We start from the raw sequence: 1,153,433 nt of genomic DNA, 5'->3' as shown, positions 1-1,153,433 counted from the left end.
CTTCCCTTGTTTGCATTTTTAGCATGAGAGATGGTCAGAGCTTATATCAGAAAGATAATTCCAAGGTTCCTTCCCATTTTCATCTACCATCTTCTGGGATATAGTTGGCATAGAAAGATGGCAATGTGTATGTGACTGTACAAAAATATATTTCTGGAGTATTTCCATTTGCCTTTCTATATCCATTCTTTACTCCTCTCAACTCTGGGAGCTGACCTTTACTGACTGTGTCTACAAATTCCCTTACCTTTTCTGACTAGGTTTGTTCATAGGCTGCATGAACAGTGAATCAGAGGTTGGAGAAAAGGTTCTGTACAATTATCCAACTGGCTCCCTCCCTGTGGGTTACAACAGGTAAGATGCCTATCTACAGAAGTCCACAGGTCCAGTAGGTTGACCTCTAGGATGCTGGAAGTTACCTCCAGTTACTCAGCAAGGTTGTGTTAATTGCTCCTTCTGGATTGGTGTTGGTTCCGTGCAATTGCTAGTCCCATAGTGTTTTATTACCTCTCATCGGTTTCCCTTAATCCAGTAAATAGTCTCTTAAACATTCAGTAAAGAAATGCCTCTTTACTGAAGTTTCCAGCTGGAGAATGCCCTTTCTTTCCTACAGGGCTCTGACTGATACAGTAACTGTCTGACTAGCAACACATAGTTGATATTTAGCAGCCAGTTGAAAGGCTGCAAATAGACTGTGTGCTTAATCTCTTTTCATAAACTACAAATGCTTAAAAAGTTATTTATGATCAATGCAAAAGTGTCATATATTTAATACTATTTGGAAGACATTTCCAGGTGCATAATGCCAATCCACAATTCAATCCCTCCTGGCAAACGATGTTATAAATAAGAGGGAGAGAGTTTAAATTAGTGCTCTCTAGACTCAGAGTTAGGGGTTAAGAGCACTACACATCGAATTGAAATCTCCAGTTCCATAAAAAGTGCCAAGCATTCTCTTAATGTAACTTTTGGAATACTATTGACTGAGTGAAATTTTGAGGTCTCAGAAGTTGAACATTCACATGGCCATCGTAAGTGCCCTGTCTGACATGTCTCTGCTTAGTCAACATGTCTGCATTTAATTACCACCATGAGTAAATTTATCTCCAGCCCTACTTGCACTACATGGATATATGTTTTAAAAATCATTTTGCTTATTAATGCATATTAATACATAGTCTTAAGGTGCACATATTGCAAAATAAAATAAGCTATGGGTGACATGACAACTCTCCCACTTACTAGCTGTCTCACAAAGTTAATCTCTCTAAACCTCAGCGTTCTGAAATTAAAGAGGATGATAACAATTTTTACATCATGGATTCTTGTAAGATACAAACGAATTAGTAAATCTAAGTGTTTAGCACAGTAACTCATAAAAAGCACTAAGTGAATGGTGACTATCCTGTTATGTGTCTCTCTTTTCCTAGTGATAAACTGTTATGTAACAATTTATTACATAACAGAGAGTGGCACATTTTCTTCTGTGGCCAGCAGCTTCCAGGCTACCATGTCTGTTCCCACAGTCACTGTATTTATTTCTGGGAATGGCATTCCAGCTGAGAGTTCAGAAACTGTAGAATAGGAAGCAACTTTAGACATGAGGTAGTCCAACCTGCTCAATTTAATGATGAGAAATCCAGGACCCAGATGAGTAAAATGGCCTATGGGCTTACTGATGCAGCAGCCACGCAGGAGCTGGCAGCAGCGCTTCCATTTCCCGTGTAGTTACCCTGTTCACCACACAGTGGAGATGCCTTCAGAAATGGTTTCTGAGAGCATAGCTTCTGCCCTGAGTCCCAGATCTCTCTTTGGATCACACTGCTTGGTCTTTCATGCCTATGGCCCAGTGAAGTTTCCAATCCTGTTCTCACCACCACCACCACCACCACGACAACCACGAACTCAAACTGGACATTATAACATTATAAGACAGGTGCTAAGAGCTCTGCTTACAACTCTCCAAGATGCAAGCTCAAGTCAGAGCTCCTAATTTAGGCATAAATTAACTGGAAGACATTTTGAAATAAATAATTTTCTCCTGCCTTCAGGGCAAAGAAATCAGATGCATGAAGGGTAAAGACCCTGGTCAAAATCACCAGACACAAAAGGTCATATATTGTGTGATTCGCTTTATATGGAATATCCAGAAAAAGTACATCTAGAGACATGGAAAATAGAGTAGTGATTGTTAGGCTGGAGGAAGGGTAAATGGGCACTGATTTTGCGTTTGGAGTGAGGAAAATGTGGAACTAGATAAAGGTGATGGCTTTGTATATAAAGATACGGAATGTCTCTGAATTGTATACTTTAAAATTATTAATTTTATGTTATGTGAACTTGATTTCAATTTTTAAAAATCACATTAATACAATTATATTATTGCTTGCCAATGATATACAGTGTCAGACAATCACCTAGTCTGAGAATTCTTATACACTGATTGCTTTTGTCTTCTCTTCTAGTCTGTGCCCACTTACAATTTTATTTTTACAAAGCTGTGCTCAAAAATCTTTGCAGCTTTGCTGAAAGTTTCTTCAAGGAGTCAATTTTTTTCTTTCTGTAAATGATTCCTTCAAGATACCAAGTGTTTCATTCAACTGATATATTGAGGAGAGATGTTGATCCATAATTTTCTTTTCTTGCCATATCCCTCTCTGGTTTAGTTACCACGATTATGCTGCTTTAGTAAAATAAGTTGGGGATTCCTTTTTCTCTATTTTCTGAAAGAGTTTATAGAAGACTTATATTACTTTTTTCTACTATATTTTTGTAGAATATACCAGTACAGCAATTTGGACCTGGAATTTTATTTCTTGGAAAAGTTTTTATTATTAATTCAACCTCTTTAATAAATGCAGATTTTCTGTTAAACAGATCAGTATTTGCTTTTACTTCTTTTCTCAGTTTTACTAACATAACTTTGTTAGCATTCTTATTCATTTTGAAAAATTTTACTAATTTTCTTATTATTTCTTCTTGATTCATGGATTATTTATAAACATGCTATTTAATTTCTAATTACTTTAGGATTTTTCCAGGGTTTTTTTTTTTTTTTTTTTTTTTTTTTTTTTTTTTTTTTTGCTATTGACTTCTATTTTAACTGTGCTGTGGTCAGAAAATAAACTTGTATTATTACAGTCTTATATAAGCTAGATAATACTATCAAAATCAGGAAGGTAATACTGACATACTGCTACCATTGAATACTCAGGGCCAATTTTCAACTGTTCCAGTAATACCTTTACAGAATGAGGACTCAGTTCAGAAACAATCATTACATTATTTTTGATCATTTTTTTTAAGTCTGCTTCAGTCTGGAAAAGTTTCTCAAAATTTCCTTGATTTTCATGAGCTTGACACTTTTGGCATTTGCAGGCCAATTATTTTGTAGAATGTCCCCTGGTTTGGACCCATCTGATGCTTGTTCCTCATTACATTTGGGTGCTATGTCTTTGGCAGGAGTATCAGAGGTAGTGCTGTGTTCTTGTTGCTTCCTATCAGAGAGTGCACACGATCATTTTTTTCCTTCTCCCATGATGTTCACTTTGATCACTTGTTTAGGACCCTGTCTGCCAGGTGACATTACTCTTTCCAATTTGTAATTAATATGTATTTGTGAGAAGTTACTTTGAAACTATATAATATGCTATTCTTCACCAAACTTTTTATTGATTCACTAATTGATTTACATCCTTATGGTCTCATGGTTTCTTGTTTAATTCAATGAGTTAGAATCTACTACTGACTATATTTATTTTCACAGTCAAATTATCCCTGCTCAGACCAGTAAGAGCTTTTGCAGTTTTTGACAGGTTCTGTCTTTCTCTCTCTCTCTCTCACTCTCTCTCTCTCTTTTATTGTCATTGAGCTTATGCATTCTTTGACATTTTATTACTTTTCGGCACAACAAGATATCTCAGGCTTGTGTCGTACTTTTCCTGATTCAGCCCCGAAATTGACCATTCTTTTAGGAAGCCCTAATTCCTTTTAGAGGAAAATGGTAGTTGGAAGACAAGATTTAGGCTCTAGTTCTGCTAATCAGTATTGGATGATTGCTGCTCCCAATCCCACTCAGTAGATAAGACTGGAAAATATATATGTATATACAAACACATATTTACATCTACATTTATTTCTATATTTATTATAAACCATGAGCTCACATTAAAACCTTAATTCCAATCCAACACTCTAGAATTCATCCCAGATTTTCCACTTTCTGAACTTCCCATCAGCTTAGTGAGATCTCCATGATCTGCTTGGACCCTATAACCCCCGCTTTGGTCCAAAAACTGCTTCCAGACAAAAGAGTAGAGTGATTGTTGACTCACTTAGGTAGGTGTTTCTTCTTTCTTAGGGATCATGGTCCTGTGTGGCCTATGTCTAATGTCTGAAAGGGTTGCTTTATGTACCTGATGTGGTTTCATTTTAGTTTACAGCAGGAGGGTGGATTCACAATCACATACTCCCTCATTGCTGGATAGGAAACAATATCGCATTAAATGTTCACAGCACTCATGTTAATATATCAAACACAGCTCACACAGACTGTTACAACAATCCAGGCAATAAATCTATGACATCTGTAGTTGACAAAGCACAGAGGAAGAGATCTGAAGACAGCCACACCTATGTCAACGTTACTTTTTTCTACTGTGTGACCTTAGGCAATATACACAGCACATTTGGTCTCAATTTCTTCATCTCTAAAGTGGGGGGTTTGGGAGAAGACTAAAGGATGTAATGTATGTGAATCACCACTGGAGAACAATACACAGAGGTCTTCAATATGGGGAAGTTTATTCCTCAAATACTTCTGACATTTATTAAAATTTATTTTGAAAGAATAAAGTTTTTTCAAAAAAATATACTGAAATTCCTCCACAAACATTTTTCTCACGACTTTTATAACTTCAAATTTTCACTCTATTAAAAAAGAAAATTATTTTATAAATTGAACATCAGCATTTATCTTGTCAACCACCACTGAAAAGTCAGAGTATCTGGGGGTAGAATATGTTAGCTTTTAAATGGTGTGCAGATACAGTTTGGTTCAACTTTGAATAGAAAGTTAAAATACTTCAATCACCCAAATCTGCAAGATACATTCAAAAGTCAGGCATCAGCCAGGTGTGGTAGCTCACGCCTGTAATCCCAGCACTTTGGGAGGCCGAGTCAGGTGGATCGCTTGAGGTCAGGAGTTTGAGACCAGCCTGGCCAACATGATGAAACGCTGTCTCTACTAAAAATACAAAAATTAGCCAGATGTGGTGGTGCCCATCTGTAATCCCAGCTACTCGAGAGGCTGAGGCATGAGAACCTGGGAAGTGGATGTTGCAGTGAGCTGAGATCGCACCACTACACTCCAGCCTGGGCGACTCCATCTCAAAAAAAAGAAGTCAGTCAAGATGTCTTTTACCAAGTGAGAACTAAACAGTCACTGCACTTGTTTTTGGTACTTGTGTTTGATACAGCTGGTTACTTGTTACTATTCTTCACAGCTGAACTTTGAAAAGATGTTGAATATATAGCATTTCCAACTTTGGAAATTGTTTTCCCACCTCTCTGGAAATAAAGTCCTTTATATAAAAATTTTAATAGGCTTGTATGTAAAACAGTAAGTTTTGTTATGCAATACCCAGTGTATGTGTGGATATGTATGGGTGTGTGTGTGTGTGTGTGTGTGTGTGTATATATATATATGTTCAGTATATGCATACACACATATATATGTAACTTTTTCCAGGATTTTTTTTTTAGTACTTAAGGCTTCTCCTCCTCCTTCTCTTCCTCCTCCTTCACCCAGGGCTTTATTTTTCCCTCCTTTCTCCCTCCTTCCATTGTCTTCCCTCCTTCCTTCTCTCCTTTCTTTCTTCTTTGCTTCCTCCACATATATTCATTAAGCTCCTCTTATGTGCCAAGAATATTAGGGACTTGATGTACACGATAAATTAGAAACCACTCCTGAGCCCAGAGTGTCAGGGGTAATGACAAAATGTAAAGTTGGAGCACAGATCAAGGGCAGCCAACCCAATTTGTGGAATCAGGTGAGGCTCTTCAAAAAATGTAAGCCCTGATGTAAATCCTTCCTCTGCCCCATCTACTTTTTTTCAGTTCTGGAAAACTCCTAGCCATTATCACTTTGAACATTGCCTGTACCCCGTTCTCCTACCATTCACCTTTGGCACTTCTACTAATGCTTATGTTTAACATTTTAATTTATTCATCTTATAACTTCTTTTTCATATTTCCTATTTCTTTTTTCCACTATTTTGCGTTCTGAGTGAGTTCCTCAAATCTAGTTTCTAATTCACAAATGCTTTCTTCAGCTGGGTCTAGCCTACCATTTATCTATTAATTAGTTTAAGTTTCAATGATCATACTTCAACTATCATATTTCTACTTTTAGAACTATTATGTTCTTAATAAATCCAATTGTGCTTTTCCCCAATATCCTGAATGTATTTCATACATCCCATTTATTTCTCTATATCTTTGATTACTTAAAATATTTATTTGAAAAATTCCTTTCATATAATTCAACAGTCTGTCCATTCTGCACGTGAATGGTCACAGCTGTTCTGTGTTTTGAACCTCTACTGGTGGTGAATTTTTTAATATTATTTGACTGAGCTCATTTCTAGCAGAAGTTATGGAAATGCTTCCTGTGCTTGCAAAATTTGGTGAGTTTTATTGGTTCCATGCTAGTTTCGACATTGGCTTCTCAGCCAAGTCCCTGCCCTGGAAAGTAGTGTGTATCCATGCCCCACCCACAGTCTTAGGTCCTCTGCCTGTTTATCACAGTTCAGTACGGTGATCTGGCATCCAACTGTGCCCAAGAATTGCTACTAATGAATACAGTTAATTTACTCATAATTCATGAACTGCACAGTTCCTTGAAAGCTCCACTATTTAGGGAGTCCAATGCCAACTTCCTAACACCTTGTAGGTGTTGGGAGACCAGCCTATAACATATACCACCAAGGACTACTTGGCATCCATTTTCATTCATCAAAAATGGCTTTGAGTTTTCTCTTTGCATCAGACTCCTAATTTGTTCCTGTTCTTTCATTTGAACTTATCTAAGATGTAATATTTTAACATCTATTTTGTCCAGTGTTTCTCTGCGTATAGACCTAGGCAGGGCAGAGGAATGGAGTGACAGTTTCCGTATCTGCTCAGCCCACAATGTTGCCTCTATAATTATGAAGCAGAGTCTTAAAGGTTGAGAAGGATGTGCATATACTGTGCTAACTCCACATTCACTCCAACTATAAGGATTTTACCCCTTACGGAATTCCCGTGTACTGTGTCAGTTTTTGTTCACTTAATGACAAACTTCCTTGAATTCATGTAACTAGTTATCCATACTCCATATTCACCCACATTGGTTTTACCTCAGGAAATGATGACTGGATACAAGAGAAATAGGATTTTGAATGGATGCTGGGCTTAATTCCCAGGTCATGGGATGATCTGTGCAGCAATCCACATGGCACACATTTACCCATGTAACAGACCTGCACATGTAACCATGACCTTAAAATTAAAGTTGAAGAAAAAAGATTTACACCTAAGTTTAAGGAGAGAGAGAGAAAAAAACAACAACAACAACAACAAAAAAAAAAACAAGGATTTTGTACCTTAACAAAATGTGTGATCTGAACATGGAGGGGCATACCTAGAGTTAGCAACCTGCGATGTCTCCACTGTGCTGGATTGTCAAGAGAAGGATGTTGTAGTGAGGGTCAAGAGGTGTATGAGTTGCAAACGGATTCCAGGAAATGATGCCCTAACACCTCTCTCACCCTCTCTGTTAGCTTCCTCTCATTTTTTTCATTTAGCAATCATTCCCTAATCACTGTATATGAAATTATACATTGTTCATCTATATACTGTGTTATGGGATGAGGTATATAATAATCCACAGGGCAGGGGTGTTAAAGGTTGTGAGGTACAGATGACCCATCCATGAGGTGACAACACAGCAGAAGCTCTGAGGCCACATATGCCCAGATATAACTTTGGATCTTAGAACACGTGTCAAGGGCCTAGGAAAAGCTGCCCTTTGCATGTGTAACTCTACATTACCCAGCATTTAGGCCAGTTTCAATTCCAGATATATTCTAATAGTGATAAACTACTAGATACTGTCTAATTTGATCCTTACCACAATCCCATCAGGAAAGAATTATGCATGTTGTATGAGTCTTATATTTTTCATTCAACAAACATTAATTCCATTCCCTCTGTGTGACACGCCCTATTCCAGGCAGAGAGTTTGCAGCTGGTCAGACAGAAAAGTTTAAGTAAGTTTTCCACAGGCTACACTGCCATCAGGCACCTGTCTGAATGTAAATCAAGATCTCTAACTACTAAAATGCAAACCACTACCCAGTACTTCCTTCCAAATGTTGCAAATAAACTTTTATAATTGTGGTATTGTTATTTTCTTTCTCTTTCTTTCTTCTTTGTTTCTTTCTCTCTCTCCTTTCTTTCTTTCTTTCTTCTTTTTCTTCTTTCTCTCTCTCACCTTCCTTCCTTCCTTCCTTCCTTCCTTCCTTCCTTCCTTCCTTCCTTCCTTCCTTCCTTCTCTCTCTCTCTCTCTCTCATTCTTTCTTTTCTTTTCTTTTTTTATTTTTTGACATGGTCTTACTCTGTTGCCCAGGCTGGAGTGTAGTGGTGCAATCATGGTTCACTGCAGATTTGGCCTCTCTGGCTTAAGTAATCCTCCCACCTCAGCCTCCCAAGTAGATGGGATTATAGGTGCATGCCACCATTACTAGATATTATATATATATATATATATGGAGAGAGAGAGAGAGAGAGAGATGGAGTCTTATGTTGTCCAGGCTGCTTTAGAACTCCTGGGCTCAAGTGATCCTCCTACCTCCATCTCCCAAAGTGCTGAGATTACAGGCATGAGCCACCCTGCCTAGCCAGTATTATGATCGATGTTTTTTTTCTCTGTTTTCCATTTTCCTTCCTCCTAGTCATGTCCTGTCCTAGGGCTGCTTCTCTTCATGAAGGGACTAAGTCAGGTACTGGCTTAAATTTTCAACAGAAATTTAAAATGTTGCAATAAAATAAATCCAGTGAAATCCTAAGTATGACACTATATATTAAAAAAATTCAGACAAAATAAAAACTCAAAAGATTTATAGCTTAATATTATCTAATGCCCTTTTTTCTAAAGACTTCTAAATTCTTCTTTCTTTTCTTCTTTTTGCTTTTTTTTCTCAGTGTTCAGGTGTGTACTTTATTTTATCTCTAAAAAGGAAGTGGCTTAATGTTCAACTTCTTGTTCTTTTCTTTTCTAGTTGTTCGCATCTATTTTTTGCGTTGCTTTCCAAGTTAAATCTTCACTTTTTTTTTCACTGTTAGCCTCTTCCCATCCTTCAAATGGTTTCTTTATAGTTCTTTAGTTTTTAAAACTCTTTCTTCACAGACAACTTGCCTTTTTTCTAAAATGTTTTGAAGATTTTCCTGTGGTACAGGAACTAAGACATAAGGGAAACCTTGAAAACTTATGTTTCAGTCATTTACAAAAGCTTCCTGCTGTACTGAAAAGGAAAAAAAAAAACATTAAAGATATTTTGTTTCTGATTTCAGCTTATGTTGACACACTGTTCTAGGAAGAAAACAGAACATTTCTGCTCATCAATGTTTTGCAGTAAGAACTTGTGACCCCTAATTGTCAATATATCCTGCAGGACGGCAGGTTTTGTGCCTTAACAGAGGCCACGTCAGTCTGCCCTCTGCCCAAATAGCCCTCTTCCCATCACTTGGATGACATTGGGTAGGGCATTGACACTGAGTAGAGTACTGTCTAACTCATGGTTCACCTCTTAGAATGGAAGGATAACACATTTAGTTGTTGCTAATGCCTTGGAACGAATGTGTTTATTGGATGTCTCTTTTGGGGCTACTTCAAAAAGGCCACTGACAAGAATGGGAGGAGACTAAATGGGTCATGTTGGGGGAGTAAAGGGTGAGGTGAAGGATCCATGAAAGCGCCATACATGTGGATTCCCTGGGAGAGCCCATGAGGACCCTGGTACCTGGAGAGTGGAGTGGGCAAGAAATAAACGGGCAATTCTGAAAGGAGAGTGGTAGCCTGAACAGAAACTTCCAAACTGGAATCAAGGATTGGGAGAAAGCTTAATATGGGGATCTCCAGAGACTGAATTTGCAGAACAAGAGAAGCGGCACAGGGGCTGCCGTTGGTAATCATTCTAACCTTGGTCACCCAGTTAATGTGCTATAGCTTCTGGGGATACACGTGTCGTAACTGCCACCAAACAGTGAGGTTTTCCTTGAGTGATGAAAAGAAAAATGCATTCACTACCTCAATTCAGTACACAAAGGCCCCTCTCAGTACCAAGGATAGTTTTACAGGGTTTTAATGTCTTCCTGAGCTTTCTGAGGAGGGAAAGGAAGCACGTCACAAGCTTTGCTGAGGCTTTAAGATTAATGTGACTGGGTGCTGTGGCTCATGCCTGTAATCCCAGCACTTTGGGAGGCCTAGGCAGGTGGATCACCTGAGGTCAGGAGCTCAAGACCAGCCTGCCCAACATGGTGAAACCCCATCTCTACTAAAAATACAAAAATTAACCAGGTTTGGTATCGGGTGCCTGTAATCTCAGCTACTTGGGAGGCTGAGGCAGGAGAATCTCTGGAACCCGGGAGGTGGAGGTTGCATGAGCCAAGGTCATGCCACTGCACTCCAGCCTGGGGAACAGAGCGAGACTCCATCTCAAAAAAATATATATTAATGTACAAGAAGTAAAATACGTGGTAAAAAAATAAGCTGTCCATATTCAATACTTTTAAAAGCAAACTTTGCATATTGTGCTTTTAATTCATTCATGACAAAAAAGCTCCACCAAGCTTCCAATCAGCACTGGCAAACATTGCATCAACACTCCCCCTCCTTTATTCCAGACAGATATTACACGTTGGCCACAGTCTCTTACACAGCTGAAATCTTTATTATCTTATATGTCAATGCTGTGCTGCAGGAAGCCATGAAAAATTAATTGGGACTGGCATCTCAGGTGGAGCTTGTGTGAACCTGGTAACTTAATCCCTGCCATGTACTAGGAGAACCCAGGTTATGTAAAATCATGCCATTACATAAGGTTGTCTTTTCTGTCCTGGTCACTGGCCACTTTGCCTTCCTCCCATGTTGCTCACACACTTAAATATTCAGGGCTTTTCTGTGTTCTCAAGGCCACACTCCTCAACCAAATAAGAAAGAACTCACATGATTCTGTTCATTTATTGACTAATTATAGAAAACTATAGATAGTTTTTAAAGGGGTCAGTTGGTGGTATTGTCAATGTTTCCTTCCTCCCAAATGTTTCTTTGATTTTCCTAAGGATGAATTAGCTGCCCTGCTTCCAAGCATAACAAGAAATGTAAGTGCATTTCTACTGAAAGTAGATCTCCCTCTCACAGTGTCCAGCATTATGGGATCTCTGTTAATCACTGTTTATATGTGAGCCTTTAGAGAATGGACACAATGTCAGTTTCGGCTGGGATAAATTTTTTTATTCCTTATTCAATTTTCTTACCCAAAAGATTTTCCATCTGAATCACTTTTACCTGGTTTGTTTGACAGGCAGGTGGATCCACTTATTGAGATTCCAACTCAAGTTCATTTGGAGAAAAACTAGAGACTGCACATTTTGAAACAGAAATTCTCCAGGACCCGATCCTGGAATCTTCCATGTCTCTCTCGGGTCTAGAAAGCATACCTGCTTTCACTGATTCTGATAGAGGCCTCTGCTGATTTTCAAAAGGGTCATATGAGAATTCTGAGAGTTCTGTATGACTTAAGATGCCTCTTGGGAGAATGAGCAAGACTAGGAGATGGACCCTTTCCCCATGCTGTGCTTGTAGGGTTACCTGACAACAAATGTTTGCTCCCTACCTCTCAAAATACCATGCACTTTTCTGACTCAGCCTTGAGTCACACTACTGAAGGTGGCAGGCTATGCCACCCCCAAATATGCCACTTTCACATAAGGCACTTGAAAAAGCCAAAGGCACTTGAAAAAGAGCAGATTCAAGAAGATTAGGTGTATTCTAATCTTCCCCTTCTTTTCCCTGAAGGTAGGAGATAAAAACTGCCACGTGGAAGATGGCCTTCCTGTGCCAAGAGAAAAGAAACATTCTTCCATGGGGAGTCACAGCTGAGATAATTCTGTATAAACAGACCTTGTTAAAAGAATTATCCCCCTTTGGTCTCCCCACAAAATTTAGTTACTTTTCCACCATTGCCTCTTTATAACATCAGGTAAACTCTGCTCTTTTTTTTCATCTTCATTTTCTCATGAGGGCTCCCACGTCATAAATTTATATGCTTTTCTCTTGTTAATCTATCTTATGTCAATTTAATTCTCAAGCCCAGCCAAAACCCTAGAAGGGCAGAGGTAGAGTTTTGGCTGCACTGCACTGTTGATTCCAACACACACACACACACACACACACACACACACACACACACACAGAGAGAGAGAGAGAGAGAGAGAGAGAGAGAGAGAGAGAGAGAGAGAAACTCTCTTCCTATTCTGTGCCAGGGAAATTCTGACATCCCCTCAGACTCAAAGTTCCCACACTAGCCAAAAATGCACCCTCTGTCTTGATTCCGGTTTGCATTCATTCTGTCTTATATTGTTAATTACTGTTTGGTGGAAAGCATGTGACTCCCAACTTCCCTTCTTGAATCCTGGTATAAATTTAAATTTCCAGCTTCCTGCTAATAATGCCCCTACCCTTGTGACCTGCAGGCGCCCCATCCCACAGAGCTCTGGGAGGATAGGACTGAAAAATCCATGGTTTCTTTCTCAGCCCGGCACCTTGCCCCTTGTAGGTATTCAGTTAAAATCTGCCAACAGACTCAGTGCCCACCTGGTCCAAAGGGAAGGAAAAAGTTCATGCAGCAAATATATCTTTTCTGACTTTGAAAATATTGATGACAGTGGAGATTAAAATCCTACCAAGGCTGCTGCAGAATCAATGACACATGAGGTGACCAGGCATGGTGGCTCATGACTGTAATCCCAGCACTTTGGGAGGCCAAGGTGGGTGGATCCCCTGAAGCTAGGAGTTCAAAACCAGCCGGGCTAATGTGAAACTCCATCTCTACTAAAAATACAAAAAATTAGCTGAGTGTGGTGGCACATGCCTGTAATCCCAGCTGTTCAGGAGGCAGAGACAGGAAACTCATCTGAGCCCAGAAGATGGAGGTTGTAGTGAGCAGAGATGTGGAGATCATGCCACTACACTCTAGCCTAGGCGACAGAGTGAGACTCCGTCTCAAAAAAAAAAAAAAAAAGACACATGAAGCTTTACCAGAAGACTTCAGTATGTCCTCCAGTGCGTAATTCATTTGTTCAACAATTTTTACTGGGCAGGCATTCTAATAGATGGTGAGGATATCACAATAAATAAGGCAAACAAAATCTCTACCCTATGGTAGAGATTTTGAAATCTCAAATCATTAAGTTTTAGGAAAATTCGATGACAAAAAGAAAGTCTTATAATGTTACTGTGTCCAGATAATGTAAGTTTTTACACATTACTATTTCAATTTCATTCAATTTTTTATAAACTTTCAGTTTTTCAAACATGTAATCATATTAGTGCTAAGTATAAAAAATTTTTTCTTAATTCCTATGTAAATTTAAGTGTATTTAAGCTTTCCTTTTCTCTTTTTTTTTTTTTTTGAGATGGAGTTACACTCTTGTTGCTCAGGCTGGAGTGCAATGGCACGATCTCAGCTCACCGCAACCTCCGCCTCCCAGGGTTCAATCAATTCTCCTGCCTCAGCCACCTCAAGTAGCTAGAATTACAGGCATGCACCACCACACCCAGTTAATTGTGTACTTTTAGTAGAGACGGGGTTTCTCCATTTTGGACAGGCTGGTCTTGAACTCTCAACCTCAGGTGATGCGCTCGCCTCAGCCTCCCAAAGTGCTGAGATTGCAGGCAAGAGCCACTGCGCTCAGCCGTATTTAAGCTTTTCTATCTGAGCTTTGGAAAGTCCAGTTGAGATGGCTGTTTCTGAAATCCAAAAATTTTGCTTCATGGTTTTCAATCAATTCAGTAACATGGAATATTTTCACTTTCTTCCTTAGGTAAGCACCAAACTTTAAAAACAAAAGACACTCACTATAAGTGTGCTACGGTGTTATAATGGCTATGAGGTCACTAAGAGATAGCAATTTTTCAGCTTGTTATAATCTTAGGGGACTATTGTATACGCAGTCTATCGTTGACTAAAATATTATTATGTAGTATATGACTATACTTTTAAGATCTTATGACAAATCCACATTAAAAGAAAAAATAAGATAAATGAAAAGAAAGGTTTATCATTTCTTGTACCATATGGAGCTATATACTAACTGACACGTATATGGTTCACAGTAGGCCTTTCTTTGGGGTTTTAGAATGAATGAGAGTCCATTTGGTCCAGAAGTTTATAAAAGTCACAAAAATTATTATTTGTGTTAGGATTAATAAGAATGTATTTCTACCAGCTGAATATTTGATTGGCATTACATTTATCTACTTATCACTCTAAATAAATAAACAAATCTATACACTCGCATTTTTTTAATTTTAAACGCTCCCTCCCTCAAAAAGAAAATAAAAAAGAGAGAGAGAGAGAATTTCCAAAAAAGATAAAGGCAGGTTTAGTGAAGCAGAGTGAAAAAGTGTTAGTGTCCTGCCATCCTGTGGTTAGGAACAGTACTACAGCATTGTCTTAGAAATTTCCACCTAAGACTCAGAAATGCAGTTAGCTTCATCAATAAATTAACTTTAAAAAGAACTCAGAACATAAGGAAGCATTCTAAAGGATCTACAAAGTTATTTCATCCTAAAATGTAAAAACTTCCTGGTTGAGTTGGGTCCCTGAAAGAAAATGTTGTCATTATATGTACAGTGTTTTAAATGTTGATTGTTTTTGACAGATACTCAAGCAGTTAACAGATATTATGAATGACAAATTAACATCTCAATAAGCTAAAGCTTTTATATTTTAATAAACAGACAATCCTGTCAGACCAAGCAGAAAAAAATATGATTTTAATATTCTAAGCATAGCACTGATCTTTAACTAAACAGGTGAGTTTGATGCTTTGAAAAGACTAGCAAGTATCTGGAGGACACAGGAATAGCTCCTGGGCTTGAAGGGGAGTAAAGCCTCTTATTACTCCAGTCTTCCACCCTCCACCTCAGCCTAACTTAGTCTAGAGGCACATAGTAGGTTTTTATTTTATAATGCAGATTTTGTGCTAGGGTCCCACATTTCATTAAGCCTGTAAAATAAAATATCTATCAAATAGTGAAGGACCAGAATTGTCATTCTAAATTTAGTTGAATACTGTTTCACTCCCCATACCTTTCCCAAATCTAGTAAGATGCCACCTTCAGTGCCAAGCAATTACAAAGGCCCCCAGCAGCTACCACCAGTAAACAGTGCGAAAAATTATGAGCAACCATCTACAACAATCTTCATATTCCCACCTGCACCATTAGAGAAGTAACAGCTTAGTAAAACTTCCTGACATCTTGTTCCAAGAACCATCAAACGTTGGATATTTGGAAGTATCTGCAGTTTGTTTTCATCCACCTTTCAAGTAGGCCACAGCTTGGCAATATGTACATTTATAAATCTAGCTGTTGAACTTAATGGACAAATAAAAGGTTATTTAAAATTTATATCAAATTATTGTTCAGGTCAAATTGTAATAAAGATCAGTCTGTGATTTCATCGTGCACGCATTTGCTTATCCCACTTTTATGGTCTCTTTAGGACTCTTCTAGGCTTCTTCCTTCCCTCTTCTCTAGTTTTGCTTTCTGCTTTTATCTGTAGCTCTTCTTCCCACTTTCCCCTCTGGGCATCTTTTGCTTCAACTCTCTATTACAATCGGACTTATGTCCTCTGTAACACACTGAGTAAAAATAAAAGATTCCAACGTGAGGCTTAGGTAAGTTTGCCACAGGTTGGCAGAGGTCAGCTCACATGTTCAGTCTGCTTTCCCTCTGTATTTGTTTTGTGGTGGGAACAGGCAAGTTGTATCACTTAATCTGAACTTTTAAAGCTAAATTGTCAAACTGGTTTACTGAAGGCAAGGGTCTTGAGAAGATTTACATGCAGAGATTAGAAGTAACCTTGGGGAAACCAGCTTTTTAAAGTTTCAACTCAGAATGACTGCAAACATTGATTTAAGGGCTGATAAAAGAATGATAGGAAGTGACAAGAGAGAGGAAGGTAGAAAGAGAAGGAAGGAAGAAAGGGAGGGAGGGAGGAAAAGAGGGAGGGAAAGAGGGAGGGAAAGAGGGAGGGAAAGAGGGAGGGAAAGAGGGAGAGAGAGAGGTAAGGACAGAGGATGGAAGGGAGTAAAGGAAGAAAGGAAGGAAAGAAAGGAAGAGCTAAGCCTCAGTACAAAAATGCTAATAGCTCATTGAGTCTTTAGGTTATGCTCTGAATTTAGTATCTCATCCTCTAATCATGCCCAACACTGAGACTCCCATTTTTCACACAGCAATGTGAGTCTTTATTGAGCACACACCATGTGTGTTCTGAGCATTTTACATATAACCGTTTAATCTTGACAATGACCCTGTGAGATAAGTACTAATTTGATCTCCATTTCACAAATAAGAAACCTGAATTACAAGACAGGTGAAAGAACTTGCTAGAAAGCGAGGGTTTGAAACTTGGCAAACAGCTGCCTGTGAGGAAACAAGCCCCAGATATTACATAGCGCGCCACAAGAAGACACCCATAAGAAGACGGGCCAGGATGTGAATACAGACCTCCCTGTTGTTCCAGCAGCACCCTGTGCTATGGGCACACTGCCCAAATGCTATGGCTTTGGTGACCCTTTCTGCCTTACATCCCTGCTCTTACTCCTCTTTGACTTCTATTCTTTCTCAGTCTTTCTTTCTTTCACATCTTGACTTTCTCTTTTCTCTTCCTGTTTCTAGATGCTTTTCTGTATTTACTAAGGTAGTATCCTTTCTTCCCTTTTCCTTCAACCTGAAAACCATGACAAGCAGGAATAGTGAAATGCAGTAGTTAAGTGTACGTAGGCCTGAGTTTGACCCCTGCTTCACTGTTCTTCTGCTGTGGGACTTTGAGCAAGGTACTTAATCTTAAATCTCAGGTTCCCCATTTGCAAACTAAAACACTAGGACAAACCTCATGAGGTTAATCTGAAGGTTAAAATACATAGCCCCTGTAAATAGCCTTTTATAATATCTGGCTTATAGCAGGAATGCCTGTCAGCGCCACCACCTCCTCCACTGCCTCCTCCTCCTCCTGTCATCGTCATCGTCGTCGTTATTAAATGTTATTCATTTAAAAATTATTTTTGAGTATAAAAGTCAAAATGCCTTTCTCATTAAAATTTTCCTTCTTCCTTTTAGATGGCAAATTGCTCAAGGGAGGCAACCTCTCTTTTTGAATGCCACAGATTAACAAAAGTTAAATAGTTGCTATTATAATCCAATCTCTGTCTCTAGTGTAAAGTTGGTGAAGTCTAAATTTAGAACAAATTGTTACATTAAAAGTCAATTCCACAGTGAGGACAAGGGATATATTGCTTTTTGCTTTAAAGTGAGGCATGAGCGGAAGAGGGATGGATTTAAGAGGCATCCTGCTGCCAAAGGGCTTGGTGCTTGTTAAGGACACCAAGGCTGCAGGACCCAGCGAGGGTGGACCTCAAGAGGCAGAGTGATATGTCCCCTACGGCTGACCTTCAGTTACCCACTGCCTCTCAACCAACTGTTGCTTTCCCTAAAACAATCTGCCACTTGGACCTCTCCAAAGAATTGAGAAAATTGAAGGCCGCATGAATTCAACTTCTGAAAAAGCATTTCCACTCAGCCAAGGAGCGAGTGAACAGAGTTTAGGGAGATAACAGTAGTTGCTCACAATAAAACTGTCTTAATCAATACAGATAATTCTCATTTTCAAAAAAATAAACACATTATGTTCTTAACTTGGTTTAGTAAATATAAGCACAAGTTTAAATATTAAATTCCATTAATATCTGTGTTAACAGACTTAAAAGAAACTTTGATTTCTAATTTCCCAGCCACACTATACTTCTGGTTTGTAAATTTCCTATCCTAAGCATACAGGAATTTGCCCAAATATGAGGAAACTGTTTCCATTTTCTGCTGTGTTCCGAGTATCTCCCTCTTAGTGCCATGTTCACACTGCCCTATTCCCTACACCCCTTCTTTACATTTAAGGATTGAAAAACAGAATAAGCAGATGTTCAGTTAGTCCACTGCTTGGAACACAGTTCACATATCATAATATTTAATGAACGCTGCATCCTCCTAAAGCGGATATTTAACTCAATAACTATACAAATGGCATGCACGTGTGTCTGTCCCTTCCTTCAAATCCATGAAAAAGAAAGTCATTCTGGTAAAATATCCAAACTGCCTGTAAAAACATCCTCAGACTTGCTGTGTAAATCTCTGATGGGAAGGACAGGCGAACCCTGGAGGCTTTATTGCCGTTGTTGCTTAAATCATACTGCTACCATTCCCCGGAGATACCTGATGGTACGTTACGAATTCGGTGTTCATGTTCCCCGGGACATTTCTGCAATACTATTTTTGAATAACAGTAATTTTTGAGTTTTTACCAACTTGACTTCAAAATACCATCACGAATCATTCACACGTCTTAGCCTTACTTATGCTTTTGGTATTTTTCATGAAAAGCTAGCACACGTTGCCTTTAGCAAAATGATAATGATCACAGAAATTATTTTGATCAGAAAACTGATTCGCATGGGGTAAGGGTCTCCTGGTCCATCCAGACTCACACTGGTTAGGTTAGTCAATTCTGTATTAGGTTAACAATTTACTTGCCTGCTCTGAAAATCAGTCACATTCTTCTAATCAGCCTCCACTGTTTGGATAAAGTATATCAAAACAAATCTAGAAATATTGGTTCCAAGACAATGCACCAAAATTGCTCCTTGTTCTTAATAAAGAAATCTTCTGAGCTCACGAGCGACAAGGTCTTCTAATCAGTATTCCCTCTTCTTTCTGCCAGGCTTATCTCATGTCAAAAGGAGATATTTTGAAAGAATCATTCAATATATAGACCCAAGGGACTCTCTGGGGTGGGGAATAAGGGTGGGGCTAGCAGATACAGAGCTGCCATGTCTGTTTTTAATCTGCAGCTGCTCCTGCTGATGAGTTGAACTGAGGAAGGGAATCCTGCCTAAGGGTGGAGCTGCCCTGGCTGACGCCCATCTGCCTGGCACACAGTTCATGAATGCATTTTACAGCACACCATCTGCATCTTTGAGCTCCCTAATATGTGAGAATTTCACTGTGACCTTCCAGCTCTACTGCATACATTATTTTAGCTCACATCTAGTACCCTGAGTCCTCTAACTCCTACACTGGATCCTGCTTCTCTGGAAACACCAGGTTCCAAATTGGACCAACCAGGGCTACTACAAACTCCCTGTATATTTGACCCTGCTAATTTAGGATTTTCATCTATCAGAAAGCAAATGGTTTCAAGGTTGACTCATCAAGTAAATTAGGTAGCAGTTAAAGTTGATCCCTGAGTTGTAGATAAGTCTCTTGAGGCCTTTCCAAAAAAAGAAAAATGTAGCAGAATGTTTAAAATGTAGCTTGTGCTCAATAAATACATATTAAATGCACAAGAACCATAATGATTTTAAATCCCCAACAGAATTAAAAAGTCCCTTTTAATGTTCACTTGGAAAAGGCTTTTAAAGTAATGTAAGAGCCTCAGTACACACCACAAAAAACTCAGTGCTGTGTAGCTGGGGGAACAGAAATTATCATAGGCCCCCAAATCTTTGGCACTATATATATATACACACACTATATATATATATGTGTGTGTGTGTATATATGGTTTCTAAATTTCCTATCCTAAGCATACTGGATATATACACATATGCACATATATAGTGTGTATATATGTATATATAGTGTATATATACACACAATAGCACATAGAGCATATATATAGCATATATACTATATATGCATATATGTGCTATATATATGCTATACATATGCTACATATATGCTATATATGCTCTATGTGCTATATATATATGCTATATATATATACACGCTATTGGGGAGAAACAGGAAGATACAATTTGCCAGAGTTTATTCTTTCTCCAAAATGGATGTGTAGAGAAGTAACTGAGCTTCCAGTGTCATTTATTCTGGTTTCTTGAAGTCTGTATAATGTGTGTCCACATACAACAGAAGGAGGGAACCTCAGCATCATCGCAGAATTTTGTTGGTTGGGAAAAAGAAATGGGAGACAGAGGAGCAGTCACTCTGAATAACTGAATGAAGGTTTAGAGCCATTGTGAAATTTTTGAATGGGGCTTATAGAATTTTGTTAAATCTAAGCCATGACTTTGGCATCAAACAACCAATAAATAACAGTGCCTCCCTTTGCCACCTTTCTGCACAGTGCAGGCTCTGCCTCCTGCTGACCCTGGCTTTTGCCTCATCCAGCCCTGCAGTTCCTCCATTGCCTCCTAGTCTTGTGAGCCATTAGTCTTTCCAACTATACTCAGTTTCTTTGCTGACGATCAGCTGTGTAACTTAGGGAAATTGTTCATCACTCTGAAGTTCAGCTTCCATATCTCTAAAACAGGGATAATATAACATCTACATCAGAGGGATTGTGAGAATCACTTTACTCCATGGAGTAAAGAACCCCTGTAGTGCCATACATAAGCACCTTTGAATCCTACATCTCTTTTGTCTATGGTTGCTGACAATCACAGGGAAAAACCCACCCTCTGTTTTCTCTGCTCCTGCTCACATTGTCTACACTTAGGAAGATCAGCACCCCAGCTTCTCAAACTTCTCCAGAGGCCTTCCTCTAATAGCAAAAGAGATTTGAACAGATACCCACAACCTCCCAGAGATGGTTGTGGTTATCATTCAAAACAGTTTAGTGGGCCATGCTCGGTGGCTCATGCCTGCAAGCCCAACAATTTGAGAGGTTGAGATGGGAGGATCACTTGAGCCTAGGAGTCCAAGACCAGCCCGGGCAACCATATTAGTCTGTTCTCACGCTGCTAATAAAGATATACCTGAGACTGGGTAATTTATAAAGGAAAGAGGTTTAATAGACTCACAGTTCCACATGGCTGGGAGGCCTCACAATCATGGTGGAAGCAAATGAGGAGCAAAGTCATGTCTTACGTGGCAGCAGGCAAGAGAGCTTGTGCAGGGAACTCTCATTTATAAACCCATTAGCTCTCATAAGACTTATTCACTACCACAAGAACAGAATGGGGGAAACAGCTCCCATGATTCAATTATCTCCTACCTGGTCCTGCCCTTGACACGTGGAGATCATTATAATTCAATGTGAGATTTGGGTAGGGACACAGTCAAATCATATCAGCAACATAGTGAGAACTTGTTTGTACTAAAAATAAAGCAAAAAAACCTAGCTGGGTGTAGTGATGTGTGCCTATAGGCCCAGCTACTGGGGAGTCTGAGGTTGGAAGATTGCTAGAGCCCAGGAGTTAAAGGTCATAGTGAGTTATGATTGCACCGTTGCACTCCAGCCTGTGTGACAGAGTGATTCCCTGTCCCCATCTCTAAAAAAGGAACGAAAAACAGAAAAGAAAAGAACAAAAAAAGGCTTACCACAGTATTTACTTGAAGTTTTCCATTTACCTTAAAAATTTTATACTGATTTTCATCCTATCCTTCTATATTAAAATAATTTTTAAAATATTGCTGTAAGCAATTACAATTTCATTGCAAATGTTCCAAGTAAAATTGACACTAGAGGAAGATGTGTTGTGTTCCATGGTCACATGTATCCTAGGCACAATGTCCACAGACCCGAGGGTGTGGAAACCTGGATTTGGACAGCATGGCCTAACGGATTGTTCTATTACAGACTTGTGATATGCAGCCTCACCCTGGCTGTCATTCGGATCCACAATCTTTTCATTCATTTAATATTGACTTTCTGCCGTATTATTCAGCAATATTATATTGAACATTTCCCCTCTTCAAATTCTAATCTCACTTGTATTTTCTTCACTGAAATAGATACCATCTGAAATCCTTCAACTCTAATTTCAAAAGCTAGCAAATCAACACTTAATCCCACCTTTTCCCTTTCTCTTCTAATTCCATGACTGTACCCCTCCTCTGTTACAAATTTAACTTTCCTTGAGCTCTCCTGCCTCATCTGAACTTGTGTCTCTGTCCCCCTCTTTTCTTTGTATTTTTAGTTTATTCTCCTAATTGAACCCTTCTTTCTAGCCAGTGCCCCCTGTAACCTAGCTAAGCTTACCCAATACTCAGCCTGCTAGCCAAGCATCTTGTCTTTTACTTATTAGGATTCCTAGATTTCCGCTAAGACTTGAAGTATGTACACAATGAATTATGAAAAGGATTCACCACCCGCGGAGAGCAGGCAACTTCAACTTTAGCTCTAAAGTCAGTAACTGCTTTTCAATTTGCACCATAAAAACAACACCCAAATGTATAAGAACTGTAAAGCTTTAGCTTTAACTGATAGCAGGTTCAAATATGGATAAAATTCCATTTGTCTTAAATGTCTTTATTAGGAAGTTTGAGGCAACAGCAAATCTTCACATAAACATTATTGAAGAAAAAAATTTTAATTACTAATTTCTGCATTCCAATAAATAACTCCTTGTCAAAATTGGAAAACTGATGTTCTGTGTTCTTAAACCAGGATCATTTGCCACAAAGAACAAAGTGGCATCTTGCAACAAGTCATTTTAAATAAGGCTGGAAGGCATCTGTGTGTTTCCTTTTTCAGAGTGTATTCATCAGTAAGGTACTAGCCTAAGATAAACCAGCACCATGGAGCCCTGAAATCACCATGGCTAAGTGGAAGGTGGCTTTGAGGTGTTTTGGCTAAGTACCAAGTAGGACTCAGAAATCTGAGCAGCAGTAGAACTGGGTCAAAGCCTAAGAACCTCTCTAAAATATCCACTTGCTGATCTGCTATCATTAACTACACTCTCTTGAGAATGAAATTTGAAAAGGAAAGTAGCTGAATCCAAAGGTCTTTTGTGAAGTCTAATTGGAATATAGGTTTTGAATATAAATTCCTAAAAGACACAGGAAAGTATGTTGGGGGGTAGTGGGGGAGCAGGGGCAACATTCTAACTGGTTTACATAATAAAAATCAAAGAGACTGGTAATTAGTATGCACATTTATTTGACATTCTTTAATAACCTTTGCTCTGCTTCACTTTTGTAAAGGACTATTCAGCATTTTCCCAGACTTATAGTTTGGCCCAGATATTAGAAATAAGCAGCTAATAGAGACCGGGTATACAGAAGAGAATAACAGGAAATGCATACAACTAGATAAATTTGTGGTCTGTAGCCTGAGTCTCAGCACTAAAAGGTCAGTGGGTTATACTCAAGGACACTCAAGAACTCCCCCTGCCATTTCTTGCAAACATAGACACCCACTATATTATGCCAACTGAGGAAAGAATATTAAAAGACAAATTTGTGACCTACGTTAATTCACACATTTCCTCAAAAGAAGGGTTGTGTGTTATTTTAAGATCCATTACTGGGCTGCCAGTGACAATTATTCAGCCCCGTATTAGTAAAACTGAGTGAAATGCTGTGAAGGAGTTATTATTTTCTGAAATTGTCTTGATAAAAAAGAAAAAAATGGTAACATTTCAGATATCTTGGACTCATTCTATTTAAAGTTCAAAATATGAGTGCATTGGTTTCCTATGGCTGTTCTGACTGACGCAGGAATAATACAGGGTGGTCACAGGAGAAAAGAAAATTCCAGGCAGCAGTTTCCCATGACTAAGCAAAAGGAAACCGTTGAAATAGCTGCATAAGCGAGGGGCTGATAAGACCCTGAAGAACAAAGGTGTGGGCCAAGCTGGCTAGACCGACTGGACCCAACATGGTGCTGAATTTGACCTAGGTTTCACCTAGGACTTCATTACATGCTCATTACCATGCTAAATCACACATCTTTCCAGGGCCATGACAGTTCTGGAAACACCCACACTTGGTATAAAAAAATGGGTGGTACTACAGTTCCAAGAAGTCTTAATGCTTTTCCAGGAATCTTCATGAATATTCTACCCACTGGTTAAAGAAACCCATAAAAGCAGAAACCCCAAACCCTCTGGCACAACTCACTCTCATGAGTGCACCAGCACTCCCCTTTCTTGAGTGTGTACTCTTTGCTCTGCAATAGATCTCTATACTTTCACTATTTTCTGACTCATCCTTGAATAACTTCTTGTAATGGTATCAAGAGTCGGGACACCAGCTGGGGTCAAAGTCCCACTGGCATTTGGGGCCCTCCCGCAGCCCACTGGCATCATTACAAATTAACACAAATGTAGTGCTTAAAACAATACACATTTATGTTCTTACGATTCTGAATGTTAGAAGTCTGAAATTAGTTTCACTGGGTTAAAGTCAAAGTGTTGACAGGTTACCCTCCCTCTGGAGGCCCCTGGGAGAATCCCTTTCCTTGCCTTTTCCAGTTTTCAAAGCTGCATTCCTTACATTCCTCAGCTCAGGGCCTGTTCTTTCCTTTTCAGATACAGTAGCATAGCCTCTTGAAATCGCTGCTTCCATCACATTGCCTACTCCTCTGCAGTCAGAGCTCCCTCTGCCTTCTCTTGTAAGGACACTTGGAATTACATTTAGTATCCACCCAGATAATTCAGGATAATCTTTCTCATCCTCGAATCCTTAATCACATCTGCAAAGTCCCTTTTGCCATATAAGGTAACATTCACAGGTTTTCAGAATGAGGACATGAACATAAATGGCCATTATTCAGGCTACCACAATGAGTGTCCATATGGTTGTTTGATTTAAATCCTATAATGTGAGCCAGAAGAAAGAAGGCGCAGTGTGGTGGCTAGATCCTTATCCCCGCTGATGCTAAGACCCATCTTGTCACTGTCCATTGTGCAAGCCTGGAACTATTCAAGTTCCTACACAAAACAAGTTCAGACCCAAATCTCTGTGACTCCAGATCCGCAGCTTTGTAAAAGGGCAAGCCAGCTAGATCACGCTGACAAAAACAGAGACAATCATCCTGGGCTGGTGATTAGAAATCAGGAGGCATATTTGTAGCACATTCCAAGTGGGCATAATTCTCTGCCGTCTCATAAAAGCCCTTGAACCCAGAGCTAAACTGCAGTCAATAGCACTACTGAGGGAAAAAATAATATTAATGAAATGATAAGGATAGCTGGAAGGGGTGGGAGGACATTTTGCAGAAAACCTGTAAATACTCTCCTAAAAGAAGTAGGTTAGATGGTATTGAATCTTGAGATGTCTGAACTGGGCAGTGACAGCGATTAAGTTGGCATTATAGATGGCAATAATAATTCCCTGAACAGGCTGAATAGGAACATTTTAAATACTAACACACCTAAGCCTGAATTCCAGCTCTGCCACTCACCGCTGGGTTACATTAGGCAAGTTACTTTCTGAGCCTTAGATTTCTTACCTTATAGCAAGATAAAATAAAATTATTTCTTAGGATTATGGTAAGGTAACAGGAGATCATATATTATCTGAGTGCCTGGAACACATGGCTGTTCATGTAGCTCTAAGTACAAGGGCAGTGGTAGGTGATGGAGAAGGAGTATGATGTGGAGCTAACGAAACAGCTTAAGGGCATCCAGCTATAGGCAGTGATTATAAACCTCCACCTCCGTTGCCACACTGCCAGGCATATTGGTTGTCTTGCCCTGGTTTACTGCTGTGTATGGCACAATGGTCACCTAAAGAGTTACTAAGGTTCAAGTGTAGCAAGGTCCCATGCTATCTTCCCTGCACACGTGAGTCTGTGGCATCACAGCCAATGCTGTGTATTTCCGGACTTATTGTGTCTCTGACTTAATTGGCTTTAGCATAGGGGTGCAAGCTGCAGTTTGTAGCAACACATTGAAGACTTCATTAATACTCAATATTGACTTACTGACTTGCCTCATATTGACATCAAGATGCCTGCTTATTTGCAGTCTGCTGCCACAATCATCATGGAGATTTCCCGTCAAGGCGTTTGCCACCATTAGCCCTCTTCTTCTGACTGCTTGTTGTCTGTACTTCCTGGAGGCTTTAGTCATGTATCAGCCCTACTCATTTCAAGATCACACAAAAAGGGGCGCCTTTTATAGACACTATGAACTAATCACATAAAGTAATACTATTGGTAAACTGACCAGACATCATATGGGGAACATCTTTGGGTCTTTGCTACTTTTTACTGATGGTTGCACAAGAGTTTTCCTGGATCCAAAAGGCATGATTCCCCACCCACTCCCTTTTTTCCTAATCAATAGCTGTTCAGCACTCAAGGTCCAAACACTGTTCTCTAGATACTAATTCTAATTTCTCTGGGAAAATGGCAGATAAGGACTAACTTCTAGGGAACATGTACTATTATTTATTTGTTTAAACCCTGCAATTACTTTTTCTTTCATTTCTGAAAGGTTTTAAAACTGCTTATGAATTAAGTCAAAATGAAATGAGAATATGAGAGAACATTTAAAGGAAGAAACAGAGTAGGTGTTCAGGCACGAGTTTGACGGATTATAGCTTTGGGGCAATACTCTTGGCTCTAAGTTTTCCAGATGCCTAGAGTAAAAAGGGAAACACATTAAGATTTTAAAAAGGAAAGCATACATATTAGCATACAAAACTATTTTTACAACTAAACTTAAGTAGAAATTTATTATAACGGCCTTTATTATAGCATGTCAGTATATTAACAACAGCTTTGCAAAACAGAAAGTCTTATTTAAAAATAACATTTTCATATCAACATTCTGAAGGCATAGAGATATAGATTTAACTCTAAATCAATGAATGTCTTTTTTTTAAGGACCATATATCAGTTTGCCAGAACAGCCATAACAAACTAGATTGCTTAAACAATAGAAATGTATTGTTAGAAATCCAAGATCAAGGTGTCAGCAGGATTGTTTTTTTCTGAAGATTATAAGAGAGAATCTGCTCCATGTCACCCTCTGAGCTTCTGGTGTTTTGCTGGCAATCTGGGGTTCCTTGGCTTGTAGATGCATCACTCTGAACTCTGCCTTCATGCTCACATGGCATTCTCCCTGTATGTATGTCCCTGTGTCCAAATGTCCCCTTTTAATGACACTAGTCATATTATTTTAGGAGCCCACCTTACTCCAGTGTAACATCATGTTTACTTAACTAATTACATCTGTAATGACCCTATTTCCAAATAAGATCACATTCTGAGGTACTGGGAGTTAGGACTTCAACATATGAATTTGGGCGAGGCAGGGGTGGGGCACAGTTCAACCTCTAACAGATTCAGATGAGGTAGGATAAATATTTTACTTGCAAATGAGCTGTCCCAACACAGACACAGACCTGTAGCACTTAAATAGACTACAGCACTGCACAATGTCTTAAGCAAACTTTGGACAAGTCCTAGGTCATGGTTAATTCCTATCTATGTGTGTGCAGCAAGTCTTTGCTGTTGACGACTTAGGAATGAGATTCTAACTACAAGGGACGCTCTGAATTATTTTTCCAGGAGTAATGATTAAGTAGATACATCCATACCCACTCCATTAAAACTTCACCTCAATACTCCAAGATCGTTCCAAGCTTCTCTGACTTACTGGATCTTACCAGATGTCCTAAAAACATGCCAGTAGAATAAATGAAAGAATAGGACCACATCTATGTGCAGCAATTATCACTCGCAGGGAAAGTAGCTTCCTTTCATGATCTACTGACATTAACTTCATATAAAATATAGGCTTATTATTATAGTAAAATAAAGATATGCAGTCCCTCTGTGGATTATAGAATTTGAAGAGGGCCACATATTTCCTCTCCAAATGTGAGAATTAGAAAACCAAAACACAAAACAAACAAAAACACCCCCCACCCCAATGTCTGACTTCTGAGACATTTCTAAAACTAGAATACAGGTACCAGGTAATAAATAACAACCAGGTAATAAGCAAATAACCAGGTAGTGGGTAGACAGATAAAACAGAAAAAAAAAAAAATCCTCATGATGAAGTACTCAATGTCCTGTGTAACACTACATTACAGTGATTAAAACCAAGGTTGATGCCAGGTTTTAACATTATTATTCCCACACTGCTGCCACTATCATAGACATAACAAGCGTCATATCAACATAACATTCTATTTTTCTTGTTAAAAAGATCTATCTTTTAAATAATCTATTCAGAGGAAGCTACGTATTCTCTCTGCTATTCGATTTTTAGCATAGTTCCAGGTACATATTAAATGCCAATATTTTCCAGGAATAATTATTGTGAGTAAATTTACTTTTTCTGAAGAAAAGAAAAACCCTGCAATTCAATGCTAATTGATAAAGTGGCTGTGTTCCACATGTTATTGGTTGAGAAATATAGGGGGTAGATGTTCATATTCAAATTATTAATTAAAACCTTTTTTTGGAACATTTCTAACATCAATCAAACTCAAAGCATCTGAAGGATTCTTGTTAACGCTAAAAACCAGACAAAAATTGATGCTAAGAAACCAAATCTTGACAGAATTCTTTACTAGTAACAAGGGAATATGCTATTCTGATTCATTATGGTAATATATTACTCTTTAACCAAATGAACAGTAAACAACTCATAGAAATACTAAATGAGAAAATTACACGGATGCTAGAATGATATATAGAAAAAATTGTAAATGTTTTATGTATTTATACATCGGGTAGTTTGTTATAATAAGGCAACATTTTCCCTGAGGTGCTAGAGACGTAATACCCTGACAATGTATCTCTAAAAGAATTTTAGATATAAGCATGAAACAAAGATAGGTTTGGTTAGAAAACTCTATGCATCACAGTTTTTATTTAAAATAAAGCATTTTAGTGGCTCGCCCTTGTAATCCCAGCACTTTGGGAGGCCAAAGCAGGCAGATTGCTTAAGCCCAGGAGTCCAAGACAGGCCTGGGCAACGTGGTGAAACCCTGTCTCTACAAAAAATTAGCACCAGGCATGGTGGTGTGTGCCTATAGTCCCAGCTACTATGGGAGGCTGAGGTGGGAGATCACCTGAGCCTGGGAAGTCGAAGCTGTTGTGAGTCATGATCATACCACTGCACCCCAGCCTGGGCAACAGAGACCATGTCTCAAAAATAATAATTAATAAAATAAAGTATTTTAATGTGATATTTATTCCCTTCTCTTATTATAGTAACTTGTCTGGAAAGAGGCTCTGTACCCAGCCTTAATTTGGGTTGACAGTTTGCAATGTTAAACCTTGACGTGTGGTCTGAAGATAGTGATGAACACAGTATACAGAATATTGACTTTTCCTTATTTGAGTGGAATCTTCTGAGTTTCACAAAAAGCGTAATTTATTTACTTCATTCTGATTACCAATTTTGAAGTAATATATTATTTTATTCAAAATCCAAATTATTAAAGTTGACAGGAGCCAGAACAAAAGAGAGTCCTAAAGCTTTTCTTTAATGAGTCATTCTTTATCATTGAAAATTCCTCAACTTGAAATATTTGAAACTTAATATGTTTTTCATGTCTCTGATCCAATACTTTGTTGTACGGAGATGGCTTTAAATCAATGGTTAGTCCTATGGGTCTGGTGAAGAATTGAAGAAAAAAGTGATAGGGCAATGATAGAGTAGGATAAGAACAGACAAGAAGAGAGAAAATGAGATATTTAGAAATAAGGATGATGACAAGATCGAAAAAATTTTTGAAGTGTTCAGGATATAATTAACTAAAAACATAAATGTATATGGGTCAAAACTGGGTTCTTCTACTCACAAGATTTGAACTTTAAAAATGTTGAAAGAAAGTGAATTCCTTTGGCCCAATTTATTTCAAAGTATGTTCTCCAGTCAGCAATAGGATATCCATTGGAACTCCTTGGAAAAAAAGTACAGACCACTTTAGATAAACATAATCCACTAATACTTCATCCTCTTTCATCCTAGACCCTCTCACTGGGAAGAGGTATTTGAGATGGGGAAAATAATATTAAAAAGTTTTGGAGCCTCACAATTAAAAAATGTTTATGAAAAGAAAGTTCAGAAGTGTTTTTAAAAATATTGTGGACTCTAAAACTCACCAAAAATTATGGAATCCTTATTAGCATCAAGTAGTTATACCACAATGGCAGAGTTGAGAGCTCATTGAACTTAGGTTGTTAAAACTGTGAGAATTTTCTTTTAGAATTATACTGGAATTAATTAAAATATAAGAAACAATTGCTCAGCATAAAGTCAATGAGTAGCAAAAATAAGTGAAATACATTGGAAGAATTTAATGAAATATTTCCCTGGCCATGGCAGAAAAGCAATCATCAGCCTTGCTTGGTGAAACACCCTGGTTGATCCATGTAATGTTAACATCAGATACAAGTGCACACCTAGGCAATCAAGCAAAGGCAAGGCAGAATATTTCATACCTCATTTTAAAATAAGCTGGATCTTAGGGGAGGCAGCAGTGTGGATTCCAATGTACACTGGTGGAAGCATCAGGGGATCTGCATTTAGACGCTTGACCATTTAAGAGTTAATTATACAAATTTGGACAGCTCATTTAACCCGGGCAAAGTAAGAACAAAACTAGAACCTTCCTTTTCAACTCACAGGATTTCTATAAGGATTAAATGACCCCAAATAAAGAGTAATATAAATTACACAGCTCTGAAAATTTTAGTGGTTACTATTGCTAAAATAAATATTTGTTAGAATTCACTTTCAAAAGAGCTTTGATATTTTTCACCTTCCCATGTAATCCTATTGTTGTGTATAAAACATGGGTTTAATTGATTCAAGTTTGTGGTCAATTAACTTTTCAAAATTCTACCTTAATAAAATGCTGAATCACAGTGCAAACATTTCAAATCAGTGCCCCTTAATACAATCATTCCTAACACAGAGCACATATTTCCATTTTCTTCAGCACTTTAAATTGAGTGCTGCTGTCCCTTTGAGAATGCAATGCCAACATCCTAATTTATTTTCAATTAGTGGTTAATTTGCTTTAAAAGGCATGTTATCAACACTTCCTAGTCCTGAGAGTTTCCTGGATAGGACAAGAGTATTGGGAACCCAACTCATTTTCCTTTTGTGAAACATTAATAGGTCACACAAAATCACAGCCTACTGAGTAAACTTTCAGAGACACACAAGGTTGCCAAAACCTCAGCATCCTTCTGTGGCAGCTCACTCGCTGATCATTTTTTCCTCAGCCTTCTACAGGACAGGTAACAAAAGTCATCTGCTTAGAAACAGTATGTTAGATAAGATAGTCCCCCCAAATATAGTATAAATAATAACTTTCCTATATGACAACAATATCAAAGTAATAACATTTTTTGTAAAAAACAAAAACAAAAACTTCACTTACCAGAAATCCTCTTTATAAAATAAAAATCTAGGAATAAACTCTAAAACTTTCTCAAATAACACTGTAAAAATCTCAGATTTCTGGTGTAACATAATATATTCTTGAATCAGAAAACTCACTATAGTAAAATGTCAAATTGATTCAAAGCTTTAGTTAGAGAGTAAATACTCCAGTATACTTAAGAAATTTTTTAAAGAATAATAAAACAGGAGCTGTCTTCCTGAATTTAACAATGTAAAATAATGCTACAGACATTTAAAAATCTGGCCCTGGTATTAGAATAGATAAACATATCAATGGAACAGAATAGAGAGGCCAAAAATAAACTCAGATATATATGGGAAGTCATCTATAACAAAGGTGGGACTTCAAAGCAAAGTTTGGACAACTAGGCCATATAGGGAACAACCCCAATCATTTAAAAAACAAATTTCATATGTATGAAATATCTAAATTTAATATAATAATAGATAATATATGTGTAAATATAAACACACGTATAACTATATCAGAAAATATAGGTGAATATTTGTATAATCTTGAAGAGAAAATGGCCTTTGCAAGTATGACCTAGAACTCAGAAGACACATAGGAAATATTTGGTTTGCTGATTTGATTACACACAGTAATGTAAATTTTCTTGCAGTAAAAGGCAGTTCAAAGCTGAACTACATGACTCACAGTCAAAAGTTGACAGAAAATATTGAGCTCCTCCTATAAATCAAGAACTAAGGCAAAAAACCTAGTAGAAAAATGAGTGAAAGTTATCGGCAAACAATTTATTGAAGAATATCAATGGCCAATTGACATTGTTTTATTAAAATTATTGTACTGAGTTCTGAGAATGTAAATATGTATTTTTTCTCTATAAAAATTGTTCCAGAAGTTCTGAAAAATATACATTTTAAAGTTTGACTGTTAATGATCAGGAAGTGTTCTATTAAAAAAAACAAAAGAACTGATAAGAATTTGCTTGTGTAGTCTTTTTCTCTCATTTTTCACAAATAGATATTCTATTTATCACTATTGCTTTTTTCACTTAATTTTATAGCCACATACACACAATTTTAGATTAAAAGAAAGTGACAAACAGAATGTATATTAGGAAATTAGTAACTATCTCTAGATAGTCAGATTATGGCTGATTGTTTTCTTTTTGTTTATCTGTGTTTTCTAGATTCCTTATATTTTGCACTAAAAAAGATTTTAAGGGTATAATTTTTAAAAAATGAATCAGTTCAACTATTCTTTAAAAAATTACTCCTGAGACTTCACTTCAAACAAATCAGATAACTAAGAAGAAAAGATAAACTCACTAATATATAAATGCAACATGATTCATATATACATGGTCCTCCAATCAATCATTTGTATATTTAATTGGAACAAATTATCGACATTTCCTATGATAATTCTAAAAATATAAGCCTTAGGATGTTTACTTCATCATGTAAAAACGATTTAAAGGCAAGTGAAGATATCTTGGTTTTTTTTTAATACTTTAAGTTCTAGGGTACATGTGCACAATGTGCAGGTTTGTTACATATGTATACATGTGCCATGTTGGTGTGCTGCACCCATTAACTCGTCATTTACATTAGGTATATCTCCTAATACTATCCCGCCCCTCTCCCCCCTCCCCACAATAGGACCTGGTGTGTGGTGCTCCCCTTCCTGTGTCCAAGTGATCGCATTGTTCAATTCCCACCTATGAGTGAGAACATGCGGTATTTGGTTTTCTGTTCTTGCGATTGTTTGCTGAGAATGATGGTTTCCAGCTGCATCCATGTCCCTACAAAGGACACGAACTCATCCTTTTTTATGGCTGCATAGTACTCCATGATGTGTATTGCCACATTTTCTTAATCCAGTATGTCACTGATGGACATTTGGGTTGATTCCAAGTCTTTGCTATTGTGAATAGTGCCGCAATAAACATACGTGTGCATGTGTCTTTATAGCAGCATGACTTAAAATCCTTTGGATATATCTCCAGTAATGGAATGGCCAGGTCGAATGGTATTTCTAGTTCTAGATCCTTGAGGAATCACCACACTGTTTTCCACACTGGCTGAACTAGTTCACATTCCCACCAACAGTGTAAAAGTGTTCCTATTTCTCCACATCCTCTCTAGCACCTGTTGTTTCCTGATTTTTAAATGACTGTCATTCTAACTGGTGTGAGATGGTATCTCATTGTGGTTTTGATTTGCATTTCTCTGATGGTAAGTGATGATGAGCATTTTTTCATGTGTCTGTTGGCTGTATGAATGTCTTCTTTTGAGAAGTGTCTGTTCATATCCTTTGCCCACTTTTTGATGGGGTTGTTTGTTTTTTCCTTGTAAATTTGATTGAGTTCTTTATAGGTTCTGGATATTAGCCCTTTATCAGATGAGTAGATTGCGAAATTTTCTCCCATTCTATAGGTTGCCTGTTCACTCTGATGGTAGTTTCTTTTGCTGTGCAGAAGCTCTTTGGTTTAATTAGATCTCATTTGTCAATTTTGGCTTTTGTTGCTGTTGCTTTTGGTGTTTTAGACATGAAGTCCTTGCCCATGCCTATGTCCTGAATGGTATTCCTAAGTTTTCTTCTAGAGTTTTTATGGTTTTAGGTCTAACATTTAAGTCTCTAATCCATCTTGAATTAATTTTCGTATAAGGAGTAAGTAAAGGATCCAGTTTCAGCTTTCTACTTATGGCTAGCCAATATTCCCGCACCATTTATTAAATAGGGAATCCTTTCCCCATTTTCTTGTTTCTCTCAGGTTTGTCAAAGATCAGATGGCTGTAGATGTGTGGTATTATTTCTGAGGACTCTGTTCTGTTCCATTGGTCTATGTCTCTGTTTTGGTACCAGTATCATGCTGTTTTGGTTACTGTAGCCTTGTAGTATAATTTGAAGTCAGGTAGCGTGATGCCTCCAGCTTTGTTCTTTTGGCTTAGGATTGTCTTGGCAATGCGGGCTCTTTTTTGGTTCCATATGACCTTTAAAGCAGTTTTTTCTAATTCTGTGAAGAAAGTCACTGGTAGCTTAATGGGGATGGCATTGAAGCTATAAATTACCTTGGGCAGTATGGCCATTTTCACAATATTGATTCTTCCTATCCATGAGCATGGTATGTTCTTCCATTTGTTTGTGTTGTCTTTTATTTCACTGAGCAGTGGTTTGTAGTTCTCCTTGAAGAGGTCCTTTACATCCCTTGTAAGTTGGATTCCTAGGTATTTTATTCTCTTTGAAGCTATTGTGAATGGGAGTTCAATCATGATTTGGCTCTCTGTTTGCCTGTTACTGGTGGATAAGAATGCTTGTGATTTTTGCACATTGATTTTGTATCCTGAGACTTTGCTGAAGTTTCTTATCAGCTTAAGGAGATTTTGGGCTGAGACAATGGGGTTTTCCAAATATACAATCATGTCATCTGCAAACAGGGACAATTTGACTTCTTCTTTTCCTGAGTACCCTTTATTTCTTTCTCTTGCCTGATTGCCCTAGCCAGAACTTCCAACACTATGTTGAATAAGAGTGGTGAGAGAGGGCATCCCTGTCTTGTGCCAGTTTTCAAAGGGAATGCTTCCAGTTTTTGCCCATTCAGTATGATATTGGCTGTGGATTTATCATAAATAGCTCTTATTATTTTGAGATACGTTCCATCAATACCGAATTTATTGAGAGTTTTTAGCACGAAGGGCTGTTGAATTTTGTCAAAGGCCTTTTCTGCATCTATTGAGATAATCATGTGGTTTTTGTCTTTGGTTCTGTTTATATGCTGGATTACATTTATTGATTTGTGTATGTTGAACCAGCCTTGTATCCCAGGGATGAAGCCCACTTGATCATGGTGGATAAACTTTTTGATGTGCTACTGGATCTGGTTTGCTAGTATTTTATTGAGGATTTTTGCATCGATGTTCACCAGGGATATTGGTCTAAAATTCTCTTTTTTTGTTGTCTCTCTGTCAGGCTTTGGTATCAGGATGATGTTGGCCTCGTAAAATGAGTTAGGGAGGATTCCCTCTTTTTCTGTTGATTGGAATAGTTTCAGAAGGAATGGTACCAACTCCTCCTTGTACCTCTGGTAGAATTCAGCTGTGAATCCGTCTGGTCCTGGACTTTTTTTGGTTGGTAGGCTATTAATTATTGCCTCAATTTCAGAGCCTGCTATTATTCTATTCAGGGATTCAACTTCTTCGTGGTTTAGTCTTGGGAGAGTGTAAGTGTCCAGGAAATTATCCATTTCTTCTAGATTTTCTAGTTTATTTGCGTAGAGATGTTTATAGTATTCTCTGATGGTAGTTTGTATTTCTGTGGGGTCGGTGGTGATATCCCCTTTATCATTTTTTATTGCATCTATTTGATTCTTCTCTCTTTTCTTCTTTATTAGTCTTGCTAATGGTCTATCAATTTTGTTGATCTTTTCAAAAAACCAACTCCTGGATTCATTGATTTTTTGGAGGGTTTTTTGTGTCTCTATCTCCTTCAGTTCTGCTCTGATCTTAGTTATTTCTTGCCTTCTGCTAGCTTTTGAATGTGTTTGCTCTTGCTTCTCTAGTTCTTTTAATTGTGATGTTAGGGTGTCAATTTTAGATCTTTCCTGCTTTCTCTTGTGGGCATTTAGTGCTATAAATTTCCCTCTACACACTGCTTTAAATGTGTCCCAAAGATTCTGGTATGTTGTATCTTTGTTCTCATTGGTTTCAAAAAACATCTTTATTTCTGCCTTCATTTCATTATGTATCCAGTAGTCATTCAGGAGCAGGTTGTTCAGTTTCCATGTAGTTGAGCGGTTTTGATTGAGTTTCTTAGTCCTGAGTTCTAGTTTGATTGCACTGTGGTCTGAGAGACAGTTTGTTATAATTTCTGTTCTTTTACATGTGCTGAGGAGTGCTTTACTTCCAACTATGTGGTCAATTTTGGATAATTGTGATGTGGTGCTGAGAAGAATGTCTATTCTGTTGATTTGCGGTGGAGAGTTCTGTAGATGTCTATTAGGTCTACTGAAGATATCTTTATGTCAGAATTTCACAGTTAAGGCCGGGCACGGTGACTCAAGCCTATAATTCCCGCACTTTGGGAGGTCAAGGTAAGTAGATCACCTGAGGTCAGGGTTTCAAGACCAGCCTGGGCAACATAGTGAAACCTGGTCTCTACTAAAAATACAAACATTAGCCGAGCATGGTGGTACATGCTTGTAATCCCAGCTATCTGGGAGGCTGAGGCAGAAGAATCTGTAACCTGTAATCCCAGCTATTTGGGAAGCTGAGGTGGAGGTGGCAATGAGCTGAGATCACACTATTGCACTCCAGCCTGGGTTACAGAGTGAGACTCTCTCTTAACCAAAAAAAAGAAAAAAGAATTTCACAGTTAAATTTACAGCTAGTTAAATGAGTTTTTCCCACTTATTAAAATATTTCAAAGAAAGCTTTGTTCACTAAGAAATTGATAAACAATTTAAGGCATGATCTTGCAAGAACATTAAAGTCAGTAATAGCCCTACAAACAACAGAAAAATTATTGTAAAAATATAGCTTGAAGATGATGCCTATTTTTAAATGATCTGTCTATTTTGTTTAAGTTAGCACTGGCGAAAGAGGGGCAGAGCAAATCTGTAACTCAGGTCCACAAAAGAAATATTATACACAACAGAAATGTAAATAAAATGCTTTTCAAATCAACTAACAGGAATAAAACATAAATCTGAATTCACGATCCAGAAAAGTGGCTGAAGAGTGGCTATAATATACACTGTCTTGCAATTAAATAAAGTCAAAGTCTTATTTGAATTAGGACATAAACAAAACAGAATTTCAAGTAATTCAGCAATGTTTTTCCCTTCATAGTCAAATACAATTCTGCTGACAGCATAATTTCTAGCATCTGTACCCTGGAGTCAAGTGAATATAAAGATGGAGAAAATGCATTTTCTTATTTAGGAAAAAAGAGATTCGAAATTTAGGGGAAAAAAACCTAGGGCTTTCCCAAATTAGAGGACATTTGTATTAAAAGACGGATTGTAGATCAAGGCTCAAAAATCCTGTAGAATCTTGTCTCATCTAAAATCCACTTGGCCCATCTCTTCTCACGCTCCAAGTGCTTTTGCTTGTTCTCTGCTTAGTAGCACTTCTCATCTGGCCGCTGGATCAACACATACTTTGCTGACACTGCTTAAAGGACCAAGATTAATTTTCTATAAAGTGTAGGTAGATGGAGAAAAACCAGAAGGATTCACAGGACTAGTCTGTCATTCTAACAAACAGAAAAGCCAGAAAAAAGGAAGAGAAGGGAAAAGGAAAAAGGAAGGAAGAATGAAGAAATTGATATAGGAATTAAAAAGAAATTATTCAGGCAGATAGTGTAAGGAAGTCCTTGGTAAGGTTTCCCTTTTAATGAAAAGCAGTTCCAAACTCGTTTCTTTTCTCACAAAGAGCAGCCTGTAAAATCGAGCTGCAGACCTAGATAAGCAAGCTGAAAGTTTGCACAGGTGAATGCTGGAAGTTGTGCCAACAGGAAAGGGGCCACCTGGGAACCAGGCATGTTCAAAATGACAGCTCCATCTTTCCTTTTCCTTGCCAACCACGTGCGCAGTAGAGAGCAGAAAACATGGCTGCAGGTCAGGAAAGACTCCATTTTCATCATGATTAGGGTGGGGCTGACAGCTTCCACGTGTGCTGTGTAAATGTCACGACTGGTCCAACCAATCTCTGGGCCCCATGTAACTCAGACACCGCCTCCTCAAGCCTGTCTATAAAACCTGTGCACTCCGCCACAGGCCGGAAGATCCACTTGGGCACCTCTCTCTCTGCAGGAGAGAGAGCTATTTTCCTTTCTTTTTCTTTTGCCTATTAAACCTCCCCTCCTGAACCCGCTTCTTGGTGTGTCCGCGTACTTGATTTCTTCGGCATGAGAGGACAAACCTACGGTATTTACCCCAAATGAGGCTGCTTCAAAATCATTAAGTGAAGATATCAAAGCATCTAATTAACAGTCTACAAAGCTTAAACCAGTTGATGAGGGAGAGTGTGCGAGAGTGTGCAGTACCATGTAAGGGGCAGAGAAGCTTCCCCAATCCGTGAGTAGGTAGGCTTCAGTCATGCACCATTATTTATCCACCTAGATGTGGGTCCAGGGAATTGAGTCCAGACAGGCCCATCTGCAAAAATGTGAGGTGAGTGTTACAAATGTAGGGTTGGAAGACAGACATCTGAGCATGTGATGTGATAAATGATAAAGGAAAGGAGATTACAGGATGCCACGGAACACGTAGCAGAGGCAACTCATTTAAACTAGGGGGAAGGAAAATATTTTAGCTGAGACTGAAAGCGTGGGAAGGAGTTAGGCAAAGCAGGGAAAGGGTGTTTTCTCTGAGAAAAAGGAAATGGAATCTGTAAATGCCCAAAGGCAAGAAATGTGTTAAAGAATTAGTGAAAGTTGTCTTGGAGGAGAGTACTGGAGACCAACCAGGTAGGATTGGACCATCGGGATACTGGAAGGTCTTGTAGGCCGTATCAGGGACAATGGGAGCCACAGACAGTGTAAGCAAATAACTTGAAAAAATGAAACTCACTTAATGACTGGCACTATATATAATTTTACTTCTAAACTAGAAGCAATTAAGAAAATTTAGACTAGAGGACAATTAAGAGTTTTGCAAGGCCCCAAGGACATTTTTATGGCTTTTAGTCATCATTATACTTTACTGGAGATGAACCCAGCACATCCTACAAATGACCTTTTAGCTTTATCACCTGATATATGTACTATGATTTAGCTGTTTCTTATGGAAATCTTTATTTTTCTCTTTTTTTTTTAAGTTCTGGTTATTTGGACTACTGGTTGGTTGGATCACGAATAAATGCTTGTTATATTTTAGAAATGTTAGAAGTGTAACTCTCAAATTTATAAGAATTCCTAATATTTTATAATTCCAAAGATCTATAAACTGGTGTACTCCAGACCATTTTTGATCACATATTTCATCAACAAAATGTTTTTGAGCTGTACCTTATATGTATATCATAGTAATAGTACATAATTTCAAATATAAATTATGTATTATTATGCACATTATTAAAAATTTATGTATATTTTAAAATATATACAAAAGTAGGAAATAAAAAACAATGAGAAAAAAAAACAGAAACTGAAGTTCTAATAGAGGAAATAGAACCCTCCCAAGAGGCTATGTTGTGGGCCACTCTGGAAACCATATGAAATATTTTACTAAGTGATTCCTGATTTTTTTTAATATAGATAACAAGTTCTACATATGGGATATTTTATTTCTGATTTGAAGAAATATTATATTATGCATGGAGCATTCCTAATTCTTAATTTATAGGCACACCTTATCAGGTACTTAATCAACAGGTTCTCAACTATTTTCATTACAAAAAATATTCCAACCACAAGAATCACTGAGATCACCATTTACTCTTGAATGGATTCATCATGTTACGTCACCACGTTCTGGACAAGGAATTTCAAACATGTACAGTTGTATGGCCTTCTCGAAGCCTTATGTTTCTTACTGCAAGGAACAGAGAAGAACAGATAGATTTAGTATTTAAAAATTAACCCTAAAGGCCTCAGTAAAAGAAAAATAAAGAGGGTAAGAAGAAAAAAAATGTGTAGTAAAAAGGACCATCATTTAAACCTCTCCATAAGCTTCCTAAATAAAAGAAATAGTTCAGTATTATCTTTTCTTTATTGAGTAACTGCCTTTAAACATACCACTGAATATTCTGCTGTAGTGGACAGACCATGGTTCAGGTCTGTCCGGTTTTGACCCAGCTCTGCCACTTACTGTGTGATATTAGGCGAGTTACCTAACCCAAGTCTTTTATTCTTTATTTATAAAAAGGATTATAGCAGCATCTACCTCCTAGGATTGCTGGGTGTATTACATTAAATAATATATGTGAGGTGCTTAGCACAGTGTCTGGGCTACTGTAAGTACTCAATAAACCAGCATAATTGTTCAAATAAGTAAAAGGATATGTGAAACATAACATTGCCTTTTCTGATAAAGAGCCCAGGGTTAATGTGAATTATAAACACTTTTTTAAAAAATCTTGTTCTTACAGAATTTTTGTCTCCCTTGGTGATCACAGTGTCCTTTCAAATGTCTGTCTGAATCAATGCCATTTTTTTAGATTAAAAGGTACAGATAGGAGGCTATCAAACTTGCTCTGCAAATCAGCAGAGTCCTGAGGGCCAAGGGGATGGATGAGATAAAAGTAATTAAATTACCAAATGTAGTGGCTTCTAGCGGCAGTTTTAGCTTATGCCAGGCAGACTGCCCAAGGCTGAACAAGCCTTGAGAGTGAGTGGGTAAATGAGGTGGAAACTTCAGTTCCCAAATATGGGAGCCAGCAGCTACAATATAGTTATTAGGAGACAAAGGAGAAACAGTTTCAAGGAGGAAGAAGGCTGGAAAAGTACAATGTGCGTGCTCACGTACTTCTTTCCTAAATCTAGTATTTACCTGTACATATACTGTGCTAGTCATTCTCACAAGCTATCTTTCTCCTCATATTTTACAGATGAAGCAACCAAGGTTTAGATACAATAAACTGCTCACCCAAGATTATATAAAGAAAGCAAAAATTGCAGTCAGAAGTGGCATTTGTTGGTTGTAGTAACAGTTATCATAATCTGTGCCATGGACATCAGAAAGGCCAAGTGTGAAGGAGCTAAACCAAGGAGAAACTGTTTTTTAAGTGGGAGGTTTAAGACATACCAGTTGACAGACAGAGGCATGTTTGCATTGATAAGTCACTAGAGTAAAGAGGTAAAAATCCTAAGAGATTTCACGTGGCTGATTGATTGCTACAGAAACAACTTCCTTGGTATCTGATGGTTATAAGCTTAATGATTCTTGCTTTGGTTCCATGAATGAATTGGCATCATTATGGAGAACTGAGGAAATGCAGACTTTTGAGGCAGGGAAACATTTCATTTAGCTCATATACATGATAAAAAGAAACAGATTGTGTAATTACTACACATCTGTGATCACATTTTTTAAAATAGAGCTCTTCCTGAATAATTAATCACATCTTTTGATTCAGGCCTTGGTAGTTTTTAATAAATTTTAAATATTTATGCCTTGTTGCCAACTATTTAATTGCTTACCAACTGCACAATATACAGTCACTTTGGGAGAGGAATAAAGAGGCTGATAAATAAAAATGGTGCTATCCACAGGCTGAAATTTTTTAACCTCACCTGTAATTAAAGTACCCAAGAACTTTTCAGAGCTACCTTTCAGAAGTGTTTTCAGATTTTATACAGTCTTCTTCAAAGAGTTCTGCTCCTGTAATGTTGTTGAAATATATTTGGACACCTAAAGCGTGTGCCATAGAGACTGCTTTTCTCCTAGGAACATTATGCCTGTAATTAGTAGATATTATCAGGAAGATGATAGAATTTAAGTTTATGCATTGGGACCCATGCAGTACAGAAACCCTGGCAACCAATGACCAACCAGTCCGGATTCATTCAGCTTTTGCTACTAAAAAAATTCTTAGTAAGCTAGACACAAAAGGACAAATATTGTATGATTCCATTTACATGAGGTCCCTAGAATAGGCAAATTCACAGAGACAGAGTTAGTATAGTGATTACCAGGGTCCAGGGAAGAGAGAAACAAAGATTTGTTTAATGAGTACATTGTTTCAATTTGGGATGCAAAAATGTTCTGAAGATGGATGATGGTGATGATTTCACAACAATGTAAATATACTTACTGTCTCTTAGCTGTACACTTAAATGGTTAAAATTGTAAGTTTCATGTTGTTTATATTTTGCCACAATAAAAATATTTTAAGCAATAACAACACCAATAGTATTCACTAGTTTTGACTGCCGTGCTATATGATATGCTAAGTGCTTTTCATGAATTTTGTTATTTAACCCCTAAGTAAGCACTGCAGAGAACGTGATATAAAAGCTTAAGTCACCTGCTTAAGCTTCACACAGGTAGAAAATGGCAGAGTAGGCTTTGGACCTAAGTTTATTTGCAAAGCCCACACTCTATCTTTATCATTATATGTTTAGGATTTTATAGAACTTTTTAAAGTTTAGATGAAACTTTGATTTATTTATTTTTTCATATCAAATCAAGAACAATGTTTAAATAAATAAAATCACCAAGCATCAATGTTTTAATGCCAACAAGTGGCCTTACTGTCAGCTGATCTTTTTCTCTTCTTAAACTCTCCTTCATCTATGGAACCTCAAACATACAACAAAGGCAACTCCAGGCTTAGTATCCTTTTCTCTGGTAGTCAGTTGTAATTTTGACAATAAGAGGGAGGAAGAGAAAAGTGAATTCACTCCGTTTCCCTAGCTGTCCTCCACTATTGGTTTCAGATCATGATGCCACTTATAAGCACCTGATTGCCTCTTTTTCAATTTGGGCCAGTTCACTCCTCCTTAGACAATCTTATGGGACCCTGCTCCCAGAAAATCACCATATTGATGCCAACCTTAACGCGGACCCCGGATTGGCATAGCACACTACAGCCCAGAACTTCTGGCTTAAGCCATCCTCTCACCTCCACTTCCTGAGGGCCTCTTGTATGATTTCTAGAATGGACTTCTGTTAGTTTGTTTTTACCCCATGTCACACCCTGCTTCACAAACTGTCACTTCCTGTCCCATGGGTAGTCCCACCAGGGGCCCTTACCTCCTTGATAGGCAAGTGACCCCAAGAGACAGAATCATTTTGAAGGAGTAGATGCTGACTCTGCTGCCACTTAGAGAGAGCTTGCTTGAAAAGAAGCCAGTACCTAGATCACCAGAGCTGAGAGATGCAGAGAGTCCTGCTGATGTTGTCTGATAATGTCTGACCCTTGTTCCAGGAATGGCTGGCATGTAATGGGTGTCCAATTATATTTTATTTGAAATAACATGTCATCAGACCACTTTATCAGAACTCCAAGATCTTGATATCTGAAATGAGGCCTTAAGTACAATCTTTTCTCATTTCATTTCTTCTGTTAATTTACTCAATGAATATTTTATATCACTGAATTTTGTTCTTATGACACAAGAACATAAACAAGTAATGATATTCTGGTAAATGCAGTGTCAGAAACATAGAGTATTACAGGAGCACAAAGGAAGCACCTGAACCCTTGTGGGAGGAGCATTGCAGGCTGAGGATGGAAGGTGCAGGCCCCAGTAGGGTTGTGCTTGGTGGTTTAGGAACATCAAGGAGGCCAGCTGGCCTGTCTCCTTTGCTGCCCAACTTTGACTTTCTCCTCCTGTTAAGGTGGCTAACGAGGTAATGTGATGAGGCCTATTTTTATCAAGCTTATCTTTATCCTTTCTTCCTTTAGGTCTCTTTCACCCCTACTGTTATGAGTACCTATGAGTAGAGTACCATGACTCTAAACCGCCAGTCCTAATCTCTGCACATGACTCCAAGCAAGAATTTCCAATTGCTTTCACTAACTCTCCTCTTGGGTCTCTCCCTGGTTCCTGCAGATCTACATGCTCCCCAATGAATTCACATCCTCTCCACCTCACAGCACATTCATTCACCTCATCTTCCTGGTAATATTTTCCCTGATAATGGCTCATTTTATTATTAGGTCCATGAGGTTTACAAGCTCAGAGTCACCTTCTTTGCTTCCCCCTGCCTTATATTTCATATGTAATCGGGTATTCAGACGAGATCACCAATAGTCAAAGCTCCCTAAATAGTCCCTAGCAAGTCACTAAACTAGATCAGATGTATGTAAGTGGGCAATCATTCTCTGGCTATTGCAATCAAGAGGAAATGAATTTTTCCTCTTTGATTTATCTGCAACATGTTTTATCTTTACCTGGAAACTTCTATTGAGAAAAAATGTGGAAAACCACAAACCACACACTTTCAGATGAACTTCCATGATGAATGCATTGTGAAAAAAAATCATTTTAAACACAATGAAAACACTTGAGTGTAAGTGTTCATGCATCACTACAATCTCATTTAAGCCAATCTGGATTACCAGCTGGGTTCCCCTGAGCTGTTCCTGTGGTGTCAGAAATCCTGAACTATTTTGTATTTCTTCATTAATGGTACTAAGTAATATATAGTCTCCAACACCACTTCAGTGCTATTCCAGGGCTCCTGAACAACACAAATCATTCCTTATCAAGACAGTATACATATTCTTTCCATCATATTTTTTTAAACTTGCAAATATCATTTCTTTAGAAAATGTTCCCTTATTAACCTCATTCACCCTTGTGTACTTCAGCATTTAAGCCTAAATATTTGCCAATTCTGATAACTGGGAAGTAGGCAGTTCATAGGAACAGTAACAACAACAACAAAAAAAGTATCAATAACAATTAAATGAATTCAATTTTAATGATGTAAAGACTTCATTTTAACTCTAGTTAGGATATATGTTGTCTAATAAGGAGTTAAGAATAACTGACATGCAGCATAACAAAATATCAATGGAAAAAATAGTCTTTGCACTCAAACCATTTTTCATATGTAATACTTGGACAAAAAGTAAAATAAAGTAGAATTATACAAGGTGTAAAAGTTATCCCTTGTCAGAGGATTGCTGAATCTGAAATTTTATTTTAATGTTAGCTAAAAATTAGAAAATATATTTAATATATTTATTTCTAAATGTTTTCTTTGCTCTAGGGTGTGTGCTTGTCAAACTTTTTTGCTTCACAGCACATGTAGAAAACCATCATCTTTGTATAGCACTCTGGTCTAAGTAGATGAAGCTTCTCACTGATATAAGAAGAGACCTGGGATGCTGGGCTCCAGGTCCTGTCCAGCAACGTCAAAGGCTGAGGGGATCAGTACCTGGGTATACCTGTAGCACATTCATGGCTGAGAAGGTCTAGTCTAGAAAGTGGGAAGGCATATTGCATAGTGGTCCTAAGCTCAGTTCTAGAATCAAACTAAAGGACTTCCCAGTCACTAGAGCTCACTGCCCTTCAGTTGCTTCATCCATAAAGGTCTAATAAAGTCCACCTCATATGGTTAGGTTATTCCTGTTAAGTGCCTGGACAGTTGGAGCTCAAAAAACGTGACCTATGGCATTGTTCCAAACCCTGGGATAATTCCAAAAGACTACGAGTAAGCCAGATCAGCTGCAGTGGAACAGAAAGGCACACAGCTTCCCAGGAGATGAGTGGGCCGATCAGGAAAGAAAATGCTACGTAGTTACTGTGGAAATCTCCGTGCCTTCTCTTAAGAGCAATGTCACAACTAAACTAGATTGTGGCATTTATTTTTCCAAAGAATAACTCCAGACATTAACAAAGTATAACTCAATGGGCAAACAACCAATTTACAGGATTCACAACACAGATCCTTATTTCAGAAATAACTCTATGTTCTACACTAAAAAAAAAAAAAAAAAAAAAATCATTTAAACTATTTTTTTTATTTTGACCATACCAGCATATAAACCTAAGATAACATGGGCTTTGCAATACAACAAGTTAATATGAAAATTTTGTAAGTTTGAATGTAAATTTAATGAAGTCAAGAGGTAATTTTACTTATGAAAGGAGCTATAACATGAAATAAACAAAGTACTTGTTAATATGAAAAGAGTGTTAATACTTAAATATTTTTAGATAGAGTTTAATTCTCAAAGTTTTCCATCTCTACCTTGTATGTGTAATTAGCATCATTTAGTCAATTCGCATGTTCTATGATGGGGACAAAATTAATTAGTACTTTACTTACCACTAGATAAAATTAGAACATAAAATCAATATCTGAAATCTGTGGAGAATTAATTTCGCGTTTTCTGTGTTTTCACCTATAGAAAATTTGCTTCAAAGAAATTTCTTTGCAAAATTAAAAAATAATTCTACTCTAGAATAATATAAATCTCAAGAAGCATAAAAAAGAAGAAAACTCAAGATGGACACATTTTCAACATTAATTTATCAAGGTAGCTGGGCAAAAATACTAGGATACATTTATTGTCATTATTTCTAGTGACAGGAATAAGTTCATATATCTGAAGCAAGAGATATCACATGACATGCTCAGTAGAATTTATCCAAATATGCTTTGACTGGGTCCCAAACATTTCAGTGACTTTTTGTTTGTTTGTTTTATATTGGCTGGATTGTCAGTATACCTTCCCAGTTATATATCTAATGACGGTAATAATATGCAGCTCATTTATGCACATTTTCCCCTGGAAACATAAGTGCATTTTTTTTCATTTTGATTTTTTTGTTTTTGTTTTTTTGAGACTGAGTCTTGCTCTGTTGCCCAGGCTGGAATGCAGCGGCATGATCTTGGCTCACTGCAACCTCTGCCTCAAGGGTTCAAGCAAGCCTCAGCCTCCCAAATAGCTGGAATTACAGGTGCCTGCCATCATGCCTGGCTAATTTTTGTATTTTTAGTAGAGACGGGGGTTTCACCATGTTAGCCAGGCTGGTCTCGAACTCCTGATTTCTGGTAATCCGCCCACCTTGACCTCCCAAAGTCCTGGGATTGCAAGCATGAGCCACCATGCCCAGCCCGTTTTTTTGCAATGTTAATAAAAATTTAGAGGCAACAAGCCATGGTAATTAGAAAAATGTATTTTGAAGTTTAGGAAAATCAAGAATTTATTTTTAATTGAGTAGTGTTAAGCCAATCACATAATTTTCTTTCTACTAAATTATTTCTATAATCAGAGGACAAAAATATCTCTTATTACAAAGGCAAAGAGCCAGTATTTATTCATTTATATAATCTATTTGAATTATTACTATGAGTCATTTAAACATACTTAGAAATCATCTTGATAAATATAATATTTATGACTCTTTGGAACCCATTTAATTAATATGAATTTTTAGTTCCATAAAGAATGCTTGCAGTTTTAAAATACTGTTTTAGGGGATGATATTTTCAGGGTAATTGATGTATTTTCTCATCATTTCTAAAAATCTGTGTCTATACATCTAAAATAAACTCCTCTCCTTTTTGTGAAATATAAAATTATCTAACATAAAAGTAGATTTTTAAACATAAACACTGGAACTACTGAAAGTACAAGTACAATTTCTAAATCCTAATGACCATATTCATTATACTGAATTCTATAATAACACTCTTTAATAAATTCATTTTAAAAATTCAGAAAGTTTCTATCAAATTCACAAGAAATGAAATGTTTTTGTTTTCAGTAATCCAGAAAAAGTAAGATCCTTGGTATAGCATAAGTGTGAGTATTAAATTATATCCCCTGGCATTTACATAACACATTAAAAGTGAAAAATGATTAATGTCAACACTTTTAAATATGTATTAAATCCAATAAAGTAAGCAAATAATATTAATATTTGAACTGTAAAAATTAATAATAATTTTACTATTTCACAAGTCAACAAATGTATAATATATCTTCTAGGTACCAGGCATTGTACTAGGTGCTGCCATATGGTAATGACTGAGACAGAAAACAAGACAAATGCTTCCGAGAGGGCAAGGATGTTGAAGCAAGAGAATTGAGTGTACCTTAGTAGGCATCTCTAAAGCTCCATAAAACATTCTATTTCCATGTATCTGCTTCAGCTGAACGCTAATCGGAGTCCCTGTTCTATTCCAGAAAAGAGAAGGAAAGCAATTGTGCATAGGCTAAACAGAGAAAGGAATAGAGATTGGCTTCTTCTTTTGCTCTGTGAAATGGTAAGTAGTATCGAGTAACCCAATATACTACTAGTGATTTCACTGTTAAAATTTTGAATTTTAGAAATTAGAATAATATGCAACAGTACATTCTTCAAAACAGATAAAGTAGGAAATATTGTAAAGTTGTAAATATAGCCTAGAAATTAATTTAGAACAAAAGACTTCTTTACAATTTGATTTCCAAATAAAATTATAGCAGACCTTGTTTCTTTGAACTTGACAATAAATAATGTGATTTTAAAGGTCATCTTGTTTCTAAAATATATTGTGCACTGAAAAAAAAATTAAAGATAATAATAGTGTATATAGCACAGTCCCATTATAGTCAGTGAGGCAAATGCATACAAACATATGTTTATATACTTGCACAGAAAGAGAAAAAACTCCAAAGTGTTTTACACAAACTGTTAGCTATGAATTACCTATACCTGCAAAAAAAGATGACTGTTAAAATACCCATTACAATGATAATTTAAAATATTACACAGACCTAAGAAAGAGCATAATACTAAATAAAATGGAATATAAAATGTAATAAACACATGTTTCTACATTAGACAGTATGTATAGAATAACAGATGAGAATAAATTAAGTATTTTAGGGAGGTGGAATGAAGGTTTGGATTTTCAAGTTAAAAATTTAAAATTTATCCATGCGCCTTCATTCTGGTAATAGCATGTTGTATTTAATTTTTCCCATTTTAAACCTCTGATTTTTATTTAAACTTTTCAAAAGATAATTTTTTTTCTAAATGCTATTTATTGATATTACTTTTTAAATATAATATATTCTATGTACACTAGGTCTCATTCTAGACTTTCTCTTCTGTTCCATTAGTCTAACTGTTTCTTCTGATTTCCATGATTTATACACATTAAATTTTGGTACAGGAAGTCCTTCTTTATAATTTTCTTTTCAAAGTTTTGCTGGCCATTTTCACAAATTTTTATTGCAGATGATCCTTGCATCATTTTGTTAATTAAAAAACAAGAACAATGCTTTGGAATATTTATTGTAAGGAAACTACATTGATAGGATAAGTTGAAAGAACTCAATATGTGATGTGACTCAACTGGCCTCTCTCACCTCACAATAAGGGCACAGTCCTGCTTACTCATTCCCAGCTAAAAGTTAGAACTGACATTTAAATATAAAACAAATATATAACAAGCTCTGTAAGAAAAGCAGTAGGGCATTTTTCTTTCTTTTTTATTCTAAGGGGGTGATATGAAATACAGTAAATCATAATAAACAAGGTAGTTCTAATTTGATTACAAAATTTTAAAATGCTTTATCAAGGGTTGATAGGTGCAGCAAACCACCATGGCGCATGTATATCTATGTAACAAAACTGCATATTCTGCACGTGTATCCCAGAACTTAAAGCAAAATTAAAAAAAAAAAAAATGCTTTATCAATTCAGAGGTTAAACAACCTCAAATTAAATCAACTCATTTGTCAGAAGTACGAAGCCAAGAAATTCAATGTACTCAAGTGTTATTAAATGGTAACAGCTGCACCTAAACAAGCTAATTCTTAACTTATTAGTCAAGAGTAACTGACACTCAAAAAAGACATAACTGTAATTCTGTTGTTGTTGTTTGTTTGTTTTGAGATGGAGTCTCGCTCTGTCACCCAGGCTGGAGTACAGTGATGTGATCTCGGCTCACTGCAACCTCTGCCTCCCAGGTTCAAGCAATTCTCCATCCTCAGCCTCCCAAGTAACTGGGACCACAGGTGCGTGCTACTCCATCCAGATAATTTTTGTATTTTTCGTAGAGAACAGGTCTCATCATGTTGGCCAGGCTGGTCTCAAACTCCTGACCTCAGGTGATCCACCCGCCTCAGCTCCCAAAGTGCTGTGATTACAGGCGTGAGTCACCGTGCCTGGCCACATAATTGTAAATTATTTGGTCTCTTAAACCTTAGTGAAAATATTTGAGTCTCTTTTGTCACTGAATGCTCCTCCATACACTGTGCCCTGCAGAAATGGTCATTAATTCTGTCACTTACAGAAAGCAAAGCAGTGAGAAAAGAAATTCACATTTCTCAAGTGTCTGTAATGGATGGCTTAGGTCTTCTGCATATGTTATCATCATTTCATAACTTTTGGTGGTGGGGGGAAATGTAGCACAAAAATTGTGATCCAAAACCAAATCAAGTTTCACTTCTCTGACATCAGAGTTAACTCATTGAGTACTTTAATTCAGAACCTTAGGTTAAAGGACTAGTAAAAGCAGTTCCTATATACACTTCAATCTTTCCATAGTATTACAAATAAAATTGTTTCTTTTGATCTGTTTGAATAAATCCCATGTTGTTTCTAATTGTGTCTATCAAATCAATAAGTACAAAAGGTTTGTAAGCTAAATTCAAAGAATTCCATTGATAACATCTGCTCCTAAATGTTCAGCACACATTTTAACCCTGAAAGCATATTATGAATATATGCATCTCCAGAACTTTATCATTTCTTAAGCTTGAAGCTAATGCTAGAGCAAAAATTATCTTATATCTGACCTAATGTACAGCCAGGAGATATGACAAGGCTTGCAACTATTCCTTAGGAATAATTTTCCTTTCTTTTCAATTACTTCTTATAAGTGTCTCTGCATTTTTAAAGAAGATTCTGCTTTTTTTGCTGAGTAGAAAGTGTATCTACTTTGACAAGTAGCAAACTTTTCTATCACTAACTAAACTAAATACCCTAAAATTCATTTTTCTTTATTTCAATGGCAAAGATTTAAAACTAAAGGATTGTGGCACACACACACACACATACACACACCATATATATACCATAAGTCTCAAACTATTCATTATCATTAGATATGCAATTTTCTGGAAATTAATATTTTTGTTGTTGTTGTTTGAGATGGAGTCTTGCTCTGTTACCTAGGCTGGAGTGCAGTGGCAGCAATCTAGGCTCGCTGCAACCTCCGCCTCCCGGGTTCAAGTGATTCTCCTGCCTCAGCCTCCGGAGTAGGTGGGACTACAGGCGCATGATACCACTCCCGACTGATTTTTTGTATTTATAGTAGAGATGGAGTCTCACTGTGTTAACCAGGATAATCTTGATCTTCTGATCTCGTGATCCTCCTGCCCTGGCCTCCCAAAGTGCTGGGATTACAGGCGTGAGCCACCGTGCCCAGCCGGAACTTAATATTTTTAAAGAATTCAGCTTTAATCAAATTCTATGAAGTTTAAGTGGTTGTGGAGTAAAGTTTTCAATAAATTAGGAAATTCTAAAGGTGCTCGGGAGCCTCCCGTGTCACCAAGGCAACATAGGCTGGATGCTGTTCTGTCACTGCTTCTGCTGGCCTCCTGTTACCACTGAGTTGACTAGCATAGAAAGACAGAATGGGGCAATGATACACTGAAATGCTCTGCCACTAACTTTCTCTTACCCTAGGAAAAATCCTTTTTTCAACATGAAAAATCTGAACTAGATAATCTTTATTACTTTCAGGTTTAAAACATGTTTTTCTAAAATTAAACTAATTTTAAAATAAATTTCACTGGAATATGAATGTTGAGGGTAGAGAACACAGAATGAGTTTTCCCAAAGTCCTGCAGTTCTCCAGGAAGGGTATCAGATATGTTTCATCATATGAATCTTTTGATATTCTTATTTAGGAAATCAAAGAATAAAATGTTAACAAAGCATCCTAAGATTGATTAGAGTTGGGATTATATTTAACCCCAGGGACAAATCAGTTACTTGGTCTAGAGAGCCATGATTCTGCTAAAAAGATAGTTGAAAACTAAAACAAAATTTAGACTGGAATGGACCTTAGGTAAAGGATCTCAGCCTCCACACTGTAAATATGTGGAAATTTTTTACCTGCACAAAATTATGTAGCTAACTGGCAAGAGTAAGAATTAAAATGCATTATGTTTCTTAACTCCCAGACAAATGCTATATTTACTTGTATAGTATCAGTATCTTGTGATGTAGGCTAAGGATATCTCTAATTAACGAGTTACAACACACTAATATAAATTATAGAAGGCTTCTCTCTCTCAGTATTTAAGTAGGCTTCAGTCACTCCTATCTTAACTGAAAAGCCCTTCCTCTGCAGTTTTCCAGTCTCACACTCTTACTAGGCATCAGAATTAGCTGGGGCTCTTACATAAAAGTCAATGCCCAGGCCTTACGTGGAAAGGTTATGATTAATTGATGGTAATGGCCAGGTATGGGCTATTTATTTTTAAAAGTTCTCCAGGTGACTTTAATATGAGAGAACTACAGTCTTACCTCTTCATCTTTTCCTACTCCTCAGCTACTGCTTTCTCCTCTTTAACTCAGTCTGACTTTCCAACACTTACAATGACATAATTAATAACTATATTAAAAACTTCAAAAGAGGTATGAAATTTACAGTAAAGGGTAAAGAAGTGCAAGTCTCTTTGAAAAGCAGGCCCCTTTCTAACAAGCCTCAATGTTTATATTGTATTCTTTCACTGCCACTGCTAAACTTATCCAGAGTGGTCTACATTTTCCCATCTCCCCTCTCCCATTCGCAACTCAGCACTGTGGCAAGACGTCTATGTTCCCAGGTTGCCTGTAATTACTGCCAGCAAGCTACTAATGACTGCTTAAATTGTCAAACTCAATCAATGTTTTTAAGCTAACACATTTGGCCTCTCTGTAGTATTTAACAGCGTCCTGTTTCTCAACACTTTCTGCTTCCTCTTAGCTGTTTTTTGTTTGTTTGTTTGTTTGAGATGGAGTCTGGCACTGTCCCCCAGGCTGGAGTGCAGTGGCGCCATCTCGGCTCGCTGCAAGCTCCGCCTCCCGGGGGTTCACTCCATTCTCCTGCCTCGGCCTCCCGAGTAGCTGGAACTATAGGCCCCCGCCACCATGCCCAGCTAATTTTTTGTATTTTTAGTAGAGACTGGGTTTCACCATGTTAGCCAGGATGGTCTCGATCTGCTGACCTCATGATCCGCCTGCCTCAGCCTCCCAAAGTGCTGGGATTACAGGCGTGAGCCACCGCGACTGGCTGCTGTTTTTTTATCTGACTCCTTTGTGGGACTCTCATGCCTGGCCCTAGTCTTAGTCACCATTTCTTCTCACTTGGTACCAAATCCACACCAAACGCTTGATATATCACCTATGGATGTTGATAAATTTTCAAACCTCTGTCTCCAGCCTCTATCTCTTCTTGAGTTTCAGCTCCATAAGTCCACTTATCCAGTGTCTCTTGATTTCCATGGCACACAGGCATTTCAAATAAAATATTTTCTCCTCTGCCTCCAAATTGCTCATAGTTACATCACCATCTGCTATAGTTTGAATGTGTGTCCCATCCAAAACTCATGTTGAAATTTCATTGCCATTGTAACAGTATTAAGAGGTGGGAAATTTAACAGATGATTTGGTAGAATTAATGCTGTTACAAAAGGACAGGTTAAACCCCTTTTTGTCTCTTGGTCCTTCTGCCTTTTGCTGAGTAACCAGGCTTTCTCCTCTCCAGAGTCTGCAAAGCATCGTTTTGGATGAAGAGAACGGCCTCACCAGACACCAAATCTGCCAACCTTGACCTTAGACCCCAGCCTTCAGAACCATGAGCCAATAAATTTCTGATCTTTATAAATTACGCAGTCTCAGGTATTCTGATATAGCAGCACAAAACAGACTAAGACACCACCCATTCCAAAAACTGAGGAGCCATCACATCTTCTTCCCTCTTTTGATACCCTTCATCCTATCCTTGCCTAATTTATTTTCTTTATACTAATGGCTCTCAAATATAACTGCTCCCTATATTTGTTGTCATGTCCTATTTCTGGCCTTCATTATTTCTTCTGCAGTCAGTCTTCAGACTGGTACTTTTGACCCTCTTCAATTTCTCCAAACTTCTATGAGTGTGATTTAAAATGTAGACCCAACTGTCACTTTAATATCACCTCATCCATACATATAAAACCCACACTCGTCTGGGCCTGGTGGCTCAGCCTGTAATCCCAGCACTTTGGGAGGCCGAGGTGGGTGGATCACGAGGTCAAGAAATCGAGACCATCCTGGCTAACATGGTGAAACCCCGTCTCTACTAAAAATACAAAAGAAAAAATTAGCCGGGTGTGGTGGCGGGCGCTTGTAGTCCCAGCTACTCAGGAGGCTGAGGCAGGAGAATGGCGTGACCTCGGGAGGCAGAGCTTGCAGTGAACCCAGATTGTGCCACTGCACTCCAGCCTGGGCAACAGAGCGAGACTCCATCTCAAATAAATAAATTAATTAATTAATTTAATTTAATTAAAATAAAAACCCATACTTGTTAATTCTTAATATTTTACATTACTCTATTTATATACATGTTGTAACATGCAGACATACACACACACACCCCCATATGCAAATCTCCAGCCTCATTTCTATAACCCCCTCTAGCCCTCTATATTCTAGCTGTTCTGAACTACTTGCCAATCTCTCCTGTGCTTTTGTTTTTAAAACACCCTTCCTCCTCTTTTCCCCTGGGACAATTTGTGTTTTTTCTTCCAAATTCAAATCAGCAATCACTAGCTGGAGCATACCTTCCAACTCTGTTTCAACCCCTCCCACCCCCAGTGCCCTCTGTCCCTACCACCGAAACTGCCTTTGCAAAAATTATAACACAAATTATGACAGTAAAATTATGACAATCTAACCAACTCCATCCTGTCTTTGACCTCCAAACTGGGTCGTTCCTGGGTGTGGGCCAAGCTAGCTAGGAGAAAAATTTAGATTATAGTTTAAATAATAATAGCGCCTCCCAAAACTAAACCACCTTTATAAAACTAATAAACATTTACTAGATTTAAAAAAAGGACCTAAATTCTGCTAAAATATAGGCACAGTTAAACAATTACCCATCATTATTCTAAAAGTCACAAAATTTACAACTTCCTCAATTACTTCTGTAAATATCATCACTATTATAAAACTGAAGACTGGCCCTCTGAGATGTCTTTACAGGCTTTTGCATTTTTGACGACCAGATGTCCCTACCTGAATCTGTGATTCTGACTCAATTGGTCCTGTGAATCCCACCCAGAAGTGAACTCAATGCAGAAAGCCCATTTTCCATACCTCTATGATTACATCCCTAACCAATCAGCATTCTCTATTCTCTAGCTCCTGCCCAGCAAACTATCTTTGAAAAACCCTAGCCTCCACATTTTCAGGGAGGCTGGTTTGAGTAATAACTCCAGTTTCCTGTTTAGCTGGGTCTATGTGTATTGAGCTCTTTCTCTATTGCAGTTCTCCTGTCTTGATAAATTGGCTTCATCTCAGCAGAGGACAAGAGAAACCCTTTGGGTAGTTACAGATTTGGGAGCTCATCTGGGATAGTTGTTGCAGGCATCTGCCTGCAGTTTGGCAGCCCCTCACTGGTGATGGGTCTGGAGGTCAGCCCAAATGGCCACCTCAATCTATTGGACTAAGGGCTATCTCTGGCACTGCAGCTACCAGCAAATTGCTATTGACCCATAGTGGATGGATCTAATCGCAATAGAGAAATATTGGTGAGTATTCCAGACACTGTCAATACCCCCTTACTTCTCTTGATCTGTTGGCCTCTCTGAGGCATTTATTATTTTTTTCCTCCATTTTTCCCATCACAGGGACTGTCTGGCTCTATAGCCTATCATGGGGACTGCTTGGGTCTCCCTAGATTGTAGGAAGAGTTTTGCTTTGGGGATATTTCTCCCCAAATGTATGGAGAATAGGGGACCTGTTTGGAGGAATATTTTTCTTGTTTGGAATCTGGTTTGGAAGGTCTTGTGTCTTTAATTTGTTGTCTGCGTTTATGTAGAGGAGATTGCTGAAGGAATTGCTGATTGAAGTCTAGCAGCCTCTCATAGTTTATCTGGTATGTCACATTCGGTGAGCCCTGAAGGAACTGTTAGCAGGAGCTCAACAGGTCTAACTCAGGGTGATCCTCTGCCCTTCCATCTTGCCCAGAGACCACTTGTTGAAATTCCTGGTCAGAAATCATCTGACCCCACTTTGAGTAGATCAAGGATGACAAGGTCCAATAGGAGCAACTTTGAGGCTTCCCAGGTCAATACTCAGGTGCTGAGTGAGGTGACTGGTGTGTGTTTTGTTATGTGTATTTTGTTCCAGTCAGAATAAGAGATGTTCATTCAGCTCCCCCATGAAAATTGAGAGGCTTTTGCCTATGGTTCCATGAAGTGGAGAAGGATGACTTTCTTTTGTAATGCAGCTTGGTCCCTCTTATCTATGGCACAGCAAACATGGTCACCAAAGTCACTCACAGAAAGCGAAACTGGAAACCTGTCAAACTGGCAAAAGGATAAGAATGGCTTAACAGGCAGGCTTCTGGCCTCTATCTGAGCAAACCAGTTAGCTGAATGAATTGGTAAGAAACATGTCTCCTCTGCAAGGTTTTAATAGGAAACAAGATTTGTGAGACTAGACACAGGCTGTAGCAAATCTGGTATATATTGTGCCATAAATTTGTCTGTGTTGTTCTATTGTGGAGAGGGGTACCATAGGATAGAATGTGGGCCTTAGACCCCTATAAACCCATTGTTCGAACCCCCTGAAGACTGATCAGTTACAAACTTTGCTGCACATCCCTGAAACAAAATCATGAGGTTTCCCTCTTGTCTTATGTCCTTAAAAACTTGACTTTGTGACCAGATGCAGGCACTCTCTCTTGGTCTCTGCCATTTGAAGGGAAAGAATTTTCGGGTTCATGTCATGGCTAGCCTTAAGAATTCTCTTGAGCAGTTAAAATCCTTTACAAGCTTAAAAATGACACCACTCTAGACTCCTTCTGGGAGAGCAATGACAATTGTCCCATGCTGTAGCTCAGTAGCTAAGGCATTGCCCTTTCACAATGGTGGCCTGAGCTCAATTCCCAGATTAGGGAATGAGTCCTTTCCAGTTTAAAAATTGTGGGACTTTTGCCATTTATTAGTTTTTCTTCCATGTACAGCTTTTGATATGCTGTCTTAAATTTTTCTTTCCCTGAGCTACCTTAAGGGTGATTTTAGATCATGTAAAGCTTACCTGCCATCTCTTTGGAGACACCTCATGTGTCCATGGTTAAGTCATAGCCTTAGTTAAGGATTATTAATTTTATTTGGGAGGTTACCTTTGGTAAAAAATTCAAAAGCTAACAATATCCACTGTTTTTTCCTGCTGAAATCTGGTAATAAGAAATTTTTTAAAGGATTGTTTTTTTGAAACCTATGTAGTTAAAATTGATTTAATTTGGACTATATGGGTACAGATATTGTTTTAAGGCGCTTGCTCTCCCACTGTAAAAACTTCTCCGTCAACTGAATTCTGTTTCTCATTTACTCCTCTTTGTCCCTCCTTCCACTGTATCTATTCTCTTTGACTTTTGGGGGCACCAGGATTACTCTGCATTATGAGAAAATTTAACCTTAATGTATAATAGCTAGATAGGAGATACACTTTTTTAAATGACTGATATCACTTGCTTCCAGTGAACGATGATCACCACAGGGTTGTACGTCTTTCTTTGTATGTTTAGATAAGGAAAGCATGCTTATAAACACCTAGAAGGTACAGAATGGAAGATGGGGTGATTATAGCATAGGCCGATTGGCGTTGGTTTGCCAAGCAGCCAGGAGAAATGTCCTTTCAATGAGATACACTGTGGAATCATTGCACTGTCTTGTCTTGTAGTATTTCCCTCTTTTGGGGACCCAGGATTTGGTGTAAAAATGAGATCCTTGATCTTGGGGATCTGTTTTGCCTTCCTGCTGTGCCTACTTATTGGACCCTAAAAACTGCATGCTTTCCTGGCCCAGTTGCCTAAAAGACTCCACCCTAAAAGCCAATAATCCAATCAAGAAACAGATCTTTAAAAATTCTCCCTGTGTAAGGTGGAGGTTCCAGTGAGCTGAGATCACGCCACTGCACTCCGGCCTGGGTGACAGAGCAAGCCTCTGTCTCAAAAAAAAAAAAAAAAAAAAAACCTCCCTGTGTAGGAGTGTCTGTTTTTCCTGGTCATCTTGACTAAACTTTTATCCACACCATTTTCCCTTGGTTTAAATAAAATATAAATTCTCTATTTAGTTTCACCTAAAAATTATCCATTTAAAAACAGAAATTTAGAATTGCCTGGCTGACAATTATTTAGGTCAGAGAATAGATAATCAAGAGACTAATGGTCTGAGGTCAAAAAGGAAAACTTAAAAACTGACAAATAAAGAATCTTATCACAATTAGCCAGACACAGTACAGTGGTGTGCACCTGTACTCCCAGCTACTTGGGAGGCTGAGGTGGGAGGATTGCTTGAGCTCAGAAGGTCAAGGCTGCAATAAGCCATGATTATGCTAGTGCACTCCAGCCTGGACAACAGAGACATTGTCTCAATAATAATTATAATAATAATAATAATCATCATCATCATCATCTTATCCCCCCACCAGATCTGCTTGTCTATTTATATATGCTGAGTATACATTTTGTTACCAAAATACATAAAAGAACTATAATTAATTGGCTTTAACAAAATTCTGTATATAAGCAAGTTGGCCAAAATTAAAAGGACATTACTTAGTTTTTCCATAAATTAAAATATTAAAATAAGAGTATACTGATGCAGAGCCAGAATCTAGGTCCATCTGTTAAATAACAGTTTCCTTAGAGCACTGATCTGCCCTTTAATAAAAAATTAGAAAGGATTATAAAAAGACTTATAAAAATTATACTCCATAGTCAAACTAATTAAAACTGGACATATTTATTTATAAAATGTTATTAAAATTGAGTTTAACATTAAGAATATACTAATGCAAAATTAAAATTTGGCTTTCTCTTTTAAATAAGATTTTCATAATATTAAGAAATAAATTTTATTTGTCATTTAAATACAGGGGAGAGAGAAAAGACAGATTCAGTTGGCTTCATGCTATCTGTATTGGTCTTAACAAGTTAAGACTCCTCTCTATTAACAAGTAAAGATTTTTGCCTTTTTGAAATTTTAAATTATCATTTTGGCTAAGTAAATGACTTACAATGACCTAGAATTCTGTTTTGTGCTATCAAGTGTTAAACCTTTGATATTTGACAAACATTCCAAAATCAAATTCTGATTTAAGTATTTTTTTGACCTCATTAACTTTTAAATATTAGGTCCCCTGAAGTCCAAAAGAGACATATTTGACTGATTTGGTATACTAAAATCATACAGAAAGCATTGTCAAATATAAAATGGTATTCAACTGTTTTGGCTACAGTCAATAAATGTGTTATTAATATGTGTTCCAAAATTATATACATTTCCTATAATTCTGATATGTCTGAGTATGTGTTATAAATAATAATTACTATATGGTTATGTACCATAAAAATGACCATGCTTCCTTTTCAGTTGCAACTTTAACTGTGGCTGTCCTGACTTTTGTTTTCCACAGATAACTGTCTTGTTTTGATCCTTTTCAAAAGGCGGTTTAAAACCAGCTATAAGATGCTAATGGGTGCTGTTGGATGCAGGTTTCTGATAATTGTAGAGACTGTGCCATTAAAACAAAAAACAAACAAACAAACCAACAAAAAAAAAACCTTCCAGGACTGTCATAGAGAGCTAGTGTGCTCATGAGGACTCCTGGTCCAATATTGAGCAAAACAGCAATTGCATGGACTGAATTAATAAAAGACCAACATCAGGTGCAGTGGCTCACATCTGTAATCACAGCACTTTGAGAGACTGAGGCAGGAGGAATGCTTGAGCCCAAGAGTTTGAGACCAGCCTGGAACTTAGGGAGGCTCTGTCTCTTAAGAAAACAAAACAAAACAAAAAAGACAAATAATATTTATGACATTTTGTTTAACATATTGCTAATTCTTTTGTTTTGCAGTCTAGAAAACTTTTTTCTTTTAAGCTATTTACAGGGTATACTCATGGGAGTAAAAGTTAAAACATATTTCTTTCTATCTTATTTCTCCAGAATTTAAAAACTATTTGTAAGCATATACTTAACTTATAACAGTATAGTTACATGCATAATTTCAATAAAAATCTGTTTTCTTTTATGATAAGACACCATTGGTTATTTTACCAAGGCTTTAACTAGAATGGCATGCTTTCAAATATAAACAGACTGCTTTAAGGAATCAAACTGACTTACAGAGCTGATAAAAGCCACTTGAAAAAATTAACTTAATACCTTGTCTACCTAGTCCCTATACAGGGTTTCTGACCTATGATGTAAAAAAAAAAAAAAAAAAAATCACTTTCTGATAGGCCTGGGAGCCTCAAGTTATCTTGGGACCTGGAGAAAAGAAAAATTATCCAATTCATACAGGTATTTATAGGCACAGATAAATCCATGGCTGGCTCAAGGCTTTAAACTTTCAAATCTGCAATTCCTTATTTTGAAAAATTCCAGCAAAGCCAATGTTTAGAAAGCCTATATGGCAAATAATTGTTCTTGCTGTACTTTATGTAAATAATCAGGCCAAGTATAAAAAAACTTAGACTTATTTTGCAAATAAATTTGTCCTACTATGATTTGTCATTAATAAAATAGAAATGAGAGAAAAAATTATGTTTCAAATAAAAAAACCTATAATACATCTGTTTTTAGGTTCTAGTCTTGGCCACTGTTTTGGGGTTTTTATTATTTTCTGCAATTTGGACCAAATCTTGAATTCTTTCCAGGCTACAAGCTACAAGTCCCTAAACTTAATGTTTTCAAATTTTTCTTCCATTTCTCTTTTTTTCTTTTTGAGAAAGAGTCTCGCGCTGTCGCCCAGGCTGGAGTGCAGTGGCGCGATCTCGGCTCACTGCAAGTTCCGCCTCCTGGGTTCACACCATTCTCCTGCCTCAGCCTCCCTAGTAGCTGGGACTACAGGCACCTGCCACCACGCCCAACTAAATTTTTGTATTTTTTTTTTAGTAGAGATGGGGTTTCACCATGTTAGCCAGGATGGTCTCGATCTCCTGACCTCATGATCTGCCTGCCTCGGCCTCCCAAAGTGCTAGGTTGCTACTTTTCCCTAAGACCTTGAAAGCTAGAACTTACTCCTTGTAATACAGGCAAGAAAATCACGTCAGATCAGATTGCCACACCTTTTTCCTCTGTAACTAAAAATGCTTTGAGTCTAATATCTGGATAAATTGTGCCCAACATTACCTTTGTTTTCCTTTTATTTCTATAAAAATGCCTTTTATTAAAAACATTTGCCTTCAACAACCCATCTACAACCTACAGGCCTAGTCCATCTACAACCTCCTGAAATGAGACACAGTTGTTTAACTGATCTAGTCACAGAACTAAAAATTGACTATAAAAGATATGGTGTATTTAAATTTACTCTTTCCTGTTTATCCCAATTTGTCTTTTTAACAACCTCTGACCCTAATCTCTATTAGCAAACCCATATCTGATTGGCTCTCAGGGCTATTCATCAGGATCTCTCAGGGCTTCAGATGAATTCTACAAGAACTCCTGCAGTCAGAACTTTTGCTTGTTATATTAGGCATGCAGACAGCTGCAAAGCAGTTTCATTTCTCTTACCCTGGGACTAACCCCTATCTCAACGAAGCCCCCGTCAGCAGGAAGTTGGAGCAGTCATTGGCTTTTTTCCATCTCTGACTGGTTTGGCTGTGTCCTCACCCAAATCTCATCTTGAATTGAAGATCTCATAATTCCCACATGTCGTGGGAGGGAGCTGGTGGGAGGTAACTTAATCATGGGGGTAGGTCTTCCCCATGCTCATGATAGTGAATAAGTCTCACAAAATCTGATGGTTTTATAAAGGGGAGTCCCCCTGCACATGCTCTCTTGCCTGCCACCATGTAAGACATGACTTCGCTCCTCATTTGCCTTCCACCACGATTTTGAGGTCTCTTCAGTCATGCAGAACTGAGAGTCTATTAAATATCTTTTATAAATTACCCAGTTTCAGGTATGTTTCTATTAGCAGTGTGAAAACAGACTAATAGAGTAAATTGGTAGCGAGAGTGGCGCACTGATGTCAAGATACCCAAAAATGTGGATGCAACTTTGGAACTAGCAGGCAGAGCTTCAAACAGTTAAGAAGGCTCAGAAGAAGACAGAAAGATGTGGGAAAGTTTGGAACTTCCTAGAGACTTGTTGAATGGCTTTGACCAAAATGCTGATAGTAATATGGACAATAAAGTCCAGGGTGGGGCAGTGTCAGATGGAGATAAGTAACTTGTTGGGAACTGGAACAAAGGTGACTCTTGCTATGTTTTAGCAAAGAGACTGGTGGCATTTTGCCCCTGTGCTAGAGATTTGTGGAGCTTTGAACTTCAGAGAGATGATTTAGGGCCTCTGGCAGAAGAAATTTCTAAGCAGCAAAGCATTCAAGAGGTGACTTGGATGCTATTAAAGACATCCAGTTTTTTGTATTCAAAAAGAATATGGTTTGGAATTGGAACTTATGTTTAAAAGAGAAGCAGAGCATAAAAGTTTGAAAAATGTGCATCCTGATGATGCAACAGAAAAAACCATTTTCTTTTAAAAAATTCAAGCCAGCGGAAGAAGTGTGCATAAGTACCAAGAAGCTAAATATTAATCGCCAAGACAATGGGGAAAATGTCTCCAGGGCATGTCAGAGGTCTTCACGGCAGCCCCTCCCATCATAGGCCTGGAGGCCTAGGAGGAAAAAATGGTTTTGTGGGCTGGACCCAGGGCCTTGTTGCTTTGTGCAGTTTCAGCACTTACTGCCCTGCATCCCAGCTGTGGCTAAAAGAGGCCAATATACAGCTCTGGCTGTGGCTTCAGATGGTGCAAGCCCCAAGCCCTGACAGCTTCCACATGGTGTTGAGCATGCAGATGCACAGAAGTCAAGAATTGAGATTTGGGGATCTCCACTTAAGATTTCAGAGGATGTATGGAAATGCCTGGATGTCCAGGCAGAAGCCCTGATGAAGAACCTCTGCTAGGGCAGTGCAGAAGGGAAATGTAGGGTGGAAACCCCCACACTGAGTCACCACTGGGGCACTGCCTAGTGGAGCTGTGAGGAGAGGGCCATTGTCTTCCAGACCCCAGAAGGGTGGATCCACTGAAAGCTTGTACCAGGCGTCTGAAAATCCATAGATACTCAATGCCAGCCTGTGAAAACAGCCAGGAGGTCGGGCTGTACCCTGCAAAACCACAGGGATGGAGCTTCCCAAGACCATGGGAACCCACCTCTTGCATCAGTATGACCTAGATGTGAGACATGGAGTCAAAGGAAATCATTTTGGAGCTTTAAGATTTGACTGGCCCACTGAATTTTGAACTTGTATGGGGCCTGTCCTTTGTTCTGGCCAATTTCTCCCAATTGGAACAGATGTATTTATCCCATATCTGTATACCCCATTGTATTTAGGATGTAACTAACTTGCTTTTGATTTTACAGGTTTATAGTCAGAAGGGACTTGTCTCAGATGAGATTTTGGACTGTGAGCTTTTAAGTAATGAGTTAAGACTTTGAGGGACCATTGGGATGGCATGATTGGTTTTGAAATGTGAGGACGTGAGATTTGGGAGGGGTCAGAGGTGGAATTATATGGTTTGCCTATGTCTCCACCCAAATCTCATCTTGAATTGTAGCTCCCATAATTTCCATGTACTGTGGGATGGGGGTAATTGAATCATGGGGGCGGGTCTTTCCTGTGCTATACTCGTGATGGTAAATAAGTCTCACACGATCTGATGGTTTTATAAAAGGGAGTTCTCTTGCACACGATCTCTTGACTGCCACTATGTAAGACATGACTTTGCTCCTCATTTGCCTTCTGCCACGATTGTGAGGCCTCCCTCGTCATGTGGAACTGAGAGTCAGTTAAACCTCTTTCCTTTATAAATTATCCAGTCTTGGGTGTATCTTTATTAGCATGAGAACAGACTAATAGAATATCCAAAGCTCACACCTTAAGAATAAGGTATGGCAAAACCCAAAAGGGAGGACAGAAACTATCTTTGCAAAAATTATAACAACTTATGTCAACTTTCATAACAGTAAAAGAGATCCAATCTAACCAACTCCAACTTGCCTCTAACCTCCAAATTGTCCTTGGTCATTCCTGGGTATGGCCAAGCTAACTTTGGAAAAAAACATTTAGCTTATAGTTCAAATAATAATCGCCCTTCCCAAAACTAAACCACCTTTATAAAACTAATAAATGTCCACCAAGTTAAAAAAAAAAATGAGAGGGTCCTAAATTCTCCTAAAACATAGGCATAAACAAATATCCACCATTATTCTGGAGGTCACAAGATTTACAACTTCCTCAATTACTTCTGTAAATAACATCACTATTATAAACAGAACACTGGCCTTTTGAGATGTCTTTTTAGGCTTTTGCTCTTCTGACAACAGGATGGCCCCACCTGAGCCTGTAACTTTTGACTTATCTAGTTCTCTGACCCCCACCCAAAAGCGGACTCCATGCACAGGGCCATTTTCCGTACCCCTACGATAGCATCCCCAACCCGTCAGCAACACTTACTTCCTAGCCCCTGCTTGCCAAACTATCTTTTAAAAACCCTAGTGTCCAAATTTTCAGGGAGGCTAATTTGCGTAATAATAAAACTCCAGTCTCCCATTTAGCCAGCTCTATGTGTATTGAACTCTTTATTACAATTCTCCTGTCTTAATCAGCTCTATCTGGGCAGTGGGCAAGAAAAATACACTGAGTAGTTACACCACAGCTCCTATTTCTACCTTATTCTTCTGCTTTTACAGTAGAAACCGTCATCATAGACCTGGTTGGCCACATTTTAATGTAATTGTGTCTTCACTTTTCTACCTTCCCCACTAACTGAGAATCCCTCTAGTGTTATTTCTATTTCTGTAACCCCAAAGCCTAACAAATGCTTGATATCTAGCCTATTTTCTCCATTTGCTCAAAAAATGACTACGTGGAAATTCAGAAAATTTAAATCTTACTTTCTCACTAATAATATATGGGAATATACAGATAACCAAAAAATTGACATAAAAAAAATCACAAGAATTCGATAAACTTAACCTTAATTGTTTATGAAGGAAATAACTTGGATAACTCAAAGGTATGAATCAAATGAGTCTAAGTTATGTGTTAGCTGAACAACTTTTTAAAGGTGCTGGTGGAGGTGGTAGTCAACTGAGGAAAAACTCACTAGACTGAAAATCCATTTGTTTACACCACCCTGAAAAAAGTTCCTACTTGCATGACTTTTACCTTTTGCCTCAATTCTTCTTAATCCTTTTTTGGTCAGAGACCCCCTTGAGTACCATGAACTTTATAGTTCCTACCTGCAAAAACCAGAAACAAGGTAAAAAACGTTAAGAAAATTTCCCCAACCAGCCCCACATGCAATGATTTAAGTACTCCTTTCACCACTCAGTTTGTGCTATAGTAATTTTTACATTGATATTTTACCCTGTAAGTATCGTATTGTTGTTATTTTTGTTATATTTGTTGTCTCTCTACCTTCATTGTGTGCTCTGTAAAGACAGGAGCCAGGTAACTTTTAATACTCTGTCCTACTTTAGCCCATATGTCATCTGCTAAATACTCAGATACTGAAAGAGCTTCTCAATGCCTAAGAACAAGCTGGTGCCAGGTAATAATAGCTAATGCTTACTGTGTACTTGCTACCTACCAAGTGTTACTCTCAACACATAACTGTATTAAACTCTGTAATTTTGACAATCACCTCCATGAGCTAAGCTAGGCTACCATCATCCAGGTGAGGCAACTGAAACACAGAAGTAACTTCTTAACTTCTCAAGATCATGTATCCAAGAAACAGTGGCCCTGGTGTTTGAATACTAGTAGCTGGCCTTAAGAAAGGACACTCTTCAATTCTCTACTACATCACTTCAAGTACTTGGGCAGAACAACTATCAGCTGGGATGTTTTAAGAAGAGAATGACTTCTAACATGCCAGTGAAAGAAATACAGGCCCATTTTGCTCTTAAAAATAATTGATTTTTTCCCTTCCTTTTTGGCTTTATTATCTTCCCCCTCTCTCCTCTTCATTCTATCCCCATCAAATCCCTGAACCCAGCTTTCCACCCCCACCAGAGAAATCCATCTTAAACTAGTTTTCCTTCCATATTTTTATCCATACTAATACTATATGAGGAGATGCAGATATTCACATGCATACAAAGCACACATACCAAGGAAGAAAGGGCATTTTCTTCAAAATGCAATATTTTTACAGCTTTCTGCATCTTCTTTCACAAAACAATACTTCCTGGAAACGTCTCTAACTCACTGGAATACATCTAGTTCATCCTTTCTGATAGCTACTCAATCTTCCTTGTGTGGATCTATCACAATGTATTCATAAGAGAAGGGCTGAAAACAAAGTTCACTTTGTTTCCAGTTGTTTGACACTAAGAACAAAGCTGCAATTAATATAAGACATCAGAAATGTCAGTGGTGGAACATGAAGCAGGCAGGCTGAGTTTCTTGGAGGAAGCTTCTCTGTCTCTGGTCTTCCTGAATTCTCTTCTCAGGCAGCAGGGAACACTCCCTCCTTCTCGGCCATTTGTTGGGGGTCAGGAAGGGAGAAGTGACATATTTTGGTGGGGACAATATCAAACTTCTCTTCAGAAGTTCAAATTTGAAAGCCAAAGAGATCTTCAAGATCTGCTCTCCAGTCTTTTCCCCTGGCACTTGCCAGCCCATGTATGAGAAAATCCTGTCCTGGTTTTCTCTGCCAAGACCCCCACCAGAGAGCAAGGCCTTATATGCACTCAGCACCAAGTGGAGGGAAGGAAAAACCCAGGTTCTATGTTCCCAGAACCTATTCCAAATCCATCTAATAATTTAATGCTCTGCTACGAAAACTACTTGAAATGCTCATTCCAAACAAAGCTGTTCTATTGTATAAAGTAGAAATGTGATGATACAAAACCAGCTAATTTACTTAAAATCAGAGTAATTAACTGGAAAGAAAAAAAAAAAAAAACTAGTGGAAAATAACTCAGTTCCTGCCTTGCCTGCCAAGGTCAACTTAGGACAGGACTATAAGAGCTAGAGCATGAAACAGGCCAAAATCACTTTACTGAAAATGGCTTGACAATCAACAAAGACAGAACCAAAGAGTTCCCTCTTAGCTTCTCCTACTTTGTGGTGGTCATGAATTTTATGTCTCCTAGGATAAACGTACTTACATTGAAGCATACCACTCAAATTGTACTCTAAAATTTTTGTAATTTTGGAATTATTATTTTTTTGTTCAATACATACTCTATTCACTCTTTCTTACTGAACTTCACTGAATATTTTAGGATTTTTGAGTCTTTCATCTAGCAGGTGACCTTATAGAACACTAAGTCACATTTAAGACAGTGATATCAGTTAGCAGTTTGGATAATCAACTTGGTTGAAACTTGGCAGAGTGCTTAAATATAAATTTACTATATACATATGTCTTGTTTAATATCACCATGCATATAATGCTACCCCATAAATGTTAAATATTTAACTTATAATACAGTATACCACTAATACATACTTTCCCCACACTCCTGATGCTAATAGGCACTGTCAACCAAGAAGAGCAAGCATGGCAGACAGTATCGTACAACCTTGAATAACAAGCACACCACAATGTCAAAATGCTTATCGTCATGACGAATGCTCCTCTACACCACCTGGGTGAAAGTAGTCTGCAACATGTAGCTACGTCTTGTGGCCCATTTTATAAACTAGCAAATAATTTTGGTCCAAAATGGCTAACAAAAGGTGTACAACGGTATTGGAGCTTCTACAAATAGACAAGGACAAATATTGTTCTTGGTGCTAAGATGAAAATGTTATGGCAAATGGAATGCGGCTTTTGGAAACAGTCATGGAAATAGGGTAGAGATCAACAGAAAATTAAATTGGTTAAAGTCCTTTGACATTATGAAAAGCATCGTAAATATTGCCACTAGCTGGGATGAACGAATAACAATTGTTTGGCAGGTGGCATTTCATGACTTAAAGATGTAGAAAAAAACTGGAGTGAGTGCCAATTTAAGATGTCAGAACCATTTCTCCTTAGGGCTTCTTCCAGAATCATAACCACCCCATGGAGCGTCAATTATCAACATTCTCATTTTTAGGAGCACATCCTTCCTATCCCCTGAAACACTGCTTCTCATGGGTCAGGTCTCTACATCCATTAAAATATAAAGACAAAGAAAGAAAAGCGAGAAGTAAAATATTACCTTTTATTTTCTCAGGCACACAAGTGATTTGGATACCAATTATCAAGACATTTTACTGATTTCCCTTTAGAATCATCTATTTTAAATCTTCAGCCACCTTAGAAAATAGTTTGCAGCAATCACTTTGCAATTCATAAGTATCAGGTTAGAATTAAGTTGTGGAGTAAGTTAACAGTTTATGTTCAATATGTGAGGTTATTTGAACTCCTGAGTTTTAAATGTCCTGTAGAACAGTGATTCCTCTCCCTTCTAATGGCTTTTCAGATTAAAGCAATGACTTTAAAAAATTATATACTAAATACTTGATTACAACAGAAATTGGCCAATCTAAAAATCAGATAGTGTTATACTGAACATCATTCTGATATAGTGAGTAGCCTCTGGCTGAAACAAAATTCCACCACCAAGGCCATCAACTAGGTTAGTACTGTTTTTCCTGGGGTCTATGTAAAACTCTCCTTTTCTCTGCAAATGCTGCTTGGCTATGAACAGCATGGGTTTACCTGCACCAACCTGGCACACACCTAGCGACTTTCTCAAGCATTCTAAAGATGTCCCTAGAGACAATAAATATTGACATATGTAAGTCACAGCACCTTTCTCAAGAACAGTCCAAATCAGCAGTGCACATTCACACACAGGAATGCTGGGGATATACTTGTACTTGCACCACTTAATTACAACAAGGGGAAATAAGAGTAACTAATGAACTTAATAGCTTCATAAGAAGAAAAATGTTTTATAGTAATACACTTGACCCTATCAGGCAAAAGCCACCTAAAAGGATTTGTAACTGGTTACAAAGTGCATCAAGGGAGAGAATGGCTGGCTCTGAATAAACCCAGTCACTTCTGAACATAAAATACACATTCTAATGACAGAGAGTTGGTAATATTATTTTCACAAACCAAACAGTACAAATTTCAAGTTATTTCACAAATCAGATGATCAAATAAAAATGGACATGAATATACTTAGTAAATTAGTATATACACTTTTAAAAGGTGCTATTGTAAAATAACCTACATGACAAAATTTGGCAAAGAGTAAACAAAATCATTAACAATAAACCAAAAAATATGTAAAACTTAAGAAAACGCCCAAAGAATTAAAAAAGAACACATCTTTCAAAAGATTCAGAAATTATATACCATTTTTAAGTGTGCATTAAGCAACTTTATACTGCACTTTAACAGTCTGAGAAATTTGACATTTCTATAAATATACATGACTGGAGACATTTTATAAGTATATATGACTGACAGCAATATTTGGACAACATAAAAGTACCCTATAGATGTTGTTGCTGCCATAAATCCGGGATACAGGATTAAAAATGGAGTAAATAAGGCATGGCAATGCTTTGCACGATTTATTGTGAATGCAACCTGAAAACCCAGCAACCAAATTCACCCAGCAGGTAGCAGGACTGTAAGGGACTACTGTTTACTTGGATGCTGGAAATGCTGAAGAAAAGAAAAACCACAGCCATAGATTGGTATTTTAGAAACAGTCAATCCATACTATTTTAAGAAAAAAATGGATGATTTATTATATAAAATTAAGATTGGCAGAATACAGAAAAATTATTTCTTTTACCTTTACATATCTATTATAAGTACCAAGCAAAGTGTAACAATTAGAACTCATTACAAACTATCAAAAAGTATTCATTTGGTGAAATTATTCAAGTCACAAATGCTAAGTAAATAAATGCACTTCCAAATATGTGAAGTGTAAAACAAGTATGAAAATAGTGATCTTAAATAATGATTCTTTTCACAAAAACTAACCAACAAACAAGAAGCACACGAAAAAGACTGTCAGGTTAGACAGAAAAAAATAAATCAAATGTATTGTTGGTTGGGATTGTTAAACTAAAATCATTAAAAACCAGCAACTAGGATTCAAAAGAAAGTAAGAAAAAAGAAAAAGAAATGAGTAGTTAGGACTCAAAAAAGAATAAGGGTATTCCAATACTGTATCTATTTTCCTACTATTAACAAGAAAGGAGGATTTGGAGGCCAATTATGTCCTGTAGACCCAGGTGCTCTCAAAGTATTTGCACTGAAGTCTTCTTGGTATGGACATATAAATGAACTTTACTGTTAGTCAAAGGTGAGAAAACTTACACATTATAAAGGAAAGGAAAGCAATTACACCTGATAGGGAAAAAAGATCACCCATTAAAATGAACAAATTCATCTCTAGCATAAGACTAAAATAATCTGCTTCCAAATAATTCCTTTGTACTTTAGTAGATGAGGACAAAGCTTTTACCATGATGAAAAGGCAAATGGGAGGTCTCTGATAAGTTGGAATCGTCATAGCAATAAAAGAGATACCTACCAGAAAATTTGCATTAATAGCTATAATCTCATTTGTTAAAAAAAACTCATTAAGTTTATAATTAAACTATTTTTAAAATAAAATAAATGAATAATATATATGTAATATGAATCATATGCCAAATTATATTCTATAGTCGTAAGTGCTATTAATAAATACATTTGATTCATGCTACAAGAGAAAGAATTGAGACAATTTCACATTTCAGAATTCCTGAGTCTTATCAGAGAAAAACAAGTACCGAAAAAACAAAGAAAATAAACTTACTTAAAGTAGGGCAAATAACACAAATTTGGGCATTAACTTAATATCATATTTATAGTTTTAAAGCTGAAGACTATGGGAACAATATATATGTACTTCATGAAATTATAAACATGTTTTTAAAGCTTGGTTTTTAAAAAAGGCGTTTTGATCAAACAAGGCCACCTGAGTGACATCTTCAATGATGGTAAGCCCACCATTTTAAACGAATAATATTTTTATTTAAAAGCCTAATTATTAATATAAAAAGGAAAAAAGTTTATTTTAACAAAATGTTTTAGTAAGATTGCAATGGGACAGCCCTTTGATGAAAAATCTAAGGAGGGTAAAGCCAATGTAAATGAATTAGAACAAGAGTTCTAATTTTGAGTCACTACCCACTAAATAATTTCCCTTTTGCTTTGCATATTACACAGTGAAAATAAACAGTTATCTTAAGAGCACTTCAGTCCCACAAGGTAGGATTTAAGCTTTGTGAATAGGTGTAAATGGCCCTGTAACAACATGATGCCTGCAAAAATACATTCCACTGAAAATTAATGTCTGTTCTCTAACTAGTAAGGAAATGAGAAGCTAAGTGGTCCCACTTAAACAATAAAACAAAACAAAACAAAACCCACTGTTTATCCTTTCTGGAAAGACTACCAAAGCAAAGAACATCCAATAATATTACACATTTAAAACTGCATACTTTTACTCATCTTTACAAGTAGGAAATATGCATACAAATAACTCATGGGCTTTATAAATAAAGACACTAATCAGAAATAATATTTGGGTTATTTCTCTGTTCGTAAATACCCAGAAATAAAACAATTAAAAAACACTAAAGTGCAGACCTATAGGCCAATACAGGCATGATAAAGAGGTGCAGCCAAATTTGCATCTACATTTACACTTACATATCCAGAAAATGATTCTAGCTTTAAAAAAAAAAATTGTGCAATTTAAAAACGAGTCAGTTTTGTTTGTGCCGTAATACAATTAGAACTTGTCTCTGCCCACTAGTGAAGTGACTGCTAGACCTTAGACAGCACACTAGGCTCTTGACAATCACATATCTCATTAGAATCATACAACATTGATTCCACCTCCAGAAAATGTTAGGGTCCTCTTGTTGTAGAATGAAGAGCCACTGGTATTTGGTTGATTGCCTTTAACCAGAGAGGACTTCAGTTCCATTTCACAAGCTACAATAGCTGCATTCAATTCCACTTGAGCTCGATGAACTACATAAAACATGAGGCCTATACTTATAATAATCTGTGAATAAAAATAAAACATTACAGTTATCAATATTTTATACAGAAAAAAAGATAAATCCAATAAATATTTGGTTTAGAAATGCTTCAAACCGGGTGCTTCTCAAAGATGGTAGGTAAAAGGCTATACATTTTTAAATAGTTTGCATACAGTTATTGTTTATTCTTTCCTTTGCTGCTTCTCCTGGGAGTGGAGGACCGAAGTCTACAGGTAACCATGACACGGTATTAGGAAAACACACATTCCTTTTGGTTCACTTGATACAAGCCAAACCTGTCTCTTTGTACCAAAAAGCTTTCTTCAAGGAATAAAAAATGTCTACAACAGAGGTAACAGCTGGCTAAACTTTGTTGGTATAATTAATGTATTATACTTTTGCATGACTATAAATGTCCATAGGTATTTCTAAGCCAACTTAGTGAGAAGCACTACCATTTACAATGAACTATCTGGTGCAGACAAAATTAAAAGTATTATGGACCACTTAAAAAAATGAAATGCCAATAAACTTCCAAAGAAATTAACAAGAGATTGTGAACAAGAAACTGCCTATACTTAGGAAAAAACAAAATCAGAGGAAAATACGATGATTATTTTAAAATGTTAGTCAAAGGGATACTAGAAAAAATAATCACACCGATCAAATTGAAAGTTAGGTTTCTAGTCTTAGCTTAGCTACTCACTAGTGATGTGATTTAGGGAAGCTTCAGTTTCTCATTGTCTTATAGGAAGCTATGGTCCCTCTGTACATTTTTCCTTTTTCCTCTTTTGAGATGGAGTCTCGCTCTGTCGCCCGGGCTGGAGTGCAGTGGCACAATCTCAACTCACTGCAACCTCCACCTCATGGGTTCAAGCGATTCTCCTGTCTCAGCCTCCTGAGTAGCTGGGATTACATGTATGCTTCCCATGCCCAGTTAATTTTTGTATTCTCAGTAGAGACGGGGTTTTACCATGTTGGCCAGGCTGGTCTCGAACGCCTGACCTCGTGATCTGCCGGCCTCGGCCTCCCAAAGTGCTGGGATTACAGGGGTAAGCCACAGCACCTAGCCCACTTTAACATTCTATGTACAATTCCTCAGAATGTCTAAGCAGTGTACATTTTCTAAATGAGTTTTATTCCAAAGTTCATTTATAAATCAGTTCTTTAGGAGTTGGAGCAAATACAGCAGGTGTTATTTAATGTCCCAGCAAGTTTACAAAGGCTGCTGTAACCAAAAGTGATGCTGAAATATAATACAATTTCAATGAAATCTACCCATAATTATAACATAAGCTTTATGGGGAAAGTATTTTAAATCCAAGTGCTGAGGGTGGTTGGGGAAGAGAAAATAGAAGCAGAGCATACTTGGGGTATGGTAAATGTGAGAGGGGAGGAACTTGGAACTTGCGCTAGGGGGTGCCATTAAATGAGTACCCATCACTCAGTAAAATTGTAAATAAGTTAGGCATCTTAAAGCTGGGTCTTTAAATTCTGTAATTGCTTTCTGTTAATTCTCTTAAAAGAAACAAGATATATTTACTGAAAACTCCTACGTTTGCTACATATCAATAAAGGGAAACACCATTTAAAGAGATGAAGAAAATATTGGGGGGGGTGCGTTGTGAATTAAATGCTACGTTCTGTTTTAGACATGCTGAATTCGAGGTGCCTGTTAGATATCCAAAAAAGTTCACGGATGTCAGGGAATGGGTCTGAAGCTATAGAAAGAGGACTGAGCTAAAGACAGTGCTGGGGAGTAGGATGAGGGTGGGGGGAGGATCTTTACCCAAATGCACATCTCAGCAACCATCAGAGTAATTGGATTTGCTGTTAAAGAAAAAAGTTTTCAGAGTAGGACTAGAAAACTTAAGCTAGAATCTTCAAAAACACAGATATAAGGGGTGAAAGGAAGAAGTTAAGCATAAGCCAGGCAAGTGGGAAAAAAAGTTAAGACACTGGTATCAAACAAACTAAGGGAAGAGTGTTTTAATAATGAAGACACTGTCAAGAGTCTTAGACTGCTAACAGGTCAAGCTAGATGAGAACTGGAAAGTGCATCTCATTTAGAAAAGGTTACTGACAGCCTTAAAAAGAGCAGTTTGAGGGAAGGAAGTGGCAGGGCCACAGATAGCAAGGGTGAAATGGTTGTATCTTTAAGTGGGACTTTCCCAGCTGCACTTCTGATCCCAGGGCCTGATGATTTGGACTATCCCCCAACAAGCCCTCCCCATCTTCCTTAGCCAAGTGAAGTGTTAAAAGCATTTAGAAAATGGAAACAGAAGGTATAGTCAATTTTTTTAAAAGTTTTCTTATTAAAATGAAATCAAAGAATCAAACACAGGCAGAAGGTCATGCGTCACACAGAAAGACAGGCATCTCTTAATGCTAACTGGAAAGCAGGCTAAGCAGGGGCGGGAACATAAGAAGTTAACAGATTTCTTATATGAAAATTCAGGGGTTTCTCAGTTGAAGGCTTCTGATTTTTCTGTTAAGCAAGAGAGGTAATCTGTTGACAATAAAGAGGGAAGCAAGTGAAGGAGTCAAATTGTGAGGAGAAGTGAAGATAGTTTAAAATAATTAACTATTTCAAGACAACAGCAGGGGAGTGAGAAGACAAAGGAGAGAGATGGGATGTGGGGTAGTGTTGAGAAACTAGGTGAAGATTTGCAACCATGAGTTAAATATCAATCCGTTTGGTTACATGACTTCCCCAAAAGAATAGGGGCAAAGCAGATAAAACTTGGATGGTTTCGGTTGGTAGGTACATAGAAAAATAACAGGCATGGAAGAGTAACTAAATAGACCACAGAATCTAAGCTGGATTTCAGTACAGGTTGAGAATCCCTAATCCAGAAATTCCAAATCTCAAAGGCTCCAACCAAAAGTTTTTGAGCACTAACAAGACACTCAAAGAAAATGCTCATTCGAACACTTTAGATTCCAGACATTTGGATTAGGGATACTCAACAGGTAAGCATAATGTAAATATATTAAAAATCTGAGGAAATTCAAAATCTAAAACATTTCTGGCCCCAAGCATTTAGGATAAGGGATAATCAAACTATACAAGAAATGGTTGTGGCTTCCTATGAACAGTTATTTTGTACTGCTTTATTTTAGGCTGGCAGCCATAAAACTCAGAGGCAAATTTGTGGCTCATTTCTAGAAAATATGAGGAATCTCATGAATATACTTATTCTGCTAGCTTTAACCTAAGCTATCTTCTTATTCTTTTGTATATATTTTGTAAGCTGCATTAAATGCCTCCTGATACAAATTAAGCTGTAACTAATATCAATTAAATCAAGCAAGCGTAAACATGTCTTCACTTCTTTTCATAAATCCCTAGGCTAAGAAATATGTGATTTCCCCACTGTTTTGTATTCTAAGCTTAAATCTGCCAGCTTAACCAAAGGGTGAGAAATCACTAAATAAAAGAAGATTCTATAGTTTAAAAAGTACCATGAACTTCATTGACTATGGTTGAATAATTTACTGAGACACATAAAAAGTTTTAAATAGTAAAAGTTATCTCCAAGCTATTAACAATGAGGGATTCTAATTACTCAAATGTAAAGTCAAAGGGAAAAAATGTTTCAAATAGATTACTTATTTTCAGGAAACTAAAAAAAAAATATGCTTAACTTCATACTAAAAAAGTCTGAGAACGTGATACACATTAATTTTACAGTACTGTAGGATGATCATAAATGATACACTGTGCTATAGATATAATGCATAGAAAGTTTAACTTTGTATGATTAGCGTGCTGTATTAATATAAATAAACCAACTGTAACATAAACATTTAACTTAGATTCAGATTATCTAAAGAAAATATAGCTCTGGGGAAAAAAGTAAAGAAAAAAACTGACTCTACATATCAAACATACTACAAAATTTTTCTTAAAGCAAGTACTTTTATTGATAAGCTTTATTTGGGCAATATTTCAATGTAAATATTCATGGTTTTACTTTATGTACTAAACTTGTACCTCGTAAGCACAAAGAAAATTAACTCTGGCTTTATTTTATCATAGTATTTTAAACACAATAGAGTCTCAAAAACTTGAGAATAATGCCACCAAAATAAAATCTGTAATATGGTACCATATACTCAGTAACAGTTAAAACTAATAAGTTAAAAGACCAGTAAGTCTGGAGGACCATCTCATTAGTATTATTTGCTTAGAGGAGTATAGTGTTGTCCCATGTATCTGTGGGGTATCAGTTCCTGGATCCCCCCAGATTTCAAAATCTGCATATACTCAAATCCCTTACATAAAATGGCATGGTAGCTGCATATAACTTTTGCATATCCGTCCATATGCTTTAAATGATTTCTACATTACTTATAATACCTAATATGATGTAAATGCTATGTAGTTATTGCAATACATTGCTTTTTTGTGCTATTTTTTGTTATATTGTTATTTTTAATTTTTTTCCCAAATATTTTTAATCTGTAGTTGGCTGAATCCATGAATGTGGAACCAATGGATACAGAGGTCTGACTATATTCTACTGGTTTTGAGCATGATCTCTAGAACCAACCACCTTGGTTCAAATCCTGGCTCCACCACTTATTAGTGGGGACTTTAAACAAGTTACTATCTAATGGTGTCTTTGTGAACCAGTTCTTGTGGATCAGAGATAGGGGGCTTGATTTACAGCACTTGCCATTTCCCATGGTGTAAATATTCCCATCATGGGCAATTTCAAACTATCAATGTGATGTCACTGAATGCAGATTTGGGAAGAGATGTATAATAAATAACCAGCTCAAGATAATAAACATCTGTACCTCCTAGGGTTTTCGTAGGGACTAAATGGGCTTAAATATGTGGCATATAAAGCATGGAATAAAGGTTAACTATCATCATCATCTCACTAGTTCATGAAAAATTACGATTTTCTATTTTGTTAAATCTCAGGAATAAAATCAATCACAAATAAATTTTTAACTATTTCTGCATGCAAATTTAAAGGCTCTAAAGAAATTTGCCTACATGGCAGTATTTTCCTCTTTCATCAACCTCTTATGTAAAATTTTATGTGCCCCAAACTATATTACAATTTGCATGGTAATAATAATCCATTACACAAGTCTTATTTGGACTTGTAATAGAAAACCTTAGACATTTTTATGAGGTAATACTTTTTAAAACAAATCTTTTGTTTCACATCAAATTGTACTAGAAAGAAATTTACATTGTCAACATAATACTTTAAAAAATGCAAACAGGTGAGTTTCAATAATTTGAATATAAAGTAACAAGATAAACACTCAACTCTGCCCAATCTTACTAAAATTATTTTCAGGCACATTTCACACAAAGTCAAAATACAGTATTTGATTTGTGATGACTCTGAAAATAATCACTACAAAAATAATCTTACTTTTGTCATTCTTTTTGCCTCTTTAAGAGGATTTTTCTGTATCAATTCAGTTCTGCACACTTGCATATATCCACACAATTAAAAAATTTTAATGTTGTCAAAATATGAGGTAGTACCAAAAGAACTAAGAAAAAAAAATCTAAAATGGAAAAACCCTCCTATTATTTTCAATGAAATCTCTCAAATCAGCAATGCCATACCAAAAGAAAAAGAGAGAAAAAAAAGAGACAACCCTTGGCCTTAAACTCACCTGTAAACAAAAAACAAAATATCCACTAACACTCTGTTCTGCAATGACATCTTCCATTGTCCGCAGGGTGGTACCCAAGTAAGAATTCAGAAGCTGGGTAGGAAGCAGTCCAACCGAAGATGCCATCAGATAGTTGGGTAATGAGAGATCAGTAATCTAGAAGAGTAGATTAAAGGGAATGATTCATTACCAAGTAAAATCTCAATTCAACATAAAAAAATGTGTGTATATGTCTAACTAGTGGTATTTCCTTGGGAAGGAGCTGACATCTTTACAACAGTATCCTGAATTTACAAAATGATTATAAAGAGAATACATGCAGAATGTAGAATATTTAGAATGAAATAAAAGTAAATTTTAATATTCTATTATACTACCATCAAAAGATAACATTTGTGACTTTTTCTTTCATGTAAATAAAATCCACACGTAGATAACTTTGTAAAAACAGTTTTGTAAGTCTTCCTCATATCATTAAATATTCTTCAAAAGCATTCTTAAATAGCAGTGTGGTCGCTGGGCTTTGAAGCCAGACAACCCTAGAATGGCATTCTGGTGCTGAGAATTCAATAAGCTACTCTGTCTCTAAATCTCTGTTTTGTTTTGTTTGGAGACAGAATCTCGCTCTGTCGCCCGGGGTTGAGTGTAGTGGTGCGACCTGGGTTCACTGCAACCTCCGCCACCTGGGTTCAAGAAATTTTTCTGCCTCAGCCTCCCAAGTAGCTGGGCCTACAGGCGCACGCCGCCACACTGCTACCTCTTTTTTTTTTTTTTTTTTTTTTTTTTTTTTTTTTTGAGACACAGTCTTGCTCTGGAGTGCAGCGGCCCGATTTCAGCTCACTGCAAGCTCCTCCTGAGTAGCTGGGACTACAGGCGCCCGCCACCACGCCCGGCTAATTTTTTGTATTTTTAGTAGAGATGCGGTTTCACCATGTTAGCCAGCGTGGTCTCAATCTCCTAACATCGTGATCCCCCTGCCTCGGCCTCCTAAAGTACTGGGATTACAGGCGTAAGTCACCGCGCCCGGCCGTACTTTTTTGTATTTTAGTAGAGACAGGGTTTCACCGTGTTGCCCAGGCTGGTCTTGAATTCCTAAGCTCAGGCAATTCGCCCACCTCAGTTTCCCAAAGTGCTAACTATCAGTTTTTTCATTTGTAAAATGAAATTCATCACCAGCTTAGATGGCTGTTAGGATCAGAAATATTTCTAAAGTATCTAGGAAATACCTGGCATATGACTGACACTCAAAAAAGGTGAAAATTATCATTATTATGCAATTATACTACCATTGTCTGAATGTAGCATGATTTAACCGCTCCTACTGTAGAATATTTACATTGCTTCATTTTTTGTATATATGGAATTACATTTATTTTTGGCTATTAAAAAATTCTAAAATTATGATAACGTCTTTTGGATATTAACCTCTGTGTTAGGCAACATCTAAAATATTCCTAATGACCTGATCTCCTGGTATTCATGTCCTTGTGTGATCCCTTCCCCTAGAGTGTGGGCTGGACTTCGTGCTTACTTCTAGCAAACAGGCAAGAGCAGAAGTGAGGAGATGACACTTCCAAAATTAGGTTACAAAAAGAATAGGACTTCCACTTTTTCCTCAACCAAGTAAGCTGCCATGCTCTAAGTAGTTCCCATGGAGAGACGCACGTGGCAAGGAACTGATGTGTTCAGTCAATAGCTAGCAAAAATAGCCTGGAAAAATAGCCAGTCAATAGCCCGGAAGTGAATCCTGCCCCAGTCAAGCCTTAAGATGACTGCAGCCCTGGCCAAAACCTTGACTGCAGCATTGTGAGGGATCCTGAGTCAGATGCACCCAGCTAGTTGCAGAGGAATCCCTGACCCAGAGAAATTGTGAGACAATAAATGATTGTTTTAAGCTACTAAGTTTTGATCTGATATACAGCAATACATGACATATGTATCTTAACTCTGGTAGGATAGATCACTAGAATTATTGGTTCAAATAGTAAAAAACTTAATTTTCCAAAATGTTCACAATGATTCAACACACCTGTCAGTATGTGATACATGAACGCATCCATTGTCATACTGTTACCAACTGTAAATATTAAATTTTAATCTTTATTTCGATAGGAGTAAAAACGATGTTTCATCATTATTTAATCTGTACTATTTTAACTTATATTGGCACATTTTCTATATACGTTTTTTATTCACATTTCCTTATGGGTTTATTTGTTCACATTTGCTCTTTTTTATTGGGATATTAAGTGTTTTTCTTATTTGTAAGAACTATTTATATAGTGAGGGCAACCTGTTGTCTATTATATGTGGCATATAGTTTTTGCTAAAGTGTCCTTTATCTCTTAATTTTATGTTTTGACATACAAATGTTTTTAAATTTTTACATAATAAAATATTATCTATTTTGTCCTCTTATTTTTCCAATGCATTTAGCTTTGGAAAGTGTTTTAAGAGTCTATTGTTGATTTCTACCTATATATTTCTTCTGATTATGTTTTTCTTTTTAGCATTCACCACTTATTCCTTCCGGAATTTACTCAAATTCGAGGTGAGGATATAGCCTGATCCCTCCCCTTTCCCAATAGCCAATTTTCCCAGCATTAGATACTAAATAATCAATAACTTCTCCATTGACTTATTATGTTTACTTTAGTAGAAATAAAAGTTATTTCATATAAAAAGGGCTTATTTGGAGCTCTAAAACTGTCCATTTATATTTAAAATCTTGTATAGAACTAAAACATTGGTGTCTCAAATCTTGTACTGAAACTAAATTGTAATAAAGACTACCAGTTAATACCTGGCAAGGAATTTCCCATTCTATTCAAACTTCTTCATTATGTTTCTTTTAAAAATGGCCATAACTGTTCTCAGCCATATTTATTCTTGCAGATCATTCTATCACTCAAAAAAAAAGAGTAAATTTTATACTGGGATTAAGGCAAATCTGCAAATTAATCTGGATAGACCTGAAATCTCTACCATATTAGGTATTCTTATCCAGAAATTTTTCTATAATTACTCAAAATCTTCTTTTATACCTCTTACTAAAGTTTGGTCACTTTATTCACGTATCCCATGCATTTCTTATTAGTTTATTTCTAAGCATTTCATGTTATTATTGTTACCACTACTATTGATTTTCAAAGTAACTTTTCCACACCCCCATCTGAGTATTACTGGTATATAAGAAAGCTACTGGCCACTTTATTAAACCTTTTTACTAATTTTAAAATCTGATATTTTAAACAGCTATAGGTGACTCTACAACTATTAATACAACCTAATCTAAAAATCATTTCATATTTTCAATAAAACTACATTCAACTCTATTAATAGATAATGAACTGGAGATGTATTACTGCTGATTTAGAAAGAATATTACAGTGACTGGTTGTTAACAATCCACCTTATCGATCACTGACTCAATAACTACTAATGCAAGATGCTCCAAGAGGTGCTTGGAAGAGATAAAAAGACACAGTGCCTACCACTGATGGATTTACACACTGACAAGTAAACATAAACTACCTGAGAAATAGGCAGAATGGGGAGCACTGAGAAGGACTACATGCTGAGCATTAAAGAATAAAGGATGAAAATTAATTGTAGAAGTGGAGGCCAAAGGGTAACTTTTTGGGAAAAGAGGGATTCAAGGCAGACACTGAAAGCCTAGTATGAGTTCGGCAAGCAAAGATAGATAGGATGAGGAAGGCAGGTGTTCCAAGAAGAGAATGAACAAAAGATGAACAGCTGCTTCCAAATTATTTTATTTATTTATTTTTTTATTTTATTTTATTTTTTTAATTTTTTTGAGACAGAATCTCGCTCTGTCGCCCATGCTACAGTGCAATGGCAGGGAAAGTACAGAATGTACTCATAAAGTTGGCAGCACAGCTAGGATTGTCTATAGGGCACACACAAAGAAATCGTGTAAAATAAAGACAGGAAAACTAGATGGGGTGATACATGTTGGGGCCTTAGATAAAAGAGGAAGGAGCCTATACTCAGAGGGAAGGTACCAGGGAGTCTAGTCAAAGAATGATGTGAATGGAGCTAAGCTGAGCAAGGTTCCTTCTTCAATTTAGAGCACTTATAGGAGCAGAGAACTTTCTTTAGAATAAACATGTCAGATATAGAAAGTAAGAACATACGACAAAAATGAATGTTATAAAAATTACATTGCAGTTAATAACAAAACATTCCATATTATGGAAGTTATCTTTAAAATAAATATTTCAGTTCAGAAATTTCAGAATGCAACACTTCTGGCCACAACCTTTACCTTTAAATGTAATGAAGTTTCTCTAAATAGAACACATAATTGACATTCACAGATGACATCAATAATATTCAAATGGGTAATTTAAGAACAGATTTCATAAATCTGAAACAACTCTATCACTCAACTCAACAAGACCATCACCCATGCATAAACTGCATAAATTGAAGTTTATCAAATCTTTCATGACCAAACCTTACCCTTGGGAAAAAGTGTTATTATACATACATATAATTTTAGTTAATAATCGTAAATATTTTTGCTGGAGTGTTCAATGCTTTAACCAATGGAGCAACACAGTAACATACATGTACACAGGTTTTAAACTACTAAGAACTTTATTAAAGATGAACAGCTTCTTCCAAAATATTTTATTTTATTAATTTATTTTGAGACAGAGTCTCGCTCTGTCGCCCAGGCTGGAGTGCAATGGCACGATCTTGTTCTCACTGCAACCTCCGCCTCCCAGGTTCAAGCAATTCTCCTGCCTCAGCCTCCTGAGTAGCTGGATTACAAGCGTGCACCACCACACCTGGCTAATTTTTGTATTTTTAGTAGAGACAGGGTTTCACCATGTTGGTCAGGCTGGTCTTGAACTCCTGCCCTTGTGATCCGCCCACCTCAGCCTCCCAAAGTGCTGGGATTACAGGCGTGAGCCACTGCGCCCGGCCTATTTTAATACAGCATTTCCTATAAGCAAAAATTTTACTCAGAATTTCCATCTAGCTCAGTCTTTGACAAACATATTTGGAATACTTGTTTTCAAAAGGAGATGCATCCAGCCTTCTCTCCGCAGTCTTCAAGCATCAAAGTTCTAAAATTTTGTCTCCTTGTTTTACTTTGTAGAAAGACATTAAACATGAGCCTAGATCAATACCATTGGAATTCTTGCCTGCAAGTACCCCAGCATTTTAGCTCAGGATTTGTATTCCAAATCAAAGAACCCCTAGATTTCTCTACCTAGGATATCAATGCTATCTTGCTAGTTAGTTTCTGTGATGAGATACCACAGCGAGAGTTTAAGGGATGGCAAACACCACCTGACTGCTATCCTCTCATGTTTTAAAAACTCTAGAAGCACTATAAAAGTATATATCCTTTATTCCCAGAGGTACATGATGTACTTGAAGATGTGATTCACTTAACATGGGGTTAACATGTAGAACATCATTTCACCACTATACCAAATAGATCCTGAAAACAAAGAAGTATTCCATCTGGGAGGGGAAAAATAAATGAGAGGAAAAAAAAAAAAACTGTAATTCTGAAGAGCAAGAGCTGATTCACCTCTGAACATGGCATTTTTGGAGCTGACAACAGAGAACCTCCGTCTTTAGATCTATCACTAGGACATTCACTGAAGCTGGGGCTGTGGTCGGTCCTCTTAGGCAAAGCACCAAGCACAGCTCTCAGGAAACCTGACCCAGCTCTTCTGCTTTCTAAGATTATAGCTGTTTACACAATGGTTTTACCACTTTAATTTAACCCACCAAGAAACTTTGTTTTTACATAGACTATCCTGGCATGGATGTAATAAAGAATATAAAGGTGACCTGTATTCAGAAGACCTCAAATTTTATGTGCAGCTCTGTGAATCTAGCATTCATTTTGGCAAATTATACCTTCCTGTACAGACGTGTTGCTTGGTATTTGGGATGCTGCTTATTAACAAAATTACTGTTAAAATATTATAAATTCCAATTAAAATATATTAAATTACATTATATAGGAAAAAATCATGAATCACTATAGAAAAAAATCATGAATCCCTAAGACTGTTAAGAAAGGATTGGTCAAGAGAAATTAAAATGACCAGTTTGGTCTTTTCATCTAATTAATATTTACTGATAAAGTATTTTACTGTATATATCCCCAAAATACTTCCTACTAATATTTCAGAAAAATTGGGGAAGAGATGGCCGGGCACAGTGAGTGGCTCCGCCTGTAATCCAAGCACTTTGGGAGGCCGAGGCGGGCGGATCACGAGGTCAGGAGATCGAGACCATCCTGGCTAACAGAGTGAAACCCCGTCTGTACTAAAAAATAAAAAAAAATTAGCCAGGCGTGGTGGCAGGCGCCTGTAGTCCCAGCTACTCGGGAGGCTGAGGCAGGAGAATGGCGTGAACGCGGGAGGCGGAGCTTGCAGTGAGCCGAGATCGCTCCACTGCATTCATAAATGGCAACTATTTTTCACTCTCAGAAAATCAAAAGTTTAAAAATCAGTTTAAAGAAAAACGTTAACTGCATATTCTCTTTCCTTTGCTCCTCAAAATACCTCTTCATCTTTGCTGTGTTCCCAAACTCAGCGGCCATAGCTGGAAACCTCGTCAGTCAGGCACACAGCTAATTCCTCATTTCCCACATCCAATATCTACTACCTCTTGTCAACCGCACCTTCTCTGGGGAAATCTATCCACCGTCTGGGCCTATTCCTAATTTAGTCTCCTCTCCGGTCCTGACACACAGACTACCCCACTCACTACCTATGCTAACTCCTGCAGAAATCTTTTTAAAAAGGGAGAATAATCCTGCTTAAACTCCCTCCTACTGCCATGAGGTTCTTCACAGCACAAAGTGCTTCATGATCTGGCCTCTGAGCATTTCACACATCCTGTCACACTATGTCCCAGTCACATCAAAATTGTCTCAGTTCCTACAACACTACTTGCTCCCCTTTCCCTCTGGGCCGTTCTACATTGTTCCTTCTGGGGAGTACAACAAGCACATCCTTCTTTCCACTCCATTTACTCCAAAAAGTCCTACACTGTCTTTCACTACTCAGTCATCAATTACTCTAGGAAACCTTCCCAGATGCCACAAGCCTTTTAAGTGCTTTCAAGTGCTCTGACAGAAACTATACTTCCCTGTCCCCTTTGCACTGGAGAACAACTGAAGGTTTTGCCATTTGTTTGCCCCTCAGTCCTTTCCCAAACTATAAATTCTGTGAGGAAAGGGATCTGCCTGTCTTGGTCCTCATTGTGTCCCTAGATCTTAACAAATGCCTACTATATATTAGGTGCTAAATATATGTTTATTGGAGGTTGGATGTATCAACACCAACAATGTTTTATTTATAAACATGGAAACCTAGAGTAGTTGCCAGTTTATAAACAAGTTGGAATGCAAAGTCCATTTTTAATTGGATTTTCAGAAATTAAGAACATTCTGCCAAGCACACAGAAAAAATGTTATAAATGAAAATTAACTTATTTTCAGCAAAACTTACACCATGATTTACCTAGAATGCTATTTCTCCACTGGAATGCTACCACCTCAAGGGAGAGACTTTATTTTATTCACGGCTACACCTCCAGCATTTAAAAGAGCAGCAGGCACATGCTAGGCACCTACCAATTATTTACTGAATGACTACTAAAAATATTTCCAGAAACCTCCAAGGTGAACCTAATGTCAAGGCTAAGACCCTCTTGTTAGGGTCTCTCAAGCAACCCTGAGAGTACTGAAAAAAGTCTTGCTACTGGAGAAAAAAAAAAAAAAAAAACAAAAAACAAGGCCATAGCAGTGCTGAGACCCTACCCTAATAGCTAGAGAGGGCTTCAGAGTAAAGAGATTTCTACTGACAGAAATGGTTAGGTCAATGTCTGTCTACGACACAGAAGCATCTTCATCTATGCAAGCTTCTTCAAGAGTTCACTGTCCCTAAATTAGGAACTGCTTTTAATGGCTCCCAAATATCTTAGGGAGGGGTCACCAATTTATCTGACAATTTGGTTTAACCACCCTTCCACCCTCCCACCCCCATACACACAGAGGTCTTGAATCTTCCCCCAAGGGGGGAAAAATGTGTCTCTTATTGTACATAATTTCTGGAACACAAGTTGAAAAGATTTTCTTCATAAAATCTGACATACTATAGGTTTATTGTTTGTACTAAAAAAATGTATCATATGCCTTCTATATATATCTAAGGCCCAGTTCTAAGCAGGAATAAAAAAGATACAAAGATAGAAAACTACAGCTGACTATGCAATCATTAAAAGTCATGTTGCAATACATGTAATGACAAGATGTTCATTACATCAAGTAAAAGAAGGTCACAAAAATCATTAACTCAATATTATATTAAAAATACATATCAATAAAATGCAAAAGAGAAAAATAAACACTAAAATGCTAAGGACTTTTTTCTTTGTACTTGCTATACTTTTCAAAGGTTTTACAATGAATACATATAGACAGAAAAAACAAATATTGTTAAAATACGTTTTAATAACCTCTTTGCTTTTAAACAAATTTTTTTAAATCTAGAAAGGGTTAATAAAACATACTGTATATACATTAATATAACAGGCTAGAGATATAGATTAGTGAATTATAAGCCTACATATGACACAAAAAAACGCAGAAGCTGATGAGATAACTAAAGACACACAAAGAGGGGAAAACAGTTTCAAGGAAATAAAGGTCAGCTGCATTCAGTGGTATTGTGAGGTCTCAGGATGTGTACTGAGATGACATTACACAACTTGGTCATCCTATCTGACCCTTAAGGGCCAGCCTCCAACTCTTTCAAAACACAGACTGCATCTGCCTTTCTATTTTGCCTGAACTGTACCACTGGCAGCAAATCATTACACTTTACTAGTAAGAAGAAATCATCATTACATACACTGATACAGTGACAAGTATTACGACTATCATATCTTTATCTGAATCTATGGCTATATCTACAGCACAGAATAAGAATTTAAGAAAATAAGAAAACATTACAGAATAAGAACTTAAGAAAATGAGAAAATGTTTATTTTTATAACACACACTATCACTAAACTGTTAAAAAATAAAATGTAATGTTACATTGTTGCTCAGAACACTTGTCTTTTTAAAAGCAAACTCTGACCTAATCTATACCCTCTCATTTTGCAAATAAGGAAAACTGGAGGCCAGAATCATTAAATGACTTCACCAGGGCTACAAAGGAGCTAAGACAGAACCAGAAGACCCCACAGCATAAGCCAAGATACTATACTGTATTTGTGGTCTTAGAGTCATTTGCCAAAAACTTTTCTTTAGTTGTAATAAATTTCAGTTCAAATATAAACTAAATTACTAAAAGTAATTTATCTTCTTGATAACTCAATGCAAACTCTAGGAAAACTTGAAAAACAGTTATATCTGCTTAAAGTTATAATGACATCCTTCACTATTATTATTTCAGTCAGTACCAGTTTCACAGCTCCCTGGCTCCCTCCAAAACAAAGAATCTATTTGTTGCTTCAAACCTATGGTGGGCTCACATAAATAACCAAGTAATTGGTGGTTTGGTAACAAACAATTCTATAAAGCAGTTCACTAAGAAGTGAGCCACAGTGATGGGTAAGGTCTTGCACTTTTAAATTTACTAATTTCTATTTTATTTGCATTTTACACACAATACCCATTGATTGCTTTTGTTTAAAAATTTTTTCTGTTAAATAAAAATATAAGATATATGTGAGAAATTAAGGGCCTCTTCCTACAGTTGCAGGGGCTCAGGCTTGGTAGCTGTTTTGTTGCTGTGACTCTAAGGCAGAATAAGTTGGCAAACTTTTTCCATGAAGCACCAGATAGTACACAGTTCAGGCTCTGTAAGCAGTAGGGTCTGTAGTAACTAGTCAATTTGCCATTTTGGATTAAAAGGATACACACATAGCATACACATAAGTGAGCACAGCTGTATTCCAATAACACCATTTACAGATGCTGAAATTTGAATTTCATATAATTCTCATGTACATGAAATATTCTTGTGGTATTTTTTCCAACTATTTAAAAATGGAAGAATTATTCTTAGCTTGTATGCCATAAAAAATTGGGCTGTGGTTTTCTGACCCCTGCTCTAACATCTGGGATGATACCTAAGTCAACTGTATAGAACCTTCCCCAGTCCTCCATAATGTCCGATATTCAAGGTGCGCTAGGACAAATATTCTACAACTGGAATCAGGATGTGTCTGGGAAATCCAGCTCTTCTTGGACCAACACTAGTACCCTGAGTAAGTTAATGACTGTAAACATTTACTAACTGTGTAATCTTGGGCAAGTTATTTCACCACTGTGCCTCAACTGCCTCAGCTATATGATGAGGATCATGGCTGAAATGAACAGTAAATAAGTTATGAGTGCATGATTAAACAGTGCCTAGCAATTAGTTAAGTACAATATAGGTATTTGTTAAATTTTTTTTAAAAGTAGCTCAGTTTCAGTATCCTCATTTTGGAATGCAGAGGATGGTGAGAAAGAAATAGCAAATAATGAGCAAACTATATATTTTATCACAGCTCTGCAGCATGTATTATTAAACACATCTCACAACAGAAAGTATGGCTCAAAAGAGTAACTATAACTACTTCAAGATGACACTGTAAATGTTGGAACCAATCTGATTTCAAGTTTCTAGTATGCATGGGAGAAGGGGAAAAAAATGGTTCAGAGGAGATAAGCAAGGGAAAGCGCCTTTCCTTCTTCCATATATTATCCTTTACAATCAGCTCCTGCTTCTAAAATGTGAATACAACTACCTCCACCACTACAAATAATAATAACACTTAACAATTACTGGGAAGTGACTATGAGCCAGACAAAATACTTAATGCCTTCACAGTATCAGCTTTTTTAAGCCTCATAACTCTACTTCATTTTACAGATGAGGAAATGGAGAAGGCCAGATGGCACGGACTAATTCAGGATCATCTATTTCCAAAGCCTAGGCCTCTCATGACCACTACACCTAACTTCTTTGAGGTAAGCCCAGATGAATTTCTCTAATTATGGGCACCAAAAAAAAAAAAAAAAAATGAGTTTTAACTGGAATTTGTTTTTTTTTTTTTTTAAAAAAAGGATGATTTCAAAGATAAGGAGGGATGTAGCAAACACAAGAAATATGCCTAGAAAGGGGGCAGCTATGGTCAGCAGGAGGGGTATGAGGTAGAGAGGGTATATGAGGAGGCAGAATGGAGTTCTAGAAGGCAGAAAGGAAAGTCAGACTAAAACTAACATCAGCCTTAACTAAGCTTTCTTTTCTTTCACATATCCTGGGTGAATTCAGTAAACTGTTCTAGTTGAAAGGACTACTTCTGTAAGCAGGCAGTTCAGGACAATAGGTATAAACAGGACATAACAGACCATATCCAGTGGCTTCAGAGCCCACCCTGCTATGGCTATGAGTAAAAACTTTACAGTAAGATGCACCATATCAGCTGATCCTGAGTTCAAACCCTAGCTCACCCACTTGGTAGGTGGGTGACTGAAGAAGTTCCTGGATGGTTGAGCTTCTGTTTCTTTCTCAGTGAAATGGTGACAATAATACCTATTACAAGAGACCATTTTTCTTTTTTTTCCCCTTCTTTTTTATGGATCACACAATGCTAAATTCAGAGTTGTCCCTTGTCAAGCTCAGTTTCAACTACATGATTACCTTAAATTATTACCAAGTACAAAATACAACTTCTTAGTCACATACTTAATATGTAACAGACATAATCAAAAGAAAAGCCTACCTTATTGTCAATCAGTAAATACATAATGAGCCCTTACTATTTACCCATGACTATATCCGGCATTAAATATATATTGAAGAAATGAAGAGGTGGTGGGTTGAGACCCTACCATCAGACCATGGTTCAAAGTCTGACTCCACCATTAGTTTAGTACCTTGGTGACCTTGGGTCATAACAACAGAAACGACAAAAGCTAACACGTGTTTGTTAAGCCAGGCTCTGTTGCATGTATTCATCTCATGTAATCTTCTCAATAATCCTATGGAAGTAGGTATCATTACTTTCCTTATTTTACAAATAAGAAATTGAAGCACAGAGAGAATAAACAACTTGCCCAAAGTCACTAGACTCTAAGCAGACAGCAGGAATCCACAGCACCAGCCCTGTGCTCCTAACTAGTAGACACTAGTCTATAATATGTGCATAATCAACTTCTGCAGGGCTGGTTTAAGGATCAGAAATATGTGGAAAGAGCCTAGGATAGTAGTTGGCATGCAGTAGGTGGACAAGAAAAGGCCCAAGGATACATGCTATACTGAAACACAAACTAACAATCAATCTATTCAGGTTCCTTAGCCTAACCTTCTTTCAAAGTTCTGGGATAGTTTATTTATTATTACCCAAGACTGGATCAAAGTTCAAGTTTATATTTCATACTATAGGAGGGTATGAAAAAGAAATTTAAGACTATACCAAACTACTGCTAACACTAAACTTCATCTCTACAGAAAACCGCTTATCTGTTTCCACTGCCTCTACCAAATACCATTATAGTCATTGCTGCTGTTGCTTGGAATCAAGAGGTTTGCAAAAGGCATTTAAAAGAAAAGAAAAAAGGGAAAGATTTTAATTTCATCACAAAGAGGTAGATTGGTTAGAATTATTCCTAATTCAAAACAAAATGAGAAAGTTTCCAGAGACTAACAATGATTTACTTTTTGAAACAATGCATCAGAATCACTTAAAATACATCAATTCCTATGGTTTTGAGTGCAATTATCTTTTTACTTCAGTACAGTTTTCTTTAAGTCTAGCTGAAGGGTTGAGTTCCTGGGAATCTACATAAACGCTTGGTAGTTTAGAATAATTGAATTTGGGGAACACGGTAATCTACTTTTTTAAGTCCTTCACTTTATAAAAGAGAAAAGTGAAGCCAGACAGGGTCAGTAATTTGATCCAAAGTCACAAAGTTTGTAGACCAGATTCCTTTCTTCCAGTAAAATGATCTCTTCACTAGCAGTGTTTCTATCCTAAATCAGTTGCATGGAGATGCACACTAGCTATAAAAACCTGGGCAAGCAAAACATATGAACACAAGCACAGAAAAGTCTATAATGGTGCATATATTGAAGAAAAATAAACGCTAATTGAGCAAAAGGTTATCTGTTCTGTTTTATTCACCGCCCTGCGATTTCGAAATGAAGTTCCTCCAAAGAAAGATAAACAGTAGCATTTTCTCCTTTACATCGCATTAAAGCACAATTACTTGAAGAAGAAAAAGCCCATTACAAATATAGGAAACTCCAAAAATCGGAGTCTGCAACTAGCTCCTCCACTGTTTACTGAAACACTTCCTTCGGTCCATGTTGCTAAAAACTTGAATCAAAACCCTGGATGTATTTATGCAAGCAAGAGAGAAAGCTAAAAACGTGAAGCTTTCCTCCCTAAATGTTGCCAAAGCTGCTACAAAAGATGACAAGTATTAAAGATGTGCATTTCCATTCATGTCCCTGCATGCCCACTGTTAAGAGGGCTTTTCATTTTTAATTACGTTCCCATCCCGAAAAGGAACATTAGTTTTTTATCTAACAAACTGTCTTTCGAGACTCCGCGTTAGGTATGTTTTATGTGTGTGACAGATTTCCCAGGGTGCGATGGAAAGTAATTGTAACTCCTGCCCTCAATGTCACTTCTCTGCTGGTGTTTATCTGCTAGAGCGCCCTCCTAGGGCCGCCACAAGACCGCTCAAAAACAGACTTGGAGAGGGATAGGCCAGCGGGACCCTACTTACCGAAAACACTGCATTCTGAAGCCCAAAAGGTATGGGGGTCAGTCTGGCCAGCGCCACCACTTTCAGGCCGCTTCCTCCCTCCACGACGCGAATAACGGCGCTCAGCTTGTCGCTGCTCTGGATCCTGGCGGCCACCCAGGCAGTGAGCAACCGCTTGCAGACCACATGGGCGATGAAGGTGCCGATGAGGACGCCCACCACCATCAGACCCATGCCCAGCACGAAGCCGTACAGGTAGCCAGCGGCCACGTTGAGCACGATGTAGCCCCAGCCGCAGGGGAAGGAGACCACGATGAAGCCCACGACGAAAAGCAGGACCCCTAGCAGCGAGTCAAGGCTCTCCACCCACAGCAGGAGGTGCTGAAGGTAGCGGCGGACCAGGGCCAGGGAAGCGAAGCACAGGGCGGCCAGCACGCAGACCAGCACGAGGCTCCGGCACCAACAGGTGCTGCTGAGGCAGCAGCAGCGCCAGTTTCTCACCTCGGCCACGCCGACCACCACGCCGCCGCCGCCGCTCCCGGGGCAGCCCGCCAAGGCCCCGCCCGGCTCCGGCAGCTCCGAAGCCGCTGGCGGACCGTGGCGCTCCAGATAGGCGCCGAGCAGGGCGCCCGAGGCCGCCGCCGCTGCCGCCGCCGCGCTCGCCCCGCCCCCTCGGGGAAGGCGGTCCGCCAGGCCGTCCCCGCCCGCACCCCGCGGCAGGGCCCAGCGGGCAGGCAGCTCTGCAAGGCCCGGGAGGGCCGCGTGCTGCAGCAGCCGGGGCAGCGCCTGGAGCAGGATCCCGCCCGGGCTCCGCATGCCACAGCCCGGCGCGGGCCCTCAGCCGACTAGCCCCTCCGCCGCGGCGCCTGTTAGGCAGCTGCCCTTCATGGCGCCCGGTTCGCCCGGCCTCGACTCCCTGCGTCCGCTCAGGGGGTGGGAGACAGCCCGGACAAGGGCGCCGAATCAGCGGAGGAGCGACGGCCGGGCGGAGTGAGGAAACTCCCGCCCCAGCGCCCACGGAGCCCACTCCGGCGGTGCCCGCCCCTTGTCGGCCAGAGGGGCGGGGCCGCGGGCGCTCGGGGCGGAGCGGGCTGTGTTCTGGCCCCGCCCCCGTGACGCCTGCCCGCCAGGCTGCAGGGGTCGCGGGGCGTCTGCGTGGGCCAGCGGAGGCCCAGGGCTGCTGAGAGCAACTGCTGGGAGGGCAGGAGCTCTGGGGAGGGCGGGGCGACTGGCAGGGGCGCGCTCCCCGACTTCCCACAGGCGCGCGCATGCCTGCGTGTCAGGGCGCGCGCTCCCCTTCTCGGACAGAGGCGACCCCAGTCCGTGAGCTGCTTGGATCCTCGCCCGTTCCCTCCTGGTCGTTTCCGCAGTAACCTCTTATCGGAGCGGGCATCTGTGAGTGGCGCTCACATCCGCCGCTACCCTGTCGAATTGGGGAAAGCGTTCTTGTCCTGTTCTGAGGAGGGTTTTGCTATTGTCCTTGGCCCTATTCTCCCTGTCTCAGACTTACCTCCCAGGTAGCGAGGTCACCCTGTGGGTTTCATATGGCTTGGTCCTTTAGGAGCTGGAAAAATTAGGTATAAAGTCCCCCCACCCCCTTGACAGAACGCCCCTTTTGACTCCAGAGGTCCTTTATCGAGTGCCAGGCATTGGTCTAGGGGCTTTTGAAAGATTCACTGAAGGACATTTCTTGCAGCTTCTCAAACTCATTCGCTGGTTTCTTTTCCTCTTTTTGCCTGTTTAAAGTTAGTGTTCCCCAGGTCCTCTTGCCTTCTTCCTTTTTAGAGTTCCCTGAGCCATCTCATCCAGGCCCACAGCTTTGATCCTGCCGTGCCCCCCATAAGCAGTGACCCCTAAGTCAATGTCTCTGCCCACACTTCCCAGCTTGTGGTCCGGCCTGTGGACACATCCAGACGGAATTCCTGCAGGCAGCTCAAACTCAGCAGAGCTTGGTAGATAGATGATCAACCTGGGCTCTGGTGCAAATCACGTTTAGTAACTGGTCAAACCGTCAGTCCCTGAATCTCATTGTTTCTTTTTAAATTGCAAAATGAAGATAATGGTACAATTTGCTTCGTAAGAGTGTTGTGAGGATTAAACAAAATAGTAAAGTAAGGTGATTAGCACTATGCCTGAAATTAGTCTTCAGTAAATGTTAACCATGTGATTGTATCCCTCATTAAAAGTGTGATCCCCCATAGACCGACTCTTCCTTCTGGGTTTGATATCTCAGTGGATGACCTTCCACCCAGTTGCCTGCCAAATAATGGCTCAGGACACCTTAGGTCCTTGCTGATCAGGCTCCTTCTTGCTCCTCCATGCCATTCCCTTCTATCCACCCTGGTTGGACTGAGTCAGAGTCCCTACTAGATGCCAGGCAAGTGCTGCATCCTTCAACTCCTTTTTCCAAGCCTTGTGACTCACACGGAGGAGCAGCTCTTACTGCTCCCACAGCATTTACCTAAAGTTTTACTTTGGTAAAACAGTATCAAGGAGGGGTGGTGCTAAACCATTCATGGGAACTCCACCTCCATGATCCAATCACCTCCCATCAGGCCTCTCCTCCAACAATGGGGATTACATACAGTTTGACATGAGATTTGGGCAGGGACACAAATCCAAACCATGTCAGTCCTACACTACCTTCCCATCACCATCACCATCACCCTCAATGTGGTCTTTCCTTTCCTTTCCCAGGCTACTTTCCATATGGCCATTATCACGTTTGTCCCATTGTATTGTAATTTTTTGTTTACATCACTGTCTCTCTCTTTAGGCTTTGAGTTTCTTCTGATGGGCCCTTTACTTATTAAATCTAAGGAGCACTGAGCCCTCTTTAAATGTTTATTGAATACACAAATGATTGCCGTTTGTAGGGGGAAAGTGAAGGCAGGAAAACCAGACAAAATTGCATAGGCAAGAAGCTGTCAGGATCCATGAAGTAGGATAATGGTCCTGGTGTTGGTTGAATGGGGATAAGTTTAAAGAGGAGCTGGGCAACTGATTTGTTTTCAGAAGAGAGGGAGGGGTCAAGGATAACACCTGGATTTCTTATTTGAAGTAATAGATAATGGGGCCATTGACCAAGAAAGCGACTACAAGTCTGTAGGAAAGATAGGGTTCACTCTTGATACATGAGACTTGAGGTGTCTCAAGTCTCATCCAAATGTGCTATTCCAGTAGGTGGTTGAAAATATAGATATGGAATTAAATGGGGCATCTCTCCTAGAAATTTTGACCTGGGTGTATAGGCAGCAATTAAGACCATGGTTATGAATCAGTGCATGGTGATAGGTGTGTCAAATATTTCCTGTCTGGTTTTCCTGCCTTCATTTCCCCCCTACAAACGGCAATCATTTGTGTATTCAACAAACATTTAAAGAGGGCTCATTGCTCCTTAGATTAAATAAGTAATGGGCCCATCTTGAAGAAACGCAAATATTTCCTGTTCTCTTTCAGGAATATAGCAGGATTGCATGCCCTGGCCTCCCTGTGATGGGGTTGAACTACATGACATGTTCTCCCAATTAATTGTGAACATAACATTTAATTGTTGATGCAAGACGTTCCAGAACTCTTTTTCTCTTTGCCATGGCAATCATCAGTGTTCCAGAGAGCATATGCACTATCAGTCTTGGTATTGGAGGGAAGATGATTCAGAACAGAGTCCCAGTCACATCATGAAGGACATGTAAACCTTGGTTGTTTTAAGCCACTGAGATTTGAGTTTTGTTACCAGCGCCGATCTTTGTCATCCTGGCTAATGTGCATAAGAAGAAGAGGTTTAAGGAGGAAAACTTGGGAACACCAATGTGCTTGTTAGACTCTTTTGCTTGTAAGAAAGAGAAACTCAGGAGACTACTTTAATTAAAAGAAGGAGCAGCAGGGCACGGTGGCTCAAGCCTGTAATCCCAGCACTTTGGGAGGCCAAGACAGGCGGATCACGTGGTCAGGAGATCGAGACCATCCTGGCTAACACGGTGAAACCCCGTCTCTACTAAAAAATACAAAAAAAACTAGCCGGGCGAGGTGGCGGGCGCCTGTAGTCCCAGCTACTTGGGAGGCTGAGGCAGGAGAATGGGGTAAACCCGGGAGGCAGAGCTTGCAATGAGCCGAGATTTGGCCACTGCACTCCAGCCTGGGTGACAGAGCGAGACTCTGTCTCAAAAAAAGAAAAAAAAAAAAAAAGGAGCAAGTGTTTATATGGGTATATGAGTAGCTATTAGGAGCCCAGGCATAAGCTACTCTCTTATTTCTTTCTCATTATGTCTCTGCTTTTTGCTACCTCTTTAATCTATTCTCATAGTACCAACTGGCTGATTAATCCACTTCTTATCCTCTAGTCTGTATTTCAGAAGAATGTAAGCCAGTTCAGAGTTCTTAGCTGTAAGTCGCTTCATGGGCTGCTAGCCAACCTGAAAATGAGCTGCTCTTGGGTCAGGTGCTCATCCTTCTCTAAACAGTGTCACTCCTACCTGAAACATCATTCAGCTTTCCTGGGTATGGGACCTCTGGGAGGGCAGTGCAAGCTGTAGTGGGATATTTCTACTCTCATCCCACTACAATTTATTTTTCACAGAATTGTGAAAGGTTATATTTTACAGTTGGACATCAGATGTGTCTTAATCCACATCTACCAGCCCACCACAACCAGCCTAAAACCCTTATATTGCATTCAGGAAAGACCCAACTGCCTGCCTGGCCTACAAAGCCCTTTATGATCTAGCCTCTGCCTGACATTCCTACCTCACCTCCTGCCACCCTCCTTCTCACATGTTCCAGCCACCCAGGCCTCCTGTGTCTCCCTTGGATGAGTCAAGCTGGTTTCCTCCTCGGGACATTTGCGCTGTGCCCTTGCCAATCTTTCTTGTTTGAACACGCTGCCCTTGACTCTGAGAAAGCCTGGTCTCCTCCTTCTTGTTCATTTTAAGCTCTCCTGTCATCTCCTCAGAGATGACTTTCCTGATTACCCTCATCTAAAGGACTGCCCTCTCTACATCGGGTTACTGGTATCCCTTATTTTCTTCATAGCATTTATCATCACCTGAAATTGCCTTGTTTATTCCTTTCTGTCTGTCTTCCTTAAGCAGAATGAAATACCATGAAAGTACATATCATTCCTGTCTTGTGAACCCCTGTACTCTGATTCCCTAGAATAGTCCCTGTCACACTAAATATTTTTTAAGTGAAGGAAAGGGCAGTGGGCAGTGTGCTCAAGTGCTGGTTGTTCTCTGGTGTCCTCTTCCCAGGTTCAGTGTCTACCCTTCCCTGGCTTGCTGTGTGTCTCAGGAGGTTGGCCTCTAGAGACGGTGTCACTCAGACTCCACTGGGCTCTGGATTTCCAGTTAGGCTTGACCAGTGAGAGGCACCAGCAGAATACTGGAGGATAGTACAAGTGAGAAGTGGTCAGGGCATTTATCACTTCCCAATTGATTTTCACTATGGTTTTGGCAGTGGTTCAATTTTGTGAACAAAGTTCTTATTTACCAAGTTTCCAACTCTTTCCCAGCTCTAGTTATGGTTTTCGGATGCTTTGTCATCCCTTTTAATACTTCCTTGATTAGACTCTATTTACAGTTGCTTTTGTTGCCTGCAGAGACTCTCACTGACACAGCAGGGGCAGGTCAGAGGCTGACAAGCGCAGTACAACCATCACTTGAGTTCATACAACTCACCCATAGCCACACAGAGAAAGTGGTAGAAGCAGATTTCAAATGTAAATTCAGGGAGTATGAGGAGATCTACAGAAACTGTTAGAAGTCCGAGGAAGAGAGAATGTTAAGACGTTAAGATGGAAAGATGGAATGTTAAGATGGCTTGTCAAGTGTGATTGGAGTCCCTTTTTCTTCTGGGTTTGGTGGCCTGCTGTTCTCTGATGCTCATTAAAATCTTTAATTAAAGGGTATTTTAGAGTCCTGGGCTCAAAATTAAAATTTGATTTATTTTGTAATAGGGCTCCAGAAGCCTTTAATTCTCTATTTTATTTTATTTCTAAAAGAAAAAGATTGGGCACTACTAAGATTGGACACTGCTGACCTAAGATAAAGACCCAAGATGAGAGAAGGACCAATGAGTGTCTCTTAGATATTTCTTTTAAAGGTAGCCACTAGGGCCTTAGGGAAAGTACTTTCAGGAATAGGCAAATTGCACCAGTTTGAGAGTGAATGGAAGGTAACTACAAAAGAGTGAGTTTAGATAGCACTTTTAATGATTTTGGATGCAAAGGAAGAAAAGGGTGATAGCTAGAAGGTAATACAGGGTGAGGAAGATGGGGACATTCTAACTGAAGGATTCCAGTGTGTTTATAGATTGAAGTAAAGAAGGCTGGAGAGAAGAGAGCATTTAAGTAAGAGAAGAGAGGAAATGTTATGAAGCCAGGTTGTAAAGGAGATGAAAGAGGATGTGGTTAAGATATTAGGGGAAGAATTAGATGCAGGGGAGAGACAGTGCTTCCTCTGAGATTCAAAGGAAAGATGTAGAGATGAATGCAAATTTTCCACTGCTTATTTCTAATTGTAACAGATTCTGCCATTTCAGGATTTATTTTAATGTAGTTGGGGAGCGGCAGGTAGTTTTTCTCTCCCTTTTAATAGCCTGGGGCTTCATTTCTGTGATTTTTCCTGATCAAAAATGAGAACCAATCTATCTCCTCAGCTCTTCAGGTGTCAATTATACAATAAGCAAATTTTTCCAGGCTGCCTGTTATAGACTTGCCACTATACTTCTGACTTAGATGTGGTACTTTGTTAGTATCTGTGAGGACTGAAAATGAGATAGAAGAGAAAAATCCAATCAAGCATCAAGTAATCACATTTAAATGGAAAATGGGAAGATACTATAAAAAATGAATTCAATGGTACATCACTCTCCAAACTCTAAATTTGCTATTTTATAATTATGAATTTCCATGTACTGTGCAACATTAGCTTCAGTTAAAGTGCACCCATAACGTTAAATGTGTTTTGATATGTGGTTGTTGAAGCTAACTCTTAAAATTAGTTTGCTGTGATTTATTGTTATTCATGCAAGTGGTTATCAAATACAACTGGAGTCCCCTTTTCTTCTGGGTTTGGTGGCCTGCTGTGTTTTTGCTTTTCTCTGGCTCCCATTAAAATCTTTAATTAAGGGAGATTTTAGAGTTCTGGGCTCAAAATTATAATTTGGTTTATTTTGTAATAGGGCTCCAGAAGGCTTGACTCATTTATTTTATTTTGTTTTTTATTTTTGAGACAGGGTCTTGCTCTCTCACCCTGGCTGGAATGCAGTGGCATGTGCATGACTCACTGCAGCCTCCACCTCCTGGCTTAAGTGATCCTCCCACCTCAGCCTCCTGAGTGGCTGGGACTATAGATGTATGCCACCCCGCCTGGCTAATTTTTGTATTTTTTATACAGATGGTGTTATGCCATGTTGCCCAAGCTTCTTTAGAACTCCTGGGCTCAAGCAATACACCTGCCTCGACCTCCCAAAGTGCTGAGTTTCCAGGTGTGAGCCGCAGTGGCTAACCAGAAGCTTTGAATTCTTCATGAAACTCTGAAGCACATAAACACATAAGCCAGGTATCCCTCAGTGAATAACTCCTGCAGCAAAAGGAGGTGAAAGTATAAGTGCATTGCATCAAATGGTGGCTTCAGGAGAACAATGCTGTTCTTCAACAGGCTCTTCAGCTAGCAAGGCAAATAGTCTGTAGACCCTTTTTGGTGCATTTTACAGAAGACAAGTGCCTTTTTTTCTGACTTGCTTAAGATCTGTAATTTAAATAAATACATTTGAACCCTGTATGAAATTGCTCTTCACTGTTAGCAACTAATTCTTCCTGAATGAGGTGTATGCAGCTTATTTCTTCAAGAAGAGTATATTGAGGGTATATACTTTGCTAGACTCTTTTGAGAATATAAAGGTGAATTAAAGGCATTTCCTGCCTTCAGGGAGTACAATCCAATTGTGGAGAAAAGACCAATAACTCCATTACAAAGCCTGTGCGGTGCATGCATCAGAGTGGTGTTGAAAGGTTTAGGATGGCAAGGGAAAGCACAATGACCCCAGATGGGGTGGCCATTTCTAAATAGTGCTCCTAGTTCTATTCCTCAGATGTGTTAACTAGACACTTGAAACTGAAGGTGTCCTTGATACTCTGAGCTAATGGTGAAAATAAGCAATCTTGGACAACTATCCCATGCAAGGTTACAGTTGTAGTGGGAAATGCTGCAATCTCATCCGTCTTGATCTGCTAGCCTCATGTGCACACACTTGCCCATGCTTCACCAAGTATGCACTGCCCTGAGGAATCTCTCCAGTCTCCCTCTCACACTGCTCCTCACTACATATTTGGCCCAAAGAAGTGAGTCTTGGTGAAGGCAACATATAAAGATTAGTAGAGAAAGGGGAAGCCCCAACTCATATTAGCTAAGTAATTGTTTAGCTAATTACCACTCCCAGCCAGAAAATGAAAAATTATAGGTTAACTTTGCAGATGTGACTTCCAGTTCAGAAGAGTCAGAATATTTGGTATTTCCAGTTTCCATTAGTCTCAATTTCATGGGAAATAGTATTTCAGAATTCCAAAAAGAAAACTGTTGTTCATTTATAACAGTGAATGAAAATGCCAAATCTTACTGTTATTATACTTATCATACCATACAGGTTGATATACACACAAAGTACTTCTCAGTCTAGCCACTACACTAATTAACACCATATAGGATATTAAGAAGAAAAACTAGTATAAACTATCCACTTTAAATTTTTGTTTAAAAATGTAAGAAAAAGCAAAATTCAGAATATTCTACTACCAATGAACCTTTGTTTACTAGTATAGAAAATATGATTAGAAACTTATATTGATTACTTTCACAGAATAAATTCATTACTTTTTAGCCACACATACCCAGAATAATGTCTTTCAAGATTTATTAAATATGTATGGTTTTTTAACTCTTCTCATTAATCAAGACTTAAATAAAATCTATGATTGGAGAAAATTTTAAGAATTTGAACTTGAATCTGGATTTACATCAAGATTATTTGTTTCATTTATAAGATATGAGTTAGGGAGGAAAGATCTACTCTGTGGAACTCTAGGCTTAATGTGACTGACCTAATCTTTTTACAACCTTCTCTCCCAAACCTGTGCTCTCAGTTGAAGAGGAAGAAGAGGGGAAACTTCATCTTCAGTTGAAAAAAAGGAGTGAAAAACAAAGCACAGAAAGAGAGGGGCTTGCCTGCTAAGCCAGCAAATAAGCTTTTACTCAAAAATGTCTTGTTGGGCATCTACTGTGATCTCAGCATTTTAAAGGATACTTTGGAGGTGTGCCCTCAAGAATCCATCTTTCAGTGTGAGAAGGCCTAAACAACTGCACCACAAACTGTTAATTACAGTGACAGCACTGTCAGAAGGAATAGCTAAATCTGCCTGGGAGTCAGAGAAGGTTTTGCAGCCATGATGATATTTGAGCTGCGTGTTGAAGGGTAAGTATACAGTTATTTATATCTTACTCATTTCAAAAGGATTTAAGCTGTCTCCGGGTTTTGAGCAGACAGTGGGAGAGTAGAATAGCCTTTCAGGCACAGAAAGTGCCAAAGCACAGAAGTGCGAAAAGGTGCAATGTGCTTGGGAAGTGGCAAGCTGTTCTGAGGACACATGCATAGAATGCACCTCTATGTACTCTGGGGGAAGCCAGGCAAATAATATCAACAAATATGCCATCCTCTAACAGTGGTTTGCAGACTTGAGCATGCATCAAAATTCCCAGGAGAGCTTTTCAAAGAACTGTTTACTGGGCCTCATTCCCAGAGTTTTTAATTCTGCTGGTGTGTGGCCTTGGAAAGCAAGAATTTGCATTTTTCACAAATTCCCAAGTGATACTGGTGCAGCTGGTCTTGGGACCATACTTTAAGAACCATTCAGGGAAGGAAACACTTGGTAGATTATGTCACATGTCCAAGAGACAGAGTAAATAGACTGCAACCCATTTATGGAAAGATGAAATAAACTTGAGAATGTCTAAAGCATAACAAGATTACTTGGAATGATGGCATATGGGGAATAAGAGAAAGGGAAGGAGTCCAGGATGTTAAAATTATGTTCCATAATATAAATGAAATACTATAGTGTTTACGAATTCAAAGAATCTTATTCCACCAACAAACCGTACTGTTGCAGGAAGTCAGGGACCCCGAACGGAGGGACTGGCTAAAGCCGTGGCAGAAGAACATAAATTGTGAAGATTTCATGGACGTTTATCAGTTCCCCAAATTAATACTTTTACAATTTCTTACACCTGTCTTTACTGTAATCTCTGAACATAAATTGTGAAGATTTCATGGACACGTATCACTTCCCCAGTGAATATCCTTGTGATTTCCTATGCCTGTCTTTAATCTCTTAATCCCATCATCTTCTTTGTAAGCTGAGGAGGATGAATGTCGCCTCAGGACCCTGTGATTGTATCAACTGCAGAAATTGTTTGTAGAGCATGTGTGTTTGAACAATGTGAAATCTGGGCATCTTAAAAAAGAACAGGATAACAGCGATGTTCAAGGAACAAGAGAGGTAACTTTGAACTGGCTGCCAGTGAGCCAGACAGAACAGAGCTATATTCCTCCTCTTTCATAAGCAAATTGGAGAAATATCGCTGAATTCTTTTTCTCAGCAAGGAACATCCCTGAGAAAGAGAATGCACCCTGAAGGTGGGCTTATAGACGGCCCCTTTTTAAGGCGTCCCGTCTTTTCTAGTCGAAGCCGAAGGGATGAAATAAGCTCCGGTCTCCTATAGTGCTCCCAGGCTTATCAGGTGGACAGAAATTCCCACCTAATAAATTTTGGTCAGACAAGTTATCTGCTCTCAAACTCTGTTTCCTGATAAGATGTTATCAATGACAATGCGTGCCCGAAACTTCATTAGCAATTTTAATTTCACCTCATCCGGTGGTCCTGTGATCTCGCCCTGCCTCCATTTGCTTTGTGATATTTTATTACCTTGTGAAGTATGTGATCTCTGTGAGCCACACCCTATTCGTGCACTCCCTCCCCTTTTGAAAATCACTAATAAAACCTTGCTGGTTTTACGGCTCGGGGAACATCATGGATCCTGCTGACATGTGATGTCTCCCCCGGACACCCAGCTTTAAATTTCTCTCTCGTGCTCTTTCCCTTTATTTCTCAACCCAGTCGAGACACTTGGGAAATAGAAAAGAACCCATGTTAAACATTGGGAGCGGGTTCTCCCGATACCATACAAAGTTTTAGATCATTTTCTTGCCAGTGTCATGAGTTAGGTCTTTACAGCTAGATAAAGAGATGGCCCAGTCATGGTCATTCAGCAGTCATACCTCAAAAATGTGTAACATGAAGTCCACTCAGATAGGAGCAAACCTTCCTAAGGAATCTTCTAGGGGTGCTGAACCCACTTCCAGTGGTTGCAGTACTCATTGCACCCACTCTTAGTATCAGAACCTTGGCTGTAAGTCACTTGTGGTGTTTCAGCAAAAGAAACTTAACAGAGTAGACAGACAACCTACAAAATAGGAGAAAATATTTGCAAACTATGCATCTGACAAATGTCTAATATCCAGGATCTGTATGGAACTTAAACAAATTTTCGAGCAAAAAGTAAACAACACCATTAAATAATAAGCAATGGCCATGAACACTTCTCAAAAAAAGACATACATGTGGCCAAAAAGCATATGAAGAAATGTTCACTATTATTAATCACTAGAGAAATGGTAATCAAAACCACAATGGGATACCACCTCACATCAATTAGAATGGCCATTACTAAAAAGTCAAAAAGTAACGGATACTGGCAAGGTTGTGGAGAAAAGAGAGGGAGGAGTGTAAATTAGTTCAGCCATTGTAGAAATAAGTGTTGTGATTCCTCAGATAACTCAAAACAGAATTACCATTCAACCTAGCAATCTCATTATTGGGTATATATCCAAAGGAATATAAATTGTTCTGCCACAAAGACACATGCATGCATATATTCATTGCAGCACTATTCACAAATAGCAAAGACAGGAAATCAATCTGAATACCCATCAATGGTAGACTTGATAAATAAAATGTGGTATATGTGCACCATGAAATACTATATAGCCATGAAAAAGAATGAGATAATGTTCTTTGCAACCACATGGATGGAGCTGGAGGCCATTATCCTGAGGGAACTAACGCAGGAACAGAAAACCAAAATACCTCATGTTCTCACTTATAAGCGAGAGCTAAACAATAAGAACACATGGACGCAAAGAAGGGAAAGCAGACACCGGTACCTACTTAGGGTAGAGGGTTGCAGAAGGGAGAGGATCAGAAAAAATACCTATTGGGTACTATGCTTATTATCTGGGTGACTAAATAATCTGTACACCAAAGTTCCATGACACACAGTTTACCCATATGACAAATCTGCACATGTACCCTTGAACCTAAAATAAAAGTTAAAATAAAATTGTGGTGTTTCTAGCCTCAGTGTACTTCAGTAAGTGTAGGATCCCTGTCCCCTGACCTCCAGTACATAAGAGACTTCGTAACAACTATAAAAAATTGATAAATTGAGACTGGTAGAAGCCATAAAATGGAAAGATAAATATATTTGAGTAAGTTGATACCAATTATATTAAACACTTACATGAAAGCTTTGAAATTAACTTCCAGTTTCTCTGTCTAGCAACTATGGAGCCCTTAGCCAAGAATACTTAAGGAATAGTCTCTGTTCTGATCTCTCCTCCTTTGAATGTTTTTATTCTTCGGGTGCCTTGGTTCTGATGACACTCTTCTTGAATTATATGATGTTCTTGACTCTTGCAGGGCTGTTGAAATAATCAAATCTTTATTAAGTACAAATGCTTATTTATCTTTTTGCAGATTTTGAATTTTCGCATCAATATAATTTCTGCCAGTAGTATATCCAAAGCGGTTGCTTTCCTTAATCCTCGTTGCTAAATATTTATAACTCATTAGCCTTTCTGTTTTTACAGCCCATGAACCCTCTGCATCTCTTGGATTGGACTACAGCCTTTGTGGTATGCCCTTGGTTAAGACTGCATAGGGGATGGAAGGAAAGTATGGAGTGGGTGGGAGTAAGATAGGTGTTACATTTTACTCCTTTTGACTGGCAGAATAACTTTCATATGGGGTTTAAACTGAAAAAAGACTGGTGCAGTGGGTCACGCCTGTAATCCCAGCACTTTGGGAGGCTGAGGTGGGTGGATCACTCGAGGTCAGGAGTTCGAGACCAGCCTGGCCAACATGGTGAAACCCAGTCTCTAGTAAAAATACAAAAAATAGCCAGGCGTAGTGGGGGGCCCCTGTAATCCAGCTACTCGGGAAGCTGAGGCAGGGAGAATAGATTGAACCCAGGAGGTGGAGTTTGCAGTGTGCCGAGATCATGCCTCTGTACTCCAGCCTGGGTGACAGAGTGAGACTCCATCTAAAAAAATAATAATAATAAATTGAAAAAAAAATTCTTCCCTTGGACAGAAATTTTACCCTTTCTTTATGGCAACATTTAACAGTCTTTGGCTGCAGCCTTTCAGGAATTTCTCTGATTCACCATTTTGTGCTCACAAATCATATGGGAAACAAAAACTTGCAGAATACATTTCCACAGTATTGGGGTAAGAGGGGATTAATAAATTATACCTCCTCACCACTTAGGTTTTGAACTGTTGAGAGAGACATGGGTCAGTCAAATGAAGGTGAAAACTTTAACAATATTCCTGATAGAGCTGATGGAGAATGGACCGTAGAATGAGAGCCAAATAATAACTCTCTGCTGCCAGTAGGAACTTTGGAATAGCCCAGTAGCTGGAAGATTTGAGTGTAGAGCAGACAGACTAACCTAGGCCAATCACTGTGACCCATTTACCAGGTAATTAATCCAACCACCACAGAGAGCAAGAAGCCACGAGAAATACTTCCTCATGGAAAGCAAAGGATAAGTTTTGTAAGACGTATATTTTATAAGGGAGTTTTAAAGACAGTAATTTAAAAAATGGCTAGGTACAGTGGCTCACACCTGTAATCCCAGAACTTTGGGCAGCCAAGGCAGGAGGATCACTTGAGACCAGGAGTTTGAGACCAGCCTGGACAGCAGAGTGAGACCCCATCTCTGCAAAATACGTTTTTAAAAAAGAAAATAACAATGACTAACACTAACTGTGTCTAACAATGACTTCTAAACTGTAGAAAAATTGTTTCTTCCCTCAAAGGTAGTAAATGTCAAACACAATAAGGAATTTTAAAAATTCAAGAAAGTTAATATTTATTTTTCCATCTGTGAATGAAGATGATGATTAATTACATGCGTATCTTGTGTTGACTCCACTAAAAGCCTGTTTAATTTTTTAAAAGGTACCGTTAGGAGGGTTAAGGTTTTCTAACATTGTCACACACTAGTTCTTCTTCCATCTGTCCTCCAGTTTGCATAGTGGTAGAGTTAAAGCTGGATGCATGGCCACCCAGCTAGAAATACAATTGTTATTTTTACTTGCAACTAGAAGTAGCCACATGAATAAGTTCTCTCCAGTGGAATGGTAACATAAGAGTGATGTGTGCAACTCTAACTTCATTTATTTGTTTTTTGGGGTTTTTTGTGAGACACAGTCTCACTCTGTTGCCCAGACTGGAGTGCAGTGGCACAATCACAGCTCATTGCCTCCTCATCCTTCCAGGCTCAAGCAATTCTCCCACCTCAGCCTCCCAAATAGCTAGGACTACAGTGCATGCTACTATACCCAGTTATTTTTTGTATGTTTTGTAGAGGCGGGTTTTTGCCATGTTTCCTAGGCTGGTCTTGAACACCCGGGCTCAAGTGATCCTCCCACTCGGCCTCCCAAAGTGCTGGGGTTATAGGCGTGAGCTGCTGTGCCCAGCCAAACTTTACTTGTTTAAAATGAGATGAGTTGTTGTTCCCCACTTTCATTCCCCCTCTGAGTTGAAATGCCAACATGGCAGAGACCCAAGGCACCAGGGACCCTTTGTGACCTAACAGAGCAGAGCCACTCTAACCGCTTAGCCTGGCCAGACTGTGAGATGAGAAATAAACTCCTACCTTATTTAGGCCACTATATGTTTAGTGTCTTTTTTTCTGTTTGTTTTCGTATCAGCTTAACATATTATTTAACACAAATATGTATGCCCCATTTAAAAGGTATTTTTAAAAATATTCAATAGAAAGATATCTGTACAATTAGCAACTGTGGTGGATTCGATAATAGACCCCAAATGATATGCCTACTCAGAACCTGTGAATGTGAATTTATTTGGAAGTATAGTCTTTGCAGATACAGTGAAGGTAAGGATCGCCAGATGATATCATCTGGGATTAACCAGGTGAGCCCTAAATCCAATGGCACATGTCTTCGTAAGAGACAGAAAAGAAAAACAGAAGAGAAGAAAACCACATGAAGGCAGAGGCAGAGATGGAAGTGAGGCATCTGAAGCCTAGGGACACCTGGTATCTGCAGGAGCTGGAAAAGGCAAGGAAGGATTCTCCCCTAGAGCTTTTATAGAGAGCATAGCACAGCTGACAATTTGGTTTTAGACTTCTGGCCTCCAAAGTGTGAGAAAATAAGTTTCTGTTGTTTTTAAGCCACATACATAGTTTGTGGTGATGTCTTATGGCAGCTCCAGGAAACTAGAACAGCTACCTAATAAAATTTGATCGTGAAGATGGAGAAACTGGACATGGAGAAATAAAAAGAATAATTTCTTGTATTGTTGTGAAATGCTGAGAGAAGCACAGAGCACTATTTACATTAGTTTTATATACTGGCTCATTCATTCATGACTTTTTTTTTAAATGATCTGAAATGCCTCAACTGCTGAAAGGTGCAGGGCATATAAAATGAACCACAGGTCATATATAAAATGAACCACAGGGAAGATCCACCTGCAGATCCTCCAATGGCAGGCACAAGTACCACTACTGAGGGAGCATCCAGTGGGTGGCCACCAAGTGCCCAAAGGTGTGCCTAGGCGTGGAGCTGAGAAATCTCTTTAGCCCCAAGTTCTCTGCATGGGAATGAGGATAGTGGGTACTCTAGGTTCCTGGAGATCTGCCTAGGTATGGGGTGGACAGGGCCCCTCTGCACCCAGATCTCTGCACAGGAAAGGTAGATCAGCTCATGTAGCTGAACTAGGTGAGCTGTTGTTCCAAATACTTGAAGATCTGCCTGGACGTGAAGCAGAGAGGGTCCCTCTGCACCCAGATCTTTGCCCAGGAAGGGTGGGGTGGCTCAGGTTGTCAATCCAGGTGAGCAGATGCTTTGAATGCCTGGAGATATGCTGTGCATGGAGTGGAGAGGTCCTGACTGCACCACAATCTATATATAGGCATAGTGGAGCAGCTCAGGCTGCTGATCCAGGTGAGGGGTGCTCTGAATACCTGGAGAGACCTGCCTGTGTATGGAGCAGAGAGGGACCTGCTACACCATGTTTATGTCCCATGCTACACCATGTCCATGTCCATGAAGGGTCAGGCAGCTTAGGCTGCTGGTCCAGGCAGGTGGGTGCTCTGAGTGCCTGGATTTCTGCCTAGGAGTGGAATATAGAAGACCTTGCTGCACCATGATCACTGGGGAGCAGGCTGGGGCACCCAGCAAGGACACACGCAGACTGATTCCAGGTCACCAAGCTGGCCCTAGCTGCAAGTCTTGCCACCCAGGAGAAACTCTAGCTGTAGCAGCTCTCTCCTGCCCCACCTTTGTGATAGGAGAGAGCACAATTCCAGTGCCTACTGCTGAGGCACTTCCCAAATTGTGGCTATGTAATTCCCTACCCCACTCCAGGGCAGGTGCTCCAATCTCTTGGCAGAGACTAAAATGCTTCCACAGCCAGGCTACCAGGTTGACAAAGAATGGCTGACTTTGTACGCATCTGGATTAAAAATGGCATCCTGCTTTAGGTCCTGGGTCTGGGAAAATGCCTGCAGCTTTTCCTGATGTCTTTCCCTCACAGTGTCTCCAAGCCTTTCCCCAAGTTAATTCAGAGCTTGGGATAAACAAAGTGCTCTCCATTGGCCTGAGTTTCTTGGATCCCCAGTGGAAAGGTGAATCACAGAGGAAGGCTTTCTGCCTCTTTCACATACTGGGGCTTCACTCACTTTTAGTAGCCAGATGCTATCACAGGAGCTGTTTGCCCACATTCTCCTCCCTGGGATCTGGGGTGTCTTTCACAATTCCAGTGTATTCCCATTTTTCTTCCTGAATTGAAGTTCACAGAATTGATCTTTAGGCACTATCTTGTTATTTCTAAGTTGCTGAGGCATGCTAAAAGCCTCTGATCTTGGAGGGCAAAAACTGCTTTCTAACTTTCTATAATAAAATCTAATAGATATTTATGTTCGTTTATTTGCAATTTAAGGTGTCAACATTATCCTACAAATGTAAATCGGTGGAAGGAGATAGCTGTGGGGTCTCTAATGCCTGTCCTCCAGGGAAGACAGCTGGGTTTACAGTTGTCTTCCCCAGGATCAGTTAGAGAATCTGGAGAATCCCATTAATCCCTTTTAAGGAATCCTTATCTAGGTGGGGATACCTGTGTAGGGGAAAGGTAGTGTTGAAGAGTCTTCTTGCATCTTACCAATGCATGACGCACATAAGCACCAAGGAGCCAGCGTTGTGCATATTTTACTTAATCCAAATTCATTGTAAATGAGAAATATTTAAAATGATATTTAGAAACTATTGTCCAATGGAAGAGAAAAATCAAATGGGATCACTGACATACTCAATTTTACCTTAAGTTAAAAAGAAAAGGTGATAAAATTATATTTTTGTTTAAGTACCTAGGTATCCACTATGATTTTAGAATGCCACATGGTGGTTATCAATTTATTAGACAGAGGCTTGAAATGTATTTGTATACATTTGCAGATGCATATAATTTTAATGAATTATCTTTTTGTCATGAAATTCTGTGTGTAGCTTACCTCAGCAGTATTGCTTTTTGGTAATATATTATTTGATAAATCTTTGGAAAAGTTAACATGAAATCCATTGTTGTTCTAGTCAAGCATCCAGAAAGCACTTTATTTTAAGCATGATTCAGGTGGTAGAAAGAATAAAATCAGTTTTGTGTTGGTGTTGCTGCTTTTTCACTCTGAAAAATATTTTTGTTGTGTTAAAGCCATTTTGCTTCTCGAAGTGAATCTTCTTTTGTGTATTTACAGTAAGGTTTCTTATGGGCATTTTCAAATAAAATACATAAGTGGAGACATATTAAACCAGTAATTCTGCTTTCCAGGTGTTCAGTTTCAACTTCTAAACACAAAGAAAAATGTCAAATAGGACTTAGAATAAAGTTGCACTAGGTTTTTAAGACTTGCAACATTCACTTATGGAACTACTCATATTTTAAGACAAATAGAAAAATGTTCCTCCTGGTGAAATGTTTGCTATTATATGATACATAGTTAAATCAATGAGAAATAAGGGCAAAAATAGACAAATACTAAACAAAAGCTTCGTTGTGCAAATATACTCAGAAAACCCTTGAAAAACATACCTCCTAGTTGTAAATATTACAGCTAAGTTTACACGAAATGTCTATTAAAGCCAGTGGGAGTCATGCATTCATACATTTCTGGCTAGTATAAGAGTGTTTAATAATCACTAAAGCCTTATATAAAGGTCTATATGATTCCTTGTCTTAATTATTTTAAGTAGCAGTTCCTGTTTCAATGTCCAACTTTTCTGCTGATTTAATGTTTTGAAACACCAATTTCTAAAAATAAGGGGATAATCACTATTTCAGTTGTAAATTAGTAGGTATCACATTTGCTTTTGTAAACTTGATTTGCAATTGTTGTTTAAGCATTTACATATTAGCATAACAACACATAACCTCGTATTATGTTTTGCTAATGACTATGTAGACATTTTATCTGTGATAGGGCTAATGCCTGTCATGGATCAACCCACTAGTAACTTGTGCTTATTTAAATCTGGTTTTAGCCTAATGGTTTGCTTCTCTCACTTTGAGGGGCTGTTAAAGAGCAAAAATAATTTAGAAGTTAAAAATTTTGTATTACTTTTCGGAAATAGAAAAAAACATGTTATAAAGAATAAACTAAAGCAGTTTGAGCACAACAGATTTGATGAAGGCCATCTGCATTTGCTGCCTCCGTAATCTGCCTTCCTTAACCTATTTATCTGCAGATGCTGTAGAAGAACCTCTTCTTGCAAGATCATTCATTCGTGCCTTGAGACAGTATGACTCAAGCTGACTTTTTTTTTTCCCAAGGAGTTTTTAAGTAAGTAAATGAATACACCAGTCAGGAGATGGAAGAGAAGTCCAGCCTGGAGATGCAAATATAGAAGGTACCAGTATTTTAGTAGTTGGTAAAACCAAGGCAGTGTATGAGATTATCTAGGAAAAAGATTATCTATCAGTTTTCTAAAGCCCATGCCTTTTTTGAATAAACAGAACACCTTTTTCCCCACCCCATCGTCATTGAGAATCTTAGCCTTAACATCCACCTAGTTCCAGCTTTGTTTTTGTGTTCTACATTATAAAACCAACATTTTTGGCTGCATTTTCAAATTACTATAACATTTAATATGCCTTTTCAGACTATATATATGATACCCTTGATGAATAAGAAGAGCAGCCAGCTGAGCATGGGAACTCTACAAAGGGAACAGCTGTGACTGACCTAGTCATCTCACAGGGTGGCTAAGAGCAGCAAACCATATAGCTACCATATAAGTCTTTGGGACTCAGTATATAAAAGCCAGAATTTACACAATACTCTTGCTAAAAACAGATAATATCTATTTTTAAGAATGTGTGCAAAAGGAAATTTTTATGTTAGCACTTGCTTTTGGAAAGTCTAGCATGGTATATTACCGCAATTAGTAGTTCTATTCATTGCAAAATTTCAACCACATAGCTGCGAAGTAACTCAGGGTAGATATATTTTGTTACCAGCGTTCAAACCATTCTCTTCTCTCTTAATATTTAATAGTTCACTAATTCTAAATTTAGCAAGTCAAATGGAACAGCTCATGAACAGTGTAGGTAGTAGTATGGGTATCCTTTGTTCATTGTGGGCAGTGTTGGGTTCACTGTCAAGATTTTGTTGAAATCCATGGACTGGTTTGTAAATATATAATTGCTCTGTATATTATGCTGTTTACAGTGAATGTCAAGTCCTTTACTGACACCAATATCAGTAAAATATATTCTGCAAACAAAAACAGTATTTTTTACTTTTAAATCAATAGTTCATGTGTACATTGTTTAGAAATTTCAGGGAGATTGGGTTACTATTTAATATGTTTTATCAGAGTACTAAGAGTATCTCGAAACTTGTCTTAACTAAGTCTCCTCCCCAATACCTCTGAGAGGTGTATTCTCACAAAGCAAATGATTCAAAGGAGAAAATAACCAAGCAACAACATAATAAATAAATAAATAAATAAAAATAAAAACTTTATTAGTTAGGAATTTAGCTTCAAGCCACTCTACAAAGCTCTAGTAAGCTTGGCTGAGTACATGAAAGGCTTCTTTTTCCTGGCTCATTAGGCCTGAACAGCCTCAAGCAAAGGCAGGCTCTTAGGATGCTCTCTCTTCACTTTTTTTTTCTTTTCTTAGATTCCAGTGGGCACTAATGGAAACGGAGAGAAAGACAAACAAGAGGTCCCTGTTAGCTCCCTGCGTACTGCAGAAGTGGTGTAGGCTGTGCTCCGAACTTAGAGAGAAGGAAAAGAGGACAAGCCCTCTATCCCCAGATTCCCTCCCAGCCCTGTTCTGCCAGTCAGCTGATTGGAAACAAGAGAGAAGGGAGGCCTGTGGTGACCTCTTGACACCAGGGGAAAACCTGACCCTAGAAAAATCAGCTCGATCAATATCATGTGATCTTACCAAGGCAAGTGACCCTACTCCCTAAACTGGTGGAAAGGGTGTGAATGTCAACTAGAGTTCTATACTTTAAAAACAACCAAAATATTGCAAATTTTGAGTATCTTTCCTAAAGAAAGCAACATATTGTAATCTTGTTTTCTGTTAGATAAATCTCTGTTAAAAAGAAGCTTTGTTGAGACTCTCAAGTCTCTAAAAAATAACTCAGCCATCTTTTGATTCCTTGGGGACCCATGAAAAAGTCTGAGCACACACGCATTCTTTACAATGAGTCTCTGGCACGAAACCAGAGCCCTAGTGAGTGAGGCTGAGTCATGGCATTCCGCAAAGCCTCCTTTTGTGCCACTGGCCTAAAGCCTAGATGAAAAGAAAGCAAAGAGGCTCCTTTGACTCCACTGCCCTAGGCCTACGCCCTAATTGTTGCTTTCAGAGTCTTGTAACTTCAGCAGTAAGAAGGGGGAAAGTCAACTTTAAGAAAAAAAGTGCCAAGGGTGAAAGATCAGTTCTCCTTCATAACGTTGAACTGATCTTACCTGTGTTACCCAGTTGTGAGCCATTGGTGTGCATGTTTGAGTGAGTGTGTGTGTTGGGGGGAAAGGGAGCATTTGAATATGAAAACTGTGTGAAAAGGCACACTCTATAAGAGGCAAAGAACAGCAAATCCCACAGAATGCTAAAGGTGCCAAAGGTAGAGCTTGTCTGCAAATCTCTTGGAAACCTTCAGTCAACAGGTGACTGGGTCAGCTTCTAAATTGTATCTTCCCTTGGCTCTCTGGCCTTCTCCCACTGAGATAATCATCATGTTGTATTATTCTTCAACAGCCATCATTTTCCTAGACTGGAAGCTCCCCGAGAGCCAAGATATGTCTGTCTTGTTCTCCAGCACTTACTAGGCACTCAATAGATTTTGTTTTTCCTGTTGAATGGCATTTAATCTACACTTGACTATAACCTTTATTCAGAACACTATTGGGGAAGGTATTTAGGGGAGGGCTTCTTCATGTCTCCTAAAGCATACAGTCTTTAACCAAGATTAACTCTGGAAGTATTATAATTTAAATAACTGATTAAGTTAGGAAAACTAAACTCATACGCACACACACAGACACAATTTTAATTTGTTAGCCACTCAGACTAGGTTTTGTGTGTCTATAGCCCCATGAACCATCCTCTTTTTGTATGCTCACTTGTAATTTCATTATGAAAATTTTTGTTTCAGCTAGGTTGTAAACCACAGGAGTACAGTAGACTGTGTCTTTTTTGTTTACTGCTGGATTCCTTGGGCCTAACACCTGGCCTAGCATATATTAGATATTCAATAGGTATTCACCGAATAAATGAATGAAATACTCAGCAATCCCTTTTTACAGACAAATCAGTAATCTCTTTTTGTCAGTTGCTCATTTGATCACTTCCAGGTTTTCATTAAAAGACCATTAAAGGTCTAATGTGTATGCTAACTATTGAAGTTACGGCAGCTATTCATGATCAGTTATGTCTATGCTTCAATAACTCTTATATTTCATTAGAAAGACAAGGAAAAATAAATTGTTACATTACTATATCAGAAATTAATTTTACAAGATATCTGAAACTCAACTCTGAAATACATCTAATTTTTTGACATTATAAAATGGTGCATACATCTCTATATACAATATATGATACATCTATATAAATCTGGACAGTATAATACAGTTTTTACTGCATCAAAACTTTTCAATAAAGTTACATATAAGTAAAAGTTTAAACTATAGGCCAAATTTATTTTTGTATTTACACATGGTCACAAATAACTCTTGGTGCACAATGGTATTTCTATTCTAGACAATCCCCACAGTTCCACTTATGTAAGGTACCTTGCAAAAAAGATCTTTTCAGTATTTAATCTAAATACAGATATCAAAACTGATTCTTCATTTTTTGAATTACTGAATTTTCAACAGATGATACCTTATGTTTAATCAAAAGAGATAAATAGGACTGGAAAAGTCAATTATAAAAGTAGTTGCTGCTTGCTAGTCTTACACAAATTTTTATATTCCTTTAAAGTGGAAACTTGAGACAGCAGAAGATAGTGATAAATTCTTACTTACAATGTGTGTGCTTTTTTTTAAAAAAAAAAAAAAAACAAATTTATGTATCATTTTTATGGTAGATGCCTTTTAATTAACATTGTCAAATTTTAAGGCACTCAGTATTAAAAGGAATCCAGAAAGATGTTCATTCTGAGAAAAAAAAATGGTAATTTAAATACAGTATTTCTATTGAATCCCGGAAAGTTCAACTTTGCTCAATTCATAAACATTTAAACATGATTTATTTCCATAATAGGAACAGCTATACGGAGGAGGAATGACAAGTAGAAGAGGGGAAAAGGGAAAATATAAACAAAAATAAATAGTACATTTCACACAGAAGCAGAGGAACAGAAAGTGAAATCTGAGATGTGAGTAAAGTACTCTTGTTACACCATGTTAACCACTTAGGCTGTAACATTCAGCATGTGACACAATTTCCTGAGACTTTTGAAGTGGTAATACTAAGTATATGATTAAGTATAGTATTCTTAACCTTGACCCCGGAAGCTCCAGGAGCTTTCATTCATTATTTATTCATGGAGCTCAGACTATACTACTCTGGAGGTACAGAGATGACTATTTGCCTTTGAGGGATATACAACCAATTAGAGAAGACAGACAAATAATCAGAGGATGCTAATATAGTTTCATATGTACTATAATACTGGAAATGCTATTTTTTGTGGCAAAACATGCTAAGAAAAGAGTCCAAAAACTCTTTCTCAGGATTTCATGTGTCAGATGTTAAAGTGGCATTGTACAGCTATATTTTTTAAACTGGCATTAGTTGCACTTAAAATAAGCATTTCATAGCAATAATATTCAATATTATTTTATAGTTCCCTATATAATAAGTGAATACTATTTTAATCATATATTATTTCGAGTCAGTGTGCAACTTTTTCCCACAGTTAATATGGGACCATCTAATTTCATAATTGATATATTAGAGCAAATTCAGCAGAGTGGGAAGGAATGAATTTGACATTTAATTCCTTGCTTCAGAATATAGTAAAATGGTAACACCTTTGAAGTGGCCCCCAACTTTTTCTGAGTTTGGGGTTCTGTGAATGTATTTGGTTCTGTGAGAGTTGCAACAGTGTTGCTGGAGGGAACTATAGCACTAAATACCATTTTGACACCTTTGTTTATATGGGTGATCATAGTGACAGCTTTTGATATAAAATCAGGAAAAACTCTGGATACTTCAAAGGAATCACTCCACCATTTAAATTAGTATTTCCACTGAGCAAGGATTCTATGCAAAGGTTACTCCAAGTAGTGTCATGAGGAGGATGCAATAAAGAGAGGTCCTATTGGCTGATTTGTTTCATTAAGTATACATTAGGATTACCCACTCAAAAACACTAATCACAGTTTGGGCAAACATCCTCTCCCTCCTCTGAAGAAGTTTAAGACTGAACTGAAAGGTAATTCTACCAGAACTCTGAAGACAGTGTTGTGTAAAATATTCCCAGTGAAAATAAATTAGTGGAGAAAAATCTTAAAGAGAGGGCAAAATGTACACAGCAGAAATTACCGAGAGCAGAGATACATTAGAAGGAACAGAGATACAGCAGGAAGGGTTGGTGAAGGGATTAGCTTGAGACCAAAAGAAACTGAAAGGTGAAGAACTGGGGATTTTAGAAATGCACTGATAACCAGTTTGGCTTGATTTCAGTCACATATTTGATTTCTTCATTCTTACTCTTAGGAGTATGCCTAAGAACATGCTGCACTGTCTCTGCTCCTTCACCCAAACCATCTCAAGAGAGGTGGAACCAATGATATATGTAGTAAATTTGATTAGAATAAGAGTATCCTTGGCTGAGCTTCAGCCATAGTTCCTTTTAGGAGCATTATTTCCTGCAGAGAGCAAATGTTCTATTGCTCCTCCAAGGACAAGCTCTTTCTCCCATATAAGAAGACTTGTTTGGGTCCAATGCTGCCCTGAACTTGGTTAAATCTTCTGTATTCTGAGATTTGGCATTATCAAATTCCTGTGGCTAACAGACATAAAGCTATATTCTCTAACCTGGTCTCTATTATTAATAAAAATGTTATGCTAGTTTCTGTCTGTTATTCTTTTGTTTCTCAATGAGATCAGTATTGGATGGGAGAAAGGACTGTTATCTCACGTGCCAATTAATTATTTACTCATCAAGTATAGCATTCATTACATGAGTGTGGCAGACTGCTAGTAGGCCCCCCAAATCTGCCTTTCCATTCTTAATAATACAAGGATATCCAGCTAGAGACCGTATTTCCAGTTCCCCTTGCACAAAATGTGACCATAGAGCTTAGTATCACCATGGAAAATGATCAGAAGCAATGAGTGCAACTTCTACCTCACTTGCTTCAAAGGAAGTTACTTTCTCTTGTCTTCCTGTGAACTAGACCTTAGGAATGGCTTCAAGTTAATTTGACTATTCAGAGGAGGACTGAGTCCCAGGAGTTAGTAGAACAGCATTGTGGAGGGAATCTGAGTTGCTGAATGTCCTTAGAGAGTAGACTTGGCCCACTATGCTTCCCTGCACTGTTACATATAAGTGAAATAAACATTTGTCTCATTTCCATTGTGTAGTTGGGGCTCTTTCTTAAAGAAGCTTAGTGTTTACCCTAAAACCCAGGATCAAGTTGATTTGGCCTTAAATAATCACTATTATAAGATGTAGAGAGGTAGATTGAATTTATCATATGAATGTCGTTAGCTACAAATTAGCCCTATGGTGTATAGCTACTATTACTTCTTAGAGAAATGAGTGGCATAATTTTAATATAAATAATATAACAACCATTAGTACATTATTAATACATCCCAAGAATGGGACAAGAAGCTCCTTGGTTATGCTTGTATCTGTAAGAAAGGTAGCTTAAGTAAACATAGGCTTGCTCTAATTCTTTTGAACCAGTTAATTTTCAGTTACATCAAGAAAGTTTAATTGATAAAATCCTTCAGGGCTTTCAGGTAGAGAGGACAGCAAGCATAAAGGTTCTAAGCCAGGAATGAACTTGGCATGTGTGAGAGTCAAAAAGAGCAGTGTACCTGGTACATGATGGATAAAGAAGAGTTGTAAGGAATGAATTTAGGCAGATTGGCAGGGACCAGATCGGACAAGTCCTTGAAAACCAGGATAAGAAATTTGGATTTTATTCTAGGCATGATGGGAAGCCATTGGAAAACTTTAAGCAACTAGATGGCATTAGCAGGTCTCTTCTTTTTTTTGTTGTTTTTTTGTTTTTTTTTTTTAAAAAGCACCCTATCAAAAATGGACACATACACACACACAAAAGGCAGGAAAACTGGTTAGTGTAGTAACTTAGGCAACAGAAGACGGTGACTTGGGTAATGGTTCAGCCCTTTGGGAACACTAAACAATAATATATCAAAGATTTTATTTCATCTGGCACTCATTAGGCAGAACATTCCTTCACTCCCAAGCTCCAGTACTGCTCCTGGCTGCTTCTTCCAACATGCCTTTGTTGTCAAAGAGTGAATGTCTTGGCTCAGCTCAGCAACCCCAAACAGAGGCCTGGAGTGCAGCTGCTTGCTTATGGAAATATGGTCCACAAAATGGATGTCTAGATTGCAGTTAATCAAATCAAACACCAGCTAGCACTTTTTGTTTGGTGCTTCCAAAGCAAGTTGCTGCCAAGTCCAGTCATCATTCTAAACCATTTTTAAAAGAGGCTTCTGCAGCTGCCTGGCTCTGGTGAGGCTTCTAATGGTAAGGCTATAGACAGATCACAGATTCTGATATTATTTCATCCAATGTGCTGAAAAAAGAAGAAAATAACAAAATTGGCAAGTGATAGGTGTAGAAATGAGGTACCAGGAAATTGAAGCAAATCATGATCCAAAGAGTATACTTAGAATGGACAGTAGATGCTTGTGTTTTCCTTGAAAATGTAGTCTGTCTGGAAAGGTGAGACATATCAAAGTTGGGACTTTCAGGTAATAGGTGGATTCAAACATTTTCTGATTAACAATTGATTGAGTTTATCTAAGACTTGGAATCATTAGAAGACAGTGTCTGGGTTAAATAAGGGGTTATGGAGACCAAGGTTTTTGTTATGCAGATGAAGCCTCCAGGTAGCAGGCTTCAGAGAGAATAAATTGTAAATATTTCTTTTCTTATCTTTTTTTTTTTTTTGAGAGGGAGTCTCGCTCTGTCGCCCAGGCTGGAGTGCGGTGGCGCGATCTCTGCTCACTGCAAGCTCCGCCTCCCGTGTTCACGCCATTCTCCTGCCTCAGCCTCCCGAGTAGCTGGGACTACAGGCGCCCGCCAACTCGCCCGGCTAGTTTTTTGTATTTTTTAGTAGAGACGGGGTTTCACCGGGTTAGCCAGGATGGTCTCGATTTCCTGACCTCGTGATCCGCCCGTCTCGGCCTCCCAAAGTGCTGGGATTACAGGCTTGAGCCACCGCGCCCGGCCGATAAGGTACTAGACTTTTAGTTAATTCTCTCCTGGACAGGAAAAAGACCTGGAGAGAGAACGGGATTCTCTAGAGAATGTAGATTTTTTCCACAACAGACAGCTTTGCAAGACCATTTCAAAATATCTCAAAGAAATATATTTTGTGGTAAAATACTTTGATTTCTTTCAGGGCCTGCTGTCTGTCATACTGGTATTTTATTGTTACAAATAGCCTGTTTTGTCAGTCTTAATGTTGCTGTTGCAATGTTAATCCTGGTCAGCTGTGCCTGAATTCCAACGAAAGGAAGATATAATGAGACATGTCCAACCATCTATACCCATTGTGGCCTGAAATAGTTTCAGGTTTACTTTCGATTATCCTTGACTGAGAGGAGAGATCCATTCAATTTGTTGCAGGGCTTAGAATTTTATTTTTGCTTTACAAAGGTACAGAGATTTCCCATATACTCCCATCCTTAAATGTGCATAGCCTGTTCATTATCAATATCCCACACCAGACTGGTACATTTGTTACCATCAATGAACATACATTGACACATCATCATAACCCAAACTTCACAGTCTAGGTTAGGGTTCATTCTTGGGTTTGCACAAATATATAATATCATGTATCTATCACTATAATATGATTTTCACTGCCCTAAAAAGCCTCTGTGCTCTGCTTGTTCCTCTATCCCTTCCCCCAGCATCTGGCAACCACTGATCTTTTTTCTGTCTTCATAGTTTTGTTGGAATCATACCATAGCCTTTCCAGATTGGCTTATTTCACTTAGTGACATGCATTTAAGTTTCCTCCATGTCTTTTCATGAGTTGATAACTCATTTCTTTTTAGTGCTGAATAATATTCCATTGTCTGGATGTACCACAGTTTATTTATTCATTACTTTACTGAAGAACATATTGCTAGGTTATATGGTAAGAGTAATTGACATGTAATTTTGTTGGATGGCTAGTACATAGCCTGCTGCAGTATACTACAACAAATTATCAAAAAATGAATAGTTAGGTGTATCCACTAAGGGTACAACAAGAAAGTATATTCATGCATAACAAGAGGAGAAAGTTAGGATAGATATAAAGCATGGAAGGATATGGAATCTCCTCCATGAAAAACAAAGGGAAGAGAGAAGAACAGGCAGTTACCTCCTGGGTTTTATTCTTAAGCTTTGAATCATCTACATGAGATTGATTCTAAATGTCTTCCTCACCTGTACAGTTTGAGTGATGGGCCAGGTTTTCTTTTATCTGAATAACCACTGTGAGATGGCAGTAGGGGCTCCATGTGGCAAGGTGGCCCAATAGAGAGAAGGCAAAGTGCAGGGGAAGGAAAGTAGCTTTATATTGAAGGAAAGGCAAGAATGAAAAATGTCTTGGCCAACCTCAAAATGGACCCTCAATTAAAGTGTATTCCAGCATTTGTCTTTTATAAATAATATGTTTAAATAAGCACAGCACTTTGGAGAAGGTATCAGCTAAAGCGTACTTACTTTACCTAGGCAGAGCTGGCTCCAAGAACAGCTTATTTCCTTTATCGGAGTTTGTTGTTATTAACACAGTTGAGGAGTTGGGCAATTATTGCTTATTTTATTTATTTTATGCAAAAGTGCTTCTTTTGCTTGACTCATCTCATTAACTTAATTATCTACTAGTTAAGTATCTTTCAAATGGAAACATGTTTATGCTGAGTATTTTTAAATGGATAATGTAGTGTGTCAGGAGATGGGTTTGGTAAAAGTAGAAAAAAAAAGTTGAGGCTCAGCCTTTCATGAGAATGCAAAGAATCACATTTTTTTCCCTCCAGTTTCTGATTTTGTTAAAAAGAAGGAAAGAAGTTTCAGTCAAATTTGAATCAAACTTAGAAGAACTCTGTTTAGACACAGTATATTAGTCCATTCTCACACTGCTATAAAGTGTAGCAGTACGAGCCGCAGACAAGAACCCCTCAGACACCGAGTTGTGGGAGGAAAGGGCTTTGTTCAGCTGGGGGCATTGGCAAAGTCACGTCTCCAAAAACCAAGCTCCCTGAGTGAGCAATTCCTATCCCTTTTAAGGGCTTACAATTCTAAGGGGGTCTGCGTGAGAGGGTTGTGATCGATTGAGCAAGCAGTGGGTACATGACTGGAAGCTGCATGCACCAGTAATCAGAATGGAACAGAACAGGACAGGAATTTTCACAGTGCTTTTCCATACAATGTCTGGAATCTACAGATAACATAACCAGTTAGGTCAGGGGTCGATCTTTAACTACAAGGCCTGGAATGCAGCACTGGGCTGTTTGACTGCTGATTTCATTTCTGTCTTTTCTTTAACTCCTACTTTTTCTTGGAGGCAGAAATTGGGCATAAGACAATATGAGGGGTGGTCTCCTCCCTTAAAAGAACTACCCAAGTTCTTTATATGACTCACAGTTCTTCAGGCTATACAGGAAGCATGGCTGGGAGGCCTCAGGAAACTTACAATCATGGTGAGGCAGGAATATAAGGCTGGGTCTAGAGGCAGGGAACATAAGGCTGATTCACACTTCAGCAATGACAGGAAATATCCTCTCTACAGGGTGTAGGCGAAGTAAATGACTTTGTAACTTTACTTTATCCTCTTCATTTACATAGGGTGTACCCCAAGTAACCAATAGAATCCTCTGGAGGGTATTTAAACTCCCGCAAAATCAGTAATGGATCCCTTAAGCCCCTATGCTTGGGCCTGCTCCCACACTGTGGAGTGTACTTTCATTTTCAATAAATCCCTTCCTTCCTTGCTTGCTTGCTTTGTGCGTTTTGTCCAATTTTTTCCTTTCTGCCCCATAGTTTACTGTCTAATGGCAAAGTGGAATAGTGTTGCATGTATCCAGGTTTTTACTGTTGTTCTAGCAGGGAGCCTGGTTAATGTGTGATACTCTCCTTTGGTACTGCTTTGGTCCCAGTGCTCTTTGGAGGCTGGGGAGGCTTGACCTTTAAAAATCAAACTGCCATGGCGACTGCTTTACCCGAAATTTTGGTTCACAACCTTCATTGGATTATCTGTTGGGGCAAAGTAAAACCAGCAAGCCTGTATTGCTATCTCATGGTTAAGGTTCCAAGCTATTGGATCTTTGTTTATGTGTGTGTATGCATGTCTAGATGTGTTTATTTTTATATACCTTATTGTTATATGTTGTGTCTACCAAAATTGGCTTATAAGTAAAAGAGTGCTCATAAGTAAATAATTCTAAGCAATTTTCAAGTTCACGTGACTTAAAGTATAACTTTACTAAACAAGCTAGCTTTACAATTATTGGTGGAATAAAACTAGAAATATCTTCAGAATTGCCAGCATACATTTTGTCTAAATCTTATGTTTGTCTTTGCTAGATATTTTAGAATGTCAGTGTTAATTCAAGCTGGGAGCTGCTTGGGGTGAGCCTGCCTCCCATTCTATTGAAAGTCTCACTGAGATAAATGCATATCTGATTGCTTCCTTTGGAAAGGCTAATCAGAAACTCAGAAGAATGCCACCATTTGTCTCCTACTTACCTGTGATCTGAAAGCTCCCAAATCCCCTCCCCGGTTCGAGTTTTCCCACCTTTCGGGATCAAACCAATGTCCATTTTACATATGTTGATTGATGTCTCATGTCTCCCTTGTTAAAAGTAAAAAATTGGGTACAGTGAATGGGATAAATGTTTTATGTAAACTTTTTGTGTAAATTAAAATCTTTAAGTTATTTTTGATGCTCGTTTAATATCTAGATCATTTCCAATTAAAAAGGGTTATGATATGGGGAAATATGTTTCTAAAATTGTGGAGTTGTTCTTATCCATAAATGCCCATATCTGATAGTTCAGGATTTCTTGCTTTTTAGGGTTACACTAAAGTTTTAGGTTGCTGAGGATAAAATTCTACTTAACACATAATTCTGTATACAAAATGTGCCAGAAAGGATTGTTATTAGTGGAAAAAAAAATTTTGTCTAATTCAGAAGTTATCTAAAAGTTAGTTCAAATTACATATTTCAAAAAGTTATTTATGAAACAATGTAGTAAGGAATCATTAAGTAAGGGAGAAAAATGTGGAAAAGTTTAAATAATAAAATATTCTTTAAAACCTGATAGAGAATTGGAGACACTTGGCTAATTAACATTTTCATAAAGCTCTTAGTCTTGATTAAAGTAAAGTAAGAAGCTCTGTAAATAAATGCATTGACAGTTTGGCAATTCTTTTTTTTTTTTTTTAAATATAGGTAAGCATGAAGCAGGATTTAGTGTGGAGCCAAATTTCACATACATGCTTGCATTGCTTCACACTATGTTTACTGTTTTGCATGGATAGTGCTGGCACTGGAGTACTTACTGATCATGTACCTAAAGTGGACTTCTTGATTGAACAGAACATATAATAATATTGTTGAACTTAAAGATATTAAATTGTGTATCAGGAATAAAATATTCATTATGTTGGTTTTCTGGGGCCCTAGGTAACACTGTAGCCTCCAGGTAAAATTAAGTAGGAAAATTTAGGGTTGGTTTCCTGTTTGTTTTTACTTCTAGTTTTCACTTATTTGTTCTTTATTCTCCCTTGGCTTTGCTTGTATATGCATTTACATATAACCATGATGTTTTTTAGATCCTAGTGGAAGACTTTTATTTGGTTCTGTGAATACTTATTTTGTTTCCTATGCCTTTCTAGCAAGTCATCATTCATTCCATTTATCTGGAATTCCTAGGCTACCTTTGTCAGGCCTGCAGAAATTGATAGAGCACACCAGCCTTTTTTTTTTTTTTGAGACAGAATCTCACTCTGTCACCCAGGCTGGAGTGCATTGATGTGATCTTGGCTCACTGCAAACTCCATCTCCAGGTTCAAGCAATTCTCCTGCCTCAGCCTCCTGAGAAGCTGGGATTACAGGTGCCCACCATCAAACCCAGATAATTTTTTTGTATATTTAGTAGAGATGGGGTTTCACTATGTTGGTCAGGCTGGCCTCAAACTCCTGACCTCAAGTGATCCACCCACCTTGGCCTCCCAAAGTGCTGGGATTACAGGCGTGAGGCACTGCACCTGGCCCATACCAGCCTTTTAACCTTAAACTAACTTTTTGGGTTTTAGGTTTCTTGATACTTTAAGCCTGTTGAGTATACTCTTATAAATAGAATTTGAGTCATATTTCTCTCTCTGCCTAATTTCTCCAAAATGTGTAAACCCTTTGTAAATATTCTTAATTCATGGCAATGTGTTTGTTTGCATACAGTCAAGCAGGGTCACTAGGGCCGCTTGGAGAGAGAGAACCCAGAAACCTGGCATGCTGGCAAAAGGGTAGAATTTCTTACCAGTCAGTCTCTGGCCTCTTTCTGTGCAAACTGGTTAAATATAAAGTAAAAGTTACTGTTTATTACCTCTGTAAAGTTTTAAGTTAATTTGTTTAATAATTTAAAAAATCAAATATTTTATCAGAAAAGTGAAAAACATAATGACTTTTATTTAGTTCATGTGATGTGAGTAATCTTTGGGAAATTAAGACAGTTTTAAAGATTACCGGTAAAGTACAAATGTCTTCGAAATGTAAACATGTGGTCTAAATTGTGTTCAAATATTAGGTTTGCTAAATGCTTTAAGGACATAAGCTGCTTCTTTGGCTTTTGAAAATTGTTTAACTTACCTGCTTTCCAGCTAGGTAAGACCCGGGGACACGTGGAGCTGGCAACACCCGCAGCTATGCTGGAAATAGTCAAACCTTATCAGAACATAACTTACCAGGTTTTGTTAGAATTTGCCATTAAAACATGCAAATTAGACTACTAGAAACAGTTTTACATACAAGGTGTGTAAGAACAGAACATAGGTTTTTTTGTAAGAGGTTATAAAAGGGTTTTACTTCTTTAAAATTTCTTAGTCATCATTTTGGCAAAATAAATAATTTATGGCAATCTGGAATTCCAAAATCAAACTTCAGTTTTAAAATTGTCTTTCCTGGCCAGGTACGGTGGCTCACGCCTGTAATCCCAGCACTTTGGGAGACTGAGACAGGTGGATCACCTGAAAATCACCTGAGGTCAGCAGTTCATGACCAGCCTGGCCAACATGGTGAAACCCTGTCTCTACTAAAAATTCAAAAAATTAGCCGGGAGTGGTGGCAGGCAACTGCAATCCCAGCTACTTGGGAGGCTGAGGCAGGAGAATGCTTGAACCCAGGAGGCGGAGACTGCTGTAAGCCGAGATCATTGCACTCCAGCCTGGGCAACAAGAGCAAAACTCCGTCCAAAAAAAAAAAAAAAAAAATTTGTCTTTCCTAATGCCTGGCTTTGTGGATGGATCAGAGGGCCCCTGAAAACATCCAGAAAGGAAGTAAACAGGGTTATTTGACATTTTTCGGTACATGGGATTGCCAAAATGATGTTCAATCTTCTTTAGGTTATGTTTTTGTGAATAATACTAATATATGTTCCAAAATTATATGGGATTTCTAAAATTCTAATGTCTAAGTATATGCTATGTATTATAATTATGGTTATTATGTTAAGTTATTGTAAACCACAGAAATAACCAAATTTCCTTGTTAGTGCTATGCACCTAATTTGGAAAAACAATTGGTATCCAAGAGGATATAAGTCTAATGTTAATTAAGCATGGACTCATGGAGAACCAGGATGGCTACCTTGTCCTTCCTGAGTCCTTAAAGCTTTAATTATCAAAAGTTCTGCATTCCATGACTCCTCATCGAAAAGATAAAATAATCCAAATTGAATACATTAGTGTAGTGACTTACAAATTACTAAAATAGTTTATAACAGTGTTTGATCCCATATTCTTGGAAACAACAATTAAAGCTTCAGGTACATTTGGTCACCTGGTTGGCCAATTAAAAATTTTATAAAGGGATTTCATTCCATTGTTATTTTCAATGCATATTTTCTGGTTGTATAAAAGCTTTGCTATGCAAGAGGGCTGATATTATAACAGTAGATTATTATGCTACAGTGTATTTTCACCAGGTAAAGAAAGCTTTTTATGGTTTGGATCTTCTGGAAACATCAAAGAAAAACTGTCCTTGCCATCCACATGACAACAAAATTTCAGGACCATGAGCTTTGAGTTCATAATCTCATAACTGAGAAAGGTACCTCCATGCTCTTGAAACCGTACCCCCATTGGAACCCTTAAGGTAAAACTAACCAGGGAAATTTTTCCCAAGAAGAAGATGGCATCCTCGATGTGAACAGCTTTTCCCAAGTTCACAAATTAATACTTCTACCATCATGAAACTCTTATCTTTGAATATTTTCTCTTGCTTATGCCTCTATGAACAATAGAAGTGAAAAGGGGGTCTTTTATGTGCACTTATGGGGTGTACTTTGATTTGTAAAGGAGTTTGCAACCAGCCTTATATATGGATAAACTTATACTTTGATAAATAAAAGATGAAGGCCCAATATAGGTAGGAAACTTTAAAGGTACATATGTTGCATCATAATCAGTTAAAAACAAAACATTAGTTAACTCCTCTTGACCCACATCATGGGTTAAGAAGAGCATTGCCAGGAGGCCTTTGCTCTTCTAGAAGGGCGTCATTTGTTAGGGCCTTTTTCCATGTTTTAAAGTAAAAGAAATAATGATTCCCTCATGATAGGCTTTATAGCAAATTCTACTGTAAAGGCTATAGTTACACAACAGAATTTAAATTCTCGCGTGAAAGTTATGTTAGGATTGGCTGAACAAAGAAGTATCTGTGCAGCTGCTGGCACTTGTGGCCTATGGAGAAATACATCAAATGAAGATTATAGAAATTCGATTGTAGCGGATTAATGAAGAAACTGCTTAGTTAAGTCATTTTTTGATCTATTTGATTTTAGGAGATTTGGTTTATGAATACCTTGGGTAAGGCGCATACTCCAAACTCTTGGTATTATCCTCCCAATAGTCATAATAATAGTCTCCCTGGTGCACTGTATTCTCTCAAAGGTTTTAAATGCTTGCATGCAGCCATCTCTAGAATGTCATATGGTCTCTCTTCAACTGGAATGACAGGACCTGAAAGAAATGTGCAAACATGAGGACACTGTAACCTATGAATGGTGTGCTGAGATGGGAAACCAAAAATGATGGTAACTGAGAGCGGCACTAAGGCCCTAAGTTTTGGTCACAATCTCATCTAAGTGAGAACCTAACCAAAAGGGGAAATTTTTTAAACAAAATTATGGGAGGCCATTATTTTGGACTGAGCTCATGCACTAGGCCGCAACAGAACAAACCAAACTAAAATGGAGTCGTTTGTGCTAAGACTTTAAGGAAACACATAGATCCCAGAACACACCACAAATCGGGTTTCATTTTTCTTCTGCAAATCTCTATAATAAGTATTCCTGACAGCATACGTATCCACCCCCTGAAGTTCCCATTAAATCTTTTAACCAAGTTCATTTTTTTTTTTTTTTTTTTTGGCCTAGAGACCATCAAGCTTCAGACCATCATGCAACAAGGGCTCCAGCCAGTTCCAGATGAAGACACCACCCCGGGCCATCAAGGAGCTTCCCTGCCTCCACTAGACAGAGCAGAGTGAGAGTTCCGTGATCCCCAATAGGTAGGGGCTACGCCCTAAGCCAGCATGAAGCAATTACAGAAAAAAAGACCATTGGTTCCTCTGCCTCCCAATGGGGATCACATCTTTCAGTGGGGAGATGAGGCAGAAAAATAAGGTCTGGAGGCAGGGAATTCAAGCCCGATTCACACGTCAGCTATGACAGAAACTATCCTCTCCATAGGGTATAGGCCAAGTAAATGACTTTGTAACTTTACTCCTCATTTTCTTAGGGTGCACCCCAAGAAACCAATGGAATCCTCTAGAGCGTATTTAAATTCCCCAAAATTCTGTAATGGGGCCCTTGAGCCCTTATGCTCAGGCCCACTCCCACACTGTGGAGTGTACTTTCATTTTCAATAAATCCCTCATTTCTTCCTTGCTTTGTTTGTGCATTTTGTCCAATTCTTTGTTCAAGACGCCAAGAACCTGGACACCCTCCACCATGGCAGACCAGGAGAGAGAAAAGAGAGTGAGGGGAGAAGTGCCACACACTTTCAAACAACCAGATCTCCTGAGAACTCACCCACTATTATGAAAACAGCAAGGGGGAAGTCCGCCCCCATGATTCAGTGACCTCCTACCAGACCTCTCCTCCAATACATGAGGATTATGATTCGAGATGAGACGTGGGTGGGAACACAGAGCCAAACTATATCACACAGTAATCTCAACAAAAGCTTCCAAAAGTTACTTTTGAACATCAGAGATGTAGGATATAGGATTCTCTCTCTGTCTTGGCAAGTTTAATAAAAGTAGATTGACTATAAGATATTGTTAATCAAAGTAATTGACTGTAAGATTCACTGTAAGCTTACAACTGCGCAGAAAGAGTAGCTTTTGAATAAAGATCAGTTATAGATTAAAAACTTGAAAACAACTTATTCTGCACAACAATGCAAGTGCCTAAATTTTGACCTGCAAAATAATAAATAACAGCAGGAAGCTCTACTTGAGGCCAGCTTTAGTTTAATGGAGGACAGTGGCCCTAAAACAAATACACAGCAAAGTAAATAGGGTGAAAAGCAAAGGTTGTTCTGGAACAAAATAACAGGGGATATTGAGGCATAGGCAATTCCCTCCCTCTCTCCTACCCTCCTTCCCAGTCATCCCACTAGAACAGGAACCTTAAAAAATGGAAGAGAGGGGCCTGGTGCAGTGGCTTACACCTGTAATCCTAGCACTTTGGGAGGCCAAGGCAGGTGGATCCCCTAAGGTCAGGAGTTCAAGACCAGCCTGGCCAACAGGGTGAAACCCTGTCTCTACTAAAAATAAAAAATTAGCTGGATGTGGTGGCATATGCCTGTAATCCCAGCTACTCTGTAGGCTGAGGCAGGAGATTCACTTGAACCTGGGAGGTGGAGGCTGCAGTGAGCCGAGATTGCACTACTGCACTCCAACATGGGCGACAAAGCGAGGCTCCCTCTAAAAAAAAAAAAATTAATTAATTAAAAAGGAAGAGAGACTGAGATCCTGCTATTACAGGAATTAGGGCTTTTAAATCAACTCATCTGGATTTAGAAGGTATAGAAAAGGTTGACATGCTTATTGTTTATTTTTAAACTTAAATTCACTTAGAGTCTTACTACAAGAAATGTAACTACTTCATAATAATATCATTTAATGTTTCGATGAACAAATAAACAATACATCTTACTCTTGTAAGATACTTACAATATATAGACACTTTTTATTTTTGCATTTATTGAATATAAACTCTCATATTTTACTATTTTCATCTGTTACTACATACTAAGGAATTCTCAATATTCCTACAGTTATCCTTTTATTTTAAAAGAGCACATAATATTCTATAATACTTAAGTGGTATAATTTATTAAAACCATTACCTAATGACAGACATTCATATTTGTTTTCATTTGGGGGATAGGAGAGAGAGATTAGTGTAGAGCTAGTATATGTAAGCTTTTGCTTCTATTTAATTATTTGCCTTAAGTTTGTTTTACTTTGAAGTTGAACTGACTGTGGTTGCAGATGGTTGGCTTACTTCCATTCCCCACATTCAGTTGACTATAAAGGAACAGTTGACTTTTTAAAATGAAAACAAAACTTTGAGTCTCAATTTGAACAATAACAAAATTCTCTTTAATCAAAAGTTAAACAAAAAAGTGGAGAATTTGAGAAAAGGGCTGCACCAAGATTTTTTTATTGTATTTTTAAGCAAACCTTTAATATTTTAAGATTGCATATTAATTTTAATATTGTATTTTTAAGCAAACTTTTGGAATATTTTTAGATTTCATAAAAAACTTGTGAAGATAGTATAGAGAGTTCCCATATATTCCCTATTGTTAACATATTATGTTAGTATGGCATACTAACTAATGAACCAATAATAATACATTACTAGTCTATAGTTTATTCAGATTTCCTTCCTTATAGAGTATTTGTTTTAACCATTGTGACAGCTGTCTTTGTACAATAGGTATTCGTATATAAAATATTGATTTCGTTTTTTTTTTTAGATGGAGTCTCGCTCTGTTGCCCAGGCTGGAGTGCAGTGGTGCAATCTTGGCTCACTGCAACCTTTGCTTCCTAGGTTCAAGCGATTGTCCTGCCTCAGCCTCCCAAGTAGCTGGGACTACAGATGTCTGCCATCACAACAGGCTAATTTTTGTATTTTTAGTAGAGATGGCATTTTATCATGTTGGCCAGTCTGGTCTCAAAGTCCTGACCTCAAGTGATCCACCCACCTTAGCCTCCCAAAGTGCTGAGATTACAAGCGTGAGCCACCATGCCTGGCTGAAATACTGATTTCTAAAAATCAATTTATACTGGTACAAATGGACTCTGTGAATTAACCTAGAAGACTTAATGGGAAAAGAGCTTATAGAAAATCCTTTCTAACCCACCACACAGGTATGTCTAGGCAGGGTCTTCCAGATAGAAAAGAGGAAAGCCAACATCTTTTCTTTCCAATTCTTTGTTCTCACCCTTCTTCCACTGGTCCCCAAGGCAGGGAATTGCAATGGATGGGCATTCTCTGTTAGGATACGGTGAGAAACAATGGTAATCTAGTTTTGGTGGTATGGCAAAATCAATACATATTTCTTAAATGAGTGAGTGAATGAATAATGAATGAATGAAAGCGTGTCCTAGGTGGTGAATCCTGGAGTAGAGTATATCTTGCATGAGTCAAGGTAAGGAACTATATAATTTACCCTCATCTTTACCTTAACAAGATTATTCAGGGTAAACTTCTGGAAGAAATACATTTTGTGCAATTTCTAGTTTTGACTAGGAATAGAGAGACTAACTTAAATGACACAAAAGAGGAAATGATTCGTCATGAACAACACGAAAAAAAGTCATAGTGAAGGAGATAGAGAAAGGAAAAGAGGCCTGAACATTCCTTTGACTTGATTAAATTAAGTGCTGCTTTTTTTTTAATTTAATCAAATGGAAATGGAAGGAGATTGATTACCTATTGTTTGGGTAGGTTATTTGAGTGAGGTGCTAAAAGCAATAAAGACTCATCTAAATTCAGTGGGAGGAGATGATGCAGTCCTTGTTGAATCTTTTTTTCATTTGGCTGCAGCTTTTTGTGCTGATCAGGATGTAGAGAGCGACCCAAGTCAGGAAGTAAGGAACAGAAGAGGCTTCATTAATCCACAGCCAGGACAAATGATTGACCATAGTTACAATGTGGAAGGAAGCATTTGTGAAGCTATTCCAGGGAAAGAGGCAGCCTCGTCATTTGAAAGCCATTTTGAATAAAAAACAAATAACAACGTAATTATTTCTCTTCCTGACTTCTCGGATTCTTTTTATTTTCTTTTTCTTTCTTTTCATTATTTGTCAGAATTAGATACTAATTCTTGCTGAATATTTATGAGGCCTATGAAATTTTAAATGTGAATGTTGGTAAGTTTCATTTATTTCATCCAGGGGTCAGTAACACAGAAAGTCCAAACTTACACTTCTTTAACTTCAAATTGCATTAATGTATTGGAGTACACAAAGGCAGACAATTCTTTTTAGTTTCATTTTGCTTAAGTTAACAGTGAGGTTTATATTCTCACAAAACACAATACAGGCAATCAAGAGGAAGTCTGAGTAGGAGCTTCAGAATTTAGGATTTTAGGGGAAAACCTTGAAAATTTGAAACAATAGAGCTAAGAATTGAGAGCCTAACAAAAACATGAATACAAAATAGTTTTAAAATTAGAATCTTATCCCATTAATAGTTACTTTCCAAATATAAATCCTACTGGGTAACTTTAACTCCAAAAAGTAAATAGGTTCAATAGATGTAAAGTAACAAAGGTTAAAATAGTACAGGACCAGGCTATAATTGTTAAGTCATGGTAATAACTGTGGAGGTACTTATGATTAAGGAGATTAATAGCCAATACTTATAAAAAAGTCTAGGTGACCTGACACTGAATTTCTAATTTAGATTACCAGTTACCCTTGAGGGACTTTCAACTGTGTACCAGTTTAACTTTTGCAATTTTGATAAATGAACATGGATTATTTAGAAAAAGATTAAAACCAATAAAATGATAAACACTGAGAAGTTTGCTTGCTAATATGTCTTTAAATTAAGGTGGCTTATCTGAGCTATATAAATCTTGAATGACCCTATTTTGGAAATTGGTTTGAGACCATAACATAGTCCAAGATTTTTTATTAGAGATTCAAGTGTTCTTTACACTAAAGGAAAATTAATTGAAAATTTAAACGGAAGAATGGCATGATCCCCCTTTGAGCAATACAATTCTAAGTTGCTTATAATGCTGTTTCTCACTCAGCACTCATTCTGTAGGCTGCCTGCCCTTCTCACACACAGATACAACTCTGAAGTTGTTAGTGGGGATCACCAACAGAGGGGAGAGTTCGATCCCATAGCACATAGCAACACTTCCTAGGAATTCTCTATTAATGCCTCTCTCTTTCTCCATGATTCCACTTTCTATGGAAGTTATTGTATATCTTTCTTCCCTCTTCCAGAAAAATCCTTTAGCTGTGCCAATAAAATTCCTCCCACTGTCTTTCCCCACTTTACTGTACAAAGCTTCAAATGTGCTTGTATACCACAATTAGCTACACAAAACCGAAACAAAACATCACCAAATCAAACCTATAGCAACTTATTCATCCCTCTAAGCATATCATTAAGGAGGCTTAATTTATGCCATCAAATAATATCTAAAAAATAAACTAGCTGAAAGTAACTTTTTTAAATGTAAGAGGCAAGGTGAAGCATTCCATTTCCTGATCCTAGTCCCTTGCTGTAACTGCTATTTCTTTCCTCATGATATTCATTTCACTCTCAAGGTTTATCCTTCATGGGTGTACACAAGGTCACATACCAGTCTCTCTGCGACATTTTTTTAATATGGGAAAATATTAAGCCACCAGCTGACTCATTTATCCAAGAAGCATTTTTAACAGGTGCTGTGGAAAAATGACCTAAATTTATAGGTCAGAGTTTCAAGAGCTAGTTTAACTGAGTCAGTCTGTGCACATGCCAGCCTTTTTCTTGTTATTATTATTTTAAATGTTTATTCAGCTGACGGTAAGAAGATACTTCAGTAACAGCTGTTAATGGAATCAGAGCCTGCTTTGGAGAAAGCTGTGGTATATAGAGTTTTTGGAAATGAGTGAAAAGGAAGTCATCTAGTTTCATAGTGGGGCCAGTTGATCTGATACCCCAGGAACCATTACAAATATAGTGTACAGTCTTTAAGTCCAGGAGTGAGAGTGAGAGAGAGAGTGTGTGTGTGTGTGTGTGTGTAGGGGATTCAGATGCTTCACTATCTTCCTCTCTGCCATTACTGCAGAGCATTTGCATACTTAGGTGATGAACAATGGAGGCATAGTAAAGCGACATCAAATCATATCAAATGCAAAATAGAGTTCAACTGTGATTAATGGGTATGTTAAGATGTGAAGTTGTTTGTCTTTTGTTTTAACTTCTCTGAAGACAAATGAATTGATGAAATAATATATTGTACTTAAAAGTTATTATAGGTGCATCACTGTTCACAACAGAAAACTATGACTTTTAATTAACACCATAATACCTGGAAAAATTGTTCTAGCCCTGATGGTTTAAGATTCGCATCTATAACGAAACCCAACTCCTGCTAGACTGTAGGCACAGTGAGGCCAAGAACTAAATCGCCATGTTTACCATAGCGTAGTGCCTGGGATGCAACAGGCACCACAATAAATGTTTGCTGAATAAGTAGTAATTTGGGGTTACATTGTAGATCTGATCTTTCCTGATCTGAAGAACCTTATAATGGCATAATGATGATGATGATCATAAGTAATCGCTATGATTTACCAAGTCCTTCTTTGTGCCTGGGACTGGAACTGTAAGTTTTTACACATATTATTTCACATTTCATATTCTCCTAGGGAATATTATTACCAACATTTTACAGATGACCAAACTGAGTTCTACTGTTCCCACTAAACCCACCCAGAGCAGTCTGACATTAAAACCTGATCTTTTTACTGCACGTCTTTGGGCAAACACATTCTATATATACACTGTGAACACAGAACTAAGTTAAGGACAGGGGACTGAATGTAATATACACTCTTAGCTGTTAAGGAAATCATTAAAGGCAAATTAAAATACTGGATATATTGCAAGGCCAATTTGCCAGATGATTGGTACAGAAAACCAGTGCTACAATTTTAAATAAGAAGAGATTGCTGTGTCCCAAGGAGCTCACAAAATGCTTCATGAGGGAAACGAAGTTGTACTGGACATTGAAACATGAATAGAATTTGAATAGGAAGACGAGGGGAAGGATGTGAACTAAGCTAAGAAGCAGGAACACACAATGGATGTTTAGAGAACAGCGGGGAGACTAATGTGGCTGAGGCTGGCTTAGGGAACAGCTCTCATTTAGGAAAGTGTTCCAAAATACATTGTTGGGACACCAGTAGTGGGTAGCTCACATGTCCAGATAAGAAGTTTGGAATGTGTCCATGACAATCAAGAAATTTTGAGATAATATTTTATTGAAAGCAATTATTGTGCTTTCCATTTAAAAATATTTTATCTCTGTTAACTTTTTGGTTATCTTCATCCAAGTCTTATTTCCTTGAATATGTTATGTAAATTGGGATTATTTTCTATAAACAGTTTGAAATGGAATACATCAAAATTAAAATTGAGTCTATATCCCAGCAGCAGAAGTGTTTCTTGTTGCAGCAAGGTGTGCAGGCCAGATGACAGTGCTGGAGGCACACAAGTACACAAATAAACTAGGCTCGTGGCTTGCCATTGTGTGTGTCTGTGAATACTCTCCAATAGTGGCTTCCGAGATTGCATTCTCAGAATCCCTGGGACCCTGAGTCATTTCTCAAGGTCTGCTGCAGGGAAGAGGTGGAGCTGGTCAGGGAGCTGAGAGCCTCCGTCCTTCTTCAACCACTGCAACTCCTCTTCTCAACATTCAGTAAGTTGGGGGTTACACATACATTTTTATTTGAAGAATAAATTCTGCTAATGAAATTCACTTGAAAATGTCTGCTCCTTGACAAACATAGACACTCATCGCATGGTCTGGAGCAGGAATATCATGTTTTGGATCAGTGAGCTTGCACTCTTTACAGATGAAAATACCATGTTTGTGCTTAATGCTTTCAGTTGTCCTTTGCCATCCTTATAACTTTATGCTTTTTTTTTTAACATATTGCATTTTAAAAATATTACATTTCCCTTTGTGATTTGTTTCATAATCTTTCTGTTCCAATTTATCATTTTTTTTCCAAAGGAATTTAACAATCATTTTTAGGTTTCCCAATCTTTATCCTCACTTGTCAACACATACATCTCCAAAATTGTGTTTTACAATGACGATGAATGGTTTTGGCACTTTCATACAGATTGGACCCTTGAGGAAAGTCCAGAGCAGTGGGTTTTCCTTGGTCCACTTTATCAGGATTACTAAATCAGCCCTTCTGGCGGTGGGACCCAGGAATCTGTATTTCAAGCAAGTTTTCTATGGTTGAAAGACATGGGTGTGGGGGCACAGGTACACATTAAGAAGACCCTACACAGTCTAGGCATGAAGTGATAGGGTCTGAATAAAAGTGGTGATCGTGGTATAAAAATGGACAGATGTAATCTGTTTCAAGGCAAGAGTTTGACCGTATTTGTTTTGAGTATTTGTTTCTATTGAGTTTGAGTTTAGGGGGTTGGTAAAAAGCTATACCACTAATAAAAATATCGACTTGAGGAAGACTATTTTCCCTTCTGGGGAAAACAATTAATTTATTTGTAACATGTCAAAATTAACAAAATGCCAAAATTTCCAATAACAATTATCTATAAAGTAGACAGATACATGTAATTGGGCTCAGGTGAGAGAAGGCTATGAGCAAAAGATGCTCAGGAGTTAAAGCATGAGCCGTGGGAGTGACAATACATCCATCTTTGTCACTTACAGGCTACAGCTTTTTGAGTGACCTCAAGCAGATAACCTAATTTCTCTAAGCCTTAGTTTTGTTGCAGGCTTGGAAATGGGAGGTGGATACAATGATTGTCCACCAAGAGAGGACTGTAAAGCTGTCAGATTGGATTACGTCTCCTATGGGGAGTTGATAAGAATAAAAAGCAGAGGATAATGGGCTGAGTCTTGAGGAGCTACTACATTCAGAGGATGCTAGAAAGAAGAGGAAGTAGCATGGGAGTTGGAGAAAGTGCCGTTAGAAAAACAAATCTAGCTCTCTAGGTTCCTTATATCTCTCAGTCCATAAGCTGTGGTTGGACAGTGATTCCCATTCCGTTTTTATTAGCAGCAGGACTCTTTCTTTAAACGCATTCCATGGAAAAAGTCTGGAGATGCCCTGGCTGAAGTAAGAATGAGGGCCTTCCAAGGTGAACCTCCAGACATCTCCCTGGGCTTGAACCTCAGGTTGTAGGATATTTGCAGCTGGGAGGCCAATACTCCTTCTCTCTATGAAGTTGCAAACTGAACCTAGTATACCTAAAAGTCCAGAAGAAACCTTATCTTAGTTATGTGAAGATATCAGCCAAGTACTGACCAGGGGGCTTGAAGAAGGCAGGTTTTGAAGTCACATGTTTGTCTCTGCATGAAAGTGTTACTGTCACCGATACCTACTTTACTGTAACCTTCCAGCAGTCAAGAAGTGAATTCTACTTAAGTACATTACTATCTTTCTCATTCTAAACTATTGTGGATATTTGTGTTATTTAATTTAAAGTAGTTATTATTCTTAGCTCACTAGACAGTTGATAATAAAAGCTGGGAAGAGAAATGCAAGGAGAGCAGGTGATTATGGAGAGGAATGCAGGAAGTTCATGAGAATTTATGTTTTATGACCCATTATCTCTTTTCCCCCTTATCTACTGCCTTGCAGATGAATTCGGAATTTGTCTAATGTATGTTTTAAGTATCTGTCAACATGATTTCTATAGCTATTGTAGCATTAACCTTGATTATTCCTTTGCCTCTGTACAGATACTAGTGTTCCAAATTCTACTTAATAAACACTGTCCTCTGTTGAGAAAGATAACAATGCAACCAATTAATTTCCCTTTTAAGACTGATTCTGGCTTTTATATTCTGGTCTTTGGGGGACTGAAATTAGACCACAAATTACTTTAATGAAGAACAAAAAGTTCTGCCAGGCAATAGCAACTTCCTGTAACTTTTTGAGATTTAGGGATCATGTTGCAGAGCTAATACACAAGTTCAAAGCTTTTCCTGGAAAAGTGGATCCATCTATAACTTGTGGTACTTGCAGAGTAATTTGCCTAAATCATCAAGTTGTGGTTCTCAAATTTTTGTGTGAACAGCAAACACTCACACTACTAACTAAAACGGAAATTCCCAGATTCAGCCTCTGATATGTTGAGTTCAGTCGGTATGGGATAGGGACCAAGACTCTGCTTCTCAAAGAACTACTCCAAGTGACTCTGATACAGATTGTCCATGGGTCACACTTTGAGAAATGCTGGTGTGTAGAGTAGGTTCACATCAAGGAAATATTTTCAGAGAAGCACTTTGATAGGGATCACTGGAGTGGATAAATCATGGAGAATTTCCACTTCACCCAGCACCCTGTGTTTACATAGGTGCAGAGCTGCATGATGCCTGGTAGTGAGCTGGTGTGAGTAAGGTAATTTTACTTAAACCTGGGGATGAGGAAGTAAATAATCAGCAATATCATGGTCCTACCATAGTTATTCAGGCAATCCTATCATTGATGTTTTGGTCATTCCATAGGCTTCTCAGATGGTATCTTAATTAACTTTCAGAAGACACACTTGCTTGTCCTTGAGTTCTGTAAGCCTTTAAACAAATGAATAATAAGCGCTGCAAATCCACCTGTTTAGAAATTACCTTGATAATCAAGTTTCATACTTTAATTATAGAAGATTCTTTTCATTATCTGTTCTTTCCTCAATGTATTATCACATATTTTGACTCTCCCTTCTAAAAATTCTGAAAAAAAACCATAATCAAGTTACTTAAATTTGTATCAGTTTTCTGAATTGCAAAAGAGTTGCTCTTGTAATATACACACAAATATAAATTTATTCATGAAAACATTTCTTTTAAAGGGAATTGTGTAAAGAGAACATTATTATCCCACTGGTGCCAGCAATAACTAAGTAAGAGGGAAAGTTTACCTTCTTTTCTGTTGATCTTTGCTAGTAGCTCTAACTACTAGTTGTTAAGACATGCAGTGAAGTATTTCTGGAAGTGCACCAGGGGGTCTGGCTTCAGCATTTCCCAACCATAGGACCTTAGTAATTCGTTTACTCAGTAAATTGCTTACTACTTTCTACCATTTCCTCCTATATATATATATATTCAATACATTTTATTTTATACCCACTATGTGTGCCATCTGAGTGTGCTGAGGACACACTGATAGCCCTTTGAAAGGGCAGTGATGGTGGTGAAGATGGAGAGAAGTAGATAGAGGCATTGTGTCATCTAAACTTCAAATAAGACTAATGCATGCAAATATTATTTCAAGATATAAGGTGCTATACAAATGTAAATTATTAATATTTTGTTTCTCACTCCCTATCCTTGTCTTCCCATGTAATTCAAGTGTCCTGAGGTATTTATTCACAGGGCTTTATAGATATATATCTACATTGACCACTTCATTAAACACTGTATATATAAAGATTAGAAATAACCTAAATAACTATCTAGACAGAACTGATGAAATAAATTATGGTACTTCTATATACAGGAATACCTAATGGTAACAATGACAAGAAGTAACCTCACTGAGCACTTACTGGATCCCAGAGGTGACGCCAAACTTCACTTACACATTAAGTTGCCTAAGTATTATAACACCCCTATGAGGAGAAATAATTATTATTGATGTTTCACAGACAAGAGAACTGAAGAACAGAGAGGGTAAATAATTTGCCCAATATTTCAAAGCTAATAAGTGATGAAACTAAAATTTGAACCCAGGCAGTTTGGTTCTTAGTCTCTGCACTTAATGCTAGTCTTTTTCACAGTTAGAATGAGTAAAGCAATTCTGTAGGTATGGAAAGGAACACTCTCCAGGATATATTGTAAAGTGAAGAATAGCTCCCATTTCCTAAAGGAAAGAAGGAAAAAAGGAAGGAAGGAAAGAAGAGAAGAAAAAGAAAAGGAAATATTAAGAGAAAACATGCATGCATGTGCATAGAATATCTCTAGAAGGGTACCCAAGGAAATGATAGCAATGGTTGCCTTCTAGGAGGGTCTCTGGATAGCTGGAGAACAGGATGAAAGAGTTAGCATTCACTACAAGCCTCCCTGTGTCTTTTGATTTTTGAAACTTGTGCATGTATTATCATTTCAAAAGTAAATAGATTTTTAAAAAGTAAAGACTTCATAGTAAATCTTTGTAAAGCAAATAATAACCTTGCAACATATATCTTATTTCCTAGGATATACTCTGCAATCAGGGATTTACATTTTGGGTGCCTAGAGGACCTCAGCTTCAGGATAATGACTTCAAGTGATTTCCTTATATGTTGCTCCATGACCTATATCAGCATGCACCTAATGAAATAAGAAACACTCAAAGGAATTGGCCTCAGTCAGCCTGCTCATGACTGTGTTACAATACAGGCCCCTGGCAGCCCAATTCAGGCTAGCCCAGAAGGGCCTCTATCTGGAGCCTTTCAGCTCAGACCAGTACATAAAGGTTTAAAGCCTGGTAGACCAAAGAGTGACAGGCACATGAAATGTGTCTAATACATATTTTTTGAATGATAAACCAAAAAGAGCAAAAAAGAACAAAAGAAAAAAATGTAACTATACAAATTTATGTGCTCCACATTTGTACAATGGTGAGATAGATTTTTTACCTGTGTTTAATAAACTGGCTCTAAGTTCACTATGAAACAAGTTCTCAGAATGGCTCATTAAGCAAGAGTCATTAGCTTCAAAGTCATCGATGATACAAAAAGTTCTGTTTAATGTATCTTTTACCCCATGGGTGGGTAGGTGGAGGTGGGCATGGGAACAGGATATTAGCTTTTTCATCATAACTCGCACCATTTATCCAGTACATAAAAATCTTTGAAAATGATAAAGGCAAAACATCATGTTCTACTAATAGAATTTTAACTTTAAATAGAGACTTCTAGGAGCTGAAGTTAAAATAGGAAACTTTGGCGATTTAAATTTCAGCATTAATTTGGCTACCTGGCAAGAAAAGGCACTAAAGTTTTTAACACATCAGAGGATGGTAAACACAGGATATGCCCAGTCTGGATTCAAGCGTTTAAAGGTGTGAGACCCCAAGTTAAATTCCTGGTCCTAAGGAATGGCTACTTAAATCAGAAGGATATTTACTTTTAAACACCAAAAAAATGTATATAAATTGTATTATTGTTCCCAATTTTTCTCTTTCCTCCCTAAAATAAAATTGTAATCCTGTGACTTGCCATGTGACTTGCAGTAGCATCTTCTCTATGGGAGGAATACACTCAATTCCACTTATATCAGGTTTGACTACATGACTTGTTTTAGTCAGTGAAATGTGACTAGAAGAAACACACAGGATATCTGAGCAGAAGTTTTAAGTGCTATTGTGTTGTTCTGCCATAGTTCTCTTTTATGTTTGCCCCTAGAGTGACACATACCAAAGAAAATCTGCTCCTTCAGCCTGGATTCTGGAATAAAGGACATATCTGGAGCAGACTCTGAGACAATCTTTAGTTGATTTTTAACATAAGCAAGAAATAAATCTTTGTTGTTATAGGCACTAAGGCTTATAACAAAGTTTGTTACTGCAGTATAACCTACTGAAAGCTGACTAATAAAAAGTGATAACTTGAACAGCCATGCTTGCTACAGGAAAACATGAAATGAGAAAAAAGATTGGAGAAAAACATTCTTGTGTCAGCAGCCCCGCTCCCTCAGGCTGAGTGAACAACGAGCCTGGCAGTGGGCTCAGCCTCTGATGCAGCCTGCCCAGGTCAGTGATAGGTGGGTGACTGACATAAGCAACTCAGCTCTAGGTTGGGCCGCTCTCTGCCCTAGGCCTCTGGGTTTGCATACATAAAGACATAGGGCTCAGAATATGCGTTTGACTATCCGTGTGATATAGTCATCAAAGCTGCTATGAGAAAATATTTGAATCTCAGGACCATTGTATAGGGGAAGTAAATGCATAAAAGCAGAATATTCATGTTCTTGGAAGGCTTCACAGGCAGCACTTTCTCAGCATCAAGTGGGGATTGCCCACTCTTGTCAAAGTGATGGGACCTCAGATTTTAGAAACCAGTAGGATTTTGACATACATCAAAGAACATTTTGTAAAGGGCTGGATAGTAAATAGTTTAGGCTTTGCAAGACATACCATCTCTGTCACAGTGATTTGACTCTACCATTGTACTGTGAAAGCAGTCATTAACTACATGTGTTGAATCATCTCATCGTGGCTATGTTCCAATGAAACTTTTTTTTTTTTTTTTTTTTACAAAAACAGGTGACTGACCAGGTTTGGCTTGCAGACCATGTGTTGTTGATTCTTGATCTAGTGAAAAAGAAAATGGAACTTTCTTGCACCAACAATATCATAGTCAGCAATTCCATGTCAGTTAATGGAAAGTTGTTGTACACACTTCATTTAGAGAACCTTGAAGTAAGCATGCTCACTCAAGGAGCCATCATTACCATAAGTGGCATTACCCTGGGGAACTATTTGGAAAGTTTAACAGCAAACATTATATCATCAAATCCATGAAGAGTCCAGATATCTTAGCATGGGTGATTCACAAACCTAGTGCAGTTTGAGGACCCCCTAGAGAAGCGCCAACCAATGAGAGTACATGAAACATGCAGCGGCAACCATGAATACAGATTCTGAGAGCACAGAAAATACAAAAGTTGAGAAGTGAGTGTCTATAGAAATTCATTATTCTGCCTTGTATCACTGTGGAATGTGCTCACTTAGTCCACACTTGGTTTGTCAGAAAGAACTTTAGCTCGTAGTACATGTCAGGAGAGTAATTATGAGTTGATTTAGGAAGGGAACACTGGAACATAGAGTTATTTGCTGTATCTTGGCTTTTTAAAAATTTTACCAGGGGAGAAATATTTTTATGTCCCAAGAAAGGCTTTTTGCTTATTAGACAAGAAATGAGTTTAAATATTTGGTACTCTTTCCCCCAAAGTCCAAAACACTTAAACATAAGTTTCTTGGGAGTTTTGGTATTTAAGTTTGTTGCAATCATGGATTGAACATTCTCCTTGGCTTTTTTTGCAAATCATGCTACTCTCAGAGGGTCAGAGTAGTGTCCTACAGCCTTGCTCTGTCACCGAAGCTGGAGTGCAGTTGTGTTATCACAGCTTATAGCAACCTTGAATTCCTGGCCTCAAGCAATCCTCCCACCCCGGCCTACCAAAGTACTGTGATTACATGGTGAGCCACAGTGCTTGGCAGAGTTCTTAAACTAGGGAGCTTCTAGCTTTTGAAAACTGCAGACTGATGGGCTTTAGAAATTCTATTAATTCTGGGGTTTGGCTCCTTAATATGTACTTTAACCAATACTGCAAGGATTGTGGTACAGTGGTCATCGAAGCATGTGGCAACAAACACAAGGACACCCATCCCTTGGAACCAAATACAGGGCACTGGTGGAGTCTCCTTCCTTACTGTGCTACTGCTGCAGCTCTGGGGAAAAATCTTACCTGTCAAGGCTGAAGTTCAGGTTCTAAAAACATCACAGCCACAGCGCATAGTGCATATACTCCTCGTTTATTGATTGGATTTTATTATTTTCTACTGACCAGATAATTTAAATTTAAGAGTAGTGTTTTTAATTATGTGTGTATAACAAGTAACACAACCCATATTTATTTCATTTTAGTTTCTGAATATAAAATAGGGCATATTTTTCCTAACATATGTTGCAATCAAACCAAAGATTGTTGTCGTTTCAGAGGAAATGCAAGTACCTCATGAGAAAAAAGTTATTTGCTAATGTTATATTTTTGTCCAAGTTTTTATTTCATATGAAAAATAATTTTACCAAAAGCATAGAAATAAAACATGGATCCTGCTGCCTTTCTTATGTTTTTAATTTCTAATGTTACATCTTTGTTAGTATGACCCCTGAGTAGAGCAAGAATAATGACTTTGTATAATGGATATAATAGTATAAATTTGAAGATATACAGAAAAGATATGACCTGGGAGTCATATAATTCAGAGAAAATTACATCCAAACTAACAATAGTTTCTACATAAATAAGAAATCTGCATATAACACAATAAATTGAAGAGTAATTTGTAGTTAATTAGTGATACTTTGGGCAATTTATATAGAAGTTATATGTCTTGTATAGAAATGTAAAATCCACTATGACACTTACACATGAAGGCATAGCAAAACCATCAGGAGACTTCGAATCAGATAGGTATTAGTCTGATAGTGATTTTGCTAATCACTGTCTATGTGACCTTTTCTCAGGTCAGCTGAACTTTCTGAACTTCATCCTCCTCCTTTGTAAAGTAGAAAGAAAAATATCCATTTCATAAAGTTATTATAAAAATTAAATGAGGCAATGTTTATAAAATATTAACATCACAGTGCTGAGAAAATTCAATTCCTTTACAAAATTTGACAACATTCCTGAACCCTGAAGAGGAATATGTTTTTTGTTTCCTTATGAGGAAATAATAATTTTTTTTAACTTTTATTTTGAGTTCAGGGATACAGTGCGGGTCTGTTATATAGGTAAAGTCGTATCATGGGAGTTTGTTGTGATGGATTATTGTGTCACCCAGGTATAAGCATAGCACCTGTTAATTATCTTTGCTGAACCTCTCCCCCCTACCACCTTCCACCCTCTGGTAGGTCCCAGCGTCTGTTATTTCCTTCTTTGTGTTCATGAGTTCTCATCATTTAGCTCCCACTTACAAGTGGGAACAAGAGGTATTTGGTTTTCTGTTACTCTGTTAGTTTGCTAAGAGCAATGGCCTCTAAATGTTTCTGCAAAGGACATGATGCTGTTCTTTTTATGGCTGCATAGTATTCCATGGTGTATGTGTACTGCATTTTCTTTATCCAGTCTACCATTGATGGGTATTCAGGTTGATTTCATGTCTTTGCTATGTGAATAGTGCTGCAATGAACATACATTTGCATGTGTCATTACAGTAGAATGATTTATATTCCTTTGGCTACACACCCAGTAATGGGATTGCTGAGTCAAATGATAGTTGTTTTTAGCTCTTCAAGGAATCACCAAACTGTTTTCCACAATGGTTGAACTAATTTACACTCTCACCAACAGTGGATAAGCATTCCTTGTTCTCCACAACCTTGCCAGCATCTGTTATTTTTTGGCATTTTAGTAATAGCCATTCTGACTGATGTGAGATGGTATCTCACTGTGGTTTTGATTGGCATTTCTCTAATGATCAATGATGTTGAGCTTTCTTTCGTAATGGCCACATGTATGTTGTGTTTTGGAAAATGTCTGTTCCTATCCTTTGCCCACGTTTTTGCTTTTTTTTTTTTTTTTTTTTTTTTTTTTTTGAGACAAAGCCTCACTCTGTCGCTCAGGCTGGAGGGCAGTGGTGTGATCTCGGCTCACTCAAACCTCTGCCTCCCGGATTCAAGTGATTCTCCTGTCTCAGCCTCCCAAGTAGCTGGGACTACAGGCACAAGCCACCACACCCAGCTAATTTTTGTATTTTTAGTAGAGACGGGGTTTCACCATGTTGGCCAGGCTGGTCTCAAACTCCTGATCTTGTGATCCTCCTGCCTCGGCCTCCGAAAGTGCTGGGATTACAGGCGTGAGCCACCAACCCCGGCCTGCTCACTTTTAAATGGGGTTGTTTTTTGCTTATAAATTTGTTTAAGTTCCTTAAAAGTAATGGATATTAGATCTTTGTCAGATGCATAGTTTGTGAATATTTTCTCCCATTCTGTAGGTTCTGTTTACTCTGTTGATAGTTTCTTTTGCTGTGCAGAAGGTCTTTAGTTTAACTAGATTCCTTTTGTCAATTTTCGCTTTTGTTGCAATAGCTTTTGATGTCTTCATCACGAAATCTTTGCCTGTTTCTATGTCCAGAATGGTATTGCCTAGATTGTGTTTCAGGGTTTTTATAGATTGGGTTTTACATTTAAGTCTGTAACCTATCTTGAGTTGATTTTTGTACATGATGTAAGGAAGAGGTACGGTTTCAGTCTTCTGCATGTGGCTAGTCATTTATCACAGCACAATTTATTAAATAAGGAGTCATTTCCCCATTGCTTGTTTTTGTCAGCTTTGTCAAAGATCAGATAGTTGTAGGTGTGTGACTTTATTTCTGGGCTCCTAATTCCGTTTCATTGGTCTATGTGTCTGTTTTTGTACCAGTATAATGCTGTTGTGATTACTGTAGCCCGGTAGTATAGTTTGAAGTCTGGTAGCATGATGCCTCCAATTTTGTTCTTTTAGCTTAGAACTGCCTTGGCTATTTGGGCTCTTTTTTTGTTCCATATGAATTTTAAAATAGTTTTTTATAGTTTGTAAAGAATGTCATTGATAGTTTGATAGGAAGAGCACAGAATTTATAAATTGCTTTGGGCAGTATTCTCATTTTAATGATATTGATTCTTCCTATCCATGAGCATGTAATATTTTCCCCTTGGATTCATTTCTGATTTCTTTGAGCAGTGTTTTGTAGTTCTCCTTGTAAAGATCTTTCACTTCCCTGGTTAGCTGTATTCCTAGGTATTTTATACTTTTTGTGGCAATTGTGAATGGGATTGCATTCCTGATATGTTGCTCATCTTGACTGTTGGTGTATAGGATGATAGTGAATTTTGTACTTTGATTTTGTATTCTGAGACATTGCTGAAGTTGTTTCTCAGCTTAAGGAGCTTTTGGGCTGAGACCATAGGGTTTTCTAGATGTGTAGGATCATGTCATTTGTAAACAGGGATAACGTGACTTCCTCTCTTCATATTTGGATGCCCTTTATTTCTTTCTCTTGCACAGTTGCTCTTGCCAGGACTTCCAATACTATGTTGCATAGGAGTGGTGAGAAAGGGCATCCATGTTTTGTGCAGGTTTTCAAAGGGAACCCTTCTACCTTTTGCCTATTCAGTTTGATGTTGGCTGTGGTTTGATTTTGTCAAAGATGATTCATTACTTTGAGGTATGGTCGTTCGATACCTAGTTTCTTGACAGTTTTTAACATGAATTTTATCAAAAGCCTTTTCTGCATCTATTGAATCATGTGGTTTTTGTTTTTAGTTTTTATGTGATGGATCACATTTATTTATTTTCATATGGGACGTTGCATCCCAGGCATAAAGCCCACTTGATTATGATGGATAAGCTTTTTGATGTGCTGCTAGATTTGGTTTGCCAATATTTTGTTAGAGACTTTTACATCAATGTTTATCAAGGATATTGACTTGAAGTTTTCTTTTTTTTTTAGTGTGACTCTGCAAGATTTTAGTATCAGGATAATGTTGGCTTCATAGAGTGAGTTAGAGAAGGGTGCTCCTCCCCAGTTTTTTGGAATAGTTTCAGTAGGAATGGTATCAGCTCTTATTTGTACATCTGGTAGAATTTTGCTGGGAATCCATCTGGTCCTGGGCTTTTTTGGGTTAGTAGGCTATTACTGATTCAATTTCAGAGCTCATTATTTGTCTGTTCAAGGAATCAATTTCTTCTTGGAGCAGTCTTGGGAGGGTGTATGTACTCAGGAATGTACTCATTTCTTTTAGATTTTCTAGTTCGTGTGCACAGAGGTGTTCAAAATATTCTCTGATGGTTATTTGTATTTCTGCGGAGTCAGTGATAATATCCCCTTTATCATTTCTAATTTTATTTATTTTGGTGCTCTCTGTTCTCTATTAGTTATTAGTTTAGCCAGTGGTCTATTTTTTATTAATTTTTTCAAAAATCTAACTCTTGAATTTGATGGTATTTTGAATTTTTTTTCTGTGACTCAATCTCCTTTAGTTTGGCTCAAATTTTGATTATTTCTTGTCTTTTGCCAGCTTTGGGGTTGTTCTCTTTGTTCTCTAGTTGTTTTAGTTGTGATGTTGCGTCGTTAAGATATTTCTAAATTTTAATGTAGGCATTTAGTGCTAAAAGTTTCCCTCTTAACACTGCCTTAGCTGTATCCCAGGGATTCCAGTATGTTGTATCTTTGTTCTCATTAGTTTCAAAGAGCTTCTTGAATTCTGCCTTAATTTCATTATTTACCCAAAAGTCAGTCAGGAGTATGTTATTCAATTTACATGTAATTGTATTATTTTGAGCAATTTTCTTAGTCTTGATTTCTAATTCTATTGCACTGTGGTCTGAGAGAGTAGTTGTTATAATTTCAGTTTTTTTGCGTTTGTTGAGAAGTGTTTTATTTCCAATTATATAGTTGATTATAGTGTATGTGTCATGTGGTTAGGAGAAGAATGTATATCCTGTTGTTTCAGTTCTATAAATGTCTATCAGGTCCATTTGATTCAGTGAAGATTTCAGGTCCTGAATATATTTGTTAATTTTCTTCCTTGATGATCTGTCTAACACTGTCAGTGGGGTGTTGAAACCTCCCACTATTATTGTGTGAAGTCTAAGTCTCTTTGAAGATGATACAGTTTTGATCTGTGTTCCCACCAAATCTCATGTTGAGCTGTAGTCTCCAGTATTTGCAGGTGGGGCCTGGTAAGAGGTGATTGGATCATGGGGGCAGATTTCTTATGAATGTTTTAGCAACATCCTCTTGGTGTTGCTCTCATGATAATGAGTTCTTATGACATCTGGTTGTTAAAAAATGTGCAGCACCTCCCCTCACTCTCTCTTGCTCTTGCTAATGGCATGTGAAATGCCTCACTTTCCCATTGCCTTCTACCATGATTAGAAGCTTCCTAAGGCCTCCTGAGAAGCATAAGCCACTATGCTTCCTGTACAGCCAGTGGAACCATGAACCAATTAAACCTCTTTTTGTTATAAATTACTCAGTCTCAAGTATTTCTTTATAGCAGTCTGAGAACAGACTAATACAGAAAATTGGAACTGAGGGGTGGGGCATTGCTGTGAGGGTACCTGAAGATGTTGAAGTGACTTTAGAATTGTGTAATGGGCAGACATTGGAAAAGTTTGGAGAGCTCAGAAGAAGACCAGAAGATAAGGGAAAATTTGGAACTTCCTAGAGACTGGTTGACTAGTTATGACCAAAATGGTGGTAGTGATATGGACAGTGAAGGCCAGGCTGACGAGGTCTCAGATGAAAATAGGCACTTACTGGAAACTGGAGTAAGTGTCACTTTTGTTAGGTCTTAGCAAAGAGCTTGGCTGCGTTATGCCCCTGCCTAGGGATCTATGGAATTGGGAACCTGTGAGTGATGTTTTGGGGTATCTGGTAGAAGAAATTTCTAAGCAGTAAAGCATTCAAGATGTAGTCTGGCTGCTTCTGACAACCTATGCTCATATGTATGAACAAAGAAATGACCTAATGTTGGAACTTATACGTAAAAGGGGAAGCAGAGCATAAAAGTTCATAAAATTTGCAATCTGGCCATGTGCTAGAAAAGAAAAGCCCATTTTTCAGGGGAGGAATTCAAGCAGGATGCATAAATTTGCATAAGTAAAGAGAAGTCAATTGATAAAAGCCAACAGAATGGGAAAAACCACCTACTCAAGCCTCAGTAATGACAGACGCCCCTCCCCTCACCAAGCTTGAGCATCCCAGGTTGACTTCAGACTGCTGTGCAGGCAGCCAGAATTTCAAGCCAGTGAATCTTAGCTTGTTGGGCTCCGTAGGAGTGGGATCTACCGAGCAAGACCACTCTGCTCCCGGGCTTCAGCCCTCTTTCCAGGGGAGTGAATGGTTCTGCTTCGCTGGTGTTCCAGGTGCCCCTAGGGTATGAAAAAAACCTCCTGCAACTAGCTGGGAGTCTGCCCAAATGGTCGCCCAGTTTTGCGCTTGAAACTCAGGGCCCTGGTAGGATAGGCACCCAAGGGAATCTCCTAGTCTGCGAGTTGTGAAGACCGTGAGAAAAACGTGGTATTGGGGCCAGATAACACTGTCCCTCAAGGCACAGTCCCTCATGGCAGCTTCCCTTGGCTAGGGGAGGAAGTTCCCCAACCCCTTGCACTTCCTGGGTGAGGCGATGCCCCACCCTGCTTCTGCTCATCCTCTGCGGGCTGCACTCACTGTCTAACCAATCCCGGTGAGATGAACGGGGTACCTCAGTTGGAAATGCAGCAATCACCCGCCTTCTGCGTTGGTCTCACTGGGAGCTGCAAACCAGAACTGTTCCTATTCGTCCATCTTGCCTGGGACCTTTTTGTGTTTTCTTTAAAGACTCATCTTTAATTTGCTCAGCTTTCACGAATTCTGGAAACAAAAAATATATCCCATTTAGAGTCCTGCAACATAAGCCCAATCTAAGCACATTATTGTTTTGTTTTTTATAACTACTATGTGTTCATTGTAGAATAATTAAAACATACAAACTAAAAAGAAAGAATAAAAGCTATCTATTAAATCTACAAATCAGAGATAATCATTGGTTACATTTTGTATAAAAATGTCTTTGAGACATTTTTGATATGTATTTATACATAAAAACCCTTTAGTCACTCTGAAATAACCATCTCTCTCAATCAACTGTACTTATATAATATAGGCATTATCTTTAGTTGTTTGCATATACAATAATTCATTTCACAAATCTATATTTTTAAGTATTTAGATTATTCCACTATTTTTATTATTAAAATGCTGCAATTATAATCCCATGTATATAAAACTATTTCCTTCGTTCAAATTCTTGTATATAGAATTTTTGCCTGAATGCAAGCACGTTTAAAATCCATCATAAATTTCCATATAGAACTTAATTCTCATTTCTCCACTAGAGGCTTGTTTCTTTCTCTGCTTCTAAAACATCACCTGTATACATGCGAACTCACTGTAGCTACCTTCGCAGACATGCAGCCCATAAACCTTCTTACTGTTAATGTTTCACTAACATCCAACCTCCAATTCTATCAAGGTGTTTTTTCTTTTAAACAATTGTAATTGTCCTAAAATAAAGTTTTTTTCTGTAACTCATTATTTATTCAGACACTAATTGAGATTCTAATATGAGCAAAACATTATTGAAAGTAAAGAGAAATTTAGTAACTCTTCACCCTCAGTCATGACTTACATGATTAGAACAAGAATATAATGTTGGATGTTGGCAGGGTTCCTATGAGGTGGATTTGCTCCTTTGAATATCACTGTAGTCTCTGAACTAAATCCCCATCGTGGTCTCGGTTCTGGATACTACCCTGTGTTGGACATCATGTTCTTTCTCCCTAGACTTTCCCCACTACTTGGTTCTAGCAGTTTTCATCGTGGCAGCTCCCAGAGATGCCCTACCTTGCCTAGCCCTCTGGCTGGCTTAGTCCCATTTTGAGCTGGCTTTTACTTCTTAATCCAGACCATTGTTTCACACTGAGAGATCTGCCATATATCTATATACATACTCCTTGGCTACATGGAACTTAGTTTTTATATTTCTATGCTAAGAATTGAAGTCCCAAGCTCTGGTGCAAATTCACACCTTCATTTATTCTTTCAGTATGTATTTACTGGATACCTACACTGTGCTTAGTGCCGGGTGAACAGCAAAGCAAGGAGAGAAACAGATATGGCTCCTATCCTTATAGAGCATGCAGCCTTCAAGGGAAGGGATTCTAGCACCTCTCATTGCAGCACTTCTCCCAGGCATTTGTTAACAGAGATACAGATGTATCTATCATGCAATGTCAAATGTCATGAAGGGTATAAGCATATGTAACTGAAGAAGTATAGGCATTCAGGAGGGAGATCTCTTCTGAATTGCAGATATCAACAGAGAATCTGATAATGATATGAAAGTTGATCTAGAATAGGTCAGATTCTTATTGTTAGGGTAGGAAAAAAAATTTTCATTATCTTTCTAAGCAGTATTGATGAGAAAAACAAAATAAGAACATCTTTTCTAATTTTACCACTTTCTGGTCATCAATCCTTATTGGCCTGGCTTTGTCATCTGTAAGTTGGGTGAATGACACTGCCCTGACATTCCACTGCAGATCTGTGAGGTCAAACCAAGATAATGTAATTGGATATATTTTTAAATTGTGCAGCGATCTACAAGCATAAGGAACATTTAAACATTCAGCATTAGCATTTTGGGTGTCAAGATATCAAATCCTAATTAATAATTCTACCTGAAACTCATTTAAAGAAAATTCATCATAAGAAAATACAAAATACTTTCAGTGTAAGTTGAGCTATTATTTTGGCAAGTGATCTTTCAAGTTAGATTGAAATTTTATGGAGGAATTTCATAAATTATATTACTAATTGCAGTAACTCTCATTAATGTATTAAGTACTCTGATAAATACCTTACATCAGTGGTCCCCAACCTTTTTGGCACCACAGGCCAGTTTTGTGGAAGACAATTTTTCCACAGGTGGGGGCTGTGTAGGGGGGAGGTTTTGGGGTGAAACTGTTCCAACTCAGAAAATCGGGCATTAGTTAGTTTCTCTTAAGGAGCATGCAATCCAGATCCCTCACATCACAATAGGGTTCATGGTCTTATGAGAATCTAATGGTGGCCTGACAGATGAGGCTCAAGTAGCATTGCTCCCTCACCCTCTGCTCATCTTCTACTGTGCGGCCTGGGTCCTAACAGGCCTGATTACCTGTTCGCAGACTGGTTACCAGTTCACGGCCTTGGGGTTGGGGACCCCAGGCTTACATGTATTATCTCATTAAATTGTCATCACAACACAGTTAAATAGAAACCACAGTCTTTTTAATCCCAGCACTTTGGGAGGCCGAGGCGGGCGGATCACAAGGTCAGGAGATCGAGACCACGGTGAAACCCCGTCTCTACTAAAAATACAAAAAATTAGCCGGGCGCGGTTGTGGGCGCCTGTAGTCCCAGCTACTCGGGAGGCTGAGGCAGGAGAATGGCGTGAACCCGGGAGGCGGAGCTTGCAGTGAGCCGAGATTGCGCCATTGCACTCCAGCCTGGGCGACAGAGCGAGACTCCGTCTCAAAAAAAAAAAAAAAAAAAAAAAAAAAAAAAAAAGAAACCACAGTCTTTTTATTTTACAGACAAGTAAAATAAAATTTTTTTTATTTTAAAGAATTCTCTAAGAGAATTAGAGAATTCGTGTGACTTGCCCAATGTCACATGATTGTTAAGTGATATAACAAGGATTTAAACACAAAATTCTAAAACTCAGCAACCTATAACCACAAAAGTATATTATAAATAGTACTCCATCAAATAATTTATTTTTCAACTTTTAGAAGCTACTGTAATGATAATGGTGGTGATAGTTGTAAAGTTAGAAGTTGAGTTGACTAGACTACAACGTTGAGGCTTAGAAAAGCTAGAGAGGTAACCCGAGGTCACACATTACTTTCATAATCTATTAATGTGTCACAGACTTTTGCTTGAGACTTGAAACAGTAGTTTTATTTTGCTCACATTTTTGGTGGCCAGGAATTCAGGAAGGGCCTGCCTGGGTGTCTGTCTCTAATTCACATGGTATCAGCTAAGGCAACTGGGGCTGGGGGAACCACTTTCAAGAAGGCTTCTTTACGACACATTCAGCACCCCAGTTTCCTTTACCTCTCTTGTTCTCCACAAGGTGTCTCATCCTCCAAGGTTTGTCCACATGGCATGGGCTTCTCATGGCACGGGCTTCTCACAGCATGGTGATCTCAGAGTATTTGTACTCCTTAGATGGGGACCGGCATCCATAAGGCACAAAGCACATATGCCAGGCCACTGAAGGGCAATAGCCCAAACTGGCAGGGCATCACTGCCACTATGTTCTATTGATTAGAGCAGTTACAGTGCCTGCCCAGATTCAGGAGCTGGAGACATGGACATTGGGGGGATTGTGGAAAACTCACATCACAAAAGAAAATGTAGGATAGGAGTTTCTATTAGAGCTACCTTTGAGAAATACAATCTACCACACAGATTCAATTAATGGCTGAGGTCAAGTATCTAATACCAAGGATTAAATTCTTCATTTTTGCATTATACTGAAACTTAGATAGCCTAGCAGGACAATGATTAATGGACCTATTTTTAAAAATTCAGCATGACATCAACATATGCCACTGCTGATAAGTTGACATTCACATTTCCATCATGCTTCTTCAGAAGATGACAGTTTCTGTTCCGCTGAGTACACTGAATTATCTACTTTTGCCTATAATCCTTGCATTCATGTCATGGCTCCACCCTTTTAAAGGCATAAGCCCAGTGGATTCAGGACTTCAGCAGATAAGATAGGTACAATTCAGGGGTCAGAGGCTACCTAGAAATGGCATTGTTTTTAATTTTTAGGATATACTCCATTCTTCAGCATTCTGGGGCTTAGTCATTGCCAAAATCTGCTTTTGAAAGCAGGGTTTTTTATAGAACAAATTCTCTGCCACATGATTAAAGTTATACAGTGAACCCTTGAGGATTAATTTAAATGAACCCTAGTGAAAAATATAATAACACTTACAAGCTTAACAAGATAAGAAGTTTGAACTGAACAAGAAAAAAAGATTAGATTTTAGTATACCGTTTTTAAAATTCTTCTTATATTTAAACAATTTTAATTTTAATTTTAGATTCAGGGAGTGCATGTGCAGTTTTGTTACAAGGGTATATTGCGTGATGCTCAGGTTTGAGCTTCAGTTGATCCTATCATCCAGATAGTAAACATAGTATCCAATAGGAATTTTTGCAGCTCTTGCCCCTTTTCCTCTCTCCATCCTCACCAACATGTTATCTTTTGGCTTTTTAATGATGGCCATTCTGACTGATGTGGGATGGTATCTCATTGTGGTTTTGATCTGCATCTCTCTGATGATTAGTGATATTGACCATTTTTTCACATGTTTATTGGACACTTGTATGTCTTCTTTGGGGGTTATTAGTTTTGTTCTTGACTTGTTTAAGTTCCTTGTACATTCTGGATATTAGCACTTTGTTGGATGTATAGTTTGCAAATATTTCCTCTCATTCTGTAGGTTATCTGTTTATTCTTTTGCTGTGCAGAAGCTCTTCAGTTTAATTAGGTTCCACTTGTCAAGTTTTGTTTTTGTTGCAATTGCTTTTAAAGACTTAGTCATAAATTCTTTGCCAAGGCTGATGTCCAGAATAGTGTTTCCTAGGTTTTCTCCTAGGATTTTTATAGTGTGAGGTTTTATATTTTAGTCTTTTATATTTCTTGAGTTAATTTTTATATATAGTGAGGGATGAGGGTACAGTTTCACCCTTTTGCATATGATTAGCCAGTTCCCCAGCATCATTTATTGAGTAGGCAGTCCTTTCCCCATTGCTTATTTTTGTTAATTTTGTCAAAGATCAGTTAGTTGTAGGTGTGCAGCTTTATTTCTGGATTCTCTGTTCTGTTCCATTGGTCCGTGTGTCTATTTTTGTACCAGTACCATGCTGTTTTGGTTACCGTAGCCTTGAAATATACTTGAAGTCAGGTAATGTGATGTTGTGGTTTTGTTCATTTTGATTAGGATTGCTTTGGCTATTTGGGCTCTTTTTTGATTCCATATGAATTTTAGAAATTTTTTTCTAATTCTGTGAAAAACGACGTTGGTAATTTGATAGAGATAGCATTGAATCTGTATCCTGTGGATTTACTTAATTCATTTATTAACTCCCACAGTTGTTTTGTAGATGCCTTTGGATCTTCTAAATTGACTATCATTTCATCTTAAAATAAAGACCTTTTTATTTATTTCTTTTCCATATATATATATTTTTTCTTGCCTTATTTCATGGTTAGTTCTTGTTGTACAGGTTAGTAGAATGTTGAATACAAGTGGTAAGAATTCAGGGGTAAAATGTTCAGTCTTTACCATTAAATATACTGTTAGCTGAAAATTTTTGTAGATGCCCTTGGTCAGATTGATAAACTTTCTTTTCATTGTAGTTTTCTGAGATTTAAAACAATCATAAATAGGTATTGAATTATGTCCAGTGATTTTTTGGATCTAGTTAAATGACCATATAATTTTTGTTTTGTTCTGTTAATGTGGTGAATTACAATGTTTAACTTTACAACATGAGACCAATCCTGGGATAAAAAATCCTTAGTCTTGAAGGGGTAAACTTTTTTTATATTTCTTGATTTGATTTGCTAATATTTTATGATTCAGGGATTATTTATAAATGTGCCAGTTGATTGCTAAATATTTGGAACTTCTTGTTTTTTTGTTAGTTTTTCAGTTTTTTCTTCTGTATTTAGAAGCTCTATTATTAATTTGTATGCACATAATAAACTTGGCATTTAAAAAAAATACATGGCCAGATAGTAAAAAATTTAGATTTTAGGGGTCATACTGGCTCTGTCACAACCCACATCTGTCTTTGTAGCTCTAAAGTAGACAAAAACAATATGTAATCAAATAAGGATGGCTGCATTCATAAAACATCATTTGAAAAAGAAACAGGGGCCAGGTGTGGTGGCTCACGCCTCTAATCCCAGCACTTTGGGAGGTTGAGGTGGGTGGATCATGAGGTCATGAGATCAAGACCATCCTAGCTAACACAGTGAAACCCCATTTCTACTAAAAATACAAAAAATTAGCTGGGCGTGGTGGTGGGCACCTGTAGTCCCAGCTACTCAGGAGACTGAGGTGGGAGAATGGTGTGAACCCAGGAGGCAGAGCTTGCAGTGAGCCAAGATCAGGCCACTGCACCTCCAGCCTGGGCAACAGAGCAAGACTCTGTCTCAAAAAAAAAAAAAAAAAAAAAAAAAAAAAAAAAGCAGACAAAAAACAAACAAAAAGAAAGAAACAGGTACAAAAATTAACTCAAGATGGATTAAGGATATAAATGTAAAACCTAGAACCATAAAAACCCTAGAAGAAAACTTAGGCAATACCATTCAAGACACAGGCATGGGCAAAGACTTGGTGAGTAAATCACCAAAAGCAATGGCAGCAAAAGCCAAAATAGACAAATGGGATCTAATTCAACTAAAGAGCTTCTGCACAGCAAAAGACACTACCATCAGAGTGAACGGGCAACCTACAGAATGGGAGAAAATTTTTCTATCTACCCTTCTGACAAAGGCCTAATATCCAGATTCTACAAGGAACTTAAACAAATTTATAAGATAAAAACACACAACCTCATCAAAAAAGTGAGCGAACGATATGAACAGACATTTCTCAAAAGAAGACATTTATGTGGCCAACAAACATACGAAAAAAAGCTCATTGTAACTGGTCATTAGAAAAATACAAACCAAAACCACAATGAGATAGCATCTCATGCCAGTTAGAATGGCGGTCATTGAAAAGTCTGGAAACAACAGATGCTAGAGAGGATGTGGAGAAATAGGAACCCTTTTACACTGTTGGTGGGAGTATAAATTAGTTCAACTATTGTGGAAGACAGTGTGGCGATTCCTCAAGGATCTAGCACTAGAAATGCCATTAGATATAGCAGTCCCATTACTGGGTATATACTCAGGGATTATAAATTATCCTACTATAAAGACACATGCACGCATATGTTTATTGGGGCACTATTTATAATAGCAAAGACTTGGAACCAACCCAAATGCCCATCAATGATAGACTGGATAAAGAAAATGTGGCACATATACACTATGGAATATTATACAACCATAAAAAAGAATGTGTTCATATCCTTTGCGGGGACATGGATGAAACTAGAAACCATCATTTTCAGCAAACTAACACAGGAACAGAAAACCAAACACTGCATGTTCTCACTCATAAGTGGGAGTTCAACAATGAGAACACATGGACTCAGGAAGGGGAACATCACACACCAGGGCCTGTCAGGGTGTTGAGGGGAAAGGGAGGGAGAGCATTAGGACAAACCCCTAATGCATGCAGCACTTAAAACCTAGATGACAGGTTGATGAGTGCAGCAAACCACCATGTCACATGTATACCTATGTAAGAAACCTGCACATTCTGCACATGTTTCCCAGAACTTAAAGTAAAATATAAAAAAAGAAAAAAACAGGTAGCAGGCCAGATTTAGCTCACAGACTGCATTTGCTCATTCTTGAAATAGAATTGATATGTCTTTTTAATGAGTACGCTTTTTTGTCGTGATGTAATGATGATGTCTCTGGTGGTACTTCTTTTCTTGACATCTACATTGTCTTATTAATATAAATACTTCTTTCTCATTCTTACTATTTTCATCATATTTTTTCTTTTAATGTATTTATGTCTTTATATGTAATGCATTTTTTTCAAAATAGCATAGAGTTGGGCATTGCTTTTTTTCCACTCTAATACTCTCTGCTTTTTATTTTTTTATTTATTTTATTTTATTTTATTTTTTTTGTTTATTTATTTATTTATTTTTAAATTATACTTTAAGTTCTAGGGTACATGTGCATAACGTGCAGGTTTGTTACAAATGTATACTTGTGCCAAGTTGGTGTGCTGCACCCATCAACACGTCAGCACCCATCAACTCGTCATTTACATCAGGTATAACTCCCAATGCAATCCCTCCCCCCTCCCCCCTCCCCGTGATAGGCCCCGGTGTGTGATGTTCCCCTTCCTGAGTCCAAGTGATCTCATTGTTCACTTCCCACCTATGAGTGAGAACATGCGGTGTTTGGTTTTCTGTTCTTGCAATAGTTTGCTGAGAATGTTGGTTTCCAGCTGCATCCATGTCCCTACAAAGGAGACAAACTCATCCTTTTTTATGGCTGCATAGTATTCCATGGTGTATATGTGCCACATTTTCTTAATCCAGTCTGTCACTGATGGACATTTGGGTTGATTCCAAGTCTTTGCTATTGTGAATAGTGCCACAATGATTTATAATCCTTTGGGTATATACCCAGTAATGGGATGGCTGGGTCATATGGTACTTCTAGTTCTAGATCCTTGAGGAATCACCATACTGTTTTCCATAATGGTTGAACTGGATTACAATCCCACCAACAGTGTAAAAGTGTTCCTATTTCTCCACATCCTCTCCAGCACCTGTTGTTTCCTGACTTTTTAATGATTGCCATTCTAACTGGTGTGAGATGGTATCTCATTGTGGTTTTGATTTGCATTTCTCTGATGGCCAGTGATGCTGAGCATTTTTTCATGTATCTGTTTGCTGTATGAATGTCTTCTTTTGAGAAATGTCTATTCATATCCTTTGCCCACTTTTTGATGGGGTTGTTTGTTTTTTTCTTGTAAATTTGTTTGAGTTCTTTGTAGGTTCTGGATATTAGCCCTTTGTCTGATGAGTAGATTGCAAAAATTTTCTCCCATTCTGTAGGTTGCCTGTTCACTCTGATGGTAGTTTCTTTGGCTGTGCAGAAGCTCTTTAGTTGAATTAGATCCCATTTGTCAATTTTGGCTTTTGTTGCCATTGCTTTTGGTGTTTTAGACATGAAGTCCTTGCCCAGGCCTATGTCCTGAATGGTATTACCTAGGTTTTCTTCTAGGGTTTTTATGGTATTAGGTCTAACATTTAAGTCTCTAATCCATCTTGAATTAATTTTCGTATAAGGAGTAAGGAAAGGATCCAGTTTCATCTTTCTACTTATGGCTAGCCAATTATCCCAGCACCATTTATTAAATAGGGAATCCTTTCCCCATTTCTTGTTTTTCTCAGATTTATCAAAGATTAGATGGCTGTAGATGTGTGGTATTATTTCTGAGGACTCTGTTTTGTTCCATTGGTCTATATCTCTGTTTTGGTACCAGTACCATGCTGTTTTGGTTACTGTAGCCTTGTAGGATAGTTTGAAGTCAGGTAGCGTGATGCCTCCAGCTTTGTTCTTTTGACTTAGGATTGTCTTGGAGATGCGGGCTCTTTTTATTACTCTCTGCTTTTTAATTGGAGTATCTAGTTCATTGCCTTTTATATGATTATCAGTATGGTTGGGTTCAAAACAATCATTTTGCTTCTTGTTTCCTATTTGTTCTATCTTTTCTTGAGACTCCACTATTTCTTTCCAATTCTTTTTGACTAGTCAATTTTTTATATATTTCATTTTATCTTCTCTTTTAAATTTTTATCTGTAATTCTTTTATTTTTAGTGATTTCCTTAGTTATTATAATATGTATCCTTAACTTATCACAGTCTATTTTAAATTAATATTACAGCACTTCCTTATAATGTAAGAATCTTCTAAACTATACTTTGATTTATACACTTGCTGTACTTTGTGCTATTATTGTCATACATTTGACTTTTACAGATAATTTAAACCACATAATAAATTGTTATTATTTATGATTTAAACAATCTGTGTTTGTGTCTGAAATGTCACTATCTGGATGATCTGAGCATCTGTTATATTGTCTATTGTTTTCCTTGGTTTCCATCCCATAGTTTTGTCTCCCCATGTGCCTGATCTTTTAAATTTCATGCCAGTTGTTGGTATTTGAAGAAGTATAGAGGTAATTTGAAGTCTAAAGTAAAGTTATCTTCATCTCAAATAATATTTGCATTTGTTTCTGGCAGATACGTTGGAACAAAAGCAATACCAGCTTACCTTAATCCACTCAGGAATTGAAGTGATTCAAAATTGAATGTCAGTCCTTGTGAGGGCTGGACTACATCAGTTTACCCTCAGTCCTTAGGTAGAGGTCTTCTCCTAAAATTTGGAGATTTGTAGGGCCCTCCCTCTCCTTGGAAGCCTCTACATTCTTGTTTGCACCCTCCTAAGCTCACAATGCTGTTGGAAGCTCAGTTTAGCTTCTCAACCTCCAAAACTTCTCTTGTAGAATTAGTTACTACCTCTGCAGAAAAGTAGTCCAAATATCAGGCTTGCCTTTCTGGGTTTTCTTCTCTGTGCTTTTGTTCCAGGTATTCATTTCTTCCTTTGTAGCTCACCAATATTCTCATATTTTTAAAAACAATTTTTATCAAACTTTTCTAGTTGTTCTTAGCAGTAGAATTGGTTCAGATCAACTAGTTGACTAAGCTGAATACATTTTTTCATAATTCCTAAATTTGTTTATGTATCTCCTCAGGATTATATTTATAATTAATTTTTTATCTGGATGGGTTTTTAGTAATATTACTTATGAAAAACTTTCTTATTGTGAATTATGATACATTTAGAAAAACTCATATAAAATCTAGACACAACTAATTATTATAAAACGAATATTCAATGTAACTACCACAAAGGTCAAGACTTTTAATTTTAAGCAAAAATTATCTGACTTAAGAAAGTTTCTAGATACTCTCCAACAAGAATGGTTGTTGCAGTGGAATATAGCAATGTTAATTACAATGATAGGCACATAGAAACTAAAGAGTACGAGTGCTACTTACAAAGAAATGAGAACTTTGTCTCAATAAATTTTATCAATTCCAAGTAGAATGTACATTTCTCAGAGTGGGAGTAAAATAGGAATATTCAGAAACCAGTTCACTGACCAAGGTTTAAAATAAACGCACATCACGGATAATTCAAAGTAGTGGGAAATGGATTATGTTGTTCACAACACTTTTCTCACCAGGATTAGGATATAAAGGGTTGAATCTCACAATCTGGAGCATTTCCATTTGTGAATAGTAATTAAATTTTATTCATTAATTACATATACTTTAAAAGTTAATGTTTCTTACAAATCACACAAATATAGAAAGGATAAATTGATGATACTATCTGGTACAAAAGAAAATAATGGTAGAAAATAAAACAAGCTAAGGTTAGTACACCAAAATCTTTATCATAAGTTTATGTAGTATTTTTAGAGGTGAGCTACACATTTGACTCTGAATTTCTTTTAGTGACAAAGCAAAGAGGGAAAAACAATCAGTTTCAAGATTCACAGTACTACAAACGATTGTTTGAAGATTCACAAACAAGCCAATTGTTTAGGAGATGCACAGCTGTTCCTGGTACTGGTATCTGAGAAAAATTTCTGCTATGGACCTTATCCCGAAGCTACTTAGATGAATATTCAAATTAGAATGGACTGATTTATTTTTGACCAAGAACTTGGGAGCTCTTTCTCCTGAATTGACATTATTAATTAATCTCCATGTTATGCTCCCTTCCATCGGGGACAGAAGGTGTATTAGTCTAAAGCAATGGCTTGCTAGATCACAGTTTAGAAGCTAGAAAAAGTTAAGTAAGTAGGAGGTAGGAAAAAGATATTTGTCTTAATCATCTTTAGTGACTCACCCGACTTAATGGTTTCAATATGCTCACATATCTCCTTTACAATTTTGAATTTAAGACACATTAGATGTGACACAGAAAATAAGTTGCTAAAATGGACTGGACAATCACATGAATATGAGTAAACTAGTTGTGAATATGAATAAGAAAGATACTAAAGACATGTCCAATCAATACAGAGTTAAATTAGAGGAGAATTTATACCTCATCTAGAGGGCTGAGATAAATGTTTTCCTCTGCCACTTCCCTGCAAACAGCGGCTCTACTAAATGGTATTTTATTTCAGTGAACTATTTTAAAGTAGAAACAAGGAGAATCAATGTGAAAAGGGTGTACTATGGTTTTGAAGAGTTATGACTTTCCAAAATCCATGTCAAATTAAGGTGTAAACATAACATAAAGTCACCTCTGGGACCCAGTAAGTGCTCAATAAGGAAATTCTAGGACTAAAACTATATTCTATTACATTAAAAATTACTGGCTGGCTTAACAGTAGGGTACAGAGGAAAGAGTCCATAAACTACTAGAAATTATCCAATCAGAAGAATAAAGAGAGAAAGTTTGAGAAAATATCAGCATTGCCTCAGAGACATGTGGGAAAATATCTAAAGTTCTATTATATGTGAAATAGTTCTAGAATTAAAGGAGAGAAATGCTAGAGCATAAAAGTTATTTGACAAAATAATGCCCAAGTTAGTTCTGCTTCTCATTAGGATCTAGAAAGTCACAAGAGAACATGGCTCCCATTGTAACAATGGGTAAAATCTACAAAATCATAATTTTTCTTGCTTACTATCACTGTTACACTATAGCTCTGAGCTGTCCGTGCTATTACTGAATCAAATATAACCAAAATTTTGTGGGTTACACTGAAGCAACTTTTGTGAAAGGGGTAAAATCATCCCCATTCCTGTAGAAGGGATCTTTGCCATAGAAACTCTGACACTAGAATTTCTTCAGGCACAGTAGCTGTCCATAGGGCTGACTGTTGTCCTATCAGGGTGGTTGGGAAATAGCAGATAAACTGTTACAGCTCAATCTCCTCTGTTTTAATCTTCAGGAGTTGGGAAATTGGGCATATCTTTGTTGTTAAGTACATCAAGAAAATTAAATAATTCTTTGGATCTAGCTGTAATAACAATTATACCCAATATTTATTAAGCACTTACAATGTACCAGGCACTATTTTAAATTCTTTTAGTTGTTATTATACTCAATCCTCCTAATAAATCCTTTAGGTAGTTACAATTAATCATTCCCCTTCACATATAAAGAAACTCAGCCCCTGAGAGGATGGATGAGGATCTTTCCCAAGGTCACAGTGTTAGTAAATGATGATGCTAGTATTAGAACTTGGGACCTCTTTCTCCTGAATTAACATTATTAATTAATCTCTATGTTATGCTCCCTTCCATCGGGGACAGAAGGTGTATTAGTCTACAGCAATGTCTTACTAGATCACAGTTTAGAAACTAGAAAAAGTTAAGTAACTAAGAGGTAGGAAAAAGATATTTGTCTTAATCATCTTTAGTGACTCACCCTACTTTAATGGTTTCAATATGCTAACATATCTCCTGTACGATTTTGATTTTAAAAAGCACTATAGACATATTTAACTTACTGAGCATTTGTGTTTAGTTATACCTTACTGTTCCTACCCACTAATCATATGAATTGTTAAAATATTAGTCATTCTCTATAATAGTTTATAAAAATAAAAGTTTTTATTTTAAAAATTCTATTATGATAACCAGTTTTCATCAAGAAAAATATGTTATCAACCTAAAAGGCTCAGAAAATTGGCATAACTATCATCATTGTCATTTCAGTAGTTTAAAAAATCATACCCTATTCAGGTAAACACTGCTTTATTATTTGATGTCTTTTAATAGAAAATAAACTATGACATGAATAAAAACTAAAATAGAAACCTCAGCCTTGCTTTAAGGGACAAAAAAATCAAGTAACTAGGGTCTCATTTCTCCTTTCTCTTTTTTTCCCTCTGAAGTTCTTCCAATTTTCTGCCTAAACAGACTCTGCCTCCATGTGTTGTATATCCTCAATACTTGCATTGGGTCCTCTCACAGGGCTGCAAAAGTACTCAAGTCCACTGAGTAGGTTGGTGGGTTGTTCAGTCAATTTGGCATTAACATCTGAAAGTACTTGTGTGCATGGCCCCATTTCTGCCCAGCTGCTGGGCTTGTCTGTATAAAATAAGGCTAAGTCAGTAGTTATGGAAGGTCCACTAAAGCTACTCACTCACCTTTGAGACACATGAGAGCTCCCTTCAATCAGAATTGAAATCAAAGAATATGATGATTAAAAAAGAGTTAAAATCCGGAGAAGGAAACTGGGATCATTGTTCTGTAAGACGTTTCTGAGCCCCTCAATCAAAGGAAGAGTCCTTCTGGTTATTATCATAGCAAATGCAAGTGGAAAAAAATAATTGGCAATCTAGTATAATAATATTATTCAGGTTGAGGAAATATTTAAAAATAATTCATTGAATTATGAAGCAGACATATTGTCTTTGCAATTAGAAATGTTTAACTCTCAGGAATTAACACTGTAGATTTGGTAATGTGGTGTCTTTAACATTTCTTTCTTTGGGTGGTATAATTTTGTAGGCATAGAAGGAAACTCAGTAGAGAATAGCAACATCGAAAAAGAACAGAAGAAATGTTAGTGAAAGATTTGGGGATTTGGGTGTTGGTGTTTTTAAGTGCAAAACAGAATTAGCTTTGTATCATTCCATCCTTAGCATCCTTAGATGTGGTCATCAAAGCATTCCATCAAAGGGGGAAGAACTATTATATATTTATATGAATATATACTACATAGAAATAAATTCATATTTCTCGAGTTATATTTACATAATTATGTATTATATATACATATTTATATTTCTAGAGCTCAGTAATTCTGAATTTTTAAAATCACCTTTAGTTTTTGAAGATGTATATATTTTCATAGTCCAATATTCAATAGTCACCAAAATGATTCCTTCTTCCTGTCCCCCAGACACCAGATCCTGCCTTCAGATATTACCAATTGTTTATGTATGCTTGCAGAGCATTCTGTGCATGTTTTACTACATATATAAACTTATATTTTCATTTTTTATCAAATGGTAGCATGTTACATGCATTATTCTGTGTCTTTGGAGTTTTTTAACGTTATTAGTTTATGTTGTACATATATATATATTCATTGCCTAAAGAGATTTCTTATTCTTTTTTATAACTGCATGTGGGAGAGTACCAATTTAACAAGTCCCTTACTCAGCTTCTGCTAATGTAGCCATGTGGGAATATAGGCCCAATGTAGCCAAATCACAATTTTCTAAAGGATGCCAATGCTTAAAGATTTTATGCTAAATCTTCCATATTTTAAAAGAGGATACTAATTTTTAACGATTTTAGAAAACTATGCAAACATATAGTCTATACACTATAAATTACATCAGCAAGTTAAATCTGACTAGTGGGCCACCCACAGTCCACTTTTTAAAAAATCTCTGGTAGCGAAATTGGAACAGTCAACAGATGAAGAAGCATATATGTGACATCCATTCAATTTATAGGAATGTTGACATTAACTTATTGATCTTCTTTCATAAAAATATTTTAAAATTTTTGATCTTTTCTTTGAACCAAAACATGCCATTTAAGGCTAAAGGACTTACAAAATTGGGCCAACAAGAAGAAATACATACAGACTGTGATTCTTTCAATAAGGTGATACTCTGGTAGCATATGTAATAAAAGTTAGGTTTTTCTTATTTTTTCAAATATTTTAATTTTTATTTCTTAGCTTTACTTCCATAAAATTACATATATATGCTTTAAAAGATAAAATAGTTCTGCAAGTTTTATAATATTAAATAGGCTATTTCACATCCCACTCCTACAGATAGTCAGTTCATATTCACAGGAAGCAACTGTTTTCACTTCTTTTAGCTATTTTTTTTTCTAGTATTTGCCTCTTTTTTTTTTTTTTTTTTTTTTTTTTTTTTTGAGACAGAGTCTTGCTCTGTCGTCCAGGCTGGAGTGCAGTGGCGCGATCTCGGCTCGCTGCAAGCTCCGTCTCCCGGGTTCACGCCATTCTCCTGCCTCAGCCTCCTGAGTAGCTGGGACCACAGGTGCCCGCCACCACACCCGGCTAATTTTTTGTATTTTTAGTAGAGACGGGGTTTCACCGTGTTAGCCAAGATGGTCTCGATCTCCTGACCTTGTGATCCGCCCGCCTCAGCCTCCCAAAGTGCTGGGATTACAGACGTGAGCCGCCGCACCCGGCCTCATTTTTCTTTAAAAAATGCTTATGAGAGAGAGGAAAGATGGCTGACTAGATGCAGCCACATGGAACAGCTGTCACTGAGGGACCCTGAAGACTGGTGGACTCCTAACAGATCTTCAGGGGGAGCCCCCTGAGAGTGGATGGAGGGAAGAAACAGAAGCTGGGTTGAAAGGAGAGGAAGCTAGGAGCCCTGCTTGGGGCTACTGTGCACTGGGACTTGTTCTGGCCCCCAGCAACTGGTGAGTTGAACTGGAAAGGGGCAACCCACTCTAACCAGGGGCCTCTGGAATCCTGACAGGAGGAGACCCCTCAATCACCAGGGACACACAAGTTAGCAAGGAGAGCTGCTTAAAGAAGTGATAGGGACAGCAAGCCAGCTGATGTGGAGCCCAGAGAGTTTGCTGCGGGAGTGTCTGCAGCAGAGCATGACCAGGGAAGCCCATCAGCCCAGGCTTGACTTGCCCCCATAGCCGACTTTAACCCTAGGGGAACTGTGGGACCTGAACTCTGTAGGGCAGTCTTGCCCATCAGACAGGAAGGACCAGTCCAACTTGAGCACCCCTTGGCCAGCTGGTCTCTCCTGGGGGCCCAGACTGGCCACACTTGCTTGCAGGGCACACTTAGGTGACCTGGTGTTCTGCATCATAGTTCCCGCCCTGGCAGACCTGCCTAACCAGCTGAGAACTCCAACGGGACGGCCCCTACAACCACGCACCTGTCTACTTGCTTCCTCCCAACACTGCGGTCTCCCTCAGGCCCACAGCAACCCCCCACATTGCTTTGCTGGTGCATTTGGGCATGGGTGGGTTTTGCCTTCTTTGCCCTACTAGCACTCTGTGTGCACTCTGCCTTCCCACTGCATGAGAGTACACTCCATCCCTCTTTCACCCATTGGACCCCCATTGCAGTCAGAGCCATGGCAGGCACAGAGCCAGCCAGCCCACTTCCACCAGCACCCCACCCTTGCACCAACACTGCCACAGGAGTGAAGCTAGGCACAGAAAACAGTGGACCCTCCCCAATCGTGAACATTCACCCATACCTGCAGCCCACAGAGAACACACACAGACATGACCCTGCCAGGGCCCCACCCCTGTGCTAACACCACCACCCCAATGAAGGTGTGCATAGTCACTGTCACTCACTGGCAGGGACACCCCAATCCCCCAAGCTGTGCTGCCTCTGTCCTGTGGTGAACATGGGCACAAAGGCAAGCATCCTGGCACCCACTAGCACCCTACTGCAGCTGATGATCATACACCCCACCATGCTGCTGCTGCTGCTGCTGGGACATATGAATGAGGGTGCACCCTGCTGCCACTGTGTTATGAAATGCTTTGGCTGACACCATCTGTTGAAGTGTAATGACCAGTGGTCTGGGAACATCTCGTCCCCACCCTCTCCACCCTTCAGTGCAGTGGATTCCTAACCTCAAGGAGCTAGAGAACAAAGTTGGAGACCAATACAAGTTTCCCATAATTAGACCACAAAGTTCAGGACTGGAAGCTGAGCATTGCCCCCCTAAAATCTTCCAGAAATGAAGCCAGTTGGCTGAATTCACCTTTTACCACAAATACTCAGGATCATCAAATAGGATAAAAGGGAAAAGAAAAAACCCATTCAGAGGTCAGCAACTTCAAAGATTGAAGAAACACCAGCCCATAAAAATGAGAAAAACCAAAGCAAGAAATCTGACAATTCAAAAAGCCAGAGTCCTTTCTTCCAAATGACTGTGCCACCTCTCCAGCAAGGGTTCTGAACTGAGCTGAGATAGCTGAAATAACAGAAATATAATTCAGATTATGGATAATAATGAAGATCATTGAGATGCAGGAGTACATTGAAATCCAAGGAAGTTAAGAATCACAATAAAATGATAAAGGAGGTGACAGACAAAATAGCCAGTAAAGAAAAGAACATAACTGACCTGATAGAGCCAAAAAACATGCTTCAAAATTTTCATAATGCAATCACAAGCATTAATAGCAGAATAGACCAAGCTGAGGAAAGAATCTCAGAGCTTGAAGACTGGATTTCTGAAATAAGGTAGTCAGACAAGAAAAGAGAAAAAGAATGAAAAGGAATGAAGAAAGCCTCCAAGAAATATGAGATTATGTAGAGAGACCAAATCTATGACTTACTGGTGTCCCTGAAAGAGATGGGGAGAATGTAACTTGGGAAACATATTTCAGAATATCATCTGTGAGAATTTTCCCAACCTAGCTAGAGAGGCCAACATTCAAAATCAGGAAATGCAGAGAACCCCAGTAAGATACTTCACAAGAAGATCATCCCAAAGACACATAATCTTCAGATTCACCAAGGATGAAATGAAAGAATAAATGTTAAAAGCAACTACAGAGAAAGGTCACGTCACCTACAAAGGGAAGCCCATCATTCTAACAGCAGATCTCTCAGCAGAAACCTTAAAGGCAGGAGAGATTGGTGGCCAATATTCAAGACTCTTAAGAAAAGAAATTCCAACCCAGAGTTTCATAACTGGCCAAACTAAACCTCATAAGCAAAGGTGGAATAAGATCCTTTTCAGACAAGCAAATGCTGAGGGAATTCATCACCACCAGGCCTGCCTTGCAAGAGCTCCGAAAGGAAGCACTAAATAAGGAAAGGAAAGACTGTTATCAGACACTACAAAAACATGAATAAATACACAGACCAGTGACACAAAATACTCTTCAGCAAATGCAGAAGAAATGAAATCATAACGACCACTCTCTTGGACTACAGCACAATAAAATTAGAAGTCAAGACTAAGAAATTCACCTCAAGCCATACAATTACCTGGAAATCAAATAACCTGCTCCTGAATGACTTTTGCATGAATAATGAAATTAAGGCAGAAATAAAGATTATGTGTGAAACTAGCCAGAACAAAATACCACATACCAGAATCTCTGCGACACAGCTAAGGCAGTGTTAAGAGGGAATTTGTAGCACTAAATATCCACATCAAAAAGTTAGAAAGATCTCAATTCAACATTGTAACATCACAACTAAAAAACTAGCAAACCCAGAGCAAACTAACCCCAAAGCTAGCTAGCAGAAGACAAGAAATAACTAAAATCAGAGCTGAAGTGAAGGAGATTTAGACACACACACACACACACACACACACTCAAAAGATCAATGAATGCAGTTGTTGGTTTTTGGAAAAATTTAATAAAATAGGTAAACCACTAGCTAGACTAATGAAGAAAAGAGAGAAGATAAAAATAAAAACAATTAGAAATGACAAAGGAGATATTACCAATGACTCCACAGAAATACACATAACCATCAGAGACTACTATGAACACCTCTATCCCCATAAAATAGAAAATCTAGATGAAATGGATAAATTCCTAGATACACACAGCCTTTCGAGACTAACCCAGGAAGAAATTGAATCCCTTCATAGACCAATAATGAGTTCTAAAATTGAATCAGTAATAAATGATGTACCAACCGAAAGAAACTCAGAACCAGATGGATTCACAGCAGAATGCTACTAGATGTACAAAGAAGAGCTGGTACCATTCCTACTGAAACTGTTCCCAAAAATTAAGAAGGAGGGACTCCTCCTTAACTTATTCTTTGAGGAAAACATCATCCTGATACCAAAATCTGTCAGACACACTCACACACACACATACACACAAAAAAGCTTCAGGTCAATAGACAACATACTTGATGAACATTGATACAAAAGTCCTCAACAAAATACTAGTAAACCAAATCCAGCAACACCTCAAAAAGCATATGTACCATAATCAAGTAGACTTTATCCCTGGGATGCAAGGTTGGTTTAATATACACTAATCAATAAATGTGATTCATCACATAAAAGGAACTAAAGAGAACAACCACATGATTATCTAAATATGACCAGCCCACAGACAACATCGCACAGAATGGGCAAAAACTGGAAGATTTCCCCTTGAAAACCAGCACAAGACAAGGACTCCCTCTTATACCACTCTTGTTCAACATAGTATTGGAAGTTCTCGTCAGAACAATCAGGCAAGAGAAGGAAATAAATGCCATCCAAATAGAAAGAGAAGAAGTCAAATTATCTCTGTTTGCAAATGACATGATCGTATATCTAGAAAGCCCCATAACTCAGCCCAAAAGCCCCTTAAGCTGAGAAACAACTTCAGGAAAATCTCAATATACAAAATCAATGCACAAAAATTGATAGCATTCCTATACACCAACAACAGTCAATCCAAGAGCCAAATCAGGAAAGCAATCCCATTCACAATAGCCTCATAAAGAATAAAATACTAGGAATACAGCTAACCAGGGAGGTGAATGATCTCTATAGGGAGAAATACAAAATGCTTCTTAAATAAATTAAAGATGAATCAAACAAAGGGAAAAATATTGCATGCTCATGGATAGAAAGAATAGCTTTAAAATGAGAATGCTGCCCAAAGCAATTGATACATTCAGTGCTATTTCTTTCAAACTATCAATGGCATTCTTTACAGAACTAGAAAAAAACTTTTGAAATTCATATGGAACCAAAAAAGAGCACAAATAGCTAAGACAATCCTAAGCTAAAATAACAAAGCTGGAGATATCATGCTATTCAACTTCAAACTGTACTACAGGGCTACCATATCCAAAACAACATGGTGCTAGTACAAAAAGAGACACATAAACAAATGGAACAGACTAGAAAGTCCCAAAATAAGGCTGCACACCTACGACTATCTGATCTTCAACAAAGTCAGCAAAAACAAGCAATGAGGAAAGGACTCCCTATTTAATAAAGGATGCTGGGATAACTGGCTAGCCATATGCAGAAGATTGAAACTGCACCCCCTTCTTATATCATACACAAAAATCAAATCAGCATGGATTAAACACCTAAATGTAAAACCCTAGAAGACGACCTAGGCAATACCATTCAGGACATAGGAATGGCCAAAGATATCATGAGGAAGACACCAAAACAATTGCAACAAAAGCAAAAATTGACAAATGGGATTTAATTAAACTAAAGAACTTCTGCACAGCAAAATAAACTATAAACAGAGTAAACAGACAACCTACAGAATAGGAGAAAGTATTTGCACACTATGCATCTGACAAAGGTCTAATATCCAGTATCCATAAGGAACTTAAATTTATAAGGAAAAAACAAACAACCCTATTAAAATGTGGGCAAAAGACATGAACAGACACTTTCAAAAGGAGACATGCATGCAGCCAACAAGTATATGAAAAAGAGTTCAACATGGCTGATCATTAGAGAAATGAACATGTAAACCATGATGAGATACCATCTCACACCAGTAAGAATGGCTATTATTTAAAAGTCAAAAAATAACAAGTGCTGGCAAAGTTGTGGAGAAAAAGAAACACTTTTACACTGCTTGTAAGAGTGTAAATTAGTTCAACCATTGTGGAAAGCAGTGAGGTGATTCCTCAAAGAGCTAAAAATGGAACTACCATTTGACTCAGCAATCCCATTACTGGGTATATACCCAAAGGAATATAAATCATTCTACCATAAAGAAACATGCATGCATATGTACAGTAAAGCACTATTCACATAGTAAAAACATAGAATCAACCTAACTGCCCATCAGTGGTAGACTAGATAAAGAACATGTGGTACATATACACCATGGAATACTATGCAGCCATAAAAAGGACAAGATTATGTCTTTTGCAGGAACATAGATGGAACTGGAAGCCATTATTCTTAGCAAGCTAACACAGGAACAAAAAAACAAATACCACATGTTTTCACTTATAACTGGAGCTAAATTATGAGAACACATGGACATATAGCAGGGAGCAATAGATACCAGGGCTGACAGAAGATGAAAGGTGGGAGGAGGGAGAGTTTCAGCAAAAATAACAAATGGGTACCAGGCTTAATACTTGGGTGACAAAATAGTCTGTACAAACCCCTCCCCATGACACAAGTTTACCTATATAACAAACCTGCACATGTACCCCTGAACTTAAAAGTTAAAAAATTAAAATAAGAAAAATAAGTTAAAAAGAAATATTGCATGCAAAAATAAAAATAAAAAATTCTTATACTAATATTTCTTGATTTTCTAAATTTTAATACTTATTGGTTTCCTTTTCTGAGATATTATAATTTAGCTAAACTTATGCTTCCTTATCCCCAATCTCTCAAGTTATAAATCATAATTTTTAGTAAGATTGCAATTTGATGTTTGCTTTATCACAGCTAAACCATGTAGTGTACTGTAATTGCATATTCTTTCTTATATTACTGTTTTTTCTTCTCAGGAGATTTTTTTTTCCCCTGTTATTTACAAAGTATCATTAGTTTGTCCCCAAGCACTCCACCTCTCAATGCAGTCAAAACTTCCTTTTTCTACAAACTTCTTCCTTGTCTATGAATTTCTTCCTCTTTCTTCCCTGACTCTCTTGCTCTCTCTCTGTCTTAACAATCTCTCTTCAGCCCTCACAACCCCTCCCTCTGATGAAATGGTTGTTCTCTGGCTTGTTGCTGTCTCCTCATGGGCTCCTGCTTCTCCTTCAGCCTTGGAATTCTCCTATGTCCTGAATGTGTCATAAGACAACAGAAGGTATCACAGGCAAGAGAGAGCAAGAGAGGACCTAATTGTCTTTTATAACTATTCACTTACAATAATGAACCAACTATATTAATTTATTCATGAAGGTTTTGCCCTTATGACCTAATGACCTCTTAAAGGTCTCACCTCTCAACATTGTTGCATTGAGAATTAAACTGCCAACACTTGAACTTTGTGGGACACATTCGAACCACAGTACAGTACAAGGAACATCAAGTTTTTGATGACTTAATTATTGAATTAGGGTTATGTAGAGAAATGGAACCAGCTGGAAGTCTGTATAGATAGAGAGAAAGACATTTATTTTAAGAAATTGACTTGTGTTATATAGAAATTGGCAAGTCCAGAATGTGCAAGGTAGCCTGACAGTCTGGAGACCCAGGAAGGAGCCAACGTTTTAGTTCAATTCCAAAGTCTGGATGGCTGATTGGCTGTGAGCTGCAGGGATACAAATTATGTCATCACTCAGATAGTGAGCATAGTAGCCAAAACTTAGTTTTTCAGCCTTTGCTCCCCTCTTTTCCTTCTCACTCTGTTAGTCTCCAGTGTCCATTGCTGCCCTCCTTACATCCATGAATACCCAATGTTTAGCTCCCACTTGTAAGTGAGAACATGTGATATTTGGTTTTCTGTTCTTGCATTAATTTGCTTAGGGTAATAGCCTCTAGCTCTATCCATGTTGCTGCAAGGACATAATATTTTTTATCATAACTTCATAGTTTTTCCATGGTCCTCATATACTACATTCTCTTTATCCGATGCACTGTTATTGGGCACCTAGGTTGACTCTGTGTTTTTGCAATCGTGAACAGTGCTACAGTGAACATACAAGTGCATGTGTCTTTTTGGTCGAACCATTTATTTTACTTTGAGTATATACTCAGTAGTGGGATTGCTGGATTGAATGATAGTTCTGTTTTAAGTTCTTGGAGAAATTTCCAAATGGCTATCCACAGGGGCTGAACTAATCTATATTTCCATCAACTGTGTATGAACATTCCCTTTTCTCTGCCACCTTGTCAATATCTGTTATTTTTTGACTTTTTAGTAATAGCCATTCTGACTGGCGAGATGGTATCTCATTGAGGTTTTGATTTGCATTTCTGAGATGGTTAGTAATGTGGAGCATTCTTTCATGTGTTTGCTGGCCATATATGTGTGTTCTTTTGAAAAGTGTCTGTTCATGTCCTTTGCCCACTTTTTGATGGGCTTGTTTGTTTTTTTCTTGTAAATTTATTTAAGTTCCTTGTAAATTCTGGATATTAGCCCTTTGTCAGAAAGATAGATTGCAAAAATTTTCTTCCATTCTGTAGATTGCCTGTTCACTGATGAGAGTTTCTTCTGCTGTACAAGAGCTCTTCAGTTAAATTAGATCCCATTTGTCAATTTTTGTTTTTTGTTGTGATTGCTTTTGGCAATTTCATCGTAGAATCTTTGTCCATGCTTTTGTCTTGAATGGTATTGCTTAGATTTTCTTCTAGGGTTTTTACGGTTTGGGGTTTTACATTTCAGAGTTTAATCCGTCTTGAGTTAATTTTTGTATAAGGCATAAGGAAGGGGTCCAGTTTCCATTTTCTGCATATGACTAGCCAGGTTTCCCAGCTCCATTTATTAAATAGGGAATCCTTTCCCCATTGCTTGTTTTTGTCAGGTTTGTCAAAGATAAGGTGGTGATCAATATGCAGTCTTATTTCTGATGTCTCTGTTCTGTTCCACTGGTCTGTATGTCTGTTTTGGTACCAAACATGCTGTTTTGGTTACTGTAGCCTTGTAATGTAGTTTAGAGTCAGGTATTCAGATACCTCCAGCCTCGTTCCTTTTGCTTAGGATTATCTTGGCTATGCAGGCTCTTTTTGGTTCCATATGAATTTTAAAGTAGTTTTTTTCTAATTCTGTGAAGAATGTCAATGGCAGTTTGATGAGAATAGCATTGAATCTACAAATTACTTTGGACAGTATGACCATTTTCATGATATTGATTCTTCCTATCCATGAGGATGGAATGTTTTTCCACTTTTTGTGTCCTCTTTTATTTCCTTGAGTAGTGGTTTATAGTTATCCTTGAAGACGTCCTTCACATCCTAGCTATATTCCTAGGTATTTTATTCTATTTGTAGCATTTGTGAATGGGAATTCATTCATGATTTAGCTCTCTGCTTGTCTGTTATTGGTGTATAGGAATACTTGTGACTTTTGCACATTGATTTTGTATCCTGAGACTGTACTGAAGTTGCTTATCAGCTTAAGGAGCCTTTGGGCTGATATGATGGGGTTTTCTACATATAGGATCATGTTGTCTGCCAAAAGAGACAATTTGACTTCCTCTCCTCCTATTTGAATATGCTTTATTTGTTTCTCTTGCCTGATTGCCCTGTCCAGAACTTTCAATACTATGCTGAATAGGCAAGGTGAGAGAGGGCATCCTTGTCTTATTTTTTCAGGAAATGCTTCCAGCTTTTGCCCATTTAGTATGATGTTGGCTGTGTGTTTGTCATAAGTAGCTCTTATTATTTTGAGATGTGTTCCATCAATACCTAGTTTATTGAGAGTTTTTAACATGAAGGGATGTTAAATTTTATCAAAGGTCTTCTCTGCATTTATTGGGATAATCTTGTGGTTTTTGTCATTGGTTCTGGTTATGTGATGGATTATGTTTATTGATTTGCATATGTTGAATCAATCTTGCATCCCAGGGATGAAGCCAACTTGATTGTGGTGGATAAGCTTTTTGATGTGCTGCTGGATTCAGTTTCCCAGTACTTTATTGAGGATTTTTCCATTGACGTTCATCAGGGATATTGGCCTGAAGTTTTCTTTTTTTGTTGTGTCTCTGCCAGGTTTTGTTATCAGAATGATACTGGCCTCAGAGTCAAGGAGAATCCCTCCTTTTCAATTGTTTAGATTAGTTTCAGAAGGAATGGTACCAGCTCTTCTTTGTACCTCTGGTAGAATTCTGCTATGAATCCGTCTGGGCTTTTTGTGGTTGATAGACTATTTATTACTGCCTCAATTTCAGAACTTGTTATTGGTCTACTCAAGGATTTGACTTCTTCCTGGATTAGTCTTGGGAGGGTGTATGTGTCCAGGAATTTTCCATTTCTTGTAGATTTTCTAGTTTATTTGGATAGAGGTATTTATAATATTCTTTTATCATAGTTTGTATTTCTGTGGGGTCAGTGGCGGTATCCCCTTTATCATTTTTTATTGTGTCTATTTGATTCTTCTCTCTTTTCTTCTTTATTAGTCATTCATTGATATTTTGAAGGGTTTTTCTTGTCTCTGTCTCCTTCAATTTCACTCTGATCTTCGTTATTTCTTGTGTCCTGCCAGCTTTTGGATTTGTTTGCTCTTGCATCCCTAGTTCTTTTAGTTGTGATATTGGGGTGTCGATTTGAGATCTTTCTAACTCTCTGATGTGGGCATTCAGTTCTATAAATTTCCCTCTAAACACTGTTTTAGCTGCATCCCAAAGATTCTGGTATGTTGTTTCTTTGTTCTCTTGGTTTCAAATAAATTTTTTATTTCTGCCTTAATTTCATTATTTATCCAGGAGTCATTCAGGAGCAGGTTGTTCAATTTCCATGTAGTTGTGTGGTTTTGAGTGAGTTTCCAAATCTTGAGTTCTAATTTGATTGCACTGTGGTCTGAGAGATTGTTTGTTATGATTTCAGTTATTTTCCATTTGCTGAGGAGTGTTTTACTTCCAATTATGTGGTCGATTTTAGAGCAAGTACCATGTGGCACTCAGGAGAATGTATATTCCGTTTTTTTGGGCTGGAGAGTTCTGTAGATATCTATTAGGTCCACTTGATCCAGAGCTGAGCTCAAGTCCTAAATATACTTGTTAATTTTCAGTCTTGTTGATCTGGCTAATATTGACAGTGGGGTGTTAAAGTCTCCAACTATTATTGTGTAGGAGTCTAATTCTCTTTGTAGGTTGCTAAGAACTTGTTTTATGAATCTGGGTACTCCTCTATTGGGTGCATATATATTTAGGATAGTTAGCTCTTCTCATTGCAGTGATCCCTTTACCATTATGTAATGCCCTTCTTTGTATTTTTTGATCTTAGTTGGTTTAAAGTCTGTTTTGTCAATAACTAGGATGGCAGCCCACTTTTTTCTGCTTTCCATTTGCTTGGTAAGTTTTCCTCTGTTCCTTTATTTTGAACCTATGTGTGTCTTTGCACATGAGATGGGTCTCTTGAATACAGCACACCAATGGGTCTTGACTCTATCCAATTTGCCAGTCTATGTCTTTTAATTGGGGAATTTAGCCCATTTACATTTAAGGTTAATATTGTTATGTGTGAATTTGATCCTGTCATCATGACGCTAGTTAGTTATGTTGCACACTAGTTGATCAAGTTTCTCCATAGTGTCATTGGTCTTTGTCTTTTCTTGTGTTTTTGCAGTGGCTGCTACCAGTTTTTCCTTTCCATATTTAGTGCTACTTTCAGGAGCTCTTTCAAGGCAGGTCTGGTGGTGACGAATTCCCTTGGCATTTGCTTGTTTGAAAAAGATTCCATTTCTTCTTCCTTTATGAAACTTTCTTTGGCCAGATATGAAATTCTGGGTTGACAATCTTTTCTTTAGGAATGTTGAATATTGTCCCCCACTTTTATCTGTCTTATAGGGTTTCTGCTGAGGGATCCTCTGTTAGTGTGACAGGCTTCCCCTTGTAGGTTACCTGGCCTTTCTCTCTGGCTGCCCTTAACATTTTTTCCTTCATTTCAACCTTGGAAAATCTGAAGATTGTGTGTCTTGGGGTTTATCTTCTTGTTGAGTATCTTAGTGTAGTTCTCTGTATTTCCTGAATTTGAATATTGGCCTGTCTTGTTAGATTGGGGAAGTTTCTCTGGATGATATCCTGAAGTGTGTTTTCCAATTTGGTTTCATTCTCCCCATCTCTTTCAGGTACTCCAATTAGTTGTAGGTTCAGTCTTTATATATAGTCCCATAGTTCTTGGAGGTTTTGTTCATCCCTCTTCATTCTCTTTCCTGTAATTTTGTCTGCCTGCCTTATTTCAGCAACAGAGTCTTCAATATCTGATATTATTTATTCTGCTTGATTGATTTGGCTATTGATACCTGTGTATGCCTTATGAAGTTCTCATGTTGTGTTTTTCAGCTCCATCAGATCATTTATGTTCCTTTCTAAACTGGTTATTCTAGTTAGCAGCTCCTGTAACCTTTTATCATGGTTCTTAGCTTCCTTGCATTGGGTTAGAACATCCTCCTTTACCTCAGCGAAGTTTGTTATTACCCACCCTCTGAAGTCTACTTCCATCAATTTGTCCATCTCATCTTCTGTCCAGTTCTGTGCCCTTGCTGGAGAGGTGTTACCGTCACTTGGAGAAGAAGGGGCACTCTGGCCTTTTGGGTTTTCAGTGTTTTTTTTTTAAATGATTCTGTCTCTTCTTAATGAGTTTGTCTAGTTTCAGTCTTTGAGGCTGCCAACCCTTGGATGAGCTCCCTAGGGGAAGGGCAACAGCCAACATTGCAGCTGCTAGCTACGTAAGACACTAAGCCCCCCAGGGGGGACGGCCAGCAGCCATCACTATGCCTCCAGGCCATGCTTTTCCCCTGCCGCAGCCAGGGAGGCTGGACAGTTTGGTCTCAAGAGGTATCATGGATCATCTTCTCTCAAGAGCACACTGGCTGTGGTAGAACGTGGCCAGATTGCCTCTTCAGGCCAGACCCTGATTATCCGTCCTCACTGAGTGGGGCCTACTTGCCTTCTCATTTGGAGTTTCTTTTCTTTGAGAATGATAAAAACTAGGCCCTCAATCTCTCCTAGTTTGTAAGAACTCTGCTAAGAAGTGTGCTGTTAGCCTGATGAAGTACCGTTTGTATGTGAGCTGACCTTTTTTTCTAGATGACTTTAATAATTTTTTCTCAACCATTTCCCTTAGATACTCTAGTAACTGTATGCCTTGATGTTTTTCATTTTCTGTAGTATCTGGCATGTGTTCTCTGTATTTCTTGCATCTGGATATCTATGTCTCCACCAAGATTAGGGAAATTTTCTTGAATTATTCCCTCAAGTGTGATTTCCAGATTGTTTACATTTTATCCTTCTCTCTCAGGAATGCCAATAATTTGTAGGTATGATTACTTTATATAACCCCATATTTCTTGGAGACTTTGTTTCTTTTTTAAAATTCTTTTTTTTCTTTATTTTTGTCTGACCGAATTAGTTCAAAAGACTGATCTTTAAGCTCTGAAATTCTTCTGCTTGGTCTAGTCTACTGATAAAACTTTCAATTGCATTTTAAAATTCTTTTGATTTTGGAGGGGGGTCAGGGGGATGGAGTCTTGCTCTATTGCCAGACTGGAGTGCAGTGGCATGATTTTGGCTCACTGCAACCTCTGTCTCCTGGGTTCAAACGATTCTCCTGTCTCAGCCTCCTGAGTAGCTGGGACTACAGGGGCACACCACCACACCCAGCTAATTTTTGTATTTTTAGTAGAGACAAGGTTTCAGCATGTTGACCAGGATGGTCTGGATCTGCCCACCTCGGCCTCCCAAAGTGCTGGGATTACAGGCATGAGCCACCATGCCCGGCCTAAACTTCTTTAAGTGAGTGTTTCTGTTCTATAGCTCTGATTGATTTATTTTAAGATGTTTACCTCTTCCTTTGTTTCTTGGATTCCTTTACAGGTTTCTTTGTGATGATTTTCAACCTTATCTTGAATGTCATTTAAGTTTCCTTGCAATCCATAATTTGAATTCCCCATCTGTCATCTCTGTGCCTCCACTTTGGCTAGAGATCACCTCTGGAGAGCTAGAGTGAGCCTTTGGTGGTGCTACAACACTCAGAGTTTTCATGGTGGCAGAATTCTTATGCTGGTTCCTTCTCATCTGGAAAGACTTGTATTGGGTTGTGTCTTTTGTCTTTGCTTCTGTAATCCCATGCACTTCTCTCAGCACATTTTTTATTGGGCTGTGTCATTTAAGCTACAAGCTAGTAGATGGTGTTTTCAGTTAAGAGTCAGCTGCTGCATTAGCAACTGTGTGTGACTTGATTTTTGTTTACTGTGAGGTGCTCTGTTGTTTCAGGTGATTGGCTAGATAGTAGAATGCCCGTGTCCTAAGCTTCCTATTCCATGAAGGTGGCAGGACACAGCTGGGCAGAGCTGGTGCCCCTGGTTTACCCATGAATATTCCAATGGTAAGCACAAGTACCAGTCCTCAAGAGGGTGCTTGGGAGGAGCTACTGGTGAAGTGTGCTGATATCTCTGCAGACGGAGTGAGAAGGCTGCCCCAGCACCCCATCCTAGATAGGCAGGAGCACAATCTATTTCCCTATCACATCCTGTTTTCCAGGGCTCGTGACTCCTAGTTCAGATGCACACTGTAGTCTATCTCCAGGCTGCATTGTGGTTGAGAGCCATGCAGAATGCCTATTTAGTGACTCTCCATGGGAGTCATTTCAGGGTATAACCTCGTTACTCAACCTGATATAGCTTTAAGGCTCACATGTTCTCCAGTGTGGCAGTATTGCTGCTTCTTGTAAAGAGAAGACTCCAGTGAGGGTCATGACAGGTAAACACTTGTATTAATTAAGCCATGTTTAGTTGGAAGTTCAGTCAGTTCTCAGACAGTCTTACCATCTCTGTAGGCTGTTAAGCAGTAGAAAATCTCCACATGTAGGAACCATGGAGAAAAAGCTGAGAATGGCAAGGCTAGCACAAAGTTGATGGTTTGGTTGCGAGGATTGATTGATCTTTTTGGCTAAACCTAGGGTTGAGTATGTTGGAAACTGAAAGGCAGAATGTGAGTATAACCAACAGAAAATTAATTGCACCAACCTGATTGGGAGGAGAAAGGGAACACAGAGTCAGTCTTGGCTAATGCTATGAACCAGTATCTATGAGAAGTGATTCAGTCAATGGGACACCACAGTGCCTATGGACCATGGCAATGCTCCTAGACATCAAGGGAAAGATGTTTCAGGAAAGTACTCCAGGTTAGAATAGGATCTCAGCCAGCAACTAGATGAACTAGATGAACTGTGAAACAGAATCCAGCCCCTAAGAGGAGGGGTAAGCTATGCCTCGGAAGGTGCCCAGCACCCCCAATCATGCCTGATCCGGCTTAGCCAGCCCCATTAGAGTCCTGTGCTGTAAGGTTAAGAAGAGCCTAGTCATATTCATTGTGTTATTTATGATTTTATTTCCATTTCTAGATAATTTGAGTTGGTGTCACCCTTAAGGATTTATGAAAATGAAACAAAACAAAATGGTCATGTTCTGTTTGTTTGTTTTCCCAAATGCAAAAGGGCCTGCATTCTACCAACACAAGTATTCAGTCTAGAGCTCTGTTGCTGGTGGCTGCTGACTCTGCCCTGCAACCTCCATTATTTTGAGAAAGATGAAGGTTCTGTTCTTTGACCCAGCTGACTGAGGTAGTGCTGCAGAATCAGAGGAGGGGTCTAGTAAAGAAAGAAATGTTGACCCCATTGAGCCAACTTACGTGTAATCCAGTTAACTTAGTTTCAGTTGAGGGTACTGCTCAATCTAGCTTATTCATTCCCAAGCTGTCATTCAGATACATGTCTCTACTCCTTCCTCATGAAGTAGCTGTTATTGTAGGATCATATCACAAACAAGAGAATATTTTCCCTTGTTCTGATACCATAGAGAATGTCATGGTAGGGAAATAAATCAGCACAGGTACAGTAATTAGCCAGAAGACAGGTATGGAAAACAGACTGTAAGAATTTGAAATAAGTCAAGCTGACCTAAATAAGCATAATAAAATGGCTCAAATAGCTGCAGTCATTCTCTCTTAACTTTATGTCTAGGGCAACCAAGACTAATTTCTCTCTCTACTCCTTGTCTCTTATTTTATGATCTTATTCTAAATCTTCACACTTCATGAAATGATGTGTTTAATAGAGACACAAGTACTTTTTATTTCTCTGAACGAACAAAATGAGCCTGCATTGGTATCAACAGAGAATTTTTGTAACAGAACATTTTTATATATCCATTAACATAGAGAGGCAAATAAAAATAATGTAATGTTAAGCTGTTTCCCCTCACATATTTTGGTTCAGAGACAAAAGGATATATTCTGATAAACTACCATTGTAGTGTTATTAGAGGGGATTTAATAATGGCTGGAGGAGAGTATCCTTTATCTATGTAATAAAATATTTTAAAAGAGAACAATAATACAAAAAGACACTTGCTATTGAAAAATAGAAATACCTGTATGTTATAAAATACATAGAAAACGTCAGCTATTGTTTTCAAAAATGTCATTCTGTAAAGCAAGCTTCCATGAAGGCATAAATGTAAACAATTTTAAACATTTAATTAAACAATGTTTAAATGTTTAAACAAACATAATTTTAAAAATTTATTCTTTTCATGAAGGCATAAACATAAACATAACAATTTAAACAATTTTTAAGCTTTTATGATGTCATTATCAATTTAAGTCAAATGAGATTATTCTCATTATGATAAATGTAACTAAGAATACTTTTAGGTACTATATAGATGAGTTATCACTAACATACAGTGCAAGGCATCAGAAAGATTATAAAACTAGTAACAGGTAAAAATTGAAGCCATTTTTAAAAATGTAGGCAAACTATGTTGATATATTTGTATTATAGCACCAGATTTTTGACACTTCTTTAACAACACCACAATTTACCAGAGACTTATCCATGAGAAATTGAAGGTCACTTGAGTCACTCCTGGTCAAGTAGACCAGAGCCTCTGCCCCATCAGCACCAATGCCAAATCGATCAGTCATTTTTCTTTTTAAGACCCCAGGAAAACAGCACAGGATGCTACCACCTTCAGCTAAAATTATGGAGTCCTGAAATGTCTTGGCAATTGGCCAAATACTGATATGTTCAGTGAAACATGTTAATTAATATGTGTTAGGTAAATGTTTACTTCTGTCAAACATGCAGTTACTAGAGCTAATGTGAACTTTTTGACACGATGTTGAATATGTCACTATTTTCCTCTCTATATAAGAATGTATAAGGCAAAACTTCACCTATTGATACACTATAACAAGGAAGTGAATTGTTCCAAAAGAGTTTTTACATAAAATCTGAAGGTTAATAGTTAAACATTATTATTGACTATTCCATATAAAGTCTCTTACACACTTTTCTGCCATAGAAGGCAGAATCTCGTTCACGAAGTAAACATTTCTTGATAATTCAGTGCTGCTGTTATGACTGTATTTACCAGAATGTCGCTGCTGTTATGACTGTATTTACCAGAATGTCGCTCCTGTAATGCCACATACAGAAGTCAATGTTGTACAATATAGGTCCATAAATAACCATGGAACACCACAGATCTAAAGTAATTCCTTCTTTAAATTTAGCTAATGAGCATATATTACTTTAATAATTATATATTTCTAAGATATTTCTTTTTTGAGAAAGAAAAGAGCAGCATGCTTATACTGGGAACACATATGCTAAGATATTGTGGGGAATAATTCTGGAGGGTGGTAATTACTATCTTATTTTCTAAAATAATTTTTATATTTTTAAATTTTTCTCAGGAAAATAATTTGCTCTTTTTCAAAAAGAAAAATTGGCCAGGCACGGTGGCTCACATCTGTAATCCCAGAACTTTGGGAAGCCAAGGCAGGAGGATTGCTTAAGCCCAGGTGTTCAAGACCAGTCTGGGCAACATAGTGAGACCTTGTGTCTACAAAAATTCAAGAAAATTAGCCCAGTGTGGTGGTGTGTGCCTGTGGTCCCAGCTACTTGGGAGGCTGAGGCAGAAGGATCCCTTGAGCAAGAAGAAAGAAAGGAAGGAAGAAAGAAAGAAAGAAGGAAGGAAAGAAAGAAAGAAAGAAAAGAAAGAAAGAAAGAAAGAAAGAAGAAAGAAAGAAAGAAAGAAAAGAAAGAAAGAAAGAAAGAAAGAAAGAAAGAGAGAGAGAGAGAAAGAAAGAAAGAAAGAAAGAAAAAGAAAGAAAGAAAAGAAAGAAAGAAAGAAAGAAAGAAAGAAAGAAAGAAAGAAAAAGAAAGAAAGAAAGAAAGAAAGAAAGAGAGAGAGAGAGAGAAAGGAGGGAAGGAAGGAAGGAAGGACATCTTTGTCTCCTTTCTTTTTTTTTTTTTGAGATAGAGTTTTGCCCTGTCACCCAGGCTGGAGTGCAGTGACATGATCTCGGCTCACTGCAACCTCCACCTCCTGGGTTCAAGCACTTCTCCTGCCTCAACCTCCTGAGTAGCTGGGATTACAGGTACCCGCCACCATGCCTGGCTAATTTTTTTGTATTTTTAGTAGAGACAGTTTTCACCATATTGTCCAGGCTAGTCTTGAACTCCTGACCTCAGGTGATCTGCCCATCTCAGCCTCCCAAAGTGCTGGGATTACAGGCTTGAGCCACCGCGCCCGGCCTCTTTTCTTTTTTACCTCCTTTCCCTTGACTCTTTACATTCATTCAACCATTGATTCCAAAGTATTTGCAAAGCATCTATTATGTTCCAAACACTGTGCCAGACTTTGGGTTTTAATGGTGAGTCAAAACATGGGTTCCTGTTCTCCTGAAGCTGACCAGTGGTGTGGAGTACAGGACTGTGGACAGATATTCACTAATTGTCACATACACTCCAAAATAAATGGAGGATGATGGCTATCCCATCTGAGGCTATAGGGCATGCCAGTAGCAAAGGGTAAAACACCACATAGTTTGGAGGAAAAAGCTGAATCTAGTTAATAGTCAGCAGCTAGAGCTAAGCATCACTGAGCATATATCCGAACCTGTTTTGGAGCCAGACATGGAGCCAGGAGCTGCCTTCAGGCTTTACCTTTAAAAATTATCACCAGGAAATAATAGTGATTTTGTATTCAGATTAGTGAACCTAAACTTTAATGTTGTATCTTCTTAGGGCTCATATCTTTTGCATTCTATTTTGGCACTTTTGGGGTTTTATTTTCTCCAGGTCTGTGATTATTCCTCATTATGTGCTAGATAAGGGAATGTTATTTTACCAATTCTCATTCCTTGTATCTCAGCATATGTGGAGTAATAACACTTTTTTTTTTTAATTATAGGATATAAACTCTAGATTACCAACCAACTCTGAACAGTTACTTTGCTTGCTGTCCTAAAAAGATAATGGGTTATCTTTTCTGAACTAAAGTCTCTTATTTCCTTAGTGTATAGCCAGCAATATATACTAATTTATAGGAATTTAGATATTCAAAATAAGGAGGGAAAAGTATTAAAAGTAGTGAGAAAGACAGATGTTATCTTCATTTAATACGGATGAAATAAATAAATGAGAAGATGAGTTTGTGCAGATTATGTAATAACTTAGTGGTAGAGGTGGTATTCAAACCCAGGCTTTTTGATTCCAAGTCCTGTGTCTTTTCTATAGTGTATCTAAATCAATATTTAGAACTACATTAATGTTGTACTTAAAATTTATGTAAATTAATTCAAGAATATGTGTATTTAATCTCTCTGAAGTTACATTTTGACAAAATTTTTCAGTGTTCTCTTCCTGCTGCACTGACGCTGCTTTTTCTGATCATAAATTTTTAAGTTACCAACTTCAATTTTTATACTTGATTTGCAAAGAGATATTTGAATCATAAGCAGGATGAGTAAAGTTTCTGAAATAGCATTAAAATGATGCTATTTTTCTGATGCTAGACATTCCCAAATAGTTGAATTATATTTAGACCAGAAGATGGCATAAGAGTTATAGCAATAGAAAATTATACACAATAGGCATGGACTCCCTAAAGGACTACATTACAAACCAGAATCTACATTATATAATTCTCCTTTCTCATTAAAGAAAGCTTTTTTCCTGGTGCAAATTTCTCCTTCCATTTAAATTACATAATGACTGCAGAAATAAACAACACACACACACATACAAATTAAAGTTAAAAGTATCCAATCTCACAATCTAGAGACAGTTGTCACCAACATCCTGGTGCCTGTGTATCCATGCTTTTTCCGATGGAACCAACTATATAAAGTGCTCTACCAACTGCCACTTTCATTTAGCAACAGGTAATGGGTATTTGGGGGTTAAAAATGTTCTGTATGATCATTTAATAGCAGCATGGTGTTCCAGTGTAGCATGTACCCTAATTTATTTCATGACTGTTTTACTGTTAGGTAAGTAAGCTGTTTCCAGTGTTTTATTATGATACACCATTCTGCAGTGAGTATCCTTTTACATATATCTTTGCTCATATGTATGTTTGACTAAGCAAAAATTCCTAAAATTTATCTTAGGAACAGAATGATTGGTCAGAAGATTGGAATTTTGAAGACTTTTCCAGGCATCATCAAATGGCTCTCTACAAAAGCCAAGAATTTCTTTCCTTAGCAGTGTATGAAGGCCCCACTTTCCCAACACCTACATCAGTCCTGCATATTATCCTGATACAATTTCTAAAAAGAATTTAACATGAAGTTTCTTTTTTTATTTTCAATGTTTGTGGGTACATAGTAGGTGTATATATTTGGGAGTGCTGAGATATTTTGATATAGGCATGCAAAGCAAAATAATCACCTCATGGAGAAAGGGGTATTCAGCCCCTCAAGCATTTATCTATTGAGTTGCAAACAATCCAATTACACTCCTTAAGTTATTTCAAAATGTCCATATTATTATTGGTTATAGTTACCCTGTTGTGCTATCAAATAGCAGGTCTTATTCATTGTATATTTGTTCCTATTAACCATCTCCACCTCCTTCCCAGCCCCCAACTACCCTCTCAGCCTATAGTAACCAACCTGCTACTCTCTATGTCCTTGAGTTCAATTGTTTTGATTTTTAGATCCCACAAATAAGTGAAAACATGTAATGTTTGTCTTTCTGTCCCTGGCTTATTTCACTTACATAATGATCTCCAGTTCCATCCATGTTGTTGCAAATGACTGGATCTCATTCTTTTTTATGGCTGAATAGTACTCAATTGTGTATACGTACTGCATTTTCTTTGTTCATTCATCTGTTGAATGAACACAGGTTGCTTCCAATTTTTAGTTATTGTTAATAGTGCTGCAACAAACATGGGAGTGTGCAGATCTCTTTGAGGTACTAATTTCCTTTCTTCTGAGTATACACCCGGCAGTGGAATTGCTGGATCATATGGTAGCTCAATTTTTAGTTTCTGAGGAACCTACAAGCTATTCTCCACAGTGGCTATACTAATTTACATTGTCACCAACAGTATACAGGGTTCCCTTTTCTCCACATCTTCGCCAGCATTTGTTATTGACTGTCTTTTGGATATAAGCCACTTAACTGGCGTGCAATGATAACTCGTTGTTTTGATTTGCATTTCTCCGATGATCAATAATGTTGAGCACCTTCTTATATACCTGTTTGCTATTTATGTGTCTTCTTTTCAGATATCTATTCAAGTCTGTTGCCACCGTTTTTTGATCCGATCATTAGATTTTTTTTCTATAGAGTTGTTTGAGTTCCTTATATATTCTGGTTATTAATCCCTTGTCAGAAGGGTAGTTTGCAAATATTTTCTACCATTCTGTAGGTTGTCTCTTCACTTTGTTGATTATATCCTTTGCTGTGCACAGAAGCTTTTTAACTTGATGTAATCCCATTTATCCATTTTCACTTTGGTTGCCTGTGCTTGTAGGATATTCTTTAAGAAATCTTTGTGAGAACAACGTTCTGGAGAGCTTCCCCAAAGTTTTCTTGTAGTAGTTTCATAGTTTAAAGTCTTGATTTAAGCCTTTAATGCATTTTGATTTGATTTTTGTATATGGTGAGAGATAGGGGCCTAGTTTCATTCTCCTGGATACAGCTATCCCGTTTTCCTAGCACCATTTATTGAAGAGACTGTCTTTTCCCTCAGTGTATGTTATTGGCACTTTATTGAAAATTAGTTAACTGCCTGTCAGTATGTGGATTTGTTTCTGAGTTCTCGATCTGTTCCATTGGTCCATATATCTTTTTTAATGACAGTATCATGCTGTTTTGGTTACTATAGCTCTGTAGTATAATTTGAAGTCAGGTAATGTGATTCCTCCAGCTTTGTTCTTTTTGCTTAGGATAGCTTTGGCTATTCTGGGTCTTTTCTGGTTCTATATAAATTTTAGAATTGTTTTTTCTGTTTCTGTGAAGAATGACATTGGTATTTTGATAGGGATTGCATTGAATCTGTCGATTGCTTTGGGCAGTATGAACATTTTGACAATATTGATTATTTCAATCCATGAACATGGAATATTTTTCCATTTTTGGTGTCCTCTTCAGTTTCTTTCATCAGGTTTTATTGCTTTCCTTATACAGATCTTTCACTTCTGTTAAACCAAGTTCAGTCTAAAGCTGCCTCCTTACATATTTTAAGTTTGGCCTAGAGGTTTCTCTGTATATCATGAACTATAACAAGTGGAGGTGTAAGTAGACCATAGCATATACTTGTGCCAATCACTGAGTTGGGCCCATCAAACCCTGTAACCAATCCAGCTATTTCTGTACCTCGCTTCCATTTTCTCTACATCACTTTCCTTTTTCCGTCCATTAATCATCTTTCGCCACATGGCTGCGCTTGAGTCTCAGAGCCTAATCCGGCTTCTGAGGCTGCCTGATTCACGAATTGTTTATTGCTCAATTAAACTCCTTTAAATTTAAATTGGTTATAACACTTCTTTGGTGAAGTTAATTAATAGGTATTTAATTTTATGTGTGGCTATTGTAAATGGGATTAGTTTTTAAATTTCTTTTTCACATTGTTAACTGTTGGCATACAGAAATGCTACTGATTTTTGTATGTTGATTTTGTATATAGCAACTTTACTGAATTTGATGATCAGTTTCAATAGTTTTCTTGTGGAGTCTTCAGTTTTTCCCAAATATGAAATCATATCATCTGCAAACAAGAATTTAATGTCTTCCTTTCTAATTTGGATGCCCTTTATATATTTCTCTTGTCTGATTTCTCTAGCTAGGACTTTCTGTACTATGTTGTATAACAGTTGTCATGTTGGGCGTCCATGTCATGTTCCAGATCTTAGAGGAAAGGCTTTCAGTTTTTCCCCATTCAGTATGATACTAACTGCGGATTTGTCATTTATGGCTTTTATTATGTTGAGGTATGTGCCTTCTGTCTCCAGTTTTTTGAGGATTTTTATCATGAAGGGATGCTGAATGCTATCAACTGCATGAAGTTTCTTATACGAGTCACATCTATACAGCTATACATAAAAATAGAAAAATATTAAAATTCTTTAAAAATTTTGTTCACACAAGTGAATGAGGATTCTTATTGCTTAATAAAAACAACAAATACATGCTGGAACCCTGTGTGTATTATATTGAACATTTTCTGAATGAAAAAATAAATGAATAAAAGAGACAGTAGTAGTAGCAATAATAACAATGCCACTTAGTATTTTCCAAGTGCTTCCTATGAACCAAGCATTGTTCTAAAAGAATTAGAAGTAACTTAATTCTTATAATAAGACAATTAACAGAATTTTTTTTCCAAAAAACCCCAAACTTTCCCTACTTGTGTTTATCTACTTATTTATCTAAGTGCGTATATATATATCTCTAGAAAGTAATTTTTCATATATTAAGGGCTTGTTTCTTTGCCATCGAGGACAAAATCCAAACCTATAAGACCATATTTCATGCCCCAGTGGGCAATATCCAATGTTGAGTGAATAATTCCGTGATTGAAAGATTATATTCCATGCATGGAATCTCACTTTTCATGCTAAGGAAGCAAGGTTCTATGTCTAGGAAAACCAAATTCCATGACCAAAATCTAAGTTCCATGTCTGGAATGTCAAGTTCTGCATTTGTATGGCCATGTTTCCTGCTTGGAATTTGTGGTTCTAAACATGGAGTGTCAGTTCCCCTGCTTATATGGTCATATTCCATTCTTGGAGACTGAGATTGTATACATTGAATGGCATATTCCAAAGATAATACTCCATGCTGGAGATTGAGATTTTATACATGGAGTGGCATGTTCCATACCTGAAAGCACTGTTCTACAGTTGAGGGCCACATTCAACACCTGGAGAAGTATGATATCATACTGAGAAAGCCATATTTTATCCACAGATAGCCAAGTTCCAAACATTTACACTCAGATCCCATATTTAGGGATCAAGTGCCAAGACTAAAACATCTTGTTTCATTCCCAGAAGTACAGATTAGATATTTAGAAGTCCAGAGTTCAGACCTAGATGGCCATGAACCATTTCTGGTGGGCCAGATGACATGCTTTGAGATTCAGGTTTCATCCAAGAACCTGATGGTCCAAGCTTGGTAAAAGATACTTCACATAGATCATAACTTGTGGCATATCTGAAGGACTACTCCATGCCTAGAAGACAAGGATCCGTATATAGAAGCTCAGGCTCTATACCTAGGTTAAGTGTGTATGCTCGGAGAGGCAGGATTTATATCGGCAGAGACATCCATGTCTGAAAAATCAGATTCTGTGCTTGGAGAGTCAGGATTGATATTTTGAAGGGCCATGTTAAACACCTGGAAGGCCAGTGTGCCTGCTTAGAGGGCTGGGTTTTATGCTGGAGATGATGGGGTCAAAGTTCTAAGTCTTTAGGGCCACATCTCATGTGGCAGACCAGATTCCATGTTGTATGACCAAGTTCCATGCTTGGAGATTGAGATTTTATATATGACATATCAGATTTTGTGCCTGGGAGACTGGTTTCCATTTCCTAGAGTGGCAACTTGTAAGGGGTTCCTTTAAGAGATTTGGGGCTAATCAAGAAAAGAGATATGACCACAAGATGCAGTAACACCCAATAAGCTTTATTGTGTGGTACTTGGACAGGTTGGCATAGAAGGGAAGTCCCCACAAGATGAGTCCATCCAGAGGCTTATGGTGAGTGGGCCATCATCCAGAAGAGGAGGAGGCAAGGGAACCTTGGGTTAAAAGAATAGAAGAGGGAGCCTGTGTGTCTAAGTGATGTTCATTCAGCAGCATAACAGAGTGTCTCTGGGTCAGAAAACTCAGAAGGGCAGCGGCACCTTGGTGTCTTATAACCACAAGACTCTACCTTATCAATGGCTAGCAGATATTGGGTGTAGTTTCATGGAATATGCAAAGCAGTTTGGCCCTAAATGGCAAAATTCTGCTCCTTTGGGAGCATTTTAAAAATAATTAAATGTGCAAAAATTTAAGTGTGAGATCAGTATGCTTTTCAGCTAATGGTTCTCAACCAGCAGTGAAGAAATAACTTAGGGGTCAATACACAGAGGCCATCTTTGGCTCGTTTACATAACACGGCATCTATAACTGAAATTCAGGTACCAACCATGTCTAGGTTGCCAGTTTCCACACTTGTAATACCAGTGTTCCATGTTTGATAAATGAGAGTCTGCACACAAAGTGCCAGACTCTATACTTGTAAGGCCACACATAGTTTGCCATGTGCCTTGCATGTGGAGTCATGTTCCATGCATGGAATTTGAGACTTCATACTGGAAGTGCCAAGTTTCATGCTCACAAGTTTCCATCTTTGGAGACTGAGATTCCACACATGAAGTGACTTGTTCCATACCTCAATGCACAGTTCTATAAATGGGGGTTCAAGTTCAATGTCTGGAGAACTACCTTCCCACACTCAAAAATTCAGGTTTTACCTATACATGGCCAGTTTTGAACATGGAGAATTAGATACCATGTCTACTGTCAAATATCAAAACTGGCAGGTTTTATTTCAGACTTAGAAGTTTAGATTAGATATTTTATACCTAGATGATCAGATTCTATAGTTGGTGGGCTAGATAACATCTCTTTAAATTTGGGTTCTACCACTAGAAGGCTATGTTTTAAGCCTGGAGAAAGAGACATCAAATGGGTAGGAAGTCATGGTTTGCCTCCAAGGCCTAATTCTATGGCCAGAGGCTCTGATTCATATCTTGAATTCCAGATGCCACATGAGATTCTAGAAGCAGTGATTCTATAGGAATGATCCGATGTGTGGAAAGGCAGGATTCACATTTAGATAGACTTTCCATGCTTATAAAGTCAGATTCTATACTTGATGGGTCAGGACTCATGTTTAAATAGCTACATTCAACACTTAGAGGACCAGTCTTCAACCTTAAAGGGCTGGGTTCCATTACAGGAAGTTAGATTCTAAGAAAGTAAGGCTAAGTCTCAGTGGAGAACCAATTTTTATGCCTGAAAAGGCAGAATTTACACCAGAATGAAATCCATGACTGACAATACAGATTTCATTCAAGCAGTGTCACGTTCTAAGCCTCGGATACTAAGATCCTTATCTTGAAGTGCTAGCTTCTATGACTCAAACACTCGGGACAAAGTCTGAATTGCCATATTGCACATTTGTTTCATGCTTGGAGACTGAGATTCCACACATGAAGCACCAAGTTCCGTTCATGTAGCCTCAGGCTTCATACTTGGAGATTGGGATTTCACAGATTGAGTGCCAAGTTCACTGCCTAGAAAACCAGGTTCCATATATTAGGGATCCAACTTCTCTAAAATGTCAGGTTCTGTGTCTTGAGTGTCAAGTTTCTCACATAGAGGCAATGTTCCATGCTTGAGGTTTAGGATTTTACAAATGGGATCAATGCTTGTAAGGCCAGGTTCTATTCTTAGAGATTAAGATTCCACCTTTAGAGTTCCATGTTCCATTCTCTTTGTAGGGTCAGATTCCATGTATGGAGGTAGAGTTTCCTCCCATGAGATGCCAGGTTCTTTGTAGGGCTAATATTCATTTTCAAAGATTGAAATTTTACACATAGCTATCAGGTTGCATACTTGTAATATTAGGCTTTTTACATAGTATGATGGGTACAATGCCTAGGAAATCAGTTACCATGACTTGGCCAAAGACTGTGATTGAAATGCTAAGTTCTGTGTCTGGAATATAAGGCTCCACACATGGGAGGCCAAGTTCTATATATGTAGATTGAGGTGCTACCATGGAGTGTCATTTTCCATGTGTGGATTTTGGGTACCTTCATAGGGAGTGCCAGTTTCGTCCTTGTAGATCTAATTCCTTGGTTAAAGAATGGATATTTAAAATGTGGAGTTCCAGGTTACATCCGGTAGAGCAAAGTTCTATGCATAGAGATTGAAATTCCACAAGTTGATTGTCAGGATTCATGCTTGGAGATTGAGATTCTATACATGGTATGCAAAGTGTGATGCTTGGAATCTATGTTGCATCTTTTATAGAGCCAAAGTCTATTATTGCAATACCAGTTTCCATGTCTGGAGTGCCACACATGTCAGGCCATGTTCTATGCTTGTAGTTTGAAAGTCCACACATTGAGATCCAGGTATCTTTTTTGAAGCGTTATGCTCAATACAGGGATCATGGAGATTCTGCATGTGAAGTATCAGGTTTCTTGCTTTAGGGCCAAGTTTTATGTTTGAAGATTGATATTCCATACAGAAAGTTCCAGATTCCATGTCTTGGAGACCAGCTGTCATAAACTGGACTGAAATAAACTATGTTAATGAGTGATGAGGAAATGTACATGCCTAGGTGCCATAATCCACACTTCTGCAGCCAAGTTTCATATTCGTATATTGAAAATCTACACATGGAGTGCCAGACCCTGTCATTGTTGGTCCATGTTCCCCACATGAAACATATTCCAGACATGGTGAGAAATGTTCTGTGCATGCAGATTTAGAATCCATTTAGGTAGTAATAAGTTCCATGCTGGCAGACAAGTTTGTATGTCTCAGAGAGCCAAATTCTAGGAGTCAAACCTCATGTTCCTTGTGACATTTTAAAATGACAGTTTTAAAATGTACGAAGCCAAGTTACTTGTTTGGAGATTAAGATGCCAAGCATGAAGTACCATGTTGCATGCTTCCAACTTGATGACTGAAATTACACACATGGAATTCCAAGTTCCTTTTTTGGGGGTGATACAGTCCATGCCTAGAGACCAATAGTCCATACATGGCATGCCAATTTCCATGCTGCTAAGACCTGGTTCCATGCTTGGAGATTGAAATTCCATATACTAAATGCTGTTTTCATGCTTTTAGAAACAAGTCCATGCTTGGAGGTTGGGAATGTATATGTGTGTTCAAAATTCCATGCCTGGGAAAGAAGTTTACTTGTCCTGGAAAGCTAACAACTATACTTCACACTGCTGTTTAATGTCTACAGTGCCAGGTTCCATTCAAATAAGACTGTGTTTCATGCTTGCAGTTTGAGATTATAGATATGGAGTGCCTGATTCTATGCTCAGTAGGCCAGGTAAAATGCTTATTGATATCAATTCCACATACAAAGTGCCAGTTTTCATTTTAATTGGGCAATGTTCCAATTGACCATTGGCATGGAATTTGAGATTTCAGACATGGAATTCCAGGTGGGTTCATACGGTTCTAGATCATGCTTGGAGATTGAGATTTCACACATACCAGTATAATGCTTATAGGACATGATGCCATGTCTGGTGATTGAGATTCCAGACATGCAGCTCCAGGTTACATAATTTTAAGGCTAGGTTATATGCTTTGAGATTGAGATTTCACATGTGGAACACCAAGTTAAATTCTTGTTGGGCCAGATTCCGTTTGTGAAGATTGAGATTCCACATATGATTGGAAATGCCAAGCTTGTAGGACCAATTTCAATGCTTAGATATTGAGACAATATCCATGTAGCACAAAATATCATGCATAGTTTTACATAATGTAGTGCCAATTTACATAATTTGAGCATTAGGCTCCATGTTTTGAGTGCCAGTGTCAGTACATGTAAGGCCGTATCTGTCCCATGCATGGAGATTGAGATTCCACACATGGAATGCTAGATTCCATGCTTGTGGGTTCATGTTCCATCCTTCGATTTGAGATTTCACACTGGAAGTCCAAGTTCCATATTTCTAAAGACATGTACTATGCTCAGAGATTGAGACTCCTCACATGGAGAGCCAGATTCTTTGTTTTCAGTGTCAGCTTTTATGCTCAGAGATTCAAATTACTCAAGTAGTATAACAGGTTCCATGTTTATGGCACTTGAAATTTAGATTCCTTACATTACATATTAGCCTACTTGGACTGCCATAACAAAATATCACATGCTGCATGGTTTAAACAACAGAAATTGATTTTCTCACAGTTCTGGAGGCTAGAAGTCCAAGATACGGTGCCAGCAAATTTGGCTTCTGGTTAGGGTTCTCTTCCTGGCTTACAGAAAACTACCTTCTCACTGTGTCCTCACATGACATTTGCTCTGTATGCATGCAGGTAGAGAGTGATCTCTGGTGTCTTTTCCTCTTTTTACCCTACTTATAAGGACACCAGTCCTATCAGATTATGACCCCATCCTATAATCTTCCTCAACCTTAGTTACCTCCCTGAAGGCTCTGTCTCCAAACACAATCACATTGGGAGTTAGAACCTTGACATATGAATTTGAGGGTGACATAATTTAGTCTATAACACATGGTGCACGAGGTATAATGCCTTGTAGGGCAGTTTCCATGTTTTGGAGAATAAATGTCTATGATTGAAATGTCAATTTCCAAGCCTCAAATACTGGTTTTCAAGCTCATTTGGTCATATTTCATGCTTGCAACCCACACTGGAAGTGCCAGGTTTCATTTGTAGGTCCAAACTCCATGCTTGGAAATTGAGATTCCACACACAGAACGAGTTTCTGTATTTGTATATTGGATATCCATACTTGGATATTGAACTTCCATGCACAAAGTGCCAGGTTTTGTGCTTGTGTGGAGTTTCTATCCTTGGAGATTGATTACATACATGGAATTCTAGGTTTCTTGCCAGTGAGAATGCATTCCATATGTGGAGAGTCAAAATCTATGAGGTAAGTATAGATTTCCATGTCTTGGATGCCAAGATACACACATGATACATGTGAAGTCATTCTCTGTGCATTCACCTACTTGGATATTGAGATTAAATACATGGAATTCCAGGATCCATGACTAGGAGACCAGTTTCCAATTTCTGGAGAGTGTGTATGTACAGCTGAAATATGAAGTTATATACCTAGAGTATCATGTTTCATGCTTGTAGGGTCAAGTTCCATGCTTTGAAATGGACATTCTATATATGAATTGTCAAGTTCCAAGCTTGCAAAGCTAGGTTTTATGCATGGAATTTTAGAGTTTACACATTGCATGCTAGATTCTATACTTGTTGGGCCAGTTTTCATGTTTGGATATTGAGCATGCATGTGTAGTGTAGAGTAGTTCCATGCTTGGGAGACATGAGACCATATCCTGGAGAGACAAATTTTATAACTCAGATGCAAGGTTCCAGTCTGAGGTAGCACACTCACCACAGGTAAGTTCATATCCCATACATGGAGATTTGTATTCCATACAAGCATTGCCAAGTTGCATGTTTGTGGGGCCTAGTTCCTTGACTGAAGATTGTGTTTCCACCAGTGGAGTGGCAAGTCCATACTTGTAGAGCCAGGTGTCATACTCTGAGATTGAAATTCCACACATGTACAGTCAGTTTGTATGATTATAGTGTTAAATTCCACGTTTGGAGATTGAGATTACATATGTGTAGTGCAAAATTGGCAAGGTTTCACATGCTGGGTAGTTAACACGTATTCTGTACCTAGATGTCTATGAGCCACATGTAGAAGTCCTGGTTCCAGACCTAGAAGGCCAAATTCTATGCCTAGAGGAGCAGGATTCACATCTGGAGCTACTTTCCATGTCTGGAAAGTTGGATGCCGTACTTAGAGGTCTACGTTCCATGACTGAATGGCCAGGAGGGACAGATTTCATGCTTAGAGGGCTGGTTTCCACTCCTGGAGATCTAAATTCACACTTGTAAGGCTGGATCTTATGTGAAAAACCATATTTTATGCTTGGAAAGGCATAATTTATACCTAAAAGACAGAAATTAATGCCTTAAAAACCAGATCCATAAATTGGTTGGTCAGATTCCATTCCTCTAGCCTCGTGTTCTACATCTGGAGCTTGAAGTTCCTTATTTGTAGGGTCAAACTCTATGTCTAGGGCCAGGTTCCATGCCTTGAGTGCAAGACTCCATGCCTGAATGCCAGTTTTCACAAATGGATGACCATGCTCCATACTGGGAAGGCTGGATTATGTGTCTGAAAGTTCAGGTGTCATGCCTAGAGTATCAAGTTCCATTCATGTACTATGATTCCATAGCACAAAGGCAGGTTACACACTGCAGTGGCTGCAGGGTCTCTTCCCATCTCTGGAAGGACAGATTTAACACTTAGAAGGACAGAATGTATGCTTGGAGGAACCGAGTCCATATATGTAGAGTGTGGTGTATGACTGCATACAAGTTTCCATGTGTAGAGGGTCCATTTTCACACTGAAGAATGGAAATGCATGGAGCCAAGTTTCATGCCCGGGTGGGAGGAGGGGGCTGTCATTCCATGCCTGCAGGGCTAGATTCCATGCCTCAAGAACCAGGTTCCTATGAATGGAATGCTAGTCCCAGGCTTGAAGGACCAAGTCTGAAGCCTGGATTGCCTGGTATTGTGGTTAGAAGGCTAGGGCCCATGCTCCAAAATCAGATAATCTAGCTACAACTGGGTTCTAGCTGACAAGGAGAGTTTACCTCCAAATTTATTGCTAAAGAAATGGCCATTCTAATTACCACATTGAGACTGCGTTGTGACGTAAGTGACCCAAAAAATGAGCAGAAAAAAATATGAGGCCTGCCAGGAGTTTTTAGGCACTGGCACAATTAAAAAGTGCCCACAATGAATAAATTTTAAGGAGACAGTGGAAGAAAAATATGGAGTATTTTTGTTACATACTTCCAGTCATGACTGTTTGACTTAGTCATTAGATTGGCAGTTACTGAGTGCTAGCCATTAGTCAGGCGCTTTGCTAAATCTATAGCTGCATTGTATTGTTTAGTTCCACAGGATGGGTTTGATTATTTGACAAACGAGAAAACTGTGACTCAGAAAGCATTTTACTGATTTCCCCAAAGTTTCCCAGCTGGTATACAGTAGAGCAAGGATATGAACTCTGCTACATTTAATGTATTTTAAACGATAATAGGTTATGTCTGCAGTGTTGAATGAACCCAAAATGAAAAGTAGTTGGTGCTATTTCCCTTGCTGCACAGCAAGACACAGCTGCTTTTGTGGTATGATACCCATAACCCACATTTTGAACAGCAGAATAATCTTAAGTGGTATAAAAAAGAAATGGCACATCAACTCCAATAAGTATTATTTCTAGCAATAAAAAAACAAGTTCTATTCAACTTCAGAGGTATGAATTTATGGTATGTATACATGTGATATTTATAATTAGTTTTTATGCGGCAGTTTTTGTCCCTGAAACACTTTATGAAATTAACTAATTAATCTTCACCATATTCTTTAGAGAGAGATAACTGTAGCCTATCTGCAAAGAGCCACTGTTATGGGGCTGAAGATGATTTATGAATATGATATACAGTGATAAGCAGACTCAAGGCACTTCAGATACACACAAGCTGACATTGAGGATTTAGGATGCATTAATTCCCTAAGCAAATGTTTATTTAGTGTCATTACTATATAACCTACGGGCTGATACTCCTAGGAGGTGAGACACTGTCTGCCTAGTTAAAGGCAGTGATTATGAGGGTGGGATGTTGTCTTTAGAAAAGACAACAAATCCCTGTTGACCTGTTTGACCCAAATACAAAGACTCCCATGAGGGCAGTTTACCCAAGTGCAGAGACTGCTTCTTCCTTCTGCTCACATTTTCTAACCTGCAGAGTTTATTTCTGTCTTGGCTAGGACTGCCTGGAACTTACAGTGCAATCCTCTGGTATTTGCATTTCTCATCGCTGGTGACGCTTCCCACTGCCACATCTCCCTGCTCATTTTCAGCCCTGTTCTAGTCCCTAGCACCCTTAACTACAGTCTAAAGAGAATTAAACATCCTTAGCTCAGAGATCCAAGTTTTACTATTCCATCTTCTATCATGGTAGTCTAACACCAAGGTACTAATACTTTTTTTTTTAACTATGCTAGTGTCTTATCTTACTTGAGGTTCCCTAGAAGCAGAGTCTGAAATGATTGGGCAAATAATTTATAGTCAAAATGCTCTCAGAAGAAACCAGTCAGGGAGTGAGAAAACCAGAATAGTACAGGAGTTTGAGAAATAGTTTAGGAATAAATCCAGCCTCAGCCTGATCTCCTGACCCCAGGGGTACAATTCTCATTCCAGAGGTAAGGGGAATATGTTACTATAATGTGCCTGCAGAAGTCAATTTTTGGATATAAGCCACCCTCAAGGAGGGACCAGGTCCACAATTGGAATATCTTTAGGTAAGATGGTGCTTGTTGGGAGAAAGTTTGTCAGCAACCAACACCTGCAGTACCTGGGGGACAGGTGCACTGGTCTGGCAAAGGGCATCTGGGCAAAGCACCACCACCATTGGCTCCAGCCCACTTGGTACCACTCAGATTTATTTGTGGCTTGCATTCAGTGTTCTCAGTATACTCACAACTTCTTCTGGTTTTGGTTTAGTCATAATTTCGTGTAAAAATTACAAGATGAAGACTAGCGAGACAAACTACAGCCCTGCTGTTGCTATTGGTCCTGAAAAAGCAAGTGAAACTCATGATGACCTTCCTTTACCACTATGCTTTATTGCTTTCAATCTCAGTTCATATATCTGATGGCCTAGGTGGCTTGCCTGCTGGCTGGCCTAGGCTCACACTCTTGAGGGTTTTGAGCCCCTTGATTACCATGCCCTTATCAGGCCATGGTTGAATTTGCCCATTTTAATTAAAATTGGACTGGGGAGGTGACCTAGAGATGCCTAGTGGATAATGTGTTTGCCAAGCATATTTCTCCCTGCCTCTCTTGTATAACACCAGCCTTATATTCTCATGATAATCCACACAGCATCTCATTTCTTTGTCTGCTGGTCTATTGGAACTATAATCCCAAAGTAAATAGGTAGCACAGGTAACAGCCACAGCTTTGTGTTTAGTAAAACATTTACTGAGTCCTTTGGTGAAAGTGCTCCCTTTCTAGGAACTAGGATCTTCATTCCTGCAGAGTCTAAACTCACAGAGGTGAGAAACACAAATTCCCCAAGTAGGTCACTGGGAATGATGGTGACTGTGGCTATTTCTGTTTCTGTGCCTTAGCTTCTAGATCCAAGTGCTCTATCTATTGGGAACACAATAGCATGTAAAGGTTGTTGATTTCAGGCATTTACTGTACCCTGAAGAAGAGTGCCCACATTTGCAGGTAAATTGTATCTGTAAACGGTATGTTGCAGGAGCAGTGGGTCCTCTCATCATCACGTGACCACTACTGTTCCTCCTTTACTATAAAGTGAGTCTCTTGGTCCAAGGCAATGCCATATAGGATATCATTGTTTTAAAAAAGCCAGTACTCTGGTGATGGTACTGGTTAAAGGACAGGTTAACCCATATTTCTATCTCCTTTTCAGGGAAGAAGTGGTCCATGTAATCAAGTTACTACCAGCTGTCTGATTCATCTCCTTAAAGGATGATCTCATATCATGGGCTTAGGGGTGACCTTTCTTATTGGTCAGATATTTAGCAGTGGCATTAGCTAGATCAGCCCTGGTGAGAAGGCACCTATACCTTTGGGCCATGCATAGCCTCCATTTTTGAAACCACGGCTGCTCCATTGATGAGCACATTGCACAAGCACAGGGGTAGACAAGGACAGAGGTGACAGGCAAGCAATCTTATTCACCTGGTGGTTCAGTGCCTCATCTGCACTGAATGCTTTCTGGCAGGCATTAATGTAGAATAAAGATATTCACATTTTGTGCCCACTTCCCCAGGTATACCAAGGTGCCTTTTACTTAGATCTCATTGTCCCCAATCTTCTTATGTTGCTTCTTCCAGGTCACTGATGAATCAGTTAAGCCATTTATCACTACCCATTATTCTATGTAAAGTCTTAATTGGGACCATTTTTCATTCCACACAAATACATTATAAGGTTCTCTGTCAAAGAGCTCTATTCTTTGGGAGGAGCTTACCTCACCACTGTCTTTTAGGGTCACCCATGTGTTAGGATATAGTTAATCATCAGTCCATTTTCAACCTGCAGAACATACTGAGCTAAACCAACTTTGAGCCAAGCCTGCATTTTTTCCTCCTCTGTCACCTGATCTTATGGAGCCCCATAGACCATAGTGAGAGCTGAAGGAGAGGTATTGGTTCAAAAGTGCTGAATGTGGAAGGTATGGCTCACCTGTTCTTATAGATTACTCTTGCCTTCTAGACATACTGAAGTCCAATCCCAAATATTCCAACACCCCATGAAGATGGATTTCTGCTGATGATATGACAGTGAGTCCGACAGAACTCAGTTCAGGGTAGATAGCTCAGAGTTTATGGTCAACTAATGTCCCATAATCATGAGCTCAGTCTCCACTAGGGCCCATCAACATGCCAAAAGATGCTTTCTTATTCTCCATATAGTTCTCTACTGCAGACAACATGGCCTGCATCCTGAACCTTAGGCATCTGTAATGTGATTCTCTTATTAGGCCTTGCTAGAAATTCCACACAGAAAGCTATACTATCATGGAATCGATTGGGTCACGTATTAGTTCATTTCACACTGCTGATAAACACATACCTGAGACTGGGCAATTTACAAAAGAAAGAGGTTTAATGGACTTACAGTTTTGCGTGACTGAGGAAGCCTCACAATCATAGTGGGATGCGAGAAGGAGCAAGTCACGTCTTATATGGATGGCAGCAGGTAAAGAGAGAGCTTGTACGGAGAAACTCCTCCTTACAGAACCATCAGATCTTAGAAGACTTACTTATTCATTATCATGAGAACAGCACAGGAAAGACCTGCCCCCATGATTTAATTACCTCCCACTGGGTCCCTTCCACAATACAAGGGAATTCAAGATGAGATCTGGGTGGGGACACAGCCAAGCTATATCAGCTCATATGGTCCACTAGGCAGGGCTGCTTGTACCACAGCCTAAACCTGCTACAGAATACTTTCTTGCTCTGAATCCTACTCAAAACAGGTAGCCTTCCATGTGACTTTATGAATGATTTGAAGCATTTCCACAAGCAATATATGCTGCTTCCAAAACCCAAAGAGGCCTATTTAGTTGTGCTTCTTTCTTAGTTGTAAGGAGGGACAAGGTAAAATAACAGGCCCTTCACTGTGAAGGAGATGATTGGCATATCCCACATTACTGACCTCTAAAAGGTTTTCCAGCGTAACATGCTTCTCAAATGATTCAGGGGTTAGCTCTTACCCTCTGGAGTATGTGTCTTATCAGTGCATCTAGGGTACTTGCCAATTCCTGTTCATTAGTTTCAAATAAAATATCAGCAATATAATGGACCAACATTAAGGTCCATGGGATATTGAGATGATCCAGATGCTTTTGCATAATATTGTAACAGATATCAGGAGAGCTAACTAGCACTGGAGCAAAACCGAGAATACATTGTCATCTATGTCTTACTCAGACCACATGGGAGTGTGAACAGTTTTTGCTCTTCCTTCTTGATGACTGGAGAAGGATGCATTTTCCGGATAAATAGCCACCTACCACATACTAGAGACAGGAATATTTATCTCTTTTAGTAAAGACAGTACATTTGGCACAGATAGCTATTTGGCTAATTTTGCAGTATCTGCTGCCATCTACTATATTTGGTTCTTGTAGGGCCAACCTGATGAATTAAATGGGGATACGATGGAGCCTACCACTCCTATATCTTTTAAGTCTTTGAGAGTGTCACTAATTCCTGCCATTCTACCCATAGTGTGATAGTATTTTTTGTTTACTATTTTGAAAAAGGAAGCTTCAGGGGATTCCACTTGGCCTTTCCTACTCCAGTAACTCTTCTTCCACAGGTGAAGGAACAAATGTGACAATTCAGCCAACTAAATATATTTCTTCTTATTTTACACTTATGAATGGGAAAAATGACCACTGGGAGGGTCTGTGGGCCCAGTGGACCAATGGTGTAATATACCCAAGAAAGTTCTCTACTTATTATGTGACCTCCATTGACTGCTGCTGTAATGTGGGAGGAGGGGCTTGTAGTGAGATTTATGGTTTCCAAGTTTTAGTGTCAGCTCGGACTCTATATCCAACAACCTTCAAAAAGTATGGGTATCTCCAGTGTACAATTACACAGTAAGTATCTGTAGATCCCTTTAGGGGAATTATTGGGAGTTAATACTTGCTGTGGTATTGTGGGGCTCTTTATTCAAGATGGCTTAATTTCTCTTTTAATGATTAATTCTGAGAACTGTCTCAAGTCTGAAAACTGACTGAGGGATGATGCCTTTACTTTGGGCAGCTTGTGTGTTTTTTTTTTTGGTTTTGTTTGTGTGTGTGTGTGTGTGTGTGTGTACAATTGGCTATCCATGCATCTTGCCTCTGAGAACACCACGTTTTATGAGACATCTCCATAAATTCTTGAAGGCCAGGCCCCCTGGCCGCCATTCTGACCTTCTGCCCATAACAGTAATGATACTCGTCTTGTCTCTGGTAGTTACATGCTGTTGCCTGACTTCTGCTATTCTGAGATCCATCCTTCCCATTGTCATTAAGGAACCCACTTCTATAACAGTATCTTCCATTGTCAACCTACAGGGGACAGCCACCATTGTGTTTGTCAGTGATTACAGAATCCCTCTCACCAGAGTATTCCTTCTTGTCAAAAGAAATGTTCTTTGGCCTTTCCAAGGAAGTCAACTAGTGGATCTTCTAGTCTTACATAATAAATTTAGCACTCTCACTTCTCCAAAACTTTTGATCCCTATCGGGATCAACTATTTCAATGTAAATTCTTTCCATTTTCCATAAGTGTCAGTCAGCTGAGAAATATAGAGAAAGAGTACAAAGAGAGGAATTTTATAGCTGGGCCACTGGAGGTGACATCACATATCAGTAGGACCATGATGCCCACCTGAGCCTCAAATTAGCAAGTTTTTTATTAAGGGTTTCAAAAGGGGAGGGGGCGTAAGAATGGAGAGTAGGTACAAAGATCACATGCTTCGAAGGGCAAAAAGCAGAACAAAGATCACATGCTTCTGAGAGAACAGGACAAAGGGCAAAAGCAGAACTACTGATAAGGGTCTATGTTCAGTGGTACATGTATTGTCTTCATAAACATCTTAAATAACAGAAAACAGGGTTCAAAGCAGAGAACCGGTCTGACCACAAATTTACCAGGGTGGAGATTTTCCCCACTCTAGAAGCCTGAGGGTTCTGCATGAGACTGGGGCGTATCTCAGTTCTTATCTCAACCGCATAAGACAGACATTTCCAGAGCGGCCATTTATAGACCTCCACACAGGAATGCATTCCTTTCCCAGGGTATTAATATCAATATTGCTTGCTAGGAAAAGAATTTAGTGATATCTTCCCTACTTGCACGTCCATTTATAGGCTCTCTGCAAGAAGAAAAATATGGCTCTTTTTGCCTGAACCCGCAGGCAGTCCGACCTTATGGTTGTCTTCCCTTGTTTCTTAAAAATCGCTGTTATTCTATTCTTTTTCAAGGTGCACTGAATTCACATTGTTCAAACACACATGTTTTACAATCAATTTGTAGAGTTAACACAATTATCACAGTGGTCTTGAGGTGATATACATCCTCAGCTTATGAAGATTAACAGGATTAAGAGATTAAAGTAAGACAGGCATAAGAAATTATAAAAGTACTATTTGGGAACTGATAAATGTCCATATTAAACTGAAATCTTCACAATTTATGTTCCTCTGCTGCAGCTCTAGCTGGTCCCTCCGTTTGGAGTCCCTGACTTCCCGCAACAGATCCCTGCCTAAACTGCCTGAGAGCATTCTTTTAGAATTTATTTATTTATTTATTTATTTCATTAGTTAATTTAAAGATTCAGGGGGTACATGTGCAGGTGTGTTATATGGGTTTATTGTGTTATGCTGAGGTTTAGGTTTCTAATGATTCCATTGCCCAAGTAGTAAACATGGTACCCAATAGGTAGTTTTTCAACTCTGTCTCTTCTTTTAGAATCCCCAGTGTTTATTGGCCCTATTTTTGTGTCCATGAGTACCTAGCATTTAGCCCCTACTTATAAATGAGAACACATAGTATATGGTTTTATGTTTCTATTAATTTGCTTAGGATAATAGTCTCTAGCAGCATTCATGTTGCTGCAAAACACATGATTTCATTTCTTTTTTATGACTGTGTAGTACTCCATGGTGTATATATATCACATTATTTTAGTTCAGTCTGCCATTGATGGACATCTCAGTTGATTCAAGTCTTTGTTATTGTGAGTAGTGCAGTGATGAATATATGAGTGCATGTGTCTTTGGGGTAAAGTGGTTTATTTTCCTTTGGGCATATACCCAGTAATGGAATTGCTGGGTCAAAAGGTAATTCTATTTTTAGTTCTTTGAAAAATATCCAAACTGCTTTCCACAGTGGCTGAATTAGTTTACATTCCCATCAGTTATGTATAAGCTTCCTTTTTCTCCACAACTGTGCCAACACATGTTATTTTTAAACTTTTTAGTAATAGCCATTCTGACTGGTGTGAGATGGTATCTCATTGTGATTTTGATTTGCATCTCTCTCATTATTAGTGATAATGAGCATTTTTTCATATGCTGCTTATCCACTTGTATGTCTTCTTTTGAAAAGTGTCTGTTCTTGCCCTTTGCCTACTTCTTAATGGGGTGGTTTGTTTGTTTGTTTTATAAATTTGTTTAAGTCCCTAATAGATGCTGGATATTAGACTTCTGTCACATGCATATTTCTCCATTCTGTATGTCTGTTGTCTGTTTACTCTTGATAATTTCTTTTTCTTTTGTTTTTTTTTTTTTTTTTGAGGCGGAGTCTCACTCTGTCACCTAGGCTGGAGTGCATTGGCATGGTCTCAGCTCACTGCAAGCTCCACCTCCCAGGTTCACACCATTCTCCTGCCTCAATCTCCCAAGTAGCTGGGACTACAGGCACCTGCGACCACACCCAGCTGCTTTTTTTGTATTTGTAGTAGAGATGGGATTTCACCATGTTAGCCAGGATGGTCTTGATCTCCTGACCTCGTGATCCACCCGCCTCAGCCTCCCAAAGTCCTGGGATTACAGGCGTGAGCTACTGCGCCTGGCCCTCTTGATAATTTATTTTGCTGTGCAGAAGCTCTTTAGCTTAATTAAGTCCCGCTTGTCAATTTTCATTTTTGTTGCATTTGCTTTTGAAGACTCAGTCATAAATTCTTTGTGTAGGCCTATATACAAGAGTATTTCCTAGGTTTTCTTCTAGAATTTTTAGTTTGAGGGCTTAAACCTCAAGGTTTAAACCTAAGCCCTAAGTCCTTAATTCATCTTGAGTTTATTTTATTTTATTTTATTTTTTTGAGACAGGGTCTTGCTCTGTCACTCAGGCTGGAATGCAGTGGTGCCATCACGGCTCACTGCAACTTCCGTCCCTCAGGCTCAAGTGATCCTCCACCTCAGTCTCCTGAGTAGCTCGGACCACAGGTGTGCATCACCATGCCTAGATGTTTTATTTGTTTCGTATTTTTAGTAGAGACAGAACCTGACCATATTGCCCAGGCAGGTCTTGAATTCCTGAGCTTGAGAGATCCACCTGCCTCAGCCTTCCAAAGTGCTGAGATTACAGGTGTGAGCCACTGTGCCCAGCCTTGAGTTGATTTTTGTAGATGGTGAGAGGTAGGAGTCCAGTTTCATTTTTTTTTTCTGCATATGGGGAGCTGGTTTCCCCAGCACTATTTACTGAATAGGGTATCCTTTCCCCGTTGTTTATTTTTGTTGACCTTGTCAAAGATCTGTTGGTTGTAGTGTGTGGCTTTATTTCAAGGGTCTCTATTCTGTTCCATTGGTCTATGTGTCTATTTCTGTATCACTATTTTGTTTACTATAACCTGGAATAGTTTGAAGTTGAGCGATGTGATCCCTCTGGCTTTATTCTTTTTTCTTAGGATTGCATTGGCTAGTCAGCCTTTTTGTTTGTTTGTTTGTTTTGGTTCTGTATGAAATTTAGAATAATTTTTTCTAATTTCCTCAAAGTAGTCTTACCTACTACATTACCTGACTTCCTTAAAGACAGGACTTCGGGCTTCACATCAGGCCCCAGTATGGCAGGGCTCTGCTGTATGGAAAGAGAGAGGTAGCATCCAGGTTTCTCTGGACAGTTTATTGAATCCTGGACTCAGTATGAAAATTCAGGTGCAGTACCAGATTCAGGAAAAGTACTCTGCCCCATGCCTGTGATGGTCTATCCAGTTCCCTTTACCAGGCTGTGTGCCAGTTCCCCAGCTGCTTTGGGTCCTGGCTACTGTCAGCCCAAATCTACATCCTGATGGGAACTTACTCTTCTCCCCATCCCCAGGCCCCACATGACCAATGCCTGGCTGCTGAGGCAGTATAGTGGTCTAATCTCAGTAGAGCTGACTGGGGAGGGTGTACAAGTACCAGCAGAAAGAATGTGAGTGTGCCCCAGAGTAATTTGGAAGGTGCAGACTGAACTGAGAGGTGTGAATGAGAAGCAGGATGCAGGAGATTTTGTCAATACAGGGGACTCTCCCACTCTCCTGATTGTTATGTCCTGGCAAAGGTCTCTAGAGCCACTCCTAATACACTTGCTTCTGGCATCATGCTTGGAAGCTTGGACAAAACAGTGGCCTATGTAAATCCAGCAGATATGGCAGAAGCACTGTGGCTACAAGGTCATCTAACTAGCATCAAGCCTCTTGCAAACTGTATGATCTTGGGATCATTTAAATTTCTGAGGCTCAATTTTCTTGTGAATGAAATGGGGATAACAATAATACCTACCTCATAGTGGGAGAACGTTAAATGAGTTCTGAGAAAGACATGTGATTCTAAAAGACCCTGGCTCCATTTCAGAAATAAAAAATATCATTTTATCACTACTGTAAGAGTTCTTTGATGGATGCTATTTGGTTGGGACTTAGAATATTGCCTCTTCCTAGATTCCCCAGGGCTTTACTGAACCGGTGTGTTGGAAACCACTGCTCTCCCACCCCAACCCTGCCTAATATTAGTCTCTTTGGATATAGCTGCTGCCTCCTCCCTGGATCGTAGGTTCTATCTGCTGGCCTCCACGCCCAGTGGGCAGATCTGGTTCTTAACTCCAGCCCCTCTAAACTACTTCTCACTTCCTCTCAGTCTGCATTGGGTGGAAGTGGTCCTACCCCTGGAAGAAGTACAGTGGAGTTTACTATGGTCTCTGTGCTTTGGAACTAATTGCATTATGAAGCAAGAGCCAGCTTCAGAGTGTAAGAGTCTTCAAAACCACCATGTCATTTCATTTATTCAGCTTCAGTGCTTTAGAATATATTTGTACTGCATCACTGTGTCATTTTGCAACTGAGTATTATTTTCAAGCATGATTTGTTCCTGTCACATAAAATGATAAATTTGTTCATTTAGAACTGCAAATCTAGTTATTCATGCTTTATGTAAGCAAATTAATTTTTTTTCTTTGGGATTCTTGACAATATTTAATATTATGAATTCTATCAAGATGTTATAAAAGGAATCTGAATTTTTAGAATCATAGTAAATTGCAAAATGGGTTTATTAATTTGGGGAGGAGAGGTGTTGCAGAAGAGGTGACATGTGAGCTGGGACTTGGAGGAAGACGTCAAGTTCCCCAAGTGCAGATATGGGGTAGGGGAGAGCAGAGAGTTGGATATACTGGAGAGAAGATGGCATGAGCAAAGGTGTGGGGAAGGGAAAAGATGGGGTTGGAGTGAAACAAATCTACTGGTGCCCAGTTTGGAACACAGTCCAAACAAATGGCTAGAAAGGTATTATGGGGACACATCTATAGAAATCCTTGAATAATGCATTTTTGATGTATCCATCCTTCAGCCTTGCTGCTTCAGAGCGAATGAAATTAATTCATGTGTGATAATAAAATCATAAGTAATGTTATAGGGTGTTGATATACATACCAAATCTTTTGAGGTTAGAGTCACAATGGATCTATTAGAGGAAAGCAGACCCAAAATGAAAATTATTCTCTTCTTATTTATGACAAGTGCTATGGTATCATAATATGAACATCTCTCTTAAGGTGAAATGCTTAAAAATATAAATAACTGCAATATTTCTGATTATAAAATGTATGCAATCATTTGTTGTAATTTTTAAACATGAAAAATATTTAGAAAGAAGGTCAAAAGTCACTTTAAACACTTTCATCCAGATAAAATGGCCACTAATGTTTTGTATTTTGGTGATCTTTCTTCCCAAAGTCTTGTGTGTGTGTGCATGTGTGCATGTGAAGGTAAGTATATGTGTACATGTGTGTGCATAGGCATGTATGAGCCTGTGTCTGGAAAGTGGGCTCATGGGGAGAGAGGCAACCAGATTTTGCACAGTCTTGAGAGCAACACAATGGATATTTGGACCCAGTCTCAAGGTCAGTGGTGGCCACTGAACATTTATGAACAGAGTAAAAAATGAGATAGTATGTTCAAGATTGTTGCTCTGACTGTGACATTAATAGGGAAAGGAACTATGAGAGGTCAGGTATTTCAGGAGGAGGCTATAACTCTGGAGTTGAGATACTCAGAGAGGTGAAGTAGGGCAGAAATTCAGGCAGGTAGATGGCTGTGCATTTCAGAACTATTTATGTGTTCAAATTCACAAGACCTTGTGGATGATCAGATTTGTGAGAGTTGAAGGAAATCAAAGGTGATTCTTACTCTTCTTTAAAAATAAAAAGATGAAAGTGTTCATCAAAGTGTGTCCTGTTCTCTTGCTCATATTCACAAGGCATTACAAAGAGATTTATAAAATTGCTTATTACATAAATTAATGATAATGAACTTTACTGAGCAATCATTTTGAGCCAGAAGTGAGATATTTCATTTAATCCTCACAACTGTCCATGAAGTAAGTGCTTTATCACCATTTTTACAGATTAAGAAATGAGGCACAGATAGGATAAATGATTGACCTAAGGACACATAGTTCAGAAGTAAAAGAGCCTGTGTAAGACCTAATTCTCTCTTTCTCAGAATTTCACATTATAATGATGACAGTTATGGACTGGATTTTTCGCCACCCCACCCCCCAAATTCATTTGTTAAAATGAGGTTGCAAGGGTGGAGGTTTAATCCAATAAGGCTGATATCCTAACAAGAAAAGGAAGAGACACAAAAGCTCTCTCTCCACACACACATATAGAAAAGGTCATGTAAAGGTATAGCAAGAAGGTAACTGTTTACAAGAGAGGAAGAGGGCCCCTGCCAGGAACCAAATCAGCTGACACCTTGATCTAGGACTTCCCAGCCTCCAGAACTGTGAGAGAGTTAATTTCTGTTGTTTCCGTCCCCTACTCTGTGGTATTTTGTTATGGCAGCCTGAGCTGATTAATACAATGTCTTCTAGTAGCAACAATCAAAGAGAATCCAGTGACATTAGGGAATCCTTTTAAACCTAAAGCAAGTTTGCCAACTGGAAGATGGGCAGTTCACTTAAAAGAATTTTAAAAGTCCAACTTCTTAGACATTAAGTATCAATTAAGGCTAGTAGGGCAGAACTTCATGATTACTTAGAAGTTTTCTTTTATTTTTGAAATGATTGGTATTGTTAATTTTTAAAGTGTTAATCCTTTTAAGCCAAAACTTTCTCCTTTCTTTTTTTTCCCCCCAACAGACAAATTTGAAGCGGGGAAGGAAATTGGAAGGAGGAAGTCACTGCTGTTGTTAAGCTCTGAGAATTTTGCCAAGTGTAATTCAGTCTGTAAATTGCTTTTGTAAAATAAATTCTTGGAAAACAGTTGCAAAGATGTAAATAAAATTCTGTATTTTATATAGTACCTACAAAGGATTGAATCTACTCACCTCAAGGGTCAACTATGATCCAAAAGGACTAGTTTTGTTCTTAAAAAATATTATAACAGGTTTATGTTGTTGGTTCTAAAATGTCTACTACTTCAGCTATTCTGAAGAATAGCTGCATGAATAGAAGAATATGATTTCCAACTTGTGGAGTGAAAAGCAGCTTAATAAATCTAGTTTAAAAATCACTTTAAATTTTTTTCAAATAACCTTGGCTCACTCACAAGCTAAGTAACATATTTTAGCTTTCAGGGGTTCTGTTTAGAGAAATTGTTAAGTGGTCCATCTGTTTTATATGTATTTCCCTAATTAGAAGCTAATTTGCACTTTTTAAGGGAAATATCAAACGCATTACAGAAGCCCCTTTGTATATATAAAGGAGCAACCAAGAGCAGAAAATGGAAACCAGGGTGAAACTGGGTGGTTTTATCCTCTCGATAATTGCAGGCATATGAAGAAAGTCATGACTACCATAACACCTGCCAAGGTGAAGAGTGGGCACATTATGGCATTCACAGTATCATGCACCTCCCTCTCTTTATGTCTCTTTGAGGTTAATAAAGTTCATGATACTGTACACATAATGATGATCCTACTGTGCATGGATTGCTGATTTATTCAACCAGTATTCACTGAGAGCTGGGACACAATGAACAAAACAGACAGGGGCTGCCCATAGGGTATTCACAGTGAAATCTTCACCCATTCTCATGAATCCCACAAAGTCTTATGAAGTTTTATATAGTCTTTAGAAATAAAATTAGGGCTTGGACAGGTTAAGTGACTTGCCCATGGCTCAGTGGCTGGCATGGCAAAGCTGGATGTGGGTCCCCAATCCTGCCCCTACTGCATTTCGTCCTAATGATTCCCCAGGGTTTAGTAACACATCCTTAGGAATTTTACTGTGAGATTCCTAAATGTCCACATCAGTGTGAATAGGCCAAGTCTGAAATAAATTAGGCCTTTTTGTTACGACCTGGGCAAAACCCTTAGGGCCTCTATACAGAGCTGCCAGATTCTTTCTTCCATCTCCCTACATCTCCCTACAATCCTTAATTTTAAAAAAAAAGTAGATGCAAAATTACAATAGCTGTTTTCTGCATTTTCTGACTGTGAAATGGTAGCTTAATTCATCAAAGTCTAACCTTTCTTTTTGGGGGAGGCAGGGGTTCCTGCACTTTGCTTCCCTAAGTACATCCTTAATCTGCCACTTGGTGACCCAGCTCTCAGCTCTGCCCACCTCTAGAAGCTGATGCTTATAAATCTTTCACCAGATTTTGAGGCCTCTCTGCTTTGTCTCTGTATCTTTTTAATCATCAATTCATGTCACTGGACGTTATGACAAGGAAGAAGCTAACATCATTCAATTTCTTACTGTGATGCCTATGTTCAGTATAAGATTTATTTCACCTTTCCTTCCTTTGTTCATTCATTCCACATTTATTGAGTGCCTACCATGTGTGTAGCAATATACCAGTCACAAGATACAGATGAAAAATAGAGTTCCCACTCTGAAGCATCTCAGAGTTCAGACAGGCAGGCAGAGAAGATACTAAAAAATCATTTTTAAAAATGTGATAAGGGACATGAAAGGGGTACGCAGAGAGTGCTATGGAAACAAGGAAGAGGAGAAACCATTCCAGCCCAGGGCATTGGTGGGGATGGAGCAGGGAGGAGGCTCTTCTGCAGAGGAAAAGATGTCTGAGCTGATTCTTAAAAAGCCAACTAAGTGATGGGCCACATGATTAAGAAACACATATATTCTAGGCAGATAATGCCAAGGGCAATGGCCCAGGAGCATGGGAGAGCAGTGCACATCAAGGGACCTACAAGTAATGATAAATAGACACTTTTTTTTCTGCCATTATTTTTATGCAGGGTTCTGTGCTAAGTGTCTTGCATACATTATTTAACTGAATTCTCATCTAAACCCTGTGCAGCAGATACCATTCTTATTTCTATTTGAGAGTTGAGAAAAACAGAGGCTAAATAACATGCCTTAGTATTATCCAAATATAATAAGAAGCTAGGCTAGGCTTTGAATATCATAATTTGCCTGCTCAACCACTCCATGCCACTCCAGTAATTCTGTGTGGCCAGAATGTTGAGGCTGGGAAGGAGGCAGAGAGAGAAAGGCAAGAGATGACACAGAAAAGGTGATTTTATTTTAAAGGCTCCAGTGAGCCTCCGAAGGATTTTAAGCAGGTGTGTGCTATGCTTAGATGTGCATTTTAGAAGCCTCACTCTGTGGAAAGGATAAAGTACAGATGAGAAGAAAGCCAGATTGGAGACAGATAAATCAGACAGGCAGCTGGGCAATACCCCTGGTGAGAGATGACAGTTTTTTGGTATCATAGTGGCGAAAGAGATGGAGAGGAGAGGAGTGATTCCAAAGATATCCCTTGCAACTGATTAGAGAGAGATGAGGATGGGATAGAGGTCGGGTGAAGGACAGTGAGGGAAGGAGTCCAAGATTATTTCGGGGTTTCTCTTTTGGATGAATTGGTGAAGGCTGATGTTATTCAACAAGTGATTAAAATTTCGGGGTTTCTCTTTTGGATGAATTGGTGAAGGCTGATGTTATTCAACAAGTGATGGAGCATAAAATAATTAGGAAAAATGATGAATTCCTTTTTAGACATGCTCAATTCAAAATGCCTAAGAAACATTCATAAGAAGATATATAGCAGTCAGACTGAAATATGAATCTACATAGTCATCAGCCTACAGATGAAAAATCATGGGCTTGGGTAATATCAGTGTATGGAGGAAAGAAAGACAGCAAGAATGGGAAGGGAATAGATGAAGTAAGGGTACAATTTAGAAAATGTAACGTCTAGAAGGCTAGAAGAATGAGGAGACTCCATGAAGACTAAGTAGAGTAGGAGGAACATGATTAGAAAGAAAACGCAAGAATTTCAAGAAGGAGGGAAAAATCTGTAGCGTCCGGGGCTGTAGACAGCAATGTCTTGGTCATAGTTACCGCCACTGCTTACCAGACCCCCATGTTCCAGACACCATACCCTACTGAGTACCTTACGTGAAGTCTCTCTGTTCTTAACAACATGGTTGCAAAGCAGTGGTGCTGGTAGGGAAAACAGTGACTAACTGTTGAATTCCTTCTCTCTGCCTACTGTTTACTAAGCTCTATGCACACAATACCTCATTCTTGTTTTTACAGATGAGAAATTTTGCTTGTGAGAAAGGTAAAGACAGGGAACACTAACTATAACAACACATATGGTTAAGGGAGGATACTAGGCAGTGAGGATTTCTTTTTTTTCTTTTCAAGATGGAAGAGCTCTAAGTTGAGTAAGCCAGTAGCGCACAGTGGCATAACAGAAAAATGTATCTCAGGGTAAAATAGTTCATAGGAAAATCACCATTATTAGTTAATAATTTTGGCCCATGGCACTTACTATTCCTGAGTCCTAATTTTGCCCTCTTCAGTTAGATAAAACGGTCACACAGAATAGGCACTCATGGGGAGAAGTCTCTCTGCTCTGCCTCAGCCTTCACTGCAAACATCTGGTGTTACTCTTGTCTCATTGCATTAAAATTATCTATTAAAATAGAGTTTCCTTAAGTTCTGTATCTTCTGCAAAGGCAAGGCCAGTTCTTTTTATCATTTCCCCATTTTGCCCGTCAGTTGCCTGGATTGAAGCAGGCAATCAATAAATGTCTGAAGAGAATTAAATTTTTTAACCAGTTATTTCCAATGAGTTAACTATGGGCTTCTTTAACACTAGAAATTTAGATTGAATTTATCTGTCAGAGTCCAAACATAAAAAACTAACTTTGACTAAGGTAAAACAGAAAAGAAAGTTTTGGAAGGATACTAGATCTCTCAGGAAGTTGGCAGAAAGCCAAGATCAAGATTGGAGGACAGGGCTGCTGAAATCACAGGGTGCCATTATCCATTTGATTAATTCATCTTCAGGGCTCCCCTGGCACTGTGGTCACACTCAACACTACACTGTGAGTGTCTACTGCCATTGATAAACTTCCCTGCATGTCCCTTGATTCAGATTTAAACACACATGTGAAGTCCTTTCAGCTGAGCCTAGTTCTCAGCCTGTGCTCCAGCTACCAGGGAAGAGAGAGAGGATCTTCCTCCTTCCCTTCAGAAGACGTGAGTTCTGCCCCTAAGCAGGACCCACACCATGGGGATAGGCACTTAAAGAGGAAGGGGATTTGGATCCAAGCTGCCAAGGCAACAGAAATGTCCACTAACCTGACTGAAAGGATTCTGAGTCATTAGTCAAAAGGGAAGGATAACCTTCCCTAGAATTTAAGATAGAAATAAGATAGATTCCCAGCTGTCTGAAATGGTTTAGATAATAGTTCTTCCACGAGGCAGAGATAGATTGAAATACAATATATTCCCACACAGTTATCATCTCCTAAAATGCTAGAAATATCTTCATGTCAAAGTCTTATCATAGAAAGCCTGAGAACTGGAACCTGGAATTACATTTCTATTTTTTTTAGGCCCTTGCTACAAAGAAGTTGCATTTCCTCCCTCAAGTCGGTTGTCTGCTGTTTGCGACTGATAGTGTGCACAGCAGTGCAGCGTGTGTGTTTCATGAAAATGTGTGAAAACTGCTTTCAAAAATGCGTGCCATCTAGATAAAAAGAAAGCTATAAAAATATATTTGGTTGCCACTTCATAGAGCCTATTGAATTTGTCTGTGAATGTGAATCTAATTGCCATTTTTTCTGCTAGAGTCTCTGTGAACATTACATTTCCATTAAAAAGAGAAGTCAGCTAGAGCAGAATGTATTCCTGCGTTCACACAGGAATCATTAAAATAAATAGTGACCAGTTGATTGCTTAATAATTTATGTTTCTTCTTGATAGACCATTAGAAGAAATAAGCAAAGCCACAGGTACAGAAAATGTCATTCATTGTCAGTAAGGGGAAAAGTTATGTTTTTACTAAAGTGTTACAAACAGCTTCCTGGTTTGATGACTGCTGATTATTCTCCTGTTCTTCATTTATAATCAGAGAAAGTCTCCTTTATTACCTGTTCTTGTTACCATGGGATTGGCATAAAAATATTACCACTTGTGAGGTTGAATTTGAGGCCTGAGGGACCCTCACAATTTGGGTTAGAGGGGTCGGACTTAAACTGCACTTGTTGCAGAAAAACCTATTCAATTCTTCATCTGATGGCAGGAATAAACAACATGCTATTTTGATAAATTCAGTAACTTGATGTTCATAGTTGACAGCCCCCCTCCTTCTCGTGGTTTTTCTCCTTCAGTGATTTGAATGGCCTGTGTCCATTTGATGAGTTGACCAGTATGTTTTTTTAAATGATTTTGTATTTATTTTGATGCACAGTTGTCAAAGAAAGGGTCTATTCTCACAATTCAGGTAAGGAAATTTGCAGTTAATGAGGAAAATGCACATAAAGATGCCAGATGGAATATTCCTAAAGCACAGCTCCAATCAATATCTCACCCCTAAGTTTAATGTCTCTAAGTCTCTACCTAATTAAGTCCAGAGTTCTGTCCTTGGGCTTCACAGATTTTCATCCTGTAGCCTCTGCCTATTTTCTGAGATTTTATTCTACTATTTTCCTGTACTGTATGTACAGCACAGTTAAGTTTGGTGATTCTTAATCCTTGCTGCACATCAGAATCACATAGAAATCTTCAAACAATCCACTGGGTCCACCACATGCTAATTGAAAGTGAATTTGAGGATGAAGCACAGGCATCAGTTTGGTTTGTGTGTGTGTGTGTTTGTGCAGGGAGGGTTAGCTCCTTATTTTGATTATCTGTTGTTACAAATCCAGCCACCCCAACACTTATTTGTATGAAACAGTATACATTTTATTATGCTCCCAATTCTGTGGGCCAACTGTTTTGACATGGCATAGCACTGGTAGTGTGCCTTTACTCCATGATATCCGGGGTTTTGGCCGGGACAACTCACACAGCTAGGGATGTCTGCAAGAGCTGGGGGCTGGAGTCATTTGCAGGCTTCCTCATTGACATTGCTGCTGTTCAGGCTGGGATAATGCAAAGGCTCTGCTTAGCTAGACCTGTAAGCCAGGTGTTTACATATGCCTTTCCATATAGCTTGGGCTTCCTCAAAGCATGGTGGCTTAAGGTAGAAAAACTTCCTATAAGGAAGTTCAAGAGTCTAGGAGCAAATCCACTGTAAAAAGTGGAATTGCAAAAGCTTTTATGCACCTACCCTCGGAAGGCACATAGCATCACTTCTGTTCCACCATTGTAGCAGTCACGGTCTTTCAGATTCAAGGGGAGGGGACCCACTTCTCTATAGGAAGAATGTCAATGAATTTGTGGACACATTTTAAAGTTACCACCCACCCCAGGTGATTCCAATGTACAGGCAGAGTTGAGAACAACTGGATTCATTTTCTTGTAAGCACCCATCTACAAAGCAGCAGTGGGACTTGGGTGAAGTGAATGAGACACCTAGGGTGCAAAACTTAAGAAAGTCACTCTCAGGATCATGCAAGCACAGGATAGGGATTGAGAGCAAGTGTCTCCTTAGATTCCGTGCTCAAGGGGCCTCACTTGCCACACCCTAGTCCTGACCCTACTACAGAGCAACTGTGTATGAATCATTAGGGTGAGGGGGACTTGGATTCCTGGACTAGACAGTACTTTAGTATTGGGATTTGGAAAGCCCAGGTCGGATCTGGGATTCTGTATGTTTACATGAATCCCCAGTGGACTACTTCCAGCTTCCATGTGCTTTCCTGGGGCCATGCTTTGCTTACGCTCTTCCTTCTGCCTGGAAGTGTTTTCCTTCTATTTCTATTAAGTATGGTGATTTGTGAGGTCCGTTTCATGTACCGCTTCTTTTATCAAGCTTTTATTGGTCCCGACAGCCAGAGTGTAACCTGTCCCTCCTAAGAAACCCCTAGCACATTTTACATGCCTTTAAGACACTCACATGTTGATCAGCATTTTGGTTGTGTGTGGGCCTGTCTTATAGAAAGAACGTGTTTACTTTTCTCCGAAGGCCACAAAACGGAGATCTAGATCCTCACTGGTAGAGGCAGAGTCTTGTTTAGACAAGGTTCCTTCTTTTTTTGCCTTATCTTGCTCCCAGACAGCTCAAGTTTGTAACCGACACATACACATTTTAGATGCCCAATAAACTGGATCTCTCTCCTGATGAAAGGTGTGGTCAACTTCCTATTTTTACAGCCTTCGCAGAAGCCCTCAAATACTGAATAATTACCCTCGTTTAAACGTTTGAACACAGATAAGGACTTCGTCTTTATTGTGACTTTGGAAAACTTCATGTTTGAACATCACCTAACAATCCTTGCCCCATAGCAAACGTTTTAAGGAAGCTTACTCTAGGTAGAGTTCATAGCACCGCCACAGGTAAGCCTCAGAACCCTCTGGGGTGAGACCAGCGTGACCATTTTACTGATGAGGAAAAGTGAGGCTTACAGATTAAGTCCCTACAGTGCAAGATAACACCCAATGGCTTAATCCCTACACCAAACCAGCTGCTCCTGGCTTGCTGGTATCCATGAACTCCGCCCCCGCCTTTGGGGAGGGTCAGGCAGAGAGGCCACCGGGACTTAAAGCAGGTAGAACCTCTCTGACTTCCTCCCTACTTATGGCATCCACTCTGGGGGGAGGCTGGGGGCGTCCTTACTTTGCTCTTTGGCTGCTCAGGACAAACGCCTTGCCATTTGCCCATTCTGTCTGTCCCGATGCCCTCCTCCATCCCTGCACTTGGGGCCCTCGTGGGGCGGGCAGGGGCCCCCAGGTTATCTCCAGCCGTGGTCGATGGCCCTGCCTAGGGCAGAGCCCGCTCCCCTCCGCGCGTTGCTAAGTGCGAGGATGACACCCATCCAGACGCCGTCAGCCGCGGGAAGGGGGAGGCGAGAGTTGGAGCGCGTGGGAGCGGAGGCCGGAGGAGGGAGGGGGGACACCGAGCGCAGGGAGCGCGGAGGGAGGCGCGCGCGGGAGCGAACATCCACCAGGATCCCGAGCCGGGCGGCGGCGAAGCAGCAGCTACGGCCGCGCCCTTGCCAGAGTGGGTGCGTCAGCCTAGCCCCGCTCCGCCCGCGGCGATCAGGGCTCCCGAGGATGGAGGATTCCCAGGAGACATCGCCGTCCTCCAACAACTCCTCGGAGGAGCTCAGCTCTGCTCTGCACCTCTCCAAGGGCATGTCGATCTTCCTCGACGTAAGTACAGACAGCTGGAGCTGGGCGGTTGCTTCACAGCATCTTTCTTTTCCCCGAAAGGAAGGGGTTCGGCTCAGGTGCTGACCAGCTAATGCTTTGTCCCCAGAACACAGGCGAGAACTACCTCCTTTCCCTCCAGAAAACCACCGATGCAAATGCAGGAGGAACGACTGTCCCTTAACTTGCAGCTAGGGCTGTCCCAGACCTGCAGCTTGTGGCTTAACACCCTTAAGAAAATTACAAAAGTTAGATTTTCCAACAGGCTGGATTTCGTAGAGACACTATTGCAAATACAACAGACATTTGAGTGCATAGGACATTTTAAAGAGGCACAAGGTGTAGGGGGGTGAGGTGGGGACAGTGTCCCAACTCATCTCTAATGCGCCCTATTTGCAGCCTCCACCCTCGTGGATGCTCTCAAGCAACCCAGCGAGGGAAGCAGTAGAGAATGAGATGCCCTCGTCATCCTCCCCCATACCCCCTCGGAAAACAATTACTTAGAACATATTTGTTTTTCTTTCTACAGCAAGGGGAAAGATGATTTTCATAATGATTCTTTTTGTCGCCGCCACCTCTTCTATTTTCCCTTTTTCTTCCCTGATATTCTCCTTCTCTGTTCCTCTCTAAGTTCTAATTACTATTGTCATCTCCATCAATTCTAGCTTTTGACTGTTTTCCCTTTGGTCCTATTTCTCACTTCGGTGTCGACTGCCTGCGTTCATTACTCTGATCTGATCACATCCTTTCTTTTTCTTCTGTGCTGGTTTTTTTGTTTTTGTTTTTGTTTTTTCCCTGTATGGTGTGGCTTCTATCTTTACAGCACTTTTATTTCTTATTTATTTTTCAATTTTGTTTTCCTCTCCTTCCTGCTGTTTCTTTTCTCTGTATTTTTCCCTCTGTTGCCCATCTCTTTTCTCTGCTTTGGGGTTTCTCTCAGCTACTTGCCGGGCTCCGGGCTCTCCCAGCCCCTCAGTTGTCATGCTGTCGCCGGAGGTCGTGCCTAGCTCAGTGGGGACAATTCTGGCTGCTTCTTGTTTAGGCATGATAGAAAATGTCAAAGGACATGGAGGAGCGCTATATGCTCTGTCCTCTACCCTTCTCTGAGTTATCCTTTCTTATTAAAATCAAAATGAGTGGGAGATGGGCCAGAAACCAGGTAACATTTGTTTGTGGAGAGATGAAAATATGAGGAAATCAAATTATTAGTATCATAATGGTGAGGCAGAGATAAAGAGGATAGGAGGATGTGAGGAGCTCTCCCAAGTTTATTTTGAATGGATTGGCTAGAATTGTTTTTAATTCTAGAGAAAGAAGCTCCTAACAATAATTCAAATTGTTGTAAGGCAAATGATAGAAGCGAGGTTCAACTGTGTGTACTGGCAGCCTTCACCCCTTATCACCTGGTGGCTCCAATTGGAGATCCAGGCATTCTGAGCTGGTCATCGCCTTCCCACCAAATTTCAGGTGTGGTCATTCCTATTCAGCCACCCAATCAAACAGTTAAGTACCTTATCCTTCATGAGCATTTATCTCTGCCTGGCTTGGGTCAATCAGGTGGTGTTATTAGTGCTCATGGCTTAACAGGCTGATCTTATTCAAGTATGCTGTTCAGAGCCATACAGCCCTTGAGGATGTAAGCTGGGAGAAGAGAAGGGCACCACAACATGCCTGAAAAGTCAAGGCCCCTGGAAATCATGTCAGTTATGAGGCTGACAATTAAGGGGCCATGGAGTTGATTCAAAGGGGACAAGTGGGGCCTCCATTCATTCTGACCTGATCTTCACTCTGTCCCCCATTGAGATCAAGTGCTTCCTCATGCTTTTTAAAAAGCAGTTAACAAACCCTGGTGATACTGTGGAGATGAATGGATTAAAACTATACATATGGAAAGTCATCCTCCTGACTCATACACCAGTCATTGCTTAAGTATTCAACTGCAATGTTTTCGAAGAGAAAATTAAAATTTCATTTTTTATTATGCATGCATGATTGTTTCCAGTCTGTAAACAAATAGCATCAGGTCCCTGTACTAAAGGAACTTGTTGTCTATGAATAGGGTGCTCTTGCCTTTTATATTTCAGAGATTTAAAAATAAAAATATGAAACCGATTCCCTGTGAGAGGTGTTGACATGCTTGTTTGTCAGTAAAATGCTAGAGTCTACAAAAATATCTGCTATTGGATTTTGTCTCGAATGGAAAAGATTTTGTTTACACTTTTCTTTGAGTTATTTTGTGAAAAATCTAACACTGGTGAAATATGTGATACAAAAAATGATTTGTTACTTAGGGATTTGTGAATTATTCATTTCTGGATCATACCACTTTTAGCAAAATAAAATGTGAACTATACATGCATAACTTTATTTTATTAGATTTAATATATTCTAGTGGCACTATCAAGAAAGATTACTTTTAAAATTCTCTTCATATTATAATAAATAAATGATAGATATTGCCTGTTCCAAACTGGAACAGGTAATTATCTGTGTGTCGTCTGTATCACACAGATAATTTCCAAATTTGAGGAAAACTTTGATTTGCAGTGCTTTTTATTGCAATGTCACTGGAATAATCAATCATTTAAGAAATGATTTAAACTGCTACTGAGAATACTATTAATGACATGATACACATGACCAGCTGGTTAGAAACTAGAGACAGATTTTAACAAGAAAATCAGAGGTAAATTTGCCACAACTGTTGGCTTTTCCTTCCGTATCCTCTCCAAATCAGGAATAGTAATGGCTATGATATTTTCTTAGGCTGTTGTGAGTATGAAATAAGAGCTCATAGTTTGGAAAATGGAAACAAAGCAAAAAGTGTTGCATAAATTTGAAATATTATGGTTATTTCAGTGTTCCACACTGAGTGCATTAAATGACAGTAACAGTAGCTAAATTCACAAACTGATGCAGGGACTGTTTCTTCATGAATCTAATTTATAGAATTGTCTTGCTAGAATATGACAGAATTAAGTATCGGTTCATCATAAATACTCTTGAATACTGACAGGAGGCTTAGAAAACCTAGCACTGGTGCCAAGGTATGCCAGTGCATTGAGGCTGGAGCGAGCATTTGCACACAGCATGCCTGCCAGCCACAGGAGAGGGACTCAACTGGGTCCTGGCAACACAGAGGATCGGGGGATGACTATTGCTTTTCCTTTTACACCAATGAACTATCATTTCCCAGGTTGCTGCAATTCAGCTAACAGAAGAGGAACTCTAGTTTAGAATACTAGTCCATGTAGCATGTGTCTCCTCTTTTGAGTCATTACATTAATCAACTCTGCTACTGTGCAAAGGGAGAAAAACAAACCTTCAACTCATCCCCAAAAGCAAGAGAAATTCCCAAATGAAATTAGTTGCAACTTCACCCACCCAATGCCACTTTCCTTTCCCATCAGTTTTCCTTTTATTTTTAACTGGAAGGGAAGTGACTGTCCCCCATTTCACTGCTGAAGTGGGAATGAGGCTGGAAGGTTGTGAAGGCTGCTTGTCTTCCCCTCCTTCCTTCGTCTAAGCACGCACACTCATGTACACTCTGAATGCAAGATACAGTGCATAGATGGTCAGGAACTTGGTGAAAACAAAAAATAGTTTCTCTTCACAACGATACTTAATTCTGAAGCCCCATAGATGCTCATTTGTAGGACGTGTGAGATGTATAGAGGACTGTTGAAACAGAACGAGTCTTCCAGATGCAATGGTTCTGTGACTGAACTCTGTGATAGCCACATACCTCCCATCTCACCTCATTTCACACACACACACACACACACACACACACACTTGCTCATTGTCCAGTTCAGAGAATGGCAGTTAATCTCATCATTTTCTACCCTCATTTGCAGTACAAATGTCACTCTTGTAGTTATAGGAACCAGCAGAAATTAGGAAAAAAAACTTAATGCATGCTGAGCTTAATACCTAGGTGATGGGTTGATAGGTGCAGCAAACCACCATGGCACACGTTCACCTATGTAACAACCCTGAACATCCTGCACATGTATGTACCCCGGAACTTTAAAAAATAATAAAATAATTATTAAAAAAACAGTCTTACTGTTATCATACATTAAAAATTGTTTTCCCACACTGGGCCTACCGTGGGCAAAGTTGAGAAGATGAAAATATGTGCGCTGATTCCTTCTCTCCATCCATCTTTCAGTACGTGCTTCCCCATATCCAGTTTCAGGGCAACCAGTGGCCTGGTAGTAAAACTACCTGCTCGAAGTCTGGGTCCACCCACCCTGGTAATGGGAGAGACTCCCGTCTGACCCCAGGTAGTCTAATGATTGAGACACCTGGGTGACCCCAGGCGTTCTAGTAGGAGAGACTCCTGCCAACCCTATGTGGTGGGACTCCATGTTGTGGATTAGTCCTGAGTCCCTGCCTATATTCCAGTTTCTCAGGAATCTACCAAGGGACTATTTCACCTCATTATCAAATCTTAACCTGATTCCTGGTAGGAGGCACTTAGAAATATTAGTTCAGTAAATGATGATTGTGTCCATTTTTTAATGTTTCAAAGACAACATTTACATTTTAACACCTGCCTTCAATAACAAAGTGATGAATAAGGAATTTTACTTGAGGCCATCAAAGAATATTTTTGAAGTAAAGGAATCTATCTGATAATCTTCAAATTGTAGCAAAAACACAGTATTACTTGTCTTCAAATTTTAAGCCTGACCATAATATTTAAATTTATTTACCATCCATCCAATGGTGGCAACCTTAAGATTAGCTGACACAGATTATTCAGGTACCATAACATAATGAACTTGATTCTCATCCGCAGTACATTTTTCATTAGTCTGTGGGATCAGAGGCAAAATTTGCAGCAGAGACAGTTCTGTTCATATTTAATTACAAGAACTGTCTTAATAACAAAAACTGCTGTTTTTATTTCATCTTTCAGAGGCTAAATGCTAGTTGAGATTGTTCTTTATGAAATGAAATGAACAGAAGTCCTGGGTCCAACTCTGTGGTGTGTGATTATCCTATTCTAGTTACTTTGAATTCCTGAGGACAAAATACAGCTTGAAATAGAATCTTAGAATGAATCAAAAGTAAGAAATAGGATGTGTTTTATGTCTCCCTGACTCTCAGCTGGGGCTCCATGGTTGCAGAGAACAGGAAGAAGCTAGTTGTGATCAGGGAATGAATCCTCAAAATCCCCTCTAGCAATTAACTCTATGGAGGAAAAAGAATCTGGGTCTCATTTTGCTTTAAGCATAGCTCTTACAATTGAAAGCAGTTGTCCTGCAGTAATTACATCAATTTAGTGAAAAAGGAGGACCGTCTTCTTCTGCATGCAAGTCTGGGTGATGATACCTACCTGTTGCTGGAAAAGTTTCATGGGTGAGATCTTTAATAGTAATACTAGTATCTTAAAACACATTGTGGCAATGATTAGATTTATCTATACCTCATTTCCGTGAAGTCGGCAGAATGAAAGGAAGATAATGTTTTTATAGTAGAATGCAGTAAAACAGACAACTTGGGAATAAAAACGATTGCTCATGTTTCAAGCTGGCCAGCAAGAAGTGACGATCTAAATATAAGAATAGCTCTGGTTATTTAACTATAACTACAAGTTACTTAGGGAAAAAATCATCCTCAAGGGCCCCTTTCAAGTAATTGAAGTTTGTCTTTGCAATGTGCTAGTGGGGCATCCTCTTTGGTACTGTATATAGCATAGCGCTGTAGTATGTTATCCAGATTATTTTCTATTAGCATACCTATCAGGGCTAACTTCATTGCAGCTAGCAGAAAAAATAATGCAAACTGTTTTGAGATTGTTAAAAAAAAAATGTGTTGGCTCCTGTAATGAAAAAGCAGAGATCATTTCATCAAGATTACTTAATCAGAGACTCAGGGAGTGCCATCTGGACCCATTTTCTCTAAGTCTCTGAACACTACTTTCCTGGGTGTTGGTTCTTTCCAGGTTATATATTGTATTAATTTCCTATGGCTGTTGTAACAAACTACCACAATAGAATGTACTCTCCCGGTTCTGGAGGTGAGAAGGGCGAAATCAAGCTGCTAGCAGGATAATGCTCCCTGGGAAGGCTCCAGAGGGGGAGCTGTATCATGCTTCCTCTCTTGCTTCTGATGGCACCTGTCAGTACTTTGGCATCCTTGGCTTTCAGCTGCACCACGCCAATACCTGCCTCTTTGATCACATGGTCTCTATCCTCTATCTCTGCAACTCTGAATTTCTCTCCTTGTAAGATCCCCAGTCATTGGACTTAGGGACCACCCAATCCAGTTATATTTTATCTTAACCCTATTTCTTTTCTTTTTATAACTTAAAGTTTTATTTTAGATTCAGGGGGAATATCTGCAGATTTGTTACATGGGTATATTGCATGATGGTGAGATTTGGGGTACGAATGATTCCATCACCGAGGCAGTGAGCATAATACTCAACAGTTAGTTTTTCAACCCTTGTCCCCAGTGTGTGTTGCTGCCATCTTTATGTTCATGTGTACCCAGTGTTTAGCTCCACTTATAAGTGAGACTATGCAGTGTTTGGTTTGCTGCTTCTGCATTAATTCACTCAGGATAATGGCCTCCAGTTGCATCCATGTCGCTGCAAAGGACATGATCTTGTACTTTTTTTATGGCTGTTATGTATTCCATGATGTATATGTACCACATTTTCTTTATCCAGTTGACCACTGATGGGCACTTAGGTTGATTTAGCATTTTTGCTATTGTGAATAATGCTGCAATGAACATACAAGTGCCATGTGTCTTTTGGAGACAATGATTTATTTACTTTTGGATATATACCCAGTCATGGGATTGCAGAGTCAAATGGTAGTTCTGTTTTAAGTTCTCTGCAAAATCTCCAAACTGCTTTCCACAGGCTAAACTAATTTACATCCCCACCAACTGTGTGTAGGCATTCCCTTTTCTCTGCAGCAGCTCCAGCATCTGGTTGTGTTTTTTTGACTTTCTGATAATAGCCATTCTGACTGGTGTGAGATGATAGCATATTGTGGTTTTGATTTGCATTTCTCTGATGATTAGTGATGTTGAGCGTTTTTTCATACTTTTTTTGGCCACTTGTGTGTCTTCTTTTGAGAAGTGTCTGTTCATGTCTTTCGCCCACTTCTTAATGGGATTCTTTTTTGTTTTCTGAAATAAGATTTTTACAGATTCTGTATATTAGTACTATGTTGAATGCATAGTTGGTGAATATTTTCTCCCATTCTTTAGATTCTCTGTTTACTCTATTGATAGTTTATTTTCCTGTGCTCTAGCTCTTTAGTTTGATTAGGTCCCACTTGTCAATTTTTGTTTTTGTTGCAATTGCTTTTGAGAACTTAGTCGTAAATTTTTTCTCAAGGCGAATTTTTTTCTCAATGTAAAGAATGATATTTTCTAGGTTTTCTTACAGGATTTTTATATTGTGAGGTCTTATATCTAAATTTTTAATCCATCTTGAGTTAATTTTTGTCTATAGTATTACATAGTGCTTCAGTTTCATTCTTTTGCATATGACCTACTAGCTATCCCAGCACCATTTATTGAATAGAGAATCCTTTCCCCATTATTTATTTTTGTTGATTTTGTTGAAGATCAGATGACTGTAAGTATACAGCTTTATTGCTGGGTTCTCTATTCTGTTTCATTGTTGTATCTGTTTTTTGTACCGGTACCATGCTGATTTGTCTACTGCCGCCTTATTGTATAATTTGAAGTCAGGTAATGTGATGCCTCCAGGTTTGTTCTTTTTGTTTAGAATTGTTTTGGCTATTCAGGCTCTGTTTTCATTCCATGTGAATTTTAGAACAGTTTTTTCTAATTCTGTAAAAAATGACATTGGTAGTTTGATAGGAATAATATTGAATGTGTACATTGCTTTGGGTAGTATGGCCATTTTAACAATATTGATTCTTCCAATTCATGAGCATGGAATGTTTTTCCATTTGTTTCTATCATCTATGATTTCTTTCAGCAGTGTTTTGTAGTTCTCCTTGTGCAAGTCTTTCACTTCTTTGGTTAAATATATTCCTAGGTATTTTATTTTTTGTGTAGCTATTATAAGTGGGATTGCATTCTGGATTTGGCTCTCAGCTTGAATGTTATTGCTGCATAGAAATGCTACTGATTTTTGTACCTCTATTTTGTACTCTGAAACTCTATTGAAGTCATTTATCAGTCCCAGGAGACTTTTGGTGGAGTCTTTGAGTTTTCTAGGTATAGGATTCTACCATCAGTGAAGAGAGATCATTTGGTTTCTTATTTTACTATTTGGATGCCTTTTATTTCTTTCTCTTGCCTGATTGCTCTGGCAAGGACTTCCAGTACTATGTTGAATAGGAGTGGTGAGAGTGGGCGTCCTTGTCTTGTTCCAGTTCCAGTTCTAGTTCTAGCGTTCAAGGGGATGCTTCCAGCTTTTGCCTGTTCAGTATGATGTTGGCTGTGGGTTTGGCATAGATGGCTCTTATTATTTTAAGGTATGTTCCTTCCATGCCTAGTTTGTTCAAAGTTTTTATCATGAAGGAATGTTGGATTTTATCAAGGGCTTTTCCTCCCAAACCCTATTACATTAATGGATACTTAGCATTAGGATTTCAACATTTGGCTTTGGAGGACACAATTCAACCTACAATATATCCAATAACAAAATGAATGACAGCAGTGCGTTGCCTATATGTTCCCAGGTGCAAAGTCAGCAGGAGGTAGAATATGTCTCTCTCCTAAACACTCAAGCAAAACCATGGCCTGTCATTCACTGGCCCTAATATGCTCATGCCTGAGCAGTCCCATGACCAGAGGAATATGACACCATGTTTGTCAGACATAAGTGCCCTTCCCAGCACTGGAGCACCTAGGCCAGGCATGTAGGAAAGGTTGGCTTTCCAGAAGAACATTAGAAATCATTACTAAAGAGTAATAGGTACCGGATGGCCAAATAGTTCTTATACATCAAGACAATTTAAAATACATCCAAGATAATATGATTAATAAAGTATAAATAAAGTAGATATAGCATAGACATGTGGGTTACTCTTTACCCATGATGTATTATTTTTCTTTTATGTTTTGTTGAGTCCCAGTTTTATTGAGGTATGAGTGACTTACATTAATATGCACATATGTAAAGTGTAAACTTGATGAGTTTTAACATAAGAAACCATTACCACATTCAAGATAATAACTATCTCTATCACCTGCAAAAGTTTTCTCACATCCTCTTGTAATCCACCATTCTCTGCCCTGCCCGTTCCTAGGAACCTTAATCTGCTTTCTGTCCCTACAGATTAGTTTGTGTTTTTAAGAATTTTATATAAATTGGATTATAAGTTGGTATTGTTTTGCATCTAGGTTTTCTACTCAGCCTAATTATTTTTTGGTTCTATCCAAGTTGTTGTGTGTATCAATAGCTCATTCATTTTTGTTGTTCAGTAGTATTCTCTTGTATGGCTATACCACAGTTGATTTGTCCATTCATGGTTTGTCTATCCATGGACATTTGGGTCTTTTTCAGGTTTTAGATATTATAAAGAAAGATCTCAATTGGGAAACCTTTACTTAAAATTAGAATGTATTTTATTTAATTATGAATAAATTATGTATAAGTGTGATGTTCACTGCAATATTTATTTAAAATGGTGATAAAATTTTTCCTTTTCCCTTTGCAGATACTGAGGAGAGCAGACAAAAATGGTAAGACCAAAAATCTATAGTTTCTATTTATTAATCTTTTACATTTTATATTATCATATAAATAATAATAAGGAAAAAGGGAGCAGTCCTGGAAAATGACATGTAAAATACTACCTTATTGTACTAGTGATCGTTTTAGATAAGTTTTAGACCCTAAATATTCATAAGAAGTTGGCAGAAGGATTTACATTTGAAAGGAATGCTTATGCCTTTGAAGTGATGAGCTCTCCCATACTTGGACTCTGGCTTTTCCTTTTCATGCTTCAAAAAATAATTTTGCGGCAATAACAGCTTCTATTCATTGAGTGTCTACTGTGTGCCATGCATTGGGCCAAGTGCTTTGTGCATATTATGTCCTAGAATTATTAAGATAAAAAACTGAGACTGGACCCCAGGTCTGTATGACACCCGTTTGGACTCTTCACACTGAACTTTATCGTGGCCTTGGGGATTTTACTGCACTCCAGGAGGGCTGCCTGGAAACCTGCATTGCCAGCTTTATCTCTATCCTATTGTTCCTGGCCACTGCTTTCCCATTTGAAGAGTATGTACTGGAAATGATAATCTATAGCAACAGAGAAGTAGGAGATGGCAACCTTGAAGTAAAAACTTGCTCTGTTGATTTAATGATGACTACACAATGTCTAATTATAAGTTGTCATAAGCAGTATCTTTTGACTCTATTATTCCACTGGAAACTTTGTCCCAGAGAACAACAAATAAAAACTTGCATTTTTTTTTTTTTTTTTTTTTTTTTGCTGCTATATTATAAGTACTATGGTAGAGGTATATTCTTGATAAGAATTTCCTGACAAATTTAGGATACAAAGGGTTCTTTCCCTTTTTTGAAATCCCACTTCTTATCTATGGGGAGAGATTACAGGAAGAGTCCAGATCTGACAGTTTAAAGACATATGTTGTGGTCTATTTTACCCTTAAGCAGGCAGATCAAGAAAAGTTTGACTGACAAGACACACCTTTCTACACAAAAGAAGATTATTAATCCAAGGAACAATGTAATAGCATCCCAAGTCCCAATAATATTTTGTTGTGGTTGGCCATCAAAATATTTTCTCAGACTGTGTTGTGGTGATTGATATATTGTCAGTTCAAATGTGCTTTTTGTTCCCACTTGAAGCATTTCATCATTTTGTTTTTAGTTTTAGTTTTTGGTTTTTCTTTTCTTTTTTTTTTTTTTTTTTTTTTTTTTTTTGAGACAGAGTCTCGCTCTGTCACCCAGGCTGGAGTACAGTGGTGGGATCTCGGCTTACTGTAACCTCTGTCTCCTGGGTTCAAGCAATTCTTCTGCCTCAGCCTCCCGAGTAGCTGGGAACACAGGCGCAAACCACCATGCCCGGCTAATTTTTGTATTTTTAGTAGGGACAGTGTTTCACCATGTTGGCCAGGCTGGTCTCAAACTCCTAACCTCAAGTGATTGGCCCTCCTCAGCCTCCCAAAGTGCTGGGATTACAAGCGTGGGCCACTGCGCCTGGCCCATTTGATTACTTTTAAAGACAGAAATAATGATGGCATCATTTTGTCTTCTCATCTCATCCTTTGATCTTTTGCCTGATACCCAGCCCCAGGGATGCCTGGTGTACAATTGAATAGCTCACCTGTCTCTATGCCACCTGCCTTGCATTTCAGTATCTGTCTCCAGTTCAGAAATGCTTTTGCTCCCTCTCCACCCAAGCTCCTAGCTTTCTCAGGCTATACTTTCTTTTTCTGTTTGTTTGATTTTTGTTTTTAAGACAGAGTCTTGCTCTGTAGCCCAGGCTGGAGTGCACTGGCACGATGATCTCGGGTCACTGCAAGCTCCCCCTCCCGGGTTCACGCCATTCTCCTGCTTCAGCCTCCCGAGTAACTGGGACTACAGGCGCCCGCCACCATGCCCGGCTTAGTTTTTGGATTGTTAGTAGAGATGGGGTTTCACCGTGTTAGCCAGGATCGTCTCGATCTCCTTACGTGGTGATCCGCCTGCCTGGGTCTCACAAAGTGCTGGGATTACAGGCATGAGCCACCGTGCCCGGCCTGCTATACTTCCATTTCCTAGACCCCAAAGCTCTGATTTAGGTCCACCCTTACCATTATATGTATTTCTCTTCTTTCCATCAAAATTAGCATAATCTACAGTCAGAACAAAAAGCACTGAACAAAACATTGTGCGCAATTCAACGACTTATGATAACCTCAAATACCATGCTGCATGAAGTCACTTGCACTGGCAGACCCATGTTTCATATTTCCTCACCTGCCCCCTCCTCTGCCCTCCTTACCACCTCTCCTAATGTCCATCCCAATGTGCTGTCAGACTACCTGCCTTTCTGCTCTTACCTCTCAAAATCTTCCACATGTATCCTCCTCTGCAGCTGCTGAAGCACTCAGTCCCCCTGGGCACCCTCCATCTGACACCCTGCTATGTCACCCTGCTGTGACCTCCGCCTCCTATAACTTTCCACCCTCAGTCAGCTTGAGAACACTCACGCTTTGCTTACGTTCCTGCTCAAAGGCACCTTATTTGGGAAACCTCCCCCAGTTCCCTCGACAGAGCCCCACTCTCTCCCTGTGCTCTCAGCACTTTGGCACATATTGATTATTGTCCTTAAGGTGGAGACTGCTTGTTGGCTGGAGATTGTACTTCTCTAAGCCAAACATGCCTCTCTAAGGCAAGGAACTTGTGTTACAAGTAGATGGTATGCGCAGCCAGTACTAGGTGCTCAATAGACGTTTGTTTAGTGGATTACGAAGAAAATACAGTATATATAAAGAAAGAAGAAATTCTGTCATTTGTGACAACATGAATGGAATTGAAGACCATTATGCTAAGTGAAATTAGCCAAACACAGAAAGACAAATACCACATGTTCTCACTTATATGTGGAGCCTGAAACAATTGAACTAATAGAGGCAGGGGGTAGAATGGTGGCTACAGAGGCTGGGGAGTGAAAGGAGTAGGGAGGTAATAGTTGAAGGGTACAAAGTCTCAGGAGGAATAAGTTTTTTTTTTTTTTTTTGAGATCAGTTGCATAGCATAGTGAATGTAGCTAATCATTGACTTCTGTACATTTTAGTATCACTGAGAGTAAATTTCTTCTAATGTTCTCATCACCAAGAAATCGCAAATATTTGAGGTGACAGAGACATTAATTAGCCTAATCTTTCCACATTGTATTCAAAAATCATAACATCACTTTGTATCCCATAAATAAATACAACTGTAATTTGTAAATGTATGATAAAAATTAAAATAAAAAAGAATTGAAGATGTTCTGCTCCATTATTTCTCTCTCTTCTCTCTGTCCACTTTTCCCCCTGCCTTTCATCCCACCTTTCTCTTCTCCCTCATTCTCAGTGTAAAGTTGGAGGGAGGCAGAGTCAGGCAGATTTGGGTTTAAACCACAAGTATGCTACCTAGGAACATTATAAAGAGCATAGATAATGACATCTACCATGTCATGTGGTAATTATGAATAATAAATGAGGAACTATACGTAAAGTTGCCAGGGAAGTGCCTGGAATGTAGTAACAACTAAACACTTGCTCATTCTGCTGCTATTATGATTAATATTATCTCTACTGCTACTGAAAGCTTGAGCTGTTTTTTGTGCTGTGATGATTTGGCTATCTGAGATACTTTTTAACATTTTAGTTATTTCTATTGCAGTGGAGTTTAGTAGAAAAGAAAAATAAAGCTATTTACTATATATGGAGCATTTGAAAGGAAAAAGGATAATGGATAATCTAATGTAAATGAGAAGATACAAGCATATAAAAGTAAGCATCCTTCTGTACCATGTGTTCATGGCATTCTGTATTTGCAAATAGACAGCTGCTACATGTATTTGAGCTCTTGCTAACAGACCCTCATGTGATAGAATCCCTTGTGGACAGCATAATTGATGACAGAATAACGAAAGGAAGAAGAGGCAGTAGGCAGTATAATTGTTCGCCTGCCCAGAGGACAGATTTAGCATTTGGGATCTATCTGACATCTGACAAAAAAGAGAAGCTGCTGGATAAATTGGGCGGGGCGGGAGGGATACACATTAGCAATTAGCTATAATAATGGCATCTTGGAGGGAATTTTTTGGTCGGTTGTTTTTATAAAATCATAGGCTAGGATCCTAAACATAAAGATAGGCCTCAGAATAGGATTGCTTAGGAGAGACGCTAGTGCTTTGAGCCAAAGAGCCCCAAATTCAAGTTTTTAGAAATGTAAAACTTCTGAGAAAGCTTATTTACGGATTGAATGAAAATGGAAATGATACATGGGTATGTATACAATTTGAAAAAATATTTTTCAAATTTAAATATATTTTATTTTAAAATATTGAGAAATAAAGGTCAAATATATTCAAGGTATATAATATGATGATTAGATAAATGTATACATTGCATAATGCTTACAATAATCAAATTAATGAAAACATTCATCACCACCCATCGTGTACATTAGAGCCCCAGAACTTGTTCATCTGATAACTGAAAGTTTGTACCCTTGACGATCATCTCCCATTTCCTCCACCCCCAGCCCATGGCACCCACTATTGTACTCTCTGCTTCTACGAGTTCAACTTTTTCAGATTCCACATATAAGTGAGATTGCACAGTATTTGTTTTTGTGTGTGGGGGCAAGAATATCTTTGAAATCTTAGTAAGAGGCAAAATGAAAAGCTTCATAGTAGTGAATAGCACCATTGAATTCCTCTTGTTGATTTATACTTGCTAAGATCTGCTATCATTCGTGATCAGTAAGTCAGAAGGCTATATGGGTGGCACAATTGATCCATGTTTAATCACTGTTCCCTCTAGGAGATTGTTATAGTTCTCCTCAGGCCTTTAGTCCAATCCAGCAACCTGCACATGTTAAATTTGAGGGCAGAGATAGTGCCTGTTTCACATACCTCCAGGTCCACCGTGGTGAGCAAAATGCCTGCTGCAACACAGACGTTCATAACTATTTGTGAATTATTTGTAAGAAATGCATAACCAACAATTTCACTGAAGAAATACAATCATATATAATTTAATCAAACCAAGCACTGATTTATCTGTTGTTTATTAATAGTGTTCGCTAAAATGTATGGAGGACATATTACGAGCTGAGTCTTACCCTCTGTGATTTATGTACATTGTCTTCAATCATTATGACAAGCCAACAGAATAAGCAGTTTAGAGCAGTGGCGAGAATGTAGGCTTTGAGGTCAAACAAGCCCATGCTTGGCTGCGCCTCCTTCTAGCTTTATGACCTTGAGCAAGTTGCTCAACTTCCCTGTGCCTCAGTTTCCGCATCTGCAAAGGAAGGATAATATTATTTCTCATAAAATTGCTTTGAGAATTAAATGAGATTATGCCTCTGAAACACTTATCCTGATCTCACACATAGTGATAATTGCTCAGTATTTTTTGCTATTTTTATTATGTTCCCTATTTTTTAAGTGAAGCAAATGAAGCTCAGAGATGTTAGATAACTTCCTCCAGGTTACATTGTATGTTAACAGTAGCACCAGATGAGTGAACCCAGGTCCATCTCACTTCATATTTGGTGATTTTTTTTTCACTTTGTTGTATATGCACCTATGTATGTATTTCAGACTACAAATATAAAAATATAGTTAGAGCCTGAATCTGTATACATCTTGAATATGATGTTCTGGCGCTCCAATATGTGGTAGTTTAATTGATTTAATGCATTTGATGCTTCCTTGGTAGTCTGAATTATGAATGAACGACTAATACACCTCCAGAAAATAATATTGGCAATGAAAATCCTAGCCTAAGAATATTTGATGTCGTATTTGTGTATTTAGAGATACTTTAAAGACGTCGTTGGACTATGATCAATTCATTTGGAATTGATTATAAGAATTGTAAGAATTGGTAAGATTTCCAAACTGGTCACCTAAGATTTGGTTTATTCTGTTAACATGTAAAAATATGACCTTGAGTAGAAGCTGGAACAAAGGTTCGGTATGTCTGAGTATTTCCAATAAAGGCTGGGTCATCACCTAGCAACATGTCAGAGTCCCGCAGAGCTCTGTGATTCTGTCTTTTGCACTTGGGAATAAGGCTGTCCTTTGATGTGAGCCACTCAGTCAAGCATCACCACCCTGCTCTGGGCTCTCCAGACCCTCTTATCTTCTAATCAGGGCTCCTAGCCCCAAATAAAATGGAAAGATTAAGGGCTGGGCCCTAGAAATGAGGAATATTGGCATAAGGCTGGTTTGTATTTCATAATTCCTCATAGTTTTTGCAAACATTTTTGGGAAAATGATGAAACTGAGAATCAAGTAGCTTATAAATTAGTGGAGTTCTCACATAGCTCTGTACTCATATGTTAACTCTCAGGTACACACAGACGCCTCAACTACACATCTACCAGCTCGAAAGTTAAAGCAAAGTCTATTAGAAGTGATTCATTTAAAAAAAAAAAAAATGCCCTCACAATGACCTTCTTGAAAGAAATGGCTCCTCCACCACTGCAAAATATGTGGGAGAAACCCAGGTGTGCAAGTTCTGACTGCAATGATATTTTTAATAAAATAAAGGAAAAAAAATTTTCTATTTTCATAGTATGACTTTTTTTTTTCTAAAATGCAAAGCACTTTCACACCCATAAATGTGTTACTTTTCTGCTAAAAGCAGAAAACGGAAAATTCTTATCTTTACATAGCTGGGTTTATAAGCTGCCACAGAAGAAACAAACAGAAAATTTAGATTCAGTTTCCTGGGCCCACAGAATGGTTCCCATGGGCTGTCAGCGGCTCAAAAATCAGGTCCTACTCCAATACCAGATCCTGGAGGGCACACAGCATAGACTTATCCCAAAATGTGGCTTCTACCTTAAGTGCTTTCTGTAATGGGGATCTGTGGTAGTCATCCCAACCTTCCTTTCCTTTCTATTCCTGCAATTTAAACGTCTACTCTGCTCCATCTAGATCCCAGAGATATGTAGCTTAATAGTTAAGTTTATATATGATTTTGCAGTCAGATTACCTGGACTCAAATCCCCATTCCACTTACTGTGCAATTTGGGTAACTTAATTTCCCCACCTGTGAAATGGAAATAAAGGCAATGCCTCTCTCACAGACTTGTTGGAAAATTAAATAGATCATACACAGAAATTCTTGGAAAGGTGCCTGGCCCTTAGGAAGTTCTTAATAAGTGTTAATCTATTTCCATTTTTTCATCCTAATTATTTTTAAAAATTTTATTTATTTATTTATTTATTTATTTAGAGATGGAGTCTCACTCTGTCGCCCAGGCTGGAGTGCAGTGGCACGACCTTGGCTAACTGCAACCTCCACCTGCCGGGTTCAAGCAATTCTCCTGCCTCGGGCTCCCGAGTAGCTGGGACTACAGGTGTGTGTCACCACGCCCGGCTAATTTTTTGTATTTTTAGTAGAGACGGGGTTTCACCATGCTGGTCAGGCTGGTCTCAAACTCCTAACCTCACGATCCACCCACCTCAGCCTCCCAAAGTGCTCGGATTATAGGCGTGAGCCACTGCGCCCGGCCTTTTCATCCTAATTCTTGTTCTCATTTGGCTAGACTGTGAATCACAATATCCTGGTGCTGAATTTTTCACATGGCAGTGCCCAGAGGTCTGTCCGTGACCACCTTTCTATGACCCCAGAGCTGCACTAGTGTTTGTTCTGCCTTTGCTCTGGTCATTCAGCTTTTCTTATTGTTTGCAAACCAATAATCCTAGTTGAAATTCTCGTGTGTTTTGGAGTTGGTGCTTTGTGCCCAGACACCTGATTTGCCCCTCTAGATGTGTCTCCATCTCAGGACAGGAACCACCAAGCAACCCTTGCTCCATCTAAAAGTTTCAGAGGCTTCCATAACTCTTCTCTTTCTCTAGTAATTCCACATCCAATCTATTAGCAGGCCCTGTTGGCTTCACTATCAAAACATCTTCAAAACCTAGTCACTTCTTGTTATTTCCAAATCTTCAACCCTCGTTAAAGCCTCCTTAATCTGGCACTTGGCATACAGCAAAAATTTCCATATTAGAGCTATTGAAGACTTCAGAAAATCAGTGGCAAAGGTGATAGAGATAAGAAAACGCATTTGATACTTTTGGATATATAATTAGCAGACTTGGTAATTATTTGGAAGTGTTAAGTAAGAGAGATGAAGGTATTTACTGACGTGTACATATGCAAGATTGTGTGTGTTTCAGATTTCCAGTTTCTGACTTGAGTAACTAGATGGATGATGAGGCTATTAACTTCTTTATGGTTATGAAAGTGTCCTACATGTGAAAAGCTTGATTTTGTTGTAATATTGGTCACTTTTAGTTATGAGAGTTCTCCTGTGAATATCTGTTCATCTAGTAATAAGTGATATTTCTGTGTCTTTCTTAATATTCAAAATCATACCTAAGTTGTTAAAAATACCTAAAAAATGTAATAGCCTGTATGTTACCAACTTTTTATGGCCATGAGAATATTGGTTTAGACTTTACAAGAAAATATTACAGTAATAACAGTAAATAATCTTATTAAAATATTAGTATGCTGTGTTAGGCATAATTTTATTTAATCCTTATAACAATATTGCAAGGAAGATACTGTCATTGTCCCAATTTTATTTATGAGTAATCTGAGACATAGGCAACTCATCCAATGGCATGGAGTGAGTAAATAGGATTTGTATCCAGATTTTCTTCTAACTCAAAAGTCTTAGCACTTAAGTAGGATGCTTCATTTGCTATGGCTCATCTCTGTAGCAGAATTGTGCTGTTGAAATCCAGAAATACCAATATTTCCACATGGAGAATCCTAAATGATTCAGTGTAATTTTAAAAAATGACAAAAATATTTGAAATTATTTTGGCTATGTTCCTGTTTTAAGGTGGCATGGTATGATGGAGAGTTGGAACTTTAATCTGCTATTTGTTCATTCACTCATTCCTTTATTTGCTTAATACTTTGTAGTGCCCTTTAAATGCCAGAGACTGTGCTAGATGTTGGGAATACAAAGACAAAAGAATACATATACTTTAGTATACATTTACTAGGATGTGATCTTAGACTAATTCATTAATCTCTCTGAGTTCATTTCCTCATTTTTTGAAAATAGGAATAATAAGAATTTGCAGGGCTACTGGGAAGAAAAAGCCAAGTAAATATATGTAAAGTCCCAAGGATGTTGTTTAAAATATTGTGAGTAATCAAAACATGTCAGTTCCCCTTTGCCTTCACTAATTTCTTACAGGTCCTAAAGATATGATTTCTTCACTTGTGAACTAAGGAAGGCAGACTATAAAAAACTGAGCCCTTACAAGATTTTATGTTACTAGGACAAATTATATACTTGTGTAATCAGCGGAACTCATCTTTGATTTTTGCACATGGATTTGAGAAAACTTAGGCAATAAACTCTGAACTCTTAGGGATTTGAGGTGGGGTAAGGACATGGTGGTTGGGGACAACATTGTCCTCTGGGAGCTTAGCATCTTCTTGATAGATGAGTCATATACCCAGAGAAAATTGAATGTTTTTCCCTTTTTTCATTTTTTGAAACAGAGTTTTGCTCTGTTGCCCAGGCTGGAGTGCAGTGGTGCAATCTCGGCTCACCACAACCTCCACCTCCAGGTTTCAAGAGATTCTCCTGCCTCAGCCTCCCAGGTAGCTGGGACTTCAGGCACGTGCCAGCACGCCAGGCTAATTTTTTGTATTTTTGGTACAGATGGGGTTTCATCCTGTTAGCCAGGATGGTCTTGATCTCCTGCCCTCGTGATCCACCTGTCTTGGCCTCCCAAAGTGCTGGGATTACAGGCGTGAGCCACTGCGCCTGGTGAAAATTGATTAATTTTCGACATCAACGTCAACAGCACAACTCTGCTATAGAGATAAGCCACAACACATGAAGCATCAATAATTTTCAACACGTTTGCAATGCAAGAGGCATCACTAAGCCAAATGAGTGAGAAAACACCCTAATGCATTAGAGTTCTGAGGAGGAAGAGGTTTCTGGGATAGGATGGCCTAGGAAGGCTTATGGACTCATTGTCCTCAAATATATCTCCAAAGATGAGTAAAAATTCAGATAGCCAGCAAAAAAGAAAGATGATTATCCATTAGGACGAATTCAGTTTAAGTGACAAAAACCTAATTCAGATTAGTTAAGGTAAAATTGGGAAATAGTTGGCTCCTATAATTGAAAAAAACCCCAAATGGTAAAGCTTTGAGTACAGCTTTATGTAGGTGTTCAGAAATTACTCTCTTTATCTATCTCCTTTCTTATCTCTACATCTCAATTTTGGTTTGTGTCTGGCTGGTCTTCCTTTCAGGTAGGCTTTCTTACCAGGGGTGGCGAGATAGTACCTAGAACCCATCCCACCAGTTCAACAGGTCAGAATAAAGAGAGAATTTCTCCTTTACATTAATTTTAGCAAAAATCTCAAGATTTTCTCTGATTTATCAACTAGTCACATGCCCATCCTTGAAGCAATAACTGAGGGATTGGATGAAGTGGTTTTCTAGGCTTAGATTATACACACACCCCCAGAGAGGGTGGGTGCATAAAGCTGCACCTCAAATAGAGTGGGAGAGAGAGCAGATGATCTCTCAAGCAAAAATCAGTGTTTCTACAAAAAGAATAGAGAATAGATGTTGACCAGGCAAAATTAACAGATGTTCCTCTTTTTGAGGGTAAACTAGCTGAAAAAGCAGTGATTATCCAGTGAGAATGCAGGTATAGAGGAGGGGAAATACAAGCAATTTGATTATGTATTGTACTCCTCTTTCTACCTCTAATGCCTGTGTTAAAATATTTAGTTTTCATTTACCAGTGAAATTTGTCTACAAATGGAGTATTCTTCACATTGCTAATTTTGAATCTACATCCGCTACAAACTAAATATTCCTCGGACAAATGTTTCATCTGTCATTCTACGAAAGCCTGAGTAAACAGAAGTGGTATTTTTTTTTGTTGCTTTTCTCCTAGGCTCACAATAAAATGTTATTGTTAATTCTCCATGGAAATGACATTAAACGGATTTCTTTCACTAAATTAGGAGCATTCTTTCTAGCCACGAAAACTAATACACATTCATTCCCTCAGAATGAAGACAGTTTTTTTTTTTCCATTTTCCCAGCACAATTCCAAGTGACAAAAATATTTTGATGTAACAAATGGGCTTTCCCCAAAAAGTATCTAAATATTTGATGTCAAGTCAGTAAAGAACCAAGCATTTGACTGAATTATTCATTTTTCTACCTGATATCTGTGCATTCGGTTGATTTTAAACCGAGAACAGCTTTAATGACCTGCTTCCAGGAATGTGTCTTGGGAGACATGCTTTCTGGGACCTCATCTGAATCATTTAACCTTGTCATATTTCAGTTTCCTTCCCCTCCTGAAAAGACAAATAAAAAGATGAAACTACGTCAAGAAATTATTGTAATGACTATAGTCAATAAAATTTAGACTAAAAGTGCCTCACAAGATAACAGGTGAAAATATACTTACTTTTATAAGCATTGACACATGAAATGAATGTCATTTCTCCAAATAATCTGTAAAATACATGGAGCCAGGGTAGAATGTCTAGAATAAAGAAACTGAATCTGTTGAGTCGATTACTGAGTTAAATATATGTTATCTTTCAAGATCTAATATGAATAAGTATAACTAATTTTGCCATGTTGATAACATAGTCAGCTTTTAATATATTTTAATATGTTAAAGTATTTTAATGCTACATAATTATCATATTACATTATTATTATTATTTTAGAGACAAGGTCTCACTCTGTCACCCAGGCTGGAGTGCAAGTGATGTAATCAGAGCTCACTGTAACCTTGAATTCCTAGGTTCAAGTGATCCTCCCTGTCAGCCTAGTGAGTAACTAGCACTATAGGTGCACACCAGCACACCCAGCTAATTTAAATTTTTTTTTTGTAGAGACAGGGTCTCACTGTGTTGCCCAGGCTGGTCTTAAACTCCTTGCCTCAAGTGATTCTTCTGCCTTGGCATCCCAAACTAATTTTTCAAAACAGTTTTTATTTTAAAAGTTTTAGATTTACAGAAAAATTGTGAAGCTCGTGTACAGAGTTCCCATATAACCTGAAACCAAGTTTCCCTTGTTATTAACCACTCTATAATTAATTAGTGTGGTACATTTGTTGTAATTGATAAATCCATGTTGATAAATTATTTGTCAACTAAAATCCACACTTTATTCAGATTTTTCTTAGTTTTTGTCTAATATTCTTTTTCTGTTCCAGGATCACATTAAAGATACTGAAACTGCATTCAGTCATTATGTCTCCTTAAGCTCCTCTTGGTTGAAACAGTTTCTCAGACTTTCTTTGATTTGATAATCTTGACAAGTTTCAGGGAGTACTAGGTCTGCTATTTTGTAGCACGTACTTCACTTGGGATTTGTCTGATGTTTTTCTCTTAATTAGACTGGAAATATGTGTTTGAGAGAGAAAGACCACAAAGGTAAAATGCCATTATATCATATCAAGAATATATATGATCAGTATGATTTAGGATGCTGATGATGACATTGATCACCTGGCTGAGGTAGCGTTTGTCAGCTTTCTCCACTGGAAAGTTTACTCTTTCAACTCTTTTCATACTTTTCTCTGGAGGAAAGTCACTATACCTAGCCCACACCCAAGGAGAGGGGAGTTATGCTCTACCTCTTTGATGTCTGAGTATCTGCATTAATTATTTAGAATCCTTTTGCGTGGGAGATTTGTCTATTCTCTTATTTATTTATTTAACATTTATTCACAACATTATGGACACATGGATATTTATTGTATACTTTGGATTATAATCCAATATTACTCAATTTGTTTTGTTGTTCAAATTTTCCCACTCTGGCCATTGGGAGCTCCTTTAGTTGACTCCTGTGTTCCTTTGACATACCCTCATAATTATGGGTGGGGGAGTTTTTACATTCTGGTATTAACAGATGCTTCAGGCTCATCTTTGATAATCTCTACTCCAGTCTGGAAAAAATTATTTCTCTGAGGAACTCAGGTCTTTTTTATCAGAAAATGTTATTAGAAACCAAGGTCTGGATAATTGTGCTCATTATTACTGATGTGTCTTCATTGCTTCTAAGCCCTCTCAGCTAAGAAGCAAGGAAATACATATGTGTATACTAACCCATGTATATGCACATATCCATAAATATTTCTGTATATACCTATGAGTACCTATACTGAGCTAAACATGAGTTTATATTAATGTCTCAGACTCGAATCCATTACCACATGGATCATTCTAGATTTCTCTCTTTGCTTGTCTATATCCTCTTACTCCAATAGTGAGAAAACTGGCTCCTAGCCTCAGCCACCTATTTACATAATTGTTTAATCCCAGTCTACATGTGTACTAGTATCAGAATGTCTAACTCATACCCTATGGAAAACAACTTCATCAACTACAGCACAGTCCTATATACATTTTCTTTTGCCTTTAGCTTATAGACTTCACTATTTTCCATAGTTACTTAGGTTAGCACCATTTTCCCTCAATCCCTCCAGTGAGATTGTTTTGTACATTCCTAATAGAGTTAAATTGTTTTGTTACATTCTGCATTCTATTCTGGGATTCCCTGAACTCTTAAATTATTTTTTAAGATTTTGCATGCATTAAAGTTCATTCTTTGCACAGTAAAGTTCTATAGGTTTTGGCAAATGCATGTTATATATCTATCATAGCATGTCATACAAAATCGTTTACCCACCTTCAAAAGTCCTCTGTGCTTGTCCTGTTCAACCCTCCCTCCAACCTCCACAAACTCCTGACAACCACTGCTCTTTTTGCCCTTTCCAAAAGATCATAAAATTGGAATCATATAGTATGTAACATTTTCAGACTAGCTTCTTTCAGTTAGCAATATGGATTTAAGATTTATCCAAGTTTTTCCATGACTATAGCATAATTTTTTATCACTGTATAGTATTCCATTGCGTGGATGTATCAAATTATTTTATCCATGCTTCTACTTCAGTTGGGTTACTTCAGTAGAGACATGAAAAAAATAATTTCTTTCCCATTTTTTGCGATTATGAATAAAGCTGTGATATACATTCACAGGCAAGTTTTTAAGTGGAAAAAGTTTTCAAATGTTGGATAAACACCTGGGAATGTGATTGCTAGATAAGAATGTACCAAAATGTCTTCCAAAGTGGCCGTATTATTTTGCTTTTCTACCAGTAATGAATGTTACCATTGCTCCACTTTCCAGCCAAAAATTGGTATTTTCAGTTTTTTCAGGTTCTGTATTTCATTACTGTTTAATTTTTCAATTCCCTAATGACAATATGGAACATCTTCTCAAATGCTTGTTTGTCATCTGTATATCTTCTTTGGTATAGAGTCTGTTTAGATCTTTTGCTGATTTTTAGTTGGCTTTTGTTTTCTTACTGTTGAGTTTAAGAATTCTTTGTATAATATGGATACAAGTCCTTACTCAGATATGTGTTTTGCAAATATTTTCTCCCAGGCTGTGGCTTGTCTTTCATTGTCTTAACAGTTTCCCCTCCTCACAGAGCAAAAGTTTTTCATTTCAATGAAGTCCAATTTATTAATTTTTATTTTATGGTGTTATATCTAAAAGCTCATCATTCAAATCACGGTCACTTAGATTTTCTCCTAATTTTTAATTTTAAATGTTTGTGGGAACAATGATTAACTCTTCCTTCATTTTTGATATTGATAATGTGTGTTTTCTCTCATTTTTCTTGCTTAGGTTGATTAGAGGTTTATCAATTCTATCAATCTTTTCAATCATATTTTAGTTCTATTTATTTTCTCTATTATTTTCCTGTTTTTAATTTCATTGATTTCTGCCCTAATTTTTATTATTTATTTTCTCCTGCTTATTTTGAATTAAATTCTTCTTCTCTCTTTAGTGTCCTAAAGTTGAAACTCAGATGTTGATTTTGGATCTTTCTTCTTTTAACATTTCTTGCAGAGCAGTTCTCCTGACAATTAATTTGTTCCGTTTTATTTGTCTGAGAAGGTCTTTATTTCATCATTACCTTTGAAGAGTAATCTCACCAGATGCAGAATTCTAGATTGTGTTTTCTTTTAATGCTTTAAATATTTCACTACATATTCTTACTGCTTGCATTGTTTCTGACAAGAAGTCCACTGTAACTGTAATTCTTCTCCTTAGCCCTCTATAGTGGAGATGCTTGTTTTCTTCTCCTTCTGTCTACATTTCCTCTTTGTCTTTGGTATCGTGCAGTTTGAATCTGATATACTCAGGTATGAGTTTGGTTTTGGGCGAGGGGAGATTTATCCTCTTTGGTACTCTCTGAGCTTCCTGGATCAGTGGTTTGGTTTCTGTCATGAGTTTTGTCATGGCCGTTAATACTTGAAATATTTCTTTTGCCCTGTACTCTCCTTCTTCTTCTGGTATTCCAATTACATGTAACACTTTTTGAAATTTCCCAGAGTTCTTGGATTTTTTTACATTCTCTTTTTGCTATGCATTGCTGTTTCAGAAAGTCAGTGTTTTAAAAAGATAATAATTTTAAATACTCACAAAAACTAGATTAAAATTGCCACAGGGGAGGAGAAATACTGACATTTCTATTGACCTTTCCTCAAATTTTTTGATTCTTTCTTCAGTTGTGTCAAGTCCACTGATAAGCCCAACAGAGGCATTCTTCATTTCTATAACAGTTTTTATATATTTCCAGTATTTTTTCATTCTTTGTTAGAATTTTTATCTGTCTGTTTACATTACCCATCTTTCCTTCCATATTGTATACTTTTTCCAGTAGAGCCATATTAATCATAGTTATTTTAAATTTCTTGTTTCATTATTCTATGATTTGTGTCATATCTGAATCTGGTTCTAATGCTTGTTTTGTCTCTTCAGACTGTGCTTTTCCTTGCATTTTAGCATGATTTGTGAATTTTTTGTGTGTGTGAAAGCCAGGCATGATGTATCAGGTAATGGGAACTGAGATAAATAAGCCTCTAGTATGAGGATTTATGTCAATCTCACCAGGTTGGGTTGTGTTTAATGTTTGCTCTGGTGATAGCGCCAGAAGCTTCAAATTCCTTTTGTGTCTTTTTGGTTTTTCTGTTGACTGAGTTTCCCTAAGTACTCCCCCTCAAAAGGACTAAGTCTGGCGGCTCTTTCGTTCACCATTCACCATTATCATACAGGAGTCCTTCTGTGGTGGTAAGGAGTGGGGAAGCAGACTTGATCTCTAAACTTATGATTAAATCTGAGTTTCTTTGTGGACCTGTGTGCCTGGGCTGACACCTTTGCAGGTGTTTCTTAGCTCTCCACGCTATAAGTTGGGGAAGAAAGGTTAGTATAAACGACAGTAAGAAAAATGCCTGTCTTCTCAGGTGGGACAGGGCTCTGGTAAAGTCTTTGACCTGGAAGGTAGACCTTTTTTATGGAGAACATTTGGGGTATATTTGTTGATAACTCTTCCCCTCCTCCTGCCAGAGCCACAAAGGAATCTTTCTTACCTCCTCACTGTGAGAAACTGGTGAAGTTTCTGGAGATAAAACCCACCAAAGGATGGAGGTTCAGCAACAGCTGCACCCCCGGCAGTTTCTCCTCTCCTGCTCGTCCACAATCAGCCTCCAGCAATTCATCAAAACCACCATTAAAGGGTCCCTCTCAGTTTATGGCTACAGTAGCTTCTGTTCCAAATAAGCAGATCTTAGCTGTGATTCTCTGCTTTTACCTGTCTTTCCAGATTTAGGATAGCAGTTTACCCTGACTTCAGTTGTCCAATGAGTTGAAGAAAAGTCATTGAATTTCAGGTTTTTTCAGCTTTTTGTTGTTTTAATTATGACATCTAATATATGAGATTTAATATATGACATCAAATATGAATTATGACATCTAAGGTTTAATGTTGGAGCTAAAATCAGAAGAGGTATTTTATTTTCATTTATATATTGTTAGTAAGTTGTTTTAAAACAAATATATGACACGAAAATGTCAGAATAAGAGTAATTAAATTCAGTAATTTCTATGAGTTCATTTTGTTCTAAGGATTCCATTATTATTATTGAACATGATAATGTTTTGATGTTTTCATTTTGATAAACTACAATATTTAAAGTGCTCAAAAATGCTAAAGTAATACGTAAGTGAAAAAAACAGTGTTTTGAGAGCATAATCATTTTAAATGCTCACAAAAATAGGCTTAAAATTGTTGGGGGGAGGGGCAATACTCACATCAGAGCTCTAGTTGTTGTCATGTTTGTGGATGCAGCTTGAAGGAGACATTAAATTAGTGTTTAAATAGTCTCTTTTTTTAAAAAAAAAGAGGCACTAATTTTAAGATTTACAAACCTGATTACTTAAAAAAATAAAAATAAAATTTCCGTCATTAAACGCACCTCAAATACCCATTTTCTATGTGTACTCAATAAATATTTTTCAAGGAAGAGTAGAAAATGGAAATTAAAAACACATAAATGATCTTCACTTAGCAAGAGTGAACTAGTAAATCTATATCTACCATTGTTGAACTCTTACTATGTGCTAGGTACTGTGTTAAGTGTTTTCTATATAGCCTCTCTCTTAATCCTCTCAATAGCCAGGCATTTACGAAATCTGAAACTTAAAAGAGTTAGTTGGCACTTCCAAAGTTCTTTCTGGGCCCTTTTCTTCCTCGTTGTAGGCATTCTCCTTGGGAGAACTCACTCACTTCTAAGACCTCAATTACTTGATATTGGTAACTCCCAAACATACACCTCAAGCCCCCATCCCCCATTTGACTTTTCTAGACCCCTGTGATTCCACTACTGTGCACTAAATGCCTCTACTTACTCCACAAGTACCCCTAATCTCAATATATCCAGAAGAACACTCTTTAGCTCACTCTATGCTTTTGCTCAGTGTTCTCTCTAGCAATGAATGATGATACCATCCATCTGTTTGGAAAGCAAGTCTCATCCTTGACTTACTTGCTGTCTCTCACGCATCACCTCTACCTATCACCAATGTGTGGTGATTCTGTCTCTGCCACCTTTGATTTTCGCTTGGACTTCTGCAATGCCCTGTCAACAAGTCTTCTCATAGCATTCCCCTCCACTCCATTCTACTTACTGCAACCACAGTAAGGTTTCTAAAATATGACTGTGGCTCCTGAGCACTCTTGGGGTAAATTAAAAACTCTTTATCATAATTTTGATGGTTTCTCTCTCATGATATTTCCTCTTCATATCTGACTCCTTCTATCCTCCAAATATATACCCTTTGGCTGGGTATACTGAGTTTTCTTTTCGATTTCCAACCCAAGTCCTTTCTTGCCTCTTAGCCTTGTCGTTTGCATTCTCTCTGCCTGGAGTACTTTCTCTTTAAAGATCTTCCTTCACTAACCCCTATTTTTCATTTGTGTCTCATCACAAGTGCCACTTCTGGGAAACCTTCCCTATCCCTTTATAGCTGGACCACTTTTTTTTTTCCAAATGCTCTCACATCACCCTGTGTCTCGTAGAATCCCCCTTATTATATCGTACCATTTACTGTGTCATAATTATAAGATCCATAAAAGCTTGTCTACCTGTGTTCTTAATACAAAACACAGTTTTTGGCACATACTAGGACCTTGATAAACATTTGATGAAAGAGTGGATAAAGTGCTGTACTAGCAAAAGGCAAATCATGTTTAAAACTCAAGATTTTTTTATCCCAAGACTGTGGTCTAAGCAACTGTGCTCTGCTGCCTCCATCTCAAAAAAATTATTGGAATTTGGAATATAAGGCCAGGATAATTTTTAAGTAAAGCAGAGGTGGGCCAACTATTTTCAGGATAAACTTGGACAAAGCATGTAATTCCAATTGAAAAACCTGTGCCCTTTGGTGGTAAAAGTTCAAATTTGGTACCATAGGAAATGAGACCTTACAAGATTTGGTTATTCTGTGAGCCAAACCCATATAAATCAAAGGTTAACTCTGTTGTTCCATTTTAAAAGCAAATATCAACAGGAAAGTTGAAGTTTGAATAAAATGTTTCTAATAAAAATTTATAATTGCTTTATAAATACAGAATCACACTACAAGGGAATATTTTTCCCTTTCCTTTAAAAAAATGTAATACTTTTGTTTAACATTAAGGCTCTAGTATTTAAGTCTTCAAAAGTAACTCTTTGCAATTGCTTCTTTAAACGTGTGGCCACCTAAAGTGAAGTCTTTCAGGAATACTGCATGTGGTCACAACAGGTTTTCAAAGCATACTTTCCACCCTTCAGGCCAAGACTGTAAGCTAATGCTTCCTTTTTCTTTTTATATATTTTCTTCTAATAAGAGGGTTTTTTTTTTTTTCTAAATAAAAGGCTTTTATCCCCAGAGAAGCATCAGAGCACTTATTAATCGATGCTTTTACTTGATAGAATGCACATTATTATTTGAAATCACTTACTTATCATAATTATAAAGCAGTATTACCGGGGCCCACCCTATCCACAGGGTGCACAGGCAACCCGAGTGCAGTAATAGTCTGTTTCCACTCACCTGAGAAATATTAGCCATTCACCAAGGAAAACATATTCCATCATCAATATATACATATTACATTCATTACATATCATAGTGTTGGAGATGGAAATAGTGGGTCAATTTCTGTTTTTCTTTTTTCTTTCTTTCTTTCTTTTTTTTTTTTAATAGTACATGAAAAGGTCTTTCTTTTTCTCTCTTTAACCTCAGTCTGATTTGTTCCAGTTTTTCAACCTGGCAATGTACTTTTCATCAAAGCAAGGAGATACACAGTAGAAAGACCACACTATGTCTTGTCTAGCATATCCATCAGGTTACATGGGGCTAAGTTTAAAATAGTCATATGAGGCATATAACTACCTCATTCAAAAACAGAAACACAAGCCTGGGGATTGAACTTCATTTTGCAATGGGTTGTTATGTCACCTGAATGGCAAAGCTGGGTTGGCTGGATCTGTGCTTGATTCAGATCTGGATTTATTCTACTTCTAAGGCTGTGTCTGCCCAGTTAGATGTTGGCAAAAATTAAATGGAAAATTAGATTATTGTGCCTTTTGTGTTGAAAAGCAAAATTAAATACAATTTAAAATCTTCCAGGAGTATTTATATTTATATTTTTTGCAAATAAGTTTTTAAAAAAAATGTTGTAGTCTGTAAGTCCTTATCTGAAAAAAATAAGTAATTCTATGATTAGGCTTATTTTATCCTGTATAGTAAAAATTCAAATTTCTTGTCTACCCACCCCTCCATGCCCTCTGCGAGATTCTAATTTTCTGGTGGGGCTTAGGAATCTGCATTTCAGCAGTACTCCAGGCAATGTGTGGGCCATATTTTGGGGAAACAAAATGTTCTAGATGAATCTAGAGGAGCTAATTCTATTAAATATTCTTCTCCTCAAAGACGAATTCCACTTTGTTCAGTATAGCGTTGTTGGTAGAACTACATTATAGGAGTTTTGTGACCCTCGGCAAATTCCATCGTCCTTAAACCTCAGTTTTTTCATTATAGATGGAAAGGATCTTACTATCATTTACAGTTCTTTGTCAGCTTATCCGAGATAACTGAAAAATTAGCTCCCTGCACGGAGAGAAAGATACTTGCCTCTCTTTTCTCGTCCATTCATTTCTCTAGGTTTGCTGCTGCTGTGTTTTGTACAAATCTTTTGCCTGTTAGTAATGTGTTTCTTCCATCTCTGTTGATCTAGATTTTACCTGTTGTCCAAAGTCAGGACGAATGCTACTAAAACCCCCCAGGCCCCCAAGTGAAAAGAATCTTTTATTACCCAGACTCCCATACAGTTAAAATACCTCTGTCTCATTGCATTAACCGTATTCTACTGTATAAAATACTTATAATGTCGGTATATGTTATCTTTTTTATGATCTCTTTTATTATATGTTATCTCTCTGACTGGGTTTCACCTTTGTGCCCTACAGTAAGTAAAATGTCTTTGGCTTTAAAGGTACTCACTGATTTAAAGGGCATAGGAATGGACATAGTTTGTTAGAATATAACAACTACTCTGATATACATTTATTAAACACATCATATTTATCCTGCAATCTGCTAGGTCCTATATGTGTTTGGTACCACAAAGGTAAAACATCGAAATAATTGACTCTGTGTTGAGCTCTTTATTTGGTTATGTGGATACCTTTCTTGTATGGTCTGTTAAATAGTTCATTAAATGTTAAATGCTTGTCATGTGAATAAATGAACCAAAAAAAACCTAGAACCATGTAGACTTATATTTTATTAGATTGTACACGTCTGTGTTCTATGTCATACAAAGATATGTTAAATTATTTTTCTTTTTAACACCTTCAGCTGTTCTTTCTTTTTGAATACATATGTGTACATGCATAAGCGTTTGGACGAAGTTTTATTAAGCAAAAGATAGAACAATGTACAATATTAAAATAAATTTGTCTCTTCGTTCTTGCCATTTCAGATGATGGAAAATTATCCTTTGAAGAATTCAAAGCATATTTTGCAGATGGTGTTCTCAGTGGAGAAGAATTACACGAGCTCTTCCATACCATTGATACACATAATACTAAGTAAGAAACTTTTTTATCATTGGATTCCATAAATGAGGCAGAGAGAGCGTGAATGCATTCATATCCAGGAAGAAGAAAGGGAGGAACAATGTAGAGGGTATATTTTGCAATGTTTGCCTATGCTTAATTCTGATATACCTCTTTAGTAATTAAAATGCTCTGAAAAATTGACTTTGAAGTAGAAAATAATGATCTTTTGTAGAAAGCTCCCCTAAAGTGTTTTTAGATTGTTTCCACTTTGCAAAATGTAAAAGAAAAGTATGCATTATAAATAAATACAGTTCTGCCATTAATTTAAAGAGTAGAATTTTGCCTTGTTATTTAGGCTTAATCTCAATTTGCTTTGTTTAAAAATTTTTCTTAGGCCATTCTTACATTAACACAATGAAATGGAAGAATTGTAGCAGTTATCTGGACAATTCAGGTGTGCTGAATTCCAAATCACTGTTACCTGAGGACACAATTATCTCTGGAGAGCCAGTGTATACAGTGATCCATTCTTTTACTTATTTTGCCTATATAGATCTCTCTTTTGTATTGGCATAACATTTCTGAAGTTTCTATTTATATTCTCACTATGCTTAAAAATATAAAATAATGAGGTCTTTAGGGTATAGAGCAATAGAAATATGCTGCTTGTTTTAGGCAATTGAACCAAATCAGATTGTTTGTGACAGTCACAATTACAAAACGCTTATATGAAAAACCACCGTTTCAGCCATGTCTTGAGACCTATCAGTGTGTCCATTGCTTGAAAAATCACTGTCTTGCCTCAGGCAAAGTGTTGAGATGACTCCAGGCAGTGAGTCAAGATGCCAAGAAAATGCCCTTGGGCTACATCTATAAACAGACATTTTTTTGAGGCTAACTATTAAGAAAAATTAAAAGACTAAATTCACTTCACTCAAAGAGTTGAATATTTTTTAAACAACCAATTTATAAATTTCTTGACTTCATTAGGGTTTCAAATTCTTCATCCAATGGCTTAAGTATTTTGTTAACAGAAACAGTATTCAGGGATAACTATACTCAACAATAACTCTTGCATTTCGAGTCCATAGTAGGTATTGGTGGCACAACATGGAACCAGCTTATGGTTTTATGGAGAAATAGACCAATTAGCTGATCATATCAATATAATTCATAAATGCTGTAATTGAGCTATGTGCAGGACACTTTTGGACCATAAGTCCCAAAAGGGAGGAAATTTTAGCCCCATTTGGTAAGCTCAGGGAACATTTACAGGAGCTGAGTCATTATGGGAGATTACAAATTCCTTAGGTAAAGAAAGGGGTGGAGAGAAGAATATTCTAATCAGAGGGAGAAGCATGAGAAAAGGCCTGGAAGAAGAAGGTGATGAGCAGCAACAAGTAGTTTCTTACTACTAAAGTATCAGCTGGAAGGCTGAGAATGAAAGATGAATCTGGAGAGGAAAGAAAGGACCAGAAAAGATGGAATTTGCATTCTGTGGTTGCAAAAGTGCTTCACCTTTATCCTGAAGGCCAGGGAAAAGCTATTAAAGAATTTGAGCCAGGCTGCAACATCTTTATAGGTCACTGCGGATCCACTGAAGGACAGGCGTACAGGGGGAATAGTTGACTCCTTAAATTGCTACTAGATCAGTATGTTAAGTAAAATAAGCCAGACATAGAAAGAAAAAAAAAAATTGCTACTGGGGAAGAATGTTTATTCGTGAAAGAAAGAAAGCCATGTTGTACTTTACTGGGATATCATACTTTAAAGAATAAAAGAGCAGAGGCTCCCTTTGTGGCTTAGGTGTTGGACATTGAGATGCTAATGCTTTGTTATGTATGCTGATTATTTCTTCCTCCTTACAATTAGTATTGAAGTTTAAACAACATTTGCGTTTGGAACATTTATTGAGAGCCATAATAGTTCCAGAATTGGGTGTTATGAAGATTTTTAATACGTTACATTTAATTTATATTAATATTAATATTTATTCATACTAATGAAACACTTTTCAATAGATCTTATCAGCCTCTTTTGCTATTTTATTTATATAGTTATTAATTTGGGTTACTTGGCATAGCTTTAAGACTACTAAATGTTAAATAAGTATATATAATGATTTATACAGTAAGTCTAAAGGAATAATTATTACCACCAGTTTCTCTCGTATGCATTAGTAACAACAAGTGTTTTCTGATCATAACGATGTTCAACTTTAATTTGGAGCTAAAGTATATATTAGGTAGAGACTTCTGAATTATATTCACGTAATTCCTTTTTTTAAGAAAGGGATGTCAGTATCAGTCTTTGATCTTTTACTGATACTAATTCAAACGTTGGCACGGAAATTTTGGAGCTATATTTGAAGCAACTGATAACTTATATCTTTGCATGATCCAAATTTTAATTATTTTAACAAATGCACTATATATGCCAATTATTTTCTCCTTCCACTCACCTTCTAAGAATATAAGTTTTCCTCCAAATCCTGCCTCCATTCAATATCCCTGACCACTCTAATTTAATCAAGAGTACAGCCTGGCCTGAAGGAGCCAGTAATATATAACCTGGACCAAAACAGTCAGACTCACTGTCTCACACTGTTTATGGTAGGCCATGAGAGTCAGAGTCTATGAACATTTGCTGCGGAGGTCCCTGTGACTACCCGGTTCCTGCCTTTCCTTATATCTGGAGTTTTGACTTCACTTTGGGGTCCATTAAATTGGTATCTTCCTAACACACTGCATTTTCTTGAACTTGTTTAAGTAATATTCTGTTCCTTGTGTAAGAACGTTCTAAGACAGTGTTACCCAATCACATTCCTGCCATCTCTAAAAATTCAAGTCTTTTTGCTACAAACATCATATTTGCCATGCTTGAGGAGTGACTTACCCACTTTGAGAATATTTGGAAGGAAAGAAGGAAAATAAAAGAACATATGTGGCTACTTAATTTTTTTCCTTTTGTCTCATGAAAATACTCTTAAAATATTATGCTTGATTATGAAAAGCAAATATTGTTCAGAAGCATAATTAGAGCTTGTGTCTATATTGCAGTATAATTATTTTAAATATCAAAATTAAGTACATTATTCCTCATAAAATTACATTAAAAAAGCATCATGTAAACTTATGGACTTTAAAAGGTCATGTTTTATAAGTGGTTTTTAAATGAACAAATGATAAATATAGAGTAGTGTAATGATTTTAAAAAAAGTCTTAAGAAAACAAAAATATACTGCCCTCTTCACACACCTTTAGATAGCAGTCATAATTCCCAAATCTAACTCTACTGGTTTTTCTCTTTTGTTTCAGTCATTTATTTCTTTAATCTTTCATTTTAAGAAATCAATATGTTCATTTGAGAAATTTCCTTAAAAGTAGTTCACTGCAGTTTTTTTTTTTCCCCTCGAATTACTTGGATCTTTTCAGTCAGCTTTTCTCTCAGGAATGCAAATAAATCCCAGAAAAACAAACCCCAAATACATTTAACCTCAAAATAACTATGCAAAGATTTCTGCAAAGATTTCTGTATATGAATATTACCAAGGTTGGAGATATCTCAGGTCTTAATCATACAGAATGTTTTTAGTATATTTCAAAACCAAACTACCTATATCAACCACATGTCCTTATATGCTAAGGAAAATGTCTAGCAGTTGTAATCACCTTTCAAGCCAGCCCAGGCACGAGCTTAAGCTCAATGCTCAGTATAATTTCAGTCTAATGAGAATTCCATGAATCATCCTACTTGTTTGTTGCTGTATTAGAATCCTTGTATAGTGACTGTTTGTCAGAAATTACATTCCTAATCTATGCATTCCAAAGATTTCATTCAGAGCAGCAACTTTAGAAGTGAAAAGAACCCTGCGTAAAAGTAAGAGAAATTTGAAGGCATGGGAAGCCCAGCTTTCCATCACCTTTTAAATTATTAAATTGATAGATCTTTTTCATTATGTTCAGACATTCGGAAAGTTTTCCTGAGTTTTTCTTGCATATAGTGATTGGTTGAGTGTGGAACAAAAGACCAGCTTGTTTCTGTGGATGGTACTTTGGATATTTTGCATGGCAAAGGAGAAGAAGGTCAAATAATGTTTTTGTCATCGGGGCAAAATATTGCTGAAAACTTTGATTTTTCTCAAGCTTTAAGAGAAGTGCATACAATGTAATATTCTGAAGTAATCCTGAAGGATATCATGTCCACCTTATGAAACTTTCATAATTTCCCAGATTTTGTCAAGCCTTATTTTAACTGTATTATTTCTGGGCCAAATATGCTTAATCTTTCATTTTCTTTTAAAAAATTATTAATCTCTCAATCATTTTAGTGAGCCTTATTGCACCCTTTCCAGACTCATTAGCGATGTTTTAAACTCACATTTTTCTCAACTTTTATAAAGTGACTCTTCAGAAAAGATACTTAGAGCCCTTAAAACTTGTTTGTAAAAGAAACTAACCTAGCAAAAACTAAATCTACAGCTAGGTAGCTTACAAACGGGAACCATCACACCAGTTAAAGAGCAAGAATAAATAGAGGAAAGATCATTAAGAGGAAACTTCATAGTTCATCAAAAGTGTTCTCATTCATCAGAAAGTTAGTCTGTCTACATTTTGCAGTTAGTTATAGGGAACTATGATGAATTTAGCATAAATCCTTGTGATGTTAATTATAGCAGAAAAAGGGGAGAGATCCCCTGGAGACCAAAACCCATTTTCCCAGCACACTGCACTTTGGAGTTCCAGATTGTCAGGGTAGACCAAATGGTCGACCAGATGGAAGTTTCACTTCTGTGTCAGAGAGTGAACATACAGAAAAGCATCCCAGGGCCCTCAGATGGGAGTCTGTGACTAGAGATAGATGACTGATGTCTTCTGATCAAGTGTTCTTTATTCCAAGCTAAAACAATTTTTTGGGTGCTGAGCACTGGGATTTCAACCCAGTACTTGTTAAATCACTGAAGCACACCAGAGTGACAAAAATATCACCACCTACTAAAAGAGCATAGTCCATCTTGAGCTAGCTCTGAAAGTTTAAAAAGCTCTTTCTTAAACCAAACTGAAATCTGTCTCTCTTAACTTCTGCTTGGTTCTGCTCTGTAGGGCCATTCAGAATATGAATATTTTATGAAAAGTCTTTCTAATATTTGAAGACAGTTTTCATGCATCAATGAGATAAAGTCCCATAATACTTGGAAGGAGTAGAATTTTGCTTCTTTGGAAACAGAAAAAATGCTTCACCTTGTATTTGTGCATGACAGATACATTCTAAAGCTTGATGAGTTAGGTGATGAAGCCACTTTCTTTCTTGAGTTATCTATCACACTGCTTAAGTGGACATATGCTGTGGGCAGTAGGAAAAGAAGGAAGGGTCAGTACTCATGGAACATACAGTAAGTTGGTCCAAAGAGCATGTAGCATAACCTGCATGACATTGCAACTGCAAAGCTTATTGCAATTCCAATAGTGGACAGGAGAGATCTCCTGCTTAACACAGCTTATACCATCTTCAACTAAGCTGAAGTCTTGGAAAGCAGTACCAAGACTTAAGTTCCTGGAGAATAGAGCAGGCCACAGTCCCAGGTACTCAGCTAAGCAAGTGTGGCATGACTGAGAGATACACAGGAAGGAACAAGAAAAGAGACAAAGATGGTGTGGCTATATGTCAAGAGAACAAAGTGAAGACCAAACTCCAGAGTATGTCAGATTAACGTGCAATGGACAGACTGGGCTTGCCAGGCTTGGGTTTCAGCAATACAAATTTGGCTAAGGAGCACTGGCAGAACTGTGCTCCAGGTATTCAGAGAAGCCCTGAACTGGCCATCAGTAAACTAGCAGAGAACACAGAGTCCAGTTAGAACTTCTTTCTATCCATGAACCAAGGCTTGGCTCTAGAAACTAGGTAGTGGTCTAGGCTTTAAGTAGTTTTCTTGGTATCTCTATCCAGGCTTTAAGTAGTTTTCTTGGTATAAGCTCATACAGGCTAGCAGATGTATGCTGTTTTTGAGAGAGGCATGATTTTCATAATGCTTTGCATGCCAGATGAGGGATGGAGTCAGAGGAACCACAAAGCTGTAGAGAGAATAACATACTTTTGACAGATTTTTCTCAACTCCTCTTAGGCCCTACTTCAGAGAAGTCACAGCAGGGCAAATGATTCTGTAGTAGGCAAGAATTATTGGATGTGAGTGACAGAAACATAAATTAAGCTGACTTAAGGAAATAATTGTCTGCCTCACGTGTCTTATAGGTCTAGAGACAGATTTCACGTGTGCTGGAGGTAGCTACTCGAATAGTGTTGCTGAAAATCTGTCTCCCATTGTCTCTCACCTCTTCTTTTCCCTGTGTTAGCTGTTCTCTTTGGAGGGCCCTCTCACTGAGACGCCAAGATGGTTACTAGAAGCTCAAGGTTCATATTGCCGCCGGCTTAGCAAACACTCAGAGAAACTGCTTTTATTTCCTAATAACTCTCAGCAAATCCTGTTTTTGAATTATGATAGCCTGGCTTAGATCTCATGCATATCCCTGGACAAATAACCATTTTCAAGAAAACATAATGCAAAATAGAACTGGGATGGTGTTTCAGGATAAAGGCGAATAGATGCCAGGCAGGCAAAAGTTGAGCCTCCCACAGATCAAATAACTGCTTATTCATTCTCAAGGACTTCTCTTTACCCTCTCATATTTTAGAGGAAGATAATCTCCTTCCCCAAGAGGACAAGGGGCAGGAAGTTTAAACTCCAGAGAGTTCTTACTAATTGTGGGATCAATCAGGAAAATCTGTAGCTATCTATAATGGGAAACACTGAAGTCAGGGAGAATTCTGTTGTTAGGCTTCCTGGTCCCATTGAGCTGCCCAGGATTCTATCCCCTGACACCCTCACGCTTCCTGACCGTCTGACTGTTTTTATTCCCAGGAGTCCTGCTTTCCCATTCTTTTCCTGCTAGAGCCATGCCTCTGATGCCCTTCTTTTCTCCTACGGTCTTGACAGCTCTTTGTAGCTTCAGCAACTGCCAAAACTTAGACTTTGTAACCCTGGTTTTCTTCTCCTTAGCCTTTCTCTGTGATCACCCAACTAGTATAGATTTTTGGGGAGTTCTCACATATTGTGCTATCCTTATTTCTTGAGAATTAAAAATTATGAAGAATTATGTACAAAGCTAAGAAACACTATTTGATTATATCCTATACAGGTGTACTTTTAACCACATTTTTAGAGACTGAAAACTGAAGTCATACACTCTTACCAGGACTCACTCTAAACTATTACTGGGCCTATGATTATTGATTCCATTTGGACATTAGAACTAACCTGTAGCCATTGGATGTCCTTATCATTCACTGATTTTTAGGTCTACTTTTCACTTCAACAATTACTGAAACCCATTTACTTGCTTTAACTGAAACCCATTTACTTGCTTTGAGAATCTTTGCTAAGCTCACAAAGATATGGAGAGAGAGAAAAAAACCCAAAGTGGTTTTAAAATCTCTTCTTTCCTAGGAAGACATTTCATTGGCATCACCACCATTTCCTTCTAAATCAGGTCACTTCAAACCTGCAGTGTGGACTGGGGCACTGCATTCTTCCCTGGAGGAAGAGTGCAGAATCAACAAGTCAGATTCTGCTGCATAATTAAAAGATTAGCAAAGTTTGGAGAATCTATAAAGGAGAGAATGTTAAAGGGATTTTTTCAAATGGCATAGAAATGGTTTATTCTTAGTTATAATTTTTTGAAAAAAGAAAAACTGGTTCTAATTTTCTCTGACAAAAATGGTAGTCAAGTCAACTTTTGTGTCAAGGCAGTTTCTATATAATTTCTAAAACTATTTAATTTCTAAAGGAAATGCTTAATTTCTAATTGAATAGGAAAATGCATTTATGAAGTGATTATGTACCAGGCAATTAACTTGCATCATCTTATTTAATCTTTAAGAAAAAAACAAACAAAATAAGAATGCATTGTCATTCATAGCCTACAGTTAAGCGATCTGATACAAAAAGTTAAATAACTTGCCAAAAGTTACACAAATATTATGAGTAAGGATCTGGGGTTTTCCGAGGTCTGCCTGAAAACCAAACCCAAGCTCTTTCCATTGCCATATCATCTCAATAAAATTTCATGTTTTTTGCTTTGTATTTCGTGTATCAGAAATCAAAATATTCCAAGGCAATTTTTAAAAATCATTTTCAGGTAATTTATCCTTGACGGAAAGATGGTTAATTCTCTCTAACAGTAGAATATATTTGGATGTACACTATAGAGGTAATTGCTTTAATTGCTGCCTTTATCTCTTCTCTTTATATATCTAATATGTAGGGTTTTTACAGTGTGGGAGTTGCTACAATGTAGAAATGTTATTCTTCTTTTCTGTGGATATTGTTTCCATTCTTTGCACATTTTCCCTCCCTCTATCCTACCTTTATACTTAGAAATCATTGTCTACTTTTAGACTTAGTTCCTGCCATCCTCCATCCCATCACTTTGCATTTGCCATATTTTCTCTATTGCTCTTCAGAGCACTCACAGAGTTTTACTGTTTCCTTTAATCATTTGTATTAAGGGCCTTTTCAAACTTTTTCGTATCTTTTTATATTTTCAATCTTACCTAGAGAATTATTTTTCTGGTTTTCATCTATTCCTTCCCCCAAAAAAGCTTAAATTCTTTTTTTTTTTTTTAAATTTTAAGTTCTGGGATACATGTGCAGAATGTGCAGGTTTGTTACATAGGTATACATGTGCCACGGTGGTTTGCTGCACCTATCACACATATGTTTAAATTCTTTTTTAAACTTAATTGAACTTTCTTTCCATCAGCTGTGAAAGAGTTGCCATTAGTGAAGTAAAATCAATTACTGCTCAAAATAAAAATTGTCTACTGAGGAAGCTAGATGAATGATTTATTCACATAAATGCAGTTTTTTTCTTATCTCGTCAATATTCACTAAATGGATGAAATCAGTGCGGTAAAATTGTAACCGCAATCTCTAAAATACATGGTGCTCATTTTGTGGACAGCTTTTCCTCCATATCCAATGACCCAACCAGTTCTGTCTTTTTTGCTTTTAATCTTCACCGCCACTACCTAAGTTTAAGTTTTTTGCCTTTGCAACTACATTTTTCTCAAGAATGGTCAGTTTAGTAGAACAGTTACAGTTGTTCTCCATGAATCCTTGAGATTTCAGAATTCTCAGCCAGGCGTGGTGGCTCACGCCTGTAATCCCAGTACTTTGGGAGGCTGAGACAGGTGGATCACTTGAGATCAGGAGTTTCAGACCAGCCTGGCCAATATGGTGAAACCCCACCTCTACTAAAAAACACAAAAATTAGCTGGGCATCGTGGCACGTGCCTGTAATCCCAGCTACTTGGGAGGCTAAGGCATGAGAATTGCTTGAACCCGGGAGGCGGCGGTTGCAGTGAGCTGAGATTGTGCACCACTGTACTCCAGCCTAAGAGACAGAGTGAAACTGTGTCTCGGAAAAAAAAAAAAAAAAAAAGATTTTAGAATTTTAGAAATAAATGTAGATTACAAATAACCAAAAAGTCACTACTTACTTTTGAAGTGCAGGTTTTTTCAAGAACAATTTTTTTAGGAAAATATTTCCCCCACTGCTATGGTCCAAAGTATGTGTTTCTTGGAAATTTATATGTTGAAACCTAACATCCACAGTGATAGCATTAAAAGGGAGGGCCTTTGGCAAATGACTAGGTCATAAGGATTCCACCTTCATGAATGTGATGAGTGCCCTTTTATAAAAGAGACCTGAAGGAGCTTGTGTTTCCCTTCCACTTATGTAAGGATATATAGAAAGTGCCATTGATGAGTAGCAAGCCCTCATCAAACACCAAATCTGTTGGTGTCTTAATCTTCGACTTAGCCTCTAGAACTGTGAGCAATAAATTTCTGTTGCTTATAAATTACTCAGTCTGAAGTATTTGTTAGAGAAGCCCAAAAGGATTAAGATACCCACAAACCAGATAATATAAACAGCACATCATTATTGTAAAAAGAATTGAAAATATAGAAAATTATAAGAAAGAGCATAAAATATCTGAAACCTCACAGCCTTGAGATAATCACCAAGAGCATTTGGTTACCATAGCTTTTAATGTATGCATTCTATTTTAATCACGGAAAACTACTTGATTTTAGATTTCTTTTCCTCTTCTACCATATATCCTTATACTATCCCCCATAACCAATTTTTATTACCTAAAGTAGTCTTGTGTATTTTTTCCATGTTTATGTAATCATATACACATCTATATGTCTCATGAAAGCTTTCCCTGACTTTCTTTATTAGGTTAAATTTTCTATTCTGCATTCTCATTGTAACATGGACCACTCTCTACAGCACCTATATTATTTACAATTTTATATTTATTAGGGTGTTTCTTTGATTGGGATTTACCTCTAGCCTAAATTCCATGAAGGCAGAGGCCGTAACTATCTTGCTTTTCATTGATTCTCAGCACAATGTTTAGCACATATTGCAAACTCAATAAACATTTGAGATGATAAGAGATAAATTCCCGCTTCCCCAAATCTCATGCTATGCACTTTGCCCAAGTAGCCTTGCTCTTCTCCTCAGCATAGTAAAGTTTTCCAGGCATTAGAGGTCACCCAATGCCATAAAAAAAGTATTGCAATGCAGAAAGAACTCAGACTTGCCAGGCTTGGACTTAAGTCCCTCCACTATCTGTCTATGAGGAGTTTGAGTGGTCATTTTTTTTTCATTGGACCACAATTTCATTGACTTTAAAAGGGAGCCAATGTAAGAACCCATTTTGTGGAATTTAGGACTAATATACAAATACTTGCCACAAAATAATAATGATGATGATTATTACTAAAGTGTATTCACTAACCTTTCCTTTTCTTTTGGATCACTTGCTTTCTCCAAATTTCTGTAATTATAGTTTACGCCTTCATGAGGTACCATTTAATTATATAATATCTTCTGTTATGTTTGCTAATTGTTTCATTAGCATGTTAATCTTGTCTCCAAATATAATTGTAAATTCCTTTGAAGCAAGGACCATTGTTCTCTACCACTTACAGCAATTGCTGTAATACATTAAATAAGTGCTTGGTTACTTGACTGATACAGAAAAAGGATTATTTTGATTTTATGTAAGAAAGGTGTGCAAAAGCACATTGCTGGTGACTTTTAGAGTCTAGACCCTGCCTGATTGAGTATAGAAAGAGTAATGCCATTAACAGATCTTATCAAACACAGAAGGAGAACTGATTCCTTTTGTTTGGGAGGAAGATAAATGATAAATTTGACTTTAGACTCTCAGTTAAACTCAAGCAGTTTCGAATGCTATTGCTATATTAAAATAGTTCTCTACTCCTGCAAATTAAAGACAATGAAATATAATTTTGGATGTAAATGTGGATTATTTCCATATTTTAACAGACACAAAATATGTTCAAATGAGGAATTTCTTTTTCCCAATATAATTATTGGATCTTCATTTATATGTTAAAAAAGAAGCTGCATTGCTTAAAAAGAAGCTGCAACATTGCTTAAAAAGAAGCTCCTGCTACACCGAATATTTTATTTTCTGTTCTCTTAAAAGGTTTCTCATTGGGAAAAATAGACTAAATAGCAAAAGCTTTTAGTAGTTAACTCAAAATAGAAGAAGAAGAAAGCTGGGCATGAGAATCAGCTGAACGTTATTATTCTTGTCTCATTCACTAATGGGTTTAACGGTTTAATTTTATTTTAAGGTTTTCCTGGGAACTTATTTTTAGTCAACTTTAGATTAAAAACAATAATTTAGGATAATTAGAAATCTATCTGTAGTGGGTGGGCCATAGGGTTTTGATCGTTTACATAACTAACTTTTCCTCAATCTTCCACCATCCTCTTTGCTGTAAGATTAAAATAAATTTTGACTTCAGAGTGGCACAAAGAGTTTTTTTATTTTGCTTGAATTGTGAATGGTTTCCAAGTGAAAATTCAGTTTGTCAGACTTGACAACCATTATTCTAGTTGAGTTTGCAGCTTCCAAAACATTAGTCATTTGTTCCCTAATTATTCATTTATTTATTCAATAAGCATTTATTAATCTGCAATGATATCATGTGCCATATATTATGCATAACTGAATGAATATTACTTTATATTTATGGGATGCAGACATACTGATGGATAGAAAATTATTTTCCAAATATCTCATGGAGGCCGATGTTTTGCCAAAATGAAGGCAATGGCTCAAATTTACTATGATTGAGCAGAATAAGAAGCACTCTTTAATATTTCTATCTCTATGCTTGTCTTTAACTCAGGATCTTTGCAATAGTTAATTGCTGTTGATAAAATGCACTTTAACACGTTTATGTCATTTTTTTTTTTACAAAAATTAAATTGCCAGAAAGTTATTAATGGGAAATTAACCTTTAAAAAATAGTTCCAAAAAGCCAGAGATGCCTGGGTAATGTGCTCATCATAGGGAGGTCACCTGTGCTACTTTGGCCAAAGGCCAGCCACCTAAGGAAATAATATAGACAGGGGTAGTGAAATCCCATTACAGTGCATTTATCTGCCAGGGATAAGTTCCAAGACCCCCAGTGGATGCTTGAAACTCCGGATAGAACAGAACCCTATATATACTATGTTTTTTCCTATCTGATAACCAATGATAATTTTGGTTTATCATTGACTACTAAATGACTAATGGACGGGTATTGTATACAGTGTGGTTACCCTGGACAAAGGGATGGTTCGCATCCTAGGTGCAACTGCAAAAGGTTTCTCCACACTATTTAGAACAGTGTGCAATTTAAAATTTATGAATTGTTTATTTCTAGAATTTTCCATTTAATATTTTTGGACCACAGTTGACTGCAAGTAACTGAAACTATGAAAAGTGAAACCTTGGAGGAGGGAAAACTTCTGTAATTAAAAAGTGATTGATTAGGGTCCCTTCTGTGGATTCATCAAGAATCAAATAGGGACAATTACCATTTGACCTTTATTTTTAAAATACAAGTGGAAATAATAGAATTGTTTCTAGTGTCTCTGAGTCTCTTCCACTGGTTTCTCTCTCTCTCTCTCTGCCCCCTGTTGCTCTCTTGCTGTGATCCTTTTCCAAGCTTGAGCTTGACAAATCATTATGTCTGTACCAGACCCGCTTAAATTAGAATGGACTGTAAGAGATTTCCAGTCATTGAGTTTTTGTTTTACTATTTAATGTAATTGTTTCTTTGCATTTCTACTTGTATTCTGAATTCCTAACCCCAAATTTTTGCCCTTTATATTTTACATTTCAAAATCTCTTTATTGTGCATAGAGCTAACTGTGTCTATGTCCTAGTTGGCTCATAAAAATTCATAGGCATTGTGTCTTTAAAATAGAGCACAGTCGGAGAAACATATTCCAATGAAAAAATAAGGATGTGTTTTTAAATTAATTTTTGTTGAATATATGAAAAATTATTATCCTTGTTGTATTTGATTGAAACTATTCACTAGGGTGAAGACAGAACAGTAAGTCTTCACTTTACATCATTGATAGGTTCTTGGAAACTGAGATTTGAAGTGAAACAATACATAACAAAACCAATTTTACCATAGGCTAATTGATGTAAATAAGAGTTCAGTTCCTATAACATATTTCTAGTCAAAAAAGCATCATAAAACCTCTAAATAAAGACCCAAAACATTTCTAATACTAAATATTGAAATAAGTGTAAGCTATATATACATTTACGAAAGACTTATAAAAAAAATGAGACAATTATTTACCCACTTACTTCAGTTCAGGGTTACAGGTGACCAGAGCCTATTCTGGCAGCTCAGGCACCAAGTAGGCACCAGCCTTGGACAGGATGCTGTCCCATCACAGGGTGCATTCACACTCATACCCACAGTCACTCAGACTGGGACCATTCAGACAGGCCAGTGAACATAATGTGCACATCTTTGGTGGGGTAAGAGAAAATCTGAGTATCTGGAGAAAACCCACATAGACATGGGGAGAACATACAAACTCCACACAAACAGTGGCCTCTGTGGGGAATCAGTTATTTTCCTTCTCTACGTTATAACAAAACGAAGTTGAATGAAACAACTCTATTCAAGGACCTGCTATAATCTATATTTCCAAACTCATGACAGAAATCTCCCTTTCACAGTCAGATTACATAGGAAATTTCTGTCCTTGATTTGTTACTTAAAGTTGCTTGCACAAGATTTCTTAACCTGGGTAAAATCAACCCCTGGAAATTTAATATAAAATTAAATATAAAATGTTATTGCACATTGCCTATATTTATTTTGAGAGAAATAGGGAAGGGATGATTGATACATTTTATCAGACTTTCAGTGTTCTGTGACAAAACAGCAAAGAACCACTACTCATCTTCTCTCTTAACTTCTAAATCAAATAATTAATCAACTTTTAATAAATCATTTTATATTTCTCTTTCTGTAACAAAAACAGTTTAAATATTGGAAGAGGCTACCACAAAAGGCTAGTGAAGTTTCTTAGGAATTCCTGGGAAGAGGATCCTGGAGATTAGGGAGAGAGGACACTGTTAAATTTGAACTCTGAAGTCAACCCAAGTCTAACTCAATTTGTGAAGTCAGTTCTGTATTGCCTATACAGACTGAGCTTGCTATTCCCTTTCTTTTTTTTTTTTTTTTAATTTATTTATTATTATTGTACTTTAAGTTGTAGGGTACATGTGCATAACGTGCAGGTTTGTTACATATGTATACTTGTGCCATGTTGGTGTGCTGCACCCATCAACTCATCATTTACATCAGGTATAACTTTCAATGAAGAGTTCCTGGTATTCTCCATGTGGAAGGTATTGTACCAGCTACTAGGGATATAGTGGTGATAAACAAGGGATTTGTAGTTTAGCAGAGAAAGTAGACAATCAATAACTTGATTAATTATGACAGGAAGATATAGTGCTTTGAGGGGAACAGGGTGTGCTAACTTTATCTTAAGGGTTAGCCAGGACCTCTTAGAGAAGCCATACAGTTTTACTAAGAAGAAGTATGAATAAGGATGGAGATAGAGATGAATGATGTTTTTAGCCAAAGACAGTAGCACATGTGGAAACTTGTAGAGAGACAGTGTGGCATGTTAGAGAAGCTGAAGGGCATTCAGCATGTGCAGAGCACCGAATCGGGGTAGAGAGAGGCTAAAAAAGCCAACAGAGGCCCTAACTGTAAAAGGTTTGAGAATCAGTGGGGTAATCAAATTTCTACCCTCAGGTCAGTGCTAAGCCACTGAAGGGTCTTAAACCTGGGAGTGACTGGATTAGGTTCATGTTTTCATAAGATAGATCTCCCCAAGATGAAGAGAATTGGTGAGAGATGACAAGTCTGGAGACAGCAAAACCAGGTAAGAGGTGCTTCAGCTATGTTTTAAAAAATGTTAGCTGGATTTTGAAAGATCTGTATCTCTAGTCTTTCTGATTTTGCCTAAATCTTTCTGATCTGGAAAGCTTTTGAATAAGAATTACCCTGATGCTGCAAAACAATAATAATAACAACAACAATAATAATGGTTAATATCTATGGCTCAGTTTGCATAGGCAATACAGAATTGACTTCACAGATTGATTTAGACGTGACTTGACTTCAGAGTTCAAATTTAACAGTCAGGGAGACGCCCTAATCTCCATAATAACATTTATGGATTACTAACAATAATAATGGTTAACGTTTACCATGTGCCAGACCTAAGCACTTTCCATTCATTAACTTACTTGATCTTTACAACAAACCCCATTTCGCACATAAGGAACCTGAGCCACAGTGAGATTGGGTCTCTTTCTCAGCATTGCCCAGAGAGTATGCATTAAGGCAAGCCACCCTGGCTCTTAACTATTATTCTATTCAGCCTCTTACTAAATCCAGCTTTGTTCACTGCCTTTGGAATCTGTCAGAGTGGTAATCTTCATTCTGTTTCTGAAGGCCCTGGCCGAGCAAAGTTTTTAATTGCTTTACTATCCTTCAATATTAAGTGGAGCTAATAATATTTTCTGGCAAGAAAATTGTAAAAACGTATGAGCAAATTTTTAAAAGCAGTGTAGCCTGCTAGCCAGGGGAGGTGCTATGTCAATATGTGAGGTTTGTTTGACTGGGGTTAGTAGTTCTTAGAGTGCAGAACCACATAACGCACAGTCATTGCTCATTGCCGCCTCTTGGGTTCAGACGGGAAAACGGCGGTACCAGTGAAGCCAGACCGTTCATTTCATACTCTGCACATTGTCCTAACTCTTCTTTGGGGGATGTTGCTGCTATTTGTGGTGAGGGCACAGATATCTTCAATCAACAGAAATCTAATATTTCAGGAGGAAGAACAAAATGTTAGTGGTAAATCTATTAAAGTGACCAAGTAGTTAAAGTAGTTCATTGGAAAATAATGCATAGAAGTGACCTATCTTGGGCAGAGAGCCCTTCAAGATTCATATCTCCCTTTCTGAAGAGGCTTGGAAATGTGTACTCCAGTTGACAGAAATTGCTTTTTCCCTCATTATGTCTTCAAGATACAATAGTATCTAGTAAAATGGGCATTCTTTGAAAACAGAGATTAACATAGTATCGAGATGCATGAGGGTCAAAAGCAACTTCACATTTTTATTAATAGGAGAATATTGGAGGCCACTTAAACTTCTGGGTATCACCTAAAAAAGGAAGCTAAGAACTGCCATACCTGTTGGGGACTCTGCCTGCCTCTCTCCTCCTTAGTGTTTACTTCAGCAACAGTGAAAATGACCTGGGGATTTATTTTCAGGGACAGCAAGGAAACGGGGAACTGAACATTCTGGGTTTCAGTATTGAGAGAAAAGAATCCTCTTGATGAATAATGGGGAGGTGACAGCTCTGAGAATTACAGAAAAGCAATCTGAATCCTGGCATGAAAATGGCATGAGGAGGCATCTCAGGCCTGATAAATAATTTGGAGGCCTTAATAGTCAGAAGCCCATGCAGTTCTCTAAAAGGTGGAGCCTGCATTATCCTTAGCAAACTAACACAAGAACAGACAACCAAATACTGCATGTTCTTGTTTATAAGTGGGAACAACATGATGAGAACACATGGACACATGGCGGGGAACAACATACACTGGGCCTGTGGGAGGGTGAAGGTGAGAGGAGAAAGAGCATGAGGAATAATAGCTAATGGATGCTGGGCTTAATGCCTGGGTGATGGGATAATCTGTGCAGTAAACCACCATGGCAGACATTTACATATGTAACAAACCTGTACATCCTGCACATGTACCCTTAAACTTAAAATAAAAGGTGGAAAATAATAATAATAATAATAAAAAGGTGGAGCCTGGGGAGTACTACATCATAGACCATTGGGAGCCTCCTAAAAGGTCTATCCACCTTCAACCTCAAAGGTCTACTTTCGTCCTTGGGCTTGAAGTTGTATACACTACAAATCTATATGCCTAATGAAGAGATGTAATGTTGCCTTTTTTTTTTTTTTTGAAATTTTCCGTTGTTTCTCATTCCTTAAAGATAGGTGGAGGGTAGGAGTGAGGATTGGTTAAGCTGCTTCTCACATGATAGAAGCTGTCTGCAAGGGAACATCATCAGCAGGCTTTCAAGGGCCTATCTGTGTGGGAGGGCTTATTGGTTGCTGTGAGCGGTTTTTATGTGGGCTGCCTGCTAGAGCAGCTTGTGTGCAGAGCTCCTTGCTCTTCAAATGAATGCTGGGTTGTCTGACCTGCCATTGTGGACCATTAGAGCTTTGTGACCACACTCAGAGACTTTTCCAATGTAAGGCATTTTCTATAACAATACAAAGTGCCAAGAAAATGCTGTCATTTAGATGGCCAGAGATTTTTCCTTTGTTGTCTGTTTTAATGGATGTCAGAACATTATGCATGATTTTTATGGTGTGTGCCTTGAGTTTCATTAAAGTTGCTAAGGCCTTTATGGGTAGTGCTAATGGTACATGATTATAAGTTCTAGAAAGGTTGCCTTAGAAAGTGGCAGATAGGGATAGATGGAAACATGTAAGGTTTACCTCACTATTCTGTGTCCCCTTCACATTGTATTAGTCCATTTTCATACTGCTATGAAGAAATACCTGATACTGGGTAATTTATAAAGAAAAATGAGCTCACAGTTCCACATGGCTGAGGAAGCCTCCCAGTCACTGCAAAAGGCAAAGGAGGAGCAAAGGCATGTCCTAAATGGCAACAGGCAAGAGAGTGTGTGCAGGGGAACTGTCCTTTATAAAACCATCAGATCATGTGGGACTTATTCACTATCATGAAAACAGCAAGGGGAAAAACCCACCCCCGTGATTCACTTACCCCCTATTGGGTCCCTCCCATGGCACATAGGGATTATGGGAGCTACAATTCAAGATGAGATGTGGGTGAGGACACAGCCAAACCATATCACACACCATTTCTTTGGTTGACTAAGTGTATAATTGCTGATCTCTTTTCTCCCATCATATATAAGGGAGTTATGATTAAGTATCTCCCCTAGGAAAAGAAAGAGAAGGATCTTTTTACGCTTTCTCCTTCTGTTCCTTTTCTTTAAGTTCTGAAACAACTATGATATGCAGGGTCATGAATAGAAGATCTTTAATATTGTTTAATGTGTAGCAGAGAATGAATTTGTTGACTTTTCCTTGGCTCTATTGTCTATTGTTGGAGACAACTGACTATTATACGCTCATCAGCCAGAACAGTGAGACAAAGTAGGTGGCAAGACCCCAAAGATAATTCAACACTGAACTCTGAGATTTGCTTCACTTCATTTAAACAGATATTTATTGAGCACTGGCTGTGGGCTAGAAACTGCAAATACAAAATCTAGCATCATTTTTGGACAGCAGTACTTCCTTTTAAGCTAGATGCTTCCTTCTATATTTTTAGATCACTGACAATGTACATCAAGGAAAACAAAAAGTCCTTGCATCTGGCAGAGAACTTCTAGTCAAAATTCTTCATCTTATATCTGAGGAAACTGAGTTAAGTAGAGCTAAAGGACTTCCCAAAATTATGACTGATGAATCCTAGCTTCGAACCCATGTCTCCTGAATCCATTCCTCCATCTTTCCTCTATTCTATACTGCCTTTTTCCTTACAGGTATAACAGGGCATGAAATGTGGGTGGGTAGAAAAGGAAAATGGAACTTTTTTTTCTGTAACTTAATTTCCATTTTAAGTCTTAATCCTACTGGGTGTTAGAAATTTAATTTCAGTCAACTTGGGGTCACTTTCCTCCGTGCCTGGGGGTTGTATACAAATCTGGGGTATTACCTAGTGCAAAGTCATGAGAGAGGAGAGGCATCTCTTTCTTTCTGCTCAGTTCTCCACGATGCATCAGCAGGGGTGTCTTCATTCCCACTTGACCTTTGGTTAGTAGTTGAGGTAGGTCCCTGCACTTCCTCCTTTCTTCTTAACCTCCAGCCCTTTTCAAGTCTGCTGGCTCCCTCTGTGATGTTACTGCTGCTCTCAGATCCTAAGGGTCCCTATAGTGTTTTCAAAACAGTCTCTAGTGCAAGTAATCCTTCAAAATTGTCTCTGTCCTTCTGGCCAGACACACCATGCAGATGTGTCTGCTGCTCCCCACCAGGTTCATGGAGGAGAGCATTCTTTCTATCTGCAGATGGGTCACAGATCCTCCCTATTGTCAGAACCTCCTTACTGTCCCTATGTCTAAAGTTCTATAGGTCCCTACCCCCAACAACATCATTTCCACCACTGTTTTCATCTTACAGGCTTGACCTACAGGGGAAAACAGTATAGATAACACCTTGTCCAGATGCACCTGTCTATGCTCTCTTCACTTTCACTTTCTCTCTTTTGTTCTAGGGAATCTTTATCCAGTTGGGAGATGAAAAGGCTTAGCTTAGTTATTATTGAGCTATGTTCTTCTAAATCTTTTATCTTACACCTGGGTCTGGACTTTTTAAATTGAAAAGCTAAAAATTTGCCCCATTGTTTGAGTCAGATTTCTCTAGAGAAACAGAAACAATAGGATGTGTATCTATAAGAAGAGAGATTTATTGTAAGAAATTTGTTTACACGATTATAAAGTCTGACAAGTTTAAAATCTGCAGTGTGGGTCATCAGGGTGAAAACCAAGGAAGAACCAATGTTGTGGTTCAAGTCCAAAGATCACCTGCTGGAAAATTCCCTGTTGCTAATGGAAGGTCAGTCTTTATTCCTAGTCATGCCTTCAACTGATTGGATGAGGCTTGCTCACATTGTGAAGGGTGATCTACTCTATCCATATTCCTCTGATTTAAATATTAACCCCATCCAAGACACCTTTACTGAAACAACCAGAATAATGTTTGACCACAAGTGTGGGTTCCATGACCAAGCCAAGTTGATGCATAAAATTAATTATCACATCCCTCTCCTGTCTGTTGCCTGCCTTGTCATTGCTTCTCTAAGATAACAGCAGCCTACTCAGTACAAGGAAACAGTAGCAGGTGCTGTGGGGTAAAAGCAGATGGAGAGAATTTGGTTTATATTTTTTAAAATATCTGACATGTATAATTATATTATGTATTTATTTATTTTCACTTTTGCTAATTAGAACTACCCAGTATGCTACTTCATAAGTATGTTTTCATTTTTGCAGAGGTTTTAATCTTTGGTTTTCAAAAAAAAATAAAACTTCTTGAAAGTAGGTGTTGGTTCATCTCCCATTGATTGCAGTATTTTATATAAATAGACAGTAAGTTCCACTAATTGAAAATATTTCATTTTAAACTGCAAGGTACAACACTGTATTAAGTGAAAGCAATGCAACTTTCAAGTAATATTTGTCAACAGAAAAAAATTGAAGTGTAAATGCTTTCATTGAACTTGATTTTCAAAAAAATCATTTTTTTTTGAGACTTGTATTTTTTGCCTTTATGCAAAATCAAAGGTCACTAGTCAGGTAAAAATTATAGAAAAAATTTTCCAAAGTGAGGAATGGTTTTTGCTTTAAACAGCAGAGTGGTTTTTCTTCTTTGAATATCATCTGTGTTCTTAATTTTAAAAGTAGATTTTCTCTGAGTGATTTTTGAAAGCCAACAAAGTAATACTTACATCTTCCTTTAAGTTGCTGGGAGACCACAGAGTATTCTAGCCTGAAGTGCCACCTGGTACATCTTAAATTATCTGAAGCAGAGATCAAGCTGGGCTAAGGAACAAAAAGTGGCATATCCTTAATTACCACAAATGATACCTAATTACCTTCATGCCAGCTTTAACATAATACTGAACACAGCTGAGATGGTGTTTGATTTTAAAGTGAGTTACACAAAATTACCTTTCCAAACCAAACTGACTTTACCAATTTTGCCAACTTGCATTTTAATATTGCATTTCAATAGCTACCCTTTGGGTACACATGTTATCAATATGCCTGACTGCCTTTTGGTCACTGATATTTAATACTTTCCTAGGCTTTTTATAACAAAATAGCTTTTGGTTTAACATTGAAATTGCAGAAGTAATTGTTTCACTGTGAATGTACTTAAAGTTGCTCTTGATACTTCAAGTAGAAATAGAAAATAACAGACATTTATTGCCATCAAAATGGAAATGCAGTAATTATGTCAATAGATTTAATCTATGAACTTTTCTTGATCTCTGTTCAGATAAAACTATAATAGTTGTACAAGCCTCAAAAAGCTACCTTAGTAAGTGTTTTAGAATTTTTTTATTGTAAGAGACTAGCTAGGACTGGTCTTCAGTCTTTTGTAGCAAAAGATTTAAGATAGTGTATTAGTCCATTCTCATGCTGCTAATAAAGAAATACCCAAACTGGGTAATTTATAAAGAAGAAGAAGTTTAACGGATTCACAGTTCCACATGGCTGGGGAAGCCTCACAATCATGGCAGAAGCCAAAAGAGGAGCAAGTCATGTCTTACATGGCATTAGGCAAGAAAGCATGTGCAGGGGAACTCCCCTTTATAAAACCATCAGATTGCATGAGACTATTCAATATCACGAGAACAGCATGGGAAAAACCTGCCCCTAATGATTCAATTACCTCCCACCCTGAGTCCCTCCCATGACATGTGAGGATTATAGGAGCTACAATTCAAGATGAGATTTGGGTGGGGACACAGCCAAACCATATCATTTGGCCCTGGCCCCTCTCAAATCTCAAGTTCCCACATTTTAAAACACAATCGTGCCCTTCCAAAAGTCCCCCAAAGTCTTAACTCATTCCAGTATTAATTCAAAGGCTCAAGTCCAAAGTCTCATCTGAGACAAGACAAGTCCCTTCCACATATGAGTCTGTAAAATCAAAAGCAAGTTAGTTACTTCCTAGATAAAATGGGGCTACAGGCATTGGGTAAGTATAACCATTCCAAATGGGAGAAATTGGCCAAAACAAAGGGGCCACAGGCCCCATGTAAGTTCAAAATCCAATAGGGCAGTCATTAAACCTTAAGGTTCCAAAATGATCTCCTTTGACTCTGTGTCTCACATCCAGGTCACGCTGATCCAAGAGGTGGTTTCCCATGGTCTTGGGCAGCTCTGCCCCTGTGGTTTTGCAGGTTACAGCTCCCTCCCAGCTGCCTTCACAGGCTGGCATTGTCTGTAGCTTTTCCAGGTGCACACTGCAAGCTGTTGGTGGATTTACCATTCTGGGGTCTGGAAGATAGTGGCCCTCTTCTCATAACTCCACTAGGCAGTGCCTCAGTGGGGACTTTGTGTGGGGGCTCCAACCCCACATTTTTCTTGTGCACTGCCCTAGCAGAGGTTCTCTATGAGGGCTCTGCTCCTGCAGCAAACTTTTGCCTAGACATCCAGGTGTTTTCATACCTCTTCTGAAATCTAGGCAGAGGATCCCAAACCTCAATTCTTGACTTCTGTGCACCCACAGGCCCAACACTATGTGTAAGCCACCAAGGCTTGGGGATTGCACCCTCCAAAGCCACAGTCTGACCTGTACCTTGGCCCCTTTTAGCCACAGCTGGAGCAGCTGGGACATAGAACACCAAGTACCTAGGCTGCACACAGCAGGGTCCCCTGGGTCCAGCCCACAGTACCATTTTTTCCTCCTTGGCCTCCAGGCCTATGATGGGAAGGGCTGCTGCAAAATCCTCTGACATTCCCTGGAGACATTTTTCCCATTATCTTGGTGATTAACATTTGGCTCCTTGTTACTTATGCAAATTTCTGTAGCAGGCTTGAATTTCTCCCCAGAAAATGGGTTTTTATTTTCTATTACATTGTCAGGCTGTAAATGTTCCAAACTTTTGTGCTTTGCTTCCTCTTGAATGCTTTGCCCCTTAGAAATTTCTTCCATCAAATACCTTAAATCATCTCTCTCAAGTTCAAAATTTCACATTTCTCTAGGGCAGGGGCAAAATGCCAGCAATCTATTTGCTAAAGCATAATAAGAGTCACCTTTGCTCCAGTTTCCATCAAGTTCCTCATCTCCCTCTGAGACCACCTCAGCCTGGACTTACTGTCTATATCACTATCAGCATTTTGAGAAAAGCCATTCAACAAGTCTCTAGGAAGTTCCAAACTTTCCCACATTTTCCTGTCTTCCTCTGAGCCATCCAAACTCTTATAACTTCTGCCTGTTACCCAGTTCCAAAGTCACTTTCATATTTTTGGGTATCTTTACAGCGGCCCCATTACTGGGTACCAATTTATCATGTTAGTCCATTTTCACACTACTAATAAAGAAATACCCAAGACTGGGTAATTTATGAAGAAAAAGAGTTTTTTGTTTTTTGTTTTTTGTTTTTTTTTTGAGACAGAGTGTCGCTCTGTCGCCCAGGCTGGAGTGCAGTGGCCAGATCTCAGCTCACTGCAAGCTCCGCCTCCCGGGTTCACGCCATTCTCCTGCCTCAGCCTCCCGAGTAGCTGGGACTACAGGCGCCTGCCACCTCGCCTGGCTAGTTTTTTGTATTTTTTAGTAGAGACGGGGTTTCACCGTGTTAGCCAGGATGGTCTTGATCTCCTGACCTCGTGATCCGCCCGTCTCGGCCTCCCAAAGTGCTGGGATTACAGGCTTGAGCCACCGCGCCCGGCCGAAAAAGAGTTTTAATGGACTCAGTTCCACATGGCTAGGGAGTCCTCACAATCATGGCAGAAGGCAAAGGAGGAGCAAAGGCCCATCTTACATGGTGGCAGGCAAGAGAGCTTGTGCAGGGAACTGCCCTTCATAAAACCATCAGGTCAGACCAGATGCAATGGCTCATGTCTGTAATCTCAGCATTTTGGAAGGCTGACGTGGGCAGATCACTTGAGGTCAGGAGTTTGAGACTAGCTTGGCCAACATGGTGAAACCCTGTCTCTGCTAAAACAAATACAAAAATAAGCTGGGTGTGGTGGCAGGAAAATTGCTTGATCCCAGGAGGTGGAGGTTGCAGTGAGCCAAGATCACACCACTGCACTCCAGTCTGGGTGGCAAGAATGAGATTCCATCTCAATCAATCAATCAATCAATCAATCAAAATCATCAGATCTCATGAGACTTATTCACTACCACAAGAACAGCACACAAAAACGCACCCCCAATGATTCAATTACCTCCCACCCTATGTCCCTCTCATGACATATGGGGATTAGGGAAGCTACAATTCAAGATGAGATTTGGATGGGGACACAGCTAAACCATATCAGACAGGAAATTTAGTTTTAAGTGCAACCAGTAATGAAACTGCATCAATCCAAAAATCGAGTATAGGCCTGGGTATAGTGGCTCATGCCTGTAATCCCAGTACTGTGGGAAGCCATAGAGGGGGATCACTTGAAGCCAGGAGTTCAAAACCAGACTGGGCAACATAACAAGACCCTGTCTCTACAAAAGGTTTAAAAATTACCTGAGTGCAGTGATGGGTGCCTGTAGTTCCAGCTATTTGGGAGGCTGAGGTGGGAGGATCACTTGAGCCCAGGAGTTCAGGACAGCAATGAGCTGTGATTGGGCCACTGAACTCTATCCTGGGCAACAGAGCAAAACCCTGTCTCAAAAAAGAAAAATAAAGAAAAATGAATTTTTTTTTCAGTTTTTGCCCTGTTCTACAATTTGTTCTACAATTGAGTGCTTCCTATATGCCAAACTGTCCAGATAAGATTGACTTATAGCTTAATATAGAAGAATAATTTGAATTGTTATTTTTTAGATTTGGTATTATTATAGCAGAAGACCTAAAATACTAGTTTTTTATGTTTAAAGTTTCCAATATTACTTATTTTTAACAAGAATATTAACAAAACAGCAATAGTTGATCATTGTGTTTAGTTATAATTTCCATTTTTGTAATAAAATTATCTGCTTTTGTACTTGAACTCTTCAAAGCAGAAAGATAAGGGACTGTGGTCTAGCATTAATTTAATATGCCAAAATTGGTAAAAGGAAAGAATGATTCAATATACTCTGTCAAACAGAGTAGTAACCAATTAACTTCAAATCATTTAAATTACTTCTAGCTGTCAGCAAGGAAATTTCAAATCACTTAAACTTCTTCAAGTTGTCAGCAAGGAACAGAGAGAGAGATAAAAAACGGAGATGTGGAAAATAGCTAGAGGGACAAAAGGAGGATAAATAAGGTGGAGGTAGGAAAAGACAATTACTTGTTTAATTTTAAGGCCCATTTTCATAAATGCGAAATGATTCAACATGACTGATGAAGTTGCTCTGGAAGAAGAAAAATTATCTTCTTTGATAGTAATTCCCCTTGACAGTCATCTCAGTAACTTAAAGATGGTCCTGTGCATAAAGGAGCACATTTTCCCACTAGGGATATTGAGTAAAGAATCAGTAAAATTAATGAACAATGGAAAGAAGATTTAGGCTTGAAAAGATCTGGTGTAATGTCAGAGAGGCCTGGGGAACCAGCAGTCTGGAACAAATAGTAAACCCTGGAGAGACAGGGAAGATGAATCATGTAAAGTGTTGTTTGTCATAAATACAGCAAGCTGATAAATGTGTAGCATGTGATACAAGAACACCACGCAAATCAGAATGTATGCTTTATTGGACAGCTGGGAGGAAAGAGTACTGGATTAGGCACTAGGAAAACTAGGGTTTTGGTACTTTGTCCATAGCTTCTTACTGGGGTGCAAGCCTCTTTTTTTCCATTGAAATTATTATATTTCCTATGATATAGTGATATAATTAAAATATATAGTTGGTCTTTGTCCCTGGTTTCTGGCACAGAGCTTCTAAATGCCTTGGAATTTCCTGAGTCTTAGGGGTGGGAGGAGCATCTTTTGTTATTTATGGTAAGCCCCTTTCAACCATACCTGAGTTTATGCTAATAAGGTGAGTCTTGAAGGATGGGGGCTGGTTTGCCAGAGGAACCAACCAAGTGATTAGAGGGTCGGAACTTTCAGCCCAAACTCTCAACCTCCAGGGAGGATAGAGGGGCTAGAGATTGACTCAGTCAAAAAGGGTCAATGATTTAATCAACTACCTATATAATGAGGCTTCCATGAAAACACTAAATGATGCGATGAAGACAGTATGCAGGTTTGTGAAGACATGCAGGTTCTGGGAAAGTGGTATACCCGAAGAGGGCATGGAAACTCCATGCACCACTGCCCTCAATACCTTGTCCTGTGCATCTATTCCATTTGGCTGTTCCTGAGTTGTATCCTTTATAATAAACTAGTAATAGTAAGTAAAGCATTTTCCTGAGTTCTGTGAATCATTCTAGCAAATTATCAAACGTGAGGAGGGGGTGTGGAATCCTCCGGACAGGACAGAAGTTGTGGGTAACCTGAGGACACACTACTTGCAATTGGCATCTGCAGTGGGCTAGGGACAGACTTGTGGACAAAGCCTGTAACCTGTGGAGTTTGCCCAAACTCCCAGTAGTAAGGGTCATAATTGAATTGTAGGACACTCAATTGATATCCAGACTGTTGGAAAATTGCTTGATGTAAGGGAAAACCCCATACATTAGGCATCAGAAGTATTTTGTGGGTATAGAAAAAAAAGGAGTATCTTTTATTTCCATTTTAAAATAGATTTTAGTTTTTACAGCAGGTTTAGGTTCACAGAAAAATGGGGTGAAAGATCCAGAGATTTCCCATATACTCCCTGCACCCACATATGCACATCCTGCCCCATTATTAACATCTCCATCAGAGAGTACTTTTGTCACAACTGATGAACCTACATTGACACATCATTATCTCCCCAAATCCAAAGTTTACATTAGAGCTTACTCTTGGTGTTGTACACTCTATGGGTTTAGACAAATTTATAATAACATGTACCCATCATTATAGTATCATAAAGAGTAATTTCACTGCCCTGAGTTCCTCAGTGGTACACCTGTGTATCCCTCCTCACCCCCAACCCCATTTTGTTTTTAAATGTTTCTTTACTTCCCAAGTACACAGACTCCAATGTCACCTTCATTAAAATGAGTTAAAATGAACCAATATAATTTTGTTGATGTTATTTTTAATTTTATTTAGAAGATGGGTATTGTTTTTGAAGAGATGCATCAGTAGAAGCCTTTCTTTGATATGCCGCATGCTCACTCATTTGGAGAAATACCTGATTTCACTTTATATGAATGTCCATTAGGAAGGGTGCAAGCTAACATCTGCAAAATTCCTACTTTGTACAAAGTACTGTTCTAAGCATTCTATACTGTCACCTCCTTTAAAATTACCACCACCCATCGAGGCCTTGAAAAGTTCAGTAACTTGCCCATTATCACATCACTTGTAAAGGATGGATCAGGGATCACACCAGGATGTCATAGCTTCAAGGTTTGTATTTCTCCATCATAATATTTTGTACATACACACTGGTTGTACCAGTGATAGGGACAGGAGGCAGAGTAATTCTAGGCAGAAGAGGCAGGTCCCTGACAAAACCCCACCCTCAAGCCAAAAGGCCTGAAACCGTGGCCCAAAATGAGAACTTACATCCTTGTTTTCCCGTTCAAATGTTGCCTTTTCCTAAACTACCCATGGCCCACCCTGCCTTCCATCCTGTGCCTATAAAGACCCCAGACTCAGCCAGCAGAGAGGAGAAGCAGCGGGATGTTGGGCTGGATATCAGAAAGAAGTGGCTTGACTTCAGAGGGACAGCTTGATAGCATAACTTTGGAGAAGAATCTGGCCAAAGACAGTCAGACTTCGGGGGAAGATTATGTACCTGCCCTGTCCTCTTTTCAACTCTCCTTCCTGCTGAGAGCCACTTTCATCAGCAATAACATCCCCTTCATTTACCATCCTTCAATTCATTCATGCAACCTCATTTTTCCTGAGCACTGGACAAGAGCTTGAGAGCCACAAGTGTGGATGCAAAAGGCTATCATGCTGACCCTTTGCCCTCACTGGTAGAGGGCAGCCACCTCATGTGAAAAGGCAGAGGACCCACTGAGCTGTTAACACTTAAGCTGTCCTTGGATGCCAGAGCTAAAAGAGCACTGTAACACACCTTCTAGGGCTTCAGGGTTCAAAGGCAGCCCGCTTGATGCTGCCATGGGGCCTACATGGAGTTTGCTTCTGCTGGGGCCCAAAGCACTTGCCCAGCTTCTGTAACCACTCACCTGCATGCTGCCTCCTGTGAGGGGTGGAGTGCAGTGGGTCTGAGTGAATGGAGTTCACTTCTGCCAGTGCAGAAGCAGCCAGCTGGTTCCAGCACTCATAGACTCCAGTTCCTGCCTCATTCTCTCACATGCTCTCTCCCACAAGGAGTTGAAAGCTGCGGGCTGGGTAAACGAGGCACCCCTGTAGTGAGTCCCATGAATGGATCAGGAAAATACCCTGCTTCACCAGAAATAAGTGGAATGTTAGAAGGAGGATATTTTGAGGGCTTTACATGTTTTCCCACCCATCCTAAACGCGGTTACACCCATTTTAAATAGAAAAAACTGAAGTTGAGAATGATTACCTTGCTTAAATCTTGTTTTTTTTTTTTTTTATTTATAGCGCTCACTAATACTTCTTAGAGTAATTGCTTATTTAATAGTGAGCTCCATTAGCAGCTCACTAATACTTCTTTTTTTTTTTTTGAGCGCTTTAAAAATATATTTATTGGCAATTTATATCTTTTTTAAGAAACGTCTGTTCAGATCATTTGCCCATTTTTTTTTTAAATTTATTTATTATTATTATACTTTAAGTTGTAGGGTACATGTGCATAACATGCAGGTTTGTTACATATGTATACTTGTGCCATGTTGGTGTGCTGCACCCATCAACTCGTCATTTACATCAGGTATAACTCCCAATGCAATCCCTCCCCCCTCCCCCCTCCCCATGATAGGCCCCAGTGTGTGATGTTCCCCTTCCTGAGTCCAAGTGATCTCATTGTTCAGTTCCCACCTATGAGTGAGAACATGCGGTGTTTGGTTTTCTGTTCTTGTGATAGTTTGCTAAGAATGATGGTTTCCTCACTAATACTTCTTAAAGGATTTGTTTATTTATTTGGAGAGAATGCAATATTAAAATCTATACTCAATTTTATCTTTTCAACTTCATCTTTATAGAAAGACATTGGGAAACTAGTATTGTTGCCAAACAGCAGAGGTTTGGTCAAGGTCCAGTTGCTTGCTGTGAAGAAAGTCAGTCATTGAGATGACAAATATTGCCAGGGAAGAAGGCTTTAAGGTGGGTGTTATCAGCCAGGAGATGGGAGATAAGTCTCAAATCTGTCTCTCTAACCCACTAAAAATAGGAATTTATATAGTGGGTAAGAAATGTAGCTACATAAGGTAAAATAGGAATTAGGGAGGGGTAAGGAAAAGGAGTTGGTTAACAGGAAGCAGGTCATTGGTTAGGCAATCATAAGGGAAGAGGGGTTTAGTGTCTCTCTGTCTAGATGCTATTGTCTGGTGAGTTTCAGATCCTTGATACTATCTGGGAGGCCTGAAGGTTAGTTTCCTGACAAGGGAATTCAGATAAGACAACTGTAAGTTTCAAGCTTTATGATGGGCAGTGTCAATTTCTATATTTATTCAAAAAATCTTAAATATTAGTTACATTGGAAAATTGGGCTGGTTTTAGTTCCCCCTTTCTATTACTGGTTCATCAATCATAGGGAATCTTGGTGTTGATCTTTTGGCTGCTTAATGCTGAGAAAGGGAGTGCTGGGATAATGATGAGGAATGAAAACATTATGTCTGTAATTGAAGTACTCATGAGTACCTGGTCGGCATTGGGCTTGTTGGAGCACTATGATCTGGACACTTTCATTAACAGTTTTAGAACAACATTTTAAGCCACATTTAAATATAAGACTGACCATGATGTGTAAGAACAAGATAATTAATAATGTAGATGACCCAACTTTAAAAATACCAGGGAATCTTGAAAACCTGTCCCCTAATCCAGGTCTGTTCTCCTTTACATGTTATAACTGGGAGGCTTGCTGTCTTATCCTTCAATATGTACTCCTACTTCAACTGATGTATTAATGTAGGTACAGCAAGATGAATTGGCAATTACATATACCCCCGCCTTGTTCAGTGAGCAAATACTCCAAAGCTATGTGGTTATCTAAAACTACTCTAGCCAAGGAGTCTAGAGACTTTTTTTGGGCAACAATAGCAGTCACTGCTTCACTTGCTATAATCCACAGGGTGATGGAGAGATTTCTAAGTACATATTAATGAGCTGCTACTCCCCGCCATGGGAGTGTAACCAAAAAATATCTGGTTCTGTCAAGAATGCTCCCAGGCAAATACTCTTTGGGGACACCCTAATTGGGGTCTCCCTCCAAGAGTCCTCTGGTTACCCTGGAGAATAATTTCAAAGAACTAGTCCAATGTCTGACCAAGCTCTCATTGTCTACTATAAAAGGGGTGACAGAGTATCCTAATAGACATTGCCCTTTGTCTACTTTCCTAGGCATCTATATGCCCTAGGCCTATTCTCTTGTTTGCAAACAAACATGTAGCCCTCAGGAGCACAGGTCACTGTATCTTGAGTAGAAGCAGTCATTCAGGCTATCTTTTCTAACCAGAGATCGGTTAGATTATTACCAAATCCAGGTAAAGCCAAGCCTGCCCAGAGTCTTCCTGATTCCTTATATCCTGATCAAATGGAGTTCTGTCTGGGTCACCATTGAAGAAAAAAAGTGCTTGCCTTTTTGTTTATTTATTTTAGGAAAAGTAAGGAATAGCCTTTCTGGGATGACAAATAGAAACAGGAGGTCTTCATAGTCCCTAAAAGGGTCCATGTAAGGCATACTCATTACACTATTATTTTAGGAGTCTTTGGATGTTCAAATGTGCAGATAGGGATATGCAAAAAGCTATGAACTGGTTGGATTAAGGAGTCGCTATGGTCCAGAACAGACTGGAGCTTTGGGTGACATATCCACAACAGTGGGATAATGTTGCTGATGAAGCAACAGCTTGTGAAATATGAATTAGTGAATTATCCCTCCATCTAGAAGCGGGAAGGATCTAGAGAACAATAACAGCCTGGAAAGTGAATGTTCCTTTATGATTTCTTGTGTAAGGTCTTTGGCTGGACTTTGAGTATTAATTTAAGGTTGTAGGAGGGCTCACAATATCATGACTGTTTCCTCTGGAGGAATCTTTGAGGGACTAGTTTTACCCAATTTTGGTGAATACATGGCTTAACTTGTCAGATGAGTGGGTGGTCAGTTGTGGTCACCGTTGGTCTTCAGCCTGGTGGGATTTCCAGCTTTTCAGCAGGACTTGGTCCCTCGGTTTCACATAGTAGAAAGGCACATTGGTAGGGACCTGGAGCCTATTGGAAGCCAACTTAGATGGACTAGTTAATATATTTTCTATTTGTTTTATGTGTTTGCGGGGAGGTAAAATCTTCAAGTGATAGGGAGTCCAAGGGTAAGAGAAATGGTTCCTGTTACTTAGAATGCACATTCTCCTGACCTTACTCCAAGCATAATGGAAACACAGTTACCACCCCTAGATTGCAGAGCTTGAGAAATCTTCTGGAATTAAACACAAAGTAAACATTTGGCAAAATCTAGACTGGTTTTGGAGACTCTGTTCAAGGTAACAGTTTCAGTCACTTGTTAACACATTTTCAAAATTTTTAAAGGGAGGAGGAATAACTGGTTTCCAATCTACTGACTTCAGTACCATAGTAACAAATGTATTGTTCATATAGGTAGCAGAATGCATAGAAGAATTTCTTTTCTTTTTTTAAAAAATGAAAGTTTATTTAATTTCTAAAAACTGTTAAGTCTGAGTCTGAGAAATGATATCCCAAAGTCTAATCCAATCACCCTCAAAGCACCCCAGTGCTAGAAAGGATTTCAAAGGAGGATAAAAGCAAGATCAGCTTTAACATTAGGCAAAGATCCATGGGCAACCTTCTTTAAACAATAACAAAAAGAGCTTACTAAAGTTGATACTTAAATATCTGAAGTAATGTAATAGTTCATATAGTTCAATAGTGATGGAACAGAAATTGAATCATCTAAACATTTTAAATCCACTCATGATTTTTATTTGGAGAGTTTTTTGGTCTGATCAATGCACATGAGTGGATTATTGTGGAAATTCCCTTGAAAACATGATTTTAAAAGAACTACAGGTCTATCCAGCATCCCTAAGTCTGCCAGTACCCTTATCTCTAGCCTATACTTTGACCCAGAGTGTTGACAAAGTGCAGCACTTGCTACCGTTCAAGTACCAAGGTAGCTTAGTAAAACTGCCTCCTAAAGATGATCACCTCCCTTGTAAGATAACCGATTTCCTCTGAACTAAGTAAAGGGGGAACTTTTAGAATGAACAAAAGACTTAATGAAATGGAAAGTTGTCTAATCTCTAAAGGTCTTAAAAGTAGGACTTGCCATGACTAATTAAGTGCTGACAACAGAAGAAATTCCAACTCCAACAAAAGGAAAGATACACTATTGTGAACGCATTCCCTATGGTAAGCAGAAAATAAACTTTTTATCAGAAAATATTTCATAAATTTTTACTTTTTTTCAGAGCAGGAGTGGAGGTTTATTTAAAAAGGCTTTAGAGCAGGAAAGAAAGGAAGTACATCTGGAAGAGACCCAAGGGGTTGACTTGAAGAACAAGTGCCTAAATTTCTACGTTTTTACTGTATGTTTGGGTAACATAAGGCATCTAAGAGTATTAAATAAATATTACTCCCATTTGGCATGTGGATACAAAGAATATTATGATACTATATATAATTATCTATCCCGCTCCTACAGAAAACAATATTCAGACGCAGTGCGAAACAGCCAAGTTATATTTTCAGAACTAAAACAGATGCCACTTCTAATTCAAAACTAAGAAGAAAAACTGTATATTGTAGAATGAAGGCTTTCCCTTGTGAAATTAATTTTAGTAGCTAACCTCTCAAAAATTTGTAAATGCATGACTTTGTAAAATGTTTTACTCAATATACTTAACTTGTATATATATGCTTTTTCATGTGAAACACAGGAACATATTTTCTATCAGCAATGTTAAAAATATAATTAAAGAAAAAGAAATCAAATTTAACATAAACAATAGGCAATAGAGAAATGTCATTTTAACCTTGGTACCAAGCTACAATTCTTCCTTGGTCAACCTCTCCTATATTATACTAGATATTCAATTTATTTTCAATCTTTCATGAAATTGGACCTCTTACTCATTTAAAGAGTAGGAGAATTTACAATAATTAGTAAAAATTATTCAATTCTCATACATTAGTTATTTGCCTTTGTGGATATAAAGTAGTGACTCAGTACTTTATCAAAATATATGTTTATGAAAATATTGGGAATATAAGATTGAAATTTTAAAATTACATTTTTAAAACTAAACTCTGAGAATTTTTACTTTAAGCATGAAGCATAATTGTTATAGAACTTCTTATGAAATGTCACTTGATTTTCAATAAAAACAACTTCACACAATGCAGAAATGACAATGTATCATCTTGCAACAATATCTTTACATGTCAATCCTAATCTAAAATGTGTTTAAACAACAATGAAAATCTCCTTTAATAAATTCATAAAGTATTATTTTTAACCACTATTGCTCTGTAGCAATAATTGAAGCCCCAACATGAGCACTGAGAATGCGGTAATAAAATATCAAGGGTTGTATCCATCTTGAAATAAAGACACTGATGCTTCTCACCAACTGGAATCAGGTATAGTAAGTACATCAGAGAAATGTGAGTAATCCAAGGAAGTCCCCTGAAATCAACAGTACCATCTGCCACAATTTAAAACATTAAGTGTAAAACTCTGTTCTAATTATTTTATAGAAGTTCTATTTCACACACTTAATATTAAAATATTTGCAAAATTGTAAAATTCTCTATATAAAGGGTTTTGAACTTCTTCAGCTGAACACTTCCTCATTGTCAGAAAAACATTTCTAATGAAAGAAAGAGAGTTTTTCCATGAATATCTGAGCCTGGAGAATAAATTATTTCTTATGATCATAGCCAATTACAATACAAGATAAAAAATTCACAATTTGAAGGAAAAAAAACAAAACCCAGCAAATGTAACTCCTCAGAAAGACCCCTGGAAGGGCCAAACTTCTCTAGATTCCAATGAATATTGGGGCCAAACAGTATTACAAAAGAATATCATTTTCTATCATTCCATTGACTCGTAACTATATTCAGACCAGTTTTGAAGAATGCACCCAAGTGGGGGCATTCCTACATCAAATCCTGTGTTCCCTTGATCACATTGACACACACACATACACAAATAAACAATTATCAAAATACAATCTAACTGCAGCAGTGACTAACAAGCCACGAGAGTTCAAACTCAAACAGTTGGGGTGTTTTTTACTCTCATGCCAGTCTAGTACCCATAAAAGACACTCACCTTTATGGATACAGATGTCAAATTTCAAAGGCTGTCCTTCTTAAGTAATTAAGAATATGGTTGGGGCCAGCAGCGGTGAGGGAAGACAGAGAAACACAAACCCACCTCTGGACGAATATAGCTGGGCAGCTGCTGGGAAGGTTTCCAGATCTCTCTAGCCTATGGCCACCGAGCCACAAGCACTGCAATCCAAGTCACAGCACCAGCATTTTATTGCTGAATGCCTGGGTGTTGGCCAAGCTGTGGTTTCTCGCTGTAACGAAAGCTATCCATTGAAACAATGAGTATTGCTAGGGAAGAAGGTTTTAATGTGGATGATGTCAGCCAGGAGATGGGAGATAAGTCTCAAATCCAGCTGACTAAAATTAGAGTTTTATAGAGTAGGGAAGGAATATAACTACATGTGGGAAAACAGGAATTAGGGAGGGATAAAGAAGAGGAGTAGGTCACCAAGAATCAAGTGGTTGGTTAGTCAATCATGATGGATGAGGGGTCTGGTGTCTCACCAACTGGATGCGGGGATCTGGTGAATTTCAGTTGCTTGATGCTATCTGAGAGGCCTGGTAGTTGGTTTTCTCACAAAGGAACTCAGGTAAGACAAATGTAACTTTCAAGCTTTATGATGGGGAGGGCCAATTTCTATATTTATTCAAAAATTATAAACATTAATTCTGTGGGAAAATTGAGCTGGTTTCAGCACTATTCAGCCAATTGAAACGGAGCTCACCATTTTTTCTAATGTAATAAGTACATATTTAATATATCTCTCTTTACCTTTTCAGATTTACATTAATCCTAAAATAAGGATAGTATTATTTGAAGCTGAGAAAAACATAGTTACACATAGATTATTACTGCACCAAAATGTGTACAGGGAAATATTCTCTCCTGAAGCCAAACTCCCACAGCAACTTTACAAGTGAGCCTCAGAGCAAGGAAATAACTTGGTTAAGACCATGCAGGTAGAGGACAACAGTTGGGATTCAAACCTGACAAATCTGACTTGGACAATTTCACTACTGGCCACCACCAGTTGTTCTCAACTTTTCCTGCATGTTAAAATAACCTGGGGCCTTAAAAAATATCACTAGGCCAAGGCTGTGCCCAGAAACAATTAAATGAGAATTCTCAGGAGGGTCATGGCCCTGGCATCAGTGTTTTTCTTTTTCTTTTTTTTTTCTTTTTTTTCTTTTTTAACGTTCTAGGTGATTTTAATGGGCAGCCAGTTTTGAAGATCACTGCACAATGACTCATCGCTATTCCTGTTACACTCCTAACTCCTAGAAGGCAACTGTATTTAAGAAGTATTTATAGAACTTTAAAAATTATGCCAATACATTAAAAATTTATTATCCGTGTGTTCAAGAACTTAGTAAACTAGTATGAAGATAACACATGTATTTATCAGCTAAATAACAACACAAGGTTGTGCTGTGTTGGTTGATTTGGAGACACATGCTGTAGAACCTAGGGTTTCAAGGATAGATTTAGCACATCCTCAGATTACCAAGCTAGTTTTTGTGCATAAGTATATATTCAGTTCCAAGACTGCTAGATGGATAGATGAATAAAGAGATTATTCATAACTTTTGTCAGATTCTCAGTGTGATCATTGATACAGAAAAGACTAAGAATTACTGCTGAGGGTTCAGAAGAGGGAAAGCTGCAGATGATGCAGATGATGGTCAGAGAGATAATTGCAAAGAAGATAGAACACACACAGGGCATTGAAAGAGCCCAATATGATGATATGAGAGGAAGGAAGGAAGATTCAGAGGGGAGCAGGAACAAAGCTATGGAGGCAAAAATATTTCCCCTAGTTTTAGGGTATTGTGAGGGAAGGTTAGCCTTGAGGCTCCTTGGGAAATTTTTAAGTTAAATGTTAGGGGTGATTTTTCTTCCTTACAGATCTCTCGCTAATTAATAGATTGCTTTTATAAGACTGTGAGTGAAAGGCTTAGTGCTCTAAGAAGATGCTCTAAGAAGACAGAAGGCACTTCTGCAGATTGCTTTATTTTCTATTCAATATAACATTCGGCAACAGTCAAGTATCACGTCCACTGGCTCCTCTGATTTCTGTGATGAGGTCTTTATTACAATTGCTTCCCTGTCCAAGGAGAATTAAAGGCATTCTCTACAATGTCTCCCTTGTTCATCTTAGGAGGGACAGCCAAGGAGAGGTTGATCCACAGGCAAGCTCTGTAAATAGGGACTTCTGTCTCTCAAGGTAACCTGATGTGACTGTCAGGGATGACACGTAATTCCACACTTCCCTTCCTCATTTGAACTTCTTTCAAAGAAGCATGCATGCAAAATTTCCCTGACATAGGGCAAGATATAAAGATTAAAGAGCATCTCATGTATTTATTATCTTTCCCTTGTCATATATATAAATTATCACTAGAAATAGAATAGGCTAGGCTTTGTAACACCATCCTCTCCTGATGAAAAGTAACCAATTCCATATGGTTAAGAGTAAAGGAAATGCTGTCACATGGAAAATGATCAAGAGTCTCTTACCCCTTTGGTCTGCTGAAGCATAATTATCTAAGTGCTCTTAGAATAAGAGCTACCACTTTAGGGGATACTAATTATGTGTTAAGCACCAGGCTAAAGACATTGCACATATTAGGTTATTCGATCTTCACAAACAATGTTGTGAAAAAAATATTATTAACCTTAATTTATACTTGAGGGAATTTGGCTTAGAAATGTAAGTAACCTGCCTAAGATCACACATCTGGTAAGTGGTAGAACCAGGGCAAACTCAGATCTCTTGATTCTCTGCCATACAGATTTAAGTCCAAGTTTGAAACATGATAGTAATACCTTGAGAATAAGATGTCATCTACTAGCAATGAATGGAGGATGAATTGGAGAGGGAATTGTCTGGGCTTAGGAAGATAGTTAGGAACACACTAATATAGTAGTCTTTTCCATATCAGCTACTTTTCAATTAGTTTGGAAGTGACCTGTTTTAACAGTTAAATTCATTCAGTAGAGATTCTATAAATTATGGTAGAAAACACTGCAACTATTAAAAACAATGAAGTAATATTCTATATGGATAAAGAAAGATGTCTGAGATATGTTTTCAAATAAATCAAACAAAATATAGAATATCCTGTACACTTTGTTACTTTCTGATTGAAATGGATGTATGCATAAATTTGTTAGTAAATGTAAAAATATTCATGGAAAGACACACATGAAACTGGAAATAACAGCTGTCCTTATGTGGCTAGGGAATGAAGTGGGAGGAAAACACAAGTTTCATTGGAGATACCTTTTTACGTTTTGGATGTTGTGCAATGCACATGTATTACCCATTTAAACACAGAGGTATTCTACATGTATGATAACAAAGATGGAGTTCTCAGTGGCAAGTTTGATATTTGAAATAAACTTGCAAATTTTAGTTTTAGAAACCTTAGTAAAATGAGGTATTTTATGAAGCAAACCCATGATGGAGGTTAATTTATTGGTCCTGAAGGGGCATATGCAGGCTATTGAAGGAATATATTGTTCAGCATATTTACACAGACTTTTGTACTTGTTTATGTTTGAATTAATATGTTTTCTCTTTGAGACTGAATTTTTAAAATATAAGATCACTAAAAAGCCATATTTTGAGGGGATAAATTAATAAGTGGAATGGAAGAAATTCTATTGAATGTTGGAAATATAAAGTATATGAAAAGTCTAAAATGTTTTTACAAAGTATTTCCCTTATTTTCCCACCCTAACTCACATGCAAAGTTCAGAATACCAGAAAACTTGTGTGAGCACATGAGAAAACTGAAATAGATACCAAGTGTTTTGTTCCCACACAGTAATCTTCCTTCTCTTTCACTTATAATTAACACTTTACATTTTTAAACTTTATATATTGCTTAATTTTTGCAAAATCTTCCCTTCCAGTAACATCAGTATATGTAAACCCCAGAAGAATCGATTGTCCCCCTTTGTCCACTTCAAGCGCTTGTATGGATTTTGGTGAAAACACAATACTGATCTGAAAGAAAAAAATAAAGAATTTACTTTTTCTTCCCAATCTTTCTCCACTATATTGAGCAATTTTCTGGTATATTTCTACTTGCCTTTCTTATACTGTCTTCCTGGTGACAAAGACTGATCTCTCAAAAGCAAACTAATATTTGAAATAAACCCACACATTTGGTTTTAGAATACTAGTAGAAAGATTGAGCATGCATTTTATGAGGCATGCCAGATTCAGAATTATGCACAACAATTCTTCAATGCATACATACAAAAGTATAAATACACCCTAAACCCATCATTTTTCCTGTTCTCTAAAGTAACATTCTTATTTCTTTGAGTTCTTTTCAATTTTTGAAAAGATTAAGACATTCTTAGTCACACCAAGCTTTCTTAAATTAGAACAATTTTCTGATGCTTTTGTGTACTTATAAAAATATGTGCGTAAGTCTTCTGAAACTTAAACCCACTTATTTTGTGGAACCCCCTATTATTAGCAAAAACAATTTATATATGCCAAAACAAGCCATTTTATATAGAAATTCCACTAACTAGTAAGGAGATGAGAGACTGTTACTATATTTAATATTTTCTTTACATTATTTCCTATGTTTTAAAAATCTAGAATTATTTCTTTTTTCAATTAAAATTGGACTAAATTGGACTTTAGAAAATCCAATTATTTTAAGAGATTAGACAATGGAGACTACTTACTAATGGCAGAACAAGAAGCAGTTCTACCGGAAATAGAAGCCAGTTTTTATTCCATATTGTGCTAATGTTTCTGATACAACCCACATTTCTTGGAAATAAATTCTGAAAATTAAAACAGAAGTATTAGAACCCACTTGAACTGTAGCAGCTATTTATACTGGTGTGACTCAAAGTGTGGGTCAAAGACTGATGCTGGTCCTCAAAGTGTTACTTGTTCATATTGAGATAGGAAGAAAACTTGAGTTGTTTAGAAACTTTTATAGCAATTTGATATTGCTACAACCTCCAAGCACACAATTTAGTAATTAATTTTTATACTTTTCAACAAAAATATCAATCTGGCAGGAACTGGAAATGTAAAAATCTTATCCTGTACCACAGAGAGTCTGAGAAGCACTGCTCTGGAGAACATTTGTGAGGCTCTGGAAGAGTTTCAGATGGAAAAGGAAATGGATAAGAAACAACTTTCTCATGGAAAAAAAAAAAGGAGGAAGGAAGGAAGGGAAGGGAGGAAGGAAGCAAGGGAGGGAGGAAGGAAGGAAGAAAGGAAGGAGGAAGGAAGGAAGGGAGGGAGGGAGGGAGGGAGGATGGAGGGAGGGACTTAAACTACTCAGCAACAGGCACAAATGAACAGAGTAGAAGACTGGAAATGTATGTCCCATGTGATGGAAAGCTTAATTTTCCCCTTAGTAGTGCTCTCATTGATTGTGAATTCTCTGTTTAAGTCAGCCTCCTTCCAGCCTCAGGTTACAGAACCCAACTCAACATAGCATAAACAAAATGAGATAACCCATTGACTTGCAAAAAGTGGAGACTCTTGGTGTAAAGTTTGTCACAGAGATTCTAAGGATTTGGGGTCATTAATATTATTTTTTCATTTATGCTGTCCCACTCCTTCTCCTACCCCTCTCTCCCATCATTTCTCTGTCAGGATTGTCCTATACTGTTTTGCTTTAGATGGGATTCTACCATGTAGTGGGGAAGAGGGAATAGCTTTTGATGGTGCATGGCTTATGTCATCTTACCTTAGCCACTTCAGAGGTAAGGGTGAGCCTAAGAGAGCAGACATAAAATATCCAAGGAGTACTCTAACAGCCCCACTTATGCAGTGTGCTCAATTTTGTACCATTTCTCACAGTCAAAGAGAGAGGAGAATACATCTATGCACATGTCTGTGGCCAGGGTGGGTTAGATTGGGGTAGGGTGCAAATGGAGAACTATGATCCACAGTCCCACTGGAATAACATTGTTAAGGGCAAGTTCCCCAGTGACAGGGAGATGATGTTATAGAAGAATGGAAGAAAGGCTGAGCAGAAGGAGCATGGAATCCAACAAATATGAGAAGTAGCAGGTGGTGGAAGACATAAGAAAAAAATCAATCAGTAAAATGAAAAGGGAAGAAGTGCTCACCCCCGGCAGCTTGAGAAAAATAAGATGATATGTTTTGCCAATTCCATTTTCTCTCTCATACATGAGGTACTGTGTTTATATATGAAAATAGTCTGACCCTAATTTGCCCCAGAATTAGAGAGGTTCAGAGTCTTGCTTATGGGACCTCCTATAGACTGGACTCCTATAGACTTCTGATAGAAGGGTGTGTGATGATCACTATACCCTCTGTAAGACAGGCTTCAAGCCAACTGGTGCCAAATGCTCTCTGATACAAGTCTCCATAGTCCTCTATATATTTAGGCTCTGACCCACTCAGGGTTCTAGGAATAATTGTGGTCTTAAACAGAAGGGATTTGAAGAGCTCTCATCTGTGCTCAACACCATGTTGCACTATGTTGACAGCCTTACCTTACGTATCATCTTGCTTCTGACAACTGAGTATCTTGATTATAGGAACCAGTCTCCACTTCTACCCTGGTTATGGCTTTCTCAGCTCATTGCACAGTTCAAACCGCTATTTAATAACCCATACAATATCCTTGTTCCTCTAGAAGTCAGGCTTGTGTTTGTGCTAGGCCCTAGTGTTCAGATATGGACTCAGTACTCTGGTGACTGAAACAATTGGCTCCTGTCTGTTGGGCTATCAGAATAACATCTGTTCCTGATATCCCTTTTGTTGCATCTATTATGTCACCACATTCTTCTAGGTTAAATTCACCCGGTTCATAGAGCTCAATTCAGTTTAGTTGGTATCTGCAGCACCTGATCTATTGCAGGAGGCACATCTATTTCTAGGTTAGTGTTTTCTACAATCTTTACTGTCCCTTTGCTGTTAACCTGATTTGTATATGATAAATTACAAATATAATTCATGGAATTAAGAACAACTCAAAAATATTTGCAAGGTTAGATATTTGATCATTCTTCTAATCTCCCAATTCTGCATCTGTTGATTTTCATTGATGCCATTCTGTCTAGTGTGCCAGAACCTGCTCAACACATTTGACCTGTTGATAATGGAAGCATAATCTGCTCAAATTATCTTTATGAATTGAGAGATTATAATATTACTTTGTAAAATGGAGAACACAATGATGGCTGAGCATATTTGTTACTTGCTAGTTTGCCAATAAACCAATGGGTGCATCTACTTCCATCAGAGTAGCTCAGCATATTGCTTATTGGGTCAGATTATCCTGCCTCAAATACTGTTGTAAAGGTTTTTTTTCTTTTTTTTTTTTTTTTTTTTTTTTTTTTTTTGAGACGGAGTCTCGCTCTGTCACCCAGGCTGGAGTGCAGTGGCCGGATCTCAGCTCACTGCAAGCTCTGCCTCCTGGGTTTATGCCATTCTCCTAACTCAGCCTCCCGAGTAGCTGGGATTACAGGCGCCCGCCACCTTGCCCGGCTAGTTTCTTTTTGTATTTTTTAGTAGAGACGGGGTTTCACCGTGTTAGCCAGGATGGTCTCGATCTCCTGACCTTGTGATCTGCCCGTCTCGGCCTCCCAAAGTGCTGGGATTACAGGCTGGAGCCACCGCACCCGGCCTGTTGTAAATGTTTTTGTAAGACCCAATTAACCCTTTTAGGCTATTAACGGGTGTAGCAGTGTTTAGCAGACTATTTTGCCAACCGAAAAAAAAATTATTCTGCACTGGTAATATTCAGACTGATGGGTGAAGAAGAGAAAACTCAGTAAAACATGAGTTAAGACCCAGAATTTAAAGATTCATAATTAGTTTCACGGTGTATAGAAATTTTAGTTTTGAAGCAGAGGAAGCTAAAAATAAACTTAAATATAGTCAGGAAATGCAAAGGAGGAGTTTAAAACAGTGGTTTTTTAGTAAGAAGTCATAATCCTTTGTTCTTATTTATATATTGAAGTGATACTGGTCATTAAAGAAATACAAATCAAAACCACAATGAGATACCATCACACCAGTTAGAATGGCAGTCATTAAATGTCAGGAAACAAAAGATGCTGTAGAGGATTTGGAGAAATAGGAACGTTTTTACACTGTTGGTGGGAGTGTAAATTAGTTCAACCATTATGGAAGACAGTGTGCGATTCCTCAAGGATCTAGAACCAGAAATATCATTTAGCCCAGCAGTCTGATTACTGGGTACATACCCAAAGGTTTATAAATCATTCTACTATAAAGACACATGCACACATATGTTTATTGCAGCACTGTTCACAATAGCAAAGAACTGAAACCAACCCAAATGCCCATCAGTGATAGACTGGATAAATCAATGAGGCACGTATACATCATGGAATACAATGCAGCCATTAAAGAGGATGAGTTCATGTCCTTTGCAGGGACATGGATGAAGCTGGAAATCAGCATTCTCAGCAAACCAACACAGGAACAGAAAATCAAATACCGCATGTTCTCACTCATAAGTGGGAGTTGAACAAGGAGAACACATGGACACAGGGAGGGGAACATCATACACCAAGGCCTGATGGGGGATGGGGACTAGGGGAGGGATAGCGTTAGGAGAAATACCTAATGTAGACAATGGGTTGATGGGTGCAGCAAACCACCATGGCATGTGTATACCTATGTAACAAACCTGCACGTTCTGCACATGTATCCCAGAACTTAAAGTATAATATCATAAATAAATAAACTGAAGTAATAAAGACAGCTAATCTGTAGAAAAACACTTCAAAGAGAGACAACTAAGAATATTAACCTGAATGCAAAATTGTTTTGAGATCGTACTCTAAAATTGAGAGTTGGCATATAAAAGGGGAGTACTAGGAGGATTCTAAATTCCCAGAAGATGTCAGACTGCATATCCCAAATATTTTTTATTTTCCTGATCAATAAACATATTTCTTAGGAGTTTGGATCATCAGAACTTGGAGTGCCCAATACAGAAGAATAAAGTCAAAACAACTTCAGCTGCCCCTAAGGATTGTAAATGAATGGAGTTAAATTGCGTATGTTGTGGCTTTTTGCAAAATTGAGAGTCTTGTCCAAACTGACATATCAAATGCAATTTATACCAAATAAGTGCATAGGAAGTTAAATAATAAGAACAAAATAACTATGAAACTTACCTTTTATGCTTCATGCCTCTTATGTTTCCTGATTTCTTCTCTTTTTAATCACAATGTTTATTTTATTTTTCCCATTATGGATGAAACCTAATGATTAGAGAAAACAAAGATATGGAAAATTATATAGACAGAAGAGCAAACCCACCAGAAGCCCTAGCATCCATAAGCAATGTGGCCCACTGTTGGCTATTGCTGCTCATTTCTTCTGAGCCTGTAAAAATACATGTTTTTGTCATTGTACATATGCCTTGATATGGTTTGGCTGTGTCCCTACCCAAATCTCATCTTGAATTGTAATCCTCATAATCCCGATGTGTCGTGGGAGGTCACTGAATCATGGTGGTGGTTTCCCCTATGCTGTTCTCATGATAGTGAGTGAGCTCTCACGAGATCTGATGGTTTTATAAATGTCTGGCATTTCCCCTGCTGGCACTCATTCTCTATCCTGTTGCCCTCTGAAGAGGTTCCTTCTGCCATGACTGCAAGTTTCCTGAGGTCTCCCTAGCCATGTGGAACTGTGAGTCAATTAAATCTCTTTTCTTTATAAATTACCCAGTCTCAGGTATTTCCCTGTAGCAATGTGAAAAAGGACTAATGCATACTATTTTTAATCTGGCTTAATATTTACATAACTTTTAAACATAGCTTTACCAAGTTATTGACACCCCTTTAGATATATTTTAATGCTTTTACAATGATATATAATTTAATTAGGTATTCATCTAATGAGCATTTATTTTGTTTTCACTCTTTTCAGTATTGTCAGTCAGGCTGGGATTAACATCTTTGTTCTTTACTTTTCTTTGGCATCTACTGAGAATGTATTCTTGTATAACAACCCTCTGAGTTTTCAACAGGAATATGTTGAGATTTCAACAGGAATATGTTTACTATGTAACCAGCATTCATCTTTCCATTTAGCTTTTTTTTTAATTTGATGGCATCACTAAAATAGAGTTTCCTGCTGTAAACATAAGAAGCAGCAGGAAAATATTGCATGCTATCAGATGTACACTAGGCTTATCTATGGATTAATATTATTTTTAAAATTCTGTATTACTAAAGAATGGATATATATATCACAGTAAGAAATGAATTCCACTAGAATTCACCCATGTAAGCCTTCTGCAACAGTGTTTTACTACCCACTACTAACAACGTAGCACAAAAACAGCTGAATAAAGGAATATATGAGGCTGCAAACACTATAGTACTTTATAAACCCTGGCTTTTATTAAGGAACAAGTAGAACTAATGTCATGCAGATTATTCTAAACTGCTGTGTTATATGATATATTCCAAGTAATTTCATTTTCAATAATGGATTAGGGCTGTTCATTCTTTTGGAAATTCAAAATAAATCTCATTATGAAGCTGCAAACCATTCTGAGGAAAACAAATATAAAAACAAGGTGAACTTTTATGTCCTTTTCAAGTCTGAACTGCTATTAAAACACTATGATTAGGAAAATGACATGTTTTGATGACCAAAATGTTTGCAATGGTGCTATTAAAAATTTCTAAGCTATCTAATCCTGACTTTAATACATTTTCAAGTTTCACTGGTTTTTACCTCAGAATCCTTTGCATATATCTATTCTTTTCTGTCTATCATTCCTAGACTTCCAAACTGTTCCTGATCAAACTCCCTTATTAGGTATTGCTTTTTAGCTTGCAATCCAGATATAGGTATATAGATTTATTTATCAATTATACAAATGCACCACTGTATTAACATTTACCCATTGTAAAATTATAAAAATGTTTAATAGTAAATATAAATACAAATAGAAGTTCAAATATTTCTTCTTGCCCCTTCAGTGACTGGCCTTGTGTGCCACTTGGATTATAGTCCCCATTCTGCGAACTGGCCTGGACTGTAGAAATAACTTGCAAACTGTTCTGTTGCCCCCTTTTTCACCCTTTTTCTGTCTGATATGGTTTGGCTGTATGTCCCCACCAAAATCTCATGTTGAATTATAATTCCCAATGTTGGGCGAGAAACCTGGGGGGAGGTGATTGGATCATGGGAGTGGATTTCCCCCTTGCTGTTCTTGTGATAATGAGTGAGTTTTCATGAGATCTGGTTGTTTCAAATTGTGTAGCACTTCCCCCTTCACTCTCTCTCTTTCTCCTGCTCCTGTCATATAAGATGTGTTTGCTTCCTGTGTCCTTTCTACCATAATTGTAAGTTTCCTGGGGCCTCTCCAGCCATGCATCCTGTATAGCCTGCAAAACCTTGAGTCAGTTAAATCTGTTTTCTTTATAAAGTATGCGGTCTCAAGTAGTTCTTTATAGCAATGGAAGAATGGACCAATACTGAAAATTGGTAAGAGAGAAGTGGGGCATTGCTATAAAGATAACTGAAAATGTGGAAGCAACTTTGGAGCTGGGTAACAGGCAGAGGTTGGAACTGTTTGGAGGGCTCAGAAGAAGACAGGAAGATGAGGGAAAGTGGGACTTCCTAGAACTTGTTAAATGGTTGTTACCAAAATGTCCATAGTGATATGGACAGTGAAGTCCAGGCTGAGGTGGTTTCAGATGGAGATGGGAACTGGAGTAAAGGTCATTCTTGCTATACTTTAGCCAAGTTACTGGCAGCAGTGTGCCCCTGTTCTAAGGATCTGTGAAACTCTGAATTTGAGAGAGATGATTTGGGATATCTGAAAGAAGAAATTTCTAAGCAGCAAAGCATTCAAGATGTGGCCTGGCTGCTTCTAACAGCATATGCTCATATATGAGAACAAAGAGATTATCCGAAACTGAAACTCATATTTAAAAGGGAAGCAGAGCATAAAAGTTTAGAAAATTCTCAGCCCATCCCTGTGTTAGAAAAGAAAAACCTATTTTCTGGAGAGGAATTCAACACTGCAGGAATTTGCATAAGTACAGAGGAGCTGAATGTTAATAGGCAACACAATGGAGAAAATGCCTCTAGGGCATTTCAGAGACCTTTGTGGCAGCCCCTCCCATCATAGGCCTGGAGGCCTAGGAGGGAAAAATCATGGACCAGGCCTAGGACCCTGCTGCTCTGTGCAGTCTCAGGACATGGAGCCCTGCATCACAGCCACAGCTGGTCCAGCTCCAACCATGGCTAAAAGGGACCAAGGTACAGCTCTACTTGTTGCTTCAGAGGGTGTAAACCCTAAGCCTTGGCAACTTCCACATGGTGTTGAGCTTACAGGTGTGCAGAAGGCAAGCACTGAGGGTTGGGAGCTTCTGTCTAGATTTCAGAGGATGAATAGAAGTACTTGGATATCCAGTCAGAAGTCTGATGCAGGGATAGAACCCTCATGGAGAATCTCTACTAGGGCAGTGCAAAGAGGAAATATGTGGTTGGAGACTCCACAGAGAGTCCCCACTGGGGCACTGCCTACTGGGGTTGTGAGAAGAGGGCCATCATCCTCCAGACCCCAGAATGGTAGATCCATTGACAACTTTCACTTTGAACTGTAAAAGCCACAGGTACTCAATGCCAGCCCATGAAAGCAGTCACAGGGGCTGGACCCTGCAGAACCACAGGGCTGAAACTGTCTAAGGCCTTTGGAGGTCACCCCTCACATCAGTGTGGCCTGGATGTGAGATATGGATTCAAAGGAGATTATTTGGGAGCTTTAAGATTTAAAGACTGCCCTGCTGAAGTTCAAACTGGCATGGGACCTGTAGCCCTTTTTGTGTTGGCCAGTTTCTCCTCTTTAGAATAGCAGTATTTAGCCAGTGCCTGTACCCCCATTGTATCTTGGAAGTAACTAATTTGTTTTTGATTTTACAGGCTCAGAGGTGGAAGGGACTTGCCTTGTCTCAGATGAGACTTTGGACTTGGACATTTGAGTTAATGCTGAAATGAGTTAAGACTTGGGAGACTGTTAGAAGGGATGATAGAATTTTGCAACGTGAGAAGGACATGAGATTTGGGAGGCATAGGGGAGGAATGATATGGTTTGGCTTTGCATCTCCACCCAAATCTCATGTTGAATTTCTTTTTTTTTTTTTTTTTGAGATGGAGTCTCGCTCTGTCGCCCAGGCTAGAGTGCAGTGGCCTGATCTCAGCTCACTGCAAGCTCTGCCTCCTGGGTTTATGCCACTCTCCTGCCCTAGTCTCCCAAGGCACCCGCCACCTCACCCGGCTAGTTTTTTGTATTTTTTTTAGTAGAGACAGGGTTTCACCATGTTAGCCAGGATGGTCTCGATCTCCTGACCTCGTGATCCGCCCATCTTGGCCTCCCAAAGTGCTGGGATTACAGGCTTGAGCCACCGTGCCTGGCCTCATGTTGAATTTCTAATCCCCAGTGTTGGGGAGGGACCTGGTGGGATGTGATTGGGTCATGGTGGGGGCTTATGTCCTTCTTGCCGTTCTTGCGATAGTGAGTAAGTTCTCAGAAGATCTAGTTCTTAGAAAGTGTGTAGCACTTCCCCATTCACTCTCTCTCTCTTCCTCCTGCTTCCACCATGTAAGAGGTGTCTGTTTCCCCTTTGCCTTCCGCCATGATTGTAAGTTTCCTAAGTCCTTCCCATCCATGCTTCCTGTACAGTCTGTGGAATCATGAACCGATTAAATTTCTTTTCTTTATAAATTACCCAGTCTTCAGTAGTTCTTTATAGCAATGTGAGAACAGACTAATACATTGTCCAACCAACAACCCATCAGTGGCCTGTTTAAAGTGCAAATATAACCATGTTATTCACCTTTTAAAAAGTATTCTATAATTCCAAATTGACAGAAAGGTAAAGTAGAAACTCCTTAGGTTATCATATGAGGCCTTTTATTGTCTAGTTCCGTTCTCTCATTATTGACCTATGTTCTAACTAAAAAAATTACTCGGTTTTCCGATATTTAATGACATTCTCTTCATACTTTTAATTTTTATTACAAACGGTGTTTCTTTTAACCAGAATGTTCTTCCTTTGCCTGCCTCCTCTACTCCTATTTAGAGATTTAGCTCAGCAATTTAACGTTTGAGATTTAGCTTGACAATTTTATCTTCTATGATGTATTTCCTGACACCTTTTGCCAATTCTCTATTTCCCTCATAACAACTATTTTATTGCATTAAAATTATTTATGTGCTGTATGAGTCTACTTCTTTTTTTTTTTTTTTTTGAAACGGAGTCTGGCTCTGTCGCCCAGGCTGGAGTGCAGTGGCCAGATCTCAGCTCACTGCAAGCTCCGCCTCCCGGGTTTGCACCATTCTCCTGCCTCAGCCTCCCGAGTAGCTGATGAGTCTACTTCTAAGTTGAGATTCTAGAGACGAGTAATCTGACAGATACATCTTTGTATCTATTGCAACCTCATACATCTATGGCAGTTAGAATAATGCCTGGAACACAGCAATAAATGTTTGTGGAATGAATTAATGAATAGGAGCCCACATCGAAATTACTGGAGAAGACTTAACATATTCTACCTGGTGGCAAATATTACTTTGCAAAAATATTCATTTAGTTATGAAGATATGATTTATCTAAGATCAAATATTTAGTGTCTAGAATGAAATACTGAGTTTAAAATAACTTTGAAAAATGAGTGACAGAGCTCGTAAAAGCACCCAATGTTTGGAATGTTTATACCAATGCCTCTCCTGGTTAGCAAACCTGGCTACTACTTAAAGGACAACTGGATTAGGAAGAATATTTACATTGAGCATTGACATGTGACAACTATATAAAGTCAAGATTTTCAGTTAACTACTAATGTTAGCAGTTGCTCTTTAATAGTCTTCAGCATCTTTACAAGGTTAAGTTCTATTTCTGTTTCATTTAAACTTTTGAAAACTTATGAATTACTGTTAAATTTTTAGGAAACTCCCATTTAGCATTTGTTAGTATGATCATTTTTCCTTTAAGTTATAGTGTAATAACTTATATTGATTTATTACCTGATATTGAACCATCTGCATTCCTGTACCATACCTATCTTGGTAAAGGACATTATTCTTATAGTCATGTATTATATTTGCTAACATTTCATCTTGATGTTTTGCATTTGCCTTCTTAAAAGTAATAGGTTTATATTGTTGATTAGTAATGTAATTTCTTATTTTGTTTTAGAAATCATATGAAATAAGTATTGAATCAAACTTACCTCAAAGATTGAATTTAGGAAGGAAATTCTAGCATTTCTATCAAGTCAGGACTCATGATAACTAACATTCATCAGTGCCTTCTTTGTGCCAATTACAGTTAAGTACTTCATGTATTAGTTCATTTAAACCCTACAGCATCCCATCAACCAGAAATTATTATTATCCCCATCTTGGGTCAGATGAATTGAGACACAGAGATGTAGAGTATCCAGGGTCACATAGAAGGTATATTGCAGAGTCAGGATTTGAACTCAGGCATTCTGGCTGCAGAGCCTACATTCTTTACCAAAATGCATTCTTTTCCCCATCTTGTTGCAGAGAAAACCACGAATATCAGGAATTATTTGTCCAAAGAATCTGACATAATCATTGTTAATTGACCTATGACTACTTAAATAATGTAGAATTTATAAGAGAAATACCCTAACTACATACTATCAATTAATAACATAGATTGGAGACTAACTGTATTTAACTATTTAAAAATGTAGTTAAAAATATTACCAAAGTAATAACACTGTTTTTTTTTTTTTAATCATTTCAGCAATCTTGACACAGAAGAACTATGTGGTAAGTGTTTCTTTTAAGATCAGACAAACCCATTACTTGTTTAAGAAGCAAAAAGAGTATTGTTTGATATACATCAACCTTGAAATTTATGTTGTATATTAGGAGTTCTAGAAAAAGAAAAATTAATTGAGATCTCAAGGCATTTATCTTTATCCATGAATATTGCTCAAAATATCCATGTATTTCACTCCAGAAACAGTCGGACCTCATTAGTTTGTACATAGAAGATTTGTTATTACAATCAGTACATTAGTTTCACAAGAGCAAATTCTCCACAAGTTTGAATATATTTTTAAATTGGTGTTTAATACAACTTCATTACTCTCTGCACAAGCCTTTTGTTACTATTTTACAAAGCTGTTTTCTTGAAATGTAAAAATAACTTTGTCTCATACCTGCCTAAATCATTCTGGAGTTTTAAATGTCACTTGCAAAACAAGTGATTCAATGGGGACAGATAAATCTTTACAAATGTCTGGTTTAATAGCCTCTTCATTTATTTTATTCATCTTTATGGTTGGAACAATAGTTAAAGATTAGAAATATGGAAAGGTAAAATTTTTAAATTTTATTATTTTATGAAAAAATGGAACATTATGAGACTATTCAATTTGAAACAGCTATATTTCTCTGAACACTGGAAGGTTTAATGTTTTATGTTTTAAGATAAATGTTCAAGATAATACTTCTATCCAAGTTTGATCTTATTGTCTAGGCTGCTCAAAACATTTTTGGTAGTTAGAGTTGAGTTTTCTCTGAGAACTCCTCATTGAAACCACCAGCACTTCCTGAATATCTTATAATTCTTACAGTTTTAGAGTTTACCAAAACCATCAAAAAGGCCATTTTCTTATATTCACAAGTAGTTATTTTCCATTTCATCAAAGTGGTAGAGCAACATCAAAAGATGTTATACAATAACAACATATCAGAATACAGGATTTCAAGGCAATAACTGAACAAAATGAGCATAATATCCAACCATGACCTTTCAAATTTTCCAATGATTTTTAAAAACTCATGCTTCTTATCCTAGAATAGTGTCCATCTCACGTTCAGGGAGGAAAATCCAACTGAAATTCAAAATATGTTTATGGAGGAGCAAGGTACTCTGGTACCAAAGGAGGTCATGCTTTTGTTAGTTATGAAATACCAACAGGGAAAATTGTGCCATTCTTTCAGACACAGTCGGATGGTAGCATTGTGCACACATGGTTAAGTACCTGAAAGTGCCCATATGGACCATTGCCATGAGGCTTTATCATGAATAGCAGTCACCGTAAAGGCCAAGTTATGGTCCACTCTCATCTATGTGCACACAGTCCTGGTCAGTGTAGTGAGAAGATAAAATGGAAAACACAAGATTATCTTGATAATTTCATTAAGGTGGCAGACCAATTTCCCTAAAATGTCTAGCTATGTCAGACCAAAGTAATTATTTCCTCAAATCATTCATTTATATCTATTCTTTGTTTTTCACTTAACTTTGCCTGGGTAGGCCACAGCTGATGACAAAGCAAACTGTTATAAGGGCTTTTAAGATAAAAACACTAAGTGGTTCTTCTTTAATTGCTATGTTGCCTGCCTATTGTCATTAAGGAATATTGTGTTATCATCTATTTTCCCTTAAAAGTACTTCAAATTTTAAAGTATGATAGCATAGCTCCACTTATTCCTCTACTGAAAAAAATATTTTAAAACTATGCCTTTTTTCTATAATAGGGGAACCGGATTAGGTGCCTATCCTGTATTTATGGAAAAAGCTTTGACTATGATTTTCCCCCCATAGTTTTAGTTAGGGAATAGGTATGTGGGGCTTTAATTCAACAGGAATTTTTCTGTGTTTTTAAAATCCAGTGATTGTATTCACAGTCATGTGTTATAATCCTCCCCCTCTCTGTTCAAGAATATGCATTTTAATCTCCAGAGTGTCATTTCATTTCTCATTATTTTCTGAATATAAAGTAAATATTTAAGTTGGATTCTAATCAAAGCCAAATGCTTCAGTGTTAGCAAGTGAAATATGTCAATTCACACCCGGCACAAATTCCCCCTTGTGCGTGGGAGGGGCAGAACTTGATTGGCATGAAAAGTAGATTTCATATGTTCTTTCCTAGAAGCCAATTAAAAGTTGCAGGTATGTAAAACTTTAATTCTGAGGCTTTTACTTAATTTGTCAGTTACTAAGTTAAGGACCTAGAATTTAAAATATTTATTTTGAAAAAAATGTCTTTGTAATTTTAATTGTGAAAGTAATACATAACTACTATTTTTAAAATTTAACAGAATTATGTAGGCGTATAAGCTAATATGTCAATCTTCTCTGCCACTCATTGTCGTCCCCAATACTGAGCTCCACTATTTACTTGGAACATATTCTTCCAGACATTATTATGTGTATATTGACATTGATATATATGTGTATGTGTTGTTGTTGTTTTTTACAACAGTAATTATACTATATGATTAGTACAATTGCATCCCCTTCTCCTTCATTTCATTTGAAGGCTGCGTAGTGTCTCATGTTCTTTAATTTTTTTCAATCAAATTCCTTTTAATGGATTTTCAATTTGAATCCAACTTTCTATGGGAAAAACAGGATTGAAGTAAATATTCTCATATACATTATTCTCACACTCATGTTCAAGTAATTCTGGATAGTAGATTCCCAAACATGTAATTCCTCAATCAAGGTTTCTCTAAGGTGCACACCCACCAGCAGTTTATAGAAGTGCCAATCGTGAAGGCCTTCCTAAGTGCATTTTTTTTTTTGCCATACCTTATCACTATCAGTCAATACATAACTCAATTTTAATTAGGCAATTGTGTTTGAACTCTGGCATTAAAGCTTTGATTTTGTATTTCTACCATAATTAGCTCCAATCTAAAGCATTCAGGAGTGTAATTACTACCTTTCCTGGCCCTACCCTGTTTATGACTGTTTTCATAACCTTACTCATTTTTACTGAACCGTTTTGCAGATCTTGAAGTTGGTAGTTAAGAATAGGTAGTTGAAATATTTATAGATGGGTGAAGAATAATTGCAATGAATGTGCTTGATCTGAAAGCATATCTGTAAGAAAGCATATCTGTAAGAAAGCATATCTGTGAGCAAGGTTGAATATATTTAATAGCATAATTTCTCATCTAGCTGGCTGTTATCTATAAAATATTAAACTATTTTAAAGTTCTATGAACTCTATAAATAAGATGGATTAAAAACTGAGGGTATGGGAAACTCCAGAATAAAAGCTTATTCCCTTCATACCCAAGGTTCCTTTCAGTAGCTGTGCACTAAGCACCCAGGCTGCAGAGCAGCACCAGCTTGCATTGGCAGAGCCCGGACAGTGCTGAGAGACCTGTGCCAGCAAGTCTGGGTGCTAGGAAATCAGAAGGCTCTATGCCCTCCTCCAGACTGCTGTGTCCTCCCCCAGTGGCACATGTCACTGATGATCGAGGTATAAAAGAGTTTGAGTGTCGCTTATCTGCATCCCCTCAAAATAGCCCACATTTCTAGATCTGACTGACCTCCCTATTCAGAACATGTGGGTTTTAACACTCTCTCTCATCTCAATTATTTTCTTTTCTACCTAGTCTACTACTCGAGAAATTCTAACTACTTGAGAAGTTTAGATGACTCATCTGAACTCATGAGACTACTTTGTAAGACCAGTTTCTGCTGAGACTTTTGTGGCAGCTGTGGGTCCTTTGCTTCTGACAGAATTATTAAGCTGATCTGAAAACTCAACAACTTGAAAGACTAAGGTGCAGGATAGAAAAACAAAACAAAACTGTAGTTTGGTAATGCAATACCACTGATTAAGTACAGAAAGAAATGGAGAAACTAATTTATTGTTAGCATTTTAGTAGAGAAGATGGCACATTGGATATCCATGAGAATATAACCTGCTTTCTGACAGATAACAGGCTTACTACATCTGCTTATAAATTGTGCTCTACTTTTTCATCATACCTAATGTTCAGACTCTACTTTTCAATGATACTTCACTTAAACTGATGAGGATTGGTTTTCACATATTGCCATATGTGCAATACAACTCTATTTTGCTCAAGTTCATGAAGCCTACATACAGGTTTCAACAAAATAGGTCTTTTCTCCAGGAAGTTATTATAGTTACCAGAGGAAAAGCATTTTAAAGAACCAATATTTGTTCCAAATCTTTCTTTCTAATGCCATGACTTAAGGACAATATTCATTTGCCCCACTCACACTTGCATTGTGATTCAAATGAGAAACACGAGAAACTTGGAATAAAACTTTAGTTGAAGCTCAGCCACTTCCAAAGACGTCACTGTCCTTCCCTCCTGCCTGCCACATCTTGGAGTTTGCAGATCTGCAAAATTCTGGACTCCACCCCTCATTCCACTTCACAGCTTTGGCATGGCTCATAGTCCTAGTTGTGTGATGAAATCCCTCCTGGCAATTGATGCCTCCCTTCTCTCTTGATGGTGTCACCAACATTCCCAAATCATCCTTAGTGCATCCTTTCCTTTTCTGATAGGAAAATTTGAGGATATAACTCTCCTTTTCAAAATTGTTCCATGGCTTCCCATTGCCCATAGTGGTCTCAGATTTACTCTGCATCATCATCTCCTAGGGAACCTCACCCTCAACCCAAATATTGTGATTTACTAGATGAGACCTTCTCAGTTATCTTAATGTCTAACAAGTACCCTAGAGTAGTGTTTCTCAAACTTAGGTTATGCCTACAAATCACGTGGGGGTCTTATTAAAATGCAGATTGTGATTCAACAGGACTGGAAGCGGGTCTGGGACACTAAGTTCTAACAAGCTCCCAGGTGAAACTAATGCTGCTGGTCCACAAAACAAACTGAACAGTGAGGTACAAGAGGATTCTGATGCAGGTGGTCAAAAACACTGACCTAGACTTGAGGATCAAAGAGCATCTGGCGAGGACTGTTTCCAACACATACAGCTTTGTCTCCCATCACTGATTTTTAGCATGTTTCCTTGCTGCCTCCCATTCTCAAATATGTTCCAGTCCTGTTCTTTATATCTTGGCAGTGCTGAACTACACATACTCCTGCAAACATGACAGGAAAACAGCTGCTTCCATGCCTTGCCTCCTAGTATCCAGCAAGTTCAGTCCTATTCATCTGTTAACTGAGCCATTGGTGGTGTTTCTCCTATGAAGTCCTCTCTGACTCACCCAGGCAGACTTGGGCGTTCTTTTGGACAGGACCTCGCTCTGTCGCCAGGCTGGAGTGCAGTGGCACAATCTTGTCTCACTGCAACCTCGGTCTCCCTGGTTCAAGCAATTCTCCTGCTTTATCCTCTATTTGGATTGTACCTTGTATCTGGGCTCTCAAACCATTGTCTTTAACAATGATTCTGTGTACTGCAGTTGTTTCTTGGAATGCTTGGAATGTTTATCTCTCCTCTGACTGTAGGGCTTCTGTCTTTTCACCTTTGTATTCCAAGCTCCTACAATAGCACCTAGCACATAAAAGGCCCTAAGTAAAGGTATGTTAGGCCACAGAATGAGTAAGTGAACACTCTCTATGATGAAGTGGAGGGGAGTTATCCCTCTTTATCTATGTTGGATGTGTCTGGCTCTTTCATCTAACTTCCCTCTTTGAGTTTATTGGAGCCCCCTTGCCTTGACTGCCTGACCCATATCCCTCAGTGAGTAAGTTCTAAAACAGCCTTAGTGACACTGAGCTGCACCACCTCAAAATAACCCTTACACTTAGATTTCCAACTTAAGCTCCTATCGACGACTTGAATATGGTAATTCTCTTCCTTCTCAGTCATTTTGTTTACTGTCTAGTGATTGTTCCTTTTTTCTAACTTGGAGGGTTGGGATGAACACATGGATGAATGAAGGAAAGAAATAATGAAGTCTAGATAGGTGTCAGCTCTGAAACTTCTAGTCATTGTTTTTCTCATATGCTTTATCACATATGCCTGCATCTGTGTGCATAGGTCCAATTTCAAAGTGGAAAGACAACTTAAATTCTCTCCAGGAACCTTTACTAATTAAGCCAAATATCTTGTCTATGAATGAAATATTTATTTTAAAAAGTGGCTTTACTTCTATCTATCTATCTATCTATAGATAAATATAGTCTATATATATAGTCTATATATATTTATGTATAGATAGAGAGAGAGACTTGCTTTTTTAGCATCAATTTTTTTGTTTTCATGTTCTTTTTTGTTTTTTTTTAAGAGACAGTGTCTCATCTGTAGCCCAGGCTGGAGTGCAGTGATGCTATCACGGCTCACTGCAGCCTCCACTTGGCAGGCTCAAGCAATCCTCCCACCTCAGGCTCCCAAGTAGCTGGGATCAGAGGCACATACCACCATGCTGCATGGCCCAAGCTGGTCTCAAAGTCCTGGGCTCAAGTGATCCTTCTGCCTTGGCTTCCCAAAATGCTGAGATTATAGGCACAGCATGTTTTCACTTCATATTTTTGTCTAATTGCATTTAAAACCCCTCTCACAATCCTCTTTGAGGCATTATATATACAAGTTTTAAAATAAAAATGAAGTAACAGCTTCACTTTTTGGCTTTTTTTTTTTTTAATGCTTTTTGCTTGTTTCAACATAGTATAGACTCAGTTCTGATATTCATTATTTTTCCAACTTATGAATATTCTACAGCCACATTAACTGCTCACTGGTTGATGAAGAGTGTTAATTTGTTATAAATAATTGCACAGGGACTTCCTTTGTTATAAATAATTGCACAAATAAAGTTAGACATATTTGTCAACCTTATCAAAAAGTCAACATTATAACCACAAATTAAAATGTTATTTTGAAGCAGGTATTTAGGGAGTAAATACATTCTTATTTATCTTCCAACTAATCACTTTCTAAAGAATCTTTATAAGAGATAGTTTGCACCACATTGTTTTTAGGAATGCATTTTACTTTTTGTCAAAAATATGTTGTTCGTTTTTAACCTAAGTGTATACAGACAGTATTTTGACACCCATGATCTGGAATTGATTTAGTGCTCACCTGTGTTTATTTTCTTCTCAAAAGAAGTCTGTACATTAATTAATATATCAGTCAATGGCACTTTCCAGTTGCTATTAATATCAGTATAAACAAATATTTCCTAGAGTATTAAATAAATTAATCAATGTGGTTTCCATCAAACATGCTGAAATGTATTCCCATAATCTCAAGTGGCTTATATGTGATTATATTTATCATTTCAATTTAGTTCCACAAATACTGTGGCACATTAAAGAGACACAGTAATAAACTACAGTTCATCCAAGGAAGGGTTCACAGGAATGGTGAGAACTATTCATTTTTTAGTGTCTGAAAACCCTAGATCTTCTCAATATATAAATGTATGTTAAGCTAGTTTGCTTTCATTATAGAAATGTATAGATTTCTATAAGTAAATATAAGATTTTGCATTTATACATATTTCAACTTACTAGTTTAGGATCAGTTCATGTTCCATACTTTTAATTTTAATCACAAATCCACTATATTATTTATTCCTAGCAACTGAAAAGAGTGATAGACTTTACTTTTTCTCTGCCCAAATTGTTGAAAAAAAAAAAGAAAAAGATTGTGACAGGGACAGTTACATAGAAGGTGCCACAGAAGACCCTCTCATGTTTTGCGTCACTGACTCTTAACCTTGAAAAAAGCTTACCTTCCTTAAATGTTTCCTCCAAGAAACAAAAAATGTAACTTAACTATTTTCTAAAATTACTATCCCAGTGAGATCTATAATACTATGTTGTCAAAAAAATATTTTATTGAAACATCCTTGTCAGTAGATCCAGATTCATTTTTTCCTACTTTTGTAGGAAGCAACATTTCTTCAAGGATAATGGTAATCATTCAGGTTTCTTTTTCTTTTTTCTTGATGTCTTAGTAAAATGAACAGATTGTCACCTTATTTAGTCTTATTTAGAAACCTTCCAGTTTTTACTTATAGCTGACATTTTGTTTTACTCATTTAAGGAATAAATAATTTGTTGATTTTTTTTGTTTTATGGTTACCTAAACTCAAATATGAATTCATTTCAATATTTTCATTTTTCAGAATATTTTTCTCAGCACTTGGGCGAGTATGAGAATGTACTAGCAGCACTTGAAGACCTGAATCTTTCCATCCTGAAGGCAATGGGCAAAACAAAGAAAGTAAGAAAATGTTAATGTTTATTTTCTATAAAAATCTCTTATTTGAAAAACAGTTTTCTTGAAAATCATACCTATTTTCAAGTATAGATTCTTTATTATCACTGATAGATTATTTTTCTTCATATTAAATGAGCTATGTTATTCATTTGCAACATAATTATAAACACTATATGCCAAAGACTGTGCTTCGTGTTGAGGATACAAAGATACAAAGAGCTGTTAGAATAGCTCTCAGCCTGGTGGTGATACAAGTGTGTAAACTAAGTAATATGTTTTGAATCTTTTCCCTCTCCAAATCCCATATTGAATTGTAATCCCCAGTGTTGGAGGTGGGGCCTGGTGGGAGGTGATTGGCTCATGGATCACCATTCCCCCAGTGCTGTTCTCCTGATGCTGAATGAGTGAGTTATCATGCGATCTGGTTGTTTAAAAGTGTGTGGTGCCTCCTTGCCCCTCTCCTTCCTCCTCTGGCCATGTGACATGCTTTGCTTCTCCTTTACCTTCCACCATGATTGAAAGCTCCCTGAGGCCTCCCCAGAAACAGAAGTCACTATGCTTCCTGTACAGCTTGCAGAACTGTGAGCCAATTAAACCTCCTTTCTTTACAAATTACCCAGCCTCACATATTTCTTTATAGCAATGAGGGAACTGACTAATGCACTAAGCATTACAGTATAGCCCAGTGAGAAGCACAAGACATCTAATTCATGCTGGAGGTGAGACGACACCTGAACACTTATAGATAAAGGAAGTTGGTAGAGCTGAACAAAGGAGACCTAAATACAGGGAACAGCACATGCAGAGGCTCTGAGTCAAGAGGGTCACAGGACACTCTAGGAAATGAAGCTGGACAATAAGGATGAAGTACCGAAGAGTGGCATGACGTGAGATGAAACTGGAGTGCTAGGGAGGCCCCACACCTTTCATGATGTCAGCAAAGCTAAGGATTTAGGCCTGTATCCTAAGTGCAAATAAATCAGCAAATATTTAAAGCAGAAGTAAAAAAAACTCATGCAGTCTTTCAAAAAGACCATATAAGAATTAACTTGGAACTGGGGTGGATAATATAGAGGAATAGGATCAGAAAGATGAGTGAGTAGTTTAGTTCATTAGTCTGGATAAGAAATGTTGATATTTGGAAAACAATAAAGACTCAACTGAATTTTGGAAAATAAAGTTCAGAAAGTGCCCTAAAACTTCAAGGAAAACAGAAAATGTAAGAAAATTGGAGCACCAGGCTAGTGTTTCCTATATCCAAATAACAAATTCCAAAAAGAGAGAGAGAAAGAAAAAAGGAAAACAGGTAAAAAGTGGAATCAGAACACATTTTCTTTAGAGCTCTTCAGGAATATTTGGAAACTGTATAATAACTTCATCCCTTGGAAACTTCTCTCCAGAAATGGCCATTAAAAAATTCTCTGCTTTGTGTGTCTAGCTTCTTCTTGTTCTTCAAGTCTCATCTTAAATACCATGGCCTCAGAAAGGTCTTCTCTGACCACTTCCATCTAAAAAAAAGAAAGGGTCATCTCTGTTAGAGTAGCTCATCTGTTCCTTGCTGGCAATTTATCATAATCAGTGAGTAACTGTGCAATGTTTTTGTTGTTGTGTGTTTGTTGTCTGTAAAGAGAGAGAAGGGCAGTGACTGCTTTTTGGTTTTGGGGGTTTTTTTGTTTTGTTTTTGGCTCACCATGTTTACTCTGAACCTAGCACAGGACCTGACAATTAAAATCATACTCAAAAAGTTTATTGATGGATTAAATTAATTGATTGGTTAAATAAATACACATATAACTCCAAAAGCTAAACACTTTTGCTCCTAAAAGAAAAATTGCTCCTAAGTTAATTTAAGAAGCTTCCAGATTTCCTCTAATAGGAAGAAAAAAACAAGTTATATAATCTTCCTTATTTCCTCAGAAATATGCACTAAAATCATGTTGTTTTCCTTGTATTAAGACAATGAGGTTTTGTGGGATTTAAATTGAGGTCAACCTGTTGTTTTGGTTTCTTAAGTTATAAAATCTTTTTCTTGGCACTGACCCTTAAAAATGCCTGTGATTCATATTATCATACTGTTTAATCGAGAAAAACATATGTCTCTGATTTAAATTAAAAAGGAAAAAGAAAAAAGAAATAGTCAAAATTAAAATTAGAAAAAGCCCCTTTGTGTAATAGCTCAAAGATGAATAAAATGCAGGAGTTTTGACATTTCTCAAGCCACTGTTGAATAGACATCTTCTCCACACTGTCTAGCACATGGACCCTTCGGAATGAGAAATCTAGCATTTGTCTCTATATTTCTACCCAGATAAAAAGTCCTGTGTTGGTAGGAAGATTTGATTGTTCTAGGCTTTTATGAAAAATGAAATACAAGCCTTTTATGATCTATCTTGACAGGCAGTACCTCTGTTTGCAGTGTCAGAGAATGGATAAAATGGGATTTAGCTGCCTACCTTAAACTCCAGATGACTCAGGACAAATACAATCTGTCATTATTTTCCCTCCTCCTCCTTCTCCCTTAACCCCAGTCTTTTGTCAGATCCTCAAGGGCTACATGGATTATTTTACTTTGCTTGTTATTCTGGAACAAAACACCGTAGGTCAAATTCCAAATAGCCATTTGAAAGTCCCAAAGGTAACTAAAACCAGAACCCTCTGTCTGACTTTGGAATGTTTCGCACACACAAAAAAATAGCTTTGTCCATTAGTTTTTCTTCTTTCTACAGGGTAGAGGTGATAAGTTAACTTGCAGCATTAGTATGCGAAGTGCTTGTGATCTCAAAGCAAATATAGAATTCTGATGCTACAGCTGAATTCATCATGTGCTATGTTATATAAACACAAATGGGATTCGCTGTTTATTAGCAGGGCTTAAAAGGAGATTATCACAAGTTAAAGTGAAGAATGGCATTTTCAAAATAATTATTTAGGGTTTGTTAGTTACCTTACTGAGTGCAGCCATGAAATGTTCCAAAATTAAAGTGTATATATATTTTTTCTTCTGACAGTTATTTTTCAAACAAACACACCCTACAGTACATTTTCAATAATTTAAAGAAAAAAATAGACTTGAATCCTAGCACTTCCGGGCCTCTGTCTCTGTCTTACTCTCCTACATCTGTCTTCGGGATCTATGTTGATTCTCTCTTTAGCATCTACAGATCCCTTTATCTTAATCTTTTCATCTCTCCTCTATCTCTAATTTTTTTTTATGTTGAGCATCTGGGCCTCCCAGGGCTCCATATTCCTTTCACTAAAGATCACAATCATTTTATTTGAGTCTTACTATGAAAAAGATGAAATAGCAATAGGACACAGAATTTCTATTTGGGACAAACATCATTACCATAATTTTATGTAGGATTTATTATTAAAATTTTCCCTTGTTTCAGGCAAAATATCCAAGCTGAAATGATACCATACGTGGCATAGTAAAATACCCTTGTAGGCTTACAGAAGGCAAGCATTTTAATTTTTCATTATAGTTTCATTGCAATCCTTTAAGTATTCAATCCTTAAGTATTTAAAAATAAGATGAAGAAATTATTCTTGGACTTCAGAGCAACCACAAAAAAAAAGTACTTTTTAAACCGTTTATTTGACATCTTCTTTTTTCCTTGAAATTTTCTGTCAAAATGAGTATGTTTAGGGAAGAAGAAGTAGAGACTAGGAGGATGGAAAATAGGAGAGAAGTGTTTTGAGGTTGCAAGTTTGGTTCAATAGGAGAGAAACCCTGAGTCAGGTCCAAGCCTTGGACTCCTCCATGCAGCCCTCACCAGACTTCTGCCCAGCACCTGGCAAAGGGGAACTCAACACCTCTGGAAAGGTTGCTCAATGAAGTAAGGAGGAACATGTTCTCGTAGCAGACCCTAGTTATCCTGAAGGACTCTGCAGTACCTACTTCCTGGACAGAAAAACCTCCACCTCTCAGTGGGTAAGGAGGAGATAGAACTGAGATGAGAGCCCTAACCCTTCTAATTCATGTGAGCATGGCTTTGGGTGTAATTTAAAGGTGATGAAAAACCACTTTGAGGTTATTGATAGAGTTCACACAGTGGTGTAGGTGATTAATTCAGGCAAAGATCATCAACAAAGTAGTGGCTAAGGTGGATATGCTAGGAGGATGGAGGACAGAGTGCATAGTAATGTCTGGGCAGGCTCAAGACTTGGATTGGTACCTACCTGGCAACCACATCACTGGTTCTTTCTAGCCATTGCTGCAGCCCCACCAGACTCTTGGTGACTGATCTGACTTTGCTGAGCCAAGTTGCCAAATGATGCCTAATGACTCTTCTTTCCAGCCAGTCTAGGGCTTCCATGGCTATGACCAAAAAGAGGATGAGGAATAGCTGTCAATGCCAACTAGTGTTCATATAGCACCTTGGAGTTTTCACATATGCTTTAATATACAGTATTTCAGTTACTCTTCATCACATCCCTGTAAGGAATTTCAGGCAAAAGGTAATATACCCATTTCAAAAATGAGGAAACTGAGTCACAATGTGGCTAGTTGATTTATTGATATCCTAAAGATAATGAAATTTAAACCAAGTGATTCTCATTTAAATTTTTTTAATTTAAGGTTTATGTGGTTCCATATGAACATGCTATAAACCTGCAGTTGTAAGTTCTATCATGACACAAAACATTTCTGGTATTAGGTGCCTTTGGTCTTTGAAACAATCAGTCTTTAGAGTTCAGCTGTGTCTCAGCAAAGGCATAAAGATTTCTAGCTTCTCTGTTAGAAATATTTTCAGTTTTGTTTTTGACAAATGAATAAGTAGCTATCCAGAACTCAGTGTAATATGTGAGGAATATATGAAAGAAATTATAGACAGAAGCAGATGATAATTAAATGCTGAAATCATAATTAAATCCTGAAATCAAAAGATGAAGGTGCATAAGCAAAGTTCTAGGCAAGGAAGTTCATATTGTTTATTATAGTTTGTTGTCATTAGAGAAATGAACTTTAATTAGAAAGTAAGAGAAGTTACGTGCCCATGTCAAACAATGGATATTTAGCTTTTTACTTACTAGAATGAAATATATCCAAAGGAAAGGCTACTGTACTGGAGAGAAGTAAGCAAAAATATTGGTCTTCTGGGCTCTGAATGAATTTATAAAGGATCTGAAAGCATTCCAATAGGAGTCCTACTGATTTTTTTTTAAAAAAATAGGTAACTATTACTTCTCGGTTGACACTTAAAATGCCATGTTTACTATTTGCTAAATACTTATAATGTACTCAGTTTTGTGTCAGAACTCACTATTCTGTTCCTGTGGTAAACTGTTTTTTCTGGTATTAAGTACTATTATCACGTTATCTTAATTCGTGTGTACTTAGATACTTTTGAAAATGTAAAAGTGCAGGTCTTCTCTGATTGTTCTTCTCTTTCTCTCTCTTTTGTTTTTTTCTGGTGGAGACAGGGTTTCACTATGTTGCTCAGGCTGGTTTCAAACTCCTGAGCTCAGGCAATCCATCCACTTCACCTTTCCAAAGTGCTGGGATTACAGGCGAGATCCACTGCACCTGGCCTGACTCTTCTTCTTTAGCAGAGTTTTGCCCTTAGTTTGCCATGTTTGCATAAGTTTTGTAATTGTTTTTTCAATTCTGGGAAAAACTTTTATTGGAATTTTCATTAAATTTATAAAGTAATTTTTTTTTTTTTTTTTTTTTTGAGACGGAGTCTCGCTCTGTCGCCCAGGCTGGAGTGCAGTGGCCGAATCTCAGCTCACTGCAAGCTCCGCCTCCCAGGTTTATGCCATTCTCCTGCCTCAGCCTCCCGAGTAGCTGGGACTACAGGCGCCGGCCACCTCGCCCGGCTAGTTTTTTTTGTATTTTTTAGTAGAGACGGGGTTTCACCGTGCTAGCCAGGATGGTCTCGATCTCCTGACCTCGTGATCCGCCCGTCTCGGCCTCCCAAAGTGCTGGGATTACAGGCTTGAGCCACCGCGCCCGGCCTAGTAATTTTGAGAGAATTGTCATCTTGGTAATATTTTCCCTTCCCATGCAGGTACAAATATATTTTTTCATTTATTCAAGCTTCTTTTTATGCCTCATTAAATATTTTTATGATACCTCATATAGGTTCAAAACATTTCCTGTTAAATGTGTTCATATATATTTTATATTTTTGTTGTTTTATAAATGGCCACCCTCTCTAACTTCCTAACTTAATGTTGGTGCTATATTGGAAAATGATTAATTTTTGTATACACATTTGGTAACTAGATTAGCTACCATCTTGAGTAGCTGTTCTGTCCATGACATGCCATTTATCATCCTTTACTGATATTACAGCTTGAACATTGAGAGCCTCTGTCACTGTAAGAAACAACCCACCTAATCTCTCTTTTAGGGAAGTTGACCAATCTGTATATAGTCTGTAATGCCCTGACTATCTTCTCCCACTTTTTTGATCTGAACTTTGAAGCTATACTTTACACCTATTGTTGTTACATAAGATTTCAAATTCTACTTCATTACCACAAGGCAGTAATAAACTATGACTTACACTTTAGAATCTTGTGTCTTAAAGGGACAAGATCATTTTCCACAAAACCAAACATAGTTTTAAAAAGCTTGAGTAGCAAAATTCTATAAATGCAAACATGTGAAACATTAGCCGATTCTTACATATTTTTAACAGAAAAGACACAAACAATAAAAGTAAATAATATATTTAATTAATTGGCAGCACATCGATATAGGCCAGAAATAAACTTGATGTTCAGAAAAGGGAAAGATCAGCGCTCACTGAGTAGTCAGATAAAACATCAGGGAGAAGGTGAGACTCAAATGAGCCTCAAAGAATGGGCAATTTTAATAAAGGAAAAAGAGAATAGAAGAGCCTGCAGATAATGACCTTACTTTGACTTTTTAAGGAGGCAGCTATGAAGCCTAGTTTCATCAGAGGCCCTCTTTCATGTCCAGAGGAGGCTGTGGTTTACAGATGGAGGGGTCAGGTCATGCTGACTGCAGTTGGTATTTCACCTTATTTACAGTTTCTCAAATGAATGTATAAATAACAAACTGTGATCTTGCAAATAATCTTGAATCAAGGGGCCTTAAAAAAAAAAAAAACTTAACAGATTGCTAGAGCTGTGGCAGGTAGAAGCCCCAGGTCAACTGCTGGTATACCCCAAAGCCACAGAGGTCCCTATTAGTAATCATTTTTTTCATGATTGTTTTCTATTTTCAGACAGTCCTACCAATCCTTCCTCCCCATCCTAACCAGAAATAAGATAGAGTGATAAATTATTTTTATTTTATTTCATGCACCTATAATTTCAAATAGCCATTTTTTTCCTTTGTGAGGATTTTCTTTTATTTATCTTACTTAGATTGCTAGTGGGAACATTTATATTCCTAATAGAAAGTGGGAGTTAATTTTCTGCCTAATGAAAGGACGAGTACAAAGTATACTGTTCTATTTAAAAAGAAAAGCCGGTTTATTTTGCCCAAAAATATAGTTCTGAACTACAGTTGCCTGAGTGAATGTACAGTCCTATTTCTGAAGAAATGAACTTTGAAATTCTAAAAGCTAGATAAGGGAGAGAAGTTAATGCAGACATTCATGGGGGATAAACAGCACAGCATGTGATTCCTTCTGTCACGAGAATTAAATTTGATATGACTCATTTCTTTTGCCTGAAGTGGAAAAGTGCAGAGGGAGAGATTAAAAATTGGTCTGTCTTGTGTTTCTCAGATCTGATGGGCATCAGTTATTATCATGTTGAAGTTGTTCTTTCCCGTTTTTATTTACAAAGAGGAAATACTGAACGTTGCAAACCAGAAATACTAAAGGTTACTTGAGAATTAATTCGTTTTGGCAAAGTCCTTATTTTCAAAATAATACATCCAAAAGAATGTACTTTCAAAAAGAAAATGAATATGTGCAAAAAAATATATTATAGGTGCTTCCCCTTGGCTGCAGGACAAGAGAGCTCAGGGCCACATGGTATTGTGTGACATCCCTTTGGAATGATTGATCCCGTGACCTGTCAGTTGTGTAATAACACATGGAATGTAGCTCTAACAGCCGTGCAGGGTTATTGAATTGACTGAGATCTCTGGGAAACTTTCCCACAATTTCTTTGGGTTTCAGTTTGAATTTCTGTTATGGATCATACTCACTTTTTAGGACTACCAATTATGCCACAAGCAGCCTAGTTTCTCACAGTATGGGAAGGAGATGTTTTCATCAGTTGTACATCTGGGTTTCAGAATACTGGCTGTGTGTTATTACTCTGTAAGACCGAATGTCTATCTGGGAAACCACTTAGCTTTATTTTATGAGCCAAAATAATAATAATAATGTAATAACATAGCTAACATCTGTGGAGCCATTACCAGTTTCCAGGTACAATGCTAAGTACTTTTATTTTAGAAATGTATTTTATCCTAATCCTCTTTGGGTAGATTCGGTGATTATTGCTCTAAGTGTAATAGGAAACGAAGACAAAAAAATGTCAGCTAACTCCCTCAAGGTCACAGCTGACACATGGATAGCGATCTTAAGTTGATCCCTATGAATTGCTTTCTAGTCCTCCTTGGCATGAAGCTATTAGAGTTTCTAGTCAATTTCTTGAGAAGATGACAAAAATTATGGCTGAGAAGACAGAAAATATATTGAAGGATTTGTTAGTTGTAATCGTTATCTACTGCTGAAGTTTCTGAGGGTCAGGAATCCAAGCATGGCTTAAGTGGGTGATTCCTATTCAGAGATTATCTTGAGATTGTAGGCATTTTAAGGTCCTTGAGGAATTGCTTTCAAGCTCACTCACATGGCTGCTGACACATTCCAAGGAAATAGAGTCAGTTATGTGGCTTCTATTTGTCACCACATGGACCTCTCCATAGGGTTGCTCCTATGACATAGTAGCTGGCTTTCTCTAGAGAAGTGATTGTAAAGAGAGAGAGGCCGGGTGTGGTGGCTCATGCCTGTAATCCCAGCACTTTGGGAGGCCGAAGCGGGCGGATCACTTCTGCCATATTCTATTCACTAGAAGCAAGTCATTAAGTCCAGCCCACATTCAATGGGAGGGGAATTAAACTCCACTTGTGTGCATATATCTTTAAAACTACCATAGTAGTCAACTATTAACTTTGTGTGTGTAAGTGTGTGTGTGTGTGTGTGTGTGTATGTGTGTGCTGGTGGAAGAAAATCTTTATCTGTTTTTTTCCTCCATTTATATCTACCCCATTAAAAGAAATCAAATTGATTTTTGAAACTCTGACATACATGCCTATCCCTTATATTAGCTGAATGCTTCTAATATGGTTTGGCTGTGCCCTCACCCAAAATCTCCTCTTGAATTGTAATCCCTACAATCCCCATAATCCCCATGTGTCAAGGATGGGACCAGGTGGAGGTAATGGGATCATAGGGGCTATTTCCCCCATGCTGCCATCGTGATAGTGAATGTGCCTCACAAGATCTGATGGTTTTATAAGCGTCTGGCATTTCCCCTGCTTGCATTTCATCCTACCACCCTGTGAAGAAGGTGCCTGATTGTCCCTTGCCTTCTGCCACGATTGTAAGTTTCCTGAGGCCTCCCCAGCAATGTGGAACTGTGAGTCAATTAAATGTCTTTTCTTTATAAATGACCTAATCTTGGGTATTTCTTCATAGCAGTGTGAGAATAGACTAATACAGTAAAAATTCTGAAAGATAATGAGAATCAATTATGTTTTATCTTTAGAACTAAGCCACACATACAAATGTATATATAATGAATATATATCAATAAAGCCCAAACATATATAACAAGATGAAAAATACATTTGCCTGAGTTTGAGTTAATATTAAATATGGTCACTCTAAAACAAGTTTTTAAAGAAGTATTTTAAAACTATCAGCTTTCAAGGAGCGTTCCAGATTTTAATGTCTGAAAATCCATGTCCCTGAAAAACAACTCAGTTTATTCACTGGTTCAGCAGAAATTCCATTCTAGGAAATGGAAAGGAATCTAGGTTTTGCAACACAATGCCCTCAAGAGTCTCACTATAAAGCAAAATGGGTAATTTAGGACTATCTTCCATCCAAAACTTTAAGTAGATTTCATAAGAAAGGTTTAAACAACATGTGGTAAGACTAGAAAATAGGAAAGCATCCCTTTGTCCAGTAAATCTGGAAAGTTATCATGGAGTAAACAGTATTGAAGATAAACTTCAAAGAGTGAAAGGCTTATGGCCAAAGATTGCTGGGAAATAGTGAGAATGAAAGTCACTTCAAGGAAAAGGAGTAATAGAAACAAAAGTGTGAGAAACAGAATGCATTTTCATAGAAATTTGGGGAATACAGAGCGTTTGAAGCCTTAAGTAATTTTGAACACTGTGAGTGTCCAGACTGACAGGCAAATTGGCTGAGAAATTTAGCATTTAATCATTAAGTAGCAGAGGTGTATTGGAAGCTTTTGAATAATGGAAATAAAGTTGGTCACATGAGGCTCAGTTAGGAAAGCTTTACTTCTCTCATATCTACTTATTTGTTTCCCAGCTGTCACCTCTAAAATGAGGATAATGTTTACTTGTAACACTGATCTTGATTGTTTGAAAGAAAAGCTATTCTACATATTATACTGTTTTGTGTATATTTATATGTATGCTATCCTAGGTATTTCTATGAATTCTAGAGGGTTTTTCACAATTTTCAACAAATATTACCTATTCCCACATAGAAAAAAAAATGTAATAGAACTAAGAATTTTTCTCCTTTTATAAAATATCATTCTTGATCTGATTCTTTTTTTGGTTGTTGACAGTCACAGGAGGAATTAAGAAACACAAAGTTAAGGTTGTTAATACTGAATGCTTTCCCATTCAAGAATTTTTTTTTTTTTTAGATAGGCTTTCACTCCTGTTGCGCAGGTTGGAGTGCAGTGGTGGGATCTCAGCTCATTGCAACCTCTGCCTCCCAGGTTCAAGCGATTCTCCTGCCTCAGTCTCCCAAGTAGCTGGGACCACAGGAACACACCACTGTGCCTAGCTAATTTTTGTATTTTTAGTAGAGATGGGGTTTCACCATATTGTCCAGGCTGGTCTCGAACTCCTGGGCTCAAGCTGCCTTGGCCTCCCACATTGCTAGGATTACAGGTGTGAACCACCACACCCAGCCTCAAGTACACGTTTATACTTGATAAACTTTTTTGTTTATCCAAACATAGCAGATAAAGGCCAAGAATTTTTGGTTTATAACAACAGGCAAAATGGCAATTATGCAAAATGTTCAGAAAATATTTGAAGGATTTTTCTTGGTTTTCTCAGGAGCATCAGAAGACATAGCTTATCACTCTCTTCCTTACATGGTCATGTAGTTTTTCTGTATTACTTTGAATATTGGCATTTCAATGAAATAAAATTGAAGTGGGTGAGGGGTTAACGCATAGGTTTTTTTCTCTATTGTAGGAGAGAAATGTGCCTTGATTTTCTTCATCGTTCAGTCAAATATGAGCATTAATAGCTATATAACTATAATAAACATTGATAGCATCATAATTTCCATTTTCATAAAGAATATTGGCTCACTAAGTATCACATCTATCGAATTTTCTTCGTAACATATACAATATTTAAAATGATATATATATATATATATATATATATATATATATATATATATATATTTTTTTTTTTTTGAGATGGAGTCTCGCTCTGTAGCCCAGGCTGGAGTGCAGTGGCTGGATCTCAGCTCACTGCAAGCTCCGCCTCCCGGGTCCACGCCATTCTCCTGCCACAGCCTCCCAAGTAGCTGGGACTACAGGTGTCCGCCACCTCGCCTGGCTAGTTTTTTTTTTTTTTGTATTTTTTAGTAGAGACGGGGTTTCACCATGTTAGCCAGGATGGTCTCGATCTCCTGACCTCGTGATCCACCCGTCTTGGCCTCCCAAAGTGCTGGGATTACAGGCTTGAGCCACCGCGCCCGGCCTTAAAATGATATTTTAACAGTAAAGAAATATTTCAGGCTGGGTGCCGTGGCTCATGCCTGTAATCCCAGCACTTTGGGCGGCTGAGATGGGTGGATCACGAGGTCAGGAGATCGAGGCCATCCTGGCTAACATGGTGAAACCCCGTCACTACTAAAAATATTAAAAAAAAAAAAAGAAATATTTTAAATGAAAAAGAAATGATCTATATGATTATTAACCCCCCCAAAAAGGCGATTGTCATATTTGTACCCCCTTTAGATCTTTGTTGCCTCACGCTCTTTGCTTCATCCTCTACGATCAAGTGAGTCACCTAGTCCTAATGATTTTGTCCTTAATGTTGCTCACGTCCATCTTCTTCCCTCACAACCCACTGTCTGGGCCACATGAGGCAGAGTCTCCTTGACTCGCACAGGGATTCCTTGTTACAGTCACTGAAGTCATTATTTTTCATCCAGTGTTGTCTACAGATCATTCTCCATCCTGCAAGATGAGACATCTTTCCAAAAATTAAGACTTTCCCTCACCTCCTTAAAACTTTACATTGGCTCCTCATTGACCTCAGGAAAAAGTCTAGACTCTTTGCCCAGAGCACACAGGCCCACCCAAATTTGAGCCTTCTCTGCTCATCTACCCACCTCTCTAGTTCCACCTCTTGCCAGTCCCTACCAGATGATTTTCTCTCCATCTATACTCAGCCATTTGCACTTCTCTGAGTTCCCCACCATCTCTGTCTCCCAACTGGATCTTGCCATATAGTGGTCCTTCCTTGTGGATGACATCACTCTGCCCTCCCTAGGTCCTTCCTCAGGGCTCCTCCAGTTAGCTACTTGCTCTTCATCTGGCCGGTCCTCTGATATTCCTGGTGATTCTACGGGACTTAGATTAACTGTCACTTCCCCGAGGAAGCCTTTCTTGATCCTCCCAGTGGGGTGTTGGTGGGGGTAGAGGGGATATTAAGTGTTTTCAAACCACCTCTTGCACATCTCCATGGTAGCTCCTTTTACTTTTTACTTGTCTGTCACCCCACCTGTCTTGAAGTGTCTTCTCTCTCACTGTATCACCAACAACTACTAGTTAAAGCACTCAGTAAAGTTTTAAAAATATACATTGTCTCCCAGGGGCGCTGGGGATGTGCTGAAGATCACTGATGATCATGAATCAATTGCCTGGAAAGGAAGAGGGACTTGGCGACCACAATCCAATTCTGAACAGATGGACAGCCCAGATGGGTGTCCATTCTGAGGGACTAGGGAGAATGTGAAAAGGGAGCAGATTTACAGAATACCCATCCCCAGACTGTTTCTAAAATTTGGAACGATTGGTTGTCCAGAGCAACACAATACTCTTTCTGAACTCACCAACCCATGGGGTGAAAGCTATCTATCTCCATCCTGCCTGAATTCCAGTAGTGCAGGAGGCAATCAGGGCCCCCTGCAATGGGCCAGATGGATTTTATGGTGAGCTGGGGAGGTCTGGGGCAAAGAAAGGGATTAGCAGTTTTAATCATAGTGCTCATACAGTTTTGTATTTTGTAAAGAATGCTATTTAAAAAAAAATTATAGGTCAGCATCAACTTTTGTCATGGTTGGATTTTTTTCTTTATTTCATTATGTTGAACTTGCCTTTTAGATGATTTTGCCTATGACACATCTTTAGTTCATGATCTGCTCTGACATTTTGAGAGCTGTAACCAAGATTATAATGTGGCAGGACATGATAAGCATAGGTGAGTAATATTTTTAGAATTTCTTAGAAACAGAAGCTGATTTTCATGCTGATAACCTAAAAAGCAAGGAGGAGAAATAGACACATATAGCATAAATACCATATAAAGTGGACCAATAATATATTTAATTGTATATTTGTAACAGTTCCAGACACATTTTTTCTCACATAAATATTTTTAATAATGGTCATGCTAAACAGAGCCCAATTCTTCCTTAATATATAAGGGAATACATGATATTAGAAGAATAAAACTATTTTTATTTCCTTGTTAATTCTGCCTTTGAGTTCTGCATAGGTCATTTATGTACATTAAAATATGGAAAACTACCTCTCACCCCCCCAAACTATACAAATCAAAATATGTGGGATAAATGGAGAGATGTCTCTGGAAATAACAATTTCATACTTATGAAAAACTTGATTTGATTCCTAGCTCTGCTATTTGCTAGCATATGCCCAAGTTAATCTTTTTGCCTTTATTTCTTTCATTTTCAGATGTTGGGAAGATAAAATGATATAATGCATGTAGGGGGTCTAGCACTGCAAGTGGCCCATAATAAGCACAATATAGGCATAATAGTCATAGGACTAGTTATCTTTCTACTTCCAAGGTCATTCTCAAGTTTCATACTTTGTTATTGGAAACAATTGCTAAACATGTGGCTTGGTGTTTTATATGGATATGATGGATTCTTTCTTACAACAACAGCCAAAATATTTTATTTCTATAAGGCAGAGGGGAGAATTCAACAGAGCAGCTAACTAATAATCTAAGTAAAAATTTGGAATGTTGACCCTTCAGAGAAAAATTTAACTTTAAGTTAGAAGTTTACATCCTGATTTTTTTAGAAAAACAGTAAGTGTAAGTGCTTCATGAGACTTCCCTTCATTTTAAGGATATACATTTCAGCTGATCTATGAAAACCAAATCAATAGTTCAATGAAGTGCAGGGGCTTGTTTCTGGGAGAACTTCAGTCCAGTGAATACATAGAGATGCATGTGTTTCCCTGAGTGACTAAGCTGCTAAGTTGCTGCTTATGGACACAGACACACATGATTGCATAGAGGCACAAATGCCTGTTAATAACAGAATTATCAAAACTAAACAGAAATTAATTCTCAAAAATATAAAGGAACAAGTGAAAGGGAAGCACAGCACCTAGTCAGCCATCTTCTTGTTAATATAATCAAAACAGATCATCTGCAGTGACAGAACATATACTCCTACAACACTCTTGGAAGCACAAAGGAGGTATGTGAGACCTAGCTACCAAAGCTATAAATAACTCCAGGAGCAGAACTCAGTGCCTCTGAATCCCAGAGAAAGAAAACAGAAAAAGTGGCCTCAACACTGAGGAAGCACAGAAATCTTTTGAAAAGCAAAAAAGAAACAAACCAAAGGCATGTATGTGCAGAGCAGGTGCTACCTCAATTCAGTTTAATAGACACAAAAAGCACCTACCGTGTTCAGAGTGTTGCCATGTGCTAGTAACCAAAAGGAATATAATAGGAAACAAAAATTAGCCTTTGCTCTCCAATCAAATAATATAATAACAGCATTTTCTACTCTCTTGATCGTTTTGTTGCAGGTTTTTCAGCTGATAGAAAAAGTGATTATGTATTTGATAAAGAGAAATAGATTAGGAAATTCTGTGAAGCCCCATTCCTTGCCCCATGAAGTTAAATGAAAATTAGTGAGATTTGTGGCCTCTTTTCAAACAGAGTGCAGAGTGGAATTGGCCATAGGATACGTATTCCATAGAGAAGTATTTTGTGCAATAGATCTGTGTCAGTAGCTGAAAGGGACTGTTTTCCTTCCTTTAATTCTAACTTTCTACTCCCTTTTATGTTTTCTCATGCAAATCAGAGGCACAATTAAAGCTCAATGAGCTGATGTCAGTAGGAAAATAATTCTTCCAAGTTACTCATTTTAGACGAAGTGGTATGCAAAGTCTGTATTTTATGCAGCCTAAGAGACATTCTGTAGATGAGTCTTAAGAATTTATCTCGCAGCCATAATAGGTGTACTTATTCTTGTCGGGTGCTGTGTCACACCATGCATCCGTAAGTTGATGCAGAGGCTCTTAAAAACGGCACTTATTAAAACCTCCCTTAAGTATCCTCCACCTTATCCAGAGAAGCTTCTTCTTTTGGAAAATCAAGCAAAACAACTAAGCTAAGACATGTAAAAAAAAGTTTGAAAAGAAAGCTGTAAGGAAGTACAAGGGGAGGGAGAGGTTTTTAGAGATGAGTTCTAAATTTATTTTCAAAGAATATGTCAGTATGTTCAATTCTCTGCCTTCTACTTTTAAACTTAACTTCCTCGTAAAGCAATCTTTTTCGATTACCTACTCCACCCTGACTCATACTGATTACCTACTCCACCCTGACTCATTCCGGTTACTTACTCCACTCTAACTGATTCCAATCACCTGCTCCACCCTAACTCATTCCGATTACCGCTACCTGCTCTGCCCTGACTCCCGCGAAAGCACTCACTCCTTCATTCTCTTTAAATTAGCCAATCAGAATTAGTTTAGCCTGTGCAGTCTAACCCTAGCCAATAGGGGAAGGACACAGCAGCAGGGGCCACGTGCATCAGGGATAAGAACCCCTTTTCCCTTCTCCAATGGTGTGCGCTCACCATTGTTCCAACTGTAAGGGCACACACCCTTCTATATAGAAGTAACTTGCCTTGCTGAGAAAAATAAAACTAAAAAATTAAAAAAAAAGAATTTAGCAGGTGGAAAGCAACAATAAAAGTTTTCTACTTCAATTTCAAGCCAAATTATTGGCAATTCTTCCTCTTCTGTTTCCACATCCTTAAGAGGATCCTTGAGGGGCACAGATTTACTATAGGTCCACCACTTATCTGCGATTCCAAAATCCAAAAACTTCTGAAAATGGAACGTTTTGGTTTTGTTGTCGTTGTTGTTTGGCAAACTTAGCACCAAAATCCATTTTGTAGCAAAACCTGTTTTAATATTTTAAGAATTTTGCTGCAAAACTACCAATATGGTCATTACAGGGTATTGCTCTAGACCCTGCTGTGGGTGTTATATAATTACATGACATATGCTAGGTATTACCTGTCTAGACTCTGAAAAATTCTGAACTTTGAAACATATCTGGCTCAATGGTTTCAATAAAAAATTAAGATGGCTATGTCATTATACATGTTATGGCAATGGATGTTCTAATTATTTTTTCAGACTATCAGATTGCATGCTTCAACAATCCTGAAATGTATAATACTATCTTATGTTTAAAAAACAAAGTAAAACAAAAAACTATCAATTATTTGAAAAGTTGATTGCATTTCAAAGAGCAGTCGAATAATATGCATAGACAAGTGAAAATTGACCCCTATTGGTCTGGGGAAATGTAAATGAATTTATTAACCTTTCAAAAATGACACTTCTAGGAGACTCAGCTGATAATGCTTGTGGCAAGTGTACTGGCATGAAATGAATGAAGAATGCCTTCATTTGTAGGCTTAATTTACTAAAAGAAATCAGGACTTGCCTCCTGTAAGTCACTGTTGGCAGACGGTTTAAATGGCTTTGAGAGTAATAATTTGATTTAAAGAATAATTCCTTTTTATGTTTTACTGCTGCTACAGAATAAGATTAATTATCATCTCTTTATAAGAGTTTTATCCTCTGTCATTTTCCGTAGTAGTTTTCCTACTTATAGCCTGTATCTTCTTTGGAGATAATATGACCTCAAATTTGTTCCTTGTATATAGAACATCTCTTTAATCAAATTACAGTTAAGAAAAGTCCATAATTACACACCTCACTATCAGGCTGCATTTTGAGTGATAGTGGAAAAACGAACTACCAAGCCTGGCTGATCCCATGAGAATAAGTTCAGCTAGGAAGGAAGTCAAGGCTCACCCAAAGCTCTCTCTCAAGACTCAACTCCCCTCTTCCATCACTACCACCACTCAGTGCCCCAAATCCAAATTTAAAATATAGCCTTGTCTTTAGACTTGGAGTAGCACAACTTTTGTATTTATTTTATTTTATTTTATTTTAGAGATGGAGTCTTGCTCTGTCGCCCAGGCTGGAGTGCAGTGGTGCGATCTCGGCTCACTGCAAGCTCCGCCTCTCAGGTTCATGCCATTCTCCTGCCTCAGCCTCCCGAGTAGCTGGAACTACAGGTGTCTGCCACCATGCCCAGCTGATTTTTTAATAATTTTAGTAGAGATGGAGTTTCACCGTGTTAGCCAGGATGGTCTCGATCTCCTGACCTTGTGATCCACCTGCCTCGGCCTCCCAACATCCTGGGATTACAGGCGTGAGCCACCGCACCTGGCCTCGACTTCTGAATTTAAATCAATATTGTTCCATTTCACAGAGATTAGACATTATATTAGCCATATGGGAACCTGTAAAACCACAGGACCCTAAAAAATTAAGAAATTTGATATTTGGGGCCACCTAGAACTGACAGTCTCCAGAAGGCCTAAAACTTCAACAGAAGTAGCAGCTCCAAGGGAGTTTAAAGCCTCATTGCTGCTTGGACTGTACTTCCTGTTCCAAGACCACTGTCTTCTTCTCTTGCCTGGCTCATTGCGTCTTCCATGATGCCCAGTATCTCATACCCATCTGGCCTTTTCACACCTAATTCAGTGTAATTATTGAGAAAGAGATAGCTACTATTTATTGAGCATAATACATGTTGACCACAGTGCATACATTATCTAAATTAGTCTTTTAGCCCAACTGCACTGAGTCACTCTTACAGTCAGGCACCTGGTACATGGTAGGTACTCAATCTACTTTCCTCAGCTCTCTCTTCACCTTCCCTAATAGTTCATTTGTCTCATCCCCACTGAGATTCGTTCATCTGGCACAAATATTTATGGAATACTGTGTCTGCTCAAATCCTCTAGAAAGCAGAAGCTAAGTGCAAGAGACGTGTTGGGAGAAATGCTTGTGGAAGGTAAAGGGGAGAGGGAACGGGAGCAGTGGGAAGATCCTTCAGGCTTCCCTGCAGGTCTGACACATGTAAAAGGAGGAAGAAATGGAAGTTGGGCAGGCAGGCAGAGCCTCTGACAAAGTTTTGGCTATGCCAATGGGACGCCCAAGGGCAAAGACTGCTCATAAGAGGAGTCCCCCCAGACTTACACCATTCTTAGTCCTTGGCAAGGAATACTGGAGAGAATGTGGCTTCAGCATGAACACTGCCAATACCCAAGGTGTGGCAGCTGGAGATGGGCAGTTAAGCACACTTAAAACAGTTTCTGTCTGTGGTGATTCAAGTCACCGAGGGGTGACTGCCATAGTGTATACCAGGATGTGATTTGAGGAACATGGGCAAAAATTCAAGAATCTGTGAAAATTCACCTTTAAAGATCCACTTCTCTTACTGTCAAAGGTTTTTCAGTCTTTAAGAGTCTAGTATTTACAAGTTTTTAAAAGTAAATATCCCTGGGAATAGAAAGATCTAAAGTCCTAGTTACTGAAGAACTTAGCAGAGGGTAGTTAAAAGCTCACTAAGAGTAAAGAGATGGGACCCAAAATTTATTTGAGCTGGAGCAAGTTTAGAAACTCTGGAACAGAGAGATGTGCAGAAAGAAATAGTGATGCACCAAAAACCAATTGCCTAGGTTTAGCTCTGCCATAGTTTAAAATACATTGATGCTCAAATCTTGTCCCTGATGTATGTGATATTATATAGTACATTTGATTTTTGTATGTGTTTATTATACCTTGCTTTGATTCAGAAAGTTTTACAGTGCTTCCTTTCAGGTGAATGCTTGTTTCTGATACCAGCATGAAGCTAAACATAAGAGTTCCCAGAATATTCTGCAAATATTCTGGGACCTTAACTGGACAGTATGTAAGAAGGAAGGAAACATTCCTTCCTCCCTACAGTCTGATACACTACTGAGAATAATAAGCTTTACTAAACCAACAATGAGCACTCAATAGGGAGCCTTGAAGAGTACCTTAGTGTTTAACACTGTGCTGTAAAGGCATGAAACTTTCCTCTGCCTTTCTCTATGAGTAAACTTAGTGTTGCTGCATTTTCCTTATTAAAATTATTTTCATTTCATTAGTAAAATAGGTAGTTGCTCAGGAGTAGAGCAGCTGACCTTAGTCTTTATATACCAATATGGGATGATTCAAGGGTCACGTGAAATGTCAAGCTACACACAACAGAACGAGCATGATTCTGTGTACACTGAATCTTCCCACATTGATCACTTTTGAGACCAGATAGTAACAAGAGAAGAGTAGAGTAGGCGTGACAGAAATGCTTCGCCAATGGAACAAAGAGGAAAAATGGTTCTTTTCTTCTCCTTCAACTCTATATGAACCAGTGAACACAAACTTAGTCAGTTCCAGGATGGAAACTGAGTCCCATGTTCCCATTTCTTATATTTGAGAAAACAAACACAAAGGGGTTAATAGACTTGCCTAAAATCACAGTATGAGTTAATGGCAAAGCCCATAACCCAGTGTAGAATCTTATCCTCTATGAGGGTAATAAAAATATTATTCAGAATTGGGTAGAATTAGTTCTTTCCCTTCCAATCACTAAACTGTTAACACAATGCCTCTTGGGAGCATAATGAAGACTATCACTGTAACCTTCCAGGTTCAGGATTATCTGTTGCCATGGAAAAGGAGCAAAATCTAAGCCCCTGATTAAAATGAATGCTTTTGTGAGAAATAATCAAGATCCCTGTCAGGGTTTCATCACTGTCTTATACTCTTTGTCATTTTTTATATTACCCCAAGCCCGAGGCTCAAAGTGCCTACTTGAAATTTCTTTTTGTTGTTTGTATAATAACTAAATTCGTTCTGCTCCACCAGTTTTTTGATGATTTTCCAGTAAGATAAAGGTCCTTTAATCATTCTAAATATTTGAGCATTTTTATTTCAGTGGTAAAAAATAGACTGATGCAGAGCGAAGTTATAAATTAGAATCTAAAATTTACCTTTCAACATTAATATTTTTTAGTGCTCCAGTATAAAACACAGAAAACCTATCTCAAATATAAAAGAGGAATGTAAAATTACTAATTAAATAACTGGCAGCCTGGAGATACTCATTCCAGCATAGGCTTTGATAAATCTTTTCCTGAAGGCAGTTAAGCCTTTTTGAGAAGAAACCTTCTGAGGCTGATATGATTTAAGTCTCTCTGCTAAAAAAAAAAAAAAAAAAAATTGGTGTTTAGAAATTATGCTGCCTTTTTGCTACTCTCAGCTTAAATAAAAATTCAGCTGCAATTTAGATGATGTTTCCTTTCCTTTTTTAATTGCTGGTTTTCAGCTCTGAAAAGCTTTCCTTCCAGTGGTGCCCTCAAGGGCACAGTTTTATAATCAAGAGCCTTTGCCCCTTGTAGCCTCAGGAGACTATAACCCGCTGTTTCTCTCCAGTCATGTTTAACACAGACCTGGGAACAATCAAAAAGCTCTTCGTGTTTTGTGCTTTAAAGATCTTTTGATAAGAGGCTGCAGGAGAACACCTGTGTTCTAGTCTAGCCGAGGAGAACTGTGTGGTCTTTAGCAAGTCTCCTTAGTTTATCTGAGCTTCCTTTTGAAAATGAGGAATTTGTATTCAGTGGTTCCTTCTAGCTCTGTGTCTTTGGCGGATTTGCTGATTGCCTGTGAAATTTGGATACTGTGACCATTTGACCCTGAATTTTGTTTTTCACTTCAACAGACTATGTATACTCTGTTCTTGTCATTAATTGAATAATATCACTCTCTCACACTAACTTGTGCCTTGTAGTTATATACATTTAATGGAGGAATGAGAATGTTCCTTCATTAGCAAACCCTATCTATATTTAGTGTTTGCCTAAACCTCGTTTGCACTCTCTTTATGTTTTGTGTGTCTGTGTGTGTTAATGTTACATAAGTATTTGTTGAAGCATTTTAATCTATACTGCAAAAGGATGTTTTATTTCCTTCTTTAATGTACTTTGTACAGTTATATTTACAAAGGAATATTCTATAAATAATATAGGTACTAATCCACATATTTTATTCTTTCTCTTAAAAATAAGAGAAGCCTGTTTTTTGAACTTCTCAGATTGTTTTGTTATGAAACATCACTACTGGCTGGGTGTGGTGGTTCACACCTATAATCCCAGCACTTTGGGAGGCCGAGGAGGGCGGATCACTTGAGGTCAGGAGTATGAGACCAGCCTGGCCAACAGGGTGAAACCCCACCTCTAGTAAAAATACAAAAATTAGCCGAGCACAATGGCACATGCCTGTAGTCCCAACTGAGAGGCTGAGGTAGGAGAATCTCTTGAATCCAGGAGGCAGAAGTTGCAGCGAACCAAGATCCACTGCCAGTGCACTACAGCCTGGGCAACAGAGTGAGACTCCATCTAAACAAACAAACAAACAAGCAAACATTACTATTAAGTTACATATGTAGAAAAGGAGTCAACTGAATTACGTTGTGCTTACTAATGCAAAGGGGCTCTCTGTCTCTCTTCATGTGTGTATAACACATACATAAATTATATATGTAATGCACATGTACACACATTTGACAGTTTATTTGCTATAAATGTTCAAGTTTATCAAGTTAAATAAATATAAATTAAATTGACAATAAAATATACTTCTATCAATTAAAAATGTTTAAAATAATAATGCCAGTTGTTCAAAAACACAGGAAAATGAAGACTCTTAGACACGATAATGGGACTTTAAATTAGTGCTACCTGTAGGAGGGCAAATTTGGTGATCTTCTACCTGTAGGAGGGCAAATGTAAGAAAATATGTCTCACATTTTCAATTTAGGTATTATTCTACCTAGTAATTTCATTTCCAGAACATTAACTCAGAAATAATTTAGTATGTATACAAGGAATATTCACCATATAAATGTTTATATTAAGAAAAATTAGACAACTATCTTCAGTTTATATTCAACAATATGGGATTGATGAATTAGAAATATAATATTATAAAATTATAAATATAATAAAATATACTATTTGGCTGTTTAAAATTATGTCATATACGAATACAATTGATATGGAAAGATGCATGTATTTTTATGCACAAATAACTGATTTAAAATGTATATGTAGTTAGTTTTGAAAAAACAATATAATATAGATATTTCAATAGCTTTATTGAGTTATAATTTATACACCATAAAATTAACCAATTGTAAGTATACAATTAAATATTTTTATTAAATTTATAGTTACACAACCACCACTGCAATCCCATTTTAGAATAATTTTTTTAAAATATTTTATGTTGCCAATCTCTATTTTCTAATTTATAACATTGCTACTTCAAATGTGAAAGTTATTTATATTTTTAATTTAAAATTTTCATGGCCGGGCGCGGTGGCTCAAGCCTGTAATCCCAGCACTTTGGGAGGCCGAGACGGGCGGATCACGAGGTCAGGAGATCGAGACCATCCTGGCTAACACGGTGAAACCCCGTCTCTACTAAAAAATACAAAAAACTAGCCGGGCGAGGTGGCGGGCGCCTGTAGTCCCAGCTACTCGGGAGGCTGAGGCAGGAGAATGGCGTAAACCTGGGAGGCGGAGCTTGCAGTGAGCCGAGATCGCGCCACTGCACTCCAGCCTGGGTGACAGAGCCAGACTCCATCTCAAAAAATAAAATAAAATAAAATAAAATAAAATAAAATAAAATTTTCATATAGCTTTATCTACAGAAAAAAGCATGTCACATATCTTTTCAATCACTTTAGTCTGTAATTGTAGGTTTGTTATAATAAAAGTCAGTAGAGTTTTTAGGTAGTTACTAAAACCAGTTGCTTCTTATTTGTTAATTTTTTCTATGGATCAATTATTACTTTCTCATGAACAAAAAAGTCAAAACTTACCTGTTAGCTATCTGACCTTAGGCAGATTACTTTATCTCTTATGCCAAATTTGGGAGGCCCAAATAAATGAATCCATAGAAAATACTTAGCAACTTCTGTTTAATAGTAGTTTAGGGGAAGAGATTTTTTCAACAATTCTGTTGCTGAAACAAACTAATGGATAGAATATATTTTTACATTTCTGAAATGTATCCAAGTCCTGGCAAGAAAGCAAAGTCTCCTCAGAGGCCAAAATCTAAGTGAAAGAGGGAACACAAAGAAATAAGCAGTGCAGGGAAGCAGCTTTAACTCGTTGACCTTACATTTCAGTTTTGAAGACTTTCAGCACTGGGGCAAGAGAAAGCATAGCCACCAGCACCCTGCAAGGTAAGGCTTCTGATAACAACCTTCTGCAAAAACTTGGAACCCAAAAGCCTTTACTCTTCCTCTAAAGGAAAGTTACCCCTAGTGATCCAGGGTACCAAATAAACAAAGTGGGAAAGAAGTCTGCCCTGAGAATTTATAACTACAAGTCAGCCCTCATGTAAATGTGCAGGCCAAATCCAAACTTCCTGGGTGGAGGGGAAAGCCTCAAGCCAAGAATTTAAAATTATTCCAAGATGATGGTGCCCCCAGGTACTGGCAAAAGCAAAATCAAATTCTCTCTTAATCTAGATCTGATATAATTTCCACAGATTAATCTGGCAAGGAATATGTACTGAAAGCAAAAAAAAAAAAAAAAAAAAAAAAAAAACTCAAAACATGCTTTAGACAGTATTAAAATACTTCAGATATTGAAATCATTAGCTAAATAATAAGTATGTTAATGTATTTATATAAATATATGTGGGATTAAAAATAGGAGAAATAAGCAAGATATAAAAAAAGACAAAAATTTGAGAAAGTACAAAATGATTTGACAACATTTTTTTTTTTTTTTTTTTGGAACGGAGTCTCGCTCTGTCGCCCAGGCTGGAGTGCAGTGGCACGATCTCGGCTCACTGCAAGCTCCGCCTCCCGGGTTTACGCCATTCTCCTGCCTCAGCCTCCTGAGTAGCAGGGACTACAGGCGCCCGCCACCTCGTCCGGCTAGTTTTTTTTGTATTTTTTAGTAGAGACGGGGTTTCACCGGGTTAGCCAGGATGGTCTCGATCTCCTGACCTCGTGATCCACCCGTCTCGGCCTCCCAAAGTGCTGGGATTACAGGCTTGAGCCACCGTTCCCAGCCCCCGATAACATTTTCAAAATACAATAATCGAAATGAAAACATCAGGAAACTAGTTTTGTACATTAAATAGAGTAGAAAAGAGAATTAGTGAACTAGAGGACACAACTGAAGATACCACAGAGAATGTAACTTACACTAAGATCTAGAAAATACAAAAGAAGTTAAGAGACCTAGAAGATTGAGTGGGAAGGTCCAATATACCTCTAATCAAATTTCCAAAAGAATTAATGAGAAAATTAGCAGAGAAGGCAAATAATAAAAACATTGTATATCTATAAACAAACAATAGTTAGAACATGTATAGAAACCTAATTTATGATGGATCTGGCAAAAATGTATAGAAATCTTACTTGTGGTAGAGCTGACATGACATATCAGTGCCAAAAAAATACTAGACTGTTCAATAAATGGTCCTAGAAAAATGACTTTTTTAAAACTTTTTTTAAAAAAAATCTATATGAAAACAAAAGAGTTAAATTCTGAATCCATACACAAAAATCAATCCCAGTTTAAGACTTACATGTGAAGAGTAAAGACTTAAGAGTTTTAGTATAGAAGAAAGTAGTTTAATGACTAAAGAAAGATTTCTTAAACAAGATACAAAACATAAACTATACCTTTAGAACATAGTATGGCGTAACTTTCACTTTATTAAGTTGTATATCAAAAGACAGCACTTACAAATTGAAAAAACAAACCAAGAGAATTTGCAAAACATAACTACCAAGGGCTGGTGTTAAAAACATTTAAACAAATCCTATAAATCAATAAGGAAAAATTAGAATACATAATAACAATTTGGCAAAATACAGAGACAGGAACTTCAAAAAGAAGCCAGGGAAAGTCCAATATAGCCTATGAAGAATTGCAGAAACTCTTGTTTGCAGAGAGCTGTAATGTGCAGTGTTGGGCAATTGTGACTTATCTTAAACCAAGTTAGTGCAGTGGTTCAAGGGGTCCATGCAGATAATTTTGCACTTGTACCCTAGAGTTTAAGTGCCTAGTGGAAGACAGAAGAGCAAGACTGCATAGTTAACAGCCACAGGTTCATGGGCAGTTGGAACAAGGATTCATACATACTGTTTTAGCTGTGGATTTCAAGAAAGGAGAGAAAGAAAAAAATTGTAGCTTAATTGTTCTATTATTTTCTAAGGTTTTACTATATTGCATCTGGGTGCTGATTTCATCTGTGCTGCTGGGCATCTGCTGTGATTTCTGACTCTGAAGAGTCACACCTTTGTTTAATACTGCAAAATTATCAGCGATTGCCTCTTTTCTGTTCTCTTTGTTGACCTCTTAGAACTCCTTATGTATGAGTTAAATACTCTCATTCTCTTCTTTGTCACTTCTATTTCATATTTTTTATCTCTCTGCTTCAGTTTGGATAATTACTTCAGTTTTATATTCTAGTTCCTAATTATTCTTCATCTGTATCTAATCTATTTAACATATCCATTGGATATTTATTTTTTGGAAGTTCTTACTGCCTCTTTTGAAACCTGCCTGGTATCTTGCTATAGTCTCTCACTCCTTTCTCCTGTTTCCCATTACCCTTTTTATTTCTTTGAACATTTGAAGCATAATTACTGCTGACTCTTTTTCATGATACTTTTTTTCTTTGTGTGACATGGATATGTGTGGATAGATTGGCATTTTTCCACTATTAGTTTATACTTGGCTGATTAAATCATTGGGAATTTGATGTATTTCTTTACATAGAATATGTTTTTGCTTATGCCAGCTGCCTCAAGATACTACCAATACAGAAATGAGGTTAGTTAATCTCTCAGTTTTGGGCTTCCCTGAATATGCAGGTATAGGAGTTGAACTTCAGACTGTTGAGTGGACTGAATCTTGGTTTTAGGTTTTCAGGAAAGAGTTTTGCACCCAGAGTTAAAACAGAAAACTTATTTGTAATCTTCCTTTGTTCAGGCATAGTTTTTTTCCCAGCTCTCTTTTAGTAAAAATGTGGTCCTTTGAGTGTTCCAGCTTCAACCCCCTACCTTGACTCATCCTCTGTTCTTCCAAAAGTTGTTAAAATCTGGAACTTAAGAGTTTCTAGTTAAAGAAAATGCCTGCAGGAGAGCAAGGCCTTCAATGCAAGATTACTAGTCAGTCTTTTTCTCTGTTTCCTGTTCATTGTTGGCACTCTTGTTTTTCTTTTATGTTCTTAGAAGCTTTGCTGTACATTCAAGTAATATCTGCCACACTTTACCTTTTATAGTGCATTCTATAGAAGGAGTATTTTAGAATATTTAACTAATCCTAATGCCAAAATTGAAATTTCCAGGAATTTTCTTTAATGTAAATATTACCTTCCAATTTACCAATAAGATATTCAGAACTAATTTTAAGTAGTCTGTGTAGTCATCTAGAAACCTTTTTTAGAACGGAGTATGCAGGTAGATTTGCATAATCCACCTTTTCCTTACATATGAGATATATATATATTCCCAAAGTGTGTGTGTGTGTGTGTAGTTTCTCACTTTATTGCTCTGGCTGGAGTGCAGTGGTGCAAACATGGCTCACTGAAGCCTCGACCTCCTGAACTCAAGCGATCATCCCATCTCAGCCTCCTGAGTAGCTGGGACCACAGGCATGTGCCACCATGCCTGGCTAATATCCCATATCCTATATATTCTTAATAAAGAAAATTTGGGGGTCTTTACTTCTTGTAATCCACCCAATTTTGTGTGTGTGTGTATGAGAGAGAGAGAGAGAGAGAGAGAGAGAGAGAGAGAATCAGTAAGCTGCATTGTTTTAGCTAGCTAATACTATAGAGTCCCTTCCACTATGAACTCTTGGTTTATTCTTCCGGATGACCATTAAGATTCCAGTCAGCTTCTGAGCCTGTCTAGATACCCCTAAAATGCCAGGAGACCTTGACACAAACTCAGTGCTAAGAAAGGCAAGCTCAGGCTATGATTTCAGGCCATGGCCAGTCTCTTATGTTACCCAGTCATTTTCTTGAACATGTATGAGAAATGGTCAATGCTGTCTTTCAATCCCAACTTCCAAATGTGGGATATAGAACACAATAAAGTTACAGGTACAGACAGATCATCCACACCCCTTGCTTTCAGTCATGGGCCATACTGAAATGTAATAAAAAGTACAACATATTTCACTAATTCTAGGGTACGTATGTTTCCTTCTTTTTGACAGCTATGAAATTGGGATATATCTAGCAATTGATGGTGCATAAAGTTTAAATGGTGATATTGTTATTTTCTTGTGGTATATAAAAATACCAAAATAGTGGTGCATCTTATAATTAATGGCACTTGATATTTGATGAAGTATAGTATTTTGTTTTTAAAGTCCCACTGGAAAAAAATTTCTTAACCTGTTTGTTATTCTGAGCAAGTTATATATTCCTAAAGGTTATTTTTTTCCTGAATAAAAAATTACCAGAATATTTTGGTATTCTTTCATAGCAAGCCACAAAGGAAAATTAAATCCAGAAAGGTGTCAGTGTTCAAATATTTATAAACGACTATTTTCCATACATATGCTGTTTAGAAATGCTCATAATATTTTAATGCTCAATTATTCTTCTGTCACAAAATTTGTTTAGATCAAAAGCAAGGATAATTTGCCTTTGAAAGCAGAGAGATCATATATGATATTTTGAAAAATGTATTTGTCTCTGACAAATTTAGTAACTTAGGCCTATTAACTCAACATATTATAGGACTGTGGTTAAAATAGAACTATCCATCTGACACATATACTGTTTAGGAATAGTCACATTACAAATGAGTGTTATCCTTTGAGTATCATTTATGTCAAGTTTGTCTTATGTCTCTTCCACAGGCTTAAAAATGATATTCAAAGAAAAGTATGTGAGCAATAAGGTGGAAAGCAGTGTATTTATGGGGAAGACATTTTGGTGATATTTTATCATCAATATCAACAAACATAAATTGAATCCAATTCATGTATGAACATAGTTCTGTGCTCTTCATACTTAAAAATGTAACATTTGGTTCTATGTTACACTCCAGAAAAATGCACGCTAGAAGTTGAGAAGATGGCATATAAGAGGTGATAAAAATTACTAATTTGGAAGTGTTTACAGATTTTCTTGTCCTACTGCCTGCCAAAGAGTCCTGTATTTTACAGCCCCTGTCTACTCCACAGCTCCTCAAACATATGAAGATAGTATATTTCTACTAGACGGGTTCCTACACATATCTTAAACTTTTTTATTGTAAAACAAAACAAAAAGGAAAGCCACACAAACCAAATCTAGAACTTCATGATCATAAGGCAAACACTCTTGAAGCCATCACCAAGATTTTAGAAACCAGACCTTCCAGTTACCCTAGAAGTCCTTCCACATGTTGTGTCCCAATTATGATTCCTGCTTCCCCTGAAAATAACTACCAATGGATCCTTCTAGTAGTCACTTGCTTGTGCTTTATTACGGTTTTATTACGCAGATTTTCATCCCCAGAAACTGTAGTTAAATTGTACTCATTTTCTCTCTATTGCATTTCTTTTAATTTATAGCTATTTTGCAATCCCTTTTATTTATGTATTTTTACAGTTTATCTGTTGCAGAGCCCGGAGAGGTGCTTATTCTCATGGTTTAGGCTTTACTGATTAGCCTACTCATGGTATAAGTAAGCACATTCTTCTCAACTCTATTTTTGCTACAAATTGTCAGCTAAATCCAGATGCTAATTTGACAGAACTATAATGGATAGTGTGTTCTCTGGTCAAGAATCACATCTTTTAGTTGTTGATTTTTTTTCTTTTTTAGGTTGGCAGCCTTTGATACTCAGTGACTGAAACAGTGATCAGCAAACTCCAGCCATTAGCCAAATTCTGCCAGTCATATATTTTATATGGTCTATGAACATAGTCCAACTAATTCAGTATTATCTATGGCTGCTTTCATGTGATCTCTTGTTCACAAAGTCTAAAATATTTACTGTCTAGGCCTCTACAAAAAAAAAAAAAAAAAAAAAAAAAAAAAAAGGTTGCTGGACGTGATCTAGGTCACCAGTATTTATGTTGAAGTCTCCCTGGTTGTTTTGGTTGTCTGCAGCTCATTTTCTAAGATTCCTGAGGAAGGGCTCATGAGAACAATATTACCTGAGTTTTAGCATGTTCACAATTTTCGGGGACCCTTTATACTTAACAGACAATTTTTCCTGATACAAAATTCTTGGCTCTATTTTAAATATCTTAAAATATGCCACTACACTTTTTTTCTGCAATAAAAGTGTTGGTTTTAGAAGGCCTTGTGGTAATCTAGATTTCATTTTGTTTTCTTTTTTACCCATAAGTCATTTGCTCTATATGTCTCCATGCATGAAGAATTATTACTTTGTCTTTTAAAGTTCAGCAATTTTACTAAAATACGTCTTGATGTGTTTGTTCTGAGTTGATATTCTCACATATATGGCATACTTTCAGTATTTAATATCAAATCATTTTATTTTAGGAAAATATTCTTGAATAATAGTTTCTAGTGTTATTTCCCTTTGTTAGTTTCTATACTTCTTTAGAAATTCTATTATCAGTGTATTGTATATTCTGTGTATGTTCAACATTTGTCATTTCCTCTCAAATCCCTTTTATTTTCTTTGCTATTTTTGATTTTAAAAGCTTTCTTTCCTTTCATTTTCTCTTATTAAGATATTACATGTAATGTTTGTTTTTATGTTCTTTCTAATTTTGACTTAATTTCAGAAATAGTATTTTTCTTTGATTACTAATTCTTTTCTGAATCCTATCACTTCATTTCTGAGTTAATCTAACTCTGATTTGTATTTTTGTTCATTTCTTGAATTTTTTTTTCTTAACATCTTCTAGCTTATTTTTAAATACTTAGTTACACTTGGGTCTGTTTTGTTGTCTTGTCTTTCTGGTATGCTTTCATTGTCTACAGGGATGTTATTGTGCTTCTTATTTTTCTTTTTCTTATTATAACATTGTATAGGATTTTACCTTAATAATTTTTTGATGCTTTTAAGAATTCAGTTTTCCTAAATTTTTTCAAAGGAAGTTGTGTTCAAAATTGTTTTTCTAACTTCACAGGACCTCCTCTTAAGTGGTTTGTCTTGTACTGAAAAAATAAGGTAGCTTTTCTTCCAAGGCTTTCTGACTCTGTTTCTCTCCCCAACTTTTTATCTGAATCTCCGTTTTTATTTCTTGTCTCTGTGACCATCCCTCTCAATTTTGAGTCCACTGCTAGCTGATTCCTCAGTGTAGGTCCCTCTTGACATAGCCTTTGGAGTGACTGATTTTAAGAGTTCACCAGGGCTACACGGTTCCAATCCCTTTAGGCCTTACTAAGACTTTTGTGCTCTCTCATTTTTGTACTCAACCATTTTTGGATAAAATGACTGCCAGTTTCAGTTGTTATTCTCAAATTAGCCATTGCTATTCTAGTGAACATTTGTTGGCTACTTTGGAGTTCTTTTGTTCTCAGGTTTGTCTCATAACCCGTTGTGTTCCTTTGTTTCTGCCTACACATCCAGCAACACCATGCAATGTACATCTTGTGGCTGTCAGTGATTTTGTCCTTACCCACCTGCAATTGTAGGTTGATGATAACACCTTGTCATCTAGTTTTGTTGCATTCGTTGTCTATTGGAGTTTTTTGTTGTTGCTGTTTTCTAGTTGTTTGGTCTGTTTTCATGTGAAGATTCCAAGGGTTTTATAAACTATGCCACCAATATGGCCATCTTCCCCAAATACTCCTGTTATTATTTTCTGGTTTCTACACATCTGCAATACAGAACAAGAACTGGGCCTAGATGAGTAAAACCAGACTCATACAAATTTGAGGAGAAAGGAAGAAATCTTAGCCAATATACATATAAAGATGTAGGAGAGAAAGGAAGAAAGAGGAGTAAAATCAAAGACTAAGAAACAATTTTGGAAAGATTCTAGAAAACAAGATGTTCTATAGGAGGATATGGCTCATAGAATTCAGAGGAGATAGAGGAGAATGCAGGAAGTACTGTTTAGGTTTATAAATTGTATCTAATTTACTATACTTGAGGAGAATTATGAATAGAAGAATTTTTGAAAAATTTTGCACTTGAACTCTACACGTTAAACTTGACACTCCTCAAACACCAATTTCAGTGGGCCACAGCTTCAACATGGTAACAAGTGTGTATATAAAAGGTGTACATTTTTGAATAAGCAAGGTAGCGGAAATGCAGTAGAAAATATGTGTGAAAAATAACTCAGGAAAATTAATATTTGTGGAGAGCCTGCTGCATGCCAAACACTAGCTACACATTTGTCCTAGCAATAATTCTGAGGTGAACTATTATCATGGCAAACAAACCCAGGTCTTGTGAAGTTCGAGCCAATGATCTCTCCGTTACACTTTATAATATCCTTTCTCCAATGGGTTAATAGCAATAATAAGCATTGATCAAAAATTATGAACTAGACACCCTACTGTGTGTGCCACATGCTGTATTTAATTTTGATACTTGCAACAAACTTATGATAACTATTCTTATCCACAGTTAAAGAAATAGGGATTTAGAAAGGTTGAATACTTTCCAAAGTTCACACAGCTGTTGAGTGTCACAAGCAGAACTTAAGTGTGATTGTCTTCAGAGCCAGCTTCTTAACCACCACATTATGTTATTAGATACCTATGAATATGACCTGGGTCCTCATCTAGTAGTTAATCTCAGATTTGGGCTGACTCTCTAGATGTCCCCATCCTCATACCCATGTGCATTTTTCTAAAATTCCAATTGTTTGAAGAGGATTACTTCTCAGCAGAATGGGATTGCCCTTTAGGCAAAGACATCCAAGTAGTCTTATGTTCTTGTTAGGGTCTCCTGGTATGAGACAGAGCAATAGGAGGGGCCAGAGGAAAGAATCCTACACAAAATAAATTCTTGATGACTTTAAGATGAGCCCTTTAAAATGGAGTTTGTCCAATGTAAAGGTCTTAATATAATTAATCTCTAACCTATTTTCTTATTTCAAACTACAGAATATCTGATTAAGATAGGGCTCAGAATTTATTTCAATTTATTAATTATTTAATAATATTTAATCCAAAATTATAATTTTGTCTCCTCTTTCACTAATCTGAGAATCTACCATTTCCTTAATCCTTGGGAATCTGTAGTCTGAAATTATTTTGATATCTTGTTTTGCTATCTAAAGTTTACAAAGACTAGCTAGAGTTAACCTCTGTCCATTATCAGGACAATTAAGAGCCAGTTCTTTATTTTTCTATTTTTATAAGGCTTAAATTTGATGTAGTGGTCTCCCAGTTTGAAAAAAAATAAAATGTGCCATTTAAAATAAAAGCCTAAGAATATTTAAAAGAATTGGGGCATAGATAATGTGTGTAACCCAATTAGTATTTTAAAAAGTAATAATTGTGGATAGAGTAGAAAAGAGCAAAAGACAACCTTATCTTTGTAAAGTTATTATTATTATTTTTTTCTGTTATAAAAGCTGCCTCAGATGCCTCACACAAGAATGGTGAGAGCTGCAGGGAGTTAATCCAAAAGACAGTCAGATGCTTTCCCCTTGCTAAATTTGATTGTTATCTAACCTCATAAACAAGAATACACTAACCGTAGATGTCACTGACTTGGTTGATTTTCAAACAGGGAAGACTGATGCTCTGATTTTCCTAATTAACTCAGATGATTCCATCAACCTGATGGGCAGAGCTTGCTTACTGAGAAATGATGTGAAAATTAAGATGCATAGACAGTTCTCTAAGAAACCTGATTCAAAGCACTATGCTTCCAATACTAGGATTTTTACTCAAATGAATGCTAGCCCTGTTCCACCTCCACCAAAGGAAATATGTAGATTGAAATGTTTACATTTTGGCTTTCCGCAGACAAAAATGGAAGTATTAATACTACTTTGTTCACAATTTCCACTTAATGATTTGTGTAAATAATAATTATCAATGACATGAATGAACATTATTAGGATCTGAGAAGTATAACATTAGCTTTTATTAGCCTATATCCTTTCTGATAGACACAGAGGATTAAACTGTGTTTGAAAAAAAAAAAGAAGCAGAATCTGAATACTGAGTATAATGTGTACATTTTTAAAGTACTTTATTATGTCTGTAGGAGTTCTTTCTGCTGGTCTCTCAAATCCAGGTTTTGCTTAAAGGAACACATGCCTTATGCCAACATACCAGTCTTTTGGGGAATTCAGAATGCAAAAAATCTCTTTTTGTACCTTCACAACCAACACATTTGTTGAGAATTAGAAGGGCCAGGCTTTGACATTTTCCAGCTTGTTATCTATTTAATTTTCCATCTGCTTCTTTTGCCACTGCCTTCCAAAGGAACATCTGCTGCATATCTGAGAAAAGGGAAGGAAGATTGGATCTGTGCCACCCGGGTCTGCAGTCTCAAACCTTGAGATCCAGAATAAGGGAAGGGAAGGAGACTAACGAATGGTCCAGAAAATGAAATGAGGACAAACAGTCTGTTAGAACAAAGCTGTATTTTTCTTTATTGCAGAGCCCACATGACTGGGCAAGCTGGGTGGCAATGTCTACAACCAGCAAAGGCTGGATGCAGGGGGAGGCAGCTGGTGACTAGCCAGTGGCAAGAGCACTTCCCAGAGCTTGGACACTCCCTCTGGTGCCTGACTCTCCATGTGGGACCTGGTTTCTCACATATTTCTTAAGCATTTATGGGGCAGCTGCTGTGAGGCAGTTTAGTTCTGAGTACGCTGGAGGCAGAGAAGAATAAGACATAATCCCTGTGCTTAAAGAGCTAGCCTAAAATGGGGAAGATAGACAAATGAATAGATCATAATATCACAATGGAAACTTCTATATGCTAGGTAGGGAAGAAATGTCACAGAAATACATAGAAGTGGAAAGAGGTATTCCTAATCCTGTTGTAGCAGGATGAGCCACAGACAAAACCTCTCAGACACTGATTTGTAGAAGGAAGGGCTTTATTCAGCTGGGAGCGTCGGCAAGCTACTGCCTTAAAATCCGAGCTCCCCAAGTGCACAATTTCTGTCCCTTTTAAGGGCTCACAACACTAAAGATTTCACATAAAGGGTGGTGATTGATTTGAGCAAGCAGGGGGTACATGACAGGGGCTGTATGCACCGGTGGTCAGAGTGAAACAGAACAGAGCAGGGAGTTTCACGATGTTCTTTTATACAATGCTGGGAATCTATGGATAACATCGGTTTCTGAGTCATGAGTTGATTTTTAACTACTAGGTTTAGGCCAGGCAGGTCCAGGTCCAGTTTTGGGCCTGGCGCCAGGCTTCCTGTCTTTGGTTTCACTTCCTTGTTTTTTCTTAAAACAGGTACTGAGTATAAAACAATATAAAACAATATGAGAGGATCTCTCTCTTCCCTCATTCCCCCCCTTTGAGACTCTCACTTTTTATTGGTGGGAGTTTACACTCTTATTTTTGCTACTTATGTCTTTCTGTGCGATAGATTGATAGTGATTCACATAGTACACTTGTGCTGAAGCATTTTGGTGAACTAAGGTAGTGATGAAACTTTTTTATCATTTGAAGAAGTACAGGTAGCAAACAAGGGAGTAGTAAGCAGGTTTTTATTACTATTATAACTTTTATTATAAGAGTTTTAAATCCTCCTAGTGCTGGGAACTAATTTTTAAACATGGCTTCAGGGTTGAATTCATGCTACACTTGTACGGGCACATGTGTCAGTTTTGTATATTTTTAACTATGTCTTTAACTACTTGCCTTTGATTATCTATGTGTAGACAGTAATTAATAAGGTTAAATTTCTTATAGACCTCTCTTTCAGCTGCTAGCAAGTAGTTGAGAGTCAATCTATTTTGCTAGATAGCATTTCTTATCTGAGTTTCTTGACAGGCCAGAATAGTCAAGGCTTGACGGGTTTTATTAGTGATGATTTTTAAAACAGCTTGCAATCATATGATTCGGTTGAGCATGTCAGTGGGGGTCCAGTATCCCTATGAGCTGTCTTGTGTCTAAGTGGCAGGTCTATAATATTGTATAATTTTTTAGGAGGTCATTTATCATTTTAATTACCTATGGCTATGCTTCATTTTCCATGGGAAGCATAGACAGGGAAGCCCAGGAGTTCACCTGTTTTTATGGGCAGTAGGAAGAAAGATGGTTTAATAGCGTCAGTAACATAACTACCTGTCCACTGGTCAGGCAGCTTAGTGTAGGCTCTATGTCTACATATCCAGTATAACCCAGTGGGGGCAGTCCAGTCCCGGTGGAATTCTGAGTGGGCTCAGACAGTCTGCAACCTTGGAAATTTACTGAATGGATCTCTTTCTGTGTAATTGGAACTCCACCATGTAACTGTTTTATTGGTACCATTATACAGTTTTTGCCCCAGACAACTAAGTCATCCTACAGAATGAGTGAATTTTTCCTTTTTTAGCTGTGCAATATTGTCCAATAATTGAGACTTTTAGAACCTAGAGATGATTAGGGTGACCCTTTTGGGCCAGGAATTCATTAGGAACTGGGTCTGTAGGTGCTAATTCTCGGGCTTCTTATGGCCATTGATCTCTTACTATAGTTTCTCCACAAACATAACATGAAGTGACATTTAGAGACTGGGCTACATGCTCGGCTGATTGTAAAAACAAATTTCTGATTCTTCCTGGAGTCTCTGGTACTGGCACATTTAGTTTATCATAGAAAGTCTGAAATACTGATTCTGGAGAGCATTTACGAACCTCCTCTTTTACTAAGATATTTACTCTAGGACCTAGTCCTTTCCTACTGATGCCCAGAGATACGTGTTCTCCTTTTTTTTTTTTTTTAACCTTGGGTTTAAGGGATTTGTAATTATTAATTTTAAGGGGTTGCAGTTTCCACTCATACAGGAGGGGCTGCCTTCTCGTTTTTGGGACTAAACAGGATCATTTTCATCCTTTTTCTAAGTAGTCTAGATGACACAAGACCAGTAATTACACACATTTGCACATGAGCTTAATTTATGGCAGATATACTTATTTCCTGCCATGAAATCTTTTTTTTCAATTTAAAGAATTGCATCTTATTTTATGCCAATTGCTATTGATAGTTGCACAAGCATTAAATTTTAGGATTATATGCTTGGAGACCCCTCTATTTTCTGTCCTAGCTATTGCTTTATTTGTGTCACCTAGAAAGGGACCCGTCCTTAATTTTATTTTAAAAACTGTGATCACGAGAGACTTAAAATGGGTCATAACACGCATCAGGTTGGTTATTTCCTGGGCTACATACCTTGGATAGAATAGCATTATACAAACAAGTTTCTTTTAGAGTCCTGGTACACTTATAATAACCATAAAATAATAGGACAGTAGCAATCTTTTGTCATACCTCAGTGACTTGATGTATATTCTGGGAACAGCCCTCAGTCTGAGGAAGGTCAGTTGAAGTCCTTACTGTACAAGTCCAAATTTTAAGGAAAACAAGTCTTGCAATGAGTTTCCTCATGTTTTGGCCGTGCATGGACCAGTCAGCTTCCGGGTGTGACTGGAACAGGGCTTGTCATCTTCTTCAGAGTCACTTTGTAGGGGCTGGCGAAGCTGCTCCCATCCATGTACAGCTCCCAGTCTACTGATGTTTAAGGATGCTCTCAGAAGTTGGGCTCACTAGAATAAACTGAGTCCAATACTTTTACACGGTTTGTTTAATTGGGCCCTCTGATACCAGGAGCAAGGTGGCGGGGTTTAGCGTGTTGCAAACTTCAATGATTATGCAGGCATTTTCACAGAGCAAGCTTTGGTATCTAGTTAGTCTAGCATTCATTAGCTAATGGTGTCTTTTGGTATTTATTAAAATTACCGCAACATGGGGGGACTTTATGTTTAGGTTTTGCCTAAGCATTAGCTTATCTGCTTCTTGTGCTAACAGGGTTGTTGCTGCCAGGGCCCTTGGACATGGGGGCCAGCCTTTGGAAACCCTGTCTAGTTGTTTTGAGAGATAGGCCACTGGCCTTGGCCAGGACCCTACAGTCTGGGTTAAAACTCCAACTGCTATTTTTTCTCTTTCTGACACATAGAGTGTAAAGAGTTTCGTCAGGTCAGGTAACCTCAGGGCTGGGGCCAACATGAGTTTATCTTTTTAACTCATGAAAAGCTTGTTGCTGTTGGTTGTAATAGATGTAGTTTATCTAATCTACATTTTTATTGACTGTCATCTACCAAAATATTGACTTAAATCTTGTAACTATTTGATTTCAAGCTTTAAATTAATCTGGTATTCCTTGCGGGTCTCCAATTGCATCTAAATAGATGTGAGAGTTGAAAGACCTATAAGGGGATTCTCTTGCTTTACGATGTCTTATTATTATTTTTCTCCTCTGATTGATGAAATGCCAGGGTGAAAGGGATAGCCAAATGGACTAAAGCACAAGTGCCACTCTAGTTATTCGACAGAGTGCCCAGTAAAGGTCCACCACAGTACTACCACAAATCCGCTTGGGGATGAACAAGGGCTGACTGATTGATAAGCTCTTGAAAATTCTTAAGCTCACTGAATCCCTTCAGGTCTCCAAGGAATGCTAAGTCTCCTCCCTGCCATGAGAGACACAAAGTGAACTTAGTGTTGGGAGACTGAAGCTGGATGGCCCTCGGGGGCTGACCCACAGGGACTTTGGGATATAGCAGAGAGAGCTTGGCATGACTTATTACTCCAGGCTGTAGAATCCTGGAAAAGAGTTACCATGCAGCCCACGCCTGGTTGACTGCAGGACCGCCTTAGTGGAAGGGGGACAATCAGGGCCTCTGGCCTGCCATGTGCACAAGCATAACAATTACTTTTGTTTAATGTGCAGATGGAATATTTGATTCATTTTAACCAGGCATTTGCATCTGGATATGCTGTCTTAATTGCTAAAGTTTGTTTTAAGTCTTTAACTTCTATGATCCTCTAGTAAAATGAATGTTTCCTTTAGCACCTATCTTTATTCATTTTTTGACTACAGAAAGCTAAACACCATTTTATATTTAACAATGCTTCCTGTATGACTTTTACACCAGATAAGCTAAATTTTACCTTTATATTAGTGTGTCATCAACGTTAAACTTAATTTTAATAAAACCTTGTAGACATATTTATCCAGTTTTTCATGTTTGATCATAAGATTTTATAGACTCTTTTTAACCTATTATAATTTTTGTTCAAGAGCAGGTTGATGCTTTAAGAAAAACCTGTTGCATTTTTACTTTAATGTCCAGTTCACAGAAAAACTGGACGATACCTTTTTAACTTTAGCTAATATGTTTACACACAGAATTTTCTTTACAATTAACATTTTAAAACTTGCTTAAACTTTCAAAACAATAACTTTTTTAACCTTTTAATGTAGGTAAAAATCCACATTCTTATGCCTCCTTATAATCTTTTTACCAAAGATAAATTTTACTTTTCTTATGAGCCTTGCACATAAACTGTTTCTTCAATAGTACTCAGGAGGCCTTATTATTTTTAAATTATACAACATTTTTTGTATAAAATATTTTTATAACTTTTTTCTTTTACGACTTTTGCAGACAATTTTTCGACATGTCTCAACTTTCTGACTTATTACAAACTTTTTTTCTTTAAACAACCAGTTAATTTTTTTCAGGACAAGAATTTACCATATAACATTATTTTTATATAAATTCTGCCTCCCCCCTTTTTTCTCTTTCTTGAAATTTTTTAACATAGTTCCTAGTGGGGTGGGCGTATTTGTGCCTGACCTATACTTCTTCGAGACAAAACACCACACTCCCACCACACGCACACCACAAAAAAAAAAAAACAAGTAAAAAGGGCACACACACACTTCTGCAGTTTACACCAAACCAAAATCAGAGTGTCCAGAAATCCAAGCCAGGTCAAAATCAAAACCAAAGTATCAAGCAGTCTAAGTCAAGCCAAAAACAAAAACCAAAGTGCCAGTACAGGCACACGGTGGGTGATCAGGCCATGCTTCCACTCAAATGGAGTGGGCAAGTTCCCAACACCAGTCCTCTCAAGCAATTCAAACCAAGTCAAAACCAAAACCAACACCAAAGTGCCAATAAAGGCACACCGTGGGTGATCAGGCCACACTTCCACTCAAATGGAGTGGGCAAGTTCCCAACACCAGTCCTCTCAAGCAATTCAAACCAAGTCAAAACCAAAACCAACACCAAAGTGCCAATGAAGGCATGCTGTGGGTGATCAGGCCACACTTCCACTCAAATGGAGTGGGCAAGTTCCAAAGACTAGTCTTACCAAGTTTCTGATGTCTGGACTCCAAGTGTCAGTTCCTTCCCGGTGTTCAGTCACTGTGTTAATCCTCTGTGGGGGCCTGCTACGTGCTGCTCTGGCGAGGCATCCCACCAGGGCAATTGCCTACCCAGGAGCACTCTTTGGATCACGTTACTCAGGCTGGCTGGAGTCCCCAGCAGGGATGCTCCACAGGGCAGGCCTAAGCTGCCTAAGGGGCTGCCTCGGCTGTCCATCAGTCACCTTGCTTTGGGGTCAGAGAACCAAGAAATGTAGCAGGATGAGCTGCAGACAAAACCTCTCAGACACTGAGTTGTAGAAGGAAGGGCTTTATTCAGTTGGGAGCATCGGCAAGCTACTGCCTTAAAATCCGAGCTCCCCAAGTGCACAATTTCTGTCCCTTTTAAGAGCTCACAACACTAAAGATTTCACATAAAGGGTGGTGATTGATTTGAGCGAGCAGGGGGTACATGACAGGGGCTGTATGCACCGGTGGTCAGAGTGAAACAGAACAGAGCAGGGAGTTTCACGATGTTCTTTTATACAATGCTGGGAATCTATGGATAACATCGGTTTCTGAGTCATGAGTTGATTTTTAACTACTAGGTTTAGGCCAGGCAGGTCCAGGCCCAGTTTTGGGCCTGGCGCGGGGCTTCCTGTCTTTGGTTTCACTTCCTTGTTTTTCTTAAAACAGGTACTGAGTATAAAACAATATAAAACAATATGAGAGGGTCTCTCTCTTCCCTCACTGTGAAGAGAAGTGGTGGTTCAAGGAAAGGAACAACTGTACAGAGACAATGCTACAAGCTGAGTCTGGAAGGATAAGTAGGAATAATAGAAAACAAGTTATTTTTTTCTCCTTATCAATGAGGGGTAGTATAAAACAGCAAACCTTCATAATTGACTCAAACGGAATCCCCCAAACCTTAAACCCACCCACCACCCCTCTCAATGTCAAGGCATCAACATTTATATCAAAGAAAGGTATCAACCAACTGAGTTCTGCCACTTTTCAATGTTACCTACAGAGTCACTAGTAAGGTTAACAAACTCTCATCAGAGTGAGATAAGAGGGTCAACCTAATAATAACTTTCTGATTTGCTATGGTGGAGCAATGATAAGTAGCCAATTGCCTGACTTTAAGTTTTCTTAATTATCTAACTTTAACATTGACAAAACATTTATATGTAAGAACACAATAGCAAATGCAATAAATTCTTAGAGTTAGGAGTGTATCTGCAAACAATCAGGTATGAACAAACCTCTACTCCACCATAGGGGATACAGAAATAAAAGACATGACCTTTCTGTCAAAGAAGCAGAAACCTAATTGCAATGCCTGGAGTGTTTTAAATGGCTAACTATAATTTTAAAAATCTCTCTTCTATAATTCTGACATGACAAATATGTAACATTTAAATGAGAAAAGAATAAGGACAACGCTATGCTTTATTGCTCAGTAAATGTATGCTTTCTTCATTTTTCACTGCAGTCTACAAATAAGTATAAAACGTTTTCTCATTTGCTTTATATTAGTCATAGTATATACGGAGATACAAAAATAGTTGGCATAATCCCTGACTTTGCAATTATATTTTATTTTCATTTTAATAAATTTTATTTTTTAGAATATTCATTGGTGATGTGGAAATAACTGTGGGAAAAGACTCAAACACACTTTTTTTTCTATCATCACATTTTCTTTCAACCTCAAAGAAAAGCCTTCCTCAATTTTAAAAACTCGTTCAGAGAAAATTTTTTGAAGCTTTTTTTTAACCAATAAATAGCAAGCTGTGAGATAATATTAAATATTTGGAATATTTTTAGCTTGATTTAACTCACCCAAAACTCTTAAGATTATTATAAGCATGTAATGGTTATGTTTAGTTTATGGTTAGTTTCTTAAATGGAGTTTAAAGACATTGCAATTTTTAATTTTTAAATAGGACTATTATATATGGTAGATGTAAGAGTCAGGGTTCTCCAGAGGGACAGAACTAATAGGATAGATGTTTATATGAAGGGAGTTTATTAAGGAGAATTAATTCACACCACACGATCACACAGTAAAGTCCCACATAGGCCGTCTGCAAGTTGAGGAGAAAGGAAGCCAGTGGTGGATCAGTCTGAGTTCCAAAACCTCAAAAGTAGGGAAGCCAACAGTCCAGCCTTCAGTCTGTGGCCAAAGGCCTGACAGCCCCTGGCAAACTACTGGTGTAAGTCCAAAAGTCCAAAAGCCGAAGATCTTGGAGTCTGATGTTTGAGATGAAGGCCAGAAGACTCAGCAAATCTGCTCTTCCATCTTCTGCTGCCTGCTTTATTCTAAGCACGCTGGCAGCTGCAGTAGTTGATACCCACCCAGATGGCAGGTAGGTCTGCCTCTCGTAGTCCACTGACTCAAATGTTAATCTCCTTTGGCAACACCCTCACAGACATACCCAGGGACAATACTTTGCATCCTTCAATCCAATCAAGTTTACACTCAATATTAACCATCAGAGTAGATAAGAAAATTTCCTGTGTTGTTCACCTGTAATGAATGGGCTTAAAAAGAGGCTGATGATTGAAACCTTTTACTATTTCAAATTGAGAAAGAAATGAGATTTTCTATGCTATTACATTATTCTTCTATTAGCAAAACTTCCAAAGTAAATTATGTCAGGAGGCCATAATCCAATTCTTCCTAAATTAAAGTTGATAGAAGCACAGAATATTTTTGAGTTGGAATGTATGCCAGAGTTACTTAGTGATTTATAAGTGGGAAAGCTGAGAACCAGGAAGGTTAGATACCTAAATCTTATTTGTGTAGGTTTATACCTATGCCCTAAGTTTCTCCAGCATATCATGATTCGTGGTATTATCTTATCACCATCAGTCATTTTGTGTTTTGTCTTTTCAGCCATAAAAAATTTTTGTTTAGGGACAGAGACGAATAAATCTTTTCCTTGACTGAACTTGAATATACCATTTCCACTCAAGACTCTAGAAAATCAGATTTCACTGGCGGTCCCATGACCTGAAAGAGTGGCCCTGTCACCATCTTATTCCACACCAACCTGGTTTTCTTTGTTGGTTCTCCCTGAGATTTTAGGAAGACAAGCACAGCAGGTGGTACCATCCACAGTTCACCCATCTACCTTGAGTAAGCTTGGCAAGTACACTTATTCAGTCTGCAGTGACCTCTGCAGTGACCCTGGGGCTGTTTCAGTGAATGCTGCTTTTGTGGCTCAGGTGCTGTCCTAGAAGTTAGTTGTCAATGAACCTCAGGTAAAGTAACTGAGGGAGAGACATAAGCAGATTTAGTAAACTGTTTAAATATTCCAAGCCTAACATTTTCTGAATTTTAAATAACTACACATAATTTTCTTTGTCTTCAGCATAGTACAGATCAAGCATAAGAAATGCATCAGGAGTGAATTAAGCCAATTGCTGAAACGTGGCTGCACTTTGTTGGTAATAGAGAAAATATATGATGGCATGGTCAACATTCAAATGAGACGTAGAACAAACCCTGAGTTAGTCACATTCTGATCTTTTTTTTCCCCCCTGAATAGTTATTTTTTCTTTTCTACAAACATCTATTTTGCAACTCTGCTGGCTTTGTCCTTTTTCTTAATCTTGAGGCAGGTACATTGGGAAGCAAGATATTCCAGTCATTTCTGCAGCTTTTTTATTCATCTCCCGGTGGGTGGATGAGAGCTATGCTGTAGCCTCCAGGGCTCAACAGATCTTTTCTCTTCTCTTCTCTCCACCCTCTCTCTCTAGGATCAATCAGGGATTGATGAGTACATGGTAAAAGAAAAAAAAAAAAATCCTGGGTATTTTTTTCTACCATACTTCTAATTGCATTTGTTTTGTCACTCTTAGGACTACCAAGAAGCCTCCAATTTGGAACAATTCGTAACTCGGTTTTTATTGAAGGAAACCCTGAATCAGCTGCAGTCTCTCCAGAATTCCCTGGAATGTGCCATGGAAACTACTGAGGAGCAAACCCGTCAAGAAAGGCAATTTACATGTTTTCACCTGATGTCTGCTTGGTGACTCTATGTTCATGAAAAAACAATTGAAAGGCATTGTACTTATACTAGCGAAAACTAAAAACAAGAATTGATATATTTAAAACGAATGACGGTGACCTCCACTGGTTGCTTGCCTTATTATTTGCCTCTAAAAAGACCATTCCACTTTTTCTTTTACTGTCAGTCATTTAGTCAACTCTATCTATCTATCTATCTATCTATCTATCTATCTATCTATCTATCTATCTTTTTTTTTTTGAGACAGAGTCTCACTTTGTCACCCAGGCTTCAGTGCAGTGGCACGATCTTGGCTCACTGCAAACTCTGCCTCCTGGGTTCAAGCAATTCTTGTGCATCAGCCTCCCGAGTAGCTGGGATTACAGGCACATACCACTACGCCCAGCGAATTTATTGTATGTTTTAGTAGAGACGGGGTTTCACTATGTTGATCAGACTGGTCTTAAACTCCCAACCTCAGGTGATCCTCCCACCTTGGCCTCCCAAAGTGCTGGGATTACAGGTGTGAGCCACCAAGCCCAGCCGACTCAACAAATTTTAATTGAAAATTTAGTAGATGGAGAAGACTTTAAAATATTATGAATAATATAAAGATACATTCAACATAATGTCAATCCTTAAGAAGGCCTAAGTCTATCATATAAATAAGACATGAACACAAAAACTATACTGCAAGGAACAAAGTGATAATAAATACCACAGAGAAGAGGAAATACATTGCCAATGGTTTTCAGAGTAGTAAAAGATTAAATATGGATAGAGGGATGGAAGGATGAGAAAGTCAATTTCATGGAGTTCTCTATTTGAGCTTGTCTTGCAAAATCAAGAGATCAGTGAAAAAGCCTGATGGGAAGACAAGACTTGAATTGGACCTGTAGGATGAATTTGAATGGCAGAATGAGAGTCTCTCTAGAGGGATCCATCTCACCCATCTCCTGTTACCCACCTCTCATCTGGCTCACTTCTCTTTGGTTGTCTGGTCACTGATTGGACAGTAATTTCTCTGGGAAGCCTTCACTGCTCATTCATACCTCCCACTTCACTACCATGTATTCCCATAGTGCCCTCTATTTATATCTACTTATGTCAGCCCCTTCCTTGTTAATTTGGTGTAATTTTGAAAATGTGGAAATGATGGGAAAGACCCTTACAGACTACATGAACCTGGATATACTGGGGTGACCTGAGAATTCAGTAAGCCTAATTATTTCAGGAAATGGAGAAAAGTGAATGATAGAAATTATTTCAAAATTATATGCCACCAATAGGTATCACTGAGAAAATAAGTGGTCATATTGCAATAGCTATATAAATAAAGACACTAATGCTTAAGAGAAACCTATACTAAAAATGTGTAGGGCAGACATCAAGGCAATCCCAGCCAACAGTTGATATTTTTCTGAGTTGTCATTGCTCATATCTTGCAAGTTAGAGAAGCTTGCAAAGCTCTTGCTCCTGGGGCATATTTTGGTGGATGTGTTACTTTAAACTTATAGATGTGCTTTATCTAACTTTTACATCTTATATTAGAGAGAAGGAAACAGTAAGTTTTCTGAACAGGCTGATAATAGACTACCCTGTAAGACCAATTTTCCTGAACAAATTAACTGATACATAATTATTCAGACATCTCCAAAATAGTGGAATTTTCAACCATGTGTTTACAATGTCAAAATGAGTGAGCACCACCAAATTCTAATAAAAAAGCCTGTAATTCCAGAATCTAATGAGCCCATGCAGCTGATTATCACAGCGAAGTACTCTTCAGTGGATCTGTGAAGCATTCTCTACATCATAAACTTCCTGTTTTCACTGCATTGGGTGATTCCATACCAAATGGCAAAGTATAACAATTCACTTTAGAAAAGCAAAACCCACCTCCTCAGCTTTGAGCAGAGGATAACTGAATGTCTTGAAGCACAGTGAAATTGATTTCATGTTCCTAATGAGAAAAATGAGGCCTCCTGTGTTGTTTCTTTTGTTTGGACTTTCTGGAAATAAAATGGGAACTCCCTTTTTAGAATCAGTCATCTGCCACCTGAGAAGAGGCTTGAAAAAGTGCTCTATTCCCCTTCTTCACCTGCACTTTTGTTTTTTTCTACAGTCATCCCCTGCAAACTTGTGCTCTGCATTTACCACCATGCAGTGAATGTTTAATGAACAACAGTTCTTTGTGTTAGGCCACAGGCTAGCCTTGAACTCTTGTGACTGCTGCCAGCAGCTGCCTAGCAGCTGTGCTTAATGAGAAGGAGCATGACAATATAGACTTTAAGGAAAGTAGAAGACACTAGAGGATTAATGAACCTTTTTCTTCTGGATTTCTCACTCAAAAACAGCTTCAAATTATGGGAAAAGTTACACCTCTGACTGCAGTTTAAGGGGTGCTATTGTATGGCATTTGACTAAGACATCCAGGAATGACCAAATCCCACCCCACATCTGTGATACTCCCCCTGAGAGGTTTATAAAGAAATACATAAATAAGCAAACAGAAAATAAGGTACCACTGTGGACTTATGCCCATAATATCTGATGAACCATACTGAAGCACGTGAATTAGGCCCAAACCTAAAGGGGCTGTGTCTCCTCTCTCAAGGTTGTATCTTCCTATCAGCTGGCCACCAAAATTGGGGAGAGCCCTGGGACCTTCATCAGTGAGGAAAAGATAGAGAAAGGAAAACTATACCTTTCCTATGATGTCAATTAAGAGACCAGTGAAAAAGCCTGATGGGAAGACAAGACTCTAACTGGACCTTCAGGATGAATTTGAATGGCAGAATGAGATTCTCTCTAGAGGGATCCGCCTCACCCACCTCATGTTACCCATCTCTCATCTGGCTCACTTCTGCTTGCCTGTCTTGTCACTGATTGGACAGTACTTTCTCTGGGAAGCCTTCACTGCTCATTTATACTTCCCACCTCACTACTATGTATTCCCATAGTGCCCTCTTTTATATCTACTTATCTCAGCCCCTTCCTTGTTTATCTCCCCCATTAGATACTGAGTTTTTAGATGGCATAGACTTTGCATAAGTCCCCTCTACTTACTACAACTGCATGGCAAACATGAAAGTGAATGAATGAAAGGAATTCTAGGTGAAAGGAGTGCTGCAGAGAAGCAGTTGGTGAGGACCCAGGACACTGAGGAGACCAATCTAACAGTCATCTGGGGTTCAGAAAGATCTTAAAAGCTAGACAGATGCAAACAAAAATTCACCAGTTTTTTGTTTGTTTGTTTGTTTGTTTTGAGACAAAGTCTCACTCTGTCACCCAGGCTGGAGTGCAATGAGGCAAAATCGGTTCGCTGCAACTTCTGCTTCCCGAGTTCAAGCAATTCTCCTGTCTCAGCCTCCTGAGTAACTGGGACTACAGGCACCCACCACCACGCCCAGCTAATTTTTGTATTTTTAGTACAGATACGGTTTCACCATATCAGCCAGGCTGGACTCGAACTCCTGACCTCAGGTGATCTACCTGCGTTGGCCTCCAAAGTGCTGGGATTACAGGCTTGAGTCACCATGCCCAGCCAATTCATCAGTATTTTATGTTAGAAAGGAAGATTTTGTGATGCCCTTCACAGTCAAGAAGTTACAACCTGCTGGTCAGGCATGATGGCTTACGCCTGTAATCTCTGCACTTTAGGAGGCCAAGGCAGGTGGATCACCTGAGGACAGGAGTTCGAGACCAGCCTGGCCAACATGATGAAACCCCGTCTCTACTAAAAATACAAAAAATTAGCCGGGTGTGGTGGCAGATAGCTGTAATCCCAGCTACTCGGGAGGCTGAGGCAGGAGAATCACTTGAACCCAGGAGGCGGAGGTTGCAGTAAGCAGAGATTGCGCCACTGCACTCCAGCCTGGACAACAAGAGCGAAACTCTATTTCAAAATAAATAAATAAATAAATAGTTGCAACCTGCAGGTATCATTAAAATCTCCAGCCTTGTGATAATTTGCTTTCCCTTCAGCATCAACATTACCTTGGGATTTAATATTTGTGAAACCTAGGGATACAAAGACTCCTTGGAATATAGCAAATTTAGGGAAGTCATCTATTCCATCTCTCAGCCCCAGGGGAGAATCACACAGTATCATTCATCCTGCAGTAATGAGGTAGACATGCCATGTTGGGCAAAATGTCTGTGTCTATTCACGTGAAAATGGATAATTGAGAGAGAAGGGATGTATACAGCTGGAATGCCACAGAGGTGGAATTTCCAGATGGCATGCTACAACACTCTTTGTGTCTGCCCTGGCAAACTGACTAAATGTGAATTACATTAATCCCATGTGTTCAGAAAGTACCTATAGCTAATGACAAGAATAATAATTATGTCATATGGAAGTTTCCCTCTAGAGGTCCCCTGTTCTCTTACATAAACCTCTCTTCCTCACAAACTAAATTTCTGGGAACACAGTTTTCATTATATATGGATTTCCTTTTTATAAAGGAATCTGCAAATTTGCTCTATTTCCCAAAGTTTTTCTATATCCAGGAATGTAATTAATTGTTTCTTGACTTGAAAGTTATTTTTCTCTAGGCCGGGCGCGGTGGCTCAAGCCTGTAATCCCAGCACTTTGGGAGGCCGAGGTGGGTGGATCACGAGGTCAGGAGATCGAGACCATCCTGCTTAACACGGTGAAACCCCGTCTCTACTAAAAATACAAAAAACTAGCCGGGCGTGGTGGCGGGCACCTGTAGTCCCAGCTACTCGGAGGCTGAGGCGGGAGAATGGAGTGAACCCGGGAGGTGGAGCTTGCAGTGAGCTGAGATCGGGCCACTGCACTCCAGCCTGGGCCACACAGCGAGACTCCGTCTCAAAAAAAAAAAAAAATTATTTTTCTCCTTTTGATAGTTGTCTATTATAGAAGTAAGGAACAGCTTTAATTTCACTTACAGGTGGTTATAAAAGTTTAGACAGCTTAGATTTCCTTAGCTTGAATGTAGAGAAGGATTGTTCTAATCACCTACCACCCTGACCACCAAAGCTGCTAAAAACTTGGAATTTTTTTTTTTTTTTTTTTTTTTTTTGGGAGATGGAGTCTCACTTTGTCACCCATGATGTAGTGCAGTGGCATGATCTCGGCTCACTGCAACCTCCACCTCCCAGTTTCAAGCAATTCTCCTGCCTCAGCCTCCAAAGTAGCTGGGATTACAGGCGTCTGCCACCACGCCCGGCAAATTTTTGTATTTTTAGTAGAGACGGGGTTTCACTGGGTTGGCCAAGCTGGTCTCGGACTCTTGACCTCAGGTGATCCCCCTGCCTCAGCCTCCCAAAGTGCTGGGATTACAGGTGTGAGCCACTGTGCCTGGCCAAGAACTTGGATTTTTTTATACCGTAGAAAAATTCATAGGGAGATTTAGTTAAAGATTGAAGATTAAACATATAATTTCTTTTGCTCTCTCTCTAAACCCTTCAAAACATTATATTAAAAGTACCTGGATAAAAGGAGGCATTAACCTGCAAAAATAAGAATAGAAGAAGAGCCAAAGGGACAGAAACTTGGAACGTGGAGAGGTGAATCTAGTGGAAGTTGATTTAGAAGCTCTGAGAAAGCTGAAACTGAAGCAGGCAATGTAAGAAGCCAAGATACAATATATTTGGTATCACAGAACCTCAGAAAAGCTCAAAACTTGGCTGTCCCATGTGGAACTGAAAATGAGGGTGAAGGTAGGGCTGATATATTGCTGGAAGCTCCACCCAGTGCTATCTAGTGACTGCTCCTACCTGATCCTTGAAGAACCCCAGAAATAATCTGTCTGGAGAAGGTGAGCAGATGTATACCTGGCACAGCTGATAGGGCACAATACTAACAAAGGAGACACTAACTGAAAGTTGACATATTGAAGAGTGAGATGTGAAATCTCCTTCATATATTGTACTCCCAGAGTACTAACAACAGGGCTCAGACCCTCCAGTTGGGGCATGCTTCTTTGAGGGATGTAATTAATCCCAGAGAAAATACTTAACAATGCCAATGGTCAGGGTTCCCTGAAGAATAGGCCCGGTCAGGCCACTTTACAGTGAAAACTGCAAGTTGGCAATCCCTGCCACAAACAAAGAGGTTCCAGTCAGACTTGTAGTTCTTCCTTCTAAAATGTGTGGGGTCAACCAAAAGGACAAATCAAACACAAGAAAAGAAACTTGGAAGAAGCAGATAATCCAGAGAGCAGACAAAAACTTTCAAAAGATTTTCAATACCTTCAAAAACTAAAGAAAAGATACTGCATTTATGAATTAAGGATAGAATGCTTTAAAAATAAGATTCAAAGCACACAAAAGAGGTCTTGGAAATTATGACTGCAAAAATTACATTCTCTGAAGAAGGTTGAAATATAAAAGTGTGAGGAAATCTCCACAAAGAGGTGAAATATAGGAAATAAGGAAACTAGAGTCTCAGTCCAAGAGGTCTACTGTTTGTAAAATAGCAATTCTGGAAAGAGAACAAAGCAGAAAAATTACCAAAGGAAGAATTTAAGAAAAATAGTCAGAATTGGATATATGTGTCCAGTTTGATAGAACAGACCAAGAGCTCATTATAATGCTAATAAAAGTCAAACACAAAACACACCATTATGAAGTTTCACAATACTGGAAACAAAGACAAGTATCTAAAAACTCCCAGAGAGAAAAACCAGGCCATATGCAAATAATCAAGAAAACACTAGATTTTTCACTAGTGACTCTGGGAGATAGAACACAATGCAGCAAATTTTTCAAAACAATTGGCAGTCTAGAAATCTGTATTCCATAAAACCATCAAAGTAAGGAAGATGTTTATTCATGCAATGTTTCAAGAATTTTACCTTTCATTATACACATTTCTTATGAAGCAATTAGGGGATATTTTCCACCAAAACAAAGGAGTCAACTAAGAAAAAAATGAAATCTAGTAAAAGGGGGATCAGAGGTCATCCAACACAGGAGAAAGGTTAAAGGAATCTTCCCTAGCTGATAGATAATGAAGATTTTTGGATGAGTACATTAATCTTAGATCTGTCTTAAACACAGAAGGATTATATCTTACACAGAAGGGATTATATCTCCTATAAAGAAATCTTGTTTGAGGCAGCTTAAGTATTACATCCTTACAGATTTATCACAGACACTCTCTTTTTCATGTATTAAGTGCATATTAATATAATAAACTATTCCCAAGTTTGTCTCATAGACCAAGATGTTTGTTGAAGATCAAGCTACCATATTCACATTCCAACCAGGAAAGAAGATTAAGGAAAGACAAAAGGGCTCCCTTCTAGCTGAATCTGTACTTTTAAGCAGCCTTCATGGAAATTTCTTACAACATTTCCATTTGTATATCATTGGCCTGAGCTTTTCATATTGTGAAGTTTTATAAAGCCTAAAACTAAAAATTATAGACATACCAATTAAGCGTGTTATATACTGATAATTTAGGAGGTGTTTACTTTCATATCAGTATATAACATATACTGTATATAGTATATAACATATACTGCATATAATATATATTTTAATATATACTACTTTCATATCATAACATATACTGATATGAAAGTAAACACATGCTAAAAAGTGTTGCCCTTTTGAAAGAGGAGTGGGAATATGATATGGGGGTGAAAGGAGGGAGCTCCTGTTTGTTGAAATAAGATTTATAGAATCATTTGACTCCTAAAAATGTATGGATGTATAGCTTTGATCCAAAAAATTAAAAACTGAATTACAGAAAAAACTCCATAAGTGTTTTCAAACTAAACAAAATACAATAGCTGCATACACATGTTTTTCCATTGAAGGTTGACCAACAAAGCAAAAAAGCCTGCCTTAAATTACAGTTTTTACTCAGAATTTTAAGAATAAAGAAAGCTCAGAATTCTCTTTCTTAGGTTCACGTACTGTAGTACCAAATTATGTTGGGTTTCTAGAGCGTTTACAAGCAGTCATTCTCATAAGTTTTCATTCCACTGCACTAGAAAACCTTTGTGACTGACGCATGAAGATCTGTTCCCTGAGGGAAGAGACTGAAGCACTAACGTTAAGGTTAAATGTTATCTCTGTTGATTAAGGCAAGGGCCAGCCAAGCCAGAAGTCCTGTCAATTCAATGGCCTGGAAAACGATCAAGCCGCCGAATCCAGAGACACAACAGCTTCTCCCCAAACAGCCCTCAGTTTAATGTCAGCGGTCCAGGTAACATACCCTTCATTTGTTTTTCTTTGTCAAAGTCGTTTATCTTGTGTTTTCCAATTGATTATTTTAACAAACAACAGATAAGACAATAGTAATGGAACACTTTCCTTATACCAAGTAAGTTTGAGACGAAAGCAGTGAAGAGTGTAGGGTATGAAGAACTGGGGTGGTGAGCCTAAAATCAGCACGGTCAGAATCCTAGCAGTTGTTCCTGGAAAGCACACAGAGAGATGGTGAACAGGGAAGGCAGTAGTTCCATCAGCTAGCATCTAAAAGACTTGACAGCTATAAGAACTTCCCATCATCTTGAAATAAAGAGGCTCTACCGTAATATGCTCTAGATCTCCAAGCCTCCCTAAGCATATCCTAAGTTCATTTGGGGAAAGGATTCTTGTTTTCATGATAGGATTAGTCATAGCTGGTATTTTTGAAGTTTGTAATGTGATGTAAGATTTACTGGGCTAAACCATACTCGTAATTGTTAGGTTATTAAATTTTAACTGTGTCACTTATAACCATTTTTCAATCAATTTGAAATATGCAAACTCATGTTGCCAAATATTGGAGTAATTTTTATAAAGCATGCATATATACATGTACATGTGTCACTTGAACATGTCATTTTAACACAAATGAGTCTTTAAATATCTAATATTCAGAAAATCAAGGTATAAGCTATATTTTATATTTTCACCAACTGTACTTGAACAATTTCAGAGTATTTTCATGAATAAAGCCTTATTTTATCTTGACACCTGATAAAATAGATGTTAATTTCCCTATTTCTCCATTTAACAGGTAAGGAAACAAGCCTGGGAAGTTAAATGATTTGTCCAAGGTCATATGGAATATTAGTCCATTTTCATTGTGAAGCAACCTTAAAATCTTGATGGTTACACTCATAGATACTTGTTTTTCTCTCTCATGAGTCTATGGTTGGTGATTTGGGCAATTTCAGTTGGATGTGGTTCCAGGCTGTATGTAGGTTGAGATTGGCCCCACTCTTCATGTAGCCTCCTTCTGGAATAAGCAGCAACTGGAGCATTTTCTTTTCCTAGTGGGTGTCAGAAGCACATGCAGCCAGCCCAAAATTATACATGCATATTAAAAACCATTGTTTTATGTACTGTGTGCATCTTGTCTGCTATTTCTCTACTGGCCAAACAAGTCACATGTCAAGCACAGTAACAATGGGAAGGGAAATGTGCTTCATCCACTATAATAGGAGATACTGCAAAGTTGTGGTGCACGGGTATATACAGATACTTCTATAACAGGAAAAAAGTGAAGAATTGGGAAAAATAATACGATCTACCATATGCAACTAGAAAATGACAATGCGAAGCTCCGGAAGTAACATATAGATTGTTCTTTCCATTTTAACTTTTAGAAAATAGTCCAAAATATCTTTCCTTGGGCCTTTGATGTGACAGCCACCTTAAATTATTTTGGGAATAACCCAGATTAGAAATATTGTATTAGAATTTTAAAAAATATAAATTTTATTAATATATTTATAATATTTTCTCCAATCAGCCCCTTTCTTTTTTCTCTCTCTCTCTTCTTTTTTTTTTTTTTTTTGTAGCCACTTCTTTGTGGCAACACCAATGCACACTTTTACATCATAATTTGGTGGGTTTTGAAAGGTGCTGCCTCCAAGAAGGCAGGTGGAGAAGTAAATTCTGATGACATCACTCTCCCTTTATAATTTAGTTCTTGTCTTTATTGTATTCAAAGCTAACACAAGGCTTTATAGTCTTGAATTCAATCACATTCTTATTTCAAGAAATATTAAACAATACTACTTCAGCAAATGCCTATGAAAACATTTTTATTAAGCTACAATCAGTATACACAAATATGCCAGGATGTTTGTGCACGGGCTCAGATCATAACTCTTCCCTTTGCATAATAATGTTGATAAAAACAATAATAGTAGCAGAACTTCTATAATGTTTAACTTGGTACTAGATACACCCACACACACACTACATACCTATAAATACATATGTATGTTTATATCATATATATGAATATAGATCAACAGGCTCCAGTCTGCACTCTTAACCACTATGCCATGATTATAGAGCCCATGTATGTATACTCAAGTTAGTTCCTGGGAAAGGAGACACCAGCTATCTTGCCTTTATGCTTCTTTTTGATCGTAGCAATTTACACCTTGCTATGGTCAGGGATATGATTTCACTGGCTCTTGCCACTGCCCTACAAGTAAGTTTAGAATTGTTGATTGATGCTTTCCTTTTTGCAAAAGAAAACCAACTACATCATGGGGTTTTGTAAATGGCTCAGCAGGATCTTTTCTTTGAATATCAAAGGCCAGATAGGCAATTACATAAAAAACAGACCTGTGGAAGTGAACCCCTGGGATGCATGGATCTATGGAAATCAATACCTTAGAAAGCACTCATGAATACATTAAAAAAATGACCTGTCAGTGACACTGCATCCTTCCTTCAGGGTTGAAGGAAAGCTCTGATATAACCAAGTATTTCTTCTCTGTCTTAAGTTTAACATATTGCCCTCATGATTCTCCCTGGCCCCAGGCTTATTAGAAGAAGACAACCAGTGGATGATCCAGATAAATAGACTCCAGAAATTAATTGATAGACTGGAAAAGAAGGTAGGTGCTTTCTTTTCTTTATTCTCTCTTCCACTCTTCAAGATATTCTTACCCAGTATTCCTCATTGCTTTATATCCATGACTGCCCCATAGATAGAATAACAGCCAGGATCCCAATGATTCTATGAATGGTTGCTTGGTAGTTATTTGGTTTTTGTTGTTTTTGTTAAATACAGAAGCTTACATTAATTCTTCCCCTACCTCCCACTCCCAATTATATTTAAAATAGGATGTGGAGTTGAGAGTTAAATAAATCTATTGCACTGCCTGGCTCTTACATTTTCAAGTGAACTAGGTGACGGTGTGCTTGAATGATGCTAATGACAGCTCTTAGGGATAAGATGGTTGAAGTCTTGAGAATCTTTCAAATTAATTCAGGAAAATGGCAATGCTATCTACTAAAAGATGAGATTCCACACTCAACTTCTGGAAAGTAGCACATTAACCGATGGTTTTGCTATTAAAACTATCTAGGCAAGCAAGTTAGAATGTGATAAAGAGTTCTTTAGAACTATATTTTATGTTCTTAGTTATTGCATTTTTATTAATTTAGTTAGTACCAAGTAGTCCTGTTATTGTAGTGATATTCTCCTTAAACATCTTTGATGGGAGAGACAACTTTTGTCAATCAGTAAGAAAAAAATGTGTTTTCTGCACATGTCAGGCACCAAGTGAGAAACATTTATGTTTGTGTCAGCACTGACTTTGAAGAAAACAATTGTCTACTAATAAAACTAAGCTGTTCTCCTAAAAAGAGAGAGCGAGAGAGATAACACACTTTTTAAAAATTATATGGTAGCACAGAGTGGGATTCATAGGTCATGGTCAGTAAGTATTTTAATGACTGACCGAGACATGCTAAAGGAATGGATCAGATGTTAAAATCTATCCATGCTCACCTGATGGGTTGATCACTGTGACCTGGGGTGCTCAGGAAGGACTTCGTGTGGCAGGAAGAGTTCAAGTGGGGCCTTAAAAATGGTGACTTAATTTAAAATTTTATTGCAAACAACATAAATTATTTCTCTAATAAAAAAGAGTTTTCTGGAAGAATATGGAAGTTCTCATAGAATCAACAGATAGTCCAGAGGTCTGAATTTGGAAAAGTCAGAAGACAAGATAACCCTAGAGATCTAAATAGCAAGAAATACTCAACAGTCTCTGAAGTTACCTCCACTGGAATAAATGAGTTCCTACCATTTCCAGTCTGCTGGCCTTCTGTTCAAAATTCCACTTCCCAGAAGGAAGAACCTGGTTGGTCATGGCAGGGTTGCATTGCTGGCCTCCTGGATAGGGGAGGGGGAAAAGTCTTGATAACAATCCCAGAGCACAGTATAGAGAGAAGAAGAGATAATTCAGTGAAAAGAAAATGTATTGTCATTAAAGTTGGAATAAACTCTGATCAGCTAACAAACAAAACAAGGAAACTAATATTTGCTATGGAGAAGTAAAATTTCAGTAGAGGGCAACTGGAAAGGGCATTCAGGTAAGGTGATGGCATGAGCAAGGTTCAGTAGATTGGCCTGGTTGAGAGTCTTTCATGTAGGGGAGTAGTAACAAATAAGGTTATATGGACAGAAGAGGGCCAGATTATGGATAGTCTCAAATAACAGTCTAAGGAATTTGGTCTTGGAAACAACAGAAGGCATTTATTATTTTTTAACAGGTAAGTGAAAAACAAAACAAAACAAAAATCCTTTAGATAGGAAATTGGGCAGCAATATGCAAAGTGAATTAAAACAAATGCAAAATGAGTTAAAACAAGAAAAATGAGGCTCAGAGACACCAGAGCCAGCTCAGAAAATGGCATTGAAGAACAGGTTTGTGCAACTGAACCCAGTGAAGTCAGGTATGATAAGAGATGGGCCTATATTAAGCTAATGAGTGAGAAGAAAATGGCAGTTTGAAACACTTGAAGTGAAATTAACAGCACTATTGAACCGGTTAAGGACAGGAGGAGCTCAAATAAGAATCTGAGGATTGGAGCCTGTGTTTCTGAAATAATTATACCATTAACAGAAAAGGAAGAGACACATGAGAGATAATTTGTGAGGTAAGGTGAGAAGGTGAACCAGTGTTTTCGATGTGTGAATTTCAAGGTACAATGGAACACTCAGGCAGAAATACCTAGTTAGATATTAGTAGGAGAGAAGTCAGGCCAACAGGTTAAGGTCTCTAGACTTACTCCACAAAGATGAACCCTCAAGTCCTGAGGATGGGTAAGGTCTCTGAAAAGGAGATTCTGTGCAAGAGCCAAGTTAAGGGGAAACAACCCTGTAGAGTTCTTGTCCCTCTGCCATGGTGCCTTTATTTGTTAAATGTGTATTGAACACTTACTGGAGCAAATACCTAAACTACTAGCTTGCTGCAAATCAACTTTCCTCCTTTCTTATTTTATTGATATGTGAGCTGAAACTAAAAAGATTTGTAGGAAAAATAGTGGCTATGGAAATTAGTTTTCCAATATTGGAAGATCAAATCCAGGACCTCTATTTGAAAACTAAAGCTTGTTAAAACATAAGGATTCAGTTGCTAAATAAGTCCAGATTCATTTAAAGAATACAAATACCTCCTCTTAACGTTTTGAAATTTTGGACAAAACTATCTTTACTTGGTATCTGAAATTTTTATAGTTATTTTTAAAGGAATGGCCCAAACTTATTTCATACCTTTTTTCCTAACTTTAAATCAAAGTATTGTTACATTTCTTTTTTTCCTAGACTTTTTTCTCCCTCCCTTCCTATAAAAGGGTTTCATTTTGAGGACAGTATCTAAGAGGTTTGCTAAAAGTACATTGTGATGGTTTTCAGCATGGGGCTCCAGCTGTGTGGAGCTCAGTGTGAGCTGTCTTAATGAATGGAGAAGCAGTGCAAGTTCAGTTTTCTTCTACAACTTATTCTATACTGTGCTGATTAGGTTTTTAGAGAAAAACTACCCAATTGCCAAACAGTGGCTGAGTACATGTCATTTCACAGCTGAGTACCTTGTCTCCTGTAGTTGTTAACTTTAGTTTTGATCTTCCCATTAAAAGGAAGTATACCTGCAGTAGAACATATGTTATCTTTTCTCTGCATTCAGTATTTATGATAAATTCTTCCTGCACTGGAACCAAGCCCTATTCCATGCATGTAGGGGAATATAACACTTAGCAATTTCTATAAATAGGTTTCTTCAGGTATTCCTTATATCCATTTCAGCCTCAATGAGAATTTATGGGGATATACTGAGGTTATGTCTCGTGTTTTGCTTGATCCCTGTAGAAAACATCTTTAATGGTTGGGCGCAGTGGCTCATGCCTGTAATCCCAGCACTTTGGGAAGCTGAGGCAAATTGGTCACCTGAGGTCAGGAGTTCAAGACCAGCCTGGCCAACATGGCGAAACCCCATTTCTACTAAAACTACAAAAATTAGCCAGGCGTGGTTGCGTGCGCCTGTAATCCCAGCTACTTCGGAGGCTGAGGCAGGAGAATTGCTTGAACCCAGGGAGTGGAAGCGTCAGTGAGCCGAGATCGTGCCACTTCACTCCAGCCTGAGTCAAAGAGTAAAACTCCGTCTCAAAAAAATAAAATAAAATAAACAAAAGTAAAAACAAAACCAAAAACCCCACCTTTAATGTTAAACAAAATAACAAGGACAACAATAAAAGCTCTTCATTCTTCATTAAGTTTTTAGTGTATCATCAGATCACAGGACATTCTCACTTGAAAGGATGTAATTCAGGATGTCACACTCATACAACTTGTTTTAAGTTTTTCATACCTTAGATCAGGAAAGGTAGAACTGAAAATTGTACCTTAGTTAGTGTCAGGGAAATAGTGGTCAAGGAGATTACTAGGTTACAAGTTTCTATCTGTGGAGTACTTTTTAGTTTTCAATTCACATCTATATACATTACATATAATTTTGCCTTCATGGAAAAGCTATGATTTAGACAGGGCATTTATTCAGCCTTTCATTTATTCAACATTTATTGAGTACCTCCTGTGTGTCAGGTACTATTCCAGCAGTGGAAATACAGCAATGATGAAAAGAATATCCTTGGTCTTTGAAGAGACAGACAAAAAAAGAAAACACACACACACACACACAACAAATCCATGAAACAAGATAATACCAGATAATGGAAAGTGCTATAAAGAAAAGGTAGAGCAATATAATACAGATAGGGGGTTGAAAACTCCAAATGAGTGGTCTGGAAGGTCTCTCTAATAAGGTGATATTCAAGTTGAGATGTGAAAGACAAGAAGAAGCCAGTTATGTAAAGATTTAGGGGTAGAGAATTTACAGCAAAGAAGGAAAAGTGAATCCCACAGAAGTTAAATACCTTGCTGAAAGTTCCACCACAAAAGAACAGCACAGCTAGAGCAACATAGCTCTATCATTAACAGGCATATATTATTTCAGATAGTCTGGATTTCTACAGTTTTCAATTTACTTCTTATCTATTTGAAGAAGTTATTCTACATAATCCTCATTGGAAACAATGCTAGGAGAGCCATTCATAGAATGAAGTTCTCAGAGATGAAGCACTTGGTTTCACTGGGGACATTAGCAGTATTCATTGGTCATCACAGAAGACATTAAGGTCTTAATTCTCAAAAGAAGATATACAAAGGGCCAACAAACATATGAAAAAAATGCTCAACATCACCAGTGATCAGGGAAATGTAAATCAAAACCACAATGTGATACTACCTTTCTCCTGCAAGAAAGGCCATAATCAAAAAAAAAAAAAAAAATAGATGCTGGCATGGATGTGGTGAACAGGGAACACTTCTACACTGCTGGTGAGAATGTAAACAAGTACAACCACTATGGAAAATAGTGTGGAGACTCCTTAAAGAACTAGAACTAGAACTACCATTTGATCCAGCAATCCCACTACTGGGTATCTACCTGGAGGAAAATAAGTCATTATACAAAAAGGATACTTGCACACACATGTTTATAGCAGCACAATTTTCAATTGCAAAAATGTGGAACCAACCCAAATGCCCATCAATCAATGAGTGGATAAAGAAATTATGGTGTATATATATGATGGAATACTACTTAGCCATAAAAAGGAATGAATTAGTGGCATTTGTAGCAACCTGGATGGGACTGGAGAATATTATTCCAAGTGAAGTAACTCAGGAATAGACAACCAAACATTCTATGTTCTCACTCATAAGTGGGAGCTAAGCTATGAGGATGCAAAGGCATAAGAATGACACAGTAGACTTTGAGGACTCAGGAGAAAAGGGTGGGAGGGGGATGAGGGATAAAAGACTACAAACTGGGTTCAGTGTATACTGCTCAGGTGATTGGTGCACAAAAATCTCACAAATCACCACTCAAGAACTTACCTGTACAACCAAATACCACCTGTTCCCCAAAAACCTATGCAAATAAAAAACTTTTTTAAAGACTTCAAAATCTTTACAGGAGTTCTTCACTTTTAGCAAATATCAATTGTATTTTCATTTACTCTTTAATTCACTTTCTATTTAATAAAGAAAAATTAACACTAGGGTGTAAATGTGTTGTAACAATAGACTAATGTTTATAATGATGTCCCAAGAAATGTAGAAATGTGGTAATACTCATTCATAGCAAAATAAAGCAGACTGTTAGGCTTAGTCATTCTGTTTCTTTTTCTTTTGTTTACCTTCCAATCCTTTCCCTCTCTGTTTTTACGTACCTCTCTCTTCCACTTTGCTCTCTAATGGCATCCAGGAAGTAAATTTAAAGCAAAACTTTGAACACGTCTAAAACAGCTTACAATTGATAAATGAGTACAAAGAGTCTTTATTGGAACAGCTTAGTTTTTAAAAATCTGTATTATTTCATCTTTCAGATAATGAGGTTCTTTTGGTTCAATGTTAGCCACAAGAGAACTATGATTTGAATATATGGCATTTTTTTAAATGATGTAATTTTTTTCTCTTCTGCCATTTCTTCCTCTTATTGAAGGATCTCAAACTTGAACCACTGGAAGAAGAAATTATTGAAGGGAATACTAAATCTGTAAGTATTTTTATCAGGTAAAAATGTTATCAATATGTTCTTTAAAAACATAATTTAATTTCTTCAAAAATTAGTTATCTCAATGAAAAATTGAAAAACTAGTCATATTTCATTTTATATGGTTAAGTCGTGTTGTTTCTACATTATGATTTGTATAAACCTAATACCTACTTCACAGTTTTTGTGAAAGTACCTAGCATGTAATAGGTGCAAAATGAAAATTTTATACGTGTATTAATCAATGAGTTATTGCATAATTGAAGGAATATGACTGGCAGAGAAGGGCAACATTTAAGTTGCATCCTAAACACACTTTGTAAATCCTGCTGTGATGTACACTGGATATACCTGAGCTGAAACCTGGTTCTGTTCATTATTATATTTCCAGCATTCAGCCTAGGGCCAGGCACACTGAAAATGCTCAGAAATAATTTTTCAAAGAATAAATTGATGTTTAGAGAAAAGGGAGCATTTGTATCCCTAGGGATAAGATGTCCATCCAGAGTGGCAGCGCTTTTTGGAAACAGAAGAAAAATGGACAAAGGGATCCTAAAAAGTACATTAAGATGCAACAAAAAGAAGTTAGCAAATAATTAAAAGCAGTACCTACCAAGCTTTATTGTTTACTTTATGTTGAGGCAAACATGCATAGTACATTTTGTTTCAGGAAGTTGGATGTTTACATTTACATTTAGTGAAAATTTGGATTTTAAAATCTTGGGTAACTAGGAGAAAAATCATTTTTTAATACCTTAGATGTATTATATACTTTGTAGAAGTCAAAGGATTGTTCACGCATTTATATGAAACCAAGATAGGAAATAACCTTTCATCTCTGAATTGTGCACAAGCACTGACTACAGATAGAAGAAGGTGAGACCCACCTGTGTGTAAGGCTCCTGCCCATCTGTTCAAACTCATAATCCAAAGGGATTCTTCAGAGGAAACTTTGTGGGAGTCTCAGAAAAGTTTAATCATGGCTGCTACTGTTAGAATCCTATAGTTATGAATACTTTCCCCCGATAACTTAGATCTGTCATTGCATGTCTAGTGCTTTTATCCCTCCAGAGACAGGGATGTAGTCTGTGTTAATTCATCAAGACCCCAACATTTTAAAATGGTAGGCTTTCATGGGAAAGTGAGAGGAGTGGGTCTTGAGCGTATATACATACCGAGAATAGCGGGTTTGCATAGTCCCGGAGGCTCAGGAATTGTTAACCTTGTGATCATGCATCTGTTATCTTCTCACAGGTGTGCATTAGAGGAAAAACTATACTCCAGACAAAGGAAAAACAAATATAACTTTTCTAATGTTGTGAGAGATAATTGTCTATTCTTAAATAATTTTCTAATGTGAGATTATTTTCTCTCTATAGCTATGAGGAAGAAAATTTGTCTAAGGATTGTTTGTGAAAGGAGGCAGCTATTCCATTTGCAGGTCCCTGAGCAGCCAAAGCCAAGGCCAATTTTAAAAGATCAACACACACAACATTACTAATTCAGTAGTGCATAGAAGTACTTTAAACAAATAAGACTTAAGAAGGTTGTTCAGCTCTCAATATTGTTTAAAAGCAGGAAAGGATATTCCCTATTTCCAGCCGTATATAGAGATGTAACAATCATGCTCTTTGGGAATATACATATAGTAAAGATTTGAATTGGTTTGTTTTTTCAGAAGTAACAATAAGATATTTGTCATTAAAAGTTGTATTTTTTTATTAATGGTAGTAAGTGCATTACTATAAATTCCTGTAAAACCTCATATATTCAGAATGATCAAAAGCATTTTTCACTGTTATTTCATAGCTAGTGCTCTAGTGCTCATAATTCTATCCTACCATGTGTTAAATGATTTATCCTGATGCCGAAAACCAGTTTTAGAATTCGTTGAGTAGTGAGGTATTTTTCCTTTTCCATTAGTGAATGCATGAGAACTTGGAAAAATAAATTCTACGACAGAAAGCAAAGAATAAATTTGTATTACACTTGGTTTTTGTAATGCTGATCTTTATTGATCCTTTGCTATGTGCCAAGTGTTGTACTAAACACACACATAACTCAGTTAATCCTCACAATAGCCAAATAAGGTAGTACTATCCTCAGACTCATTTTATCAATGAAGAAATTAAGGTTTAAAGGAATTTACCTACCATAGCTGAACCCCTGCAGTTCAACCCCAGACCTATGCTCATCACCATGCTCTAACATTTTCAGCCCTAGTGTTTAGTGGATTTCTAGCCTGTAAAGTAGAACTGCTCTTTGCTAGCGAGGTTGTGGATGAATGGATTATTGTTTTATGAGATTCCCTACTGTGAGAGCAGAGCAGATTGTCTGGCAGGCTTGTTTAAGCACACAGCAAAAGTCCTGAACCCTAGCAACTGCCATCTCTAGTTTTCCGGGCAATGAGCCATTACATAATGAGGAGTCCAGGATGTGATTTCTTTTTTTAAGTCCATTTTTTTTTCTCAGCCTAGAGTAAGAGATGTAACACTTATTTAGTACCTGTCATGGAAAGGATCCTTATACACACTATTCTATTTAGTCCTCCCCAAATTTTGTAATATAAGTACCACTATTCTAATTTTACGTATCAGAAGACAAACTGAGAAAGAATTAAGTAACTTGTTAAAGGCCACATAGGAAAAGTGAAGCTAATTCTTTTTACTTTGTATGCCTGCTCTTGAAGGAGAAAGAAGAAAAGAAAAAGAGGACAGGATGGTGGAGACGGATGAAAAAGCACCTAACAATTGTGCAGTGCTGTTGAGTTTCCAGGGTCACCTCAAAGCCTTTCCTGGAATAAATAGTTTATTAAGGGAATTCTAAGATTAGTCAATGGCTAAAAGCAAAAGCATCTTTAATGTGTTTGTTCCACAAATAACTTGATCACCAACTATGTTCCAGGCCTGAAGAGAGGGTCTGGAAATAAAGTGGTGAATATTATAGGCTAGAAAACAAAGTAGAAGGAAAGTATACAGAATCTACAATAAAATATGATGAGGATTATTATAGGAAGGTACAGATTTGCACAGTAAGGGGACACAACTCAATTTAGGAGACCAAGGAATACTTCCAAAATGACGTAATATTTAAGATGAAATCATAAAAACTAAATAGAAGTTTTTTAAAAAATAATACTGATATATCTCTTACTACATTGAATGATTCTAACACTGTACTGAAAGAACACTAAAGTGCTAGATAAAAATATTTAAATGTTCCAAATGATTGATAACAACCATATTATAAAGATGTGCCTATATGGCACTTCTTACCAAAAGAGTACTGAGTAAGATGATCATTTTCCAGATATTTTCTTAATTCAAAGGTTTTTAAAAATCATGATAATTTTAAACATTTGAGCACATTCATGTGCTTTTCAAAAACTCAGATTTTTCTTCAGCACATTGTTGTTGTAATACACTAAAATAGCTTATCATACAATGAGTCCACAAACCTAGTATCTTTTTCTGCCTCTCTACACTCATATAAAACTGATGGATAACGTCTTGTGAAGTCATTCCATTCTGCCATTCCTAAGGGTTCAGGGGCTATTGTCAAGTAATATAACAGGGACTATCAAAATATAAGTCTTTTTTTACAATGGCTGTTAAGAGTCAGTGAGAGCGTACAAGAAAGGCTATGGTTATCTCTGAAGACATATTTGAAACACAACTGTAAATGTAGTAAATAGAACCAAGTAACCTGAAAAAATAAGTTGTACTTAAAACATGTCTCTGTGTCCCAAGACTAAAAAAGATGACATTTCTTGAAATGTTCCAAGAAATCAAAGGCTGATGCAACATAATCTAATGTCACTGGCAAATACTATCCTATGAACTGAGACTGGCCTTTCATACTTACACAGCACTATTTAGTCCAAGACATTCCAAATATCCAGCCATACTTTCACTGTAACAAAATTCCTATAAGGTAAATGATATACTACTCCTCCTATAATAGAGAAACAAAAATGTAGCACCATGAAAGAATATTCAGCCATGACGGAGTGCTCTGAGCTAACTATATCTTGGGATCCCACAGTTTAGTAAGCTTTCAGGTTGTGTATTTGACACAAGAGACACATAGATATATTAACAAGATAGTAGGACTCCTGTTCCACCTCTCCCAAACCCCACATCCTACAATTTGTCTCGGCCTAGCCAGAACAGAAAATTTAAGTGTTTTCTTTGGATTTCAGAAAATCTACTTTAAATAACTACTATTTAAAATGCTCCACTTGTCAGAATAGTCATCAAACTATCAAACTTAGGCAGATTATATGGGGCTCTTTAAATGGATTTCTTTGTGTAACTATCTTAGGAAAGGAGGGGAAAAAGATGCCTCTGGTTTGGGTTGCAAAGTTGGACATTACAACCCAATCTAGGAAGCCAAGAGCTCAATTTTTCCAACTCATACATCAATGTACATAAGTGAATGAATCAGTTAGCTATTGCTACATAATAATGCACCCCAAAACTCAGTGGCTTAACACAATAACCACAATTTTGCACGTAGGCAATTTAGGCTGTGTCTTATGGTCTCACATGGGCTCCTTGTATCTGTAGTAAGCTGTATGTTAGCTTCACTGATCTTGGCTGAGTTTCCTCATATGTCTAGGAGCTCAGCTGTGCTCTATTATGTGGCCTTTACTCCTCTAATATAGAGGTTGGCACACTACAGCATACCTCTTGTTTTTGGTCATAAAGTTTTATTGTAACACAGCCACACGCATTGGTTATGTGTGGGCTGTGGCTGCTTTCACATGACAATAACAGAGTTGACTAGCTGCAAAAGGAGCCATGTGGCACAGAAAGCCTAAAATACTTACTACCCATCCATTTACAGAAAATATTTGCTGGCCTCTGCTGTAGCAGGTCTTGTTCACATGGTAATCTCAGAGATCCAAGAGAAAGAGTGGAAATCCACGGGCCTCTTAGGGCCTGAATTTGAAACTGGTTCACTGTCAGTTCTGCCACGTTTATTGGCCAGAGCAAGTTAGAAAGCCAACCCAGATCCAAGGGGAGGGAAAATAGAATCCACGTCTTGATGAGAGGAGCTAAAAAGTCAAATTAGTCAAAGGGCATGAGTTCATGGGGATAATGAAGGATTCTGGTTATTTTTACAATCCATCCCACTTGATCACGTAAAAATTGCCTTTAGACGAAAAGAATTATGATGGAATAGGTGGATATATTTATATATCTCATTAGGAAAGCCCATGAGCTTTCCTAATTATCTGAGTCAGTAATCACAAATGTCCAACCAAGAGGTCCCTGCAAATTTTTGTGAAAATGATATATCCATCATTATTTTAGTGGAAATTAACTCTACTTAGTCATTAATATTAAAACCACGTGCTTTGATTAGTACAACGAAGTAGGAATATTTGTTGAATATACTGAATACCTAACAGTCTCTACAATATCATTGGTATTCAACAAATAGTAGCTATTGACATGAAATGAGAAACCCATTGGAATAGGAAACAGTAGACCAGGGGTTTAATTCTAGCTCTCATGCTACATAGCTGGTATTTTTGTGGAAGTTATTTTTCTCATATTCTAGATCATCCTTACATTGTGTTTTGTTTTTGTTTATGCACTTTTATGATTCATGCCAATCCTTACTTTGATTTGCACTTTTATACTTTCACTACCAATTCTTGAAAAGAACTAATGTTGGTATCTAAAATTCCATAAGAAGACCACAGGCAGATCTTGAGGGAAGCCTTGAAACTACAATTGCTATAATGCTAATAGGATTTGTTACAGGAAACAGTTGCCATCCAATCCAGTGTGATCCATTAAAAACAAGCACATCTGATGCCATTACCTTTTGAACAGGGCCTGTTGTAAGTAGTTAATGTGTTTGACAACCCTGTAATATTTGATGTACCTTTGGAAATGCATAAGTTACTCATTTTTTTGAAATCTGGTTGTTTGTAATGATTGTCACTTATGTCCAGTATCACAAAATATCCAAGAAATTGAAGCTGTGCAATGAACAATAGGACTTCTCTTTAAAAATTGGTAAGTGGTTATAGGGAAGTGATCCCAGCTCTGCCTGCACCATAGAGACACTTAGGGAGGTTTTAAAAATAGCAGTGCCTGGGCCCCACTCCCAGAGATTTTGATATAAATATAATTTTAAAACTTCTCGAGTCATTGAGAATCACTGCTTTTAAAGGGAAACACGTCATTGTAAAGAACACTTTGTTCAGCTTCTGGGACTAGAGGCAAGGAAAATATCTTGCCTAGATTACAGCCTTTATGCAGTTTTATACTTGGAATACTCATGGCCTTCCTTGGTCATATTTTTGGAAGAGAATCATTTGTTTTTGTGAGGAGGAATGGGATGGGCAGTAGGAGTCAGCTGAAATCGGGCTCTGTGACAGCCAACGCAGTGACCCTCACCCCTTCCTTGGCAGCACATTATGCTTGTGCAGCGGCAGATGTCTGTGATAGAAGAGGACCTGGAAGAATTCCAACTTGCTCTGAAACACTACGTGGAGAGTGCTTCCTCCCAAAGTGGATGCTTGCGGTAAGTGCTCCTACTCCTGCACCTTAGACCTTTGGCAGCCCAGGAATGCAGTGAAGGCATTTCTCACTTTAGACAAGGCTGGGGGTCTAGAAGACAGATATTTGAGAATCCTCACATTAAGTTATACAGAGCATTCCACCTGGGTGATGTCATTTACTGCCTTTAACTGGATGTTTTATCATTAATCTTTAAACCCCGTGTCGTTTGATCATTAGGGGCACCAAGTAAAATGAAATGGAGAGAACAACTTGAATGAAGAGACTGAATTTCAAATAAGTTGAAATTCCCTTTTGCATCCAGGCAGCCCACACTCTGATTTAAAATCATCTCTGGTAGATGAGGCGCCAACTCTAGGACATCTAGCTGTGATTGCTCCCTTGGCAGCATGCCCTGTGGCCTAATGACCATTTCAGCCACTAGGAAATTGCAGGCGTCCCTGAAGTCATGATTTCAGTCCTTGGTCATTAAAAGAAAATGAAGCAGCAGCAGATCTTTTCTTTCCTCTTTCCATGGGTACCACCCAGCTCAGGCTTCGGATATCTCAAGCTACTAAAATATACTATTCCTCATCTTCAGTTTTTTCACTCCAACTGGTTCAATAAACAGTTACTATAATAATTTTCTGGAAACAGTTATCATAGAATTCCCTTAACTGGAACCTACAGTAACTCTCTAATGAGTATCTTATCAAAGGCTAGACGTTTGTCCTGACTCTATATTTAATCCTACTGACAGACCCAGAATCCATATCACTACTATTATTTGTTCTCCCTCATCTAAACACTCTGCCTTGGTGATGCACAGCTAGAATTTCTGATATAATCTGTTTGTTCCCCACTGTGCCTCAGACCTGGCTACTCTTCCTCTCAGAAATGTGCACCCAGCTGCAAGTCTCTGCCAGACCATGCACTGCCTCAAGTTCAGACTCCCGGTCCAAATTCATCTGCTTTTAGAAAACTTCTACAACCAAGTCTAACCCTACCTTATGAGTTTGCTTAAACTAGATTTCATAATGCTCTTCAAATATTGCTTTGGGAAGGTTTTTATGTGTGTATGTGTGTGTATGTGTGTGCATAAACAGATACTTCATGTCTCTGGGTGTTTTGCTTTTCCTCTCAGTGTTTAATTAATTTTATTCATACCCCAGCAGAATATTTCTCTAGCTAAGGAGTCTGGCTCTGGAAATAAACATGGGATTTTACTAGCTTTGTGGTTTTGAGAAAGACCCTCACTGGCTCTAAGCCTGAGTTTCCTCCTCAAGAGCCTCATGAGATGGTTGGGAAGATTGAGACAGTCCGTATGCAGTGCTCAGCACAATGCTTCCCATCCACTGAACATGTGAGCTGAAGTCACTATTGCGTTTACTATTGTTTCCTGGTTGTCTGGGTGACTGACCTCCTCTCTAGAGTATGAGTGCAGTACCTCCTCAGTGCCACTAACAGCTCATCATCTTCCAGTAGTGTCTTTGTAACAAGAACACAGGAAATGCTGTGCTTCCATGATTATTTTTATTATTCTATGTCACACCAGACTCAGAGGGCACAAATAAAAACCCCATTTTCGTCCTTTTTACTTCAGTGACTCAAGACTTGCAAAGGTGGGAATATGTGTCGTTTTTAGAGCCCACTCATTTGAAAATAAAATTGAATATTTAAAAATGCAAAGAAGGCTGGGCGCAGTGGCTCACGCCTATAATCCCAGCACTTTGGGAGGCTGAGGCGGGCAGATCATGAAGTCAGGAGTTCAAGACCAGACTGACCATGGTGAAACCCTGTCTCTAGTAAAAATAGAAAAATTAGCTGGACATGGTGGCATGTGCCTCAGGAGGCTGAGGCTGGAGAATTGCTTGAACCCGGGAGGCGGAGGTTACAGTGAGCTGAGATGGTGCTACTGCACCCCAGCCTGGACAACAGAGCGAGACTCCATTTCAAAAAAAAAAAAAAGAAAAGAAAAGAAAATACAAAGTGAACCTGTATATACACTGTTCACAGTGTAAACTTCCCAAAATAGAGCTCAGTAAACTCTTTTTAATGAGGATATAGAGAAGATAAAGTCTATTTCAGTGTATTACCATCTCCAGGGATTGATGGCATGTTTTATATTTATAAAAAAGGCACACAAGTTTATTTTTTAGGTTCAGAAACACAACTTTAATGGGTGTTGGGAAAATGACCTCAAGCTACTAGAACAGTCCCAGGGAAAGGGAAACTAGCTGTGGCGGAGTGAGAGAGTAGATAGATTTGTGCTGTCTGCTGCAAATTCTATTCTCTCAATAACCACAATAAATTGCTCCATCAGCTCCTGCTGTGAAGTGGAGGGAAGGAGAGCATCTTTTTCCTGTAAGATAGATTCTCAGCCTCTCTTGTTTCCTTTGCAAGACTGGTTTGTTTCATACAGTTCTTTGTTCACTTCTTATTGTTGATTTTTCAGCTAATTTCTTTCTTTTACTGGAATTATTGAAATGTAGACTGTATCAGGTGGAATGAGCATCAGGGAATCACACCCATATGGAATATATATGGCATAGATGTTATGCCAGTGTGCCTGTCTACATGCAATTTTTCAGTTGTACCAGTTAATCAAATTCAATTTTCTACCTGTATCAATTGATAATCAAATGCCACTGATGCCATCAGTCATGCTCCAGTGTGCCCAGCACAATTGCCTAGTGCTTGGCTGAGAAAATAAAGCTCTGTGAATGTCAGAGGTTCTGTTCTCCCATGATGTTTAGCTCAGTCTCACCATGATTAGGCACAAAATACTACCATGAAATAAAATAGATATTATTAAGGACTAAAAAGATTAGACATTTGGTACCTATTTTCTTATTTATTTATTTATTTATTTATTTATTTATTTTTGAGACAGGATCTCGCTCTGTTGCCCAGACTGGAGTACAGTGGCACAATCATGGCTCACTGCAGCCTCAACTTCTTGGGCTCAAGCGACCCTTCCACCTCAGCTACCAGAGTAGCTGGGGCCACAGGCACGCGCCACCATGCCTGCCTACTTTTAAAAAATTTTGTACAGATGGAATTTTGCCATGTTGCCCTGGCTGCTTTTGAACCCCCAGGCTCAAGCGATCCTCTTGCCTTGGCCTCCAAAAGTGCGGGATTACAGGCTTGAGCCACTGTGCCTGTCCTCTTATCTTCACAGCAATAATCAAGAGGCACATATTACATCCAGCTTAGAAGGAATAGTCTCAGATGGGTTAAAAAAAAAACTTATTAAAATTTGTCTGACACTAAAACCAGTGTTTAATCCTTCTTGTCAATATTTGGTCATCCTTAGAGTTTCCTGGATTTTCTGTGGTTAACCAGGGGTAGAATAGACAAGTCCTCTCCTGTTCCAATTACAACAAGGTCTTGCTTTCTTAAATTCAGGCCACTGAATTAGAGGTTTTGCCCTATAAGTTTTTGATTAGGAGACTCCTAAATATGGGGAGTGACAGAGGTTTTGTTTTAGTAGTCAAAAGAGTTTTTAAAAAGTTAAGTTGGTGAAAAACTCAAGCAGATTATGTGGACTCATGTTTATAACATACACACACACATTGTTTGATACAACACATACACACGCTATTCTTCACTTATTTTGTAATCATGAAGGCTCATTAATCCCTGTTTTTGTCATAGGGAGGTACCAATTGAATATAAGTGGTATACATGGTATGTTCTCAGAACCATTCTTGACACCAGAGAACAAGAGAATAGTTTGCTTTCAAGGATCTTAGACTCCAGTTGGGAAAATAGGATGCTCATTTATGAGGGTAGGTAGAGCACAATTAAAATCATGTTCATGGTCTAAAATTTCATAGTCATTAAGTAGAACAAAATGATTTCTAAAGTTACTCAGTTACGAAATTCGAGAATTTGAATGTATTCAAAACTCCATGTCAAGGGCCTAAGGAATATGAATGTAGGATTACATTGTAAGAATCAACCCTGAGGCATCCTTAAGAAATAATGGTGGCACATTGAATCATTAATCATTTATCAGTATTTATTTATTTTTGAGACAGTGTCTCACACTGTTGCCCAGGCTGAAGTGCAGTGGTGCAATCTAGGCTTACTGCAGCTTCAAACTCCCAGGCTCAAGTGATCCTCTCACCAGAGCCTCCCAAGTAGCTGGGAGTACAGGTGCATGCCACTATGCCTGGCTAATTTTTTCTTTTTTGAGATGGAGACTTGCTCTGTTGCCCAGACTGGAGTGAAGTGGCATAATCTTGGTTCACTGCAACCTCCACCTCCCAGGTTCAAGCAGTTCTCCTGCCTCAGCCTCCCAAGTAGCTGGGACTACAGGCACGTGCTGCCACACCCAGCCATTTTTTCGTGTTTTAGTAGAGACGGAGTTTCACCCTGTTGCCCAAGCTGGTCGCGAACTCCTGACTTCATGATCCGCCCGCCTCAGTCTCCCAAAGTGCTGGAATTACAGGCGTGAGCCACTATGCCGGGCCATTTTTGTATTGCTTATAGAGACAGGGTTTCATCATGTTGCCCTGGCTGGTCTTGAACTCCTGAACTCAAGCGATCTGCCCACCTCGGACTCCCAAAGTATTGGGATAACAGAAGTGAGCCACCATGCCCAGCCTCATTAATCAGTAATTATATAGATGAAATAAATTGGTGACCCACAGCTTGGTATGGAGAAATGTGAGGACTGGCCCTCTTGCCATGTCTTTTCTTCATTGGTTAGGCCTTGCTTGTGATTTAAGGTAGGACATGCACATGGGGAAGGAAGAAGCCAAGAGGGTGAGTCCGGACCATTATGGGGAGTTTCCTCATTTAAAATCTTTAATCTCACCTGTTCCTGAGCCACATCCATTTCCCCTAGAAGCCATTTCACTGACACATTTTCCAGCATCCAGGAATATTCAAGATCTCCCAAAGCTCAAGGTTGAAGCTTTTAGGGCCTGCATCCAAAGACAGCTTAGCCAAAGAACTCTTGCTTTAGCCAATGAGTGTTAAGTGTCACAGGAAGTATGAAGATTTTAAGGAGAACGACACAGGTTGTTTCGGGGGAGTAGAATCACACAAGTAACAAATCACACGTGTGTTGTTGTGCAGTTTTACATTTACAAATAATTGAAAGCTAATCATTCAAGCCCTAAGCCTTTAACAATTGCTGACAAATCTTTCTAAAAATTATTTCGCAATTGGACTTTTCTTGCTGTCTCACTGTGATCATTGTGTGTCATTATCTATATGGTATAGTCTCAAATATCAATGTCCTTAAATATCATTGCCCCATATTGGTCTTTTTGGCCCTTAACTGAAAGTACCCATTCTGTAAAGCAATTCTGGTTAGCACTTTCACCCATGTGCCTTTGAGACAGAATCTGCACTTTCATCACTGCATCTGCTTCTTGTCGGTCACCTTTATTAGGTTTCCTAACTCTTTGTCAGAATGCAGGTTTTGAAGGCAAAAATGCCTAAGTTCAAAGTCTGGTTTACTCACTAGCAGCTGTGACGACCATGGACAAGACATTTCATCTCTCCATTCCTCAGTTTCCTTATCTGTAAACAATGGAGAATTAAATACACGAAGACAACACCACCTTCCGGTATCAAATAAGAATGCTTGCAACTGCAATCTAGAGTAAGCACAGTAACAGTCACTTATATTATAAGTACATTTATTATTCTCAAAAGGAATACTGGAGGTAAAAATCTCAAGGTTCTTATACAGCTTAATGTTGTCATCAAAGATCCCAGATCTGTCTTTCAGATGTGCCTTCTGGCTCTTCACCAGATGGCCTACAGTGAGGAAGAAAAAGGGAGAAATACCAACAAGCTCTCCTCTCATGTCTGATCCTGAAGACGCAAATGTTTTCCCAGAGTCTCTGCTTCCTAGCGTACTTCCCCTTGCATCTCACTGGCCAGAATTCAAGTCGCATGGTCATTGTTGGCCACTGGAAAGGTTAGGAAACCAAGTGTCCAGCAGAGAGGAGTAAGGTTATCAGGATATTCTCAGTCCAACACTGATTAGTACATTGCGTGTATTGCAAACTGAACAGTGGCAGAGTATGTTAGTAAGAGGAGAGTAATATTTGGGGAGGCAATGGACAGTGTAGCCACATGACTCCCAAAGTAACTGTGAAGGTTAAATGGCTTATCCATGGAAAATGCTTAAATTAGAGCCTGGAACAGAGCAATACATGTAGAAATCATCACCACCACCACTATTAATACTTATATTATTAGCTTGCTGCTTCTCATTGCTTTGATATGTACATTTTCCCTCCATTTCTTTTCTGGTTTTCCTCCCACCCCATTCCTTTTGTTTCTGTCATGCTTCTTAGCTTTGATACCATTAAGGCTTAGCTTTCATAGCTACTCACCGAATGAAAGCGATACTTTCCTTTTAGCTATTGGGCTAACAACACACACACACACACACACACACACACACACACACACTAAGCCAAGTACTGAGTTAAGAATTCTACATGTAACTTTTTTTTCTTTATTTTCAGACAGAGTCTCGCTCTGTCGCCCAGGCTGGAGACAGTGGCTTGATCTTGGCTCACTGCAACCCTCACCTCCCAGGTTCAAGCGATTCTCCTGCCTCAGCCTCCCGAGTAGCTAAGATTGCAGGCATGTGCCACTGTGCTCAGCTAATTTTTGTAGTTTTAGTAGAGACAGGGTTTCACCATGTTGGCCAGGCTGATCTTGAACTCCTGACCTCAAGTGATCCACCCACCCTGGCCTCCCAAAGTGCTGGGATTACAGGTGTGAGTCACTGTGCCCGGCCTTACATGTAACACTTTAATTCTCATAGTATTGTTATCACTATTATACAGATAAGGAAACCAATGTTGAGTATTGGGATCAAGGTGGCACAGCTAATAAATGGTGGATGGTGGAAGTTCTGTTGGGCTATACTTTAAATCACTGCCATTTCATACTCCTTTTTACTCCTTCAAAAACTTTAGCATTATGCTAAAATTTTATGAATTTCTTATCTTACGGTCTTATGGCTAGTCTGGAAAGTGAAATGTTCAAATAGCAGGATAAGTGGGCTTTTAATGTAATAAGTATACAAATGAATCAGTTTTCAGGAAGCAGTTGATGAAGAGCTTGAAATACAAGGCTGAGTATTTTAAACTTTATCCTAAAGAAAATAGAGATGGATTGCAATTTGTCCAGTGTACTGCTGAAGGTTATGCTTGGGGATTACATCCCTTTGAGACTATGATGAAAGCTATAGATTCTCTTCCTAGAAAAACATATATATGCATATTAATTTGCAGATCATTTCTGGGATTTTAGTGAACCCCCAAAGAGCACATTCATGAACTCCTGGGATTAGAAAATCACAAATTCCACCTTCTATTCAATTCTTATGATTCCAGAGTAAACCTTTCTCCAGAAAATCTGAAGTTGAGCTAAAAACAATATTTGCTGCATCATACCTTAATGAACCAAACTAAATAAACAACTGAAAAAAACACAAGCAGAACTAAAGAAAAAAAATTAAAATTTCTGTGTGTAGTTACTGCCACCTGCTGGTCACACTTAGGTAATTCCTAAATCTACATTAATCAACTATTTTACTGCTGTTATTTGTTCTCTTACTGGTAAGTTTACTAGTAAATTCTTTGTTAACCCAAAAGCCTTATTGTTTTTATAACTCCCCGTTTTGCTTTCTAATATGAATATATTGTGAACCATCAGGCTGAACAGTCTGTACTTTTGTAATTCAGTTTTTAAAGTTATCTTTATTTTTGTCTCCCACTCTTAAGTTTATGAATCTCTCTATTCTTTTGTTTCAAAATTAATTTGGGTCTTCATCATTTCTCACCTATGCTATTTCACTATCTTTCCAGCTGTTTTTTCTACTTTACAATACCCTTCATACAATACCCACTGGGCCATCGGAAGGATCTTTTAATACATAGCTATAGCCACGTCACTCTCCCTGCTTTATATCCTTCGGTGGCTCCTCATTGCTACAGAATCAAATTTGCAGTCACCTCAACCTATGTTTTCAGCCAGCCTACTTTCTTCACTCCTTCAAAACATATTATGTAGACTTTTTCCTCCTTTGGGCTAGCCAAAGGACTGGAAGGAATAAATTTGTCTCACCCAAATTGGAAAAGAAATTTAAAAGGAAAACAAATTGGAAAAGAAATTTAAAAGGAAAACAAAAAACCCTTGCAATTATGGCCAGAATGTGGACTCTTAAACTTCATCCAGAGACAGTGTTGAGCAGTCTGTGTGTGTGCGTGTGTGTGCGCGCGCGCGTGTCAGAGGGAGAGACAGTTTGAGAGACAGGGAGAAAGGGAAAAAAGAGAAAGGGGAAGAGAGCCATTAGGTATTGGCGAACTAGGAGTCAGTTGTATAACAGTAGTGTGGTCCAAGTGACTCAAATGGCATAGAGCAGGACCCACACAAAAACTGTCAATACAGGAATGTTGTAAGGCTAAGAATTTGGCAGAGGTACAGTGGTTGATAGGGCCAATCCTAACAGCTACATTTGAGGGCAAAGGCAGGTAGCATGCACTCACATTTTTCTGGGCCTAGCACAACAGATGCTCAATAAACCTTTTTGAATGAATGAATACAATTTTGCAAAAGTTACATTAGTGATGTCTGCAATATATTGAGACTGTTTTCATGATGCAAAACCAGAAAACTAAAAAATCAAAACAAAACAAAAAACAAAAACAAAAAAAACACTTATGCCAAACAGACATATTGAACAAATAAATTCTTGACAAATCTGTTTGATTTTCATGCAGGCACCTTAGATTGTTTCCTCTATTAATGGATAAGATTGTTTCATACTACATATAGATATTAGAAAAGTTAGCTTGTATCTTTAATTCCCAGTAGCTAATTATGCCTTTTATTTTCCATTTCAGTATTTCTATACAGAAGCTTTCAAATGAATCTCGCTACATAATCTATGAGTTCTGGGAAAATAGTAGTGTATGGAATAGGTAAGTTGTGAGCAAGCCTGATTTTATGTGAAGCCAGGAAGGTGGCAATATGTATGCATGATGTTATTTTAGGATTTGTAGGAAAGCTCCGTTCTCTTTTACCTTACCTTAAAACCTGTCCCATTTGCCCATTACCCTGAATTCTACGCACTTTAAAAAATGTATTTAATGGCTTAGAAACCACTTGTCTTGAAGTACAAATACTTTTGATAATGATCCCACTTTGAGTCTTACCATTTTACTGATGTTTTCAGATAAGAAGATATAAATGGGGGTATGTGTGTCTAAAGCTGGTGAGGGTAGTGGTGGGGGTGGAGACAAAGGATGGACAAAAATGAGGTGGAAAAAAGAGCTTTACCTAATTTTTCATAGGATAGTCTGTGCAGCTATTTTATTTTATAACAAAACTACATACAATTTTTAGAGTCATTGCAGCCCAACACCTTCTAAATGTCTTTAAAGACTAAAAATAAACTGGAAATTCAAGACGTTGATTGTCAAAAATTCAAAACCAATCAACTTCTTTAAAACTAAAATAATTACTAATAGAAAACAAACATATAATTTTAAAATGGAATGAAAGAAATGTTTGCTCTTCGGAGAGTATATAACAATTCCTGACTACAGAGAATATAGCTCTCTAAATAAGTCCATGTTTAGGGTGTTAAATATGGCGATGGAGGTAATAGAATACCTGGAAATTCAGTTGATCCGTATTTCACCTAAAAGTTTTATTTTTGTGGCAATTTTGAAGGCACTTTGTGCTATAAGGAAGGCAAAATGATAGCAACAGTATTTCAGCCATAGAAGGAAACAAGGTAACTTACTCAACTCTGTGCTTCCAGGCCAACACTTTCAGATAGTCTTTCAGATTTATTTTTATTATCTAGAAATGTAAAATATACGGTCTGTCTTATTATCTATTCTGTTTTTTAAACTCTCCAACAGCTATAATATTCTTTTCTATTTAAATTTGCTGCAGTAAAGTCTACTTCCTATTTTATCCTCTAAAAAAGTAATGTTCTCCTGGTTTAAAACCTTTTTAAAAAAGTTTCTGATAACAATTATTAAATTACTCCTGAGTCATTTTTGAAAGCTGAACAACCACTAAAAGAAGCTTGTATCCAGGAGCTTACTTAATCCACATCATCCTGAACTTTGCCATCTTGATCAAATTTGATCTCTGCTGTACTCGGGAAGATTGTAAATAAAAATGCACAGCCTTAACCTGTAATTATTTACACAGCCACCTTCAGACAAATTATAGCAAGACATTCCAAAGAAGTAATGTGGATTTCTTGGAAACTCCAGAACTCACATCTACAATGCTAGTTCCTGGTAATTATCCTGGGTTTACAATGCTTCTATATCCTTTTGTATTTTTTGTTTGTTTCTTAAAAGACAGTATGCTCTTCCCTTCTATATTTTAGCAATGGTATTCTCTTATTTATTTCTTCATATATCTTATGGTTTGAGAGTGGGGGGGAAGAAATAAAAGATCTATATATTTGTTCTATTTTGTCCTTAGTGAACCCTATTTGTATTCCCAGCTATAATGAACCTACTATTAGTCATTTGCTAATCATATTAACAAACTTGAAGTACTACCAAATCATGATATTTCAAAAAATTATTCAAATATTTTACCATATTGTAATTTAGTGTATTGGACACAATTTGTTCATCTACCCATCCAATTACTGATTAAACATATATTTACTGAGTATTAATATGTGCTAGGCACCAGGGTGTTTAGCCTATTTACTGGTACTGATTAAGCTCCATTTCTGAACAAGCATTGTGTTGGGAGCTACAGAGGGTACAAACTAAAAGCAAAATCCCTACCCATAAATTAGCCAGGCATGGTGGTGCATACCTGTAATCCCAGCTACTTGGGAGGCTGATGCAAGAGAATCAATTGAACCTGGTAGGCTCACGCCTGTAATCCCAGCACTTTGTGAGGCTGAGGTGGACGGATTACAAGGCCAGGAGCTCGAAACCAGCCTGACCAACACGGTGAAACCCCACCTCAACTAAAAATACAAAAAGTAGCTGGGCATGGTGGGGCATGCCTGTAATCCTAGCTACTCAGGAGGCTGAGGCAGGAGAATTGCTTGAAGCCAGGAGGCGGAGGGTTGCAGTGAGCCAAGGCACTTCACTCCAGACTGGGTGACAGAGCGAGACTCCATCTCAAAAAACAATAATAGTAAAATAAAATAAAATAAAATAGGGGGAAAATCTTAGAATACAACTTCTGTAAATATGACTGCTGCAGGCTTTGTACACAGAATGCAGGAAAGTGAGATCCACATTTTATTTATCTTCACATTCCCTACTCTATTACAGTATTACTATAGGACAGTATGTGGCAAAAAGAAATTATTTCCTAGATGAAAGAATGAATAGGACTTTGGCATCATCATAAATATATTGGTCTTCAGTCAAAATTTCCATGAAGTCCTGACACGTAATTTTTGTGTCGCCATCACACCCATTTCCGTTTCTCCCAAACCAATGTGGAAAGAAAGGAACAAAGCTTGTTTTTATTGGTGCCTTGAGTCTTTCCAGGACAGAAACACCTGAACAAAAATAGAGTAGGAAAAGAGGACAGAATAGGAGGCTACTGAGTTATCAGTAAGGGGAAAAATGCTATAGCAAGAATTGAAAATGTGGAATAATCTGATAGTTTTCTGACCCAACGCTATCATTATCTTGAATTATTTTCTATACACTACTAGTGTCATTGGCACATGCATTATATTACTCTTTCTCTCTCAGAGCATTTCCTAATTTAGAAAGAAAAACTGACTACAGATAAAACTGGATCAATTCTTGTTCTGTGAATCCAGCCAGGTTCAACACAATTTAATGCCTTTTAATTGCTGCCCTATTTTGTATTAATCTCATATTACATTTAATTTCAACAATGATTACTGGAATTTCGTAGAACAAGAGGAAAAGGTAGGCATGATTTCTGACACAATTTTAAAACCTACAACATTTTAACATTTATTGGGACATCCTACCCTATTTTAAAGTTTTATCACTGTGACAGCAGGCCTATTCCAGTAAGTTGAAGTTAGCATATAAATATTATTTGTGGGTTTTAATGGCCATATAACTTATAATACTATTTTTAAAAACCAGTTTTGTGCATTTTGTGTTATAATGGTTATGAAGATTAAAAAATAATAATAATTAGCTGGGTGCTGTGGCTCATGCCTGTAATCCCAGCACTTTGGGAGGTGAAGGTGGACAGATCACCAGAGGACAGGAGATCGAGACTAGTGGCCAATATGGTGAAATGCTGTCTCTACTAAAAAATACAAAAAATTAGCCAGGCGTGGTGGTGCATACCTGTAATCCCAGCTACTTGGGAGGCTTAATCAGGAGAATCACTTGAACCTGGGAGGCAAAATTTGCAGTGAACTGAGTTCGTGCCAGTGCACTCCAGCCTGGGTGACAGAGCAAGACTCTGTCTCAAAATAAATAAATAATTAAAAATGTATTAGCTGCACATATTTATACCTAAAATTAAAATCTGAAAGAAAAAAGGCAGATATTACATTTAAAAACGCAGTATGAGTAGGTTTGTATTTCTAATTTAACTTACAAATTATGATTTCTGGTAAGATTGCTTTTTATGGTTAAGACTACTAAGTGGTTTACCTAAGATACATCTAAAGAAATTAAGCAACTAAGACAGACTGCATCCAGATATGAAAATATACACTATAATACATTCCAATGACCTCTCAAATATAAAATCCTTCAAATGAAGCATACTGGAATATGGCAGCCCAGATCCATTAGCCATCATAAACCACCCAGACAAAAACAGTATATCAACTTGGTCTGTGGAGCAGAATGTCCCTTGGCAATAAGAGAAAAGCCTATGGCTATGAGAAAACAGGATACAAAAAAAAGATCCTATTTCCAGCAAATTACTTGAAAAGCTTTGAAAGCAAATTTCAATCCCTTCCATTTATCTGTTTCTCACAGCGTTCCACCAATCATACATCTTTGCCATTGGTTTGTTTTCGGGATATCTATATTCACTGGGATAAACATTTATAATTTTAACATACAGATATACTAAAATATTATTTATAACCTATCTACTTGCTTATACCCAATATTTATGAGATCCTATATGTATAAATATATGGTATTTATAAATATCACATATGTATAAATATATGTATAATTACACATGTATTTATATGTATATTATACATATGATACATATTTATAAATACATATATGTATATTATATATGTGTACATATATGTATATTGTTATAGATGTACATATCACATATTATATGTATATATTATAGTATATGTATATACATATGTATACATATGTATGTATATGTATATTTATGTATATACATACAATATAATATATAAATACATGTGCATATATGTATACTATATGTATAAATACATGGTATTTCTACATATAGGATTTCATACTGGGTATATAAATACCATATATATATATATATATGGCCTAACTACTGCCAGTGTTAGGCAGATTCTAATAAGAACAATAGCATGATTTTAGCTTCACGGCATTTATAATTTTGCTGCCAAAACAAGTTCTATTCACCTAGAACAAAAAATTTTAGACTGCAACAAAGTGCCAAAAGATATGGTACAAATAAGTGCATAAGAAGAGTTCAATCTTGCCTCAAACAGTCAGGAAATGGTGACTAGAAAGATAAGTTATTATGCAGACTAAAGGTAAGGGGAATGGTCTCTTTAGATATAATTTGCACCTTGAACGTTCTTTGCCCTGTAAGTTATTTTCATTATTTTAGAAAATGTTTTTCTCTTTTCAGCTTCATGGTGGATCCTGAACAACAACTAGATGTTCCTAGACATTTTCATTATGGTTCCAAGTGCAAAACAGGTGTTCTTATCTAAAATGTCAATTAGAAAATTATCTGTGGTTGTTAATCTACTGTATATTTTTGTTTGGTATATTTACTAAGTGCACTCTTTTAAAACTTATTCTATAATTTTATGATTCATGTGAATTTTAGCTCAATTTTCAAAGTTCACTAATATTCTCAGTATTTAATGCTAAATGCTTTGCTACACTGTAACTAACCTAAAACCTTTTAGTGACAAATTCCTAATATGTGGAAAAAAGCATACACATAAAGGAATAATATTGTGAAAATGAATTTGTTATGATAAAGAAAAAATAAAGTGGAAACTTTTAGAGTATTACTTCATAGGGCAGATTTTGTAAACTGTCGTATACTGTAAAGGGTTAAATCAGCGTTTTGTGATTTTTAACAGATTTTCTGTGAGTGAAGTTTATTCTTCCAACAATGTCTACTCCATACCCAACCCAACTCACAGCCCTATGACTATTATCTTTGCATTAGTTAAAAAGTTAGTATATAGGCATCAAACAACCTTGGCTGTAACCTATAGACTCTCTATCCATGTATCAGGTTATAGACTGGTTTTTCAAAAGTGAACAATTCTGTGATAAGTTAGAGTACCATTTAGTAATACAGCAACATTGTGTCATTTATTAGCATCATAATTCCTTGTTATGTAAGTTAAATATATCAAGACAGAAGAGACTATTGCTTTGGGAAAATGTGGTTCAAGTTTTACGGCATATAGTTTTGCTATGTGACAGACAGCTAACTTTTCTTATGAAAAATACATATTTGCATGTAAACAATGATTTGAAAATACTTGAAAAATAAACTTTTAACCCAAATGAATAAATAAGAAATATAAAACAAGCACAAAACCTTACGGAAGTCATAAAATAGTAGGGAAGAGACTAGACAGAAGACATCTGTTTTCCAATTTCAACACTAGAATGACTAAAACTATCTACCTATAGAACTATCTATAGATAGTATACTATCTATACTCTGCTCAACAAGCTCAGAAATTAAATATTTTTAATAATAAAAATCTGTCCTGGTTATAAACCCTGCTGATGAAAATACAATACATATAAAAATGTATAGCCATGTTATTTTCTAGTATAAATTCCTTTGAAACTATAAGTCTTTGGGGAAAAATATAAGGTAAAATTTTCCAGTTTTTCCCCCTTTGAAAAACTCAGGAAAAAAGGAAGATTGAACTAATAAAATTTTATTTCTTAAATATAAATTTGACCTAAAATATTTTCTCAAACTAATTCATGAAACAGCAACTTTTACCAATACCTTTGTATACTCTTAGTTCTCATCCAATATAAATAAAATTTTAAAATCCTTTCATAGTTCTATTAGAAATAAGTAGTAAATTTTGATATATTACACATATACACGTGTGTGTGTGTGTGTGTGTGTGTGTGTGTTTGTGTGCCTCTGGTCAACTCTAAGGATGACAGACACTGTGTAACAACACCTGGGTCAACTCTTTTAATTTATATACAAAGCAAAGAACAACATTAATGGAGATATACAATGATTATTCAAACAAGCTATACATATGTACAAAGGCAAATAGACACATAACAAAACAGTCTCTGCAGACTGATTGTATATAGTAAGAAAAGATCAAAAGACTTTAAAATCTAAAGGACTTTTGACATACAAACTCTTCTTGAGGAATGTTTGTTTTAAGTGGTTTCAAAAATACAAATTATAGCCAATCAAAACATTGCTTTGGTTGGTCCATTTAAGTATCCAATTCAAAAAGCATATCAAATCTTTTGGGTACTAGGCAGTTTCCAAAGTAGCATGGTAGTATTACTTGTTAAAAGGGTTCTGTTTTCAGTAACAGTACTGAATGGAAAGGGTCTGCAGATTCCAAATTGGAATAAGGTCTATCATATTCTGAAACAAGAATTAAAATGACTTGAGAATGGGCAAATAATAAAGCAAACCAATTAATTATATGGTCATTCTGACCCCAGCTCTTATACAAATTATACATATATTTTGTGTATGTTTGTGAGAGTTGTATGTATGTGAACTGTGTGCATGTGTATTCACATACAAGTATATACTGAAACCTATAGTGGAAAAGGAAAGTAGAGCCAAAAAAAAAAAAAAAAAAAAAAAAGAATAAAGAAAAAACTGAGACCTAAGTATAAATATCTCATTTTAAAGTAAACAATAAGTTTATAGTTAACAAAGCTTTTTTTTCTATTTGAAAACCCATTTTCCTAAAGAACAAAGTAGTAAAAAAAAAAAAAAAAAAAGAGAGGTCACCAAAAGACCAAGATAGGAAACGTAACATGGAATACAAGCTTGAATCTGGGAAACAAGCTCAAAAATCAGCGGGGAAAAAAAAAAGTACTGGTTTTAGAAGTTCAAAATTCAGTGAAACAAACTTTTTGCCAATAGACCTAGGGATATGAGAAATAGAATTAGGGAGAGTTTACACTTACCTATATATCAGCAGATTTTTCTGGAAGAAATCCTTTTTTTTTTTTTTTTTTTTTTTTTTTTTAACAACAGTAACATCCAGAGTGACAAATTGCAGGAGATTTAATGTATAAAATTTCTAGGAATTAAAAGCTTAAACTCAAATATTCTTCATCCATATATGTTATAAGAAATTATAGAATTAAAACTTAATGTACGTCAATTATTTTCAAATGTCCAAATTCTTTTGGAAAAAAAATATCAGTTTTACTTTGAAATTGCTCAACTTCTGCTATTCATATGGTCTGATTAGTGACATAAGTAGCAGCTGTTTTTCAACTTCAGTTTCATTCACTACCATTGTTTCCAAATTATCAATCTCTGCTATTAATTATGAATTTAAGACCATATTATTATCAAAAACCTAGAGACCAATCATATATCTGAAAAGAAATACCCATTAAAAATTCTCCCTCCTGTCATTGAGAACTATGCATTGAACATTCTGAATCATTCTAAGCCTCTGAAGAGACTGTAATGATCCATTCATGAGCTGGTATGAAATCAGTGGGAAGCAGAACAACAAAAGCAACTTTAAAAGCAACAAGAAATTATGTACCATATATACACTGTAGCAAATATTTTATATTTGAGAGTCTTTACAGCTTACATTTCCATTCCATTATTACAAGTGATGAAAAACAAAAAATTGCAAGTAGTACGCAAATTATAAATATACAGTCTTCCCACTTCACTAACCAAATTCCTACTTTCCAGTGTAACTTCCCAATTTATGCAGGAAACCTCCTGCAAGGCTGAAACTGATTAGAAAATTCTTTATAGTTTAAAATAGCTCTTTCTCATTTTTAGAGAAGTCAAATACTCAACCATCAAAATTAAGAATAAATTGAATTGTCACAGTCCATTACAGTTATTGTTGCTAGATCCACCTCATTTGCAGATGTCCAAACTATAAAATGAATAATTCTTTCTCTTCAAATTCATCTGTTCTTAAAATGCTACTTAAAACTTTGGTTGTTTTCCTGTAATATAAAAGAAAAAGTTAATTTATCAATTGATTGAATACGGTTTTTACTAATTAGTCCATCAAACCAAATACTGTGAATGTACCAGGTGTTTACAGATTTAAATGCATGTTAACACAGAAACTATTAAAGTAACTAGAACTGTCAAGTAACAAAATGGCTCATGTTTTAAAAATATATGTAATTCATTTTAAAATATATTAAATTGTATTCCAAACCTGTTGTTCTGTTTCTGTGGCACCTAGTTTTAAAAAATGTATTAATGTGTAAATCAAAAGTAAAATGAATTCTAATGTGTAAGTTTGTTTTAAAAAGTGTATGTCAAGCTTTTATTTACACAATAAAATGTTATTAAAGGTGGAAAGTCTACAAATGAAACAGTGACTATAGTTTATATAGCACTGAAGTTTAAATTTATTCTTACAGACCATGGATTACATATCCCAAAGATCTTTGAACAGGCGGAAAAGTTGAAATATCAAGTACATTTTTTCTTATTTAATATTCCTGTATGAGAAGTATTATACAAAATTTTAATTCCTGCTTTAATTAACTTTAAAAAGAATTGGCTAGAGATTTAAAGTTAGGGAGTTTAAGAAATATTAACATAAACTATGAACAACATAACGTTTTTTTAAAATTATAATTTGAGGAAAAAAATACTATGAATTCCAAAGAATTAGAATACCAAAAATGGAGATAGGAGGTAGTACCATATATCTCTCATTTGAACTTTTCTCAGTATACCTATATCCTGAATCTCATATCAGAAGAGTCCTAGCTACCTTTACCTATATAAAGGTATTTACAAAAACTCTAATAGAAAGTTAAATTCCAGTCAAATGTAAGTAGAGACCATAAAGAATGGGAATAATTTACTAAGAGCAAATGAGAGAAAAGTATCATACTCAGTAATCTCATGCATTATTTTATTAATCCTAACAGTTAGAGATTATCATCCTTATCAGCAACTGCAAAACTAAGGTTCAATGACGTTAAGTGACTTGTCCAAGTTTGAACTGCCAGTACACAGAATGGAGCTACAATTTGAAGCCATGTCTGATGACAAAATCCATGTCCTTTCCATGCATATCCTAAGAGATGCATGTATGTATTCATTATGTGTATTTATTTAGATGGAATTTGATAAGGTAACAGAAATATAAAGGGCTAAGAACAGCAAAGACATGTTAAAGAAAAATACATGAGATGATTTGTTATAATGTATAAAAAGACTAATTGAACAGAATGGATAGCCCATTAACAGATCACGCATATATTGCCACAAAGATGTCAGAGAAGTACCATTTCAATAAATATTTTTAAAATGACTGGATATCCATGTAGAAAAAGGTAAAACTTGATGCCCACCTCACATCATAGAGTAAAATTAATTCCAGGTGGCAAATATAATTTAATTGAAAAAATAAAACTTTTAGAGTATTGGATAATATTTTCATGACCTTCCAATTAAAAATATTTCTTAAACAAAATACAGCTATTCCATTCTAATTTTTAGACAGTTACTTTATAATAATTGGTTTATTATACCTTTAGATTTTTGTAGTTTTCTGAATTACCTGTATCTTATAATAAGGAAGGTTAAAAATCTAGAGGTAGAGTCTGATGAAAATGTTAAAGAAAAATATTTTTAATATACTATTACAATACAAACTTAGAAAACTACTTACTGGTTTTTGCAGTACAATGGGATGATCAGGCAGAAAGTCTGGTTTTTTTCTGCAGATGGAAACACTTGAGAGCTTCAACAGGAAATCTCTGCTGTATTTAATTCTCTCTGTAGATATTAAACATCAAATGTAATGTTATGAAATGTAGAGCTGTCTAGATCACTTTTTGGTTTATTTTTTTCTGGATGTCCTCTATTATTTTATAAAATGATGAGTAGTGTGTCTATGCAAAAGAGGAGGAGAAAAAAGCTTTGAAAAGCATCTACTGCCTCCAATTCTCCTTTTACATAGAAAGAAAACCAAGTAACCAAGGAAAAATGAAAGAAATATAATTAGGAAAATGGGGAATGCATGGCTTTTTTCATCTGGTTATTCAGGTCTAGTAAAATGATCTTCTATAAAGTATAACCACAGTAAAAACTATTAGGCAATTCAGATCCTGCCAAAATGTTACTTTAATGAGCCTATCAAGTCTCAATCAATACTAAAAACTTAACACAATAAAAATAAATTCAATTCAAGAAACATTTATTGTACATCTTACTATGTATCAGGAACTGTGCTAGGTAATAATGAATAGGACCCAAGATAGGGCCCTTATCTTCAAGGAGAACAATGTTTCAAATATCTGCAGATTTCAAATCAGAAATGATTACCAGAAACGATCACCAAGACAGATTATATGCTGTCCCAGAAGGAATGGAATAAGATGTTTAATGTTCTAAAAGAAAAGAACAGTAACCAAGAATTTCATGTCCAGTGGGGGGAAAAAACCGCTCAGAAATGCATGTGAAGGAAAGACATTTTCAGATAAAGTAAAATTGAAAGAATTCATCACCAGCAGATGTGATCTTCAGGAAATACTAAAGGAAGTTCTACAGGCTAAAGGGAATTATACTAGATGGAAACTTTACTGTTGAGAAATAAAGAGCAAAAGAGATGATAAATAGGTGGGTAAGTATAACAGATTCCTTTTTTTCTCTAAGTTTTGTTTTAAGAAATATGTATTACTGTTAAAGCAAAAGCAGCCACAGATAATATATAGATGAAGGATGTGGCTATGTTTCAATACATTTTTATTTATAAAAACAGGAATTGGTCTGTAAGCCATAGTTTACTGACCCCCTAAACATTACATTAAAGACTACAAATTGACAGAGTGGATTTAAAAAATAAGAAGACCCTAGTATATGTTGCCTACAAGAGACACATATTAAATATAAAGGCATGTAAGTTGAAAGTAAATGGATATAAAAAATGCAAAGACTAGGAAAAAGAAGGGTTGAATTACTATCCTATCTTCCTATCAACTAACAGGTAACAATTATCAATGTGTTGTTCCTAATACACAGTTCTGAAATACATCAAGGAAAATTTAACTTATCAGAAATTTTGGGTCTGGTTTCTTTCATGTAACATTTTTGAGGTTCATCCTTAATCTGGAACATTCTATGTAGCCAAACCATCAATCAAGTGTGAGAACAGAATAAAGATATTTTCAAATACACAAACTCAAAGAATTCACCAACCCAATACCCTTTTTTCATGAAACTCCTGGAGAATGTACTTGAGCAAAATAAGGACATAAATCAATAAAGAAGAAAACATAAAACTCAAGAAATGGAGGTAAGTGATGTCAGGTAAAACAGCCAAGTAGAGAACTCTAAAAGTCTTTCCTCCACAAAAACAAGTATGCTCATAAAAACTGTCAGAATCAACTTTCTCAGAACCCCGGACTCTAACCCAAAGCCTGTTAAAACCAGGGGAATGCTTAGTGAACAAAAAAATAGCTAAATTTGGGAAAAAAATTGTGGCATTTAACTTACCTGGGACCATCCCCCAGATAGGCCATGGCCTTGAAAACAACAGCCCTCATTACTTTTACAGGTTCCCAGAACTGGAGGGAGTAGTACAGACTTCATTCTCAAAAAATTATGATTATTTGTTTTGACCTTTCTGGTGGTTCCCTGAGGAACCATTCTGAGAAGCTTGCCTGTACTTCACACCTAACTAAGAATTCTCCTAGCATTAAAGCTGCTGCCCAAAATCCATTTGTCCAAACATTTACAGGAAAATGTATTAATTGCTTCCACCTGAGACAAGGGATAACAATTGGAGCAAACATTAGGCATACCAAAAAGCTTGGGAGGAAAAACTGAAAAAACAAGATGCTTTGAGGAAGAAGGGCACTGAAAGAATCCCAAATATTCTTTATAGAAGCCCACATGCATGTCAAAGCTAGGCTCAGGTTCACAGAAAAACTTGAGAAGATCCTAAGCACTCACTCCTGGCTGACTTTCAGATTCCTACCAAGCAGGAAATGAAGGTGAAGGCAGAATTAAGGCAATACATCAAAATACATAGAGGCCTTATGCAAAGGCTGAAAGAGGGGCTTCTTTGTTTTTCAGTTTGGTATGGTTCTAGCCATTGAAGGAAATTATGTCAAATCACTAGCTGACCACTAAGATAACATAATAGAGACTTCCATGGTCATTCATGACAAAGAATATAGATTTTACAGTATTAGTTTGGAAAAGTCACTAAGCTAACAACAACTACTACAACAAAGAGCAACAACAAACCCAAGGGAAGAAAGAAAATCTGATTTCCAGAGCAGCCACATTATAACATTCAAAATGTCCAGTTCTCAACCACCACAACAAAAATTATAAAGCACGCAATGAATGAAGAAAGTATGGGCTCATTCATTGGAAAAAAAGAAATAGAAATTTTCACCAAGGAAGCCAAGACATTGAATTTACTTGAGAAAGACTTTCAATAAACTATTTTAAATATGCTCAAAGAGCTAAAGAAAATTATGAGAGGAGTGTCTCATTAAATAGAGAATATCTATAAAGAGATGGAACTTATAAGAAGCCAGATAGAAATTATTGAGAAGTACAATAACAGAAGTGAAAAATTCACAAGAGGGTTTCAACAGCAGATTTGAGCAGGCAGAAGAAAGAATCAGCAAATTTAAAAGTAATTCAATTGACATTATTCAGTCTGAGGAGCAAAAAGAAAAAATAATAAAGAAAATGAACAGAGTCTAAGACACTTATGGGTTACCATCAAGCATACCAACAAATATATAATGGGAGTGCCAGGAGGAGAGAGAGAAAAAAGAGAAGAAATGGCATTTGAAGAAATCGTGGAATAACATTTCCAAAATTTAACAACAAAAAAAGAATCTATACATCTAAGAAGTTCAACAAACTACAAATAGAATGCAGACAACCCCCAACTTATGATGGTTTGACTTACAATTGTTTGACTTTATGATGATGTAAAAGCAATTCAAGGTTTCAGACTTTAAGCACTGGTGATTCTCTGACCAAAGACTCTCTGGGCCAAAGACTCTCATACCAACTTATTATATTTTCAACTTATGATGGGTTTATTGGGAAGTAATCCCACCATAAGTTAAGGAGCATCTATCTGTATACTAAAAGAGATTCTTCACACATAGATACATCGTAATCAATCTGTTAAAGTCAATGAAAATCTTGAGGTCAGAAAGACAGTAGCAATTCATCACTTTACAAGGGATTCTCTATCAGATAAACAGCTGATTTCTCATCAGAAACTATGGATGTCAGAAGTCATGGGATGACATATTTAAAGTGCTGAAATCAAAAAACGTGTCAATCAAAAAATCTATACCTGACAAAAGCTCCTTCAAAAATGAAGCAGAAATGGAGACATTCACAGATAACCAAATACTGACAGAGTTTACTGCTTGTAAACCTGTCTTACAAGAAATGCTAAAGGGAATCTTTCAGACTTAAAGGATAGTACGCGACTAAAATCCACATGAGGAAATAAAGAACACCAGTAAATGTAACTACACAGGCAAATATAAAAGTATCAATAAATTTTCAGTATGAAATTCATCCTTTTTTCCTATATGATTTAAAAGACAAGTGCATAAAAATGCATAATTATAAATCTAGGTCAATAGATGACAGAATGTGTATAAAGATGTAATTTATGACAATAACAACATAAAGGTGACTTTAGAGATCTATATAGGAGCAATGTTTCATATAACATTGGAAGTAAGTTGATATTAATTCAAACTAGTTTGTTATATATTAAATTAATACCCAACACAGCAATTAGAAACATAAAAAATATAGTAAACTAAAAGGAAATAAAAATAGTACACTAGAAAATATCTATTAAACACAAAAAACAGTAATGGAGGAATCAAGTAACAAAAAAAGACATACAGAAGACAAATAGCAAAATGGGAGGATTGAGTCCTTTTTAAATCAGTTAATTTCATTAAATGTAAATGCACTAACTTTTTCAATTATTATAAAAGGCAGAGATTGGTAGAATGAATTTTTAAAAATCATCTCATTATATTCTGTCCAAAAGAGACTCATTTTGGATCCAATGACAAAAATAAGTTGAAACTGAAAGACTGTAAAAGATATTCAATTCAAGCAGTAACCAAAAGACAGCTGAAGGGAGTATACTAATATTAGACAAAAATAGACATTAAGACAAAAATTGTTATAAGAGACAATGGACATTTATACAATGATAAAAGCATCAATTAATCAAGAAGATATAACAATTATAAGCACATGTATACCCAACAACAGAAAGAAAAACACAGAATTAAGCATAGAAATGGACATTTTAACATTAGTAACTGGAGACTACAATATTCCATGCTCAATATTGGATAGGAAAACTTAACAGAAGATCAACAAGGAAACAGAACGTGAACACTACAATCCAACTAACCTAATTACATATATACAACACTTTACCCAACAACAGCAGAATATACATTCTTCTGAAGCACACATGGAACCAGAGCATGCATGTTCCACACACATGGAACATTCTCTGGGATGAACTCATATGTTAGCCCACAAAACAGTCTCAATAAATTTAAAAAGATTCAAATCATACAAAGTATGCCCTATGACAACACTGAAATAAAACTAGAAATCAAAACCAGAAGTAAACTGGAAAATTCACCACTATGTGTAAATTAAAACACACTCTTATACAACCAATGCGTCAAAGAATAAACAACAGGGGACTTAGAAAATATGTGACAAATGAAACAAAGTCACAACATATCAAAATTTATGAGATGAAGCAAAAACAGTGTTCAGAGCATAGTTTATAGCTATAAACGTCTTATTAAAAAAGAAGAAATAACTCAGTATCTAACATTACACACTAAGGAACTAGGAGAAAAGAGCAAACTAAATCAAATACTAGAAAAAATGAACTAAATAATAAAGATCAGAGTGAAGATAAATGAAATAGAGAATATAAAAAACAACAGAGAAAATCAGCAAAACCAAAAGTTGGTTATTTGAAAAGACAAAAACTAACAAACCTTTACCAAGACTGATTAGGAAAAAATGACTCAAATTACTAAAATCATAAAACAGTGGTCTTGCATCCTGCAACTTTAATTTATTTTTATTAGCTCTAATAGTTTATGTGAATTCCCTAGGATCTTCTATATATACAGATGCTTCTCAACTTACAATGGAGTTATATCCTAATAAACCCATTTTAAGTTAAAAATAGCAAAAGATGAAAATGCATGGCTAACTAGGAGTGGCACCTTGCTGATGCTGCCCAGCATCATGAGAAAAGTACAGTTTCTACTGAACAGATATTGTTTTTGAACTATTGTAAAATCAAAAAATTATAGGTCAAACCATCCTAATTGGTGATCATCTGGGTAGGACTGTGTTCTCTGTGAATAGAGATGCTTTTACTTCATCTTTCCCAATTTAAATACCATTTATTTCTTTTTCTTGCCTAATTGCTATGGCTAGAACTTTCAACATAACATTGAATAAAAACAGTGAAAGTGGACACCCTTATCTTGTTCTTGATAGCGTGTTTTGTCAAATGCTTTTTCTTCAATTGAGATGATCATGTGCTTTCCCCTGAATCTTGTTAATGTGGTGTATTATTACTGATTTTGATATGTTGACTCACCCTTGCATTATTGAGATTAATCCCACTTGGACATGGTATTACTGATTTTGATATGTTGACTCACCCTTGCATTATTGAGATTAATCCCACTTGGACATGGTATATAATCTTTTTGCTATGTTTATAGTAAAAAGTTGTTAGTATTTTATTGAGGATTTTTGTATCTATATTTGAAGGGATATTGGCTATAGTTTTCTTTTCTTCTGATGTCTTTGGCTTTGGGTATCAGAATAATACTGGCCTCATTGGAAGTGTTACCCCTCTTCATATTTTTGGGGAATAGTTTGAGGATTAGTGTTAACTGTTCTTTAAATGTTTAGTAGAATTTACTGGTGAGAAGCCATCTAGTCCCGAACTTTTCTTTGTTGCGAGGTTTTTAATTACTGATACAATCTTCTTACTTGCTACAGGTTTGCTCAGATTTTCTATTTCTTCTTTAGTTAGTTTTGGTAAATTCTGTGTTCCTAATAACTTGTATTTTATCTAGGTTATCTAGGTTTTGGCATACAACTAACTGTTCATAATAGTCTCATAATATTTTTCATTTTCATAAATTCATAGTAATGTTCCCCATGAAATAAATTTATTTTATATATGATCAATGAATAACAAAAAGATTCCATTTACAATAACATCAAAAAGAATACAGTACTTAGGAATAAATTTAACCAAGGAGGTATATGACTTGTACACCAAAAACTGGAAAATATTGCTAAAATAACTTAAAGAATACCTAAATGGGAAGATTTCTTATGTTTATGGATTGTGAGATTTAATATTGTTAAGTTGGCAATATTCCTCTCGAAGTGATCTATAGATTCAATGCTATCCCTATCAAATTTCTAATGGCCTCTTTTGCAGACATGGAAACACTGATCTTAAAATATCAAATGGAACTGCAAAGACCCCTAAATAGCCAAAACAATTTGGAAAAAGAACAAAGTTGGAAGACTTAACACTTCCCAATTTTAATAGTTACTACAAAGCTATAGTAATAAAAAAAGTGTGATACTGATGTAAGGACAGGCATATAAAACAGGAGAACAGAATTAAGAGTCCAGGAATAAACACATTAAACACATACACCTATGGTCAACTGATTTTCAACGAAGGTACCAAGACCGTTCAATGAAAAAAGAATAGCCTGTTTTACAAATTATGATGGGACAAGTGGATACACACATGACAAACAATGAAGCTGGACTTTTATTTCCCATCATATGTAAAAATTAACTCAAAATAGATCAAAGACCTAAATGCAAGAGCTAAAACTATAAAACTCTTAGAATGAAACAGGGGTAAATCTTAATGACCTTAGATTTGGCAACGACTTCTTAGATCTGACAACAAAAACATGAGCAACAAAAGGAAAAACAATTAAAATTCATCAAAGCTAAAAAAAATTGTGCATTAAAACACACTATCAAGAGAATAACACAAGCTCCAGTAGAGAATGAAAAGACAACATATATATATATATATATATACATATATATATATATATATATATATATATATATATATATACATATATATATATATATATATACATATATATATATATGCACACAGTGGAAAGAGAACAGTAGCAGGAAGGAGAATAACAGATATTAGATAAGAGTCTAATATCCCGAAGTCTTGTAACTCAATAACAAAACAACTCAATAACAAACAACCCAGTTAAAATATTGTTAAACAACTTGAATAAAGGATGTATCCAAAAAACAAATAGAAATAGCCAACAAGCACACGAAAAAACAGTATCATAATCATAAGAAAATGCAAATCAAAACCATAATGAGATACCACTTGTCACCCACTAGGATTGCTTATAATAAAAAGATATAATAATACCAAGAATATTGAGAGATTGGAAACCCTAGTACCTTGCAACTAAGAATGTAAAACGGTAGAACCGCTGTGAAAAACAATTTGGCAGTTCCTTAAAATGTTAAAACACAGAACTACCAATGATCCAGCAAGTCGGCTCCTAGGTATATGCCTGAGAGAAATGAAAACAAGTGTTGAAACAAAAACTTGTATGCAAATGTCCACAGCAATATTATTCACAATAGCCAAAGAGTGAAAACAACTCAAATGTGTATCAGTTGAGAAACGGATAAACAAAATGTGGTATAATCCACACAATGGAATATTATTTAGTCATAAAAAATAAAGTATTAATAGTGCTAAAACATGATGAACCTTGAAAATCTTATGGAAAGTGATAGAAGCCAGACACAAAAGGTCACATATTGTTCACAAGAGAAAGGTAAATGTGATGGATATCTCAATCACTCTTATTTGATCATTACACATTGTACATAGTAATCAAAATATCACATGTACCCTCAATTATTTTAATTGATATAAAATATGTACAGCTATTATATATCAATTTAAAAAATAAATTGAAAAAAGTGACATATTGTGTGATTCCATTTATATGATATGGCCAGATAGCTAAATCCAAAGAGACAGAAATAGATTAGTGTCTACCACACGGCCTAAGTAGAGAGAAGAGAAAGTAGTAACAGCTTAATGAGTAAGAGGTTTCTCTCTAGGGTGATAAAAATGTCCTGGAATTAGTAGTGTTGTACAACATTGTGAATGTACTAAAAGCCATTTAATTGTATATTTTAAAATGGTTAAAATGGTGACTGGGTGAACTCCACTTCAATTTTTTAAAAAAGAAACCAAAGGATTATAAAGGGATATCCCAAGATAATAGCAAAGGTCCACTCCAGAAAAATAGCTGTACAGCAGTACTAAAGAACAACTAGTCCATATTGGAATAGGATTATGGAGTATTCTGAAAGGAATGTCCCATCTAAGAAAAAAAAGAACTGATATACTTGAGCATAAATAGTATACACAAGTGTGGCAGAGTTGTTGGAACATTTTAAGAAAAGAGTTAACAATAGATAACACAGAAACATAAGGCAAACATTCACTTTAGAAAAAATGATAAATTGTATAAAAAGGGAGATATGCACCTCTTGGCTAAGCAGTTATATTTTACACAGTCACAGTAGTATAAAGAGTGAGTAACATTTTAATTGAAACTTGTTAAATAACTATGTGGTGGGGGAGATGAAAGGGTGAAGAACTGAAGGAACTGATGTGAGAGACTTAAGTTCTCATTTACCAAGATAAAACATCAATATAAAGTTTTCAAAAATTGAGAAATTTAGAAATACTTATATTTAGAAATATGCGGATAAATATTAGAAGAAAAAATTAATCGTCTCTTCATACTTCAAACTTTTAAACTACATACATTAATTGACAAAAATTTGGAAACTAAATTAAATCATTTTATTTTATTTTTAAAATAGGTAGTGTGGGAGAGACTATTGGTTCTCCCCTAGAGCAGTTCTTTCTTTTTGTTTCAGTAATAGAATTAACTGTATTGCTAAAGACTATGTTTCCCAGTCTACCCTGCCAATAGGCACAGTATGACCAAGTTCTGGCAATGTGATGTAAGTGGAAGTACTATGTGCAACTTCTGGGTCATAATCTTAAGGCAAACTTCCTTCCCCCTTTCCTCCTTCCTAATGGCTACACAGGAACATCATGGCAGGAACAGAGGCAGTTATCTTGGGACCATGAGATGGAAGTCATGTGTTGATGGCATAGTAATAAGATAAAAGAACAGTGGGAAAATAGAAACTTCACAGGGCAAAATCATTACAACAGTTCAGAATTTTACATGATACAGAAAATCTAGTAATAAACTCCTATCTTGTTTAAGCCATTGTATTCTGGTCTCTCCTTGAAAGCAGTCAAACTGGTAGCATGACTCATATAGATAGAAATCAATCTAAAAATATATAATAAAATTTCATATAATATAGGTTTGCATCTAAGCAATACAGTAATATTAACTGTATATGAATGCTAAGACATTCAATGATAAAATTGGGAATTATGATAAAATTTTACCTTTTTTAACTGGAGACTGATGTTGCTGTTGTTCATTAAGACCTTGAGAAAAGGCTTGCATTCCATTCGTCTTACACTGTTAAACATGAAGAAAATGAACTTTTTAACTCATGTTTTAAAATTTTATATAATTAGTTTAACTACCCAAAAATATTTTCCTAATAATATACGCATTTAGTAGGAGCTAAGTAATAAGCAATCATTATAAGTCTGCTTATTTAAAATGAGCAACAAAAACATCTTTCAAAATATATTCACATATATCTACAGTTTTTTGGCATTATTATAATTATTATTGAAAAGGAATATAAAACTAAAGATGAATTTTATTGTCCTAAAGATAAATAATTCCATAGTCATTAAAAGTACTTTTTTCTTGACAAAAATGCCATTTGGAAAAAAAATTTAATAGATGAAAACAAAACATTTTTATTCACAAAAATTCTGCAAGAATACTATTTACTTTTTAAATCTCTGAAGTAAAGACTGATGTCGCTTTATAAGCCTATGGACTATTTCACCTAATGCCTTGGAAATAAGAGAAATAAGAAAAATTGATGTTATCCAATGAGACAAAGAAAATCAGAAACACTGGCAGAGTTCTATGTCTTGAAGAGAGACGCCTTAGTGCAGAGTTTTTCCAGTCTCACTTGCAAGACCATCTTTTTTATAAGATTGGCTAAGCTAATCTTGATGATATTTTAAAAATTCATTTTTACCTAAATCCTTTTCTTCTGATCCCATACTCACCAGGACATACTCAGATTCAATTTAGCTTTCCATAAATCTCCCTAGAAGTAAACAATATACCAGTTGTACCAATAAGAGGAACCCAGAACATAAGACATAAAGATTTCTCATTATAAAATAATTGGTGTTCTGATTTTATAAATCAGTTTTACAAACTTGGTTAATACTATCTACCCCTGAGAGATTATCTCCTCTTGTGCTGACAAAAATCAGTTTGCAAACCATCCCTGAATTAAGGTAAATCTCAATGAAAGTAGGTTTCTTTGGAAACATCTATCCTTAAAAATAAATATCTGTGCTCCATCAATCATTGTATTGACAAGTTGTAAGCCATTCCTTAAATTTCTGTGAATGCTAACTACTCCCCCTAAAGGCAGTAGGACTAATTATCTAATGCTGACACAATAAAGTCTATGGAGATAATTCCACACTATTGAAACAAGAATGTCATCAGAAAAAAAAATCAAGTTTTAGTAGAGCTTTTTAAGTAGAGATAGAAAAAATGGAAAATGCCTAAGATTTGGGTTCTCCAAAGTTCTTCTAGACTGTTGTATTTAATTAACTATAAAATGGTATTCTAAAAATTAAAAAAAAGACTATTTCTTACCTCTGGAAATTTTAGCAGATGCACATTTCACTAAGTGTGTAACATCTACTTAAATGCAAGATCTAAAATCAGACTTGAAGGTAAAATTGTACTTTGTCATGTCTGTACATATTAAAAACTTAAAATACTGATTATTTCAAATAATAGCATGTAAAAAGTACACCTACAAAAAGTTTTATACAGTGATTATCTATATGTTATCTCATTTAATTATAACCCTATAAGGAATAAGGCAAGTGTTATGATCACTATGTTATAGGTAAGGAAAATCAGACCAGAAAAGTTTGGTGACCAAGCCAAAAGTACACAGATAAGAAACAGCTGAGCTAGGTTTTGAAACTCAAGGCTACTATGTAAATTTGTGAAGGGTATGCATCTAAAGGATTATCATTCACCACATAAATGTTGTATATTTTCTAGCAGATAGCAGCAAAGTATCTTACTCAAAAAAACAAAAACAAACAAACAAACAAAAAAAACCACGTGTATTTTCTATAATTTTTCATTCCTCTTCTAATTCTTGCAAAGTTGCCAAATGGGTAGTAGTGGACCTGTTAAACTCATCCATTTAACAAACACAGAGTGCCTATGACATGACAAGCACTGTGCTTTGTGTCAGGAAATACAAAGATGAACATGACATTCCAGTGTCTGTTCTCAGAGACTCACAAACTAAAAGGCAGAAAAATAAAAAAGCAAATCATAATAAAATCTGAGAAGCTCTGTAATAAAGATATGCAGAAAGTACAATAAAAGAACTGAGTCAGGGTATCAAACTTGGCTTAGAAATGCCAGGAAAGGCTTTACATAGGAGATGATGCTTATATTGACTCCTGAAGGATCAGTGGGAGTTAGACTGGCAAACTATGAAAAATTAATGTTTATGGAATAAAATAATAGCCTTGTACTGAAGAGCATAGGAAAATACGGCTAGTTCAGGAAATGGAAAAGGTTAAACAGAGGAGTAAAGCAGGATAAGCATCAAGTTTCTTACAATTTTATTCAAATCAAGTGCTCTTTGTAATGGTACAATTCCCCAATATGCATGCTCAGAAGTTCTATTTAGACTTTTTGTATTTTTTTGAGACAGTGTCTCACTCTGTCACCCAGGCTGGAGTACAGTGCCACGATCATAGGTCACTGTAACCTTGAACTCCTGAGCTCAAGTCAGCCTCCCAATTCAGCCTCCTGAGGAGCTAGGACTACAGGCATATACCACCATACCCAGCTACTTTTCAAAAGTTTTTGTAGAGACAAGATCTTGCTACATTGCCCAGGCTGGTCTCAAACTCCTGGGCTCAGTGATCCTTCCACCTCAGCCTTCCAAAGTGCTAGGACTACAAGTGTAAGCACCCCACCTGGCCCTTTTATATTCTATAGCAAGAAAGTTCCCAGCCTCTGTCACTCATCTTAAACAAATGTATACCACTGAGATCAGGAAAGAGAATAAGAAGAGACAAATGCATATCACTCTCTATTCCTGGAATGAAAAGTTAAAGTGCGAGATTTCTAGGCAACATCAAAAGACAAAAGGTAAACAGGAAAAAAATTACAATTCGTATCTTAAATAGTTTCACCTAAAAGAGCTCCCAGGAAACAATTTAAAAAAAATAAAAAAGCCTATAGAAGAGAATGGGCAAAGGACAAGAAACAGTAACACAGAGGAGAGGAAATCCAAATGACTCTGAAACAGATCAAAGTTAGCCACAAATTCTTGATACTGTTCTCATCAAGAGGTAAATTCTGTATCTCCTTCACTTAAATCTTGGCAAGATCTATGACTGCTCCTACCAATATACATTTCAGAAGTGACACAGTGCTAGTTTCCAATCCCAGATATTAAGAGGCTGGCAACTTCTATCTCCTGTCCCTTTGAACATTAGTCTTGGAACCCACATGTAGTGTTATAAGAAGCCCAAGCCACTTGGAAAGGCCATTTGTAGTTGCTCATTCCAGTTCATAGTACCAGCTGAGCTCCAAGCCAATGGCCAGTATTAACTGACAGCCATGTGAGTGAGTCATTTTCATCATCCAGTCCAGTCAAGCCTTTAGCTGTCTTAGATGCTATCTGACTTCAACTACATGACTATACTAAAGTGATATATGGCCAGCTGAGTTCAGTCATCCCAGGAGACCATGAAAGAAAACAATAAGCTGTTGTTTTAAGCCAAAATTTTCAAATACTTTGTTATAAAGAAATAATGAAAAACAGGTTAAAGAAAGTTGTTCATAAAGGAAGATAATACCAGATAGAGCCATGGATTTACACAAAGAAATAAAAAGTTCTGGAAAGTCAATAAATGAAAGTAAAATAAAATTATTTCAGTTTTTAAAGTTAAAAGATAACACAGAAAGAAAAAAACATTAGTAATGATTGTGTGTTTACAGTCCAAACAAAAGTAAAATTATCATCATAATAAGCACAAGAACGGAAGGGTGGTCTCCATAAAAAGTTACTACATCTAATAACTGAGTTTAACAAAATCACTATACAAAATCAATTATATTTCTAAACCCTAGCAACCAACCAGTAAAATTTAAAATTTACAAAAAAATACCATTTACAATACTATCAAAATATCTGAAACACTTATAAATTGTATAAATGATGTTCAAAAGCTCTATGCTGGAAAATACAAAGAATCAAGGGATATGTCAAGTTAACAGATCATAAGATGTCAATTCTTCCCATATTAATCTATAAATTCAATCAAAATGCCAATAGACTTTTTTGTAGAAAATGACAAACTCACTTAAAATTTATATGCAAATACAAAAGACCTAGAATTGTAAAGATAAATTTTAGAAAAAAAGTTAGTGACCTTTCATAACCTGGTTTCAAGACTTATCATAAAGCTACAGTAGACTATAAAGTGTAATATTGACATAAAGGTAGACATAAATCAACAGAACATAACAGTGTTTTGAAATAAATCAATGCATGTGTGATATACTGGTTCTTCAAGGAACTTTTGCAGTTCAATAATAAAAAGACAACTCAAATAACAGAAATAAGCAAAAAGACATGAATAGGCACTCTACCAAAAAATTAAAATTTAAAGAAAGAAACAGGAAAAGAAAAACACAGATGTCAGAGAAGTTCATGGTAAGAATCTCAATCTCACTAAACATTAAGAAAATGTTAAATACAATGAGATACCACTACTAACACACTAAAATGGCTAAAAATAAAAAGATCGACCATACTAATGTTGGCAAGGCTGTGAAGCATCTGGAGCTCCCTCATATTACTGATGAGAAGGTAAAATGGCACAACCACTTTGGAAAACATTTTATGATATAAAGCTAAACAAACTTACTATATGATCTATCAATTCCACTCCTGGGTAGTATGTGTATTTCCACACAAAGATTTGTACATGATAGTCTATAGTAGCATTACTCATAATATCCAAAAACTAGATACAATCCAATGTTCATCAACTGATTAATAAACAAATTGTTGTATATTTACAGTAGGATATTATTCCACATTAAAAAAAAAACTAATGATATATACAACATGAAAGGATCTCATAAACAGAATGCTGAGCAAAAGAACCCCAGCACCAAGGAATACACATTATATTTTTCATTTATATGAAACTCTAGAACAGTAAAAACTAACTTATCTATCATTAAAAGAAGCAGATCAGTGGATGTATGGGGCAGGAAGGAGGGCAAGGGGTTAGTGTTAAGGGTAAGTGGTAAATTACTGCAAGGGGATATAAGGACATTTTGGAGGAAGATGGAAGATTTTCATTGTGGGGTTCATTACATGGGATAAATATTTCTCAAAACTCATTGAACAAATGAGTTCACTTTACTATATGCAAACTATACCTCAATAAAGGTGGTTTGAAAATATATCAAGTATCTCTAACATAGGTTCTACTAGCGTTTGCATTATAATTGAAGCAGCAGACACAATTGTACATTTAGAAGTAATTTAACTGTATAATTTGATTTTTCTCTATAAAACTGCAATGTTAACATATTAATTTTTCACATATAAAGTAAAAGAAGGTCAATGGTTCCAAAAAGTAATGAATATTATTGTTGTATTTAATTAGGGAAATGTTAGCTGCTAGAACAAATAAAACATTTCTATGACTTATAGAAAACTCATAATAAAGCCAAAATAATTAAGACATCATGATATTGATTATACAGTGATAAAATATAATCACTAGAACAAAGAGCCCAGAAAAGATATGTGTATATGAAAAATTATTATATAATTAAGATTCCACTGATTTATAGGATAAATTATTCAATAAATTATGCTTTACAATCAGTAGCTTATAGGAGAAAATCTAGATTTCTATCTTACACCATCCAAAAAATCACCTTTAGGTAGACTACACACCTAAATATGGAAGCAAAACTTCAAAGCTTTTGGAAGAATATATAGGAAAATATCTTTTAATTTTGGAAATGGGAAGGCTTCTTAAAAGTGAAATCCCAAAGAAAAACATTGATTATATCATTATATTAATATTTAAAACTTTTAAACAAAAAATGCCACACAAAAAATGACTCTCTAACAGACCATATTCCTGGAAAAGAAAATATTTTTATGCATATAAGAAAAATAATTAGAATCCAGAACATATTTTAAAGGTATATAAATCAAAAAGAAGAAAATCCAGGAAAAATGGGATAATAATATGAATTGGCAATTCACAAAAGAAGAAATCCAAATGGTCAAACTAAACATATGAAAAGATGCTCTACTTCACAAGTAATAGAGAATTAAAAATTAAAACCAACCAAAATATATAATTTCTCATCTACTGTCTCACCCAATGTTCAAGTCTGACAATAGTAAGGTGAGGACGTAGAAAAATCAGAGCCCCTGTTCATACAAATTGCTTTGAAGAGTAATTTGGCAGCATCTAAAAGTTGAAATTAAGAACACTTAGTAATTCTACTCTAATTTTATGCCACAGAAAACTTCTCAAACATATAAAAATGAAATATATAGATGGCAGTCACAATAGCATTTATTATAATATAGAAACAAGTGCCCATCAACAGAAAATGGAAAAAAATGTTGTATAGTCCCATATATTAAAAGATTATTCTATATCAGTTCATATTTAACTGCTTTATTCATTGTAAAGTTGCCTAGTATTCCATTTACAAATATACTTATGGTTGTGCATGCATAGTCTACTCGTGGATAAGAAATAGTATCAAGAGGCCGGGCACAGTGGCTCAAGCCTGTAATCCCAACACTTTGGGAGGCCAAGGCAGGCAGATCACCTGAGGTTGGAAGTTCAAGACCAGCCTGACCAATATGGTGAAACTCCACCTGTACTAAAAATACAAAAAAAAAAAAAAAAAAATTAGCTGGGCGTCGTGGCGGGTGCCTATAATCCCAGCTACTCAGGAGGCTGAGGCAGGAGAATCGCTTGAACCCTGGAGGCGGAGGTTGCAGTAAGTTGAGATCGTGCCATTGCACTCCAGCCTGGGCAACAAGAAAGAAACTCTGTCTCAAAAACAAAACAAAACAAAACAAAAAAGACAGAGAGAGAAAGAATTAGTATCTAGGTAAGGAACTGGTACAATGCATCTGGATAAGAAACTGGTGCAATGCTTACTTCTGATCAGAGGAAATAAGAGACCGGGACAGAGATTGGAGGGAAACTTTTCAATAAATGTCATTTTGTATATTTTGAATTTTAAACTTTGTGACTAATTTACTTAGTCAAAAAATTAAAATCTGTAATAAAATGTTAAAGCAAAGATGACAAAATCCTATTTATGTAAAACAAATAAAACAATTCTATTTGTCATAGCAAAAGTACAAACACATTCATGGAAAAAATAAACTGAGGATAGTTATCTATGGGCAGGATGGGAAGGAAATAGGATGGTAGAAGCATATATATAGGGTTTATAACTGTATGTTAAGTTTCTTTCTTTAAACTTTTTTAAAGCAAATATAGCAAAATGTTTAGACTTAAAAATGCTGGGTGACAGATAAATGGGTGTTACATTCTTTTTAACATATGTACATAAATTTTTAAAAAGTATATAAAGCATAGTATCTGGCACACAATAACCATCTAACACACGTTACTTTCCAACCTATAATATTTCTTTTTGTTATAATTTCTAAAACTTACTCTGCTAACTCCACTTTGTATGCACTGAGTGTTGCATGGATATTCATTTTGAAAGTTGAAAGGGAACACTGCTCCTGTTAGGAGAGGAAGAAAACGATTTTATATATCTATTATTTCAATAAATAATATAATCAGCTAAAAAGCTTAAGTATCCAGGATATTCTTGGCACCATTTTGAAACGTGTTCCGATAGTTCATTTATTCAACATTCATCCAATCTTATGAAGTATCTGATGTTGTGTTAAAAGGATGGGCATACAAACATGAAAAGAGTTCAGAGATAAGAGTTCACAGTCTATTTTAAAAGACAAGCTCATATATAATGATTATAATATAATTTGATAAGCAGTAAGCTTATCGAGAGATTTAGAGAAAGTACTACGCCAAGCGGAGTGGGTTTGGGGTATCACAAAGGTTTCACAACATTAAGTAATTAAATCGGAATCTAAAAGAAAAAGTAAATGATTCCTTTAGGGATCTGAGATGGCCAGGGAGTATGTAAGTGTGTTAAGAAACACCAAAATTATTTTCTGATTTACTAGACTTTTCTGCCTAATAATCCCCTACTCTCTTGTTTGGATCTTAAGAAGGTACAACCAAATAAGATACCAGGGCTACCTGCCCACCTTGTATCCCCTTTCATTCTCATTCTTTCATGTAACAGTGTTGGAGAGAAATCAGTGAAAAATTGGATCTTCAGAGATGAAGTGGGGTGGGAGTTGCTGGAAAAAGTCTGGTCACAGAAAAGAGCTGCTGCAATGGTTTTACATTCTTTCCTTTAGGATAAAATTTGAGACTTGACCCTACACAACCACTTCCACTGCATCAGAAGTATACAGAATCAGCATTACTCAGCTATGGTACCAGAAGATTCATTAATTTCACTTATCTGACATAAGTCACAGGCATATTGAGAGCAAACATGACCAAAGTGAAGATTATCTTCCTTGAAGGATCCAATGACGGGAAAATGAACACAGGATCGAAACTGGAGCCTCTTCTACCTTTTTTGCTTCATCTGTAAACTCAATAAAATATCTGTATTTTCCCATTTCTAAGTAGTAAGTTAATTTAGCTGAATACATAGACTAAGAAAAAGTTTAAAAAGTTGTATGTGTATCACCTAAAGTAGACACAGAAGCCATTCTACCAATAAGTAATGAATACAATTAAAAGACTAATATTCCAATTTAGAAGTTAAATACTAGGTATTTCAGGAGTTTGTCCAAAAGAATATCTTCATGGGCAAAAGAAAAACATTTTAGAATGTTTAAAATAGATTTTTTGAAATTAGATCTGTTCCAGTTCAAACAGCAATAACCTCTATCAGAGTACAAGTATGACACAACTACTACAGAACCTTTAAGATTTATGCTAATTTTTTTGGCATTTGAGTATGTCGTTATTCTTTTAAAAGGTTAAACTATCTCTCCAGCATGACTGCCCTGCAGTGATCATAATCACAGGGCACAATTTTTACTGGGTGTATCACTCTGACCAGAAGCCAGAAGCCTACAAAAATGAGACATGAAAAAAACCACACACACACAAAGTTACTTTCAGTCAAGGGTTATTCTTCCTACCTTTGTTGGTCTGGTAGACTACAGATTGGTAGGTAATTAAGAATCTTTTTCCTTCAGTAATACTTATAAACTCTTAGTTTTCATTATTTATTTAAATATCCACCTGAAACAATTGCTTTATATATTATTTAGCTTTTCAAATACTAATTAGTCATTAATACATTAATATTTAAAGAACTGTATAATCTATTACTCACCTGGGGGAGAAGTCAGATGACGAACAGGTCTTGCTGGTTGAAGCGGTTTACCAATTAATTTTTTGGTTTCCATTGTCACAAAGACCTTGAGGTTCCATACTAGAAGATGAAAAAATACATTTTTATCTTTTGGACAAAACAATCAAGATGCTTTACATATATACAAATAACCACATCTTTTTTAAGGTGCCTATTTTACAAGTTAAAGTGGAAAATACAAACACAAAAAAGCATTTAATATGCAATACTCAGACTCCTTTTATAGCATTTGTCACACTTAAACATTCTCTCTTTAAAACATTTTCTTTCCTTAACTTTACTGACTCTGTATTTCTTTTTGTTTTTCTTTTCTTTTGAGGCAGAATCTCACTCTGTCACCCAGGCTGGACTGCAGTGGCACAATCATAGCTCACTTCAACTTAAAGCTCCTGGGCTCAAGAGATCCTCCTGCCTTAGCCTTCCAAATAGTTGGGATTACAGGCATGAACCACCAGGCCCGGTTAATATATTTCTTTTAAAGATGGGGTCTCACTATGTTGCCCTGGCTATGTTCTTTTGGTTTGTTTCCTATTTCTTTGATTGCCTCTTCTAACTTCCTTCACTGATTCCTCTTCTTCTGTCTTTCTTCCAAATTTGGCTTTGGTCTTCTTAGCTAAAACTCATCTACGCTCATGGCTGCAACTTCCCATCTACATGATAAATATGCCCTAATTCATACTTCCAGAATCCACTTCTCTTTTAAATTCAAGTTCTATTTTTCTCATTGTCTAATAATATTTCAATTTATATATTATCACAGGTACCTCAAATTCAACATATCTAAAATCGAATTAATAACTTTAACTCCTGTATTCCTTTAAAGTCATCATCAACTCCCTTGGACCACACTTGATAAAACTGCCATCAATTTGATGGGTTAAATTAGAGCCTCTGATTCCAGTATCAGTCTTTAATTTCTGTTCATGCTACTTCCAAAATATTAACGTTATTTTCTTTCATCATATATTTGGACATTTAAGTGTTTTGTCTATAGTTTCCTCACTATCTGGGCTGTTCTTCTTCCAAATAGCTATTTATCTGTCAAGACCAAGATCAAGCTCTTGCCACTTCCTTGGAAAATATCCCCCTGGCTCAACAGGTAAGGTTAAATAAAATAGTCTACATGAAATTCTCTAATAATAAAATAATAATAGCAATAATAATAATTCTTCCTTCCTTATATTCCTCCTCCACTAGTCCCTACTGTATTTTATCAATTTTCCTAAAATATATCATAGTAAATATATTACATGTCTACTTGATTGGACTATCAGTTAGTTGAGGCCACAAAAACCAGACCTTATTTATTTTTGTATTCTAGTATCTGCAACATAGATTTATTAAATAAACTCTATAAATGTTAAGTACCTCATCACTGCAACTAAAATCTAACACCTGTATGGGAGACAAAATTTCCAAATTTTGATGCCCATCAAGACAAAGTCAAAAACAAAACTCCACTTGATTTTGCACCTGCTTATCCAGAAATAATTGTAACCATATGATATTAAGAAAATCATACGTCTAAGTGCCTGTTTCCCCAAGTATAAGATAGAGTTAGTAACCTTTTAAGTTCCCAGAAATGCTTTATCCTATTTTTAAAATATCTTTGGACATGTATAATTCAAATGTTAAAATTATAAACTTATAAACAACCTCTCAAAATTAGGAATGGTAACTAAGCACCCAAAAGTTACTATTTGGAGATAACCCAGCAAGTACTTCAAGTTAATACCAACCCAGCTTTGTAATGTGTCTGTTAACTAGTATTTCAACATGACAATTAACAACCTCTAAACAAAGCTAATGCTCTCTGTACTTTTTGTGCAATACAACTGGATATAACAAGATGTTAAAAAAAGTTATAAGCACAAGTAGAAAAAAAAATACTTCAAATAAATAGTTATTAATATTTTCTATGTGGAAGAGTATATTTAAAATAAGGACCAAAAAGCAACCTAATATACATTGCTTTATTTGATGTTTATCCTATTTATTTTAGTTAAGACCCCAATACTATTATGTAGTAACTTTCCATCCTATTCCCAACATGAAACTAGTGAATCAGAATACAATAGAATAGAGTACTTTGGCACACACTTCGTTGTTTTTCATTGCTCAGCTGAAATTTAGTTGTAGGTTGTTAAATCTTTTCCAATTGCTGAGCAAGGCAAATCCACAGTATTCAAACTAGGGATTTTCAAGAGTTGGGGATTAGGAACTCCATTATATGACGTTGCAACACAAGTAAATAAAAAATAAAGCTCTTTTGGTGCCACCTACCCTTCAATTTACAGTAGGAAAGATACAGCAATGACTCCCTGTATATAAATCCACATCAGTTAAGGAAATTAGAAAAGATGGTGTCATTCAGTACTCTGTTTAGTTTAGTTTTTTTTTTTTTTAAGTAAACTATGCCTGCATGGAAACACTGACATTATAGGGGACAAGTTTGGGATTACAATGTATACTACATTCCACTATCATGTTAATTAATGAAAAACGTTAAGTATTTATAAAAGTAATTATTATTGTAAAACTGATTCACAGGATTATAATTAAGGCAGAACTCCATAAACTAAAACGTAATTCTCAGTTTAGTTAAAAATAATAGACTTAACTGCACTACAAAGTCATTATACTAAATAAATTCAGTCTTAAACTCTAATGCCTGCTTCATCCATGGAATGTAGAGATCAAAAAGTTTCCCTTGAAGCTACTGGTACTACCTAGAGTAGGCATGTATGATATCAACTATTCAAAGCACAGTTACAAAATAAACAGAATCCTGCCTACAACATTGGGTAGCAAGTAGTCAGCCAATCATAAGGTTGTAATATGTAAATTTTAAAATGTAAATGTATAGTTTTGTGGTATAAATGTTTTTTAAAGGATATTTTGATCCGATGTCTCCAAAAAACTTTCTATTAATACATGCTGAGAAATGGTTGCTGATAGTGTTTTTCAAGTTCACATGCACTTAACAAATCATCTTTAAAGGCCAAGTTGTATGAATAGAATATTGGTAAATTAGTTATTTACAGTTGCTATTCTACATCTGGCAATACTAACTATATCTTAGGTTCCTTTTCTGTTTTAAAAAATTTACCTAAGTATGAATCTTCAGGCCTTATCAGTCCTGATATTACCAATAAACCTAGAATTGTCTAAAATACAATGGGATAATAAGCAGATATACTGACCAATTTGGCCAAAATCTTATTAATCTAATTTTTTTTATTAAGAACCATTTTTAAGGTCCTACTACATACTAAATATAATTTCATTTAATTTTGAGCCATATATGAACTGTGGGAGAAAATTATTATTAGTCCCACTTTACAGATAAGAAACCTGAGGCTCAGAAAAATAAGAGACGACATGCCCAAGTCCACACAGCTACTAAGTGCTAGATGTTAGGATCTGACTACAAAGTTCACACCTTTATATCAAAACTTGCCTATTTGTTACATAAAAGAAAGATATCTGACTGTCCACTTATTACATGTGGACACTGCGTGTACAGATTTAAAAATTAATGTGAAAAGTAACATTTATTTATAAGGCCATGCAGAATAAACTGCTATATGCTAGAAATATCCATTTCCTCAATTTACTATTTTTCTTAGAATACTAAATAAATTAGGGAGTACTGTGCTTTCCTCACGCTACAGACGTGGTATACTGCCATACTAACCATAGGTCACAGCATATGAAACATACTATGCATTGGTTTTAGAAGCTGAGTACTATATTTAAACTCCAATATAAATTCTAGTCTTCTTTGAAAAGTACTCATGCTTCTGCCGTTGAGAAATAAGATCATATTAAGTGAAATGATGAAATGAAAAGACCATATTTGCATTTACCTTGTGTATATTTCCCATATGATAACCAGATAAAATTTCACCTCAATTTCCAACTTCAAAACATTACAAAGTTAGGATTCCTTGAAACCAAATGCTACTTGTAAGTAAGCTGCTCACACTGACAAAATGATAAAGAGAAACATACAGGAAATATCAGGGAGTAAGAAATAAACCACCTATGACTCAAGTGGTGAAAGACATTTCACGTTCCACATACCTAGTTGCACTATTAAGGACAAATTAAAACGAAAATATCAAAAACCTAGAAGCTAGGAGAGTTCCAACATATTTTCCATTTCATGCCTTCTCTTTATAACTAATTTAATTTTTTGTTTGGTCTATTTGAGGGATTTCTCAAAACAAACAAAATTTAACATTTAGATGGGCTAAAGGTGTCTGTGATTAGTATGTAACTGTCCCTTCCGTAGCTTTGACTAAAACACCAGCAATGAAAACCTTGTGCCACCGGGTGTAGGGGGGCAAATCGTCTTGAAAGCCTCCCACCGCCTGGCAGCAGGTGCTGGGGCAGAGCCAAGGGGAGCTGTGTACTTAGCTCCTTTTTTGGCGATGGCTTTGGTCTCGGCCACTTGCCCCTCTATCGGGCTCCCCCGACCCCTACACTTTCCTTCCCCTCATCCGACGCGCTCGCTCCCATCCCACTCCCACTTCAGGGTCCACAGGAGACTGAAGGGGCCCTCAGAGATTTCCCAACCCACCTCAGAGCTTCTCTCCCTCGCCTCAACTTTCCCGGCGGTCGGGCCTGGGAGACGGCGCCCACCCGCCTCCTCCACACCGCGGGGCCCGACTTCCGTCCCCCAGTGTCGCTCATCCTCCCCAGCCACTTACCGACTCAAGATCCACGAGGATTTCGGGGCAGCAGCGTCGCCGCGCTCAGCCCAGACGCGGAGGCCGAGCGCCCCGCTGCCCGTCGGGGAACGGCTCCTGCCGCTGGTCCGCTGGCTGACCGCGGTGGCGGCGGCGGGGGGCGGGGCGGGAGGCGGCTCCGAGGGGCACGAGGCGGGCCCAGGTCGGGCGCGGGGCGTGGCCTCGGGCGCTGAGCCTCGAGAGCCGCCGCACGCCCGCGAGGGTAGAACCGTTAAAAAGGTGGCGCGCGCTTCCCCGGGCGAGCTAGGCGCGTGGGGTTGGGGCGGCGCCACCGGGAGCCGGTTGTCGAGGTCAGGAGGCCGCGACTGAGGCGCTGCTGACAGCCTAGCCCTGGACAAGGCGCGCCCTCGTGAACGGCCTTCCGGACCCCAGACCGTGGCCCTGCTTGTGCGAAGACTAGGAGGCGCCCGGCGGGCCGCCTGCTGGGGGCTTGGCGGCGGGTTCCAGGCAGGGTCTGTGAGGGAGGCCGTCTCTGTGAGGGAGGCCTCCTCTGTGAGGGAGGCCGCCTCTGTGAGGGAGACCGCCGTCGTGCTGACGACTGAGTACACAGGACTCCTCTCCCCCGTCAGAGCTGCTGGCAGGCCCAGCTTTCCCCTTGGTCCATTTAGTGGGTGCCGGGATTTGGGTTGGCAGGGAGGAAGATGTTTGAGACATGGTTTACCTCAGACAGGGATACAGCGTTTCACACAGACTGCCATCCTGAAAGGAACAAAATGAATTAAGGCAACTCCATCCTAATCATTTCTTTTTAATCTTCACCTTCAATCCTTTTGCTCCTTTTTCATTATCTTTGAGTGTCCCCAGAGGGGGGACTGTCTGCTTGTACTGAGGGATGTGGAGGTGGCAGTGCCTCACGTCCCCAAGCACAAAAAAGACAGTTGAAAATGAACTGGGAAACACTGAACGGCTTTAAGTGGGCACTATCAGGATTTACCATTTTGTAAGGTACGAAGTTTCACAAGCATTTCCATGTATAATCATGTTATTGCTAGCTGTCTCCGTGTAGAAATGGCTTCCAGAAACACTCCTACCATCCACTGAGACAACTCGCCTGGCATGAGAGACCTAGGGTCCAGGGTCAGAGATGGTCATGCTAAAAAGGCATCCCTTGGGGTGAGGCACCAAAAGTCTGCACAGTGGAATCAATATATTCCAACCACCAGATGTAGAAAATTTTAAGTTCAGGATGTGGTTCTCATTCATATAGTCACAACAGAAATTTTCTTCTTCAGGAATATACTTAACAATGCAACATGTATAATTTTATATACATCTTACAATAAAATTAATTTGTGCATATCACTGTATGAAGTCAGTAGAAACTATTGTGACAAAAATGTAAATTGGAAGAATTCCAATTCAGATCAATATTAGTAATTTATCGACAGGAAGAGAGAAATTACAGTAGAATAGACAGACTCCTTGATTTTTTGATAATTGAAGAAAAATGAACCATATAAAAATATCGAAACATTTCGCAATGTCTTATTGATGTGACATAAAATATTGGTATCTACAAGGATAATCTAGAACTCATACTTACAACAAGAACTTGACAACAAACAGGTTAATGGCTTTTAGCAACTTAAAGAGTATTTAAGGTTAAACACTGCCTGAGAAAACTTGAAAAGTGCCCTGAAATCACAGAGTTCACATAAGAACCTCATGAGTTTCCCCAAATTTAGCAATACTAAAAATTGACATTATTACCAATAACAAATTGTGAAACTGCAATAACTTTTCTAAGCTTTCAATAACAAAAAATACATGTTGACTAAATTTGCTTTGAAAAGAATACCACATTATTCATTATCAAATTGAAAGTGCATTACAAAATTACTGTCAAATGATGAGGCAATTAAAAAAATGAAAACTAAAAATATAGGAAAAACATAGCAATGGTTCAGGTAATTTAAAATATCATTTTACTGAATTTCTAAAATATTTGTGGTATTTATCATCTTTTTAAAAATCTGTAATTTGTTGTCATTGATTTTCTAAGTAAATACTTACTTTGGTCACCCTGCCCCACCCCTGCTTCCTGCCCTGCCCCGGCCACTCAAAGAATTGGAAAATGGATTGAGAAAAAGCAACAGTGGAAATAGATATCCCAGTTAGAAGGATAATAATTTATAATGTGTTTTACTACTTATAAGTAGAGGTTTTATGTAAACTTATATTTTCATATTTTATTTAACTCCACTTTCACAATACCTAGAACTACACACACACACACACACACACACACACACACACACACACACAAACTGGTTACTTGATCTCATGGTATGTGCTGTCTAGTGAGGGTACAGATATGCAAACAGACAATTTCAACTCAGTAAGTTAATTGTTAAATCTGGGTGGTGTCCCTGAAAGCCTGGCAACTCAGAAAGCTGAAGAAGTAGCATTACCTGATGTTTACCAAATGATCTCCTTGCCAACCTCCTGCCAATAGTTGCCTTTTATTCATTCCTCAAACATTTACAAAGCATTTTATGAAGAATATGCTAACACATACACAACACAGATGCTCATAATTACTATAGGAATGTGTTAAAAGAGTGGTCCCTAACATGTTTAGCACCAGAGGCTGGTTTCATGGAAGACTGGAAGGGCGGGGTATGGTTTTGGGATGTAACTGTTTCACCTCAGATCATCAGGCATTAGATTCTCATAAGGAGCACACGACCTAGATCCCTTGCATGTGCAGTTTACAATAGGGTTCACATTCCTATGGGCCGCTGTTGATCTGACAGGTAGTAGAGCTCAGGCAGTAATGCCAGCAATGGGGAGGGGCTGTAAATGCAGATAAAGCTTCAGTCACTCACCTGCTGCTCACCTCCTGCTCTGTGGCCTGTTTCCTAACAGGCCAATGACCAGTACCAGTCTGGGGCCCTGGGGCGGGGGTGGGTGGGCAGTAGTTAGAAACCCCTGTGTTAAAAGCTATAATAATGACTTAGTTTCATTCAGCTCAGCAAAAAAGTTGTAAAGACCTATGTTTATGTGCTAGAAACTGAGGATACAAACACAAACTGAAATACGACGAGAAAAGCTGATACACACTGAGGATACAAAGAAAAACTGAAATATGACAAGAAAGGCTGATGCACAATTAGCAAGAAGAGAACGCTAGCTTAATAATAGTGCCTATATATGAAATAGAAGATAGTATATGTAGTAGAAGTACTTAAGTGGAATAAAAGAAGTACTATGTGAAAAGGCATAATTGTGTTGAAGGGTAGGAGGGTGGAGAAGAGACATCACGAAAAGGTTCACAGGGGAGGTAATGCCTGAACAGGATTTTTAAGGATAAAACATTTACCCACTTAGAAAAGGGTATTCCTTGCAGGTGAAAGAACAAGCACAGAGATACACAGGAATAGAACAGTAGCCAATACAAGAAAACATCAGCAATTCAGTACTGCAGAAACACAAAACACAAGACTGCCTGGTAGTGGCTTGATAATTAGGATAATAAAAGATGAAGTGTCTTTTATCTCCTTTATAAGGATATAGAGAGACACTGAAGGATTTTAGTTTGGGTTTGATAGTATTCTATGACCATTTGGAAAAAAAGTACTTAAATAACAATGTGAACAATGGATTGGAAAGCAGAGTAGGCATTGGGCAAGACAAGAACAGAGGCAGAGGAATCAGTTCAGAGGCTTACAGTAATCCAGGCAATGTTTATTGAGAGTCATAAGTAAAGGTAGTGACCATAAAGAAAGTACATATAGCTGAGAGAGTAAGGAAAACTGCTGAGAGTATAGAGAGTTCACCTGTTTTCAGGTGCTAAACATGTTAGGGACCACTGTTTTAACACATTCCTATAATATGAGCATCTGTGTTGTGTTAAGGAGGCAGTTGAAGGTGAAGATCAGAAATTTATAAGGGCATTTACCTGCGTGGTTGTGAGATTCATTGGCTAATAAAGGAGGGGATGATAAATTGAAAGAATAATAAATCTGAAGTCCTCACACAATGTGACTTCTAGACAGAAGAGGTATATTTTCAAAGAGGTATATTTTCAGACAGTGGGATAACCGAGTGTGAGAGTTTAGAGATGCAGTGGTTAAGTATAACCACCAGCATGCTGCTGTAGAGGTGAACATCAGAAGTGAAAGGAAAATAAAGGTAATTGGACTCGACGAAGAACTGAGAGTCCAGACTACAGTATTAGATAAGCCATTCACATTGACATTTAAATCAGTGGCATGTGATAAGAATGAAAACTAGGTACCAAAGTCTGCATTGGTGAGGAGGGAGTTAAAGGAGATCTGTGGATGGCAGATGATAGGCAGAAGGGAAGTTTTAAAAAGGAGTGAAGCAGGTATATAGGAAGAAACCAGAAAACAAAACAAAATATGCCCTTACATAGCTAAGGAATTCTCCACATTTCCTAAACTCTTTGAGGCTTAATAACTAATAAAAATTTAATGCATTTTGGCCAGGTGCGGTGCCTTACTGATATTTTAATCAGTAAAATGATATTTCAATCCCAGCACTTTGGGAGGCTGAGACGGGCGGATCACGAGGTCAGGAGATCGAGACCATCCTGGCTAACAGTAAAACCCCGGCTCTAGTAAAAATACAAAAAAATTAGCTGAGCATGGTGGCGGGCGCCTGTAGTCCCAGCTACTAGGAAGGCTGAGGCAGGAGAATGGCGTGAAGCTGGGAGGCAGAGCTTGTAGTGAGCCGAGATCGCACCATTGCATTCCAGCCTGGGCGACAGAGTGAGACTCCATCTCAAAAACAAAAAATTAAAATTAAAATAAAAAAATTTTTTTAAATAAAATTTAATGCATTTTCAAGATTATTTAAATGTCCAATATCTTAAGCCAAAGGTATTATCTCATGTGGAAATATGACATACTGAGGCAAGGTTTTTCAGAAAAATTTATTGGAACACTGGGAACTTTTCCATAACTCTGTATATCCTACCATTATTACTTACACATATGAACAGGCCACTCAGGGCATTCAAAAAATTCATCAGAGCAATGGGTGCGATCACTTCCTATTTAATAAGTTACCTTAAATAACTCTTAGTTACGAAATTGAAAGATTGTTAGATCAAAGACTCATTTACTGTATTACAAACTAGACCCACTTCTTAAATCTTTAGCCTTACCTGATCCTTACTCTGTGAGGCCGTCTCCAAAAGAAAACAAATAGCCTTTTTATTTTTCTGTTTTTAATCTAATATTCCACTTCAAGTCAAACATATGCATGTTTAGCAAAATATAAAAAGCATAGTATTTATTTAAATTTGTAACTGTATAAAACAAATTTTAAAATTAAAAGCCTGTGCAAAGTTTTATTAGTATTTTGTGCTAATAAACAATCATTTTCATAACTATTGCTATTACAAGAAAAAGAAAATACAATTATGTTATTTAAAGCTCATTGCATGTCAATATCCTAATATTTAATAGAAAATACTTCTGGCTGGGTGCATATGCCTTTAATCCCAGCAGCAATTTGGGAGGCCGAGGCAGGTGGATCGCTTGAGCTCAGGAGTTCCATTCCAGCCTGGGCAGCATGGCGAAACCACTTACCTACAAACAGAGGAAAAAAAGAAAAAAAAAAAGAAAAACATTATCCGGGCATGGTGGTGCACCTGTAGTGCACCCGGTTATTCAGGGGGTCAAAGTGGAAGGACTTCTTGAGTCCCAGAGGTCGAGACTGCAGTGATGGAGAGGCTGAGGCTGCAGTCAGCCCTGAGATTCTGCTTCTGCACTCCAGCCTGGCAGACAGAGTGAGGCCCTTTTTCAAAAAAAAAAAAAAAGAAAGAAAAAAGAAAATATTTCTACTTAGCCTTCCTATAATTTTATGCTAATTATAAAAAAGAAAATCATGTAACAATACTTTGCTACATAAATCAAAATGCTCTAAAATTAATGTAGTTGGATATAATATCAAATTCATAAAAAAAATTTTAAATTATTCTATGCTTCTGAAATGACTATTTTGGGCAAATATTTTCTAATAATTCTCTTTCTACAGATGACCTACAGACAATGAACATCAGGGGGCACAAAAATCAAAAGTTTTTCACTACAAAGTGAAACAATAAAACCTTATGTAGTGGAAAGCAGACACATTCAGAAGCAGACTGATTCCAGCTGGTGTCCTCACACATAAGCTAAGTGACCTTTAATTACTGCATCTGTCTTAGCCTCTTCAATGGTAGAATCATAACTGTGACAGATTAAATGTTAACATACATAAGGTGGCTAAATAAACACTAGGGATTTTGCCTTCATTGCTTATTACATATGTATGTATGAGCACACTAGAAACATACATTGAATAAATGAAAACTTAGATTTTCTAGCAATTTATGCAGATCATAAACATGGAAATGGCTGTAGAGGTTTATCAGAGCATATGAGTGCAAGTGTAGCCATATCAAAACTAAACAAAAGCTAAACAAAAGGTGCACCAATATCTCACAAATCACCACTAAAGAACTTACTCATGTAACCAAATACCACGTGTACCCCAATAACTCATAGGAAAAATAAAATAAAATAAATCACAGCATGTTTCTGTATGTGAAAATATGAATGCCAAAGTGGATATAAACGTGATATTTTCAGCATGGTGTATGTAGTACAGTGTTTCTCCAGGTGTGATCCAGGAAAAATCTCCAATAGAATCATGAGGGAGTGATTGTTTTGAATGCAGATTCCTGTCCTACTCAGCATCTACTTTTTCAGATCTGTGGGAGTAGCAGTTCAATTTCCCCTGGTAAAACAGAAACAAGAATACTGCACTTGCTTCCTAGGTTCTTGTGAATATTTAAACAGCATGTATTGTGAGGTTAGCACTCTACTTGGCACATGTCATTATTAGGTTCCTTTTTTTCTTCTAAAATAACATATATGTACTCACAAATGATTTGTTCGAGAATACCTGGTCATAGTGCCATTTTTTCCCCTCTTCTTTTCTAAGAAGAACTAAGGCAATTTTTACTACTTTGAACAGCAAGGGACAAATACGTCCTTCCTTTTCTGATTTGTGGCTATGGTGTATTCTTTCAAATAACCTCTTCCCAGTTATTTTCTATGTTCCCTAGGCACTGGAAGACATGCTCTACTTAAAACAAAATAACAAAATAACAAAAGACAACACTGAGTATAAAGTCTCATAAATTTGAATTTAATTAATTAAAAATTTTAGGTAACTCACATAGGACTAAGCTTAAATATATATTTTTTGACTTTAAAGCTTAAGGTTTTATCAATGACACTCTGGTTTGGATTTTAATAAACTTATTTTAAAACTCTTCAAGAATCAAAATGAAAATTAACAAATATTGATGTAATCATCATATACTACTCTTATCTATTCATCAAGAGTAAAACTTACTTTCCAACAATCTAGTTCAAAAATAAAGTAAAAATCATTTCTCATCACCCAGAGATAACCACTCTTAACATTTTTGATTTTCCTTAGTTTTTTCAGTATGTACACATAAAATACATTTTCTAAAATGTGGACCATAGTCTATGTATCACACAATTCGTGAGCCATTTCCAATTCAATAGATGAAATTTTTCATCATATTCTTGATTATCTGCTATTCCATTGTATAGGTGTGCCATAATTTATTTTACCAATTCCATGTTATTAGATTGTTGGATTGTTTTTTCTTTTTACTCTTTATTGTAAACAGAAAATTGACAATAACTTCAGGATAAATTATAAAAGAGAGAATTACTAGATCAAAGAATATGTGGGGGGTGTGTGTGTGTGTGTTTCCAATATCCTCAGCATTACAGGGGTATTATTGCACTTTCTACTTCTTTGTTAATATCGTAAGTGAAAAGTAGTATCTTTGTGTTTTAACTTACATTCTTCAAATATTAGAAAATTGAGAGCTGGGTGTGGTGACTCACACCTGTAATCCCAGAACTTTGTGGGGGCAAGGTGGGCATATCGCTTGAGCTTAGGAGTTCCAGACCAGCCTAGGCAACATAGTGAAACTCCATCTCTACAAAAAATACAAAAAAAAAAAAAAAAAAAAAAAATAGCCCGGCATAGTGGCGCACTCTGTGATCTCAGCTACTTGGAAGGCTGAGGTGAGAGGATGACTTGAGCCAGGGGAGTGGAAGTTGCAGTAAGCCGAGATCACACCACTGCACTCCAGCCTGGGTGACAGAGTGAGACCCTGTCTAAAAAAAAAAAAAAAAGAAAGAAAGAAAGAAAAATCGAAAAACAGTTTATGATCTATTGTAGTTATTTTTTTGCTTTTTCATACCGTTAGTCCCTTCTGATATTACAGTCTTTCTACTATTTTGAAAATAGCTTCACCAGTTTGTCTTTTGGCTTTGCTTATGGGTTTTTATCATACAGAAGTATTCTGGGAATTTTTGTTGTTGTTGTTGTTTGGTTGTATCAAACCTTTCCTATATAATTTCTTCTTTTAGATTCTACTTAGAACATTTTATGTTAACCCAATGTTATACAAATACTTACCTACACATTCTGGTACAAAATATAAAGTACATATTCAAGTGTATATAAGAATTTTAAATCCCAATTCATTCAACCCTTTATTCATTCATGCATATTCATTCATGTATATTGAGCACATGTATACCAAGAACTGTTCTAAGTTGGGATAAAGCTGTGAACAAGACTACCAGGGTTCTTGCTCTCATAAAGTATTATTCCAGAAGGAATATGATGTAGCATATAATTTAATGTGAGCTTTCCAATCAATGAGGGAAAAAATGGATTATTAAATACACAATGCTGTTACAACTAGTTAACCATTAGGAAAAGAAGTAAGATTATTTTATACCTAACATCAAGCGTATTACAAATGAATTTAAAAACTATATTTTAAAAATAAAACCATTTGAAAATAGTACAAAAAACATAAATGAATATTATATAAAGAAACATTAGGTACATTCCTAAACATGAAAATTTTACAGCGACATTTCAAGACAACTTTGGAAGTGACATATTATTTTTAATGGAATAAAACAAGGTAATTTTTTGAACAATAATCTTTATTAGTGTATTTTTAAAGGTACATATAATCCTGAGCTACAGCATTTATACATCTGTCATTTACTCTTTGAAGTGTACATGTACTTTGCTTCAAATTCTGTGATGAGTACGTTTTTATACTAATCAGTAACATAAATAATTTAAAATATTAGTCTTATCTTGGAATCACCAATTAATTTACTCAGATGATCTCACTGTCTAATTCTACTACATTTAAAGACTGTAGAACATTTGTGATTAAGCAATTTCTTTTTCAAAACTGCAAAGATGGGCAGTGCGAGAGCTGATTCCATAAATTTCCATGAATTCTTAAGAAAACTATGTTGTTCTTTATCACCGATCTATTTTCTTGAATAATTTGGGTAATTATCTGATCAGTTACCTTTGAGAAGAATAGTAAAAGTACCTCTAATCTCAACATTTTAGCTACTGTAAAATGTCATAAGCTTCCTTCAAATATAAATAGTACATAATTACCTCAATAAGAAAAATTTACCATGATCTAAGGAAAAGGGGCACAACCCAATGTAAATATATCTTTGAATAAATGGTTAAGTATTAGAAAACATATTATGTGAAATACTTCCTCCAGCCTCTATAAGGGAATACATAGAGCTGATAAACATAAATTCCATAAATCCAGACCAGATCTTTTATAACTGGTAATAAAAAGACAAAAATGAGAGACAAAAGTCCTGTCATCTTTGAGAAAAGACATTTATCCAACATCTCCAACTGTGGACAAATAAATATTCATTCTTGTATTTTAAATTACTACCAAAATATTTTATCTTTCTACAAACAACACAAAACAAGCATACAGTATCTAGAAATTTTTTTTTCCTCTGACAAGAATGTCAAGTCTTTGAAGGTACACTAAATTTTCTTTTTCCTGAATAAGGTCACTATAATCTTAGGTTAAAGTTACAGTAAGCAGTTCAAGCAAAATGCATATTGCTTAGGTTTTAAGCAAGCAATTTTGATACTGTTTAAAATGTAAATATAAATGTGAAACTATTGTAGAAATATTTATAAACACTTAGGAATACTCACATATCAGCAAGTAATGAAATAACTTATTTAAAAATAATAAAAGGGTGAGAGTAAATGTAATGTTTGGTAACAAATCCAAAAATATCTATAAGAGATGTAAAAGAACATGAAAAGGCTTTATTATTCAAATGTTGAAAACCTAGCAGCAAAACAATTTGCATATAATGTAGTGCAATGAGCATTTGTTCATAAAAGACTCCCAAAGTCTTGAAACTATTATACATAAACCAGAATGGAATCCATTAGGATAAATAATTTAAAGATGTCCAGAGTAGCTTACCAAGAACTGCTAGACACTCTCACCTGCATCAATGAATCATAAACAAGCTTATGCAAAACTGTGTTCTGGATAACTGACTCTTATGGCTCCCCAATAACAAGCTCGGATAAGGCAGATCAACCCTAGGAGATAAGCAATTGCCCAAGAAACATAGGTTGCTCGAAATCGCCTTGCAAAATCTTGGGTGCCAACCTAAAGTAAAAAGCAATATAAAAACAGAAGATTAGAAACGTTAAGAAAATATCTGCTTAGAGAACTTGTATCAGCTTACATGTGATTGTTATGAAACATACCCCCAGACTGAATACACAAAATCCTTATAAGAGTAGGTGTATCTGTTGACTGCAACTGATAGACCATACTGCTACTTGTATTAACTACAAATGTTATGAAGTAAACAAAAAAGCACACTAAGGATTAAATTCCTTATCTCTACAAGGAATTTAATCTATGTAACTTCTTACTATCATGGGACACAAATAGGACATTGCTAATAATAAGGGACTAGTTGTACTGACAAACAAAGGAGCATGGAAATGGCAGCAAAAGGGATTATCTTCCTCTTCTGGCATAATTCCCATGCTAACTGCTCAGCTCCAGTCTCCCCTAAAAATAAGCCATCCTCATATTGGTAATAAATCACTGCTTGATTTGGATAAAGTGAAGAGTGGTTTTTCAGATCTCTGTAGCTGAATGAATGTTGCGTTGAATAATAAGATACCCCATAGCTATACAAAATTAGTTCTGGCACTGAATTTTTTAAAAATGGGCTTTTGCTATATAGATGATAAAATCCCCAACAGTAAGTACAAAGACACCATTTCACCTGGATAGGTGAGTTCAATCAAAAAGAGATCCGTGGATTGGGTTTCTGATTGCTTATAATCATTCAGAAGCTTCTAGGGCTGGCATGCCAAGGATGCAGACTCTTCACGCATCCCTGAAGGTTGTCACAGGCCTCATGACTGCTACTGATAAAGTTGAGAGGACAGAATTCTAACATCAAAGTAATACTCACAGTTAATCCAACTCCAATGAAAATACATATCATTCCAATGGTAATGTATGCACAGCAGCGTCTTCGTGGAAGTGCACTACCCACTGAGGAGCTGCAAATTCATGAAAGCAAAAGAGAACATTAAATGTTTACATAAAAATTCTCTATTTCATTTTTGTGAGTTCTTATCTATGGCTTTATTAATATTATATACTTTTTATTCATTGCTTCAACTTTATAGACAAGAACATGCATTAAACATGTCATTTTTAATGGATGATAAAATCGTTTAGGGTGAATTTGTGATATTACTGTGGCTTTAAACAAAGTTCAAGCCTTGGTCATTGATAATATCCACAGAAATCCACTGTAGTACCTGCTAATCTCCCAAGATAAGAGTTTATTTCCAAAGAATCTACTTCAGAATGGAAAAAGAGCTATCTTACAAATAGCATTTGATTTTTTTTTACAGTTAAAACAGTATGTGTTTATGTTAAAAATTTAGAAAGTAGAATAAAAAGGAAAGAAACAATAAAAAGGAAAAGAAAAAATTACCTATGATCCCAATATCAAAAAATAGTCACGCAGTATTTTTGCATACTCTCCTCTAGCCAATTTTGTACCTTACCAATGTATAGCATAAACTTTTTCCCATAATATTCTCAAACTAAAATTCTGATGGATGAATATAACATAATTAACAAATTTTCTACTATTGTACATTAAAGTGTGTTCATTATTATACATAATGCCAACAAAGTATCATTTAAAAGCATTGTGCTTATTTTTAATCATTCTTAAGATTTTTTAAATTTAGAATTAGGATTACAAATTAAAGGGATTAAACTTTTTGAATTGTTTTTAATACATACTGTTAAAAACCCTCTACTGTGCCACTCAGCTGAAATTCCTAATCTAATAGTATTAACCCTCCCCATTTCTAATTGTGGTAATTTTCAAATGATATAAGTTATAGCAGAAATCAGTAGCCAAATTAGCACTTTCTTCTCTGTCTTAACGTACATATATTTATTACTGTATACTACATGCAAGGCATATTGTTAGTGAATGACACTGAAGTATCTGATTCACCTTTGTGAGGTCAGTGTCAAGATTATGCCTAACATACAATAACTTCTCAAAGAATGTCTGATGAATAAGTAAAATACAGAAATTCATCACTTACTAGAAATGATTTAGAAACATGCGATTCCAAATAGGTTAATTTTGCATACAAAATTATTTCCTTTAATTTCCAAATCTTTTTGAAAAACTGATGAAGTTTGTTGCAAATATACCATAGTAAATTTTCCTGGATACTTGAGCCCAAACACAAACATCTGGATGACCTGGGGACCACCATTAATTACTATATTGTACAGCTTGCTATCTAGAGTTACTAGGGCATGTAGAATTCATTGCCTTTATGTAACATTTAGCCCTAGTCTATTTTTGGTTTTAATTTCTATGCATCCACTGGTGGTTTTTCCTGCCTTATACATCACAACTGGTTGTTGTTTCTTATCACTGCCTGTGTATCTGTCTTTGTCAGTTTGTAATATACGATTCACTAGAAGCCAACTAAGCTTATTAGAATTATGTATTGAATAAGTCAAAAGTTTCTAAGTGAATATTAGAGCAGCTTTTCTGTGAGCCAAGAGAATACACTTTAGTACATTAATTTCAGTGCATAAATTCTGCTTAGAAAATCTGTGCTCCTTTTTCATCACTCAAATTAAATAGTCACTACATCTGAGAAATCTTCTCAGAAAAAAATAACCTACTGCTACTCTACAACTCAAGTGCCATCTCCTCACAGGATAAGGCAATGACCAACAAGCACCTATTAATCATAACATCTCTTACACATTTAATACATATGTGGTATCTACATGCAATATATATTACTGGTACAAAAACAGACACACAGATCAACTGAACAGACTAGAGAACCCAGAAATAAGGCCACACACTTACAAACTTAAACTATCTGATCAAATAGGTTTTGACAAACCTGACAAAAACAAGCAATGAGGAAAGGATTCCCTATTCAATAAATGGTGCTGGAATAACTGGCTAGCCATATGCAGAACATTGAAACTGGACTCCTTCCTCATACCAAATTTAAAAATTAACTCAAGATGGATTAAAGACTTAAATGTAAACTATAAAACTATAACAACCCTGGAAGACAACCTAGGCAATGACATTCTGGTCATAGGAACAGGCAAAGATTTAAAACTATAACAACCCTGAAAGACAACCTAGGCAATGCCATTCTGGACATAGGAACAGGCAAAGATTTCACGATGACGACACCAAAAGAAACTGCAACAAAAGCAAAAATCGACAAATGACATCTAATTAAACTAAAGAGCTTTTGCACATCAAAGGAAACTATCAACCGGGTGAACAGACAACCTACAGAATGGGAGAAAAATTTTGCAAACTATGCATCTGACAAAGGTCTAATATCTAGCATCTATGAGAACTTAAGAAAAAAAACCCCGCCATTTAAAAAGTGGGCAAAGGACATGAACAGACACTTTTCAAAAGAAGACATACATGCAGCCAACAATTCTGTGAGAAGAAGCTCAACATCACTGATCATTAGAGAAATGCAAATAAAAACCACAATGAGATACCATCTCCCACCTGTCAAAATTAATACTATTAAAAAGTCAAAAAATAACAGATGCTGGCAAGGTTGTAGAGAGAAAGGAACATAACATTCAGAAATTCAGAATACAGAAGTTTAAAAAGAAGTTTATTCTTCTAGCATCTAAAACTTAAAGGTAGAGCCTAGGGTTGGCAGTCAGCTCTATTCCCTGATGAATTGGTATTGCCAAACTCTACACAGGTAACAACGTTCCTGCCAGTTGGCTTTTCCACTCAATTCAAAGAGGAGAGAGAAAACCAAGACAGGCAATTTTGTCTTTAAGGAGAGCATCAGAAAACTGCACTCATCACTTTTGTTCACATTCCATTGGTCCTAACTTAAACACGGCCACACTATCTGCAAGACAGGCTAGGAAATCCATCTTTAGCTGGGTGGCTAGTCAAATTCAGAGGTATACTAATAAAAAAAAGAAGAGAACAGCAGTCTCTGTTATTTTAATTGATATTAACATTACACTTTAATGTTGGCTAGTGTTTGCCTGGTATGTCTTTTCCTTTGGTTAGTGATTCATGGTTGTACCTTTTTCTATCCTTATGCTTTCATTCTATGTTCTAATATTTCATGTGTTCCTTCTTCAAATTGTATATAGCTGTTCTTACATCTAGTCTTACCATTTCTGTTAAGTTTTACTAGCAAGATTAGTCTAATGATATACATGGACTATTTCTGACATCTTATTTTGGCTTTCTACTATGCCTGTATTTTCTGCTTTTCTACTTTTATTTCCAGACTTCTTTTATATTGACCATGAGTCTTTTATTTCATTTTTCTCTTATTATTCTGAAAGTTTCATAATTTATTTCAATCATTTGGCAGTTGCACTTAAAATTTTAACTTATATACCCTTTAAAAACTAAAGCCAATCATTAAATCCACTTTCCTGATAAATACAAGGATTTTAGAAATTTTTAACTCCAAACATTCCACTAGCATCTTAATGCTATTGTTTTCCAATATTTCAGTTTTATTGTATTTTTGTTTCTCAAAATTCATTAGCATTAATATAAATTGATATTGTCATTTTTGCTATTTTATATAGTCAGTGTTTCTGGTGAATTGTTACAGTTTCTTGGTTTACCTTTCCTTCCTGCATTGCAGAAATTTCTTCTGGAATATTTGTTCATATTCCCTAGTTCATCATTTAGCAGTTTTTTTTAGTAAGAGTACCAGGATGGTAGATACCCTGGGTTTTGTTTGTTTGTAGGTTTGTTGGTTTTGCTTTTGAAAATATATTTATTTTACCTTCATTATTCTTTGATGGTTTAGATAGGTGTATAATACCAGTTTGACAGTTAATTTCTCTTAGTATTTTTGATGTATTTTAAAACTTGTTTTCTGGCTTCTATTTTTGTGGTTGAGACATTTGCTGACAGAACTGTTATCCTTTTCTTATTGAAAATATGCCTTTTATCTCTCTGCTTTTAATTACCTTCTATTTCTCTTAGGTTTTCTACAATTTCACTGTAACACATTTACTTATCCTGCTTGGATTTCATTATTATTTTTGCATATAAAAATTTGTATCTTTCATAGATCCGAAAATTCTTTGAGATTATCTCCTAAAATGCCATATCCCATTCTTTATTTGTTCTTTCCAGATCAGATATATAATAAGTATCTTAATAATATATTTTCTCTTAATCTTACATTCATCTTTGTCTCTCTATGCTGGATTCTGGGTAATTCACTTACCTCTATCTTCCAATTCACAACTTTAGTCTTCACCTTTAGCTGATCTGTTCTTTAAACTGTATGTGTATTTTAATATCTGTAATAATTTCTGAAAGTTCTAATGCTTCTTTCTATATCTATCTGGTTATTTTTGCAAATTTCTATTTGAGACAATTATAGATTCACAAGCAGTTGTAATAAATAAAGAAATATCATGTATCCTTTGCCCTATTTCCCCCATAGTAAATCTTGCAAATTATAATACGATATTATAAAAAGGATATTAACATTCATACAATCCACCAATATTCAGATTTCTCAGTTATATGAGTATGGATTTGTCTTTAATTTTATGCAATTTTATCACATTTAGGTTCATGTGTCTATCGCTACAGTCAAAATAGAGAACAGTCTATCACTGTAAGGATCCTTTCATAATCACACCCTCCTTTCTGCCCATCCCATACCCTGTGCCTGCCACACCATCATTAATCTGTTCTCTATTTCTACAATTTTGTCATTTGAAAAATGTTACATAAATGAAATCTTACTGCAGGTAACCTTGTATGGCTAGTTTTTTTTTTTTTTTTTACTCAGCATAAACTCAATTCATCCAAGCTGTTGCATGTGTCAAATTTGCTACAAACACTCATCTATACATTTTTGTGAGTACCTGATAATTTTTAAATAGTCTTATTTGTTTTATCTTCTTTCTATTTTAAAATATCTTAGGCATAGTTTTAACCTACTCCATACTTAATAATTACAAATCTGAAGTTTTTAGAAGTCAATTACGCTGCTTGTGCAATGTTGATTATGCTTCTGGAATCGTGTTTCCTCCTATGACTAGTAACTTTTGTTGAAAACCATTTTGGCTGATCTTAATATGAAAAAAATCTTGGCATGCATAGTTTGGGGGTGCTTTCCTACACACAGAACTTTCATTTGCTTTTCTCAGGCTCCCTAGACTGATACTAACCCTAAATTTTAAGTCAGTTTCTGGAACTAGGTTTTCCTAGATCACATAAGTGATATAAAATATAAACCTAAATTCACTGTTCTTATAAATTTTTTCCTTTGCAATCTTCCTTTTCTGGTTGATTTCTTTTTCCTGACTTACTCTTTTCTGGGGGAAGAGTACTTTAAGTACTTTATTGGGAGCAGGCAGTATTCCAATCCCTCTACCTTGTGTGAGGCCAACACCTTCTCTCTCGTTCTTCCAAGGCTCTAGATCCCTAGTATTGGCAAGTACCTTCAGGATAGTCCTGGTTGTCACTTAATCTTAATTTTTGGTCCCTGGGGATTTTCTTAACTGTCATATGAGCTGAGCTATGCATTTAAAAGGATGATTTTTACAGTTAATTGGCTTTTTATATTACTGGATGTGAAAGTCAAGGGCATATACAAAAATGTGGACAGTGAATCTCCAAGCTGAAAAGACCATTCAATACTCTCAAACATGTAACTATTCACTCTTCAAATTATTAATCTTTCGCTTCATAAAAATACCTTATGAAACACTAGGATTATGAAGAACACCGGGAAAATGCTAGTGTAGCTAGTGCTATAGGAATTTATAAGGGGAAAAGGTGGCAAACAATGTTCTTTATGTTACAATTTTCAGACAAGGCAGCCAGAGATGGCTTTATTACATGAGACTTAAGGATGGGTAAAATGTGAATAGATGGGGGAGTAAGTCATTTCAGCTGATGACATTAGAATTGTTCAGGTGTGAAGAGAAAATGTGTTCAAGGAACAAGCAGCAAAATAATCCTTCTGCCACAGAAGGTTTCTACCGATGAATAGTAGAAGCAAGGGATGTTTCAGCTAATTTTTGAGGTTAAATAAGGGTTTCTAGGTATACAGGGGTGAGAAAAGGAGTAGCCAGGTCATTCTAGGTCCAGCAGGATAAGACTCAGGAACAGAAGAAAGAAACTGCATAATATGTTTGTAGAAGTAGAAGTACAGTTTGTTGGGGTAGGAACAACTAGGTTGTGTGTGTAGAGATAGAAGAAAGCAAAGATATTACTAGAAAAGTTAGGCAAAAACTAACAGAAATTTGGAGTTTTATTTTGGATTTTAGGCAATGGGCTGATAGCAAACCATATGGTACATTTATGCCAATAAGTAAAAGAAGTCCTCAGAATAATTTATATGAAACTAAATATACAAACCTAAAATAACAATGGAAATTGTACCTCTTCAGGTTGTGCAGCATACAACTTGCACAACTGAATGCCATGGCTACAAAATTGGGAGCCACTAAAAGATGTGATGCCAGAGAATCTAAAATGATATATGCATTTAGGGACTACTACTCCAGTAAATGAATAGATAACTGCAGGATTGGAGGTCAAGAGATAAATTAGAAAACCAATGCAATAGTTCTGGTGAGAGATGCTGAATACATGAACTAAAGTAGAAATCATGAGAATAAGAGGATAGAATTAAAATGTCAAGGGACATAATTGATAGGATATTACCATTTAAATATGGAGAATGATGAAAATACATTAATATTTCTTGGTTGGTCAGTCGGACAGACAGGGTGACATTCATTAACATAATCTTTTTCTAGAAATAATGTGGGGTTGAAAAAGAAAATAATATATTTATCAATACACATGGGAGACTGGTTTGCAGAGTAAGGTGGGAATGTTGGGTCAGGTTGTGTTTGAAATGACCATGAGATACCAAGTTGAAATAACTCTACGTTAGATAGCGAATAGAGATAGTATATTTACATCTGAAGCTCCAAAGAAATATCTGGGGTCAATTAATGGCATCTAAATGACATAGGAACCTAAGAGAACACCCGGATAAAGTGCAGTCAAGTTCCAACTTTGGAGAATAGCAAAATTTAACAACTTGGAAGAGAAAATAAAGCCAACAAAGAAGAGTTGTGAGAAGTAAGAGAAACTCAGAAGAAAGCAGTATCTGGAAACCAAGAAAACAAATTTTAAGGAAAAGAAACCATTGTAGGCTGGGCGCGGTGGCTCACGCCTGTAATCCCAGCACTTTGGGAGGCCGAGGCAGGTGGATCACGAGGTCAGGAGATTGAGACCATCCTGGCTAACACAGTGAAACCCCGTCTCTACTAAAAATACAAAAAATTAGCCAGGCATGGTGGCGGGCGCCTGTAGTCCCAGCTACTCGGGAGGCTGAGGCAGGAGAATGGCGTGAACCCGGGAGGCGGAGCTTGCAGTGAGCCGAGATTGCGCCACTGCACTCCAGTCTGGGCGACAGAGCGAGACTCTGTCTCAAAAAAAAAGAAAAAAGAAAAAGAAAAAAGAAACCATTGTATTAGTCAGGGTTCTCCAGAAAGCCAGAACCAATAGGAGATAGATGATTGATTGATTGATAGGATAGACAAGAGGCAATTTATTAAGGAAACTGGTTACTGGGATTATTGAGGCTGAGAAGTCTTGCAACAGGGGATCTGTAAGCTGGAAACCCTGGACTGTTGGTAGTGTGGCTCAGTCTAAGTCCAAAAGCCTCAGAATCAGGGAAGCCAGCGGTGTAATTCTCAGTCTGAGGAGGAAGGTCTGAAGAGCTGAGGAACCACTGGTGTAAGTCCCAGAGTCCAAAGGCCAGAGAGCCTGGAGTTCTGATGTTCAAGGGCAGGAAAAGAGTGTCCAAGTTCCAGAAGAGTGAAAATCGCCTTTCCACTGCCCCCTTTTTTTTTTCTATCGGGCCCCCAGCCAATTGGATGGTACCTGCTCACACTGAGGGCAGATCTTCTCCATTCAGTCCACTGATTTACACACGTGTCTCCTCTAGAAACACCCTCTTAGATATATCCAGAGTTAATGCTTTACCATTTCTTTAGACATTCCTTAATCCAGTCAAGTTGACACCTAAAATTAATCAGCACCCCCAGGATGATCAATAGTATCAAATGCTACAGAGAAAACAAGCAGGATGAGAATCAAAATATTGGAATTTATTATTGGGATGTGAATTTCATTAGAGCAAATTCAGTGACCCACTGGGGACGGATGGCTAATTGTGCCTTACTCCAGAGAGAATGGGGTGCAATAATCAAATGAAAGTGTAAGCCTTGGAAAGAAGAGACCTGCATCCCTCTGAGAAGAGGAAATGAAGTGAGTATGGATAGAGAGGTTTACGAGTATGAAATACAAAAATGAGAGAATTCACAGATAGCCTCAATTATTTCAGAGATAGGAGGCAATTCGTTGGATGAGACTTGGAGAGTTGGGGGTACTGACGTGGGGGTTAGGTGGGGGTTTAGGAGGAATAGTAGATATCTGGAGATAGCTGTTTTGGGAAATGGGGAGTCAATCGAGGACACTTAGGAATATAGAACAATTTAGATAAATTACAAAGCTATACATTTGTAAAGATCTGATGAATACAGAATTTTTTCAACTCTCAGTTATCTTGGTGAAGGAATGGAGAAGCCATGGCTATATTGATCCAAGATTTCTGCTTTGAAAAGCAGATAGATGGAATGATGATTAACCAATCTAGCAAACCTACTATTCTATATCTAATACATTGAAAATGAATTTATCATCTTCTGCCAGACACATTTCTTCTAGATCCTGCATTTTCTGTCTCAGTGAATGGTTCTACAGCCTCTCAGAAATAGGGTCATTCTTGATCCCAATCTCTCTCTCTCATACCTTCACATTCAGTCCTATCCATTCCATTTCCTTACTAGTACATCTACACTCTGACTCCTTTGTACTTTTGCACAGGTAGCTCCTTCTACAGTGTATTATCCCACCCTCTTTTTCACACAATTCTCACTCATCTTTTATAACTTAGTTCATATATCACTCTCTCCTGAAAACCTTTACTCATGATCCCTTTCCCTCTAATCTGGATTAGGGACTCTTCAAAGCAGAGCATTCTGGTCATACCTCTTTCAAAGCACTTAAAACTTTATAGTCATTAGCTATTCTCTCCACTATGCCCACAAGACTAAATTCCTTGAAGGTGAGATTATGTCTTTTATTTCAAGCAACCAGTACTTAGCACAGAATTGTTTGCTGAATTAATGAATAATTATAAAATATAACACTAGACGGCAAAATAAAAGGATAACACTTGAGAATAAGTCCACTATTGTTTAAAACGGCAGGAGGTGATTCACAAAAGAGTACATCAGTGATGTAAAAGAAATGATATTCAATGATAATTATCATTGATTAAATCAATGGCTCTACTAGTCATATGTCCATTATAACATTTACATAGAAACATAGTCCAAACTGTATTTCAGAATGCTACAAGTACACCTTCAGTCTGGCAGTGGCTACAAGCCACCTAATTAAAAGAACAACATCACCTTTAGCTACCATAGTACCAGCTACCATTCGAGTAAGAAATAGCAATATGAGAAAATGCCCCTCGCTCTTTGGAGCTCTAGGGGAAGCTTTCCCCACACATTTTGTGAGATAAAAGCATATAACACACTTGCTTCATAGTAATAAATTTACCAACTTCTGTAACTTAAAACTAATTTTAGGATATTTGTGTTTAAAGAAATAAAATTCTGTCTCAGAATCTTACTCCAACAGATGACCCATCATTTTGTTATGAAGGAGAACATTCAAAAAGAAAAGAAATCTAGATACCAGCTAGGATTGTTCATGTGATAACAGTATTTGCACTCAAATAAGTAATGAATGGTTCGAGTCCTCCCATGTTTAGCATGTGACTCCAATTCTACAGACCTTTCTCTTAGAATGTTTAAGCTGATTTATTCCATGTGAATTTCTATATAAGTTGTTCCCTAAGTAGTTGATACAAATTCTTCTTCATATTAATATACTGTCTTGTGATTTTTAATAAATCACAGAGTATTCAGACATTCAATACTTCTTTATTAGTAAAAATATTGCCATTGTATGAAAATAATTAACCAAGAAAGTCCCTTGAGCAAAATCCTTAACCTCTCTTAAGAGTTGCTGATTTGTAAAATTACAAAAATAATCCCTGTATTACAGGATTGCTGTAAAGATTACAGCTAGTATATATGTATATATAAAGCAATATCACTCTGCTTAGCACACAGTCAGCTAACCACAAAGGTGTCTGCCAGGCCAGGCGCAGTGGCTCATGTCTGTATTCTCAGCACTTTGGGAGGCCGAGACGGGTGAATCACCCGAGGTCAGGAGTTCGAGACCAGCCTGGCCAAAATGGTGAAACCCTGCCTCTACTAATACAAAAATTAGCCAGGCGTGGTGGCAGGTGCCTGTAGTCCCAGCTACTTGGGAGGCTGAGGCAGGATAATTGCTTGAACCTGGGAGGTGGAGGTTGTGGTGAGCTGAGATTGTGCCACTGGGCAACAGAGCTAGACTCTGTCTCAACAACAACAACAACAAAAAAAGTCTCTGTCTTTTCTTTTCTATAAGATCTTTATTTCCATTTTAATGTTCTTTGTGAATATATTTGCAATTTAATTTTGTACATTTTTATGAAAATACAGATAATACCCAGAAATATGTATCATCCATATGCATATTCACATACTTTGGAGGGGGGAGTATGGATGTGTCCCTCAAGTACATATATATTATTTTGTGCACGTATTAAGGGTTTATCCACTTTGCTTCTCCATGTACAGACTTCTATTGGATTCAGTAAGGAATTAGAATGATTAATTTCACAAATAAAAAAGAAACTTTTTTTTATAAGCTAAAACATGCTGTGAAGAAGTTATTCTTATAGAGCTATATTTAGTTGAAATCAGATCTAGCAGAGATAGAGATATTTTGCTACACATATTCTACTTTTCAAATACTTTTTAATTACCTTCTCCTATAAACCATTCTTGGGATTTCTCAACTCTCAATGTAGATAAGGTATTTATATCATACTAAGGATCACACAAATTAAAAAATGAATATTATTTCAAACCTCTTATTTTCAATAATAAAAATCGAATTGTCTAAGCATTCCAGTTTAATTTACTTTGCTTAAGTTATAATTCACATATATAAGAGGATAACAATAATTTTTTAAATTGTAATAATATTATCAAAATAGATGCTGTGCAGAAAAGAGTTAACACAGCAGGCCTGAGACTGCTAACCTTAGAAAGCCTGCTTGTAAGGTTGGCCCTTAGCTGGCATCTAGAAATTTAGATTTGGGGAAAATTCCCATCATTCCGTAACTGGTAAGAGTGGCTTATTATGTATAAATTGTTTGTGTAAACAGTATGGTTTATGCTAAACATAAATTCCATTCAAACAGGAATTTGGAATTTTGATATGTGCTAGATAGGAGGTGCCTGTGTAACCAGCGCCAGTAGAAACTTTGGGTACTAAGACTCTAATGAGCCTCCTGGTAGACAACATGGTACATGCATGGTAATAATTCACTGCTGGGATACTTCATTGGGAGGGGCCTCTTGGAATCTTGTCCCTAGTTTCCTCCAGACTTTACTCCATCTGCCTTTTCCCTTTGCTGATTCTGCTTTGCATACGTTTGCTATAATAAATCATATCTCTGAATACAACTCTATATTAATTTATATGAGTCCCTGTAGAAAACCAAGGAACCTTGGTGTAGTCTTGGGACCCCCAACACCGATGCCATAAAATGTGTTTAATCAAAATATCTTCTATTATTTTTCATTTTATATTGTCTTATATTATTTTCATCAAGTATATCATTTAGGAATAGAGAGAAATAGGCTAAATTGTTAAGATAGACAAATAATTATATAAACGTTGCCATCAGTAATAATCTTATTAGGCAGGAGATGAAAAAGGCCAACAATTACCTAATTATGAAGTCCAGAACAATTTGAGTTTTCTCCTAGATTACAGCCCATTTTATTAATGTAAATGTTGGATTATTTGTAATGGATTATAATCTCCTAACCAGGTTACTGATAATTTTAGCAATTTCACTTCTTATAATAGAAATTGATTTTCCTTTAGGGGATGATAATCAAGCCTAATCATTTTAATTTCAAAATGGGATATACTTGTTTTAGGATGTCTTGTTTTTAGCCTTAAAAAGCATAAATATATTGGCATGCATTCACTTCACAGCATGTCTTAAAATCAAAATCTACTTAAGTGAAAATTCTGAACTCTTCAAATTTGTCTTAAGTATTTCTCAATAGTATTTCCAATGGTAGGGAACTTACATTTTTTTGCAGTGTGGGCATTTTGCCAGAGTGTTGAACCTCAGTTCCATCCACTGTAAAATAAATAAAGAGAGGAATTGAAAAGAAAAACAACTGAAAACTATCCAATCTGATAAGACATTTCTTTTCCTTTAAATGTCATCAGGGATCACAACAGAAGCAATCACCTTCTCACGGTTACATGAGCTTTTCCCTTCAACACTTCTCTCCCTCTCTTAAAATACAGTTTGGGATCCTCCTCTGAAATAGTTCCCATGACTTTTCCAATGCTCTGACGCAATCTAGGTTTGCTTTACATGAATACTGAATATAATATCATAATTGGGGTCATTTTGTTCAGTAAGTCTCAGTTCACTTCCAGGGAATAAAAACATATTTCATATACCATCAAAGTTATTTTTATTTAAGTCTTCAGGGCTGGCCTTTTAAATACTTGAATATTTAGATTCATTACTAAAATTAAACTATTCTACTTATGTGAGAAACTCACTAAGTACATAAACTAAACGAATTAGATACAGGTAGTACTGAAGTCGGGAACTGTCTTCTGTTCTGTCGTTGCCTATATAATGTAACAAAAACATACTGCTTAGTACAATTTTCTTCCTGTAAGTGTAAGTAATAAATGTGCCACCTTCCTCATATGAGTATTATTCAGATACTTGAAATGACTTACTGGTTATAGATAGTCTTTGAAAGAATATGCAATATAAATTTAAAGTAAATCTTTATCCCATGAAATACATTTTGTTCAATGACTTTCTAACAATCTTCTTCTGTCTTGTTTGCTTTTCTATATACCTCCTTATAAAGGGTGTATTTCCTTGATAGTTTGGGGAAATTTTCTTTAAGCACTTTGGCAGTTTATCATCAAAACAACTTATTTTTATTAAAATTAAGTTTCATTTGGGAATCTAGGCCATCAATTTTTCTTTTCAGAAGGCTCAAATTCTAGATACAGAGGTTTCAATAACTTGTGGATATTCAAACATTTTCTACACAATAGAAGATATCTTTTAGAATATATCTGATGCATACCTTTTTCTTTTATGATTAAAGAAAAGAACATATAAATTTGGGTTTCCTAAACTCCTTTCTCTTCATTTTTATTTCAAATATCATGAAATTTAGTTAACCTTGTTATGATCTCTTTTAGTCACAACAGGAACATATAGTCCCAAGATAAATTAAAGAGAAATAAAACTTTACATGAATGTTCACTCTCTTTACAAAATGATTATTTTTAAACATCTGCAAATGTCAAACCAAGGGCACTTATTTTTCAAGCAAGAGTATTTCTCTCATTACTTATAATGACAGAATTACTTATAATATCAATTTGTAACAAGTTGATTTATTTTAAAACTGCTCTTAAAGTAAAAATTCTTGAGTTAATGTGCTAAACAGATACTAATATAGATTTCTACAGAAATTGGTACAGAACATTAAGCAGTGGAAGAATACAGAACTATTATTAAGGGCTTCTTTATGTTTCTGTAATAGGCTTAGGATAGTTACTGAACTTGTGATGTCATTTCAAATGTTATTTATAAATAACAAATTTAAGTTTTTCATAGTTAAAAGAAGCAAACTGGTTTGAGAAGGCAATTATGAAACCTTTGAGTCAAGAGTAACTCAAAATCCAAGACTTAGCCTAACAGACTAACATAGGAATTTCAGTATTTCAGATGACCCCTAAAGAGACTGTTTAGTCCACTGTTATCATTTTATAGTGTTTTTCATTTTAACACAAATTATGCATGATAAAATCAATGATAACTGACAAACAGTGGGGACTTTATTCTGTAATTAATGTATTACATTGCCAGCAACCTACCACATCTGGTTTTGCTGTTATCTGCAAGTACTCACTTAAATGGAGCAGACTAATAACAAAAAGCATCTATTATTAGAATAATTTTCTTTTAATTTATCCAAATGAACACCAATTCTTATGCTTGGAAAAGAAGTTGACTTAGTACTATTCTCTCATCTAAAATCTGGCCTCTGGATTCTTAAAATTTTATTGCCAGACCTTAAGTCCCATTAGACTAAAAAAAAAAAAATCTTAATTGTATCAGCAAGATTAAAAACAACTTCTCTAAAACCCAATCATTTTTAGTAGAGATCTTCTAATATTTGACTTATTTCTAACTATTCTAAAACATGTAATGGATACATTGAGTTTCCCCAAGATATATTTTGGAACTAATCTTAGAAGATTTGTTTAAAAAAAAAAAAGCTATATTGCTTAAAACTACTAATTTAATTTTATAGTATCTTACCGAGTTAGATAGATAGATAGATAGATAGATAGATAGATACCTGCATACATACATACATACACAGATACATAGATACAATAGGCAACTGGTAACACTTTGAAATATGTTCAAGTTAAAACTGTTATCCCCCCCTGCTATGGCACCCATTTGTCCCTAGATACAAATGAAAAAAATCTGATCCTGCCTGAAGGTACTAAATTGGCCCACTTCAGGGTAAACTTTGAACCAAGTTGTATTCGCTTTTATTAAAGCACAACAATCCTCAGTCAATGTTGATTGACAAAGTACCTGGATATGCCTTTCATCAGCAACAGAGACCATGGGCCCTACAGAAAAGTAATAGTAAACTCTGCTGTTCAGCTGTGTTAAGAAACTTCTTTGCATTCATGGAGAACTAGCTAAAGGCTTTATAAGTCAATTCATTCTTCTGGGAAATTATTTTTCAAACAATGCCCTTCAAATCACCACTCAGGCGAGATGATCTCAAAATGGTTTGGAGGGTAAAAAATGTTTGGACATACAATATAAAAACTCCCTCTTAAATATATACAATGGTATATGCTAAAACTGCTAAAGAATATCCTATTTTAAATTCTGTTTAATTTTTTAATCCTAGCAATTCCCAATGAACATGGAACTCTTTACTCACAAACACCTGTTACTAACCTATAAAATGAATTTGCCATTGAATACACTTTGGAAGACACAAATCTAGCTTTTTTAAATTTATCCATGGTCCCAGACAGGCTATGATATGAATAGTGTAAATATTGTGAATTCCTAGAAAACTTAACTTCAGCATTATAACACTGGTATATTAAAAGATATTATTATAAACAGAAGGAAGCTGTGAGAATATAGAGAAGCTATTCTCTAGATTGCATATTACTTCAGCAATTGTGTTTTTTTCCGGGGGTAAAATATCAAAATTGAATTATTTTTAAGTGTAAATTTTTTAAAATGATAAAAGCCTTGTCACACACAATAGTTCTTTTATCTTAATCCTTGAGAGAATTCTCTTGCAGGAGAGAGAGAGCTCATTATTTCAGGAAAAGCATTTCCTATGTGATCTTTTCAATAAAATATCTTGAATATTTTGTCACAGGTCATATTTTCTTCTTTTCTTTGACTCTAGAAAACTCAGCTAAGATTCAGCCTAGTTTTATCAACTGTATTAGACTAAATATTAGCATACTTATATTATGCATGACTTCAGGTTTTTTTTTTTCCTGCCCTACTTATTATTTTTCCTGATTTTTTTCACATTTTATTTTCAATCATATTGAATTTAATGTATCTTGTAACTTATTTCAATTGCTTTGAACCTTGCAAGCTAAGTCTAAAACAAAGTAGGAAATGAGTAAATGAATTAACCTAATAATTAACAGTGTGAACGGCAAATAACATATTATGGAGAATATAAGATTATTCAAGATCAGCATAATAATAAGGATAAGGCTCCAAGAACTTTGTAGTCAGTGTATTCTTCATAACACTGAGCATCTCTCATTAATCCAAAACTCTCAAAAGTAACCAGTACCTCTCCTATAGGTGTGTACAGTGTTCCCCTAATCATCAAAAACTTTATTTTCTAGAAAATTTTGAAATCATCTTTAAATATTGTATTTTAATCCAAAACATCTTTTCTTGCTAAAGAATTAAAGTTTCAAATCATAATTACTCTGCTAATATGATAATATGATTCACTTGCCTGCACTGAATGTTAAGTAAGGAAGAGCCAGCTTTAGAAGTTAGTCCCTGAAAGAGCCAGCTTTAGAAGTAAGTCTCTGGCTTGCACATTACTTTAGTAATTTTCTTCTTAGGGAAAAATATCTAAATGTATAAATTACTTTTTAAAATAATAAAAACCATGGCACATACATATCTATCTAAACTCTCAATTTAGAGCATTCTCTAGAATTCATTGCCAGATGATTCTAAAAATTAAATATAAACCTTTATAACGATTGTCTTTTTTATTGTTCTTTTTTCCTCATTCCCTTTTCTACCCTATTAATACAGTCAATTCTCTCTCAAATTCTTTATTCTATTCTTGACTATCATCATCACTTTCCTGAAAAATAAAAGCCGAAATTCTAGCCTTGTGCTTCTTCAGGCTTGTGTCTTTGCTATCCATTCGTCTCCTATCAGATTAGAAAATTTTATGAAAGCAGAGACTATGCTTCCTGTTCACCCGTTTCCCTAGCACCTAGCTCAGTGCCTGGTACACACTCAATATATATATAATTGAATAAATAAAATCATTCCTTTTGTAACTTGGCTACAAGGATTATCCATGGCAAATATTTGGAATATAAAACATAACAGGAAAGAATGCAAGGTAGCTGTGGAAGGGAGATCTCCAGAAGTAGGTTGAAACAAATCTATATTGAAGATTTTAAAAGTGTTACTTCCAAAAGTTTGTTCACATATGAAAAAGAAAATAACAAATATGCTTTATATATTTAATTTAGTTAATTCATTTAATATCTATTGGTAACTATAGAGTGTGTTAGCTTATATTAAATCAGTATATACTGATTTTTGTTTATTTATTTTAGAGAGAGGGTCTCATTCTATCACCCAGGCTGGAATGCAGTGGTATGAACATAGCTTGCTGCAATCTCCAACTCGTGGGCTCAGGTAATCCTCCCACCTCAATCTCCTGAGTAGCTACGACTATAGGTGCATGCCACTACCCCTGGCTAATTTTTAAATTTTTTGTAGAGGTGGGGTCTCTCTGTGCTGCCCAGGCTAGTCTCAAACTCCTGGCCTCAAGCAAGCCTCCCATGTTGGTCTCTCAAAGCACTGGGAGTGGAAGGGGGAGTAGAAGGAGGGGGAGAAGGAGAGAGAGGAGGAGGAGGAGAAAGTTTTCACCTATTCCCTGCCTGCATACATAGAAACTCCAATCAGTGACTTGCTCTCAAATATAAACTTCTTTGTAAAACTTCTATCAAAAGAAAAACAAATAGAGAAAATAGTGAGAAAATAGAGATAAGGCATGAAGAAGAACAATACCTCAGAAAAAATATAATTAATAGCTTCAGAAAGATGTTTGAAATGCTTGTTCTTTGGTACCATAAACATAAATTTAAATTTCTCAGCAAGGCCATTTTTATACTTTCTGCAGAAAGGGTACACTTGCCAGCAGTTTTGCCACAAGAGTACACTGAATAAAGAAGACAGGGTCATTTATAACCTGACACGTCTACCTTACTGCTGTGTCTGGTTTCCATTGGCTGGAACAGGGACTTCACATTCTGTATTTGTCTTGATTGGCTAGCAACTTAGAACTTTTTAAAATAGGCAAAGGCAGAGGAGAACAAAGGAAGGAGGAAGTAACTTGTGGAATGCTGAGAAAGATAAAAACACCTTCAAATAAAAAGAGGAACAGACTATGACCTAATGCTTGCTTGGACCAGTATAATCATGCCAGGGCAAATATTTAGGCTACATTGTGGGAGCTAAGAACATAAAGTACGTTGATTTCTTTATTACGGCTAGCAGATATTTAAGAATGTTAGCAGAGGTCTTTGAATAAATTTTGCTTCTAAGAAAAGTTACTATTTACTCCTAATTAGACAGGGAGGACAGTCTTTGAAGAGGAACCTCTACTTTACTTTTTACAAAGATATCATGAAAAAGGAATGCTATTAAAAAATCAGAGCACAAAGGCTTCTAGAAATTAAAAATTAAGTTAGATCATCTGAAATTAAAATTTTAAATTAAGATGAGGAGATATAATGAAGAAGTTTCCCACTAAATAATATTTAAAAAACAAAATTAAAAACAAAAAAATGGAATGGACAGTAACAGGGCCCACTGAATATCCAAATGATGAGTTCAAAAAGACCCTCACTAAGACACAGCCTCATGAAATGTCAGAACACTGAAGAAAATGAAAGAGGAAAAAGAAAAAGAAGAAAAAACATGTCATATCAAAAGGATCAGGTATCACAATAGCAGTTGATCTTCTCATTTAACAATGGAACAAAGACTTTAAGTTTCTGAAAGGTGACAACTGGCAACCTAGAATTGCATATCTATACAAATTATAAAGTGAATGTAAGATCACATTAAAAACTACTTAAGATAAAAAGAGTTTAAATATATTTCCCTGCATCTTGTCTCAGAAAGCAGAGTAAATGTGCTCCACCAAAATGAAAGAATAAACCAAAACTGTGAGGATGGCATGGGATCCAACACAGGAAGGAGGTAAAAGGAATTTTCCTGATGATGGTGAAGGGAAGGATGACAAATATGTAGCAGGAAGCCTAAATAATAGATTCCTTGATGCATTTAATTATAATAATAGGTATTTTATAGTTCTATACAAGAATATGAGAAGAATGAATGATTTACACATAGAAAATTAAATCCAAAGGAGGGGGCAATTATTTATAAGTCCAAGGAAATGTTAAAATCCATACACAAGAAAAATGTACCATATTGCTTGGTTCATCTGTGAACATAATTTACCTAATCATAAAAATTGTAAGCACTAAGTATTAATTAAACAAAATGTTGCAATTTGGGAGTATGAAAGCAAGGAAAGGAATATGAGTGGGAGGGCAGTATGAGTGCTAAGTTCTCATCTTGCAGTTTACTAGTTAGTGGGTAATGTCTAAAATTGCTTAATCAAATAGAAAAAGGATAAGCAAGCAATTTAAACACATAGAAGTCTGGCCAACCTTGTGTAACCCCATCTCTACTAAAAATACAAAAAGTAGCCAGGTGTGGTGGTGTGCACCTGTAGTCCCAGCTACTTGGGAGGCTGTGGCAGGAGAATCACTTGAACCCGGGAGGCAAGGGTTGCAGTGAGCTGAGATTACACCACGGTACTCCAGCCTGGGCAACAGAGTGAGACTTCATCTCAATAAATAAATAAATAAATAAAAATTTAAAAATAAACACATAGAAGTGACTATCAATAAAGCAGCTGAAAGAGTTGAAAGCATTTTAGGAACAGTAACTGGGGGTCAACTAAATGAGAAGACTGCAGTCCCATTTGACATTTAGAACTATATACATAAAGTTCTTTAATAAAAGTAAAATTACAAATAAAAAGCAAATCACTTATATTTTCTTAAGCCCATTCATGTCTTAGTGACAAGAGTTTTTGTTTATAGACTCCCATGTGTATACTCTGATAAATATTTTTCATATTCAAGTTCTAAAGAAAATCTTTTGTCTCCTATATGGGCTGAACAATAAAAGAAAACCTGTCCTTATCCTTCCTGACAGGGTAAGTTAATTATGAATTTAACTTTAAAAAAATCAAACTAAGTTTAAGTTAGAAGTAGTAAAACAGAACTTCTATAACTTTTGCTCATATCAAATTACTTATACTTTCTTATTCTTTATCTAATGGTTTTACCTAATTATGGGTAACAGTGTTAACTCCCTTTGCTCCAAGAATAATTTACAAAAGTCAGAAAATTTTTGATAAATTATGATTCAATTTTTCCTGAATCTAGAAGCCATGAAGCAAATCTACTGCATGAGACTGTGCACTTTGACCTCTGCTGAGCAGGTGAGAGCAGAGCTAAGACTCAGCTGCTCACCAAGCCAAGACGCTCATGGAAATAAGCCTGCGCACAATTTCTCATTGGCCTACATAGAGAGGATCCTTTTTGCAACTGGACCTATCAGAGCACGTACCTTTTATCCAGTTCACAGAAGATGCTCTATATCCTAGCTGCACTTCTGATTGTCTGCCTAAATAAGGCTCTATTTTAATATTTTGATTAATTTGCATTTGGACAAAACTGTAAGACTATGACCAGTGGTCTAATCTGTAAGATCATGACCTATATTTACAGATTAATAACAAATGTCCAGTGACTTACCAGGAATGTGTTTCCACAGTGCCCACACACAACCCTTGTACCTTCTGGTTGGATTGGCAATGCAGGTTGAGCTGGTTGTTCTTCAGAAATAAGCATTACTGGGCCAAGGTTAATTATCCGTCTACTATGAAAAGAGAAAGGAAACAACTTCACTATCCCACAAATGGATTGAGAGCAAAACCTGCAACATAAGGCCAGAAATATGAAATGTGTTATACTTGTTTTATAAATTAAGTGAATGAAATCTCAAGCTGGAGGAAAAACTACAGAGAGTAGCAATAGTCAGTTTTTCAAAAGCAAAATATGAGTCTTTCTGTACTTGGGACAGAACAATATATTATAGCATTGGTCCTAATCAATGGCAACCATTTAACTGCCATTTCCAAGTTTTTATAAGTTCAAATCAGAAAACAGTTGTTACCCTTCCCTATCTAGGAAGCCAACTTGAGTTTGGTAGAAGACTGACTAAGTTAAAAATATTCTACATCAACAAAAATCTGTGTGCCATGAAGGCACCGAAGGGCTATGTTACAACCAAATTTCTCTGAGCAGTGTGATATTCCTTGATGCCTATTTAATCAGAGATGAAAAGAAAGCAAACAGGTTCCTCCTTTCATTTCTATTCTCTAGTCTATCATTGGATAGGGCTGTACATGATTCATGTAATGGTCAAAAAGCCAGAGAGATCACAGAAAAAAAAAACACAAGTAAGGCCTCTATATACTTGTATCTGGGTACATCCATAATGGTACTGGGCATGGGTGAATAATTCCAGAATTTATTGCACATATACATTCAGCAGAGATTAGTATAACATATAGTGAGATACACAAAAATAACTAAAACACTTGCAGGTGAAGATTAATTATATCAAAAGTAAACTAACTGATTATTTTTTTTAAGAGATGGACCAGGCATGGTGGCTCATGCCTGTAATCCCAGCACTTTGGGATCACTTGAACCCAGGAGTTCAAGAACAGCCCGGGCAACATGGTGAAATCCTGTTTCTAGAAAAAAGATACAAAAAATTAGCTGGGAGTGGTGGTGTGTGCCTGTAGTCCCAGCTATAGTGGAGGCTATAGTGGGAAGGCTATAGTGCAGAAGGTAGAGGTCACAGTGAGTCAACTCTTTGAGATTCTTCCCGTTGAGACACTGTGTCAAAAAAGAAAAAAAAAAGAGAGACAGACAGATGGGGTCTCACTCTGTTGCCCAGGCTGGAGTGCAGAGGCACAATCATAGCTCACTGCAGGCTTTAATCCCTAAGCCCAAGTGATACTACTGCCTCAGTCTCCCAAATAACTGGGAATATAGGTGCATGCTGTCACACCTGGCTAATTTTTTGTAGAGATGGGGTCTCACTATGTTGTTCAGGTTGGTCTCAAACTACCAGCTTCAGGTGATCCTCCCACCTCAGCCTTCCAAATTGCCAGGAATACAGGCATGAACCACTGGCCTGACCTCATTATTTTTAAATAAGTTCAATAAGTCATTGATTTATTATAGTGCATTAAGTACTTACATAACACGAATAAAACATTCATTGCTCATTTAAGAATATTATATCCCACAAATATCTATGACTAAGTTCAAACTAAGATTATCATTTCTTTAACAAAAAAAAAAATCTAGATTCTGGAATGACTTTGAAAACAAACACTCTTTCTAGAACAAAGCCTGGCCCATGAAGAACCTTTAATAAATACTTGTTGAATGAACAAATGAATGAATGAATGAATAAATCTTTATCTCTTACCAGTTGGGTCTTGGGCATCCTATTCGCCGAGATGTGTCCTTACAAATGAGAAGACAATTACAAGGGCATCTAACATATTTCTTCCCTGTTGGGGGGTTTTTGATTGGCTGGATAAGGGAAGAAAATGCAAACACAGCAATTAACCAAAGTACAGATTGTCAAAGTTTGTTTGTGTTTAAAAAGGAAAGGATTCCATTAAAACTAATGAAATACAATTGCTTTTGTGAGTTAAGGTTTTATTTTACGATTTTTCTATAAGACATATAAAGTCAAGTATTCATGTTTTGCGGTCCTTCAAGACACAATAATCCCTGGCTGACTTTTTTTTTTAGAATTTTCTAAAGAGAAAAAATTAAAACGTCAAAGATAAAATTAATATTTAATTGCAGATTTTAAGAAATCAAAATTTAATATATAAAGCCTAACTATTAAATAAATGTATTTCATCTAAACCAGTGTATGCTTTACCAGTTTATTACTTGAAACTATAAAAATATTGCTGAAAATTTAGTTGCTCCCCAAAGCTCAATTTTAAAAAAAGGAAAGGTGTTATTCAATATTTTAAACATTCCTAAATTACTATTAACTAAATTGAATAAAATGTCAAACTATTTGTAAACACTTTGGCACAGATGCTAATAAGAAATGCATAATCACAAAAGCCCAGAAAAACAATAGTGACATCCTACAGATATAAAATAACTTTAAATAATTTTCCACATAAATAGGACAAAGTTTATGACTGTAATGAAGTTTAGTACACAATATTTTCATTTTAGTGAAAACTAGAATGAATGTAGTTGTGATGTGGATAGATATTGAAGGTATTTATACATAACTGTCATGCTCAGTCTAGTTTTTGAAAGTAAAAAGCCAAAAGGCATTATATTTAAATTCACCATGAAATTCTCTTAATGGGGTTAGCTTTAAACACAGGGAGGTATTCTATGATGAAAGACAGAGAGAAGAAAAGTCAGGAAAAAAGATTACCATATTTGTATCCAGCCCACATATACTTTTAAGTAACATTATTAAAGTACTTCCTTTAGGAATAAAATGTCAAATAACAATTTATATTTTTACTAATGGAAATCTCCACTTACCGTAGCTTCATTACAAACTGTGCACTTAACCACATGCTGGTGAAGCTTGCCATCCAAATTGATTAGTGATTGGCACACACGGCAGTTTATTACTGGAATACCACTGGCATCTGGACTGGCAATGGCTGTATATGGAGGTGGGAGCTCCGCTGGAAAGATATTAGTCACTGAATCAGAGTCTTAGAGAAATTACTATGGCTGATTTGAGTATAGAAGCAATAAAAGTAAAGAAGAAACAATCAAGATTTTCCCACGTTCTTTTATTTATTTTTCAAAGCTAGCCAATTTATCTTACTTTTAGAGCATAAACATCCATGAGACTCTTATCAAGTAAAATAATTCTTAACTCTGATAAAATCTAAATCATGTTTGCCTAGGTCTATCCCAATAACCCAGTTTCCTTTTACTAATCTATACTCAAAATGTCACTCCATTCCTATTAGTAAATTTGTACAGCCTCTAATAGGACAGTGGTGATTTATGACTACAATAAAAATCTTACACAAGTGATCTGACTCCCAGGAAATAAAAATGGTCGATGAAAGCAAAGTTTTAAAATTGCTTATCCATACATATAAATCATGTAGCTGTCATGCTCTGTCTTTATACTGGAACCAGTATAATGACTGCTGGCTATGACAAGAATAAAACAAGGTTTTGGAGGAAGTCAAGAAGAAACAAAAATGAACCTAAGAAAACTAAACTTCTCAGCATGGAACAAAAATGGGAACCACGCTAATTTCAGACACAAAACAAAAATAAAGTAAATATAACAATTTTTAGTCTCAAAATTTACCTACCATTAAAAATGTAAGAAATGCACCAAAGTGTTTATGAGTAAAAAAATGTAGTATGTGGGATTAAAAACTTCAAAAACCATAACAACAACCACAAAAAGAATGGGGAAAAAGATGAAACAAGAGTAGCAAAATGTTGGTAACTGATGAATATAATGACATGGAAGGTCATATTTTCACACTACTTTTGGGTATGTTTGAAAATTCCCATAATACAAAGACACACACACAGTGTTTTTTCAAGAGTCCTAAGGTTGACTCAGTGAGTGAGTAAAGGGTGGAGGCCCACTTTCAAAATCAGGTATCTACCAGAAGTGTATATTTGTGGCAAAAGTCTGAGAAAACGTATCCTGATATACTACTCTGGAATGTGATTTCTAAAGGACTCCTAACCCCTTTCTGCAACCATCTCAACTAAGGAATAGAAGACTTTTCCAACGTAAAGTTTTGTCTTGGGACATTTAGAAAGGGCCACACTCTAATGCATGATGGAATCACGAAAGAGAACTGATATCTCAAAAGGTTTTTGTAACACTATAAAATATAATCACAATAGCTAATCATAATAAGAGCTGTATTTGAAATCGAGGTTTTCTATCCACTGTATAAGATTCTAAATTTTGTGATATTTTAAAAAGAATTAGAGCATAAAACATTTTGGTACATTTAAAACACACATATTTCCACCTGATCCTTGGGTTATGATATAGGATTTTTTTCAGACTGCTAAGGATTAGCAACAAGTGGTATTCATTCAAATGATTCCTAAGACAAATTGCTTCAGCAGCCAAGGCTCTGAAAGAAGCCACTTTGAAATGACGATATGCTCACATTTCTGGGAGGCTTATAACAGAACACTACCAAACACTGAAATTCAAAAGGAGCTGTACATGTCTTAAATTATAAAAATAATTTTAAATCCGTGAAAAGAATTTGAGCTTGATCCAGAGTGAACTGTAATGTATTAATCAAGAAGAAAAAACACGTTGAAGAAACAATGAGTCAATAATATACTTAAGGTCTTGTAATTTGCAGATTACTCTGTCAGATCTCAATAAAGAAGGCATTATTCTCAGGGAAGGAATATGTACCTCACTAGAAATTCAAGACACACTGCCTGGTATATAATAATGAATATTATTTTAATAATTATTTGCAGTAGGATTATTAATAAAAATTGCTTACTCTCTGGCCTTTTCCTTGAGTTGTACAGTAACATTACGTAGTTCTCTCATAATCCCAGGTCTCTATCTTACACAGAACGATAGAAAGGAAACTTAAATGCAAGACAGTTTTATTAAGAAAACAAGGGCATTGGGGGAGAGGAGGAGATGACATATTGCTACACTACATAAAAGGACACAAACCCATACACTCCTCAGCTTTGCTCAAAGAAATCTCCTAAGAAAATTTCAGAGGGTGATCTTAACAGTCATTAAAAGGGTATTAGAGCCAGTAAAACCCTGTAAATTTTTCTTCTAAGATTTGTAATACATAATTTTTAATCTGCCAAGAAAAAAAAACCGCCTTCAATGACAGAAATATGCTCAAATCTACTCTTCTGGAGGCTTGGGAAGTGGAGGGACATGGACAGAACGACCAGTGAGGATTATAAATCTAATATGAGAGAGACCATAAGCTCCACAAGGCCAGGGGCACATCTGGTATGTCCACAGCTACTTCACCAGTGCTTGTCATAATGCCTGGTCTATGACTATGCTTACTAAATGTTTATTGAATGGCTGAATGAATTAATACATCAGTGAGTCATTAAAATTTATTAGACATATCTATTTCTCTTGGAAAAATAACACCAAGTATTAGGTTGGTGCAAAAGTAACTGCGGTTTTTGCTATGACTTTCAAATGGCAAAAACCGCAATTACTTTTGCACCAACCTAATATATTAACCCTACTCTCCTTGCAGGGGAGCTAAGGTCCTAGCAGGGGAGTGCAGGTTGATGGAAAACGAGGCCTTCTTTTATACAGAAGACTACCCTTTCCAAATAATGCACTGAGAGAGGTGAAGTAGTCAGGGGACACTGGCCTGGCCCACCAGATAAATGGAATCAATCCAACAGATCAATAGAATGACAGATGCTGCAGCCTAATTGCCACAATAAACAGTGCTTCCCAGCCTTTCATTTCAATGTTCTATCCATTACTTCGGCCTTCAACTGATTTAGACAGAGATATTTCTTGTACTTTTGGCCTTTCCCTATTACTCAGATTTTACTTCAAAGAAACATTTACTTGTAGCTCCATCTCCTCTTATATGGGACTTGTAATTCTGGAGATTCCAGTTAGTAAACTTACAACAATTAGATTAAGATTATTAATTTAAGCAATTAATAATTAGATTATTATAGATTAAACCTATAATAATTAAATTAACTTAGATTTATTCATTTTGTCTCTTTTCACTTCAGGATAATCATAGCTCAATACAGCCTTGAACTCCTAGGCTTAAGTGATCTTTCCTCCTCAGCTTCCTCAGTAGCTAGGAATATAGGAGTGCACCAGCATGCCTATATTTTCACTTTAAAACAACCGATCACCACTATTCTACCTATTTTAAATTTCTGTACTACATTTAAAAAGTTCACTGTAATCTCAGAACTTGGGATCATTAGATATTGAAAGTCACAAAAATTCCTCATTTTGGAAGAGTCTTACTTGTTATCTAAACAATAGTCATCTTTTTCCATGGGGTTTGCCTAAATTAAAAAGCTTTTTTCCTCCATGTGAGCAGTATTTGTTAGGCCAGTAGTCCTTAATCCTAAAAAAACTCCTTCAAAGCTCCAGAATAGAACAATGTTAGAAATTCAAACAATCTTTGGAATTATGAAGTTTTATTTCTTTATTTTACAAAGAAGAAAACAAACCCAGACATTCTGACTTTTTAAGGGTTTTTCAGAACTTCCAGCAAAGCCAAAAACTGACTCCTCTTCTGGAGATCTCTCCACAATAACAGCTGTCTCCTTTAATAAATAATGACTTAATATAGGGAAAAGATTTAAGGACCAATGGGGGATTTTTTCTAGGAACAAGCAAACATCTGATAATGTAGATTTCTGGAGAATGAAATCTTGGTTAAAGAGAATTAAGAGGAAGAGGAGAAGGAAGAACTGGGGTGGGGAAAATTAGAGTATGTTTTAAAAAGAAGAATCATTTCACAATAAAAGCTTCAGAGAAAAACGTACTCATAAAAGGGAGAGAATGATAGTTTATTAATCACAAGGCATACATAATGATCTTTCTAAAACACTCAAAAGGAAGCATTATATTCCGTAAACCCACAAGTGATCAGATTACATTTCCCATCACAAACATTTACCTAATTTATGTATTTTATGCGAAACAGTCCCTCTGTCTTGCTAATTCATTCTGGTGTATTAATCCGTATTTCATTTTTTCTCAGAGACATCCTCCAGTATTTTAAAGATTGGAATTGTTTTGTTGGATTGCTCTGACCTTTATTATCTCAATTATTCCTTTGTACATCTCCTCAATGACAGTATTTGGCAGTTTAATTCACTTACTACATTAGCATCCTCTATATGCAGCCCTTCAGGCTCTTGACAAAGATGTTATATCAAAATTGAAAATGACATCAGCTTAAAATGAGAGATATTTTACGATTATAAGAGAAGCAAGAAAAGTATAAAAGGGCAGCCTTTGAGGAAAGCCTGGCTTTTTTCTCCTCTAATTTTCATTGCAAGGATTCATTTTCCCTAGTATCTTTGTGCAGAATGTAGGTTAGGGACAGCTTGGCCACTATGGGTTAGCTGCTTTTAGCGTCAAACCTCTCCAGTTCAGTTCAATACACAGCAAAAGAAGACCACTTTCTGCTCCTCCCCATCTTTGAAACCAAAGAAAACTGTTTCAGGAGACTCAAGTTCTCCCAGAACAATGACATTCTCGGAAAAACTCATCTGGCTGAAGACAGGTTGAAAATATATGTGCTAGTTATCAAGTTACTGACCCTCAGTTCCAAATCCACCTTTACTCTCTATTGCGATGCTGGAGCTGGAACTCTGCAAACCACATTTTAGTTTTGTCAGCTGGCTCCAGGTTATGCTCTTAATAGGAGGTGATACTGGGAGGCTGCAAGGCTGGAGGAGGAATAAGGGGCTTATTCCTTCTATTTGTTACCTGTTTGCTCCCAATCTGCTTGCTGTTTCTCTGAACATCATCCTAGGAGTATTACTTCACCTTGGCAGTGGTAGTTCTTTCCCCTGGGAACACTGAAGCCAGTTTACAGTTTTCAACATTTGCCAGAACCAGTTTCCTTGTATAGACTCCCACACCAAATAGCCAGTGCTCCTTCCCAAGAAAGTAGTTCAGTTTCTCCAGAGTTCAGAGACACCAGTACAAGCTGGCCGGTGCTTCTTCAGAAGTCATATTTCAGTTCTGCAGGACCCCTCCTCTAGGTTACTAAGTTTTAATAAGTTCAATCTCTTCCCTTTGTTCCCTCAGCCCTAGTAGTGGCAGTTGCTTCTTGTTACCTCCTTGATACCTTAGGGTAATATACTTACCTTACAGTTACCTAGTTAGTAACTTTATACTTGGTTAATGATTCTTTATATTAAACTCCATTGTGTGGTTTCTATCTTGTGACCAATCCTGACTGATATAGAAATTCATATCAGAAGTGATCTCAGGAAACAATTCCTCAAAGATAGAATTGGATAAGTGGTTTGGTGAACTTGAGCTTAAATGCTACACCAAACTCCTTACCAATGGGAATTGGGATGGTAGTAATCTATGACACATGGTGCCATCCTGATGAATCAGATTATCCCCTGTAGTTGATTGTTTGCGGCTCCTTCACTTGAGCATTATGGTAGTAATAATTATTATATGGACTATGATGTGGATGGATCCTTATGAATGCACTGGGCCTCTACAGACAGAAAATGAGAAGCTCTGGTCTTTAAATTCTCAGCTCAAGTCATGGTTAGAGAACCAGAGAATGTCTATCTTAGCCTTAAAAGTATCACTTTTTCTAATAAACAAAGAATTTATTGCTGGAAGTCAAACAGAAATATTAATTTTGCAAATTACAAAATTATAACATCAAGTAATTCCACAGCCTTACCAGGTAAATCCACAGCCTTATCAAGTTTCTCATTGAAAGCTGGGGCATTGATTGCAAAGAAGTGGAACTCTAAAACTTGGAATGAGACCATCTGATTGTACCCAAACAGAGCTGAAAATCTTAAACTCCTGAGTCACCCTGAACCTCCACTGCGAGTGGAAAATATCTTTCCCTCTTGTGCCTAAGCCTTCCCTTGTTGGAAAACTCTGTAATGCCCTTGCCTGAGGCAGTTGTCTTACAAAGGGATGGCCATTCTTCTTAAAATCCACCCTCAAGCCCCTTGTTGTCTCAAGATCCATAACTAAGGTCAAATCTCAACATGTTTCAGAAGGGCAAATACAAAGTCTAATTCAGTAAGAGGTGCAGCTTCTACATAAAATAATTGCAACATTTTGATAATATGTATTTCCAGAAACCTGGAGAGTACTTATGAAGTGGATCCTAAGGGTGTTAAACCACAGAGAATAAAATACAACAACGAATTGAGCGAGATTTTCTGGATTCAGTGTTTGTTTTAAAGCTAGAAGTAGCTTTAAGCATTTACTTAATTGGTTGATGAGACTTGGTCTTACATTTAATGAGGCTGAGATGCTAGAATATCCCTAGCATAATGCAGAAAACGCAATCAAAGGCATATGGAGTTAGGAATGTTGAAGTGGATTTATCATATGAAACCTGCATATTCATACCTCACTACATCCCCTGAGAAGGGCCAGAGCATACTCCCTTCACTAAGGCATTAATGAATACTTATTTAGAGGAGCACATGCATCCTGCTGTGGTTTCTCTCCAATGCAGACCAGACATTACACTATGAGATGACCCCATTGAGATGTGCTGCCTGATTTCAATGGGGATGATGAACTCCTGGAGTATCAGGCCAAATAGCAGCAATTAAACACTGAATACAGGTGGGTGCATTTATTGCAAAAAAGAAGTAGTGGATATTACAATATTTTAAGCCACAGGACTTTTGGCAGTGGCTAATTGAAATTAGCCTAGAATTGAAATGGATGGGTTACCTGCAAAAATGTTGCTTGGTTGTATATCTTAGAAAAAACTCTAGGTATTTTAACCAGCAACCCAACTTTGGTAGCCATAAGAAAGAGTCACAATCTTTCAACCAGTTTCCAACAAAAGTGGGTTCAGCATGTACTGTAAATCTTCCTTCAAACTTTCTGCACAGAGAACTGAGGCTATTTACGAGACTGTGTACTGGGGAAAAGAAAATACCCAGATGGTTCAGCAATTACTAGAAACTGGTAGTTAAACAGTGCTAATTCCAGAGGGACTCAAAGCAGCTATCAAGTGATAGATGATGTCTTAGCCCAGATCCAACTCACAGTGGTCCCTGTAGACATGGGGATCCACTCTGAAGTTATTTTATTAGTTCTGAATATACAATTGGAACAAATACTCTTAGCAACCAGTAAAATTGCCAATTTTGTTCCCTGGCCCATAGGTTAATATAGGAATGGCCAAGTGGCAGTCCCTGGAACTGATACCAAAAGCAACACCACATCCCTGGGGAGATTTCAGAGATTGGTGAAATCTCTTAAATCTGTTAAAATGCAAACCTGTTAAAATGCAAGCATGTTAAAGTGCAAGCATGGTGATACCTATCACATCTTCATTCCACTTACTTATTATCTAAATTTGACTGCTGCTTCTAACTGAAGAGATGTGATAAGGCCACTGTATGAGTGGCCTTATCACATCTCTTATAGGAAGTAAAAAGTAGATCTCATTCACACCATTGCACTCCAGCCTGGGCGACAGAGTAAGACTCAGTCTCAAAAAACAAAACAAAACAAAACAAAACAAAAACCTGTATGAGCTCTAAGCTCTAATGCCAGAGAAAGTCAAGAATCTTTAGAATCAATATTTACCTTTTTAGGTAGGTGTTGAGAGATATCTAGTGAATAAATCCCTTAAATTCTGCTGTTTATCTGTAGCCTGTGGATTAATGGAATTTTATTTTAAAAATATAGAAATTACGGCTGGGCGCAGTGGCTCATGCCTGTAATCCCAGCACTTTGGAAGGCCGAGGTGGACAGATCACGAGGTCAGCAGTTTGAGACCAGATTGGCCAACATGATGAAACCCCGTCTCGACTAAAAATACAAAAATTAACCAGGAGCGGTGGTGCATGCCTGTAATCCTAGCTACTCGGGAGGCTGAGGCAGGAGAATCGACTGAACCTGGGAGGCAGAAGTTGCAGTGAGCCAAGATCGTGCCATTGCACTCCCTCCAGCCTGGGCTACAGAGCGAGACTCTGTCTCAAAAAAAGAAAAAAAAAAAAAACTACTAAAGTCGTCTAGGAATTAAACCATTAAAATGGTACCCCCACTGTAGCAAGCAGGGGTTACAGCCATGGAGTTCTTCCCTTTGTCACGTGGATGTTTCTAATGAGGAAAAAGATCTGACCACATGCTCTGCTGGATCACTTCTGTCTTTTGTTCCCACATTCCTCCAGCATCCTGTAAAACTTTCAGTCCTAAGTGACTTTATCATCACCATCATGACATCCTTCCCTATTTTCTCAGGTTATCATTCATTCACACAATCAGTATTTGTTAAGTGCCTAAATGTAAAAGTTCATAGGCAAGGGACTATAGTAGAGCTCCCTGATGAGACAGGAATCCTATCTCCCTCTTTGTCTCTCCCTGTGGGATCATGTGCATAGATAAGTATTAAGATATGTAGTGCAAGTGCTTTGGGAGGCTGAGGCAGGCAGATCACAAGGTCAGGAGATTGAGACCATCCTGGCTAACACGGTGAAACCCCGTCTCTACTAAAAATACAAAAAATTAGCTGGGCATGGTGGCAGGCGCCTGTAGTCCCAGCTACTTGGGAGGCTGAGGCAGCAGAATGGCGTGAACCCGGGAGGCGGAGCTTGCAGTGAGCCGAGATCGCGCCACTGCACTCCTGCCTGGGCAACAGAGCAAGACTCTGTCTCAAACACACACACACACACACACACAACAGATAGTGCAAATGTAAGGTATTGTTTTGGGAACATACATATTCCAGCAACAGAAATTAGAAAAGACTGCATGAAAGAAAGGAGCCTCAGCAAATGTGTAGAATTTGAATGTTATAATTTTAAGAATTCCTTTCCTACTCATCTACCTATAGGAAGTAAAAAGTAGATCTCATTTACACCATTGCACTCCAGCCTGGGTGACAGAGTAAGACTCAGTCCCAAAAAAAAAAAAAAAAAAAAAAAAAAGATCTCATTTGGAAAAGACTATAAATGGCTAATAAGTGTATGAAGCAATGAGTATGGTCTTGGGGAAAAGTGTATAGATAGTGATAGATCTTCCATCTCAAAACAGGATTCTTCCTATTAATATCTTGATAGGCTGGAGTAATCAAGCAGGATGAAAAAACCCATGCAACTGCAAGGACCTATACAGAGATGTGGGGACACAGTCTAAAAAAATGACTTTGTTAACATGTTTGAGGTACTAATCCAAGACAAACTTCACAAATACCAATAATATAATGTAGCCAAAGTTTACTGTATTTTATTACACATTAAACTTTTATTAGTAATATATTGGCATGGCTCAAAAATTAAAATCATTGTAAAAAGGCATATGCTCAGAATTGTTACTCCAACCCTTATGTCCATTTGCCAAGTCTTACTTCAGAGATTTCCACTTATGTTATTATTATGTATCCTTTTAGTATTCCTTGAGTGTAGCACAGGTAGTATACACATATACATATTCTCATTTCTTCCATCATTTTTACACAAGAGAATATGCCTTATAAACTATTCCTCATCTCATTTTTTTCATTTTACAGTGTATCTTTCCATAACTGTATATAGAGTTTTCGTTTCATTCTATGGTTATGACATAGCTTATTATGGTGGTTTTACAAAATAGCCATAACTTCTTTGGCACTCCTCCCATTGAGAGGTGAAGTCTTTGTACCTTGAATCTGGGTGATTTGTAACTGCTTTGACCAATAGAGCATGGCAGAAGTGACATTATATTTGACTTCTGAAGCTGGGTCATAAAAGACCTTATGGTTTCCACTTAGGTCATCTTGTATTTAGGGATGTCTGACAGTTTTAATAATGACCTATGTCCTCATTAAGGGATGGCAGCAAATCCAAATATGACTTTTGCTGAACCTGGCAAGGTATTTTATATAGAGAACTAGAACATGACAACCAAATTCTATAAACTTGGAAAAAACTTTGTTACAAAATTTTAAAATAACTTTATATTAGTTTGTAAAATCCACACAGCTAATATAAATCAGTGTTTATTTGGGATATGTCCAGTGGTCTAAAAGGGGTCTGAAAATCTCACTTTAAGTCTACTCACTATCATTTCTATATATTGTTTCTCCTCTGGATGGTCAGTCTTAGCACTTAATCTCTCAAACAATAAAATGTCATATCGTAACATGCCTTCTTCCAAATTCTCCCCCTGTAGAAATCACATGTTAAAAACGTCAAAAAACTCAGGGCTTTCTTGTACACTATTTTAAAATCCGTATTACAGATTGACTAAGCCTAAATATCTCAACAAAATATGAGAGGAAGAAAAATTTTACCGTTGCCTTTAGAAGTAAATGCTTAGAATAAAATGCGCTAATCAGTCATGCAGCACATGCGAATATATTCTACAGAGAAATAAAACAGTGCAAGCTAGTTGGGCTTCTAATTTTTAAGAGTTATGTAACATCCTTAATCTTCAATATACTACTATCTTTCCCATTTCTAGAAGCATACTGGAAGGAATAGCTATTTAGGTGAAAGAGGGACATTGGAACTAAAAGAGGTAAGAAAGGATAACAAGCATCTACATTTTAAATTTATAGATATATTTTCCTAAATGTGTCCAGCTTCCTAAGAACAACTGTGTCATAAAATATAAAAGCCAAAGGAAACATAATGGACCACTCCTTTGATAAATGTGGGAAACTGAGGCCCTGAGATGTAAAGTAATGATTCCAAGGCCAAACAGGTAGTAACTGGCTGAGATAAGAAGCCTCAGGTCTCCCAAGCCAAACACTATAGTGACGGACCTTCTCTGGACTCTAAAGGGAGTTACACATACTTGCACAATGCACCTGAAGTCCAGGAAAAGGACCCATGCTTTTTGCTTTTCTCACATTTGGTTGTTGTGGTTCTTACAGAAGACAAGAAACTCACTTTACAACAGCAACCAGAAAAGAAAAAATCTAGAAAAGTTCAAAAGCAACATAAACTCCTTTGCACACCCCCACTACCACCAAAATTTTTTCTAAAAAAGCAAAGAAACCCTCGTAAAAGAAGAGAAAACAGCAGGAAGAATGTATTCATTTTCAGGAGCTACTATGGAATGCCATTCCCAATTTAGTCAATTACCTCTTACTCATTATAAACATGAAGCACAGACCAGGCATGGCGGATCATGCCTGTAATCCAAGTACTTTGGGAGGCCAAGGTGGGTGGATCATTTTAAAATGGTCAGGAGCTCGAGACCAGCCTGGCCAACATGGTGAAACCCCACCTCTACTAAAAATACAAAAATTAGTCAGGCTTTGTGGCAGGTGCCTGTAGTCCCAGCTACTTGGGAAGCTGAAGTAGGAGAATCACTTGAACCTGGGAGGTAGGATTTGCAGTGAGCTGAGATCACGCCACTGTACTCCAGCCTGGGCAACAGAGTGAGAGTCTGTCTCAAAAAAAAAAAAAAAAAGAAAGAAAAAGAAAGAAACACAAAACACCTGAGCACAAAGGTGTATTCAGGGTTACCTGCTTTTCCCAAATGGAAGTATTACAGTTTCCATTTAGATCACTTCCCAGATAGCTGCTTATTGCCCTCAAAGATAGTTATGAACATCCATCCTGTTAACTTTCTTCTCCAATATCTATATCCATATAGCTAACATTTGTATGCATTTGGCAAACCTTCCAAAATTTTAACAGAATGCTCTACCCTACAAGTTTTACATTCTTGAAGAGTCTGCACAGTGCTTGGAAACAAACAGGAAATTGAGAGCATCATCTCCCACTCCAGGAAAATGCTACTGTACATTTAATAAATAATTGTTGAATGAAATTGCTCTCCAACCCCAAGTTTTCTCAGACTCCAAATCTGTACAACAAACTGCCTAATTCACATTTCTAATTGAATAACTACAGGTATTTCAAACTCCACATGTCTGAAACAGAATAGTGATTTCCACTGTCCTTCTCCCACCTCCCACACACATGGCCAATTCTTCCTCCTGTTTGCCTATCTCAGGTATAACCTTGTACCTACTTACTAGGGTCATTTTTGGAGATTTGTGATTCCTTTCTTTCCACTGACTCAACCCATTAGCAAGTCCTGTTTAAAATACATCCTGACACCAACACACCTCAGTGCTTCCATCACCTGTACCCTGGTGTTAGATCACCATCATCTCTTGCCTCTTCTGCTCTAACAGCATCCTGATTAGTGTCATGTCTCATTAGTCTGTTCTCCTCCACATGCCAATCAAGGGTGATTTTTTAAAAAAGTAAAGTGTTTTCATGTCTCTCCTCTGCTCCAACCTCTCCACAGCTTCTCATTATCCTCAGGACATAATCCCTTCTCCAGCAGGTGGAATAGAAATCTCTCCTGGGTTTCCCTCATCTACACCTCTCACCTCCTCTACCTCTTCTGCTCTCCGCTAAGTGACCATGCTCTAACCCACTGTCCCTTGTTTTTGTTTATTTATTTATTTATTTTTGAGACAGAGTCTCACTCTGTTGCGCATGCTGGAGTACAATGGCACAATCACAGCTCACTGCAGCCTCAAACTTCTGGGCTCAAGAGATCCTCCAGCAGCAGACTCATGAGTAGCTGGAACTACAGGCATGAGCCGCAGCGCCCGGCCTCCTCCTTGTTTTTAAAATAGCAAGTGTTATACTTGCTGTTCCCGTTGCATGGAGCACTCTTTCGGTAAATCTTCCAAAGGCTGATCCAACTCATGTTTCAGGTCTCTGGGTGCTATCTCTGAGTTGTCTTTCCGGGACACCCATCTCAAACATTTGCCATCCAAACAGTTACTTTCCACCCGCATAGGTTGCTTTATTTTCTTCACCCTTTGAAATGATAATGCTTACTGTATGTATCTCACAGGAATGTAAGCTCCTCAGCATCTGGAATACTATCATAGGCATTCAAATATTTGAAAGGATGACTGAATGAATGAAACATTTCTTGATTAATATTTTAAAGATGTTCAGTATAGGCAGAAGGAAATGTGGATATTATAAAACAGAATAAAAGAATCCTGGAGCCTGATGCCTACAGAATAATGAAAAAAAAAAAAAAGACTATAACAGCAAATGAGCTCACTACCATACTGGAAAGCTAGAAGCAGATCTATTTCACCAATGTGTGGGCTTTATTTTTCCTTGATGAGGATGTGGTCTCAGTGAAGCAAATTTTGATTTAAGAACCATTTTGAAAAAAATTCCCTTAAATGGAGCATTAGCAATAGCATAGCACAAAGGCTTCTCATAATTCCGCAAGGCCCTGCTTGCTCAGTATCACAGCAGGTGAACACTCTACTGGGGTTTGGGGGAGCATCAGGAAGCTGCTCTCAAATATCCTGCATCCAGCCTGGCGCGGTGGCTCTAGCCTGTAATCCCAGCACTTTGGGAGGCCGAGACGGGCAGATCACGAGGTCAGGAGATCGAGACCATCCTGGCTAACGCGGTGAAACCCCGTCTCTACTAAAAAATACAAAAAAAACTAGCTGGGCGAGGTGGCGGGCGCCTGTAGTCCCAGCTACTTAGGAGGCTGAGGCAGGAGAATGGCGTAAACCCGGCGGAGCTTGCAGTGAGCTGAGATCCGGCCACTGCACTCCAGCCTGGGCGACAAAGTGAGACTCCCTCTCAAAAAAAAAAAAACAAAAAACAAATATCCTGCATCCTTTTCTCCTCATTGTGACAACCTGGCTTCCAGTGGGTTTCCGAATCCTTGGCAAGTAAAGTGAGAATTTAATCTAGCCTTACAATGGGTTGTACATGTGGTAAGGGTCCCTGGATCTCTGTCATCTCTTCCTGCCAATCCACAGACAACCTTATGCTCCCTGCAAGTATGCAGGGAGACTCAGAAATTTAAAAGACTGCCAAATTTCAATCTCTCTAATTCAGTAAAAGTCTAGCCTAGTGTAGAACATAGTTAAAAATGAACTAAGACTTTATCTAATTTTAAACTAAGACACTATCTCTAACCTTAGATTTCTCCAGGTATAGGACGTAAGAGAGTCACTCAAAATACACCTATTTACTGTAGGATTTCTAAGAAAGCATAAGAGTACATATTAAATAATAAGTCTCAAAACTAGGAGTCAATTTATTTTATTTTTCTACTCACTGAAAACATTTCCTCAAGCAATTTCAAGTTTACATGTGTTTTTAAAAGGTGAAAAGGATAGGACAATGTCTTCTAAAACACAATTATGAAAATTATGCTTCCTAGAAAACCTAAATGAGTTTCAGAGTAAAGGAATATTAACCTTTTCATTTATGTTAAGCAGCTTTGAGGTCAGTTTGCAATTAAAATAAAGGTATATTGGAATATTACATTAGATGGAAATAGATAATTCTTCAATTCTTTAAAAAGAGCTTGAATATAAACAAATACAAAGAACCGTCACTAAAGTCCCTAATGATCTCCATGACACTAACTTCAAAAGACATTTTTGGTCCTTATCATCTTTGCTCTTTCTTAAACTTTTGCATGATGACTCCTTTCTTGAAGTATTTTCTTGCTCTTGACTCTGTGATATTATCATCTCCTGGTGTTTTTGACCCTCCTTGCTGGCAGCTACATTCACCTTCCTCTCCCAAGTCATTAAACATCAGGGTTTTTCAAAGCTTTGTCCAGGTTCTCTCCTTTTCTTAGATCACTCTTTCTCCCTAGGTTATCTCATATGGAGCTTCTCAAACTTTTTCACACTGTGGTACACAGAGAAAATGACAATATGTGTATGACATCTTAGAACTGGAGGTCTCTGGGCCTGGTGTTGTGGCTCATGCCTGTAATCCTGACACTTTGGGAGGCCAAGGCAGGCAAATTGTTTGAGCCCAGGAGTTTGACACCAGCCTGGGCAACTTAGTGAAACTTCATCTCTATAAAAAAATACAAAAAAATTAGAAGAGTGTGGTGGCTACTCAGGAGACGGAGGTGGGAGGATTATTTGGGTCCAAGAGGTCAACACTGCAGTGAGCTGTGATTATACCACTGCACTCCAGCCTGAGCAACAGAGTGAGAACCTGTCTCAAAAATAAAATAAAATAAAATAACTAGAGGCCTCTGGCCTGAAGGCTTTAATTACTACCTTAGCACATGTATGTTCCATCACAGCACATCCTATGGCATACCAGTAGCGCCCTGGGAAGTTCTGAATCAACATCCATGTATTTAGCTATCACCAATATGCAACTAACACACAATTTTATATATTAAGCCCATGCCCCGTTTCTTAGTCCTAAGAAACGAGGACTAAGAAGAGATGTGACAACTGGATCTACACTACAGGTCCCATTTGGCCACATGTAGCAGCCAGGACCTGTAGTGTAGATCCAGTTGTCACACTTCATCTTGGATATTTGAAAGCATCTGAAATACATCATGTCTAAAACTAAGTTCACTATCTGTGTTCCCCAAAACTCGGTCCTCTTTTGGTGTTCTCCGTCTTCTAGTGTTCCGGTAATCACACCATGAAGTTGTATAGCCAGAATTCTAGGAGATATCCTTGCCACTTCTCCCTCACTTCCATGTGCAATGCATCATCAAGCCCTGTTCAATCTACCTCCTTAACATCATCCCTCATTTCTCTATCTCTACCACCACCTGAGTCCAAGCTACTGAAATAGTTCAGTTAAATGGCCCGAATTATCACAATAACAAAGGAAGTCATCTATCCTTGTCTAATCTAGCCAATCCTCTAATTCATTCTCTAATCTATAGAGTGATTTAAACACTAATAATAAAGATTTAATCCAGTCATCCCTTTGCTTATGGCAATATTCCTTAACATGACCAACAATATCCTGGATGGGCTGATTCATATTCATTATTCTGGTCATCTGTTGTTGCAGAACAAGTTGCCCATATGTGGTTGTAGTAAGAATTTGGCTAAGGCTGGAGTCATGTGAAGGCTCAATTGAGCTTGGCATCCAATATGGCATCTCCCTTCACATGTCTGAGGGCTGGTCGGGCATTTTTCTCTACGAGACTAGTTTCAGGTTCCATAAAGCATGGCAGTCTTAGGGTATTCTACTTCTTACATGACAAGTTACTTTCCCCAGAGTGTACTTTACAAAAGCCCAAGACAAAAGCTGTAAAACCCTCCAAAGTCATTCAGCATATCTTCTACCTTATTCTAGAGGTCAAAATCAAGTCATAGCATCAGCCCAGATTCAAGGAGAGGAAACTGAATATCAGAAGACATAGTTCTTTGAAGGGGAGAGAGAGTCTTGGGAGAATATCCACCATACCTGCCTCTCCAATCCCATTTTGCAGCGCATTTCCCTATTGCTGTTTCCATTTTAGCCACGTTGTCCTTCCTTAAGTGCCTTGTATTTGTCATACTCCACCCTGCTGATGGCTTTGCCAATACTGCTTTCTTTGCCTAAAAAGGTCTTCCAGTCCACCTTTTGCCAAGTTAAATCTTGCTCAACTTTCAGATCTCATTCAAGCATCAAGAAAGGCTTCCCCGACTCCCTCAACAAAATTAAATCTTAATTTGTACTCTCAAGGTATAGCATATATTTCCAGCACTGTCTTCATCTCCATTGCATGTTGCATTTGTTTGTATGATTACATAATTTATTTCTCAATACCCTCACTACACTGGAAGAGGAGCCATGTCTATTTTTGCTCTCCTACCACAGATTTGTCTGGCACTCAAATATTTATTTGCTGAATAATTTTAAAAAAACTAAGTAAATCAAACTGTCTGCCTCTGTATAACAAATTATTATTTTCCCTTTATGAATTATAGTGAAGTATATAATCCCATTCCCATATTCAATACATAATGAGACAACCCCAGATATAAACAATATTCACAGAAAAAATCTTATAAATTCAAAGCTCATATTCTTTTGTTATATCCTAACTACGAAATTAGCAGATGTATAAAGGAATCAATTAATACATCAAAACTGTGTAAGTTTTGTGGTATTTCTTCCAATCTCCTTTCAAATGAGCCTAAAACTCTCTTTAATTTTAATTTCTACACCTAAATGAAAACTGGCAAGTATATTAAATGAAGCACTGTAAGCAGGAGAGAAGCGATTTCCTATGCACAAATCCAATACTGACAGTAGAGAACATTAGACACACTCCACTTAGAAACCCACATGGATTGTTACACAGACCACACATGATTTTTCTTGTGCTAAAACCAAACACACAATACTAACTGCTCCCTGTTACATTATTAATAATCTGTTTAGAAATAAACACTCCACCAACTTTCAACCTGAAATGGACTATTTCATCTTGGAGGTGGGAACTAACATCTCTGTACTTTAGAAGGTAACAGAAAGAGAAAAGGTTTGGATTGGAGAAAATATTCACTAGTTACAGCTTTTAACTTCCTTTTTCTCTTTTAAATAAAAGTCTGAATAACTATAAATGGGATCGTGAACTAAAATTCATTATCAGAAAGTGCATTCTATTTTTGATCGAATTCCACCTGTCAACCCTAATGGTTTTCAACTACCAAAAACATCTGATCCAGTGATAGAACTTTTTTTACAATCTGAAATAATTCAGCCGTGTGTTTATTTATTCTTTCTCCCTAATACAATATAGGCTTCATGAGGGTATGGGATTGATTACCTTTGTTTCCCTAGAGCAGTGTATGGCCCATTGTGCTTCCCAATAAATTAATAAATGAATGAATAGTGGTGGTCTTCCAGAATCAGATCTTGTGTGTTACTCATAATATTTATTACAATGTTTGTTATTTATGAAGAAAAATATTTTGTCAAAAATGCAAATAAAATGCTTTTACCTCTCATTTATGCTTCTTCCTTAGTAGGTGCTATGTCATATGAAATTAAGAGTTTCTCTAATCATCTAACTTGTCTCATTCACCAGTTAAGAAAAAATGTATTCTACCATAGGGCAGAAGAAGCTTTTTGCTAAATCATTGCGTCTCTCTGGTTGTTAAAAGTTTTCTAGAATGACACTACTTTTTCTCAGCGGCTCAACTGGAACTTATACTTGTGTAGTTTGAGGAATCTTATTAGGTTAAACAAATACATGGCAAATAATAAAGATGTCTACAAGCAGGTCCCTGAGTGTAACCATTTTTTAAAAAATAATTTATCCACTAATTGAGGTTATAGAAAAATTACTTAAATTGAAACTTTGTCTCCTAATAAACTGTCAAACATTTGCCATAAAAGGCTGACTTGATGAAGTTGAAACATTCATTAGTGAGTGTTTAAGTGTATTCTACATAATACAATTTATATAACAGTAAAATATTCATATCAAAATGGCCCATTAGAGGAAATTCTCTTGCCTGGTGTCCTCTGATACAAGTTTAATGCTGACCAACAAACATGACCTGTAGGTTTTCTGTGGGCAAGTCTCTGTACCTTATTTCTCAAGCCATAGCTCACACTGAATTATTTACAGCTAAACATCTTTTTCCTTTGTTTTCCTTCGTTATAAGTATGGACTAAGATCTAGATAGTTGATTTTGAAGTTATAAAATGTTAAATAGAAATTTTAAATACTAAGCAAGTTCAACCTGCTCTACATCAGCTCTAATTCCAGAATTCAACTTAAAAAGTTGTGTTACAAGAAACATTACCTACTTACATTTTCAAAATCATTAACTTTTGCTTCCTTGGGTTATTAAACTTCGCTCATATTCAGCCAAAAAAAGAGGGAGATGCACTTAAGGCACATTTGCAAGTGCCATTTTGACCAATCTTTTCACTAACCTAAGTGGTTTGTTTTTAAGTCTTGCCTTCCATTTTCTTGTTAACACCTGACTCCACCTTATTTCTTTACTATAGTAATCAACTAAAAGGCTTAGAACAACGTTTGATTTTTAAATAAATCGGATAGTATGGTAAATAGATTCCATATTTCTCCAGATCCCATTGCCATTTAGTCTTTTTTTTTTTTTTATTCTTCTTGAGGGAAAAAATAGAAATATATGTAATATTAATTTGGGTTACTTTTTACAAGTTAATTTCAATCTCACCAGATATGTATTAAAAATATCCTATCTTCCCATCTGTCAGAAGTAAAGTCCTTCCTTCTCATTCACAATTAAATCTAACACATCCTCCTTAAAAGTAGGAGTAAAAAGGAAGGGCAGGAATTTCAGACATATTAGGAATACTGATTAACTGTATTCGTTTTGGGTATGGCAATTCACTGAGTGAACAGAGCACTGTTGGGTGAATGGTAGCAGAAGCATATTGTTCAAGTTAAAGCCCTTTCAAGGACAGATGCCAAGGTGAGCAATACTCCTGGTTTCTCAGCAACGGAAAAGGATTTGTGAATGATTGTGAAAGATTTGCACCACCTCCTAGCTGCGCTTAGGGGCTGCTCTGAAAACAGCTAAGCACAGCTTGGGAGATTCATGTCACATCCTGTAGCCCCGTGTAAGAAGTGGTGAAATACAAACACACACACCACTACCACCACCACCACCACCACCACCACCACCACCACCAGCACCACCACCACCAGAAAAGCCCTGCGGAGAAGCTATCAGGCAGGCGGGCTCGCCTGGGAAGGCACAGTCAGCATCCTTGCTCAGCCCAAGCGAGAGGCTCACCTCCACCTCCAAGCTAGAGCTCCCAGGTCTTTATCCTTCTGGGCGTTTCCTTGCAAAGTAGAGGGACCTATGCTGGCCTTACCTCTGGGGCTGCTTTCTTGCAAGTACGGTGGGGCGGTGGGAGTGACATTTCCGGAGTGGGATGCTGACAGCAGAGGCGAGCGTTCGTCCACCCCATCAGCAGCCATGACTGCGGCAGCGGAGGGGCCTGGGGAGGCCGAGCCGGGGTTGCAGCCTCGGCAGAGTGGTGGCTAGTGCTGCTGCCTCTGCTGCCGCCGCTGCTGCTGCTGTTACTGCTGCTACCGCCTCCGGGAGGGCCCAGGATGTGTCACAAGGCAGGAGGCAGGGGGAGGGGAGGGTGCAGGACCGAGAGGCGGGGGAAGGGAAGCGCGCTGGGAGGCATGGCTGAGGGGAGGGGAGGGAGAAAGAAAGAGCCCGCAGAGTGGGAGGAGCGGGAGTGGAGGAGCTGGAGCCCAGCCAGCCAGCCACAGAAAAGGGGAACAAATTAGGACCAACTGGGAAACGCGAGGCAGGGAAGATGCCATGTAACTGAAAGGGGGTCGAGAGTAAATGGGATGGAGGGGGACAAGTCCTTTTCTCTAGGAAAGACGGATAAAAAGCAGCCTGAAAGGGGCTAGGAAAGAGGAAAGGCCTGTGACTTGATTACAAGAAAACTGGAGCAAAAGCAGATTATCAAGTTTATCTCCCCTAGGGAGGAGGAGGGACTGACTCTTTGCTGTCGAACTTTGCAGCAGTTACATAAAGAAAGCTTCTTCCTGGGGTTATCAATTTCTTCTATAGGGGTTTTGTGTAGGAAATCAGTTTTCAACATCTGTTATCTAAAAGAAAGTAGATCTTTGCGGAAGTGTCACCATTGCCTACTTTTCCTGAATGATTTTTTTTTTTAATAACAGGAATGTTGGCCTGACCGGTTTGGAACTCTGGTAACCGTACCTTTTTGGAACTATGCAGTGTGTTGCCTTTTACAAGTTTCATTTTACAAAATAGGTTGTCATCTTAGTTTTGGTTTTGTAGCTTATTGTCCCTGACACATATAAAATAAGTAGGTCTATGAATAACGTCAAACAACGAAAAACAAATTTCTTGAGATAAAAGTTTTAAAATAATTGTTTACTTGTAAAACAGAGTTAAAGCAAACAAAAAACCCTAAGCACTGACAAAGATTCTTTGCTTGGTCAAACAAGTAAGGTTTCTGAATCTTCTGCTGGGCCCATCTGCACTTCCTTATAAAATCCAGTTTTAGCAAAGAACCCTACTAACTTAATTTAGCAAAAAGCCCCATTCTCAATATTGATATTTGATCAGGTTCCTCATCCTCCAGCATCCCCCATGTGAGGCCTGAACTCCTGTCTTCAGCAAGAATCCTTTTTGCTTGGTTTAGTCAGAATCCCCCTTATCCTTAATGTTTCCTTGGTAATTTTCCATCTACTGCCCCTGTCCTACATGCTCCTTGGCTATAAATTCATACTTGTCCACGCTGTATTCAGAACTGAGCCTAATCTCTTCTTCAACATGGCAAGACCCTGCTGCCATGGTCCCTATACCTATCAGTATAGCACTGAATACATTCTTCCTTACCATGCTTTGACAAGAATCACTGAATAACTTTTTTCTTTAAAAACACAGTTCTTGCCATGTTTTATATGTTTTTCTTTCCTTTTTTCTTTGGTGGTTTGTCATATTATCCTAGTTTACATGAATATGAAAACAAATTAAAGTTTTGAGGCTGGGTGTGGTGGCTCACGCCTGTAATCCCAGCACTTTGGGAGGCCAAGGCGGGCGGATCACCTGAGGTCAGGAGTTCGAGAGCAGCCTAACCAACATGGAGAAACCCTATCTCTACTAAAAACACAAAATTAGCCAGGCGTGATGGCGCATGCCTTTAATCTCAGCTACTTGGGAGGCTGAGGCATGAGAATCGCTTGAATCCGGGAGGCAGAGGTAGCGGTGAGCTGAGATCGTGCCGTTGCACTCCGGCCTGGGCAACAAGAGCAAAACTCCATCTCAAAAAAAAAAAAAAAAAAAAAAAAAAAAAAAAATTAAAGTTTTGAACATGTCCGAATAAAAATGCAATAGAAAAATAGTAATGATCTAGGATGATAATTTTCCTGCAATAATTTTTTGAGTCACTCAAAAGAAACATTTATTACTCATTTACTAAGTCTAAAAAATAACTAGGGCCGGGCGCAGTGGCTCAAGCTTGTAATCCCAGCACTTTGGGAGGCCGAGACGGGCGGATCACGAGGTCAGGAGATCGAGACCATCCTGACTAACCTGGTGAAACCCCGTCTCTACTAAAAACACACACAAAAAATTAGCCGGGCGTGGTGGCGGGCGCCTGTGGTCCCAGTTACACGGGAGGCTGAGGCAGGAGAATGGCGTGAACCGAGGAGGCGGAACTTGCAGTGAGCTGAGATCTGGCCACTGCACTCCAGCCTGGGCGACAGAGCGAGACTCCGTCTCAAAAAAAAAAAAAAAAAAAAAAAAAAAAAGATAACTAGGACATGATCTCAGTCCTCAGGATGCCTGAGAGAGTCAAAAACAAGTGGAAAATGAGGCTAGCTGTAGATTTCAGTGAGCATGAGGAAAAGCAGAAGATAGACATACGAAACTATGTTTCAAATTACATTAGGAAGGAACCTCACTTTGCTTTCTGAAGATACGTTCTTTCTTCCAGAAAAATCCACTTAGGCACCAGCTGGAAATCCTAAGGGGAAATCAAATAATGATGTTTTCACTCGCGCAGCATCTTTTGTGGGTCAGTAGCATCAGGACACAATACAATATAAGGATCCCCATATGCTATAAGGGCATTTCTAGGTCTCCTGGAACCTGGGAAGTACAGAATCAAGATGTAGCACTTCCTGCAAAAGTGCCTGTAATTTACAAAAATGAACAGCAGTGTTTTTAAAGCTGCAGCCTGGAGACTATTGAGTTAAAGAAAATTATAAGAAAAATCAACAAAATCTTATTACTATAGTATTCTATCATGTTACCTGTCACACTCCATTGTGACAACTCCAGCCCCAACCAACTTTCTAAGGTCAGAAACCTATCTATGTTATTTATAACTAGATCTCCGGTATCTAGCACAACGGTTGGCACATTAGTAAACACTTGATATTTGTCAAATAAACAATTGAGTGAATGAACAAATATGCACAGTCCCAGAATCTTACTAAAACAAAACGTTTGGCACAAAAAGATGAAGAACATTTCTTGGCTTTTTGATGAAGATGACAGTTTTACCATCTGACTGATCAATTTTTTTTTAATTCCATCATACCTCTACAACTGTCTTCTCTTTTGCCCATGTAGTGATCGGTATAAACGTTTTGTTTTGTTTTGTTTTGTTTCTTTACTTCATTATATGGTTTCTCTACTTCAGAACTCATTTGAGGCTCATGGCAGTTACTCTTCTTACACTACAAAAGGTAGTAGATATACTGAGATTATATTTGCAGCAATCTCAACTTCCACAAAAAGCAAAAGGCTTTTATGAAATGAGTGCCACTTCATTCTAGTTTAAAGATGATACTATGGTTTATGGTTTCTCAATAGTTGTTAAATAATACTCATCAATCCAAGGTATTTTTATGATTATGATTATGACATTTTGCCATCTCTATTCATGAGATGAGCTAATGTGTCTATTGGAATAAAAATACTATATAAACAGATAATATGTGAGATATAATATACTTAAGCTGCTGTTTCAGTTATCTACTACTAACAAACCGTACCAACACTCAGTGGCTTAAAACAACATGAGTTGTTATTTTCTATGATTCTCTAGTTGATTGGGTGGCAATTCTGTCAGACTTGCCTTAACTTTCAGGCAGCAGCATTCAGCTGGCAGGTTTGCGGGGGGCTAGGCTCAGCTGGGACATTTGGGCTCACTGGGCAATTCTCTTCATTTAGTCTTTATTCCAGACTTCATATACCTTGGAGTCTCAGAACACTATTCTAAGAGGATGATGGTGGAAGGTAAGGGACCCCTAAGATCTAGGCTCTGGTTCTCAAACATTGCTTCTTATCACATTCTCCCACCATCAATAGCTTTCTCAACCTGCCTCCTGCTTGGAAAAAAACGAGCACCCAGAGGCCCCTTCATGATCAAAGGAAGTCACAAGGCTGGTGGAGGAACAGATTCCATCACTTCAAGTGAAGAGTAGCAACGTCACATTGCAAAGGGGTGTGGAACACAGCAAGATGATCCATTGGATGCTATTGTATAACAATCTACCACAGTCTGCCCACTGGTCACTTTGGTTCACGTCCCCCTCACAGGCAAACTACACTTATCCACTCCCAACACCCCAAAGTCTAATTTAATCACTGAAGTCAACTTTATGTATCTTTCACCTAAATCTAATCCAGGTGCAGTCAAAATGCCTGGGAGATGATTCCACAAGTCCAGCTCCTTGGGTACAGCATCTGTTGATCCAGAGACCTGTGAACTAAAAGGACAAAGCATGTGCCCTTCTTCTCTCCCAGCCATCTCAACCTCCAACATTTAAAAGTGGAATAAGAACAGGGTAACAACTGACAGAGGAAGGGAGAGGGGGCATTCTGAATAGAAGGTACATAGAATACATGGGACCACAGAATTCTGAAATCCACTTGGGCACATGTCACCAGCTCTTTTGACCCCAGAGACATGGAATGCTTCCTTATTAGGGCAAAGTCTGCTTCTGTTGCTATTCCTTTTCTTCATCTGTTCCTATCCTTGGCTCTTGGCCCTTCCCACTGAGTCTGGTCTTTTTCATAAGAAATGGCTTCTGTTTGCAGCTGCATAGCTTTCTCAGCCTGCCTCCCCACAAAGAAAGTTGAGAACCCAGAGGCCTCTTTTCATTTTGAACTGCCTCTGTCCCTTTTAATCCAAATTGGCACAACTTCTTTAGAAATTTGTGGGCTTTTCCAATGAATCTGAATGGGGTTTACATCATGCCCGCAAAGCCACAAACATAATATTTTTTTTGAGACAGGTATTTCTCTCTATGTTTGGGTCACACTTGAGGCCCTTCAGATTATTAGAAGCTCCATTTTCTATTTAAGGAAGTCTCCAAGTCACTGCTTGAGTCTTTCAGAGGTCTTCAGGGAGGGTTTTACAGCCATATCCCTGATTTGAACTTTATTCTGAGGCCATTTCTTACATCGAGAATCTTTTGCTGGGTGAAAGACTGTTTTGAGCCCCTATATTTCCTCTAAATTCAATTGCAAACAGAAAGTTCCTACTTTAGTTCATCTCTGTGGTTGGCAAAATAATGCCTCCCCAAAGATGTCCATGCTCTAATCCCCAGAACTAGTGATTATTTTACCTTACCTAGCAAAACGGATGTTGCAGATATGATTACAGGGTGCAGACCTTCAGATGGGAAGATTATCCTGGATGATCCATGTGAGCCAAACCTAATTATGAGTCTTTAAAAGCTGAGAACCTTTCTCAGCTGTAGTTAGAGATATTCACAGGAGAGATTTAAAGTGAGAAAAGGACTCAGCCTACCATTGCTGGCTTTGAGGATGGAGGAAGGGATCAAGGAGTATGGGTGTCCTCAAGAAGGTGGGAAAGACTTTCAGCTAACAGCAGCAAGGACATATGAATGTTAGTCCTAGACCACAAGGAACTGGATTCTGCAAACAACCCAAAAGAGCAAAGAAATAGATCTTCCCCTAGAACCTCTAGAAAGGGACATAACCCTGCTGACACCTTGATTTTAGCCCTGTAAGAGCCATGATAAACTTCTGACTTACAGAACTATAAAATATTAAATTTGTGTTAAGCTGCAAAATTTGTGGTAATTTTTATGGCATCAGCAGAAAATGAAAACTTTCTCTTAAAATACCTTATTTAACATAGCTAAAAGAAGTTAGTTGTCACTTTTAATTTTCTATATGGAAATTACTTTAGTGAAATGAACAAGTTCATTAGGAACATTTTCTATTTTCTAAGTTACCACAGGCAACAGTTAATTGGTTCACCTTTGTTTTTCTAGTCTCCAATAGCAATTTCCTCCCTGCTCTTCTAGTTTCACTGTCTCCTCTCCATCTTTTTCAGTACTGCTCTGTGCCTGGCCCTAAAGACAATGTCATACTTGGGGTTTTGTTACAGCAATATCAGTTTGCTACATTTATCTATTGATTTGTACTTTCAGTGCCAACTTCTATTGGATTTATCTGTTGCTTTGTACTTTTATACCATGTTCTGTTTTATTTATCTATTGCTTTGTAAGAATCCACCATCCTAAAACTTAGTAGACTAATTGTCAATGTACTGTATTTTTAAAAAATAATCATTAGGGTTAATCAGGTAGTTTTCTGCCAAGTCTTACCTGCACCCACTTAGGCCAATGCATTCAGCTGGTGGATCAGCTGGGGACTGAGCTCAGCCAAGAAATCTGGTTGGCCAAACCTCTCTTTCCAAATGCAGTTTCATTGTGAGAGTCTTTATTGCATGACAGTCTCGGGGTAGGGTCCTTGGAGGCCAAAGGCAGTTGCTGCAAGGCCTCATGAGTCCAAGGTTTTGGAACGCACATGACTGCATCTGCCACATTCTATTGGTCAGAGAAAGTGACATGAACAGCGTATATTGAAGCAGGCAGGGGGATAAATTGTCTCTTGATGGAAGGTGTGGCTATGTCACATGCAAAGGGGCACGGATGCAGAAAGGTGTGATTCACTGGGGCCTCATATAGTGATCTATTCTAGCTACAAACATGTTGTTTAAGAGAAACAAGGAGAATGACAGAGGAGAGGTCTGTATGGAACACCATGCTTTTGCAAGGAAGTTTAATATGAAATTCTAAAGTCAATATGAGAAGTATATTTTCCAGCAGACAGAGTAATAATCCTGAGAGAATAAGGCCATATTCAGGAATTTAAAAAGGCACAACATTTTGCAGAAATAATAGAGGAAGGTTGAAGGCTTAACTGCAGTCACAGAAGAGTCCAGGAAGACAAAGGGCTAGAGCCAGTCAACAACCCAAAGTAGCAGTAGAGAAGCCTAGTGAAGGTTAAGGTATAGGTGTGGAATAGAACTAGAAGAGATCCTATTTCCCTGTATTATTTCCAGACACTTCAGGGAAAAGGCAAGACCACATGGTTTCCTCCCAGCTGAGCAGTTCTTCAGAAAGAGGCATCATGGGAGTTCTGTTAGTGCTGGTGTTGCAAGAAAACTTAAGAGGTCAAACCTATGGACTTTGTGGTCCCGAGTTCCAGCCTTTTGTGTTCTTGCCAATCCTTTAAATATCCACTCAAATGCCAGAGTTGAAATTATGTTTTCCCCTACTATATTTGCATGACTTTTTTTTTACCATGATAATAGCATTTTAAAATATTTTTATTCTATTTGACACATATACATGAGCAGAGACTACCTGTTTCTTTACAGCATCTAGCGTAGCACCACATACGTATGTGGCACTCAGTAAAGGTTGTTTTTTTTTTTTCCAAGTAATTAGTCCTAGGTTGCCTCTTACTGTCTCAGTTTCATCAGCAAAATTGAAGTAGCTGTCCTGCATCTCACAGGATGCTAATAAGAGTAAAGTAAGATAAAAGCTCTATAAACAATTCCAAAAAGAAAACAATGGAATGCAAAAGAGTGAAATGCAAAGCTCAATAGAGGACACGTAACTTGAAGTTGTATGAAACTTTCCTTGTTATACAAAACATAGCTAGGATCCAAAAATGAGGATGGAACCCCATATACTAAATCAGCAGAACTAGCCCCTCAATAACCACAATTACCTCAATCCATATAAACAGAAGAATAGGAAGGAGGAAAATGGGAATTATTAGAGTCATGACTTTTGGCTTGGGAGGCACTGCTATGGCTTGCTCCTGCCCCTCCCCAAAAAGCCAAGATCTTTAAAGTCTGAGACAGACTCTAAGGGAGTCTCTGGCAAAGTTTGGGGATGTCTGAAAAAAGGAAAATCAGCACCTAATTTTCTAGTTATACATTAGATTAGGACATAGGCTACTCAATCTTCTCAAAGTCTATGTGAACAGGAAAAAAAAAAAAACTTGAGAAGGATGGCAGGGCACACAGAGAGCCCTGTGGTGCAGCTCAGCTATTACTTCTGCTTTGATGGGAGCATATATGTTTCTGGTAGGCAAAGTGAGCACCACAAAAAAATAGCCACACTTATGCCATCATGCTGACACCAACACAAAAAGCTAACTCCTGGGTGAAATAACCAGCGACAAGAGCCCATGGAGTTTACCAGTAAATGCAAGGGCCTTGGAGGGTTAGATGAGGTGAAGCAGGACACTATGGATTGGGAAGGCTTTGAAATAACTCACATGTGTGTCTCCTGTATAAATCCAGTATTTGAGTACCTGCCATCGAGAGGGCATTGTCAATGGACAGTCATTATTGGCCCAGCAATTGGTGTCAAAGAAGACTTCACTAGTGGCCCAAGGAATCTCTCTGATTCCTCCTATGTCCGCTCACTGGAGAAGCTAGAATATCCAAGAGGGAAGAAGAAGCTGAGAACCAGAGGCAAAATATGTTGTCCCCAATGTAGGTAATGGGAAATAAATAAAAAGAAGACCATATCCTCCTTCCCTATGTTAGGTCCCTCAAGCCACAATGCTAGAAGTTAGCTGCAAAGAGAACATCTTTAATTTACATAGGAAATTTGATTTTTAGACCGTGCTTGTTTTGTTTTGCTTTGGTTTTTGGCAGGGTCTCACTCTGTTGCCCAGGTTGCAGGGCAGTGGCATGATCTCAGCTGACTGCAACCTCCCCCACCCCACCCCTGGGTTCAAGTGATCCACCCACCTCAGGCTCCTGAAAAGCTGGGACTACAGGCTGTGTGACACCATACCTGGCTAACTATTTTTGTATTTTTAGTAGAGATGGGGGTCTCACCATGTTGCCCAGGCTGGTCTGGAACTTCTAAGCAATCCACCCGCCTTAGACTCCCAAAGTGCTGGGATTACAGGTATAAGCCACTTCACCTGGCTAACAAAGCAGGTTTTTAATCACTGAAATGGACTGGGAAATTATAGAATTTTCCCAAGATGTGATAATGTGATAAGACATCTGCTACAGGAGGCAAGGAGAATTTAAAATGGCCTTGTTAGTGGCAGTATTTGGAGAAAACTATAAACATTTCTAATTTATACTTCTACAACTTCAGCTTGATAACCTACAGAGAGAGAGAGAAAGAGAGAGAGAGAGATGACTATTACCTCAAATTCATGTTCCCCTTGATTTAAACATTTTTAACTAACATAAGTATTTGGTACTAAATGCTGGGGTTACAAGACGGGACAATACTGAGACAAACCATTCCTTCCTATGATGGAGATAAACACAATTGTAAGAAGAAGTTGGGAAGATTACCAACATATATTGAAAATGTGACCACTTATCACCATGGTAACAAATTATTTTGGTCAAAAATACTTTTCGATGTTTCCAGACCCTACACAGCTAGCTTGATGTGTAATTAAGCATTATCATTGCTGCCTTGAAGGATCACTATCAGGTACATTTCACTGTCTCAAACAAGTTTCTCTGAAAAGTGTGTGTGTGTATGTGTGTGTGTCTTAGGGCTAAAACAGTTTTTTGTTTTGTTTTGTTTGAGACGGAGTTTCGCTCTGTCACCCAGGCTGGAGTGCAATGGCGCAATCTCGGCTCACTGCAAACTCTGCCTCCCAGGTTCAAGGGATTCTCCTGCCTCACCTCCTGAGTAGCTGGGACTACAGATGCATGCCACCACGCCCGGCTAATTTTTTGTATTTTTAGTAGAGAAGGGGTTTCACCGTGTTAGCCAGAATGGTCTCCATCTCCTGAGTTTGTGATCTGCCCGCCTCAGCCTCCCACAGTGCTGGGATTACAGGCGTGAGTCACCGTGCCCGGCAAAACAGTTTTTAAAAAGTACATTCTTTTTCTTCATTGAAACACTTATTTAACCTTTGAACAGTGCATTTTTCCTACTAACAAAACTTGGTTTTGATGTATTATTCTGATCATTTAATCGCTTTACTAGTGTTTCAAAATTAATGATCTCAACTAGAATAGTATTCCAATTATTCTCAGGATCTTTGGATAAATCTTAAAAAGAAAGCCTAGGGAAAAGCAGTGTTAGTTGAGGTGATGCAAAATAGGTTTAGTGACTCTCTGCTTTTTTAATAAACAGGGTGAATATACCTGAGACTGAATTGTGTGCCCCTCCCCTTGCCATTCACATGTTAAAGCCTAATCTCCAATGTGACTATATTTGGAGAAGGACATTTAGGAGGTAATTAAGGTTAATGAGGTTATAAGAATGGGGCCCTAATCTGGTAGAATGAATGTTCTTATAAGAAGAGACACTAAAAGCTTGTTCACTCACTCGCTGTCTGCACAAGCATACATCATGGAAAGGCCACCAGCAAGTCGGGAAGAAAACTCTCACCAGAAATCAAACTCTGCTGGACATAGACCTTGGGCTTGGAGCCTCCAGAACTGTGAGAATATTGATGTCTGTTCTTTAAACTATGCAGTCTGTGGTATTATTTTATAGCAGCCCTAGCTGACCAATGACCAATATAATCTGTAAAGAATAAGATTACTTTAAAAAAAATCCATTTAGCCCTTGGACACACACATGTGCGTGCACACACACACAGACACACACACACACACACACACACACACACACAAGCCCTTCACAGAGAAATCTGTTTGAGACCATAGAATCAGTTGATACATATAAAAGGAACTTTAGGATGAGAAACTTCCCTTTCCGATGGTTTCAGAAACCAACTGGGTAAGAAACTAACTATTATCTAAAGGAAATTGGTATTTCCAGCACTTCCTCCAGTGGGATACAGAATCACATTCTCATTTATTTTACGCTTTTGATTCCATCTTGTCTAACTGTATGGCCTTTAAGTCAACCATCCCAGTTTATGTAACCAGTCTCCTATTTTTCAATGTTTCAGAATTTTTATAATACTTTACTATTCATTCATTTGGCAAATGTTTACTGAGCACCTTCTAGGTGCCTGGCACTATTTTAAGGGATACAAAATTCCTGACATCACAACACAGATAAGCAAAATTCAATTTAACAAGGATGTGTATCAGATGGAGATAAATATTATGGAAGGAACTAGGAAAGGTGGGTGGAGGGAGCACATTGCTTTTTACATGGAGGGCATAGGATCAGCTACACTGACACTGAAGCAGAAATGTGGATGGTGAACAGCAAAGCCCTGAAGAGGAAACATGCTTGGTTCATGTAGGAACAGCAATGAAGTCTGTGTAGCCCAATGAAAAGGGTGCAAGGAGAGAAGGGGTAGAAAGTAGAGATGAGACCAGAGAAGTTTGGCATGGACTGCAATGGGGTAGATCACATGGGGCCAGTTGGGTTTTTCCTCTGAGATGAGAAAACTATAGAGCTCTTAAAGGCTTTTGAAGAGTGACCTTATTTGACATAAGTTTTTAAAGGATTATGATGACTACTATGTGAAAATTGGATTGTAGGTAACAAAGGAGTGGAGGTCGAAAGAGGGATCAGATTCTGGATATATTGTGAAGCTAGATCTAACATGATTTGCTCATCGATGTGATGTAGAATATGAAAGACAGAAATCTTTGAATCTTTGAATACTTTTCTGATTATTTATTCCTGATAATTTTTTTTGAATTGGAAGCCTAGATCAAAGACTACACACATTTAAAAGTCTTTCAGATATATATTGTCAACTTGTCCTCTGAAACCTGAAGAAACATTTTTATCCATTTTTTTTGAGACAGTGTCTGAGACTGTCTAGAATATTTCTCAGCAGCACAGGAAAATAACATGGTATTATCATGTTTAATATTGACAGTTTAATAGGGAAATATGTTTTTTTGTATCTTAGTTTTACTCTTAATGATTCTGAATAATATTTTTATTGCTCAATGGTATTGGCCATTTTTTTTTCCACTAGGGAGTTTGTCTTTTTATCATTTAATCTTTTTAATTACAATTCTTATTTAAAATTTTACTTATTTATAAAATCCATTCTCTTTTCCTCCTGGAAACCCAGATAAACTACATTTCTCAGCCATTCTTGCACTTAGGGGTAGTCATATGTCCAAATTCTGGCTAGTGGAACATCAGTGGAAGTGATGCAGACTACTTGTAGACCATGTAGGCCATGAAAACCTCCTTTGTATGATCCTCCACACTCTTTTCTACTCAAAGCTAAGTGGAAAGAAAGAACCCCAAAGGAGCCCACGGGAGGCACATGGTGAAAATGGCACAAGAAGGGAGGATCTTGGCAAATTAAATCACTACTTAAAGGAGAGTTGCCCGCCAAGAACACTGGTTTTGAAGTGTTGTAAGAAATGTCCTTTATTGTGTTAAGCCACTGAGATTTAAGGGTTTACCAATTACAGCAGTAGGTGTATTTCCTAACTATTAAATAAATATATTGAAAGAATTATAAGAATTTCTTCAAAATTAAATATATGGACCTTTTGCTGTATGGAGAAATGTAAAATGTTCTTCTTTGACTGGACACTGATCTATGTTTCCTGGTACTGAGAAACTGACCCACTCCTCTTACTTGCTTCTTAGAGCTAACAATTCCAAGAACAGAAGGTAATGGAGTCAAACAGGTCAAATCACTCTCACTCTCACGTTCTCTGTCACACATAGTTCTTTTCTAAACGATTGCAATACCTGCCTGACCAAAGCAGACAAACTGGCAACATTGTTAATTTGTCATAGAAAGCCTCTTTGTTTCCTGTTTTCCAGAAAATACTCTTTGGATATTCTCCCTGTTGCAACAGCCTGTATGAAGTGCCCAACACCTGCAGTCTCAGACAACTTTTGAAAGTTATAAACCTGTAATAAATAAGGCAAATATTTTTTCCTAGTTTGTAGTTTCTCCTTCATTTTTTTCTGTGTTTAAAACATTCTTACTGTCTATGTGCTGTCTCTGTATATAATCTTTTTTTATATTCTCTGTGATTTACACGCCCTGTTCGGAGGCGCCCAGTCCCATCCACCACCCAAGGTCTGAGAAGTGCAGGCATGCCGCTGGGGGCCAGCTCCACCGGTGGCCCTGGCACAGGACCCACTAGGTGAAGTCAGCTGGGCTCCTGAGTCCAATGGGGACTTGGAGAACTTTTATATCTAACAGGAGGATTGTATATGCACCAATCAGCACTCTGTATCTAGCTAATCTGGTGGGGACTTGGAGAACTTTTATGTCTAGCTAAAGGATTGTGGATGCACCAATCAGCACTCTGTGTCTAGCTCACGTTTTGTAAATGCACTAATCAGCACCCTGTGTCTAGCTCAAGGTTTGTAAATGCACCAATCAGTCCTCTGTGTCTAGCTAATCTAGTGGGGACTCTGAGAACTTTTATGTCTAGCTAGAGTATTATGAATACACCAGTCAGGGCTCTGTGTCAAACTCAGGGGTTGTAAACACACCAATTAGCTCACTGTCAAAATGGACCAATCAGCTCTCTGTAAAATGGACCAATCAGCAGGATGTGGGTGGGGTCAGATAAGGGAATAAAAGCAGGCTGCCTGAGACACCCAGCTGGCAACCAGCTTGGTTCCCTTCCACGTGGTGGAAGCTTTGTTCTTTTGCTCTTTACAATAAATCTTGCTGCTGCTCTGTCTTTCGGTCCCTGCTGCCTTTATGAGCTGTAACACTCACCAAGAAGGTCTGCAGCTTCACTCCTGAAGTCAGCAAGACCATGAACCCACCAGAAGATGGACACATCTGAACATCTGAAGGAACAGACTCCAGACACACCATCTTTAACAACTGTTAACACTCACCGCGAGGGTCCACGGCTTCATTCTTGAAGTCAGCGAGACCAAGAACCCACCAATTCCAGACACACCATTAGGAAGATGTAGTAGTTGCCAATTGCTGCCATAACAAATTACTCACAAACTAAGTGGCTTAAAACAATGCAAATTTGTCTTACAATTCTGAAGGTCAGAAGTACAAAATGGTTAACTTTGGTCACTGGGTTAAAATCAAGCAGTCGGGAATTCTGCATTCCTTTGTGGGAGATGTAGTGCGGAATCCACTTTATTACTTTTTCTGGCTTCAAGAGACCACTAGCATTCCTTACCTCTTGACTGACTCCCTCTTCCGTCTTCAAAGCCAACAATGAAGCATCTTCACATCTCTGACTCTGATTCTCTTGATTTCTCATTTCACTTATAAGGATCCTTGTGATTATTTACGTAGATAATCCAAGGAAATCTTTTCATCCCAGTATTTTTAACTTAATCTCATCTGCAAAGTCCCTTTTGCCACATGCTGTGATTTGAATGTGTCCCCCAAAGTTCATATGCTAAAACTTAATCACCAATGTGATGGTATTTCAGAGGTGACTCAGTCATGGGGGCAGAGTCCTCATGAATGGTAGGGGCCTTATAAAAGGGTTAGATAGAGGGGGTTCATCCCTTTTTTGCCCTTCTGTTCCATCTGCCACATGAGGACGTAGCATCTGTTCACTTCAGAGGATGCTGTAACAGGGCGCCATCTTGCAAGCATAGAATGACCCTCACTGGTCACCAATTTGGCTGGCACCTTGATCTTGGACTTTACAGCATCAAAAACTGTGAGAAATAAATTTTTAAATAACACAGTCACAAGTATTTTGTTATAGCAGCACAAATGAACTAAGACACTATGTAAGATAGCATATTCACAGGTTCCGGAGTTTAGAATGTGGACATCTTTGGTAGACCTTTATTCTACTTACCACAGAAGGATTTATCCGCACAATAACACAAAGGCAAGCCCCTTCCATGGTTTTTCTATGACTCTTAAATTTAGTCATGAACATTCAGTGTATACATTTTCTCAGACAAAAATCTCAACTCTTCTTAATTTTTTGCTTAATTAATATGAGTTGGTTAATATAAAGCTTTAAAAATATAGAAGAAAGTAAAATATAGGCCAGGCATGAGGGCTTATGCCTGTAATCCCAGTACTTTGGGAGGCCAAGGTGGGAGGACCACTTGAGGCCAGAGGTTTGAGACCAGCCCAGACACCATAGGAGACAAGAAACTTAAAGATTAAGCGAAGCGCAGTGGCTCACGACAGTAATACCAGCACCGTGGAAGACCAGGGTGGGTGGATCACTTGAGGTCAGGAGTTTGAGACCAGCCTGGCAAACATGGTGAAACCCTGTCTCTACCAAAAAATACAAAAATTAGCCGGGGGTGGTGGTGGACACCTATAATCTCAGCTACTTGGAAGGCTGAGGCAGAAGAATTGCTTGAACCCAGGAGGTGGAGGTTGCAGTGAGTCGAGATTGTGCCACAGTACTCCAGTCTGGGTGACAGAGCAAGACTCTGTCTCAAAAAAAAAAAAAAAAAAAAAGAAAAATTTTGCTGAGTGTAGTGGCATACACCTGTGGTCTCAGCCTCTTGGGAGACTGAGGCAGGAGAATCACCTGAGCCCAGGAGTTTGAGTTTATCTTGAGCTATGATCATACCACTGCAGTCTGGTGACAGAGCAAGATCCTGTATCAAAATAATAATAAGAATAATGAAAATAAAATACATAAAACAAAAGTGAGATCTTAATTTCACAAAAAATAACCCCTAGATTGAAATAGAAATAACTTCAACTCAGAGTAAAAATTAGCAATAACTTTTAGTTGGGCTCAGACGAGAAAGTTGAATTTATATATGGCTTACTTTTTGTTTCTTGTAATTGAAAATATCTCTTAAAGAGAATAATATAAATTTCCATTTAAAAACATTGATTGAAATAAAATATATAAGCTCTAAACAAATATTTCTACCATTTTGTTTTCTCCTATTTCTAATTAACCAGAGAATCTGAAACATAAATCAATAAAAAATGCTTTGCAGGATCAGTCAGAAAAATAATATAAAATTTAAAAATATTGGAAGTTCTTTTGTTATAATAATATTAGAGGGTTTCAAATTCAACCGCTACTTGTTTGTTTTTTTCTAGCAGCTATTCTAGCAGTCATCTGCCCTTTTATACAGTCATAAAAATCACTTATTGATTGCTCAAAGCGTTATCTTAGGTGTGGGCATATGAAAATGAATAAAGCATGACTTCTAATCTTGAGAAGTTTACAGCCCAGCATGATGCATACTTACAGAACTAAAATATTTCTACACTAATGGATATATGAAGAAAATATCATAGAAATACAATTAAGTGAGCATCTAATTCTTAAGTAATCACGCCTTAAGAAAAATGCTGTGACTAACAAGATTAAAGAACAATGAGTACAGTGGCATCTAGATGTGTTATATGGGAAGTAATGAACTGAAAGAAAAATATTGGGGGAAATGAATTGTCAGTACAGATTCTACTGAAACTGCTGTTATTGATACCAATATTTTGAAGACTAATTTTATTTCTTTTATAAAGATGAGATTATTTATTTGAGTAACTGGTATCTTGTTCTCCAAATGTTTTTTACTAACACTAATATGGATGACAAGAAGGATTTATTATGCTGAATTTAACTTACACGTTAATTTGAACAAATATGAACTACCTATCCAAAAAGAAATCTCTTAGTGTAGGTGGTTAAATGCTTTCCTTTTGCAAATTTACCATGGAATTTCTAGATTAAATGTACATGTAAGGCATCTTTACCCAAAAGCAGTTAGAAGTCACCTTTATTGAAGCAAATCTAGTACGAAAAAGTTTACTTGTGTAGAGGTAAGGAATCATAGTATTGAAAAGGTATTATCTGTCCTCTCTATGGAAAACATGTCAAGTCTACTGAACAAGCCTGTTAGCCGTCATATTTTTTTTTTTTTTTTAACCATAAGAGCTATTAACTAAACAAGAGAAAACACAGAACAAACTTGCTTATAAAACTCAACTGAGGAGGGCAAAAACAGATTATAGGGAGGTAGACGGATGGTGTTAATTTAAGAAAATTTCATGTTTATTTCAGCATACAAAAACCAGTAACAAAGTAAACATAGAAATGGTAAAACTTCCTGTTTTAAAAAGCTGACCTCAACTGAATCCACAAATTCTTGGGGAAATGTTTTTGTTATTTTCACAACATTTAAAATTTTCTCTATTATTACAGAAGAATGTCCTGCATATTTTAACATTTGGAAAGTGGGGAAAGGACAAAAAAAATAGAAACCACATTAGTCTCATTAGGTAGTGATACCTACTTTAAACACTTCATATATTTGCTTCATTTGTAAGGCGGGTATATATTGCACATAAGCAAAATTAATAACTTTCTGTAAAATTTGTTTTATAGCCTGTTTTTGTTTGTTTCTCTCTCTCTCTCTTTTTTAAGATAGTCTTGCTCTGTTGCCTAGGCTGCAGTTCAGTGACATGATCATAGCTTGCTGCAGCCTTAAACTCCTGGGCTTGAGCAATCCTACTACCTAAGCCTCCCAAGTAGCTGGGACTACCGGTGTGTGCCACCACACCTGGGTTATTTTAAAATTTGTTTTTAGAGATGGAGTCTCGCTATGTTGCCCAAGCTGGTCTGCAACTCCTGGCCTCAAGTGATCCTTCTGGCTGAGCCTCCCAAAGTAGTAGGAATACAGGCATGAGCCACTACTTCTGGCATAACTTGCTTTTATATTTAAAAATATGTTATTATATTTCCCATGCCACTAAATAGATTTTGAAAATGTAACTTTAATAACTGCATTTTATATCTTTTAATAAATATTCCATAATTTATTTGCCTAGTTTCTTATTGTTGAACACTAGGATTATTTCTGGTATTTTTTTTTTTTTTTTGCTATTAAAAATGTTGCAGTAAATACGGTTGTAGTAATTATACAGCATTTATTTCTTCAGTATAAAATTTCTATTCATAGAAGTGAAATTGCTGGGTCAAAAAACCTAGAGTCTTTTAAAAAGCTCTAAAAAGATGTCAATTAGTTTACTGTTGCCTTTTTCAAAACAAATGTAATACATGTTCCTTGTGTATTCTTTTAATTTATATAAATTGAATGATTCTGCATACATTTTTCTGTATCTTGTTTTTACCTAATAATATATTTTGGAGATCTTTCCATATCTACATGTAAATATTAACTATATTCTTTTTATATTTTGTACTTACTGCATTATACAAATACACTTACTATGTCTTAAGCCTTGATTGTTCAGTCCTATCATGTGTACCAGGGAGAGGATGAGAGCTAGTGTAAAAGCTGGACTCAGAGAAGAGCTGACCTTCCATAGAGAAACTGGAAGCTATTAGACGATAAAAGTAAAATGTAAGGGACATAGGGGATGGGGGTAGAAGATAAGAAATAAGATAAATTAAGAAAGTGAGGGAGAAGAATATAATTAGATAGTCATATCAGGGAAACAAAGGCATGACTAGAAAGGCAGAGGAAGGGAGAGCCAGAAATGAAATGTCATATGTATGTGCGTACAATTTATAATGCAAAATATGCTTTGTATATAGATTCTAACTTCAGAGTAAACCTGCATAATAAATAAATGGAAGAGATAATACTATTGAGCCATATGATATCCAACCCTCAATTTCTTATCTCATGAAACATCTCCACAGGTTTACACCCAATTATACCACAATTGAGACTGGTTTTGCTAAAGGTATCCTAGGAAATAATAATTGGTTTGAAAGGGAAAGGTGGGGTATCAAAACAAGGCAGAATACATAGAATTTATTTAAGTATAGGGCAGGCTGTTACAGGGGTTGGTTAGCACTGTCCAAATGGTCAGGAAAAACTGTAGTGTGTTCCAGATCAAATCCGTACCCAAGGGCACCTAATCTAGCTGTGGAGGTACAGTGGCAAGGTTATCTAGGAATAGCTGAAATTCAAATCAGAAGAGCAAAAACCAGCTGATGAAGAATTAGAAGCCAATAATTAGAGGCCCAGGTCTAAGCTGTGGAGAAAGGGTTAGCGTGGGCTCCACAGGTTGTTGGGTATTAGAGAAGTAGGTTTAAATTCAAGGAAGAACACAAGAGTTACCAGCAGAAATCAGAGCTGGGAGTGGGTGTGGCAGACACCCAGGCACATGTAGACTGGGAAGATATGGGGGAAAGCTGTGGCTTGGAGGACACAGGTTGATAAGCTCAGAATTCCTAAGCAGAGGCCAGATGATATCCTGACCATGCCCTGGTGGATACGTTTTTTGTTTTGTTTTTTAAAAAAATCTATTTTGTCTTATTTTTTACACAGGTTTACAGGTTTGCCCTGGTCAAAAATGGGAGAGATGCAAAGCTGAGCCAACTGGGGAAGCCAAGGATTGTCATACTTTATTTATATCTCAAGTGAAAAAGTTTCTGACAATAAATTGGGTTATCTTTGATAATAACACTAACACATTTTAATGAGGGCTTACTACATTTTGTGAATCATCCCAATTTATCCTCAAAGCAATCCTTGAAACAGACACTACTAGTATATACATTTTACTGAGATAGACAGTGAAACACTCATTATGTTACTAGGCTTAAGTACTGAAATTGGAAACCCAACCCAAAACATCTGGTACCAAATCCTTTCTTTTAAAACATATCTGCCTCTCATATAGAGATTGCTTATGTTGAGAAGTATGAAGCCATACACAGATGGTGGTAGCTATGATAATCCTTTAATTATTTTTAGTCAAGAGTCTGCAAAAATGTATCTTGTTCAATTCTATTAGGATGCTCTGCTCTTGAATCTGAAAATTAGGCTGTTCACTTTTATCATTTCCTTAATTCTATACTATTCTTCTTCCTCCTTACCCTTCCACCAAGGCTGTTTGCAGCTGGTCATTTATCTTAGCTGCCTTCCATTTCTTTGTTCTATTCTCCCAAAGGTTTTTACCTATTATTTGAATCATGTATTCCAATCTCTTCATATGAGCCATTAACATAATGAGATTCTTGTCTTCACTGAAGACACAACTTAAAAAAAACCTCATAATTAAATTGGTGTAGATATAATACAATCAATATTTTTTTCCTCTCTAGGGTTAATTATACATATGTTGTATTTTGGTAGCCTGCATTATAATCTCTATTTTTAAACAATAAAGAATTTTACTTTTGGTTTTAAAATTGAAGATAGCCACTGTTCTAATAATTTCATGCACTCCTATAATAGTTGTCAAGAGCAAACACAAAAATTTTAGTTACTGCTGCCTTACAATAACCTTTTAACTTGATAGTAATGTTTCACATTTTCCTTTGTTACAGTCTTTGATCAAATAATTGTAAATTTTCTCATGCAGTTTTTCTAGGCAAAACTAACGTTTAAAGATTTTTCAGGAATATAGAATTTCTGTCAGAAATTGATGTTTGGGATATCACTTTGATCAGCCCACTAATGGTAGGCTGATAACCTTGCCACTGTACCTCCACAGCTAGATTAGATGCCCTTGGGTACGGATTTGATCTGGAACACACTACAGTTTTTCCTGACCATTTGGACAGTGCTAACCAACCCCTGTAACAGCCTGCCCTATACTTTCTGGGCACTGATATTAGAAGGTGGGGAAACAGAAGTCAGAAAACTATTCATCATGAGCAAAGGAAAAATATATTTTTTTTCCTCTGACAAGGAGATAAGACTGAGAAAGAAAGTAACAAGAGTTGAAGACACAGCAACCAGAAAGAAAGAAAAAAAGGAGCTAGAAAGACCAGTAATTTTGTATGAATCAGCAGTAACAAGATAGAAAATAGAATAGAAAAAAATCCCTTTCATTATCCACAAAGCAAAAACTACACAAAAATTAACATAATAAAACAGTGTACTAGCTAAGACTCTCCTAACGAAATATTCAAACTATAAAAGAATATTTAAAAGGGCCAGAACAACTGCATAGCTGAGGAAGTATGTTTAAGGATGATAAGAAGGTTGGAAGAAGTTGGAGCTCTGATGAGAGTATGACCATAAAGAGGCAGTACAAGGGAGTTTCTTTAAGGTGATGGAACATTTTTGTGCCCTGATTTTGGGATGGTTACACAAATCTATACATGTAGTAAAATTTTATAGAACACACAAAAAGAATGCTTGTAAAACTGGTGAAATCCAAATAGTCTATGGCTAACAGTATTGCATCGGGGCAATTTCCTCTGCGTGCACGCACGTGTGTTCTAATTTTCAATTCAGGGTGTACATGTGCAGGTTTGTTAGAAGGGTAAAATGTGTAATGCTGAGGTTTGGGTTTCTAGTGAACCCATCACTCAGATAGTGAACATAGTACTCAATAGACAGTTTCTTAACCCTCACCCACTTCTTCCCCTCTTTTTGGAGTCCCCAGGGTCAACTGTTTACATCTTTATGTCCAAGCATACCTATTGTTTAGCTCACATTTGTAAGTGAGAACATAGGTATTTAATTTTCTGTTTCTGTATTAATTCACTCAGGATAATGGCCTTCTGCTGCATCCATGTTGTTGCAAATGACATAACTTTATTTTATTTTTTTATGGCAGCATAGCTGGTTGAAGAGTATAAAGGAACTCTGGACTTTTTTTTTGGCAACTTCTAAGTGAGCCTAAAATAAATCAAACTATAAAGTTTTCTAAAAATGGCACATGCTAAATGACTCATGCATCAATGAAGAAATCAAAAGAGAAATTAGTACTTTGAATTGGGGGAAAAAAAAGAAAACACAACATATCAAAATTTGTGGAATGCTCTAAAGCAATCCTCAAAGAAAAAATTATCCCATGAAACTGTCTGTATTAGAAAGAAGAAAAGTTTCAAGTCAACAGCCTCAGCTTCTACTTTAAAAAACTAGGAACAAAAGCAAATAAAAACTAAAGTTAGCAAAGGAAAGGAAATAATAAATCCGAGAGAACTGATGTGTTCAGAGGGAGCATGGCTTTGACATTTTAACTTCAAACTTTAGCCTTCAGAATTATAAAATAATACCTTTCTATTGTTTTAAGCCACCCAGATTTTGATACTTTCTTACTGTAGGCCAAGGAAACAAATACAGCTTTAAGGATCACACTGCTGCTGTATCTATTATATTATTTATATTAAGTGGAGTTATTAACAGTGGTCACATTTGAGGACTGGAATTAGAGAAAGGAATTCTTAAATTCACATACATATTTTATTTAAAAATAATGTTATTTTAAGAATAAATATTTAAGTAAATTATATATGGTAAAATAGCTTCATGTTGTATTTTAAGGATAACTTAAATACTAAAAAATTAAAGTAACTTCTATACAAGAATAAAAGAGTATAACTGTCTGTAGAGTAAGTAAATAAGAGCAGTACTAACCAGTCAAATGAGCATAACTAAAACTTTAACACTGTTAAAAATGACATAATCTTTTCACTATTTTCTATTTGATAATTTATAACTTTTGCTGAAAAAGTAAATCAAATATTTTAATTTGTAGCTTGTGTTTAGAAAATAAATTTTTCTTTAAAAAAACGAAGGAAATAAAGGTGGAAGTCTTTGATGCGTTTTTGTTTTTCCTTTCCCAGTGCCTTCCATTCTCAATTCTACTCACCACTAATTACCTGATTTCAGTATAATCAAAATGCTAGAGGGAAATAAAGTACCTTTATGACATGTCTTAAGCCTTCCAAACCTTGATAGCATAAACCAAGAAGCATCCGAGACAGGACTCAATCAACTTAGAATTTTATTTTGTCAAGCTTAAGGATGTGCCCGGAAGAAAGAAACATAAATCCACAGGAACAATCTATGGTTCATACCTTTTAAGAAAGATGACTTTCAGGGCTTCAGTATTTAAAGGTGGAGAGCAGACTGAAGGGGAAAGAGAGAGTATATGGTCAAATTACTGACTCCACATGTTGCAAGAGAAAAGGAGCAGGTTGGGGAATAGTCAATCAGGTATTCCTCTCACGCTCAATAAATTGGCACTTTACATAAGGTGAACACAGAGTACCTACCTATGGAAATACCTGACCTTTTGTCTGTAGCTATTAGCTTAGGAACAAAAGCAAGCAGTTTCTTGCATGACTCAGTGTTCAGCTTACTTTTTTCCTTTTGGCATAGTGAATTGGGGTCCTGAGATTTTATCTTTTTTCCACAATAGGAGAATCATAATGACAAATTTATAAATATAATATATAATTTTTCTTACCCTTTGTGAAATTCTTCATTTAAATTCCTAAAATTTTACAAGATTAAAATACATTTAGTAATAATCAATTTTTTAAATACAAAGATTCTAGAAAAGCTTAAGGTACATTATTAGCTATGGTAATTCATTCTGCTTGAAGAAGTTTAAGTAGTGACTTTTTTCAGCACCGAACTGAGATCTTCAGGACCATCCTTCCCTCCTTTCCTCTCCCTCTCTTCCTTCCTTCTTTTTCTCTTGTTCATTCTTTCATTCTTCCTCTTTTTTTTGAGGGGTTGGAGTAGAAGAATAGGCATATACAATTGTGAGGTCTGGAATCTACTTCATATAAGGACAAGGAGCAACTCTGGATAAAGAGAGAGTAAAATACATGCTTTATTTGCCTGCAACTTGTGGGAAAGAGCATCAGAAGGCAGGAGAGGAACTTGGAAGGGGAAGTGATAGAACACTGATGAAAAATCCTACCTCTTCTGTAGTTTTTTCACTAGGGTGGATACTCATGTACTGACAAGCAAGTATCATCTTTAGCAGACTCCACCTGAGTTAATGATCTGCTTTTATTTGTCACTGATTCTACTTTCCACAGGGTATCAGGATGAGAAACCTTCAAATCATGCATCACATTGAATCTCTTGGTGGCACAGGTAGCATGGAGGTGGCCCACAGCATCTGTGGTACAGGTAGGAGATTGCTAACCCTTGTTCAAGAAGACATTGATAGGCAAATAGCCAGGACTATGCTTTTCTCTTGGAAGTGCCTACTCCACTTACTCTGAAAGGTTGACTCCTCACGATTCATTCAGATCTCTGCCTACATGTCAACTTCTCAAGTAGATCATTCCTGAACAGATTCCTACCCCCATCCCATATACTTTATTATTCTGTTACAGTACTCTATTAGTTTCCTACATAGTACTTAACATAATTTGTGCTTGTCTACTTTTTTGTTTACTTACATATTGACTAATACATTTGTTTGTTACAATGTCTTTATAAGAGGAATGTCTTTTTAGCTCTCCAACATTTGCCTAGTGTTTATCACAGTACCTGGAGCATAGCAGTTCTTCAATAAATATCAGTGGAAAGAAGGAGTTATTTAAAATTTAAATTTAAAAAATCCAAACATGAGGCTGTAATTCTTACTGTGACTCTCAAAGATCCTGATTACTTGGTTTGGATTTTGATGGAGATGCAGAAAGAGAAGCAACATGTATTTCTGCCTCCAGATTAAATGTTGTAGAAGAAAGAAAACATTTATTACACCTAGCGTGCATATTTGATAACTCTTAATATTAAAATAGTTCCTGCTATCTCTTATATTTGTAATACTCCTGTTTATCTATTGCAAGTGTATATTAGTACTTACGGTATTTCAAGAAATATGTAGCACAGGAGATCCAATGAGATGCAAAACAAACCTGCCTCCTTCCTAAAACTGAAAAGATGTTAGTAAACACTGACTTGGAGTTTTTTCATAATGGCATCTTAAGTTGTATTTTTTTATACACACTTTTTTGGCATACTTAGATACTAAGAGTATTCTTCAATTCCATAAAGAATTATGCTTTCTCCTCTTTTTCTTGAAATCTGTGTTTTTTTGTCTTGTGTTTTCTTACCTTTGGTAGAAACATGGATGTCAAAACAGTTTACCTGTAATTTCACTGTAAAAAAGTAACAACTGTGCAAATGCATGTAAGCAGCAACTGACATTTGGCCTCAGTGACAAGGTGACAACAGAGAACGCAGAACTTGGGAACCTGCAGAAAACATGCACCAAATAAAGGGCACATACCCTGCTACTCTGTAATTTCAGTGTTTGTCAGAGTTCACGTTTTCAAGCGAGCTAGAAGTCTAGATTTCTTTTAACATGAAATGATCTGATTTTTAAAATGTTTGGGGGCTAAACTAAAAACCAACAAAGCATATGTGGCAACACTGTAGTAACAGGTCAACAAATAAGATGTTAAACCAGATTTAGCCCTCAAGATGACTGTTTCCTCCATCCTATGTGGTACTTTTCATTTTCAGCAGAGAGAAACTTTGATCACTAACACTTGGGAATATTTAAGGGTAATAATGACTGTTTTGCCAGTTCCTTTCATAGACCATAACAGGTACTTAATATTAGTTGAGTGGACCCACTGAATGTGTAAGTCATTCACACGTTGTTACTGTGGTTCAAGAATTAGAACAATTTAGTGTATATGAAGACAGAAAATTGAAAAATAAAAATTATTTACATATTTTGTAACCATAACAGTTAACAACTTCAAGCACTTTCTCCATGCTAGGTATCATGCAAACACTTTATAAGGATCACCCCACCAATTCTTTATAATGATTCTATGTAGTAAGAGTATAGCTGTCCTTTAACTTATCCAGAGCTGGTAAGCTGCAGAGTTAGTAAGAAAAAGAGATATAAAATAATTCTGACACCAAGGCCCATCTTTTAATTGCTATTATTTTATGTAAATTTGTATTGAGGAATAAAAATCCCACAATAAAGACCTAAGAAACAGGCAGTGTTTTGTTTTGAAAGATGACCATGGTTTTCACAGAAAATGGAAAATGAGAAATTTTGAAAACCATGGGACCTATAGAGAAACTGTAGGTTCAAAAAGAAAATGCAAGGACCCAGAATAAGATGAAGGACTTGCCCTAAGGAAAATCAATGAAAAGCTGAACGCTCAGAATCAGGAAAAATGCTGTGTAGGATAGTTATTTCCAATCCTGGCTACATATTAGAGTCATTTTAGAGAGTTTTTAAAAAAGCATCTATGTGCTTGGTCCCAGCAGCAGACTTTTTTTGAGGGGAGAAAGACCAGGACATCAGTATTAGAAATAAGACTAACCAATACAAACTCTTCAGATGATTCTTAAGTGCAATCAGATTAAAATTTCTGCTTTAAATTACCCAGTAACATACAAACTAAACTAAGGGCTCTACAAAGTTGTCTCAAATTCTCTGAAGAGTGGCCAGGATTCCATGCTACTCACTCCCTTCAATCTCACCGGTTCATTTTTATCTGTTTCATATGCCAGACTTCTGCATAAGATTTCACTTGAAAAAACAGTTCTGAATTAAAAATAATTCAAAACAGGTTTTTAATTTTCCCATTTCTCTCGGTTTATAATAGGTAATTGACATAAAGGGGCAAATACAGAGACTTCCACAAAACATGTTGACCTCAAGAACACATTGCGGTAGCTTTGGTCAGAGACCAGGTAGATACTTATGATGTTGATGGCACTGGAAACTAGAATGCTGCTTCAGTGCCACCCATGTTCTCCATAAATGTCCTAATCAGTAGTGGCTCTGAGAAAACAGAAAAGAGAATATGAAAAATGTATTATTTATCTTTCCAGTCTTTGAAACTTCTTTCAACTCTGTGAGGTTGCAGTGGATACTGAGTACCAATTTGCCATTAAATTCTTTCACACATAGGATTCTTTCCTGACGCCACATAAATTTTTAGAGAAAAGTAAAAGAAAAAAATATATCATGAAAGAAGAAGAAAAATAACTTAGCAAAAAGAATTTGGAAATGGGAAAATAGAAAACAAAACTGAGATTTTAAAATATTGCAACTGAAAATATTTGAAGAAAGTGTAATACAATATAAATTAAGAGACAGGCTAGAAAATTGAAAGGCCAAAAGAGAAAGTTCTATAAAATAGTTTCTTTCATTTACTGGTATCCAATTAGTGCAGAGGTTGCCATTGGGTAAAACATCATCACAAAAACAAGATTTGTCTTCTAATTACCATCAGCTGGTTTCATGTTACAGTTGAAAAATATTCAGGATAAATTATAGGACAATACTTCCATAATTGTATAATTTTTTTTTTTTTTTTTTTTTTGAGACAGAGTCTCACTCTGTCACCCAGGCTGGAGTGCAGTGGCGCAATCTTGGCTCACTGCAACCCCCACCTCCCGGGCTCATGCCATTCTCCTGCCTCAGTCTCCTGAGCAGCTGGGACTACAGGCGCCCACCACCACGCCCGGCTAATTTTTTTGTATTTTTAGTAGAGACGAGGTTTCACCGTGTTCGCCAGGATGGTCTCGATCTCCTGACCTCGTGATCCGCCCGCCTTGGCCTCCCAAAGTTCTGGGATTACAGGCGTTAGCCACCGCACCCGGCCCATAATTGTATAATTTTAAGGCTAAAAGTGACTTTAAGTGTTCTTTTATCTGCCTTTATTATCACTAACTAGTCATCCAGTTCATGCTTGATTAAAATGTTTATTAAATGGCTTCTATGGGCTAAGCACAATACTATGTAATGAGGACCCAAAGGCAAACGAGACAGATCTAGTTATTCTATGTTTCATTATATTCAAGTTCATGATACAGATAGAAGGCAAGTAAAAGTATTAAAGGGGGGAATAAATAGGGTGCTTCCAATAGAGAATGAATGCTTAAGAATTATGAATAATTCTAGACAGGGTGGTCAAGGGGTGATGGTGGATAAATATTTCCAGTGGTGAGAAAGCCCTATTTCCAAAAGCACCCCATTCCTTGGGGAAAACAAAGTATAGAAGTTCAAGGCCCTGAAGTCCAGAAAAGCTGAAATAGACTAAATCAAGTGTGGTGTGCGATGAGACTGGAATGGGTCTTGAGAAGCATATTAAGAAGTATACATTTTATTGAGAACCTAAGTTGAAACTCCTAAGTTGACTTGAATTTTATAAAGTTCTTATTGTGTTATAAAGAATAAACTGGAGAGAAGCATGTTTCCATAATACAGGTGAGAAATGATTCAGGCTTGGACTTAAGAGTGGTGCTAGTGGAACTAAAGGTAAGTGGATTGATTTGGAACATATTTAGAAACTAAGACTTAATTATTTGTTGATATTAAAGGGTAAGGGAAGAAAAGCAGTCAAGAATTACATCAAGGTTTCCAACATGAGCAAGTAAAAGGACAGTAGTGCCACTTACTGGCTAATTGGTTGTTGTAGTTTATTACATGTTAATTATATCTCAGTAAAACTGTTTTTAGAAAGCCAAAAGGAGATTCTGTCAGACAGTAATAAGAGCCGTGATAGTGATAGAGCAGGCAAAGTGATTGACAGTTCCTTGCAATAGGTGATATGAATGTGGGGGATACCATTATGTACGTTGTTGTTAGGTGAGGCATCTCTGATGAAGTGAAATATAAATTTTGATCTTAATAACAAAAAGTCACTTTTACAAAATTTCAGAACTGTTTTTCCCAAATCAAGGAAGCACCTAGTGAAAAACTTTGGTGACAGGAGGAAATCTGATTTTTGTAAACACACACACACAAAATATGGCTAAAGCTCTAGAACTCAGAGTAAATGGGATCAGAGATGAATCCAGAATACACGGGGCTGTCTAGGGAGTAGAGTGATGCCATGTACCGAGATTTCAAAAATAATCCTGGAAACACATAAATTTTATTTTAAAAGAACAAGACTAAACAAACCAAAAACCCAGAGAACCAACTTAATTGTGTGAGCCAATTCCCATAATAAATCACCTCTTACGTATCTATTTATATTCTTTTAGTTCTGTTTATCTGGAGAATCTTAATACACCCTAGAACTTGAGAGAAAGGTCCAGTCGGCACATAGATGTGGTAATTAGAAGACATGGGATGAATTTGGCAGAAAGTATGTAGAGTGAAAATGAGCCTGGGCCAGAGCCCTAGGGGACTTAGCAAATTTCAGAAAGAGATAGAAGAGTCAATAAGGAGCGTCCAGAACCAAGGAGATAAAAAGGAAGAGGGTGTATCATAGAAGCCAAGGAAGGAGACAGGCAACACCCAATTTAACAAGGCCATCTCAGATGGTGTTGACTGCTATGGAGAGAAATCAAGCAGGTTAAACAGGAAACTAAGACAGCTGGGTGGGAAGAGCACATTGGGTTTTTGTAGAAGTGTGGACAGAAGGGAGACTCAATCATGCAAATATTGCAGTAATAGTGTCACATATTGCTGAGAAGTTAAGCCAGATAAGGGCTAAAAAGTGACAGCTATTTTGTGTGATGGGAAAATATGCAGCAGTTAAAAATGTTTTTGAAAAATAATTGACTTGGAGAAATGTCTTATAATTGCAAGTGAATGCAGCAGAATTTACATGTATTATTCTAAATTTGAATAGTAATTTAATTGACCAGGAAATACACTGTTTTCAGAGTCTCTCTATATGGTGGGATCATAGGTGAAATGATCCGGCTCTTTGTCCCCACCCAAATCTCATCTTAATTGTAATTCAAATTCTAATCCCCACATGTTGGGGGAAGAACTCTGTGGTAGGTGATTACACCATGGGGGTAGTTCCCCCATGCTGTTCTCATGATAGTGAGTTCTCATGAGATCTGATGGTTTTATAAGGGGCTTTTCCCCTCTTTGCTTTGCACTCTCTCTCCTGTCACCTTGTGAAGGATATGTTTACTTCCCCTTCTGCCATAATTGTAAGTTTCCTGAGGCCTTACCAGCCATGCAGACCTGTGTCAATTAAACCTCTTTTCCTTATAAATTACCCAGTCTTGTGTATTTCTTTATAGCAGCGTGAGAATGTACTAACACAACAGGTAACATTTATCATCATCTATATACTTTTCAAAATTTCTGAGGAAATGTTTAATGTATAAAAGTAAAATAGTTTTTTCTTTTAATATAATGTTAAAAAAACATAAAGAAGTAAATATCCAAAAAGCTGCCACACAGATATAAATACTATTGATGTTTTGGCAACATCCAAGTATTTTTTTCTACACATATTCTTGATAGCATTCACTGAGCATTCACAATGTATAATGCACTGTGCTGAGAAGTCTTGTAGATGTATAAGATTTTGTAATCTAATACTATGCTGCTATTGACCTGAGATACTGCATTTCTAACAAGTTTCCAGGTAATGCTGATGCTGTTTTTCTGAAGGCTATACTTTTCAATAAAATTTTTGTACATCAAAATATTGTTATATGGAGGTCTGTGAAGGGGAAAACAGTGCAGTGAGGGGAAAGAAAAAAGGAGACTTGGGATTTCCTTTCCTTGAGAATCAATTGTTGTCAGATGCTTAGAATGCCTTACGTTACATTAAAGCTCAACTGGGAGAAATAAGTAGTTAACGGTGGCCTCATAATATACTGGGGGTAAATCCACTATGAAGGCAGACTACTTCCTCATTTGAAAGGTAGCAAAATTGAAAAAGTTTAGTTCCTGAGTCCTTCCCATATGCATATTCCATTCTTCACTTAGTGTTTTCATTCCTGTTTCTTGCCTTTTCTACATCCATCCCATAGCATGTAAAGTATAATTATCTTCATTGTTTTATTTCCTAAATCATCAGTATTTGTTATAATTTCCTCTTTGACCCAAAGGTTATTTAAGAACATTAACAAAATTCCAAGTATGTGATTTTTCAGGGGTGAAAATTATTATTTTCTAGGGTTTTTATTTTTTTTTTTGGTAATGTGGTCATGAGTGCTTTCTAGAAATATATTGAAGTTTTCTCTATATCCGAGTATAAAATCATTTAGAAGTGCTTCAGGATAATTTGAAGAGAATGTAAAAATAAGGTAGAAAAGTAATATATATATATTACACACACATTTAACTACCTTTTCTCTCTTAACTTCCCATTTACTTGGTTTATCAAAGGCTGTAACTGTGCTGGGCTGGTGGCTCACATTTGTAGTCTCACTGCTTTGGGAGGTCGAGGCAGGAGAATTACTTCAGCCTAGGAGTTGTAGGCTGCAGTGAGCTATGATGTTGCCACTGCATTCCAGCCTAGGCTACTAAGCAAGACCCTGTTGTCTCTAAAAAAATAAATCATAAATGTTGAAGTCATAGTCCAACATATTTTTTGCTATATTCTCTTTAATAATATATACAGAAGGATTACTCAACAAATTTTAAATACATAAAACGCACTAATTTAAATGTACGTTTTAAAATAGATATCAATGTACTTAAGTAAAACTATCACCCACATGAAGATACAGAACATATATTTTATATATTGTCATATTTACCATATAGTTTAAATGTTACATCCTATATTGTATGTTTTACATAAAATGTCTTGTTATGTTTAGATTCTGTTTAATAAAAATGTTGCTATTTCTATGATTTATAGTTTTCATTATCTTTAAACTCTTTGATCCTTTGTTTTATACAAATGTATCTCAGGTTACAGATTGATTTTTGACCCAATTTCAATTGTAATAGTGCTATTTAACCAGTTTATAAGTCATCTGTACTATCAATCTACTTTTTGCTAATTTTAATGTCTTTTTGCTATTTCTCTTTTGCCGTTTTTTTTTTTTTTTACCACTTCTTTTCCAAACCAAACATTGGAACATATATATTCTATTTTTGTAGTTAACACTTATTTCCATGTCAAATTTACTTAGACAAACTATATGATGCAGTAACTGCTGTTTTTCCCCATGCAACACGTACAGAAAATGAGGATGTATCCACCCACTTCCAAACCAGTGATTTGGAAGTTTCTTTACAATATCAGTAGTAACATTATGGACAAACTTGCTATTTTTTTCCTGCTATACTTAAAAGTAACGGAAATAAAACTGTACTGTTTTCCAATTTTGTCAGATTTGACATTTAGAATGCTGTTATTTGTCCAATCTACAGTGACAAAGCCCTTTTACTTAGGTTTAGCTTAAGAACATGCATATTTGTATCCACAATACATGCTAAAAATAAAACACTATTTGTTCAATATATTGAACATGTGGCATGCCTTTCCAGCTTAAATGTAAACCGAAATTTTAGACCTAGCTTACGTTTCTATTTTTGTATTTAGTTTTAATGCCCTATACATAACAATTTAAACTCTATGCTCCTTAACTAGTTCTAATGCATAGCATTAATTCTTTCATACAATTGCCTCCCTATTCTTTTATTTTAATTCAGGTTCTCTGTTAGCTGCAGTAAATCATTGAGCAAAATTTTCAGGGAAGGTTCTTGATTGATATACTTTCCTAACCCCTGTATATCTAAGAATGTCTTCCACTTTCCTTTGTAAAGAAATGATAACTTGGCAGAGTATATAATTCTTGGCTCAAAATTATTTTCCCTTAAAACTCTGTAGATATTGTTCCACTGTCTTCTGGCTTTTAGAATTGGAGGAGAAAAATCTGAGGTCAGTCTGACTTTTGCCCCTTTGTAAATAACCTGCTTTCTCTCTGTGGATGCTTGTAAAATGTTTTGTCTTTGAAATTCAAAAACGTCACCAGGATATGTCTAGGTGTTTTTCTTTTCATTAAATTTTAAAGGTACCCTGTGAGCCTTTTCCATTTGTAGATCTAGTTCGTTCTTCAATTCTGGAAAATTTTCTTCAATTAGATCCTTAATTATTGTTTCAGTTCTACTTGCTGTGTCCTCAGTTTCAGGTATTCCTATTATGCATATACTGTATCTCCTGGACCGGCCCTCTAGATCTCTCTTTTTCTCCTCTTAATTTTTTTTCCCCTTTTCTCTGTATTCTGTGACAATTTGTGGTTTTGCACTTACTTCAGTAATTCGATTTTGTGGCCAAAATTCGATTTTGTGGCCGAAGCGTGCGCCCTTCTGTTAACTCTCCCAACTTCCTGGTATTTTCCAAGCGCTCTGACATTACCCTCTTTATTATCGCGAACAGGTTTTTAAGCTCCTGTATTATATGATTCTCAATCCTTCTTATATCTTCTGTTTCCATCTCTATATCCCTTCCAAGAGGAGGCATTTTCTCCATTACTTAGCGCTGTTCCTTTCTTCTGAGGGGCAGTATTACGACCTTGGAAACAATAAACATAATTTAATTCCACACAGCCCCAAACAGCCCAAAAATTCTCATTGATAATTATCGACGACTTTATTAAAACGCTTTTTCTTTCTTACCTTTTCAGTTGCTTTTCTTAGAAGCAGCGACCAAAATCAAAGATTAAAGAAGGTCCTCCGAAGCACGGAATAAAAAGACGTTGAAAACTATTCCCCTTACGTCATCTCTGCGCGCCTCACGTCAGGGCTAAGAGCCTAGCGCTTAGCTTTATGGCAGACGGGCAACCTCCGCTTCTCCGCTCGCCGTCTGGTTCCTTCCCTGCCGCCCCGCCCATCACGGCAGGGTCACGGTAGTGCGCACGCGTAGCACCCCATTCAAGTTTCCCCTCTTTGCAGTGGCTTGGTTTAGATCCGGTGCCGCCTTGAAGGCGGGGCAGGGTCCCAGCCGTAGCCAATGGAGCCCCGGGTGAGGGTTGAGGGGTGGAAAGTGCCTGCTAGCCGGTGGTACAGGTTTCTTCCAGCGCTTGTGGTGGGCTACCTGGTCCTCATGGAGGCGGTCTTGACCGAAGAACTTGATGAGGAAGAGCAGCTGGTGAGAAGGCATCGCAAAGAGAAGAAGGAGTTGCAAGGTGAGGCGGAAGGAAGCGGGAATCTGGAAGCCGCCGCTACTGGAGGAAGGGCGCGTGGCGGGTCGGTTTTGGGGAATCTTAAGGCGTGACTTGACTTGGATCACCCTAGACTTCCCCTAGTAGCAAGTGGCCTCTTCTCTCCCGCCTTCCCTGCCCCGGAGGCCCTTTAATTCCCCAACCTTCAGAGGCTTCCCCTTCTGAGGCCTGCCGCGTGCCCCCTACCCCGCGCCGCCTCGTGGGTGCTGGTGTCTGAAAATACCTCGAAGTCGCGGTCTTGGACCCAGACTGGTCCCCTCCCAAACCCACGATGCCTCCCTTTTCTATACCTGCCCCAGTTACCGATACTTGTCCCTAATGGGTGTATTTTGAATGGACTCACCTCAGTTTAGGAGGTTCAGAAAGGATAGCTGAAAGATTTAAAACTTGCTACAGTCAGGTTTTTTTCCTTCTCCTATCTCACCAAGCAACCGAAACATATTCAAGATTTTGTTAATGAAGTTTTTTGGGATTTTTTTTGGTCTCAGCTTCATCTGGGCCCTTCTGTCTCTGTAGCTGTCTGTTATGTGATGACTCTTTCTTCTATAATTACTTTTTCTGTACCTTTCTCCCCTTACTATCCCCTTATTGGTTCCTGTTTCTCATCTTCTTTTACTCCTGCGTGTCTGACTTAATGATTTTAATGGCTTTTCAGCCAAAATTCAGGGCATGAAGAATGCTGTTCCCAAGAATGACAAGAAGAGGAGGAAGCAACTCACCGAAGATGTGGCCAAGTTGGAAAAAGAAATGGAACAGAAGCATAGAGAGGAACTGGAGCAATTGAAGCTGACTACTAAGGAGAATAAGGTATGTGAAATAAACGTTTGTTGTTGCCTACACCATTTGAAAACAGCTGTCCACTTCTCTTAAACTGCTTATTATCTAAAATCATAAAATGGGTAGGGAAATGAAATCACTTAGTTATGCTCATGCATCACTTCTCATTAATGTTTTTGTGACCAAGTTCACAGGGCAGTGTGTTTTTACAAGGGAGATCAGCAAAGAAAGTGCTATACTTCTTTACCTATACTTCTTTACCTATTTACTTGCCCAAAAGATGAAGCTTCACCAAATGAAAGTTGGAAGACCAGGCATCTGATCCCAGAATGCGACTAAATGGGATTGTAACCTGAGCAAGGTTACTTAATCTTTCTGAGCTCCAATTTTCCCACATATATAATACGATACAAATATTTCTGCTGTCTAAGCACAGGTTTTTGTAAGAATCAAGAAAGTGAACGTGAAATCATTTTTAAATTATAAAACTGCTTTATGAACAAGTTGTAATGAATGAAATTTTACTGACGTTTCTTGTAAGTTGGAGCATCCTAACTTTCATAATTTTAGCTAGTATTTATTTTATTGTTGGAGCTAATATATATGTGCCAAACACTTTGTTTTATATGTATTATCTAATTTAGCCTCAGTAACACACTGTGAGTTGTTACCTATGAAGTAAGTGTACATAATCCCATTTTTCAAGTGGGAAACAGGGTTAGAGAGATTAAGAACTTTGTCTAGAAGTCGTAACAGCCATTAATTGCCAAAGCCAGAATTCCAAATGAGAACTATCTTACTCCAGAAAGGGAATACTGAATTCTGTTATAGCTTTGTATAGTGTGGTATTTATTGTATGGGTTTTGGATGTGAAAGGTCATATAGACTCCACAGCCTCCATCTTTGGTAGAAAGTTCTTATGTCTATGCAAAATCTTACCTGCCATACTTAAATTTTGGTTGATTTTTGGTTTGCTGTTGACAAGTACAGCTTGTCTGTGCTATTTACAATGGTCCTTACATTAAATATAGTCTAAATTTCTTTAACTTTGTTTGTCATTATTTCCCAACTTTCCTTGCTTTTAATATACTTCATCTCCAGGTAACAAGGCTTGATACTCCAGGTGTTAAATTGTGATGTGACAATTGTGGTGTTCCTAATTGTCTCCCCATGTTTTCTGTTAGTGAGATAGTTTTGTTTGCTCCCTCAGACCTTTCAATTTTGAGGTTTCTTTCCCAGGTTTCCAAGGACAAAAGTGTTTGATTCATAAGCTACATGGGGTCCTACTGTTAAAACACAAACTCCTATTCTACTTTGAACTATTTATCTTTTTCATTAATTTAAATTGGTTTTCTTTTCTGAATACTACCAAAACTAATACCATTGCTTTTTTATTTTTCAGATGCATCTCTTTTATCTTGCCTATTGTCAATATAGTTGTTTGTAAATTTTAGCAGATTCCTCTGAAGAATCACAAGACTTCTAATTTCGCTATAGTTGATAGCCACTCTTTGAAGTCTCTATCTGATTTCGGTATTTTGATCATTTGGGACATAGCCTTTGGAGACTTCTGTCTCTGTGTATTAAAGGCCTTGAGTTGTTCTATGTATGTGTTATACCAAAAACTGGCTTAACTTATAGTTGCAGTAATACTAGCTACTCATCCTTATGGTTAAAAGTGTAGCATCTTTTTTTTTTTTTTTTTTTTACTCTGGCAAACACACATTAGCCATTTAGGATTGATTATAATATCAAATGATATTGTAAATTAAATATATTTTCTGCCTGCAGTTATCAGTTTGTAGATGGAAAAGGGTAGGGTAGGAAAAGCTCAACTTACTACTAGGGTCAAGGATTAGTACTCATCAGGTTTTGGCTAATTAAGATGGAAGAAGGCTTCTCTTGCCAGTTGAGTTATGCAGGTGATAAAAAACTGAGCCAGCAAATGACCTGTATCTTACACATACTGTCAGTAGTCAGAGAAAAGAAGAGTGGAGTGCCAAATGAATTGGCACTTACAGGAAGTACACTACTGCATTTAGATTAATGGAGTAAGCATTCTAAGAAAGAAGGAAAGCATGCAGGGATGAGCATGATCTTTGAAGGAAACTTCTTGAGAACTTGTCAAATTCTTCCATAAAAATAGAGACAGGAGACAAAACCATATTATCTAGTACAGTGTCTATTACCGTTATTCAAATTTGAAGTGTGGGATTAGATATATTTATGATTTTCAATAATTTAATTTAAAAAGTATTTTATATTGACTTGTTAATGCTTTTTGTTTCCTTCAGATAGATTCTGTTGCTGTTAACATTTCAAACTTGGTGCTTGAGAATCAGCCACCTCGGATATCAAAAGCACAAAAGAGACGGGTATGAAAGTCATGTCACCAAGTATATAAGTTAGTGCTGTGTGTTCAATACTATCTTAGGTCTTGTTATAGGAAGAGAATGAAAAAAAAATGATGCAGTTCCTTGTCAAGGGACTTGAACTAACATTTATTAAGGACCTGCTGTGTGTTACATACTATGCTAAGCTGCTTATATGACATCTCATTTAGTCCTGACAATAATCCTGTGAAGTAGGATTTCTTATCCCCATTTTATGGAGAAGAAAATGGTCCTAAGAGAATATAAAATAACATATTCAGGTTGCAGCTGTTATAGGAGCCTGAAGCTGGGAGTGGGAGTGCAAAGTAGTTTTTTTTACAAATATATTATCCCAGACTTAAAAATTCAGAATGTGGGCCCAGGGGATTCTGATGCGCAACCTTGGCTAAGAACTATACCATTGGGTGAGAAATAAGGATTTGAACCTAGAAGTTAACGTGTAGATACATGTTCTTAGATAATTATGTAGGTATCTATATAATGGTTATAAACTTCTTAGATAATTATGTAGGTATCTATATAATGGTTAATTATGAAAATTTAGAGAAGGGAAAGTTCATTATGCTAATAATGGGTTGGAATTTGAAAGAAATATTATTTAGATAAGATATTCCAAATAGGAGAAACAGCATGCACAAAAACAAATGTGGGGATGATATACTGCATTATTGAAGAGCTATAAGGAAACTGATTTATTGGAAGTAGCTAGTTCATATCAGCATTATAGAAATAAGATTAGATAGGTAAGTCCTTTGAATTTGAAAAAGAAAAATGATTAAATTCAGTCTTTTTAGTTACGAGTATTATTTTATTAACAGTTGATGTTTTCTATGGTTTAAATGCATATTTTTAAACTTGTTTTGCATCTTATGACATAGTATGTAATTTAGTAGAGCATGGAGTTTAGTGTCAAACAGATGAGGTTTTAATTTCATTTACTGTTATACTTTGGGTACGGTACTTCTTTAAGCTTCAGTTTCACATCTATGAAACAGGGGCAAATTATAGCTACTTCATAAGCTAATTCATTGTGAATATTAAATACTGTACTATTTCCAAAGCCTTTAACACAAGGCCTGGAGAACTAATGGGTCAACAAATGATAGTATCGTTTCTATGTTAAGTAGTGCATAGTATGCCTCTTAAAAATAAAACCTAAAAGCAATGTCTTTTTCTATATTAAGTAGTGCATAGTATGCCTTTTAAAAAATTAAACCTAAAAGCAATGTCTTTTTTTGTTTGAAAGTTGATGAAATGCACAGAGTCAAACATTTCTCATTCTTGTATAGAATTTTATTCTTGAGTAAATATAATGGTGAATTTTGTAGATTCATTAAATTTAGATCTCATGGAATCTTGGAGATTGTCTGCTTATGATATGCATTGTTTTGTGATGATCTCACAATTGTCGTCTAGCTTCTATAGATCAAAAAGGAAAGGCAGAATTTTTGCATGCCGGTAGCATAACAAAATACTGGAATTACATCTACTTAGTAATTGAAGCATCTTATAATAGCCTATTTAATTCTGGAAAACCTAAGGGCACAAGTCCTGTCTTTATCAAAACTTGTTCCTCCCCAGGTGGACCTCTGACAACAAAACAAACAAAATGAAAACTCCCTTACCTTTCTCAAAAATTTTGTTACTTTTCCCCTAAGATACTGCACAACTGGAATTAATACCTTTGTCAGTGATACTCTCAAACCATTTAGTATCTTTTATAGTCAGCTGCTTTAACACTTGGCAGAAAAAAATGCCTAAGTAATGTTTTTACAGTGTTATATTAATGGGATTTTAGAACAGAAAACATTAAATGTTTATAATGCTTAAGAAAATGAAACCTGAAGTCAGGATGCACAATCGGGCGTTTGATTATTTGGAACCTCCTTTTTTGCCAGAAGCACCAAGGAATGAAAAATCATTTAATTAATTATGTTTATCTTTGGGAAAGATACAACTCTGGGAGAAAAACATGATAAAACTTTAAAGATTTATTTTAAGAATATCGTGGAGCATACCAAGAATATTGTAGAGCATATCTCTTATTTTTAGTCTAGAAGAACATAGTATTTTATTTAATTCAAAGAACTTAGAAGCTTTTTGATATGATAGAAAGAGTCTAAAACAGAACTTAGAAGAACTGGGTTCCAAAAATACGGAATTTGAGGGCTGGAATGAGATTGAATTCAATTTCTGTATTTTCCAATGAGAAAGTAGAGAGCCAGATTCTCTCATTGGTACACTAAAAGTTTGATACCAACCCAGGACTGGTGTCCAGCTCTTAATATTCCCTTTGAGTCTTCTTTGCTATATTACTATATCGACATGACTCTAGTTTTATTGACAATATATTTATGATTTACATGCTATTTTCATCTTTTATATGTTTTTATTAGAACTTACTAGTGCCATTCTATCTCTAGTACTATAGCTGTAGAAACCAAAGTGCCTTGTGCTCTTGGGAAACTGTATATTGCTGGAAAAAGAATTCAGTGGATTTCTTACCTAGTGCCCTGAAAAGGAAACTCAGTTGCTTTGTTCTAATGAAGCAAAGCATGAAGGGAAAAAATGAAATGATTAGAATTAGTATTTTAGATGCTTAAACAGTTTTGCAGATAGGATAAAGTGCCACTCTTCAAGTAAATAGTACATGACATCATTAACTCCAGCTCCCATCTGCTCCAACTTTTATTCTGATTCAGGTGCCTGGATAGAAGGAGCTCTCTGTGTTGTCCTTGGTCCCTGCTCTGCTCTTACCAGCTGTATGGCCTTTGGAAATCTTTCTGCGTGCTGTTTCCTCAGAAGAGGAAAATGAGGGGTTTTGGATTAGATGATATCTAAGGTGCTTATTCTTCCTCTCCCCTCTGAAACTTTTTTAGTCTTTTATAAAGTAATAGTGCCATCTTGTGTTGTAAGATTTTATGCCTCTGTGATCCACAGTTCTAATAAATAAAAATAAGTGAAATAAATTTGTTCCTATTACTTATATAAACCTTAAATAGGCTATGTTTTATTAGGGAGATATTACTGCTTTTCATTCAGGTAACTTAGAAATCACTTTAGGTTCATCTAGCATGGCAGATAACAGGCAAGTACTACAGGTACATGACAATAAGTTTAGTTGAAACTTGCCTTCCCATTCACTTTTGTTCCAAGGAGGAATTAGAGCTAGCGGTATGGAATTCTTTACCTTTTCCTATTCTTGGCTTACCAAATCCTTCACTGTAACTTATTACTAATATCAAAATTTATATAACTTAGTTTTTATTTTTAAATTATAAAGCAGTTTTCCCTCGAGTGTACAAACAATATATATGGTAGAGAATTAGAAAGATGCAGAAAAACATACATACAGACATACACACACATACACCCACCCAAAATGAAACTTATTTTGGAATCCTGTCGTCCAGAGAAAAGCACTATAAATATTTTGTGTATATTGCAGTTTCTTTTTAGTAGTATGTTAAGTATGGACCTACTGTATATTAACTATATGCCTATCCTTTTTGCCAATTTCATCTCTTGATACTTTTCTCTGGCACTGTAGCTCTATGAACTGTTTTTAGCTATGAAACATACAGTGCTTTCTGGCTTTTGATCATTACTAGTTCATCTGTTAGGAATTTTTTTTCCTTTCTTCTTCCCCAACCTTCCCTCCACACATCCTGTCTATTCTTTGTGTCACAAATCTCTCATTGCCCTCACCCCACTCCATCCTTGCATATGTTTCCATGGGAGGAGCTCATCAGACATTTTGCATAAGGAAAGCAAATTGTAGAATTTAACATATGATACCATTTTTATTAAGCATTTATACATTATTTCAAGAGTATACTATATTTATTAAAATGAATAGAAAAGCAATCTAGAAGGATACATACCAAACCTCTAGAGCAAGCACTGGGATGACAGTGGTGTTAGGGGGAGCTTTAGTCTATCTCTTATATTTTAATTTTTTTTTTTTTTACACAAAATATTTGTTAATTAAATGTATGTATATACAGACATTTTAAAAAGCTAGATAAAAAGGGTGTCTGCCTGTACCCTTCTAAAGGCTGTGTCATATTAACACATTACTGGTGGAGTGATAAGAAGCCTGGATTAGCCTGGGCTTTAATATAATAATAATGTGCTTTAAGGCCTAGGATAACTCAGTCTTAAGATAATACTTTGAAATCAGTAAGTAAAGTTTTTAGAAACTTGGCGTGTAGCTTTTAAGTGGACTTTAAAGAAAAATTAGAGGGCTTTCTTAATGTTCAGTATAGAGCAAGGTGTGGAAACACACAAATGAGTAAGATAGTAAGGAGCTTACCTTGTAGAAAATTCTTGAGATGATCAATGTGATAGTGCTTGTGCAAGAAGGGAGAAAAAAAACCAAAAAGTTTTGAGACCTTTACATTTCCATTCCCTTAATAAATAAGAATTAGTCCTAATTATTATGAATTAACTTTCATCCATTCTCCTGTTCTTAGGAAAAGAAAGCTGCATTGGAAAAGGAACGAGAAGAACGGATAGCTGAAGCTGAAATTGAAAACTTATCAGGAGCCAGACATATGGAAAGTGAGAAACTTGCTCAAATATTGGCAGCTAGACAGTTAGAAATGAAACAGATTCCATCTGATGGCCACTGTATGTATAGAGCCATTGAAGATCAACTGAAAGAAAAGGATTGTGCTCTGACTGTGGTTGCCTTGAGAAGTCAGACGGCTGAGTATATGCAAAGCCATGTGGAAGACTTTCTGCCATTTTTAACAAACCCTAATACAGGAGATATGTGTACTCCAGGTAATTTATTTTTCTTTACTATGTTTTATTGTTGCTTTGTTGTAGTTGTTTTTAAATAAAGTGCTTTCTAGCACTGAGCGTAAGAAGAACCCAGATGAACCTTATGAGGAAAAAGCATCACAAGATTTAGGCAGAATTATTTTCTGTAATTTTAGTAGATGTTGGTATGTTTTTCTCTATTAAGATTTCTTAATTACTTAGTTATTTTGTAATTATGTTACTCATTTTATGTAAGATAGAAATGGGAATAAGATTAATCATTTTTGAAAAAAATGTAAGTTCATATTTGACAAAGTGAAGTATTGAAGGTAAGCTTCAGGAAGTGTATATAGGGTCTGAAGACCATAAGGAGAGAATGACTAGGAAAACCATTTTCTCCTTTTATCCTATAATTTGGGAACTTTACTTTTATTCACAATAAGCTATAATTAGGAGGATTACTGTTCAAGTAAAACAAATGAGTTAATAACCTGCTTTATTCTATACAATACTTTCCACAGTTAAGATAAAATATTTATGAGGAAGTAAAAAAGTACACAACTAGCAGATGAGGAAGAGAGCAAGTAAAAATCTGAATAGGTTTTGGGGGAGTAAAGAATGGAATAGAGGACTGTTAGTCCTTGAGAGAAGATGGCGGGTTTGGCAGTATCCATTGGGAACAAGTCATATGGCCAGAATGGGTTGGAGAGGGAAAGGTTAAGGTTGACTTTCCTTTAGTGGAATCTGTCCTCCATGGAGGAAAGATAGAGAATGATGCAGAATTGATAAGAATGAGCATTGGCAGTCAAGTATGTCTCCTTTAGTTTGTATGGCTTAAGGTATCTGTTGACAGATCTCAAGAGTGACTCAAGCATATCTAATTCTGTAGCAAATTAATTTCCCATAGAGGTCATATTAGAAATGTTAACTTATCTCTTACTGTTTTAGGTCATTGCTGTTTTCTAAATAAACAGAATTTGCTATGGGACATGAAACACATTTTTCCATATATCTTGATACATGCATAGGCAGTGTGATAAATGACTCTTCAGTCATTTATCTCCCAGGTTACTAAATCATTGAAACTCCCCAGTTACACTAGTTGTAGGGCATAGAGGAGGTGGCAGTTTAGTATGCTGAGTCAGAGAAAAACATAAAAGACTTAATTAATTATCTTTATTTATTCAATCAATATTAATTGAAGGCCGGTATGTGCCAAGCACTATTCTAGGCACTGTTCTGAACACTGAGTATTTAATAGGGTCTGAGACAAACACATGAGACATATTTTTCTTTAGATGTCCATAATTTCTTTCCCTCCGTCAAGGATAATTGTTTTCCATTTTAACATACCGTATAAAAAGGTGTATGCACAAAATATACCCATTGTAAATTTAGTGATTAGGTCTTTTACTTCTCAGGGCTGATCTGAAAAGCCCTTTCCTTGGTTAGAACTGATACTTAGGCAAATAATGTAAGTGCTTCCAAAATAACAAGTGGAGGCACTGTTTGATGCTATCTCTGGGGAAGGAATTTCAATTTATCTGTACTTTTACTCGAATTCTTCGTATGTTTCCCGGAGTCTTACAGTAAACCTGATTATACAGGAACTACTTTTTTTGTCTTTCATGGTATTCCGTTGGATGCAGGTTTGGGCTTCAAAACACATGTCAAGATAGTGAATATTGTGGCAATTTTGGGGGTCATTGCTTGGGGTAGAGTGAGGTAGGTTTGTTATATAGGTAGGGTATCTGGGCCTCCAACAGAAGAAGAAAAGCTGAAATGGACTCCTTTGTTCTTGGATGGAAATATGGTAGAAAGTTGGGGCAAATTAAGTTTGGACCTGGTAGTTAGATTAGATTCTGGAGGATACTGATAAAGAAGGAGAACGTTTATAACTTGGGCATTTTTGTCAGGAATTGTGGAGACTATTAAAGGGATTTTGTAACATGAATTACAGAAATTATTTAATTGCTTTGTTCTGACCTATTCTCTACAGAAGAGTTTCAGAAGTACTGTGATGATATTGTAAACACAGCTGCGTGGGGAGGTCAGCTTGAGGTAAGTTTGTAGTTATTCATAGTGATTGTGGGTTGTTCCTTCTGTAGTTTTTAGATGTTTCTCAGCTGATCCCAGTTTCTCTTTGAAGATTCCTTTTCTTTATGTATTTGCTATTCTCAACTGACAAAGAAATTGGGAGTTAACATGATTAGGTCTGTGATTAAAGTATGTATGTTGAGGGATTGAAGCACTATTTCATTTTAAATAGCTCAGTGTTAGATCTGTGTGTTAGACATACATATGTGTAAGTCTTTTCATTGTGATACTAGTATTGGCAATACATTTGATTTTCTGGACTTAGGAAAGTGAAAATTTTACTGAAGTAAAGTAAAATTTAGCCTAGTAGCTCAGCTGATCAAAGTCACTATTGGAAAATAATCTTTTTTATATCAGAAATGGAAAAAAATTATATGAAATTACAGGCCAAATCCTACCACAACATATTTATTACAATTGTATTTTGAATTCCTAATTGATAGTGACTGACTGACTTGAAAGCAGTAGTTGATGCATTAAATTTATATGTAAGAAAACAGTATGTTCAGTCACGTTACAGGAAGTTATCAAGATTTCTTTTTAGCTCTAATTTTTAAAAATCTGACTGTTAACTCTGTTTTGTTAAAACAAATTAAAAAAAAAACAAAACAGTTAAGTAGGCCAGATGATGATGAAGCAGCCTGGGTATTAGACGGGATAAGAAAGAAAGTCCTAGGTTCAAGTCCTAGCATTTTCTTCTACCTCTCTGTTTTGTGGCCACAGGGAGTCAGCCATCCTCCCAAGCCTGAGTTTCTTGATTACTATATGACCATAATAAACCCTCTCTGTGTACTCAGTAGAGCATTTTTGAGCATTAAGTAAGGCAGAGAGTACCTTCATAAAAGTTTGTAAGCTGAAGTGCCAGATGGATGAACCTAGGCAGTACAATTAGTAATATATAATGATGATTAATCATCATAAATAGTCTGTGGCTCTAAATAATTCACTAAGAACTGCTTCATTTGAAGATGCAACATAAAAGTTGCTCCAAAATCTTTTTCTTAGTAGTGCTGTGTATGTGCATTTCCACCAGAGGGAACTGTATCTATTAGATTTGTATGCCTCTGAAACTCAGGAAGTTTTCATAGTGGCTTTGTTACTACATTAGGAATAGTTAAAAATACTTGAACTTTCTTAAAAGGATCATTCATGTGAGTATTAGAGATTAAATCAAGAAATTAAGAAAAGCCTTATATTTTGAAGGATACTTACACTTTTTTTTCATCTGTGGATTCATTTGAAGTAAGAGTTGCAGTTTTCCCAATAGAGTAAATTTAAGTTATTAAAGAGAAAATCATTCTATGATTTCTGAAGTTAGAAGGCATGGTAGGATTTCCAGAGTTTGGTTCCCACCCTCTATTCTATGCTAGTTTCTTTAAAATGATATTTTAGGTATAAGAAAAATGTGCTTCAAAGGACCGTTTTTGATTTACTGCCATGCGGCACAGCCCTTTCCATATTTTTTGAAGTAATTTCTTACATTCTTTCAAAACCTCAGGAAGGACTATGTTCATCAATGGAATGTTCTTGTAATGGGGCAAGTACATATCCCATAGTCTCCCCATGGATTGGGGCATTATGATTTTTATTTTCTTTTTGAGACAGAATCTCACTCTGTCACCCAGGCTGGAGGGCAGTGGTGCTATCCATCATTGTTCACTGCAGTCTCAATCTTCTAGTCTTAAGCTTTCTTCCCACTCCTGAGTTGCTGGGACTACAGGCATGCACCACCATGCCTGGCTAATTTTTGTATTTTTTGTTGAAACGGGGTCTCCCTGTGTTGCCCAGGCTGGTCTCGAACTCCTGAGTTCAAGTGGCTTTGACAAGTCTCGTAACCCTTTTTTTGCCTTAGATCTTTTTGCCTTAGGTCTTTAAAATAACAACAGTACCTATCCCATAAAAATATTTATTTAGATGGGATTCAATTGTTTAAAGAAGTGAGACAAATTCAAAGGTAAATAGTTATTCTCTGTCAGATTTAAATCTCTAAAGGAATTAATACACATAAAGTGTTTAAAGTGCTTGAGTGCTTGGTCATGTGTCTTTTTTTTTTTGAAACAGGATCTCACTGTGTCACCCCAGTTGGAGTACAGTGGCGTGATCTTGGCTCACTGCAACCTCTGCCTCCCAGGCTCAAATGATCCATCACGCCTCGTTAATTTTTGTATTTTTTTGTAGAGACAGGGTTTTTACCATGTTGCCCAGGCTGGTCTCGAATGCCTGGACTCAAGGGATCTGCCTGCCTCGGCCTCCCAAAGTGCTGGAATTATAGGTGTGAGCCACCGTGCCTGGCCCGTAATCGTAATAAGTCTTAAAAAATGTTAGCATTAATGTTCATTATTCACCATTATTCACCTGGCTTTAGGCTCTAATTTTATATTGTGTGGTATGAAATTCCTTAAAATTGTATATTTTAATCAGATAGAAATTCATTGATAGGGGAGTATAATTCATATATATATCTCATTCTACTCTTGCTTTGAAAATTATAGAACAGTGGTTGTCAACAGTATTTATAGATTAGAATCATCTGAAAACTTAAAAAAAAAATATTTTGTTCTTCCCCCCTGCCTGTTTTCTCACACTGTAATTTATTTGGCCTAGTGCTTGAGCAATGGTATTTTAAAAATCTTTTTGTTATGAACATTTTCAAGCATATTCAAAAGTAGAGAGACTAGTATAATATACCTAGTCTACCCATTGCCGCTCTTCATTAACTGTGGCATTGATATGTTTTACAAAGCTGTTGTGCAGGCAGGACTTGAGCAGTCTCTGCATTTGATTTAATAAATACAAGTTGAGCATCTCTAATCTGAAAATTTGAAATCCGAAATGCTCCCAAATCAAATTTTTTGAGGGCTGACATCTCAAGTGGAAAATTCTACACTGTATGTGACAGGTCACAGTTCAAAACTTAGTTTCATGCACAAAGTTATTTAAAATACTCTATAAAATTACCTTCATCCTATGTGTGTAAGATATGTATGAAACATGAATGAATTTTGTGTTTAGCTTTGAGTCCCATCCTCAAGATATCTCATGTAGTATATGCAAATATTCCCAAATCTGAAAAAATTCAAAATCTAAAACAATTCTGGTTCCAGGCATTTAGGATAAGGGATATTCGATCTGTATTATATTTATTCAACAGGTATTTATTAAGTTCCCACTATATACCAGGCTCTCTGTGTACAGTGGTGAACAGAACATATCCCTGCTGTGACTGGTTGCGCATTCATACATACTTCAGTAGTTTACTATTTGAATGTGATTTACATTTTTATTTTCCTTACTCATACTTTTCTTCTTCCTATAGCTAAGAGCTCTGTCTCACATTTTACAAACACCAATAGAGATAATACAGGCAGATTCTCCTCCCATTATAGTTGGCGAAGAATATTCAAAACACCCACTAATACTTGTGTAAGTACCTAGACATTTTTACTTTTATTTTTCACAATACAAAAAAATATAAAAAATTTTAGATTATATGTGTTAAAATATATGACTTAGATAATTTTTTAAACGTCTAGCGATTTATTTTTGTGTGTGAGTTAAGAATAAAGTCATTTCTAAAGGTTACAGAATTTTAGGACTAGTTTGTATATTGTCCTGGTTTGACATTAGTAATGCTAAAAGTTTCTCAACAAGTGTAAAAGTTGAAATACATTCATGTTACCTGTTTATTCCTTAGATTTATTTTTCTTCATTTTTGAAAATATTTTACATGATTTAGAAATCTCTTCTGAAGTACAGCATGCAGGATTTGCTATTGGCTTTAGTATTTGTTAACTAAACCTATTAAGATAGTCATCAATGGCTAGGTGACAATTTAAGCTTATTGAACCCTCAGCATCTCAGCCTTTTCATTTTACCCCCAGTGTTTGAACCAGATCTTGCTGACTGCTGCCACTTTTCAAATGGTGTTGAACTCTTAGTTAATATGTCTACGTAGTCTATTGAGTGATGCCCATGTGGACTGAGTCATTCAGAATCATTGGTTTATATATATATAATAAGCATATATATATATATATATAAATTACTTTCATCAAAACTGCTCGTTTTTTTTTTTTTTGATTTCAGATATATGAGACATGCATATGGCTTAGGAGAACATTATAATTCTGTTACACGGTTGGTAAACATAGTTACTGAAAATTGCAGCTAATTATACAATGTTGTACAATTATGTTTTAATACAGTGTGCCGAACTGAGTATTTCTACCAAGTGTTGGGTTGTTCTAAATGCTACTGAAAAACACAACTACCTTAAGTCAGTTTTATGGCAAAGCTACTAACAGGTGTTTTTAGAAATATGTCAGAGATAAACTTTAACCAGTGTCTTCTTAGTGGAATTTTTAAAATTTGTAAGTTCATTGTGGAGAATATCATTCATAGACCAAGATGGTACCCTATTAGCTGATACTTTGATTTATGTAAGATCATGGACATTCTGTTTTGTGTTGGAACAAATATTCAATGTTTTTAATTCTCCCTTTTCCCCCACTCCTAAAAACTTTCAAAATAACCATTTCAATGTAATTTGTCTTGAAGAAGTTTACCCAATATCTTTGTCATTGCAATAATGTAGTACGGTGATGGTCAATTTAATTATTGCTTATAAAATGAACTTGATTGCAGTAAGCATGGTATTGATGAGATTAATGCAGTGAAGCTTTATTATTAATATATATAGCCTTATCAAAGCATAACTAAGAAGGTTGCTTTAATAATTAAGAATTTAAAAATATTTATTTAGATAGGATTCAGTTGTTTAAAGAAGTGAGAAAAATTCAAAGGTAAATAGGTAATCTCTGTCAAATTTAAATCTCTAAAGAATTAGAGATTAGTTTTTTATTTGTGTATAACTTAAAAAAGACCTAACAGATTACTGTCTTTTTAATGCATTTGTTATTCTTTGGTATTTTTTAAGCATTGGACTGGAGTTAGTACCATCATCTCTTGATTCTTTCATAACTACACATTTTCATATTTCCTTTTGTGTTTTCTACTTTGCTTTCCTTGAAGGAACAAGCATTTTGTGGCCTTTACCTTGTGCGATTTTAGGGAGTAGCAGTGTAAAAGTCCAAGGCCACATTTACTTGAAATTCTTTCTCTTTTCTAATTTGTCTTACCAGATGTTCCCCTTCTTGCTTCATTCTCTAGGATTTGAAGAAAACCATTGCCACTTATTTTATTAACTTTATTAATGTCACCTTTCCTTCAACTCAAATATTTGAGAAATTTTATGTTACATATATGAATGAAGTTGAAAGCTACTGTTTGGAAGCTAAGACTTGTATACAGTAGTTTTGTATATGAATGGTTGTTCTAGTTCAGATTTCAGGTTACTCACAACAGTATTATTTCTAAGAGGATATATATACAAACGTCTCTCATAATTTATGTAAGGAAATATTATGAAAATGAGGGGTTTTTAGTTTGATGTATGTTTCCCAAACTAGAGATAAAACTAGAGATTTAATATCGCTTATAACATTTGAATTTTTGCCCCATGAGTACAACTAATTTTTATAAGTAAATATTGGGTTTATAATGTGAAAAATAGGGTGTCAGTCTTTTCACATGCCCAGCAGGTAAAAATGTGGGAAGTTGGCAGGGTCATTGATAGCAAGTAAGTACTTCCTGAAGGCTTTCCAGTTTAAAAGATTACAAGCCATTCTGCCTGCCAAACAAATTATATTCTGAAGATGCCTATTTTGTAACCCTTGATGTGAATTTTTTAGTGTCTGAAAGTTACAGAAGAATGAAATTGTAAAACACTAAATGCTTTGGGTTTATTTTGAAGTAATCTGTTACTTTCAAATGAAAATGTCAGCATTAGGAAGTAATAAACCAATATATTATGAAACCCAGTATTATAAATGTTATCTACATCTAAAGAGTATTCTAAAATAACTTATTGGCAGGTTTTTTTCTTTTTTTCCTTATAACATTTAGAATCTTTTGTTATATGTCTGTTTTTCAATTTTGTTGTATTTTTAATTTAAGTGGCCAATGTGGTTATGAACACAATTTGTATGATCAGCTTCTGTTCTTTCCTAAAACTTCAGATAAATGTCATTTTAGCTATAACCTAAAAAAGTATTTAAATAAAATGACCGATGTTAATTTAAAAGCAGCATATGCTAATTTACTTTTTCATATGATGATGGTCTAATGGAAGTTACATAAGCTTTCTTTTGTCCTAACTCAGAAAAGTATATGTCAGAGTTCTGGAATATGTCTTTAGCCAAGAATTTTATTCACTTAACTATGTTTACAACTTGTATAAAGCAAAAAAGAATGTGTGTAACTATAGTGAACAATATAGTTTTGCTTATATTATGTGATGTTTGCCAAAAAAAGAATAAAAGATGAATGAATTAAATCAACATTTATTTGCTTGAATTGTCATTCTTTAACAATTTGAGAATTTAGAAGTGGAGAAAACTCATTTTGCTTTAGAATTTTATCCAGCCTTTACTTTGTCTTCACATATAATTGAAAATAATACAATCACAGATTATTACATTTTAAGGGATTTCAAATAAATATATGACATAGCTTATGCCCCAGAGTAGAGAGAAATTAAGTAATAGCCATTTAAGCTATAGCTCTTAGAAATCAGGTAGAACCTTAGAACCTTTTAGAATAATGAGTGTTTATTTAGGGTAAGTGAAAAATATTTTAAGACCCATAGGTGTTAAAATAAAGAATCAACATTTGTGTGCAAGAATGTGGAGCAGTAAGAAGGAAGTTTGTGCAAATTAATGTTTTCACACAATTGTTAATATATATTGTGCCTTCTTGGTACAGGTTCTTATGAACTAGCTTAAGGAGTAGATCAGTTGATTTTCTGAGAATTTATTTGGTGATTTCATGCTATTTTTTTTTAAACTTTTATTGAACAGATGAAACGTTTTCCCTGACTGTTAAGTTATCACATGCATTGATTGTTTCCTCTTGTCTTAAGTCTTTATCTTAGCTCTCATGAGGTTTTAATTCTTAACACATGGGTCTTTTAACCCACCATTGTTCTCTCCCACTTAAGGTCTTGGAACTACTATTCAGAATTGAATGTTTCACCCAACCTGCTTTACCCAGCTTCCTTGTCTTTCTAGTGTCAGCTTACATATTAACAGTACCTACTGAGACAACCCTCCCCACGCCTGTGTCTTTCTAATACCTACACACTTGTAATCACTTGAATTTAGTTGTTTTTCATCTATTTTTTTTCCATAGTGTGTTAAGTGCATAGAAACAAGAATTTCTTGTTCACTACTCTTAAAATATCTAGCACATTGCCTGACCTGTCTGCATTGCATGCTTAAAAAATGTTTTTTGATAGGCTTAGAATATCAGTTTAGAGAATAGGATATGAATAAGGAGTTGCATTAGGTTAACAGACTGCTGGGAAGAGAGAGATGGATATGATTTAGAATTGTGCTCACAAAAGGCCTGCTTTTTAATTTACCTTGCCCTTGGATGAATTCTTCAAGTCTTGTGGTCAGTTGAAGGGAGAAAGGGAACCCAAGAGAGCTTTATTTTTTCTTAACTTCCAATAGTAATGTTTCAGCTAATTTACCTTCACATACCAATTAGGATATTGTCTGATTTTAATAAATCTAAACAAATATAAGAATCCTATAAAATAAGTGTACAGTTAAAAAAAAATTAAAACCTTTGTTAATATACTGACCATGAAGAAGTTTTATAGTTGTCTTATTTCAGTATAATCAGGATGACTAGTATGACATACTGAAACAAATCGCTGCCTTTCTATAAGGCTGCTGAATTTTTATTTCTGTGAATAGGGATGATTTATAATCTAGCTCCTTTTTCTTTGTTACTCTTGTATTGACAAAAAAGTCTTATTTATTGTTTATAATTTTAACCAAATATAGCATTAACGTGGGGATCAATAACCCCAGTGCATGAGTTTGATGAACAAAAATAATGACCTCACTTTAAATTACATGAGTTTTTAAATTTTTCATTTCATTTCTTTTTTTTTTTTTTTTTTTTTTTTTTGTTGAGACGGAGTCTCGCTCTGTCACCCAGGCTGGAGTGCAGTGGCCGGATCTCAGCTCACTGCAAGCTCCGCCTCCCGGGTTCACGCCATTCTCCTGCCTCAGCCTCCCAAGTAGCTGGGACTACAGGCGCCTGCCACCTCGCCCGGCTAAGTTTTTGTATTTTTAGTAGAGACGGGGTTTCACTGTGTTAGCCAGGATGGTCTCGATCTCCTGACCTCGTGATCCGCCCGTCTCGGCCTCCCAAAGTGCTGGGATTACAGGCTTGAGCCACCGCGCCCGGCATAAATTTTTCATTTCATTTCTTAATTTTCTATTTTAGATATAAAGGGTACATGTGCAGATTTATTACATGTGTATATTTTATAATGCTGGAATGTGTGTTTTTCTAGAACCCGTCACCTAAATAGTGAACATTGTACCCAATAGGTAGTTTATCAATCTCCCCCACCCTTTTGGAGTCCCCACTGTCTGTTATTTCCATCTTTATGTACCTGTGTATCCATTGTTTAGCTCTCACTTTATAAGCGAGGACATGTGGTATTTGATTTTCTGTTTCTGTGTTAATTCACTTAGGATAATGGCTTCCAGCTACATCCATGTTGCTGCAAAGGACATGATTTCATTCTTTTTCATAGCTGCATAGTATTCCGTGGTGTCTATGTACCACATTTTCTTTAATCTACCAGTGATAGGCACTTAGGTTGATTCCATGACTTTGCTATTGTGAATAGCGGTGTGATAAACATGAGTGTAGATATTTTTTGATAATATGATTTCCTTTCCTTTGGGTAGATAACCAGTAGTGGGATTGCTGTATTGAATGGTAGTTATATCTTTAGGTCTTTGGGAAATCTCCATACTGTTTTCCACAGGGGTTGAACTAATTTACATTCCCACCAACAGTGTGTAAGTGTTCCCTTTTCTCCATATCCTTGGCAACATCTGTTAATTTTTGGCTTTTTAATAATAGCCATTCTGACTGGTGTGAGATGGTATCTCATTGGGTTTTAATTTGCAGTAAGTAAGCATTTTCTTCACTTTGCCAAATCCTGATGGAAAAATTGCTGTTTTTGAATCAGGCATTCCCCCCAGCCCCCACCCACCCCTAGTCTTGTGACTGACATCGGAAAGGCCTTATATACCTAGATCGGAGAGTTTCATCAGTGGCACTGTTAACATTTTGAGTTGGATAATTCTTTGTCGTGTCACTGTAAGATGTTTAGCAGCGGCATCTCCTTTCTAAGTACCTGTGTCATCGCCCTCCAAAGCTGTAAAAACAAAAAATGTTTCCCTGGGAACAAAACTGTCCCCGGTTGAGAACCACTTACTAAATCATAAGTTTTATTGCTAACGAGGTTGGAAAGTTCTAAAGAAAACCATTTAGATCACAAATTGGACACAGTAGGCAGTTAGTCATCTACTTTACATGACTTTGGTAACTGCTTAATGCCAGACTTTACATCAATCCCCTTTGAAAAAGCTGAATGGACCTTAACTTTTTTTCCTTTCTCTTCATATTCTTACCTATTAAAATGTGTTTATTTGGCTTTTGGGATTACTGATGGTAGCATTCAGGATAGACTGAATTGTGCTATGGTAACAACTCAAAAATCTTGGTGTCACATACCAACATGGGAGTGTTTCTTGTATTGCTACATTTTGCAAGTTGGCCGAGGGCCCTGCTCCATGATTTTGTACTGTAGGTCCCAAACTATTGAAGCTGTCACCATCTTAAACTTTATTAGAAGAGAGCATTCTGGAGGCTCTCCCTCCAGCAAGTAAATTCTGTGGCTTAGAAGAAACACATCTCATTTCCATTCATTGTCGGAATTAGTCACATGGCTTCACCTAAGTAGGAAAGTGCCCAGAAGTGCAGTCCTACCCTGTGTCCTGAAGGCAGGGAGCTGGAATATTTGGTGAACATTACTAAGCATTATTACATGTACTGGAAATCGTGGTCTTTGTGTTCAGACTTATTTCAGTCTTGACCCTGGCGCTTATTGACTAACCTTTCAGAGCTCCTGTTTACTTACATAAAGTAGGAATAATAATATTTTCCTAGTAGGAGAACTATAAAGATAAGTAGGAATGTTTCAATAATGTATATAGCATATTCTATATAATTTATGGTATTTATGAGAATAATAGTTATTATTTTACAGGTTGGTTATTGGTGTATTATATGTCACCTAAATGGGAGGCAGAAATGTGATAGGCTACTAATGTCTTGGAAAAGTGGGATTGTTAAAGTGGTTTATAAAGCAGAGCCTTGGAATGCTAGAATGAGGGGCCGTTTCACTGTTGCTCTTAGAATTAAGCATGTAGGAAATTTTCAGTAACTTGTAGGATATTATGAGACCATTATGAGACCAAGAAATATCTGATATAATAAGGCAAATATTCTAAGAGTATTTCTGTTTTGCTTTCTACTGAATATCTCAAACTTTGATATTTATATTCTGTTTAGGATTTAGCTGTCAAGATTCTTGATTGACATAGAGGTTGTCAGGTTTGGTTTTGATATTCTAAAACTCTTTTGGTATTGTGGGTGAATTAATGTGAATTAAGGAAATACCTTTCCTAAGCTCCATAAAGAATATTCAAGTGCTTTAAAGAAATATTTTGTGTATGTTGTAATATATTTACAAAGTTTCTTTTAATTATTGCTGAAGAATGACACCCTTTGCACATGGAGCTATTTATTTAAACTTGTAATTTTGAATATCTATATATATTTTGTTTTGTTTTGTCTTGTTTTTTTCTTTCTTCCTCTCCTCCCCCTGACTCAAAACAGTCTGGATTTGGTCTGTACCATGTCACCGAAACTGCTTCTAAGAGTAGTACCAGGAACTGCTAACTTATCCTTAACTAACTGGAAATCTCTTCTGCCTTTAGCACTGTAGACTACACTCTCCTTGCAATTATCTTTTTCCATAATACTGCTTGTGATGGTTAAAATCGAGTGTCAACTTGATTGGATGGAAGGATGCAAACTATTGTTCCTAGGTGTGTCTCTGAGGGTGTTGCCAAAGAAGGTTAACATTTGAGTCAGTGGACTGGGAGAGACAGACCCACCCTCAATCTGGGTGGGCACCATCTAATTAGCTGCCAGCATGGCTAGAATAAAGCAGGCAGAAGAAAGTGGAATGAGCAGACTTGCTGAGTCTTCTGGCCTTCATCTTTCTCCTGTGCTGTATGCTTCCTGCCCTCGAACATCAGACTCCAAGTTCTTCAGCTTTGGGACTCTTGGACTTACCCTAGTGATTTGTCAAGGGCTCCTGGGCCTGCACTCTTGGCTTCCCTACTTTTGAAGCTTTGGGACTTGGACTGGCTTCCTTGTTCCTCACCTTGCAGATGGTCTATTATGGGACTTCACCTTATGATCGTGTGAGTCAATACTCCTTAATAAACTCCCCTTCATATGTATATCTATCCTATTAGTTCTGCCCCTCTAGGGAACCCTAATACACTACTCTTTGCCAAATGGTTCCTCCTCCTTAGGTGCTGTTCTGGTCTGAGCCTCTTCACCTGAATATCCTTTAGGATGTTATCCTTGACCCTCTTTTTCACACTTAGGTCAGAGCTTCCAAACTGCTGGACTGAATGTGGCTCAGAGACATATTTTGTTAGACCTATGTAGTGATTTAAAGAAAAAAACAGATGTGAGGTAGTTGGTAGCATTTAAGGGGTGATTTCACCAAAAATTCATATTTCCAGCTTCTCTAAAAAAATTAGAATGGCTGTCTACACTGAGCCAGGATTTCCTTGTGGCAGACTCAGCAAGAGGTGAGCAGTGGCTGGAGGTTTCAAACGGGGTTTCACCCACCACCATCTCCACCTGGTCTGCTAACTTAAATTTCTTTTCTCAGTCAAAAATACCTAGTTCCAGCTGGGCATGGTGGCTCCCACCTGTAATCCCAGCACTTTGGGAGGCAAAGCCAGTGGATTACCTGAGGTCAGTAGTTCGAGACCAGCCTGGCCAACATGGAGAAACCCCATCTCTACTAAAAATACAAAATTAGCCGGACCTGGTGGTGCACACCTGTAATCCCAGCTACTCGGGAGGCTGTGGCAGGAAAATTGCTTGAATTCAGGAGGCAGAGGTTGCATGCAGTAAGCAGAGATTACACTGCTATACTCCAGCCTTGGGGACAGAGCAAGACTGTGTCTCAAAAAAAAAAAAAAAAAAAAAAAAAGGCTTAAGTTTCCACGCCAAAATCTTGACATTATCTTATCCCCTTTTTGGTTTATTCCTTACTTTATTAGACTTTGTAGATGTGTAGCTTTCTTACTGCTTAGTTTATCTTAGTATTCTATTTTGTAATCTATTCATTGCTACTTTTTGTTTTGATTGGCTACTTCTGTTTTCTATGTTTAATACTTGATAAAGCTTCCCCAAAATATAAAAATATATATGTGTATTTGTGTATGTGTTTTTAAGTAGAATATTGAGATTCCTCTAGCCTAGTGGTAATTAAATGCTGGTCTGTAAACTGATCTCACTGGCAGCATAACAACATTTAGTATAAGATAGTGAGATTTTCATAAAGCAAATTTAATCAATTTAAATAAACTTATATATATGTCATTTTCTTTCAACAGAAGGGTTTAAAATGTCCTTTTATGAATTTGTGGTGGCAGTAGTTGAGAGTAAATAAAAAAAAAATATGTCCTCACTTGACAAAATTAAGAGTTGGTAACTCCGTATTTCCTGCAAATCTCTTTCTGTTTTAAAGTCTGTGAACCAGTGATCTATTTCCAGCCACGTAGCCAGTTTAAGGATCTCTTGTATAACATCTCCAACAGATCTTTAGCCCCTCATTTGAGCTTCTCTAACAAGAGTATACTCAGATATCTAAGCAATAAGTTGAAGTAGTGAGGATAAAGAAGAGTATAGTGGCAAGAAAGTGGCATCAGGGAGACAGATCTTTGGCACAGTGGGCACATGTTAGCACCTTTTATCAGTCTCAGGGGTAGTGCTTGCAACTTGAGATTTGTTAACAGAAAGTGGAGCTCTTAATTTAAATGTGTATATGAGATTGTACAACAGCAAACCACTACCTTTTACTGAGCTCTTACTGTGTGCCAGGCAGTGTGCTAAATGCTTTGCATATGTGGCTTATTTATGCCTCATGGAAAGCAGGGGTTGCTATTTTCATCCCTATTTTTTGGAGAATGAAAATGAGACTTGAGGACGTTGAGAATGAATTACTTGCTTAAGCTACATAGCTAGTAAGTGACTCTAGAAGGCAGGCTAGAGAATCCAAAGGCTAGTCAGCTAGCTAGTAAGTGACTCCAAAAGGTAGGCTTTCAGAATCCAAGACCTTTAAATCAAACCTTCCATTTCCATATTTAAAAAGAAAACTAACCAAGAGAAACCTAGTACCCTTCTTTATTACAGGACAGAATTTCTACAGCAGTTTTCAAGTACATGAAGCATCTGCTCATGTTTGAAACTTTTACCCCAAGTCTCAGACCACATTTTAAATCACAAAATAAGCTTGCCAAAACAAATTAAGTAAGTGCGTTGGTTTCTGCCATAACCTGTGTTTATGAACTCCTGTTTTTCATGCATTTTTCCAACTTCCAAAATTTTTATAATTTTTCATGGGCCCTTGTCGTATTAAGAATTAGCCAGATTATTTTGTATTATAGAATGTTAATAAATGAAACAACACTTCTCTGTTAATAAAATTAATGATTGTTTCAACTTTAGGGTCCTTGAGTTCCTAGGATACTGTATATTTTAGCATTCTTACAGCACTTTATACTTCCAGAATAGTTTATAATCATTAGTTAGCTGTTTCCCACACAATCTCTGTGGAATAGATTGGCATTCTTTCTTGTTGTTTTACTGATGAGAAGAGAGATAGATACAGGCAATTTGACTGGCTTTCTAAATTTACACAATAAGTCAGTAACCGTCTGGATTAACATTCAACTTTAGATTCCTAGTTTTTTGCTGAGTTCACAGGCTGTTGCTGTCTCAAAAAGCTGGTGATTTTTTCAATTTACCTGCCAAATGGATTGATTTCGGGTTGCTGGGAAAGCTCTAGATGCTGACATTCCATGAGGCTAGCCTGTACGGCACAGAGATCAGCAACCCTTTCATTTTCAGCTGGTGTCCATAAGGAGTGTGTTTAAGATACAGGTGAAAACTCAAAGGTTTGAAAGAGCAAACTCCATCTCTTTTCTGAATCTCTCTTTCCTAGATTCTCAGTATCTTAATAAACCTAGACCTGCGTCACAGCTGTACCCTGCTAAATATTACACAACTCTCATCTCTCCACATCCTAAATTGTGGCTTATCTAATGTTCCTACAAAGAGACCAGATTCTAGTCGCAGTCTTACCCAGGTTATACCTATCACTTTATCTCCATCTTGTTTTCCCTATCACCTGGAATAGTACAGAAGCCATTCCTGACTCCAGTCTTACTCCCTTAAACCATTCTTTTATGCTACTAAAGTGAACTGCCACAAATGCAAATCAGACTACCACTTTCCTGTATCACTTATGTTTTTAATTTTTATTTTTTGTATATTCTGATGTTTTGACATCTTAAAAAACCTTTCTGGCTGAGGAGGGGCCGTTCCTACTGGGGTTAGTTGGTTCTTAGAGATAACAAAGGGCAGGTGCAGCCAGGAGCATGACTTTGATATGCAAACTAACCAGTCCTAAGCCAGACCTCCTCTGTCTGACCCATACACCCCAGGAAACAATAGTCCTTTGTTTTAATCATCCCAGGGCCAGGTACCAGACCACTGGGGACCACCTCTAAATCCCAAAACCCACCAGAATTATTCACACTAGCCAGTCCTAAACTGTTTACCCTTCCCTGCTTTGTATTTTCCACAGGAACTCCAATAAAGACTCTGGCCTAGACTTTCTTTCTTTTTTTTTTTTTGAGACAAGAGTCTTGCGCTGTCACCCAGGCTAGAGTGCAGTGGTGCGATCTTGGCTCACTGCAAGCTCCACCTCCTGGATTCACGGCATTCTCCTGCCTCAGCCTCCCGAGTAGCTGGGACTACAGGTGCTCGCCACCACGTCCAGCTAATTTGTTTGTATTTTTAGTAGAGACGGGGTTTCACCATGTCAGCCAGGATGGTCTCAATCTCCTGACCTCATGACCCGCCTGCCTCGGCCTCCCAAAGTGCTGGGATTACAGGTGTGAACCACCATGCCTGGCCCTCTGGCCTAGACTTTCTACCCTTGCTACTCTATTCTACCTGCTGACAGTCCCCAGTCCTTTCCCACGTGGCCCTGCGTGGCATGCCATGCCTTCTGTTTCTAGGGATTCAAGTATAAATTTCCTTCATAACTATCACTTCTTAATCACTTGATTAAAACAAATTTGGGGTATGTTTTAATATACTTTCTAACCTAATCCTTATGATGGCTTCTTATTCCCATAGGATTAAGTCTCCTTATCACGGCATTTAAAAGAGGTCTTTCGTGACAGGTCCTATTTACTTCTCCAGCATCACCTCCCATCACTCCTTTCTTTAGGTATATGCACTAGAATCAATTATTTATACTCCCCATGGCCTGTGTATTTCATGCCCCTGAACCTTTTTTTCATGCTTTTATTTAAATGCTTTTCCACTTCACATTTACTTCATCATCTGGTTCGCTCTTTTTAACCCATTATGACTGGACCCAGCAGTCAATAGCAGGAAATCTTCCTTGAACCAACAGATCAGACTCTTTGCCACTTTGTGTACTGTCACTTCTGCTAGATCTTCTCCTTTGGCTTCTCTGGATTTTAGGGAAGGCATAACACTGGGCACAAAAGTAAACAACCTTATATAGAGGGCTTAACCAGCTCCCATAGTTATATAAGATCAAATTCCTGTGATAAAACCCATATTCTATACAATTCCTAATGGTTTGTATTGTTACTATTTTTTATTAAATCTGGATATACAATTTGCTGCTACTAAGCCATGAAGAATGAGCTTCGGCACTGAGCTTGAGTATAAGTTAGAAGGGCCTTGAAGAGACTGTTAACAGGACCCTAATGTCACTTCAGGAAGCTATTGTTGAAGGTTTAAACAAGGTGAGAGATATTACTGGAAACTGGAAGAAAGGTGACTCTTGTGACACAGTAGCAGAAATTTTAGCAATGGTGGAAATTTATTTTCCATGAAACAGTGGAAAATAAGTAATACTCAACTGCATGATCTCACTAAAGAGGTTTCTAGGCAATGTTGAAGGTGCTATCTGGATTCTTCTAGCCCCTATAGCAAAAGACAAAAGGAGAAAGGCAAGCAAGAGAAAAAATTGTTCAATATGAAGGAGCCACAACTTTTTGGGTTTGAAAAATTCTTTCATTCCTAACCTCTCCAGACAGTGAATGATGCCAAAATTAAGCAATCTGTTCCAGACCGAGCCAATAAAGGGAACTCTTGAGTAAAATGATGAAGATGAAAAGGCATAGCTATAAAAGGCTTTGTTAAGAACTCAGAAAGCTTGGAGGGCGGTTCCAAGATGGCCGAATAGGAAGAGCTCCAGGCTACAGCTCCCAGTGTGAGTGACACAGAAGATGGGTGATTTCTGCATTTCCAACTGAGGTACCAGGTTCATCTCACTGGGGCCTGTTGGACAGTGGGTGCAGAACAGTGGATGCAGGACAGTGGGTGCAGCCCACCTAGCGAGAGCTGAAGCAGGGCGAGGCATCGCCTCACCCAGGAAGCACAAGAGGTAAGGGAATTCCCTTTCCTAGCCAAGAGAAACCATGACACACAGCATCTGGAAAATCGGATCACTCCCACCCTAATACTGCACTTTCCCAAGGGTCTTAGCAAACGTCACACCAGGAGATAATATCCCACACCTGGCTCGGAGGATCCCACGCCCATGGGGCCTCCCTTATTGCTAGCACAGCAGTCTGAGATCTAACTGCAAGGTGGCAGGAAGGCTGGGGGAGGGGCGCCTGCCATTGTTGAGGCTTGAGTAGGTAAACAAAGCATCCAGGAAACTCGAACTGGGTGGAGCCCACTGCAGCTCAAGGAGGCCTGCCTGCCTCTGTAGACTCCACCTCTGGGGACAGGGCATAGCCAAACAAAAGGCAGCAGAAACCTCTGCATATGTAAATGTCCTGGTCTGACAGCTTTGAAGAGGGTAGTGGTTCTCCTAGCACGGAGTTTGAGATGTGAGAACAGACAGACTGCCTCTTCAAGTGGGTCCCTGACCCCCAAGTAGCCTAACAGGGAGGCACCCACCAATAGGGGCAGACTGACACCTCACATGACCAGGTACCTCTCTGAGATGAAGCTTCCAAAGGAACAATCAGGCAACAACATTTGCTGTTCAGCAATATTCACTCTTCTGCAGCCTCTGCTGCTGATACCCAGGCAAACAGGGTCTGGAGTGGACCTTGAGCAAACTCCAACAGACATGCAGCTGAGGGTCCTGACTGTGAGAAGGAAAACTAACAGAAAGGACATCCACACCAAAACCCCATCTGTACGTCACCATCATCAAAGACCAAAGGTAGATAAAACCACAAAGATGGGGAAAACACAGAGCAGAAAAGCTGAAAATTCTAAAAATCAGAGCTCCTCTCCCCCTCCAAAGGAATGCAGCTCCTTGCTGGCAATGGAACAAAGCTGGATGGAGAATGACTTTGACGAGTTGAGAGAAGAAGGCTTCAGACGATCAAACTTCTCAGAGCTAAAGGAGGAAGTTCGAACCCATTGCAAAGAAGATAAAAACCTTGAAAAAAGATTAGACAAATGGCTAACTAGAATAACCAATGTAGAAAAGTCCTTACATGACCTGACAGAGCTGAAAATCATGGCACAAGAACTACATAACAGATGCATAAGCTTCAGTAACCAATTTGATCAACTGGAAGAAAGGGTATCAGTGATTGAAGATCAAATGAATGAAATGAAGTCAGAAGAGAAGTTTAGAGAAAAAAGAGTAAAAATAAACAAACAAAGCCTCTAAAAAATATGGGATTATGTGAAAAGACCAAATCTACGTCTGATTGGTGTACCTGAAAGTGACGGGGAGAATGGAACCAAGTTGGAAAACAGTCTGCAGGATATTATCCAGGAGAACTTCCCCAACCTAGCAAGGCAGGCCAACATCCAAATTCAGGAAATACAGAGAACGCCACCAAGATATTCCTTGAGAAGAGCAACTCCAAGACGCATAATTGTCAGATTCACCAAAGTTAAAATGAAGGAAAAAATCTTAAGGGCAGCCAGAGAGAAAGGTTGGGTTACCCACAAAGGGAAACCCATCAGACTAACAGCAGATCTCTCGGCAGAAACTCTACAAGCCAGAAGAGAGTGGGGGCCAATATTCAACAGTCTTAAATAAAAGAATTTTCAACCCAGAATTTCATATCCAGCCAAACTAAGTTTCATAAGTGAAGGAGACATAAAATCCTTTACAGACAAGCAAATGCTGAGAGATTTTGCCACCACCAGGCCTGCCCTATAAGAGCTCCTGAAGGAAGCACTAAACTTGGAAAGGAACAACCGGTACCAGCCACTGCAAAAACATGCCAAATTGTAAAGACCATCGATGCTAGGAAGAAACTGCATCAACTAATGAGCAAAATAACCAGCTAACATCATAATGACAGGATCAAATTCACACATAATAATATTAATCTTAAATGTAAATGGGCTAAATACTCCAATTAAAAGACACAGACTGGCAAATTGGATAAAGAGTGAAAACCCATCAGTGTGCTGCATTCAGGAGACCCATCTCACATGCAGACACACACATAGGGTCAAAGTAAAGGGATGGAGGAAGATCTACCAAGCAAATGGAAAACAAAGAAACAAACAAAAGGCAAGGGTTGCAATCCTAGTCTCTGATAAAACAGACTTTAAACCAACAAAGATCAAAAGAGACAAGGCCATTTACATAATGGTAAAGGGGTCAATTCATCAAGAAGAGCTAACTATCCTAAATATGTATGCACCCAATACAGGAGCACCCAGATTCATAAAGCAAGTCCTTAGAGACTTGCAAAGCGACTTAGACTCCCACACAATAATAATGGGTGACTTTAACACCCCAGTGTCAACATTAGACAGATCAATGAGACAGAAAGTTAACAAGGATGTCCAGGAATTGAACTCAGCTCTGCACCAAGCGGACCTAATAGACATCTGCAGAACTCTCCACCCCAAATCAACAGAATATACATTCTTAACCTAAGATCAGAGCAGAACTGAAGGAGATAGGGACACAATAAAACCCTCCAAAAAATCAATGAATCCAGGAGCTGGTTTTTTGAAAAGATCAACAGAATTGAAAGACCTCTAGCAAGACTAATAAAGAAGAAAAGAGAGAAGAATCAAATAGATGCAATAAAAAATGATAAAGGGGATATCACCATCAACCCCACAGAAATACAAACTACCATCAGATAATACTATAAACACCTCTACGCAAATAAACTAAAAAACCTAGAAGAAATGAATACATTCCTGGACAAATACACTCTCCCAGGACTAAACCAGGAAGAAGTTGAATCCCTGAATAGAACAATAGCAGGCTCTGAAATTGAGGCAATAATTAATAGCCTACCAACCAAAAAAAAGTCCAGGACCAGACGGATTCACAGCCGAATTCTACCAGAGGTACAAGGAGGAGCTGGTACCATTCCTTCTGAAACTGTTCCAATCAATAGAAAAAGACAGAATCCTCCCTAACTCATTTTTTGAGGCCTACATCATCCTGATACCAAAGCCTGGCAGAGACACAACAAAAAAAGAGAATTTTAGACCAATATCCCTGATGAACATCGATGCAAAAATCCTCAATAAAATACTGGCAAACCGAATCCAGCAGCACATCAAAAAGCTTATCCACCATCATCAAGTGGACTTCATCCCTGGGATGCAAGGCTGGTTCAGCATACGCAAATCAATAAACGTAATCCAACATATAAACAGAACCAAAGACAAAAACCACATGATTATCTCAATAGATGCAGAAAAGACCTTTGACAAAATTCAACAGCCCTTCATGCTAAAAACTCTCAATAAATTCGGTATTGATGGAACGTATCTCAAAACAGTAAGAGCTCTTTATGACAGACTCACAGCCAATATCACACTGAATGGGCAAAAACTGGAAGCATTCCCTTTGAGAACTGGCGCAAGACAGGGATGCCCTCCTTCACTCCTATTCACTCCTTTTCACTCCTATTCCACATAGTGTTGGAAGTTCTGGCCAGGGCAATCAGGCAAGAGAAAGAAATAAAGGGTATTCAGTTAGGAAAAGAGGAAGTCAAATTGTCCCTCTTTGCAGATGACATGATTGTATATTTAGAAAACCCCACTGTCTCAGCCCAAAATCTCCTTAAGCTAATTAGCAACTTCAGCAAAGTCTCAGGATAAAAGATCAATGTGCAAAAATGACAAGCATTCTTACACACCAATAACAGACAAACAGAGAGCCAAATCATGAGTGAGCTCCCATTCACAATTGCTTCAAAGAGAATAAAATACCTAGGAATCCAACTTACAAGGGATGTGAAGGACCTCTTCAAGGAGAACTAAAAACCACTGCTCAATGAAATAAAAGAGGACACAAACAAATGGAAGAACATTCCATGCTCATGGATAGGAAGAATCAATATCGTGAAAATGGCCATACTGCTCAAGGTAATTTATAGATTCAATGCCATCCCCATTAAGCTACCAATGACTTTCTTCACAGAATTGGAAAAAACTGCTTTAAAGTTCATATGGTACCAAAAAAGAGCCCGCATCTCCAAGACAATCCTAAGTCAAAAGAACAAAGCTGGAGGCATCATGCTACCTGACTTCAAACTATACTACAAGGCTACAGTAACCAAAACAGCGTGGTACTGGCACCAAAACAGAGATATAGACCAATGGAACAGTACAGAGCCCTCAGAAATAATACCACACATCTACAACCATTTGATCTTTGACAAACTTGACAAAAACAAGAAATGGGGAAAGGATTCCCTATTTAATAAATGGTGCTGGGAAAACTGGCTAGCTATAAGTAGAAAGCTGAAACTGGATCCCTTCCTTACACCTTATACGAAAGTTAATTCAAGATGGATTAGAGACTTAAATGTTAGACCTAAAACCATAAAAACTCTAGAAGAAAACCTAGGCAATACCATTCAGGACATAGGCATGGGCAAGGACTTCACGTCTAAAACACCAAAAGCAATGGCAACAAAAGCCAAAATTGACAAATGGGATCTAATTAAACTAAAGAGCTTCTGCACAGCAAAAGAAACTACCATCAGAGTGAACAGGCAACCTACAGAATGGAGAAAATTTTTGCAATCTACTCATCTGACAAAGGGCTAATATCTAGAACCTACAAAGAACTCAAACAAATTTACAAGAAAAAAACAAACAACCTCATCAAAAAGTGGGCAAAGGATATGAACAGATACTTCTCAAAAGAAGATATTTATGCAGCCAACAGACACATTGGAAAAAAGCTCATCATCACTAGCCATCAGAGAAATGGAAATCAAAACCACAATGAGACACCATCTCACACCAGTTAGCATGGCGATCATTAAAAAGTCAGGAAACAACAGGTGCTGAAGAGGATGTGGAGAAATAGGAAAACTTTTACAGTGTTGGTGGGACTGTAAACTAGTTCAACTATTGTGGAAGACAGTGTGGCAATTCCTCAAGGATCTAGAACTAGAAATACCATTTGGCCTAGCCATCCCATTACTGGGTATATACCCAAAGGATTATAAATCATGCTGCTATAAAGACACAAGCACACGTATGTTTATTGCAACACTATTCACAATAGCAAAGACTTGGAACCAACCCAAATGTCCATCAGTGATAGACTGAATTAAGAAAATGTGGCACATATACACCATGGAATACTATGCAGCCATAAAAAAGGATAAGTTCATGTCCTTTGTAGGGACATGGATGCAGCTGTAAACCATGATTCTCAGCAAACTATCGCAAGAATAGAAAACCAAACACCACATGTTATCGCTCATATGTGGGAACTGAACAATGAGAACACTTGGACACAGGAAGGGGAACATCACCCACCGGTGCCTGTTGTGGGGTTGAGGGAGGGGGAAGGGATAGCATTAGGAGATATACCTAATGTAAATGACGAGTTAATGGGTGTAGCACACCAACAAGGCACATGTATACATATGTAACAAACCTGCACGTTGTGCACATGTACCCTAGAACTTAAAAGTATATAAAAAATTAATAAATAAAAAGAACTCAGGAAGGTTAAATATGCTGTCTTACCAATAAACAATAGGGTCCCTAAAAATCTTAATGATAATGTCTCACAGCAGTTTCACATGGGAACCCAAGATAGAGGCGGGCCATCCGAAAGAGATTTGTGGGTGTGGCTTTTGTCAGATAGAGTAAATTATAAACTGTTTTTAAAAGAAACCCATGAAGTTTTTAAATGATTTGCATCAGGTTGGATTGAAAAGGACAATAAAATGAAAAGATAAACCTTCATGCACTCTTAGTAGGAGTGTAAAATAGTGTAGCCACTGGAAAATCTGCCAGTACCTCAAAAGATGGAACATAAAGGTACCATATGACCTAATAATTCCACCCCTAGGTATATAGCCAAGAGAATGAAAACATATCCACATAAAAAGTTGTACACAGATGTTTATAGCAGCATTATTTGTAATAACCAAAAAGTAGAAACACTGTAAATGCCCATCAGCTGATGAGTGGAAATGTAAACTGTGATGTATTCATACAATTGAATATTATTTGACAACAAAAATAAATGGAGTGCCAGTACATGCTGTAACATGGATAAGCCTTTGTACTAGTCTGTTTCGGCAGTTCTGTAAAGAAATACCTGAGACTGGGTAATTTATAAATAAAAGAGGTTTAATTGGCTCAGAGTTCTGCAGGTTGTAAAGTAAGTGTAGTAGCTTCTGCTTCTGCGGAGGCCTCAGGAATTTTCCAGTCATGGTGCAAGGCAAAAGAGAAGCAAGGCACATTTCACATGGCTGGAGCAGGAGGGAGTGGGGGGAGGTGCCACCGCTTTTAAACAAACAGATCTCACAGTAACTCACTAATATGAGAACAGTACCAAGAGGGAAATCTGCCCCCATGATCCAATCACCTCTCAACAGGTCCCACCTCCAACACTGGGGATTACAGTTTGATATGAGATTTGGGTGGGGACACAGATCCAAAGCATCTCAGCCATGAACACATGCTAAGTAAAGTAAGCCAGTCACAAAAGTCCACATGTTACATAATTTCATCTATATACAATCCCCAGAATAGGCAAATCTATACAGATAAAAAGTAGATTTATGGTTGCCTAGGGTTGGGGTAAATGGGAGGAATGGAAAGTGATTCTTAAAGGCTTCAGGCTTTCTTTTGGAGATGATGAAAATATTCGAAAGTGGATTATGGTGGTAGTTACACAAGTTGGTAAATATCCTAAGGAACCATCAACTTGTATACTTTAAATGGTTGAATTAATGGTATGTGAATTTTATCTCAATAAAGCTGTTATCAAAAAGGAATTAAAATGAAGAGAGGCCCTTGAACTTCTATGGACAGGAAACAGACTGAGGAAAATATTTGGCAAACATGGGCTACATTTTATGGAAAAGGAAAGAAATTCAGAGGATGGAATCAGGACCCCAAATAGGGGAACCAAAAGCTAATCCCAGGCAGTACATGTGGGCGGGGTGCAGTCGCTCACTCCTGTAATCCCAGCACTTTGGGAGGCTGAGGCAGGTGGATCACTTGAGGTCAGGAGTTCAAGACCAGCCTGGCCAACATGGTGAAAGCTTGTCTCTACTAAAAATACAAAAATTAGCCAGGCATGGCAGCATGTGCCTGTAATCTCAGCTACTCGGGAGGCTGAGGCAGGAGAATTGCTTGAACCCAGGAGGCGGAGGTTGCAGTGAGCTGAGATCGTGCCACTGCACTCCAGCCTGGGTGAAAGAGCAAGACTCCATCTCAAAAGCAAAAAACAAACAAACAAAAAATGACAACCTTGTGCCTCATTTGATTTCAGAATTGCTATAAACCAGTGGCTACTTTGTTCCTCTGTTTTTTCCTTTTTTTTTTTTTTTTTTTGAATGGGACTAACTATTGCCTGCCGTTTGTTTTACCTATGTTGTATTCTAGGTACATGTGGACAGATAACTTGTCTCTTTAGTTGATAGGTCTTCAGGTCAAGATGAACTGCACTCAAGCTGAACTCAAGGAACTGCCTCAGAGGAGCTTCATCCACCTTCATACCTAACTTAGATGACAAAATCTTTGGACCTGATGTTCTAAATAGATGAAACTTTTGGGGAAGGGGGTTTTGCAGGAAGAGTGTCTCTGTTTTGCACATGGGAGGAATGTAAACAGCTCATGGCTACAGTGTGGATTGTGGTGGGTTTTAAAACATGTCCACAAATTTTTGGTTACTTGCTTTCAAGAGGCAGAGTCTAATCTGTCTTCCTTTGAATATGAGCTTGTTTCTGTGACTTGGTTCTAATGAATAAAATGTGGTAGAGGTGATTCTGTATGACTTCTGAAGTAAGGTCATGAAAGTAATACAGCTTCCACTCCACTTTCTCTCTTGGGATGCTTACCCTTCAAACCAAGCCACCATGTTGGGAGGAAGTCCAAGCCACATTGGAGAGGCTGCATGTAGAGGCTGATCACCCTAAGGCCCTAGCCAACAAGAAGTGTCTACCACCAGATGTGGGTTAGTGAACCTTTAGATGGTTTCTGCCCCAGACTTTGAGCTGCTATAGCTGTCACTAAGAACTATAGGCAAGCCTTGCCCAGATTAAGATTTGTCAATAAAGGCCGGGCATGGTGGCTCACGCCTGTAATCCCAGCACTTTGGGAGGCCAAGGCAGGCGGATCACGAGGTCAGGAGATCGAAGCCATCCTGGCTAGAACAGTGAAACCCCATCTCTAGTAAAAATACAAAAAATTAGCTGGGCGTGGTGGTGGGCACCTGTAGTCCCAGCTACTTGGGAGACTGAGGCAGGAGAATGGCGTGAACCCGGGAGGCAGAGCTTGCAGTGAACTGAGATCGTACCACTGCATTCCAGCCTGGGTGACAGAGTGAGACTCCGTCTCAAAAAAAAAAAACAAAAAACAAACAAACAAAAAAAAAACAGATTTGTCAATAAAATAAATATTTTAGGCCATTAAGATGTGTGGTGGTTTGTTTCCCAGTGATAGATAACTGGAACAGGCAGTATGAATAGGATTGATTATATATTGGAAGTAAGGGAGAAGAAACACTCAAGAATGTTAACCAGGTTTTCTACGTTCAGCAGATTAACAGAAAGCAGTGTCAGATTGTATTGATTTGTTTACCCACTTAAAGCAGTAACAAATTTCCAGGGTTTGGACAATGTCAGCTGGGATGCTAGCCACCCAGTAGTTACTTAAGAGGTGATGATTGTCATGGATTTTTTTTTTCTAAACAAAGCCTTGTGATCAGTTTGTTTTGATAGTAACAGCTTTATTATTCTTAGGAAACAAATAATATCAAAGTAAAGAAGACGAAGCATAGGTTTGGAAGAGGGAAGGCAAACAGCAGTGATTAAGAAGCTGAAAAATTATTTTATCTGTCATTCTAGCAAATGAAAGTCACTATTAGCACCTCTTGATTTACTGTTATGATATTGATATTCATTATAATCCCTTTAAAAATTTAATGATCCTTTTTTAGAATTCTGGCACTTGCTTTTACTCTCTTACTGGAAGAGGTCTTGTCTCTAATAGCATTCTCTCAGTGAGGCCTTTCCTGGTCATCCTGTTTAAAATTGTAAACTTCTCATTTCCCACACTCCCTGTTTCTCTTTTCTGCTTAGTTTTTTTCCCTTGGCATGAAATCACTATCTAACATAGTAGATTTACTTATCTGATTGTTTTTCTTCCCCTACTAGAATGGAATTTCCTTGAGAACAGAAATTTTTATCTTTTTCATTCACTCCTGCAACAGTGTTGACTATGTAGTAGGTGCTCAGTAAATATTTGTTGAATAAATAAATAAAGTGATTTCTGAATGCCAAAGGAAGGATTGATTTCTGTTCAGATCACTTTCAGTGCAGAATGTATTTTATAATGTTTAGGTTTTTGGAAATCCACATCTAAGTGTGTCACATACATGTGTAATCCTAATGCCTCTAAGATGCATCCTATCTGGGTGCTGATGGGGTTGTGATAATAATAAAATGTTACTGGCCACAGCTCCCCTCCCTCTCCTTTTTGTTCCCGTTTTAATGTTTTATTTGGAAATTTTTAAACATATGCAAAAATAATAAGACTAATATAATGAATGTTGATATGGTTTGGATTTGTGTCCCTTCCAAAATCTCATGTTCAATTATAATCCCCAGTGTTGGAGATGGGGCCTGGTGGGAGGTGATTGGATCCTGGGGGTGGAGTTCTCATGAATGGATTAGCATCCCCTCAGTGCTGTTCTGCTGATAGTGAGTGAGTGAGTTATCCTGAGATCTGGTTGTTTAAGTGTTAGCACCTCCTTCCTCTCTGTCTTCCTCTGGCTCTGGCCATGTGAAGTGTTGGCTCCCCCTTTGCCTTCCACCATTATTGTAGGTTTCCTTAGGGCTCCCCAGAAGCTGAGCAGATGCCAGCACCATGCTTCCTGTATAGCCTGCAGAACTGCGAGCCAATTAAACCTCTTTTCTTTATAAATTACCTAGTCTCAGGTATTTCTTTATAGCAGTGCGAGAATGGACTAATACAACCCCCTATGTGTCTATTACTCAGCATTAATAATTATCAACATTTTGTCAATCTTGTTTGATCGGTTTCTTCCACCCACTTTTCCCCTAGATTATTTTAAAGAAAACTCAAGATATCATTTTATTTCACTTGAAAATTTCAGTATGCATTTCTGAATGTTAAGCACATTTAAAATAAATACTACCACCTTACCATTTTCACACGTAACAGAATTAATTTCTCTCGTCTAATAGCCCATGAACAAATTTCCCTGAGATGTTTGTATTCAATTGAAGATTCAAATAGAGTCCAGACATTGCATTTAGCTGTTATTTGCCCTAAGTTTCACTTACCTCATAACAGTTTTCCCTCCTTTTTATTAATGCCTTTCATTTGTTGGTGAAACCTTGTGACATGGGACCAGGGACCAGTCCTGTAGAATCTTCCATGTTATAGATTTGACTGAGTGTTTCCCTATAATGAACTTAACTTATTCTTTGGTTCTCTTTTTTTTTGTAAATTGTAGTTAGATCTTGAAGCCATGATTAGATTCAGATTTAATTTTTGGGCAGGAACATTTCATAGGTGGTGCTGCTGTGTACTTTTTAATTCATTACCTCATAAGGCTTATAATGTTATTGTCTCAATTTTATTGAAGCTAAAATTGATTAGTGGGTTATTAACCTGATCACTTGATTATAAAGTTCCTCATCAACCTTTCATCGAATACTTTTAGTCTCCAATTATGATTTTTGCATAGCTCCATTATTTTATTAGAATTTGCAAAAATTGTAATTATTCTAAAGTTATTTTTTTCTTTCTCATTTATTAGTTTTGATTCTTGTGAAAAAGAACTTTATTAACTATTAAGATATATTTAAGTACAGTTTGTACTGGAAGAGCAGAATACATGCTTATATTTTTTCCTTTATCAATTTTCAGACTGAGTTGGTGCACTAGTAATTCCCAGTGTGAGTAATGTTTCTTTTTAAAAAATGCCATATGAACTCAGATTTTAATGTATTTTGATATGTCTCAGTCTACTGTAGATTATTTTTTTCTGATCCTTAATATTTTCCATCTTAGACTAGTGGGAGCTCCTAGAAATTCACTTCTGTGTCTTCATTAATCTCTAATAACTTCAACATTGCGGTATAAGCTATCTTAGGCTTACCTGATACATTTCCTGCCCCAAACCTGGACCAGGTACTTTCCCTTCATATCTTTCACATGGGAAAATAATCTAATGCTTCCCGCCTTCAACATGGTGGATCTCAGAATGTTCTTGCTTCTATGACACACCAATTCTGTAATTAGAGGTTCTAAAGCTGTCTAATAAAGAACTCTAATCTCTAATGGTTACCTTCTTTGTTTTCTACTTCTTTTCCAAGATCATGACTGAGAGATTGTTAATAAAAGCATTGAGTGGTGGTAAAAACACGAAGATCATTACTTTGAATGGGAAGAAGATGACAAAGATGCCCTCAGCATTAGGAAAACTGCCCGGCCTGAAGACTCTAGTCCTTCAGAATAACCTAATCCCTAAAGTGTGCCCAGAGTTACGCACCTTGACCCAGGTGAGGAACAGTGTTTTGTTGTTGTTGTTTGGTTTTGAAGATGGAAAACAGGAAGAGAGAAAAAAGAGGTAAGAGACAGAACAATAACACTTCGATCTGTGGAGACTTCGGTCTCTGGAGACTTAATGTGGAGTGTAGCAGGAGAGGCATCAGAAGGCTTTATCCCTTAGGGAATTCCATGTGGTAGGGAGAGGTGTTTCAATTTATTCATGTGCTCTTTGGCCCACGTCTGGAATCAGGGGACTGGGTCTCTGCCACACTCATCTTTCTAGAGGCTGTCATCTGGAAAGGGGTTAGAAACCTGGATCTGCTCATCTACCTTGGGGGCTCACATCTGGAAGTAGTTTTGAGGATCCAGGAGATGATGTTCACCCTGGGGACTGTCCTGAAGCTTTTGCTTATGGAATGAAGAGACATTTAGGATGTAGGAAGGGAGTTCCTTTTCAATTTCCTAGGGCAGGCTGAAACTTTGAAATGGCGTGTTGGCAGGGAATAGGAAGGAAGGGACATTTATTTCTCTTGAAATAGTCTTTAAAGGAAGGTTAATATTCTAAATAAAAAATATTCTTTTTTAAAGAGCAATAGCTGACATGAATGAATCCCAGATGCTTGTGTTAAACCTTTCTGCCTAACAATGTGAAATTCTAGCTGCCAAAAATCTTGAGGTTGAGAGAAGGCAAGGGATATTAACTTGGTAATTTTCTTTTTGTTCGCTTCTGAATTGTCATCAGCACAGGAAGAACCTATAAGCAGCTAAGGCAATATAACTCATTAATTTTGAGTTTACAGTTCCAAAAAATAAATCTGTATTTTCTTACTTTCACCGTACCTCATTTCCTTTTAGGTTTAAGAAATTGAGTTTGTAATCTGTAGTTGTATCTTTGTAAGAAATAGGGTAACATTTACAAATTCCCCACTTCATTAGTCATTGCAGAAAGTACACTTGTAGTTACAAGACAAGGACTTGGAATTTTTTAATAAGAAAGAGGAGTTTCTACGCAAGAGAATTTGGGACTTGACTGAGTCATGAACCTATTCTCTCCTTCTATTTGAATTTATTTCCATTAAAGTAATACCATTGGTTACAGAGAATTAAATATTACAAAAAGTATATAACAAGAAGCTATCTTCTATCCTACTTCCCCTCATCTCCAATCCTGATCTTCATATATAACCACTTTTAACTCATCTATTTTCTTGATTTGTCTATATTTGGCATCATTTTTCTTCATCTTCTAGATAGTTATATTAATGTATCTATTGTATATTGGCCCACATCTGGAATCAGGGGATTAGGTCTACAGGTATCTTTTACATGTAATGTTACTACACCTTTATTTCTTCCTTCATCAACTGCAGTCTCTTTTGACTCCCCACTTCCCCACTTCGTAAGATGATAGTGTCAGCCTCTGTAATCCACCTTCAGCTATCCTTTCCTCTCCTCCCTCACAAACTCTGAAGTTTTTACTTCTATAAGACTTAGAGCTTTTATATTGTATTAAGTTATAACCATAATTAAGTATTTGTTTTGTGTCTTGGATAACTCTTAACTTCCAAAAATATATATTACTAATAAATAAATATTCACATGGGGTCAATTAATCTATGATTCTATTTTCTTTCTTACATGCAATTTTTGTTCCCTTAGGGTTTCTAATAACCTTTCCTTTGTTCTTGTGCCTTAGCTTTATGGTGGCCTCATTTTATTTCAAACTCGACCATATTATTTTTTTCTGTCAAATGTACTTTTCCTTGAGAGACTTCCCTCTAAGACCCTCCATCCTCTGCCCCAATCTAAGTTGATTGCTATCTAGGTTTGCTAGATACTGTCAGCCAAAGACATTCACTTTGTTGCTCTCTTAAATTGGACCCACTGTTTCCTGTATCCTGTATTTTCCTTTCTTGGCTTGCTCTCTTAGTTTTTCCAGGAGTCTCGAGAAATCATCCTAGTCTGGGTATGTGGTAGTTAAATTGTTTGATCCCTTGCATATCTGAAAATGTCTGTATTCTTGTCTCACACTTGGTTAATAGTTGTTTAGTAAAAAGTTACAGATTCCAAAATATATTTCCATAGGAAAAAGCCCCAAGAGTCTGATTATCATTACATTGTCTTCTTGTGGCTCCCTTTATTACTTCTCTTCTTATTCTTCTATTTAGGGGTAACCTAAATGTTGACTTCTGTTTGTTCACACTCAGTTCCTTCACCAGGGAGCTGACTCAGCCCAGTGCTTACTTTTAAATAGGAAGTTACACCATTAAGAATTCAACTGATTTGAAACTAGGCTGCTTATAGTCTAGCCTATCTTTAAAGTACTTTAAAAGTCAGATTCAGGCCAATGGCATATGTTTAGCTGTTCATGAGCTAGCAATTTTTCTTATATAGGGTCTTGGAGAGATTGTGGAATTTTGGAAAAAAAAAAAAACTATTTCCCCTGTGTGATGGGAGTTCTAGAAGCATGCTAGATAAAATGTGCTAGAAACCCTTAAAGAATGGTTGTAGATTATCATACAGTTCAGATGTACAGCTCCATCCCTCTCACAGTTGGTAATAAAGGGCAGATGGCCTGGTGCGGTGGCTCACATCTGTAATCCCAGCAGTATGGGAGGCTAAGGTGGGCAGATTGGGCTCAGTAGTCTGAAACCGGCCTGAGCAACATAGTGAGACCTCCTCTCTACAAAAAAATAAAAATAAAAAATTGGTCAGGCACGGTGGCACGTGCCTGTAGTTCCAGAGGATTGCCTGAGCCCAGAATATGGGAGGTTGCAGTGAACTGAGATTGCACCACTGCACTCCAGCCTGGGCTGCAAAGTGATTCTGTCTCATTAAAAAAAGGAAAGGCAGATGAAGGTTTCAAAGAAAGAGACAGCTTAGAGAATTGAAAAGAGCCCTAGATGAGAGTTTAGAAGTGCTGGCACAACTTAACTGGTTGAACCAGCTATATACAAGGCACTTAGTTTCTTTGGGCCTCAATTTCTGCCTAAGCATTGAGGACCATCTGTGTCTCAGGCACTCAGAACTGGTGATTCAGCGATGAGCAAAACAGATGGAAATCTCTGCCCTCGTAGAGTTTATGTTCTAGTCAGGAGTGATGTAAGAAACAAAGAGGGAAAATAGGACGTGAGGTGGTGATTAGTGTTAAGGGGAAAAATAAAGCAGAGAAAAGGGGCAGCGCGTATTGTGTCATTCAGCTGACCTGACTGATGCCACAGAGTGTCTTGTGGGCTTTATAACTTGGTGATATATATATCAAAATTCAGTGATTATAATTCTTATTCTAACAGTTTTCTCTAAAATTCCCGTGTACTTTTAAAGTTAATTTGAACTCTTTCTTATGTTCTATAGTCATACCCTTTATCGATAATGTTTAAAGCTACCCATCTACCTATGACTTTTGTTTCATTTTGTTTTATGTCTACTGTGTTTATCTTTTGAAGTAGCCTTTTATCATCATACGAAGCCCAGTTTGCCCCAGTATACTGATTTTTTGGTCACATTTCCCACAGAATGTGAAGTATTAAAATAGTCTTGATTTTTTTTTTAAATTCCTAAAACAAAAATACTACTTTTAAATTTCTTTACTCGCAAAATGGTAACAGAATAACATCAACCATTTAGTGGGAGCCAAGCGTAGTATCAGGAGCTTATCATTTTCTACAACTTGCAAGAAAGTTATTCCCCTCATACTGTTAATAAAACGCAGGGTTCAGGAAGAGGTTAAATTATTTGTCAAAGGTCACTCAACCAGTAAATATAAAATGAGGTCTCCTTGGAGGTTGCTCTCAGATCTGTTGTTGCTCTCAGCTGTATTGTGTTATTTATTATTCTATATATTTACTGTGAAATTTATCAGGGTCTGGTGTTCAATTTATAGTTCTTAAAAACTGAGTTGCCTAAAGATGACTGCTTTGAACACTACATGCATTGTCCCCTCCTCCCATTTGTTTGCCCATTTGTTTGCATATTTTTTTTATCACAAGAACTTTTAAGAGATAGGTCTTGCTCTGTCACCCAGGCTGGAGTGTATTGGTGTGATCACAGCTCACTGCAGCCTTGAACTCCTATGCTCAAATGATCCTCCTACTTCAGCTTCCCAAGTAGTTGGGGCTACAGGCGTGTGCCACTACCCCTGGCTAATTAAAAAAAATTTTGTTTGGAGACAGGGTCTCACTTTGTCTCCCAGGCTGGTCTTGAACTCCTGGCTTCAAGCAATCCTCCCACCTCAGCCTCCCAAAGTGCTGGGATTATATGTGTGAGTCACCCTACCTAGCCCATAGTGATTCTTGTATTATGTTTATTATATTGTTGTTATTGTTATGATTTTAGAGACAGAGTCTTGCTTTGTCACCCAGGCTGGAGTGCAGTGGCGTGATCTTGGCTCACTGCAACCTCCACCTCCCAGGTTCAAGTGATTCTCCTTCCTCAGCCTCCCGAGTAGCTGGGATTACAAGGCGCCTGCCACCATGCCTGGCTAATTTTTTTGTTTTTTTAGTAGAGACGGGGTTTTGCCATGTTGGCCAGGCTGGTCTCAAACTCCTGACATCAGATGATCTGCCCACCTTGGCCTCCCAAAGTGCTAGGGTTACAGGCGTGAGCCACCACACCCGGCCCATAGTGATTCTTTTAACAAATATTTATCATTCATTTTCTTGCATCTATGCTGTTCCCCAGGATATAGATGTGCACAAAGTGTGGTCCCTGCCTTCATGTTTGGGGATTAAATTAAATGTTTTTATATTTAAAGCTCCATGGCTGGCATGTAGAAGCTTTAAATACATTTATGATTAGTGTTACCATTATGATATAACTAGCAACAATGATAAAATGAGGGGGTAGGAGTTCTTTAGTAAATAACCTACTTTAGATCCTACTTCCATTTTTCTTTGCTAATTTAACTAGTGAAGCTGTGGAAAATTTCAGTCACTTCTAATGACAATGAAAAAAATGGGTTAATGTCCTATAATTTATGGTGAATGCATTTGGACTGTGGCTCTTGAAGTATGGGGATGTCAACAATTTTCAGACAAACACTTTATGAATTTTGAGGGCAAAGATCTTGTCTTGTCCCTATTGCTTTTTACTTACTAACTCATATAATGTCAACATGAGTGAAAAGGAAGTAATTTTCAAAGTCCAGCTTAACCAAACACATGTAGGAACAAAGGTTCCTCATAGGTAAAACAAATAGCCATCATCGCTAATTGTGTGCAGCATTGTTGACTTGCATCGTAAAGTCCAATGGCAGTGTGGCAAAGTTCCCCTTAAGCTGCTCACACGTGCAGCCGACCAGGACAAAGATATGGTCTGCCATAGCTTTTTATTTGGCCATAAACAATTGACAGTAAATAAGACCAACTCTAACCAGATTTGAGTAGTTTATAAACTTACTAATTGTGTCCTTAATCTCTCCTTTTCATACTTTTGCTGTCCTTAATGACCCTTTAACCCAATCAACTTCATTCATTCATACATTAAACAACTAATTATGTGTGCCTGCAGTGGAGTAGGCACTCTACTAGGTGGTGGCAGTACAAAAAGGATCAGAATCATTCATATGTCCCTATTAGGTGTGGACCACGGAAGCCAAAGGATCGGACATCCCTGATAAAGAACAAGTTATGCAGAGGAATAGGAAAGGAATGACCATGAGCAAAGACTTCCCCTAACTCTTCCTCCCTGGGCATTCTGGTCTCACTTTCTAACCCATGCAGAACAGAGAAGATCCATGTCCCTTATACTGTTTGTCAGCGTCAAGCCTTTCTCTTCTCCGGTTCCATCCACTTAAAATCTGTTCTTTCTTCATCAGTAAGGTAATGCCTCCTATTTCCTAAGCCTTGCTCTCAAAACAGGGATTCATTATCCTGTTTTGTTGTGTCCTTTCCTGGTACAGGGGCACATAGTGAATACCTTCTCTCCAGGAACCGTTCACGTCTCCTTTGCCTGTCCTTTCATGTTGAGGCGTGTATTAGGTCTCCTGAACCCCCTGCTGGAAATCCAGTTTCTCTCTCTGCTGGCAGGCATCTAGAAAAGACCCAGGCGTCTTCTTTCCTTCACCAGTGATGTAGAACAACTGATATACTCTATCTGTAGACCTGCCTTGACTCATCTGAAAAGTGGGCCTCGTCATTCTTAGCTCCTAAAGTTGCCATCACTGTTATCTACCTAATATAGAATGCCTTATCCATATTGGTTCCATAGAAAATTTTAGCTGAACCTTCATTAAAACTTCCAAACACTTAAGATTTTACATTTTAATTGAATGTCATTTTAATTGAATGTTAAGATTTTACATTTTAATTGAATTCTAATAATTTGAAACTCTTGTCCTTCCTTCTTATTCTTTCCTTATGAAGCTTTTGATGGGATATTAAAAGGTAATGCCTTGATAATCTTTTACTGTTAATGCCAGTAGAAAATCCTCCTTATATTTCATGACACTGAGCTTAATTTTGGGATTTAAGGGGCCAGCAGTAAGAGGTTGTGGGGATCTCCATGAAATATCTAGAAATTAGATAACATGCTGACCCATGGAAACTTCCTCTCAGTTTCTAGTGAAGTTATAATTGTTTTGAGAAATATGACTTCGTTAAGAAGTTACTGCAAAATTAAATAGTAGCTTTGAAATTGGTAGTTACTCATATAAATAAATTCCTTCAGGAAGAGCTGGACTCAGAAGCAGTTTGTCAGTTGTATTGAACAGCAGTTTTAAGAATGCCACAGATTTATTTAAAAAAAGGTATTGATAAGAATTAGCAAATTGAACCATAAATTGAACCTCCCCCATACCTTGGCCATACACATGCTAATTCAAAAATGTAAAATCCAGTTATTCTTCCCTTATTAATTTGATTCAATTACTTTTACAAAATAGCTTATAGAACCTGACACATGTATACTATTTGATTATAGTAAATATGAATATTTACTCTTAAGGAAGTTAAAGATTTGTATTTCACATAGTAGTTCAAACCTATTTATACATCTTATAGGCAAATAATCTAATAGTTTATTCCAAAATGGTATAACCATGATTTAGTTTTGGAAGACAGTCTTCCAGATAAAGATGGACATTTGAGAATTTTTTTTAATACTTAGAAAGGTTTTATCTGGTCAGGTGCAGTGGCTCATGCTTGTAATCCAAGCACTTTGGGAGGCTGAGGTGGTGGGGATCCCCTGAGGTCAGAAGTTCAAGACCAGCCTGGCCAACATGGTGAAACCTCGTCTCTACTAAAAATATAAAATTGGCTGGGTGTGGTGGTACATGCCTATAATCCCAGCGACTTGGGAGACTGAGGCAGGATAATCACTTGGACCTGGGAAGTGGAGGTTGTAGTGACCTGAGATCTTGCCATTGCACACCAGCCTGGGCATCAAGAGCAAAACTCTGTCTCAAAAATAGACGGGGGCGGGGTGGGGGGTGTATCTAAGTTAGTCAAAACCAAGTAATTAAAATATAAAATAAGTAGCATAGAGTTTTCTAGTGATAATTAATAGCTACAAACATGGAATAATTAAACATTAAGAGAGGCTGTCTGGTCCAAGTTCTAGGCCTACATATGATATGCACTACATTGAATTGAATATAGGGGTTAGTGAGAATGAGCAGAAGGCTAGAATAAAGAAAGCATGCAGCTCATTAGAAGGAAATAAATCAAGCTGGACAAATTAGAACAGATTGAGCTCAAAAGATACTTGATTTTGAAAATAAAAACTGATGTGGATCCACAGTGACTATTCTATAGTTTGAGTCTTTACAGAAATGATCCAAGCAGGCATCATTCAACTAATATTTATTGAGCAACTATTATATTCCAGATATTGTTCTTTGAATGCTAGATGAATCACACAGAGACCCTGTCATTGGAAAATTTCCAATTTAATAGTAGAGGTAAAATATACATGTGAATCATGGAATCAACATAAATGTCCATCAATGATAGGCTGGATAAAGAAAATGTGGTACATATATACCATGGAATACTATGCAGTCATAAAAAATGAGATTATGGGTCGGGTGCAGTGGCTTGTGTCTGTAATCCCAGCACTTTGGAGGCAAAGGCAGGTGGATCACGAGGTCAGGAGTTCAAGACCAGCCTGGCCAAGATGGTGAAACCCCGTCTCTACTGAAAATACAAAAAATTAACTGGGCACAGTGGCAGGTGCCTGTAATCCCAGCTACTCTGGAGGCTGAGGCAGGAGAATCGCTTGAACTCAGAGGGTGGAGGTTGTAGTGAGCCGAGATCATGCCACTGCACTCCAGCCTGGGCGACAGAGTAAGACTCTGTCTCAAAAAAAAAAAAAAAAAAAAAAAAATTGAGATTATGTCATTTGCAGGGATATGGATGGAGCTGAAGGCCATTATTTTTAGCAAACTAACACAGGAAGAGAAAACCAAATACCACATGTTGTCACTTATAAGTGGCAGCTAAATGATAAGAACATATGGACACATAGAGGGAAATAACACACACTGGGGCCTATCAGAGAGTGGAGGCTGGGAGGAGAGAGAGGAGCAGGAAAAATACCTAATGGCTACTAGGTTTGGTACCGGGGTGATGAAATAATCTGTACAACAAACTCCCATGACACAAATTTACCTATGCAACAAACCTGGACATGTATGTACCCCTGAATTTAAAAGTTAAAAAAATAAAATATATATATACACAAGTCCTTATAATATAGATAATAATAATTGATAATTGATAATAGAAAGTACACTGTGCTATGCAAATACAAAAGGAGGATGCTTTCATGGGGAAGATGGTAAATCTCAAGGGGAAGCATTAAGCATGAAAATATGTTATAATTATTGGAGAACCAAGATACTGTTAGTATTTAATGAAAACAAAATCCTGAAACACATTATTACTGCAGAAACAATAAAGAATTTTTATCCAGCAAAATTAACATCCTGCTGTGGCCATTTTTCTCATTCCATGAAAATGTCATTCAGAAGTGGCTGTGACCTGGGACCTCAAAGCCGTGAGCTCTCTGCATGTACTTGTGCTCCAGACCCAGCTCTGCTGCTGCTCTGCATGCACTTGCACCTCAGACAGTGGCATCTCTGTGGCCCAGACACGCCCATTTGCTGGACCTAACACCAATGGGCATCCCCTTGGCCACAACCTCCCCTGATAGAAGGAAAAGAGATCAGCAGCACTCCAGCACCTTTTACCGCCGAGGACCCCAATATATGCAAATCAATCAATGTGATACAACACATTAACAAAACGAAAGGAAAAAAAACCCAGCTTATTATCACAATAGATACAGAAAAAGCATTTGACAAAGTTCAGCATCCATTCATGATTAAAGCTCTCAAAAAAATAGGTATAGAAGGAATTTACCTTAACACAGTATAGGCCATATATGAAACTCCCACAACTAACGTCATAATCAGTGAGGAAAAGCTGCAGGCTTTTCCGTAAGATCTGGTACAAGGAAAGAATACTTACTTCTCTACTTTTCAACATAGTACTGGAAGTCGTAGCCAACAATTAAATAAGGAAAAAAAAAAGGGCAACCAAATCAGAAAATAAATAATGTTATCTCTGTTTGCAAATGACATGATTGTGAACATAGAAAAGTCTAAAGACTCAATGAAAAACCTGTTAGAACTAACAAACGAATTCAGTCAAGTTGCAGGTTATAAAATCAACATACAAAAATCAATCATGTTTCTACACACAAGGAATAAAGTATCTGAAAAGGGAATTAAAAAATCAAACCATTTACAATAGCCATAAAAATAATAAAGTACTCACGAATAAACAACCAAACAGGTCAAAGATTTATACAAGAAAAATTATAAGACATTAATAAAGGAAGTTGAAAAAAATACATGTAAATGGAAAGACATCCCTTCTTTATAGATAGGAAGAATTAATATTTTTAAAATGTCCATATTACTGGAAGTGATCTGCATATTCAATGCAATTTGTATCAAAATCCCAATGGTATTCTTCACAAAAATAGAAAAAAAATTCTAAAATACATATGGAACTACAAAAGAACCTGAATAGCCAAAACATTATTGAGCATAGACATGAAAACTAGAGGCATCATACCTCCTGATTTCAAAATATATTACAAAGCCACAGTAATCAAAACAGTATGGCTTAGGCATAAAAACAGACGCATAGACCAATGGGACAGAATAGAGAGCCCAGAAATAAATCCACGTATGTATGATCAACTAATGTTTGAAACATGTGAGAAAAAGGGACCAGGAAGGAACTGTGGCGAACTGGTAGCTCATACATGCATAGTCAATAGGGGACATTGACAATAGGGGACAGTCCATCCAGTCCCCAGCACTGGTGAATTTTTGTCACAGCAGGATTGTATATTTAAAGGTTCTGTGGAAGCAAATACTATTTTTTAAAAAATACTGTGTCTATTAGTCATACCGGTTTCTGAGCTAAGAGTTTAGGCTTAATTCAGCAAATGGGGTGCATTGCTCTCTACGTACTAAAGTATGCAGGAATATTTCTTTAAGCTTTTCCAATCTAAATGTTTCTTAAATTTTTGCCCAAACATCTGGGAAGATATACCAGTCTCTTAGTTTCTATCAGATATCTCCCTTTTTGTAATTTGTAAATCAAAGTGATTTTCTAAATTCAGTCAAATAGGAGAGGAAAATAGAGTTGCTGTTGGTAACTGTGCCTCATAACTATGGTTAGCGAGTTCTGAGGGTGAAACAAAGCTGACCCTGGAGTTGCGCCTTGGCACTGCCAGCAAGACTGCTTCAGGTTCCTTGCCCGTGGTTGACCCTGCACATGGAGATCCTGCCGATCCCACTTATATTTATAGGTGTCACTCCTGCAGGTAAGCCTAACATACATGGCTCTTCACCGTGAGCCAGGTAATGAATATATGTGTGTAATTTAATCATGATTTATAATCTATTAAATTTAATATCCCATGCCTAATAAGAGAGTGCTTGTGAATTTAGAAATATTTGAAAAAATGAGTTAGAAATTAAGAAAATAAGCAGGTTTAAAATTTGAAAACCAGTAAAGTATCAATATGTGTGTACGTGTATATGTGTGTGTGTGTATCAGGTGTTTACTGCATTTCTAGCACCATACCTGGTGCTAATTAAAAGATTATCATTTAATAATATCTGCTGTTTGCCTGGCACTTTATTAAACTGTCTCTAATCCTTAAGACTACCCTAAGAAGTAAATGCTAACATCCCCATTTTTATAAAGAAATAGAGGCTTAGGAATTTGAGTGACTTGTCCAAGATCACATATCTGGTACATTGCATAGCAAACAGACTGTGCTTTGCCTACTGCACAATACAGACTCAAGAGTGTACACATGATAGGACAAGGATATTTAAAATAAGAATTCCATGTGTTGTATTCCGTTTCATTTTGTGAGCATGTGTATGTGTGTGAGCATATGTGTCTGTATACATATATATATATATTTGTATCATGTGCATATGTATGATCATTCTGAGCAATAGTAAATTCTTTTTAAAGATACGCAGTATATTATTGAAGACAGTACAGGGTAGAAGTTAGGAATATAGACCATAGAATGAACCTATGTCATGTTTCACCATAAATCATAGCCTGGACTTCAGATCCCTTTTCTGTAAGATCAGGGTTATTGCGAGGTCCACATTAGACAGTGTTCAGCTTGGCACAGTGTTTTATATCCTTGGCACATAATTTATATTTAAATTAAATATTAGCCATTTGTATTGTCATTAATAGATTAATCAGTATGTTTTCTTCTTAAATTTCTTGTCTTCTTCTCTCCTACTTACAAAAAAAATCACTATACATTGAACCTAGATTCTATAATTCAAAGGCATCAATGGACATTGAGATGCTTGCCTCATATCCAAGATGTAAGAGAAAGTGCACATGCCTATTTTAAGGCAGGCCACAGATAGGCTATAACTTTCAGTTATGAGTGGGTCAATACAATCAAACAAATCAAATAAAATTTAGTAAGAGCATAGACAGACAGTATTTGGAGCAAGTATACAAAGACATAGAAAAGACTATCTACAGGGAGGTTAGAAACTTTTAAGATATACTGGGTAGATAAATTTTAGGTTCATCTTTTGGGAAGCTGTTTAGATGTAATCAAATAGGATTGAATTAAGGAAATTTAAGTCATAATACATCCATTCTTTGTATCTTTTGCTATGTAATGCTACAGGCAGGCAGTAATAAGTACTAGGTTGATTGCAATGAGATAGAACTGAAAAAGGTACATCTAAAAGGATTTTTAAAACTAAAATTTGGTGGCAGATTGAATTTAGGTGGAGGGAGGGAAAGATGTTCTAGGTAGCTCCAATGTTTGGCCACCACGGGTTTATGAGAAGTGGCAGAAACAGATCTAGTTTTTCCAAGGGGCATAGTCCAGTTTTATACTTGGAATTTAGAGTGATCCGCTGGAGATATCTTAGAAGCCAAAACTAACAAGATCCACTTTTTTTTTTTTTTTTAACAGGGATAAATGTAAATTCCTACATTAGATTAAGAAATGAATTCAATTGCACAAGTCCAGGATGTGGGATATCTGCTTGACAGTTAGCTTAGGGGTTTTTGTTGGCCACAGACAAAACTAATTATTCACCAACAATGTGCCCTGTTGCTGAAAGAGTACATGCCATGTTAGGCTGCATAATAGAAGTGTTGTCATGCGCCTAAGGGAGACCTGTGGTTCCACCAGCATATATGCTATGAGAGCTGATTTCTTGTCTTACCATAGACTCCATGTTTTCAGAGAGGAGTGCTCACAAAAATTAGAGAGTGGTCAGTATGGTCAGGGGTCTGGAAATTATGTCCTGAGGGAAATAGTTAAGGGGAAAATGGAACAAATTAGAGGGAATATGATAGCAATCTTCAAAACTTTGAAAGATTGTCATGTGAGAGAGAAGGAATGCAAATATTTATTATGATTGCTGTGAGAAGAATTGGGTAGAAATTTCAGAGAACCTAAACATTAAAAAATTAGATATCGATAGCTAGATCTTCCTAACAAGATAAAAGTGCTACCCATTAATGGGTGTGCTCATAGGGAAGGTATATAATTGCCCACCTGCATTCTGTATATTGGTCTATGTGACTTGTAAAATTTCCTTCTAGGTGAGGTGCGGTGGCTCATGCCTGTAATCCCAGCACTTTGGGAGGCTGAGGCAGGCTGATCACTTGAAGCCAGGAGTTTGAGACCAGTCTGGCCAACATGGCAAAAATCCCATCTCTATTAAAAAAAAAAATAGCAAAGTATAGTGGCACATACCTGTAATCCCAGCTACTTGGGAAGCTGAGACATGAGAATCGCTTGAACTCAGTAGGCAGAGGTTGCAGTGAGCTGAGATCATGCCACGGCACTCTAGCCTGGGCGACAGAATGAGACTGTCTCAAAAAAAAGTTCTTCTAATTGTTAGTTGCTATAATTCTGTGGCTCATGGGTCTATGAGTAGCAGTGGTGTCTTTCAATCTATAGCAATCAGTAGCAATGGTGTCTTTCCATCTATAACCATACCAATTTCCAAGGGACAGAGAATACCAATAGAACTTCATTCTATATGTAAATTATTGAAGAGATGCAAACTTTAAAGCTTATCAAATAGTTGTCCGTCTTATGACTAAAGCCTTCCTTCAGGAACTACACATAACCATAGAGAATGTTACTAATGAAACACTGTAAATTCTTTCTGGATATCTGCTATTTCTGCAGCTCTTTGTTAGTAAAACACCATTTGAAACAACTTTGTCAAAGCATTCCAAATATCTTACATCAAATGTCATCTTCTCAGAGTCCTTCTCTAATGACCCTATCTAGTCCTGAGTTACTTTCCATCACATTATCCTGTTTTCTTTTTTTTCATATTTAAGACTAACTACTAACACACTATTTATTTGTTTTTTTATTTGTTGTCTGACTCACTTCTCAACATAGAAGCATTGTAGAGACGGATCTTGTGTGTCTTGTTCACTCTTCCTCTAGCATTCAGAAATAGTACCATAATAGACATATCTTAAACGTAATTGAATTAATGAAACATCTAGGTTGGGGCTTGAGGTGTTTCTCAAAGGTAACTCAATCCTTGCTACAGTGTTTCTGGACCTTTCTGTATAATTTAAGTAATCTACACTGAAGCTCTGATGTATTTGCCATGGTGACAGAGTATAAATGCTACCACCTAGTCTTTAATTTAAGATTTAAATTTAAATTTATGAATTTAAAGGCAATCAGTGAATATTCCTTTGGTTATCCTATGCTATGAACACTATTCCCAGTCCCACTCACATGATTTTAGTTTTGACTCTGAAATACTTTACAATTTGAGGTTTTTATGTGAACCTTCTTCCTCTTCTCCAAGCTACATTCTTGGTTGCAGAGCTCAGAATTTCACATGGTAGCTTTTTCCAGTCAAAGGACCATGTAGTTAATGCATTATCCAGATAAAATGTCTTTTCCCAGGTCATCTATCCATTTTACAATATCTTGGGAGCTAAGTGGGATGAGATAATCAACTGTGGTTGTTGCTCACCCTACTACATTTGCCTAGATTGCCTTTCAAAGTGACCCTTTCCTTTTCCTCAAACCTCCTAATCTCTTACTCTCAGCAGATGACTTTGTTTCATATTTCCTTGAGAAAACAGACACCATCCTTCAGGAACTCTCTCATGTTTTCATCACAAACTCATCTACTTATCTGATCCTCACTCACCCTTTCTTACCTTCCTTCCTACTACCCTTGATAAGAGCCCTTACTCTTATCTAAGGCCAGCACCCACTTGTACTTTGTACCTATTTCATCTTCTAAAGGATTTTGATTCTGTAAGTATCCCCATATTTAAGGCATGAGTTTCTAATCCTTACAGGGTTATTTCCATCAGCACATAAATAAGCTAACCTATCATTTGTCTTGGGCCAGGGGGAAACTCCAACTTCTTCATTTTCTAGTATCCCTTTATAGCAAAAGTTCTTACAATAATTGTCTATTAGTCATTGTCTCTGCTTTCTCACATTTTCTGCACAGCCCACTTCAATCAGACTTTCTTCCCCAACACTTCACCCCTATTTTCAAGGTCACTAATCACTTTCCGATTGCTAAATCCAGTGGTTATTTCTATGCTTTAATTTTATTTAGTCTTCCCCTGGGATATGTCCCAAATCTTCCTTCTTAAAATACTTTTTTGTTTCTTTTGCTTTTCCCTTGGATTCTGTTACACTATATATCTTGGAAATCCTGAAACATAAGATTTTTGTAATATTGAGGCATTTCTCTCAGAAGAAACCTGTCTGGGAGTGAGGGAATCTGGACAGGGCAGGGAAAGAACCTGAATAAAGAGGTGGTTCCAGGAGAAATGTAGTTTCAGCCCAATCCCTTCAGAGCTTTGGGGCATGCCCTGTAGCACAGAGGCAAAGGGGTTGGGCTGTTATGTCCTGGCATCTGTCATGGTCTAGCAGCTGTCTGGGAGGATGGAGCAGAGGCACAACATTCCAGGTAAAGCACTTCCTTGCAGTTAAGGGAAATTCTTCCAGGAAGGGTGCAGAAGAAAGTCCTCATAGGATAAATTCATGGTAGCTGCGAATGGAGCACTGCTCAGCTGTGGGATGCGGTGTACCAGTTGCTTTAAGTGGCCTATCTTTCCCTTCTACTTCAGCCACTCCTCAGTCATTTCCTCTGCTGGGCTCACATTCTCATCTCTTACAATCCCACATGATGCCTTTTACTTACTGAAGGCTCACAAATTGATTCTGTGTTCTTGATTACTCCAGAAAACCCTAGAATTACATTTACAACTCCTACCTGACATTGTCATTTAAAGATCTAAAAGGCTTCTTAATTTTAACTTGGATAAAACTAAACTCTTGATTCCTTGTCCCTCCTCCAAACCTGCACTTGTCCCAGTTTCCCCATCTCAGGTGCTCAAGTTCCAAGTTTAGGTGTTATTCATGATCTTCTATTTATCTTACATCATACAACATTCTGGCTCTTCATCCAAAGTATATCCCAAACCCATCCACCTCTCTCCAGGTCCACCACCCACTACCTAGCTCAAGCCGTTGCCTCTTGCCCGCACCACTGCAGTATTGCCTCTGCGTTCTCTTTGTGTTTCACTTCTTGTTGCCCCTGCAGATTCTGCTGTACAGATGCCAGGATGATCCTGTTAAAACACATGTCAAATAATGTTACACATATGCTTAAAACCCTACAGTCATTTCTCACTGAACTTAGAGTAAAATCCCAACCCCTTACCCTGGTTTATGAAACCATATGTAATCTGGCCCAAGTATACCTTTCCAACTTCTTTTTTGGCTGAGTGTTCCTCTACCTACAGTACTCAGCCACATCAGCTGCATCTCCTAGCCTCCTCAACCACACCAAGAATGTGCCTCCATTGGGGTCTTTATTTTGACAATTTCTTCTTCCTTATTGTCACTCAGATCTCAGTCTATATATCAACTTCTAAGACAGGTTCTCCTGATCAATCACTTTCTCCTCACTCTTTAAATTGTCTCTAGAACACTTAACACTGTCTGTTATTCTTGTATTAATTTGTTTAGCCATTTATAGTCATTGGATGGTTACTTTCTTACTGTGTAAGTGCCTTGAGGGCAAAGATGTTACATGTCTTATGCACGCAATGAATATTTTTTAATGAGTGAATAAATGAATGGCGACCCACCTGCTTTAAGATATATGTATTCACTTAGAATACATATTCTGTGCAGTTTAGACTGCATATTTAAAACTGTTTGTTTATGGATATATTTCTAAGCATCAAAAAAACCCACAAAAAAACAAAAACAAAACCAAAACTGAAACCCACCCTTCTTTACAGTCAAGATTGATTATAATCTGTGATTTCCTTTTGACATACGATGAAATCTAGTTACTATGTACCTTCATATATCTGGGCCAGACCCTTATATTCTGTAAAACACAATGACAAAAATATATCTAACTCATATGTAAGAACTTACCACATAACATGCAAAATGAGCACTGTACGGTATATACCCTCAGAAATACACAGAAAAGCATCGATAGTGTGGGAAATTACAAGCTGTTTCTTGTTTACTTTAAAAATATATGTTACCATCCTTTTTTTTAGGTGATAATTCACCATGAGTCTCACACTTCTGCACATTCTGTAAACAGAGGCACTGACTGGCTTTGTTTTGGACCAATTTTTCCAGTATAATTACATAGCAGACGGCCTTGGAGATTAGAAATAGTATCTTCCTCTGGACTGAAGGGCATGGTTACTGCCCATTATAAAAGATTCAGGGTCCCTAAACTCATTGTTCTTGTTCAGTAACACAGCTTACTTCACATCTAGGTATCTCTTTGTGTTCTTTGCATTTTCAGTGCAAAAATAGTAATATTCTGGACACTGCTATTGCTCTAAGTAATAAACGATCCCTTTTATCTTTCCCAGGGGTCTCATGTTTTCTACCAGCATTCATGAAACTGCGGCAGGTTTACTTGTTAGCTTGTAAACTGGGTAAAATCTTGGACCTTTCACAATGCCTGACACATTCTTGCATATCTTGCCAGTCCTCATGGAGATTTTCTTGGGCTCTCAGTACTACTAGACTGCTGTGCATGTTTCACTGAATTTAGGCAAAAGAATGAAATCTACCTCGTTTTGGGAGAGACTTCAAATAGTCACTTTCATAGGCAAATAATGGATCCCCAAAGATGACCACACCTAATCCCCCGATCCTCTGAATGTGTTAGGTTATATGACAAAGGGGAATTAAGGGTGCAGCTAGAAGTAAGGTGGATAGTCAGCTAACCTGGAGAATGGAAGTTACACTAGATTATCCTGGTGGACCCAGTGTAATTATGAGGGTTTTTAAATGTGGAAGAGTCAGCATTAGTGTGATGTGATTTGAAAAAGACTTAACCAGCCACTACTGACTTTAAAGGTACAAGTGGGGCATATAAGCCAGGGAATGGAGGCCAACTCTGAAAGTTAGGAAAGGCAAGCGAACAGATCATCCCCTGGAGTTTCTAGAAATGAACACCAGCTTGATTTTAGTCAGTGAGACTGTTTCTGATTTCTGATCTCCAGAAATACAAGATAAATTTGTGTTGTTCTAAGCCACAAAATTTGTGGTAATTTTTTATAGCAGTTGTGGGAAACCAATGCAGTTACAGACTCTGGATAAAATAGCTACATGAATGTATTTTAACTTCACATTTACAATAGAAGAAGACCTCCAACATGGTAGTAGATGTATTATACTATTATAAATTAGGATAATGGTAATTCTCAGACAAAAGCACATATGCAAGTGAAAACTTTACCATGAATTCCTAGGATGAGAAATTTCATTTTAATATCAATGTATATTTCTTTGTATTAATTTAAATCATTGTCTTATATCCATAACAAGTACTAGGTGACATTTAAATATAAATGGCTTAAATTTTCTTCTTAATTTTTTTGGTTTTATGTAAATTCATTAGTTTGTTAAAACTTCCAAGATTCCTTTTATTTGGCCTTACTATTAAAATTCTAAAGTATGCAATTGGTAATTAAACCTGAATAGTAAATTATGTTTGGGAGTAAAATAAAAGACTCTTTGTATTTTGGAAAGTACAATTAGATTTTACAAAGAATATTACTATATTTTTGGGAACAATCCTGTCACTGATTTATTGGATTACAACATCAAGGAGGAACTTTTTAACTCCCCTTATGTGGAGTTCTTCCTGGGCCTGACCAATCTGTTCTCTGTAGGACAGATAACTGTAGGGTAGATCTTGTCTACCCTCATTATACCATTTCAATAGTTTCTTTTCTAAATTTTGTGATCATACAGAGTGACATCAAAGTTAAAGGCCCTCCTGAGGCTGTATACATGTAATAGAGTGGTCTTATTGGCCTACATGAGATAGCTCCTTTGAGAATAGTATGTCAGGAGGACCTCAGATCTTTGGCTCTGTTTCTGTTTTCAGTAACTTAGTTCCTTTGCTGAGTGTTTAATAGTTTGATTCTATAGGTCACAAGGTTCGGATACTCTTAAGTTGCTCAAATGATTTATAAATGGATCATCCATTTATAAATTGTGGTTTTACATATCCTTGGGATGGTTTGTAATATAATTTTAATGAACTTAACTGCTCTAATTAAAAATTAAATTGTGTTTTAATTAACATAAAGTGAGCATGAAGCTCAAATGAACTTTATTTATAAACATAATTTTAGGTATAAGTGAAATAATTGTTTAAAATATTTTGAAGTTTTCTTAGGTTACATAGATCTGAGCAAGGGGGCTTAAATTATTTCTTTTTTTCATTTGAAGTTGGATAATACATGAGTCCATTAAACCTCCATATGTTTGCAGTTGACAACACTAAATCTGGGAAACAACCTTTTAGAAGAAGTTCCGGAAGAGATTAAATATCTTACATCTCTGAAGACTCTCCATTTATCTGGAAATAGGATCTGCAGATTTGCACCTGGAGCCTGTGGTAATTTAGTCAACAAGGAGCAACATTATAGCATCAAATTTAATCTCTCATATTTAATAATATGAAACTGAAATGAAAAAGAATTTTGCATGTTTAGTCTTTTTTTTTGTGGGAGGTATTTACATACTACTCTTGAAATATAGGAGGAATGGCCGGGCGCGGTGGCTCATGCCTGTAATCCCAGCACTTTGGGAGGCCGAGATGGGCGGATCACGAGGTCAGGAGATCGAGACCATCCTGGCTAAACCGGTGAAACCCCGTCTCTACTAAAAAATACAAAAATTAGCCAGGTGAGATGGTGGGCGCCTGTAGTCCCAGCTACTCGGGAGGCTGAGGCAGGAGAATGGCGGGAACCCGGGAGGCAGAGCTTGCAGTGAGCTGAGATCCGGCCACTGCACTCCAGCCTGGGCGACAGAGCGAGACTCCGTCTCAAAAAAAAAAAAAAAAAAAAAAAAAATATAGGAGGAGACAGCATTTTTAAAAAAAGTATTGTATCATATGTTTATTTACATGTAGACCTAAGAAAATAAGTAAGCATCAGTGTTAATGAATTTTCCTCTTTGTAGAATCAATATAAAGTCAGATCGTGAATCTGGGGACTCTTTTCCCGAGCCAGAGATAATTCTATTGGAAAGTCAAATCAAGTAAAGCTCTACCGTAGCTTTGTTCTTTTCACTTTTTATTCTGTCTTAGATATTAAGTCACACTTTTTGATCAAGATACTAAATTTAAATCAATTTGGGGAAAATTTTAAAGAAAATATATGAGATCCAGTAAGTAGCATTTTTTTCTTTCTTTTTCCCATTAAGTAATAATTTCTCCATTCAAGTTGATGCTATTCTTATTTAATATTCCTAGAGTGGGCTTAAGGACAAATGTATGACAAAGCGATCTAGATGGCTTTTATAGCTTTATCAACTAATGCAAGGTACTTCACCACTTTCTGTGTTGGTCCTTAGTAGTAAAACTAGAGAAATATTATAAAATTTATAAATTTCTATGAACTTTTGAGGCACAGGTGCTATATATAATCATTGTAATCTTCACACAGAGTTTATTAACCGCATTACCACATACAGCAATAAATTAGGGGTTATATTTGGCAAATAGCACAAGTAGACTCTAGTACTGTCTTTTTAAAGGTACTTTAAAATCTTAGGTCATATATCTTGGAAAAATATTCTTTTCCAAAATAATAGATGTAACGAACAATTATTGATACTTGAACACATTATATATGCAAAGCCATAGACCAGAATTCAGTTACAAATTTACCTTGGAAGAAAACAGTTTACACTAAAAATGTTAAGGTCATGCAAATCAATAGATAATAATATTTTATGACCTATACTGAGGGGACAAATGTAAGTGCAACCTGATATACATAAACAATATTGAACACACTAATTTATACTAATTAAGGCTCTATAAGGAATTTTCTATCATGTTGCCTTTAAATTTGAGATAAGTTAGGTATATGTATGTCTGTATCTATATCTATATAGATATATTTTATATATGTATGTAAAAATTTTTTGGAGTGCTCTTGAGTGTCTTTAGTGTCTATATTTCTTTTTAAAAATAATTGTTTTTTTAATTGACAGTTAACAATGGTACATACTCATGGAGTACATAGTGATATTTTGATACATATAATATATAGTGATCAGATCAGGATAATTGGCATAGCTCTCATTTCAAACACTTACCATTTCTTTGAGTTGGGAACATTCTTGATTTGGGGTTGTTGAACTTTGAAAATCCCATGTGATTGACCTAAGTTATGTACTATGTCAGGTCCTGATGATTCAAGGTCAGAAGTAGTTTGATGTCAGGGAGTTTAATGCTGCCCAGCATGGGTCTGAACAACCTTGTTGCATTACATGACCCTGTTTCCCTGACCAGAGCAGATTGATCAGGGCTGGAGTTGTATTCCAAACTAAGCTTGTCATATTTTCTCTTTCTTGGGAATTGTGATAGAGTCTAAAACAGTTTAATTGGTTTGAGATAATTACATGACCTTAGGCAGAGGTTGCAAACTGGTGGCCCATGGGCTGAATCTGGTTCATAAATAAATTGATTCTATTTTGTTGGCCTTTAAAAATCTTTGAATTAGGTGCTCATGTTTTCAAATCAGGAGAGTTCACATAGAAGTCTGGATCTCTGGCTCTTTTTAAAAATCTGTTTTAAAAAAGAAAGATTTAGCAACACTGCAGTTGCATTCCCATATAACAATTGCCAGAGCTGGCTGAATGGTGGTGGCCCTGTCTGACATGGCATGGGATTATCATTTTGATTCCTGTGGACAAGCGAGTTTGAAAGCTCTGTCTTCCCTGTCTGTGAACATTCAAATTCAGAAGTTGTAATATGGTTATGAGTACATAGAAAAATAGAGCAAACATGTTCAAAAGAGAGAATGGAGGGAGGAAAGAGAGTGCGAGTAAGATATTATAAATACGAAAATGAGAGAAGCTGTAATGAAGAACTAAACTATATTTTCTGCAGAGATATTCAGACAGTACATTCTTAGGTTCTGGGTGCCTTTTAGCCTCTGATTCCAGTTTGTGATGAGCCTAGTTGCATACTCATTCCTCAGGCACAGTGATGTGAGTTAGATCTGTAACTTTGCGATAAATCACTCCTTTTTGCTTTAGCTAGTTTAAGAGGGTTTCTGTTACCACCACCAAAAGAGCCTTGGCCAAGGCAATAACCAGAAGGAAAATAAAGGTATGTAGAAAAGTAGAAAGTGACTAAAATGATCTAACAGATGGCTAAAGTGACTAAAATTATTTTTCTAACAGATGGCTTACAAAATTTAATACTGCTTAATCTGAACAACAATCATCTTATGCAGCTTCCTCAAGAAGTCAGCAGGTAATTTTGTTTATAGCAAGACTTGGTTAACAATCACACCCCTCCTCTATCCCCACCCTGGTCATTTGAAAGCATTATGCCTAGCAACAAGTCCCTGTGGGATTTATACATAGCAAAGAGGGATCTGAAGGACTGAGGCAAGCCACTAATTTTAAGCAGATGATTCTTTAAACACTTTGGAGAAATGAGAAACAGCATGACTTGGTAATCTTTAGTGTAAACATTGGACTTTGAAACATAAAGTTCTAAAGCTGATGGTCTCATTGATTTCCCACCTCTGAGGTTCTTGGAGCTTGGATAGCCACAGAATTGGGCACATTAAATGTTATTTCGCATGTGTATTGTAAACCATTTTGAGTTTGATGGAAAAGGTAATATAAAAACTAAGGATTTAAAACTGCTTTGTCATTTTCATTTTTAAAAACCCCACATTCTATTGTCATTAACCAAAAAAAAAAAAAAAAAGCTGTTTTTCCTTATCCTACACATCTGCACAGACAGAATGCCTTTCTGGAGCCAGCTGAGAGCCTTGTCCTTCTGTAGGCAAAACATGCTCTTGGGCTTTTCCTCTGACAGATGGAGAGAGAACTCTGTTCAGGTTTACTTTGGAGACTCCCTTTATTGCCTGTTGAGCAGAAACAGATGTATCACAGAGCAAGAGCATCCAGAGTTTTAAAAGAGAATACAAAACTTTGAACAGTCCTCAACACAGGGCTCTCTGCAGCACCTAACATCTATTCCAATTTACTTGTCTGTACCTCTAGCCAATGCATTAGTTTTTTCCAAATATATTTTTATAAGGAAAGCAATATTTTAAGTCAGAGCAACTAGAAAAGAATTGAATTAATCTAATTTCTATAGAAGATAAATATTTCCAGCAATGAAAATGCCATGCTAATAGTTGTCTGCTTGCTTTTCTATTAATTCAGCTTATCAATTGATTTATATATTGATGATGATATAATTTAAAAAATCCCTTGGGAGATCTCGTGAATGAGGTTCAGGGCATATCTCTGTGCAACTAGATGTATGCCTTTGGGCAAGTAAGTTAACTGCTTTGAACTGCTGCTTTCTCATCTCTAAAGAAAGAATTTTGAATAGATGAACCTCAAAGTTTTTGCAGCTATAACATGTTATGATTTCACAATTTCATACACTTATCTCTGTTTGTAATACAAATTACAATATTCAAGGAATCATGTAAATCTAAGGGAGTATGTTACAACGATGAAAGAATGCTTTCACTGAAAAAAGTAGGATTGCAAAGTGTATAGGTCTATTCTGTTTTATAGTTAACTTTGGGTTGTCTGTATTCTGGCCGTATCCTAGATATTGACTAATTGATCATCTGTCTAAGCAGAATTCCATTTTCAGAGCCGGGGAAAGTTTCTTCACCTTTCTATATCTTAACATCTTCATCTGCAAAATGAGGATGATGATAGTGTTTTCTTCATTGGACTGTTTTGATGGTTAAGCGAATTCATACAATATATTTAGGGTTGAGCCTGGGACATAAAAGGTATTAGGGTTGAGTAAGTGCTCAATGGATGTTAGCTTTTATTATTATTGGTTATTATTTTTATTCTAGCTTCTTTCCATTTCCTTTGTTCACTCATTTCCAGAGACAAAAGAATGACTTCTTAGTGGATTTGGGTGAAGCATTGAGCACGTGTAGTTTGACATTCTCCTCTTTTCCTGCCATGAAGTAAGCAGCAGCCTCAGCAGGAAAGGCTGTGAAGGGGTGGAATATTTAATACAGAGGAGGACTAGCAGGGACTCAGAGTGATCATGTCAGCTCTGTGCTGATGTTTAATTTCCTTCTCTCTAAATCCTATATCTTATTTCTCAATTTATTTAGAACTTAGGAGAGGGAAAAGGGAGTTTTGATTTTTGACTTGTTTAAACTACAGTTCATGGACTTGGAGTCAAGTTTGGGCAGGTAAGAGTTTTACTCCTAAACAATTCTGTCATGGCCAGCACTGCACAAGCACAGGAGGAGGACAGCATGGGCATCCTGGTGACAGAATGAGTTTGGAAGACAGCGAGAGAGAGAGAGCAAGGGACTAAGTCGGCAGGCTCAGTTCTTTCTCCAAATTTGTCCATCAGTGAAGTTGTTCTTCAATCTCCTGGGGAAGACAGATGTCAGGGAGAAGCTGCAAGTATATCTCCTGTAGATGCTCTTTGGAAAAGTACAACATCTCCCTGCTTTGTGGAAATAGAAACAATGGCAGATGTTTGTTTCTCTCCCTCCTCTTTACTCACACAAATGAATGATGGACAAATGAACAATAGGATGAGCTCATTTTATTGCCTTGAAATAACAAAAAAGATGAAAAGCCAACTCCCATGATATAGTAAATCAGATATAATAAAAATAATGATTATAGAAATGATTAATGAGGAAAATTCCCCCTTTCCCCACAGGACCTGCTCCACACATTTTCACTCCATTTCGGTGCTGAGTTGTCCTTCTTTGACCCTTTATACTGCAAAGAACTTTACTTCCTGTTTTCCTGAGAAATTTGAGCTCCCTCAATTCCCTTCTTTCCAGCCTCTTTCTCTCCATTGTTCTATTTCTTTCCTCTCTCTCTTGCTTCTTTATTATCTCTCTCTAAAGTGTCCTGTGTCTATTGCTTTTGCTTCCTGTGTAACACATTGTAAATTCTCTTCTGTCTTCTCCATTCTTTTTTTAAAATTATTATTATACTTTAAGTTCTAGGGTACATGTGCACAATGTGCAGGTTTGTTTCATATGTATACATGTGCCATGTTAGTGTGCTGCACCCATTAACTCGTCATTTACATTAGGTATATCTCCTAATGCTATTCCTCTCCCCTCTCCCCACCCCACGACAGGCCCTGGTGTGTGATGTTCCCCTTCCTATATCCAAGTGTTCTCATTGTTCAGTTCCCACCTATGAGTGAGAACATGCAGTGTTTGGTTTTCTGTTCTTGCAATAGTTTGCGGAGAATGATGGTTTCCAGCTGCATCCATGTCCCTACAAAAGACATGAACTCATCCTTTTTATGGCTGCATAGTATTCCATGATGTATATGTGCCACATTTTCTTAATGCAGTCTGTCATTGATGGACATTTGGGTTAGTTCCAAGTCTTTGCTATTGTGAATAGTGCTGCAATAAACATACATGTGCATGTGTCTTTATAGCAGCATGATTTATAATCCTTTGGGTATATACCCAGTAATGGGATGGCTGGGTCAAATGGTATTTCTAGTTCTAGATCCTTGAGGAATTGCCACACTGTCTTCCACAATGGCTGAACTAGTTTACAGTCCCACCAACACTGTAAAAGTTTTCCTATTTCTCCACATCCTCTCCAGCACCTGTTGTTTCCTGACTTTTTAATGATCGCCATGCTAACTGGTGTGAGATGGTGTCTCATTGTGGTTTTGATTTGTGTTTCTCTGATGGCGAGTGATGATGAGCTTTTTTTCATGTGTCTGTTGGCTGCATAAATATCTTCTTTTGAGAAGTGTCTGTTCATATCCTTCGCCCACTTTTTGGTGGGGTTGTTTTTTTCTTGTAAATTTGTCTGAGTTCTTTGTAGGTTCTGGATATTAGCCCTTTGTCAGATGAGTAGATTGCAAAAATTTTCTCCCATTCTGTAGGTTGCCTGTTCACTCTGATGGTAGTTTCTTTTGCTGTGCAGAAGCTCTTTAGTTTAATGAGATCCCATTTGTCAATTTTGGCTTTTGCTGCCGTTGCTTTTGGTGTTTTAGACATGAAGTCCTTGCCCATGCCTATGTCAATGGTATTGCCTAGGTTTTCTTCTAGGGTTTTTATGGTTTTAGGTCTAACATTTAAGTCTCTAATCCATCTTGAATTAATTTTTGTATAAGGTGTAAGGAAGCGATCCAGTTTCAGCTTTTTACATATGGCTAGCCAGTTTTCCCAGTACCATTTATTAAACAGGGAATCCTTTCCCCATTTCTTGTTTTTGTCAAGTTTGTCAAAGATCAAATGGTTGTAGATGTGTGGTATTATTTCTGAGGGCTCTGTTCTGTTCCATTGGTTTATATCTCTGTTTTGGTGCCATCTCCATTAAGCTACCAACGACTTTCTTCACAGAATTGGAAAAAACTACTTTAAAGTTCATATGGAACCAAAAAAGAGCCCACATTGCCAAGACAATCCTAAGCCAAAAGAACAAAGCTGGAGGCATCATGCTACCTGACTTCAAACTATACTACAAGGCTACAGTAACCAAAACTGTCTTCTCCATCCTACCGTAGATCATTTTCAAAAGTCGTTACTGTCCTTTACATAGTCAAATATAATGACCTTTTTTTTCTGCTGAATAAAAATTACATAAAACTATTCAAAGCATTTTGGCAAATGTACACACACCAATAACATGTAAAACATTTTCTTCAGCCCAGAAATTTCCTCATGCACCCTTCCAGTGAATTCTTACCTCTCATAAGCAATCAATATTCTGATTTCTGTCTTCTTTATAAATTAGTTTTACCATTCCTAGAACTAAATAAATGGAATCATATAGGATATACGTTTTTGTGTCTGTCTTCTTTTGCTTAGCATATTTTTTAAGACTCACATAACTGTTGCATTTATTAATAGTTCATTGGTTTTTTTTGTTGTTGTTGTTTATATTTATTTTTTTGAGACAGAGTCTGGCCCTACTCACCCAGGATGGAGTGCAATGAAGCGATCTCAGCTCACTGCAATCTCTGCCTCCTAGGTTCAAGTGATTCTCCTGCCTCAGCCTCCCGAGTAGCTGGTATTACAGGTGCCTGCCACCACACCCAGCTAATTTTTGTATTTTTAGTAGTGATGGGGTTTCGCCATATCAGCTCGGCTGGTCTCGAACTCCTGACCTCAAGTGATCTGCCTGCCTCGGCCTCCCAGTGTTGGGATTACAAGCATGAGCCACCATGCCTGGTAGTTTTTGTTTATTCTGAGTAGCATTTCATTGCCGGAATAGGCCCTAAATTATTCGTCTTTTCTCCTATTGATGTATACTTGGGTTTTTTCCAGTTTAGGGCTATTATGAATTAAGTTACAATAAACATTATTGTACACATCTTTTTGTAAACATGTTTAATTTCATTTTCGTTTAAATTTCTAGGAGTAAAATGGAAATTTATTTCTCATAGTTCTGGAAGTTGGGAAGTGAAGATCAAGGTGCTGGCAGATGTGATGTCTGGTGAGGGTGTACTTCCTGGTTCATAGAGTGCCACCTTTCTCACTGTGTCCTCACAAGGTAGAAGGGACAAGGAGTTCTCTGGGGCCTTTTTTGAGGACATTAATTACATTTATGAGGTTTACCCCCTCATCATGACCTAATCATCTCCCAAAGGCCCCGTCTCGTAATACCATCACAGTGGAGATTATATTTTAACATATGAATTTTGAAGAGACACAAATATTCAGACCATAGCACTATCATTTCTCTAATACCATACGATCTTGATTGCTGCAGCTGCATTGTAAGTTTTGAAATAAGGTAATGTGAGTCTTTTGATTTTATTCTTTATAATAGTTTGGCTATTCTAAGCCCTTTGAATTTCCATATACATTTTAAAATTGATTTGTCTTTTTTTTTTTTTTTTAACGTGGGGTCTCACTATGTTTCCCAGGCTGGTCTTAAACTCCTGGGCTCAAGCAATCCTTCCACCTTCACCTCCCAAAGTTATGGGTTTACAGCCATGAGCCACAGCACCCAGCCCGAGTCAAGTCTTACACAAAAAAAGCTGTCAAAATTTTTATTTGGATCTATTATTGAATCTATAGATCAATATTAAAAAGTTGATATCTTAGCAATATTTTTCTATTCCTGAATATAATGTATCTCTACTTTCATTTAGAGCCCCTTTACATTCTCTCAGTCATGATTTATAGTTTTCAGTGTAGAGGTCCCTCATGTCTTTTGTTATATGTACTCTTAACTATTTCATGAAGGGTTTTTTATACATTACTATAAATGGAAATCTTAAACTTTTATTTTCTAATTGTTTGTGGCTACAATATGGAGATACAATAGATTTTTAAAATATTGACTTGGTAGTTTGTGACTCTGTGTTAGTTCTACTAGTTTTGTTTGTTAGTTTGGATTATCACTCTTTAACATTTAAACTTTTGACCATCTCTTCAATTTTGAAATTTTCTTCTCTCACACCTTCAGAGATTCCTTGCTAATCTGGTTCTTCTTCTACTTCTCTGGTCATAACTTTGCTGGGTGCCTTTAATTTTTAATGGTCAGTTGTTTATATTTCTCAAGAATCTTTCTATTGGCTTCCTCTCTTTTCTCTCTGCCCATTTTCTTTTGTTTTTCCTGTCAGTCCCATGTATTCATATGGCTTCTACTGTGTATCGAGAAATCTATAGAATCCTCAGAATTCCCTTTGCTAGCACTGATGACTTCCTAACCTCCAGTCTCCCATTTTCAACTGCCTAAAAATTTAGTTCCCTCATTCTTACATTACTTCAATCTTTTTTTTTTTTTTTTTTTTTTTTTTTTTTTTTTTTTTTTGAGACGGAGTCTCGCGCTGTGTCACCCAGGCTGGAGTGCAGTGGCGCGATCTCGGCTCACTGCAAGCTCCGCCTCCCAGGTTCACGCCATTCTCCTGCCTCAGCCTCCGAGTAGCTGGGACTACAGGCGCCCGCCACCACGCCCGGCTAGTTTTTTGTATTTTTAGTAGAGACGGGGTTTCACCATGTTAGCCAGGATGGTCTCGATCTCCTGACCTCGTGATCCACACGCCTCGGCCTCCCAAAGTGCTGGGATTACAGGCTTGAGCCACCGCGCCCGGCCATTACTTCAATCTTAACACACTTCAACCTTGAGATCATTACATGTTTTCACTCTTAGCTTTTCAAACAGACACACCTGCATTAGAATTTTGACATTGTTACCTACCAGATAGGTAACTTGGGAAATTTATTTACTGCCTCTAAGAATGCTTTATTTTCCTCACTTTTAAAATAAGAGTAGTAATTCCAACCTCAGAGTTTTGTTGATGATTAAATTTAATGCACAGGCATGTAGTTGTGCTTAGTAATGTTAATTGCCTTCTGCTTCCTTATTCATAATATTTTTTCTTAGCTTACTATTCTCTCTTATTGCCCTATTTTATAAGTTCTTTTATTCAGGGCCAAATTCAAAATGTCAATTCTTTAGAAAAACTTGCAATATGCTTCAGGAACCATATCTGCAATTACAGAATCAAATTTCCTTAACCTTTTTCTCCTTAGCCAATGGTATTTGCTGTTCTCAGTTTATGGCTCTATTTAATATCTCCTTCTAAACCATGACATCCAAAAGGGCAGAATTTGTGGCTGATTCATCTTTGAACTTCCACAGCAATTGAGCAGTACTCATATCTATTTGGTACTAGGTATATTTATGTCTACGTATGCTTATGCCTGTACCTGTATCGATCTGTATACATAGGTGTGTCCATGTTCTCCTTGTCCTCTAGCTTTCTCTTGGATATGAGAAATGTATATGTATAAAGGAAGGAAATAGAATTTTCTTTTTCTTAAATCTAGGTTTTGATTACCTAACATACTTTTAACATAAGCCATCTGATTACAAAAGGTCTTTAAAAATGAAATTTCAGCAAAAACTTTTTATACTTATGATTCACAATAGTTGTAAACACTTGACTGAAGAAAGCTCAGATGAGCTACAAAAAATAAACTTACACATGGCTTCTGCTAAGTTGGGCCTATATAGTGGACTCTGTTATTCTTGTGAGTTTCATTCATATACTTTGGTGTTTTTTTTTTAGATTAAAAAGTCTTACTTACATGAGTATAAATTATAACCAACTAGTCAGCATTCCTAGAGAACTTTGTTTTCTTAAGAATCTTGTTGAACTTCAACTTAACTACAATCAGCTGATATGCATACCTGAAGAGATTAAGTTCTTGAAGAAGCTTCAGAAATTTTTGCTAGCCAGAAACAACATTGGAGTTTTGCCAGAGGTGAGCAAAACGTGGAGCCACACCACTTTGTTGTTGGAGAAGAACTCAACATGATGGGAGGTGGTTATAGATTAGATTTGGGTATCTGAGTATAAGCCACCACTTGCTTTCCCTCAGATTAAATGTAGTCAGTTCCCAAATCCCTATGACAGAGGAAGGCTATAATTTGAATTATCTCACATAGCTAGGGCTGCCAGATTTAGTAAATACAAATATAGAATGCTCACTGAAATTTGAATTCCAGACAAGCAATGATTAAATTTTTTTGCTATAAGTATGTTGCAAATATTTCATGGAATAGACTAAAAAACATATTTATTGTTTGTCTGGTATTTCTTTTCTTTTTTTTTTTGAGACAGAGTCTCGTTCTGTTGCCTAGGCTAGAGTGCAGTGGTACGATCTCGGCTCATTGCAACCTCCACATCCCAGGTTCAAGTGATTCTCCTGCCTCAGCCTCCTGAGTAGCTGGGATTACAGGAAGACACCACCACGCCCAGCTAATTTTTGTAATTTAATAGAGACAGGTCTTCACCATGTTGGTCAGGCTGGTCTCAAACTCCTGACCTCGTGATCTGCCCACCTCGGCATCCCAAAGTGCTGGGATTATAGGCGTGAGCCACCGTGCCAAGCCTTGATATTTCAATTTAAGTGAGCATTATATATTTTATCTGGTAACCATGTATACAGAACAAAATACAAGTTCATTTTGGCTTTGGAATGTGTACTGGCTCTCCTCCTTTTCTCCTTCATATTCACTCTCTGTCCTGCCTTCTGCTTGGGAGACTGACCTGTGTGGGCAGCAGTGAACTCCTTTGTCTTCTGGTTTCCTCTTGGATATGGCAGATGAGAGGCACTAGCAGGAAGTGACAGGGCAGGAGGATAGCGAGTAGTTGATGGTATTCAACTACTTGAATTGTGGGTTGGCTGTGTGCCTTTCTGGAAGGCCACAACTAATGAACTAATAACATACTTACATGGGTAGATAGATAGATAGACAGATAACTGGATAGATAACAGGGGATTTATTAGGGGAATTGGCACACATAATTATGGAGACTGAGAAGTCCTACAGCAGGCTATCTGCAAGCTGAAGACCCTGGAGTGCTGGTAGTGTGACTGAGTCCAACTCTGAAAGCCTCAGAACCAGGGAAGCCAACTGTGTAATTCTCAGTTGGAGGTCAAAGGCCTGATTACCGGAGGTGGTGGCTGGAGGGGAAGGGTACTGGTATAAATCTTAGAGTCTAAAGGCTGGAGAGCCCAGAGTTCTGAGGTCCAAGGGCAGAAGAAGTGTCCCAGCTCCAGAAGAGAGAGGAAATCACTTTTTTTCATCGAAGTCACTAACTGACAGGATGGTGCCCAGCAATACTGAAGATATATCTTTCCTACTCCTTCTACTGACTCACACACCCATCTCTTCTAGAAACAAGCTCACACAGACACACCCAAAATAAAGCTTTACCAGCATTCTAGGTATTCCTTAATCCAGCCAAGTTGGCACCTAAAATTAACCATCACACTAGACTTCTTGTAGTTCTATCCCAAACAACTGTTTACTCTTAATGGAACATCATTTGTTCCAAAGAACTCAAAGAATCTCAGCTTAAACTTCACTTTTTCCAGGAAGCCTTTCCTGACCTCCTAATACCAAATTTTCCACATGTCACTGTTTCCTTAACCCTTCGTAACACTTCTCATTCTCATAGCACAACTTTGCCCTTGCCTATTTGTGAGTTTTTAAACCTTCATTGAATACTCGTGAGGGGTATACACATGCAAAGATTAGAACAAGGCAGCAACAAATATCAACAGCAATAATAGTGGCAGTCATGGCAGCAAAAATGAACAAATGAAAATGAAAGAGTCGACAGCAATGGAAGTAATGCTATGAAGTGTTTTCAAGTAGGGTGGGAAACCCTTATATCATAACATGAGATACTGAAGGAACACATTGGAGTCTGAAAATCTCTGCAGCTAATACAATACAAAGGAGAGTATCATGGCAATGGAAGATTATGTAGGACTTAAGAAGAGAACTCCCTTCAAGGATTTGCTGCCTAGCTGTAGGGAAGGGGATTGCAGACAGCCTCTAGCTGTTAGCTCTTTCAGGGTCTGCCTTAGCTGCAGAGAGCCTCTTTTCTTGCCCAAGGTCATGCTCTTCCTAAAGCATTCTGCATCTTGTGACCTAACAAGGGAGGGATATAAAGGCTTGGCCATTTCTGCCTGATAGAGAAGAATTTGGATGGGCAACAGCCCTCTGGAGCTCCCCACCCACCTAAACAAGATTCTATTGTGTCTGAATCCCACCTCAACTTCCCCATCTGCTCAGTCCTGCTTCCTGACCCTGCCTTTTACAGGGGTGATCCCTAATAAACATTTAGCACCCCAAATTCCATCTCAGCATCTGCTTCCAGAGAATGAAACCTGAGATAACATGTGACAAAACTGAAGAGGAAGAGTACTGGCATGACTAAAGAGGCATATCGTCTCCCTAGGGAGAGGTATGATCATCAATATATGAGTGACGTTTTAGAAATATCACTATAAGTGGTTGGGACTGTTTAGTAAGTCATACCTTTATTTTTCAATTTTTAAGTTTTTTTTTTTTTAATGTTTCCACTTAAAAAGAAATAATACTTATCCTTTGCTTGCTAGTAGAAACACCAGAACCCAGATGCATTATAACAACCGTGTGGTTACTATGGTAATGAGCAGTCACATTTGGCATGTAGTAGAGGCGGTAACAGATCTTCTTTCTTTTATAAGGAAAGGGTTGTGTTAGCACAGGGCTAAGTAAAAGGTAGATGCTTAATAAATCCTGGTGGAATTTTTAATAGAGACAATACTCTAGGATTACATCTGTTTTCTGTTTCTCAACGTCTTTCTATTTTTAATAATTGACAATGTCTACTGAGTGCTCACCACATAGTAGGCCTTTAGTAAGCACTTTCAGATTCGTAACTCATTTAATTAATTCAACAACCATATGACTTAAGGGCTTCTATTAGCATTTTCATTTTACAAATGAAGAAATTGAAGTACAAAGAAATTAAGAAATTTGCCCATAGTTATAGTACCTGCCAGAGGTGAGATTTGAATCTAGAAGTAGTGTAACTCACAGTGGCTATGTTACATTGCCCCAGAGTGGTCAGAGGAAATGAAGAATTCAAAGATATCTGGCAGTCCAGGATATGGGGATCTGCTTGGGAAGATGTACTGAAGAATTGGTCGGTACAGTGATTAGAAAGACGGCTGCCTTCGTCATGTTGGAGCTTTAAAAAAATTTATGATTTTCCTTATGATTTTGAATATTAGATTAAAAAAATCTCTTCTGTTTTCTGACACAGGAACTTTGTGATCTTAAAAAACTAAGAATCCTAGACATAGCTGGAAATATTATTCAGATATTTCCATCAGGAGTAAGTAGAGTCAACTTTCATTATAACTGAAAAATAATGTTGTTTATGCTATTGGGAATAGAAAAAATATGGGCAGACAGTAAAATCTGTAGTAACTGGAAACTTAAATTATACAAATGACTCAAAGATTTGCTTTTAGAATTTCAAAACCTGTTCTCTCTTGTTTCTTTCTTTGTGCTCTGTGCCTGCTGAACTTGTTTGAACTAAGTGAACTCTGATTGCTATCATAAATATTTTAATATATCAGCTATGATTAAATTTTTTGGTTATTACACACTGCTTTTGGTCACCTCTGACTTTTTGAAAATATTACTTTCCAGAGCATAAATTTTTATCCCTTGTAATTAATCCAAGGGTGACACTTTTGTTAGTTGTTTTTAGGCCATAAACAATGAAAAATGCACTTTTTTCTTATTTGAAAATGAATTTTGACCTCATTTTATTTCAAATACGGTGAAACCGTTTGTCTTGGCAACTCCTAACTTTTGAGAAAGAAATGTCAGTTTTCCTATTGCATTTTTATATCCAATTGAACATGCTTAAATTCATGGGAATAATGAGAAGTCCATCTATCCAGAAGGTATTCAATGAATAGTTGTTGACCCATTAATTATTTTTCCTGATTTATCCACTCTAAATTGAGGTTTCAGTCTTTTTCTGCCTCCTAGAGCAATATTTTATACTGAAGGTAATTCAAATATAAAAAAATGAGTGTAAAGTCTGTGTTTTAGAAAAAAGTATACAGTTTTTAAATTGTGGCAAAATATACACAACGTAAAGTTTACCATTTTGATCATTTTTACTTGTATAGTCCACAGTACTAAGTACTTTCACATTGTTGCACAACCATTGGCATCATCCATCTCTAGAACCTGTTCATCTTCTCCAACTGAAACTCTGTATCCATTCAACTCTAACTCCCCAGTCCCTTTGTACACCTATTTTAGAAGTTCCTATAAATACTTTGAAATACGATATTTCCCCCCTCCATGGCAACCACAAATCTACTCTATGTCTCTGAATTTGACTACTCTGGGTACCTAGAGTACCTAGAGTAAGTGGAACCAGATATTTGTCCTTTTACCACTGACTTATTTCACTTAGTAAAATATGACTAACATTAATTTATCTTATAGAATGTGTCAGAGTTTCCTTCCTTTTTAAGGCTGAATAATATTCAGTTGTATGTATATACGACATGTTGTCTATCCACAGGTATCTGCCCACCTGTGGGACCTTGGGCTGTTTTCTCATTTTGGCTATTGCTGCTATGAACATGGGTATACAAATATTTGTTCTTTATCTGCTTTCAGATCCTCTGGGAATATACTTAGATGAAATTGTTGAATCATATGATAATTCTATGTTTAATTTTTTAAGGAATCACCACAGTGTTTCAAAAAATGTGTAGATTTGAATGTTTAGTAAAAATTGGCTATTGTTAATATTGACCCTGAAAATGCGACATGGTTTTATTTACCCTCTGTGTCTTAATTTAACTCTCTGTGTCCTGTGACGCCTCCCTGACTTCCAAAGCAGCCTTCTGGTGCCACTTTTTCTATGGTATCCCTGGTGCCACTGCTACTTCTATGGTACCTTCTGTTGCCACTTTTTCTATGGTGTTTCTATGGTATGCTTGAGCAACATAATGGAGTAATTCATTTCAAGTCTTTCTCGCTTTTGGATGGTAAGCTTCCAGAGAAAGAATACTCTTTTTTTCCTCTATACCTGCAGTGTCTTGAATTTTAACTCAATACATATTTGTTAAATGAACAAATCTAACTAACGTTCTTAAACTTCATTTATTTTTCACCTTAGTAATCTGTTAATTGACTGTTTCTTCTATGAAGTGATTCTGTACTTAACAATTTTGATAAAACATAATTACTTAGATCTCAATAATTTAGAATAATTTTGACAGATCTGAGTTGGTTTCATCTGTGTAGTACCTATTTCAGAAATTTCTATAAACACTCTAACGTAAGATGATCTGCAAACTCATCTGAGCTTTGGTCCAACCATTTCAAATTATTTTGGTTCAACTGATTCAAAATCAAAGTTTCCCACATTAAAAATATGGCACAAGTGGTGGACCTAGAGGATAAATGACTAACTCTAGGTCACACTATGATTATCAGTGAAAGAGAGTAAGTTTCAAAGTAATGGTAGAGAACATTCAAAACAAGCCATACTTTTTGTGAAACAGAGTAGTGTAGAAGTGAATAACATAGACTTTGGAGTCATATACACATGAGTTTAAAGCACTAATTTCCTATTTTCTAAATTTGTGATCTCAAACAATTTGCTTAATTTCTAAGAGTTGCTGTTTCTTCATCTATATAATGACAATATTAAAACCACTAACCTCATAAGGTTGTTATGTCAAGCAGTGACTATGAAGCATTTTGTGCATAGTTGGTTTCCAGGAATGGAAACTATTATATGTTGTGTATAAAATATATACCAATAGTGAAATACTAATAAGTAATATATAATTATAGCAATCATATGCTCTCTACTGGTGATAATAAGAAGCATTAACCTTGTGAAGTACATTTTTAAAAACATTTTTAAACTATGAGAATATTCAAACATACATAAAAACAGAAAAGCAAAATAAAGCTCTGCGTACCCGTTACTTTTAAGTGTATTCTTAACTCAAAGATTTAAAACCGCATTGTGCATAAGTGCCTTTGAGTAGTTTATTTTGCTGCTTTATAACTACTTTTTAAAATAAGTATTTATTTAAGAGTGTTTTGCTATTTTATGATTTAAATAAATTTGGTGTACAATTTAGAAAATGCAATTTTTTTAGAACAGTTTTTTTTTCTTTGAAATTCACATGGCATTTGAACATTTGAAACTATTTTCTTTCTTTTGAAATGAATTTATTTATACACAAAAGTGAGTCATTTAAAGAAAACATTAAGTAAATGGTGGTACAGGCAGCATGCAGCCCATCATGGTGCTATTTTGTAGCTATGGTGAAAATCATGAAAGAGGTGAATGACTGATGTTTGGAAAACTCTGCTAGAACATTCATTCTGGGTGGTTGGACTGCCTGAGGGAGAGGTCAGGGTCTGCCTGAATTGGGCATTCTTGGTGGGGGAAGCAGCATGTACGGATTAGTGTGAACGTGTTAGGAAGGATGGGAAGCTCGTATGATAGTGGTGCAGGGTACTGGGGTGATACAGAGGCCTTCCTCCGAGGTCAGGCTATGGACTTTGACTCCCAGGGGGAGAATCCAGGGGCGGATGCGTTGCAGGGAAGTGACAGCAGGCCAGTGTTTATCAGAAGGTTGGAACCACTGCTAGTAGAGATAGTGCTGTCGTCTGGTGGGCAGGGCCCCAGGCCTCCCATCGTGAACTCTTTCCATTCATCCCCAGCTTAGGTGCAGAGCCACGGATCCTAATTTTCACCAGGACTTTTGTATAAGAATATACATTAAATGGAAATTTACAGTAAAAAATGGGACTATTATAAATATTTGTTCATATGTGTTAGATTAAAAGAGTTTCTGTGTTATTTAGATATTAAGAAAAAATCTGGCATGATCACATAGTGAATGAATTGTTTCAGAAATGACCAGGTATGGTGACTCACGCTGCAATCCCAGCACTTTGGGAGGCTGTTGCGGGCGGATTGCTTTTGATTCCAGGAGTTCCGGATCAGCCTGGACAACATGGTGAAACCCCTATCTCTACAAAACAAACAAACCACCAAAAAAATTAGCTGAGTGTAGTGGCACACCCTGTGGTCCCAGTTCCTTGAGGTGAAAGTATCACTCAAGCCTGGGAGGTTGAGGTTGCAGGAAGCTGAGATGGTACTCCAGGCTGGGCAACACAGTGAGACCCTGTCTTAAAAAAAAAAAAGAAATGTCTTGGTTCTGTTATGAACATGTAGTCAGATCTGCTACAGAGAGACTTTAGTTTCTTTCCTTATCTCTTTTTTCCTTTCCTTTATTTTAACTTAAAAAAAAATTAAAACTTAAGAATTTTAGAAGTTGTACAACTTCTGCATTCTTCTTAAAATGTCAAGCAAAATAATAGTATGGAATCAAAAGTTTTGGCTGGGCGTGGTGGCTTACGCCTGTAATCACAGCACTTTGGGAGGCAAGGCGGGTGGATCACCAGGTCAGCAGATCGAGACCATCCTGGCTAACACGGTGAAACCCTCACTCTACTAAAAGTACAAAAAAATCAGCAGGGCTTGGGCGGGTGCCTGTAGTCCCAGCTACCCAGGAGGCTGAGGCAGGAGAGTGACGGGAACCCGGGAGGCAGAGCTTGCAGTGAGCCCAGATAGCGCCACTGCACTCCAGCCTGGGCGACAGAGTGAGACTCCGTCTCAAAGAAAAGAAAGCTTCCATTCCAGGACCTCTTCATGTGTGTTTTTAGAAAAGTCTGTTAAAACAGTTTTTTTTCACACGATACTATGTCTGGATTGGTTTTATTATATTTAATTGCCCAGTATGATTTTTCTTTTAAAAAAGTACCATCTGGTCAGGCGCAGTGGCTTACGCCTGTAATCCAAGCACTCTGAGAGGCCGAGGCAGGCTATCACCTCAGGTCGGGAGTTTACAACCAGCCTAACCAACATGGAGAAACTCCGCCTCTACTAAAAATACAAAACTAGCTGGGCGTGGTGGCGCATGCCCGTAATCTCAGTTACTCAGGAGACTGAGGCAAGAGAATCGCTTGAACCCAGAACGCAGAGGTTGCAGTGAGCCAAGATCATGGTGCCATTGCACTCCAACTTGGGCAACAAAAGCGAAACTCCATCTCAAAAAAAAAAAAAAAAAAAAAAAAAAAAAAAAGGACTATCCAAGTGTTCTCCATAAGGCGTTAAAATATATCAATAGCAGAAAGATCAGCAAGAGAAAGCAAAACTCTGGGGGCTATTTTGATCTGATCTATCATTGCACAATTTTAGAACATTCTCAGTTTTCTCATATATAATTTTTTGATACCTAATTCCTGTCAGAGACATACCAAATTATTTATTGTGTTAGTTTGCAAGTGTCCTCAGCTTCTTGAATGAATGGGTATTAAGATTTAAGATGTTGTCTTCATTTATCCTTTTGTAAGTAGCATTTTTCTGGTAATTCATTCATTGTAGAAAATAAGTAAATAAATATAGGAAGAGTAAAATGTAAGGTGTCTTTAAGCTTACCTTCCAGAGATAACACTTTATTGTTTTCTTCAAGAATCTCATTTTTATATTCTCATTTAAAAAACCTTCAATGTATGCTGCATAAAGAAATACATGTCTTACTTTGTCATTTTCACTTAACGTTATATATTAAGCAGTTTCCTTAAATGAATATTCTTCAATATGTGATTTTTAATCATTGGGTATTCTTCTACCTTTTCTTTATCATGTTTACTTTTTCTGACATTTTTATTTATTGCTGGAATTAGAATTGGATTTTGAATGAACAAGCCTTTGAGAGCAAGGATGATCTGAAATAAAATGTCTTTATTTGTATCTGTCTTTGAGAGAATAACATATCTGAAGTATGGCCTTTAGTGGACACTGGGCAATCTATGGCAACACTGTCAGTTGTTCAGTTAGTGCAGGAAACAGTGATACTTGTTTTATTGGTTTCCTGAGGCTGCTATAGCAAAATATCACGACCTGGGGCTTAAAGGACATGTCTTTGTTTTCTCTTCTTAGAAGGATACCAGTCCTTGGATTGTGGCCCACTCTAATCCAGTATGACCTCACTTTAACTAGTTACATCTACAAAGACTGTTTCCACATAAAGTCACATTCTGAGGTTCAAGGTGGATATGAATCTTGGAGGACACTATTTAACCCATTATACTTTGATAGAACATTGAGTTTATTACTCTTATTTAGAATCTGCAAGGGCAATTGGTATAAACCTCCTTGATGATGTTTATATGACATTCCAATTCCATAAACAATTCCTGAGTACCTTCTCTGTAGCCAAGCTCTCTTCTAATCTGGGGAAGCAAGTGAAGAAATATGAATATTGCTGTATAGAAACTTTGGAATTTGTGTTTGAAGAAATCTCTAAACATTGAAGTGGAACCTGGAGATATCAGGAGAACAAGATAGATATGTGATTTTTAATGATGGACAGAAATTTAAAATTAGAAAAATCAAAGAAACTGGCATGAATTAGCTTGAACAAAGATGCAAGTCAGGTAGGTGGTAATTTCATTGTTGAGTTCAAAATACTAAGGGGAAAGTGACCTGTTGCCTTCGTAACTTTTGATGATAGGGAAAGAAAAAGCATTATTATTTGCTGCTGAAGGGTTTTGGATAGGCTATCATCGTGGGATTTCTGGGAAGAAAGGATTACTAATATCTTTCTTTAGGTCAGAAAACTCAGTCTCTGAAGTAGTTGTGATTCAGTCTTTTCAACAGAAAACAAAGTAAATTATTGAAATTTTATGGTTCCTTTGAAACGGTTTTTTATTTAATCTTTTAGTCACAGGTGTTCTTTCTCTAGCTCCTCTTTCCCTCAGGAGCCCAGTTATTTTTCAAACTGCAATCATTTGAAGAAAAAGATGACCTGACAAAAGTGAGAAAAAGTTTTAATGATCATCACCAGGGAACATCATGAGGTTTGTGTTTGATGTGAAGTTTATAACAAAATATCATGTATAAAACATTGCAGACCAAATAGAAAACTTCACATTTCAATAAGCTCTTAGTTAGAATCCTCCATTAGCAATCTATCTAACAACCTGTACTATTATGACTACTTTTCAAATTCACAAATAGTGTTCAGAGTTATCTTTCTGGATGAATACTTTGCCATTATCTAAAAATTTGCAAGTTATCAAATCTGTTTATTATTGAATATTTCCTTGAAGAAGAGAGATTTGGTATCATTATTCCTGTTTGGAGCTGAAGACATTGAGGCTCCAGAGTAGTTTGTCTGCAGCAGCGACCCTCAAACTTGAATGTGCATCAGAATCCCCTGGATGCCTTCTTAAAACCCAGAAGGCTAGGCCCTCCTTCTAGGATTTCTGAGTCAGTAGGTTGGGGATCCCACGGGTTTGCATTTCTATTATGTTCTTGGGTAATGCTGATGCTGTAAGTCCAGCAACTACACTTGGAAAACCATTGGCCTGAATGATGGAACAGTGGCAGAGCTTGAACTTGCACTCAAGACTTTTGGCTACACTCTCAGGACTCCTCCTGCCTCTGAGGAATCCATTCTTGTCTCAGGTTGGAGCAATCTCTGTCATGCTATACAAATAAGGCATTTCTTTGAGCTCACTGGGAGTTTGGGTTCTGAGAATTTCACTGTGTCCTTGACTAAAACGATACTCAAGGAACATTCTTTGGACAATAGAATTCTTGTACACTCTGAAAAATATTTCACATAGATACTAGGATTTTGGTATGTGAACACAAGGAATGCCTATATAGTTGGAGGCTGAGTTTTATATGTTGTTTAATTCAGTTAGCCTTACTTCTTTTTAGCCACACTGTGGATGTACTTGGTGCGTATATGCCACTGACAAAACTTCTTAAACATTTATTCATCAGCCAATCTAAAATTGGAGAGATTTTTTAGCATGTGAATTTAACACTAAATTTTATTTTGGAGAAATTTGGGGAAGGCCAAATCTTTATCATGTTACTTTCATTTCTGAGTTTTGCCTTTTTAAAGTTCACCCTTTGCATTGGGTGATTGTAGTTTGGAAGTGAAACTCAAGTGTAGCTAAAACATTTACAAGGATACAGATAAATGTGGCAGCTTACAAGAAAGTGCTTTGCTAAGAGTAGACACTTAAGAAATGTGCTTAAAAAGATGTAAATTATACCCAATGCTACATTTTCCACATGCACTACTTTCTTTCAGTTTCAAATTCATGATATTAACATTCATGTGAATCTGTAGCTTCCATAAACACATTCTGTGTCAGAGTTAAGAATCTTGGCCGGGCGCGGTGGCTCAAGCCTGTAATCCCAGCACTTTGGGAGGCCGAGACGGGCGGATCACGAGGTCAGGAGATCGAGACCATCCTGGCGAACACGGTGAAACCCCGTCTCTACTAAAAAATACAAAAAAAAAAAACTAGCCGGGCGAGGCGGCGGGCGCCTGTAGTCCCAGCTACTCGGGAGGCTGAGGCAGGAGAATGGCATAAACCCGGGGGGCGGAGCTTGCAGTGAGCTGAGATCTGGCCACTGCACTCCAGCCCGGGCAACAGAGCCAGACTCCGTCTCAAAAAAAAAAAAAAAAAAAAAAAGAATCTTAAGTATTTGTATATCCCTAAGGTTTGTAGGCACATACTGTTTTTATAAGAAAAAAAAAATAAATAAAGCGGGAAAGCCTCATGCAATGTTGTCATAAGAAAAAGTGTGCTTGGACTATTTATGTGAAATCATAGTTATAGCACCTATTCCATTGCATCAATGCCCCTTTTATCCTTCAAGAATTCTTGAGTTATCATAAATAAAATCTGAGAATCTGAAAGCAATTTCCTCTTTTACAGTATGAGAAACATAGGAGGAAAAAAATGGAAGGAACTTTCCCAGAAATACAAATCATTTGAGTAGTGAGGAGAAGATTTGAATCCATTTTTCCCAAACAAAAATTAAATTTGCCTAGCTTAACAATGTACCCATTCTGTGACCTTGGACAGGTAACTCCATTACTCTATGTCTCACTTTTTTCCTCTGTAAGTTGGGGATATTAATAACACTTGTATCATCACATTGTTAGGAAAGTGTCTCACATAACAGTTGGTGGTCAGTAATGATAGAATGAATGAATAATTAAGTGAGATAATATATATAAATTCATATTAGTGTTTGGCACATGACAGATATTGAATGTTATTTTCTTGTCATTTTAAGGTTTGGTCTGAGATACCTGCCCCTCAATCCACCCCAAATTTAGGGTTGTCTCTGAAAGCTTTCAAAGCCATGAGATCACCTGAATGGTTCTAATTTGCAACTGTTAGTGTAAACAACTGATCTGTACCCAAAGGTGTACAAGGGTGACTGGTTTCAGCAGTACACTCTGCTTCCTATTCCCCATGTTGTCTTTGCCCCTGTTCCAGGTTATTTTCCTCTGCAGATTCCTTTACATTCTGTAGGCTTACCTTCCTTGGGCAACAAAACAGAATCAATAAACTATCTCCCTGAACGGGGTCTCCTTTCCCTGGCTCCTTGCCTTTGATTTTCTGTTTATTTCTGTCTTACCCTTTCCCTCTCCCTTGTGGCTCATTTGGTTTGTTTGCCAGACCAGATTCCTCTGGAAATAGGACCTCTCATTACTGAATTCCCTTTTCCTTAGACACTTCACTTAACTTGTTGCCTACTACTTATCCTGATGTCTCTTCTTTTCTTGGATATTTTTAATTTAAAAGGATTTCTCTTTTTATAGCCAATGATTAATGATTTTGATCCACACCAGTCTAAGCATATCTTTCTATGGTGTCCTTGGTTCCAGACACTTGCCTGATATCTAGCATGGTACATATCCTAGTGTACTGTCACTCTCTGTCTGATACTTGTCTAATTCAAATACTACCAGTATCTTTTGTTAGTATATAAATATTTTTGTACTTAATACCATGTCAAGTGAAGAAAGCCATTTTATTTTTGGATGATTTCTGATTTCCAAATGAACTCATCTGCCTTCAATAGAATGATTTCCATATATGAGCAGTAACACAAATATGTGTACATACAGACAAGCATTCCTAGGAGACCATTTAGTTTTGCATTAACAGAAATATTTCTGTGAAATTGATTGAATATTTGGAGAATGTCTATTTCAAATTTAAACATGTTCATGATCAAAAATGTCCTTAAGTGGTCTAGAAAGTGCAATACAATTGTGGGAAAGAAACTCCTTGGGAAAGTGAAATTGTGATGTTTGCCTTGTATCAAAACTCCTATTAAAACTTTTGAAACTCTTTTGCAAGATGGTAGAAAATAGCCTAGAAGTTTAAAAGTGATACACAGGGAAATGTCCATAAAACTGTGGTCAAGAACATCCTGAATATCTCCACAATATAGTGATTTCCTTGGAACTCTCCACTTTGCTCAAATTGCCATGAGAAATTCCAGTTGGCTGCCTCATTCCCATTGTTGTTCTGCCTCTTTCGATTAGCAACATTAGAGATCCACTTTATTCTTGTTCCCATATGAATAGTTTATTTTCTCTGTTTAATGTTAAGGAAAAGTATACCCTATTCTTGAAGCTCATTAAATGCCTCTCTAAAATTTGACCTTGATTTTAAAATAGTATAATTTTCTTTGGTTGTCAATGCTGCCTTCAGTGGCTCAGTTTATTAGGAGCCATACATTCAAAACAACATTCAGTGACCTTTTAAAAAAATGGGACACAAGCCAATGCTTTTCTAATGGAAACCCCTTGTGGGTTCTGTGGTTTTATGTAAGTGATGTAAGCTTAGCTAATATAGAATTAGTGAGTTCCAAAACTTGACTAAATGCTTTCCCTGTCACTACTTTTATGAGAATGAGATCATGTTTTCTGCTGTTTCTTATATGGGGGTGGGTGAAGAAGAGGGTGTTGAATTATACGTTATTGCTTCTTTCACCATTGTAATTCTAAAATTGCAGGGGGTAGACTTTTTGAAATGAAAAGCAGAGAGAAAAAAATTATAAAATATTATTCTTGATGCAATGGTGATTTTGTTCAAATTCTTGTTTTAAAAATTGAGGGCCCAATTAAGTTAGGGAATACAACTATCTTTCTCTTTTTAGTTAAATTACATAATTTGAGTTCTGACTTTCTACTTCTATATGTGATTTTATTGGAATTAAAGATAGGCTGACCCTGAATGCCTATAAAATATAAGTGCTGCAAAGGACCTGTTTCACATGGTATAGTGGTTGGTGAACATCATTTCACCAACCACTATCGCTAGCTACCCTTGGAAATTTTATTCTTCTAGCCAAGTACCTAATGAAAGTGATTCAGGAGATAAAGGGGATGCCTTGCTTACCTTCAAAATGGAGACCTCAAATTTCAGCAACATTCACCTCTCACCTCTCTTGTTGAGAGGTAGGAAGGACAGGCTCATAAGGTCAGAGAGTTGGAACTTCTGTGTTTTTAGTCTTGCAGTAAAAGTGGAGTTCAAATGATTTCAAAATCAGGGCCAATATTTTTCAGAAAGTAAACTTTAAAAAATTAGAAATATTATAAAGAGAGACTGATTGAAATCAAACGTGGCTCTTGTACAGACTGTTTAAGCATTGATTTTCATTTAGATGAGTTCTCTCTCTCTCCCTTCCATCTCCAAGTAATCTCTATGGAGGTCGGGGTTTTTGTCCCTTTCACTGATGTATTCCAAACTTATAACAGTGCTTAGCACAGAGTAGGCACCCAATAAATAATTGCAGAAAATATGGGTAGATGGATAGATTGATGGGTGGGTGGATATGGATTTTACATAACAAACATGATTGCTTTGCTCTTCTGAAAAATCAAAACTAATTTGTGACAATTAATAATTAAGTTGTTTTAAGGCAGTGGATTTCAACCAGGGAAGATTTAGCCCTCCCTCCATGTCCCAGGGATATTTGGCAATGTCTGGAGATATTTTTGGTTGTGAAAACTAAGGAGTGATACTGCTGGCATCTAGTGAGTAGAAGCCAGAGATCCTGCTAAATGTTCTGTAATGCATAGGACAGTCCCCCATAACGAAGTATTACCTGGCCCAAAATGTCCATGTTGAGATTGAGAAACTATTTTACATTCCCACCAACAGTTGATTTAAGGGATTGACTATTTCTTTATGTTCTCCAGGCCTTAATCCTAATACAATACATCTTTATCAAATAGATTTTAGAGTGTATAATAATCAGCAATGTGCTTGTTAAAATGTTGATCCCTGGGCCCCATGGCTCATATATTGTAAATTATTGCTAATAATGCTTTGGCTTTAAAGCTTATTTTTTTCTTGTATGAATATAGCTATATTATATATAAACATATAATATATATTATATATTTTGATTCACATTTACATGATGTATCTATTTTCACTGCCTACTTTCAGCCTTTTTATATCCTTACATTTTAGATGTATATTTTATAAATACCATATAATACTTCATTTAAGAAAATCCATCTGACTATCCTTTCTTTCTCTTTGTTTGAGATGAGATCTTGCTATTTTCCCCAGGCTGGTCTTGAACTCCTGAGCTTAAGCTATCTTCCCACTTCAGCCTCCTGAGTAGTTGGGACTACAGGCATGTGCCAATTTTCCCAGCCTGCTGGGTATATTTAATTTGTTCTACTTGTTCTGTACTCCTTTTATCTTTTTTCTTGCCTTCTTTTGAAATAATTGGATACTCTTTATGGCACATTTTTTAAAAATCTTATGACGTTTTATATCATTTTACTATTCTTATTTTAAAACTTATTTTATTTTAGGTTCCGGGATACATGTGCAGAATGTGCAAGTTTGTTACATAGGTAAACCTGTGCCATGGTGGTTTGCTGCACCTATCAACCCATCACCTAGGTATTAAAACCTGCATGCATTAGCTATTTGTTCTGGTGGTCTCCCTACCTTGCCCCCTCAACAGGCCTTGGTGTGTATTGTTCCCTTCCCTGTGTCCATGTATTCTCATTTTTCAGCTCCCACTTATGAGTAAGAACATGTGGTGTTTGGTTTACTGTTCCTGGGTTAGTCTGCTGAGTATGATGACTTCCAGCTTCATCATGTCCCTGCAAAGGATGTAATCTTATGCCTTTTTATGGCTGCATAGTATTCCATGGTGTATATCTACCACATTTTTTTATCCAGTCCATCATTAATGGGCCTTTAGGTTGGTTCCAAGTCTGTGCTATTGTAAATAATGCTACAATAAACATATGTGTGCATGTATCTTTATAATAGAATGATTTATGTCCCTTTGGGTATTATACCCAGTAATGGGATTGTTGGGTCAAATGGTATTTCTGGTTCTAGATTGTTGAGGAATCACCACACTGTCTTCCACAGTGGTTGAACTAATTTACATTCCCACCAACAGTGTAAAAGCGTTCTTATTTATCTGCAGCCTTGCCAGGATCTGTTGTTTCTTGACTTTTTAATAATCGCCATTCTCACTTTTGTGAGATGCTATCTCATTGTGGTTTTGATTTACATTTCTCTAATGATCAGTGATGTCGAGCTTTTTTTTCATATGTTTCTTGGCCACATAAATGTCTTCTTTTGAGAAGTGTCTGTTCATGTCCTTTGCCCACTTTTTGATGTTTATTTCTCTTGAAAATTTGTTTAAGTTCCTTGTAAATTCTGAATATTAGACCTTTGTCAGATGGGTAGTTTGCAAAAATTTTCTCCTATTCTGTAGGTTGCCTGTTCGCTCTGGTGATAGTTTCTTTTGCTGTGCACGGAATCTTTAATTATATCCCATTTGTCAATTTTTGCTTTTGTTGCCATTGCTTTTGGTGATTTCATCATAATATCTTTGCCCATGCCTATTTTCTGAATAGTATTGCCTAGGTTTTCTTCTAGGATTTTTATGCTTTTGGGTTTTATATTCAAGTCTTCAATCCATCTTGAGTTAATTTTTGTATAAGGTGTAAGGAACGGGTGCAGTTTCAGTTTTCCACACATGGCTAGCCAGTTTTCCTAGCACCATTATTTTCCTACAACCATTATTAAATAGGGAATACTTTCCCCATTGCTTGTTTTGTCAGGTTTGTTGAAGATCAGATGGTTGTAGATTTACCGTCTTATTTCTGAGATGTCTATTCTGTTCCCTTGGTCTAAGTGTCTGTTTTGTTACCAGTACCATGCTGTTTTGGTTACTGTAGCCTTGTAGTACAGTTTGAAGTCAGGTAGCGTGATGCCTACAGTTTTGTTCTTTTTGCCTAGGATTGTCTTGGCTATTAGAGTTCTTTTTTGTTTGCATACGAATTTTAAAGTAGTTTTTTCTAATTCTGTGAAGCATGTCAATGGTAGTTTGATGGGTATAGCATTGAATCTATAAATTGCTTTGGGCAGTATGGCCATTTTCACGATATTGATTCTTCCTATCCAGAAGGACGGAGTATTTTTCCGTTTGTTTGTTTTCTCTCTTATTTCCTTGAGCAGTGGCTTGTGAGTGTGCCAAATAACCAGCTAGCATCATGATGACATCATGAAATTCCCACATTACAGTATTAACCTTAAATGTAAATGGACTAAATGCCCCAATTAAAAGACACAGACTGACAAATTGGATAAAGAGTCAAGACCCATCAGTGTGCTGTATTCAAGAGACCCATCTCATGTGCAAAAACATACATAAGCTCAAAATAAAGGGATGGAAGAAAATTTACCAAGCAAATGGCAAGCAGATAAAAGCAGAGGCTGCAATTCTAGTTTCTAACAAAACAGACTTTAAACCAACAAAAATCAAAAAAGACAAATAAGGGCAGTATATAATGGTAAAGGGATCAACAAGAGTAACTATCCTAAGTATATATGCACCCAATACAGGAGGACCCAGATTTGTAAAGCTAGTTCTTAGAGAACTACAAAGAGACTTAGACTCCCACACAATAATAGTAGGGGACTTTAACGCCCCACTGTCAATATTAGACCAATCATTGAGACAGAAAATTAACAAGGATATTCAGGACTTGAACTCAACTCTGGATCAAGTGGACCTGATATCTACAAAACTCTCCACCTGCAAACAACAGAATATACAATCTTTTCAGTTTCACATGGTACTTACTCTAAAATTGATCAAATAATTGGAAGGAAAGCACTCCTCAGCAAATTGCAAAATAACTGAAATCATAACAAACAGTCTCTCAGACCCCTGTGCAATCAAATTACAACTCAAGATTAAGAAACTTAATCAAAACCACACAACTACATGGAAATTGAACAACCTGCTCCTGAATGACTCCTGAGTAAATAATGAAATTAAAACAGAAATCAAAATGTTCTTTGAAAACAATGAGAACAAAGAGACAATGTACCAGAATTTCTGGGATGCAGCTAAAGCAGTGATAAGAGGGAAATTATAGTACTAAGTGCCCACATCAGAAAGCTAGAAAGATCTCAAATTGACACCCTAACATCACAACCAAAAGAATTAGAGAAGCAAGAGCAAACAAATCCAAAAGCTAGGAGAAGACAGGAAATAACTAAGATCAGAGCAGAACTGAAGGAGATAGGGACATGAAAAATCCTTTAAAAAAATCTATAAATCCAGGAGCTGATTTTTTAAAAAAAAATTAATGAAATAGACTGCTAGCTACACTAATAAAGAAGAAAAGGGAGAAGAATCAAATAGGCACAATGAAAAACTACAAAGGGGATATCATCACTAACCCCAAAGAAACAACCATCAGAGAATACTGTAAATACCTCTTTGCAAATAAACTAGAAAATCTAGAAGAAATAGATAAATTCCTAGACACACCCTCCCAAGACTAAACCAGGAAGAAGTCAAATCCTTGAATAGACCAAAAACAAGTTCTCAAATTGAGGCAGTAATAAATAACCTACCAACCAAAAAAAAAAAAAAAAAAAAAAAAAAAAGCCCAGGATCAGATGGATTCACAGCTGAATTCTACCAGAAGTACAAAGAGGAGTTGGTACCATTCCTTCTGAAACTATTCCAAATAATTCAAAAGGAGAGACTCCTCCCTAACTCGTTTTATGAGGCCAGCATCATTCTGATACCAAAACTGGCAGACACAACAAAAAAAAGGAAACTTCAGGCCAGTATCTCTGATGAGTATTGATGCAAAAATCCCCAATAAAATACTGGCAAACTGAATTCAACAGCACATCACAATGCTTATCCACCATGGTCAAGTTGTCTTCATCCCTGGGATGCAAGACAGGTTCAACATATACAAATCAATAAATATAATTCATCACATAAATAGAACCAATGACAAAAACCCCATGATTATCTCAATAGCTGCAGACCAAGTCTTCGATAAAATTCAACATCCCTTCATGTTAAAAACTCTCAATAAACTAGGTATTGATGGAACATATCTCAAAATAATAAGAACTATTTATAACAAACCCACAGCCAATATCACATGGAATGGGGAAAAGCTGGAAGCATTTCCTTTGGAAACTGGCACAAGACAATCATGCCTTCTCTCACCACTCCTATTCAACGTAGTATTGGAAGTTCTGGCTAGGGCAATCAGGTAAGAGAAAGAAATAAAGGGTTTTCAAATATGAAGAAAGGAAATAAAATTGTCTCTGTTTGCAGACGACACGATCCTATATCCAGAAAGCCCCATTGTCTCAACCCAAGAGATCCTTAAACTGATAAGCAACTTCAGCAAAGTCTCAGGATAGAAAATCAATGTGCAAAAAAATTACAAGCATTCCTATATACCAACAGTAGACAAGCAGAGAGCCGAATCATGAATGAACTTCCATTCACAGTTACTACAAAGAGATTAAAGTATGTAGGAATATAGCTAACAAAGGATATGAAGGACCTCTTCAAGGAGAACCATTTTTCTATTCTTTTAACTGACTACCCTAAAAATTAAAAAACATTATTGCATGCTTTATGAAAAGTATTTATTTGGTACTTTTTCTGTCCTCTTAGATAATTCAAAACTTTCCATTACATACCTCCATCTTTTAAAAAAATTTTTAAGCAACACATAATAATTGTACATATTTATGGGGTAGAGAGTGAGATTTTTATACATATATACAATGAGTAATGATTGAATCAGAGTAGTTAGCATATCCATTACCTCAAATATTCATCAGTTCTTTGTGTTGGAAACATTCAACAACCTATTTGAAATTCAGCTATTTGAAAACATACCATAAATTATTAACTATAGTCACCGTACGGTGCTATAGAACACTAGAACTTCTTTCTCCTCTCTAGCTGTAATTTTGTGTTTGTTAACTAACGTTTTCCTCACCTCTTCCCTACTCTTCCCAGCCTCTAATAACCACTATTCTATGCTCTACTTCTATGAACTCAACATTTTTATCTCACACATGAGTGATAACATGGCATTTATCTTTCTGTGCCTGACTTATTGTAGTTAACATAATGTCCTTCAGGTTCATCCATATTGCCTCGAATAACAGGATTTCATTCTTTTTATGACTGAATAATATTCTTTGTGTGTGTGTGTGTATGTGTGTGTGTGTGTGTGTGTGTATATATATATATATATGCAACATTTTCCTTATTCCTTAATCTGTTGCTGGATACTTAGGTTGACTACATATTGTACTGCTGTAAACATGGGGGTGCAGATGTTTCTTTGGTATACTGATTTCTTTTCCTTTGGAAATACTCAATGGTACTGCTAGATCATATTGTAGTTCTATTCATAGATTTTTGAGGAAACTTCGTACTGTTTTTCATAATAGATGTACTAATTTATGTTCCCATCTACAATGTATGAGTTTTCTTTTCTTTGTGTCCTCACCAGCATTTATTTATTTTTATTTGTTTGTGTTTGTTACAACAAATTCAAACTTTTGGACAAGAGCCATTCCAACTGGGATATGTCTTACTGTGGTTTAGATTTGCATTTTCCTGGATGATTAGTGATGTTGGACCTGTTGGTACTTGTTGATACTTGTTGGCAATTTGTGTGTCTTCATTTGAGAAATGTCTATTCAGATCCTTTGCCAATTTTTAAATCAAATTATTTGGAGTTTCCTTTTGCTCTTGAGTTGGGTTCTTGTTTAATTCTATATTAATCACTTGTAGGATGAATGGTTTAGAAATATTTTCTACCTTTCTATAAGTAATCTCTTCACTCAGTTGATTGTTTCCTTTAATATACAGAAACTTTTAAGTTTGATATAATCTTGTCTATTTTTGCTTTTGTTGTCCGTGGTTTTGAGTATTTTTTTTAATTCTCTTTTTAAAAAAATTATTCTTTCTATTTTGATTTTGGTGTGGGCGTAAAATCTTTGCCCACACCAATTCCTGAAGTGTTTCCCTTATGTTTTCTTGTAGTAGTTTTATAGTTTCAGGTCTTACCTTTAAGTCTTTAATTCATCTTGAGTTGATTTTTGTTTATGATGGGAGATATGAGTCTAGTTTCAATCTTCTGTTTATGGATATTCAATTTTCCCAGCACTGTTTATTGAAGAGGCTCTCCTTTTAGTGTATGTTCCTGGCACCTTTGTCAAAAATCAGTTGACTGTAAATATATGGATTTATTTCTGGGTTCTCTATTCTGTTCCATTGGTCTAAGTGTCTTTTTTAAACCAGTTCTATGCTGTTTTGGCTACTATAGCTTTGTGGTATATTTTCAAGTCAGGTAGTTCAATGACTCTAGGTTTGTTCTTTTTGCTTAGAATTGCTTTGGTTCTTGGGGATCTTCTGTGGTTCCATATGAATTTTAGAATTACTTTCTCTGTTTCTGTGAAGAATATCATTGGCATTTTCATAGGGATTGCTTTGAATCTGTATATTGCTTTGTGTAATATGATCACTTTAACAATATGAATTCTTCCAATCCATGAAAATGAGATGTCTTTCCATTTTTGTGTGTGTCCTCTTTAATTTCTTTTAGCAGTATTTTGTAGGTTTCATTGTGGAAATCTTTCACCTTTTGGGGTAAATTTATTTTTAGCTTTAGAAATCTTTTGTAGCTACTGTAAATGGGATGAATTTGTTCTTGATGAATTATTTATTACTAGTGTATAGAATTACTACTAATTTTTGTTTGGTTGATTTTGTATCCTGCAACTTTATTGAATTTGTTAATTAGTTCAAACAGGTTTTTTTGGTGGAATCTTTAGTTTTTTTTTAATGCATAAGATCATGTCATCTGCAAATAGGGACAATTTGACTTCCTGTTTCTTAATTTCATTGCTTACTATTTCTTTGTCTTGCCTAATTACTCTCTTAGGAACTCCAGTACTGACATGGTTTGGTTCTGTGTCCCCACCCAAATCTCATGTTGAATTGTAATCTCCAATGTTGGGGGAGGGACCTGGTAGGAGGTGATTGGATTATGGGTGCAGATTTACCCCATACTGTTCTTGTGATAGTGAATGAGTTCTCATGAGATCTGGTTGTTTAAAAATGCACAGCACTTCCCCCTTCGCTTTCTCTCCTGCTGACCATGTGAAGATGTGCCTTGCTTCCCCGTCATCTTCTTCCATAATTGTAAGTTTACTGAGGCCTCTCCAGACATGCCTCATGTACAGTCTGTGGAACCATGAGTCAATTAAACCTCTTGTCTTCAGTCTCAGGCAGTTCTTTACAGCAGTGTGAGAATGGAGTAATACAAGTATTATATTATGTTAAATAAAAGTGGTAAAAAATAGACACCCTTGTCTTGCTCCAGATGTCAGAGGAAAAGCGTTCTTTTCCCTGCTGAAAACTTTTCCTTACTCACTATGATTTTACTGTTGGTTTATCATATATGGCCTTTACTATGATTAGGCATATTCCTTTAATACCTAATTTGTTGAGAGTTTTTATCATGACGAGGTGTAGAATTTTTATCAAATCTGTTTTCTGCCTCTATTGAGATGATCATATGATTTCTACCCTTCATTCTGCTGATATGATGTATCATATATTTACTTATTAGCATATATTGAACCATCCTTGAATCCATGGCCTAAATCCACTTGATCATGGTGTATAATCATTTTGATGTACTGTTGGATTCCATTTGCTAGTATTTTGTTAAGGTTTTTGCATCTATGTTCATCAAGGATATTCATCTGTAGTTTTTCTTGTTGTTTTTGTGTCCTTGTGTGGTTTTGGTATAAGGGAAATGCTGGCCTTGAAGAATGAGTTAGGAAGAATTTCCTCCTTCAATTTATTTTTTTTGGAATGGTTTGAGAAAAGTGGGTGTTAGTTTCTTAAAAGTTTGATAGAATTTAGCAGTGAGGTTATGCAGTCCTGGACTTTTTTGTTTGTTTATTTTGGGAGACTTATTACTGATTCGATCTCATTACTCATTATTGATCTGTTTAGGTTTTCTATTTCTTCCTGGTTCAACCTTGTTAGATTATATGTGTGCAGAAATTTATCTGTTTTCTCTAGGTTTTCCTATTTTTTGGTGTATAGTTGTTCATAATAATCTCTAATGATCCTTTGCATTCTGTGATATTAATGTGTCTCCTTTTTCATTTCTAATTTTATGCATTTGAATCTTCTGTCTCGTTTTAGTCTAATGCCATGTTGATTTTGTTTATCTTTTCAAACAACTTTGTAAATTTGCTTTTTATTCTCTATATTGTTTATTTTTGCTCTAATTTTCTTTCTTTCTTTCTACTAATTTTGTGTTTAATTTGTTACTTGCTTTTCTAGATCCTTGAGGTGCATTGTCAGATTGTTTATTTAAAATCTTTCTAATTTTTATTAGAAAGGTATTCATTGCTATAAACTTCTCTCTTAGTAATGCTTTTACTATATTTAATAGGTTTTGGTATGCAGTGTTTCTGTTTTCATTTGTTTCAAGAAATTTTAAAATTTTCTTCTTAATTTCTTTATTCACCATTGGTGACTCAGGAGCACATTGTTTCACTTCCATGTGTTTGTACAGTTTCCACAGTTCCTCTTGTTATTGATTCATAGTTTTATTCCATTGTGATCTGAAAGATACTTATGATTTTAATTTTTAAAAATTTGTTGAGACTTGTTTTATGTCCTAACATATGGTTTATCCTGGAGAATGTTCCGTGTGCTGGGGAGAAGAATGTATATTCTTCAGCTGTTGGTTGACATGTTTTATAAATGTCTGTTAGGTCCATTTGAGTACTTTAAGTCTGATGTCTCTTCATTGATTTTCTGTCTGGATACTCTGTCCAATGCTGAGAGTGGAGTGTTGAGTCCCCAACTATTATTGTACTAGGGTCTATCTCTCCCTTTAGTTCTACTTATGCTTGCTTTATATATCTGGCTGTTCAGTGTTGGGTGCGTATACATTTACATATGTTATATCGTCTTACTGAATTAATCCCTTTATCATTATACAATGACCTTCTTTGTTCCTTTTTATATTTTTTGACTTGAAGTCTATTTGATCTAATATAAGTATAGTTACTCCTGCTCACTTTTGTTTTCCATTTGTATGGAATATCTTTTCTCATCCCTTCACTTTCAGTCTATGTGTGTTGTTGCGGGTGAGTGAGCTTTTGTAGGCAAAATATAGTTGGGTCTTATGTTTTTATCCATTCAGCCTGTTTAAATCTTTTAACTGAGAAAATTTAAACTGTTTATATTCAATATTGTTATTGATGGCGAGTACTTACTTATATTTTTGCATCTTATCTCCCTATACCTCTGTTTTCCATTCTTTTGTCTCCCTGTGTTTTATTCTAGATATGTTCTCCTGATATATCTTACAAATTTGATAATTTTTTATTTGGCTTTGTCTACATGTTGTCAAACCTACCCATTAGATTATGTATTTCAGTTTTATTTATTGTTACAATTTCTTATTGGTTCTTCTTCAAATCTGCTATGTTACCTTTTACACTTTTCATCTCCTGAAAATCTTAAACTTGGCTTTTATTTTCCAGATCATGTTAAGTGTGGTTATTTCTATCTTATATTCCCATGGTTGTCTCTTTTGTATTATATAGATCTCAGCTCAGATATCAACTCCTCAGGAAAGCTTTTCCTCACCACTCAGTCAAAATAGCCTCTACTCTATGACATCAAATTTTAAATTTTTCTTTATGGCACTTACCACTGTAATAAATATGTTAATATTTGTTTACTTGCTTATTGTTTCTATGTACCCACCCTCCATGTTTTTAGCATCAATAGAATGCAAGTTTCCATGAGAACAGCATCTTTGCCTGTTATTCATTGCTATATTTTATTACCAAGAGCAGTCCTTGGCAAATAATAAGCATACATAATAAGCAACAATACACATTTGTTGAATGAATGAATGACTGAATGGCCTTATCATAGCCATTGTCTGATGTCCCTACACTTCATCTAATGTTCACAAGTCACAAACTTTGGGAGGGTCTCAAAAATCTTCTCTGAGCTTGATGTCCGAACTTGTCTCCATCTTGATCCTACTTCTCTCAGCTTCCACTTTATTTGCTTGCTTATATATTGCTTTCCTGTTCCACTTATTTTTCAGAAGACTTTGTGTTCTTTCTTCTAAGACCACTTTAAGGTAAATCTCTTTAATAGCTGCATTACATTTCTATTATAGTTATATTTCCTTTTAAATTTTATCAGGTAGTTAAAATTATATAAACCCCTAAAAATTCTTACTGCTATGGCTGCCAGGTTTAGAAAAAAATTAAAAGATTATAGTTTTAAAATCAATATTTTTTCTATATTTTGAGCTCTAATTTTATTGGCCACATTTTTCATATCTTCTATTATAAATCACAGAGTTCTTAGAGGATAATATAATATATATTAAAATACAAGTCAAATCAAAAGTAAAAATCTAGCTCTTGACTGAGAAGGGTATCTCAAGAGACTTCCAAAACTCCCTGTAAAAAATTTCAGGGAATTTCAGAATATTTGATTTGTTGTCAGCAGTGAGAGTATGAGGCAAGGCAATCAATTTTTTCATTATTCTTAAGATTTGTATGAAGTGGGATCAAATAAACTTATAGAAAACTGCCTACAACTTTATAAATGTTAGCTTTCTCTTGCTTTTTTCTCCAAGTGCCCATATGTAGAAAATCACATTGTAAATTGGGATTGTGGAGAAGGTATTGTGAGAGAGGTACAGTGATTAGAGGCAGTAAATATGGAAGGTTCTAGAACATAATGAGGGTAAAAACTAACTTCTGTGTCAAGAAGACAAGTACCCAAAGGTGTCAGGATACTAGGCTCAGAAAATAGCTCATTCTTTTGTTAGAGCCACGGCCGCTTTCCTTTGGAAAAAGCTGGCAAGGAAATTCCGTAGTCTAGAAGTCTGATGATTAAGGTCAGAACCTTCAAAGATGGCCAAAGTCCATCGTAGAAGGCTACTCTTCAGTCTGGGATATACTCAGAATGGTTAGCTATGGTTTCATCTATCTAGGTCACAGATGCTTGCCGGAAACAGTAATATGCCAAGAAAGGATATGTAAAGTTGCTATATAAAAACAAACAATGATTAATAATATTTTTTTGAAAACTATGCTGGTTTTGTGCTAAACACTTTAAAAAGTATCCTTTTATTTAATTTTCATTATAGTGTCATGAGCTAGGAACCATTACCGTTTCCATTTTACAGATGATAAAACTGAGGCTTTCAGAAAAGATTAAGGTACTTTTCTCAATTCCAGAGCTGAAATTCAAACCTAGATTGCTTCAAAACCAAAAATGCTCTTAATTACTAGTAATGATTTATATAAATATATTATGCCTGATTATCATGTATTGTTCTTGACTGTTTGTGAATATTGCATGTTTTTTTAATTGTTGAGGAAGATTGGCTGAGTTGAACTAGCCAGAGAAAGGACTGATCTGTGAATTCCTTTCCTGCTGCTACATACCTCCCTAACTCCTATAGGCTCACTTTAGAAACTAGAAGTCAAGACTCCTACGAAGGTTCATTTGAAATGGGAAGTTGGTGAATAGACATTTTGTGCCTGGTAATTAGGAGGAACAATTGGCAGTATCTGTAGTTCCCCCACAAAAGGAAAATTTTGCCTAATTTTTGAGAGGAAGAAAGGATATTCTCTGGCACAGTATCTTAGAGTCTTTGCTGGCATTCCTGTAGTCTAGGATAAAATGGGAATGTCAAAGAAATTTCAGGTGTGGTTTTATAGGAGGACACATTAAAGAAAAGCAGAGCTGTAATTCAAGGAAATAATTCCAAACAGAAGGCACTGGATTAGTAAAAGACTTAGGCAACTTAGCTGTGTAGGGGATGTCATGCAACTGAATCACAAAGGGGAACACACCAGGTGACCCTGAGAAAAGCTGATTGTGTCACTGTGGGGAGACCATGAGGTTTCTGTTATTGTAGTTGCTTGTTTCAGAATGCAAAAGTTTTGCTTACTTTCCCTTTCTTTTACTTGTAAGAAAGGAGTTAGTGCTAATATATTAAAATCATCTGGTGGCAAGATTTCTCAGGTGGTTTGGTGCATATTTGGACCTGAGATTTTTTCTATGTGCATCTCTGTCATGAGAATTATAGCTGCTTAAAGTCACATGCACAACTCTAATAAAGACATGTAGTTAATGGGTTTTCTATTTTTGTGTAATAGATATATTTTAATTTTTTTCATTAATGGAAGAAATATGATGGGTGAAAACATCAGACAGAGTCTGGAATCAGACAAACTTGGGTTTTAATTCTGACTCTGACACTTATGGTTGACGTTTTATGATTCTTGCAGATAACAGCCATTGCAAGAGATCCCTGAGTTGGCTATAGAAGAAGGCATGTTTTTCTTGGTAAATTTCTTTACAAATTAGCTTTCCCAGGGAAATCTAGTGAGCAAGATTTTGGTAGTAACCTCTTTTTTAGGTCATAATAGAGTGAAGGGCAGCCAGAGTGCTGACTTGGTTGGGGCAGCATTGTGTAGTAGAAAACACATGAAGTTTCATGTGCTGCATATGAATTCCAGTTTTGCAACTTTCTAGCTGTGTGACTTTGGGAAAATTTTAATTGACTTTGAACTTTAATTTCTTTATCTAAAAACTGGGATAATAATACAAATGATACTGTCTACCATGAGGATTGACTGAGCTAAGAAATATACATCACCAGAAACATAGCAAATACTTTGTATATTACATTAGTTCTAATTCCTGTCTTCCCTTGTCACCATCAAAGCACCAACATGTTCCTCCACCTCATACACACTATTACAGTGGTGTAGGACTGCCACCATAATGTCAGGACCTTAGACAAATTCTGCTACAAGGTGGTATTATTGCTTTCTCACCACTCTTTTCCCCCTTGGGCTACCCTACATATATGGGAGTCCTCTGGGACAATCAAACCTGGACAATGAAGAACAGATGGGAGGAGGAGGTTGTATAATAAACTGAAAAAAAAAAAAAAACCTATGAATACCTGAAAATCCTAATATTAGCAATTTGGAAAAACTTTATGGCAGGAAGAGGAATTATAACTTATATTCCTTGATCAAAGATATGCTCTGTAAAGCAAGAAGAAAACAAAATAAAGCAAACATATAGCTTGTGTTAAATATTAGCGTGGAAGAGGACACTTTATGAAATTGTTTTATGGGATACATATATATTTGTTTCTCAATTATTCACTATTTTAGAGTGCAAGTTCCACTGAAAGTGCCCTGGGGAATGGCAAGTAGAGTCAGTCTAGTACTACCTATCCTCATATAAAAAGAACAAGATTTATGCCTCCACAGAGGAAGCTCAAGACTGCCAGCCAAATGCTGTTATTCAACAAAGGTTCTGCCCCTGGTCGTTTTCAGACACAGAGCTGGTTATCGATTCGCTTGTTCTTTTCCACACCTACACTCCGGTGCCTTTGCCCACTTTGCTTGCTGGATAGTCACAGTTTTTAGTTACAGTTTTTGCCCCACCCCCTGTTGGGCTGTGATACTTGTTCAAAGATTTAGAGATTTGGAGGGTAAAGAAAGCAAGTAACAGGAGGGCACCATGCTGAAAACTCAGTGAGTACTACGGGAGCAGCAAAATAAGGACTGCTTCTAGGGAGGGCTGTAGTAGTCTGCTCTCACTCTGAGACTGGGTAATTATAAAGGAAAGAGGCTTAATTGATTCACAGTTCCATATGGTTGGCGAGGCCTCACAATCATGGCAGAAGGCAAGGAGGGACAAGTCATATTTTACATGGCTGCAGGGAAGGGAGAACTTGTGCAGGGGAACTCCTTTTTATAAAACCATCAGATCTTGTGAGACTTATTCACTGTCATGAGAACAGCCTGGGAAAGACCCGCCCCTATGATTCAATAACCTTCCACTGGCTCCCTCCGACAACACATGGAAATTGTGGGAGCTACAATTCAAGATTGGGTTTGAATGGGGACACAGCCAAACCATATCAAGGGGAGACACTGGAAAGCACAGGGAATGCTTTCAGCATTCATATATACAAGGAAGTGAGATGTGAAATATCCAGTATTTTGCTAGTAAATGTTTAACACAATCAGCCCCCTGGGGCGGCAGAATGGAACCCTCATTTGTAGCATCTGCTAATTCCCATAATGTAAATACTCCCACCATGGCCTGTTTCAAGCTACCAGTATAATGTGACTAAAAGCCATGTTGGACATTGATGCTCAGAACTGGCTCTTCTGTGTTGGTACCAGTCAGCACACCAGTGATAGTAGCCTTAGAACCACTGACTGAGACAGGGAGGATATGGTAGAGAATTTTAAGAGACAGTATTCCTTTTGTGGTGATAGAAATTCTTAAAATATTAGCTTTACTGCTTTATTAACTATGACTTTCTGTAGAGATCCTTAAATTCCCCGAGTCTCAATTTCCTTATTTATTAATATATTTATTCGATATACATTTTCTGGAGTGTCTTTTGTATGCCAGGAACTTTTGTAGGCATCTGGATACAGAGGTGAATAATACAAATTCCCTGCCCTTTTGGAGCTTATAATCTAGTAGGGAAGACTGATAATACACAGGTAAACAAATTTAAGGTAGTGTCATGAAGAAAACGCTTAGGGCATTGTAAGCCCAGGAGGGGAGATTTTGTCTGTTTGGGACACTGCTGTGTCCTCAGTGCTTATGACATTGCTAGAATGATTCAGAGTATAAATGAAGGCTCTGGTACTCTAATTAGGGGTTTTGGAAAAGGCTGAGGGGCCAAAACATGACCAGAGATATGTGATTAATATACAAGAACAAATGTGGCAGGTGCGGTTGGGTAGCTGCTGACACCCCCATCTCGAGCCCTCCTCTCCTGAACTACTTCCAGTGGGAGTGGTCATGTGTCACAGTTCTGGCTAGGGAAAAATAAATGGAAATCTTTTGGGTGGGGTTTCCAGGAGAGCTTTTGTTTTTCCTATAAATTGGACAGACTTTATCTCTTGCCACTTGGTCTTTCCTCATTTGTGTTGCCTGAATTTGATTGAGAATTAGCAGCCATTTGAGACTGTAAAGTGCAGGCAGGAAGACAACAATCTACCTGCTAAGCAGGATGGACCTCTGGCAGCAGCATTGCACAGCCTTACTACTCCTGGCCTGCTCAACTTGTGACACTTGTTACATGAGATAAATGACACTCTATGTGTTGTCTGTTTTTTTTTGTTTTTGTGTGTGTGCGTGTTTCTTTTTTTTTTTTGCAATTAATATAGCAAGCCAGACCATAAAAATATAGAAAGAATAATGAATACTAAATAAGTCATATAAAACAGCAGAATTTAAGAAACGTTGCTCAAAAAATGTTGCTCTTAATATTATAATGAACTCAAGTAATAAAGAATCATTACGTACTTTTGAGCCCTATCCTGTGCTTTATAATAGGAATCATAATAATGTGAGCAATTCCAGAGTCAAATACAAAAAACAAACTGTGAGTTTAAAATCTTGGGACTAACGTTAATAGCTATCAGTTCACACTTCATCAACAATTCACACACTTATATTTCAAAACAGGAAGCAACAGAATGCTTGGAAAAAGGTCCCGGACTTTATAAAACATTGTCCTTTTTAGAGCTGGAGGCCATAATCCTAAGAAAACTAACTCAGGAACAGAAAACTAAATACTGCATGTTCTTACTTATAAGTAGGAGCTAACCATTGAATACACATGGACACAAAGTAGGGAACAACAGACACAGGGGCCTATTCGAGGGTAGAAAGTGGGAGGAGGGAGAGGATTAAAAAACTCTCTATCAAGTACTATGATTATTACTTGGGTGATGAAATAATCTGTATACCAACCTCCATGAAATGCAATTTGCCTATATAACAAACCTGCACATATACCCTTGAACCTAAAATAAAAGTTAAATTTAGAAAATATTATCCTTTTTGGTATAGAAATTTCAATATAGAAGCAAATTACTGAAGAGTTTCCTGACACAAAGGAACATGAGTACATGTATATATGTGTGTATATAATTTTCTTAAAGTAGTCAATTCTGAGACTCTAAGGAATGTAACAAAAACAGAATGTATGAAAAAAAGAATTTGGGTTTTATGTTCCTATAGCTGAACCATGTTTCTCAACCATTTTTACATTATTGTTTCCCTTCACCCTGGACACTTTTTAGACTTTATTCCTCTGATAACCTCCTTCTACCCACCCCATGAAATTTTAATATTAGAGTTATTCCATATATACATTTATATTGTCAGAGTTGAGCTTTGGAGGGTCATAAACAATTACAATATCTAAGATTTTTTCATCTCCCCCATAAACCAATTTTTACATCCTTGGGGATGATATCACCTCCTCCCGCTCCCTGATTAAAATGCATAAGCTGAACCCGCACTGAACTTGAAAATATATTTCTTACTTTTTTACCTCATGGGCCAGATATGTGGGAGAGTTTTCAAACTTCTGAGAAAATCTTAGAATCAGCACAGATGTTGATACAGCTTTCTTGAAACTCTTGAGATATTTTTAGCCCTGGGAAAATTGTATCCACGTTGGGAAGCTGTATTTTCAGTCTTTTGAGCAAGTATAGGAGGAGTCTATCTCCTAGTATTCCCAGTCCCAAATGTGTCTTTGAAAAATTTACAGATTGGTGATCAGAATCAGGGTGATGTAAATTTAATGATTCCTGGAAAAACTTTTAAAAACACCTTTTCACTGTAGATTATTTGGAAAATATAGGTAAGCAAACAATAAAAGCCAAACTACCCATGGTCTGACCAAGGAGGTATGAACAACATATTGACTTATTTCTTTACTATATTTCCATTTTAAAAATGTGCATGTATATACATGCGCATGGAGGTTTTTTTTTTAAAAAATGGAATATTCAGACGTGTTAATACATACATATTGATGTATTATTCATACATGCTTTGTAATGTATCTTTTACATTTTATTGTAAACATTTCTCCATGGTAGAGTATTTTCCTACATCACTATTTCTACTGGCTGTTTAGCCTTGATATATGTATATAATTAAACAGTCCACTATTTTTTGACTTGTAGGATTCTTCACACTTCTTACCACAATAAAAATGCTTCCATAAATTTCAGTGTGGCTACTCTTTGTACATACCATTAGTTATTCCCTTAGGAAATATATCTAGAAGTGTAATTACTGTCTCAAAAATTGTGCACACTTCTACTGATTTGATAAATATTGTTAAATTATGCTTCAGAAAGCTTCTATAAGTCAACATTTCCATGTTTTCTAATTGATCATTATTTATCACTTCTTTTTCTTGCTTTATGTAAGCAATAGTTTACATATTTCTTTGAAGATATTAATTATACTAATTATTTTATAGTCCTGTTTTATCAGCTCTATTTCCTCTGGTATAAACTCTTTCTTTTCTTTTCCTTTTTTTTTTTTTTTTTTTTTTTTTTTTTTTTGAGACTGAGTTTCATTCTTGTTGCCCAGGCTGCAGTGCAATGGTGTGATCTCGGCTCACCGCAACCTCCACCTCCTGGGTTCAAGCAATTCTCCTGCCTCAGCCTCCTGAGTAGCTGGGACTACAGGAATGCACCACCACACTTGGCTAATTTTGTATTTTTAGTAGAGACGGTGTTACTCCATGTTGCTCAGGCTGGTCTCGAATTCCTGACCTCGTGATCAGCCTGCCTCAGCCTCCCAAAGTGCTGGGATTACAGTCATGAGCCACCGCGCCTGGCCATAAACTCTTTCATCTATTATCCTGAATGGTGTTAGCATTCGATGATAATCAGATCATTTCATTTTTAAAATTGCAGCTTATTTTTGAATTCTGGGCACAGGAGATTCCCTGAAAGACTTATGGCTGTTTTTTCAGTTCACTTTATAGAGAGGAAAAATGTCTGACAGGAGATTGCTTTGGTCAGTGAGTGTGTGGAAGCAAGTACAATGCATTCTGATTCTTCTCTGGTGTTGCCAGCTACTCTTAGCTCCATTTTATCTCTCTCTGTTCAAAGCACATCTCCTAACTAGGCTATAGTTGGATAGGATGTAGGGGAAGAGGGTGAGTAATAGGAGGAATAGTGTGGCTGTTGGGTAGAGTAGGTGGTTTAGTCCACAGAGCTGCTTGGTCCTGAGAGAGTATAGTAATCCCTCTGTTGTTCTCTGATCCCATTATTCTCTGAAGGACTCTACTACCTCTGTGTTTTGAATTGCCTTAATTATTTTTGGTGAAAGCTCTTCCTTGGGCTTCCATATTCATCCTGGGTCAATGCTTCCTTCCTCATTTGATACTATCTACATGTGGTTTCTGTTCCTGTAAGAATTTAAATTCCTGTATTTAAGTGGCTATTTATGTATTATTTTAAGTTATCCTCTTGGCTGGTCGCGGTGGCTCACGCCTGTAATCCCAGCACTTTGGGAGGCCGAGGTGGGCGGATCACAAGGTCAGGAGATCCAGACCATCCTGGCTAACCCGGTGAAACCCCGTCTCTACTAAAAATACAAAAACAAAATTAGCCTGGCGTGGTGGCGAGCACCTGTAGTCCCAGCTACTCAGGAGGCTGAGGCAGGAAAATGACGTGAACCCGGGAGGCGGAGCTTGCAGTGAGCCGAGATTGCGCCACTGCACTCCAGCCTGGGCGACAGAGCGAGATTCCGTCTCAAAAAAAAAAAAAAAAAAAAAGTTATCCTCTTATCGTTTCTAAGTTTTGGCATGGGAGTATGCCTAGTTTTACCATCTTAAAACTGAAAATACTTGTATCAATTTACTAATACACTTGCAGTATATATAAACACCTTTACCTTTGTCTGGTAGAGCTTAATGGAAGCAAAGTAATTGTCTTAATCCATCTGGGCTGCTATAATAAAATATCTTAGACTGGGTAATTTATAAACAACAGAAATTGTTTATAAATTTGGGATGTTCAAGATCAAGGTGCCAGCAGATTTGGTGTCTGTTCAGGGCTTGCACTCTGCTTCAAAGATAGTACCTTCTAGCTATGTCCTCATGTGGTAGAAGGGTAGACAAGATTCCTTGGGAATCTTTTATAGGGACACTAATCTCATTCCTGAGGGCTCCACCCTCACAAACTAATGGTCTCCCAAAGGCCTTACCTCGATACTATCATATTGGGGATTGTTTCAACATACGAATTTTCAGGGGACAATAATGAAAAAAAAAGAAAAAACAAAAGCTGATCCTAACAAGGCCTTTTTATTGAAAGAGAGTAAGAGACATGACTTGCCTACTTTAGACAATGAACTACATGGTGGTGTAGTACCTTATTTTTCTACAATGCCTTGAAGTTATTTAAACATCCCTCATTTGATCTTCACAATTCAATGAGATGGATATTATTAATTCTATTTATAAGATGAGAAACAGACTCAGGTACTCTAAATGATACGTTCAGAGAGGCTGTGTGGAAGAAATGAATTGAATCCTTTCCCCAGCCTGTAAGTCCAGTGCTTTGTCTGTAGTCTACTATTAAGTACAGATAAAGTTATATGAAAAGCTAAAAAACAGTATTCTTTTGGTTACAATAGTGACTTAAAGGAAGGTGAAGAAAAGCATTCAAGAACCACTTTAAATATATAGTCTAATACAGAAGAACGAAAATATACTAAGTGAAATTAAAGGTGCTATGCCTTTGAGAGGCTTTATTTAGAACCACACTGGGCCTTGTATGGAAACCAAATGATAAGCTTCAACTGGCATTCTTTCGGTGGTCCCCATCAAGAATCTGACCACTCGGGGCGGAGCAAGATGGCCGAATAGGAACAGCTCCAGTCTCCAACTCCCAGCGCGAGCAACACAGAAGACCGGTGATTTCTGCATTTTCAACTGAGGTACTGGGTTCATCTCACTGGGGAGTGCCGGACGATCGGTGCTGGTCAGCTGCTGCAGCCCGACCAGCGAGAGCTGAAGCAGGGCGAGGCATTGCCTCACCTGGGAAGCGCAAGGGGGAAGGGAGTCCCTTTTCCTAGCCAGGGGAACTGAGACACACAACACCTGGAAAATCGGGTAACTCCCACCCCAATACTGCACTTTAAGCAAACAGGCACACCAGGAGATCATATCCCACACCTGGCCGGGAGGGTCCCACACCCACGGAGCCTCCCTCATTGCTAGCACAGCAGTCTGGGATCTACCCGCAAGGCAGCAGCGAGGCTGGGGGAGGGGCGCCCGCCATTGCTGAGGCTTAAGTAGGTAAACAAAGCTGCTGGGAAGCTCGAACTGGGTGGAGCTCACAGCAGCTCAAGGAAACCTGCCTGTCTCTGTAGACTCCACCTCTGGGGACAAGGCAATAACAAACGCAGCCGAAACCTCTGCAGACGCAAATGACTCTGTCTGACAGCTTTGAAGAGAGCAGTGGATCTCCCAACACGGAGGTTGAGATCTGAGAAGGGACAGACTCCCTGCTCAAGTGGGTCCCTGACCCCTGAGTAGCCTAACTGGGAGACATCCCCCACTAGGGGCAGTCTGACACCCCACACCTCACAGGGTGGAGTACACCCCTGAGAGGAAGCTTCTAAAGCAAGAATCAGACAGGTACACTCGCTGTTCAGAAATATTCTATCTTCTGCAGCCTCTGCTGCTGATACCCAGGCAAACAGGGTCTGGAGTGGACCTCAAGCAATCTCCAACAGACCTACAGCTGAGGGTCCTGACTGTTAGAAGGAAAACTATCAAACAGGAAGGACACCTACACCAAAACCCCCATCGGTACATCACCATCATCAAAGACCAGAGGCAGATAAAACCACAAAGATGGGGAAAAAGCAGGGCAGAAAAGCTGGAAATTCAAAAAATAAGAGCGCATCTCCCCCGGCAAAGGAGCGCAGCTCATCGCCAGCAACGGATCAAAGCTGGACGGAGAATGACTTTGACGAGATGAGAGAAGAAGGCTTCAGTCCATCAAATTTCTCAGAGCTAAAGGAGGAATTACGTACCCAGCGCAAAGAAACTAAAAATCTTGAAAAAAAAGTGGAAGAATTGATGGCTAGAGTAATTAATGCAGAGAAGGTCCTAAACGAAATGAAAGAGATGAAAACCATGACACGAGAAATACGTGACAAATGCACAAACTTCAGTAACCGACTCGATCAACTGGAAGAAAGAGTATCAGCGATTGAGGATCAAATGAATGAAATGAAGCGAGAAGAGAAACCAAAAGAAAAAAGAAGAAAAAGAAATGAACAAAGCCTGCAAGAAGTATGGGATTATGTAAAAAGACCAAATCTACGTCTGATTGGGGTGCCTGAAAGTGAGGGGGAAAATGGAACCAAGTTGGAAAACACTCTTCAGGATATCATCCAGGAGAACTTCCCCAACCTAGTAGGGCAGGCCAACATTCAAATCCAGGAAATACAGAGAACGCCACAAAGATACTCCTCGAGAAGAGCAACTCCAAGACACATAATTGCCAGATTCACCAAAGTTGAAATGAAGGAAAAAATCTTAAGGGCAGCCAGAGAGAAAGGTCGGGTTACCCACAAAGGGAAGCCCATCAGACTAACAGCAGATCTCTTGGCAGAAACTCTCCAAGCCAGAAGAGAGTGGGGGCCAATATTCAACATTCTTAAAGAAAAGAATTTTCAACCCAGAATTTCATATCCAGCCAAACTAAGTTTCATAAGTGAAGGAGAAATAAAATCCTTTACAGATAAGCAAATGCTTAGAGATTTTGTTACCACTAGGCCTGCCTTACAAGAGACCCTGAAGGAAGCACTAAACATGGAAAGGAACAACTGGTACCAGCCATTGCAAAAACATGCCAAAATGTAAAGACCATCGAGGCTAGGAAGAAACTGCATCAACTAACGAGCAAAATAACCAGTTAATATCATAATGGCAGGATCAAGTTCACACATAACAATCTTAACCTTAAATGTAAATGGGCTAAATGCTCCAATTAAAAGACACAGACTGGCAAACTGGATCAAGAGTCAAGACCCATCAGTCTGCTGTATTCAGGAGACCCATCTCACACGCAGAGACATACATAGGCTCAAAATAAAGGGATGGAGGAAGATTTACCAAGCAAATGGAGAACAAAAAAAAGCGGGGGTTGCAATACTAGTCTCTGATAAAACAGACTTTAAACCATCAAAGATCAAAAGAGACAAAGAAGGCCATTACATAATGGTAAAGGGATCAATTCAACAGGAAGAGCTAACTATCCTAAATATATATGCACCCAATACAGGAGCACCCAGATTCATAAAGCAAGTCCTTAGAGACTTACAAAGAGACTTAGACTCCCATACAATAATAATGGGAGACTTCAACACTCCACTGTCAACATTAGACAGATCAACGAGACAGAAAGTTAACAAGGATATCCAGGAATTGAACTCATCTCTGCAGCAAGCAGACCTAATAGACATCTATAGAACTCTCCACCCCAAATCAACAGAATATACATTCTTCTCAGCACCACATCGTACTTACTCCAAAATCGACCACGTAATTGGAAGTAAAGCACTCCTCAGCAAATGTACAAGAACAGAAATTATAACAAACTGTCTCTCAGACCACAGTGCAATCAAACTAGAACTCAGGACTAAGAAACTCAATCAAAACCGCTCAACTACATGGAAACTGAACAACCTGCTCCTGAATGACTACTGGGTACATAACGAAATGAAGGCAGAAATAAAGATGTTCTTTGAAACCAATGAGAACAGAGATACAACATACCAGAATCTCTGGGACACATTTAAAGCAGTGTGTAGAGGGAAATTTATAGCACTAAATGCCCACAAGAGAAAGCAGGAAAGATCTAAAATTGACACTCTAACATCGCAATTAAAAGAACTAGAGAAGCAAGAGCAAACACATTCGAAAGCTAGCAGAAGGCAAGAAATAACTAAGATCAGAGCAGAACTGAAGGAGATAGAGACACAAAAAACCCTCCAAAAAATCAATGAATCCAGGAGTTGGTTTTTTGAAAAGATCAACAAAATTGACAGACCGCTAGCAAGACTAATAAAGAAGAAAAGAGAGAGGAATCAAATCGACGCAATTAAAAATGATAAAGGGGATATCACCACCAACCCCATAGAAATACAAACTACCATCAGAGAATACTATAAACACCTCTACGCAAATAAACTGGAAAATCTAGAAGAAATGGATAATTTCCTGGACACTTACACTCTTCCAAGACTAAACCAGGAAGAAGTTGAATCCCTGAATAGACCAATAGCAGGCTCTGAAATTGAGGCAATAATTAATAGCCTACCAACCAAAAAAAGTCCAGGACCAGATGGATTCACAGCTGAATTCTACCAGAGGTACAAGGAGGAGTTGGTACCATTCCTTCTGAAACTATTCCAATCAATAGAAAAAGAGGGAATCCTCCCTAACTCATTTTATGAGGCCAACATCATCCTGATACCAAAGCCTGGCAGAGACACAACAAAAAAAGAGAGTTTTAGACCAATATCCCTGATGAACATCGATGCAAAAATCCTCAATAAAATACTGGCAAACCGGATTCAGCAACACATCAAAAAGCTTATCCACCATGATCAAGTGGGCTTCATCCCTGGGATGCAAGGCTGGTTCAACATTCGCAAATCAATAAACATAATCCAGCATATAAACAGAACCAAAGACAAGAACCACATGATTATCTCAATAGATGCAGAAAAGGCTTTTGACAAAATTCAACAGCCCTTCATGCTAAAAACGCTCAATAAATTTGGTATCGATGGAACGTACCTCAAAATAATAAGAGCTATTTATGACAAACCCACAGCCAATATCATACTGAATGGGCAAAAACTGGAAAAATTCCCTTTGAAAACTGGCACAAGACAGGGATGCCCTCTCTCACCACTCCTATTCAACATAGTGTTGGAAGTTCTGGCTAGGGCAATTAGGCAAGAGAAAGAAATCAAGGGTATTCAGTTAGGAAAAGAAGTAGTCAAATTGTCCTGTTTGCAGATGACATGATTGTATATTTAGAAAACCCCATTGTCTCAGCCCAAAATCTCCTTAAGCTGATAAGCAACTTCAGCAAAGTCTCAGGATACAAAATTAATGTGCAAAAATCACAAGCATTCTTATACACCAGTAACAGACAAACAGAGAGCCAAATCAGGAATGAACTTCCATTCACAATTGCTTCAAAGAGAATCAAATACCTAGGAATCCAACTTACAAGGGATGTAAAGGACCTCTTCAAGGAGAACTACAAACCACTGCTCAGTGAAATCAAAGAGGACACAAACAAATGGAAGAACATACCATGCTCATGGATAGGAAGAATCAATATCGTGAAAATGGCCATACTGCCCAAGGTAATTTATAGATTCAATGCCATCCCCATCAAGCTACCAATGAGTTTCTTTACAGAATTGGAAAAAACTGCTTTAAAGTTCATATGGAACCAAAAAAGAGCCCGCATCTCCAAGACAATCCTAAGTCAAAAGAACAAAGCTGGAGGCATCACGCTACCTGACTTCAAACTATACTACAAGGCTACAGTAACCAAAACAGCATGGTACTGGTACCAAAACAGAGATATAGACCAATGGAACAGAACAGAGTCCTGAGAAATAATGCCACACATATACAGCCATCTGATCTTTGACAAACCTGAGAGAAACAAGAAATGGGGAAAGGATTCCCTATTTAATAAATGGTGCTGGGAAAATTGGCTAGCCATAAGTAGAAAGCTGAAACTGGATCCTTTCCTTACTCCTTATACGAAAATTAATTCAAGATGGATTAGAGACTTAAATGTTAGACCTAATACCATAAAAATCCTAGAGGAAAACCTAGGTAGTACCATTCAGGACATAGGCATGGGCAAAGACTTCATGTCTAAAACACCAAAAGCAACGGCAGCAAAAGCCAAAATTGACAAATGGGATCTCATTAAACTAAAGAGCTTCTGCTCAGCAAAAGAAACTACCATCGGAGTGAACAGGCAACCTACAGAATGGGAGAAAATTTTTGCAATCTACTCATCAGACAAAGGGCTAATATCCAGAACCTACAAAGAACTCAAACAAATTTACAAGAAAAAAACAAACAACCCCATCAAAAAGTGGGCAAAGGATATGAACAGACATTTCTCCAAAGAAGACATTCATACAGCCAACAGACACATGAAAAAATGCTCATCATCACTGGCCATCAGAGAAATGCACATCAAAACCACAATGAGATACCATCTCACACCAGTTAGAATGGCGATCATTAAAAAGTCAGGAAACAACAGGTGCTGGAGAGGATGTGGAGAAATAGGAACACTTTTACACTGTTGGTGGGATTGTAAACTAGTTCAACCATTATGGAAAACAGTATGGCGATTCCTCAAGGATCTAGAACTAGATGTACCATATGACCCAGCCATCCCATTACTGGGTATATACCCAAAGGATTATAAATTATGCTGCTATAAAGACACATGCACACGTATGTTTATTGCAGCACTATTCACAATAGCAAAGACTTGGAATCAACCCAAATGTCCATCAGTGACAGATTGGATTAAGAAAATGTGGCACATATACACCATGGAATACTATGCAGCCATCAAAAAGGATGAGTTTGTGTCCTTTGTAGGGACATGGATGCAGCTGGAAACCATCATTCTTAGCAAACTGTCACAAGAACAGAAAACCAAACACCGCATGTTCTCACTCATAGGTGGGAACTGAACAATGAGATCACTTGGACTCAGGAAGGGGAACATCACACACCGGGGCCTATCATGTTGAGGGGGGAGGGGGAAGGATTGCATTGGGAGTTATACCTGATGTAAATGACGAGTTGATGGGTGCAGCACACCAACATGGCACAAGTATACATATGTAACAAACCTGCACGTTATGCACATGTACCCTACAACTTAAAGTATAATAATAATAAATAAATTAAAAAAAAAAAAAAAGAATCTGACCACTCAAGTTTTAATTTCCTGTCAGATAAGATAAATGGAAGACAAAATCTCACAATTAGGTTTCAAACTATAAACAGCCTTCACGAAATCTTTGAATATCTTTTGTCTAGTTCACTGCTATGAATTGTTGCCTGGTCTGAATACATTTTAAAATGGAATTCTTTAGTTTAAATTGTAGACTATTCCAGGACAGAGGCTGGGAGCTTTCATATCTTTGGTATTCCCTAGGGAAAGTGCCTTTTGTAGAGTCTGGTTACTGCTCATTCCAGCTTTTCTTTGTAACCAGCGCTGCAAGGTTTACAAGTATGGTTGAAAGAACATCTCTAGGTATACGGCTGTCCTATCCAGTGAAGAGGTACTAACTGTATAACTGGCTTTTAAAACCCGAAAAGACTATTTTTAAGGAATAAATGACTAAGGATTGGGAGTCTTAGTCAGATTGAGAGAAGAGAGAGGTAGAGTTTGACATTTTGCAAAGGAGAATTCGCTAAAAAATACCCATGAAGGTTATTTGGAGCAATTTAGAAACATTGGAGTGACTTATCTATCTGCCGAAGGTGGAGCAGGAGAATTCTATGACATGTTGAAATTGCTGTGCGTGTTTTCTTTTAGTTCTTTGTTTGGAACATAAATGGAATTTAATTAAAGTTGCACAGGGAGGAGTAGGGAAAATCTCTTGGAGACTCAAACAGGAGATAGGGTAAGGCTGGGCAGAGCTCAGAGGTACTGGAGTTAGCATGTGATTCTCAGTTCAAGGAGGAGCTGGAATCCTCAGCTGCATGAATATTTAAGTCATCATACCTGTTACACTTAAATGAAACATATCTTAGCAATGTTCCAAATGCTTCTTCTGCTTATACCTTTTTTCTATCCCTTTATAACTTCGATGTGCACATAGCCCACTGTAGACTCTCCAGTCCCTGACATAATACCTGTTCTATTTCAGCTTCCAGAGCTAAATATCAAATTATTTCTATATTTCTTGGTTTGAATTCCCAAGGAGTATATGATTAGGCCAGCCCTTTTGTGGCTAGGTGATTGAATCAGAATTTGTGGCCAGGGTATATTGGTTTTCTTTGGCTCAAGAGTCAAGCTCTTGTTCAGTTAGTTCAGTTTCCAAGCAGTTGAATTATATGGTGTAAAATCTGCAGATGACAAGGTTTCTAGGTGGGTGGTTGCACTTAGAGAGGGGGCATCAATGGAGTAGGAAAAGTTTGGTGGTCCTATTGTATGTTGAATAGTATTCCTGACTAATTTTTAACTATCTTGAAAAGGACTAAGTTCTGAGTGAGACATGACACCACTGGAGTTTTATTTGAGCAGAGGAGTCATATAATTGGACATGCTTTAAAGGACTGCTTTAGATGCTCTCTGGAGATGATCACTATTCACATTTTGGTGTATTTCCTTCTGGTCCAGTGTAACAATATTTCTTCTACTGAATCTTCTCTTTTCTCTCATGTATGAGCCACCACGCCCGGCCTCTATGATATATTTTAAATAGATGTATTGGGGTCTGCCAGAGAAACAGAACCACATTTTTGTATTAAACTTATACTAGATCAGTAGATACAAAGAACCTTTGTATCCTTTTGTAGGTATCTCTATTACAGAATTTATTTCATGGCATCCTCTATTTCAGCTGCATTTCCATTGCCTCTTTCCTTAGTAGTTTATTTGGCTTATGTTTTCAGGTACCATCATATATATATCTATATCAATAGATATATATACACATATATATATATATATATATATTTTTTTTTTTTTGAGACAGAGTCTCACTCTGACACTAGGCTGGAGTGCAGTGGTACAATCTCAGTTCACTGCAATCACCACCTCCCAGATTCAAGCGATTCCCCTGCCTCAGCCTCCTGAGTAGCTGGGACTACAGGCGTGTCCCACCATACCCTTCTAATTTTTTTTTTTTTTTTTTTTTTTTGTATTTTAGTAGAGATGGGGTTTCACCATGTTGGCCAGGATGGTCTCAATCTCCTGACCTTGTGATCTGCCCATGTAGGACCTCCCAAAGTGCTGGGATTACAGGTGTGAGCCACCGCGCCCGGCCTCTACGATATATTTTAAATAGATGTATTGGGAGCTGCCAGAGAAACAGAACCAACATGGTATCTCTCTCTCTTTCTCTCTCAAGATATTTATATAATAAATTGGCCTACATGATTATGGGTTTGAGCAGTCTCACTTCACTAACTGCTGTATACAAGCTGAAGGCCCAGGAAAGCCAGTGGTACCCTTCCAGTTCAATCATGAAGGCCTTAGAAGCAAGAGAGCTGATGGCATAAGCCCCAGTCCCAGTACAAGAGAAAACTGATGTCCTAGTTCAGTTAGACAGAGTGAATTCTCCTTCCCTCTACCTTTTTGTTCTAGTCATGCCCTCAACAGATTGGATAATGCCCAGTCACACTGGGGAGAGCAGTCTGCTTCATTCAGTTCATCAATTCCCTAATTTCATCTAGAAACACCCTCAAGGCACACCAAGAAATAATGTTTAGCCAAATTTCTAGATACTCCATGGCCCAGTAAAGTTGACACATAAAATTAATCATTACAGTAAATAAGTTTAAATGTATTTGAAATATTGTTATATGTTCTGTTTAATTTATTTACTTATGTTTATATTTAGTTAACTGTGTGGTCATTTTATTAAAAATAGGTAATTATAGTCTTTTTTGGGGGGAGGAATCAGATCTGAATTACTTTATTTATGACTACAATATCCTTTAATCAAGGACTGACTGATTAGCACATAAAGAATACACAGTTTAGAACCATAGATGGCAATTTTAAATGGATCATCTCAAAATTATGCTGCACATGTTTATATTTATTATTTGAACATCAAGTCATTCAGGAATAGTATAAATTCTAAAAAAGGGTAAATGTTATCAGAGTTTTAAGAGAAATTTTGGTATTCTCTATTAATTTATTTGTAAAGGTATTCTAGGAAAGATGTGACAATCAATTACTGTACTTTTTCATCTCATCTGATTCTTAGATATGAGCTCAGGCAAATATTCAATAGACCATTCTATTTTACTTTATTTGTATCAAATATGACAAGTGTCAACTATATATATTGAAATATGTTTAAGAAGAATTATAGTTCTACATAATTATATAAATTCACTTTAATATAATAAGCAAAAATGACTCTTGATGCCAATAGTATTAGGCTCCTATATAGGTATGAATGAGCACTGTTCTGAAACACTGCTGCACGTGGTACTCAACAAATGATAACAAATCTATTTGGAATGCAGAAAATTTTCTTTTCAAAAGCAGAAAGCGAACAAGGGGAAATGGAAATGAATAGTATCAACTATTCTGGAGAAACAAAAGTCTGTAGGTTCTAGCAGTAGAATTGTAGGGTTAAAAACCTGTATTTCTTTCTCTTTTTATCTCAGTCTCTTTCCAAACCTCCTAGGTTTTATTCTCTAACACTAAATGTTTTCTGCTTTTCAACTCCAATTCTTGTGCTATATGTTTATCAGATTTCTGTGATGGATAAAATGTGATGATATATGATAGATGACAGAGTAATAGTTGGAAAGAGTCCAGGCCTGGAGGCCTATTTCATTTCTGTTTGCAACAGCTGAAAACTTGTGTGCTACAGTTGATATGGCCCCTTCTCTTTCTGGGCCACTTAAAACAACAGCTTTGATAACTTGTTCTGAGTTATCTTTTATTCCATGTAATTAACTTAGATGACTTTCTTCCTAATAGATGGAAGAGCTTCAGGGGCAATCCAGTAAAAAGGAAAATTTTCCTAAATGTTCAGACAGTACAATTAATATGTAAAATTGAGGCAAATATTTTGTTAGCTTTTTGCTTTTATCTTCCTGTTTCCCTTTGTCATGTACTAGACAACATTAGGCTGGTACTCACAAGTTTTATAGACTCCTGGTAAAGATAACAAAAGTCACTGAAAAATGTTTGCAAAATGGTATCTTTTGATGTAAGTCTTTATATTTCAAAGAACATTCAGAAATTTCAGCGTATACATGATTCAAGATATGAGAGGTTTGGCAGCTGAGTCCTTTCACATTATTTGAAGGGATCTTAGGAACTGGCTTCTAGCAACAGATCTTTCCTTAACTCGTGTCCCTAGGAAGCAGGAGTACCTGAGAGGTGACCCTGGGACAAGATTGGCAGGGGGCCATTGCAGTTTCATTCCTGGATGTTTATGCGTACACGATTTTCACTACCCTGAATGCTCTTTTTTCTTCTGTATGATTTCTCCTTGACTTTTAAGGTGCAGATGAAACATTTTCCCCATGTAAACTTGGCAGAGTTCTGCTAATTCACCTAGCTTTTACATTCTGCATCTGTAAACAGAAGCTAATAATATCCTCTTCACTGAGGATTAAATGAGAACTGGGATTGGAACCCACGTCTAGCTAACTCCAAAGTCATTGCACTTAAACATTGTATTAAGCCGTTCTTGTATTGCTATAAATAAATACCTGAACCAGGGTAATTTATAAAGAAAAGCAGTTTTATTGACTTGCAATTGAGCAGGGTGTACAGGAAGCATAGTGCTTCTGCTTCTGGAGAGGCCTCAGAAAGCTTTCAATTGTGGTGGAAGGCAAAGGGGGAGCGGTTGTCTCACATGGCAGGAGCAGAAGCAAGAGAGAAAGAGCAAGAGGGAAGGTGCAACATATTTTTAAACAACCAAATGTCATGAGAACTCACCATCATGAGAAAAGCACCAAGGGAGATGTTGCTAAACCATTCATGAGAAACATCTCCATGATCCAGTCACCTCCCACCAAGTCCCACCTCCAACACTGGGGATTACAATTCTACATGAGATTTGGGCAGAGATACAGATTCATAACATATCAAACATAATGCTCAAGATATTTTAAGCTACTACCCACTTTGTTTTTTCCTAATCTACCATTTGTATAGCAAACATTCATTCTAAAGATACCCTTATTAGCTGCATTGGTCTTTTGACCCTAGGCATTCACTACCTTTTATTGATAAATATTATTTTTTGGTATGGATAACTGAGCATTTGTTGAAAAATATTTATTGAACCACATTTATGTATTAAACTTATACTAGATCAGGAGATACAAAGAATAAAAAATCATTCTTATGAAGGGATTCAAAAACAATGTGAGATAGTCTTGTAAAAAGTAACGTTGAATTGTAAATTGGGATATTACAATGCAATGTGGTATGTGTAGGTCTACAGCTTGAAACTAGGATTTTCTGTTTCCAACAGAATGTTAAGCTTTTGAAAGCAGGAACCAGTCTTCTACTTCATTCAACTTTTTCATTATTTTTAGCTTAGTATCCTGTTCTTAGTAGGTGTCAGGATTTATCAATATATTTATTGATTTGCTTTAGTAAAATAGAAACTCTCTATTATATATTAGTTACTTGTTGCTGTGTAACACATTACCCCAAAACTGAGCTGCTTAAAGCATCAGAGATTTGTTACTTCACACAGGTTCTGAGGATTAGGAATCTGAGAGTGTCTGAACTGGATGGTTCTAGCTCAGGGTCTCTCGTGAGTTGTAATCAAGTTGTCAGCTGGAATTGCAGTCATCTGAAGGCTTGACTGGAGCTGGAGGATCTGCTTCCAAGATGGCTTACTCACATGGCTTTTGGCAGAAAACCCCAGATTCTTACAATATGGGCTTCTCGACAGAGCTACCTGAATATTCTTCCATCATGGCAGCTGGCTTCCTCCAGAGTGAGTGACTTACAAAGAAGAGAGAATAAGCAGGAATTGCAATGCCTTTTATGGTCCAATCTCTGAAGTTGTACACATCACTTCTGCTTTATTCTATTCATTAGAAGTGAGTCACTAAGTCCAGTACACACTCAAGGGGAGGAGAATTAGGCTCTACTTCTTAAAGGAGCAGTAACAAATAATATGTGGATATATCTTAAAGTTACCACTGTGCACCAACAACACAAAAAGTACTCTATCATTATTTTCTTTTTGAGCTTTGTAGACTGAGGGAAAAGCTTCAGAAAATATATGGAAAGATGAAGGCAGGGAAAATAAAGAGGGACTAGGAGAATGCACAGGAGTTTAGAGGGAATGAGGGTCTGACATAGGGCAAAGAATCTACACAACCTGTGGATGTTATGTTCTGATGTCTTAGGTATTCATAACAAGGGGGCTAAAGAGAATGACAGTGAGAGATGGAAGTGGGGAAAGAATGAAGAACAAAATAACTGAGAGAAAACAAGGATAATTGTGTAGAAAGTGAAAGGACAAGAGAAGAAAATAAAATAAAATACCTCTAAGAAAAATACTCTGGAATAAGTCAAAATCTGTTGCCCAGTTGTGAAGCAAATAAGCCCATTGGAACTGTCCAGAGGGGCTATTTTCTAAAATCTTTATTGTATAGTATCTGAGTATGACTATTTGAGACATTTTTGTGGTGATTCAGGTGCCAATGCTGAAGACAATGAATTAAGATTCAAGAGTAGAACAATTTATAATTATTTTAAAGAAAATATATGGAGAAAAAAAGATGAGAATTGCTAGAAGTTTTTTGTATAAATGATTTAGAAATAAAGTTGTTATCAGAGATAATAATTATATAACCGAAGAGTCATTGCTGGGCAAATTATGAACACATTTGGGCTATGAAAAGTGAAATATAAATGTGTGATGAAACCAAGGCAAGGTGGAATTAAAATTCCATCCTCCCTCATTCCCCTCCTAATTACTTAGTGGGGGAGAGAAAGTATTGAAGTCATTCATCTTTTGTCATATACATATAGAGAAATTTCATTATAATATTGTGGCATGTTTAGATATAAGAGATACAACATGTGGAACTGACATAACATACATGCAAACTAAGTGGTCAGATAGATTTATTGCTTTAGTTGTGTAGGATAATTACACAAAGACAGTTTATATGACTAGGATATTATTTAGAAGGAAAAGAGAAAGACTCATACAAATAAACTGGCAAAACTTAAGGCACATTGTAGGGTTTAGATAATGCAAAGAGTTAATAGGAAGAGGAATACCTTAGAAACATCAGTAGGAGAAAGAAGCAATTGATGAATGGAATTAGGCATACGATTTAACTTGGCAGCAATGGTCCTCACGAGAAGGGAGTGTCTAAAATAAGGTAAGTTCAGGGGATGTAACTAGATTGTTAAAAAGCAGAATACAGACTTTAAAGAGAGTCATTGGAGGCCCAAAATGGGGATTTTTGTCTTACTCTTTAGCATGAACTCACCTAAGAAGAAAGAATGATGATGATTTTTTACATAAAATATGAAAAAATAAAAGACTATCAGCTTTGTTATTGACAACCACATTTTCCTTCACATTAGGGGGCCTATTTTTGGTCTATTTTCCAACATTTACATAAAGAAAGGGTTTTCTAGTATTTCTTTTGCTTATAGAAATAGTTTTCTGAATTGGAAAATTTAGGAAAATACGAAAGTACATAAAATAAATTACAACTATACAACCCATTGACAACTGTTAATATTTTAGCATATTTCTATGTTTTGTTTTAATATTTATGATTTAAAAGATATTTTTTAAAAAGTTTTGTATACTGCTTACTTTACTCAATATCATATCAGGACAATTTTGTCATTAAAAATCTCTTGTAAACATCATTAAATTTATTACCTTTTAAATTTTTAATAAATTTTAAGGGGCATAGGATATTTAATCCTAATATTTACTAAAACGTTATAACACAAAATAGAAAATAAATGATACATGTTTAAATTATTAATGGTTGAAACTGTTGACTACCTACTGTGATAATAACAGCTAATACTAATTATTTACTATGCCACAGGAACTGTTCTAAGTACTTTGTATGGATTATATCATTTAACAATCATATTAACCATTATGAGGAACTTGTAATTCTTATTCCCATTTTACTTAAAGAGGTTTAGTAATATGGCTCAAGTTCTCACAGCTAGTAAGTATGGAGCTGAAATCCAAACAAGGCAATCTGACTCCCAAGTCCATCTTTCTAAATCTATACATTTTGCATTATATGTTTAAGCTTTGCATTAGGAACTGGAGATAGAATGATAAGGAAACCATAGAGGGTCTGCTCTTTCTGAGCTGTCGTGTGTAGAGAAACAATTATTACCAAATAATTAACATTTTAAATGTATAATTACAAACTGAAATCAGCACACTAAATGAAAGGAACATAGATCCATGATAGACAACAGGAGCCTGACTAAATAAGTAAACTGGGGAAGGCTTCCTGGAGGAGGTGACACAAGCTGACAGCTGAAGAATGAATAACAGTCAGTGAGGTAAAGGGGAAAGATACATTCCAGACAGAGGGAATATAGCATGCGGAAAGGCCCTAGTGTGAGAGGGAACATTAATGTTCAGAAAACTGGAAGAAATTCAGTGTGACTGGGGCTCACAGATTGTATGGGAGCAGGCTGTGGCCCAGGAATGTAGGGCTTGCTAAGGATTTTGAACTTCAAGGACAATGGAAATCTCAAAGAGTTTTATGTAGGTGGTGACATAATCAGATTTATTTTGAAAAGATCTTTCCATCTGAAGAATGGCAGACATACTAGAGAGAGGCCAGAGGGTATGTGGGGTGGATTTCTGTAGACTTTTGCTGAAGTCAAATAAGAAATGAAGATAACTTGGCCTAAGGTAGTGGCAGGAAAGGTGGAAAGACCTGAACATATTTAATAGATATTTAACAGGTAAATTTGAAAATGGTGATGGAGTTAGTATGTTTTCTATGGGCTGAGATAGACAATACTATAAGAAGACCAAAGACCAAAATTTAGGAGGGCGGATCATGAGTTCAATCTTGGAAATAGTGAGTTTGACATGTGAATATTTTGAGTATGTAGTTGCCTATTGGGTGTGGAACCAGAGTTTTTGCCATAGAGATTTAATCAATTTGATGAATATGGGTAAAAAAAAAAGAAGAAGATAAAGTGAAAAGAGAATGTAGTGGGCTCTGGGGAGCACTATTTTATGGCTGGGCAAATAATTATGAGTTAGCAAGGAATATTTAGTTAGAAGAGCATGTTAACTAGATTGGAATTGTTGGCAACCACTGAGGGTATACTTGAAGTTGGTGATGATGAATTTATGGCGATTCTTGTCTGCCCTGAGGTGTAACTCTGCCAACAGCACCACAGAGGCGAGGAAGCCTGGTGGCAAGAATGACCTGGAAAGGTTTTGTAAGATATGTGAAATGAGAAGGTTAAATGTCAGAGGATTCAGGCATATGATAACATAATTTACCATTCTTTTTTTTTTTTAACATAGAAAAGGGTTTTTTTAAAAAAAAAAAAAAATTAGGCTTGGCACGTGGCTCACACCTGTAACCTCAGCACTTTCAGAGGTCGAATTGGATGAATCGCTTGAGCTCAGGAGTTTGAGACCTGGGCAATATGGTGAAACCCCGTGTCTGCCAAAAATACCAAAAATTAGCTGGGTAGGGTGGCACGTGCCTGTAGTCCCAGCTACTTGGGAGACTGAGGTGGGAGAATAGCTTGAGCCCAGGAAGTAGAGGCTGCAGTGAGCTGAGATCATACCACTGCACTTCAGCCTGGGTGACGGAGTAAAACCCCACCTGCCCATCCCCCCCACACAATTTAAATAATTCTGAGAAATATCTTTTATGCACAAACATTTGTCTCTTTTAAATGTTTCTTTTGGAGAAATTCCTATAAGAATTACTCAAAGAGTAAGAATAACTTTCAGCCTTTTAAATGACATTGCTAATTTGTTTCCAGATTCCCCAATCTTATTTGCGTGGGGGCAGTGGCTGTTCTAATTTTTATTCTTTGTGTTTTGACAGGCTAAAAGAATGTATCCTTCAAATTCTTCTTTCTTTCTTACCGTCTTTCAGCTGCTGTGTCATGAGTAATTTTCTTCGGTTAAGGTGCATATCTCACACACATATGAGAAGGTCTTCATGTTGCTTTGGAACAACAAAGAAAACTTTCTGGTTATTGAATCTTTGGGTCATAAGCATGTCCCTTCTCAAACCACTAAAGATCTTACTCCATTTTGTTGTGATGTTTTATGATACGGACAAAACTGATACCAAATTGTTCCAAGAAAGGGAAATGCAAAGGTCCCAAGGTGGAGAATGCTTGGGAAGAAAGCCAATGTTACCACAGTGGAAAGAGACAGAGAGAAGTGGAGAAAGAGTGAGAGAGCAAGTACTGGGAGATGAGGCTGAAGAGACAGTGCAGAATCCAAATCATAACCAAGTCCTGTAAGCCAGGGTGAGGAGTGTGCATTTCATTTTGAGTGAGATGAGAAACCACTGGGTGGTTGTAAGTGGGGGAGTGAAGCGGTGTGATTTGCATTGTAAAGCAATTGCATGGTTAGGGTTGGCACACACAGGCAGGGTGGAAGTAGAGGCCTCTTCGGGCTACTGGTTCTCAGGTAGTTCAAGGGCAGAAATGGGGTCTAAAGTAGGCATGAGGTGGGGACTATGCGGTGACACAAATAAGCCCTCCCAGATCAGTTATTTCTATGCTGATGTTTAAATGGAAAAGCCTGAAGAGGACTCTCCCTTCGGCTTTAAGGCCCAGGGTACTGGGTGGGGCAGGGCCTGGACTTGGGGGCCTTCAACTGCTTCTCCCTAACTAGAATGAGGAAGGTCTCAGCATCTCTCTCTCTCTCTCTCTCTCTCTCTCTCTGTCTCTCTCTCTCTGTCTCTCTCTCTCTCTGTCTCTCTCTCTGTCTGTGTGTGTGTGTGTGTGTGTGTGTGTGTGTGTGTGTGTGTGTGTTATAGCCTGAGAGTTTAGTTATCTGTTTCCCCCCAGGCTTGGCTCTTAGCCTTTTCTCTTCAACTCCCTCTAAGGATCTTCTCTTGGGACAAGTATTCAGCAGATACTGAAGGATTATGACTCTAGGTAACTTTCTGACTATTTTCCCTCCTTTTCATGCAGGGTGTGTGAGAGAAGGGTTCCCAGTACAGATTTTTTGGCTTTCTTATGTTCAGATGATATCATCAGGCTAATTGCTCTACAATTCTGATTAGATATCAAATTTATCATACGGTTTTTTGAATTTCCCATTGGTCACAAATAGTATTCATATCCTTTCTTAGAGTTATTAATTAAATCTAAGTTTTGGATGCCTTAGCCCCCACACTTGAATCTTATCCTCCTTCCCCGAAACTCGACCTTAAGCCTATTTAGGAATCCCAGTTGTCATTAAAGAGTAACCCTGTGAATTTTGAGATGCTTTGAAGAGTGCACAGGAATTTGTCATACTGTACTTATTTGTTCTATTTTTGAGTCCATGTGAAATCTCAGCTTCCTCCCTCGCCCCCAGTTTACTTTATAAATGCTCCTGCTAATCTAGCCCCCTTCTGATCTCCCTCATTACTTTGGGCTAGTCTGAAGCAACAGAAGGACTTGCTAAATTTATATATTCTTCCTGAGGCCTGGGGCTTTGTGGGAACAATTGTAAAAATTTACCAAGTCTGGAGAAGAAGGCTTTCGCAAATCTTGAGTGTGCAGGGAGAAGCGAATGTGTCTGGGGTTTCTGAGAAGATATTTGTTTATTCATAAATCATTTATTGAACATCAGCTCTGTACTAGGCATTGAATTTTGAGCTTGCATTAGTCACATAAGTCATAGTTTTTAAAGAGACCAAAGCCTGATAGATGAAGACAGATTTTCAACAATGATTGTCTCAGAGTATTTATAGGTAATATGATTCATTTATATACCAGGCCCAATGAGGAGACAAGGAAACATTTGATAGAGGTTGGAGAAGCTTAGAGGGGTGACATTTTAGTTTTGAAGAGATGATCCAGGTGTAGGATGAGTTAAAAGGGTATGGCATGAGTCATAACTGTGAGATAAGACACAGGCCTGTCATGAGATCTCTAAGTACCTCTGAAAGCTTAAAAGGGTAAAGATAGTGCTTATTCGGATATATCATTAGAGAGTCAGCCAAGGAGAGCCAAGTATGACATATGAGGGCTTTGAATTTATCCTATGGACAAAAGAGAACCTTGAAAGGTTTTAAGCAAGGTTGGTTATATGACCAAATTTTCCTTTCAGAAAACCATTTCTTCTGCAAAAGTTTGCACTGAGATGAATTCAAGTACCATTGCAATAACTCACATAAGACAAAGGCCTCCAATGAAGGTGGGGTGGGTAGTGGGTCGGGCCAGGAGTAGGAGAAGATTGTGTGGGGGTGGTGAGGAGGTGGATGGGATGGAAGGTGTAAATAGAGGTTTCCAAGTCTGGAGAAGAAGGCCTTCTTTTTCCTTAAGAAGGTAGAATTGACAGGACATGGTGAGAGACTCAAAGTGGGTGAGGAGAAAAAGGGAAAAGCATAATTTGGGGGGAAACATGAGTTTAGGCTTAGAATTTAGAACTTTAGGTGCCTATGGAACTTCCAGCTGGAGAGGTCCATTGGACAGCCATATATTTGAGACCATTACTCAAGAAGGCAGTTGACACAGACATCTTAGCCTCAAAGTTCCTTGAATCCTTCATTTTAAGGAGCTTCCTCAGCCTTCACTTCAGCAAACCATATCTACAGTCAAATGTAGATCTTGACGTCACCTTCACATGCTCTAAATTTGAAGAATTAAGGTCTGGTAATGGCAATTTGACCACTGATTCCTTCTATGTTCAAGCTATATTGCTTTATATCCATATCTTTTACTTAATGACTCAATGACATGAAGTCACTCAATGAGTCATTAAGTCAAAGTCATTGAGACTTCATGTCTTGCCACATCTTCTTTTCTCCTAGTCCATCAGAGCTGATATTTTTATTCCTTTCTGTAACCAGTCTGGACTGAAAGGAGCAGTCCTGCCCTTTAATATTTAGTACACACAACTTGCTCATTCTTCTACTTTCTGACATACTTATGCTGCAAACTCTTATGTTGGATCTGGGAAGCTGAATGCTAAAGGGAAGCACATAATTGTGCAGACAGGGACCACCACTAATGTGTAGATTATACTGGTTCCCTCAGCACTTCTGTATAATGTATTTATGTGGTTCTGTCCAGGTTCCTTTACTGAAAACTGTGGGACATTTCAAACCTTCACTGCTTTCTTCCTGTCTCCATTCACGCTGATACCCTGCTTCCAAACTCAACTGACATATGATCTTATTCTCTGCTTCAAACAGTTGAAAGGACTATGTCTGATTCCTTCAACCATCCAGTGTCTTCAAACTTATCCAGGGGTTCACTTAAATGCCTTTTCCTCTGGTCACAAAGGACAAGATAATTAAAATATATTAATATTCTAAGATCATTCTGTGTCCTTCACCTGCTCAGTTCTGTTTTACTTATTCCTTCTTTCTCCTCTACATTAATCTCTCTGTATTGGTTTTTTTCTTAGAGGACTTGGAGTTTAGTATAAATTATGGAATGATATCCTTTAGGACAAAAGAGGGAAGAATGGTGGTTATATAGAATGAAGCACAAGGAATAACCCTTCTCATTTCAGCACACTAAGTACTGACTTAGAACTGCCATTGGGTTCAACTCTCTAGGTTGTGCCCTTGAGATGGTTAACATAGGAAACTGAATTAAGAAAGTTAGAATGTCTGTTTTGAGACCAGGACTCAAGGTGATACCAACATAGACTTGAGCTTTGTATTTTATTTAAACATCTGCCTGTGTTGTGTAAACTTTCCTGTACTTTTGAAACCTAATGATGTGATATCCCAGATATTTAAAATCAGTTGTTTTTAATTTGTTGCATGCTTGCTATGTTTCAAATTCTGGGCTCAAATTATGGAAATATCTCTAAATTCCCTATAAATGTTGTGAGATGCAGCGGTGTGGAGCCACCTCACCAAGGCTTGCAAGAGCTAATTTTGCACATCCCTTCCCAAACTCTGTGTTCAGTGAATCAGCTATAGCAGGACGATTTACACTGTGCGGTCAACACTCACTGCAAATTAAGGCTTTTTATTTCTTCATTTCAAGGACTTGGTTTACCAGCATGCTACTTAAGATAGGTCATATGTCCCCATTTTACAGCTGAAATTTAGGTTCAGAGAAATAACTCCCTAAATTAGGTTAACTGTGAAAGCTACATGAGTTTTTGGGAGGCAAGACAAAATATTCTGTAAGAGAATAAGACATTGTCTTGTCTCTTCTTATTCTCTTCTTAATCTTTTCTTTTTCTACTGAAGTTGTAGAGTGCAATTGGATTTAGACTTTCTCCATAGAAGTTTAAATATCCTTGTGAACTGTATATCTTCCATCTTCTGTTTTTGTTTGTTTGTTTTTGTTTTTGTTTTTTTGTGAGACAGAATCTCACTCTGTCGCCCAGGCTAGAGTGCAGTGGCACAATCTCGGCTCAGTGCAACCTCCGCCTCTGGGTTCAAAGGATTCTCCTGCCTCGATTCCCGAGTAGCTGGGATTATGGGCATGCACAACCACACCTGGCTAATTTTTGTATTTTTAGTAGTATTTTCAAGGTCCCTAATAAGTTATAATGTGAACATTTTGATGTTCTTATATTTCTTTTACTTTCCTCATTTAACAAATGGATCATAAGGCAGTCTTTGAGATCTAGAGGTTGGTGTCTGTTAGGATGTTATTTTTTGTTATGCTTGGTTTTCTGATAAATATATTTGCAAAATGTTCCCAGCACTCAATTTATTAATGCTTGTTCTATTGCTAACCAATTCTATAACCCTAAACAAGTTTTCTCAATTGTTCAGGATGGGGATATGACCAGTGACCCCTAAGGTCATGGCCATTCATGACACTATTAAAATTCCTATGCTTCTGATAAGTAGAGTATACCCCAGGGTGCCCCTAAATTACTTTATTTACGACTTAAATCCACATTAGTATTTACTGTGGAGTTTTAGTCCTAAATAAAGTAATTTCAGTTTAATTATATTAAAGATGTAGCTTTAGAGGTAGTTTCATTATTTTGTTGTGCAATAAGGTTTTTATTTTGTTTGAAAAGTTTCAGGATCTAAAGCTGAGGGAATTCTACTGTGAGGGAAACCCACTGTTCCTGAAGCAGCCAGTGATTTCTACACAACGGGAGAACGTCTGGAGTCTACAGGTAAAGGCTTACCTCTTTCACTTAAGTCTTCAAACTAAAGCCACAATTTAAATTTTAAAGCGTTTTCTTTTAAAACATTCTTGCCAAGCCAGCAAATGATTAATGTAATCCCAGTCCATTGGCAATGTGGATCCTATACATAATCTTTTTGACTTGCTTATAGAATCCAGTGAAATCCTAGGTCACTCTGATTCCCAGAGTGACGTAATTCAGATAAATGGAAATATTTTGTAGGATGAATAAAAGAGAGAAATTTATTTTCACTTTAGCTTTTTCAGTGTTATTTAAAGATGTATTGATTTGTTCTTAGTGGAGTCTTTACCTCTTTCCCTCCCTTTTTACTTGTCTCTATCCCTAGTGGATGAATGAATATGATCCAGAAACTATGTTCACTTCAGCAAAACAAGTTAATGGTATTAAAAGAAGGAACAGGAAAGCATATTAGAGGACTCTTTGTAATAGCCAAGTCAGAGAACATAGATCCTTTCACATTTGACTGTGATTCTCCATCATGAATTTAGATTTCTGAGATCCATTTGGATCTGTAGCTAATGTGCAGGATTGTCATTAAGACTTTTAGGATTTGCATGGGATCAACTTTCCTGGCTGCAGGAAACAACCAATCTTGTCCAGTGGCTTACTTTTTCTTAAAATTAAATTATCGTATGAATAATACCTGTTTATTAGAAAAACAATAAAATACAGATGAGCAATGAAGAAAATCAAAATTTCTTATACTGACTTTTAAAAAGTCTCTTATTACAAAAGTAATACAAGCTCCTTTAGAGACATTGAGGGGAAAAAAGCCAATAGAAGTTAATAAAAATACTAAGAAATCAGGCTGGGCACGGTGGCTCACACCTATAATCCCAGCACTTTGGGAGGCTGAGGCGGGTGGATCACCAGGTCAGGAGATCAAGGCATCCTGGCTAACATGGTGAAACCCTGTCTGTACTAAAAATACAGAAAAATTAGCCGGGCACGGTGGCAGGCGCCTGTAGTCCCAGCTAGTCGGGAGGCCGAGGCAGGAGAATGGCGTGAACCCGAGATCGCGCCACTGCACGCCAGCCTCAGCAACAGAGCGAGATTCTGTCTAAAAAAAAAAAAAACAAAAACAAAACAAAACAAAACAAAACTAAGAAATCAAATTAGTACTCTTCTCTATGACATTTATTCTTTTAGAATTTTTTATGCTTTCAGAATATTTTTGTAATTAAAGATAAAGATGAGTTCAAACTCTATACACTATATAGAGTTGTTTTTCCACTCAGTTATTGTGAATAGCTTTCCAATCAGTACAACAAAACAAAATAAAACCAGACCATGACATCTTTTTTGATAAATACATCGTATTCTGTATATGATAATATCATAATATTTTTATTTCCCCACCGTTGGATGTTTAAGTTATTAATAATATTCTGGCCTTTTGGCCTTTATAAACAAAGATACAAGGCTGGGCACAGTGTCTCATGCCTGAAGCCCCAGCACTTTGAGAGCTCATGGCAGGAGGATTGCTTGAGCCCAGGAGTTTGAGACCAGCCTGGCCAACAGAGTGAGACCCCATCTCTACAAAATTTTAAAAACCTTAGCCAGGCATGGCGGTGTGTGCCTGTGGTCTCAACTACTCAGGAGGCTGAGATGAGAGGATCCATTGAGCCCAGTAGGTTGAGTCTGCAATGAGTCGGGTTCCTGCTACTCCACTCCAGCCTGGGCAACAGAGAAAGAGCCTGTCTCCAAAACCCCCCCACAGTCAAAAAGCAACAACAACAAAACGCAAAGTGATAGTGACCATTCTCATAGTAAATTTCTAGTTCCTGTGCATATTATCCCTAAAAATGTAACTGCTGCCCCAAAGAACTGACATCTTGTATAGTTTGATTTACTTTTTTCAGATTCCCTTTCACAGAATATTTTCACAAACAGCATTATTTCCTACTCTTCTGTAACAGAAAAACATCTCATTTGAAATTGAGTTTTAAATGATTTGAGTAACTGTTGTATTTAATATTTTACTCCTTTATAACTTATTTTTTCTCCTTTCATCAGTCATTTTGTATAATAATAGTGGCTAACACTTATTTTATGCTTATTATGGACAAGGTACTGTTCTAAGCACTTACACAGGAATAAACTAATTTAGTCCTCTACTAACCCTAAAAAGATAGGTATCATTATTGACCACTTTTTAATAGATAAAGTAACGGAGATCCAGGGAAGTCAAATAACTTATGTGAGGTCACAGAGCTACTAAATGTTGGAACAATGATGCCAACTTAAGTGGTTGGGTTCCAGAGTCCCAGCTGCAATATTGGTTCAGAAAGGGGATATAGGGAGCTGAGAGAAATAGAGACAGGGTCGTCCTGGGTTGGAGGAGGTTCTGGTTTGTGGAGGAGGCTGAATTAGCAGTTAACCCAATCTGGTAGCTGTCTTACAGAGAGCCTTCGAGGACAAGAACCTTGTCTGTGAGGGCTGTGAATGAGAGAGAAATTGTTCTAATTTTCAGAACTATTGGGTCCAGGAGCACAAACGTTAATTTTTACAATACATCAGTGGAAGTTGGTATTTTTGCCTGTAATATGTAAATGCTTTGGGTAGTTTTAAGAGTATCTCTGGAATTTTTCTCAGAAAAGTGACTTAAATTGATTTGTACTTAAAGTAAGAGTTATTTCTACTGGGCAATTAGTCAATGTTACTGATTAAACTACTTGCTGTGTCAAAGAATTCCAGGAACTATGATATGGGTTATGCCTTGGTAAAGATTTTAAAAACTTTACCTCACCTCAGAGATTTATGAAGTAAAATTTAATGCTAATAACTATATTATAGAAAAATTAGCCAGAATATACTGCATTAGTAGGTGCCAGGCTAAATGGTTTACCATTTTTATGTAATTTAATTCTCTAAACTCTATGTGATAGTATTGGAAAGGATCCCAATTTTACAGATGAGGTATTCAAGATCAGGGAACTTAAGGGTTCACCCAAATGTGATCACACAGCAGATAAGTCATAGAGCCAGAATTTACATCTATGTTTGTATTTGACTCTGACTTTGAATTTTTGCTCTTGATGCTATGTTTTAGTGCTTATTATACACATCATACACCTGATTATACAGTAGTTCCAAAATGCATCACTCCTGAGGATTCATATTTGTTTTTACATTTTATATTTTTCATATTATATAATTTTATGTGTATAATTTAATAACTCAAAAATATGTAGGGAAAAATAGGACATATAAAATTAATTTCATTTGTGATGAATTATAATTAACTTCCAAATATTCTAAGAAAATAGCATATAAGCTATCTAAAAGGAGCAATTTGAGTATTTTGAAATATTTTTATAGACCATTTTGGTCTATAAAAGAAAATTGCATTAAATGCATCTCTAAGAGATGTCCTAAAAGATACCATTGGTCATGCCAATAGTATTTTATTTTATATATACTCATATTTCCAAGTAATAACGTTGTATTTTAATGGTGTATGTTATCCTTCCAAAGTAACACATTGGCAACAAGTAAAAGAAAAATATAAATAATAGGTGATGTAAGAGCGGTCAGATATACTGATTGCAACAAACATGTTTGGGTCCAGAAATCATAAATGGAAAAAGTGATCTATATGAACCTATTTTTAGGTCCTTTGTATTTCAGCAAATGCTTCTATCATCTGCTATTTTCAGTAGTGAATCCTTGTCCATGAGTTTTCTACAGCTTTACAGTAAGACTTGGCCATTGAATTCATGTAACTAAAAGCCTACCTATAAAATCAGTATTTCTTTAAGAATCACAAGCTATGCTCTGCTTAAGTAGTTGGAGAAAGGGTGATAATAAACATCTGATTTAAGCACCCTGGTAATATTAGTGTGAAAGCATGACCTCAGTCATGCAACCACCCAGGAGAATGAGCTTAAGTGGGTAGGAGTTTGTGCTGTTGAAGGATCAGACAAATAAAGAATCCATGCTCAGAGCTGTTTACTGTATAAAGGCAGCTTTCTCGGGTGCTTGTTAATTGGGAGGGATAGGGTAATAGGAAATGGGCACAGCAATTTATAAGATTTTGCTGTTATGTTTTCAGTTTTTAAAGAATTTAATTGGGGTGAATGTGTGAAAGATTATGTGTGTATATATGTATTTTCAAAAATTCCTATCAGAGCTTTATGTGGACTATTTCAGTACTACTGGGAAATCTTTCACTTATGTCAGGAAAAAATGTACCAAATAAATCATCCCCAAACATGATTGAAATTTCAAGCAGTGTTTTTGTAACATTTATACAGAACTTCCATGCTACTGACACAAACTGGAGAAAATTTAATGGATTCAGGCAAATGTTTATTTATTTTCTTTGCTTGGTCAGTGAAGATTTAATTTTATGCACTATGTAATATATTTTTATTAAGATGATAATAGCCCTAGTGAAAGGCAACTTCCATTTTCTTCTTCCCTTTATTATTTAGTATTTTATTACTATTATTGCAAGTCAATTTTCTGAACATATCTAGGTAGATAGGTTTAACTAAGATTAAATTCAGATATTTGGTTCATATAAATCATTGCTTTTTTGATGGCACTATTCAGGTTCTCAATGCAGCAAGGAATTTAGGCCAGTGCTTCTCAAATTTCAATATGCATATAGATTACCTGAGGAACCAGTTAAATTGCAGATTTTGATTCAGTAGGTCTGGAGTGTGTCTGACATTCCGCATATCTAATAAGCTCCCATGTGATGCATTCTGTGAACCACAGTTTAAGTAGTTAGGATTTAGACCTTAGCGAATATGACAAAATTCATTTTTGAATCCAGTCTGAATGTTTGTACAGTCTTTGCTTATTGTAATGAGAGGTGCCAGATTTAAACCTAAACTATGTCTAACTTTATAAAATGTGTAATGCAAATGTATTATGACTTGTAAGAGATGTAGAAATATGACAAGGTAAGAAACTTATTATTCTTATATTGATGAAAACCAAACTTATTTGCAATGCCAGTCATTTACAACACAATTCATTACATACACTGCAGAATCTTAATTTAACAGAATCTAGATAATAAACCATACATTTTATCCAGTGAAGTAGAAATCAATGTAATGTAAAATAGTTTTGAAAACAATCTGCGGAACTGTATTTTTTTTTCAATTTAGGAAATAACATCAAGATTTGTAATGAATCAGCTAGCAGAAAATAACCCTTTCCTAATGGATGGCATAGAACGGTACCCACAAGTCAGGAGCATGATCTCTCAGGGAAAAACATGTGCAATATGTGGGCAGCACTTTATAACCGTATGGCTGGAATGTGTTCGATTTGTTTCTCCACCAAAGGTAAATGATGCTTTTTGTGCGAATATGACCATAATACCTATTCCTACCCTTTTTCTTATCTAAATCAGTCAATACTAACTAGAGTTGTACCTATGATTGGCTTATAGGATAGTATGCTGTAAATTATGGATCGACAAATTTGGATAAGTATCTGTAATAATCATCATCACCCATTCTATTTACATTCATAGATGCCTAAATTTATCAGAATACATGCATTCTAGCAACATCATGAAAGTTGAAAGTTTTTAATTAGTAAATCCCTTTTGTTCATCAATATTAATAATAAAACCAGAACTATATTCTTCTCAGAAGAAGAATTGGTCAATAGTCTGTTGTGGAATTCTTGGTGTAGAAAAGGTGAATGTGCTGGCTAGTTTATATCATGATGGTGTTCTAGAACACTGAATATGCATGAATGTGCACCTGCAACATTATGTCACTCAGGAGTTGTGAATCCCAGGACAGTTCACATAGCCCATAAGGCATGTTCTAGACCAGAGCTCAGCAAACTCCTTTTTCTGTAAGTGGCCAGATAGTAAATATTTTAGGCTTTGTAGACAGTGTGATCTGTATGACTACTACTTGACTCTCCTTTGTAGCATGAATGTAGCTCTAGATAATATGTAAATAAGTGTAGTTGTGTTCTAATAAAACTTTACTTGTGAATTTAAATTTCATATAATGTTAACATGTCATGAAATATTATTTTATTTTGATTTCTTTTTCAACCATTCAAAAATGTGAAAACCTTTCTTAGCTTACAAGTCTTATGAAAACAGGAGGTGGGCCAAATTTGGCCCAGGGACCATAGTTTTCCCACACCTGTTCTAGACTATCCAACATTTGCTTTTAATACCAGAATTCCTTTCTACTCTTGGTGAGTCCTTGGCCTTCCTTGGGCTAGCAGAGTATAATATTGGGGGATAATTTTAAATAAATTAATAAAAACAGCTGCAGTTTCTACCATTCTGAAAATTATCATCTAGTGAAGGAGACAAACAAATAAGTAAACACAAATGTAACATGAATTGTGACTAACATGACATAAAAGAATGGTATATTAGTTTGCTAGGGCTGACATAACAAAGTACTACCAACTAGGTGACTTAAAATAAGAGAAATTTAGGCTGGCTCTGGTGGCTCATGCCTGTAATCCTGGCACTTTGGGAGGCCGAGGGGGGTGGATCACCTGAGGTCAGGAGTTTGAGACCAGCCTGGCCAGTATGGTAAAATCCCATCTCTACTAAACATACAAAAATTAGCTGGGTGTGCTGGTGGGCACCTGAATCCCAGCTTCTCAGTAGACTGAGACAGGAGAATCACTTGAACCTGGGAGGCAGAGGTTGTAATGAACCAGTGTTGTGCCACTGCCCTCCAACCTGGGCAACAGAGCAAGACTCTGTCTAAAAAAAAGAGAAATTTATTAAATTTATTGTCTCACAGTTGTAGAGGCTAGAAGTTTAAAATCAGGTATCATTTAATTTGATCATCTTGGCAGAAACACAATTCAGCCTATAACCAATGGGTTTTACAAGGAAGAGTATCAGGGAAGCCTCTCTTTAAATCTGGGATAAGGGAAGTCCTCACGGAGGAAAGGATATTTTAAATGACACCTAAAGGAAAAGAAGGTCAGGTAGAATTGTGGAAGAGTGTTTCCAGGAAACTGTTCCAGTGGGAACAGTGTGTATTAATGGGAAATCACTTTTTGATTTGAGGAACTGAAAAATGGTTCAGTGTGATTAGAAAGTATTAATCGACTAGGAGTTGAGATAGGCGGAAATTAGATCACAAAATATCATGTAGTTTACATTAGGAATTTGGCTTCTATTCAATGTGTGATGAGACATATTTGAGGAATTTTAAGTAAAAGAGTGGTGCGTCCTAATTTACATTTTGAAAAGATAACATTTGCATAGAGAATGAATTAGAGGGCAAGGAAGTGAGATTAGGCAGTGGGCTATTTGTACTAGACCAGCTGAGAGATAATGATCATAGTGGCAGTGGAGGGAAATTGATGGATTGGAGATGTATCTTGGAGAAAGAAGTGATAAGACTTAGATTTCCAGGCTTTTTTGGCCTACAGAACTGTGTGAAGCAGATTTTTAAAAATTAATTTATTAATTAATTTATTTATTTATTTTTTAACTAAAATAGGAAAGACTAAGGGAGAAGTAGGTTCGTTGGAGAGAGATAGAAGTTCTGTTTTTGCACATGGGTAAGTGTGAGACTCCTGCAAAATTTGGGAGCCTGAGCAACCCAGAAGCCATAGACTCCTATCTAGTCTGTTAGGCATACTGAGAAGTCTAGGACTCATTGTTAGCTGTGAGTGTGTGTGCACGCGGATGGGAAGATTTTGGTAGGGAACTAGATATATGACCTCTAATATCATCTCTATCTCTAAGGAGTTTGATTCTAAGTCCTGTTGTTTGAGTGATTTAGGGTATCATTATACTCCATTAGTCTTTGTGCCAATAAAGGATCTGAGTTGTGAATATGCTTATACCTATCTTTTTTTTTTTGTATCTTTTTTTTTTTTGTTTTTCTGAGACAGAATCTGGCTCTGTCACCCAGCCTAGAGTGGTGGTGATCTTGATTCACTGCAACCTCCATCTCCTGTGTTCAAGCCATACTACTGCCTCGGCCTCTTGAGTAGCTGGGATTACAGGTGGCCACCACCACACCTGTTTTTTTTTTGTTTTTTTGTTTTTTTGTTTTTATAGTAGAGATGGGCTTTTACCATGTTGACCAAGCTTGTCTCGAACTCCTGATCTCAGGTGATCTGCCTGCCTTGGCCTCCCAAAGTGCTGGGATTACAAGCGTAAGCCACTGTGCCCGGCCTCAGTGTATCTTATCACCAACCACTCACAAAATTTACCAAAGAATCTTTTAAAGATTCTACTAGACCTACAAAATCAGAGTTTGTAGCCTTAGGATCCTGAGCATCCACATTTTTATGAAGATTTCTAGTTGATTTTCATGTACAGTCAGGGCTGGGAATCTCTGCTGTCCCTATTTAGGGCTGTCCGAGTACCACAGGGCAATGGCTGTGTCTTACACACCTTAGTAAGCAAGGCCTCCTTGGTTTCTTACACATAACAAAAAGTTGAATATAGAAAAAGTTGAATGAATATTCACTGGTTGAATATATGAATTAATGAATTGTTAGTGACAAAGGTGTAGTATAGCTAATACTGAAAAAAGAAAAGGAGGTGTTGGTGAAGGGGTAAATCCACTGTGGAGTACTGGAAGATGACAAACATCTTAAAATGGCCTCTATGCTGGGGAGAATTCTTACTATGGCTGCCTTCAGGCACACTCTAGAGTTTGCTTTGTTAGTCTGCTTCTTAGACTCTATGCTGAAAGTCTTTCATTTTACTCCGCTGTAAGCTGAACAAAGGCTTCTGCATACAAGTATGCCATGTCCCCAAGAATCTCCAGAGCCTGGATTAGGCCTTTCACCTTTCACAGCCCATAGCTTCCCCAGGGCCAATCTATGAGCGCGTGTAAATGCTGATAATGTATTCTTACTAGCATTGTTAGTTGTTTCGTAAGTTTACATTTCTAACTCCTGGATGAGATCATCACTACTTATGTTGAGAGATACATTATCTTTCTCAAAACTGTAATTGTGAAACTTCCTTTCATGAACTTCACTATATGTGTTGTTCATGATGAGGTTCAACAAGGACAACTTTTTTTCCCACCAACTTTTTAGTTTGAGACATTGGAAAACAACACATAACTTGAATGAATAATACAACGAACATTTGTATACACTTTACCTAGAGTTGCCGATTTTAAATGTTTTTTTCCATTGGCCTTGTCTCTTACTATTTTTTGCCTTTAAGGCTGCATCTTGTCCAAAACAAATTTAAGATTGAAAGAAGCCAAGAATGTAGCCTACCTAGAAAGATTGTATTATTACTTTCTAGGGCAAAAAATAAAAGAACAGATTCTAATTATCAAAAATATGAATGAATAAATGAATGAATGGATAAATAAATCTATCCTTCATACCAAGTAGAGAGCTTTTATCAAGAGTTACAATGAATAATACAATATTTATGGGCCAGAAAATATGTAGGTTATTTTAGCTATACTAACCCATGCTTAGGACATGGAGGCTCACATTACTGGCCTGTTTACTTTCCAAGAAGCAAAGTACAGATTTTACAACAGCCACTTTACGTAGTTCATTTATAATCCTGTAGAATGAAATCCACAAACAGTCATCGGAGTTCACATCACCTGATGTCAGGTATTTACACATCACCTGATGCCAGGTATTCACATCACCTGATGTCAGGTATTTACTCTGAACTAGCTCTGTGGATCCTGATAGACAGCCTGATAGACAGTATCCACAGAGCTAGTCCAGAGTAAAAGATCTAAGTCAGCTATGGTTGTGGTGTGGAGCTACTACGATTTTTCTCACAATGTCCTTTACCAGAGTTTTTGACACTGCCAAGTACTGTAAAATGTTGCATGTGAATTGGGAGACTAAAAGGAAGGCTGGAAGTGTTTTCCTCTTGATCCAGTATGTACAAATTATGTTTGTACTAGACGTATTTATGTGTGGTTAAGACAAAGAAATAAAAGCGGAAGAATCTAATCAGAGAAATCATTCTCAACTCAGTTACATGTATATTGGGCCTTAGTGTAGTGGTTGCCTATAAAAGTTCTCTATGAATAAGAAACAGTGATTTAAGTTGTTCAGTTTTTCAATACCTCAATGCTCTTGCTATGGAAATGTCTTTGTCAAAGTTGAGTTGGTGTTTACATCAGAAAGTTTTGAAGTCTTCATGGCATTTAGCAAAATTTGTAGTAATCGATTTACTTGGTGTTGGTGTCTGTCTCTACCATTGAGTACTAAGCTCAAGGAATTCAAGAACCATTTTGGTTTTGTTCATCATTATAGAGAGAGAGCTTGGGACAATACCTGATAAATATTTTATTTCTACAGGATGATAAATCAGATCTAGATTTGAATACCAGTTCCTCCTTTAATTAGTTTGTCAACATATTACACCTCTATGTATCATAAGAAAAATCTGGCAAAGGTGCTGCTAAGGAGGGCTAATGTTAAGATTTTTAAAAGCCCAGAATCTAGAACTAACCAGGTAGGCAAAAAGAACATTAAAATAGTGGTTGAGCAGGAATTTGAAACTTAAAACCATCTGGACCTTAAATACAAAGAGAAAAGAGAGCTCATCGGTGGGAAAATGAGGATAGAAATGTATGTTGGTCCTCAAGATGGGAGTAAATATGTAATCTTGATCACATATGTAGCTATCTGTGAATCATTCACATTATCATCTGGAATGGATTGTTATATTCAAGAGACATTTAATGAGTACAGCATGTCAGATTACTTGGAAACAGTTTTCAAAACATCCTGCTTTCCACTGGCGATGTTCTGAACACCTTGGACAAGTTGCCATGTTTAATTGTGCTCTGACAGATTCCTCTCAAAACCATCTGATGTGCTGCTACTCTTATTTCATATCTCTCTTTCAGAAACTACAACCTAATACAAGCAACGGCAGCCAGAATTTATTTGGTACTGAGTGTGCGTCTGGTGCTCTGCTAAATATGTCACCTGGAATACCTCAATTAATGTCCAAAATAACTCCATGACACCTATAAGAAATCCCAGGAAATGAGAAATCAAGTAATTTTGCCAATTTCAGAAAGCTTCCAAGTAGAGGATATGGGCAGGGAACTCATACATGTTATTCCTGATCCTTAACCAGAAGATCTAGGCTATGTTTCCTATGCCTTTCCAACCTAGTTATTCCCCATTTACTTCAGCTGAACTTAAGACATTTATGTTAAAGATCCTTTTTCTGTCATCATTTATTTCTCCACTGAAACTTTTAAATTTTTTTCTAACTATGTGTTAGGCTATTTGCCAGGGCTGGGAATACAGAACGCTGACCCATGAGAAACTCACATGTTCCCAGGAGAAGTGGGATAATAAGGACTGGAATCTGACAAGTTAGGTTGATGTCCAGCCCTACCACTTGCCACCTGTGTCCTCTTACTTGCCTCTTCAAGGCTAAGCTTCCTCATCTGTCAAATGGCAATAGTAATAATACCCATCCCACAGAAATGTGGTTAGGGATCATGAGGTAATGCATAAACAGTGCAACGGAGGTAGCATATAGTAGGTGCTTAATAAGTATAATTTTTTATGTGTGGGTGTGTGTGTGTGTGCGCGTGTGTGTTTTGTAAACCAAGGCTTTCAAACAAGAAAGAGAGAATGATTGCATTCTTGTGATAAGTAGATGTGAAGCTGCACAGGATGCTGTGAGAAGAAGGCATCTCCAGTAAATGGGATTGTCCCTGGTTTAACCTTGGTGCCTACCACAGTGATTGTGTTTGGAGAATCCATAATAAATGTTAAGTTATTTTAAGAGGCATTTCTTAGAAATGTGCTTTGAAGGCTAGGGAGGCATTTAGAATAGATAAAGAACTAGTGGATAGGCATTTCAGGCTAGGCCATTGCCTGTGCAGAGGTAATATTGTGCAAATATAAATTGCACAATGAGTACAGGGAAGTCACGGAAGGTGAGGTATGAGAGATGAAGTTGGAGAGAACAGCAGTGTGAGGTTACAATGACTCTTGTGTGTGAAGTTTGAGCTTAATTTCAAAAGCTAGTGTATAAGTTGCTGGGGCTGCATAACAAAGTATCACAGACTGGGTGGCTTACACAACAGGAATTGATTTATTAACAATTCTGGAAGCTAGAAGTCTGAGAGCAAGGTGCCAGAAGGGGTTGGCTTCTCCTGCAGCCTCTCTTTTTGGCTTCTACATGGCTGGTTCCTTCCTGTGTCTTCACATAGTCTTCCTTTGATACATATCTGTGTCCAAATTTCCTCTTCTCATAAGAAAGTCAGTCATATTGGATTAGAGCTCACTTTACTTGACTTCATTTTTAACCTAAGTACCACTTTAAAGACCCTATCTCCAAATACAGTGACATTCGGAGACACTGGGGTTTAAGATATATGGATTTTTGGGTGATGCAGTTTAGCCCGTAACAGCTACTTAGAGTTGTTGAAGTAGGGGTTAGCAAAATGACATTTTTGCTTGACAAAGAGAGGTTAGACCTGGTGATGTGGATTTAAAGATTGTTTATATAAGTGTGACACTCAAAGCCCTGGGAATGAAGATTACCCAAGGAGATCTACCCAGTAGGGTGAGAAGACCAGAAGGACAGAACCTTGGAGGACAATATTATTAAAAGGTGGCAAAAGCAGGAGTCAGCAAATGAGAATGAAAAGAAACAATCAGGGGCAGAAAGGCAAAACACGGAGAGTGGCACGAATTCTTCAGCCATAAAACACAGATGCGCAATAAACAGGGCTTTCTTGCTTTTTCTTCTGCTGAACATAGCTTTTATTTGGGCCCTCATTCTACTGGAAAATTTACCTCGTTAATTCAAGGCTTATGCGGTAATTTTAGGATTTCCTAACTCATTTCAGGTTTTATCTTGATCACTTAGAATTTCCTTCCCCTCCGTTCTCCCTATATTATCTAATTCTTGGAGTTTTTAAGTAGTGTCATGGTATTAGTAGGTAGGAGCCATATGTCCTGCCAATGTCCTGTTTCATGTTGGCATCCTCTGGGTGTATGATCTTCCTATCTAGATCGAAGCTCCATGGTGGTTTCTACTTCCCATTGGTCATGCTTCTTCTTCCATGTACCCTGTGTCTTCTTGTTCTGATGTTGAAGTCCCTTTTGTTTGCTGCTTCTCTTTCAACCACTTCTACACTATTCTCTAGGTGTAAGAAAATTTTGGCTGCTCTCTTACTCTATTATGGGCTCAAGAATGAGCTGACTAAAGATGCCAAGTTGACAGATCCAGGGCTGAGGAGAAGAAATAGCACTGAAAAATTAAAAGAGGAAGGTGGTGTCCTTTGTGTCATTAAGTGGCAGGGCTGGAAGCAGGTTGCATTGGTAAAAAGCCTGATGGGGCCAGGCGTGGTGGCTCATGCCTGTAATCCCAGCACTTTGGGAGGCTGAGGCGGGTGGATCACCTGAGGTCAGGAATTCAAGACCAGCCTGGCCAACATGGTGAAACCTCATCTCTACTAAAAACACAAAAAATTTAGCCAGGCATGGTGGTGGGCACCTGTAATCCCATCTACTTGGGAGACTGAGGAGGTGGGAGAATCACTTGAACCCAGGAGGCAGAGGTTGTAATGAGCCGAGATCATGCCATTGCACTTGCACTGCAGCCTGGGCAACAAGAGTGAAACTATGTCTAAAAAAAAAAAAAAAAAAAAAAAAAAAAAGCCTGGTAAGAATACAGAAGTGAAACCAGCAAGTCTTGACTAATCTCCAAGAAATGTAGCTGTAATAGGTAGGAGTGCTATAGAATATTCTTTGGAGGGTAATGAAGGCTTGAAGAAAGATTTTGAAAATGGGAAGATATGTGCATGATTGTAGGCTGTGGAAAGAGCTAGTAAGGAGGATGTAATATTAGTCTGTCTTGTACACCAATTCAGGAAAAGTTTAATGCTGTGATTAGGTACTGCTACTTTAAAAAATTAATATAATTTTCAATAGAATGTTACTGCGTGATGAGCCTTATCTATTCCATCATCTTAAGGGAATGAGTAAACCAAGAAGAGGAGATATGAAAGGTTTTAAACAACTAGAAGATGGGTAATGGTAGTGGTTTTCCACTTACAAAATGCTTTTTCCATATTTTTTTCTTTGAACATCTTTATTGAGTTCGTACTATATGCAAGGTACTGTGCTAAGCTTTCTGGATCCAAAGATGAATAAGATGCAGTTCATGGTATTGAGGAAATCACAGACTATTAAAATGTAACGTTAGAAGCCTTATCATAGCCGGGCGCGGTGGCTCACGCCTGTAATCCCAGCACTTTGGGAGGCTGAGGCGGGCGGATCACAAGGTCAGGAGATCGAGACCACGGTGAAACCCCGTCTCTACTAAAAATACAAAAAATTAGCCGGGCGCGGTTGTGGGCGCCTGTAGTCCCAGCTACTCGGGAGGCTGAGGCAGGAGAATGGCGTGAACCCGGGAGGCGGAGCTTGCAGTGAGCCGAGATCGCGCCACTGCACTCCAGCCGGGGCGACAGAGCAAGACTCCGTCTCAAAAAAAAAAAAAAAAAAAAAAAAAAAAAAAAAAGAAGCCTTATCATAAAGCATTATATACCCATGCTATAGAGTCACAGACAGAACAAACAATTACTTTGGTGGAGGCTTAGAGGTAACTTTCCTCATGGGATGACATTTAAGTAATAGAGTTTCTGGTCCTCATATTAACTTTGTGACTTGGTTTTCATTGTCTTTATTCACAGTTGAGGTAACTAAGACTAAGCAAAGTTAAGTAGTTTGTTCACAAATTTCAAATCTATCAAATAATAGAATTAGGACTTTAGCTTACCTGACACCTCCTGATACTACCTTCTGTCTCTTTTTCCTGCACAAGAACATGCACATTTTCATTTTGAATCATAAGAGAAAGTGCAAATAAATTTATTGATTGATGATGATACCATTACTCCCAATAGCTACCTTTGTATGTTTGAAACATTGTCATGTGAAAGAGAGATGAGGCTTTTCTTCTGCTGACTTGCAGAGTAGAAAATAGAACCACTGGCCATTCAGGTCAGATAGATAGAACTTTCTTACAGGATTTTAAACACAGACATGCACACACAGAGACACACACAGACATACACACACACACACAGGTTAACATCAATCATCACTGAGGAAACAACAAACTTGGAAGCAAGAGTAGGAAAATAAGGAGAATTGATATCTATATAATTTCACTTTAAAAATTAAAAGAGAATACATTTTTATAAATTAAATATGTCTGAGGGCATTATAAAAACATCAACATAATGGCATAAGAATATAGCATGAATTAAAAACATAATGGTTAAAAGAAAAACCCATTAGCTAGGATCTACACCCTTTGAATGTCCTAGCTAATGGCAGAAAATGTTCAAATACTGAAAAAAGACAATTTCAGATTGAAAAAGCACTTTGAGTGCCAAGCACAACAAACAAGAACAAATCCATACATAGACACATTTTAGTAAAACTATATACCACCAAAGTTTAACTATTAAGAGCTAAAGATGAAATGTTAAGAAAAGATAGATCACTTACAAAGAAGCAGCAATGAACTGACATCAGATTTCTCACTGACACTAATAGATGCCAGAAAAAACAATGGCATACTATTTTCAAGCACTAAGGGAAAATAACTCAAAACGTAGACTTACACATGTAGATATATTGATAGGCAGAAGGCATGGGAGTGTCAGAAAATCATAACAAGAAAAAACTTTTAAAGGAAAATAGTTTTGCTTTGTAAAAGCCATTGATTTTAGACAGTGCAGAGCCACGGGGGCCGTGGCCCAGAGTCAGAGTTGGAGTGGTGGTGACCAGCTGCAAGCATCCGTGTTGCGTCCTCCTGGGGAAGAGGAAAGGCTCGGTTGGAGCCAGCAGTTTCCGACTCCCTGGAGGTCATTTGGAGTTCGGTGAGACCTGGGAAGAATGTGCCCAAAGGGAAATCTGGGAAGAAGCAGCTTTTCACCTGAAAAATGTTCGCTTTGCCTCAGTTGTGAATTCTTTCATTGAGAAGGAGAATTACCATTACGTTACTGTATTAATGAAAGGAGAAGTGGATGTGACTCATGATTCAGAACCAAAGAATGTAGAACCTGAAAAAAATGAAAGTTGGGAGTGGGTTCCTTGGGAAGAATTTCCTCCTCTGGACCAGCTTTTCTGGGGACTGTGTTGTTTAAAAGAACAATGCTATGATCCATTTAAAGAAGATCTGAACCATCTGGTGGGATACAAAGGAAATCATCTCTAGGTGGCCGAGAAGATTTCTTGGTTTTCTTTAAAAACACAAGAATAAGGTCTGGTTAGGGAATGAAAAATGTCTACATTTCAGAACAACTCCATTTTATCTAAAAAAGATCTTATGATTGCCAATTTATTTGCAATCTCTTAATGTATCCACCACCCTTTCAGCCAGTACTTGAGAAATTTTTTCTGAAATATGTCATTGAATTGTATTCCAGACACAGCATATATGATATATACTGATATTATGGGTAATCTGCTTTCCATATTTACCTATGATATTTACTGTACAGTTTGTCATTACTAGCTTGCATGGAGTAGGATGCAGTCGAATTTGCATTAGTGTTTCTGTTCAAATAGAGACCTGAATTCAAATATTGTAGTTTAGGTTCAAACACAGTATGCCTGTTGCAAAATTTACCAAATTTGTTGATTACCTCTTTTATTAAAGAAATGTTGGGGAGAGGGTAATAAATATATTGTGACAATCTTTGCAACTTACAGGGAATAGGACAGGTCATTAGGGTGTATTTCCCAGGTTTCCAATTGAGAACCTAAACCAAGAGAAGTGAGACAAACCATCTAATGTCTGTATCCTCCTATTAACAGGCTGTGTGATGTTGAGTTTCTCACTTACTCTCTCTGAGGTCCAGGGTCCTTATACGTAAAATGAAGAGATTCGTCTAGAGCATTGGTTCTCAAAGTGTGGTCGGGGGTCCTCAAGAGCCTTTCAAGGGTATTCTAGGTCAAAGCTGTTTTTATAACATTTAGACATCATTTCATCATTTATAGTTTTTCCTTTTTTTTATTTGAGAAGTAGTCTTGCTCTGTTGCAGTGGCACGATCCCAGTTCATTGCAGCCTCCGTCTCCTGGGTTCAAGCAATTCTCCTACCTCAGCTTCCTGAGTAGCTGGGATTACAGGCACCCACTACCACACCTGGCCAATTTTTGTATTTGTAGTGGAGATGGGGTTTCACCATGTTGGCCAGGCTGGTCTGGAACTCTGGAGCTCAAGTGATCTGCCCACCTCAGCCTCCCAAAATGCTTACAGGTGTGAGCCACCACGCCTGGCCATCATTTATCTTTTTCACTCATTTTTTTCATGAGTGTGTAGAGGAGTTTTTGAGAGGCTATCTGGTGTGATATTGTAAAAGACTGAATGCAAAAGCAGATATGAGAATCCAGCTTTCGTCTGTCATCAGACATTGAAGAGATTTGGAAAAATGTAAAGCAGCAGTACTCTTCTCACTAATGATTTTTGTTGTTGGTGGTTAGAAAAATGGTTATTTTTTAGTGGGTTTTAATATGTGAAAAAAATAAAAATAGCTATTTGTCAAAAATGTTATTTATGTGTTTATACATAATGGGTTTTTGTTACTTGTAAATGATTAATAAAAATTTTAAGAAAAAAACATTGATTCTAGCCTTATAAAAATCATTAAACTAATAATATTTAGTAAGTATATGATACTAAAAAAGTATGTGACAATGGAATTAGAATAAATGTGTACAGCTTGTTAATCATGCTAAATAAATTTAAGGATGCTTAACATATTTAAAAATCGATAAAGAAAATTGAGATTTAAATATATATTACTAGATATTAGCAATTAAAAAAAAATTAAATGCCATTTTTAAGTTCCATGTTTCCAGAGTTGAAACAGAGTGAAAACATGCACAGAATACTTGGGGATGATAATCAGATTAACCACACTGGTAAACAATTGCTTTTATATATCTCTAGATTTTTATGTTAAGTAGACAGCAATTATACAAAAAAAAATAGTTTGCCTGGAAGCCTTTCTTTCTGTTAAAAATTTTTTAATTTGTTAATTATCTCTTCAGAAACTAAACTTAGAGACTGCTGACCTTTATAGCAAATGCTTTATCAGGAAGGGAGAACATATTTGATAATGCCAACGTCTGGTTGCCCCTGTTGTGCTTTACCCAATGTTCTGCTTCTTACGGGGTTTACACTCAAAGGAGGGAGACACTGGATGATAAATGGGTCTTTATTCTCAACATAAAACACAGAACAACCAAATATCAAATTGTAATTGCTTCTATTCAGGTGAATGTAAAATTATGTCATGCTTGCTTTATGAAATAATGAGATGAGGATTGGAAAATAGTCAAACAATTTTATTCAGTCTCAAATATCAACCTTGATCATAGTTTCTCCAGATGCCTTTGTCTTTTTCTAAATGCTATAGTTCTGCCATCAAAGTTGAGTTAGTCCTTAGCAATTACAAAATGATCAATAATTTCAAGGTAGTTGATATTTCAATATTAGCTACTAATGATATAAATCTTTGAAATAGCAACAAAAAATTATCCTTTTTAGTTAGTACTAACTTTGCCCGTATTTGAACAATGACTTAGACGTAACCTAAATAGTCTCATAAAATTCTTTCCAGACACTTGAGTGATCCTGTACCCAAGACATGCATTTAATAGTTTTCATTTCTTATAGTCTCGTTAGTTGAACTTAACATTTCCCCAGATTCCTTTAAAGTTGAATAATTTAGGGAAGGAATGGTTTGGAACATGAACTCTCAACCCTGTGTTAAATGATGTAATGTAATTAAAACTACCCTCAAAAGAGATTAGACTGAGTAGGTCTCCCTATACATGAGCAAAAAACGTTCATCTACTTTATGAAAATAAATGAAAATTTGTAACTTTAATTCCTTTTTTATGACAAGCTGCCAGTAATGAAACATAGGATTACATTTAATAATTTTACTCATTACTTACAAAGTAAAATCTTACTTTGCAGTAAAAGGTTATTACTGTTAAGATACCACTGACATTCATTTATGAAACTGATCATTTCAACCAGTCAGCTGTGAAAATGAATGTAGGTTTTAAAACATTTATGCCATGGTTGGTCAAGTTAACATACATTAGGTACTAAGAGGATCAAAAAGCATTACATTTCTAATTCTAAACAGCCATGAAAGTCATAAGTATTTATTGTTTAGAAAAATTAAAATGGATATATATTTCTTATTGTTTTATTCCAAAAATAGCAAAATAATTAGAGCATAAATGAGCTCATACACTGTGTCTTGATTACTTTTACTCCTATGAGAACTCCTCAAATACTCTTCCCCTTTCAGAGAACTCTCTCTTTTGTTCTTAAACTGCCGGATAGAATCACAGTAGTATTCTGTATCTACAATTTTCTTTCTTCTAAATAATCTTAAATTGTATTCAGCTTTAGTTTAGTTTTCTGAAGCTGTATATCATCAAAATGTTGAACATCCTTGTGAAATTCAGAGGATATTGATTATGCAGAGGGTGCTGTGGGAGAGCAGGACCACTGTGTCGGGGAGGGAATGCTGCTTAGCTGGCTGGCTGGCTGGAACATGACGGGATTTTCTTTGTGGTTTCTGTTCTTATCACAGTCCAAATGGCCCTGAGGGTGGAATGACCATATAATGTATCATCTAAGCCAAGATGCTTTTGAGAGTAAAAGTGGATTTTATTAATAGCTGGAAAAACAACAGGAAACAGGACTGTCCTTGGCAAATCCCAATGTATGGCTACCCTTGCTAAATGGAGTAGTTAACTTCAGAGCAGTGCTCATGTCACTTATCACCGTGGCATGGCAGTGACAAATTATATTGAGTCATTCCATAAATTTTTGAGGGCCTGCTTTAAACAAGGAACTGAATGCTAAGTACAATGCAAATAAGTAGGGGACCTAGTCTGTCCCAAATGGTTTAAAATCTGAATTTAAATGCTAAAGATGTAAAAGATATTAGCAATAAAATCTAGATGTTAAATGAGTGATAGAGACCAATTACTTTAGGATTCAAAGCGGAAGATGAGATCACTGTAGGTTGTCTGGTCTGGGAAGAGCCCAGAAAGACGCTGGGACTTGTATATAGCCTTGAAATAGGTGGAATTCAGATACATGGAGAAGACAGCAAAGAGGACATTTTAGGAGAAGAGAATGGTAGGGAGGAGAATAAATCATGTTCATAGGGCAGTGAATCAGTTTGGTTGGTTTGTGGATAGGAGTGGCCGGAGGAGACATTATTAAAAAATTGAGGTCACATGCCATGAACCTATCAAAGGATTAGACTAAGTAAGGGGTTTAAACTTGATCTTGATTGAAAATGAAACCCTACTGAACATGTGGGGGAAAGCTGGTGATAAAGGTGTGTTTTAGAAAGAGTCACTTGGCAATAGTGTGCTGGCTTAATTGAAGTTTGAAGAGAAGAGAAGCTGAAGATAAGAGGCCAGTTAGAGTGGTTGCCTACTGTGGGTGTAAGGTGTGATGGTGGAAATGCAAGGAAGGAAAGTATCATAAGGAAGGAAGGACAATATAAATCGTTGATTGATTGAGCATGGGAAACCTCTGAGGGGGTATGAAGGAGAAAGAGGAGTCCAGAAGGGAGCTGGTTTGGAAGGCAAGACCCAAAGTTTTATCTTAGACATGTTGAGTTTCAAGTGATGCCTGGATAATTCAAGTGAATATGTTTAACCCTTAGTTGGAGACAGATTGGCATAGAAAAGAAATGTACTTCTTCAGTATGTTATTTGAAAACATGTGCACTTTCCAACAACTGTTGGTTCCTCTAAACCATTCTGTAGTTGCTATTAAACTATAATAGAAATCCTCATTAATGAAAAAGCCTGGGAATCATACAGTGACTAACACTAATCTATAATTTAGTGAACTTAGATTCTAATCTTGTCTCTACGTTGAAATATGAGGCCTAAGGTAAACCATCTACCTTCTTACTATATCAGGACTAATTTCCTTACTTGGACAATGAAGGGGTTAGACCAGTCTTTTCCAGCATGAAAATGTCTTGATTCCATTAGCAGGGAGGGCTGCCATTGTTATGCTTTTCAGGTCCAGCTAATTTGGAACATGATAACAGTATTAGTTTTCCATTGAAGCTGTTAACAAATTCCCCAAAACTTGGTGACTTGGCAGAAATGTATATATATATATTTTTACAGTCAAGTAGATCAGAAATTAAACATGGGTCTCACTGGGCAAAAATCAAGATTTTGCAGACTGGGTTTCCATCTGGAGGCTCCTGGGGAGAACCATTTTCTGGCCCTTGACAGCTTCTAGAGGCCCCCCATATCCCTTGGCTCATGGTTCCTTTCTTCCATCTTCAAAGTCAGTATTGGCAGATCTGGGCCTTCTCATATCACCTCACTTGGACCTTCTCTTCTGTCTCTGTCTTCCACTTTAACAACTCTTGTGATTACATGGGGCCCACCTGGATAGTCCAGGATAACTTTCTTACCTCAAGGTCCTTAATTTAACCCAACCTGCAATGTCCCTATTGCTATGTGAGATGACATGCATATTCATGGATTTTAGGAATTAGGATGTGGACATCTTTGGAGGGGACATTATTTTGCCTACCGAGATACCTTTTCCTGAGAAAACAGGAAACCATGTTATGCTATTTTTCTATTCCTTGTGCTTCATATAATATTGAAATCTTATCCAAACTTTTTACTGTGCCATATAAATATATATTGCAATAATTTTTAATTTCTCAAAGTTTAAAATACGGCAGTGATGGTTACCAATTACGTTGAATGATTTTAAAAAATTTCTCAATTCTACCACTCAACAAACATAAAACTTAGCAAAGAGTGAATTTGAATTTAAAGTGGAAAACTGCTTTTTAAAAAATATGTAGAGAATATAATCATGTGTTTGTTTGCTTTAGAAAATAATGCAAATATTAATGAGTGAAAAAGTAAACTGTATTATAGCATTTCACTTTTTGAAGCTTTTTGCTAGAATGATTTTTTTTCAAAATAAAAGCATATATAATCACAGACCAACTCCTTTTCCTATTCACTGACCTTGACTTGACAGAAAGGATATTTCATTGAGTGTTTTGATTTCTATCTATAAACAATGACAAAAGCAGTATTTGTCTTTGACAAAATCATGAGTTTTTGTTAATTGAGGTTTGTGAAGAGAGGTCTTCTATAACAGAGAGTGTCTTTATTCCTTTGTAACATGCTCATTTCAAATGGACATATGTCGTACCAGTAGATACAGTTGCAATGATGCCACAAATAGAAATACAAATTTAAAAGGGCAGCAAGTGGTAAAGTGGTACGAGAATTTCATGTCATGCAAACATTACTAGAGATTATTAATCTAGATGGAAAAGTATAATACCGAGGAATTATGCTGAGTTGTTTTTCTCAGTTAAGTTTCTAGAAAACAATTCATAGCCCTGAAAAATATTGTATAAGAAATAGAAATTATTAAGTTAGAGAATAATCAACTTCAAAGTTTCATGTTCACTATACAACTAACAATGGGCCTTTCGTTAAAAATCTCAATCTAATCTAAAATCTCAATCTCAATCTAAAAATCTCACCAAAATATTCATTTTATTCTAATTAACTAAACAATGTTTCCCCCAAGAAGGGGAAAGAGGGACACAGACACTTTGCATTCCTGCTTGCAATAAAAGCCAACCTAAACTCTGCCCATGCAATGTCTTAATGACACGAGGGAAATGGCTAAAACCACACTGGAAATAGAAAATGCCTTTAATACTTTCTATTATAAACTTTTCACCTCATGAAGAAACTGGACAAAGCAAATCAGATGTCTCACTTGTTTCCTTAGTTTATATTTGTTTCTTTCTCTAACTTCCTCCTGTTGGTTCCTGGCTCTATTTTTTGTTCGGGTTTCTTAAATAGGAGCTGAGGAAAATGTATGTAGCACAGTTTATTTTCCATAGTTCTTTAATTCTGGCTGAGATATGTTACAGAAGTAGGCAGGATGAACTGGTTGGGTGAGATGGTTGTCTAGTATATGGAAAAGGAAAAGACCGTATTTAGTCTCTGTCTTTTGTCATTTGTTCTCCAACCACAATTTCATCACTTAATCATTATCATTATAATCTAGTTAGGGAATCAATATTATATCTTATAGAGTAGATTTGAAATATTATATGTGTCTGTCATTCAAAAATACTTATGAAATCTTTTTACTTCTTGACTAATGTATTGTTGATATTCCATGATTTAACATTTTATGGTCTATTTATAGTTTATACTGTATTGTTTCTCCAATACAATGTGCACATTCTCGAATTTATGCTCTCATAGTTCACCCTTCCTGAAATGTCCTTTTGGTTTCTCCCCAGGCAGATACATTCTAGTCAACTTTCAAAATCCAGCTCACCTTTTTCTTATATTGTGAAGTCTTGCTTAATATGCAGCCTATGGTATCTCCTTTCTCTTCATTCATGTAGAACCTATCTTTGGACTGAGCCATATGTTTCTATTTGTGTGTGTGTGTGTGTGTGTGTGTGTCTGTGTGTGCGTGTGTATGATTATTGTCTTTCCAACTAGATGCTAAGATTCCAACTAGATGCTAAGAGGCAGGGATTGTTTGCATATATCTTTGTAGCCTGACACTTTGCCCAATGTTGTGCAGATTTTAGGTAGATTATAATTTGTCAGGACTCTTGGTTGCAAGTTAAAGAAACCCAACTCATACGCCAACTTAAGCAGTGAACAAGGTCCAGGGATGAATCTAGTTGAAGATTTTGTCATGTCTAAATTAGTTTTCCAAATTTATCAATGGGAATCTGTCCTTTATTTATTATCTCTGCATTTCTTTGTTTTGGCTTTGTTTTCCAGTAGCAGCTGCCTAAATTGTGTCTTTTGGGAGTAAAGGGAGAGCTTCCTTCTCTCAATAGATGCAGAGAAAGTCCTGGGGCTGATGTTCATTGGCTTCCTTGGACTGTCTTACATTATGTGCTTACCCGAGAATAATCACCATTGTCAGAGGGAAGCAATTGAGTCATTGCCTGGGCCTGAGTTGCTTGGTCATATATTGAGCCAGGGAGTGAGAAAAGTTGCTCTCTCACTCCCCCAGCATATACACTGAGATTGGAGGAGTGGTAGTTGCCCAAAGGAAAAACAGGACTTTTGTGCCAGTACAATGGAAAATGGATCCCAGACAGGAAAAACCAAGACATCCACTGAGGAGTTCAGTACCTGTTTGCTGATTGATGAATTAATATCTTTGTAGGAAAGAAGTCAGGTTTGTAGATATTCTGTACCATTTTTCACCTTCATCCAAAATATTTTACGGTTAGGATAGTGCTGTGTATCCTCTAAATGCTTCACAGCCACTGTTGGAGATGGGTGTGAAGGGGATATGACTTATGACTTTGGCTCCCTGCTGATATATCACCAGGGTTAAAAGGCTGTTACTGTCTCAAGGGTGGATTAGTAACTGTGCTTACCTGTTTGAACCTTTCAATACGATCTAAGAGTTCTTTTGTGGAAGAGTGAACAGAACAGCCATCAAATTTCTCATTGTGGGTTGTGATGGTATTGGCCAAATGGTTTCATGGTAAAACTAAGTAGCATTATCAACCAATTAAATATTTCCTAGTTACCAGTTGTGGGAGTCTTTTGGATTCTCTCACTGAGAGCTGTGTTGATTTTGGAAGATGATTATAAAACATAGAAATGGTAAGCTTTTGAGGTTACCATTATTTCAAACATAAATGGTCAATATATGTACACTAAATTGGCTAACAGGGTTTTGACTGCTTATTTTGTACACTAAGAAGTAAGATTAGAAATATTTGAAGTACAAAAATTTAATTCATGTATTAGGCAACTTGCTTGAGACCTAGCCAGTGAAGATCTTAATGAATAGTGCAGACAGTGAACAAAGAATTTTAGGAAGATTAATTTCCATGGGAACTACATGCTGGGCAGGTAAAACCAAGATGCCCATTAGGAAGTTCAGTAAATATTTGCTGATTGATCAATTTAATACCCCGAAGGACAAAAGTCAGGTTCGTGTAGATTCTATATCATTTTTTCACCTTCATTTCAAACACTTTATGGTTAGACTACATAATGATATGTTTGAATAAAAGCACACATGATCTTTCATCATTTGGATTTTGTTTAGCATTTGAGTATGACTTTCTTAGCTAGTTAAGTTTGCGTTTTTATGTGTGAGAAAAGAGCAAATCAAGCATAAATAGAATAGTGCGTCCTTTAGAAATCAATGTTCTGAAACCTCTGAGAAAGCAAATATTTATTTTAATGAAAAATATTTATTGAACACTGACTAAATTTTATTTTTAATCTTTACTTTTTAGGACTGGAAGATAAGCAAGAATCTGCAGCTGGTGCCTCTCCGAGTGTTAATTTGTTCTTACAAATGTTTTACTCAACGTGACCCTAACCTTTTTGGAATTGCTCAGGTTTAGAACAGGTGAGGTGCTCCTTCATAGCCTCACTCAACTTGCCCTGTCAGCTCTGCATACACAGATTATGCCCTACTTAGGATACTATGCTGTGCCTGTTCTCTTTGTCAACATATTAAATAAAGGAAGAAAAATAATTCCATTATGATGTTCCCAATCTAAGCACTACAATCTGCCTTTAGCTTGCTTAGATTCTAGGTGTGCTTTTTTTGGCTTAAAAAAAGTAAAAAAAAAAAAAAAAAAAAAAAAAAAAAAAAAATTGAAAAATAAAGATTTGTGTGGCAAGTGAGTTATTTTTTTCCTGCTACTTTATGACTACCACTCCTCTTTTTCTAGGTGAGTATTAAGAGACTTTGATGGGGAAAAGTATTTATTTTATGAATGTTTTGCAATTGAAAAGGAATCACTGTTTTGTGCTAGATAGTCATATTACATTTGTGTGATTTCATTTGAAGCACTAATATCTATTGATCTTCACACAAAAAATGAGTAGAGCCTGGAAACTCTGGTTTGGTAACCTGTAATATCACTTTGTGACTGTTTTTAATTTTTTTTCTCTTTTTAAAAAAATTTTACATGACAAACTGCCGAGGCAGTAGTGCAGAAATGAGAATTTTGCTCATTTTCTTTGAAGGACAACAGAAAAGTAGAAAAATAAGTTTTGAAAATATGTGGTATGCTTTGCACAGACCAGTGGTTCTTGGAAGTGTGTTCTATTCAGCACCATCCACATCAGTTGAGAATGTGTTAGAAATACAAACTATCTGGCTCCATTCCAGAACCACTGAATTAGAAACTTGGGGAGTGTGGCCCAGCAATTGCTATTTTAACAAACCCTCCACGTGATCTCTTTGCATGCTTAGTGTGAGAACCACAGGATAGACTTAGATAAAGCTGCTGCATGTTCAGAAAAGTGAGAAATGTCATTATAATTTTATATTTAAACCCCACCAGAAATCTATTTCTTCTTGTCACTACCTATGGCCCTTCTGGTGGAAAGCTGAGTGGAGTCTCTCATCTTCCAGGTAGTTATTATCAGGTTACCTTCCTAGCAAGGCCTTTTATGAGTTTAATTCAGGTTCTTTATGCATCAGAGTTGCCTCTAGCATAACTGAGAAATGAAATCAATGGAGCACAACAAAGAGATCCTCAAACCAGAGAGCAGAGTTCAGGCCCCACTGAGACAGAGGTAGGGCCTCAAGGTAACTTTCTAAAGGCTCCATTAACCAAGAATGCAGCTTAAACAAAAATAAAAAACCAAGTACAAATGAAAGACATAGGAGCTCATCAAAAATGCATTACAGAGGTAAAGTCTGCATGCTTATTTTGAGGGAAAATTGCTCAGTAAATTGATTTTGATTAGGGAAATAATTTCTTATAACCTAAGCTGTTGAAAAAGTGTTTTTGTTTTTTTTCTTTATTTCTTCTAAAAAAAAAAAAAAAAAACTGGGATACATATGCAGAACATGCAGGTTTGTTACGTAGGTATATGTGTGCCATGGTGGTTTGCTGCCCCTATTGACCCATCCTCTAAGTTTCCTCCCCTCATCCTCTACCCTCAAACAGGTCCTGGTATATAATGTTCCCCTCTCTGTGTCCATGTGTTCTCAACGTTCAACTCCCACTTATGAGTGAGAACATGTGGTGTTTGGTTTTCTGTTCCTGTGTTAGTTTGTTGAGGATGATGGCTTCCAGCTTCATACAAGTCCCTACGAAGGACATGATCTCATTCATTTTTTATGACTGCATAGTATTCCATGATGTATATCTACCACATTTTCTTTACCCAGTCTAGCATTGATGGGCATTTTGGTTGGTTCCATGTCTTTGCTATTGTAAATAGTGCTGCAATAAACATACATGTGCATGTGTCTTTATAGTAGAATGATTTATAATCTTTTGGGTGTATACCTAGTAATGGGATTGCTGGGTCAAATGGTATTTCTGGTTCTAGATCCTTGAGGAATCGCCACACTGTCTTCCAGAAAGGTTCAACTAATTTACACTCCCACCAACAGTGGAACACTCACCAACAGTGTAAAAGCATTCCTATTTCTCCACAGCCTCACCAGCATCTATTGTTTCCTGACTTTTTAATAATCACCATTCTAAGTGGAGTGAGATGATATCATTGTGTTTTGATTTGCATTTCTCTGATGATCAGTGATGTTGAGCTTTTCTTCATATGTTTGTTGTCCACATAAATGTCTTCTTTTGAGAAGCATCTGTTCATATCCTTTGCCCACTTTTTGATGGGGTTGTTGGTCTTTTTTTTGTGAATTTGTTTAAGTTCCTTGTAAATTCTGGATATTATACCTTTGTCAGATGGGTCGATTGCAAAATATTTTGTTCCCATTCTGTAGGTTGCCTGTTCACTCTGATAATAGTTTCCTTTGCTGTGCTTCTAGAAGCTCTTTAGTTTAATTAGATCCCATTTGTCAATTTTGCCTTTTGTTGCAATAGCTTATACCATTTTGTCATGAAGTCTTTGCCCATACCTGCGTCCTGAATGGTATGACCTAGGTTTTCTTCTAGGGTTTTTATGGTTTTAGGTCTTACATTAAGTCTTTAATCTATTTTGAGTTAATTTTTGTATAAGGTGTAAGGAAGTGGTCCAGTTTCAGTGTTCTGCATATGGCTAGCCAGTTTTCCCAGAACAATTTACTGGAATAGGAGATCTTGCCCCATTGCTTGTTTTTTTTCAGGTTTGTCGAAGATCAGATGGTTGTAGATGTGTGGCATTATTTCTGAGGTCTCTGTTCTGCTCCATTGGTCGGTCTGTCTGTTTTGGCACCAGTACGATGCTGTTTTGATTACTGTAGCCTTGTAGTATAGTTTGAAGTCAGGTAGCATGATGCCTGCAGCTTTGTTCTTTTTGCTTAGGATTGTCTTGGCTGTACAGGGTCTTCTGTGATTCCATATGCAATTTAAAAGTGTTTTTTTTTTTTAAATTCTGTAAAGAATGTCAGTAGTAGTTTGATGGGAATAGCATCAAATCTATAAATTACTTTGGGCAGTGTGGCCATTTTCATGATATTGACTCTTCCTATTCCTGAGGATGGAATGTTTTTCCATTTGTTTGTGTCCTCTCTTAGTTCCTTGCGCAGTGGTTTGTAGTTCTCCTTGAAGAGGGCTTTCATGTCCCTTGTAAATTGTATTCCGAGATATTTTATCTTCTTTGTAGCAATTGTGAATGGGAGTTCACTCATGATTTGGTTCTCTGCTTGTGTATTATTGGTGTATAGGGATGCTTGTGATTTTTGCACATCGATTTTGTACCCTGAGACTGCTGAAGTTGCTTATCAGTTCAAGAAGTTGGGCTGAGATGATGGGGTTTTCTAAATATAAAATCATGTCTTCTGCAAACAGAGACAATTTGACTTCCTCTCTTCCTATTTGAATACCCTTTGTTTTTTTCTCTTGCCTGATTGCCCTAGCCAGAACTTCCAATACTATGTTGAATAAGAGGGGTGAGAGAAGGCATCCTTGTCTTGTACCAGTTTTCAAAGGGAATGCTTCCAGCTCTTGCCCATTCAATATGATATTTGCTGTGGGTTTGTCTTATTATTTTTAGATATGTTCCATCAATACCTAGTTTATTGAGAATTTTTAACATGAAGGGATGTTGAATTTTATCAAAGGTCTTTTCTGCATTTATTGAGATAGTCATTTGTTTTTTGTCATTGGTTCTGTTTATGTGATGGATTACATTTATTGATTTGTATATGTTGAACCAGCCTTGCATCCCAGGGATGAAGCTGACTTGATTGTGGTGGATAAATTTTTTCATGTGCTACTGGACTGAATTTGCTAGTATTTTACTGAGGATTTTCACATCAATGTTCATCAGTTTTCTTTTTTTGTTGTGTCTCTTCCTGGTTTTGGTATCAGGATGATGCTGGCTTCATAAAATGAGTGAGGAGTCCCTCCTTTTGAATTATTTGGAATAGTTTCAGAAGGAATGGTACCAGCTCCTCTTTGTATTTATGGTAGAATTCAGCTGTGAATCCATCTGGTCCTGGACTTTTTTTGCTTCAATTTCAGAACTTGTTATTGGTCTATTCAGGGATTCGACTTCTTTCTGGTTTAGTCTTAGTAGGGTGTATATGTCCAGGAATTTATCCATTTCTTCTAGATTTTCTAGTTTATTTGTGTAGAGGTGTTTATAGTATTCTCTGATGGTAGTTTGTATTTCTGTGGGGTCAGTGGTGATATCCCCTTTATCATATTTATTGTGTCTATTTGATTCTTCTCTCTCTTCTTTATTAGTCTAGCTAGCAGTCTATTTTTTTTTAAAATATTTTCAGAAAACCAGCTCCTGGATTCATTTATTTTTTGGAGGGTTTTTTGTGTCTCTAACTCCTTCAGTTCTTCTCTTAGCTTTTTCTTGTCTTATGCTAGCTTTTGGATTAGTTTGCTCTTGCTTCTCTAGCTCTTTTAATTGTGATGTTAGGATGCCGATTTGAGACCTTTCTAGCTTTCTGGTGTGGGCATTTAGTGTTATAAATTTCCCTCTTAACACTGCTTTAGCTGTGTCCCAGAGATTATGGTACATTGTCTCCTCATTCTCATTGGTTTCAAAGAACTGATGCGCTTCCCTTTGTAAGGTGCCCTGGACTTTCTCTCTGGCTGCCCTTAACAGTTTTTCCTTTGACCTTGGAGAATATGATGATTATGTGTCTTTGTGTTAATCTTCTCATGGAGTGTCTCAATGGTTTTCTCTGTATTTCCTGAATTTGTAAGTTGGCCTGTCTTGCTAGGTTGGGGAAGTTCTCCTGGATAATATTCTGAAGTGTGTTTCCCAACTTGTTTCCATTCTCCATCTCCTTCTGGTACTCCAATCAATCATACGTTCGGTCTTTTTAAGAAATCTCATACTTCTTGGAGGCTTTGTTCATTCTGTTTTATTCTTTTTTTCCCCATTCTTGCCTGCATGTCTTATTTCAGTCAGGTGGTCTTCAAACTCTGATATCCTTTCTTCCGCTTGGTTGATTGGCTGTTGGTACTTGTGTATGCTTTAAGAAGTTCTTGTGCTGTGTTTTTTAGCTCCATCCGGTCCTTTATGTTGCTCTCTAAACTGGTTATTCTAGTTAGTAATTACACTAACCTTTTATGAAGGTTCTTAGCTTCTTTGCATTGGGTTAGAACATACTTCTTTAGCTCATTGTTGTTTTTTATTACCTATCTTCTGAAGTCTACTTCTGTCAATTCGTCCATCTGATCCTCCGTCTAGTTCTGTGGCCTTGATGGAGAGATGTTGCAATCATTTGAAGGAGAAGAGGCACTCTGGCCTTTTGGGTTTTCAGCATTTTTTCATTGATTCTCATCTTCATGAGTTTGTCTAGTTTCAATCTTTGAGGCTGCTGACTCTTGGATGGGGTTTTTGTGGTGGACTTGTTGTTGATGATGATGATGATGCTGTTGTTGTCACTTTCTGCTTGTTTATTTTCTTTTAGTAGTCAGGACCCTCTTCTGTAGGGCTGCTGCAGTTGGCTGGGGGTTCACTTCAGGCCTTATTCATCTGATTCGCTCCCATGCCTCAAGGAGGCTGGAGAGCAGCAAAGATGGGTGCTTCCTCCTTCTTCTGGGACCTCTGACCTCGAGAGGCCCCAACCCCTGATGCCAGGAGAATTGCTCCTGTATAGGGTGTCTGACAAACCCTGTTGGAGGATCTCACCCAGTTAGTTGGCATGGGGCGCAGGACTAATTTAACAAAGCACTTTGTCCCTTGGTGGAGAAGGTGTGTTTTGCTGGGGGAAAATCCACTTGTCTAGGTTGTCCGGATTCCTCAGAACTACCAGGAGGAGAGGCTAAGTCTGCTGGTCCTTAGAGACTGCAGCCACCCCTCCCCTTAGGAGCTCAGGCCCAGGGAGATCCGAATTCTGTCCCTGAGCCTCTGGCAGGAGTTATTGGACATCCTGCAGGGAAGCCCTACCCACTGAGGAAGCATGGGTCAGGGTTAGACCTGAAGAGGCACTTTGGCCATAGACTGACACAGCCAGTGTGTTGGGCTGTGGGACAAGAGTTGGGACCAAGCCATCCAGCCTCCCTGGCTCCAGCAGGGAGAAAGCGCAGCCTGGAGCTATAGAAATGGGGGCTGCCTTTCCCTTGCCTAGGGAGCATAGCGTGTTAGGCAGTTGTGAGTCCCAGTGCTGGCTGCTGCCCCTCCCACAGGGAACTCAAATGGCTTAGACAGCAGGCAGTGGCAGCAGATGCTGTTTGCTCCTCCTCCTGGGAGGAGATTCCAGCTGAGAGGCTATAAGAATCTGTGAGTTCCAGGGTTGGGACGCTAGGTCCCAGTGCATGGGTTTGCGAGTGGGATCTTCCGATCTGTGGATTGCACAGTTCCGTGGAAAAAGCACAGTTTCCCCGGCTGAGTAGTGCACTCACTCACTGCCTCCCTTCTGTGGGGGAGGAGATTCCCCTTCATGTGGCTCTCAGGTGGGCTGCTGCACCACACTGCTCTTCCTTCTCTCCGTGGGTCATGCCAGCCTTCTAGTCAATTTCGATGAGAGAACCTGGATACCTTGGTTGCCGGTGAAGGATTTATATGCTTATTATGGTTCTTCTTTTTTTTTTTTTTTTTTTTTTTTGATGTGAGCTTCTGAACCATGCTGCTTCTAGTAAGCCATCTTGGCCCTGCCCCCTAGAAAAGTGTTTTGTTTATCATTTTTAACCCCATGATCTCAGCTACAATGTATGTGCCATCTTGGTCTTAGGGAGAAAATTTCATCCATCCATCTATCTCAGGTGACACAAAAGAAAATGTTGGCTCCCTAACTTCTCCTTTCTACTCCTGTCCTTGTCATATTCCAAGGTACTGCAACCTGGTTTCTGCTCCTCCATATCATGGCAACTGGCCTTTCAGAGGACATCAGTGACTTACTCCCAGTCCAGTTCCTCCTCCTCTGACTGGTACTACATGGAAGGTTGGGCTTGATTGGCTGTCTTCTGCCTCTTGGAATTATATGCCTGAGGTCCATTCCTTTTCCCCATCCCTTTAACAGAATCCTCTTCTATATTTCTCTCAAAACCGTGTGTTGCATAGGATTCTCTACTCAGTCCCATTTTCTTCTTTTTGAGGGCTTTTTCTTTACCAAATGAATCTCTACTCTCACCAGTTTCATTTAGCTTCATTTATCACATCTCAGTGAGTACTGTCTGAATCTGTTTCTCCATTTTAACCTGTGTTTCCAAGCTTCTCAATTTCAAGACATCTAAAATAGAACCTCAAATGACTTCCAGACATTTATTTTCTAATAGTGGTAGTCCTGAAAATAACCTAGACAACAAGGAACATGCAAAGAGATATTTTCTGAAGAAAAACTAATGAGAGTTTCTAATGTTATTTTGGAGATTTTAGAAGCTTTATCAAATGAAAAATGGAGTCCAGCTTCATTTAAAATTTTCTCAGTAATCTCCACTAATAAATATGTTAAGAATGAAAACAATGCTTTTTAACATGAAAGTCTTTAAAAAGCTAATATACATAATGGCTTCTTATGATTACCTCTTCTTAACAAATTGTTATTTTCCCATTTATTCACTTATTAGACCAATATTAACTAGGGGCTACTATCTACTGGGCACTGTTCTAATGATATGGCATGAACAAAACTGGCAGGGCCCTTGCTTTCATAAAACTTACTTTCTAATGGAGGGAGACAAACAGTAAACAACGGGCTAACAATATAACGATAAGTACTTTGGTGAAGTAAAAGAGTATCCAGAAGATAGAGAATTATGGGAATACTTTTTATATAGGGCCTGAATCAGATAAGGTAATATTTGATCAGAGATCTGAAGCAAGTGAATGAGTGAGTCCTATGGATATAATGGATAGCAATCAGTTGAATATTTAAAAAGCTAAAAGCCCAAGCTAAATGTGTGCTAAAAAAATTCATTACTCTGATGTCAGGAAATTTAGTGTTACTGGTTGCATGGTCATGTATCAAGTGTCACCATGGTAACCAGACTCTGGAAGGATGCATCTGCTTCTGCCCTGTGGGGTCAATTCATGTTCTTAATCACTGATTAATTAAATTAGAAACATAATCAATCTCTCTCCACATATACATGTATGTGTATGTGTATGAGAGAGTGGTTATCTTGTCAATCTATAATCCATCTGAAACTCTCCTTTTGGGATCTGAAACTGCAAAATATTTTCTAACAATTACAACCAACTTTTTTTATTCCGATGAAGTTAAAGCAACTAGAGAAATAACTTCTTGTGAATTATCTAGCTTCAATTTTTTCCTTTTTTGTCTCTTCTGTGGCTGCTCTTTGGAATTTTTGTTTTTCACTCACATTTGCCTCAGAGAATAAAAAAGAGAAACTCAAGTTTCTTTTACTGTTTGTTATAAACTCTTAACATCTATGTTGTGGGGGAGTAGCTTCAAACAGAAGAATATATATTATTTTAGGATTATTAATGAATTCTATTTATGTCCTCAGTTATTAAGAGTAATTCAAGTGTGGTCTCTGATTCTTTATATTTGTGTATCTTATTTGTAAATGCAATCCAAATGGATTTTCTCCATTTAATTATTCAATATTACTAACAACTTTTCACAATGGTGTTAGTTGAATTCAGTGGATAAAGAGTTGCTAAATCTAGCTAAAGCATTGATACTATTTTTCTATAATCAAAGCAATAAACCATTATGTATAATAGCTATTTTAGGACTTTTATGTTAAAAAGCATTGTTTTCTTTCTTAATATATTTATTAATGGATATTACCAAGAAAGTTTTTAACGAAGCTGGGCTTAATTTTTTTATTTGATGAAGCTTCTAACATCTCCAGAATAACATTTGAAACTCTCATTGGTATTTCTTCATAAAATATCTCTGCATGTTCCTTGCTGTCTAAGTTATTTTCTAGACTACAGCTATTAGAAAATAAGTGGCTGGAAGTCACTTGCTCTTGCTAAAGAACTGTTTTGCCTTGTGTCCGTGAGAATCTCCCTAGGCAGTTTAAGCTGCAAATTTACTGCTGGTACTTTGGGAGCCTTCTGTAGGCCACAAGGCTCCAAATTGCATGAAGGCTCCTGACTTGAAGTTCAAAAGGGATCTGGAGACTCATAGAGCAGCCATGGCACACCAGAATTAAAGAAGGGACTTTTAAAAGGTCCTTGTCTCATTAGAGTCAGTGCCCTGAGGGGCCAGAGAAATCACCTGAGGTGACAGGAGACATGTGCCTTGTTTCTAGATGCATGGTTGGAGTGAATGAAGATAGTTAATATGGCAGCACAGTAGTGTTGGCAAGTGAGAAAATGAGCTATGGAAACTAAAAGAGCAAGGCTACTTTGGAAGGTGGGATGGGAAAGGCAAAGGATCTATAATCATAGATTCAGGCCATCCACGGGCAGCTGAGAGTTCTGACACATTCAAAGATAAGTGTTTGGGCCTTAAGAAGTGAGGTGGGGCTCATCAATATCACTGCAGACTAAAGGTGAGCAAGCTGGTCAGCATTAAGCCTGGATCATGAGTTGCAGGCAGACAGCCTGGGGTAGGGGCTGCATGGGCCAGAAGCTTCATGAGGGCCACTTTATGGGAAGTTACTGGCTTTTATTCTTGTGAGTAATTTGATACATATTTGGAGAAAGAGGAAGAAAGTGAGTGTATTGGAAAGTAGGGAAGTTGGATCATGGCCATCACTCCCCTAGTAAAATTAGAAAAAGCCTCCAGTCACTTTAACTATAACCAAAGCCTGTGATTTCTTTTCTGGTGTGACTGAAGAAACCAGGGGTTACTTGTGGTTTATTATTTTATCTTTCCAAATAGAGGACAAAAAAGTGCGTTTAAAATGTTTTAAAACTGACCAATTAAAATGCCTCATTCAAGTAAGTAACATTGGTTTGAAAAAGAAAGTACTACTTCAAAGAATAAAATATCCATATCTCACTAAAAGATTTTCACTTTATGTTTCTAAGTGCTCATCCAACAAATATTTATTGCTACTTCTCATAAAGAAGACATTATCCAAACTTAGGAGATGACGGACAAAGCCTCAGAGAGCTTTTATCTGTCCTATCACAATGACCAGAAAGGGATTCCTTTAAAATGTCAGACCAAGCTCTTCGCTGCTCAAATCCTGCCAGTCCCACTCTCCATATTCTATTTCCTCTGCCTGGATAAGTGTTCCCTCAGATGTTCTGGCTCATTTCCCCGCAACCTTTAGGAAGTCCCTCCCTGGCCACCCTATTTAAAATTATGATGCCCACCCCAACATGCACAAAGGCTTTTCCCTTATCTTTCTCCCTCATCACCTTCTATTTCACTCTGCAATTTACTTACTCATGTATTTATTGTCTGTCTTCCTCTACTACAGTGTAAACTCCATGAGGGCAGGGTGTGAATTTTTCCCTCTAACATTTTATTACGAAAATTCTCAAACATACAGAAAGTTGGAAGAACTTTGCAATGAGCACCCATATACTCATCACCTAGATTCTATAATTAACATTTACTGTATTTGCCTTATTAAATATCTATTTATTCCTCTGTTCAGTCATCAGTCTAATTTTTTACGCATTTTGACATAAATTGTAAACATCAGTATATTTCCCTTCTAGTATTTCAGTGTGCATGTCACTAACTAGAGTTAAATACTTATCTTTTTAGTTTTTTTACATGAACATTCCTATGCACAAATTTACAAGACTTTGGCAAATACATTCCCAAACCTTGATAAAGATATGGAGCATTGCCACCACCCCAAAAAATGTTCTGATGTCCCTTCTCTGTAAGGTTGATGAATTTTACAAATAAAAATATAGAATGCCCTGGTAAATATGAATGTTAGCAAACAATGGATACCCTTTTATATGGTAATGTCATAAATATTGCACAGTGCACATTTTTACTAAAAAAGTATTTGTTTATCTGAAATTCAAAATTAATCTGGCAACGCTGCTTTCTGGTAAATTCCATGCTGCTCCTTCACCCCCAGCAAACAACCATTTTTCTGATTTTTTTTTCCACCGTAGATCCGTAGATTTTGCCTGTTCTAGAACTTCCTGTAAAAGGAATCATACAATATTTATTCTTTTCTGCTGGCTTTTTTCCCACTTAGTATAATGATTTCAAGATTCATCCATATTGTTACATATATCACGAGTGTGTTCCTTTTTGTTACTGAATAGTATTCCATATTATAACTGTGATACACTTTGCTCATCCATTCTCCAACTTGGGCTTGTCCAATTTTTGTTTAATATGAGTAAGCTGCTATAAACCAAAGCATACATAGAAACATTCGTTAGCTGCCAGTTATGTTCTAGACAATGGTCAAACTCCTTGACATCCCTTACAGGCACTTTGTGGTTTAGCTTTTCTTACCTCTTCTCTGGTCTCACCTCTTGCCACTCTTTCCTTAAGCTCACTTTCCTCCCAACTGTCTTCCTTTCAGTGCTCTGAACCTGCCATGCTATTCCCACCTGGGGACTTCTCTATGCAATTCCATCTAACTGGAAAACAGTTTCTCCCTGATGGTTCCTAGCATGTTTTTCTCCTATTCCTGTATTTACCACAGTGGGATCAGAAGCAAGTTTCCTCACTTCTCAGGGCCTCTATCAGTGACCTCTCTACTTGTGACATAAAATATAGTCCCTTTTCAGGGGCTTATTATAAAGATTAAATGAATCAATTTATGAAAAGCACATAGCCTGGCATCACAGTACGTGTTCAGTCAATGTTTGTAACAGATGTCATGGAGGACCTTGAATTTCTAGAAGCTTATGCTTTATGTATATTCAATACTACAGAACAGGGAATGGTTCAAGGTGATGGCAACAGTGCAGAAGATGAATTAAGAGGGTATAATCAAGCAAGGAGGAAAAAGACCAAATTGAGTTTATAAGACTAGTCTGCATGAGTACACTAAATGACAGTTGAGTTTATGGCAGTGGGAACTGAACATGAGATAGATTTAGAAGACCTTTATTTTAGAGATAGAACCAACTTACTATGCATCAAAGAGCAAAGTGGGTGGAGACATGAATAGCTAGAAACTTTCCATCTTATCTGGGTTTTATTTGGGTATTTGTAAGAACGTCGGTGCCAAGTAGCAAGGTAAGAGATTTGGAAAGGGGCTCTGGATATGGTGGAAAAAGATGAGTTTGATTTTATGATAGATATGGGAAATTAAGGATGCTAACTGGACATTAGTGGAAATGCTCAACAGGCCATTGGAAAGAAAAATATAAGCAAAGACATGGATTCTGACAAGGAATGAACTATATCCTTATATCATCAGATGACTATGATTTCATTGCTGTTCTACAAATTTAAGTCCTCTTTTAGACTCGTCTTATATGGATATGGGGTTTTAACAAGTGAACAATTAACTTATTTCCTTAGATGTTGTAGTCTCAGATACCAAAGATACAGGGACATGTACAGAAGGTTCTTGTAATGGGGAGAAGGCCAGAATCACACACGGGGAGCCTGTTGCAAAGTCAGAAGGCACACTCTTGGAAGGGGACCACTTAATAAGGTCTGGCTGTGTCAGTGATGAAATTTTTCTTTTCTTTTCTTTTCTTTTCTTTTTCTTCTGATGGATTAAGAGTCTGAGACTTTGAATCACTGTGTTCCAATTTGCAGCTTCTGGTGGATTATTTTAAATCCTAAAACTGTAAGAAAAAAAATGGAGCCAGTAGTTTCGGTTTCTGATCTCCAAGCAGGGGGCAAATACTGTATGACACAGGGAACTGTGTATGTATATGTGCGCGCGCGTGTGTGTGTGTGTGTGTGTGTGCACATGTGAGCATTGTCTTTCTTCCCTGTTTTGATTCTTTACCATGGCTAGGCAGGAACTGGAGGTCAGAGAATTATCTGACATTACTCCAATGGCTTTCCTTTGATATAATAAGAACTTCATAGTCATAGTGATGAGTCTTCATGTCATTTTTTAGAAAAGTAGGTATAGGAAATCTTCATCTATTATTTTGTATAATTTTGTTATTGTGTAATAAAAACTACCTAAGATTTTCAAGCTCACAAGTTCTTTTAGGACCAGAATGACTAAGAAAAATAAAATTAATCTGAAATTAGGTTTTTCTCTGAATGTATTTTTAAAGTACATATGCAATAAATAAAGGACTACTTTCCTGATAGAAATTTTCATGGAACTCAAGTCTTTCAATGTAAGCATTTTCAGATTTATTTCTAACCAAAATATGCTATTTTTATTTCCCATCATATAGAGTCTGTATTATGAATGAGAATTCTAATACACTGTTTTTAGAGCAATATTTAGAGAAACTCAGAGAATCTGTGATGAAAAGATATCAGGTATTTTACTGCTGATTCCAAACTTCACTTTCCATGAAAGGAAAACTTTATTGTTAAAACAAAAAAAGTCCTTTTCCAGTCCTTTTCCACTACAACATACTATGTTCCTTACAATATTAAGTATATTCCCTCTTGTATTTTACCAGTAGATTTTCCAGGGCATGTGCCCCATAACCAGTTTTTTTGGGTTAAACATGTCTTGCTGAATTTGAGAGGCATCTAAAAAATCACATTGGCTTGATTTGGGGAAATCAGAGTGCCAGAATGCTTGAATAGCTGACAAAGAGTGGGGAGACCTAGTGATAATGTTTTCAGACATCCTAAATTGGCCTATTTCATGGAGCTAGTGTTTGTTGACAGAACATTCACAAGGCTCAAAGCATTGTATAAAAGAATCAGGCACTGCCTATGCATAACAGACTTGTAATACACCTCTATGAAGCTTCAATCTAAACAAAATGTTGCTTTTACTAGGGGAAAAGCATTTAGAGAATACAGATGATTGAATGAGTTGATCTCTTGGGGCTCCTGTGATTCCAATAAAGGCTATGCATTTTTGAAAGCTGGTGATTACTGACAAATTAAGGCTTGACAATTCTAGCCAAGAATGTGCTTAATGTTCATCGGGAGAACTGAATTATATTGGGAATACTTCCAAGTTGGTGGAGAATGCCTTGGGTTTTAAAGATGCTGCCACAGTCTTGCCTGATTGTATTTAAATTGTACTTTTTGATATCCTGGTGAGACCCTAATGAAAAAGAAACCACCAAACAGAGGATAATTTATTTCAACCTAGTTAAGATTCATCGGATCGAGGCTTGCAATAATGCAAAATAGGATAAGTGCAGAAGAGGAGAAGAGGAAACATCAGGAGAAAAAGGAGAGAAGTAGGTCACTGAAGAGACAGCGTGGAAGAACAGTAGACAGCTTTTCCCTTAGAAAATGTGGGAGAGGGGCGGGGTGCAGTGGCTTATGCCTCTAATCCCAGTACTTTGGAAGACCGAGGCAGGCGGATCACCTGAGGTCAGGAGTTCAAGACCAGCCTGACTAACATGGCAAAACCCAGTCTCTACAAAAAATTCAAAAATTAACTGGGCATGGCAGCACGCACCTGTAATCCTAGCTACTTGGGAGGCTGAGACAAGAGAATCACTTGAACCTGGGAGGTGGAGGTTGTAGTGAGTGGAGATTGTGCCACTGCACTCCAGCCTAGGCAACAGAGCGAGATTCTGTCTTTAAGAAAAAAAAAAAAGAAAAAAAAAAAAACAGAAAAAGAAAATATAGGAGAGGGGTGGGGAACCTTAAATCTCACCTTTCAGACAAATATGTTCTTGAAAGCTGAAGAGGCAAAGCAACTTGTCTCAAACTACACCTAAAAGTCTCAGCTACCTCTGTTTTAGTTCAATGTGTTTTATTGTCAGTCCACCTATGCTTTGGTCATAGAGTCCTCCAGAAAGCCAGAATCGCTACAACAATCTTTTGAACTTCCTTGTTGTTACAGACATACTATTTTTAGACATGTGAGTGAGTTACTGTCTTCCAGCCCCCAGAACAACCTTCCATTCTCTTTTACTGCCTTCACTCTGTCCATGGACTCTTCTCCAAAAATCTTAAGGATGATATTCAAATCTGGGTTTCCAGAAACATCTGCTTATTCCAAATTGATCAGGGGCAGAGGTAGAAAACTGAAACAAGAATAGATTTAATACTGGTTTATGTGAATCTTGAAATTATTTTCCTAATCAACTTAGTTTAATTTCTTTTTCACTAGTATAATCCTCAGTTCTCTGACAGTTCTGGTATCTGTTTTCTTCATGTCCTTCAATGGATGACTACCGTCTTTCCGGGTGTGAAATGTTGGTTAGGAATACATTTTGGAGCTCACGAGTTATATAACTTAATCGGCTTTAAGCAAGTCTATTGGACATATCACAAACTTTTCTTTTTAATTCTACTCAAAATGTTAAAGCTGTTATTTTTCAGAGTGGCCCACCAAACCCTTCATTAATTAGTGTGTGCATTAGGAAGCTCTTCTAGGTCTCTTAAGAAGTAGAGTAGTTGCCAACCATTTAGCCATTACTAAAGCAATGACACATAGTCATTGTTATTGCATTCATTAAAATTGGGTGGCCCTTCTGTTAATTTTTTTTGAATAAAAGTGGGGCACAGAGACTTGGTAGTGAAAGACACCTGTTTTTGCCTTTTTTTCAGCTTCATAAAATACTTGCTCCATTCTCAAGTCCCATGAGGGAATTCAGAAATTAAATGTTGAAGTATTTGATGCTGTTAAATAAAACAGCCAAACTTGAATGAAAACCCTATATATTTTTTTCAAATGGGAAAATTGAAAATAATCTTTTCATTCAATGAATAGGCTTGTCATTGTTGCGAAACAGTCATTGTTTCTTTCTCTTTCTCTCTCTCTTTCTCTCCTTCCTTCCTTCCTTCCTTCCTTCCTTCCTTCCTTCCTTCCTTCCTTCCTTCCTTCCTTCCTTCCTTCCTTCCTTCCTCCTTTCCTCCCTCCCTCCCTCCCTCCCTCAGTGGTGTGATCTTGACTCACTGCAACCACCACCTCCTGGGCTCAAGTTATCCTCCTACCTCAGCCTCCTGACTAGCTGAGATTACAGGCATGAGCGATCATGCCAGGCTAATTTTTTTTTTTGTAGAAAGTGGGTTTTGCCATGTTGCCCAGGTTGGCCTTGAACTCCTGGGCTCAAGCAATCCTTTCACCTCAACCTCCCAAAGTGCTGGATTACTGGCATGAGCCACCATGCCCAGCCCAAGTACCTGGAATTTCAGCAGGGTAGAATTATGTCTCAACTCTGGTAATTGAGGGCTAAGTCCCTAAAGTCCTAAAAATAAACAGCAAGAGAAAAAGGAGAACTAGAGGAGATGGAAAGAAATATTACTGGAGGTACATTCTCACTCATATTTAGGACTGACTTTAAAGAATCTGGCATGCAGTTTCTAATAAATTATCCATGTTCATATCTTTATTCATTTTAATCAAGATGAAAAGAGAAAATCAGAATTCCCACCAGTCTAGGAACACTGAAACAGTGTAAGCTATGAAATATTTATGAGAGATTTTGGGTGAAGGGGCGTCTGGGGGAAGAGAAAACTGCAAAAGGTCTGGGAGCCACAGAAATATTTGGTAATTGAAAATTATTGTCTGGGGATTTAAAAAGTATACCTAAAAAAGATTAGTTCTTTAAAAGGACTGATTTCAAACTGATGTTTAAAATATATGTATTTCTCACAAACTCAGGAAATACTTCCAACAATCATTGATTAATAACTCTTGAGCCATATCTGAGTTGATATATTACCAGTTTTCATGCCAAGTTTACTTAATTTAACCGTCTTTTGACCATTAGGCCATGGGATTCCAGTTTGTGACTTCTATAATATTCTCATATAACAAATAGATTAAATGGGGTCAGAGTAAAATCTCCCCTAAAAGCTACTTGGGATTCTTAACTTAATTTCTCTTGACATTTCTGGAAGTGAACAAAAGCTGCCCTATTCATTACCTTCTGAAAATTTTACTTACATGTATAACTTTATGAACTATAAATCTCTCATCTCTTTGAAAAGCCCTCAAGACAGAAGCTACATAATGTATCTGGAATAGACACTGGTCCCCAATTAATACAGATACAAAATTTGTAACCAGATATTTATATCTTAATTTGTGTTTTGGGAAAGTTTCTTTTCCAAAAGAAAAGCATAGATATTCTTAACTGCATGAAAAAGAAAATAGAAACCTCTAACCTAAATAGAATGAATAGCAATTTGAGGCTGGTAATTGAGGAAGTCTCAAGTTTCATATTTCCAGCTTTGCTCACTTATCCCTCCCCTTATGCCAAAGTTTTCAGGGAATAATAGAGTTAGGAGAAGGTTTTGGAAGTCCAAAGTACATCTGAGTAATTTCATAATTAAACCCTCCTGGTGTGTTTCTTTAATAAAAGTAGGTAAGGACAGCAGATACCCAATGCCCTCATGTTGTCGAGTGTGCATCATTTTAATGAGACAAAATGAGATGAGTTGATGTAACAGGTTACAGAAAATTTTACCGTCAACATTATCACTGATATGAATTCAATAACTTCTGTGCAGATAAAAAAACCTCACAAATTTTATCCAGGTGTTCTTAATTGTTCATTATTGACTTCACGGCCACTAGATGACACTGTTGCTTTAAGAGTTAGTGCAAGAAGAGCCATTAATGTAAAAGTTATACAGGAAGCACTATTGTAATAAACATATCATTTATAGTTTAAATGTGAGTGTCTGATTTCCCAGTTCTGAAACTCAACTAATACTGATTGTCAATATTATTCCAAATAGTTCTGACATTACTATTTTCTACATAAAATTTATATATGTGCAGAATAAAACAAACAACTACAGCCTCTACTCCCAGTGCCATTCATCACCACACCAGTGTCTAATGTTTATCAACTGTTTACTCTGTAACAACATTTGTGCTTTGTACTTTAGGTCAATTATTTCATTTAATCCTTCTGTCAACCAAACTTGCAGAAGATTACATAGCTACGAAGTGACAGAACTGGAATTCAAACCCCATTTGACTGTTACTACTACCTGCTATCATTGACAGATGTGCTCCCTGGTAACACAGCAAGCTGGTGGCCAGGGGTAGAACATACCCTGAACTCTGTCATGGTATTTCCAATCCAATTCACTACTCCAAAATCCAGAAGATGCCCATTTAAATTTGTGTGTCTGATAAAGGACTTTTTAATATATGTCTCAAGCAAAACTGTGAATTTCAGATAAACAACAACATCATTTATTTTTTGTGTGAGTATATTCCAAATATTGTTGGGACATAGCTACACTATAATTTTTTCTTGTGTATCTGAAATTCACATTTAACTAGGTGTCCTATATTTTTATTTACTAAATCTGGCAATGCTTAGCTATTACTCCAGTTAAGGTGGGGCAGTTTAACAAAAAACTCAATTTCTTTCCTCTCTATTTCAGATTCTCTCCTTTCTCGATACTTCTCCCTGAGAAATACATATTTGTCTTTTTAAAGGACGCTCCTGTAATCAGTGCCCTTTATCCCTTTACTTCTTATCTCTTTCCAGACTTGCTCCATCTGGCATCAGCCTGCCTGCCTCATTTTCACTCTTTTTCTGTCTACCATGTCTTTTCCTCCTCTATAAACATGATTAGAGATTTCTACCTTTAAAAACCTCAAGTTTTAACTGCACCCTATTTGATTATACTTCTTAAAAGCATATCCCCTATTTCCTTATCACTCATTTACTCTTCAACTGCAATCTGGTTTCTACACCCAACATTGTAATAAAGCTCTTCTTGCATAGGTCACTCAGCAAGTTTCTAATTGCTAAATTCCAGACGTTTCTAAACCCTCATCTTTTTTTGTTTTCTCTGTATTTGATATTGTTCCATCTCTAATCCCATACTTCACTCTGTTGGTATTATTTCCGAGGGTTTAATCATCACCTTATTGTGGTGGATTCCAAAATTTCCATTCTCATTTCTCTTGTAATAGTGTTCATAATATCACCATATACAGTCACATGCAAACATTCCTCTTTGACATTTTTGGACCCCCAAATTTTTGCTATATTATGTTGCTTTTACCACTGCTGTATTATTGAATCTTTACTTTTGATTTTCAATCTAATTATGTTATAAACAAAAGTAAAAGGAGCCTGTAAAGGGATTAAAAATTCATAGGAGAGACATTATATTCCTTTTTTTTTTTTTCTATTTCATTTTCCTTATCTCATGATCATCCTGGGGCTGGCAGGAATAAAAGGCATATTCTTAGGTGGGATTCTTTATTTTTCTTCATTGTGGATAAGTTGAGCTCTCTCAAATTTTTATGTGTGTGTGTGTGTGTGTGTGTGTGTATGTAATTTGCCTTATTACTAATATCAAGAATACATTCAAAAACGGCACTTTAGACCTTGAACGCTTAAGTCTTTGGTCCTTGGTTTTAAAGACTCCTGCAATTCCAGTTACGTTAAGTATCTTGAAATATATCTCTCTCTCATTCTTGAGTCTTCCTTGGGTATGGAAGCTGTGTCAAAAAATTCTGATCATCCTACATAATTTTTAAAGCAACCTATTAAGACAGTGACTCCAAATAATAAGAACATTTGTAGGGTAGAAGACGTTGGACGTATATATTTAATTAGATGGATATTTTATTTTAAATACCAGTTAGTAAAAAGCTCATAAAAATAATTCCTTCTCTATGGACATCTACAAGGATTGATAGACATAAGTACTATGTGCTACTAAGCGTATTTATAACTTCTTATTTTGGCCCTAGTTTTAAGTGCAATAAAATCTTGTTTTTATAGATTATGTATACCCAGAGCCAATTTCTTAAAAATGATATATAGATGAGGCCAGACGCGGTGGCTCATGCCTGTAATCACAGCAGTTTGGGAGGCTGAGGCGGGCGGATCACGAGGTCTGGAGTTGGAGACCATCTTGGCTAACACCATGAAACCCCATCTCTACTAAAAATACAAAAAGAAATAGCCAGGCGTGGTGGCGGGCGCCTGTAGTCCCAGCTACTCGGGAGGCTGAGGCAGGAGAATGGCGTGAACCCGGGAGGCGGAACTCGCAGTGAGCCGAGATTGCGATCGCCCCACTGCACTCCAACCTGGGCGACAGAGCGAGACTCCGTCTCAAAAAAAAAAAAAAAAAAAAAAAAAAAAAAAAAAAAAAAAAGATATATAGATGAAAATATTTCTGCTAGCTCTCCTAAGAAATTGCCTTAGATTAAAAATTCCTAGATCAGTAATGATAGATTCACACTATGCACTATGTTGTGGTTATATCCACTAATGGCTGTGGCAGGTATGGGTCTATGCAAACTTTCTTACGGAACATAATGCTTCAGAATTCCTCTCCACTTTGCATTTCAGTATTTCAATTCAATAACTAATTCATCTTTGTTGACATAGGATTGACACAGATGGATTTGAGTTGTTTCTCAAGGGGCTAAGTAGACAGGTTTGAAAGGAATTACAAACTGGGTAAGATTGTCCATCCCAGGAGAAAAGGAAAACATTTCATTCAAATTGAATAATGGTGGGAAGTAAGACATATATAGTATCATTCCTTTATGTTTTTAATGTATTAATGCATATTAAAAACAACTCAAAACTGCTGAAAGACTTAAACATTATCCAAATTATCTTAGCAAATAATGAAATTTATGGAAGCTAACAACTAACATCTATCAGCGCCTCTCTTGTGTGCCAAGCATTGTCCTTGGTACTCTACTTATCTAAATTCTTCCCTCAAAGACCTTGAAAAGTTGGCATTGAGTTTTGGCTTTGGTGGGATTGAATTTCAGCTTTGCTTGCCAATGTTCTGGTTGGTTGTCTGGTTCCATATTACAATACTTCAAGTATTTATTTGTTTGTTATGCTCCTTTTGACATGAATAAAAAGTAAAGTTCCATAAGGACTGGTTTACTTACTCTAGTATATGTATTTTACTGCTAGTAATATAGTGTATATGGTACACAATATCATCCCAATCTGTGTGCAATGTAAACTTTGAAACATCTAGAGTAAATTTCAGTAGTGTTACTAATTAATGGGGAGAATGAGAACTCTAGAACTATTCCCTATGTGCTATTTCTTGAAGTGAAAGAAATGCTTTGTGGAAGGTCTAAAAAGTTTCTTAAAAGTTTGCATTTTCAACAAACTAAATTGGCTTATAAACTTATTCTGCATCTTCCAATAAATGAGAAACTTATAATTATTCACTGTCCCTTTTCCTATTATAGTACTTTGACCCCCACTGTCTGAGTTATACTTGGGCATTTAATTTGACTTCCCGAGACAAATAAGCTTGAGCACTACAAATTTCTGAATATTATTATGTGCTGTTTGTGAACAAGTCATTAGTGGTAGCCTATATTTAAATTAGGTTTTCAGTTGTGGAATGTAAACTAGCAAGTAAAAACAAGTGCAAAAGAAAAATATATTCCATGGCTTTAAGATCCTGGGAAAGCATGAATGCTCTAAATTCTTACTGGGAATTCAATTGATCCAGAAAACTAGACATCAGTGAGTGTTGTGGAAGTAAACACACAACAGTGTTGAGTGAGACCCTCAAAAGATGAGTTTATTATAGGTCCAGGGCCATGTAAAATGGTGAGCCAGAAAAGCCTCATTGGCACATGGAAAAAATACTGTCCAATAAAAATGACATCATTAGCAATGATTCTTTGACACTCGTACCCTAATAATTCGACTTCTAAGGAAACAATCAGAAATCTGGGGTCGGGCGCAGTGGCTCACCCCTGTAATCCCAGCACTTTGGGAGGCCGAGGCGGGTGGATCACGAGGTCAGGAGATCAAGACCATCCTGGCTAACACGGTGAAACCCCGTCTCTACTAAAAATACAAAAAATTAGCCGGCCGTGGTGGCGGGCGCCTGTAGTCCCAGCTACTCGGGAGGCTGAGGCAGGAGAATGGCGTGAACTCGGGAGGCGGAGCTTGCAGTGAGCCAAGATAGCGCCACTGCACTCCAGCCTGGGCGACAGAGCGAGACTCCGTCTCCAATAATAATAATAATCAGAAAAATGAAGAAAAATATTGAGAAATATAAATATCTTCTGAATTCTTATCAAAGTGTGTTGTGCATTTTGCTCTGTTGATCCTTAACACGAAGAATACAAAGCCATGAAGCTTAACAGTAAAAACAAATTTTTAAAGTCAACTTTAAAAATTGAGTTTTAATTTCTAAATAATATACATGAGAATTGTTGGTTATTTTTTAACATTGCACACTTACTCATATTTCTATGGACACAATAATTGTCTTGAAAAACATTCTTTGTTGCAAGGAAGAGGGAACCCTAAAAATAATTATCAGCCCTCCATCTTGGAATAATCCCCTCCTTTGCACATAAAAAGCTGAGTGACCATATCTTAAAATGATGGTCCATATCTATAAAATGACCATATCTATAAAAGTGACCATATCTATAAAGATGATTTTCACATTGCTTGTGTCCTTTCAATTAGGAATGATCTTTTGGTACTATTTCAACTTTAAGAGATTTAATGAGGCTAACAAGATAGAGGCTAGTTTTGAATTTTCCCTGGTTTTGAAATTTCCCCCTACATGTCAAACACTATTTGGCAGTGTTCAGTAAATTTATTTTTGGACTTACACCTTTGGAACAATATAGGCTGTATGGAATATTTTAGCCATTTTTCTTCTCAGTAACACAATAGTTTTGAATATTTCATTTTTTCCTCTGCAATTATTATCGCTTCCAGGTAGGAACTCTCTATCTAGCTCCAGTCTAATGAAGTTTTTAGATAAACTTCAATATCTTTTAATAGAAGTACTATATTGAAAAGTTACATGACTGCTGAAAACATAACATATTTGATTTCAGTAATTAGTTTGATATGAATTCTCCATATCTTTTGGGACAACATGAAAAAATTCCCTTTCATTGTTCTCAAATAATGCCTACTAAGGAATAAATTTTGATATGAAGTACAGGGACTTGTAACTATGTCTGGTTTTTCTTTTTCATGAATGATTTTAATAAAGACTTATATACAGCATTCTTAATCAATTTTTTAGTAATGCCATGGAGTAAATTATATTCCACCAATATTCATATGTTAAAGCCCTAACCCCCAGTGTGAAGGAATCTAGAGACAGGGCCTTTGGGAGGCAGTTAGGTTTGGATAAGTTCATGACAGTAGGGTCATCATGGTGGCAATGATACCCTAATAAAGGAAGAACCAGAGAGTTTTCTTCCTCTTTCTCTCTACCATGTGAGAATGCAGAGAAACAGTGGCCATCTGCAAGCCAGTAAGACAGCCCTCACCAGGGAGCTGAATCAGGTGACACTTTGATCTGGAACTTCTCAGCCTCCAAAACTATGAGTGATAAATTCTTGTTTAAGCCACCCAGTTTATAGTATTTTGTTATAACCACCTCAGCTGATTAGAACTGATAACAAAGTTTGGAGGAATAGCTAATATAAGTGAAAAGCATGATTATCAGTATTGATAATAACAGATTCAGATTAAAAAGATTTTGATACAATGAATTAATTGCCTAGATTCAAGATATCAGACAAGGTTTAATATAAAATGTTGTGGTTAAATTTTGTAAAAATCTCCTACATAAAAATATATAGAGAATATATCATTTAAACAGCGGTGGATTTGCAAAAAGTTAAAATTTAATTGTGTGGTTATGTTTATGCTTTTAAAGTCAGAACACAGCTAAGAATTGTGTAAAATTTTGGTATCACATTCTAAAGTGAAAATTGGCAAGCTGTAGCGGGTCATAGGGAGGGTGATCATAATGTTGGACAGTTTGAAAGCCATATTATACAATGGATAGCTTCAGTGTCTAGCCAGTTTTGAGTAATTGGGACTAGATTTACCCTCCTGCTTAAAACAAATAAAAATAACCTGATACAATATATAAAATAGTGGTGTCAAGATTGTGGACATCAGTCAGTAGAGGACTGATCTTGGAAAGATGGAAAATAAACAAAACAAGCATTAAGATTATCCCATCTTCTGTTAGAAAAGTTTGCAACCATGGTGCCGAAAAGTGGGGGTGGAGGAGAACTCAGGAGGAGGCTGGCAGTCTTCATAGGTTGAAGAGAAGGAGCTGAGTCTGGAGACTCCAAAGCAGCTAGATTTCACATGGCACAGTACCAGAGAGAGGAGAGACACACTGACTCAGATATCTGCACATGCAGAACGTTCAACTAAGTAATGATCAGGACGTGAATGGGAGGAACCTACTGACACTGGGGAATGATTAAAATGAGTAATCTTAGGAACTCACATAGCTTCCATGTTTTCATCACAGTTCATGTTTTCATTAGCCAGAGTAAAAAAAAAATCTCACAATCCACAGACAAAGAAGTAGCAAGATGGTAGATTTAAACCCAACCACATAAATAATTACATTAAGTGTAAATGGTCTAAAGAAAGCACAGGTCATCGCATTGGAAAAAACAGCGAGACCCAACTGTATACCACTTAAAAGAAACTTGCATTAAATATAAAGACATAAATAAAAGTAAAAAGATGAAAATTATATTATGAATAACTGAAGGAACTTAGTATGTGTAGTCGCAAAATGAGATACAGAAGAGAGACAGAAACATAATCTTCCAATATACACATATTTCCTTTAGCATAGAGGTTAATGTTTCTAGAAATAGGATTGCTAAAGCAAGTTACAGACACACAATTATGTAGTGCTTAGGGAGGTGAATTTCCTACATGTATATTGGGTAAATCTCTTTTTAAGCGTCTTCAAGTCTTCTTAAGCCGTGATACAGCCATAGTTTATTTTACTTATTGTTTATCAGTTGTTAATCAGAAATGAGAAAAGGCTTTTATTAATCCTCAATTAATTATTTTTTACTGCTTTCTGCTTTACCTTGCCTTTTCTTCTCTTCCTTTCTCCTCTTCCTTTTCTTCTTCTTTTCCTTTTTCTTCTTTCTCCTTTTCTTCTTCCTTTTTCTTCTCCCCTCTTTCCCTCTTTCCTTTCTTTTTTTTATGATTTCTTTGAAAATGTCTTATAATATTGTAAAATGTGTTTGAATACATAAATGATTCTTTCCCTAGGCAATTTTTTTCTTGCTGCTTTTTTGTGTTTGTTTGTTTTTGAGAGAGGATCTTGCTCTGTTGCCCAGGCTGGAATGCAGTGGCATGATCATAGCTCACTGCAGTCCTGACCTCCTGAGTTCAGATGATCCTCCTGCCTCAGCCTCTTGAGTAGCTGGGATCACAGGCATGAGCCACCATGCCCAGCTAAATTTTTCAATTATTATTATTATTATTTGTAGAGATGAGGTCTCACTATGTTTCCCAGACTTGTCTTAAACTCCTGTGCTCAAGTTATCCTCCCACCCCTGCCTCCCAAAGTGCTAGGATTTTAGGTGTGAGCCACTGCACCTGGTCCCTAGGCATTTTGTGACTTCACTTGATTTATATTCCTTTTGCCCCTATTATGTATCAAAATAGATCACATAATATGAAATAATAGCAGAAAGAAAAAACACACTAAAGAAACTATTGGAAAGTTCTATTCAATCCAAAGAAAGCCAAGTAAGACATGTTGGCAATCATTGTTAAGAACATAGAACTTTGCTCACTCTACTGTACTGGTTGGCCTATCATGAGAAAAATATTAACAGCACTGTTAAGGACTGTAATTAACTTATCTATGTGCGTCCATATTTGAATGTAAGAGTATTTTTGAAATAAACAGCGCCATAGAATATTAGAACTCTTTAGAGGGTTACACTAAATTAATTAGGCCTGAAGCTGAAGAACTAATTATGTGTTATGTGTCATTGGGACTGGGTTCTTAAGTAGCAGATTTTGCCTCAATAATTGGGGAAATGAAGTTCTAACAATACAATGTTAGAAAATTGGAATAGGTTATTTTTCTAAGCCTTTTAATTTTAGAAATTGGAAGAATTAAAACAGAGGTTGGATTCAGGGATGTGCCTATATGAAACTTTGGGTAAATTTAAAAAAAAAAAGCACTCTGTTTGGTAGACTTAACACCAATTACGCACTTTGTGTGGACGTATCCCCATGCCAGCTATGTGGCTTGGTGGGTAGAGTATGGCCTTCCTTAGGATCAGCCTTCATTTTTCCTCTCAAGTGGGAGCCTTTTACAGTGTCTTCTTAGAAATGCTGTAGATCAACTTCCTGAGGTAGGTATGAGTTTGGGGTTGATAACTTCCAATGTCTGATCTATATTTTTCATTGTAACTAGATATAAATCAGTGCCTTAGGTGTCCTAATCTCCACAGAGACCACATTCAAAGAAGCCTCATGTCAAAATCAAAAGTATTATGAGAGGAATTTCACTCTTTACTTACGTCTCTCAGAAACCATTAAACGTGATTCCATTTATAACCTGCACAGCATTTCTCAAAAGTCTCTTTCTTCACTTGAGCCTGGTCAAATTCCCTCACACTTCATAATTGCCCCAGAGAACCTCACATGCCAACCCGCTATAAATTCTCTCTGAAGCCCCAACCCATGAAGGTGTCTATCTATTGTTTGTCTCCTTTGTTTCTTCTGCATTTCCCATCTGGTTTTTCTTCTCTTCGTGCTCCAGATTTTATAATATTAGAAAAAAAAACTGTGTTAAAAAAAGAACTTTCCTTAGATTGTGAGAGAACTGGGAGAAGTTGAGCAAACAAAGATAAAAATCTCATCTTATTTTTCTCCTAGAACCTTTATTCTCATTTTCTCTCCACTTGGTTATCTGATTCTTTAACAGCACAACCTGGAAACCAGTATGAGATAAATTAAATGATTTTTGGGTACTTTTGGATGAACATTTGTATGTTAATACTTACTGAGTGAATCCAATGTCTGCAGCTCCTTCTACTAAATTCTAAATAAGAAGCAAAGCAATTTATGTGAATAATCCCTACTCAGAAGGAATGTACAATCTCATGAGTCAGACTGGATAAAAATCACATGAAATAGATTTAAAGGAGGAAAACCAATAAACAGTGAAAATGACTACAGCTCTATATGTACAAATACACTGAGAGTTACCTGAATGTTCATTACACAGCATAAACAAAACTGTGGAGAAACCAGGGAAAGTTTCATGGAAGAGGTAAACATTGAGTAAATGTTTAGAAGATGTAAAAGACCATGTAACTAGGGAAATTAATATAGAAATAGGTGAGTGCACCTGTAATCCCAGCTACTCCAGAGGCTGAAGCAGGAGAATCGCTTGAACCTGGGAGGTGGAGGTTGCAGTGAGCCATTGCACTCCAGCCTGGGGGTTAAGAGCGATACTCTGTCTAAAAAAAAAAAAAAAAAAAAAAAAAAAAAAAAGGAAAAGTAATGGCCAAGAGATCATGAGTATACTTACTTGCTGCAACAGAGAGTCCCAGCAGGCTGAAATACTTTTTTTTTTTCCCCCTCAAAGGGAATGCCACTCTCCACCTTCTGAGCTCCTGTATGACTCATTGCATGACTTGACTGTTACTTATCACATTCTGCCTTGAGTTAGTTGTACATGTTTTGATTTTCTTCATTAAATAACAACTCCTAGAATATAGATATACTAGCTACTCCTTTCCCTTCCCTTTTCTGTAGCACTTCACACAGAGTCTAGCAAATTGTCATTGTTCAATAAAAACTTGCTGAATTAGAGTTAATGAGAAGCTAGTGAGTAGAAGGTCAGTAGGGGAGCAGAGAAGGACTGCAATGCTTCCACTAATGAGTTTAAGTTTGATATTGGAGATAACTGAAATTCAAACATACCAGTGACGTAATCAAAACAAGATTTTACAAAAATCTTTCTGTTAATCCATGTATGAAGTGGAAGATAACAAGTTCATCTTTTTATTTGTATAGGTATTATCCCAGATGTTAAGAAAGAGATATTCCATATAGATGGTACATAGTGTTGAACTGTAAGCTACTTTTACTCATTGAAACTTTTGAATGAATACACTTAGGCTTCTTGAATTTTACAGGCTGTTCAAGTTGCTTTGAGAATCTTATGTGTGTGAATAAATTTCTTCATAATGGTTTTTCTTTCTTTCTGGCATTGCTGATTGTAAATAGGAGTGATCCATGCTCTGGTTTGGCATGTTTTAAATAATATGTATGCACATGGAATTTGAAAAAAAAAAAATCTGGAATTGGAATTCCAGATTTAAGCTTCAAAAAAGAATTTTAGGAAAGATTTATTCTAATTTTAAGAAATTTTTAAACTGAGAGACTTCAGAACTATTTTATTTAACTAATTTCTACTCTCTCCTGGTCTTAAAATGTTTTAGAACAATTGCTATTGCTATATGATTTAGGTACTTCTATTCACCTTCAATTAATAAAATCCTTTTCATGTGAATTTTTTGTTACTGGAATTTAACACAAATTTAAAAATGATTGAAATTACACAAATAATAGATATTGATTGGTGATTTCAGTTAAGCTTTCAATTGTTTTTCTCATATTGTTAACATACATTTGAATTTATGACCTAGATAGGATTTGAAAAAAAAAATCTTGTGGTTACTTTTATTATAAAGGTAATACATAATCAGTGTATGTATAGCTTCTGAATTTCTTTGGGTATATAATAAATGGAGTATATAAAACAAAAGTAAAGATTGCTTTTTGTCAAGGAAAAGCAGTATAATGTTTCAAGCATGAATTTACAATTATTTGGTGAGTCCATCTCTCATACCAAGAGGATAGGATTAAAATGCTACAACTTAGTCTCTAAATGGGGCTCTCTCTACAGGTCCCAAACCTGAACTATTGAATGGTTTAGAAATTTAATATAATGTAAACAGTTGGACAAACAAAGCAGTTTCTATTTTATAAGTATAAATAAAGTCCCCCCACCCCCCCATCCCCTCCGCGTCTCTTCGTTGGATTTAAAAAGAAAGGTATTTTTGCACAGACACAAAGCCAGAGATTTCATCTTTAGAAGATGGAGAGTAACTCTTCACTTTAATTTAAAAACAACGGGAAAAAGTGCAGCAAGAGACCTTAGAAGTAGCCAAGGGATCCAAGTACTTTGTTATTATAAAGGCTTCCAGAAATCAGATTTCTATTCTCCAAACAAATGGGCATTAAAAAGGCCTCAGCAAACTATTTATATGGTATTCTTTTCCTTGGCTATACAATTTTAGTTAGTATATTGCCTTTTTGGTTTAATTCCAATGGCACAGTTCATAGATTTAAGTGTTTTTTTTTTCTTTTGGAGGCTAAGCAAAATGATCATAAAATAAAAATCTTTGACAGTCTGTTCTACTATAAAATATAACACCCCTTCTTAAAAAGAGAACACCTACTCCCAAAAGTTATACAAAAAAAAGGCAGCACCATAAAAAAAGCTAAGGAACTTCAGTTTGAAACATATGACATTCCTCAGTAATTTTCAGTTACAATAGAATGAATTACAGGACTTAGAGAAACCATCAGAGAAAACTGAATGAACAGTTTCAGAGACAGGGAAGATCCCCTGTCACAAATATGTGCTCATTGTGATACTTATTTTCTTAGCCCATGAGATGAAATTTCCCTTTGTTTATGAGAACTAGTTACTCCTTTCCCAGACTGGGCAGTAGCTATCTGAATGTTTCTGTATGAATGAAAACTCATCTGCCAGGGAATAAAAATGGCAAGGACCTTTAGCAATGCCCTGTTATGTTTCTGAATTTTGTAGAACTGGCAGTCATCTGATAATGTTGAAAATATATAGCTCTCAAAGAAATAGGGCTGGATTCTCCGAATATGTTTTGCACAACAGATCCCTCTGGCAGTTTTATGATTTTGCACAGCTTGTAGGGAGAGACTGGACTAGCTGGATGTTTCCTGGTTCCATTAGCATAGCCCAGCCCACTTCCAACACACGCCCAGAAGTACCTCATTAACCATTGGGATTGCAGCCAAAAACATAAGACTACAGTGAATATAAGGGGAATTACTGGCGAGAGAGCTGTAGACCAACTTAACACCGAACCCATTACTTTTCCAAGACCAGAAAAAAATATTACATGTACCGGAACTACTTCTTCAGATAAGAATTCAAGGTTTTAATCTATAGTTTTAAAATCTAGAATAATTAGCTGTATCATAAAAAGACAGCTGCATATATTGAAGTGCTTCTGTTAATCTCTCTCTCTCTTTTATTTACTTATTTTCTGGGCAGCTTTGACATTGTAAACCACAGACGAATTGGAGCTTGGCATTGAAAGGAGGTGTTCTGCAATGATTTTTTTTCTTGTTTAGAGAAGTTTACTTCTACAAGAAGATATCTGAAAAATGACAGGAGCAAAGAAGAAAAAGAAAAGCATGCTTTGGGGCAAGATGCATACCCCCCAGTGTGAAGACATTATACAGTGGTGTAGAAGGCGACTGCCCATTTTGGATTGGGCACCACATTACAATCTGAAAGAAAACTTGCTTCCAGACACTGTGTCTGGGATAATGTTGGCAGTTCAACAGGTGACCCAAGGTAATGTATTGCATTTGAATTTCCTGTATTATGCAGAGTAGATGTCACTTTGCTTTCTTGGAATAATTGTATGACCTAGAAAAAACAATTTAGCTAAATAAATGGATATTAACTGTGGGGAAATAAGCATATTGGATATCTTTGGAGAAGTTTTCCTAATTGTCTTTTTTCCTCTGTATTTTGATAGCTATTAAGCATTGAATAAACTTGAATGACATTACGTTTTTTCACTGTTAAAATTCATACTGTTTTAGAGTGAAAGATTCATAATTATGGGAGAATCAGTTTTTATAACATGATCTTGTTGATATAGTTTCCTACTTTCACTGAATCAAGCTATAAAATTCTCCTGGCTTGAACACAATCGTTTTGGAACCTAATTAGCAGCACACAATTACCTGTTGTAGCCTTGAGAGATGATATAAACAAGGAACAAAGCTTTCTGTACATAAAGGAGGCTCTCTGCCAAGATTGGTATTTGCAAAGAGAATCCTGTGTGTCCTTAGAGCTTATGTTTTACTGTGTATGCTGATTTACTTCTGTATCACATTACCTACTACATCTATTTCTCAGTAAGAAATTTAAACTGGTGAGAAGTCTGATTTTAACTTTCCCAAAAGCAGACTAAATGATATTCTGGATTTAGGTAGGTGTTTCTATTGGTGAAAGCTAGGGTGCATGTGTGTGTATTTGTTTGCCTTAAAGATATATCCATTGCAGTTCTTGGCTAATTCAAATAATTTTCTACCTGTAGCAAGGAAAGGAACTAATTTCTGAACCTTGAGAATTTAGAGCAGTTTCCTTGGCATAGACACTGCAGGTTTATATTTCCTTGCAGTTTCACTACCTCCTTGGCTTTAACTATTATTTATATTGTTAAATTATAAACACTCTTTTAATTAAATTATTCTGTAGCTGGAACAAACTGGTTTATGTATTTGTGATTTTAGTATGATTAGGAACATCTGCACTAGTGACTTTAGGATACATAATACTGTCATACTTTATGGGATTCCATTTTACTGAATAGTCTTATATTTTTAATGACCATTTTGCCAATAGCAATGCATGGTAATATTTCAGAAAAATGCAAAGTAAATAACAGGTTTGGGCATTTTTGGACTTGCTTTTATTCAGTTTTAAATTCAAAATGAAACACTACCAATGTACTTTGAAAACTTATGTGATGAACTTTTTTTTTTTTAACCAGATAGTTTCAGCATGTTTTAAATTTATTTTGCTTTAATTTAGTGTAAAATGAAAGAGAATTATGTTTTTAATAATAATTTCAGTTTTTTACCTTTGGAAAATATCAAGTTAATAAGACAATTTGAGGATAAGATAAAGTTATCTATGGTATATCATTAGCGATATTATTTATGTAGAAGTTTCAGTAATTAATTATGTGGCTTTTATTTGGGTATAGATTTTGAGGGATTTTGTTTTATGAGTCATATATTTCACTGGTTATGAAGGGACACATTGGCCAGCCCCAAGACTGATAAGAAGCACAGCACGTACCCAGCCCTAGTGTCTTGGGAAGTTATGAATCTGGCTGCTGGTTCTCTTGGAAGGCTACCAGTGAATGGATAAGACTACACTACAAAAACTTAAACGTTTTTGTTTGTGAAATTTAAGACTAATTATTTTTAAAATGTCTATTCTTTTAAAAACAATTTTCTCAAACTTTTTCATGACCATGTACTATGTATAGAGAGTTAAAAAGTGAAATGCCATAAGCTACCATTTGTTGTAAGAGGCAATGCCGTAAACCCTTGCATACATTATCTCCCTCTATCCTAACAGAATCCCAAGACACAGCAGTCTCCTCTCCATCTTCCACAGGAGAAAATGGAGGCTTAGAAGAGTTAGAAATTTTCCCTGGACCTCATACCTGATAAGTAGTGGAGTCAGGACTTGATTCCAAAGCCAACACCCTTAACATTTTCACTTTATACTGTACATTGCCAAAATAACCAGACTTTTCATAACACTAATGTTATTAGTAATAGAAGACATTTCTTTAGAAAGGTGTGACTATCCTTCCCTTCAAATCACTTTTGTATTAAGGTTTCATCCCTGCAGTTTTTAGATTCAAAGGCAAAGTGACAGGAAAAATAACTAGAGTGGGATACAGAGTAAGGAAGACATTTAGATATCATTTCCTCTTGTTTGTCTGAATACAATATTGGCAGTTATTATCAGCTCAATTTTCTAAGGAAAATTAGAAGAAAGAGGAATAATTTTTGCTCTTGCATCATAACACAAACAATAGGATCAAGCACTTTTTTTTTAGCTTTATCGATTTTTGAAGCAGCTGTTCAGTTACTCAGCATAGTTGAATTATATAAAATTGTCCAATTTAATGTTTCTTTTGACCTACGAAGATGGAAGGTTTATGTTTCAATCTAGTAGTTGCTTTTAGTTCTCTCAAGAGTGCACTTAAATTAAGAAGGATAATGGAAATTCATTTGAGTGTTTTCTATATGTCAAATACCAAGAAGCTGTTTTAAATTTATTTTAATAAAGTAAATCTTTACTTTATTAAAGATTTCCTAATTGTTAAATATAGATGCTTTTCTATTATCAGTAGCATTTTCTGTGTTGACTACAGTCTTTCTGAAATCCTTTATTCTCTTGGTTTTTAGACAGCACTCTTGTTTTTCTCCTGCTACCTGTCTGTCCTTCTCTTCTTATGATTCTCTGCAGATGTTCTGCTTCCCACCAAACATTGGTGTCCTGGAGATTCAAACCCTGGCCTTCTCTAAAAGCATAAAAGATGCTAATCACCTATTAATGAAACTTTCTTCTCAACTTGAGATCTACATATTTATTTATTAATTTTTAAAAACCAGCCAGATTATCAGTAAAATGTGATGTATACACTGCAAGACTACCTTTTCCAGCTTTCTTTGAGGTTAGGTGTTGCCCTGTGATTATATTTTGGCCAAGGGAAAATAAGCAGAAGTATACTTCTTCCAGTCCTAGTCCATAAAAGTCATATATGATCCTCATGTCCCCTATATGCTGGCAGGTATTAGTGCCCAAGGCAAATTTGAAAGCTATGTATTGGAGGTAGCATTGACTCTATCAGCCTTGGTTCCTGAGTGGCCTTGGAGATCCACATATTTAAGTATGCCTAACCTAGAATGTTCTAAATGTACTTCAAATGCAGTGTCTTCTAAAACAAACTGAATGAAACCTCCATTTGAAGCAGAACGATAATAATAACAACAGTAGTTTTTAGGCACAGATACAAGCAGTATTGTAAGAACCCTTGACATATATACAAAACTGAAGCTGGGAGAGGACAAACAACTTGCCTGAAGTCACACAGCAAATGAATGGAAGAGGTAGGATTTGAACTCAAGTAATCTGGCTCCTGAGACTATGCCCTCATCTTTATGCTAAACTTCTTCTCTTAGACAGTCCTGCGCATCATTCTCAACTCTTTCCTCTTTTTGCCACCCTGCCCACTAGCATACGATCAGCTGCCAGCTTCTTTTGTTTCTATCCCCTATCATTTTAACCAAGTAGTCTTGTTTCATGGCCCTGCAGCCGCTGTAATTCTCTGTCTGAACTGTTGAAACCATCATCATCTTGTGGGTCTTCATTCCTTACTCTGTCTCCGCCTGTAGGCCATATTCCATACTGCAGCCAGAATAATCACAAAAATCTGAATGCGTCGATCCTGTTCAGAATTGTTTAATGAACCTCTATTTTCTCTAGAGTAAAAGTCCAATTCTTCAGCATGTCCTATTAGATCATTAATAATCTGGGCCTCTTGATACAAAGCTCTACTCAAAGAGATCTCTCCTCTAAGAATCCCTCCCAATCTCCTAGGAAGATGTTTTCTTCCCTCCTACCCCTTTGTACTTTTTACATATCACTTTGATAGGCATTAACATATTGTATTATAATATCTTGCGACAACTCTTTCCACACTAGTCTGTAAGCTCTGGAAACAAGACAATTTCTTAATCTATATATTCTTACCAGCTTGTGTATTGCTTGGCACATAAATGTTTTTTGGAAGAATTAAAACATTCTAGAAGCCACCAATTGTTCCATTGTAGCATGCCATCACTCTAGAGAGGAAACTGAATTTAAACTAATTCTTATGTTTTATTATACAAATAAATGTAATAAAGATACTGATAGTAAAAAAAATACTTTAAAATACAAGTAATTGATTTTTTCCAACTTCTCTTACTTTCTTGAAGTTACAAATTTGCAGGCCTCCTGACAAATCTGGTAAAAGATACGTTTTCTTTGTGCCAAACAATGTTAATTTTTTCTTCAGCCAACAGTAACAAATATGAATAGTTTATATAAAAGTCCAGATGCCCAGCTTCTCTTGAAAAATCTGGGGAGACGTGGCCATACAGGGCCTACATCCCCATGCGGCAAAATCTGCAGGCCCTTAAGAGAGGCTACTCACTTTTGCCACAGCCCCCACTACTCATATGTTCACTGCCACCCTTCCTGCTGGTATGCCCATTACCTATCTAGCTCTGTGAATGGCTAAATTTGTTTCCCCCGCCAAGACACTTTCTAACATATTTTGTTGAAATGCCTCTAATTTGCCCTTGAATAAAACCTTTATAGGGAGATGATATAATTTTAGCTTCTTCACCTAGAACCACAGAACCTTCAGGTCTGTTAGCCTGGACTCATATATTTCAATATACTTCATTTCTTTATAATGATATGCATTATCTGTTACGATTTTTACAATGCATTCTGGGAAGGAGTCCAGCACCTTTACTAGACTGCCAAAGGGGTGGTTACCCCTCTCCAGAGTAAATAGATATAATATAGAGATGTATAAAATAACATGTAGATGTATTAATTTCAAAGAAAGAAAGATAAAAGAAACTTCAGGTCCTTCTTTTACTAAGTTCAAGTATTTCCTAAAAACCACTTGTATTCTTAAAAGTATTTTTAACATTTGGCAGTTCTCATTAGTAATATCAGGTAAGAGCCTTTATATTTAGTATCTGCCGTGATGTTCTTTAACTGATATCTTGAAGACCTTCACTGTCAAATATATTCTGTAGATAAGCAAACATTTGTAGAGAATGTCATTGACTTAAAACATGTCACCAACATGGGTGGCAAGCTAAGCAGTATAAGACTCTGGTCTCTAAAGCATTTAGTGCACATTGCAGCCTGAATGACCACTTGGGGGAAAGAGTTTCTCTGTTTCCAACATGAAAACTCAAGCATTGAGACAGGGTGGAGACCTGAAATGCATGACTTGCCATATAAGAACCTAATCCACTGGAGTGGAATATGAGAATGTTGGCCTTGCATTCCAAGGGATCACCTAGACTTTTTCTTCCCAAACCATGTAACTTTTAAGCTGCCATAGGGTTGCCTGGTGTTCAAACCACAAGGTTTTGGGCTGCAGACAAAGATGGATGTTCCTTATAATTATGCAGAATGTGTGGCATTGCTGGCACCAAACCTTGTGTGTGGAAGCTGAGCTTCATTGCACTCCTGAGGGCAGCTTAGTGACATGCAGAACAATAAGTGGAAATTCCTGAGGCATACTGCATTGCACAGATTAAAGGCTTGTCTAGGAATGTTTCCCTGCATGGTCTCAGCTTTGGGGATACAGAATCCTAGCATTAGCCACGCATCTCTAACTTAGCTCCCTTAATCACTGTATCTTCCTGCTAGTAACTTTTCTCCAGGAGCAATGGCATCCAAATATTCCTAAATGAGTCTGAAGTATATTTTCCTTACCCCATGAAAATACAGAAGAGCTGTGACACATTTCTGTCTTTTCCTTCTCCATTTCCCCTCATCCCATGACCCAATCCCTCACTATAGCTCTAAGCTTCATTTGGTACTTTTGACTCCCTTTTTAGTTTTCTTTAATGAAAAACAAGATGGTTTAGATGTTAAAGGACCCTGTACTTATTTATGCACTTAGCATAATGCTCCCTATAACATTTAGAGCTGTCCATATGGAAGAACCATGACCTTTAATTTTAGAATGTTGAAAACATGGCAAGATTTGCAACAAAATACATCGGCAGTGAGTGTTAGGATGAGATATGTGGTGTATCTTCTGTTTTTATCTGCTATGAACCATCCCTGCTCTTTTCAGTAACTGTATATCAGATTAGTTTGGGCGAACAACCCCTCTTCCATATTTAGTACAAGTGATTTAGGTGAGGTTCTATTCCTGGCACGGTGGATGGTGTCCAGGCTGATCAGGGGACTGAATGCCTCTACACCAGGATTCTCAAACTGGAGGCCTATTAGAACCACCTTGGGGATTAAAAGAATGCTAATATAAGGGTTCCATCTCTAGCAATGAAACCAGATTTTCTGGAAATTGTGCTCAGGCATTGAGGCATTCTTTCTTCTATTCTTCTTTAAAAATGTTGCGGTTTCTAATGTGAAATAGGTGAGAGCAGGATCTAGCCATAGTTACTGGACCAGGTGAAGGTTTGTGGGCCAAGATGTGATGATTAGCATAGTTCCATACACCTGGCCAGTGACTGATTCAAGAATAAGGTCTGACCTCTAGGCATAAGGATATAAGTTTACTATACAAGGGGTAAACTATTTATTATTAAAATGGTAATGGCAATCTAAATGACCTGAGTGGTCAGTCTGGGTCCCAGTACATGTATGAGACCTTTTAGGCGGCCAAAACTTCCTTTGTGCTGAAACTGATGACCGTAGAGATAATGTGCCTCTACAGTTTCCCAGGACCTCCAAAGCCTGAAAATGAAGCCAATCCAGCAAAATGCATAGCAGAGAGAAACCGAGTCCTGATGACAACTACTACAGCCCTGACTCTTCATTTGCATGTGCACTTTTTCCCTTTGCTTATATAGATTTAAGTTGGGTTTCTTCTAGTCACCTTAATGACACATTTGAGTGCTATTATAGTGTGAATGTGATATATACATTATTTCTAATATTATGAAACCCAGAAAGATAGGTATTATTCTACTTAAGAGCATCTCATGAAAATATGAGCTCTGAACATTAGGTGAATTGGCCCACTTCTAGGACTGCTAAGATGGATTAAAACCTAAAACTGCACTGCTCCATTCCTCATTTTTCACTGGTATCTGTTCCCCAGCTTGCTTCTAGCAAGACAGACATAGCCTGGGTGGGACAGGGGCTGACTCTGAGCCTCCCTTCACATCTACTCCTCAGACTGCCCCTTCCCATGATGACATGTCACCTGCCTTGATAAAATAAAATCCTGGATTTCCCACCAGAAGAGAGCTTTGCTGGTGAGAAGCAATACAATGAGCTATTGCTCTTTCACCTGAGGTTCTCTCACGGCCCTCTGCTCCACAGAGTAGCTTAGGAGGAAAGAGGGAGGGGAGACATGCTTTAATACTGGCCTAAGCATCCATGAATAATAGATTTTACCATGTAGCAGAGGTGACACACAGATGAAATGTTTGAATAAAACTTTACTAAAGGCTAGAGAGCAATGAAAAGGGAAAATAACCAGGCTTACTGCCGTCCGCTTGGTTTGATCCCTCTTGTCTCAGCTGTTTCCTCTATCAGAACAGATGGCATCTCTAATGCTTACTACCCCGTGTTCAGAGCACTACTGCGGACATTTAACCTCTCCCTTTCTGAGTCCAAGAGGAAGGCTTGCTTTGGGCTCTCCTAACCATTTTAACATTGGAGATACCTGCACACAGGCAAGACTTGACTCCTATTCATAGCCAGGAGCCTCAGACAGCAGACAGCATAGTTTCTTCTCGTTTAACATCATTTCTCTAAATAAAAAAATTTTTAAAAACCCACATTTTTCCCCTTCATTCTTTGAGCTTAACTGCCTTTTCCTTCTATACAGTTTGTTTTTCATGAGCTAATCCATTTGTTTTTTATTTTAGGTTTGGAGGTACGTGTGAAGGTTTGTTCCATAGATAAACACGTGTCATGGGGGTTTGTTGTACACATTATTACATCACCCAGTGTATTAGTCCATTCTCACGCTGAAATAACTGAGAGTGGGTAATTTATTTAAAGAAGAGGTTTGATTGAACAGTTCCACATGGCTGGGAGGCCTCAGGAAACTTACAGTCATAGCGGAAGGCACCTTTTCACAGGGTGGCAGGAGACAGAATGAGTGCAAGCGTGGGAAATGCCAGACACTTATAAAACCATAAGATCTCATGAGCCTCACTCATTATCATGAGAACAGCATGGGGGAAGCTGCCCCCATGATTCAATTACCTCCATCTGGTCCCCACTCCACATGCGGATTATGGGGATTACAATTAAGGTGAGATTTTGGGGGGTCACAGAGCCAAGCCATATAACCCAGGTATTAAGCTAATCCATTTTCATGGCTTTACTGCCACGGTTCTACTGGTTAATTGTAGGAATATATTTCCATCTTAACTCTTCCTTCCTAGCTCTAGATATAAATAGCCAGCTGCCTATTGCGCACAATCTCAGTGTCTCCCAGAGACAAATTTTATAACGGAACACATAATTTTTCCTACCAAAAGTAGTCCTTATCCTCCATTCTTTATTATAATGCAAATCACCCCCCATCTACCCAGTTGTTCATGCCAGAAACCTGGGAGTGATCCTTCTTCCCCTGTACCCTCAACAACTATATTAAATTAACCAAGTTCTGTAAATTCTTCCCTCTTAATGACTGTCTAATACACCTGATGCCCATTGTCCTCATGGCCACTTCCTTGATAATAGTAGATATAACCAACAATTGCTAAAAGTTTAAAGTGTGCCATAAACTGTGCTAAGGATTCATTGTCTATTATATCAATTAATCTTCATAATGACCCTAAGAGTTTGATACTATTATCTGTATTTAACAGATGAAGAAAAGTAGATTAATTTGCTAAGGTAATCCAGTTAGCATAAGGCGGAAGGAGTGTTTAAATGCAGGTCTTTCTGACTCGTAAGCCTGTGCTTCTACCTTAAGAGCCACCAAAATTTACCCTGCTCGGTAGGATGTCTCTCACATACAGTTTTGTCCTTCTGTTATCTATCTTGAACTGGAACAAAACTAAATTTTTAGTTAGATAGTGGAAACCTTGTTTTTAAAATTCCTTCAGCAACACTGCAAATACCTTTTTACCTGCTCTTTCACTCTGTGTTGTTCCCTTGCTTCACATGATCTCCTTGGTCTCTGTTTTCTTACTATCTTTATTCTCATCCCTTTCTATTTCTAGCTCCTTCCTGAAACTCCAAATACTACCCCGGGACTGAAACCACAGGCGTGCATTGATTAGCTTCTATAGTATTGGGAATCAATGTTTAAACACCAGAAGACTTAATTTTAAAATTGAAGGCTTTCCCTCCCTTCATTTAAATATAGTCATCTAACCACACAGGTTTCATATTCCCAAATGGCAACAATAGGCTGAAGTTGACTTTTGCCTGTACCCTTTATATGGACGTGGACTTTCTAATTTGCCATACCCTTCCACACTCCCGTTGTTTTGTACATCAGCACTGCTTAACACCTGCTGTTTTATTCTGCTCAGCTCTAGAACAGACATTCTCAAACTCAGCTCAAGCACAACTTGAGAAGGATTAGACTTCTGAAAATGCTTTTCAAGGCCTTTCAATTTCTGCATCTCACCTTTCCAGTCACACCTTGTTTAATTTCCCTTCAGCATCATATGTTCTATCTATATTGGACTGCACTTAGTATTCTAAAGGATCATGCTTCTTTGCCTCAGGACATTTGCAGATGCTGTTTCCTCTAAAATGAATAATATTCCCCTGCCTTGTCCCTTTCACCTGATTATAACCTACCATATTTCAGGAATGGGTTTAGTTCAGTAATTCTCAACCATGGCTGCATATTAGAGTCTCTTGTGGCACTGAACAAAAATACTCATGTCCAATCTCCACCCTAGATTAATTAAATCAGAATCTCTGGATAATTTAGGGCCAATAATTTTATGTTCTGTGCCTCAGCTTACTCAACTAATGAAAAAAATAAAAATAAAAATGAGCAGCCAGGATTGAGAACTACAGGCTTTCAGAAAGCACTGTTGATACCTCTATTTTGTTTTTCCATGGTACTTATATCCTTAACTAACTTTATAGCATTTGTTTTTGATTCATATTTGATTTAGCACTGTATTAGTCCATTTTGACACTGCTGTAAAGAAATACCCGAGACTGGGTAATTTATAAAGGAAAGAGGTTTAATTGACTCACAGTTCCATATGGCTGGGGAGGCCTTAAGAAACTTACAGTCATGGCAGAAGGAAAAACAAGCACCTTCTCCATAAGGCAGCAGGAGAGAGAAGAGAGCAGGGGAAACTGCTATTTATAAAACCACATGGGACAAACCACCACTGTGATCCAATCTCCTCCCACCATATCCCTCCCTTGACACATGGGGATTATGGAGATTACAATGAGAGATGAGATTTAGGTAGGGACACAGAGCCAAACCATATCAATTGCCTAAGCCATACGTTCCTTGAGGGCAGAGATTATTTACAGTCTAGGAAGACCAATCACCTTGGCTTTAGCACTGAAAGTCCTGAGTTCCAGGAAATATTTTCAGCTCCTATCCCCAGTATTTGGCACAGAGTAAGTACTAAAATATTTGTTGACAGTGAACAATCATAATTGAGATAGATGGATGGGGTTTTCCTATGCCCATGCTCCTTCTGGTGGCTCCTCTCTTCATGGGAACTTTGTCTCTTTCTGTTTCTATTACTTAAGCTCTTAGGTCTGTTGGACTTGCGGTTTCTTGATCATAGTGATTCTTTATGTTCATGATTGTGAGACCTCACCTGTGTAGCAAGTCACAGGAGGAAAGTATGATGTGATTGGCCTCAACCTTTCTAATGATTAGAAATACTGACCTTGGAGTAATAATGGTTGTTTGTGGACTGAAATAATGTGTGTTTACAGAAATTTGTCTTCACATAATTATGGTTGTTGAATATATGTAAATTTACCCCCGGGAGACTCACTTGTAATAACATTTAACCCTAATCCCACTGATATTGTAAACTAGACAGCTGGTTATACTGTGGTTTGCTAATAACTATTTGAAGACCACCACAAACCAGTTACCACAGAGAAATAACTTTCATCATTGCCTACACGATTTGGGTTGGATTTTTTATGTGTAATTCTTGGAAGTACTTACCATCACCTAATTATTTTGTTTTTAAGAATACTAATCCATCTTGCTAGGATTCTTTATTCATTTCTATTCAAAAAATATTTGAAAGAATACAGCCTTTTGCTATGTTCTTGGAAAGCAATAGAGGAGTATAAGACAACAATCCAGCCCACAAGGGGCTTATTATTTTTTCCGTCTTCAGAAATGCATACAAAAGTATATGAGAATATGATCTTGTTATTTTAACCTTGAAGATACCATTCTGGTGTGGGTATTTAAGGGTGGGAACATTTTCTTAATGAAAGTTTGTAGAGTATTGGTTTCAGCCACTTTTTGCCTTGAATAGATTGTATAACCCAGGAAGTCGCCAAAGAATTCTGTGTTTTTATTTAGGAACATGAAGACTAGTACAATCTCATCTACGTAACATAACATGAAATGACTATTTGGTGGTAAAAATTGGATCAACAAACTGGCAGTCTTAAAAAGCTATCAAGGTTTGATTCGCTACAGATATATATTATATGATGTGGAATTTTAAGAAATCGGGTTCTGCTAATCACTCCTTCCCTAGAAAGGATCTTAAGGGAACTGTACACAGAGTTCACATCTAGGGAAGGGCAACCATTGTCCCACTTAATCAGCTGAGTTAGTGTGCAAAGCATAGCTCTAGCAAAGCTGGAGTGGAACAAAGCAGTTTCGACCTGATATCCAGGAGGAGTTTCTTTCTTTCTTTTAAAGCTAAGGTTTGGATGCACTTGTGGGGAAAAGAAAGAGAAACTTAGAGCTTACCTTGAGGAAGGCCCTGGTCCTTTTATTATGCCAGTAGCATGGATTAGGAAATAGCAGAAGAGAGTAAAACATACCATTGACATGAACTCCTCCTACCAGGAAATGTATCCTCTTCAGAGTGTTCAACTTTGACCCCTCCACTTAGCAGCATTCCTCTTGGAGGAGGTAGTAGACACAAGAGGTCTGAGAATTTCTGCTCTACAGCTTGAGCTGAGGTTGTGGTACTGTGTCTGGAGATAGCTGGATAGAATCAAGACATTGCCAAGGTAGGATTTAGGTCCCGTTCGGGGAAGTTAGCTAAGACATATAAACTCAGCCTGGTGAGTGTAAAGTTTAGCACTTGAATGTCAACCAGTCCTACTGGTTGACACAAAAAGTAAAACTGGGGAATCAAGTATCTGACGCTTAGGCAAAATGAAGAAACTAGTCAGGATTAGAACCCAGGGCCAAAGTTCTGGATAGAAAGGAGTCTGAATTACAGTCTAGGAAGCCAACAGCAATGATAGATCTGTGTTTTCTAATTTTCTACCCAGTGTCTGAGCAGTCTCCAGATTTTGGTGGGTAAACCTGAGCCCATGGAAGACAGTGAGAAGATGCACCTGGCTAACAAGAGAAGTAAGGGAAGAAGGCATCAGCCAGCAGCTGTCATGGAAGGTCATGTGTTGGTTTCCCCTGTCCTCGCATTAGAATATCAGGTTGGCCTCTTGGCCTCTTGTGGACTATTGTAGACCCACAAGAATAGGAGTTATTTGACTCTTTTTTCTCCAGAATATGGAGGGTCAAGTGATTAGCACAATCTCAGCTCTTTATGCTCTTTAGTTTTGAAGAGGGAGTTTTATTGATATTGACTTTAAGAATTACCTCATTATTAAAATTTTATAGACTATAAAATGTTTGATACTTTGATAATGCACTCATAAATCTTGAAGGTTATTGAATAAAGTGCTTAATATAAATATTTAAACAATTATTAATATAAAACCAATATTTTAACATTTAATAAGCAAACCATTATTTAGGATAATTCTGAATAATTGTTAATAATGTAACCATGTGCCACTATGCATAAATCTTACCTTGTGCGCTGTGAATCTCTTTAACTTACAAACATTATCTGTACTCAAACCGATTCTATGTCAAGTTTTTTCAATTGCAACACAGTAATCAATAGTAATTTTAGGACTACAATTTTACGGAAAGGAAATTGGCTCTGAAAAGTAATTCTCTGGTCCCAATTAGATTCATAATATATGCTTCTCAGCTAAAAGTTATTTCAGTTCTGCAAGTCTCTGAAGTAAAAACTGAACTATAAAGGGACAACCATCAGGCAGATATGGATGATATTGGAAGGCAGATATTGGAAATCTGTTATAATGGTTTCTTTTTTGTACTCATCATTTTTGCTGCTTTGACTATTTATGACCATGCTGCCTTGACTTTATAGCCTTGGTTCTTTATATTAATCATAGATACAAGCACTTGCAACATTGTATCATTTAATTAAACAAACTGAATAGGAGATTTCAGTTTATCTCTTATTTTAAAAGAGAATCCTTCTTGACTGAAAGCAACTGTAAGTGCAAATTTCTCCCTTTACTATGGCATTTAAATCTTGAAGATGCCATCTTAAGAGGATGATAATTATATCCAAACCTATACAAATGCTGACATTTATTTAACTCTTTCTTTGTGCCTGCCCTGTGTTGGTCCATAAGCTCCCTTTCTTCTGGGCTTTGCCTGGAATATTCTCTTAGTTCCCTTCTTTTCTTCCTATCACCTTTGCAGGGTTCCTCCTCCAAGACTTAAACAACACTACTGTAATCCTTCTGAAATGGGTTAAGTCTCTTATGTGATCCTGTAACTTCCAATACTTCTTTCTTTCTAAAAACTTCACATGTAAATATTTATTTACTCTGGGTATTTCCTGTTAAACTCTGAGATCTGTAGGTGCAGGGATAGTATCATGTCTACTTCATTTATCACTTAATTTCTTGTGACTAGTTAAGTGATTAGCACAAAGGAGTTGTTCAGTAAATATTAGTTGAATAAAAAAATCATATTGATAGGAATTATCTTTCCTTTTTTTTTTTTTTTAGCAGTAGAAAACTGAAGTTCAGAGAGGTTAAATAACCTGTATAAGGTCTCAGCCAAAAAGAGATGAAATTGAGATCCAAATCCATGTTGCTCTGCTTTCCTAAATGTTACTACCCCTAGGGCTGGTCCAGAGGACAGCTAGTTAGTGCCAGATACATTGGGCTTTGTGCTGCAAAACCAAGTAAAATAACATATGGGAATCCACTTATCATAGGAAAAGTTCCTGCCTGCTGAGACTCATGCATCTACAGCTTTCCCTGGAATTGAAACACATGTCTCCAACAAGCTCAAGCAAACTAATTCTAACATTGTCCCCCAGAAGAACCAGGAGAAAAATCAGAATCATTTAACTGAAGCACTCCTAAATGTCACATACAAGGAGGGAAGATATGGTGTCAGCACAGATGTATCCTTGGACAGGCAATGGCCCTACCAGCCTGACACTTTAAAACAAAATAGGAACTTCATGGGAACCTGCAGAATAGAAGCTAGGGAAAAAGAATAAACCTGGAAAACCAACATGCTGCTCAACCCACTCCTTATACCTGAGCCTCCTGGAAGATCACCACACTAGATTTGCCTCCAATCTCTCTCCAGTGCTCCCCATGATGTTGTTTCTATTGTTGATATCTCTCTATTATAGGCTACTTATTCTCCCACACTAGCCCACTATTGGATTCAGACACTTCCAAATTGCTTCTTTAAGAGTATTTGCTTTCATGGTTTCCCAAACCTCATTAAGTACTGTATATCTGTTCAGGAGGTTACTTTCCAAATTTTTTTTTGTTTATAATTGACACGTAATTGTACATGTTTATGCAGTACAGTGTGATGTTTTAATATATACAAACATTGTATAATGATCAAATCAAGGTAGTTATCACATCTATCACTTCAGATCTTTATCATTTCTTTGTGGTAATAAATTTCAGAATCTTCTTTTCTAGCTATCTTGAAATATACAATACATTTTATTAGCTGCATGCTACTATGTAATTGAGCATCAAAATTTATTCTCCTATCTAACTGTAACTTTGTGCCCATTGACTAATTTCTCCCCACTTCCTCTCCCCCATCCCCTCCATGGCCTCTGGTAGCCACTATTTTACTCTCTACTTCTATGAGATAAACCTTTTTAGATTCCACATGCAAGTGAGATTATGTGGTATTTTGTCTTTCTGTGTCTAGCTTATTTTACTTAACGTAATGTCCTCCAGGTTCATCCGTGTTTGTACAAATGACAGAATTTTATTCTATTTTTATAGCTGAATAATTCTCCATGGTTTATACTGCAGTTTCTTTATTCATTTGTCTGTTGATAAATACTTAGGTTGATTTCATCTCTTGGCTATTGTGGATGGTCCTACAATAAACATGGGAATGCAGATCTCTCTTCAACGTACTGCTTTCAATTCCTTTGGATATATACCCAGTAGTGGAATTGGTGGATCATATGGTAGTTCTATTTTTAATTTTCTGAGGAAGCTCCAAACAATTTTCCATAATGGCTATGCTGATTTACATTCCCTCCAACAGTATATAAGAATTCCCCTCTTTCTGCATCTCCACTAGCATTTGTAATTGATTTATTTTTTGTCTTTTTGATCATAGCCATTCTAATTCGGGTGAGGTGCATCATTGTGGTTTTGATTTGCATTTCCTTGAATATCATTGATGTTGAGCATTTTGTCATATACCTGCTGGCCATTTGTATGTCTTTGAAAAAATGTTTATTTAGTGTTTTTTTTGTTTTTGTTTTTTTTTTTGCCTATTTCTTGATTGGATTATTTGGATTTTCTGTGTGTGTGTGTGTGTGTGTGTGTGTGTGTGTGTGTGTGTGCGCGCGCGCGCGCGCGCGCTTTTCCAGTTTTTTTGGGTTTTGCTATTGAGTTGTTTGAGTTCCTTTTATATTCTGAATATTAACTGCTAGTTAGATGCATAGTTTGCAAATTCTCCCATTCTGTAGGTTGTCTCTTCACTCTGTTGGTTGTTTCCTTTGCTATGTAGACGCTCTTTCATTTGATATAATCCCATTAATCTATTTTTGCTTTTGTTGCCTGTGCTTTTGAGATCCTATCCAAAAAATCCTTGCTCAGACCAATGTCCTGAAGCATTTTATTTATAATTTTTTTAGTGGCTACATAGTTTTGGGTGTTATATTTAAGTGGTTAATTCATTTTAAGTTGATTTTTGTATATCATGTTGTTTTGGTTAGTATGGCTCTGTAGTATATTTTGAAGTTAGGTAGTGTGATGACTCCAGCTTTGTTCTTTTTGCTCAAGATTGCTTTGGCTATTCAAGGTCTTTTATGATTCCATACACATTTTAGGCTTTTTTTCTGTTTATGTGAAGAATGTCATTGATATTTTGATAGGGATTGCATTTAATCTGTAGATATCTTTGGATAGTATGGACATTTTAATGATATTAGTTATTCCAATTTATGAACATGGGGTGCCTTTTATTTGTGTCTTCTTCAATTTATTTAATCTATGTTTTATAGTTTTTATTGTAGAGATCTTTAACATCCTTGGTTATATTTATTCCTAGGTATTTTATTTTATTTTTGTAGCTATTGTAAATGAGATTGCCTTCTTGAATTCTTTTTTGTATAATTCATTTGTAACATACAAAATGCTTTTGCTTTTTTTATTGATGTATATTGATTTTGTATCCTAAAACTTCACTGAATTCATTTATTAGTTCTAACAATTTTTTGGTGGAGACTTTAGGACTTTCTAGATATATGATCATGTCGTGTGCAAATAGGGGCAATTTGACTTCCTCCTTTCCAATTTCAATGCCCTTTATTTCTTTCTCTTGCCTAATTGCTCTAGGTAGGACTATCAGTAGTGTGTTGAATAAAAGTGAAAATGGGCATCCTTGTCTTGTTCCAGATTTTTGAGGAAAAGTTTTCAACTTTTGTCCGTTCACTATGATGTTAGCTATGGGCCTGTGATATGTGGTCTTTATTGTGTTGAGGTGTATTTCTTCCATACCTAAATTGTTGAGAGTTTTTATCATGAAGTGATGTTGAATTTTATTAAATACTTTTTCTGTATCTATTGAAATGATCATATGGATATTTTTCTTGATTTTTTAATGTGAGATATTATGTTTACTGGTTTGTGTATCCTCAACCTTCCTTGCATCCCTGGGATGAATCCTAATTGATCATGGTGAATGATTTTTTTTTTATTGTGTTGCTGAATTCAGTTTGCTAATATTTTGTTGAGGATTTTTTGTATTTAACTCCATTAAGCATATTGGCATTCCCCCCACCTCTTTTTTTTGTTGTTGTTGTGTTCTTGTCTTATTTTGGTATCAGGGTACTGCTAACCTCATAGAATGAGTTTGGAAGTATTCTCTCCTCTTCAATTGTTTTGGAAGACTTTGAGAAGAATTGACATTAGTTTTTCTTTAAATGTTTGGTAGAATTCAGCAGTTAAATCATCAGATTCGTGGCTTTGCTTTGATGAGAAGAGTCTTTATTATTGCTTTAATTCCATTACTAATTATTGGTTTGTTCAGGTTTTCTATTTCTTCATGATTCAGTCTTGGTAGGTTTTATGTGTTTGAACATTTATCCATTTCTTCTAGATTTCCCAATTCATTGGTTAATAGTTGTTCACAATAGTCTTTTATGACTTTTGTATTTCTGTGGTATCAATTGTAATATCTCCTTTTTAATATCTGATTTTATTTATTTGAGTTATTTCTCTTTTTTGCTTGGTTAGTCTAGCTAAAGGTTTGTTTATTTTTTAAAAAAAAACCCAACACTTTGTGTTCTTGATCTTTCATATTTTAAAAAATCTATTTTTAAAAAAATTTCTGTTCTGATCTTTGTTATTTCCTTTTACTAATTTGTGGGTTAGCTGTTTTTCTAGTTTGTTGAGGTATAACATTAGGTTGTTTACTAGAGATCTTTTTACTTCTTGGATGTAGAGATTTATTGTTACAAACTTCTCTCTTAGAACTGCTTTTACTGTATCCTATAGGTTTTGGTATGTTGTGCTTCCATTTTCATTTGTGTCAAGGAATTTTAAATTACCTTCTAAATTTCTTCATTGATGCATTATTATTCAGGAGCGTGTTATTTAATTTCCATGTATTTCTACAGTTTCCAATATTCCTTCTGACACTGACTTCTATTTTTATTTCATTTAGGTCAGAAAAGATACTTGATATGATTTCATTTTCAAAAATTTGTGAAGACTTGTTTTCTGATCTAATATATGGTCTTTCCTGGAGAATGTTCCATTTTCTGTTGAGAAGATCTGTCCATTGCTGAAAGTGAGGTGTCAAAGTCCCCTACTATTACTGCATTGCAACTGATCTCTCCCTTTAGATCTATTAATATTTGATTTATATATTTGGGTGCTGCAGTATTGGGTGTATGTATATTTGAAGTGGTTATTTCCTCTTGGCATATTAACTCATTTATCATTGTATAATGTCCTTATTTGTCTTTTTGAAACCATTCTTGACCTAATGCCTATTTTATTTTAAATAAGTACAGCTACTCCTGTTTGGTTTTGGTTTCCATTTGCACAGAATATCTTTTTCTATCTCTTCACTTTCAGTCTATGTGTGCCGTTAGAGATGAAGTGAGTTTTTTGTAGGCAGGATATGGTTGAACCTTATTTTATTTTAATTCATTCAGCCATATTCAAAGTGTCACTGACCGTGACACACTGTGTGTTTCTTCATTTGATAATTTAACCTATTTGCATTTAATGTTATTATTGATAGGTCAGAATTTACTACTATCATTTTGTTTCTTGTTTCTGGTTGTTTTGTAGTTTCTTTTTGCCCTTTTTCCTCTGTCACTGTCTTTATTTGTGATTAAGTGACTTTCTCTAGTAATATGTTCTGCTTCTGTGCTATTTATTTTTAGTGTATCTGTTACAGATTTTTTCTTTGTGGTTATTATGAGGCTTAAAAAATATTTTTATAGTTATAACAGGCTATTTTAAACTGATACCAACTTAATCTTGATCACCAAACAAAAAAAATGAACAAAAACAAACTTTGTACTTTCATACCAACTCCTCCCATTTTGACTTTTTGATGTTTCAGTTTACATATTTTATGTTGCCCATTTCTTAACCCATTGTTGTAGTCATTATTGTCTTTAATAGTTTTGTTTTTTAGTTTTCATACTAAAGATATAAGTGGCTTATACACCACAATTACAGTATAAGAGTATTCTAAAATTTTTTGTACTCTCACTTTTACCAGAGAGTTTTATACTTTTTGATGCTTTTTTGTTACATGTCAGCATACTTTTCTTTTAGCTTAAAGAACTTTCCTTAGCATTTTGTGTAAGGCAGGTTTTGTACTGATGAATTTCCTCAGATCTTGTTTGTGTGGTAGTCTTGATCTCTCCTTCACATTTGAAGGTTAACTTCACTTAGTATATATAGTGGTATGGTATTCTTGGATATAGTATTCTTGGATAACAGTTTTTTTTTGTTTGTTTTCTTTTAGCACTTTGAATATACCATTCTACTGTCTCCTGCCTTGTGGGGTTTCTGCTAATAAATCTTTTGAAAGCCATATTGAAACTCTGTTCCATGTGATACATTTCTTTTGCTGCTTTGAGTATTCTTTTGGTGTTTGCTAATTTGACCATAATTTGCCTTGGGAATTTTCTCTTTGTGTTGAATTTTATTGGTTACTTCCAAGGTTCCTGTTCCTGGATGTGGCCATCTTTCTCCTGATTTGAGAAATTTTCAGCCATTTATTTCTTAAATATGCCTTCCAGTCCTTTTTCTCTCTTTTTTAAGTGTTCCTAGTAAGTAGAGATTAGTTCACTTGATGGTGTCCCATTTTTCTTTTTCTCTTTTGATTGGATAATTTCATATGTTTTTGAAATTTCATATGTTTTGTAATTTCATATGAATTTGAGCTCGCTTATTCTTTCCTCTGTTTCATCAAATCTACTGTTGAAGCTTTGTATTGAGATTTTCAGGTTAGTTATTGTATTTTTTTATTTCAAGGATTTCTCTTTTTTTAATTGTTTATATTTATTTGTCAAATTTCTCATTTTCTTCCTGGATTGTTTTCTAAATTTAATTTTTTATTTTTTTGTGATTTTCTAAATTTTTTAAAAAGTATTATTCTGAGTTATTTGTCAGCCATTTCATGGATCGTCAATTCTTCTTGGTCCATTATTAGAGCTCTGTTGGCTGCTTTTGTGGTCTTATATTTCCATGAGTTTTCACAATCCTTGTATCTTTACATTGATTCCTGCGCATTTGAGAAGATAACCACTTCTTTCAGCTTTTGGAGGTACTCTTTGGTGGTACTAGGGCTTTACTACTTAATATTGGAACTTAATCGCAGGCCTGCTATTCCTTTCCATTCTGGGGAGAACCTGTAGTGAGCATCAGAACTTAAATGCTGCACCCAAACTAAATCACTGCCTTGCCATTGTTTCCTGGCCTCGGGAAAGTTTACTATGATCACTGGAGCTTAAACACTGCACTATAACCAAAACACAGAACTGCAGTGCTTTCCAGGCCTGGGAAAGACTTAAAGGAGCACCAGCACTTAATTGCCAGTGTTTTAGTTGTTCCCAGTAAAGGGGACAGCTCCACTTGAGCACTAGGGATTTGTGAGAAATCCAGCCAGGGTTTCAGGCCTCAGGTGGTTATTTTTTAAAGCTCTCAATGAACAAATACTCTTGCCACCCACCAATCTCTGGTAGCCATTGAGCATGTGAAATAGGTAAACTGAGTGATTCAGGAGTCTCTCTAAGGGATATTTCTTACAGAGGAAGTTACTACGAACATTCTGAGAAATTCAAATTTCTATGAATTGAGTTCTTTTCCTTGGTCAAATAAATTGTTCTTTTCCCTAGTTTTTAGGACCTTTACCCTTAAGATCCCCCTGAATTTGCCAGCATCATCTTAACTTGGTAGTTGGTTAAAATAGGACTGTATTACTGGTTATCCAAGAGGTTTCTAAAGTACCAAGGATCTTGGTAAGGTTTCTGCTAACTAGCACCACTGTCTGCAAGTACCATCAAGAAGAAAATCTGATATGGCTCTTCTCTGTCAAGATCTGAACCACTCAACTCTGCTGTAGTCATAATGACTGTTTTCCCAGTCCACTATAACTAAGGCATTATAATTTATATTGCTTTGTACTACTAGCTTTTCCTGTTGTTGCATGTCTACTTCTCATCTTTAAGATAATGCCCGAATATTATTTTCTCACTGGAGCCTACCCCAACCATTCCATTTCACATTTCCTCCCTTCCATGCTCTCCGAACTTTCCTCATGTCTTTTATTCTGCTCTGATTTTTCTTTTTTATAGCACTAAATAATTTATATATTTTGTGTCAATTGTTTATTGTTGTATGCTGCATATTCTCTTGCATACACTATAAAAGCAGGGATTGTAGCCTATTTTTAAAAAAGATTTATCCTAAGTGGCTAGAATAGTGCTGGAAAATAGTAGATAATTCTACTAATGCTTGTTAAATGGATAAATATTATTTTAGCTGCTTCTTACTAAGCTCAGACAACTTGGAGACCACCATTTTCTTATATACTTTCTTCATCTGAATGCAAAGTTAGAGATAAAGAACCAAAGTATATGGGGAGGAAAATTCTTGTCCTCTGCTGCTTCCAGGCTGGGAGGTGGTCTAGAGAAATCTTATAGAAAGTTAGACCTTCACAAAAACACTGAAACATGCCAGGGGATAATTCCTGTCTACCTTTACCTAGTTATGGGTGTTCATGTGGAAAGAGTGTCAGGATCTACAAGAAGATTTTGTGCTTAGTACCTCCTAAAAAAATAGCCTTTAACACTGTTGGGTTGTTCCTGGCCTCTATAATGAACTTCTCAGTTTCATTCTATGTCTCGTTCACAGTCTTCTTGATGATAACTGCTTGGCCTTGCTTACCCTTTCATCTACCTTATAGTCAGGACCTTCCTTTTGTCTTTGATCCTTTGCCTCTCTCCTCATATTATCTGTTACTCTAGGTAAATATATAATTTTCAGAATCCTTTCTGTGTTCACCTGGGCTTCATGGAAGAGACCATGGTACTTTGCTTGATATACAATAGTTTACTGATAAATGGCAGTAATTCTTAGTATAATAGTCCTTAATAATAGATGTTTGTAATCTAAATGGACCCCTGGAAACAAAAGCAACCAATTAAAATCATTGTGATAGGTACTGCAAATGAAGAATATATAGCATGAACTAACATCCTTAAAAGCATGATCAACTCTTCCTGGAATGGGGATGAAGTCGGTAGTCAGCAAAAGTTTCAAGAGAAAATTATGTTTTTAACTGATCTTGAAGGCTACATAAAAGTGTACTAGATATCACTGACAAAGGGCACTATAGACAGAGGAAAAACATGCAATGACAAGAAGAATGAAAGTTTGTTTAAATACTTTCTAGTAATATAATTTGGTGTGAATTGAAAGTGGAGAATTTAACATAGTCTAGGTCATAAAAGGCTTGTATGATACAGAAAAAAAGAATTTGGGTTGATTTTAGAAGGCGATGGAGAGCCATTGGTGGATCTTAAGACGGGCTATGGAGGGGCATGTGTTTTATAATAATTTCTCTGGCAGCAGCTTACATTACATGCTTGGAAGAGGCAAGAGGCTAGTTAGGGGAGACTAGTTAGGAGAAATTATCTCTGGAAAATAAAGCATTGCTATCTGACCAGACAAAGGCAGAAATAGTGGCAGTAGGAATAGAAAAGAGGAACAAATTCCATCCATATTAAATGGAATAGATAAGTTTAGATCACACCCTTTATATTACACCCTTTTATGTAATATAAGGGTGAAAAAAAGAGACTCTTTTGATGACTTCCAGGTTTCTTAATTGGGTGACTGGATGGGTGGTGATGCCATTTTCTGAGACAGAGCATAAATAAATAAAACAACCAGTGTTGTTTTTGTTTTGTTTTTAATGCATGTTGTTTTGTTGTTATGGAGGGGTTGGTGGTGAGAGGGACCAAAAGAAACAATTTCCATTTTGTATTTGTTATGTAAGTGCCTATAGGACCTCTTGTTATCCATTTGGGTCTAGACCTTAGGAAGGATATCATAAAGATGTGTATATTGTGGTCACGGTATGGGATTGGATCAGATAATTAATGGATAGTTTGTAGAATAGAAAGAGAAATTAGGATGGAAGCAACTTTGAAAACACTGACATTTAAGAGTGGTAAGAGCTAGAAGAGGCAGGGGAGAAGATATGGTCTATGAATATCAGGGTGCTCTGGGAGCCAAGTGCTGAAATAGTTTAAACAAAGGTATAGTTGACAGGGCCAAATGTAGCAAACTTAAAATGTATATATGAGACATACAGTTCTCAGGACAGAAAAAATAAATGATTAGAAACCCAAAGAGTAAAATTTAAGAAGAATATAACACTGGAAAGTATGCTTAGTGACAAAATCAGCTATAACCAAATAACTTCATGACTTTTCAGGAAGGTAGGCAACTTAGAAAGACCATTCATTTGTGAAAGTTTGTTCATCTATCAACTCCCACTTCGAGTCTTATCTTCCAATAACACTTTTTTTAAATTATGTTTCTCATAATTTTCTACTTTCTCTAAATTTTGGTTAAATTAATTATCCTATAAATTGAACATATAATTGTTGAATGTCAGATGAGACTTTGTGTTAGTTGAGGACCTTGTAATTCATATCTTATGTCCCTTTATATCTCTCATGGAATTTAATATGGATTTGGAGACACCATAAGAGCTTTATAAATAATTAAGAACAACTGTCAGAAAGACCTCAGTTTTGAACTTTGGATGTGTCACTCGAACAAGTTCTTCAGCTGCTCTAAGATTTAGTATTCCAATATGTAAAATAGGGACAATAATACCTAGTACACAGAGTTGCTTTGAAAAACAAATGACAGAATATAAGGTGCTCAAGGCAGAATCTAGTACAAAGGAAATATTCAATAAATGCTATTATTGTGACCTTATTATTATCATCTATTCTTCACTAGAACATAAACTAGGATATTACATTTATAAACCTCAACTCCACAAAGACGAAGATCTTTATTTGGATTTGTCTTAGTCAATTTTGTGCTGCTATAATAAAATGCTGAGACTGGATAAATTATAATGGACAGAAATTTATTGGCTCATAGTTCTGGAGGCTGAGAAGTCCAAGGCTGAACAGCTGTCATCTGGCAAGGGCCTTCTTTCTGTCTTATAACATAATGGTAGACAGACAAGGAGGGAGAGAGAGAAACAGAGAGCAAGAGAATGAGAAAGAGAGAGGGGAAGAAAGACAGAGAGCACTAGTGAATGCAAGAGTGTGTGCGAGAGAGGGTGACCTCACTTCCTCAATAATGGCATTAGTCCATTCACAAGAGTGGAGCCCTGATAACTTAATTCTTAAAAGTCTCACTTCTTAATACTCTTATACTGATAACTAAATTTCAACATGAATTTGGAAGAAGCAAACATTCAAACCGTAGTAGAGTTGTTAATTGATGTATCTCCAGTGCCTGGCACATAGATAGGTGAATTATGCATACAAGGTGCTTAATTCGAGACATTTCTAGAATTTTCTACACTTCTAGATTTTAGCTCTGCTACCTGAAGGTAAGAAGATAAGGAGATGGAGAACATTAGCTTTGCAATAAATCTTTTGAAAACAATTAGGTCAGACAAATTCTAGACATCTTTTTAAGGGCACTCTCTTATCTCAAATTGGTCACTGACTACCAACTTCCTTAATTTTTACCCACTGCTTCCAACTCAGAACCAACCAGAGAAAGCCAAATATACTTCCCAAAGCAATTACATAGGTTGCTCTACTTCTAGTTAGCCTGCTTCCAGTTTCTCCATGTTAATTTTTCTCCAACCTGAATGCACTTCAAGCCTTCCCTTTTTATTCACTGTTAGGTTTTCCTGCTCCCCTACCTACCGTTGAGTCTCTGGGAAATGCTAACGATGCATGGCTGACTCCCTTGCTATAGCCAACTGCAAATAAATAGTACCTACTTAAAAAAAAATTGCCAAGGATGGGTACTTTGAAACTTACTTCTAAATATCACTGAGATCAATTACTGGATAGATACCATTTAACATCTGCAGGTACTCTATGCATAAATGCGCACATATTCCATCTCTCTTCCACTTCTCTTATCTCCCTAACCCTCGTCTATCTAGTTAAAAAATAGAAACAGAAAAAGAAAACAAACAAATCCAAAACAGCATAGGAAGCTATGCCATATAGCTTAATTAGCATTTTAGACTCACTCTCTATATATTGAATATATATAGAATATATAATTGTAATATATAACAACATAGAATATAGAATTTTGGGTCTCTGGGCATGTAGCCAGCACTTACACGATAACTGAGTAGAAGATTATTATTATTATTATTTTTGAGATAGTGTCTTACTTTGTTGCCCAGGTTGGAGTGCAGAGGCATGTTCACAGTTCACTGCAGCCTTGACCTCCCAGTCTCAAATGATCCTCCCACTTCCGTCTGCTGAGTAGCTGGGACTACAGGCATACATCTTTCACTGATTTTTTTTCTTTAAAATTTTTTGTGGAGACAGGGTCTCATTGTATTGCTCAGGCTGGTCTTGAAACCCTGGGCTCAAGTGATCCACCCTCCTTGGTCTCTCAAGAGCTGGGACTATGGTTGTGAGCCACCATACCTGGCCTAAAAGAATATTTTAATGAATATTTTGTATGCTTACATGATACATATGGATCCATGATCATTCTCTTTTAGCTTATTGTGCCTAAACTTTGGGGGAATTGCTGGGGAATGGCACTGTGCAAAGAGAAACATCGTTACTGCTTTGGTATGATGTCGGGTGTCCAAGCCACTTCCTCCTCTAAGGATAAATTGTGTGAGAAGGGAGTGCTGTCCTGGACCATGACTGTATGCACTGGTCTGACCAGACAATCCCCTCTCAGTCTTGCTTACAGTCAGAGATTAGCGTTGTGTGCCTTTTCCCTTGCTTGGTATTTCCTCATTTTCATGTGGGCCTTAATGTTTGCTATTGCACACTTACCCTCTTGAAGCCGGTGAGCTAACTAATCTTCTCCAAAAATAACTGCATTATCTTTAAGTAGTAAATTAACCCTTTCAGAGCATGATGGCTGTGTATAATCAATTTTTGAATTAATTAAACAATCACAATCTGAAAAGTGATATCATCCCACATACATGGTCTGATGTTTACTTACATAATTCTGTCACTTTATGGCCAAGGGATTGCTTCCTTTTTTTTCCCCCTCAAATTTTGAATATAGCTAAATAACATCTCTTCTACTAAAATATCAAAAGATAGAAATCACAAAAAGACTGGCCATTTTTTATTAGTGATCTTGAAAAAATAATTCATATCATTTCAAAATCTAGTTTAAGAAAACAAATTCACTACTAAATTGCATTTGTATATTATTTTATTGTTACTATTATCTTGCATTCATTTGACATTTTTTTACTTTTCAAAGAAGTCATTGATTTTATGTGGTGCTATGAGCCCCATTTTTGTTTATAAATCCTGGATTCCATTAAATACAACTACAGTGAAAATTCTAGCAGATACTAGGAGTTAGAGACGGTGTTCATCAAAATTCTTCTCCAAATCAGGCCCCCTTGTAGCCAAGATCATTTCTTCCTTCTGAGCTGAACTGGACCTGAACTGACCATTCTCCTTTCCTTCCTCTAGTAATTGGACTCTATGGGATTTAGAAGCTATGTTGGGACTCTCATCAGGATTCACACTTGACTGTCCTTCTTTCTACTTGGGTTAAAATTTGCTGAAGCAGAAATAATTCCTTGGCCAACAATCTCAGACAAAGCCATAAATTGCTGATCTTTTAAAATGCACTTCATCTTATCATCTGCTTCCTTCCATATCCCATAAACTTTTAATTTTCTTCCATTTAACATTGAGACCCAGAAAACCAGAAACCACTGTTGCTGTCACTTTCTCTTCCTAACCTAGGGGTCTCAGAGTCTGAAGTAAAAATGGTAAGAAGAAACAAATAAATGGTATATTTCATGTATTTTGCATTTCAACACACATGCATGCCTCTGGTTCCTGTCATCCTTAGAATTCTTGACATGGAATCAAGTCCTTTCTCAATGAGCCCTCTTTTCCCTTGCTTTCCTTCTAATACTGTGATGTGTGTCCTTCTCCCTGGTTTGGACTTCCAGTGATTTCTTCATTGCCAGCCTTTACCAATGCACCCTCAGGAACCCCTCTTTCTTTGGGAATAAACTGCACACTTTCAAATGTTCACAAAATATTCTCTCCACCTGTTTGTCTTTCTTAAAACCTGACCCTCTGATACAAAGGCATTATCTCTTGGACATCTCTCTCAAGTGGAGGCTAATCATTCTCCCACTGCCTTTGGTAATTCACATATAAAACTGCTATTTGCATGCTAATTATCTGCCCTGTTCAATACTGCATCCCAGTTTGCATATGCTCCTTTCAAAGTCAATGTTTTTTCATGCTCATATATTTTTGTAAAATTTTAGAAGTAAGATATTTTAACATAAATTGAGAACAATGTCTCTTACCAACTCAACCTCGTTTGGGTCACACATCTTATGTCCAGTGGCATCAAAGTGGCTGCAATATGTTTACAATCTGGCTAAGAAAAAGTTGCCACAAAATACTGACATTGATAGACATAAAATAGAACTCATAATATGGCCCTATAACAAGAACATTGTCAATAAACTTGTTAATGTCTGCAATTCAAGTATTTATGTTTCTGTACAAGAAAACTTAAAATTCCCTAAAACTTTACAGCTATTAAGAATTTTAATGGAGGCTTTTTCAATTTTATAGTTTAAACTTCACATGATATTATTAACTTGGTACAAAACTAAAATAAAATATTTTAATGTATCAATGTTAAAAAACAAACTTAAATAAACAGTGCTATCTTAGGCTTATTCTCCCCCAAATTAGTGACTGAGTCAGGGTTTATGTGCTGCTACCACATATCGTTAGGGAGTGTAAACCAAGGGGGCAGGAGCTAGGGACCAGGAGGGAGAGATGAGAGGATGCTTGTTACAGAGCTGACTACCTCCGAGAGTGGCTGACTGCTATATCATTGGAACCATGCCCCCCACAAAGCTATCAATGTCACTTCTAGACCATCTTTCAGTGGCAGGAGGAGAGGGGAAGTGGAAACATTTATTCTCCAGCTCACTCTCTTATTGCTCAAAGTTTTATTCCTTGGGTGCTCCTCTGAGTTGGTATGTATGAGTCTGGGCATTAACAGAATCCCAGAGCAGGTGTCAACAGGGAAGCCCCAGGGCTCTAGAAAAAAAAGGACCCGTCAGATTGCATCACAGGAAGTCAGACAGAGCTCTTGCAGAGCTACAAGAGACAGGTGAGGCCAAGAACATTTGAATTGACGCATAAGAGATGTCTGACAAACAAGAGGAAAGCCAAAATTATCTTTTTATTCTCTCTATAGAAAATATTACACAAATCATAGTCATATGTAGAAGTGTTCAAAGACTACACAGTCTAAAATCATAATATATAGAAGTATATACTAGATATGTATACAGAGGTATCATAGAGTAAAAGTATTATAGAAGTATATCATGAAATTAATACAAAGATATTATTTTTTTTCTGGATCATGGAATTTGTCAGCTTCTTATAATTTATAATTTGGTGTGATTTCTCATTCTAAATGAATATTTGCCTTTTTAATGAATTTTATTATTTTTTAATTGACAAAAATTATATATGCTTATGAAGTACAGCATGATGTTTTGATATATGTATGCATTATGAAATGACTAAATCAAGCTAATTAACACATACATTATCTCACACTTTTTTGTTGTGAGAACACTTAAAATCTGTTCTCTTAGCAATTTTCAAGTATGCAATATATTGTTATTAACTATAGTCACCGTGGTGTACATAGGTCTTTTGAACTTATTTCTCCTAACTGAAATTTTTTGCTTTTTGACCAACATATCTCCAATTCTCCTCCAAACCCCAACCCCCGTCAGCTTCTGGTAACTATCATTTCACTCTTTCTATTAGTTAAGCTTCTTTAGATTCCCTGTATAAGTAAGATTAGGTGGTAATTGTCCTTCTCTGCCTGGCTTATTTCATTTAATATGTACTTCAAATTCATCTACAATGTCACAAATGATAGGATCCCCTTATTTTAATGCTTAACAGCATTTCATAGTGTGTGTATATATATATACCACATTAAAAAAAAATCCAGTTATCCTTTGATGGACACTTAGGTTGATTCCCTATCTTGGCTATTGTGAATAGTGCTGCAATGAATGTGGGAGTGCAGGTATATTTTTGATATACTGATTTCCTTTTCTTTGGATATATGCCCAGTAGTGGAATTGCTGATTCATATGGAAGTTCTATTTTTAATTTTTTGAGGAACCTCCATACTGTTTTCCATAATGACTATACTAATTTACATTACCACCAACAGTATACATGGCTTTCCTTTTCTTCATATCCTCATCAACACTTACCTTTTGTCTTTTTGGTAATAGCCATTCTAACTGAGGTGAGGTTATATCACATTGTGATTTTAATTTGTATTTCCCTAATGATTAGTGTTGTTATTTTTTATTTTAGTATACCTATTGGCCCTTTGTATGTCTTCTTCTGAGACACTTCTATTCAGGTCTTTTGCCCATTTAAAAAATCAGGTTACTTATTTTCTTGCTCTTGAGTTGTTTGAGTTCCTTACATATTTTGGATATTAACCTCTCATTGAATGTATGGTTGGCAAGTATTTTATCCTATTCTGTAGGTTGTCTCTTCACTCTTTTCCTTTGCTGTGCAGAAGCTTTTTAGTTTGATGTAATCCCATTAGTCTATTTTTTCTTTTGTTGCCTGGGCTTTTGGCATCATATAAAAAATAAATCAGTGCCCAGACCAATGTCATGGAGGTTTTCCACAATATTTTCTTCTAGTTGTTTTATAGTTTCACATTTTATGTGGAAGGTAACTAATTCTATGTGCAATTTTATCTTTCCTGTGGAAGCCTCCCAACATATGTAAGATTTAGGACTCACAAAACCTGGATCTGCCCCTTGGCCCAAGTTTCTCCTATCTCAAAACTTGTAAGAAAACAAACTCAACTTTTCTTGATCTCATGTCCCTGTTTAGCACAAAGCCTTTCTCTCCTCTTCCAAACGGTACTTTTCAAAGATGAATTTGTATTTTCTGCCTCTTCTCCTTCCAGCAAGATCCATTTGCTCCTCCTTGTTCCCCACATCCTCTATTCCCCAGGAAGCACTCTTTCCAAGGCCACCATTAGTCTGTCTCTTGTCAAATTCAAAGGACATTTCTGTTATTTGCCAGGAGTGCCATTTCAGTGGAATTACCACAGATTCTTGGCCATGGCTTCCTTTATGCTCTTTTCCCCTACTTTTTTTCTCTGCATCTGGCAATTCCCATCAGTTTATTTTTCCTTCTTTTCATCTATCTCTTCACATAACCTAATTCAGTACTTTGGATCCAGTCAGTCACCTTTGGCCCTGTGGCGTATTCCAGAAAGAAAGTGTTCTGTGCTCAAGCCTCAGGCAGTGAAACTGATTAGTTTTTAAAATATGTGTGTGTAACACCTATTTATATATGATGAGCTATATTTCTTTGGGAAATGCTGTCCCTTTCTTCACTGCCACAACCTGAATATCTGTAGTAGTTTCCTAACTGCTCTTTCTGTCAGTCTCGTATTTCTTCCATATAACTTCTGTAGTGACCACCTAAAAGTAAACCTTATCACAATTTCTACCATTAGAAAAAAATTCCCTAATAGCTTCCTTAAAATTCAGGATAATATTCAGATTGCTTTAAAAAGTCTTAATCAAAAATGTTTAAATTGCATAGGTTTTATGAACTCATTTTACAAAGTGATAAAGATTCATAAAAAAACACCAGTAGCCCTCTTTTTAGATTTTTACATAAGAGTATCATACAAAACATAAGTCTGAGACTTTTTTTTTCATGTGCAACCACGTATAATGGACATGTCTCCCAGTTAATGGATATAGTTCTTAGCCTTTTAAAGAGCTGTATAATATTCCATGGTACATTTGTGCAGAAGTGTGTCTAAAGATCTTTATATTGATACAGGCATTGAGATTACAGTCAGCCCTCCATATCCATAAGCATCAAAACCCCGGAATATGGAGGGCTGGCTATAATATGCCATTTTCTATAAGTGACTTGAAAATCTGCAGATTTTGGTGTCCCGGGGTGTCCTGGAACCAATTGCCGGCAAATACAAAAGGCTGCCTGTATTTTCACGTTCAACCAGTACAAAAACTATTTTAAATTCACAATATTAGGTATGCATTCTTACAGGATATGAGACAGTTTCTGAAGCCACTGGATCAAGGTATATATGTATGTGGAGGTGTTTCTTACCTACATCTGTTTTTTCTTCTTCTGGTACCTTGGAGAATCATCCCCCTCCCACTCTCGGGCCATTGGTTCCTATAAGCCAACATTATCTGCCATGAGGGATAGGAAGTGACTCTGACCTAATCAGAGACTGCATCTCTCCAGCCACAATGATAGTAGTATTTTGCTTTTCAGAATATTAAGCATACCTTTTCAGCTGTTTATTGATGTTTTATATTGGAAAGTTGTACATCTTTTGCTGGTATTTGCTAGCTGTATCTCTTTGGGAGTTCTTATTTTTTTAGTCACACTTATTGAGGTAAAATTTGCACATGATTACTTTTTTCAGCTTCTCAGCTATCTGAGGCCATCATTTTTCATTCATGTGTAGTCACTCTTAGATTCAATTTGTTCTCCTACCTTTGGTTATTTTGAGAACCAAAAAAGAACCAACCACTTAAGTTAGTTCTAATCAGGGTATGTGTTCTCTCAGCACCTACATCAACCTGGCCATTAGGCTCTCTCAAGCAGGAATGAATAAGAAGCTGTTCAAGGGAATGCAGATTCTGTCTTTGTGGGCAGAGGCCAATCAGCTGAGGTTTGAGAAGATATTTCTAGAATTGAGTACAAGGCTTCTCTGACTATGGAAGTTCTACGTGCTGCTGCAGTTCTTCTCTAGAGCCACAGGATGGAATGACCCCTCCCAGGCCACAGCAGGCTGATGAGACAGCAGTTCTCTTAGGAAACTTCTATGCTTTTGCTGGCCAAAATCCTCCTCCTTTCTCCCCAATCAGTGGCAAAATTCTAGATTTTGCTCAGCTCTTGAGGAGGCACAGGCTCTTTCCTCTGTCATTAGGTGTGTTGGATTTCCTCTGGCACCAAAGAGAATGCAGCTAAGTGCTTGTGATTGTGGCATCAACTTTGACCTCAGATGCTCCTTCCTGGCCTTGCCAATTCTAACCTGATTGTTGTGTTACAACACAGAGGAAGTTGGAGGAAACAGAGGGTCTTGTAGGTTCCAGCTCCTATCACCCCGAATCTCAGGTGAGTTCTTACCACTTAATACTGAAGACTCTTTACCATCGAATTTCATCTCCTGGCACTTTGTCACATGCGTCCCTTTTGCTGAGCATACCAAATGGCTTTACATCCCAGGTGAGCTAAACAAACATTTTCAGAATACTGTGCTTTTGAACACATTTCTTCTACCTAAATTTATCTCCTTCTCAGGCATCTACTTCTCATGCTTTTTTGTTCATCTGTTACTCTTCATTCAGCGCTCAGCGTAAGCATTGCTCCTTTTTGTAAGACTACTTGGGATCCAGTCATTCATTCCCCCTTTATTGTTTAGTTATTTTTAGTAGCAAAAAAATTTTTAAAAATCATTCATGCTTCCATGAAACCATAAATGTGAGTTAAAAACATTCTAGAATTTTTGTGTAAGCAAAACTCAAATTTTAGAAGAAGGGTATCTGACTCAAGATTTTTATCTATCCACTCTCCTAGTGTTAAGGGATTCAAGATATTTCCACCACCTTTTTCAGAGCCAGAGAATATATGAGATAAATTTAAAAATACAGAAAGAGAAGAGGAGAAGTCCAGGAAGGGAGAGAGGGAGGAAGCAAACGATGGGGAAGGGAGAGAGGGATAGGGAGAGGAAGAACAGAACTCGTACGATGTCTTCACATTTCCTGAGGTAGCTATTCCTATTTTCTAATTGTTACCTAGAAAAGTGCCTCAGGTTCACCTTCTTTTCCATTTCTCTTGTTCATAAAAGACGCCCTTTCATTTTCATTGAAAAGGCTACTCATCAGGACCTTAACTTGGTGATCAATGAATGTAGCACAGGATTTAATCTTTCATTTCTTTTCTTTGGGTCTTCTTATTGGTATTTTCTCCAAATTCGTAACTCTTACTCTTTCTCTTATGGAAATTATTGGTACTTAGCCTTTATTCTTTGGAATGAGAACTTTAAAGTGCTTTTCTCCTTAGCCATTCTAGGCTTAAGTTTTTAAATGCAAGCAAAAATACCTCTGAAGCTCAATATTCAAGACATCACTCTGCCATCTCCACTCCCAACTCTCAGGTATTTATAAGAAATACTTAAGCTTTTGTCATTGACTGGCTTTTATTCATATGAAATATCTTTACTGAGGTGGTGTTATTTGGATAATACTATGAATTATCAAGTGGTAAGACTTATTAGGACAAGAATTTTGGCTTTGCTTTTAAAATAAATTTCTCAAATCCTAGAGTTTCTTTTCTACCATTGCCAAATGCAATAATCCATCCTTGAGTCCAACATTTAGAATTAACTAAAAAGCATTGCTTGGTTTTGGTTTGGCAACTTAAAAAAATGAACACAGTCTTTTAACATGATTTTGAGAAATATATGTATATATGTATATAGATAGATACATATAGATAGAAACTAGCCAAACTAAAAGTTTTCCATTTTTGTAGAAGATACTTAGTTTTCCATTTTTGGAGAAGATCGGGGAAATTTACCATTGTTTTTCTGAGTGGTAGTTTCTCAGTCATTGGTCACAAACAAGGTGAATTAGATCATCTGGGAAGAGGCACTGTTTTCTTATTCCCCAAAAATGCAGTGAACACCCTAACAGCAACTCTGGTTAGAAGCAGACTGCGAGTAGAGGGCAGGAGCCTTTAGGGTTTTACGTAAGCTAGTCAGCCTAGTCAGTCATCTTGTTATTTTGCAAATATTTTCTTTCTTGTGTACCAGAAATAGGAGAGACTAATGAAACAATTAAAAGTGTGTTTCTTTTTGTGGAAACTTAATTCTACAAAGCTTTAAAAAACTAACCACAGTTCCAAATATGATTGGCCTATCTTTATTCACATTTGTTTTTAGACAGTGAACAGACTCAATCTCCTTAAAGTTATAGATACTGAGTCCTGAGAATATTGCCTTGAGAATCCTGTGAACACAATTTCTAATGGTGGTACCATGTATAGCAGAGATTGGATGAAACTTTAACTCTTACATCTGAGTATTAAGCAAGCAGTTCCTTAAAAGACTATCTTTACCTTTAGCAACATAACCTCATAGCCTTCTTTAGAAACTAAATTTCTTGGGTGCTACTTTTGATGATTCCTAATACAAAATTTAAATGAAATTATAGAGATTCAGGGATTATGAATTAGAAGTACAAAAGTTGCAATATTATTTAATATTTATTAGGAACAAGTGATTTGATCCTGTGCAGAAAGTAAGGTTGAACTCTCCAGCATCAAATGACCTCTTGCTTTCTGTCTCCCTCTAAACATTGTCACCTAAATTAGTTGTGTAGGGTGTGTAGGGTGATCGTAATAAAGTACCACAAACAGGGTGTCTTCCACCACAGGAAGTTATTCTTGAGGCTAGAAGCCCAAAATTAAGGAGTCGACAGGTTTGGTTTCTTCCAAAGGCCGTGAAGGGAGAATCTGTTCCATGCATCTTCTCTAGCTTCTGGTGGTTTGCTGGCAAGCTTTCATATTCTTTTGCATCTGGAAACAGCACCTCAATCTTCACATGATGTTCACATGCCTTCATTTTCACGTGGCATTCACACGACTTCATCATCACATGGTGTTCACATGCCTTCGTCATCACGTGACATTCACACGCCTTCATCTTCACATGGCATTCACTTGCCTTCATCTTCACATGGCCTTCACATGCCTTCATCGTCATGTGGCAGTCACATACCTTCATTGTCACGTGGCATTCACTTGCCTTCGTCATCATGTGGCCTTCACATGCCTTCATCTTCACATGGCCTTCACATACCTTCATTGTCACGTGGCATTCACTTGCCTTCATCATCATGTGGCCTTTACATGCCTTCATCTTCACATGGCCTTCACATGCCTTCATCTTCATGTGGCATTCACATGCCTTCATCATCACGTGGCATTCACTTGCCTTCATCTACACGTGGCGTTCACGTGGCGTTCACGTGCCTTCATCTTCACATGGCATTCACATGCCTTGATTGTCACATGATGTTCTTCCTGTGTGCTTGCATGTCTCTTCACTTGGTCTTCTTTTATAGGGACACCAGTCATATTGCATTAGGGTCCTACCCTATTCCATGATGAGTTCATCTTAACTAATTATGTAAGATATGACCTTTTTCCAAGTAAGATCACATTCTGAGGTAATGATGGTTAGGAGTTCAACATGTAAATTTTAGGGGAACACAATTCAACCCATAACAGCACTCGAATGTGCTTTATGAAGAGGACAACATTTCCAGGGCAGTAAATTCTACTGTAAGAGCTGCCCCACTGAGTTGCGTTAGCTCTAATTTTCTGGGTCATATTTGAAGCTCCATACAATGGCTATAGTCTATAAAATATTGTTGGTTTTTTATTCATATCTGAGGGGAACAAAACTAGTGCTTCTAAGTCCTAGCTGTCTGACCTTACAATAAAAAGGTAAGGCTGCTAGGCCGACAAAACATAGAGTATCTAACAGAGGGCTTTTCTATGTGTAATTCTAGCACCAATTTGTAACTTTGGATACATTACTCAACTTCTAAACTCCATGTGTGTTTCTTTGGTTTTCTGAACACTTGCTATAATGTCATGTAAATATAAATAAACTAGTCTGAAACTGAAATAAAAATCTGAATCTTAATATAGAAATCTTCTTTGTGATAAATAGTTCCCTTTCTCATCACTGGTGATTGAGTTACTTTCTAGTGATCTCAGTCAAAAGATTGTAATAGGAGCAGAGCCGGAGATTGGGCTACTTACCTGCTTTCATGGTCCCTCTTGGTCTGGGGTCAGGCACTGTGCCTAGGGAAGCCAATCTCAGCACAGCGTGGGTTGGAGGGACAAGGCATACTGGTGGCAAATGTTCAGCTTCACACAAAGGGCTTCTTTAAAGATTGGTAGTGTTCACAAACCCTGAGACTACTGGTGATTTTGATATGGGAATCTAGAATCTCTTCTCCTATAACCATTATCATACCTACAAAGTATGTTTTCCTAAAAATTACATATTTCAAAGTCTTCTCGTGACCATCCTTTTGTGACTGTATCAGCCTTACATTACCATTAAATAATTGTCCCTCTAAAAATAATCAGCCATCTAAAGATTTCATCCATCCCCTCAGCCATCCTCTTTTGTGACAATTTAGCCTAACACTGTGTCTATTCCTTGATACTTTTGTTTTTGTTGCTTTTGCTCTTATCTAAATTAGATTATGTTACAAAAGTGTCTGTCAGCATTTGCAGTATTTTTCCCCAAAATAATAGCATTAGAGAGTTGTATTTTTGCTCTTATTTGAATTGAATGCCATGTTTCATTACAGAGAAAGTAGAGATAATTCTGCTAATTTGTTACTGACTTATTAAGATATTCACTATTTTGGGGGCACTTAACATATTTTAGCTTGTGTGAGTGTGTGTGTATGTGTGTGCACATGTGCATGTATGAGAGAGACTATGTATCCAGTTTATATCATGAACCAGCATAATAAACGAATCAGAAAAAGGAAACTTTATCCAGCTGTCTCTCCTTTTTTTGAGGTACTTCTGTGGGGGATGGTCTTGGGCCTTGAGGTTCTTATTTGTGGAAAGGATACTTGATGTTTTACAGTACTGTATATCTGAATTAGTTCATTCCTCCTGTGTTTTGGCCATTGTTCATTGACACATTAACAGAGAAGAGGATTTACATTCAAGGTGAATGATATTGTTGTTTAAAGTAAAAGCTCAATATCTGTGCAATACGAGATAAAAGAAATGTCTACATGATTTCGGGTCTTGGATGTTGTTCTAGTAGAATCTCCTGACATGATATTTTGTATTTAATTTACAGGTCTAGGGATCGTTGAAAAATTAAATATATTTTACATGATTATTCCCATTTTAATTTGACAGAAACATGAGATCTGGGAAAATCCAGTTTTTAAACTAAGTTTGTTATGGATTTTATTTGGGGTAAACACGGAGAGAGATGAGTGTTATTGTGATAAGGTAGGCAGATAAACAGGAAGTAGCTATTCACGCTATTCACAGGGTAAGATAAGAGGATCCAGCCGCTTCCAGCTTTATGTTACATCTACCTGTTGCAAGCAGAGCAGCCAAATGGGTCTACCTCTGAACAATTTTGATCCTGTCAGTATTGACCACAGTTATCAGAATGTAGTGACCATATGATTAATCTGGGAGCTTTTGCTCAATATGCCTTTCTTCCCCACCACTGATTTAGTCGATCTGTGTGATCTTGTAAAATGTGGGCTACATTTTTTTTGTTACTCAGGAACACTCTGCATTTATGTCTCTTAATAGATAACTTTTTATCAGGTAACTTATTCTGAAAAATGGATGAGAAAAAGTTGTTTTCTAGCTTTTCATATGGCTGATGTAAATAGTATATTTTACAAAGTTGCTTGCACTAAAAATGCCAAAAGGTGCTTCTTGGTAGAGATGGGGAATATTTAGCCTGCCAATGCTAACATATCTTCAAGACCTGCCCCTTAACACCATCCTTTCTACTTCTCACTGTGCCTTTATGAAATTCTAGAACAGCCTCTGCCACTGACTCTTCTATAATCACTTTTATCATATTTTCACCAGCCTATAGGAAAACATTACCAGCAAACAAGCAACCCAGATGGTTTTTAAAAAGAAGAAAGGAGTGGTCATTAGTTGACTTTTCATATATTTTAAATGCAGCAAAAATGGCTTCTACTGCTTGAAAAATATCTGAAAGATAACTACGGAGCTTATTAAGAAGGGGATTTCATTTAATTTAAAAATGGTAAAAGTTCAACAGTAAAAATTATTGATATTAGAATCAGCCAGGCTTTATGGTGTGAATAATTACCTGGCCTCATATTCAGAGACTCCAGAATCTAATGCCTCCTCCATTCTCGAGTGCCTTAGTAATATGTAAAGTCCTTTATGCCCAATTTAACTGAAACATTTGAATGAATTTGTCGTTCCAAAGACCAGCCACAATCCAGATAATTTTATGAACCCATACTCATAGATATTTTGGTCACATTTAAACCATCAGTGGTCATTAAGACATGTCTAAGAACATTTTCTATGTGCATGTTTCATAACAACTCTCTAGGCAATAGTATCTACAAGGAATAAAAATGAACAGGTGTGAATTATTTCTTACTCCTTGAATAAGAAAAGTGTATTTCTTTTTCCACTCAGACACTGTACCTGAAATATAAGCCAAGGTCCAGTTAGTTGGGAAGCACATGAGTTTGTACATCAGCCCTACCTCTGTGACACACAGTCCCAGGCTGGCTGTGCATCTGGCCAACCAGCCAATGTTGAGTATGCATCCATTTTTTCCAGCCCTAGTTCCCATTCCATTTCAGGCTTCTCATCTGTCAGGAGTAAAGCTTCTAGTCTCACCTATCTTACAGATGCTATTGTGCAAATAAAATTATATATGTGAAATACTTCTAAAATTTTAATGTGCCTGGAGATATTTTACAATGTTACTGTCAAACCTACCATTTAACAGGAAGACACTCTGAACCCCGGTTTTTTTTTTTTTTTTTTTTTTTGTAGACATCTCTGCAATCAAAGGAAAAAGCATTCGTCCAAAAATAATGGTTTTTGCAATTACAAAAATGAATTAAGGAGGGAATTTTCTTTTATTTAGGGCAATAATGCTAGTCTCTTGTTGAGCAAGTAGAATAAAGTATGATTCATTTTGTCTATAAGTAAACTAACACCTATTCTATTGTGTAACAGACTGTGTCTTGGGGTTATAAGCTGGTTCTAATTACCCTAGTCTTCTTCACAGGATTGGCCTTTGCTGTTCTCTCATCTGTGCACCCAGTGTTTGGTTTATATGGGTCTCTGTTTCCTGCCATAATTTATGCCATATTTGGAATGGGACGTCATGTTGCCACAGGTAATAATTCCTATGTTTATGCTTCTAATATTACTCACAAAAGAGACTTAGTGATTATTACTGATTATATCTCCTTAGTAGTGTTAACATTACTGCTGAAAACCTCAGCAAATATTAGAGCAAGATATTTACTCTCCACACATCAGATAGCCAATATGCTCTGTGGTTTATTGCTATATTACTGTATAGTCAAGGTTATTGCTAAGGATTCTTTGCATTTTTGAGTTGCAAAGATTCCACAAAAGAAGGGAAATGAGGCATGGTAGTACGCGCCTGTAGTCCCAGCTACTCGGGAGGCTGAAGCAGGAGAACCGCTTGAACTTAGGAGGCAGAGGTCACAGTGAACCGAGATAGCGCCACTGCACTCCAGGCTGAGTGACAGAGTAAGACTCTGTCTCAAAAAAATAAATAAATAAAAATAAAAATAAGAAGAGAAATGTTATGAATTTACAATGAAATGAGAGAAAAATTTAGCTACTCAAAAAACAGTGAAAAATATTTTACATGTATTTGATATGTGGACTAAATGATGATATTTTAGGTTTATTCCAGGCTAGTTTATGCAATGCTGTTTACTTGGTGTAACTCTTACCTTACCTACCTCTATATTACCAAATAAAATATGAATGGTGATTTGGTATTAGATAAACCTGGGTACATGCCTTATTTGTTGTTTGCTATTTACATGGTCTTAGGCAAAAATTTAAGCTCCATTGCAGCTTTCTTGATAGTAAAATTACCTTCCAAATTCTAATGATTATAGTAAGGACTAGATAATTGATATACAGTGTCTAATTTAGTACTTGATATATAATAAGATTTAATAAAGTTAGCTATTACTATTACAAAATGGTATCTTAGTCTTAACTACTTAGGAAATCATAAAATAATTTTAACTAGAAATATCTATAGAGACATTTCTATTTATTTGGGGGTTATGTGATCTCAGCCTCTGAGTAATAACATTTCGTGACCATTTCTTCAATGGTCAATTTGCATTATGGACTGTATCAGTTTCCTGTTGCTGCTGTAACAAATTACTGTAAGTTTGGTCTTTAAAACAAAATACAGGTATTATTCTACAGTTTGGAGCTTGGAAGACTGAAATGATATTCACAGGATTAAAACTAAGGGGTCAGCAGAGCTGCGTTTCTTTCTTGGGGGCTCAAGGGCAATCCATTTTCTTGACTTTTCTAGTTTCTAGAGGCTCCCTGCATTGTTTGGCTCATGGACCGTTCAACCATCTTCAAAGCCAGCAGTATTGCATCTTCAAATTCTCTTTGACTCTGACTTTTTGCCTTCATTTTCCATGTTCAAAGGACCCTTGTGATTACATTGGGCACACCTGCATAATCCAGGATACTCTTCTTATATTAAGATTAGCTGCTTAGCAACTTTAATTTTATCTGCAATGTTAATTCTCTCTTACCATATGGCATAACACATTCAGAGGTTCTGGGGATTAAGATGTGAACATATTTGAGAGGTCATAATTCTGCCTACCACATTGATACATATATTTTCTGTTAACATAACATTTTATTTATGTAGATTTGGCTTTTTAGATCAGTTAATTTTGTTATGAGGGAAGGACCAACATTTATCAATCACTTACAACATTGCTGCCTAAAGTGTGGCTCATGAACCAGTAGGTTCAGCATTATGTGGGAGCTTGTTAAAAGTGCAAAGCCTTTATTTCTATGCCAGGCCTACCGAATCAGAATCAGCATTTTCATAAGGTCTCTGTTTTATTTATACATGTAATCTGTAGGTAACATATTATAGTATATATATGTATTTATATGTTTATGCATATTCGTGTATGTAGATATATTTAAGTTTGAGAGCCATGGATGTTCTATTTATTAGGTGCTTCATTAAGACCTTTACATATGTTATTTTGTTTTGTTCTAGCAGAAGCCTTTTAAATAGAGATTATTACCTTTACATTGCAGATGAAAAGAAAACACTAAAATTCAGAAAGTTTCTGTGAGATCACAGATTAAAAGTCACAGGTGCATGGATTACAACCCAGGTGTGACCAAATCTAAAGCACAAGCTTTTAACTTTACAACCCACTGTTCAAGAATAAGCTTTTCTTTTGTATTGGTGCAAAAAAGAGAAAAGCACAATAATTAATTATAAATTATTAAAGCCTATTTTTTCAATTATCTTGTTCCCTAATTTCCTAACAATTTGTTTTCATTTTTGAAAACATTTAAATATATATATTCTTAGCAATAAAAAAGATTGTTTTAATACTGACCTGTAAAAACATTTTCTCTGTGAAACCCAAGATAAAAGAAAAAGGCAAAACAAGTTTGTCCAATACAATGTAATTGCTTTAAGAAAACAAAAATACACAATTTGAACATACTTAAATACACACTTACACAAAATGTTCTATGTCCTAAGAAATCAGTGTAAACATTTTACAGATATTTCATGCATTATTTTGAAATTACCATTTACATAAGAGTCTGTATTTAACAAATTATGAACAGCTATCAGAATCTTATGGTCTACTTGATAAATAATATGCATTTCAAAATATACAAAATTTACAGCCTTAACTGTAGTCATTCAACATTAAAGCCAGAGACTAATTCTGATTTCCCTTCTGTTAAGTCGAATGGGCTATGACACAATAATGCTAAAGACATTTTATTTCCGCATTTGTACTTCACCAAAGACAGCCAGTTAGACCTTCTTGTTTGTTTTTTATCCCAGTATTTAGGATTCTTTGGGTCACTAAAAAATAAATGATAATTTTCCCTTATTTTGCAACATATATACATCAGGGAAAATAGACAAACTAATTATTTTTTAACGTTCCTTTAAATCTTGGACATATGGACTGAGTGTCACCAATAAGTTCCTGCAAATTAATATACAGAACATACTTCTCTTTTAAATAATTTAATTTTGATGCATATGCATCCCACTTCCACAGTATTATTAAGATATTGATGTCACTTTCTTGAAGAAGAATCGCTTTATTTGGGATTTTGCCTTCAATTTAGGTGGCTGGAATGCAATGCTGACTTACTAAATACAATAATAAATTATGTTAAAGACATCTTTAAAAGTAAACTATTCATAAAATCAGAGTATAAAGATGTGAAACATGATGTTTTGCTCAACAATGTGAACTTTCTTATTTTAATGTAAAATGGTTTTTTTTAAAAAAAGGAATAAATCCATTGATTACTTTTTGTGGCTTGCAAAGAAGATATATTGGAATAAATACACAAGAGTCAAAAATCTGGATATTAATCCAATGGAAACAGCATTACTGTACAGAACGAATATGTGACAATTGGTAGGATAATCTTACTAAATTAGGGAAATTTATTTAAAGAGCAAAGTTTAACAATTTAGAGAGGCTATTGTGAAGACTGTATAAGGTACTTTTCAGAAGAAAAAAATAAACAGTTATTTACTGATGGATTACAGTATGATAAGACTTGGGGTAGTGTTTTTTAAAATACAAAATCTCATTTATTCTCTACCAAAATTTTGTAACTAGCTATTTTATCATCATTTTACAAATAAGGAAGCTGAGAGAGGTTGGGTAACTTGACCAGGATCACAGGTTCATATTAAGTAGAACTGGGATTCGAACTTGGGTCTGTTTAACTCTAGGGCTCATAGTCACTTCCTATGAGACCCTGTGACCCACAGTACTACTGAGCTATCAGGTAGAAGTAGTGGTATATGAGGGTACCACTAATAGGCTGAAAGCCTAACCAGGGTAAAAAGTTGAGCAAATGAGGCAAGAATAGAGAATTAGTAGGGAGGAGACAAAGACAAAGGGGAGACCTGTATATAGATAATATAGAATGTCATCCACAACAGCCACACATATTCACTGGCAGTCCCACTTCCCTTGATTGTCCTTCACTACCTCAGAAACAGCAAAGCATTATCCTTGCTGAAGAGGCAGTACTCCCATGTCCATACTGGTGTGGACATGTCCTCGCCATTGCTGTACCCATTGCTGGCAAGTCCTCTGTCTGGAGGTGTTCTTGAAATTGACTCACACACAGATGAAACTTCCTTTTGTTCACCTAACAAAGCCTTTTAGATGGCTTTCTCTTTTACCATTTGATTCCCTCCCATCTTCCTCCAAATCCCAGGAAAAACAGGTCTAAAATAAAAAATTAACTCGTCTATATGTTTTTAAAAAATTCTGTAGTCATTTGTTCAGTAGCTTTTGTACAAAACATTTTGCTCTGTGCTCTAGGAGATTTAAACACCAAAAGACAAACTCCTTTACTCTCAGAAGTATCTGATTTGATCTCTGGAGCATCGTGTTGTAACATACCCTCAGAAATATGTCCTATCAAGACCAGATTCTATGGTGAATGTTCTCTACTTGGTATTTCCCATCCTGGGTGCTAGAATCTTATTTCTAAAAATCAGGTGTATTACATTAGTTTCTTGATGTACTCTTCATTTAGTACTCTATGATAAGGACAGTGGTCATGATTTATTGATGATTTATTGGGAATGACTTATCTCATTAAGAGAATGTTATTCAATCTGTTGTCTGTATTTATGTACCACCAACTCTATGGAACAGAGAAAAGCATACAATATAGACCATAACAGAGCATGCTGACTTTAGTCTTATTAATAATTATATGAATAGCTACCATTTATCAGGGGTTAACTACATGTCATCTTCTGTGATATGTGCTATATTACATTATTTAAGCCTCATAACAATCCCATTGGGTGAGAAATGCTGTTAATAGACAAAAAGATTGAGGTGACAGTTCTGGGATTTTAGGCCAAGTTTTTTGGAGGCCACAATCATCGTGTTTTTCTGAATCCATAGCAGGTACCGCCTCTCTTATCTAGTAAAACCAAGGATTGGCTGTGTTGAATTTCCAATGAGACCTGTTTCTGTTTGACTCATGTCTCACTTGCCTTATGCTGTTTTGTGCATGGTTTGTGTTGGGATGTCTACATGTTGAACAGGCCCTTTTCACGAAGTCTCACTTATGACCTGAAGCAAAGTAAGATCTTGAAGTAATGAGAGTAAATGTTTGCACAATGCTGCAGTTTATTTCTATAACCCAAATTCGCCAACCCCTCTTTGAGAGAATCAGCATTTCCATGTTCACAAGGCTGCATTCTCAGGCATGCTGTGCCAAGATGAAGGGTTCAGAACTCTTGGCAGGAACAGGGGAACACACTGAAAATCGTCCCATACATGTGCAAGGCCATGGCAATTCTTGGGGAATACCACCAAGCCTAATCTAAAAACAGTAGACAGAAATGGTATGTTTAATTATTTTATGGGCCACAATATGTTGTTACACGATAATAAAAATATGCTCTGCTATGAGACCACAGAGGGTGGAAAGATTAAGCCTAGTTGGAAAGATCTGGGATGAATCCTTATTATATATGGGATTTGAGCCAGACCTTGAAAAACAAGTAGGATTTGCACAGGTAGAATGAAGAAGCAAACATTTCAGGGAAAAGGCTGAATTTACTGAGGTTTTCATACCTATCATCTCATTTATACTCCCCTTAGACCCTGAAATGTAGGTATTAGTACTCCCACTTTATGGATGAGACCATTTATATCCAGTGTAATGTGCTTTAGGTTACATTATTTGTAAATTGAGAGTTGAATTTAAATCCAGGCTGTCATCTTATTTCCTGTCCCAGGACGTTCTTTATGCCAGTCTGCAGAGAGGTAGAAAAATGTCTGAGCCGGGTGAGAATAGCAAACAGATGAGTGGCTGTAGGTTGAATGAATAAGCATATGTGGAGGTAAGTTTCTATTTCATCCATGGAGAGAGGTGAAGAGTGGAGAAGCAAGGGCACAGAGGAGAGGAAAGTGTTTCTAACAGATTTGTTTGGTTTCACAATGTAGCTTCAACTTTAATGACAGAATCCCACAATTTTTATTGAGTCTTTTAACCGAATTACTAACAGAAGATTCCCCACACCACTTGGTTTCAGGCACCTTTGCCTTGACATCTTTGATATCAGCCAATGCCGTGGAACGGATTGTCCCTCAGAACATCCAGAATCTCACCACACCGAGTAACACAAGCGTGCTGGGCTTATCCGACTTTGAAATGCAAAGGATCCACGTTGCTGTAGCAGTTTCCTTCTTGGGAGGTGTGATTCAGGTAAGTGATACTGACACTTGAGCACAAAGAAAGGGACACAGCGGCAAAGGGAAGGCAATTGGTGTTTTATTTTTATTCTTGTTCATGAATTTGTCTTTCCAGATGGATAAAGGCCTGATGTGTTTTATCATGATGGAAATGCTGTTTAGAGTCATTACTGTATAAATGCTGGTTGAATGAATGAACTAGAATCAATAAATTGAAGTTACACAGGAACAGTTTTTGGTCTTTTAAGAATGAACTTTCTAAAAAATGTTTTAGAAAATGAAATGAGCTTCCTTGTAAGGAAATGAGGCAATCCCTGTGTCCACATAGTGACTAGGTCATCACTATAAGGGAAGGTTATAGGAAAAATTCCTGCAATGGAAAGGAGATGTCACCAGATCTCTAGTGTCCTTTCCAGTTTTCAGATTTTATGATGTTGTTGCCTCCACAGTAACAAATGGTACTTGGTTTATGACATATGTTTGCTGATCTGAGGTCACTGGACTCAGATCTGTACCACCAGCATCATGTTGCTGCCAAGATTGCTACAGTCTATTTCTTCAAACTATCGGAATATGTAATTTGATGTTTCTAATCAGTCGTCAAAATTAGAAAGCCCAGAGGTGACTATAAAATAAATGTAGACAGGCACTGAATATTAGATATGGAATTGCCTGTTTGATAGACATTTTCGCTTACTCTCTCATGGTCAACTGAATTACATGTGCATAAACTTCTTGGGTGGCTGTGTTTTGGGTTGGGAGACTCTATTTTACACTGTAACATTATTTACAAGGTCAAAGATCTTGTAAATACCAAGAAGGGAGAAAAACAGTTGATGACTGGCTGGAATTAGATGGTAAGAGAAAACATGTGACCTAGAAGAAAGGAAGCATTAAAATTCTTAGAGTTACATTGCCTTCTAGCTATATGAAAAGGCCAAAGGAATTAAGGATGTAAAATGAAATGAGGATAAGAACTCATGTCTTCATAGTGCTTGAGAGAAACAGACCAACCATTTGAATGGCAGCTCATTTGCCTAGGAGACTGACCAGACTGGTAGACCAATCAGTATTTTCTATGGCTTGTATCTGAGCTATCATAAAATAAAAACTAGTTGCTTGGGTACCCTGTAACTTTCGGTTTATTTTTCCAACCATGGATGATGTCAACCTATTCTGAGGCTTGCACAGGTAGGCTTAGTGGTTTTTCCTCCTTGCCTGGCCTGTATGAGGTTCTCTGAGATCTGTCATCTATCTCCATCTTAGAAATAATCAGCCCTGTGAACTGGTAGATCAAACATGGATACATTGCCTTGGATTTTGCATATGTTTTCCTTAATTTCTATTCATTTAAAATAAAAAAATCTTTGTATTAACATTGCAAAGATGATATTGTGTCTCTTTTCTGTCCCTCTATTTGTTCACTCATATTTCTCTTTGAATTTATGGTTTTTACTAGAGTTGTATATTCTCTTACTCTACAAAGCATGAAACAAGTAGTTTTAGGTTATTTAATAGTGTAGTACTAGTTTTAGGTATATGTTAGTATAGTAAAAATCTAAGAGTATACATAATTAGCAGTAAGACGCAGCAACCTTCTACTTAGTCTCATTTTAACCATCTTCTGAAAGTTTGAAACAATCATCAGGTATTCTGTTATTATCTAGTATATTTGGATTATGACTTAAAATGATAACATCTAAAAGTCAAAGCCAGGATTCTAACATAAAAAGTATATGTCTCATTTTCCCAAAGGAAACTCCCTAGAATTGTAAGAGCAAAGTAGAATATTATTAAAGATAATAAAAATAATATTGTTTTCATGGCCTTTTATTACACGTAAAATCAGATTCAGAGAGTTGCATATTTTCTCTTATAACTTCATCAAACATCTGCTTTTCTTCCTCTGTAGCTCTGATCTTGGATATGTGACTTACGTTTTAGCCAAATTTTAAGCAGATGGCTGGACTTTATTTGACCTCCAAACTCATCTTTCCATTGTCAACTAGAAACTTCAAGAGTTCTGCATCTTTGGGATTTAGCTGATCAGTCATTTTTCCTTTTATTACATCAGATTTGAAATCCACTGAATCAAAGTATCCAGTTTCTACAAACATATGAAGTGTGTGTTTGCCTTGTTTTATTTATTTGTGTATTGTTTTGATTTTGCTTGCATATTATTTGGTTTCAGGTTGATTTTTTTCCCTCTGAAGATCCAGCTGACAGAATTATTTAGGTTAATAAGATTATATTGTTACAGTGTCTGAACAATCATGTCTGATCTGATTCACAGTTAGAAATGCTCTCAGCTGCAAGGAACAGAGAACCCTCCTACTGGAGGCTTACACCATAAAGATATTTATTGCTTCTTGTATTACAGGAAGTTATAGAAGTAAGTTCTGGACGGGCTTTGGTGTCTGGCAACACATTCAATTGATGAACTAATCTGCTTTCTGTTATTACATAATAAGGGCTCTGTGACTTATTGGGTGTGTGGTTTTTTTTTTTTTTTTTTTTTTTGCTTTCTCTTCTTGTAACTGACAGGTAAGTTTCTCCCCATAAAGTGTAGCTTGTATTTGTCTAATTTTCCCCACACACAACCCTTTCTCTACTTCTTTACTTGACTTATATTCTTTAACATTATTTTAATGATTCCAGTATATCTATCTCTTTAATTTTAATTTACGCATTTTTTAGAAGAAAGAATAGCATAGAACAATAAGGAATTGGAGTGAAACTAAAATGTATACTTATAGCAAACTGTCTTCATTATATAAAATTTTTGATTTTAGTTTGCTCTTTGCCTTTTTTTTGCTTTTCCTCCAATGTTTTGTAAGTCTATAATATTTTAGTTTGTTTTCTATGTAAGACATTATTTAAAGAACAAAGTTCTTGAGGGTATTAATACTATCTTAATGCATTTTAAAGTTATCATTATACCTAGCATAGAACTCTACATGGTAGATTCTCAGAAAACTTGTTGAATTAAAAAATGAATGATCTGGTATCTCATTGTGGTTTTGATTTGCATTTCTCTGATGGCCAGTGATGATGAGCATTTTTTCATGTGTCTGTTGGCTGTATGAATGTCTTCTTTTGAGAAATGTCTGTTAATATCCTTTGCCCACTTTTTGATGGGGTTGTTTGTTTTTTTCTTGTAAATTTGTTTGAGTTCTTTGTAGGTTCTGGATATTAGCCCTTTGTCAGATGAGTAGATTGCAAAAATTTTCTCCCATTCACACCAGTTAGAATGGCGATCATTAAAAAGTCAGGAAACAACAGGTACTGGAGAGGATGTGGAGAAATAGGAACACTTTTACACTGTTGGTGGGATTGTAAACTCGTTCAACCATTATGGAAAACAGTATGGCGATTCCTCAAGGATCTAGAACTAGAAGTACCATATGACGCAGCCATCCCATTACTGGGTATATACTCAAAGGATTATAAATCATGCTGCTATAAAGACACATGCACACATATGTTTATTGTGGCACTATTCACAATAGCAAAGACTTGGAATCAACCCAAATGTCCATCAGTGACAGACTGGATTAAGAAAATGTGGCACATATACACCATGGAATACTATGCAGTCATAAAAAAGGATGAGTTTGTGTCCTTTGTAGGGACATGGATGCAGCTGGAAACCATCATTCTCAGCAAACTATCGCAAGAACAGAAAACCAAACACCGCATGTTCTCACTCATAGGTGGGAACTGAACAATGAGATCACTTGGACTCAGGAAGCGGAACATCACACACCGGGGCCTATCACGGGGAGTGGGGAGGGGGGAGGGATTGCATTGGGAGTTATACCTGATGTAAATGACGAGTTGATGGGTGCTGACGAGTTGATGGGTGCAGCACACCAACATGGCACAAGTATACATATGTAACAAACCTGCATGTTATACACATGTACCCTAGAACTTAAAGTATAATAATAATAATTAAAAAAATGAATGATCTATTCAGGAATCTGAAAACCAAGAAATAGCAAACATAATGCTAGGTAATAATTTAATGATTTAAAAATATAAACTGAGTCTGACATTTGTTAATTTTAATTATTATTATAGCAAGATGGGACTGTAAAAAAAAAGGCACACTCAGAACTGTCACTTCCCTTCCCTATTACTGTTATGTAGGTATATATCTGGATTTTCATTTTGTTAGGAACATCTCTTCAAGGTGAATTCCTAGAATGAGATTACTGGGTCAAAAGGTAAATTCAAAACAAAAACAAATACAGTTTTGTTAGACATTGTTAAAATCCCTTTCAAAGGGGTTGTGTCAGTTTACATTTCCACAGCAGTGTATGAGAGTGCCTCAGACTTACCAACAGAATGTGTTCTCAGCCTTTTCAAATTTAGTCAAGCAGGTGAAAAGTAGTATTCAAAGTAGTTTGAATTTCTTTAATTATGAGTGAGGTTCAACATCTTTTCATATGTTTAACATCATTTTGTGCTAATTTTGTGAATTGTCTATTTATATCTGTCTCATGTTAGCCCTTTTTCTGTGACAGATGTTGCAAGTATTTCCTTCTAATTTGGCAGTTGTACTTTGACTTCATTTTACTATGCAAATTAAAAAAATTATGTAGTCAAATTTATCAGTCGTTTCTTTTATTGCCCATTATTTTGAGTCAGTGTTAGCTTTTTTCGACACTGAGTTTACGGAGAAAGTCATCCATATTTTTTTTCTAGACTTCCATGATTTAAGTTCTTTTTTTCTTTGTATATATAGATTCCCGATCATTGTGGAGTTTATGCTTGTGAATGGTGTGTGATACGGATGTAATTTTATTTTTTTCTAAGTTGCTGCCTAGTTGTGCCAGCAACGTTTATTAAAAAGTCCATCTTTACCTTCATCACTTAAGATGCCACCATTGTCATTTCCATATGTACTTATATCAATTTTGGGACTTTCTTTGCTATTCTACTGTCTTTAAGTCTATTCTTGTGAAAGTAGCACCCTGTTTTGCAGAGACTTTATAGAATGGTTTAATGTAGGGTAGGACTAGTCAACCTTTGTATTTTCAATTTTTGTGTGTCTTCTTGGCTATTCTTGCATGTTTGTTTTCCTTATGAATTTTAGCACAAACTTGCATCGCTGTATAAAAAGAAACTTGCTGATACTTTTATTGGGATTGTCTTAAACTGACATCTTTATGATGTTGATTTGTCCTGTCCTAGAACAGAGGATGCTTTTCATTTTGTTCAAATCTAATTTTGTGTTTTTCAGAGTGTTTTAAAATTTTCCTCCTACAGGTTTTGCACATTTTTGTCAAATTTATTCCCACGTATTTAAACTTCTTTGTTGCTATTGTAAGTGGAGTTTTCTTTACCATTATGTCCTCTGGCTGGCTATTGTTCCTGTCTTTGAAAGCTATTGATTTTTGTGTGTTAAATTTGTATCCTCATATCTTACTGAATTCTTTCAGCATTTGAATTAGTTTTATTGTTCATTAATTTGCTAGAATTTTTTAAGAGGTATTTTTACTTCCTTACAAAATCATATGACTGATGATTTCTCTAATCCAATTGCTTTGGGTTTTGCAACCTCTATTATAAAGTTAGATAATTGTGAAAGTAGTGGGCATTCTTGCCCTTTCATGAGTTTACTTACAATGCCGTTAACATCTCCACAAATTATAATGCAGTCCTCACGAATAAAGTTTATATGTTTCGTCATGTTAAGAAATTATAAATTCTGTTCTATTTTTGTGCTTTTAATAGAAACTAGAAAAAATGTTGACTATTGCTGAAGCTTTTTTAGCATCTATAGAAATAATCTTACTTTTATTCTCTCTAAACTATTATTTATTATATTAATGGGATCCCTAATATTGAAACAACTTTAAATTGCAAGAATAAATTCCAGCTGGTCACGGTCTATTTTATTCTTAATGTGGTGTTGGATTCATTTTATTAATTTTCTTCTTTAGTATTTTGCATCATTTTTCTTTAGTGGTACTGGTCTGTAGTTTTCTTTCTTGTAGTTTTCTTTTCTTTCTTTCTTTATCAGGTCTAAGTCTCAATGTTTTACTTTCTTCTTAATGTCCTTTCTCAATGCTTTTAAGCATGTATAGCACTTTTGGAATATCTAGTACTGGAGGTTTTGTAGAATTCCTCTTTAAAATAATCTGTTGCCTGGTGCTCTTTTGTAAGATAATTTCTTGATGATCTTCTCCAGTTTTTTCTACAAAAATTGGTCAGTTTAAGCAGCCTAGTTCTAAAACAACCAGAATTGGAAATCTTTATTTTATTGGAAAATTATATTTTTTTCTAACTTTTCAAATTTATTTACATGTAGGTCTTTCATCTGTTGTAATTTAAAAAAATTGTTTCAATGTTTTACCCTTTGATATTTTCTATTTTTATATTTGTGCTTTTTCCTTTGTTCTTGATCCAGGTAGCTAGTGGTTTTTCTATTTTGTTACTTTTTAAAGAAAACCAGGATTTCAAAATAGTAGGTCGACTTTTTTCCCATTTCTATCTCTGCTTTTATCTTTATGATTTCCTTCATTTACCATTATTTTATTGTTTGGTTGTTGCTCTTTTTCTACTTTTTCCATCTAGGAATTCAATTTATTTGTTTTATTTTTTTCATTTTTATTGATAAAAGCATTTAGTGCTCTGAATTTCTCTATGCTAATTGTTTGAAATGTATTCTGTTGATTTTCATATATATGGTATTTTGCTTCAATATTTTTTAGGAATAAAAATTCTGCAATTTCAGTTTGTATTTCCTCCTTTACCCAAAAATTAGGAGAAGAGATTTTAATTTTAGGTGGATGAGGCTTTTTTCTTTTCAGTTTTGTCAATAATTTATAGTGTTATTTCATTGCAGTCAGGGAGTACTGTTTATAATAGTTTATGTTACCTGATTTACTAATGTTTTCCTTGTAACCTAATGTACGATCATTTTTTTTTCATTTTTTTTTGTGAGTGTTTCATGAGCACTTGAGAAAAAAGATGTAGCCCTGATTATCAGAGTGTAAAGATCAGTATATAGCTATTAGGTTCTTCCTTGTTGATTATGATTATTCACTTTTTGCCTTTTTGATCTTTCTCTTGTACTGACTGAGAAAGGTGTGTTCATTACTGTAGGCTGCCTTAACTAGAATAATGGTATTGTAGTGGTTTAATTATCTTTTAGGTGAGCTATAAATGTTTGTGTCATAAACATAAGATCATCCAATGTCTCTTACTCATTGGTCATCAGACAAAATAAATACTTTCTGTCTCTTCTCTGTTACCATTTGATTTTTATTGCTAATATAAACAAAGTGCACTTATACAACAATAATGTAATGTGATAGTTTCTGTGTTGTACGTTAGAGTGTGGACCTTTTAAAAACAGTGTTATTGAGGTGTAATTGCCATGCGATCAATTCTACATATTTAGAATGTTCAATGTGATGTTTTGACATATGTATATATTCATGAACCTATCATCAAGACAATAAAAATATCTGTAATTTCACAATTTTTTTCTTGACCTTTGTAGTCCCATTCCATTAACTCCCTTCCTCACCCAACAGCAACCCACTGATCTACTTTTTGTCACTATGAGTTAGTTTGCATTTTCTAGAATTTTACAAAAATGCATTTACTGTCCCTTCCCCCCTCTCTCTCTCTCTCTTTTTTTTTTTTTTTTGGTCTGGTTTCTTTCACTCAGCAAAACTTCAATTGCTGTTTATATTGTAGATTTATTGCCATGGTTTTGTAACAGTAGGAACTCTTGTGATTAGAACTCATGCAATTTCTGACAGTTGATAATGCAGTGACTGAATTGACTGGTGTGATAATCTTATTGTTTCCAGTTCTACCATCTATTTCTAAGGCACATTGTCTCATAAGAAAGTCTTTTAGTGGAACTGATGCAGTTTTGTACTATTAGTACTACTTTACACATAGAAAAGAAAATTTTTCTAGCTAAAAACAGTAAAAACAGTAGCAGCTAAGAAAGGAATTGCTTGCACACTCACAATAATGAAATGTTAATTTCAGGACAAGGTGGAACCTTTTAAAGTGCCAATATCCATAAGCATTTCTACTGGGGACACAAACACATAATAAAAGCCAATGCACTTTAAAAACCATTGTTCCCCTTTCCCTGCAGCTTTTATTATTCCCTGTGATGAGCAATTTGCATATTTGTTTTTCCAGGAGCTGAGAGGGGTCTGGGATTGTCCCTTGACCATTCACCTCTGGAAATTGTCTCAAGCTCTACTTTTCTGAAGGAGCCATAGGACAAGATTTCTGTCATGGGGAAATCTAGTTTGTCTTTTTGATTTTTCTTGCACTGAGAAAGGTGTGTTCATTACTGTAGGCTGCCTTCACTAGAATAATGATATTGTGGTGGTTTGGTTATCTTTTAGGTAAGTTATATATGTTTGTGTCATAAACATATATTCAACAATTGTAAAAGTGTGGGGTGACACAAGGTGTGATGTTTAGTGACAAAGCCTTGTATTATGATACTAGTGCATTCTGGAGACACATGGTCTTACTCCTTCAAGGATGATAAAAAGATAACTGTAAACTAAATAGGAGATTCTTCAATTACTTTTGGTGTTGTGCTAAACATTTTCTTGCATGTTTTAAATAAGAGGATCAGGAGTATAGAAGGGATGCAGGATCTAAAACTAGTTTATCCTGCCTATTCAACACATCATACTTACTCTTCTCAGAAACATCATCAATTTCATTCTTTTGTAATGCAGGAGGAGGACAATCTGAAATCTCTTTTGATGATGTTTCACTCTTTTACAGCCATTACAGCAGAAAGTCATTATTCTGTTTAATCTAAATCTTTCCACCTGTGTTTGTATCTGGCAAAGCTAAGAAGTAATAAACTTAATCAAGTTAGAATTATAACATTCTTAAAATTATAAAAAACTTTCCTCATGTACAAAAATAATTATATTTATTAGCCTAGTATTTGACAAGCTCTGTTCTAAGCTTACTACATGTATTCATATATTCAATCCTCATTAACATTTTAGGAAAAATTATTTAGGAATAATTCCCTATTATATAGATAGAGATACTGAAGGTAAACTGATTGATATAGTTTGGCTCTGTGTTGTCACCCACATCTCATGTTGGATTATAATCCCCAATGTTAAGAGAGGAACCTGGTGGGAAGGAATTGGATCATGGGGGCAGATTACTCCCTTGCTGTTCCTGTGATAGTGAGTTCCCATGAGATTTGGTTGTTCAAAAGTGTGTGGCACTTACTCCTTCATTCTCTCTCTCTCCTGCCACCATATGAAGACATGCTTGCTTCCCCTTTGCCCTTTTGCCATGATTGTCAGTTTCCTGAGAACTCCTCAGCCATACTACCTATACAGCCTGTGGAACTGTGAGTCAACTAAACCTCTTTTCTCTATAAATTACCCAGTCTCAGGTAGTTCTTTACAGCAATGTGAGAACAGACTAATAGAGTGACTTATTTAGTATCTTGTAATTAGGAATTAGCACAGTAGGAGTCAGACTCCAATATACACTTTCTTAACTGCTGCTATGCAGATTTCTAAACTAGTGTTGACAAAGGAAGCAAGGAAACTTAATCCATCTAATTCTAGGGCCAGGCATTGTTCTAGGTCTTTCCCTTATTTTACCTCATTAATAATAGTGGCAGCCTGGGTACTGGGCATGTACCATGTGGCAGGACAATGTTCTTGGCTCCACAACTATGTGCCTGTCATTCTCTAGGCATGCCAGGCCCCATTCTCATGCCACTTGTATGACTCCTCTGTGTCTTTCAAGGTTCAGCTCAAATATAATCATCTCAGAGAAGCCTTCCCTGGATCTCTGGACATACTTATATGTGATTCCTCTTAGTGTTCCTGTAAGACATTGCTCATGTCCTACCTCATAGGGCTTCTCAATTTACCAGGAAATACTTTTTACACATTTGCCTCCTTTTCTAGACTGTGAGTCTCTATAGAACAGAGACTATTTGTCTCTATAATTCCAACAGCTTGTACTTAATAAATGTGAGTTGATTAAATTGAAGAGGAAAAAGGTCAGTTAAATGTTAGTGGCATCACTATGTTAAATAACAAAAATTAAATTGAGGTTTTTTTCATCCTTTACCAGAAGATAGGGAATGTGTCTGTATCTGTTTAAATTGTAAAACAGTTCTTGATAAACAAATAGTAATAAACTTATACTTCTCTAATTTGCTTATGGTTATTTTGTTGGATCCATCTAGCTCAAGTGTGGAGACCTAGTCAATAAAATCTCCCACCTTTTCTTATGAATATTCTCACACCTGATGAAAAACAAAAACACAACTCTACAACTCCTTACACTTCTGTGTCTTTTAATAATATCATGCTTCCTATCATCCCACTTTATGACTATTGTTTTCTTTAGCTCATATTTCTTAGACAAATATGAAGGAGTCAAATTTTCCATTCCTAGCAGTTCTGACTTTCATAATATCTAGCATCAGAGGCTAGTTTTTTCTTGAAGTTTCTGAGAACTGAAAAGATGATGGTGCCCCTTCAACCATGTAATTCCCAATAAAGATGATTCTAAAGTCCAGTGAATTTCTGATAAATTCCACAAAATTCAGACAGACATTTCCTGAACATATGATCAGTTTGTGGAGTAATGTGTACTTGGCTCATCTCTCTGCTCTCCATTCCTGCTCTGTCTAGTTTAGGTGACTTTTTCCTTTTTCCTTTACTATTCCTGTTATACTAACACTTTAAACGGCCATTCTAACATGAGATCAGTCCTACCAAAGTGCAGATCTGATGTTTGAGTCAGTATGCAGCATAGTTCTTGGCAAGATCAGGTGTTTAATGAATGTATGGAAAAGTGATGTCATTCACTCCTGCAAAACTCCCTTTTCACTATTTTACAGTGGACTATATTCTGACTTCAAAATGTCTTGCTTTATTTTCTGTTACTCACTTTTGGCTAGTTTCCTTCCTTCTAAACTTGCTCTGAACATATCCCATGCTGCCCTGTTCGATCCTCATACTCTTCCCTCTTTTTTGAACGCTTTCTAATGGTTTTCTTCCTTAAGTGTCAAGCTTATAATTTTAATCCTATCCAGCAATATTCCCTTCTCCCTCTGAAATCCAGTGGCACATTTTCTATTTCTCTCTTTTATATGTGTGGTTTATATCTTTGTCTTGGTGTGGTTATTTGCACACATGCCATATCTCTAAAACCCAGCTGTTTGGTGCTCTTCCTAGAGTCTTTCTTTTTCCCTATGCTGATGTACACAGGATTCAGGAACTCTTTGTGAATAGCACACACTTTGGTGAGAAATTTAGACTTACCTGAAGATTCTGTGGAACAGGTGGAGGGGGTTTTCTTTTCTTTTTTTGATTTTTAGTAACTTTCACTTAGGATGATTTTAGATTTGCAGCAAAGCACAAAAATAGTACCCAGAATTGACATATAACCCACAGAGTTTCCCCTGTTACTAACATCTTACATTAGGATGTATATTTGTCACAATTAATGAACCAGATTGATATTTTGTTATTAACTAAAGTCTATATGTTGTATTCAGATTTCCTTATTTCTTTTTTCTTTTTTGAGACAGAGTCTCACTCTGTTGCTCAGGCTGGAGTACAGTGATGCAATCATAACTCACAGTAACCTGGAACTCCAGGGCTCAAGTTACCCTCTCACCTCAGCCTCATGACTAGCTAAGACTATAGGCACCTGCCATGCCAATTTTTTAAATGTTAGGCCAATTTTAAAATTTTTTTGTAGAAATGGGGTCTCACTATGTTGCCTAGGCTGGTCTCAAACTCCTGGCCTCAAGCCATCCTTTCATCTTGGCCTTCCAAAGCACTGGGATTATAAGCGGGAGCCACCATGCCTGGCTGTTAATTATTACCTAATGTCCTTTTATTGTGTGTTCCAGGATCCCATCCAAGATACCACATTACATTTAATTGCCCTGTCTTTCTTCAGTTTCCTCATTACTGAACATTACTGAGACTTTTAAAATTTTTAATAATCTTGACACTTTTGAGGAGTACTGGTCAGGTGGTCTACAGAATGCCCCTCAATTGGGATATGTTTGATGTTTTTTACCATGATTAGATTGGCCTTATATATTTTTAGGAGGAAGAGGTGTGTGTGTGTGTATGTGTGTGTGTGTCTACATATAATTGTGATAAAATACACATAACATAAAGTTTACCATCTTAACAATTTTTAAGTGTGTAGTTCAGTAGCATTGAATACATTCATAATGCTGAGCAGCCATCACCATCATCCATCTGTACAACTCTTTTCATCTTGTAAAACTGAAACTCTACTCTCATTAAACAAGTGACAGTCTCACCACATCATAAACTATAACAACACTTATCATTGTTGATGTTAACTTGATCACCTGGCTGAGGTAGTGCTTGTCAGTTACTCTATTTTCTCCCTTTCCATAGTGTATTCTGTGGAAATAAGTCATTATGAATAGCCCACACTTAAGGAGTGGAGGTTATGTCAAGTGGGGAGTTAATGAGTGGGTATTGTCTGCATAAATTACTGGAATTCTGAACAGATTTGCCTATTCTCCCCTATTTATTTATTTATTTAGTCAATCATTTATATTAGTATGGACTCTAGGATATTTGTTCTGTTCTTTGGTTATAATCCAATACTACTTTATTTATTTTGCTCTTCAAATTGTCCTGGCTTTGGACATTGGGAGCTCTTTCAGTTGGCTCTGTGTCTGGCCTTGACACCCTTATTTGTTTATTTACTTGTTTAACACTTCCTTCCTTTCTGGTACCACAAGATAATCCAGGTTCGTATTATATATGCCCTGCTCAGTCCTAGAATCAGCCATTTCTCTAAGGATCTCTGTTTTATTAGAGAAAGTTGTTAGACTTTAAGATTTAGATGGTAGGTATGTTCATTGCTACTGGGGTGTTGTTGCCTCTAAGGCTTTTTATCTGACAGAGCAAAGAAATATTTTTATGTATATTAAGCATAATATAATTATGTTTAATTATACAGCAAATCTTATAAGGCAAATCTGTGCAGAATTCCAGTAATTTTGCCTCTTAATACACATGCTTAAACCCACTCGCCCAACTCTTGAGATCATAATAAAATATATGTTATGTATATTAATTATATTATGTATAATTTATATGTATGTAATCATATCTATATGTGTTTATGTATCCATCTATGCCTATATTAAGTTAAACATGAGTATATACTTACGTCTCCAACCCTAATGCATTACCACGATGATCATTCTAGCTTTATGGCCTTGTTTGTCTGAAATCTCCCCCTCCAGCAGTGAGAACCTGGCTCCCACCACTCACCATCCATTTGCTTAAGTTAGCAATTCCATTATATAAAATATATAATAATATATTGCAATATTATATATATTGCAATTCCAGTATATTTGCCGGTGGTGGATCTGTGTGGGTACAGTTCTGCAGCAACTTCAATTCTTGCTTTCTCAGAGGAAATAATTCAACTGAGATGCATAAGGCAGAAGGAGAGACCAAGCCAAGTTTTAGAGCATAAACAAAAAGAAAATCAAGTACACATGGGAGAGGGTCAAGCGGGCCACTTGAGAGACCAAGTGCACTATTTGACCTTTTGACTTGGGGTTTTATATGTTGGCATGCTTCCGGGGTCTTGCGTTCCCTATCCCCTGATTTTTCCCTTGAGGTGGGCTGTCTGCATGCATGGTGGCCTGCTAGCAGTTGGTTGGGAGGGGAGCATGTGCAGTGTGTTTACTGGAGTCATACGCATGCTCACTTGAGGTGTTTTTCCCTTCCCACGCAAATGTCCCTAGGAAGTCATAAGCCAGTTAAACTCTGCCATTTTGCCTCTAATATGCATGGTTAGGCCCACTTACCCAACTCTTAAGATCTTAGTGAGAAGCTGCTGATAACCAGTGTCAGGTGCTTCTATCTATTGGGAGACTTCCTTTTCCTGGTGCTGGCTGGGACCAATTATTATTTTAGAGAAACGGTTTAACAACTGCCTGACCACCACTTGATGGTCGCCTGACATTCCAGGTTGGGGCGGAGGGGGGCCCTCTACTGCCCTGCTCATGTCTGACTAGCTACCTACTATAACATTTCCCCTCATAAGGGTCCAAGACCCCAATTTTTTTGGAGAAAACGGAGAAAAATCCGGTGGTTCTATGGATCTTGGCCTTTTGCTAGCTGTCAAGGCAGGGTTGACTCTATTGGTTGTTGAAAGTGGTATCCTGCCAAGTCCAAGGGGCACAGGGACAGGACATTTCCTCTGTTGTGTCCCACTGATGGGCAGTTTATGGGTCCCCTGCAGAAGGGTGATTTGGCAGGATGGCATCCCTCACTGAGGATCTGGAGCTTGATGGCCTGAAAGCAAGAGGAGACAAATCGAGTTATTAGATTTAGAAGAATGTTAAAACGAAATAAGGGGGTGAGGACAGCTTCCCAATAAGATCTCAAGAGTTAAGCGAGTGGGCTCAAGAATGTGCATTACTGGGTATATACCCAAAGGATTATAAATCATGCTGCTATAAAGACACATGCACACGTAGGTTTATTGCAGCACTATTCACAATAGCAAAGACTTGGAACCAACCCAAATGTCCAACAATGATAGACTGGATTAAGAAAATGTGGCACATATACACCATGGAATACTATGCAGCCATAAAAAGGATGAGTTCAGGTCCTTTGTAGGGACATGGATGAAGGTGAAAACCATCATTCTCAGCAAACTATCACAAGGACAAAAAACCAAACACCGCATGTTCTCACTCATAGGTGGAAATTGAACAATGAGAACACTTGGACACAGGAAGGGGAACATCACACACTGCGGCCTGTTGTGGGGTTGGAAGAGGGGGGAGGGATAGCATTGGGAGATATACCTAATGTAAATGACAAGTTAATGGGTGCAGCACACCAACATGGCACTTGTGTACATATGTAACAAACCTGCATGTTGTGCACTTGTACCCTAGAACTTAAAGTATAAAAAAAAAAAAAAAAAAAAAGAATGTGTATTAAGAGGCAAAATGGCAGAGTTTAACTCATATATGACCTTCCAGGGAAATTCAACTGGGAAGGGAAGAACGCCTCAAGTGAGCATGCATATGACTCCAGTAAACATACTGCGCATGCTCCCCTCCCAAGTACTAGCAGGCCAGCATGCATGCAGGCAGCCCACCCCAAGGAAAGGATCACAGGAAAGGAAACACAAGACCCCAGAAGCATGCCAACATATAAAACCCCAAGTCAAAAGGTCAAACAGTGCACTTGGTCTCTCAAGTTGCCTGCTTGGCCCCCTTCTAAGTGTACTTTACTTTTTTTCTCCATTCCTGCTCTAAAGCTTTCTAATAAACTTTCACTCCTGCTGTAAAATTGTCTCAGTCCCTCCTTCTGCCTTATGCCCCTCAGTTGAATTCTTTCTTCCGAGGAAGCAAGAGTTGAGGTTGCTGCAGAGCTATACCCATATGGATTTGCTGCAACAGTGGTTTCAGAATTATTAACCCCTATTCCCATGGGAAACAACTTCAGCAGTTAGAGTCTAGTGTTTCTTTTTGCCTTTAGTCTTCCAGACTCTAGTCATTTTCAAAATTATTTATTTTAGCACATTCTTTTGCAGCCCATTTCAGTGAGGTTGTTGCATAATCATTGTCAATTAGATTCTTTATCATATTCTACATTCCATTCTGAGAACTCCTGACCTCCTAAATGATTACATATATACATACACGCACATACATATATATAAATGTAGAAAAATACACAAGCACACAATTTACCATCTTAGCCATTTGTAAGTATCTAATTCAGCCGTATTAAATACATTTACAAGGTTATGTAACCACCAACCACCTCCACCACTTGTAAACCAAGTAGTATCTGAGACAGTTCTCAATCAATTTAGAAGTTTATTTTGCCAAGGTTAAGGACATGCCCAGCGGAAACGAACATGGCGTCACAAAAAAATGGTCTGTGGTCTGTGCTTTTCTCCAAAGGATTCTATGGGCTTCAATATTTAAAGGGGAAAAGCAGGCTGGAGGAGGAAGAGGGAGGATGTGGTAATCCAAATGTAGCAAGGGAATAGGAGCAGATAGGGGAATTATTAACTATGTATTCCTCTTGCCCTCAGTATATCAGCACCTTACATAAGATAAGGTAAACATAGAGTGGCTACCTGTGGAGATATTTAACCTTTATCTGAAGCTATCTGCTTAGTAACAAAAGGAAAGGCATTTCTTGCATGACTCAGCTTTCAGCTTATTTCTTTTCCTTTTGGCTGATAGATTTGAGGTCCCAAGTTTTTATTTTTCTTTTACACATATGTCTCCATAACTTTTTTCAACTTGTAAAACTGAAACTCTATACTCATTAGATAATAACTCCCATTCCTCACTTCCTCTAGCCCTTGGAAACCACCATTCTATTTTATTTCTCTGTGATTTTGATGACTCTAAGTATTTCATGTAAGTGGAATCATACAGTATTTGCCATTTTGAGACTGGCTTATTTCATTTAGCATAATGTCCTCAAGGTTCATCCATGTTGTTACATTTTTGGAATTTCCTTCCTTTATAAGGTTGAATAATATTTTATTGTTTTTATATACTACATTTTATTTATCCATTCATCCATTGATGGACACTTGGGTGTCCACTGTAGCTACTCTGAATAATGCTGCTATAAATATCAGTGTAAACATATGTCTTTGAGATCTTGCTTTCAATGTTTCTTTTGCATGTATACCCCCAAATGGAATTGTTGGACCATACGGTAATTCTATTTTTGATATTTTGAGGAACCATCATACTGCTTTTTGTATTGGCTATACCATTTTACATTCCCAGCAACAGAACACAAGTGTTGCAATTCCTACATATACTTGCCAAAACTTACTTTCTGTGTGTGTATGTGTGTATGTATGTGTGTGTGTGTGTGTGTGTGAGAGAGTGATAGTAGTCATCCTAATGGATGTGAGGTGCTCTCTCATTGTAGTTTTGATTTGCATTTTCTTAACGATAAGTGATGTTGAACATCTTTTCATGTACTTATTAGACATTTGTATACCTTCTTTGGAGAGATGTCTATACACATCCTTTGCCCGTTTTTGAATCAGATATTTGTTTTTGTTGAGTTTTGGGAGTTGTCTATTCCGGATATTAACACTTATCAGATATATGATTTGCAAATATTTTCTCCCATTTTGTGGGTTTCCTTTTTATTCTGTTGATAGTGTCTTTAGAAGCACAGATTTTTAAAGTTTTCATGAAGCCCAATTTGTTTAGTTTTTGGTGCCCATGCTTTTCATGTCATATTAAAAATAGCACTGCCTAATCCGATGTTGTGATGCTTTTGCTCCATGTTTTCTTCTAAGAATTTTATAATTTCAGGTCTCATATTTAGATCTTTGAACCATTTTGATTAATTTTTGTATATGGTGTTTGGTAAGGGTCCAACTTCATTCATTTGCATATGCATATACAATTTTCCCTGCACCATTTGTTGAAAAGACTGTCCTTTCCTTCATTGAATGGTCTTGTACGCTTGCCAAAAATCATGTGACCATGTATGCATGGGGTTATTTCTGGGCTATTTTATTCTATTGGTCTATATATCTTTTTGTGCCAGTACCACACTGCTTTGATTACTATAGCTTTTTTAGTAAGTTTTGAAATCAGAAAGTATGAATACTTCAGCTTTGTTCTTCTCAAGACCTCTGGTCACATAGAGGTTTTTTCTCCCATATCTCCAAATAGGACTGAATTGTTTTCCTAATGTCATCAGCAATTTAACTCTTTCCCCCAAACCTGAATATATTACTCAGCATACAACACAGGGCTCTTTAACATTTCAGGCCCCACCCGAACAACTTTTCAGATTTTACCATCCAGTCACCTATATCATTCTTCTTCATGGTCCTAGTTAACAGTCCCCTTTACCAACATCATCATTTCACATCTCTTTATACAATCTTTTAGGATGTGAACTGTATTGTGAGAAGCTGTGTATTCTACAACAGTGCTGTGCCTAACTCTTAGTAGGTATTCGATAAATATTGATTGAATGGACCAATAAGTGATTTGGTATAATGTAAAAGCCAGATACCAGACAAACCAACATAACCTAAAATGCATTCTATATGCTATTCACTTGGCTAATATAATTGTTTCCTACATACTCTTTGTTATTTTAAAATATTTGAAGGCTACTTGCAAAAAAAAAATTGGCCTGAAATCTGAGATACATTCAATTAATGTGGAACACATGGTGTTTACAGAAGCATTACCAAATAGTATCATGCTAGTGAATCTTGATAATGTATGTCAGAGGATTTCAGCATTAGCCCGCAACAACAGCATTACTACAAATAGCTGAACTATACTATATGAAATTAATTTCCTCATGAAATATTGCATGGCCAGGTTTTTGGGAGTTGGCTAGCTAGATTAGAAATATTATCATCCATATTACTGGTAAAAGGAGATGATGTGGCTGTTTATTAAGTAATTAGCTTTAAAAATCCTTGATTTTTAAATTGATATCAAATTTAAATACTGGGTCTCCAAGCACAAGATTCTAGGAAAGCCCCATTTCACATACTTCAGTTTGAAGATAAACATGGTTCAATCTATGCGCCCCTCTTGCAAAGCTTGTGTTGCTTGTGTACTTGTGACCTTTGAGCTGTGTACACCAGCCTCTGTATGCCAGATTCCTAATGTCAGTGTGAATAAGCTACTAAAATTTGAGTGGTGGGAAAAGAGGGAGTTCTTAAATCTCTCCTCCCCATTCTCCGCTAGTTCCCCTTCCTTTACTACTTCTCTTCTTCCTCTTCCCTCTTAACACGTCTGCCATTGTCTTGGGTAATGAAGAAGTTTGTCATTCAGAAGAGAGAAATTTCTCCTCAGTTAAACCTCATATGTTTTTAATCATCCTTCATATGCCCAGTGGTTTGTATCAGAAATGAGGTCTTTAAGGAACTTGACCTTTCAGAGTCAAGAACTCTCCATGTTAAAGATTTATCTTTTGGTAGGAGGATTTTTTTTTAAGTATAATGATGTATACAAGTAGAATGTTACAATATACATTCTATATATTTTGAGTCTTTAGATATTTTAAAAGAGCATAATTCATCTTTCTCATTTGCATAGCAAGTAGGTTCCCATGTTTTTTAATACTTGAAATGGTTGAACTCTTTTTATATCTTGAACTTCTTCTGGACTCTTTTGTTTGTAACTTTTAAATTGTGGAAATGACAAAGAAGCTGCTACTAGAAGATGGTGGTTTAGCTTGACGCGGTATGGTAGGTGACCAGTTAAGGTTAGGTAAACTTTGTTTCCCAGGCAGGGCAAATCATTTAACCCTCTCAGTAGGCACTGGAGTTTAGGAAACGAGTGGAAAACAGAAGGTAAAATGATGATGGTCTATACAAGTCCTCAAGATTACTTGGCATACTGATGCAAATTTTCCAACATTCCAAGTATGCATAAATTCCATGTACGCACACTGGTTTTGCCACTTCACAGACTTGTATTCTACATTTGGCCTAAATGAAAATTCAACTCTGGTTTTCATCATACCTCAGTAATATGCTAATTTCATCCTCGTGGCTTGTAAGAGTCAATGTCATAAGTTGGAACTAACTTATTAGTAGAGAAATTGGGAATAATTGGTTCAATGTTTTTCATAGCTGATTACGTTTTCAGGATGAAAACCAACTGACCACAGATCAAAAGTTGCAAAAAAAAAAAAAAAAAAATCACCATGTTCCACTTGTGCCAACACAATTGATTGCTTGGGTATTTCCCTCAGAACATCTCTCTTTGACAAATACAGTCACTAAAAAATTGTTAGTAGCAGAAGCTGCTGCTTTGCATCCTGAGTTGGCAGTAACAGATTGCCTGAAATCCACATTGGCACCCCATATTCTTTTCTTTGTTATGTATTGAGTAAAAGGTGGCTGCTAAACTGTAAACAATTTAAATACATTTCCTTCTGAATTAGACTCTTTTAAGTTTTACAGAGTTAGAAAATGTAGTGTGGCCCTTTCTACGTTTTCGAAACTGGTGACTGGTTTTCCATACAAGGTAAATACGTATGACGTCCCCTGTTGTTCTTCCTACATCATAGGTTAAGCATTTTATAAGTTTCGAAGCCCTTGCATATATTATTTGACATTCACCTTACACAACTCTACAAAATAAGGCAAAATTAACTCTAATAATTTATAGATGATAATGAGGCTTGGAGAATTTCAGTAGGTTTTCTGTGATCATAAACCTAGGATATGGTAGAACTTGGATCAGAATATAGGTTCAAATTTTCAGATTTGAGCCCAGGAAAATCCACTGTAATTCAGGTTCAGAGCATTATTGCTTTTGGCCAAGGGGTTATTGTATTATGATCAAAATAAAGAAATAGTATATTTTGCAATTTATGCTCTAGTGGTGCCAGATATCACTTTATATTTCTCATTTTCATCACTGTGACCTCTTGATAAAAGGAGATCTCATTGTTATCCTTCCCTCTGATTTCTTTAAGAGTTAATCTCATTTGCCAACAATATATATATGTATATTTTGAGACAGGGTCTCACTCTGTCACCCAGGTTGGCATGCAGTAGTGTGACCACAGCTTACTGCAACCTCTACCTCCTGGGCTCAAATCATCCTTTCACCTCAGCCTCCTAAGTAACTGGTACTACAGGAACTCGCTGCCACACTCAACACTAATTTTGTTTTGTTTTGTTTTGTTTTGTTTTTTAGGAGACATGGTTTCACACGTTGCCCAGGCTTGTTTTAAACTTCTTGGCTCACATGAGCCTCCTGCCTCGACCTCCCAAAGTGCTGGGATTACAGGCGTGAGCTACTGCACTGGGCTTGCCAACAAGAATTTTAAGACCTGGCCTAAATATTGTAATTAACACATTAAGAGGTTATATCAGCATGGCCTCTTTTGTTTCCATTTTCTAGTGCTTATACTTGTGAATGTAATTTAGCATTACTTTCAAAATGGTAAATTTTACTTTTTGCAGTTTCTATGACAGAGTTTACACAGTTGCATTAAGCCAAAGTGTGGGTCATCTTCTGAAATCTCTCTGGCAAAGGAAGAACACTCATTATTGAAGTATCAGGAGTTAGAAGAGGCCAGGTGTAGTGGCTCACACCTGTAATTCCAGTACTTTGGGAGGCCAGGGCAGGAGGATTGTTTGAGCCCAAGATTTTGAAACCAGCTTAGGTAGCACAGTGAGATCCTGTCTCTACAAAATAAATAAATAAATAAATAAATAAATAAATAAATAAATAAATATAAAAAGAGCCAGGCATTTGTCTGTAGTCGCAGCTATTCAGGAGGCTTTGAACCTGGGGGGTGGAGGTTGCAGTGAGACATGGTCATGCCACTGTACTCCAGCCTGGGTGACAGAGTGAGACCTTATCTAAAAAAAAAAAAAAAAAAAAAAAAAAGAGAAGAGTTTTGCTGCTTCCTGTCATTCCTGTCAACTTTTGCCCAGCGGAGTTCAATGCACAGCTTCTACATAGAGGTGATGATTCTGCCTGGTCATGAAATGGTTTTGAGATGGAGGATGATGCTATGAAGAGTAAGGAAATATTGAAGGACAATGATTTTTATACTGATTTCTGGGCTTCTTAAGACATGTATCTTTACCCTATCTGTCTTTTGCAGTGCCACATATACAAATGAGTCCTAATGTTTTCTTATTAAATATTGGCCCTTAATAATTATGCCTAGTGTTCCACTATTGGAACATAAGCTTGTGGGAATTATTTATATCCTACTGCTCAAGGTCATCACCAAGGTCTGATTTTTCACAAAATAAATTTGCTGCCTCTGGCATAAATGGGTTACTACTTGACCAAGTATCTGGTCAAAGAATATGTTCCCATTTCTCAGAACCCAGGAGAATCTTGAGGAATGGCTTTCTCTCTTCAATGCTTTTGAGGTTTTATGCCTACTGGGTATAAAGTAGTGAATCATGTCTTTTCCTTTTTAAATTTTTAAATTACAGATACAGTAATGCAAATTTGATTTCTCTTCCCAAACTGATTTGAGTGTATTTCCCTTTTTTGAAACACAGGATTAGGAAAAGAGAAAAGTCTAAATTTAGAAAAAATATTGTGTTAATTTTAATTGAGATACTGGCATTGTACCTAATAACATTTGAAACCTTTGAAACCTCTTGGGACCTAACAATGTGCTCAGGGAAACTCAAGATATTGTATATATACAATGTAAGAAACTTGTTACACGTCAGTTCCCTATGATTCTATCAAATGAAAATGAAAATGTGTCAGACATTAACCCCTCTGGGAACTTTGGGGAGTTTCATCTGAAAGTTCATCTCACTCCTCCCTTCTCCTCTCAGGTGGCCATGTTTGTGCTGCAACTGGGCAGTGCCACATTCGTGGTCACGGAGCCTGTGATCAGCGCAATGACAACTGGGGCTGCCACCCATGTGGTGACTTCACAAGTCAAATATCTCTTGGGAATGAAAATGCCGTATATATCCGGACCACTTGGATTCTTTTATGTGAGTTTTTCATATGTTTTCATACATATCTTTTGAATGTGCAAGTTTCACAAAGTAGAATTTGGTTAATTACAATATTGAGATTTTTCTGTATTAAAGCAACTTGGGTTTAAATAAAATCTTATAGGATATTTTGAGTGTGACTTAAGGTGTGAAACTAATTTAGTGAGTAATTTCTACTAATCTTGGAAATTATTCCTTGTAATGAATACTTGAATATGAGCTAATTTGGGGGCATAAGTAGAAAAAAAAAAAACTAGAGTTGTTTGTGAGCCAGGTATTGTTGCCAACTTCTAATGGAAGTCATCCACTGGAATTATGGTCCAGTTTAACAATAGTGCACTCCCCCACATTCTTTCAGTATTGCAAACCCTGGTATGGATTAAATCAGAGGCCTGGTCGAAATTGGTGTCTAGAGCCTCAGTAGCAGACAATCAGTTATTAAAAACCACCTGAACCTGAGAAAGAGAGCAGCACCTGGCCATTTGCAACACATTTTTCTAACAACACTCCTTTGTTCTTGGGTTTGTTTTTGAAGTGGACCTAAAATCTGTAACCGCTCAAGAACTCATATCCTATTAGAGGTTTATTTTTTAAAAAGTCTTGTTAATGAATTTGATGACAACCAAACTTTGTTTTGTTTAACTTTATGCATTGCTGTATACTAAATAACATTAATTTTTGTTTCATAATGAGAGTATTGTCATTCTTAATTTTCTTAAATATTAATGGCTGGAAGGAGCTCAATGAATGGAGTATGGTAATTCATCTATGTGTTATTGAGGTTGTTTCTGGCATTTCTGTATTATACATGGCCCCACGAGGATCCTCTTTATTTGCATATTAATCTCTGCAGCATTGATTGTTTCAGTAGCGTAAATTCCTATAATAGAATTATTAGGTCAAAGGGGTATAAAAAGTTGTATCCATTAATATTTTACTCTGACCTTATCATTGTCAACTCTGGTTATGGCTATTTTTTAAATGACCATTTGATATGTGAAAAAAATGGTATCACTTGTCTAAGTGTGTTTCTCTGATTAGTTGGTAAAGTAGTCAATAAAAAGCAATTGGCAACACAGAACTGGAAGCTGGTTCTGAATTTCTATTTCTTAGATAATATCCTGCTCAATGATTCATTCATTGTAAGAATGATTAACACTAAAACAAGAACACTGGAACTGGGTCTGGAAGCAACATAATTCCAAGCTCCAGCTCAAACAAAAGCAGACCAAAGTAGCTGTAAGCTGTCAGGTGACTGGTTGAAAGATTAAGACTTTCAGTGACAGCAGGTCTACATGACAGAACCAAAGCAGTGATAGTTTCTGTCTTGACCTTTCACCTGGAAATGGCCTGCTTGTCCGCACATGTGCAGCTTAAAGAAATGACTGTCCATTACCACTTGGCCTCTTGAATCATATCTGCATACACAAACGATCATCATTTTTTTTTTCTAGTTGTGTTCAAGAAGCAGGGTAGCCTGCTGTGAGAATGACATTGGTCTTTCAGCTTGTTTCTCTGGTGGCATTGTGTATAAACTTCTATTAAACCCTTCAGTTAAAGGGTGTTGTGTGTGATTTTTGTTTTTCATTTTGTTTTTTTGTGAGGTAAACTGCAAGCTACTTTAGCCTAGTCTTGTAAGTCAACACTGTGGGACTTTTTGGAGGTGTTTCCTTTTTTTTCTTGAGACGGAGTCTCGCTTGTCACCAGGCTGGAGTGCAGTGGCACGATCTTGGCTCACTGCAATCTCCGCCTCCTGGGAACCCTGGGAACCCAAGCGATTCTCCTGCCTCAGCCTCCTGAGTAACTGGGACTACCGGTGCGTGCCACCATGCCCAGCTAATTTTTGTATTTTTAGTAGACAGGGTTTCACCATGTTGGCCAGGTGGAGGTCTTTCTTCAAAACTTTACGTTGAAACGGAATCAGATTTGGGCATATTTTTGGACTGCTGGCTTTAAATTCACGTTACTCCGTTGATAGAAATTGCTATGCTTTGTGTTGATGGAAAATGAAAAAAAAAAAAGTTGCTCTTGCTTTTCAATATCACAGAGTCCTGTACTGTGAGGCTGTTAGGTGGGAATGGTGCTTTGGTTCTTTGCCAAGGTTTCAAATGGATGTTGATATTACAATGCCAAAAATGCTGGTGATCTGAGTGTTAGATTAAGAAATAAATCTTACGTCATGCACAGGTTGCACTGGGATATTGAGACGTGCACTTTGGTGTACATAGGCTGAGAGAATCTGATGATGGCTACACTTGCCCCTGGATTATTTAAGTGTTGCATAAAGAAGCAGAGCTGAACTCAGCAAGGATGTAGAGCAGAGGATATCATATAGGCCTTGGCTAGCATGTCAAAGAATCTACAGCAAAATGACTTGACAATTTGCGTGACTTTTCACTCTTTGACATGCATCCTGCCTCTGAGTTTTCACAATTGTTATATCCTTTTAGAAAGCAATTCAGGCTGATGAGAGATAAAGCACATGTTACTGATATTCTTGGAACATAAATTGGATATCTAGAATATTTAAGACTCTTGCACAATGAGCCAGTCATGATTCCTGATAGTCTCAGGTGGGCTACTCATTTTTGTCAAAAGAATCCAGTTTTAGCCAATCAAAATGTCCATTGATTATTCTTAGGTTGAGGTCTGCAGATTGCGGTCTCTTTATTCGCCACTATGTGGTTTCTACAGTGTCTTCCTCCCAGGGGATGTCTGATTCTGTACTATTCAGAGAATCTCATTCCCTAGTTGAGTTGGATGAGTATAAACAGCTAATATTTCCATCTCTTTGGTTGCTCTGGGGTGGCAGGTGTCCTTGCCACAATGAACTATTTTTAGGGAGCAATTTGAATCAGATACCGGTAGGGATTTGTGCTCAGTTCTGCCCCCTTAGATGGTAGATAACAGACTTCTCATAGGCTTGAGGGATAAACATGCCATAATGCCTTCCCCTTTTCTACATCTGGGACGAGGAACACACGCTCTGACTCCAGCAAAGCTCAGGTGGTTGGGCCGCTCTTTCTCTTCTAGCTGAAAGTTGTTAAAGAGTTTCCTCAGGCGAGGAGTTCTTCCAGAGTGTTAAACATTACTAAGGCTTTCCCCTAGAACTCTGAATGCCCTTTGAGAATTTCTAGGGTCCGCATATTCAAAGGGAGCCTCCAGAATAACTGTCATGACCCTACTATATCGCTAAGAAGTGTGGATATAATTAGGCCTAACTTACCCTTTTATTTAGCCTTCCTAAATTCCTTCACAGGTAACTCTTTACTTTTTAAATTTGTTCTTAAAGTTTTATCTCTAGATTCATATACTTCTGATTAAACTACCTTTCTTTTAGTATTATGGCTGGTTCTTAGTAAACTTTAAAGATTACATCAATGCGTTCTTTTTCAGGTATACATTGGGAAAAAAATTTTTTTTTCTCTGAGGTAACTTTTAGCTTTTGTTAGTTTATTAGGGCTCATACAATCAGGTAGACACTGATTTTTTTTTCCTTAGAAAGAGGCAACAGGGGAAAGAACTTTAGAATCATAGAAACCAGTCTTCAGACCACAGCTCTAGCCATAACTTGAGCTAATGACCCAGTGTCTTTGATTTCCAGTTGTCTTGTCTGTTTTGTACACTGATGATAATTATACTTCTTGGAATTCATTTCCAAAATGAAAAGCATTGAACACAGGTGTTCATTAAATGGAAGTCATTATCTTTCTCACTAGTAGTTAATAGTTCAATGTAACAAATTACGGATTTTTTTAAGTGCCACTTAAGTAATAGATACTAATACTTTTCCTCTATAGAGGACCCTTAATCAGATTTTTTAAAAAGACTAAATAACAAAACGAACTTATATGTATTTTAATGACTTAAGAATGGCTTGAACATTTATAAAACCTTTAGAAATAAATATATCTTCTGTTAGTGGGGGTTGATCATTACAATTAAAGAAAAGCTATGTTTTTTAGTTTATTTTTATTTATAAATGTTTTCAACAGTTCAGCTCAAATCTCCCTCAGCAGTTATAAACCCATTTAATAAATTATGAACAGTGTTGCAATATCTTTTAAAAAAAGCAGAAACAATAATGTTATAAGGGTCACTTCTGTCTTGGGATCCTGGCTCAGAAGTTAAATTGTTCTATTCTTGGCTTCCTTTAAATTCAGATATTTGACCAGTAAGTTGGTTCCTTGCACAGATAAGTAGAAAAAGTTTAATTCTTATTTACAAAAAAAATTTTAAATTGAGGAATGATGAAGTATCTTTTTATCAGAAAGGATGTTTTCCTCCAAAAGGCACAATAAAAATTACAAAAATTCCTAGTTTGTATTAGCACATGTGGGTTTCTTTGAGATGGCGCCAGTATCTCAGCCTGCAGCAGCCTATGATAAATTTGGCAAGGATACTTTCATTGGCATGGCTTTATATGAGCACTGCTCTAAATAATTATATGTACGGTTATGTACACTAAACCCAAGAGCAAAAGACAAGCTTGGCAATATATTCAGCCATCCTTCTTGGAAGTTTTTATTTCCTTCCTTATAAATGGGTAGTTTCAGAACTGGAAAACAGTTTAATTCCCACCCCAATCCCTGAAGTACAAGCAAAGTACTTTTCTAGTTTGTACTGCAAAGACTGCAAAGGAGGAACCAAGAACATTAATAAAATGGGATAGAAATGTCAGAAGGAAGTCAGAGCCAATGAAACCTTTTCTTTTATAGAGAATGAGATCACAATTAAATATGTATAAATGGGGTTTATAGGTGGAGAACAAATCTACTTTGTAGACTTAGGCCCTGTGGGATTTCCGAATCAAGAACACGCTTTGATGGTTTGTGAAAGCTCACAGTTTCTCTGCAGATACTGTGACATCTCTATTGTGAATTGCAGGAATGTTCAGTATGCCCTGAAAAATGGACAGAATAAATTAAAGCGGAGAGAAAAAGAATGTTCATCTGTAACTTGATTCAATCAGTGATGCAGGGGATAGAAGATGTGGCAGGTTTAATTTGGATACGAAACAAGTATATGGAAATTTGTAGCCAAGGTTACTTTAGGATTCTAAATCAGAGAGCAAATATTTTTGCAACTCCACCATCTTAGGCTAAGCTCTCTCTATCTCTCACAATTCACTGAAAAATGCATCACCACAAAATCCAGTGCTCAAGTAATTCAAATTAAACTAATTTACCAAACAAGAGATGACAGGATGCCACCTGGACCTTGGAATGCCTGGTTGTATGTTTGGTCCAAGTGAGTGTTGTATACTCATGATGTCTTTGGCTATTTAATATACCACACTTCCCTTAGACCACATTTGTTCTGAGACTTATTGTATCCCTTGAAATAATAGCAAATGGATTTATTCCCAGTGTATCATATAGTTATTGATGAGAAATTAGGGTATAATCATGTAAAAAACTACCAGAATGTTGGTTGGTTTTTCTTCTGTCTTTTGGGTTTTTTTTTTTTTTTTTTTTTGTACTGATAAAAATACAGCCTGTGGTTAATATCCAATTTAATCTTTTTCTTTTCTCTTTTCTTTTTTTTTTTTTTTTTTTTGAGACGTAGTCTCACTCTGCCACTGAGGCTGGAGTGCAGTGGTGCCATCTCGGCTCCCTGCAACCTCCACCTCCCGGGTTCAAGGGTTCAAGCAATTCTTATGCCTCAGCCTCCGGAGTAGCTGGGATTGCAGATGTGCACAACCATGCCTGGGTAATTTTTGTATTTTTAGTAGAGGTGGGGTTTTGCCTTGTAGGCCAGGCTCGTCTTGAACTCCTGGCATCATGTGATCTGCCCACCTTGGCCTCCCAAAATGCTGGGATTACAGGCATGAGCCACTGTACCCAGCCTATATTTTTCTTGTTTTTCTATTTATGTTCACTACTTTAGAGGGAGGTGGGATTTAAGGGGCTTGATCTTATCAATACCTATTCTAAAATGTTTAATGATATGTAATGATATAGGCAAAGTTGATAAGAGACATCACATTCTTATGAACAAGGAGGACTTGTGCAAACATCAAGTTTTAAAGGATCAGAGTTGGTTTTAGGTGCCCCTGAGCAGGAATTTAGATTTGCTTGTACGTAGGATTCAAATGTAATGAGCTTGAAAGCAAGTCGGGGTGGGGAGAGGGCATGCCTGGGCAATCATGACTCATGTTTAAAGGTTCCAAGGATGTGAAAGCTGCCTTAATTGTCCAACAGAATAATCAGAATAATCTGGAGGGACTTTACAAGCTACACATAAGTAGGAAGAGATCAACATGCATCCTTGATTAAAGAACCGCTAGAACAGATTTACTCAACAAATTGATCACCTCGCAGGCATTGAGGATACAGTTGACAATAACATTTTTGTTCCCATGGAATTTTATTGAAACACTGAGGAAGGACGCAAAGTATGGAGAGAGGAGACAAACAAATTGGCAAATAAAGTAATCTCAGATAGTGTTAATGAAGGAAACAAGGCAGTGTGACTGAAGGTGGGCAATGTGGTCAAGTGACAGGGTTGGGTCTGCTTAGATAAGATGGCCTGGGAAACCTTTTCTGGGGACATGGCTTTTGAGTGGAGGCTAGAAGGATGAGAGAGACCCAGCCATAGAATGATTTAAGAGTATTCTACAAAGAAAGAGCAGCAAATGCTAATTCCCTAAGGTAGATACAAACTTGGCATGTTGGAAAGACAGAATGTGTTTGCTTCTAAGTTTCTTTCCGGTGGAATTTCAGAAATTTTGTGATTCTATTTCATTAACTCCTGAGGTTTGGCTACAAGACCAGACCCTACTCTTGTTTTATATGTGTAGCTGGCAGAATATAGGTTTAATAGTGAGACAAGACCAAGAACTACATGCCAGCTCCATTGTTCAATTTCTGTGTGGCCTTAAGCAATTTAGCTAACCTCTCCAAGTCTTATTTTCCTCATGCATTCAATGGAAATAATAATACTCACCTTGCATTAATTAAGAAATTAAATGAATCACTGTGTATAAGATGGCCAGCATAGAGCCTGAAAGTGTTAATTCCCCTACTCTTCTAGGAAGTGACTAAGTTTAAACAGTTTCCCCATTCCTTATTCCTGAGTTCCCCCTGCACCACCCTCCATCTGCCTGTGATAGGGAAAAATGTGAAAATTCCTCTCCCTTCAGGAACGGAGGGTGAGGGCACTGTATAGATACAGGTAGGCTTTCACCAAATACGTTTATGTTAAGAAAGGCCATGGTCTGTGTACTAACAGCTTTCAGAATCAACTTGGAAAGCTTATTGTTTCCCTTGTACTAACGTGACTCTGCTGCTGATGTTGAAGGCACAAGGCTGGAGGGTGAGAAGAGCTTGTATGCCTGAGAAGCAGCTAGGTGCCATTGAATACCACCACTAAAACCCCAAATCTAAGACTTCATGCTCCACAATAGTCTCCTCTTCAAAGAGATAGCATCTTCCCTCCATAACCCAAGGGAAAAGGAACCAGCAGGGAGATTTGGAAAAATTCTCTGCTGGACGAAAAAAGTCATGAGAGAGGCATTGGTAAAACGTGCACGTGTTTGTCTAGGGTTGAGGGGACCTCTGTCAAAATCCTGATTTTGTCACGCACAAGCCAAGTCACCTGGGGCAGGACAGTAGTCTTTGGAGCCTTGGTTTCTATTTCTGCAGAATATATGTGTGGAACTGGTTGATTTTTAAGGTTTTTTTCTGGTGCTGACAAGTGTCTTCTGAACATTTCCTTTGTTAGGCACTTTAGTTGTAATCCTCACCACAAATATTAACTATGCCTAATTGTCCTTTGGTAGATGCTCGTTCAGTTGGCTATCTCTCTTAACAGTACTGATCACTTGGTAATTATTATTGAAAACTTTCTGTTTTGTTTCTTTTTGTGTTTTAGAATACTTCTACCTCAGCTAACATGAAAAGAGGGGAATTTGCTAGGGTCTGTGATTCTAAGAACAAAAGCTTGGAATCCCCTCTGCCCTCTGTATTAGCTTGCTATGGCTGCCACAATAAACTGTCACAGACGAAGTCACTTAAACAACATAAATTTAATTTCTCCCAGTTCTGGAGGCTGGAGATTCACAATCCATGTGCTGGCAGGACTGGTTTCTTTTGAGGCCTCCCTCTTGCTGCTTCCTCACATGGTGGAATCCCTGGGCATGCACAGCCCCTGTGTCTGTGTGTCCTGATTCTTAGGAGGATGCCAATCATATTGGATTAGGGCCCACCCTAATGGCTTCCTTTTAACTTAATTACTTCTTTAGAGACCCTGTCTCCAAATAGAGTCACACTCTGAAGTACTGGGGGTTAGGATTTGAACATATGAATATTGAGGGAACACAAGTCAGCCCATAATACTCTCTTTGAGCTGTCTCAGAAGTGAGCAGCAGTAGATTTGGTGCTGGCTCTTATGGCTACTGTAACTTGTTATCACAAATCTAGTGGTTTAACAAAACAAATTTATTCCCACATTTCTGGAAGACACTTCAAAATCAAGGTCTTATCTGGTCCACGCTCCCTCTGGAGATTCTAGGAGAGAATCCATCCTTGCCTTTTCAGCTTCTGCTGGCTCCTGGCATTCCTTGGCTTGTGGCTGCATCATGCCAACTTCTACCTCTGTCTTCACATGGCCTTCCCCGCTGTTTGTTCTTCTCTCCTATCTCTTACAAAGATACTGATCATGGGATTTAGGGCCAACCCAGGTAATTGTAGGTGCTCTCATCTTGCGATCGATCCTTTACTTAATTACATCTGCAAAGACCTTATTTTTCCAAATAAAGTCACAGTCACAGGCACTGGAGTTTAGAATGTAGACTTTTTTTTTTTTTGGCGGGGTGTGGGGGGCTACAATTCACTCACTACAGTAACCCAACCGTGTATGGTGAGGAGGGTTTATGTTTTTGCTTGTTTTTTGTTTGTTTGTTTTAAAATTAGAATGAGACTGAAGTTATCCATGTGATGCAATCAGTAAATAAAATTAACACCACATTTCAAAGCTATTTCAGAGCTGTGACTACCACTCAGTGCTCTGTGTTGTGAGATGAGGCTTCTGATAGAAGTACCATCTAAATGGATAGATTATTAATAAATTTTACTCAACATAGGACTTTACAGTAGATACAATGAGTAAAATAATTTATTCAGTGGTGCTACTGTTGTCTTAATATACACTCCTTTTGAGACATAGAAAACAGTTAATATTTTTAGACACCTATCTATATACTGATTATGGCAAATGCACTTTCAAACCAAAGTTTGCACATGTGTTAGCTGGCATATATGGATGTTACCATTGTTTCTGGAGATAGTTCTGGTTTTGTGGTTGATGACTGACTCAAAGTCATATATTGGGAATTAAGAATTGTAGATTGCAGATTAGTAGTTTATATCTACTATTAAAATAGTGTGCTGATAGATTTACCACAGTGTGCTAATTTTGCTAATGCTCTGTTGTTTCTCTAGTCAAAGAGAAACTTATTTATCACAGATCTTTAGTGCCAAGATAGTGTAGGAATGATAAACAATGCTACTAAAGGGTTATGTGTTGTTTTTCACATAGAAATATTTATTCAAATAATCTTTTTGGTCCCTTTATGGATAATTCAAAAATGTATTCATCATTACTAGTGAAGAATTATTATCAGTAATATCATTATGCTCTAAAAATATTTAAATCCTTTTTTCTCATGTACATTTTATTACAGCAAAACCTAGACCAACCAGAATGCCGAGGAAAAGAATGTTTTGATTAATAGAATTTTCTGGTTAATAAAGTATTGAGCAGAAAGTTTATTTAATTTTTAATACTTGCTAATATTTTCTAAACATATAAGATCTTTCTATTTGTATTACGAAATTTAACAGAGTGGATAAACTTTGTATTTTTTTTTTTTTTTACTGCATAGGTATTTCTTTACAGTGCCTTGTTTAGAAATTTATGACAGTCATGCAATGAGAACTCAATGTCTGTGGCCCCAGGGAGACCTTTATTTATCTTTTCTTAACTAAATACTGAATATAAACTTTTTCAGCCTTGATGTTGCTTCATTTTTATAAAATTAAAATTTGACTATATCAAAGATGGATTACTTAAAATTACTGCAATGGTAGCTTGACTATTTGGCTCAATGTCTTGCACATGATAGAACTTCAATAAACAAGTTGAATAAATGAATACTTGATAACTGCAAATCCCCCTAATATGATGTAACCCAAGTATTGGTAGTGAGAAGAGTCTGGATCCTTTCTCTTCTTGTTATTCTACTTATTCAAGGTAAAATCTACGCCTATTTACAGACTTATTGTTACTATTACTATGCTAGACCCAAGTATTCATTCATTCAACAATATTTATTGAGTATCCACTTTTTTCCGAAACACCATTCTAGAAGTTGAGAATCCATCATTGAATAAAAAAGCTTATAGAGAAAGGCAAATTAGATAAAACACATTATATAAATATATTTTTGTGTGTGTGTGTGTGTGTGTGTGTAAATGTCTATGAAGTACTTTAGAAAAAAGCCTCACCTCTAAAGAAAATAATGAGAAGCAATACATGTGCTGTGGGTAGGTGATTTATCTCAAGATGGCTTGTTTATGCATATTGATATTTTTTCATTTTATATCATTATATTAAATGGTAAATTTAAACAACCAATATTACAGTCTCAAAATGAGCTGAACTCTCAATATGTAATGAACGAATATTATAGTTTTATTAAACTGACTGGGCAGTTCTGGTTAGATAGCTTACTTATTTATCCATACAGATATAAATATTATCTTTGCTTCTCTGAGATCTGGGGAGAAAATGTTGATCCTCAATAGGAATTTTTATCTACTGGAGCTCAGTGCATGATAGTGTATTCAGATGACTGGATTTATACCAGAAATTAGAAATTTAATGTGTGCTTAGGATGCCAGGAACTCTATTAAATGAGCATATGTAAATAGGTGTGTGTGCGTGTGTGCATGTCTATCCTTAGCCCCATTCCTATTTCTTTTACCATATGCCACCCATCTATCATGAGCCTGTTTTAGCTTGTGATTCTCTCTGTGGGTCCACATGACAGTCATTAGAATGACACTCCTCACCAGCCTCCTTTCCTATTGTGTTCTTCATGCTGGTTGTAATGAGCTATCCACCCCCGTGTTCTTCTGGAGCATCTTGTGAGATGTGCTTTGCTTGATGAGCTGTAGTTTAATCCAGACAGACAATAAAAACCCTGGGGGGGTTTCTCATTCCATTCATTCTGGGGTGGTCATTTTTATTACTGCAAACACATGTTCTCAAAATGCACACTACAGCAAATTTTGTATGGCTTGGAAGTTTTGCATATTTCTACTCTTTCTTATACAGACAGTGTCATGGCATACTTTTAATACCCTATAAAACAGCAGAAAAGATATTCTCTAAATGCTTTAAAATACTTGGATGTTTGTCTTCTTCTTGACAAATCGTCTAAATAATATTCTCGATTTTATCCTCAAATCATGAAAAATCATCAGAAAGCATTTGGACAATTTGTTTTTTGATATCGTCTCTATCCCCATTCCCTGTAGAATATTTCTCATTTTGGATTTTTATCCTGGGATTGATTGAGTAGTGGGCAACTTTAAGTAATGAACTCTGTTCCTTCTGTAGAAATCCTGTGAACAGTTATCATCCACAACATAGAGACAGAGAGGAAAAATGTCATCTGCATCTAAGATAACGATGATATTGTAGTACCTACTTTTGTTTTCAAGTAACATGGAATAAAATAGAATTATGTGAAAAAGATAATAAGTAAAGCTTCCTGACCCCTAATGTGTTTATTAATGTATCTGATTACATAACTAGTGTTTTTTTGTTATTGTCCCTTTAACTATATGGATAAAAGGGGGTCTGGATAGCCTGCATTATCCTAATTCTTTTCACCCAGTGAGGCTCCATTTAATTGAGTACATTTTCTTTATCTTAATTCTATTATCCTAATTCTTTTCAGCCAGTGAGGCTCCACTTAATTGAGTACATTTTCTTTGCTCAAAAGAGTTAACATGTTAATGATAAAATTCAATATGCAGAATTCAGGCTCAACCTGATGCACCACATTTATACCAGGTGCTTTTGATCCTTGGGCCAGATGGGCTGAGTTTTTTGAGGAGGAAACCTACTAAGCAGAATTTTATGATATTCTAAGGAATATAGTCCATATAAATTCTTTTGACTCATTATCTATATTATGTTTTGACTCAATATTTTGAGTTGTGGTCAAATTATATTTAATATGCTAAATAGAAAGGACAAAGAACACAAAAAAGTTAGGCTACTATAAGAATAATCTGTGTAGTGAGCTGAGATCGCGCCACTGCACTCCAGCCTGGGCGACAGAGCGAGACTCCGTCTCAAAAAAAAAAAAAAAAAAAAATAATCTGTGTGCCAGAATAAAACTAATCTTTATCACCTGAAACTAGACTTGACCAATTCACTGTGGACAAATAGAAATGAAGTTATAAAAACCGGATTCAGCATGTTCAAGAGAAGGAGAAGTTAAGAGACATTTTGAAAATAAGCATATAAGGACAATTTAAAACCCTAAAGTTATTGAAGTGATATATTTTCAGAAGAGAAAACATGGAAGATACAAATAAGCTCTTATGCAGAGCTGTTAACATTCCAGATACATTCATACATATTTAGAAGCATGAAATTTTATTTCATCAAAAGTAATATCTACATTAGCTTTCTAGGGCTTTCAAAACAAATATCACAGACTGGGTGGTTTAAACAACAGAACTTTATTTCTTATAGTCCTGGAGACTGTGATCGAGAAGTCTAGATCAAGGTGATGGCAATTTTGGTCTCTTCTTAAGGCCTCTCCCCTTGGCTTGTAGATGGTGGCCTTCTCCTTGTGTCCTGACATGGTATTTCCTCTGTACAAGGTTCATGTCTGTGTTCTAACCTCTTCTCATAAGGATACCAGTCATTTTGGATTAGGGCCCACCCATATGACCTCATTTTACCTTAATCACCTCTTTAAAGGCCCTATTTGCAGTATAGTCACATTCTGATGCACTGGGGGTTCAGACTTCAACATATGAACTCAGAGGGGGCCACACAACTGAGCCCGTAACAATGTCAAACCATGCACATTTATTTGAAACTTTTCTTCTCCCACTTAGCATTATAACAGGAAGGTCTTTCCATGTCAATAAATATACATTTTGTCTAAAACAATGAATTTAATGGATGTAGACTATTATATGTATACATGTAACCTAGAGAATTCAACCAGTTCTCTTTTGTTTTACTCTTTAAATGGTTTCCATTTTCAATGCTGTTTTAAACAATGTTTCAGTGAATATCTTTGTAACAAGGTCTTTTCACATGAGCTTAATTATGTTCATAGCTTAATATTTTGAAGTAGAATTGCTAAGGCAAACAATAGAGCAGTTCAAAAGTGTTTATTTTATTTTTCAGCTTTATTGAGATATAATTGACAGATAATCGTATATGTTCAAAATGTACAATGTGATGTTTTGATGTATATATACATTGTGAAATGATTTCCACACTCAAGCTAATTAACATGTGTATTGCCTTCAAAGGCTTCCTATACATGTTATCAGATCACCAAAGGATTACAACAATTTATACTCACAAGGGCATGTAAAAGAGTTCCCATTTCTTCCCCCAGATTACACATTTAAATTATTATTATTTAAGCATCATTAATAATATGATAAAAGAAAAAATGCTTTCTTATTGTTTGAATTTACAGTTCTTTGATTACTAGTGTGATTGAGCTCTTTGTTCATATGTTTATTCACCATTTATATTTCTTTTGTTATCTGTTTATGTCCTCTGCTAATTTTAAAATCTTTATTTTCTATGACTTCAGGTTTTACATTTAACCTCTTTTAATCTAGAATTTATTTTATTCTGCTTAGTTTTTGTTTAAATATGATATATTGGATAATCTTTAATATTGGATAATGCAACTGTTATGTGTTTCTGGGTTTTTATTGTTTTAAAATTTTTCATATATATATACACACATATATATGTTATATGTTTTTAAGTTAGAGACCCTCTCTCTATATATTAATATATATTTAATATGTATTTAATATATATTTAATTAATATGTATTAATATATTTAATACACACACACACACACACACACACACACATATATTTAAGCTAGAGATGGGATCTCCTTCTGTTGCCCAGGCTGGAATGTAGTGGTGCAATCATAGCTCACTCTAACCTAGAATTCCTGGGCTCAAGGGATCCCCCCGCTCCAGCAGGCTCTTGGGTAGCTAGGACTACAGGGGCATGCCACCACACCCAGCTAATTTTTTAAATTTTTCATAGGGAAAGAGTCTTGCTATATTGCCCAGGGTGGTTTCAAACTCCTGGCTTCAAGCGATCCTCCTGTCTCAGCTTCCCACAGTGCTAGGTGGTGAGCCACCGCACCCAGCTTTTTCTTATATATTTTGTTATTAGTATCATGTTTTGACTTATTATAAATATACTTTTATGTTTGTTAGTATAAACCCATAAATATTTTCTTGCAACATTTTCTAATATATTCTGTGCGTTTAATATTCTGTATGAATTTGAGAACCACTATGTTAAATTTCCAGACAACGAAATTCCAGTTGAGTTTCCTTATATCAAACATTCATGTAGAGGATAGATTGTATTTGGCTGGCTATTATTATTCAGCACCTAATTTAGGGTTCTTTAAAATCTCAACCTATCTTTTTCGTGCTAGTAGATTAGATACTTACATAACTATCAATAACATTCTAAGTTGTTGAACAAAGAGTTATTGGCACTTAATTGAAACATAGCCTTTGATTTTAAAAAGGGCTTTAATATTGTTCTTTTGGTTGATTTTACTCTTACATTGATCCTACCTTTTCTGCCACATCAGATCATCCCAAATTACCAAGATTGTGTGTTTGATGTTAATGTATTATACTTTCTTCCTAGTTTCAGGCAAATTCTTTGATGTAGGTATAACTTCAAGCAGGGCTACACACTTTTAAAGACAAATAGTTGTATTGATTTCTTGACCATACTTTTCAGGAAGTCATGCACCCCTCCCCTCACATTCTACACTCTAAGTTTTACAAATATGCCCTTTAGGCAGAATATTTTCTGTCAGGTTTCTTCCTCTTACTCCCTCTATCATCTATAACCTGGCCTGGCCAATTCCCATTTATCTTCTTTGAGAAGCCCCCCCACCCCACCGCCCACTACCACTCAAAACCCTAAGTCATATATTTCAGGTGCCCTTTCCATGTCCATAGCACTGTATGCATTAATTTGTTGTTTTACTTAGCAATTCCTACACTAGACCATGAGCTCTGTGAATACTGAAGCAATGTCTAAATTTTTTACTATGTAGACCTCGCAGTGGGCATGGTGCTTGGTATAAAGTAAGTAACAATAAACAAGTAAGTTAATGCTGAATGACTGAGAACATGTTAATATTTTACATGAAGCCAAATATCTGATGTCAGTTAAATGCCAGCTCTTAACTCTTTTGTGTGTGATCTATATGTGTGCTTATTTGCTTCTGGGGTTTGAGGAGGGCCCCAAAGTTGGGGAACCCATGGTTCCCTGACTGCTGTTAATGATGAATCTGCATATAAATAATGAGTTAAACATCTCTGCCCCTCGAAGTGTCAGGGATGAAGCCGGAAGAGTCATTCTCTTTAGCAGTGTTCTTATGTAGGAAGGTGCAAACCCTGAGTTTGATGAAAGAATCAAGGGTACAGAAATTTTGTAGATGCAAATAAATATATAGCATTAGCACTGACTACCCTCCTACCTATACCTTTCCTCTCCCTAGCCATTAAGATAGTTTTATAAAACATCATTGAGTATATTGGGGGTCATATTTTCATGTTAGTATATTATAGGTGACCCTGAATTTTGTTCGTATTTTTTCTCATTACTGTAGATTTATGCATATGTTTTTGAAAACATCAAGTCTGTGCGACTGGAAGCATTGCTTTTATCCTTGCTGAGCATCGTGGTCCTTGTTCTTGTTAAAGAGCTGAATGAACAGTTTAAAAGGAAAATTAAAGTTGTTCTTCCTGTCGATTTAGTTTTGGTAAGTATAAAATGAACATTTAGTTTTTCGCCACACAAAGCTTGACAGTTCTTGGGGAGATCTGCAGATGCTTACTATATTGTCTACAGTAACCCTCAGCTACTCCTGTCTCTCATTAAAGCAGGGCTAATTTGCGTGGCTATACAGTAATGTAAGAACAGGAAACATTTTGAGTCAATAATTTTAAAAAGAAAGCACACATGTTTTTAATTTATACAACATTTCTCGTATGCTTATAATTTTTTATATAAATAAGAAAACGTATAGCTTAAAATCTTAAATAAGGAGGTACTTATAAGGGTGAGACTCAAAATATCTCTGGCATGTTCTTCTGTAAATTAATAAAATATGGTATCATTTCCTATTTATATGGCACCTATGAAATATATATAGAAATATTATCAATTGATAAATGTTCATTCATGATTGAAAGGTTTTTGTTACTTACCTAATTTTGCTTCATTGAAAGGATGCTCATGATTTTCATTGGCCAAAGCTGGTTCTCTAAAATATGTTTTTGTTGTACCTGGAAAAGCAATACATTACATTTTGCTCCTAAGGCTTGTGGCATTAGAAAATATATTCTGAAATTTCAAGAACCTCTAATGGGAACTCTTAACTATACAAAGAATTAAGTTGAAAATAAAATCTTAACGTATAACCACAGTCTACTAATTTACTATCAGTTGGCTTTAGTATTTTAATGATCTTTGAGTTATACATGTATATGATAAATGTTGTCTAAATAACTTTATCTATTAAAATATTCCTTCTAATTGTTGAAATTATGTAGGTTTATGTACAATTATAAGGCTAGCACATTGGAAATTAACTCTGAAGGCTATGACTCATTTCTATACAACTAATACAAAAGGCTTCTCTCCATAACTAGGCCATGTATTATCCTATACTCTTGATAATTTGTTGAGATCTATATAACATATGTGATTTATATAATATATATGTGTGTGTATTTCAAATAAGTCATAAAAATACAGAGTATTATGATTATTAGTTTTCACAGCAACAACTGTGAAACATACCATCTTATCTCAAAGTCCTGTAGATATTAAGAAATGCTTATTATATCTTGGGAAGCTATATTGCATAAGTTTCATAAAACCAAAAATTGAAAATAACCTTAGGGAGGAAGGCTGTTAAGCTGGTAGTAAAACATTTGCTTATTCTCTGCAAAACCAGTTACAATTATTCTTACAATAAGATTAAAGGTATTCCTTATATACGTGTTATCCCTAACATTTCTAAGACCCAAGGCAAAAGTACCAATGCAAGCCCCAATACTTGTAAGTTTTAGATCAAAATGTTAAATATAACAGATTCTGTTTTCTTATGTTGACAAATATCCCTTAGTGATGACTTTGAAAGCCGGGTTAGAACAGAGAATTTTCCTAGTCATTTATGTTCTGCCAGTATGGGGCAGAGTGGGGAGACCCAGCCTCTTGGTCTGCTCCCTCTCTTCACTTTCCAGCTCTATCCCACCTGCCAGGGGATTCATATGTATATGTGTGGACACCTCTGTCCTCACGTCCAGGCTCCAAACACATCGCCACTCCATCACCACTACGACTATCTCTTTGCCAACTTTCTTGAGCTACCCTGGGAGGATGGACTTCCAGAAGGTGCCCTGCAAGCAGGCAGAAGGCCATTTGGGCAAGGAATGATAGATTCTTGAGTATCCAGATTGTGGTTCAGAAAGAAGGGGACTGGTTTGCGTTGGGCACAAACTCCCTACTCCCACAGAGCTCTCTTCTTGTGGGAAAGTCTACAGTTGGAAGAAGTCAGATTAGAACCCTCGGAAGCAGGGGTCCCCAACTTCCGGGCCATGGACTGGTACCAGTTCATGGACTGTTAGGAACCTGGCCACACAGCAGAAGAACATGACTGCCTGAGCTCCGCCTCCTGTCAGATCAGTGGCAGCATTAGATTCTCAGAGGAACACAAACCCTGTTGTGAACTGTGCATGTGAGAGATCTAGGCTGCGTGCTCCTTATGAGAACCTAGTGCCTGATAATCTGAGGTGGGAACAGCTTCATCATCCCCAAACCATCTCCCACCTCCTCTCCCAACCCTGTTCATGAAGAAATTGTCTTGCACAAAAAGGATGGGGACTGCTGCTCTAAAGCACTAGTCACACCTGGGGTGCAATCCCCTCTTGCCCAGGTCTAAGGGCAGTACTGGCCTTATACACACATATTGAATTAATATTGAAGAAGGACCAATTACTCAACTGGTAAGGAAAGTTTAATTTTGGTAAAGAAATACAGCGAGGAATAAAACACTATCTGAAAGGCTAATTCAGTGAGTTAGAGCACTTAATTTTAATATTAATTGTGTATCAAACATCCTGTATACTTCAATTTTCAGTAAGAATCCAGTATCTTGTAGCTATGGCATATTTTCTTTACAACTCACATTATTTTCTGACCTAGAATAGATGTTTCATGATGATTATGAGCAATTATAATTTATTAATTGGCATAGGAATTTTTAAATATGTTAATATGTCTGATTCTAAACTAATAGCCTGAATCTTTAGCTACTACTAGCTTCTTTAGAAAATGCTACTATTGTATCACAATATTTATAAAGTTTAACAATATCACCTTTATGGTTTTGTTGCTTTTTATCTTTTTCTTTAAGTCTTCAGGGTGTTTTGCTTTTTAAGCCTATTTCATGTTTTAAAAACCTCCGCAAATTCAGCTAAATATCATCACAGAGAACAGAACAACAGGAATAGGGGAAAAACCTACAAAATTATATTATTGGGCATTGATTATTAGATATTTGTTATTTTGCTAGTGTGAATTTGTTATACTTTTTTCTGGCCATGTATATTGTAAATTTGTACTTTAAGTGAATTATTGATATGTCTCTTTTACAAGACGATTTACTCCAAACTGACACCATAATCATGTGAAATTTTTAATATCTATTAAAATTATCAGAAAAATGAAAATCGATGGAAAACAGTAGACTGCAGTGGCTGGTGAACTGGGCTCTGATATGCATATTAAAGATGATTATGGGTATAGGCAGGGAACATATAACCTTGCTTAGCATATGTCAGTAACAGAAGGATAGGGTATCTGAAGCTCCATAGGGGTCATTTTAAAAGCATTGAGCCCAGCAGGCTGTGAAGCAGCATGTTTCACTATAAGAAATCGTAAAAGCTAAAAATTTAAAAATATTAAAGGAGACTGTAAATCATCATTGATTACTAACATGGATTAGGAATGTTGATGCAATATCTCAAACTCTTGAAAGGCTGCTGTCATGGAGAGAAAACGTGCTGTCTTACGAAGCATCCCTTCATATCATGGGAGGCAAGTATTTAGGTTGGATTGTGCTGTCTTCATGCACACACACACACTCCTGCATCCTGTAGTTTTTCCCCTACAAAATTGGACATAATTGAGGTGACAAGGGTAAGATATTAGAAAAGCCATATGATTGGGGTGTCATCTAATTTGGAGACTGTCAGTGCTCTCAAAACTGAATGACTTCTTGACTTTTAATATTTTGTTTATTTTTAAAAGTCTGTGCAACTGCTAGATTATTCTTGATGTCTTTGTGACATGATAACAATGTTTACTTTTAAAAATTGAAGGTGTTTGAGAGGTCATTAATGTATATTTTTTCTTTTTGCAAATGGAACCACACAGATTATTGCTGCATCATTTGCTTGTTATTGCACCAATATGGAAAACACATACGGATTAGAAGTAGTTGGTCATATTCCACAAGGGTAATGTAGTGTATTTTTTTAAAAAATATTATTTGTTTGTTTGTTTATTTTTGATGGAGAAAGGGACAGGGAGTGGGTGGGTATGAATATTTCATTTCTTAATTCTAATTAATTTCTATTACAAAATGATAGAAATACACACTTCATGTGTCGAGAAAGAGTAACTTCCTAGACTTCACCTGTTACTAAGGATGTTGATAATTTCTTTATACAGCATTACTTCAGGTAAAAGGTGTGGGAAATATTTGCAAATATATTATTAACAAAATAGAGGGCATTGACTTTGCAAATTAGTTATGATCTGGGATTTAGTCAGCCCTATCTCTTCCTCACCACACATATTCTATGACTATTTTCATTTCAGTTAAATCATAGTAAAAGTAGACAAGCATCATCTGAAATAGCAAACCCTAGGCCTGGGTAGTATATAATCGTGAAAGAGTGGAAGTGGAGAAGAAGGAGTAGTTCCCTAGCTGGCCTTAGCCTTCCCCTCGCCACTAAGAAGGAGTTTAACAAAAGAGATGTTCACCCTAAATGAGCAAAAGGTTGTACCACATATGGGCTGAAAGAAAATGAAAATATATGAGGGAAGGAGGACAGTATCTTATGGGTTACTCCCTTTGAATGGGCTGCATTACATGTACACTGATAATTATGAATTTGGGGCAAAGTTACAATTGTTGAATCCTATAAATTTTTATCTTCCAATCCCAAATTTTGGTTTCTAATTACATGAAAATGGAGAAACAGTAGAAAAATTCTCAGGAATTAAAAAGGGAATGTTAAAAATCCTGTTTCTATCACATATAGACATAGGCTAATGTTGATTATATGAATCAAATTGAATTTTCTCGAAGATTCCTGCTTTTCTACCTTTGAAAGTCAGTTTGTTATTCCTTTTATGCCAATTTGTTGTTAATAATTAGGCTCACTCAGTCTTCATGAAACTAAGTTATTTTACTTTGAAATGATTTTGTATAGCATAATAACCTGTAATGATACAAATCAATTTGTCTTAATGGTTTACTTAAGTCGGTGGGTTAAAATTTAAAAAAGTGTGCCTCTCCTCCATCACCTCTAATTCTCCTTTATTTTGAGTGACCTTTCCAGACCCTTCTGCTAAAGGAATTATAACAAGAACATGGCTTTGAACAGAAGTGGAGCTGAGATTGCATTCCAGCTCTGCCATTCACCTTGTGATGTTAGATAACTATTACCTAACCTTTCTCAAAATGTTTTCTCCTCCATACAGTGGGTATAATGATGCTTGGTTTGGAGGTTGTTGGGAGAATTAAGTAAAATAGGTATTATGAAAGGGCCAAGCATTCTACTTACATACTGGGTATTAAAAATCAACATGAATTCTCTTCCAGTTTTCTTCCACTATTGCCTAAGGGATTTATTTATTTATTTATTTATTTATTTATTTATTTATTTGGTAAGTCTCCCAAGGAATCATCAGGGATAAATAAATAATGATAATTTGGCTCAAGTGGTTTTCAAAAAACAATTAGACAAGGGCTGGGTATTATTTGAGAAAAATATTTTAAACAGTTCTTTGAAATGGAAAAACAACTATGCTCCTATATTTTGAAACAGAGAGTTAGTTAGATGGAGCCTTTATACATATTTTTCTTAATGGATGTAAGGTATAGTTAAGTGTACTGTGAAAGGATTGAGTTAAAAAACATAGTTAAGATAATGAACTCAATGGCAAATTTAGGGATTAACTCAAGAATTGTAGCTCACAGTAAACCAGTGTTTGCATACAGCACTGTAGTATTCAAGGGAGGAAATACAGTCTTCAACACCAGCCAAATAAATTTTGGAAAGGTTCAAATGAAGGAATGCTCCAGATTTGCTTTTGTTCTGATACAGGAAATTTCTGTAGAGTCAGAATTTCTGTGGTGTAATCTGAATTCCCTGGGCGTAAATGCCAGTTAAATGCATGGAGCTGTCCCTGTGGTGTTCCTTGTAATTTTGCTTTTCTGCTAAATAATGTTGAAAACAAAGGGCTTCTAAGGGCAAGGCTGCTTGGTTTTCTCATGGGTATTTCACTTAGTCTATGTAAACTTCAGAGTCATTACCACAGTTAAATTCATTGCAAGTTGTTACAGAAATTACATGAAGTTTGATGACTTCAATATGGTCCTTCTTTCCACAGAATTCCTTCACCTAGAGCTCCCCCGATGAACATCCTCTCTGCTGTAATCACTGAAGCTTTTGGAGTGGCACTTGTAGGCTATGTGGCCTCACTGGCTCTTGCTCAAGGATCTGCCAAAAAATTCAAATATTCAATTGATGACAACCAGGTGGAGTGTGCCCCCAGCCCCTCTCCACTCCAGTTGTATCACTGCACTGTGCACTCCCAGATCCTAAAAATGTTGAACTTATGAAAAATAAAACTTTCCTAACTGTATAGCAAGAGTGGGTTGAACAAAACAAAACAAAAATATTAAAATCATTCATAGGAAGCTAAAAACCTGGCATTAATGGTTCATAATACCTTTCATTTTTGTTAAAATAAAAGGCATCATGATGTTCTTTTTGATTTGTTTTTAGGAGAGAATCCAAACAGATTTATTATTGCATGCTAATATTTAATAATTTTGGATTTCTAAGTACAAATAACACTAGTATTACTTTTAGTAAAAAAAACCTAAAGAATGTGAGGGTCTATTCTTAGAATACCAAAGGATATAGATTACACTGATCATATTTCTGAAAATGTGTTTGCCCATGTCCTGTTTCAAGTCCTGTCATGGTGGTTCTACAGAGCTGTGCTGGTCTACAGAGAAGTTGTAGTGTGGTAGTTTATGAATATCGAACTACCTGTGTGCAAATCTCGTTTTCACACTATGTGACCTTAATCTTCTCTGTGCGCCAATTTTCTCATCTTTACAAAAGCAGATTTATTCATTCCACAGATATATGTTGAACCTAATATATAGTAGGCACTAGTCTAGGTACAAAGCATACAATGGTGAGGAACGCAGACCATGTCTTTCTTTTACTCGAAACCTTCCAGTGACTTCCAGTCACACTCAGAGTAAGAGCCTCTCTCATGGTTTACAAGGCTCTACATAACCTGCGAATACTCTTTTCCTCTTTGGTCTCATACCCTTTTATACTCTGTGCTAGCAACACCACCTTGCTTCTCCTTGAACCCACTAGTCATGCTTCTGGCTATGGATGTTTACACTTGCTCTTCCCTTTTCTGGGAATTTTGTTCTCTCCAATACCTGCTTAGCTCCTCCATTTATTTATTTATTTTAAATTTTTCTTTTCTAGAGATAAGGCTCACTCTGTTGACCAGGCTGGAGTGAGTGGCATGATCATGGCTCACTGCGACCTCAACGTCCTGGGCTCAAGCCATTCTCCCACCTTAGCCTCCACAGTAGTTGAGACTTCAGGCATGCACCACCATGCCTGGCAACTTTTTTTTTTTCATTTTTAAAACATGGGGCCTTGCTATGTTGCTCAGGCTGGTCTCAAACTTCCAACTTCAAGAGATCATCCTGCCTCAGCCTCCCAAAGTGCTGGGATCATAGGCATGAGTTGCCATGCTCAGCCAAATGCCTCTTTTAGGCAAGGGAAGCCAAGAATGAATAATTGGTTTAGCATTGTGAAGGTCATTTGTGAAATGATGAGAAGAAAAACATGACTGTGGTGACTTAAAGATGGAGGAGAAATTGATGACAGAGAGCATTACAAAAAATAGTATTTCCCTATAAGGTTGTTATGAGGATTAAAAGAGTAAAGTGCTTGAGAACAATTTCTTGCTCATTGTAAGCACCCAATAAATGTTAGCTATTTGTATTGTAATTGTTAAATCCCAACTGGTGGGTAGAACAAAATCTGAATACAAACAAGCCTCATTATGTGACAAATTGTACCTGCAGTCTCTAAAAGTCGATTATGATTAAGATATTATATATTCTCTCATTATGAATCTTGCAGGAATTTTTGGCCCATGGCCTAAGCAATATAGTGTCTTCATTTTTCTTCTGCATACCAAGTGCTGCTGCCATGGGAAGGACTGCTGGCCTGTATAGCACAGGAGCAAAGACACAGGTAACTGAATTGTTCCGCAGGGACAAAGTTCTGCTAGGCCTTTACTCCCATTCTAGGAGAGTGGGAAGAGCTAGCTTCTCTTTAAAGCCCGAAACTATTTTCAATAATTTAATTTTTTTCAAAGTTGTTTTAAGAAAGTCCTTCTCTCTCTCATCTCTTTCCTATAAATGACACTTCCGAAAGCTAAGGATTCAACAAGCAAACTAAAAAATTCTGTACAGATTGCAGCTTTGTGGTTAGCAACCTTTGAGGCCAAAGCTCCCTCTAGTGGTGCCTCTCTGTTTCTTTCTTTCTAATCTAAATGGTCAACATGACGTTTTCCCATTTTTAACTTCCTTTAAATAAATAAAATAGATTATATGAAAAAGAAATCAGTCATTGACACTGAAATTTCTGTCTATAGAGTTGTACAGGTATTTAAATGTATAATAAGATATCAGCACATATTTTAGGTTAAACAATTACTATATTTTTTAGGAACTCAAATCAATTTGACATGTATTGAGAGCCTGTGATATACCAGGCATTCTGCTGGGTACTGGTAAGATGATGATGATGATGATGATGATGATGATGATGACAATCCTAGTGATGAAGATGATGCTATTGATGATGATGGTGGCGGTGGTGGAAAAGATATTGAGTTGTGAGCCAGGCATTGGCTGTCATACTTTTGTTATAAATGAACTTGTTTAATCCTATGAAAAGTTAAACCTTTAATGATTTAGGCAACCTTAAGAAGGAGGTGTAATTATTATCCTCAGTTTCTAGATGAGAATGTTGAGGAAAAGAAGGTTAAAGTAACTTACCCAGGTCATAGAGGTAGTAAATGACAGAGCTGAGATTGGAACCCAGATAGATTTGCTCCAAAACTTGTGTCCTTAGCCACTATTTCTTATAAGAAAAATCATGAGTATCTTAGTGTAAAAAATTAATATTAACAGCTAACCGTTATTAAAACAATTTATGTTTAAGATAGGAATTAAATGAGAACCTTTAAAACATTATTTGTGCCATTTCACACATTCATTGGGAGTCTTCCATATTAAATACTTTTTTAGGTTGTGGAATAATTAATTTTGAAAAATATGTGGTTTTTGACTTTGTGGGCAAGTGATCAACAGATATTAAAATATCTTTAAATCTTGTGCAAAGTCACTTCACTAGTGGTGGGGCCAGGGCACAAGCCCAGGTTCTGGAGCCCAGCGCCGAACCACTCACTGTGTTTATTGAGCCTGACTCTGAAGATAGAAACATAGTACATCCACTCTGGTAAGAAACCAGGAAGAAATAACTATAGAATCCAGCAGGCACGATAACTCACACCGGTAATCCCAACACTGGGATTAAATTAAATCTTTTAATTTAAAGATTTAAATTAAAATATAGCATAAAACCAACTAATAAAACCCATATCAGTGTATCGTAGAGTACATGAAAGGAAGCAGTAACCAATTCTGAATGTATTGTAATTTGACAAATAATTGCCACAACTCATCAGCTAAGAAGTAAAATCCTCATTCAACCTTGGTTTATATGGCACAAGTAATCTGATGGATTTTTACACGGCTAGGATTTTCAAGCGTAGGGTCATCTTTTGTAGTGGCGTAAATGTTTTTGCAAACTATACTCTCAAATATTAGTGATCTAAATTTGAAGGTTTAATATGCAGTGAACTTAAATATTATTCCCTACTCTGATGACTCTTCTATCTGTAAAATCCTAGATTCCTATAGCAGTTTTTTTTTTTTTATTTTGGCAGAGTCTTGCTCTGTTGCCCAGGCTGGAGTGCAGTGGCACCACTACTGCTCACTGTAGCCTCAAACTCGTGGGCTGAAGTGATCCTTTCACCTCAGTATCCAGAGTAGCTGGAATAACAGGCATGCACCACCACACCTGCCTTTTTTTTTTTTTTTCAATTTTTAGTACAGATAAGGGTCTTGCTTTGTTGACCAGGCTTATTTTGAACTCCTGGCTTTGAGAAATCCTCCAACCTCAGACTCCCAGTGTTGGGATTACCGGTGTGAGTTATTGTGCCAGCTGGATTCTATAGTAATTTCTTCCTGGTTTCTTACCAGAGTGAATGTATTATGTTTCTTTCTTCATAGTCAGGTTCAATAAACACAGTGAGTGGTTAGGCGTTGGGCTTCAGAGCCTGGGCTTGTACCTTGGCCCCACCACTAGTGAAGTGACTTTGCACAAGTAACTTGACCTCTCTGGCATAAGTAGACTTGGTTGTTAAAGTAGAATTACTGCAACAACTAAAGGAGTAAATAATGCTTATTTAACACAATGCTTGAGCACTAAATGTCCTTAAAATGTTAACAATGATCATTGATTTTATTATTAGTATTATTTAAAAAATAGTTAAATATGTTTACAACCTTTTCTTAACATTTGATATTAAAACATCCTGGTATGGTCGAGACGCAGTGAGACGGTTTTCTAGTCCAAGTTGCCCCTTGACTGTGCGGCAGAATCTTGAGCAAGTTAACATATTCATTTATCACGTGGGCAGAGAAGGTTGAAGTAGAATCTTCGAAGTGTTTCCACTTTGAATGTGTTCCATACCTGGGGTTTCCTTAGGCATTTCCCTGCTTTTCTAATTACTATTTTAGTAATAATCAATCTATATGATTCATCTTTGTAATCTTTAATATTGTGTGTCTGAAAGAGAATAATTTGAGAAAGCTTTATACTTATTTTAAATTTGGGATTTTTTTTTTTTTTTTACTTTAGTTGGGTGTGCCTATGTTTGTTTAATATGGTTCGGATAAAGCAGCGCCCCTTCTCTTCTCTGTTCTGGAGGCCACACGTTTGAATGACTAGTACAACAGAATGTTTCTAAGGACTTTTTATTTAATAGGAATTTATTTTTCTGCTTGGTATTCTATTCATCAGACTTCAAAAGAAATGAAAGATATCTGACAAAACACTAGTCCAGGAAAACAAAGCTCAGTGGCAGAATATTTTCATGCTCCTCTGCTTGTTGAGATGGTCACTAATCTTTTCTACAGCTCCCATTAAATTGCACAGGGAAAGAATCTGATTTAATGTGCATACTCAAATTGAAGATGCTTTCCCATGGTAGTCATTTCAGACCTTTAACACTGCAAGTGTTAAGTTTATGTGGGTAAAACTGATAACTGACATGGTTCCGAGAAAGCACTATGCAAGCCAAGCCTTAAAAGTTTTGTTCTAAATAGACTATTTGTGAAAGCAATTTTCTATGTAACATGACTTCACAGAAGAACCCCTTAAATGGCTCTGACTCTCTTAGGGACTAGATTTATATCCCGTAAATTGACATAGATGACAAACAATCTTCAATTTTTAGGCTAATGACAACCAATCAAAGGATCAGTGATAATCATCTTACACTTGTTAATGAATTTACCAACTGACTTTTACTCAGAAACATTTCTGGTATTTCTGTAGAAATGGTATTTCTGTGCAAAGTTATCTTTACAAAATGCAAATGTGGGCATGTTATTTTTGCTTAAAGCCCTTAAAAGGCTTTGCATGGCTCTTAGAATTCAGATCATTCTGCTGTCTACCAGGCACTGAGTGCCTCCTGGCACAGCCTCCTCTTGGCCTGTTCTCCACCTCATTCTCAGACCTAGTCCTTCTCCAGCCCTTGTGGGTTCCAGTGTCTGTTCCCTTTGTTTTTGAGGCTGCCTTTCCCTTCCTCTCTATGTGAATTCCTCCCATCCTTCGTATCTCACTGCCACTTCTGGGTCTGTCGTGTTCCTCTTTGTCAACGTCCTTAGTGCTATTTGACATTAAATGTTCATTAGTGTGATTATATGATTGATGTCACCCGTCTATCCTTGACTTAAAGCTACTGGAGAACACAAAACCTTGTCTAGTTTGGTTCAGTGTATTCTCAGTGGCTAGCCCAGGACCTGGCATGTGGTAGGTGTTAGATAACTACTACAGAAAAGAATGAATGAGAAATGAGAGCTTCCAATAACTGTAAGAGAAAACTACCAGTTTTGCTGACATTAGAAGAGACTGGTCAGGCTGGACAGGTTTTTTTTTTAATTACTGCTTAATATCGCACATTTACAGAAAATCCCATTTAAAACCAGGCTTAGGATCATACACTTTAGAGAAGCATTATTGAACAGAAACATAATATGAGCTACACAGATAATTTAAATGTTCTAGTAGCCACATTTTTGAAGTACAAGAAATTGATAATTTTTATTTTATATTTTAATTTACTTAGTGGAGTCAAAATATTATCATTTTAATATTAATATTTCAAAGTTAATTTAAAAGTTATTAATGATATTTTAACATTGCTTTCTTATTGGTTCAAGCCTTCAAAATCTGGTATTTTAGATTTTGGGATACCTTAATATGAACTAGCCACATTTCAAGTCCTCAACAGCCATATGTGGCTGTTTTGACAGTGAATTTAGGACAATTTTATCTAGAAGTGAGCTGATGGTAAAGACTTCCAGTGCTTTAGAAAATGAAACCAAATGTTTGAATTGGAACAAGAGTTACTGATCATTTGATACCAAGTGCCCTGGTTATTACACACAATTCTATCTTCCTTTATGAAGAAATCCTTTTTACAGTGACCCCTTTTAGATGTGACACCCAAAGCATGCATATCTAAGAAAGGCCTTTAAGAGACTAAGAAATTTGTGGCACAGATTAGACAAATAGCACAAAAAAATGTTACACTTATTCCTTTTCTCCTTCCCTGTAAAGAACGGTTAAGTATGGGAGGCAGCTCAGTGTCCCCTGGCTTTCTTCCCTGCATGCTTCTCTTCACTTCCAACAGAGGAGATCCGCTGGTGCTCTGCAGGGAGCTCGGGAGGCATAACCAGGAGGGATGAGAGACTGCGTCTGCTGCACAGGCAGCTCAGCCACGACTGAAAACAACAGCTGGCATGTTTTTCTGCAACACTGAGATTGTCTCCGCACTCTAATTCACCAAACTGTATTCCTTTATTCTTTCAAAATTTGGCTAATTGCTTTCATCTCCTTTAAAACCTTCTTAATCTAGCTTTAGTTATCCAATGTCATCTCTCTGTTTTTTTCTTTCTGCCCTTTCCCATTTCTTTTGCCATTCCACTACTTTCCACAAGACTACGCATGCAGCGAGTTCAAGAACTGTTTACGCATTCTTTGACAACTACTTAGGAAGTAAATGACTGGTATCTCCTTCCACTCCCAACCAAATATATAGGTATGGCTAATAAAAATGCATGTGCGGTCATCTTTGTAACTAACATACAACATATAAAATAATTGTTTGAGAACGTAATAAGAATAAAATATAGATTATTTCATTATCTTTTATGCAGAATTAACTCTTAAATATCAGTAGTTATGATTTTCAAGCAAAAATATATTTGGACATTTAGTTGGTATGACATGGAAAGAAAGAGTTAAAGAGTAAAATCCTAGCCAGTGTTTGCCCAGTGGGTAATTGTGTGAACGCTTTACTAATTGCAGTAGAAGCCAACCTGAAACTTATTAAGAAGGAGCTAGTTTTGTTTTGTTTTCTGCAATTAAAAAAGGAACAAGTTCATCTCTTTTGTTCTGGTTTTAACTTGTTTTTCAAATTTTTCTAAAGGTAGGTCAGAGCAATGCAAGAAAATATTACCTCATATGCCAAGTAAAATATACGAAGAAAGTAGATGATACTTGAAATATAGCTTAAGTGGGTTATTATGGAATCTTGAAGTTAGAGAATTCTATTTTATACACTACAAATATCTGATCTTAATTTGAGCTCTTTTTGAATTTACTGAGTTGGCCAATTATGGAATGATGGCTTTCATTGCATAATCTCAAAGATATTTTTACAAATCCAAATATCAGTGTCCTGGCTTCTTCTTTATGAAGAGAATGAATACCAGTATTTTGAGAGCTTTGAGGGCAGACACTATAATATTATTAATTTCCATGACTGGAGAGTATATACGCTGCACAGAGCTGGTAAGAGTTTCTTGTCTGATTAGATGAACTTATCTTTTGACCAAGGGCATCAACAATGATAAGGCAAGTGCATTAAGGGAGCTAACATAATCCATTTGCTTATGGTCTATTTCATTACATGACTTACCATTAAAGGTAAACAAAGTCTTTTTCACCCATAGTTTGTCACTCTTTGCCAAATAAGATCCATTTAACTCTTGACTTATTTTGATTACAAGACTGAAATTGTAGTTCAATTGTTGTTGATGAACATACAAAGCACCATGTAAATAAAAGATAAATATTATTAGAGAAAAGCCCAAATGTAGTTGTGATTTACTGTTTTAAAATAGAATTATTTGGTTAGGTTGTAATTTCTATAACAGCTTTAGTGTATTATAATAAATTTGGGAATCTTAAAATATATTTGGTGTTCTTGGATCCCAATTCAGTACATATTTCATATTACCTTCATGCTTTCGAACTCCCTAGCTCTATGACCTTGGCATAATGACCTTGCCTCTCTGTGTCTCAGATCCTTCCAAGTAGTTGCAACTGCAACGGTCCAAAGTTCATTCCATCTCCTAAGATTTAGGGCTTTGCTGTCAGTTACATTGTAAAGATATGAGTGAAGAGTCCCACAAAAAGGGTACATGCCAGTGTCTTTTGTCTTACAATAAACCTTAGCTGTATTTTTTTCTTTTCATGTAAACATGGATTTACTGGATCACTGACTGAGCTCTCTGACTGGATCCTGTGAGCTGCACTCTGACACCTACCTGTTTGCAGTCTAGTAGAATGACAGGCATCATATTTTATTGTTTAAAAATTCTTACGTAAAATCACCAATTACTCCTAAATGATCAGTGTAGTGACAATTTGGTGTACTATAACTTCTTTTATGGGCAATCATTAGTTCCCCTACTGATTTAATTCCCAGGTAAGGATTGTTTTTCCCCTTTGTATGCTGAAGAGTGTTTGTGATGAGTTGCACAAACTATAGAAGGGAGAACAAGCTCCCTCAGCCTCTCCCAACAGGGAAAGGCCCTGAACGACTGCTTGCTTAGCAGAATAATTACAGCTACTGCCACTCCACTCTCCCTCTTCCCATATATACACCTTTTAAGAGTACCAGGTTAGGACAAGTGCTGGTGCTGGACTGACCCTGGGTGTGGACATATGCATGTAAGCAATTGTTAGAGATCTCTTCCCAGGTTTCTTTTTTTTTTTTAATTACTAAAAATCAGGTTTATGGAGGTATAATTTAGATATAGTAAAATTTATCCTTTTAAGGTATATGGTTCACTTTTTTGAAAAAAAAATTGCTGTGTAACAAGTAAAATCAAGATGTAGAATATTTCTATCACCGTAAAAAGTTTTCTCATACTCCTTTGTAGTTAATTCTTTGTCTTTACCTTCAGCCTCTAGCATCCTATAATTTATCTTTTTTTAGGATGTCATATATATGAAATCTTATAGTATGTAGTCTTTGTGTTTAGGTTCTTTCATTAGCTCAATGATTTTGAATTTCATCCATATTTTTTTAATTGCTGAGTTGTATTGTATAGATGTACTGCAATTTATTCACCAATTGGTTGATATTTTAGTTATTTATGATTTTGGTGTTTATGAATAAAAGTTCTATAAATACATATTTAGGTTTCACGTGGACATGTTTCATTTCTCTTAGCCAGTCCTGAGTCATAAGGTAAGTGTATGTGTAAGTTTATAAGACACTGCCAAACTGTTTCAGAGTAGCTGTACCATATTGCCTTCCCACTAGCAATGCCTGAGAATTCCAGTTGCTCTGAGTTTTTGCCAGCCTTTGATATTGATTGTTTGTTTATATATTTATTTTTAATTCAAGCAATTCTACTAGGTCCAAATTCCCTTTGATATCTCCATAATGATGTTCTAGGCATCTTCGTGACCCTGTGAAAGCCTTCTTTTCTCTTGTTAGGAAGGCAGTTTGGCCAAATGTTTTATTAAGTCCTGAACATTTGCTTCTGTGAAATCAAGTTCTTCATCAAGTGGAATATGGCTGTAGGAGTCAGGTGAATTGAATTGCCTTTTGTCAGCAGGCTGGCTGGTTAGAACATGATACTAATGGTCTTTCAGGCTTAGTAAAATGAAGCCTGTTCCACTGCCAGAGATCACTCCCATATCCCATATAACTACTTCACAACTGGAGCCTTTACTAACAAAGAACTCCAAATAAGAGGGTAAATGCTTCAGTGGAAATTATCAGCACAGAAGTACCCTAAGCCACATATTCAGTTATTGCCCAAACAACCTCCTACAAAATAAGGAGGGGAGTCAGGCTAAACACCAACAGGCTAAAGAACTTTTAATTGAAATGTCACTTTCACTATTAAACAAAAAAGCCATCGCTGTGATGTGTGATAAAAGTTGATGGTGTCCTATTTCTTTGTGTGAAATTGCTTTTCTCTCATCACTGACTTAATTTGATTGCACCAGTTTGTCAGCTGTCACATTTAACTTCCCTCAGCTGCAAAATATAGATAATGACAGTCTAAGCAATTTAACAGTTATGTGCCAACATTTTGTTTCTTCTAATCAAGATAAACTAAAATTATCCCCCCACCCCATAACTTTGACATAATAAAAAAGTTCAAGGTTTTCTTTTTCCTTTTTGTCTGTCTTGTATTTTACAGGTGGCTTGTCTAATATCTTGCATTTTCGTCCTTATAGTCATCTATGCAATAGGACCTTTGCTCTACTGGCTGCCCATGGTACGGTAGTGCTTTTTCACTATCTACTTTTTAATTTAACTTTTCATGAGAATCACTATATATAAAATTTCTTGGAAGTATAACCTCAACAATCATAAATCTAGAAACCATGTTACAGAAGTAAAGTCTGAATGAGGGAGGTATGGAAAGCTACCACATTTGAGGCAGGCATGGGAGGGGGTACTGTGGCTGTTTTTTTTAAGTTTTTGGCTCTCACATAAGAATGGCATTGTGGAAATAGATTCATTCCGTGCTCATCTGGAGGGTGAAATTAGGCATAGTCGGTTATAAGAAGTATAAATTTTACTAAAACTTTGTTAGAAAAACATATGTGCTAGGGCAAGGAAATAGGAAACAAAATACAGCTTCCCACTGTTGATATGTCTGTTATACAAAGTGACTCAGAACATTAGTGCCAGTGCTTCATCTTCTTCTTCATAAGGCTGAGGCACCAAAGGAATGCAAAACACTGGGCTTATGAGAGCCAGTCTCCATCCTTTGTTATTCTAATTTTTCACGTGTGTAGTGAGAATAAACCATTTCCATGGGAGGATCTTCCAATAATCAAGTTTGCTTTTCAAGAGAGTTATAAATATCTTCAGGTGAAGTCAGATAATTGACATTTAAGGCAATTATAAGAAAATATATGATGTACATATTTAATTTCATGCAACAAATATATTTCAAACAAATGACCATGAATATGTATAGTTAAGAGGGCATTGAGCTTCATGACATTCACCCTTACAGTTTACTTATTTTCTTTTTGTTCTTATTGTTTAGAATTATACAAATATTACCTTATGAATTTCTAGAAAATATATTATTTTCTTAAAGTACAGTAATAGGTTAGTTTTAAACAAAACAAACATTGCTTTTGTCTTCTAATTGGTGATTGCTTTTCTCTATTAAGTACTTTAAAAACAAAACAATAAAATACCTTGGCCCTTCTAAATTTACGTTACAATTTTTATGTTGCTTTATCTTCAACTTACATTTTATTTCTAGTGTGTCCTTGCAAGCATTATTGTTGTGGGACTGAAGGGAATGCTAATACAGTTCCGAGATTTAAAAAAATATTGGAATGTGGATAAAATCGATTGGGTAAGTAGAAATTTGACCTAAAACTATCCCTTTTCTGCTTAAACTTATGTTACCAAATACACACTAATAATTTTATTTGCAGCAGATAGATTTAGCCATTTGAGACTTGTACACTTTACAAACTACCATTTATTTTTTCCAAAATCTTAATAAAAGCATTGAAATATATATGAAACAGAAATAGAGTTTGGTCAAATTTTGATGAATGTGTAGTTTGAGAACTTTTAAAGAAATGCTAATAATTTCAGTGAATTTGGGATGCCTAATTTACAATATGAATTAATTTTGGAAGTAAGACTTACCAGGGAAATAGACACTAATAGAAATGTGACAATTTATAACCTGTATGAAAAACTATCATTAATCACTAAGAATGCATGCTGCGTGCATATAGGGTGAACCTCTTAATGGTGACCACTTTCATTCTAAATATGAAAGGTGTCATGAATTGCCTTTTAAATGGGTTACATTAAGAGGACCATGCTTGAAACAGATTAAAATATACTGAACCATGATAAAGTATGATTTCTACTAACATAAATAGCCCACGGATTCTAGAGAAACCTATCTATGCAAGAGCAATCCAGAATACTCTCCCTCTCCAATATGGGAGATGTACTTCATAAGTACCCTCTGTTTAGCTTTACTATGACAGTCACCATATTGAAATATAATTATTAATATGAAATACACATTTTCTCTTCTTCAGATCATTTTCTCTGAGAAATTTTGGGATATTATTTATGCTGGTGCCTACTTTCATAATATTCCTCCTGGGGCTCAGTATTACTGAGCTCCTACCAAAGTACAATGCTGGGCACCATGAGGAATGTGCAGATGAAAAAAGAACTGTCCAGTCTCTCCAGACAGTTATTTGTGGAGGAAGTAGACACAGAAACACTAACTTATTATGCAAGACAGGATACAACATGACCTGGAGGGAAAAGTAGGAGCTTAGTTTTGGGGAAAATAGAGGCAGGAACATTTAATTTGGACTGATTAACATGAAAGACTGTCACAGAAGAGCTGAAATATGAACTGAGACTTGAAGGAACAGTATATTGTAGGCAGAACAAGAGGCCAAAATTAACCGTGACCTTTTAAAGGTGATATATGTTAGGTGGCTCATAGAAACAAAGAAATGAGAAGATGCAAACTTACTCAACAAGCTACTTGATTACCCTATGGTATTTGGCATGGGTAGAACATATAATGTGAGGATGGAAGTAGTGACAGATGATGCTGGAAAAGTTAAGAATGGGTTGGATTGGGAAAGGCAACTCATGTCTTACAAATATGATTTGATTTCATTATGAAGGCAGTGAGACAGCACTGAAAGGTGAAATAAGAATAAAATGTATGTATTAGAAAGGTCACTTGAGTAGTTTGAGGAAGACGGATCAAACTGGTGAAGTATACAGAAATTGGAGCACTGCTTTAGACCTTCGGGCATATAAATGAGGAAGGCCTAGACCAAGGCTGAGACCATGAAGTACAAGAAAAAATCAGAAGGAAAATATCAAAGAGATTGTATTTGTTAGTCCTCACCACCAGTTCATTATATAATGTGGATCAGTTGGAAAGACTTCTGAGTTTCTATTTAGGAACACCAGTGGAGGAAGATGGTATCATTCACTGAGTTATAGGATATAGAAAATTCTATTGTTTAGATGCATTTAGTGGTTACCTCTAGTCTTAAAAAAAAAAAAAAAAAAAGATTCTCCTACCCGAGTTATTTACCTCTTTGTTTTCTGTACGTCACCAAGTAGTTTTCCACGAACTCATGTGTTTTATATTCCTTGAGATATTTCATTGTGACAATATCTGCTTGTTTTCATACTAGAAAGAAGTTTTTGACTGAGTGTAAAATGCTTTCTCTCAGGTTTTTTTAATCTTAACATTATCTTTAGGCATTGAGGGATAAAGTAGATTTTATCCCTCATAATTTTTTTGTTGTTATTATAAGTAAGCTTGTTTTTCTACATGGATGCCCAATGAAGTTCTTTCTTCTTACTCATGAAGTTTGGTACTATTATCAGAATATTACTGTGGTTGAGCACTCAGTTTCAAATTTCTGAGCATGACATAATCTTTTGATCTCATAATCAGGAATTATTTACAAAATTTTTCTTCTAATTTATCTTTGAATATTTTTTCAAATCTATGTATTCTGCTGTCTTTTTAGTGAATTTTCTATTTGTTTTTACTTTGTTTTCCTTCATATCTAAATATTTTCCCAGGATTATTTTGTTTTTCTGTGTAAGTGATTTCTTTGGACTAGTCACATATCTCCGATTATGTATTTCTAGTTGTGATTATCTTACTTCTTAATTTTAAACATGGCTTTTATTTTCATTCATTTTCTTTCCTGTATTATTCTAGCCTGCCTGCTTTTTATCTCCTTCTGTTTTTCTGTTTTTCATTGATCATTCCTTCTTTGAATTTTTATATTTAAGGTTTTTTTCCTGAGATTATATTGCCTATTACATATCCGAATCTATCTTTTGCCTCTTATTCATTATTTTCTTTCTTTATTTTCCTCATTTCCATGAATAGGGCCCTTGATGATTTATTTAGAATTGTAATGCATTTTTTAGGGGACCTATCTGCTGGAAAACAACATAGGGAGAGCCGGAGGTTGGAAATGAGGTAGAGCAGCCCGCAGTTCTGATTTAGATCATTGAAGCAAAGCCTCAGAAATCACAGGTTCACTGGTGATCTCACGCTGTTGTCATCTCTCCATTCTTCATCTTGTTTTACTTCCTGCAGTCACCTTTACTTAGGAAGTCAGATTGTAAGTGATACAAATGGCCTTTCACTCTGCAGTCCTCTGGTATCAAATAAATCTCTATGGGTACATTTCATTTTTCTCTGGTAGCCCATCTTTGACCTTAGAACTTAGAAGCTGTTGCCCCTAAAAGCTCTTACCAGATTATTGTACAGAATTTTCAGGATTCTGGCATTTAAGCAAAAATCTATACTTGATTGAGCTCTGAGGATAAGTTTGTTGGCTTCGAGTGTCCTCCTTGATTATCACCCAAATTTCACAGTATTTGGCAAGTCTATATCGTATTTTGTAGTTAGAAGTTTTGACCATGTTCTGGCTTCATTGATGCTGATTTTTTCCCTTCTGTATTCACATTTTATATTGTTTTGGGTGGATTTTAATAGAGGAGGGTTGAGTTAAAATGCCTTTAACATACTCTCTAAATCTGATATCCAAATCTATACTTAGAACATTAATTCTAGCAACAGTATGGCAGGTGGTTTACAACGCAGATAACAAAAGCAGAGAGTTATGTAGGACACTGTCAAAAGAGTTGACGAAAGGAACAGTGTGAACTAAAGCATCATTAATAATTTGAGAAAAGGATATGACTTGAGATATTTTTTCTTAACAATTTATAGAACTTGTGAAATGATTGGACAGGTAGATTAAAGAGGAGGAAAAGTAAAATATGATTCCATACCTTCTGATTAGAGTGTATTGAAGGATATTAGTGTTATAACTGAAGGAGAACATTGGAGGAAGGACAGATTCTGGGGTGAAGTTAATGAGTTCGCATTTGGACATGTTAAGTTTGAAGGTGTTTGATAGCTAAAAATTGTTTAAGAGCTTAGAATTTGTAGTCTCCTACTTAGATGTGATAGTTAAATACTTGGAGTAAGTAGGCAATAGGGTGCGGGCAAAGATATGGTGTGAGAAAGGTGAGGTGGATATAGCAGGTGCATGATGATTCAGTGGGACATTGGGTTTAGCTTGAAAATAGCCTTCTGTGGTTGGAGTGAATAGGTATCTCTTAGTTGCCAAGGGATTCAACAGTGAAAAGCCATGGATTATTGGGTTATTGGGCATAGCATTCAAAGGATTATTGGACTATTGGGCACAGCATTCAAAGTATGAATATTGCACAGACTTTTGAGGATATAGGCTATATACCCAATATGTATAATGTCTAGATTACTAAATAGATGGACTATGCCTAGAATATCATGGAAGTAAAATTATCCAAGATATTTTTGGGTGTGTGTGTGTGTGTGTGTGTGTGTGTGTGTGTGTAAACTAATTTGAAGGTTTAAAGTTTAAAATATCATGTACATAGTCATCACATGGAAAATTAGAAACTGTTTCACCTCTTTACATTTTTTATTATGCTTTAAGTTCTAGGGTACATGTGCACAATGTGCAGGTTTGTTACATATGTACCCATGTGCCATGTTAGTGTGCTGCACCCATTAACTCGTCATTTACATTAAGTATATCTCCTAATGCTATCGCTCCCCCCTCCCCCCTCCTCACAATAGGCCTAACAGTTTAATATTGATGCTATTTTGAGTTGTTAGTCAAAACCCTCTTTGAAGTAATGAGAAAATAGGTGTCCAAATGGAGACTCATTGGCTCAGAACTGAGTTTGAATAGCTGAACATTGGATACAGAATTCAGATCTGTAAAAATTTAATAATAGGGATCTGCCACAAAAACAGATAGTAGAATAGTTAGGCTAGGGGGAAGTGAGGTAATTTAGTAGCTGTTAAACTGTGCTTTATGCCGATGTATTTTCTACAAAGACAAAGGATTGTGTCCCCTACTGAAGGTCAACACTGGGGTTAGTTTGTGTTTGGGGACTGTGAGTGCCAAATAGGGAAGACAGCAAGTAGGAACACATAACAAAAATAAAAAATAGGGGCCCAAGAGTCAACTAATTCTTGATAACTGTGACAACTAGCATTTGAGTCTTTAACAGGAATTATTACAGAATGCTATTGGGATTTATTCTAACTAATGGAACTATTTATTGGTCTATGTTATTAATTTCCATTTGATATTTTTTCAAAGCTATAAAGGTAGCCCCAGGAAATAAGTAAGCATTTGGAAAGCCCAACTTATAATAGATGATGTTGTGGGAGAGTAAATATGCTTTAAAAATAGAACCAGATGGTACCAAAATTTCTGGTTGCTCTGATGAATTCTGGCCTCCAGGCTCTATGGTTTTTTAAGTGGCAGGGACCAGGATCCTTAGTTCCCTATGCCATATTGAATCGTGTGAGGATGGCCCAGAGGAATTAGACTTATAAAGCTTTTGGTGAGGTATTATTCTGCCACACTTGGGCAGATTCAGTTAGCATTTGAGAATGAGTGAAACTCAGAGTCATCATGGGAAGCTAAAATAATGGTCAAAAACTTGCAGCCTTGTTTTGTATATGATTAAGTATAGCATAATACACCAGGAAGAAAAAAACACTCTATATATAAACAGAAGACTCAAATGGCTGTGTGTTCACCTGAATAAAGAAAAACCATCTCAGCTGGGAATGCATAATAAGTAATAACCTAGCATTACATTTGTAGATGATGGATCTTAACATGACATTCATTTAAATTGTATTTTCTCTTTTACTCCAGAATGTTTGTTTGTCCTACATCAAAAGGAATTTTCTGGATAAAATTCCCTCCATTTGCTTCCAAGGGCTCGGCTTTTCAAAAAAACCTGTTAAGAATCACTCAAACTTAGTGTAGATAAATAATCCAGACAAAGGAGAAGCATTTCAAAAACAGCAACAAAAAAGAGCCCTTTAGAAATATTTATTTCAGACTTGTCTGAAAAACATTTACACTCCTTCCCTCCCCAAGATTCTGCTATTTTTAGAATACAGAAACGCTTCTAACTTCCTCATTTGTGTATGGAATTAAAATATGTTTTCAAAGATGTTTTAAAGTAAAGTGATAATATAGCTATTGGGACAGAAATAAACAAATTTAGAATTGCAGTCAGAGGCAAAGTGCCGCAAGTTTTGGAAGGAAAAGACAGAGGTTAAAAACATTGTTTGTTTACTGTTTGATAAATGCAGGATTTAGTGTTAAGAAAATATAACCTGTATTTCACAAATTATTTTGCTTTTAAATATAATTTTTCAGCACTAAGCTTAGAAATTCCAACTATAATACAATATCTTTTTGCAAATTATAATTTTAAGTGGTGAACAAAACAGCAATAACTTTGGTATTCCAACTAAAAGAGAATTAGAGTTTCATGTAATCTTTGGAAATGTTCCCAAAAACCAAGTTGGCCCTGATATTTTAGCTTTCATACTGAATGGCCCCTTACAAATAAAATTATAATGATCTCTATAGTGATTGATCTAAAAGTGGCATTGGCAGCATTGTTTGACTCAGTCATTTTAAAATTAGGCTTCCTGAGCCTTATGTATTAATAAATGACATTAGTTATTTTTATGGCAGTCCTAGAAGACAAAATATTGTTGAGAATGACCAAAAATCTGTACACAATTGCTTGTAATAATATTACATTAAATGAGAAAGCAGAGGGAAATCATGGCATGCTTTTGAACCATACACATCAACCAACTATTTACAGATCTTAAATATAGTGTTTGTTGGGGATTGAACTAAGGGTTGGCAGTGTCTGGAAATAAAAGAAGAAACTTTTCCCCACCTCTGCTGCTGAGAGTCTGATGGAGCAGGATTTGTTTCTGTATTTCTGAACTTCTATTTACCACTTGTTAAGTAGTATCTTCTTGCTGAGAGATCTGGTCACAAGAGTGTTAAGAATACAATTGTGAAGAACTTAGCAATCATGAGAAAGAAGTGAATTCCAAAGGATTCACAACTTCTGTTTCTTGTTTTTCTTTCAGGGCATATGGGTCAGTACATATGTATTTACAATATGCTTTGCTGCCAATGTGGGACTGCTGTTTGGTGTTGTTTGTACCATAGCTATAGTGATAGGACGCTTCCCAAGGTAGGACCCTATCTAAATGCTCTGTTTATTCGGACACAGCAGCAAAATACATGGTTACTTGCCATATGGTACTTGCTAGTTACTTTTATTTCTGTGTAACATATAGTACTACAATCTCATGTTTTTCTTGCTGTCAGAGAACTAGGGACAAACAGATAAGAAAATGTTTCATCTGCATATGATATTTAACAATGTTGATCTTAATGAAGATAAATAGCTTATCAACATTATAAAATAGAATATATAAACTCTTTTAAAATAAATAAACCTCTTAGCCTTATACTGCATTATAGAGAGATTTCTTTAAATTAAGTGAAGATAGTAGCTAATGATCACAAATCATTTCACAATATAATTAAATAACTTCAGAACATTTTATTTTTCAGAAGTCAGATTAATCTATTTTCTAGATAACTTATTGAGAAACACACTCTCTTTTTGTCATTTTACTGAAAATTTATAAATCATTTCCCTAGTCTGACCAATGCTTTTTCTGCTTTACAAAGTATTCATCTGGGAATAATGTTTCTATTTACTTCACATCCATCTTTCCCTTAAAGTTATTTGTGACATAATGTATTCTAAAAAATGTTGTTTTATCTCTATAGAGTCTTTCTTTATAGAATTTATATATTCAGATTCAATATTATCCAGTCCTATCTTGCGATTGATTCTTTTCTTGCTTTTCATTAAAACAGTATTTTATCAATGCTGCATACTCTCTTGCCTTTTCTCTTTTATAATTCTTCTTTACTAATCTACATGTAGTAGCTTGGAGAGATGGGACTCTGTTTATATGCCTCTGTTGTTAACCTCTATCCCCAAATATCCTAGAGATATAGAGATTTACCAATGTCCTCTTATGAACAAATGGGTTATAGAATATAAATCATTTCAGACACATTCTAGTTATTAAATGACTACTTTTGGTTTCTTCATTGTTTATATAATGATTAGGAAATGACTTGTTTTGTTTTCTATCTGCTTTAATTTTAGAGCAATGACTCTAAGTATAAAAAACATGAAAGAAATGGAATTTAAAGTGAAGACAGAAATGGACAGTGTAAGTTTAGTTTTACTTTTCCTTTATGCAATTGTTAATCATTTTGTGGGTGAGATAATTTTAAGATATCACAAAAATTAGATAAATTATGATAGTTAAAAATATAATTGTTTTTAATTATTATAAACTTCGAATGGTACATATGTGATCACAATATATGTGGCAAACGACATGCAACAAATCAATAGAACAAAAGAAAATCTCTTTGGATCCAGCATTCAGATAAAAGTGTAGCATGGTTCCTAGAACCACAGTTCACTGTAGAATCATGGTCAAGATTGATTCAGGCATTTGGACACCTCTTTTCCATTACTGAGTTGCATAAAGTAATCAAACTAAACTGATAGTCTATTCTGAATTAAGTCATGGAGAAAGATAGAAATAGGAAAGGGAATGAAGCAAATTTGGTTCATGGTATTGCTTTTTTTTTTTTTTTTTTTTAACTCAGTCAACTGTGTGTTAGCAGAGGGTAATTCAGTCCAATGGCTACAGAATGCCAATAGAGTTGGTTTCTTACACAGTGGGAACCTTTTTAAGGACACAACTTGTATAAACAGTCTTGCTCTGCTCATGCTTAGGAAAGTCAATTGATTATGTCTGAATTCTAGTTTGTTGTTCTAAAGGATGACTATAACAGTTTAAAGTGAGGGGGAAAATGTTGACTTGAAATATTTTTGCCAATTAAAAAAAAATTGCCCTCATTTTGAACCTGCTTTGTAAATGTTTGACTAACCTTTTTCCCTTTATTTTTCACATACACTTGTTTCAGTATCTCATAATTCCCCTAAGGATAGAGTAAACTGGCCTCCCACCAGAAGGACCAGTGTCAGGGTATTTCCAAATAGACTGGAAATAGGAAGTAGCATCAGGAACCCTCTGCAGCACCCAAGGGAATGGCTTATGTTTTTAATACTATGGAAAGATTTGTTTCACAGAGAGCTATTTGGGTTCAGGGCCTTCCAGGGTGTTCTAGGCTCAAGTTTTCCACCAACTTTGCCTTTTGTTTCTTTCCTTAATTTTTCCATGGGAATTTAGTGCTTGTGCAAAGCCCCAGACTGACTTTTGGGCCCCTGAAGTCCCCTGTGTATCCACACCACAAGTACACATGTATTAGCCCTGACCTCCTTAGCTTTGAGACTGAATTTGGCTTTGGATTTGACTATTTTCAGCTTAAAAATCACTGTTTAATAAATTGTCTAATCCTTAACTTCTTCTTGGGCTAAACATGTAGAGAAGTGAATGAGGGGATTTGCAGGAAGATGAAAATGCTAGAAATTTCTCCACATCTTTAAGTCTTGATTGATTTCAGTCTAGTCACTGACCTGAATAATAACTGTTTCACATGGAGATTTAAATTTTATTATAATATTACATCTCTCTAATTTCTCAATGTTTTTTATAAAAAATAAGAGGGACAAAACTAAGATAAAGCAAGAGTTGAATGTAAGTTCTCAGGTGGAATTTTCACTAAATTAAAATAATCTGTCATTTATCTTTTCCATTTATGCACTCTTCCACCTCTTCTTCATGTGAAATGACCCTTCGTGATTTGAGAGATCTCTTCCCACTCAGTGAATTTAACCCCACTGATAATTTCTTTTCTAGAACAATTTGAATCTCCATTCTTTAACAAATACATTTTTTTCATATTAACTTAAAACAGCACACTGGCACAATCACGTAGTGCAGGGTTGTCCAATCTTTTGGCTTCCCTGGGCCACACTAGAAGAAGAATTGTCTTGGGCCACACATAAAATACATTAACACTAATGACAGTTGATGAGCTAAACAAAAATTGGAAAAAAAAGTCTCATAATGTTTTAAGAAAGTTTATGAATTTGTGTTGGGCTGCATTCAAAGCCATCCTAGGCGGCATGTGGCTCACGGGCCACGGCTTGGACAAGTTTGATGTAGTGTGATTAGAGGATCAGGCTAAGCTTTGGTGCTTTGGGATGACTAATATGACAGGCCTAAGAGTTAATTTTTATTTTTTGTTTCTAAGAGGTTTACTCTTGTCCGAACATTAGTTTGACAACTTAAGGTCGGTTTGTTTTCTTGAGTTATTTGTTGCAAATATCCTCACTTTGCAAAGTTCAATCAGTTTTGTAACTATAGGAGCTTTTTGAGATTTTCTAGTTTAAACATTTGTCCCATTTTTGGAAATGAGGGAACTGAGAGAAGTTAAATGAATTGTCCAAATTAACATACTTAATATTTTCTTTCTTTCATACTTCTGTCCTCTGTCTGTATGCATCCCTATTCTTTGCATCTCCTCTTCTATGGAAGTAAAGCCTGAAAGAGTATTGCTTACTTAGTTGATAAAGAGTTGTCATTTTGTAGAATTTACCCTCCTCTCCATTTCTAGATCAGACACTTGCCCCAAAGGTCATAGAGAAGACTGTTTTAGTTGCACATCACCAAGTGATGGGAAAATGGGCAAAGCAGACACCTTTTGTGTCAAAACTTTTCCTTCTTCCTTTCTGCATCGCTCACCACATCCCGGCAATCCAGTCCCTAGGCCTGCCCAAAGTGAAGTTATATTCCTACTACTACCTGTAGGTCTCTGTCTTCAAATTACAAATATTCATCACTTGTAAAGTATTTCAGCTGAAGGAAAGCTATGTCATTATGAGGTAAATGACTGATGGTTGACCCGTTAGGACACATTTTCATTAAAAAAAAAAAATACTGATGGTTAAGTAAATTAATTTTTAATTGATAGATTGAATAAAATAAATACTTTTGAAAGGATAGGACTTCCTTGAACTCTTTGGATAGTCTAGGCTACTGCCTCCCGAAAAAACCAGGTAGGAGGAATAAGGGCCACTTTCTGAAATGCTGCCAACTTATCTTGCCATTATTAATGTTTCTTAGTAAACAGGAAATATGTATTTCCCCTAAGGAAGTGTGATAGTACATTAAGGCCTCTAAATACATTTTAGTAATCAAAATGTTAATTGAGAGATTGCTCATAAAACTGAGTGACATTTAGACCTGATTGTTTGTTGGCTATAATTCTCTATTATTTAATTCAGAGTTCTAAATCTGTTTCTTTTTCTCCTCTAAAAGGAAACCCTGCAGCAGGTGAAAATTATCTCAATAAACAACCCGCTTGTTTTCCTGAATGCAAAAAAATTTTATACTGATTTAATGAACATAATCCAAAAGGAAAATGCCTGTAATCAACCACTTGATGATATCAGCAAGGTAGGATCAGTGGTTTCATTAGAATGTCATACTACATGTAACCTTATATCATGACAATAAAACGTGTATCAAGTAAGTAATAATACATCACACAAGTATTTTGAGACCTCTCCTTTTAGCAAAACCTACGATTATTTGATTCTTTTAGTTGATTTTTAGGTAATCACTCTCTTGTTCATTCATTCATTTATTCAGCATATATTTAATGGACATGAGTCGCAGGTACTATAGCACTGAAAAGAATAAATAAGACAAATGATCTAATTTAATGGATCTCTTAACCAACCTCCAAAGGATTTTTTTTCTTTTCCTTTTTTTTTTTTTTTTTTTTGAGACAGAGTCTTGCTCTGTCGCCCTGGCTGAGTTCAGTGGCGCCATCTCCGCTCACTGCAAGCTCCGCCTCCCGGGTTCACGCCATTCTCCTGCCTCAGCCTCCTGAGTAGCTGGGACTACAGGCACCCGCCAGCAGGCCCGGCTAGTTTTTTTGTATTTTTAGTACAGACGGGGTTTCATGGTGTTAGCCAGGATGGTCTCAATCTCCTGACTTCATGATCCACCCGCCTCGGCCTACCAAGTGCTGGGATTACAGGTGTGAGCCATCGCACCCGGCCAAAAGGATCTTTTTTTAAAACCAAAAAAAGGCATTAGAACTAACTCTAAACGTGATGGAATATGATAAATGACTTCAGAGATGCATAAACTGTTGCAATCATTTTAATAATATTATTATAAAATTCCAGAATTCTTTATCTCCATTTATACTGTCAATTAACAGAGATACTGAATCAAATCTGCATCAATATGATTTAATATAAATAAGCTATCTATTATCATTTGAATCCTTAAGCCCTCTGTAATGTTAGGAGTGTGGACTTTGAGGCCAAGCTGCCTGGGTATGCCACTTACTACCTGTGGAAATTTGAGTTGTTGAATCTTTGTTCTTCAGTTTTCTCACATGTAATTGAGATGATTAAATGAGTCAATGAAGGCAAAGCATTTAGAATAGTGCTTGGCCTACTCAACACTGTAACATCTTAGTTAGCATTATTAGTTTGGTTGACTACTGTCTCCGTGAAACTTTCCTTGACTCTTCTAGAGCACAAGGATTCCTTTTTTTTCTTGTGTCCTTGAGCTACTTATTCCCAGTGTTTTAGGTACATAGAAGATCTTGACCCTCCCATTTCTGATGTCTTAGGAGCTGTCCTGAACCACATTCTTGTCCCTTACAGCTTCACACTTCTGCCTTTGGGCCTTACCCTAATTTGTACCATAGAAGCCTTATATACAGGATCAGATACGTAATTTACAGGGGCCCAGTGCAAAATGAAAATGTGAGGTCCCCTGTTCAACAATTATTAAGAATTTCAAGATGGTGACAGAATATCATTAAACCAGATTGGAGACCTTTCTAAGCGTGGGCCCCTTTTGGGAGGAAAACTATAGAGGTAAAGTGCCCTTCTCATCACACTGTATCAAGGGTACCTACAATCAACATGATTTATCAACATGTTTATTCTACCTTGATCACCTGGATAAGGGAGTGTTTGCCAGGTTTCTCCACTGTAAAGTGACTCCCTTCTCTTTATTCTGTGCTCTCCGGAAGAAAGTCACTGTGTGCAGCCCACACTTAAGAAGCATGGAGTTATGATCCACCACCTTAACGGTCGAATATCTACATAAATTATTTTGAAGTTCTTTTCCATGGGAGATTTCAGATGAGGTATTTTTAAGACAAGGGAAAGGAAACTCAAGTTCACTGAATATCTCTCAGGGGCCAGTCCCTTTAGTCAGGCTAACTTAATCATCACCAGCCCTGAGATGTAAGTGGCATTACCTGAATGTTACATAAAAAGGGAGGTAGAAATCGAGAGAGATAAAATAACCTGATGGAAATTGTATAGCTGATAACTGTGAGTCAGGCTTAAAATACATAAGCTGTGGCTATAAAGAAGAGAAAACAGAGGTTCTCTAGTCAGCCTTTAAGATAAAAACTCATCTTGTAAGAGAAGCAGTGTAATGTAGTGGTTGGGAACAAGAGGCTTGGAATTGGAAGGGCATGAACTTTGGTTCTAACCCATGCTCTTACTAGCTTTGTGACTTTGGTGAAGTTATTTAACCTTTTTAATCTTTGACTCTCTTATATAAAAAATAAAATTTGTCACTTCATACAATTTTTCTGAGGATTAAATAATTAGTGTGAAGTCCTTGGCATACAGTGAGGACTGAAGATATATCAACTGCTATCATCATGATTAACAAAAATAGCAATAGTACATTATTTGTGAAGTAGATAGCACATGATCTCGTTAGAGGCATCAATTATTGTCAGACAAGATTAACTGTAGGATATAGAGCTGTTTTTTTGTTTGTTTTTTAATCCAGCATTTTCATGTAGTGGTAATATATATGATCAGTGGTTCTCCCTCTTAAAATGCAATGTTAATAAAGATGATTTCTGATTGAATATGCTACTTTAAAAATGTGCAAATGTTTAATTTCTAATCCAAAATCAAAACAAACTTAGTCTTGCAGGAAATATTCTGAAGAAGACAGTCTTACTGATAACATAAATTATTTACTGAATTGCTATATATTTAGAATTAATTATCATTTTATTATTTCAAAGTTTGTTTTATACATTATTCTGAAAAGAATGCTAGTGAAAAAAAATTTTGGAGACTAGTTTTTTGTTATTCTTTCTAAATAAAAGAATGATGTGATTTTCTTCAGACAGAAGTAAAATTTTATGACATTTTTCTTCTTAATGTTTGTTTTTATTTTAGTGTGAACAAAACACGTTGCTCAATTCCCTATCCAATGGCAACTGCAATGGTGAGTTAGCTTTAAGGAAAAAGAAAATCTAAGTGTTTGACTTGAATATAGACCAGAGAATAAAATCTTCCCCTTCTCCTCATCTGCCTCCCTCCTCTGTTCTTCTTCCTCTTTTCTCCTAATTTTCCTCTTCCCTCTACTCTCCTCCTCCCTTCTACTGGCTTTAGCTGAAGCTTATGTTACCAAATAAGCACTAATACTTTTATCTGCAGAAAATAGATTTAGCCATTTGGCTCCTTCTCCCTTCTCTTTCTTTCTCCCTCCTCCTCTCCTGTCTTCTCCCTCTCCCCTTCACTTCTACTCTTCTTTCTCTTCCTCCTCTGTCTTCCTTTTTCCTCCTTTTTTTCTATTTTCTCTATCTCCTCTTTCTCTCTTCATTCTTTTCTTCCTTTTTCTCTTTACTTCTTCCTCTTCCCTATTCTCTCTTCAATCTCCTCCTCTTTTCTTTCTTCTTCCCTCCTCTCTCCTTTTCCCTCTCCTTCTTCTTCCTCCTCTCCCACCTCTTTTCCTTTTCTCTCCTCTTTCCTCTCCTTCTTCTTTTCATTTACTTAAATGTTTGACCCACAAATTGAAATTCATGGCATTAGTGTAGTTTTAATATGGATGAGGATTTATCATGAAATATATCTTTGAATACATTTTGGATCTCCACCCAAAACAAACCAGCAATTTAAAGCTATTACATGCTCAGATTTTCCTGCAAAATCAGGTGACAAGAACAAATATTTTGATGGTGGATGCTTATTAAATTACCAGGTCAATGTTCTCTAGAAGTTTAATTATCTTTCATTGCAAACTGATGAATTGATGTGACCGTTGTCTCAGTATAGAGAAAATTAAAAGATATACAAAAAAATATGGATGAGAAGTGTTGTGATATTATAACAAAATGATAACAAAAGAGTTGAAACAAATTTGTATATTTATCTTTTAATTTGATATTTACTAAGATTAAAGCCTCAGTGTAGTTAAATTATTCATAATTGTGACTTTTAGTTAATATAAAAGGTTTTACAAAAATCTCTTATTTTTTTGTATCATGCAATATTTGCTTAGCCAATTTCTTCTAAGTAGGTGGAAATAAAAGTGATTTTTATTGGAAGTCTTTGACAAATATCTAGTTGTATTACTTTTTATTTTGAATTTTTGGAAATAATTTCAGTTACAAATGTGTTAGATTTTTAAAAAGTGTTACTAATGGAATGACATCTATTACCTTAAACATGTGCTTCAAAATAACTATATTCTTTTTAGCATGGAGCTAAAGAAAGAACATGAGTTTTAAAAGAATGAAGTAGCATTACATTTTTCTGTTATTAGATCACAAGTTTGAAGAAACAGGTCGATGCTGAAAATTCAGGGTGAAAACTGGATTTTTTAACTTCTCTTTTTCTTAATAAGGAGAATTCAATTATGAATCCATTTTTTAAATTTACTTCAAATAATTTTTATTTTATTGTAGATTCAGGGGAGACATGTGCAGGTTTTTATTATGTTGGTGTATTGATTAATACTAGGGTATGGCTTCTAGTGAATCTATCACCCAAATAGTGAAAATAGTACCCAGTAGGTAGTTTTTCAACTTTCTCCTCATCTTCTATCCTCTCTACTTTTGGAGTTCCCAGTGTCTATTATTTCCATTTGTATGTCCATGTGTACTTATTGCTTAACTTCCACTTATAAGTGAGAACATGTGGTATTTGGTTTTCTATTTCTGAATTAATTCACTTAAAATAATGACCTCCAGCTCCATCCGTGTTGCTGCAAAAGACATAATTTCATTCTTTTCTATGGCTGTGTAATATTCCATGGTGTATATATAGTACATTTTCTTTATCCAGTCCACTTAGGTTGATTCTATGACTTTTCTATTGTGAATAGTACTGTGATAAACATAAGACTGCAGGAGTTTTTGTTTGTTTGTTTTTGTTTTTGATAAAATGATTTCTTTTCCTTTGGGTAGATACCCAGTAGTGGGATTGCCAGGTTGAATGGTAGTTCTCTTTTTAGTTCTTTGAGAAATCTCCATACTGTTTTCCATGGCGGAGGGCAGGGTTTGAACTAATTTACATTCCCACCCACAGTGTGTAAGCATTTCCTTTTCTCCATATACTTACCAACATCTGTTAGTGTTTGACTTTCTAATAATAGCCTTTCTGACTGGTGTGAGATGGTATCTCATTTGATTTTGATTTGTATTTCTCTGATGATTAATGATGTTGAGCATTTTTTCATATGTTTGGTGGTCGCATGCATGTCTTCTTTTGAGAAGCATCTGTTCATGTCCTTTGCTCAGTTTTTAATGGGGTTATTTTCTCTTTCTCACTGGAGTTCAAATTCCTTATAGATTCTAAATATTAGTCCTTTGTTGGATGCATAGTTTGCCTATATCTTTTCCCATTCTCTAGGTTGTCTGTTTAATCTGTTGGTTGTTTCTTTTGCTGTGCAGAAGGCCTCTAGTTTACCTAAGCCCCATTTGTCTACTTTTGTTTTTGTTGCATTTGCTTTGAGATCATAGTCATAAATCTTTTGCTTACACCAATGTCCAGAAGAGTTTTTCCTAGGTTTTCTTCTAGAATTTTTATAGTTTCAGGTCTTACATTTAAGTCGTTAATCTATCTTGAGTTAATTTTTGTATATGGTGGAAGTAGGGGTCCAATTTCATTTGCCTGCATGTGGCTAACCAGTTTTCCCAGAACCATTTTTGAATGAGGAGTCCTTTCTTCATCTTTAATATTTGTTGATATTGTTGAAGACCAATAGGTTATAGGTATGTGGATTTATTTCTGGATTCTCTATTCTGTTCCATTGATCTATGTATCTGTTTTTGTACCAGTACCATGCTTTTTTGGTTAGTGTACCTTGTAGTATAGTTTGAAGCTGGATAATGTGAAGCTTCTAGCTTTGTTCTTTTTCCTTTAGGATTGCTTTGCCTATTTTAGCTCCATTTTGGTTCCATATGAAGTTTTGAATTATTTTTTCTATTTCTGTGAAAAATGATATAATGTATTAGGAATTGTATTGGATCTGTAGATTGTTTCAAGTGGTAGTAATTTTAATGACATGGGTTCTTCATTTCCATGACCATGGGACGTTTCTCCATTTGTTTGTGCCATCTGCAATTTCTTTCATCAGTGTTTTGTAGTTCTACTCGTAGAGGCCTTTCATGTCCTTGTTTAAATGTGTTCCTAGGTTTTTGTTTTTGTTTTTGTTTTTGTTCTGTGGAAGTTGTAAATGGGATTGAGTTCTTGATTTGGTCTTTCAGCTTTGTTGGTGTACATAAATGCAACAGCTTTTGTGCATTAATTTTGTATCCTGAAACTTTACTGAATCATTCATTAGTTCCAGAAATCTTTTGGAGGAGTCTTTAGAGTTTTCTAGGTATAGAATTTTATCATTTGTAAAGATAGATAGTTTGACTTCTTCTTTTCCTATTTGGATATTTTTTATTTCTTTCTCATGCCTGATTTCTCTGGCTAGCACTTCCAGTACTTTGCTGAATAGGCATGGTGAGAGTGGGCATCCTTGTCTTGTTCCAGTTCTAAAGGGGAATACTATCAGTCTTTGCCCATTCAATAGACATAGACTGCTTTTATTATTTTGACATATTTTTCTTTGATACCTAATTTGTTGAGGGTTTGTGTCATGAGGGGATGTTGGATTTTATTGAATACATTTTTCTGAATTTATTAAGATAATCATATTGTTTTTGTTTTTAATTCTGTTTATGTGGTGAACCACATTTATTGATTTACAAATGTTGAACCATCCTTATGTCCCTGGAATAAAACCCACTTGATCACAATGAATTTTTGTTTCTAATGTGCTACTGCATTCACTTTGCTACTATTTTGTTGAAAATTTTTGTGTCTTTGTTCATCAGGGATATTGGCCTTTAGTATTACTTTTTTATTGTGTCCTTACCAGATTTTGGCATCAGGATGACACTGGTTTCAAAGAATGAGTTAGAGAGGACTCTCTCTTCCTCAATTTTTTGGAATAGTTTCAATGAGCTTGGCACCAGTTCTTCATTGTATGTCTGGTAGAATTCGCCTGTGAATCCATCTGGTTCTGGACTTCTTTTTGGTTGGTAGATTTTTTTTTTTATTACTGAATAAATCTCATAATTATTTATTGGTCTGATTAGGATTTCAATGTCTTCCTGGTTCAATCTTGGGGGGTTGTATGTTTCCAGGAATTTATCCATTTCCTCTTTGTTTTCTAGTTTGTATGCATAGAGATGGTTACAGTAGTCTCTGAGGATCTTTTGGATTTCTGTGCTGTCAGTTGTGATGTCACCTTTACCATTTTTCATTGTGCTTATTTGAATCTTCTCTCTTTTTTTCTGTTGGTTTATTTAGCTAATATTCTATCAATTTTGTTTAGCCTTTCAAAGAACCATTGTTTCATTTCTCCTTGGTATTTTTTTGTCTCAATTTCATTTCGTTTTATTCTCATTTTTGTTATTTCTTTTCATCTGCTAGCTTTGGGTTTGATTTGTTCTTATTTGTATAGTTCCTTTGGATATGATATTAGGTTGTTAATTTGAGATCTTCCTATCTTCCTGATGTAGACACTTAATGCTATAAACTGTCCTCTTAACACTGTTTTTTGTTTGTTTGTTTGTTTTGTTTTGTTGCTGTATCTTTGAGGTTTTGGTATGTTGTATCTCTATACTGATTTGTTTCAAAAATACTTTTTATTTCTACCTCAATTTCATTGTTTATTCAAAAGCCATTCAGGAGCAAGTTGCTTAGTTTCCATATACTTGTGTGATTTTGAAAATTCCTCTTAGTGTTGATTTATACTTTTATCCCACTGTATTCCAAAAAGATGCTTCATATGATTTGAATATTTTTTGGAGTGTATTTAGATTTGCTTTATGATCAAGCATGTGGTCAATTTTACAGAATGTTCCATTTGCAGATGAGAAAAATGTATATTCTGTGCTTATTATGTGAAATGTTCTGTAGTTGTCCATTAGGTCTATCCAGTCAAGAATCCAATTTAAATCCAGAGTTCTTTTGTTAGTTTTCTGCCTCAGTGATCTTTCGAGTGCTGCCAGTGGGGTATTGAAGTCCCCCACTATTATAATTTGGCCACTGTCCCTTTTCTTAGGTCTAGTAGTATTCATTTTATAAATCTGGGTGCTTCAGTGCTTGATGCATATATATTTAGGGATAGTTAAATCTTCTTGTTGAATTGAAACCTTTAATCATTATATAAGGCCTTTCTTTGTCTTTCTTTCTTTTTTTTTTTTTTTTTTTTTTGCCATTGTTGGTTTGAAGTCTGTTTTATTTGATACAAGAACAGAAACTCCTGTTCTTTTATTTTCCAGTTGTGAGATAGATCTTTCTCCCCTCCCCTTACTTTGAGCCTGTGAGTGTCATTACACATAAAATGAGTCTATGGAGGAAGCAGATGGTTGGGTCTTTAAAAAAAAATCCATTTTGCCAAGCCATATCTTTTAAGTGGAGCATGTATGCCTTTTATATTCAAGGTTAATATTGATATGTGAGGTTTTGTTCCTGTCATAATGTTGTTACCTAGTTGCTTTGTAGTCTCAAATGTGTAATTGCTTTATAAAATTTGTGAACTTTGTACAAAATATGCTTTCATGGTAGCAAGTATTGTCCTTTCATTTTCACGTTTAGAACTCTTTCGAAGATTTCTTGTAGGGCTGGTCTGGTTGTCTTTAGCATTTCCTTGTCTGAGAAAGACTATTTCTCCTTCTTTTATGAAGCTTAGATTGAGAGAATATAAAATTCTTGGTTGGCCTTTTTTTTTTTTCTTCAAGAAGGTTAAAAATAGACCTCCAACCTCTTTTGACTTGTAATATTTCTGCTGAGACATCTACTGTTAGTGTAATGGGATTTCCTTTATAGGTAATTTAGCCCTTTTTTCTAGCTGTCTTTAAGTTTTTTTTTTTTTTTCTTCATGTTGGCCTTGGGCAGTCTGATGACTCTGCTTCAGTGATGTCTTCTACAGTATCTCACATGTGTTTTCTGAATTTCTTGTATCTGGATAATTACCTCACCTGCAAGATAAAAGACATTTCTCTGAATTATTTGCTAAAATATGTTTTTCATACATAAAAGTAAAATTGCTTACTTTTCCTTCTCTCTCAGGAATGCCTATAAGTTACAGGTTTAGTTGTATTATATAATTTCAAATTTCTTAAAGACTTCGTTTGATTTTTAAAGTATCTTTTTCTTTATTTTTCTGTCAGGGTTAATTTGAAAGACTAGTCTTCAAGGTCTAAAATTATTTTTTTCTAGTATATTATTAAAGCTTTCAAATGTGTTTTGAAATTCCTTTAGTGAGTTGTTTAATTCCAGGTGCTCTATTTGGCTTTTATAAAAATATAGCTATCTTTCAAACCCTAAATTGTTTTCCAGTTTCTTTGTGCGGGTTTTCAACTTTCTTCTGGATCTCACTGAGTTTCTTTTGAATCCACATTTTGAATTCATTATCTGTCATTTTGGACTTTTCCTTTTGGTTAGAATCAATTGCTAGAAAGCTAGTTTGATCCTTTGGAGGTTTCAAGACACTCTGTCTTTTTGTACTGCAGTAGTTCTTTCACTGATTCCTTCTCATCTGAAGGAACTGTTGCTTATTTTTGAGTTTTATATAGTTTGGATGGGACTTTTACATTTTTCATTCTTTTTTCCCTTGAGGGTATACTGCAGTGTATGTTTTTTACAATCCTTTGTCTTCATTTCTGGGTGCTTTCAGGGCAAGGTTCTGCATGAGTTCCTTGTTTGTGGACAGCTTCTGTGCACTGGCTTTCTCAGATGCTGCCTGTTGTAGTGGTATACTGAATGTAAGAGCCAAAACAGTATCTTCTGCAGGGCTGAGGGTACAGAGGTCTCAGGTAGCTTTTCTCCTGCACTAGCACTATGTCCTTCTGGCAGCAGGTTTTTATTTTGTGGGGCAGTTTAGAGCTGGCTCACTCTCCAGGAGGCTGAGGAGTGGAAGCACTTATTTTCATGGGAGGATGGCAAGGGGAGATAATGTTGGGCTATGAGTAGATCTCCAAGGAAGGGGCAGTGGGGTGAGCACCAGATTCTAATGCTGGGCTGGCAGGAATGCAATTTACCTCCCTATTGCACCTCTGCCTCAGGGCTCATGACCTTCAGTTTATATAGACTTTGTCCTTTGGCTCATGGCTGCAAAGTGGCTGCAGACTGTAGATAAAGCCCTCTGTCCACTGCCACTAAAACCAACTCAGGGCAGAGCCACCTTCCCCAGTCCAGAGCAGACAACTCTGTAGGTTATGTCCTCCATTGCAGGGCTGCTGCTGTTCTGTATACGAAGGAGAAATTGGTCCCTGCTCATTGTGCAATCCCAAGCAGGGTGGATTCACTTTCAATGGTGGTGGAGCTGCCATGAGAAGCACTTTCTCCAAGTGCTTTCCTTCACACATACCAGCCCCCAGCAGGGAGAACCTCTCCTGGGTCTGCAATAGTGGATGAGGGGAGTGGGAGATGATCACCTCTCCATGTCTGTTCCTGGCTGCTGGTGTTGCCCCCCTTCAGTGATTGGTACCACATCTATGCTTCCTTTGTCCCAAGGGGGGCTTTGGTGCCAACCCATAGAAGTGGCTGAAGGTTAGATCTCCAGGGGTCTGAAAGCTCCCCTGGGACCCACTGGTCCTCTGCACCTGCCAAAGTCAGAGTGGGTTGTAGAAGATGTTTGTGGGCAATCTGGCGGTGCAGCGACTCAATGACACAGAATCTTCTGGCAGGGCAGAAGTCCACCATGGGTGCACAATTAGTATGGTGCCATCTTAGCTTAGATCTGAGGAGAGTGAGGGCACACATGTTTGAGCTGGTCACCTGGTTCTTTGACCCTGAGAAGTTCTCAAGTTGCCACCAACAGCATTACACAGTCACAAGAGCAGAAGGACTCCCTAAGAGTTTGGTAGTCTGCAGATTGTTACAGGGGTGAGGAGAACAGAGAAGCACCCCCACCTATATTTTCTGTGGAACTCTGAGTTCCTCGGCTGCCAATCTCTCGGATTTTGCTGCTTTTTTTGTGTGCAACCCTGCTTCTTCTATTGGGATTTCTGACAGGTCCTGGCTCTCTTCCCTCAATATTCCATTCAGAACATGCCCATTCACCAACAACTTTGACCTAGTTTTTGAAGAGAACTGGTATCTGATGTCCCTAGTCAGCCATCTTGAAAAAAATGAATACGAATATTTTTAGAAAGCAAGAATGGCATGGTTACTGCCTTATTTCTCAAGTCTTAACTATTTTTCTTTTCCCATTGACTGTCTCTTTCATTTAACATTATTTCCCAAAGAATTTGGTATTTGTTTCTATTATGGCTTTATCACTAGGCACAAAAACTTAATAGATGGTCAATTAATGAATAAATGGAAAAAAGAGAGCAAATAAGGGAGGGAGAGCAGAAAAAATGAAGGCAGAATCACTGAAGTCCAAATCATTACCTAAATACTTGTTAGGATTATATAGGGTTATATGGTATATAAAATTAGCATCACTCCTTGGTAAGAGAGAAAAAGAAACAAGAAAGAAATGAAATATATAATTATATTATAATGTATAATGATATATTTATATAAATAATATATATTATATATAATATAAAGTATATATAAATAGGCTGAGGAAGGAGAATGGCGTGAACTCGGGAGGCGGAGCTTGCAGTGAGCCAAGATCATGCCACTGCACTCCAGCCTGGGTGACAGAGCGAGACTCCGTCTCAAAAAAAAAAAATCAAATCTTAGAAATGAATTTAAATAAAAATATATAGACCTACACAGGATGAAGGTGTATAACTTTATTATGAGACATTAAAAATACCTGTAGCAAGTAAATATTCATAAATAAATGGAGGGAAACACAATGCCCATTGATTAGAATACTTGATATCAAAAAGCATAATTTCTAAAACTGATTTATAAATTTAGATTTAATATCAAGTAAAGTTTCAATAGAATATTTTAATGGCTTTTTACAAGCTTATTTACATATTTAAATAAAAATGCAAATGGCCAAGAATAGTTAAGACACTTGAAGAATATGAACAGATGAAGGGTATGTCCTCTTAGCATTGAGATGTATTATAAAGCTCTAATAATCATTGCAGTGTAGTATTGGATCAGAAATAAATAGGTCAATATGACAGAGTAGAGAGCTCAGAGGGGGAAAAGTCCTCACATGTATTGCTGTTTTATTTATGACAAAAATGGCACTATAGAGCAATGGGAAAGGACCGTCTTATTGATAAATAATGCAGAGACAATTATGTATCTATATGAATGAAATTAGGCCCCTAATCCACACCATACCACACATATGTATGAGGTAAATCAATCTGAATATAGTAGACAAAATGTAAACTTAGAAGCGCACATAGGAAAATATCTTAAAAGAACTTGGAATAAGTAAATTATCTTAAAACAAGAAATATAAAGCATTAAGCATAAAGAAAATGATTATTAAACTTCACTATATTATTTTTAAGAACTTTTGTTTACCAGAAGGCACTATATAAAACATGAAAAAATAAGTCAGAGTGGAAGAAGATAGATGTAACTTATAAAATTCAGAAAGGACTGCTTTCTACTACAAATCAATGAGTAAAAAAAGGCAGACAACTCAATAGAAAAATGAGCAAAAGACACGAACAGGCATTTCACAAAAAGGGACATTGTTTTAAGTTACCAAAATACATACATATGAAATATGCTTGACTTCACCATTATTATTCACAGCTATTATTTGGGAAATGCAAATTAAATAACACTATATGTATGATATTGGTCAAACTAGAAAAATCTGACAATACCAAGGATTGGTGAGGATACAGGGCAACAAGAAGTCTCCTACAATATTGGTGGTAGTATAAACTCTTACAAGTTGAGTATCACTCATCTGAAATATTTATGACCGAAAGTGTTTTAGGTTTTGAATTTCTCTGGATTTTGGAATACTTACTTATGCATTATAAGGTATCTTGGGAATGGACACAACTCCAAACACAAAATTAATTTATGTTTTATGTACACCCTATACACATAGTCTGAAGGTAATTTTATACAATATTTTAAATAATTTTGTGCATAAAACAAAGTTTGTGTGCATTTAACCATAAGAAAGCAAATGATGTGGACAATCCATCTCCAGTTGTTTGGCATTACCATCACTCCTGACTGAATTTATATGCTACCAATAAGCAATCATTTTCTTACATTTATCCACATGTAAGTACTGAACAGTAACAATTATGACATGCCATTAAGATAGTAAAATGATGTATTCAAGGTAACTTATGATGTCATGTTGACATTGAGAAAGTCTGGATTTTGGAGCATTTCGGATTTTGCATTTTCAGATTACCATCTGTGCATCCACCTTGGAAAACGGTTTGGCAATGTCTTATAAAGTTGAAGATACACATATCCTGTGATCAGCAATTCTGCTCTTAGTTGTACACCCTGAAGAAATGATAATTTATGTGCAGCAAAGTATACAAACAAGAATATTCATGACAATATTGTTTGTAACTATCCAAACATGGAAATAACTCAGGTGACCAACTAAAGCAGCAGGTTCATATAAATTGTGACATATCTATACAATTGAGTTTTTACTTAATATATTTGTTATATGTTATACTCACATAATAATGAAAATTATATACATCTTATAAACAATGTTGGGGAAAAAAGCAAGACAAATGAAAACATATTGTAAGGTTCTAATTTCATTCATATAAACTTAGATGAATAAAAAGCTGAATTATATTAGTTTTTGCACTTCTAAACACAATTTAGAAAAGAATATCATAATATTTGTATCTGGAAGAGTATACAAGATTTTTCATAAAATTGTTTATTAATCCCCCAAACCTGGAAATAAGCAAAACATCCATTAGCAGTACAATGGACAATCATATAGAGTGTTTTTGTAAGAAGATAAAATACATATTAAAATATCAATTGAATTACAGCATATAATACGTTGTAAATCAATATACAACATAATAAAATAGAATATAAATATATGAATGAACTGCATGGACCCACATTAACATGGATGCATCTCAGATGTCAGCTTTTCTGGTCTTTTCTAGTTTATTGTGGCAAATATACTTTTACCTGCCTTGTGTGCTCGGAGAACACTTATGTAAGACTAGAATAATACTTATTTAACTTGAGTGCCTTACTCTCTGAACTGAAAAATTTTTAGAGGAGTTTCTTACTTCTGCATCCTGACCAGGCCCACTTTGCACAGAACAGTAGCTGATGGGCATGATCACCTTTGCTGGGTCCTCGTGAAACTCTTTGGTACCCAGTGGCCCTTTGATATTTGTCAGACATAGTTGATCAGAACACTTCTTCTGACATCCTCCTTCTCTCCCCTACAAAGTTTCCTCAGTCCTCTTATCTCTCTCTCTTGTTCAAGTAGTGCCCTGCTCTACTCCCCTATGCTTTAAATGCTGAGGTTATGTGTACTGTGCTTACTTTTTATTTCGCATCTTAATTTAATCCCTAAAACCTATAACTTGGTTTCATTACCTTTCATTTTCACTTCTGTGACTCTGATTCTGTCCTTAATTATGTTCGAAATGAATTAGTATTATTTTCATATTGTTTTTTATCTTCTGCTATGAGATAGCCTTTGTTGTATTCTATAGATAGAAAATACCCAGTATGTATGTGCATACCAGATAGAATAATAGATCAGGGCATTTTTTTCCTATGAGCCAAAGTAGCCTCAGAACCCTCTCAACATGTTATTATAAGAAGCTACTACAAATGGAATTGACATGCAGCTAAGATCTAATTGCCATTCCAGCTTTATTTCATTCTGTGATGTAATGACAGATTAATGTTAAATCGCCTCTACTTTAAAAAATCCCTACTGTTCTTAATAAATTATAATGGTTTCCTTCTGAGGATCAAGTACCTACTCCCTAGTGTGGCACCTGAAAGCTTCCTTATCCTTCCAAATTGCTTTCCTTCTCACCACACATTGTACAAGTTCTCCATCCCAGCCAGACAAATCCATTTATGGCTCCAACATCTAACTTAATCATCTCTGGGTCTAAGCCTTTATTTGGATTCTCATAACTAGAACCATCTCCCTTTTCTTCCAATCCAAATGTTATACTGTTTCTGAGGTTTAATAGGGAAGTAAAATATATTGAAGGGACACACTTCCTTTCAATCTTGTTAGGGAGAAAAAAGTCAACTAGATCCATATAGAAGAATACTCAGTCAGGTGCAGACTGGAATTCAGTATCTTCACCTATAAAGTGGAATTCAATAGTAATAGTGAAACACAGAAATTACCACGTGCTTTAATCCATCACATATTACCTATATGGTTATAGAGTCATTTTCCTCCTAACTAGATTTTAAGGTAAATAATGCATTTTTAATTTCTATTGTATTATCCTTCATTGTCCAATGAACAAAATATTTGTATAGCAATTCACAGGGCATTATTCTCAATAACTAAAATAGGTAATAGGCAAATGCTCTACTCTTCATTTTAAAATAATTAAAATAATTACCAGAACACTCTTCATTTTACTGATGACGTTGAGGCCCATAGGGGAGATGTAACTTGCTCTGGATCATGCAGCTAGTTAGGGGTAGAGGCAGGACTTAAGTCCCCGTTGAAAGTAGGCTATATACATGAAAGGGTACTTAAAATTGAGATTCAAGATTGATCTAAATGCAGCCTGCATGGAGGGAAGCAAGAATGATAGGGCGATAATAATCTAGAGAAGAGGAGTGAAGTTTCTATCTTCCCCTTCTTTGGTCACCAGGTTGTGAAAATGGAGACGAAGGACTCAAAAGGGATTTCAGCAGTGTAATGAACAGCAGCTGGAACTGTTTGGGAGTTGAAGTAAGGGAGAGAACGATACAAATGATGATTCTGAAACTTTGAAACTCTCAAACTGGGAATAATAGTGAAGCCAGGAGAACAGCTAAAAGGAAAAGTGAGTTTAGGTGGGACAATGGTAAACTTAAGCTAAGTGAGGTCATCCAGGAGACATCAAGTGGGTTTTGGGGACTACAGAATAGATCTAGAAGTGATTAAAGGAAGAAAAGATGTAAACTGAGTAAGGGAATGGGCAAGAAGGAAGAGAATTAAAAATAGCCCTCCCCAGCCGGTCGCGGTGGCTCAAGCCTGTAATCCCAGCACTTTGGGAGGCCGAGACGGGCGGATCACGAGGTCAGGAGATCGAGACCATCCTGGTTAACACGGTGAAACCCCGTCTCTACTAAAAAACACAAAAAAACCTAGCCGGGCGAGGTGGCGGGCGCCTGTAGTCCCAGCTACTCGGGAGGCTGAGGCAGGAGAATGGCGTAAACCTGGCAGGCGGAGCTTGCAGTGAGCTGAGATCCGGCCATTGCACTCCAGCCTGGGTGACAGAGCGAGACTTCGCCTCAAAAAAACAAAACAAAACAAAAAAAAATTGCCCTCCCCGCTAAAAATCGTTTCAGAAGGAAAAGATTTGTAGTTGAGCACATGATAGAATATTCAAAATATATGAAGCAGGGTTACATCAAGTATGAAATGGAAATCATGCTATTTCTCTTAGTAAAAATAAAAATATCTCAATTTACAGAGAAATCTTCCATTACCACTTTTAGCAGTTTGAGTCTCCAAACACTTCAGTCAGTTTATGTCAATACCAAGATGCACTCTGTTGAGGTCTTTCTTAGCATTATGACTTGCTGGGTCTATCTCCACCGCCTAGTCATCTACTTAACTTCCAATCATTATCAAGTCTCAGCTCACAGATCACATTCTTCCATTCATTCCTGCATTAATTCATGTTCTTGTTCACTCAGTTAATCTGTATTGTATGTATTGAACATCTAATAAATCCTGGGCACAACAATGAGTGCTGGATATTCAAGGATGAAGAAAGTAGACACGAACTCTGCCATCATAGACCTTGAAATCTAAACAAGTTCCCACCCTTATTACTCATTTCTCAAATAAGCAGTGCAGGTATGTTAGTTTCCTATTGCTGCTGTAATAAATTGCCATGAATGCAGTGGCTTAAAACAGCACAAATTTCTTATTTTACAGTTCTAGATGACAGAAGTCACTGAAATGAGTCTGGAGATAAAATCAAGTTTGGGCAGGGCTGCATTCCTAGAGGGTCTAGAGGAGAATTCATTTCCTTGCCCTTTCCAACTTTCAGAGGCCATCTGTATTCCTTGGGTCATGGCCCTGTCCTCCTTTTGCAAGCCGCCAGTGTGACATCATCAAATCTCTCCTCTCTCATCTTCAAATATCAGAAGAGACGTGGTCTCTTCTGTCACCACATCTTCTCTGACCTCGAACCTCCTGTCTCCTTGTATGACACTGGGCCTACCTGAGAAATCTAGGATAACCTGCCCATCTCAACATCCTTAAATTAATCAAATCTACAAAGTCCCTTTTGCCATGTAAGGCAACATATTCACAGTTTCTGGAGAGTCAAATGTGTGCATCTTTAAGAGGCATTATTCTGTCCACCACACAAGGTCTCCTTCACCTCCATAGCATTTTCTGCACATCTCTAGCCCTCTTCACACTTTAAATTACTAGTTCAACTGACGAGTTTCCCAACCTGATTGTGAATCTGTTGAGGGCAGTGATCACTGTCTTCCTTGTTCGTCATTGTACGTACATTTTCTAGGACAGTGCTTAGAGTAGGCACTCAATACATCTATATTAGCTGACTGCTGGGAGAAAGGAAGGAAGGAAAGAAATGTTCAATAATATGTGCACATGTTTTCCAAAGGGAATGTTGTGGTTTGTCTTAAATATTTCTTAACTTCTTATTTTCTTGAGAAATTTGAGATGTAAATCTGCTTTTCAATAGTTAATTGATATCAACAGAAAATACTTTCTTTTAAAAAATTATGAGTTACTCATGGACTGTCAAGAATCTTTTGAAGTATATAAAAAGCACTTTTAAATTATGCAACTATGAATATTTTTTAATTAAAGAAGTTAATGAATATTCCACAGGAGAGAGCTGACTTCCACAGTCTGGAGTTAATTGCCCACCCACACCTGATGGTTAATTTCTTTCTGAAATGTTGTTTTTGTGTAGATAAAGCCCATCATTTACCCCATTCCACATGGGAATAGATTAGTTGTCTCCTTTGCACATGCTCCAAGCTTACCTCATTTTGCTTAAGGCAGGATATTAGCTGTGCATTCACTTTACTCTTTTCTAGGATTATGTGATTTTTATTGCTCTGGTTGATTTACTTAGAAGTTTAGAACACAAGGTTATAGCCATACAATTAGTGCAACGGCAGAACTGAAAGGATACTGTGTAAAAGAAACTTCACTTACTTTTGGAAAAATGTTAGAAATGTCCATTGTATTTAAATTTTCATTCGAGTGAATTGGTAACTTTACCATTAAGACTGTTTTTTCATTTAGAAGAAAATCATGAATTGCGTCTCTTAAAATAGCTTACTTAAATTATTAACCACAAATACAAGGCATGAGCCTGTTGCTTTGCTTTATTTTTATTTTTGGATGGCCTGAAAATATACACATATTTCAATTAAAGGAATAGCACAGAAGGAGGTTGGATTAAAAAAAAAAAGATGAAGCAAACAATGGCATGAACACACTCTCAGACAATGGAAGGAACATTTTTAAATCACTATTGATAAAGCCCCAAATACTTTCAGAGTTAATAATCTATCATCATGTACATTATGAGATAATTACAAGAAAATAAATAAAATTGCAAGTACAATTTAGAAGTGAAATATAGTAGGATAGAAAAGGAAAAAAAACTTGTTTAAGAATTTTCAATACCATTTTATCACGATTTTCTCATCAATTAAATGCAGTTATCAATCTCTCTAAGTAACATATACACAGATTGTTTTTCACTGTAATATTTTTTAAGTTCAGAATGACAAATAAGTTTTTGATCAGCTAGTAGTGGCTTCCTGAAGCACTGATTGATAGAAATTGTAAGGTCTTGTTTGACCTCAGTGGAAAAAAATACCAAATTCATTAGCTATGTTTGCCGTGGCTGTGGATAGGGAGGATTGAATTCATGTCAGACAGTTATACATAATAACTGCTAATATTCTTTCCGATTACAGTTTCTTTCTAGCAAGCCTGTCTTTTTTTGCGGGGCGGTGGGGGAGGTGGACAGACTCTCACTCTGTCTCCCAGACTGCAGTGCAGTGGCGCTATCTCGGCTCACTGCAAGCTCCGCCCCCCGGGTTCACGCCATGCTCCTGCCTCAGCCTCCGGAGTAACTGGGACTGCAGGCACACACCACCACACCCGGCTAATTTTTTGTATTTTCAGTAGAGACGGGGTTTCACCATGTTAGCCAGGATGGTCTTGATCTTCTGACTTTGTGATCCACCTGCCTCGGCCTCCCAAAGTGCTGGAATTACAGACGTGAGCCACTGCGCCCAGCTGCAAGCCTGTCTTATAGACATTAGTATTATGTTTGGTAGTAAATAGATAATAAGGCTTAAATATCTTAGAAAAATTCTTAATCTATTAATTCTTATTATTTAAGTTAAATATGAATGCTAATTTTTTCTATGGAAATTTTTGAACAAATAACTTTAGATTGCAGATTATTTTGAAATATGTATTATTTTATAAAACAGGAATCATTTGGTAAGAACAAGACTGTATAAATGGATTAAAAAAGGACAAAATTTGATATCAATTTGTGTCATTGTTATTTTATTGTCAAATATGTCAGTGGTTTAAGTCTTTCATTTAATCAAAGCCATTGGATTTTTAAAACTTACTGATGATTTTCTTTATATTTAATAAGAATACCCACCTTTAAGCAATGATATGCTGGTGAATAGCAAATGATTCTTGGAGTGGGGATATAAGGTCAGATGGTGGAGAAGTTCTGATATGTAGCATTTGCCAATTTCCATGGTGTAAATATTTCTACTATCACTGATTTTAAGCTACCAACATGCTGTGATTAAGCATGGAAGATATATACACGATTGACTTTCACGAACTGGCATCATCTGGCCCAACTCATTACTGACTTTAAAGAAACCATATAAATTTTATTTTCTAAAAAAAAGTTTGAAAAAGTCAACATAAGAAATCTTCACATATTAAGCTCCAATATACATTGTAAACATGATTAGTCTTACTAATTTTTAAATCTTACTTTGTAAGAAAACATCTAACTTCATTATATATATTTTACCTATGTATATTATATAATTTTTTAACGTTTTCTCATAAAGTTTACCTAATATTTAATTGTTAGAGATTTTTATACTGTGAAAATTTAATAGAACATTTCCAGATATATATTTATGACCAGTCAACATTCCACTGTTGACAGGAACAAGTATTCTCTGTTTAGAGTATTTTTCTTTTTCCTGCAATCTTAATACTCTCCTATCTCTGGTAATAAGCCAGGGCGTATTATACCTGAAAATATAAATAAAAGCCTCTGCATTTGTAGAGGTAAATCTTGTGTTTAATCAGGGAAATAATGAATGATAATGATTGCAGCTGAGTGGTCAATAGATGAGCTATGTTGTGGCTATTTTCAATTTTGCCTGAGGTTCTAGTTTACCATTTTAGGCCTATGGAAACATAGCCTGAATGTTCAGTAACCACTTAGCCCCGCTTGCCCTGGGAGAAACAGCAGAACAGAAGGCACTAATGGAGTGCCTGGCATATCGTTGGTCCTCATTAAATGGTTGAATGGGAGCAGAAGGAGTTTTAGATTTAAGCTGTCATTAGTGTTGGATTAAGGCTGTCCACATGGTCAGAATGCTTACACGTCTACATTATTTCTCCTTTTTGGAATCTGATATATCCTGCAAAGCTGCTTTTTGCATGAAGCCTTCCCTGATTACTCCAAAGAGACTACTCTGTTTTGTAAATTCACATTTTTATTCATTTTATCATTTTAATCATGTCATTTATATACCAATGCTATCCTTGACACTCAAAAGTATTATAAACTCCTAAAGAAAGGAATAAGACCTCACTCATGTTTGTTATCACTCACTCCTTAAAAAAATTACTCCTTAGAAATATTGATTATTTAGTGTTATTATCTTCTCTTTCTTGAACATAGTACAAACACAACATAGTTATTATTCAATCAATAGCATATTATTTGATTAATAAATATAAATATAGATCTAAAGATGAAACTGAAAACCAAGTCTTATACCTATCACTTTTCAAATACATAGAAATTACTTTGTAGCATTTCCCTTTTTCCTGACAGTTACTGTCATATATAAATTTTCAGTGTCATTTTTTATTTTCTGTTTTACTGCTTTTTTAAATCTGTAAGCAGGATTTTTTTTAATTGCACTATTTCCCTCATATTTTCTCCCAAATTGAGAAACAACCACAGTCCCACTTTTATATAGTCACTATACAGAAAAACCTTGAACATTTTAAATGGCAATGCTATTGAAATTAAGAATTAATTTTTTCAGAGAATGTCATAATAGTTAATGAATTTGAATTTAAGTGATAGACTTTGCCTACAGTGGTGGGGGAATCAGCATGCGTGATCTGTTCTGAGAGCCACATCACTCCTCAGAGGGACCCCAAATGTGGCCTGTCACTGTGAAGAAATAGGTCATATCATGTAAGGAAATCGTGGCCCTAAGAATGTCTATCAAAAAGAGGTCATGAACTCCTAAGTAAAATCTTATTGTTTTCATCAGGTAAATTCAGAGGCCGATTTACTATGAACCGAATGAAGCTTAATTTTCAGGGCCCGTCATACAGATCCCTTCCAAGGCTGTGGGACAAGTCCTAGCAATGGAGTTTTTTTTTTTTTTTTTTTTTTTTTTTTAAGTGTGATTCCAAAATTGTATACACTTCAGGCACCACAAAACAGAGCTCTACTTTGGGCATGCCTATTAAGGAAACATTGTGATATTGTGGGAAAGGTACTATTCAGAATGTCTAGAGACTTTGCTTCTGTCTATGTTTAGCACTAACTTGCCAGATATCCTTTAAAAAGCATTTAAACTTTTAAACTGAACTTCAGTTTGTCCATATATGAAATGATACTGGTAATTAACCTATTTTGTCTTCTTCTTTGAGTCATGTCATAATCACCTGAAATTGCATTCCAGCAATACAAAATCAGAAAGTTCAGAAATAATTAATAATTTACTGAAAAATATAAAAATTAAAAGTGTTTAGAATTAGTGTTGTTAAATATGAGGCCACTGTTACCCTCCCACCAGTCAACAAAGCCAGCAGCAGAAATCTCTTAAAATTCTGCCTAACTCAAGTCTCTGTTTCTCCTACAGAAGAAGTTTCACAGTCCTGCCCTAATGAGAAATGTTCTTTAATCCTGGATTGCAGTGGATTTACCTTTTTTGACTATTCTGGAGTCTCCATGCTTGTTGAGGTATTTATGGAGCTTGTGTTTAGAACTGTTTCTTCCCTTTTGTTCAGTAACAGGGGTTTTCACCACCTTCTCTCTGTAGCCTTGAGCCTGCTTGTTGCGATACACATCTCACCCCATTATTTGCAAAGGACGTAGAACTGCATGCCTCCCATCACTGTAGATTTGTTTTCAGGAGATCCTATTCAGCTTCTAGTTGTATGTATGTGTGAGGGTCAGGGCTAAGAATATTTGCATGGGGTAGTCAGAGAGAACAGTACATAGACTTGAGATACAGTGGGCATAGGATCTCCTAGGCAGTCAATTTACAAGGATTCTAGAAAGGAGAAAAGCCCATTCCAGAGCACAGGCTGCATAAGCAAGTGCCTTGATGATGGCAGGAGGTTTTCTCTCACATTACGGTTGGGTACCGTTTGGCCTAATACCATTCCTGGTCTCACAAGCAGTGCCCAATGCAATGGCTTTTCTCTGTTCTCTCAGGCAATAGTGCCTCTTTCTCTACCCTATGATCTCCATGTGGTCTCCATGATCCAGGTATGCAAAAAATAAAACTCCACTTATGGATTTAAAACTGACATAGCTTCCAAACCCCATTTCCACAGCTAGAAGAACACCTAATTTTGTTAATTCACGGAAAACTCAGACACTTCTAAGGTTTTTTTTTTTTTTTACCTCCTTCTTTTTTTAGTAAATACTAAGTCAACAGGGAATTCACCTTCTTTCTTACTTCTTTTTGTTCTTTCCCTTAATACCCTGAATTGGTGGTGGTGGGACATCTTGAGGGTGGGGCAGCATCTGTTCCTCAGTTTCTTCAGTCCTCTGCCAGCTTCTGAGCCTGTGAATTGGCTCATCTCATCTTCAGGTGTTTACTTCCCAGAGGTTTTCTTACTCAGACCACCTAGAGCCTCCCTGTGTGGCTTGACATTGAGCTAAATACTTAATTTAAACCTTATGGAAATTTCTGGAGTTCTTTCGTCACCCATTGATTTCTCCCTGAACTCTGGTTCTCTCTGTGCAGCTCAGGGAAGCTGCCACATTTTTATTAGGTCCCCCTCATCATGCCAGGGCCCAGAAACTGCTTTGCGGCAGAAAGCTACCATGATCAGAGGGCTCACCCCATTTTTCCCCCTTTCTCAGGAACCTCAGCTGCCCTGTGCTGCCCTGCCTGGTGCCGATTGTCTAAACATGGTTATTGTATATTTTTGTCCAGTTGTGTACTTCTTTGTGGAGGAGGGGATAGTCTTGTATTAGTTACATATCATGGTCAGAAAGTGGAAACCAGACATTGACTTGTAAAGGGTTCAGATCGGTATCCTTGAAAAGGTCTCATGTTGTGGACTTGTATTGTTTTCTTGTGGTGTAGTATACCTTGTGTCTCTATTCATTTATATCTTAAATTTACTTTGAAATGTCCAACCTTTCAAACTCACGGTAGGACAAAGGTCAACATTAGTATTGCTTTCCTACGAAGATATGGGTGGGAGTGTGTGGAGGGGAATTGCTTAGTATGTGGAAGTCACAGCATAGTCCCAGCTGCATCACTCTAGCTGAGGTGTGGGGGAAATCATCTCACTTGTCTGGATCTCAGTTTATTCATTTTGTAAAAATAAGGCAGCGATTTTGTTTCAGAATTGGCAGATATTTCGAAAATAAACAAATTGTTTAAAACAATTAAGTTTAAGTATCAGAGGCCTGAAATCTAGTGGCTATTTTTAGCAAGTCGCCCTTTCTCCCCACATAATATGTTTTCATTTTCTTGTGGTTCACTATAAAACCTTTGCACAGTTGGACTTAGGATTCAACCTGAATACTTCATGTTTTCTTCTAGCTGAAACTAAATTGTAAACACATGGTCCCTCTTCACAGGAGGGCCTCTTGTATTCGGCATTTTTATTTACTCTGTGTTCCTAAAGTCTACAAGAGTCTCTTAAAGTTGCGTGTTTAAGGCTCTTCTGGGGTGCTCATTGAAAATGCAGTCTTCTGGGTTCTGATTCTGATCTAGGAGCTTCATTTTAAACACCCATAGGTGATTCTGATGCAGGAGGCTCAAGGATCCTATTTTGAGAAACACTAGACTAGGATTGTTTTTTTTTAAACTGGGAAAGGCCAGTATATGTGTGTGTGTGTGTGTGTGTGTGTGTGTGTGTGTTTTGTTGTTGTTGTTCAATTGCATTTTAAATTGGTTTCTGAAATTATTAGCTTCCTTCTCTAGATATTACAAACAGGACTTAGGGTTAATAAAGAAAGCAGGAGAAATGATTACCTACTCTCACTGAGTTTAGGATCCACGGCTGACAATTCAGAGAAATTCAAACAATCTTGGCACTGGGCATGTTGCAAAAAGACTTATTTTTCATCACTCATCTTAGTGGTTTTAAAGATCTGTACACTGGAATGACAGGATCAATCAACTGATGCAATTTATTTTTAGATTGGCATAAAATGACATTCCCTTAGCCAGGTGTGTTCTATCTATATATACAAAACCAGCAGTTTTGTATCAGTTTGCCCTTTTAAATTTCCTTGTTATTCCTATTTTCTTTATTTCATTATGGTTACAGTAACAGCATGATCTATGTTAAGAATATAGACTTTAAAGATAGACTAAGCCTGGTTCCAAATATCATCCATATACTAGTTCTGTGATCTGGACTTAAGTGTTTACTTGCTTTTCTGTAAACTGGAAGTAGAAATACCCCCTTCAGCAAGTTGTTGTGAGGCTTAAAAATGATGTATTGCATATAAAGCACTTAAGAAAGTGTCTAGCAGTTAGGAAGAACTCAATAATGCTAGTTTCTATTATTTTTTCTCATTTTAAAAATGTCATTTCTTCAAGTGTAATTAATATCATTGCAACTAATATTATTTCTTAGTTCCAGCCACCCTGGAAGAAGGTTCAGAGTGAAGAGCCACAGCAACTCTTCAGTCCTTCATGGCTTCTTGCTTTCTAATAACACTCCTTGCATTGTTTTCTTAGTTGCTTTCGCATTAGAAACATTCTCTTGGGAGTTGTAGGTTGAAGGAAGTGGGGTGACTTCTCTTTATACTTTTACTTGGGACTTTGAGGAGGTCAGTGAACTGGAGATTATATTTATCAGCACCTACAAACCGCCCATAGCAATGTGTTTGTGTTTCACCGAGCTTAAGAAAAAGTCAAACACTGGGAGGTCACCTTGAATTAAATATTTTAACTTACAAAAATGGGAGCCATTTATTCAATGGCAAAGATGCAGTCCATGTTTTTTGCTCTTTTCTCATTTACACTCAGTAATGTATCTTCTATTATTTCACAATTCTCACATAGAAAGAACTTCTTACTACTGGAAGAATATGAATGAAATTTTGAATGTACAATGCACACTATTAGAATATATTGTAAATGAACCTTTCTATATTTTATGTGTAAGATACATCACTATTATATAATGAAATCCATCCCCTGGTAACTAAAATGCCTAAATTTACTTTTACGGAAGTTCATAGACTGACTTTGATTTGAGTGAATTTAAGATCAGAGCCTTTAATAAGTTGTTTCTGCTTGAGATTTTCTAGGACTTAAAAGATGCCAAACAAATGAGTCAGGATCTCTCATCTTGCAATCCTTTTAAAATGGAAGTTGAGTAATCAAACTTGGCTTGGATTATAGTGAGGTTCTCAATTTACCATTCATGCACAGGGTTTGTAGAGCACGTGAATATGTCCAAATTATTGTAAAATATTAAAGCAAGCAGTAGGTCAGCAGCTTTCTTCATTTTCACAAATGGGTCCTTGTTTTCTATTAAAAGAGGTTGAGAACAATTTTATATGATTCTTACAGGGCAGGAAAGTAACTGTTTTTACTTTTATTAAATGACGTGGAAAAGGTAAGCAGTCAAATTTAGTTGCAATAAAGGTAGATGCCCTGCTGTATTAATCTTAGTCTTTTAGATGCTTGCCAGATTATGCCTGACTGTGTAACAATGCCTCCCTCTGGTGGTTTGACTTCATAAACATTCGCTTTAAAGAAAGTTTGATTTCTTCTGAAGCCCATCTTATTTCCTCCTGCTGGCTATTCTGAATTGACTGTGGGTATCCTATTTTAATTCTTCCAGGTTTACATGGACTGTAAAGGCAGGAGTGTGGATGTATTGTTAGCCCATTGTACAGGTAAGAACATGTCCCTGACTAACGTTGAATGTGATTCTTCTGCACTTCCACATGTATTCTTATATCACTTGTGCTTTCTTGTAGCTTCCTTGATAAAAGGAATGACGTATTATGGAAACCTAGACTCAGAGAAACCAATTTTTTTTGAATCAGTATCTGCTGCAATAAGTCATATCCATTCAAATAAGGTGAGTTGATTAAGTTGGTCTGAAGGAGTTATAAGAATATTCAGGATATAGAATCGAAGCTTTGCATCTTTTGTATCAGCTTATTACTCCATTGGCATCTAAAATCTATTAACAGTGCTCCCCCAACGCCCCCGCCCCAGCCCACTTCAGACCCTCAGATTTTTTATTCCAAGTAAAAGAATGTTTCCATTCTTTTTTTAGGCCAGTGATAAACTGTTGTTTGGTAACTTGGATTTTCCAACAATGTCACTGCTCTCGGGATTAGGTGGTTGCCTATCAATTGCAAACTGCTTACTCGTACAACAAATGCTTCTTCCAGGATCTACTGTCCTGGGGATTTGAATCCACCTTTCTCAAAAATAAAAACTCTAAATATGGCCTTAAAAGTTTTTTCTGCTCTGATATCTTGCCTCTAAGCTTATGTTGCCATCTTTGGAGATATTATTTGCAGAGTCTAGTGCTCACATGATCTGAAGTGTCAAAGTTATCTTACAAATGCTGGGCTTATGGTTTAGTTTTACAATTGTTCTTAGAGCTTTGATTTCCTGCAATTTTTCCTTGAGTTTTGAATTGTTTTGCCTTTCCTCATCCCTAGAATAACATTTGGTGCCTCACAGAGTCATCTCTATTGTATACAATCAGAACAGTATGTATTTACAAAATAATAACAACACTATTATTATATCTAACATATATTGAGTGCTCTCACTATATTACAGGAATATTCTAAAAGCTTTACTATGTTGTTTAACTGAATTTGCCATGACCTTATGAGGTAGATACGATAATTTAATCCATTTTTAGAAACAAGGAAACTGACCAGGGAAATTACACAATCTATAAGTGATAGAGTTGGTTGCAGAGTCAGCAGTTTGACGTTGGACCTGGAGCTTTGAACTGCTCTACGCTGATGTCTCATAAAAGGGTCATTTGGTTTTTTTTTTTTTTTTTTTTTTTTTTTTTGGCTTAGCTGGACAGCTTGCTTCAGTTACTACTGTTCTTTTACTTTGGTACCAATTTAGAGTTGAGTAAGTAGCACATACTTATTTCTTCCTCTTCCATTTCAGAATTTGAGCAAACTCAGTGACCACAGTGAAGTCTGAGACCCTTTTGTCTCAGTACAGCTCTCGTCTTTACCAACTGCCTAAAGAGGCCATACGCTGGGATTTTGCACAACTTTTTTGTTGTTTAGAGCCTACAGATGACCTCTGCTACAATAAGTATGATGTAACTTGGTAACTGCATAGCAGTTGGAAAGAACTGCCAACTTTTTTCTCATTTTTGTTAGTAAGAAGATTCACTTAGTTATTTTATATAAAAATCAGTATGTGTTTAGTTTTAGTGTACTAAAGGGTAAACATGGTTTTATTTTATTTTACTATAATATTTTGTGCTGTTTTATTTCTATTGTGCTGTAAGTTGATGTTTAAAATTGAGAAATACTTTTGTCATAGGCAATTTTGAGCATTTACAAGCCATTTGTAAAATTTTAAGATAATCTGTAACTAATACATAAAAACAACTTAGCAAATGTGCCATTTTCACACAACTTCTCTCTGTATAGGCCTCTGAAATATCAATAAGGCTAAATATTACTTTACACAGTAAGATGTGAAATTCACAAAAAGTAAACCAAACAAAACAAATGAAAAACTGGAAATAATTCATTTCCATATCTTTCCATACATCCATTCCTGAAGTATTCAGGAATGTTTTCATAATCAAAAGAAACGGGTATCCCAATAAAACCAAGTTCTTGACGTTGGTCTGTTTTGCTCTGAATATTGGAAATGCTTAGGATCTTCAGACCCAGTACCTCTAATTTTAGCATTTCTACCCAATAAGAGGCTCTGTTTTCCACTGAAGTTTTGTTGGAGAAAGAGAATACGAAATTACACATTTTTAATTTTTAGATGAGAAAATACCACTAGCAGAATAGCTTTGTGCTATTCCAGTATAAGATGAACTGTAATAATTTTTAACTTTCTTATTTCAGAGATAATCAATATAATATGTTTATCTATATGCATATGGATGTATAGGTAGGTAGATCTTCATAGATTTTTTTTTCTTTTGTTAGAGGAAAGCTTAATGTGATTATCTGCAAACCCATCAAACCAACAGGATAATTGACAAATAAACGCCATAGGCTAGGCTGAACTGTATGTTATTGTTTTCATGCTTATACATATATTTTCAATCACGTACAAGTACGTAGAATTTCACATTTTAATTTAGCAGATTGATTTACCTGGGAAAAAATTACCACCTTCAAAGATAGGCATAGACACATAATTATGCTTAAGCTTTTAACAGCATTTTAACCGCTCTAAAATTTACCAGAGTAAGAAAAAGCTAGGTACTTTAAAGTGAGTTTGAGAAACAGGTTGAAAATAAAATTGAAATACCAGCCATTTAGGCACCGTCTCTGTCATCTGTAAAAGTAAATTCTAGTGCCTGCCAAGTGATGGATTATAATGGTCTCTAGCAAATGTGTGGTAAACATTCATATGACCTTTAATTTTAACATTGAATTGTAGGTAGGGCAATGTAATAAAATGAAAGAGAATTAAGAAAGGTTTCAAATTCTTATAACATATCCAGCCATTTCAATTTTGGTTGAAATGAACTACAAAGAATAGTGTTTCTCCCTATGGTAGCCTCAATCTCAATGAGTGAGGCCAACTCACATTCCCATTAAACACTCTTCCAAGGAAAAGCAGAAATAATAATTGGAGGTAAAGTTTCCTTAGAGAAAATAATTTTATTCTGCTTTGTCCAATTAAATTATTCCATTGGTGGATGGTAATATTCACCATCTCTGATTCATTGGTCACTGGCAGGTAAGCATGAGTCAAGGAAAGTCAAAAAAGAAAATATATTTTGCTGTGTATAAATTGATATTTTGCTATGCAACTCCTATAATTGAACGTATATAATGCAGGCACTTTCTAATTTATTAGAGATTATGGATCAGGTCTGACATTAAAATCATAGTTAATTGATGGATGGTTTTTATAGTTTGTTGACAAAATGGACACAGTATTGTTGGAGCAGTTATATTTTAATGCACTTCAGTGTTCATAGTAGAAGTTTAGTGGATAAAACTTTAAGTCCAATAACTTGGGTGTCAAATGCTAATGTTGTATTCAATGTAAAGGAAGACCAAACCATGTACCTTATGAAGACCTTTGTTTTAAGACTTCCACACAACAAAGCTACAATGACTGTTAACCCGGAGGAAGTCTCTGGTATTGAGTTCTGAGAGCTTAAGAGGTAAACATGAGTTTAGACACACAACATTCTGAAACGCAAATGTTTATTTCGAAGCAGGTATTGACAACACAAAAACTGTATAGTGGTCTTGAAGCTGGATTGTTTCTATAGTCACACTGAATTATTTTTATGAGATTACCTTATTTTTATATATGACAAACTACTTGATAACAGTTATTATGGTAAAATAAAATTGGAAAAAATTAAAACTGACGTATAAGAGTGTTAAGGACCTAATAGAGTGACATATATAAATTAAGCATAAAATATATAGCCAGGAAAAGACTGTTAACATTACATTTATGCAAATTAAATGCCCATAAATTTCACCATTTGTCTTTCATTTTAAAGGTTATTTGCCCCCGATTATATGATTCAAGTGTTATAAGATTTAGCTTGAACTACTTTACAGTAATTTATTTGACAGATCTCTATTCTATAAATGTGTAATATAATGAAGAAAGAGATCTTTCTTTTTTAATGAAAACATTAATGTGTTAATATCCTGTATGGGAAATGCTTGACATTTAGTGGTTGCCAAAATATATTAGTATATTGTGAACATACATTATGCCTTAGAAATGCACATTCTGAATTCTGTGGGATGATAATCTAATTCAATATAGAATATGCTATTTGGCAATGAGTTTGTGGCCAGCTTTCAAATAGGGAGTTAAATGGTACTTTCACAATCCAAAGATTTTTAGTTAAAAATCATGTAGTCTAATATGCTGCAGTTATTTTTTATATTTTTCAATGCATTTAATTATCTTTTTAAAAATTCTTTGTACTAACTCAGCATGTAACAACCAATTTACATGGAAATAAATCAAAATATGATAACTATTATGCTTCAATGGATTTGTGTCTATTATTTCATAGTATTTACTCTCCTGCAAAGCAAATAACACATACTGTTTCTTGGAATGACCACAGAGTATTATGTGTTGAATATTCTTGGAAGTATCCATTATTCTTGGTAATTTGTTCTTACAAAATTTCAACCTAGGACTGTAAGATACTGTGCCTTAATTTATGGACTGCTGATAAGAATACTTTGTGCTACAAAACTACATTTAGACATACTCTTTCACCAGGTTTACATCCTTTGCATTCCAATTTTAATTAATATATACATTTTATTTTTTTATTTGATTTGGCTCTTCATTATATACTGTTGTTTGTCTTTCCTGACTTCCTAGGCTGAATTCAGTATTCTTCAGTCTATTAAAGGCTACTTTTCCAAAGAGTAGAAGCAAAGGAAGTCTTCTAGGTGTTAGAGATATGGCAGATAATAAAACAGAAAAAGAATAAACGCCCTCACAAACTTTGTTGTATCAAGGGAAAGCAAAATAGAATACATTTAAAATGCATTTATTGCAAGTTAGATGATGATATGTGCCAAAATGAAAATACATTAAGGAAAGATGATAGGAAGTATGGCAGAGGATAAAGTGTTGCCTTCCTACATAGGGTGGCAGTAAGGTGATTAATGGTAGTGTCTTAGTTCTGGCTGCTATAACATATTACCAGACTAGAGAGCTTATACAATCAAAAGTTACTTCTTAGTTCTGGAGTCTGAGGAGTCCAAGTTGAAGGTGCTAGTCAATTTGGTTTCTGGTGGGGGCTCTCTTCTTCAGTTGTAGATGGCCACCTTCAAGCTATGTCCTCATGTGGGGGAGAGAGAGTGAGAGAGAGAGAGCACTCTTCTTCTAAGGACACTCATCTTATTGGATCAGGGCCTATCCTCATACTGTTGTTTAACCTTAATTACCTTCTTATAGGTCCTGTGTTCAAATGCAGTCACTTTGAGGATGAGGGATTAAACGTATGAAGTTTGGGGAAACACAGTTCAGTCCACAACATTCTAGCCTTCACCAAATTCATGTCCTTATCATATGCAAAATACTTTCATTACATCCTAAGAGCCCCAAAGGTCCTGACTCATTCCAGTATCCACCCTCAAGTCTGAAGTTCAAAGTTTCATAAAATATCATCTAAATCATACATAGATGAGAACAGAAACAAGATAAACTGTTATGCAAAATTCCTCTCCAATTGTGAACCTATGAAGCCAGACAAGCTATATGCTTCCAAAATACAATGGTGGCATTGTCATAGAAATGATATCCCCATTCCAAACAGGAGAAATAAGAAAGAAGGAAGTAGTGATAGGTCCCAAGCAAGTCCAAAACCTACCAAGGAAAATTCCATCAGATCCAGACACAAAAATAATCCCTTTTGCTTTGATCCCCCACCTCTTTGACCCTCTGGGGTAGCAGTCCTGCCTCCAGATTTCCACAGGGTGGTTCCACTCAATTGCTTTGCAGGGTCTTCCCACCCCTAGAACTTCAATTTGAGGCTGTCTGCCCCATTAAAATTAAGGCAATGTCCCCACCCTTTGAAACCAAGGAGGCAGCATGGATGATCTCTGGGTTGCTTGTGGTGTCATTCTTTCTTTTCTTGAAGAATATCACATTACAGCTGATTAGCTCTATGGTGTTGTGCTGTAGAACCTAAAAAATCTGATAGCTCTCCTTCATTTTGTCCCATCTCTGTCTCCTTCAGTTCAAACTGGCAGTGGTTTGCTGACACAATTTTATCTCTATTTCTGGCCCCTGCTGAGGTGGCTAATCAGATTCATGGTTCACAACCACATTCATCTACTTATCAAATGGTTGTTTTGCCACACCCTTTGTGCTCTCTTCAGAACAAGATTTCTCATTTTATGCAACATGAACAGACTGATAGTTTACCAAATCTTCAAGTTCTTGTTACTTTCTTCTTAACAACTCCTTGTTCAATTCCCCTTTCCCCTCGTACTTTACTAAAAGCAGTCAGGAACAACCAAGCCACCCCTTCAACACTGCCTAGAAATAATATCCTCAGCTAAACATCCAGTTTTATCACTTGTGTTTCTACTGTCCAAAAAAACAGTAGAACATAGTTCAGCCAAGTTCTTGACCAATTTACAACAAGGGTCGCCTTTCCTCCAGTTTCCAATAACATGTTCCTCATTTCTATCTGAGACCTCAGCAGAATGGCCTGTTATGACCATATTTCTACTAACACTCTATTTAGGATTACTTATTTATTCCCCAAGAAAATGGAGACTTTCTCTTTCCTTTTCTGTTTGAGCCCTCACCACAATCGCCTTTAAGTTCATGACAGTCCTTTCACAATAATCCAGGCTTTTTCTAGCATGCACCTAAAATGCTTCTTCCACATTTTTAGTTATTTGTTGCAGTAGTACCTCACTTCTCAGTACCAAAATCTGTATTAGTCCATTTGGGCTGTTACAATAAAATGCCATAAACTGGAGGCTTAAACAACAGGAGTGTACTTCTCTCAGTTTCAGAGACTACAAGTCCAAGACCAAGGTGCTGGCCAATTTGGTTTCTAATGAGGGCTTTCTTCCTGGCTAGTAGAAGGATGCCTACTCTCTGTGTTCTCAGGGAGGAGAGACAAAGAAAGAGCAAGCTCTCTGCTGTCTCTTCTTATATGAACACTAATTCTATGAGATCGGAGCCTGACACTTATGACCTCATTTACCTTTAATTACCTCCTTATAAATCCTATCTCAAATATAGTCATATTGGAGATTAGGGCTTCAATATATGAATTGTGCAGGGACACAATTCAGTCAATAGCAAGCAGTTATGCATTTCCTAGACTTTTAACAATTTTCTCTTTTTTCAAACTGAAAACCAGCCTTACTAGAATTGTATTTTCATTTACTGTATGTCATGCTTTTGTATTAAAAACATAATCATTGATCATGGTCTGGTTAAAACATTCTGCCACTAGAGACAGTAGGTTACATAGACATAACTAGCCATATCTGGCTACTCAGATGAGACTGTGGCCATGAAACAGAGTGATGTGTTCAGGAATGGGTTTGCAACATGCCAGTGGGGATTCAGAAACTGCGGCATATGGTGTTCTGGTGATGGTTCCTAATGATTAGCTATCTTGTTAAAGAAGATAGAATCGAACTAGCTAGGCTAGTTTTCTCTAAGTTATCATACTGTTTTAACAAAAATAACAGCATAGACTTGCTTAATTTCACCAGTTATCTCAGAGATAGGCACAGAACACAGTCTTATTGATAATTTTCCACTTGAGTTTTTGCTTTCTTTTGTTTTGTTTTGCTTTTTTTTAAAAGAAGAATGCTCAGTTACTCCAAATTGATTGAGTTCTCTGGAACAATTTCTTTTAAAGTACTTACTCTTCAAAAATCCTTACTCTTTTTTTAATCGATTCAGCAACGGGATTTTTTTTTTTTTTTTTTTGATGGAGTTTCTCTCTGTTACCCAAGGTGGAGGGCATACAGTGGTGTGATCTCAGCTCACTACAACCTCCGCCTCCTGAGTTCAAGCAATTCTCCCACCTCAGCCTCCTGTGTAGCTGGGACTACAGGCGTGCGCCCCCACATTTGGATAATTTTTGTATTTTTTAGTAGAGATGAGGTTTCCCCATGTTGGCCAGGCTGGTCTTGAACTCCTGACTTCAGGTGACAAGCCAGCCTTGACCTTTCAGAGTCCTGGGATTACAGACGTGAACTACTGCACCTGGCTGGAAATTCATTTTGATCAGACTTATCTCCTTTCTCTTCTATATAATAAAGACTATTACCTATAGTAAGTGTAGGAAGTTTTTCAGTATTTTTTTTTAATTTGGAGCCTCTTGTTTTAAAGAGTCATTTAGAAATTGGCTCATTAATAAGTCCTATAAGTATCCATAAATTACAAGAACAGTTGTTACATTAAAAAATAAAATACTTTGAAAATGAAATAAATAAAAATAAAACTAGAAATCTATCTTTATTTCCTTTACTGTTAGAGCTGCTTTTTAAAATCTTCTTGGTTTTGAAGCAATTTATGGACTCATAAGGCTAGAAAAGTGAGGAAACACAGAACATCTTTTGGACTGGCATGTGTCTTCCAGATCAACTTTCCTATTTAACGCCTCTCTTTCTATACTTCTTACACCTTGATTTATATCTTACAGGCTTCTCAAGCTTCCATGCTCCTTATTTTCTTAAATTTGTAGTTAGGGACCTATTGTTTAAATAAGGGTGCCTTTATTTATGCTAACAAAGCCTGAGAGAGAGCAGGAAAGGGAGAGAAGTGAACGCAATTTCTGTGCACTGAACAGATTTTGTGGGGAAAAATAAAGACTGAAGATAAAACTAGGTTTACAAAAGGTATTTCAGGAGAAAGTTGGTAGGCATGATTGACCCTGTGGTGGTATGATTTCAGGAGTATCTAAATGTCCCCGAAGTCCAAATATCTACTTCACAGTCTTCCAAGAGGCTTGAAGTTCTCATCATCAGTCATTCACTAGGGCTGGAGTAAATAGTATATGAAAGGAAAACACATGAAAGCCATTGTAACACATTGTGTTAGTCTTATGAAGAACTAGTTCACTTAAAGAACTTATAAGACATTGTCCCAAAGACCTGAAAGAACAAAGCATACAATAAATTTTGATAAAGAAGGACGGCTAGGAATATTTTGGGGGCTACAGAGGACAGGGCTTGGGGTGGTAGCATGATGTTGGGAGGCAAGATGGGTGGTGATGGAGAATGGGTGGGGGAGGGGAGGCAGGCTGAGTAACAGGCCTCAGGCATTTTTGGGTGACCGGTTCTTCCCGTGACCCCAACCCCCGGTGACACAGACATGGCAGAACTGGGTTTCATAAAGCCAAACACAATTCTTCCCACATTACAACTCTTTCTGGAGCTTGATCTATGCGTTTTGCTTTGGCTCTGGAATTAAAATTTGAGAATAACAGTGTGATTGCCCCAAATGAGATTGACATCTAATTTCTGTCTCATGGAAACCTTTTGTTTTTCCAATTGTTCCTCTTCACCTAGCCAATGAAAACACTGAAGTAGGAAGGGTCTAGCTTAAGAAAGTAGAGGTGTAATCAATTAAAATCAATCAAATGATGTTGCTAGAGTCCTTCTGAATCTTGTTTGAAATGCGAACCTTATAATATCTACACCAGAATTGAGTGTTTGCTTGCTAAATGCAAACAGATTCCAATGGCCTACACAAGACCTAGTGAATCAGGATTTATTTGGGGTGGACTTGGGAATATGTATCTTAAAATGACAGTCCCTTTCGTTTTAGACCCTAAAGTTTAGGATCACAGTCACAAAGACTTTCTTTAGTCTGCTATTTAAAAGAAGCCCTGTACTATAATTCTTAGGTACTTACGTTTTCATCACTTCGTCTGTTTCAGTTTGTGCATCAGTTGTAATGTATTGTGGCTGTATGGTATCCCTATAGTGTTATGCTTAGGTAATAAAAACTGGGTACATCGTTATGTCACATTGCAAAGGACGGTGTCAAATTAACCAAAGCCTTTGCTCAATATAAGCATGTCAGGGGCAGAAAGTATTTAAAACATATTATCCCTATACATATATTCTTGGGTGACTTACAATAGTTTTCCTAAGAGTGCAAGTTTGGATGTAATATCCCTTATCATGGAAAATTTAAATCTTCTCCTTGTTTCAGAAATTTATACATTTCCAACACATATTGATGCAGTCATATAAGAAAATGATCCCATCCTCCAAGTTGCCTCTCATACACATCCACTAGAAATACATCGTAAAAGAAAAGGAGATATTTCCCTTCCAGCCTAAGGCTATATAGGTAATTATTTTCTTTCAACACCTTCATTGAAATTCCCTGTGTAATGCTACCAGAGTGAATTATAGTTAAACCTTTTATTCTGCACATATGGAGCTGGAATAAAGAGATGGTGCCAGCAATATTACTCAGCTACTTTCAGTTTGGAGATTGAGGCTGATGTAAACTATCATAACTAGAGAGAAAATGATATTCAATTATGAATCACTGCCAGATGTGTGAATGTATGTCTTCAAGTTTCATTTTCTGGAATATGCTTACTGTAGTTTATTTCTTATTCACTTTTATTCTCATTCCATGGATAACAGATATAGTTGCATTAAATGCTCAGAATATCCAAAAATTAATAAAATACATATTTGGACTCCATCTCACAATTCAAAACAGAAATCAGAAATTGATCTAAAGTGCGTGTTAGGTAACAATGTTCTGTAGCCCGAGTTACAGAGGAGCTGTGTGGGACACTTCACTGTGTATCTCATACCACACTTGCCCAGGTCACCAGCAATGTGAAGGAAAGAGAGAGAATAAAGGAAAATAGGACACAACAATTGTTAGAAAAATTACTTGCAGTCTGAGTAAAAGTGGGGGAGAATTTGATATTTCTGTTCTTTAGACTCAGGATTCCAACTCATGTGGTATATACAGACTCAATTGTTTGGTGACCAGATGAGGTGGTTGGAAGGTGATCTCATTTCTGCAGTTTGGTGTTCCTGAAAATTCCTTCTCTCTATCCTAGAGTGAACCTTTAGCGCTGTCACTTCTTTGTGCTTAGTAATTCTACCATTTCCACTTTCCAGTATTCCAAGCTGCAACTGCATCTTTAATCTCCCTTCTAAATCCTGTTCCTAAGGGCCTTCCACAGATAACCTTGCCTCTATCTTCAGGAAACTATTATGCATTTTCTTCCTCAACTTTCTATTCATTGCCTGGTCACCTAAAGATATATACATCCAAAGCCATATGTACTTACATTTTTTAAAACAATTGATGTAACTGTTCTTTTTTTCTAACCAAGGTCAAATCTGCTACTCTGAGTTTCTCTTAACCTTGTTTGTTAATTTAGTTTCACTTTTCTAAAAAAAACAAAAACTTCCACTGCATTTTCCCAGGCACAGCTGTGTCAGTTAATTGTCCTTTTCCAAGTGTCTTCAATCTCTTTTACTAAACTGGATGTAACTATAGTATATTTAAAAAATAAGTTATTTATCCTCTCTCTTAAAACAAAAATCTTCATTTGGCCATGCTTCCTTTTCTGCCCTTTATCTCTGATTTTCTTCAGTGCCCCTGAATCATTTCAATTCCAATGTGCTGAAAGAGTAGACATTTGCTGTCTCTACTTGCTCATCTCTGGCTTCTGCAGAAAACTTGGCCTCTATCACACTTCTAAAGGGTTCTGCGCAGATGGCCATTCACTTCAAATTTCCAGTCAATGGCTCCTCTTTTCAGTCCTCTTCTTACTGATTTTGTTTGCTTTTATACTCTTGACCACTCTTTTTCATAAAATCATATTCCTTTGACTTCTATAAATCACTTATGTATCAAAAAAAATTGAACATCTCTTATGAGCCAGGCACCAGGCTGATTGATACAGGCACAAGAATCAATAATTATTTGCCCTTAAGGATTTTAGATACTTGTGGGCAAAACAGGAAAAAAAAGAAGAACTATAATCCCACGTATTATATATGTGCTCACAGTTTAAGTTGCCATTCAAGCTACTGTCTATGATCACCTATTTTGTGGTCACTTTTTAGAGATGAGACAGAGCTTGGTTTGAGACTGATGATGCCACAAAGGTACAAAGAGGATATGGAAAGGTTCATTAACTTACATAATTTGTCCTTCTGATAAGAGCAGGGAAGGCTGCTTCAGCTGAAAAACAAGGAAAAGAGACTGACTTAAACTTCTTATGATGGTTAAGGGATGAAGCTGGAAGGAAAGTTCCTGAAGTGTTTTGAACTTCCCTGCAGCAAAGGAGAAAGCACCCCAGCTTTCTTATCAGCTTGCTCCAATGTGGGGCAGAAAGGAAAGACAGAGGTGTGAAGCTTAAAGGTTGTCAGGAGTAGTCAAACTTCAAAAAATGGAGTCGTTTTTTATTAAAACTGATTCGGTTAATGTTAGATGCACACCTATGTTTTGCTAAAATGTCATTCTTTCTTCTAATGTTATATACTCACCATATTTTATCATAATTATTCACTTATATACTTCTAAACGTACTGGCAATCTAGTAATCATTGGTGTGTTCCTGGCCATTTAAATGTTATGAAGTATTTATTGAAAGGATGAATGAAATGATCAATCAATAAAAATAAAAAATATTTAATGATATTAAAAACCTAGAAATCAACTAAAGAAAAGAGGTTAGCGTTTCCAAGAGACCCAGAAGGTGAGCATGTTTGGAACATCAGGGAACAGTAAAAGGCTTGAGGCAAATCTGAAGAGGCAAATAGAACTTCACTCATGAAAAAGCTGCTGCCCCTACTGATCACTTTAAACCTGCCAGTTTTAAATCACAATTACACTGCAGTTACCTAACTTGACTCCTAGAGAACTAATCTCTACTTTTAGATAAAGTAAGCAGGTATTTCTAAGAAGCCATCTGAAGGGTAATGAGAAGCTTCGATTCTCCAAATCTGTTGTCAATTTGTGACAGCTCTCAAAATTTCTACTGATAAAACTCTCTTTCATAGTTAAAGCATTAATTCAATATGTCATCAGTAAGGACACTATAATATGATAAAGGAAAATAAAGCTATTAATTCATCATCACAATTTACCATACGTTATTGCTTATCAAGAACCCAGACTTGGGTAAATGGGACTTACGGAAAAGTGGACTTGGATTAATAGAACATTGGCCTTTATTACAGTCAATTAATATGCTGTGTTAATTATCCATTTCTTCTTAACAAACTACTCTAAAACTTATTCATCATTTATCATGATTTTGAGGTTTACTGGATTCTGCTGGTCTTCCTGGGCTTACTCATGTTGCTGCACTCAGCTGCTGAATTAGCTGGGATCTGGGCTCATCTGGGAAAGCAGAGATGATTGAGTTCCCTTTGTCTATGTGGTCTTTTTTGGGGGGTCTTCTTCAAAAGCCTGGAAGCCACAGAACTGTGACAGAATGAAGGTGAAGTTGCAAGGCCTCTTGAGTCCTAAGCTCAAAAACTTAAGAATGTCACTTTCACCACATTCCTTCCATCACAGGCTAGCCCAGTTTCAAGGGGGTAGAGAAGTAGATTCCACCTCTGTGTGGGAGAAGCGGCAAAGCCACTTGGCAAAGGCAAAGATGTAAGCTTCCAATAAACGACCTTCTAGAGTTCTCTACCTTTGGTTACACAAATTATTAACATTCCTTCGATGTGTAAAGTATGCTTATCCCATCCAGGAACTTCCAAGTTTCACCCCGGTTATAGCACCAGGTTTTAAGTCTAGGACCTAATGATCAGCATCTGGATGGGTATGGGTGAGTCTCCTCAGATGTAGCTTCTCTTGATGATGAGATATGTGAACTACAAATATGTGTTAGTTAATTCTCCCATTGTTGTAAAGAACCACCTGAACTACCTATTGAACTACCTTCAACATACATTGGTGAGACAGGGACAGAATCACCACAGTAGACACTCGCTTTAAAATATTAAGAATGGAGCAATGAGCACACCCTGCTCCTGGATTTTGGTTTCTAACACTATTACCCAAGAGAAGGAAGCAGGACTCCTTGGAGAAAAAAAAGATGATTCTAGGGCTGGAGTAGTCTAACCATAAAAAAAAAAAGAAAAAAATCAAGAAAACCCAGGTTGAGAGACGAATACCTTTAATGTGTCCCAAATGCCTGGCAGATACACCTCAAAACCGTCAAGGTTATCTAATGCAAAAAAAAAAAAAAGACTACAATATTGTCACAGACTGGAGGAGGCTAAGAGACATGATGACTAAAGGTATTGTGGTATTCTACAGGGTATCCTGAAACAGAAAAAAAAAAAAAAAGAGAAAAATGTAGTTAAATTGAAATAAACTGTAGGGTTTGGTTTATTGTAAGGTATCAATGTTAGTTCCTTAGTTGTGACAAATGCTTCATGATTATGTAAAATGTTAATAGAGAAACTAGATAAAGAGTATACTTACTGGAACTCTCTGTATTATATTTGCAGCTTTTCTGTAAATATAAAACTACCCTAAAATAATAATAAATTTTTCAAGAGAAGAGTAAAAAGAGAAGCAGTCTCAATTTTGTAGCAATTCTGAAAAACAGTAGGGCACATGTCACCCGTTTCCCCTTTTCTGTGGGCAAGAGAAATTATTTGGCTAAAGCCTAGTTCTACAGCTTGGGAGTGATTCTTGAATTCATTGTTACTGGATCTTGTAACAAATAACAGATCTTGGATCTGGCTACACTGTCTGTCCTTTTGGTTCTGTTCTCTAAAGACCTCTTCACTCTTTCATCAGAAATAGCTGGTCTTTGCAGCTGCATCTCAGCCTGCTTCTTTTTCATAGACAGTTCAGACTCAGAGGACTTTTTTTTTGGTCCCCATTTCTCTTTCTTCGACCCAAAGAAGCAGTGCCTGTCAGAACCATTCTCTGAAAATTGTTGCAAAGTTTACTGAAGTTGATGCCATGCCCCAAAGTGGCATCCATAATTCTTTTCAGGACTGTTCTGTGTCTACCTTGGGCATAAAAAACTGCTGTTTGCCAACACACTTTTGATTCTTAGAAGTTTTTTTGACTCTAAGAGTGGTGAGATCAAAAGCCTACTAGTCAGACACCACTTTTAAGTCTTTCTCAGATTTTAAAGGGGTTTATAACAACATAGTTAAATAGGTACTTATGATAAATGATCTTTCCTAAGATCATTTCTTACACTGGGAATATTCTACAGGACGGACATGTGAATGAATTTTACCTTTCAGCACAGCAATTTCTAGCTCTTCTATATTTCTTCTAAATTCTGCTTTCAAACTGAACAGTTCTCTCTTCAGCTCATCTCTCTCCTCTCAACTCATCAGATGCAGCTTAAAAAGCACTTTCAACACTGCCTGGCATTCTCCTTACAGATCCACGCATTCATTTTCTGTATTTCAAATTGCCGCAGGCTATATTTTCTCTGTTGTTCTGCCACTACATAACTGAGTTGCTTTTCTTTTCTTTTCTCTTTTTCTTTTATTTGTTTCTTGAGATGGAGTCTCATTCTGTCTCTCAGGCTGGAGTGGTGCGATTTCCGCTCACTGCAAGCTCCGCCCCCACGGGTTCACGCCATTCTCCTGCCTCAGCCTCCCAAGTGGCTGGAACTACAGGAGCCCGCCACCATGCCCAGCTAATTTTTTGTATTTTTTTAGTAGAGACGGGGTTTCATCGTGTTAGCCAGGATGGTCTCGATCTCCTGACCTGGTGATCCTCCTGCCTCGGCCTCCCAAAGTACTGGGATTACAGGCCTGAGCCACCGCACCGGGCTATAACTGAGTTGCTTTTCTAGTTGTCTCCAATAGCACTTCTTCACTGCTCTTCCAGCCTCTGCCTGTTTCCCAGTAGCAAAACTAATGCCACATTGTTTCTAGTTTTTATGTCAGCTCCCGACACCAATACCGGTTTCTGTATCATTTATCTATGGCTATGTAATAAACCACCCCAAAATTTAGTAGCTTTAAAATTGGCAATATATTATCTTTCAGAATTCTGTTGTTTGGCTGACTTGATCTTCTGTAATCTCAGTCGTGCACACTCTTGTAGCTACATGTAGCTGAAGGATTGGCTAGAGATGGGCTCAGCTGTGATGGTGAAGGTTGCTGGAACTTTCTCTCCATGTGACCTTTTTATCTTAGGTTTTTCACCATAAGAAAGAAATGGAGAAGCTGGAAAGCATTTTGAGGCCCACTCTCTGGCACTCATGAATGTCATTTCTGCCACATTCTATTGATCAAACCAAGTTACACACCAGACCAGTTACTTAAGGGGACATACGGATGGACTTCTCTGGATGGGAAGAATTGCAAAGTTGCAGTTAAAGGAACATGCTTATTAGAATGGGAGGAGTTTGTGGCCATTAACCTACTACATACCCGAGGTTAGAAGGAAACATTCTTTTAGTTAGGAGCAGGTTTAGCTCTAAGTAAAAGTCCTTCTCTCTACTGCCCCAGAAAAAAATGACTTAAACAAGATGGGTCTTTTTTTGTCTTTCATGAAAGTATCTGGTCCAGAGCAGCAGCTCTTCCCCGAGAAAGTCACATGGCTTGCTCCCCAACTTCAGTTAGATTTCTTCTGTTACCCTGCTAGAGAACACTTAACAGACAACCTTATATCCAGAATCATATCCAGGCTCTCTTGTCTATTTTCCTGATGTTTTCATAATGGTTATTCAATGTGATATTATTAATGACATAATCATTCTATATGTCTCTATCTAATCTATCTACCTACCTCTCCCTTCATTATCTATCTATCCCCTCTGTATCTTTATCATTTATCTTTCCTATCAAAACACAAGTTCTATGAAGGCAGATCCGCTATCTGCAGTGCTTTATTGTCAGTTCCTAAAATAGCGGTTCCTGGAACATAGTAGTTCGTCCTTCATGCCTGTTGAATGGATGAAAGGTATAAATATAGATAAAGTCCTGATATACAGCTATATCTCAGCAACCCAAATATCAACTTCTTATTTCAGCCATTTGCAGCCCCTGACTTCAATTCAGAGTTGGGAGAAGCAGGTGCTGACACAAAACTGGAGGGGAGGAAAGTGTAAGTGAAGGAGCTTGCTCACTGCCCAGAAGTGTCTTTTTCTGCCTTCTTTCCCTACCTGATAACTCCCACTTCCCAATCTATGATCTAAACAATTAGCTATCTCTGCCCTATCTCACAGATTTCTTAGCAAAATTATTTGTCCAGGGTATCTATACAGCATCCCACTCCTTTTCATGATAACAAATTAAAAGATACATTAAGGAAAAACAGTTTTAAAAAGGGAAACAGCTTATTCAAGGTGTTGTTAAATTAGCAATTTAATTTGACCAGAGACAATTCTCTCCTTCACCTTAACCAACTCCAAGAGAAGGCAAAATAAATATGGAAAGTAATAAGTAATTGAAAATATAACAAAATGAACATATTTCTAGGTTATTAGGTAATGTGATTGATACATTTTATAGCAAAATACATAAAATATTTAAAAGTAAAATATAATAAATTATCATTCTTGGTTATTTACTGTGTGTCAGCATGATTTTAAGTGCTTTACAAGTTGTATAATTTGATGCTTAGAGCCACTAAATAGGTAGAAAGTATAACTGTTAGTTTGTCTTAAACATTGCTTAAGATGTCCAAGCATCTAGGCACACACTTTTTTTAATATTTCAGGAAAATCCACATTTTCTTTTCTATATGTATCTCTATATATACCTACCTATTCTATGGGCAAAATTGTTGAATGTATAAACAATTTTACTAAAGCAAAATAGAGTGTGCTTTTTCCCATTCATATAACTGGTTTATATCTGAGGCCAGTTACTAAAAGTCGTGATTTGTAGGGCTAGAAATAATTGGTTTTCAAAGCATAATGGCAAATATAGAGAGAAAAATCTTGGATCATCAGAGGAGACAAGAATGTGTTTAAGAATCTCTTCTTTGCACTTTTTCCAGAGCAAAGAAATTAGAACAGGGTGAGATTTTTATTCCCTAAGCTTGTGTACAGTGAGAGCTCTGTATCTAAGAGGAGGGTGTTTGCCTTTTCTTAATCTACTTGGCTGTAAATTGCAGAGCTGCTAAACTGAAGGTGGCTGATAGATGCTTGAGAAAAGTAGTACTGAAGCTGTACAAAAGGATGTGCATTGGCCAAGATCGTGATGGGTTCCTAAAAAAAAATAGTCCCAAGAAGTCTATATCAAACTGATATTAAGAATCTATCAAGGGCCGGCCATGGTGGCTCATGCCTGTAATCCCAGCACTTTGGGAGGGTGAGGCTGGCAGATCACTTGAAGTCAGGAGTTCAAGACCAGCCTGGCCAACATGGTGAAACCTCATCTCTACTAAAAATACAAAAATTAGCCGGGAGTGGTGGCACAGGCCTGTAGTCCCAGCTACTCAGGAGGCTTAGGCAGGAGAATCATTTTAACCCAGGAGGCAGAGATTGCAGTGAGCCGGTATTGAGCCATTGCAATCCAGCCGGGGCAACAGAGTGAGACTCTGTCTCAACTAACTAACTAACTAACTAACTAATTAATTATCGGATCTGTAAAATGGGAGTATAATGGTTATAATCACAGCTCTGAAGTCCTACTGAAATGGTTTTGGATCTTACCTTAGGCATTTCCTATCTATATGGTTAAGAGACCATTGACCTCAAAAAACTCATGGGAAGATTATTTGCTAAATGAGAGAATTGATGCAAGGCACTTAGCACATTCTTTTGTTTAATAAATATTTATTGAGTACCTACTACTTTTCTATGTGTTTAGTGTAGATAACTGAATGAAAAGGAACTGGAAACTGACATTTGATGTTTTAATATAGAGATGGAGAGACAAAACAAGGTAAATAGACATGCAAATAAATGCTTACAAATTGAGAACGTGCCCTGAAGAAATAAGCAAGGTACCACCATGGTAGAGAATAACATAGCCAATAGGAGGGTAGACGAGGGATTGGGCGAGACGGTTGGGAACTTACTCTGGGTAAGCTGCTCAGGAAGACTTCTTGGAGCAGGAAGTTTAAAAGTGAGACACTATGGATAAGAGGAAGACATCCAAACAAAAAAGCCAGGTTGGGGTAGAGGAAGCAGGCATGAGAGGACTCCAAGAGAGGAAATTTCATGCACAAAATTTCAGAAGCAGGAAAGAATTCAGGTGTTCAGATGCTGAAAGGACCACAGCATGGCTTGGGGACAGTGAGTACTACAGGTGGACAGAAGGGTGAGAACAGTGTTTGGTACAGAGGAAACATTTACAAAAGGCAGCGGCTTTTATTCTTGTCATTTATATGAGGAGGAGATGAGGTAATATGTAAAAAATATTTAATATAGTACTTGAAACATAGTAGATGCCAACCAATAGTATCTCCCATTATTTTTGTTGTTATTTGAGCAGTACTAGTGGCACTGCTATTTTTTGAAAAGCAGATCACACTTCAGGTGCCTCCTGTTAGTGCTCTGTTCCATCTTTGTTTCTGTCACAGTCTTCATGACTCTCCCTGTTGCTTTTATCCTTACTTTCAGAGCACAAATATTCAGCAGTTGTATTTTCTAGGCATTCCACCCATGATTAGTGGTTCATCTGGAATACTTGTATCTTGAATATATTTACTTCATTTACTTCAAAGCTTTTTGATCCTTTTATTTACTAAAACATTTTTTAAAAGAGAAATGTCTAAACAAAATAATTTAAAAATCAGGTCAGTTCACTAAAATACTCCACATTTGGTATCAAGAGCAATAATTTTTACTGTGATTATCCGGAAAAGCATTGGAGTCTCGCCCTAGTGAGTGGGGTCTGGGAACCACCCCCACAAATGTGTCTGCCCCTCTCCAGTCACTGAGAGGTGTTACTTCCCCCAAATGATCATGAATGATTGATTTGAGATTCTGGACTCTTCAGAGCTTCTTCAGAAGTGGACAAAAGACAGTCATGCTTTGAGCCTTGGTGGCATTTAGTCAGCTCTTTAATGTGATTCTAATGGTTTGTGTGTGAGAGAGAATTAACAGTAAATTCATTATGAAAACCCATTTACCACAGGGTTGACACCAGCAAAAGCCTGAGGCAGCTCGGGGAATTCTGGGACACAACATCTGTTTCAGTGAACATAACTCAGACATTCCAAATCCGTGCTCGCTCATTGGTGCTTAATAGCTTCTTGCACAGTTCCTTTTCTCCTCGGGACATACACATTCAGACACAGAAAACCATAAAGGCCAAATGTCTTCTTTAATCCTCCCAGGCTTAGCTAGCTAAAAGGAAACTGTCAAAAGCCATAGCAACTGACTATGTGAAAAGAAAACAGAAATAATAATAATAAGATCAGGAACGAATAGAAATAAAGCTAATTTGCTGATTTAATTCATTCAAGATTCTCTTTTTCTCTCTTTTACTGTTTTTGTGTGAGGTTTTCATGTATATTTAAAATAGTATGTATAATTCTAACATACCTACTTTGTTATGATTTACTGTTAGTAACTTTGCTGAAGTGCAAATGGCCTCACATGCTAATTGGGTGTGCTTCCTGTGACATATGCAAACTGACTTAGAAGCTAACATATGCTGTTATTACTCATAATAGATCAGCTTTGTCTGAAATATTTGTGCCCGAAATTACCATTTGGCATCTCTTCAAATTCAAATCCACCTTCTGCCCTGAGATGGAATTCAAGGATTTGTTTTCTGTTTTATATATTTTGAAGAGGCTGCTTTCACTGCTACAATAAGGAGTGTTCAGTGTTTACATTATAATGACTATTTATGGGGGTTTAATATGTTGCTTGTTGCAAATCACATCCGACGGAAACTTGGCAAAGTGGCACAGAGATGTGGGACCACATTCAATTATATTTAACATCGTATCAGGCAGTTGATCTTTTGAAAATCTATGGTGTTAAATGGTGTTTAGCATAATCCTACAAACTCTTTTTAATTTTTTGCTCTGTAGAAGTTTAAAATGATGCTGTCTTGCACCTTTGCAGAAACAAACAAACAAACTATATTTTCCGGTTGTCAACAACTTACTAAGTCCTGGGGGATGGGAGAACCTAAAATCAAACTACTCATTTTAGAACTGCAAATACTTTGTAGGTTGTTACTAGATTTTTGTATTTTTGTGTTACCTCTTAGTATGTCCTCCTGTGGCTGAGTAGAAGACGGAGGCGGGAATATCTGGAAAAAATATATGTAGGTGCTAAACATGACACCCCAAATGAAATGCTTGGTTTGTATCACATAATTTTATTCCAGTTTGAAATATTGTACTAAATTGTAAAAGCGTATTAGCTAGATAGTGCTCCATAGGTGGGAAGGGAAGAAGTAGTTTCTTCACCATTTTGGAAACTTCAGTTTGTAAAGTGGAATGTTGTAGATTTTGGAGAGAATTCATGTCATTGAATCAGAATCAGAATATGTGAATAACAGCATCTTCAGTTACCATTTAACTTCAAAGGAAGATTTTTTTCTTTATTGACATTAACCTTGTTGGGTGAAGTAGTTGAACATGGACCCTGAGCATCTCTGCATGTTCTTGCCATGTGTGTAAACTGCAAGCTGTATTCATCTCCTGATAGTGCCCAATCTTCATAGTCACAAGGACCCCTAAGCAGCAGGGTTACCACAGCATCACTGCAATGTAACTGCTCACTGCCTAGTGAAGGAGGACTGATTTGCTTGCTCTTAATTCAGTAACTACTGGACCCCTGGCTCCAGGTTCCTCAGCTGCAGTACAACCTACTGTATGTGTGGCACCCATCTGGGCCCATGGGGTTTGGAGACAAGAATCTGGACCACTGTGCTGATGTCCCTGCTGTTGGCTGTGCTATTGTGTCTGAAATTGGTGGGTTCTTGGTCTCGCTGACTTCAAGAAGGAAGCTGCGGACCCTCGCAGTGAGTATAACAGTTCTTAAAGATGGTGTGTCCAGAGTTGTTCATTCTTTCCGGTGGATTCGTGGTCTCGCTGACAGGAGTAAAGCTGCAGACCTTCACAGTGAGTATTACACCTCTTAAAGGCAGCGTGGACCCAAAGAGTGAGCAGCAGCAAGATTTATTGCAAAGAGCAAAAGACCAAACCTACCACCAGCATGGAAGGGGACCCCAAGGGTTGCATGGGCCAGCTGGGGCAGCCTGCTTTTATTCCCTTATCTGGCCCCACCCACATCCTGCTGATTGGTCCATTTTACAGAGAGCTGATTGGACCATTTTGACAGGGTGCTGATTGGTGCGTTTACCTGAGCTAGACACAGAGTGCTGATTGGTGCATTTACAATCCCCCAGCTAGACATAAAAGTTCTCCAAGTCCCCACTAGCTTAGCTAGACACAGAGCACTGATTGGTGTGATTACAATCCTTTAGCTAGACACAGGGTGCTGATTGGTGTATTTACAATCCCTTAGTTAGACATAAAAGTTCTCCAAGTCCCCACTAGACTCAGAAGCCCAGGTGGCTTCACCTAGTGGATCTTGCGCCAGGGCCGCCAGTCCCGCCGGGTGCACCCACACTCCTCAGCCCCTAGGGGGGCGGTTGATGGGACCTAGGGCCACGGAGCAGGGTGTGGCGCTCATCGGGAGGCTCGAGCTGCCCAGGAGCCCACCGCAGGGGACGCTCAGACATGGCGGGCTGCAGGTCCCGAGCCCTGTCCCGTGCGGAGGCACTTAAGGCCCGGTGAAAATTCAAGCTTGGTGCATGCGGGCGGGCAGTGCTGGGGGACCCGGCGCAACCTCCGCAGCTGCTGGCCCAGGTGCTAAGCGCTTCACTGCCCTGGCCGGGGGCGCCAGCCGGCCGCTGTGTGTGCGGGACCCGCAGAGCCCGCCCCTTTGCCAGCCGGAAGTCACGCTGGCCCGCGAGCACCGCGCGCAGCCCCAGTTGTCGCTCGCGCCTCTCCCTCCACACCTCCCCGCAAGCAGAGGAAGGTGGCTCCGGCCTTGGGCAGCCCAGAGACGGGCTCCCACAGTGCCGTGGCGGGCTGAAGGGCTCCTCAGGCACCGCCAGAGTGGACGCCGAGGCTGAGGTGGTGCGGAGAGCGAGGGCTGCTAGCACGCCGTCACCTCTCACTGTGAGTAATAAACTGTCTTGTCTACTTTGGGCGTTTATGGAACGGTTGTAACTTATTTCTTCTCTTCCTCTGAGGTTGAAGTTGTTCCCTGACAAATATGTTTGGAAAGATCCTCCAAAAGGTTAACTTTCATCCTAATTATTTAAAACTGTATATTGACAAACAAAATATAATACACAATAGAAGGTATTTTACATAGATAAACACTGCCTAGACATTACCTTTATTTGTAAAAAATCATTGCCTAAATCTTATTTGAGCAAGTTAAAAATATCTTCCAGTTACTGGCAAGTATTAAGTACACTTTTTTCATTTATTGTCTCAATAACCTTACGGCGTCAGTATTATTATGCCATTTTTAACATGAAGAAAGTTACACTGAGCTGGTTCAATAATCTGCCCATGCCAGATGGCTTTTGAACCGAGGTCTTTCTGATTCCCCGTCCAGTGTTTTCAATGTCTAAATTCAGCCGCCTTAAGACCAATGACTGCTTTAAATATTTTATGATTGACTTCATTTCCTGATAGAAATTTTGTGTACTAAAACATTTATTCTTGGAAGTATAGTCTTCTATCCTGTGGCATGACTCCTCTACCCTTTTCATTCCACCACATTATCTTTCTGAAGTCATCAGTCATACATTTGGGATAAAAATCAGGATTTTAAGTCATAACTTGAGCATTTCTTGAATGTTGTGAGACTTGTGCTGTATCTAATAAATAAGATGTTTCAAGTAAGCTTGGTTGTTCCTACCAGTGAATAACCAGATATCTCCAGAAAAGGTTGAAATTATTTCAAATAAACTGATTCATGGTGTCTTTGATTTGTTTCACTTTTTTATACAATAGAATATAGTTTGCCACAATCCTTGGCGCTATACATAAATGAGTAGAATTTAAGATAAGTGAAGAACCAGATGGTCTAAGATGGATGAAATGCAGTAGTCTGTTGAGCCTATTTGATACGTTATGTTTAGGGTTTTTGAGTTCTAATGCTGCTGGCTGGCTCGACAACAATAAAATCACTACAATAAATAAAGCAAAACCAGGTGGTTCTACAAAATCAGTCTGATTAAATTTGTGAAACTTTACCATCAAATCTTCTAAATATATGCAAATGATTAATATGTGATTGAACATCTATTGGTGCTCTGTTATATTTAGGCTACAAATTTACAGGAAAAAAAACCAGATACTAAAATGTACTGTGGGAAAAAGCAGTGGTGGATTCCTGTGAACCAATAAGGATACTTTCAGATTGGCTTTGGAGAATCTCTAATTTTTCTGCTGAAAACAGGAAAGTTCTGAGCATTTCAATTAGAAGTTACTGCCTAAAATAGGAAGTAGGAGATTTAATGATATAAGATAAATTCTGACTGTGCACACAATGGTACCCCGGGCCAGCCCAGTTGATTGAATTTACTGAGCTTAGTAAGTGAGTACTTTCACTTATAATTTGAGAAAGGGAAAAGCAGGTCTAGGCTTTTCGAGATCTGGAGCTTAGACTATTGGGAATACCCTCTTTAAGTCAGAAAGAGATTGTGAAATTATGTAGGAAAATAAATATTTAGAATGAAGAAAAATGTTAAACAAATTATATTTCAAAAAGCTGACAAATATCACAAATGCCTCCAAATTCAGAAAAATAATTATTTTTAATTAATTAACTTCGGGATTCACTTCCGAATAATAATATTTTTAGAAACATGATTTTTTCCCCTGCATACTCTTTGTTCACTTCTTCATATAACAATTATGTAACATTTTTTTTTAAAGAGAAAATAAAAAAACTATTTCTTTTAGCATGGCTGCATAAATTTGTATTTTTTATTGGTAATTTTGAAAATCTTTTAGATTCCTAATTTGGCATTTTTAATATCATGTGAACACTTAAGATGCTTGTCAAAATTGTGAAAACCATTTCTTCCATGTATTAGCTTGGCTATTTCAAGGTATTTCAAGTTTTCTTGTGCAATAACTGCTCTTCAAAGGCCTTCGAACTGATAAATGGCATTAACCAGTTGGTCAATGTCTTTGGTGTAGTATTTGAGTATTTTATCATCATTGTCTCTATTCATGTTCTTCAAATTAACAGGTAATTTAGATCTTTTTTTCCAGTATTTTAATGTGACTTGCTCTTTTTCGTTAATGGGATTCTCAAACAAACCAAATACCTACTCATGATTTCCATTTCAAAATCATCTTTTTGTGTAAGGAATTTCTGCTTTTGATAGTATGTAAGTTTTTGTTTTGCTACAATTTGTTTCTCATTGCAGAATAACTTCTTCTTGATTTCCTTTCCTATATTTTTGACTCCATTAACTTTTATGTGTTTTAAAAATTTGATTAATATGTAAATCTTGAAAGAGATGAAATATAAAGCCAAATAAGCTATCTATAATTTCTATTTGTTTTATTGAAACTTTCCAAAACACCCTTCCAAATTTTACATAATATGGCACATTTTCAACTTAGCCTCCTTCACCAGATCTCAAAAGATAGCCAGACCTTTGCTAAAGCCAAGCGCTGATGATGAAGCATGATGGAAGAGTAGTAGGTCTAGAAAGAGACACCAGTCTTAATCGACTGAGGTTAAAATGTCTTACTTTTATAAATCTTAAAAAAATAAATGTTCTGTCATATGAACACATTGTTGAAATCTTTCTCTGGGACTTTGAAAAGACTCAGGTAGGTGAGGGACTCTGAGGCTTAAGCTTCAATTGTTTTCTGGAAAAAGCTCTGCTGCCACCCAGGTGACACATTGATCCCTGAGCACCACCAGGAGCAGATGAGCTCTGAAGTTGTAGATGGCATCCATGGCAAAGCATTCCAGAAACCTTTCCTTGCAGGGTTCAGAACAAGGAGCTAGGAAAGGTAAGGTGGGCCATTTCATCAAGGACTGGTTCAGATGTGAAGGCTGACAAGAGTAACAACTAGGGCTCCTCTGAATATTGCATTCTCTTCTGTTCATTACTGAAGAAACAAATCAACAGTGCAAATAAATAAAAAAGGAAGTAAATGGACATTGCTTCCCAATACTTCTCTATTTTCTTACTGAGGCAGCCTAAAGTTCATTTCTGAAAACAGTCTCAAAATTGTATAACTCTTGAGATCGGAGGTCTAGAAGCCTCTAATCTTTCCTAGGTTACACCAGGGAGGGCCATTGCTACACTGGGCCTGCTCCGTTTCTGGCCATGTTGTACCACAAAGAGAGAAGGGGCCAGAGATAAAGCTTCTGACATGGAAAAGAGTGGCCAATAGTCCTGGTTTTTGTGAGAATAAGAGGTTTCCCAGGATGCATGTCTAAGTTAAAAACTGTCAGAGACCCAGGAGAACTGGATTGATAGTTTACCCTAAATCAGAGAGGCCAATCCCCTAAATGGAGACCTATATCACAATATTTCCTACAGGTGAGAATATAGACTTTGGGTAAGCGAAACTGAGTTTCTATTCATAGACCATGAGCAAATGGCTTAACCTTTCTGAATCTCATTTTCCTCATTTGTAAGCTAGAGATGACAATGCTCATATCATATAATTTCTGTAAAGAATAAATTACCTGCTGAATTTAAAGATCCGAGTATGTAGTCTGATATGTAACAGGAGTTCAAAACTGATGGATCTCGTCAATATCATTCACATCATCATCCTTCAAGGAGTTAGAACTGTTGGGTGGAGTCAGCAGTGGTTTCCAGGTGGTGATATTTTCAGCCAGGTAAATTATAGCAACAGGGCTCATAGAGTCTGTCCCTACTAAAAGTAGGGTCTTTGAGAATGTCTTGGAATATTGGGGAACAGTATTCAGTTCCCCAAGAACCAGGCAGATTAGACAAGAACCAGGCAGATTAGACAAGTCCCAGCCAAATGGGTTGGTTTCAGGGTAGCAGATCTGGCCCATCAGGGAATTAGAGCCACAGTGAGAAAGCTGAAGCAGGTTGGAATCTTAGATTCATTTCCTTGGGCAACAAAAGCTTTTCTATACCTGTCCTGTAGAGAAATTTGTTTATGGAAATTAGTACTAATGTTGAATTCTTAGCACTGAGCCTGGCTCCTGGTAGACACTGAATAAGTAAGTACTTTAGACTTGCTTTTGGTAGAAGGGTGATAGAGATGACCTACCCTCAGCCTAGTGTGCCACTCCTAAAACCTCTGACAAGTGAGTCAATAACCCTAGTGTCTTAATGTGAGACCTGCAGGGATCACCCTCGGCCAGTTGCACGAGTTCACCTATTCTCTATTGCCAATCTGACTGCTAAAATTTCTGAGTTCAAATATTCCCTAAAGTAGAAACCAGGGATAAAGAGTCTAAATTCCAGTAATCAGTTGAACTATAAAACCCTAGTGGGAGTAACAGCTGGAACATTCATAAGCTCTAGATCTCAGTATGTGAGAGGGCATAAAGCAAGAGCAATGGTAGGTGATACCGCAGGGACAGCTCAGCTATAAGCCACTCCAGGAGAGAAGTGATGGTTTCTGTTTCTATGTCCCAACAGTGACAATTCCATCACAAATGACAATAGCTGTTTGCTGCTGCTGCTGCTATAAGCTGAAAGGTTAGCAAGAATCTTTAAGAAGCTGGGGAAAGAGCAGGACCTAACTTCTTTTGGATTATTGGCTTCATGTAATAGTTGGGGATAGTAAATACTCAGGGCTCCACAAGATTTATTTAGAGAAGGGGGAAAGTCTTTGTTTCAATTGTAGAAACTATTCTGGGATCTGGAAGAGCAATTGGATAGGCAATATATAAAGCGATAGGACAGCCCGTTTCCATGGGACAGTAGCAATCATCCTTATTGGGTTGTGCTTACTGGTGTTAGGAATGCCAGGGAAGCATGCTTCTGGCAAAATTGAGGAAACCGTTGAGGTTAGAGGGAGCTGGGAACTCCCAGAGAAAGCATCCTCAAAGCCTTTGGGAAAGAATATGTTACCAGGTTGGTGTAAAAGTAATTGTGGTTTTTGCCACATTAACCTGTTAATTAATTATTTTATTTTAAGTTCTGGTATACATGTGCACAACGTGCAGGTTTGTTACATAGGTAAACATGTGCCATAGTGATTTGCTGCACCTATCAACCCATCACCTAGGTATTAACTCCCATATGCATTAGCTATCTATCCTGATGCTCTACCTTCCCCCGCCCCCCAACAGGCCCCAGTGTGTGTTGTTCCCCTCCCTGTGCCTATGTCTTCTCATTGTTAACCTGTTAATTTATAAGCTTCAAGAGGATAGGAACAATTTCGGGCTTGTTTTCTGTATCCATAGCCCTACCTCAAATATCTAGCACAGTGATTAGCTTGAAGAAGGGGTCAATAAATTTTGGTTCAATGGTTGAACAAATAAATTAATGAACAAGTGAGAACCCTGGTCTTCACGTGCCCTGGGAGACCTTAGGTATTGTTTCTCCATCCTGGGATCTGCTACATAACTGGAATATCATCAAATTGAGTAAAAACACCAGATTTTAGAAATTAGAAGGATATCAATCACATCCTAGTTCAAGAGGCAGACAGTATTTCTTAGTTGCCACACTTAATTATTTGATCCAATGAAACACATCGTCTAAAGCTATTGCACAGATTTGGAGCTGAGGAGTACCTTCACTTGAAATCCTTTTGTCTGATCTGTGAAGCCCTGTGTTCCTTGCAAGAAAAAAGAAACAACTGGTGTTTTGATGTATGTAAGAGAGAAGGATGGGTCCTATATTGGGCTTGAAGTGGTTTAAGTTTAAAATATAACAAACACACCCACTGTCTTGCAACTTTTTTCCAAAATGGTTACAGTCTTAAATGTTAAGAGTGAATAAGAGCTCTATACAACTTACTCTGCTGTCTTTTATGAAGGCTGGTAAAGGTATGTAACAGTTATCCCCTAGAGAAAGACACAAACGTTGTATATTAATTTGAGCTTTATGCTTTATTGTGGACCACCTTTGGCACATGATGTAGCAAATCTCTTGCCAAAAATTCTCATGGAGAGAATCAGTACAATCCACAAAATTCTTTTGGAGGAAACAAACAAGCAAACAAAAAAACCCAAAACAAAAACAACCGGTAAAGAAACATCCTAAGGCATAACATGCAAAAGTACTTTTCACTAATCAAAGAATCATTGCAGAGTTGACTGACAATGCTGTAATAAATGACCTTCATTGCTGCTCAGAAACATGCTCTGTGAATACAGCACATTCTACATTATCCAAAACTAAGAATTGAGGATTGAGGCTGTTTTTAGTTCAGCAAGGGAATGAAGGATGACTTTTCACTTAATTCCCATGCCCTGGAACATGCCCCTAGTGAAATTGTTGACCTTTCTCTGTTTACATTCATAAAACAGAAACTCTAGCCTGTTTAATAAGGTTGCAAAAAGAATTAGCTTGAACTTGTGATTAATTCAGCTGCACCAACTTAGTTTGCATACACTAACTAAACCAGAGAAATTTAGATAGTCTAATCTATATACTTCATTCAATCCAAGTTGACCAAGGTTTCTAAAATGTGTGCATTTGAAATTTTTTCTAAAGAGTTGAAAATGCATTCATAATCCTAGTTAATACTAGTTTTGTATTAAAAATGTAAAAATGGAGTATATTAAATATATTTTATCACCATAAAGCCACTCTTTTCTATTGTTACTTTTAAAACTTAAATTAAAATTTCTTATGCCTGTGGTCATGATACCTAAGGAAGCTCACTCAGTAAGTAGGTTATTATTTTAGTTAATCAAAAATGTAACTTGATATTACTCTGAAATGTATTGAAAATTCAAGGTAGTATTTGGGAGGACACATTTTGAACAAATAATTAGTGATCAATGTTATTTGTGATGGATGAAAGTGATAAGAGTGAGCTATTTTATTGTCTGGAAATCAATCAACCCCCACAATATCCAAGCTTAGGTAAGCATCTTTTCCCCATATGCCTAACCCATCAATTCCCATGACTCTCTCCAACAACCTATGGGGGATTAGAGTCGATAGCACTTGAAGAGGGTGTTTCATAGCCTACAATAATAGCCAAAACCATCTTCTGCTTCAGTGCCAGCCCTCTCAGAGCAATGTAGCAAGGCAACAGTATCTATAGTTGTCTATTTCTCATGCTGCCATGAAGAAATACCTGAGACTGGGTAATATATAAAGGAAAAAGGTTTCATTGACACAGTAGTGCACAGCTAGAGAGGTCTCAGGAAACTAACAATTATGGTGGAAGACATCTCTTTACAGGGTGGCAGGACAAAGAATGAAAATCAAGCTAAGGGGGAAGCCCTTTATAAAACCATCAGATCTCATGAGAACTTACTCACTGTCACAAAAACAGCATGGGGGAAACCATAATTCAAGATGAGATTGGGTGGGGACACAGCCAAGTCATACCAATATCAAAGCCTAAATTATTGTGAGAATTGTCTTCATAAAGTAAGCAAGTTGTAAGGAAAATGTTTCAAGACAATAAAAAGATTAATATTATTTATACCTCATTTCATTATACTCTTGATTCAAATACTTCCTACTTCAAAGAAGTTCCAAATCTTCCAAATATAATTCATGTTGTCTAGTTGGACTATAGGATGATCATTTAAAGGTGATGACTGACCACTCATTCACTCATTCATTCATTTAATAAACAGTGACTGAAAAGTAACTAAGGTAAAGGAAAGTCAGACACTCTCAAGGAGCTCACTGGTCATTGCAAAGAGAGAGTTTCCCAAAGCAGTAAATTGATAGAGAGACTATTGTCAGGATTTGGGGTTTGTAAACCTAGGAGTTCCATTTGTCAGTGTATCCCAAGATAAAGTGATGCAGGAAGACAAACTCATGAGATAAATACGTTAACCAGAATGCTAATATAGGTCAGGCGCAGTGGCTCATGCCTGTAATCTCAGTAGTTTGGGAGACCAAGGGGGCTAATCACCTGAAGTTGGGAGTTTGAGACTAGCCTGGCCAACATGATTAAACCCTGTCTCTACTAAAAATACAAAATTAGCCAGGCATGGTGGCAGGCCCCTGTAATCCCAGCTATTCGGGAGGCTGAGGCAGGAGAATTGCTTGAACCTGGGAGGTGGAGGTTGCAGTGAACTGAGATCGTGCTACTGCACTCCAGCCTGGGCGACAGAGTGAGACTCTGTCTCAAAAAAAGAAAAAAATGCTAACATACTGTATTAGTTAACTTATAATGAGAAAGCTAACAAACGGAAATTAGGAGTTTCACCTTTTGGTTAGTGCATTCTCTTTTATAATAGCATAACCTATATGTAATGTCAAATTATATTCAGAATGGTGCGTGGGGAGCAAAGAATCTGAAAAAGTGGAAGCCGATATTTTTGAGGACTATTTTGACCTTTTTGTCTTACATTATAAAGTTCTATACAGAGACCTATAATCTTTAGTCTCATGGAATCAGGTCTCATTCTCCTAGAGAATGTTAGGAGACTACAAAGTTCTTGTTCTGTCACTATCATTTCTCTGGGTTATGTTATTGTACTACAATGATACAACAATCAAAACAGTGTGGTACTGGCACAAAATCAGACATATAGACCAATGAAATAAAATAAATAGTCCAGAAATAAATCCTTATATATATGGTCAAATGATTGTTCAAAAAAGATTGTAAGGCTACACAATGGGGAAAAAATGATCTCATCCATAAATGTTATTGGGCAAATTAGATATTCACATGCAAAAGAATGGATTCAAATCCCTGTCTACCCCATATACAAAAATTAACTGAAAATCAATTAAATACCTAAATGTAGGACTTGAAACTATACAACTCCTAGAAAAATACATAAAGGAAATACTTTTTATGACATTGCTATAGGCAATAATTTCTTAGAGATGACATCAAAAGCATAGAGAATAAAGTAAAAAATAGATAAACTGAACTATATCAAATTTTAAAACTTCTGCACAGCAAAGGAAATAATCAACACAGTGAAATGGCAACCTATGAAATGAGAGAAAATATTTGCAAACCATGTATCTGATAAGGGGTTAACAACCAGAATATATAAAGAACTCCCACAATTCAACAATAAACAGACAATCTGATTGAAAAATAGACAAATGGCTGGACTTGGTGGCTCATACCTATAACCCCAGCACTTTGGGAGTCTGAGGTGGGCAGATCACCTGAGTTCAGGAGTTCTAGATCAGTCTGGCCAACATGGTGAAACCCCATCTCTACTTAAAATACAAAAAATTAGCTGGGTATGGTGATACACACTTGTAATCCCAGTTACTCGGGAGGCTGAGGCAGGAGAATCACTTGAACCTGGGAGGTGGAGGTTGCAGTGAGCCGAGATCGTGCCATTGCACTCCAGCCTGGGGGCAACAGCGAGACTTCGTCTCAAAAAAAAAAGAAAAAAAGAAAAAAAAAAAAGAAAACTGGACAAATGACAAATGGACTTGAATAGACATTTCTTAAAAGAAGATGTATACATGGCCAAAAAGCATATGAAAATATGACCAGCATATCTAATCATTAGGGAAATGCATATTGAATCCACAATAAGATATCAACTAATAGCTGTTATGATAGACACTATTTTTAAAAAAACCCAAAAATGGAAAATAATAAGTGTTAGTGAAGATGTAGACAAAATTGAATCCATGTGTACTACTGGTGGAAATGTATAATAAAATGGTGAAGTTGCTGTGGAAAACAGTGTGGTGATTCCTGAAAAATTAAAAACATAATTACTATATGACCCAGAATTCCACTTTTGAGAATATATCCAAAAGAATCAAAAACAGGATCTCATACAGATACTTGCACACCCATGTTCATGGCAGCATTATTCACAGTAGCCAAGAAGCAACCTAGGTGGTAGCAACCTAAATGTTCATCAGCAGGTGAAGGATAAAAAAAAGTTTTTTTTAATATGTATATATTTAACATGATATATATATATCATGTTATATATATATATCATGATATATTTATATCATGTTAAATATATCGCATATATATCTCACATATATATCACAAATATAAATATACACACCCCCCCCATGCAATACTATTCAGCCTTAAAAGAGGAGATCCTTTATATGCTACAACATGGATAAACCTTGAAGACATTATGCTAAATGCAATAAGCCAGCAACAAAAAGACAAATACTACATAATTCCACTTATATGAGGGATCTAAAGTAGTCAAAGACTTAGAAACAGAATAGAATAGTGGTTTCCAGGGGCTAGGAGGAGGGGCAAAAAGGGAGTAGTGGCTCAATGGATATAGAGACCCAGTTTTGCAACATGAAAATCCAGAGATGTTACATAATATGTGTATAGTTAACACTATTGTACTGTACTCTTAATGATTAAGAAGGTAAATATTGTTATTTTTAACACAACATAAACAAACAAAATAACTCTAGCATTATCCTGAAACTACTTCTTAATACAGCTTTTCTTCAAAATTGAGCTATTTGGAAGATTAGTATATATTTATTTTTCTTTTTCTCATTTTATATTTGGTCCATTTCCACCAGGATTCTTTCCCTGTTATTCCTCTCGGACATTACCGGAACAAATGTTAACTATTATTTTAGTTGCTAAACTTGATGGCTAGTCTACAGACCATACTTAGTGGATTTTCTGCAGCATTTCATGTGTTACCTTTCTCCTTTGGAAAGGTCTCCTGCCGTTATTTTAACCCTATGTTCCTCCTCCATCACTGATCAACATTTTTTTTAAGATCTCCTTTGGGTCTTCTCTTCTTTTGCCCACTGTAGCAGATTCAATCACAGATCCAGCAGGAGATTTTTATGCTATTTATACATGTGTATATATTGAGTATATTTCAAATATATATTTATGTGTATATATGTACATACATATATAATTATATACACACACATATAGTAATATATAGTAATTGATATGTAAACTGATCGTGGAGACCTCGGTTTATGCAAGCATACGTATATACTAAATAGCCTTTGCATCTAATGCTGGAGCCCAATAGCCACAGGCAGGCTGTCAGAAAGGGATCACAGCAGCTCCAACTCGATGAGCATGGGCTGGAACCGCAGTGGGATGAACTGCAACCCGTGTCCATTCTTGTTTCCTCTGACCTTGATGATGAAGGTATTATGCAGAAGCTGAAGTCCTTCATTATGGAGCAAAATTTCCATACCTGGTCCAAAAGTCAGGGAAATTGAAAGCAAATCTAGGGGGTAAGGAGAGCCACTGTAGGCCTGGCTGCTGCTTCCTGCACTGAGGTAATCCAGAGATCTGCAACAATGTGTGTGTTTCAAAATAGCTCTCACTTCCCTTCTCCCTTCCAACTCTACCAAGAAACTCCTCAGCCCCAACCCAACTGGAAAGATAAAAGTAAAGGGGATTTTGGGAAATATAGTTCAGCCTAGCCAAGTGGGCACATTGCAAAGTCATCATACCCATTAAGTCTACAGAGTTCTGTATTTTGCTCTCTTCTTTTTTATCTTACATATTCTTTCGGCCACCTTACACATCTCCATGACTTCATCTATCATCTCTCAGAGGGTGTTCCCCAATTCCATGCACTCAGCTCAGCTGACATCTCTATGGAGCCATGGATTTAGATCTCCACTGCCCACTGGACATCGCCTTTACGGTTCATGTGACCCTCAGCTTGTCCAAAAATGAACTAATCTCTCTCCTCTGTATAGTTCTCATTCTGGTTACTGCTACCATTATTTACCTAGCAACGAAACCAGAAATCTTATAGTCATTCTATATGATATTCCCTCTCAAACACCTATGTAGTGGTGAATGGCGAATATTAACTCCTACTTATTCTATTTCTTTTACATTATCATTGCTATTGTTCTAGTTCAAGCCATTATCATCTCAAGTGGAGATCATTGCAACGACTTCCTAAGTGTCACCCTGCCCTCTCTCCCTTTATCCCATCATCTTCTGTGTGCTAAGCATGGAAATATAATCATAAAACCCTTTGTTAGTCCCCTTTAACCTACCTGGTGAAATCCAAACTTCCTTGTGTAGCATATAAGATTCTCAATGATCTCAATGATAAGGTTCTCAATGATCCCTTGCCCACCTTCATAACTATAGCATCTATTATCTTGTTATAGCTATTGTATTTAACCTTCTTTTTTACAAGACTCAAACTGGGCTTATTTTATTCTTGGTCCTTCCTTGGATATTTTCATTCTGGGACTGGAAGAAAAATATTCTTCCTCTCTGTTGGTGAACTATTAGGATGTGAATCTCTAATCCTCAGTGGTTGTGGTCTCTCCCCTGTGGAAAATGAACCTGTAGAAAAAAAAATCTTTCTTCAGTGATTCAGAGCCATAAAATGCAAAACAAAAGAGAGATTAGAGACAGGGAGAAGATGGAGCAGCAGAGTGTAATGAAGCTTTATCCTTGGATTGCATTGTCTGAAAGGCTACCTGTGCCTTTTTGTAGTTTGGTTATTTGAATCAACAGATTTTCTTTCTATGTGTAAGTTCATTTGAGCTATATTTCCATTGCTTGCAATCAAAGGAGTACTGACACATACATTCCCCACTGTACGTTCATTTCTTAGTCATACACATTTTTCACACACATTCTTCGTCATATTTTTGTGAATGAGCTGGAGAATCACCCTTCAAGACACTATTTAAATACCACTTCTTACCAAGTTCTTTCTCGATACTTTCAGGTTGTTCTTTCCCGATACTTTCAGGTTAAGCTGATATTACACTCTTTGGGCCTCACCATAACACCCAAATTTGCCACTTTGTATTTACGTGTCTATTTCCCTTATTATTTGGGAAGTTTTTGAGAAAAGGAACCTTGCCTTATTCATTGTGTGTATGTCATTGATAATATCTGACACAGAGAAATGGTTAATTCATATTTGTAAACTGTGAATTTGATCTCACAATTTATGCTTAATATTTTGGAGGGAGATTATTTTTATTCTCAGAAAGAAGTCCTGTCTTACATTTTGGTAGTACTTGATAGAACTTTCTTGGTATCACTTTCTTTCTTGATATCACTTAATTTATACCCTATGTGAACAAAGAAAGGAACAAATGTTATTACTTCTATTTTGTAGAAGGTATAAGTGAGCTGGTTTATAGTATTTGTCAAAAATACAAGTCAACATAAGATATGGGGATAAAACCAAAAGGAGATCTCCTTTAGGACTTGGGTTAGTGGACACTGTGATGCAAGATCAATATTAACATGAACTCCATCCAGTGGCAGGGAGTCAAGTCTTGAGGCAATGTTTGCAGAGTAAATATTTTAGTAGTTGTCAATTTTAAAGTTGGTATGTGTAATTATCTAAGAGTTAAGTTTCATGTTCCTTTTTAAAAAAAAAATCAGCAATGATAAATTTGTTTACTTACATGTAATTGTTCAAGGAAAGCTCTGTAGCTTTCCAATTTAGATTAGTTTGTTACTATTCAAAACAAAATTTTAATTTAGTCTATACGAAATTGTATGAGATAACCACGGTAATTTTTTCTTTTCTTTTTTTGAAACAGTAGCTTCCTATATTGCCCAGGCTGAGCTCAAACTCCTGAGCTCAAGCAATCTGGCAGCCTTGGCCTCCTGAAGTGCTATGATTATAGGCGTGAGCCCCCGTGCCCAGCGTATAACAGTCACTGTATTTCATTTTCAGATTCTATTGTACTGTTCACTGTAATTGACCCAAAGAAATAATTTTAGTGATTTGACACTATCTTACCATACTTGAAAATGATAAATATATGTGTATAAGTCTAGCCAACTAGATTGGGATCAAATAATTGTAAATGGTGCATTTTAATTCCAATAACAATATTCTTGTATTTTTAGCACATCTGAAGATATTTTTGACATAATAATACAATGCAGTGCTAAATTTGATGGAATTATAATAGAAGATTTTCTTCATCGACTGCAGGAAAACTCGGACTCAAACAGCACTTGATCTCATCAGTAGTCAACCACCACCATATCGCTTCTCTAATCTTTTGAGGTTTTCAACCAAGAAAACGGGCTAAGTCCATCTGATTTTAAGCCTATAGGCAAAGATGTTTATCTGAGTCAGTGAACTCTGATTCTTTCGTATATGAAAGCTGAAAATCTTTGGGGGAAATCCTTTACAAAACGTAATGTTGAATGTAGATGTTTTGATTTTCCTTGTCTCCAACTGCAATTTCTCAAAGAAGAACTATAACAGAGCTGACTCTTTAAAACTAGACACCACACACAGCTCAGAAGACATAGCCTTTTTCTTTCTCTCTTATTGCCTTTCCCTCTTCCTCCACCCTCTTCTGATGTATGTAAAATGCTAATAAGCTAAAAAGAGTTAACTGAGCACAACTTCTTCCTAACTTGATATTCTTGCCTTTGGCCAACCACTTCTATTTTTCACTTTCAGTAGGCTCAGAAGGGGTAGATGAGGAATAGTGAGAAAAATTTAAGAACATTCCTGGAGAAACTTATAACAGATTTCTTTTCGTCTTTAATATTTTTCAGCAGTGATAGAACCAAATAAGAAAGAAAGAGATAGCAGTAGTAATTTGGTTTTGTTGCTGGTTATGGGGGACTGGAGGGAACAATCCCTCTCAAAATATTATGCTTGCAAGTTACACAAACTGCGTTTAAGTTTTATGAGAGAAAAATAAAGTTCCAAAGTGTCCGTAAACAAAAGAAGAAGTCTTATTTTGGTATTAATCCTTCTAAAGCTGTTGTTTGATGCACTAACTTTTCCTCACAGGTGCTTACTGAGATTTGCACATTGTAGGCATTCAATAATTATGGGTTAAATTATTTTTGATTCAGGACAGGAATTACATCAATTTTGTATGAACAAATCATTTTTACTTGAATATTAATCACAAAACAATAAATGATGTAGCAATATAATAATTCTTATTTTATGATTATTATTATCTATTGAGCACCTTCAATTTGCCTGCCATTGAAATGTACATATATTACTAGGTAGTTGTCTGAGGTAAGAGAACTTTCCAGACGGCTCAATTAATTTCTTAGAAACCAAATAAATCAGCTATTTGATCAGTAGACATCCGTTATCGATACTTTAATATTTGATAAAAGAATGATGTTCTACTTTTGGTAGTATTTATCTTTATAAAATATACATATATAAAATAAGATAAACACACGAAAAGATTCTAAAATTTTCACTAAAATCTTCACCATTTAGACAGAAATATTTTGTTTGCTGCAGTAGTGAGAAGGCAATTAGACAATGTAGCATTTTCTATATTGTGTTTCTTCCTATAAATAAATTCAGAAATTTTTGCTTTCTTAATATAAATTATTAACCTCAACTGGCAAATCCTGATTTTTAGGATATTATAATGGTGGATAAGATATATACGAGTTTAGGGTTTTAAAATATTTAAAATGAACTGAGCCAGGTGTGGTGACTCACACCTGTAATCCCAGTACTTTGGGAGGCTGAGGGTGGATGGATCACCTGAGTTCAGGAGTTCAAGACCAACCTGGCCAACATGGTGAAACCCTGTCTCTACTAAAAATACAAAAATTAGCCAGGTGTGGTGGCACACAGCTGTAGTCTCGGGAGACTGAGGCCAATCACCTGAACCTAGGAGGTGAAGGTTACAGTGAACTGAGATCGTGCCATTACACTCCAGCCTGGGTAACAAAGTGAGACTCTGCCTCAAAAAATAAATAAATAAAAAGTAAAATAATATAAAATGGACTGAAAAAACTGGACAGATCCAACATGACAAGAGCAAGTCAGTTTCTATTAATCTCAGATCTAGGTGGTTCAGATGAGGCACAATATGACCAGGAAGCTAGCAACCTACCACTTTTTGAAAGTTGGGCAATTTAATACTGGCAAAGACTCAAAATATCCTTGAAGTATGTAGTCTACGGGTTTGAAGAAGCTTTTGTTTTGTCTGTCTAATCAAATCTTCTTAAACTTTAATTAAGAGAGAATGTGAGAGGGATAGAATGTGGATCACACATAATGTTATTGCATTGTAAGTTGGAATCATAGGAGCAGTCAAGACATTTATTGAAATTTAGTTGCAAAGCACTCTACATTGATGTTCTATTATAACAATTTCATTTCTATTGTATCAAATGATGGATGAAGATACAGTTATCTGGTCTGATGGATATGATACTAGGCAAAGGTGTAGTGCTCTGTGCTTCCTTATTTAATAATTGAGCTTACACTTTTCCCCCAGAGGACAACTATATACCACATTTTCAAGTAATTTACCATCTTTAAAATTCCCATTCAGTTTGCAACACAATCATTACTGCTTTATTATCAAATAAGAATGTCGTAAGATTGACTGTAAAAGAATTGTTAGAATTTGGTCAGCATTTTGCCTTTGATGATAGTGCTGTGGAGTGGTAGGTAAAAGTACATAGGGATCTGTTATAGACTGAGTTGTATTCTTCTGCCCAAATTCATGTGCTGAAGCCCTAACTCTCAATGTATTTGGAGACAGGAGCTTTAAGGAGGTAAGGTTAAGTGAGGGTATAGGGCAAGGATCCTATTCAATAGGACAGACGTCTCTATAAGAAGAGGAGCAATACCAGGAGTGTGCATGTATAGAGGACAGATCATGTGAGCAAACAACACAGAGGCAGCCCTCAGCAAGTCAGAGGAAAGTCTTCACCAGAAACCAAATCTCCCGACATCTTGATCTTGGACTTCCAGCCTCCAGAACTGTGAGAAAATAAATTTCTGTTGTGGAAGCCTCCCAGGATGTGGTATTCTGTTATTGTGGCCTTAACAGACGAATACAGGATCTTGTAGGATATCAACTTTCCGAGTATTACCTATAGCGTCAACTCTTCTTAGTTTCCCTAAGTGACTAGTTGTGGACCTATCACAAGCTTGTTTATCAAGATGCTTCTTGAACTTAGGGTTTTACAGTGTTTAAAATGGATAGTTTAAATATTTTCAGTGCTGTCTCTAGTTAGCAAGTTCTATGCTTGTTACCCACTTTAAAATAGTGTGGAGTTTTGTTGTTGTTGTTGTTTTGGAGATGGAGTCTCGCTCTGTTGCCCAGTCTGGAGTGCAGTGGCACGATATCAGCTCACTGCAAGCTCTGCCTCTCAGGTTCACGCCATTCTCCTGCCTCAGCCTCCTAAGTAGCTGGGACCACAGGCACCCGCCACCATGCCCGGCTAATTTTTTTGTATTTTTAATAGAGACGGGTTTCACCGTGTTAGCCAGGATGGTCTTGATCTCCTGACCTCATGATCCACCCACCACAGCCTCCCAAAGTGCTGGGATTACAGGCGTGAGCCCGGCCTAAAATCTGTTTTATTGTAATAAAATATACATAACATAAAATGTACAATTTTAACCATTTTTAAGTGTACAATTCTGTGGTATTAAATACATTCACGATATTGTGCAACTGTCACCACCATGCATCTCCAGAATGTTTTCATCTTCCTTAAGTAAACTCTATACCCTTTAAGTAACTCCTCATTCTCTGTTCACTCAAACACTGGTGACCACCTGATATGGTCTGGCTCTGTGCTTCCATCCAAATCTCATTTCAAATTGTAATCTCCAGTATTAGAGAGGGGACTGGTGGGAGATGATTGAATCATGGGGGCAGACTTCCCCCTTGCTGTTCTTGTGGTAGTTTTCAGGAGATCTTTTGTTTGAAAGTATGTAGCACCTCTCTATTTGCTCCCTGTCTCTCTTACTGGCCATGTGAAGATGTGCCTGCCTCCCTTATGCCTTCTGCCATGATTATAAGTTTCCTGAGGCCTCTCTAGCCATGCCTCCTGTAGAGCCTAAAGAATTGTGAGTCAATTACATCTCTTTTCTTCATAAATTACTCAGTTTCAGGTAGTTCTTTATAGTTATACAAGAATGGACTAATACATCATGCTTCTATGTTCTGTCTCTATGAATTTGACTACTGTAGATAGCTGATACAAGTGGAATTATACAATATTTATCCTTTTGTGACTGGTTATTTCACTTAGCATAATGTCTTCAGGTTCCATCTATCAGGGGTTATATTTAGAATACTTACAATTGACATTATGTGGACACCATGTTTTGAACCCTATAGTTGCTTTATACAGAGGTCTAGGGTTGGGGTCTCAAGGTAAGGTCTAGGTCTACAAGATGAGAAGGCACTAAGAGGCTAGAGGCAAAGGCTATTTACCAGGTACTTACAGACAATTTTATTATTTTAAAAACTAGTATGGTCATACCAGTGACACCACCTAAATATCAGTTCCCTTCTTGTGCATCATGACTTTCTCAAGAGTCACACAAAATGTTATGTGTGCCTGTTTGAAATACACCTGCCTATAGGAAAAAACTAATGAGTTTTTCGATGGAGTGAATTTATCTTCATTTACCATGAAAGACTGGTTATGTTTAATAAATATAATAATAGTTTTAAAATGCCTGCTAGAATGAGCATCAAATTTCAGCCAGATTTGCAATCATTTGCCTATGACAGCTTATTTGGTCACATGATATTTTCTCTTTTGACAAGCAGGTACCTATCCTTAATAGTTAATAACCTCTAGACTGGATATGCATCACAATTGTATTTATTTATTTATTTATTTTTGAGACATAGTTTTGCTCTTGTTGCCATAATCTTATTTGTCATATGTCTCTAGCCAATGGTTTTCTCTTGATGATGTACTTTGTTCTCATGAATTCACCAATTTATAATATTAGTCTACATGTGATCATTATATATTTTAATAATAGCTTTCTTGAGACATAATTCATATGTCATAAAATTGCCTTTTAAAATATACAATACAGAGGTCTTTGATATATTCATAGTTATGCAGTCATCATCTCTATTTAGTTTTAGGTAGGTTTATCACCCCCAATACCCACTAGCAATCACTCTCTATTCCCTAGTGCCTAGAGTCACTGTCCTACTTTCTGTCAGTATGGATTTGCCTATTCTAGACATTTTATATAGATAGAAACATATGGTGTGTCTTTTCAAACTAGCTTCTTCACTTATCTGAAAATTTTTATTGTTCATTTATATTGTGGCATGTATTAAGACTTCCTTATGTTTTATTGCCAAGTAATATTCTATTGTATGAGCATACTATATTTCATTTATTCTTTCCTGTTGATATACAGTTGGATTATTTCCGCTTTTGGGCTATTTAGCACAATGCTGCTATGAACATGTGTATGCAAGTTTTGTGTGGACATACATTTTTATTTCTTTTTAGCTAGAAGTGAAATTATTGGGTTATGGGAAGATTTTTTTATTTCTTCAAATTTGCGCAACTCTGTGTATGATTAATATACATGTCAGTTATTTTCAGAGTGTATAAGTGTACCTTTACACTTATATATGTATAGATATATAATCTATGAGTGTGTATTTATATATACAATTTCACATTTTTATGAAAGTGAATACTTAAATTACTGAGATAAATATTTAGACATCCCATGTACCCGCAACAATGTCATCTATGGAATATGCTAGAATCTTGGATCCTGAAACACTAACTTGAACGTTTATGGATTTAACCTACCTTTATGCTTTGTCATGGTAACTTCATGAGCCTAGTGACTATGATAGTTAAAGTCCTCATCTCTAAAGGATAATAGGATAGAGTCAATTAAATAAATACTGAATGTAAAGAATCCAGGATGTGCCTAGGAAATATTAAGCTTTGAATACATGACATATACCCTTATTCATCAGTATATTTCAGCCTAATTCCTGAGTTTCTTCCTTTGCTATGAAATTTTGTATAAATTGGAAAACCAGCAGTTGGTATTCAGTTTAAATGGAATAATCATCAAAGGCATTCTGTTGAATTAGCTTTTAAAGCACTTAATTCTAATTCATATTATGCCTGATGTGTAAAGAGGCAATAAAGACAAAAAATAACTTTACGTCTGTTGTAAACTTTATTCCAAAGATAAATTGCTATCATTATCACTAATAACATCTCTCTATATAAATTTGATTTGATTCCTTAAATTTTGAGAATATCAGAATGTCCTTCTGTATGCGTAAATTAGACCACCCCTCAAAATGCAGCTCTAATAGTACTCTTCGAAATTGAAACAATCTTTTAAAATGTATTTTAGAGCAAAGCTAAAAAGCACCCATCCTTCTTAAAAATATGTAAATCCTATCTGACTTTTGAATCATTCTCAAAATTCACATTAAAAACTTCTCTTCCTTGCAGTGAGTTTTTCCTGTTACTGTTCCTCTTCAGAGAATCATGATAAAACAAACAAAAACCTTTAAATACTCATCTAACCTTTCCAGTGGTTCCTGTACAGTTTAATCAAATACCACTATTTTGTAGTTAATGTGTCTCTCCCCATCCATGCTCGGATGGGTGTTCTTTCTGAATAGGTTTAAGTAACTTCCAAATATACCATGATTCACAGTTGACATCCTTTTGGGGCTTACAAGTAAAGCCAACAAACAGTGCAAAAGAAATATCAAATAGCAGGATGGGACCACTGGTCAACAATTGTAACTCCTACAGGATAGGGAGATAAACTTTGTGAATATAACACAGAAAGTACCTGTAGAACTCTAAAAAAGTCAATGCCATGAACTATGGCTTGGAGAAGCTGAGCTCAAACAGAAAGTTATTTTGGCCACATTTATCCTGTAACTTTTATTAATTTCCCAATGGCATTGCCATGAAAGAAAAAGGCTGTACTGTGCAAGCCATTGGAGGACGCAACTTCTGAGAATGAGCATGGGGGTTCTGGTATTGCAGAAATCAGTGGGAGATGTTAAATTCTTCCACAGAAGACTCCATCCTTAAAATTTAAAAATTGTGAACAGTTTCAGGTATAGACTGAAATACATCCCTAGTTTCTGAATTTATCCAGATACAGCAAATAATGGGGGGTGGCAAAAGAGGGAGGAGGGCTTGGAATAGAGTTGACTCAAGAGTTATTCAGTGACTAGTACAGAATTTGATGAATTCAGAAGGAGACCAAGGCAAGCTCAGGATAGATGAATTCTATCAGCCTCTCCTACTGGAGAGTTTCATCACTGTCAGAGTGAGATGGGACTAGGATTCTGGCACTAAATCCAGAACCACTCTGTTAGATTTGTATATGATTTTAAAGCAGTGGAGTTCACATTATGTCTCTACTATCATAGCAAAGTATAAGCTACTAAATTTCATGGTGCCCTAGCATTCTTTACATTTTGTGTAAAATGGCGATGATGACATTACTTCATCAGAAAAGTTATGTCATCAGGGTATTTGATTCCATCAGTTTCTACACATATCCCTGCAATGCTAGAATTCTTATAATCATCCTTAAAAATTGCTTGCTCCAACTATTGCAAAGGACAGGGCATATAGTATTTTCTCTCGGAGCAGCATCATTGAGGGGTTAGGAAAAGAATATACAGGATATCCTGGCAGTTAGTTGAAATAAAACAAGACAATAATAACACTTCATGGTGTCAGAATTACCTTAGACTTTATATAAAGCACATAGAACCATATTGACACAAAGTAAGCATTTACTAAATGTTAGTGATGATATGTACCCTTTCCTGTTTTTTTAAGTTTTATTTCTAATTAACACATAATTGTATATATTTATGGATATAGCGTAATATTTCAATAAATATATACATTGTGTAATGATCAAATCAGAATATTCAGCAGATTATATTTGTTTGCATCTAATTTTAATTACTATTTAAGAAACAACATAAATTTACTAAATGATAAGTTCATTCTTAACAAATGCAAATCATGCTGTCTTTGTAAAGATCTGATACCAAAATCCACTTCAGGTATTATCAAGGGGCATTATTTCAGTTGCTGGCTTCAAACAGATGATTGTCCTTGACATTATTGTGCTTCCAGGACTGACTAGGTGAGCATTGTCCCTTACAGATCATAGCAGCGTTAAACACATTCTCTTCCTGGTTGAGTTGCACTTTATGTCAGCAAAGCCACTGGGATTGGGATTCCAGTTCCTTGCCTTGGCATGGTGGTTTTGCCATGCATGTTTCTCTTTATGGCCCTCAATTTGACTTTCAATCTCCATATAACGTTCTTGTTGAAAAATTCTTTTTCTGACTTCTAGAATATTGTAAGATTACGGTCTTTGCATTCTCCAGCAAGCAACATTTCATTCACCCATACTAGGCTTTCATTTCTTCTATCATTGACTATTTTAATTTGTTCCTGGTGGCATTCCAGATTGTTTGCTAAACTGGCTGCAGATGGTTTTGAATGTGGCTGCTGCCAGCATTGTTACTAAGACATGGTCTACAGATCATATTTCTCCTATCTTACAGTCTTTATGTTGACTGCCTCTTGAACAGCATAGCACTTTAAAAAATCCATTTAATGACCTGTAGAGCTATCAATGGCCCTAATTCTGTTTACTTTTCTGACTTTTAAACGTTTTTAAACTCCAACACAGACTCTTCAGTTATCCAATATTATGTTGTCATGTAGAGCATAACTGGTAGAGTGAATTGGTAATTGAGTTATCATGCAGACTGGTTTCAGTCGGTCCCAGGCACCAAAAACCAGAATGATTTGAAGGGTGCACAGAGAGCAGAAATTTTGTGGTGAATAATTTTAGATGTATTTTACTTAATTATCACCTTACCTTCTTGAGACGCTTTTGGTTGTTTTTAAAGTGTTTTTTCTTATCTTCAACTTGTGAGGTTTAGAGCAATCACTGAATAAAAGTGCTAAAAGGAGATACTGCTGTGTGTAATGACCTTAGTTGTTTTGAGACATCTTTTACTTACCTTGAGGACATACAAACTGTAAAGCCACAAACTGCAGCAAGTCATTTTTGGTGCACCATATGACTTTGTAGTTGGGATCATCAAGTTTTTTTCCGGACACAAGAGGAGTAAAAGGATGTAACTAGTCCTCTGTTCCACCTAAATTATCACAGCTAGGAGGCAGGATTTGTTTGTGTTTGTTTCTTTTCTATCTCTTCATATTTTCTCATATAAAATTAGTTGGAAATTAAATGGAATTTTTTTTTACATATATATAGTTGTGATTTTCTTTTTGGGGGTAGGGTTTGGTAGATAAATCACTATTTGTTTCCAAGTTTGGGAAGCAGTTGAGAAACAAGATATAGGAAATAGAGAGCTGGAGGTCAAGTGTAAGCTTTATTATAGAAAAATGTGATTGAAGAACGTGGCTCTAGATCTGCAGTTAAATAAACCTGATAATGCTTTCTGTGTCTCTAAACCTAGACTTTAGAACAGCCTACATGAAGGAGGGTTTGGTCTTCAAAGCAGTCACACCGAGAATACCTCTTCACATTGGATCAAAGCCAAGAAGAAAGAAAACAATACTCTCATCTTCTTATGATTTCAGCTTTTTAGAAAATTAGTTTGAAAGAGTTTTTGTAGGAATGGTGTGTTAGATTATTTGGCTTACTGCCTCTTGCTAAAAATGGTAAGATATAGTGGAATGCGCACATATATTTGGGATATTGCCATAACAAATATTAAATATTTTGGAAAAGTTAAAACCTAAAGAAATAAGCAGAATAAACAGACTATCAGAGCACTAAAATTGTTTCTTTGTTAATTTCATGCTGAGGGTAAAAGTGACACACTCTTGGACCTCTTGGGGCAAGAAAAACAGAAGTTAAAACCCAAGATTTTGTGTTTTATAAAAGATTATCTTGGCTGGGCACAGCGGCTCATACCTGTAATCCCAGCACTTTGGGAGGCCAAGGCGGGAGGATCACAAGGTCAGGAGATCAAGACCATCCTGGCCAACATGGTGACACCCCATCTCTACTAAAAAAAGCAAATTAGCAGGGCGTGGCAGCATGCAACTGTAGTCCCAGCTACTCAGAAGGCTGAGGCAGGAGAATTGCTTGAATCCAGGAGGTGGAGGCTGCAGTGAGCCACGATCGTGCCACTGCACTCCAGCCTGGCAACAGAGCAAGAATACATCAAGAAAAAAAAAAAAAAAAAAAAAAAAAAAAAAGGAAATTGTCTATAGTTTAAAGACTTCCTCTCACATTCAAGTAGGACCTAAAAAGTCTCACTCTGAGGACATTAGGGTAACCTATAATTAAAGCTATCATTGTATATCTCCCCAAACATGAAAAATATACCTTAGTGGGGCAGTGAAGTAGGAAAATAGAAAGAAAAAAGAGAAAATATCTAAAAAAGTGTGACAAGAGACAAATATTCCTCTTTAGTTTTGTCCCCAGGTTTGAGATGTTTCCCAGCTGGTGGTACCATCAGATGCCTCTGTATAGGGCATATTTATCCTGGACTTTAGGAAGTTTCTGTTCAATAAAAAAAAAAATACAATGCCTACTATTCTGCCAAATGTAAAAAGGCATAAACAAGGCATTATGAGTGAGAAGCAGAAGAGGTAATAGCAGCAGAAACAGATTTCACACATTAGAATTATTTGAATATTATAAAACATCTGTGATTTCTATGTTAAAAGAAAAGAAGATGTCTGCTTCTGATTATGAAAAGTTAACCTCTACAGGACTTCCCCTACCCTTGTAAATAACTAGAAAACTAGAAAAAAGTACAAAATAACTTTTCTTAGATGTTGAAAAAACGTCAGTGCAAGCTGATGTGCTCTGAGGGAAGGGAAACAAAGATAGTAAGCCATGCGATCACAACAGCTGTATGTCTTGTGGCAGTTTTTGAATTGGTGCAGAGTTTGGAAGCCCAAACAGAGCTCAGAAATTTTACCAACATGAAGAGTCAAATAATTTTCAGGCAAATTCTGCAAGAGAACTTCTGCATGGAAGAAAGAGCTATGCAAGAAAGAGCTGTGGAAATCTACATAATGATTTCCTTGAAGCTTTGTCTTAATATCCATCTGTACAAGCATAGGGTAAAATCCAAAGACTGCATAAATAACAATGATCATAAAAAGAACAATTGCTAGGGAAGAGTAAATTGACCAATATTAAGAGTTCACGAAGTCTGGAAATCATTTGCATTTCCACTAGATGGAAGAGACCATGTTGAGTATATTAAGTGAAGACTGTGAAAGGGTCACATGTTAGTAGCAGGACTAAACTTAGGTTAGAGTAAAAGCCCACTCTACTCAGGCCCTACAAAATCCTAAAACAAGCCCTATAAAAGATCAAGCTGATTCACAAGTGCTCTAATTGCCTGCCATAATAGCTTACAACTCTAAAGTAATACAGTAAAATCCAGTTCTCAATGATGGAAAATTATGCTGTTTAGAATGTAATGAAAGTTACTAAACATGCAAAGAAGCAGAAAATAATAACTCCTACTAACTAGGAGAAAAAGCAGTTAATAGAAACAGACCCTGAAATGACAGAAATGATGAAATTAGTAGACAATGATTTTAAAAGAGCTCTTATAAATATGCTCAATGTGCTCCAGTATTTGAAGGAAAGTAATAAGAAGGTACCAAAGCCAATGATATCCACAAGACAATTGGAAATCTGGCTCTGAATAGTTGGTGATAGTAAATATTTTAATAATTTAATTTGTGATAATATTATTGTAATTATTTTTGAATAAATTCTTTCAGAAAATTACATTAAAATATTTATAGATAAAATGATACACAATAGGAATTGCTTCTACTTTTGTGGGTATGGGAGAAGTTAGATGAGATATAAATGAGGCAAGATTGGCTAGGATTAGATATTTAAGCTGTGTGAGTTTTGAGTTTATTCAATTACTGTATCTGCTTGTGTGTAAATAGTTAAAACTTGATGGAACTGTTTTTCAGCAGAAAGGATGAAGAAAATGAAAATGAATAAACTGGTAAATTGGCCATAATTTAAACAACACCTGGAGAGACAAGTAGATGAAAAACCGAGTGAGAAAGGTGAGAGGACACTATAGGACTTTAGCAATATTTGATTAGAGTCCCAGTAGGAGGAGCAGAGGTAATATTCAAAAACATAATGGCCGAAAAACTTCCAGAAGCGAGAAATTCTTCAATTTACAGAATCGAGTTACCCAGAAGAAATTCCAACTATAATAAAATTTAAAAATCCATACCTAGTCATAAAATAACAAAATTATGACAAACCAAAGAGAGGAAATACCTTTAAAAACTTGAAGAGACCAAACCCAAATTCTGCTTGAAGTACTGAAAACTGTAAGTTTTACTCAACTGTAAAAGTGAAAGTTTCTGTAAGTAGAATATTTTTAATTTTCCAGGGAGAAATTGTCCACCTAGAATTTCACACCCATCTAAAATGTTTTTCAACGGTAAGAGTAAAATAAAGATATTTTCAAAGCAATGAATCTGAAATAATTATTAATAGAAGTGTCTCACTGAAGGATATTTTAAAGGTGCTTAAGAAGGATGACAGTGATCCCAGATGGAAGTCGTGAAATGAAAAAGGGAATTAAGGGGGAAAATGGGTAATAATGTGAGCAACTATAAAGAAACATTGATTATATAAGGTAATTATAATAATATCTAATAGAATCAAAATTATTGAATCAAAATATCTGAAAAAATATCAAAAATATCAATCAAGAAGGATAGCATTAAATATTCTCAGGCCCTTGTGTTATCTGAGAGGACAGTAAATGTTTTGATTAATTTAGTTTTATATGAATATTGTAATTGCCAGGATAACCACTAAAAGAACTGAGCCAGATAGAACAGAGGAAAATGCTAAAATCAAGCAATACAAAAGTAAGCAATAAAGAAGAGAAACAATATTGGTCGAGCAGTACACATAGATAATAGATTTAAACCTGAATATAACAGTATTTATACAAATAATAATAACATAAAGGTTAAATTAAAATATAAAGGTTTTCTGAATGAATTTCTAAAATTCCAATCACATTATTTAAAAGAGAAACATCTAAAACCTAAGGATATGGAAAAGTTGAAAAAGTGGAAATAGGAAATATATACTAGGAAATTATTAACCAACTGAAATATTTTGTAGGTATGATAATAGGCAAACTAGATTTTAGGCAGAAACATTAAGGGAGGTAAAAAAGATTACTTCATATGAATAAGGAAAATATACCAATTTAAATCTTAAATTGCACTTAATATTGCTTCAAATATATAAAACAAAAATTGCCCATTCACTGAACCATAAAAGTTCAAAAATTTTAAAGAATTGCCATCATACAGGGACTATTTTCTGATAAAAGGCAAATAAAAGCTAAAAGTCAATATAAAAAGCAGAACTAGAAAATTGTTAAGTATTTGGACATTAACTGTTGTGAGTTGAAAAGAAATGAAAATGAAAGTAACACTTTTGATTGAATGATAGCAAAATATTACATATAGAAAATGCATGATGGAACTACAGTTGTACTTACAGAGCAGTTTATAGATTTAAATACCTATATTATAAAATAAGAAAGGTTAAAAATAACAAAATAAACATCCATCTCAGCAGTTAGAAAAGGATAACAAAAGAAATCCAAGCAAAGTAGAGGAAATGATGCAGTATTCATATTTATATCACCAGAGATTAGTGATATAGAAATGTATAGTAGTAAAGATTAACAAAAGCAAGAGTTGATTCTTTGAAAAAACTTACACAAATTATGAATATCTGGCCATTCTAAAGTAGTTATAAGTCAGTATTCCATCAGGGTACAGAAACTATATTGCTAATTTTAAGAGATTATTAGCTAGTAGCAGGGAATAGTCTACCAAGGGAGGTAAAGAAGACTCTAACCAACCTGGAAATAGAGGACATAGGGGCAGCTTTGAGCTGAGAGAAAGTACCCAAGGAAGGAAGAACCTTGAAAGAGGGACCCTGGCAAGGATGAGCTTCACATCTCATGGAGAAAGTGTGGCTGTGGCCCACTGCCTCTGAAAAGAATTTGCTAAATGCCACAGGCCAGACCTGGAGAACAGGAAATCATTTTCTGAGGGTGCCAGCAAAACTTACTAGGAAGCTGCCTGCTGGGTGCATTGGAAAATCATCCACTGAGGTGCTGCTGAAATCACGGAAGTGTGTGTCGCTGGGAGTTTCTGATGCTGCTGGCTGCTGTGAACCACAGGAGCAAGAAGAAAACTCATTGGAAGCAGAAAGGAAAGCCCCTTCTTACAGCTTTCTTGTAGTGCTCTCTACTGACCTAGTTTAACACTGTGCTAGCTGACAAAGGAGAAATATGTACAAGGTCTAACTCCAGTACTATAGAGGTAGGGTGATGAACGATGAGAGATCAATAACTGGCGCACATGAAATATTATATGAAAATACAGTATACAAATTGTGGGTGCCAGTAATATCTTTCAAATACAATGTTAAAGGAGAAAATCACAGAAGAATGATTATACTATGACTCTGTTTTATACCGAGTTGAAAAAAATGTCAGTGAATTTATAAAGTATAGTAAGAACATAATTGTCATAAAGTAGTTGTCATATTCCAGAGAGGGAGGAAAAACATTGTGAGCAATTAAAGACAATTGGTGTGTTTCAGGTGGGGCCTGATTGTGCCACCTGAAATTCTCTTTCTTGATCTTTATAGTGGGTATAATATGTGTACTTTATCACAATGTGTTAAATTATATTTATATGTTTAATAATGATATTAATATAGATACACCAGTTTCCTGTGTTTGTCTGGAATATTTTTTCTAGTTTTTATTTGCAACCATCTTGAGTAGTTAGATGTATCATACCGCTGTCTAGAGAGCTCAGGGGATTTACCAAAGTGGTGATTGAAGAATGAATAGTTTTCACATGATATGGTGGTTTGGCTGTGTCCCCACCCAAATTTCATCTGAATTGTAGTTTCCATAATCCCCACGTGTGGTGGAAAGGACCCCGTGGGGGATAATTAAATCATGAGGGCTATTTCTCCCATGCTATTCTCATGATAGTGAGTGAGTTCTCACAAGATCTGATGGTTTCATAAGGGGCTTCTTGCTTTGCTCAGCACCCATTCTTCTGTCTCCTGCTGCCTTGTGAAGAAGGATGTATTTGGTTTCCCTTCCACCATGAATGTAAGTTTCCTGAGGCCTCCTTTGCCCTGTGGAACTGTGAGTGAATTAAACCTCTTTTCTTTTTAAATTTTCCAGTCTCGGGCAGTTCTTTATAGCAGCATGAGAATGGACTAATACACCAGAGAAAACACTAATTCCTTATTCTGAGATGTTATATTTTGAACATATGAATTTTTGACTGTTAGTGCTACAGCCTAAGTTTAAATTTCTTGTTGTATCATAAATAAAATGGAATTCAGAGAGGTAAATTATTAGTTCAAGGTTACATGACTACCTGTGGCTAAAAGCTGGACTTATACAAGGTTTTCTGACTTTCAGTTCAGTGCTATTTCCATTACCCTGTGATGTTTTACCTATTGCATACCTTCGAAGAATGCATCACAACATCAAATGGAATCTAAATGGGGTAAACATGTTGACCTTATAGAGTCCCACGTATACTTTATGTCCTAAAGAGGCCCATTTTAACATGCTACAGAGAAGAAGGCTACTTTAATCACTTTTGAAGATTGTAGTCAAGCAACAAGAAACATGCATGTATTAATTTCATCTAACTAGGCTAACTTAGTGAAGTGAGGGCTGCTTTCTACTAATTTGATCATTTCCTCTTTAGTAACTAACATGATATGGTTTTTTGCAGGCATTTCCTTACTTCATATCTATAGAGAAACATGGATGTAGTGTGTAAGACCTAATGAGTACATTTCTACAAGGTCTTTCATTTTCTTCAACCTGAGAATTGGTTCCATTCTTTAGATAAGTAGTTTTATTCAAAATGATACTACATGTTCTTTCACCAACCCCCTGAACCACATTTTACTTAATGTAGTTCTGACTTGGCTTAAGATTTTGTATCTCCTTTATCTCTATGGGACAGTTTATAGCTGCCTATTCAAATGGGTTCTTTTACTTAAGAGTATAAAAAAAAAATCACAGCCAATTTGAACCAAATATTTTTGTCTCATGAAACTTAGAACTATTATTAGGGTACTCGCTCACTGTTCTACTTGTCCCTATTTGACCTCATTCTGCAGGTGAACTCTCACCATGTGCCAGTCAAGATGGCTTCCCTCAGGCTAGACACATATTTTTTTGGAGTCCCTGTTAGCTCCAGTGAAAAGCTTTAGAAAATACTTTAATTGGCTTTAGCAGAATCATGTGACCATATGGGAAATGGCCAGCTTTGGGTAATATTCTCTTTTTCTTGTGTGTAGAGGAAGGTATGGTAGTTTGAATGAAAGCCTGTTGGGATTGTAAGGAATCAGAGACCTTATTCTCCAAAGGAAAAACAGGGTGCTTTAAAAGCAAAGAAGGGGAACCAAGGAACATATTGCTATGACTAAAATCATAGCTTTCATAGTCCATTTATAAGGTCAAAATTACCGTTCTGGAAACATGTGTCTTACTGTAGTGCAGCTCATATATCGTATATTCTACATATGCACAAAGAATAATGTTAAAAATGTCATATGGAACGACGCATGCTTAGAAAACCTATATATTCTTTGACTTACAAGATGTTTTAGGTTTCATTTAAATATAAAAAACTTGGTCTCCATAGGTGTTCTTAAACATTTTTGATGAGAATATAAATTGACATAACATTTCTAGAAAATATTTTTCCATTGTGTAACCAAAAGACTTAAAAGTCTTCTTGAGATTTGACCTAAGTATTTAACTGCTTCAAGGTAATTATTCTAAAGAAATAATAAGGAACGAAGATAAAGATCATGTAGAAGAATGTAAATTATAGAGATATTCAAACTAATGAAAATTAGAGGCCAGGTGCAGTGGCTCATGCCTGTAATCTCAGCACTTTGGGAGGCCGAAGCGGGTGGATCACCTGAGGTCGGGAGTTTGAGACCAGCCTGGACAACGTGGAAACCCGGTCTGTACTAAAAATACAAAAATTAGCCAGGCATGGTGGCACGCGCCTGTAGTCCCAGCTGCTGAGTAGACTGAGGCGGGAGAATCGCTTGAACCTGGGAGGTGGAGGTTGCAGTGAGCTGAAATCGTGCCACTGCACTCCAGCCTGGGTGACAGAGCAAGACTCCGGAAAGAAAGAAAAGAAAAGAAAAGAAAAGGGAGGGGAGAGGAGAGGAGGGGAGGGGAATTAGGAACAGATTAAATGTCCTAATCTAGGAGAATGGTTTAAAAAAAGATGGCATGTCCAAATAATGTTGTATCATACAATCATATAAAATGGTTTTGAATCTAGTTTCTTTTTTCTGAGACAATGCTTTTGAATCTAGTTTCTTTTTTTCTGAGAAAAAAGAAACTTTTTTTCTGAGAAAAAAGAAACTAGATTCAAAAGCATATACTTATAATAGCTCATATTTCATGTTTGTAAATAGTTATATTTATACAGCTACACAAAAGTATCATGCTTTTCTGGGGAAAGAGATTGTATGTGGTTCTGCATTATGTTTGTATTGCTCTAATCTAAATTGATGATCTATTGTTATAAAATTTTTAGAAAAGTCTTAGTCTACTGAAAAGTATATCCTAGTTACCTTTAGTGATTGTATTCGTCATGGTCAATTAAGAGTTCTAGGTGCCTTGCCAATAGCTGTGCTGCTGTGACAATATAACTCGTTCCCACAGAGCTCAGTGCAAAATAGAGCTGCTTAGAAAAGCTCTGTCACCTCTGAGTACTTAAGTGTGTTTGTCAACAAGCACGGTGTAAGCTGCTTTGATGCCTGGAAAGAGAGGGTAGAATCAAAGTGACTAAAAAAGGAGTCTGCCTTTATTATTCCCAAAGGGTACTAAAAGATATAAACTTGTTGAGGGCAGGGTTGGTGTCTGCTGTGCCCATCAGATTGTCTGTTGCATAGGGGGTGTTCACTAAGTAGCCATTAGATGCATCATTTTCTCACTCACAGAAAGTAACAACTCAAGTAACAATACCAGATAGCTGTGAAAACATCTCCTCACTCACTACCTCTATCTTTGAAATATTTAAATGTTGGCACCTCTGAAGAGATGCTTGTCAGTTGGCATTTATAGAGACAAGCGTCATGCCACATGAGGTCTACAGCTTCTCCAGGTAACTCTCACCCTTTCTGACGGGATACGCTATGAGAAAAGTGTCATGCAAACAGCCCAGAAACAAGAACTGAACAGCACTAACATCAAACAAAAGCAGCCCCTGGATTTTCTGACAAACCAGAAATAATTATCCAGGTGCAGGCAGCATACCCAAGTTGGCATTTGTAAGTTCTTACATTTAGCAATAAATATTGGGAGGGAACCATGTCTGCAGTCTTGGGAGTGACTGAACCTTAGTTATTTGATTTATAGTGTTCCAAATCAGAACAGAAACCCCTTTCTTGCTTCAAGTACATGGTTGGATTCTTGGCAATATGTATAGACCAAGTGGAGCTTACCTAAACCTGCTTTCCATTGACTTTTACCCTCATATTTTCTTCTACTAAGAAACTGAAAATGACTAAAGGCAGCAAATAAAACTTGTGGCCAGGACATAGCTCTGCAGTTGTTTGGCAAAGGCTAGGCACACTGAGTGAATAACAAAAGGAAAACAACCAAGGAATCCACAGATTGAAAAGATTTAAATACATTTGTTACAGCATGTACCCAAATACCTACTAAAGAAATTACTGTGCAGCGGTGCATGCCATAGGGATACTTTGTATATATGACAAATAAGGAAAATGTCCCTAAATCCTTCTTGGACTAAAGCCCGATACCCATTCTCTGTATTTAACAGATTCTCAGAAGGCACGGCAGAGTTGAGGTGTCTCAGCCACTGTGTGCCAGGGAAGCATCACCTAGAGGTTTGGAACAAAATTGAGAGTGGGATCATTTGAAATCAACAGGGTACAAAGTAAGCACAGTAGCATAGCTCCCAGCGGCACACTACTCATTGCATGACCCACATTTAAACAGCAGCTTCCTGCTGAAGTCAGAACATAAAGGGATGCCTGAAGGAATTCTGAATAGGGTGGGGAAAAAAGGTGGGAAAGAGATGAATGCACAGTGTCTGGAGTTAATAAAATTCATTTCCTCCTAAGGCTCATGGCCATGGGATAGAGAGAAGAAGGCTGAAGGCAAAGGTAGGTGTTCCTGGGCAGGTAAGAATCATGCGTGAGGGGGAATGCATCATGCTTCTGTAAGAATGCTGATTCCTAAAGGGAACTCCTGAGGACATCTGATGGACACTGGAGTCCTTGTGGCATTGTTCGTGCAGGGGATGCTAACACAATGACAGACAAGCAGGCAGAATGGGGAAAAGTGAGCAAGTAAATATGCTCACCAGTGTTAATGAGTTGTTTGTTTTGAAACTCAATCATTTTCGAAAAGCTGAGTAATTTCTTTACAGCAGTGGTTGTCAAACTTATCTGTCTATGACAATCACCTGGAAGGCTTAGTAAAGCACGAATTTCCAGGGCTCTGTATTTAAAGTTTCTGATTACATATTTCTGGGGTAAGACTTGAAAATTTGCATTTCTGTTAGGTTCAAAGGTGGTGCTGATGGTGCCAGTTTGGGCAGCGAAACTGAAAACCACTGCTTCTAGCACACAGGGACCTGGGGAGTGTTTATAAATGACTTTGATTCAGTAAAGATCTTTCTGTCTCAGCTTCCTAAAGTATCAATTTCATTAAAATACTAATAGAAAAAGATAAGTAGAAAGTAAGCATATTAATGTTTAGTAATTCCTTGGAGTACGACAATGGGCAACTTTGCCTGTCATATATTTTGTTCTTTGGTTTCATTTGCCCATGGGGCATATGAACTTAGATATTCTGCTTGTCTCCCCTTTCTATGGTAACCATCTCCCTACTCCTAACTCAAATAGCAGCACCAGGTTTTAGAAGCCTATGACTGTTATGTCAAGACCCCAACCCTCCCTGTAGCACCACTGCTATGCCACTGGGGCAGCAAGGCAAATTCAAAGCGAACGACTGGCAAAGATGATACATTTCTCTGGAGACTCTAATGCGTTTTTTGCACAACCAGCTTAATTAAGAATCTGTGGCAATATATTAACCACAAGCTTATGGATCTCAATATGCCAATCAAACATAATGAGATAAATGCAAATGTCAAAGCACAGACTCTTTGCCTAGGAATATCAGAAGGCTTAAAGCTGTACCTCAGTCAGTTGTCAGAAAGCAATGGGAATGGCTGGGCCTGAGGAGGGCAGGGTTTGCCCACTGCAATTTAAAAATCCATGGCATGACCTCCAGGACTGAGCTCTCACATCTCCAGGGTATGAAAATAAGGCTAAAGGCTGGGTGCTGTGGCTCACGCCTATAATCCCAGCACTTTGGGAGGCCAAGGCAGGCAGATCACCAGAGTTCAGGAGTTCTAGATCAGCCTGGCCAACATGTTGAAACCTCGTCTCTATTAAAAATACAAAAATTAGCTGGGCATGGTGGCAGACGCCTGTAATCTCAGCTACTTAGGAGGCTGAGGCAGGAGAATCACCTGAACCCAGAAGGTGGAGGTTGCAGTGAGCAGAGATTGCGCCATTGGACTTCAGCCTGGGCGACAAGAGTGACTCCGTCTCAAAAAAAAAAAAAAAAAAAAAAGGAAAAGAGGCTAAAAATGGTTACTTTACAGCCTCACATTAAGATGATGATGATGATGATGATGATGATAAATCTCAAGATGCTGACCTACTTCTGAAGAATGAAGAACAGGGCTAGAAGTCAGGAGCCAAAATCCACATTTGCATTCCAGATCTGTCACTATAAGACAAGCCAGATGACATCCCTTTGAATATCTAGTGAAGTAGGAAGGCTGATAACTGCTTGTTTTATAATAATGCATATCGGTAAAGGAAGTAATGGATTTAATGATATTATTTTATCTTCTGAATGAGTAGGTTAAAAAATGGTTAAAATAGAGGACTGTCATCTGTTTGGTGTATCTGGCTCAGGGCCAGATTTGATGAACTTATAACGGTTGAACAACTTGCAACGTAAAGCTGGCTAACAGATGGTTGTTAACTTGAAACGTGTGTTCTGGTGGCTGAAGGGCTCGGCCTTGCTAGGATTGGTGGTGTTCGCTATTTTTATTCAATAACAAATTGAAAGCACAGTTATCAAATTTATGAGTGACACAAATTTGGAGGAGACAGCTAATATCTTCTGTGAATAAATTAACAGTGAAATATATTTTCTTTTCAACTTGGTAATAAAGTGACTATAATAAGACATATTTTAACAGAGAAAAATGTAAGGTCCTCCACCAGGACAAAAAATGACCCAGAAAGCAAGTCCTACCAATAGGATAGGTGAATTAAACATTATATACATGGAAAAGACTTGCTTTTAATATTAAGCATTTATGAGATTTAGCTTCTAAGAAAGTCAATGTGATTTTTTGTTGCCTTTAATGAATTATACAGAATGATAGAAGTGATAGTTTACTGTAAATTAGCCAGATTATATCCTGAGCATCATCCTTATTTCTGGACAACACTCTTTTGAGTATAGAGAAAAGCAACCAGGTGGGGGAAGGGAAGGATTTCACATGAAGCATGGTTGAATGAACTGAAAGATTTTAGCCCTTATACATGAAAACTAAAGGGACAATTAGAGGTCTGATTTAAATTACTTAAAACTATAGTCATGGTGAAGAGAAACTTTTATTTATTTTTGTATGTAGAGCCCTGGAAAATATAATTAGGACCAGAACTTAGGGAGGCAAATTTTAGGTCAGCATGAGAAAGAAATTCTTTCTTTTAAAAAATGTTTATCAAAATGATACATTGGTTACAGAGGCAAAAAAATGCTGCCAAACATGTAATTAAAATCTACAGTTATCTTCTCCCTCTCCACCCTAATCCTTGCTCCCTGGAGGCAACCTCTAGGGAATTATTTTACTTAATTTCCTGGTACTCCCTCTATTTTCCAAATGTCATGCATACTCTACTTTAAAAAAATTAAATCTAATGACTTCTATAGAAAATGAGAGTTTGGTTCTCTATTATTCTCCCTTCTCCTTCTCCGTTCTGTCAATTTAGTTAAAATAACTGTTTCTGCTTAAATCAATATCCAGGATGTACTTTATGTAAATAGTTTATGATTGAGACATATGAAGTATTATGAGTATATTTTCTTTCTTTCTTTTTTTTTTTTTTTTTTTAAGACGGTGGAGTCTCCCTCTGTTGCCCTGGCTGGACTGCAGTGGCGCAATCTCAGCTCACTGCAAGCTCCACCTCCCAGGTTCATGCCATTCTCCTGCCTCAGCCTCCCTAGTAGCTGGGACTACAGGCACCTGCCACCACACCTGGCTAGTGTTTTTTATATTTTTAGTAGAGACGGAGTTTCACCATGTTAGCCAGGATGGTCTCGATCTCCTGACCTCGTGATCGGCCCTCCTCGGCCTCCCAAAGTGCTGGATTACAGGCGTGAGCCACCACGCCTGGCTGACTATATTTTCTTATGGAATGATTTGTCTTCCTTAGAATTAATAACTGTTTTTTTTTGTTTGTTTTTTCCCTTAGGTAATTTGTGTTATTTCATCCCCAAACTCTCTAGGACAGCTACATAACTTAAATCAATACAATAAAATGCACTGGTCCATTTCTTAGCACTATTTTTTCCTATCAAAATTCTCTCTGAAGTCCTCAGTTCAGTGGCTTCCATCTTGATGTAGCTGTGGTTTGTGCGATTCCCTTTACTTCTTTTTTGACTCTTACAGTATCCTCTTTCTTGTTTTATTTCCCTATTTGGTGGAACATTTTTCTGCAGTAGTTTCTTCAGAATAAATGTATGAGAAGTAAAATTTTTGAAATGAGCATCTATTCTTTTTTAAGTTTGATTGAGAACATTCCTGGGCTTAGAATTCTAGATTTGAAATTACATTACTTCTAAATTTTGAAGACATTGATTTATGCTATTGTTTTCCAACTTTCAGGATCTTTGTTAAGAAGCCTAAGCCCTTACATTCATGCTGCTTTTTTTTGCCCCACTTCTGGGAAGATTTTAGTAACTTCTCTTTTTCTCTTGTTAGTCTGAAATTTCTCAGTGATTTCCGTTGGTGTAGAACTTTTTCATTCATTTTACAGGGCACTTGGGAAACTCTTGATTTTCATTTCTTAGAAAGTCTTTCATCTTCTTCTTCTTCTTTTTTTTTTTTTTTTTTTTTTGATGGAGTCTCACACTGTCGCCTGGGCTGGAGTGCAATGGTGCGATCTCGGCTCACTGTAACCTCTGCCTCCCAGGTTCACGTGATTCTCCTGCTTCTGCCTCCTGAGTAGCTGGCATTACAGGTGCACACCACCACACCTGGCTAATTTTTAGTAGACACGGTTTCACTATTTCAACCAGGGTGGTCTCGAACTCCTAACTTCGGATCCACCCACCTCAGCCTCCTGAAGTGCTGGGATTATAGGTGTGAGCCACTGCACCCGGCCCCTTCTTTCGTCTTCTTTATTAGTTTTTTTTGAAAGCAAATTTCCCCTTTTTTTTTTTTTTTTTTGTTGTTCTCTTTCTAGAATTCCTGTTAGTCAAATGTACCTTCTGAATCTTCTAATTTTCTCATATTGTCTTTCATATTCTCTTTCTTTGTATTTTGTTCTGTGTTTTGGAGAGTGCCACAAATGTGTCTTTTAATCAGTCTATCAGAGTTTTCATTTTCACTACTGTAGTTTGAATTCCAAGGGACTCCTTTTTGTTTTCTGAAAGTTTTGTTCTTGTAACATTCTGCTCTTTATTTTATGAGTACAGAATTTTTACCTCTTTAAACAATTAATGTTAATATTCTCTACATTATGTGTCTCCTTCAAGTTCCTTTTTTTTTCCATACATTGATTTGGACTGTCTTTAATGTTAGAGAGTTTCTTACAAAAAATGCTGGAATATCCTTTCATATTCTTGGGTGAGTGTATTAAATTTGGCTGTCTGGGAAATGGAGTCTCTGTAGCAAGTTTACTGGGAATTCCCTTGAAATCAACACCTAAGGGGGAAAATGTTGAGAAATTGAATGGGAATATGGTTGCAATCAGTTCACAGACAATCACATGGAAAGCTCTGGAGTTTGGATGTCTCCTCACAGATGTAAAAATTAATTTAAGCAAGTGGGCTAGACTTATTTATCCCATACCTATAAGGGCTATTTCCAGGGGTGTGATCTTATGAGAGTCATCTCTCTTGACCTGCGAGCAATTCCCTAAGAGGGAATCAGCTATACTCCATAAGCCACCAACACTCACACAGTTGACAATACCACCTCAGTCCTGAAGAGGACTCAGGGTGATACACTACAGCACCTTCTATAGAAAGGCACTAAAATGCTATCATGTAGATGAGATTAGGCAAATGGTAGACCTCATCACAAAGTTATCATTTCAGAAGAGGGAATACCTTGAGACAGCCTCAAATGTCAGTATCAGAGGTATTTCTCTTGGGCTGGTAAATTTCCACAGATGAAATTGGGGAAGGCGATGGATAGCGGCCAGTGTACTAGAAGACCATTCGGGGATCTCTGTATTCACTGTGCAGATCTTGTCTTAGTCCTCTTGTTTTCCAAAGATGCTTCACCTCCACCATCCACTGTGCCTTGTATCTGAGTGTCCACAATCTTCACAATTTAATATCTTTAGAAAGTAAACCAATGCGCTTCTGCCTGGATGGGAAGAACAGCTTCCTGGCTTTGTAGGGTGAGGGAGGGAATCTGTGTGTCAGACTCTTCTTACATATCCTTTAATAAATTCTCCCATATTTAGACTGACATTACAGATGTACCTGAGCTTTTCCATGGTTAGTCTTTCCCCTGGCAGGCTTAAGTTTCAAGTTTCTTTATTCCTCCAAATCAGCTTCCAAAGTTTTATTGACATTCTTGGTAGATATTTAGCAATTTCTTAGTCATTTTACTTGGATTTTGGAAATAAAGAGAGGAGATAAATGAATTGTTCAATCTTCCATGTTTGACTTTAAGTTCCAGTAATTACCGTCTAAAAGGCAAAATGTGCTATCTGCACTATCTCAAGAGATGATGAATTCTCAACCACTGGAGGTGTTCGAGCAGAGAACAAATGATCACTTGGTATGCTGACAAGATTCCTGTGTCACATTGGAATTAGGAGCTAATTTTATCCAATCTTGAGTGTCAATGGTTCCATATGTTGTAGGATAAAGGGCTTTATGTCCATGAGAGAAAATGTTCCATGGAAGTCAGAACAGAAGTCCATGTAGTACAACTTCCTCATTTTGTAGATGGACTTAATACTCAAGGCCTTTTTTGACTTAGCTTCCATTTACTACTTTCGTTCCAAACTCACGACATTACCCCAACACACCCTTGGATTCAGCTGTACAGAATTTCTGGCAGTTTCCCACAAGTATGATGGTATTTCATGCCTCCTTGTGTTTCCACATGCTGCTCACACCTAGAGAGCTCTTTTCCTTTTTTTGTCAAAACAACTCCTACTCGTCCTTCAAAAACTTAACCCAAGCATATCATCCTACACAAAAACTTCCCTCAGTGCCTTCTCTACGTCTTATTTAGTTGCTTCATTTTCATGTGTTCTCCACTACACTGTAAGTGCCTTAAATAGAGGAAATATTCATATGCACTTCTAGGGCTAGCACAGAACTTGGTGAATAATAACAGCTCAATAAATCTGGTTGAATGAATGCTTGAGTGATGAATGAGTAAGAAAACTGAGTCTGAGAAATTTTAAGTGACTTAACCAGTTTGTTGGAAACGTAAGAAGGGCTTTCAGATTTCCTGTAACATGTTCCTTTAATCACAAAACCTCCCATAATTTTCATTTTCTTTTTTAAATTATACTTTAAGTTGTGGGGTACATGTGCAGAATGTGCAGTTTTGCTACATAAATATACACGTGCCATGGTAGTTTGCTGGACCCATCAGCCTGTCATTCTTCCAATGTTATCCCTCCCATAGGCCCCCAACCCCCAACAGGTCCCAGTGTGTGATATTCCCCTCCCTATGTCCACGTGTTCTCATTGTTCAACTCCCAGTTGTAAGTGAGAACATGTGGTGTTTGGTTTTCTGTTCTTGTGATAGTTTGCTGAGAATGATGGTTTCCAGCTTCATCCGTGTCCCTGCAGAGGACACGAACTCATCCGTTTTATGGCTGCATAGTATTCCATGGTGTATATATGCCACATTTTCTTTATCCAGTCTGTTATTGATGGATATTTGGGATAGGTCGAAGTCTTTGCTATTGTGAATAGTGCTGCAATAAACATACATGTGCATGTGTCTTTTTTAAAATTATACTTTAAATTCTCGGGTACATGTGCACAACATGTAGGTTTGTTACATATGTATACATGTGCCATGTTGTGTGCTGTACCCATTAACTCGTCATTTACATTAGGTATATCTCCTAATGCTATCCCTCCCCCTTCTCCCCTCTCCACAATAGGCCCCGATGTATGATGTTCCCCTTCCTGTGTCCAAGTGATCTCATTGTTCAATTCCCACCTCTGAGCGAGAACAGTGCATGTGTCTTTATAGCAGAATGATTGATAATCCTTTGGGTATATACCTAGTAATGGGATTGCTGGGTCAAACGGTATTTCTAGTTCTAGATCCTTAGGAATCGCCACACTGTCTTCCACAATGGTTGAACTAATTTACACTCCCACCTACAGCGTAAAAGCATTCCTATTTCTCCACATCCTCTCCAGTATCTGTTGTTTCCTGATTTTTTTAATGCTCTTCATTCTAACTGGCGTCAGATGGTATCTCATTGTGATTTTGATTTCCACATCTTTAATGGCCAGTGATGATGAGCATTTTTTCATATGTCTATTGTCTGCATAAATGTCTTCTATTGAGAAGTATATGTTCATATCCTTTGCTCACTTTTTGATGGGGTTGTTTTTTTCTTGTACGTTTGTTTAAGTTCTTTGTAGATTCTGGATATTAGCCCTTAGTCAGGTGGATAGATTGCAAAGATTTCTCCCATTCTGTAAAAACCTCGCATAATTTTCTACCCACACATTCAGGTATGAGATGACCTGTCTCTTTTCTTCCTCCTTTTCCTTTTTTTCTCTGTTTTATTCTTCTTCTTTCAAAATGTATTTAGTATCCTCTTTTTGGTGAGTTTGGAAAATACAAACATAAATTTCATTTCTCTGGCTCTAACTCCATTTCTCTGTTACAAATCTCCAGTCTTTTTCAAAGCTGTATCTATTATTTCTAGACTGTCTCACATTTACTCAAGATTAAGTCCTCTTCATTACTACTTTTATCTCCCATTTATGTATCTCATCTCTTCCCTCCTTCAGGAAGATCACATGCTTGGGCCTCTCTTGCCTTTAAAGCCATTCTGTCACTTGTTACTATCCTGATGGTAAGGGTTCGCATGAGAATCTTGATGTCTGTGACAAGCCTGTTGTTCCTTATTGTTTCTTCTTGCTTTTTGTTATATATCATCATATTAGTTCTAAAATAAAGATTTCTTTGAACCCCATTATCTTACGGTAGTTTTAAAATATGACTGATCATGCAGCCTCCTTCTCAGGATTCACATAAGTCATATAAGTCTGTAAGAGTTGAACTAGAAGCAAACTCAAGTGGCAGAGACCTACCCGCCTCTTTTGAGAACTCAGGCTTTGTTATTGGGCAAATTCGTCTGTGAAATTTTCTTCTTCTCTTAGGATGGGTTATTTCCTAAGAAACTTTTCAATCCCTTACACAAATAAGCTCAAGCTGGGACTGTTCTTCCAGTCTGCTAGAAATACCCAACCATGTTTGAATCCCAGCAGTGAACATAATTTAGACTCAAGCTGTGATCATATCTATATAAGGAGAAAAAATGAATTACATATTCCAGTTGAGTATATGTATTCATAAATGGATAAGCAAGACAAACTGATCAGGGGCCATGGAATAAGCAAATGCTCTGATAATCTGTTCTAAGTTATTAATAATTTAGGAGTCAAACTTAGATAAACTCTCCCACCTACACCCCTTAAGAGTATTTGGATGAGTAGGTCAAAAGTGCTATTTGTTTTTATGTTATTTTATTATAAATAACACAATACTAAGAGCTGACATTTATATCATTTTGCCTTGTGCCAGACAGTGCTTTAAGGGCTTTACATGCATTAATACATTTAATCCTCATAATAAAATCACATGAGGTAAGAGAAAATTTTGGCCCCATTTTATGAATGATGAAACTGACTTACAGAGAAATTGAATCACTTGCCCAAGATCAAACAGTTAGTAAGTGACTGAGTCAGGATTTGAACCACATTTTGAACTGACTCTAGACCACAAGCTCTCAAATGCTGTGTGGTTCTGACCTTTCTCACTAATGTAAAACGATGCCCTCCAAGAAACTGTGACGCAGCAATAAAGTTCACAATATGTGACACAGGGAGGAAGTAACACAACCATATCTAAAACAAATAAGTGCTACTTTTTAGTCACTCTGCTAAAATGCTTTACCTCTGTTTTTCAATTAATACAACAACTCTATTTCATTTCTGTCCCTGCGATGAAACTAAGTCATTTGTCCTGTTTTACCTTACTGGTGAAACCAGGATTCTAGCTCAGATCTGTGAGAATCCGAAACTAAGATCAGAACTGCCTCTCAAGACTGCCTTCCATGTAATCCAGGAGAGACCCTTGGCTTTATTTAACTTAGCATTTGCAGTTCACAATAGTTTCAAATGATCCACATTCCCAGATAGGTAGTACAATTAGTAATCTTAGAACATTAACACTAGCTGCTGTGCAGGCTCCAGGCCAGACCACCATCCAGGACTGTTATTTATGGCCACTTTGTGACTCACTGTTCATATTTGTATACAATTTAATTTTTAAAAATATGCTATACAGGTATTTGAAAATTTGAAATTCATGAGGATCTGGGGCAAGTCTTGAACATTATAAAATGAAGTTGTACTTTCCTCCATGTTGTCTGACCCCACAGGTTTATATACATATATCTATAAACATATCTGTGTTTACTTCTGTGTGTAACATATGGCTTGCTACATTCAGGTTGCATTTTTTAAATGGCTAGAATGGTAAAAAGACTGAAATCCTGGTATCAGTTTTTGCTTTATTTTGTTTTGCTTTCTTCTAGATTTATTGCTCTATACATTCACCGAAAAATCTCAATTAAATTTTTTTATAGGTGTAGGGGATAAAAATGCAGTTTTGGTACATGGATATATTGCATAGTGCTGAAATCTGGGCTTTTAGTGTAATCATCATCCGAATATTGTACACTGTACTCATGAGGTAATTTCTCATCTGTCACTTATTAGTCTAAAAAGGGAATAAATTATTAGTATTAGTACCATAAAATAATGTTGTGATATATATGACATATGCTAGTTTTACAGAAGTTCATTTGTTCTCTAAGGAGAGAATATGTATTTCACTTATTTTGAGGAATAAAAATGTTAATGACTAGAATTTAGGATAAAATTAGATGATTCCACAAGATGTCACTATTTCCCTTTCAGTGGAAATAGTTTGCCATCAAATTGTATCTAAGATATTTTAAAGAAATAGAAATAAAGTAAATAATGTCCTTTTGTATGAGTGAGTCAACCAGTATAACATACTATCTACAAAGAGACATTCAAATATACAACCCAACCCTGCATGTCAATTTAGATACTGGTGCAGTGTAGCCATCTTAGCAAAGAGCCTGATGTGTACAGTATTGATACATACTTTAAAGAGCGGGATCCATGTACAGTTCAATGGTCTGTTTAGCTCCAAAGAAAAATGTGGGTAAAAGTAATTTTCCTATTAAAAAGTAAGAGTTTCAGTTATAGTCTACAAAGCCTCACAACTACCTTATTACTTGCTTCTTTATTCCTAAAATCATTGAAGCTTCACAACTTTATTGACCCAAGTATAGAAGATTAAGTCCCAAAAACACCGGAGAATGGATTTAGAGGAATTTACGGTTCCCCCTCCATTTCAATAACTAGATCAAATATGGAAGCATCAATTTGATTTTGCATAGAATAAGTATGAGGGCTAGTTTTTCCTCAAACCACTTTCATTCTCATGTCATGTTCTATTTTCCTGTCTTAATCTGTTCAGGCTGTATACAAGGTCCCACAGACTGGGTGGCTTAAACAACAGAAATGTATTTCTCACAGTTCTGGAAGCTGGGAAGCCCAAGATCAGGATGCTGGCAGATTTGACATCTGGTGAGAGCCGTCTTTTGGTTTGCAGGTGGCCATGTCTTCAGTGTATGGCAAGGAGCAGACAGAGAGGGAGAGATCCTATTCAGAGGCTCCAGCTTCAAGATCTCCCAAAGGCCCCACCTCCAAATACCATCATATTAGGAATCAGGCTTCAACATATAAAGTTTGGAGGGGCACAAATATTCATTCCACAGCACTGTCTAGACTACCTTAGCCATAAATCCTTGAGAGAAAATAAATGGGATGGTATAATAAAACACAAAATAGAACATTTAGAATAACTTTTTATTTTCCAGAAGCCCATATTTTTTCTACCAGACATGTTTGAAGACTTCTGTTAACTCAATAAAAATGCAGTTTGGTGACCTGATGTGAAAAGATGACATGGATTAATTCATCCAGCAAAAACTTGTTAAGGTTTGCTATAATTCCATTGTTTTGATAGAGAGGGAAGATGTGAACACATGAAAGATAAGGTACCATTCCTCACGGAGCTTCCGGTCTAATGAGGAAGAAAGACAAACAAGGAAGTGTAATATACTCTCAGGGCAATGGCAGATGTATTCATAGGCTGTAAGTGCAGTAGGCTCACAGTGAAAGTGAGGGTCTGCAGCTCATGTTCAAGAAGTCCTAGTTGCTCGTTGAGTTAGTAGTTTTACTGATGACAGTTAACTTGACATTAGAATAAACCACCCAATGAAGAACATGTTTTATAGATTATAAGGCACATACATATACGTTAGTACATCTAAGATATTTATTTCAAAATAATGTTTTATTCAAGCAAAAGTGAGGATATCATTCTTTTTAGAGGTTTTTCTAATAAATTCTTATGCTTAAACCTTCCATCTCGGATTGAGTTTGGAAACACATGACTTTATGTTCTCTACCCTAACTAATCTATTTATTTCAATAACATAAATCTGAATGTTTCATTAGAGAAACAAATTGTGAGCAAAGAACAGTATGTTGAGGCTTCTTGTCCTTTGTAGATGTCTAATAGATCTTCATATAAAATAGAGTGTTTTATAAAATAGAATTATTGTTCATCTCACTGAACTTGCATCTCTACTAGATAATTGCATAGATTGATTAGCATTTTAGTAGAAAGAAATGACAATTTTTCTCTTCAGAAATTAAAAAGTGTTTTAATCTTTAGTTAAGGAGAGGACTTGTTGTTGTTGTTGTTTTTGAGATAGAGTCTCGCTCTGTCCCCCAGGCTGGAGTACAGTGGTGTGATCTCAGCTCACTGCAACCTCCGCCTCCCGGGTTCAAGTGATTCTCTTGCTTCAGCCTCTAAAGTAGCTGGGACCACAGGCACGCGTCACCACACCCAGCTAATTTTTGTATTTTTATTAGAGACGGGGTTTTACCACATTGGTCAGGCTGGTCTGGAACTGCTGACCTCGTGATCCACCCGCCTTGGCCTCCCAAAGTACTGGGATTACAGGCACCCAGCCAGAGAGGACAAGTTTTATTTTAAAGTTTGGCATAGTTGATATACACAGATTAGAGTTCTCCTTTAAATCTTTAGTAGTTTCAAAAACTGACAGAAAATACCAGAAGTCTTTAAAGAATAAATAAAGAGGAGCAGGAAGCAAGAGGAAGCCAAATTTTCAACTCTAGATATTGGTAATATTAATTATGGGATGTATATAGAACGGAGTAGTATGCCATTGTTAAAAATTATTTTGTGTAAGGTTAGTTAATAAAATAAGTATATTTATGGTATGCTTTAAATGAAAAATCACATTATAAAGCTAATTATTGTATGATTCAAATTTGTGTTTTAGAAACCCTATGTACTGTTTTGCTAATCTGTACCTCTTTAATTTTGTAGGAGTAATTTATTATATATTCGAAAAAAGAAAAGTAGTAGAACTGGTGTTTGTGTGTCTTCTCTTTATTCTTTTTAAGATATGACTGCTGTTTAGTCTGCTTTATTTTTCATTCTGTCATTATTTCAAAGGGAGACACTCTATCCTAGAGCCTTTGTATATAGTTATCTCGTGAGTACCGTAAAAGTATTTATTAGTCATTTTTATTTCAGTGATAACAATTGTTAATTATGTTCCTAAGGGAAAGAAAAATGCCTGAGGCCTCAAGTCACAAAATTATCAAGTACTTACATTTTCGGGGAATAAATGCTGAGATTGCATGCAAGTTTTATTTTTCAAACTAATGTTTGTCCCAAAACCTCCAGCACGGTAAAATCCATTTCCCGTAGGTGCTTCTCAAAAGCTTCCATTGCTACTTAAACTCTAAACTGCCTCCTCCTGGCCTTCCTCTCTCTAGGTCTCTCTCTTTTATTCTTCCTAAAAGCTGCACTCTCTCTGACTGTGACTTTGATATTAATTGAAGTCCATTGTATTTCCTTCTGGAGGTTATAGGACCTCCTGTAAAGTGTCTGAGCCTACCTTGTCAGCAGTGGTGGCTGACGCACTTCTCTGATAAGTTTAATCTCACATCTCATGATTATAGAATAGTAGCAGAGTACTAAGGCAGCCAAAATATAAGGAACATGATTAATAAGAAAAATATTACCAGCAGTGCAACTTCCATGTGAAAAACTTACATGCTCACACACCACTCAACTAAGAAACACAGTTCATTTGATGCAATACTGGTGAAGATTGGAGAATGTCCCAAATTAATCCATATATTGTTTCCTGGCTCTCATTCTTCAAATTTCAGAAGGCAGTTATGATTTTCTTTGAATGATTTTAAAAATTTTATTATTTTGACTGTAACTCAAATTATCTGCCCTAGTGTAGTGAACCTCACTTTGGGTCTCTATGTATTGGCCCAGCCATTGTTTTATGAACTGTGATTGTGAAGGGGCCATCCATTTACTGACATGACCCCAGTATACACTCTCTCCACTGAATATCACCTGAAGCCACAGCCCTGGGTACCCTGTGAGTCACCAGTTCTACTATGATTGGTTTCAAATATGAATATACAACCGTCATGACTTTTATAATAAGAAAGTAATTTATAAAAGCTCTAAATGTGATTTCTGTCTTCCAAATCTATAGCTAATTTTTATCATGTTTGAACACGATGGAAATTATCCTTCCTCAGTGTGATCACATTTGCTTTCCACCGTTTTTCTTGCTTTGTGGATTTCTACATACATACTTGTTTCTCTGTTCATGTGTTTTTGTTCTGTTTTCTTATTTTGTTTTATATTGGAACATCTAAATATTTGAGCATGGATTCAGAACTATTTCACATGGAATGAATACTTCAGGTTTGGAACGTCCGTTCCTCCAGCAAAGGTTTTCTGAATTGCTCTTCTCCTTTTCGGTGTGTTTTTCACACATGAATTGAGATCTTTCACAATCTAATCACACAGAACTTTTTATCAGTTTCTGGAATGTGATATGGTCTCCTCATTTCTTGCCAACCTGTTCCCTCAGCCTGAAAATTTTTCCCGACTTCTCACTTGGCCTAACTCCTGCTCTAAGTTTTAACGTTGGTTCCTTTGTTAAAGCTGTCTCTCCCCATTCCTTTCTCTCTCCAAGTCCCTCCAAAAATACACAACATAGACTTAGAAACTTCCAGAAAGAGTTTCTGTATATCTGGGCCAGTTTGGCTGCTTCTGTTTAGGAATCTAGACTCTATCTCCTCTGGCTGGTGGGGCTGGAGGTGACCTCCCAAAGTTGGAGATGGGTGCAGCAAGGAGGTCTTTCCAGCATCCTTCTTTCTCCTCCCTGCAGTACCCACAAGGAGGCCCCTTCTCAGCCAGAAAAGAAGGTGATTACAAGAAAGATACTTTGAAGGTGGCCTAGTCAGAAAATCAGAGTAAATTTATAACCTGGTTATCTAAGAAATGAACATGAATGTCTCTTATCTGGAAATTACAGCTGTTTCAAACTTACTTTTTGATTCCTTCCCCAGTGCACTCATCATCAAATCATTAATTCCTTTTTCTGAAACACTCCTTCTTTTCTGTTCTCCAAGCCATTGGCTTAAAATATCTCCTTTTGCTTTTGTTTCTTTACAAATATGCCATCATTTAAAAATATTCCCATGAGTTACTGTTCTCCTTACTGAACTTCCTCTTGAAGCTCTTTGTTATTCTTGCTCCAAGTCCTGACTGAGTGTTCCCGAGGCCTGTGGGAAGGACATCCCTGCAATATCATCCAAGAATGCCCTGTTGGTGCACTCAGTTATTGCAGTTATTATTTCCTCAATCCTGTGCCTTCCTCTCTGTGGGTTTAATCATTAATAACAAAATGTTGGTACAGTTCACCCTCAAGTAGCTTCCTAAGAAAGAATACATAGGTAGGATTTCAGAGACAGCGCTTGTCTGTAAATGCTTTTCGTGTGTGTGTGTGTGTGTGTGTGTGTGTGTGAGAGAGAGAGAGAGAGAGAGAGAGAGAGTGAGTGTCTCACTCTGTCACTCAGGCTAGAGTGCGGTGGCACTATCTTGGCTCACTGCTACCTCTGGCTCCTGGGTTCAAGCAATTATCCTGCCTCAGCCTCCCAAGTAGCTGGAATTACAGGCTTGTACCACCACACCCAGCTAATTTTTTTTAGTTTTAGTAGAGACAGGGTTTTGCCATGTTGGCCAGGCTGGTCTCGAACTCCTGGCCTCAGGTGATCTGCCTCGGCCTCCCAAAGTGCTAAGATTACAGGCGTGAGCCCCTGTGCCCTGTTTGTAAATGCTTTTAATCCTGCTGTCTGCTGATTAATAGTCTGGCTGGGCATATAATTCTAGGTTAAAATTTACTTCCTCTCCAAAATTTGAGCATATTCTTTATGAGCTTCTAGCATTGAAACTTGCTGTTAAAATGTGATATGTCATATGCCTCTCCATTCCTTTGTAAGGTGATGTTTATTTTCTCTGAAATTTTAGTTACTCCTCCTTACTCCCTTGTAAAATTTCACGAAAAAACGTGCCTTGGTGAGATCCCCTTTCCATGGGTTGCACTGGGCACCTGATGAGCCATTTCAATTGGTAGCATAAATGTACATACACTCTGGGAAATGTTCTTGTATGAGTGCTTTTATGATGAATTACATTTAATATTTAAGAGTGAGGGTTCTAGAGTTCTGAAGCATTTACATTAGGTAGTTTAAAAATCTTTTTCTGCTACTCAACTTCTTATCTAAAAATTAGTATAATAGTATAACCTACTTCATAGAGGTCCTCTGGATTAAATAAAAGAGGATGTGTAGAGCCCTTAGAATAATGTTAGTCATCCATTTTCTATTTTAGACTTGAGTTTGAACATAGTGGATTGTGTTTTGTATGGAAGATATTGTAGTTCACCAAAGAGAGATTAAGCATGACAAATCAAAGAGAAATATAATATATAATAGGGAATTTGGCTAAGGAAATGAGGAAACTGTTGCAGTTTTTAATTTCCTGGGCTTTGTTTCAAAGTGCAATGGATGAGTTAACCAATATTCACTGAGTGGAGGAAGCCTAGACTTCCAAATCCAGGCTCTTTTCACAAACTATTTTATAGGGACTTGTAAGGAAAAAAGAGGCTTCATGTACTTCTGTTTATATGAAGTCACATTTATCTAGCTGCCATTTACCACCTTGCCTTTCATGCTCATTGCAGCTGGATAGAACATTTCCAGGTGGTCTCATGAAACTTTTCTATGAAAGTCTCTTTTGATGCTTGGCTAAAGGGGAACCCTCACTTTACATAAGGACTTCACACATCTTTTAGCAATGCCTGAGGAAGAGAACATAAAATCCATCACTCAGGGGCATCATTTGGATTTGTGACTCTCTCTGGAGGCCAATGTGCCCATAAAACAATGAATGGATCAGATCCATTCAAACGTGGAGTTTTTCATTTATGACAGATGTAATATTGATAATATCCTTCATTTAATAAGTCATCCAAGTATAATTCAATGCAAGTTCCTAGTATAAATTACCAGCCATATTCATCTTGTTTGACTGTTTTATAACACCAAAGAGGAGTGAGCACAACTGCATAAAAATTCCATGTTGAAATTCGAAAGGAGAGCTGCTTCTGCAGCAGGCCCAGTTATTCCCCCTTTGAGAAGGGGCACAAATCTGGACTCTGCCAGAAAGCCAGCTCATGTAAGCTCAGTTCAGTCTGACTGTGAGTGATTTGTGGCCAGACAGGTAACAGTGAGGAAAGGAAGGAATTCCTTTAAAAAGCTCTGTTGACTGTGTCCTCTTTCCTTTATCACTACACAGCTTTTCCCCACTGTTTTCCCTGGTAATGGATTTCTGCCTAAGTAACTGTGATTTAGAACATAGACAGCAATGTCTGGCCTTTTTAGAGCATGTAGATTCCTGTGGACTAACATGACCTGAGAATAGCAAGGGGAACCTCACAAGGAATCAAACACGAAATGAAGAGAATATTTTGATGGGAGTGTCAAATGTAGACATACATATTGTATGCAGTTATTAGATGATATAGAAGTAGGTAGAAAAAATCCATGTGAAATGCAGAGTTAGACCCAGTGTCCTTGTTTCCATCTCTCTTTCTATTTAGCCATCACAAACTGGCTCCATGTTACTAGTAGAACTGCCTCCTCCGTAGCCACCATGGCATCGTAGTGACCAAATTATTTTTTTCACCGTTCTTGCTTGATCTTTCTGTTGTATTTGACCTGAGTCATCAAATCCATCTTCTTTAAATTTGTGTTTCTAAGATACAGTACATTTTAAAACCTACTATGTCTAAATCCTGTATTTCTGAGTTTCCTTGTTCTGCCTGATTAGGCCCTTTTTTCCCATAATTTTTTCCATAATTAGTAGACTCTAATTATGGATATGGGTGCTCAGGACCATGTTTTTGCCCCATACTCTTTTCTCACCACATTGTTGCAACATGAGAAATGATCAATGTCTTTTTCAAACCATCCATGATCACTTCTGTATGAGTGATTTAAAAATTCATATGTCTACCCCTACTTTGGAAGTATTTGACTCTTCTGCTTTCTTTAGGCCTCATATGAAGTTACCCGTTGAATGATGTTTGTTACGCCTCCAAAATATCTTCAGGAAGGCAGAATGATGGGAGACATCATTGCTGAGAGAATGAGCTTGGTAGTTACCTGAATCTTGGCTTTACTCCTGGACCTGGCCCTTGGTAGTTGTGGGTCTTAAGGCAAAGCTGCCAAACCAGCCCTCCAAGGGCTGTTGTGAGGATTAAATTTGATGACATCTGTAAATCACTTATTATAATTCTTAGCCCAGAATATATCCTCTATAACTTGTTCTCCTGGGTGATATACAATATGAAAGTTATCCTGTGTGATATGCTATATTCAGAAATTCAACATACTCTAAATGTATACATCTAAAATAGAATGTATGATATTTCCCTAGAACTGGCACCCTCACTCAAGTCTCTGTTTTAGTTAGTGGTATCACCTCCCTCCATTTCCTCACCTGAAGTCTCAGTGCATGTGGCTTTCCCTCACGTCAGTACTCCATATGGAATGCTTTTCATAGCCACGTCGTTTTCTTCAGGGCTGCTTTCCAAGCCCACTCTGACATCACCTGAACTATTCCTTTTTTTTTTTTTCCCACGTCAGATAGGTAATGTCCTGACATTGTAACAAGGTTTGAGGAAGGCACAACTCATACATGTGCGTGACAACCCATCCACAAGCTTATGAACTAGAAAAAAGATCACTACTCCATTTTTTGCTTTTTCATTTTCCCACAAGGGTGCCAGTTTACCATCCAGCTACCCAATGTTGACCTCTGAACTTGGAATTAATTTTCCAGAGAATAAAGGTGTTTGATAAAGTGATCTTTTTTTTAATTTTATTTTTTTAAATTTTTTATTTCCATAGGTTTTGGGGGAACAGGTGGTATTTGGTTACATGAGTAGGTTCTTTAGTGGTGATTTGTAACATTTTGGTGCACCCATAACCCAAGCAGTATACAATGAACCTGATTTGTAGTCTTTTATCCCTCACCCCCTTCCCACCATGTCCCCGCTGCAAGTCTCCAAAGTTCATTGTATCATTATGATGCCTTAACATCCTCTTAGCTTAGCTCCCACTTATGAGTGAGAACATATGATGTTTGGTTTTCTATTCCTGAGTTACTTCACTTAGAATAATAGTCTCTATCCCATCCAGGTTGCCGTGAATGCTATTAATTCATTCCTTTTTATGGCTGAGTAGTATTTCATTATATATATTTAATTATATATATGTTATATATACACGCATGTATATATATGCATATATACGTGTGTATATATAACATATATACATGTGTGTATATATACGTGTATATATATGTGTATATACATATATACACATATACATGTATATATGTATATATATGCACACACACATACTATAGCTATATAGCTACATATATCCCACAGTTTCTTTATCCACTTATTGATTGATGGGCATTTGGGTGATAAAATGATCTCTATGTGACATTTTAACTCAAAAGTTTTATGATTCTTATTTGTTTTAGGAGTTCACATTACTACTTTTGCCAAAAATCTTAATGTCCAGCTTTAAAGACATTTCCTAATTTGACTACATTTTTTTGAGCAATTGTGTCTTCCCTCAAGCCTTGGTCCTTCCTGTCACCCAACCATGCCAATGTCTTCTGTCACATGCTTGCTCCATTGTTCATACACTTTCCTCATTTTTAATTAGCTCATTTCTCTTCTTGCTGCCACCCATTCTTTAGGAATCTGACAGGGGAGATTATAAGTAAGAATGATGTGTGATAGATGAAGATGAAAAATAAAATAAGGTAACATCGGGCCAGGTCAATGTGTGATAGATGAAGATGAGAAAATAAGGTAACATTGAGCTAGGTCTTTTTCTGTGGTCTCTGAGGCTTACTTTCTAACGAATGAGGCCTTCTTGTTCTTATGAAAGGCATTATGACTGCTGGCAGCCCTATGTTTACATCCTTCAAGGTGTTAAATCCCATGGAGAACCCTAATTGACTCTGATTGGTTCATGAGACTATTGTTGCTGTTGGAAGAATGGTCCAGTCCACTCTGAATGAGTAGGCCTGGTCAATGTGTTTTCCAGTTGGTGGCAGGCAGTGGGTTTTGTGGCTATAACCAAAGTGAAAACAGTGCGTTACCAGAAGTAGGAAGGGCTATTGCACTAACCAAAACAATTGATGTTCACTATAGTCTCTACAGGTTCACCTGACATAATATATCCCCCCAATATGTAAACATGTACATAAATATATTCATTCACTGATTCAAAGACTATAATATGGTCTTGTCTACCTGAGGCAAATGTCCAGCTATTCAGGATTGCAGCAGACAATGGTGGATATCTAGTACATATTTACACCCTCACTCACTTTTCATAAAGCAGAGTATCTGCTAAGATGCTGCTGCTCAGTCACTACAATTCCCACCATGAGATTAGCTCCTGTAAATGGAATATGAGTAGAGGTGTTCCACTCCCAAGCCAAGATGATTAAGAAGCAGATGTGCCTTTCTCTATTTTTGCTTTTCCTTTTCCTCAGTTAGAAGCAAAAGTCATGGAACCTTTAGGTGCTGGCAGCGCTATACCCTGAGTCATCATGTGGAGTGTTATGTGCCAAACATTCTCACTGAATTGTGTAAAGAAAAAAATATGCTTTTATTATTAAGTCACCAATATTTGGGTATTCATCTTCTGTAGCAGCTAGTGTTAACCTAATGAAATGAGAAACATCCACATAACTGACATCACTCAGAGAAAAGAGTGTTTTAAATTGACAATAGCATTGATCTTCTTCCTCGATGCATAATAGAAACTCCCTGAAGGTAGAGACATTCCCTGTTCTCTTCAATGTTGTATCCCAAATACTAGAACAGCTACTGACACATAGTAGGTGCTCAATAAATATTTGTTGATGAATGATGTAGTAATTTTTTAAATTGCTGCATGAAGAATTACTACAATCATAGTGGCTTAAGCAACACACATTAATTATTTCACAGTTTCTGTAGGTCAGGAGTCTGAGAATGGCTGCTATAACTTGGTCCTTTGCTCAGGATCTCACAAAGCTACAATCAAGGTATCAGCTGCAGCTAGTTTCTCATCTGAGGCTCAGTGACCTCTTCCAAACTCATACTGGCAGTATTAATTTTCTCAGAGCAGTAGAATCTGTGGTAGCTTACTTCTTCAAAGCCAGTGGGAAAGAGAGTTCCTTACCTCTGGACCCTCGTTTCGATGGGATTTTTACTAGGTGAGCTGATTTAGGTTAGGCTCACCCAGTAAACATCTCGTTTTTAATTAACTTACAGAAAACTGATTATGGACCTTAATTACATCTGAAAAGCCATTGTATTCTCGTCATAAAATGTAAGCTAATCAATGTAGTGACTATTCTAATACCTTTTCCGTATTTTTAGAATATGGAACTTAGAAGCAAGTTCTAGGTTCTGCCCATATTTAAAGGAGGTTGTTATACAAGGGTTTTACTCACTGTGAGTTATTTTAGAATTCTGTCTACCTCAAAGGACAAAATATTTTGAAAATAATGGTTATACTTTAAAATGTGGATATAGAACATTATTTTATTTTATTTTATTTGTTTTTGAGACAGAATCTTACTCTGTCACCCAGGCTGGAGTGCAGTGGCATTATGTCAGCTCACTGCAAACTCTGCCTCCTAGGTTCAAGGGATTCTCCTGCCTCAGCCTCCCGAGTAGCTGGGATTACTGACATGCAACACCACAGCTAATTTCTTGTATTTTTAGTAGAGATGGGGTTTCACCATGTTGGCCAGGCTGGTCTTGAACTCCTGACCTCAAGTTGATTCGCTCGCCTCGGCCTCCCAAAGTGCTGAGATTACAGGCGTGAGCCACTGCGCCCAGCCTAGAACATTATTGTAAAATAGAGATGATGACTACTTGTAAACTTGTTATAATAAAAATCCAGTATTTAAAAAAAAATTTTTTTTTTATTATTATTATACTTTAAGTTCTAGGGTACATGTGCATAACGTGCAGGTTTGTTACATATGTATACTTGTGCCATGTTGGTGTGCTGCACCCATCAACTCGTCAGCACCCATCAACTCATTATTTACATCAGGTATAACTCCCAATGCAATCCCTCCCCCCTCCCTCCTCCCCCATCCCCATGATACGCCCCGGTGTGTGATGTTCCCCTTCCCGAGTCCAAGTGATCTCATTGTTCAGTTCCCACCTATGAGTGAGAACATGCGGTATTTGGTTTTCTGTTCTTGTGATAGTTTGCTAAGAATGATGGTTTCCAGCTGCATCCATGTCCCTACAAAGGACACAAACTCATCCTTTTTGATGGCTGCATAGTATTCCATGGTGTATATGTGCCACATTTTCTTAATCCAGTCTGTCACTGATGGACATTTGGGTTGATTCCAAGTCTTTGCTATTGTGAATAGTGCCGCAATAAACATACGTGTGCATGTGTCTTTATAGCAGCATGAAAATCCAGTATTTTTAAAGTTTTAAATTTAAAAATGATTTTAAGAAATTAGTAAAATTATGAACAAGTGATAAATATTCAACTGTCTTGCATTTTTATGAACCTAGGGTAAACATAATATATTTACATAGAAACATATTCATACTACTGTAAGAATATTCTAATAAGATAAATTTTTACTAAATTATAATTAAAAATTCATGTTCAGAGATAGTAGTATACTATAGATACTAGTATCCCAAGTATTTCTAATAGTAGTGGTAGTAGTAATAAAAAGAATAATGGAAACAAAGTATTCTATTGATGTTTGATATTAATATAGCAGATAAAGTAATTATTAAATTATATTTGCTGTGTTGCTGTTAAAACTGGAGAATCTGCCATTTAAAAATTTACTGGAACTTCATTTCTGCTTTCCAGGGTAGAATTTTCTCTTCTTCTCTTTGTGGTGATCCCCCACTATACTCTGGGAATGTCTGCATTTGTGGGCTTTTATTCATACTTATAGAAAAGCACCTACATTTTCTTCTTGAGAAAGTGTTAATCTCCAGAAAGCAGTCCACGTGCGGACACTTGAGATGGAGATAATAAATGTTGTCCTCGGTCATTTTGTTTTGATCAAGATTGCCTTTGTTAGCATTATTGTTTCTTCATTTGTTCTTAGGGAATGTCTGTTTGTGAGTTTTTCTATGCAAGCATGTACTCATAAAATTCTGAAAACAGAAATGAAGCTTTGTTGCCTGTCTTGGTTCCTTGACAACATTGAAGCTTTCCAATGCTTAACATGCTACACTAGGAAAAAAACACAGGTGATTCTGTATTTTGAGATTGTCCTGAAAGGAGCCTAGGGTGAGACCAATGCCTGTGAGTAGGGGGGTGGAGTTCTCCCTAAGAAGAATGCATGATCCCCGTGAAGCAAGCTGGGGAGAGGTCAATCAAGGGCAGAAACTTGATTGGAAATCAATCAAGAGATTGGGGACTCCTGGGGGAGTCAGGAGGAAGGAAAAACCGTTTCTTTTCTTTCTCACCTCAGGGAGTTGGTGTCTAGACTGCAGAAGAAGATGTATACTGTACTTAGGAAGCTCTCCTTGCCTCTTTGCCAGAAGGTAAGCTGGACTTTATAAAATAGAGGAGACAAGGAATGGCAGGAAGGTTGATTTTCACCACAGTGAGGCAGGTCAAGATCTAAACAGGAAAAGGTGTCAGGAGATGACTGACATGTGGCTTGGGACTGTGTATTTTAAACGCAGCCACAACCAATTTCAAGTTTTCTGTGTGATATAGTTCCCGTCCCTGGTTTCTTTTAGTGACGTCTTATTAAGCATTACATAGCGCAGTTGTGCTTTAGAGAATTGAGGGATGAGCTTACCATTACACTTGCAGTAAAGCTTCTATAGGGGAGAAGCACCGCCACCCTGAGATGTACATGAAATGAAACTCAACTCAGAACTGGGGGGCATTAGATTGGGGTATTCCAAGTGACCAGTGAGTTCCAAAATATAATTTGAGAGCATGTAACAAATGGTGTCAGGATTCCCAGAGGTACCGGGAGAAAGAAACCTCATGAAAGAGTGTCTGTACAAAAGTACATTTATAACAAAAAAAAAGTAAAAAGGAAGTGCTACTTTATTTCAAAGTCTTCTGAGGCCTGGAGCATATGCATTAAAACAGTTTTCCTTTGTTCAGCTTTTCTTGTTCTTTATCCAGTTCCTGACAAAGCAAATGTGTTCAATTTCCCACCTGTAGATAGAAACATTTACAGTTTTGTCTTTCCAGTGAAGGCCTTGATTACACTTGAGTAAAAGGCAATAGGACAAGAGGAAGAACAGTGATGTTAGAGCATATAAAGAATAATAATAACTTAAAATTGGAAATACTTATTTTTATAAATTAATTTCTGAACATATGTTAATACATTATATATGTGTTAATTTTATGTATAAAACAAATCCAACTGTACTTACGAATACCTATCAGAATCCCAAACAGTTTGAAAATACCGAATATAGTAAAACTATCACAATATCAACTAAAAATTTCTATTTGATTAAAAATTATTATGAAGATACACATATGTTCACAAGCATAAATTTATTTGATTTGGGATTGTGTACATCTACCTTAGATTGAGATAACTTTTGAAAATATGAGAAAATTAATCTGAATAGCAGGCAGAAGAGGTTTATTTCATACTATCCATTCCTTTCTTCCTTCCCCAAAAGATTCTTTGATATCTCCTCCAAGAAAAAAATCGGAAGGAACCTAGAAAAACTTGTCATGCTGTTTAAGGAATGACTGTTAGGCCAGCCGACACAAAGAGTGGAAAAGAAAATGCTTGAATGTAGGGATGTAATGAAAATGATCTGGCTGATCATAGAAATTGCAGGAGGGATTCTCTCATGAGATGGGAGGTGAAGGATTTCATTTCTAAGCTTCCTTTCAGCACTTCAGATTCTATAAATTTGACAGTCTTGTCCACCATTACTTGCTGAATTACACTGGAGTAGGTTTGGTTGTTTAGTTATTAATGTGACTGCCATCTTTGCTTAGCACCCTTTATTCCTTGTGCATTTTTAAACCTTTCTTTTACTTGACCAAATGCAAATACATGTACTTAGATTCTGCCTACACATCAGTAACATTCAAAAGAAAATACATACTTAATCATGCAGATGCTTTGTCCAACATGACACTAAACATTTGCAAAAAGGTGATATTCTAACACTTTAGAGGACAGTGATTGAGTTGTAGCTACATCGAATCTGTGAAAGCACATGGCAGCCCTGTGATTCATTTAATCTTTGAGGATATGAATAACAACAAAGAAGTCAGTGATCTGGGCTGCCAATTTCTTGTTTAGTTTTTACTTTCTATGGCTTACAAAAATATTTCTTTTATTTCATTTAACCTCATCATAGAAGGGTAAAATTGGTATTACTAATCTCATTTTATAGACAGGAGAATTGAGGCTTAGGCAATTAAAGCATCTAGCCCAAGGTGACCTAACTAGTTAATGATGAAGGAGAACTGGTTAATGAGGAAGCAGAGACTTGAATTCAAGTCTTCTGACTTCAGAATTTATTTTCCTTTAGCATCAGATACTTGTTTTACTTTTCTGGAAAATAGGTTTTAGAGTTTATATCTTAATTTTTAAATTTTATTTTATTTTATTTATTTTTATTTTTTATTTTTTATTTTTTTTTATTTTATGTTGAGACAGAGTCTCACTCTATTGCCAAGCTGGAGTTCAGTGGCACGCTCTCAGCTCACAGCAACCTCTGACTCCCTGGTTCAAGCGATTCTCCTGCCTCAGCCTCCCGAGTAGCTGGGATTACAGGCACGTGCCACCATGTCCAGCTAATTTTTGTATTTTTGGTAGAGATGGGGTTTCATCATGTTGGCCAGGATGGTCTCTATCTACTGACCTTGTGATCCACCCACCTTGACCTCCCAAAGTGCTCGGATTATGGGCGTGAGCCACTGTGCCCAGCTTATGCCTTAATGTTTTTACACCTCAGTGGAAATGGTTTGAATCAGAATTATCAAATGCAAGGAAAACACTTATGGTATTACTAGAATATAGCAGAATATAATGTATGATTGCTTAGTTTTATATTATTTCTGTAACTTTAAATAAATGAAAAATGCTTGATGGTGTCCTTTTCTGATAAAAAAAAAAAAAGTTTTCTGTCTCCTTCTCTGAATCAATTTACCATGCTCTCAGTATCACAACAGTTTTCAGTTGAGATTTTATTTATAAAGGTAGAAGCTTCTTGAGACAATTCCTTTTTGTGGTCGATAAAGCATTTCCTGCTTCTCCTCAACAGACTACCACTGGACCTGACAGTGGTAAAAACTGTCTCCATATGCCCGAGAGTCCTCTGTAGCTTCTGTGAAGAGGCAAGGTGCCTTTTGGCGGAGACAAAGTATATGTCATCTTCCTCCCCATCTTTTGTTAGGCTAAATTTGAGGGACTAGAATATAAACATTTTTCAAAATATTGATTAATGTGGTTGTTTCTATGTTAAAAAATAAATTGAATCAGTTGTTTAGCATCAAGTGTACAAAAGGAAATACGTTGATTTTTTTCCCCACATGTCAGTTGGCTGTTACAGTAAATATTTTGGCACTGTATAGACATTAACATTGTCTACATGATGCCAAAATGATGTGTTGACAAAAGAAAAATGCAAATAAACTAGTTATATAATGTTTTATAGCTACAACTGTATTTTTCCTGATGTTATGTATTTTTTTCTAAAGCAGTATAATTATATGATGTTTTATAATTTATGGATATAAAATTTGGGATATTTTTCTTGATTTTAGGAGGAATCAGAATTATTAAGAGCCTATTTACTCATTTAGACAACTAATCTAAAAATTGACTTCATATTAAAGACTGACTTACAATACAAATTTTCTATAAAATTATGCTATGCTGGCCATAGTGAATTAAATAAAAATTAAGACAATAAGTAAAATATACACATATAAAACGTATCTATGATAATAGAATGAATTAATAGTAGAATTTTGGCTCAGACTATTTTTATGAGTAAAATAAGAAATATAGTTAAATAATAGGGAAAACAGTATAATTAGATATTTCTTTAGGAGTCACTAGAATAAACACAAAGACGAATCACTTAGCATATACTTAGCACAATTATAGGGGCTGTGAGGGATACCCTGCTTTGGTTGAGGAAAATGTAATATTTATTAAACAATGTTGAAAATATACAACAGAATAAAAGTGCTAAAATACATTCTATAATTGCTTTAGGGGTACCAAGGAAAAAAAGATTGATGAAGGCTGTGTTGAAGAGGTGGTGTTCCAGCTGAGCCTAAAGCAAAGGTCAAGTTTGAATTGATAGAGGTGAGAAAGGAAGACATTCCAGATGAGAAGGGCAACGTGAGGGAAATCCTAAGGGTGAAAGTAAGCAGTGTGTGCATTTCCAGATTGTCTGTGAAAATATAATACCGAGTGCCTTTATTTTAGACATGGTTCTAGAAAATATCTTGAATTTCCATCTCCTTTCTGATTTTGCAGACCTTGTCTTTATTGAAGTGTTGGAACAGTATTAGTAATAACGTTTATTAGACAATAATGAAAAGAAGAATGATAGTAATCCGCTGTCATATTATTTGTCTAATCTGCAATTACAGTTCTCACTGTCAACATATATTAATAAACAACCAGTCTTAAATGCTGTTCTCTAAATCCATTACTTAAATAGTGCTTTACAAGTAATGTGTTGAAGAGACCATGGTCTTAAGATTCAAAATCATGATGTAATTCAGCTAGATTTTGAGGCAGAGGTGGAGAAAGAAGGGCTGTGCAAAATAGCATGATGAACTCTGGTCTTCCTATTGGGTACTTGTAAGCTTTTCTCTAGGTTTCTTGAGACAAAACTTTTTTTTTTTCCCAACTAATGGGCAACTCCAGACCCCCGTATATTTATGAAACAACTAATGAGCAACCCCAAACACCTATATATTAATGCTGTATGTGTGAGTATGACAGGAGACATTTTATCTGCGTGCAGATAAAATGATATGGTTAGGCTTGGTAGTCCCCATCTAAATCTCATCTTGAATTATAATCCCCAGGTGTTGAGGGAGAGACCTGGTGGAAAATGATGGGATCGTGAAGGCAGTTTTCCCCTTACTGTTCTCATGATAGTGAGTTCTCACGAGATCTGATGGTTTTATAAGCGTCTGGCATTCCCCCTGCTTGCACTTCTCTCTCGCCTGCTGCAATGTTAATACGTACCTGCTTCCCTTTCTGCCGTGATTGTAAGTTTCCTGAGGCCTCCCTAGCTATGTGGAACTGTGAGTCAATTGTACCCCTTTCCTTTATAAATTACCCAGCCTCTGGCAGTTCTTTATAGCAGTGTGAAAACAAACTAATACATAACATTACAGGCATTCGGAGCTTTATAATCAAAGGAAAAAAGTAGGGAAGAAGTAGAAATAACTAAATAGAGAATGATTTATCAGGAGAATAGAGTGAGATCTGCTAGAAAATTCCTTCAAAAAAAAGTGCAATAGGTGAGAATATTTTTTGGTAGTTCGCAAAGCAACCTTTCACTTTTAATAGTTATATATTGAATATACATTAGTATACTACAAAATGAGTGGGGTGTGTGTGTGTGTTTGTGTAATAAGCACAAGAAAACCAAAAATAGTGTGTAGTTTTTACATTGTGGTTCCCAAACAGTAACAGTATCACCTGGGAGTTTAGAAATGCAAATCATCGAGCACCACCGCAGATACACTGAATCAGAAACTTTGCAGCTGAAGCCCAGCAATCCCTCCAGGTGATTCTAATGTGTACTAAAGTTTGAGAACCACTAATTTGATGAATATATAATTGCTTAGGGTAAGGCTAAATTAAAAATTATTTAAATTTAAAAATATATTTTGGTATATAAGTGGTAGTTTAAAAAGATAAATATAGTGAAAGTAGCATTTGAGTTACTGAAGTTAAAAATAATGCTCTCCTTTGTAGTACTGTAAAAACTGTGGCTTGGGAGAAATTACCATGAAGAACAAATAAGAAAATGAGGAAAAATAATGAAAGAAAGAAGGAAGGAGATGGGATTTAATGTCAACTAACATGTATCAGTAAGAAGCATGTGGAAGATCCTTTATCAAAATATTCAGTAAGTCATTTGTTGGGACTATCTTGTCTAATGTTGAATATCTGAACCTCATTATTACAAATAGTCCAGTTAAAGATAGCAGGGCAGAAAAATCCTTGACTTTATGTCCCAAGCACAGAAGCACTTCCCAGATGGCCTGAATTAATGGATATTTTGTTTGTTAAAACACCAAATGTCTAAAAGCAAATTAGAGTCATTTGGGTCAAAAAAAAAAAAAAAAAAAAAAAACCCATACTTAATTTTCTTTCTATTTGGCAGTAATCCAGTTTGAATTTTTCTTGTGCCACTATCTATAATCAAGGAATTTGTGTAAACCTCAGGGGATTATATTCTCCTTCACAGAGAATGCCCAGGATAGGCTATTTCAGCCTCCAATGTGAAGCAAATGTGAAATTCTGTTTTTTTTTCTAGACTTAGATTTAATAATCTAGTACCCGAATTGATTTTATCATGCAAGTGCCTACTGGTAAATTTAATAAATCATAATCTTTAATGATGTAATTTCTGGACATAGAGCATATTAACTCTAAAGAAGTAAATGTCTATCGGGCATTAAAAAAAGAATCTTAGTTTAGGCTTTGTCTCTAGTTTATACTAGCTCTGGTTTTAATGATATATTTTATATATTGAGCATATATTTCAAATTCTGGTAGCTAATCATATTATTCAGTGGCTATAAAACCCACTTTTGTTATATATTTATCATTCAAGTATTCTACTACATGCAATAAGAAATAGCCAATGTACATACTAGAAATATCAGAAGAGAGTAGCAAGCATTAGCAGTCCTTCACTTGGGAAGAGGCAGGAGTTCAGAAAGAGACTATATGTCATGAGTAGGGCTTGAGAAAAACAGAAAATGGAGCAGGAACACCAAGTCACCAATGAAACAAACCTTCAGTACTCCACATGTCACACTAAGCACAAGGAGGAAGCTGTGGTCCATCATTGGAGAAATTTGGAGTTGGTAGTGCACTGAGATAAATACAGCAACTACAAAACTCTCATCCATTTCAATTACTGGTGAGACTGACTCAACTACCAACATAACAGTCTTAGAGAAGAAGAGATATATCAATTTCTGGGTACAAATAATAGTTACCTCAGTCTCTACTGTTTCTTCACACACAATGTTTGATGTTTATTCATATCTACTTTCATTCCTGTTTTTTTTTCCTGGGGTGTGTGTGTGTGTATGTGTGTGTGTATGTGTGTGTCAGACAAAAAAAAAGACCCATTGGCAAGAAAACAAAATAGTCAGTAGAAATAGAAATAGAGATATCCCAGACGTTGGAAAATTTCGGCAGTCTTTGAAATAACTATGATTAATATTTTTAAAATCTAGCAAAAATGTAGACAAAATATTAACAGGAGAATTTCAGTAGAAGACTGGGAAGTATAAAAAAAAATTGAAAATGCTTAACAGAAACAATTCCTTTGCACTTATCTGCAAACTAGACAAAGAAGAGGAAAAAAATTAATGAACTTGAAGATAAGTCATTTGAAATAATTCAACTTGAAATGCAAATAGGAAAAAGAGAGAAGAAAAGAGAATTAAACATCCAGAAATGTGGGACACTATCAAACTCTACAAAATACCTAGACTTGGCATCCCAGAATGAGAACAGGGAATAGTGAGAACCCAACAATTCGTGTAGAGTTACAGGCCAAGAATTCACCAAAATTTACTGAAGTCAACAAACAACAGTTCCAAAAATCTCAAAGAACCCCTAGCAGACTAAATATACCTACGTACATCATAGTCAAACTGCTTAGAAACAAAAATAAAGAAAAAATCTTGAAAATACCCAAAGAAAAAAGAAACATATAGAGAAGAACAAAGTTAATAATGGCAGTAGATTTTTCGTCTGAAAGCTAGTAAGAAAAAACAAAAGAGAAAAACAATGAAGTGACATGTCAGCTGGGTAAAGAAACAAAACAAAACAACTTGTCAACCAATAATTCTATACCCAACTAAATCCCTTTTAAAAATAAAAAATATGTAATTTTTCACATTAAAAACAAAATTAGAGAATTTATCACTAGCTTACCTGCACCACAAGATATGTTATTTAAAATAAGTCTTATAAAGGACAGAAATAATATGAGGTCAGTTGGAAATCTATGTCTACGGAATGGATATGTCCCAGAAATGGTAAAAATGTAGACAAATATAGAAGAGATTTTTCCCCTTACTTTTGACCTTTTTAAAAGATAAATGATACTTTATAACAAAAAGAATGGTAAAATATTGTGGGGTTAATAACCAGCGTAAAAGCAAAATATATGGCAGTAGTACAAATGATAGGAAGGAAGAAATAGAAGTATACTGTTGTAAGGGTCCTGTGTTGTGCAAAAAGTGGTATACTATTGTGTAAAGGTAAGCTGTGATAAGTTAACAATGCATATTGTAAAATGCAGAGCAACAATTTAAAAAATAAAACAAAGATATATGGCTAATAAGCCTTTAGTGGAGATAAAATGAAATTATTAAAGTGCTCAACTCAAAATATAGCAGAAAAAGAGGAAGAATGAAACGAAGAACAGATGGAATACTAGATAAGAAATGGCAAGATTTAATCCCAACCATATTATAGATTTAAGCCCAACCCTATCAAAAGGTGTATTTGATATAAATGGTCTAAATACTGAAATTTACATGTAGAAATGGCCAAATTGGATTAAAAAAACGAGCTCAAATATTTACTATTTATAAGAAAATTATTTTAAAATAAATATGTCAAAAGTAAAAGGATGGAAAATATATACCATGAAACACTAATCTAAAGAAAAATGGGTATTAACAGAGATAAAGAAAGAAATTGCATGCTGAAAAAGATCCATTAATCGGGAAAACATAACAATCCTAACAATCCTAAAGGTAAAATTTGAATCACCTAATAATGGTACTTCAAAATACATAAAGCAGAAAAATAGTAGAACTGCAAGGACAAACAGACAAATCCACAATTATAGTTTGGATTTTCAAAACTCTTCTCTCAATAATAGATAGAATAAATAGGCAAAAAATATTTAAACCTACAGTTGGTATTGTACTTCTGCTTAATAGTAAAAACCTATCTGACCATATCTAGTCAACATTGTTAGAGGTCATAGTCACTTCAGTAAGTCAAGAGAATGCATACTGATTGTAAAGAAATACTGTGAGCTCTTCACTCACTGATGATATGATTGTTAATATAAAAAAATCCCAAATGTAAATTTATAAAAACCTAACACTAAAAAGTAGTAAGTTACAAAGGCCATAAAATTTAAAGTTAATATTTTAATACTCAATTGCTTTATATACTAGTGATAAATATTTAAAATGGAAATTAAAAAAAAATACCCTATCCAACAGCATCAAAAAATATGAAATTTCTCTCATCACTTCAATGAAATATATGTAAGACATGCACTTTGAAAATTATAAAACATTTCTGAAATTAAAGAATATCTAAAGTAATGGAACTATATAATATATTGATTGACTCAAAATTGTTAAAATATTACTTCCCAAATTGGTCTACAGATATAATGCAATTTTATTCAAATTCCAATCAGGACTACTTTGGGGAATTGACAAGTTTATTCTTAAATTTGTATGAAAGCATCAATAATTTAGAATAGCCTATACAATATAGAAAAAGAGAAAAAATATCTGAGCACTTACACTGCCTATCAGTGAGTTAGCAATTAGCTTAGCACAAATCTACGTTAGTAAAGACAATGTGGTATTGGCATAAGAACAATCATATAGATCAATGGAACAGAATAGACTACAGAAATAGACTCACATATGTTAATTACCTTCAAATTAACTTAATAAAATAATTCAATGGGAAAAGAATAGTCTATTCAACAAACAGTGTTGGTGTAATTTGATATCTACATAAAAAATAAACTTTGACAACTAAAAAAATTAACATTATGAACCATAGACCTAAACACAAGAAAAGCTGTAAAACTTCTAGGGGAAGACAAGAGAAGCTCTTTGTGACTCTGTTAGCCAATGATTTCTTGGTATCGGACCATTTGTCACATCTTTGTAGGATAGAACCCTGCAGAGTGACTGATACATAGTAATATTGAAGAGAAACATACTCAGTATATAAACACATTTTCAGAAAGTTTTGAAAGCTGATTTGAGTAGTATGAACCCTCAATTATGCTGGCCTTTTGCCTAGAACCTTCATAAACTTTTGCATGTTGGAAGCATAGGCCCCTAATTTGATTCTGGAAATTCAGAATTTCTATATTCATTTGACAATTGGGACACTCTCTAACAAAATATTACTCTATTTGAATGACATGTATTTCTATGGCTCCTTGAGGTCCCCAAATTTCCAGGAATGTTTTTCTAAGTCATCCTTGACTTCAAGATGGAAAATACTGGCATATCACCTAGGTCATGTTTTGGATGCGGACATGGACTTGTGTATGAGAGTCATTAGGTGGGTGCCAGGCCTTCTGTGGGAATCATGTGATTTACAGATCCTGCTCTTGCTCCTTTTTCTTTCTTTTATTCTCCCATTCATTTACTTGCTTCTACCTCGTTTTGATCACCTTCCTATTTTATGAGGATAAGAAGAAAGACAAGGTGTGAAATATGAGAAGGGAAATGAAAAAGAAGAGAATAATTAAATGCAAGAGAATAAAACATGTAGATACATAGAATTCTGGAAACAGAATGATAAATCTTTCAAGGAAGAGTGAAATCCAAATAAAATTGTTAAAAGCTCCATCTGTAACATACAAGCTAGCCAGAGGGTGGGGTTGAATTTGGAAGTATTTGGGTTTTTAAAGTCTTCCTATCTATGAAATAATGTACAAAGTAAACTAAAATATTTTATTAGACATTGTTAAATGTCATTGAAAATCATGTTCTAGGAAAATGTTTTTTCCTCCAAACAACTTTGTAGGTAATAAAATTTCAATCTAAAATCTAGAAAAGCCTTTACAAGTTCTAAAGATTTTCATGGAACTTCAGCCATCTTTAGTTCTCCCTATTGAGGATGTTGCACATTTTTGGAATTGATTCAGAGAACAGTTAAGCACCATCTGTGTGCCATTTACAGTAGGAAAAAAAGTATCTTTAAACTATTTATATTCTGAGATTTTTTTATTCTTGTTGGACAAAGTAGAATCAGTTCTGGTTTCAGGAAGCAACTTGGCATAACTCAACTTAAAAGAATGAAAAACTGATATAAAAGCCTTGCTAAGGACGATATCATAATAAACACATGTGCTTATTATAAAAAAAATGCATAAAATTGCAGGTTATCTGGTGAAGTTGTAGGAATCTTATTAATAGGCTTGAAGTGATCATTAACCTATGGGTGATCAACAGAAACTAATTCATAGGCTTCTTCTATATGATGTGAAGTATTTGTTTTCAAATGGTTATAATGATTCAGAGACATGACATGTCAGGCAGTAATCACATAATCACATAATCCATTAAACAAAATAGTTCAAGGTTGGCATACAGTCTCAACTGTGAATTATAGTTATTCAAATACTTTATAGTTACATTTTAACATGAGAGGTACTTTTTAAAATAAAAAATATTAGAAGCAACTTACTTTCTTTTTTTCTTTTTTTTTTTTTTTTTTTTTTTTGAGAAAGAGTCTTACTCTGTTGCCCAGGCTGGAGTGCAGTCGCACGATCTCTACTCACTGTAACCTCCACCTGCCGTGTTCAAGTGATTCTCCTGCCTCAGCCTCCCGAGTATCTGGGATTACAGGCTCCTGCTACCGTGCCCGGCTAATTTTTGTATTCTTAGTAGAGACAGGGTCTTGCCATGTTGGCCAGGATGGTCTCGAACTCCTGACCTCAGATGGTACACCCTCCTTGGCCTCCCAGAGTGCTGGGATTACAGGCATGAGCCACTGCGCCCGGCCAAGAAGCAACTTACTTTTTAAATGAGACACAAACTATGATAACTGTACACAGACACAGATGAACTCTTTAATCAAGTAACATGTATAAAAGGAAAATTTGATATATTTAATATCTATATCATTCAATAGTAAATAGAAATATAGCAATTCAATTACTTGTTTCAATTATTTTTATTTATACATAGCTCATGTAAAATCTCAAAGTTTCCCTTTCAGTTTTCTAGTTCTCCAGTGACTTGTATTTAATGGATGGCTTGCATTTCATGAATGGATACATAAGTGGCTATACTTTTTTCTGTTTTAGCATTTATTTATCCTCACTATTATATTACCATTATCCTTGACAATTCAAGAATATAGGCAGTGCATAATACTATAGACTTACATCGAATCCCAGAGCCTCGTCAATGGTTAGGATTCTATAACACAAACACTGTGTCTGTCACTTTGTACTGAGTGTTGGATGCAAATCTAAACCTTAGAAGGAGCTCAAGCTTATTCATTCCTTGAAGCAATGTGCTGACTGGGTCATGGCTAAGAAGACCTAGGACCTTGGTTCTGGGGTTGCATCTTTATGTGCTAAGAACAAGAAGCCTTTATCTCCATATGAAATGGAATTTTGGTATTCTTAACTCCTTGATTTTATTTTTATATTTGGAGTATTTTATCTTTAATATATCTGATGAGGCATAGTGGGCTTTATTAATAAAAACAGAAAACAAACCAAAGGGAAGAAGAAATTGTCCTGGACAAGGTACATTTTTTCTTGTTTGGAAAAAATATGTCCTTGTATATCATATAAAGTCTAGCGTACTTTCTAATGGCCGAGTATTCCATATATAAACTTGCAATACAGTGTATTAATAGTAGTGATAAATATATGACATTTTCTTAGACTTTTCCTTTGTACCCATCTGTTCAGGACCTAGTTTGTGTGATTGGCCAAATATTCAGGTTGTCAGGACTTTGAATCTTACTCTACCTTGAAGACGTATCTAATCCTGAGATTACTTTTGGTCTCCTCGTATGGTTCCTTTCACTAGGCCTGCAAATTCCTTGAACAATTTCATGTTTCTCATAGGCTATGTGTAGTAGGTGCTAGAACACTTAAGACAGCAGAAACTGATCCTAAAACTGTGCATTATGTGTCTAAAATAATGACTTCATGGTCATCTTTATCATGTCAATAAATCCAATTTCACCAGTTGTGTTAAAGTGAAGATACAACATTAAGAAAAAAAAGAAGAGGATCTTAAATCCTGTTATCTCAATGCTTTAAAGTAGACTTGAGAGCAAGCAAGCGTTAGGTAAAAGGAAGAGAATAGAGAAGGGAAGGGAAAGACAGGCATTTAAGAGCAGTCCTGAGATATCTTAAATGTAATACCAGTGATTTTCCTTAATGCTATTCTTAGGATATAATATTTTTCTGGAGCAGGGAGAAATACCTGTACCTTTTCTTTCTCCTCATCTAGTAGAAATCCTACTCTATGACTGCAGTTTCCTCCAGTTAGAAATTCTTCACTGGTTCTTACTGATTTTTTTTTTAATTCTTAAAGATCATAATCCAGGGCTGATTTGATACATTCAAACAAATTTTCCCTTATCTTTCTTTGGACATTTATGGTATTTGTTTGTAATTATTAATTATAAAATTGTTTTATATTCTTATAGTTCATGTTCATGAATTAACCTATATTCTTTTTCACAGTTTGGAAATGATCTTATTTATATTCCCAGCTTGCTTAGTGTCTAGGACTAGTAAGTGCTCAATAAAGTCTGATTACTGGATTCATGAATAAATGGAGAAATGAATGACTGAATGAACCTCAACATATACTTTGGTATAAATAAGTTCATATCAAAATGTAAATGATACTTGATCACTTTGTGTTATATCTTGAAAGTGGTAGTTTGGGAGGGTAGGTAAAAAAAACAAGCCATTGGACTATCTGAAGATCAAAGAGGATAAATCTAAGCATAAAAATATACCCTAAAAGGGAGTCTTTAAGCAAACATATAGGAAGCTGCTGAAGATGGCATATGTTAATCCTTGCTTTAGAGTCAAGAACTGATTCTTATTTATTATTTCCAGTATTTAAACACAGTGCTTAGCATATATAATCAAAGAATGTTTGTTGATTAATTACAGCTGATATGTATTGCATTCTTAGTATATGCCCAAATCTGTGCCAAGTGCTTTATATATTCTCTGCTTTATACCTTACATTGATAATATAAGGTTTTATTATGAATATTGATATTATTTATAATAAAATAATATTGTATTTATTTTATGAATGAGGAAAGAGACTTAGTTTTTAACATTATTAATATTCATAATGAAATAATATTATTGTCTTTATTTTATGAATGAGGAATCAGAGGCTTAGAAAGTTTTGGAAATTATGCCGAGGCCACACAGCAAGTTTTGAGACCAAAATTTAAATCCAGAGGTCTTACCTATCCTAAGAACCTTAACTCATAACTTTGAGGATTTCATAATGTATCTTTCAGTTTATCTGTATTTAGGTAAGTAAAAACTCCAAATATAAAACAGTATTTAGATCCTACAGAGTCATATTGTATTATCCTAGTCTATAGGTGGGCAATAGGTGATGAAGACATGCTTAAATGTTTTAGAGAAATGACAGGTCATTCACTAGGACAGAAAGCATATTTTGCTCAATTACGGTCATGCTATTCTATCTATATAAGCTGTTTCAGGAGGATGAAGATTTAGGCACATTGGAAGCTTGTTTTTTAAATGGCTTCTGAGAGCATTCTATATCAAATACAAATATATATGTATGTCCATTCTCTATAGCCATTCTCTAAGTGTTGTCTGGAGACAGAGAGGGTCCCTGAAATTATTTCTTTAAGTCCAAAGTAAAAATAATAATATTAGAATGCCAAGACAATTCCAATGGGGAATTTTTTTTTTGTAACAAATGGTGTTGGGACAACTGGATAGTCACATGCTAAAGAAGGAAATTATACCTCTACCTCATGCTATATACAAAGTCAATGCAAAATGGATTAAATATCTACATGTATTTATTTTAGCTGAAAGCTAAAACTATATACTTCTTAGATAAAACCAGGTATAAATGTTTATAACCTGTAATTAGGTAATGGTTTTTTAGATATGACACTAAAGTGACAAAAAATAAATAGATAAGTTGGACATCATCATAGTTAAAATCTTCTGTGCTTCAAAAGACATCATAAAGAAAGTGAAAAGATAATCCACAGTATGGGAGAAATTTTTTTACAAATCTTACATCTGAAAAGGGACTTGTATCCAGAATATACAGTTGACCCTTGAACAACACAGATTTAAACTGTATGGGTCTACTTATGTGTGAATTTTTTCAATAAACATTACACTGAGTGTGCCTGCCTCTTCTGCCTTCGCTTCTTTCTCCTCCGTTTCTTTCACCTCTGCCACTCCTGAGACAGCCAGACCAATCCATCCTTTTCCCCCTCCTCAGCCTACTCAATGTAAAGAGGACAAGGATGAAGACTTTTATGATAATCCATTTTCACCTAATGAATAGTAAATATATGTTCTTTTTCTTATTTTTAAATATTTTTGTTTCTCTAGTTTACTTTATATTAAGCTGTATATATACAATATATAATACATATACAAAATGTGCGTTAACTGTTTATGTAATCAGGAAGGCTTCCAGTCAATAATGGGCTATCAGTAGTTAAGTTTTTGAAGAGTTAAAAGCTATATGAGAATTTTTGACTGTGCAGGAAGTCAGCACCACAACCTCTGTTCTTCAGGGATCAACTATATAAAGAACTAATAAAATTCAATAATAAAATTATAAATAACCCATTTAAAAAATAGGCAAAGGATCTGAATAGATAGTTCTCCAGGGATACACGAATAACCAGTGAGTACATAAAAAGATGTTCATCGTTAAACATCAGGAAAATACAAGTCAAAATCACCATGAGTTGTAATTTCACATCTACTAGGATAGCTATGATAAAAAAAGAGCAATAATAAGTGTTGTCAAAGTTGTGGAGAAGTCAGTACTTTCATACACTGCTCGTTGGAATGTAAAATGGTGTCACTGCTGTGGAAAACAGTATGGTAATTTCTAAAGTAGTTATAGGACCCAGCAATGCCACTCTTTCATATATGCCCAAGAGAAAAACATCTGTCCACACAAAACTTATATAAGAATGTTTATATTAACATTATTTATGGAACAAAGAAGTGAAAACAGTCCAAATGTCCTTCAAATGATGAATAGGTAAATAAAATGCGGCATAGCCATACAATGGAATATGAATCATCAAAAGAAATGAATGACTGATATATGCCGTGTCTGACCAACATAGTTGTTTTTCAAGAAAATGCATTATTCAAATTGATAAGAGAGTGGTTTATTATTGTAGAGTTTGGGTAAATAAAAGCTATATCAACAATGAGCTACATACAAAATTGGTATGCATATGTTGGGCAAAATCTTTGGTTGAATTCTACACTGGTGTCAATGAGGTTGGGCAAAAAACAACTAGTAGTAAAGGAAGAATTATGTAGAGTGTAAATTTAAAAACGATTGGATATTACAGTGGTTTGGGAGATATTTACAGTTTGATGACCTGAAATAGAGAGACCTCCTTGAGTAATTGGGACATACAGGAGAGACCTCAGAAAGCCACACCTTAGGAGTAGAACGAAACTAAATCTAGAATAAAAGTTACTGTAAACCTGCCCTAGCAGGATGAAAAGCAATCCTCAGAATGATCATTTAAAAAACTGTTTTCTAGAATAAAACATTCTTTTATAGAAGACAAAATTTACACAACCAACAATGCCATATTACAGTTCTCATCATCCAATCAAAAATTACATGTAAAGAAGTAGGGCAGGGCGGATGCGGTGGCTCACGCCTGCAATCCCAGCACTTTGAGAGGCTGAGGCGGGCAGATCACAAGGTTAGGAGATCAAGACCATCCTGGCTAACACGGTGAAACCCTGTCTCTACTAAAAATACAAAAATTAGCCAGGCATGGTGGCATGCGCCTGTAGTCCCAGCTACTCGGGAGGCTGAGGCAGGACAATCGCTTGAACCGGGGAGGTGGAGGTTGCAGTGAGCCAAGCTTGTGCCACACTGTACTCCACCTGGGCAACAGAGTGAGACTATGTCTCAAAAAGAAAAAAAAAGTAGGGCAATAAACTCATAGTCAGTAGATACATCAGTCAGCAGAATTGAACTCAGAAATGGCATAAATTAAGGGCGAAACAATATTTTGTTATATAAGAGGCCATAATGTAAATATTTTAGGCTTTGAAGGCTGCCTATGGTCTTTATTGTATGTTTTTCTCTGTTGTGTTTTTCTGTGTGTTTGTGTGTGTGTGTATTTAACAATATTTCACAATATGCAAACCATTCTTAACTCATGGATTGTACCAAAAAAGTTCCACGGATGATAGTTTCTGAGCTGTTACATACTGATAGAATGAAAAGAAAAGGAATTTAAATTAGTATAAATATGTTTAATAATTTAAAAGAAAATATGAACATAATTAGAAGAAAAAATAAAACCTATTTATAAAAGAAGCAAATGGAACTTCTTGAGATGAAAAATAGAATATCTGAAGCAATAAAGTCACTAAATAAGTTTTAAGTGCGTGATAGATACCATAGAAGAAAATGTTTAGTGACAATGAATCAGAGCACTAGAACCTAAAAGAAAAGTGATTTAAAAAATGAACAGAGATTCAGTGACATGTTGGACATTAATAAGCTCTCTAGCACACATGTAATTGAAGTCCTTAATGGTGAGGAAGGTAGGGCATAACATAATTTTGAATGAAAAAGTTTGAAAATTTCTTAAATTTGGTGATATATATACATCTGCACATTCAAAAAGCTTAGTGAAACCTAAACTGAATATGAATAAATGAAACCACATCTAGACGTATCATAGTCTAACTACTAAAACCCAGTAATGAAGAGAGTCTTCAGAGGAAAATGATATATTACATACAAGGTAACAAATTTAATTGACTTCTCATTATATGTAATGCAAACCAAAAGGCGATGGGATGATATTCTTAGAGAGTTGAGAAAAAAGTTAATCTAGAATCTATATCTACCAAAAGTGTCTTTCAGAAATGAAAGTTAAATGAGACCTTTGTAGAATAACAAAAGCTGAGAGAATTTGTCACTGGGGACTTGCACTAAAAGATATGTTCAAGGAAGTTCTTCAGGCTTAAGGAAAAGGATGTTAGATAGAGATATTTGCACAAGGGAAAGAAGAGTTTCTTAAATAGTAAATATGTGAATAAATATAAAAACTTATTTCTCATTAAAATTGTATTAAACTATATTTGATTAAGAAAAAGTAACAATGTATAATGGGGTATATAATATGTGGAAGTAAAATTACTATTTATTTTTCAGTGGAATTAAGTAATCTAGGTTTTAAAGAGATTATATGCTTTCTTCTTCTTCTTTTATTTTAGGTTCCAGGGATACATGTGCAGGTTTCTCACATGGGATAAATTGCATGTCGCTGAGGGTTGGTGTACAATGATCCCGTCACCCAGGTAATGAGCATGATACCTCATAGGTAACCTTCCAACTTATACCCCCTTTCAAGCAGTCTCCAGTGTCTATTGTTCCCATCTTTTGTCCATGTGTATTCAGTGTTTAGCTCCCATGTATAAGTGAGAACAGGCAGTATTTGGTTTTCTATTCCTGTTACTTCACTTAGGATAATGGCCCCCAGCTGCATCCATGTTGCTGCAAAAGACATAATTTCATTTCTAATGGCTGTGTAGTATTCCATGGTGTATATGTACTACATTTTCTTTATCTAGTCCTCCATCAATGGGCATTGAGGTTGATTCCATGTCTTTGCTATTGTGAATAGTGCTACAGTGAACATACAAGTGCATGTGCCTTTTTGATGAAATGATTTGTTTTCCTTTGGGTGTATACCCAATAGTGGGATTGCAGAGTCAAATGGTTGTTCTGTTTTAAGTTCTTTGAGAAATTTCCACACTGTCCTTCACAGCAGCTGAACAAATATGAATTCCCACCAGCAGTGCATAAGTCTTCCCTTTTCACTGCAACCTTGCCAGCATCTGTTGTTTTCTTTACTTTTTAATAATAGCCATTCTGACTGGGATTAGATTATATTTCATTGTGGTTTTGATTTACATTTCTCTAATGATTAATGATGATGAGCTTTTTTTCATGTATTTGTTGGCTGCAGGTATATAGAAGTAAAATTATTGACAAGAATAGCACAAAGGGCAGGAAGGCAGAAATTGAAGTATATTGTTTTAATGTTTGTACATTGTACATAAATCTGTGGCATGCCCAAGAAATGATTCCAGAAAAGGGTATCTAAATAAAAATGTCTAAAGGATATTGTTATTTGGAAATATTCTATATGAAGATTTTCTTAGTTCCTCTACTGTCAGAAGTAGGTACTGTAAAAAAATCTGGATCATATACCACTCACTATTTGCCAAATATGAATTAAGTTTGATTCTGAAATATATATATGGGGGAAAACTCCAAGTGTATTATTCTTCTTGTGATGGATAACACTGAGCAGATATACTGTGTTTGATTAAAACATACCTGGGGAATAATTGGTGCTAAATATGGATACTTGACAAACATAATATAATATTTGAATACTGAAAAGGAAGTCAAAGTTTGCTTTTTCCCATACATAACAAAGGAGAGAGAATAAAATTTTATCAAGGGGATGAATGCCAGGAAGGTGTCATCAACAAGTGAGAGGAGTATCTGTAACAAACAAAGAATATCCAGGGGAAGGAGACTCTAGGAGAGTTTCCTTGAATTTCCGTACCAGAAAATCCCAAATGTGTTATGGAATCTTTTTTTCCATGTGTGTAATAATATAGCATTCTTCACGTACTTTTATCCCTTTCACTTTCTGGATGGATTTGGGAAATTCTTGCAAGTCAAAGTGGGATTTCACAGAATGCATATTCCACAAGGACATGTCTATGTATTTGCCTTATTCACTTGTAATAAGTGATACAATTTGCCTTAAGTGAAGTGCACAAGTGGGTGTTGAAACTTTTAATTCAAGAACCATAACATTGGATGAGAATCAATGTCTGTTTTAAGTCTTAATGCTCACACAAATAAGATATTTCTTAAAAATCACAGGAGCAAGATACTTATTTCATATATAGAAGTCTGAAGCTTAAATAGTGCTACTAAATAATCTGCCTAGTTAATGAAGATTTAAGAGTTATTATATTATTCAAAGGCAAGTAGTAATATGTATATATGACTATATTCATAGACCAGAGAAGTAAACATTTTCTGAGAGGCATTCTTTGAGAATAATTTTACCAGCAAAGGAGTTAATAGTTTGAAGAAATGAAATTCAGCACCAGCAAATGAATGGCAGGAGATTCCATGGTTGTCTCTTTGCCAAAGTAGCAGGCTTGTTTTTAAGCTTATATAACCGCTTATATTTTAAGCAGGTTTCTGAGAAATTGAAAGACAGCTTGGAAAGCTGGTGCTTTTTTCTTCAAAACAGACAAACTTTTAAAATTACTTTTTAACATGAAGCCAGTAGAACAGATTCCCTAGTTTGAAGTATAACAAATTCATTGACTCTTAAATGTTGTTAAAGGACCTAGTATTTCATGCCCTAGTCATTGAAGATTCTCAGAGAATACAAGTCTCTGTTACCAAGGGGAATACATGATGGTGGCTGGAGAGAGACAATAAACAAAAAAGACTCTGTCATGCTAGTGCTCTGAAGTACTAATAGGTTAAATAATCAAAGTAAAGAGATATGGACAGAGAATGGATGGGGTGAGCTATTTAGTTAGAGTAGTTAAGGAAGGTCTCTCTTTTAAGGTTGTATTTGAACATAAACTTGAATGAAGCGATGCAGAGATGCAATGATATTTATCTATCTTACAGATGCATAGATACATAGATTTAGTTATAGATAATTCTCCAGGTAGAAGATACAGCAATTGCAAAGTCTCTGGAGTGGAAGAGTACCTGGCACATTAAAAAAACAGCAAGAAAACAACACAGCAGTGCTCTAGGGCACGGTGTAATCAGGTGGTAGGAGATAGGTACAGAGAAAGGAAAAGGGCCCGGAACATGTAGGCAGCTGTAAGCAATAATAAAAACTTTGGAATTTATTCTGAGTAAGATGGAATGATCTGGGAAATATTGAGCTGAAAAGTGATAATCTGAGCGTTGTTGTGGGAAATAGACAGTAGTAAGGTAAGCAAGGATGATAATTGCAGATAACTTCAATATCCAGGCAAAAACCAATTTTGGCTTGGACTAGGGGCTGATATTGGTGAAAAATTGTTAGATTCTCAAAGTATTTTGAAGTAAAAACCAATGTAGTTTGTTAATAGATCAAATCCGGGGTGTGAAAGACGGGGAGGTAACAAGGAAGACTTAAAGACTTTTGGCCTAAACTGTTGGAAGAGTGGAATTCTATTTATTGATACAGTGCAAATAAGGGAAAAACAAGAATAAGGGGAGAAGAATCAAGAGTTTAGTTTTTCAAAGTTAATTTTGAGATGTCTTTTAAGCATTTAAGAATTGGTGTCAAAAACATAATTGGGTATGAGTAAACAGTGGATATATTTCAAGGAGAAGTAAGAGTGGATTTTGAACCTGAAAGTTATTAGCATAAAGATGATATTTAAAACCATGGGAAGACTTTGTTGGTATATAGAGAAAAGAAATGATCCCATAACCAAGTTCTAAGATGTCCTGTTTTTTACAGATTGGAAATCTGAGATGGAGATAGGAAAGAATGCTGAGAATAAGTGAGCAAAGGATGAGAACCTACAGTTAGGGTAAAGAGAAAGGTGTAGTTCAAGAATAATGGCATGATGAGCTATACCACATGCTGCCAATTATTACCTATTCATTGGCAGATGGTAAATCGGATACAGCCGCTATTCATTGCCTCTGTTCTTTGCTGATTCTTCATGAGAGCCTCTTACTATATATCAGGACTTCCCTCCTGGATGGCAATACCAATTGGTCAAAAAAGGCAGTCATCCAACGTTTAAAGGTCCCAGGAGGTGAAATCTGATTTACTTAACAAGTACTACTTCTATACACAGAACAGTGTATTTTGTGATACTTCCTCCTTTTTTAAATAACAAACTCCTGTCCTCTCAAAGAATGTGAGTCATTAGAGAAGAAAAAAAGGAACACTGTGGAAAATTAAAGTATCCAAAAAATATGTCAAAAATTCCACTTGGGAAGACATTGCTGCTTTATCATTAGTCCAGTGCTCTTCAAAAATTAACCCAGAGGAGATTTCAGTTACACTACTCATGAACTTGAACATGGCATTCAGACATTCTACTCATGAACTTGAAATTAGATTTTAGGGAAGTAAGTGTTATTAAATTAAAAGTGTGCCTTTATAGACTCTCCTTGTCTACGATGTGTATCTATTTTTTCCGCTAATAACAAGCAAGTACTTATTGTGTATTTGAGTAAACATAATCCATGTTTGACCTACTCTAATCATCATTTTAACCTTTTGTGTTCATAAATATAATAGATAAATGCTGTCTTTTAAAGTAACATCAAACTTATATGCTTCAGTATAATGTATTTGAATATCATAACATGATCATTTAAACATGGCTTTCTATAATGACATAGAACCTGTTTTAACACACTGCGGTTAAATTTCTATATCATTGGCATAAAGCTTACAAAATTACATGAAAAGTTTTGATGACAGAAAATATCTAATATTAAACTAAACCCAAGTGCTGTCAGCTCTCCGTATCTTTGGGTGCCACATCTGTAGATTCAATCAACCTCAGATAAAAATATTTAGACAAAAAATTGCATCCGTACTGAACATGTGCAACTTTTTTTCTTGACATTATTCCCTAAACAATACAGTATAACTGTTTACATAGCATTTACATTGTATTAGTTATTATAAGTAATTTAGAGATGATTTAAGTATGCAGAAAGATGTGTGTCGATTATATGCAAATACAATGCCACTTTATCTCAGAGATTTGATATCTGTGGATTTTGGTATACTTGGAGAGTCCTGGAACCAATCCCTATGGATACTGAGGGACGACTGTAATTGAGATTCTTTATAAGCTTAAAACCAAACTTACAATGAAAAATAAAGAAAGAGAGCTCAGATAAAAAGAATGTCTTTGCTCACAGACAAACTACAAAACAAGAAGGGCTGTTTCCATTGGGTCTTCTTTTCTTCAGAAAGTATACAGACGGTAACTGGTATATGAGTTGGATTTGGGGCTACAATAGCATACATGAGACTCAGCCAGGGACAGCCCTTTTAAAACCTCAGGCAAAGAAAAATTACAGGCTACTGTTTTCCTAAGGCAAAGAAAAATTATAGGCTGGTGTGACTCTGGGTCCCACTAATGGATTCTCTACGGGGTCTTAGCAATGTGTGTATGGGAAGGCGGAGCATGAACTGGTTTCCCACAGTAATTTGATGCCACAAGCAATTCTGTTCTAATGGAGTTATAATAGACTCTTTACTTCAAACAAACATTGATGTTAGTGGACATTAATTTTCATGGTGTTTTCCTCTGAGAAAGGAGGGATTTTATTCAGGACAATAAGACACTGTTTCAATTTGTGAGATGAAAGTTTTCAGAGAGAGAGAAAAAAAGAAGAGTCTATGCTTTTATGCTTTATCCAAGATTTGTCTCAACTCTTTTCTGCTTTGTCCTCTGGCCATATCTATATTCGCGATTTATTGCAGAGTAATTGATGGCTTTGCCAAATGGTGGTACGCTGTAGTCTTTACAATGCATTGTGGTCTTTATGATGTTTACAATGAGATCAAAAAGAATGCAAACCACTATCTTTTTAGTATATCTCCTGAAATTCCATATCCCTTCAAAAGTGTACTATGTAAAGTACAAATCAGTCTGTACTTTGCTGCGTCTTAAAAATCTTTAGTAGCTTTCCTTTATCAACATAGTAAGATCCAAACCCTTTAGTATGGCAGACAAGTCCTTTCTTCATCTGGCCTTTCTATGTGAAACATCTCTCAGTTTACCTGATCTCTGTGTTATTTCTTGCCTGTGTGTGTTTTTAAATTCTGTATCCTGTGTCTAGAATTACTTTCACTTTTCTTCGTCCTCCAGTTGCCTGTGTTACCTATAGAAACAGCCTTTACTCCTCTAGGAAGCCTTTCCCTGATCATCCAGGTTATGCAATATGTGTCTCCTGTGTTCACACTCTGGCATATATCTGTAAGTGTACTTGCTACATTAAATTATTACTAATTCTATTTTTCTCTGTCCCCCCAAATACTGTGGTCTCCTTAAAAGCAGGAAATGTTAACCATTAATTCTTTGTCAAGAGCAATGGCTAGCTAAAACATGAGCAATCACAAAATAAGTGTTTGTCAGGTGAATGAATGAGTGAACCAATGGTTAGTGTTAGGCACTACCAGTTCTAATGGGTTTAATGCTTTTTTTTTTTTTTTTCATCCAGCCTCTCCTAAACACCTTAAAACAAGTACATCTTGAAGGATGTACCATGCTTCCATTATGATTTAGTTTAGAAGGAGTTTGGTGTACTGTAACAGCCAAAGGTATTAGTGTGCCCAGAGAGAAAGCATATTTGAAGCAGAGTTGTAATTATAACAAAGGAAGAGTCCTAGCTCATGATTTAATGCCTGAAAGTTTCCAGTGTGAGTACCATTAGTGCACTCTTAGAATGGCTCCAAATGATGAAGGATTTAATTACACGAGGAGCTCTACCTCCAGTGCTAGAGATATAGACATAAATTTGTGTTTCTATTTAAATTACTTGAAAGAGTTTTGATTTTAGCCACAAATTTGAATTTAAATGAATATAACTGGAAGCTATAGTTAAAGTCCATTGTTCCTGAGAATCCAATGATTTGAGATAAAAATGTTTACATTTGTTCAATTCAAAGAAATAGCCTAGTTCTCGTACTAAATAACAAACCCACTTTTTCTTTCTCTTCAGGCAGCTGTCTCAGAGGGATTTTCATACAACCTTCCAATCTATTTCTTTACTTTTAATGAGTAAAATATCCTAGGTGTTGTAAAATCGGGAAGAATTATATTTATATTATTTGTTTTACTTACAGAAATTTGTATACATTCATTATTTAATTTAATATGTTTTAATTCTGAAAAATAAGAACTTGTAACTATTTGAGATAGTTTCTTTATTAATTTAAATTTTTGTTGAGAAAAAATTCATATAAATTTACCATTTTAATCATTTGAAATGTACAATTCAGTGATTTTTTTTGTATATTTGCAATGTTGTGCAATCAACACCACTATCTAATTTCAGAATATTTTCATCACCCCAGAAGACACCTCATATTCAGTGAGCAGTTATACCCCAGTCTCCTTTCTTTCAAGGCCCTGTCAACAAGCTACTATTTGTCTCAATGAATTGAGTATTATGGCATTTTATATAAAAGGTATCATGTAATTTGTGACTTTTTCACTCTATGACTGGCTTCTTTCACTTAGCATAATTGTCTATTATGAATAATTGTGATAAGACCGTTCGTCTACACGATTTTATATGGCCATACCTTTTATTTCTCCTTGATATATACCTAGAAGTAAAATTGCATAGTAACTCAATGTTTAACTTTTAAGTAACTACTAAATGTTTTTCTATGGTGGCTTCAACATTTTACATTCCTACCAAGAATGTACGAGGCTTCCAGTTTCTTCACATCCTTGTCAACACCTGTTATTTTCTGATTTTAAAAAAATTATAGCCGTCCTAGTGAGTAAGAAGTGGTATCCCGTTGTGTTTATAATTTTGATTTTGCTGACTAATGTTCTTGACTAGTGTTGTTTAGCATCTTTATTATTATTATAATTTAAGTTCTGGGATACATGTGTAGAATGTGCAGGTTACATAGGTATACATGTGCCATGGTGGTTTGCTGCACCCATCAAGCCATCATCTAGGTTTTTAGCCCCACATGCATTAGGTATTTGTCCTAATGCTCTCCCTCCTCTTGCTCCCAAAACCCGATGGGCCACAGTGTGTGATGTTCCCCTCACTGTGTCCATGTGTTCTCATTGTTCAACTCCCACTTATGAGTGAGAACATGTGGTGTTTAGTTTTCTTTTCCTGTGTTAGTTTGCTGAGAATGATGGTTTCCAGCTTCATCTGTGTCCCTGAAAAGGACATTAACTCATTCTTTTTATGGCTGTGTAGTATTCCATGGTGTATATGTGCCACATTTTCTTTATCCAGTCTATCTTTGATAGGCATTTGGGTTGGTTCCAAGTCTTTGCTATTGTAAATAGTGCTGCAATAAACATACGTGTGCATGCGCCTTTATAGTAGAATGATTTATAATCCTTTGGGTATATCCCCAGTAATGGGATTGCTGGGTCCAATGGTATTTCTGGTTCTAGATCCTTGAGGAATAACCATACTGTCTTCCACAGTGGTTCAACTAATATGCACTCCCACCAACAGTGTGTAAAAGCGTTCCTATTTCTCCACATCCTCTCCAGCATCTGTTGTTTCCTGACTTTTCTTTTTTTTTTTTTTTTTTTTTGAGATGAGTCTTGCTCTGTCACCCAGGCTGGAGTGCAGTGGTGCCATCTCGGTTCACTGAAAGCTCCACTTCCTAGGTTTGTGCCATTCTGCTGCCTGAGCCTCCCAAGTAGCTGGGACTACAGGCACCTGCCACCATGCCAGGCTAATTTTTTGTATTTTTAGTAGAGACAGGGTTTCACAGTGTAAGGCAGGATGGTCTCGATCTCCTGACCTCGTGATCCACCCGCCTCAGCCTCCCAAATTGCTGGGCATGAGCCACCACTCCTGGCCATTTCCTGACTTTTTAATGATCGCCATTCTAATTGACATGAGATGGTATCTCATTGTAGTTTTGACTTGCGTTTCTCTACTGACCAGAGATGATGAGCTTTTTTTCATATTCTTGTTGGCCACATAAATGTCTTCTTTTGAGAAGTGTCTGTTCATATCATTCACCCACATTTTGATGGGGTTGTTTGGTTTTATCTTGTAAATTTGTTTAAGTTCCTTGTAGATTCTGGATATTAGACTTTTGTCAGATAGATAGACTGCAAAAATTTTCTCCCATTCTGTAGGTTGCCTGTTCACTCTGATGATAGTTTATTTTGCTATGCAGAAGCTCTTTAGTTTAATTAGATCCCTTTTGTCAATTTTGGCTTTTGTTGACATTGCTTTTGGTGTTTTAGTCATGAAGTCTTTGCCCATGCCTATGTCTTGAATGGTATTGCCTAGGTTTTCTCCTAGGGTTTTTAATAATTTTAGGTTTTACATTTAAGTATTTAATCCATCTTGAGTTAATTTTTATATAAGGTGTAAGGATGGTGTCCAGTTTCAGTTTTCTGCATATGGCTAGCCAGTTTTACCAGCACAATTTATTAAATAGGGAATCCTTTCCCCATTGCTTGTTTTTGTCAGGCTTGTCAAAGATCAGATGGTTGTAGATGTGTGGTATTATTTCTGAGGCTTTTGTTCTGTTCCATTGGTCTATATATCTGTTTTGGTACCAGTACCATGCTGTTTTGGTTACTGTAGCCTTGTAGTATAGTTTGAAATCAGGTAGTATGATGCCTTCAGCTTTGTTCTGTTTGCTTAGGATTGTCTTGGCTATATGGGCTCTTTTTTTGGTTCCATATGAAATTTAAAGTATTTTTTTCTAATTCTGTGAAGAAACTCAGTGGTAGCTTGAAGGGAATAGCATTGAATCTATAAATTACTTTGGGCAGTATGGCCATTTTCATGATATTAATTCTTCCTATCCATAAGCATCGAATGTTTTTCTATTTGTTCGTGTCCTCTCTTATTTCCTTGAGCAGAGGTTTGTAGTTCTCCTTGAAGAGGTCCTTCACTTCCCTTGTAAGTTGTATTCCTAGATATTTTATTCTCCTTGTAGCAATTGTGAATAGGAGTTCACTCATGATTTGGCTCTCTGTTGATCTATTATTGGTGTATAAGAATGCTTGTGATTTTTGCACATTGATTTTGTATCCTGAGACTTTGTTGAAGTTGCTTAACAGCTTAAGGAATTTTTGGGCTGAGACGGTGGGGTTTTCTAAATATACAGTCATGTCAGTTGCAAACAGGGACAATTTGACTTCCTCTGTTCCTATTTGAAAACCCTTTATTTTATTCTCTTGCATGATTTCCCTGGCTAGAACTTCCAATACTGTGTTGAATAGGAGTGGTGAAAGAGGGCATCCTTGTCTTGTGCTGGTTTTCCACCTTTTGCCCATTCGGTATGATATTAGCTATGAGTCTGTCATAAATAGCTATTATTTTGAGATATATTTCATCAATACCTAGTTTTTGAGTGTTTTTAGCATGAAGGGGTGTTGAATTTTATCAAAGGCCTTTTCTGCATCTATTGAGATAATATTTTTTATTGGTTCTGTTTATGTGATGGATTACCTTTATTAATTTTTGTATGTTGACCCAGCCTTGCATACCAGGGATGAAGCCTACTTGATCATGGTGGATAACCTTTTCGATGTGCTGCTGGATTCGGTTTGCCAGTATTTTATTGAGGATTTTTGCGCCAATGTTCATAAGGGATATTGGCCTGAATTTTGTTGTTGTTGTTGTGTCTCTGCTAGGTGTTGGTACCAGGATGATGCTGACCTCATACAATGAGTTAGGGAGGAGTCCCTCTTTTTCTATTGTTTGGATTAGTTTCAGAAGGAATGGTACCAGCTCCTCTTTGTACCTCTCATAGAATTCGGCTGTGAATCCATCTGGTCCTGGGCTTTTGTTTTGTTTGTTTGGTAGGCTATTAATTATTGCCTCAATTTCAGAACTTGTTATTGGTCTGTTCAGGGATTTGACTTCTTCCTGGTTTAGTCTTGGGAGGGTGTATGTGTCCAGGAATTTATTCATTTCTTCTAGACTTTCTAGTTTATTTGCTTAGAGGTATTTATAGTATTATCTGATGGTAGTTTGTATTTCTGTGGGATCAGTGGTGATATCCCCTTTATTATTTTTTGTTGTGTCCATTTGATTCTTCTGTCTTTTCTTCTTTGTTAGTCTGGCTAGCAGTCTACTTATTTTGTTACTCTTTTCAGAAAACCAGCTGTTGGATTCACTGATTTTTTTGAAGGGTGTTTTTTTGTGTGTCTACCTCCTTTAGTTTGCTCTGACCTTAGTTATTTCCTGTCTTCTGCTAGCTTTTGATTGTGTTTGCTCTTGCTTCTCTAGTTCTTTTAATTGTGATGTTAAGGTGTATATTTTAGATCTTTCCCACTTTATGAAGTGGGCATTTAGTGCTATACATTTCCCTCTAAACACTGCTTTAGCTGTGTTTCAGGGATTCTGGTACGTTGCCTCTTTGTTCTCATTGGTTTCAAATAACTTATTTATTTCTGCCTTGATTTCGTATTTACCCAGTAGTCATTCCAGAGCAGGTTGTTCAATTTACATGTAGGTGTGTGGTTTTGAGTGAGTTTCTTAATCCTGAGTTCTAATTTGATTGAACTGTGGTCTGAGAGACTGTTTGTTACGATTATCATTCTTTTGCATTTGCTGAGGAGTGTTTTACTTCCAATTATGTGGTCTATTTTAGAATAAGTGCTATGTGGCGCTGAAAAGAATGTATATTCTGTTGATTTTTGGGTAGGGAGTTCTGTACATGCGTATTAGGTCCTCTTGTTCTAGAGCTGAATTCAAGTCCTGAATATCCTTGTTAATTTTCTGTCTTGTTGATTTTTCTAATATTGACAGTGGGGTGTTAAAGTCTCCCACTATTATTATAGTGTGGGAATTTGAGTCTCTTTGTAGGTATCTAAGAACTTGCTTTATGAATCTAGGTGCTCCTGTATTGGGTGCATATATATTTAGGATAGTTAGCTCTTTTGCTGCATTGCCCCTTTACCATTATGTAATGTCTTTCTTTGTCTTTTTTGATCTTGTTGATTTAAAGTCTGTTTTATCAGAGACGAAGGATTGCAACTCCTGCTTTTCTTTGCTGTCCATTTGCTTGGTAAATATTCCTCCATCCCTTTATTTTGAGCCTATGTGTGTCTTTGTACATGAGATGGGTCTCCTGAATACAGCACACCGATGGGTCTTGACTATCCAGTTTGCCCGTCTTTATCTTTTAATTGGGACATTTACCCTATTTACATTTATATTGTTATATGTGAATTTGATCCTGTCATCATGATGCTAGGTGGCTTTGTTGCACATTAGTTAATGTAGTTTCTTCATAGTGTAGTTGGTCTTGATATTTTGATATGTTTTTGCAGTGGCTGGTACCAGTTTTTCTTTTCCATAATTAGTGCATCTTCTGGAGTTCTTGTAAGACAGGCCTGGTGGTGCCAAAATCCCTCAGCATTTCCTTGTCTGGAAAGGATTTTATTTCTCCTTCACTTTTGAAGCCAACTTTGGCTGGATATGAAGTTTTGGGTTGAAAATTATTTTCTTTAAGAATGTTGAATATTGGCCCCAACACTCTTCTGGCCTGTAGAGTTTCTGCAGAGAGATCCACTGTTAGTCTGATGAGCTTTCCTTTGTAGGTGACCTGACCTTTCTCTCTAGCTGCCCTTAACATTTTTTTCCTTCATTTCAACCTTGGAGAATCTAACGATCATGTGTCTTTGGGTTGCTCTTCTCGTGGAGTATCTAAGTGGTGGTCTCTGTATTTTTTGAGTTTGATTGTTGGCCTATCTTGCTAGGTTGGGGAAGTTCTCCTGGATAATATGTTGAAGTGTGTTTTCCAACTTGCTTCCGTTCTCCCTGTCACTTTCAGGTATACCAGTCAATCATAGGTTTGGTCTTTTCACCTAGTCCCATATTTCTTGGAGGCTTTGTTTGTTCCTTTTCATTCTTTTTTTTTCTAATCTTGTCGTCACACTTTATTTTATTAAGTTGACATGTATCTCTGATATCCTTTCTTCCACTTGATCAATTCTGCTATTGATACTTCTGTACACTTCATGAAGTTCTCTTGCTTTTTCAGGTCCATCAGGTCATTTTTGTTCTTCTCTAAACTGGTTATTCTAGTAAGCAGGTCCTGTAACCTTTTATCAAGGTTTTTAGCTTCCTTGCATTGGGTTACAACATGCTCCTTTAGCTGAGAGGATTTTGTTATTACCCACCTGCTGAAGCCTACTTCTGTCAATTCATCAAAGTCATTCTCCATCCAGTTTTTTGCCCTTGCTGGAGAGGAGTGGCGATCACTTGGAGGAGGAGAGGCATTCTGGTTTTTAGAATTTTCAGCATTTTCATGCTAGTTTTTCCTCATCTTCGTGGATTTATCTACCTTTGATCTTTAATGCTGATGACCTTTGGATGGGGCTTTTGTGTGGGCATCCTTTTTGTTCATGTTGGTGTTATTGCTTTCTGTTTGCTGGTTTTCCTTCTAACAGTCGGGCCTCTCTTCTGCAGGTCTGCTGGAGTTTGCTAGAGGTCCACTCCAGATCCTGTTTGCCTAGGTGTCACTAGTGGAGGCTGCAGAATAGCAAAGATTCCTTTCTACTCTTTCCTCTGGAAGCTTTGTCCCAGAGGGGCACACACCTGATGCCTGCCAGAGCTCTCCTGTATGAGGTGTCTGTTGACTCATGCTGGGAGGTGTCTCCTTAGTAGAGCTTGTCCTTGCTAAGCAGTCTGTCCCTTAACAGAGCTTGAGCACTGTGCTGGGAGATCTGCTGCTGTCTTCAGAGCTGGCAGGCTGGGAAATTTAAGTCTATTGAAATTGTGCCCACTGCCACCCTTGTTCCCAGGTGCTCTGTCCCAGGTGCAAAAACCATGGGAAAAGCATAATATCTGGGTCAGATAGCACAGTTCCTCACAGCTTCCCTTGGCTAGGGGAGGGAGATCTCCAGCCCTTTGCACTTCCCAGGTAAGGCAAAACCCCTCCCTGCTTCTGCTTGCCTTCCATGGGCTGCACCCACTCTCTAACCAGTCCCAATGAGATGAACAGGTTACCTCAGTTGGAAATGCAGAAATCACCCACCTTCTGGGTTGATCTCGTTCAGAGCTGCAGACTAGAGCTGTTCCTATATGACCATCTTGCCAGATCCATTGAGCATCTTTTCATGTGCTTACTGTCCATTTGTGTAGCTTCTTTGAAGAAATGGCTATTCAACTCTTGTCCATTTTGAAACGTATTCTTTTTTGCTGCTCTTGTTGAGTTATTAGAGTTATATTTTCTGAACTGGTGTTGTAAAATTGAAACGAATTTTATTATTTTATTTGTTTTATTATAGAAATGTTTTTATCAGATACATGACTGATAAACAAATTATCAGTTGGATAATTTGAGATATATGACTTGCAAATATTTTTCCCATTTTGGTGGCTGCATTATTACTTTTTTTTTTTTTTTTACAGTAAAGTGAATACAAGTTTATTAAGAAAGTAAAGGAATAAAAGAATGCCTACTCCATAGACAGAGCAACCCGAAGGGCTGCTGGCTATCCCTTTTTGTGATTATTTCTTGATTATATTTTAAATAAGGGGCAGATTATTCATGTCTCCCCTTTTAACCCACATAGGGTAACTTCCTGACATTGTCATGGCATTTGTAAACTGTCATGGCGCTAGTGGAAGTGCAGTAGTGAGGATGACGAGAGGTTACTCTCATCACCATCTTAGTTTTGGTATGTTTTAGCTGGCTTCTGTACTGCAACCTGTATTATCGGCAAGGTCTTTATGACCTTTATTTTGTGCCTACCTTCTCTTTCTTCCTGTGACTTAAAATGCCTAACCATCTGGGAATGCAGCTGAGTAGGTCTCAGCCTTATTTTACCCAGCCTCCATTCAAGGTGGAGCAGCTCTGGTTCAGATGTTTCTGACATTGCCCCCCACCCCATTTTATAAGGAATCCTTAACCTTATGGGTTATAGAGGGATGGAGATTCATCTTCTGTAACTTCTTCATGTTGGGTGAGATGATATTCCTGCCTAACTATTAGGATTTCTTGTATTTAGGGGAGAGAGGAGCTCAGTCAGAAAACATCAGTACTTCAGTACACTGAGAGCCATTCATAACTCCAACTTCCACAAAAGGTGACACCTGGAAGATTAATAAGTGTTCAATTTAAGAAAACAGTAAGCTTATTCTGCATTCCTACACAAAGTACGACAGCAGTATATTCCACAAGAGTAAAGCAAAGTAAGTAAAATTATCCCAAGTAAACTAAGTAAGAAGGCTTTCCATGAACTGGGTAACTGCGGAACCAACTTGGGGTTGCTAGTTGATTCCAACATGTGCCCAGAATTAGAATATTGATCCCAATTTTTACATTACCCATTCCTCTTGTTTCTTCTGAGCAGCAGTCAGAGATCACTCGTTGGTTCACAGGAATGAAAAAGGTTAGCCTAAATGCAGAGAAAAACTTAAAAATAGCTGATGAGACTAGCATCTAATAACAAGTGTACCATAGTTCTTGAAACATAATTTTTCTCTCTCCAGTTTCCCATTTTTACTAAAAACAAGTCATGGTAGGACCAATTTGCTTTATTAAAATTGGCCTAATTATTTGTATAAAGTACAGTAAGAATCATTATTTTTCACATAAGCTCTTTTAAAATTGGCTTTGATGGAACTCTGTTCCATAGAAGGAATCTCCGATAAGGCTTTTTTTATAAAAGCAAAGCCGAGACATCAGTTTGTACCCTCAAATATCTATGAGTTGCTTAAATTCCTCTCATCTTGATATCCCAAGATAGCTTGGGGCTCCTGTGCCTGTCAGAATGTGACATTCTCTATTTACCACAGATCAAGAACCCTGTACAAGGACCATGTACACAAGGTATGAGGCCAGTTTTCCCAAAGGGCTTTTATTGACTTTGTAAGTCAAATTTGATTCCTTAGAGGAAAGCACATCATTCTAGTCATAGCCCTGGTAAAATAACCAGTTTCTCCAATTATGTCCTGTTGCAAAAGAAAACAGATTCTTTTTTTTTTTTTTTTTTTCAGTGGGAGGAACAGAATATCACTCTGTCACCCAAGCTGGAGTGCAGTGGCATGATCTCAGCTCACTGCAACCTCCGCCACCCAGGTTCAAGTGATTCTCCTGCCTCAGCCTCCTGAGTAGCTGGGATTACAGGCATGCACCACCACACCCAGCTAATTTTTGTATTTTTAGTAGAGATGGGGTTTCATCATGTTGGTTGGCCTGGTCTCAAACTGCTGACCTGCTGATCCACCTGCCTTGGCCTGCCAAACTGCTGGGATTACAGGCATGAGCTGCCATATTGGCCAGAAAACAGATTCTAATTGCACTTATGCAAATAACTATATTGCCACAAGTTTCCAAATTCTGGAGAAACCTTTTAAAGCCCTTTACAGTTTTTGTTAAAGATATTTCATTCCATTGTTTTTATTCCAGTGTTCAAATTTACAGAAAACTGAATAATGCCCCTTTTACTTTAGCCAACATGTTCACAGACAGAATTTCTTTTACAATTAATTTTTCACAAGCCTTCCATAACTTGCTTAAACCTTCAGCTTTTTTCGAACTTAAAACATCCTTTAACCTTTTGATCTAGGCAAAACAAACAAGCAAACAAACAAAAAAAAACCCACAAAACCCATTTTCATGCCTTCTTATAATCTTTCACGAAAAACACATTTCACTGTTTTTATATACCTTGCATGTGAAATGATTTCTTCAGGAGTCTCAATTATATGTTACAATTTTAACTCTTAGTGACTTTTACTTTTGGTTAAAACTTGGTAAGAGATTTTAATTATGTACTAGGTGTGGCTCCTAGGACCCAAACAGAAGTTCCAATGAAGTCTGATTCTTTCCAGTGTAGCTAGGGGTTATAGCTAACTCCAGGTATCATAGGCCTTATCTACCTGTAAAGCAAGGCAAGTTGTACAGTTAATTTATAGTGGCATTTTATGAAACATTTAGGAGGCCTATTAACTTTTACATTGTGCAACATTTCCTGCATAAATTCCCTTTCATGAATTATTTACTGACTTACACAGACCATCTATGACACGCTTGGACTTTCTGACTTGTCCTAAATATCCCTCTTTTTAAACAACCAGTTGTTTTACTTTAGGAGAAGAATTTACCATACAGGATCCTTTCTTATATAAAATCTCTTTTCTTTATAACCTTCTTTGCATAGCTAGGGGGCATGGCTAATTCCACATGTCCCCAGGCCTTATCTAGAATCTAATGCTAACAATTTTTAAAAGCCAAAGAAGCAGTTTATGACCTTAAAGGATTAAGCAACCCTAATAGCTGACCTGTATAATTTAGATGAAATGTTTATATTTTTGAAGCTATTTTTATTTTACCAATAATTTTCAAAACTATTTTTATTTCCCAGAGTTTACTAAAGTCACATAAACTAAAAGGCATTACACTTTTTACTTTTCTGACATATACTGGATTTAAGCTCTTATATTTTAAGCCAATTAATTAGAGCACTGTTATGTTACACACACAACATGTAAGTACACAGAAACACAGATGATAAAGGACTTATTCCCTAAGCTAGGAATTGAACTCCAAATGTGGGTCACCATTGTGATGGCAGAGGCCAAGAGAAAGTGCTGCCATGTGGATACGAGGTCAAGCTCCCAAGGACGTGAATGACTAGTTTGCTGGGCCATCCTGAACAGTGGGCTTATGGGGTCCTAGGTCCATGTTCAATCCTGAGATACCCCTCTTTATAAGAGAACATTACAGAAAGACACAAAACACAACAGATTCCCTGCAATTTAAGATTAGCTTCACAAACCCTTTTTCCAGTTAATAAAAACTTTATAGAGGAGATAAACAGTGATTTTTGCCATTTATTCAACCAGTTTGCATGAAGAGGGAGAGAGCGAGAGGGGCCAGAAGTCTGACTGGTAAGAAATTCTTAGCCTTTTGTGGGCATGCCAGGCTTCTGGCTTCCCTTTCCCTGAGCAGCCCTAGTCACCCAGCTGGCTGCACTACAGCCCTGGGGACCAAGCCACAACACAAAGGAAAATTATCCTTTTCTATTCAGGCCAGAGCAAAACATTTGTGACAAAACCTAGACATTAGCCACTCTGCTTAGCACCCAATATCAAATTGGCAAGGCTCAAACTTGCCCCAAGTTGGGCCTCATTATCATTAATCCAACCTCTGACCAGGAATTTCACCTTGTGGTTTCTGGGCAAGATGCTCACCCTGAATAACAGAAAAGGTAGAAAAAAGAAAGGGGGGGGGGGCGGAGCAAGATGGCCAAATAGGAACAGCTCCAGTCTCCAACTCCCAGCGCGAGCGACACAGAAGACCGGTGATTTCTGCGTTTTCAACTGAGGTACTGGGTTCATCTCACTAGGGAGTGCCGGACAGTCGGTGCTGGTCAGCTGCTGCAGCCCGACCAGCGAGAGCTGAAGCAGGGCGAGGCATCGCCTCACCTGGGAAGCGCAAGAGGAAAGGGATTCCCTTTTCCTAGCCAGGAGAACTGAGACACACAACACCTGGAAAATCGGGTAACTCCCACCCCAATACTGCGCTTTAAGCAAACAGGCACACCAGGAGATTATATCCCACACTTGGCCGGGAGGGTCCCGTGCCCACGGAGCCTCCCTCATTGCTAGCACAGCAGTCTGCGATCTCGCGGCAAGGCATCAGCGAGGCTGGGGGAGGGGTTCCCGCCATTGCTGAGGCTTAAGTAGGTAAACAAAGCCGCTGGGAAGCTCGAACTGGGTGGAGCTCACAGCAGCTCAAGGAAACCTGCCTGTCTCTACAGACTCCACCTCTGGGGGCAGGGCGCAGCTAAACAACAACTAAAGCAGCAGAAACCTCTGCAGATGCAAACGACTCTGTCTGACAGCTTTGAAGAGAGCAGTGGATCTCCCAACATGGAGGTTGAGATCTGAGAAGGGACAGACTGCCTGCTCATGTGGGTCCCTGACCCTTGAGTAGCCTAACTGGGAGACATCCCCCACAAGGGGCAGTCTGATACCCCACACCTCACAGGGTGGAGTACACCCCTGAGAGGAATCCTCCAAAGCAAGAATCAGACAGGTACCCTCGCTGTTCAGCAATATTCTATCTTCTGCAGCCTCTGCTGCTGACACCCAGGCAAACAGGGTCTGGAGTGGACCTCAAGCAATCTCCAACAGACCTACAGCTGAGGGTCCTGACTGTTAGAAGGAAAACTATCAAACAGGAAGGACACCTACACCAAAACCCCATCAGTACATCACCATCATCAGCAAAGACCAGAGGCAGATAAAACCACAAAGATGGGGAAAAAGCAGGGCAGAAAAGCTGGAAATTCAAAAAATAAGAGCGCATCTCCCCCGGCAAAGGAGCGCAGCTCATCGCCAGCAACGGATCAAAGCTTGATGGAGAATGACTTTGACAAGATGAGAGAAGAAGGCTTCAGTCCATCAAACTTCTCAGAGCTAAAGGAGGAATTACGTACCCAGCGCAAAGAAACTAAAAATCTTGAAAAAAAAAGTGGTAGAATTGATGGCTAGAGTAACTAATGCAGAGAAGGTCCTAAACGAAATGAAAGAGATGAAAACCATGACACGAGAAATACGTGACTAATGCACAAGCTTCAGTAACCGACTCGATCAACTGGAAGAAAGAGTATCAGCGATTAAGGATCAAATGAACGAAATGAAACGAAAAGAGAAACCAAAAGAAAAAAGAAGAAAAAGAAATGAACAAAGCCTGCAAGAAGTATGGGATTATGTAAAAAGACCAAATCTACGTCTGATTGGGGTGCCTGAAAGTGAGGGGGAAAAAGAAACCAAGTTGGAAAACACTCTTCAGGATATCATCCAGGAGAACTTCCCCAACCTAGTAGGGCAGGCCAACATTCAAATCCAGGAAATACAGAGAACGCCACAAAGATACTCCTCGAGAAGAGCAACTCCAAGACACATAATTGCCAGATTCACCAAAGTTGAAATGAAGGAAAAATCTTAAGGGCATCCAGAGAGAAAGGTCGGATTACCCACAAAGGGAAGCCCATCAGACTAACAGCAGATCTCTCGGCAGAAACTCTCCAAGCCAGAAGAGAGTGGGGGCCAATATTCAACATTCTTAAAGAAAAGAATTTTCAACCCAGAATTTCATATCCAGCCAAACTAAGTTTCATAAGTGAAGGAGAAATAAAATCCTTTACAGATAAGCAAATGCTTAGAGATTTTGTCACCACTAGGCCTGAGTTACAAGAGACCCTGAAGGAAGCACTAAACATGGAAAGGAACAACCAGTACCAGCCATTGCAAAAACATGCCAAAATGTAAAGACCATCGAGGCTAGGAAGAAACTGCATCAACTAATGAGCAAAATAACCAGTTAATATCATAACGGCAGGATCAAGTTCACACATAACAATCGTAACCTTAAATGTAAATGGACTAAATGCTCCAATTAAAAGACACAGACTGGCAAACTGGATAAAGAGTCAAGACCCATCAGTCTGCTGTATTCAGGAGACCCATCTCACACGCAGAGACATACATAGGCTCAAAATAAAGGGATGGAGGAAGATTTACCAAGCAAATGGAGAACAAAAAAAAGCAGGGGTTGCAATACTAGTCTCTGATAAAGCAGACTTTAAACCATCAAAGATCAAAAGAGACAAGGCCATTACATAATGGTAAAGGGATCAATTCAACAGGAAGAGCTAACTATCCTAAATATATATACACCCAATACAAGAGCACCCAGGTTCATAAAGCAAGTCCTTAGAGACTTACAAAGAGACTTAGACTCCCATACAATATTAATGGGAGACTTCAACACTCCACTGTCAACATTAGACAGATCAACGAGACAGAAAGTTAACAAGGATATCCAGGAATTGAACTCATCTCTGCAGCAAGCAGACCTAATAGACATCTATAGAACTCTCCACCCCAAATAAACAGAATATACATTCTTCTCAGCACCACATCGCACTTATTCCAAAATTGTCCACATAATTGGAAGTAAAGCACTCCTCAGCAAATGTACAAGAACAGAAATTATAACAAACTGTCTCTCAGACCACAGTGCAATTAAATTAGAACTCAGGACTAAGAAACTCAATCAAAACCGCTCAACTACATGGAAACTGAACAACCTGCTCCTGAATGACTACTGGGTACATAACAAAATGAAGGCAGAAATAAAGATGTTCTTTGAAACCAATGAGAACAAAGATACAACATACCAGAATCTCTGGGACACATTTAAAGCAGTGTGTAGAGGGAAATTTATAGCACTAAATGCCCACAAGAGAAAGCAGGAAAGATCTAAAATTGACACTCTAACATCACAATTAAAAGAACTAGAGAAGCAAGAGCAAATACATTCAAAAGCTAGCAGAAGGCAAGAAATAACTAAGATCAGAGCAGAACTGAAGGAGATAGAGACACAAAAAACCCTCCAAAAAATCAATGAATCCAGGAGTTGGTTTTTTAAAAAGATCAACAAAATTGACAGACCGCTAGCAAGACTAATAAAGAAGAAAAGAGAGAAGAATCAAATCGACGCAATTAAAAATGATAAAGGGGATATCACCACCGACCCCACAGAAATACAAACTACCATCAGAGAATACTATAAACACCTCTGCGCAAATAAACTGGAAAATCTAGAAGAAATGGATAATATCCTGGATACTTACACTCTTCCAAGACTAAACCAGGAAGAAGTTGAATCCCTGAATAGACCAATAGCAGGCTCTGAAATTGAGGCAATAATTAATAGCCTACCAACGAAAAAAAGTCCAGGACCAGATGGATTCACAGCTGAATTCTACCAGAGGTACAAGGAGGAGCTGTTACCATTTCTTCTGAAACTATTCCAATCAATAGAAAAAGAGGGAATCCTACCTAACTCATTTTATGAAGCCAACATTATCCTGATACCAAAGCCTGGCAGAGACACAACAAAACAAGAGAATTTTAGACCAATATCCCTGATGAACATCGATGCAAAAATCCTCAATAAAATACTGGCAAACCGAATTCAGCAGCACATCAAAAAGCTTATCCACCATGATCAAGTGGGCTTCATCCCTGGGATGCAAGGCTGGTTCAACATTCGCAAATCAATAAACATAATCCAGCATATAAACAGAACCAAAGACAAGACCACATGATTATTTCAATAGATGCAGAAAAGGCTTTTGACAAAATGCAACAGCCCTTCATGCTAAAAATGCTCAATAAATTCGGTATTGATGGAACGTACCTCAAAATAGTAAGAGCACTTTATGACAAACCCACAGCCAATATCATACTGAATGGGCAAAAACTGGAAAAATTCCCTTTGAAAATTGGCACAAGACAGGGATGCCCTCTCTCACCACTCCTATTCAACATAGTGTTGGATGTTCTGGCTAGGGCAATCAGGCAAGAGAAAGAAATCAAGGGTATTCAGTTAGGAAAGGAAGAAGTCAAATTGTCCCTCTTTGCAGATGACATGATTGTATATTTAGAAAACCCCATTGTCTCAGCCCAAAATCTCCTTAAGCTGATAAGCATCTTCAGCAAAGTCTCAGGATACAAAATTAACGTGCAAAAATCACAAGCATTCGTATACACCAGTAACAGACAGAGAGCCAAATCATGAATGAACTTCCATTCGCAATTGCTTCAAAGAGAATAAAATACCTAGGAATCCAACTTACCAGGGATATAAAGGACCTCTTCAAGGAGAACTAGAAACCACTGCTCAGTGAAATAAAAGAGGACACAAACAAATGGAAGAACATATCATGATCATGGATAGGAAGAATCAATATCGTGAAAATGGCCATACTGCCCAAGGTAATTTATAGATTCAATGCCATCCCCATCAAGCTACCAATGAGTTTCTTCACAGAATTGGAAAAAACTGCTTTAAAGTTCATATGGAACCAAAAAAGAGCCCGCATCTCCAAGACAATCCTAAATCAAAAGAACAAAGCTGGAGGCATCACGCTACCTGACTTCAAACTATACTACAAGGCTACAGTAACCAAAAGAGCATGGTACTGGTACCAAAACAGAGATATAGACCAATGGAACAGAACAGAGTCCTCAGAAATAATACCACACATCTACAGCCATCTGATCTTTGACAAACCTGAGAGAAACAAGAAATGGGGAAAGGATTCCCTATTTAATAAATGGTGCTGGGAAAATTGGCTAGCCATAAGTAGAAAGCTGAAACTGGATCCTTGTGTTACTCCTTATATGAAAATTAATTCAAGATGGATTAGAGACTTAAATGTTAGACCTAATACCATAAAAGCCCTAGAGGAAAACCTAGGTAGTACCATTCAGGACATAGGCATGGGCAAAGACTTCATGTCTAAAACACCAAAAGCAACGGCAGCAAAAGCCAAAATTGACAAATGGGATCTCATTAAACTAAAGAGCTTCTGCACAGCAAAAGAAACTACCATCAGAGTGAACAGGCAACCTACAGAATGGGAGAAAATTTTTGCAATCTACTCATCTGACAAAGGGCTAATATCCAGAACCTACAAAGAACTCAAAACAAATTTACAAGAAAAAAACAACCCCATCAAAAAGTGGGCAAAGGATATGAACAGACATTTCTCAAAAGAAGACATTCATACAGCCAACAGACACATGAAAAAATGCTCATCATCACTGGCCATCAGAGAAATGCAAATCAAAACCACAATGAGATACCATCTCATACCAGTTAGAATGGTGATCATTAAAAAGTCAGGAAACAACAGGTGCTGGAGAGGATGTGGAGAAATAGGAACACTTTTACACTGTTGGTGGGATTGTAAACTAGTTCAACCATTATGGAAAACAGTATGGCGATTCCTCAAGGATCTAGAACTAGATGTACCATATGACCCAGCCATCCCATTACTGGGTATATACCCAAAGGATTATAAATCATGCTGCTATAAAGACACATGCACATGTATGTTTATTGTGGCACTATTCACAATAGCAAAGACTTGGAATCAACCCATATGTCCATCAGTGACAGACTGGATTAAGAAAATGTGGCACATATACACCATGGAATACTATGCAGCCATCAAAAAGGATGAGTTTGTGTCCTTTGTAGGGACATGGATGCAGCTGGAAACCATCATTCTCAGCAAAGTATCACAAGAACAGAAAACCAAACACTGCATGTTCTCAACTCATAGGTGGGAACTGAACAATGAGATCACTTGGACTCGGGAAGGGGAACATCACACACTGGGGCCTATCATGGGGAGGGGGGAGGGGGGAGGGATTGCATTGGGAGTTATACCTGATGTAAATGACGAGTTTATGGGTGCTGACGAGTTGATGGGTGCAGCACAGTAACATGGCACAAGTATACATATGTAACAAACCTGCACGTTATGCACATGTACCCTAGAACTTAAAGTATAATAATAAAAAATAAATAAAAAAATAAAAAAAAAAAAAAAAAAAAATTAAAAAAAAGAAAAAAGAAAGGGAGAAAAGTATTGCCTGTGGCACGGTGGAGAAGGCAAGGAGCCTCAGGGAGGTCAGAGAAAGACCCGCCCACCACAGTGACACTGAATCACCAGTTCAGGTGGCTGCTTGCCAGTTGGAAAGGGATCTTTTCTAGCTGTCTTTTTAGCTCTTAAGTGTTCCCTTTTGGGGAGGAAAAAGTTCCTCATGTCCCATGGTCCTCCACATGCCTAATTCTGTCATCCATATCCATCAGCAAAGAGTGCAAGACAAATTAATCCAAAGAGAATAGCAGTTAATATCTCACAGTGCCAAATCCATTCTTAGCCAAGAGGGACTTTACTGACAGGCACCTCTAACACCCTAAGTCTTAGGAAGAACTGTAACCTTTCTAAATTGGTTCTCAGGGGGCCTTTAACCCACTCTGTGTTAGGAGAGAATCTAACTCCTCTAAGTTTGGCCTGTAACCCAATCCCATCCTTTATCCAGGTATATGCACCCCACTTACCCAGTCAGCCCACTCAGATAATTTTCCTTTGGATTGGGGGTCTCTTTAGCATCATCCCTTCAGTGGTATGCCAGAAGGTTGTTACTGGACCCCACGACGTACCCAAAATTAGACTTTGGGTTGGGGTTTTCCTCAGTATTGTCCCTTCTGTGGTCAGCAGAAATATGTTAGTATAGTCCCTTGGTGGTTCAGCAGAAAGATGTTACCAGAAAGCGGTCTCAGTCCAGCCAGGAAGGGAGTGTTCTTGGCTCTCACACAAAGAATCTGAGGTGAATTCATACAGTAAAGTGAAAGCAAGTTTATTAAGAAAGTAAAGAAATCTTAAAGAAAGTAAAGAAAGTACTTAAAGAAAGTAAAAGAATGGCTACTCCATAGACAAAGCAGCCATATTTTCCCTTTCTAAATAATGACCTTTGATGTACAAAAGTGTTTATTTTGATGAAATTCAAGTTTGTCTATTTTTGGTTTCTTATTTGCAATCATGTTTATTAAATCATTACTTAATACAACCTCAAAAATACATATACTATGTTTTCTTCTAAGGGTTTTCTAGTGTAAGCTCTTAAGTGTTGGTCTCTGATCCGTATTAAATTAATTTTTATACATTGTATGAAGGAGGGATCCAAATTTATTCTTTTGAATGTAGGTTTGTTGTTGTCACAGCACCATTTGTTGAAGAGTCTATCCTTTTCCTCATTGAATGGTCTTGGAAATCTTGTCAAGTCAATTTACCATAGATACATGTATGAGTTTATCTCTAGACACTGAATCCTATTCCACTGATCTATCCTTTTGCCAGTATCACATTGTTTTGATTACTATAGCTTTGTACTAAGTTTTGAAATTTCAGAGTGAGTCCTGCTTTTTCTCTTTCCAGTTTGTTTTGGTTACATGGGGTTTCTTGCATTCCAAACAAGTTTTAGAATAGGGTGTCCATTTCTTAAAGCAACAAAGAACCTGGAATTTTGATAGGAATCACATTATATCTGTAGAATGCTTTGGAGGGTATTAATATCCTAATATTAAGTATTCCAGTATACAAACATAGGATGTCTTTACACTTATTTGTGTCTTCTTCAATTTCTTTAACAATGTTTTGTAGTTTTCAGTGTACAAGTCTTTTACCTCTTTTGTTAAGTTTATTCCTAGGTATTTTATTCTTTGAGATGCTATTATAAATGGAATTCTTAACTTCATTTTTTTAGATTGTTCATTGGAAGTGAATGGAAATACAACTGATTTTTGTATTTTGATGTTGTAGTCTGCAAATTTGCTGAACTCATGTATTAACTCTAATGCTTTTTTTGTGAATTCTTTGGGGTTTTCTATACATAAGTTCATGTTATCTGTGAGTATCATTTTCTTCTTTATTCCCAGTCCAAATGCATTTTATTTATTTCTTCTGCCTAATTGCTTTGGCTAGAATTTTCAGTATGATGTTGAAAGGAAGTGGCAAGAGCAGACATTTTCTTGATCTTAGGGAGGTAAGAGTTTTAGTCTTTCACTAGTTAAGTGTATTATTAATGTTGGGTTTTTCATAGGGACCCTTAACAGGTTGAGAAAATATCCTTCTATTCCTAGTTTGCTGAGGGCTTCTTATCATGAGAGAATGTTGGATTTTTTCCAAATGCATTTTCTGCATCTATTGAAATGATCAGATCTTATTTACCTTTATTTATGAATTTTATTTATTAATAATAAATTCCTTTATTTGTTAATATAGTTTATTAATAATAAATACCTTTATTAATATTATTTATTGCATTGGTTGATTTTCATATGTTGAACCACACTTCATGAGATAAATTCCACATATAGTGTATATTTTAATATGCTGCTGGATTCAGTGTGCTACTATTTTGTTGAGGGTATTTGCATCTGTATTCATAAAGAATATTGGTCTAGAGTTTTCTTCTCCATTTTTCTCCTCATCTTCCTCCTTTCTCCTTCTTCTCCTCTTTCTCTCCCTCTCTCTTTTTGCCTTCTTTCTCCTCTTACCTTTTTTGTGATATTTTTTCTTTCCTGCTTTTGCTTTGGTTTGGTTTTGGTCTGGCTTTATAACCAGTGTAATACTAATCTTTATAGAATAAGTTAGGGGTATTTCCTCCTCCATCTTTTGAAAGAGTTTGAGAAGGATTTGTGTTAATCCTTCTTTGTTTGTTTCATAGCATTCACTAATGAGACTGTCTGATTCTCAGGATTTTGTTGAAAGGTTTCTTTCTTACCAATTTAATCTGCTTACCTGTTATAGGTCTATTGATATTTTCTATTTATTAGTCAGTTTTGGTACACTGTGCATTTCTAGGATTTTGTCCATTTCACTGAGGTTATATAATTGTTGACATACCATTATCCATAGTATTAGAAACGTTTTTATATCAGTAAGATCTGTAGTAATGTCACCACTTTATTCTTGATTTTAGTAATTCAATTCTTCTTTCTCTCTCTCTCTCTTTTTTTTTTTTTTTTTGCCAGTCTGCCCAAAAGTTTGTTGATATTTTTGAAGAACGTACTTTTGGTTTCCTTAATGTTCTCCATTGTTTTTCTATTATCTATTTTGTTTATCTTTTCACTAATCATTTCTACAGTTGAATCTTGAAAACCATTGGTTTGAACTGGGTAGGCCCACTTATACGTGGATTTTTCTCAACCAACATAGATTGAAAGTACAGCATTTGTAGGATTAAAAACACATTTCCAAGGGCTAACTTTCTGCATATGTGGGTTACACAGGGCCAACTGCCAAACTTGAGGATGCGCAGATTTTTGTATATGCAGAAGTCCTGAAATGAATCCCTTGTGTATCCTGAGGGACAATTACATTTTCCTCTTCTTGTTTTGGGTTTCATTTGCTCTTTTCCTACTTTTTTAAAAAGATATTTAGATTAGGGTATTAATTTGACATCTTTCTGTAGCTATAAAATTTATTAGAAGGACTGTTTTTTTGATGTCCCATAATTTTGGTATTTTTTAAATTTTTGTTTTCATTCACTTCAAAGTATTTTCTAATTTTTCTTATTATTTACTTGACCTACTTTTATTTAGAAATGTATTAATTCCCACATAGTTGGAAACTTTCCAAATTTCCCTTTGTTATTGATTTCTAATTTCATTCCATTGTTGTCACAGAACATATTTTGTATAATTTTAATCTTTTAAATAAATTGAGCCTTGTTTGTAGTATAACAGATGGTCTGTCTTAGAAAATGTTCCATGTGAACTTGAGAAGGAAGTCTATTTTGCTCTCTTGAGGTGGAGTGTGCTATATATATTGGCTAAGTCTAGTTGGTTTATAGTATTATTCAAGTACAATATTTCTGATATTCTTTCTACTTGTCTATCTGTTTTTGAAAATGAGGTAATGAAATCTCTGACAGTTATTGTTGAATCTTCTTTTCTTCCTTTAGTAGTCTCTCTATTAGTATTTGCTTCATGTATTTTGGGCCTTGACTTTTAGGTCATATACCTTTATAATTGTTGTATCTTGGTGGATTGACCCTTTTGTCATCAAATAAAGCTTTCTTGGTGTCCCATAATAATAATTGTCTTAAGATATATTTTTTTCTCATATTAGTTTTGCTATCTGGTTCTCTTGACTATTTGCATAAAATATCTTTTCCCAACCTTTTACTTTCAACCTATGTGTGTCCTTGAATCTACAGTGGCTTTATTGTAGACATCACATAGTTGGATAATATTTTTAATATCTATTCTGCCCATCTCTGCCTCTAATTTGGACAGTTTAATCAATTTATATTTAATGAATTATAAAGAATCACTTGCTTTTGCCATTTTGCTATTCTTTTCCATATGTCTTATCTTTTGTGTCCTGCAATTCATCCATTACTGCCTTCTTTTGTGTTAAGTCGATCTTTTTTACTGTACAATTTTAATTCTCTTGTTTTTCTTTTGCTGTGTATTTTTCAGTTATTTTCTTAATAATTGCCCTGGAGAGGATACTTAACATCTTAATTTATAACATTCTAGTTTGAATGAATGCCAACTAAGTTTTAATAATATATAAAATTTTTGCTCCCATATACTTCCATAACTCCCCTTTATACTTTTCACAAATCATGCCTCTATTCATTCTGTGCCCATCAACTTAGCTTTATAATTATTGTTTTATAAAGTTTTATTTTAAATGAGACTTTTTTAAAAATTACAAGCAAAAAATAAATTAATACTGAATTTCATATTTACCTATATAGTTACTTTTACTAGTGTTCTTTTTTTCATATGGATTTGAGTTATCATCTAGTATACTTTCATTTCATCTGAAGAGCTCCATTTACCATTTCTTGCAGGAAAGAGTTGGTAACAACTAACAACACAGTGTTTGCTTATCTGGGAAGGGCTTATTTTCTCCTTTATTTTTGAAGGATAGTTTTGTCAGATATGGAATTTTCTATTGATTTTTTTTCCTTTCAGCATTTTGAGTGCATCATTTTGCTGCTTTCTGACCTCCGTGGTTTCTGATGAGAAATCAGCTATCATCATATAGAATCCATCTTTTAAGTGATAAGTTGCTTTTCTCTTACTACTTTCAAAATACTGTCTTTGTCCATTTCTTTCTACAATTTGATTATAATGTATCTTGGTTTAGATTTATTTTAGTTTATTAAGGTCAATGAATGTATAAATTATTGCTTTTTTTTTTTTCAAATTCAGGAACTTTTTGACCATTATTTTTTCAAATATTTTTCCATCCCTTTCTATCTTTCCTCTCCTTCTAGGAATCCCATTATGCATATGTTAACACACTTGATAATATCACATAGGGTCTTGTAGGTTCTTTTAATGTTTTAAATTATTTTTCTGTTTCTCAGATTGAATAATCTCAATTGACCCAAGTTATTGTCCACTGATGCTTCTTTCTTGCTCGAATTTGCTGTAGAGTCTCTCTAGTAAATTTTCAATTTTGGTTATCGTGATTTTCAACTCCAGAATTTTAATGATTCCTTTTTATAATTTCTATTTATTGACTATCTTTTTTTAAAGATACATTTTTCTTGTGGTTCCTTTAGTTATTTTGGCATGATTTTCTTTAGTTCCTTGAACATATTTAAAACATGTGATTCAGAGTCATTATCTAGTAAGTCCAGTGTATGGGCTCCTTCAGAGACAGTTTCTTTGTTTCTTTTTTTGCGTGTAGCAGTTTTCTCCTGCCCTGTCTTTTTCTGTATATGAGCCATACTTTTTAATTTCTTTGCATGCCTCATATTTCATTTTTTTTGAAAACTGGAAATTTTGAGTATTATTAGGGGCAGCTTTGGAAAACAGATTTCTGACCCTTTTGGGTTTGTTTTTGTTGCTTGTTGTAGTTGTTATTGAATGTTTATTTACTGAATTTTCTGAAATAACTTGGTGAGGTCTCTATTATTTGCTGTGAGGGGTGACTGAAATCTCTATTTGTTAGTTTAGTGGTTAGCTAGTAGTTGAAGAGAGATTACCTTAAACATCTGGAAAAAACATTTTTCATATTCTCCAGTCTTTGCAGATGGAGTATGTGTGTGTGTGTATGGTGACACACCTTCCACATTCAGCTAGGTAGTTGACAGTTCTGCCTTAGACTTCACTTCCTACATGCAGAGAGCTTAGGGGTCAGACAGAGATGAGAGCTTAGGGTTTCTTTTCTTTCGAGCATGCACACAACCCTGGGCATGCACATGGACTTATAGATTCCCAGGAATATGTCAGAGTGTTTCAGATCTTTATTTTCCAACATATCTAATTTCCCAAACTTTCCTTTCAAGTTTCAGTTAGTCTATTCTTTGTCCCAACATGATCTATAACTAAAAACCACAGTAACTAATACATCTGCCCATAAACTTTTTTTTTTTGGAAAATGAGTTAGGTGAGATAAAGGAAATTCCTTTAAGCTGTTCCTCCATACAGCCACGAGACAGGTCAAACAATCACAATTCTTTATAAATGAGATCCATTCTGTTCCCTCTTGTACCAGTACCTGTACCACAAATGCAGGCTGTTTCTCTCAAGGCCACCACTGAGCTGGAGAGTGGGGTATGGGACCATGGTAAACTACAATGCCACAAATCTTGCTATTCTAACTAAGACTCAGCTGATTTTGCCTGAGATACTTTCATCCTGGTTGTTGAAGGTTTTTATTTAGTTTTCATAGTTCTAAAAAAGTTGTTGCTGGCATTTTATTTTTATTTTTATTTTTTGCCAGGGTTTCATTGTTTTTATGAAGGGATGGACTTATAGATATTTTTTTTTTTTTTTTGAGACGGAGTCTCCCTCTGTCGCCCAGGCTGAAGTGCTATGATGTGATCTCGGCTCACTGCAAGCTCCACCTCCCGGATTCATGCCATTCTCCTGCCTCAGCCTCCCGAGTAGCTGGGACCACAGGCACCCGCCACCATGCCCGGCTAATTTTTTTGTATTTTTAGTAGAGACGGGGTTTCACCGTGTTAGGATGGTCTTGATCTCCTGACCTCGTGATCCACCCGCCTCGGCCTCCCAAAGTGCTGGGATTACAGGCGTGAGCCACTGCACCCGGTCCCTAGATAGTCTTACTCTATCATTTTCGCTGATATAACTCTTATAACTTTTCATAATCTAATGGTGAAATGTAAAGTCAAAATTTCAAAGAAATTGTTTTCCTCTTGGAATAACTGCTTAAGAAAATCATCTCTTCTTAAAGTATTTTTAGAGAGGAACTTAAAAGTAGTGAACCAGATTTTCTTTACAAGTGAAAACAAAAGATATATAGAATTAAAAAGTAAAATATGGCCATAATAAAAATGGATGTACTCCGTGTTCAACATTTTAAACAATCTGATTTACAAATACAATAAAAATATAGAATAACAAGGCACTGTCCACCATTTTTCTCTTCTCATTCAAGTAATGATTTAAAAATTAATGAATAAAAAAATAAAGAACTCACTGTGAATTCACAATGTTCTTACACAAAAATCTTAAGCCATGCTATTTTGAATGTGACTCGCAGAACCAAACATAAAGACTGTAGTCAGAGTGGAAACAATATAAAAGCAATATGTGTGATAAAATAACATGAGAAGAAAAGATGCTGTGATGCAGACTATTAAAAGCCATTTCGAAAACTTTCATCTTTTGCAATCCTCTCAGCCTTCACTCTAAAGTTTTTTCTTCTTCTTCCACCAGTCATAGTGATTTGATATCAGTCACTAATGCTCTAGCAAGAGTGATTCGAGAGCACAGCCTGGTCTGGATGAGACTGTTGATAGCTGTTTCTCAGGAATTACTAGATTCCACATAGCATCTTCAACTTAATGTACTATAGAGGTATAATTGTATTTTCGAATGCCACTATTCATTGTAATAAATATTTCATCTACATGGGTTAAAAGGGCCTCTGTGGATTACCCTGAGAATTCTTCTATGTAGGCTATAGACATTTAGATAGTTCATGTGAGAAATAAAACACTCATATAACAGACACACAAATGAACATTTGAAACCTAACTTATTTATAAAACATGAAGCCCCCACATTTCACATACCTTTTATGTGCCACCACAGATTCTTATAGAGCCAGAGGAGCAACTGGTTCTGCTTTGGCTTCAGCCAGTTTCATGCAGGTATATTCTGACAACGCTTTGACTCATGCCCTCCATGAAGGTCTCTGCAGACATGACTGCTGAAGTAGGGCAACTTTCTGAATGCTCACCAAAATACAGCTTAGAAGCACTCCAATGAACAGACCTTTGATGGATTAGACACAAAAGCTCTCATGGATAGATGCTTCCTTCCTACCCTATAAAGTCCTGAAATGTGCTTCATATGGTTCTTCAAAATGTCTCATGGGATTTACCAAGCAGTTGCACCATAGCAACAGCCAACTCAAGGAGGTATCTTTCTATTGATTTTCTCTTCTTTCTTGCTTCAGCCCCCACCCCACCATCTCTCTCCTTTATGTTTCTTGGATCATATTTTCCAAGAAAGCACAACCACTTAAGACTTTGTTTCAGGTTCTGATTTCTGGGGAATCTGATTTTAGGAACCCTGACTTTAAAATCATCCATGAATAATACACTAAAGAATTATATTGGTGTAAATTGGAGGTTTAGAATAAGATACAAATCAAGAAATAAACAAAAACATAGGTACTACCCACATTTGTCTAGCTCAGTATGTATGAATAAATGTAGCATACATACACATACACACAATCACCTCTTTATTTCATGTGAAAAGAAATTTTAATTGAAGAAAGTGGTATTGCCGTATTTCTTAGCTCCAGTGCTTTTGATTGGACAATAGAAAGGAAATGTTCTCTATGGAAATTATAATGTTAGCAGGGGGATTTCACAAACTGAGATTTTTTTTACCTTGAAGGTGAGAACAAATGAGTCTTCAATCCTGGAGGTGCCGAGTACACTAATAAGTGTATGGTGCTTCCTTTAAGTCTTTCCTCATGGGATCTTTGGTTATAGAATTCCAGAACAAGCTATCATAAAACAATTGTGAACACAATCCTATCATCAGTAGGCCCAGAACTGAAAGCTTTGCTTAATGTGTCAAGTAAGAATATGATGTAGGCTCATTCTGATACGCACTATCACATTTTATTCACACGGCACCACATGTTCACACTGACTTATCTAAAATCCATGCACTTTAACGCTTTGGCCAGCTCTCCCTGAAGATCACACATGCTTCATTCATAGACTGAATGCTCCATATGCGTCTTATAGGAGTCCAATGAAAGAACTAACTAAACTGTCTCTTGTGCAATGAAAGCTCTGTCACTCCATATCATCATTGGTCCTACTTTGGCTAAGCTTAGACACTTTGTTTTTTTGTTGCTGGAGGAGAATCCTGAGAAACCTATTGAGTGACAGCTGCGGTATCAGCAGATACCACTTGGCATGCTTAATTTGTCCAAATCATGCTCCAGTCTTGAATTTTAAATGTTGATTTCCTGTGGGGTGTTTTTTTTTTTTTTTCTTCTCCTGGTTTAATGCTCTCTGAATGACAAACAGCAAACTTAAAGTACAAAGTGAACATTATCAGAAAGGCTATATGTCTCTGGTAATATAACCAGTGCTGGTTAAATATGAAGGTAAAATAAATACCTGTCTATGTATTTCAAGAACTGTAAAAGTTTCCAAATAGCTTTCTTAGAACAGAATGGGCACCTAAAATTTCACCATTACTTATGTGTTTATCAGTGAATTTAGAGTCAGAAAACATACTGTTTTAATACTAGCAATGACACTTGCTTATGTCACTCTGATAAGTGACATAATCTTTTAGCCTTATTTCACCATCAATAAAATATAGATCATAACACCTTCATAACTACTTTACAAAGCTATTGCAAGGAGCAAATTAGAAAATAATAGCAAAAGGGTATTGCAAACTATAAAATATATGCAAAGATAATGAGTTTCTCTTATTACCATTAGTAATTTCTCTTTGTTACTAATAGCATACATTTATGTAATATCAATAATTCACATCTTTATGTGAATTTGAAGGCTCTAAAAGTATATTTCAATAGGATATGCCCCAAGATTTCTGAGGCAAGTTGGTAGATATGAGTGTGCTAAGTAAGAGTGGAAAAGATCCCAAAGAATAGTGTGAAGTTCTGAAGATAAATTTACCAACTCTTTAACAAAGCTAAGATTCAGTTTTGATAATAATTGTGCCTATCCCTCCTCAATCTGTGGGGATAACTGGCAGTATGCTAAGTGGGCTGACAAGTGTGTTACTATCAAAAGGCAGTGCATCTGGACCAGTAGGAGGAGGTTATCTAGAGTCACTCAGGTCCTACCCTCAGGCACCTGAGAAGACAAATACAGGCAGGTATGATTTTTGCACCCAATTCTTCTGTGGAGGAAAGGTAATTTCCTTCCCTTATAAAACAAACCTGGATTGTACCTGAGTACTCATGCATCTTGAAGGAATTTTGTTCACTATAGTCATGAAGGATGGTAGAGCTGATGATCTTAAATAAATAAATATAGAGACTTCCTGTGTCTATCTACTCTGGTGAAATGACTTTACTGGTTCTCAGAACCTGCATAGCACTTTGCATGTCTCTTGTGATATTCATCACATTCTGATGTCATTATTTTATTCAGTTTTCCATCTCTTTCATACCATTTAAATTTCAGATTATTTTGTGGCTGGAAACAATGTCTTACTCATGTTTATATTGTTTACAAGCAACTGTAGCACAGTGCCTTGAGAGAGTTGATGATTACTGAAGAAAAAAAAAAGAATGAAAAATATAGACAAAATCATTGGTGTAGATTATTCTGATGTGGTAATACCTTTCTGCTAAGAAATTAAGGCTATGTGCATTAGTGCTTTGAATAAAAATTTGAAAATGGGATTCTACCTTGTAGTCAAGCCAGCCTGTTAATTGCTTTTATAAAATTATTCCCTTTCTATAATTTCAGGATACAAATATTGACTTAGATTTGATTCCAAGTAAGTCTAAATATAAAGCCACTTATCAATTAGAAAAACTATAGACTTCCTATTTTTTAATTAAAAAGATTTTAAAGGAATAAAATATGAAATTGTCATGTCAAAATAGAAAAAAATGATGTGGAATTTCCAACACATAAAAGATGAACATACCTTAAGGGCTTTCCTACAAAGAAAGGACACTACTCCAATAGTGCAGGGTTTGTTTGTTGTTTTATCCATGTATTTCCCTGCAGAAGAAAGGACTGTGGCTTAGGTAAAGGGAAGAAGAAAAAGTCTAAGAGTAAAAGTGTGGTATTTCCACATGAGGAAGAAAATCTGAAGTGAAACCATTAGTCTACAGATGAAATGTCTATGAGAAAGCTATTTTTCAGAAATGGAGAGGCCTCATGCTGTGTTCAGCACAATGGCGCTACTAGTTAGGGAGCCTGTGGATGAATGTGAAGTACACAATGGCCTGCTGTGTAATTAAAGAGGATGTTAGAAAGATTGAGAAACCCCATACTGTGTCCACGAAGAATACAGATACTTTTAGGGAGATGTGATAGAGTTATACAACTAGTCACCAGGTTTTCAAAATAAATTAAAGGGTACCTGTTAATCTTTAGAGGTTGATGACACTTATTTTTCTTTTCAGACTAAAAGTGCTGATTGATTGATTGCTGCTTGATCTGTTTTTGATACTACCTTGTTTTCTTTTTTCTTTCCAAAAGCCATATAAGTTTGTGAAGAATAACAATTTTTGATGGAACAGCTATGGTTATAGTTTTCAAGAATAAACTATCTTCAAAATAATTCAATCAAAACATGTCATTAATTTTAAAAGCCTGTGGGCAAAATACATGGCAAAAGGAAACTGTGAGGCATTAATCCAAGCTGTGGCCGCTTTGAAAAATCAGTGTCCTTTGGGTTGAGTTTCTTTTTCCTTCTCTTCTCTATTAAGGACAATGGAATTAATTTTATGAGCTTCCTGTAGGCACTGAAGAGAAGAAAGTGTAGACCATGTTAAGGTTTCCAGTGAATTTTAAAAGTTACTGAAGATGGGGTTTCTTTCCACCTTCATATGTTCTTTTATGACTGTGCTTTTAAACCCTCATCCTGCATGAAACTTACCTGGCAAGCTTTTAAAAAAATGGTTGTTCACCTTCCATGCATCCCCCCAACCCTGAGTTTCTAATTCAGTTACTCTAAATGGTACCAAAGAATCCTATTTTCAAACCCCTTTCCCCTGCACCTGCTACCACCAGTTGATTCAGACATAAAACCCAATTTGAGACCCATTTTTTACGAGCCTGAGTTTTCTAAGCTATTAGTTATGATTTACCTAACTGATCTCCTGCATGAATAACTTGTAGAAAATGGATTTGTTGCTCAGATACATCAAAATTTATTTCCTGAAGTATAAGAGTAAATGGATATGAATGGAATTCTCCTTTTTTTTTTTTTTTTTTTTACTAGTAAACTAGAATTACCAAAAGAATAATTCTTTAAAAAACAAAAACCTATTCAAGGAAGCCTGGAACAGAAAGTCAGGGAGCACCATAAAGACCAAAGGTATAAGGGAAATCTAAGAGTAAAATGATGAGACAGTCACATGTAAATAGCAGACTCAAACGGCCAGAGATTGAATCAGGGTTGCAGGGAGGAGGATATCAGGTCAAGTGGAGAACATCCGTGAAAGACCAGATACAAACAAATGAAGAGGTCCAGAGAAATTCCTAAATGGCCTTGGGCTATCCCTAGTCCCTTTTCATGGTCCCTAGGTAGAAAGGAGTTGTGTGTTTGGGGTTTCCTTTAAAGACAAAAGATGTTAAGTTGCTTGAGATTTTGCTTTTTGTTCATATCCTTGGTACTACACTTGGTATGAGTTAGCATTCAATAAATGTTTATTGAATGAATTAATCAATATAATGAAATTTTCAAGGACTAGTAACTTAACTATTTCATCTCTATTTCATAATATTTCATACTTAAAAATTTAGTTAATGACTTGTCTCAATTTTTCCTAAAATGCTGAACTTGACTTCCAGACTGGTAGAATTCAACCAGTGGTTCTTAAATTTGCCTGTGCATTTAAACCACCTAGAAACTTTGAAGCACACGTTAGTGTTTGAGACTAACCTCCAGATATTCTAAATTGGTTTGAGTGGAGCCCAGGGATTGGAATATTTAAAAACCAAACAAAAACCAACCAACCAACGACGACAACAATAATAACAAACCTCCACCTGTCTAGGTAAATCTAATGTGCATCAGGGAATTGAATTTTCGTAGGTGTTCTTAAAATTCATCATTTATTTTTTGCTGCTTGTTTCATACTACTCTAAACTAAGCTAGAGAAGTTCAAGAATTCTTATAGTTCTATTTTCTAAGTGTATTGGTGATGGATTAAAAAAACAACTTAATGGTTTGGTAGAAATAATAGCTACAATTTACACTGCTAGGAAATGTCAGGAATATCAGTATATGCCCAAAGATGTGTTTACTTTGTTTTAACAATTTTAGCCTCCCTGGCACACTCACCTTTTACCTCTACCTATATCCCTGTTAGAGTCCATTGCCTTGGGAACTTTCTTATTTATTCCCGTTTTACTTATGATATGAGCCCCACTTCTCCCAATATAAACTGCTGGTTCAGTGACAAAAAACTGAATTTTCTAATTCTACCCCTGTGTGTGCTAGCATTTGGACTTGGTGATGTTGAGGTTCTGGTGTTGACACTTCCCAGTGGCTTTTACCTATGACTGAATCTTAGCAACTCATGTTGTCTACAGTAGGAATCCTCCATTCTAATACCAGTCAATTATGACTGCAAACCCATGGTTAGCAACCCACCTTCCACCCCACCCTCATATACCAAGAGATGGTTAGAATACCACATGCAGGAGATGGACCAGGTCAGTGTAAATAACAAAACAGCATAAACTTACCTAGCCAGAAAGACCACCATGATCATGAAAACTGCATAGAATGATGAATAATTATTACCTACTAAGCTCAATGTAAAGCCTTAAAATTCAAGCTAGAGTCAAGTCTACTGATATATATTAATAAAATACAAACCAAACACAAATCTACATTCAGCTTTTAGAAACATTTTCTGTGTAGACACTTTTCTTAAGCCCCCAAAGTCTGCAGAAAATAAACATCCACTGTAAATATTTACTTCTCTGATTAAAAAACAGAAGACACATGTAAATAGCACTGACACCTGCCTCGGGAAGTTGTGAGAAGATGGGAGAAGATGGAATTTCTCTGCTATTCACATTCTGGTACTCCTGTCAAATGTAGTTAGGACAAAATGTTTTTTTCCTCTCTGTTTCTTTCCTCTCTTTTTTCCTTTTCTTATGGTTTACTTGTGATGAGTTGTGTGTTCCTCGACAAACTGATTTTTTTTTAATTGAGGCAAAATGTGTACTGTTTTTTCTAATACATCATATTAACTTGTTGAAATGCATGCATAGTGCATTTAGTATATCTAAAAGATTGCTGCTGTCATCAAATCTGTTACTTTCCTTACCATTTATGGTAGGCAGTTAATTCATCTATAGAAAATAGACTGCATTAACTTCTGTGGGAGCCTGTATTTTCTGTATGAGCCTTTCACCATTTAGTTATTTTTTTGCAAAAAGCAAAATGTAACAGACGTTTTGGTGTAACTGCCCAGGTATTTTCAAATCACAGAGAAAGTGGGATGAATGGAAACTTGAAATCTTGCACTTAGGTCCAAATTTGGGTATGTTTAAGGGAGCCCTAGTAAACCCTGTTGCCAAAAAGGATAAAGGCTGGATAACTGTAGGCATCAAAAGAAATGGAAAGCAGGTTAGAGAATCAAGAAGCACTAGACCAATAAGTAGTCACATTTTTAAAGATTCATGTATGAGATAAAAAATGTTCTGCTTAACAGCAGTGGTGCTATTCTTGCCATGAGAGTGTCACCAACTCCTATGACCCTGCCTCAGGCAGGGACAGAAGATGGCTCGTAAAAGGACAATGCGTGAAAGCTAGAGGGGTTGAAAGGAATTAGTTCTCAGAAAAGTGGATTTCCATATCTTTGCCATGCTTTTGTAGATATGCCCATAATGCTTTATTAAAGAAACCCAGATTTTGTCTCTCCTGTTTATTAATATTGTAGGGGACAGTGAAATCCATAAAATGAGTAAATTTCCAAGTTGTGTTTTTAACACAATAACATTAGATGAATCATGAGTAATCTTTTTTAACTAATTCATACCCCTTTTTAAAATAAGAATTGGCAACTCATTGCCACTGATTTGGAAAAGATTTAACATTTAAGTTAAGTGGTACTTCAACCCATATTTCTAGCTCATATGATGCCAGCCATCTCAGTGATACAACAAACTGCAGCAACATTGCATGCATTTAACCAAGCGTAAATGAAAATAATTCTCCATAGTGTCCAAGCGCAAATACCCAACTAATGATTTGAAATTATAGTTCTGAGCACCAAATTTTTATTTAATTCTCCATTTATTAAAAGCTTTGTTTTACCCTATTTTCACTGCAGTATGATCACTGTATACCAAAACATAATAAAGACATGAAAACAGACTTTTACAGCTTGAAGTCTCTAGCCAATCCTTATTTTAATGCAGCAATTCGCAGTGTATTCTGTAATATGAAACATTAAACCTGGCATTTTGTTGGAGCTATAAAATTTTAAAACTCACCTATAAACAGTTATTTACGAAGAGTAAGTGACATCTGAAATTCTTTCTCAATGATAGTTTTGGGAGGCCTAGAGCCTCTCCTCTTTCTTCTCGCTCAGTTCCAATTTTTTTTTCATCAACTTTCCCACTTATTCTCAAAGCTTTATGCTCACACTTGCTGCTTTCTCTTCATACCACATGCCAGGGTTATGACAGTGCTAGCCAGGCCACAGGCTTCACAGGCCAAGCTGTGTGCAAAGGCAGCACCATGTTTGATTCATGTCAATACTCCATGCCCCAGCACAGTGCCTGAAATGTAGAAGCAATTCAACCAGAGAAAGAACCTAAACTGTATTTATTGAATTTCTCAATTCAAGAAATTTTTTGGAAGAAATTTTTATTGTGCTCCAGAATAATGATTTCCAGTGTAGATTTTAAAATCAAATCGGATTATGTTTCATGACACTTTACTGTGATTTATGTATTCACATAGATAAATTTGAAGGAAAGATATGATATAGGGTAAGTAAAAAAAAAAAAATAAGCATGTTGTAGTTCTGTGCTAACTTATTTGATTTTATAATATTATCTAGCAAAATATGTACCTTATACAAATAGAAGTAAAATGAGTCTAGGCAATAAATTTAAATGTATGTTATTTCCTATTAGGTACTAATGGACCATACTTTTTTTCTTCCCCTGAGGGAAGGACTCTGATGTCCTACTGAGGTGAAACTCATTAAATCTCATCCATGTAAATGTGGAATTTAAAAGATTTAAATCTATGTAGAATTTAAAATATTTCAGAAACTCTGCTCATTCATTGTAAAACCCACATTTTGTCAGTAATTTTTTAGCCTACTCTATAATAATAATAGTTAACTCTATTTTATCATTTCATGGACCACAGATATGTTCTGGATAAAAGTAACTAAAGTGATCTGCAGGTATTTAAGCATGGTCTGCTCTCAAGGCTCTGTCTTCTGCCCTGATTAACTAATAATGCTAATGTTGACATTTTACCCCAGGTATTTATAAAGGAAAAATAAATTTCCTACTCTTAAGACCCACATTTACTAGTTAAGAAAAATAAAAAGTAAATTTAAATTGAATATCTAATTAAATAGTGTCTTACTTTGTTCATCTCAGCTGGAGAGTAACAAGTATATGTAAATTGTTTTAAAATTTACTAAGCACTCTTTATTACATCATCCCATGTGATTCTTACAATAACTGCTTGAAGTAAAAAGGACAGAATTCTCTTTTGTAGATTGGTGAGTGATAGAATCCGAATTTATATCCAGGTCTACAGACTCTATACCTGGTATTCTGAGTAGAGGTAGAAAAAGTACCTGTTGAAGAAAGAGTCTGCTAGGCTACCCTGCATATCTCCCTAGAGTCTCCCAGCCTGATTTGAGACCTCTCTCATGTCTTCCTTTGGATGTGATCTCTGGTAGGCTAGCATGGCTTTCATAGAGACTTAGGGTTTAAAACTTCATCATGTTGCAAGGCACTGACTGTTTTTTGCTTGAGGACTGTCTCACATAACTGAATAGGTCCTTTCTCCACTGGCAGGGGAATAATTTGGAAACTCTTTAAGGTCCCTTACGTGTGTTCAAGGTTTGGATGTGAATTGAGAGTAGCCATGGCTCTCAAAGTTTAGGGATTAAACACAGGGAGAAAAGCTGCTCTTCTCTAGTATTCTTGTGAACGCTCAGCTGTATCACTGCTTCTGTTTTTCCATATAGGGTTATCAGTCATCTATGTACTCGCCTTACTGTGAGTGTTTTAATAATAATGACTAGAACAAAGGTGTATGGAGTTGCCTAATATGCACCAGACCCCATACAATAGCATTTTTACATGCATTATCTCGTCAGTCCTTAGAACAAATGAGGTTGATACTTTTAAATACCCATTTATGGGTAAAGAACTTAAGTGTCAAATTAAGTAAGTAGCCCAAGTTCACTGAGTTACTAAGTAGCCCAGCTGGGATTCAAATCTAGCTCTTCTTGGCCACAAGGCTCTATTCTTTTCATGTCGCCTTTGCATTTGACATATCCTGAGATTAGTTTTGCAGTTCTTCTATTGATCCCAAATTCTTTCCATTTAGAGATCAAAAGTTGCTGCTATCAGTTATGCTTAGTCTGGGATATATAACTCTATTTTACAGGATGATACCAAATAATGTTTGTTTAAGTAAATGATCTTTGAAAGACTCATGCAGGCGGGAAGAATTGGGATAAATTAGGGCAAGAGAAAATATTTAAAATTGTTGGTGTTTTATAGTCATTGTACTGCAGAGGGGAGGGGGAGAAAAATACAAGAAAAAATATCATTAAATTTATCTGGTTGATAAACACTCCATTTTAAATGTTTATGCTCAAATGTAAACAACATGAATAACATTGCAACCTGTAGAGCATCCATGGTGAATGGAAGATGGAGCTCTATTTTGCAATAGTTGTGAAGCCCCACATCCAGATTAAGGGACAAACTGCACTCTGCAAGTAGCTGGTTGTCAGCAAGAGCTTCTCATTGAAACACTGCATCAATCAAAGCAAGCTTCCTGAGTCCAAAGTGCTGAAGATACCACAATCATTAAACAGTTATGCAAATGTAAAAGCAATATCTCACCTCATTAGTACTAAATATGTTGTTTATTCTTTCCCCAAGTAAAATGTTTAGAAGCCTGCATAATGAGGGTCTCGTTGACAGAGGTGTGGAATTATGAAGCTGCTAAATCCAGCACAAAGACAGAGTGATAAAATGGATTGGATTTCGCAAGAGCTGTGCTTAGAGCAAACTTGGGTGGCTGGATTCCACATTAGCACATTGTTTTGACATTCATGCACCAGAGATTTGATTTCATGGATTAGGGGGAGGTGGTTATGACATTTGGGTGGAGAAAAGAGTGTGCAGGCTGAAGTCAAAAGCTATAGGCTATGGGCAGAGAAGAAAACTGGATGCGTTCTTAAAGCAATATCCTATTTTCTAATGAGGGTACTTGCATAACAAACACCATGCAAATGGTCTAGAGGAATAATTAAAGCCGATGGTCAGTGATGGAAACAAATTAAACTTGGAAATGTTTACCTGTCTGGAGTAGTCTTTGTACAAATGTGTGATAAAGATAAATGTCTGTCCTTTGAACTCTATCCTCCAGTGTACACCAGCATCTAGAAGGCAGCTTAAGGTTTGTAGTGAAATGTGCTATTGGCTACTACTGTGTGATTCTTAATATGTCAATGGGCTGGAATTTATTTCTCATGAGTTCATGAGTCTTCAGTGTCTTAGTTGGAACTGCCATACTGCCATATATTTCATACAATTAGCTAACTTAGTTCATAATGCTGATGAAGTGCTAGTCCAACCTCAACCACGGGAATGTTGATAAGAAAAAGAGCATAACAGATTGTTAGACTGTAGGCTCCTTGAGTGCACCAGCCTTGACTGATTCTTCCCTGACTTGGCACAAGGAATAGCACCTAGACTGTACTCTACAAAAAAGTGCTAAGTGTCTGAAAGAAAGGCGATTTTTTTAGTTCTTCTTCATGTCCACTAACCTTCTTTAAGATACTGATTGGACTTACGGGCATTGCTGAGAAGATTCCTTAGGAGGCTGTGTGAAAGCAAGCAAGGGTGGGAAACACTTGTTCTGCTCAGCCAGGTTTCACCTTGTGACCTCTACCCTAGATTCTAATGCCATCCACGTAGTTGTGTGTGTCATACTCAAAGAAAGAAAAAGAAAGAAATGGTAGGTGCAATAACATCATTGATGATTTATGTTTCAAAATATAATTTTCATCTTTAAGTTACTGCTATGTTTTACTGATGATCACCCCTTCTTACTCGATGGCTCTTTGGAGATCAGTAAGGAGATGATTGAGGAAGAATTTGTCTTCATGGACTATTAAATTTTGTAAGTTTTTTTAATGGAAAATTCCCTTCGTCTGGATGCTAACTTTCTAGTCAGTAGGGCAACCAATCGCCTATTTGTTTGAATGCCTTTGATGTGCACTAGAGAACATGAGTACAAGGGACCTAACAAACATCTGGACAAGTACATCAGTAAAGTTGTTATAGTAAAAAGTGAATCTGAAACAAAAAAGGAAGTGAGTTTGAAAAAAGCTGAACTTCCTTTTTTTTGGGTGGTGAAGAAAGTAACATGTTATACTGAGGGAGAGGGTTTGGAATGAGACAAAATTGTGTTCAGATTTTGGTCTACTATTTAATAGTTATGTAAAAAGTTTCATTAATCAAACTGAGTCTCAGCTTCTGCCTCTTTAAAATGATAATCCTTATATTAGTCATTAGGTTGTTATAAGAATTCAATGAACATCAAAGTCCTTAGCAAAATAACAATGATTGCCATAATTTAGTTCATTGTTATATCAGAGTTTTAAGTGAACATTCAGACTGCTTCAGTATGCATATTTGGGTGTCTCATTTATTTACTTATTTTCAATTTTGTTAGGTGGTTCCTCTGTCAAGGCCTCTGAATATGTTTCCATAGCAAATACTATTCTAAAAATATAGAAAAGTAGTAGGCTGTTTCATGCATTTTAATACATTGACATTCCATGTTTTTGCCTAATTAAGCAAATATTCAAAAATGGGTGTGGGGGAAGAGAGAGAGAGCGAGAGCACACTCTATTCTTTGGGTATGTGTGTGTGTATAAATGTGTGTATAAATACATGAATATATATAATCAATCTTGATTATATTACAAACACATTCCCTATTGTCAGTGATTCTTTTTCTCATAATACGCATTTTTCTGTGGTTCTTTCTCATTGTGTAGTAAAAGAATAACCTTAGGCAAGTGTTTTACCTTTGTGGGTCTCAGTTTCATTATCTGAGACGTGCAGAGAGAGTGCATGGAGCAATCCCTTCCACTTCTAGAAGAAAAACATATATCCCACTTTCATAAGGTCAACGATGTTTAAGTTCCTGTTAAACATGCAGATGTTTGAATAATCCCTAGAACTGATATTAAATTAATTTCCTATTTCTAAAATTAAAGGGAAGACTTTAGTTGACACAACAAGCAGAACAATCCAATATGATGCTCAGTACTCCCTAATAAATATTTAACAGTACTCATTTCCTTATAAAGAATAATCTGGAAATATAGGGACCCCTGGTTATAAAAAAATTTACAATTTAAACTAAAAAATTAAGTGACTATTATTATTTAAACTGAATTTTTGCTATCTCAGCTGAATCCTTGTACTGAGTGATAGTAGTTACATTTGTATTAGCCTAGCCCTGCAAGATGCCACAGCCAGCGTTCTCCGCATCTCTGCATATTATTTCAACTCCCTGTATCCATCATCAGAGCCTTTTCCTTTGCTTACTAAAAATGTATAAAAGGTAATCTTTCCATATATGTCTACAACTATCATGGATGACCTTCTATAGCTCCAGAGATTTTGCCTAGTAATTGGATTAGGGATATAGATTTAGTTCGGCTCCTGGAAGCTGTGAGTTGGTTGCCAAATCCCAAAGAAAGGCATACCTCCCAAAAAAGCCAGTGTTGAAGAACATGGGGAGTGGGTAGACAGTTTCTGCTCCCAAAATCATAGAATTAGGGGACATTTGATTATCCTTGGATATATACTTTATCAAATAAATGTACAGTTGGTGAGAACACAGATAAAAACGGTCACCTTGAAAATTCAAATAAATTCCAGTCATCAACATTGAAGATAATTTGATTGCAATGATGAATAAATCTAAAGGAATCGTGTATTAGTCAGAAGTGCAGATCAAACAAAGAAGGACAAAGGAAGGTCACCAAGGCAGATACCAGCAAAGCTCATCTAAGCACTGTCTCAAGAAAAGTAAATATTGACTCTTAGACTTTTAGTATAGTTCCATTGCAAGTCCCTCCTGATGCTCTATTAGAGGAGGTAAGAAGATATGATCTACATTGAGGTTTATCTCCTCCTCTACTCAAACTACCATAACTACAAGATATCCTCCCTAACTTCTACTCAGCTTGAAGAATCCAGTTGCCTCAGAAGGATTATGGCAATGAGAATGCAAATAAAAATTTTCTAGGCAATACTCAATTTCAAATTTCAAAGCATATGTTTGAAACACTAGACAAAGTCTTTGATTTCCTCAGAGAACAGAGGTGGCCCTGTGCTAAACAATACCCATAGAATAATAAATATCACCTGAGTATTTTTTAAAAATACACTTAGACTAGATGAAGAATCCACGGGCTAAGTTTGGAGTATATGAGAGAAGAAGCAATACACCAGTGTGTATATTAGGAAAGTGTTTGCTCTCCATTCCCAGACCCAGTTTGGGAGGGCCACAGAACGCTATTTTTTAGGGTAATCCTTGCTGCAGCAGCCAAATTTGGAGACACAATACAATATATTTTATTTCTTATGCAATAATCCAAGGAAGTGGGTCTGATTGGTGGACAGCTTTTTTCTATGTGGTGACTCAGGTTCTCAGGCTCCTTCCATTCTGGGACTCTTCAGTTCTCTAGAGCCTTGGAATCCAGTAGCTAAAAGGGAAAACAGAAATTGAAAAATTCTTATCTGCTTCTTATAAATCCTGGCATAGAAATAAGATACATCATTTCTATTAATATTCAGTTGGCAAGAATTAGTCACATACCCTCAACTAGATGTAAAAGGGGACTTGGAAACTCAGTCCCCGGTTATATAGCCTCATCCCACCAATAATTCCAAACTATGGCAAGAAAACCATGATATTTTGGTGGACAGCTGGCATCTCTACCACTAATGACCATGTAGGGTTGGGCCCTCAGAGAAAGTCAACACGTACCCATTTTCCGTCTGTGGCTCTGGAAGGTGATGATATTTGGTGATGATATTCCCCATATTAAATGAGGTAGTAGCAGTCAAAAAGAAATGGCAGTGTAGCTTATCTAGGGAAAGCAGTTCAAAGACATCCCCTTCCCACCAGCATCCTCCTCTGAAGTTTCCTGTGCTTCAGAGTGACGTGGAGAGCATGCAAAAATTTTCCTGTGTACCTACCAACCCTCCTCCAGAGAGGCACAAATGTAATGGAAAGAATGATGACAAGGTCCTGGATATAAGATGAAAGGAAGTCAGGGAATGCTGCCAGTAGCCATTCAAAGGGAAAAAGTGGGAATGGGGCCATTTCAGCAGATGCCAGCAATGTAGAAAATGATGACCGAGGACCAGATAAGTCAACTTCCTGAGGTTTAGAAATAAGCAAAAAAAGGTTTAGAAATGGGCGCAGCACACCCACATGGCACATGTATACATATGTAACAAACCTGCACATTGTGCACATGTACCCTAGAACTTAAAGTATAATAATAATAAAAAAAGAAATAAGCAAAAGAAAAAAGAAAAGGAGAATAATTTTGGATCATTCTGAGTCTACCTTCAACTGAGTATATTTACTCTGAATTGTCAGAAATGGATTCTGCTACCAGGCATAATGAGACTCAAGCTAGAAATTAAGGACAATTAAATAAAGTTACGTTTTTGAGGAACATATTCAAGATTATAGTTTGAGATTTAGTCACTACTACATGTGTGACTAAACTATTTTCTTAGTGTGGTTGCATACACCCCAAGAAATTTTTAGTTTTTAATATTCTTACCAAGCTTCACTGTCTACTCTGAATATATACAGTGGTCGGGATATACATAGTGTAATATTTATCATGTAAAGTTTCATGTAACACAAGTTATATTTATGTTTACATACTTATAGTTATATTTCTCTGTGTAAAATAGTTAACTAAATAACCACATTTTAAAAGATATTTAAGTCAGTTACTACCTTATGTCCAGTGGTGTTCTATATTCTGAAGATATAGCAATGAGTTACACAGACAAAAGCCTCTGCCATCAAGGAATTTACCTTCTAATAAATAAGCAGAATTTGCATTCTAATAAATAAGAAAGTTGACAACGTAAGTAAAATATAGAGTTACATCATATGATGATAAGGGCTATAGAAAAAAATATAAAGCAGAGAAGGTAAGAGGTAATGGGGTCAGGGTAGGGAGACATTGAATTTTATTTAATTTGATCTATGTAATTTTTATTTTATTATAAATAGACAAATTATAATTGTATATATTTACGAGGTACAAAGTGATGTTACGATATATGAATATAAGTGTGGAATGAATAAATCAAACTAATTCATATATATTCATCACCTCACATACTTTTTTTGTGGTGAGAACATTTGAAATTTACTCTCTTAGCAATTTTTAAACATACAATACATTATTATGAACTATAGTCACCATGCTGTGCAACAGATCTGAAAAACCTCATTCATCTTATCTGACTGAAACTTTGTCCCCTTTGACCCCATCTCCCCAACCCTAACCCCTGGCCTCTGGTAACCACCATTATAGTCTCTATTTTTGTTTTCAATTGTTCTGCATTTCACATACAAGTGAGATTGTGTGGTATTTGTCCTCCTGTGCCTGGCTTATTTCACTTAGCGTAATGTCCTCCAGGTTTATCTATGTTGTCACAAATGACAACATTTCCTCCCTCTTTTTTAAAGTGGAATAATATTTTATTGTGTATGCATACCATATTTTTTTAAACCATGCATCTGTTGATAGACACAGTCTTATTCCATATTGATTATTGAGAACGCAGATATCTCTTCAACATACAGATTTCAAATTCTCAGTTTTCAGAGGTACCTTTATACAGTTTTCCATAAATGGTTGTACTAATTTACATTCCACCAACAGTACCCAAGAATTCCCTTGTCTTGATGGGATCTAAGTAAACTAAAGAGCTTCTGCATAGCAAAAGAAACTATCATCAGAGTGAACAGGCAACCTACAGAATGGGAGAAAAATGTTTAATATACCCACCTGACAAAGGTCTAATATCCAGAATTTACAAGGAAATTAAATTTACAAGAAAAAAACCCATCAAAAAGTGGACAAATGATATGAATAGACCCTTCTCAAAAGAAGACATTTATGTGGCCAAGAAACATTTAAAAAAAGCTCAGCAACACTGATCATCAGAGAAATGCAAATCAATACCAGAATGAGATACCATCTCAAACCAATCAGAATGGTGATTATTAAAAAGTCAGGAAATAATAGATGCCGGTGAGGCCGTAGATAATTAGAATTGCTTTTACACTGTTGGCAGGAATGTAAATTATTTCGACCATTGTGGAAGACAGTATGGTGATTCCTCAAGGATCTAGAACCAGAAATACCATATGACCCAGCAATCCCATTACTGGGGATATACCCAAAGGAACATAAATCATTCTACTATAAAGACACATGCCCAAGTGTGTTTACTGCAGCACTATTTACAATAGCAAAGATGTGGAACCAACCCAAATACCTATCAATGATATACTGGATAAAGAAAATGTGGTGCACATACACCATGGAATACTGTGCAGCCATTAAAAAGGATTAAGATCATGTCCTTTGCAGGCACATGGATGAAGCTGGAAGCCATCATCCTCAGCACACTAACACAGGAACAAAAAACCAAATACTGCACATTCTCACTTATAAATGGGAGTTGAACAATGAGAACCCATGGACACAGAGAGGGGAATAACACACACCGAGGCCTGTTAGGGGATGGGGGGTGAGAGGAGGGAAGTTAGAAGATGGGTCAATAGGTGCAGCAAACCACCATGACACATGTATACCTATCTAACAAACCTGCATGTTCTGCACATGTATCCCTTTTTTTTAAGAAATAAAAAAAAGAATTCACTTGTCTCCATGTCCTTACCAACTCTTGTTATCTTTTGTCATTTTGATAACAGCCACTCTGACAAGTGTAAGGTGATAGATAGCTCATTGTGGTTATAATTTGCATTTCACTAATTATTAGTGATGGTGAGATTTTTTTCATCTATCTGTTGGCCATTTGTATGCCTTCTTTCTGAGAAATATCTATTCAGGTTCTTTGCCCAAATTTTAATTGGGTTATTTGTTCTCTTGTTATTGAGTTGTTTAAGTACCTTATATATTTTGGACATTAATCATTCATCAGATATATGGCTTGCAAATATTTTCTACCATTCCTAGATTGTCTCTTTACTAATTTTTTTCCTTTGCTGTGCAGACGCTTTTTTGCTTTTGTTTGTTTTTTCATATTATTGTTTATTATTTCACATTTGTTTATTTTTTCTCATTGTTGACTGAGCTTTTGGGGTCAGATTCCAAAAAAATCATTGTCCAGACCTATGTCATGTAACATTTTCTCTATGATTTTTTCTAGTAGTTTTACAGTTTCAGGTCTAACACTTATGTTTTTTTTTTTTGTTTTTTTTTTTTTTTTTTTTTTTTTGAACGGAGTCTTGCTCAGTCACCCAGGCTTTTGATCTCGTCACTAATTTTTGCCATTCTCCTTGTGTAAGATAAGGAGACGGGGTTTCACTGTTAACAGGATTCGATCATTGATCCGCCCGTCTCGGCCTCCCAAAGTGCTGGAATTACAGGCTTGAGCCACCGCGCCCGGCCAACACTTATGTTTTTAATCAATTTTGAGTTAATTTTTGTATGTTGTGTAAGATAAGGGTCTAATTTCATTGTTCTACCGGTCTATATCCAATTTTCCCAGCACGTTTTATTGAAGAGACTTTCCTTTTTCCATCTTGTGTTCTTGGCACACTTTTGTCAAAAATCAATTGATTGTAAATGTGTTGGTTCATTTCTGGACTCTCTATTCTGTTCCATTATTCAATGTGTCTATGTGCATGCCCATATTATGCTGGTTTAATTATTATAGCTTTGTAATATAGTTTGAAATCAGGTAGAGTGATGCCTTCATCTTCGTATTTTTTTGTTCAAAATTGGCTTGTCTATTCAGGGGTGTGTGTGTGTGTGTGTGTGTGTGTGAGAGAGAGAGAGAGAGAGAGAGAGAGAGAGAGAGATTCCATCTGAAATTTGAGATTCTTTTTTCTACTTCTGAGAAAAATGACATTGAAATTTTATAGGGATTGCATTGAAACTGTAGATTGCCTTGGGTAGTATGGACATTTTAACAATGTTAATTATTCCAACTCATAAACATGGAATATCTTTCCATTTCTTGTGTCTTTCATTTCTTTCATCAATGTTTTAGAGGTTTTAGTGGACCAGTCTTTCACCTCTGATGGGGTTTGGTTTTGTGTCCCACCCAAATCTCATGTCAAGTTGTAATCCCTAGAATTAGAGGAGGGGCCTGGTAGGAGGTGATTAGATCATGGGGGTAGTTTCTAGTGGTTTAGCACCATCCCCCAGTGCTGTTTGTTTAAAAGTGTGTAGCACCTCCACTATCTCTCTTTTTCCCCTGGCTCTGGTCATGTGAAGACTTGCTTTGCTTCCCCTTTGCCTTCTACCATGATTCTAAGTTTCTTGAGGCCTCCCCAACTGTGCTCCCTGTACAGCCTGCAGAACTGTGAGTCAATTAAACCTTTCTTCTTCATAAATTACCCAGTCTCAGTCTCAGGTAAACCTTTCTTCTTCATAAATTACCCAGGCAGCATGAGAAAAAATTAATACAACCTCATTTGTTAAGCTTATTCTAAGTATTTTTTCGGTAGCTATTGTAAGTGGAATTGTTTTCTTGATTTCGGTTTCAAATAGTTTGTTGTTAGTGTATAAAAATACTACTAATTCTTGTCTGTTAGTTTTTATCCTGCAAACTTACTGTATTCATTTATTAGTTCTAGCAGTTTTATGGTGGAATCTTTAGGATTATCTACATGTAAAATCATGTCATCAGAAAACAGAGACAATTTCACTTCTTTCTTTTCTATTTGGATGTATTTTATTTCTTTCTCTTGCCTGATTGTTCTGGCAAGGACTTCCAGTACTGTGTTGAATAGAAGTGGCAAGAGTGGACATCCTTGTCATCAATGTTAAGTATAATGTTAGTTATGGGCTGTCATATGTAGCTTTAAATGAGTTGAGGTACATTCCTTCTGTATGTAATTTGTTGAGAGTTTATTATGAAAAAATATTTAATTTTTTCAAATGGTTTTTCTGTATCTAAATGAGATAATCATATTATTTTTGTCCTTCATTCAGTTAATGTGATGTATCACAGTTACTGATTTGTATATGCTGAACTATCCTTGCTTCCCCAGTATAAATCCTGCTTGATCATGGTGAATGATCCTTTTAATGTAAGATTGAATTAAATTTGCTAATATTTTTGTTGAGTATTTTTGCAACTGTAATTCATCAGGGATATTGGCATGTAATTTTCTTTTCTTTTCATGTCCCTGTCTGGCTTTGATATCAGGGAATGTGGCCTCATGTAATGAGTTTGGAAGTATTCTTTCCTCTTTTACGTTTTGAAATAATTTGAGAAGGATTGATACTAGTTCTGAAATATTTGGTAGAATTATTCAGTTAAGCTATTAAGTCCTAGGCTTTTCTTTGATGAAAGACTTTTTATTACATATTCAATCTCCCTACTCATTGTTGGACTATTTAAATTTTCTATTTCTTTATAATTTAGTCTTCATAGGTTCTTTCTAAAAAGTTTTCCACTTCTTCTGGGTTATCCAATTTGTTGATGTATAGTTATTCACAGTGATCTTTTATGATCATTTGTATTTCTGTGGTATCAATCTTCAGGGTCACAGGGTATATTCCCTGGCTGAGCATTACTGCTATTTGTGTTTTTCAGTTGGGCAAGGCTGCAGGCTGTGCTTGCAGAAGTTAAGCACTCTGAGGCTAGGCAGAGTCACTGCTCAAAACATGCGTCCAAAGGCTATGCTCTGTAGCCATGCATATTTGAAGCTTTCCTCCTTGCCTGAGTGGGGCTTTGAAATGGGCTCTGAGTCTGGGTCGGGCCACTGTTTGAACTCAGAGGTTGGGCAGGTCTAGCCCTTAAGCTCTGCAGAAATGCATGTAACAGGACTCTCCCTTCCTGGGTGGGGCCTTGGAATAGGCTTTGGAACTGGGCCAAGCTACTGCTTGGTCTAGGCAGGACTCACTTCTGTGCTCTACAGAAAGGCACTATAGAGGGTGTCTCCTAGCTTGGGTGGAGCTTTGGGGTGGGCAATGAGTCTGGGACAGGCTGCTGATTGGACTCCCAGGCTAGGCACTAGCCCCTATGCTCTACAGAAATGTGTTGTGACTGTGTCGTTTTGCCTGGGTGGGGATCTGCTGTAGGCTCTGAGACTAGGTGTGGAGGCTGGCTGCCTAGGGCTCTCTAGCCAGGCTGAACATCCTGCTATACTTCTGGGAGCCACCAGCTTGGTTTTGGGGGTGAGCTCTGCTGTTGGCTGGGATGGCATCACCGGTGGAAACAAAGGGCTATCATCAAGATCCTTGAGCCTCCTTTTTGTGTTTCTATCTGATCCCAGGTGGTCTAGTCCCGTTGTTACACCCAGTGTTCCCTTTGAGGTGAGATGGAGATGAGCTCCCTGACAAGTGTCCCTGAATACTGAGAAGCTGGATGACTACCTCTAGAGCTCTTTACTCACTATGGAAACTGTTGATTCAGGGGATCTTCCGTATGTGTTGTGTTGTCTTAAAGGAGGGAAATGATGATGTAGTCAAAGTGAAATCATTCCTCTTATCTTATGATATAATTTTATTTAGTTCTATGGTTTACACTCAGTCTTAGTCCTAAGTTTTTGGGTTTTCACAAAGTTCTTTTCATCTGAGGATAATTGCTAACTGAAATATCTGTGGGAGAAAGTGAAGCCTGGGACCTCAGATTCAGTCATCTTGCTGATGTGACTCCTCTGATGTTGCATTTTAAACAGGGATGTGAATAAAGCTTCACTGAGAAGTCCAAAAACTGCTGAGGGAGCAAGATATAAGGATAAATGAGGAAAAGTACCCTGGATAGAGTGAGCATGTTTGGTGTGTTTGAGGAAGAGTGCAGGGTCAGGGTAGCCCAAGCAAAGTGCATGAGGCAGATAGCAGGAGGTGAGTTGAGACAGATCATATGGAGTAGAGTAAATATTGTCAACCCTTGAAGAGAACTGAACAGAATTAATTGGCCTTCAAATTATCTTCATTAGGCTTATGAATTTATTTAATGTGAATCTGTCTCAGAAGATAGTCCTCCTCAAGCTATAGTCAAAATCAGTTTTTTGAGGCTGCATGGATGTTGCAGGTGTTAGATTACAGTGCATTTTGCATGGTGCCACCAGCCTGTGAAGACCCTGGAAGCCCTCTGGCTGTGTTGTCAGGGTGATCCATCACTGGCTATTCCCTCTCCTGCTGAATGGTCATGCACACAGCATATGCCAATTGGGCCACTCCCTCAATGGCCAGCCCAGTCCCTCCTCTTCAACACATAGTGTAGGAAAAAAGTACAGCCCGCATATACACACACAAAACAGATGCATCATCACCCCACAAAGGCAATTGGGTGGAGCAGTCTTTGTTACCTTTTGGTACACGACTCCCACCATACTCTCTTGTTGCTTTTTTTTACTCTTCAGTGTTTCCCTTGATACTCACCTTGAACCGACTTAACCTGAATAAAAGTCCTGGTGAAAGCAAATGTAAAGGAAGTACATGGGGTAATTTGTGACTCTACCCAATATCCTCGCTTGGCCTGAGCACCCTGCCAAGGGCCCCAGAAATGTAGCTTTGAAATTTGCATAGCGCGTAGAACATGGACCTGAAAGCAAACAGGCTGAGAATTAAATACTGATTTTTCCCATATAGGAGAATCACAATTTCTGTACACAGTATTTTATTTCCACAATGGGTGCAAAATACGCTTGCTAAAAAGATCCAAAGGCAGATTCTATTTTTCAAACTTCATTATCCTGCTTTATAATCTTCTAATGTAGAATGCAATTTGTTTATCTCATCGATATTAATGTGTTTTATATCTTTGATCAAATTGTGTATGTTGAGATGGGTTCTTAAATTTCTGTTTACTTTCTGGATTAAATCTTACCACATAAAGAATTATCTCCTTTGTGAACAAATGTGTCAAAATCAACTTGGATCTGCTTGATGGTTCTCACACCTTCAGCGTTCATAAGACAACATTTTTATGTCACCAGATGTAACCCAGATGGTACATATTAATTTATATATGGATATTGAAAAAAATGTATGGTTTCCATCTGAGGTCTTTTAAGTATGATTTTTAAATTGATGCAAATATTGCTTTTTTTTTCAACTTGCACTGTAATACAGTCAAAATATGGCTCCCAGGTGAATGAACAATTATCTGTTTCATTTGGCATCATTCTTGTATTTCTGAGCCATGACTTCTGAATGAATGTATGTCTTTTCAGACCTGGTTTCAACTGGCTGAAGAGCATTTTGATAGTGTCAGGTAACTCTCATTACACTGAAAGACAGTGCTGATAAGATAAATTTAGAACATCTTTCATCTCATTTTCAATATTAACAACTGTCGTATAGTCTTGCCAGCAAACGTAAATGTGTGATAAAGTTTAGACATTTTAATGCTTTAGTCTCTCCTGTTTTGATAAATATTAGACATAAGGTGGTACTGAAACACCATCCCAAGATCTCTAGGTTTTCAGGAAAAAATGGTTCATCATAAGCTCATTATAAAACTGTATACAAAAGAAATTGTAGGGCCAATTCAATAAACAAATCTGAGATTTTGGTCTTCTGTTATCCTTTCCTTCATTCCAGGAAGAGTCTAAAGTATACTGTTCAAAAGTAACAATATGAACATTTTGTAATGGTCTTTGAGTATATCTTTCAAAAGAGATCTGATAAGGATTACTACAGAAAAAATACTTTCTTCACATTTCTCTTCTTCTGCTTCCATCTCTTCCTTTTTCTTTTCTATATTATTCTGCTTTAGCCTATTGTTACTTAATGGACATCAATACCAGCATCCTCTTTGTGTATTTTAATCATGCATGGATAAACAGACACACTTCAGTGGCCAGAAATTTTCACAAATTAGAATAGAATTAATATGCTAAGATTCCCACTTACTCATCCAAAATAATATGTGAATATCATAAGCATTGTTCAAAACATATCTTTGAACATAGAATAGAGGTCAGTTTAGCAACACCATCCCCTACCAACCTTCTGTTGTGAAACTTAGATAATTAATTTACATTTGGCTTTCCTTATTGTTTTGCATACAAATTAGAATGCTTAAAGCCTCCAACAAACTTGGTCACTGAGTCAAAGTAAGAAAGGAAGATGAGAAAATAGAGAAATTGCTCAGCAGACTATATACATTCCTTAAAAGAATTATGTGTTCAGCTATGTATCCAGTATGCACAAAGCTGCCCAAACAGACCAGTCATCCATTCCTATAATGTTTAACATTCTCTTTTATAGTTGCATAAAAACACAAGGACAATCTCTTACCTTTCCTTTCTCTGTTCTCTCTCCCCAGGAAGGGAAGAAAAACAAAAAACAAAAAACAAACAAAAAAACCAAGCAAAACATGGACACACACACACAAGAACACAGTCTCCCAGAATTCCCCATAATTCACTGTGGAAGCAGGAAAGCTGCTGTAAAGAGCACAGGTGCTGAGAGGAGAAAGCAATGCTGTGCCACATGCAGAAGAGATAAGTATATGCCTTGTCCCAAACCAATATCACATGCTATCACATAGGAGAGGAAGCCACACCTCTGAGGTGCCACTGAATCCTTCTAGGTGAAAACAATTCCTCTTACTTTAGCCTGCTGAGGCTTTCACTGCAGAAGTTGGGCACAGGTCCAGACACCAATACCAGAGTGAAAACACAGTGCTCCTCCCAACCCAGTCCCTTTGGACTCAACCACTTTGGGGTAGGCAGATACTAAGATAGTACCCAGTAATCCTTGCCTCTTGGCATTCATGCCCATGTGTAATACCCTCTCCTTGAGTGAGGGCTGGACATAGTGACTTGTGTCTAACCAATAGAAAATGGCAAAGGTAATGGATGTCACTTCTATGATGAGGCTACAAAATATTGTGACTTCTGTTTTGCCATCAGACTTTTATTTCCTTAATTTTCATGCTCTGATAAAGCAAGTTGCCATGTAGAGACACCCACATAACAAGAAACTGGGATGGCCTCTGGCCAATAGCCAGCAAGAAACCAAGACCCTCAGCTTGACACCCTGCAAAAAAGTGAGCTCCTCGGCCTAACAGCCTGTAAGAAACTGAATCTTGCCAATATCACTGAACTTGGAAAAAGATCTTTCCTCTGTTGAGCCTTCTGATTACACCACAGCCCTTGCTGATACTTTGATTGAAGCCTTTTGGAAAACTCTAATGCAGTGGATCCAGAGAAGTTCTGCCCAAATTTCCAACCTACAAAAACTGTGAGATAATAAAGGTGTATTGTTGTAAGCCACTAAATTTGTGATAATTTGTTTCACAATAGTAGATAACTAATACACTTCCCAACAGGGTACTTCCAGAATTCCTGTTCTGCTTGTGAATGAAGTCCCAGCAGTCTGACTCACCAGTTAGCATAGCCCATTTCAGGCTGAGCTGGTACCTTACAACAATACATCCACTAACTTCTTTCCAAGAGGCAAGACTACAGAAAACGTTTTGTATTATCTGAGTGTTTCATTTTTCTACACTCTCCTTTCCTCAAGAAAAACTGATAATTAACTGAAGAAATTTTTTTACATCTTTAATTTGTGCCAGGGGTGTAGCCAGAGAATTGAAAGCTTCAAGTCATAGAATAAACAAAGTGCATAAAAGTCCAGATGCTGCACCTCTCAAAACTACTTTACTTTATGTTCATTTTCTTTCAGGATAAGAACCACTTTATTTAAGTTGTATCATGAAATTAGTAATTTAAAATATTTATAAGGATTAACTAATTACCGATTATTATTGATAAAACCTAATGGTTATGTTTACACTAGTAAAATGTGCTCTTCTATTTTAACTGGACAACATATGCATAGGATGTAACTGACAAGTTTTTCCCTCATATTATTTAAAATGCATTTTTTTTCAAAGTAAAACTTGATTTCCAAGGTCCGACATAAACCTCTAAGGCTATTTTTGTTAACAGCAGCAGAAAAATCATCACTGACTTTATCACTTCGGAGATGACTACTGCATAAACAGTAACTGAATATAAGAGGGTAGGCTAGGCACCTGGGATGAAGTACTTGCTGCTTAATGCAGATCTTCAGTCTCTACACCTCCTTTAATGCACTGCATTCAGATAGTATGGTTTGGCAACAAACAAAAGCAACAGTTTAATGGAAGTATTGAAAACTCTTCTACATTATTTTCTTTCTTTATCCCACAAATTAGAAAATATGTCTGGCAGTTTTGCTAACAGTTCAATAATGCACTTCATTTTGCTACTATTCTCAATGAATTTTCTCAGTTTCTTGTTTAATAAATCAATGCCAAAATAAAACTTGGAGGTAAACAGATTTTAATTGAGTCTTTGTGATGTTATGTATCTTGGAATTTGGAAGTCGTAGAATTATACATAATTTTACTGGTTTATTTTGTTTAAATATTTGGCATTGAGTATTATAACAGCTTTTTGATGGGAAAACAAATATCGAAGACACTCTCTTTGTAGGCTGTCTATGACATTTGAGGAAGAGCTGGGGACATTCAAGGAGAGCTTTTGCCAGAGCTTTTAATTTCTCCCAAGTCTTATATGTTGTTTTCTTGATCAGAATTGTGGATGCCGAGATTCAAAATTAATAATGCATACTAACTTGCCAGTTGGTAAACTTAGTTCTTTTGGTGATATTTGGTTTTTATTTGTCAAAAAAAGTTGCTCATCCAACCAATAGTCAGAGACCTTCATACACACTGTCATTTGTAATACCCACAACAATCACTATCCAAAATGAGAGACACTCTAGCCCTTGCTTGATGCTCTTATATAATGAAAAACAAAAGGGCATAAGGAGAAGTGTTTGTCAAGTTGATATGAAATATAAAGGGTGTTTTCATAAAGCAAACCTAGTCTTGTTAAAAGTGCTGTACTCTGTCGCACTAGCAAAGTTCACTCTAAAAGTGTGTTCTCATAATTCAAGATAACAACAACAGAAGAGTTTCTTTACCTGTCACTCTCCTTCCTGACTTTTAGTTCACTAAAACACCGCATCCTTACTCAAGAAACCGTTACCTGAAAAGCAAAAACATGAGATAGAAACCAAGGCCAGGCACAATGCCTCACACCTGTAATTCCAGCACTTCTGGAGGCCAAGGTAGGTGAATCACCTGAGTCCAGGAGTTTGAGAACAGCCTGGGCAACATAACAAAACCCTGTTTCTACTAAAAATATAAAAATTAGCTGGGCATGGTGGCTCACACCTGTAGTTCCAGTTACTTGGGAGGCTGAAGCAGGAGGATTGCTTGAGCCTGTGAGGCAGAGGTTGCAGTGAGCTGAGATCATGCCACTGCACTGCAGCCTGGGTGACAGAACAAGACTCTGAAAAAAAAAAGAAGAAGAAGAAAGAAAGAAAAAAAGAAACAATTTTCAGTGTTAAGTTTCAATGTCTTTTATTTTGAGGAATTGATAAAAATTGTAAAATTGTGGGAAGGCATGTAAAAAGAGTTTTTTCTGGAAGAAAAAAGTAGAAAAGAAATATATGTTATATGGTAGATTTTACTATTGTGGTAGATTGTATGCTCCAAAAATGGACACAGTGACATCCTTCATCCTACACATACTTATAATGTAACTGTGCCATTCCTCCCATTGAGAGATGGATCTATGTTCCCTTCCCTCATAGCTGGATAAACTCCTGGCCGTGGCAGAAGTTACAGTGTATGGCCTCCAAGACTAGTCATAAAAGAGTATATACCTTCAGCACAGCTTTTTAGAAGAGCTTGCTCTTGGACCACAGTCTCTTTGCCATGAGAAAGCTGTATCAGATGGAGTGGACTGTGTGGAGAGAAAATACTGTACACTCTGTAGCCCCAGCTGAGTATGGTCCGACCATCAGTCAGCAATTACCAGATATGAGTGGTGAGTCTTCAGATTAATCTAGCCCTTGGCTGTCAAGTTGTCCATAGTTTTTCTCTCACCACAGCTAATAATGCTGTATAAAACAAATGCAAGCTCTCCCTGATGGGTCTTACCTATATTAGAGATTTCTGAACAAAATTAGTGATTGGGGTGACATGTTTCACAATAAATAATTAATGGAAAAGACTTATCTCCATTATGTAGATGAGGCAACTGAAGTTCATAGTGGATATATGATTTAACTAGTAACACAGCACTATTAAACTACAGAGACTGAGTGGGCTCAAGTTCTATTTCCCTTTCTCTCTCCTGACCTCATGAGCTGCACCTCCCCCCCACCGCCGCCCTCGGCCTCCCAAAGTGCTGGGATTACAGGCGTGAGCCACCACGTCCGGCCGGAAAGCAATTTCTTAAAGTCGTTTATTGCAAATCTTCTTCCTTTGCGTCATATTGTCAACTAATAATTATTTAACATCCATTTGATATATGGAATTGTATCTCTTCCTATTGTACAACTTCCTATCAGATTTTAGGTAAGAGGCAAAAAGCATGTGATAGAGACTTTTCAATTACCAAATTAAGATATAAATGCTGGATGGATTCTCATATAGTTGCTAGTCATACCTTTATCAGAACACTGAGAGGCCCCCATTTCATTGCCCCAGAACTTTACCTTAATGTACTTGTTTAGAAAGATGGTTTGGAAATCCTGACCCACTTCAGGTTAACAGCACCAAGATGCTTGGTAAGACTGGTAATGTTAACAGTAGTAAGATGTGATAACGTAACCAGAGGAAACAAGACTTTTTATTTGAAACATCATCTATCAAGGATAGCAGCTTGAGACAGTTTTTTAAACTATACTATGAGCATTTGAGTATCACAGTTTATCTTCTCAAAATGCTAGTTTAAACAAAGTACATAAGGTGAGATTAAATGAGGAAAAGAAAAACAACAGACGGTTGTTATTGGGGGTTTACTATATCTAAGGAATTTAATATATATATATGTATATATATTTCCTGATTTAATTCATACAGAAACCCAGTGACATAGATTGTATTGCTCATTTACAGCCATGGAAACTGAAGTCTCCACATGGAGTAACTAAACCAAATCCACTAGCTACAACATAGCAGAGGCAGGATTCAAAACTCTGCAGCTCCAAAGTCCAAGCTGTTGCTACCAGACTATGCCTCTCTCAATAGATGTGTACTTGGGAGTCATCTGTCAGCTAAGAATGTACATTTAAGGCAGTTTTTGTATCCTGACACTGCCATTTGATCACATATGTGACTGTTTACTCTCTGGATATTAGTTTCTCAGTCTCTAAAATGAGGATAATTCCTGATATGGATTTAGAGATTATGTAATGCCTTACAGAGCGCTCAATAACTTGTCGCTGTTATTATTTCATGATATGAAGAACATAACTTTTCAGTCTGCTCCCAATAATTTGTGGGAGGCAAAAGAAAAAGAACAAAGTTATTTATGTTTCAGTCACCATGGCACTGCAGTTTTGCTTAAACAATACTGTTTTTTGTTTTTGAGATTGTCTTGTCCCTTTAACTTTTTTTCTTCAAAGCACCTGACAAACATGAGTCAATTCATTTTTCTCTTTTTTTCATTATTAGTTTTCATTGCCCTCCTTGTCAAGTTGCATTTAATAATTTATCAATTATGCCTGATCAGGCCTGCTTGGCTGGCACAGCTAAGCTATAAAGAAGAACATGAACAGATGTCAAAAATGCATTTGTTTTCTCTTTTTTGCCAAATGCCAGGCAAAGAATGGCACCGTTCTGCTTGCCTGCCCCTTTTACTGGTGAGTAGTGCAAAATGGTTCACACAACATCTGCTTTTCTAAAGACCTGCTAGCATTGCCCACGTATCTCCAGATGTTGTCACGCATAAACACAAATATCTGTAGGACTGAAAGTGAACAAACTCTCTTGGGATGCCAAATTCAGTGTTGTTTTGTTCTGTTTTGTTCTGGGGCCTGGGAAAATGGTAAAGGAATGGAGTATGGATCTAGTATTTTGATTCCATTTGCAGAAGATTATTTTCCTCTGTAAATTGACTGCCATTTTAATAACACAGTACTGAAGTGAAAGATGCAGGTTAAGCCCCTTAGCTGTGCCCACAACCTCAGGAGGAATGAAAAGGGATGATACATTGCAGAAAAGGTCCTACTGTGAGACAACCAAACCCACATCAAGGCTTCAGAGAACAAAACAAGAATTTACTTCTTGCCTCAGGAAAACTATGAATCGTTATTAAAGTGAGTTCAAAATATAAGGAAGTCCTTCCTGCTCTGCCCACCTCTCTTTGCCACCACTACCATCCTTCCTAAAACTGTGGATCACTCTGCCTCTCCTTTATGATTCCACTTCTTTCTGTTGTCCTTAGATGAGTGCTCTCGGTCATTTGTTTGCCTCCAAATTCCCCCTCAGTGGAGCTTGGGTGGGTGGGGCAAGGAGCTCATTTTAGCTCTTGTACCTATAAGGAAAGAATGAAGAAAAGTCACCCCTCCTGGTCCAGTATCAGAGGAAAGGACATATAAGAGCAAAGGTTTTCCTCATTAAGAGAAATCATCTCAACATACTTAGGTATTTGGAGTTAAGTAGCTCTATCTCTTCATGAGTGTTCTAGTTTAGTCTGGGCCACACACCTAAAAGGGGCATCTATGTCCCACAAAAAAGGAGATAAATCCTGTTATGCCATAATGAGAATAGAAATTATGACTTGAAGTTGTGTTGTTATTCATGCTCCTCTTCCTGCCTGGATCTCTAGCCTTATCCTGTGACAGCAGGTCTAGATTGACAAATGGAAGAGCATCGTCAAATAGCATTTTCATGACAGTCACTGAACATTTTATTGTAGAACTGGAGTCACAAACTTTTTCCTATAAAGGACCAAATATTACAGATTTTCATCTTTGCAGGATGTATAATCTCTGTCACAACAACTCAAATTTGCCATTGTAGCATGAAAGAAGCCATAGACCTTGCAGAAATGAATGGGCATGGCTGTGTTCTCTAAAGCCTTATTATAAAAAACAGGCAGTGCACATGTGTATGAGCACACACTCACACAGAAGGTGGCAGACTGGATTTAGCCCATAGGTCATAGTTTGCTAAACTCCGTTATAGAAAGGAGAAGTGAATATATATTAAACTATTATAAGAAATCACAGTTACTTTTGCACCAACCTAATATTTGTGACTATTACTCTGTGGGTCAGTGAGAATATTTTTTCTGCCCCTCTCTGGATGCTTTATTTCATGACTGGAATTTGAACATCTCACTACTCTTCTTTGATCTGTTTGCTTTATGCAATAAGCATATTTTCAAAAATGACCAAGGTATGAACCCTGTCTTCGAGCAGTGAAACAATGTGTTGTAGGATATAGTAGAAACAAGGAAGAGACATATTAGAAGAGTAGGAAAGCTTCATAGAGGAAGTAACAAAGCCCAAATCTTGAAAGTTTTACTGGAATTTACTATATTGGGTATCCCAGACATTGTGACATTCTAGGTATAATAGTGAGGTCTGCCAGAAAAGTAAAAAGAAAGACATGAAAAACCATGACCCATTTGGGGAAAGGTAGCATGTTCTGCAAAGGTTTACTGAAAGGTGAAACTAGGTTGTCATGGTGAGGTAAGGTTGTAGAAGGAGGCAAAGTTAGATTACAGAAGCCCTTGTATACCATGCTAAGGCACTGTAGGTTTCACCGATGCTTTGCTCCCTTGATGTGGAGTGGAATCATGGGCAGAGATCCCTGTCAGGTTAGCTCAGTATAAGGGCTGAGTCCCACTCTGCTGCTTGATTCCTCACACGGTCACTGCTGTGTGCCATTGTTCAACCTCTCTGTGCCTGAATTCTTCCACGTTTAGAAGGGGACAATGATAATATAATTAATGCCTACTGCATGGAGTTATTATGAGGATTAAATGAATTAATATTCATAACACTTTTGAACAGGATCTGCAACACAGTAAGGTGGTATACTGGGATTATACTCACGAATCACCTGATGGGACTTTTTTTTTTTGCCCCTAAAACACATTGACCATTTATGAATAAAAAGAAATAAAAATATTAGGGCAGTCCAGGAGAAAAGTTCTGAGCCTGAATTTTAGCACTAGGGATAAAAAAGAGGAGGTAGTTATGAGATATTAAAAAGAGGTATATTTTAAAAAAGTTTAATTGCTGATTGAACGGGCATGACATATCCTTAGAGACAACTGAACATCTCAGCAGAGACTAGTTTTAGTTCGCCATCTGGGTGAATGGCAGTGAGGTTTCTGGCATAGAGAATCCCAATGAAGAAGAAGAATTGGGGAGAGTACTTAATATGCTATTCATTTCCTACCCACACTCCTTTATTTAAAAAACAGCCTCTCTTTCCACAGCTGCTGGATGGGGCATTCCTTGTGCATGGGGTGCTCATCTAATTTATTATCTAAATGGAGGCATGTTAGCGATTGAGAATAGGAAGCTGCCAATAATGATTACAGAACAGCAGGAATGAGCTAGGATTCTCCAGAGCAAAGTGGGGTACATGGTCCCTCCACCTGTGAAGCACATGATCCCGTGCCAGGCTACAGTTGACTGCGAGCAAATGCTTTGCCCCGATTTTTGCAATAATATCTTTTCTGCCTAGAATTTAAGACTGATAAATTGAAAAATTCTTTGTTTAGTCAAAAAGTAGTTACTGAGCATTAACTATATACCAGGAAAGGTCCCAGGCACTGTTGATATAGCATTTAACAAAGAAGAAAAAGCTCTGCCTTGATGGAATGATATTCTAGTAGAAAACTAGATAAAAGATAAATGTATAAATAATGTCTGAGAATGGTATGTACTGGGGAGAAAAATCAACCAACTAAGGTGGTAGAAAATGATAGGGTGCTGCTTTTAGATTGGGTGGTTACGAATAGGGGACTATTTGAGGAGGTGATATAAGCAGAGATGTGAATTAAATAGGAAAGAAGTTTGATGTGTGTGAGCAAGAGAATGACTCATGTGTAGTGAAGGAGGAAAAGGGTAATAGAAAATAAGAATAGGGAGGATACAGTTGATAACTGGAAGGCAGTCCCTCAGAACTGAGACTAAATTTGGTTCCTGGCTTTCCATAAGTATTCAGTTGGTTACATACACAACAGATACTCTAATTCCTTTACTGTCTTCTAATCACAGCTGAGTATTGGCAAATGCTTGGCTTGGAAATGGACAGGGAAATAGGTTTGGTCAAATGCATAGTAAAGTCAAGTCTGAGCTGGATCTTCTTCACAAGTTGCCCCCACTTTTGAAAAGAACTAAATGAATCTCCTTTCTTTCTCTGGATGCCTAGAATTGCAGCCAGCATGTTGTGACTTCCCATGAGGGAAGTGGCCCAAGCTTAAACAAATGTGGCAAGGAGGGCTGAGTAGATGTCATGTTTATCCTTCAATGTTCATGGGCTTTTTTGTTGTATCCTTTTAGTAAGTCAATTTTTACTTAAATGACCTAGAGTATGCTTCTATCCCTTCCAGCAGAACATCTTAATTTCCCTTTTGAACATGCTGAGTTTGATGGACCCATGAGTCTTTCAAAGAGGCAATGTCTAATTTGAAGTTAAAGGTCCACACCGGAGTCAGAGATAATCGTAAGAGAATCATTAACATGTCCCACCACAGAAATGTTGGAATCATCCGGTTAGGGTGTGACACATGGAAGGAATGAGGGCTAGGCACAGACTAGAATACTGGGCTTACCGCTACATTTGAGTGGACAGTTCTTAAAGGAGTGAAGCTGAGCTGAGGGAACAGGAATGAGAATCAATGGAGAGGACTTGTTTTCCCCCTAAAACACATGCTGTCCCCACTGGGGGATTCTGGCATGCTGCTGGTCATGGGGGAGCTCAGCACAGCAGTGGGCAGAGTAAGGAGTCAATACAGAATACTGAGAAGAAAAAATCAGCTGGGGCCAGTGGCTTATGTCGGTAATCCCAGCATTTTGTAAGGCCAAGGTGGGAGGATCGCTTGAACCCAGGAATTTGAGGCCAGCCTGGGCAACATAGCAAGACCCCATCTCTAAAAAAAAAAGAAATAGCTGGGCATGGTAGAGCACATATGTGGTCCCAGCTGCTTGGGACACTGAGCCAGGAGGGCCACTTTAGCCCAGGAGGTCAAGGCTGCAGTGAGTATAGCCCTGCCACTGCTCTCCAGCCTGGGCAACAGAGCATGACCCTGTCTCAAAAAAATTTTAAAAGACCCAAAAGGTAGAAGAAGACATCTCCTCTCTGATTTAGTTTTTTCATTTGAAGCAGATAATTTCTCCTATTTTGTGGATTCTTATTCTAATTTGCTTTGGTAAGCGCTGGAGTTGGAGGGGCTCTATCCAGAATGTTCCTGGCATAGACTCACCTCTTTGGCACAGCCAGTGAGCTCCTTCTATTCGTTTCTGGGCCCCCTGCTCACAACACCTGTGTCTGGCTCAAATCTGTCATCTCAAGAGTTGGTGCTAGGGCCATATTAGGAGGAGATGTATTTTTAAATCCCTTAGAAAATAGCACTGGCAGTAATTGGCTCTTAGATCTCAGTAATGCTTACTGGTTTGATCTATAAAAATATATTTCCTCCCTCCACCCCTACCCATTGCCTTATTTTCTCTTCATGTTGGGAAATGATTTTTCATTTTATTTCCTACTTTGTTCTGTGGAGTCCTGTACCAATTTCACAAATAGGAAAGAAAAGAAAAATCTCTATATTTGTTTTCTTGCTGCTGCTTAAATATTGATCTTTAGAAATTTATGAAGGATTGCCTGAGGCCTCCTAGGAAGTCTAAATTGGAATTGTGATTTTTCTTCTTGTTGCTTTGTATGAGTCATCAGGAATAAGTATTTTTGTTATTTTTGATGATTATTTTTAAAATAACACTAACACTTTTCTTGGGGCTTAATTCACTGCTGCAGAGGATGTCACCACTGCTTAAAAGCTCTTGGGCAGTCAATGCTGTCTGTAATTGTTTGACAGAAGTTCTGTGAGATTCCCTTTTCCAGTATGCTCAGCACACGTTGTTACTACGCTTAAGTAAATGTTTTTTCCACGGTTGTTTTTAACAGTCCTTAGAGATTCTAGAAACCTCCTGTAAGAAGGTTGTGACCCTCTGGTTCTTTGTGACTGTGTGCCCAGAAGGAAATTGACTCATATATGAAGAGGCTACGCTTCTAAGGAAAATTCTGACTCGGTAACTTCAGGTTGCTCTATAAAGCAAATAAGACCTCACACAGTATCCTTCCCTTTTTTCTGCTTTTGTTTCTTTTGAAGGAAAATGCTGATATTGCCTGTCACTTTTTATGATATATACAAAATTGATGACAACTAGAAAAAATACTGCTTTTAAAAAGTGTTAAATAGAAGAATATGCGTGCAGGTGCATAGGTGATGGAGGTGCTGGAATAACAAGAGCCTTGAGTGGACTGTGAAAAATCAGTGGCAGTTGAAGATGTTGGAAATACTCACCATTGAGTCTGCCTTCTCAGTACCATGGAGAGAAGTCTACACTAAGCAAAGGAGTATTGGCTATTTGGAAGGTTAAAATAGGTTACCTGTAAGTTTTCAAACAATAAATTGTCCAAAGTGTTCAAGAGACTTTTTTTTTTCTTAGTAACAAAGGAGAGAAAACCTTTTCTTTCATAGAATGAGTTAACAAGATTGATGCTTACGTAGTTTGGACTATGGATCTCCTTTTGGTTGAGAATTTCTAATGAATATTTGGCAGTTAGGCTTACTACCTACGTAAAGAACAAATGCTTCCTTATGATGTGGAGACATAATTAAACCGGAAGGTGGCAAAATTGGTACTGAAAGAGGGAGCATTTGCTGGGCAGCTGATTCTATGCATTAGTGGGATTTTCAATTTCATCCTGGCTTCACTTCTACTTATTTCTGTACTCTGCAGTGGATAGAAATTGAAAATCAACCCCTCAATCTATGTTGAAAGTAAGAAAAAAAATTAGAATAACTTTGACTATTTTTAAAATCTATCATTCATGGAACATTAACTACATAAAACCAAGAAATATAAAAATGCAAGAAGAAACCACCATTATTCACTGTTTTGTTTTAAGGTGTGGCTCATTGTTCAACTTTATTTTATATTACGAGTATTCCCCCTCCCTCTCCATGTCTTTGTACCATAAGAAACTTTTTAAAAATAAAAAAGCTATAATAAAAATTATAAGACACTGTAAATGAATGGTTTTAGTCATCTGAATCTTCTGTGACCCTTAGAATTAAGGGGGAAAAAAACCACAATGATTATGGCCAATAATAATTCCTCCTTATTTGAAGAAATTCAACAGTTTTAGAACCAACTTTAAACTATACAACCTGGCATATACACATTAAAAAACACACACACACACACAAAATTGTTTACTATGCAAGAACAAGAATTCATTAAAGAGACACGCCAGCTATAGGAAGTTTCGATTTTAAATGTAAAGAGAGGAGGCAGTGGTACCTGACTTTTTACATTTTGATTTATATTGGCTTCTTTCCAGAAAATGCTTTCATTGGCTTTCAAAAACAATTTATTTTGTCTCCAACCCTTGGACTGAAACCGTCTTCAACGGAAAATCTGAACACCTAGATTTTACTTTTCATTTAGGCAAAAATGTATTTGGAGCCAGGCATGGTGGATCACAACTGTAATCCCAGCACTTTGGGAGGCCAAGGTGGGCAGATAACCCTTGGTCAGGAGTTTGAGACGAACCTGGCCAACATGGCAAAACCCATCTCTACTTAAAAAAAAAAAAAAAAAAAAATTAGCCAAGCATAGTCTTGCATGCCCGTGGTCCCAGCTACTTGGGAGGCTGAGGCACGAGAATCAGTTGAGCCCAGGGAGCGGAGGTTGCAGTGAGCCAAGATCACACCATTGCACTGGGCGACAGAGCAAGACTCCATCAAAATAATAATAATAATAACAAATAAATACATAAATAAAGCACAATTGGTCTCTACCCGCTGGAAAACAAGCAGGAATTGCTGTGTGTTTCACAGACATGGATCATGAAGAGGATAAAATGAGATAACTTGTTAAGTGCTAAGAAATATTCTCTATAAACCCAAGCTATTATAGTTACTTAATATGAGTCTCATCTCTGGAGGCTGTCCTCATGGATTGTTTGCCAGCTTAGCCTTAAAAATGTCAGGCATCACAGACAGCGAAACCTATAAATGAGAAAGTTGGCTGCAGTCAGTCCCAGGGGCCTCTCTGGCACTGGTGCTATGGGGACTTGCAGTTTAATCAGTTAAATCTGCGTCAGGAAGTCATCTCCCCTTCTGCTGCACCCGCTGATGTCACAGAGGTCCTGAGCATCAAGCCAACACCTCCTGCTGAGTAGCAAAATGCTTGTGCCACCTGCCATCCTGGGGAAAACAGCCATGCTGCTGGAGAGTGTAATCAATGGAGAGAGAGCCCGGTCACTTCTGCCATCTCACTCTCCTCCCACCTGGGAATAGAAGTGACAACTATTGAGCCATCAGAATGAAAATCTTTACCAGCCCTGCAGTGATGCAGGTACACAGAGTGACCTGCAACACTACAGCTTTAGGAAGGATATTGATTGTCTTATCTAATAGGAAAACGTGAACCCAATTTATATTTTAGATTAACTCTGTTTCAGGCTTTCTCACTTTGGTTCTTTCACACATATTCAACAAACATCCATTGTCTGTAATGTTCCAGGCACTGTTCTAGGTCATATGAAAAATTAGAATTGAGCAGACATAGCCACTTACTCAAAGAGTTTACTATTCAGTAAAAGGAATGAAGACAACTGCAATATAAAGTTAGAATAATACAAGATAGGTGTCTATTTGCATATGTATTTATATAAAAATGAATAAAATATTGAGGCTATTTTTATTTAATAACATCTCAGGATACTATAAGAGATGAAGAGAAAGACCAATGGATTGAGATTCACTAATGACTCAGGTATGACAATTACTGTTCTCAGTTGTTTTTTTTAAAAAAACTTTTCTTCATGTAATGATCTACGGGCATTTTTGTATGATCTGGGGATACCAAAATGACCAAAACTGACAAAAATGTATGCCCTCATGAAGCTTTCATACTAGATGGACACAGAGTAGAGGGCAAGAAAGTGTCCAAGGGATCTGGAGGGGCAGCAGAGAACCACAGCACAACCTGGCAAATCCTTGTAAGAATTTGACTTTATCCTTCAGTGAGATAGAAGTCATTGGTCTTTCTCATCATTTCCTAGTAAAGAAACAAATGTGAAGACTAAAAGGGCAGAGACTGGAATTCAAAAGTGATGTGACCCTGGAAAATTATTCTGAAGAATCTCAAATGTTCAAGTCTCTAAAAATTTTGATGGAGTGTAGGGCTGACAGAGGTCATGGAGAGGGAACTTTAAGTAAAACTTCTGATGGGTTTGTTGATACCATTAGTACTTAGAATTATAATCATTTATATAGCGTTGTTGGAAAATTGTTGCAAACAAAAACCTTTTAAAAAATATATTTATGCAAATTATACATATCACCAAAATATATACATAGCTCCATAAAGTTTTATAACAAATGACATTTATAGTTATTGCTCCCTATAACCTCCAAGAATAAACTATTAGACATATGCAATCATCCATATATACTAATATTTGGGTAGATTAAAGGTGATGTGTAATAATGTTCAGAGAGATACCAGGGTACCGCCGCCTGGATTAGGATGAGTCATCAATATTTCCCTGAACTGCCTCTTGAAGGCTTATAATGAGCCTTAAACCTACTTAGGACATATCACCTGTAAGCTGGTGAGCAAGGGTTACAGGAAGGAAGGGTGTCCTCCCATGGAGAATCAAGAAACTAGAACATTTTGGACTTTCTGGAGTCCTCCTTCCTCCATCTTCATCTGGATGATTCTGCCTCATCCTTTAGTTTCCTGCCTGTAGTTCCTCCCTCTGGAAGCCTTTCCTGACACAGGCTCTCCCTTCAGTTGATGCTTGGCCTTCATTTTTGCAGCACTGTGAAGTCATTGAATGAATGACTCTTTCTCACCAGACTGCAAAGGCTATGGGGTGGCAGGAAGACTGGCTTCTTGCTGCGTATGGTTTCCATCTGCCATTCTAGTGGTGCTACCTATCAACTTTGTGACTGGTCAGAAAACTTATTGTACAGGCACTTCACTGCTTTCTAGGAAAGTCAGGTCCTTGTGATTGAATGGCCATAGTTTATTCCAAGGTAGGTGTGAACATGTAAGTCTGAGAGAGAGCCCCGGCATTCTCCTAAATGATGTTTAAGGAAGGTTGGCAGAAGCTGGGGAGGCCACTGGGGGAAAGAAAGAAACCAGCAAATGTGAGTGCTACCATGGGGGTAAGAAATGGGGTCCAAGGATCTCTGCAAGGTGGGAAGAAAGGAACCTGTAGAAGAATTATTTCAAGCAGTTTGCTGAAGTGTTTCCAATGTAAATCTTCTTTTCCATCGCCCCTGTGAAGTCACAGGTAAATTGTAAATTGCGCACCAATAGTTTCGAGAGGCGCTCTTTTTTATGGTGATCCTGAGAAAGGTTAAATTCTGTAACTGCATTGGCTTAGGCAAGAATAGAGACTGATATGGGGATGTGGGGACATGATGGTGACATTCCTTTGAGAGGCAGATGGAAAAGTAGAGGTATGAGAGAGACAGAAAGAGGGGGAAAGAGAGAGAGAAAGATAATTTTGGAGGGGCGTGGGGCAGAAAGAAACACCAAAAATTCCCTTTTCTTCCTTCTCTGACGCCTAGAATGGAAAAAAGATTCATCCAGGCAGAGGAAAACGACTTGTTTCTTGTAAGCAAGGTAATTGCTATGAGTTTGGAAGTGTTGTCTGAGCAATCACCAATGTATGATCACCTATTAAAGGATTAGGAGGATGACCCTGCAAGGTGCTGGTAACCTTTCCCTACTTAGTTTCACGGAGACCCCTGTTTCTCACATCAGAGGGCTCACACCTAGTAAACTCACAGAAGTTTTGGAGTCAGCCAAGCCTGAGTCCCAATCTTGGAACTGCCATGTTTGTGGCTAAACTGCCACTGGCCAGTCACTTAACATGTGTACCTTGGTTTCCTCAGGTAAAACGTAGTGGTGACAAGACAACTCCACAAGACTGTTAAGAAAACTGAAGATTATACTATTTATTTGATACGTCAGGCAAAAACAGTGTTCAGCACATGCAGTTTTCCCTCCTACTCCAGAACAAGTTGTGTTTTGAACTTTTCTGTCTTCTAGTGTCACAGGCAGTCAAAAATAATGCTCATTCTGATTCTGTCCTACTTTTCTTCTAGGTCTCAAGTTTCATATCTATAAAGTGAGATGATCCATCAAAAGCAGTCAGACTCCACTCTTTCTTGATAAGTCTAACATTTTTGAGGGCTAGCTTATGCTAGGGACTGTTTTAAGAGCTTTACTTGTGGTAAAATATAACAAAACAAAACTAAAAGCTGTATATGATAGATAATATTCTCACCATTATTTTACAGAAGAAATTGAGACAAGGAGAAGGTAGAAAATTCATCAAGATCACATAGATGGTAAGTGGCAAGACTGGGATTGAACTCAGAAAGCCTGTAGCAGAATCCAGTTACCAAATAAGTGTATAATACTTCTCTCTGGTGGGAATAAAGCCAGCATACTACTGAATAACTAGGATAACTAATTCAGTTGTCAAATATAGGCAATAGCTGTATAACTTAGAAAAATTAATCAGAGGTAGGCAGGGTATAGCCAAATCCTCTTTGTTCCATTAACTAAAATGGAAAAGCATGTTTTTCTACACTGCTCCAGTGTGGCTTGGGAAGCACAGTATCAGTAGCACATGGAAGCTTGTAGGAAGCACAGAATCCTAGTCCTAATCAAAACTACAAGATTGAAGGCATCATTTCAAGAAGATTTCAGGATGCTTTCTGTGAACCTTAAAGTTTGAGAAATATTGCTTTTGCTCCTCTGAACATACATGTCCTCATCTTTTAAGTGAGGACCTTGGACTTGAGATTGCCGGACTCCATTCTGGGGCTTGCATGTGGTCTACGCTTCTGGTTGGGAGTCATGCTCTCCATGCCTGATTAATTCACTCCCTCTTCCATCTGCATCAATCCTTAAAATGCTTCTTTTGAAGAACTAGAAAAATGAAGCTATTCTCTATGGAAGCATAGAAAACAATTGCAAACCCTTTGTATTTTGCTAAATGGAAAACTTCAGGAAAACTCCTTACTTGGCTTACTATCTGCATTATTTTTTTAAAAAATCTATTTGATTATTCTCTTTTCTTCTTTGTTAGTCTGGCTAGCGGTCTATCTATTTTGTTAATCTTTTCAAAAAACCAGCTCCTGGATTCATTGATTTTTTTTGAAGGGTTTTTCGTGTCTCTACCTCCTTCAGATCTGCTCAGCTCTTAGTTATTTCTTATCTTCTGTTAGCTTTTGAATTTGTTTGCTCTTGCTTCTCTAGTTCTTTTAATTGTGATGTGAGGGTGTTGATTTTAGATCTTTACCGCTTTCTCCAGTGGCATTCAGTGCTACAGATTTCCCTCTACACACTGCTTTAGCTGTGCCTCAGAGACTCTTGTACAGTGTGGCTTTGTTCTCATTGGTTTCAAAGAACGTAATTATTTCTGCTTAATTTTTATTAACCCAATAGTTATTCAGGAGCAGGTTGCTCAGTTTCCATGTAGTTGTATGGTTTTGAGTAAGTTTCTTAATCCTGAATTGTAATTTGATTGCACTGTGGTCTGAGAAAGATTGCTTGTTATAATTTCCATTCTTTTGGACTTACTGAGGAGTGTTTTACTTCCAATTATTTGGTCGATTTTAGAATAAGTGCTACGTGGTACTGAAAAGAGTGTATATTCTGTTTATTTGGAGTGGACAGTTCTGTAGATGTCTATTAGGTCTGCTTGGTCCAGAACTGAGTTCAAGTCCTGGATATCCTTGTTAAATTTTCTGACTCATTGATCTGTCTAATATTGACAGTGGGGTATTAAAGTCTTCCACTATTATTGTGTGGGAGTCTAAGTCTCTTCGTAGATCTCTAAGAACTTGTCTTATGAATCTTGGTGCTCCTGTATTGAGTGCATATATATTTAGAATAGTTAGCTCTTCTTGTTACATTGATCCCTTTACCATTATCTAATACCCTTCTTTGTCTTTTTTGATCCTTGTCAGTTTAAAGTCTGTTTTCAGAGACTAGGATTGCAATCCCTGCTTTTTATTTATTTATTTATTTTTTTCTGTCCGTTTGCTTGGTAAATATTCCTCCATCCCTTTATTTTGAGTGTATGTGTGTTTTTTGCATGTGAGATGGGTCTCCTGAATACAGCAAACTGATGAGTCTACTCTTTATCCAATTTGCCAGTTTGCCAGTCTGTGTCTTTTAATTGGGGCATTTGGCCCATTTACACTTAAGGTTAATATTGTTATGTGTGAACTTGATCCTGTCATTATGGTGCTAGCTGGTTATTTTGCTCATTAGTTGATGCAGTTTCTTCATAATGTCAATGGTCTTTACAATTTGGTATGTTTTTGCAGTGGCTGGTACCAGGTTTTCATTTCCATATTTAGTGCTTCAGGAGTCTTTTTTTTTTTTTTTTTTTTAGACAGAGTCTTGCTCTGTCGCCCAGGCTGGAGTGCAGTGGTGTAATCTCAGCTCACTGAAAGCTCCGCCTCCCAGGTTCGTGCCATTCTCCTGTCTCAGCCTCCCGAGTAGCTTGGACTACAGGTGCACTCCAGCACACCTGGCTGATTTTTTTGTATTTTTAGTAGAGACATGGTTTCACCGTGTTAGCTAGGATGGTCTTGATCTCCTGACCTTGTGATCTGCCCGCCTCAGCCTCCCAAAGTTCTGGGATTACAGGCATGAGCCACCGTGCCTGACCCCTTCAGGAGCTCCTGTAAGGCAGGCCTGGTGGTGGAAAAATCTCTCAACATTTGCTTGTCTGTAAAGGATTTTATTTCTCCTTCACTTCTGAAACTTAGTTTGGCTGGATATGAAAAATAATAAGGGAATATCACCACCGATTGTACAGAAATACAAACTACCATCAGAGAATACTATAAACACCTCTCGGCAAATAGACTAGCAAATCTAGAACAAATGGATAAATTCCTGGACACATGTACCCTCCCAAGACTAAAACAGGAAGAAGTCGAATCCCTGAATAGACCAATAACAAGTTCTGAAATTGAATCAGTAATTAATACCCTACCAACCAAAAAAAGCCTGGGACCAGATGGATTCAAAGCTGAACTCTACCAGAGGTACAAAGAGGAGCTGGTACCATTCCTTCTGAAACTATTCCAATCAATAGAAAAAGAGGGAATCCTCCTTAACTCATTTTATGAGGCCAGCATCATCCTGATACCAAAACATGGCGGAGACACCACAAAAGAGAATTTCAGACCAATATCCCTGATGAACATCGATGTAAAAGTCCTCAATAAAATACTGGCAAACCGAATCCAGCAGCACATCAAAAAGCTTATCCACCATGATCAAGTCGGCTTCATCCCTGGGATGCAAGGCTAGTTCAACATATGCAAATCAATAAATGTAATCCATCACTTAAATAGAACCAATGACAAAAACCACATGATTATCTCAGTAGATGCAGAAAAGGCCTTTGACAAAATTCAACACCCCTTCATGCTAAAATCTCTCAATAAACTAGGTATTGATGGAACGTATCTCAAAATAATAACAGCTATTTATGACAAACCCATAACCAATATCATACTGAATGGGCAAAAACTGGAAGCATTCCCTTTGAAAACTGGCACAAGACAGGGATGCCCTCTCTCACCACTCCTATTCAACATAGTGTTGGAAGTTCTGGCTAGGGCAATCAGGCAAGAGAAAGAAATAAAGGGTATTCAGATAGTAAGAGAGGAAGTCAAATTGTCTCTATTTGCAGATGACTTGATTGTATATTTAGAAAACCCCATCATCTCAGCCCTAAATCTCTTCAAGTGGATAAGCAACTTCAGCAAAGTGTCAGGATACAAAATCAATGTGCAAAAATCACAAACTTTCCTATACACCAATAATAGACAAACAGACAGCCAAATCATGTGTGACCTCCCATTCACAATTGTTACAAAGAGAATAAAATACCTAGGAATACAACTTACAAGGAATGGGAAGGACCTCTTAAAGGAGAAATACAAACCACTGCTCAAGGAAATAAGAGAAACATTCCATGCTCATGGACAGGAAGAATCAATATTGTGAAAATGCCATACTGCCCAAAGTAATTTATAGATTCAATGCTATTCCCATGGAGCTACCATTGACTTTCTTCACAGTAGAAAAAACTACTTTAAATTTCAAATGGAACAAAAAAGAGCCCGGATAACCAAGAAAATCCTAAGCCAAAAGAACAAAGCTGGAGTCATCATGCTACCTGACTTTAAACTACACTATAAGGCTACAGTAACTAAAACAGCATGGTACAGGTACCAAAACAGATACATAGACCAATGGAACAGAACAGAGGCCTCAGAAATAGCGCCACACATCTACAACCATCTGATCTTTGACAAACCTGACAAAAACAACAATGGGGAAAGGATTCCCTATTTAATGAATGCTGTTGGGAAGGCAGAAAACTGAAACTGGACCCTTTCCTTATACCTTGTACAAAAATAATTCAAGATAGATTAAAGATTTAAACATAAGACCTAAAACCATAAAAACCCTAAAACAAAACCTAGGCAATACCATTCAGGACATAGGCATGGGTAAAGACGTCATTACTAAAACACCAAAAGCAATGCCAACAAAAGCCAAATCGACGAATGGAATCTAATTAAGCTAAAGAGCTTCTGAACAGCAAAAGAATCTATCATCAGAGTGAACAGGCAACCTACAGAATGGGAGAAAACTTTTGCAGTTTATTCATCTGACAAAGGGCTAATATCCAGAATCTACAAGGACCTTAAACAAATTTATAAGAAAAAAAACAACCCTATAAAAAAGTGAATCAAGGATATGAACAGACACTTCTCAGAAGAAGACATTTATGCAGCCAACGAACATATGAAAAAAGCTCATCATCACTGGTCATTAGAGAAATGCAAATCAAAACCACAATGAGATACCTTCTCATGCCAGTTAGGATGGTGATCATTAAAAGGTCAGGAAACAACAGATGCTGGAGAGGATGTGGAGAAATAGGAACACTTTTACACTGTTGGTGGGAGTGTACATTAGCTCAACTATTGTGGAAGACAATGTGGTGATTCCTCAAGGATCTAGAACCAGAAATACCATTTGACCCAGCTATTCCCTTACTGGGTGTATACCCAAAAGATTATAAATAATTCTCCTATAAAGACACATGCATACGTATGTTTAAGGAAGCACTGTTCACAATAGCAAAGACTTGGAACCAACCCAAATGCCCATCAGTGATAGACTAGATAAAGAAAATATGGCACATATACACCATGGAATACTATGCAGCCATAAAAAGGGATGAGTTCATGTCCTTTGCAGGGACATGGATGAAGCTGGAAACTATCATTCTCAGCAAACTAACACAGGGACCAAAGACTGCATGTTCTCACTCATAAGTGGGAATTGAACAATGAGAACATGGACACAGGGAGGGGAACATGACACATCGGGGCCTGTCGGGGAATGAGGAGCTAGGGGAGGGAATAGCATTAGGAGAAATACCTAATGTAGATGTCAGGTTGATGGGTGCAGCAAACTATCATGGCGTGTGTATACTTATGTAACAAACCTGCACATTCTGCACATGTATCCCAGAGCTTAAAGTATAATTTTAAAAAACAGAAATTGATTAATTCATGTTTATACTTTTATTGGGAGTACTTTTTGTTGGGAGTACTTTTGTAGTTAAAGATGCTTCTGTCAAGGTCAATATGGCTTTATTTAGGACAATTTAGCAGGTACTTCCTTCCTTCAACAGAGGGTACAAATAGCCTTTTTACTTTTGCATTTCTCCTAATACCCAAGAAGGGTACTTTCATTTTCTATTCTTTAGATGTTATTTTGTCACTTTTCCTTGATCTTATTGACTAAAGAAACAAGCCAAGCTTTTAAAGAATTAAAGTTAGGTTTTTTTGGAAGTCTTACTGTGGCCTATCGCTTAGGAGTTCTTTCAGACTGCTCCAAAGCAGTGTTTGAGTTCGTATCTCATGTACAAGTGGAGGAGGGAGGGGGATGGGGGTTCAGTACATGCTAAATCACATCAAACTTCCTGAGAACTCACATTAAAGCAGAATCACATCAAGGTTTGGGTGTAAGAGTACATCTGGTTATAAATTACTGAGGCATAATCACTAACCCCATCTGACATTATCTTATGTGTAGGACAAGGCAAGGACCAGGTCATTTATCTTTTAAGGAGTGTAGTGACTCAGGCAAGAGACATGGGGGACCTATGTGCTCTCTTCTGTTTTGTCTTTGAAGCATCTTTCTGGAGAGCTGCACGTCATTGCAGAGTGAGGGACTTGGTGAAGTTGTGTTGGCAAACAGAAATGAGCAAACAGCTTTTGTTGTTACTTTGTCTCACAATCTGTACATTGGATTCTAAATGGACATTTTTTTAAAAAAGAGGAAAAACTGAAACTTCACATGTGGCTTTTATTCAAATAAAATGAAGTGAGCTAAGAAATTTTCTTTACCATTTTTCTAGCTTTCTGTGGCAAATTGGAAGATCTTTTATTGTAACCGCTAAGAGTGAACTTCTGCTAAACTGTCAGACAGGTATAGTTGACTGGAGAGTAACCCATGTCAGACAGGGCTGGGTCCACATATTGTGATAAATAGAGATAGATGGATAGATAGACAGACATAAATGGCTGTGTTTACTGCAGGTATCTCTACAAGTCATGACTGTACATAGTGCCATCAGATTTTCAGATCCTGAGGCACAGGAGGTGCCCCTGTGCATAGTCACAAAATTTTTGTCAACCAACAGCAGAGCTGGATTTCTGAAAGCACAAGCTGACCTCATTTTATCTTCTTTTTGCAGAAAAAAAGTACATTTATACAATTGGTCACTTTCATTCTTTGTACATTTCAGTGTGCATGTGTGTGTGCGTGTGTGTGCTCGAGTGATTGTTGTCACTGTTTAACATATCCTGTAATTATAAGTAAACACATAAAGAGAAGAACGAAAATTCTTTCATTCAGTGTTCAAGAGCTGATGGTTATATCATTTTCATAACAACATTCTTTAGAATTTTCAGTTTTACAGCCTCATCACCCTGATGTTGCCTGTGAATAGGAAGCATATTAATAATCAATGACTTCAGATTAGTGCTCTTCACCCCTAGCAACCCTATCTCAAATACGTGATCCACAGAGTTCATTTATCTTTTCCCTCTTATTTCCAGCTAGTGAAAGGACAAGGGTGTCTGTAAAATTGCTTGCAAATCAGCTGTAGGCACTTGTGCTGCTGAGAAAATGGCCAGTTTAACTCTGAAGGCTCGAAATTCCTTCTCTAATGTGGGCTGATTTATTCTTAGATTATCTTCTCTCATCCCCACTTAGAAAATATTTTTGATGATATTGGAAATGGTCTTAAGATTTTGATTATGTTGCCCTAAGTCACATAATTTAAGTTCCTAATTTTCTAACTCCCCATCCCTTTCACATATGTCTTATTACATAACAAAACAAACAAACAAAAACAAACAAACAAACAAAAAACCCCAGAATTTAAAAGGACTTCAAGAATACCCAATACCTGAACTTCATAGATACACTCGAAACTTCCATACAAATTGACAAAAAGTGGGCATACAGTTTAGGCCTTAATATCTCTAGGATGACACATCAATTAACTTCCTGTGAAGGCTAGCTATTCCACCGTCAAGTGGAGAAAATAATGCAATTTGCTTTTCTCCCATGAATGAATAGCAAATGTAATATAGATGGTCTTCAGATCTTACTTAAATACTTTGCAAACTATCAATGTCTTCTATTATTTCAGAAGATAGAATTATGCAATGCATTATATTATTAATAATTGAAACTGACATATTTCTAGAAAGGTTGGAGAGGTCAGATATAACATTGATTTTGCAAATACCATGTGGACATTCAAAAGTAGATTCATGGTCTCCCAGATCTCCTAGCCTGGAACCTACTCTTTGGGGTTCCCAAGAAATTGTTCTAGTCACTGGATTGTGCTGTCTTTCTGGGACTGCTTTGTGTACTGATTGTAAATATGAAAAACTTCCCAAAGTCATTTTTCTCCCACTGTGCAGTCAAGTGTGTTGTTTGTGCCTGGCAGAAGGAGCACAACATGAGCAGAGCTTTGGGAGGTGGAGCCACAGGAAGCTCTGCACTTCCTCCTCAACAACACTTGATTTGGAATCTGGAGACTTCATTCCTGGTGGGGGTAACAGCAACCTTTCCCCTGTAATTAATTTCTGTAAGCAGCAGTTCATTAGCGAGAAGAATGACAGCCTTGAGACACTGATACTGGCTTGTGTGTGACTCCAAATCTCTATCACCTTATTTAAAGGTGGAGTCAGCCATTAATGGTAATAATAATTCAAATATCTTTTAATGCCAACAGCCACACAACCACCTTAAAATAATTCTGGCTGTGAGAAAACTAGCAATTTAAAGGCAGCTCATGTTCTCTCTTAAGTTTTTCATGGCTGCTACTGGGAATACTTGATAATTTATGAAGGCTTATACCATCAAATTAATTACATTTTCCGGATGCCACATGTCTTTTTTTTTTTTTTTTTTTAATAACAGTGAGCTCTGAATTATAAGTAAAAATGCTGTAGCTATTCATTCCTCCTGTTTATAAAAAATAATAGTTGAATCATCTTAGAAATTCCATTATTCCAGGCATAGTCAGTTAAATATGTGTCAGCAATTTTTTATTCTTCATCCTATGAATTTTTGTTTAAAAATTAGAAAATACTGTATTAGCTGGGAAGCATATTTTTCAACAAAGTGTGAAAAAATGTTAGTATTTTGTAACAAATTTAAGAGACAAAAAGAGCTAGTTTATGGGGTACTTGAATTCCTAGTGTAAGAGAATGTGAGTAGGGTTAGGATTGAACAGCCCTGGAAAGTCACATGTACTAGTCCGTAGACAGAGCCTGAAGAAAATGATCATGAAGCATGGTGATGCTGCTACAGATGAGAATCCAGATAACGGAAAATAAAGCCTGTAGACCAGGGTCTGTTTCTCTTCTGTTAACAGCTGCTCTTTCTTACTAGATATAGACTTGTTTTGCCATTAAATGAGTAGACAGAGGCCTAGTGAAAATATCCCAGACTGATTAACTTTTCATTATATTTTAAATTCGATTTAGGATAGAAATCACAAGTCCTGATTATATGCTGACTTAATAAAATTAGACTCAACTTTTTCTATAGTAAAGTGAATATAATAGAATTTTTAATTTATTCAACACATATGTATGGGGCCCTATTGACTAGTGCAGTAGTTTGGTGCAGTACAGAATAGTAATTAGGAAAAGGAATTTTGGAGTCAAACAAATCAGGATTTGGGGTACAAAATCCTGCTCTGCCTCTTACGAGCTGTGTGACCTTGAGCTAATTACTGAACACACCAAGCATTAGTACCATGATCTAAGGCAGGGTTGGCAAATTTTGACCTGTGAACCACATCCATCCCACTGCCTGGAATGCAGCCATGCCCACTCATTTGTGTATCATCTGGCTGCTTTTATAGTCTTAAGAGTAGAGTAGGGTGGTCTTAACACACAATCTGTGGTACACAAAGTCTAAAATATTTGCTCTCTGAACCCTCACAGAAAAATTTTCCTGACCCCTGATATAATAAGCTTAAATAATGATGGTACCTACTTCACAGGTGGTTGTGACAATTAAATGGGACTATGTGTACATACTGTTTAGGACGTTGTCTGGAATATGGTGCATTCTCATTAACTGTTAGGCATCATTAGAAGTATTTTGCCAGATATTAGGCTTGGTGCTGGAGGCACCATGACAAACAAAACATAGCTCCATCCTCAGGGAAATGAAGCCACCAATACAGTGTTGTAGGGTCATAGAGATGCACAAAATACTTGGTGGGAACATTTAAGACCCATATAAAATTCCTACCTTTTCCCTATATTTTAGGGCCTATAATATATACAATGATGTTTATTGCTCTTCTTTGCAAGCATATAAAATATCTTATAGATGACTTTTTGATAATTAATCTTGCGGGTTTTTTTTTCCCTCCAACTTATATAATTCACAGATATTGTGATTACAAATGCAGGCATGGAGTGGCTAAATAGAGAATTTGAACAGGACAGTTGATTCACTTTTCTGGATATACAATCACTTATAGAAAGTAAAATGTTCCATGTGTTTAACTTAGTGTGATACAAGACCTAAAATTAAGGCTCAATATTGTATGCTACCTGGACATCTGATTAAACAGGGAGGGCTTCATCAGGTCTAACTGCAAGCTCCCTCACCACTCTCCTCCCATGAATAAAGTCTCTTATCCAAACAACCATCCTTATCAAACAGACCAGGTGGACTTGCTACTTTTCACTGAATAGCAGGTTTCAGTTTCCTGCTGGCCCATGAAATTATTCATACAAGCCAATCACACTCTCTCAGGGAGACTGGGCACTTGTTGTCTTGATAGTACAAAGCCTGCCTCCCACAGCCCCTGGTTGTTCATTATATTCCCAATTGCAATGTCCATGGGCTTTGTGTGACATATGATATCCTTCTCCCCTAGGTTATGAGTATATGTGACTAACTGCTGTTGCCCTTACCTGTCCAGTGTCAGGCATTCATGTGTTTGGCCATCTTCATAAACCTAGGGTGAGAGTCTCTTCTTCACCAATGTGATGAAGAGGAGGTGACTAAAACTCTTGGCTCAGTGAGCACCGTGACATACTGGAAACTCCTGGAGCAGAGTACAATTTAACACTCATAAGGAGCCTTGGCACTTTTAAAAAGAAGGAAAGAGCAGGACCAGAAGTCACTTAATCATGATAAAGGTAGAGCATGAGAAGCACTGCTGCTTCAGACTTTGTCTAAAACAGCATAAAAATATTAGGTGAGAGGAATTCATGTAGAGCAGGTTGCCTGTTGCAACAACATATTTTTTTAAGAGGATATATAATGACTGGTATCCTGGACTGGTTAGACAGTTAATGTCTTTGTTAACAAGTATGTTAAACCAAAGTAGGGTGAAGTGCTAAAATAATAAAAGAAAGAAATCTTATTTCTAATCCTTATCCTCAACCTCTAAAATAATATTTTTTTGATTAGAGATTTTTAAAATAGATTTAGTTGTGCAAGCGTCACCCCAATCAAGTTTTAGAACTTTTCATAAACCGCTGTTTCCCTTGTGTCCATTTGCAATTTATCCATACTTTCATTTCTAGCCCTGGGTACTGATATGATTTCTGTCTCTACATATTTTTCTTATCTAGACATTTTATATAAATAGAAGCATATAATATCTAGTTTTTTGTGTGCATTATTTCACGTAAAATAATGCTTTCAAGTTGTACGTGTAGAAGCATGGGTCAGTAGTTCATTCCTTTATGTTGCTGAATGGTATTCCATTTGTATGCATTTTATTTATCCATTAACCAATTAGGTATTTGTACTTTTTTCCAGTTTGGGGCTACTAGGAATAATGCCATTATGAACATTCATAATGTTTTTGTGTGGACCTAAGTCTTCATTTTTCTTGGGTAGAATCCTAGGAGCAGAATTGCTGGGTTGGTTGTATGACTGCTTTATGTTTAACTTTTAAGGAAACCACCAACTGTCTTCCAACTGGTTGTACAATTTTAAAGTACCCTTCTTTAATACAGTAGTCCTCCACCTTACCTGCAGGGGATGCATTCCAGGACCCTGAGTCAGTGCCTGAAATTGTAAATGGTACTGAACCCTATATATATTATACTTTTTCCTGTTTACACATACTTGTGTTAAAGTTTAACATATAGATTAGGCACAGTAAGAGATTAACAGCAATAACAAATGACAAAATAGAACCATTATAACAATATATTGTAATAAAAGTTATGTGACTATGGTCCCTCTCTCAAAATTTCTTATTGTATTGTACTCACCCTTCTTGTGTTGATGTGAGATGATAAAATGTCTATGTGATGAGATGAAGTGAGATGAATGACATAGGCATTGTAACATAGCATTACTCTACCATTGACCTTTTGAACACTGGACAGAAAGAGGATCACTGAGCCATGACCAAGTGACAAACTTGGCTTTGTTAGACAAGGGGACAATTCACGTCCCAGGTAGAAGGAAGGTGCAAGATTTCATCACACTACTCAGAGTGGTGCACAATTTAAAACTTATGAATTGTTTATTTCTGTAATTTTTCCATTTAATATTTTCAGTCCTTGGCTGTCCATGGGTAACTTAAATCTGGAAAAAAAGTGAAACTGACAATTTGTGGGGGGAATATTGTATTTGCCATTGACTTGTCTTTTTCATTATAACCATTCTAAAGGGTATATAGTAAAATATCTATTCACATCTTCTGCCTGTTTTTAATTGAGTTGTTTGCCTTATTTATCGAGTTCTAAGTGTTCCTTAAATATTCTTTACATAAGATTTGTATGAGCTATTTGATTGTGAATATTTTCTCCCGTACTGTGGCTTCTCTTTTTATTTTAATTGTGTTGCTAAAAGTACAAACGTCTATCATTTAGACAAGCTCCCAATTATCAACTTTTGTTTTATGGGTTGTGTTTTTGATGCTGTTTCTAAAACTCTCTGCTTACTCCAGAATAAAAAAAAAATCCTCCTCTGATTTATTTATTAATATTCAGCTCTTATATTTAAGTCATCAATTTTGAGTTAATTTTTGCTATAGTTTGAGGTAACGTTCTTTTTTTGGCACATAGACGTCCAATTGTTTCATCACCATTTGTTGAAGATATTCTTTCCCCTTTTAAATTGCATTAGCATTTTGTTGAAAATCAGTTGACTGTAAATATAAGAGTTTATAGACTCAATTCTGTTTCATTTATCTTTATGCAATACCACATGTCTTTTTTTTTTTATTATACTTTAAGTTCTAGGGTACATATGCACAACGTGCAGGTTTGTTACGTAGGTATACATGTGCCATGCTGGTTTGCTGCACCCATTAACTCGTCATTTACATTATTTCTCCTAATGCTACCCCTCCCCCTGACCCCCATCCCATGACAGGCCCCAGGGTGTGATGTTCCCCTCCTTGTGTCCATGTGTTCTCATTGTTCAATTCTCACCTCTGAGTGAGAACATGTGGTGTTTGGTTTTCTGTCCTTGTGATAGTTTGCTCAGAATGATGGTTTCCAGCTGCATCCATGTCCCTGCAAAGGATGTGAACTCATCCTTTTTTATGGTTGCATAGTATTCCATGGTGTATATGTGCTACATTTTCTTAATCCAGTCTATCATTGATGGACATTTGGGTTGGTTCCAAGTCTTTGCTATTGTGAATAGTGCTGCAATAAACATACGTGTGCATGTCTCTTTATAGGAGCATGATTTATAATACTTTGGGTATATACCCATTAATGGGATCGCTGGGTCAAATGGTATTTCTAGTTCTAGATCATTGGGGAATCACCACACTGACTTCCACAATGGTTGAAATAGTTTACACTCTCACCAAGAATGTAAAAGCATTCCTATTTCTCCACATCCTCTCCAGCATCTGTCATTTCCTGACTTTTTAATGATTACCATTCCAACTGGTGTGAGATAGTATCTCATTGTGGTTTTGATTTGCATTTCTCTGATGACCAATGATGAGCATTTTTTCCATGTGTCTGTTGGCTGCATAAATGTCTTCTTTTGAGAAGTGTCTCAAGTTCATATCCTTTACCCACTTTTTGATTTTTTTTTCTTTTTGTAAATTTGTTTAAGTTCTTTAAGTTCTTTGTAGATTTCTGGATATTAGCCCTTTGTCAGATGGGTAGATTGCAAAAATGTTCTTCTGTTCTGTAGGTTGCCTGTTCAGTCTGATGGTAGTTTCTTTTACTGTTCAGAAGCTCTTTAGTTTAATTAGATCCCATTTGTCTATTTTGGCTTTTGTTGCCATTGCTTTTGGTGTTTTAGTCATGAAGTCCTTGCCTATGCCTATGCCCTGAATGGTATTGCCTAGGTTTTCTTCTAGGGTTTTTATGGTTTTGGGTCTAACATTTAAGTCTTTAATCCATCTTGAATTAATTTTTGTATAAGGTGTAAGGAAGGGATCCAGTTTTAGCTTTCTAAATATGGTTAGCCAGTTTTCCCAGCACCATTTATTAAATAGGGAATCCTTTCCCCATTTCTTGTTTTTCTCAGGTTTGTCAAAGATCAAATGGTTGTAGATGTGTGGTATTATTTCTGAGGCCTCTGTTCTGTTTCATTGGTCCATCTCTCTGTTTTGATACCAGAACTATGTTGTTTTGGTTACTGTAGCCTTATAATATAGTTTAAAGTCAGGTAGCATGATGCCTCCAGCTTTGTTCTTTTTGCTTAGGATTGTTTTGGCAGTGCAGGCTCTTTTTTGGTTCCATGTGAACTTTAAAGTAGTTTTTTCCAATTTGCGAAGAAAGTCATTGGTAGCTTGATGGAGATGGCATTGAATCTATAAATTACCTTGGGCAGTATGGCCATTGTCAGGATATCGATTCTTCCTGTCCGTGAGCACGGAATATTCTTCCAGTTGTTTGTGTCCTTTTTTATTTCATTGAGCAGTGGTTTATAGTTCTCCTGGAAGAGGTCCTTCAAATCCCATGTAAGTTGGATTCCTAGGTATTTTACTCTCTTTGGAGCAATTGTGAATGGGAGTTCACTCATGATTTGGCTCTATGTTTGTCTGTTATTGGTGTATAGGAATGCTGTGATTTTTGCACATTGATTTTGTATCCTGAGACTTTGCTGAAGTTGCTTATCAGCTTAAGGAGATTTTGGGCTGAGATGATGGGGTTTTCTGAACATACAATCATGTCATCTGCAAACAGGGACAATTTGATTTCCTCTTTTCCTAATTAAATACCCTTTATTTCTTTCTCTTGCCTGATTGCCCTGGCCAGAATTTCCAACACTATGCTGAATAGGAGTGGTGAGAGAGGCCATACCTGCCTTGTGCCAGTTTTCAAAGGGAATGCTTCCAGTTTTTGCCCATTCAGTATGATATTGGCTGTGGGTCTGTCATAAATAGCTGTTATTATTTTGAGATATGTTCTATCAATACCTCGTTTATTGAGAATTTTTAGCATGAAGAGGTGTTGAATTTTGTCAACACCTTTTCTGCATCTATTGAGATAATCATGTGGTCTTTGTCATTGGTTCTGTTTATGTGATGTATTATGTTTATTGATTTGCATATGTTGAACCAGCCTTGAATTCCAGGAATGAAGCCAACTTGATCATGGTGGATAAGCTTTTTGATGTGCTGCTGGATTTGGTTTGCGACTATTTTATTGAGGATGTTCGCATTGATATACATCAGAGATAATGGTCTAGCATTCTCTTTTTTTGTTGTGTGTTTGCCAGGCTTTGATATCAGGATGAGACTGGCCTCATAAAATGAGTTAAGGAGGATTCCCTCTTTTTCTATTGATTGGAATAGTTTTAGAAGGAATGTTACCAGCTCCTCTTTGTGCCTCTGATAGAATTCGACTGTGAATCCATCTGGTCCTGGAGTTTTTTTTGTTGGTAGGTTATCGATTATTGCCTCAATTTCAGATTCTGTTATTGGTCTATTCAGAGATTCAACTTCTTCCTGGTTTAGTCTTGGGAGGGTGTATGTGTCCAGGAATTTATCCATTTGTTCTACATTTTCTAATTTATTTGCCTACAGGTGTTTATAATATTCTCTGATGGTAGTTTGGATTTCTGTGGGATCAGTGGTGATATCCCCTTTATCATTTTTTATTGCGTCGATTTGATTCTTCTTTCTTTTCTTCTTTATTAGTGTTGCTAGCGGTCCGTCAATTTTGTTGATCTTTTCAAAAAGTCAGCTCCTGGACTCATTGATTTTTTGAAGGGTGTTTTGTGTCTCTATCTTCTTCAATTGTGCTCTGATCTTAGTTATTTCTTGCCTTCTGCTAGCTTTTGAATGTGTTTGCTCTTGCTTCTCTAGTTCTTTTAATTGTGATGTTAGAGTGTCAATTTTAGATCTTTCCTGCTTTCTCTTGTGGGTATTTAGTGCTATAAATTTCCCTCCACACACTGCTTTAAATGTGTCCCAGAGATTCTGGTATGTTGTATCTTTGTTCTCATTGGTTTCAAAGAACATCTTTATTTCTGTCTTCATTTCATTATGTACCCAGTAGTCATTCAGGAGCAGGTTATTCAGTTTCCATGTAGTTGAGCGGTTTTGATTGAGTTTCTTAGTCCTGAGTTCTAGTTTAATTGCACTGTGGTCTGAGAGACAGTTTGTTATAATTTCTATTCTTTTACATTTGCTGAGGAGTGCTTTACTTCCAACTATGTGGTCAATTTCAGAATAAGTGTGATGTGATGCTGAGAAGAATGTATATTCTGTTGCTTTGGGGTGGAGAGTTCTGTAGATGTCTATTAGGTCTGCTTGGTGCAGAGCTGATTTCAAGTCCTGGGTATCCTTGTTAACCTTCTGTCACATTTATCTAGTATTGACAGTGGGGTGTTGAAGTCTCCCATTATTATTGTGTGGGAGTCTAAGTTTCATTGTAGGTCTCTAAGGACTTGCTTTATGAATCTTGGTGCTCCTGAATTGAGTGCATGTATATTTAGGATAGTTACCTCTTCTTGTTGAATTGATCCCTTTACCATTATATAATGGCCTTCTTTGTCTATTTTGATAGTTGTTGGTTTAAAGTCTGTTTTATCAGAGACTAGAATTGCAACCCCTGCTTTTTTTTTAATTTTCCATTTGCTTGGTATATCTTCCTCCATCCCTTTATTTTAAGCCTATGTGTGTCTCTGCATGTGAGATGGGTCTCCTGAATACAGCACACTGATGGTTCTTGATTCTTTATCCAATTTGCCAGTCTGTGTTTTTAATTGGGGCATTTAGCCTATTTACATTTAAGATTAATATTCTTACGTGTGAATTTGACCCTGTCATTATAATATTAGCTGCTTATTTTGCCCGTTAGTTGATGCAGTTTCTTCCTAGCATCAATGGTCTTTACAATTTGGCATGTTTTTGCAGTGGCTGGTACTGCTTGTTTCTTTCCATGTTTAGTGCTTCCTCTAGGAGCTCTTGTAAGGCAGGCCTGGTGGTGACAAAATCTCTCAGCATTTGCTTATCTGTAAATGATTTTGTTTGTCCTTCACTTATTAAGCTTATTTTAGCTGGATATGAAATTCTGGGTTGAAATTTCTTTTCTTTAAGAATGTTGAATATTGGCCCCCACTCTCTTCTGGCTTGTAGAGTTTCTGCCACGAGATCTGCTGTTAGTCTGCTGGGCTTCCCTTTGTGGGTAACCCGACTTTTCTCTCTGCCTGCCCTTAACATTTTTTCCTTCATTTCAACCTTGGTGAATCTGCTAATTATGTGTCTTGGGGTTGCTCTCCTCGAAGAGTAACTTTGTGGTGTTCTCAGTATTTCCTGAATTTGAATGTTGGCCTGCCTTGCTAGGTTGAGGAAGTTCTCCTGGATAATATCCTGGAGAGCCTTTTCCAACTTGGTTCCATTTTCCCCATCACTGTCAGGTACACCAATAAAACGTAGATTTGGTCTTTTCACATAGTCCCATATTTCTTGGAGGCTTTGTTCATTTCTTTTTACTCTTTTTTCCTCTAAACTTCTCTTCTCGCTTTATTTCATTAATTTGATTTTCAATGACTGATACCCTTTCTTTTGTGTATCTTCTATGGGTTTTGGCTTTGTGATTATCATGGGGTGTACATGAAACCTGTAATACTTATAACAATCTATTTTAAGCTGATAACAATCTTCTTCAATTACATATTAAAAACTACCTTTTACTCTCCCTTCTCCCAACATTTTAAGTTTTAATTTCTTAATGTAGTTTTTATATTGTATATCCCTTAACAAATTATTATTGCTATAGTCAGTCTCAATACTTTTGTATTTTAACCTTTATACTAGAGTAAAAGTGATTTATATACCACCATTACAGACTAGAATATTGTGAATTTGACTATATATTTACCTTTGCCAATGAGTTTGTAAGGGGCTCCAGTGTTTTTTTTCCTTTTTAAAAATTATTTTGACAAATTCTTGGTTTTGTGTGTTTATTACATATATATGTGGTGAGTTTATATATGTATATGTATATATGACTGCATACTGAATAATAGATCTTTTGTCTAATTGTCTAATTGATGAACATAAGCTATCTCTCCATTTATTTGTATTTTCATATGTTTCATGTTGCTAATTAGTATAATCTGGGTCCCTTTATAAAACTTTGTCTCTTTTTTCTATCCTTCTCCTTTTTTATTCCTTATTGTACTAGAGGCTACTCCATATAATGTTGAATAAAATTGTCAAGATCAGACATCTTTGCCTTGTTCTCAATCTTAAGTGGAAAGCATTGAATTCAGTCTTTTTTTTTTATTAGATGCTTGTTATCAAATTGGGGATGCTCCCTTTTTTATAGCTTGAAAAACTCCCTTTTTTCCATCCATTCACTTTCAGCCTATGTGTGTCCTTAGAGCAAATAGCATTTCTTGTTAAATGAACTCTTATTAAATGAGTTTTTGTTAAATGATCAAGAGACTTTAGTTCTTGGTAAAGAACTCTCTTTAACGGCCTGTTGGTGATAGGCTTCTTCAGCTCCTGTTTGTCTGGAAAAGCCTTTATCTTTTCTTCATTTCTGAAGGACAGCTTTTTTGGGCAAAATATTTTTGGTTGGATTTTTTTTTTCTTTCAGAACTTTGAATATATTACCCCACTTTTAGCCTTCAAGTTTTCTGCTGAGAAATCTGCTATGTCTAATGAAGGTCCCCTTGTATGTAATGAGTCCCTTGTATGTAATAAGCATTCTGTACCCACCCCACGCTCCCTCTGTCTCTGTCTTCTTTGGAATTCCATAATTTGTAAATTATTTCTGTTGATGGTATCACATAAATCCCATAAACTTTCTTCATTCAGTTACACTCTTTTTTAAATATCCTTTCAGTGGATAATTTCAACTGACCTTGTCTTTAAGTTCACAGATTCATTCTTCTCCTTGCTCAAGCCTACTGTTGAAATCTCTTTATTACAGTTTTCATTTAATTTACTGTATGCAGCTCCAGAATTTCTGTTATTTAAAAATGTTTTCTAACTCTGCTATGATTTTAATGTTTGTGTCCCTTTAAATTTATGTTGAAATATAACCCCTAATGCAATAGTATTAAGGGAGAGGCTTTTAGGATGCAAATAGGTCGTATGGACTTATCCTTTGTGGATTACTTTAATGCCCTTGTAAAAGGGGCTTCAAGCAGCATTGATCCTTTTTCCCTCCTAGTCCTTCCACCATGTGAAGACACAGCATTTGTCCCCTCCAGATGATTCAGCAACAAGGCACCATCTTGGAAGCAGAGAGAAAGCCTGTAGCAGACACCAAATCTACTAGCACCTTGATCTTGGACTTCGTAGCCTCCAGAAATATGAACAAAAAAATATGTATTATTAACCAGTCCATGGTGTTTTGACATAGCAGGGACTAAGACAATTTCTTTATTGAAATTCACACTTTTTAAATCATTTTCTGATGTCACTGAGTTGTCAATCTGTGTTCTCACTGAGCTTCCATAAAAAAAAATTGAATTACTTGTCAGGCAGTTCTTACCCCTCTTGAGGGGGCAGTGGTAACTAGGAAATTATTGTAGTCCTCTGGTAGTATCATGTTTCCTTTTTTATGTTTCTTGAAGTCTTGAATTGCTGTCTTTATATTTGAATAAGTAAAGACATATTTTACTAACTGGCTTTGGGAGAGAAACACCTTCACCAATCACCTGGGCTTAGGATTCTGAGGCTCTTTTAGACTTTTTCTATGGATGCAGCCACTCTATCCCTCTTGTTCCCTCTTAGGTGAGAATTCTTAAAATGGTATGCCTTGTCTTGATCCCACAAAAGTAGGCCTGGTGCTGAGAGTCTCCTGTTTGTTTTCCCTAGGGTGATGCCCTGAAATGCTCAAGTTTGTGTGCCTTCTCTCAATTGTGCTAAATCTGACTGTGCTTGTTCATGAGTCATCTGTAAAGGCTCACACTCCATGTCTAGTGGAGGAAGAGGAAGAAGATATGGGGAGTGGGCCAGTTTCCACAGAGAAGATAGTTCATGGGAGGGCTTTTTTTTTTTTTTTTTTTTTTTTTTTTTTTTGAAGCCCCCATGGGTGCAGTGGCCAGCTTGCAAGCTCCGCCTCCCGGGTTTTTTTTTTTTTTTTTTTTTTTTTGGGTGGGGGTCTGGAGACAAAGTGTCCCAAGTAGTTCATGGGAGGGCTTCTTAAGGAAGCCCATGAGGCAGTTAGTAGGATACGTGGCTCTTTATAATAGAGTTTCACACCCTAGTTGCTGTGAATTCCTGCTGTGAGTTCCTACCTCTCTTTCCTACTACCAGCCTCTCCCAGCTACTCAGCCATGTTGATCTCCTCAGAATTTTGCATGGGGCAAAAAATGTAGTGAACCTCTTGGGTAGATTCCCATATAGCTCAGAGACCTGGGTGCTTACTTATTATGCTCTTACTTTCTCCCATGGGAAGGATCACATGCTTGGGGGATCTCTCTTGCTACTGAGCTGTGCCACCTTGAAGGGGGGGTAATGTGGATAAACCAAAGCTGTTCTTCCCTCATCAGTGTGTCTATTCCCAAATATTTTGCTCCAACAGTGTGCTAGAACTTCTCCGCTAGACTACTGAACTCACACAAATGTCAGTGGGTGGTTGTCAAAATCAGTGCACTATGGAGAGATGATGGTAATAACTCCTATTCTGTTACCTTGCTGATGTCATTCTCTCCCTCTTGGACAAAGTCATTTCAAAGTTCTATATTTTTCTCTAAACGTTGCTCTAGTTGCATCACGTAAGTTTTGATATGTTTGTTTTTATTCAGCTCAAAATGTTTTCTAATTTTTCTTGTTATTTCTGCTTTGGCCAGTGATTAAGAGTATGTTGTCTAATTTTCAAATGCTTGGAGATTACCCTATTTCTTATAGTTGTTGATTCTAATTTAATTACACTCTGGTCAGAGATATTCTCTGTATGTTTATAATTCTTTTAAATTTATTGAGATTTCTTTGGGTCTAGCATATGATCTATCCTAAAGAATGTTACATGTGTACTTAAAAAGAATGTATGTTCTATGGTTGTTGTATGAAGAGTTCTTTATATCTCAGTTAGGTAGTCAAGTTAGTTGATAGTATCATTTTAAGTCTTCCATAATCTTGCTGACTTTCCATTTAGTTGCTCTTTCAATTATTCAGAATGGATTATGGAAATATCCAGCTATTATTGTTGAATTGTCTATTTCTACTTTCAGTTCTGTCAGTTTTTTAATCACATATTTTAAGTGTCTAGGCACATCTACATTTATAATTATTATATCTCCCTAATACAGTCAGATTTTTAAGTCAGTACTTCTCTCCTTGTCTACAGAAAAATTTCTTGTCTTAAGTCTATTTTTGTCTATAAATACCTATTGAACACTTGATATATCCCAGGAATTTTGCTAGATACTCAGGAGCACAAATAGTAATATATAGTCCCAGCCATCAAAAGCAAGATAAGTCGTATATATAAATGGCTGATTTCAAAATAACATAGTAAATGTTAAAGTTGAAGCAGTCACAAGATACTTTGGAGAACAGTGAATAGTCATGTGATTAAGTCTGGACTTTCAGGTAAGGCTTCTTAAGAGGGATTATGCATAAATTAAAGCATTTAAAATATGTAAGAATGAAAGGTATTCCTGGTGGGGAAAAAATGGCACAAATAGAAGCATGTCAGCAAAGTGAGGTGAAATTTCTTAGTGCAGTCAGATTTCAGTCAGATTTTTCTTTCCATGGGTCTAGTTGAGTACATTAATCGTTTTTTATAAGTTTCAGTAACTACCATCATTGTTTTTGGTCTCAGTTGGCTAGCACAACCTATATCATGTTTTTATATGGATGAGGAGTTTCACAGGTCATGTAATACCTGGAAAACAAAGCTCCTGGATTATTACATATGACAAGAGTAATGACAGTGAAGAAGTACATGGCCTAAGGAGGCAAACGTCAGAGGCCCCAGTTCTAGAATCTGCTCCTTGTTTCATTGCCTCATATGAGGACTTCCAATTCTTCATTTATAGGGTTTAAGTTTATTGGTTATATTATAATAGTGGGGTAGATGTATATAGAGTTTTGCTCTGCAAAATATGGCTCATGGCTAGCAGCATTAACATCATCTGGGAGCTGCTTAGAAATGCAAAATCTCAGGCCTCTTCGGACACACTGAATTAGAATTTGTGTCTTAGCAAGGTCTTAGGTGACTTGTTTGTACATTAAAGGTTGGGAACCATTGGATTTGATCCTCTTAAAGTTATTTATAGCCTTAAAATGTATATAATTATAAAACCCTGGTATAATCAGTAAGATTGAAAACATTATGGAAGTTGCTCCAATTAGAAATGTGGAATTTCACATAGATTTAAATGATTAAGAAGAAGAAAAGGGATCCAACCAGATATCAAGACTATGAGTGTGATACTTTCCCTTTTAACATGTAAGATTTGTAATGACATACCTAGTGTATTGAGCAAACTCCATGGACTAACGGAATATTTTCATAAAGTGATTTTATTTTGTATTCTCATTGTACTTTTATTTTTGTTAGTTTTCCATGGCTCTGAAAAACAATTTGAAAGTTCCATGACTCTCTAGTCAGGGACTTTATAGTCTATTCAGGTCATAAAATATGTTTCAATTTAGAAAATAGAGCATTCAGGTCCTTCATTCAAGAACATGCCTTATTTTCTATTCTACAAGTAGGTACAGCTCTTCGAGTGAGCAGTCCGCCCTGGAGGACACACATATGGGTAGCTTTTTCCCTCTTTTTGGCTTACCTCCTTCTGCATTTGATAGCTACTGACTTCGGAGGGTGGCAGGAGTAGGAAGAGGTGATCTGGAAGGAGGACAGATAAGGAATGTAGGAGAGTTTTTGTTTCACTGGTACTACCTTAGACTGGTCTTGAGCCTTCGCAGTTTGGCCAAACTTCTTCAGCTTCTTTGTTCTGAGGTCAATTTGGGCTTTTAGGTGTCCCTCTTGGACGGAACCTCCCTATTTCATATGGCCTTGCAAACTTGACCTTGACAAATCACAGGGACTTAAGCCATTTCTGACCCTGCAACCATTGCTCAAATCTTGCAGCAGCCATCTAGCCAGTCTACTTCTATATTTAATAAGAAAGCATGAACATGAATTCACTGGAAATGTTCCAGCTGTAGGAGACACAAATCACATTATTTGAGAGATCTTGGGAAGCACCTCTCTCCAACCCTCAGAATGGTGGAACCCATGTCACATCATCATTCTCTCCATGGCGTTCCTTTCTAAAATGCCTTTCTCCATCTCCATGCTTGACCCAAACGTCAAGCTAGGTGAGGAGGTAACAGTCATGAAGCTGGTTTTCATATACGTTTCTTTGCAAATTTGTATCTTGATATGGTATCTGTTTGAGGAATATCAAATCTATTGAATCTTCATAACTCATTTAAATACCCAATTAAAAAATAGAGGTGAAACTGGCTTCAGTTTTAAGAGAATTGTAACATATATATGGACTTAGAATATCTGTTGCATAGAAGAGAAGACCATTTTCCAACAGAGTGCAGGATTTCCTTGACAAATCTGGTGCTCTGGTGGATCACTCAAGGGATGCCCATTGGCAGGAGGGGTGAGGGTTCTCTTCAAGGAAAGGAGAAACCATGCAGGATGAGCTTGTGAATATAGAATAGACATTTGGAAGAGAGTATGGATTTTGATTACATTGTCTGCCACATAAGTGTATTTCTAGCTCCAATTTTCTGAGACATCTGAATCCTTAGAGAATTCAGTAAATAAAACTAAAATAGCACTTTCACTGAAAGCCATAGCCCACTGTGGCCTAAACAACTCTATTTTCAGAATGTTTGCAACAGTGACCCAGAGAAGAACACACCATCTTCATAATTCTGCCACAGAAAAGGGCTCAGGAAAGGACCCAGGCAATAAAAATCTCTAAGTACTTAAGGAAAGAGTACAGAGAGCAGATGTAGAGGCTCATGGAGCAGGTTAGTGCCTGTAGGTCCCAGGAAAGCAGTAATGTTCACACAGAGTGGTGTCCACAGAAGTGTAGAGAGACTGTTTCTTCTGGAGCACTGATGACTTGTATAGTATCATGTCTACCACAGAAGTAGACTTGTCCATGAACCCACCGGACCCTCCCAAGAACAAATGGAAGTGCAGTGGAGCAGGGAGGAGCTGGAAGGGCTGAAGTGCTGTTGAAGTAGATAGGGATTGTGGCTTAATGGAATTTCAGCACAAATGTTTGTATGATCTAATTTGTCACCCACAGGATAACAAAACCTAAGAAAACTCGGGTTTCATAAAGAGAATGTTCAGAATGCAAAGGTCAATCTCCTGCATAAAATGTAGTAGTATTGTGAACATTGAGAAGCAACTTGCAAAAACAGGATTCATTGTCATCAAGAACAGGGCCAGTCTTGCTGAGGAATCATAAAACCTCATGAAAGAGCAAGCCTGCAAATGTGCTCCTTTTTCTCTATATTTTCTCTCATTCTGAGTGGAGGAAACACTACAGCAATTATTTTAGTCATAAACCACTGACATATGGTTAGCAGAACATATAGAAGCTAACCTTAACCTTTCATCCTCTAGAAACAGTAACATCTATTTCAATTGAATTAGCATTAATGCATATGCACTTTAAAAAATTCTGTTAACAATACTAACCACTCTTCCTTGTACTGTGACATTCCTTTCTGTATCCGTCAACGCCATTTTTGAATCTTCATATTTTGTTCTGCCAATTTGCAAAAGTTCTCCATCCTCTTTCATCTTTCTATTTTCTTTCTCACTTCACTCACTTTTCAAAATAATGAGGAAGGAATATTTATGAAAAGAACACACACACACACACAGACACACATCCCCAAATACTTTTCCAAATAGCAAAAATGACTTGCTTTACCTTTTCCTTGTATAAGCATGTTATTTGAGCACTGTATTACATGGAGACTCAATCTCATGTTAATTACTTTAGTGTGTTCAGTTTAATATTTCTTTATCTCACTCTATAGGGTGGAAAGATAGGGAAGGTATGGTCAGAGATGCTTGGGCTTTGGGCCAAAGAAGAGAGTCAGACTGCCACATGAAACAAGATTCAAAGTTGAGAGCATGGCTCAGCTGCAAAGCATATGTTTGGGGAAGAAGAGTACTTCCCTTCTTTGTAGTAACTAACTTTGATACATTCCTCATTTGGCAGTCTTCACTAATAAAGCACATTTAAAGGAAGAAATCTTGTGAAAATTCTTGGTTTTCATCTTTCCATGTTTTAAGTTTATCAGATTCAGCAGTGCCCTTTTCAGGACATTAAGGTTAGTGGTCTTTAACAAAGATTTGTAAGGCACATATGTGCTAATATTAAATCAGTTGAAACAGAATTAAGTGTTTCTGAAGAATGGAGAGGTTGAGGTTAATTTCTGTCCATTTGACTAACCGTATGGTAGTGGAGCATGACAAAAATAAATGAACACAAGAGTCCAATATTTAGTCAGACAACATGATTCCATTTATTACCAAGGTAAAAGCAGAGACCAGTGACTGCCTACCATGCTGTGTGATTGCATTTTCTGGTACATTTGTGCTACAGCTCTGAACTAAGGAGCTGGGTCATTCTCCTCTTATGTTAGACAAAGTATGCAAGTCATCGAAGGCCTTCCAGGTAGCAACATCTGGGTGATACTTCACAGTACAAAAAGGGCCTTAAGGAACTCAGCCTCAAGTAGTTGCACAGCTGTTTCAGGTTGGAAAATATGCTGTTCTCCTTGGAGGATGTCCTTGAAACATTTGAAGTTGCTGATTGCATATTTCCGTTTTTTAAGAGTATTCATATAATGCTGCAAACATTTTCTGAGCAACATTTTAAGGGTTATGTACTTTTCAGAGGGAGTACTTTTTGGGAACTGGTCATATAGCTCCCTGATATAAAATGTATGCTTTTGGAATGTAGGTTATATGTTTCATCATTGCTCCATAGGCAAGATCAATCACAGCATTTTCTAGTTTCTGATGTGAGAATAATTGAAAATGTCCTCTTCCACTTCTATTCTTGTTTGGTAGTTCCTGATAGATTTTTTTTTTTTTTTTTTTACCTAAAAAAAGGTAAAATTAATTAAACACTTGACCACATGACAATTAAATTTAAAAACTGACACCAAAATATTCTATTGATGTATTCAGGAAACTTGGTGCTATCCCAGGACTGAGTCAAATGTGGATCTAGAGGTTAAACACGTATCTTATTAATAGGTCTTTGGAAAAGTAGCTACTTAAAAATGAAATAATTCATCTGGTGAATTAACCGAACCTCAAATTAGCCCCACAAGTGCTAGGTTTACGCTTTCTGTCCAAATTAATTACCTCCAAATGATAGCTTGGAATTTATCAGCCATCAGTATTCAGACTTGCTTCTACTTGGGCAAGAGGGACAGAAACAAATAAAAAATAAATAAAAAACGAAGCAGCCAAGTGCAGAATGAGAAGAGTGATTATTCACAACGTAACAACTGCAAAACAAATTCTGAAGCCTCTGGGCACAGCAGCTCTGACCAAACTTCCATTTCTCTACAGATCCACCTATCTACACAGAGAGCATTTAGTGCTGTTGTAAGAATTTTAAAGGAGCTTGAGAGGCCATAAGTATACACCACTCTTGGCTGTGATGTCTGTGTAATAGGTTTGTTAAGAGTTAAAAGGAAAATCACGTTTGTTTTTTGCTATTGTATTCATAACACACAGATGTTGTATCATATAGAAACTTCAGGTGGTCAGAATATGGTAACAACAAATGCATGGTTTCAAAAAACACCAAATAAATAATTTGTCAATAAATGAAAGAATACTGGTGTTAGAACTAAAACACTAGTCACACAGAACTCAATCTAAGCAGGAAGATGAAGTTAAAAATTGGCAGGGGGTTGGATGTGAGGGCGATATGGCTGCAACATGTGTCACCCCATTGATTGCCAGGGTTGATTCATCTGAGCTGGCTGACTAGGCGGGTGTCCCCTTCCTACCTCACCGCTCCATGTGCCTCCCTCCTGAAGCTGCACACTTGGTCGAAGAGGACCACTATTCCTAACAGAGGAAGACTGGTGTTCAGTCAAGCACATACAAATAGCTGCACTCCCCTGCTAGAACTTTCAAACAAGCTCTCAAAAAATTGGCAAGGGGCTCAGCCTCATGACTGGGTTCCAGGGCTAGGGAGAAACCAAAGCAGCAGGGCCAGGCTCTGGAGTTGGTCAGCTCTCCCTCTGAAGACTGATTCTGCAGCTTCCTTAATTCAGCTTCCTCACCAGCCATTATCTAACTTCATTTCTACAGTCAACCTATAATACAAGCACCCTATTATTCAAAGTTTATAGGTTAGAAAAGTGAGGTCCAGAGAGGTTACATAGCTCACTCTGCATAACATAGTATGATTGAGTGAGGATGGAGCAGGAGACAGACCCAGGCCAACTGACCACGATGTCAATAACCAACAGCCCATTCAGCAGTGCCAGTAATCCTAATGATGTGATGTTGAAATTCCAAGTCTTATCTCAACACAAAATGGCATCTGTTGTTATTAAGCTTACCAATATAAGTTCAGATAAACTCAACCCAGGTTCCTAATTATGTAGATTTGATTTTTGGAAAAGAATATCCTTAGCTAGAATTATAGTTTAAAATTTTAATATCACTTTTCTTGTATTTAATAACATTTTTCTGATTATTGAAGTGATAGAAATGTATTAAGGAAATAAAATTTTCATATAATTCCTGTTGATTAGAGACAAATACTTTTAGCATTTTGTTGGATTGTCCTATTGTAAGTATGTTAAGCATATGTTTAGGTGTGTGGGTGTATGCAGGCAAGATCATAGGAAACTTAGTGGCAAAGCCAGGATCCAAACCCAGGTCTACCTGATACAGATTTTTAGCATATAACTACATACACATCAAAAAACACATATCTGCGTATGTAACATGTATAAATTAGATTTTACTTCACTGCTATTGCTACAAATTTATATTATAAATCTAGTCTTCAAAGACCATTTTCACATTTACATTGTTTTATGGCCATATTGGAAATTATATAGACTCTTTTTAATTGATCACACTGCTCATCTCAGATCTTTTATACCCGTAGTCCCCATTCCCAAATTTTTATTTTGATTTGTGTCTTTATTTTATGTATTAACCTTGATAAAAAGGTTAGAGCTTATATTCAGATAGTTGCTTTCAGGAACAACTTTCAAGAATAACTTAAATATTATATTTTCTGATCCTCTTGGATGTCTGAAATATTGGGTGCCTGCACACAGAAATGTAAATGCTAAATACATATTCTGTGTATTCCACTGTATCTCCTCTCCTAGCCTGTCATCTTTAACCCAAAATATATCTTTACCATGTTTTTATGAATATATTAAGATATTAAATCTGTCCTCTGCTGTTTTCTAAAAAAATCCTTTTATCTTATATCCAATATGCCATGGAAAGACAACACTATAATTTTTAATCACAAAATCATGTCTTTCACATTGTACAAATTTTCTTAACCAAGATTATTTTCTCTTTGTGATTTAATACTGCATTTTATTTGATTTACTATTCTCTTGTGGGTATATGAGAACCCAAGTTAGAATTTAAGAAAAAATCCTTGTCCTTGCAATAAATCTATTTCAAAGGAAGATGCTTGTAATCATCTCAGGCTTGTCCCTTTCTTTAGAACTGTGATACAGTTTCAAAAGCGTGCTGGTTTCTTCTTGCTCATCCTTGCATAAGACCATCTATGTTCACTCAAGATTGACTTAAAATAACTTTGGAGTTGAAATTGATGTGGGTCTCTGTCCAATTCTTCTATTTTCATGTGAAAAGGGGGGAAAAACACTAGATAATTTTATCATTGACCATAATTTATTTGACTGGCTTTGGTATTCTGAGTCTGGGAGTAGTGGAAAGGAAGTTTGCTCAGGGTCATCATTATAGGGAACTTTGCCTCTCATCCAAGGTAGCATTGCAGGTTCATTTTGGCCACTGCTAAGGTGCCCAAGGGCACCCTGCCCAGAAGCTCTTTGTCCAGCAGGTGTCCCGTTGCATTGTGGAATTCATATTTTTCCATTGTATCGTGCTTGGCCTGCTCTTGCCTCTAGCCCTTTCCTCTCTGATTTAAGGGATGCCAGTTACATATTCCTGGGTCTCCTCTATCTACTTTCTAGTACTCTTGCACTATAGGATAAATACACAACTGTACTCAACTCACTGTCTTGCCCAGAAGTTCATAATTGTGGTACACACATTTAAAAATTAAATTATAAAATATGACTTGGAAGTCAGATAACCTGGAATCTACCTTTCTGGCTATGCACATTTAGGAAAATTATCTGATTTTTCTGATCCTCACTTTACCAGTCTATAAATTGGAGAAGAAAAATTTCTCCTCTGTGGGGCACTATGAGGCTTCTGTAAGACATTGACGCAAGTCTATGTTGAAGATCTCCAGTCAGCAGCGCGGTATGGTTTCCTAGTGAGCCGGATTCCTATGAGCATCCTTGTCAACACATTCCCACAACCTACCACTTCAATCAACATCTATTCTCTTCCTTACATTACTTTTGTATTTTGTGTGATACTTTTTGATTTTGCACAGCTCTTAGTAAGCACTTAAACTTAGTTTGTTCTCAATAAATACTTAAATCTGCTATGATGGACCCAAGTTTGGGTGCCTTTGAGAATGTAGTGAATCATCTTCTGAAGTAGTTTCTCATATCCTGTTTTCAATTAGCTTTTTCCCCCATTGATGCACTTAATGGGAAAAGAATAAAAGAAAGAAGACCATGGGAAGTGAGGGCCTGGGGAGTGACTAAATTAAAGAAATGGACTAGGGAACGCTCCGCGTGTGAACACAATGTAAAGAGCAGGCTGTCTGGATGTCACCCCATGGCCTCTTCAGCACATGTGCTTCATTCCTTGTGAGATTAGTAGCGATGTTGTCCTGTCCTGAGAATTCACATTAATCCCTGTCCAAAACAGCCTTGGAAATGGGAAGCCAGAGAAGGAAAAGGTGGATTTCATGAAAATGCTTCTGTCACTAAACACTTTCTGTTGCCTTTGTGCTGTATCCTGTCAGTACTCAACCATATGGTGTTAAAACACTCTCTAAAATGTGATTTTTAAAGCTACTTTGCAGTTATAATGGGTAATTGTTATCTGCTTCACAGTTAGAAATGAATGAAAGTGGCTCCTATTGTATCACCAAACTTCAAAATGCATTAGGAGAACAGGAAGAAGAAGGAAGGAAGGGGGGATGGATGGGTGGAAGGAAAGAAGGAAGGAGGCTGATCTCTAATCCCATTTCTCTGTGAATCACAGTGGTTACCTCTAATAATTTGAGTCAGAAGAGAGCACTAAGGTAGTCGCTTCAAGTCATTATTAGTCCAGCAGACTCCTGAACTGTGCTTTTATAACTGTCCCTCTCCACGGCTCCTTATTTCACCTTTAAAGATGAGTCTCTGTGTCTAGACTTCAGGGCATCTTAACTTCCTTCTAACCACAAAATCATCTGCTACCACGACTGGGGATTGAAGAGGCTCCTTATGGTAAGCACTCCAGGTCTGTCAGTTAGGTAGGAAATAGCCAGCATTAGCTGGAGCAGTTTGTGTTTGATTAACTGATGCTGTACATTAAGAAGAAAAAAAATAGAAAAAACTGCCCAAATTGGCTGGGTCATCTACATGCTTAAACATCCCGGGAGGTATTTCTCTATCTGTGCAGTAGTTATGGGGCTGCCTACCCAGATCATTCCCATAGATGTCACAACAGAACCCTGTATCTGTTAACTCCTCTCCGCTAGAAGTGGAGATGTGATGATGCCAGAGGGCAGTATTTTCAAAACACCATGGCGCAGTGCTGCTCATCCCAAGCCACACAGCTCATTGACCTCAACTCTCTTTAAAATGAAGGGAATAGACCAGATGCCCTTCAAAGGTATTTCTAGCATTGACATTTTATGGATTGATGATGCAAATTTGTTCAAACACTAGTTTGCATACTACTTGCCATCTTTCTAGTGAGCAATACAAAGTTAGTACAAGTCACAGACATAACAATTGAGACCTTTATGCTAACACTTTGGAGGGGAATCTCAGACTAAGCCTACCCTCATGCAGAAGGAGGAGCTTTTACTCTCAGACCTGCATTTGGCTGTCACTCCAGGTTCTGCCTTTAATCAGCTAAGCAACAATGGCAAAGCTACTTAAAACTTTTAAACTGGTTTCCTCGTTTGTAATGTGAGAGCCAGTTTGTTGTAAAGATTAGAATTCATGTATGATAGTACCTGAAACATAGGTTCTTATCATTCATGAACAGAAGTCTGCTCTGTGACATTGGTCAATTCCCACCCCCTCTATTCTCTGTTTCTTCCCCTTTCGTGAGTAAAGCAAGAGATATATGAGCTCAGAACTGGGCCTGGTCCCTAAATTCTCTGATCATTGCAGAGCCCTAAAAGACTGCTCCTACAAAATATATTCTGTTTATTTGACACATTTCAGTCTCATTTCCTCAATTTGGGTTCTCCTACAGTTTTACTTTCTCAAACAGTTTGTTCTGTGACAAAAGGTTTGCAAAAAATACAGGGATAATTGCTAAAGTTTCTCTCTTTTTGACAGTAATTCAATGCCTTTAACAAAATTTATAATCCTTTTGTACCTAAATGTTTATAAGTGTTGTTAAACCATCATGTAAAAGTATATAAACATTTTCACATGTTCTACCAGATCAAATATGGTACGTATGATAATAATTAGAAAAACCAACCTAACGTATTGTGAAAAATGCCACATATGCATTTAATTATAGTTTCTGATTTTCAAGCATGCATTCAGGGAAGGGAGGAAGTGGCTTTCTATTTGACTTCTTCACTGCTAGCAGAACATGCATGTGTTTTGGCAAGTTTCCTAGGGAACATCTGTCTAAAAGGGAACATTGGGAGTTAATCGACATCTACGGAGCTGGGCAACTGCTGTATGGCCTATGCTGTCTCCATTAAACTTCTTAACTCTGTCTCCTTTAAGCAGAGTCACAAAACATACTATTGATTCAGCTCTTTGAATAAAAAGCAAATCACAAGCAAAACTTAAACTGGTTTATTTACAGAATAGCTTTATGAAGTTGGTAAACAATTGAGCCTCTTTTTCCAAAAGAATTGTTTGTAGAAGATGCCAACACTGGGGTGGGGGAATAGTTATGAGGAGGGATTTGTAAATGGTTTGTGGGTATGTTTCCAACAGCTCATAGCAAAGGAATGAATGGAAAAACACTCCTTGGAATTGGGAGTGGGGAGGGAGAGGGCTATAAAGATGGCAAATGAAACAAACTAGCATTTTGACATTGCCTCAGTTCTGGTTGGAGGGAGCATGATGAAGAATTTCAAAGATAGCAAAGAGCCCAACAATTTAGAGGAACTGGGTGGACAGACATAGTCACGGGTCCCTTAATGACAGGGACACATTCTGAGAAATGAGTCATTAGGCAATTTTGTCACTGTGTGAACAAACATCATAGAGTGTGCTTACAAAAACTTAGATGGTAGAGCCTACTACTCACCTGGGTTATATAGTATACATAGCCTGTTGCTCATAGGCTACAAACCTGTGCAGCATGTTCAGCATGTTACTGTACCAAATACTGTAGGCAACTGTAACACAAGAGTAAATATTTTTGTGTATCTAAACATGTCTTAACATAGAAATGGTACAGTAAAAATATGATACTACAATCTTATGAAACCATCCTTGTACATGCAGTTCATGTTGACTGACACATAACAATGTGTCATTGTTATGCAGCTGATGATTGTAAATAGAATGGGATTAAGTCTTTCCTTTCTTAGCTAGGTCTGACAAGCAACTCACTAATGGTTTCAGCATGAAGAAAGACTTTGCATGATACAATGAATTAATTGTTCTGTGCTACTTGGAAAGTCAGCAGAGATGACAGAATTTGAACTGAATGCCTTGCTCTAAATCCTGATACTAATTTTTTAAAACTGCAAGTAAAATATTTTCTTCTTTTTAAAATTAATTATGCCACAGCAAAGACACTGATGACTATGGTGACAGGCAAAGGGTTACATAGAGGGCAGCCAGATAAAATACAGGACACCGTCTTAAATGTGAATTTCAAATAAATAAGAACTAATTTTTGTTTACTAAATCTGGCAATAGTAGTCAGACAATAATCTAAAATAAAAGCCACAGGCAGTGTCAGGTAAGCAAGGCTAAAACAAGACTGATAAGAAAGCGAAGCTGTAGAGAAAAATCACATATGTGAGTAAAATACAGGAAGATACCAATTCTAAAGAAAGATAACGTGATGGGAGGAGTGGGAGAAGGGTTGGTTTAAAAAAAGAAGTCAGGAATGAAAAGATTTACAGACCCAGAAGAAGGACTCCAAAGCAGAACAGTGACTCAGATAGGGCACATGTTAGGGGGACATGGCCAGAGCAGCTGGATGAGTTGTTAGGGGCTGTCATAGCAAAGTGCCAGAACAAGTGGCTTACACAACAGAAACTGATTTCCTCAAAATTCTAGAGGCAAGAAGTCCAAGGTCAAGGTGTTGGCATGGTTGATTTCTTCTGAGGCCTCTCTCCTTCGCTTGTAGATGACCATCTTTCTCTCTGTGCCCACATGGTTGTCCCTCTGTGCACGTCTATGTCCCAATCTCCTCTTCATAGAGGGACACCAGACATGTTGGGTTAGCGCCCACTTATATGGCCTCACTTTACCTTACTTAACTCTGGAAAGGGCCTGTCTCCAAATCCAGTTGCATTGTGAGCTACTAGGGGCTAGGACTTCAGCAAAGGAATTTTGTGGGGATGAGGTTCAGTCCATAACGTGATGTTATACTTCCTGTTAAGGAACCTAATTGAGATTACTTCAGTGAAGCTCCACAAGCAGTGTAAACTACAATATAGGTGATTTTTTTTTTTTTTTTTTTTTTTTTTGGTGCCAGGGTGGGGAAAACAAAACTAATAGGGTGAGATTCTTGGCCTCAAATGCACAATATAATAGGGGAGCCAGACACATACTCTAGACTAGTGACATAGAGATAACAGGTTGAGGTAAAATCTTGGCTCGTCCACTTACTGGTTGAGTGAACTTGGACAGTAGTTATCTTATTTGATAAAAAGGTGTAATCATATCTACTTGGTAGAGTAGCCTTGAGAATTAGTGATACTGGTCTTGTTAAAGAGAACTAAATATGACCTGAGAAAGACTCCATACTTCTATATTTGAGACTTTGTGGACAAACCATATCCTAACTTAATAGGTAAACAAGATTGCAAACCTAACTTAGGAGTATGCTCCTGTAATAGCAGACGAATCTTAGCCAATCCCAGCAGCCATCCTTCAACCACTCATACACTGCTGAGTGTTCAAACTGTCTTCAAATAAGACAAATGCCGAGCTGTAACCAATTCAGCTGTTTCTGTGCCTCACTGCCTATTTCTGTATATCATTTCCCCTTTTTTGCCTATAAGTTTGTTCAGACCACAAGGCATCCCTGGAGTCTCTCTGAATCTGTTGTGATTCTGGGGGCTACCCAATTTGTGGATCATTTATTGCTCAATTAAACTCTCTTAAATTTAATTTGGCTGAAGTTTTTCTTTCAACAGTATCACACCCAGCCCCTGATGCATAATGGTAGCTCTTACTATTATGAAGGGTTCAGAAAACACATAGGGAGATGTTAGCTTTTACAACTAGGGGAATTTATACAATTTCCTTAAAAAGTTGTCACAAGAGCTGTGAAAACACCAGGGCAATTTTGCCAGGTAGGAAAGGGGGCTAGATCAAAACACAAATACGAAACAGCAAGAGGCATACACATATTTCAATATGCCTAAAGCAGCACAGGGCTGTTGTGAGCAGCAGGAAATAAGGCAAGAAACAGAGTTGGTGCCACATTATGAAGTGCCTTGAATATCATGCTAAAATATCAGAAGATTATGCTATAGGCAAAGTAAACATAGGTGTTTTGTGTAGTTGTGTTTGTTTTTTGGTGGTGTTGGTTATTTTATTTTTTTACAGCGAATTAACTGCTTTTCAAAGGTGGTAATTAGGAGTACCTGGCTATACTGGAAATGAGAAGAAAGCTCATAAAAAGAGGCCAGGAGGCCGGGCATGGTGGCTTATGCCTGTAATCCCAGCACTTTGGGTGGCCAAGATGGGAGAATCACGAGGTCAAGAGATTGAGACCATCCTGGCCAACATGATGAAACACTGTCTCTATTAAAAATATAAAAATTAGCTGGGCATGGTGGCGGGCACCTGTAGTCCCAGCTACCTGGGAGGCTGAGGCTGGAGAATGGTGTGAACCTGGGAGGCAGAGGTTACAGTGAGCCGAGATCGCGCCATTGCACTCCAGCCTGGGCAACAGAGAGAGACAACATCTTAAAAAAAAAAAAAAAAAAAAAAAAAAGCCAGGCACAGTGCCTCATGCCTGTAACCCCAGCAAATTTGGGAGGCTGTGGCTGACGAATCACTTGAGGTCAGGAGTTCAAGACCAACCTGGCCAACATGGTGAAACCCCATCTCTACTAAAAGTACAAAAACTACCGGGTGTGGTGGCACATGCCTGTAGTCCCAGCTACTTGAGAGGCTGAGACAGGAGAATCACTTGAAATGGGAGGCAGAGGTTGCAGTGTGCCAAGATTGTGCCACTACTGCTGTACAAGGCAGATTCTAGCCAATTGCGTATACTAGGACTGGATCTGTCCTTTGCATAGTATCCATGGAAAAAATGGTTGTTTCATTTTGCACAGTGACCAAACAAAATGAAGATCTCTCAGCTCCTGCCTCCCTTAACTCTTCCCACTTAGTTTATAAAGACAATCAGGTCCCTCATTCTTCTAAAAACAAATGTTTCCTTTGACCTACCAGTCTTTTCTTTGGCTACCCAAAGCCTGTTCTCATCAGCAACAATTGTTCTGATTTTCTTAACTTGAGCTGTGTCAAAGCTGGAGATTCACTTTATTTGTTTGTTATTCCTGTTAATAATATTGTTACTGTTGTTATAAATAGAAACAATTTGTTTTTTATTGTCAAATGATACATATTTGTTACAGATGAATTAGAAAATATGATCAGAGAAGTAAAAAAAAAAAAAAAAAAAAAAAGTGCTAAGTAATTCTCTCTAAACCTCCACAGAGGATTCAGCTCTCTGCATAGGCACACACACATCTATTTTCACAATAGGGGATCAAACTGTATATTCTGTTTTATGATGTGCTTTTTAAAATAATCTTTTTATTAAAAAATACATATAGAAAATTGCACAGCTAAGTGTTACCAACACTATGAAGAAACAAAATATCCTCTGTTCCCCAGAAGCCTCCCTCTTCCCCATGATAATCACTCCTTGATTCTAACACTATAGATTTGTTTCGTCTCTTTCTGAACTCTGTAAACAGCGCATGTATTGTTCACACAGTATGCACTGTTTTCCGACTGGTTTATTTCATTCCACATTATGTTTGTGAACTTCATTCATGCTGTTGAATATAGCAGTGGCTTATTCATTTTTTATTGCTGTATACTAATTCACAAGATGAATCCACCACAATTTATTCTTCTGTTTCTGAACGTTTTCATTGTTTTCTGTTTGGGGCTGTTGTAATTAGTGCTGCTGCGAGTGTTACTGTATACATATTTGGAGCATATTTGTAAGCATTTCTCTTAGGTGTATTCTCAGGAGTGGAATTGGGGTAGAGAGTCTGCAGATGGTTTCTAAAACTGATTATACTAATTGACAGTTCCTACAACTTTATTGAAGGATCTAAATACTCCATATACTCACCAATACAATAATCAGTCTTCTTAATTTCCGCCATTCTGATGGATGTGTAAGTTGTAGTTCATGTTGCATTTTTATTTGCATTTCCTTGACTATGAATGAGATTGAGCATTTTTTCACGTTTATTCACTTAATTGGATATCCCCTTTTGTGAAGTGCATGCTTAAGTCTTGCCCATTTTTTCTATTAAATTATTTTTGATATGATTGTAGGTATTCTTTATATATCCTGGATGCAAGTGCTTTATCAGTTTTATGTAATGTAGATATCTTCTCACATTCTATGGGTTGCTTTAAAAATTTTTTCATAGTGGAGTCTTAATGAATGGGTCTTTTTAAAATTTTAATGAACTTCAGTTTATCAATTGTTTTCTTTATAGCTAGAGATCTGTAAGTCCTGTTTATAAAATCTTTACAAATGCCAAAGTGGCAAAGACATCCTCCTATGTTATCTTCTAGAAGTTTTGTTGTTCTGCTTTTAACATTCACATACACAATCTCTAGCATTGGTTTATTTGTGTGATGAGGTAGGTGTCAAATTTAATTTTGTATTTTCACTTTTACATCCAAGTGACCCAGTACCATTTATTGAAAAATCCATCTGTTCCTCACTCAGAAGTATTCTCTGAATAGTGCCACTTTTGTCATAGCTCCAGTGGCCTCACATGGGAGGTCTGCTTCCTTATTCCCACTTGCCTTTCTGCAAATCCAAATGTACATAAAGTGATTTAAATTTAATTTTAAATTTAATAAAATTAGAAATTAGTTCTGTCACATTAGCCACATTTTAAGTGTTTAGTAGCTACACATAGCTAGTGGCCACCAAGGCAGTGCAGATATAGCATTTCCATCATCCAAAAAGTTCTGTTGGACAACATTGCTCCAGATCATTACTGTCTAGTTTCAGAGCTCTTCACTGTCTGAGGCAATCCCACTTTCATTTGTTTATTGTTTTTCTTCACTATTAAAATGTAAGTTCCATCAATGCAGGGACCTACTTGGGTCATCATTGCATATGCAATGTCCAGAACAGTTCCTGATACAGAATGTTTGCCAAGTAAGTGAATAAAACTTTGCTGTGTCCTGTGAAGCCTGGAGCTGCTTTCTGGACCCATTATATCAAATCTCAGCCAGCCTCCTGAAAATTCAGAGCGGAGAAGAATACTTTGTCATTTTGGAGCCTTTGGAATGTGCCACATGCAACAGTTACAATGGTTGTTGATAAGGACTTTTCTGTGACGGGTATGATATTGTAAAAACTTCATTTGTTCGGTGCTTAGTTTGTACTATACACTGTGCCAAAATTTACATTTAGAAGTTATTTAATGCTCATAACAACTCTGTGAAGTAGGTTCTGTTATCATCCTCAGTATCCAAATGAGAAAACTAAGGAACAAAGAAGTTCAGGGACTTATTCAAGGACAGCCCACCAGACAATGAAGGCACCCGGATTTGAATTCAGATGTCTGCTGCAGAGCCTGAGTTCTTAATGATGGATGTTATTGTCTCTTAACAGAAACATAACAGTCTTTGACTAATTTTTGTTTCTTTATTCCTCTATTTTAAAAGAAATAATAGGATGGCTGCTCAGTGCCAGATTCTGTATATGTATTATGCTTTACCACCTCTGTTCTCTCTTCAGAGTAAACACTATGTTTTGATTGATTTATAACCTCAGTGCTAATGGTGCAAATTGTTTAGATATCCCCACTGTCTTAGGTTGGGTTACCAAGTAGCAGAGCAAGAATTTGGATACATCAGGGAATATTCTTAAGAGAATGACAGTGAGGGAGGCAGGATAGGTTAGGGGAAAGATTTATTTAAACCTGAATGTCATCTCAATTGGTGTCCAGATTTAGGCCAATCCTATACAGGGAGCTCTGGGAGCATGACTTGCCATTGTCAGGGTTACTGGCCCTTTATACTCCCATGCTGCTCAATTACTGGAATTTGGGCTGCCCTGGGCTCTGTGTGTGTGTGTGTGTGTGTGTGTGTGTGTGTGTGTAACCTTCATGAAGAACACTTAGTTCAGCCTAGGAAAATTCTCCAGAGAAAGAGGCAACTATAGGCTATTAACCAGCAACATTCACAGAAGCTGTGGGGTACATACACTGGTCAGGAAAAGGGGATCTTGCCAGACACTGACAGCATCCACTGTACTTACCATCCATTAAAATGTTCTCATGTTATTCATTCCTCAAGATTTGTGTGAAATAGGGTTCAACTTGTTCATGCAGTTGACCGGTTCCGTGTAGATTTCACAAACCATTTTTACAACCCTGATTATTGCCGCCGAGTCTCTGCTTCAGGAATACATGTGTTGCATGCATTTAAAGACTTCCAAATGGAATGAGATCAGGATGAAATAAAAAGGGAACCCTACAAGCTATTTTAAATAACAACTGGTAAATAAAAACATCTGGTAGATGATTAAGATCTCCATGTTGAACCTCGGTGAAGAATATGTGATGTACCTTTAAGGTGGAGCACGCACAGTAACAGCTCTTTCAGACTTTTGATGTCTAACGGGGAGCTCAGGAAATGTAGGCAGGAGGATGTGGAGTCATTCGGAGAACTCGGTGGGATGAGAGGGCACTGAGCATGTCTCCCCCTGTTTTATTGATCTTTATACTGTGTTCTGTTTATGTTCTTTAGAAGAGTAGTAATGAAAACCCAGATATTACACTCATTGGCTGTGAATGTGACACTGACATCTGCTTGCCTTGGCTTGACGCCTCTGGTAGGAACCATTGGGAATGCTTTAGCCCATACCTTCTCTTTGGAAACAACATGAGAAAAAAGAAAGCTTCAAAGACCCAAAACACCTGTATAACCTCTTCTGTGCCATAGAACAGGCATGTAAGCTGATTCTGAAAATCAAGCCTTCTGCTCTCTGTCTCTCTTTGAAGATTCTGGAAAGGCGTGGTCATACAAGGGCTTGATGACCTGTGAAGTTCTTATCTCCTACCTGGTTCTGCTGAGACATCAGGAAAAATAAAATCTTTAGTGCCTTAAATGCAAGAGCTAGGAGAAGGAATGTTGAGTATCATTTTCTCATCCTCACTGTAGCCTCACTTAAAAGGTCAAAGCAAATAAAATCTTTTGGTCCCATTTTAGTAATGAATATCTTGGAACAAGCTCTATGAAGCATTTATGACTTTATTCTCAGTTTTCCAAAATAGGATATAACTTGTTTCAATTGCTTAAAACACAGGGGCAAACCACGTATGATGAACGCATTCTGTTTGAAATCAATTTCCTTCATCATTTTATCAGATTGACTGCTCTGAACTGGGAAGTATTATTTTCCCATTGTGCTTTTGCAAAACTGCCCACTCTTGGAGCTTTGTGGCTGTGAGCTCCTGATTAGTTTAATTGTTTTTTTTCTTCTTCTACTTTTCTGGCTACAAGGACTTAACACTTTACTCACCTTTGAGTAGCAGGGCAGCACCACAAGGAAGGTAGAATAAACAGGATGATTAAACAACCAGCATGCAGCAAGGGGGCAATATTTCAGTAGCAAATATTGCTACCCATATACCTCAACAGAATGTGCTAAAGTAAACAAAATGATAGCATAATTATAGTAGTTCCAATTATGTTAATTAGACTGCGTACACGCTTCATTGATAAGCAACTGTGATGCAGAGAAATGCTGTTAAGCCTGGTACTTCAGCCTTTAGCAGCTTTGTGGCACATATGCTACTATATTCTTGGGTAACATTTAGCCTCTCACAATTTTTGTCTTCTTTTCTGATGCTTTTGTTGAAAAATAAATAAATAAAAGGGTGTGCTACCCCACATTTTAGAGAAGTTAGAGATGCCCAATCAGATTCTATGCTAAGTTCCTCAGTGTTTTGGTCCCTTCTCCTGGAACCTCAAGTGAAAAATATTAACATGTCCCATTTGACTAATTAAAATCCAGCTTAAGAAAATGGATTTGCTTTCAGTTGACTCCAAATCACATCCTTTGCTTTGATATCACCCATAAAAGAGAACCCCTGAGGCAAGAGGCCACCACAAGCTGTTGTTCACATAGCAGGCTGCATTTCCGGGGATCTAAAAATTGGGGGGGTTTCTGGGATTGTTGGTGTATTTTGGTAGATTCATGGGACACCTGATTGTTTTAAAGGAAGGTGTGAATTGCAAAGAAATAGAAACAATAAAAAGACAAATCATGAAGAAAACTATAAATGCCCAGAAAGGGAAAATTACAGTTGTAAGCTAATTAGACCATTTACATATTAAAAGTGATAATACAATTAAAATAATACAATGATTTAAGTATGGAACAGTTAAAAAAAATTCAAAAATAAAAAATAGCTAAAAGCCTAACCTAACCAAGGAATTCAAGGAAAAAGAGTTTGTTACTTGGTCCAGATATTACCTGAAAAACATTGTCATAAAAATGTAGTAAACAATCGCTTCAAGATGAAAAAAAGAGTTGTGTTTTTTTCCCCAAAAGGTTGCTAGGAAATTAGCAGCCTTCATGAATTACTTATAAAATCAGAGAATAAAATGCAAAATAATATAGTGTTATATAGTCATCGTGACATAGTCAATTTTGCTTATTAAAAAGAAGCCTTCGCTAGTGAAACCCCACCTTTGCACCTCTTCCCTCTCCCCCCGTCGCTTATTAGGAGTTCATTTCATCAGTTTCCCACTTTCTCCTTTCTTTCTTATTCTCTACCTGTCTTTTTCTCATAAACTCTGCTCAAGTCTCTCAAATTTAACATCTTTTATTTTCCCTATTTCTCTCCTCTCAAGATTCACATTTTTCTCTTTGCCAGAGCTCTTAAAAGAATGAGTGACAATCCCTCTCTGAATGTTTTCACTGTCACTATTAGTACTGAGTAAAAGTTGCAATGGATTAGATTTTAAACAAACCAATAGTCCCTTTTCAAAGCAAGGCTAAATTCTTGTTGGATTCTGCCTTTGTTATCAATGCAATTAGGTTGACCTTTAGACCTGGTATGCCTAAAATAGACTTTTTATACCTAGTATCTGCCATTTAAAAATTTCAGGCTCAGTTTCCAGTGTGCATGAAGTTTGTTTTCCATAACCTTGAATATTGAGCAAAAAGAAACACCAAGAAAAATAAAAGGATACTAAGAAAATCTATAACAGACAAACGTGTAAAAATATCAAAGAACAAATGCCCTCTGGGGAAAGGTTAAAAAAAAATGCTGAGCTGATTTCTTGTAGACAAGAAAAGCTAAGGGTTGGTAACTGACCATCTGTAATTATGTGAAAGATTATTAGGATAGAGTATGTTGCCAGCTGCTCTCCTCTCTGCTGAAAGTAGAAGGATGGGATTAAATTATAACCAGAGAGTTTATGTTAGACATAAGGAAGAACACTGTAGCTTTAGGGGGATAGTCTCTAAGATGGATTACCAAAGGATAATGTAAAATCCTCAATATAGAATTGTGAAAAGTTTAAAAATGGAGCAGACTCCTTTCTCTGTCTCAGGTAGTTTCAGTCATTTTTTTGTAGGTAGAATGGATATTTGCATTAAAAATTGTTTCTAGATTATTCTGCTTACAAATATATCTGGAGATACCATCAATATGAACAAAATGAAAAGAGAATGTTTTAGTTTTGGATAAATATTTTATTTGCCCAGAGCACAGTTTCTCTTACTCTTTCTGGCCTCAGCCTGATAATTCCATATGAATTTTTACTATTGGTTTAAGTACAAATGTCTCAAGGTAGAAAAATTGATTAAATGACCTCTTGTGATTCCTTCTGCCTTATGATTCTAATTTTTCAGCTTCCACAGTGAGATGAGAGCATGATAGAAAACCTGTGTTCTTTGTCCTTCTAATTATCAAGGGACTATGAAGACACATGTTTGGACTCCCTCATTTGCTATAGAAGCACATGTGTAACACCCTCAGGATTGTTGTGTCTTCTCAGAAATGCATGCCTTTGGAAGTAAGCTTATGGGTGGGCTTCTCTCTTTTAGAGACATTATGAAAAGACAGAAATTTCTACATTGCCCTTCGGATTAGGTAGGCAAAAGATGATATGGCATAATACTAAAGCAGCACATGACAACTGAATGCCTCATACCCAAAATACTCAACAATAGAGAAATCACCAGAGAACTTGTAAATAAAAATGTTCTGTAGGTAATCCCCACAGAAGTAAAATATTTGCTAATATTTGTGGATTTTCCTCACAAAAGTGCCTCTCACATAATCATTAACATCTCTATGCTTTCTTTAGATACTGACACAGTATTTCAAATTTAAATGCCAGTTTCTAAAAGCCTTGGCAAGATAGAAAACACAGTCTATGGCAAGGATTCTGGCAAATCAAAATGCTTGCTCATGAGGGGCAAGGAATCAAAACAACTGCAGAAGGCACTGCTAGAACCTAAATTCAGTCAGCAGATATTTATTAGGGCCCCACTCCCTGCTGGGTGCTGAGGATAAAACAATGAGAAAAACAAACTTGGTGCTTGCCCTCCTGAACTTTAGAGCCTATAGAAGGATGCACATTCTAATGTAAATATTATGCAAAAAACATTTTAATATTGTGATAAATAGGAAAAAAAATGGGATCTGTAAAAGGTTTAAATACATATATAAAAGGCTTCCTTGAGAGAGCTTTTATCTGAGATTTGAAGGATGTCTAGATGTTTGAAAACTAATATTTTGGAAGATAAGGGTATAGATGGAGGGCACAAAAATATTTCATACAGAGAATATAGCTTGTGCAAAGGCCCTGAGGTGGGAGGAACATGAGGAAATGAAAGAAAGATCACAGCCGGGCACGGTGGCTCACGCCTTTAATCCCAGCACTTTGGAAGGCCGAGGTGGGCGGATCACAAGGTCAGGAGATCAAGACCATCCTAGCTAACACGGTGAAACTCCGTCTCTACTAAAAATACAAAAAAAAAAAAAAAAAAAAAAATTAGCTGGGTATGGTGGCAGGCGCCTGTAGTCCCAGCTACTTGGGAGACTGAGGCAGGAGAATGGTGTGAACCCGGGAGTCAGAGCTTGCAATGAGCCGAGATTGTGCCACTGCACTCCAGCCTAGGCAACAGGGCAAGACTCCATCTCAAAAAAAAAAAAGAAAAAAGGAAAGAAAGAAAGATGATCTAAGATGAGCTGGAGAAGTAGGCAGGGGTTAGATTATACAAAGTTTATATGACTGATAGATGCAGGGTCTATGGATTCCATTTGTATCCCAACAAATACAGGGAAACTATTGAAGAGTGCTTTGAAAGGGAGCAATATAATGGAAACGTGTACTTTTAAAACATCATCTTTCAGTATGAAGAATGGATTTACATGGGGCAAGATTAGCTGCTGGAAAATCAGTGAAAAGTGTATTACAATAACATAGCAGCTGAAGATGATGGTTTGACTAGAATTCTGGTAGTGGAAATGGACAGAAGTAAAAAAGTTCAAAAAGCTGTTAGAAGGTAAATATTTAGGAAATAAATAAGAGATATTTAGAAGCATTCTATTTTGGATTGTAAATGGGGTATACTAAAGGAAATTATCAAAACTGACTTCCAGGGACTATCTAGTATCTCATGGAACAATAAAAAGAGGATCATGCTTTAGATCAGAGCTTGGCAAATTTTTTCTATAAACATCCAGATAGTAAATATTTTAAGATTTAAGGGGGCATACAGCCTCTGTCACAACCACTCAACTCTTCTGGGATAGCAAGAAAAATTGTCTGTGTAAGCAGCCACAGACAAATGTAAATGAATAGGCTTGGCTGTGTTCCAATAAAACTTTATTAACAAAAACAGGCAGCGAGCCAGATTTGGCCCCGGGGCATACTTTGCCCATTCGTTTTAGATGATGAACACTGTGATTACACAGGCTGTTGTTTACAATGATGGCACTAAATCATGCAAAAAAAAAAAAATTTAAATTTTGTTTAGTGTTTTCTGCTGAATCAAAGCCATGAATATTTGAAATACTTTGAAAAATCTAGAGAAATTTACTGAAATCAATTTTACTGCTTAAAAGCTTACCTGAATTTTTCAGACAACAAAAGCAAATATTGAATGCTTTATTCCCTGATAATACAAGACGGAAACGGAGTTTTAATATTAATATTGTTAGCTAAGCTTCAGAAAGGTCAGCTTCAAGGCAGTTGGAGTTACATTTATTTCATTGTAAAGAACTGAGGCAGCAACAAATATTAGCATCATGATATCTCACTGTAAGTCACTATAATATCACCTTGCTAGTGAATGACATTATTTTTCAGTTGCTATAATTATAGAAAGAAAAAGATATTCCTTCAAAGAATTTGTCATAATCTCTCTGAATTATTTATTCTTGGCAATGTATGTTTAGGTAGATTTCAAGAACATAAACAAGAACAAATACCATTATGAGAACTCCATGAAGACTGACTCAAATGTTCTTTCATTGAAAATAATTTCTTTTAAAAACAATTCTACAGAATAAATAAAAAATTATTAAGTTCAAAAAGGTGTTTGGAAAATTCCTACTTCTATGTCAATTCCTTCTTAAAACCCTCAGTGCATAAAGTCAACTGGGCATATATAACCATATGTGTCCAGATTCCAAACCAGATTGTCAAACAAACTTTCCTGATACCTAGATTATAGAATCTCAGAAAGCTTGAAAAATCAAGGAGTTAAGTTCCATGACAATATAATTTTGTTTCTTACAAAGATATTTTCTAGATATTACATGAATTTTCCTTAATATCTATCTTGATTATCTACACACACTTTTAAGATTCTTAAATTCTAGCAAGCTGTATTTTGGAAAATAGATAAAACAGATAAATTAGCTGTTTTGCCAAGAATTCTTTGTTTCATGAGCTGAGAAGCCCAAATTTTTTTAAAAAATAAGTTTATTTTAAAATCATAATTATTTGAAACATTACACTCAGAATCAATGAGTTCTCATAGCAACTTATCTCCTGGAGAGCAAGCATGGTAACATTCTTATCTGAGGTAGCTGACCTAACAGGTGTTTTCCTTTTCTATACAATTTTATGAAGCTATGAAATCTTCATTAAGTTGTAGGTCATAGGCATCTCTCCTGGAACCAGCTGTGCCAAATAAGCATGAGAAGTTTTTGATATTCCAATGTTCCATAGTAAAATGAGAACCTAAAAACAGAACCCAAAAAAGAAAACACCCAGATGCTATTTGAAACTCTGTTAAGCAGGCTAATGTGCTTTCCCTATTAAGTCATTATTAAAATGCTATTATACTTTTCACCTGTAGCTATTCGAAGGTGGACCTAATCCTTAACTCCCAATTTTTTTTTATCTCTTTTGCCCTAGCTAAAAGAGGAATCAGTGCTAGTTATAGATCACTTAGCTTTTTGTTTATTAATTCAATCGAAATGTTAATGCTTTCTACGTTCATATTACTAGAATATGTATAGAGGGAGGGGAAATTTAAAAATTGTAAGACACAGGCCAGGAGCGGTGGCTCACACCTGTAGTACCAGCACTTTGGGAGGCCAAGGCGGGCAGATTACGAGGTCAGGAGATCCAGAACATACTGGCCAACATGTTAAAACCCCATCTCTACTAAACATACAAAAAAATTAGCCAGGCGTGGTTGGACACGCCTATAATCCCAGCTACTCGGGAGAGGCTGAGGCAGGAGAATCGCTTGAACCCAGGAGGTGGAGATTGCAGTGAGCTGAAATTGCGACACTTTGTACTCCAGCCTGGGTGACAAGAGTGAAACTCCATCAAAAAAAAAAAAAAAAAAGACACAGACTCTGCTCTTGCAGAAATTAACCACAGAGATGGAATATAAATTTAGAGGGAATTAATGGTAAGTGGAAGTTCATGATAGACCAAAAATAACCATTCAAAGAAGAAACTGCTTTGGGCTTCACGTGGAATGCTTCATAGAAGATGGAGAATTGTGCTCCTTTTAGAAGGACGGATAAGATTAGAAAAGATAGTCAAAGTGGCAGGCAATTTATGTAGGGTGCATAATATAAGCCAATGCTCGGAGTCTGAAATAAGCATGGTAGACTTACAGGATGGTAAAGTGACCATCCTGTATAGGGCAGGATTTGCAGATCAGTGAATAGAGTTAAATAGGTTCAGTGACTCATCAGCAGAGGAATTTCCACTTGTTCCATGGTAGCATCAAAGAATTAAGTAATTTCCAGGAGAAGTCAGTAAAACAGGGGAAAAAAAAAAAAAAAAAAGGAATGGCTAGGAAAAAAATCAAAATGGTGCCACAAAATCTTCGAGAGAGAAGAATCTTAAAAGTAGGAAGGGATCAATAGTGTTGAACATCGATTGGAGAATAACAAATTGACACTGGTTTTGATGATTAATCAGTCTTTGGGGCAGTAGGGAGAGCAGTCTCAGTAGACTGCTGTGGACACAAACCAGATTGAATTAAGTTTAGGACAGATGTGCGCCGAGTGAATTGAAAATGTACGTGTGAGTCTAGAAGCTGTAGTGTCTACATAAGGATGGTTGACTTGCACATGTTTTACACTCACATTCTCACTGAAATGACAGGAAATATATTTACAACTAGAATTTATAACAGTGCTGAAAAATAAGTATACTCAAACTTTTGTCTTATTTTGGATGACAGTTATGGGGGTTAATACATTATCAATGTTGTGTGAATATGTTGGTTAAAATGTTAATAGTCATTTCACTGTAAATCCATATCTGCAGCTATACATTTACATCTATTGATATAGATTATTGAGTGCCATTAGCAGACAAAATAAATTTGAGGTATATGAAGGAAAGTAAATGGAATTACATATATTCAGCAGAATAAAACAGTAACACAAATCACAGAAAATTCTACTGGTTAGAACCCATTTGTCACAACAAAACTTCTTAGCAACTTAAATATCAGGAGCAGGAATGTGCCAAGGATTCACTCAAGGGAGAGAATTACTTGGGAGACAGTGATACAGCTTCAGAAAAAATACAACCCAGAAAATTAAACTCACCAACATATTCTTTCACCTATCATTTCACAGGAAACAAAGATCACCATTCAAGAAACACACATAAAATAAAAAAGAATGCTAAAGATGAACAACTGGGGGAAACAGAGATATACAGAAAAGAGAATAAAACTTAAATCATTTTAAATAATTTCAGAGTGATTAAAAAAGACTCTGAATCTACAAAAGAAAACCAACAATATGCAATAAAATAGCAATAAAAATAAAGGATTCTTGGAAATAAAGCATGTTAGGTAAAATTTTTTTTTAAAAAATAGACGGGCTGAATAAGTGAAAGGATGTTGCCAAAGAATGTAAAATCAAGAGTAAAAGAAATAAAAAATAAAAACATTACAGAGATATGGAGAAGAGTTCCACTCTATCCAATATTCATATACTAGGAGAGAAGAGGAATGAGAAAATAAATAATCAAAAGATAGTTTTTAGAAGAATGACCTGAAAACGATCCAGTTTTCACATTGAAAAGCATGCTGGGTATCTAGTAAGATGAAATACAAGCAAACACATTCATTCATTCATCCTTTATCAAAGATTTCATGTAATATTTACTATATGCCTGGCTCCATTCTAGGGATTAGGGACTGCCATGAAGAGGACAGACCAAATTCTCCCTCTATGGATCTTACATTGTAAAGATCAGAGATAAAATATGTTAATTAACAAATAAAAGTCAAAAAGAAATAAATTCTCTGAAGAAAGAAGTATAGGTAATAATAAATAATGAACATGTGGAGCTACTTTATACTGGGATAGCAGTGAAGGTACCTCTGAGGAACTGGCATTTGCTGTGAGAGCTGAATGGCAGGAAAATGCTAGCCATGAAAAGATTTGGGAGAAGAGTATGCCAAGCAGAGGGAATATCAGGTGAAATTTCCAAAAACCACAGCTTAAAAACATAGGAAACATCAACCATCCTGGAGTGAAAATGACTCTGGAATGAGAACTCTCATCTTTAAAACTACATGGCAGAAAAAGAAGAAAATAATGTTAAGTCTAGGATTTTGTAAAAAGTCAAACTACCATTCAAATATTTTTAGACATGCAAGGACACCGGGTTTATTCTGAGAGGAAAAAGCCTTTAATAAGTATTTCAGCAGAATGAGAAAAGAACACAAAGAAATAGATAACATGAGATGGATTAATACAAATCGATAAAATACATGGTTACATCTAAACACTTACTGATAATAGAACTGTGAGGATTAACTCAGTTGTTGAGTGTTCTGATCATAGCTGCAGAAAAACCACCCCAAACTTAGTTGTGCAAAATTATCACTTATTTTTATTATCTATAAAAGTTATGGAAGTGACTCAGCTCAACTAGAAGGTTCTCAGTTGGGGTTGCTAATGTGATTGCAATCAAGTGATGGCTAGAGGTAGAGTCATCTCCATGACTTCCTCACTCATATTTGAGACTTGATACTGCCTAAAAATTGGGACTGTTCGCTGAAACACCTCATGAAGCCTCTCTATGTGGCCTGGGCTTCCTTTCAGCATGGCAACTAGGTTCCAAGAGCAACTATTCCAAGAAAGAGAAAACCAAGTGAAAGCTGTATCTCTTTTGTGATTTGGCCTCAGAAATCATACAGCATAGCTTCCACCAGCTCCTATTCACTAGAAGCAAGTTGCTACAGACCAGGCCAAATTCAAGGGAAGAGGAATTAGACTGACATATTTTAAAGTGACTACACTAAGAAAAGATACGTAAAAAATAGTGCCACAAATACGACAAAAAAAAGTAACAATCTGGTGGTGAGCAAAAAGGAAGAAGTAAAAACATACTCAAACCCTTGTCTTATTTGGGAGGGTGTGTCAAAGGGTTAATGAATTATCGTTGTTGATGAAAAACATCAACATAAGTTCGAATATGTTTGTTAAAATGGCAGTGGTCCTCACACTATGTATCTAATTCTATCTGTATCTGCATAACTTTCTCCAGTGAAATGCTATTTCATTAAACAATTTATCTTGAAGATTCTCTCTTTATCATTTAATTACACCTCTTTTTACAGGTAAAACTGTCCAGAACCTTCAATACTCATGCCATCAGGCTATATCCTCATTATTGACCTTCTGGCTACTGTCAGTCCTCTGACTCAGAATCTTCCTCCTTTACTATGGTAATCTATGAAAAGTCAGTTTCTTTTAATAACCTATCATTTAAACTTGCCTTCAAATCCCTGAACCTTTCTTACCAAGTGACCCTCATCTCCAATCCACTGAGATTCACCTATAACCTTTACCAAACTCTCAATTCAGTTATCATTAAGAATTACTCCACCTCACTTTCTGACGGTAACCCTTACCCTCAAATTCTGACTACATCACTCTTGCATCTCGTAGAGACATCAATTTTTTATTGTCTTCCAGCTTATTTGCCCTCTTGCTCATCACTTTCCTTATGTACCCTGTACTGAAATGTTTATCATCTTCATTATCTTGCAGATATGTAAATTTCCTTACATCTTTAGCTTATCCAAACAACACAAAATCAATGTTGTCAAACTCTGCCTTCTCTTCTACACTAAGAAAACAACAACAACAACAATATGATTTGGCATGACAAAAAATTCAGTCTCTGTTGTCAGCGAGGTACCCAGAACTGCCAATAAATGATTTTTATATATTCTTAGTCAGAAATATATCATTCCAACATTTGTGTTGCCCTTATCAAGCATTAACAAGTTTTTATTGCTCTTCTCAAGCATCTGACACCATTCTAGCTCCTTCATTCTCAGTAAATAAGTTTATCTATTACAGGACAAAAATCAAGGTCATTAAGAGAAAATTCTTCAAATCTCCCTCAATTTGCTAATTCCCCTATACACAAATCTGTCTACCTTGCATCCATCAAAAATATTTTCCTTCATCTTTAAAAGATGAAGCCATCCTCCTCATACTACTTGTGTCTTTGAACTCTTTGTGTATCATGAAAACAAGTTGTCTTTCTTTCATCTCTATGCTAGTTCCTCTCCTTTCAGCCAATAAACATTCTCTAGTTTTTCATTTAAAAAAAAAAAACACACCTCCAAACTTCACATTCTCTTCAAGTTACCACTCATTTGTTTCTCTCCCAGACTACATAGAATAGTAAGCTGGATGGTCCCCTCAACATAACCTCTTATTCAGAGTTTAATGACTACATCTGTGCATCTGTATTCCACTCTGTTGAAGATATTCTTATTAAAATCACCAGTGACCTCATCATTGCTGTCTAAATAGTGTTTGTCTATTGATATCAGTTACATTTTATTCTATTGGTCACTTTATTTGTTGACACTATACTCTCTAGTTTCTTCCATTTTTTTCCTCTATCCCTTTTGATATGAGCTACCTACATTTTTTGTCAATTTTTATTTTAGATTCAGGGGATATATGTGCAATACACCTAGATATATTGTATAATAATGAGTTGTAGGGTACAACTGATCCCGTCATGAAGGTAGTAAGCACAGTACCCAATAGTTAGTTTTCAACCCATGCCTTCTGCCTCCCGCCACAGTAGCCCCCAGTGTCTATTGTTGCCATCTTTATGTCCATGCATAGCTGATATTTAGCTTCCACTTATAAGTGAAAGCATGCAGTATTTGGTTTTCTTTTCCTGCATTAGTTTGCTTAGGGTAATGGCCTCCAGCTACATCCATGTTGCTGTAAAAGATGTGATTTTGCTTTTTATGGCTGTGTAGTATTCCATGTCACCTATATTTTGCATGCTGATGTTCACCAAAGTTCTGAAGTGTCCGGAAGCTCTTCTCATGCCTTATTCCTTTTCCAGGTGATCTCACTCACTTCCAAAATTTAAACTTCTACCCATGCACTAATCATTTCCCAAATTTAATTCTCCTATATGAGTCTCTGGCTTTCAGAGTCACATAGACTGCCTGTAATAAAACAGCTTAGTATGTTCAGTCAAAAACTAAATTCATCTAATTCTGTCCTTCAAATCCAGCTTATACCTTCTAAATTATCTCTCAATTAATGGCAAACATCATTTACCTGGTCAGTCAACCAAATTAAAAATGTAAGAGTCATCCTTGAACTCTCTTTCTCCCTTCTATAACCATTCAACCATTAAATCTGGCCTATTAGATCGCCTCTATATTTCAGAAACATAGCCTGTCCTCTCCATTCTAATTAGACTAATTCAGACATTTCACATGGCTGCCTGAACTTCTGGAACAGCCTCCAAAGTTGTTTCTCAGCCTCCAGTTTTGAATTCCGTCTTTCTTTGCCTGCTGTATTGGAAAATAATAAACTATCACTTAGAAGGACATAATGGCAGTGAATATTTTCAGAGGAAACCTGGGTTTTTGTTCAAGTGGGGCTATTGAGATATGGTGCAACTCAGGGTTTAAAAACATAGGACTAATGTCAAACAGCCTAGTTAGTTCAGGCTCATGCTGCGATATCTACCAGATGTGTGGTCTTAGGAAAATTACTTAGCCTCACTCTCCCAGGTTCCTTGCCTTAAGATTGGAGACAGTTACATTACCCAGCTGACGTGATGATTGAGTGTGATACCTGTAAAATACTTACACTATGTCAGATACACAGTGAAGACTGAGTAAGTACTCTGGTGGTAGTAGTGGTGAGAGGGGTTTTGAATTTCAGAGGAGATTTTTCAGAAAATGTTGAGATGAAACAGTGGACATAGGTTGAGGAGTCAGAAGACTGGTATAGACTTCTTTGTCTCACATTTTTCCTCCCGCCTGAGGATTTTTTTATTTCCTTCTCTAAAAGTTCTGAAACTGACATTCTTGGCATTTCATATCGACGGGAAAAGAGAGATCAATTATTTCAAAATTAGTTTGGGGTTCAGCAGCTAGCCACTGGATTAAAATGAAGTCTTACCCCAAAATAAATTGTAGGCGGAGAAAAGATTTAACTGCGAAAAATAGTTAAGACCATGAAAGCATTTAAAGAACACATGGATTTATTTTTCATCTCTAATCTGAGAAAGGCTTACCAAAAAAAAAAAAGACAAAAAAAGTCATAAAAAAATTGATAAATGTGACCAAATACAATATTTTAAATTTTGCATGGTAAAAATACCTAAACAAAGTCAAAAGACAGATGATAAACTGAGAAAATATTTACAGCACATATGGCAAAAGACTAATTTTCCTGTACTAAAATTACATTAATTAAATATACGTAAAGTCTTAAAATATATTAACTTTTTTAAAAAGCAAGGACAAAACAGCATATTTGTGATACTTTCATTTATGTAAAAAGAAAAAGAGGGAATGTTTACAAATATTTGCCCATGCACTGAATATCTAAAGGGATGCACAAGAAACTGGCAAAAGGGGTGCTTCTAGGAAAAGAAACTCAAGGCTGATTTTCACTGTATGTCTTTTTTACTCTGAATGTTTTAACATATGTAAACATTATTTTTTGATCACAAAACTGAAGCTCTTTTTAGAAATCTTCCATGAAACTCTGAACAGGGTAAAAAAGAAAGGAAAGGAGGAAGAAAGTGAAGGAAAGAAGCAAGAGGAGAGGAAGGAAGGAAGGAAGAGAGGAAGAGAGGAGGAAGAAAATATTTCTCTAATTTCTGTTTTCTTATAGTAATTAAGTCAGCTTTTTATCATTTATTATTCAAAAAATTTCATCTCCTCTACTAGTACATAAGATTTTTAGGACAAAAAAAATCCTATCTTCCTGGTGTCTTGTACTGTACCAAACATTTAATAGATGTATAAAATTAATAAACAAGTGAATGATTATCCCCTGGTCTGTTTTATGTGTGGTCTTTTTGCTTTGCAAAATTTGTCTCCTGTTATTTCCTGTACTTCTTGGGTGTTACACAGGTTTTTCAGCATTTTGAAAAGTACAAAATGAATATTGCATGGTAGCTAACATTTTCTTTCCAAAGGAGTTTTATACCCCTGGCATTTGAGTCAGAAAAGTCCTGGAGTCCTGTCATCTTGAATAAATTCTCCATTTTCTGAGAAACACCACCACTAAAGAGCGTAACATCTATAGATTTGTATATTCTTCAGGAGGGTTCCACTACATCAAAGTGAGTAACTTTGCACCAAAATCATTATATAATTGTAGAAAACTTACTGGAAATGATTGGTATGCATTGTACATAATTTAGAGCTTTATACTGTACACTATTTAGGCATAACTGATTGAATAATTCTTGGCTACCTTATAATCAAATTTCTTCAGCTCAGTGCTAAATGTTAAATCACATCTCTAAAATGTGGTTCTAGTAATGAGAGTCTATTAACATTCTTGAGTGGTATTACGTGTAATAAAATTGCAAGCCTATGAGAATGAAGACAACCTCAAGAAAGAATGGTGTGAAACTGAAATACGGTCCAGTTTGTTAACAGCAGGGCTAACTTCTACCTAACCCCATTCACAGGATGGAGTCTGATCACTGTGCAACTAAGAAATCTGATTCATTAGTTCCTTGACTCCACATCTGAGAACAGTCTAATTAGTTTACTCACCAGTCTCTTCAGTGTCTCCAGATGTTGTTTGATCAAAGATCTATCTCCGAGCTAACTCTGGCCTTTTTGCCAGGAAATTGTGCACAGACTTCATCCAAGAAGACAAAGGCCTTGTCACTAAATCGTTGAAGTGGCAATAAGTAACATGTTTAGTCAGAAAATTGGGCCAGAGTTCAGGGTTAGAACATCATAAGACGTTTACAGTAATGTACCATATGTATCACATTTGTACAATGATGTATTATCGTGTATCTATGATGTAAAATTGTATTTTAGATGAAGTGTTGCCTGTGTCTGCACACACACAAAAGTATTCATCTTCAGTTCTTAAATCTGTTTCTGAATTATGCTCCCTATGAAAGAGAAAGGGGGCACAGTTCAGACCAGGGTCCTAACTATATTTTGAATCTGCAAGAGTCTGCCTTCTGAAAATTGCAAATAAATGCCTTTCTTCCATCTCGCATTCCTGTGTGTGTTCCCCTGCCTCAATGCATCTATGTGTGTGAAACCGTATCAGTGCAAGAGAAAGCACAGATTGGGAAGAAGCAGGCTAGACACTCTGTGGTCATTTTGAAAAGCAAGTGTAGGCAGAAGCATGTGGAGGGCAGGGATCAATTGCCCCGATTTTCCTGGCAATAAGGGGTTTCTAGGAATGCAGAACTTTTAGTGTTAAAACCAGGATGGTCCTGGGAAAACTGAGATGGATGGTAACCCCAAGTAGGTTAATTGTCATGAAAATAATCTCTTCATCCTTTTTGAGGGCCCGGCTTATGTAGCTCTAACAGGAGATTCTGATACAGTTGCTCTGTCATTGTTGGAGCTCTTCTCAACAACTGGGGCTATTGTAATCTCATATGAGTCACAAGAAAACTTCTTGCATGGTCTAATGTAGAAAAAAAAAAAAAACAGGAAACAATGCCAAAATCCTCTAGCACTTTTTGCAGAAGCATTTCTTCTACTTGATTTTCCAGTGGAACGTGTCTGTTCTCCAGTTCTTTTCCTGTTCTATTCCAGAACTCACCATACACCCAAGGGCAGAGAATGTCTAGTATTGTATCCACAGCTCTGCAGTCTCAAATTATATGCTTGTATTAACTCTGAGCATTTCATGATGAGTGCATTCTAGATTTGTAGGTTTGTTTGTGTATTTTGATCATAGTTTATTCAATATATCTTTGGAAACATTTATTGGTTTGAATGTGTAACTGTTTCAAACGATCTTCACATCTTGGGAAAACTGGAAAGATTATGGAACTAGGAGTACTTGGCATTTAACTACACATTAGCATCATGTAATTGTATGATCAGATGTGTACCATCAGCAGACTTTTGAAAATGAGAGAATTCTGTTTGACATGGGAGAATGTGACTAGTATATTTTATAATTGTATAATACAAAATACACTATGAAACTAGAAAACATAAAAAATAAAGATAAATCCATTACCTAGAAAACATTCTGTGCTTTACTGAGAATACTCAGAGCTAGCATTCATTGAACATTTGCCACTTGCCAGACATGTGCTAACATTTTTACTGGGGTTATCTCATTTAATCCTCACAGCAACCTTCTGAAACAAACATTATCACTCTCATTTTACAGATGAGGAAACTGGACTCAGAAAAGTTAAGCCATATGCTTATAGAACTGGTACTGGTAAAGTGAGAATTTCTACAGAGCTCCTCTGTTTCCCAATTGCATGCCCTTAGCTGCTCTACTGCAATGCTACTCTGCTCAACTAATGCCTACCATTCATTCAACAAGGATTTATGGATCCTGAGTGTGAGGTCTATGAAAAGCAGAGAAAAAATACCATGGAACAATACAGAATTGGTTTCTGCCTTTTTAATGCTTAACCTTAGTACGTGTAGTTTCTACATTTGTATGTGAAGCATCCTTAACATATTTTTAAAAGCCAGACCCAAATTTTGGAAGGGAAGTTTCTTCCCAGAGAAATAAAAATATTAAACATTTTAATCTTTTCTTCTAAAGACAATATAGATAAGTCCTTCACAATATATGCTGTAATTAGCTTAATCTTAATAACTATTTGATTGAAAGTAAATTTGATTTCCTTGACTTTTGAGCCAGAATATTTTATAGAATTATTCCCTTTTAGGTGAATGGAGGACTTTGCTGACTTAACTGCAAACCTAAGCAGTAGGAAAAAAAATGCATATTGCTTTTAAATTGGGGAACTTAATACCCACCCCCTCATGAATTTTACTTCATTAAATATAGGTTAGTACATAATATAATTCATCTTGTTTTCCCCTAAGTCGTCACTACTTTAAAATGAACATAGTGTGCCCGGTTAAGTGTAAAAATTAATGGAGTCTTTCTCATACAATTTATATAGCCTTCACCCCATATCATAATTAAATGTTGACTTGTATACTCACAGTGCTTTCTTCAATCTTCAAAAATTGTACAAGGATAAGCAACAATAAAATACTTAAATAAATACTTCATGGAAAACAAATAAATCATAGTCATCTTAAAAGGCTAATCCAGTAAACTAATCTGATCAAACCATCAGTCTTGTAAAATCAATCACATTTGTCTCCCAACAAAAAGACACAGAAAAAAGTTTATAAATGAAATATGTTTTCCATAGGGACTCAACCACAGATTGATTTATGAAAACAGTCCCTAAGACAAAGACTAACTTCATTCTTAAAGAATTTCCACTAAAAAACAATGACAATTCTTTTTCCTTTTGTACTAGTTAAGCAACTGGCTGGGTATATGTAAACCTTGCTGAAATAGAGTTGATACTGATCTTTACCGTTTGTCCTTATTTCAACATGGAAAATGGCAACAATCCTTCTCATCCACAAAGCCTGGGCCAGAGCATTCTTAAAAATCAGTCTGGCTCCAAAGCTCGGGGTGAGGTTTCCGTAAGAATAGTGACTTTGTCATCATCAGATTTTTGTTTTTTAAAATGTAGGCAAAAGTGTTGCCATCCACATTTATCTCATATTCTAATTGTAAAGGTGTTGCTGCATTAGTTGCCATGCCACATATATTCTCTCTGACTAAATAGCTAAGCAACCATCCAAAGAAATCTGCAAGAACATTTGTTTTACATCTGGGAGAGATGTGGAGGATGTTGACTTTCAAATGCCTTCAGTACTCCAACATATCTAGTGCATCAAGGGAATGCCAAGGAACACTTGTATTTGTCTTTATTCACATGAATTTAATAAAATCAATTATTTAGAATATTAGACTGGATGGATCCTCAGAGATCATTAGCTCCATGGCTTGAAAATGTTTTAGCAATCAAATCATTTATTTCAAAGGCAATCTGATGAAAAATCCCCAGTAGTTAATATGGACACTAGATAAATCAATTTTACAAGTTCCAAGTACAATATTGACAGATTATTAGGTTATTAAGTTCTGTCAACTTAGTAAAATATGGATGTATAGCCCACATGTAGATGCACGTAATTCTATTAAAGTTTTTAAAATATATTTTTAAAGGGAGACCCAAGTCATACCATTAGAGACATTTTTGTAGAATATGACAGCTCCTTAAAACAAAGTTTGAGAACTTACTAATCTAGCTTCATCATCTCATTTGACAGAGGAGGAAATTGAGGCCTAAAGGGTAAAACATTATTGCCCAAGAGTACATATTGGCAAAAGTGAAACTCAAACCCAGGTCCCCAAAATAATATTAAATCATATTTGTTTGCATACACTCAGCACTCATTTTGTGCTAAGCACTTAAGTCATTTAATGCGTATCACTACATACGATAAATTAGTACTATAATCCCTATGTTTGCAGAAATTGAAACTTAGAGAGGTCAAGTGATTGACCACATTTACAGGACAAATAAAGACCAGAATCAGAGTTTTTATTGAATACTGTTTAGTTTAACACTCCATGCCAAAATGTATATCACAAAACTGAATATGTGATCTAAGAATCTAGAGTTGGGTGAATCTGAGGCTAGAAACCCCGGTGCCTTCCCCTGGATCATCCTTGGTGTGCTTTCAGTTATGTAGATCCAAGAAGAACTATCCACAGATTGGTCCTGCCTTTCAAATTCTATTAAGCCCAGGATTGGATCTCTCTAAACACAAAAATCTTCTGTATAGGAGCCAAATCTGCCTCTGGCTGTGCCTAGAATTACTGCCAAACTGGAGAAGACACTTGTTTTAAAATTTAAACAAAGACTGTAGATTTGGACAGAATTTCATCAATTTCTATGGTGGCATCCACAGCAGTAATAAGAAAAACCATGTTTCTGAACTGAAATAAATATGACTATTGCAAAGGAAGGGTTTTGTGGTTTTCTTTTAGTGCCAAAACCTTATAAGTATATTTAAATCCTCTAACTCTACTGGGTTTCATTCTTACTCTTACTTAATATCCGTCATAAATCACAATGCTCTCAATTTTATCAAGCATTGACTACATGTAGTAATTAGCATTTAAAATCATTATTTGGAAGCCCTGGGGGAAATTTCATAGGTGAGATGATCCAACTTCAGTCTCCAGCTGACTGTAGGTCAGAAGCACCAAATCACCCTCTATAATTGTACTCAGTTGGTAATCTCATCTCAGTTCATGAGAGGCTCAAGCCAAATTAGGTCATATTACCTACTGCTTCTCAGGAATACATTCCAGCCCAGCACAGGTCAAATTGCATGGCCTGAGTGGTGATTACCCAGAGGCTGGCTTTGCTAGAAAGGCAGCATGGAGCAGAGGTATGACAGTGAGAAGGGATGCCAGTCCTGCGGGAACTGCAACTTGACTGTGAATTATCTTAAAACAGCTTTTAAAGATGGACCTGAGATTTATATTCAAGATTTAAAATCCTGGGCAGAGAAAGAAAACCAAGAGTCTCGATCCTATAGGAAAGTCTCCACTTCTCAAAATTTAGATGACATATATGACGATAGCATTTTAAAAAGCCACGTGTGTTCTAAATGTAATAGCTCATAAAACTTCATACAAATAATAATAATCAGAGGAACACAAAAAAGGAGAAATCCTTATAATTCTCAAACAGCTCCATAGCAGGTACTGCTGGGATCTTCAGATGAGGAAACTGACACAGAAAACTTCAGTAACTTCTCAAGACCACACAGCTGTTTTTAATATGTGGAGATTAGGCCTGAAATTCTGCATGTTTAAGAAAAATACTCCTCCCGTAATTTCTCCTGTACTTGGGAGAGAACTACCTCAAACCTTTCTTTTTCTTTTTTTTTTTTTTTTAACTATATTTTAAGTTCTAGGGTACATGTGCACAACGTGCAGGTTTGTTACATATATATACATGTGCCATGTTGGTGTGCTGCACCCATTAACTCCTCATTTACATTAGGTATATCTCCTAATGCTATTCCTCCCCCCACCCCCTCCCCACAATAGGCCCCGGTGTGTGATGTCCCCCTTCCTGTGTCCAAGTGATCTCATTGTTCAATTCTCACCTATGAGTGAGAACATGTGGTGTTTGGTTTTCTGTTCTTGCGAGAGTTTGCTAAAATGAAGTTTTCCAGCTGTATCCATGTCCCTACAAAGGACACGAACTCATCCTTTTTTATGGCTGCATAGTATTCCATGGTGTATATGTACCACATTTTCTTTTTTTTTTTTTTTTTTTTTTTTTTTTTTGAGACAGAGTCTCGCTCTGTCACCCAGACTGGGGTGCAGTGGCTGGATCTCAGCTCACTGCAAGCTCCACCTCCCGGGTTTATGCCATTCTCCTGCCTCAGCCTCCCGAGTAGCTGGGACTACAGGCATCCACCACCTTGCCTGGCTAGTTTTTTGTATTTTTTAGTAGAGACGGGGTTTCACCGTGTTAGCCAGGATGGTCTCAATCTCCTGACCTCCTGATCCGCCCGTCTCGGCCTCCCAAATGTACCACATTTTCTTAATCCAGTCTGTCACTGATGGACATTTGGGTTGATTCCAAGTCTTTGCTACTGTGAATACTGCTGCAATAAACATATGTGTGCATGTCTCTTTATAGCAGTATAATATATAATCCTTTGGGTATATACCCAGTAATGCGATGGCTGGGTCAAATGGTATTTCTAGTTCTAGATCCTTGAGAAATCGCCACACTGTTTTCCACAATGGTTGAACGAGTTTACAATCCAACCAACAGTGTAAAAGTGTTCCTATTTCTGCACATCCTCTCCAACACCTGTTGTTTCCTGACTTTTTAATGATTGCCATTCTAAATGGTGTAAGATGGTATCTCATTGTAATTTTGATTTGCATTTCTCTGATGGCCAGTGATGATGAGCATTTTTTCATGTGTCTGTTGGCTGTATGAATGTCTTCTTTTGAGAAGTGTCTGTTCATATCCTTTGCCCACTTTTTGATGGGGTTGTTTTTTTCTCACAAACTGGTTTGAGTTCTTTGTAGGTTCTGGATATTAGCCCTTTGTCAGATGAGTAGATTGCAAAAATTTTCTCCCATTCTGTAAGTTGCTTGTTCACTCTGATGGTAGTTTCTTTTGCTGTGCAGAAGCTCTTTAGTTTAATGAGATCCCATTTGTCAATTTTGGCTTTTGTTGCCATTGCTTTTGGTATTTTAGACATGAAGTCCTTGCCCATGCCTGTATCCTGAATGGTATTACCTAGGTTTTCTTCTACGGTTTTTATGGTTTTAGGTCTAACATTTAAGTCTCTAATCCATCTGGAATTAATTTTCGTATAAGGAGTAAGAAAAGGATCCAGTTTCAGCTTTCTACTTATGGCTAACCAGTTTTCCCAGCACCGTTTACTAAATAGGGAATCCTTTCCCCATTTCTTGTTTTTGTCAGTTTTGTCAAAGATCAGATGGCTGTAGATGTGTGGTATTATTTCTGAGGACTCTGTTCTGTTCCATTGGTCTATATCTCTGTTTTGGTACCAGTACCATGCTGTTTTGGTTACTGTAGCCTTATAGTATAGTTTGAAGTCAGGTAGCGTGATGCCTCCAGCTTTGTTCTTTTGACTTAGGATTGTCTTGGAGATGCGGGCTCTTTTTTGGTTCCATATGAACTTTAAAGCAGTTTTTTCCAATTCTGTGAAGAAACTCATTGGTAGCTTGATGGGGATGGCATTGAATCTATAAATTACCTTGGGCAGTATGGCCATTTTCACGATATTGATTCTTCCTATCCACGAGCATGGTATGTTCTTCCATTTGTTTGTGTCCTCTTTTATTTCACTGAGCAGTGGTTTGCAGTTCTCCTTGAAGAGGTCCTTTACATCCCTTGTAAGTTGGATTCCTAGGTATTTTATTCTCTTTGGAGCAATTGTGAATGGAAGTTCATTCATGATTTGGCTCTCTGTTTGTCTGTTACTGGTGTATACGAATGCTTGTGATTTTTGCACATTAATTTTGTATCCTGAGACTTTGCTGAAGTTGCTTATCAGCTTAAGGAGATTTTGGGCTGAGACAATGGGGTTTTCTAAATATACAATCATGTCATCTGCAAAGAGGGACAATTTGACTTCTTCTTTTCCTAACTGAATACCCTTGATTTCTTTCTCTTGCCTGATTGCCCTAGCCAGAACTTCCAACACTATGTTGAATAGGAGTGGTGAGAGAGGGCATCCCTGTCATGTGCCAGTTTTCAAAGAGAATGCTTCCAGTTTTTGCCCATTCAGTATGATATTGACTGTGGGTTTGTCATAAATAGCTCTTACTATTTTCAGTTACATTTCATCAATACCAAATTTATTGAGCGTTTTTAGCATGAAGGGCTGTTGAATTTTGTCAAAGGCGTTTTCTGCATCTATTGAGATAATCATGTGGTTTTTGTCTTTGGTTCTGTTTATATGCTGGATTACGTTTATTGATTTGCATATGTTGAACCAGCCTTTCATCCCAGGGATGAAGCCTACTTGATCATGGTGGATAAGGTTTTTGATGTGCTGCTGGATCTGGTTTGCCAGTATTTTATTGAGGATTTTTGCATCGATGTTCATCAGGGATATTGGTCTAAAATTCTCTTTTTTTGTTGTATCTCTGCCAGGATTTGGTATCAGGATGATGCTGGCCTCATAAAATGAGTTAGAGAGGATTCCCTCTTTTTCTATTGATTGGAATAGTTTCAGAAGGAATGGTATCAGCTCCTCCTTGTACCTCTGGTAGAATTCAGCTGTGAATCCGTCTGGTCCTGGACTTGTTTTGGTTGGTAGGCTATTAATTATTGCCTCAATTTCAGAGCCTGCTATTGGTCTATTCAGGGATTCAGCTTCTTCCTGGTTTAGTCTTGGGAGAGTGTAAGTGTCCAGGAAATTATCCATTTCTTCTAGGTTTTCTAGTTTATTTGCATAGAGGTGTTTATAGTATTTTCTGATGGTCGTTTGTATCTCTGTGGGGTCGGTGGTGATATCCCCTTTATCATTTTTTATTGTGCCTATTTGATTCTTCTCTCTTTTCTTCTTTATTAGTCTTGCTAGTGGTCTATCAATTTTGTTGATCTTTTCAAAAAACCAACTCCTGAATTCATTGATTTTTTGGAGGGTTTTTTGTGTCTCTATCTCCTTCAGTTCTGCTCTGATCTTAGTTATTTCTTGCCTTCTGCTAGCTTTTGAATGTGGTTGCTCTTGCTTCTCTAGTTCTTTTAATTGTGATGTTAGAGTGTCAATTTTAGATCTTTCCTGCTTTCTCTTGTGGGCATTTAGTGCTATAAATTTCCCTCTACACACTGCTTTAAATGTGTCCCAGAGATTCTGATATGTTGTATCTTTGTTCTCATTGGTTTCAAAGAACATCTTTATTTCTGTCTTCATTTCGTTATGTACCCAGCAGTCATTCAGGAGCAGGTTGTTCAGTATCCATGTAGTTGAGCGGTTTTGATTGAGTTTCTTAGTCCTGAGTTCTAGTTTGATTGCACTGTGGTCTGAGAGACAGTTTGTTATAATTTCTGTTCTTGTACATTTGCTGAGGAGTGCTTTACTTCCAAGTATGTGGTCAATTTTGGAATAAGTGAGATGTGGTGCTGAAAAGAATATATTTTGTTTCTTTGGGGTAGAGAGTTCTGTAGATGTCTATTAGGACCGTTTGGTGCAGAGTTGAGTTCAATTCCTGGATATCTTTGTTAACTTTCTGTCTCGTTGATCTGTCTAATGTTGACAGTGGGGTGTTAAAGTCTCCCATTATTATTGTATAGGAGTCTAAGTCTCTTTGTAAGTCTCTAAGGACTTGCTTTATGAATCTGGGTGCTCCTGTATTGCGTGCATATATATTTAGAGTAGTTAGCTCTTCCTGTTGAATTGATCCCTTTACCATTATGTAATGGCCTTCTTTGTCTCTTTTTATCTTTGATGGTTTAAGGTCTGTTTTATCAGAGATTAGGATTGCAACTCCTGCTTTTTTTTTTTCCATTTGCTTGGTAGATATTCCTCTATCCCTTTATTTTGAGCCTATGTGTATCTCTGCGTGTGAGATGGGTCTCCTGAATACAGCAAACTGATGAGTCTTGACACTTTATCCAGTTTGCCAGTCTATGTCTTTTAATTGGACCATTTAGTCCATTTACATTTAAGGTTAATATTATTATGTGTGAACTTGATCCTGTCATTATGATATTAACTGGTTATTTTGCTCATTAGTTGATGCAGTTTCTTCCTAGCATCAATGGTCTTTACATTTTGGCATGTTTTTGCAATGGCTGGTACCTGTTTTCCTTTCCATGTTTAGTGCTTCCTTCAGGATCTCTTGTAGGGCAGGCCTGGTGGTGAGAAAATCTCTAAGCATTTGCTTATCTGTAAAGGATTTTATTTCTCCTTCACTTATGAAACGTCGTTTCGCTGGATATGAAATTCTGGGTTGAAAATTCTTTTCTTTAAGAATGTTGAATATTGGCCCCCACTCTCTTCTGGCTTGTAGAGTTTCTGCTGAGAGATCTGCTGTTAGTCTGATGGGCTTCCCTTTGTGGGTAACCCGACCTTTCTCTCTGGATGCCTTAAGATTTTTTCCTTCATTTCAACTTTGGTGAATCTGACAATTATGTGTCTTGTAGTTGTTCTTCTTGAGGAGTATCTTTGTGGCATTCTCTGTATTTCCTGAATTTGAATGTTGGCCTGCCTTACTAGGTTGGGGAAGTTCTCCTGAATGATATCATGCAGAGTGTTTTCCAACTTGGTTCCATCTTCCCCGTCACTTTCAGGCACCCCAATCAGATGTAGATTTGGTCTTTTCACATAATCCCATGTTTCTTGAAGGCTTTGTTCATTTCTTTTTCCTCTTTTTTCTCCACACTTCTCACTTCATTTCATTCATTTGAACTTGAATCGCTGATACTCTTTCTTCCAGTTGATCGAGTCAGTTACTGAAGCTTGTGCATTTGTCACGTATTTCTCGTGTCATGGTTTTCATCTCTGTCGGTTCATTTATGGTCTTCTCTGCATTGATTATTCTAGTTATCCATTCTTCCATTGTTTTTTCAAGGTTTTTAGTTTCTTTGTGCTGGATACGTAGTTCCTCCTTTAGCTCTGAGAAGTTTGATCAACTGAAGCCTTCTTCTCTCAACTTGTCAAAGTCATTCTCCGTTCAGCTTTGTTCCGTTGCTGGTGATGAGCTCTGTTCCTTTGGATGGGGAGATGTGCTCTGATTTTTTGAATTTCCAGCCTTTCTGCACTGCTTTTCCTCCATCTTTGTGGTGTTATCTGCCTTTGGTCTTTGATGATGGTGACATACTGATGGGGTTTTGGTGTGGGTGTCCTTTCTGTTTCTTAGTTTTCCTTCTACCAGTCAGGACCCTCAGCTGCAGGTCTGTTGGAGTTTGCTTGAGGTCCACTCCAGACCCTGTTTGCCTGGGTATCAGCATCGGAGGCTGCAGAAGATAGAATATTGCTGAACAGCAAGAGTTGCTATCTGATTCATGCTCTGGAAACTTCGACTCAGAGGTGTACCCAGCCGGGTGAGGTGTGAGGTGTCAGTCTGCACCTAGTGGGAGATGTCTCCCAGTTAGGCTACTCAGAGGTCAGGGACCCACTTGAGCAGGCAGGCTCTCCATTCTCAGATCTCAACCTTCGTGCTAGGAGAACCACTGCTCTCTTCAAAGCTGTCAGACAGGGACGTTTACATCTGCAGAGGTTTCTGCTGCTTTTTGTTTAGCTATGCCCTATTGCCAGAGGTGGAGTCTTCGAGCTTCCTGGTGGCTTTGTTTACCTACTTAAGCCTCAGCAATGGCGGGCACACCTCCCCCAGCCTCGCTGCCACTTTGCAGTTAGATCTCAGACTTCTGTGCTAGCAATGAGGGAGGCTCCGTGGGTGTGGGACCCTCTGGGCCAGGTGTGGGATATAATCTGGTGTGCCATTTACTAAGACCCTTGGTAAAGTGCAGTATTAGGATGGGAGTTATCCAATTTTCTAGTTGTTGTGTGTCTCAGTTTCCCTTGGCTAGGAAAAGGCACCTTTCTTGCAGAGAACATGGTTCTGGGCTGAACAGGTGAGATGCTCAGTCTTATGATGGATGCCTAGTCTTATGATGGATGACTTGGGCTCAGGTCTTTTCTGAATTCATAAAGAGGCCTAAGGCAAAGGACACAAGTTTGTTCATTCTTTCTCTCTTCTCTCTCTTTCTTTCTTTCTTTCTTTCTCTTTCTTTCTTTCTTTCTTTCTTTCTTTCTTTCTTTCTTTCTTTCTTTTTCCTTTCCTTTCTTTCTTTCTTTCTTTCTTTCTTTCTTTCCTTTTCTTTCTTTCCTTTCTTTCCTTTTTTCCTTTCCTTTCCTTTCTTTCTTTCTTTTCCTTTCTTTTTTTTTCTTTCTTTTTCTTTTTTTTTCAGATGGAGTCCCACTGTGACCCAAGTTGGAGTGCAGTGGCACAATCTTGGCTCACTGCAACCTCTGCCTCCTGGGTTCAAGCATTTCTCCTACCTCAGCTTCCCAAGTAGCTGGGATTACAGGCGCATGCCACTGTACTCGGGTAATTTTTGTATTTTTAGTAGAGAGGGGGTTTCACCATGTTGGCCAGGCTGGTCTTGAACTCCTGGCCTCAAATGATCCACCTGCCTCAGCTTCCCAAAGTGCTGGGATTACAGGCGTGAGCCACCGAGCCCAGCCACATATGTTCTTTTCACCCAACCAGTTGTATTCCCCAGTAGAGGAGGGTGGCATTGATGTACGGGGCCTCCCATTTTTACCTTGCTCTCAAAAGTAAGGGAGAAACGCTGTGGTAATGCTGTTCGGAGTCCTCCATCATGTGTAAGTGAACATAAATTATCTAGCAATTCCTTCACAAGTTCCAAACTCTGTACCAAAGAACTTTTCTATTCAATGAAGTAGACACCAATTTTTCCCCAAGACGTTCTTCTCCCAGAGTAAAACAATTTGCTTGGCTAAATAGAGCCTTTTACACTACACTAAAAGCTTTTTTGTATTTATTATCTCATTTTATATTCAAAGCATTACTGGGAGATGTGCAGAATAGGTATTCATAATGTCTCAATTTTTGATGGTGTTGAGGTAGGTGGTTTATGTATCACATGTCAAAATAAATTGGTATAAAGCTTTGTTTCCTCTATATTATGTACACACTGTCATGCACAAAGGCAGATGTCAAGTCTCTATGATAGTTCTAGAAATACCTTACAGGGCATTATGACTATACAAAGTCAGGGTAGGACAGCAGAATGCCTGTCTTAAAGACTCTCCATTCTAATGCTCAGGACCTGTTGTGCTACTCAGACCAGCATCTTTTGCACAAAATATTTATGGAATCATTTGTGAGAAAGGAATACATATATTTTGGTTTTAGACATTTGAAAGCATCAGGTACAATATTAATATGAAATTTTGAGCTTGCGTGTAGAACAGTCAATTTAGTGGGTTAAAATATGGGCCTGTTGGATCTGAGGTCTTCACTCTTATGAATCTGCACAATTCACTCAGAAAAACGTGCAATTCCAAGGGCCCAGATTTATTTCTCATCTCAGACAAATCAGTTGGCAAATAGTTGCCACTGGGCACTGAAAGGATGAGTGAGTTGCAGTCTGTAGCCAATTCCAGGGGTAAAAATATTCCCAAAGAGCCAGCTCCTTGTACTGTAAGTCAGCAGCATGTCTTCAAAAATATATCATATTGCATAATGAGATAATTACTTTATTTAACAGGTGTAAAAAATCCAGAATAATTTTAGTAACAGTTAAACTTGAGATGCCTTGATTAAGAGACCAAGTGGGAAGAATTCATTAGTTCCAATTTTCTGTTGCTGTTTAGGGCAATAATACTAAAGACTCTTTTATTTAAAGCTCTCTGAAAAAAGAAATTTATACAAAAAGTACACACACACCCCCACAAAAACACACATGTATATAGCATAATTAAGATCTCAAAAGCAGATCAAGTAAAGATGTCTCGTGACATAATTCATTTATAGGCATTATTGGAAACTTTTCTTTCAATGTCTGACCAATCCACTGTAACTCATTTAATGATTATCGCAATACCTTGCATGTGTCCTTGTGTAATCCTTTGTCCACATTTTCACCAGAATTAACTTTCCCAGAGTATAAATTAGATTATGGCTTTATTCCGCTTAGTTTTTCACTAACTCACAATCTCCTACAAGAAAAATCTAAGCTCTTTAAATGCATGTAAGTCATTTCACAATCAGTTCAAGGTGCCCTCTTCACCCAAATTATTTAGAGATCCGAAAATACACTGTGCTGATTCATGCCCAAGAGCTTTGTGAATGCTGTTTCATTGTCCTGAAATATTATTTTCACTTTTGCCTGCCTATTCAATCTAACTGTCCTTTCTCTTAGTATAATCTGCCAGTGCAAATTGCTTCCTCTGGCCTGATAACTCTGTACCTTCTTACAGCTATATTTTATTGGGCTTGTTTGATCTAGCATTGCCTGTTCAACTAACTAGACCGGGGGCTCCTTAAGAATATGAAGTATCTTATTTATCTCTGCATCCTTATCACCAAGCTCAGCACTTAGAATGTAGATGGCACTCAGTGAATACCTATTGAACATATGAATAAGTGGATAAGCACATGAACAGAGTTTCTAATGAGGAATCAGGGAATCTAACATTCTGGTTCTGCTCTGTTTCACTCTGTCTCTGACTTGTTATAGTGTACTTTCTTTCTGAATAGGACAATTAGCTACCATTGAGTCAGCTTTCATGAGCGTCATGCTGCCAGGGCAGGTGTTGACTGCTGTATGCTACTCCACATGCACAGTGGCCCTCCTGACCCCAGCTGTGTTGGCCATCTTTGCTCAATCAGCTACTCTTAAAGAGAAGAACTTTGTCTCTCCAGTAATCCCAAAATAGTGGCTAGCCCAGACTATGATTGTCATGAAATGCATGTGAAGCACTTTGCATTGGGTCAGGCCTTTGTGAAAGCTTAATAAATATCAGCTGCTATTATTATGTAAGTGTTTAAAACTTCCTTAGGTGAAAGACTATAAAGTTTTATATTGATATTCTTTTCTATTTGTATTATAAATATTTTATGAATGTAGGTGTAGGACCTCTTTCTATATACAGCTTTTATCCCTTGGAATACAGACTGACCTGGGAGGTAAAAATCAGCAAAGAAAAAAAAGAAAAATATAGGAAGTAAAACTGATGTGTTTATGCACTTGTTCCACTTCAGTTTATAGTAAAATAATTTCTCCTAAAATTGCACTTTCAAGGTCTCTTCAAATGTATATTTTCATGTAGCATTTCTATTACATCAGCTTTGATGTAAGAGCAGTTTGGCTAACTGCTCTTATCTCCCATTGAAGACAATGAGTTTAACTTCTAAGAAGGTTCATTTGAGTTTTAGGAATGGACATCTGCTCATCTTAGTCTCTTGTGGTCTCTCTGGTTTGCAGAAAATAAAATGATGAACCTTGAATTTCTTTTTGCTTTTGACCACAGGGGAAATAATTCTGGCCACAGATATAAAAGAACAGAAAAAGAATCTGTGCTTTTCCTCTGTCCTTTATTTACATTCTTCATGGTTTCTTTTCCATTGGGTATTCTCATTTGTGTGTGGTTGATTATTGATCTAGCTCAAACTCAGATCTCCATTACTGATAACCAAAGTTTGGGTTCAAGTAACTTAGCATTTACAAAATGCAGTAAAACAAACTGCCCTTGTGAGATATATTTTTGTTTGACTTTTGCTTGACTAGTCAAACAGTAAATTGCAGAAAGTGGTTCCTTTCTTTATATTTATAAATGCATCCATGCCAGTGTTAACTTATCCAATAAATATTTTTAAATTAAAATTATGAATGATTAATATAAAAGCAAAACACTAAATGATCGTAGACTCAACTGACAGTTTACTTTTGTGAAGAGAAGTTTTGTAGATGATGAACTGGAGGTTGTTTGTGGCTCAAGTAGAAAAAACTTGAAGTTTTAGAGCTAGATTAGCTCTGAATTAGACAATGCTGAGTTACTTTGAGTGAATAACTGAGCTTCTCTGATCTCCCATTTCTGCATTTGGAAAAAAGGAAGCAATGGAACATGATTCATATGGCTACTTAAGCATTAAATAATGCACAGAAAACATTAAGCCTGTAACAGGCACTCAATTAGTAATTATTTGTCATTCATGTACCCTCTCTGAAACTTTGTCTTCTGCACAAAACAATCACGTATTTGCCTATATTTGTCCATAGGAGCTTTTGCCTATTAAGGAGCCTAATGACAAGTGTCAAAAGTGAAATAATTTGATAAAATTATATGAAGATATTTATATGACATTTATTGGCTCCGGGCAACACTATTCATGATTCTTCATCTAAATAACAAGCAGAAGGTATGGTCAGAAATTTTCATAACAAGCAGGAATGCCTGGGAATGCACTGTGGTGATATGAGTTAAGTGCTCTGTCTCATTACCAGCTAATGTGACAATAATAATGCATAGTGCCCACGGTTATGACATTGGAAAGTTATTACTTCCAATAGAAATAACTGAAGACGTTGTAGGCCGTTGATACACCTCGTGGGAAATTGCAGGGGATCTCCTGTAATTAACATGAACCACCAGTGCACAAAGTAAATAAGCAACACAATTATAATTTTTCCAGCCGTGAGCAGGTATTAGGGATTTTCCTTTCATCCTCTTTGCTTTGGGAACTGGCTCCTTGCCATGCTCTGTCTCTGTATTCCCTTCTGAATTCTACATTTTAGTACTTTTTCTAGGTCATAAAGTCATTTGATGCTCTGTGAGTTGGTGAGTGGATAAAAGAATCTCTACAGATGGAAGCAAAACTCTAGCAACTACAGGAAAGGGAAAGTTGCCTTTTATAGCTGTCTGTGTTTGGTTGCAGGGGTGACCTGCATAATGATATGGCTAATGGAAATCAGTAGCACATACTGGCCCCTAAGCCCACAGTTCTTTCTCTGTGTGAAATTAGAGGAGAAAAGAATCAATAAGCAGGCCAACATGAAATCCCATCTGTTTCTGAAAGGGGCAATTGAGAATTAAGCTTTGAAATGGGACAATAGAAAGGGGCAATTGAGAATTAAGAGCTTTGAAATGGGACAATAGAGTTTTTAAAAGGGCACTCAAACCTCACTGTGTGGCCTATGATGAGTCTGTCAACCTCTCTGGTTATGTGCCTTCTTGTCTGGAAAGGGAGAGTTAGTAACTATTCCACAGAGTATGGAGAGGACTAAATGAGGTAAGCTACATAAAACATTTAGCCTGGTGCCTGGCATATATTAAATATTCAATAAATGTTAATACGATCACTTTCTATTGATAGGCAGTTTCACATAGAGCATTTATCTTCTTTTGGCTTATTAACTTCCCAGAGGAGTAGATGAGCTCAAGTAGTGGGGTAGTAAACAGAAGAGTGATGGGATGGGAAAATAAATCTCTATGGAGGTAGTTTGGGGAAAGCTATTTGTCCTAGTCCATTAAATCAGTTATAGCCTAAGGTGGTCCTGTTTATCTGACCACATAACTAATTTTGTCCAATTTGCTTTAAGAATCGTTTTTTAACGAGGCACTACATGGCTAAGCACTTGAGCTCTAGAAAGTTGAAATTCACCTGGTGAAACTTTTTAGTACAATGACAACATATGAACAGAAATTTAACTTCCTTTTATTCGTCACAGCTACCTCCCCACCTCGTGTACACACTCACACATCCCTCCAGAATCCCATAGCAATTACCACTGGAATGTGAAAGTAGTGGGAAATCTGCATCAGTTCTGGAAACCATAATATGTTACATCCTAATGCCAATGCCATTTCGGCATGAAATATTGAGAGATTTCCATCATATATAGTACTGACATGGTCTGTTGAAGGGAGCCTTGAAGGGCAATGCCATGCAGTCCTCTGAAAGGCCAGCATCCTAAGGAATTAGGTGGAGTCCTTGAACAGCCCTTGTAATACCTCCTTAATTCAAAAAAGACAAGAGCATACTATGACTCATGGGTAAGGTTGCCAGATCAAGTATAGGACACCTAGTTAAAGTTGACTTTTCAGTAAACAATAGATTTTGGTGGGTGAGGGGAGGGACCAGGGTAAAAGTATGTCTCATGCAATATTTGGGGTGGGGGGAGGGAGCAAAGGTAATAAGTATGTCTCGTGCAAAATTTGTGCCATACAAAAAACAACAACAACAAAAAAAAAACAAAAAAAACCCTGTTAAAAATACTACTATCTAATAGGCTAGAAACTGAGAAGAGTATGCCATAAACAGCCTCTGTAGCCCTTTCTGGTTACTTGGAAATGCCCAGACTCTTGCTAAAAGATTGTAGATACAGTAGCACAGGCATAGGCATGTATATTATTTGCTAAATCAGGCAAGGCTACTCACAGGGCTACCACAAGCAAAGCTTTGGGAAGAGCTGCAGGCTGGGCTGTGGCCCTGCAACTGTGATGAACAGAAGATGGACAGTATTGCAGCATGTTCTTCAGCAGGTGGCTACATGGAAACAGAAAAGAACAAAGAAGCAACGTTTCAGCACAGAGGAGGGGCTCCCTGATGAGGCTGCCTATTGCCTCAGCTCCCTCTCCTTTCCCCCAAGACTGCAGGCTCTCTGAACAGTTCCTGTAATTTTACAGGAAATGTATTCTCTTTTTCTCTTTTCATCTGGATCTAGAGGTTTCAGATAGTCACTTGCACCAATAGAGGACAGAATCTCTCAATGTATTGCTGTGAGCCAATACTGGGTATTCATGGCCACCAACCCCCATCCCCCCAATAAGAATGAGGAACAAATCTATTTTTTAAAAACCCCAAATCTAAAATACAGAAGGAGTTAATGTTTAATATGCCCTGAATTCCATAATGAAGACAGTAACAGAATTAATACTAAAGAAAATCAAGTTAGTAAAGTAGAAAATGAACTTAAATATTTCTAGAAATTGGAGACAAAGGCACAAAAACTGTACAACTTGATATATAGATTCAAGAGACTTAATCCATACGAATAATAATCTTACAAATAAATAACAGATTGTGTGATACAAAGGTATTAATAAAAGAAAGAGTAAAAGAAAATCTTCCTGAGAGGAAATAATACTAGGTCACAGATCAGAAGGACTCGTGGAACCAAAAGGAGCTTGTGTGTGTGCTGGTTTTTTGTTATTGTTGTTTGTTTGTTTGTTTTTTGCTGATTTCTTCTCAAGAATAAAACATGAAATGTTACAAGTATCCAAGCAGAGAAAAATTAACATATTACTAAACACCAAAAACAGGCTACTGTTAGTTTTCTCTAGAACATTCCTTGAGGTAGTAATCATCCAAACTCTGAGCAAAGAGGGCTTCTGTCCCCAGTGGTTCCTGTAATAGGGACAGCAGAAAGGCATTCTCCGACTGCAAAGACTTCCTACACACCTCTCCTGAAATAGTTAAGTGAAGATACATTTCAGCTGACTAATAAAAGATAAAGAATTTTGAAAATGGGGAAGTTGTTATGTGAGATTAAGAGTGAGCAGTGAAACTGGATAAACATAGTTAAGTCCCAATGATTGTTTCTAATATGGTATTAAAGCTTAATGCAAATAAATACCAGACATTATTTTAGAAAAGACAATGTATAGTATCAAATCATTAATTTTATAATTATAATCTGAATCTATATAATCTGGAATAAATAAAAATGGAGAGTTATCAGAAAAAGGTATTGGGATAAAATTAGGTTCCCAGAGTAGAAATCTAATTCATTATAATTATGAAAATAACTTGAATATTTAAAAAATTATAACCATAACCACTAATGGACTAAAAATAGGACACATATTCCAATTTAGTAAAGTAACATTAAAAATGAGAAAAAATATTTAAAGGACATTATCAAAATATTAATGACATTCATCACTAGATATTACTTTTGTAATCTGAAAAAACTAAAAAAGCTTACTATTTCAAAAAACCTACTCTCTAATAAACTAGAAACAGAGAACAGTAAGCTACATAGAGCTTCTGTGGCTCTTTCTGGTTATGTTTTAAATGCCCAGATTCTTCCTAAAGAAATTGTAGCCTTAGGAGCTGTGTAAACATAGGCATGATTAAATCCTCTTCTCTGATACCACACTGGTATTCTTATCAATGATTGCAAACAGAGTTGACACTGTCTGTGTAGAAGACATTGGTCTCCTGGCTGGGTGCAGTGACTCACGCCTGTAATCCCAGCACTTTGGGAGGCGAGTGGATCACGAGGTCAGGAGATCGAGACCATCCTGGCTAACATGGTGAAACCCCGTCTCTACTAAAAATACCAAAAAAAAAAAAAAAATTAGCCAGGAGTGATGGTGGGCGCCTATAGTCCTAGCTACTTGGGAGGCTGAGGCAGGAGGCAGGAGAATGGCGTGAACCCAGGAGGTGGAGCTTGCAGTAAGCCGAGATTGCGCCACCGCACTCCAGCCTGAGCAACAGAGGGAGACTCTGTATCAAAAAAAAAAAAAAAAAAAAAAAAAAAAAAAAAAAAAAAGAAGACATTGGTTTCCTGTTACTTTTGCCTCCAGCTTAAAACAACCACGATAACTTTTTGAGCACTAGTGGAAAATTTCAAAAAAGATTTTGCTGTACTGGTACCCAGTCTGTCAGTTTAAAGGTATGACAGAAATGACCATGCCAGGATGTGTTGTGCTAAGATTACTTCAAAGATGGCCACTCAGTAAAATCTACATTATGTAAAGCATCCTTCACTTTGACCTTGGCAACAGATTTGTAGCCTGAGATAGCAGTCATGACTGATCACAAATAATTCATTTTATATTAAACAAGTGCTAAATTCCATAGTAGTTCTTAACAGCAAGGGACTCTCAAAGGGCAAAAGACTGAATAAACTTAAACTTCAGGAAACAGCAAGCTCTTACTTGCAGCAATCAATAGCCTTTTACTATGGAGAGTAACAAAACCTTTTTGGCTTCCTGAGTGCAAGTCAAGACTCTGATCCCCTTTCTAACCATCATTCATTTTCAGGGCACTTTGATTCTGTGTCTCTCATGTGGAGGCAACAAGGTGCTGGCCTCTGTTTGAACTCAAGTCCTGTGGAGAAAAAGATTCCCCAACAGAGAAAATAAATACTTCCCAACTTCTTTGTTTGTCTTCCAGGCTCTCAGTGGGCGCAGCACTCCTGCTCCCTCTGGGTAGCACTCTTCAACTCTCCCTGCTAATTAACCTCTCCTACCGGGTTGCCAAATGAGCTGCTGACAACCAGCCCTGAGCAACTAGAAAACACCAGGACAGCAGACTGGATTGTTAAATTCTTCCATTAAGTCTAAGAGCAGAGAGTGCCTTTGGAGTTTTGCTTGGATTCAGTAGTAATAGGTTGACATCACAGTCAGAAAAGGGTAAGAATTTGTGTCACACTGACTCTTTAGCTACAATCAGGACACAGTTTTTAGATTTTTTCATGTGGTAAAGGAGGCTATAAAAAGTAGTAAATTAATTTTAGAGTATCCTAAAACGTAGGTTTTCTTGCAATAGGAAATAAAGATTTCTGAGAATTGTGAGGAGCTCCCTTGAACTTTCAACCTTCCTACCTCCCTTTCCCTGACATAAATGGATCCCAAACCAAGCGGCCATTTTGTTTTGTTTCAGCAAAGGGATGAGGGTGGCTAACATTCCTGACAAGTCGTGAGAGCTCAATAACTAATGAAGAAGAACCAACATATGATAAAACAAATAACCTATATCACAATTTGTAGAACTACCATAATTTACAGAATTTTCAATAAGGAATTAGCTATAAATAATTTACTTAAAAGTAAAAGCTTTAGTGAAAGCAATAAAGAAACATTTTTGCTTTTTTTAACCATTAAAACTAATCTTCAGTTCTATGTGTGGCCAGATGGATGAATACATTTCAGTGACCTTCAAAATGAATGTTGCTGTAAGTCAGGATCACCTTAGCATTTCCAATGGGCTGAGTATCAGAAGGCCAGTACATGTCAATGCATACTTTCTGAAACTCAGAAATGTTGATGTTTATTTTCTTTTAAAGCATAAGATTCTGCTTCTTTTTCACCTTCTTCACCTCTTTTGGTTTCAAACATTTCCACCTTGATCTATTTCTCCCCGTTTTTGGTCTTTTAGATTTCAGTATTTCTAAACTCTTTTACTCCAAGACAGTTTCATGGCTCATTTTTACCTTAAGCTTAACCGATGACCAAATCTATGTTTTCTTCTTTTAATGATTTCTTCCTGCACCCTCACCTTACAGCTTATTCTTCAGGGTAAGTTCATCCACATTGTTTGATTTGAGGGATAGTGTCCAGTAAAATTTTTCTCTAATTTCTGAAACACATTCTTCTTTCGGATTAATCTCTCTGCTTATTGATGGCCCGGAATGTTACGTTGCAACAGATTCCTAGGAGGCTTCAGTGGGAATGTTGACCATAACTGATTAATGATGCCCTGGGCACAAGACAGGAAAGTGCTAGTCAACATCCTGTACTTTTGCCAGCTACGTCTGCTGACTCCTTTGTATGAGGGCATTGGCCAGTCTCCTTTACTTACTGCATGTTAGGAGAGATCTTTAAGTACATAAAGTGAAGAAGTTCACAAAAGAGAACATCCCAAAGTAGGTGGGGTTCTAAATACAAAGTGCTTATGTGCCACAATTTTGCTTTTTGTGCCCTGATCTAGCCTTCAATATCTACTTTGAAATATCTATTCAAAATGCAATATTTTCATTCTAAAACCAAAATTGAAAAGTACCAACATAGACATGGGCAGTACCTATTTCTCAAAGCATATTAGTCAAGAAAAAAATTTTACAGGGACTGATCTATAGGTAGATTTTTGTTAATAATTTGGGGTCACCATACTGTTAAAAAAAAAAAAAAAGTAAAAGCCAGAATCAGTACACTGTAGTTAATTAAACGAATAAATGGACATACTTGAAGTTCTGTGAGCAGTAGCAGGGCACGAACAAAACTCTCTCACTGCTCCTCTGAATCTTTTACAAGTTCTTCTTTCCTACATATTGGCAACATTTAATGTTTTCTCCACAAACCATTTATCTTCTCCTTTTTATTCTCTTCCTAGGGATCCTCATCTCAATCTCACCTGAATGTTTTTCCTCTCCTTAAATGACTTCCAATCCAAAACTTCAAACTTGGTTCCTTCAGGTTTATTCCTGAATATCTAGTTGAATGGTAAAATGTAGATTTTGGAATGTTCTCCCTAACCTTTAAAACATTCCAAGGTGAATTCATTATTACCACACAAAACCTTTGTTTTTCTCCCACCTTTTTTTTTTTTTTTTTTTTTTTTCTGAAACAAGGTCTCACTCTCATTGCCTAGGCTGGAGTACAGTGGTGGGATCACGGCTCACTGCAGCCTTGACTTCCTGGACTCAGATGATCCTCCCACCTCAGCTTTCTGAGTAGCTGAGACCACAGGCATGCACCACCATGCCCAGCTAACTTTTTGTATTTTGTATTTTTATTTTTGTAGTGATAGGGTTTTGTCATGTTGACCAGGCTAGTCTTGAACTCCTGGGCTCAAGCGATCTGTCTGCCTTGACCTTCTAAATTGCTGGGATTATAGGTGTGAGTCACCATCCTAGCCCCATCTAATTTTTATGTTAATGAAACTACAACAGTTCAATTACTATGCATTTTGATTTTACCATGATTTTATCTCTTTACATCTATAATGTAGAGGAGCTATTGTAGGTCCTCAATTCCTTTCTTTTTCTATTCCAATTTCCTCCAAACTTCTTCCTTCTTTTGAGGTTTTTTTATTTCAATACATATTAAATATCACTATCAGATATTTCATTTTAAAATATAGTTCTAATTTATTAACCTCTGTTTAGAAAGCTGCAGAGACAGTCCTTTACCTAGAGAGTAAAGCACATAATGCCTTAAGCTGGCATTCAGTATCCTCTGTAGGCCAGTGCAAGCCTGACCATCCATCCATCCCTCCTACCTCTCCTTCTTTGCTTCCTTTCTTCCTTGGTTCTTCCCTCTTTCCTTCTTTTCACCCTTCCACAAGTAATCACTGAGTGACTACTGTATGTCCAGCACTGTGTGAGGCCTTGGGAACACCAAGTCAAATGACATAGTTTTACCTCAGTCAGCCTAATAAAACCAGATATGTGTACATAGAATTAACATTAAGATGTGGTAAGTGCTGTAACAGAGGTAAGGACAAAGGAGATCAAGGACACCAAGGAAGAAGCAGCTGACTCCTGGAAGGCAGGAAAAGGATTGTTCAGGTAAGAGTTCACATAAAATGTGACACTGACTTTGAGTACTGATGAATGAAAGAGTTCTCTGCTCTTTTTCTACATTCTGTGTACCTTCCAGACAGACCAGAAGACTTTCCTTGCTGTGAATATATGCCAAAAGTGCATTTGATCATGCTTTTTACTTTTAACCAGGTCTCCCTTCCCATCTGTAGTGAGTTGAATGGTGTTCTCCAAAAACTTACTTACCTGGAACTTAGAATGTGACCTTAATGGAAAATAGGGTTTTTGTAGGAGTAATTTATTGGAACATCTCAAGATAAAATCATGCTGGATTTAGTGTGGGTTTTAAATTCAATGACTGGTATACTTAGAAGAAGAGGAGAGGACACCCAGAGACATATCAAGGATACTGCCATGTGAAGATAGAGGCAGAAATTGGAATAATACGTCTCCCAGCCCTGAAATGCGAAGGAGAGAAGCATGAGCAGATTCTCCCTCAAGGCCTCCAGAAAGAAACAAACCTGCCCACACCTCGATGGCAGACTTCTGCTCTCCTGAACTATGAGAAAAATGTCTGCTTTTTCTTTTTTCTTTTTTTTTTTTTTTTGAGACGGAGTCTCCCACTGTTGCCCAGGCTGGACTGCAGCTGCACGATCATGGCTCGCTACAACCTCCGCCTCCCGGCTTCGAGCGATTCTCCTGCCTCAGCCTCCCAGGTAGCTGGGATTACAGGCGCCCGCCACCACACCCAGCTAATTTTTTGTATTTTTAGTAGAGATGGGGTTTCACTATGTTGGCCAAGCTGGTCTCAAACTCCTGACCTCGTGATCCACCTGCCTTGGCCTCCGAAAGTTCTGGGATTACAGGCATGAGCCTCCGCTGTTTGTTGTTTTAAACCACTGATTTGTGGTAATTTGTTTTGGCAGTCTAGATAAACAAATATACTTTCTTAATCCCTTGCAATTTTATCTAGTTATTAAAATTTTCTCAAATGCCACTTTTTCCATCAAGTTTTTTTCCTACTGGTTTGCCCCAACTAACGATTGATGTGTGCTTTCTCTCCTTTCTTTGACCTTTATTTGTGACTCTTCTAGAGTATTACATTTTACCTTGCATTTGTCGTGTATATTCAGTTTACCAGATTGCAAACTTTTGGGTTTTTTTTAACATAGTTTATTCATATTCATCTCTTTCATGTAGCAGAGTTCCTAGCACTTTCTTAACCTCAGTTCTATCAAAAGCAAAACTTGAAGGAAACAAAGAAATATGTGTGAATAGTTTTAGGAATGTGGTGCATAAAAGCTGCTCAATAAAGTTATAGATAGGAAAAACACTCAATAAATGTTTGTTGAAGGAATTTATAATTTACTTATAGAACAGGCATCTTATCTAATCAGTATAGTTCCAGTGCCTAGCATAATTATTGGTGTATATAACATGTCTTCAATAGATATTTGTTGAATGAATGAATGAATGAATGATGAGTGGGATCAGTTCAAGGGACTTTACCCAGTATGAGAACTTAGTTTCATGGTTGTCCTCAGCTCTATTGAAATATACCCTCCCCCATGGTCAGAGAGGAATAATAATATCAAAATGCCTAATTGATATGATCCTCTCTAAATTGCTATTATGTTAATGTGATTGTAATGTTCATAATCAAATTTACATGTATCAAATTATCGCATCTGATTGATTCATTCTATGGATAAAATGAAAAGCTCATTGTTCACTTATTTTTATTTGCTCACTATCTTTAATCAAAATTGTGACTTGTGAATTTTGAGAGATGAAATTGAGACCCCAAGTGAGCTGCCCAAGGTCACACAGGTAGAAAACAGCAGAGCCAGAATTTAAAATTAGATTTAGCCAATTCCAAAACTCACACTGTTTCACTATTCCAAGCTGACTTGGCTTCAAATCATTTGACTTTTCCTGACCTCAAAATCCCCCACTCACCAGCTCAAGTTGATTCCTTTATTTTCATCATCCTGCTAGCATTGAATTGTTTCTAGGCTTCCCATCATCTTGTGATAGGAATGCCACCCACTTATGCTGTGCTGACCTCCGTCTGGTCCTCGTCAATGTGATTTTTCCTTCATCATCTCTTCAGGGTACTTGCCCTTTCTTTGCCACCTTCCAACACCATATGGCACATTCTTATGCCACATGGCTTCCATACATCTTGCCTCCTTATGCTCTTCATTCTCTTAATTCCCTTTATATACACTTTGACAATTTCTCCCAGCTCTTGGATTTCTGATCTCTACTTTCATCCCAGGTTTCACTGCCATGCCCTGTTCTTTCTCATTTCATGGCAGTCTACACAGTTATGATTGCAGCATATGTCTATAATTCCTTCCTAGTACTGGGAACATCCATCACTCTGCTGACACCACATAAATTCTGTGCATACATGTCAGATTTGAGAGGAAGGGAGGATACTTTCATCCAAAATGAGCTGACATTGCTTCACAAGTTAATTTGGGGGCCCACCAACCCCCTACAAAGTGGCATCATATGAATGTACAAAGAATTCTGAGACAAAGATTTTTATTGAATTTCTAGAGATTAACTCACATAAATATACACAAATGGAATCACACATACAAAACACATATGTCATGTTTCTTTTGTTTCCAAATTTGTATTATACATTTGTAAATACTGAAATGTTTAAATGAACAATGAACATCCATATGCCCAACATCTAAATTCAATAACTGTTAACTTTTGCCACATTTGCTTAATGTAGCTATAAATATGTGTGTAGTTTTCAAATAAACTATGTGAAAATCAATGAAAGACATCAAGATGCTTCAGAATGTATCTCCTAAACAATGAGGACATGTTCATTTACAGCCATGCTATGCCATTATCATATGTAAGAAATTAACAACGATTCCTTAGTAACATCAAATAGAGGTCCATATTCAAATTTCTTCCAGTTGTTCTTAAGTGTATTCTATAACTTAAAAAAAATCAGGATCGGGAGGCTAAGGCAGAAGAATCCCTTGGACCCAGGAGGCGGAGATTGCAGTGAGCCGAGATCGCACCACTGCTCTCCAGCCTGGGCAACAGAGGAAGACCCCACCTAAAAAAAAAAAAAAAAAAAAAAATCAAGATCAATAAACTTTCATATAGTGCATTTGGGTATGTTGTCCTTTTAGTGTCTTTTCATTTACAGTAATAGTCTTCCTGCCTGTTTTTTATGTCTAGACATGACCAAACAAGGCTGATTCTCTTGCAAAATATGTCTCATTCTGGATCTTGTGTTGCCACGTAATTTCTTTCTCCATCCCTTTATTTTCTGTAAATTATAACTTATTTTTAAAGTATTGATTAGGTTCTGGCTAAAATTTTTTGAAAGAGTATTTCCTAGATGAGTGTATGTACTTCAAATTGCCTCACGTCAGGGGACATATAATATTAGATCTGTCCCACTATTTGATCTCTTGGTTAGGGTGGGGAAAGCCAGATGTCTCCATTGTAAAGTTGCAGTTTTCCCATTGCAATTGGCAAGTAGTCTGTGAACTGACACTTTGGCAGAGTGTGAATTACTTACTCCCCTGACTGCCTTTCCCATAATGATTTTAGCATCCACTGGTGATCCTTCCTGAATTAATTACTGGATTGGGGGTTACAAAATGTTGATTTTTCTAATTCTGTCGTTCATTCTAGATAGAATTATTACCTGGCCTTGCTCTATAAAGAAAAACTTATTATCAACTAAGATAAAACTATATTTCATCTAAATTAAAGGCAGAATAAGTACTTACTAGTTCTCTTTAATTACCAGTATTTAAAGTAAAGGATTGTTATAATCATCATCTCCAATTGAGGCTAGTGAGATTTCTCCTCCTTTCTTTCCTTTTAGCCTTATGGATTTTATTTATTCTATCATTATAATTATTAAAGTCATGATTCTTATCCCTCCTCAAATTATTCAAATTTTGGCCAGTGAGAGCTCCTTCAAGCTGGCTTCTGTTTCCTTTCGACACAACTACATTAGACTTTGAATGTTTCCTTACCTTCTGGCACAGGTGCTCAGGCTCTCCTTGAATTTTTCTCCTCAGGATTATTTTAGCAAGAAAATATACTAATTTTTATATTTAGATGAAAAAAAAAAAGAACATTGTGCCCATAATTCATGGCAGGTCATTCCAAAAATAAGCTTAATGTAGCACAAATACATTAACCCCAGAAATCTGTTCTAACCATCAGAAGAAAGATGTTCAGAATCATAGCCTAATTTTGTGTTTCACTGCACCGATGAGAAATAAAGGAGACAGAAAGAGAAAATGACATGACTCCTGGACCATACCCATGGTGTACTGATATGTACAAGCAATCAAAGAAAGAGTGGAGAGGTACTAGCACCACTATAAATTTAAAAGCTTGAATTACAAGAAAATATCAAATGTCTTACTGTAACATTTATAAGATAGGCTACAAAATTTATGAGCTATGTTTCTTAACTTACCACCATCCCCAAATTTAATATTTAAGGAAAATAATAGTAGTGCTAGTTGAATATTGGTTTGGTCATAGCCAAAATCATATGGAAGCAAAGTAAAAATTTGATATGCTAAATCACAGTGAAATATCTAATATTAAATATAATATCAGATAAGTGCCCTGAAAATAAGTATTCTTTACAAATAAACACCAATAGTTAAATTCCTACAATTTGTCATCAATGTCAGAAACTAGAATGACTCTTAGACAATTCAGTAAATTCAGAGCTTGTACACGCAGTCTTTCAAAAGCCTATACTAGCCTCAATGAGAATCCTGGTAACATTTGAGTCTGTTTATCTTACTAGGGCTTCCACACACACAAAAAGCCTCACAAAAGAGCACAAGCATCCTACAAAGGTTAAGTGAACTGCAGGAGTTTATAATAAAAACATTTAGACATTCCCGGAACAAAATAAAATTAATGGATCACTCATGTAGTTGGAATTCAGAGAAGCAGAGCTCACACAACTCCAAACAGATGTTAATAAGGGTAATGCCAAAGAGAAGATGTGCCAGCTTGCTCTTCAGGAACAGTGATTATTTTGGTCACTAACACCATAGCTTTGTGGTGAAATACATTAATAGGTTAAAGCAGTACTACTTCTTTTCTTTCCTCTAGAAAGAGGTAAGATGGACAATATCTACCTCATTTCAGACATATTTATCCTCTTACACACATATTTATTGCTCCACCCAATTTTAAGAAAGAATATCAGGCAAACATACTTGTCTGTTGTCATATTCTTTCAAACAGCAACTACTTCTACCGGAGGTAGTTTCTCAGGGCTGTAAAAGCATCTGTTCCACAGCTGGAGGGAAAGAGGCTTACAGCTATTGAGCTGTGCACAGGACCCTTTCACAACTCTAAGTTTTACCATTAGTTAAGGACCAGTTTTTTCACACAAGGTATGCATAATGCATGGGCAGGTAAAGGCCTGCTTTCCACTGTGTTTGAGATGGGGAAGAACAATGCCTGGGCACTTTTTTCCTCTATGTTAATGGCACTTAAATTTGTGTGTGGGGGGTGGGGGGTGGGGGGTGGGGGGGGGGGGGGGAGGCGGGAAGTGGTCAAGACCCCTTTGAATATCTGATGAAAACTATGGGCTCTCCCTGGAAAAATGTACAATACTTTGAGTGCAATTTGAGGGTGTTTATTGCCCCCCTGAAGTCCATCCTTGGACAGCTGTGGACTCTATGAGCTCTGAGAAGGAAGCCCTCACCCACATAGCCAAGGCTGCTAAGCATAAAAACGGAGTGAAGCACAGCATTCCACTCAACTTTTTACCAAAGGAGAATGTATTCATGTGTTACTGTCACATAAACGCAATTAAATTTTTATCTCAGCTTTTTAAAAATTCACATGAAGAGCCAAGAATAAGTCAATGATAAAATTGATAAAAGTTGGGGCAATCCTAGGCATTTCCACAGCTTCCAAAATAGTGTGATTATGAAAGAGTTATAATAAATTTTTTAAAAACTGATAACAAGAAATTTCAGCCTGGAAAAGACAGTGGCAGAAACCAGATTTCTTAAAGGCCACTACATTTCCCATGCCATTCTAATTAGTAATGGATTAGAAACAGCTCTTTGTGATAATGTAAGATCTTGATTTCTTCCCTAGGAGTTAGTTGTTTCTTTTCCTGGCAATTTAGGAAGGTATTATTATGTGCAACTGCTAATACTATTAGTTCTTAAGTTAACAAAAGTTTAGTGCACATTTATGAAATTCCACGATGACCATCCATGCTTAAAGGTAATCTCTCCTCTAAAGTTTAAATTATTAATGCTTGTTTGATGCCTGGTTAAAGGGCTCATTTGTTTTTAATCTCAGGCTATTTTATGAATTGATTTTGCTGTGCCTGGACACTTTTGAGGAGCCAAGAAGGAATATTTATCTCAGCAAGCTTTCTTTCCGGAAAATCCCACCTGATAAGGAGCCCTTCATAGTACTTTTTACCATGACCTTCAAGGCCTTTGCAATCTGCCCTCCAAGTATCATCGACTTCATCTCTTATGATCACCCTCCTTAGATCCCTTACCATTTCTTGCAGGGCCCTGCATCCATGTCTTTTACCACACTTTGCTAGTTGCCTGAAATGCCATTTTCTTTTCCTCTTTCTAATGAAGAGCTACTTGTTCTTCAAAGTCCAACTAGGCTTGTCTCTCCACTGAGAAGCCTTCCCCTACTTGCTCAGGCACACACAGTCCCCTATGTTATCCACTGCCCTAGCTCTTTATTGGAAGAAAGGAAGGAGGGAAGAAAGAAAAACAAATGAATGCCATGAGTGCTACATGAGTAAAGATCATGCTTGTGCTTTCATCTATGTGGTTGTAATGCTTACTACAGGGCCTGGTGTTTGACAAATAATTATTATAATTAATTAATTACTTGGATGCATTTTTTATTTTTAAATCAAAATTTATAATTAGATATTTACTTTTTTATTTAGAAATTTAACATAGATTTATCCTGTTAACCCATAAATGCCATGAGGTATATATTTTTTAAATTTATTTAACAGCTTTATTGAGATATAATTGATATACAAAGAACTGCACATATGTAATATGTACAATATGATAGGTTTGGACATATGCAGATACTCACATGCCATCACCACAATCAAGGGAACACATCTAACACGTTCCTAAGTTTCCTTGTGTCCTTTTGTTTTTTTGTTGTTTGTTTTGTGGTAAGAACACTTAATATAAGATCTATCCTCTTAAAATATTTTGAAGTACACAATACCCTATTGTTAACCTTAAACACTATGTTGTACAGCAGATCTTGAGAACTTACTCATCTACCATAACTGAAACTTTATACCCACTGAACAACAACTCTTCATTTACCTCTCCCTCTAGTTTCTGTAAACCAATATTGTATTCTCTGCTTCGAGTTTGACTATTTTAGAAACTTCATATAAGTGGAATAATGCAGTATTTGTGCTTCTGCGATGCTATTTAACTTAGCAAAATGCCCTAAAGATTCATTTATATTGTCACAATTGGCATACTTTTTTTTTCCTTTTGAAGGCTGAGTAATATTCCATTTTATGTAAATACCACATTGCTTTATCTATCCATCTGTTGATAGACAGTTGTGTTGTTCCATATATCTTGGATATTGTGAATAATGCTGCAATGAACATAAGAGTGAAGATGATTTTTTCCTGGATTCTAATTTCAGTTCTTTGGGATGTATACCCAGAAGTGGGATTGCTGGATAATACGATAGTTCGATTATTAACATTTGAGAAAACTCCATACTTTTCTCCATAGTGACTGCACCATTTTGCATTTTCACCAACAGTGTACAAGGGTTTTGATTTGTCCACATCCCCAACACTTTATGTGTGTGTGTGTGTGTGTGTGTGTGTGTGTGTGTGTGTGTGTGTAAGTGGACCCAGCCTGGAGTGCAGTGATGTGATCATGGCTGCAGTGAGCCATGGTCACACCATGATGACACATCCTAGGCTTAAGCAATCTTTCTGAGTAGCTGGGAATAGAGGCATGTGCCACCACGCCTGGATAATTTTTGTCTTTTTAGTAAAGACAAGGTTTTGCCATGTTGCCAGGCTGGTCTCAAACTCCTGAGCACAAGTGATCCACCTGCCTCAGCTTCCCAATGTGTTGGGATTATAGGCGTAAGCCACTGCGCCTGGCCCCCAGGCCTTTTTATCTTTTGTTTTCTTAATACTAGCCATCCTAACAGGTGTGAGTTGTAGTCTTGTTGTTTTGATTTGCATTTCCCAGATATTCCAAAGTATTTCAAAGTGCCTTTCACCTCTTCAAAGCAAAATTCGTATTTTAAATACCAAATGCATAGTGCGAATAAATGTGAGAATTCTGTGGAAAATATGGAGTCTCATGTTATTTTATTTGGGTTTTCAGAAGGCAGCATAATATAGTGATTAGGATTTCAGGCTCTAGAATCAGACACCTAACAATTGATCTAAGTTACTAGAGCACTCTGAAATAACAGAACAAGACTTATAAAATCTATGTGAGGATTAAGTGAGACAATGCACATAACAGCCTTGTCTGTGGCACATAGCAAACAGTTAATAAAAATGTAACTAGAAGTGATGACAGAAGTGGCGGTGGAGGTTATAGTGGTAATGTTTATTTAAAACAATTAGAAGGCACCTATTTTAATTTCTTAGAATAATCCCTAGCCCTATGATTGTACAAATGTAGCAATAGATTGGTTTTTTCTTCAACTGTTTGTAGCATTTATTCTTTAACATGAGTGAATAATGAGAAATGAAGATTGTTATCTTATTTGTAAGAATAGGCAGGCTCTAGAGTAAAACATTGTCTTGTTCTTTCAGTCAAGGAAAAAAGAAGAATAAAAGTTTCTGTGTACCAAGGGGCTAAAAGTGGTATAGCAAAAGCATTTAGGGGGTACAGTGGGTACATAATGAAAAGGATAGTGGCTTCTTTATTATCGATGAAACAAAAACTTATCCATAACCATAAATTATGAAATATGAAGAATATTTGCCAAATGCTGTGAAACTTGGACCAAAAGAGAAATAGTACTGATATCTATTCCCATATTCTTTAGGCAGGAAGAGATTTCTTAAAATTAAATGTCCAAGTTTCTAAAAGCTCATATATTAAACTTTTGAGTAAAGCAATAAAATAGAGGGTTTTAGAAAGGTCTTAGAAAAAGAGGAGAATGTTCCTACAGTAATCAAGTTGATAAACAATTAATCAGGGGAGATAGGATTAAAGTACACCTCATACTAATGTATCTTTTTTATGATGTATTATATAATATTATAACATTTATAATTACATAAAATATCTGCTGGAGGTACAATAAAGGAATAAGGGAAAGCAGTGAAAATAAGACTATAAATCAAAGAGCATATTACCTAAGAGCTATAAACCACCTTAACTTCCTGAATGGGAAAAGACAGAAGATGGTAGGAAGCCAGGACAAAGTAATGACAAATTTGGTTAGAGGGCATGGGATAACACAAACTTGATTTAAATCTGGGTATTAACCAAGCTAAATCAATTGAATTTTCCTCTGACTTTAACTGGCAAATAAGTGTTCTGAGTTCAACACTCATTTAAAGATAGGTAGTAGGTAGAAAGGAAACAATAGTGGGAGGCATGGCAGAAATACCAGGTTGGGGAGAGAAGAGGAAATAAATATATGCAAAAAGCAAATAATCTCGGGATACAAAATCCACATGCAAAAATCACAAGCATTCCTATACACAAATAATAGAGAACCAAAGCATGAGTGAACTCCCATTCACAATTGCTACAAAGAGAACAAAATATCTAGGAATACAACCTACAAGGGATGTGAAGGACTGCTTCAAGGAGAACTACAAACCACTGCTCAAGGAAATAAGAGAGGACACAAACAAATGGAAAAGCATTCCATGCTCATGGATAGGAAGAATCAATACCATGAAAATGGCCTTACTGCCCAAAGTAATTTATAGATTCAATGCTATCCCCATCAAGCTACCGTTGATTGTCTTCACAGAATTAGAAAAAACTACTTTAAATTTCATATGGAACCAAAAAAGACCCATATAGTTAAAACAATCCTAAGCAAAAAGAACAAAACTGGAGGCATTATGCTACCTGACTTCAAACTATACTACAAGGCTACAGTAACCAAAACAGCATGGTACAAGTACCAAAACAGATATATAGACAAATGGAACAGAACAGAGGCCTCAGAAATGACAACACACATCTACAACCATCCGATCTTTGACAAACCTGACAAAAACAAGCAATGGGGAAAGGATTCCCTATTTAATAAATGGTTTTGGAAAAACTGGCTAGCCATATTCAGAAAACTGAAACTGGACCCCTTCCTTATACCTTATACAAAAATTAACTCAAGATGGATTAAAGACTTAAATGTAAAACCTAAATTCATAAAAACTCTAGAACAAAACCTAGGCAATACCATTTAGGACATAGGTATGGGTAAAGCCTTCATGACCAAAACACCAAAAGCAATGGCAACAAAAGCCAAAATTGATAAATGGAATCTAATTAAACTAGAGAGCTTCTGCACAGCAAAAGAAACTATCATCAGCGTGAACAGGCAACCTACTGAATGGGAAAAACTTGTGCAATCTATCCATCTGACAAAGGGCTAATATCCAGAATCTACAAGGAACTTAAATTTACAAGAAAAAAACAACCCCATCAAAAAGTAGGTGAAGAATATGAACAGACACTTTTCAGAAGAATACATTTATGCAGCCAACAAACATGAAAAAAAGTTTATCATCACTAGTCATTAGAGAAATGCAAATCAAAACCACAGTGAGATACCATCTCACGCCAGTTAGAATGACAATCATTAAAAATCAGGAAACAACAGATACTGGAAAGAATGTGGAGAAATAAGAATGCTTTTACACTGTTGGTGGGAGTGTAAATTAGTTCAGCCTTTATGGAAGACAGTATGGCGATTCCTCAAGGATCTAGAACTAGAAATACCATTTGACCCAGCAATCCCATTACTGGGTGTATACCCAAAGCATTATAAATCATTCTAATGTAAAGGCACATGCACACATATGTTTACTGCAGCACTGTTCACAATAGCAAAGACTTGGAACCAACCCAAATGTCCATCAATGATAGATTGGATAAAGAAAATGTGGCACATATATACCATGGAATACTATGCAGCCATAAAAAAGAATGAGTTCATTTCATTTGCAGTGACATGAATGAAGCTGGAAACCATCACCATCAGCAAACTAGCACAGGAACAGAAAACCAAAAACTGCAAGTTCTCACTCATAAGTGGGAGTTGAACAATGAGAACACATGGACACAAGGAGGGGAACATCACGCACTGGGGCCTGTTGGGGAGTGGGTGCTAGGAGAGGGATAACTTAGGAGAAACACCTAATGTAGATAATGGGTTGATGGGTGCAGCAAGCCACCTTGGCACGTGCGTACCTATGTAGCAAACCTGCACATTCTGCAGATGTATCCTAGAACTTAAAGTATAATTTTTAAAAAGCAAATAAATTAGCAAATATAAGTATTACACCTCGAAATAGAGAAAGAGTTGAGAAAAAGTTATTTGACATTTCAGTCACATCTTTCTAACAACAACAGCAGCAAATGATTCAATTGGAAAGAAAGAAAAAGAAGGCAACTTAAAAAGTCAGCAGCAGGAAGCAAAAAAAAAAAACTGGTAAAACTCAGAAAAGAAATAAACATAATGATTAAAAGATAACAAATACAGAAACATTGACTAAAAAATAAAGACATGAAGAAGAGACAGAAATAACAATATGAAATGCAAAATAAAAAACTATAAGAAGAATTAAGATGAAAATGATAAATATGATTTAAAAGGAGATTACATTTCTTGAAAACCAAAGACAAAATGGATGTTTTAAATATAACGGATATAATAGAGGAAAACTTCTGAAATAAAGCACTGAATCTGCAACTTGAAAGGCACACTAACCTTATTGAGTATTCAGTGAATTTCCAAATTTTGAGGATAAATAAATAACTTTTGAAAAGTGATGAAAAAAAGTCACAAGCAGGAAAAACATTATAAATTCTCACAAACCCATTTCCAGAAGACAGTGGAACTATATCTACAAATATCTGAGTACAATTGTGACCAAAGAAATTTAGAATTCTAAAAGTTTTTCTTTCAGACATAAAGTCAACAGACTAATATTATCTCACATGCAGAAGTTCAGGGAAACTGTACCTCTAATCTCATTGAAGAAAAAAAAAATGAGCCGGGCGCCGTGGCTCACGTCTGTAATCCCAGCACTTTGGGAACCCCAGGCAGGCAGATCACGAGGTCAGGAATTCGAGATCAGTCTGGCCAATATGGTGAAACCCCGTCTCTACTGAAAATACAAACATTAGCTGGGCATGGTGGAGGGCACTGTAATCCCAGCTACTCGGGAGGCTGAGGCAAGAGAATCACTTGAACCTAGGAGGTGGAGGTTGCAGTGAGCTGAGATTGCACCATTGCACTCCAGCCTGGGCAACAAGAACAAAACTCCATCAAAAGAAACGAAAAGAAGAGGGGAGGGGAGGGGAGGGGAGGGGAGGGGAGGGGAGGATCAGTTTCTGGTGAAATCTAGACAACCAAGTGATGTACGAAAATAAGCAGCTGAGGTAGGAAGATTCCATGGTGAAAATATTGGCAGTGAGCACTAAATCATATTAAATATAGAACTAAAGACTAAGTAACTGTGGACTTATGGTCAAAGAACAGAATAAAGATGTTATAAATCTTGACCATGTAGAAATAGTATTATTACCATTTTGTTAGTAATATTACTAACAGAATTTGGAAGTTCTGAAGGAGAAATTATAGGAAAAAGTAAGTAATTATTTTATCAGCTATAGTGGAAATAAGTAAATGTTATTGCCAACTGAAAATATTAAAATAATTATTTTGATTAATATTTTAATTCTAGAGTTTTTTCTTTTAAAAATTGTATGATTTGTGTGTGTATAAAATATATAATACACACATCTACATACATACAAAGGATTTAGAATAGATATGTTCTAGGTTACTTGCATTTCTATATAAGTTTTATAATCAATTTGGTAATTTCAACAAAAAAGTCTGCTGAAGTTTTTATTACAACTGCTTTAAATTTATAGGTAAATTGAGGAGAATTGACATCTTAACTATATTATCTTTTATCCTATTAGCATAGTATATCTCTCCAACTATTTAGATTTAATTTAGTATCACAATAATTATTTTTAAACTTCTTTATATTTTATCGCCCTCCAGCACAGTCTTGCTCATAATGGATACTCAGGAAATATTTACTCAATGTAATCAACATCCCCCAAACCAAAATATTTATTCAAGAATAATGAATCTGTAGGTAGAGAGAATGATAAATCTGAGAGTAAGAAAAAGATGGGTAAAGATACGGGTAAATGTATTGTTCCAACATCAATTTAAAGTTTAAAGGTCTACTGCTTTTGCACAATTTAAAGTTTGAAAGAGCATTTATTTTTATTTAGCCAGCAAATCTCCCACTGGAATTCCATATCTTATCTCTACTTCACATATAATTATCACTGAATTAGTACTTGTTGAATGAATAGCCTTTACACTTAACTCTTGAATATCTGCCCTACACTGTCATGTCATTAAACCTGATTTGTTTCCAAGGGGGAAGCAGATCTTCTACAAATGCTTGCTGAAACTCCACACGAAACACTATTCTGCAAACATCTCAGGAATAGTGTTGTGAGGATGTTACTCAAAGAACATAACATTTTAGCGCAGAAGCCCTGACTACAAAGACCTGAAAAACTGATGAAACTATGGTTGAGTCATAGAAAATGATAGTTATGTAACTACTGAGTCTTTGGGAAAAAAAGGTTGAGAAAAGAGGAGTGGGGCTAGAAAAGCGGTGTGGAGGGAAGTTTAAACATTTGAGAGGTAATGGAAGGAAATGAACAAATAATGATGAACATTAGTAGTTGTAAAATAAATGTGTTTGGAGAACCACTGATTGGGTTTGTAAAACTATATTGTAACATAGAACTATGTAAAAATTCTTCTATGTATGTTATGATAAAGTGGTCAAGACATTAACAACAGGGTATTGTACTGCTTTTCTTTAATGTTAAATCCAGAATGCCCTTACAGCCAGCTGGTGTGCTTTTCTGAAATGACTAACTGGTGTTAAAAACACAATCTTTTATTTTAGGACAGTGCATTTCTCTTTAGACATTAGTGTGCTGAACCTTAGTGTCACATGTTTGAAACTCTAACCCACTAAGTTCATTGTCCCTGATTAAAACATGAATAATGCTACAACAATATAATTGCTGTTGAAGTCATTGTTTATTATAGAAAAAAATGAGCAGGTAACATTGGCATTTCAAGAATAATGAGTATCTCACTCACACAAAATAGGCAGGAGGGTTCAACAGATCTGCTGGACTGATCTGGTGTGAAATAATTGCATTGATGACTTTCTTCAGGTTGTCATCACCAAATATCGCCTGGCAATTATTTTGAACAGCTGGCTGCCGTTATTGTGCATCTATTTATAAAGCTGTTCTCTTCAACAAAGCTGAGGTCTTATAAGCATCTGTCTGCAGCCAGTTTTTGTTTCTCAAGTAAAGATGATTTTTTGCAGACCTTAGTTCTTGTCCGCCTTTCCCCCTTCCCCACCAATATTCAACATCCTTTTGTGGATCTTCTTTATTTATACGTCGTTTCTATTAACAGATCTGTCCCATCCAACCAAAATGAAAATAGCCCTGAATTAATTAAGCCATGACTGGCTTCTGTCATATCATAAAACAAATGAGATTATATCTTATCCCTGTGCTTACAAAGTCTACTTCCAAACACATATGGGATGACAGCAATAGTTCTTCAACTTCTGATTTCCTCTTGTAGAATTTCGTGATTTTATGTTATGTTTTTATAGATGCAATTAAATGAAAAGAAATAGAAGTCATTGAAAAACTGCTTCAAATTAAAGAATAACATTTCTGGAAGAATTACCATAGAATATTTCAGTTTAAAAATATACTGTTTAGGTGCATATCCTAAGAAAGATTAAACAAATATGAGAAGGAGATGACAGCTTGGTGGTGGCCCTTTTTTCTCAGAGGACACCCAAGCATCTGTTATAGCTTTGGTCATTTGCTGATACTGTTTGAAAGATAAAGCTAAGAAAACAAATGTCTCATGAAAAATGTCCAGAAATATATAAGTAATGGGAGATCTGCTAAATCAGCACTGTCAAATAAAACATTCTGCAATGTAAATACTTCATATCTGCCAGTAGCCACATATGGCTATTGAACACCTTAAATACTATTAGTGTAACTGAGGAACTAAACTTAAGTTTTTACTTACCTAATTTATTTATTTTATTTATTTATTTATTCATTTTTGAAACAGAGTCTCACTCTGTCTTCCAGGCTGGAGTGCAGTGACTCTATCTTGGCTCACTGCAACCTCTACCTCCTGTGTTCAAGCAATTCTCCTGCCTCAGCCTCCTGAGTACCTGGGATTACAGGTGCCTGCCACCATGCCTGGCTAATTTTTGTATTTTTAGTAGAGATGGGTTTTCGCCATGTTGGCCAGGCTGGTCTCGAACTCCTGACCTCATGTGATCCGCCCACATCAGCCTCCCGAAGTGGTGGGATTACAGGCATGAGCCACTGCCCCTCTGGCCCCAGCCCTTTAATTTAAATGTAAAAAGCCATATGTACCTAGTGGCTTCTGTATTTCGAGCTCTATGTAATAAACTCTAATCCCATGAACAATTATAAATTATAATCTAATGTTTAAGATTAGCAAATAAGCGAAATATTTAAAATACATATAAGAAAATATTAGAGGAGCTTGTTTTTTTAAAAATTTTACTCACACTAAAATATGTTCTTATTATATCTAGTCTTTTCTATTACTTCACCCATTTTTAAAAGTTATATTAGTGTGATAGTTACAGAATTTGGAGGTTAATTGAAACCAAAAGAAAAAAAAGAAAAGCCTAACTCCGTTTTATATATGAGTAAAATGACTTCCAAAGAGCTTTGAAATGACTTCCCTAAGATCACCTGGCCTTGTCAGAAGCAAGGTTAAAACTAACATCCTTTTGAAGGGAATCCTGCCATTTGCAAAAACATAGATGAACCTGGAGGACATTATGCTAAACAAAATAAGTCAGACACAGAAGGACAAATGCTACATGATTCTACTTATATGTTGAATCTGAAATAGTCAACTTTAGAAGCAGAGAGTGAAATGGTGGTTGCAGGGGCTGGCAGGAGGAAGAAGTGGAAGGTATTAGTCAATAAGTACAAAGTTTTGGTGACACAAATTGAAAAGTTCTAGAGATCTACCTAACAACATTGTGCCTATACTAAGTAATACTGTATTATATACTTAAACTTTTGCTAGGAGGGTAGATCTTCTGTTAAGAGCTCTTATCACCTTAATAATAATAAATAGGGAGGCAGGAGGAACCTTTTGTAGGTGATGGTTAGGTTTATGGCATAGATTATGGTGATGGTTTCATGAGTATATGCTTAATATCCAAACTCATCAAGTCGTATAAATTAAATATGTACAGCTTTTTATATGCCAAAAAATACAACTTATTTTTCTAGATAAATATTGTTTTGGTAAAAATATATATAATATAAAATTTAACATTTTAACCATTTTAAGTGAACAATTTGGTGGAATTAAGTAGATTTTACTTAAATATACATTTAAGTACCAAATGGTTTATAAATGGTTGTGCATCATTGTGCAACCATCACCAACCACTATCTACTTCCAGATTTTTGAATTCTGTGGATTGTAAAGAGTCAGTGGGAGGGATTTCAAAAAATAAATTTAGGTACTTTAAAATTTTACCTAGTAGAATACACAAATGGAGACAGAAAATAGAATAGAGGTTACCAGGGGCTGAGAACAGAAAAAATTGGAAAAACTGACACCTTTGAACCTCTCTCAAATATTCTTTCTTTCCCAGAGCAAAGTTGTTCAATGGCTGTAACTTTTTAAAAAAAAATGAAATACTCTGTTTCACTGTCACAAATATTTTATTTTTAATTGTATATCCTACGTGTACTAATAATAATGGTAATTCTGGTTAGTGAATATTAATATTTAATATGGGAAAGATACTGCTTTTGGATATACTGTTTAAGTCCTCATGACAAGCCTTTGAGGTAGATTTCAGTATTATTCCTATTTTATAGATGGGAAAACTGAGGCACAGGGAAGCTAAGTAAGTTTCCCATAGTCACAAACCTAGGAAATAGCAGAAGAGTTATCTATAACTACCTGAGGACTGTAGGTTGATCATTACTATTACTTACACTAATTGTTCCACTGTGCAGTTGCAGTCTCGTGCAATCTGGTGTCACTCTTGCCTACTCAGTCTGTCACCTGCTGCTAAACAACTGCTATAGACATTGAACAGACCAGTCAGCCTTTCATTGTTCATAGATATCTCCTGTGCATTCCAGGCTTTGTTCTTGTTGCTTCCTCCCTTCCCATTCACTCATCAGCCAGCTCCTGTGTACTTCAGCCAGGGCTCTCTAATGAATTTGCTCTTATCAAGGTACAAATGAACTCCAAGTTAATATACCCAGTGGACGCTTCCTATTCACCCCTTATTAGCTCTTTCAGAAGCACTCAATGGTGTTGATCACTCCCTTCTATTTAAGTAGTTGACCCTCTGGTTTTTGTGATAACGTTAACTTCTATTTCTTTACCACTATCTTTGGCTTTTCCTTGGATGCTTCATTTACTGGCTTTTTCTGCTCTGTCTGACCTTAAATATTGCTATTTCTCAGAGTCCTTTCTCATTCTTTCTCCAATCCTTAGAGAACCTCAGCCTTCTCTACTCCTTTAAATACCAGCTTAATGCTTCTGAGTCCCAAATTTAATTCTCAATCCAAGTTTTCCTTAGTCTTGTGCATACATCTCTCTATCTGATATTTCTATCTGGTAGTTTTTCAAGCATCACAGATTGAAAACAATTTGAGAAGTTTCCCTCAACCAAAATTTTCCCTAGTCTTTTCTGGTATAGTATTTGGTGCCACCTAAAAGGACTGCCAGATAAAATCTGTTGTAAGAGCCAGTTTTTCTCTCCCCTATGCAGCTCAAATTGTCCCAGTTATACTGAAATAGACCCCAGACTCATTCTTTCTTCCCCCATCCTGGTCCAGATCATAACCAAACCTTTCCTGGAGCTATTTCAATGATATTTCAAATGGGTCTCTCCTGGCCTTATTTTTCCCCTAAATCTCTCTTCTATGTAGATACCATATTGATATTTTAAAAATGTATGTCATATCATCATTTTCCTTGCTTAAATCTCTTAAATGTTACACTGAAAAAGAATTAAGAGCTTCTTAATTTCATCTTGTCTTCAATTTCATTTTCACCTATCATGTACCACTCATTCCCTCATCCATGGTAGTCCAGCCACACTGGACTTCTTTCTGTACCGCATTTTAAGCGCCTTCTCATGTGGGAGCATTTGTATATGCTGTTTCCTATGTCTCAAATGCTTTTGTGTGGGTTCTTCTCAGGGCTAGCTCTTTTTCCTTTTCTAGTTCTCAAATAAAATATCTCCACTGTGGAAAAGCCTTCCCTGAACATCCTGTCTAAAAGGGTCAATCCTATTGTTCTGTATCAAAATACACTGTTGTCTTGTTCATGGCCTTTTGCATTTTGTAATTATTTATTTCTTTCTTTTTAGTAAATGATAAGCTTCAGAAAAAGCAGAAACGTTTTGTTTTTCTGCTGAAGACCCAGCACCTAAGACAGTGCATTGCACAGAGTAGGTTCTCAACAAATATTAGTTGAATATGTGTGAAAAAATAAAATAAATCACATAAATTAGTAGAGGCATTATTTTCAGGCATTGTTCAGGCATTAAAATTTGGGAACCCTTGCTCCACTGAGGGATGAGTCTTTTTGCAGGGGAAGGAACTGTGTAAACAATAACATATAAAAAAACCCTGAGATATTTGCTCTTTATATCCTCCAGAGCTTGCACAATAAATGCAGTGCATTGGCCGGTTTTCATGCTGCTGATGAAGACTCACCCGAGCCTGGCAATTTACAAAAAAAAAAAAAAAAAAAAAAAAAAAAAAAAAAAAAAGAGGTTTATTGAACTTACAATTCCACATGACTGAGGAGGCCTCACAATCATGGTGGAAGGAGCAAGTCACATCTTACATGGATGGCATCAGACATAAAGAGAGGGCTTGTGCAGAGAAGCTCTCATTTTTAAAACCATCAGGTCTCGTTAAACCCATTCATTATCATGAGAACAGCACAAGAAAGACCCACCCCCATGATTCAGTCATATCCTACCAGGTCCCTCCCACAATGCATGGGAATTATGGGAGCTACAAGATGAGAGTTGGGTGGGGACACAGAGCCAAACCATATTATGCACACTGAGTATTTACTTAATTGAAATATGCAGAATAGACTTTAGAAAAAGTTCACCTTCAGATATGCCCTTGAATCATTCATATGAAGGGCTAGAGGGGTCATCCATTTAAGCATATTTTTTGTTAAAGCTGTTCAGTGTTTTTAAGAGAATTTTAAGTCTTCTCTCTACCTGTGTGAGCCTCAAAGCACATAGGCCTGTCTTTTTATCAATATCTCAGAACACCTGCTCTCTAGAACCTTGCCAAAGATTACTCCTTGAAATTCCCAGTTATATCCCCTCCCCACCAGCAAAAGGTGTCACCTGGAAGAAAGACCCAGTTTGCCCTGTTCCTCTTCTTTTCCCGCACCTAGTATAAAACCTGATACACAGTAGGTACTCAACAATGTGCAACAGTTGCTAAATAAATAAATGAACACTGTTTGATTCTATAAAAAAAAAACCTCATTTCTTGAAAAAATACAATAGAAATCACCCTAAATAATGTACCTTTCATTTGTTTCTCTGGAGTCTGAAGTCTTGATAGTTTAGATATTTCTGCAGAGACAGGATTTATAAATTATATTCTTAAGGCAGGCCATCAAAAAACTCTAATTTTAAAATATAGTGTTTATTATCTCATATAAATATCTTTAAGAAATTGTGTTTAAATGATGTTTTCAGCTTATATAGCATAACCTGGAAAGATTATTTATTGATATTTAGTCGAATTGAACATCTAGTTTTTGATTTGATGGAAAATTCGCTCTCTCCTTTTAGAAGAAATATGTTGATCTTTTTCATATATAATTTCATATTGAATACACATTAAAATATAGACTATCATGTAAACATAATTCAGTACATGTAAGTTGATATTAAAAACATATTCTAAATTCATATTCTAAGATCATATGCCATATTTATATCCAAGCTTCAGAAGTACGATCTCCTAGTTCTATGAATTTAGAGTTGATATATGCAAGGTTATTTCATAAGGTACAAGAAACCATGCATAAATTGATATATCTTCCTGAATAAATTTATTCACTAGTAAGTAGTTTAAAACAGTATTTTAATATTAATACTAGCACATACAGTTTATAGAGTAGAATGCAAAATTCGCATGAATTTTTAAGAAAAAATACAAAGACTTCAAAGAAATTCTATGCCTAGAGAAAGCAGCTCTGAGCTAAGCTTTTGGGACCCCCAGAAGTATACATACTCCTTCTCTGAAGTCAGGAATTCTTTGGTGGAAGAGTTTGAGATGCATTAAACCAGTTCTGAAAAAAAGAGTCATCTCAAAACTAAAAAAGAGGCCCATCTAAGATGACAGAACTAGAGAAGGGCTTTAGAAACAGGAGCAGCCCAGAATTCTTCAAGGAAGTAGGCATGAAGAAAAGCCTAAGTGAAGGTGAGAGAAATGAGAAAGCACAGGAAACCACAACTAATCCCAAAAGCCCCTTCTAAAAGCTCAGCAAGATGAATCTCTGAATGCAGAATAGAAGTCATTCTGAAAGTGTTCATCCTCTTCAGGTTTGAATCTCTCCCACTCTCCAGCCCCTCCACTGCCCAGGTTCTCTAAGCTAGGACCCACAGCATGAAGTCTTCACTGGATACAGTGTGAGATGCGGCTGGAGGAACAAGCTGAGTGAGAATTCTACGACCTGGGACTTGATGGTTCACATTGAGGGGGAGCATAAGAAAGGGAAACTGTGGTAGACTTGGAGATGCATTGCCCAGACGCAGACAGGGCAGTCAGCATGTCTCTCCAGTTGTCAGCTCCTTTAGTGGCTGCCTCAGCTAAGGACAGCTACCTCGCCCAAAGCCACATCCTTCCCAGGGCACCCCTCATCTGCAGACTGAGCAACGCAGGAGCAAATGCCTAACACTTTGGCCCAACAAGAGCAATTCTGATGGGCAATATACCTTCCAGAGTTTTGAGTTAGTGGAGCCTTTTGGGGGCCTGTACACAGTTCAATTTCTCCTACAAGCCAGGCACAGTGGCTCACACCTGTAATCCCAGTACTTTGGGAGTCTGAGGCAGGTGGATTCCTTGAGCCCAGGAGTTTGAGACCAGCCTGGACAACACGGAGAAACATTGTCTCTACAAAAAAATACAAAAATTAGCTGGGCATGGTGGCATGCACCTGTGGTCCCAACTACTCGGGAGGCTGAGGTGGGAGGATCACCTGAGCCTGGGAGGTCGAGGCTGCAGTGAGCTGAGATCATACCACTGCACTCCAGTCTGGGCGACAGAGTGAGACCCTGTCTCAAAAAAAGGTTTTTTTTTAAAATTATCCTGCATCCTAATCCTATTTCCTCCCCCTTCCTCTCACAGGTGTTGACCCTTCATAAACTCTCTCTCAGCACATGCGTCTAGGGAACCCAACTGAGATGGCCTGACATCCTGGCAGGGCCAGAGGCAGTGCCTGGTATTGGAGGGCAGATCTGCACACATGGCAGAAAAGCAGTGAATGAAGAGAGACTGGGAACAAGCAGATGAAAAGGAGGGGATGTGTGAAACAAGAGAGCTCTTACTGAATTGCTTTGAATTTTAGCTAAATTTTGAGGCTAGCTTTTCTGGGCCAGCAAATGTGTGATGGGTGGAGGACAGGTTTATACAGCCAGGCATAGGATAGACAATTCCATCCTGTTTGCTTTAGTGCTTCTTTACCTAAATAGGAATCTCAAGTTTTTGACCCCATGCTCATGTTGTGGGAGAAAGGTTTACTTGACTAATTTTCAGCCCCATACTTCCAATTTTACCTGCTGCTGGAGTCAGCCTTCAGGCTAATGGGAATCTAGCATTTCCCCTACCACACATTCTCATTCTCCATTTAGCTTTCAGGGTTGGATGCAGGCCTGGGCAGTGAAATGTGGGGCTTTGGTGAACCAGGCATGGCGGGCAGCAGTAGAAGACAAGGTGGGTGTGTGGATAGACACAGTTGAAGGGTTGATGATTCCTCTGACCTTAAATGACCCTAAGTAGCAGTTGTGCAGTATTTTGAGCAAGAGCAGATGGTCTGTGTAGATAGGAGTAGAAACAGATGGCATCTCACTGTCAGATTTTCTCTCCTGAGACCTGGTGCCTGTCGTTGTATGCTTTATATTGCTCTTTGGCATGCCAAAGGGAGTTTTTAAGAACTCCATGAATAGCCAGTGGCTCTCCCAGGATCTTGCTGGCCTTCTGCTAAGGTGATACGAGGTGGTTTGGGTAAGGGATGTAAGTAAATGCCGTAGTTACAACACAAGGATAAATTTTAGCGGAAGTAGTATAGTAAGCAATAAGCAAATTCCCAGGTGGTGAGTTAGATAAACCCATGCTGTCGTCTGTGTGATGTGCAGCGATGACATGATCACAGGGAAGTGATTAAGCATGCAGACTCTGGGGCTCCACTCACAGCAATTTCACCACTACGGTGCAACCTTGGGCAATTTACTTAGTCTTTCTGTGTCTCAGTTCCTCATGTGAGAGTGGATGTAACATCATAGCACCTACCCCTTTTAGGTTTGTGAAGATCAAATGAGTTAATACATCCAAAATGCTTGCCACAAGGTAAGTACTCAGTACAGATGCTCCTTGACTTGTGATGGGATTATGGCCCAATGAACTCATGGTAATGTGTCAGCATGGCTGACTGGGAGCTGTGGCTCCCTGTTGCTGCCTAGCATAGTGAGACAGTAAGGTACAGCATATCTCTAGCTTGGGAAGAGATCAAAATTCAAAATTTGAAGTATGGTTTCTACTGAATGCTGTTGTGCCAAACCCCTATTGACTCCAGTGTGGATGGCAACAGGTTTAAGAGGCCAAAGAGACCCAGAGCCTGCAAATGAGACAGGGGGTTTACTGGGGCCTTATATGCAGGAGAGAGGGTCCAATGGCAGTGAGTTGGACAAGATAACCACATAGGCAGTGGTGATGGGCTGGGCAGAAAGATACAACCACTTGAAAAGGCATGAAGTTTTTATTTAACATTTTCACTTAGCACTCTTTCCCCAACAACCTCCACCTGGCAACCTTCATTCAACCCAAACACAGGGCCTTCATCCTCTGTAAGGCCTGTGTTCTATGGGATAGGCCAGAGGCTCATATGTTCCTCATAGACAAGGAACCAATCTCCAGGTTGGTCACTCCTGGATTCCCTAGCTCGGAACACACATTCAGGTGCATCTGCCATACAAGGTCATTCTCAGGCTATGCTTAAGTTATTGCTTTCAGGTGCATTTAGCATAAAAATGCATATCCCTTTCATACTGTACCATTGTAAAATAAAAATTATAAGTCAAACCATCATAAGCTGAGGAGCATCTGTAAATGTTAGCTATTATTATTGATTCATTCCATATGGCTATTGGCTTGAAAGTAAAGCAGCAGATAGATTAAACCAGAGGTAGATATCTCAACTACTTCTAGAATTGGGTCATGATCTTGGGTTATGTTCAGAAATGCTGTTGCTAGGTAATAGACATGTTGAAAGCATCCTTAATCAGTGGAGAATAGGGGCTTGTTGACAGAGTGCAGGCAAGAAATAAATTGTGACCTGCGAGGGCAGCCATTATCGCAATAATACGTGCCGGTCATAGCAGGGCTTGGCAGTGAGCCATCATGAGAGAGTTCCATGAACATCTGAAGGTTATAAATGGGCATGAAAGTTCTTCAAGCTCCATAAATGTGCCCTTGGCCTGAACATGTGTCACAAATGCTGATGTATCAGAAAGCATCATGCAGGACATCAGGAGTCAGGTGGCAGCACTGAGTGTGGGTTTCCCCCACAGGGAGGAACAGCTGCTGTTTCAGCAGAAGGATGCTTTCCATCCCCCAGCTCTACCCTTGCTTTCTCTTCTCACATCCCACAGCACCTAGACCCTGCGCTGGACCCTAAAATCCCCTTACAGGCACAGCTTTGCTTAGGCTTCTGCCTGTTTGTCTTACCAGATTGCCTCAATTCTCTGCATTTACTACTGGATAACTAGAGAGTTATCAAGGAGAGAAATTTCTTGGGAAGAGTTGTATTTATTTCCTGATATTTTGGTATATATGACAGAATATTTAATAATTGGTTGTGGCTACTCAGTACATTCATTTATTCATTCACTCATTCATCTACCTCCTATGTTAAAATGTAAACATATATATACATATATATGTATATATATGTACATATATGTATATATAGTAAGAACAAATGGAAAAAAGTGGCAGAATAGTGTAATGAAGCCATGGGATACACTTAATTTTATAATGCATTTTGTTTGGCTGAGAAAATTGGGTGGGCTACAAATTCAGCCAAAACACTGTTTTTCAAGCTTTACTGCAAGTTATGGTTACCAGATACTTTCTTTTTTAATTCCACTTTCAGTGATTCTGATGTAAATGAACTGGGGCGAGGCCTGGGCACCATAGGTTCCAAAAACTTCTCAGATGAAGCTAAAGGGCAGCCAGAATTTCAAACCACTAAAAGCAAAGAAAAAACAACTGATTGATCATGAAAATTACCAGGTTCCTTCCTTGGATATTTTGATTTAGTGCTCCTAAGTCATTACATAAGCAATCCAGGCAATTCTAATGATTAATAAATTTTGGAAGAGCAATTGATTTTTAGGATTCACAATTTTATTTGAATGTAAAGTATTAGTTTTCAGGAGGTGTTTAGGTTTTCTGGCACTTAGGCATGAGAGAAATTTTCCAACAGTCCTCAGAAGGGAGATACTATGAAATTCATGAACAATATCCTCAAAAACATCCATTCAAAAGCAATAATAAATGTCCCACAGCCGCTCCTGATTTATCTCCGTGTAGGCAGAGGGCATAGCACCAAAACACAATGTTGTTTTGTTTATTTTTAAATTATTCTCTAAGTATAAAGATCCAAAGCAGAATTGGCATGACAAACTTAAAATGGGCAGGAGCAAGGGCTATTCCAAAGTGTCAAGAAGAACCCAATACTATTTATACCTGGAATAGCCTCACCCAATGCTCCCGCCCACTGCAGATACTACCGATGTGGGGCTTCTCAGATGTTAATACTCATAGAGGTCACCTGAAGATCTGGTTAAACCCTAGGTTCTAGACTGGGCACAGTGGCTCATCCTGTAATCCCAGCACTTTGGGAGACTTACAAGGGAGTATTACTTGAAGCCAGGAGTTGGAAAGCAACCTAAGCAACAGAGTAATAACTGCATCTCTGGGCGGTGGGGGCGGGAGGGGGGGAACTAGCTGGGCATGGCGATGCATGCCTTTAGTCTCAGCTATTTGAGAGGTTGAGGTAGGAGAATTGCTTGAGTCCAGGCTGCAGTGAGCTATGACTGTGCCACTGTACTCCAGCCTGGATGACAGAATGTAACTGTCTCTAAAAATAAATTTAGAACACACACACACAAACTCAGGACAAACTCAGGTTCTAATTCAGTAGGGCTGATGTGGGGTTTGAGAGTCTGCCCCACTCATGTAATATGAGAAGGCATCACCAGTACTAAATCAAAAGAGGGTGAGGCATCCAAAAGCTTGAGCATTTTTCTGTTTACAGCTTCTTGAGTTTTTGTAAGTGTGTTGACCCAACTGTTTTTTTGATTTAGTAGCAATAAAGAAATCACTAATGGTAAACAGCCTTTTTGTTTTAGTTCTTTCTCACAGGGAGGAATTTGAGAATCTGGAAGAATTTACAAGAAGGTGGCATTCGAGAGCTAAGTTATGAAAGAGAAGTGGGAAAGATTTAAAAAAGAATAACTTCATAGAAAGACTAGATCTTAGTGGGAAGGATCTGATGTAAAGGAGAGCTAGGAGTGAAAGACATGAAAGTTGAATACTTGTCACACAACCTGCTTAGTTTGTCCAACTCGAGACCAAAATAGAGCAGCATGTGTTGCACAGCAAAACTTGTAAGACACCGAAAAAGTCTTTAATAACAACATAGGCCTCAATAAGTGAGTTGTAGCATTTGATGGGACTTATTTAGAGTGATGTTAATGAGTAATTTTTAGGAATATGCACAGAAGACAGAATGAGTTTAAATTTTGATATGAAAATTCAGTTATACAAAAATGCCATGGTAATATATTTACATGAAATAACAAGAAAATTACAATATCTGTATTTCTGGAAAGGAAAATGGCAGCAATCTATTTTTGTTGTTTAAAACTGTTCAATGCCCTCTCCATTGCCATGAAGAAGCAGCTCAAATTTATTGTCTCACAAGCCCCTTCATAATCTGGTCTCCTTGACCCTCCAGCTTCATTTCTCATTGCTTCTACAACCCTCCTTCAACTCATTCTCTATTTCAGTTATGATGAGCTGCTTCTAGTTCCTCAAATGCATCATGCGTGCTCTCTTGCCTTTTCACATTCTGTCTTTTCCACCCAGAATACATTTCATATTACCTTTCCCCTTTGTATAATAATCTTTTTCTTTGCTCAGATCTCGTGGCAGTGATCATGGCCCTATTTTAAGACTTCCCTGATGCCTGCTTCCCCTTATTCAGGTATCATTCCTATCTTCCCATAGCTCCTACTTCCTCATGGTAGCACTCAACATATTATACTGTAAATGCATGTTTACTTACCTGTATCCCCAACTAGATAGTAAGCTATAGGAAATGGGACCATGTTGAAATTATTGACAATTTATTTAATCAATATATATTTATTGAGCATCTGCTAATTTGCCAAACACTTTCCTAGGACCTGGCAATACAGCAGAACAAGGTCACAGCCTTTCTTGTGCTTGTATTCTGGAAGAATAAGTAAATTGATGCAGAAATTAAATGAATGGACAAAGTTCTATAGGTACAAGATATATCAAAGATGAATCAGCAAAAGCTTATTACTCAAGCCCTTAAAATGCGTCCCGACATCCTCAAGGTGCTATGTATGACAATTCGAATTTTTTTTTTTAAAGACAATGTGTGATCATAAGTAGCTTCCAATGTAGTTGGTTTAGGAAAATACTAAAGACAGGTACATCATATGTTCCTCTAATCACAATTTCAATAAAATTTATAAATGAAAGAGTCATGGTTGACTGACAGATTGGGAAGGGTGTATATTTATGGAGAAATTTAAACTTGAGTCAAACTATGGAAGATAACTAGCATTCTGCTTTACAGAGAGAGAGAAAGGATGTTTTCACAAGAAAAATAGCTGCAGCAAAGCCACAGGGAGCTGAAAGTGAGTATGACTTCAGACAGGAAAAGACTGTTCCAATCTGACATCTCAGAAGCAAAGATGGGGGGCAGGAAGCTTCATTTTTGTGCAGTTCTCTAATTTGATTTGTTTATTCATTCAGTAAACATTGAGGATCACTCTATCCATTCACAGTGTAGTTACTGAGGGATGGGATACCAAGGTGAACAAACACGGGAATGAACCCAGCCCTTGTGGAACTTCCTACACCATGTGATTGGTGGAGAGGGACTTCTGTCATCATACCAGAAAGGAGTCTAATCATGAAGGGGTTTCTGGAACCTGGTATCCTTATTCCTCCTCTAATATTTTCTCAGTAAACTTGGGAGTCCATAAGCCATTCAAGCCATTCATGCTTTACGTTATCAAGACTTCATCCTGACCTTATTATTTCATAAAGGATCATATAGCACATTTGGTTTTACTTCATGCAAGTACAAATTTCCAGTCTCAAAGTTATTTTTAAGATTGAGACAAGGGGAAAAATATCTCTTTTAATCTGAGAAGCATTTTGTTCAGATGGTGAGTTCTATCACTCAGTTTGTCTTTTTGACTGATCCTGCGAAGGCACAGTAAGACTGAGTGCTGAAATACTCCAGGTCCAATTCTGAGTCCAGAGTCACAACGCTGAAAGTGGATCTTTTCTTAAACAGTGCTTTTAATAACCAAAAACTTGCAGTGCGCCAAAACAGGCATTCTGTTAGAAAGGAGTTTGCATAAGTCGAAATTAAGCCTATTTCATTACTAATTCAATGAATTCATAAACTATAGGAATAATTTTACCCTTATTTTAATTTGAATCAGAAAATGTTTTCAGATGTGTTTGATTAATTAATGATGCCTCTAGTGTAAGAGGATGATAAAGCTGAATGTATTCTCTGAGGGAATGCTCACAGCTTTTCTGTGGAGTTTGAAGCATCCAAAGCACCTGTTTGTATTCTTATAAATTTCCATCTTGCTTCAGGAATGTTCATTGCATCACCAGGAAGTTACTTTTAAAATGCAAACATGGTAATGCTAAACATGAAAAGATACAATTACTGAATTTTAAACATTGATTTTAGTAGTAGAAGGGAGGTAGATAGCTTCTTGTCTTATCTACATGAAGAACTAAATTTTAACCAAGTTTATATATCTCTATCATAAAGCAGATTCCAATGCCACAGAATCCAAGTCTAAGAAATGTGTTATTGACGCAATGTTTAAGTCATTTCACTAGATTTTTTAAAAAATACTGGACAGCTGAGTACACTGAGAAGACTCTAAGTCACCTCCCTTTATCTCTTACAAGATCTCTCTCCAGGCTACATATTCACAGTTGAGATAAGGAGAAGCAATGCCCCGAATACAAGCGATTAGATGTATGATTTTCTTTTCACATGTTTCAGTAGGGAGCAATTGTGTTGCCAGTAAGAAGCAATGGTGCTTAAAATCAATTATCAGGACAAAAAATCCTTCCAGCTGGCTGAGATGTCCAGAAAAGTTGTTTCTTAGTGAACTTAGCTCATGTCAAGCATCTCTTTGCTTAACTAGGGAGCAGGTTGACGCCCTAAGGACTAGAATGCAAGGTCTCCTGTTGAAGCAGTTAGTCATTATTGATTGATTATATGTACTTGTTGTGTATAGTAATGTTTTGAGTGTGTGTTTGTGTGGACATGTGTTAGAAAAAAGAGAGAATGGGAGAGAGAAGATAGGAGAGAAGAAAGAGAAGACAACGAAGGAAGAAATATTACACAAAATATTGTCAGCATTGCAGGAGCTCAGGTGGCATATTCTAACCATATAGGGTCCATAGTGGCTTAAAAACTGCAGAATGGTTTTCCTACACTTTCTCATAATCAATACAGAACTCCCACTTCCCCTGCTGTCTTGGACCATCTACTTCTCCTCATTCAGCATCTATTGAGCTGCTTTACCATATTCCTTTTGCCTTCCTCCCTCCACATGCCCAGGAGTATCTTCTCCTCTTATGCTAAATTGACTGTATAAGTTGTCAGTCATTGTAATACTCTTGTTGAAGATTAACTTCCTGGTTCCGATGATGGAAGTGAGAACTGGTTATATTCTTTCTAAGAATATGGGTCTTTTCTCAGGAAATGTAACCCATAAAAAGAGAAGAAATGTTATCCTGAATGTTACCAACCATCTTCTCTAGACTCAGTATGTAGAAAAGGAGCTAATTCATACCTACATCTAAGAGTATAGGTTTTCCTGAGGTTGCACTGATACCACAAGAAGGTTAGTGGACATTATTCCAGTCCCTGTGTGTCTCTGAGAAGTGCTATATCTTTCTCCTCCAGGGAGATAAGGAACAAAATTCTTCCAGCAGGTACCAGAAGGTATAACTGCAAGAACAGAGACTGGAATGTGTGTCCTGTCACTTCAGCTGCCATGGATTCTTCCCCGTATAGGGCTACCTGATCATAATCCAAATTTTTGCAAGAACAACCAGGCATCAGCTAGGCTTTCAATTCTTTACAAGCATCTTGGAAGAAGTCAAATCTTCTTTATTTCTGACATTGCATTATCTCTGTATTATAAAGATGCTGGATCATTTTTCTTCAAATATAAGTTTTGACAGATTTTATTTCATTTAGGTCACAGTCTTCTGACCAAAGGAAGAAAAGAATATTATCCATATAGTTACTGCATAAGAGGCTCTTAAAAAAGGATTGTCTTAGGGACCCTTAATCAGCTGGTCATTTGTGTCTCTGGACTTCCCCTCCAGATACAGCTATAGATGCTGAGAATGGAAGAAAAGAATGGGAAGAACCCACAATATAGGATGGTTACCTGTTATGTGAAAGAAAACCAGATGTTGAATATAGCCAAGATTAGCCTCCAACTAACGTATTCCTGTATCCTATTATGAAAAAGTGGCCCCCTTCACAGCTCTAGCATAGGTAAATGGAAGGAAGGGAGATGAAATTCACCCTGTTATATATACATTTCCTCATCTCACCTTCATAACAGCTATATGAGGTAGTTATTATCATCCTCATTTTGTAGACGAAGAAACTGAGAGTTAGAGAGTTTAATGGGTTTGCCATTGGTCACATAGCTAATAAATAGCAGAACCATGTTTTGAAGCTGGGTCCTCTCCCTCTAAAACCAGTGCTCTTCACCACAGAAATACTGGCCTTTTAGACCAGAAAGGTGACCTTATTTTCATTAATGTCTTGTTCATCCAATGAGCAATCTTTTCTTGTTGTCTAATATGTGCCAGTCAATATAACAATTTGGAAATACAACAATTATGAAACTCAAAAGGTCTCGGGGCATAAGGAACTCCTCTGGAACTTCAGAAACTCAACAAAAGATCTTCAAAAAAGAAATGCTTGCTGCACTCAGGCACCCTGGAAGACAGAGTCCTTGAACCCTGCAGGAGACTCCAGTGTCCTGCTCACTTAATCATTATGTCCCAGATTAGACTAAAGATCATATGCTAGAAAAATGAGTTTGTATATAAGTTCACTTTCCCCCAGACTTAAAGCTTATACACTGCTAAAAGCTGATGTCTGTACCAAAGTCAGAACAAGGGCTATTTGGGGAATTCAGGGTTATGCAGATGGAGACTCTCACCGCTGCTTCCCAGCCCTGTCACCTGGCATCTGAGTCCCATAAGCAACAAGTCTAGGAAAGATAAATTGAAGAGGGATGTTTCTGTTCTCCACGTCCAGGTGTGGAACAGCTGGTAAATGCCAGGGGACCCCAAAGCTGTAAGCAATAAATTCTGCTGAAACTCTGGCCGCTTCACATCACTCCGGATTTCTCACATTAATAATCACTGCCCTGAGCAAAATGGAAGCTCAGGTGTGTTCTGTTGCTTTGCTTTCCAACATATCCACACAGTCACCTGGTTTGGATTCACAGTGGGGTCTTGAAAAATGACAGGCAGAAAGCTATGATTTATACAGGGAATGGGTAATTAAGGCATAGTGCCTGGAAGGATAGCCTTAGTTGAAGTTATTTCACAATCTTCGTTAGAAGCCACAAAGTCCAAAGAGTCATTGTATGAATATCTTAAGTATGCATATATGTACACAGATGCACACAGACACATAGAGCTAAATGTTTGCTTGTCAATTGAGCTTTTTAGGTTACTGGCATTAACTCAGGATATTGTGAGGTTGTGAGCTATAACATTAGGTTACATTTTTCTTTTAAAAATTGTATAGGCAAAAATAAAGGGAAAGAAAAAATAGCAATTTATGGAACAAAATAATTTGGCAGTTTTACTGCACTGAAAATTAAGCTGGTTTAATATGTAATTAATTTAAAATATATATATTGATTAACTTCAAGTGTCTCCTCTATGAAAAATTCTTTTGCCGCATTTTGATCTTAGTCATATGCATCTCTGCACATAAATATAGGGACATAGATGCAATCTATGGAGTGTAGATTTTTTTTATTTTGGGGGGTTACAGCTGAGAGTTTATGTACTCAAAAAAATACTCTTCTGATTTTTCCACTGTGTTAATTTGTGATTAGCTAACATGTAGCCAGAGTATTCAAGTGATGATGGGACTAAGCAAATTTTTTATACTTTCCTCATTTTATTTTTCTCATTTTATGTATTCAGGAGAAAAGAGAAGCACATTGAAGCAATGATTTTTTAAAGTTAATTATAAATATAAATGACACTGGATTTCAATGAATTGTATGTGCTCTGAATGCATAGCTCATAAATAAAAGACAGGTCAGAGGAAATCAAGACCCAATCAATTTTCATGGCCATGAACTCTGATCACTGTACTTAAAATTTTCAAACCTATACCGAGAGATTAATAATAATGCTAACAACTACCACTTGTTGAGCAATTACTATTTTGTAAGCACTGTGCTAACATTTAATGTTCATCACACTGTAGTGTCAGTTTATCCAAATGGAACTGGAGGCTCAGATACTTAAGTAACCTACCTAGGATTCAAATATTAGTATGTAATGAAACCAAGGTTTGAGCTTAGGTGATATGACTTCAAACTTCATGCTTGTAGTTTCTATGCCACTTTGCCTCCTAAAAAGTCAAGGGAGAGTAAAGCCTCCAGATGATTAAGAACACATGTGAACATATCAGCATCTTTTCTCTGTCATGCTATTTTTGGCAGTTGAAATCTTGCTCCTCCTTGGAGCCCTGTCCTTCATGGCTTAATTAAAGGTTTGGGAATCTTATGGATATGAATTAAAATCCAGATTGGACTTCTACATTACGTGACCTGAAATAGATTGCTTACCCTCTCTGAATCTGTTTTCTTCCCTAGAAAAACTGGTAATGATCATTCCTACCTTACAGGAATGTCATGAATAATAAATACATTGGTTTATGCAGTGTTCTCTTCATGACAGGCACATAGTAGGTCTTTAATAAATGCAGTTTCTGTCTGCCACTTATGCCGTAAAGACTACTCTATTATCCAGAACTGGAACTATTTTCTTACTTCATTGTCTCACAGGTCATTGTTTTATACTCCCTTACAAGGCTACTGTGGTTACTTGGTGTTCCATTTCCCCAACTAACTTGTAAATTACCTGATGTGAAGACTGACTTTTATAACCAATCATATTTGCATACACATTCAATAATGTGTACTTTACTAACTTATAAAGTACCCGATGTCAAGATTGACCTGATATAACCAATCATATTTGCATATGCATTCCAGAATTCATTAAAATTCTGGCACAGAAGTTCAGTGAAGGTGGGAAGAGACAATGTGAACAATTCCTTGAGTATTTTAAAACTTCAATTAGTCAAAATTAGCAGATCCCTATGAAAACTAGAAGCTGAATATAAAGAATTAGAATTTGAAGAAATATACGTAAGATTAGAAATGTTCCATAATCATCCTTGACTCTAATTGGAGATATTGTAGGTGACTTTGCCATGAAAATAACACCACTTGAAACAACGGTGAACTACTGAAATGAATGAACTAATTAGGTTATTGGGCCATCACAATGATCTGTGCACATTGCAAAGCTATCCAACTGGCTGCATGACTGATATTAATATTAAACTACATTGTGACTTGAAACATTGCAAAGGCCACTAACTGACATCACCCCAAATTATTGGTTTTAAGATGGAATAAATGAAGATATGTAGATAAATTTTCATGGATACAAGAACATATAATAATTATTTTTCCTGATAAAATATTCTCAAAATCAATTTGCCAGTTGAAATCTTGCTCCTCCTTGGAACCCTGCCCTTCACAGCTTTTTAAAGCATTTGGCAAATTGTATTCTTTATCATGTAAGTAATCAGGGAATCAACAAAAGGTAAAACATTAAAAGAAATCTGAGGACTCTATTTTCGAAGTAACAGTAAGATTAAAAAGGGAAAGTATTCCTGGTTCTTAAAGTCAGAAATTTACAAGAAAGTATAAAATTGTACTATTTTACTAATGCAAAAACTGTTTTATGGAACATGGTTGAACTAAAGGAATTCAGTCTCCTTTCAGTTGTGCCTAAGAAAAAATAAACCAAATAATTAAATGGGAAATTAACAAAAACTTAAAAAGCTTGACCTGAAAAAGCTTATTGAAAAAAATATTGATATATCAAGGGCCATATTGCAGGAATAGCTGTAAGAATAGCATAATAACTTATTTAATCGTTAGAAATTAGAACCCTACAAAATATCCAGGTGACCTGACAAAGCATAGTAAGTGATCTTTAATAGAACCCTTCTTTCATTTATTCATGCATGCATTTATTTATTTATTATGTTCATTTATCGATTTATGCACACATTTGGGTTAGCATTCATTGAGCACATGCACATCTTGTGCTAGATGCTGGAGATAAAATATTCAAACCAGGTCACTGCCCTTAAGGTAGATTACAATTTAGTGGGGGTTCCAGGCATATAACCAACTAATTATAATACACAATTACTGTTGCTTTAATTTGGAGATGAATAACTCTGCCTAAGGCCATCAGGAAAAGCTTCTCAAAGAATTGACATCTTATCTAAGCCCTGATAAGTAAGGTGATGGGAGAGAGGGTGTTTACCAGATGGAGTAGATTAGAAGGAAGGCTATCTCAGGCAGAGTATAAAATAGCACGAAGTATTTGGGAAACAACAGCTTGGCTGTATTATAGGCATTAGAATAGGAATGACAGGAAAGAAAGTTAGGTTAGCTTGGGAATGGTCTTTAAGGGTCTTGGTGTTAGTCTAAGAATGTGGTTGGGCTTTACTCTTTAAGCAATATAGCTTAGTAATTTTTAAAAATAAAAAATGTTACTAGAAGATCTTTGTTTAAAAACAATTCTTGCTGAAGTGTGCAGATTGAATTGCACTTGGAAAAGACTGGAGAAAGAGAAAATTACTAAATCCAGTAATAAGATAAAAGACATATTTATGAACCTAATCTGTATGCAGTGAAATAATTATTTAATTAAGTTCTTTCTTGACTCCTTGACTGGTTTCAGTGAACCAGATATCATTTGAGAGCTTAAAATTATTTGATCAAAAGTTAAAATTAATTTATAAAATGTAATTAATTAAAGCTGATGAAAACAGCTAAAAGAAAAACACCTTAGACAAAAATATATTGGACTGAGTTTTGTTAAACTATAAGTCATCATTAAAGATAGTCATGTGGTAAGTGATGAGATGGTACATAATAACAAAATGTTTCATTTTAGTAGGAAAAAATTGCTCAAAGTAATATATTATTATTGACTCTTAGCAGACTTTAATTATTTTTAAAATTTAAATTTTTTATTTGGAATATTTATGTAAATCCAGACAGAAAAAATATACATAAAATAAAAATTACTGTATATAAAGAGAGTAAGTTCAAAGAAAGACACAGAACATTAAGGTTGCTGTCCTTTGGAGACACTTTAGTGGGAAAAATGTCTGTGAATTACATTAACCTAAGAAAAATGCTCAATCTCTGAATATTAGTGATACGGTAGTATCTGATTGAAGAGAGTCAATCAATTGGCTAAGCTAAATCAATCAGCTTCTCTAGACTAGGAATTTAAAATTGTTATACAGGGACACTAGTGGGTTGATCAGAAGTGCGGAAGCTGTAAAAGCAAGTAAAGGGATGGAGTTGTCCTTTGTATCCCAAATAGATGACAAAGAAGAGAAAGTCAGTTTAGAGAGGAAGTGAAAGTAGATATTCAGAAAAGAAAAAGAGGTAAGAGAGCATGGGACACTGAAAGGGGAAAAATAAAAGAGCTGTATACGGGGTCCAATGTCCTCAGTGCCCTAGATTCTATGAGATTCCCATGTATCTTTCCAATATATTTTCAATTATTTTCTACATTCAATTATTTTTCTAGTGAGTTTATTTTTGAAGTCAGATAACCCCTAACCACTACATACATGTTTCCTGCATCAACAACAACAAAATTGTATCCGTGGACAGCAAACTATTTTGAAGCTAAATATACCAACACTTTATTAGGTTGGTGCAAAAGCAATTGCAGCTTTGGCCAATAACTTTCAAATAATATCTATTTTTTTAATGGATGCATTATGTTTTTATGGCATCTTATAGCACTCCAGAGGCATTTTCTTCAAGCATCTTCTAGAAACTCAGCCTGGTGTCAAATCACATTCTGCCCTGAGTAGGAAGGCTGTTGAGCATCTGGATCTAATCAGGGCTTATTTTTACAGAGCAATAGTGCCTGCTCTTAGTAAACCCCACTTTCCTTGTCTAATGGTGCAACCTATGCAGATCTATGCCCCGACTCTTAGGGGTTAACACCTTTAGAGGTGAGGAGGACAAAAATGAAAAGTAAATATGCAAATGGACTTTTACTGATACCAATAGTGAGAAATAAAATTATCATGCACTCAGGTGCAGGAGTCATCAAAAACTATTTTTTCTGCTTTTGGGAAAGATTTCAGAGCACCTTTATCATTCTGGCCTAATTATGGGCAGTGTCTCAGAAAAGGTATCAGTGACTTCTCCATTTAACTCACCAGATCATGAGTGACACTTTAAAAATCCAAGATATTTGACTGTTTCTTTTTCAACTGAGAAGCTTAATATAGTAAAAGTTTGACTCATTATTTTGTAACCAAGGAAGGATTGATCCCATGGAAGCTTTTACTAAATCTATGGTAAACCAGGTTGACAAGTTTCACCAGTTTTTCTAGTCAATTGTGGATAGCCACCAGAGTTCTGGAATTAATTGGGTCCAAGTTTTGAAAATAACTCTATATAAATTCTTTAGGTGGGGAAGATCCCTGGAAAATCTTAACCTGGCTTGTCTAACGTTAAACCCTGGATGATAATTAATTCTTTTGCACATATTTATGTTATTTTTGCCTTCCAAGCAACATATGAGTCTAAACAGAGGGATAGATATATTATGGCTACACAAGGGACATTCAAGAATAATTGGTAGGGTAGTACCTCCCACAAGAATATAAGAATGACTGCATGCATTTTCGTAACTCCTATGCTTAGAAAAAAATTTCCTGGCACAAAGTAGATTCTCTGTAACTACAGTTGACTCTTAAAACAGGTTGGAACTGAGAAGGTCCACTTAGGTACAGATTTTTTTCAATAAAAGTTGCAAAAAGTATGCCGGCGTCTTCTGCCTCCCCTTCTATTTCCTCTATCTTTTCCTCCTCTGTCATCCCTAAGACAGCAAGTCCAACACCTCTTTTTCTTCCTCCTCCTCAGCCTATTTAAAGTGAAGATGATAAAGTTTTTTATGATTATCCACTTCCAATTTAATGAATACTGCATATATTTTCCTTATGATTTCATTATTAACATTTTCTTTTCTCTAGCTTACTTTATTGTAAGAATACAGTATATAATACATATACAATAATGTGTTAACTGACTATGTTATCATTAAGACTCCCAGTCAATGGTGGCTATTAGTAGTTAAGCTTTTAGGGAGTCAAAAGTTATACAGAAATTTTTAACTGCATAGGGGTCAGTGTTTTAATTCTTGAGTTGCTCAATGGTCAACTGTATTTGCTAAGTGAATGATTGAATAAGTTAGTGAATACACAAATAAATGAACTAATGTGTAAGTTACATAAAAGCAGAAACTGTCATGTTCATTACTGTAGCCTCAAGTCTAGCACTTTTTAGTATCATTTTTCTAGCACTTAGTAAGCCTAGTACTAGGAGTGAATGAATGAAGGAGTAAAAAAAGCCTTAGGCTCTTAAAGGCAGGGCACTACATTTGTCACCTGTAGTTATAGACTCACTGTAGCTAATTAAATAAGTGGAAGGTTTAACAACTACCCACAAAAACTTAAAAATCTCCCTGTAACCCACTCTGTGATATAAAGCTGCAGCTAATAACTTCCCACCTAGCGGTGAGCCTGTAACAGAAGAATTGCCCTCAACAATTCTAAACAAAACAAACCACCTCCTGCATGTAATTGCAGGGAGGAGATAGAGAAGCCAGAAATAAACCAAATATGGGTGATAAAGAACTGTCTTCTTCAATCAGTTCTAACAGAGATTTGTATTTACTGCTTGTTATAAAAACTTTATTACCCTTTTTACAACTCTAGCTGTCCAGTGTTTGATTTAACCCAAAAACATGCTAGTAATTTGCTCTTTGGTATGTACGTATTTTTCAAAATCTAGAACTAATGGACCTGGCTTTGCTGTTCTGCTTTTCTTACATGAATCAGAATGAAAAGTGCAGGTCACACACAAGGTACTGAGGAAGGGCCTCTGTCAGGTAAGAAAGTGTGCTGTTAGATTAATTTTAGACAACTTGCCCTAGGAAACTTATCTAAGTTAAATATAAAGTGTATTGCAATTTTCTGTATGCAAGATTACCATTAGCTACAGTAGTGATATAAAATATGCTACCTATTTAAATAAAAATTGGAGGGATCCTATACATGTTGATTTTGCTGCATGATTGGAAACATGTGCATTAGTGAGTCTCACAATAAAAAATTCCACCTATCCTTCCTATTCTCTAGTCCATCATTTATATCATGTATCTCCCTGAAGCCTGAATCCTTTGGAGATTTCACATTGGCATTGATGTAAAAATGATATTAAGGCATATGTTTTATTAGGTGCTACTGCATGTTTGTATCCCCAGATGAGGACTAGATTTAGTATCACTCTAGAGAAACATTAATTATTTATAATTATAGAATTTGTTTCACTCTGAGAGAAGCAATTAGAACATTTACGTGTAATAGAAAAATAAGCAATATATAGTGAGCTCTATCGTGGGCTTCTTTCCCCAATTTTATCTCAAACTGAGAAGATTCTAACAAAAACTTTCCTATTCTAAAAAATGTCTCTTAGCCCAATGTGATTAAATTAGCTGTGTACCCTGTGAATGTGCTGCTGCTAGAGAAGCCCTTTGGGGTCTGGGGAAGAGACTAATGGGAAACTATAAAGCTCTTGGAATAAACAGGAGTGTAAATCATTCATGGGTTCAGTCAGTTCTAACCCCAAGAATGTACGGGCTTGGAAAAGGATTATCCAAACAATATATCTTTTCCAGGCCGCTCTTCAGAGAAAACAGCTGGCTTGGATTAAAAGAAATGATTTCAAAAGGAACTAAATAGAAATGTTTTGAGCACCTTTCCAGATTCCAGTTAGAGAGGAAAGGGGAATGCATTTCACCATGTCCCTTTATGTCTTCCCCTTTTGCTTTCCTGAAGGAAAGGGGATAGGAAAAATATTACTTAGGTTTCTTTAGCTATTGAATTACAGGTTTTTAGTGCAATAATATATGACAGATTCACAACACCCCACTGAAAGATAAAGCTACACTTCTCTTATCCAACTCTTCTGAAATCACAGTCTCCATAGAAAAGGAACACAAAACAAGTAATTTGATAAGATTGTGCCAAAACACCAATTTTGTGCCTATGTAGTCTTCATTTATTTATTCCATATTGAATCCATCTGGGACAGTATTGCACCAAATAACAAGCTTTTTCTAAGCCCTGGGTTGGTGCCCCTTATGGAATGAATAGCTAGGAGCGCCAACCAGCAAATGGAGTTAGTAAACTATGGGTATATGAAGTTTGAAACCCAGGCAAGAGTAGAGGAGGTGAAAGGTGATACAGCAAAAACACCTGTTTTAACAGGCTGGAAAATTTTATAACAACCCACGAGGCTCAATTCCTCCACACCTTCAGAAACTTTGAGGCAATACCACAGAGTTCATTGTGTCTAAAATGTAAGAATATTATTTTTAGGTGACTTTTCAAAAGCAGGGGTAATACTATCTCCTTGTATTCCTGAAACTGAGAAGATACGGAATTTCACAATCTGGACTCTATGTAGCTGTAGTGTCTTTTTCAGGTTCACTTTTCAGGCATTCAATGCCACGTTGTTAATAGCACTTCCTCTCTTCTGCTTTCAATTAACATGAGTTACTGGACTGATGTTCCTGTAAAGAGGCACCTTGTTAAATTCAGTATAGCTGCAATTGTAGCTCTTTGTAAATCTTCAAATAGGTGTACTAAGGTTGTCTGGTGATAATCTGAGATGTTTTGAAAAAATTTTAGCTTCCTGCTATATCTGAGACTATTTAATCAGTTTAACAGAGACTCCAGTGAATAAATTTTAAAGGGTTTAGGCCATTTCCTATGTCCATGGCAGTCAAGGACACATCCCAGTTTTGTTGCTCTGCACCTAACAAAAAGAGCTTTGGGATTTGAGATTTAAGCCCTGGATTTACAATGCACTGATGTTTGTTATACCTATTAATGACAAAGCTGTGTGATTTAACATACAATGGTAAGACATTTAATTTTATGAACACAGTTGAAATTTTGCTTCCAAAAATAACATGACAGGTGGGTTCTTGCCTGAGAGCTAAGGAAACCTGAGAACTGTGTCAAGATAATTGTTCTCCTCTGAATTAGCAGATATCTTTCAGCTGTTTTCAGTTCTCCTTATCTCTAACAACCCAGCAGCAGAAACCAAAACTGTTTAATCCATCAAATTGCTCATCAAAAACAAACACCAGGAAAAAGAAAAAAAGACAGTGTGTATGCTGTGTGTCTTTGCTTAAAAAAAAAATAAAAATAAAAAAATCCTAGTTAAAGCTCATATCTACCTAGAAAACAGATTCCCCCTTTGATAAACATACCTAAATTCCAGGGAAGCTTGATCCATACTCAGCAGTCAATAATTATTAAATAGTTATTTCTTAACCAGTGGTGCACATCAAAATTATTCATTGAACTTTTAAAACCACCTCTTCCCTAATATTCCCAGTCCTAAAGTTGTGGCCTCAGTTTCTAATTGTTGTTAACATATCCACAGGCGATTCTCATATGTCCTACTATTCATTTATTTATACTGACGTTCCATATACAGCAATTGTGACTTTTCAGCTATTTGTACATCTTGTCATTACTCTTAAATTAGATCTAATTCTGTTCAGTGTTAAGTGCCACCGAGACATAACTCAGCCAAGGATAGGCCAGCCAAAATGTTTGAATTTAAATCTCAGGGTCAGGCAAATCCATCAAGATAAATGCCAACAAACGGTTCAAAAATATCAGGGCAGAGAACTTGGTAGAATCCACAAGCAGACTCTAAAAGAAGTCGCAGAGCAAAATCAGCACCAAGGACAGCACCACGTGCCCCAGAGATCCTTAACTTCCATGGGGCTTCACAGGTCATTCAAAATTACTACCACGCCTGGCTCTTGTACACTTCTGCAGTTCTTTGATGGTGCTGAAGCAGAAGTGTTTATCATGTGGAGCTTTTTAAACCAATTGACATGTCCTACTTCCGATCCTCTAATTCAGAAGCTCTGGGGCAGATACGAGGACAAATACACACACACACACACACACACACACACACACACGTATATAACATATATATGTTAAATATATATACATATATGTGTGTGTGTATATATATATTTAACAGATGTGCACCACTGATTAAGAAGAACTTGATTCTGTGATTCTAAAACTTGAACATGCATTATAATCACCTGCAGAACTTATTAAACTTGGATTGCTGTTGCCGGGCCCCACAGTTTCTGATTCAGAGGCTCTGGGATGAGGCCTAAAAATACATGTCTAATAAGTTCTATACTGCTTGTTTGAGGAACACACTTTGAGAACCACTGAATAAAATTATAATGGTATGTCACAGCAGTCCCAGCTCCAAATGAAATAATCTGCCTCATTTACCATGGAGATCTCTGTGAGGGATCCAAATGTAAAATTATATTATCATAGTAACTTTGTTATACCTCTGGAAAACCTCTGGTGTCCTCTGAGGCTTCAAATTTGTTATCATTTAATTACTGACCATGATGATACTGCCAGCTTCAGAACAGGTACAGAATGGGACAGAACAACCCAACAATATTCTGGTAGTAAGAATCAATGAGGTTTGTCATAAAAGATTTTCCTTTATTATCCTGATATTACTTGCTCTTTACTGCTTTTCTATTTCTTTCTTTTCATTCTCTTCCCTAAGCATTCCTTTTAGCACTACCCCATTCTTATGGGTTGAGTTTTGCCACCACCCACTGACACCCAAAATGTGTTGGAGTCTTAACCCCTAATAAGAAACATTTGACCATAGTTGAAAATAGAGTCTTTACAGAGGTAATCAAGTTAAAATAGGTCATTATGATGGACTCTGATCATTATAAAAGGGAAATTTGGGCACAGAGATAGACCTGTACAGAAGGAAGATGATGTAAAGATACACAAAGATATCCATGTAACTGGAGTGTTGTCTCTACAAGTCAAGGAATGCCAAAGATTGCTGGAAAATACCAGAAGCTAGAAGAAAGAGAGAAAGATTCTCCCCTAGGGGTATTAGAAAGAGGATACCCTTAACAACACCTTAATTTCAGACTTCTAACTTCCAGATCTATGAGACAATAAATCTCCCTTATTTTAAGCCACCTAGTTTTTTTGCTACTTTGTTATGGCAGCTATAAGAAACAAATATACCTATCATAAGCTAAATCAGTGAACCCATAAGTATTTATGTACTGTTTCATATTTTAGAAAGCACTCATATTATCACAGTCAATATAAATAGCTGAGTGAGGGAGATTTTGGTAATATGCTTATTTTACAGATTAAGACACAGGCTCAGAAAAGGTGAATGAGTTGATAAACCTTATAATAAATAGGAGAGAATGGCATCAGCAATAGGGCTTATAGAAGCCCCTTGCCCTTATCTCCCTGACATAAACAGGCAAAGCAACAAATAAAAAACTATATCCAGAGTACACAAAAAGAGTAGCAGAAATCCTGTAGAGCATAAAAACCCAGGATTTCTGCATAAAGAAGGGAAGAAAACATCTGCCTTTGCGACCCTATCCCCCATTTGGACCAGCTTGAAATCTGGAGCAACTTCTCGCTGCAGGTAAAAGTAACGCAGCAGCCCCCATCACCACTTCGGTAACCTACAGTTGTTGCCACTGTGGACCCCTGGAGTTCTCACAGGTGCTACACTCAGCTGAAGAAGTTGACTGGAGTTCATACATCTGTACTTCCTAGAGAGAAGAATCCAGCATTGTACCTCACCCCCACCATGGCCTACTGTGCTGTGCTAGGTTGGAATTGGAAAAACCACTGGCACGTATCCTCCCCTGAGGGCAAGTAGCCATTGCATCTTTCCATCCCTGAGGCTCTGTCACAACTGCATCACCCCTCATGTTGGCTCACCATCCATGAATCAAACTGCAGTTAAACTCTATCTTGTTGGGCCAAACTTCTGTGCCACCCTCCTCCAAAACATGAGCTGATAGAGTAACAGATCCCAGCTTGTTGGCAATCTGCATCTACCCAGGCCTCAGCATGAACTTGTACTCAAAATCTCAGATGCCATAGTTGAGACCCTGATGCCAAGACCCTGACTCCACAGCACCTGTGTCATAGAACCCAGTGCTGTTGCAGATTCTTTTTTTTTTTTTTTTTTTTTTTTTTTTTTTTTTTTTTTTTTTTTTTTTAGACGGAGGCTTGCTCTATTGCCCAGGCTGGAGTGCAGTGGTGCGATCTCCACTCACTGCAAGCTCCACGTCCCAGGTTCACGCCATTCTCCTGCCTCAGCCTCCCGTGTAGCTGGGATTACAGGCGCCCGCCACCGCACCTGGCTAATTTTTGTATTTTTAGTAGAGACGGAGTTTCACCATGTTAGCCAGGGTGGTCTCGATCTCCTGACCTCGTGATCCACCCAGCTCGGCCTCCCAAAGTGCTGGGATTACAGACGTGAGCCACCACGCCCGGCCTGTTGCAGATTCTTGTAGCCTATGACAGATGCAATGAATGCAGAGGCTTCCTCTCAGCTAAGACTCCCCATTGTGGGAAAAGTGAGAACAAAAAGACCCCAAAAACCGTTGCCAGTGAGAATGCTAACAGCACAAGCTGCCACTGCCACTGCCATAAACTTCTGTAGCCAAGGGCAATGAATCACCCATAATCATTGCTGACACTGATCTCAGCTGAAGAAGCTGACATTGAGGCTATACCACTGCATCCACTTGGTATCAGAGTCATTGCATCGCTACCAACTGTTACCCTAAGACCCATATGAAGGTGAAAGTCTTTTTCTAAAATAAGATATACCGTAAAGTTGGGAAGACAAGACTGTTTAACCAGATCCATATACATTAACACAGTGACTGAAGAAACATGAGAATGCAGTACAAGGAAACATGACACAACCAAAGGAACACAATGATTTTCCGATAACTCACCCCAAAGAAATGGAAATTTATAAATGGCCTGAAAAGAAATTCAAAATACTAATTTTAAGGAAACTCCCTGAGATACAAAATAATAAACAATTCAATGAAACCAGAAAAATAATTTATGATGTGAGATGGATATACCATTTAAACTGATTTGATCTTTATAAATCATATGAATGTATTAAATGATCACATGTACCTTAAAAATATATATATAATGTATTGATAAAAACAATAAAATTAAAATAAAGAAACTAATGCATGATCTGAATGAGAAATTCAACAAAAAGATAGATATCATAACGAAGAACCAAACAAAAATCTTGAAGCTGAAGAATTCAATGAGTAAAATAAAAAATACATTTGAGATCTTCAACAGATTAGATTGAACAAAAGAAAGAATCTCTGAACTTGAATACAAGTCTTTTGAATTAACTCAGTCAAAGGGAAAAAATGAAAAAGAATACATAAAGTATATGGTACTTATGGGACACCACAAAGCAAATAAATATTTGTATTATGAGATTTTCAGAGACCCAAGAATTGAAGGCACATAAAGATTATTTGACAGAATAATTGCTGAAAATTTCCCCATATTCTTAGAAGAGATATGGACATTCAGATCCATGAAGCTTAAAGTTTCCCAAACAGGTTTAACCCAGTGAAGTCCTCACAAAGGGTACAGTATAATTTCAAAAGTCAAAGATGGAATTTTAAAGCAGCAAGAGAAAAGCATCAAGTGAAATACAAGGGAATCTCCATTAAACTAATACCAGATTTCAGAATACTCAATTACTGTAAGGGTGGTATGTAAATCTTTCCAAAATCTGGTATGAAGGTTAAAAATCAAAATGGATAACAATAACCCTAGCTACAATATTTAATTATGGAAAGCACAATACAAAAACATGTAAACGATGACAACAAAACTATAAATTGTGTGTGTGGAAGTAAAAGTCTAGAGTATCTGTATGCAACTGAAGCTAAGTTGTTATCAGATGAAAAATAGTCTGTCATAACCATAAGAATTTTAATGTAAGTCACATGGTAATCACAAAACAAAAATCTAGAGCAAATACACAAATGAAAAAGAGAAAAGAATAAAAACTGAATGTTACATAAAATCACCAAATCACAAAGGGAGACAAGAGAGGAAGATAAGAAGGAAGAATGTACAAAAAAAAAAAAAAAAAACAATTAACAAACTGGCAGGAATAATTTCTTACCAATCAAAAGTACCTTAAATATAAATAGACTAAACTCTTCCATCAAAAGACATGAAGTGGCTGAATGGATTTTTCAAAAATTACAATTATATACTGCCTACAAGTACATTCATTTAAACTGTAAGGACACACATAGGCTGAAAGGGAAGGTATGGAAGAAGACATTTCATAAAAATAGTAATCAAAAGAGGGCAGAAATGGCTTTACTTATATTAGATAAAATAGACTTTCAAAAACCGTTATGAAAAACAAATAATGTCATTATTTAATTATCAAGGGTCAGTTTAGCAAGAGTACATAACAATTATGAATACGCATGTAGCTAACATCAGGTCACCTAAATATACAAAACAAATATTAAAGAATTTGAAAGGATAGATAGACTGCAATACAATAATAATAGAATACATAAATATTTCACTTTTAATAATGAACAGATCAATTAGACATAAAATTAATAAGGAAACATTGAATTTGTACTACATTTTAGACCAAGTGGACATAAAAGACATATACAGAACATTCCACCTAACAGAAGCATAATAAACCTTCAAATGCACACAGAATATTTTCCAGGATAGATCATATGTTAGGCCACAAACTAAGTCTAAACAAATTGCAATGGTTTGAAACTAGAGATCAATAGGAGAAGATCTTTAATAATTCACAAATATGAGGTAATTAAACAACATGCTGCTGAACAACCAGTGGGCCAAAGAAGAAATAAAAAATAAATGAATTAAAATATTGAGACAAACAAAAATGGAAACACAACATACCAAAACCTATGGGATGAAATAAAAGCAGTTTTATGGGCGAACTTTATAGCAATAAGTGCCTACATTAAAACAGAAAAAAGAGGCCGGGTGCAGGTATGCCTGTAATCCCAGCACTTTGGGTGGCCCAGACAGGTGGATCACGAGGTCAGGAGTTCGAGACAAACCTGGCCAACATGGTGAAATCGCATCTCTACTAAGGATACAAAAAATTAGACGGGTGTGGTGGCACATGCCTGTAATCCCAGCTACTCAGGAGGCTGAGGCAGGACAATCACTTGAACTTGGGAGATGGAGGTTGCAGTGAGCTGAGATCATGCCATTGCACTCCAGCCTGGGTGACAGGGCGAGACTCCGTCTTGGGGAAAAAAAAAAAAAAAAAGAAAAAAAAATCCAAATAAATAGCCTAACATTACACTTCAATGCACTAGAAAAAAAGCACATATGGAATACTATGCAGCCATAAAAAAGGATGAGTTCATTTCCTTTGTAGGGACATGGATGCAGCTGGAAACCATCATTCTCAGCAAACTATCACAAGAACAGAAAACCAAACACCACATGTTCTCACTCATAGGTGGGAATTGAACAATGAGATCACTTGGACTCTGGAAGGGGAACATCACACACTGGGGCCTATTATGGGGAGGGGGGAATGGGGAGGGATGGCACTGGGAGTTATACCTGTTGTAAATGATGAGTTGATGGGTGCAGCACAACAACATGGCACAAGTATACATATGTAACAAACCTGCACGTTGTGCACATGTACCCTAGAACTTAAAGTATAATTTAAAAAAAAAGAAAATAAAAAAAAGGAAAAAAAGATGAATGAGCTAAAACTAAAGTTAGCGGAAGTAGGAAAATAATAAAGTCAATAACAGAAAGGCCATAGAAAAAAATTAATAAAACGAAGATTTAGTTATTTGTAAAAATAACCAAAATCAACAAACCCCAAGTTAGATTGACTAAAAAAAGAAAGAATATTCATAAATATAATCAGAAATGAACTAGAGACATTTCAACAGGTGCCTCATAAATAAAAGAGATCATAAGGAATTATTATGAACAATGATGTGCCAACAAATGTGATCAACTAAAGTAAATGGATAAATTTTAAAAATATATAACCTATCATGATTGAATTAGGAAAAAATAGAAAGCTTGTACCCAATAACAAATAGATTGGAGAAGTAATTCAAAACCTTCCAAAAACAACAAAAAAGCCATGGACCACATGACTTTACCGTTGAATTCTACCAAGCCATCGAAGAAAAATTATGACCAACACTTCTTAAACTCTTCCAAAAAATAGTGCTAGAGTGAATACTTGCAAATACATTTTAGGAGGCCAGCATGACTTTGATCCTTGAGCCTGATTAAAAAAAAAACACACACAGGTCAATATCTGTGTTTTGAGCTATCTCTATTTCTGAGCTATCTCTATCTCTGATAGACATTGATGCAAAAATCCTAAAAATATTAGCACACCAAATTCAACAATATATCAGAAAGATTATATGTCATGACTAAGTGGGATTTATCTCTGGCTTGCAAGGCTGGTTTAAAATACACAAATCAATCAATGTGCTGTATCCTAGTAACAGAATAAAAGATAAAAACCACATGATCATGTCAATTGATGTAGAAGAAACAATTGACAAACTTTAGTATCCTTTCTTGATAAAAAACCCTTAACAGTTTAGTTATAAATGAAAAGTTCCATAATATAATGAAGGGAAATTATAAAAAAAAAAAAAAAAATCCAGAGCTAACATTACAATCAATTGGAACAACTGAAAGCTTTTCCACTAAGATTCAGCTCAAGGTAAAGATGTCCACTATTGCCACTTCTACTCAACATAGTACTGGAAGTACTGGCCAAGCAATAAGACAAGAAAAAGAAATGAAAGGCATCCAAATTAAAAAAAAAAAAAAAAAAGGAAGTAAAATTTATCTCCATTTGTAGAAGATATAAATCTATATATAGAAAACACTGAAGATTTCACACATATACAAAAAAAATATGTTGGAAGTAATAAATTCTGTAAAGTCACAGGATATAAGATCAACATAGAAAGATCAGTAACATTTCTATACATAAATAATTACCTACCTGAAAAATAAATCAAGAAAACAATTTCATTTATGATAAGATCACAAAATTAAAATACTTAGGAGTAAATTTGACTAAGGAGGTGAAAGATTTGTATGCTAAAAACTATAAAATATTGATGAAATAAATCGAAGCCACAAATAAATTAGAAATACACTGTGTTTCCTCAAATAGCTGAAGCAATACTGATAAAAGTAAAGTTGGAGGCATAGCAATTCCTGATTTGAAATTATGTAACAAAGCTATAGTGATCAAAACAGTATGGTACCAAAATTAAAACCAAAAACATAGACCAATAAAACAAAATAGAGAGCCCAGAAGTAAATCTAAATATAGATAGTCAACAAATTTTAGACAAAAGCAGAAAGAAGGCACAATGGAGAAAAGACAGTCTTTTCAACCTGGATATCTACATGCAAAAAAATCAAATTGAACCTTTATTTTACACTCTGTCAGGGCAAAAACTCACTCAAATTCAAAGTGCAGTTTTTTGTTCTCACACAATAATTAACACAGAATACTTCTATGACAGAATGTGTTGGGAGTTCTCCCTGCAACAAGCAAGCATTAATTTTGCAACAGACACAAGTTGGGTGTCCTTCAGTTCAATTCCATTTTGATGCAATATACCTGGAGATAGCATCAGTTCCCACAGGGTGAAAGCTGAGTTCTACAAGACTATGTGCCACTTCCAATGCCAGTTGAAAGCCCCAGGTTGTTTTACCTGTGCTTGTGATCAACTGGCTATAAATTGGTAATTCTATTACTACCTTGTTGGGTTTAGTTAGAAACACAAAGACCAAATATATAACAATATTATAAATACTATACCAAAACAGTCAACTAAAAGTAGATAAAATGCCTAAATGTAAGATAAAACTCCTAGAAGGAAACATAGGTGAAAAGTTCTGGCCTTTACAATGATTTTTTTCACATTATACCAAAAGCTCAGGCTACAAAAGTAAACGCAAATAAATGAGGCTACATCAAACTAAACAACTTTTGCACAGCAAAGGAAACAACCAAGAGAAAAAAAAAAAAAACCTAAACGTAAAACTACCATTTGATCCAGCAATCCCACTACTGGGTATCTACTCAGAGGAAAAGAAGTCATTATTCAAAAAAGATACTTGCACATGCTTATGTATAGCAGCACAATTCACAATTGCAAAATCATGGAACCAACCATAAGGCCCATCAACCAAAAAGTGGATAAACTATTTATATATATATACACATACACACACACGAGATGATATATACATGATATATATGTATGATATATATGTATGATCATCGTACATATATGTCATATATGTACGTACATATATGACATATATGTATGATCATACATATATATGGTACATACATATATATGTATGATGATATATGTATGTATATATGATGATGTATATAACTATGATATATATATGATATATATATAACCATGATATATATATATTCCATATATATATGATGGAATATTATGCAGCCAAAAAAAGGAACAAATTAACACCATTTACAGTGACCTGGATGATATTGGAGACGATTATTCTAAGTGACGTAGTTCAGGAATGGAAAAACCAAACGTTGTTATGTTCTCACTGATATGTGGAAGCTAAGCTATGAGTGCACAAAGGCATAAGAATGATGCAATGGACTTTGGGGATGTGAGGGAAAGAGTGGGAGGGAGGCAAGGGATAGAAGACTACAAATAAGATGTAGTGTATACTGTTCAGGTGATGGGTACACCAAAATCTCACAAATGACCACTAAAGAACTTACTCATGTAACCAAATATCATCTGTACCCCAATAACCTATTGAAAAATTTAAAAATGACAAAAGAAAAAAAAATAAAAATCAACCTACAAACTGGGGGGAAATATTTGCAAACCACATATATAAGGTGTTAATATCCAAAATTTATAAAGAACAATTATAACTCAATAGCAAATAAACAAATAACCTGAGTTTTAAAATGGGCAACAGATGCAAACAGACATTTTTCTAAAGAAGACACAAAGATCACCACAGAAATAGATAAAAAGTGTTCAACATCACCAACCATTAAAAATGCAAATTAGAACTACTGTAAGATATCATCTCACACCCATTAGGATGGCTATTACTATCTAAAAATACAATAAATTACAAATGTTGGTAAGGGTGTGGAGAAAAGGGAACCTTTGTACAATTGTTGATGGAAAGTTAGATTGGTACAACCATTACAGAAAACAGTATGGAGGTTCCTAAAAAAAATAAAAATAGAACTACTGTAATGTGAGCCAACAATCCTTCTTCTGGGTATATACACTAAGATGAAATCTCTACTTTGTAAAGAGATCTGTATTCCCATGTTCATTCCAGCATTATTCGCAATAGCCAAGATAGAAAATTTAAGTGATTATCAACAGATGAATAAAGAACGTATGGTGTATACACAATGGAATATTATTCAGCCTTTAAAAAGAAGATTCGGCTATTTGCTACAACACAGACAGGCCTGGAGGACATTATACTAAGTGAAATAAAGCAGACACATGAAGAAGAATATTTTATGATCTCATTTACATGTGGAAATTTTAGAAAAATGCCTAATATACAGAGATAGACAATAAAAATATGGTCACTGGAGGGAAGAAATGGAGAGATGTAGATCAAAGGATACAAAGTAGTAGATATGTAGGATGAAAAAGTCTAGAGATGTAATGTACAATATAAGGACTATAGCTAACAATATTGTATTATATTTGAGACTTTTTAAAAGTAGATTTTAGCTGTTCTTGCCACAAAACGTGACTATGTGAGATGACAGATATGTTAATTTTCTTCACTGTAGTAACCATTTTACTATCTATATGTATCCCATAAAACTATGTCATAAACCTCAAATATGCACAATAAAATTCATTATAAAATAAGCAATAGTTGAGTGGTAGGAATAAGACCCAGAAGCCTGTGCTCGTTATCTTTTACCATCTTTTACTCCAATCAAAATGAGAGAACACTTACTTCTATGGTGCTAATGACTTCATAAAACATACATTTCAAATTCTTTAGTTTTGACTCAAAGCCATTAACAACAAAAATGAGCAAATGTCTACTGAAAGTGGTGTGGGGTTGCAGCCAGAGAAATGTGAGTTTATATCTCATCTTTGCTACTAATTATGTTTTTGGCCATAAACAGGCAACTTATCTGAGTCATAGTTTCTTCATTGTTAAAAGTAGAAACATGGGCCGGGCGTGGTGGCTCACGGCTGTAATCTCACCAGTTTTGGAGGCTGAGACAGGTGGATCACCAGGAGTTCGAGATCAGCCTGACCAATATGGTGAAACCCCATCTCTACTAAAAATACAAAAATTAGCTGGGTGTGGTGGTGCACACCTGTAGTCCCAGCTACTTGGGAGGCTGACACAGGAGAATCACTTGAAACTGAGAGGCAGAGGTTACAGTGAGATGAGATTGCACCACTGCACTCCATCTGGGGCAAAAAAGCAAGCAACACTCCATCTCAAAAAAAAAAAAAAAAAAGAAAGAAAGAAACAATAAATAATTACATGAAGCTGTTTGGAGGTGTAAATGAGAAAACATACAGAAAGCTGGTAGCAGAGGCCTTGCAGATGGATGTTAGCATCCTAGTTCTTCCTCTTGCTTCAGACCAATTGAATGCCACTGAAATGAGAACTTGGATTTCTGAACACATGCCTAGGAAACAATGATTCACCTTCATTTTTGGACTACTTAGCATTAACTATTTATTAAAGTCTTATTGTTGACACAAGGAAATTCCTGGGCCACTTTAGTTTTACATTCTTAGAGGCTAGGTGGGACCAGGTTAAGCTAGGGAGACTTTTCACTTCTTGATTTGAAGACATTTAACATTTGGTTGTCATTTGCCCAAAAACACATATTCCTGTCTTTAATCTGGAACACACAAAGGAAATAGGCAAGAGGTCAAGATTTTGATCACATTGATTATTGCCGGGTCCTTGTGCTGCAAAGCAATCACTGGCAATGATTGTTTCATGGTGCTGCCTCACAGCACAGCATTAAGAAAAACTTAAAGGTCAGAGAAACTGTCATCACCTACTTCAAGAACCAAACCATCATTTACAACCTTAGTCACAGAGGAGTCTGATGTCACAGGTGAAACACAATTTAAGCACAGTCACATTCTCAACACAGAAAATGAAGCACAGGTTGCCTCAGATAAGCTCTTATGCCTCATTCTCTTCACTTCGACCAGTTATCATAACACAAATCTTTTAATATTTAAAAGTATACTTGCTTGCACAGTGAGGTAGTTTGATGGCAGGTGATGGGAAATTAAATATTTCAGTAAAATGAGTTGAAACATTGCATTTCTTAAAATAAATTATTGTGTGTTAATATAAGGTTTCCTAAACTGTTGTTTTCCATTTGGACATACAGAGTATAAAAGATTAGGAAATATCATTCTACATGAGGTTGTATAGTGACAGAGTAATGCAAAATGAGTCATTAATAATTTTAAAATAGAATATAAATAATCCAGGGACTGGTGCTCTGTATGTGAAATGATATCCCATAAGCATAGTGGCGACTGGGTTGACCCAAAGAGGGAGTATTAGCACTGGAAGACTGAATTAAGAAAACAGGAAAAAATTAAGTAGGCCTCACTTTGATGTACTGCTCTCAAACAATCTCCAGTGCAAACTCTAGGCAAAGAAAACAGATTTTGGTTACTGTGTGTAGCAAAAACAATGTGAGATTCATGGCACATGAATGGTTCATAATATTTTATTTCATTATTTCTGAAGTGCTTAAGTTTTTTTTTTTTTAATTTTACTTCAAGTTCTGGGATACATGTGCAGAATATGCAGGTTTGTTACATAGGTATACATGTGCCATGGTGGTTTGCTGCACCTATCATCCCAACATCTAAGTTTTAAGCCCTGCATGCATTAGGTATTTGTCCTAATGCTCTCCCTTCCCTTGCTTCCCACCCCCCAATAGGCCCTGATGTTTGATGTTCCCCCTTCCTGTGTCCATGTGTTCTCATTGTTCAGCTCCCACTTATGAGTGAGAACATGTGGTGTTTGGTTTTCTGTTCCTGTGTTAGTTTGCTGAGAATGATGGCTTCCAGCTTCATCCATGTCCTGCAAAGGACATGAACTCAACCTATTTTATGGCTGCATAGTATTCCATGGTTTATATGTGCCATATTTTCTTTATCCAGTCTATCATTAATGGACATTTGGATTGGTTCCAAGTCTTTGCTATTGTAAATAGTGCTGCAACAAATATACGTGTTCATGTGTCTTTACAGTAAAACCATTTATAACCATTTGGTTATATACTCAGTAATGGGATTGCTAGGTCTAATGGTATTTCTGGTTTTAGATTCTTGAGGAATTGCCACACTGTCTTCCACAATGGTTGAACTAATTTACACTCCCACCAACAGTGTAAAAGCATTCCTATTTCTCCACATCCTCTTCAGCATCTGTTGTTTCCTAACTTTTTAATAATCGCCATTATGTCTGATATGAGATAGTATCTCATTGTGGTTTTGATTTCAATTTCGCTAATGACCAGTGATGATGAGCTTTTTTTCATATGTTTGTTGGCTGCATAAATGTCTTCTTTTGAGAAGCATCTGTTCATATCCTTCACCCACTTTTCGATGGTGTTATTTTTTTCTTCTAAATTTGTTTAAGTTCCTTGTAGATTCTGGATATTAGACCTTTGTCAGATGGGTAGATTGCAAAAATTTTCACCCATTCTGTGGGTTGCCTGTGCACTCTGATGATAGTTTCTTTTGCTGTGCAGAAGCTCTTTAGTTTGATTAGATCCCACTTGTCAACTTTGGCTTTTGTTGCAACTGCTTTTGATGTTTTAGTCATGAAGTCTTTGCCCATGCATAGGTCCTGAATGGAATTGGCTAGATTTCTTCTAGGGTTTTATGGTTTTGGGTTTTACATTTAAGTCTTTAATCCATCTTGAGTTAATTTTTGTATAGTAATTTTTGTTTAGGAAAGGGGTCCAGTTTCAGTTTTCTGAATATGGCTAGCCAGTTTTCCCAGAACCATTTATTTAACAGGGAATCCTTTCCTCATTGCTTGTTTTTGTCATGTTTGTCAAAGATCAGATGGTTGTAGATAAGTGGTGTTATTTCTGAGGTCTCTGTTCTGTTCCATTTGTTTATATATCTGTTTTGGTGCAAGTACCATTCTGTTTTGGTTAATGTAGCCTTGTAGTATGGTTGGAATTTGGGGAGCAAGATGCCTCCAGCTTTGTTCTTTTTGTTTAGGATTGTCTTGTCTCTACAGGCTCTTTTTTTTTTTTTTTTTTTTGGATCCATAAGAAATTTAAAGTTGTTTTTTTTTTGTTGTTGTTGTTGTTTTTAATTCTGCAAGGAAAGTCACTGATATCTTGATAGGAATAGCATTGGATCTGTAAATTACTTTGGGCAGTAGGGCCATTTTCATGATATTGCTTTTTCCAATCTGTGAGCATGGAATGGTTTTCCTTTTGTTTGTGTCCTCTATCATTTCGTTGAGCAGTGGTTCGTACTTCTCCATGAAAATGTCCTTCACTTCCCTTGTAAGTTGTATTACTAGGTATTGTATTCTCTTTGTAGCAATTGTGAATGGGAGTTTACTCATAATTTGGCTCTCTGTTTGTCTACCGTTGGTGTATAGGAATGCTTGTGATTTTTGCACATTGATTTTGTATCCTGAGGCTTTGCTGATGTTGCTTATGAGTTACTTTTTAAGGTAAAATTTAAATTTACCATTTCTTTCTTGAATCCTCATTTTTTCTTTGTTTCAGCTTGTTCTCTCAATAAATTATTTTATCTTTAAAACAATATTTCTTGATATATTAATCATTAATTACAGTAACTGCTTATTAAAAATAATTTTAAAGCAATAATCATTGGTTATTATAAAAGTATACATAAAGAAGAAAATAAAATATATTTATAATCACACTACCCTCAGGCATGAAATACTGTGTTTGAGGTTTTTACTGGTTTACACAATTTTAGAACATTTTGGATAATAATGAATATAGCTTATATAAACATATAGCTTAATGTATCTTTTCTCATATAACATTATCATACATCATTGTTTTCTTTGAAAACATACTTCAGTATATGGCTCTGGAGTAGTTCAAATGATTGTATCATTACTTTTTTTTTTTTTTTTTTTTTTGAGATGGAGTCTCGCTCTGTTGCCCAGGCTGGGGTACAGTGGCCGGATCTCAGCTCACTGCAAGCTCTGCCTCCCAGGTTTATGCCTCAGCTCCCGAGCAGCTGGGACTACAGGTGCCCGCCACCTCGCCTGGCTAGTTATTTTTGTTTGTTTGTTTTTTTGTATTTTTTAGTAGAGATGGGGTTTCACCATGTTATCCAGGATGGTCTCAATCTCCTGACCTCGTGATCCGCCCGTCTCGGCCTCCCAAAGTGCTGGGATTACAGGCTTGAGCCACCGCACCCGGCCTGTATCATTACTTTTTAAGACAATTCCACTATGGTGGGCATTTAAAAATTGTTTTATTCTGCACTATTTTCAATGGTTATGTGTTGATGGATTGTTGTGCATGAATCTTGGTTGGAATCTCTGTGAAACTCTGGAATAAGTGTGTCAAATGACTATTTCTTAGGAGTCTTGAAACACTGCAAAATTAGCTTCAAGAAAAGTGACACCTATTTACACTTTTAAATAGCAAAAAGTATGAACGTGCTTATTATTAAACTCACACACAGACACATATACATAGAGCATAAAAGTGCATTTAATCATTATATCGTTATTTTTTACATGTATTTCTTTGATAATATAGTTTTTTGTTCCTCAGAAAGTTACAATATTTAAAGCTAGAAGAAAGCTCTTTCTTTTACATATGAAGAAATTGAGAGAAAATTGTGTCATGAAACCTGCTCCCAGCCATATCACAAGCAAGAGGCAGATTCAGGACATGTGACATCCAGTTTGGTACCCCTTCCACTTCACTGCAAAGCCCTCAAGTCATTATAAGCAAGATGCATACAATTATCATCCTTTTAAATCCTCTCCTAATGAGAACATCTAAGCCAAAATTAATGTTTTAACTATGCATGACATTATTTTTACTCATATGACATGAATAACTTACAAAATTACATGAAATAAAAGATGCACTGTTGATTTCCTTATAAAAAAACACTTGACTCAAGCAAGAAGCATGGTTTTATGAAAGAAACATAATTCCCAAACACTCAAAGAAAGTGGGGGCAGTTGAGAGAATGTATTACTCAGAGCTTCTGCTCCTGAGTTGTAATTTTTTGATGGCCCCCACTGCTGCAAGCTGAATCTGTTGCTGCATATACACCAAGGCCACACTTCCCAGGGGCTGCTTCCAGAGAACTGTGTGTGGCAAGAAACAAAGGTTCTTGAGAGATGGGGGACTCTCCCAATGGGTGACAGTAGCTTGAGGATTTTCTATTTTCCCGACTGACTTGTTCTTGAAACTGTGCTGCAATTTGAAACTCTTCTCTAATCCTTCCTGCTAGCTCTCCTTTCACAGGCATCAATTCTGCCCCACAGTCTGAAGATTCTCCCTTCTCCTCCTACTTCTTCTTCCATTATTCTTAGGTAATTTTTTAGTTTTAATTTGTATGGATACATAGTAGGTGTATATATTTATGCAGTATGCGAGATGTTTTGATGCAGACATGCAATGTGAAATAAGCACATCATGAAGAATGGGATAGCCAACCCCTTAAGCATTTATCCATTAAGTTGCAAATAATCCAATTACACCCTTTAAGTTATTTTAAAATGTACAGTTATTATGGACTATAGTCACTCTGTTATGCTATCAAATAGTAGGTCTTATTCATTCTTTCTAATTCTTTTGTACCCATTATATCCCCGCCTCCTCCCTAGCCTCCCACTACCATTCCCAGCCTCTGATAATCATCCTTCTACTCTCTATATCCATGAGTTAAATTGTTTTGATATTTAGATCCCCAAAATAAGTGAGAACATGTGACATTTGTCTTTCTGTACCTGACTTACTTCACTTAACATAATGACCTCCAATTCCATCCTTATTGTTGCAAATGACTGGATCTCATTCTTTTTTATGGCTGAATAGTACTCAATTGTGTATCTGTACCATATTTTCTTTATCATTCATCTGTTGATGGACAATTAGGTTACTTCCAAATGTTAGCTTTGTAAACAATGCTGCAATAAACATAGGAGTTTAGATCCCTCTTCAATATACTGATTTCCATTCCTTTGGGTATATACCCAGCAGTGGGATTGCTGGGTTATATCGTATCACAATTTTTAGTTTTTTGAAGAACCTCTTAACTGTTCTCCATAGGGGCTGTACTAACTTACATTCCCACCAACAGTGTATAAGGGTTCCATTTTCTCCACATCCTCAGCAGCTTTTGTTATTGCCTGTGTTTTGGATATAGGCCATTTTAACTGGGATGAGATGATATCTCATTGTAGTTTTGATTCGCCTTTCTCTGCTGATCAGTGATGTTGAGTGCCTTTTCATATACCTATTTGCTGTTTGTATGTCTTTTTAGAAATGTCTATTTAAATATTTTGCCCATCTTTTGATCAGATTATTAGATTTTTTCCTATAGAGTTGTTTGGGCTCCTTATACATACTAATTATTAACCCCTTGTCAGATATATTCTGATTATTAATCCCTTGTCAGATGGGTAGTTTTCAAAGATTTTCTCCCATTCTGTAAGTTGTCTATTCACTTTGTTGATTGTATCCTTTGCTGTGCAGAAGTTTTTTAAACTTCATGTGGTCCCATTTGTCCATTTTTGTTTTGGTTGCCTGTGCTTGTGGGATATGGCTCAAGAAATTTTTGCCCAGACCAATGTCCTAGAGAGTTTCCCAATGTTATCTTGTAGTAGTTTCATAGTCTGAGGCCTCAGATTTAAGTCTTTAATCATTTTGATTTGACTTTTGCATGTGTTGAGAGATAGGGATGTAGTGTTTTTTTCTGCATATAGATACCCAATTTTCCCAGTATTTTTTATTGAAGAGACATTATTTATTGAACAGAACACTTTTCTCTAGTGTATGTTCTTGGCACCTTTCTCAAAATTGAGTTAACTGTAAGTGTGGATTTGTTTCTGGGTTCTCTATTCTGGTCCATTTGTCTATGTGTCTGCTTTAATGCCAGCACCCCTCTATTTTGGTTACTATAGCTCTATAGTATAATTTCAAGTCAGGTAATGTGATTCTTCCTATTTTATTCTTTTTGTTTAGGATAGCTTTGGCTATTCTGGGTCTTTTGTGGTTCTACATAAATTTTTGGATTTTTTAAAAATTTCTGTGAAAGAATGTCACTGGTGTTTGATAGGGATTGCAGTGACTCTTTAGATTGCTCTGGATAATATGGACATTTTAACAATATTGATTCTTCCAATCCATTAACATGGAATATCTTTCCATTTTATCATGTCCTCTTCAATTTATTTTATTAGTATTTTATAGTTTTCATTACAGAGATCTTTCACTTCTTCAATTAAGTTAATTCCTAGGTATTTCATTTTATGTGTGGCTATTGTAAATGGAATTACTTTTTTATTTCTTTTCACATTGTTCACTGTTGGCATATAGAAATGCTACTGATTTTTGCATGTTGATTTTGCATCCTGAAACTTTATCAAATTTGTTTATTAGTTCTAATAGTTTTCTTGAGGAGTTTTTGGTTTTTCCAAATATAAGATTATATCACCTACAAACAAGAATAATTTGACTTCTTCCTTTCCAGTTTTGGTGACCTTTACATTTTCTCTTGTCTGATTGCTCTAGCTAGGACTTCCAGTACTATTTTGAATAACTGTAGTGACAGTGGCCATTCTTATTATGTTCCAGACATTAGAGGAAAGGCTCTCTGTTTTTCCCCATTCAGTATGATGTTAGCTGAGAGTATGTCCTCTGTGGCTTTTGTTGCATTGAGTTATGTTTCTTCTATCTCCAGTGTTTTTTTTAAGAATTTTTATATTGAAGGGATGTTAAACTTTTATCAAATGCCTCTTCAGTATCAGTTGAAATGATCATGTGGTTTTTATCCTTCATTCTGTTGATGTGATGTATCACACTGATTGATTTGCATATGTTGAACCATCCTTGCATCCCTGACATAAACCCAATTTGGTCATGATGAATTATCTTTCCAATGTATTGTTGAATTCGGTTTGCTAGTATTTCATTGAGGATTTTTGCATCAATATTCATCAGAGATATTGGCCTATATTTTTCTTTTTTTGATGTGTCTTTGTCTGGTTTTGGTATCAAGGTAATTATGGTCTCATAGAATGAGTTTGGAAGTTTTCCCTCCTCCTCAATTTTTTGGAATAGTTCGAGTAGGATTGGTATTAGTTATTTCTTAAATATTTGGTAGAATTCAGCAGTGAAGCCACCAAGTCCTGGGCTTCTTTTTTATTGAAACACTTTTTATTACAGCTTCTATCTAATTACTTGTTATTGGTGTATTCAAGTTTTGCATTTTTTTCTAGCTTAATTTTGGTAGGTTGTATGTATCTAGGAATTTGTCCATTTCTTCATGATTTTCCAATTTATTGGCATATGTTGCTCATAGTAGCCACTAATAATCCTTTGAATTGATACAGTATCAGTTGTAATGTCTCCTTTTCATTTCTGATTGAATTTATTTGGATCTTCTCTCTTTTTCCTTAATCTGGATAAGGTTTGTCAATTTCGTTGAACTTTACAAAAATTAACTTTTGTTTATTGATCTTTTGTATTTTTTGTATTTTTCATTTCTATTTCATTTCTTTCTGCTCTAATCTTTATTATTATTTTCTTCTAATGAATTTGGTTCAGTTGGATCTTGCTTTTCTAGTTCTTTAAGATGCATCATTAGATTGTTTATTTGAAGTTTTCTCTTTTTATTAATGTAGGCATTTGTAGCTATGAACTTCCCTCTGAGTACTGTTTTTGCTGTTTCCCATAGGTTTTGGTATGTTGTGTTCTATTATCATTTGTTTAGAGAAAATTTTAAATTTCCTTTTTAATTTCTTTATTGACATGCTGGTCATTCTGGAGTATATTGTTTAATTTCCATATATCTATATAGTTTCCAAAATTCCTCTTTATTAACTTCTAGTTTTATTCCATTGTGGCCAGAGAAGATACTTGGTATTATTTTAATTTTCTGAATGTTTTGGGACTTGTTTTGTGACCTAACATATAGTCTATCCTTGAGAATGATCCATGAACTGAGAAAAAAAAAAGTGTATTCTGCAGCTCTTGGATGAAATGTTCTGTAAATTTCTATTTGATCAATTTGGTCTATAGTGCAGATTAAGTCTGATATTTCTTTGTTGATTTTCTGTCTGGAAGATATGGCCACACAGAAAGTGGGGTGTTGAAGTTTCCAGGTATTATTGTATTGGGACCTATCTCTTTCTTTAGCTCCAATAATAGTTCCTTTATATATCTGGGTGTTCCAATGTTGGGTGCATATATATTTAAAATTGTTAATTCGTCTTGCTGTATTGACTCCTGTATCATTATATAGTGAACTTCTTTGTCTCTTCTTATAGTTTTGGTCTTGAAATCTATTTTGTCTGATATAAGTGTAGTGACTCCTGCTCTTTTTTTATTTCCATTGACATGGAATATGCTTTTCCCTCCCTTCATTTTTAGTCTGTGTGTGTCTTTCTAGGTGAAGTGTTTCTTGTAAACAACAGATGAATGTGTCTTGTTTTTCATCCATTCATCCAGTCTATGACTTTTAATTGGAGAGTTTAGTCCATTTACATTCAGTGTTATTATTGATAAGTAAGGACTTACCCCTGCCATTTTGTTATTTGTTTTCTGGTTGTTTTGTGATCTTCTCTTCCTTCTTTCTTTCATTCCTGTATTCCTCTAGTAAAGATTATTCTCTCTGGTGGTATGATTTAGTTGCTTGCTATTTATTTTTTATGTATTCATTGTATGCTTTTTGGTTTGACGTTACCATGAAGCTTGCAAATACTATCTTATAACCCATTATTTTAACCTGATAATTTAACACTACTTGCATAAGCAAATAAACAAGCAAAAGAAAAAAAAAAATTCACCCTAACTTCATTTCCCTGCTTTTTAACTTTTTATTGTTTCTAGTTCTATCTTATTGTACTGGCTATGTTTTGAAAAGCTGTTGTAGTTATTATTTCTGATTGATTCATTATTTAATCTGTCTACCTAAGAGTGGTTTACATTTCACAGTTATGGTGTTGCAATATTCTGTGTTTTCCTGTGCACTTACTATTGGAAGTTTTTTACCTTTAGGTGATTATGTACTTCTCATGAATGTCCTTTCCTTTCTGATTGAAGTACACCCTTTAGCCTTTCTTGTAGGATGAGTCTTGTATTGATAAAATCCCTCAGCTTTTGTTTTTCTGGGAAGGTCTTTATTTCTTCTTCATGTTTGAAGAATATTTTGCAAAATACACTATTCTAGGGTAAATGTTTTTTGTTTTTTTTTTTTCCTTCAGCACTTTAAATATGTCATGCCACTCTCTCCTGGCCTATAAGGTTTCCACTGAAAAGTCTGCCGCCAGATGTATTGGAGCTCCATTGTATGCTATTTGTTTCTTCTCTCTTGCTACATTTAGGAACATTTCTTTATCCTTGACCTTTGAGAATCTGATTATTGAATGTCTTGAAGTAGTGTTCTTCAGGTTAAATCTGCTAGGTGTTCTATAACCTTCTTGTACTTGGATATTGATACCTTTGTCTAGGTTTGGGAAGTTCTCTGTTACTATCCCTTTGAATAAACTTTCTATTCCTGTCTCTTGCTTTACCTCCTCTTTAAGGCCAATAGCTCTTAGATTTGCCCATGTGAGGCTATTTTCTAAATCATCTGGCTTTCTTCATTTTTTTAATTCTTTTTTCTTTTGTTTCCTCTGACTGTTTATTTTGAAATAGTCTGTCTTCAAGTTCATTAATTATTTCTTCTACTTGATCCATTTTGTTATTAAGGGACTCTGATGCTTTCTTCAGTATGCCAACTGCATTTTTCAGCTCCAGAATTTCCACTTGATTCTTTTTAATTATTTCAATCTCTTTATTAAATTTATCTGATAGCATTCTGAATTCCTTCTCTGTTTTATCTTGAATTTCCTTGAGTTTCCTCAGCACAGCTATTTTGAATTCTCTGCCTGAAAGACCACATGCCCCCATTTCTCCAGAATTCATCCCTTGTGTCTTATTAAGCTCATTTTGTTAGGTCATGTTTTCCTGGATGATGTTGATGCTAGTAGATATTCTTTGGTATCTGAATATTTATGAGTTAGGTATTTATCATAGTCTTCACTGTCTGAACTTATTTGCAGCTGCCTTTCTTGGGAAGGCTTTCCAGATATTTGAAGGGACTTTGGAAAGCCTTAATAATCAAAGTTAGCTTTGTGATCTAAGCTGTTTCTGCTTTAGGGAGTATCCCAAGCCCAGTAATGCTGTGGTTCTTGCAGACTCATAGAGGTACCATCTTGATGGCCTTGGACAAGATCTGAGAGAATTTTCTGAATTATTAGGCAGAGACACTTGTTCTCTTCTCTTACTTTCTCCCAAACATAGTCTCTCTCTCTGTTCTGAGCCACCTAAAGCTGGGAGTGGAGTGACATAAGCACCCCTCTGGCCACCACCACTATGAGTGTGCTGGGTCAGACCTAAAGCCAGAAAAGTTCTGAGTCTCACCCAAGGCTTGCTGTAACCACACACTGGCTACTACCTATGTTCACTTAAGGCCCTGAGGCGCTACAATCAGCAAATGGCAAAGCCAGCCAGGCCTGTGTCTTTCCCTTCAGGGTGGCAATGTTCCCCAGGTCCCAGGTGGGTCCAGGAGTGTCATCTAAGAGTCAGGGACTAGAGACAAAAACATTAGAAGTCTATCTGGTATTCTATTGTACTGTGGCTAAGATGGCTCTCAACCCACATGATGCAACCTTTCCCATTTTTATTTTCTCTTTCCAAAGGCAGAGGGGCCTTACCCCGTAGCCACCATCAACCCTGGCCACAAGGAGTACTGCCAGACTACCACCAATGTTCCCTTAAGGCCCAAGGGCTCTTAAGTGAGCTTGTGGTGAATGCTGCTTGGCCTGGGACTCGCCCTTCTGGGCAGTGGAGTCCCCGCTGGCCCAGAGCAAATCCAGAAATGCTGTCCAAAAGTCAAGTTCTGGAATCAGGTACCCCAAAAGCCTGCTTGCTGTTCTACCCTTCCATAGTTTTGTTGGTACCTGAAGCTAGCAAGTCTCAGAGGCTCACCAAGGCCCTCAGTGTACTACCTGGATATCACTGCTAGTTATTCAGGGCCCAAGGACTCTTCAGTTAGCAGGTGATGAATGCTTGCAGGACTAGTTTTTTTCCTTCTGGCCCAAGGTTTCCTTCTGTTTCTAGAAGTGTTGTCTAGGAGCTAGGGCTTGAAATAGGGGCCTCAGGACTCTGACTGGTGCCCTATCCTGCTATGGCTTAGCTGGTATCCAAGATGAAAGACAAAGTCTTCCCCACTCTTCCTTTTCCTCTCCTCAAGCCCAAGAAAGGAGACCATTTTGGAGCCATAGGCTGTGCAGCCTGGGGCTACGGGACAGGTAGTGCCAGCACTCCCTTGGCTGCCGCAGCTGGTGTCTCAGTGTGTTGTGTACCCCACTAGTACACTGTCTCTGGATCTAGTTCAGCACTAAGACTTGCCAAAGAGTTGCAGTCCTTATGTCCTAGACTGCCTTTCAAACTTAGAGACAGAGAGGATTTTGGCCTTCGGTGATTTTTTTTTTTTAATCTCTTCAGTGCCTCTTTCAACCATATGAGTTAAAACTAGGTACTATGAGTGCTCAGCTGATTTTTGGTTCTTAGGAAGGTATTTTTTGTGTGTGTAGACAATTGTTAACTTGGTGACTTTGTGGTGGTGGTGTGAATGATTGATGGACTTTTCTATTCCACAGTGTTGCTCTGCTTCCCCCTCAGGTGTTCTTTTACTTTTAATCCCATCTTGCAGGTATTGCAAGGGGAACCTGAACTAACACAGAACACAAAGTGTACAAAGGACTACTAAATCCATTTATAAGCTGGGGCTTGCTTTCTTTGCATATAAATAAGATGTCCCTTATCATAAAAAAGAAAAATGTCCCACAGTTGATGGGATGTCTTCAGTGTTGACCCCTGAACTGAGTTTAGTGCTCCAGAAAAAGTTTTAGAAAATCAAGGCTAGCTTTTTGTTTTTTTGTTAATTAGGAGCCCTTTATTCCCAAGGCCACCAGACCACCTAGCAGTATTAACTTCTATACATCTACCTTGACTCTCAAAAAGGGAAGGTGGTAGAATGAGTGTTATCCTGTCAGTGCATTTACTTAAAAAAATTACTTCAAAATGCAAAGTATATGTATGTGTGTAATTGAACTTTATGCCCTAGGGGCATGGATTAGTCCATTTTCATGCTGCTGATAAAGACATACCTGAGACTGGGCAATTTACAAAAGAAAGAAGTTCTTTATTTCCCAAGTTCCACATGGCTGGGGAAGCCTCACAGTCATGGTGGAAGGCAAGGAGGAACAAGTCCGGTCTTACATGGATGGCAGCAGGCAAAGAGAGAATGAGGAAGATGCAAAAGCAGAAACCCTTGATGAAACCATGAGATCTTGTGAGACTTATTTACTACCACAAGAACAGTATGGGGGAAACCACCCCCATGATTCAATTATCTCCCACAGGGCCCCTCCCACAACACATGGGAATTATGGGAGTACAAGTCAAGATAAGATTTGGGTGGGGAAGCAGAGCCAAACCATACCAGAGCAGTTAGTTGTACAGGAATCAAAAATCCAGAGGTGACAATAAGAGGTGCTTTTATCTAAATCTTCAGCAGAGTATTTGTTAATTAGTACAAGAGATGTTAGACATAATTTTCACTGATGAGGTAAATGTTCTTTTTTAAAAGACATATATGTGTGGTGGCTCATTCCTGTAATCCCAGCACATTGGGAGCCTGAGGATGGTGGATCATCTGAGATCAGGAGTTCAAGAGCAGCCTGGCCAACATAGTGAATTCCGTCTATACTAAAAATACAAAAAATTAGCTGGGTGTGGTGGTGGGCGCCTGTAATCCCAGCTACTCAGGAGGCTGAGGCAGGAGAATCGCTTGAATCCAGGAGGTGGAGGTTGCAGTGAGCCAAGATTGCACCATTGCACTCCAGCCTGGGCAACAAGAGCGAAACTGTCTTAAAAAAAAAAAATATATATATATATATATATATAGACAGAGAGAGACAGAGAGAGAGAGTGGATATAAAATCTGGTCAACCATATATAATTAAATATATTCAAATATATATTTAAATATATACATGTATATATTTAATTAAATATTGTAATATATTTAATTATATATAAATACATGTATATACATTTATATATTTAATATACATTATATATATTTATATTTTTACATATATACACATATATATACAAATACAAACATATATATATATATAAAAAATATAGTTGACCAGATTTTATAAACTCCACTTTCCTTGAATGAACCTTCAGGACAGAGTACAAGATCTACCGTTTTACTCGGTTTGCGTGCGCGCGCGCACACACACACACACACACACACTCTCTCTCTCTCTCTCTCCCTCTCTCTCTCTCTCTCTCTCAGTGGAGGGCTCCAAAGCCTAACCAAACAGAATACTGGCTGATCAGATATCAGCATATCATCAGCCTTGGAGGAAACCTTCCTTTCAAGGTGTTTATCTTAATGCCTGGAGAAAGAGAACAAGCAGAGACTTAACCAAACTTATCAGACCAGGTTAGGAGTGGTTTTTGTGTACTGATGCATATTCTTGTGCACATGCATACATGCTTGGCTACTGATACATATTTGTATTTGTGGCAAAATTTAGACAGAGATCTGATAGTGAGGTTGTAGTGAAGGATATTCCCTACCTAGGTCTGATTGGAGATTATTAGACCTGACATTTGTTGAATGACCAAATTTACTTATGTCAGTTCACAAAAATGAGAGCTCTGTTTTATGCCAGATATCTGAAAGTTCAGGATATCTGTGAATTATGATAAGGGTGGTTGGGGAATTCTTGAATTTCTTTCATCTGTAGTCTGTCTCAAATTATTGAGATTTGTACTTAGAGACTCTTAAAGTTTTGTGAGATGTAGCAGCTGCAGTTGGGCTATTTAAAAGAATAGAGCAGGACTTGTTCTTACTGTGTTTCTACAGCATGAATAGGAAAAATGTTTGTTTTGGTTTTGTTTCTTTGCTCACTCAAAATCTCCCAGAGACAGTGGACACTTGGTTAATGACATAAACCCAAATTACTTTTCTACTCTTCAGAGAACCTAATCATATAGCACAAAAATATTGGTCAAATCCCTTTATAGAAGTGCTGCACTGGTGAAAAACATGGAAGAATAAAACAATGGAAAGCCCCAAGTCTTAGTCAATATATCTTCTCACCAGGGCAGACATAAACCATCCCACAGGAAATGTAACAAATTAGAATCATACAAGATTATATTTCAAAACTGAAAAATGATCTAAGATTGCTTTAATAAAAATCTCCCCCAAACAAATGCCAGGGCCATACTAGTTAATGTTATTAATAAACTTAAGTATTTTGGCTAGGACTGGAGAGAAGAAAAAATAAATATGTAAGAATGAATAAAGTAGCAAAACTCAACTGAACGCCATCTAAAATAAGCTCACTTTTAATAAGAAAATGCAGACAAGTTGAAAATAAATAGATGGACCAAAATATACCATATGTAAGAAAACAAAAGACATTTAATAATGATAAAAAGATCAAAACATCTGGAAAACAATAATTATAAATGTATATGTAGCATCAAAATGGAACATTAAAACACATGAAGGAAACCTCAACAATTTAGTGAAGAAATGAAAAATTGTGTAAACACTTGGGCATTTAATAAACCTCTTTCAGTAATTTATACAACAACTATGCACACACACACAAAATAATAATAATAATAGAGATACAGAAGATGTTTAGAACACTATCAACCACATCGAGCTAAATAATATATATAGAACACTGCATCCAACCACCATAAAATACTATTTTCAAGTGCACAAAATATATTCACCAAGATAGAAGGCTTGCTAGACTATAAAACAAGTCTCTATGATTTTGAAAGTGTTAAAATAATGTATATGTTCTCTAACCAAAATTGAATTAAATTAAAAGCTAATTTAAAAAATCTATTGATATGGTTTGGCTGTGTATCTACCCAAATATCATCTTTAATTGTAGTTTCCATAATCCCTGCATGTTGTGGGAGGGACCTGGTAGGAGGAAATTCAGTCATAAGGGTGGTTACCCTCATGCTGTTCTCATGATAGTGAGTTCTCATGAGACTTGATGGTTTTAAAAGGGGCTTTTCTCTTTTGCTCAGCACATATCTCTCCTGCTGCCATGTGAAGCATGTGTTTGCTTCCTTTTCCACCATAATTGTAAGTTTCCTAAGGACTCCCCAGCCATGCTGAACTGTGACTCAATTAAACCTCTATCCTTTATAAATTAGCCTGTCTTGGGAAGTTCTTTATAGCAGCATGAGAATGAACTAATACAGTAAATTGGTATCGCGGACAGTAGATGCTGCTGTAAAGATATCCCAAAAATGTGGAATCGACATTGGAACTGGCTAACAGGGAGAGACTGAAACAATTTGAAGGGCTTGGAAGAAGACAGGAAGATGTGGGAAAGTTTGAAACTTCCTAGAGACTTGGAGTGCTCAGAAAACATGAAGATGTGGGAAAGTTTGAAACTTGCTAGAGATTTGTTGAATGGCTATGACCAAAATGCTAATAGTGACATGGACAACAAAGTCCAAGCTGAGGTGGTCTCAGGTGGAGATGAGGGACTTGGGAACTGAAGCAAAGGTGACTCTTGTTAGCTTAGCAAAGAGACTGGCAGCATTTCCCCCTGCTCTAGAAATCTGTGGAACTTTGAACTTGAGACAGATGATTTAGGATGTCTGGCAGAAGAAATTTCTAAGCAGCAAGTATTTAAGAAAAAGCAGAGCATAAAAGTTGGGAAAATTTGAAGCCTACTATGTGATAGAAACCGAAAACCTATTTTCTGGGGAGAAATTCAAGCTGGCTGCAGAAATTTGCATAGGTAACAAGGAGCCAAATGTTAATCACCAAGAAAATGGGAAAAATGTCTCCAGCGCCTGTCAGAGAACTTCACAGCAGCTCCTCCAATCACAGTCCTAAAGGCCTAGGAGGGAAAAAATGGTTTCATCAGCTGATCTCAGGGTCCCCCTGCTCTATTCAGGCTCTGGACATGGTGCCCTGCATCCCAGCTACTTCAGCTCCAGCCATGGCTAAAAGGGGCCAATGTACAGCTCACGCCATTGCTTCAGATCAGTGAACTTATATTTGCATGACTTAGCAATAGAAACTCTTCAATCTGAAGGTACAAAGAAAAACACTGAGAAGAATAATCAGAGCCAAAGTGACATATGAGAAAACATAAAGCATTCTAATATAACCAAATATCCAGAAGGAAGGCAGTGGGCAGGAAAAAAAAAAAAGATTTAAACAAATAAAAGACCAAAATTATTGTTGTAGCAGGACAAGCCACAGACAAAACCCCTCAGACACCGAGTTAAAGAAGGAAGGGGTTTATCTGGCAGGGAGCATCGGCAAGACTCCTGTCTCAAGAGCCAAGCTCCTCGAGTGAGCAATTCCTGTCCCTTTTAAGGTCTCACAACTCTAAGGAGGTCTGCTTGAGAGGGTTGTGATTGATTGAGCAAGCAGAGGGTACGTGACTGGGGGCTGCATGCAGTGGTAATTAGAACAGAACAGAATAGGACCGGGATTTTTACAGTGCTTTTCTATACAATGTCTGTAATCTATAGATAACATAACCGATTAGGTCAGTGGTTGATCTTTAACTACCACGCCCAGGCAGGCTGTCTGCTTGTGGATTTCATTTCTGTCTCTTAGTTTTTACTACTTCTTTCTCTGGAGGCAGAAATTGGGCATAAGACAATATGAGGGGTGATCTCTTCCCTTATTCTAATTTTCTTTTCTTTTCTTCCTTTCTTTTTTCTTTGTTTTTTTTTTTTTTTTTTTTTTTTTTTTTTTTTTTTTTTTTAAGATGGAGCCTCACCCTTGTTGCCCAGGCTGGAGTGCAATGGTGTAGTCTTGGCTCACCACAACCTCTGCCTCCCAGGTTCAAGTGATTCTCCTGCCTCAGCCTCCCAAGTAGCTGGGATTACAGGCATGTGGCACCACACCCAGTTAATTTTTGTATTTTTAGTAGAAATGGGGTTTCACCATGTTGGCCAGGCTGGTCTCAAACTCCTGACCTCAGGTGATCTGCCTGCCTTGGCCTCCCAAAGTGCTGGAATTATAGGCATGAGCCGCCACATCTGGCAAAAATTCTTTTAAATTTAATAACAATTTTAGACTTACAAATCCAAGAAGCTCAGCAAACTACCAACAGAAGAAACATGAAGAAAATCACATAAAGGCTTATCACAATGAAAGTGTGTGAATAAAGATAAAATATTTTAAGCTGCTAGAAGAAACATTACAAACATGAAAACAGAGATGAGAATGACAACATACTTCCTGTCAAAACTATGCAAGTCAGAACAAAATGGAGAGAGAGTCTAAAAAATATCCTGCCAACTTAACTTCCTTACATATTGAAAATATTTATTAAAATTAAAATCAAAATTAATATATCATCAGACGAACAAAAGTTGAGAAAATGTATTGCCAGAAGACCTGAGTTAAAGAAATGTTGAAAGACTTTTGCTAGCAGAAGGAAAATTATACGTTAGAAAATTAGAGGTACACAAAGGAATAAAGAGAGCCAATAAATGATAAATATATAGGTAAATATAAAGACATTTTCTTATTTTTAAATGGTATTTTCAATATCAAATTAAGCTTCTATGAGAAAACCCTTTAAATACAAAACAAACATAGGTTGAAGAAAAAGCATATATGTGTGTATGTGTGTATAGATACACACCATAGAAACACCAAACAAAATGACACTGGAGTGGCAATATTGATATCAAATAAAGCAGGCTTCAGAAAAACAAATATTACCAGGTATAAAGAGTAGAATTATATAATGATGAAAGGGTCAATTCATCAAGGAGAAATAACAGTCTTAAATGTTCATGCACACAACAGCAGAGCTTCAAAACACGTAAAACATAAACTGATAAATTGAAGGAAGAAATAGACAAATCCAAAAGTATCATTGGCTATATTAACATCTCTTTATTAGCAAGTAATATAATAGGCAGAGAGAAAATCAATAAAGATATAGAGGGCTTGAACAACCAGATTGACCTAATAGGCATACTATATACATTTTTAAGTGCAAAAAGTTGAATTTATACAAAGTACAAATTGACAGCAACAGAATTAACCTAGACATAAATAAACAAAAAAACCTGGAAGTTTCCCAAATATTTTTGTGTTAAACAGTGCATTTCTAAACAGCCCATGGGTCAGAAATCAGAGAAAAATTAGAAAATATTTCTAATGAACAAAAATGTTTACATAAATTTTTGTGAGATACAGCTACAGCAGTGCTTAGAGGGAATTTTTGTTAGATGAGAAGAAAGACCTCAAAAACAATAATCTCTTTTCACCCAAGAAACTAGAAAAATAAGAACATAATAAATCAGAACAAAAAGAGGAAGAAATAATAAAGATAGGAGCAAAAATCTAGAAAATTGAAAACAAGTATATAATACAGAAATCAATGAAATAAAAAACTGTTTAAGAACTCAGTATCTCTGATGAACCTCTAGCTAGAATGATAAAGAAAATGAGAGAAATAGAAAAGAAATAAATTACTATTAACAGAAATGAGAGAAAATACATCACTATAGATTCAAAAGATGTTGTAAGAATTAGGGAATATTATAAACTACCTTATGACAATATATTTGTTAACAGTTGAAATAGGCCAGGCATAGTGTCTCATGCCTGTAATCCCAGCACTTTGGGAAGCCAAGTTGGGCAGATCACTTCAGGCCAGGAGTTTAAGACTAGCCTGGCCAACATGGTGAAACCCTGTCTCTATTAAAAATACAAAAATTAGCCAGGTGTGGTTGTACACACCTGTAATTCGAGCTACTTTTGTGTGACTGAGGCATGAGATTCGCTTGAATCTGGGAGGCAGAGGTTGCAGTGAGCTCAAATGCGGGTACTGCACTCCAACTTGGGTAACAAAGCATGACTGTCTAAAAACAAAAAGAAATATGTAAATTATTTGAAAGACACATCCAATTCAAGAAGAAATAGTTAAACTGAATATTCCTCTATTATTAAATAAATGAAATTTGTAGTTGAAACCCTTCCCATGCACAAAAAAAAATTTTATGCACAGATGTCGCAATTGGCAAATTCTATCAAATATTTCAAGAAGAAAGCATATCAATTCTAAACTCTTCCATGAAAATAGGAGAAATAGCCTTTATGTTTTATAAGGTTAGCATTACCCCAAGTCAAAAAACAAAGCCATCAGAAGAGAACTGCAGACCAATATTTTCCATGAACACAAATGCAAAGATATTTCACAAGAGTAAAATTTAGCAATACATTATGACCAAGTGGGGGTTATTCCAGGAATACAGTTTAGTCCAACACTGAAAAAATCATATAATATAATTCACCAAATAAATTAATAAAGAACAAAAATCATATTATCTCCATAGGAACAGAAAAAGCAACTGACAACTGTTTCTGATAACGATTCTTGAGAAGTAAATAACTTCCCACACAAAATAAGGATGTCTACCAAAAAATGTCTGTTAACATTATATTTAATGAAGAAAAGCTGAATATTTTCCCCTTAAGATAAAAAGCAAGGCGAAGAAGTTTGCTCTCAGGACTTCTTTTCAGCATTGTTTTGGAGGGCTAAGCATTCTAAGAAGGAGGAAGAGGAAAAGGAGGAAGGTAATGATATGCAGATTGAAAAAGAAGAAGAAAAAGTGTCTATTGTTCCACAGATGACATGTCTGTTAGAAAACCTAAAGAATTTTTAAAAATTCTACTAGAACTATTTAGTAATTTATCAAGGTTTCAGAATGCATAGTCAATATGAAAAAATCAATTTAAGTCTGTATTAACAACAAACAACGACACTTAAATTTTTAAAATACAACTTGCAATAGCATGAAAATATGCAATATTTAGGGAAATTTTAACAAATATATGCAAATATTGTACATTAAAAATTATAAACATTTGAACAGAAAAATTATAGACATAATAAAATGAAGAGAAAAACATATTCATGGATTCAATTAATCAAATAGTAAGACTTTAATTTTCCCTAGATAGATATAGAGATTGAATATAATTACTAACAAGATCTCATCAGATTTTTTGTATAAATTTAATAAGCTTATTTATTTAATAAACTTGTTTTCAACTTTATATGAAAGTGTAAAGCCTCTAGAATGTCTAGTTCTTTTAAAATAAAGAGCACAACTGAATAATAAGGCAAGAAATATAAAATGGAAAAATGTTTGAACAGACATTTCACAGCCAAAGATATTCAACATCATTGGTTAGCATCAGAGAAATGCAAATTGAAACCCAGGCAGTGCTGCCCACACACTGGAATGGCTAAAATTATAAAGACTGACAGTACAAAATTTTGTAGGAGATGTAGAGCTACTGGAACTTTCATGCATTGCTGATGTTAATGTAAAATATTAAAACAATTTTGGAAGCTATTTGGCAGTAAAATCAATGAAAATAAACATATATGCCACCCGTCAGTTCATTCCTAGGAATTTACTCAAGATAAATGAAAGTGTATGTCCACATAAAGAGCTTCAGGTTTTCTTATGTAGCACAGGATCTAAAGTGTATATTTATAAGCCGTATTAAAATATTTGTAGCTGCTTCATTTATATTAGCCAAAAACTATAAATAACTTAAATGTTTATCAAGAAGTGAATGGGTAAGAAAATTGTAGTATATCCAAAATACATAATATTACTCAGGTATTAAAAGAGGTAAGCTACTTATACGTTCAATAAAAATGAAGAATAAAAACATGCTGAACAAAAGAAGCTGAACCAAAAACACATTCTGGTTTATTCTATGTATATGAAATTCTATAAAAGGGAAATATAATATCTAATGACATAAAGCAGATCTGTGGTTTCTAGAGACCAAAGGTGGAGAGAGGGGACTGACTGAAAAAAGCCATGGGGAAACATTGTTGAGTGGCGTTTCTGTACTTGGTGGTGGCAGTGCATGCATTTGTCAAATATCATGGAACTACACCCTTAAAATGCGGTGCATCTTATTGAGTGTCAATTATATTTCAATAAATTTTATTAAAAATAAATTATTTTAAAAATATTTTTATTAATATTATTACAATAGTTTTGGGGGAACAGGTGGTGTTTGGTTACATGGATAAGCTCTTTAGTGGTGATTTCTGAAATTTTGGTACATCCATCACCTGAGCAGTGTACACTGCACCCAGTGTGAAAAAAATAAATAAAATAAGTAAAAATCTACTCTCTTAAAAAAAAAAAAGGCAGAGGAAGAGAGACCTGAGTTGGTGTGCCCTCTCACCATGTGAAGCTCTCTACCACGTTATGACTCAGCAAGAAGGTTATCCCCAGATGCCAGTGCTGTGCTCTTGGACTTCTTACTATACAGAACCATGAGTTAAAGAAACATACTTTTCTTATGAAAATAAAATAAAAATAAAAATGGATGTTTTAAAGCAAAGGAAAAGTCTTATAGTGGCTTATGTAATATCAAAGAACTAGGAAAGTGTGATATCATATTATGTCGTGAAAACTATAATATTGTCTGAACTTCAGTATCCTACTTTTCCACTTTAGTTTTTCTTAACATTTGTATTTTTCAAAAAGACAAATTGCTAAGTGTGGGCATAGAGTCAAAATTCTAACATGTTTTTCAATAGCTAGAAGACCAGATGATGTATCATTTTATAAATACGTAGAAAGAAAGAAAGTTGGTATTAAAGTCAGCATGAATTTGATAACTTGCCTAAAAAGTACGGCTGATTTCATTATCTAAGGGCTCAAAGCTTTTTATCACAAACATACTAGTCATTCTTCCTGAAAACTCCTCAGGGGCAAAGTACCCAAATTTCACAAAAGGCTGTCATACTTCTCATGTTTTAGAAAGATTCGAAAGTATAGGTGCCATTTACAGATCTTGACTTTGACTTCCATTGTTCCAGCCTTCTCCGTGATCTGGAATCTCACGTTCCTGTGTTCTAACCCTTTTCTGCTCTTTGCTCTTAAAAATCAAGTTAAGTTCTGACCAGCTGTCTCCAAAATTACACAAATTTAGGATAGAATAAGGTATATATTTAGGAAGATAGATGCACATTAATTTTAAAGTCCCACCCTAATACTGATCAGCAATAAACACGGATATTTAAGAGGATTGCAGATCAAACACATTTATTTTCCTGTATGATAGATATACCTATGTTTCTATATAGAACAAATAAGGGTACAGAGAAACATAAGTGCAAGGTTATATTACTATAAATACTCAGTCACATGTTCTTACTTATAAGTGGGAACTAAACATTGGGTACACATGGATACAAAGATGGGAACAATAAACACTGGGGATTCTAAAGCCAGGGAGGGAGGAAGAGAGGTAAGGGTTGAAAAACCACCTATCAAGTACTATGTTCATTACTTGAGTGACAGGATCATTAGAAGCCCAAACTCCAGCATCATGCAAAATATCCATGTAACAAACCTGCACATGTACCCCCTAAAATTTAAAAATATAATAAAATAAAAAATAAGTAAATAAATACATATCTAGAGACTTGTGTCTACATTGACAGAAAATATATTTTCTAACATCTTAGAGCAAGAATTATATATTATTTCCCCCAGTCACTCAAAAACTTTTGAGAAACTCTGCAACTTTTATTTGTGGAAATAACACATTAATTCAAGTTTGCTTATAAAATAGAAAAATATTTCACAAAAATGGATGCATTTCAAATAGAATAAATGTAAAGTAGTATTTATAAATTCATAAATGTATCCTCCTAACATTATTTATATTCTGTAAACAGAAATTCTAGGTATTCTATTCACATTAGAATCCATTTGAGATAGAAAATAGTAAAATATGAAATATTTGGTTTCTTTAGAAAGTTGCCTAGGTGACAATAAGAACATAGAGAAGCAAAAATGAAATAAATAAAAGAAAATAACACACAGGTTCAATGGAAGGAAACATATGTATGGTAGAACAAGACTGAAATGTCCAGTAGACATTGGAGCACTTTCACAAAAGAAAAATGTCATAGACTGTTGTAATAGTTGTAAGACGTTTAGTTTATGGGAAATATTATGCTATTAATCAGCAGTAAATCATAGTGTTTAAGAGGGTGTGATTTGGACTCAAGCTACTTACATCGAATTCTGCTTGCCCACTTAGTGCTTATGACCTTGGGCAGCTTTTAACCCTCTGATCTTCAGGGACTCCCTAGGGTTTTGTGTAGCTTAAAATGAGAAAATGCAAGTAAAGTGCTTACCATAAAACTTGGTATAATAAATCTTGCTAGGCCGGGCGCGGTGGCTCAAGCCTGTAATCCCAGCACTTTGGGAGGCCGAGACGGGCGGATCACGAGGTCAGGAGATCGAGACCATCCTGGCTAACACGGTGAAACCCAGTCTCTACTAAAAAATACAAAAAAAACTAGCCGGGCGAGGTGGCGGGCGCCTGTAGTCCCAGCTACTCGGGAGGCTGAGGCAGGAGAATGGCGTAAACCCGGGAGGCAGAGCTTGCAGTGAGCTGAGATCCGGCCACTGCACTCCAGCCTGGGCGACAGAGCAAGACTCCGTCTCAAAAAAAAAAAAAAAAAAAAAAAAAAACTTGCTAAATGTAAGCTATTAGTGGTGGTGGTAGTAGTAGTAGTAGATTATTTTCATTAATTACAATTGATAGAAGTGACCAAAGAAAGTGAAAAAGAACTGGAATCATTCTTGTCATGATTCTTTTAGGAACAGTGACTGAAAAGCATTTCAGGTTTTCTCCTATAGCAAATGATCTAAACTATAGGTTTATAAGCTGTATTGAAACATCTTGAAGGATATAAAGAAAATTATATTTTCTTATCTTTAATGACCAGAATTTGTTCCATAGGTTACCCAGTTTCCAGTAGGAGTGGGACAGGGATCATCTAAAAAGTGGATACAAAAGAGCAATCTTCCATGTGGTAGTCATTGACCTACCTGAAATCAGAGGGGTTACACCAGATTACCACCTGTATGGCATATTTCCTTTTGATTCCAAGGCCTTTAACAATTATTTGTGTCTCTTGGGATATAAAATCCTGCCAAATGAATTCAGAGCTGTAATTATAATGCCTCTACACAAGACAAAGGTGGCAGATTGGAGTGTGAAAATAGCTTGGGAGATCTCCTGTCAATCTACACTTGATACTGCTCTGGCAAGAATCTTTCTCAACTGGCTGCTTCCTCATGTGCTAAAATGCACTTTTACCAGAGAGCCCGCATGGTTGCAGAGGAGGAAGTGTTGCCGCCAACTTGATCTTTACTCTCCATAAGCTCCAGGAAAAGGCATGTGAAAAGTGCCATCTGTGGTACGTGGCTCTTTCTGATCTAATGCAGGCCTTTGACAGTATTAATAGAAGAATGTTGCAGTAACTTCTCAGAAAATACAGTTGCCCGGAAATTTTGGATGGCCTTTCTTTATAAATCCACCATTACCAACTCTAGAAGAATTGTTCTGGGTAGGATCCAGTATTGTCTTTCTCAGGTTATGTCACATTTAGAAAGGAGGGGAGAAAGCTCTGTGCATCTAGTTGTATTCATATCCTCCTGCCTGGTCTCTAGAGATGCTATTATTGAAACCATTCAGAGATCTTCAGATATGTTTTTAGTTCTACATTTGGGGTGGGAGATGGGTAAAAGCAGTAGAGGTGAAGGGTATTACTAGACCTTGGGTCCACAGAATTGTGTATCTTTTTTGTGTAAACAATTTTTGGCTGTATGTCAGGAAAGCAACAGTTTACTAAAGAGCCACTTTATCTCAATTAAACATCATGACAGACTAATAATTAATTGGGCATTCAAATTATATTCTGCCAGGACAATAGCTGTAAAATTTATCCTCCTACCTGTCTGCTAGCAATTAGGGATTAACAAGCAGCTAAGGAAGAAAATAAATTTAATGTGCATTCATTGGTCATTTTTCCTTGACTACAGTTTATTTGTTCCACCTGGCATTACAGGCTCCTAATTGCTGAACTATTCATTTTCTAAGAGATCTCAGACACATTTCCAATGCTATGGCATTACAAGTTCTTGAGAATTCACATCATGACATTTTATTAGCAGGGCTTTTTGGAGAAACTTAAAAATAGGCATGATATATGGAGGAGCATAATAATGAGGTGCTAATGAGGAGTCTGGGACAGTAGCACCCTAGAATGGGATATGTGGGATAATGAGGAGATAAACTTGTTATCCAAGTTTTGCTGCTAACAAAATTCCATATCCTGTCAGTGTGTGATATATCCTTCCATACTTTTCAATTCAGGGGCAACTAGGGGTTTTTTATTGGGGGAAGAGGGTCTGGACAAAAGGGTAGAGATGAAACCAGAGGGAAATATATACTAATTGTACAGGGAGAAAAATCCAAAAGAAGCATTTTATGAGATGTCTTAGGTGAAGAAGAATCGATAGAGCAAAAGTCGTTTTAAAAGGGATTAAATTTTTATACCCATGTTCATAGCAGAATTATCCACAATAGCCAAAATGTCAAAACAACACAAATGTTCAATGATAGACAAATAAATAAACAAAATGGAGTATATGCATATTATAATGAACTATTATTTAGCCTTAAGGAATGAAATTCTGATACATGATACAACATGGATGAACTTGAAGATATTATGCTAAGTAAAATCAATCAGATGCAAAAGGACAAATTTTGCATAACACAACTTATATCAGGTCCCTACAGTAGTCAAATTCATAGACACAAAGTAAAACAGAAGTTACCGGGAGCGGGAGGGAGGAAGGAAGGAAGAATTATTCTTTAATGGGTGTGGAGTTTCACTTTGAAATGATGAAAAAGCCCTAGAAATGAATGGTGGTGATGATTACATAATGCTGTGAATGTATTTAAAGCCACAGCACTGAACACTCAAAAATGGTTAAAATGGCAAGCTCTAGATTATATATGTTATACCACAATAAAACGTGGAAATCAAAAAACATTTAAATATTTCTCAAATTGGTCCTAAAAGCTTAACAAAGATGGAATACTCCATGGGTTATTCTATTTCTAGTTTGCACAGAAAATAATTTTGTTAAAATGCTTGATCACCCCCCTTTTTTTTATAATTTCAACTTTTATTTTAGATTCAGACACATGTGCAGGTTTGTTCCATGAGTATGCTTCTTGATGCTGAGGTTTGCAGTATGATTGAACCCATCACCCAGGAAGTGAGCATAGTAGTCAGCCAACAGTTACTTTTTCAACCATTGTCCCCTCAGTTCTTTTCCTCCCCACAGTCCCCAGTGTCTATTGTTGCCATCTAGATGTCCATGGGTACCCAGTGATAAACCACATTTGGGTATATCTTTGACAAGACGAAAAAATAACGTTGAGGAAAAACGTTTAAAAAAACAAGATAGTGGAATTCCTTTTGAGTTTGATTAACACAACTGTTTGTCCTTGTTCTTATTGAGAAAACCAGCAGATAGGATTAACAGAACTCCTTATCCTTTCCAGTAGTTATTATTATTCGGGGAGGGTGAGAAATTTAGGTTTTAAGCTTTTATTAAACTGTAGCATACAGTCTTTCCATTATCTCTTCTACTGCTTCATTTATTGTGCACCCTAATCATTTTTTTCCAATCAATTAAAAGTCCTTTCAGAAGATGGTCCATTAAATAACTCCTAAGACAGTTTTCAAATGGATGTATTCTACCTCCTTATAATGCTAATTTTTAAGACAATGGACAAGGCACTAAACTTTAAACCATAAAGTCATTAAATTTCTGTTCCCCATTTGTGAAGAATGAGGATCCAAGTGTGTAGTAGAACACCATACTAAACAAGTTAGATAAGATCCAGAGAAGTATACATCAGGGTTACCCTACTCTGCAAGTACTCCAAGAAAAAGTGAAAAAATAGACACATGTTTATATGAGAAAAGATATCAGACATACATACATGCATGAAAAATTTGATCAATTATATAAAATAGGGATATTTATTTATAATGACTTATCTTAAGGCAGTGACTATCTGATCTTAAAATCATTCGGTAAAGGAAATTCAGTCACTAATCTGAAAAATAAATACCGCATCATCATCCAAATGATCATCTATAACATAATGCTAATGTTGTGGCAATTACATTTCCACGCCCCCATGGTGCTGTAGAGAAATAGCCATACTCTGTGAATAAAAGTGTTAGATAACAGATGGAAAAGCAAAACATGCCATATGAAAGACCTTCTCAAGAAAGAAAATAACAGAAATAGAGATTGCTTAGAATATAGGTTTTAAAACAGACCTAAATGTAAAATGATTAGTATTTTACAAATCTTCGTTGTATCAAACGATAGCCCAGTTCTATTAGTTGACACTATAAACTTTGCAAATTAATGCAAAAATGTTGTAAAGTGAATTAGCT

General features: G+C 37.0%; 8 protein-coding genes, 2 long non-coding RNA genes and 1 other non-coding gene across 15 annotated transcripts; 6 read left to right on the top strand and 5 right to left on the bottom strand.

Moving 5' to 3' along the window:
* Positions 1-68,298: 68,298 nt before the first annotated feature.
* TMEM64 (transmembrane protein 64) lies at positions 68,299-92,578 on the bottom strand. 2 transcript variants are annotated; one of them, XM_050802622.1, is made up of 3 exons: positions 91,610-92,578; positions 77,815-77,970; positions 68,299-72,185 (listed from the first exon to the last, which is right to left on the bottom strand). In XM_050802622.1, exons 1-3 carry the CDS (start codon positions 92,402-92,404, stop codon positions 71,994-71,996), a joined length of 1,143 nt encoding a protein of 380 aa, XP_050658579.1. In that variant the 5' UTR covers positions 92,405-92,578; the 3' UTR covers positions 68,299-71,993. The 2 variants fall into 2 exon arrangements, with proteins under 2 accessions (XP_050658579.1, XP_050658580.1); XM_050802623.1 differs by lacking the exon at positions 77,815-77,970 and having other exon boundaries at positions 91,610-92,419.
* Positions 92,579-217,657: 125,079 nt separating this feature from the next.
* Positions 217,658-391,693, top strand: NECAB1 (N-terminal EF-hand calcium binding protein 1). The gene is made up of 13 exons (XM_050802621.1): positions 217,658-218,075; positions 227,741-227,765; positions 249,181-249,289; positions 299,811-299,836; positions 307,900-307,997; positions 351,788-351,924; positions 360,003-360,124; positions 362,689-362,765; positions 368,721-368,774; positions 375,202-375,314; positions 384,178-384,255; positions 385,502-385,593; positions 389,102-391,693. The coding sequence occupies exons 1-13, from the start codon at positions 217,674-217,676 to the stop codon at positions 389,128-389,130; spliced, it is 1,362 nt and encodes a 453-aa protein (XP_050658578.1). The 5' UTR covers positions 217,658-217,673; the 3' UTR covers positions 389,131-391,693.
* On the bottom strand, positions 363,664-364,048 carry LOC126961851 (uncharacterized). The gene is made up of 2 exons (XR_007728445.1): positions 363,963-364,048; positions 363,664-363,736 (listed from the first exon to the last, which is right to left on the bottom strand). It is a non-coding gene; the product is annotated as an uncharacterized LOC126961851 (long non-coding RNA).
* On the bottom strand, positions 391,428-418,449 carry C8H8orf88 (chromosome 8 C8orf88 homolog). Its single transcript, XM_050802633.1, has 6 exons — positions 418,305-418,449; positions 413,551-413,649; positions 411,771-411,844; positions 404,280-404,355; positions 394,350-394,456; positions 391,428-392,655 (listed from the first exon to the last, which is right to left on the bottom strand). Exons 2-6 carry the CDS (start codon positions 413,621-413,623, stop codon positions 392,632-392,634), a joined length of 354 nt encoding a protein of 117 aa, XP_050658590.1. The 5' UTR covers positions 413,624-413,649; positions 418,305-418,449; the 3' UTR covers positions 391,428-392,631.
* Positions 418,450-428,070: 9,621 nt separating this feature from the next.
* Positions 428,071-1,152,124, bottom strand: PIP4P2 (phosphatidylinositol-4,5-bisphosphate 4-phosphatase 2). The gene is made up of 8 exons (XM_050802629.1): positions 1,152,115-1,152,124; positions 472,952-473,173; positions 453,170-453,318; positions 452,067-452,173; positions 450,314-450,437; positions 442,180-442,232; positions 429,722-429,812; positions 428,071-428,895 (listed from the first exon to the last, which is right to left on the bottom strand). Exons 2-8 carry the CDS (start codon positions 473,055-473,057, stop codon positions 428,752-428,754), a joined length of 774 nt encoding a protein of 257 aa, XP_050658586.1. The 5' UTR covers positions 473,058-473,173; positions 1,152,115-1,152,124; the 3' UTR covers positions 428,071-428,751.
* Positions 506,129-522,771, top strand: OTUD6B (OTU deubiquitinase 6B). Of its 2 annotated transcripts, XM_050802626.1 has the most exons (7): positions 506,129-506,303; positions 506,995-507,146; positions 509,411-509,491; positions 513,985-514,297; positions 516,276-516,337; positions 519,690-519,796; positions 520,460-522,771. In XM_050802626.1, the coding sequence occupies exons 1-7, from the start codon at positions 506,129-506,131 to the stop codon at positions 520,542-520,544; spliced, it is 975 nt and encodes a 324-aa protein (XP_050658583.1). In that variant the 3' UTR covers positions 520,545-522,771. The 2 variants fall into 2 exon arrangements, with proteins under 2 accessions (XP_050658583.1, XP_050658584.1); XM_050802627.1 differs by lacking the exons at positions 506,129-506,303; positions 506,995-507,146 and adding an exon at positions 512,212-512,351 and having other exon boundaries at positions 509,409-509,491.
* LRRC69 (leucine rich repeat containing 69) lies at positions 519,717-657,075 on the top strand. 2 transcript variants are annotated; one of them, XM_050802632.1, is made up of 9 exons: positions 519,717-519,796; positions 544,513-544,698; positions 564,047-564,173; positions 566,975-567,047; positions 574,821-575,016; positions 578,361-578,432; positions 631,230-631,331; positions 636,488-636,667; positions 656,679-657,043. In XM_050802632.1, exons 2-9 carry the CDS (start codon positions 544,516-544,518, stop codon positions 656,787-656,789), a joined length of 1,044 nt encoding a protein of 347 aa, XP_050658589.1. In that variant the 5' UTR covers positions 519,717-519,796; positions 544,513-544,515; the 3' UTR covers positions 656,790-657,043. The 2 variants fall into 2 exon arrangements, with proteins under 2 accessions (XP_050658589.1, XP_050658587.1); XM_050802630.1 differs by lacking the exons at positions 564,047-564,173; positions 566,975-567,047; positions 574,821-575,016; positions 578,361-578,432 and having other exon boundaries at positions 656,679-657,075.
* Positions 643,217-648,943, top strand: LOC126961550 (nucleotide triphosphate diphosphatase NUDT15-like). Its single transcript, XM_050802090.1, has 3 exons — positions 643,217-643,245; positions 644,459-644,633; positions 647,041-648,943. Exons 1-3 carry the CDS (start codon positions 643,217-643,219, stop codon positions 647,539-647,541), a joined length of 705 nt encoding a protein of 234 aa, XP_050658047.1. The 3' UTR covers positions 647,542-648,943.
* Positions 686,569-830,602, top strand: SLC26A7 (solute carrier family 26 member 7). Of its 2 annotated transcripts, XM_050802617.1 has the most exons (19): positions 686,569-686,702; positions 686,822-687,127; positions 726,332-726,442; positions 732,425-732,597; positions 754,968-755,132; positions 771,077-771,229; positions 774,913-774,995; positions 777,160-777,307; positions 778,956-779,069; positions 787,685-787,762; positions 788,771-788,866; positions 795,521-795,627; positions 796,624-796,690; positions 799,760-799,897; positions 802,681-802,729; positions 822,043-822,143; positions 826,232-826,286; positions 826,371-826,474; positions 827,542-830,602. In XM_050802617.1, exons 2-19 carry the CDS (start codon positions 686,935-686,937, stop codon positions 827,575-827,577), a joined length of 1,971 nt encoding a protein of 656 aa, XP_050658574.1. In that variant the 5' UTR covers positions 686,569-686,702; positions 686,822-686,934; the 3' UTR covers positions 827,578-830,602. The 2 variants fall into 2 exon arrangements, with proteins under 2 accessions (XP_050658574.1, XP_050658575.1); XM_050802618.1 differs by lacking the exon at positions 754,968-755,132.
* Positions 893,092-905,412, top strand: LOC126961850 (uncharacterized). Its single transcript, XR_007728444.1, has 3 exons — positions 893,092-893,198; positions 893,492-893,612; positions 905,275-905,412. It is a non-coding gene; the product is annotated as an uncharacterized LOC126961850 (long non-coding RNA).
* LOC126961951 (small nucleolar RNA U13) lies at positions 900,735-900,838 on the bottom strand. The gene has a single exon (XR_007728528.1). It is a non-coding gene; the product is annotated as a small nucleolar RNA U13 (small nucleolar RNA).
* Positions 1,152,125-1,153,433: the final 1,309 nt, after the last annotated feature.

This window comes from Macaca thibetana, chromosome 8, assembly GCF_024542745.1.
Source record: "Macaca thibetana thibetana isolate TM-01 chromosome 8, ASM2454274v1, whole genome shotgun sequence".
NCBI lineage: Eukaryota > Metazoa > Chordata > Mammalia > Primates > Cercopithecidae > Macaca > Macaca thibetana.
This window is presented reverse-complemented; position numbering and strand designations above follow the sequence as displayed.

Bases quoted from the DNA above. Each gene is read 5' to 3' on its own strand.
- OTUD6B (XM_050802626.1), top strand. From the start codon at position 506,129: ATGGAGCCCCGGGTGAGGGTTGAGGGGTGGAAAGTGCCTGCTAGCCGG. The intron at 514,298-516,275 runs GTAATTTATTTT...TATTCTCTACAG, and splicing joins AGGAGATATGTGTACTCCAG to AAGAGTTTCAGAAGTACTGT. The intron at 516,338-519,689 runs GTAAGTTTGTAG...TTCTTCCTATAG, and splicing joins CGTGGGGAGGTCAGCTTGAG to CTAAGAGCTCTGTCTCACAT.
- TMEM64 (XM_050802622.1), bottom strand. From the start codon at position 92,404: ATGCGGAGCCCGGGCGGGATCCTGCTCCAGGCGCTGCCCCGGCTGCTG. The intron at 77,971-91,609 runs GTAAGTAGGGTC...CTACTCTTCTAG, and splicing joins TTCAGAATGCAGTGTTTTCG to ATTACTGATCTCTCATTACC. The intron at 72,186-77,814 runs GTGAGTTTAAGG...TTTTATTCACAG, and splicing joins ATTTTGTTTTTTGTTTACAG to ATTATTATAAGTATAGGCCT.
- NECAB1 (XM_050802621.1), top strand. From the start codon at position 217,674: ATGGCCCTGCCTAGGGCAGAGCCCGCTCCCCTCCGCGCGTTGCTAAGT. The intron at 299,837-307,899 runs GTAAGTGTTTCT...TTCATTTTTCAG, and splicing joins TGACACAGAAGAACTATGTG to AATATTTTTCTCAGCACTTG. The intron at 368,775-375,201 runs GTAAGTATTTTT...CTTCCTTGGCAG, and splicing joins TTGAAGGGAATACTAAATCT to CACATTATGCTTGTGCAGCG.
- LRRC69 (XM_050802632.1), top strand. From the start codon at position 544,516: ATGACTGAGAGATTGTTAATAAAAGCATTGAGTGGTGGTAAAAACACG. The intron at 564,174-566,974 runs GTAATTTAGTCA...TTTTTCTAACAG, and splicing joins ATTTGCACCTGGAGCCTGTG to ATGGCTTACAAAATTTAATA. The intron at 631,332-636,487 runs GTAAAGGCTTAC...TTTTCAATTTAG, and splicing joins AGAACGTCTGGAGTCTACAG to GAAATAACATCAAGATTTGT.
- SLC26A7 (XM_050802617.1), top strand. From the start codon at position 686,935: ATGACAGGAGCAAAGAAGAAAAAGAAAAGCATGCTTTGGGGCAAGATG. The intron at 802,730-822,042 runs GTGAGTTAGCTT...TTTCTCCTACAG, and splicing joins ATCCAATGGCAACTGCAATG to AAGAAGTTTCACAGTCCTGC. The intron at 826,475-827,541 runs GTGAGTTGATTA...CTTCCATTTCAG, and splicing joins GTCATATCCATTCAAATAAG to AATTTGAGCAAACTCAGTGA.
- PIP4P2 (XM_050802629.1), bottom strand. From the start codon at position 473,057: ATGGCTGCTGATGGGGTGGACGAACGCTCGCCTCTGCTGTCAGCATCC. The intron at 453,319-472,951 runs GTAAGGCCAGCA...ATATCTTTCCAG, and splicing joins GCAAGAAAGCAGCCCCAGAG to CGGAGCTCCCACCTCCATAT. The intron at 442,233-450,313 runs GTAAGTCACTGG...TTTATTTTACAG, and splicing joins ACTGTGGAAACACATTCCTG to TGGATGGAACTGAGGTTCAA.
- C8H8orf88 (XM_050802633.1), bottom strand. From the start codon at position 413,623: ATGGAAACCAAAAAATTAATTGGTAAACCGCTTCAACCAGCAAGACCT. The intron at 394,457-404,279 runs GTAAAATTTTAT...TAATATCTACAG, and splicing joins TCAGTCTCCAGTTAAAAAAG to AGAGAATTAAATACAGCAGA. The intron at 392,656-394,349 runs GTAAGTAGTTTT...TTTATATTACAG, and splicing joins CCATTGTACTGCAAAAACCA to GAAAACAACCAAAGTTTTAA.
- LOC126961550 (XM_050802090.1), top strand. From the start codon at position 643,217: ATGAGTACAGGGAAGTCACGGAAGGTGAG. The intron at 643,246-644,458 runs GTATGAGAGATG...ACTATTCTCTAG, and splicing joins GGGAAGTCACGGAAGGTGAG to GTGTAAGAAAATTTTGGCTG. The intron at 644,634-647,040 runs GTAAAAAGCCTG...GCTTTGTAAAAG, and splicing joins GCTGGAAGCAGGTTGCATTG to CCATTGATTTTAGACAGTGC.